The sequence below is a fragment of the Uloborus diversus genome, chromosome 9, assembly GCF_026930045.1.
Source record: "Uloborus diversus isolate 005 chromosome 9, Udiv.v.3.1, whole genome shotgun sequence".
In the NCBI taxonomy this organism is placed as follows: Eukaryota; Metazoa; Arthropoda; class Arachnida; order Araneae; family Uloboridae; genus Uloborus; species Uloborus diversus.
In genome coordinates, this window is record NC_072739.1 from 110,548,098 (window position 1) to 111,437,192 (window position 889,095).

The 889,095-nt window shown below is 32.6% G+C and overlaps 5 protein-coding genes across 6 annotated transcripts; 3 read left to right on the forward strand and 2 right to left on the reverse strand.

The window, feature by feature from the left end:
- The first annotated feature begins 13,282 nt into the window (after positions 1-13,282).
- LOC129230584 (solute carrier family 12 member 1-like) lies at positions 13,283-50,808 on the forward strand. The gene is made up of 9 exons (XM_054864989.1): positions 13,283-13,442; positions 25,730-25,903; positions 28,723-28,904; positions 31,272-31,349; positions 38,968-39,043; positions 45,175-45,270; positions 47,889-48,028; positions 49,520-49,640; positions 50,703-50,808. Exons 1-8 carry the CDS (start codon positions 13,421-13,423, stop codon positions 49,562-49,564), a joined length of 813 nt encoding a protein of 270 aa, XP_054720964.1. The 5' UTR covers positions 13,283-13,420; the 3' UTR covers positions 49,565-49,640; positions 50,703-50,808.
- Positions 50,809-72,884: 22,076 nt separating this feature from the next.
- Positions 72,885-102,828, forward strand: LOC129230583 (solute carrier family 12 member 3-like). Its single transcript, XM_054864988.1, has 7 exons — positions 72,885-72,994; positions 74,176-74,324; positions 76,863-77,126; positions 78,014-78,128; positions 83,626-83,712; positions 86,410-86,515; positions 102,693-102,828. Exons 1-7 carry the CDS (start codon positions 72,906-72,908, stop codon positions 102,708-102,710), a joined length of 828 nt encoding a protein of 275 aa, XP_054720963.1. The 5' UTR covers positions 72,885-72,905; the 3' UTR covers positions 102,711-102,828.
- Positions 102,829-106,338: 3,510 nt separating this feature from the next.
- Positions 106,339-121,714, forward strand: LOC129229995 (nucleoside diphosphate kinase homolog 5-like). Its single transcript, XM_054864379.1, has 2 exons — positions 106,339-106,396; positions 119,872-121,714. The coding sequence occupies exon 2, from the start codon at positions 119,939-119,941 to the stop codon at positions 120,689-120,691; it is 753 nt and encodes a 250-aa protein (XP_054720354.1). The 5' UTR covers positions 106,339-106,396; positions 119,872-119,938; the 3' UTR covers positions 120,692-121,714.
- Positions 121,715-133,593: 11,879 nt separating this feature from the next.
- Positions 133,594-154,246, reverse strand: LOC129229916 (protein salivary glands marred-like). Its single transcript, XM_054864296.1, has 4 exons — positions 154,146-154,246; positions 152,228-152,253; positions 140,202-140,401; positions 133,594-133,959 (listed from the first exon to the last, which is right to left on the reverse strand). Coding segments are annotated over exons 2-4 (567 nt in total). The 5' UTR covers positions 152,229-152,253; positions 154,146-154,246.
- Positions 154,247-223,689: 69,443 nt separating this feature from the next.
- On the reverse strand, positions 223,690-876,215 carry LOC129229540 (semaphorin-2A-like). 2 transcript variants are annotated; one of them, XM_054863862.1, is made up of 17 exons: positions 875,087-876,215; positions 485,022-485,109; positions 444,895-444,946; positions 323,396-323,458; positions 299,875-299,982; positions 290,969-291,074; positions 288,547-288,711; positions 280,494-280,615; positions 275,881-275,989; positions 263,389-263,449; positions 245,013-245,353; positions 240,198-240,322; positions 236,483-236,634; positions 236,345-236,391; positions 233,229-233,510; positions 231,531-231,640; positions 223,690-227,176 (listed from the first exon to the last, which is right to left on the reverse strand). In XM_054863862.1, exons 1-17 carry the CDS (start codon positions 875,214-875,216, stop codon positions 227,120-227,122), a joined length of 2,118 nt encoding a protein of 705 aa, XP_054719837.1. In that variant the 5' UTR covers positions 875,217-876,215; the 3' UTR covers positions 223,690-227,119. The 2 variants fall into 2 exon arrangements, with proteins under 2 accessions (XP_054719837.1, XP_054719838.1); XM_054863863.1 differs by lacking the exon at positions 875,087-876,215 and adding an exon at positions 623,338-623,578.
- Positions 876,216-889,095: the final 12,880 nt, after the last annotated feature.

Sequence of the window (889,095 nt, forward strand, 5' to 3'; positions counted from 1 at the left end):
TACAATTGGATAGTATGGATATGTGTTTATAAATAGATTAAAATATTTTTAGCCTTCTGTTAGAAAATATTTTCTTAAAACGTTTAAAAATTAAAATTTCGTTTCTTTCGCACAAACAAATTTAATTTTACTTATGATAAAACTGTACGAATACAATTAAAATGAATTCATCTTTTCAAATTATCAGTATTGATGAATCTGTTTGCATAATCTGCAGTAAGGCAGATGAGAAGCAAGTGTATGAAATAAAAAAAAAAGCAGCTTTAAACCGTTTGTCGGGGTCTCGCAAGAAAAGGGTCGACAATAAATACAAATAAAAAAAAATTGAAAATCAAACATCAGCTTTTATTTATCGAACTTTCCAAAGACAATATAATGATGAGACTGCTATAGCTATACATTTCGTACTTTAATACTGAGAGAATCAAAGGAAGGAAAAGAAATAAAGACGCTCTCACATTTAATTTCCAATATCATTGTGTGTTTGTTTTTTGGTAATATTTCAAAAGAAAAATACGATCGGTTAAAAATAACAATAGAAGAGATAATATAATATAGTATATTCAAAAACAAAACACACAGAACACATAATGATTTCGATAAAAACATTATAGCTCGTTTGAGATGTGCCTGATTTAGTTCCACTAGAAGCGCATTATCATACTGCTTGTATGCCGACTGTTTTCGCGTGTTTTTTGCAATCCCTATGTTTCATGAATTTTCAATTTTTTAATTTAAGAATTTAACATGGAAACTTACATTTTTTAAGCAATTAAATAGTAAATTTTAATAAATAGCTTAAAATGTTACTTAATAATGATTTTTTTTTTATAGATTCCAACTTTTTTTTCCCCCCATTTTCTGCGAAATTTTTCCATACTATTGTATATATTTTTTTGTACCATCAGAAAATAGAGATTCCAACATAAATCACATTTATTGTTTTTTTTTTTAAGTCAGATATTTTGACGTGAAATTTTTCCATTTGAAAATTAAAATGCTCTTTTAATATTAAATCAAAAAAGAACAGGAAATAAATATTATAAATTTTTAAAAATGCAGTGTATTTGAGGCATAAAAAGGTAACTTTTCTTCAAGTTTCTTGAAAAAAAATCTTTTTTTTTTTTTTGGTGGGAGATAAAAATAAAAAACAAAAAAGTCGGTTTTTTGAATTTTTCACGTAAATTTTGAGGTTATGTAAAAAAAAGTGCAAATACAAAAGTTGTAGATCTTTTAATTACCAACAACTTAGTTACTTACTTTTTTTCGATAGGACTCGTAATTTTTCCGGAAATCATGATAAACCATTTTCCCCCCTTAGCTCCCCCCCTACTCCCTACTTCCCGAACTCAGATCGCCCGTAAATTGTTTTTCCTATGAATTTTATTATATTTTCTTACTTTTCTACCTGGTTTCATACTGTTCTAATTTTTTAAAATTTTTTATCATTTTCAAAGGCACTGACCAAATGTAGGAAGGAAAAATAACGTAGTGCCAATGCGAATATATTTACACATAAAACTTAAATGGAAGAGCAATAAGATATCATTTTTTACTTTCTTCTATATCTAATACATAGAAGAAAGTATTGGATTCGTGCAAATTTTCGAATTTCGAATTTTGACGGATTCGAACGTTTTGAGGTGTGCTGAGTCCATTTCGACTATTTTTGGAAAATGTCTGTCTGTCTGTGTGTGTGTATGTATGTGTGTGTGTATGTATGTGTGTGTGTATGTGTGTGTGTGTGTCACGTCTGTGTGTGACCAGTTTTTTGTGGCCGCTCTACAGCAAAAACTACCGCATGAAATCGAACAAAATTTGGTACACATATGTGCCCCTATGTGAACTTGTGCCCATTGGTTTTTGGCGCGAATTCCTCCAAGGGGGGGGGGGGTGGAGCAATGGGACGTTTTTTGAGTTACGCGTGCTTACTATTCCTCAGGAAGTAACTGGCGGAATCAGACAAAATTTTGTCCATATGTTGCCATTAACAGGAACAGGTGCTGATTCAATTTTGGTGTCAATAACTCAAACGGGGGTTGAGCTATAGAACGTTTTTTGTCGTCAATTGTGACTGCTGTATCTCAAGAAATAATGAACAGAATGAAAGAAAAATTTATCGGCAAGTAGTCCTTAGTGGGTATAAGAGCTGATTTTATTTTGGTGTCAACAGTTAAAAAGGGGGTAGCGCAATCGCCCGTTCTTTTTTTCCATTGTGAGTGCCCTATCTCAAGAAGTAATGCTACGTTCTGGTTGAAATTTGGAATATATGTGAATCCATATGTAAACAGGCTTTGGTTCAATTTTGACGCCAATCGCTCCAAGAGGTGTTGATTTTTTTTTTTTTTTTGAATAAAAATAGCTTTATTAATGCAACAATAAGAAAGATAAATCGTAATAGATTGTCGTCTGCGTATTTCTCGTGATTTTAATTGAGTGGAAATGATCGGAAATATTATCTCAATGATTTAAAATTTTTAACTGTTCCCATCTTATGTTTGTTAACAAATAAAATATTTGTAATTAATTCAAGCAAGGCTTTTAAAATAACTTTCAATTTTCGCTCTTTGCTTTGCTTTTGCAATAATTCAGACATTGGGATGGTAGTCAAGTTTTTGCATGTGTAATTTTGTTTTTGTTGGGAATATTGCTTCCTCGTCAAGCATGGGGAGGGATCAGAAAAAAAGAAAAGAAAAATATAGAAGAAAGTTTCGTGATGGCCACAACATACTAGTTTTCTAATATTCACAGTTAAAGTACAGGTCTGTAACATAAAAGAAACATTATTTTAATTTAACTCCTTATGTTACATCTGATATCAAACTTATTTCTATACTTACGTAATTGTACTTTTTCAACAGCAAATTTGTTTTTATCTTCGTTGCCATGGTTGCAAAAAATGAAAAACATAATAATGTATTACATTACCCCGCTTAGAGGAAAATATAAATAGGGACCTAATGGCACGGGCGAAGTATATTATTACTTCAATTACCTATATTAGTATTGACATCACGTTCTTTCGCCATTTAATGACGGAGCGTATCTTAATTACATGACAAAATATGACCTTGTTCTTATTCTTAAGCTATCCTAAGAGCGCTAAAATTGACTAAGAATAGTTTAACAAAACATGTTTAGAGTGGATATAAGAACCACCTAACTCATAAAGGTAAAAATGAAGGATAATAAAGTAGATATAAATTAATAATGCTCAAATTTATCATGGATATGTAAATTTGCTTAAAGAAGTAATTGCAGTACGATAAAAAAAAGTGACTCTGATGCAGTAAGTTGTGTGAAAAAGTACTCACAGACAATAAATTTTTTAAAAAAATCATCAAGTACTGAAAGTTTATAGTTTTTTTTGGGAAATGATGAGTTTATTGTAGATTGTTTTAGCTAATCAAAATGTTACGAGTATGAAGCTTATTCAATTTTTGAATTTTATTATTTCTATTGAAAAAAATAATCCTTTTTGTTTTCGGTCCCGCTCTTGCAAGTTTTGATCTTGAGTTAATAACTAGCTACGTTTCCCGACGTTGCACGGTCTACCTCGAAAATAAAGGTTGTTTCAAGTGAGGTATGCTCAACAATGTAGCTTAAATAAGAGGAAAAAGATAGTGTAAACTTTCCTGTTAGCGCATCGTGTAGAAAAGAGCAATTTTATGACTCAAAATTTTTATTTAGATCTTTTTAGATTTTTTTTTATTTCTAAAAATTTAGTTATGTTATTTATTGGCGTAAACATTCCGTTTCACCGACTCCCTATAGAGGGGCGAAAAACACCTAGGTGAATTCTTGACCACCAAAAGACCCTGCGTCGAATTTGGCAAAGATCCGACACAAATTGTGGATTTGTTTTAGGAACATACACAAATAATAAACATCCACTTTTATAATATAGATTTTAATTTCCTTATTATTAATTTCCTTAAAATAAAAAGATTTTTTTTTTTGGATAAAAATTAAGCTGTGTTTTTTTGCAGTGCTTTAGCTCAATTCGAAATAAGTAAAAAAATACCTTGAATTGTTGAACAAATTGTAAAATTCATTTCAAGCAATAAAGCATACTCATTTGAAGGGGAAAAAAACTTGGTTTGCTATAGTAAGTTTTGAGGTTGCAATAACTTTGTTGGTGAGAACTCGCATTAAAACAAAGACAATTTTATACAGAGAAAGAAAGAGATTTATTTATAAACAACTTTCTATATTACCATCAGAAATGTTTAGTAACTGATTTTTTTAGATTTGACTGATTAAACTCATTTCTCTCAAGAATTTACCTTTTATAAGTAGTTTCCTTTTTATAAAATTCATTCGTGTAAAAACGTAACAGGAAAAAAAACTCATTTAATTCATAATAAATGCTTCAGGAAAGACATTAAGCTTTTTTTTTCTTTTAATGAACGATGTTTTTAATTTATTTCCGGTCAATATACTCAGGACTATTATTTTTTTTCTGTTTCTTTCATTTTTCAGTTTTTTTGCATCTTATTAAATGAGTTGAATACTTCTCTTACGCTTCGAAATAAAGGTAGACTGTAAGATTATTGTTTGTATGAATGAAAAAAAAAACTTTTCTCTGTGTCACGGAGCGAATTCTAATTTACGTAGCATTGCATAGCATTTTTTTTTTTTTTTTGGAAAAATCTATGATCTATAAGATTTTTGCTAAGTTCAGTAAAGTAGTACACAAAAGCAGGAAAAAACCATCCAAAACAAACACAGCCTTACTTCCTGTATCGAACAGCTTTTAGACATATTCATAAAATAACTCTATCCTTAAAAAAATCCCTTCTCTTTCTTTCACTCCCTGAATGCTATTTGCTTCCCTATTGTTCCTAATTTTACAACATTAACAATTATGGGGGAAAAAAGTAAGTACGTATTTTAATGTATTTTTCTTTTTGGGTTGCGTAAAATTTAATGGATATACGTACTCAGAAATAAATATTGTCTCAAAAGAAAAGAGAGGGGGAAGGAACATTTGACACACAAATGAATTATTAAAATAAAAGTTGTTAGTTACCAACCTTTGATTTAGGTAAAGGTAAAAAGTAATGTAATGAAATATAGGGCCTTATATGATAAAAAAGAAAAAAAGTTTTTCATAGGTTTTTCCCCCGAACAATAAAAGTAGAATATACTGAAAAAATTAAAAAAAAAATATATATATATATATATATATATTATATATATATATATATATATATATATATATATATATATATATATATATATATATATATAAGTCATCATGAGCAACAAAATCCTAATGAACACTAAGATAAACAAGGAATAAATAATTATTTTGCTTATATAAGGAATCTCCTCAAAAACCCAACCATGTTGTAAAAGTTTACCCGCCAAGAAAACCTTAAACTTTTATTCGCAAGAAACCCCTTCAGCCTAAACCCCAAAACCATCGGGCGTAAAAAGTTATCATATTTAGTTTGCCGGCCAAGTATCTTCTTCTCTTCCTCCGAGAAAAACTCTCCGGCCGCAAAGAGTATTGATACCTATTTGTCCTGTCAAACTAGTATCCTCCATGTTTTCTCCTTTCACAAAACATCCTTCCGGTATACCTCCCCCCTCCCCATTTCCAACTCCTTACCAGTTTGGATAGATCTTTTCATTGGTGTTTGGCGGGTAACTTTTCGCTCACCATGCAACCATCTCTCTTTGCAAAGCTTCTCGCCAAACAGCACTAAAAATTTTTTAAAGAATATATCCGAACTGGCAAGAAATTGGCGATGGTGGAGGTTCTAGCGGAAGTCAGTGGGGGGGGGGAAAGGGGAAACAGGGAGGGTGCTAGTTTGTCATGCCAAATAGGCATCAATACTACAGTAAGTTACCGCCCCTAAGCCTGGGGTAAGGCATGTGTACATGCAGTATACCAACAGCCCGGATACTGGATGGGATAACTGGGCTGTTGGAGTATTGCATGTAGTTCGGCCTTAGCCCTGGCTTAGGGACGATAACTTACTGCCTAATACCCAAGCTTTGCCTTCAGTTGACCAGCTGAACCACACCATATCTGCGGACTCACGCTGGTGTAATACACTCCCTTTATCTACCAGTTTCTTGGCACTCTCAGCTTCCTTCAGATGACATTCAGCTCAGTTATTCACTATTCCAGACTGATGAGTCCAAACAAGGACGAAACTGCAGTCTCTGGATAGGATAACTAGGCTGTCGGTAAATCGCAGGTGTCAATACTCTTTGCGGATGAGGGTTTTTTCGGACAGGGAGAGGAAGATACTTGGCGTGCAGGCTGTTTTACGGCCGAGGGTTTTGGAGTTTAGGATAAAGTGATTCTTTTTTGCGTGTAAGAGCTTGAGGTTTTCTTGGCGGTTGAATTTTCACAACATGATTGATTTTTGAGCAGGTATCATACCCTTTTGCATTGTTCCTATGTATTACTTTGGTTTTTTAACTTTTATAATATACGTTAAGTGTATGGCTAAAAAAAAGAAGTCTGAAATAGAAATAAATATTTTATAATTATATATGTCATTTTTTTACGCACAAAAGAACTTATATATGTGTGTCATTTATACAAATATAAAAATCAACGTCAGAGACCATTAATTAATTAAATAATAATTAATTAATTAAAAAATACTATGCTTTTTAAATAGATTAAAATGCATAGTATAATTTCTTTAAGTTTCAAGTGATTGTGAATTTTCATTAGCTATCAACATACTAGTTAGATTTAAAGTAAAACGTGGAGAGCACGGAACATATTGATATTATTTATAATTTAAATAACAGTTTCAGTGCATTCCAAATAATATGAACTGAAGAGTAAGTTTTCTCACTGATAACTATTCTTTACACTTATAGCTATGTAGTGCATCCGCCCTATATTTTTCCATTTAAATCTCTCAAGCATTTAGATAGCTATTAAAAATTTACAATCACATATTTCCCGGACAATCTGTGATGAATTATGAACCTGAAAGGATCTTTGAATTGACATGAAGCGCAGAGAAATTATTTCATACTTTTTAGTTCATGTACAACACATGGTACAACAAATATTTTAATTTACGCATGGTAAATTAAAATACTTTTGTTTGATTATTTTCTTCTTTTAAGAAATTGGGCGTCTGAAAAGTTTCAATGGATGTCTTCAAAATTACGTAATTATTTTAATTTCCTAATCTGTAAGGAAATTTAAATCTAACGATTAGCAAAAACCTAAGCAGTGTAGATCGATATCGTTTAATAAATAAAGTAACGAAGAATATGACATACCTTTTAGCTGCAGTTTTATGTACTGCGCAGAAGATCAAACACACTATCATGCACACATTAAATCCTCTCATCCTTACAAATAAATGCGTCACTTTCAAAATTCAGATACTTCGTCTAATAAATCATGTTGATTAATCTTCGCAATTAATTCAGTCTTATCCAATCAATCTGATCAGAATCGGGCCTTTAGTTTTAAAATCCAGTTGTATCGAAAGTTTAAAAGCCACACTTGGACTCAGGTTGAAGAATGATATCATAAAAATATCTAGTTGGTCAGAGTTCGAAAGTCATTTAAAGATAAGAACGACGGGGTCAGTATTTTGACATGTGTTGCCATCACATGAATATGATCGTGAGAAATCATGCTGTTACGAAACAGACGATCATTTTTGTAGTTGTTTCCATAAATAAATAGAATGAGCCAAAAATGAATTAATTTGTTTCCACTTTGTTTTATTTCATTATTGCATTTATTTGTTAACTCGAACTTCAATTTCAATGCATATACGGGAAAAAATGCGGGAGAAAAATCATATCAAGGTTAAAGTAGAACTATATTAGCAAGGATGTAGGTCAATGGTTATTTGGAGCTGCTATTATCACGAGAAGAATAAAATCCTTCAATGGCAACCTATTAAATCTCTCCAAATTTGACTCCATTATGTGTTCATGTAACACTTTTCTACTTAATTGTTGATTAATGCCTCACTGCCATTGATGTTTCTAAAACTTTCGTATTGCAAAACTTTCATTTCGAGAGAATTAAAAAACTAAGCACTTTAGAGAGTAAGCCTTAACATTAAAGATTTAATTTTTGCGAAGTTTAACTGAATTTTGTAGTATTTTTCACTATTTCAATAAAATTTATGTGTGTTTCAATAAAAATAATAATACGTGTTTTTAAATATTCAAATAAAAACAAAACAGATCGAGGATCAAATAATGCTATTTTTTGTGGCATTTAAAGGCACGAAATCAGCCAAGAAATCAAATAAATACAATTTTTTACATTGCGTATTTCCATTTTTCATAGTAGAATCGTTGTCTCATATATTTTGATGCTAGAATTCTCAATCACCGGTCCGCAAAAAATAAAAATAAAAAGGCAGAATAACAAACTTTCGGTAGAAAATGTTCTAAGTAGGTAATTTTTTCCGCTTTTCCAGTGAAACTAAAATCGAGACGATACGCAATTATTTCGAGAAGAAAGATCCCTTTTTGGGCCCTAAAATTAAATTTCGTGTAAAATAAGAACCATTCGTCAATTTTTTCGAAACGGTATATAAATCTTCCCAGCACAAACCAACACAAACTGAAAATTTCAACCAAATTGGTCCGGCGTTGTCCGATTTATTCCGGTCACACACATTTGGAGTTTGTATTTTATTTATATAAAGATTGTAATAAAAATGCTACGATTAACTTGCTTAACAGTTCTTTAACACCTAGTACAGTTTTTGTCACAAAAAAAAAAAAAAAAAAAAAAAAGAATCTCTAGTCCGCGAAATATTTACGCATTTAGAATTTTTCTCGGTCAGTAGGCCATAAAAGGTTGAGAGCGCTGGTCTACTGGTTATGATTCTTGATTTCATCCAGACGACTAGACGGCAGTGGTTAGATAAATGACAGTATCTACAGAAATGAGTTTTCAAGATGTTTGAAGAAACGCGTTTTGGATACTATGATAATGATAGGGAATGGGGTGGTTTCCTTCAGTCAAAAATACTACTCTTAGCCATTGAAATGGATAGAATGAGCAAAAAAAAAAAAAAAAAAAAAACATGGACCCAGAAAATACTTTTATTTTCCCAACAGTTTTTTTTAAAATTATTTCTTTTAAATGTCCGATTTTTCAAACAAGGCGTGGTCTTGATGATGTCACAAATGATGCACTTTGCCGCAACTTTCTACTACATTTCCTCGTTGTGATAATCAAGCAGCGAATTAAAATTGCGCTCTACGCTTGCCATCAACCATAACGTTGCCAATACACGTGAGTAAAGATGCGAATTAAATATTTTGCACTGTGAATGGCAACACTGAATGGCATTTCATCATTTGTGATGTCAACGGTAGAAGCCGTAAACAATAAAAGCGCTCTGATTTAAGTAATTTTTTTAAAATATTAAACGTAAACAAATTTATCAAAAAGTGGTAAGATCTTATGTTTTAAAGCATGCTCTTTCAGAAAAAAATACTTTTAAAATTTTTAAAACGACCCCATTGCAGAAATTGGACATTTTTCTCTCGCTTTTTTTTCTAGCGGAAACCAAGTCAGCAAGCCTGTACAATAAAGCTAACTTATAATAGATAACCGAAATACAAAAACATGAAATATGAAAAAAAAGTTCAGTTACTGCTCTTTACATGCCCACGGCAGTAGACTCCTAAGCTTGGAAAGTGCGTGAACATTACGCACTACAGACGCTATCGTTGTATATCCAAACGGAATTACAAAATCTGATGCGAAAGGGTTTCTATTGAACGAAATTAAGTTTCAAGTAATGCAATTCCTTAAAAAATTACGGTCCGTTGAATTTTTTATGCCTTAAACTTTGAAAATATGCCTTTAAATCAAGCACAGATAATGATAAACCCCTTGAAATATAAATTTAATCACAACGTAGCAAACATCTGATCGGCATCATAAATTTAAATATCTTGACCTTGGATGAAAGGTGTTGAATTCTACTTGAAACAAAGAATAGAAGAGGGCTAATAATATTGCTCAATCTTCGTAGCAACAAATGCTGTGAAGCATTAAAACATCTATCATACCATCGCATGTCACGCTATAAAGTAAATATTTGACAATGTTGTTCAAGGTTTTTCAACGTTTGATGGCTTTATGGCTACGCAGGTCGAGGTTTTAGGAGACTGGTGAACATTTCAAAGTTATTATGAGCTATTCAAATAATTCTGCATTGTAAAGAATCGAAATATTTTCTATGTCTTTAGGAAGGAAATTTTCACAAAGTTCGTTATAGAAAAGGGGGGGGGGGAGGCTAAGCAAATCATAAAAAAATTAAAAATTCTTAAGAATGGTGTTGCTTTATTTTTTTTACCCGAGGATTGCACCATATATTAAAGGGATTCTCGCGAATTTTAAAATATTTAACATTTTTTCAAAATAAAATGGGAAAATATAGAAAAGGAAAGAAAATTAAATAGCAACTATCGTTGTTATCATTACTTAATGCTTCGTTTATTATTTGTCTGGTTTTCAGAAACCCTGAATATTTGGCTCTACATTTGTAACATTGTCATTAATCGTGCTTTTTTATTTGTAACATTTAAACAAAACAATGGGCCGTACGGTTCAACTTCATTGGCTGGTCAAATCCGGCTCGTGGCAAACTGAAATAACTTTTAGTTTAATTTGATATTTTTCTTCTTTCTCATTTTAAAAGAAAACTAAGAAAAGAAAAAACTCAAAAACCACTACTAAGCATGACCGGCCTCTCCCAGGAGGAGAGTCTGAATTTTCACTTTCCTCCCCAAAGTCACCAAAGATAGTTTAAAATTGCATTTTTGAGACTTCAATTTCAAAAAATGTCTGGAGAATAGTAGGTTCCCAGTTCTTTTCCCCTATTTGGCCAAAAATATCCTAAAATGGCATTTTAGGGATTTTAATTTCAAATGATTTACGGGGAGAGATTCCGAGGGGTCCTTTCCAAACGTCTCAACATATGTAGCTTAAAATTGCGTTTTTGAAACTTCCTTAAAAAAAAAAACCTAGAACAGCTTCTAAATTCTGACCATTCTTTTACCACCAAAGATATCCTGAAGTTTGTTTCTTGGGCTTCCGAAAAGCTTTTGAAGACAGCATCTGAACCTTCCTCATTTCCTTAATATCACGAATCACCAAAGATAATCTAAAATAGCGTTTTAAAAATTAATTTGTAAGAAGGAAAAACATTTCACTTCTCTGAAGAAAAATTGACTTGATTTTTGAAAAATAACTTGGGGGAGAGAATTCCAACTTCTCTTTCCCTTAACTTTGCTGAAATTACTTGAAAATGCGAGTGTTGATGCGCATTTTTTAAATTTCTCCGTAAGCAAAGGCTGAAATTCCCTCCACCCTCCATCTCTAACGTCACTAAAAATTGATTAAAACTGCTTTTTTAAGACTTCAATTTGAAAATTTCCGGGGTTTATGTCTCGATCCCCTAACATCCCTCCCTCTGATTCAGAGACAGCAAAAAACATTTAGGGACATATCTTTTGATACCTATCTTTTCTTCAAAGCAATAAATAATTTGTCAGTGTTAAACTTAACTTACATTTTATAAATTAACTCATTTTATTTTCATAAGTTAAATTTTATCATAGGAAACTTTGCCTGACTTTGAAAAATCGAAGATATGGCACTGAGCAAAGGGACAGCTAAGAACCACTATCTTGCTATACCTTGGCTTGTCCCTCCCAAACGTGAATCCTGGCTACACTCGTGCTACTGAGCGAAAAAAAAACCTGAGTGTGGGGGGGGGGGGGCTTGCAGCAACAAAACCATCTGAACTGAAACCGGGAGAGGGGGATATTTTTTGCAATTTCTGATTTTCGTTACTATTAACTTTTTCGAACTTTATTTATGCAGGGTGTCCGAAAAGTCCTTGACACAGTTTAAAAATTCATAAGGAAGCAATAATTTGTATGAATATGTGGGTTGCATCATAGTTCTTCACAGGTTCAAGAATTTTTTATGACGTTGTAAAAAAATGAAAAAAGAAAAGGAAAAAAGAAAAAAGTATACAAATGGATAATCGCCGAATCGTCACAAGAAATACAAACCTTATTTGAGTTGTTGAATCATTTTTTTTAAATAGAAAGCAATGCTTTGCATTACCAGAGTTTAATGTGTGCACCGTATGCTGCTTGAACCACATCTAAACGGTAGACACATTGAACTCTGGTAATGAAAAGTATTACTTTCTGTTTAATAAAATGACTCTAAACACCTCACAAGTAGTTTTTTTTTCCCCATAATGTGACGATACAGCGATTACCTATGTGTACACTTTTTTCTTTTCTGTTTTTTCTATTTATTTTTTTCCTTTTTTTTTACAATGTCATTAAACATTCTTGAACATATGAAGTATTATGGCGCAAACAGCATATTCATACGACACTTTGTTGCTTTCCTATGAATTTTTAAAATGTCTCAAGGACTTTTCGGATACATTTACTAACCCGCTCACCTACAGTATATATTAAGAGCATTCCGTTGAACAGTTTTCTATTTATTAAAATATTTGCCCTTTGATTTAACTATTGCTCCGCACAGTAGCAAGCAATATAAAAAAAACTTGATTTTTTTTTTTAATTTCAATTCATTTCAGTTCTTTATATTACATAAATAAATTTAATTGTTGGTGTAAAATGTTTCTAACTTTGAACAATATGTATAATTTGCAAAAAAAAAAAAGACAGAATCTTAAATAAATGCTCTTTAATAAGCTCTAATTTTTATGGGGCAATATCTGACTTCTATCCCAATATACAAAAAGCTTGAAAAAAAATTGAATATTAAATTTATCCCTTTGCAATCAAAGTTTCCAGTTATTTGAAAATGTCCTCTTTGTATCTTGTGTTCAAACTCGAAAGTCGACATTAAAAAGAAATCACAAAAGATAAACATAAACGGAAATTTTATTGCTTTTTGCACATCATGGCTAGATCTTTTTCACATAAAAAAGTAATTATGTATGCTCAATGGACTGTCCCCTGCTTTGTGACGTCTACAAGTTACTTTGATTTCATTGGTTCATTGAAATAAATCTACCTGAAATTGATATGAAAAAGCAATAAATACGCCTAGTTCAACTCTTTTCTGTTTGTTCATATTAATGTTGGTATTAGACAAAAATTGTTTTACTTGGTGGTGCAAAAGTTTTCTAACTTTGGTCAATCTCGATGTATGATTTGCAAAAATTATACAAGATCTTACTTAGATGCTCTTTAATATGTGTCGATAGAAGCTCTAATTTTGCTGGGACAATATTTGGCTTTTATCCTTGTTATTTGAAAGTAATTTAGTTGCAGATGTTTTGTTTCCATTATGCGTTTTACTTAGTCTTGTGTTGTCATCAAATGGAAGTGTGAATGAGCAAAAAATTAGCATCAGTGTTTGGAATAAAATTACGCAGGTCAAGAAATGGAGGAAACGAAAAGTACAGGTGAGAAACCTAACATATTTCTTCTGATTTAAAAAAAAAAAAAAAACGCTTGATGATGGTTGAGATTATAGTACAGTGAAACCTGAGTAAGTTGATTACTTGCGGTGCACTACTTTAGTGGTCAACCTAAATAGGTGGTCAACTTACAAAGGTTGATTTTTATGATAATGGCTATTTCTGTGCCTGAAAATAGCGGTCAACTTAAACAGGTGGTCAACTTACAAGGGTGGTCAACTTCACAGGTTTTACTGTATTAAGCTAAAGGTGTTTTTCTCAAATATTTTCTTGCAAGCGAGAGAGTATGAGATTCAGAGCAGCAACAAAGAGAGGCACATTCAAAAACAAAATTGAAAAAAAGAAAAGGTATGAATTAGAGCCAGGCAATGTCGTTCTTTTTAATGATCCGTTCATCAAAGGATCGTTCATTATTTTAACCCGTTCATTAAACTCGTACATTTGAACAACTTCGGTTATTAAAAAAATATATAAGTAACCTTTTTACGAAAGTTACTCACGCACATTGAAAATGCTTCATTAGGTCTGTAATATTTTTTTTAATTAAAAGCAAATATAACTACCAAACATTTAGAAAATATGCGAATCAAAACTTAGTTTAAAAATGGTTGATACTAGTTAAGGTGCACAAAGTACTTAAAGTTCATCTTGTTAAAATATTTCCCGGTGACCGAGTGGCGGCTAGGTAAGACTTGGTACATGGTTTCCAATTCAAAGGTCATAGGTTTGGTTCCATTAATATACAAAATTGGATGATAAAATTTTATTTATTTAAGAATGATGATAAAGTTGAAGTAAAGTTAGAAAATTTCTTTAAAAAAAATCGCTCAATACCGTCCCATAAAACACCTTCAATGTTAAAGAAAAACAAAAATTGAAACTTACGTGAAATATAGTGTATTATTTCTAAATAGAAAGATCTTATCTCCAAGTATGTATCACAAAAGAAAACAAAACAAGAAATATTTGAAAAGTGCTTAAAATGAAAGTTATATCGAATGACATTTGAAAAAAAAATTAAAAATTTAAATAACTGAGAGAGAAATATAAAGTAAATATCACTATTCAAAAGAAAGACCGAACAGTTTTTAGGAGAACGAACTGTACCGTTCATTTTAAGGAGTCTATTTTTTGGGCTCTTTCAATGCATCGGCCAGGCCGATCCATCGGCCAAGTTTCGGATCGCAACCGAAATTTTCACCCCATGGCAGTCACTTATCAAATACTCACTTTGATGAGAGTTTTAAGAATTTTATGCTCTTCAATCAAAATATTTACAGCATGTTGGTCGTACAATTTAGTACAAAAAACGAGGCTCAAATTTAGGGGGCCAACATGGGGACCTGGTGGCCACCAATATCTCTGGATAAAAATTTTCAAAAATTTTTATTCCCGAACAAAAATTGAAAACCTCGATAATTTTCTGATTTTGGTTTACCTTTCTAACTGAACATTAAACAAATAGATACTCGCCTATTCTGATATATAATCTGGCCCTTAGATTACTTTAACTGCAGTAAAAGCTCAATCATAAGAATAGTGCTGGAAATGGTGAATTCAGGGTTTCTGTATTGATTAAAATGCACCAAAAGTCATGCTTTTTCTTTTTCACTTTTAAGCTCGATAAAAAAAGACTAGTTTTTTTCACTGCAATCATTATTTACAATTTTATTGTTCGATGCCTTAAAAAAAAAGTTGCCTGTTTAGTTTTACTTTCACGGTAGATTTATTTTTCTTTATTTATTTTTTAGGAATGAAAAAAAAGGATTATCTTGGATTCATTATTTTGAACCTGCTGTATATTTTTCCTTCAAAGTTACTGCTTTAAAGTATTATTTCTTGCAATCAGTAGGATATAAGTAGGATATATTAATCCATCAAGAAAGTGCAGCGTGTGTGTGTGTGTGTGTGAAGAAGCATTTTTAAAAAATACAATTTTTTTAGAGCGCATAAATAATAGATTTATTCTTCTTTTAACAAAGCAGATCGCAAAAGATCTTTTATCAAAACAAAGTGATTATTGATTTTGCACACACACATGTTTAAAAAGATCAGGGAAAAAAAGAAGCTTAAAGCTATTTTTATTTATTTATTAATTAATTTATTATTATTATTATTATTATTATTATTTTGAAGTAGCCAGTGTTATAAATAATTGAAAATTAATTATTGATGGCTGAACAAGTGTGCCTACACATCATACAAAGGTCTCTAAACATGATATATATTTTGCCTGATTTTAAAAACAAATCAATCTGAGGGTAATGCCGGCCGTTAAGCGCGAAAAATATTAAATTATATTGTCGAAGCATAAATTCACTCTTGCCATTTTGAAACATTCATTTTCTTTACTCATTTATTTATTTATTTTTTTGAAGTGGGAAATGTTCTGAATATTTGAAAATGAATTATTGATTGCTGAACAAGTGTGCCTACACATCATACAAAGGTCTCTAAACATTATATATATTTCGCCTGACTTTAAAAACAAATCGGTCTGAGGGTAATGCCGGCCGTTAAGCATGAAAAATATTAAATTGTATTGTTAAGCATCAAATTTACTCTTGCCATTTTGAAACATTCTTTTTTTATACTTATTTTATGCATTAATCTTGCTATATTTGCTTTTTGTGCCATTTCCAGTTTACTTTCTTGCAAAACTGAAAGAAAAAAAAACTAAAAGAATTAAAAATTGGGGAGTAAGATTTTGCGAAGGGGAAAGTGATACTGATATGGATTAGATTTCAATAAGAACTGGTTATGGCTAAATTTTGGCTCCTGTAAGAGAGTTTCACGTTTTTTAAATCCAGCGCAATTCGTACATTCAATATTGATAATAATAAAATTTCAGCAACGACGACGACTATAAAAATTATTTTGTTCATGATGATAATTATGATGATGATGCAACACTTGTGACATAACGGATTCCAGATAGAAACTGAAGCTTATATTGTTATCGTTCAAAGGGGATGAAGCCGTTCAAAATTTTTAAAACAAGCATTCGTATTGTTACAAATTCTGTAAATAGTAATTATTGTAGGAACGTAACCTGTAAATAGTTTCCCGTAATGAATATACAACCCCTTTTTCATATGGCTAAAGTATGCGACCCCTATTTCCTTTTTGTTTATTGATAAAATTTAATAACGGTCTACTACTTTACAGAAGCGTGTGGAATATTTGAGAAATTTCTTTTCGGTGTCTATATAAGCCGTTAGCGATGGATAAACAGGGAGTTTCGATGGATATTTCGAACTGAGAGCATTTTGCTCTGTTTATTGCGAGGCATTTCGCTGTGTTGTTTTCGTATTTGGAAGTAAATACGTGTGTAAACGTTGAGTTTACGGTGTTGTGTGATAATTGCTTAATTGCTGATGAATAATTTAGCAGTTGTTGAAGATCTTTCCTGTACATAGTGTAAATAAATTTCCTGTGTTTTTATCAAGAACTGTGTCTTCATTTCAAGAAAGTGGAAGTCGCACCGAATCCGTTACAATTTGGCGCCCAACATGGGGCTACTTCAGGACTTTCTTGCAGTAAGTGTGACTTTGGACATTTTTTCATAAAGACTTTTTAAATTTGGACTTTGTTTTTATGGTGATTACTCGCGCAATGGATGAACAATTAAAACAACTTCTGGAAGCAATTAATGCTGCGAAAAGTGACTTGGCTGCAAGTTTTACTGCAAATCAAGAACAATTAAAAAATGATATGGCGGCTAATCAAGAACAATTAAAAAGTGATTTGACTGCAAGTTTTACTGCAAATCAAGAACAATTAAAAAATGACATTGCGGCTAATCAAGAACAATTGAAAAGTGATTTAATGGTACTGAAAAATGATTTAGCTTCTAACCAAGAGGAAATTAAAAACGACCTTACTTCATTAAAGACTGTGATGGAAAACAAATTTAATGAGATAGAGCATCGAGTTGATGCTTTTGATGAAAAATTTGAAACAGTAGAAAACCGTATCGCAACAGTTGAAAATCATGTGGGTGAGAAAATTAAAAAGATGGAAAGGAGATTGGCGATCGCGGAAAGCAGCTCTGTACAGTTTGGCGCTCCCACATCGGTTGCTCGACCGTCCATTAAACTTGCCACATTTGATGGGAAAACTTCGTGGCAGGTTTACAAAACTCAATTCATGATAGTGGCGGAAGCGAACGGATGGGACTCTGCTACCAAGGCCTGCCATCTTGCAGCATCCCTGAGAGGTGACGCAGCGGACATTCTTCAGACCCTTCCGGACAGCCAGCGCCTGGATTTCGCCGCCCTCACATCTGCGTTGGAGCTTCGCTTCGGTGAGAAGTGCCAGAAAGACTTCAGCCGACTCCAGTTGAAGTCCCGTTTCCAGAAAACCGGGGAAACCCTGCAAGAGCTAGCGGCGGACGTCGAGAGACTGTCTCATCTTGCTTTTTGCGACTGTCCTGCGGATGTTCGAGACAACCTGGCACTCAACTACTACATCGACGGGGTTCGAGATCCGGAAATCCAGAAAGCTCTACGGATGGCGGATGTCAAAGACCTGAGTTCTGCTGTTGTGTATGCGATGAAGTTGGAGGCCGCCCAGCAAGCAACCCGCAAGGATCGCCATTCAATCCGCGGCGTGAAAACTGATGAGTCTGATTCCAGGTCGTCCCACCTCGCTGAACTTGAGAGACAACTCGGTGACTTGACAAGATATCTGAGCAGCATAACAGCCCAAAAGAAACAAGAGCAGAAGTGCTGGAAATGCGGTAGTGAAGGACACCTGCGAAGGAGTTGTCCGGCTCGCCAAGCTACGCGAGGGAAGGAAATCACCACCACTAGAGCTCTGCAGATTTCCTCTTCTTGTAGTGGCAGTGACGGACTTTTCATTTACGCACATCAAAATGGGAACCCCTGCAGACTGATTGTCGACACTGGAGCCAATGTGACAATCATTAGGACAGATGTGGCTCGTGAATTTGGATTGAAACTGCGGTGGACATCGCCACGCGTAAGTCTCCAGACTGTGACAGGTGACAAGATCGAGATTGACGGTAAAGTGGACTTGGAAATAGTGTTTGGGAATGCCACCTACCATCATACGGCATTCGTCGCTAATATCACGGACCCCTTCATTCTCGGATTGGACTTTTTGAAGAAATATGACTTCACTCTCGACTTCAAGACTAATGAGCTGCACTCGATGAGAGAAGACATAGCCGTTTTCCCTGCAGAAAGTGATGTAAAATCCGCTCATCAAATAATAGCCCAAACAGATTTATCGATTCCCTCAAGGTCAGAATCATTAATACCTGGCTCCCTTGAAGAAAGCAATAGTTTTCGATTTGGACTCATTGAATACCCTAACCTAAGCAATAGCCTAAAAGGAGTGCTGGTAGCATCTACGCTTGTGGACCTTTCTAAGGATGTAATTCCTGTGAGAGTCGCCAACGTGAGTGAAAGGCCAAGGAATATCCGAAAAGGTGAAGTTTTGGCAACTTGTACTCCAGTAAACTGCATCATTAGAAGAATCAATTCCCCCGAGACTGTGTCTTCCGAGTCCTTGACATCGAAGTTTATTGGGAGTGCGCCGTTATCGAAAGATCAAAGAACTGCTGCGGAACAATTGGTGGACGACTTCAAGCATCTGTTTTCATCTACATCGGAGGATGTGGGCCGGACGAATTTAACGCAGCATAGGATCTACACTGGAGAACACCCCCCTATTAACCAGCATCCAAGACGACTACCGTTCGCCAAGAAGGAAGAGGTTGAGACCCTCCTGAAAGAGATGAAGGAGAATGATGTAATCGAACCCTCATCCAGTCCTTGGGCCTCTCCCATCGTCTTGGTCCGAAAGAAAGATGGCTCCACCAGATTTTGTGTAGATTACCGACGGCTGAATGAAATCACCAAGAAAGACAGTTACCCTCTTCCACGGATAGACGACACCTTGGACACTCTTTCCGGACACAAGTGGTTTTCGACCCTGGACTTGAAGAGCGGCTATTGGCAGGTTGAGATACACCCTGATGACCGAGAAAAGACAGCGTTTACAACTGGACAAGGCTTGTGGCAGTTTAAAGTGATGCCCTTCGGCCTCTGCAATGCACCAGCTACGTTCGAGCGTCTTATGGAGACAGTGTTAAGAGGACTTTCCTACGAATCCTGTCTGGTCTATTTAGACGATATCATCATCGTGGGACGCAGTTTCGAAGAACATCTGGCAAATCTTAGGAAGGTGCTGCAAAAGCTTAAGGAAGCCAATCTGAAGTTAAGCCCGTCCAAATGTAATCTGTTCCGCCGAGAAGTGAACTACCTTGGTCACATCATCTCTTCTGAAGGTGTACAAACCGATCCAGAAAAGGTATCCGCGGTCAAGAGTTGGAGTCGTCCCGAAAACATCCATCAGCTGCGAAGTTTCCTGGGGCTCTGCACGTACTACAGGAAGTTTGTGAAGGGTTTTTCCAACATTGCACGACCTTTGCATAAGCTGACGGAGAGCAAGCAAAAGTTTGAATGGTCCAAAGAATGCGAAGATGCATTTCTACGACTGAAGGAGGCTTTAACATCGACACCTATCCTCGCCTATCCTCAGCCTGAAAAATCCTTCATCCTAGACACTGATGCGAGCCACGAGGGCATCGGAGCTGTTTTATCCCAAGATATTGACGGAAATGAGCATGTCATCGCTTACTGGAGCAAATGCTTATCAAAGTCGGAGCGAAATTACTGCGTCACCAGAAAGGAGTTACTGGCCATAGTGAAAGCTGTAGAACACTTCCATCATTACCTCTACGGCCGAAAATTTCTGCTTCGGACAGATCATGCCTCATTAACTTGGCTTTTGAACTTCAAAAATCCGGAAGGTCAGATAGCCAGATGGATACAGCGGCTCCAGGAATATGACATGGAGATCAAGCATCGAAAAGGGTTATCTCACGGTAATGCTGACGCTTTATCAAGGAGACCCTGTCCTGAGAACTGCCACTATTGTTCCCGAATCGAGAAACAGTATGGAACGACTAGCCCTACTGCCTATCAGGCGACAGTGACTTCAACATCATCAGAACCTGATCCATGGAGTGACGACTAAGTTCGAAAAGATCAACTTGAAGACCCCGACATAAAATCAATTTTGGAATTCATGGAAAGTGACAGTCGGCGACCTAGCTGGCAGGACGTTTCCATCTTCAGTCCTGCAACAAAAAGATACTGGGCTTTATGGAACTCGCTCCATTTACGGAACGGCGTGCTACACCGAAAATGGGAATCTGACGACGGCAAAACATCTAGGTGGCAGTTACTACTTCCCCGATCAAGGATTTCAGATGTTCTGAAAGAAATACATAGTAGTGCGACTGGAGGACATTTTGGTGTCTTGAAAACCCTCAATAAAGTTCGGGAGCGCTTCTTCTGGAGCAAGGCGAAGGATGACGTGGAGAAGTGGTGCCATTCTTGTGACGCCTGTGCTGCTCGTAAAGGACCGAAGAAGAGAAGCAGAGGGAAGCTACATCTGTACAACGTTGGAGCTCCTTTCGAACGAATTGGGATCGACATCCTGGGTCCTCTACCAAGAACTACTGATGGGAACAAATACATTCTTGTTTCCATGGACTACTTCACCAAATGGCCGGAAGCATATCCCATTCCAGATCAAGAGGCTACCACCGTAGCAGAGACTCTAGTCCAACATTGGATCTCGAGATACGGAACACCTTTGCAGATTCATTCCGATCAAAGGAGGAATTTCATCTCTGCTGTGTTTAAGGGCCTATGTCAAATTTTCGGAATTGAGAAAACTAGGACAACACCACTACACCCACAATCGGACGGCATGGTGGAGAGATTTAACCGCACAATCCTGAATAATCTCTCGCTTATGGTATCCAGAAATCAACAGGATTGGGACAAGAAGCTACCTTTGTTCCTGCTGGCCTACCGCAGTGCTGTCCACGAGACTACCGGATATGCCCCATCTCAGATGCTCTTCGGAAGAGAGCTTCGGCTACCTTGTGATCTCGTCTTCGGTCGTCCTCCGGATGCGCCTGCATCGCCTGAGGAGTACATCCAGGATCTCCAGGCCCGGTTGGAAGACGTTCATAACTTCGCACGAGAGCGAATCAACATCGCGGCGGAGAAGATGAAGACCCGATACGACACAAGGTCTACTGGACATGAATTCAACGAAGGCGACAAGGTTTGGTTATGGAATCCCATCCGACGGAAAGGTCTTTCACCCAAGTTGCAGTCGCATTGGGATGGACCCTACAAAGTCCTTAACCGACTGAATGACGTCGTAGTGAGGATCCAAAAATCACCTAATGCAAAACCTAGGGTTGTACATTATGATCGGTTAGCCCCATACTATGGCCATAGTTCATGAGTATTACGTAAACAACCATGGTTGATAACATAAAAGTTGTAGATAATTTTTGTTTTTGATGTTTAGTAATATTTCTTGTTATTATTTTGTTTTCTGTATCTGTTAGTTATTAATTAATGTGTATATTTGTAAACTTGTGATAGAAGTTTGGCACCCTTTCTGGGGATTGTACTGCCCGGGTCGTGCAGTCCTTAGGAAGGGGGCAATGTTACAAATTCTGTAAATAGTAATTATTGTAGGAACGTAACCTGTAAATAGTTTCCCGTAATGAATATACAACCCCTTTTTCATATGGCTAAAGTATGCGACCCCTATTTCCTTTTTGTTTATTGATAAAATTTAATAACGGTCTACTACTTTACAGAAGCGTGTGGAATATTTGAGAAATTTCTTTTCGGTGTCTATATAAGCCGTTAGCGATGGATAAACAGGGAGTTTCGATGGATATTTCGAACTGAGAGCATTTTGCTCTGTTTATTGCGAGGCATTTCGCTGTGTTGTTTTCGTATTTGGAAGTAAATACGTGTGTAAACGTTGAGTTTACGGTGTTGTGTAATAATTGCTTAGTTGCTGATGAATAATTTAGCAGTTGTTGAAGATCTTTCCTGTACATAGTGTAAATAAATTTCCTGTGTTTTTATCAAGAACTGTGTCTTCATTTCAAGAAAGTGGAAGTCGCACCGAATCCGTTACAGTATGAAATTTAGATGAAAGTTCTGTGTCGGTCAATACAACACAATTCATTTTCCACGGGTTTATTTTACGCGGATTTGATCATACACGGTTTAAGATTTGACTCCTTTGTTTAGTTTCACGCGGATGAGTAATGATTTTACGCGGAGGTAGCAATGCAAACAAAAAATTTTCCCCTCCTTCAAAATTCAAACCCCAGAAATTGTTGAGAACACTCTATGAATTTTAGTCAATCAGTATTTTTACATGCTTTTAAACAAGCTTGGGTCACTGAAAACATTCTTTTGTGATAACTTCTAAAAAGAAAAAGGTCTGGAGCTAAAGTTGTTAGACTCACACAAGTCGAAGCTTTTAGAGGAGACAAAGGAGAGCGAAACCATTGATTATACTGACATCGATGACGCAATCAGAACATTTCACATTGAAAGTTTTGAGGCTTTCCTTGACAACAGCAAATGATCTTTTCGATTTGTTTGGGAAAGAATGAATGGAAAGGAAGCGAGAGAAATCAAGAATGTGCGTTAATGCCCTGCCAAGAAAAGCAGCGTAAAATGATTAATAACCAGGGCCGTTACCAGACTTCTGTTTCGGGCAGGGTTTTTGCCAAGCACATTGCTCGTGAAATCTATATGATCAGTAACATTTAATTTCATTCGCACATCATATTAATTTTTGTTACATTGGGTTATTTAAAAGGAGGCGGGGGGGGGGAGATGTGCTGCTTTAAGGACGTGCAAATGTAAAAGATGACGCAACTATTAAATGAAGAAATCAAATCTGAGAGAAGCACTTGTAGGGTTTGGCACTTTCAAATTTAAAGAATTTTGATTTTATTAATTAGCACTAGCTATTCAAAATCTGAAAGAAAATTCTGTATTGTTTTGTTAGAAATGATGTTTGCAATAACTACAGTAAAAATAAATATTTCAGATAAAGCACTGAGTTTGTACAATTCTTCAATAATAATATAAGTTTAGAAATAGAATTGAAGAGTTTCAAAAAAGATATACAAAGAAATAAAAATTAAAACAGTAGTAATATTTTTTTTTTTTTTTTGCGAAAAAAATATTTTTTAAAAACATTTTTTTGGGATAGTATTGAAAAGTTTCGGAATGGGTTTGAACCCTAAAAACCGAAAAATGGCCCTGTTAATTACCGCCAACAGACTCATAAACCATTATTACTTTAAAAACGTTTATTCATGTTTTCTTTAAAACAAACCTGTTTCCCGCAGGGGCGGGTACAGTAATATCCTTCAGAGGGGGTTCGGAAATAGAATAGCGCATCCCCTATCCCCCTGAATACAATGTTTTAAACGAAAGTTTTCGTGATTTTATTTTTAAATATTTCTGTTTGGATTACTTAAGGTTTTTTTAATCTACTTTTAGGTTTAGGTACATAAATAGTGTGCACTAATATGCTTTGAACGTGAAAGTAAAATATCTTTAAAGTTTCAAGCGAATTAAATACTAAACCCAATATAATATTACCGAGATGCAATAAAATGAACGGTTTTAATTAAGAACATTGTCATAATGATTATAACACGAGAGCATGGTTATTAAATGAATTCATACCTCATTTGAGTTTCTATGAATTAATTAATATTTTAACTATAAAATGGTATGTAATTCAGAAAAAATCATAGCTTCATAATACATAAGTTTTCTTGAAGAATTCAGAAGTTCAGGTTCGGATCTTCATATACGTAGGCCCCACTGAGGGGCCCACGGCCCATGAAACAAGAAATTAATAAATAAATAAATCAAATAAAATAAATAAATAAATAAATAAAATAAAATGAACCTATACTCAAATTTTAAAAGTTTAAAATATTTTTTTAATATTTAGGCAAAAATTTGGGGAAAATTAGAAATCTAACTCATATTATGCATCAAGAACAACAGCGAATCTTAATTTATAGGAGCCGCCACTGAAATTACAAGATTTTTTGAATCTCGGGAGAGGGAAGCAATGTAAAAAGTTACGATATACTTATTTCCTTTCCTGACATAATTTATTAATAAAATAAGTTTTCAAAAATCAGGATTAAAAACCCTACATAACTATCTAGAAACGTTTAAACAGAGGCAAGTTAAAAACCTTAAAATAATAATGATAATTAATACATCAAGAGATAAAACAAATGAATTCAAAATACAGGAATAAAATAAACAATCACTCTTTTAAAAATTCATTATTGGGGGGGGGGGGGGGGGATTAGGGGCCCTGCTGAATTTTTGCAGGGGAGGGGGCAAAATGTATAGATCAGGGCCTGTAGAAATTATTTCTTTGCGAATTTCAAATCAGTTAGTGATTTGTTTTTAAAGTCATGATACAGTTGAGGTGACATTTTGATACTACTTGCTGTTTCAATTAAAATCATGGTTTTGCAAAGAAACTACCAGGTGATTTCTTTCATTTTGCATAAGCTTAAAAAGAAATCTATTATTTCGCAAATAGCTTCCTAGATCGAAATGACTTTTTTAAGCACTGCTACACATTTTTTTAAACTGTTAATTATTGATTTCATCAGAGAAGAATTAATGGACGAACCGCGGTATTACGTTCCCTTGAATTCGAAACCAATTGAATAAAAATGCTTTTTTTAATTCAAAATACACTGTGTGTGTTTTGTGTTCTCTTTTAATAAGTATAAAAACATATTTATGCTATAAAGAAGTCAATCAAAAATAATAAATAAAATAGTTCAATTAATTTATCCTTTGGGAGGGGCTGCCCCCCCCCCTGAAAAAAAATCTGCTACTGCACATCGGGCATATGTATTGAAATATAATTACACATTCTGTTTATTATATGTTCATCTACCACTAGAAGGAAGTAATTTTTTAATCTCTCGAACAAAACCCATATTTTAACACTAATATTAAATCCTAATTTAGGCGGAATTTTCGTGGAACGTTACCTAAGCGTAAAACGTGGATCTACTATAGTTTCGTTTTGTATTACATGCCGACTAAAATGATCTCAACTTTTTATTCACATTGAACTTTTATTTCCAAGGTTAAATTAAAATCATTTTGCGCTTCTTAAAATTTTAATCATTCCTGCTATCGCAAGTTACCATTTTTGGCGAAATTATTTTCTCTTGATTTCTACGGTTTATCACGCAATGTATTCATTTTTGTAAATTTATTAAATTAGTTAAATCATATTCATTAACTAACAATGTTAATTTAAGATTTTTTTCTATTTTACAGGAAATAGGTTTAAGGTCAGCGCTGTTGGCTACGAAAATACAGCGTTTGAGAACGGAGACGATGGCAATAATATTCTTGAGGTAAAACCAGCTCGTCGCTCGAGTAGTTTTTTAGGAGACTTCTTAATGGGGAGAAGGCGCTCTTCGACCATGTATGGTACTGATGCCCTGGACGGTACGAAATTAAGACTTGAATATTTTTTTCCTTTCCTTTCTCTTTTCTTTCTTTTTCTTTTTTGAGCAATCACGATTGCTTATTGTTCTCATTTGACAGTCCTTGACGTTGTGGTTCCTTTTTCAGCTTGGACCAGCAGCACCACCGCCCACCGGCGGCGGCACGGCTACTCTGGTCCTGAGCACTGTCCCTCGGAATCCACTTCTGCTGGGTGGTGGCGTCCATGTCCTACACATGCATGCTCATACACCCTCGCCTACACTCGCGCGCCTTTACACACATACACAGGCCTACGTGCACACACTTAAGCCTGCACACACACAACTATACACACATAACCACCCAGGAGGAGGGACATGCTTGGGGGGGGGGAGCTATTTCTAGAAACAATAACTCTAATGAGTAGGTTCTTGTCGCAACTCGTGATTGCGAAAAACATAATTTGAATTCAAAGTTTCTGAATTCAAATTAGAGTTGATTAAAGGAAGAGGGTCACAGGTTTTTTTTTTTTTTTTTTTGATATAAAATTTTTAAATCTTCCGTAATAGTATTTTTTTTATTCATTATTACTAAGTAGTGCAAATATTTCACAGCAGTAATTGCCTTCTTTGAGTTTGACTTTTGTACTTTTCGGCTTAGAGATCGGCCTCAGTCTGATTTAAATATCAATGGTCCTTTTTTGGCTTCATCTTATTACATTATGTTTTACAATATTTCCAATCACTGTCTGAAAAAATTAGGCTATGGTAACCTGATCATTAACTGGAGGATCCCGGGATCGAAGATAAGACCGGTTGAAGATTCTTCGTATTTGCTAATGGTGACTGAGGCATGTTCAATATACTCATGGTCACAAAGTGCGGCAAGTTCGTATTCTAAATCAATACCTCTGGGGGAGTTGGATCAGGAGTTGTTCGGTTCCCGGTCTGAATCGAAAAAACAGAATTCTCTTTAGGGCCCCATCCACATGTGTAGTGGGATCCTGGAGTTTAGTGTGGTGTTAGAAAAAGTTTAACTAGTCCATAAACTTTGGAAATAGACTTTGATCGTTGCTATTTTAAGATACTTGCATTAAGACGTTCAATAAATTGTTATTATAAACATGATTAAAGTTAATTTGTTGAAATCGCTCAAACCTATTCCTTCCTATCCATTAAAGTAGTTTCTTCTTTCTAACGCTATAGAGCGTCTTAATGTGGCAATTTTTTTAGTAGAATTAAAAACTTCTGTCAAATCACCACGTGTTATGAGTTTTTAAATGTATGTTAGTCGCTCTCAAAGTAAAGTTTTGAAATAAAGAGGAAGTTTTAGTTTACTGTTCAAAAATAACCTTTTGAGGAATAGTAACAACCCACATAAATCAATATCTACCGTGACTGCATAGCACTCGAATACATACTAGTAAAAAAGAGCAAAAAATGCTTCCAAAATAAGTTAAGTGAATTAAAATACCATATAGTACATTAAGCCTCAGAAATATTAGAAAATAACGTTTGAAAAAGACAAAAATAATTAGAGCTTTTATTTACTTGAAATATGCAAAATGATTTCATTTAAATTCATTCTAAACGGAACGAATACTGAGCAACTTAGTCCGATCTATGTGTGAATAATTACTGTACTAGACAGATAATTACCGTAAGTGGGGTAAGTTTGTAACTTATGGAGTGACATTGTGAGATGTGAATTTTTTGACCAGTTTGAATATCGCTCCACTTTTGTGCTGCTAGAGGTTTTAGGACAATCGTGTGGGGGTCAAATTCTTTAAGGGAGTTTCTAGAACTTCCACTTTGGGAAAAGCACAGAAAACAGTTTCCGAACTCTCTTTTTCTTAACATAATCGAAGATAGTTTAAAACTGCACTTCTGGAACCGTAGTTTCGAAAAATTAGCAGAGAAAAGTGCTTGAACCTCATTCCTTCATCTCACGTTGCCAAAGTTGTTTTAAAATAGCGTTTTTAAGACTTCAACTTAGAAAAATGTGCGACGGAAGACCCCCGAACCTCTACTCACCCTATCATCCCGAATGATAAAACTCCATTCTTAGAGCCCCAATTTCGAAATATTTCGGGTAGATAGTTGCGAACCTCATCCCTTCTCTTTATATAATCAAAGATGGCTCGCAATTGCATTTTTAGTACTTCAATTCCGAAGTATTTCCAGTTAAACTCAACGCTTTTTAGCATTGTTCCCTTAAATTTATCGAAGATTGTCTAAGAAACACTTTTGGAACACCAATGTAGAAAAATTGCCGGTAAAGTCTCTCAAGGGTGGAGCGATCGCGTCTCCAATGAATCTGGATATGTGTTGGTTACACAATTGTTCCTAGTGTCAAGCAAAAAATGAGCAAAATATTTAAAATACTAGTCAAAAAGTTTACACTTCACAATGTTACTCCGCTATTGTCTGTTTTTCATGAGAAGGCACTTCGCCACACCCCCTTGAGCGCAAAAATCCATTTTACGCGGGGGTGATCGGTACGCAATCCACGCGCTTCTAAAGGAGACAACCAGACAACCTTAACTTGGACGTGCATTTCGATGTGCAAAAAGTCTTAGTGTCCTTTACATCACTTGCTTCACTTTGTTTGTTGGCAGTTTAGATATTCTTACATTTTAAAAACTGCCGCTTTTTCAACAAAATGCTATGATCCGAGTATACCTTCTGCCAAAAACAGCGAAATAGAATCATCGGATACCAAGTGACGAGGGAGAAGTCAAGTGTCTTCTTGTGAAAAACGGACAATAATCAGTGTCTCTCCGCTTACGGTACTTAATTTCTACTTTCAAGCAGTTATAACATTTTGTTTCATTCGCTTAGGTAATCTTGGCAGAAAAAGTCGTAAGCATTCAATTTTTATAGACTTTTTCAAAGATCCCGCCAACAGCATTATGGATTATGGCCACGAAGCTGCTCCACGATTGGAAAGTTATAGGAATTCTCTCACAGTGAACCAGTATATGGTCAGGCCGACGCTTGATCAGCTTCACCAAGCACAGCAAGTAATGCACAAATAATATATATTAACGCTGTTTTTTATAAAAATATTTTTAATTAAAGAAGTTTAACTAGAAACCTTTTCCATCTCTATCGTGGATCGGAAATTAAGAAACGTAAGTACGGTCATCGCTTATAAACTCAAACCTGTTTTTGTGCGGTAGATAGGAACCGCATAAAAAAATCGTATAAAACAAGATTGTTCGAAACTTCAGGAGTAGCTTCAAAGAGTTGTTTTCGCAACACCAGTAAAAAAAATTTTTTTTAAGTGGTGGATAGAGGGACCGCATAAAAAAAGTTTCACATTGAAAATACCCCCCCCCCCCCCCAAAAAAAAAAAATTTAAAAATAATCTTTAAACGAAATCAAAACAAACCAAGTGATGCTAGTTTTTGCCGAGTAGTCGGACGAAAGTTCCTGAAAAAGGAAACTTTCGGGAGGTCACAGTAACTTCTCATTAGAACCCCTATAACTGGACCCCTTACTTTTCATCGGGGTGCCTATGCTGTCACTTGAAGATACTTCCTCGCACTCGTTTTAAAAATAATTTCGTCAATTGAATCCCAATCTGATTGAAATTTTAACTACACCGCACAAAAAAAAAAAGAAAAAAGAAAAAAAAAATCCGCACACAAAAAAAAAAAAAAAAAAAAAAAAAAAATCGCATAAGAAAAAAAAAAAAAAAAAAAAAGACCGCATAAAAACAGGTTTGGGTGTAATGTTTTTAGTTAATACTAACTTTCATTAACTAATTCTTTCTTTTTACTTACACTGAAAAAATTCTAGTAGAATTGGCAGTTTCAAATCGTTATTTGGGGTAATCACGCAAAATCATTGAAAATACATTAAACTGCTATAAAGGAAATTGTTTTTTAACAAAATCTACGCGTAATGGTTAAAACTTTCAGTTCCAGAATTTTACTGTATTTTCTGAGTGGTTGCACTGGCAAGTCATATAAAAATTTAAAAGTGCCCTGGACGGTGCTAGGTGATAACTTTTTAGGGAATTTTTTAATGTAAAGTTAAAGTACCTAGGGGCTATTGCTGAACTAAAGGCTGAAAACAATTTAATTAGTGAAAAACTAGGAAGTACTATATTTTAAATTTGATTATCCATTATCATTTAAGTGTTTACATCCTAGAGGATCCAAATCATAGTACTTTATTGCTTTTAATAAATTAAAAAACTGATATCAGCTTTAAGTTTTGCTACAGAGACATATACTTCTGCATTACATGAGTAATGCCGGCTATTCACGTTGAGAATTAAATTAATCTGTTAGCTGACTTTTATCCACGGCTCCGCTAGATTTGATGTAGATTTTGTTCATTAATTCAGGTAGTTGGCCATCAGATGCAGAACAGTTACAAAAGACGAAAAACTACAACATTTCAATTAGGATTGTGTTGGAATAGTAAAGAAGTTAGTTGGGGCAATGCTTAAAAATGCCCATTCGAATAACGTCAACATTTCGAATATAAAGTCTTTTCCTTCAAATCTCGATCCCCAACAGATTGAGTTTGGCGTTGTGAGCGGGCTTTCTCAATTGTTGTCTCAATAGTTCTCTGCCGAAGAAAGGAACGGAGATCCTACGAGGCATGTTCCTTTTGAATAAATTAGGAGGCATATAAGTGAAATACTAAAATTGATGTAAGACTAAAGGCAACAGTCCCAAAATAGCATCAGTAGTTGCCACGAATCCTAATTCGAATACAGTTTCTGAAAAGCCCCTTTAGAGTGAGAACATCAGGACTTTAAAGTCCCTTTATGTGGGAACACCAGTTCATAATGGCGTATTCGGTTCCATTAAAAATATTTGGAGTAAGTGTAAGCGTTTCTAAAAATTCTCATTTAAATGAGGACAATAGTAAAGGAAGCTTTACATAAGAGGAACAAAATCCCCATTAGAATAATGATATTAGTGTGTGAAAATCTCCAACACAATAAGAGTAAAAGTTTTCCAATATCGTCAACCACCCTCTGAAAATCTCCGTCTGGAATAGCTCTGAAAATCTTCATCAGAAAATGACACACAACATTTAAAAAAAAAGCACATTCAAAATAAAGACAATATTTCCCATTGTCGCACTTACCTAAGGACATAATAAGTTCCACAAACTCCTAACAAACATTATTAATCCTTAAAAACACAAAGAACATTAAACGTTTCATAAAAATTTATGCTTTTAGTGTTAACCGGCACGCCTTTTGATTACCAGCGTTCTTACTGCTTTTTTTATGCACATCTTTCTAAGCAAAGAAAGAGTTTTAGTTCGAGCTCGAGGCCAAGCTCAGTGCTAAAACATTCATGTATAGAAAAATGATACTTGACTGAATTGTAACATAGTAATAATAAATTTGTTTGTTTCAGGATAATAAACCAGCATTAACATCTGGAAAAGGGCAAAGCACTGGAGCCGTCAAATTTGGATGGGTCAAAGGCGTTTATGTAAGCAAAAGAAATTGATTTCACTTTCTATCGAAGCAGAACCAAACGTTTCACAGTCATTTGGAGAAACTTTTAACAATAAGATTCACTTTGAACAACTTCGTATTTTTTGATATGTTTGACTTAAAAAGGAGACTGTAAAAGGCTCAATGTTGCACTCTGCTGGCAAGGTTTTTGAATCAGTTTTCTGCTTTTCATTTTACAAAATAAGTTGGCAACACTTTTTTTTTTATTAAATACGTCATCCTTTTGTACACATTCAACAATGTTAAATTTCACAAATTATGGGATGACGTACGAGAAAATTTAACAATACTCCACACTGATAAACAATTTTGATATATACAGAAGAAAATAATTTTGTTCAATAAGAAAGAATATATATAAATATTTACATTAAGATAAATAAAAATAAATAAATAAATAAAAATAGATGAAAGCAAAAAAAAATAAATAAATAAAAAAAAATAAAATATTTAAAAAAAATAATTATATAAATAAATAAAAAAAATAAATAAAAATAAAAATAAAAAAAAATCAATAAATAAATAATAAAAATAATAATTTTAAAAAATTAATTAAAATGCTTAATGCCTATATATTAAAAAAAATAAAAAAAAATAAAAATAAAAAAAATAAAAAAAAAATAAAAAAAGTAAAAAAAAAAAAATTATCCAAAGAGAAAATGTTCGTGGTCAATTAGAAATGTAATAAGATCTGTAATTTTCTTTTTTGCTGCAGGAAACGAATAATAGTTTTTTAAGTCTTGAGTCCAATTGCCAGAAGAACGAAGATGGAATGAAGAAGTGTGAATGCAATGTTGTATGTAATGTTGAGGATTTCCAATTGATTTGCATCTGCAGAGGTCACTATTTCTAATATGGAATCTTTTTAAGTATGAAGGGAAAGGGCCATGGCCAGTAAAGAAAAAAATTTCATGTCTATTTAAATTCAAAGGAGTAAGTTTAACTTTCGGACGGATTTTGTAGATTAGTCTTCCTGTTATGTCTTGTTCCCATCGTTCTTGCCAATCATTCAGTAGATCTTGTAATAATTTATGCTTTGCAAAACTTCTTGGAAATGGCAAAGGATGCTGTTTTGTTGGTACTAAGAGTCCATTTGCTGTTTGGTTTGCGAGAAAATCGGCTCTATTGTTTCCAGTAGAGGTTGAATGACCTTTAATCCGAGAAATTTTGATATTATCATGATTTATTAGTTGTTGTTGGATTTCAGCTATTAAAGAGTTTGTTGGGTTTAGATTACCAATTGATTTAATGACTGATTGGCTGTCACTGTACATAATTGATGGTAAGTTATTGTGGGTTACAGCATGATCTATTGCTTCTTTTATTGCTAACGCTTCTGCTTGAAAAATAGAGTTGGAGACATTTAGAAGAAATGTGGTTTCGTCAGTTGGAGTTGTGTTATTTAAAATAAGGAAAGCTGCCGTTGTAGCTTGTTTTGTTTTCGAGCCATCTGTGAAGTAACGGAAGGAAGAAATATTAGTGCTTGAATTTTCCAAATTTGGTGAGTTTATTTGTAATGAAGATGTTAATGAAACACTGGGATGAAATAAAATTGTTTTGATTTTCTTTTCAAAGGAAGACGCTCGAAGAATTCCAAAACATGTGACAACGTCCTTATTAAGTCTGAGTAATGTTCCCATTTTTGCTTCGTAGGAAATTTGAATATCTAAAGGAGGTATACCGGTGATTATTTGTAAAGAACTATTTGCTGTTGTTGCATAAGCTCCTGTTAAATGTAATAACAAAGGACGTTGTAATTTCAAAAGATTTAAATTCAATCTTGTAGTTGGATTGCTTGCCCAAATTGGAGATGCATAAGCTATTATTCTGAGAAAAACAGAATCATATAAGCGAGCTCTGAAACGAATATTGTAGCCCCAATATTTTCCTGCCAGGCGTCTTAAATGTTGTAAATAATTGGTTGATTTGGTCTTTAGGTGTTGTATATGTGGTAAGAATGAAAGGTTTTCATCAAGAATGATTCCTAGATACTTTAAAGTCCTTACTCTTTTAATTTTTTCAGTCCCATATTTAATATTTTGATTCTTAGTTTTTCTTCTAAAAAGTAATAAACGATTTATCTGTTGAGACTTTCAAATTATAATAATCTGCCCATTTTTTGAATTGTATTAAAGCTGAGTTTGCTTCATCTCCCATGCTCTTTATTGTTTCTTTAACAACGCCAATCACAAAGTCATCTGCAAATGCTTGAATAAAAACTCCTCTTGGCATTGAAGTGTGTAGAATATCTTCTGCTATTAATGACCACAAAAACGGACCGCTGCAAGATCCTTGTGGGACGCCTATCATTTGATTATGAATTACAAATTCATTATTAGAATCCATTATTAATTTTCTGTTTTCAAGCAGACTGTGAAGGAATTTTTTCAAAATATTAGGACACTGTAATTGAGAAATTTTGTTATGGAGTTGTGGATGTGGAATGCTATCAAAAGCTCTTTGAATGTCTAAGGAAATTATTAATTTATGACCTGTTATATTATAATCAAGAAGATTTTCCCAAATATTTTGTAAAGCATCCTCTGTTGAATATCCTTTTTTGAAACCAAATTGATTTTTTGGAGAAAAATTTTGATAATAAAATTGAACTCTTTTAACAACTATTCTTTCTAAAAGTTTTCCTAATGTTGGTAAAAGTGTTATAGGACGATATGAAAAAACATCTTTAATATATTTACCTTGTTTGAGAAATAAAATCAATTTTCCAATTTTAAAAACATCTGGAAAATAAGAAAGCTTAAGGCATTTGTTATAAAAGCAATGTAGTAGTTGTGGTAGTTTTTCAAAGATTAGTTTAACTATTGCGTAATCTATTGAATCTAATCCGGGTGCTTTTTTACTATTACAAGAATTCAAAGAATTTTTAATTTCTTCAATTGAAATTTCTGGTTCAACATTTGAAAGATCATTGAAAGATGAATATGTAGTTGTTGAGATCTGGCAGTTAGATAACGGATTTCTTTGCGGTATTGGATAAAGTTCATTTAAAATGAATTCCAAATTTTCTTTTTGCGTAGCTCCGTCATTAAAAATTGGCAAAGTAGTTGGACGCTTAATTTTTTCAAAACAGGATTTATAAGCTTTACCAAATGGATCAGATGCTTGCTTGCAAAAATTGCGCCAACTTTCTGTCTTTTGTTTTTTGATGTTTCGGAAATATTGGGCTCTGGCTTTTTTGTATTCAATTTTGACTCTAACATTTTCTTCTGGTGTTGGCTGCTTCTTCAATTTTCTTTTTAATCTATTAAGATTTGTTTTTTCTTTTTGTAGATCATTATTCCACCATTTTACTTCAAATTTGTTTGAAATATCTTTAATTTTAAACGAATTGTTGCAACAATTCTGAATAGTAGTAATAAAATTATTTGAGAATTTATTAAGTTCAAATGGTGTTAAAATATTCTGGCAAGAATTAATGAATGGTGTTAATTTTCCTGAAATCTCTTTTTCAAAGTTTTTAATTCCTTTAGATGTGATTTTATAACGTTTAATTGCATAAGTCGAAAGCTCTTTTTGAAATTTAAGTGAAATAAATTTATGGTCACTTAGGGAATCTACATTATCTATAACATTCCACTGGTAATTATCATTTTGAATTAAATTTCCTTTAATAAATGTTAAATCAGGCCAGCCATTTCCATTTTCATGTTCAAAAGTTGGTGAGTCATATGAACTATTTATTAATTGCAAGTCATTTGCTTGGTAAAAATTTATTACTCTTCTTCCTCTTGGATCTTCACCAGCATATCCCCAAGATTTACTTCTACTATTGAAATCACCCATAATTATAATATTTTTATTTGAAATATTTCTCAAAAGACTTTCGAGATTACGTAGAGGGATTCTAACATCTTCTGTTGGTGTTATATAAACTGAAATAATAACAATTGAATCTTCCTTGAAATCAGCTGATATTGCTATATGGTTTTCTTTTTGGTCTATTTGAGAAACTATTATATTTGAGTCAGTACTTATAACAGCAGCTTTTTTACTTAAAAAATAAAAAAATTTCCAATTACTAGGTTGTTCTGGTATTTGATCGTTTTTTAAATATGGTTCTTGAATAAGGAAAAACTTCGGTAACATCTGAGTAGATAAAAGTTTTAAAGAACTAGTAGCGATGCTTCTTTTGCCTAAATTTATTTGAATACAATTCAAAGAGTTAAAAGAATACTTAGAGAACTGAATATTAGAAGAAGGAAAAATTGTAGATGAAGTAAACAAATTCGGATGAGACAAATGATGAAGAGAGGAAGGAAAGTTAATAGAAAACACAGTATTATTCGTCATAATTGATATTCGGTTTCAACTTTTGAAGAACAGAAAGATAATATGGACAAGATGAGTCAGAAGCAGGGTGATCAATCAAATATAAAGGAGAAGAGCTTGGAAGAGATTTAACGCAATTTGCGCATTTCGTGAAATTGCTTTTGCATTCATGTTGAGGGTGATTTCCAGAACAGAAAGTGCATTTTTGCAAATTACTTTGGCATTTGCTAGACAAGTGTCCAAATGCTTGGCAAAAATAACACCTTTTTACATTAATATATTCTCTCAATTTGTAAGATTCCCATTCATTTTGTAAAAATTTGCATTTCATGAGTATGTTAAATGTGAAAGGTTCGCACTCTATTACGAAATTCTGTCGACCGTTTCTTGTTTTGTAATTGAAATTAATTTTGAAGTTTAAATTTTTTCCTGTATTTTCAAAAATAATGTGGTTTATGTGTTCAGTTGTTGTTTCTTTAGGTAATCCTTGAATTAAAATCTTTGGGTTTATTGTAGTTGTAGTTTTAATTCTCGTATTAAGCTGTATGTTAGGTATTGTTAAGAGAGCTTTTTGTAGTTTTTCTTTGTCTATTTAATTGTAAAGATCTATAGCCAGACCTCCATTCCTAATAACACGTAACTTGTGAATACGTATGTTGTCGCTTGCTGGATTGTATTCTTTTTTCAAAAGTAATTTTAAATCGAAAGAAGAAGTATTTTCACGAAGAGGGTAGACTAAGACGGTATATAATTTTGGATTTTTCTTCATTATATCAGCATACGAATGTTTATATAAAGGAAAAGCCGTTTGATTATCGGTAGGTTTCAATTCTGTAAACGTTTTAGAAAAACTATTAAGTGAATGAACAGGAGAAAATTTAGTGTTGTCATTTTGAAGATGAGCTTTTAGAGGTGTATCAAGCTCACTCTGTGTTGGAGAAGTGTCGACTACTTCGTAAATTTCATTTTGAAAGTCTAATCCATCAGAGGAATGCGTAGGGAAAATAACATGATTAGTATTCTGAAGGTTGAAAATATTATCTTCTTCAATTCCTACCTGGTTTTCTGCATCTTTGTAAGTTGAGGTAGTTTTCATAGTAGTGTACAATAGGTTTGTGGTAGTTCGATCTTCTTGAGTTCCTACGTCTTTATACTGTTTTTTAATTTTTAAAGTGTCAAAGTCAGATATAGCAACTCCTTTCAAGGAAAAATCTTCATTTCCTGTCAGTTTAGTAATAAGTGAAGAAGGTGACAAATTATTATTTTGTGCTATAGATGAAATAAGATCTTGACAGGAAATATTATCCGAGTCAATAATTCTTGACTGCAGAATTGTTAATATATTTATAATAAAAGATCTGCATTCTTCCTTAAAGAAGTATCTCTTGTTTGCATTAGTTTTGGCATTAATAATATATTTAATGCAATCAATTAATTCATTAGAAGTGTGTTTAATAGTTGGTCTCAAAACTACTTTATCTGCTGGCTGAATGCCAAACAAATCTGCTATATTTCTTTGAGAAGATGTTTCATTCACATTATCACACGAGGAATTATTTTCTGAAGATGTTAAATCAATTGCATGAATTTTCGTCTCATTAACAGTAGGTACTAGTGCTGCAGTTGAAATTAATGGCGATTTCTGAAATTCAAAATCACTTTCCATTGTTGTACTTTAAATTTGTTTTCATTAAATACTGCAATTGCATAAGCTAAGGCAAAAGCAGAAATATCGCCAACAATGAAAAGAAAAATCCGCCAATCTTTGGAACGAAGTATTTCAATTTGAAATGTTCATACAGAAGTAAAAATATGAAAGTTCGTTATGTGAAAAAACAGTTAAGACACATTAAAGTTTCACAAAGTAAATTTGTGAGTCCAGAAGCTTAATGCAAAAGTCAATTTCAAATGATATAAGCACATTTGACATGAAGCTAAGTCATTGTAAGTTTAAATTTATCGAACCTATAATATCATACAAACTTCAATGTGTTTTTTCCAAAATTACGTACTTTCTTTAAAATTGAGCAAAATTCATAGAAAAAGATACCTGCATGTTCCTCATTGAAAGCTTCATCAGATTACATCAGAAAAAAATATAATTAACAAAAATTTACTGCTAATATCATTAAAAAACACGGAGCGTAAAATTAGCAAAACAACAAAGCTTAATTCACTGTTGCCACTCTCCAGTTGGCAACACTGCACAGCAGCTAGTTGTACAGAGTGGTCCTAAAGCGGGCGTAGCCCCCCCCCCCCCCCCGCTTTATTTTCAATATTATATTAGTTATGCCTCCTACACACGAAGCGATTAGTTGAATAAATTTCACGAAAAAAGTGGCCTGTCAACTAGTTGACTGGCGTGTTTCGTCGTGTTCACACGGAGACAACTTAGTTGAATCAACGTTTCTTCTAATAAGCTGAATTTATTAGAGCAGCTGCTTTAGCAACGGTGTTAAAACTAAACTAGTTTACTCGTGTGTAAAGCAAGCGTTTGGCAATGCCCCGATGAGTTGAATACACTAAAATGTTGTTTCAACTCATCGGCATAAGAATGATTGGAGCACATGTGCGTGGTGAGCTGACTGCCATGTGAAGGACGCTAGGCAATTCCTTCACTTTTTTACCAGGTTACACTTTCTGATAACTGACCGTTAAAAAATTGATTCAACTAAGTTGCTTCGAGTGCAAGAGGCCTAATGGTATACACAGTTACATTGAAGTCTTAAGGGTCGAAATCATCGATTGAACACCATCGTGTCGTAACACAGCTGAATTCTGCGTCATGTTCTCGCAGATGCTTTGCGGAGATTCGGGGATTCAGGGATGTTTTGCCGCAAAACATCTGCAAGGACAAGGTGAAAAACTCAGTTGTCTTACGACATGGATGGTGTTCTACCGATGCTTATAAATCTTAACAATTCAAGGCAACCGTATGTAACAAACATTCACCCATAAGTAACATACTGTTGAAAATAAAAGGAGAGTACGCTCACTTTTGACTACTCTGTACAATATAATAATTCTGATGCTACTCTTTGAAAGCTATTTTTGAATTTTGACTTGAGCTTGCTACAATCTCTCTTCCTGCATTCTAACTTATATGTAAAAAATGACAAAAAAAAGGAAATCTCGTGATGCTATGAAATAAAAATGAGGAGTTTTAAACATTTTGAGTAAATGACTAGTTATGGTTATGGTTAAGGACTTTTTTTATTTGGATTGTTGCTTAATTGTTATGTTTCAGAGAAATGAAAGGTAATTTCAAGAACTAAATACACTATTCTCTGCATGTTTTATAGATAAGATGCCTATTGAACATATGGGGAGTGATGCTCTTTCTGCGCATGGGCTGGATGACAGGACAGTGTGGCATCGGTAAGTAGAAACTGGTCGATTTTACTTTTTGAAACAGAGTTACAAATTTAGCAACGGATGTCCTTTTTTATGCGCGTAATTTGCTGTAATGTTTCAAAATTTGGCGTTCATTCCGCAAATTTTTGCTCAAAACTACCTTACTTTTTGAAGCTTTACTGTCAGGTTGTTTTCCATGCTTAGCCACCAGCTTCAACAAGTGCTCTATAGATTTTGTGAAAAGTTGGCGAAATATTGCTAAACGGGCACCATAGCGGGCATCTAATTTTTAGCTCCAATTGTCCAATTTTGGCGAGAAATCGCCAAACTTGTCATCTGAGGGCATTTCCAATGCTTTAAATACCTTGAGAATTTGCTGCAGCTTTGCAGCATTTTCTTTTTAGAGCATATATAGGAGTTGTTCCAATCGTTAAATTTAGTTTTCATTTATCTGTGCTCTGAGTGAATTAATAGCTGTGTTGCAAACCCGCTGCCTGAGTTGCGATTTGTCTCATTAGTGTTTTATCGTATTTGTAAGTAGTAAATGCGTATTTATCATCCGCGTGTTTTTTATCCAGCGGGCGCGTGTATGTGAGAGATACATTAAGAGGTAATTTTGTAATATTGCTTGACGTGATATAATCACTGAAATAAAAACTTCCTATAAAACAAAGAAAATCAAAAGTAAGAACTAACTTAAACAGTTGCTCGTATTTCTCTCACACTCTTTGCTTCTGTTCTAACACTAAACCCAACTAAACATAAATATTTAAAGTACCTCTAATCATAACTCGAAATCATAAACTACTAAACTGCATTCAAGAGAAAGATAGACTATATGTAAACAAAGAATTGCACCATTTGTTAACGTCAATCACGTGCTTGACTTGAACGAAAACAAATTGGTGTCAAGCAGACGGCGAATGCGAATCGTAATGGTTAACTCTGAGGTTCTCAAACTGGATGCCGTAAGAAAAGATAAGGGGTGCTATGAAGTGTCCGTGGTATCAATATAGGTAATGTAAGTGCACTAAATAATGCCCAGTTGACCAGTGCGGAAATCCTCTATTTTCGATACAGTGTAGCAAAAATTCACTAGATCCTCTTTATCGTTATCAGAAAGAATAACTGATGATAAAGCGTTATCAACAAGCCATTTTTTACTATCAGGCTAAAGTGAAACAGTGTAGTAAAAGTTGTTGCGGAAGAGTGATGTCAAAACCAACTGATCTTAATTTATGTTAAATTTTATTTCTAAGGTTCCCTGAAGTTTAATTAGAATAAAAAAAGTTGCATACTGTTCCTGAAACCTAAATTATGTAATGCACGAATTCAAAAAGAAAAATGTATTTGTGTGCCGTCGTTTTTCCCGTGATGTGGTTACCTAGAAAAGTAGATTGTAGTACGATACAACCACGACTCGCCTTATTAACAACTCTGGTCTGCTTATAATATAACACCCGAGTTTTTGGGAGGAGAGTATGATCCTGTGCTGCATATGCTGCACATATGTGCACGAACTGTGTGCAGGTGTGGGTATAAAACCCTAAAAATTACGACTTGTTAGTTGTTTACATAACACATATAGAGTGCTATGAGTGAATCCTAAATCTTCAAAGGGTGCCGCGAGTCGTAAAAGTTTGAGAACCGCTGGAACTTCTTTTTTTAATCAAGAGAAAATTCCCAAAAGTGGCATAGCGGCAAACCTTCTTGAAACCTTTTTGCTTACTTTTGGTCAAAAGTTGCGGTAAACCTAACCTGACAGCATTGTAAAGGTTACGCAGCTCCTAATCACAGCATTACAATGCTTCCAAGTTAGATTTTCCCCAACTATATTTATTCACTCTGAGATTTAGACCCACTAAACCAAAATATTCATAGGTCATGGAATACAGTGGTGGACAAAATTATAGACTCAATTTTTTTTTCTTTTGTTTCAATTACAACATGACTCAATTTAAATTATTTTCATTGAAGTAAAGATGAATAGTTGAAGAAATATTTCTAAAATTAGTACATCTTATCAATTAAATTAAAAAAATTCATAAAATTAGATTAATATTTTATCATTACGTGAAACCTGGACAAAAGTATAAACTCAGAGGTAAAAAATCCAGGATTACGAGAAAGTTTCGTTCCAAGATGTTAATTTAACGCCATAGAATGAATAAATGTTGCCATCAGTGATTGCTAAAAGTTTTGTTTTTGGAAATTATTGAGAAACATATAAATGCACCGCTGGACAAAATTATAAACTCTTTTTTTTTCAATCATAATTTAACTCAGTTAAAAAACTTTTAGTTCCAGTAAAGATAAATAACCTACTAAATAGGCCTAAATTCAGTTTAACTCACAAACTTTATAAAATAAATAATTTAATTAAAAAAATCTCAACTTTAATATCTTTATAATACATGAAGCCTGGACAAAAGTATCAACTCAAAAGTAAGAAACTCTGAAGTTTGGTAGAATTTTATTCAAATACGTAATCATTTAATAACCAAAAATTAACCAATGCTGAGTTACAAAATTACAATACTGCATAAACACAATTATAAGCTGACAAAATTTATTTATTTTTTTTGAGTTTATTTAAGTTACATTTGCAATTACTTCAGTAAAAAAAAAGCATAGATTTAGGAAAATGTAATTTTGCTATTTAACATGGATAAATTGAAAAAAAAAATCAATATTTGAAATGTTCTAAAAATTAACACTGCATTAAATATAGCCATTAATGTAAACTACAAACTTTTAAAAACGAGTTGGGCCCCCAGTTTTCTGAATTACCTCGAATATGCGGCTGGGCATGTAGATTTCACAAGAGTTTCCAACAGCTGCAGTGGCATATGGTTCCATGCTGAAAGTATTGCCCTTTTTAATTACTCTGTGGTTTGGTATAGGTGCCGATCATGATAAACTTTGCAACCGTGGTCCCCCAAAGATTTTCAATCGGATTAAGATCCGGACTACGAGCTGGCCATTTGATAACTTTGATACCCCAGCGCTTGACCCATTCTTTTGTACTTTTCGCTGTGTGTACACTCGCGTTATCTGGCTGAAATAACCAGTTTCCTCAGGAATAAGAAGAGCAAAAGGTAAGAGATGATCTTCCAGTATTAATTGGTAATCTTCAGCGTTCTATCTTCCATTAAGAAATGCCAATCCTGCTTTACTACGCTGAGAGAGCTATTTATCTTTACTGGAACAAAAAAAAAAAAATTAACTGAGTTAAATTATGATTGAAAAAAAAAGAAAAAAAAAATGAGTTTATAATTTTGTCCAGCGGTGCATTAATATGTTTCTCATAAATTTCCAAAAACAAAACTTTTAGCAATCACTGATGGCAACATTTATTCATTCTATGGCGTTAAAGTAACATTTTCGAATGAAACTTTCTCGTAATCCTGGATATTTTACCTTTGAGTTTATACTTTTGTCCAGGTTTCACGTAATGATAAAATATTATATTTGCAAATTTTCCAATTTTATGATTTTTTTTAACTTAACTGATAAGATATACTAATTTTAGAACTATTTCTTCAGCTATTCATCTCTACTTCAATGAAAATAATTTAAACTGAGTCATGTTGTAATTGAAACAAAATAAAAAAAAATTGAGTCTATAATTTTGTCCACCACTGTAGTGTATCTAACCAATACGCGGGAAATATTGGTACAGAGGCCGCACCCGATGGATTTTATCGCAATTACAAAGACATTCTTTGTTAATATTGTAAGTAAATATGCTGTGTTTCAATAAGAATTGAGTGATAAATTTTCAAGAAAACAAAAAGTTAGGGTGGACTCGTAACAAAATTACTTAAATAAAAAAAAACGTGTTTTTTTCCCGCTTTATGAGTTTGTAAAGAGCCAACTGATTTTTTAAATATTTTATTCAATTTAGCCAATATTGAAAATGGTTATTTTTTAGCAACTGAAGATTCGAGAAGATCAATATTATAATAACTTCAACATATGAACATTAAATTTAATTCAAAATTTTGCTTTTTTCACCACGTTGATTGATTTTAATCAAAAAACTTATTACAGCTGAAATTATCCTCATACGAAATGGGAAACTAATATAATTTTCTATATCACCATTAGCTTTTCATTTAGCATAGAATCCACAACAAAAACAAGAAAAAGAAAAAGGTTCTCCTTAGAAATGAATGAACTCAACCACTGAAAGAACTAAGGAGAGTCATAATATAAGTCTTACTAATGTAATCTAAAGAAAGATACACCGATCTGAGATTCAGTAATTATGGCGCATTCATCATATTATTTGCTTTTCTTTTGGCAAATATAAAAAGAGAGACAGTTTTATTACTACTAAAGGCTTTTCCTTTAAATAGTGAAATATGTACAAAAACACGTAATAACGATTGAGATGGAGATATCTATTCTGGTATGTACGATACTTAATGCAATTGGCTATTGGTCATAGGTGAAAATCGATTCTTACCTTGAATATATTTTAACTAAAACCCTTATTTTCATTTGATGTATGCTCAATTGAAATGTAATCTTACTAATATTATATATGCGAAAGTTTGTCTGTATGGATGTATGGATGTATGGATGGATGTTTGTTACTCTTTCACGCAAAAACTACTGAACGGATTTTGATGAAACTTTACAATAATATAGCTTATGCATCAGAATAACACATAGGGTAGTTTTCGTCCCGTTATGGGGGGCAAAACCCCCTTAGGGGGGCAATAAAACACAATTTTTGTATAAATTCTCTAATATTGGGATGAAAAAATACTTGCACATATTTACATTATATGTCCATCGAAAGCTCTGATTTTTCTGCTGAAGATGGCACCTGTTCGAAATTTCTAAGTAGAATAAAAAACGAGTTATGAGCTTTTTAGATCCATGTTCGAAGGCTTTCCTCAACTCAATACAGTATTTAGTATATCATCTCAACTCCCTGTCGATAGCGACAATTGTTGTATTGTTGACTTTCTTTGCTTTTCGTGATTGTTCAAGGCTTTTCTCAAGTCAAATCTTGAAGTAAGATTTTTGCACAAGATTGGCAAATAATACATGATTTGGCTGATGATTTTCCATTTAAACGGAACTTTAATGTAATTAATGGTTTTTATTATTATTTATGCTGATTGAACACTTACTCATCATCCAAACAACCAGCAGATCGCCAAAATTTTTGCAGAAAGATTTCCGTAGCTGATGCATTTGGCAGTTTTTTCAATGTTGCTGTTTTTGAAGCCGAAGACTACGTCATAATGTTTCTCAGCTTTCACCATGTAAACAAAATATCGCCAATCAAAGAATTTTCAAAAGACCTTTTTTACTGTGTTAAATAATCCAGCAACTAAATTAGGCAAATCCATAAACAGCACAAAAACTTCCATTAATTTTCCTTTTTGCACAATTTCAAACAATCACGAAATTGTATTACTTATTTTGGTAACATTTCGGATGAAACTGTTTAGCGCTATTTTATGGTGATCAAAAATATCTCAGCATCTAGCGACGATATCTCTGTAACGAAAATTAATATCATATCGTTTTACAAAGTAAGGAAAGAATGGGGGAGCATTATCGAAGGTACCTCGAAACGACTTTCGCAAATTCGGTAAAATCGCACCAAGAGCCACAATGATTGAAATTTCCCGAAATAACTAAAGCAAGTATAAGGGGATTACGAGCGCAGCTACTTTTTTTTAATCACTTCGTACTTCATTAGCCATACAGAGAAAGTTTTAGACTCCATGTTAAAAAAAAAGTATCAACAGATTAATCTTTTTAAATATGAGAAGATTAATTTTATGTTTTTAAAATTTGTATATGCTTAAATATAGTGCTTTCGTTTCTAAATCAATATTACTTTGTTCTTTATACTTATTGCTATTTTAGTTTTATGGGTAAGAAGAAACTCGATTTTTAATCACGTCAAAAAGATGTGTTTTAAATTCTTTCACTTAAAACAGAAAACAAAAGCAAGTAACGATTTTTTCTAATAATTATTACTGACCCAGGCAACGCCGGGTATTTTTGCTAGTAAAAACATAATATTTTGGTTATAACTTTGAAATTTTAAACTTTCCACAAGTGTGCAGTTTAACAATGCATTCAGAAATGCATCATAACTGATTTTTGCCTTCCTTCTTTTTTAGGTTTAGCAATAGTAATTGTCCTACTCTCCACTGTGGTCACGGTGATTACAACTTTGTCTATGTCTGCAATATGTACAAATGGTGACGTCAGAGGTGGTGAGTAGTTCTAGAGAATGTGTGTTACTTTAAATTGGTATGCAACTCTTCCTTTTATGGTATTAAATTCCAGCACCATATTCGCGATGGCCAGTAATGCAAGATGGCGGGAGAAACTTGATTAAATGTCAAACTCAAAAATGTTACTTAAAACTTAAGCCATCATTTTTATTATGAAAACTACAAATAGTTATTTAGCAAGGCCTCGTAGAATTTATATTCGTTTCAGATAGGTTATGTGTCGTTTATGAACGAACGAGCCCAAGTAAGTGACTCCTTAAAATGAATGGGGTGCATCATGTGGAAGTCCATGTAAATTAATCTGAAGTAATTCTTGTCTAACTCGTAGCTGTACTATTAATTAGATACACATCTAGGAACTGGTTTCATGGGCAACTGAGCCCTTCTAGTAGTCGGGCAAGCGTCCGAAAAGCGTATTGCGTGGTTGCGCATGCGTGCAAACAACATTGGCCGTTGCCTGGTAGGAGGCAAAAATCCTTGCACCCTCGAGGCTATTCTTTTCCCTTTTACTTCAAGTTTTGCACTTTCAATGCCGGCCAGTGACAGCTGCTACGGAGTTATGGATTTAGTTTTACTACATCTATGGTGACCTTATGAAGCGTTTTGTCTTCGATGCCAGTCGTCTAAGATCCTGCAGGTTTGTTAGTGGTGACTGGGGCACGTAAAATATCTCGTGGTTCCAAAATCCTCTAAGTAAATCAATATCACTGGGGGTGCTAGACCAAGAGTAGCTCGGCTTCCGTTCCAGATAAAAAAAAACAGAGCTGTCTTCAGGGCCCCATCCAACCGGTAAAACCACAAATAGTGGTAAGTAAGGGGAGCCCTGAAGTGCGATGATATGATATGCAACCATCAAACTTCACGCCCCCATAAGGGACGGAAATACACTGGCCTCAATAAGTTAAGGTACAACATGTTTTTCGAAGCTCACCATAAAAAAAATGGCATTTGCAATAAAAAGCATAGTTTGCATGAATGATAATAACGAACTTTAAAATCATTTATAAAAAAACGATAACTACCACTTTTATTTTATGGAAAAGAACATATCTTTACGAATGAGAAAGCAAATATCTAGCTTTCGTACTTTTGTGTGTGAGTTGTGTTGATTTTCAACTATTGTTGGCAGTTTCGGTGACAATAGTCAATGGAGTTTAGAAAATGTCTCAGAGGCGTCGTTTAACCGATTCGTAAGGTGTAGGCAGTTAGATGGATGTAAATGGGATTGTCGCAGGTTGGTGCTGCTAGACGTCTCAATGTGTCTCGTAGTGTTGTTCAGCGACCTTGGGATCGATACCAATCCGAAGATTCTGTGTTTAGCCCTGTCCAAAGACCTGTTGCAGACCGACCACAATCTACAACACCTGCAGAAGACCATTTTCTAGTTCTTTCGGCCGGAAGGAGAAGAACCACTACTGTGCCGCAGCTCGTTGCAGACCACTTTGTAGCATCAGGAAAAATAATCTCTGCTAACGGTGCGAAATCGTCTTCACAATGCAGGTCTCTAAGCAAGACGACCAGTTGTGTGTGCTCCCCTCAACGGACCACAGCGAAGGATCCGCTTATGCTGAGCAAAATAACGTGTTTCCTCGACCCGGCAGCAATGGGCTTCTGTGCCGTTCACAGACGAGTCCAGATTTACATTGGAGAGTGATTCAGGGCGTCTACTGATCTGGAGGGAACAGCGCACTAGATACCATCAATCCAACACTGTTGAAAGACCACAGTTATAGAGTTGTGGAATCATGGTTTGGGCAAGGATCTCGCTCGGTGGTCACACTGACCTGCATGTGTTCCATGGAGGAACTCTGACTGGTCTGATATATCGGGATGAGATCCTTGATTCATATGTCCGCCCATATGCTGGTGCTATTGCTAATGACTTCATTCTGATAGATTATAAGGCCCGACCTCACCGAGCTCGGAATGTTGCGGAGTATCTTGAGGAACACGGTTTGGAACGAATGGAATGGCCAGCTCGATCTCTAAGCCTGAATTCGATTGAAAATATTTGGGACTATCTTGGCAGACAGGTTGATTCTTTAAACCCTCCTCCGAAGTCATTACATGAGATAGAACAAGGCTTACTCTTTGTCTATCCTTCGCTTCCTATTCCGGTGTCCAACAACTTAATAAACAGTATGAAAAACCGATGCCGCCAATGAATTCAAGTTAGGGGGGACACATTCCTTATTAGAACCCATTTTTGCATTGTTTCTATGGCATTCTACTACATAACACTGTAATGTTTGTTTCTTCAAAAATGGACCCTTTTTTTATATAAATCGTTTTTGAAATATACTTCTACAAATTTCTATGACGCGTTCAATAAAAGAACATTTAATGCACATATCCTTCAAATTTTTTGTTTGTACATTCATTTATCTGCAAATTAGAAGCAAAAAACCGGTTGCACCTTCACTTTTTAAGGCCAGTGTATATGGTTACAGTAAATTTTCAACATGAGGCAAAAATGAAGATTTTAGTCAGTGCACCACCCCAATTCACGACACTATTTTGACCTACCACACAGCAGCTTATTTTTCATTTCCATCAATGATATAGGACATTTTAATTGATCATTCGTTCTTTTATAGGCGGAGCTTACTATTTGATCTCACGCAGCTTAGGTCCAGAATTCGGTGGTGTGGTTGGAATCCTTCTTTTCCTCGCAAATGCTGTTTCTGGAGCGATGTACATCATAGGGGCCGGAGAAGGAATCCAAGATATTTTAAAAGTTAGTATAGAAAGGGGTACAAAGGATTAATGCACTGAATCTCTAATTTAGCAATAGAGAAGCGTATTTTTTTCCTTTCAAAAAGTGTTGTTGTGACAAAACATTTGTGGAAATTTGTTTCATTTGTGCATATAGAATTTAAAAGTGGGTCGAGTACTATCCTCCTCTGGCAAGTTGAGCTTTGTGCATATAGAATTCAAAAGTGGGTCGAGTACTGTCCTCCTCTGGCAAGTTGAGCTCCGCTGCCCAACTGATTAAACGATTCCATTAGTTGGAATAGGGGTGAGGAAAAACGGCTAAAAAACTTGCGGATTTAGTTTGCAGTGTTATTGCCCAATCGGCGAACAATATTACTATTTAAGTAAGAAGTAGAATGCGGAACAGGATTTTCTCGCCAATAAAAGGGCTGCAATGGTAACCTAATTTTGCGCCAAACAATTCCTCTTCTTACTCATAGCTCCCCCTTGAAAGAAATAGACTTGCTCAACTTCTCAGAGGCGAACAGTAGGGTTCCCTGCCAATTGATATGTATTTGGAAATACATATACGAATAAAAATAAAAGTTTCTTTCTCAGGGGTCACCGAAGTGGGTGCCGTGGGGAGAAGCAAAGGGTCTCACGAAGGGCTTATTTTATTAATATGCACGTATAAAATAGAGATAGAGTAGGGTATCCTGAGAAAATTGTGATTCGTCAAAGGGTGTCGGGGATAGGAACAGTTTGGAAACCCTTGTCTAACTGATGAAGAGAACACTGTGCATACACTAAATTAAATCATACAGTTTTGTATGTTATCTTAAACGTTTTTCATGTTCATTTCAGTATTTGTATGACAAAATGTATCTTCACTTCATCAAACACTGAATTTTATTTTTTTGTAAATCATTCCTAAAAGTTATATTGTCAATATTGCTCCCTATACATGAAACCAGTTATCTCAACGATAAAATTTCCAAACTTTTAACATTTTTGGCCGATAGTGCAATAAAAAACAGTAATGTTTTTGCATCTCCTCGTTACACAGGGACTTCTATACTAAATGCCTAACTGATTCTTCAAGGGTCTTTTAAGCAACATATACAGACTTTCCCAAGGCCTGATTATCACATAAGTCAACTAGGCCTGGGCCTGAGGCCCTATCATCCTAAAGGGCCCCAAATTCTTCAAATACTTCTGCATAGCATTAAAAATTCAGAGGCCCTATTCAGAAAATATCGGTAGCTTTCCGTTTTGGAAAGACGTCTTAACACCTCTCCCAAAAAGGCCATCTTTTCCGAAACTTCTATGTGGAGACAATTTGAGGGAGGAGTTATGACGTCACACCGATAATACATGAGTCGGAATAAACCTCTAGTTCTATTCCACTCGTTACTTGTTATGCGTGTGTTGCAATGTATTTATAAAGTCTCATTTTAATCTGTTATTTGTTATTTCTAATACATTTTTAAACTGTATATTGAACTCGAAATATATGTATACATATTTTTTTTAGGAATTAGGAAAAGGGATCGTAGAGTTCCCCAGTGGAAAAAAATGACGTTCGTCTGACGAGTATTTTATGTTTGCTACTGACGATGTCCGTCACTAGCATAGGAATGGAATTTGAAAATAAAGTAAGTTAATGTAGAGTAAGTTATACGTAGAGAATAAATTAAGTTAATGTAATGTCATATTTGCAGGGGAACCTGGACTAAAATACCACATTATATTAGGTTTACTGAAACGATAGACCAAAAGTAAACAAATAGTTTCCAGAAGGTTTGCCACTTTGGTAAATTTTCGATAGGAATGAAAAAAAAAATAAAGCTAATAATTGTTTCCTGCTTTGCATCAGACTTTTTACTGTCCACGCCAAAGACGTGGTCTACACCGTCAAGAAGCGGATTTTTTTTTTCTTTTTTTCTTTTTTCGAACTTCTATAGTTGAAGCAAATTTAACCTGGCTCGGTCTTAATGTTCTGATTAGGATCTGCATAGGCTTCCTTATTCTACCAAGTTATGTTCGCCTCAATTATAGTCTGTCTTTTCTCTGGACTCAATGAAAGATAAAATCACATATTTCACATTTTTCGGTACTGCCGAAAGGGGCAGCACTTAACAGTATGGGATTAAGCTCTTGTGTTGGCAACTGTGGTAGACATTTAATAACGCAGTTTCCGTATTTCATATTATTGTGTTATGTGAAGAATCCATAAGCATCTTGGTACAGAAGTTTGCTACGGGTGTTCTTTTGTGGTGTTTCGTATATATTTGATTCGATTCAAAATATTTACTCAATAGTTTACATTACACAATGTCATTCCGATGCGAATTGTATTTCGAATTTAATTTAGCTAGGAGTGTTCCAGTCAAATAGATATTCAAAGGATCTGTAATATATCGTATAAATAGACGATAAGGAACCAGACAATTTTTTACACCTATGTAAAAATCCACTGATTTGGGCCGAATTTGAACTTTCAAACTTTGGCGTAAGATATTAAGGCTTTATTAGCACGTTATCCTGAAAGTAAGTCAATATGTTAAAAATGAGTTCTTCAGCAATTTAGCTAGCAACCATCTAAGTTGGTGCATTGCAGTGTTTTGCTAATCGTAGGTATCTAATTTGCAGCTTTGTGTCATAAAATGTATAGTATGAGACTGCTTTCTAAACGAAGATTTATTTTTATTTTTCAGACACAGGTCATACTTTTGATAGTTCTTCTGATTGCCATGATGGATTACTTCGTGGGAGCTTGCTTGCCCCCAACAGTGGCACAGTATGCAAAAGGTTTTGTGGGATGGAATAGTACGTTTATCTTCAATATTTGTCAATAATCTTTGATTTTTATTGCAATTGTGTGACAACCAGCAATAGATTTCTCCATGTTTGTAAGAAAATAAGATTATTTTATTATGCGAATGACTTCCCGTAATTCTACTAGTAGTTCATTTGTGATCTGAAAAAAAAACGAAAGGGATACATAAATACCTTTTCTTCCTTAGTGAAGTAGATAGTAGTTGACAAAACACTTGCCTGAGAAGCTGCTTCTACCATAAATGCATATTCGTTGACATTGTAAAGCATATCAGCAATTTTATTGAATACAGAGTGAATCTGAAAAAGTTTTCCAAATTTTAGGAGGTGAAACAATACTACAACCTAGACCAGTGTCTCTTAACCTTTTTGAGCCCATCGCTTTTTTAGAGGTTGACTGACATCCAAGTTGTTGGTACTAACGAACATCGATATTAATTACTAAATGAATGTCTATTATTAATTTGAAGTAAAATGTGTATTATTAAGCAGTTTTATACAATCACTCTTAAGCTAAAAAAAGTAATAAAAAAATAAGAGTACATTTTCTTTCTTTTACAAAACGAACTGATAGGCATTTAGAGAGAAATACTTAACTAACGTCATTGTCGTACTTTCCAAAAACAGAAGTACTTTTTTTATTGAAATTGTTCTATTTATTAAAATGAAATCTGGGAAAACTACATAAAACACTGACACTGAAATTTTAAAAAACATAAGAATTTGAAAGCTCATAAACTTGGCGATTAATAATGAAATGTGTACTTCCTTAAGCTTCAAACCGGGTGTGGGAAGAAGCTTCTGGACTTTTTAATCTCATTTAACTTTTGATTCCTTGTTTGAATTCTGATTTCGTTGCCAGTTCGAGTTACTAAGGTGTTATAGCCAAATCATTCTATTCATTTTTGGCTGATTTCACCATTCAAAATTTGCAAATTAATTATTTTTTGTTGTTGAATTTCTACTGGGAATTTTTAAAGCTGCTATCGTTATTCAAATTGCAGTATGGTAAATAAACAAAACTTTCTTGTCAAGATGCCTTATTTATGATAAAAATCTCTTTGTTTTCCATGATGTCAATTTTCCATTTCAGCAAAAGTAGCATACGATAATTTGGGACCTGATTTCAGAGGTGAATCCTTTTTCAGCGTGTTTGCGGTATTTTTCCCTTCTGTGACCGGGATTCTGGCTGGTGCCAACATTTCTGGAGATCTTAAAGTAATTCTATGTTACTAATTTTGCACAGTTCAATGTTTAAATTTTATAAAATTTTCTTGATGTTAGGGTAAATTTAAGGTTGCTAAGTTATGAGTGAATTGTACTGGGGGCTTACAAAATATTTCACTGATACAGAAAATCCATGTAAAGACAAATTACATAACTCTTTTTTTATTTTGATCCTTATCTCATTAAGATTTTTTACCGTTAATAAAGTATTAGCATGACACGAAACCGGTAACATCCAAAACCTTAATGTCGTGCATGAAAGAAAAAAATTCCCATAGGTGCTAAAGGGGGGTGGGGGGTTTGAGGGTCATCGACACGCATTTTTGTTTTATTTTAGCATATATTGCCAGTCTTGATATGACAAATATATTATTTAAAAAAATGAATTAATATTTTAAATTAATGTCTAATTGACAGCTAAACAGTACGTCGCATTATGCTAAATAAGACACTAAAGGAATTTTTAACTGAATTAAATTTTAAAGCGTGTTTTGTTGAAAAGATTGGGACGCGAAGTTGAAATTGAACTCAGTAATTCAATCTTGCAACACAGTTATTGGTAAAATTTCATATGGATCCAAACAACTATTGAAAGGAGGATATAAATCCAATGACTAATTTCACTGAAATTTTCAAGTGTTTGAACGGCTCATTGAACAGAATATAAAACCAGTGTCTACAGAAAGGATTCAATGCTTGAAAAAAAAACATACTGAGATGTAGAACAATAAAAGTACCACAAAGATGGGAAAATATCAATTATTGAAATATATTCATCATTTCTTCCTCTTTTTAACATTAAATTTAAAAGTATAAATTATTTCCCCGTTAACTAATTTGTTTTTTGACACTTATTCTTAGTTGACTTATTCTTAGTTATATAGTAAATTTTCTAGAGACTAATAATCTATTGACTAGTTTTCAGTACGGTTTTAGGAAAGGTAAATCTTGTGCAACTAATTTATTACATTTCTATGACAAAGTTACCATGGCTTTGGACAATAAGAAGCCTGTAGATGTTGTTTACATTGATTTTCAAAAAGCTTTCGATAAGGTACCGCATGTTGCTCTACTTAGCAAATTAGCTGATATAGGAATAGGAGGGAAAACTTTCATTTGGGTAAAAAATTGGCTGACCGGAAGGAAACAAAGAGTAGTTGTAAGGAGAAATTATTCTAATTGGAGTGAGGTCTTAAGCGGGGTTCCTCAAGGATCAGTGTTAGGGCCTGTTTTGTTCATTGTCTTTATGAACGATATTCACAAAAATATTTCTGGGAACATGAATTGTTTTGCTGATGATGTCAAAGTTATGGGGACTGTAGAAAATGAAGAACAAGCAAATCAGCTGCAAGAGGATCTAGATCATATTACGGAGTGGGCTGATAAATGGGGTATGGCTGTTAATGCTGGGAAATGTCAAGTGCTACATTTAGGGCATGGAAATAAGTGTACAAGTTATTATTTGCAAGGTTCAGTCATTAGTCAGGCAGACAAAGTTACTGATCTGGGGGTCCTAATAAGTCAGGATTATAGTTTAGCCAACAGTGCAGCATTGCTAGCAACAAAGCCAATAAGATGCTTGGGTTTATCAATAGATCTATTTCAAATAAATCTAAAGAAGTTCTTCTGCCCTTATATAGAAGTTTGGTAAGACCCCATTTGGAGTATGCTGTTCAGTTTTGGTCTCCTTATCTTAAGAAAGACATTAATGTATTGGAAAGGGTTCAAAGGCGGGCTACAAGGCTAATAAGTGGACTTTCCCACTTAGATTATGATTCCAGGCTTAGAAGGCTAAAAATGTAGTCTTGAGCAAAGAAGAGACCGAGGGGACATGATTCAGCTTTTTAAATTTATTAAAACGAAAGATGTTACGGGGCTAAAGTTTAGCACTGAAAACAGGACAAGGGGTCATTGTTTTAAGCTATTTAAATCTCAGGCTAACATGGATATTAGGAAAAATTATTATTTTAGCAGGGTAGTGGAACCTTGGAACAACTTACAGGGTTCATACACTTTTGGTTAAAAAAAGTTCCCTGACTTTTCCAGGTTTTCCAGGTTGTTTTTTAGAAAATTCCAGGTTACTCGCTTCATTAAAAATTTAAGTTTAAATAGTAATATTTTCAAAATAATTAAAATTGTTTAAAGTAGCAATGCAGAAGAACTGAAACTTCTCCCCTTAGATTTAAAAAAAAAAAAAAAAAAACTTGGATTTTTTTTTCCTTTCTTTTCTCTGTCAAAATTTTAAGTTTTTTTTAAACATTTTGTTCAAAATTGTTTTAATTTGTTTACTATTTGTTGAAAACAGAGTACTTTCAACTTATTTTAGCGTTTTTTTGATGTCACGCATAATATTATAGCGTTTTGCTGTAGTCCTGCAGCAACCTTTTAGCATCCACTTTTGGTTTACAATACTTTTTATTTTCTTATAAGTAGGTTACACAAAACATATTGAGCAAAATGCAAAGCTAAATTTTAGTATAAATATGGTTAACTTGTTGCATCAATTGGCATACCATGTAATGCATAGTAACAAAAATCAACATCCGCCGATCATAGGCCAATGCCAATAATCTTTTTTTTTTCACATATTAAAGGACGCTTACATTAAAATTTCAAATTTTCTTTTCCAGAAAGTATTAGTTAATTTTCAAAAATTCACAACTTTTTGCACATTTTAATGTTAGTTTCAATGTTACTCATTGATATAAACATCCAATTCTGTTTCTGGAAGTTTAAGTCTACTTCCATTGTGCAAACGATCAAATATGGCGACAAAGTGAAAAATTTAAAATAATAAGTAGATTTTTGGATTTGTAGTATAAAAGTAGTAATAAATAATTAATAATCCTTAAAAGGATACAATAAAAGCAAAATAGTCAGTATTTAGCACATAAGAGTCTAAATCAATTAAAACAAAAAAATGTTATGAAGATTAAATTTTGCATTTTTCCAGAAAATAATTACAAATTATCCGGAAAAAAAGGCACAATTTGTGTTGTTTTCAATAGTTTGCATTGCAATTAACATCCAATGCCGTTTTCGGGAACTTAGGCACTTAAAAAGTCTTGCGTACTTCCATCTTGGGAATGACCAAATATGGCGGCTATGCCCGAAAATAAGAAATAACTTTTTTAATTTGTCGCATGAAGACAATTAAAAAATAATTAATCTTCATGAAACTACAATTCATTGAAAAGTTTTTATCACATTTGCATCCGAGGCAATGAGGATAAGATTAAGTTTTAAGAACAATTTTTTTCATTTCTCAAAAAAATTATTTTAAATAACAATAGAAAAACAATTTGTAGACCATTTTTTGTTATTTTCATCAGTTTTCAATTAAAGAAAACATCCAATTCTGCTTTGTTTTTAGAAACTTAGGCATTTTAGGATCGTATCTACATCCATCTTGTGAATGACCAAAGATGGCGACTACGTTTCACACGTAGCTGAAATGATTTTCCGATCAAAAAAAAAAAAAAAAAAACTATTTTCCCCGATCGACCTTCCCATCTACAGGTTGTGCTTCCGAAGCAGTAAATTGTCTTCTCTCCTTTTGAGTTTGTGCATAATTGCTGTTCACCTGATTTTTTTTCCCTTGGGAACTACTGAGAGCCAAAAATGGCGGCTGCTGAAGATTTTTTGGGTCGCCACTTTTTTCATTGCTTTAAAATTGTTACAATTTTTTTTAAATACATCGATAAAAATGAAGATTAGATCTCATAAAACCAAATTCCCTGGGAAAAAATTGAAAAAAGAAAAATTTTGGGGACACATTTGGAAAATTCCCTGACATTTTTGACTATGTCATTTTCCATGATAATTCCAAGTTTTCCCGGAGCGTACGAACCCTGAACCGAATAGAATGTTGTGGCAACCCATCTAAAACTTTAGGCAGTAGAAAGAAATGCGTTCCCCTCACTGACTCCATGCAAGAAAATCTTCGCTCTTTTAACGCATTTTTCGTTGTGAAAAAAAAAAAACGTTCATTTCTCGATCGCAGTTTTTAAGTGCCAGCGTCGGTTTAGATAAAAATTTACAATTTTTTTCGTGAAATCACAATAAAAACGAAGACTAGATCTCATGGTACTTAATTCCTTGGGGAAAAAAATGGAAAAAAAAAATTTGGAGGACAAAATTTGAAAACTCCCTGACTTTTCCCTGACATTTTTGACAGTGTCATTTTCCCTGACAATTCCCGGTTTTCCCGGAATTCCCGGAGCGTACGAACCCTGAACTTACCAGAAGAGGTGTAATGAGCAAAGGAGTAAACAGTTTTAAGAGGGCCATTGATCTTCACTGGGGATTGTAAATTGACTAGGACCAGTCTAGCTGGGCCCAGAGCCTGTTGCTGGTCGTCACTTTTGTATTTGTATATTTAACGTATCTTTTGACAATGATTTTAAATTAAGGGACTCTTGTTTCATACTACGCATTATGACTATTTACCAAAAAGGCAATTAAATTTTATTTAAATGGAAATTAGATTTTAGAACAAAATTAAGTTCATGTTGTTATTCCTTTTTGGGTGAAGTACCAGCGGCACCCCCTTAAGAGTGCTATTTGGGTCCCTAAAGCACTCCAATAGCACTTTTAAAGGTGCCATTTGGTTCCGCATGGCACCCTATGGCACTTATAAGGGTACCATTTGGTTTCCTCTGGTACCCTTAAAGGTATCATAGGTGTAAAAATGGAACAAAACAGAACTATCTTGTTCACTTAAAACTAGAGGTCGCATATGGCATACTTTAGTATGAAACGCTGTAGCACCAGATGTATCCCGTTAAGAGTGCCATCTTACCACCTATAGCACCCTGAAGGAGATGCCTCTGGTGCTACACCGTTTCATCCAAAAAGGCGCCATATGCAACCTGTAGTTTTAAGAGTGGTTATGTAGCGATTGTTTTGATTATTCTTTCGCTAGGATCCTTGTATGGCTATACCAAAAGGAACTTTTCTTTCTATATTCACTACTTCTCTAAGTTATGCCCTGCTGGTCATATGGTTAGGATTTACCTTTGTACGTGATGCAACTGGAAGTCTTGAAGATGCTGTCAATGGCACTCTCCTATCTCTTCAAAACTGTTCCGAGTCTTCGTGTAAATTTGGGTTGCAAAATGACTATCAGGTAAATATTTTTTTCCCCTTCGTTTTCGTCATCGGATGTGTAATGTGATAGCATGTTCTGATAACGTGTTTGGGGAATTACTACATTTTGAATAACTGGAAAGTATTTATATATAAATTACTCAAAAAATTACACTGTGCTGCAAAGAAAACAAAACTTTTAGAATGCTCCTGACACCATTCTTGGTGATTCTTATGTAAAATGACCGCTGAATCCTAGTATAACCACTGTTTTCTACCATACTTAAACCTTTTTTGAAGATATCGCCTCCCAATTTTTTTCAGTTTTTAACGGTTTCATAGCCTTTATTTCTATAAGAAGGGAAAGGGAGACTTATATTAAACGTGTACCTTCTGAGGGGTTAGAGAAGTGAAATGCTCAAAAGTATGGACATTTGTAGCGAGGAAGGAGACTCGTGAGGTAATCCAAGCTAAAGTATTTTGAAAAATGTCAAAAAACAGTTTTTTTTTTTCAGTTTTTTTCACTTATTTTTCAATGTAAAACCAGAGTGTTGGTCTATGAGCCTCCATATAAGCCTATGAGCCCCATAGGAGCCTCCCTATGTCCGAAAAAGTTTTCACGTATAGCATTTTTCTTTCATTTGACTTTGGAAGCGTCGCATCTTAAATTCAAGTGGTATCGTGTGGATTTTCAGCATTTATTCAAGTCAAATTCCCAGACATAATTAAGATTAAAGAGGAAATTAAGTATGTGTATAGCATAGCATTAAGTATATTTATATTTCTACGGATGCACCGCTCCCGTTGGTTTTTTTTGGGGGAGGGGGGATTGAAAAGAGGAGGTTAGTAAGAAGTGTTTCACTTGCTTTAAATATCCACTCGCATTTCACTCTGCCCATGTAGCACATATAACGTTTAAACGTTTCATAAACGCTTTAAAATTGTTGTCGTAACGTTAACAACGATTTTAAAACATTTATGAAACTAAGTGGGCTACTTTAGAGTCGAAATACATAACGATTCAATAATAGTGCGTAATATGATGTGTTTTTGTGTTTTGGTAATTGGTTGCTCGAAATCATGCGTAATAAAAGTTATATTCTGTAGGTTATGAGATTATCATCTGGTTTTGGACCCTTGATTTACGCTGGAATTTTTGCAGCTACTTTATCCTCTGCTTTGGTATCAATTGTAAGCGCTCCCAGGATTTTACAGGTAACTTTTGCTAAAAATAATAAATTAACAAAAATGCTTCTAAAATTTAATGAACTTTGTTGAAAAAAAAAACTTTTACTAAACTGACATTTTAGCTAGTCAATGCCGCTTGAAGTCTTGCATAAATAATCTAGCTAGCAAAAACCAGTTTCTCTGTACGAAATTGTAGAATACTGTACCGTTTTATTCCAGCAAAAAAAAAATTGTTTTTCAGTTAAACTTCAAAATGCACTTATGAGGTATTAACTATAAAAAAGTTTCTACTGAATTTTCATTGTTTAAATTACTAGATTTTTTATTATTTGATTATCCCTCTTTTGAGCGTCTGTAGAATTTTGAGTTTTTGTTGCTTTCCATTTTGGCAGATTTTTGACTCTTAGTTCCAAAAACCATATATATTTTCATTTCTTTATTCCTTACTGCTTCCACAGCTTGTTTGACTCTACTTTCCCGAAAATTCCACACATTTTTGAACTTTTATTTCATAACGCTTCAACTGGTTTTATACTCTTCAATCTTGAAACTCTCACAAAATTTCAATTCGTATTTTTTCCGGTTTTTGTAGAATTTTGAAGCTTTGTCCTCAAAAGCTGAGTATTTTTAAATCTTGACTGCGTTAAGCTTCTATATTTATTATCTTTTTTTTTTTTAATGCTGCAGAAACACAAATATGTTTAAAGAGTTTTACAAAATTATTCTCATGCATATACTATGGATATATTTCAGGCTTTATGTGTGGATCAAATCATACCATGGTTGAATTGGTTCGGCAAGGGTTATGGCTCTGATAATGACCCCAGAAGGGCTCTGGCGCTAACGTTTATAATTGCTGTTGTTTTTACTTTGATTGGTAAGTTCTATGTTATGTAATAATTCATGAAAAATCCTGTTTTACGATTGTTAATATACCATTAAAATGGCACACGTGTAGTTATCAAAATTGTTACTGACCATTAATCTTACTTGACTGTCACCTGAAATAACCGTTTTTCTCCCACAAGTATGATAAAAATAATTTTTGCCTCATATTTGCAAGTCGTTTTAAATCGAATCCTCTGTAATGAGCACCATTATTTCGTACACAACGTTTTTTTTTAATTAATTTTTTTTAATGTTTCGGTGTTTTAAATAATATTCATTAAAATGTAGATTATATAAGATTTTCGGTAAAATTTACAAAATGTTTCCATTGGAATGAAAAAAAAACGAGGTGTAATCGAAATACGAAAATGTATTTAAAACGTCTTCTTTAAAAATAACTACTGAACAGTTTTTTACTATTATTATTATTATTATTAGGAGTAGGAAGCCAACAATAATAGGGAATTGATGCTTGAAAAATGCTATTACTTAGCTACGTTCCCGGTAGTTCTAGAGTAGAATTAAGATTTTTTTTTTACGTCGGTCTTACTAGGAAACCACACAAAAAGTGCAATAAGGAAAATAAATAAAGAAGTTGGTAGCAATCGAAAGAGCTTCTTGAAACATTTTTTGGACACATAAATTATTTGACATCGACCCCGTGTTATCAAGATATAAAGTCTTAAAGTCTGCCGAAATTTTAAGAAAAGCATCAAAGACTTGGCGAGAAATTGAAAATACCCAGTGATTTCGACATGTGAGTCTGCATGACGCAGACCGTTTTCTTTAAAGTGTGCGAAAGTTGTCTTCCCTTTCTCACCGAAACTCTTAAAATTTGGCGACTTCTCTTAAAATTTCGGCACTTCAAGATCTCATATATCTATTAACGGGGACACGAGAGCAATTAATTTATGCTTCCAAAGACATGTTTTACAATGCTTTTCCGATTTCGACTTATGTGGATCTGTCGTCCTTACACTTTTGCAGGGAAGTGTGCACTACATTGTTGTTTACTGCTAAGCATGGAACACACCCCTTGAGTTATTTCTTGCTCTGTATTGCTCTATTCCTTACGCGACGCAGGATTTCAAGTCAGATTCAAATAAACGTCTCTATTTAAAGCAAACCGACCTGTATGACTGCAAATTTGAAGGATTTTGTGGCTCGACAGATTTACAGTGCACCAGTTACCATTATCGCACACTGAGAGTTTTTTATCGATAGCATCAAACCCTCAACCTTTCTACCATCTTTACGTTGCCTAACATATTGGCTATCTCTACCCAGATTAACAAATTGCAAGTGTATTTTTAATAAAACAGCAGCCATTACTTTTTGAACATAATTTTGTGTAAAAAAAATAGCACATGGAAAAGGAATTTCAGGTTTTGTCAGAAATTTATTGCTATCATTGTCCTTCTGATTTATTAATTTCCTAAACTGTGACCTTTTTCAATTTTATGATTTTTGAAACAAATTTCTCTTTTAAGCGAATAAATAATACTTTCAGTATAAAACGGTTTTATTTTTAGGGGACTTGAATGCCGTAGCACCAATCATTTCAAATTTCTTCATGGCTGCTAATGGTCTGATTAATTTCTCGTGTTTTCACGCAAGCTATGTTAAAACTCCTGGTAACTAAGTACTAATCAATGTTTTTTTATTTCTTCTTGTTTCTAATTATTGTAAGTCGAAGTATTTCAACGTGATTTTCAGAACAATAGAATTGAATTTTGATGAGAAAAAAAGTTTTAGCGAGTGTTGTTGAACTTAATTAGGCTTTTAGATTTGATAATGAAGTTTAATATGAATTGTTGAGACATTTGACTGAGATGATTACGAAAGTAGTTTGAATAAAATGGAAATAAAAGAGAATCACATTTTGTACTCTAAAAGAGTTTCTAAATTTAGAGCATTAGGATATTTAATTAAAATGTATTTTAATTATAATTAGTAACGGAACTAAGGTTTCACTGCTGGCGGAAAGAGAAAAAAAATTTTCCGAACTTCCGAGAAGAAGCCTGATAAGTTTCAAAAGCTTTTAGAATTCAGAAGAGAGGTCACTTAATTTTGAATGAGAAATTTGGTATTAAAATTTTCTGTGCATTTTGCCTACCAATGAACTCAGAAAAATTACAACAATCAACACCTATGTGACAGAACACAAACGTGGTAGAAAACTTCTCAACTATATAGTGCGCGTTTCCTCTGCCTTTTGTACTCAATGTGATGAAAATTAAGATAAACGGTAGGCAAGCGCTGCTGCATGCCATTTTACGACTTGAATTATGAAAATTTTCAGGGCTCACGAGTTTTCATCACCCTTTTTGATGCTGAAGACAAAAGAAATGGGAAAGTGCATAAGTGCGGACATTACTTTAGTTCAGTGGTCACCAAACTTAAGAAGCCATTAAGCAATCTTGCCGTTGCAAAGCAATACGAAGAGCTACTCCCGCCTCAATAAAAATAAGCATTCCAAATCTCAATCATGTTTATTTGCCAAAAAACACGAGTAGGCAACTATATTAAGTTATCGTCTATTACATTATATCATTTATGCCAACAAAATCTTTCTTGAGGTTCTTTCTTGAGTCACTTGCTATTCAATGCAAATAGTTTTAGTATGTCAACTGTCAATCGATGCTGGTAAAGAAATTCGAATGTCATAAAAGTAGTGGTATTGTGTGATGTGTATGTTCCTTTAACTATCTGATCGAGGCTGCGAACTACCTAAATTTTCCCAGTTGGTTAGTAGTAAAGCTTGACCACGGAGAGATGGCGGATAAACTGGAAGCGGAATGGGACGACTTCATTTTGTTATAGATCGGATAGACGAGATCGCGCTAGCAGAGAACGTGCAAGAAGTAAAGGTTTTACTGTGCTATCCTGATCTCGCTGATTCTATGCATTACAAAATGAACGGTCCGTTTCCGCTCCCAGTTCATCTGCCATCTCTCCATGGTCGAGCTACGTATAGCTCGCGATCGACGGTTTGGCAACCTCTGTTTTAGTTAATGTACTTGCGGTTTTAGCATGCACTCTCTGACGAGTGCAGAACAAAACTACCGGAAAATTTCTTTACATTTCCAACAAATCCCAAAATAAGTCTGTGCAATATTTTTTTTTTCAAATTTGTGCTTTAATCACTATACTTTTATCATTTAAAGATACAAAATGTTTTACATGTTTTTTAAAAAGATTGTTGATTTCAGGATTTAGGCCAGCTTTTCGTTATTACAACTTGTGGCTGAGTCTTTTGGGAGCAGTGCTTTGTGCTGTTATTATGTTCGTAATGAACTGGATAACTGCTTTAGTTACTGATGTGATAGTTATAGCTATTTATGTTTACATATACAAGACAGGTCCAGGTGAGTATGTGCTTTCTTGGCTTAAAAGTGAAATTTCTTTGCAAAATTAAAGGAAGTTTTTTTTTTGTATATTTAACTTGTTTCATAATTTATTTTTATTTTATTCATTTATTTTTAATTTTTTTGACTGATAACTCGACTTGAAGAAAAATAATTATAGTTCAGGAATTTTTTAAAGAAATATTCTAAAAGAAATAATAAATCTGGGGTTACGTGAAACCAATTTTTCACAAATTCATGTGTCAAAATCTTTGTTTTATTATGAGAGAACGAAGTCACAAATGAAACTTTTTTTAAAAATATTATTATTACTATTGTTATTATTATTATTATTATTATTATTATTATTATCTATACTATTATCATTTATATCTTGTCAATTTTCGGTACATTCTTAAATTTTCCTGCAGTGAGAATTTTAATACTTTAGGTTATGTGAATTTCAGAACGAGTGAATATAAGTTATGAGGACTAGCACTACTTTTTGTTAAGTCAGGTTAAAGTTTAACAGGAATATTTTAGCTTATCAGCCAAAATATTAGTTTACCAATTAAAGGTTTTTGTTTCCGCTGAATTTTATTCTAAGATAAAAATTACATTTTCACCTCATTGTTGATTTTTTTTTCTTTTTTCTTTGTTTTTTTCTTTTTTGTATCAGCTTTGTTAGGCTGAAGATTTTTAAGTCTAATTTTATGTAATTCAAATAATAAAATTAGGGAGTTTTGAAGTATTAGACGAGAATTATTTTTTTTTTCTCATACTTTTGATCGCAATCTTTACATCCAATATTTCATAACAGATATCAACTGGGGATCATCGTTCCAAGGTTATGCTTATCGGAATGCTATCTACAATCTAAACAAATTATCCAAAGTTGAAGAACACGTAAAAAATTACAGGTAACTTGTTACTAAATTACCATTTTGTAACATTTTTTAAGGTAATTTAAATATTTATCTTATGACTCCAAATGTTAATTCTAAGCCTTTATTCACTAAATTCATTTTGATGGAAAATGGTTACCAAATGTTCATACGACTTCGCCAGCAAATGACTAATTTGAATTGAAATGATTACAGCCAAGCGTCCATACTTGAGACAATTTTGAAATTTTACCTTTTGTAGAATATTAATCATATGTTTTCCATTTGTACGAAGTGCTCTATTATAAGGAAGTGCCTTAGTGCTTTACCTGAGGACAAGGTATAGATGTGTAGATATGTACCTTTAAACTTAAAACAAAAAACTGTTCTTTGTACCAAGTTAGGGATCTTCCTCCCTAACTTGGGCCAGCGCATAGCGCCTAGACGCTCGGACGATTTTCATGAAATTTGGCACAAAAATTAGTTTGTAACATGGGGCTGTTCGCCTCGAAGCAATTTTTGGAAACTCAATTTTGTTCTATTTCTACGATTTTATTTTTCCCCCCCATCGGTGGATTTAATTCCTCTGCACCAAGCGAATTACCATAACATGGATGAGTAAATTACCAAAACATGGGTGAGCAAATTAACATAGAATATTGGTGAGAAATTCATGATCCGCTATTCGTAAATATACAGGCGAACCAAATGACCTTTTAATTTTCTACTACGGGAAAAACCGTGCGGGTACCGCTAGTATTGAATAAAATAGCTCCTTCGTAATTTAAAAGAAAGGAAGTAAAATATAACATGTACTACAGATTACTTCAACATTCTCTAAAATGTACTAAAACTGTGTAAGGAAACTTTAAAACCAGTTTTCTTCTTTTACTTCTGTAGCTCTTATACTTTCTATAAAGTACTGATCTGAGGATAATTTTTAAAACTTGATGCATCTATTTTTCAGTAACGTTTTTAGCAATCATATTTTCAATCGAGAACTCAACTGAGCAGAATTTTTAAATTTCATGTATTGATATTTTTAACCTTATATATGTTCATAATGATATCATTTCTAGGCCTGCAGTTCTACTGTTGTCTGGAAATGTTAGCAGCAGACCTCAGTTGGTTGATTTAGCTGGACATTTGACGAAAGATCATGGATTATTAATATGTGCTCATGTTTCAAAGGTGTGTAGCTTTGTTATTTTTTTAAATTCATTTTTTAGTCATTTGACGAAAAACAATTTTTTTTTTCAGGAGCAAGCAAGTTCTGAAACACGGCAGATTCTGACAGATGTAAACACCCAATGGCTGATAGAGAGAAAAGTAAAGGGCTTCTACAATTTTATAACAACGGATTCACTTGTTAATGGAGTGAACAACTTAATGCAAGTAAGATTTTTGTCTCGCTCTGAAATCTGTAGTATAAAATCTTTGACTAAAAGCAAGCCATTGGGTACGAACTGGTAATTTTTCATTGACTCATCAAACTTCTAAGATGATTATTAAATAAATTTGTATTGGATTGTCACTTCATGAAATTTCATACACATCATGGATATTAGCGCACAAAACTACGTAAGCACAATTTTAACCAGGGCTGTGGAGTCGGAGTCGGACTGATTTTGGGGTAGAGGAGTCGGAGTCGTTCGAAAACATGCCGACTCCGAATCCGACGCCAGGTTTTTTTATTTCTTTAATTTTCACTGACTCTCTTTGCATTTTTTGAAAAACAGACTACCTATTAATTTGATTACATGCTACTAATCAGAAAATGCTTGTTATTGTGGCAAGCAGCTGGCTTGATTGTTTATCGAGCTTTCTGTAACAGCTACCTACGCCGTATCCTAGTTTATTTTTTAACTTTATTTAAGTGGTAGCATTTGTCATCAAACAGTTTTGTTGTATGACATTTCCTAAGTAATCACTTTCAAATAAAAATAATAATATATTTTTTACCTCGACTCAGTTATAAAATAGTAAAATGAATGTATGAATCGCTTGAGCAAGTCGGGAAACTTCTGAGGGTGCTTGGTAAATTCAAATAAGTGTTGGCTTGGCCCGAAATGGGCGGGCCAATAAGGCTTGGCCCGAAAGCGCAAATCCAAAAGATCCGATTAAATATAAATGTTTTTTTTTTTTTTTTTTAATCTAAGGACTTTATTTAAGAAAGCTTTGTTATCACTAAAACGTTCAAAATAAAATCAGTACATGATTTCTTGGTTACAACACTCAATAACTGTAGTTAATCATAAAATCTTCTTAAGGTGAATTCTAAAGCTGTCAATAAAACTAAAATTAAAAATTGAGCCAAGAAATGTAGCTATAGTAAAAGCTATTCGTACAAAGCTGCATACCACCGCATTTTGGGTAAAATTTGTTCTCGCTACATACATGTACCTGACCTCTCTCCGCAATATAGTGCAATATTGTCGTTGAAATTTTTAAGATGAAATTTAAGATTTAGGGTGATATTATTGGGGAAATTTTTCAGAATTAAAGCATTTCAATTTTTATAAACTCTGAGATTAAGTTGAGGTGGTACCCACCAGATGAGTGTTGCCCCGGAGGGGGGAGGACCGCCCCCTGTCAAGAAAAGTTTTTTGACTAAGCCAAAAAAAAAAAAAATCCCTCAAGTTACAGCTTTCAAAAATTAAAAGCACAGGATTTGATCAACAAATGTTAGTTAAACATTAAAGGGGAACAAATTAATCCCATTCAATGTTTTTAAAAATGGGATTTTAAAGTTATCTCACTTTAGAAATCACAAGTATAGGATAATTTGATTTTCAAATTGAATTTCTAACGTTGTACACATCTTAGGTTTACAATAATATACAACGCGAAAATTTCATAAAAAGGAATTAATATTTCAATCTCTGTTTAGGGGTTTCCCTCCTTCCCATGTGGAAGGGGGATTTGAAAAAAAAATAAATAAATAATAAAAAAGCCGGAGTCGGACGTTTCAAAATCCAAGAGACGGAGTCGGCATTTTTTCTTCCGACTCCGCAGCCCTAATTTTAACTCTATTCTTAAACCTTGTCTCATGAAATACTTTTTGGCTATGAACGCTATTTATAAAAACTTTCACAAATCATTTTTATCAGAAGAACGTTTGACTCAAAAAATATGTTTGACTCATAAGCGTTTCCCAACCTGTTCAATGTTACGGAACATTTTTGATCATGAACTCGATTCTGCAACCTACACGAATCACTTTTATCGAAGGAATTCTTGACTCATAAGTATAAAATGGTATTTCCCAACTTTTAAAAATCTCATTAAAAATCTTTTGACAGTAAACTACGCCGAACCTACGAGATTCACTTTTGTCAAGAGAACTTTTGGCTCGTTATTATCGAGTAGAATGGTGTTTCTCAAACTTTTTATTCTCATAGATTCCTTTTGACAGTGAACTTTATTCTTGAACCTAATAGAATCAGTAGGGGAGACTGGGGATGCTTGATCCCTAGGGATACATGATCCCATAGCCAAAAATTTACCAAAATCGTTAAGTAGAGATTTGAAATATGACAATTATATTAAAGTTATACTTGTGCATAAAAACTGGCGACACATTGTTTTTTTTTTCATTTCTTTTTTTTTTTCAGCCATTTTGTTTTAGCTTAAGAAATGGTCGTCTGAATGTGTCAAGGAATACTTTTTTTTAGGAAAGCATTCCGAAGTTTACATTATCCGTTAAATACAACTTAAAAAAAATTCCGAAATGTAATGTTAAAGTATAGACAGCCTTTAATAATTCAGACATGTTTTTAGTAAATTGCCACCGATTGTTAATAATAGAACAAGTATGTTTGTAAATATCGCATATTAGGGATACTTGATCCCTTCGTTTAGAGGGATACATTATCCCAGGGACCAAGTATACATATGACAATATAAACACAATGAAAACAATATAAATGTGTTTACTTAGTTGACATTAACTTTAAACATTCAAAACCGTGTTAACATAATAAAATTTATCATAGTTTGAATGGTAGATTTAAACAATCACTGCAGTAAATATGCTAAACAATTGAAATTTCAGTTCGCACTTGTAACCCACATAGCACCTCAAACATCTAAACATAAACTAACTCTACTGATAAACTATGTTCTGATCAGCCAAATGATTTTGAGTAAGTTGAAATAGATGTCAAATATTTGTTTGGAAGAAAAAAATAAATGATTTTACTATACTTAGATTTACAACAAAAAAGTGAGTTGCCCATTATGTTGAGCCATTAGCGGATAGAATGCAAAGTTAGATTTCTAGAGTTTGAAATAAGTTTTCTGAAGCGAAAAGGTAATATGCTTCATCAATCTATTTTTCCTGAAAAACTGACAAAATGTGTTAAGCTGCACACATCCAGTTGGGTTGAGCAGAACTTTAAGAACTACAACAAACGAATTGTTTGAATTTGACTTTTCTGGTTTTGAAAACATATAAGCCAGGCTTTCTTTTTTATAAGTACACTGATGCCATTTATACATGATGTTACATTTTCTTCCCTCTTTTAAAAAATTAATGCAATTGATGAAACTCTTAATTTTATTATTGCAAGACAAGAAGCAAATAAGATAATTTTCGTGCTTGTCATCCTATTTTTTATTTGTTGTAATTTTAGCTTCATTACGCTACTTAAAAAAAAAGTTAGTTTTATTTATAACATATAGTCTTGTTCACAATTGTATTGGATAGTAAGTAACTGATCAAAAGCATCATAAGTTCGTGAAAGATGTGTACATTGTTTTTACAAATGTTTAGTGAAATTTGAAACTATGTTATTTTGAGTTCACATTATTTTAATCTAATAAAAAATTAGAAATGCTGTTAGTTTTTAGAAACATTGTGCATAACACTAAAATCCATAAATAAATTGCCGATCTAATGAAAAGTCGATGCATTTTCTCAGTGGGATCAAGTGTCCCCCATGAAGGGATCATGTATCCCTTGATGTGGGGATATATGATCCCTTTATTAAATTTTTGAAAAAAAAAATATTTTACCAAAACTGTTTAATTTCAACTAAAAAAAATACTGTCAGATAGAGAAAAAAATTACCTTTGTTCACGTACTTAAACAAATTGATAATTTGCAGCAGAGAAAAAAATTACCTTTGTTCACGTACTTAAACAAATTGATAATTTGCAGCAGAGAAAAAAATTCAAACTAAAGTGGGGATCAAGTATCCCCAGTCTCCCCTATTATCAAAAAAAAGAAGAAAAATTTACTCATTGGTATAGAGTACAGACGCTTTCCAACATTTTTAAGCGCATAGAACCTTAAAGTCAGGGTCCAAATTACATCTTTTTATCCTCAAAATATTCTTTGGAATCGATACTTACATTAAATCCCCCCCCCCCCTCCTCAAAAAAAGATCAATTTTTACGAAACAGTTTAAAGTTGGCTGTATGATGACTATCATATCGATTGCTTGTTTATAATCTTACTGCCGTGGGTAATTAAAAGGGGAGTAACTGTAAATTTTTCATTTGTATTTTTGTCATCCTTTGTACGTTAGCTTTATTGTACAAGTTTGCTTATTTGTTTTTCACTGAAAAAAGCGCGAGAAAAACGTATAATTTCAACATTTTTCTACTTTTAGTATTGAATCTAAAACGCGTTTCCTCAAATATCTCAAAAACTCATTTCTGCAGATACTGCAGTTTCCCTGCCCACGGCAATTTAAACCAGTCGACTCCATGATACGTTACTTTTCAGGAGGCAATAAAATTTGCTAGATTCATTCTGCTGTGGACAGGTAGGGTAGAAAAAGGAAATGCCGCCACCTTAAGGAGCTTCAATTTTTATCTCCATCAAAAATAGTATTTATTAGCTAGATCAATATTTTGGGTTATTGTATGCCATCTTAAGATTGTATACAAAATTTGTTATTAAGAAATCTATAAAAGAAATAGTCATAAAACATCAATTTGTCAAGCTCTGCAATGTGGCGGTATTACACAGGGAGCTGGGCCATATTAGCTACTTACTAGCCAATATGGCTAAAAGTCTAAGAAGGAAAATTTATTGAAAATCCTATGTGCAACTATAATTACAATATAGGAATTGAAAAGCAAAATAAATAACATTTTCAGTTTATAAGATTGAAAAAACAGTATTCTGAGTTCATCTGATTTTCTAAAAATTTACAAAAATCACTAATTTAGTTTACGCCTGTTTCAGCATCGCTAGACTCTGAATGCACACACTTGCCACAGCAAGTGCATCTGTATCAGAGTTCGTTCGTTCCATATTTATTTCATATAGCACAAAGTTGAACGTTTGAATCGTTTGGTTCGAAAAGATCATCATTTTCGTCATCGTCACCAAACTTTTTGACGTCGATGTCCTCCTCATTTGAAGAGTTTTCCACACTAAAAAGTCGCTTGCCCCTTTTCTTAACAAATTTATTTATTTTCTTTTGCCGTGTTGTCACTGCTTTCTCTTTCTTTTGCCGTGTTGTCACTGCTTTCTCTTTCTTTTGCCTTGGATTCAGTTTTGATATACATTCCCAAAACCTTTGCTGCAGATTTTCTTTCGACTTGTTTCTTTTTCAATGTCTTTTCCTTTCTTTTAGCTACTGTTTCTTCCAAATCTGCTTTCATGGGGGTTCCCGTTAGAATTGACGAGTGGCCTTTTCTTTTAGAACTTTCCTCTACCCTTTCTGCTGCCAATTTTGGAATTGGTAAAAACTTTTCTAGCGATTGAAGAAACGTTTTTTGAGGCACTTACTGAACGGTCTTTGTTGAGCAAGCTGCTACATTTAGTAACTCACCTACAGACGTATTGCTCACATTTACAATATTATTTTCTTCACCAGTTTCTTCTGTTAAGACTTACTTCTGTTAACTAACTCTTTTTATTAAGCAGAATTTACAAGAGCGCGTTTTCGTTCCTTTAAATAATTGCTTTTGACCTATACAGTAGAAACATGCTTCCGGGGGTAATGCCACCACTATGGAGGCATCACCCCCCGGAGAGGTGGCGTCATAACCCCGATCCGACAAGATGGAAGAAATGTAGATTCAAAGACATCAAAACAAACGGAAATGATAAATATCGTTGATTAAAATATAGGCTAAAATAGCTAGTTAAAGGTTGTTCATAGCAAATGCTGCCACTGTAGCATCTAAAGGTACATACCTCAGTTTATTCAACGTGGAAAAATAAGATTTAACTTCTTCAAAACAACGTTCGACACTACAAGAAAAAAAACAACACGCGAAATTGCTGCTATCGACTTGGGGCATTGGTTGTAGCATAGTTCACGGGTCAGGAGCTGTCAGGCCTGCTACCCGGTTTCCTTGACTCAGAAATCAGGGGTGGCGGTATTTTCCCAGGTGGCGGCAATTCCCTGGTCTACTCTAAACGACATTATCTGCAGAAATGAATTTTTGAGATATTTGAAGAAACGCGTTTCGGATTCAGTACTAACAGTGGGGAAATGTTGGAATCAGACGCTTTTTCGTGCTTTTTTTTCCATCGGAAACAAAATAAGCAAGATTGTATGATAAAGCTAACGTAGAATAGATTACAAAAATGCGAAAAAAAAAACATGAAAATCATGCCGTGTTGTTAGTGGGTTTTAATTCTACAAGTTTCTCTATTTGCATGGAATAGTTGGCATTACTCGTTTTTCTACTGATGCAGCTTGAAATAATGAGCAAGATAATAAAAAAAAAAACCTTACTTTGATTTACGATGTGCGAAGTGGAAATAAACTTGGCTCACATAATAGTACAACCATTTAATATACGACACAAAAGTACACAGCGTTATAATATCACATCTTCAGAACGTCGGCCTGAACATAGCAGCACAATATCACATCTTCAGAACGTCGGCCTGAACATGGCGGCACGTAAAGAAAACAAGACATCTAACGCGGCAGAGTTGAGTTGTATTATGGCACTGCTGGAAGGAAATAGAATTAACAGTAACACCTGTAGGAAAATCATGACAGATAATATGCTGATATAGCTGGTTCACAGTTTTAGCCATCGATACTGTAATACAAATAAGACAGCATGCCGCCACTTTCAGTTAAAGTTACCTACTTTTATTTCGTACTTAAGAGAAGACTAGTCCACTCAAGACTTTAATTTTTGAATCCTAGTCTGAAAATCTAGTTCTGTTTATTCAGAATATTTTTTAACGCATTCGTTAAAATTTTCCAAAAAAGAAGTTTCTGATTCGATAGACTGTACTACAATCCTGTCTCAAGTTCATACTTCCGTAAAAAGTGCTCTGGTTAGTTTCTTAAGTTACATTCATTTGAGATTTGAATACACTCAGTAATAAATACATCACTGAAAATCATCTAAGTAAATATTTTTCTAATCCTAAAATGAAAAATAGCAAAAAAAAAAAAAAAAAAAGAAAAGAAAAAAGTTTGAATTTTGAGATTTTGAATAAAAATTAATTTGCTTGCAATCACGAATTGCAATAGGATCCGACTCATCCTGTTTTTTTTTTTTTTTTTTTGCTACTAAGATCTTTTATTGGAACCATAATTTGAGTTCAAGACGTCAAAATTTAAATAAATGTCAGGGGATAGATGCTGGATGTTATGCGCTGGATGCTGGATGTTGTGTGTTGGATACTGTTTTCACGTAAAAAGGATTGTGTAAAGTCGAGAAAGTCATTTTAAATAATACTATTCCGAGGCACATGAACGCCTGTATTATAGACATAGAAATATAAAATCAATGGACGAAGGTCATTCAAAGGTCATGTGAAAACAATAAGCAGTTCGTGAATTGCTCAAAAAAGGAAAAAGGAATGATTATTTCTTACATATAAAAAAATGAAACAAGAAAATTACTAGTACAAAGTTCTATACTTTTTTCATACTTCATAAATTTATATCATAAGAAATAATTTAACCTCAACTATTAAATATTCTCATGAAATATATAAAAGCTATCTCTATTTTCATTAAAATTATGATGAACAAAAGTAATAGCTATAAATGAAAATGTAGTTCGTCTATCAAAGCACTCTTTGTTACGAGTTCGGTTTTTAATTATTCATTATTGATACTTGAATTAACTTGCATAATTTTGAATTTACTAAAAAATGATCATTGTGAAAAAATTCTACTTTATCTATTCTGTTCCTCAGACCCAAACTAATGTAATTCCAACAATGGCAATTTTCAGGTAATTACTGTTTTATATGCAGAATCTTATTCCGCATCGTGTCAGCACAACGCAATTCTATGTTTTTTTTTATTTTTTTTTTTAAAGAAAATTCTTTATAATCATTTACCAGCATAAAAGAGCGCCAACCCCATCCTTTGTAGGCACTAGACGAAAGTTTTTCGCTCTCCTACATTGTAGTAACAATGTGACTTACGTTAGTCTGGGTCTGAGGTACAATATGGTCTTCACTCAAATAACAGCATTCCTTCATTTTCCTTTAAAACAGATTTCTGGTATTGGAAAAATGAAACCAAATATACTGATGATGGGTTTCAAAGAGGATTGGCAAAGCTGTGATTCAAAAGATATGCTGGATTACTTTTATATTATCCAGTAAGATAAATTTTTCAACAATCAAATAAATGTTACATCAATTATTACGGTGCGTTATAAGTTTTCCAATGTTTCAGAAATGTGAATTTTCGAAACGTACTGTTTAGGTGTGCGCTTGTGCGAACTGCGGAAGATAGCCAATTTTAAAGTCGGTACCTAAGCTTGATTTTGCCATAGTGTCATTGAGCTCTGATCTGAGGTAATGTGAAGTGGATGCATTAAAAATTAACAGTCAATCTAAGATAATGACAGAACTTTTGCTTTTTGAGTTCGAGTGATGACATTGTACAGCCGAAGGCGGAACTAAAAAATCCGGCTTAATGAAAGAAAGAAGAGGAAAGCATTTGAAAAAGATGGTACAATAATGAAAATAGCTTCTTTTAAGGATAAAATATTTGATCCACTTATTTATCATCACTCCCCCCCCGTATGAAATATTAGAACTTAAATCCGTAAAAATAGATCAACAAAAAAAATTGCAAATAACTCAACTTGATATGGAGAGATATTTACAGGAAACTACGTAAAGGAACAGAAATATTGTAACAGTGGTTAACCCCCTCCCCCCCCCAAAAAAAACCCCTAAAGTTTGTGATGTGGTTCAAATACTCAAAATAGTTAAACGTTAAAAATTGCACATGATTTGAAATGGTTCCTTGCTTAGGAGTCAAAACCCAAACAGAACCCATGGTTTTCTGCCATGCTTTTATTCATAGCAAACCCCACCATTAGAAAATTCTAAGCTGGTAGGACCAACCCTCATTCTTCCTGGAGAAAATTCTAACTTTTTGGGACCAACGACCCTTCTGGAGAAAATTTTGTTTGTTATGATCACCTCCTCCTCTCATCCAGAATACAATCCTGATTTGTTAAATCTGGCTCTAACTTTTAAAATGAATTAATTTTTTCAGAAAGGGCATAAGTCCAACGGAAATCCATTGGACTTACGCCCTTTCTGAAATAATTGATTCAAATGTGACTTATGTCCTTTCTAAAATGAACAATTGAATTTTAAACCATCATTTCAATCCTCAGAAAGCAGTGAAAAGTAACTGTTGATTTTAAAGCAGTACTAAAACTGTAACAAATGTATTTTTGATCCGTATTGATTGTGCATTAGGATCTTTTCACTCTTTTGAATATGTAAATCTTATGTTTTTAACGAAAACGTTTACTTTTAGTGAGACACTCAACGCCCATTTATCGCTCTGCATATTGAGAATACCCGGCGGTACAAGTTTTGCAAAATATTTTGAGACTGAAGACGGTTTTCCGCTAGCTGCAGACCTGCAAAGAAAGCAGAAGCAGAAAAAAGTAGATCAATTCCAAGGTACGAAAATAATGAACTTTATCAATCCTTGTTTAACGGTACCGTAAAACCGTTACAAATGCGTAAAGTTTACTATTTGGAGGGTGAGTGTGATACAGTAGTTAATTGAAATTGTGAAGGGTGATTTTGGTTATCAGTGGAAAAAGTACCCAGGAAAAATCACGGGTGTAGATGAAAGTGAGTTTCAACAATGTTGAAGCGAGATAAGTTTTGGCAATGGCCTGAAAAAGATAAGATTTGGTATCCATCTTAAAAAATTATGAAGAAAATAAAGCCTTTGTTTTACCCTCGATTTTATGATGTACTTGATTCTCCAAAAGTTTAATTTTCAGCATAACTTACATCTACAACTCTCAACCGTACATCTCAACCGTTAAAACCTCCAAAACCTATATGAAAACGTTGAAACATGTGCTGTACTATTCTCACCCACAATGCAGGGTGGAAATCTGAGAATAGTACAAAGAAAAACTGCTCTGGAGTAGGTGTGGGTAAAGTTTCAAATTATTTCAGGGTCGGAATCGAAAGCCAATGTTCTAAACTATAATAATAACGCAACTTCATTTTTTTCGAATGAATGTTGAGTAATTACAGGCAGAAATGTACTAAAACTGTACCATAGTCACCCGCTTCTATGGTAGCAAAGTTTCATGGTTGCAATGGGTAGTTACTACATTAAATTATATTAGTTACCACATATCCTTTGACTATTGACGGAGTCATATTCAGAGTCCGACAAATCCCGGGTGACTTTAAAAAAAAAGAGGTGACTAGTTCTTTTAGAATAGGAATCTTTCAAAAGCCATATTATCCTGTAAACTCTAAGAAATAAATTGTCTGGATCCAAAAAAAAAAAAAAATCCTGGCTCCTAAAATTTTACAATACTTGTCAGTTAGACCATTAACTTCTCCCCAGCCATTAAACCAAACCATAATGGAGATTTAATATACAGTTTTCTAGAAAACCTTAAAGTCCTTTAGCTTTTAAGTTTTTCAAAAACTACTTAAAATGTAGGTCGATTATTTCGACTAAGATACACATATGTGTCTCAGTCTCCTGAAAGCTATTAAAAAAGAAAATTACAAGCACTAAACATATCTTATTTTTAAAAAATCATGTTCATCCGCATGGAAAATGGAGTCCAAAAACTCGTAGTCAAACAGTAGGTTCCAAAAAAAGACATTTTTACTGCACTTGTCTTTTTTTTTAAATCTAAAAATCGATTCCCTTAATCTAAACAATTTGGCTTCAAGGTATTGGTATACTGTCCGTCTAGTCATTATTGTACTTGAGAAAATAAAACTCGAGAAAACAACAACAGCCCACGTGGACCAAGGCCTACTGTACCTACTGGGCATACTGGACAAAAGCTTAGCATACGTGGCCTAGTTCTTTACCAAACACGTGATTGACGTTGCCGAATGGCGCACTCTGTGTTTCCATCATATTTCCCGTCAACGCAATATACAGGGTGTTCCGTTTTAACTTACAAAGACCTTTATTTTCGCAATCGTTAGTCCTAGATGTATATTTCCAATTGCAAAAATGGTTAAAATCAGATGCAGAGTTAAGATATTGAAAATTTGAAGCAAAAATAAAAATGAGTCAAAAAATACAGAATTTAATTTTTTATACGGCCCCGGGTAATAATCGCCATTGAAAACTAATTCCAACACAAAAAGTTTGAAATTATTACGACCAATATTCACCGAGATATGAAACGCAGCGTTTTGTGACTTACACCGCTTTTGTCTCGCCGTCAAAACAACATTACGGGAATACGATGAAAAATATAAATACCTTGTGTTTCTTACTTCGACAACCTGTCATTCTTCTGAAAGAGCGATAAGTTCCAATCTCATCTTCTGTATGGTCCCTTAAAACTTTGAACTAGAACATCTCCTTGAGTTTTGGTCGCACAAATGTAAAGTTTTTTGTGTCAGTAATGGTGTTCAATGGAGATTATTTCTTTAAATATTAGTTAGGGGGGCCTATGCCCGTATAAAAAGTTGAATTCTGTATTTTTTGACTCATTTTTATTTTTGCTTCAAACTTTCAATATCTTAACTCTGCATCTGAATTTGAACAATTTTGCGATTGGAAGTATATACATCTAGGACTAACGGTTGCGAAAATAAAGGTCTTGCAGGTTAAAACGAAACACCCTGTAATATGCTAACTGCTAGCTAAGAAAGGCAGCAACTTACAAGTAAAGCCTCATACAATGAGGTAATTTTGAAGGAAAATTCATGAAATAAATGCCAAATTTCACTAAATCTGAGCAGATTAAACATACGTGATGCACCGTTTATGCGTTTCTCTTTTGTACGTTTTTATCAATTGTACGTTTTTTAAAATTGTTCCCTGATGCAGAGTCTAATACACATTAACCTATACCTATTATACGTTTTTTCCTTTGTACGCTTTTTTCATACAGTCCCTTCAGAAACGTAGAAATAATGCTTCACTGTATTATATTTTAATAACTATTCAAACGACATTGATAGTTATTCTATTCATTATTCATTCCATTTTAGAGCTAAAAATTGTTTTGGAAACCGTGGAAGAAGAGGAATCCGTCATCGAATGCCATTCAACGCCCCCACCTTATGCTTCTATACCAAAAATCGACATAACTCGCTCGTCATCATTCGATGCCATTACGGTTTGTGAGGATACTGCAAATGACATCGAGAAAGACCTGGAATTTATGCCTCCAAACTTCAGCAAAGTAGCAAACATGTTCCACGTAAAACAACCTAAAGGTACCATTGACGTCTGGTGGTTGTACGATGATGGAGGTACGAAATAGACTTTAATACCAACGTTCCTAAAATAACGATTCATTTTCATGATCAGCATGTTTAATGAAAAAAGCGAATACATGCATAGAACAATCAGCGTAGGAATTAATTAAATCAATGAAATCACGTAGAAGTGGCGGGTTCCACTCGTTCATAATTGGAACATGGAAGAGTAGTGGGCTTTACCTTTGAGCTGGAAGAACCTCACAGACAACCTTTAGAGTTGCTAACGGACACACTAGGTACCTCACTTTTATTGAAGTCAGTAAGGTCGTTCCAGACTGGACAAGTATCTTTCACATCAGGCCTCTGCTGAGCACTTACTGGAATGTTTGGGCCCCCCTAGAGAGGACATTTACACCAATCCCATTCTCGTACTCGACATTCTACTTGGCAACGGATTAATGGATCGGAGAAAAGCAACAACAACATGAAGTTCAATATATCAACGCACAGCGACCTACGTTCCGCCATAGAACGGAGCACATCCTTCAGTTGATCAGCTATGATGCAGCTGACTGCTTCCACAAACCTTGCACTCAGCTGATGCAGACTTGTGACTGTAATCATGTACACAAGGGATTTAATGTAACATCAACCAAAAGAAGTCATGCGGCGTTAGATCAAATGATGGGTGGTTGCTTTCCGTACTTTCGGTACAGCTGATGCAACTCTTTAGTCTTCATACCTTTAACCACCATGTTTCTAGGATACGATGGCTATTTTTCATTCTAACGAGAGCAATTCTTCAAACAATTGTGGAAACAATCAATACATTAGTATTTTCACGGAAATGGATCGTTATTTTTGTTACATGCTGTAGATGTGGACTCCTAAATTTAAAATTTACTGAATGATTAATTTCATTTGATGTTGTATCGCAGGTCTCACTCTTCTTTTGCCCTATATCATGACTACAAGAAATCGATTTAGAGACAATAAGTTGAGAGTGTTTTCAGTGGCGCAAGACGATAATGTGATCAGTGAGGAACAAATCAAGTATGTAATCTCTTAATTTTAAGTTTGCATTTATAACATCATATTTACAACATCAATTACCATTTTGTTTTAGTAAAAATATCTTTAAAAGTTACGAAAAACCTTAAAAAGTTCAAATAAATTAAAGCGTTAATCAGGGCTGCTACTAGCCATTCGGTAAAGCAGTGTCGGACCTTCGATTTTTTTTCAGCTGGGGTGAATCTTAAAAAACTTCAGCCCTAACCCATCTTTATTTAAGTTTTTGTATCGAGTTTTAAAAAAACGAGCTGATGTGTGCATCACATGACTTCCTTTTACACCAATTTAATGTTATTTCCCCATTATTGCAATTTTAATGTGATTCAATATTTAACTCTCTAAATATCACCAACAATGGCCAAATTAAAAACAGATTTTTAAAATAATTGCAAAATTTGTCGGCAAGTTGGCGACAAAACTTGGCGACCAAAAGACTGGCGATATATCGCAGAGTGTCCGCCAGATTATAACACCACTTGAGTTTGCACCGCAATTAACAATGATTTCTCCCCAAAAAGGTTCAAAAGATCCCTTTAGAAACACCTGAATGCAAGCAAAAGAGGAGGTGCACAACTAGACCCCACTAGGAGTCTACGCAGTGGCGTAGCTAGGGAGGGGCGGAGGGGGCGGTCCGCCCCGGGCGGCAATTTTTTGGGGTTGCAATTTCACACATTTGATGCGAAAAATTCAACGTATTTTTCCAATAAGGAAATCACTTTTATCTATTACTGGTGGCAAAAAAAAAGGCTTTGAATTGTAAAGTTTTGGTACGACTATGATAGTGAAATTTCTCTCATACAAAACGTATGTTTTTCTTGTGGACATCTCAGGACGTTTCTTGTCCCCCCCCCCCCCCTTCGTCTTGATCTACAGACTGAGGGGAGCTGCAGTGTAAAATCAAGGGACGTAAGGTTTTTTCTTCACCGTAAAGGTTTACTATAGAAGAGGAAACAATAAATTTCATAACCTTTCGTTTTTGAGGAATCTACCATTTAATTTTAAGAAAGTTCCTTAGAAATTACCTTATTAAAAAACACTATTTTTTTAAAGGATAGTGACAACAAGAGTAAGAGAAGAAAATTCTCAAATGGAGGGCAATTTATTGCTCAACTTCGGGATAACATTATCTATTTCAACAATTACTTTCATAGGTCCTCGATTACAAAATTTTCATTAAGACAGAATGAATTTTATGTACACTTTATAAAAGCACTTATTCACAACGCAAATACCAATATTTGCTGTTAATATTTATTCCTTTAAACAATGAGTTTCACATTTAGTCATTCATTATAATGAAAAGTTTTTAATCAATAAAATGTCTAGGCAAAGCCTTTTACATTTAGATCAAATGTAATGAAAATGATTTTCGACGCACAACTTTTCCTTCTGATGAATCACAGTATGGTTAATCGAACGCAAAAGGCCTCTTTATCTTATCGTCCTCTATCAGTAATGAAGAGAATAATCCAAACTTGGTAAGCAGTACCGGACCTTAGTAAGTATTGCTCGTAAACTGGACGGCAACTTTTGAGTTTGTCAACATTAAGTGATTCGCTCAAGCATGAATTCAAAAGGAAGTCATAACTCCCTTTGAAAAATCAGACCCTAAAATCGTGTTTCTAAAGCTTCAAATTATTAAAATTTCCACGACCTTAATCTTCCTTCCAACTGTCACAAAGCTTCAAATGCATTTTCCAAGATTTCAATTTTGAAAATATCTGGAGGAGACCCACTTACTTGCCCTTTCTCTCTTAACTTGGCCAAACATAGCCTAAAACAGCATTTTTAGGGGCTCTATTTTCAACCCCTCCCACCCCCTTGTCCCAATCTAACGTTTCCAAAGATAGCTTTAAAATGTGCTTCCAGGCCGGCGAATACTAACCCCTTCCCATTAAAATTGCGTTGTTAATATATAACCTCAATAAATGTCACATTTCTCGGGAAGAGAGCAACCGAACTTTCCTATTTCTTAACGTTACCAAACAGCCTAAAAATGTAGTTTTAGGTCTTCAATCTCAAAACATTTCCGTTTAAAAACTTCAATATCAGCAAATTCCTCAAGGCAGTCGAATTCTGACCGGCCTGACCCTTCCTGTAACGTGATGAAAGGTAGTGAAAAATGTGTGTTTAGGACATAACCTTCAAACTTTAAAACACCTCTTTCCTTCAATGTCTTGAAAAATCGTATCAAAATGGGTTTTTGAAACTTCAACTTCAGAAAAATTCTAAGGAAGAGGCTCCAAATGTCCACGCAATCACTAACGTCACAAGCTGGCTCAAAATTTCGTTTTTAGAAACTTCTGAAGGAAGTAAGCGAAGCCTTTTTTTCCCTCCGTGATTAAAATGAACAATTTCCAGAACGATTTCGGGTGGGGAAACCCCCATCTGACCTCTCTCTCATAACGTTGTCTGTCAAACAACGGTTAAAATCGCGTTTTTAAGACGTCATTTTCAAAACGTTTACTGTGGAGACGGAAGAGCCATCTGATTTCCCAACATTTTTAGAAACATTCAGCCACTCCCTAACTCCCACCAAAAACAGCGTACGATTGCGTTTTTGAAACTTCGGCATCGAAAAATTTCCAGAGAGCTCTCTGAAAGTTCTCTACTCTCTTTAGCGTCATCAAAGATAGCAAAAAAAAAAAGATTTTAATATGGAAAATATTTCGGGGGAAAATCCAGTGGGAAACCCTTACACCACTAAATACAGCCAACGCATTTGTATTTTTCAGTCTAGTCAAAACACTTTCCGGGCAGCGCTCTCGAACCTTCCCCTTGCCTAATCTCTTCACGCATCCAAAGATATCCTAAATTACTTTTTTAACACTTCAACTTCCCCCCCCCCCGGAAACTTTCCTTGAAAAATCCCCCCTCCCTGCGTTACTAAAATTGCAAATTTTTACTTAACTTTTGGAAAGTTTTGGTGGGGCACTGGATTTTTTTTCTCCTGCAAAAAGCAAGTTCCCTTTCTTTTTTTAAATTAAGTTCTTATATTGTACTTAAAATATTTTTGACTATTTAATGTATTAGCTATTTCTCATCTAAATGGCGGCAAATTGAGGAACCGCTCAGGCGACCGAAAGTGTTGCTACGCCACTGAGTCTACGTACCAAATTTCAACTTTCTAGGACATACCGTTCTTAAGTTATGCGACATACATACGTACATACGCACGTACATACGTACATACAGACGTCACGAGAAAACACGTTGTAATTAAGTCGGGAAACGTCAAAATGGATATTTCGGGCGTCTATACATTCTTAGGTATATATGTACGTGTGGTAGGGTCGAAAAAAAACTGAACATTGATTTGGGGGTGAGCAAAATGGAAATTAAGGCCGATTTTTGAGTGAAGATTTTTTCGCAAATACAATACTTCCTTTTTTGTAAAAGGAAGTAAAAAGGGTGAATTTTCCGCCCTCAGAAGTTGCCGTCCGGGACAAGGGCCCTTGTTTGCTCCTCCTCCCCCCCCCCTCCCCCCCCCCCACTCAGATCCGGCTCTGAGTTACAAACTCGTAAGCTTCCCTAGTCACAAAAAAGAAAAAAGAAAAAAAAAACACCAGCTTCTTGACATAAACTAGCAAAAAACATAAAACCTTGGCAGTTATCTGATTAACAAGCAAATAACTTAAATTTACATACATGCCAGCACTACCAGATGAAAAAGTAAACTATAGGGTAAGGGGGTCATAACTCCCTATGAGGCTTAAAATTATATGTATGGACACTCGTGCAAGGGAATAAATCTGCGCTTTTCGACCTTTTTTTCGAAAAAATTCATATCCCCCCCCCCATGCATTTCTCACAAGAAGGAGTTTTCTTAAGACGAGAAATATGCCCTCCCAAAATCCCTCCATCTTTCTAAAACTTCTGGGCTATGTCCCCTTCTTTCGTGGGCACTACTGGTCAACCTAAACCACGTTTGAACAAGTTTAGTTTAAGCGCATTCATATTAATCCAGTTTCACTGTTCTGAAATTCCGAGGAAAGATCATTGTCCTCTGACCTTTTCGAATTTTGAAGGACTCATTTGTTTCGCAGTAGTTCTTGAAACATAACTCGGTGGCGTGATTAAATAAAATTAAGCACGAATGGAACACTAGACCACTTTAATTACTAAACAGGTCTTCGAATGCTAGGCACGCATTCGCGAAAACTTGTTCAGTGCATTTAATAGTGCAGAAACTCTCATTCAGTGTTGCAATAGCTGCGCCTCTTGTTCAACCATTTGATATGCAAACTGAATGCATAAGTTTTGGGTAAAACTAGATAGGTTTGGGGGAACGTTTCAAATATGTTTAATCTATTAACTAATGTCCAACATAGAGTTATTTTGGTTTTAAAGTAAAAAGTACAAGTTTAATTTCAGAAATCATAATTATTTCTTTTTCATTTACACATCATGGATTAACACAATGTTTCAGGTGGGTAAAAGATGCGATGCACGCAATGGTAAACATGACAAGTATGGGATTCAAAATCACAAAGTACCCCCAAAGGGTTGCAAAAAATGTGGAGGAAAATGCATTTTTATTTCACTCATCTAGTTGGAAATTTTTAATCAAAATTACAGCTAAAAAACGGGGAAGTTAAACAAAGCCCTATTAAAACGGGTTTAATGATCTCTTATTAAAGAAAAGCGTACTTCAATTTTTCTTCCGACATACAAGGGTCGCACCGTTTCTTCGTTAGAATCTGCAGTTTAAAAGTTTGCTTTCTTTTACATCATCTGCAATCTATGTCTAAAAAAACACTACAAGAATTTCTAACAATTATGAAATAAGTGTGAACCCCCTACCCCCTATAGAGACAAGTGCGGATGAATTTGAGGTACCTATTGCTTCTAGAACGGTGTCGCAGTGGAACTTTTTTCTCCCCCATAGCAAGGTGACCTCGCAGAACTGACTGCTATGCCAGGATTGTATCCAAAAATTGGTGTACCGGTGGGGCTAAATGGGAAGAGGTGCTGAATTTCTTTCAACGCAAATAGCTTAAAGGGCAGGGTGCAATTAAACATTTGTCTCTTTAAGCATGACTGTTTTTCATCTTCAAATGATTAAACAGCAATATTCCATCTCTAAAGTTACCAGAATATCTATATTTTGAAATACTTTACTAACTACAGGTACTTGTAATGATGCAAGTACTGAGCGTTTACTATATTAAATGCTTAGAAGTAAGTTTCGTAATGGACACAGCAAATTACAGTTGGGACAAACCTAAATTGACAGTGACGTAATTGGGTGGTTAGGATTAAGGCCCGGATCTGTCGGTCTGTGTAGCCTTCCTAACGTTCCCAAATGTCATGTGATATTAAAATGTCTTCTATAGTTAATACTTATAAAATGTGAGCCAAATCTTCACATACTATAAAATTACGAGATACTGTTTTACCATTTCTCAATTAAAGTTTAAATATTTATTCACACCATACTAATAAATTTAAATTTATTATTCTTATCTTTTTTTTTCAGTTTAGCTGCTCTGCTGAATAAGTTTCGCATTCCATTTTCAGACTTATCTGTACTTTCATCTGTTGGAGAGCCGCTGCACGAAGAGAGGTAATATTTAATTGATAAATTTTTGTTTTATGCTTTTTATCTTCCTTTTTCGCTACGAATGTAGACATTACAATCCTTTTATTTTATTGTATCTTTTTGAAACTAAAACACTTAAAATTTTCGTCTTTTTATTGATTAAATCTTAATTTTGAATTTACACACAAAGAGATAAAATTTTATGCATCACAATTTACGAATGGAAGTTATTCTTTTCTTTAAAAGCGTGCAAGAAATAAAACTTATTCCATTAAAAATTCGAATAAAAACCGTATAAGTAAATTAAGTACGCAGAAACAAAATGACGTTGGGAAATAATATAGATAGATTGTTAAAACTTATAAATGAATCAAACTCTATTTCTTCATTTGTATCCATTTTATTTAATTTCTCTCTTTTTTTTTCTTTCTTTTTTTTCAAATTGAATTGTTGTGAAGTAAGGATAACAAAATTAATGAATTTTCAGCTTTTTTCATAGTTAGTTATTGGAGGGATTTTGAGCGATAAATTGTTTCAATTAAAAAACTGAAAGTGCTTATATTTGTGCCTAATATCTCCACGTGATGTCGTATTTATTTGTTATCAAGAATATCTCAGTCTACCAAGATCTCGAAGTGTTCTGTTTCTTTAATTATTTCGAGAAGTTTCGTAAAAAACTCATATTTCTGCTGAATATTGCGATTTTTAGGGTTGATCTCAATATTAAACACCCAACGTTTCGCTGAAAATTAGCATTGTCAGTTCATATTTGTCAAATATTGATCATAAATTGGGGAAAATGGTCCCTAACTCATTAATGCTCAGAGATTACAATATTTTGCACAAATTCTGAAATAATAAACTATATAAAGTGTATTTTTGTACTCCGAGAGCAACGCCCTTCCACACTAACCTAACTATTAATAATCCTTTGTCTAAAAAGTGTCCGATTCGATGTCCTCTTAAACAGCTTTACATCATCTATCATCTAAAACTGCTTGAAAAACGTCAAACTCACGTCAGCTCACTATTTCGTTCGAATACTTTTACTATATTTTACAGCTCTCAGATTCTAAATTCCATGGTTTAGCCACCGGTGCAAATAAAAAGGGGTGGGGGAGGAGGGGTTATGAATTTGTCGTGTTTGCGTGTCCGTCCATGTACCTGTCTGTTACATAGTAGCTCCTGAAAGTTTGGGCCGATTTTGATAATTGCTTTTTTACTCGAAAGGTAACTGGAATTAGAATGTTCTTAGCTAGATATGTTATGTTTAGGGCATTAATTACAATAGATATTAACTAAAAACCAAGTTAGCATTCTTTTGAATTTTAGTAGGGGAAATTTACTCACACATTTAAATTATTTGTACCAATTGAAAATAGGTATTTTTCTGCGTTTGATGGAGTTTGGAACTTCCAAGTTACGTAGAATTGGGGTTATAACCTATTTTAGTAAATTTTAAATACGTTTAAGCCTTTCATGTGATTGGGAGTAGATTCATTGTTACAAATCGCGCTTCTTTTATAAGCAAAGCATGTCTTGATTCTGCATTTTGAGACTAGCAAAACTTTGTAGTTGTGATTATCTTTCCTTGTCCGTGTTTTCCTGTGTTATCTAAGAAAAAATAAAATATATTTCAATTATATATTATGTGTTGACCCTCGAGATTTACCTAAATCTAACAAATATGAGGTGCGCCCTCAAGGTCGGGTTTTTCTTTTTTTAGTTTTAAATTTTATATTAGTTATTTTTAGCCTCTTACGTAAAAGAGAAAGAGAATATTTCTTTACTCACAAGTTAACGTGTATGTAGCAACGCGGTTACTAAATGGTTGAACTGATTTTGATTAATTTTTATTGTTCGAAAGGAGACTTGATCGAAAGTATTCTTAGGTAGGTTGCTGAACTGATGGCCTGCGGGTCATATGAAGTCAATGAAATTAATCCATGAATCATGTTGTTATTGTTTGAAAGGGAATTTGATCGAGAGAGATCTTAACCTCTGGCGTCCAACTTACGACGCGTGGGTACCGATTGATTTTAAGATTTTTTAAGTTTTCCTTACGCATTATGTGTATATGTCAATCCCGAATAGCTGATAACTGAGCCTCCCCCCTCCCCCTTTAACCACCATCATTGTTTGTAACCCTGTAACACATTTATGTATTTCCGAAAAGTTGATATCGAATTCACTGCTTCATTAACATTGTTTTTACTTTTTATGCTTCATTGCGTGTAGTTAATTTCGGGCCCGTCCTATTGAGGGGGGGGGGTCGGGGGAGGAAATCATGACCGCCCCCACCCCTGACTTTGGAAAATTGATGTTTGTGCATATAAGTAGATATGATTTTTGAAGTTTTTTGGTAAAATTTACATTGATTATACACCTCCCCCCCCCCCCTCCTTTAAAATTCGAAATGCCATGCCTGGGGACATGGTTCCTCTTATTTCCATTTATTTTCGTTAGTTTATTGACCAACTGTACCTTCCATCGTGAAATAGCACCTTGACTTTGCGACCCTTAAGTTCAACTATAATTAATATTCTGCAACAAAAAGTGGCTTGTTTGTGAGTGTCTTTTAATCTACCTATGCATTTCTTCTGGAAAAAAAATCGAAATGTACTCAAAGAATAATTTTCCTTTTCTTTGCTGTAATGTCTGTCAACGTAACTGATTATTCTACTGTGCCTGGAAACAAGTTATTTTTGCTTTTACTTGCAGTTCTCAAAAATTTGAAACCATCATTTCAAAATGGCTAACCAAAGATGAAAGTAGAAAAGACAGTACAGCTATCACAAGAACAATTTTGAATAATCACAAGATGAAGGTAATTTTTTTTCCAAATTGGTTACATTTTAAAGTTAATGATTTTATACTGAGTAGAGAGCCTGCAAAACATTATGTTATATTCTATATATTTGTGTTTCTTGTTTCTTTTGCTGTTTAAAGTACGAGGGCAAATCAATAAGTCTTTGCGCCTATTTTTATTCGCCAAAAACAGGTACATACTGTCTGACCACGGATTAACTGGAAAGACAAACATCCGTTTTACAGCCGGAAATGGATGAATCTATTATTTTTTACCGATGTCAACTTTTGCAGAAGCAGAGTCTCATTCAAATGAGCGAAATACGAGTATCAAATTTTTACTTTTCCCCTTTATTTACATAGATTCGTCTTATCTGGACGTTTGAAAAGTCCATGCAATCCGTGGTTGGACAGTACATGTATTAACAAATATACGTAGTGTACTATGTCGCTTACATTACTTCATCACATAGTCACCACACCGTTTCCGACATTTGTGCAATACACCACTAAATTAGAGATCCCCCTGTGGTAAATTCTTCCGGCTGCCTGTGGAACCACCGTTGGACCGCGTTCTTGGCTTCTTCGTCACATGTGAATCTCTGTCCTGCAGAAACTTCTTCAGTGGAGCGAAAACATGAAAATCACTAGGGCAAGGTCTGTAGGTGCATTTCCCTGTGAATTTCTATGGGGTTTTGTCCCTTGCTCCTTACAAAACAAATAACATTCGCTGCTCATAAGCTATGGACGTCTGAAGAACAACCGTCATCTTAAATGACTGATAACAGCTCCGCTCTTCCGAGCAAAAATCAGATACGGCTGGTACGGTTCAAGGAACTATCACTGCTGGGAATGTATATGTTTGCTTTGTATTCACAGCCGCATTTTGGATAAAACAAATAGGTAAGAAGACTTTTTGATTTTCCCTCGTGTGTTCAAAATGAGTGGCTGTCCATGAATGATATCGCATTTTTCCATCATGTACCCTCCCCCTGTCGCAAAGTGTCACACTTCTCGTGATGTCACACTTATTGTTGCCCACCCCCTTCCTCAGAGCGTGACATCATTTGTGGACATCCCTTATGTGGAATGCTGGTGTTTCAGAGTTGTAAGGAATTTCTTTAGCAGTGCAAATTTTAATAAGATTAGGGATATAATTAATATGTTCACTGGGACTGATATCCAGAAGCTCACAACTTTTTGCATTAACAAAGCGGTTCCTTGAAACTCCGAAACAAGCGTATGCATTTTATTTAACTATTTTTGTAAGTTACAATATCTTTCCCTCCCATAAATTTCACTGAGAGTTTTTAATTAGAAAATTTAATAACCATAGGTTAGAACCTTGCAACTTTTAGTAAAGATTTAAAAAGCATTTTTCTACCATAATTAATGATAGTTGTGAAAAAAAAATCTACCTTTGTGCTGCGTAACATTTGTTTCAGAGCAGAAATGAGCGAAATAAGAAAAACCTGATTAGAGTAGTATTTCAAAAAAGCTTAGTTTGTGTAAGAGATTAATTACACTGATAATCAACAAATGTTTTGAATGGGAATTTAAGAAAAAAAATAATAAGCCCTACCTCTTGTCCGAATTTTGAAGATACTCATAAAAGGGGGACGTTGGTTCGCATTTCCGAGCTATCTTTGCTTAAACATATAAAAACGAGATGATGTGTGCATCGCAAGACTTCCTTCTACTCCAATTTAAGGTCATTTCCCCATTACTGGCAATTTTAATGTGATTCAATAGTTTACTTTCTAAATATCACCAACAGTGGCCAAATTAAAACAAATTAAAAGAAAAGGAAAACCGCCAAATTTGTTGCCATGTTGGAGACAAAACTTGGCGACCAAAAGACTGGCGATATATCGCCAAATTATAACACCACTTGAGTTTACATCGAAATTAACAATGATTTCCCCCCAAAAAGGGGCAAAAGACCCTTTTAGAAACACCCGATGCAACCAAAATGGGAGGTGCACAACTAGATCCCACTAGGAGTATACGTACCAAATTTGAACTTTTTAGGACTTACTGTTCTTGAGTTATGCGACATACATACATTGGCTCCCAAAAGTGTTCGTACACCTACGACTTTCAATGAAATAGGCCCTATGCATTGGTTAGAATTAATATTTCGGAATAGGTATTTAATTATAAGATCTATGATCTATTTAACAAAACTACTCAAAATTTTTTTATAAAACATTAAAACTTAATTTTTTAAAAATCAATAACCAAAAAGTGTCCAAAATTTTATCTCATAAAAGTCTTTGTACACTTTGAAAAAATGTCAAAAAACTAGTAAATAATCTAACTTTTTAAAAAATTATTATTTAGTAGAATATCATGCGGTATCAACAACAGCTTTTAAACGTCTGGGAATAGATTTCATTGTTTTTTCTTTCGTTTTTTATGCAATTTCTGAGTAAGTGTTCAGCCGCTCTTCGAGTCTTACTGTTTCTAGTTCGCTTTTCGTTTCAATGGTGTATTTTCGTAATTTAGCCACCAGATATCACCAAATATGTTCCATTAAGTTTAAATCTGGTGATTGAGGAGATATTTCTAAGTTTAAGGACAATTTTTGAGGCACCACACGCAAACGTGTGCTTCTTATCGTTATCTTCATAAAAAACAAAGTTGTTTCCGATCACCAAATTTTGGGTTAATAGTTTAAAACTGTTTTTTAAGATTTAATTAAGATTTAAATGAACAGCTTGATTCATTATTTCTTCTAAAAATTCTAAATTTCCAAGTCCTGATGCAGTTATGCACCCTCACACAAGAACACATTCACCGTCCTGATTAACTGATCCAACTAAGTTCTAAGATTAAATTCCTCATTTTTTCTTCTATTAACAAATATACAACAATTTAACCCAAAATATTGAATTTATTTTTATCTATAAGTAAGACGTTGTTCCAAAACGTTTTGAGCTTATTTATCATTGATTTTACGACGGAAAGCGTAAGCTTACTGTTTTTCGCACGGGCAAGAAAATTTCTGCGTGAAGAGGTCCCTTTCATCCAGCTAATCAGAGAACTTGGCGAACAATTTTAGGTGAAAATTAAACATAAAATGTTTCATTCAATTCTGCAGAAACTTTTTCAGCACTCAAATGTGTATTTTTCATAATTTTTTTAACTGTAAACATCCGATCATCCGTCTTTAAATCATTTTATCAAGCACTTCACTATAGAATGGTATAAATTAATTAATTTAGAGACATTTTAAACCAATTTATGTCTACTGTGAGGGAAAAAATCAAATTTCGAATCGGGTTTGTTGTTTTCTACGCATACCTGCCATTTTAAAATAATAAGGAGAATATTCTTTACTAATAATAAAGCAGTAAGTCTCTCTGTCCGGAGGATGTCTGTAGGATGTCTGTAGGATGTCCGTAGGATGTCCGTAGGATGTCTGTGACGCGCATAGCGCTTAAACCGTTCGGCCGATTTTCATGAAATTTGGCACAAAGTTAGTATGTAGCATGGGGGTATGCACCTCGAAGCGATTTTTCGAAAATTCGATGTGGTTCTTTTTTTATTCAAATTTTAAGAAAAAAAAACTATCATAAATTACGAAATTATCATAACGTGGAACCGTAACATGGGCACAAGCCAATTGGCGAGATACGAAATTATCATAACGTGTAACCGTAACAGGAGTACAAGCCAATTGACGAGAAAATTCACAATACATTATTTGTAAATACAGGCGAACCAAAAGACCTTTTAACTTTTCTATTACGGGCGAAGCCGTGCGGGTACCACTAGTAGGGAATAAATAAACAAAAAATTAAAGGCAAATGACTTTAGTTTCATTACAATGCAAAAATAATAAAAAAAAAAACCACTTAGGATAATTTTAATCATGAATTTATTCGAAAATATTTCAGTGTACGATGCTTTTTGTGGCGTATTTTTTCTCTGTCTCTTCGTTTTTTGACAGATTTCAAAAATAAAATCTGGCAATATTTTGAAAAAAACTACTGGGTTTTATTCAGAACGGCATAGGAATGGTGTGAAAAAAAAAATTGGACTTTATATTCGATTTCAGTTTTACGTTATTTTGGCTTTACTACAAAATTTCAAGGTGTACGAACACTTTTGGGAGCCACTGTACGTACATACAGACGTCACGAGAAAATTCGTTACAATTAACTCGGGAATCGTTATTATGGATATTTCGCGTGTCTATACGTTATTAGGCACTTATCCACGTGTGGTCGAGTCGAAAAAAAACCTCAATATTCATTCGGGGGTGAGTAAAATGGAAATTAATGTCGATTTTTGAGTTAAAATTTTTTCGCGAATACAATACTTCCTTTTTTGTAAAAGGAAGTAAAACCCAATTTTTGACTTTCAAAGTCCTTTGTTTCCGCAGAAAAATGATGTGGGATGTGATAGAGAAAGTATGAGGTCTTTAATCCGAATTGCCTCTAAACATTATTTTAGATGTTAAATTGATGAGCAAATGTCCGAAAATGCAACTGTAGGTAATATTTGATCGATTAAGTTAGGGGTCATGACACCCATGGCCCTTCTCTATGTTATGTCTGCGCTTGATGAAAATCAACATATATATTGAACTAACTATTACTTGTATTGAAGAATGTTGATTTCAATGGGGAAAACTTGTGCTGAAAAAAATAAAAAGTAATTTCTAAGTGCTATTAAGCACGAAACTGCAGTCCTCGGCTGGAAATGGCTGAACTGGCGGTGTATTTCAACTACTACTGAATTATATATATATATATATATATATATATATATATATATATATATATATATATATATATATATATATATATATATATATATATATATATATAAACATTAAAACATTTTTTTTAAAAACATTTTTACCGTTATTTTTATGTACCCATGAGTGTATCTAACCAAAATATTAGCTTTACAATTAAGAAAAAAATAAAAAGTCCAATTTTTTTTATAACAACTGAATTTCGTAATAGACTGTGAATTTATTTTTTCAACAAAAATGACTTTCTATGTACTGTACATACTTTAGACTGGTTTTAGCTGTTGGATTTATAAATAATTGAGGTACTGTCGACTCTGCTTAAACAAATACTGTTGGTTTCAAAAAATATTATTCGATTAAGCAGGGATTTGTAACATTGCATCTAAGGCATGGGAAATATTCGGTTCCGGGATATTTTATTTGTATAAGCGGGGTATTCGTTTATCCGTTACGCGATTAAGCGGGGCCGACAGTATTTGAGTTACTAAATTTGTAAAACAGAAATGAGACTTATCACGAATATTTATTTCAATGCTTGAGTTCCAAAGAAATAATTCATGTCTTTCCTTTTCATAGACTAATCAATTGTTAAGGGTTCGAGAGCTGTTGGAAAAGCATTCCAAGTCTTCAAATTTAATAGTGATGTAAGTCAAATTTTAACTCATAATAATCAGATAGTTTTTCAAAAACTACCGAAAAAAGCATCTTTCTAAATTTAATGAGTTTTTACACGTTTTGATACTAAAAAATATGCTTCAGGTCATTTTTTAGAAAATATTTATTTACTTCCCATTCGGAAGTAGTTTATCATTTAGGGGTTAGAATTCCTGCCTTTGTACTTGAAGAAGGGTTAATGGCACCAGTAACAGACAGTCGTAAGTTTGGATTTTGATAATAAGAATTTTAGGCGGGTAAAACTGATGTTGCTGCTGCCCATGAATACGGTGCAACCATCTAGTGTTATCAGAGTGAATTTGATGAGCCAGTTGGTATTTACAAGGCAGTGGTGGAAGGTTACGAACGGCTACCACGAGGTCAGCCGGTGTTTCATGTTCATTAGAATTTAAGAAGGTTTTAGATCTAAAAATCAATAACTTTTGCACATTTTGAAGATAAATGTAGAATTCTATCCATTACTCATCCTTTCTTCATCCTATCTGCTACTGGGTATCATCAGAATTGTCGGCGTCTGTTACTGGGGTCCGAACTTTTTTCGAAATTGAGCAAATAAAATAGAATTAACTAAATTAGAGGATCCAGAAGCAGCCAAGCATTAGAAGAGATGTAGTTTCATGAGAGAAAAATTGTTTTATAAGTCTAAATACGTTAAAAGGCTGAGAAAATTGAGTTAACCTGAGAACGATGCTTTACGCATGTCTGTTACAGGTGCTGTTACATTATGTTATAAATACCGGTAGGAAAGCAACAATAAAAGTGAAAGGTGTTTAGAAAAAGAACAAGGAGTATCATATTCGCCCTTTTATAAATTCTGCAGTAAATTTTAAGAGACATAAAAAAACGATCGAGTATGTGTAATATAGAGGTGGGCAATGTCGTTCTTTTCAGTGATCCGTTCATCAGCGGATCGTTGATTCATTTAATCCGTTCAATCAATTCATTCATTTGAACGACTTCGTTCATTTAAAAAAGTTGCAATCTCTGCAGTCACGTACATTCGAAATCTTTCATCAGCAGATTTTTTATTTGAAGGGAAAATAACTAAAATTACAGTAGACCCTCGTTTTACGCAGGTTTATTTTACGCGGTTTCAATTATACGCGGTTTAAGATTTGACACCTTTATTTTATTTTACGTGGATGAGTTTCGGTTTTATACAGATGCGGCAATGCAAACAGGTAACATTTTCCCCTCTTTCAAAATCCAAAAAAGATTTCAGATTACGCGTAATTAACTGCATTTTGGCGTGCTAATAATCGAGCTTCGGCCACTGGAGACATTTAACGCGATTGGTTCCAGAGCTCTTTCCACAAGTAAAGTTATTAAGAGCCATTATTTTGAAGTTCAGACAACGTGTGGCAGCGACCATTTTTGATTTTTCTAATTTTTTTATATGTCAAAGTAGGTCATGAGAAGTGAACATTCTGAAATTTTTAGCCTTCCAAAAAAATTTTTTCGTTCGTTAAAAATTCCCAAAGTTTGAGGTTTTGCAGCGCTTTTTTAGAAAAATTCTAAAAGTTGCATTTCAGTGCGCTTTAGCTCTTTACAGAAACACCACCTCACGATTATGGTTATATTTATTGGTTGTACTGTATCTAGTGATGATGACTTCATAGTTATTTTGGTTGGGGGGTTGTTGCTTTCTTCAGATAAGGGGTCGCAAAGTATGGATTTTATCCGTTTTCGCACAAGTTTAACCTGCGTTATTTCCCCCAAAAAGTCACCCCCCGAAAAAAAAGTAACATATACTGAAAATTTATACTATGAAGAGAGTAAATGGCACAAAATTTGTTTGAGGTTTAACTTCTTTTAGGAGAAAAATACCCTGATATTTTTCAAATTTTCAAAAATTGTGCTTTTTTGATCGCAATTAACTCAAAACAGCATCACTAGGAAAAAAAACCTTTTATATATTATGATACCTGGGTATGTGTAAAACATCATGAAAAAGAAAGCAGCATGGGATCTTTTCTTGTTTTCCAGAAAATAATTTTTTTGTAACTCATTTTATGCGTTTTCTTGAACATAAAACGTGTGTCCAGTATGCAGATTAAATCTGCTAAAACTTAAAGGATGTAGTAAGAATGTATATATGTGTGTATAGAGAAAGAGAAAAAGACTAGCAACACTTGATTTTTCTGATTTTTACAAATTGATGCTATTTTAATTGCAGGTAAATCAGAAAACGATAAATCGATATTATATATATATATCGCTTCTACGGTATAATTTTCTTTTAGCTATCCATACACAGTGTGGTTATATTTACGTAGAGTAAATGACGCAAAAACAATATGTAAATTTCAGAACATCTAATTAGTATAAATTTATATCATTTGGTGGAAATAAACAACTCGGGATTAGAAGTCTGGCAGTATTTCGACGTCGGTAAAGGAAAGGAAATTTCATTTACAGAAGATGCATTCTTTAAATCTGGTCACTCAGTTATTTCGGAATTCTCTTCTGCGGAATATCAACGTCCTCAAAGCATTGTCAAAGCACAGAAACGACGAATGTTGGACAGGGACTATGCTGCTTCCTATTTCTGCTCAGTACCAGATTGCATGAGCACATTTCTCAAAAAAGGTGACTACGAGCAGCACATTTACTCTGGAAAACACAGTTATGTAAAAGTAGCAACATCGTCTGATGGAGTAAAGAAAAACTGAGTCAAGATGCTGCAAGGACAGAAAAGTTCTGTTTCTTATGGTCTTGGTCAGGCATCCACCAATCAACAAAGAGAAAACAAAGAAGAAAATATTTTGAAAATCTCATGTGAGGGGTGGGCTCTCGCAACTTCTAAAAGTACACTATTTTCATTGAAACAAAAAGAGTTTCTTTATGAAAAGTTCCTTTATGGTGAGAAAACCGGGAGAAAACAGACGCCCGACCAAGTAGAACATGCAATGAGAACAGAGATGATTGAAGACATAAAAATATTCCAACCGAACAATATCTGACAAAAGGTCAAATTCAAGCTGCTTTTAGCCGGTATACAAAACAAATTAAAAAAAAAGCGAATAATACTGATTTATCAAGAACCGATAGACTTTTAGAGGTGTTTGAAGATGACATAGAAAATAGACATTTAGAGGAAAGTGAAGCAGATATTGTTCATGAAATTTCTTCCATTATATATTATATCTATGGACATAAATAAGAAGGAATCATTTTGGTATTGATACGATAAATCAATATATATATATATATATATATATATATGATATCGATTTATCGTATCGTTTTCTGATTTACATGCAATATGCAATTAAAATACCATCAACTTGTAAAAATCAGAAAAATAAAGTATTGCTAGTCTTTTTCTCCTTCTCTTATACACACATATATACATTCTTACTACATCCTTTAAGTTTTAGCAGATCTAATATGCATACTGGACACATGTTTTACGTACGAGAAAACGCGTAAAATGAGCTACAAAAAAATTATTTTTTGGAAAACAAGAAGAGATCCCATGCTGCTATCTATTTCATGATGTTTTATACATACGCAGGTACCATAATTTATAAAAGGTTTTTTTCCGTAGTGATGCTGTTTTGAGTTAATTGCGATCAAAAACGCACAATTTTTGAAAATTTGAAAAATATCAAGGTATTTTTTTCCTAAAAAAGATTAAACCTCAAACAAATTTTGTGCCATTTACTCTCTTCATAGTGTAAACTTTCAGTATATGTTACATTTTTTTTCGGGGGGTGGCTTTTTGGGGGAAATAACGCAGGTTAAACTTGCGCGAAAACGTATAAAATCCATACTTTGCGACCCCTAATCTGAAGAAAGCAACAACCCCCAACCAAAATAACTATGAAGTCATCATCACTAGATACAGTACAACCAATAAATATGACCATAACCGTGAGGTGGCGTTTCTGTAAAGAGCTAAAGCGCACTGAAATGCGACTTTTAGAATTCTTGTAAAAAAGCGCTGCAAAACCTAAAACTTTGGGAATTTTTAACGAACGGAAAAATTTTTTTGGAAGGATAAAAGTTTCAGAATGTTTACTTCTCATGGCCTACTTTGACATATAAAAAAGTTAGGAAAATCAAAAATGGTCACTGCCAAAATTTCCGTTTTTTGTCTGAATTTCAAAATAATGGCTCTTAAATCCGCACAGTTCTGAACTCACAGGAAGAAGAGCTTTTAGGAGTGACAAAGGAGGTGAAAACCAACGAGGATACCGACATCTTTGACACACAACCAAAAACACACATTGAAAATTTTGCGCCATTCCTAGACAATAGAAATGATCTTTCTGATTTGTTGGTGAAGGAAGATTTTGCAAGTGGTCATGGATGCGTTAAGAGCCATTATTTTGAAGTTCAGACAAGGTGTGGCAGTGACCATTTTTGATTTTTCTAATTTTTTTATATGTCAAAGTAGGTCATAAGAAGTGAACATTCTGAAATTTTTAGCCTCCCAAAAAATTTTTTTCGCTCGTTAAAAATTTCCAAAGTTTGAGGTTTTGCAGCGCTTTTTTAGAAAAATTCTAAAAGTCGCATTTGAGTGCGCTTTAGCTCTTTACAGAAACACCACCCCACGGTTATGTTTATATTTATTGGTTGTACTGTATCTAGTGATGATGTCTTCATAGTTATTTTGGTTGGGGGTTGTTGCTTTCTTCAGATTAGGGGTCGCAAAGTATGGATTTTATCCGTTTTCACGCAAGTTTAACCTGTTTTATTTCCCCCCAAAAAGCCACCCCCCCCCCCGAAAAAAATGTGACATATACTGAAAGTTTATACTATGAAGAGAGTAAATAGCACAAAATTTGTTTGAGGTTTAATTTTTTTAGGAGAAAAATGCCCTGATATTTTTTAAATTTTCAAAAATTGTGCTTTTTTGATCGCAGTTAACTCAAAACAGCATCACTAGGAAAAAAAACCATTTATACATTATGGTACCTAGCTATGTGTAAAACATCATGAAAAGAAAACAGCATGGGATCGCTTCTTGTTTTCTAGAAAATAATTTTTTTGTAGCTTATTTTATGCGTTTTCTCGTGCGTAAAACGTGTGTTCAGTATGCAGATTAGATCTGCTAAAACTTAAAGTATGTAGTAGGAATGTATATATGTGTGAATAGATAAAGAGAAAAAGACTAGCAATACTTTATTTTTCTGATTTTTACAAATTGATGGTATTTTAATTGCAGGTAAATCAGAAAACGATAAATCGATATCATATATATATATATACAGGGTGTCCCAAAAGGTCATTTACAAACTAAACATGCTGGTCTGTCATATCATGATGAACAAGATTTACGTAAGAACATGTGTTCGCAAACGCAATGCTGGCGCACTACATGCACACAAAGTCAGACACTAACGGATGCACAGTATGTCGCATACCTATTACACAAAGACGGTTTTACACAACATTTTATTTTTTAAGGAAAGCTTAAAGTAGTTGCTAAAATTTGTTTCCCGCCAGCTCTCATAATCATGTTGCAATGACATCGCAGTGTATGGTGAACTCTTGTCAGAAAGGATCGTTATTACGACGGTCGGTACTTTATCATTGCGACGCGTGTATGAAAGCTACAGGCAAACAATTTCAACAACAGTTATAAACCTTCCTTGAAAACTAAAATGTTGTGTAAAATCGTCTTTATGTAATAAATATGTGACATGTTGTGCATCCGTTAGCGTCGGCCTTTGTGTGCATGTACTGCGCCAGCATTGTGTTTGCGAACGTATGTTACTATGTAAATCTTGTTCATCATGATATGACAGACCAGCATGTTTAGTTTGTAAATGACCTTTTGGGACACCCTGTATATATATATATATGATATCGATTTATCGTTTTCTGATTTACCTGCAATTAAAATACCATCAATTTGTAAAAATCAGAAAAATAAAGTAGTGCTAGTCTTTTTCTCTTTCTTTATACATACATATATACTCTTACTACATCTTTAAGTTTTAGCAGATCTCATCTGCATACTGGACACACGTTTTACGCACGAGAAAACGCGCATAAAATGAGCTACAAAAAAAATTATTTTCTAAAAAACAAGAAGAGATCCCATGCTGTTTTCTTTTTCATGATGTTTTACACATAGCCAGGTACCATAATATATAAAAGGTTTTTTTTCCTAGTGATGCTGTTTTGAGTTAATTGCGATCAAAAAAGCAATTTTTGAAAATTTGAAAAATATCAGGGCATTTTTCTCCTAAAAAAATTAAACCTCAAACAAATTTTGTGCTATTTACTCTTTTCATAGTATAAACTTTCCGTATATGTCACATTTTTTTTCCGGAGGTGGCTTTTTGGGGGGAAATAACGCAGGTTAAACTTGAGCGAAAACGGATAAAATCCATACTTTGCGACCCCTTATCTGAAGAAAGCAACAACCCCCAACCAAAATAACTATGAAGTCATCATCACTAGATACAGTACAACCAATAAATATAAACATAACCGTGGGGTGGTGTTTCTGTAAAGAGCTAAAGCGCACTAAAATGCGACTTTTAGAATTTTTCTAAAAAAGCGCTGCAAAACCTCAAACTTTGGGAATTTTTAACGAGCGAAAGAAAATTTTTGGAAGGCTAAAAATTTCAGAATGTTCACTTCTTATGACCTACTTTGACATATAAAAAAATTAGGAAAATCAAAAATGGTCACTGCCAAAATTTCCGTTTTTTGTCTGAATTTCAAAATAATGGCTCTTAATGCTCCTGCCAAGAATTACAAAGAAAAATTCTTAATAACTGCCAAAAGACTATCACAGCTAGCTGGCCAGCTCCTCTTTATAAACAGAACACGAAATTAATTTGTTTTCTTTATACATGTTGTACATAAAAATCGATATAAGTACACATTAAATTTATTACACAAATAGTCATAACTAGAATGAAGTTTTTTTTATCTACTGAACCTAATTCCTAACGCTAGTATTAGGTCTCAATTTACGCGGCATTTCCATGGAACGTAACCCCCGCGTAAAACGAGGGTCTACTGCATCTAAATGTAAGAAAATATGCCTATGAAAAATATAAAGCAATTATAGTTCATTTTGTAACAAATTTCTCAGTTGCCGAATGGTAAGACATATGTTCCCATTCCAAAAATCGCAGGTTCTATTTTTTGCAAGTCATAAAAATAAGTTATTAAAAAAATGAACTGTTTGTAACGTCAGAAAGTTTGCATAATTAAATTTACGCGAAATTGGGCATTGATTCTAAATGGAAGTATCATATTTTCAAGTATAGTATGTTCCAGGTGAAAGTAAAACAAAAAATAATTTTGTATGTGTACTGTAGGTTACATTTTTTTTTAAAAAAATGTAAATCACGAAATAAAAGAGAAAACTACAAAATAATAAATAAATAAATGAAACAGGCTATAATACAAAACATGAAAATTAAGAAATGTTCATTAAAACTATGTACATTAAATAAACTTAACAAAAATATCATAATCATAAAACGCCTACTTTTTAAATAAAAACTGGCGTAAACTGTCGAAACCGATCTTTTTTGGCCCCAAAACAAACTTCTTTCAACCATGACATCTACCCGAAAGAAAGAGGCGCGCTCTATCAAATTTTTTTTTCCAGGCTACAGTACTGTATACATGCATAAAGTATTACCAATAGACCATGTGTACTGAAAACAGTTACAACAAATATATTGGTAGCTTAGCCGTAACCAATGGGGTTGTTTCCTTCAGTCAAAAATATTTGACTCTTAGTCACTGAAATTAATAAAATAAGCAAAAAAAAAAAAAAAAAAAAAGAAAAAACCATGGAACGAGAAAAAACTTTCATTTTCCCAAAGCTTAGTTTTTAATTTTTTTTTTTAATTGTCCGATTTTGAAAATAAGGATGGTCTTTATGACGTCACAAATGATGTGATTTGGCGCATCTGTCTATCGCGTTTCCACGTCGTAATAATTCAGAAGCGAATTAAATATTGCGCTGTACGCTTGCTATCAGCCATATCGTTGCCAATACATGTGAGGAAAGAAGCGAATTATATGTTGTGCTCTGTGAATGGCATCAGTGAATGACACTTCGTCATCGGCAAAAGCGTAAACAGTGAACGCGCACCGATTAAAGTAATTTTTAAAAAATATTAAACTTAGTCAAATTACTTAAAAATGGTCAGATCCTATTTTTTTAAGTATGCTCTTTCAGGAAAAAATACTTTAAAAATTTCGGGAACGACCCCATTTAAAATCCCAAAATAAAGAGTTGTAATGCACTCATCAAGCATAATGGTGAAACTTCATAAAATGCTATACTTTACTATATTATAAAAAAAAATGGTGATGGTGCCTCACAGCAGCCAATGGAATCGTTTCCAAAATTTTAAAATTGTTTTTTTTTTTTCTGAAAGAGCATGCTTAAAAACATAGGATCTGACCATTCATTAAATAATTTGTTTAAGTTTAATATTTTTAAAAAATTACTTAAATCGGTGCACTTTCATTGTTTTCACTTCTGTCGTACGACAACACAAATGATGAAATGCCATTCAGTGTTGCCATTCACAGCTCAAAATAACTCTGTCGCAAAAAAATATATGCACCTAGAAGATTTAGAGCCACAATCATGAAGCTCGGCACAAATGCAGTTTGGTAGCCGATATGCAAATGATTAAAATTTCAGCTCCAATGAAACTACTAGAACATCAGGCCTCTAAGACGTAACCGGCGGCAGCACGAACAGCTGACGGAGTTTGATAAGGGCCGTATAATAGACCTCAGAGAAGCAAGTTGGTCAAACAGGAGTATCGGCCGCCACCTCGGTCGGAGTGATATGGTAGTTGCTCGGTGTTGGCAACAGTGGATCAGCAGAGGCAACAGAGGGAGGCTATCGTCGCGGAGGGTCAGGGCGTCCCAGGAACACAAATGAACGCGAGGATCGCGCAATCAGAAGAGCGGCCACGTCGACAACGACAACGTCGCTAGCATCGATTCAACGCCACTTACCTCCTTCCAGGCATCTGGTGGTATCAAGGGAAACCATTAGGAGACGACTGGCCGAAGTTTGCTTAAGGAGCCGACGTCCATTAAGACGCTTGCCACTGACCCCACATCGTAGGCAGTGTCGAGTGGATTTTTGCCGACCTCGGGCAGCTTGGATTGTAACAGACTGGAGACATGTGATCTTCAGCGATGAATCGCGATTCAGTTTCAGTGCTGATGATCACCGTACACGTGTGTTGAGGCGCATCGACTAGCGCTCCGATCCGGCATTTGTTGTCGAGCGGCATAGAGCCATTTCATAAGGTGTGACAGTGTGGGGAGCAATTTCTTGGGACACACGATCACCTCTAGTTGTTCTCCAAGGCACTTTGACAGCTCGCAGATACATGGACAGCATTTTGACGCCGATTGTTTTGCCCATGCTATCAAGTCGCTCAGATGCCATTTATCAGCAGGACCATGCTCGTCCACATACTACGCGTCTCTCTTAACATTGTCTTCAGGGATATGACGTACTCCCATGGCCTGCCAGGTCACCAAACCTTTCGCCAATAGAGCATATCTGGACGTGCTGCGAAGGCAACTGCAGCCATCCCGGGATACAGGGGAATTAATGACGCAGTTGCAAAGATTATGGCATGATCTTCCGTAGGGGGTCTTAAGTGCCCTAATTGGTTCGATGCCACTTCGTGTTTCGGCTTGTATAGCTGCCAGAGGTGGCTTTACTATTTACTGATTTGTAACCTTTTGCATGCTGTAACTGCTTAATAAAATTATCTTTTATTCTGAATTTTTAATCATCTTATTATCTCCTTATACACTACATGCCTACCAGGTTTCGTGAGTGTAGCTCAATTTCTTCTGGGCGCATATATTTTTTTTTGCGACAGAGTGTATTTAATTCGCATCTTTATTCGCGAGTATTGGCAACGATATGGTTGATAGCAAGCGTAGAGCACAATTTTAATTCGGGGCCGTGGTAGCCTGATCGGTAAGGCATTGGACTCGGGGCCGGAGGGCCTCGGGTTCGATCCTTGCTGGTCGAAGACCCACCGTCGTCATTAAAGGGGACTGGGCGACGTTAAATATGCTCGTGGTCTCAATGTCCTCCAAGTGAAACGATACCTCTGGGGGTGCTAGTACCAGGTAGCTATTAGCTCTTGGACTAGTTCTAAATTCTCATTAACTGCTCGATCCGGTGATGGTGCTGCCATCTATCGGTATATAAAAATAATGGAGGCAAGGCACTTAGTATGCAGCCCTCGACATAAATGCAGTTGAAGTCAGTTGTGACTCTGAATCGAATCGAATTTTAATTCGCTTTTTGATTATCATAACGTGGAAACGCAGTGAAAAATGCGCCAAAGAGGACATTATTTGTGACGTCATAAAGACCACGCCTTGTTTTCAAAATCGGACATTCTAAAAAATTAACTAAAATATAACTGTTGGGAAAATAAAAGTATTTTCTGGGTCCATGTTATTTTTTTTTTCTTATTCTATCAACTTCAGTGACTAACAGTAGTACTTTTGACTGAAGGAAACAATCCCATTGAATCGATGAAACGTAATAACGTAGAATAAAGGTATTTTTTAACAATGACATCATTAAGCAGTGACAGCTATTCCTGATTGAAGGCTCATTAACATTGAAGCTTAACAGTATTTAAATACCATTATAATTCACTTTCTAATTATCTTGGGAAATTCAAGCAAATTTTATCTCATGCAGAAAAATCAAGTATTTTTATTGATCTTTAAAATATTTACAATATTTTTACTTACTTTTCTGTAGGACACTGCCATTGCCTAGAAAGGATACCTGTCCTGCTCCTCTGTACATGGCATGGCTCGAAATACTCACGCACGATCTTCCACCGTTCTTGTTAGTGAGAGGAAATCAGAACTCTGTCTTAACATTCTATTCTTAAGAAAAAAATTACTACATAAAATTGATGTCAAGTTACTACTTTTACATATCTGTACCTCAGAGTCAGAAGGACGTAAGTCACATTCTTACCCATGCAAAGGATGGAACGCGCGCTCTTTTAGCCCAGGTAAAAAACTAAAAAGGATTGTTTTTTAAGAATTACTTTCACATGCCTCGATGCGGAATAGGCTTCTACATACAATGCATTAATAAACAGAAAATCGCCATCTTTGGACTTAAGTCCCTCTGGCAATGAGGTACAGATATCCGTTTTAACCGGCAAAAGCCTCTATTTTCGCAACCGTTAGTCCTAGATGTAAACTCCCGATTGAAAAAATGTTCAAAATCAGATGCAGGGTTAAGATATTGAAAGTTTGAAGCAAAAATAAAAATGAGTCAAAAAATAAAAAATTTAACTTTTTATACGGGCCCCAGGTCCCCTAACTTATATTTAGAGAAATAATCTCCATTAAAAAAACTATTACCGATACAAAAAACTTGACATTTGTGCGACCAAAATTCAAGGAGATACTTCAGTTAAAAGTTTTAAGGGACCATACAGAAGATGAGATTGGAACTTACGCGCTTTCAGAAGAATAGCAGGTTGTCAAAGTAAAAAAACACAAAGTATTTATATTTTTCATTGCTCTTCAACAATAAACGAAAATGTTATGCCGTGGTACGCAAAAACACAATGAAAAATCTCGAACAATATGAAAAACCACACACTGTGCACAAATATAATTTTAAACACTTGTTAACTGCTATATTTTCCCCCAAAAGGTGTTATTGATGGCGAGTGAAAAGTGGTGTAAGTCACAAAACGCAGCGTTTCTATCTCGGTGAATATTGGTCGTACTAATTTCAAACTTTTTGAATTATTTTTTAATAGAGAATATTTCCCTAAATATGAGTTAAGAGACCTAGGGCCCATATAAAAAGATAATTTTCTTATTTTCTGACTCATTTTTATTTTTGCTTCAAAGTTTCAATGTGTGAACTCCGCATCTGATTTTGAACATTTTTGCAATTGGAAGTATGCATCTAGGACCAACGGTTGCGAAAATAAAGGCCTTGCAGATTAAAACGGAGCACCCTGTATATGTACATTTTTCTCAATAAAGTAAATATTAATGAAGCTTGAGCGCGGAAAGAAGTTCAAAATGGTTTCAGAAAATGCTTCTTACAGTTAGTATCATTATATTGAGAAAAATTCCATCCAAAGAACAAAGAAGATAAGCAATTATTTTTAGCTTATTTTTAACATTTTTTATTGATAATAATTTAGTTCTAGATTTTTTTTTTCTTTTCCAAACTATGCACAGTAATTAGAAATTCTTTGTATCTGATTGTGATAAAAATTAAGAATAAACGTATTGAAAAAGTAATAAGTGTTATTAAATGAACTTCATTGCACGCTAAAACTAAGATATTTCATTGTCATATTTGTATATGTTAAAGCAAATGTTGCTAAAAAACAATATATCTGTTGATATGGCACCTTTAAATGAAATTCTCGTACCAGAACTTTATTTTACCTAGAGTAATGAATTAGAAAACATGAATTTAAAATTCCAGTGTTTATCACTGTATTCATTGTTGCAGCAAAATATCTCACAAAAAACAATAAAAACAATGAACCAAATGTAATTTAAGGAAAACAAAGATTAACCCAAGGTATGAAATTATTAATTTTCAACAAAATGTATCCACATATACTATCGAAAAAGAAAAGTATATATATATATATACATATATTCTCATTTCACACATTTCGAAAGCTTAGTAAAAATTATTTCATGCAACATCATGGGCGTATCGAGGGGGGGGGGAGCAAAAGGAAAATATTTAAATAAAGCCAAAAAAAAACACAAGAAGTTCCAAAAATTAATTGACGGTTGCTTAAATTTCTAAACTTATCGACGAGCTCGGCTACTCGCTACTCCATTAACTTTCCACCTGCTTCTGAAAGTGTACATGTACATTGCTTCTTTGGGAAATGACTGAAAAGGGGTTTTAGTTGAGTTGTTGGTATTTAGTTTAGTTGCCGTCGCAGAACCGTTATAGAAGTAGCACAAGTAGTACAGCACCAAAAACACCTACATTTTACTCTCCCCAAAAAAACTGTTTTCTTTCGCAAAGTTGCGTTATTACACACAACCCTGACCATGAACAAAATTTTAAGTCTTTTTTTCCCTTAAGTTGAAGACCTCAACTATTACAAGTTCAATTTTTGCAAAAATTTCAGTATGTGTTTGCAGTACTATGATAAGAAAAAGTGCAATTTCTTTATTATTATTTTTTTTTTTTTTAATTTTTTTGTTTGTCTCTGAGTAGAGGTCAAAGTTTAAGATCGTGAACTTCTGGTGCTAAATATATGATCGTTTTCCTTCAAAATCAATGCGTGATCCGTGCCAATTTCTTAAAATGTGGATACGACTTGATATTAGGTACATGCTAGCATAAATAATTTGGTGGCTCACTCATGGCTTTGAAAGCAAAGGTCAATTGAAAATGCTATTTTCGTTACTTTTTCTGCCATATTTCTGTTCAGATATCTGCTAGCAAAACGATCATTTATGTGATCATTATGATCATCAGGGTATTTTATATGAAAAAACAATAAAATACACATACGAATACATAATTACACTGTTTCGGAAACCGGTGGGGGGGGGGGGGGAGAGTAAGGAAGTTGTAAGTTTTGAACTTTTCAGTAGTCAATTTGTCTGTGGTCCTTTCCAACTTAGTTTCTCCAACTTACGCAGCTTATATTTAATGACTGGCAGTAGCTTTAATTGAAGGACTAACAAGAAAAGAAACTTTGCCTCATAATTAACACAACACTTATTCGAAAGACTTGCAAAAAAAAAAGAAAGAAACATTATTCCTCATGACTAACAATACATTTTGAAAAAAAAAATATATCTTTCTGCTAAAGAGCATAAATAAAATAGCAATACAATTTCAAACACACACACAAATTTACAAATTTGCATAAAAATTGCGACGTGTTTTGGGGTTACAAACAGCCCGCCAAAACGTATCTGCATTTTCATTTTCATTTTTTTCCGAAGTGTCCTTTTTTAAACGTTGTGGATTACATTTGTAGTTGACGTTGTAACCAACGCTTTTTTTTTTTTAACTTGTACACTCCCCCCATTTTTAAAGTCATGGTCTTGTTGGAGCATAAATCAGAGGTCCTAACAAAGTTGTTATTCGAAAAATTTAAAAAATATTTTTTGATATATAACCAATGTATACTGCCAAACAATAAACCATTTTTGAAATCTGTGTCACTAGTTACTTCCTTACAGTTTAGGTGTTCTTTTATTTATGAATAATTCCAGCTTTGTATTGTTCTAAAGAACCTCGTGCGTGATTCACACACACGAGCTCAGCAGGTATCTACGGAAACCGAAAAATGTCTTCCCACCCTAACAGACGATCAATAAATGTTAGAAAGTGACCAACGGCCGGTCGCTGTTACTCAGTTTCATGTAGTTGACACTTCGAAGTGCGCATTGTTTTGGCGGAAATTTTGGGCTTCGTTCGGTTTATACTGAGAGGTAAGTTTTCTAAAATTTCATACTTTCGTAACTTTGTTCTTAATCCTAAAACGGGTTTAAAAAAAAGATTATCATGACTGGTATAATTAAAAACTGCACGAGTTTTATAGGTAATAAATATAGTGAATTTGCTTTTGAAAGTTAACGAATTGCATTTGACGGATCTGGTATGTAATACTCATCCTATTTTTACTTTGGAATTATAACTAACGCAACAGAGCGTTAAAGATGCAAGAGAACTTTTTATGTGTTTTAATATGTTTAACTGCTTTCGTAGCTCTCGGCTGAACTTCAGACAATTAAAAAACTGATTAACAGGCGTTTTTCTAAATTTTTTCATTTCTGTTAAACTAAAAACAAAAACAGGGTTGAATTTTTTTTTCCCCATGGAATACCAAAGAGATTCCACGATCATGAGTGAGACAGTTAACCTAAATTTTCACTAATATTTATGTGTATAAACAAATCACTTATGGCTAGATGTTGAAAATTTGATTTGTGACTGTGAAGCAAATTTATTTTTTCCTAATGTCTTTTTAATTGTTATTTTTCAATGAAGTATCACTGTCATGTGTAGGACACACTTCTGGACATCAAGTTTTCGACTTCTCAGTTCCACATTTCAAAGTCAATTTGCAAAATCCTTACACCCTTCGTTTTTTAGCTTTTTCGAACTCAAGATGTTGGATTCTTTTAATATTCACATTAAAAGTACCTCTACTAACTAAAAAAAAAATTGCACATAAAAACAGTACTATTACTCACGATTTTTTTTTTTCAATCAGAACTACTTTTGTTTGAAGTGTCCTGAAAATGGCGTCACGTGTGGGACAATTTTAATTACCTTATAATCAAGCCCGGGTCTGCGTACCTGCAGTGCGGGGGGGGGGCACGTCATAAAGGGGCCGAACAGCCCAAGAAATTGAAAAAACAGGCATCTTCTGACCAAAACTCGCTTTTGGAGCAATCTTGGGATAAGGAAAATGATGAGTTTGGAGCAGCTTGGAGCAGCAAAACTGAATTTGGAGCAGCCTGGAGCAGTAAGCTTGCAAATTTCGAGCAGCGCAGCAGCAAAAATTTACATTTTGCATCAATTTGGAGCAACTATGTATATTTCACACACATAAATATGTGCGACATGATAAAATAACAAAAAAAAAAGGAGTTTAAGGATGCACAAACACCATAACTCCACCTACTTATTGAAGCTCTCTTAATTACATTTATTATTATTCTTATTTTATTTCGATTTATTTTTATTTTTTTATTATTTATTTATTTATTAATTTTGTCTTATATTTTTAACAAAACACAAGTCTTGTCTTGCTCTACATTTTTCTTACACTTCTTCTGATTTAAATTTAGTGCAAACATTTGCTTTGCTTAATACATCACTGCTTCAGTGCACATTTAAGTTATAGTGCTTTGATACCTATTTTTAAAACTTGTTTGCTTTTATTTAGTTTATATATACATGTAAACGACGTAAGATATGTATACATAAAACTCAAAAACATATTCAAAAAGGCTGAAAAAGAGCAAAAAAAAATGGTTAAATTTGAAACTTTACCTCAACAAGTTACAAGTGAGCTTTAAAGAGCTATTAATTAAAAAAAATTTTCTTTCTTTCTTTTCTTTTTTTTTTTTTTTTTTTGGTAGTGTAAGTTATTTACTTATATTTGACCTTATAATATATAGGCTTTTATGCTATATGCTGAACTACTTGATTAACAAATCTGAAGATCAAGCAAAGGCAACATTAAAACCTTTAATTTTTAACTGTTTAATATTTAATGACAAAATGAATAATGAAATTACAATGAAAAAAAAAAGGTTTTGAGAAATAATTTCATAAGAAGAGGAATCAATACGTTGTGGCCATCTCGAAACTTTCTTCTATATCTTTCTTATAATTCTGATCCCTCCCCATGCTTGACGAAGAAGCAATACTCCCAACAAAAACAAAATTACACACGCCAAAACTTGACGACCATTCCAATTCCCGATTTATCTCAAAAGCAAAGCAAAGCAAAGAATAAAAATTGAAATTTTAAACACCTTGGTTAAAATAATTACAAACACTTATTTGTTAACAAACGCAAGATGACAACAGTTAAAAAGTTTAAATCATCGCGATTTTCTGGTCATTTTCCAACAATTAAAATCACGCGAAATACGCAGACGACAATCTATTACGATTTATCGTTCTTATTGTTGCAATTATAAAGCTATTTTTTTCACACAAAAAAAACAGTCCTCCATGGAGCGATTGACGCCAAAATTGAACCAACGTTGTTTACATATATGGATTCACATTTATTCCAAATTTCATCCAGAGCGTAACATTACTTCTTGAGATATGCACTCACAATGGAAAAAAAAGAACGTTCAATTGCGCCACCCCCTTTTCAGCTGTTGACGCCAAAATAGAATCAGCTCTTATATCCTCTAAGGGCTACTTGTATATAAATTTTTGTTTGATTCCGTTCATTATTTCTTAAGATACAGCAATCAAAATTGAAAACAAAAAACGTTCTGTAGCTCAACCCCCGTTTGAGCTATTGACACCAAAATTGAATCAGCACGTGTACCTGTTAGGGGCAATATATGGACCAAATATTGTTTAATTCCGCCAGTTACTTCTTGGGGAATAGCAGGCACGCATAACTCAAGAAACGTCCCATTGCTCCACCCCGTTGGAGGAATTCGTGGCAAAACCAATGAGCACAAGTTCAGATAGGGGCACATATGTGTACCAAATTTCGTTCGATTTCATGCGGTAGTTTTTGCTGTAGAGCAGCCACAAAAAACTGGTCACACACATACGTGACACACACACACACAGACATTTTCCAAAAATGGTCGAAATGGACTCAGCACACCTCAAAACGTTTAAATCCGTCAAAATTCGAAAATTTGCACGAATCCAATACTTTCTTCTATATATTAGACAGAGCTACCAACTGCTACGAAAAAATCGTACTTTATACGAACTACAGCCTTGAACTACGACGCTACGAAAACATGTCCAAAAAAACCCCGACGATTTTCATTTCTTTCTTTGTTTTTTAATCACAGGTAATTTTTCTGTCATTACAGATAATATAATATTTTAGATAATATTGCTTTTAAATGTATGTTTAAAAACATGCAAAATAATCTTACTATAGGGTCATTCCATACGAAATGAGCAAAATTCGCAAAAAAGTGGTGGCCGCATGGTAACAGATTTTTATGAAATTTGGTATACAGGTTCCTTTTATGCCTATATAAAAATATCTAAAATATTTTTGCTTAAAATTTTTTATTTTAATAGTTACATGCTATTGAAAATTGGTCAAATTGAACAGCATTCTCATAAATGCTAAATGTTGCACTTTTGAAGGCTTGTATCTTATTAACTATTTGATGAAAACACAAAAGTTATATGTTGTTGCAATCTATGGAGTAGGGTAATTAATCTGATATCAGTAAAATTTTCAAAGTTATTATAGTTAACTTTTAACCGAGTTTCAAAAATTGAAAATATTTCAATTTTCTCATAATTAAGCATTTTATTTTTTAATCTCAATCTTTAAGGAATGCATTAGCTTTGATGAAATTAATACCCAATAATGTGTTAAGTATCATAAAAGAAATACCTTACTTTTGAAGTTGTATTTTAACTCCTTTGTCTTCATAATCAGTTTTAAACTTGGTGACATTTTGTAAAATGATGATTTTCCCCTTCACATACACACAAAAATTCAAATGAGGAAAAATTCAGACAACTTTAAAATTTTACAAGAATATAGAGCTGTGTTTCTACTATTTGCTTGAAGAAACTCGAAATTGGTTTTCGATTTCCAAAACGTAAAATAAAATTGAGAAAAATAGCTTTTTTTTTTATTGGTCAATCCATACAGTCTCGACGGATGGGTGCGCTCGACCATTTTTAATTTTTTTTTTTTTTTTTTTTTGAAATTCATATTCCTAAAAGCTACATATGAAAGATGTTTAAAACCACTTTTATTTTTTCTCTCAACTGGACCTTTGATTTTTTAGAGGTCATCAAAAGTGATTTTCGTAGTCAAAAATGGGACCTTTGCATTTTGGCCGAAATCTATTTGAATTACATTTATGACAGTTAATTTAACACTTTGATGTTAAAGTGCATAAGTTGATAGTCTTATATGCTGAGTTACGTAGCTGTAAGTTAATAATTAAAATAATGGCAACAGGTTCAAGTTCAAGATCAAATGTAAAAATTTTACTCATTTCAAAGGGGGATAACTCACGTAGGGGACGGAAACACAAAATGAAATACAACAAAAACTAATCACTGGAACCATGCTAAAAAGAATATGTAACTGTTGCTCTGTGTGTTTGTACACCCTTTATAGATTACAGCCCCTCAAAAATCGGAAAAATGACGAAAATGACATTTTTAGATCCCTATAAACCAAAAGGAGATAGAATTAAAAATAAAATTTCCTGGCCAATTGATTATTCCGTTTAAGTACTATACATGTTATACATATTGTTTTTTATGTTGGGTTTGTAAAAAAAATACAGGTCTTTGAAATTAAGCAATTTTACTAGTCAATTCACACACTAAAACAGAAATAAAAAGTGTGAAAACGTCATGGCACCTTCTTAAATTACGTATATTGTGCCCTATGTAATACATTATACTGAAAAAACATGCTGTAATTTTCAAAATAATTATTTTAATTTGATAACTTAGAAATATTTGAACATGAAAGAGTAGTTTGTACTGTATGGAACCAGTATGGATTGACCCTTATGTGAAATTACGAGAATTCAAGGAATTAGATAGACGACTAAATGATGCAAAAGCAAGTAAAATTAACATTTATTTTAATTAAAAAAATGTACATTTCAGACTGTACTTCATAAACATGCTTTTGAGAAAATGAAACACGAAAGAAATTGTTAGTTTTGCTAAACTTACAAAATAAAATGAAGTAACTAATGAAATTTTAGCTTAGTTCAAGTTACTCTAGTAACAAAAATACGCTGAACCAATGATTAAAATTTAGTAGCATCTAAAAGACACTTCAATATGTTACGTAAAAAAAATTGAGTAAATTTAGAGCATCCCTCATCTTCAAAAAAACATCTAAAACAGAGGAAAAAATGAAATTTTTGGAAATTTTCGATTTTTTAAAGTACAATTTCGTCATCAAGAAATTAATAAACAGTTACTAAATTAGAGCAGATAGTTAGTTATAGATAGTTTTTCAATCTGAATTATTTTTACTGTTATTTTTTCATTAAAAGAGCTAGAAGAGTGATTTAAAATCTGAAGTAAATTGGCAAAATTTCAATCTTTGTTAATATCTCAGATTCAAAAAAAGATCCGAATAAATTTTACTTTGCTCTTTCTCAATATAAAATTGTTCATAGAATGCGGAAATATTTATTTTTTAAGTGTACGTTTATAACTTATGGAGTTATTGAGTCACAAACTGGTAGTGATGGACTCTGAAAATTTAGGCTTAGCGTAAACATCAACTTCTAATTTCAATAACAAAGCAACAAACAGTTTTAAAACTTCCATACTTTGCATTCCCTTATAGATATGTATGGTTTACCTAAATAAAAATTTTCATTGAAATCTGTGACATGTCAGCCACAGCTGATTTGCTCATTTCGCATGGAATGACCCTATAGTTAATGTTAAAGAAAAAGAAAATTTGACATCGATTGTTAGTATTTTTTTCAGAGTAAAGTGTTACTTGTCCAATTGTAAATTTTGTACCTCAGAGTCGGAAGTACGTATGTAACATTATGGTAATTTTACAGGAGAGAGGAAGAACTTTTCTGGAAAGCATGCAAAGGATGGGACGCGCGCTTTCTTAACCCTGGTAAAAAATTGGAAAGGATTTCTTTTTAACGAATTACGTTTACATGGCTTAATGCGGAATAGACTTCTAAATACAATGCACTAATAAACGGCAAATCGCCATTTTTGGACGTCAGTCTGGCTCTGGGGTACAGAATCTAAACGTAAATTATTCATTGCGTCTGTTGCATTCGTAAATAAATGTGCCGTTTTATCCCCCCCCCCCCAAAAAAAAAAAACTCTGCTACTAATTTAGTTTTTCAAAAGTTGGCAGCTTTGATATTAGATATTGAAGAAATTAAAATTTAGACAGGCTAAGAATATGGAAGAAATGCCTGAATCTGAGAAACTTGTAATGTCTGCATATTTAGTGCCAGAGCATTAGAATTTCCCGATTTTTGCTGTCTTAAGTGTCTCTAACCAAAATTAAAGATCAATTTTTTGTCCTAAAATCTTAAGAAACCCAAGATTAAGAACTGGTGGAAAATATTAATTTTTAGATGGCATTCGCTCAAATCAATTTGGATACAACTGGACTGAAATTTTCGAGTGGACGTGACAAAAAGACAAACTTACAAGTCTTCTTCTTCTGAAAACAAAAGATAAGAATGGCTGAAAATAATGGTCAATATAAAATTTTTCAAGTTAAAGGAGCAGAATCACATAATAAATTAAAACGATCGCGTTTTTCGAACTGGTCTGCAAACCTTCTCAGGACTTAAAGGAACAAACTTTGAAAATTTCAGCAAAATCGGCCCGGTGGTTCTCGAGTTTTGTGAGTTCAAACACACAGACGCTTTTTGGAGACTTCATTTTATACTATGTAGAGATTTATTTATTTATTTAAGTTGTGAATTGTCTTGTTTTCTTTAAATGTTGCAAGAAACAACTGGGGAAAACGAAGTACCAAGAGATACCCAAAAACACTTTACATTTGAAGTTGGGAAATCCTAAAAAATAAGTCATGCAGACTTCAATGTATTTTTCCCCAAGAATTTAACTTATAAACTTATTCCTTTTTTATTTTTTCTTCTCATAACAAAATATCGTCTGTGAACTTAGCCTAAAATTTTGTTATTTCTGGTTTTTTTTTTTTTTTTTTTTTTTTTTTTTTGGGAGGGGAGGAAGACTGCTTTTTCTTTTTTTTTTTTTCCAAAAACATATTTATAGGGTTAGTTGAAAAAATGGAAAAAGAATTTCAAAATTCAAACTTTAGATTTTAGCATTTCTTATGGATGAATTGAAACACAAAAAGCTGTGCATTGTGTCTAAGACCACTCTAAGAGTAATTGAATATGAAAAATATGACTTTGTGACTTTTTCAGCAAAAGAAATCGTGTTTCCTTTTACCCCAGCGTGTTTCTGTTTACCTCACAGACCAGGGAATAAATGTTACACCTCATTTATTGACTCCAGAAGATTGATGTCGGCAGATAAAACCGCACTACACAATTAATTTTGAAACTTAAGGATTTCTACACCAACATCACTCGAGCTATGTTCCATTGAAATACACTGCCAGCTCAGTCAATTCCAGCCGAGGATTGCAGTTTCGTGCTTATTAGCACTCATCAGCCCGGCATAGGAAGTGACTGAGCTGGAGGTGGAAAACCTCTTAAGGAAGCCAAGAGTGCCAAACAAACTGGTGGCTAATATAGAATTAGCACAGATCATACGAGTAACTGAAGCAATGGTTTCAATGGAAGCAAAACTTTTAAAACTTGTGGTCTTAAAAAAGCAATTTTAGACTATCTTTGCTGATAATGAGGCGGGGGGGGGGGAGGTACAGCGACCTCAGCGGAAATTTCTAGAGACTTAAAAACGCAGTATAGGTTGAATTTATTGACGTTAGGATAAGTGCTGGAACTTAGGGACTGTCCCGATCGATTTCTTTTTAATAGATCGACATCAACTCCTCCCCCTCCCCGGCAAGTTTTCGAAATTGACGTTTAAAAAAATTAATTGTAGAAAATCTTTGAAGATTTTACGGGAAAAAAGGTTCTGGTGCTCTGACCTGGAAAATATTTCAAAATTTTGGTCTTAAAAACTTAAGCAATGATTTATATTCAGGAGCTATTCCACTTCATGTTTTTGTACGTGTGGTTTAAAGAACCCAATTGTGCATGATTTTGTAATATTAGTATAGGGCCAGTAATTTCGAAGATTAAAGCTCCAAAAACGCAATTTTAAGCATTTTTCGATATCGCTAAATATTCGGGGGTTTCACCTGGAAATTTTGCGAAATTGAAGAGCTGGAAACGAAATTTCAGATGTTCCATTAGTGTCATGTTAGTGAGAAATTGATAACAAAATTGTCTGGAATGGTTTTGTTTCTTCTCTGTGCTATGTATGATTTTCGACATCCTATTAACTACTAACTACAAATATCTATACAACCCAATGGCAGGGGTCCGCCCTAAATATTGGTCTATGAAAGGGGTCCGCTGGCGTTTGGGAATAACGTTTGGGAAGCCCTGGTATAGAGCAAATAATGAAAAAAACTCCGTGTTCATAATTTTCATAGCGGTTTATTGCTATTTCAAAGTAAAAATATAATGAATAATAATACAGTAAAACGATCAGTGATAAATTCGTTCGTATAAAAAAAAGGTAAAAAGTATAGCTTAATTGAACAAGAAGTTCTGTCTAGAACTAGACGAGCCTACTTTCCCGTATACCCATACTACTTTCTAGTACCTGATCAATATTCTCAAAAGTAGCTAAAATCGCAAATTTTTTCAAACATATTTTTAAAATACTTTAAGCTGATTTCTAGGAATAAAATATTCCTCACTCATCAAAAAAAAAAAAAAAAAAAAAAAAAATAGATGCTTAAAAAAAAAAAAAAAAAAGCAGCAATTTTTAAACAAAGCAGCTAATACACTTCTTTCCATTAAAAAAAATCTTTAACAGCTTTCAAAACGAAAAAATAATAATTAAAATTCATAAGCTCATTTAAATGAATACATCATATCAAAAAAAAAATCGTTTCTTTTTCCCCTGTTGCCAAAAACATTTTTTTAAATGAATTAATGCACTTACCAAAATAAATAAAAACAATCAAGTGCCCCTAAATTCTCGGAGTCGAAGTCTGGAGTTTGGTGTCAAGAGCTATTTCCAGCAAAATTTGTTTGAAGTAAATCCGCCTTCAAGTACGGAATCTACATTGGCTTTCAGTTTCCCCGTAGGCGCTAATGTTAAGGGATTTGAACTGTTCAAAATTGAACAGAAAATTGTTCAAATTAAAAAGATATTTTATATACAAGTTTTTTATCAAACGCTTTTTCCTACAAAGTTTGTTTGAAGCAAATTCGCCTCACAGTTCGGAATTGCCTTGAATTTCCCCGTAGGCGATAATGTTAAGTTTTTTTGAATTGTTCAAAATGGAACAAAAAATAGTTCAAATCAAAAAGTGAATTATGGGAATGAGGTGTCCTCGCCGAGATCTTTCGAACAAAAAAAAGTTTGTTCGAATCGGACTATTCATTCAAAAGTTATTAGGGAAGGGGGACAGACAGACAGACCGACAGACATTTTCCCCATCTCAATACCCTACTTTCCAATTTTTAATTTTCAATATTTATTTAACTATTTTATTTGTTTTTGACTTTTTTTTTGTTTGTTTGTTTTTTGCGATATTTTTAAGATGCATTAAGCCTTCTTTCATGCTTTTTTTCTTCTTTTTCTGACTTTTACTGGGAAAGTAGGCTAAAAATGGCTACATTTACTTACAATAATAATGATTTTTAGAAAGTAAAGGGAGACAAAAGGGTTGGCACATTAAACAATAATTCAACAGTGTTTTTTCTTGCTAAGTTATTAAAAATTTCATCACAATTCAGGTTTTCCATCGAAATTCGTTTCCTCTAATTTTACCAAAGATCGCCTATAAAGCGGTTTTAAGACTACAAAATCAAAAAATTTCCCTAAATGGGCCACAAATTTCTCCTCCTCTATTATCAGCTAAGATCTTCTAAAGCTGCATTTTTAGAGCCATAATTTCAAACATTTGCGGAGAAGAGCCTCCAAACCCCCTCTCTCTAATATAATCAGACAACAATTGCTTTTGTAAAGTTTCAATTTTGAAAAATGAACGGGGGATAACATCCCAACTTTTTCTTCTCCTAACATTACCTCAGTTCGTCTAAAATGCATTTTTAAGGCTGCAAAAAGAAAATTTCCGGATTGAGAAACTCCGGATCTTCTTATTTCTGAGTAAATACTTAGATTTAGTAATTACTAATGACTCCCTCTTAAATCATAAGCTGAATCTTCCTCCTCTTCTCTCTTTCTATATATATTATATACACACATATATCTATATTTTACAAAACTGAGGGGCCGCCAATTTCATACACACTCTTTTTTTTTTCAGCAATCACGATTGCTTATTGTTCTCATTTGACCGTTTTTGAGGTCCGTGCCTTTTTCAGCTTGGACCAGAAGCCTTTGCAGCACCACCACCCACCGTCCTCTGCAGGCGGCGCAGCGCAGCTGCTCCGGTCCTGAGCTATCCGCTTCTCCTTGTCGGAAGCGTCCATGTCCTACACACACGCACACACACATGCCTACGTGCATACGCACAGGTCTACGCACACACACACACAACTATGCAAACGTAACCGCCCAGGAGGAGAGGCAGGCTTGGAGGGGGGGACAGGAGCTGTTTCTAGAAACAATAACTCCAATGGGTAGGGTCCTGTCTCAGTTCGTGATTGCGAAAAACATAATTTGAATTCAAAATTTCAGAATTCAAATTAATTTTCTTTTCTTGACTTTGCGACGGCTCCAGCTCCCTGCTTCTCAGTTCTCTACCTTTTAGGTTGAGTTACCGTGTAGCTTGTTGGAAAATATGGTCTAATTATTCCCATAATGGGAATCGAGCTCGATCCAATGGGACAACTACTTTAACACAAAACTTACTTTGCAGAATAACTCATAATTCAACTTTTTTTTCTCTCTCTCTATTTTAAAGTCTCCTCTCTCCCTGCACATAAACATTATTCAGCTCAAGAACGTTTTTAAAATTTTTCTTTTCTGTTCGCTAAACCATATTAAACAGTAAAAACTTCCAAAAAAAGATAGTATTAACTAGTTAGCATATTTTATTATTTAGTTTAATCAGAACACTCCTTATCTGATGCAGTTTTGCAGTTTCGCTACCTTTTTTTTTTTTACCTAGAGTTATGAAATGAGTAAAGAATGTTCTTATAATTTGGAGGCATCCAATATACCGTAACATTGGAAATTAATCCCAGCCAAAGAAAGGAAGTAAGTAAATAGCACGTTGAATGTTCCAGTGGCGTACCCAGAAATTAATTTATGGGCTACAGTTCTGACAATCCACCCCTGAGAGTACGCCACTACATCCTACTGTGCAATAATTAGAAACAGCAATAAATATTTTTTGCGAAGCATTAGTGAACAGACCGTTTTTACAACACCAACAAGAAAAATCGATCGCTAACAAATCTAAACATAGCACTCTGTTAACAAGAAAGTACAAAATAAATAATTATAATAAATAATTACAATAAATCAATTAATATATTTATATATATCATTCGTTTTATTTACTTTTTAAAGTACATCCAAGCAATTGTAGCAAAATAAATTTAAATACATTTCTTAAAAACACATGTGGGGAAAATTTTACGAAAGCAAATACACGCACATGGTCCTCGTCATTTGTGTCAGAGAGCTAAAGTGAATCATTATTTTGTGCGAACACTGGAAATCTCAAAACACGGCGTCTTGCGGAAAGGCCCTAAGCAATAGTTAAGGCCCCTATATATACGAGCCGACGCATCAGCTTAAGATTAGCCTTTTTGGATCGGAGAGCGTGTTTGAGTGGTTTTCTTTTCTGGCGAGTTATCGCGTTTGGTGATTATTCACTGTGAGCGGCACGTGAATTTTCGGCAAATTTGGCGAAATCCGAAACTTTGCTGTGGTAACCCTAGTAGTGCAACAATGAAAAATCCGATCCAAAATGGCTAAACTTAAGCTGATGCGTCGGCCTGTCTATATAGCGGCTCTAGCAATAGTTAGCTCAATATAACTCTCTTGGAGATCATTCGACATAGACAGGGTGGGGCCTTGAAGCTCTTTTAGAAACAAAAACGGTAATAAGATGTTCTATGTGTTTTGACAGTTGAGGACTGCACATTGATTCGACATCGTTATCAACAAAATCGGGGCAATTTTCAGTCCTGCTGGTAAATAAAAAAAAGATGTGGCTCATTTGCTAAGATCTACGTTGCAATGTGATTGGTGTGATGTAAAAGGAAGTGAGATCCTCAGCCCGAGGGCCATCTCTTTTCTCTCCGCCCCGTCTTTTCCTACAATGATCGTTAGGATAAGAAGGGATAACGATCCCCTATGGGGTGTTAAAAGGAAATGAATTGCAGGAAGTCTAAAAATAACTTATTATCCTTTACGATATTTTCTATTGCAAGCAAAAAAAATCCTTCCTTTCTCAAATGAAAAAAAAAAAAAAAAAATACAATAAAATTTTACATAAGAAAAAAGGCGACTGTCGATCGGCGCCTTTTGAAGCTGCGCACTGGGCATTTGCCCAAATGCCCGCATAGCCAGTTCAACCCTGACTGTTAGAAAAGTAGCCGATCTTGTTTTCTTGTGTAAAACATTGTTGGATTAAAAGAGGTACGCTTGCAAGAGTAATTTCAAGCCTTTGTGCGCACGTGTAAATTTTTTCCGTCTGTCCACTGCTGGCAAACACAGTTTGACAGGCGTGACATGTAATTCTGTCGAAATTTTAATTTCAAGGAAAATTACGGAACAACTGAAGCAGCACTATTGAACCAAATTTTACTAGAATAAAGGCGATAGCCATGTGGAAACCATTCAGAAGATGCATACGACTGTACTTTCGGTGACGATTTTACTGCACATTGCTTGCACGTGGTTTAGACGTTTTGGCGAAAAACTTTACTTCTGTGCTTCAACAAGCACAGGTTTTTTATTCTCCAGGTGTGATCCCCTGCGACTTCAGGATGTTCCCCAAACTCAAGAGGCGATTGAATGGTACGAAATTTCAGACAAGGGAGGGCATTACGACAGCCAAGCTAAACTTCTTTCTGAAACAAACCTTCGTAAACTGCTTCCAACAGTGATAGCACCGTTGGGAGAAGCGTGGGAGTCCCTAAGGGACTACTATGAGGGCTGAGGGGGATTAGTAGTGATCACAATACAAGATCAAAATGTAATATCGGTACTCCATTTTTTTTTTATGTGACAGCGAAATACTGGTATTAGAAATTTTTCTAAAAGAGATCTAAAACATACTTCTTTAGGGACAAATGAGGCACTGAGAAACAAAGGGATGTAAGTGCCAAAATTAAAAACTTGGAGATAACCATACAGAAACATCCTGGTTGGACTACGTTCTATTTTTCGAGAAAAAAAAATTCTTGTATTGACGTCAAACGTGAGTTTTAGTGCTTAAAATGTAAATATTACTTTTCAACCGCACATTTTGCTAATTAACCTTCTACACAAACTATTGCAACTATTTTCATCTTTAGATATATACTCTAATACAACTACCAACCTTACCGATTTAAATTGAGAGTTTAAAAGAACTAATTTCTTTTATTTGCGTTTTCAGGCTTTTTTTCACCAGGATTTGAAACAGAAACATTTACTCAACAGTGTTGATGACTCTATAATAAAATATGGAGACTAAACCAAAGGTGCTAAAAGAAAGTCCTACACCAAGTGTAGAAGAATTTGAAAGAACATTAGTTGTCGTGAAACCCGATGCGATCTCAAAAATTAGAGCTATTGAATACATGATTCGAAGTTCTGGATTGTTCACACTGCACAGAAGACGTATGTATCTCAAGCCTGAACAAGCACGAGATTTTTACATACGATCCGTTCAAGACGAAGAAGCCGCTAAGTATTTCAAGTTATACAAAGAGTTAATAGAAAGGGACAAAATACTGCATCCTAATCGAAAAAATGTGCCAGTCATCAACATCAGCGACTTTGAAGATGAAAGGAGCAGCACCAACATGGATGAATTCGTTGACTTCATGACGAGCGGTCCAATTGAAGTATTCGTCATCGCTGGAAGGGGTGCAGCGAACAAACTTATTCAACTGGTGGGCCCCGATGACCCAAAAGTTGCCAGAGAGACTAATCCGGACAGCATTAGAGCGAAGTTTGGTGGTGAAACGAATCTCAGAAATGCTGTCTACTGTAGCTCATCGCCCGCAAAAGCTGAGAAGGATATCAGGTTTTTCTTCCCGGATTCTAAATTTGATGCGGAATGCAAATTGGGGGTTTCAGGGGAGTATCTGTCGAAGGCTGTGAATCCAATATTACTGAAAGGCTTGATTCAGTTATGCAGGCAAAAACCAGATAACCCTTTAGTATGGTTAGCCGACTGGTTGTTGGCAAACAATCCAAATAGTAAGACGTAAAACATCTGACATCAGCTACATATCAGTAAAAAGTTAATTTTCCAAAAGTTCGCTCATAAAAATGTCTTTTAAGTAAAATTCAGATTGATAAGTGTTTTTGGAACACTTATAGTATTGTATTGATGAGAAATTGCCTTGAAATATCGATTTATTAGAGTATGCTGTTTAATATGGAATGCAAAGCTTTAAAAATACAGCGAATAATGGGATAATAATACTCGTCATTACGTTGAATTTGAAAGAGGAATGAGAGGGGTGCGAGCTCTCCGTGTAAAAGAAATACGGTGTTTTACGGGTTTTTTTAGATTGGAAATATAATTGTAATGATGTAGAAGTGTACGTGTGTCGTTGTCTACAAAATGTTTATAAATTAAGAACATATTCATTTATCTCGTCTGGATTAAGATATAACTGGATAAACAGTCCAGATAATACCAGTGTTTTTCAAGCCTATAAACAAATTGATTCTTTGTTATGAGTAAGTAAAAAAACTAATAATGATGCTATCGGGGTCGTTTCCAACAATAGGCAAGACTAGCCGGCTACCTAGGGCGACAAAAAGGCTAAGAAAGAAAGAGTTGAAAATCACTAAGCATAAAATTCAAGAGAAAGAAATTTAAATGTTAAATAACAGGTTGAAAGGTTTAAGGCACAGCAATTTTAATTTCTCAATAAATAAAATGTTTAAACAAAGAGTTAAACACTTTAAAAACACACTGCAAAATTGTAGTTAGAAGGGTTAGCTAAAAACAATAGTTGTACTCAAGCTAGGCTATAGTGCAATGGCAGATTTTCTACGGTCGGGACGCATAGGGCGGCAGAAAACCTTGAAACAACCCTAGATTCTACCAGTATCCTTGAAAAAAGTTCAGAAAAGAAATTGTAAATTTTTTTAATGAAACAATGGTGCATTTGAAGTAAAAAATAATTAATTTTCATTCGTCAATCTATTCAAAAATAAATGACACCTAATTATACGTAAAATAAAGTTCTGGGTGATAATCACGTTTATGTGTTTTTGTTATAAATTATTACATTAACATTTATTCGTTGTTGTAGGCGTTGATTCAACAGCATTAATTCTGATTCAATGCATTTTGTTTTCATGCATACACAAACAAAATAATAATAATAATAATAATTAATTCATAAATTTGTAATTAAAATACATCAAATTGGAAATTGTTTCAAAAATAATACCCAATTTTATTTCCAAAAAGGTTTTTTTCATTGTTTTAGTGAAATCAATAGAATATTTAAGGGCAGTTTTATCATTGTATACGGCTTCGTAAAATAAACTTTGAAAATATGCATTCTGTTAATTCCGTTGAAACAAATGTTACATTATAAGGCATTAGAAATTCACACAAATCCTGAGCTATTAAACTATTCTTTTTAAATTTTATACCGTACATAAAAACCAGGAATAACTTAGAAAATATAAATGAAGAAATGAAATTAGATTCTACACTACAGGAATTCTTTCACTGAGCAACAATTTTTACTGAGCATTTAATTTTTTAAGACACTTTTTCTTTCCAATGCAAAATGAGCATTTTTTATTAATTCAAAAATTTTACAGCCTGTTCTCTCCCCCTAAGCAGTGGCGTGCGCACGGGGTCACCATGGGTACCGAGGTACCCCCATTAGCTCTAAAAAAAGAAGAAAGAAGAAGGAAAAAAAAGAACCAACGAGTTCACAAGTCCAAAGCACCATACTGTTTTGCTGTAATGTGCAGGCGACTGAAATGAAATTGAGGTGTCTGTGGCTGACTGGCAAGGAAGTTTCTTCTAACCAGCTTCTACATCACACACCCAACTTTCATCATTTCTTCTTCCTGTACACGCATTTCATTTATGTTATGACATTATTAAAAAAATGTTTTAAAGAAACGGTGCTGCAGAGAGGAAAAACTTGTGGTTCGTGAAATCAAGTCATGTTCTAAATTTGAATGGGAACTCTTTTTGACACCCTTCAAATGGATTGTTACCCCCCTTTTTACACAAATGAAGTTCACAACATTTTAACACTTAATAAAAATATTCAGGACTATCATGCTTTTCACGAAAGAAAAATAAGGATGCTGGTGCGAAAATTTAAGGTGCTCAGTGGCGTACCTAGAGGGTCTAGCGTTCCTGATTAACTTTAAGGATAGCGCGCTCGCCCCATATACTGGTTCATAGAAATTAATTAATGGAAATAACATTAGCTATTCATTAGGAAATATTAGAATGTAATCGTAAGTAAAATATTCTCGCAGAAGTAGGAGGATAATGTTATCTCTCTCCTCGGAAAGTCTCGTAGTTGTAAAATCGCAGTTTTAAACTAATGTTAGGTCTTGGGGGGGAGAAGAGGTTTGGGTTTCCTTCCCGGCAAATTTTGCGATTGAATTCATAAAAACGCAATGGTAGATTACCTTCGACAATTTTGGAGAGAGGGGGCTACAAGGTGTTCTCCCCAGTAATTTTAGAAATTATAATTCTCAAAACGCAGTTTTAGACAATTCCATGTAATTATAGGGAGGAAAGATTCAAGGCCTCTCTGGAAACTTTTCGAAACTGAAGCTCTAAAAATGTTATTTTATCCCACCTTCGATAATGTTAGGGGAGGAGGTTTTGCGACTCTCACTCTGAACGTCTACGAAGTTGAAGCCAAAATTTAATACAATCTTGAATGTTTTCGGAAAAAACTGGGAGACCCCGGAAAATTTTTGAAGTTGCCGAAGTTTAAAATCCCAGGTTTAGTCGATATTTTTTATTATTTGTGGGAAGAGTTAGCTCCCTTTTTAAGTTGTAATATATTGTATCTTACTTGAATAAAATTTCAAAAGTTGAAATCTCACCCTATTTTGAAAAGGAGAGTTTATCCGAGGCGGAAAACCGTCCCTCACCCTTCCCAGATACGTCACTGCAGTGTAGAAGTATTAAGCAGAGCCAGGAAATGCGCCATGTATGCAAAGTTCTTTTTTGGGGAGGGGGGAGGCATTAGTGATTGTCCCTTTTTTCCTTCTAGCTCCATTGTAACTAATTTTCTTATAAAAAATTTAAGCTCATGACATTTTTTCGAAATAATCTTGGCAAATTACGGCCCCTCTTTCTGTTGCACCCTTCGTGAGAGCCACTCCTGTATCACTAAAACGTATATCATCTGTTTAAAATGTTAAAAGTATTTTTACTGTGACTGAGACCGCAAACGCTCGTACTTCAAACAAATAAAATTCAGGCTAGAAATTGAAAATTTCACTATTAAAAACTAAAACACTCAAATGGCTTTGGGAAAGAAGTTTCGGGAAGAGGTTTCCACAATATTTTTATCAATAATTAAAACAAAAAAAGAAGATAGGAACAAAGCAAAGAAAGGGAAGGGAGGGGAGGGGAGACCCCGAAACTTATCCCTTCCTTTTACGTTTACCAAAGGTAGCCATCACAGGAAGTGTTTTTGAAACTTTTATTTTCAAGGAATTTCGGGGGAGAGTACTCTTTTATTTGAATTTCTATTGGTATCAAATATTTCAATTATTATTTTTTTTAATATTAATTTAAAACTGGTAACATTTTATCATCAGTTCGTTGAATTTTTAAGAACTAGTAGTATCTTTAAAAATCAGGTTTAAATGAAAGGCATTTTTTAATGTAAAATCGTCATGAGAAACAAGAAAGTGTTGGTAAAAAAAAAGAAAGAAAGAAAACTACACATATTAGTAACATAAATGATACTGCTTTGCATGAATAAGTTCAAACTGTTGCCCACAAATAATTTATGACATAATTAATTTAGCTCACTACTGTTCTACTCAGTAGTGGATTTAAGGGAGGGAGAGGAGGCCCGTGCCCCCCCCCCCCCCAAAAGGATGAATATATTTAAATATTTTATTCAATTTTTTAATTGACTTCTCCATAGCGTTTTTTTATATAGTTAATTAAACAGAACACAAAACACACATAGAGCATATTTTGAATAATAGCATTTTTGTTTGCTAAAGAAGTCATACTGGAGTCCTAGAGTGGCAGAATACATTTATACATTTAACTCGCTGGTTTTGAATTCAAGGGAACGTAATATCGCGATTCGTCCATTAATTTTTATTTGATGGAATCAATAACTAACATTCTTCAAAAAATGTGCAGGCGAAGTAATAGCTTTTTCTTTTTCAGATTATAAAAAATGCAAAATGAAAGAAATCATATCGTAGTTTCTTGAGAAAACCATGATATTAATGGAGGCGATATGTAATACGAATATGTTATCTCAACTGTATCACGGCTTCAAGAACAATCAGCAACTGCTTCGAAATTCACACAGAAATTGTCCTGAATTTTTCAGTAAAACTTATATGTTTAATAGCTACGATTTTCTTAATTAAATAATATTTTATAGTTTAAATACTATAAAATATTAAAACCTCAAATGAGGTATGGATATATTTTTTTATTGAATAACTTTGCCCTCGTGTTATAATTATTACGACATTGTTCCTAAAATTAAATCCGCTAATTGTATAACATTTATGTAACATTATTATGGATTAGTATTTAATTGGCTTGAAACGTTAAAGATGTTTTACGTCCACATTCAAAGTATATTGGTACATAATATGTATGTTCTTAGGAGTGGATCATTAGCTTAAGCGATCCTAAAAAAATTTTAAAAAAGACATTTTAAAATAAAGTAATGAAAACTTTGTTATGAAACACCTTATGTGGTAGGGGGGAGGAGGAGGTGCTATTCAATTTCCCGGGTCCCCTCCGAGAGATTTTTCTGTATCCGCCCCTGGTTCTACTACACCAACTTTCTAATAATAAAACGTATATTTAAAATACTTCAAGTAATTTGTAACTCAGAAGGTCTATATGGGGGGGGGGGGAGAAATTACTCTTAAAAATAGTCGAAAATTTCTTCAAAACGCCTTTTTACTAATATTCGGTTTAATAATTAAAAAAATATTTTACTAAGGTAAAATTCAACATTTTTGTATGTATATTATCAGTTACATAAGTTACGATCAAAAATCTGCAAACATTCGTTGATAAAAAGATACTTTTCAATGAGCGAAACTCTGCATTTTTCTACTGTTGAGAATAGGGAGAAAGTTGTGGAACGACACAAAATGGCGGACGCTGGAACGTGCCGCCACTTAAGAGACGGATCGAGGGCTTTAGTCCCCACATCATCAAAAACTACACTGCTAGAGCTACAATTTTGAGCAATTTCTGGGGGAAGAGCTTCTTAACTCCCCACTCTCAATATAATTGGAGATATCAACCGCGTTTTTAAAAGTTTCAATTTCAAAAAATGAACGGGAGAAACGTTCCTGAACCTCCCCTCCCCCCAACTAGCATTACCAAAGATAGGCTGGAATGCATTTTTAAGACTACTATTTCGCAAAATTTTTGGGGGAGACCCCCCAGAATGAATATTATGCTTACAATTACATTCATATTATATCATCATACTCAGATCTAGTTTTGACTCCCTGACTTCATTTTAAACCAGAAGCTAAATCCTCTCTCAATATTTTTAAAAAAATCACACACTTAATTTTTTTTTTTTTTTTTTTTGATCTCGACACTTTTTTTTAAATTAAATGCGCCATATTCAACAATGATAAATTTCAAATTATGGGATGACGAATGTGAAAATTTACACCCCCCCCCCCCAAAAAAAAAAGTTTGCAAAGTTTAAAAATAGCAATTTTCATACAAAAACTGGTGGCTTAACAGACTACTTACTTTCAGGAGTTTCAAGTTTATACAGCAAAGCATAGTACAATGGATGACAAAATACAAAGAAACTGAAAATTTGCAGTTACTGAGCTTTACCTTTCCACGGTACTTGTGTGCATCCCACACTGAATTTTAGCACCTAACAAACATTCTACCAGTACAATATTTCTAAAATATTTTATTGCTCATTAAATTATGCATACAAACATATTTGAAATATCACGTACAAATAGAAGTGTAAAAATGCATTTTTATGTTAACATTACATCATAAGTATAAAAGTTTACAAAAAGAGTATAAAAGCCAAATAAAGACTTATCAAAATAGTTTGACATATTTTTGGCATTTATCTTTCTATAAGAGGAAGCAAAAGTCATTGCAAAAGACAAGTGCCCTTATAAAGTACCAAATATAATGCAGAGTATAAGTAGACTATATTTGTTTTGTGACAAAAAGAAGTGCAGCAGTGTAAAGTAACAGAAAAATTCTATATAAAATATATAGTTCTCAGAACTGTAGTTTGGCAAGATAAAAATGAACAATGTTGGCAAATAGTGCTAGACGTATACCTAATGAGTACAAATTTATTTTTAAAATGTTGAAGATATTGGAATACATTGTAAAAGTTATGGAACAAAGAAATGCTTTAATTTATCTAATAGTTTCACTCATTTATAACATTACATTTCGTATTTTATTAACAAAATTAATAACTAAAAAAAGTACTAGAATTTATTTAAAAATGTACAGTACTTAAAGGCTCCTTCATTGTGATTGGCCAGAAAACATTTCAACTTAAGTTGAAGAATTGAAATAAGCATTAATTTCTATTAGAATACTTCCATTTAAATTAAAAAATAAAATGGTTAAATTTCATTTTTAAGAAATACTAAAACTAAAGATAAGTTTTTATAAGGTTCCATTTCCTTTCAAATTGTACAAAAAAATTGAAAAATCAGTAACTATTAACACAACAGTTTCTGACAACATTTTAAAATTCCCTAGGGCTCAAGAATTTCCTAGTGTCACAAATTTCGATACATATTTGACAAAACAACTGAGCTATAATATGAACTAAATCTATTTATCTAAGATTAATTAAATGTCTGAAAAAATAAAAATGCAGAAACTTAATAAAGAATAAACTTTTAAAAATAACATGTATACAAATTCATTATTTAGGAACCAAAAAACATTTTAGAAAACCAGAGTAAGTTTGTTGTGGAACTTTTTTTTTTTTAATATCACTTCAAAAGTTTGAACAAAATTTATGATGATCTTGATTGGTTGTCAGTAACATACAGAAAAAAGAGGGGGGGGGGGTTCTATCCCTGGCCTCTATTTGACATATGCCTCAAAACACTTTTTTTTCTGTGTGTATCATGTCTTGGGTTTAATGAATATAGTTCTCTGTATGCATTAAAAAATTAACAATGAAATCAATAATTAACATTTTTCAGTAACTACATTCAGAAGTACTGCAGACAGGACTGGATTAAAGAATAAGCAATGTAAGTAGTTGTTATGGCCTCCATTCCAACGGGAGCCCAGGAAAAAATCACTTTTTTCAAAGAAAAGTTGTTGCAAAGATTATATAATACAGTCAATTCGCGACAACTTGAATCTAAAGGAACCTACGAAAAACTGACTTATAGGAAGTTTGATTTACCACTAGTTTTGGTTTGCGACATTTCAATATTGAAAACCCTTGAATATTTTAATTAATATGTACATAGACAAAATTACAGAACTGAAAAGTTTTTAAGCACAATATGCACAGTTTACTCAAAACTATTGAAAAAAAAAAATCGAAAGCATGGTTTTGATTTAGATACTGCTGGAACCACTTGAATAGAGCCGATACTACTTCAGGAAAGGTGCACATCTTCATTCGTTTCTAATTCGAATTCATGGATTCTACCGCTTTAGAAGTTTCTCTTTTTCTTTTAATATCATTGACAAGAGTGTATTTGCTTAGACATCTTTAATAGTGAAGAAAACTCACTCTGTCTCTCAGGAACTTACAGCAAAAAATCGAACTAAAGAATGCAGGGAAAAGCATCTTAACTTAGGTCAACCTTTTAATAATGGTACAATCAGTTGAATTGACAGCTTAAAAGCAAATTCGTAGTCCAGCAACATGACAAAGTATAAACAGTACAACCAAAGAAAACAAGCTAACTCATTTCAGCATGTGTAACTCCTTTGTCGCACATTGGCTCAACAGGTGCTCTTCTTGCTTTAGAAGTCTATTGTGCAGGAATTGCACAAGTGAAGGTGAATTAATTTTCTCTCTTATTCACTTGTTTCAGTCTTACTTTTTATTTTTTTTGTTCTTTCGAAATAAATCTCGAGTTATCTTTGGAAAAACTTCAAGTTGAAGGAAGTTAACTTCAAGATATTGTGAATAAATAGCATGGAATTAAAGCCAAAAGGGTCGGAACTTCTTTGAGTTATAGTAATATTCGAGTTATCGCGAATTGACTGCATATATTTTTAATTTTTCAAGTCATTACTGTTCTTATTTATTAAGCATATTTAGGTTCTGTTTTAACCTGCAAGATCTTTATTTTCACAACTGTTAGTCCTAGATGTATACTTTCAATTGCAAAAATGTTCAAAATCAGATGCTGAGTTAAGATATTGAAAGTTTAAAGTAAAAATAAAAAGAAGTCAAAAAATACAAAATTTAACTTTTTATGCGGGTCCCAGGTCCCCTAACTTACATTTATGGAAATAATCTCTATTAGAAAACAATTCCAACACAAAAAGTCTGAAATTTAGTACATGACACGCAGCATTTGTAACTTACACCACTTTTCAATTGCCGTCAATAACACCTTTATGCGGAAAATATAGCGGTTAACAAGTGTTTAAAATTATATTAGTGCAAAGGGTGGTTTTTCAAATTATTCATGGTTGTGTAGTGAGTTTTTGCATATCAAGGCATAACACTTGCATTTATTTCTGAATCGCAATGAAAAATATAAATACTTCGTTTTTCTTACAGAAGAATCCATTGAAAAATAATTCCAACACAAAAAGTTTAAAATTAGTACGACCAATATTCACTGAGATATGAAACGCAGCGTTTTGTGACTTACATCGCTTTTCTCTCGCCGTCAATAACACCTTTAGGAGGAAAATATAGCGGTTAATAAGTGTTTAAAATTATATGTGTGCATTGAGTGTAGTTCTTCAAATTGTTTGAGTTTTTGTAGTGTTTTTGCCTATCGCGGCATAACATTTGCATTTATTTTTGAATAGCAATGAAAAACATAAATACCTTCTTTTTTTTTTACTTTGACAACCTGTCATTTTTCTGAAAGGGGGATAAGTTCCAATCTCATCTTCTGTATAGTCCCTTAAAACTTTGAACTGAAATATCTCCTGCAGTTTTTTGGTCGCATAAATGTTAAGTTTTTTGTGTCAGTAATGGTTTTTTATAGAGCTTATTTCTTTAAATATTAGTTAGGGGACCTAAGGCCCGTACAAAAAGTTAAATTTTGTATATTTTGACTCATTTTAATTTTTGCTTTATACTTTCAATATTGTATAGTTCACCCTGTATAGTTGCTGGTGAAAGAAATTTATAGGGAGTCTTCGCAGCAACGCAATTCTTATTTGTTAAGTTCAAGTTTAGCTCTAATGTCAGTTAGCACTCCATTGTAAAATGAGAAAAGTTTGATGATGTGGTAAAACTTTTGCAGAGGCATAAGCTTGCAAGAAGTTACTTTAATTATTGTTCAAATATATGTCAACTATGAATGCAGTTTTATTAGACATAAATTAAATTAGCATAACTTATTATTCCATTTTTTTTTTCATGATTATAAAATAATGAAAAATTACGAGTACCTTTTCGAACTATCTTTTCAACACCGAAGAAAAAAATCGAAGCTAATAATAGCATGGATTTCCGGAGTGTTTCCGTGATCCAACTTATTTTACATGACAAAGAAGATAAAAAGTGATAGCAAAGCATGGATTTCCGGAGTGTTTCCGTGATCCAACTTATTTTACATGACAAAGAAGATAAAAAGTGATAGCAACACTTAATTAAATATCAAACATTTTTAGAAGTGAAAATTTCTTCACTTTCAAGTTGTAAAATCTTCACATAAACTTGGAATGATCTAAATACACATAATTTTTGAGACATGTTATACATGCAGAATGAAGTATGACACGAAGCAGTAAAACTGTCCCTATGAGTATTTTGTTATTAAAGTTGAATACAAAAAACGTAGAAACATGACTATCAAAAGTACACATATAAAAAAATAATGTTTTATCACAAGATTTATCTATTCAGAAAATTCAAAGTAAAATTCAGCATTTAACTTGAAATGCTAAATTAAATTTGTTCTAAAATGAAGTATCACAAACAATCCAATCAATATATTTACAATTTGTTCTAAGATTTTGTTGTAGTTTTAACTTGTGGTTGTAAAAAATAAATAAATAAATAAATCTACACTCAATAGAAAAGCTTAATATGCAGAGAATTCTTACTCTAGCACATTTTAATTACAATTCTAATGATAACAGTTTTCTTAAGTAAAAAACCAACATACTGTCCAACCACAGATTGTATGGAATTTTCAAACGTCCAAATAAGACTAATCTATTTGAATGAGGGGGAAAAGTAAAAATTTGATGCCAGTATTCCGCTCATTTGAATGAGACTCTGCTTCTGCAAAAGCTGGCATTGCTAAAAAATAATAGGTTCGTCCATTTCCAGTTGTAAAACGGATGTTTGTCTTTCCATACAATCCATGGTCAGACTGTATTAAGCAAAGTAAGGTTTAGTAAAATAATGAAGTATGTGCTAAAAATTATTATAAATACAGTATTATAAATTTAAAATCTATATTCAAAAGTCAATAGGGCAAGAAAGTTGAAATTTAATATGAAAAATTCCTTTTAGCTTAGGTCAAATAGCTTAACTTTTAGTGAGCAACAATATAAGTTTAAATTCATGATTAAAGATTTCATGGAGTATAAAAATTAAATAATCTTGAAAGAGTACAAGAAATGACTGTGAAGCTTATACAGAGATGTAAAAGACGTTTATGAAAGTTTTGGCACAAGAATGCATTAAAAAGTTTGGCAGTTTTAAAAGCTAAACTTTAAAAAAGGATTAATATACATTTTGACTTTTTTTACAAAGAAAATGAATATGAAAGCTTATTAAATAAAAAAAATAGGAGTAAGACAAATTAGTGAATATAAACTTAGGAATTTTTTTTTAAATTAACACTCATTCTTAAAAAAACTAACAACAAAATGTTTAAAATGATTAAAAGTTAGTTTTTTTACAACTTTTAGTACAAAGTGTTTATGGCACAATAAGTATTAATTTCTTACTTTTAAAATACAAACAGTACTTTAAAACATTTATGATAATCAAAATTATCAATTTTAATTTTGTACTGAAACACATCATACATTAAGCAGACAACATTATTAAGTTAAATATTTGGCAAGTTGAGCTTGAAATACTAGCTGAATCAACTAGCCATAAAATAATTGCACTTATTTCACTCTAAAATAATCATGATTCAGTACAGAGAGATGTTTGGCAATATTTAAAGCCAAGTTCAAGTTCAAGATTAAACTTGGCAATATTAAAGCCTTACTTTAATATTGCCAACCGTTTAAACTTTACAAACATTTTTTTAAACATTGCTAACCAGGCTTTTGGTGATGTATGTGCTTGCAGACTTACAGTCTACCAAAATACTGAAAAACATTTCACATTTTTACAGTAATTATAGAAACCTTTCATAAAAAAAGTATCTTTTGTTTTCACAATGGGAAATTAATCAAATATATTCTAATTCTATTATGTAAAGTATTTCACTCATTTTCAAAACTGTATACATACAACATAAAAAGTTTGCTCTAATGCCAAAAAGGATTTTGATTTTATATAGTTGTATAAGTGCACAAAAATTGGGATAAGCTATCGCTTGAAACACATAATCACTTTCACATTATAAAAGGTCTACTCGAAAGAAGCCTACTTTCTATAGAATCTTGACAGGAACTTACTATTGAAAAAAATAAAAAATATTAACCATAAATACACTATGGCTGACTACTTAAATGATGATATCTGAATAAGTGTAAAAGAAAACAAGAATTAATTTAAAAAATAAAATCCTAAATAAAATTATTTGAATGATGATCTGAATGATTTTTCATATTTTTATTAGAACTACAGATAAATACTATTAGAACTAGTAAACAAGAAAATTACTAAATAAAGTATAAATATTTAGTCTACTATGAATCAACCAGATGTAGCTTTTCATACATATAAAAAAGAAAAGTTTAAACAAATACAATAATTACTCCGAGAAAAAAATAAAAACTGTTCATCAGATATGCTTAAAAATTGTTTAAACACAAATTGACCTTATTACATTCTCAAGAAATAAATTCAGTTTGAAGAGTATAATTTATCTGAATTCTCTAAACATAGAGTTAATTTATCCAGCGATCTCATTGTCAGAACATTGATTGTACTGTTTAAGCCACATTTAGTGTTGTAATACCAACTTTAGTTTTGTAATTTATAATTTCTACATTTTAGTAAGATGTGCTCCTGAGCAATGATTTCACTTAACTTTTTCATACAATTATAATTTGATTAATCTTACATTTAAATATTAGTTTATGAAAAATCAACATAAATAATTTGAAAATATTTCTGCTATATTTTTGCATAACTGTTCTGCTACATTTGACCCCAATTTGTAAATACATTCACTGATATTAGTTTGATTGCGCTTCTATTTATCCTAACTTCATGATGTATTAGGTTTTTTTTTTTATTTTCATAATGTTAAATTTGGCAGCAAAACCCTTCAAAGCTCATTCCCAGCCGATTGGTTAAAAACAGTTAAACTGCAATTATCTAAACCATCGTTTAGAATTAAAAGGCATCAAATAATTCCAGTCACCGGCAAGTATTAGTTTTTAAACAATTAGCAGTGTAAAATGGCAATTATGAAAAATAAAAAATAGTTTCCAAAACTTGTGTATTTCATTATAGAAAATGAAATGCGCACCCTTTTAAATAAATAATTTGATCTTCAATGCTAACTCCATAGCACAACTTTACATACACCCATTACAGAAAAATCTATCACTATTTTAAAACTCTAAATATTATAAAGAGCCATCTTCCATTAATTTGTGCATGTCAGATATAATGCGCCCTAAAACTTCTTTATGGGGGCTATCACGACTGAACACATCATCCAAAAAACCTGGATTGGCAAAAAAATTAAATACATGCTCTATCCTGTTAATAGACTTCTCTGTCAAGTGCCTCACCACAAGGTTCTTAATCAAGGCTCGACATTCGTTCAGTGACTGTAAAAGAAAGTTCCTGTCATATGAAAATTCAACTTCAAAAAAGCTGATAATAGCCATGGCAGTGGAATGAAATTTTTGTTTGAATTTTTCAGCAGTCCATAGCTCATCTTGATTGAACTGATCATTTCTGTAGAGGATTCCTATTTTAATCACAATCTAAAAATCAAAAATAATCATAAGTTATACAATTATAGCCAAAAAAAGAAATTTTTATCATACATTTTAGTTTAACTCATCCATTTAGATGAAAAACACACATGCAACGCAAAACCATCAACTTACTTTATTTTTTTCATTAATACTGCAACTATTTTTTGAAAAGCACACTATTTGAATTTAATGCAAGCATAAAGCAATTTCAAGCTGCAGTTTTAAAGTCGGTATATCTTTTTTGTGTGAATGTATTTCAGAAATGTATGATGTTAACATCATGAAACTTCACCTCTTTTTTTTTTACAAATTCTCCACATTAAAAAAAAACAAGTAACTAAAATTTTAAAAAAAGGGCTGAGTCGCAAATGTAGAATTAAGAGGGAAAATTGAAAATCCTTTCAAAAGCCTTATGCTATTAAAAATCAATTTCAAGTATTTAATTTGCAAACAAACAGAAACTGGCAACAGATAAAAAGTTTAAATCATTGCATTTAATTTCCTCGTAAGCCAACAATGAATTTGGTTATCAATCGTTTGAATAAAGGCTTAGCTGTTACTAAAATCTGTTTTTAAAAAATGTTATAGTTGGAATTGTATATAACGTGGAAGTTGCAAGCATTTAATCAGAAGTGAAAAATTTTTTTTCTTTATTTTGGTAATAAATTTTCCAATATGTTTTCACTGCAAAAATCTCAAAAAACCTTTTAGAGGTTTTTAATTAATACCTTTGTTAATTAATGTCATCCAAAGACGCAACATAGCTAAGAACATTCTCGATCAACTCTCTTTTAGAACAAAAAAAAAGTTTTTCAACATTGGTTTAGGTGCTAGAGTGCCACAGACACGTCAACCTTATAACCCCCTTCCTTTGTCTGTCGGGGGTTAAAAATTGAATCAACAACAAATCTGCAGCTTGAAATTGCTCTAAAGAGTGAAAAATAATTTTATTTTTTCCCCACCATTGATATTACTTTAAAACCTATGGTTTGAAGTTGGTGCAAAAACAAAATTTAAATTATTTGAAACCAGACTTTGTTCCAATTTTTAAGAAAAACAACTGAGTCTGTTTACATATATATTTGTGAATGAGTTTTGGTTACGAATGATTTTATCTATTGTTTTTGCTCCAACTTCAAAAATTACATTTAAATGTATTATCGCTGGTGTAAAAAGAATTATTTTCCCCTTTTTAGAGCAATTTCAAGCTGCAGTTTTAAAGTCTGTATATCTTTTTTGTGTGAATGTATTTCAGAAATGTATGATGTTACCATCATGAAACTTCATCTTTTTTTTTTTTTTTTTCATAAATTCTCCATATTAAAAAAAAATCATCAACATGTCAAAAGTTTTAACATGTTGATTTTTAGTTTAGTGGGCCCTAAAAACTAATCCTTGTCCCTTTCTGGGATTTATTTGTCTGCTAATTTGATTAAACACATAAAAATATTAACGGTTTTCCACACTAATTTATGTTTCACAACACACAAGTTACACTGGTAATAAAAAAAAAACTTTTGGCAGATATCTTGGTATCCAACACTTGTTTTAAGATAATTGAGACTTGCTGATTAAAAATATGCTAACTGTTTGTCAGTATCACCCACCGTTTTTGAGATATCTGACATTAGCCATTTTGTAAACAACATTAACATTGTATTAAGGCAAACAACTCACAGACAAGTTACAGTAAAGCAAAAGTTGCTGAGTAGAGTACTAATTAACATAATTATATAGCATCATCTAGTTTAAGGCATAATACATCAATAAAATACATAGGTATAACATATAGTTCTTTAATTCAAAGTTAGTTTGGTTTGAATTTCTTGACTGTAGACTTGCGTTTGTGCTGAGTATTTGGCATGTTACGCTGAAGCACCAAGCAGTAGTCAGCCAGCATTGCTGCACCCCATCCACCTTGACAGAATGACTCCATCACCCAGATGTCCTGATGAAAACGTTCGCCATGTTCATCACTGACAGAACCTAAGTTCTCGGGAAAGAAGTCGAGATGTGAGTCGAGGAGATTAATCTTGAGGGATCCATCAACCCATCAAGCTGTACACACTAATGTACTTCTCCACAATATTTACATATTCAGGAGGTTTATTATTTGCAAGGAAATTGGCTACAAGAGACTTGAATGCCATCCATGCATCTTTTTCAGCACTGCTGAGTAAGTCTTCGAAGTGACTGTCTGCAATGATCTTCCTTATATCTGGACCTATGAACACATCTTCGTACAACTCAACTTTGGAAACTTGTTGGGATAGGTGCCGAAAATCATATGAGTTATCTAGTTCTCTCCTGATAGATATCCATGCTAGGAAGCAATGGAATGTGAAGGGGGATTAAACAGTTTTAAATAACATTGTAGCTTATATATTTTCCAGTAGCAGTGATCAGGGCTTATAAGAGGGGTAAGTGGGGGGGCAAAAAACAACTAACTAAAAGCCATGAAACTTTTAGCGCAGCAAAAATTGAAAAAAGAAAAAAAGTACAAAGTTTGTTACGGTGGGTTTTGAGATTATTGAAGCAGATAAGTATAAATTCATGCAAGTCTAACAACTTAACTCACATTTTTCTTAAGATTTTGATGAATTTTGTAAACAATAACTTTCTTTGAAGAAAAATTTCGACATGAATTAGACATTATTTACCATGAAGCATTTAAAGATGTTATAAATATAATGATTTTGAACAAGAATGGGCTGTTAAAGCAAAACAATTGATTTACTAATATCTAAACAATGAATACATAAACTTAAAAGTTATTGCTTGTGATAAATAATTTTTCGTAAACAGATATACTAAGTATTAAACAAATAACTATGTTCTGAAATTTGACATTTCTGTTTTTTTAAATAGTTTATAGCTTTGGTTTCTAAATTGGAAAATAAAATAAATAAATTAAACATAAAAAGTGTGGCCGCCACTGATATTTTCATTGGAGTGTTAAAATTTCGGGAGCCCTGAACTGTATTCACAAATAATGGGAAAATTCGGTATTGTATTAAGAAAAAAACAAATTGAAAAAGAATTCCACAGAATTAAAAAATATAGGTCTTTATTGATATCTAGAAAATCTGAGGCAATAGATCAAAATAGTTTTCAGATTTGTAATTAGCATGAAAAACTGCATTAGAATCAGTAAACATCATACTAGATATCTACAGCTTTTGGCTATCAATGTTACTCGTGATAAAAATTCTATGTCTCCAAACTTAGTCCCATTATGTATTATTCCTATTGAATGATTATAAAATCACTACTAGAGCAATGATAGTGAATAAATTTCATGCTTGCTTCAGAGAAGTTTTTATTCAAAATTCTCATTATGATTACTAATAATATTGCTGTTATTTGGCAATGCATTTCCACAACAATGGGTTTTACATTCAATCATTTAATAAAGTGACAATATAAAATTTATTGCATTTTACCAATTACTGTTTTCAAAAGAACAAATATGGTCAAAGAAAGGAAAGGGAGAACCTAAGTTAGACCATCTCATACCCTATCCATTAAAAAAGAATCATCAAAATTGGTTCACTAAGTGAGACGCTGTGAGTTAACAAACAAAATAAAAGCATACAAGGGTACGAACTGATAACTGCCTCCTTTTTGAAGTCAGTTAAAAATGAATTTTTTTAGTGACAATTACATGTTCAGTCTTGCTATGATTTTTAATAATGTTCAAATAGAAAAGGAACAAAAAAAGTTTAAAATATTACATACAGTAGATTCTTAATGATTCAAAACAGATTGGATATGGTAATTTTTGAATGTCAAAAGGACAAGTCAAACCATTGTCATTGTGTAATCAAAATTGAAAGTAGTTACAGTCTTTCAAAATATAGCACTTATTTACTGCATCTTCAGGAAGCAAACATTGCTGTCAAATAGTGCCTGGACCGGGCTTGATCCAGGATTTAGATTTAGAAAGGCCAAACCCAACAGTCATCTAAATCTGCAAGATTTAGATGACCTTCATTTGAAGAACTATGTAGTAAGTCAAGTAAAATTAAATCGATTGTCTGCCAATGACGAAACAGGATAAAACACTAAAACAGTTATCATTAATATTTTTTCAAATGTGTTTAGCCAAATTTGCTCATTAATTCTTCTCTAAAGTAGCAGTGGCTTTGTTCGGTATTAATGTACTTTTGAGACTTTTACTGCAGAGGAGATAATCTTATCCCTTGAATGGCATTGTAAGTGTGTGGTCTCTATTGTAGCGTGTGTAGATATGCACAAAAGCAAGCTATTCACCAAACTATACAGCTAAGATACTAATTTACTAATTGAAAAAGTGTGATGATAAGAATAAAACTATAGCTGAGGGGATAGGGTTGCCATTGTTCGAAGTTTCAACATTGAAACTTTGAATAGCGGCAACCATATGATTGAAGCACTTTTGCTTAGGCAACCCCACACCATCGGTTTTGTAATATTTTTACTTACATTTTTTGATATAAATTATGTGGAAACTCGATGAGGGTAAATTACTCATTTTTGGGCACCTTTAGCTCCCGGCAACCCTGATTAGTTCACCTGCAACAGGTAGGCAACCTTACTTTAACGTTTTCTTTACAGCTTTTACTCTTCATTTATGACAACAATTTTTGGAAACTTGATGAGGGTAAATTACTCTTTTTGGGCACTTTTTAGCCCCTGGCAACCCTGATTAGTTCACCTGCAACAGGTAGGCAACCTTACTTTAGCGTTTTATTTGCAGTTTTTACTCTACATTTATGACAACAATTTAAAGAAACACGATGAGGGGTAAATTATCTCCCTCATTGAAAACCTTTTATCCCCTGACAACCCTGATTAAGGACCCGAAAAAGGTTGGCAACCTTAGTTTATCGTTTTATTTCATTTATGATAACGATTTTCGGAAACTCGATGAGGTTAAATTACTCATTTTTAGGCACCTTTCAACCCCTGGCAACCCCTGATTAGGTCATGTGAAAGAGGTAGAAATTCTTACTTTCCCCTTTTATTTACAACATTTACTCTTCATCTATAGTAACAATTTTAGGAAACTCAATGAGGGTAGGTCAAGTTTAGTGGAATCTCTTACTTTCATACTTGAGCACGTACATTTGAAGAGATTGGGTGTAAGATTTTGGTTAATAAAAAAATTTTAGAATATAAAAAATAAAATAAAATAAAATAAAAGATTAGTTTCTTATGCAAAATATTTTTAAAAAATCCACGTGTCCCCTCTGTTTTAGTTAAAATTTTGTTCCGTAATTCAAGTCTCATAAAAATATGATGACAAAACAATTAGTCTCAGGATCTTTTTCCACAAGAGTTCTTTAATGTCTTCTTCCTTGTCTGTATTCCAAACTTTTCTCTAGTGTTTAAATTTCAGCTGCAATTTCTAAATTTTATACAACTTCCGATTCCAAAAAGTTATACTTTTTGTCAACAGAAAGAAAATTCAACAAAATTTTCCAGCAAATGAAAGTCACTTCAATCTTCATGAAGTCGAGGCCATTTCATTATAAGTTAATCTAATCTAACTCATCTTCTGATATTTCATCAACCTCTCTTTCAGTTAAAACAAAACATGCATGCTGAAATGAAGTTCAAATGGATTGCTTTTATGTTCCTCTATGCTTTACGCAGACAACACAATGTGTTTAAAACTAACGGTGAACATATTCAGATTATCTAAGCTTGAAAATATACATTAACATGAGTTGAATGTGAGTGCATTAAGATTTCTTAATGCTCCTTGGTTCATTGGCTGTAGGCTTGCTTGCACAGTTCTGTGCAAGAAACAGTAGCTTGATCCTTTTCAAATTTTGAACTTAAATATGAGCATGACAGCTAATTATTATAAAAAGATGTCTGGGTCTGTTGATCCAAAATACCAATATATTTCCAGTATTCCAGTATGACATTAATAGAAATTTTCAGCATCATAGCAGGAAAAAATCACTATCTCATGGTAAAATGAAAAAAAAAAAAAAAGTCATTTAATAGTGCAACTTATTAATAATTTTTTTAAAAAATATACCATGAGATCAACCAGTGCCATAGGCAAGGGGGGTCTCCCTTATTTTATTTATGTGTAAGTTTTTTTTGTTTTGTTTTTAGCAATATTTTAAAGATGCAAAAAAAAAACCCTTCTTTCATGCTTTTTTCTTTCCTTGACTTTTACAAGAAAGTAGGCTAAAAAAAATTGGGTAAAAAAATCATAAATTATGTGCATAGCAAAGATGAGAATTACATACTTTAATTATGTTCTTCACAACTTTTTCTGCTTCTTTCTTGTTTCCTGATTGCCCTCTTCCTAATCTATATAAGTTGTCCAGTAAATTTCCTGTAGTATCATCAATAAAAACTTTGGCAATACTCTTGTTGGCCATTCTACTCAACAACTTTTTCTGAGCACGAAAACCAATATCTTTCGCTCGAAAGTTTGAATCCCCCACTAAAATAAAAATTCACAAATGTAAAAAACCTCAAAATTTAAAAAATAGTTTTTTTCTTGAATAATAGTTTTTAAAAAAATACGTGACAAAAATAAAAATTGAAGTAAGAAATAGTGGCAAACAGTAACATATATAATTAAAACTACATAGGGGAGACCAAGGCTAGTTGGCACAATTTTCACTTTTTTATTTTTTTCTATCTTATTTATGGTAAAAGTGATTTATGCCTCTGATAGGATAAGATCTTGGCTACAAGAGAACACTGGGAGCATCATCTAAAATTCACTGGGAAACTCATGAAAAATATTTTCCGAAGACGCCTCAACAGTGCCAACTAACCCCTGAATGGGGTTAGTTGGCATAGGTAGTAGGGTAAGTTGGCATATGATGTGAGGCAAGCGTTTCTACGTCTTTATATAAGATGCAGGTAGAAATAATGTTTATGTGCTTAAAATTGAACATTGTATGTGTCAAAAAAAACTATTCTCACTCTCTACATATTTAACGTCTAAATCCTTCTCTTCATCAGTGGAGCTAAGTACACATTTCATTTTCTTTGCTTTTAAATGTTGGCATACCTTAACTTATCCTCTGTTGCGGGGTTAGTTCGCATTCCCAGTCGGTTTATGTCAACTAGCCCCCGAGTAGGTATGCCAACTAACCCCAACACAGCAAGTAAAATTAACATGGCAACCAGAACAAATGTTCATCAACTACAGTAGAAATAGACTTATAACCTCTTAGCTAAATGTCCAACAATACAAAAACTTGTGAATGTTACCTTTGTGTGAATACGCTAATACTGTACAAAACGACAAATACTGAATAACCAAAAATTTACTTACTGAAACGAAAATCACGTTTCCAATCCTTCCACTCAAAACATTGGCTGGATCCAGCTGATGTTCTCATGCAAGATAATCATATCCATGATGATCACCTTAAAGGCTCAGTGGGGCTCTGAATCAACCGTGATTTTTTTAAAAATCACAATGCCAACTAACCCCTTATGCCAACCAGGGCTGGATTTAGGGGAGGGCAGGCAGGGCTACTGCCCCAGGGCCTCCACAACAAAGCCCCCCCCCCCCTCAATAAATTTTTTTTAAATATCCTAACTTTCACGGGTCTAAAAATATTGGATATATACATATATATCAAAATATTCGGATATACATCAAAGTATCGGATATTTTCGAAAAAATGATCTTTTCGAACCCTGATTAGGAGCTTCCACTCCTTCGTTGCCCCGGGGCCTCCACACTTCCAAATCCGGCCCTGATGCCAACTAACCTTGGTCTCCCCTACATTCTAAAAATAAATAGCTTAATGATTTAATCATGATGAAAATCATTCAAACATAAGAGAACTTTTATGCGTATGTAAATTCATTTGTCATTATTTTTCTGTGGCAGCGCCCTCTAGACGGGTAAATTGTACACAGGTTCTGTGAAGCAGATATCAGTTTTCAATTACAAAACGATTTTTTTTTAATATTTCTAAACGTTTTAAGTACTCCATAAAATATTGGATAGTTTAAACATTCAAAGCACAAAAAAAAAAAAACTTTAATCGTGGATATGCAGGCTTTCTAAACACTTAACACTTAATTCTAGACCCAATATCAGGAAGCACAGGCTCAATTTTATAAAATTTGGAATGCTTGCTAAACATAGGTCTAGACCTACATCATTAAAAACTAACAAAAACTCGATCATAATACAGAATAAAATTTTCAGAGTATTTAAGTGTTTAAATTTGTGCTTGCAACAAATCAAACTTTTGTAGGATAAGAAAGGATTGTACAACCATTGTAAGATAAACAATTTAAAGCACATTTTTGATACTAACCACAATTCAGATTAATAATTAGAGACGTACCGAGTAGTACTTTGGCCGAGTAGCCGAGCACTCGGCCTTTCACTACTTGGCCGAGTTACCAAGTACCAAATATGGTTTAAGAAGAACCACCGACAAACATGTGATGCATTTTGAACTTATTAGAATAGATTTTAATATTTAATAATTAATAATTTTTAATATTTTGAACTTATTATTGACCTCCTTGTCCATATAATAGTTTTTAAAACTAAATTCCTGCTGAAATTTAATTACGCATTATTTAAAAAATTTTGTTTTATGTCAAAAATTTTACAAAAAAATTATTTTTAAAATTAAAAATAAATAAATAAAAGTTATGATTAATCAAGCTGGAATTAAAACAAATTGTACCAATCTTATTATAGTTCTAGTCTGCCAAACATAAATAATTTTTAAAAGCAAATAAAACAAATGTGCAGGAACACTGCAGACACCTGTATCTGCGTTACAAGGAACGTCTTTTTCAGTGCATAAAATGTGAGCTAAAGAATGTAAAGACAATGAACAAAAAAAATCAGATTTTGTTGGATGTCTTTAAACCCATGAGTTCACATTTTGTGCATTGAAAAAGGAATTTCTTGTAATGCCAAAACAAGTGTCTGCACTGTGCTTTTAACTTTTTTTTATTTCCTTTTATTTTTTAAGCAAAGGTATTAGAGACGTACCAAGTAGCACTTTGGCCGAGTAGCCGAGTACTCGGCCTTTCACTACTAGGCCGAGTTACCAAGTACCAATTATGTTTTAAGAAGAACTCCCGACACACATGTGATGAATTTTGAACTTATTGGAATAGTAGTATAGACCTCCTTGTCCATATAATAGTTTTTAAAACTAAATTCCTGCTAAAATTTAATTACGCATTATATAAACAATTTTGTTTGTGTCAAAAATTTTACAAAAAAATAATTTTTAAAATTAAAAATAAATAAATAAAAAGTATGATTAATCAAGTTGGAATTTAAAAAAATTACAGTAAAATCCCTCTAATGCGGACACTAACAGGACAAATTTTTTTTGTCTGCAATATAGAGGTGTCCGCAGGACAGGGGTTTAATAATGTTATTTGCATTGGAACTGGGGAATTGAAAATTGTCCGCCTTTGAGGGGTGTCCGTTAGGAGGGGTTTCACTGTATACCAATCAATTATAGTTCTAGTCCGCCAAACATAAATAATTTTTAAAGCAGATAAAACAAATGTGCAGGAACACTCCAGACATGTGTTTCTGCCCCCCCCCCCCCTGTTACAAGGAACGTCTTTTTCAGTGCATAACATGCGAGTTAAAGAATGTAAAGACATTCAACAAAAAAATTCGACTTTTGTCGGATGCCTTTAAATCTACGAGCCCCCATTTTGTGCATTGAAAAAGGAATTCCTTGAAATGCCAAAACACGTGTCTGCAGAGTTCCTGCACTGTGCTTTTAATGTTGTTTTATTTCCTTTTATTTTTTAAGCAAAGGTATTTTTACATTTTTATTACTAATTTTTGTTTGTAGCAAAAATCCATTTTTAATATAAAAATTCCATATTTTCTATACTTACCTTTTTTGCGTAATTTTTTAATAAATAAGTTTTATTAACTTTGGGGACATGAAAATAAAGATTTATTCCATTGAAGCATTACAAACTTCATTATTCTCAAAATTTAAATTTGACTTATAAATTTTAATTGTAAATGAGTGCAGAATATAATGCTTGCTCTTTTTTTTTTAAATAAATTTTAGTATCTCTTGGACAATATTCAATTTTTTGCAACTACTCGGTATTGGCCGAGTATCTGATCAGAATTTGGCCGAGTACCGAGTACTCGGCAAATTGGCCGAGTAGGCCGAGTACCGAGTAGTTACCGAGTACTCGGTATGTCTCTAAAAGGTATTTTTATATTTCTTATAACTAATTTTTGTTTGTAGCAAAAATCAATTTTTAATATAAAAACTGCATATTTTCTATACTTACCTTTTTTGCACAATTTTTAATAAATAAGTTTTATTAACTTTGGGGACATAAACTTCATCATTCTCAAAATTTAAATTTGACTTGTAAATGATTGCAGAATATTATATATGCTTGCACTTTTTTTTATAAATTTTAATATCTGTCTTGGACAATATTCTATTCTTTTTAACTACTCGGTATTGGCCGAGTATCTGACCAAAATTTCGCCGAGTACCGAGTACCAATTAGTTACCGAGTACTCGGTACGTCTCTACTTACCTTTTTTGCACAATCTTTAATAAATAAGTTTTATTAGCTTTGGGGACATAAACTTCATCATTCTCAAAATTTAAATTTGACTTGTAAATGATTGCAGAATATTATAAATGCTTGCACTTTTTTATAAATTTTAATATCTGTCTTGGACAATATTCTATTTTTTTTCAATTACTCGGTATTGGCCGAGTATCTGATCAAAATTTGGCTGAGTATCGAGTTCTCGGTAAATTGGCCGAGTACCAAGTAGTTACCGAGTACTCGGTACATCTCTATTAATAATTAATTATGTTTTATACATACATCATATATAGAAATGAAAAGTAGAAAACAAGTCAAAAAGAAACTTTGGAAAACAATTGCTTAAAGGTATGAGATGTAGCAATACTTATAAGCTTGGTGCAAAATAATAACTGCAAGACAATTTTAAAACTTCAATCAAAAAAGGTGATGAAATTGGTCCTCTTCACAGAAAGGAGATAATGAAAATAACAAAAATACAATAAAGAGAAAAATCAAGCAAAACAGAAAATTTAAAAAGTAAGTACAGTGAAATCTCGTTACAACGGACATAACTTTCGATCCCATTTTAAAACCCATTAAGAAAATGTATTAAAAAATCCAGTTTTAACAAAGCGTTTTTTCAAAAAAATTAGTTACACCAAAATTTTTTTTTTTTAACTTCAGTTTCAATATTTTACACATAATGTTGTTTTCAGAAACTAAAAAAGACTTTCACAAGTCTTAGCGTGAAAACTCTGTTTATACTTTAAAACAGAGCAATTCAAGGTGGAAATTTGCTCATGCTGAACTGTAAGTTGATGTGTGACAACAAAAGCCGGAGGTATCTAGACACAGGGCTCCCAACACATTTTAGCCATAGAAAAGGGTAAAAGATGACCATTTTCAATCAAAAAGGGGACTAAAGAGGACCAGTTAGGATCAAAAAGAGGACCTCGGGAGGACCACTCATAGTTAAACTCAGGGAAACACCAAAAGGCAAATTAGTTGTCAGCAGCTAAATTCATGAAGATAATTTGTTAATTAACTATAACAATAAGATACAATTATTTTATCACCTGCGAAACTGATCTTTTTATCCATTGAATAATTATTTACACAAATATTTGAATGGGGGGGGGGGGCACTTCAGCACTTAAGGCAGCCTTTTTAGAACTAAATAGGCATAATGATACATTTTGACTTGAACCAGGGATGCTGATAGTCTCGCTGACAGATAGATGAAGCTGCGCTTCATCTTTACTGCGCTTCATCTTTACTTAGTTTAAAATTATTTTTTATGCTTTTCTGTCTTTTAATGCTTCTTAATATAGCGTTATCATACAACAAACAAAAAAACGTTATTCTCTTGTTGTTTTCCCCAGTCTAATTTTGTTCCCATCTTCATCAGTTTCATTTAACTATTTGCTGAGAAATTTGCACTTCCTCATGACTCACACTGAAACCTAAAAAATATTGTTTTGATTTTACACAAAGCTACAACTGAATTTATAAAAAAATTATTTTATATTTGAATTTTAAATTTAATCTCTTATCACCGGGTTCATACCCTTTAGGTGAAAAAAAATTAAGCACTTTTCAAGAGTAAAAAAATAGTTTATTTCATTTAATGCTAACATATAAATAAAAGAAAGTAATTTAAAAAGTATAGAAAAACAAACTTTTTTTCCTACAAGAGACACTTTGATAAAAGATTTACTGTATTGAAAGTTTTCCTAAAAATGTCTGAAATGCTTAATCACAAAAAAAAAGCAGATCACATGAGGTTTGTTTTGCAACTTTCATATTCAAAGTATATTTTCAAGAATAATAAACCTTAGATTAAAAAAACCAAACAAACCTCCATGATTGCAAGGCCATGAGTGCATTGAACTTTTATGGGGGGGGGGGCTAATTCTCCTCTTTGGCAGGCATCATGACAATGAAATGATGTACATAAATTCAACTTCATAAAATTTTATAATTAAACTTTTTTGTAAATACAGGCACAAAATTAAAACGTTATGCACTCAATTGTTTACATTTAATATCCCCCCCCCCCTACAAAAAATATAAAAAAACAGTAATAACCGAAAATAAGCTAATGACAATTAAAACTGAGTTTGCAAAACTAGAAATTTGAATTTAAAAAAATATTAATTTTTTAGTTATTTGAATAAAAATTAAAACGAGTTAATCCAATGTAGCATGTCAAAACAACTTCAAATTTCCAAAAATATAAAAATATTTTTTAGATGCAAAACGTGAAAGCTCAGATAAGCAAATTTTCACGAACCAAATTCAATTTTGGCATATTTCCCATAAAATAAAATTATTTATTTTCTACAAAATTAAACATAAAACATGCTAATCTAAGGTAGCATTTAAGAAAATAACATTCGATTGGGCAAAATATTTTAATATTTTCATGATGTAAAAAGATTGAAATTTCAAACACTAAAACTCATTTTCCGCGAAGTCCGAGCACGTTAAATGTTGCCATGGTTTCCAAAATATTTACTTCGTTAACTATTGAAATTAAACGAAAAATAAGCTAATCTAAAGTAGAATATGTCAAAATAACTTCCTATTGTCATAAACATCAAAATATTTACAAGATGCAAAAGGATTGAAATTTCAAATGCGAGAAGCAGTTTTCCGCGAAGTCCGAGTAAGTTCAATGTTGGTTTCCAAACTAATTCCTTCGTTAATTGTTGAAATTAAACGAAAAATAAGCTAATCTAAAGTAGTATATGTCAAAATAACTTCCTGCTGTCAAAAACATCAAAATATTTACAAGAGGCAAAAGGATTGAAATTTCAAACGCGAGAAGCAGTTTTCCATGAAGTCCGAGTAAGTTCAATGTTGTCATGGTTTCCAAACTAATTCCTTCGTTAATTATTGAAATTAAACTAAAAATAAGCTAATCTAAAGTAGAAAATGTCAAAATAGATTCCGATCGTAAAAAACATCAAAATATTTACAAGATGCAAAAGGATTGAAACCTCAAACACGAAAGCAATTTTTCGCGATACTGCATATCGAACCTATGTTCAGAAAATTGCACTGATGAAATATTTTTAAAAGAATTACAAGCAATCTAAAGTATGCTTTAGATTGCTTGTAATGGTTTTTGAAGGAATTCAAGCAATAAAGAAACTTTTCATACTTTTTCAAGGCTTTCAAGTACTTGGAAAATAAACTTTTTTTTTCAGGAACTTTTCAAGGGCGTAAAATTTACGAACATATGCGCCTGTAAAAAAAATGGCGCATGCGCCACGAAATTACTTCCGAATTCATTTGCAAAAGGGGAGGTTCATAGCAGCGTTACTATTACAGTCAACGCGCGACAACTCTAAGTCCCAAGAGACCGGCTAAAACGTTCCGAGTTATGGGAAGTTTCCACAACAGTCTCAAGAGCTTGGGATTCAATGAAAACTTTGAGATAAAGGAATATTCGAGTTATCGAGATCTGAAAGTTCATTCGTCATTGCAAACGTAAGGCTGAAATTCCGAGAAATATCGGTAGCACCCTGCTCCTGCGATTGGACGTCATTACTCTTCCCCCAAACTTCTTCTTTATGGATTTCCATGCTGCAGCGGTTGAAGGAGTATAATGACGTTAATCTGAATTGAAATAATACGGGAATGTCAGGTTAAGGCGCCGCGGCCGCGTGTTTGGGTGTACAGAATCTTTTAACGTAATTGAAAACTTTTCAAATCTGATTTTTAAGTAAAAACAATATAAAAGCGGACTAATCGGACCAAAATGTTAAAAAGCGGTCTAAAGCGGACTTAACCCTAAAAAACGGACTTTGGCAGGAAAAGTGGACCATTTGGGAGCCCTGTAGACATGCACAGTCAATTTCTGAGCACCAAACGTAAGGCACCTTGCGAATTCGCAAGGGGATCAGCAAGTTTTCAACTTTTCTTGTGGCCAGCATAGTAAGATAAAAATAATTACAAATTTTGTAAGTAGTAATTATTTTTATGATTAATTTGTAGAGACGTACCAAGTAGCATTTTGGCCGAATACCAAGTCCCAATTTGGTTTTAAAAAGAACCACTGACACTAACGTTATGAATTTTGAACTCATTGGAATAGTAGTATAGACCCATATATCCAAACAATAGTTTTTAAAACAAAATTCCACTTCAAATTTAACTACGCATTATTTAAAAGATTTTGTGTGTGTCAATAATTTTTAAAAAAAGTTATTTTTAAAATTAAAAAAATAAATAAATAAAAGGTAGGATTATCAAGTTAGAATTAAAACAAATTATATCAACCTATACTTCTAATCCGCCAAATGCAAATAATTTTTAAGAGCAAATAAAACAACATTAAAAGCACAAATGTGCAGGAGCACTGTAGACACATATTTCCTGCATTACAAGGATTTTCAGTGCATAAAATGTGAGCTAATGAATGTAAAAAAATCCGACTTTTGTATGATGTCCTTAATTCCAAGGGCTCACATTTAGTGCAATGAAAAAAGCATCTGTTTATACTTTAAACCAGAGCAATTCAAGGTGCCAAAACACGTGTCTGCAGTGTTCTTGCACATTTGTGCTTTTAATGTTGTTTTATTTTTTAAGAAAAGGTATTTTTATATTTCTTATAAATAATTTTGTTTCTGACAAATATCCGTTTAATAATATAAAAGTTTCATATTTTCTGTACTTACCTTTTTTGCTCCATGTTTAATAAATAAGTTTCATTAACTTTCCTCCATTGAAGCATAACAAACTTTCTTATCCTCAAAACTTAAATTTGACTTCTACGTTTGAATTGTAAATTATTGCAGTATATTATATGCTTACACTTCTTTATTAATTGTAAAATCTGCCTTAAACAATATTCAATTTTTTACAACTACTCGGTATTGGCCGAGTAGCTGATCGAAATTTGGCCGAGTACCGAGTACTCGGTACGTTTCTATTAATTTGTTGTAATCTGGCTAAATTTGGCGTTTATGGTATTATCTTTCATCTAAAATTATCTTAGTAACATAACCAGTAAATAAATTCTTGCAATGTACATACAACCCCGTAACATTTGACTGAAGTATACAGTCCCACCCCCCCCCCCCTCCTTTCTAAACAATAAGATTTGTGAATGGAATAAAAAGAGGATATGAGAAATTGGTAGAATGTTGTATGATTTTCAGGATGTTTCTTCTCTGGGTATATAACGCCGGACATCTTGTGAATGGCAGAGTCAGTTAGTTTGCTTTCTAACTGTGGAGTCTCGTTTTCAGCGTTCCGCTGGAAGTGTGTATTAGCCTTTGCGCTGCGTTTTTGCATATTTTGATGTGGATGCGTGTGAGCACTGAGTTTATGGTGTTAATTGATATTTGCCTAATTGCTATGGTTAATTTAGCAGTTGTTAACGATATTCCTTATACATAGTTGTAAATATATCTCCTGTGCTCCTGTATTTTCTCAAGAACTGTATCGTCATTTAAAGAATATTTGAAGCTGCAACTGAACAATATAAAGTATCTGTGCACACAACTCAAAACTATTTGCAAGTATTTAAAACAATAAACAGTATGTAGGTAAAATTTTCAGTAATGTGCTTATTGTGCTTTCAATCATGTATCCATGAAGGCAAGAGATTAATTCAATTAATTTATCTACAGATTTTCAAGATAACCATTATTTAACATTGATATTCATTTAAAAATTTTGAGCGAAGTATATATTTGCAGCAAATGTATCCGCGTACGGCGTGTGCATGCACGTTATCTAGCTATGATGGCCAGTATAAGTGACTCTCATAAACTAGAATTTTTCATAATGTCCCCTTTGACCAAATGTCTTGTACAAAAGAAAATAAAAACCCTTTTTGTGATGACGACCAATGAATAAAAGTTCGGTGTTCAATATTTTTATCTTTGTTTTTTTAGAATAAAATGTGTTTAATTATATTTTAGATCGTTAGTAACGGTAACTGTTGCGGATTTAATTACATTTGAGAAATTAACACTTTTATAAAAATAAAGTAAGTCATAAGACAATTCCGTCACAACAAATATTCTGCTACAACAAAATAATTTATCGGCCCCTTGAAGTTCGTTGTAATGGGAATTCACTGCTCATGCAAAATGACTGAAGTCTCCGGTTTAAATCTAGGAAATAGGGAGAACCAATTCTCAATAGAGTTCCAACTGTTTTAGCATTAAGCTTGGTAATTTCTTTAGCTCGTGAAAATAAATAAGAAAAAATTTGTACTTATCTATTTTATCCCTAATTCTTCAAAAACAATTTACTGAATTTCATACAGGAGATTATAGCATGGAGAAATGTAGATGTTAAGGGAAAGAGTCAATTTCATTGCTGAAAATATCATTTTATTGGTGTAATTTGGTGGGAAAATAAGATTCCAGGATTTCAATTTGGCACATTGTGTCACCATTTTTCCACCTTTCAATAATTTTTTTAATCCACCAAAACTGTACAAATGCTCTAAATTTCAAATTTAAAAAATCAAAATCATAACGAGATCCAAATTTTTTAGTTGAAAGGTATAAAGTTATATTGGCTCCATTTCTATAAAGAACAACTCTTGTATTTTAGAAAAAAAAAAATTTTGTACTTAAAATTTTCAAATCCTACAAAGGATGAAAAAACACACTGAAGATAGAATAGCAAGAAAGAAAAGTTTAAAAGGCAAAATCTTAGGATCCAAAATAGCGGGAATAGATGAATTTCAATAATGGATACTACACAAGTAAAGTCTGAAAAAGAGGGAGGGGTGGTGGTGGACAAAAAGAGATTAATTTCGATAACATTACTATTCACTACACAATGAAAAAAAAGTAAGAAAGAAACTACACGTTTACAAGAAAATTTAGGAAACTGGGGTTCTAAACAGTTTTTTTTATAATGATACAACTTCTTCTTAAGCAACACTACTTAAGAAGGAGCTGTATCTAGAACTAGAACTCTGTTTGGAATCCTAATACTAGATGTTTTCTAGCAAAAAAGCAGTTTTGTTTTACAGTGCAAAACACGTCTTTTTTTTTCGCAATTTCAGTCCCTAATTTATATGTTTAAAAAACCCTCTCTTTCAAACATCAACCTCACAATGAGACAAAATTAACCATTTCACACACACTACCATAGAGAGGAAACCCATTACGTTAAAACATTAGATGTTAGAGAACTAGTTAAAATCAGGAGAAAAGAAATGTCAAAAAGCAGAAAATTGCGAATTCGAAGAAGAGTCTTATGCCAGTCTTCAACAGTGGAAAATTCATTCAATGGTGATGCACTAAAACTTTAATAGTTAAACCTACTTGGTATTGCTATGCTGCAAAATGTACTAAATGTGTTACCCGCAATTCATACGAGGGAGCAGAAAGTTTAAATACAAATTCTACACAAATTAAAACTGAAATTAAAGCAAAAATAGAATTAGAGTAATACTAAATTAAAGCAATTAATTTAAATGCATTAGTTTCAGTATTATGTTTGATTTAATTACATTGTGAATCATTTATATTAAGTGTGGACACATTTTGATACACTATAAGTAGCTTTGATTTAACGATACCAGTTTTAATGATACATTTCACTGGTGCGGATTTAAATGCATTGAACGTCTATGCTCCTCGATTTAACGATACTTTTCCCAGTCCCTTGACAATTGTTAAATCAGGATTATTCTATAATTTATTTCTTAGTTTGAATTACCATGCAGTGTAAAATCAGTCTGACTAATCAAACTTACTTGTAATCAATCTATCCAAAGTTTACCTGAAATAAAAAGTAAAGAATGAGTTGAAATCATCAAAAGTAAACTTCAAAATCTTAATTTTATTTTCTAAATTTAAAACTGAATGCAAATTTTTTATTTGTATATAATAATAGAGTTAATTCTAGGCCTGAAAAGGGCAGTACATCAACTCTCTCTTATTGAAAAAAAAAAGGCTATAAAATGATTTTCAAAAAGGATCCACTATTATAAAAATTGCATCCTGTTCTAAAGTTCTAACATATATTTACATATAGAGTGAAAAAATAAATTTATAAATGTGTATTACAGTGAAACCTCAGATAACCAAAGTGCTTTTGAAGTGAAGGTCCAAACTTAGATTTGAAAAAAGGAAACATCAATCATGAAGGACATAACTCGGCTGCTAATTGCTTAAAATTTTCTTGGGAAGTAGATCATTGAAGCATTTTTTTTTATATATATACATGAGCTGTCCAAATGTGCCTTCATCTCCTCTATTAGTTGAATGCTCAATATCAAAGTACTCAGCCAAACCGAATATTCATTCATAAGGTGCATGCTGTTCAGGTAGTAGAAACAAAGAGATGTCACGACGACTGTTGTAGATTCTTGAGAAACCCTGCAGACTATTTTTCTATTAGAAAATAAAATACTGAATAAAACCAAATCTGAAAAAAATTAATTTTAGTTCTGAATCGTTAAAAATAATAGCTTTTTAGCTGCAGCGCACGATTGAAAAAATCACGACACTTAACATAATGGCTTGTCTGAAATAAAACAAAAAAATGTGTAAATTTGAGAAAATATACTCAAAAATTAAAAATTGCTTTATTTTTAATGCCAAATACAGCTAACTGTATTTACCCTTCCCCCTAAAACAGGGGTTTTGCATACTGATTTGTGGGAAATCATGACTTTTAACATAAATGGCTTGTCCGAAAAGAAACAAAAAAATGGGTAAATTTAAGAAAGTATAGGTACTTAAAATTTAAAAATTGCTTTTTTTTAATGCCAAATACAGCTTACTGTATTTACCCTTCCTCCCTAAAACAGGGGTCTTGCCATACTGATTTGCAGGATCCACTGCTGCTTGGATCCATTCCAAGAACCCTTATAATACATTTATGAAACATAAAACTGAAATGGGCAGGGAACAGCAGACATATAGGAAGTGATCATTACTTTTGTTTTGGATTATATCTTTATATCCATTAAATAAACGTACGCTGAAACTAGATATCTTCACTTTTATTTCTGAAACAATAGGAAGATCGTTTATTTTTTATTAAATTGGGAGATCAAACATTTCTCCACATCAGAAAGCACGCATAACATAGCGCTGCAGACAGTATATAGAAAGCGATCGTTTCTTGCTTCATCAAATAAATAAAAATAATAAGAATTATATCAGAAATACAAATCAAATGAAAACCCGGAAGATTTCACTTCCTTTACTAAACTTCTCTGACCTTGCAGGAAGTTTACGATACGATCATATAGCAAACATTCAAAGTGGCAGAATTGGACCAAAGAGAAATTTCGTAATAACAATACTGAAAGTTCATGTTTCCAATGTAAAATAACTTTGAAATTTTTTAAGGAAAAGAATTACACACCGAAAAAGAATATAAACATAATCAACAGGCAAAATAATTCTTCAAAATTCTGCCGAACATACTTTTGGAGCTAAGGCATTTTTTTACAAAAGCAATTAGCGTTGAATTGGTGACAAACACCAAAAATTCCCCAGCATTTTAACAAGTAGATAAGTTTGTCAATTAATTCCAACTCTTTGCTGTTTCTGACAGAAAATGATACTGAACATAAAATTCGGAACTCCTGAGCAGAACCCGTGAAGAAAACGAACATACAGCCAACAAAAGTAGCAAAGTTGATTGATAGAAATACTTACAGGCTTACTAAAAGGGGCAAGAACTTTCCAATTATACTTTCATGTCTAAAATCATACCGCATAATGATTTCATTATGTTTCTCGAACCACTTGACATCCACTCTTGATTGCAGATCCAAACAACTGAAATTGCAAATTACAGTTAGACAACGGTTGAAGTTAAGGACTGTTCATTTTATTCCCCCCCCCCCCCGCCTCTCACTCTATGGTTGCGTTCGACGAACCTAACCGGTGAACCGGCCAATAAAACCGATATTAACCGCAGCGTTCTATCATCTACCGGTTACCACACCAGTTACTGTCTTAAGCTGTTGATTGGTTGATTGAAGCACGTAATCATTAGCTGTCAAGTGATCGGTTAACCGGTAGCTTTCGGTTGAGCTCGTCGAACGCAAACTATTAATTTTTTTAGAACAATTAAAGTCGAAATTCAATTTTTGAAAACTTCTGTCGATATAAATTATTTTAGAATTTCAGTGAGGGAGCATAGTCCAAAAGAGCAACTGTTAGTAAGTTTGAAGTTTTTCTCAAATGATGTATGATTCGGGCCCAGCCTCCAAATCCGATTCATGCCAATAATCCTATTCGCAACACCAATAAACTATAGAGGGCGCTGCAGCCACTGTCTAATGGCGGATGAAAAAGGTAAAATAAACAAATGCCGTAACTTATAACTTGCTTTGACGCTTAGTGAATGACAGTAGTTTTTCGCATCGTGTTTGTGGCAAGCTTTCTTTTCTATTCTTCTGAAATTACATTACATCATAAACTATGTCCGAAGCTTGTAATGTACTCAAAAGAAAACACGTCGAATGTTTTACCTTTTCTTTAGTATTATTAATCACCGTAAGGTAGCGTATTCAAGTTCTGGAGTTGCGAATTATTCTCACCATTCTGGTCAAAAGAATAAAGAACCACTAATTCTTTTATACTTAATTGGAAAACTGAGCCAGCACCCATATTACACTGAGCAATTTCAAAACAACGTTGAATAATATTGCGACTTCTTCCTGATAGTCTCTCGATGTCGTTACGATATGAAGTTCCCACTACCAGTGCAGCCAAAAGAGATGGATAGCTGGGAGAAAATTACTTTGACCCTTTACATTCCCTCTTCCAAAATAGTGTCCTCCTCTAGTAAGCTGATATGAGGTCCCTGTCTAGGAAGTCTTTTTTCTAACCCTTGACTCAGAAAGGGAGGGGGTATAAGGGGCTATTCATTAAATACGTAAGGGTGCCAAGAGGGAAGGGTGTTATAAAAATCTCTACATACCCTTACTTTGGGGGGGGGGGGGGGTCCAACCCGTTCTTACGTAATATTTTCCAAGTCGATATTTTACATTTGAAATCGCGCGATTGAGTGGTTTGATAGGGATTATATTTCATTGCGTCTGGAAGGTAACAAACGTATTAGGATGAGCTGTTTTTTATTTGATTTACAAAGAATTAATAGTGTACAATATTATATAAGGACACACTATGTATGGCATGTTTTATTTTTGATTAGTATGGCATCATATACAAAAAAAATGTCGAAAAAACATTCAGTCTAAATTCCAACTTTTTAGTAAATATTTTTTTAAACAAAAAGGTTTAATCTAAAAATTTCGGTTCCAGTGATTCGTTATTTTATTATTTTGAAAAAAGAAATGGAATCTTGCGTAAGAATAGGGGTAGGGGTGAAAAATCGTACGTATCCTTACATGGGGGGAGGGGGGTCAAATTTTGCCAAAATACTCCTTACGTAACTAATGAATAGCTCCTAAAAGTAGGTCTGTAATTTTGGGAGGTCAGGAGGTACAATTGAGTCCCTGACTTTGAAAAATAGATGTATTAAAATTTAAGTGGGCGTGGTTTTGGTTGTGTTTCGGTATAAATTTCGTTGAATATACACTTTTTGCCCCCCCCCCCCACCCTCCCCCGGAAGGAAAACGTTTTCATATAGGGACTCTATAAACAGTAGCGGGTTTTAAGGGAACACTGGGAGACACGCGATCTTTGCAAAGAAAGGTACCTCCAGCACAAAATTTGGGAGGAGCGTTTATTTTAAATTTCGATTTTTTTTTCCTTTGTAATCAACTTTTTAAGCTAAAATTTCACATAAATGGCCCAATAAAGAGGCGAAAGAATTCACACAACCCTTAACATTACATGTCATTTGAAATAATTTTCTTTTCTGCACAAGATGAGATGATACTTGTTCCAAATTCTTCAATTAGTTGTGTAGAACTAGAGATTATAATGGTTTCAAATCACAGTCTCAACTATATTTAAGCCCAGAGCTAAAGGGGAAAATGATACTAGAATTTGAAAACGACTTTTCAGAAGTACAAAGCGGTTGATTTGCTATGCTCTCGAGTCGTGGGCACAGCATAAAAACCGCTTTGTACTTTTGAAAACACGAGCCCCTTAGTACCTATACAGTAGACTCCCGATTATCCGCAAGCGGTTTATCCGCGGGGCGGATTATCCGCGAATCAATCAACAATCACGAACATGTATTTTCGCAGTAAAAAGCTATTACCAGTGGCTGGTTTTTTTTTTTTTTTTGAAAAATTGTAAATTTACACTCAGTTGTTTTTGCTTGATTGATTGATTTAATTTAATTTTATTATTATTATTTTTTTGCGTTCTTCATCGTACATACACTTGTTTGTTATTGATGTTAAGTTCGGTTGTGCAAAAATACAAAATATTTGTACTGTACTCTCTATATATATTTTCACTGTTTGCAGAAAGTGTTATGCATCAATACAGTTAAGAATTTGAGATAGAACAATTTTTACCTGATTTGTCCCCCATTTTAGTCTTTTTGTGGTTATCCGCGATTTTTATTATCCGCGGCACTTGTGCCACCTAATTCCGCGGATAATCGGGAGTTTACTGTAGTTCTGAAATTTGATGCAAGTTAGTTTGAACTAACCGTTATGGTAGTTCCAGACTAACCATTATAGTACTCCTGTTAGAGGAAGTCACATCTCTCGTACATCCACACAACCATCTTCTGCGTCAAAATAAAGCCATGTCCCCAACCGGGGAACTATCAACATAGCACACCAGAGGATAAGGGGCAGGACCTCAGGTGCCTCCAGCAACGAACTTATATTTCCGTGGTAGTTTGAACCCCAGTGAGGTGAACACTTCGTAACGTTTTCTTAAAATTAATTTGTTATCCCTAGCAATCAAATTCTTTTTTTTTTTCATCGGGTGGGAGCGAGACTTTTATATCGTCTCAATTATAAATGAGATCTTGAATTACATTCCATTTTTTATGGGAGGGGTGCGGGAATCTCATTTAGTTCAAATCGAAACGCGTATTGTAATATGATTCTTCCTAGCAGACAGCAGTACAACCTGTATAGGCTCTTGTGCGATTGAAACGAATACAACTCAGCAGGCAATTTAACAACCAAATGAGATTGTGAAACAATCTTCGGGAATTGACCTTTACCCCCTAAACACTTTTACTCTTTTGGTACTTTTTTCTACACCTTGACAACAATTTGGAACAGTTTAGCCTAGCAAGGCAATTGCACCAAAACCCCAATCGAACCAACCAATCGGGGGTTGGTGAAATTGAATGAGCATTGGGCGGAGCCCCTAGAATAGTTAATATTGAATAAAATTTTAGCTTTTCAAGCTATTGATAGCAATTTGATTGTTGTCACTTAATTGAAGAATGCCATCGACATGAAGTCGGTATGGAGCAAACCATGGAGCTATAATAAGCAACTACTTGCTCGCCCACCGGTCGAAATTCTACCATAATCAGTGTCGTACATAGTATGGGTTAAATTTGTAATGTTAATCTCCCCCCACACACAAATTTTCAAATTTGTAGTCTTAGAAATGATTTTATCTTCAAAAAAATATGAAGATAAAATCATTTTTAACCATTATTCAAAAACTTACGAATTCCACTTTGGGTGTGTGTCCCCCTCCCCCGAAGGGAGCAGGGCGGACCGCCCTCCCATAGCAATGCAACTTCACAGGGTACTTTTGCGACCCTAGAAGATATTGACAAGTGCCGCCCCCCTTCCATTGAAAAAATAATTACACATTAACTAGCTGTACCCAACGCGCGTTGCTACGTCAAAAAAAAAAAAAAAAAAAAAAAACATAATTATACTGATTATCATGACAATCGGTTGAACGGGGCAGAAGTTGCTACTCTGCAGGGCCACCTGGTGGCGAGTGGCTTCAATGAGCATATTATGCACCTTCTCCGCGGAAAAATACATATATATAGCAATTTTCATAATAATCGGTCCAGGTATCAAGTGAAGCCGTGACTATACTCAAATTTTGTACTCACGCAGTTTGCAAGATCAATCAATCGCTAAAAATATCAAATAGAAAAAGTTTTAAATCCCCCCGTTGCATGAAAAGACATAAAACAATAAAGAAAGAATTTATATGTTCAAACTCAAGAAAAATGGCAACAGCTAACTTCTTATCAATTCGCAACTCCAACGAACTATAGGGGCACTGCAGTCACTGTCTAATGGCCGACTTAAAAACTAAAACAAACGCATGTGGTAACGAAGAAAATGCTAAAAGTGTTGTGATTTTTGTTCGTATGTATGATATTTTTCGCTTTATTCTTTTTAAATTAATTTTCAAAGTCTTGTGGATATTCTGGCCCACGTAGGAAGAAATGAGAATTCAAGAAGCATTACTAAACGTCAAAGATTAATGCAAACCACGTAGTTCGTAGTTCTAAGCAGCTATTTCCACGATGTTGAATTCGATATTTATCAATTCTTGATAAAACTAAATAATAATTGTGGCCTGACAAGAACAACAATTAATGCTAGAAAATTCAATATGACATTACAAATTATTATCGAAAGAAGATGATACTTTTGTTTTGCATTTGTTGCTGAGTTATTTCTCTCGAATTCCCGAATCGGTTAATTTAAAATTTTTCTGTTTCGATTTTTCTAATTTCTGAGTTACGATTTAATTATGTCAAGTTATGCAAATCATCTACAGAATTCTTACGGATATATGGTGGTAGTTTTCTTTTCAGTTGATTGACCATTATTTCTTTTTACTTATCGAATTCTGTAATTTTACTACCATTTTATTCCACTCATGATAAAAATTAAAAATGGTTTAATTAAAAACGCGAAATATCGCCAAGGTTCGCACAATACTAAAACTATAACCCTAAACAAATTTGGCGAAACCTTTCAGCTGAGAATAAAATGAATAAAGTAAATTCTTCCTCGGTGAAACATTTTTCATTTTGTTCTACGATAATATATTCAAGAAAATATTTTGCATACCGTCCATTCCAACTAAATGCTGCTGTAAAAGATGGTTAGTTAAATTAATTTAAGATTTTTAAAAAATCATATTCTTACAAATTCACACAAAACAATAAAATTTTTTACCTTGTATAACGTTTTCCAAGTTTGTTAATCCAGTTTTCGCTTTCACCATTTTCAATCAACTCATATTTTAGAAGGAAATAAGGAAAACTAACATTATTTTGAGAAGCTCGAGAATACTACTAAGGGAAGAATTAATTTCTGTAGCTGAAAGCAAACTAAGACTCATCGATTGCGTTAATAAATACTCAGAACAAACTGCCTGTGTTTACGTCAACAGACACACGTGGAACGCAGCGTGGCAATGTTTTAGTTTCATCGGCAGTTTTGTAAATCACCGCAAGGTAGCGTATTCGAGCGCTGGAGTTCCGAATGAGATCTTTCACGCGAATTAATTTCTGCAGCCGATAATTTTACTCGTATTTATCCAATGGATTGTGACTTAAATTGGAATAAAAAAGGAACTATCGATCGGATTTTTTTCGAACTAGTCTATAAACATTCCCAGTACCAAAAATAACAAACGGTGAAAGTTTCAGCCAAATCGCCGAGTAGTTTTTGAGTTCATATACAGACAAACATTCATTTATATATACAGTGGCTCCCAAAAGTCTTCGTACACCTACGACTTTCAACGAAATAGGCCCCAATCATTGGTTAGAATTAATATTTCGGAATAGGTATTTAATTATAAGATCAATGATCAATTCTTAACAAAACTACATGAAAAGTTTTTAAAAAATATTAAAACTTATTTTTTTAAAAATCAAAAACCAAAAAGTGCCGAAAATTTTATCTCACAAAAGTCTTCGTACACTTTATAAAATGTCTATATATTATTGAATAATCTAACTTTTGATTAAGTTATTAATTAGTAGACTATCATACAGTATTCATAACACCTTTTAAACACCTAGGAATAGATTTCATTCTTTTTCTTCCTTTTTTTTGCGTAATTTCTGAGTAAGTGTTCAACTACACTTCGAGTCTTACTGTTTCTAACTCTGTTTTCGTTTTAAAGCCCAATTTTCGTAATCTAGCCTCCAGATATCTGTAAATACGTTACATGAAGTTAAAATCTGGAGATTGAGGGGGTATTTTCTAAACTTTAGGACAATTTTCGAGGCACTAGACGCAAACGTTGAAAACCGTGTGCTTCTTATCGTTGTCTTGATAAAAAACAAAGTTGTTTCCAATAACCAAATTTTTGGCTAAGAGTTCAAAATTGGTTTTTAAAATATTTAAAGGAACAGCATGATTCATTATTTCTTTAAAAAATTACAAACTGTCAAGTCCTGATGCTGATATGCACCCTCGCACTAGAACACCTCCACCATCTTGATTAACTGATCCAAATAAGTTCTTAAGATTAAGTTCGTAATTTTTTCTTCTACTTACAATTATACAACAATTTAACCAAAAATGTTGAATTAATTTTTATCTGTAAGTAAGACGTGATTCTGAAACGTTTTTAGCTTATTTATCATTGATTTTGCGACGAAATGCGTAAGCTTTCTGTTTTTCACACGACCAAGAAAATTTCTGCGGGAAGAGGTCCCATTTAATCCAGCTAATCAGAGAACTTGGCGAACAACTTTAGGTGAAAATTAAATGTAAAATGTTTCATTTTACTCTGCAGAAACTTTTACAGCACACAAATGTGTATTTTTCATAATGTTTTTAACTTTAAATCTCCGATCACGTTTTTTCAATTTTGCCGGTTGACCTTTTCTTACCTTGTTTTCGGTCCGATTCCTTTCTTTAAAGCATTTTATCAAGCACTTTACTATACAAACAAATAAATTAACTAATTTAGAGACATTTCAAACCAATTTACCACTACTGTGGGGAAAAAAATCAAATTTCGAATGGTGTTTTCGGTTTTTTACGAAGACCAGCCATTTTACAGTAATAAGCCCAATATTAAGGAATAAATAAACAAAAAATTGATGCCAAATGACTTATAATGGTCAACACAATGCAAAAACATTAATAAAACGGCATATGATAATTTTGATTATGAACTTATTCGAAATTATTTGAGTGTACGATGACTTTTGTGGCTTGTTATTTCTCTATCTCTTCGTTTTCTGACCCATTTCAAAAAGAAGATCCGTCAATATTTTGAAAAATACCAATGGATTGTATTTAGAATGACATAGGAATGATGTGAAAAAATATTGGACTTCATATTCGAATTCAGTTATTCGAGTTATTTTGGTTTTACTAAAAAATTTCAAAGTGTACGAACACTTTTGGGAGCCACTGTATATATAGAAGATAGATAGATAAAATTTAAACAATAGTGCTTAATATTAAAGTGAGTTCCATACTGGGTTTTACATATCCAAGCACTGGTATATGCTTTAAATTCTATTTATTTCCATTAAAGTAGTACTTTGAAATCACGCAATTTGCCGCCTTTAAAATTAAACTGAATTTCTTGTTAAATTTCCAACTATGTTTTGCATATCCAAGCTTTAATCTAAATTAATATTATTATTATTACTACTATTATTGTTTTTTTTTTTTTGCATTGAAACAATGGATCTTTTGGCACTGAAACAGATATTCATACTCAAAAAAAAAAAGTTTCAATTTTGAAATTTGCCACCCCTAAAATCTGCCGCCCTAGGCGGTCGCCTAGGTCGCCTATCCCAGGAGCAGGGCCTGCAACTGCATAATCATTACTAAAAATTTGAGGAAAACATATATGAACTTACGATACAAAACAGCAGGATTGAAAACACTTTAAAGGATCTATCCTCAACTGGTAAGCAGTTGGTGCTGTTGGCAGGTTCTAGCAAAAATAGTTGTGACGAAAGAGGAAAGCAGGGAATATGGTAGTTTGGCAGATACTTGGCGGGAAAACTAGATATCATAACTTTTTAAGGCTATGGGATTTAGGATGAAGGACTTTTTTTTTTTTTTTTTCAAGGGATGAGTTAAAGGTATTCTTGGCGGGGAAATTTTTACAACAGGGTTGTTTTTGATGATATTAACATTACTGCTGCAAGGCAACAAAATTTGTAACAATGGGTTTTATATTTAAACATTTAATGGGGAAATCACATGAAATTTGCTATTTTCCATCCTAACCGAAATAATAATTTTATTTCAGAATTTTAATTTTTCAGTGTTAAGTTGTACCTTAAGATTAATCAAATCATTTAGTGAAATTCAGAAGTCTCTAAGTGATCTAGTTGCTGAAATATAAGCAAATACAGGCTTTAGATTACTCCGTGACAATTAGGCCAAGTATAATAAAAGTGCTTGAAAAGAGTCATATTTGAAAAGTTTGAGTGTCCCTAACTAAAAAAAAAAATGCTTATAACTACATATCAATATATAAAAATTACACAACGATGGAGAAAATTAAAATTTAGTGGTGGTGATTATCTTTCAACCACCATTATTTCTAGAAAAAAATTTAAATTTTGTGTTTGTTCCATAGATTCATCTTAATAAAAGGTAATTCCCTAGGGATTTTTCTTTAAATTTTTTATTTAACATTAGTTTTTATTCCTACTAAACCCAGGTAGCAACCTTCGTTTCATATGAAAGTTTCAAAATGGTTATTAACGTTGTGACAACCAGTTTAAAACGTTTATAAACCTTTTAATGTTACATGTGGTACTTGGGAATCAGAGATGTAAAAAACCCTCAGTTTTGGAGCTACGAGAATAAACCCGGAACTTTGGGGAACACTGGGAATTTTGGAAGTAAACAAACTGTTTTTCCACGATGATTCTGGGTTTAATATGTAATTTTTCAGATGATATCATTGCCAAAAAATCTTTTATGTTCTCAGTATTAAATGTGCAATTTAAAATTCAAATCTAATAAAAACTAAAAATATGCTTCTTGAACTTTTCTTTTTTTTTTTGAAAGAAATTCAAATTGTTGGTTGATGTCCAAAAATAATTTCATAAGCAACCCTTGCTTACGTGGAATGATGTATGTCTTATCTCAGTGAAAATATTAGAGAGTGCTAATTATACAAATAAATCATGTTATGGTCAATTACAGATTGGTAGTGTTGAAAAAAATATTCAACATTCTATCGGTTAAATATTTATTTGCGAACCATTAAAAAAAAAGTCAGTTCAGGGTAGTTAAACAGTTTATTTGGTATAATTTTTCTAGAAAAAAATGTAATGTAACTTGCATTTACAACAGTAAAAAGCATTAAAACTTTCAAATCGTGCAGGAAATAAGTTAAAATCTAAACAAAGTTTTCTTTTATTTAAATTATTTTGAAATTCCTTGGAATTTTCAAAATTTCCTTCATTAAAAATCCCGCTTTATTCCCGGGAATAAATCCGTTTTTTTTCCTCTCCTTGCAACTCTTTTGGGAATAGATACGTGCTGCTCCACCGAAGGTCACACTCTCGCACTTCGAATTAAGGTAGCTCGCGCGGACCAGAGATGGGCCTTAACTAAAACTTGCTGTATTGATTAACTCAATATAAACATCGTTAATAGAAAAAAAAAACTTTTACTTCGACTAAGAAGATTCAATTTAAAGCTAAAAATGAATCTTAGACATTCCCTGTCAAACTGTATTTCGAGTCAACTAAACCATTAGCCAATATTTAGGGGTGTAAAACGTTAAGTGATTATTGCATTTATACATCTGATATATTTTTTAATCAGCATGATTTTTCCCCGTGATTTAAATTTTGGTCAAGCAAATCCTATTTATCAAACTTGTTATCGATACGAAAATCCTTTATTTAAAGACAAACGTACCGCATTTTTTGAAAATATGAAAGACAGAAAGGTAAGTATATTTCTTCATACTGAGTAAATAGGTGAATATTTCGGAAAGATTTTGATAATTGAGAATCTGGCGATCTTTCTTCATTGGCTTCGATATTTGGCTCCAGCGCCTGCGGCAAGAAGTATTCTTCTTTGCAAACCTAAACAAAGAGACCAGAAACATCTATTCACATAGAGTTACTATAAATCAGCAGGGTTACCAAAATAAAACTATTTACGCCGAAAAAGAGACCACTGCACCAGATTCCGAATTATCGAAATATCCCCAATATTTCATAGCAGAGTTTCTATAACATGGTCGTGGTGAGTTTTCAAAAATTTCGGAGCCACCGCTGTTCCAAATGAAAATTTCTGCCGAATAAATAAATGAAATCACACAAAAGTATTAAAAATTGTAATAAAACTAAAAATAACAATTGTAAATAAAAAATATATGGATTAAACATTGAGAAGGAATAGATGGAGAGAGTGCAACCCTACTATCCCGATATGGCAACAGTACCATGTGACCTGGGAAGCAATTTCGAGTTGACCGTAACCGCTGAAGAAGTTTTCATTAGCTGAAGCCATGCATGATAACAACCTTTAACTGTAGAAGGAAAAAATTAGATTTATAGTAATAGTGCAGTGTTCTAGCATTGTAAACTGTGAGAAAAAAGCCACACCAGAAAGTCCAGTAACTTTTCCCTAGCATGTACGAATGTTTTTTACTTCTAAATAAAGAAAAAATAACATTTATTTGCATTCAAAGAGTACATATTCCACAGTTGCCTATAATTTTTTTTAGTTTTTGTACTTATTTTACCTATAAAAGTTATAAAACATTGTATATCTTGAGTGAAAATAACATTTTAGTTCCATAAAAACACTTTTTACTTAACCAGTAATTATTTTAATGACTCTTAAGCATTTTGTGTACATTTGCATTGTATGCGAGTATATTCTCGCTAAGCTCCTGTGAACAGCAGATGCGCAAGAATAAAGATTTGCTATTTTTATGCTGCAATTTAAATACTAGTATGCCTGCGTATGAAATCATTTCAAAACATTAATTACAATACATATGAATCTATAAATTTTCAGTCAATAACAGAACACTTTAAACTATTTGTTCATTCCCGTCATTTTAGGGAATAAACATCAAAATACATGAAAAATGCAATTATATTATATTTTAAAATCCGGAAAGAAGTGGGGAGAGGGAGTTTGAATGTTAGGCCTGTATTTGTATCCGTTATTTATTTATTTATTTATTATTATGCGGTAAAGGAGTTGGGGGAGCCAGAGTTGCTCTGATTTGTAGCCCCGACTTCATAATAAGCGCCGTCGCGTCGTCTGAAAAATATTTAATGCCAAAAGAGCGATTTCGTGCCAAAACGCGACAACTTCCCAGCCAAACAAGTCACCTGACCTGGGAAACATAGGGTCCCAAGCTTATTTCACTGAGATATTTGCTATGGCTCCCTCCATTAGTATTCCTTCTCAATGAGATTAAATGGTCTTTGGAAAATATTTAGTGACCTCTGGACTATACCCAATAGCCTCTGGAATATATCCAATTTGAATTTTGACACCTTGAGTTCAAATTACAGTTTTCACAATCACGGATTGTGATTTGACGCGACTCGTTGGGTTTCTTGTCTCTACAAATGGCTCCGATTGCGAAAACCGTAATTTGAATTCAAGATGTCAACACTCAAATTGGATATATGAATGAAAGAGGCCTAGGTCGCAGGCGGCGATGGTTTTGCGTGAGGGGAATTCTGTATAACGGAATCCTTGCGCGCAGCCCACGCTGCAGCAGACGTCTTTGTAAGAAATTATGTGCTCCACGTGGTCACATTGCGTAAAACTTGACAGGGATCCCAAGATTAATAACTCGGGATCTCCATAATTGCGCAAATGGGCTTTACGCGATTGACTTCTGCGCAGATGCATGAGAGCGCCTGAGTTCATATGGCTATAGGCAGCTATGAAGGCATGACTGCCAAAAAAAATCTCCTGACCGAATAGCGGGATAAATTTATGGATATCTCTTGACCGCTATTCGGGATAAAGGGCAAATTGGCTGCCCATCATGTATACTGTTTCCGTATATAGAAAATAAATTAGTTTGTGTGTGTTGTGAATGAACGTGGTCTCTTCAGTTCTCTCCCTCTCCAAAGTTGATACATGGGAAATGTGACAAAGAAGAAGGGGCGAAAATCCTCTTCACAGTCTTCGAATTGATGAAGCACACAATGAAACACCTGTAGCTGTTGACCAAATGTGCTGCCAATGGTCTAAAAGAAGCTGTGCGGTCCGTCAGTGCCGATTCTTCCAGATAATAGGAACAGGAAACATGCCAAAAGAGTCGCCAAAACGAACTCGTCGCCGCATTTATGCCAACCTCTGGTAATCGTTATTTGGAGTACTGATCACGGATTTATTTACACCTGATTTGATTTACACGAGGCGTGGTGATTATGATCCGCAAAAATTGTTTATTTCTTGCATTTGTGTGTTTTGTATTTTACTTTTTTGTTTTAATTTATTCATTTTGATTTGTACTTTACATTCCTAACTGGTATGCGACTACTAATTATTGGTGATTCGATGATGAAATACGAATTTAAGAAGTTAATGTTCCCAGAAGAAATTTAAAATTGATGATATACCGGCGTGTTCTAAAAGTGAATGGAATAAAAATCTTGATATCCTAACTGCCTATAAAGTATTTTTAAAGTTAAAACGCATTAGATGACTTCCAAATCATATAACACAAAATTCCAAAATTCAGTAAGTAATAATTCACTTGCTGCAAAATCATATCATAGTCGGCTCTTAAATGAAGAATGTGTTGTGCCAGGGAAGAAATTTCTCGGTCAGATTATGTTTTTTCTACCAGCAAATATCAATTGTCATTGGTTCCTACTGTTATTTACAGTAAAAGATATAGAATGATCAACTTTTAGGATCTTAAAGGTTTGCAAAAATTTAGATGTTTATTCTGATTTTATAATGATATGGAGAAACTTCGTTTGTAAACTTTTAAATATCTTTGATAGTGATGTAAGTTATCCTCCTCATAACACTCACATTGATAACATGAATTGTAGGGTATGTGTTTGACTATTGAGAATTTTGCTCAACAAATTCTCAATAGTCAAAATTTTATGTCTTTATTTGATATACTTGCCAAGGTTTAAAATTAACAGTGGTCCACTAGTCCAGGACCAACCACAAAAGTATCTACTGGACCAGTGAAATACAAATTGTAGTGGTCCACTTGACCAGGGAAGTTTTATTTCTGCTTTCCTTTCAGAAATTGTAAGCATCACAATTTCGATACCATAAGAAAGTTTGCATCTTTATTTACAATGTTTAGATTTTTCAGTCTGCAAAAAAGACTATGTTAAAAGATTTCTATAGCATTATAACATAGTGATTTTACCTCTTGTGTCATGCCGATTAAAAATTGTAAATTGTCTCTATATTATCATGTTACTTTATTTTGTTTTTTTCCCTTTTTTCGTATTGTTTAAAATCAGGATGTATGATAATGGACCACTAAACGTGTGCTGGTCTGGGAAATTTAGATTTTACTAGTCCATTGGGCCAGTGACGTATTTTTCTAAATTTCAACCCCTGCTTGCTTCTAGGAAGCAAATTTATAACACTCTTGTGGGTTGCAAATAAATAATTACATGTGAAACTGATTTTTGAAAGGTAAGAGAAATAAGTTATTGCTCTACCTTTCTCTGCATATTTACCTCACAAAATACTTTTTTATGTTAATGTACTTTATTTTACAGCTGCTGTGCAGAACTGATGATGGCAGTTTTAAATTCCAATGCTTGAATTTTTGCAAGTCTCTTGGTGGCAATTTTTTTCATCAGAGACAGAAGACCCACAAAACTAAGGCTGATCCATACCTTATCCAAATGCGGAGTGGAAATTAATCCTAGTGTATGCTCATGCAGTAGTTCATTTCATGCTACAGTTTAAAATGCATTTTTTGTTCTTTCTTTTCTTTTCTTTTCTTTTTTTTTAAATCTTTTTAACACAATTTTTAAACATGCCAGCATTAACAGCTGCCAGTCCTAAGCCTGGATAAAGTGTGAAGGAAAATTGTACAACATTTTAATTAAATTTGTTTGTAGGTATATTATAGCAGGAAGAATTGGTTTTAATTAGTGCCAACCTTTCTGTTGATGCTTTTCAGTTTGCATTGGAAGAAATTGAATTTCAAGGAAATATACATAAATAGTTTTAATTTGCTGTCAAGTATTACTATGAAATTTGAAGAAATCCTAAGATTTAAATCTCATTTCCAAAGTGTCTTGTTTAATATTAAATCATTTCTTGCTTTTACAGCTATCCTACGACCTTTTGTTTTGAGCCCTAAGATCCAGAACTGGAACCAGGAGTTTCAATACAAGGATTGGTCCAATCTCACAATTTCCTTTTTAAGTAAATGTTTGTACTGAGTAGCATACAGCAGGAAGATTTGGTTTTAATTAATGCCATCCTTTCTGTTTGTGCTTTTCGGTTTGCATTATCTCTTCAAAGTTTCTTCAGAGAGCAGTGGATGAATTTTGCAGAAGCAGCTTTGAATCTACATTGAACCCTTTAAATTGCTATCAATAAATCACAAGTATAAAAAACTATATATATTTGATGCACTTCTATGATTGTAACATTTTTTGTGTATTCAATATTGTCAGTGGCGGCGCGAGAGCAAAAGTAGACGTCGGCGATGCAGTTTTGCGAGGCCCTTTTAATCTTTACTAATAATAAAGCAGTAAGTCTCTCTGTCCGGAGGATGTCTGTAGGATGTCTGTAGGATGTCCGTAGGATGTCTGTGACGCGCATAGCGCCTAAACCGTTCGGCCGATTTTCATGAAATTTGGCACAAAGTTAGTATGTAGCATGAGGGTGTGCACTAGGGTGGGCCGAAATAAGCCGAAAAATTTTTTTTTTCGAAATCAATTTTTGGATAGCGCGCAAAAGTTGCGTAGTGAGCTAGTTAGCACTCACAAAAAATTTCTTGGATATTAAAAAATATCTAGCCGGCGCTATTTGACACTAAAAAACCGAAAAAAAAGAGAAAAATGAATTTTTGTCGAAATTTTTTTTTAAAAATAAATTTCAAATATTTTGCTGGAATGCACCGAAAATGTTATATAATGAGCCAGTTCGAGCCCATAAAATGTTTCATTGATTTTAATGAGCATTTAACCGCTCCTTTCCCACATCAAAAATTGGAGAAAAATGAAAAAATATTGAATTTCTTTAAAAACCAATCATTTTTCAAAATTAAATCATAGACTAATTAATTAAATAGCGCCATTAATCATAGTAAATATTATCACGCAATAGTATCATACATTTTCGAGAACTACATATATAGATAATAAAATTTTAAAAAAGAAATCTTCAAATTTGATTTATAATACCTCATGCATAATGAATATTATTTTTTGGAATAATATTGTCCCTTGTCATCAAATGATGGAAGTTCTTTCCTAGCTTGAAGTTTAGCACGAATGTATCCATCTCATGCAGTTTCACCACGAACTTGTATTGCAGCTTCGGTTATTAGTTTCACACAACGTTTCACAGCTTGCGTGTGACAGGGAAATTTCTCGAAAGTAAACTCTGTAGAATGTTCTTTGCACATTTCTTTCCATTGTTGGTCTTTTAGATATATTGTAAGAGGTGGTTCTGTTACAACACAGTTTGCCCAATCAACTAAATCAGCATAATCAACGGCTTCAAAATTGAGTTTTGGACGCTCAAAAAATTGTACACCATCCGAGCTCTTCGTCTTCTTATTTCTGGAGTTCAGAATGCGCCTAACCGCTAATTATCGAATGTATTTTCTTGAGTCAAACAACATTGTCAACAGTAGCTGTTCAGGATGAGCGAAATATGCAGAACTTTAAAAATTATCTCCATAACGTTGTCTGGAAACTGCCTTGCAAGAGAAATCATTTTCCAAAAATGTTGGGCGCGGTACTGGCAGTTCGGTTTCATTTTTATTTCAAACCACATTGGAGCATGAACTAAAATTACATACTTTACAAGCATTGTAAAGTTTTCTGATGGAGTTGGAGTACATATATGCAAGCGTAACAAACGGTTTGTAGTTGTCAGTCATCGCGCATGACTGACTGAGTTTGCCTGGGCTACTGGCTTGAAGGACAACTACCATCTTTTACGGCAAGACAGATTCTATACAAATATTGTTGTTCAGTACTTAATTTTTTTATATTTTCCATGTCCAAAACCAGAAGATTGCAGTCAATTTTATCAAATTTGACCACCGGATTTTTTTTACAATCTCTAAGAAGTTGTTCGATAGCTCCAGAATATGAATGTGGCCACTTTGTGCAACCGTCCAATTCCAGTATAAGATGCCTCAGTGGCAACTCATTGGGGACATTGCACAAAAGAGAGGACCCCTTCAATTGCTTAAATCCCAGCTGTGGAGGTGTAGAATTACAGCATTTCTTGTCGGGGGGGGGGGGGTTTGTCTCTTAAGTGGGTTATAAAGTCGAGAGGAAGAAATGGCTTGAGAAAAAGAAGAATACTTGCGTTCAATTCATTAATCAGTTTAAAGGACTTCAGAGGATTCACATTTTTTTAATACTCAAGGGCTCTATTTGTCAAATATATATAAAATAGTTATAAAATAATCTTAGGAATAATAGAAGTAGTTGAGCTCCGTTTATTATCCAGGAGAAACAATTGGAACCGAAGATTAAAAAATTAGCATCTTATGTAACTATTTTTTATTTGAGTGTGTGCATTTTTTAAAATTGGCGTACAAATGTGGCATAAAATTGATTGAATTTTCACTGTTTTTTCTAAGTAACGTATTGCGTAACATTTCAGTACTTACTTATTTCGAAACTACTTTTAATTTTTTTTTTCATTTTTCCAATGTTTCAGTCTTAAAGGAGCGTAGCTAAATATTCTATGAAATGTATAAAAGTCTTTGAGGATTTCAACTAATTCACTGACAGATACTTCTAACGTTTGCTGAAACTAGCTTCAAACTTTTATTTTAGACCCCCACCTTTTTTTTTTTAAATAAGTGCATTTTTGCCCTTTTTTTCAGTTTTTCAAGGTCAAATAGCGCCGGCTAAATATTAAACAAATTTAGCGAAATTTTTTATGGGTAATAACGGGCCCATATAGCAACTTTTCCGCACTATCCAAAAACAGATTTCCAAAAAAAGTTTTTTCAGCCCACCCTAGTGTGCACCTCGAAGCGATTTTTCGAAAATTCGATGTGGTTCTTTTTTTATTCAAATTTTAAGAAAAAAACTATCATAAATTACGAAATTATCATAACGTGGAATCGTAACATGGGCACAAGCCAATTGGCGAGATACGAAATTATCATAACGTGGAACTGTAACGTCGGTACAAGCCAATCGGCGAGAAAATTCACCATACATTATTTGTAAATATACAAGCGAAACAAAAGACCTTTAATTTTTCTATTACGGGCGAAGCCGTGCGGGTGCCACTAGTCATAAAATATTTTCAGACAAATCATTGAATTCACAGAATTAATTTTTGTACTAACTATTGGCACTTATAGTTTCCAATTCACTTAATTGCTAGGACAAAAACGTTTCGTGACTAGTAGCGCAATCAAAAAGTTTTTTTTGGTGGTGGGGGGAGGGGGCGGCACATTGAAAGAGGAAAAATGACCTGATAGAAAGGTGGGTCCAGGGGGTCCTCCCCCGGAAAATTTTAAAAATTTTTAGTTTAAAAACGCCATTTTAGGCTCTCTTTGCTGATGTTAGGGGAAAAATTTACAGAGGTCTCGGTGGAAATTTCTAGAAATTGAAGCCTTAAAAACGCAATTATAGGCCATTTTTATTGACTTAAAGGGTCAGAGAGTGTCCCAGATCGATTCTTTTGTTTAAAAAAATAGGCCAAAATCAATCCCCTGCAAATTCTCGAAATCGAAGTTTCAAAAACAGAATTTCAGACAAACTTTGATGATTTTACGGAAAATGAGGGAGCTCTTCCCTCGAAAAATTTTGAAAATTATGCTTCTAAAAACTTTAGCAATATTTTACATTCAGGAGCCAGTCCACCTAAACTTTTTGTTGATGTAGTTTAAAAAACCTAATTGCTAATGATATAAAAGAAAGGCGGTATGGGGACCCTTGCCCGAATATTTTCTGATATTCAAGCCTTAAAAATGCGATTCTAAAGCCATATTTTGTAATATTAGGTTTGGTAATTTTTGAAATTCAAGCTACAAAAACACAATTTTAAGCGATTTTCGATGTTGTTTAGTATTTGGGGGCTTTAGCTTTAAGTTGGAAATATCGCGAAATTTAAGATCTCGAAACGAAATTTCAGATGCTCCATAATGCTATCGGTGCGCGCGTGTATGGAGGGGTGTGTGTTCGGAGGAGCAGCATTTTGAATATTTTCTAATTTTTCAACAAGAGAAAAAGAAAAGAAATAGTACGGGGTGGGGGGGGGGGAATAGAGTTAGCTGATCAATAAGCTGTAGCTAGTGAATATTTTAAATTCAGGTTCCTACAGAATTGGGCCCCGCATTTGCTAAAGCTGGCTCTGTGCAGTCTCCGCTGCACGCACTATTTTGATTACTTTTGTGTCTGTTGCATTTAATAAGAGCTTCAATTGAAAACATGGAAATTTCTTAAAACTTTTGAGAATTTACTTCTGAGAATTTTGCGAGGCCCTATCTGCGCGAGGCCGTCGGCAGTCGCCGACGCCTAGCGCCGCCACTGAATATTGTAATAAAGTATGATAACATTTAAAAACATGGACTCAATTTTGATGCAAAAATAAATTGAATGGAACTGTCATTTGTCATGTTTGAACTTTATGCATAACATTGAATTTATTTGTTCAATTATGTAATATGTGTGCAATAATGATGAATTCTTATAAGTTACAATTTAGTAAATTTGAAAAAGTAAATTTTATTTCAGATTGATTTGAATAATCATGAACAAGAGCAGGGATTGTTAATATTCATATTGTATTTAGTAACATTTAGTTAACAGTGACTAAAAAATATGTCTTTAATTTTAGCTAAGAGCAACATTTTTTTGTTAAACTAATTAAATGCGGTAGAAACTTGTTACACCTCAAGGTTTGAGGGATATATTTTGCACTTGCCTCATAACTTAACCATGGTATAACATTATTCATTATTGCCTTCCCATTGGGCAACAAATTATAAAAATTAAAATGAAGAAAATGTGCATTTAACTTGGGTGTTAATGTTTGACAGCTGTACTTTACATGTTATATTTTTTTCCCCGTTATAGAACTTGGGCAAGAGAGGAGAAGAATTATAGTTACATTACATGAAAATTCCAACTTTGTTTTGTACATGCATATTAAATGCTGTCATAATTTCTTTTGTTGGCTAAGGTTGCAGTGGGCTCAGGGCGATGAGACCCCTGGACCTGAAGAAAGGCACCCTTTTCAATCTTCAAAGTAATTGTGTGTTTAGTATTATAATTTGCATCTGCAATAGTTAATCAAGCATTCTTTCATAATTTAACACATATACATTACATGATATCAGGCCTGGCTCCTGGGGTAGGCAATCGCCTAGGGCAGCAGATTTTAGGGGTAGAAAATTTCAAAGTTGAAACATTTTTTTCTTTTAAATATGAATAACTGTTTCAGAATCATATATAAGATTCACTGCTTCAATGCAAATATATATATATATATATATATATATATATATATATATATATATATATATATATATATATATATATATATATATATATATATATATATATATATATATATATATATATATATATATATATATATATATATATATATATATATATATATATATATATATATATATATATATTTAAGACTGTGTACCAGTGCTTGAATATGCTAAACGCAGTTTGGAATAAAAAAAGAAACTCGCTTTAATTTTAGAGGTGGCAAATTGCATGATTTGAAAGTCTTTTGAAAATATTAATATCTGTTTCTATGGCATAAGATGCACTACTTTAATGTTAAAATTGAAGTGTGTACCAGTGCTTGGATATGCAAAAATCAGTTTGGAATAAAACTAGAAACTCGCTTTAATTTTAAGGACTTTACTATTATTTTTATTTCATTAATATATTATTATTTTTATTATTCAATGGGGGGGAGGGGGCACTTGTCAATATCGCCTAGGAATGCAGAACTACTAGAGCCGCGCTACATGATATAAAAATAGTTTTGCACAATTCTTTAATCTTTTTGCTATCTACATAAGATTTAATTCAAAGGAAGCTGTAAAATGAATGAACATTATGGGCAATAGCCAGAAAGTATAAAATTCCATGCTGAGAATGATAATATGACTAAAAGCCAAATGTTCTAGAAGAGAACTTTAATGCCCCCTAGTTGTAATCATTAAAAGTCCCTAATTTTTTTTTTTTTTGAGCAATCACGATTGTTTATTGTTCTCATTTGACCGTTTTTGGTGTCCGTGCCTTTTTCAACTTGGACCAGAAGCCTTTGCAGCACCACCGCCCACCGTCCTCTGCTGGCGGCGCGGCGCGGCTGCTCCGGTTTTGAGCTATCCGCTTCTCATGGTTGGAGGCGTCCATGTCCTACACACACGCACGTTCACACACACACACATACACGACTTCACACACACACATACACACACAAGACTTCACACATATACACTCACACATACCTACGTGCATACACACAGGTCTACGCACACACACAACTATGCACAAGTAACTGCCCAGGAGGAGAGGCAGACTTGGGGGGACAGGAGCCGTTTCTAGAAACAATAACTCCAATGAGTAGGGTCCTGTCTCAGTTCGTGATTGCGAAAAACATAATTTGAATTCAAAATTTCAGAATTCAAATTGATTTTTTTTTTTTTTTTTTTTGTGAACAATTTAAAAAAAAATTATTTTTTGTGTAGTCTTATAATTTTTTTTCTTGTCTATCCAATAAACAGACATGCTGCAAAATTTTGAAACTTGATAGTGAGCAGAGTTATTATAGGGGCTCATGTGAACAATTGAAGACTTTTTTTTTTAATATCATAAAGTAAAGAAACTTAAACAAAAAATCTCAAAAAATTCCATGACATAAAGAAAATATTTAATAGGGACGTTTATGGGGAAGTTCGTCATTAGTTCATAGACTAGTGTGCATCTAACCTTAGTAAATGGGATGATTTACGAAAATTCTTAATTCCAATTTCCATTATTTTGACCTAAATTACCCTTCATCTTCATTTCAAATTTTAGCGTTTACACACTTTTTTTTTTTTTAATTTTCTACAAACTACCTTCAGTTTCCACTAGTACAGCGCTGTACATATATAAACAAACCATGTCATGATTCACACCATGTGGTATAAAACCAATCTAATAAAATAATGTGGTGTATAAACCAAAATATAGTCCAAGTGGTGTATACCAGCTAAGAAAATGTATATCTGAAAAACATAGAGCAGATCAGATTCATCTAAAGTCAAACCCAGTGGCGAATTTACCATATGTCGCAACTGTAAAGGGGATCCGAATGACGCACAAAAGTGCACATGATAAGTGCACTATGTTTTACATAGTTTTGTTTTAGAGAGGGCCTCCAACTTTGTATTCTGACGGGCCCTAAATCTAAAACCGCAGCTGGTCAAACCATCTATTTTTTTCCCCAAAATTAGGGCCTGGTTAAGACATCAGGGAGCCGTGTGTAGTCATCTCTTACAATTTTAGCCATTGACGAAATCAGTTTGAAAAAAAAAAAAGCCGTTTGGGGCCACAGCCTAGTTGACCTATTCAGTAACCAGGCCCTGCCTGAAATTAAGTGAAAAATTAGATATACCAATAATTACCAAAAATCGCAATCATGAAATCGAAACCTTTTGAAAAACCGCGATCAAAAAAACGAAAGCTTTTCATACACGAGTATAAACTTAAAACATTTCAATTTTCTTCATTTTAGTCAATTTATTTCCCCAAAAATGCAATGAAGTTTTACTGATTTTCTTCAGACCATCTTACTGACCATATTCCTTGAATAGAGAGAGAAAAATTACCTTTTTTGCGACCTATATAAACGGAATTTTAAAAACTTTTATTTTTTAAATGTATTCATTTTCTGTTTTTATATTCAGTTTTGTTCTCAATTCCAGCGCACGGCAGTCCAGTTCCTGCACTTGTTTGCAATTTTTATTTATTATTATTATTTTTTTTTTTCAAAGATGTCCATTAAGAATGATGACGTACCCCTTCAGATGTTACAGAGCATCCACAAATTGTCCAAAACTTCTAAAAATCTCAATGGCGCAGTCTGCATCGTGTTTTTTCTCATTATCGACGGGATCCTGGCTATTTACGCATTAATACAATTTCTAAAGACTTAGTGCAATTTTTTCTAGCCAAGCACTATCTCTTATATCACTTTTTAAATTAGAATTGAGGCCTTACCCCGAACCTAGACTAGTATATTCCATATCACAGTAGAAAACAAAATAGCATAAAATGTATTTTTTGCATTCAGTTTTAGGAGCCCTGCGTTTTCAAAATATCCTGCTTCTTGTTTTTTAGAGACGGGACGTCAGTGTATATATGTGTGTGTGTGTTTGTGTGTGTTTTTTTTTGAGCAATTACGATGGCTTATTGTTCTCACTTGACTGTTTTTGACGTTCCTTTGATTTTTCCCACCACCACCCTCCGCACCATCACCGTCGACGGGCTCCTCACGATGCTGCACCTCCAGCGAAAGCCGTCTCCAGGTTGCATCCATGTCCTACACACACGCACATACATACACAACTACACACACACAAACACATACACCTACACACACGTACACAAACACATACACACACGCATACATACAGATACCCACACATACACACACAAAAACATCAACTACCCACACATTCATGCCTGCACACAGACACAAACACATATGCCTACACACACATACACCCCCCCCCCACAGACACAAACACACATGCCTACACACACATACACATAACCCGTACACACAAACACATACCCCTACACACAAACACACACGCCTACATACACACACTCGTGATTGCGAAAAACATAATTTGAATTCAAGATGTCAAAATTCAAATTAATTTTTCTTCTTTTTTTGGGGGGGGGGGAGCAATTAAAGGTATTTTTCAACACTCATTTGTGCGCAAGTGATTTTTTTTAAATAAAAATTTAAAATTAGGATAATTTTATATTCTCAAGTAGTTTAGATTATTCTGGAGGCCAAATAATTAAGCATTCAACCTTCATTTCTCGCGACATATCATCATCGTGAGCACATGAGCCCTAAAAATTGGGGGCACAGGGCCGCAGTCCCATCTATAGAGTCCCTATATGAAGTGAGTTTGGAGCATTCGATTCTCTCCCTACTCTTCTGACGATGCTCATGGAAGCATTAATTAAAATTTTACCAATTTTTCTCCGTTTCTTGTTCAATATTATTATTTTAATTGTCATTATCTGATTTTTAAGAAAAAAAGACTCTGGGAATGACCTGCTTGATCTGTACAATCAAATCACAGAAAACACCAAAAATAAATTGACATAAAACGTAAAAAAAAAATAATTTAATTAAATTATGCGATGTTTACTCTTGTTTACGATTTTTTCAGGACTTTTTTTACGTTTGTGAAAAATACTAATTTAAACAATATTATTAATGTGAAGAATTTCTACTTATACCATTTTTAACTGTGACCAAGTTAAGTGCTTGTTCTGTCTTTATCCACATCTTTGAAGTGAATAATTAGAATCTTTCAACTGAGCGATAAGTTGCCAAATATGGTAACCCTGCAGTGTTTCCAGTTCCTATTATTAGTCAGACTAGTCAGTGCCATACGCACCAGGTGTCTGTCATCGCGAGATGACGTCACATTTCGAGGTCCATTTCCGGATTTCCAAGGTGTCCGACCCTCGTCCGTCCACTGCTTCCAAACACGCATGATTGTGCTCCTGTTACGCTGCACACGAGCAGCTACTGCATGATAAGACAATCCAACTTCACGAAGGCTGATGATTCTGACCCGTTCAAGCTCTGAAATTTGCTCAAATTTCGCTTTCTTTCGTCGAAGAGGAATAGTAAAATTCAGTTAACGTTTACTCTAGCATATAACCACCAATAATCATACACTCCTCGCTACAGCCGTCAATTTATATTCGGTTCGATCCGCCGTTCAGAGCATACGCATGTGCTACCGGTCTGCAATTCTAATCATTTGCATATCATGCCCTACTTTACATTTCCTGCAATTTTCAGCTCACTCGCGTAAGTCCTTCGTGGTGTTGCAATTTTCACAAAAACAGGAGTGTATTTGTATGCGCCAAAATACAGCGATTAAATGTCAAATGAGGCAGTGAAAAGAAGAGGGATATAAGTGGCAAAAGGTGAACATCCTGTCTTGGGGCAAGAGATGGTACTTGTAGCCCTGGTACTGTCTGACGATGGATTGTATGGAAAGACAAACATTCGTTTTACAGCCGGAAATGGACAAATCTATTATTTTTAGCGATGTCAGCTTTTGTAGAAGCAGTCTCATTCAAATGAACTGAATACGCGCATCAAAATTTTACTTTTCCCCCCTCATTCAGATAGATTCGTCTCATCTAGATATTTGAAAATTCTATACAATCCTTGGTTTGACAGTAGTTGCTGCTATACAGCATGATTTAGAAAAAAATTTCAATGAAGGCCTACTTGGATGTTATCTTTAAACACGTTTTACACAAAACTTGAAAACGTCCGCTTACATGCCTTTGCTTCTCATTGCCTCGTGTAATCTGTGCTGAACGATGTCCTAAACATTTCTGTGTTGGAAAGAACTAAGTTGGTGTTACTATTGCATTGAATGAGAATGAGTGTAAGCTTACGTTCGACGAGCACGACTGGTAGCGACCGGTTGGTTAATCACGTGACAGCAATGACGTTAGCGGTTACTAACCGGTTGTTCATGAACAATGCTTCATCGAACGCTTTCGGTTGTTCACCGGTTACTTGCGCAGACATGGGCGCAGACGAAGAACACACAGGTGAAAATTACTTATAATTGGTCAAAAATTTCACGTGGTTCCCTCAACCAATCAACTAGCTTAAGTTGCGGTTGATCAACCGGTGAGGCTCGTAGAACGACGACGGAAGCAACCGGTTAACCGGTAGCTTTCAAGAACGCTGAGGTATAGTGCCTAGAAGGAGTGCCCCTTCTAGGCGCTATAGCTGCGGTTTACTCATCGGTCGACCAGTGAGGTTCGTCGAACACAAGCTAAGATTGTTCAATTGATTACTGTTTTTACAGAGCTGTGGTTGTTTAAGCATTTAATGCTTTTAAATGTTTTTAAAATGAGATTCGATTAAGTGTTCTGCAATTTTTGAGAGTGTCCATTGCAAACTAAATGCTCTGTATTTTCTATTGGCTAGTCAAGTAAGGCTAAAGGTAAGTTTATTTTCTCCAAGATAGTTGACTAACTGATAGGTACGTGTCTACTTTTGAAAAGAATCAATGTTTACACTATTACTTGTGTTTCAGAAAGATGAACAAGCTTTTATTCTGCAAGATCAGATAAAAAGGTAAGAATATTTAGTAAACATAACAGAAAAAACTTTTCATCTTTGTAATTTAATTATTATTTGAACTTAACGAAACGAAATTGTGAGTAATTATGATTGTTTTAAAAACCTTGATTGAACAACTCGGTTTTCAGCAGTGATAAGTTACTGCATGTTGATGGTTAAATTGTCACGTATTAAGTTTCACATTGTTCGGGTTTGATCGTGAACTTATTCAGAAAAAATTGTACAACATTTCAACTCAAAAAAAAACAAAAAAAAAAAAAAGAGAGCAGCAAATTCAGAATTAAATGAGTTTTTATTTAGACTCGTAAGAAAAAGTCAAAAAATTTGCGAAAATTCATAAATTACTCGTGATAATTCAAACAAGAGCTGGAATTGAATATTCTGATGGTTTTAAAATTATTGCAAAAAATTGTACACGTATTTAAGAACAATAATTTTCACATTGGATTGTAACAATCCTAAACGTTTTTTCGTTCATACAGTGGCTCCCAAAATTGTTCGTACACGTACGACTTTCAATGAAATAGACTCCTATCTATTAGTTAAAATAACTATTTCGGAATAGATATTTAATTGTAGGACCTGTGATCTATTTTGAACAAAACTACATGAAAAATATTAATAACATATTAAAATTTAATTTTTTAAAAATCAAAAACCAAAAAGTGCCGGAAATTTTATTTTACAAAAGTCTTCGTACACGAAGTTACGAAGTTCTATACGAAATATCTGCAAAGGGCTCGTCCACAAATGACGTCACGCTTTGAAGGGGGAGGAAGGGTTCATGAAATTGTACCAAGGGGGAGGGGAAATGAGAAGAGTGACATCATGCATTTGCTTATAACAATAAACTTATAAAAAACTGTTACAAGTGCAATAGAGGAGGGGGGTTAAGCACCAGCATACAGGGATAATGATATAAGGAAACCCTAAGACCAGTACTTTCGGGGGTCCCCTGTAGTCAAACCTTACAATTTTAGGCATTGGATTAAATATTATTTCCCATTTGAGGGCCCCCACAAAGCAGAGGACCTATAACGCGGCCTAGTTGGCCTATACAGTAATCAGGCCCTGCCAGGGCCCGAATGATTGCAAGATTTTCTCAGTTTGGTTTATCTATAATTAGAAGAGGGGGAAAGGCAAAGTGTGATGCTTAGTGACACCGTTGGAAGCTGGGGGTGGTGGTGGGGGGGATTAAGTTTGTTGAAAAAAAGTGCGATTTAATTATATATATATATGAACAGCACCAAAGCTCTATATTGTAGCCATTTATGTCAAAACATTTAAAGAAAATTTCAATGCCGCTTCATTCTACAACAGTCATGCTCAACCTTTTTTACCCGAGGGCCGCGCCCTCATTTTAAGATGAATCTCGCGGGCAAGAGTACATACAAAATTTAAATACATGTGAATATTTCTTAGATACCAAGGAAAAAACACGGGAAAGGAAGAAAAATTACAAACCAAGAGCTGTTTTTATCATTACTGTATCTTTACTAAAATATTGAAAATTTTCATCATGTTTTTCAATTCAATTCAATTCAATTCATTTTATTTCAATCAGAATATATATATATATATATATATATATATATATATATAATATATATATATATATATATATATATATATATATATATATATATATTACAAATATGCATTTCACATATAAAATAAAAAGAAATTACAAACAGAAATATATTTCTCTCTGTCGATTTGAGAATCCCTGATTGAGTAGATGGGAGTAAAGGCTATAAACCAATATCTGATTATTTGAGTCCAAGTCATTTTGAAAAATTCCAGAATGTAGTTTCCCCATTTGTAACACTGAACATAACAGACCACTTCGACTAGTTTCGTGAGCCGCAGGTTTCCCGTGGACGGTAGGTTGGGTACCTGTTCTGAAGAACAATCACTAGAAACCTATTCAACAGCCGTTTTTTACTTTCTTCTATATCTAATATATAGAAGAAAGTATTGGGATTCGAGCAAATTTTCGAATTTCGAATTTTGACGGATTCGTACGTTTTGAGGTGTGCTGAGTCCATTTCGACCATTTTTGGAAAATGTCTGTCTGTCTGTGTGTGTGTATGTGTGTATGTGTGTGTGTGTATGTGTGTCACGTCTGTGTGTGACCAGTTTTTTGTGGCCGCTCTACAACAAAAACTACCGCATGAAATCGAACGAAATTTTGTACACATATGTGCCCGTATGTGAACTTGTGCCCATTAGTTTTTGGCGCGAATTCCTCCAAGGGGGGTGGAGCAATGGGAGGTTTTTCGAGTTACGCGTGCTTGCTATTCCTCAGGAAGTAACTGGTGGAATCAAACAAAATTTGGTCCATATGTTGGTATTAACAGGAACAGGTGCTGATTCAATTTTGGTGTCAATAACTCAAACGGGGGGTTGAGCTATAGAACGTTTTTTGTCGTCAATTGTGACTGCTGTATCTCAAGAAATAATGAACGGAATGAAAGAAAACTTTATCGGCAAGTAGCCCTTAGTGGGTATAAGAACTGATTTTATTTTTGTGTCAGCAGCTAAAAAGGGGGGTAGCGCAATCACCCGTTCTTTTTTTCCATTTTGAGTGCCCTATCTCAAGAAGTAATGCTACGTTCTGGCTGAAATTTGGAATATATGTGAATCCATATGTAAACAGGCTCTGGTTCAATTTTGACGCCGATCGCTCCAAGAGGTGTTGATTTTTTTTTTTTTTTTTTTGCGAATAAAAATATTTTTATTAATGCAACAATAAGAAAGATAAATCGTAATAGATTGTCGTCTGCGTATTTCTCGTGATTTTAATTGTATGGAAATGATAGGAAATATTATCTCAATGATTTAAAATTTTTAACTGTTGCCATCTTATGTTTGTTAACAAATAAAATATTTGTAATTAATTCAAGCAAGGCTTTTAAAATAACTTTCAATTTTCGCTCTTTGCTTTGCTTTTGCAATAATTCAAACATTGGGATAGTCGTCAAGTTTTTGCATGTGTAATTTTGTTTTTTGTTGGGAATATTGCTTCCTCGTCAAGCATGGGGAGGGATCAGAAAAAAAAAAAGAAAAATATAGAAGAAAGTTTCGTGATGGCCACAACATACTAGTTATTAAATCTTTTCTTGTAGCATTCCTTTGAAACTTAATAGAACTACAAAAAATTCTATGAATTGTTTTCGCAAGGTTGGACAAACAAGATGCAGAAAACGTTCAATAAGTAAATAAACTGCAGAATAAAAATGTGCAAACCACTGAAATGATCATTGAATACAAATGGCTATGAGATCGATATTAATCTATTGTTCTCTGAAAAATGAAAAAAAATATTTGGTACTTGAATGTACAGGAAGGGTACTAAACTACATGTTTATTTTCCAATGAAAATAAACTGAAATTGCGATTAGTTTTACCCTACCGCAGATTTAGAACGGGGGGGGGGGGCGGTCATGGTTTCATAACCCCCTTTGTGGCAAAAGTCACTTAGTAGCTTGAAGCTGCACTTTAGGACTTCATTTCAAAACATTCGCTTCAAACCCTCTATTTGTGCTCAAATATTATTTTTTCCCTCCGCCTCCTTGATAATGGCTATCTTAAAGCCAGAAAATGTATCAGTCCTTGGTTTTACCTTATGTATTTATTTTGGTTTGGTACAAAATGTTTCAGAAATCGGTAACTGGTACATGTGTGTGGACACTTTAAATAAATACAAATAAAAATGTAGTTATTGACTTGACATACGAAAGTTATCAAGTAGATAATTTCATATTTATTTTTCAGCGGTGACGGAGATTGGGAACTTTATGGGTTGGGGGGGGGGGCAAAAAAAAAAGACAACTTTAAGCTTTTAAGCTGTGAGATTTTTAGCTGCATCAAAAAATAGGGGAAAAGAAAACCCCTAACATATTATTAGGGCTGGTTTTGATAATATTGAAGCCGATAAGTGGAAATTGACGTAAGTCTAACAACTTTTACTCGCGTTTTTCTTAAGATTTTGATGAATTTTGTACGCAATAACTTTCCCCCGAAGAAAAACTTAGACATGAATTTGATCTACATTATTTACCCTGACATGAAGTATTTTGAGGTGTCACCAACACTTCGTGATAATTTTATTAAACAAGTAGGGTTTGTTTGAGTAAAACAATTGATTTATCTCTACATAGTATAAAATGAAGTCCCCAAAAAGCGTCTGTGTGTTTGAACTCGCAAAACTCGAGAACTACCCGGCCGATTTCGATGAAACTTTCACAGTTTGTTCCTTTAAGTCCTGAAAAGGTTTGCAGACCAGTTCGAAAAAAAAATTTGATGAATCGTTCTTTTTTTATTCCAATTTAGGCAAAATTTTCACATAGATTCCTGAATATGGGAATGAAAAATTACTTGCATATATTAATATTATATATCGTTGGAAAGAGCAGAATTTTCCGCGTTCTACGCAATTTGTTTCAGTGATTTAACTTTACGGCGGGGGTTATTTACGTTTTTAGCTCGAATTTGTTTAGGCTTAGCTGAACTTTAAGTAGTACTTTCTTCATTAAATTAATCAATAAAAAGTGAAGGAATTGTCCCACAGTTTTCTTGTTGACACCATTGAAAAAAAGCGACATTTTTTACTCCAGATCTAACTCGACCTATGGTCGAAAGTTTAAACCCTTTATCTCTATTAGAAAAAAAAGTTACAAGCTAATTAAATGAAGTTCAAAAATCTGTTTTCTATTCAAGTTTTTAACCATTTTATTTTGTGTTTCCACGGTAACGCTTTTTGAATCCATTGTTTATATCCATCTTTCTCATTTTCAATTCTTAAACTTATTTTATTTTGTGTTTCTATGGTTACGATTTTTAAATCCATTTTTCTCATTTTATTTTTAATATCTTAAAAGTATTTTAATATCTCTCGTCATTGCTTGGAGGGGAAATTTTGCATGATGTTTTTTTTTCTTTTATTTATGCCTGAGTATTGAATATACGTCACTTGACACAATTTTTATTTTCAAAGTAGACCGGGCAAAGCCGAGCAACGTTGCTGGTTAACATCTAAACAATGAATACATACAGTAAAAGTTATTGCTTACGCTAAATAATTTTCATGAACAGATATACAAAATAAAACAAATAATTATTTTCTGAGAAGTTTGACATTTCTGCTTTTTTATAATTTCTAGTTTTGATTTCTTAATTCGAAAATAAAATGAAGAAACTTACCATAAAAAACGGGGGGGGGGGGGGAGATTTGCAGTTATGATGCGTAATAGTCGTTGCACACATAATAGTCGCGTGTGAGTTTTGAAGCAAAAATTTAAAAAAAAAAATGGAATTTTGACCTCTTGAATTCAAATTATGTTTTCCGCAATCACGAGTGTGTGTATGTGTGTGTGGGGGGGGGGGTGTTGCGTGTAGGGGGGTATGTGTATGTGTGTGGGCATGTGTGTTTGTGTCTGTGTGCAGGTATGAGTGTGTGGGTAGTTGTGTGTATGAGTGTTTGTGTGTGGGGGGGGGATGTGTATGTGTGTGTAGGCATATGTGTTTGTGTCTGTGTGCAGGCATGAGTGGTGTGTGTATGTGTTTGTCTGTGTATGTGTTTCTGTATGTGTGTAGGCGTATGAATGTGTGTGTGTACGTGTGTAAGTGTAGGATATTGACGCAACCTGGAGACGGTTTTCGCTATAGGAGCAGCATTGTGAGGCGGCCGGTCGACGGTGATGCTGCAGAGGGTGCTGGCGGGAAAATAAAATCATAGGACATCAAAACAGTCAAATGAAAGCAATAAGCAATTGTGATTGCTCAAAAAAACAATGTAACACAATAAATTTTTACAATATAAATGTTTGTTCTCTGCAGATTACAAAGACACATGAAATGAGTTCCCCTATAATCGAAGGATATTTTTGGCAACAGAACCTGCTTAAAGCACAGTCCTACAGGTTCCAGGACCTGAGCACCATAAATTTAGTTGCATAGTTGCATCGAAATAAAATGCGATTTTTCTCTTTCTTCTATCTTTTTTTTTTTAAATCATTGGGGGAGTGGGGGGGGGAGACTGCCATGTGTGCCAGAGATAGTGTATAGTGCACGGTTATGAATGGTTGATTGTTTTCTTTTTCGACACAATGACTTTTGAAAGTATATATACGGATTTCCTTGCAATGGGACATCAACTTTTACCAGGACTTGGGCAACCATTTCTGCTTGATCAGACCCTGATAGTGAATCCAATATGCTTCATTTGACAACGTAAAATACATCTGACGGTTAATGGAGAAAATACAGTCAAACTGATCTATTACGAGCGTGAAATGGCCGAGATATTTACGATATGTACAAGTACTCGTAAAAATACGGATTCGCGAAAAAATCATAAAAATTCAAGTATAGTTACTTTATTCAATTGTTTCGATTTTCGCTTAATTCAGCAGAAATTGGTTAATTTGTTTCCCTTTCTAGTGCTGTTGTTTTATGGTGATTATTTGTGCTTTAAAATCTATATGTCATTTGCATCTCTCTCTGGTCTGTCTTCGAAGTGTTTTTTTTTTTTTTCGTATTTAAAAGATATTGAATATACTTGAGGTGGTTCACAGAGGTGCAGAACTAGGGGGTAAAGATCATGTCGCAGACTGCGCCATTAAAATTTGTAGGAGGGGGAGTTGGGGACTTTGAGGGGTATTTCTCTCTCTTTTTTTAGTGGGGGAGGGTGCTCCAGCTCTTGGGAGAGAGGTGTCTTCGTGGTATTTTGGGGGTTTGCACCATTGCTTTTGAGCGGTCGGGGGGGGGGGGGGGGGAGATCACCCCTGTGGTTCAACTTAAAATTCTTCACATTCATCGTTAACTTCATCGCTTTCACTATTTCATCATCTGATTTTGCTTGAATTTTACATACAATATCCTCGGGAGTAGAGATACGAGTATAATATAGGAGGGAACCAAATCTGTACCTTAGGTTTAACATTACAGATTTTTTTTTTTTAAATACTAAGCACTTTTCATAATACACTCAAAGGAACAAAATAACTTTTCTGGATCAGATTGGACAATTTAAGTATTAACTTTAGTTTTCAATTATTCCAAGAAAATGACACCACGAACAAAGAAAAGTGTGGCTCAAGTCATTTCAAACCAAACTTTCCCAGAAAAAATATGCGTGTTTCAACACTCAAATTTATGATTGAAGATATATAATGATAAGAAGTTCTCTACCTGACTTGAGTCGCACTTTTCTTCGTTTGCAGTATTATTTTCTTGAAATAATTGAAAACTACAGGAATACGTAAAATGTCCATTCTTACCCAGAAAAGTTGTTTTGTCCTTTTGAGTGCATTATTAAAAGTGCTCAGTATTTTTTAAAAAAATTCTGTTATTTTCTTCTTTTTAGTTTAAATGTATTTCAGAAATAGTAATATGTTACTATCACGAAACTTTATCTTATTTTTTCATATAAATGTTCCATACTAAAAGAAAAGGGCGGGGGGGGGGGGGGGACCTATTGTACGTATCTAAAACTTAAGCAATTATCACTAAAAATATCTTTGTTCCTCTCTAGTATTTTATCTTTGTTCCTCTCTAGTATTTATTTGTGAGCTAGTTTAATTAAAGCCATTTAAATACTAACAGTTTTTCAGACTAATTTATGTTTCACCAACATAAAAGTTACTCGTGATAAAGATCCTGTGTTTCTTTACTTAGCCCAGTTATCGATTATTGGTATAGATGAGAGCATTTCATGCTTGTTCCAGAGAAGCCATCATTCAAATTTTTCATTATGACTACTATTGATATTACTGTCGTAAGGCGACAAATATTTGTAACAATGAGTCTTATATTTAATTATTTAATGGGGAAATTACATGAAATTTGCCGTTTTCCATCCTAATCGAAATAACAATTTTATTTTAGAATTTTAATTTTTCAGAGTTAAGTTGTAACTTAAGATTAAGTAAATCATTTAGTGAAATCCCAAAGTCTCTAAGTGGTCTAGATGCTGAGATATAAGCAGATGCAGGCCTCAGATTTTTCCGTGACAATCAGGTCAAGTATAATAAAAGTGCTTAAAATAAAATAATTTTATATTGCACTTTAGCAAGATGTAAATATTAAATAATAACAAAAAATAAAGAAACACCTCGTTCACAAATCCAAAATATTTTAATACTTCATTATATTGTCAAGCCGGGGAGAGAGGGGGGGGGGCACTAAATACCGTTCGCGCATAGGGCTTTCAAAAATCATAGTCGGACCCACACGTTGAGGCCAGGTTCTCGTTGAACCAGGGCTCGTTATAAGCAAAGTTGATTGTATTAATACTACAGTTAACTCTTATTTATTTAACAAACAAACGAACATATAATTAGAAGAGAAGATGAAACCCACACACACGCGCAATATCGTTCTTAGATATCAATCAACAAGGAATGTGAAAACATTGTAACCGCATCCGTAGAAAAAACACAATCTCCAGATCCAATTTCATAGAACGCAACAACTTCGTTTCATTCCTGTTAAAATGGCGTCCGAAAGCGATTATTTCTTGAATTGGTTCATTTACTACAACAGAAGTTCCCAACCGGTGGTTCGCGAACCCCCAGGGGTTCGCGAGGTGCAGGAAGGGGGTTCGCGAAAATTTCGGTGCAATGGCGGATTTTTCCTAGTTTGGTAAAAAATTATAAAATATTCAATTTGCACACATAGTTACTAAAATTTTTTTTAATTTGAAAACATGCCAGACTCTTTTATTAAGCTCAAAAAAAAAAAAAAAAAATCTTTCAGCGGTTTTATAATCTTGGTTAAAAAGAAATTTTCTCATTTTTTTTTTCGATAGACAACAAAAAGTGATATCCTTCCTTCTTTATTGTGAGGCGCCATGCAGAAACGTTGTATTAAGCTGTGGCGGGGATCACGATGACCTTAAAAAGGCGCCATCGCGTGGAGTCAATCAAACAATATACATAATATACATATGTCGAAAAAAATAAAGAATTCTCAAACAATGCATCATAGGGGTATTATTTCTAATCTGGTTGAAATATAACTCGGGAATTTCCGTCGAATTCAGTCATCGAATAGCAGACATGACAGCAAAAGGCTCCAAACTTAAAATTTATTACTGGATTTCACCCATCTGTTCGTTTTCAAAAATATATAACATCAGCATGCTCATAGTTCTGGGGAAATAGTTGTTAACAGACGTATTTAGAGATACTTTAGAGATGCTTGAAAACAAGTGATTTTGTTTGCAATTGGTTTTGCTACGTGAACTTGCTACTCTGTTTGTGAAGTTATAATCGTGTTGGTAATTTTTATGATTTAATAACTTTCTGCTGTTATGGATCGATGGTTGAAAACTGGTAGTTTGGTTGAGCGACAAATGGACAAGCAGTCAATCGATCAACCCTCAACACCAGCAGTAACTTTCGAATCAACACAGGATATTGAAATAGATAGCTGTAATGAACTGCCGCCTCCCCCGACTAAACAGAAAAGTGAACTAGGGAAGAAAAAAGGAAAAAAGCGAAAATATGACAGTGACTATTTACAAATGAGCTTTTATTTTACTGGAGAAGAGTCTGAACCTAGACCGCTTTGTCTTCTTTGCAACGAAGTTCTAGCGAACAGCAGTTTGAAACCGTCACTTCTGAGAAGACACCTCGAAACAAAGCATCCGACACACAAGGACAAACCTATCGAATATTTTAAAAGAAAATTGGAATATAATAAAAAGTGTAGCGTCTCTACGTTCCTGTTAGAATCCAACGAAGATAGTAAAATGGCCCATGAAAATTCATATCGAGTCAGTTATAGAATTGCAAGATCTGGACAGCCACATACAATTGCAGAAAATTTAATTGGACCGTGTGCTAAAGATATTGCTAAGTGTATGCTGGGAGAAAAGTCAGCAAAAAAAAATTGACCTGGTTCCGCTATCAAACAACACAGTATCACGCAGAATTACTGATTTGGCAAGTAATGTGGAGAAAGAACTTGTGAATAGAATAAAAGAGAATAATTTTTCGATCCAGCTTGAGGAGTCAACTGATGTAGCAAACGCTGCAATATTACTTGTCTATGTTAGGTATATTTTTAACGATACAATTAAAGAAGATGTACTATTTGCAAAACCTTTGAAAACCAACACAACTGGAGAAGCAATTTTCGAACTGGTCAACAGTTACTTTGTAGAAAATGGGATAGATTGGTCTTTGTGTGTGGGTGTGTGCACGGATGGTGCAAAATCAATGACAGGAAAATTTGTTGGCTTTGTGGTGCGAGTAAAGAAGATCAACGAGAAAATTGAATGGACTCATTGCTGCATTCATAGACAAGCATTAGCATGTTAAGCGTATTCCCGCAGAATTATCCGCTACTTTGAATGATGCGGTAAAAATTGTAAATTTCATAAAATCACGTGCCACAAACTGCCGTCTATTTCACGCGCTTTGTGAGGAATTGAGAAGCCTTCATGTTACTTTACTTCTTCACACAGAAGTTAGATGGCTTTCCCGTGGCAAAATTTTGACACGCTTATTTGAATTGAAGTCAGAAGTCCAAGCATTTTTTGTTGATCATCCATTTCACTTGTCCACTTGCATATTCGATCCTCTTTGGATGCAAAGGCTTGCATATTTAGCTGACATCTTTTCAAAATTAAATGAATTAAATCTAACCTTGCAAGGTGCAGTTGTTAATATTTTCGTTGTATATGATAAAATTGAAGCTATGGTAAAAAAATTGAATTTCTGGATCCAATGCCTGGAAATGGGTGAGTTTTCTTGTTTCACTTCTCTTAGTAGTTTTTTATCAGAAAACTCAATGAAACTTGATGAAAGCGTTAAAAGAAATGTATGTGAACATCTGCAACATCTCGAACTAACTTTTGACGAGTATTTTCCTAATAGGCGTAACGTACCTCTCTCAAACAACTGGATACGCAATCCTTTTGAAGGAAATCCATGCTTAGAGAACACCCTGACATTACCTGAAAAGGAAATGCTCATCGAGTTATCCTGTGATAATTCATTGAAAACTACCTTTAAAGAGCTCTCGTTAATTGACTTCTGGCTCCGTGTAAGAAATGACTATACTGTTTTGTCCAAAAAAGCAATTCGAATTTTATTACCATTTTGTAGGGTCACCCGGGGTAAAATGGGTATAAAAAACAGCATTTTTGATTTCAGTGACCCATAGCAGAAATATCATAAAATATAATTGTGTTTTTGTTCAATATTCTATACATTGTGTATCTTAGGTCTAATTTGGACATAGTTTGTGTTAACTTTTTACTTTAAATTTAGTGTAAAGGGGTATACCTATTTTACCCCTGTGTATACCCATTTTACCCCGTGCTTCGGGGTAAAATGGGTATATGCTGTTTTAAGTTGAACTACACTGTAACTAATGGCGAAATTTTTTTTAAATTGAGTATAATTGCATTGGAGGATAAAAACTTTAATCCAAAACAACCACAAAAAATGTTTACAGAACCAAATTTTTGGACAAAAGGCGCGTTGGCAAAGTCTTGCGGTTTGGCTGAGGTAGTATTTTTACAACTTTATGATTCCTGCACAACATCAACATGTCATCTTTCTTGGGGAGCACATAGGATAATTTGGCAGATGATTTTGTAGCAAACTTCTCAGTATATTCACCTTCAGCTGAGATTTCAGTGATTAAACCTATGAATTCCACAAATTTAACAACCGCCCTGTCACCAATTGCTGGGATGAACAATTAGGAGAACCACTAATTTTCACTCCTACTTCATTAGTTATTTTATCAATTATTGTTAATGTCTTTTTTTTTTAATTTCTTTAATTTATGTGTATTTATTTATTTTTTCTGCTTTTGTTTGCCTCTTGCCTGTTCGTGTACAATCTTGCAGCCACCTGCTCTGTAATTAAAACTTCTCCCACCTTTGTTTGAATTTTTTTTTCTTTGTAAGTTTTTCATTTCCTTACCAGTGCTAAAAAGTGGCTGTGAACCAAGAGGTATAGCAGGAGGATTTAGTTATTCAGTACAACTTTGCTATGAGACATAAGGATTCTGTTGTGATTGTGCGTGAGGTTGTACTTAGACTATGCTCTGAGCATGGAAGGTTGGTAGTTTTAAAAGGAAATTAAAAAGACAGCGTATTAGCAATCAATACTTACTATGTTTTCTAATATGTAGCAATGAACCATATACATGATAAACTTACAGTAAATCACTAACCTACAGTAATCATGAACTATATCAATAATAATCGAAAAATGTAATACCTTTAAGTACTAATTGGTGTAAGTTATAGTAATTAAAGTAAAACAAATAAATACAGAGTAATTATTTATAAAACTTTTTAAAAACATACTTTTAGTTTAAAAGATGAATAATATCGAACATTTGTCTTGCAAAGATAATTTAAGTTTTTTAATCTTCATGCATTCAATGTCTTTAACTCGAAAATGTTGGCTATACCCATTTTACCCCGTACAACTAAAAGTGCTATAAAATTTTTGTAAATATTAAAATTTACCTATTTTTTGAGTTTTTTGTTAGAAAAATTCTTTTTCTATCAAATCCAAATAAAAAACTTCCAAAAATCTTCCTGTAAATTTTTTTAGAAAGAAGTTTAACACTCACTATAAACGCATTGTTTTGTGTTCTGAAAATTAAAACTGTTGCTAAGCCTGGTAAATGAGTTGCTAGATTCTTTTTTCCTCAAGTAAAAATGTTGCCTGATATGTAAACATTTTCATCATATTTTTTTATTTTCAAAAAATGTTGTCCAGTAGAATAGAATAGAATCAAGAAAAATGCAACTATACCCATTTTACCCCGGCTACCCATTTTACCCCGGGTCCCCCTACAACATATCTGTGCGAGAAAGGATTTTCCTCCTATACTTATCTCAAAGATAAATACCAAAGCAGATTGAATGCAGAGCCTGATTTAAGACTCAAACTGTCAGACATTGAACCAAAGTTTCAGTTTCTTTGTTCCGTCAAACAGCCACAAATATCGCATTAAGGATTTTTTCCCCAATTTAAAGTATGCTTAAAAAAATAGTTGGTTTATAAAACTTCTTGTTTATAATTTTTCTTGTAGATGTAGTTTTAACTTTTTATTAATGTTTGCACTTAATGATATTTTACAATTATGTTTTTGTTTATTGCAATCAAATGCTGCAAAAAATGGAAAGCAAACATGCTGTTTTTTTATTGTTTCTTACATGTTACAAATTTCAACATCAGGGGGTTCGCGAACTTTTTTGCCTGTTCCAAGGGGTTCGCAAAGAGAAAAAGGTTGGGAACCGCTGTACTACAACAACGCAAAAGAAACGTTATCATTGAATTAATCTTTTTCAGAGGACTTAAGTGAGTCAGGGATGAATTTACGATACAGTTTTTTATCATAAGAACTATAAATATCAGTTTAAGTAAATACGTCTCTTTGTCGGATTGACCTTGTGCTAGAGTAGGATTTCTTTTTCTAAGTTACATGTGTTCATTTTATTCTACGTGTATTTCATTTTTCATAGCTTTTGATCAAGTTGCCTGTAAGGTGTTGCAAAAATTGTTTTGCCCTTGTAATCTTTCATTCATGCACTTTGCCCGGTGCTGCACGGTCTACATCAAATATTAAGAGTCATTTTTTTTAAAGCTGGACACTTTTGATAGTTGATGTCTTCAATTTTCGTAAAAATTTCAAGGTGTGTTAGTGGTACTATGATAAGAAAAAGTGAAGTTTCTTTTTAAAAAAAACCCCTGATTTGTTTGACCTTGAGTAGAAGTCAAAGTTTAGGGTCATGAGAAAAAAGAGCGAAATATATGATTTCTTTGCTTCAAAAGCAATGAATGAACCGAGCCAGTTCTTTGAAATAAGGATACTATTTGATACTCGGTACATTCTAGTATAAATATTTTGTTGACTCACTCATGACTTTGAGGGCAAAGGTCAATTGAATATGCAATTTTTAAAATTTTTTTTGCCTTGTTTGGGCCTGGATATCTGCTAAAGCCGTGAGTAACCCTCGGAAATAAGTATATGATTAACAAATCACCACAATATAATACTAAGAAAAATATAAAATAGTTTTCGTTTCTCTTGGCTTTAGTAGTTAAACGGTCTCAAATTCGATGATTTTTTTTAAAATGGCCAAGTTTAGAGGTCAATAACTTTGATCGCGACGGGTCAACAACTTTGGGACACAGCTGTAATATTCCGAGTGGTGCAGTTTAAGGTCCAGATTAGATACCCATGGCAACTAATAAACTTTTTTAATTACGCGGTCTCAAAGTTGCTAATTTGAAACAACAAGAATCAAAGTTTTAGGTCAAATTCTCTATAACGCCTGAGTCAATAACTTTGAGCAAGATCTGTAATTATGCTCTACGTGGTGTAGTTTTAGACTCATGTCAGAAAACCATGAGATCTAATCTTTTTACTTAATTAAATGGTCTCAAAAATGTTGACTTCTGTATAAAAGAGCGTTTTTTCACGAGTTTATATGCGTGCTACTCAAAATCTTATGAGCTCAAACTCACATCATTGTTAAAACGAATCAACAGACAGATGTACTTTAAGCTCCCAAAATTTCATGCCTCCAATGGAATAAAATTTTCTGTAGCCTTGGCTACAACATGGCAGTTATTTTCACAAAGCTGATCCGCCATTTTGGAGCACTATATTTTGGAGATCCTAGATCCTCAGAATTCGGAAGTTGAAAATTAGCATCAGGTTAGTTTCAAAAACATCTCTAAGCCTCTATAAAATTTCATCCCATTCGGGGGATGATCGAGCGGGGACAGTTTGAAAAATCAGGTCAGTTGACGTATATTTCACGTCTGTCACTCTGATATAAACATAATGCACATTTCATCCGCATCTTTTGTTATTGGCTAACAAAACTTTTTTTTTTTGCTTTGTAATCATGTTTTTATTTTTGAGCCAAATTTAATAAATTTGTTTATTTATGAAAGTTTATTACTAAGTAGCGTATATGCAAATTCTACTGTAATTATAAACTCAATCTCTTACCCAATTGCAATCCTCTTCCTAAAAAATAGCATTGGTTTATGATCATTATAAAGTCGAAAATAACCAAAGATGCTTGTGAATTGTCACAATGCTATATCAGAGTGATTCCAAGTCAACTGACCTAAATTTTTAAAACTGTCCGCGAATTATCGCGGAATCCCCGGCCCACACCTGAAGGCGCAGACATCGCCATGGAAATTTTAAGGGTGGGATGTGTGTGTGTGGGGGGGGGGGGGTGGAGTCTTCGTGATATTTATGGGGAGGGGGGTGCTCCCTTTTTCTCTAAGGAGCGGGCACTCCTGTAGCCTAAATGGAGATAAGTATCCACGTATTTACGCCAACGGAAATTGTTTTAAATAGAGAAAAAGTTGAAATGCAGTGGGAGAGTTTTAAAATATTGTAATTAGTATCGCACACAAGGGAGGAGTCCAGCGGGCCCGAACTCCCCCCGCAGGTCTTGCTTTTTTCCTGATTGATAACAATTTTATGTATTTTGTACGTAAAATAATTTCAAAGAAAGGTAACAATAACTTCAGTTCTTAATAAGTGAAAAAAAAAAAAAAAAAAAAAAACCCTCATGTTGAAAGATTTTTAAAAATATTGTGCACTTTTCCTACAACAAATTGCCTATAAGAAGCGTAATGGTGATTATAAATGAATGCACTGTAATAACCATGTTTTTAGTTTTGTAATTACAGAGTAAAATCAGATTCTATGAACTTGAATCCATTTTTTAATTATGAGAAAAGTAAAAGAGTAAATTATTTTGCTTTCTGGTTATCAGGCCCGGACTGGCTCCTTCTGGGGTGGTCGGCTAGGTACTGGAAAGGGGCCCCCCGGTATGTGGGTTCCGGGGGCCCTTTCCCGCGAAAATGTGAGAAAGTTATTGTTTCAAAAATTGCTTTTTCCTTTTGGACATGTTAAATAATAAAACTAAAGTTAAATTTATGTATAAAAAACATGTGTTTGAAGTTTTACTTGACTTACCCTTTAGCGAAACGAAATTTCATACCATTTTTACAAAATCTATTAAAGGTGCGTTATTTTATTTATCATTATTTCTGAATTGAACGTTTTTCTTTCTTTTTCCTTTATTTTATTTATTTATTTATTTTTTATTTTATTTACCTAGTAAGCGGAGACTGTGTGTAGAAGGATTGTGATGCAGGGCCAGGGTTGGAAAGGTTTTTCCCACCACCGGTATTTACCGTCCTGGGAAATACTGTGTTTTTCCCGCAAGGGAAAAACTAATTATAAAAAATATAAATTCAAAGCAATCTTTTAAAGTATCAAAACTGAGTTCTAAGTTAACAATGGCTTGAAAGACAATACACAAATTACAAATCATAATCGTGTTCATATTCTTCGTCTTCTACTTCCACATTGGATCTTAACATCATATAACAAAACACTAATTTAGAGACTTTTTGCAAATTTTATTTAAATTTAACACAAATTATTTTTTGCTGCTCTTGATAACCCTGATATTTTTAAGTTTAAAAATTTTATTTTATTGTGATCAAAATATATTTATTTAGGAAATTAATAATTGACAATATGTTATATGCAATAATTCTTATTTATTTATATTCCTTTCCAACAAAATAATTTAAAACTCAAGGGGAATTTGTAATAACTATTTATTTCTAACCTTCATTCTACACATCAGATTCAGATAGCCAAAATATTCCTTACATATTGTTATTTAGAAGTTTTCCCGGTATTTACCACTTCTTCCCAGTATTTCCCAGCGGGATGAAAAAAACAAGTTTTGGACGGGAAAAAGCCAACCCTCTGTGCAGGGCACTGGGCTCTATATAGCCCAATTCTAGTAAATAATATAGATAATATATAAATAATATATAAATAATAATTCTAGTAACTAATTCTAGTTCAGATCAGTGGTGCAGGGTCACCTCTTTCAGTGAAGTAGTGTAGACCGGGGCACGTTTACGCAGCGCCCTTTTTTCAAAACGAATTATAACTGGAGGGCCAACAGTCATAACAGATTGATGCTGCTCCCTAGCAAATATCCTCACAAGGTTTTGAGCATCAGTCGAGCTTCGGTTTCGGTCTAGCATGCAGAAAGAATTATCGCTTTTCTACCAAGTCGAGTAAATTTTGAGTTGAACGGTTTGAGGCTTATTGTGAATAAATAATACTTAGTTAAGAAAGAACAAATATATAAAAATTAGCAGAATTTTATCCTTTTTTGAGAATTGTATTTGTATGAACTGAAATGTTATTAACTTTTTTTGCACGTTAAAAATAAATCCAAGCTTGGCGATGGGGCAAGTTCACGCGTTGACGTCTGAGCACCTTTACGCACGTTCTTATACTGTGACTTACTTCTAAACGTGCCCTGACGCTTTTTTCGCTCCAAATTGTCTCAAAACTTTTTAGCATCATTAGGCTATTTAGTTTTGAAAATCACTGTTTTAATTTTTAATTGAGTTACAAATTCCTATCTTATAGCTTACAATCATGTAGTGCTATCTTCATGCCCGTTCAGTTTTTACTACTATATACAATATTCAGTCTGTAATAAATTTGCTTAATTTTAACGATGGTAAGACATTATGTTCAAAACACTCTTACAGAACCACGTTAGGTGTCAAAACATAGAATTTAGAAAATTCATTGAAAAAATTCTGCGTAAAAGCCTTCTGAAAGTGCCTATAAAATATCCCCAATTTTAGGGGTCCGGGGGCCTTTCCCGGGGAAATTTTTGAAAATCAGATATAAAGTTCTGCATTTTTAGGCCTAATGGGGAGGGGGGAGCTTAGTCTCTAAGAGGGAGACCCTTATCTCCGTGGGTGAGCCACTGTTGGAAGGGGCTGAGTTTCTCTTTATCACACGCTATTTTAAGCTTAAAACAATGCCTTAATAGTAGAAAAATTATCATACCTTTTTTACTTCATCTTGTCACTATTTTGTCCCAATGTATCTATCTTTTAATTTCCATAATAAAAATTATAGTTAGCTTGCACGCAAGTAAAATACAGAATGGCCAATATCCCGTCGGACCCTATCGGAAAGATTTCCATGTGCATTCAATTTTCCCATTTATTTACTGGTTTAAAAGCAAAAGGAGATGGTGCACTAAAGCAATCAACATGAACCCATTGAGTCTTGAACAAGTCATGAAGTTTTTATTGACTCCTATTTCTATTACATCTGCATTTCTCTTTTGTTCCGAGTTTTTTCACACGACCATCATCCATACCCAATATCCAGTTCTTGTCTTATCTCATCTTATTGATTCTACAAGAACTTGCAGAAACGTGTAGAACGCACTTTTAGCTGCCTGGATCACAAAGGCTGGCATCACTCTCCGAGGGGTCCTAATTTACTCCTGTCACCGGAGTAACTTAACAACATGCGTGGAACCCAATAGGGAAGTTGCAACCTATTAATCGTTCATATTTTGGCTATTGGATATTGTTAATTGACCCTCAAAAACTAAAAAAATCACCATCGCCGAATTTTAAAACACCGTGGTTGATTTTTAATGAATTTTTAAAAATCCACGCGCAAAAGTGCGCTCTTCTGAAACGTCACGAGCCTACGTCACAGGGCGCTAATGGGCAGCCTTCCGCCGAAGTCCCCTTGTTTTCGCTAGGGACATTTTGAGCGCGCTGATATTTTTATTTTTTAGAAATTCAATAATCCTTTTGAACACACTATGGAGACCGGATTCGTTAAAGCACAATCTAAACAATCTTCCTCATGTAAGATCAATGATGATATTCGAATATTTCCGAGAGGATGAGAGGTTTAATGTTCCAGAAACGCGAGGAGTTAAATGCGAGGAGATAAGCCTTTTACATTTCGTCTTCGAAGTCGAATGCGTGACCTTCGGTATACCTTCGGCTTCTCGCCTATCGGAAGAGCGCATGACGTCACTTCCTATGCCATTTGACGTCACAAGAGCTTGAACTTTAAAAATTAATTTAAAAAAAAAACTACTTATCGTATCGCTAAAATTTTTTCACCTATGATGTTCATACATGTTACTCTATCATATAAAAATAAAATTGAAAAATCGAAAACTTCCCTATTGACAAAGACAGACCTCCTGTGTAGTACCGCCGACAACCCCGGAGACGTCGGTAGTACACTTGGAGAAAGAGGGAAGGAAAGAAAATAAGTTCGTTAAAATTTTATTTGTTAGAATTTGTAAAAGATAACTTTTTTCAACTTTAGGATTACTCTGGAGATCTGCTGCGTACTCGCAGACTCCGCAATGCAAGGAGGGGGAGGGGGGGGAACCACTAAGATGCCCACGGCCCGAGAAACCAAAGAATCTTTTTAAAAATAAATCGAACAGCTAAACACCTGCAGGATCTGATTACTGAATAGGTCAACTAGGCCGTTGCCTAGGACCCCCGATATTTAGGGGCCCTCAAATGGCTTAAACTACTTTAGTTTGCGGCTAAAATTATTTTAGCCAATAGATAGAGTGTGACTACAGGGTCCCTCAAAATTTTTTTTGCCTACGACCCCTCGATATCTTAATCGGGCCCCTAATACCTTTGCTGAAATTTTAAAAGTTGAAAATATGTTTTAGCAAATCTTTGAAGGAAAAACGAAACTCAACGCATATTAACCCAGGAGCAGTTAAACTGTGCAACTGTGAAGTTTAAACACATTTTTAAGTAAACAAAAAATATATGTACGGAAAGCATGAAAAATCCACAAAGTTTTAAAATCTCTCTTCAGGGGTACCCAACTAGGGGGGTCAAGGCGCAGACTGCGCCATTGAAAGTTTTAGGGGGGTGGTTTTGAGGGGTATGTTTTACTTTTCTGTAGGGGCTTTTTCTTTGGGGGGGGGGCTTCGTGATATTTAGGGAGAAGCGCCCTTGCTCTTGGGGGGTTGGGCACCGCTTAATCTCTTAATGATAGTCTCATCAGTTCTAAAAGGATGAAAACAAAAATTTAACTTGATGAAAAAATTGATGTTAATGTTTTGTATATCTACTTATATAAAAGGCACACAACACCTCTAATCATCCCGGTTAATAAAGGAATAAAATGAAATTCAAAAAAAAAAAAAAAAAAAAAAAAAAGGTTTCAAAGCATTCAAAAATTAACTGAAAATGCCGTGAAAACTGGTCGAAGTATTTTCACGAAAAAAATGTTTTGACCAGTTCAGGTAAACAAAAATTCTGTGAATTTCGGTTCATCACAGACCAGAACCTTAAATGCCATCAACATCAACATAAATGAAATAAAATTAATTAATGAGACAAAAACGAATTCAAAGAAAATTTCTCAAGCAGACAACAGAAAATAAAATATTTGAAAGAAAACCCTCAAATCGAAAAACATGCCTCAAACTTATAAGAAATACAGAACGAAAGCTAAATCATTTACCAAATCAATATGAATTCCATACAATGTGAATACTTTTTTTTTCAAAACCAAGATTTACAGAGGAGAACAGTTATTATTAGAATACTGTTAAGTCCTGGGAAATTCTTGTTTATTTGCTTATATAACTTAAAATTGAAATGGACATCCAAAAAATCAGGATTTAAAGTCCCACATAACTGCTCAAAACTTTAAAATAATAATAAACTTGTAAAAATATTTAAACATATGAATTCAAAATGTAAGTAGAAATATTGAAGCATACAAAAACAAACAACCACTCTTTTAATTTCGTTTGAGCGGGGGAGGGGAGGGGGGGCAATTCAGTGGGCGGTTAGGGGCACAGAAGATTTTTAGCAGGGAGGCCGAACATTTTTGTTGGGGCCCGTAGACGATTCCTAAGTTGCCTATTTGGTAATCCAGCACTGTTTACGGGACAAATTCATAGAATTTAAAGCCCTAGGGGCCCCTAACCTAAAATTAATGTTTGCCCCGGGGCCCTACCTGGCTTTAATTAGGCCCAGTGTGCTATTTGTATAAAAATAGAAAGACTGATCAAAAGCATCCCGGACAGGGCCTGATTAAAGATATACGAAGGTTCTAAGCAAAGATTTTTTGAAGCCGCTATGCAGTCAAATCTTACTTTTAGTCATTCGCTAAAACAACTTTACCCATTGGGGGGCCCCTAAAAAGCAAGGGTCCTAGACAACAGTCTAGTTGGTCCATTCAGTAATCATGCCCTGATCCTGGCAAAACGTGTAAGGAAACAGATTGAAATAGTTACAAGGAAATCAAAGAATTGTAAAATCCTTTTTTGCTACATTTTTTTTTTTTTTGCTTCATTTGGGGGCCCTTTCTAGCTTGGGGGCCCTCGGCGATCGCCGACTAGCCGACCTGGCCAGTCCGGGCCTGCTGGTTATTTAAGTATATTTAATTGAATAATGCTAATTATTTATTAATTAGTTTATTTTTTACTGTTTTTCGTTCTCCTGAATCTATAAAATGAAGTCAATATGTTTGACGGCGTATTGGGTGTGATATAGCAATGTGATTTTCAACCTTGGACCCTCCCCTTGCAAAATTCCTGGGTGTGCCACTGATTGTAATGAATAGTCACACGAGTTGTTCTAAGTGTTCGAATGTAGAAAACGAAAGTACAGACAACGTTTATCAAGAGATTCAGGAGGTATTATGTTTAAAATAAAATAGAGTGGAAAAAAAATAAGGTTATAAGTCCAAAATGATTAAAAAAAAAAAAATACTGAGACCGCAGACGCTTTGTAAAAGCTGTGACAGTTAAATAACCGGATAGTGCATGCCCCAGTTGTTAGACTTGATGTGGAGGAGTGAAAGTGAGATGCAGTTGGTCTTTATACTACTCCACTTAATTTCTTACCCCTCCCCCCTTACGTTTTGACCGTGCATGGTCCTTCATTTTACTCCTCCTTTCTCCTTCCCTTAGGTAAAAAAAAACTTAAACAATGCACGGGTGGGGGGAGGGGGAACATTTACCCCTGAGCTAAAGGCCAGTTTCTGTATCAGCCGGGGTCGTTTTAACGTTCCAAGTGAACCAATTGCACTTTGTACCAATTGCATTCCTGTTCCTAAAATATTTTTTCATGTATCTCCTTGTGTTCCGTATTTGAATATGACAGTAAAACTACACCCCTTCTCACCGCACGCGTTTTCGACTAAGGTTTCCAATTCCGCGGAAATTCGGGACCAATCCCGCAGGATCCCAGATTTTATTTATGAGTTGTATCAGCAAGAAAAAAAAAAAGTCTCCCATAACTTTATATTGCTCCCCTCCAATTCACTTATGCACTATAGTAATATGTGTTGAATTAAAATTTTTCCTCACATTTTTACCAGAACGTTACAAATATATATTACCCTGTTAAAATTTAAATATAGTTTTTTTTAAATTCATTTCATTTTTATCTGAATGTGGGGCAAAGTAAAATGGTTAAGATGACTGAGTTTTTTCAAAATGAACAAATAGGAAATTTGTTTTGAAAATTACAGTACATTAAGCAAGAACACTGTATTTCATAATAAAGCTTGCATTGAACACTATTTTTAATTTTTGGCAGTAAATTTAAGTGAAAAAATAAAATAAAAAGTTTAAGTAGAAACTGAAAATTTTTCACATTTATTTCCATGGAGCAAAGTGAAAAATAACATTTTTTTCTCATGAAATATTTTTTGTTTCATTATAAAAGATATTTTTGATAAAAAACATCAGTAAATAAAAGGTTGAATGAATAAATGAAAAGGTAATGAAACAATAAACGAATAATTAAAGGAATAAATGAATTAATATACGAAGACAAATTAATGAGCGAGTAAAAGAATGAATGAATGAGAAAAAAAAGTGAATGAATGAATAAATAAGTGAATTAGTAAATGAAGGAATGTAAATATATTACTTAATAAATGAAAATATGTAATTTATACCAAATGATTGAGTAAGTAAACGAAACAAACTATTTTACTTTGCCCCATCCCATCCACTTTGCCCCTTATGTACTTAACTAATTGTACAATTTATTTAAAATACAAATAAGCTTAATATTAACTAAATTAATAATGCATTGAATATTAAGAGGTCTCAATTAATATTTAAAATGTTAATAACAAGAATTTTATCATTTTATAGTAACAAAAATAATTTTTGACTTACAACAAAATATTACAATATCAGTATCAATTTTTTAAAAATTGCCTGCATTACCAAATGTTTTAATCTTCGGCGGTATTTATTCCTGACTGGAATATACTACATATGGTACTATATAGTTAAAACAATACCAGATAGGTGGAGCTAAAAGCAGAGTAAATATTTCACCATTTCACTTTTGCCTCGCTATTTCACTTTGCCCCATGTTCCCCTACTTATTTTTTTGATTTTTTGGGCAGTGGGCCCTTTAGAGGCGCGGGCAGGTACGTAGATCCGGGTATGGAACGTCCCAGACGCTATGATATGAAAGGACGTCACAAACTAAGCTTTTGCTGCATTACAATTTATTTATTTATTTTTTAATAATATTTTTAAAATTAATTTTTAGAATTTTGATATAGTTCATAAAATTTAATTCCTGTCTTTTATGATACATACCCATAAATTTAGGATTTCATGTTCTGTTATGTAATTATTCATCCACTATGTGAAAGAATGTTCGGTGCTTTTCCATTATGTGCTCACCATCTTGTGCGTGTGTGTGGGGGGGGGGGGAGACAGATTCTCTCATTATTCTTATCTAATCTTGAGTATGTAAAAATATTTATAAATTGGGCTATTGGGCTTGTAAGGAGCTGAACAGCATATGTAATGCAAGCTCATGAAAAGAGCAAAATGCTTGAAAGCTTGTACTCGTTTGTTTTGATTAAGAGACAAGCATTGGCCTTTTTTTTTTTTTTTTTTTTGAGCAGTTGGGAGTGTTTCGAAACAAGAAGGTATGAGAGAGGAGAATCCTACACATGACCCATCAGACTTGACCAACCACTCTTCGTGGCGAAGGAGGTCATTCCTCTGTCACATAATGCCGCGGGGATGACTGACAATAGGTGGGACTATGGGGAAGACCCTTGCAGCATTCGAGACCTTTGAGGCTCTGATTGCACCATTTTGTCTCCGTTGGATTGGGAGACTGGTTTTAGGAGAAGAATGGAAGGCAGTACATGGTAGGTGTGCTCGCGGAGAACAGGGGTGGTCCTTGACCCAGACAACAGATTAATAGCGTGTTTTGTGAGGCAGCTGGGTTAGGGGCAAATTTTTGGTTGGTCTACCACCACTTATACGGGACTAATTAAAATGAATACATGTGATAATTTATTAATTAATAATTATTACTATATTTCTTTTCTCCAAGGTGTGAAATTACTCCAGAGGAGTTTCTTTTAGACGAGTGATACATACGAAAGCCGTGAAGCCTCTATTAGAGATCAGGGGCGGACTGGCCACGTGTGAGATGTGGAAAATTCCACATGGGCCGTCCTTAACTCGGGCCGTTTTCTGTGCATTCAATGTGTACGTGCCGTTTTTCTCAATTTTATTTTAAAAAAAAGTTTTCAGCTAGGCCGGCCGTTCTTGTATCGAGGGCTGCAGCCAGAACAGCTCTTTTTTGGGTGGGGGGGGGGGGCGGAGGGAGAGGAGAACGGCCGCTCCTTTTCCAACGGTCACTCTCAGGACGTTACTCTGTTCTTGCCTAACTATTACCGTATCTTGTTACGTAGGGGACAATGTCTTTGTTGGGTGGTCTTCGTCCGAAGCGAAGCCTTCAGGGTCCATGGGTGTCTCTCGTATCTGTTCGGGATTGATGTTTCCTGGAATTCTGGTAAGGAGTTTTATTGGGGGTGGGGATCTTTTTTTGTGGCCATCTGAGACGATCTGATCCGAGACTGTCTGGGAAAAGATTACATTGAACCTTTTTAAAATGAAATAAGAGAAAGGCGCCATCCTAAGAATAGAATGAATAGGAGCAAAACGTCTGCTAAAAAGCTTTTTTTTTTCCTTTTCATCCTTCGTTTTTTTTTCTTCTGTTTCCCAGCACTTTGCAATAGATAGATCCACGACTTTCTCAACCAATTAGATAATTTTGAGAACTCCACAATTTTGTCTCCGAGGGAAAAAAAGAGTCATTTGTTATACACCGTGTTGACTGCTCAATGGGATTGCATGTGTTTTAAATTCAAGGGTGACAAGAATTTTTTTTAGGTAAGTTTAATATTTTTAATCATCATGTGTTTTTTAATTTTTTTTTTTTTTGTCATCAGCACTTTAAATAATAAGAACTTGAACTGTCAGTTATAATTATAACAAATTGACGGTGTTACACAAAAATGGGTCAACCCACCAAGCAGTACTTTTGAGTAAATTGAGTTCTAAACTGATCTTCATAGGTGGCATATTAATAGAAATCGTCTTTGTATCCCGGTAGTGTATCAGTTTATCTGCCAAGCTATGTGAATAACTCATTTTTTTTGAAAATTTTTGTTGGATAACTCATTTTTGTATAACACCGTCCAATTCATCTATTTTCGTTTAGCAAAGATAAAATTTATAAAAGAACAAACAGTATAAATATTTAAAACAGTGATTTCCAACATTTTTTTATCCGTCGCCCCCTTACCTTTTTCCTTGAAAAAAGCAAATTTTAGAGGAACGTAAAATCGATATTAGGTATTTTTTGCATACAGTGAAACCTGTGTAAGTTGACCACTCGCGGTGCAGTACTTTGGTGGTCAACTTATAAAGGGCAGTAATGATTTTTTGAAATATTTTTTGTCATTTCTCGTACCGTGTATTCATTTTTCGAGGAATTCACCCTTATTGCTCTTTCTGTTCAACTAACTTTCATTGTTTAACATTATTGAAAGTAAAACCATAATTAAAAATACTATTCAAATAGTTTTATTATTTTTTCCTTGTTTTAAACTATATTAGACGCCGTAGTTTTAGAAATTCCATATGTGCCAGCTAATTTTCTCTGGCTTTCTCCTTTTTAAATTCATTTTAATATTTCATACTTCTTATTAATTTCAAATTCAAAACTTTCTTTTTGAAGCCTTTTTATGTAACACTTACAGCCCAAAGAGCAACAAGCTCGACTCTCTCAGTTCATAAAAGCAAAATTAAAATGTCCTATATCTTAATCCCTTACACTCGAAATAAGCCAGAAGGGCTCTTTAGCAAGCCCATATCTGAGTACCCGCAGTGAGGGGGGGGGGCTCACTTCCTCTAGGGGGCTGACGGCCCTAGAAATTGAAGGAAAAAAACTAGCATTGAGACTTATTAACTTTACAAATAGACACTGGGCCACTAGGGAGATGCCCTACCCATTTTGTTGCAGAGGGCCCAAAATGTACAGATCCGGGCCTTAGCGCAATTCCAGAATTGCCACAACCTATTGCAACTGAAAGAAAATACTTTGTACTTTTCTACTGACACCTATTTTTATTGAACAAAGTACAAAAAACTATCTCAAATAGAACAACAAATGAAAACAAGTTTGGAGAATAAAGAGCAGCATAAGCTTTATGCTGCTGTTTAGTTAGTAAATTGCTAGTCCGTCATCAAAGCATTAAAAACATTCTTAGAAAGCTATCAAGTAATTATACAATAATAATAAATTAATGAATAATAAAATAAAGTAATTTACTGAAGAAAGTAAAAAAAAAACCAAGTGATAAACTTACAAAGGTTTTTTTTACAATGCTCCAAACCAAATTTGGCGTACATTAGTAGTCAAGATAGACAGGTGGTCAAGTTACAGAAGTTTTCCTTCATTATATAAGATAGGACTAATTCCGTTCCTGACAAAAGAGGTCAACATAGACAAGTGGTCAACTTACAAGGGTGGTCAACTCTACAGGTTTTACTGTACTTAATTTTAATTTAAAGCCTAAATACTGTACCAATTTTATCCAATTATTGATACACACATTTTTTATGTCTTTTTTTCAAGAGTAAATAATTTTTGAAGGGAGATAATAAACTAAGATTATTAATATACTTCTCAAAGACAGCAAAACATTTTTCTCTCTCCCCCCCCCCCTTTTTTTGGTATGAAATTTAGGATTTGGAAGAATAATAAACTTGTGCAGTTTAAACTTGAAGAAAAAAAAAAGAGAGAGAGAGAAGGGTTTGTTCCGGTATCCAGAACCTGCCCTGAGTACAATTCGTTTGCTTGTCCAAGATATGAGGATGTGCAATGTGCATGGCCCTCCTGAACTTAATTCATTTCTTTTTTACACTCATGATTTTTTGTTTAACCCTTTCTCAAGAAAATTTAGAAGCTCTCATGTTGATGTCTTTAGAGAAGGACATTTTAAATCAAATAGATTCAGAGGATACCATTGATGCTGTTGCTCAACAAAGTAGACTTTTTTTGGTAAGAAAGATTAATGTTGTAGAAATGTGTTTTTTTCTCGCGATTTCTTTTATTTTTATCTTTAGTACCAAGTAGTCTTTAACGGATATTCATAATCTATTACTTTTAAGGAAAAAAATATAAGTTACATGCTTTGAAAGAATTTTTTTGATAAAATTAAAAAGGAATGTTGAAAAATTTAAGTAATTATTATGTCTTAAATACTGTAAAATTTTGTTTCCCTATCTTTTAAAGGGATACACTGAGTTATAGAAGAAAAAAAAAAAAAAATAGGTTCTTTAACCATATTTTAAGTATTTAATAATATTTCATCAAATAATCTTTATTTTTGAAGTTTTTTCCTGTTAACTGATTTGTAATGCTTGTTTATAGATTTTTCTTTCTTAGCTAGATTGATAAGTGTAATTGCTTTAAGTGTTTTTGCCCATTTTAATCATAAATAATGTATCTATTTTTACTTATATTTTTAATGTTACAATCTTAAAAGCAAATCTAAAATTTCCGAATCTAAAATGCAGTATTCCCAGAAACTATTAGTTTTTAATTTATTAGTAGCACTACCATATTGCAACTAGTACGAAAAGTACATTTTTAAAAATCTTATCATCATATACTTTTCAATTTTAATGTTATTATTCAGTGTCAAATTGATAAATGCAATGTTGAAATTCGTTAAATAGCATACTTTCAAATTTCGGATAAAATTTTTCCGGATAAAATGATAAGATTTAGCACTAATTTGAAATTTACAAAGTTATTATTAGATTTTTCAGTTTGACGAAATTAGGGCCTTGTATGAAAACATTTTCACGGATTCTTGAAGAGTAATATTAATTTTGTCATTTTTAGTTTATTACTCTTGAGTAACTTTTTTAAAATATTATTTCGTTTTCATTAATTTCGTTTAATTTATGTCATTTAAAAGGTTTAAGTCGGACCATTTCTGTGTTGTGCTTTCTTTTGTTACTCGATTATTATTTATTTTCAGCAAGCATGTAAACTCGTACAATAGAAGTATAAATTGTTATATTTTTGGTTTAAGCGGTTGAGTTTCACTTCGTTGAACATCTTCGTAGGTTAAACTCTAGTTGAACATATTTACTTACGAAAAAGAATACGCACATCTTATTGCTTTTCCCAATACATTTCTTCGTTTTCACTTTAAATCTTGGAAGCTGATAAATAAATTGTTCTTACTTGAAAACGTTGTGTCAGTGGAATATTATTATTAAAGGCAAGTTAATATGTAGCATAGGCCACACATATACCATAAAGCACAAGCACTGCCAGAACTTGCTTTCTGTGGAGAGGGGAGGGGAGTTTGGTCATAACCATCTTTACATGCATATAAACTACCGTATTAAAATTATTGGCAATATAAATCTACGTTAAAACCAAGGGCCTTGGGAGGACACCGCAATCCCCCCACCCCAAGTGTATATCCCATGATTTTCACTTTAGTTCTTAGAACCTGACAAATTTCACTCACTAGATAACATTTTGAGAGATACCTTTGAAAATCAGTTTTCTCACTGAGATAAATGGCGACTTTTTCGGACGAAATTCTTTTTTTTTTTTTTTTGTAGATTAATTCGGGCTTATCCGATATTTCCGATCAGTTCTCACTGTCTCATGATCTGTAATGTATTCATTCTGAACGGATATATTACGTTTGGTTTACATGAAAATTTTCATTAGTTTGAATACGTACAATACAATTTTAAGAAAAGACTTAAAAAAAAAGAATTTTTTTCTGAAGGGTAAATAGTACCGCTCATGGCCATATGAGGTAGTGAGAAGCAAGGGATGAGGGAGGAAAATTTGAAAATTTGGAGATAACCAGTACAAATGGTAGGTGGACCCCTCCTCTGTCTTGGGGCAAGAGATAGTACCAGCAGCCCTGGTAGGTGCGGCTCGCTGTACAGCATGATTTAGAAAAAAATTCAATGAAAGCCTACCTAGGATGTAATCTTTATACGAATTTTACTCAAAACTTGAAAATGTCTGCTTACACCCCTTTGCTTCTCACTGCCTCAAATGTATTACGTTTTGTTTTAAATAAGATTTTTATTCACTTTTACATAAACGAAATACTCTTAAATGCGGCTTTTCAAAGAAGCCACACAGTTTTCACAGTGGTATTTTTATTGCGTAGAGCAATTTAAGCTTGCAAATATTTTTGAGAAAGTTAGATCCTTGAAATATCATCTGTATATTACGGGCGTTTGCTGTATGCTTAGTTTAAATCAATCTGCCCACTAGTTTGCTTGAAATGAAAAGTTAAATAAGGATTTCTGAAAAAAAAAAAAAAAAAAAAAAAAAAAAAATCTAGGTATTTCAGCGGGGGGAGAGAGGTGAGGGCTGCTGGGGGGGGGGGGGGGGAGGAACCTTTTTTTTTTTTTTTAAACACACTAGAAACTTTTTAGGTTTGGAAAACTACAGCCAAACGTTTTTGGATGGGGCCGGCATGAATTTTTTTTTCCGCATTAAAAGTTTAGGGCCAGTCCGCCCCTGTTAGAGATTAAAAAAAAGGAACGTATCTTTCAAAGATCTAAAGGGGCCATGCATAGACCATAGACGGCTCGTACGGGGGGGAGGGGGGTAAGAGGGAAATTGTCCCGTTATTTTCAAAAGTAAAGGGGCTCTGTTTCAAACTTTTCTGAGTTCCAAACTAACGATCGATTGAAAAATGATATATGTTAATTGATAAATAATGATAAATTGATCGATTTAGGCGTTTAAAGAAAGAAGAATCGACTAAATAAGTGTGTGTTTTATTTTTTCTTTTGCTATTATTTCATGAAATTTTAGCTGAACCTTTTAACTGAAAGGAGGAAGTTGCCATTGTCACGATTTTTGAAGTAGTGTTCCGAATTTTTTCCGAAAGGGTCATTTAATCGACAATGACGTTAAATTTCAATCACCCATAAAAAAAATCAGCTTTCGTAGCCTTGCCGCCCACCTAACCTGCCCCCTCCCCCCACGCACCTCCTTTTGATTTTGATGCACTAGCCGCTTATGGGGTCAGGGTGCTATTAAGATATTATCCGTTTTTCACGATAAGGCACTTCTCCACGCCTCCTCGAGCGCAGAGTTCAATTTTACTCGGGGGTGATTGGTAAACATATCCACGCGCTTCTAAATGAGACAACCAGGCAGCCTTAACTTGGGCATGCATTTTAATGTGCAAAAAAAGTGTCCTTTACATCACTTGCTTCACTTGTCTGTTGTCAATTGAGTTATTCTTACATTTTAAAAACTGCTGCTTTAACAACAAAATGCTATGATCCGAATATACCTTCTGCCGAAAACAGCGAAATAGAATCATCGGATACCACGTGACGTACAGGGCCGTATCCAGAGGGGGGGGGGACCTGACGGCCCCCCCCCAAACCCGAAATGATTTGTACCGTAAAACAGAAAAAGTTTTTTTTTTTTTAATTTTTTTTTTAATTATTTTTTATTTTTATTTTTAATTCCTAATGTCAGAAAAGGAAAATGACAAAGTTTTTTTTTTATTCTTAATTTTGCTACTATTCAAAATTTATAATATTTTGAAGAAATACAGAAAAAGCAGTTCTAGTTCTCATTAGCTGCAAGGCACACTTGAAATTTAGACCTTTAATTAGGACTTCCTGCTCTCTTTCCTAATTCGATTCAGGGCAGTCCAGGGTTAAGGCAGGCCCTTTGTCAGTTCGGTAGACTTTTCAAGTCTACTAAACTGACTTCTGTGCACTTCCTCCTCCAGGGGCGTGTACAGAAATTTTTGGCTGTCACAAATGCTTTTTTTTGGGCCCTCCATATTGTTTACCCATATTTTCAACCCTAGGTTTAAAAATATTGGGCCCCATTTAAGCTCGGGCCCGGGCCAACAGGTGTCCCTTCTCCCCTCTGTGCACGACCCTGCCCTCCTCCCCCTAAAACTTACACTGTACTGATTTCGAACCGGGGACTCCCCAAAGGCTGGGCCCCCAGTTTCCGACTAGGCGAATATCTTGTTACCAAGATGTGCCAAATTCAGCTCCTTGATACATCCTGAGTAAAAAATGCAAAAATCACGATTCTCGCGTTTTTGTAGCATAATTTTTAAGATCATTTTTGTGACTGATATGTTTCTTGTCTTGCATTTATTTAATGCCGAATTCAGTATCATGGAAGTTCTTTTGTTATTGATTGTTTTTTTTCTTACTTCGACTTCATACTGTTAATACCTTTAGTATGAGGGAAAAAAATAACACTTACTCTACTCTCTTTCATTTTCTGCACTACCTGTGATTGAAAAAAAAAAAAGTTTGTTTCGAGAAATATTTCGTTGCATTTATTTTTAACTTAAAACGGGTGTGTCTTACAAAGTTATAATCATTTTGTAAGACTGTGCAATCAACTTCTGAAAAGTGTAAATAAAGAGCTTCAAATAATTTGAACTGTTCGAGAGTCTTTGAAAATTATTTGTTTTGAAATTCCTTGAAAAGTTCTTCAATTTTGTATCTTATCAAGAAAATAAAGTATGAATTGTCCAAATGGTCAGAATATTACTCTTCCATTCTTAATTTCTGAATGTCTGCACCATTTCTTTTAAACTATTTTGTACAATTTTCATACTGTAGGGCATTTAATGAAAAAAAAAAAAAAAAAAATGAGGGTAGGGGAGTGATCAAAAACAAACTTCACTAAAAGCCGATATGAGCAGATGACGAAAGGCTTCTCTTTTCTCCTCTCTCGTTTTTCCTCTCTGTCCATTAAGTTCCATGATTTGTCGAGCAAGCAATTTTTATTTTGTTTGATCTTGATTTGCCAAAGAATGTATAACTTTTAAAAGACTTTGTTTGCCTATTTTTTTTTTCATATTTTTGTAATCTCAATTACCTAATATAAGGCCTCAAAATAGATTTTTTTTTCGAAAATTTCTCGGGGGAAAAATCCCCGGACCAACTGAAATTATGGATCTTCTACATCCGACTTAAAGGAACACTCTCCTGTTATCCTTACCACTACAAGATGAATAAGAAAAATAATAAGAAATTAAAATAAGATCAGTCCAAACAGTGGAATCATTAAAAATAGAGACAAAAAGTCTTCTGTGTTAACATTTTTATGCGTTTGGTGTGTCTATATATACTATATATATATATATATGTGTGTGTGTGTGTGTGTGTGTGTGTGTGTGTGTGTGTGTGTGTGTGTTAGGGCAATGTGCTAATCCGGGCCCCTCCCGAAAAAAATTTCTGGATACGGCCTTGGTGACGTAGGAGGAGTCAAGTGCCTTCTTGGGGGAAAACGGACAATATATGGGAAGCGCTTTTCAGACAGATATGTGGTTTAGGTGCACGGAGCTCGGTGGCAAAACGGACAAAGGGTTCTCTTCGGCTCTCAGTGGCTCTGCTCATGGTTACAGATACAATTAGAGATCTGATCTGCCAAATTTTTAAATGAAAACACTTTTCCTTGCGCAAGTTGATCAGCTTATTCAAAAACCACAAATGGCGTTGACGATTCGCGTGTGACGAAAATTGTCGACCCGAAGCATTTGTGAAGAAGACCAGTATAAAAGAACTAATGATAACACTATAAAGTAGAGGCTTTGTTTAGCTTTGCATAATTCACAGGACAGAAGTAAGAAGCACTAATGCATTGCTTGAGGATAAACCTTTAATAAGCAGTGAGGAATAAGGTGGTTCGAAAAAGTCGATTTTTTTTTTTTAATTTCGAAATCGCGTTACCTCTCAAAAGTTGTAGTTTGGGATCTTCTCAATTGGGAAAAATTTCACAAAAATTCTAATTTGACATCTTCAGTTCGCGCATGAGGCTGAAAGTTTGAAAAAATATGTTACACAAATTGAAATTTTCAGAAAATAATAAAACTATTTTTTTTTTTTTTTTTCAAAACGCAACCGCCATAAATTATCAAGCGTAGTTTGAACCTAAAAAATATTTTGCAGCTTTTGCATAAGATCTTTAGTTCGTACATACGCCTTAAATTGGGCTTCTAATTTCAGGAGATTTTAGCCCAATTTAAGGCGTATGCGCAAACGAAAGATCTTATGAGGCAGTAAGAAGCAAAGGGATGTAATGGCAAAATTAAAAATTTGGAGATAACCAGTACAAATGGCAAGTTAACCTCTCCTCTGTCTTGGGGCAAGAGATAGTACTACTAGTTCGGTAAATTCTGACATCATGATTTAGAAAAAAATTTCAATGAAAGCCTACGTAAGACGTTATTTTTATACGCGTTTTAATCAAAACTTTAAAAAACCCAATTACATCCCTTTGCTTCCCACTGGCTCTTATGTAAAAGCTATAAAATATTTTTTTAGGTTCAAATTACGCTATATACAAACAATTTATGGCTGTTGACTTATAAAAATATAAAAAAACTAATTTTATTATTTTTTGAAAAATTCAATTTTTAGCATATTTTTCCAACGTCATTTTTGAAGTTTTTCAAGATGCTGTTCAGTTTGTCCATGGAAAAAGTGGATCTTGCCTTTCGAAAATTTTGAAATTATCTCTCTGAATTTTTGGTTCAATTGATTTTTGGATAGGCCGCTAGGGCTTCATTTACCTGGGACATTTCTTTTGGCCCACCCTGTATGTGAAATTGCATAGCTATAACAGTAATTCTGATATTCCATAGTACTACTAGTATAAACTAACGGAAAAAAATGTCACAACTAATAGTAAGCATTTGCATTAAAACAAATTTTATAATTTAGCGATAAATAATTCCCTTTGAATGGTTTTATGGAAATGTGATGGGCAGGCGTTATTTCTTCCTCGTTAAACATGCACAAAGATTTAACTTCGGGACATACTATTGTACAGTAATGCTTTCAATAACAAACTTTCCCTTTTAAACCACTGCTCAAAGCATTCGCCAAATAGTGTTGACATTATAGGATGCGACATTTACTTGGTAGCTTTTCAAATTTGATTTCGCTGTCAGAAAAAAAAAAAGCTCTCGTGTTTTTTTTTTTAATTTTTATTTTGCAACATAAAAATGTTGTTCCAGCCTACCATTTAATCGATGGCCAACGAATGGTCTGCCGGACCTCATATGAACAACCTTTACTTCTCTAGAGACCATGTAAAAATTTGAAGACTGTTGATTAGCAAACAAACATACAAACCGTCAGCCATCTCCGTTATAGCTTGTTTTGCGTGCTCTTTTATGTTTTATTTCGAAACGAGATTTCCTAGACATTATAGGGAGAGGACATTAAAAGCACTCTCTTTCAAACGTGAATTCAGAATTTCTGAACAACGAAATTCGTTCACATGAGTTGGATGAAGGAAAAAAAAAAAAAAAAAACATGGCCGATGCATTTGTGTCGGCTGACCAATCAGGAGTCTCAAACTATGACAAGGTCTGTAGCTGAGTAAAGATCGTATATATGCTGCCGGACCACAAAAATGTATGAGAGGAGCTTAGCAATGTAGCACTCAAGAAAGCAACCGCCTCACACCAACGGTATTGCTACCATTTCTCGATGGTATTTGCAATTAGATTAGGTTAAAATTAATGTTATCGCCGCAAACCATTCGTAAAACTTTCTCAGTCTGCGCCAAGTCTTGATTTCTAGCTATCTATGTGGATAGTGTTGTGTGGATTAGTATCACAGATTTCGGGAAAATTTTAGAGCATGAGATTGAGGCAATTTGAACTTCTGCTTTGAATTTCGTCTTATTCTTCCACATGCATATGTATCTTGATTTGATAATGCAATAGTTCAATGCTCAATGCCCCCATGTTCATGATATTGTTAACATTGAAAAATTTAAAGTAGATAAGTTTTTCTTCCAAAAAAAAAACATATTTAATAACATTGTAGTTGAATTTTTTAATGAATTCTTGAATGCTGCTTTATGCAAAATAAATGAAGATCTTTCGAAAGTTAATGTATTTTCTTTATTGACAATTAGGCTACACAAAAAAGCTGCAGCAACATATATAAATAAAATACATAAATACAATATTTTTTTTGTAAAAAATATTTAATTTAAAATGAGTTGCAGTAAACACACATATCTGCGTCATCAACTGTCAGGTATTGAGCTAGAATTTGAACTTTTTTGTCCCATAACTGTTCCATTAAGAGTTTTTTTGAAGACTTATGTAACTTACTGAGAGCCAGTTGGTTTGTTGAAATAATTTTACATATATTCATTTTTTATAGCTATCATTTTAGTGTGTATCATTGTCTGTACTTAAATATTTTGCAAACATGATTTAATTTTTTGTTACGTACTAATGTGCAACATTAAAAAAGAAAGGAGGTGATCATAAGTTTTGTTTCCTTACCTGAAACTTACTTTCGGAACACAACAGGGTTCGCCAAATTCTTTCGGATTTTCGAAAGGGTTAGCAAGTTAAAAAAAGATTGCAGGTTCGGAAATACTTTAGTCATGCGGTAGAGGAAGTTCTACGGGAGTTCAGAAAAACAAGCCTTCCTTGTAGATATTGAATGCATAAATTCAGCTTGTTTTAATACATTCAAGGTATTTCTGTTATAGACTGTAGCTTAACGTCTCAAGTTTAATTCTTGTTCTGCTTTAAAAAAAAAGGGGGGTTTCTTGCAACACCTAAACATGTGTATGCAACAAGTTTTCTTTTTTCCTTAAAAACGCTGATTCTATCACCTAAATGTAACTATTTTCTTGTTTTATAAGCATTGTCTTCACACAGCATCAATGATGAGATCAAAAGGAGTCACTGGGAGGAAGGAGGAACATGGCTCAAGAAATACAAGAACCGTTGTCTTAGGGAGAAGAAAGAACAGCAAATGCTCTTAGAGAGAGAGTGTTTGGAGGTATGAGACCATATTCTTTAAGTAGATTTAGTTTTAATACGATGTTATACGTTATCAAAGCGCGTCTTGGATAATAGTGTTCAAATGATCTTAGGACGATATAAGGACGAATTTTCAGTGAAAGTTTTACCAATATTGAAGGGAAAAAAAAAGGGGAAAAGTCTGCAAATCTGAAATACAAATTTTTAGTTGGTAAAATGATAAAAATAAATTAGATATAAAAAAAAAGTCGAAAATTTTTGTTAAATGGCCTTTTGTAGGAAATAACTTTTAATTTATTGTGAGAATAAAAAAAGCAAATTAATTAATGAAAAACTGTTGATTACCTTTCTCGAATTAACAATACTCGAATGAAATTTTTACTTTGTTATGTATTTTTGTTTAAAAGGAGAAAATAATTATTCATAATGATATAATGTGTTTTAACTTTTCTAAAAGCGATTTTTCCCATTAGGAAGCTAATCCTTCTCTTTCTTCTCTATAAATTTGCACATGCCGTTAAAAGCTATATATATATATATATATATATAAATTATCATTTTAAATTTCTTAAGGTTGAATGCAAAGTGCACCTTTTACTGGTATGCGGTGTAAGATGATACTCTAACTTTTTAAGGTTTAAAAAAAATATTGTTGTACATCAGATTTTTTTTCCCTAAGTATTTTCTAAAAAATATTCATTAGAAGGGAGAAAAAAGAAATATTTTAAAGAAAAATACTTTTCTCAATTTACAGCACAGACTTCTTATTTATTTTTCAAATGAGACAATAATATCTTAATGGGACATACCTGTGATTTTTTTAGGGGCAGTGTGGCAGTAGCGTAGCGCAGCAAGAACTACCTTCTGGTTAGGGTTTTAATCACAGCTGCCATTATTTTGGATTGGGAATATGTGCTAACATCGAAAATTGTAGGAGGGATTTTAACCCCCTAACATCCTCCTGGCAACGCCAACAGGGGGGGGGGGGGTGCTTTCGAGATATTAATTGTCCCTACTGCAACAACCAGAAGAGGGGGGAAGAGGCGCAGGCCCGTGGCCACCCGAAAATGTGGAGTTGAATGTTTTCAAAAATATTCTTTCTTGATGATGACAAGTGAAGGACACACCTTGCGAAAAAGAAGTTATTTTAACAAGAAAAACAAAATAATCTTGAGATAAATCAAGCATTCCTTTCCTTCACACTTTCACTTGTTTCCATGAAATCACGTCCAGTGTAGTAGCTTCACTGGTTAGGATACTCAGCGCCATCTAGCGCTTTAAACGATAAATAAAATGAAGTATTATATTCTGATTAAATCGTTAAATGATTTAATAAATGCAAAATTCGATAGGCAGGGAAAGTAAAAAAAAAAAAAAATGAAGGAAGAACTTTAACATTCTCAAAATAGTTTATATTTGGGAAAAAAGAAAAAAAAATCGTCATACCTAAACTTGATCAATACAGGACAGTTTGAACGTGCTCTTATGTGTTGTTCTTCACGGAGAGCGAATAAATTTATGCGTTTAAAAATACAAATTAGTTCGTATTCATTAGTTCCACTTTTCATTATTTTCGTTTCGAAAAGCGGTAAGACCCTTAAAAATTAGTAAAATAAATTTTTAAGCAAGGCATAGGAAAACTGAATGTTTTAAGTTCTAATTTTAGTTATTCGTGTAAAACTCATAAATTTTCTTTAAATCATCACAAGATTTATGATTATATCTTTAAAGACTATTTCTTATTTTACTTTCTTTGTCATAATGCCTGCCGATTACTTCCACTTTTAATTGTTGCCAAAATAAATGAAAAATAATAGAAATTACTAAGTTAGTTTTGCTAATAAATTTAACAAACAGATGTCAAAGCAAACAAAAATAGACTCACAGCATGCATATATTTGTTGATTTTAGGCGGTTTAAATGTTTTAAATAATGCAGATTTTCTAAACTTTCTTTGATTCAAGCCATTTTTTTTCTCTCAGAATCTTTTTTTTTCTCTCTATCTGTTACCTAGACTTTACTCACCAACAGTTTACTTCCAAAAATAACCACAAGTGTGGTAATAGAGCTTGTTTCAATTTACCCCCACTGATACTACTACGTTTCTACGACAGTTACGTTATGAGATGTAGAGGAATGTGGGGCAAAGTGAAATAGTTAAAATAACTTATCTTTTTTTAAAATGAACAAATTGATTATTGACAATTGAAAATTATAGTATATAAAGAAAGAATAATATATTTTATGTTAAAACATGGATGCATTGCAACATTATTTTGCATTTTTGGCAGTAAATTTATAACTTAAGTGGAAAATGTTCACTTTTTTTTTTCATGGGGCAAAGTGAAAAATAAAGTATTTTTCTTATAAAACATTTTACATTTGATTGTATAAAATATTTTTTAACAAATGAATGCGTAAATAAAAGAATAAATAAATAATTGAATACGTAATAAAACTTTAAACTGTAAAATCTTACTACTATTATATATGCGAAAGTTTGTCTGTATGGATGTATGGATGTTTGTTACTCTTTCACGCAAAAACTACTGAATGGATTTTGATGAAACTTCACAATACTATAGCTTATGCATCAGAATAACACATAGGGTAGTTTTCGTCCCCTTATGGGGGGCAAAACCCCCTTAGGGGGGCAATAAAACACAATTTTCGTATAAATTCTCTAATATGGGGATGAAAAAATACTTGCACATATTAACATTATATGTCCATTGAAAGCTCTGATTTTTCTGCTGAAGATGGCACCTGTTCGAAATTTCTAAGTAGAATAAAAAACGAGGTATGAGCTTTTTAGTTCCATGTTCGAAGGTTTTCCTTAACTCAATACAATATTTGGTGTATCATCTCAACTCCCTGTCGATAACGACTATTGTTGTATTGTTGACTATCTTTGCTTTTCGTGACTGTTCAAGGCTTTTCTCAAGTCAAATCTTGAAGTAAGATTTTTGCACAAGATCGGCAAATAATACATAGATTTGGCTGATTTTTTTTCCATTTTAATGCAATTTTGAGGCAATTAATGTTTTTTTTTATTTATTTGTATTGACTGGGTATTTGATTGATCAGCTGGAATCTAGCCAAACTTTTTTTTGTGGAATCATTTCAATAGCTAAGGCATTTGGCATTTTTTTCAACTGTCGCTGTTTTTGAAGCTAAACACTACGCAATACTGCTTCTCGGTTTTCACCATGTAACCAAATATCGCCATTTCCTTAATATTTCTTTCTTTAAATTTGTTAACACGTAAAATAATTCGCCAACTAATTCGCAAATTCATAAACAGCGCAAAAACTTCCATTACTTTGTCTTTGCACACAATTTCAAACAATTGCCAAATTTTTGCTGTTTATTAGAAACATTTCGGGTAGCATCATTGTTGACCCTATTTTGGGACGATTTCTACGGTAAGAAGTTACACATTATACAATAATTTAGATTGCCGGTGTAGCGCTGGATATTATCTATTTGATGGAGATCGGGATTATAAGGGAACTGTTTCACTTTATTTAAGAATAGTTGACCTCACTCGAATTGGATTTTTTGGGAATTACCCAAACTGACTTCTTTACAACTCCTGAACGTTTTCGTGATTTATTTTTTGTGATTTTTGGCTTTCTTCTCACTTTTGCCAACATTTCATTTATTCCCTTTACCCCTAATTTTCAGTTTCAATCATACCTTTTGATACATTTAAGGGGGCAGGCAATTTGAAATGTCTGCGAAACTAGAGACAAACAATGTTTTGGTAACTATTTGACCTCTGCCTGTAATGACCATTAGCTTGAATCAATTGAAAAAAAAACTACATCAACGTAAGCGAAGCCGCGGGCAAAAGCTAGTAAATAAATAAATTAGTGTCTGAGAAACAATAAGTAAATGATTAAAATAGTGAATGAATATGAAAATAAGTGAATGAATGAATAAATATATATCAGTGAGCTATCAAATGAAGGAATGTAAATGATTTAGTTAATAAGTGAATAAGTGATTTGATAAATGATTGAATAAGTAAACGAAATTCACTATTTCACTCTGCCCGCATGTACTTGACTAATTGGACAAAACATTAAAAGTAAAAATAAGCTTAAGGTTAAGTAAATAAACAAACACAGAACCGAATATTAGCAGGTCTCAGTAAATATTTGACTGTTTAACAAGAAAAACTTTATCTTTTCATAATAACAAAAATAATTTTTGAATAGCACTAAAATATTACAATTTAGGTACAGTAGAACCCCGATTATCTGAGCTAATTGGGACCGCTAGTGCCTCGGATGTTAGAAATCTCGGTTAATAGAAACTTTGCATAACACTAACCAGGATCGCAAATGTTTAAAATGAATCAACTAAAAATACAATAGAACTTTTTCAAAATATGAAAATGAACACAAAAATTTATGCTTTACAGTTAAAACACTAAAATAAGAAAATAACTTGTATTAAATTAAAAAAAATAATTGACATTTCTTACAATGCCAAGTTAAATATTGAAAGAGGCATTTAAAAAAACACAATTTCCCATAAAATATTTTTATTTTTAAATTCTAAATTACTAACGGCTCGGTTAACAGAAACCTCGGCTAATCGAAACTCGGTTAATCGAGCTTCTATTCTACTAATATTTGAAAATTGCTTTTATCATTATATGCTTTGATCTTCAGGTGTAAATTTTTCCTGTCTGGCGCAGTATACATGTGTTGCTAGATAGGTGAAATATTACCAGATAGGTGGCGCTAAAAACCGAGTAAATATTTCAATCTTTCACTTTGCCCCACATTCCCGTTTTTACTAATTTTCTTTCTTTGAGGTTCGGAGGGAGCTTCTGCGTGTGATGCTTTTAACAGAGGAGAGGTTGCATAGATCGGAGCTTTCAAGATTGGGATTATCACTTAGGAAATGATGTCAAACAGAAAATGATATTCTGGAAAATCAATGTTATTGAATGCGGAAAAAAGAACGATGTAATAATTTTCGCAGGAAATTTTTATTAAAATTGTTTAAGAAGAATTGTGTATACATTGAGCGTTATGCTTAAAAAACATTTTATCTACAATGTTGGGATAAATTATGCAATCAAAAACTTTTACTTTCGTTTAAATCGTATTTTTACTTTTGTTTAAATAGTACTAAACTACATTTAATTTTTATTACTTTGTTAAGATGAAAACCTATAATTGAAAAAAAAAAAAGAAAAAGAAAGAAAGAAAGAAAACCACGTAAGCTCTATTACACAAGCTTGCTTATTTGGTTTCCGCTGAACCCCCCCCCCCCCCAATCAAGTTCCAACATTTTTCTGTTGTTATTATTGAATCCAGAACGTATTTCTTCAAATATCTCGAAAACTCAATTCTGCAAATACTGCACTTTACCTGCACAAAGCAGTACTGTACGAGCAGGTTGTTTTCTCTGAAAAGACACTGCGCTTGCAGAGAAACAAGTTTTACAGAAATTACTTTCACAAAAATGAGATTCGTTATCCAAACGGGTGTATTGACGAATTTCGTCGTCTGCGACAAAATCTTGTTCTTTGGTATATAAGCGATTAGTGTATCAAAAAATGGGGGAGGGGGTTGGGGATTGGTGTTTCTTAGTTGACCTTTAAGGAAAGTTGGGCTATCTAACTGAATTTTAACATCATTGTTGATAAGAAAAATGTGGGCAGATCATCGATAACTGCTTTGTAGGCCAAAATAGACTCCCTTCCTCCAATTCTAAGCTCCATTATAATTTTCATCAGATAACATACGAGAAAAATTTAAAAACATACTTATTAAGTCAATTCTTTATTTAAATGCGTGAATCGATCAACACTATCATTTTTCGATCTATCGTTAATTTTGTGCTTAACGATAGATCGAAAACTATTTATCGTTAACTTTCTAAAAATTCTACGTATTGAAATATAATTCAGTTGTGCTACGAGTATTATTGCTAAAAGAGGATCGTAGGAATTCGGATAAAAGATTATCCCCCACCCCCCGTTTCCCGAAACATAGAAGTTTGGTACATTACACATGTTTGCACTGTAATTTTCAGCGAATAAGAGTGGTTAGTTAATGATTCAGATTTAATGCTTCACAAATATAATTGCTATAAAAATTGTAGTAACACACTTAGGCCATTTTTTTTGAGCAATTACGATTGCTTATTGTTTTCATTTGCCTGATTGGAATTCCTATCATTTTATTTCCCCACCAGCACCCTCTGCCAGCACCACCGTCGAGTCGACCGGCCTCACGATGCTGCTCCTCTTGCGAAAACCGTCTGCAGGTTGCGTCCATATCCTATACACACACGCATACACACACTCATGCCTGCGCACAGACTCAAACACACACTCTTACACACACACACACTCATGCCTGCACACAGACAAACACATATGCCTACATACACACACACGCCTACACACACACGCACACACAGCACTGCATGCACAACACGCACACACATGCATACACACACACACACACACATGCGCCTACACAAACACACGCGCATTCATACACACACACGCTCGTGATTGCGAAAACCATAATTGGAATTCAAGATGCCAAAAATTCAAATTAATATAATTTTTTTTTGAACCAGTTGTTTTGTTACCATTCTCTTTAAACTGCTCCTAAAAGCCAGAAACTTGAATTTTTAATCGCAGTCGTTTTTTAGCCCCTGAAAGCTCTGAGAAAAAGATCTAAGTTTTCCCGATTCTTTTAAGTAATCAGGCCCTGCATGCAATTATTGAAATACAGTAAGAACATTAAGACCGCACATTTCAAAGCTCTCTCAGCCAGATATCCGTGATTTTTAAAAAATGAGTTTAAACCAATTTTTAGTTTTACAAATTAATCTAAATTTCTTTATGTGAAGTCGGTGTATTTTTCAAAAGTTCATTACAGTACTGTAAATATTTTTCATTTTTCCTTCCTCAGTATAACTTTTTTTGTAGTCAATTTTTGCACTTCAAAGTTCGAAGCATTGGGGAAATTTTCGAAGGGGTTATTTTTTTACGGGCTTTCCAACGGTACGAAAAATCGAGAAGCTTGGACAATTCCTTGGAGTAGACATATTTCAGGTGGAAGTAAAAGTGAGATTTTAAGTAATATCGCGTTAATTAGCGTTTCACGTGGATAAGACTGATATTCGTGATCCTCGTAAAAATTTTCATTTTTTTGTTAAAAAATGAAGTTATACATTGTAGCGTTATGTTCATATGTTATGTCTTTCCAATTTATTTGATTAAGTGACATACTATGTTCCTAAGCAGTATTTTCTAGGTTAAATTCAAAAATCCGAACTATCTATGGTACCAATTAGTTCAGATTTTTGACGTTCTACCAGGGGCACACTGACCCGCAGGCCAATCGGGCCGATGCGCCCTCAAAAGTGAACACCTTTTTTTTACCAAAAATTAAAAAAAAAAAATATTTTATTATTATTGGTGCAACTTTTTTTTTTTTGCGCTATCAAACCTGTGCGATTTTACTTCTCTTTTTTTTTCTCTTATTTAAACCCATTGATCTGCGTAACTTTTTTTCATTCCTTCTTTTTTTTTCTTTTATTCATTATTATATCTTTCTTTCTTTATTTTTTGCACCTTTTTCTTCGCTCTCTTTGGACGCCAAGGTTGGCATTGCGGGACCCAGTCCGCCCCTGTGCTCTACTATATTCTGCACGTCCATAGTCATTTCTCCCAAAATAAATAGAGAAAATAAGACACAATGTATACAAAAAATGTTAAAATCTTTATTTTATCCATTAACAGCTTGAAATGAGCAAATCAAATTTTTTTTATAGTTTGACATATGTTTTGGATACTCATCGTAGGTCATTTTAAATGTTACATTTCTTTTCTTTCATAAAAAATGCAGAACATTTATTGCGCTTTCAATTGAGTAAATTGCAAAATAAATTAGAATCATGTATTGCATAGGATTTGATGATTACTCCAGCTCATTTGCAGAACTGATTTTTTAAAGTTTCGAAAAATAAGCACTTTAGACACGGAAATAGAAAGACACCGACGAAATGATATTTACACACATAAAACATAATTCCAACGTTCACATTGCAAGATATGCAACAATATCATGAAAGTTTGTATGAAAATTAATATCATGATCTCATGAACTAGATTTTTTTAAAAAGTAGATTATGTAACGTTTAGTGGAAAAAATGTCAAATAAAAGTTGTATTCTCTGACAGTAGCGCAGAAAATACAGCAAACATTTTTTAATTGTATTTACTGGCCTAATTCAGATGAAAAACATATTTTTATTCATACATGATAAAATACGTAAAATACTTGCATAGTGTGTTTGATAATGTTACTATAGTACACTTCGGATTATCGGTGGTCGGATTATTCGCGGGTCTTTTCACATTTTCGTATTTTATTTTTAAACATTTAATTTGTTATTGTTCGCTTTTAGATTTTATAAATATTTTTTATATTCAATGTTAGTAGATGCAATGTAGCAATGTTTTTAGTGTACATGAAAGTGTTATCAATACTTTTTTAGCTACTGTATACACTAAGTATGTTTTTTGCCAATTATTCGGATAATCCGCGGTTTTCCTTTATCGGCGGCTACCGTGTCACCCTAATCCGAGGATAATCGGGAGTTTACATTTTAGTTTAGATATTGCTAAAAACCAGTCTTATGGAGCATAAGAGAACCGAAAAGAAATGATTTTTATTTTTACTGAATTAAAAAATAAATACATGTCATAATAACCTTTATTAGAATTTTATGTTATCGAGCTTTTGGGACATTGGTAAAAGTGGTGGAAAATATTCCTTCAATGTTGGTTAAAGTGTACACTATGGTTTAAAACGGATACTATTAAGTTCTCAAAGATTTGATCAGCGTTATTTGTATGTGTTATTAACAGTTAATAGCAAATGAATTGCTATTAACTGTTGTATTATTAGGAAAAATGAAATGAAACTAATCGTACGAAAAGATTTATGTATGGATGTGTGTGTGTATTTGCAATGCAAGACCATTAACTTTGTTTCGTTTAAATTATAACGAGCAGCTTCCATCTTTTGAGTATCATCATTTTTAAAAATCTTCTTATTCATTTGCAATAACAAAAATATGTACTTGAAAGTTAAAGCCTTCCGTCGCTGTTTCCATATGAAACAAACACATGGGCAAGAAATGTTGAATGGTTGAACAAATTGAAATTTGATCTTCTGTATTAAGTGCGTTTTACTTCGAAATGTTTTACTTTGATGCAGAGTTTTTTAGTGATACCTGGTGTTTTTACTTCAAAGCTAAAACTATAGCGAGTAATTCATTTAATATTAAATGTGTTTAAGTTTAAACATTAGATAAAATTACTTACTTAACTAATAAAATTAATTACTTAATAACATTGGCGCCAATGGTACAAATCGAAAATGACTTCAGTTAAATATCAGAAAAAAATAGACTGCATAGTTTTCATATAAAACTTGCTTGTGTAACTACCACGCTTTAAAACAGTCAGCAAATTTAGTTCATGCAAAGAAAAATAATGAGTTTAAATCTTGTTTCAAGCAGCAGAAATAGTAATCTGAATACATGTCAAAATATTTTTTTCTTCATTAAATCTTATTCTAAAGTTTTTATCTGCCTCTAACATAAATTAGACCAAATATTAAGTGAGAAATATGGAAGAAATGTTAACAAAAGTAAAAGTACTCTTTCACATGTTAAACTTGAACATAAGGTTTTCATGTTTTGGGGATTTAGGTTTTGAACTCTAAATTTCAGAGAATTTTAAAGCAAAGATTTTGTGCATATACATATGATGCTTTTAAAGCAAATTTTTCTGTTTTCCAAAATTTAGTTAAATATGCTTATCGAACAATTACATGAACCACTATTACCATAGTACTTAATATGCTATATTGCTATACATCAGTAATTTTTTAAATATTTCAAATGAAAAAATAGGTTTTCTAAGTTGTGAATGTGATAAAGTTCAATTGAAATTGCGTTGGTAGCATTATTGCTGTTTTAAAGAATTTTGAATCATTTGTAATAAACGGTATGCATTTACTTTTTTACCACTAATGTAAACAAGGCATAAATTTGTGAAGAAATTATTAAGCACGTGGTTTGTACAAGAAAATGAGCTAAGCGAGAAAAATAAAAACCTTCTCGGATTGTTTTACTTTCTCGTACAAAAGCAACTCTTTGAAACTCGAAAACAAGTATGCAATATTCTGCAAATTTATGCCTTACTCATGTTGGATTTATTCAAGTGTAGATCATATTATTGTAATACAACAAACAAAAATAATATACAGTTTGGCAGACGAATTTTGGTGACTTAAAATGCGATGTTACAATGTCAATGAAGAGGAAAGAATATCTCATCTTGGGCATTCTTGCGTCGAATTCCGGAGCAAATACTTGCATAAGTCAGCATACTTATAGAAAGTTTTAAAAAATGTCTCAAATAAGAATATAGCATGGCTCAAACAAATTATCACAACATAGAAAATTCAGCATTTGCATGAGCTTGCTAGTTATCACTCATGGGTACAGGTTCACAGTTCTTGTCAAGATGTCGTCTTAAGTGTTCACTTCCTTTTTTGCATTCGAATTTACAATTGTTTACAACGAGTCCGTGACGCTCAGGAAAATAAAACGAAAATATATCCCAATCTCGGGATAGTCTCCCCAATCCACGCAAGTTCTCACTTTAATTATTCAAATGATTAAACTGGACACTTAGAAAAAATTTTATATTTATCGAAGGAACCAGTTTTTGTCATTGCAGTTTCATCCTGTTACCGCATAGCTAACACTATACACACACATACAGAAAAATCATACGCTGGATTTCTACAAACATGTTTTCACGTTGGGAGAACGGATTCTTCCCGTGTAATTGAGCATTTCCAGAACAATCTTCCGACCGGGAGGAACACCTAGGATAGTCTTTGGCATAGTTGCATTGTCCAACAACGAGGGGTCCGTGTTGTTGAAGTTTTTTTTTTACCATCACAGATGATCCGATGAACTGTGTTTGTTATTTACAGAAGTGAGCAGCTTCGTTCACTTTCTGGTTCTTAATGCAGGGCGGTCACGTTGAGCAGCAGAAAGAAGGATTCATTAAGTTTCTGTTATATATAATTCGGCGTCCTGTTTCTGTTCACTGTTACAGAGGTGGACTTCCCTGATATGTAACATCGTTCGGATGGCTGAGTTGGCATTTCTGAAAGACACAATAATGACAACAATTATTTTAATTTCAGGATTTTTACAAAGAAAATACTTCTTAAATGCATGACTTAAGACGCAACATTAACAACAATTATTACTTCCTTTTACAAAAAAGGAAGTATTGTATTCGCGAAAAACTTTTCACTCAAAAATCGGTCTTAATTTCCATTTTTCTCACCCCCGAATGAATGTTGAGTTTTTTTTCGACCCGAACACACGTGGATATATGCCTAGGAATGTACAAATACCCGAAATATCCACTTTGACGACCCACGAGTTAATTACAACGAATTTTCTTGTGACGTACGTATGTATGTGCGTAGGTGTGTATGTGTGTATGAATCTCGTATAACTCAAGAACGGTAGGTCCTAGAAAGTTGAAATTTGGGGTCTAGTTGTGCACCTTCAGTTTTGGTTGCATTCGGATGTTTCTAAGGGGGTATTTTGCCCCTTTTTGGGGGGAAATCATTGTTAATTTCGATGGTGTTATAATTTATCGGACACTTGGCGATATATCGCCAGTCTCTTGGTCGCCAAGCTTTGTTTCCAACTTGGCGAGAAATTTGGCGATTTTCTTTCTTTTTTTTTTAAAATTTGGTTTCAATTTGTCCACTGTTGGTAATATTTAGAGAGTAAACAATTGAATCACATTAAAATTGCCAATAATGGGGAAATGACATTAAATTGGAGTAAAAGGAAGTCATGTGATGCACACATCAGCTCGTTTTTATTGTAGGATTTTTATTAAGACAAATATTTAACTAAACCTCAGCACAGATGTTCAACCTTTATCCCAGAGGGTTCCTATTGAGGAGAGTTACTAATGTAATGGGCAGTTCCACAGTAACAGAATTTCACAAAACACTCTACAGAGATTTCTAACATGTTACATCCTTGGTTCATTGCATGAACATTATGAAGAACATGTGCTCTACTTCTGAGAAATGTAATTAAATTTTGACGATTCCTCGAAACGATATTTCGGTAATAAATTTTGCTCAGTAATGGGTGAATCTCACTAAATACGTCTGTTACTGTGAGTCAAAAAATATTAAACTATTATTTCTGGAAAACTTCATGATTTAATTGCATTACATATAAATGGAGTTCATGTTCTACATAAAATTCTTGCAATGAAGCAAGGATACTCAGGGACCTCGCAAGAGATTTCAAATTTTTAGCCAATAAATTAGTCAACGTTTGAAAGTATTAGCCGAATTTTAAAAGTCTTACCCAAAGATTAATTTAACAAATTTGAATCAACATTTTCTATAGAACTTCAAAGAGTAAAGTATAATTTTTAAAAATATAAAATGTAATCAATAACGTATTTTAAAGATGCAGCTTTCACTTATTTTACGTAAGACACTCTTTCACAAGAGTTTTTTTCCTATTGCAGGATTTTTAGACAGTTAAATTTTGCATATTTTTACATCGTTTTGAGGACTGTGGGAAGTATTTTTTTTCCTTCTGCAGAATTTCTTGTTCGCCAAATAAGAGTTTGTTTCGCCGAATTTACAATTTTGTTACATTTGGCTTGATGGCGAATGCTGAGCACGATCCCTGGATGATCTAACATATTCGAAGTCTTTCTGAAGTGCTTTGTGTGTAGCTATTAATAAGTCTATTTAATGAAACTTCCCAATAATATCAGTGTCTGAATCGCGGTTTCCAATAAAGGAATTTATTTATAAAGACTTATAAATAACAAAAAAGCTATCTTATAATGTGTGGATCATTAGTACACGTTATTTCAAGAATATTTCAAGCTTCAAATAGTTTTTTAGAGAACAAAATTGGGAGTGGAGAAGGGAGAAGTGTCACATATTAAAATAATATAAATGGTCACACATTAAAGGAATGCACAGGATCACATAATAAAGGAATGTAAATGTCATGTATGAAAGGAATGAAAATGGCCACGTATTAAGGGGGGAAGTAAAGCGCCACAAAAATCAGAACTCAAGTGTCCTCCCCCAAAGGGAAGCAAAAAGGTGCACTGACAGAAAAAAGAGCCAAGATTACACAAAAACCTCCTTTTTTTTCATAATAAAGCTTTTTTCCCGTTTGATCTCAAATGCTGTTACAATTTCAGAAAAATCTTCAAAATATGTATTTATAAAAATATTTTATAAAAATATAAAATCAAACTGGTTCTTATAGTATTAAGAAATAGAAAGTATGTTACATTATATTCAAATTACGTTATGTAATCTGCTTTCTTAAAATTGCTATGTTTAAAAAAAATATCTTCAAACTGAGACTTTATTGAAAGAAAATTTGATCCCTGCGCGGTAGTTTGTTTCTCTTTATGTAGTCATAGTTAAAAAATAAAAATATGAAGTTAAAACATATCTTAGTCAAGAAAAAAAAAAGAAAAAGAATGGTTTCATTTTTTTTTATTTCTTAAAATAAAATGCGTTTCTAATTGGGTAAGTTTAACAAAAAGAACTATTTGAAATGCTTTAACTATGAAAAAAAAATCGATTTCTCAATAATTAGGTATAGAAAAAGTTAAAAGTTTTACTAAAAAAAATTGCATCGAAGTAGAAGTTAAAACAGACAGAATTAGGATCATTAAATGCAAACATTATAGTTTTTTTTTCGCTTTTTATCTTAAAACAAAAAAAAAATATTTTTAATTTTTTAGCTTTAGTACAATTGTATATTCTTGCTAATTCTAATATTAAAATTATTTGACACTGAATTCACATGCATAAAAATCAGAACTTTTATTAGCTTGAATTACCTATATGTTTGAGTAAAATATTTCTTTCAAACTCACAGCCTATTTTGTTGGAAAATGCAATGAAAATTAAATTGTGTGATTTAAACTGGGAAAACTACAGTAGGTTAACGTTTCCCTTTTAAATATCATATTTCATTGTAAGTCAACAAACTGATATCAATGGAACGTTTCGCAGGAATAGTTAAAATTTCTAGTTCCATGCAGAGGAAAAAAAATATGTTAAATTTTCTATTTTAAGCAAAATGATTCAATAATAGAGTCAAGGGTCATAAAGAAATTCTTATTGCGCTTACAAGTATGGAAATTCAGTATTATAATTAATAAGAAGAACGTTTTCATATAGCTTAGAGTGTATAAATTTTCTTGAAATAACAGTTCAAACTTTTTTTGTCCGGTTAAAAGCCTTATTTATATTATTATGCATTTGCAATTGTGTAAAAACAGAATTTTTAAAATTCTTACTGAGATCTGAATAAATTTAGGGTATTTATGCCTGTGGTAACTGTAAGTGAACTTTTAAACTTAATACATAATGGAGTATATAATAATAATAAATAAAAGGTAAATAATAATAATTATGCCCAAAACAATACCAATAACCATTATTAGGTAACGAATATAGACGAGAGCCCTATACTCTGCTTTGAAACTAGAAAACTGAAGCTCATGCTAAGAGTTCTAAGAAACTATACCAATTCCATGAGGTAAAATAACTGGCTAATTGAAGTAAAACAGGAATAAAACGCTATGCTAATTATTTGAGGTGAATCGTACAGTTTTTAACTCTGCTGTTGCTTAAACAATTTGTTTAATTTTCTTTATTTACTTTACCTGAAAAGTCTTAAAATTTTATTTAGAACTTAGAATTAAATGCTGTGGGAAACAATAACTATTTTAAAACACATTTTTCTGATTAAAACTTGTCAGCAGTATTGAAAGAACTTTCTTAAGTTAAGCAACTGAATTTTTTTTTTAGTGTATTGATGCATAGTTATGATAACAAAATATGAATCAAACATATTCAAAGAGAAAAATAACAAATCCAAATTTCCATATCCATATGACAAATTTCTCTTTAAATATGTGCAAAAAATATGATGACATTTAATTTGGCCAATGGATTTCCAGAGAGTACCGTTTCATTAAAACTAATTACTAAAAAAATGAGCAACGACAGAACTAAAGGGCAAATTCAACTCTTAACAAAATTCGATCGAATTAAATACGATCTTTTGTATCTACTCAGGAATTTCCTTTGCTTCACCCAGAAGGAAATTTCTCGTTACGCTACTGCTAGATCGAATTCAATCGAATCGAACAAAATCGAGTTAAATGAGTGACCCTAAAGCAACATGACAAAAGCGAAAATGTGAAGTTAATGAACTAAATGTGTGTGTTCCTTACATGAAAACGACAGTGCTTATTTATATTCTTTAAGTACAATGCAATAGTTAAATAATATTGCTATCATAAGCGAATAGGTTCCTTTTCAGAAGAAAGAAAAGGTAAAGGAAAGTAAATTTTAGAAGTAAAAATTAAAATGTTTTGTTATTTTACCATGGTTACATGAACACTTCTGGGATATGATATAACTCACCTGTTGTTTATTTTGCCATGTCTTCATAGCCAATTTATACTTTTCAAATTCGTGACACCAATCGGAGTATACTTTCCTATATTCGACGTCAGTAGGCGCACTACAAGTTTCTGGAAGTAAAGAAAAAAAAATATGCATATAAAAATCTGTCAAATTAATTAAAAATAAAGAGGCAATGGTTTTATACATTTAGTGATAATGTAAACAGATTGACAAATGCAGCTCAATTTGACAAATTTTTGCAATGAAAAGTAGATATAAAATTCTGCATTTTGAGTCTTTTTTTGAGGCAGTGAGAAGCAAAGGGATGTAAGTGCCAAAACTAAAATTTTGAAGATAACCAGTACAAATGATAGGGGAATCTCTCCTCTGTTTTGCAGCAAAATATGGTACTAGTAGCTTTGTGGGTGCTGCTATACAGCATGATTTAGAAAAATAATTTAATGAAAGTCAACCTAGAATCTGAACCTTAAATGCGTTTTGTATGAAACTTTAAAAAGTCCACTCCACTTACACCCTTTTGCTTCTCACTGTCTCAACTCGAACAAGAGTTGAGACATCAGGAAAAAATATAGATAAACAAAAACTCTTTTAAAGTTATCCACTCTTTTGCAAATTAAGATAATATAAACTTAAAATTGCTTTTGATACGACAAAGCGTTGACATTATTCGACAGAGATTGAAGAAAAGATAACGCGTCGTCACTTGCTCACATCGGCTATTGGTATAGTTGATTTTTGATTATCCCGCCAGTCCAAGGACAAACACAACACTTAATAAAATGTAAAATGATCATTAATGAAAAATGAATACTTTTTTTTACAAAAAGAAATGGACCAAAGATTTAGAAAACAGGTAAAGAGAGAATAACATCCTGGCCATTTGAAGTTGATGGTTAAAATACTTGATAAGAAATAAAATTGAAGCACTTTTCAAGGAGTTTCAAAGACCTCCTCGGTTATTTTAAAGAATTCTATAACAATAAAAATAATTTAAAGCACTTAATTTTTACTTTCCCACTCTCTGATATTTTAATACTTTAATCGTTCTAACTTGGTACAAAACTTCTGTTTTAAGGGGGAGGGGGAGAACTAAAGATTTCTCATTATAACAGTTTTTTTCCATTACAAGTAGTGCAAGAAACGAAAAAGAATAGAGGTTGAGAGGGTTTACTATATTTTTTCTTGTACTAAAAGAATTAACAGTATGCAATAGAAGTAAGATAAAAGCAAGCATTAACAAAAGAATTTCTAAAATACTGAATTTGGGATTAAATAATTAGCAAGATATGAAACATGTGAGTCACAAAAATTTACCCCAAACAAATGTTTCGGAAACGTGAGAACTATGATTTTTACCTCCTTGATGCAAGATGTAGCATGAAGCTGAATTTGGTACATTTTTGACAATCCCTCCCTTCCCCTCACACTCATTAGAAATTTTAAAATTCAAGGTTTGTAACTAACTATAATTTTCTAAATTTTCAAGCGTTTGTAAATGAAATTTATACTTTCAAGTACTTTTCATTTCTTAGGGCCGAATCATGCATATGTTTGGTAGTTGGGGACATTCTACAAAACCGAGGGTCGTAAGCTATAGCTTGTTAATGTTTACCTTATAGGTAAATGCAGCTCTCTGTGTATAATATTTTTATTGAAATAAATAAAATTTCAAATGTTCATAGGAAAAAATCTTACTAGTGTCAACAGTGATATTGTAACTGCACAATGTATTCGGTCCCAGCTTGCAGTCATAACGTCCACTGTCCCTTTCTGTCACAGATAGAATGACAAGACCCTGGTCTTGCGTGTAGATGTACTTTTCCCGCCGCTGCTGCACTTCGTACTTCCCCTTCTCCCGAGTGTACCGGTACCATTTTGAAACTCCTGGTAACGCAGTCTCTGCTTGAGGCAAGTGGATGTTGCAGGCTAAGTGGACACTTTGGCCCCAATACACGTGAAGAGGTTTGTTTTTAACGCCTGAAAAAAGCAAAAGATGGTTAGAGTTTACATAAATGAAGTTTTTAAAATCGAAACAGTAGAGCTTAAATTATCCGAAACTCTTTTAACCGAAGTCGTTTTTTTTTAAATTTTATATATTTTACTTAGTAAATGTTTGGAACGCTAAAAACATTTAGTGTTTAAAATGCTATTAAATTCGAAGCAATTGTATCTAATTGTAGTCTTGAGCAAAGAAGAGACCGTTAATTTTAATAATTCAGTTGTTTAAATTTATTAAAATGAAAGATATTACGGGGCTAAAGTTTAGCACTGTAAACAGAACAAGGGGTCATTGTTTTAAGCTATTTAAATCTCAGGATAACATGGATATTAGGAAAAATTATTATTTTAGCAGGTTAGTGGAATCTTGGAACAGTTTACGGGAAGAGGTGGTAATGAGCAAGGGAGTAGATAGTTTTAAGAGGGTCATTGATCTTCAATGGGGATTGTAAATTGACTAGGACCAGCCTAGCTGTACCCAGAGCCTGTTGCTGGTCGTCACTTGTATTTGTATAAAAGTAATTGTTTTTTGCAACGTTTCTCTGCTTAGAGTTAAACAGCAAAACATAGTTAGCTGCATCATTAATGTCACAATACAGATTAAAGTTTACTATATTCTGTCTTATTAAATTTGCATTACATATTCGGACTTGTGTGATTCTTATTGAACAAATTTGTATACTCCTACCATAGATCCAGACCTACCAACTTTTCAACGAAAAAATCCAGATTTTTTGCTATCCTTTAAATAAAATCATATGGAAGTTCGTTACTTCATTTGCGCATAAAAATACTAATTGAAACATACATCGGAAGAATAATATTTAATACTTATTATAGTTAAAACTTAGTTTGGATCGAACTTAATAAGCATTTATAATGTTGCTACGTTGCTAAAGATCGATGCACTAAAGTTTCAACTTTAACAGGAAGCTTTCTAAGTATAGGTTACATACATCTAGACAAACAATCTTTACAAACACAATTTTGGAGTTTTTTTTTTTTTTTTTTACAGAATTTCTTAAATATAGGGATTTTTCCTAATATTTATAAAATTCAGGAAACTGCAGGAAAAACCAGTAGAGTTGCTAAGTATGGTTAAATCCATAAACAAACAGGTCCACTTTTGAAAACGGCACATGGTGGGCACGTGTTCATACATGCACTGACAATCGAAAAAAAAAAAAGAAAAGAAAACAAGCAAAATTACATTAAAGAAAGAAAAACTTCAGACCATTGTTTTAAACTAGCTGGACGTCTGAAGTGCAAATTGTACAAAAAAGTGAATACTATCCAACCACGGATTGCATGGAATTTTCAAACGTCCAGATTAGACTATGTGAATAAGGGGGAAAAGTAAAAATTTGATGCGCGTATTCCGCTCATTTGAATGAGACTCTGCTTCTGCAAAAGCCAACACCAGTAAAAAAATCATAGATTCGTCCATTTCCGGGTGTGAAACGGATGTTTGTCTTTCCATACAATCCGTGGTCAGACAGTACATATTATGAGATTCAAACATAACGATAGAGAGCAGCAATTAAGGGTTTGGGGATTCAGCATCCCCTTCAGAACCCATGGTTTTTAAGCTATTTTTAATCCTAGAATGGTAGTGAATAATATACACTTTTGGATTGTGTAACCAACCCCCATAATGACTGTGCTACTGGTTATAGACACTATGTTTGGCTCTAGCATAAGTTTTTGTTACGTGTGGTGTGTAATTTGGAAGCATCGTATCTAACTCACGAAATTTTATTTTTGATATAACTTACATTAAACATCATTGAATAAAAATTATATTTCAAAATGTTTCAAATTTTCTGCGAAGCTTTAAAGACAACTTTTACCCATTTCTTAACATTCTTTTCTACAACAAAACTGAGCTCATATTCTGAAAATAGCACAGTAAACTCCCGGTTATCCGCAGAATCGGGTGGTACTAGAACCCCTATAATTGTAGAGGCCGACGCATCCGCCATTTTGGAGCAAGCATATAACACGGAAAGCTACCTTTATTGACAATCATTCGCCAAACAGGGAACGAGAGAGTCGGAAAGCGAAGGTGAACATCGTCGAAATTTTGGAAACAGTTGGCGTCGTTTCCAGGCTGCCAGTCACTTCGCGGGCTATTATTTATCCGTTTCTTTTTTCTTTCTGCATCTGCTGGAAATATGAAGAGCTGAAATCCTTTTTTGGAGCTGTTTACACAATTAACAGCCGAACAACCACCCATTTGACTCAATTTAACACATGCTAAATAAATGTAAACATCCGCAGCAACGCTATCGCTACGAAGCACTGGATCAAGTTTGCTCCAAAATGGCAGAAGCGTCGGCTCCTCCATTATAGGAGGCTTAGGAGGTACGAGTGCCGCGGATGATAAAAATCGCGCATAAGCCGCAGACTGAAATGAGAAACTAATAGGATAAAAATTGACCTTCCTCAAAAACTTAGCTGTATTGATGCATAATACTTTCTTCAAACAGTGAAAATATATGCAGAAAAGTAAAAATTTTAGGTAATTTTGCACAACAGAACTTAAGATCAATATAGAACAAGTGTATGTACGATGAAAAAAGCACAAAAAATGAATAAATAAGTAAAACAAAAACAACCGAGTTTAAATTTGCAATTTTTCGGCCAAAAACAGCCATCGGTTTTTGCTTTTTGCTGCGAAAACACATGTAACGGATTGTTGATTGACTCATGGATAATCTACTCACGGATAATCCGCCCCGCGGATAATCCACTCGCGGATAATCGGGATTTTACTGTTTTTAAGAGAAAAAACGCAAATAACATTCACTTACTGCTATCACAAATCCCTGGAGTAGCATTGGTGACATCTTGCAAAAGCCTGTAAAAAATTGAGAAAGTGAGTTTTTGTATCACTCAAATAAAGGAAATTAAAAAAAAAAGAGTTATGGCAAGAATGAATCATCACTCACCCAGTTACATAAGGCTTGCATTCATTGTGATCTTTGTCCCACCCACAATAAGGATCTTGTATGCATCGCAAACAATTGTCGTACCTTCCCTTGCACATAATTACATCAAACTGACGGATGAAGGAGTCCGAAGAAATGTACAATGACTTGTGCTGAAAAGAAGTTAAAATAAATATTTTTATTCAAATGACACTTAAATGTAGTACTATATGGAAAAAAAAGAAAAAAAATAATAGGGAGTAATATTGCGCCACTCACAAGGAGGTAAAGCTTTTCAGCCATTCCATTAATAAATGAAAAAAAAAAAAAAAAAAAAAACCGAACGGCACGACGTTAAGCGTTACGGATCAGGACCAGGGCCGACGAAAGGCTATATCAGCCTAGGTGGAAACTAGGGAACCGACCCTTGGCAGGGCCCGAATTGGAATCGGTGCAGTTTAAGTTTTATCAGTTTTACGGAGGTAGAGGGGGGGGGGGGGTGACCAAACTGACCAGGAGGCCGCCACGGCTCTCAGCAGCCCTGATCTGGTAAAAATTCTGGGTTTAGGCCAATGTGTCCTAGAAATGTGCCTAGTTAAAGCCTTTAATAAAAAAATGTTTTTTCGTCTTTTTTGCTATTGCACTAGTACGCGAGAATTAAAAAGCATTGCCAATATGGCATAAGTTACACATCCCCTACGTTGTACTTATTCCAGGCATTCGTTTATTCTCTGTTGGCAATGAATAATTGTTCTACAACATTTCCCGAACGCTTTAATTTTCCATCCATAAATTACAATTAAAGTAAAATCATTATTTTGTCACTACTGAATCTTGTTTTTTTTTGAATAAAAGCTGATGATTTTCTGCTCATTCAAAACGAAACTAGTGATTCAAAACAAATAAAACAGACTGAAACTTTTCAGAGAAATAAATGAGAAAAGTTTTAATAAACTTTTATGAAATGATTAAAAAAAATAAACTCCTCTTATACCTTTAAGTTTTAGAGCTGCTTATTCAGAAAATAAAACGATTGCAACCACTAACTTTTACTATAATTTTAAAGAAAGTAATCGTAGCCAACATCGTGATGTGGTTTTAATATTTTACAAGCATTAGCTAAAAGACAATTTCCGATCTCAGCATAATATACAGCCGTGGGAAGGTAAGGTGCAGTATATGCAGAAATGAGTTTTTGAAATACTTGAAGAAACGTGTTTTGGATTCCATACCACACTAACAATAGTCAAATATGGGAATTTGACTTTTTTTTTCGTGCTTTATTATCAGCGGAAGCCAAAGAAGTTAGCTTGTGCAGCAGAGCTAAAGTGCAATAGATGACAAATATGCAATGAATAAATAAAGAAATCTAAAAAATGCAGATACTGCCCTTTATCTTCCCACGATAGTATACTACTAATTTCCCAAAATTCTAAAAAAAAAAAAAATCTAGATACATTATCCATAACCCCCTCCCCCCCCCCAAAAAAAACAAGCAGAATTTGGAAACTATTCTTCAGTTACCTTTCACTTTAAACTATCAAAACTATTAGTTTGATGCCGTACCACATATTTCAACATACCGTTACTTGAATAAATATTTCCATAAAAGCAGTTTATATACATTAAATTTTAACTACCGCCTAAAAATTTATATAATCAAGAGTACAATATCAGTATTACCGTACCATATTAGCTTTCACTCTCGATATGATATCGCAATAAATCATACAAGTGCTCATTTGCTTTGGATAATATTCCACTCATTATACCAAAGTAGACAACTGCAAAGAACAGAATCTAGGCAGTTGGTTAAGAATCATTCATTTGTATTCATGTTGGGTGAAATCGCTCTTCGTTCTGCACAAATCATTTCAGTATTTATTGCTTCTGATTTCGGTTAGTTTCTACGTAAATGCAAATATTTTAAGATTGATTTTGGAAGTGTTTTGATGCATATGGTTATGAATACATGCAGGTATTACTAGTGAGGTGGTCTAATAGTAAAGGTATGCCAAAACTGTTTTACATGCTGCTAAGTTAACTAAAGTAACAATTTGGGAAATTTAATAGCGAAGAAAATGTTTTGTGATTGCCGAGCTGTGCTTATTAAGAAAAAGAAGTTATCTTCGAAACTAACAGTGTTTATATACTAATTATAAAATCAAAAGTAAGTCCGTCTGTTTTTCACGAACGAACTGAGATTAAGCTAGGGTGTTTTCAAGGTGAGAAAATACTCCTAAAAAGGAGAGAAAATGAATATGAAGTGTAAAAGAGTGAATTGAACGAAAAAGAACAAAAACGAGAAGGAGAAATGAGAAAGAGAGAAAATTGAACTGAAAAGTGAAGTCAAAGTGATTTTGGAAGAGTTAAACTGAATAAGAAAACATAATAACTTACGCATTAGGGTTCAACTTCATAAAAAATTAACTGTGAAACGATGAAATAGAAGAAGGCAGGAAGGGATGACATAAGAACAATACAATTTTGTTTATGCAAGAGTGCAACTGAAATTATTTATATTCGTGTTATGATAGACTATTATATTATAAGTCTGCTTTCTTCTTAGTCTTGAGCTAATAAATGTTTCTAAAGTTTTGATAACAACTATTTCATGAAATAATAATAATAATAATAAAAATCTTGATTAGTTTTCAACAAAAACTTTCACAGCAATCTACTTCCAAAATACAAATAATTACTTCTTTGATTTAAAAAATTTAATTTGAATTTCTTTTGTTGAATGGGAGCACAAATCTTTTGTTTGTTCCATTGTAACTATGGCAACTCAACTAAGCAAAAATATATTCCTTTCCGTATAGAGAACATAATAACATGCAGCAATATAACACACTAGAAATTAATTTATTTATTATTCTTGTTGAGAGACTAAAGGTAATTATTTCTTAATAAATATTTATGCTTAGTCACCAATTAAAATAATTTTTGACAAACGTGAGCTTTTCATACGTTCCTGACATAAGGAAAGGAAACAAATGCGTATGAATAAAGAAGCTTTCTGAGATCTGAAACTATTAGTTTTTACATAAATCTAAGTTAGTTGATACAATTTGAGTCCTTTTTATAACATGAGCCTATTATATGCTGCCTTATGCAGCATAATGCAATTAATGTCCATTGAAATAGGGAAATGACACATTGAATAAAATATGACGTATTTCTTTAACCGTGAAGCATCGTTGTACAGAAATTCGATATATCGATGAAATAAAATAATATAAAAACTAGCATAACTAATCCACGGTTAAAATACTGGTTATGTAATTTTAACCGATTTTTATGGGAAAAAAAACAGCAGTAACTACTGTTTTACTTCATTAAATATTGTAGAGAGCACAACCATTTGCAGACCTAGTGCGAACCCCCGATTTAGCTATTCTTTCGCAGATGCTTTTACTACGAGAATTTCGAAGCCCAGTTTTTCCACGAGATGGAGACACTATGGCTCTCTTCAATGCAAAACTGCACTTTGAATTTAATTTTGCCAAGAGCACTCAAGTCAAACGAGTACTCGAAGGATTTTTTTATAAATCGCATAATCATACATGGACGTTGTTTATTTTCTGCATCTTGACTGGAGCCAGGTTTGAACCTATGGCATTGGGTATAGCGTCTAATCACTACACCACTCTGTCGGCATTTCATGAAATACGGAAATTTATACATATTTATTGCAAAAATTTAAAATATTTATTTTCAAGTAATAATGAAATACCTTGCTGGAAATTTCCATCGATCTTATAGGTTCTGGGGTTGTAGCTTCAAAGATGTCCACCAAATTGGAATGCTCTTCGCCATCTCTGTTATACCATTCGACAAGTTTATAAATTATGCCTTCATCTGTTGGAAAAAAAGACATTATTAACCAAAGCATCAATAGGACATACTTTTTGAATAGGAGAAAAAATGTCTGCAGGTAATGAAACACATGTCATGAAAAACATTTACTGATGCTTGAAGATAGAAATTTGTTGCATATCCTCCAGAGAGTAAAATAATTGAAAGAAATTTCGATTTACAGTGCTGTTCAATATTTAATCCGTCCTCCTCTAAAATGTTTTTTTTTTTTTATTACTTCTGCCCCTTTTACCGCCCTCAACAGAAATAGCCATAATACGAAATTATAAAAACACTATAAAATTACCCGTCAAGGCATGACGGGTGAAAATTGCTTCAACATCTGAACGAAGCAATTGTCTGTTTGGTAATATTTTTTATAGTTGAAATTTTAACCCTAACTCCAGTGAATTAACCCTAAACTCTAGTAGATAGAGTTTATTGTTGACCACTTCGTCGTCTCTTCATTCTCTTAAAATCAGCCTTACCAGCAATACAGTTAAGTTACTATATCCATTTCAAACTTGTCAAAATAAAGCATTTCCCTGCATGTCAAACATTGTCAGAAAATATTATCAAACTAGCAAAAATACCCGGCGTTGCCTGGGTCAGTAATAATTATGAGAAAAAATCGTTACTTGCTTTTGTTTTCTGTTTTAAGTGAAAGAATTTAAAACACATCTTTTTGACTTGATTAAAAATCGAGTTTCTTTCTTACCCATAAAACTAAAATAGCAATAAGTATAAAGAACAAAGTAGTATTGATTTAGAAACGAAAGCACTATATTTAAGCATATACAAATTTCCAAAACATGAAATTAATCTTCTCGTGTTTAAAAAGATTAATCTCTTGATACATTTTTTTTAACATGGAGTCTAAAACCTTCTCTGTATAGCTATCGAAGTACGAAGTTTAAAAAAAAATATAGCCGCGCTCGTAATCCCCTTGTACTTGCTTTAGTTATTTTGGGAAATTTCAAATCATTGTGGGCTCTTGGTGCGATTTTACCGAATTTGCTTGAATCGTTTTGGGATACCTTCGATGATGCTCCCCCCTTCTTTCCTTACTTTGTAAAACGATATGATATTAATTTTCGTTGAGATATTATTTCCAGGTGCTGAGATACATTTAGTCACCATAAAATGGCGCTAAAGAGTTTCATCCGAAATGTTTCCAAAATAAGTAGTAAAATTTGGCGATTGTTTGACGTTGTGCAAAAAGGAAAATTAATGGAAGTTTTTGTGCTGTTTATGGATTTGCCTAATTTAGTTGCTGAATCATTTAACACAGTAAAATTTTTTTTAAAGATTCTTTGATTGGCGATATTTTGTTTACATGGTGAAAGCTGAGAAACATTATGACGTAGTCTTCGGCTTCAAAAACAGCGACGTTGAAAAAAACTGCCAAATGCATCAGCTACGAAAATCTTTCTGCAAAAATTTTGGCAGTCTGCTGATTGATTAAATAATGAGTAAGTGTTCACTCAGCATAAATAATAATAAAAACCATTAATTACATTAAAGTTCCGTTCAAATGAAAAATGATCAGCCAAATCATGTATTATTTGCCAATCTTGTGCAAAAATCTTACTTCAAGATTTGACTCGAAAAAAGCCTTGAACAGTCACGAAAAGCAAAGATAGCCAACAATACAACAATTGCCGCTATCGACAGGGAGTTGAGATGATACACTAAATACTGTATTGAGTTGAGGAAAGCCTTCGAACATGGAACTAAAAAGCTCATAACTCGTTTTTTATTCTACTTAGAAATTTCGAATAGGTGCCATCTTCAGCAGAAAAATCAGAGCTTTCGATGGACATATAATGTAAATATGTGCAAGTATTTTTTCATCCCTATATTAGAGAATTTATACGAAAATTGTATTTTATTGTATTTTATAGTTTTTGCGTGAAAGAGTAACAAACATCCATACATCCATACAGACAAACTTTCGCATATCCTTATATATTATTTCTGTAGCCTGTTTTTGGTTTCCACGCCAGATTTTCCTCAATTCTTGATCGATTTCTTTGATTTACACTCTATTTTAAAGCTTATGGTGCTGGCTACTGACGAGAAATAGACCCACGGTCTAAAAATTGTTTTTTTCAGCCGAAAAACCTGTTTTAAAGAACCAGAATGAGGTTTTCGGTTAAACTTATAACTTTAATTTGCACTATGACCGACAGAGCTGAATAGCTTGATCGGCAGAGCGTTCTCCTCGTAAGCAGGAGAATGAGTGTTCGGGCCCACGTCCGGACAATCTGCATCAAAAAAATAGAGAAATATCGCGCATTACATGAACAATTAATTAAGTGAATAACAAATATGATGGAATAGAATAAATGAGAAGGAAACGCTCCTTGCTGCTATGAAAACTTGATGTGACTTTGTGCTAAATTACTTCTGAATTGTACGGTTTTTTTTTTTTTTTTAAAGCTTTGGCTCTGGTAAGAAAATTAAAGCATAATGTAAGCGAAAATATAAGTAACAAGTTTAAGATTTCAGACTTCAATCGAATTGTTTTTTGTTCAGAAAAAAATAATAAACCGTATATAGAAATATATATTCTTCTAATGAGTTTTTGACTCTTTGTACAAATAAAAAAATTACTTCCTCAGCTTGAAGGGTAAAATATATATTTTTCTTCTTTTTGCAAAAAAAAAAAAAAAAAATAGCTTATCACATTTTTACTACATTCGAAAAGCTACGCTTAAAAAAGAGCATAGTTAAATTTATTTTGTATTTTAACCGTGCTGTTAAATGATGAACACGTGCTACCATCTAAGTCATAACGGTTCAAGCAGCCTGCGGTAACAAATTGTAAAAATTTTCAAAAACAAAAACATTTTTCTTCAATATCTTATCTTATATATTATTCCCCTCTCATTTTAAAACTTATCAGGGTGGCTAATGACGAAAAATAGACTTACGGTCGAAAAATCAAGTTTTTGAAAACGCCCCTTGCTGTTTCAAAACCTTGATGCAGCCTGTAGTTCTTATGCATTTTTTTTTAAAGCCAAGTTCTAATGCAGTTTTCCAATTTTTTACGTCGCTTTCGGCCAAAAAAAAAAAAAAAAAAAAAAGCCTGTGTGTGCGTGTTCACATTTTAATAAAGCTTAAAAGCCCTAGACTTAGTTGTTCGGTTAAATTGATAAGTTTTTTCGGTAGAGCATTCGGCTATAAACTATCTGAACTTCGGGCAAGCTTGGGCTGTCCGACATAATATCAAATTTATATTAGTATTACGCATTACATGTACTCATAACATACACACGTGATAAAATAAATGCAGTGGGAATGCTACTTGGTGTTTCGACTCCTTTATACAGGCTACAGTTATCATTCGGATAAGTTGACTGTTAATCGAAGGGTGTTCTTCCTTTTTTTTAAGCTTTGACTACATCCAGACCACTCAGCATAATGTAAGCATAAAAAAGTATTAGATTTACCTAAAGGAAATCCTTTTTGTGCAGAAAAACATTTTCATTGTATGCTGAAATGTAGATATTTCTAATAGCAGTGTTCGACATTTTGTACAAATGAAAAAATACTACGCCAAATTAAAACTACGAGTTTCATCCAGTAAACCTTTAATTTTTTATTCGCGCGAATACGATATAAAGCATTAAAAGTATTATCAACTTCATTAGCAAGAAATCATTTTCTACTCCTCTGCTTTCTGCTGAAAAAAAAAATTCATTTTGTCTACGTTCGAAAAATTACACTTAAAAAACGGACTCAGTTCAACTGGTTTTGGTTTTGAATTTTAAGTGTTCGATTAAAAGAGAAACATGTGCGGGCATTTAAGCCGTAACGGTTAAAGCAACCTTCTACGTTAAATAGTTCAATATTCAAAGATAAAAACACTTATTTTCAATCTAATTTATTACTTCTCTAGAATGTTTGTTTCAATCGCTACGTGAGGTCTTCGTCATTCTTTAATCAAATTCCATGCTTTACGAATAATTTTAAATCGTATCATGCTGGTTAATGACAAAACATATAAGCATGATCTTATTATTATTATTATTATTTTTTGGCAAAAAGCTTTTTTGCTGTTTTTTACTACGCATTCCTTCAATGAATAGCTTTCGGAAAGAAAGGCGCAATTTCTAGGTTTGTTGGGGTGTCGGGTTGTTAATCAGAATGGCGCCAATTCGAATCCGTGCCAATAAATATCTCTTTAATGTTTCTTTTTTTCCCGTCAGATGCTCACATGGGCAGGACTGTATTTGCCACAACCTGTTTTTTCACATGCACAATTATTGCTTTTTCGCGAGTCACTACTCAGCCACATTTTTTATGATATTTATGTTTGCATTGAAAATATGTACGACCAAAAGGTGAGCGATGATCAAATTATCACAACGTTGTATTTAACGAGGTTTTGTTACTGATGTCTTTAAATTACATGCCTTTTCTTCTGCGCTAACTTTTTTTTCGGTTCTTCTTCATAATTTTCATCCTTTGAAATTTTTAAAGAGCGAAATGCCTTATGAAACGATTCGAAGCACAGTGCGGAGTTCCGCACGGGTCGACTAGTATAATAGTAGTAAGATTATCATGCTTTGGAGCGAGTTTCATGTTGGTGACGCCAGCGTTACTAGATCAATGAATTCGCTATCCTATATAGGAGGATTTGTCAGTTCTGGATTATAACAAGTAATACAAAATATCTTCGACTTACTAGTTGCTACATAGAAAACGGTGAAAGGCAAACCATCTACTTCCAGCTTGTCCACCACTAGTCTAGAGAGCTGGATATCCCTCTTGTAGAAGACAGGCTTTCCATTGTCGTGTGCTACCGCAGAATCCATGAGCGGATGACCTCTGATGAAGTTTAGCACAGAGTCTGGTAAGGTTTGGGTATCGTTGACGCAAAGACCAGGGCGTGGTTCGGGAACCTTACTGCTTAGGACGGGCAGCCAGGCTGAAGATGATGTGGCCTGTTCTTTGAATTTGCCGTTGAAGACCTCTTGTATTGATTCCAAACTGAAGGTGCAGACGGCAGAACCAGTTAATCCATTCCTAAAAGATAAAATTAGATATGAATATTTAAGTTCAAAGCAATAAGCAAAAGATTCAATACAAGCAATGAAACTCTGATTCTATGTACTATTGTATGTGTCTTTGAACTGGAATAACAATCGGGACTAACTCCTCGTTCTTAAAAAAAATGTTTCTTTTTGGGTCAGAGTGTGAACTTGACTCAAAATTTCCAAACAAGGAGTAAACTCCTTTTTACTGCAAGCCAGAGCCTGATTTTTCATTATGTTCAGGGTGCTCAGCTCCAGGGTTCTTTGGAAAATTACAGATCATTATATAGAACATTATACCAAAATATAGTTTTAATTTGTTTCTTATGACATTTGAATTCAAAAGCGATATAAAAAGTGTTAACCATGTTTTATCATCAAAACAGATATTTTTTGCTATCCAGTGTTTTGTTTAGGCAGTTTACATTCTTACAGAGGGCCCTACCGGAACAAAATCGAACATATATTTTTTTGGAAGAGAGAGAATTTAAAATTTACCGAATTAAACTTAAAATTTTGCCGAATTGAAAAAAATGCTGAAGCAATACATACGTAGCTACATCTAATAGAAGAGATATTAGGCATTATTTGAAAAAAAAAAAGATTAATTGAAATTTTGTGATATTGTCTAAAAAATTTCCGAATCGTATGTCATAACTTGACGAATAAGAAAATTTTTGAGAGGTCACAGTGACCTTCAATTAAAACGCGAATGCACTCTTAGTGAACCCAAGCCTGTGGCATATGCAATAATAAAAATTGTGCACGGTTGTATCTCCATAGCACTTTCTACAATTATATTCATTACTAATGGTACCTGCACGGCTTTGCCGGTAGTAGAAAATTAAAAGGTCATTTGTTTCGCCTGTATATTTACAAATAATGGATGATGAATTTCTCGCCAATTTGCTATATTCATTTGCTTGCCCATGTTACGGTTACACGTTATGACAATTTCGTAATTTATTTATCCACGTTGTAATAATTTGCTGGGTAAAATTTTCTTAAAATTGGAATATAAAAAGAAAAAAATCAAATTTTCAAAAAAATCGCTTCAAGGTGCACACCCCCATGCTACAAACAAATTTTGTACCAAATTTCATGAAAATTGGTCGAACGGTCTAGGCGCTATGAGCGTTACAGAGATTCACCCAGAGAGAGATTCAGACAGACAGACTTTCAGCTTTATCATTAGTAAAGATTCAGAGAGGACACGCCCTACACAAATGTGTCTGACCTACGGTTCCAGATTTTCCAACTCGGACTCTTTTTTTTTTTATTTTTAAATTGACTATAATGTGTACCAAAATTCATCAATTTAAAGCAACATTATACAAGCTCAGAAATTCAAACGCAATAGTAATCGGAGTACAAAAATAGTACGCGTGAAAAATCTAGAAAATTCATCTCATTTTATGCGTATTTTAATAAGCCGTTGTCCCCCAGAAGATACAGCTCAACTCCTCTCTTTCCCAACTTCAAAACTTATCGCTTTATTTCACAATATCGTTTTTATTTACGTGCGCCAGTTTTGAAATTTTTTCGCATTTGTTCCGAGTTGGGAGAACGTACTACATTAGAACGTCTCCCATTTAGCTAACCGTCAGTAATTAGCCGCCTCGTTTTAATTTAAGGTAATTTTTTATCTGCGCCACATATATTTATATCAGATACAATTAACCTCCGCTGTGTTAATTGCCGAACTTCATTTAGGGCTGCAAGGAGTGTGGTATTTGCTTTTAATCTTTTTAACTCTGGTTTTCTGTTGCCAAAAAAAAGTTCGGATTTTTTTTGTTGTGGCTTAATTATAGCTATTTTTTGCGCTTCTCCAGCAGTCCCGTAGATATTAAACGATCCGTCCTGCAGGGGATGAAGGTTTGCAAATTAGGAATGCCAACATGTGGTTGTGATGCATATTAAATGCCGTTGCATTAAATATAAATGAGCGTGTCCGTTTTTTCGCGTGTTATGCCTAAATTACGGTTGTGCAAGAAAAAAGCTTTCTGCTGTTTACTTTTAAGTTAATCATAAGATTTCCGCTTCAAATGTCTACTTTAATCCTTCTAGAATTTATTTAGAAAAGGTACTGTTTGAAATAAAAAGCATGCAATGCTTTTTTTAAAATTCCCAACACATGCTTTCTTAGTATAAAACAATATTTAAAGAAATCATATTGCTCAAACACATTCTATAGCATCACAGAAATTCAATTGTAGAAAAAGATATTCTTTTGGATTTGCAGAGTCGTCTTTCGGCTTTTATTCTTTGAAAACTATATCTTCTTTTAAAAGTCTTATTTCAGAAATTTTAAGCTTTAGAATATTTTCGCATGGTTTTTTAAATTTTAATTATGTTTATTGGTTAATTTTTTTTAAAGACAACTTCAAAGGCAGTCGGTGTGTATTTTTGCACAAGTCATCTTGAATTAATTACTTGTTTTTACTTGGCGTGAAATATTTCTAAAAAAAATAGTTAAGTGCTGTGTTCAGGGCTTAATTTGCATGAGAGCCCACGAGAGCTCAGCCCCTGTATTTCTTCCCAATTCCATGTAAGTTTTTATGTTTGAAACTAAGACGATAAATCTCTCGCTCCTTTTTGTTAGAAACTTTTGCCCTGGCGTTTGGACAGCTTTTACGCGTATTGGTTACATATATCTTAATGATTTTGTATTCGGTGAAGTGTTACTTATTGATTCTAAATACTTTTTCCTGCTGCAAAACTTTGAAAGTGTTGTACGAAGTCACTTCAAATTAGTAAAATTTAATGCTCATTTATGAAAGTTTGGAAACGTGTGGACATTGGGTCTTGTTTGTAATATTTTAAAACCTATCATCATATATTATGGTTGGACAAAACGGAAGAAATGGTATTTATTCCAAAAAAAAGTTAAAATGACTTCATAAAATTCAAACATTAGAATTTCAAAAACTTCTTATTTAATTTCTCAAAATCATAAAAAATAGAACTCTTTTTAGAGAACACCTTTCAACTGATTTTCGCAATGCGTGTATCAACATAAAGATGGGATGCTTTTCTAGTTTTTTAGAACAATTTAAATTTGGGTAAAATTACATGATGTTAACATTAATCGCGGTTAAGTCAAAACACAGACATTCCCCCTCTCAACAAAAGTCTTAACGTCTAAACAAAAACTCTTGGCTGTATCTTTCTAAGGTAAGCCGGATTGGCCCTGGAGCCAGGAATTGCGATTTCGGAATTTCAACTCCGAGAACTAACAGGGAGAGAGCGCCAGAACTCCTGTTTGAGGCCGAAAAACAAAAACAGAAACTTATTAAGCTTCTCTTTTTATTCGTGCGGTCATATTTTCACTATGCCCCCCCCCCCTCCTGGAAACTGCTTCGGGCCTGGTATCAAACGAATCCCTTATTTGTTTCCCTTTATTGAGGTCATTCCAATAAATCTAGTCGAAACAGTAAGAGAGTTTTTTTTTTTCAAACTAGGAAAAAAAAGCAACTAACAAAAACGGAAACTTTTTTGTAACTCATTTAACGAAAAAAATAAAACAATATCTAAACAAAAAGATTGGTTTATAGAGAGATCAATAGAAGAGAAATGAAAAATTTTGAAGAAAAAAGTACCGACAAATGAAAAGTGTAAATATAAAATGAAAGAACAAAACGTTATGACAAAATGAAATAATGAAAGAGAAGCAAAAAATTTTAAAAACCTGTTTCGACACTTGTTAAACTGTTTTTTAGAATATGTTAAATGAGGTAAAAAGAAACGAGAAAAAAAAATGAAATGCAAGGATGATAAATCAGGGAAAAGTTATGCAAAGTTCCTGGTAGAGGACGCCAAATTCGACGGACATACAATCAATATTCTTTTGCAGGAAATCGCCATTACTGGGAGAAACCGTGAACAAACAGCGTTAAGATTTTAAATTGCACTAAGAAAACTTTCAGAAACATGAAAATTATCATCAACAATAATATCTTTGAATGTTCATGAAAAAAATAGACGAAAATATCTAAAAACTTTATTAAAAAATATATATATCTTGTTAATTTACACATAGTTACCTACAAATCAAAAACAACGTTAAAAAAAATTATTTCTAGTTACACATAGAGACATTCGAAATTTATATACATTATCATCAACAATAATATCTTTGAATGTTCATGAAAAAAAAAAGACGAAAATAATGTAAAATTTTACTAAAAACTTTATATAAATCAAAAAGAGGTGTTAAAAAAATATTATACATATAGAGACATTCAAAATTTATTATACTTTAAAAGTTTTATGTGAAAAAAAGAAAAGTAATTACAACTATTAGTCAAATCTAAATAAAGGTAATAAATTCGTTCAAGAATCAAATACAAAGAAAAATCATGGTGGGTACTGCTTGAATAAAAATTTAAATAAAAAGGAGGCTGCTGTTTCAAAGCTTCGTTTTCCACCAATCTAAGGGCAATAGAACAAAAAGAGCTCTTTTAACACTATAACTATCAGTGACAACTTTTTTTTTGTCTTACAATGTGGCTGCGTAAGAGACTTTGTCCTTTTGCAGATTTATTGTAAACCCCTGATATAGCGTTCAGTTTCTCATGTGCCACCATAACGGCACAGTTCTCAAAGTCATAGATCATTTTGACCTTTAGTTTCCCACCAAATTCAGGCACCTACGTTCCCACTTTCACGATGTTAAATTGTACCAGGAATTTAATTTGGCCGATAGTGCCTGTGAGTCGAACAGGCATTCAAGACACCTTTAACATGCTGCATAATCATGCGACATGGGCTCTGATGATTTTCTGCATTTCAAAATCACCGACTAACCGCATGGACCGTGGTCCACGTGGTCAATCGCAGTACTGGTAACGGGTGCAAGGCCAACGCTTAACCACAATGCTACCCAGCTGACGTAAATGTTTTAATGCTTTATATAATGCTTTTATGCTGGTTATAGAGGATCTATCATGTGTTAATTGATATAAACTAATATCAATAAAATTAGCTAAGGTGATGAAATTTCTCCCCCGCGCCCCTAAAAGAACCTGTTGAAAAGCAGACGATTTTAAGAATCATTATTATTTTTTTCTTTGGATTTCATGTGTCGGTGCATGAAGTCAACCGTTAATATTAATAATAATAATAAAAATATCAAACGATTTGGATGCATATATATACAGCGTTGCCAACCTTGTAGAAACTATTTGAGGAGCATCTGTGATGATTTTGAGGAGCATTTTGAAATTTCGCAGAGCAACTCGGCATTATGTATAAAAATCAATTAAAAAAATTAAACCTCTTATCTAAAATTGTTTTTTAGCTTTGATAATCATTTTAACCACTGGCATAAAAATACTTATTTTAAAATTAATAAAAAAGTCCTAAACACTACGTCATACTTTGAGTATAAGCATCTTTAATTTCCCATATTACATGCCTGTCAAATAAACTAGCGACATATCAAAAAAAAAAAAAAAAAAAAAAACAACAACATTTTACTAAAAGCTTTGGTCAGAATTAAGACCAAACGGAAAATGCGGAGCAAAATAACTTCTTGCAGAGCTGCGGAGTTTCACGATTTTTGTTGAGCAGTTGGTAATCCTGTATTGTAGATATCCTTATGCAATTAAGTATCCCATCCAATTAACTACTCCTATGCTCTAAAGGATAAAAATGTGCACTGTATGCGATCAAACAAAACTGGTATGATAATATAGCAAATTATTCTAGCTAACGTTAGAGAAATTCAACTATTTAAATTTAGAAATAGTTTAAAGATGTCACACTCAATACTCTTAATATTTTAATGGATATTACACATTATGAACTAATTTCCAAAGAGAAAAATTTAACAAAAGCGATCTAATTACTTCCGGTTAAATTCCGTGCTTTTCATCATAGAAAAGTCTTAAAAACTAATATTTCAATTACGATACTGAAGAAATATTCTTCAAGTTACGTGTGAAAAAAAATCGTGTTTTATAAACTTGAATTCTTGAAGAGCAGCAGCTAATCAACACTCTTTTAAGTAAAAATTTAAAGGAGATAACTCTATAATTACCAACATAAATTCGGGCAATAACTCTTTAAGTGAAGTTTGATAGTTTTCGTTAGGAAATAAACTTAAATTAAAAAAGTTTTGTTCATTGATCCATTTAAATTTGATAAACGTAGAGTTAAAGAGCATTTCCTGAAATTTTAACTACGTTAAAAGGCAATTAAAGTTACAGTTATTATTTTTTATAATTAAGAAATAAAAACAAGAAAACAACCTTCAACTTCTAACTGACTTCAGTTCATTTCCTAACTAAATAATTTTAGGGTGGGAGTGATACTTAAACTCTCACTCATTTTTGGACAAAAAAAAAAAAAAAAAAAAAAAAAAAAAAAAAAAAAAAAAATATATATATATATATATATATATATATATATATATATATATATGTATGTATATAATAAATAAAAATAAATAAATAAATAAAATAAAAATCCTTTTAAATTTTCAAAAATGATTTGAATTCTGAAATTTTGAATTCAAATTATGTTTTCGCAATCAGGAGTTGCGACAGGACCCTACTCATTGGTTACTACCCCAATCGCTTGTTTCTAGAAACGGTTCCCGTCCCTCCTTTTGGGCGGTTACGTGTGTATAGTTGTGCATGTGTAGGCTTGTTTGTGTGCGTAGACCTGTGTGTATGTACGTTCGCGTGTGCGTATGTGTGTAAAGGCGCGTGTGTGGATGTGTGTTAGTGTTAATGAGCGTGAGTGTGTCTAGGAAATGGACGCCACCGACCAGGAGCAGCGGTTACCGGGACAGTGGGGTTGAAAAATGAACCAAACATCAAGGACGGTCAAATGAAAACAATTAGCAATCGTGATTGCTTTAAAAAAAAAAAAAAAAAAAAAAAAAAAAAAAAAAAAAAAAAAAAAAAACGTTAAATGCACTGCAAAAGCGTTGTTCAAAGGATTTAATAACTGGATTATCTTAGACCAGATTTATCGCTTAGAACTTCTGATAGAAACACATTCAAAACTTTGTATTTTGTGAAAAAAAACAAAAACTTTTAACATTATTGCCTATGGGAGAATGCAAACGTTTTATTAAGAAAAACCAACACAAAATAATACCATTCCACACCAAAAAAGTCCTGGAGACTCTAAATACATTTTGTTGTTTTTTTGCATGAAGAAATAGAAAAAAAGTTGCTAATGCAAATCGAAGTGCAAAATATTCGAAGACTTAACATTGACGAACGTTAGAGATTGGTTGAAGCAAAGTAAGGCGAACTCAAATCTTAATTGTTTTCTTTTCCCGTAATAGATAAATTCTTTTCAAAAAAAAAAAAAAAAAAAACTGCTCAAAACAATTTGCAGCCTTAGACAGCAGAAAGTTATGGCTATGTTAGAAATTTGATGACATACAGGAAAGTAGATTCGCTTAGTTTTGAACGAACTTCTAATTTCATTAATTTAATGTACCATTTTTATTTTATTTTTTTCCATAAAAATACTGATTTACTAAAGAAATCGTTCGAGTCTATAGATGGATAAAACACATTGACAAACTAGTAAAAAAAAAAAAAAAACTATCCCAACAGTCAGAATCACTTCTGTTGAGTAAGTTAACACTCGGTTTTTATACAACAATGCTCGCAATCAACAGGTTCCCTTTAGTTTACCGTGATTGAAATGGGGCACGTTCATAGATCAAACCTAGAATAAACCTCATGTTAAACGCGGTGCATTTTAGTTTATTATCTCTGAAATGGAGCACGTTCAAACATCAAAACTAGAATTAACCTATGTTAAACACGTTACCCTTTAGTTTATCATGCTTGAAATGTAGCACGTTCATAAATCAAAACTAGAATTTACCTCATGTTAAATGCGGTGCTTGTTTTCTATCAATATTGTGCTTTTAGGTGCAAAGGTTAAATAAACGATCAAAGAAAATTGAAGCATAAAATTTAAACGATGCAACAGAAATAACTTAAAACGGATCATCAATTAATGCAATTAACAAAATGTGATGACTCATCACCTTGAAAAGCCACGTCGACTTCAGCCACCGAATCAGCCATAATTAAAGAGCGTAATTTTAGTAAAAGTGCAGATAATATCACTAACTGAAAATAGCACTCCTGTTCAAGATATACTTAAACACCTCATGAGTAAAAAAGAGGCATTCAATTCATTTATGCTACTTATTTGTTTGATAATTAAACGGCGACATTTATTTGACTTGAAGACGAAAAATATTTGCTGTTTAATATTAAAATCCTCCAACTCTTTCTCCTAATTGAGTATTCAAAATTCAGGGGGTGCAAAGGCGCCAGCCTCTGAAGTTTATTAATTAGAGTTCGAATGCATGCTCGAATAACACAAGCCCCGACCGAGTAAGCAGCAATAAATTATTACTCTTTCTGAATTAGCAATCCATAATTTAAGAGGAGTGGAAGTTTTCACTTTTAATTAAAAATCTTAGTTTTGCCCGATACATGTATCGAGGATTCAGGCAGAGGGGGTATCTCCCCGCAAGCCTCTTTTCGTTGAAGTATCAACAAATTAATTGGGAACGTCTGCCATCATAGGGAGGTTCTTCATTCATTAGTGGAGACACTGCTTCGTTTTGGGTTCGTGTATGGTATTGATTGATTCGTGGTTCCACCGCCAGGGGACATGGGGCTGCTTCGTGCCACAAGACGTAATAGAAGGTGGTTACGTATCGTGGCAACAATCGAAGTTTTAGATTTTGTTAAAAGTGAGTCAGGATTTTCTGTACTTTACTAGTTGTTGTTGTCGTGTCCGTAACTGAGAAAAAATACGTAAAGATGGATGTCATTGCGTCGAGAGGATGGACTTCCTTATTTATTTAGAGATAAGACAACACAAGAATGGTTTACAGCACATAGAGAGAAAGTGCAACGGTGGGAATTAAAACCCACGACCTCCACGAGTCGAACTACGAAATATGAAACGAAGCTTCTACACCAGAGCCACGGAGGTCCCCTTTGTAACATTGCGTCAAGGATTTTTGTTTGCATATCAAGCAGTTGAAGACAGTTCTGGAGAAAGTCCAACGCTAACATTTAATATCTTCCTTTTTTAAGACCCCTCTTTCTTGATTTTCTATGATTTATGTACACTTTTGCTATCATTATCTTTTTTATTGATTTTTTGCCATCTATTCTTTGTTAAGTGCAAATTACTTTCACCATGTGAATTTAATTTCATCTATTAAGCTTAATACCGTCAAATAGTTCATGAGTTCACTATTACTGTTTGACCACGGATTGTATGTAATTTGGCAATCGGCCAAGTAAAGACTATTCCATCTGAATGAATCTGGCAGGGGAGAAATGAAAATAGCAATGGGATATTGACACACGCATTTTATAATGTCACTAGTGCCCTATTCACTTATTGCATTCTCTAAAATAAAATGAGGGGAAACAAAAATAGTTACTATGGAAACAACAAAAAGAGAATAAAATGTTTTCATTTCGTTCGGGAATGTAAGAGCAAAATGGTAAGCTCAAAACAATGCTGTGAATAAATAAATCAATTAAATTTTGCCTTAAGAATATAGGTCGAATATACTTTAGATTAAAAAAATGTTGCTAAGAGCAAATTTTCACTTTTACAAAACTGGGGTTAAATAATAGAGAGGCAAAAGTGCACATCTGTAACAAACCAACTAACACCCTTATAAACTAATAGATACGTCCATTTCCACCTATAAACCGGATTTCCATTTAATCGATGGTCAGACAGTAGGTCCGCGGTAGATGAATGTAAGTTCTTAAAACGAGAGTGATTCACTCGTCTATTTTTTCTCTGTAAGGGAGAAAATGCAAGAATGTTACAAGAGTTTAAAGAGCATAAAACTAAATGTTACTAATGCTCAATTTTTCATTTTCCAAAAGAATATCTTGATATTTACAGCTTTATGTTCGCATAAAACAAATGAATATTATTAAAAAGTGGTCATACTTCACTCGTACGATAGTTAAAAGGGACAGAACAATGTTAATTGGCTCAAATGAATTAATTAAAATTTTAAAACCCAGCAGACCGGTTTCAAGTGCAGTCATCTCCTTCTTCGGTGTCATTCTTCGCTCACCACTGACAAAGGGAGTGATTTCTCTTTAAATCGGTCTGCTGATTTTATTGTTTTTAATTATTTTATTTATGCCAATCGATGTTGTTCTGTCCATTTTAACTAACGAATTAATCTTGTCGTTGCAATGAAACACGAAAAAGGTATGCTCGTGGAAGTTTTAGCAAACGGTACGACTCTAGGTAATGATTGTTACATTAAAAAAAAAAAAACTTTTGTCAACTGTTGATTGCAACATTACCTTGCATGATCCGTAACCACATTAAGGGATTATGTTTAGCTTTAATGATACTTTATTGAACTCTTACATACTACTATTTATACGCACACATTCTAAAGGTTCACGAACCACTTGATTCAGAACTAAAATTACATTATTATAAATTTTGCCCAGTATTACTCTGATGCGAAAAGTTTGAAAGAATGGTTCACTAACTATTGATTAATGTGACAGCACTGATTTATTAAACTCCAATTATTCCTTTTACTAACTTTTCGAACATTTTTTTCTTTTCTGTTTGGAGGAAGACTCGCCTCTGAAACGGGTAACTTTTCTCTTTGCATTTTTTGCATACTGGTGCACTGATTTTTTTGACAGTTTTGTTTCGATTTATTTAAAACAAAGTAAATACATTACAGAAAATATTGTTATTTATATTTTGACGTTATGCTTGAAGTGTTCACGCCAAAACTGTCAAGCACAGCTCCAGCCATAACTATTACTCTAACGTTCCGTCGGAAGGGTTAATCCTTAAATAATAGTTAAACAACAATTGAACAACGCTCCAATTATGCACCAGAATAGCCTAAAGTCAAAAGAGAGTCCGATGTCATTAATTCTGCAGCATATGGATAAGCAATCGTCACAATGCTAATGAAGATACACTCGAGAATCTTTTTCGACCGTTTCAAGGGGACGAATGTTAAATACAGAGGTGCAGAAGAATCTTTCCGCACCCTTAGGCATGATGAGGATATCATATTTTTACTAGGTAGTTCAAATGCATTCTATTTGCATTTAAAGAGGTATCGTACGAGGAATGTCGAGAGAAGGAATTGTGAATAAGTGTCCTAACTGCTGCTCGTGACAGTTGTTCGGGAGTTCTTAAAAGTACGAAATTGTTTCTGCGAAAAGGCAAATGGAAGTTAACGGAATTGCAAGATTTAGGCAAATTTGTTATGAAACTACACAAGTACGGCACGGCCCGCCAACAATAGCAGTGGCACAGCGAAAGGGGGTAGGGGGGGTAGGAGTGAACCCCCCTAGAGTCATTGGTTTTAACATAAATGCAAATTCTAATACAAGTTTATGCATATGAAATGGCTGTTTTGATCAAACAACTCCTTTCAGAAGGTATTTTTGAACAAAAAACCCCTTTCAGCAGATATTTTGGATCAAAAAACCCTTCAGAACATATTTTGATCAAAACACCCCCCCCCCCCCTCTCAAGAAGGTGTTTTTGATGAAACCCCACCCAGAAGGTATTTTTGCTCAAAAAACCCCATCAAGAAGATATTTTGATCAAAACAAAACCCCCTAGAAGGTATTTTTGATCAAAAAATCCCCTCCAGAAGGTATTTTTGCTAACCCCCCCCCCCCCCCCCCCCTTCCAGAAGGTATTTCTGGCTGCGCTAGTGCACAATAGTGATGATATTTTTACTTAAATTAAAAAAAAATATTTACCCTGGAAAGCATAATAATTTTAACTTAAAAATTAAAAACGTTTTAAAAAATTTTCAAATCGAAACACCAAACTAGATGAAGGTCAAAACCGTTGCATGCATATAGCATTTGTTAATTTTTTATATTATTTACGCTGAAAAGTTAATTTAGTAATATTAGTTAAGGAAAATAAATGGCCCAGAAAATTGTCGAATGGGGTTGTTTCCATCAATCAGAAGTACTACTTTTATCACTAAAGTTGATAGAATGAGAGAAAAACAAAACACACACACGGAGGCCAAAAAAAAAAAAAACTTTTTTTTTTCAAAACGTTTAACTGTTAATTATTTTTAAAAATGTTTTTCTAATAAGGCGCGGTCTTAATGACGTCATAAGTGATAAACTTTGGCTCGCTACTCCACTAACGCATTGAATGCTTACTCTTGCTGTCTACCGTGTTTCCAAATTGTGATAATAAAGAAGCGAATTAAATATCGCGCTCTACGCTTGCTATTAACCATATCGTTGCCAGTTCATGTGAGTAAAGAAGCGAATTAAATATTGCGCTCGGCGCTAATTGCATTAGTGAATGAAATTTCATCACTTGTGATGTCATGTGTAGAAGCGTAGAAAATGAAATTGAATCTGCGCACTGATTAAAATAAGTGTCAAAAAGTATTAAATTTTGTCAAATTATGTTAAAAATGTTCAAATCCCAAGATTTAAAACATGCTCTTTCAGTTAAAAATACTTTTAAAATTTCGAAAACGACCCCACATTATGCTTATATAAGAAATGTTTAATATCGATTGAATTAAAGTCAGGAAAAAGTTCTGCTTCTGAAAACATATCCCTTAACCTAAAATAATTTGGAAAAAACTTACCATAACACTGTTATTAACTAGAATTCAATTTTGGTTCATACTTAACATTGTGTTATAAAAAAATGTTTTCATGTGAAAGTTTTCAAAAGATGCATCAGTGCGAAGTACACACACCATGATTTTAACATTAAGTTTGAAATTACTAACTCGTTTAGTTTTCTTTATTTACTAACTCGTAAAAAAACATTTACAATTGAGAAGGAATAAAAGGTGGAGAGAGTAAAGCCTTCAAATCTTGAAGCTCAGATCCCAAGTCACGTGATATATTTGAAAGTAAAGTATTGGAAGAAATCAGGTTTCCTCCACTCATTTCACGAAAACGTGTCTCCCATTCGTCGAAATTGAACCATGTGATCTGAGATCTTTGCCTCAGTATTTCATAAGTCAATGATTGGACTTGTTCCCTCCAGTTACTAATTCCTGCTCTAAGATATTTAAATAGCTTTGCTATAGTTTGCCGCAAATAAGTTGATTTCTGATGGCTGAAGCTTAAACTATTCCATTTGTTAAAATAGAGGGTGAGGAAAGCCAGTTTGCGTAGCCGATAACGATTATTGACATTGTGTCAATTAAGGAATTTCTCCCCTTTCCACCGAAACATAAAGAAGCTTGCCCAAGGATAAGCATCAAGTTACTAGAGCACCACTGCATCTATCCTTATTATTATTATAATTTTTTCAAAAATATAATATTTTTAGCTAATTGTTGAAGGTGCGGCGAACGGATTAAACGCGTAAATTTTTTATTGAAAAGAGCGAATAACATTGGTCCCCAGAAATACTCTGAATTACTTTGCTTCCTTAAAATAAATAACTGAGTGTCATTTGAGTGAGTGTTAAAGATTTATATGCTGTGGCGTATCTAGCATGGATAACACCTGGGGTGGATGTTTATTGTAACACTCCCCCCGGGAAAATTTTCAAATTTGTAGTCTTAAAAATGCATTTTAGCTTTATATTTTTCAAAAACTTGCAATTACCTTATGGGTGCCACCCCCCACAGACGGGTGACACAGGGGGGGGGGGAGTTATCCTACCCTCTCCCCCGTAGAGACGCTACAGTTTATATGAATTCATTTTCCTCACATTTTTCGTGAAATGATGGTTGAATCGTGTCATTTCTATTGATTATCTATTTTGACTTAAGAACAAAAATGTAATGTTCTAAGTTTTGAAGTGCACGAGCGCACAAAGAAACGATGAAAACATTTTCAAACCAATATATATTACATCAAAAATAAAAATTATATTGCACTTTGTATCCACTACGTACGTTTGTGAATCACGGTTTTAAGGAACAATGTGTTTTTCCAGTTTATTGCTTCGAACTCGCGGAACCGAGTTTTATAACCTTAAGAGAACGTGAGCAATATCAGAGTCTGACATGTAATTTTGAAGAAAATCAGTTTCGTACGTTCCAGAAAAGATTTTGTCTGAGAATTTTATGTATGGTTGACATAAATTTTGCACAAACAATTTTGACTCGAGATTCTTTTAGAAACTTGAACTATTTTTATGGAAAATTTAGAATATATACACACGAGAAAGGAAAAACAAAGTTCAATAAGCGAACTGACTTTTGTGTTTTTATAAATTTTGATTTTCCTTTTCACTTCAGACAATATGCATTTAGAAATTACACATTCACTTGAAAAAACATGAGAATTCAGTGAGACTTCATGGTGAAATTGTTTAGTTTTGAAATTTAAAACATAACTACTCACCTTATTCTTATTTAAAAAAAAAGGTATTGACTTTCATTTTATTGCGCATAAAGAGAGAATCGATTAATTTATCAGAATCTGCTCTAAATATTGCAAGTTTCTACGTTCGAATTTAATAACAATTTTAAACTAGTAAAATGAAAAAAAAAAGCGCCTTTGAAGACTTTTTCAACGGATGACTTGACTTGAATCAAAGCAAGCTCGAAAACCTGCATTATTTGAAAAATTTTAAGTGCCTAAAATTCAAATATATGATTTCTCTGATTCAGCCTTTATATTAATTTGTTAAATTTACTAAAAAAAACTAACTTTTACAATTAATTTTTATTGCTTTTGGCAACATTTAAAAAGTGGAAGTCAAACGCGGGCATTATGACAGAGGAAGTAAGCTAAGAAATAGTTTTTAAAAAATAATACAAGTTCAAACTCATAGAAGTCGCAAACACTTTTAATCTTGATTGTTTTTCAATTAAAACTTCACCAAACTGGATTCATGTATGCAAAGATTTATTAGTCCATTTTTATTCAAAAACACGTTTTGTGCATATCCAGCAAAATTTTGAATGTTTCAGCTGGTTGAAGACATGTGCATACAGGCTCAAATTTTACGAGAAGCTGTTTTATTAAATCAGCGCTCTAACTATATCTTTCGCTCGTCTGTATTAATTAACCTTTTGCATACACTATTTTAATGTTAAACAACTAATATAAATTCGAAACATGCTATTCTATTCACATATATTGGAGTGTTTTCGCACTTAAGATACAAATAAAGACTTTTCCGCATGAATTAACCATTTCATGCTCCAAGCAGACGATGGGTTAATTTACGTGGAATTCCTACAACGCAAAACGTAATCATACACTAAGAACAGCATTTGATTCTTAATTGGAACTCAGAAAAGAAATCTGGCAGTTATTTAAATCAATAAACATTGCAAACGCTTAAAATTGCAATTTTAATGCTAAATTATTTCCCGATTTTTATTGCCACTGGCAACCAAGTGTAAACCACTCATAAAATATGCAAAAGCTCTCTATTATGCTTCTAACAAATTGAACTGATTTCTACTGCACGCGAAGGATTTAATTAACATATAATTGCAGACGTCGGCGAGTATTGTTTATAATTATTGCACCAACTTCAACATAATTCGCCATGCATTTATGCCTCGAATTTATTCTTCATTTATTCGCACAGACTGCAGAATTTCAACTTGCTCAAGCATCAGGGCCACTCACTAATTCTCCATAAATTGATTTATCGGGGATGTCGTTTCCGAAGCTACAGATTAATTAAAGTTGAATTTATGATAAAGTTATTTAAATTAACGAACGTTGTTGAAGCATGATGGGATACGCCAAGCACTGTTTATTAATTTTCGAGTACGGTTGGTATTGACAAAAAAAAAAAAAAAAAAAAAAAAAAGCGGAAAAATTCCTCAAATTTAAGTGATCGATTGTGAGACACGAATAAATATTGCTTCATGGGGTAGTTAAATCCTTGTACAATATTAGAACATTTTCTAATGAGTGCTAAATAGAGACTAAAAAAATTTAAAGAAATACAAAATTTTTCCATCATGTTCAGTTGATAAATGTGGCATGATCACGACTTTTATCTAACACATGTGCTCTAATGTGCATGCATAACGGGGTCGTTTCCAAAATTTTAAAAGTATTTTTTTCTGAAAGAGCATGCTTAAAAACATAGGATCTGACCATTTTTTAAATAATTAATTTCGTTTAATATTTTTAAAAAATTACTTAAATTGGTGCGCTTTCATTGTTTACACTTCTGTCGCGTGACATCATAAATGATGAAATACCATTCAATGTTGCTATTCACAGAACAAAATATTTAATTCGCATCTTTACTCACGTGTATTGGCAACGATATGTTTGATAGCAAGCGTAGAGCGCAACTCGCAAGCATTACTCGCGTACATAAGTATACGGTAGAATTCATGTCAATTCAACAAGGGGCGTAACATGATGGTCTCGGATTTTTTTGAATTTAACATATGTTAAAATTCATAAAAAATTAAGAAATGAATTTTTTTTTTTGTTTTGCCCAAAAAAATTCCTGGGCCGAGATACAAGCCGCCAAAGATGGCGGTCCTGTCATCATTTCTCACTTGGGATTTTCGTCAAAGTTTTTAAAGTTCATTATCTCAGGAACGGTAGAACATATTTTGTTGCGGTTTGTTTTATTTAAAAGGGTATTTTTTCTTGTTTAAAAACACATGCAACATTTTGAAATACGTGCTTTAGGTTTTTTTACAGTCTTTTGAAAAAAAAAAAAGTTTAAAATAATTTTTTTGATTTTTCTCAACTATGTGAATTTTAAAATTTTTCATTTTTTTTTACAGTTTATTAGTACCACTAAGCACTACGTTCCCTGGAAAGGAGAGCTTCCACTTTTTCGTTTAACAGATTTTAGAGGCATTTGAAAAAAATGAGGGATTTTAAGGAGCTCTTTACGTAACGGCAGACCTGAAAATTCAAAAAAAAAAAAAAAAAAAAAAAAAAAAAAACCGCAACAAGTGGGCAGAGAATACTTTTTAATTAAGTTATATAGCGAAATTTTCATTTTGAGTCTCCACTTTATCCAGAAATTTGATTTTTTATGAAAACAAAAACGTGGCCTCCAGTCCATTCGCTGCATTTCCCCACGCAACCCTTCAGCAAAGCGCCGAAAGAATCGTTAAGCACAATGCCATCTTGTAAAAAAAAATTTGAATTTTCAAGTCTGCTTTTACGTAAAAGTTCATTAAAAACCCTCATTCTTTCAAATGCCTCTAAAATATGTTAAATTAAAAAGTGGAAGCTCTCCTTTTCAGGGAACGTAGTGCTCAGTGGTACTAATAAACTAAAAAAATGAAAACTTTTTAAAATTGATATATTTGAGAAAAATCAAAAAAATTATTTAAAACTTTTTTTTCAAAACATTGTGGAAAAAAAACTAAAGCTCATATTTCAAAAAGTTGCATATTTTTTAAACAAGAAAAAAATCCTTTTAAATAAAACAAATCGCAACGAAATATGTTCTACCGTTCCTGAGACTTTAAAAATTTTGACGAAAATCCCAAAAGAGAAATGATGACAGGACCGCCATCTTTGGCGGCCTGTATCTCCGTCCGGGAAATTTTTTTTTGGGGAAAAAAAGTATTTCATAATTTTTTTAATAATTTTAACATATGCTAAATTCAAAAAAAAAAAAAAAAATCGGAGACCATCATGTTACGCCCCTTGTTGAATTGACATGGATTCCACCATTTTTTTTTTGCTTCTATAAATACACATAGCTCTCTTAAACGGCCAGTATATTTACAAATAATGGATGATGAATTTCTAGACAATTTGCTATGTTAATCTGCTCGCTCACGTTATGGTAATTTACTCATCCATGTTATGATAATTTGCTCGGTAAAATGTTCTTTAATTTAGAGTACAAAAAGAACAAAATCGAATTTTCGAAAAATCGCTTCGAGGCGCTCACCTCTATGCTCAGAACTAATTTTGTATCAAATTTCATGAAAATTGGACGAACGGTCTAGACGCTATGCGCGTAACAGACATCCAGAGACACAGACATTCAGAGACACAGACTTTCAGCTTTATTATTAGTAAAGATCAAGATGTAATCATTACTCACATGGATGTTGTGAAGACAGCATAGAACTTTTGGTCATCTTCTGGATGTTTGTATATATCCTCTGTAAAAAAAAGGTTACAGTTATAATACACGTTTTTTTTATGCATATACCAGTACTTTCACTATACTATTACATTTCGTTTTGCATTGTACATTAAAATATGGTGCTATTTCAAAGCTTTTTGTTCATACAAAGACAATGAGTACTGTCTGACCATCGATTACATAGAAAGGCTAATATCCGGTTTATAGGCGGAAATGGACGTATCTATTAGTTTATAGGGATGTTAGTTGGTTTGTTGCAGATGATCACTTTTGCCTCTATTATTTAGCATTAGTTTTGTAAAAATGAAAATTTGCTCACAGCAGCATTTTTTAAATCTAAAGTATATTCGATTTATATTCTCACGGCAAAAATTAACTGATTTATTTATTCACAACAAAGTTTTGAGCTTACCATTTTGCTTTTACGTTCCTGAACGAAATGAAAATATTTTATTTTCTTTTTGTTGTTTCCATGGTAACTACTTTTGTTTCCCCTTATTTTACTTTTGAGAAAGCAATAAATTAATAAGGCACTAGTGTCATAATAAAACGCGTGCATAAAAATCCCATCGTTATTTTCCCTTCTCCCCTGCTAGATTCATTCAGATGGAATCGTCTTTACTTGGCACATTGCCGAATTACATACAATCCGTGGTCAAACAGTAGTTTTAGCGAACTTCAGGTATCCTTTCAGAGTTTCAGATACTCTTGCTGTCAGTCCCTTTGACTGGGCCGGTTTTCAAACCATACTGTATTAAAGTATCTATTCAGCTGTGTTTAAGATAATACAGGATGACTGTTGGTTGTTGAGCAGGAAGAAACACAGTACTTAAGACGGGATGACTGGTGGTGCCATCTCGGGATGGTTCAGCCAGTAATCAGGGTTTATTATGTCAGTGTATTGCATTAGAGGTTAAACCTCTTGAAGCACTACATTTTTCCATGGAAAGTGCTTTGCATGGACAATAGCTAAACAAACCTACAAGAATGTATTAGGATTTTGTAATTGTTTTATTTCCCTTTTTACTGAAGAATAAAATACTAATATCTAGTTTATATTAATTCCACGTTTGAAAATCTATTTCAAGATAATTAACAAGAAATATATTGTTGAAAAAAAATCCAATGACGCTCAACGTTGGATGTTGAGTTCTGGATTAAACCTCTACATTTAGCTAAATTATGATATAATGGTGCATAGATTATTTCTTACTGCCAAGCTTGCAAAATTGTCTGTTTAAAATATTTATTTCTCAGTTAAACTTTTATTCAAGAACGGTAATAAATGCATGACGTAAAAATATCGTTTCTCATTTTTCATCTAAAAAAACACACACTCATTCCATAAGTATAAAAAAGTCATTTTCGAAAAGGAGTCAGGGGAAAAAAACCCCTATGAGATTAGTTGTTAGAATGTATTAAACTTCACATACATTGTATTTTCACCCTTTAATTTTCTACAATATATTCACAATATATATTTTCAAAGTCTTCATCGAAAACTATTCTTTGTGCTCTCCTTCCCTTTTGTCTGTATGTTCAGTCATTAGGGTCGTATATTGTATCTGTACAGCGAAGAAAAGGATTCTTACGTCAGTAAGAAAAGAATTCATGACAAAGACTCTAAAATTTTCTTTTCTTTGTCTCTATAAATATGCATCATTAAACTCCGGGGACCGTTCGATGCGAAACCCTGATTTATTCCATTCTAGAAAAACTTATTCTTCTACTGAAAGTTTTTTTAATGTTTTATTTTATTTTATTTTATTGAGCTTCTTTGCTTAAACATTGCTTCTTGCAGTAGGAAAAATATAATTTGGAGAAAGCTTATTACCAGCAAGTCAACCGAAAACAAAACGGATTATAAAGAGTATTTGCATATAAAAAGTGGAACTAGGTATTTTTTTATGGACAAGTGACTCAAGTCGTCATATGTTTTTAACCGGATATCGATTTTCTTTAGCTTTAAACATTTTTGCATGAGTTTTCGAAGTGATTCAAAGAGAAGAAGGTATAAAACGTTGAAAACATTTTAAAAAGTTTTCTGAAGTAGATGTAAATCACAAATAAAATGAAACTAAAGAAAATATATCCAAGTAGATTTGAAACACGTGTACTTGAATGACTGCATAAACTGTGGCAAAATTATTTTTAACGCGTCTTTTCTTAGTGACAGGCTTGGAGTCAATTACGAGAAAATGTAATCGATTACGATTAGGATTACGAGCCTGGAAAATAGGAGATTACAATTATAATCCCCGGCCAAAACGTAATTACGATTACAGAGAAGATTAGATTATGTAAAAAATGTAATTGATTACAATTATGATATGCCGATTACGATTTTGATTACGATTACAGACTCGTGGGGAACAAATACATACACACACCACACACATGTATATTTTTTTTTTGGTGTATTATTCTCATTGTTCATTTGTAGTAACAACGTCATAGTTGAAAAATTATAATTTTTCATTTACAAATATTATAGAGATGACCATCCTAGCTCGTCAGCTTCCGAGATCAAGATTCTCGCTCAGTGATCGGTTGTGACGTAGAAATGTCGCAAAGTAGTATTCTAATCTACTCGAACCTAGCCGCAAGCTAAGTTCGAGTAGATTAAAATGCTACTTTGCGACATTTCTACGTCACAACCGATCACGTGAGCGAAAATCTCGATCTCGCAAGCTGACGAGCTTGGAATGACCGCCCTGGTTCTATTTATCGTACGGGAACCCGGGGCTCGTGCCCTGGGCAGGAAAAGGAATTTTTTGAGGAGCAGAATTTTTTTCCATAATACAGTGAAACCTCGACTTTACATTTTCTGCCGGACTAGTGATAAAAGACGTACCAGGCGGGAAAACGTAAAATCGAGGGCGGGGCTAAAACTCTGTGTGTATTGTTTAAATATTGATCCCTGAACTTGTAAAAGAAATCTGTAATCTTTTTTTTTAAATTTTTAGACTTAATTTCCTTAAAAGCACGTTCTAGGGGAAGGTTGCCGTCAATGAACCGGTTCCATGACTAGACCGCGAAGATATTTCTTGTACCAGAGTTTGTGCAGACGCGTCATCAGTTTTAGTACCTCTCTTTGTCTGAAAACAGTCTACTGCAGAGTCTTCAAGTAGCTAAAATTATTTAATCATATTATTAATCGATCAGAGAAGGTTTCTGCCATTGTCTTACTAATTATTGAGATCTTAATTTAGCTATAACATGCTTTAAATATCACTGATCATCTAAACGTGAACATTGACTTATAAGAGTGCCTTTTCAAGTACAATTCCCCATACTTCATTTTAGATCATGATCCGTCATAGCAGTAACACTTATAAGAATATTCAAAATGATGCTGTTGCTATCATTGGACCACTAGGTGTTTCCATGAGTAGACCACCTGACAAAGTGTTTCATTCATAAGAAATCTCAAATATTGCTGTAACTTCAGCTCAATTACCTTTGAAAATTGCTCAATTGTTTTAAAAATGACAATGAAAAAAATAATCTCCGTAATTCATGAAAACTCTTATACTTTATTATAATTTCAAGACTAAATTTTAAATTTTTAATCAATTTTTTATAAAATTGATAAAAAATTTAGAATATAATAATACAGTTTCAAATACTTTTGCTGTTCCAAAAAATGCAAAAATTAGTAAATGGCCAAGGGACCAGTGAGAGCATGTAACGTGCAACAGTAGCTTACAGAATTGGTGGTATGGACCTTAACGAAGTCTGCCGATTATTCAATATAGAGTCATGAAAGCAACTTTAAACAGTCGCATGGAAGACAAAAACCGGTTTGTTGTTACCTTATTAAAAATTTAAGAGATAAGTCCTCCGAAATAGGAATATGATTAGTGAATCATTTATTGAAACTAGAGAAGAAGTTTTTGAAATTATACTTCCATAAACTTGTGCGAATTGGCCTTTCAAAAGGCCGAGAAAAATAACATGTCCCACAGATTTAATTAAGACAAAAAGTCTGTTACTATAGTCTCTGGTAGTTTGAAACTTAAGCTTCTGGTTTCAGTAATAAAATGGTCAAAAATGTTCTCTGACATTTTAGAGAGCATGTACCATCCTGCGTCAAACGAAAGTTTTCAAAATCGATTAAAAAAAATTCTCAACACTTCAAAAAAGGTTGGAAAGATATTAGCTAAAAACAGTGTTGCAACAGTGTGACAACTAAAAATCGGGGTCCCACTGCATCATTTTATTTTATATCATACCCACATACATAACCCTTTTAGAAGAAGAAAAAAACTTACTTTTAGTTCTTGATTTCGTATGTCTCAAATTGACATTCTCCAAAAATGTCAAAAGAAAAAAAAAGTGAATACAATCAAATGCATAAGAGCACTAGCACGCTTTATAAGAGTCTTGTGACTCCTGACCCACCCCACCTCGATTCTAAAAATCTAAGTGCGGAAGAACCTGAAAACACATGTGTTTGTACTCTTTTGATGTTGTTGTTTCAGAGACGGCAGCTTCGCTTCAGGGCTTTGCTTGTTTGCCTGTCACTGACAGATGAAAAAGAAAATTGATGATCAATCCTAAAATTCGAGGAGACATTCCTGCCAAAGGCACCTATGGCGGGATTGCAACCAAATAAGCTCGCTTATGACCCTCGTTTACAAACAGCCCTTAACAACCACTTAGACACTGACTAAAAAGCTTCATCTCTTCCATTTGCAGAGTCGCAACTTAAAAGTTGTCACTTTCAACAAGTCAGGATTACATGATTACAAGGGGAAATTAAGATTACTTAAATTTCGATTACAATTACGATTATGCAAGAAATACTTGTTAAAATTACGATTACAAGATTACGAACATCCTATTTCCAGATTATGATTACACAAAAATGTAATCGATTACTTGGATTACGATTACGTAATCGACGATTACTCCAAGCCTGCTTAGTGATATTATTTCTTCCATATCAGAGGGAAAAAGAAGTTATTCAAATGTTCACAACCTTTAGTTTAACGCTAAATTTTGCTCATAAGTATTCTTGAAGAAAGAGATATAATGTAAATAGCATGATTCCAAACTATAATTCGAATTTTGTAGTAACCTTTTCCCTACCAGGAAAACTTATAAAGTTGTAATTACAGAAACGCATCAAACGAAATCACTTCGCACTTCTAATAAACAATAGGAGGTGCTGCAGTTTCTGGAACATGGCTGTTGAAAGAGGTAAAACAAAGCCCCTTACACCTATGCAATCAGACACCTGCTTTGCCCGCGACAAATTGCAATCTTTCATATCTTTGACTGCTTCTTTAAACCACTGCAAGATGGCGTATCGAAGCTCTAGAAATGCGAATGTGGATAATCTGTTATAATTAATTAAATATTTTTACAATCGTTTCATAGGATTACCGTAAATAATTCGCCGATCATGCAACCAATTCATTCGTGTTTTTAATGCATGTTATATTTCAAAGTTCTTACCGGTAGCATGCAAATGGATAGCATTTTCAAAAATTCTTTTGCTCGAAAGTTCAATATTTAATTAAAAGTTATTTTGATGCGGGGTACTAAGTTGTCAACAAAAAATATACACGTTAATAAATGTGATAAGAAATGGACTGGAATGGGCAATTTTAAAATGGGGTCGTTTTCGAAATTTTAAACGTATTGTTTTCTGAAAGAGCATGCTTAAAAAACATAGAATCTGACCATTTTTACAAAGTTTAATATTAAAAAAAATATTTTAATCGGTGCGCAGATTCAATTTAATTATCAACGCTTTTGCACATGACATCACAAATGAAGAAATGCCATTCACTGATTCCATTAGCGCAATATTTAATTCGCATCTTTACTTTCATGTACTGGCAATGATTCGGTTGGTAGCAAGCGTAGAGCGCAATATTTAATTCATTTCTGAATTATCATACGTGGAAACGCGATAGACAGGCAAGCGTAAGCATTCAGTGCGCCAGTGGAATACGCATTAAAGTTCATCATTTGTGACGTCATAAAGACCACACCTTGTTTGAAAAATCGGACATTTTAAAAAATTAGTTAAAAATTAAACGTTTTGAAAATAGAAGATTTTCTTCACTCCATGTTATTTTTTTTACTCATTCTATCAACTTTAGTGACTAAAAGTAGTATTTTTGAATGGTGGAAGCAACCTCATTACGTCGCAGAAGGCTTGTTTCCATGAAGGTATTAAGTAAACAAAATGGCAGCAAAAAGTACCGTTGTTTACAGAAATTCTAATAAAACAAAAGACATTGTTTAGTTAAAACTAACTGAAAGAATACCTATCGTCTGAAAAACGCAGATATTTGAGATTTGCTGTTTTTTAATTATAATTTAAAAAATTTCGATTTCTATTAGAGCAAAACTTTTTCATTTTAGCAGAAAATGAAATTTGAACACTAAAAGTTTAAATTATGAAACTAATTTTATTAAAAACTTTTCTTCCTTTTTAAGCAAAATGTTTCTTTATTTTCACTGTAACTTTGATGGCACTGCATAAAAACTTTTAAATTATTTTTTTACCTCCGAAAAAGGCGTAAGCGAGGAATACAAATTTACAGAAACAGAGAAACATCTTTTTTTAAAATGCAGAATAAAACAAAATTTTACTCCAACAAATGCACCGTTGCATTCAAAATGCAAAATTATTACGCTTCGAGTAATTACATTCTCAAGAAAATATGATCAGTTCTTAGAACAAATCGCATTATTTAAGGAAGTATCTTCCTTAGTGAAATAGAAATGATCAGCGCTCCTAATTAATAGGTACCGATATAACGAGTAATTCAATAAAATATTCTCCAGCGTGACCTTCCAATCTTTTCGCCATTTTCTTCTAGCTTGCACATGAAGCAGAGCAGCGCGCATAAAACTTAATGAGACCCAGCATTTACAAGCATGGAATGCATCTGCAGCCGTTGGGTAATATACCTGTAATTTAATGAATCCGTATTTATGAGAACTGAAAAAAAAAAAAAAAAAAAGACTTTCGTTTGGAATATTAAAAAAATAAAAAGGAGTAGCTTAGATTCGAATAAACCGTTTTAATGATATGAATAATGGATAAAGTTGTATGATATTCGGATAAAAGGTTTGGTAATGAATGGAGCAGCCAAATTCGAATGCTTATTTTTGTTCACTTGAATTTTTGTTTCATGAACACCGACAATCTATTGTGTTTTTTTTTCTTGAGGAAATACATCGAAAAAAATGTAAGCTTTTGAAATAATCGTTGAACGGTGTCTTTGTGATTTAAAACACAATTCAAATCCTCTTAATGATTTCACACCGGTTGAGCCTTTGAATAAACTAATCAAAGGTTTTTTGCAAGTGAATGTTACATTTAAAAGTAAAAAGGGATTATTATTCTTTCTTCAAAGTTTCAGCTATAATAAAGAGTTATTTTTGCATGCATAGTGCAATTTTAACTTTTAAAAACAGACAAACGGGCATTATTTACGCAGCTTAACGAGAAAATAATTCATTTTTTTTCGAACGTGAATGATGTTCAAAAGTTCCTTTTTTACATAACATTTAATTCATTTTCTCTTACATTTTAGATATTCAGAACTCCTTTTTTTATTTTCAGTTGTTTCATACTCTTCTTTTCATATTAATGTTTGAAAAATAAACTTTCCCTGTACAACTATAATTTATAAAATAATTTTTGCGGAACGAATGATATTTATAAGCATCCACGAAGAAATTAGATATGCTATTCTATCAGCGAAATTTCTTTCGAAAAACTGTGGTTGAAAAAGATTTTAACGGGATGAAAATTATGATTCTTTGAAAAATGTATTTGAATAAAAATGTCGAATATCACAGCAAGTAATAGAAGTTGGTTTAATTTTAAATCAAAGCTAATGATGTTTTGGGAGGGCCTTTTTCTTACACTCGACAATGTACTTCATCTTTAGATCTAGTATTTTATTATTTTGATAATTTGAAAATAAGTTTATGGTTCAAGTTGAAAAAAACGTCAAAATTGTTAACGTTATGTCGAAACTATCTCAATGTATACAATTTTCAGTGTCTAAATTACTTATCAAAAAATACATAAATAAATAAATAAAATAAAAACAAATAGATTTTGAAACTAAAAAAATTTAAAACTCTGTTCTCAGGTCTATTATTAAGCCTATGAGGCAGTGAGAAGCAAAACGATGTAAGTGGAAGTTTTCAAGTTTTGAGTAACATGTGTTTAAGTGTTTAAAGATCACGTCCTAGGTAAGGCATTCATTGAAAAGTTTTTCTAAATCCTGCTGTACAGCAGTACCTACCCAAACTACTAATACTATCTCTTGCCTCATAACATAGGGGAGGCTCACCTACCATTTATACTGGTCATCTCCAAATTTTTGATTTTGCCACTTACATCCCTTTGCTTCTCATTGCCTTATATGTAACACTGAATACAAGTCTCTTTTAAAGAATAGATACACATACTCAATGTCCGACCAATTTTGGGAGGCTAAAAAAAACTGATGCAAATGCTACTACGTTGCTGACAAATTTTTTCAGACCAAGAGATAAAATATATTACGAATTTGATCTTTAATATAGTAGTGCATTTTCGATTTTACTGTTGCTTTCAAAATTCTAAGTGAACTAATGTTTCACACTTATAAAAACTGAGATTTTTCAATTGTCAACACTTTCTAGTTTTCTCATATACGAAGTTTAAATAACATAAGCCTATGTTATTTAAATTAATATAATAATTGCCTACAATTTTTTCCTGGTGCCTAAGACTTTGCAATTTTTTTCAGACACTGCATTACAGTAAATTTGAAGATCTAACAGTTCACTGGTCAATGCTGTCGGTGAAAGGTAAAGAGCAGCATTTGCAGAAATGAATTTTTGAGATACTTAAAGCAATGCGTTTTGAATTTTAAACTAACAGCTGGGAAAGGTTGGGATTTGACGTTTTTTTAGTGCTTCTATCTTCAGCGGAAACCAAATAAGTAAGCTTGTACACAGTAAAGCTGAAGTACAATAGATGATTTAAAAAACAAGCTGATTTGTGTGCACCACATGACTTCCTTTTACGCCAATTTAATGATAATAGTGCCTTGGAGTAAGCACTTTAAATAAGAAACACTTAAAATGTTTTAAACTTATTTCAACTTTCTAGGACATACCGTTTTTGAGTTATGCGAGGTCTATACGCACATACACACATAGGAGAGACCGGGGCTAGTATGCGAAGGGGTAAGTGAGCGAATGTTATATAATTTTCTCGTTTTTGGTTTGACTGCTCTGAGTGAGGTGTCACGTAACCACGGAGATACCTTGCTACTGTCAGTGTATTTTCAGTAAAATCGGCCAAATCAAACGTGTTGCACGAGAGAAAGTTGTTTTTTTTTCAGTGTTAAGTAGTTTTTTTCATCCTTAATTATTTTCTTATAAAACAAGTAATAGTAGAGTAATTGACCAAAACTTAGTAATATTGAATAGCCCATGCTTCTACGCAACAAATGACGTTTTATTCGGATTATTTTATGAAACCAGTTTTAAACCAGTGTAACTTGATTTCAGAATGGCGAGTTGGGGCTAGTTGGAGAACTTTTTTCGGGTTAAGTGAGCGAATTCGTATATTTGCCCCAAGTTAAGTTTTTAGAGTCAAAACATTAAGCAATTAAAATTTAAATTCTATTACACTATTCTTGAGCTTATTATTTCTTATACACATACTTAAACGAATACCAACATGCGTGCTCTTCTTTCCGGAAATGAGAAAATACAAGAGAAAAAACAACAACGGGAAAACCGCAGCAGATGTAATGCTGCATTTATGGTGCATTCCCTAGTGGGTAGATGACAGTTGAAATGTTTCCAGATTTTTTAAAGGATTTTGCTAAAAACACTAGATGTTTAAAGAAAAACCTCTGATTCTTTTATTAGACATTTAAGACTCTCACGCCAATAGAACGGCTTGATTTTTGTAAGGAAACCACTACACACTACTAAAAATAATAGTAACACAATTCTCTTTCCCACCACATTGCAGTCATAAATTGCTGCCCTTTGATAAGAATTTACATGGCCCATTGAAAAATGTTAATTCCGCTTGTGATTCTTGAATGATGAGTAATCCAGGAAAGCCAATGACGATTTACGACGTACCAACGGTGGTAACAGTTGCTTTTCCACAAGAAGCAAGCCCCATAAATATTATGAATGGTTTCAAAAGAACTGGTGTGTTTCTCTGCAATTCAAATATTTTTCAGAACTGTGACTTCATGCCAAGTTATATCACTGATCGGCCAGGCTCCCAATCTCTTGGATCTATAAGTAAATCTGTTTGTCCCAGCAGCACCAATATTGGAAGGAAGTAATAAAACTGGATGCACCTGTCCTAGAGCAGATTCAGTTGCTACTTTATTACAAAATTCAGATTTAGAGTTTCTTGCGCTATGTCTCAGCTATACCCACCTGCGTCTCTGAGCAGTACTTCAGATCATGTACGACCTTATCCTAAAGCTTGAGAGAGTCAGATCAAACAGAGTGGAAACGAAACAGGTCTACAGCAATACTTTTTAATACTCCAGTCAAAAAGGCTCTTCAGGAAGAAAGAATCTTAGCAGAAAAACGCAAATCATCACAAAAAGTCCCCAAAACATACAAGAAATCTCTGAATCCAAGAAAAAAGCAATGTGACCCCAAAAGAAACATAAAAAAAGAAGAACGGAGGCAAATAAAATAGTTCATTTCAAATAATGTTTGCATTTTTCAGCATTTACTTTTAAAATCAGTTAAACCTTTTACTTCGAGTAACATACCTATTTTAAAGCAATGACAATACTAATTTCGCTATTTTTCGTTCATTGGTAAGTTTTATTTACTTATTTAAAGCATCATTGAGGCTTTATGTGAAATTTTCTGTGTCTATTATGAGTTTTTCTCAATTCGCTAACTTACCTCATACGACTCGCCAACTTACCCCGTGACGGGGCAGGTGTACGAACTCTGCGAAGGTTCACAAAAAATTATGTTAAAAATAGACAAAGCATAGTACTGCCAAAACTAAGAAAACACTTTATTGCTGATACCATACAGATTATCCAAGCAATAAATGAAAAATTTTCTACTTTATTTACAACCTTTAAAAAAATAAAGTTCAAAAAGTTCACCAACTATCCCCGGTTTCCGCTCATACGCACATACGGACGTCACGAGAAAACTCGTTGTAATTATTTCGGGGATCGTCAAAATGGATATTTCGGGCGTCTATACGTTCTTAGGCACATAACCACGTGTGGTCGGGTTGGAAAAAAAAATAATTTGGGGGCGAGCAAAATGGAAATTAAGGCCGATTTTTGGTTAAGATTTTTTAGCGAATACAATACTTCCTTCACTTCATAAAAGGAAATAAAAATTTGCAGATACTGCACTTTACCTTCCCACGGCATCGAAATTCATAAGACTTCAATAGCTTTTCTAAACATTAATTTATACTTCGTTTTCATTACTGTCCATAAACAGAAAATGCAAACCACACTCTCTGTCACAGGGAGAAATATTTCCTCTCTAAAATTCTGTCTTAAACCAATGAAATTGTAGTTGACTGTGCAATTCGATTTTTTATTCAGGGTGTGAAATATTATACATTAAAACTCCCTTTAGATGAAATAAAATACACTTATAAAGCAATAATATTATAAAAAGAAATAAATTTCTAAATATGAAAAACTAAATATGATATATTACACAGACTTTAAGTAAAATGGTGATGTTTCGTGCCTTAATAAACCTGACGATCTGAACTATAGTGGTTGGTAAACTGCGGAAATTTTAAAGCATGTTTAAACTAGAAATGTTTGATTAAACAAAAATCTTTTAGACGATTCTCATTAAATACGAAACTTTATTTGGATCCTTTCAAAAAATCTGGGTAAAATGTAAAAACCTCAAAAATTTCTTTGATATTCTTTTCAGTTCCTTATTCAGAAAAAATTAAATGTTTTTAATCCATCCATTTCTGTGCATTCATAAAACGTTGATTTATAAAATTATTTCAAGCTAAAACCTTTAGAAATCTGAATACACAAATTAATGTTTGAAAGTCCAAGATGAATTGAATTCAGAAACCATTAGGAAAAACAGCTGAACATTGAATCAAAAAAGCGGGTAGTTCTCATTTGAGCAATAAATAAAAAAGTTGAAATCTGAGCTAGCAATCCTTTTACGCAAAGGAAAACATAAACTCATAAGAAATAGAATTCTAAAGTTAATATCTTCGGCAGCGATGCAATTTCGCCATTTTCCCATCTCTTAATTACAACATGCCTTTTTTGGAGCAAAGCTGCGGCCTTTTCTTTATTAATTAAAAGAGGAAAATCCTATTAATTATAAGAAAACTGAAAGAAAATGCACAACTTCTTTCAAGAAAAAGAAGGTTTCACATGCAGTAGAAAGAGCAAAAAATTAAAAAATACTCACGAATTTCATTGAAATAGAATGGAAATTCCCCGGGTATTGAACAGTTGAGGCGAGCTTTGAGAAAAGATGCCCAGTTTTTGCTCAAGATGTTTTTTCCACCGGTGTCTTTCTATAAGGGATAGAAGTATTAAGCATTATGCATCAAATGTAAAGGACATATACAAAGAATTTTGCTTTCTTTTAAGGGTGAGATAAAATGAAAAAGTTTTCTTCTGGAGCTTGTTTGTTCATTGGAAAAATTACCATTTCACACAGCTTTATACATCACTCATTTGCTGAAATTATGTCAGAACTTAAAACTGCAAACAGCTTTAATGGGATATTCTAGTATAGAGGCTTGATTTTAAGGTAATTTTACGGGCACAATAAAAAACTGAAGCTATTTTTACTATCCATTTTTATCAGTTTTTGTATTGATATTTTAAAAGTATAAAAATGCATAATATATGAAAAAAAAAAAAAAATCAAAATCAAAATTGAAGTTTGTGGCGGGTGGCAATGTGGGAACTCTAAAAAAAGGGTTGACACAATTCCAGTCCTTCAGGTGATCTGAAGCATAAAGTTAAGATTAATTCTTATTAAACAAGGAAGTAGAATTGTTTAGACATAGCCAATTTAAAAAAAAAGTTAATTTTTTGGCTCTGTTTTTGAATTTTGGAATTTTTTTTAAATAAAAAAATTACAATAACCCCTACGTGGCGACAATTTGATAGTACTAAGAAGGTCTGTACCAAATTTCAAGTAAATTGGTGCATTAGAACTTAAGATCTCTTCAACCGTATGGAAAAAAAAAAGAAAGAAAGAAAAAAAACTAGTTTCTAGCAAAACGCGTTTAAACTTTGCAGTCTTATTTCAGCAAAAGAGTTTATGTTAACAAAATTAACTGCAACTCCAAAAATAATTTGAACTTTAATAAACATTCTTTTAAACTTATTTTTAAAGGTTTAAACTTTGAGAATATGAAGGGGATAAAATCGATTTTTTTGAATTTCTAGACTAGAAAACCCCCTTAATGCAATTGCCATTCCGAACAGTTTTATACATCGCTCATTTGCTAAAATAATGTCAGAATTTTAAAAACTTCAATTTTTTCAATGCAACTACTGTTCCATACAACTTTATACATCATTCATTTGCAGAAAAAATCTCAGAACTTAAAAACTTTAACAGCTTTAATGCAACTACCATTCCATGCAGCTTTATATCCCACTCAATTACTGAAATAGTATCAGAACTTAAAAACTTCGAATAGCTTTAGTGCAATTAACATTCGAACAGTTTTATACATCACTCATTTACTAAAATATTGATAGAACTTAAAATTTCAAAATCTTTAGGACGATTATTTAAAAATACCAACACTTTGTCCATCCATTTATACTTTCTTATACATCTAAAACGTACAGAATAAAAAATTGGATTCATTAAAAAAATTCGAATTTCGACGGATTTACGCGTTTTCTAAGGAGTGTTGAATCCATTTTAACCATTTTTGGCAACAGTGTCAGGATATGTATGCACAAATGTGAATAATTCTCATATGACTGCTCTATTTCAAAACACACTGAATAAATTGAAGTTGATTAGATTGAAGTTGATTTTACTCAAGGGGTATTTTTTAAGTCGCCTTAAAAAAAATAATAATAATAAAAAATCCAAATATGACTGCATTTTTGTCTCCAACCATTAACATTTCAGGTACGCAAAAGACTGACAGATAACTTTGAAACAAAAGCATTTTACGTAAATAACAAATTGATTAAAAATTCATGCCATCGACAACTAAAATGTTCTTAATATATATTTAAAGCAGAAAAAGCGTTCCTTTTTACTCGAAAAAACCCCCATAAAAAAACGAGGAGAAAGCCTTTAACTAATTTATAAAAGTCTTAACGTAGCGCAGTTGAAAATTAAATCATAAGCACATTAAAGGAAAAAACATTATCGAGCAGCTTTTTCTAAAAAGGAAAGCTTCTTTCTAAACCGTTTAAATTCTTTTACGCATCATATTAAGTATCTACTTTCAATGAAAAAAAAAAGTTTTATTAATGCAAACTTCTGAAAATAAAAGACGAGTTAAAAACTCTTGCAGTAAAAGGCAAGCGACCATATACGCGCATTACATCTATGATAGTTTTTAGAAGAATTACTTTCAAACTACATTATAGGTAAAAGGTATTTAATGAATCTTTTCCCTCGGCATCTTTTTTATATTTTAACAATTTTTTCTTCAATCTTATGTTGGATATAACGATTAATTATCTCCTAGGTTGTAGTATTTTTCCCCTATTATTTTAAACCTCACGGCAAAACGAATACATACATACACATACATTCATCTTAGTCGGTACTTTATAATAAGGGAGATGCGTAGTGGAATTAATAATTACCTCCAGGAAGTAACACAATTTCTGATATGCTCAAATTTTAAAAGGTTTTGCATTAAAAACTTTAAGCGCTGCTTAAACATAAGAGAACCTAGATTAAAATTGGAAATGATACCTTTGATCATTAATTATAGTAGTGAATTGTTATCAGAAAAGTAAACTCAATCATCCACACATTTTGCCTTTGAAAAAAAATGAAGACTAGATCTCTCCAGGTATAGTGAAGGAGTTAAAAAAATACAACCTTCTTTGTCATTAATTATGATGTGTACCCTTGATCATTAAGTTGCCAGGTATGCTGAAGGAGTGGAAAAATATATAGCCTCTTTGGTCATTAACTATGGTGGTGAACTGTTTTCAGAAAATTAAACTCAATTATCAACAGTCTTATGTATTACTTTTGAGGGGGAAAATGAAGCATGTAGCCAGGTATGTTGAAGGAATTAAAAAAATATAACATGTACTAATAAACATGTAAATGTAACATACTGATACAAAATGTAAATATAACATACTGATCAGTATTATCAGCATGAGGTGAACTTCGAGTTTATTTTTAATAACAATTTTCAATTCCAAAAAGGTGTTGGTTCTATGTGTCATGTGCACATGTACATTATTAACTACTAAGTAGTTATACGACTACTAAGTCGTAAGTCACCACCCTTTAGAATGGACTTAGGCAGAACTAGATGCAATATACCGACAGCCGGGTTATGACATCCAGAGACTGCAATTGTCGATATACATGGTGCGATCCAAAAGTAATGATCCTTCGCTTAAAAAGACAAGATTCATTGAGCTGATCAGTACAATTGCCTAATAGTCTTAAAAATAAGCACCTTCTGCAACACTGTACTTCTGTAGGTGGCATTGCCATGACTCAAAGGCATTCCTGAAGTCCTGTTTCGAGATATCTGCAAGGGCTGCCTTGACATGTGCTTGGATGTTCTCGATGGAGTCGAAACCTTTCCTTTTCAGCACTGATTTTAATAGTGGAAACAAGAAGAAGTCAGGAGGTCACAAGCTCGGACTGTAGGAAGGCTAGGGCAACACGGGAGCATTGACTCGGACCTTCTTCAGTCAGAACTTTCGGCACAAGTTTCGCGCAGACTTTCCGCATGTGCAACTTCTCCGTAACAATGAGTTGCACCGTTGTTTCCGATAAGTCCAGGGCTTTTACTACTTGGCAGAGACTCAAACACCAATCCGTGTCTAAAAATTGACACACTCGTTGTACATTTACGTCACTACGGGCAGAGGACGGACGTCCAGACTGGGGTTCGTTAGTCACCACTTCCCGGCCTTACGAAAGGCCTCGTGCGACTTTTCTACTAGCGAATAGGACAGACACTCAGTTCCACACGCCTGTTGAAGCATTGCGTACGTTTGAGAAGGAAATCGGAAGCAAAATATGATCTTTTTGTGTTGCTCTGACGAACTTTCGATATCGTCGTGTAACGCACCACCGTATAGGAGTTACTGTTAAAGATGATGGTACCGCTCCGAAATCTGGGAGGCAATCAACCTGCGTTGCGCTGTAAAGTCAACAAATCCCTCCACTATCGCTGTCAAGCGGAGCGAGCTGCAGGGTGTGCATGCGTCAGTATAACGTGAGGCTCATTGCTTTTGGATCATACCGTGTATTGCATGGTAGTTTGGCCTTCTTAGTCCTGGCATTAGGGTGGTAACTTACTGCTTTATCCCCAAGCTTTGCATTCAGTTGACCAGTTGAACAGCACCATTGCTGCAGACTTTAGAGCGGGAATTAGTAAATGGAGGAAGTAAGTCCAATCATTGGCTTAACAAAAGCTGCAACAAAGACCCCAAATCAAGCGAACCAACAACGGCGAATGGTTGACACGTTTTAAGTTAAACTAGCGAAAGAAACCTGATTTCTTCCAATGCTTTCCTTTAAATCTGTCACGTGACTCGAGTTCTTTGCTTCACGAATGAAAGTCTTCACTCCCTCCATTTTATCTCTTCTCAATGCTGCAGACTCTCGCTGGTGTGCTAAATTAGTTTTAGCTACCAGTTTGCTGGCCCTCTCAGCTTCAACGAGATGACATCTGCCTACAGCTCGATTATTGACTATTTCAGATCAATGAATTCATAACAAGGACGAAACTTGCAGTCTCTGTATGTTATAACCAAGCTATCGGTACGTTGCATGATTATTACTCTTAAAAATACTTCAACTGTCAGAAAAGTATGGATGAAACTTACTTTACACACTCGTGCAACTCGGGAATAGATGCTTTTTCCGCAGTTGATGTACTCAACTGCACTTTCTCGGAAGAAGAAATACACATGCTCGCCGATGTCATACGAACCGACAAAATTAGGCTCTGAAATAGAAAAAAATAAAGGTGTGTTAGAGGCAACTAGAAAGTTACTAAGCATTTTCAATGCAGATTAGAGATATCGTTGAGCACTGTTTTTTTTTTCTTTTAAATTTTAATCAACAACTATGCGGTAATGAAACTTGTTATTTTTAAATCAGCAACTATGCAGAAATGAAATTTGTTATTTTTAAATCAACAACTATGCAACAATGAAACTATCTACTTCAAAATATTTTTTTTTTCATTTATGTTTGATAATGATACTGCACTGGGAAAATAAACGGCAGAATCTGCAAATTTTTCGTTTATTCATTTATTTTCTGCATTTTTGTCATCTACATTACTTTAGCTTTATTGTGCTATCTTGCTTGTTTGGTTCCGTTGAAACTAAGCATGAAAAGAACATCCAATCTCAGCATTTTACTAGTGTTTGTACGGAATCAAAAATGCGTTTCTTCAAGTATCTCAAAAATTCATTTTTGAAGATACTATGCTTGCCCACGGCAGGATAGCGATTGGTGAGGGTGTTCTGTAGTAGATGTGTACGAATGTTGTACTATCTGCTGTGAGCCTTCTAGAAGGCTAGAAGAATGGTGTTTAGTTACAGATATAAATATTAGAATGAAGGTGTACTTCGGGGGACAAACAAATTAAGGAGTCGACATCGAAATAGAATAAGGTGACAAATGCAATTTTTTATTGCAGAAGGGAAAAAAAATGATTAGAAACCAATAAAGTAACTGCTAAAACAATAATAATAAATCGTCTGTGACCTGTGTACTACAGTGGAACCGCAGAATTCTGAACTATTTTGGCGCAGCTCAGTTCAGAATTCAGAAAGTTCGGATTTACCGGCTGGCTTATTGAAACTTATGTTTTTAGCTCAACAGTGATCCAAAGGTATTAGCTTCAGTTAATAATAAGGCAATTTTACCTTTGATAAAGCATGAGTGCTTACTACGTCATCTACGCTCAGTCGGATAAGGTTCGTTACTTTAATGAAAGATTATCGAATTCAGTTTTACATAATAAGGTACGGAGCTGTATTATGTATTAATAATACATAATACATATTATTAATACATAATACAGCTCCAGTACAGTATATTTATGTCCAAGCCTTTGTTAAAAGCAGATGTCTGTAAAAGAAACTGACTTAGCTTTTCAATCGTAATAATTGATTTTTTTTTAAATCTAATTTTATTGCCGTCACTTCACTAGGTATTCGGATGTACTGGGTGGCTTATTTAAACTTATGTTTTTAACTCAACAGTGATCTGAAGGTCTTTTATTTTAAGTTAATAAGCAGTTTTACCTTCGATAAAGATTGATTTTACATTTTAGTCCTTAATACGTCATCTACGTTCAGTTCGGATTAAGTTCATTACTATAACGAAAGATTACCGAATTCAGTTCTACCTAATAAGGTCCAGAGCTAGATTATGCATTGCATCCAAGCGTTTGCTAAACTTAGCAGTCATTAAAAAAAACTTACTTAGCTTTTCAAACGTAGTTATTGATTTTTTTTAAAATCTAATTTTAGGCCCTCACTTCACAAGGTATTTGGATTTTCCGAAATTTCGAATCTCCAGTGTTCGGATCTCTGATGTTCCACTGCAGTTTGTTTTGAAGATTGAAAGGTTCATTAACACGGTTTTAGGAGTTATTTTAATGACGTCTAATAGTTTTTTCCTTTCCCTGTAAAATTCTGTTTTTCTCACTTAACTATTTCTCAGTGTCAACTCCTCAAAACTATTCAAAATTTTTCGTCAGCACTTAATTTCTAACGAAAGAAGTGCAGGAGCTCCGCAGTCTTCAGATTTAATTTTGATACGTAACAAGTCAGAATGGGGTCGATTCCTAAATTTTGAAAGTATTTTTTTCTGAAAGAGCATGCTTAAAAACATAGGATCTGACCCCTTTTTTAAAAATAGTTTGACTAAGTTTAATATTTTTAAAAATTATTTAAATCGGTGCACTTTCATTGTTTTCGCTTCTGCCGATGACATCAAATGATGAAATGCCATTCACTGATGCCATTCACGGAGCATAATATTTAATTCGCTTCTTTACTCATATGTGTTGGCAACTGTATGGTTGATAGCAAGCGTAGAGCGCAATATTTAATTCGCTTCTTGATTATCATAACACGGAAACGCGGTAGATGCGCCGAAGCACATCATTTGTGACGTCATAAAAACCACGCCTTGTTTTCAAAATCGGACCTTTTAAAAAAATTTTCTCGCACCATATTATTATTATTACTTTTTTTTGCTTATTCTATCACTTTCAGTGATTAAAAGTAGTACTTTTCACTAAAGGAAACAACCCGATTGCGTTTAGTGTGAAAAAAATCAAACAAAATGGAAAAGAAGAACAGGAACTGAGCTCCCGTGAATTCCTATGCAGTTTAAGCAGTCTTGAACATGCTATAACATATAGTTAAAAATCGTAGGTGGTTAACCTTTCTTGAAATATTTTATTAATGAGGGAAAATATTTGTTCTTGCTAAGATTTCATTCTCTAAAAGTTCAAATCTTTTAAATATAATTTATAAATATAAAACTTTTAAAAGCATTTAAATAAACTGCATGACATAAATATTTGAAAATAAATGAATAATGTAAGAATAAAGGAATACATTTCCAGTCGGCAAGAAATGCAAAGCGTAACCAAGCGACATAATAAATTTAAATGTGAAAATGCGAAGAATGATTCTCTTCTTTTTATTCATTTTTTTGTCTCAACCAATAAGATAGAATGCTCTTAGTGACGTCCTATTCCTGGGTGATGTAAGTAATGACGTCTGAAATAGCTCAAATATAGGATAGGTCTAACTTTGAACAGCACAACCAAATTTTATGTTGAAGAATTTTAGGAACATAATAAATCAAAGCATTTTATCTAAAGGTATTTGCCTTTCTATAAAATGTTTGAACATTTTATAATCTTTTTTACACCAAATAAAACCAAATCAAAAAACAGTTTCGACTATAAATGAGACAGTGATAACCAAAGGAATGTAAGTAGCAAAATTAAAAATTTGGAGATAACTAGTACAAATGGTAAGTGAACCTATCCGCTCTTACACCAAGATATAATACTAGCCATAGACTAATAATAAGAGTAGACTGAGCTTTCCCAGACTTACTGATGAAAAAATTGGTTCATGGATACATCATGTGACTGATGGGAGGCTTGGCGGAAACTTTGATAGCATGGTTGCTAGATGGCAACATTATCTTTAGTTTGGCAGTCGACATGTATTTTCTGACGCAATGTATTTTCATTATAATTTTTTTTTCCAGGTACATAGATTGAACTGTTTTTCTTTTAGTTGTGCATTATTTTGACATTAGTAATTAGTTTTTGATCACAGTTTTCAGTAACTTTTATTTCATTTGGAACTGCTACGTCAGCGTGGCGTAAACGTAATGGCGTAAACGTTTTGCGTTAACGCAAAAACGTATTAATCGGTATCTTAAATTGAAATTGTAGGTAAAAATCTTACCGTTTGCCGATTCTAGAAAATGTACAATACTGTCTAAATGGAACACTCACTATATTAACAAAATATTTACAACTTAGAATAACAAATTTACAAATCGGACTCCATAAAAGATCATTCTTCCGTGTTCCATCAATTCTATTTATTTTATTTCTCGCGGGCGTTGATCGTAGCAGAAGATCCGCTGTTGCTAGGATATCCAAAAGTCACATGGTTTGTTTATGAGCAGCAAAAGGGTTGCCATAGCTCGGTCTATTCTTATTATTAGTCTATGATACTAGCCTTATTAGGTTCTGTTCTACAGCAGGATTTAGAAAAACTTTTGAATTTCTTTTTCGCGCTTTTTTTCCAGAGGAAACCAAACAAGCAAGCTTGTACAATATGGCTAACATACAATAAATTACAAAAATGAAAAAAAAAAAAAAAAAAAAATGCAGTTCTTGCCCTTTACCTGCTGCCCACGGCAGTACGACGCACAGTGGTTCAAGGACGGAAAAAATAGCCATTTTTAAGTTTTAAGATAAAAAATATTTCATGCCGTAATTACTTAGCCCTTGAGTTGTAGTAACTTACTCCATAAGAGTTTTTTGAAAAAAAAATTCGTTTTTACAAAAATAAGCCGATATTGTTGAACAAATATGTTTTTACTTTTTTCGGACGTACGACTAATACTTCAGTTTTAATTCATTCGTTCAATAAGGAGGCCTAAAATTTAATAAAAATCATTTCTGATTGGTTTTTCACACTTATAGGATGCATATTACATTGTAGTTAAAAATTAAAAAATCATTAAAATTGAAAACTACCTGAAATAAAAAGACATTATTTTCTTAAAAATATAATGAAAAGTATTGTGGGATATACTTTTATCGACGGCTTCCGGTGAGCTAAAATTTACATATATCAGTAGTTTAATCCTTCCTGTAAATAAACAACAACATTTTAGCTGCGACCACCTGCGACTACAGTCGTGGCAGATATTTTTGTTTGATCTTCGCTATTTACGTATACCAATATTGTAAGTTAGAAAATAACTCGTAACGGTATAACGGGGGTAAATTGCTTTTTTATCAAAGAAATTGGTCATGAAATTTGACATGCTCCAGACTAACGTATATCACAGTTTCACTACTTTGCAGGAGAGCCTAAAAACGTTTGTTTACTGTTTCCGAAAGTTCAGGCTTTTGAAACATTCATCAATAAATATAGAGGATTTTTTTAAACAGATTTACGTTGTTATGGCTTAATGCGGAGCATTACTCTACATGCAATGCAGTAGTTACCTGAAAGTAACAATTTTTGGACCCGTTTGGCTTTAAAAAAGATACATATGAGAAAAAAAAATTTAAAACTCATACTTAATTATATATAAAAATTTAAATAACTATTCTGTTCAAAAACAATGATATTAGAAAATCATTAAACGTTTGAAATTTCTGATTTCCTTTTCGAAATCATTCTAGTATAAAGCTGTTCTCAATTTGTCAACATTGCCAGAAAATATTGTTCGAGGTTATCAATTGCAATAAATAAACCTTGCGTGTGGCATACGACTGATTTAATTTATATTTTTCACTAAAAACAGAAATGAATTTGAATACAGAGAAACCCCTATTTCACGTTTCTCAGAGGCCTGAATCAAACATAAAATACATTAACTAAGGGAAAACGGCAATTCAAATTCAAAAACATAAAATATGCGAAAACGTAAAATACGGGAAATGTATAAAAAGCAAAAATCAGATAAGGAAACAAAAATAGTAATAAAGGTTGCTGCGATGACGCTTATAAAATGTAAAAATGCGATATTTTACGAAAAGAACATTATTGTACACACCAGTTTAGATCATTCTAACACATTAAGTAACGAATTCGGGCGTTTAGGTTGAAAATAGTCAGTAATAATGAGTCATTGAATCCAAAGTAAATACAGCATCTTCCAGGATTGGAACACTTTGCAAAGTTTTTTCCTGGTCTTTATGATAAAGAAAATGGTTTTTCACTATTATTAAGCTCTTAAATGCAGTATTGAAAGAAGAGACGAGTTGTGTTTCCTCTTCTTGTTCACCTTCATTGGCGGCCGAAAAGTCCATAAGGTCAGCTACGAATGGAGCAGAAGCGTTTTTGTTTTCATGGATTAACTTTCAACAGAGTCGATTATGTTTAAAAATGCACAGAGGAAAACACTTTTCTTAATTTTAAAACATTTTTTTCTCTTTTTTTTAACTCCCAAGGAAAAACGTAAAATACGAGAAATTCATAAATAACAAACTTTCCATCCGGGTAAAATTAATATTATTAGTGTACGGAAAAACTGGGACCTGATGATAAAAGCGTAAAATGTGGGGAAAACGTAGATTCGAGGGACGTAAAATCGGGGTTTCGCAATGAATACGATCAGCAAGCATGAAGATAAATATTACCATGCAACAATTTTAACAATTTTCCAAAGCATTTTTTGAGAATATTCAAAGTTATTGAATTTTTTTCCGCTTTTATGTCGTTTTGAACCACTGTGCGACGCGTTGACATAACTGATACTTTGCTTTTTGTGTTGCTAAATTCATAATTTAGCCATTCGTCACACTCTAAAGTTTTCTTTAAATACTGGCAAACACTGAAATGTAATTTTTTAAAATACATTTTTTCTGTTACTTATGCAGTTATTAGAACCACATACATTTTCTTATGAGAAATTAAAAATTCATGCATTGTAGGGTTGAGAATACTTATATTTACATTTAAACTGCATATTGCAGTACACTTTTTATATTTAAGTACATTTCTTAGAATTGCAATTAAGTTTTAAGCTCAAATGCTCTTTATACAACATGACCCCCCCCCCCATCAATTAAATAATACAATATTTAATCAACCCGATAACTAAGCTAATGTATATGAAATACACCGCCAACTCAGTCAATTCCAGGCAAGGACTGCAGTTTCGTGCTTATTAGCACGCATCAGCCCGGCATAGGAGTGACTGAGCTGGAGGTGGAAAACCTCTTAAGGAAGCCAAGAGTGCCAAACAAACTGGTAGCTAACATAGAATTAGCACTGACCAGACGAGTGACCGAAACAATGGTTCGGTTAAACTCGAATATCGAAAAGCAACAGTTCCTAAAGTTGACATCTTTAAATGAAACAGATATTTAAAGTGTTTTATCGACTTACACAGTAATTACACATAACTCAAATGATTCTTAGTGGACAGTTTAAAAATTTTAAGAAAACTTTTTTTTCACTTTAGAGATCGAACATCTCTCGCTGACTCCCACACACTAATACTGCACAACGAGCCCCCCCCCCCCCCACGCGTTTTATTAACGTGTGCAGCGCTTCTTAAACTATGTTCCGTGGAACTAAATCGCTCCATCGAGATCAATCAAGGTTTTCCCGAAACTGACATTATTCAATTTCCTTTCTTTTTAGAAAATTTAAAAACTCTAAGAAAATAATGAATTTTCAAAACTTAAGCTTAAATTTTAAACTTTAAAATTTTGCTTTTAAAGTTGATTTCAAATTAAAAAAAAACTTTTGAAATTACGCTTCAAACTATATAACTTATATTTTCAGTAAGTTCGCCCTATAGCCAGGTCTAAGGCAGAAAAACATGAAATACACCGCTAGCTCAGTCATTCCATTCGAGGACTGCAGTTTCGTGCTTATTAGCACTCACCAGCCCGGCATAGGAAGTGTCTGAGCTGGAGGTGGAAAATCACCTCCAGTTCAGTCGCTCCCGATGCCGGGCTGTTGAGTGCTAATAAGCACGAAACTGCAGTCCTCGGCTGAAATGACTGAGCTGGCGGTGTATTTCATACATAACTTATATATATATATATATAAACAGGGGTTCCACTCATTAAAAAACTAAGAGACGCAGTATTAACGCATAAACACTTCCCTTTATGATTCACATTTGGTTATGCTTTAGACCTTAACGTAAAGCATTACCAATTTTAAATAATTTAGAATGAGTTTTCTTTCTTCTGCATAAAAACTCATTCTAAGTTGTTTTAGAAAATTGTCAATAATATTTGTTTTATTACAAGATTTCAGCTATAAGAACCGTTTTTCAGTTGTCAACTTTAGGCTTTTTTTAAAACCTTAGTTATACTAATTAGGCAAGAGCCAAATTCATAAAAGCGTTTAAGAAAGTGAATTTATTAAACACGTAGTTTATAAAATATACCTTGAAAAATTCCGACTTCATCCCGAAAAAGAGTGACGGATTATTTAAAAAATCTGCCGCGAAAAATGGCCGAGGTTTGACAAAGTATCAGAGAAAGACAGCACGGGTTTTATGCAGCAATTCTAATAAAAACATCAATCTAACTCAGGACCAGAAAGACCACCGTTCATGTGTGGCAAAATTGACAACAGACAAATGACACAACGTGACAATAGCGTAACTTATGGTACTTACTGTCAAGCCATTTGGAATCGTATTTAATGGTCCGCTTAAATGGGTGGAGTTCATATCCCGTGGTAAGGTTGTAAAGGTTGGTCCGAAAGATCACCGTGTCGGCTTTTGTGAATTCGGCCACGGTGCCGCTGTAAAGTCCAGGAAGGCCGGATGGATTGCCATGTTCTGTGTCAAAAAAAAAAAAAAAAAAAAAAAAAAAAAAAAAAAATCAGAATAATCATGAATAGAGAAAATACTAGAAATGCTAGAATAAAAAATAATAATCCAAGTTCGTTTCTGAAAAATTGAAAGATTTCGCAGTCAAAGATTGAGCTGGATTAGTCGTCGCTAAAAGTTATAATTTCGCATAAACTTCAGTCCATTTTTTAAATGATACAAAACGAAAAAATCAAAGATATTTTTTAAAAAAAATTGAAATATTAAATAACGTAAAAAACCTATCAATTTAAAGGGGGAAAAACTAAAAGGATAAACATATTCTACATCAATTCATTTATCTTCAGTTTAAGAAGTTCAAAATTCTAATAGTAATCATGCGTAATAACCGAATCTAAGCGCTCAAGTTAAATAATAAAATTTTAACTTATAAGTGTAAAACCCGAATGAAATTGCCAAAAAAGAAAAAAAAATAACAAATAAAAAAAGGATCAATAAGATGAGATTTATGGTCTGCAAAATAAAATAAAAAATAAGTAAAAATCCGTTATATTTATTAATCTGTAATTATTACTGCGGCGTATAATTAAAATACACTCTGTAGTTAAAATGGGAGATGGATAATTTTCTAATGTTTTGATGGCAATACCTTCTCTTAAAGATAGATTTTGGAAGAAGTTCAAAGAAAACTTGATTATTTTAAAAAAAAAAAATGAGAAAACTTAAAAATAGAGATTTTATCTCCAAAACGAGGAGATATACTTTTAAAGGGACTTACACAAAGGACGATGCCCCATAAACTCTAATTTACGCAACAGGCGGCCTTACTTAACTCTAATTATTAATAAATGCAAAATACTTAACAGCAATAATTTTTTTCTAATATAACTTAAAAAACTAGAAAACAACAGTATAAGGACAAAATAGGAGACAACAGAGGTTATTAAAATATAACAACATAAAACATCGCGGTAAAAATACAAAATATTTTCTGAACTTCATATGACTTTCTAAAATTAATGATTTTTCAAAGTTTTTTTTTTTTCAAGTTTAATAACGTAAGATTTTGTCTACAACTATCCGAAATGATATTATGATGTAGAGATATGTTCTTTCAAATTACTTTCAAAATTATTTAAAAAAAAAAAAAAAAAAAAAAAAAAAAAAAAAACTATTTGCGACACAGAAGGGTGTTTGCAAAACAATGAAATCAAAACTCTAATGATCCAAATCGGTTCTGCATTTATTTTGTTTTTCAGTTTGTGCATTGCTCTAAGACAAAATGCTACAAACTTTATCCCCAATTAATCCAACAATTCATTCATAAATACATTATTTATTTCAAGTATGGCAAACAATCAAACTTTTCTATGTCATGATTTTTGATTGAGGGATTTCAATGTCATTATTTTTCTATTTAACACCTAAATGAATAAATTAACAAAAAAAAAATATCAGCAACCCAATTGGAATAAAAATTCTTGCCATGCCGTTAAGAAAAAAAAAACTTTCAAGAAAAAACAAAATCTTCCTGGTTAATTGGAGCTCTCAGTCTCTGTTTAAGTATGTTCAATTAGGTTAAGTTTTACACCACCAAATGGTGATGTCTGTATCTGTACCTTGGAGTTTGGGTATTCTAATGTGTAGGTCGAATGTCTAATTTGCTGTAATCCCCGTGTTAAACACAAACGGAACTCAGTTCGTCGACCCCTGAGGGATGGCATGTTGAGCCGACAATTACCAAGTATCCAAGATCGAATATGGGTCCAGTTCAGGTTCTATTCTGAATGCATCCCTGTGGACACCTCCTAAGTAAACTTTGCATATCGCTTTGCATAGGAACCGTCACGTGGGGGAAAATGGTTGACTTTTTCATGGAATGGCTCTTACATAAGTTTATTATTATTTAAAAAAAACTGAAGGGTCTGAATCCACTAAACAAAAACGAATAATCTCAAAGACGTCACGCTGATGCAGCGCGAAGAGGAGGGATAAACTGTGTAACAAGTAATTTTCAAACAACATTTAAATAAAATAAATAAATAAACCAATAAGAAGCAAAGAAAGTTGTTTGGCCTGCAAATGTGTGTAATTGGTGGGAAGTTTGCTATTTAAGAAAAAAATAATTCAATAGTAGTTTGTGTAGTAAACATCTACATAGTTTCAAATGTATACACAGTATTTCAAAGCAAACAAATCACAAACTTGAAAACAAAAATATAATCAATAGCCATTCAAAAAAAATTAAAATTGGTCTGATACGTACCTACCCACACAGCAGTGGCGTTGTCTTCTGGATCAAAAGGACACTTAGCAATTCCGTCTCCTACGACAGGGAAATATTCATGGCTACCCAATCGACTCAGATTCGCCTATTTATAATGAAAGAAAAATAGTAGATGAAGATAACATTTACCACCATTAAAAACATTATTGAAAAGATTATTAACTAAAATTAAAAAGAAGGTACTCTTTTTTGGCAACACTGTAATACATTTCTGGTGCCATGTGATACATTTTGGCTATTTCATTAACCATGTATTCAGCATTTCGTTCAACTTAATATTAAACTCCTTCCGAGTTAAAAATTTTTATATCATAGAACAGTTACATGAGCCATGTTTATGCAGAAAAAGCATTGCAGAGGAAAGAAACCAAAACAAAATTTGAAGCGACTGACGGCGAGCAATAATACAATAGTAAGAAATATAATACCAACAGCGTCAGACGGTTATGTAAAACTGATTTAAAACACAGCAGAAAATCTTCATCAATTAAAATAAAATTTCTGAAAGCATCCTCAATTGTTCCCTCCCCATCAGAAAAAAAAAATGTTGATATCTTGAATTCAAATTATGTTTTTCGCAATCACGTGTGCGTGTGTATGTAGGCGTGTGTGTGTAGGTGTTCATGTATGTGTGCGCGTGTGTGTAGGATATGGACGCAACCTGGAGACGGTTTTTGCTAGTGGAGCAGCATCGTGAGGCCGGTCGACGGTGTTGCTGCAAAGAGAGCTGGGGGGGGGGGGATGAAATCAAAGGACGCCAAAACAGTCAAATGAGAATAATAAGCAGTGTGATTGCTCAAAAAAAAAAAAGCTAGGAGAACAACGTTAGGCTAAAATATAAGCATGACATAAAAATCGATAGGTATTCAATGAATAAAGATTTCGGAAAGAGATAATTTACAAACAAAGGGCAGACTAATTAATTAAAATAGAGTCAATTAAAACAGAAGAGCGCCTTAATGCAATTGGCCAATAGAGGGCGCTTGATATCTAGTACTGCAGGCTACAATTCTTCATGTTATTCTAAACTTATGTTGTGTGTCTACTTTTCGTTTTACTCTTTCTTAATTTTTGTAATGTTCTTGAAGTTCATGTCTTGAAAGTCATCAAACTTTTTATCAAGTTGAAACTTCATATTATAGTTGATACTGCATATTATGATACATAATGATTCCTTTTATTCGAATACAGAATAGTCTTTGTGATGCATTTGCAATAAATCTTCACAGTGAAAATCCCACCGTATCTATGTATGTACGATAACGGTCGCCTATGACTGGCTTTTGGGTATCACGTGACCTTGATGATGGCCACGTGACAGTCACGGTATACTGAATTTCTCATCAAATTTGGAACCAAAAAGACGCAAATTTGGCTATATATTTTTTATTTTCTCGCTAAGTTCTTAGACTTCATAAAAATATGATATCAACACTATGCAATGCGTCGCAGGTTACTATAATAGTTCTTCCAAGATGAATCTTGATTTTTGTAAAGAAACTTATACCAACTACGTTTTAAGATTATTTTTATTATTATTCTTTTCTCCTTTTTTTTAAAGCGGTTATCGGGTGGCAATAGACAGAGTACTTTTTCACTGTCAACTTCTTTCTTCGTTTAGTCTCCCCGTGGCCCGTCGCAACCTCTTATTTTACCCTTTACGTTAACATGTGTTTTTACCCCCTACATTGTTCCTCCCTTTAAACCTATCGCTTAGCAAACATAATTAAGTGTAACAAGGTGAAAACTCGATTTCTAGATCGATTCAACAAGACACGATACACGCAAAAACATTTTTCCTTTTAAAACAAACGAAACTAAAACACTCACATAAGAATATCCGGTTGAGAAGTATGTTTGCATTCCTTAAAAAGACAACTGAAATTGAAAAAAAAGAAAAGAAAAGAAAAAGAAAAGGTAGTAGAAGACATAAAGAAAACCTTGAATCGGGAAGTTCTGTTTTCTCAAAAACACTTTCAAGAAGTCCACATAAGGTTTTTTTAAAAAGACTTTGAATGAGCGGATCTTTTTGTATTCCTCTTGAAAAAGCGGAACTATTGCATAAGCAAGTTCTTCCTCGAAGAAGCGGATGTTATCAGCAAGGAAGCATCTCCTTAAGTCGGAAGTCGATGCTTCAGTTTCTTTAACTCGCTTTTAAAATGTAGTAGAAACAAGTTTTCAGCCAATGCTTCTAGAAGTTATATATATATATTTAAAAAAAAAAAAAAAAAAAAGCTCGAGCGAAGAGATCGCGAAAAGAAAGTAAGCAGCGAGAGAAGGTAAAATGTTGTGCTTACCGTTATTGAATTTAACAGTGGTTGACTGAAAATTTATGAGGTTGGCTTTCAGAGAGTAGAAGCGAGAGTGCATCGGGATTTTTAATGGGCGGTCTTAATGTTTCAAGAGTTTAAATTGAGATAGGGTTCGTAATAATTCATTCGGGATGAAAATTAATTTATCTGGTGAGCTCTTTGTAGAGCTTTAGGAAAACTTTTATTTATTTTTTACCAGAAGTAGTTTAGAAGTCGCTGTGCAGATTAAATGTTAGAACGTACAACGTGGTTTATACTTCTTGACAGACTTTTAAAAAAAAATAAGTACTTTTGGAATGGAGAATATTTAAGATTAATTCAACTTAGTCATAAATAATTAGAAACTAATTACAAAAATGTGATATCAATTTTCTGTTTTATGTTTTTATCGAATACAAATTGGTAAAAATAAAGCCATTTTTAGAAGAAAATAGATTAAATATTGTTGATGTAGTTTGCGCATAACAAACGATAAGAAGTTTACTTTTAAAATTAAAGCAAATGTTGACAGAAAAATCAGCATCTCTTGAATCCACAAACACAAAACAGATGTTTTTTTGTTAAATGGCCAGTGATCAATAAATATTTTTCATGCACTTTTTCTTTCCTTAAAAAAAGGATAATATTTCACCGTTAATTTTTGTTTTTTAAGTCTAGTCAATAATAGTTAAAATTCATGCGTAAAACAGTAAGTGAATTTGTAGTAAGTGGTAGACAAGTACTACTTCTGAATGAAAGACACACACATTAAACCATACTTTTTTTTAAACTACCTTTTCGGGATTAAGAGTTGAGGTTTCACTTTTAAAGAATAATAAAAATTTTAACACATAGAAAAATTCTTTAATATCTCGTAGACGAATTTACCCTTTACAATCGAGGGAAAAATATATTTTGCAAGAGAAGAAATGCTGGATAACATCGTCAAACATAATAAGTGTCTAAAATGCAAAATAATAAGTTTTCTTTAGTGTCAAAAAATCATTTAACCTCTTAGACAGCACTCCAAGAGAAAATCTCATTTATGGATACGGAGGGGAGGGGGCAGTGAGTAGTATTTCAAAGAACTAGTCGCAACGGAGATATATAATGAAAACTTACAGCATTCAAATTTGGTGTACTTATAAATGTTTTAAATCTCACAGTCCTAATTACAATAAAAGGATCACATCTAAAAATTCAGCACTACGGAATAAATTAATCTCAGATTCATTTGAAATATGGTATTAACAAGAGAGAAAGTTTTATTTTGATTCTGCATTCATCGTTAATCTCTGACAAAAATTATTTTAAAACGTAAATATTAAAAAAGTATTAGATATAATTTTTTTGCAGTACTTTTTTTTCCCTCATCTGATAGAACGGTTGCAACACTCACAATTTATCGGTGTTCGATTTGTGCTATTAAAAACGATGGAAACTTTCTCCACCCTAAAGCAGACGAAAAAAAAAAGTATTGGAATTCGGTGGGAAGGGAAAGGTACACTTTAATATTAATGATGGTTCTTTTTTTTTTTAATATTTACGGAAGCATTTTTATGATTGCTGGAGGTATTTTTCCATCCGAGCTTGCAAGTTAATTAGGATGGATAAATGTGTGAGAGAATATTGCTTTGAAAATCGCTAAGTCATTTTTTCTAGATTTTTTTTTCAAGCGTAAAACAAAATATGACTTTTTTTTCGTAATTTAAATTAGAGATTAATGTTTTATTTGCTATCAAGAAAAGGAAAACAATTCAGTAATAAGAAATTATACGAAGACAAATTACATTTTTTTGGAATAAATTTTTCGATTTCCGAGATAGCAGAATATAATATATTTCAATATTATCTTTTATATAAACAAATTTTTGAATTATACGATATAATATATTATAATATAAAAATTGCACAATAATATAAAGTAATAAAATGTTTGAAAAAAGTTTATTTTTTGCGTATTTAAAAAAACACACACACACCTATATGTGTGTGACACAGAAAGAAAGAAAAATGAAACGGTTTTTAGAAAATGCTTCCCTTATGTTTCTAAATTAATTTCCCTTTTTTCATCCCATGTTTTTCTCTTTCTTTTAATTATTTCTCCCAATCATTGAGTGATATGGAAGATCTACTTTTAAAGGTAAATTCGTTACAGGAAATATCTGGAAAAAAAAAAGAAATTTTCTCCAAATTTCGAGGAGAAAATATTTTTTATTGCTTCATATAGCTTTCCATTCCTAGCTTTTTAAAATTCCCTTCATCTTAGAACAAAAATTTAATGTTTTCTTGAAAAAGAAAAAATCAAAATGGCATATGTAACGGGTACGAAAATATTAGTTTGGTGTAAGGATATGGGATTTGGTGACAACTGAACGATTTTCAGCAAAAATGTGGTAGCTCAAAACTTTAATTTTCAAAAGGTCCGCATTAAAGCTAAATGCCAAAACACAATTTTTTTCAAACTTTCATGACTTCTACTGCATAACTGTATTCTGGAACATACACAGGGATTTATTAAAATATAATAAATAAAAAAGAGGAATTGCTGTCTCCAGCTCTAATGTAGACCTTTCGAAAACTTTGAAATTGAAGTTACCCCTTTTCTGCAGTAAACCCTTCAATTTGGTTAGATCTTCCTTAAGTTCATATGTATTCGTCAGCGGAAGCACACACAACTTTGATTCAACTAATCCTGTATACACGTAGACGTGTTCAACGAAACATTGCACTGAAACATTCTCATAGCCATTTCACAGTCACCGTACGGGATACTCAGACGCTATAATTTCACCAACGTTTTGTTACAGATCTTAATATTTTAATTCAACAAGAGCAAGCATATTTTTTAATCTTTACATTCGATACAGAGATACTACTGATGCAGTATTTTTTTATCATATTATTTTGTAATTTAGAATTTAGTTTATTCGCATGCGTCACGGGCCATCAAAAGTCAGCCTCTTGTAGCTTGCTGTATGAATTATTTAACATTTTTGCTCTATTAATGTAGCAATGACGAAACAAATTTTAGGCTTTCAATTCTAAGTTTTCAATGTAAGGGAAACATATCTCGTTTTATGAGAAATAATACTTTATACCGTTGAAAAAAAATATATATAAGGCATTCCACCGAAAAAGTTACCATTTTGTCCTGCACGTGACAGTTCATATATTTCATTAAAAATAATTAATTTTAAAAGGTAGTGACAAACCTTTTCGCTTAAGAAATCCCACATACGTTTGCAATTTCTTAAGAAAAACAAAGTTTTGTTCATTAATCTTCTAAATTACTATTTTTGATCAAATATATGAGGCGTCACGTGCGGGACAAAATGACCGTTTTTCATGGAAAGGCTCTTCAACGACCCGAGCTATTTTACTTAGAACGAAGAAAGTCACGGTAAAAATTACAGCTCAGTTTCCACCATCAATATCAGTATTAAAAGAGTCATGGAATGAAAAAGTCATAAAATGAAAAGGATTGTGTGATGGATATTGCTCAAAATGGCCAACGCAATTTGCGCCCGCACTACAGGAGTGCAACCAATAGTTTTGGAGGAAAAAAAAGCTACAGGGGGAAGAGGGCAACGGAACTATGAAATATTTGTCGCGGGGACACTTTTCCCGATTTGTCACCCCTTTCCCTAAACCGAAAATCCGGTGATGAACGATGCGACCGGAATCGTTTGTCATCCAGTTCCCTAGTTACCAGCTTCTGCCGATTGATATTAATAGCCAGACTAGGCCAGTCGTTCGCAGTTTTCTTCTTCTGGGATGATTTTTTTGTCCGATTTTCCCAACGAAAATGTAGAGTTACACAGAGAAAACTTTTACTTATATAGATTGATGGACACATTCGCTTTTGGACATTTTTGTAAAAGGTATCCATTAGAATGTACCTGCGGTTAAATTGACAAGAAAACACATTTCGGTTGTTAAAGGTTTTTTCCAGTTGAGCAATTTTGATTCTTTACAAAATGTCTTTTGCAATCACCTTCTGATACTAAACGTTCCAAATAAATTATTCTTAATGAATTCAAGCGGAATTGGCTAAAGCTTGAATTAATTATGTATCTGGAAGCAAAAGCTCTGGATTAGTGGTCACCAGTCGCCAGAGGGCGACCATTTCATTGAAAATATCTACCAAGAAATGAAATCTTAGTCGCCAAAAGTAGCAACTTTGTGTTTCTTTATTTGTGAAAACTTATATCGCATATCCTGCTACGATAATACGCTTCCCATCATGAGGCGTTCAGCTCATAAGTCGACTCCTTCCTGGCAACGTAATTCGGAGTAAACTCCCTTAAGATTACTTATTTTTTTCGTTGAATATGTATAAAAAAAATGGTTACCAAAAATCAAAAGTGGCTACCATTTTTTGTGATTCTGTTAGCCAGTGGCTACTAATCAAAATTCCTAGTCTAGATCTTTGTGTAAGATGCTTTGTAGACCGGGAATGCTTTATTGAAATGATCAATGGTTGACAATCAATCGTGTACTTTTCCTACATTACGCAATACCTGTTACTAAATGAATGACAATTCGAAGTGTAAGTACATAGTAGTCGTAGCACGCATCGACCTGCGTTGCTAAATTAAGAGCTTGAAAAGGGGGAGGGGGGATAGAAAAAAGAATAAAAGATGGTAAATTGAAAGTGTACACTTGAAATCAATTCATTTCTTTGTTCCTTAGCAGTGATAACTTATCAAACTCAGATCTTAACAAAAATATAAAAAAAAACAAAAAATGGGTTTCTTTTCCCAAATTGACTGCATTTTCTTTAGGATTCGATTAGGACATTCAATTAAATTAGTACACCGTGAATCAAATGAATTTTTTTGTATTAAAATTTTTTAAATAATTTACTCAATACACATACGTAACTTAACCAAATCCGACACCGCAGAACAATCTGTCTGAGTTAAATATATTACCAAATTTAAAACTATGTCTAAGAAAATTTCATGCGCCATCAGTCTATTTATGCTTTTACACAGTTCTAAATAAGGAAGTTACTTATCGCTAAGGGAATTACGAGTAATTTTGCACTATTGTTGTATGAATACTAAAAAGAAAGTAGTAAAAATTCCAAAAGTATAAATCTAAAAATGAATAAAATTTTTTCGTTTCATTATAATTTTTTCATACCTTGTCCTAACATTTTCCTTTCGAAGTAGAAGACTAATTTAAAACTTTTGAATTATTTTCAGAGCTTTGAACTGGTCTTGATTAGTTTTTAATGACTACGAGCTCTTTAAAAAATGATGAAATGAATGATAATCATCAGCTCGATCAATGATTACGTGTAGAGTTTCCAGCAAATTGCAGACGATAATTGGCACAGCTTTATTAACTTTCACATTTTCTGCTCGAAAACAACAAGAAAAAAAGAATAACAGTGTCATTTTTGCAAACTTACTTTTTATTTATTTTTCGCCTCAAAAATTCTTGCTTTAATTACTGCTTCTTTAAATTAAAATGTAACTTTCACGAAGGCCTCTATATGCATCTTAATAACTCATTAAAATATAAACTAAGTTGCTTGAATGTTTTTCACAACAATAAACCTTTCTTTTTTTTTAAATTCAAAGAATGAAATTAGAAGCGTCATTTTTTTCCATGTTAGGTAGAATTTTTAAAAGCACCTTCACTTTTTTTGACATTATTATAACAATTTTTAGAGTCGGCTAAATGTTTTCTTTAATTAAGAGTTGCTGTTTCTGCTGGCATGTCAAAGGTAGTTTTTAATGCTTGAAAAGTGTTTTTTATGTTGTTGTTGTTGTTGTTGCGACTAGTTTTATGCAAATCATAAAAGATGTATGTTGTTTTGTTAAGCTCTTACTCCTTCTACAAACAGTTTACGAACGGTATTGGGTCTACGCAACAAATGAACGTTTCGCGCATGGTATTATTTCTTGTTTTCATTAAAAGTAGATCAGTTGTACAATTTGAATGTCAACGGCTGTTGCCCAACGATTCAAATGCAGGGTACAGGAGATCCACCTACTTTTACAAAAAGGTGCAGTTTGTTACTTTTAATTTTCAACTGATTCCAGTGAAATCATTTCATCTGCCAGACTTAAATGTCAATGTATTTTAAAGCGCTCAATTTCCATCGCTGAATTAATGTTGAAGATTTTTCTCACATATATTTAAATATCACACTATTTGAATACGCCAAACTTTACGGGAAACCTTTCAAATAAAGAAGAAATTTTCACCAGTCATATTATGATTTTCAAGTTATTACGATTATTAGACATGAAGAGAGAAACTTATTAATAAGGGATACTGGTCATCAATTTTTAATCGTATAACATGAAGATAAACTTATAGATATCAAATTAAGCGTTTATATAATTCTGACAAAAATTCAAAAAATATAATGTGATTTTTATTTTAGATGAAGGGAAAAATGAATAAAATAAATTACGTTATAGTGTAAATAAAAAAAATAAATTGACAAAACTTAACAGAAGTGTAAAAAGCAATTCTTTCAACAATAAAAGTTCTGTAAGGATCTAGAGCAACAAGTGGTTCAATTATAGTAGGCCGTCAACCATTCTGTTGAATTAATTAAAAACATCGCACCCCAATGACGTAATCTAGAGGATTGTGGGCATTCGTTCCGCAGATGTAGAGACGACTTCCATCTCCTATTGGCTGGATGACTCTAATGTGATTCCTGCAGTCATAGTGCTGAAAAAGATGGATACAATTTTAGGAACTAATGCATTACTATTAAATAGATTTCTACACACATAATACAGTGCTCAAAAATTATTTCCAATAATGAATTTAATGACTATACGTTAAAAAAATTTCCACCAGTTTTTATATTTGATAAAATATAACAAGCTAATAATTATAAAGATACAGAAATAGATCTTGTAACAGTGGTTACTTTTTAACTGTACAAATTTGAGGAATTATCATGGTTTAGTGAAATTTTTTATTTAATTTTACGTAAACTTTTATTAAAAGTTATAATTATCAGTAGATATTACCACCTTTTGTAATGATGATTCCGATAACAATCTTAATTTGACGCATGATTCAAATACGTTAAGCTGCATTCAGCGCCTTATAACTTTGCTTATTCAGATGCCATCTTGAATTTTTCAAATATGTCTCAATTGGCTATGCATTGGAACCTCGCAAATACGATCGAATCAAAACCGGTGTCATCCCGGATTACAGTAAAACCTGTAAAGTTGACCACCCTAGTAAGTTGACCACCTCTCTAAGTTGACCGCTATTTTTAGGCACAGAATTAGTTCTATATCATATATTTCAACCTCTATAAATTGACCACCTGTTTAAGTTGACCACTAAAGTAGGGCACTGCAAGTGGTCAACTTACACAGGTTTCACTATACCAGGAATTCGAATACTTTAATGCACATACATCCACTGTCTAAACATTTACCCGAAGAGAAACAAACTGTTTGATAAGGATAATGAATTACACTATTCTCGTAGAATTTAAAATCGCTCCTTTTCTTGTTCTTTGAACTGTTCGAAGAATCCTCAGTTCAAATCGAATTATTTTATTTGAAATTCTTCAGGAAGAAAATCCCAGTTATCCATATAAACAGCACATATTTCATTTCTACTAAAGAATGGACACATACATGGAGGTGTCATCCTTGAATGGTACACCTCCTCACATGCTACTTTGCATCCGCCCTGCTTTCCACAAGCAGAAAATTCTGGCCCAATGAGCGGCATGGAAACTGACTTATGCCACTGTCATTCTCACGTGAACAACAATTTCGGTTAATGGACAATTTTCTTATGCCCTTATTCGGCAATATATTTTAGTACTTTTTTGCACAATTGATGGACTTAATAGAGGGACTAAAGAGGATCCCACTTCCACGAATAACTCAATTTTTAAACTTTTTTACTCAAGCCAATGTCATTCTCACCTAAACAACAATTTCGGCAAATGGACAATTTCGGTGGGCCCTTAATTAGCAATATATTCTAGCACTTTTTTGCACTATTGGTACACTTAATAAAGGAACTAAAGAGGAACCTAAATCCCCGCTTAACTCAATTTGTAAAATTTTTGACTCATGCCAGTATCATTGTCACTTAAAAAATAGATTCCGTAAAGAGGCAATTTTGTTGTGCCCTTAATTGGCAATATATTTTAGTACTTTTTTTTGCACAATTGGTACACAGATAGATTAAAGAAGAACCCAAATCCACGCTTAACACAATTTGCAAAATTTTTGTCTTATGCCACTGTCATTCTGACTTGAACAACAGTTTCGGTTAATGGACATTTTTCGTGTACCCTTAATTGGCAATACGGTTTGGCACTTTTTTCCACAATTATTACACTTAATAGAGTAACTAAAGAGAACCAATATCCACGCTTAACTCAACTTGTAAAATTTCTTACTTATGCCACTGTCATTCTCACTTGAACAACCGTTTCGGTAAATGGAAAATTTTGTTGTGCTTTAATTGGCAATATATTTTAGTACTTTTTTGCACAATTGGTACACAGATAGACTAAAGAAGAACCCAAATCCACGCTTAACACAATTTGCAAAATTTTTGTCTTATGCCACTGTCATTCTCACTTGAACAGCAGTTTCGGTTAATGGACATTTTTCGTGTGCCCTTAATTGGCAATACAGTTTGGTACTTTTTTGCACAGTTATTACACTTAATAGAGTAACTAAAGAGAAACCCAAATCCACGCTTAACTCAACTTGTAAAATTTCTTACTTACGCCACTGTCATTCTCACTTGAACAACCGTTTCGGTAAATGGACAATTTTGTTGTGCTTTAATTGGCAATATATTTCAGTACTTTTTTGCACGGTACAGTTAATAGAGGGACAAAAGAAGAACCTAAATCCACCCCTAACTCAATTTATAAAAATTTTTACTTATGCCACTATCATTCTAACCCGTCCATATAAAGATAGCAAACATATCACTAAAGGAATTGAATCCATGCATGCATTTTAACGTTCCTTATTTTTGTCAACGCATATCGTTAATTAAAGGTTCAAGTTAGTCGTCGTTCTTATAATTAAAAAAATCTAATTAAAACTACTTAGTTAAAAAGTATTATTAAAAAATGTACTTAGTGTATGTGTGATGTATGATCGTTAGACTCGGAAACATTTAATTAAATGCAAATGAATATTCCAACTCTTGTAATTTGATATGGAAAAGAATACATTCATTACGTAGGGAAATTAATTGAAATTGGCTTTTAGTTTAACAAAAAAAAAAAAAAAAAAAACGTTTACTTTCTAAATTAGTAACATATTTCTCCAATGTTAAATTACAGAAGTATTTAATGTAGTAAGTAGGCTTTCAAAAAGGCGACGCATGTGAAACGTCGGTAAAAATGCAGTTTGGTTTAGTTTTTAGTGATGAACTGTTGTTACTCCACTGAAGTTGGCTGATTTGTCATCAGGTATCTTCTCATTTTACAGCATTTTTAATCATTTTAGATATTTTCCACATTCACCAGTATCTTTATACAAAAAGAAGTAAGAGTTTTGTGAATTAATTTTTCAATGTCGATAGATGAAATTTTATTTCTAATTTATTACAAAAGTAATGAGTCATAAAGAAACAACAATACAACTTAAATAATGATTTCGTTTACTTCAAACAAAATTTTTAATACTTTCCAGATAGAGAAATCAAATCTGTTTGAGCTTAATGAATGTTAATAAACACTCTTGTGCCATTTAGAGATTAAAGAAGAAAAGTTTAAATATGAAATTGTGATTCCTGTTAGGGATGAAAAAATATTGTACATTGCACAACATAGATGCACGAAACGAACTGTGAACGAAAGTAAAGAAAAGTTGAGGGTAAAAAAAATCGGGTTACGAAACTTTTATTTTAGAGACAGCTACGGAAAATTATCCATCAGAAACAACGTATGTACGCATCCCTTCCAACCATTTTTTCTTAGTAACATCTATAAGCATACACACAAATTGGAAAAAAAAGGCAAAAAAAACCCCTTTTTTAAAAAAGAAAAATCTGAGTGATTTTGGTAGACATTTTACCCTCGTACCTAAAATTTCAGCCCCTATTTATGTATATATATAAAAAAGGAACCACAAAAACTATAACATGTAAATACAAATGTGATAAAAAATTATCCGAATTCATAACTTTTACTTAATAGAATTTACATAATAGAACGTTACGTTTTATAAAAATATAAGATGATTTAAATATAAATGAACTAGCAATATCAAGTCAAAAATAAATAAATAAAGAGAGAAATAGATTAATTAAAAAAAAGTTAACACATCAAAACTTTAATGGTACTACATGCAATGCAACGTGTTTGCAATTGACAATATTTTAGGCACAACTCGACTCCAGCGCAAAAAGTTTGACTAAAAAAATCAGAAAGGTTCTGGGTTTTAATTTCAGCATTGAAGTCGCTGATTTGAGGTTCTTTCTAGGACCGAACCACGTGTTTAAAGTTCTCTGAAAATTAATGCAAATCAGTGATTTTCTTTTACTAATAGTGTTCTTTGATCGCATTCCACTTTTCCTTCGATCCTTTACAAGTGGTGCGAACTGGGGGGGGGGGGGATGGTGGTGAGCACTACCTAGGAAGTCTTCCAAGAAGGCAGCTTCCCTTCAGTAATTCTGTACCTAGAGGTGCAGAACCTCTAGCGCAATATGACACAATAAGGTTCTAAAGTATTATTAAACAAAGGGATTTTTAAATTCCAATGAAAATTTAACATTGATAGGCAAATGAAAGAAAATAAGTGAAACAAGATATTCGAGTCTTGAAATAGTTATACGGTTAAAAATATTCTCTCAGCTAGCAATAGTAAAAAATTTTGAATTAAGTAGACCAAAATTAATTATGCGTAAGAGTAGAAACTTTATAAAAATGTAATGTTTAGTAAGAAACGAAGTCAACTATAACCTTTACGCAAAAAAATTTTACAAATCAAAGAAACACTAACGTATGAAAATATTATTTTAAAACATCCTAGTAGTTAAGATGCAGAAGAATGTGAATTATTATGAATAATATACGAAAATGTATTTCTTTCAAAAAAGAGACTTTTAAATTCTCTTGAGTATCTGGAAAAAGTGCATTAAAATGATAAAAGATAAAATGTACTGGTAAAATGAAATTTAGGAGCTTTAAAGCACCATACGGCATAAAATAATTCTTTGATTAGGAACTATGAAAATTCCACATTTTATACAATTAAATATATGAAAAAAAATATTTAATTTAGCGAACAATCAAAGCGACTTGATTATGCACATAATGAAGTTTGTTAATGTTGTGGAAAAATAAAAAGTAATAAATTAGTCAATAAAAATCTATACACGTTGTAGCAGCAACATTGCCACACAATATCTTGGTGATTAGAAAGAATGAAAATCATCCGTTAAAAGTATAAAAGGTATAAATAATGCAGTACTGAAGAAAAAAATGAAAGCGACTTTGCATGAAATGTTTATATAAATGTACAAAGTGCAGGAAAAAAAACAAAAAACTAAAAGAGGATCTTCTAATAGCACGACAGAAAGGAAAAGCTTATGGGATAATGTGATATGAAATATTTTTACATATTATTTTATTTATTATTAATGTTATTAAGAAAACACTATCTGAACTATCCAATAAAGTTAATTTTCTTTCCAACATATTATTGAGTAGTAAAATCAGTGAAAAAAGTATATTTATTGCACTCGCATATTACTTCTCTTACAAAGCACTTGCCTGTCTTATGTGACGTATGATTCACTAGTATCTAAATATAGCTATTAGTAGCATAAAAATAGCCTATTTTTATAAAACATCACAAGAAACTTTAAAATACGCATGGGAATCAGGCAAACTTGAGAGAACTGAAAGAAAAGTAGAATAAAAAGTATAATGAAAGGAAATATATATATATATATATATATATATATATATATATATTATATATATATATATATATATATATATATATATATATATATATATATATATATATATATACGTTTGTAAAATGTAGTACATGGGTTTGGAAATATATAAATTTTTCTACAAAATATCCTCTGATTCATTGCTCGAATAATTTGGGAAATCATCTAAATAAATTTCAAAACATGTACCTACGGATACATTACAAACATATAGTATGAAAAAATTTTCTTTGGAAATGAACAAAACTGTTACATTAACTCTAATTACCTATTTTTTAAGTTCATTTCCATTCAATGCAAATATATTTCCATCTGCATAATGACCGAAATATATTCTGAAAGATTTATTTTAACTAATTATTTTCAGCTATATTCAGATACTAGTAGGTCATGCGTCATATAAGACAGGCAAGTGCTTTATAAAAGAAGTAATATAGGAGTACAATAAATATACTTTTTTCACTGATTTTACTACTCAATAATATGTTGGAAAGAAAATTAAATTTATTGGATAGTTCAGGTAATGTTTTCTTAATAACATTACTAATAAATAAAAGCACATATTTTGAGTTATCTTTAGACACTAAAAGATCATACGCCACATAAGACAATCAAATGCTTTGTAAGAGAAGTAATACACAATAAAAGGTACTTTTTTCACTGATTTAACTACTCAACAGTAGCAGAAGATTTATTGGATAGTTTTGTTATGTTTTCTTAATAGCATTAATAATTAATAAGACCCAGTTCAGAAAATTACTTTTTCGATATTAATAGCGTACTTATTTATTCTTCTTTTTAAAAGTAAGAAATTTCTTCTTATTGTAATTAAGACATTCGGGAAACTAAGTCAGCAATGGATTCAAAAGCAAAATGTTGCAATTAAAGCAGCCAAACAAAGTTGCTTTTCTTTTTTACCCCTTCGAAATCGAGTTTTCTTGGTGCTAACTAGAAATTAGATTAATTAAAAGCACAGAGGAACAAGAACCCATCCACTTAATTAATAAGAAAATCTAATAACTGTTAAGATCCGAAAACGGCCCTGCCAGAAACTTGGGATATATTTCCAAGTTTGTGTTGGATGTTGTCGAAGCAAAAATTTGATCAAAACAAATAGATGGCCATTTAAGATCTAGTAACGAATCCCAAGTGTTCGAAATATTTCAGGACGGATAAAACTGATTATTAACGTAACAAATGGCAGGTTCTAATGTTTTTATTCGGTTAATTTCTTCTTTGTCGAATTGATGCAATTACTTTTTTGCGTTTTGTTGAAGCCTTCAAATGAGAAACACAAATAATTACATAAAACTCTGATATACGATCCCAAGTGGAAGAAATTTTTACAACAGTTAATCTTGATTCGAATATTAAGACCAAAAGGAACATTTAGAACTCGGGAAATGGAGCGTTTCGAAGATTCGATAGTGTTTGCACACGCTACATCGCTAACGAGATTCATTAAGAAAAGTTTTTAGATTTAAAAATGTTTCATTTTTGAAAATTTTTCTGTCGTTGGGAATTTAAGAACATCATTAGGAATACCTGGTGCGAGAAATTGCGTTTTTACTCTTCATTAAATATTGTTTGCATTATGAAGAATTTTAGCCAGACATTTTATTCTTTCGCTTGAATTATTGATGAAGCTCTACATATTTTAAATCAGACAAGGACGTTAAAAATAACTGACTTTCATAGTGCCCGTGGGTTTAATCGCAGCAATGAACTGAATTTCAAAGAAAATGAGTATATATTTATGTAGTTACTCCTTTCATGAATGTTTCATGCTTTGGAAGCACCTTTTGTTGTTTAGTATTGAAGCCTTGAAGCCTAATTCCGTCATTAAAAAAAAAAAAAAAGAGTTTGGGGTTTTTTTTTTGCTGAAAAATTTATGGGAGCATTCACATTTAATATTTCCTTTATGAAATTAAATATTTAAATATTAGAAACAACTATCATTGCATCTTCTACCGTGGGAAAGTAAACGGCAGTCGCTGCAGAAATGAATATTCGAGACATTTGAATAAACGAGTTTTGGATTCAATACTAATAATACTGAACTATAGGATGACAAAAACGCAAAAAAATGAATGATGAAAAGTTTAGTTACAGCCCTTTACCTGCCCAAGGTAGAATACGTCGAGTGTTGGATCTGTAAAGTGTAGTATTAAAGGGAGTAATGTAATGAGATTTTCCCTTTATATATAGACACATTATACATCTGGAGAGAATTTTTAATAAATCAACATCGTATATGCAGGGTAAAATAAGGTATAACAACATTTAATTGTGCAAAGTTGCAGATTACTGCAGACACGTGGTTTGTCGTTACAAGGAACGCCTTTTTAAATGCAAAAGAAGTGAGCTTATGGATGAAACGATATCCAACAAAAGCCAATACACTACATAAATATACAGGGCCCGACCAATCCGGGATAGCTAAAAAATACCGTGGAGGTTGTCAACAAATGATGTCATGCTTTGAAGGAGAAGGGGGATCCTGAAATTCCGACATTTTGTGACAAGGAGGATAGAGGGGGAAACAAGAAGTGTGACGTCACACCTTTTTTTCGTAACAATATGCTTATGAAAAGCAGCGTCAACATGCGACAACGGGAGAGGGTAAAATGAAGCGTGACGAAAGGAGGATGGGGGGGGGGGAGGGTAAAATTTGTGGAACAAAGTGTGACAACATACAGGTAGTTATCAAAATAATGGAAACACTCTGTGACAAGTGTTGGGAATCGCTACTCTGCCAAAAATGTTCTGTTGATAAAGGTGCCTTCTGACTCCAATCACTCACACTGGTGAATCCAGATGGTGATTGAGTTCTCTGGTCATTTTTGCTGATATTGTTCGCTTTTTATGCATTACAATCCTCTTCAATACCGTCGGTTTCTTTCACTAAGCTTCTCTTTCCGTCCACTATTTTGCTTTGCCGAGCTTGTCTTACCGCGCTGCATGTATTAGATACTTTAGATACTGTACCTCTAGAAACACCAAAAAATGAGATGTTTCAGTTACACTTGCTTCAGCTAGACGCGCTCTAACAATTTGGCCTCTTTTAAAATTTTAGAGGTCCGATATTTTACGCACTTGAAAAAAATCCAAGACGCCCAGAACTTCGGTTAATCCACCATATACTACCAGAATGTGTCCATTGCTATTTATGAAAACAAAAACAGATATCTAGTTTTATTCTTTATTACGTGCGAAGCACATTCAAATATGTCACTTTTATTCACAGGTGTTTCCATTATTTTGATAATTACCTGTACATGGATAACTACTTGGCGACAAGAATAGTTTACATGCTATGTTACACTAAATTTTAACCATTAACTCTAAGAAATAAAATTAATCTGGCGCCTAAAGCTTTATCCTGGTTCCTAACCATTTGTGTTGGTCTCTCTCTATATATATTTATATCCGTTTTCCGAACATAGATTACGATTTGAACAATATTACCAACAATATCCTCAATTCAATTACGAGGAATCTATCTAAAAATAAAAATCGGGCTTTCCATGTTCTTGTTAAGGTGCCGGCCGTGAAAAATCGACGAAAAACATGAGCGACGAGAAATATCACTTTTGATACAAAATCCATTACAGAAAGGAGCATGTTCTTCCCAAACGCAACTTATAATAAATCCCAACGGCAATTTATTAACAACATATTTCAGAGCGAAATCAGGCCATGTTGCTTAATCTGTTCGAGAGAAAACATTTTTGATTTAAGTGTAACATAACCACAAACAGCAGAGCGTAAAAAATACCATACAAGGAATCAGAGCCGCAATTTTTCATTTTACCTAAAGCGGCAAAATGCGGAGGAGAAACCTAATAACATCGCCATAGTTTCTGGTGCGGAAAACAAGGAAAGAAAACTACAAAAACAAATCCTTCCCAGGCGAGCTCTCCACTATCACTCTAAATCAGTTTAACTGTGGTGAGTGGGTGATATGTGGTCTCCCACAACGATGACAAATCACGGGCTTGATACGGACTTGGGCGAAGGTATTTTCAGTCCTCAATGCATACAGGAGGGTTTTGGATTATATTTTCCCGGGACACTTCGTTGAAAGGAATTTTATGATTGGACAGTTTGAGACCTGGAAAATATCCGTCTTTATTACGGGGAAGAAAAGTTTCCGAGGTGCTACGAATTCTTATTCTATATATCTGTTGTTAGCTCCTTGAAAATGCGTTATGTAGTTTATTTGCACTATTCATAAATATATTTATACTAGTCGCATCGGTTTAACACAGAAAAGCCATAAATTGTCTAGGCCCGTAAAGCGTAAGCGAATCAAGTGCGGCCATGATCAAACGTTAACAAAAAAAAATTATCAAATTATCATGCCATGGCGTAAGTTTCATTGTTGGTGACGTCAGGAGCGTTACTCGATCATTGAATTCGCTATTATATATATATATATATATATATATATATATATGAGGATGGTTGGTTTCAATTATGACCCTGTGATATTTAATAGGTGTAATGGAGAAAAAGTTATCTTTCGAAGAAAAAATTAAACAAAAAAAAAAAAAAAAAAAAAAATACAAAAGCAATTTTATATCTAAATTATGAGACAGACGTTAATACATTTAATTTTTGAACTCATTTATTATTGCGAAAATGGTCACTGTTAATACATAATTAAATAATGCCTAAGTCTTAATACTGATCGCATGTTCATTGTTCATGCATGGACTGTTATAATTCATTATTATTTTTTCAATTTCCAATGGCAGTATGGACTGTAATCATTCCATCCTGAAAAATCACAGTTCATATATTCGATTGAAGAGGCATATGTGTCCTATACTTGGCGCTATAGCGCTCCTCATTAAATTATCGCTTCAAAGTAATTCCTCTCTGCTCCTATAGTTTGTTTAGATTATTTACAAAGGTAGAAATATAGCTTGATTTTCCCCACATAGCTATTATTTCTCTTACATTTTTTATATTTGGCTACTTCCGTATCACGGACACATTTTTAAGCCCATCAGAAGAAGAGTTTCTCACTAACTTCGATACACCTAGAAGAAATTTTCATTGCAAATTAATGCTTTAAAGCGTAAGACTTTTACATCTGGATGTCGACAAAAGGGTTATTATTTAAAAAAATGAAGACAAATTTGATGAAATTAAAGTCAACAATAGGTTTAATGAAAAACTCCTGCTAATTACCTTTACAATGAAAAAATAATAGAATTTCATAAAGCAATCTTCGTTTCCTGCGAAATACATCAGTCTTTCTTTTTCAACATTATACTTCAAATCTTTCTTTGAAATTCGAGTTTTTCTATCTTGCCTCGCACTGACTGATGGTGAGTACAGAAAAAAGAATCGCCGGAGTGTTATCTTCAAGTTTCGATAATTCTTTCTTTGGAGTACCATTCTCTTTCTCTCACTAATCGATATGAAGCCGAAAGAAAATGATATGATAGTTCTGATCAAGTTTAGTTACGATTTTTTTTTAAGGCAAAAGGAAAAATACTTTTTCGTATCTTTAATCGATAGAAGGATGATTTTTCTTAATTTAGATGGTCAGTTGATATCGCTTTCAGTTTTTCTTGTCATGGCGTCTATAATCAACAATGGCATCGATTCCAAGCTAACGCCAGCTGTGTGAGGATATTTGAACTATTGACAGCGCTTGTGCTTTCCAGTCCAGCTGAGAATTAATAGCACTAATAAGAAAGACCATTAAATGATTTGTTTTGAAAAGATACAATAAGGATAAGAATAGATGGCTACTGTTTTATTTTGTAACATTTAGTATTGAATCTCTGATTTTCTTTCTCTCTGAATCTAAAGGGCAAACAAGAGGTAACTCATTAAATCACTAAACTTGCTAATTCATTAGTTAAACTAACCTTTATTGTTCACATATGGTAGGTATTTTTAATAGAAAAAGTATACTATAAAATACGTATCAGAAATTGTAGCAGAAGAACATGGCATTGAAAAAAATATTCCAATTTTAATGTGAAATATTTTGTAGCACATATTTATTTTTTTAGTCTTGGATGTAATACAAGTTTGGATATCGCTAATATAAAAACAAATTGCTCAGATCAGGTTAAGGTAATTTAAAGCACACACCGTCATCTATCCAAAAAGGAAATTTACTTCTAACTTGATACAATAAGGATAAATATAGATGGTCACTGTTTCATTTTTGTAACATTCAATAATGAACCTCTTTGAGTAAAAAAGGCTAACATGATTAATCATTAAAACATTAAACTAGCTCATTCACCATCAAACTGACAAACCATTAATTAAAGTAAACTTAACGATCTTAAGATATTGTAAACATGTCTCATAGAAAACATAAAGAAAGATCAGGATTAATGCAGGAAGAAACAGCATTGAAAAAAATGAGGCCTTATTTTTTAATGTGAAATATGCTGCAAATACTTTGTTTTTCAGTCGGGTATGTAAGACAAGCCATTGGTAGATATCGCTAATGTAAAAGAAATTGTTCAGGTCATGTGTTGATATAATTTAAAAGCATACATCGTCATCTATCCTAAGAGCAAATTTATTTCTAATTCAATACTTTTTGCACAAAACCGCTAAAGCGACTAATTATCATAGTTAAATCTTGTGAATTAATCGCTTTTTCTCATGCTCTTTAAATTTTTCAATACTACTGTAAATAATTTTACATTAGCATACGTTTCGAACGTTATTCGTATGTCACGATAAACATAACTCAATAATAAATCAGTGCTTAGTTTTAAATACCCACTTTCAAGCGCAATTTCGAGAATATTACGTAAAAGATGAACATAACTATTTCTAATTAAAATGTCATTACGAAAAATTTCCCGAATCACTAATCAATATTCATTTCCTGTCCCATTAGGAATTTACAAATGGCAAAATATTAATTTCACTCTCAATCGATAATGCAAATAGCAATCAAACATATCGTCCTAATGCTCAGAGCAGTTATGTGAAACGGTAACATGACTATCAACGAGCACTGACAAACACATTACTGAGTAACTTAGAATGCGAATTTTGGTGTACTTTGCGTTATGATTGCATTTTACATGCGGCTTATCGTTAGTAAGAGCATTTTAATTTTATTTTTCTAGTAAATTAATGATTTTTGAGAAAATTTATTTGCATCATAATGAGAGAGTGAGATAGACGAAAAGACGAAATGCGGAAATAGATATGAATTTATTCTGTTTACCGATTTTGAATCATAGTTAGAAGTATTACCCAGAGTATCTTTATTTGTTGTTACTTGACAAACACTCTTCTACATTAATGTGGTACTAAATGCAAATTTATCTTTCTGTACTAACTGATTCAGAATTTTAGTTTAACGTATTACCTAGTGTACCTAATGTTTTTTTTTAACATGACAAACACTATTCTGTACTAATACGGCAGTGTATGCAAAATCATATCATTGTGTCTGTTGATTCTGGAAATGAGTTAGAAGTATAAAAAGATTTTTTTTTTCTGACACGTCAAACGCTTTTCTGCAATTAATTCTGCAGCACATAAAAATCATACTATTGCATCTATTGATTCTGGTTCAGCGTTTGAAGTGTAACTCAATGGTTTTTTCCAACATGACAAACTCTTTTCTACACTTAACACATCAGTAAGTGCAATATCGTACCATTGTATCTATTGATTCTGATCCACAGTTTGAAGTGTGACCCAATGTTATTTTTTAATCGTTACAAACACTTTTTTCTACAATTTAAACGGCAGTAGATGCAAAACTATAGCATTGTATTTTATAAACTAGTACACACTTTGAAGTATAACCTATCGTGTTTTTTTTTCTAACGTGACCATTATCTACAAAATGTGGCAATAGAAGCAAAAATATATGGTTGTATTTATCATTAGCTCCGGCAGAATTTACTTTCATGGGTGGTCAAAACAATTCTTGCATTTTTTTCTTCTAACATGACAAACACTTTTCCTAACTATTGCGTCCGGTGACGCAAATTTATACAATTGTGTTTACCGATGCTGACCAGTCAGAAAAAGATTTTCGCACGCGATTACTAGTCAGAAAGATTTATTAGGGCAAACTGAAACGATAAAAAATTTTCAGAAACTTAGCGATCAGGAACAAAATACGGACAAAATACGGAATTTATGAAACAAAATACGGACAGAAAGAACCATTTTTTTTCTAGACACCCAACGGTAAACCAAATTTTTTGGACGAAAACTGATAAGAAAGGTGTTTCAGCAAAATGATGATCAGAAGAATTGTTCGGGCAAGCTGCGATTTTTTTTTTTGAAACTCAATCAAAAAGCATAGTTTGATTACCGATCAAAAAAATTTCACTTTAATACCGATCAGAATTAAAAAAACGTTAGCCAGAAATCAGTTAAGTGGTGGTTATAAAGATTTTTATAAGTACTTTTTTCTTTCAGACAAACATCAATAAGAAAGATCTTTCAGACAAATTATGGTCAGAGGAGCTGATTCAGACAAGCTGTGATCCCAACAATTATTTTGAAAAACAGAAGCTAGAACCATAACTTGATTACGGATCAGAAACTTATGAAAAACGTTGGAGTCAAAATGATTTCTTCACAATTGTTTGTCAGAAATCAAACAAGTGGCTGTCACAAAGGTTTTTACATGAATGAAGATGATGAAATTTTTCATACAAATGATTGTCCAAAATACTTTTTTGTAATTGATTTTTCATAATATCTACCATTTTCCCCAGTCTAAAATGACGATAAAAGAAACTAACACATTTTACACAATTCACATTTTTTTCTGTTTTCTAACTTTTCTACAATGCTTTCCTTTCCTCTTGATCAATATCAATTTCTCCTCCAACTTTTATGATACTGCTCAAAAGTTATGTATGTGACCTACGTTTCCTCCTGAGTTCCGGTGATGACTTTCACCTTGAGTCCCCTTTGGAAACAAACTTTTGAAAACTTGGATTCTATATGGCTGAAGGCAGTACTAAAAACCGTTATATACGACCAGTTGTCCATCTCAAAAAATGTTGTTAAGAACCAATGTATTAACGACTCATAAGAAAAAAATAGCTATCCCGGAAAAAGTTTTCACACCCTCCTGACTTGCGTTTCTTTTAACATAATAGTGCTCTTACTCTGGTCTTTAGATGTTCTTTTTTTCGAACTATCTCCATTCCTTATAAGTGAAAAAATACCCCATTCGGTTCTTCCTTTGAAGCGTGGCCGCTGTAAGGACCGAGATAAGAAAATGGATTTTTTAAAAAGTTTTTTTTAACTGAAATCTTTTATAAAGAAGGAATCGTGAAGGAGCATAAGATAAAAAAAAAAAAAATAACCAAGAATGAAGAAAAACTTTTTGAGAAACTAGTAATTTATTTTTGATCTCTGCGCTGACTAATGCCGCGGAAAAAGATGGCTGGCCTTCTGCGCATGCGTCGATGCTTACCGTCGAGAAAATGTTTTAAGCTTGATTAAAGATTTTTTTCTCTCTTTTAACAAAACCTTGGTTAAAAAAAATATCCCGGATTTCCGTATCCACGTTCGTGCGATTTATTGACTCGAGGGGAAATTAATAGCAGTTATTGAAAGAACTATTTTCTGTAACTAGGGGATATTCTTAATTAAGCTCTTGAATAAATCTTCCACCATCTTTTTTTTTTTTTCATCTTCAAAACTTACAGAATACGCAGAAATATCATGAGGTGAGTACTACACCTAGGCAACTGAATATTTGGCAATTTCGACTTTTCACTTCTGCTGACACTATTTTTTCGAAAGAGGACATACAAGCTCCTTATTGAATATTATTTATTTGGGAGCGTAGGTACTACCTTAATATGGATGTATTCGTTATACAGTCTCATCTGGAAATATAAGAGTTTTATACGGGGATAAGTAAGTTGACACACTATTCTGCCGTGTGCAGGTAAACGGCAGTATCTGCAAAAATGAGTTTTTGAGATATTTGCAGAAATGTGTGGTGGATTCAATACTAACAATAGGGAAATGTTGGAATTAGACATGTTTTATGCGCCTTTTTTTCAACGGAAACCGAATTCGCGAGCTTGTACAATAAAAATAACGTTCACGACAAAAGTGTTCTTCAAAATGCTGTAATTTTATTTTGGCAGATAACTTCGAAATACAGCATTAATAACTATGTTTCATTACATTTTCTTTTCAAACTATATCCACAGAGAAGTTTAATTAACTTAATTAATTGATGTTTTGAAACCCAACGCAGCTTAAACTTCCGGCCGTTACATTTCTGAAAAATTGCGTCATCTGTCTTTGCACGCTCGATTGATACCACTGCTGGATTGCGCAGTGAAGAGTGGACAAGACAGTATCAATCCTGCTGGCGCCTTTACTGCTTTGGCGTCTGCGCAACATTCATCTAGAACTGTACAATTAGTAATGAACCATAGTAAATTTGTGAGTTATTTACAGAAGGGTTTTGGCATTAATTTCAAATGTATTTGTTCCTGTAGGAAGCAACGTAAAGACCAACCCTAGTTTTTATCGTGTGATTGAAGTAGAAGTTTTTGTAACGAATTATTGTTTTATAGTACAGCTTTTATAAAGGGGGAATATGTCGGGTCGCTATACAAAGCAAGGAAAAAGAGTGCAGTTTTCCAAGTGATAAACCGCCCGTGCAATGTATTGAAAATCATGCAGACGTTACACTTATGATGAGCTTTGAAGCTACGTTACTTATAATTCAAAGCTATTGTTATGCCAGTAATAAATTTACAGTAGAGATAGAGTTTTCTTATCTTCGTCTCTAAAAGTTGTTTCAAACATAAATTTTCACCCTATGATTGAAGTAGAAGTTTTTGTTACTAAGTGCTGTTTTGTAATATAACTTTTAAAACCAGTAAAGGAATATGGGGCAAGGTGAAATAGCGGGGCAAAGTGCAATGTTCAAATATTTACTCTGCTTTTAGCTCCACTTGCCTAATAATATTAAAATTACGTAGTAACACATGTAGTCTATTCCAGTCAGGAAAAAATTACCTCTAAAAATCAAAGAATACGATAATCAAAGCAATTTTCAAAAATTGATACTCATATTGTAATATTATGTTGAAAGTCCAAAATTATTTTTGTTATTATTTAATGATAAAGTTAATGTTATTAATATTTTAAATATTAATTGAGACCTACTAATATACGCTGCAGTACTTATTTGCTTAATATTATAAGCTTATTTGTATTTCAAAGGCTTTGTACTGTTAGTCAAGTGCATGCGGGGCAAAGTGAAATGTAGTCCATTTCATTTACTTATTTAATATTTTTAAAAATCATTTACTTATTAGTTAATTAGCTGTTCCGTACACATTCTTTCATTTTAAAATTCCTTTATTTCTTCATTTATTCACTTACTGTCGTCTTCATTCGCTATTTTATTCACTCGTTTATTTTTTCTCATGTATTAACTTATTCATGTATTTATTTATTCGTTTATTGTTTAATTTATTTTAGTTTCTTCATTTATTCTTTTATTTACTCCTTTATTTAGTCAAAATATCTTTAACAATCGAATAAAAATATTTCATTAGAAAAATATTTTATTTTTCAATTTGCCCCACGAAAATAAGGAGTGAAAAATTTCCGCAATTTTTTTAAGGTACAAATTGATTATAAAAAAAAAAAAAAAAAAAAAAAAAAAAACTGTTTAAGTGTAAGTATTATTATAAAATATAGTATTCTTTCTTTATGTGCCGCAATTTTTAAAACAAATTTCCAATTTGTTACTTGAAAAAAGTAAGTAATCTTAACCATTTCACTTTGCCCCACATTCCCCTACTATGATTTGAAAATTATGTGAACATAAAACTTGCGTAAAGTTTAAGTTCAATGGAAGAAACATAATTTATAATTTATGTTTCTAAAAATGCTAGTTTTAAATTTGCAGAGGCCTATAGAGAAGATAAAGCTTTCTTATCGTCGTCTTTCTAAGTAATTCTAAGCTTCATTTCTGCGAAATTTGATCTGTTCTTTTTTATTGTAATGTGTAGTGAAAGTTTCACATAAATTTGCAATTTTTTTGCTGTTTTATTTTGTACAGGGGGGGGGGGGGGATTCGCCAGAAATTTCTAAATCAACTAGAACAGGTTTGTCTAAACACTTGCTAAAGGTAGTTCTCACCAAAAAGCAAACTTAGCTTTTGAATCGTAATTATTGATTTTTTTACAATTTAAAAATTTAATTATAGGAATTCAGTTAACACGCTGTTCGGAGTTTCGGCATTTTGGATCTCCGGGGCTCGGATTTCCAAGGTTCCACTGCATGTGCATATGCAAAGTTCATTTTTTCATTACTAAACGCTTGCTATGAAATATTCATACTTTTCATTTACATATACAATGCATACTGCATGCTTAAAACCGATGAAAAAAAAAAAAACTTTTTTCCCCATTATTCTGAAATTCCCATTACGGCGCATCGCAGCTAAGCATTCTTACTTATCTTGAATACATAGTGTGCTTCATTAAAAATGGGCTTGGTTTTTGAGATTAGTCTGAAAAAAATGGCGATTCCAATGTTCTTACAATATTTAATTAAAGCTGTCAGTCAAAATAATTAAGTTTCAATGTAAGATAAGATATTGTTTCGGAAGAAATAAATCCACATTCTCCGAAATAAATTGAAAACTCTTTACAAATCATTGCTTTAAAAGTTAATCCCTTTTAAATACAATTTAGAAAGTGGTGTTAATTAGATTTTTGGAAATAAGCAAATCCTTCACATAAGTTAAGGTGCGATACTTAAAATAGTTTTTCTGAAGGGAATATTTGAATATGATGGGGAATTTCATTCATTATGACATTTATCAAAGCACTTTCATTTAGCTTCAATCTATTTTTAAAGCAATCTTCATCGTTCACAATTGCACTGCTACATTTCGTAGACAAGAAACTTTACTTTTTGTAATCATTTTTCAAATTGTTTTAAAAATTGCTTCAAATAATATTTATTCACTATTTTTGTAACGTTTTTTCAACAATCACGAATTGCTTAGTATGCTCACTTGACCAAAGTTGATGTTGCTCTAATTTTCCAGATTTCCGTGACGACGATTTTTTAAAAATGTTTATCTAGGGAGCGAAATTTTCGTCGTCATAGTTATAAATCGTCTGCGGTTTGATTTTATTCATATTTTTTCTAGGGAATAACTCAAGCAGGCACTACATTAAAAAAAGTTTTTTTTTGTGTAAAATTACGTTTGTTTTCAGAAAAAACCGCACTTATATAGATAAACTTAGGCAGCAGAATTTCATCTGAATACAAAATTTCGGATTAACTTATACATATAATTTTGAGACAATACAAGACGATAATGTTATAAATTCATTCTTAAACAATGCCTGTTTAAAAGTGGTTATTCCAACATACTTGAAGAAATATAAGAACTAAAATAATACAGGTTATTTAGTTTCGGTTTTATTATACAGCTTACGTATTTTCACCTATTTATAACGCAAATTGAGTTTTTATGCGCATAAGATGAAACTGATATTTCTGTCTTTAATGTTATATTTTTCTTGAAGATACTTTGGCGTTAAATTTTGCATTGTTTTCATTGTTTCACTAGACAAGCCGACACTGTCTTTTTATTCAATAGACAGAAAAAAAAAACGAAAATGACATTTTTTTCCCATACAATTATACCTTCCTAAAATAAGTTTTTGGTAAAAAAAAAAAAAAAAAAAAAAACATATTTTGTTCCAAGCATAGCTTTTGGATAAAAACTATTTTGCAACATTGGGCTTTTGAGGGAAAAAATATAAAACTCTTCAATCAGATAACATTGATGAATATTGTAAAACTTACACTGAGCATGAAACAAAGCATGAAATTTGTCATTTATCGTATTTTAGAAGGCTACGTTGCTAAATGGAAATACTATTAGGGGGCGTTTAACCCCTCCAGGCCTGGAGTTCAATATACTGAACATAAACTTCGAACAGCTGCTAATCATTTATTAATGGTGTTAAAATACTTGATTTTCTGAGGTTCATTCGTTGTTTAGATTCTGCTTATTTATTATCTATGAAAGAATTCCTCGTTTTGGATGGGAAACACTCTCAAATAGGGATTGGAAGATTAGGACTGGCAAATTTGGATTTTTGTCGCATATTCGAGTTTTTGTGTGATTTTGTTAAAAAAAAAAATATTTTTTTTATTATCATTTGAAATGCTTATATTATGTTTTATTGCTGTTTAGAGAACATTTTTATGAATGTATTTTTATGAAATTTGTATGATGTTTTATGGTTTTTATCTGGATTATTTATTTCAAAAATATATGTCCGGTATATTGCACAGATCACAACTCTTTTAATTTTTCATCTACAAACTTGAAACTTTGTCAATAAAATATTCCTTGCCATAGAACTACCGGGGCAGGTAAAGGGCAGTAACTGCAAATTTTTCGTTTTTTTTTTTCCATTTTTGTCATCTATTGTACAAGCTTGCTTATTTAGTTTCCGCTGAAAAAAGGCGGGAAAAAACGTCCAATTCCAACTTTTACCCATCGTTATGGAATCCAACACACATTTCTTCAAATAAGTCGAAAACGCATTTCTGAAAATATTTCCGTTTACCTGCCCACGGCAGAGTACTCTGTCTACCAAATGAAAAAAAAAAAAAAAACTCAACTATTTTATTACTCCGACTGAAGGGGTTAAGGGTAAATTTACATTTAAAATTGTTTCAAGAAATATTGCAACATTTCAAGAGATTCAGTTTAAATAACAAGAGAAAATCAAGTCAAAATCTGCAAAAAAGTGCAGCCTAGATTGGAAACTCGACGACAGCCATTTCATCAAACGTCGTTTGTTATTTTCGTTGCCAAGCGGAAGAATAAAAATGTATACAAAAACCTCAATCAAATTAACAGCCACCCGCTGCGATAATGTATGTTAATTATATGGGGATCGATGCTCATTTCACTTAAGTGTTTTTTAAAAGATTTTTTCAACTCAAGTACAGGTGGCTGGGCCATTTGATCGTGCTTTTCCAATCCATCTTGTTAGTCTGAATTTATTTAATAATGTTTTTATGTTAAAGAAAACTAACTAGATTTAGCTCTTGACGCAGATGTTGCCAACTAAGTTTTAGCCATCCGAAGATTTTTTTTTTAAAAAAATGTTATTTGAAGCTTGAAGGAAGAAAATAATTAATTTAAACTCTCGCGTGCTTGACTTTTTAGGTAGCTTCAAAAACTGTAAATGTATAAGAAAATGAATCTATTAATAATTTTGTTAAGCCGAACATGGTATATGGAAAGAGTGCTGATTTAATGAAATAAACTTTACTTAAAAGCGTAGCTTATTGGGACGAAATAAAAAAGATTGGCACAGAAAAAACAAAGACAATGTAATGCATAAAAAGTAATTTTGAATTTTCTTTTTTGGTCGAGTCAATTTTATCACATTGTCTGACAAAGGTAACTGTATTGATTTTTAATGCAGAAAGAAAACATAATTAGCTCTTTTTAAATTAAATAGTGTGCCATCACTAGGCACAGCTATGCATTAGAGATTACATTTCCTATCACTAAAAATTAATTCATCTTTAATAAGCTGAAGTGGCGTACATAAGCCTGATTTAGCGTAGTAAATCATTTGTATATCTCCCCAATGTTTTTGACTGCATCCTTTGACCAAATGACTCAATACCTCTTTTCTAAAACCTACAAACCGGCTGCAACGCTATAACCACATGCTTTCTACTGCAGGGTCATATTTCTTTCCAGAACGCCATGGAAACAAAGCCAAGAAGAAAAGTGGCATACTGACAAATTTTCAGTAAAAAAGCAAAAGTCAAATATAATCTTGATAATTCACATTTTCTTTATCTAGAATTTCGGAAAATCCGTAATAAAAGAGTGAAAATATAAAACTGTATAACATCAAAGCAATTCTCTTTCGAATGTAAACAATAAATTTCGTGCCGTATAGACAGCTGTATATCGGTTTTCATAGCAAAAAGAGCACTATTGTGCAGTAGCTTCTTTCCAGTAAAACCAAAAGTGTGGTATCCAAAATTCAAATATTCCTGCCTCAACTTACTGGGTAATTTTCAGTGAAAAATTAAGTCAAATAGAATCTTGATAATCCACAATTCACTTACTTGGAATTTCAAAAAATGTGTTTTAAAAGAGTAAAAATAAATAAATAAATATCAAACAACAGCGAGGTAATTTCTTTCCAATTTTCACACTGAATTTCACTGTATTTTAAATAACTGTAAATAGGTTTTCATAGCAGAAAGAATACTATTGCAGAGAAGCTTAGCAGGGGTAGAAGTGACCGACTTGTCACATATAGGACATTTTCCACAAAAAATATAGGACAAATATAGGACACATTATATGAATATTTTTGCTATGAAAAAAGGAATAATACTTATCATATATTATTCAGTTATTCTTATCAATGATTTTGTTTAAAAAAAACCTCAACAAAATACCTTACATCTATAATGACTTTCCTGTAGTTGAAAGAATAATTTTTGAAAAGGTGTACTTTATAGACTAAATAACTAAACAAAATTTGAACAAAGATAATTTTTATTTTTTCTTCCTTACTCATGACCCACGTACTAATTCCACTGCTCTTAGATTTTATATCTAAACTGAACCCTTTACCACTTGTATTAAGAACAAACAGAGCTTGAGAAGGATCCTTCTGACGTTTTTCAGAGTTTTCTTTATGCTTGAATGTTTTAGCATGCTGCCTCAATTGCGAAAATCCACTATTGCTTATGGGCACTGAACAGTTGCAAAAACGGCAAAAAGCGGTAAAATCATCTTTTCCTTTAGTGCACCATGCACCAAAATTTGTAGAATTAATGTCCTCCTGGTTCAACAGCTCCACACGAAATGTTGTTAAGCGATGTGATTTTGCCATTATAATTCTACTTATTACAACAAACTACGTTTTAACATCATAAGGAACTAACCATTCCACGATCCCAAAATTCCACAAAAAGAAAAGATTGCAAAAAGAAAATTAGAACATTCCGATCAGAAAATGCACTGAACGCAAAATTATACCAACGGAAACGAAAACCATGATGGAAAACAAAACAAACGGCGGTTGCCCCCCCCCCCCCAAATGCAAAATTCTAAAACCAACTTCAGCATTAGTTCTCGAAACTCCACCCACTATAGAGTGACGTCACATTGCTGTAGCCAATGAGAGATGATGCCTGTAGCAGAATTTATTCAGTTGATTTCTTTAATTTGAAATTCGTTTGGGCACGTACTTTCAGCGAAAAATCCGATGTCAGAAAGTTTATTTACCGTTCTTTTTAAAAGATATATTTGGTATAAAACGGGAACATAGGAAATATAGGACATTTTTGAAAAATATAGGAAATATAGGACGATTTTGATGCTTTTTTTGAAAAATATAGGAAATATAGGATATATAGGACTACTTCGACCCCTGGCTTAGTTTAAGTAAAACCTGAAGTCTGCTACCGATTTAAATTCAAATACTCCTGATTCAACTTACTGGCTAATTTTTAGTGAAAAAAAAAGTCAAATAGTATCTTGATAGTCCACAATTTAATAACCTGATATTTAAAAAAAATGTGTTTTAAAAGGGTAAAAAAAAAAGTTAAACAAGAGCAAAGTAATTTTTTTCGAATTTTCACACTGAATTGACCTGCCATTTAAATAACTGTAGATCGGTTTTCAGAGCAGAAAGAACACTATTGCAAAGAAGCTTAGTTTCAGTGAGAGAAAAAGATCACAATCGCTTCAAATTCAAATATCGTCCAGACGATGAAAACGCCTAAGTGAACACACACATTCATACGTTTAGTACTGTTATTTAGATATTGCTAACAAAAAAAAAATGTAAATAGTTTCCGCACCTTTACAGCAATATTCTCCTGTTCTTATTCAATGAACATGGAGTTACGAATTATTATTTATTTTGCTTATTTCACTGTATTTTAATCTGCGTTCGATGGTGGGTTTACCCTTCCCATGTTTTCTTTAGGTGTTTTTGAATAATACCTGAATCTGAAAATATTCAGTTCATTCAGTTTTCGAAAGCAAGAGGTAAATAAATAATTGGAAAAACGAAAAGGAAAACCAGAACAAAGAGTAGTAAATAATTTTATAACATTTTTATATACTTACTTCAGATTTTCCTTTCGAAACACAATTGGGCACATTGGAAGGTTCTATCGTAATTGCATCACCCTAGAAGACAAATAAGAAAATGCTATCAGACGATTACATGCTAAATATGGCATAAACGTATTGTAATGCTTGATTATATATGACTGTTAAAATGAAATTGCAAAATATAGTATAACCAGTAACATAAAAAATATATAATTGTACAATTCAAAGAATTTAAAATACAGAAAGAAAATATGAACTACACATGTACTACAAAGTAAACTATTTTTTATGTGTAAATTTCATTTTTTTTATTGTCAATTGCACGAAAGAAAAAGAGAGAGGGGAAAGACGCTTTTGGGAGTGAAACCAATAAGATCACGCTTGCAATAGTTGTACTAATATTCATCAATGCTCAAAAGAGTAGGAACGTTTTTGATAGTTATTTTGTATGAGATAAAGATATTGAAATTCAAAGTTTGTAGGACCAATGCAAAAAAATAAAGTGATAAATTTCATTCCTTAGAACATGAGAAATTATCTTTAATACATTTAAAATTCAGCACTTTAGCATTTTATTTTATTTAACCTTTTCTGCACCTTCAATAGTTCAATATAAACTAGCTACTGTCTGACCTCGAAAGCCGCGACTAGCACTGTTGAACGGTTCTATTTTAAAAAGGAGTGAGAGCTTGATTAAGAAAACCCACCGCGGCAGCATTTCTGCTTTACTGATGAGGAAGGGGAATAACTAAACAAAACAAAACAAAAAATAAATAAATAAATAAATCCCTTCACATTCGTTATCTCTCTTATCAATATCTCCCCTATTTTGATAAAATCGGAAGCGACCTGACGCATGCGCAAATTCGAGGAAGGTAGCGGTTTCAAATATCACACAGTAGATAGAGAAGTAAATGAACAGCTAAACATTAATTTCACTTTCAAAAAACATCACAACATCGTTCAAAACGGTAACAGCTGATGTATGACAATAAAAAAGTTTTCATTGATACATGTAATTATTATTTTTTAAAATAAAAGGAGTATTTTCGTGGTTATGCGATAGGTTTTTTAGTGGGGGGGGGGGGGTAGCACACCATTAAATAAACACGGGTAGGGAACGGATAAAGCACAGATTTTGCTAATCGTTTACTTTTTGGAATTATGGCGAAAGAAAGTTACTGCAGCCAATTCACAAAATAAAAACTTTTGAAGCCTTATTTCAAAAAGTAAACTATAAGTTGTTCATTGCACTGTCATTTGTTCATCCAGACATCAGTCTATTTTCTCAATATAATCAATTAAACAAGCCGCAAACACAAGGTCTTACAGAGTATGATAACACTAACAAAAAATTAGAAAATGATACTATTAAATACTAGAAAATGATGCATCTAAAAATAAAAGACGATAAATTACACAGAATTAAATGAAAATATTAAAATGCCGCACACAAAGACTGTAAAAAACAGTCAAACCACACCATTTTTAAAACCTTTTTTAGGTGATAAGCCGACAAAATAAGGTGACATCATTCTTCGTGCAAAGCATTCCATTTCAACCAAGTTATCATGAATATTTAACATCTCATTTCTCGCCTTGTCCATTTGAAATGACTCGAGCTGTTGGGATTTCTCTCTGGCAAAGAATAAAAAAGTAACAAGCAAAGTTTTCTATTTTCATCTTCTTTCCACATTTAAAATCTGAACTCTTAATCTTCTCTTAATACAGTTTTGCCGAGGATTCTTTTTATGTCTGTCTTCTCTAACAATAGTTTAATTATTGCTGTGTAGTGAAATTACGTTGTAATAAATAGCTAAATAAACTATATGTTTTATATTGAAGAAACAAGTAGTTTTATTTTCTTTCTTTTTCCCCTGTACTGTAGAATCTTGCTTATATGAAACGCTTTTACCAGGAATCTCATTGAACTGATGTCGGCTTTGTTGAATTTAATTTTATGTTTGGTTAGAAAACAATTCTAGTTTTTAAAATACCGTTGAATTCAAAAGCGATAGAAAATGAAAACATAGAATTGTTTCATTTAGTAATTATTTTCAACTACTTGTTCATTTTGTATGTCTAACAGAAAAAAACATAAATTCACTCAAAGAAAAAAAAAATACTGCATTAGTAATAATACACTAAAGATTAATGTTTACTAAATTATGTCGTATTAAATCTATCTCAGAGCCAGACTAACTTAAATGCAAAAATAACGATTTTTAAATTATTACTGCATTGTGTGTAGAATCCTAGTCGCAACAACGTATTTCTATATAAAAATAATTCATTCATATTTTTTTACCAGTTTTATAAGAACACAAGTCCTAACTTTTGCATGCACTGGACAAACGTCTTTAAGCTCTCCTAAAAAATGACAGTGTGGCTTACATTAGTCTGGCTTTGACGTACAGAAATTAACATTGCATTTTCCAATTTGTGTGCTATTTATTGAACTTATTTATAACTTATAATAATAGGAATATAATTAAAAATATCATTTATGGTACATGAAATACAGCGCCAGCTCAGTCAATTCCATCCGAGGACTGCAGTTTCGTGCTTATTAGCACTCATCAGCCCGGCATAGGAGTGATTGAGCTGGAGGCGGAAAACCTCTTAAGGAAGCCTAGAGTGCCAAACAAGCACGAAACTGCAGTCCTCGGCTGGAATTGACTCAGCTGGCAGTGTATTTCATGTATTTCTGCCTTAGCCCTGGCTATAGGGGGGTAACTTACTGAATATATCTGGCTTGCCTTCAATATCCAAGTTGAACCGAACCATTGTTTCGGTCACTCGTCTGGCCAGTGCTAATTCTGTATTAGCTACCAGTTTTATTTAGCACTCTAGGCTTTCCGCCTCCAGCTCAGTCACTCTTATGCCGGGCTTATGAGCGCTAATAAGCACGAAACTGCAGTCCTCAGCTGGAATTGACTGAGCTGGCGGTGTATTTAATTCATTTTTCCTGGCTATAGGGCTTTAGCTTACTGAAAATATCATATATAGCCCTCTTGCGGTTGGCCAGTCCCAGAATTACATGTTAAATGGACGAGATATCTCGTCATTAACTGCAAGGTGGATAGTAGTTATTTTCTTTCTTTATTCCTTTTACATTCAGTAGTCATATTTAATTGTATTGTTACTGCTTCCTGCTTTTTAGTAGCAGGTTTTCTTTTTTCAAATTTTTCTTTTAACTGGAATTTTTGATTTATTGAAGGTGATCAGGTAGGTTTACAAGTAATCTAATTTGGACCTTCAAATGAAATTAACTCATATATCAACTAAGCTAGCTAATCGTTGTATTATAATCCTATTACTAATATAAGCTGGTTTTGTTTTTTCAACGATTATGAAGCCATGTCCGTGAAAGCAGGAAATTTTTCCAGGGAAAGAGTCAATAAAGGTTCACGCATAAGATCTAATTTTATTTAAGAGAAACGGAAAACATTTGATAAAGTTAAAAGAAAAAAAATAGTTTTCCCGACATAAGTTCATTCAAGCATGAAAGAATTATACGTATATTTGGCAAAGGTCTGCATACAATTTCCAAATTTTTGCAAAGCAGCCCGGGATACTATAAAACAAAGACACCAGAATATTTTACTTATTGCACATGTTTAGTTTTATAAAGTTTTTGATGCACTTAATGATCAAAAAATAAATTAAGTACCATGAATCTCTTGTCTCTCAAGATTTATTGATTTCATATTACTCAGGAACATTAATTTAGCGAACACCATCCATTTTGATTTTTTAAATAGAAGTATAAGTTATTTCAACACTAACTCATCCATCCATCTAATAATACGCATTTTGTTTAACAGAACACACAAAAAATTCCAAAAATGTATGCATTATTCATCAGAAGCTGTAAGTGAGAGTTCTGATGTGATTTCGGCGGCGGTTGCACATTAATCTTAGAGAATCCTCAATGACAGAAGCACACGAATTCTCGACTTTAAAATACCTCAGCTATGATCAAGGACATGAATAATTTCCCTCTTTGTTTCCAAGAACTTCAAAGTATCACATTTTTTTTTCACGGGACGCAAATAACAGAGCAAAGAATGGCAACTGAAACCGACACCGGGTCCTTGAACAATACCCTACTGTAATTCTCTGACTTAGACGGATCTGTTAATCGAAATCTCAGTAATTAAAAATTTCCGCACGCCGTTTTGTGACGGGAGAGACAATGCCACCTAAAAGACAATCGTTGAACGATGACATCGTCAGATAGAAATGACTGTCCCTCTCCTCAACCCCCCATTAATCGACTGGAAGCTTCGATTAGTAGTCTGCATTGTTACGTTCCTCTACAGGGCATTTAATCTCGCATAATGGGAGCGGAGTCTGCGCAGAATGGAACCAAGCTGTTTAATTTGGGGGATTTGCCTGGATGTGCTTTTGTGAAAGATAAGGACTCCATTTTATAAAATTGATTAAAGCAAAAGCGATTTTCTTTAAAATGTTAGCTAGTTCTGGAAGTAAAGGATTTTAACGTAGGCGAATGAAAGGTGGTGGAACTTACAACATGCAGGGGATTTTAGAACGACATACGTAACAGACCCGTGAGTGAAATTCATAAACGTTCTACTTAGGAATGCTTGTATCGAATACAGAACAATTATAAATGTGGTATGAGTTGGATTTTTTAAAAATCAAACTTACTGAAATTAATTTAGGAACATTTAAGGAATTAGAAACAAGAAGGGAATAAAATATATGAACTAAAAGTAAAATTTCTACTGATATAGCTTGAATACGGAACGATAGCGGATGAACTGGAAGCGAAAACAGACGACTTTATTTCGCAGTAGCTAGGATCAGCGAGAACGCTCGAACAGCGAGAACTTTTCAGTTTGCGCTTTCTCACTGATTCCACCAAGTACAAAATGAAGTATTCTGCTTCCGCTTCCAGTTCATCCCATCATCTCTACGTAGTCGAGCAACAGTCTATGTATCAGCCATGATTTGTTTTAGAGTTTACCCACATAGAGACATTGTTCATTGAATACGTTTTTTTCCTGGTTAGTTTTTTTCTTTTAAAATAAATCTTTGCATCAGTAAAAAATGGTTCTTGAGAGCAATGAAAAGAGTGCAATAACAACAATTTAAAGCACATTAGAATTACACAGTAAATACCCGACACGTGGAGTAATAGTTACTTATTTTGTGCATTTCTCTAATTACTCGTAATGAGTTCTCTTGCGAAATATAATGAACGTTTGTAATTTGGCATTTACTCTATTTCAGTTCAGATCAAATCTTCTTAAATGCCTGTTTGATTTTCATCAACCGCCAGTATTCCCATGTGCTAACTCCTACGCACCCTGTATCTGCTCGATGGTTTGCTTCAAAACAAGCACCTATTATAAAACGTAGTTAACGTCACATGTCATGCCCCTATTCATCGAGTAACGTTGAGTTGACCGGCTGAGAGCGATAAATCATCCCCAAGTCTCTCCTTTTACATAAAATATAAGGTTTTGGTTTTACTACAATAAAGACATAAGGAAACATTTTATACTTAAAAAAAGAACTGCACTTCCAAAGAAGATTAGATCTAAAAGGGGGGAATAATCTGGTAAGTATAATTTGGATTATGCCTGTATTTTGGTACATTTCTTTAGAGAGTGTACGATCTAGCACAGTGGCATACATAGCAACCCAAGGGGGGGAGGAGGGCCTAAGAGTTATGAGGGCTCTCGCTCAGAAAAAATAACACTATATTAAAATAAAAAAAATCTAATGGGGCGCACTTATTAATCTTGCAGGGGGGTCTTCTTGCACCGAAGTCTACGCACGCTACAGACCTAACATGATTTTTTTTTTGAAGAAGATATAACAAGATTTTTGAAGATGATAATCTTGATTCAACTACCATAAATTGGCATCAAAACAAGTTTTAGCGTCAAAAGACTACGAAGAAATTTAGTTGTAAGGTGTATTTTTTCGTTAAGATGATGATACTTGCATTTCGGCATTAGCCTTTTGTCATTGCTACGGTACAGATGGCTATTAGGTCGGGGACACCTTTACAAAGCGACAATAACTGGATAACCCATTAAAAGATGGCGCAACCGGTTTTCTCCCCTTCCACAATTTAGGCATGAGGCTGAAGGGGAGAGAAAATTTTGTCAGTCTAGGGTACCACAGTTACTGGTCATGGACAATTCACAGGAACTTCGGACCCACAGGTTTAGCGAGTCCTTACTGTGCATGTACTCGCTGAGGTTTTACGACTTCGAGCCTACAATCTTCCCATTCCAAATCTGATGTCTTCATCACTATGTTCCCTACAGTTTCTAGTTTAAAGTTAAAAGACCAGTTGAAGCAGTGAAAAGCAAAGGGATGTAAGTGTCAAAATTAAAAAAAATTGGAGACAATCGGCCCTGGTAGGCAGAGATGTTCCCATAGGGTATACTTCATACAGGGGCTGCAAATAGGGAGAGCGAGAGGGGGCGGTTGCACCCCCAAATTTTTTGCACAGACTGATAAGAAATGGGCAAATTCAATTTACGTAAATTGCAAACCAGCGACTATATGCAAAAGGTACTTTTTTTTTAAACACGCCCACTGATTCCCGATAATAGTCAATGAATTTTGAGACATTTCTGTACACAAGCGGATTTTGCTATTTGGATGTAACTTAGAAAATTGTGAATCATTTGCAGCCCTTTTCAGAACAGAACAAAGTTATGGAGAATCACAGTTTGTTTCAACTAAGGAAGCAATCTCCTCGTGTGGACTAAATATTTCACACTTGTGAGCTCAGTGTTATGAGAGGATCCTGTAGTGGTGTGGTTGCACGATTTTACAAAAAATTCCGTGATATTTTGCGCACGTTGTTAGGCTCACATTTTAAATCTATATTTAGTTAGTGAGAGAACACCGATTCATTTTGGTAGAAAGGCATTTCAGCAACCCAAAACTTTATATACATTCATAGAAATTTTTCACAAAAGACACTCTATTTTTGAAAAAAGTCAAATATTAACAAAAGGCCTTTTCTGGTTGCTCTTTAACTTTGTAATTTCTGAGTGACACAAGATATTCTTCAAGAGTTAAACTTATAAAAGTCCTCCTTGTTCATTTTGGACAGTTTGAAAGCGACTTAAAGCTTTTCTTTCAATGGCGGAAAAGCCGACACCCTTTTACATGTATGACTTCGTGTAAATGTTTCTTCGCTTTGTTTGTATTGTGGAGAGTTTTTGAAAAATTATCAAAACATCTTCAGTCCGCTCACTTTAATTTTCGGACTGTCCTACAGTCAAAACAGTTTATAAATTTTGCTTGGATGTATATTTTAACCAAGAGCGAAACTTAAAATGAAATCTTAATTTGCGCCAATTTTAATAAGGCGGAAAAAAAAAATCCAAATGAATTTAGAAGGTGACAAAAATCAACATGATGATATAAAGTCATAAAATTGAATTAATATTTTGTATAAGATAATATATTCAAAATTCTAATGAAACTAAAAGAAGATTTGATGACAAAGATTTATCTGTATTGTTGGCCTTAAGCTCAATGTAATATTGATAGGTGTTTGAAAAGGAGAAATATTATGTTTCAATTATATATTTAAACTCTTTTAATAGCATCATTTGTAATAAATATTTAATCCGTTTTATGATCTCATCCTGTTAACCAATATGTATTTTAATCTAAACTGAGGTAATTCATATTTAAAAAACTCGACCCCAAAAATGAAATGTTGAAATGCTGCCCGTGACTCCATATACGCTGTATACTCTCAAACATTTTTAGACACATAGCATATATCCTCAAGCGTAGTGGAATATGGGGGTATAAGAGAAAATTGATGGGAACATTACTGCTGGTAGGTGCTGTTATACAGTATGATTTTGAAAAAAAATCAATAAAAGCCTACCAAGGACCTTATCCTAAAACGCGATTTACTCAAAACTTGTAAATGTCTACTTACATCTCTTTGCTTCTCACTGCCTCAATTTTGTTTTTAAGATTCGGTGAATTATAAGTTTTGTTCCTAAAAGCAGGCAATGTTTCGCTCGTTTGGAAGAAGAGTGTCACAATACGAAATTATTATTATTTTTTTTTTTTTGCTTGAAGACATTCAAATGACGTTATCTTCTTTGGAAAGTAATAACAGATTTTTTGGTCTAATATTAACCACTGGAGATCCAAGCAAACTTACTTTTCTTAATGCAAATTGCTGGAAGAGTTCAACTTCAAACGCTTCTCCTGTAAAATTTCACTTCTTCGTTTTGTGGCACTCTTCTTCCGAATGAGCGATTTATTTCTCTGAAGAGGTCGGGGAAAAGTTAAAATTTTCAGTTGAATACAAATGACGAGTGATTGAGATTTCTTTGGGAAAAAGAAAAATTTACAAAATTTAACTCGTTTACTAAATAAGTATGAAAATTTAAAAAACAAAAAGATAAAATACGACGACGAACGAGTTAATGAAGTTTAAAACACAAACTATTATAAATGTTTGCATCTCAAATAATTTCAAATTAAGATTAAAAATTCTTTAATAGAACAAATGTAACAAGTAGCCTTTTTTTAATGAAAGGGGCAGAATTAGACATGCCAAAAACAAACGTAATTGCAATTGTATAATTAACAAAAATGCAGAAAAAGATGTAACTGTAACTATATTTCCCTGTAACGAAAAATATTTATTCGACGAATCAAAATTTCATTTCATTACTCCAGAGATGAATGCATCCGGCAAATGAAAATCCAAGATGTCATATTATGCAAAACTCTTCTTCGGACGAATATTTTTCCTAATTAAAAGTCCTCATCAGAAGAAAAATGAGATTTGGAAGGTCTCGACAGAGGCTGCCATCATTAAAAACCAATTTTCGCACATGAATAATTCCTCGAGTTCTGAAAGTCATCAGAGAAACGTAACAAATTATTATTCCAATAGATATATTTATCTCACTCGTTAATTGTTCCGCCATTTGCAAAAATGACGATCGGCCTCAATCGATGACGTCATTTTCCCGCAGATAATTGAGCGAGAAGTGTGTATTGATGTCACTTTATGGGGTTTATTTATGCAATTTTTTACTTATTGTGATTTTCAATAGGGTTATTTGTCGCTACTCAGGAGTAGAATTAATAAATAATAAATTAGTTGTGAAAAGAACATTAGCATCAGTTTCAGACGTGCAATATTAGCAACTGAAAAGCTATAAGCATAATTATATTTTCCTTTCCCTTAAATCTTAAATAATGATAATATTTTAATTGACAACGGTTTGCTCAAATAAACACATAAATAAATATAAAGTTTGAGATAGATAGATAGACACAGAGAGAGGTTTCACGGGTACAGTATTTAAACACAAAACTAACATATAAGCGTGATGACTCAAAGTATTTATGCGTAAAATTATGAAAGCAAAATGACGTAAAGGGACATTTAATATAAAAATAAACTAATGCTACATGCAGGGTCAGCTACATCATAGAAACTTCCTTATAATAGAAATTCTTGTGTTGTCACTTATATTATTATAAACAATTTCACTCACAAGAATTTGATTTGAGACATAATTGCTCATTCAGAAAGACCAAAAATCAAACATTTAACCATTTTTATTTTTACTCAGATTTCTGCTTTTAAGCCATATTGTTGACTGCTATTTGATAAATGTTTCTCTAATACGAATCTATTGCTTTCCGCTTTCATTTTTTTTTTTTTTGTATCACAAAATGCACTTTAAAATTGATCCATTACTTTAAGTTCCTCGCGCACTTGACAGATTCACTTATCTTTCTTGGATATGAAAAATATTCAATAACGCAACATATACAATTTTATATCCCTGAGTTATAGTCTGTCTTTTAGCTCTTAAAACTTCAATTAAAAGATCTACATGTAATCAAACTATATTGTTATAGAACAAACAATCAAGTTCTCAAAACTTTATATTCAATAGGATTTAACAAAATTTTTGTAAAGGACCATTCCACAGAAAAGCCGCCATTTTGTTCCGCATGTAACAGTTAATATATTCCATTAAAAATAATAGTTTTAAAATGTAATGAACAGAAGTTTTGCTTAAGAAATCACGCATACATTTGTGACTTTTTAAGCAACAAATTTCGTTCCTTAGCTTTTTGAATTATTATTTTTAATGAACTATATTCGCTGTAACGAGCGGTAGAAGATGTCCCTGTTTCCGTGGAATTTCCCTAAAAATTAAGACATTAGACGAGCACTAAAGTTGAGAAGAAGGCGGAAATGAATCTGTCATCCTGGTGCTACAAAGCGTTTAAATCTCTCATTGATGCGGAATTTTTGGAAAGTTTTAGCTAAATATTAAATATGAAATTAAAAAAAAAAGTGTCGTAGAACTTAATTTAAAATATAAATAATCGATATCCTTTGTGTAAAATTGCCTAAGAAAATTAGCCTTATATGTACCGAGGCTAAAATTCAAAAGTACGGGTAAAGGGATCAATCACAACCATTCAAAGAAATTCAAAATTCGGCACAGAAAAAAGAAAATAATGCAAATACTATGATATTTAGTTGCCGATGAGGGGACAATTGCCAAGTCTGCAATATTGGAAAATTAGCTGAATGATACGAAGATATGCACTAACTAATCAACAATAAGATCATAGTTAGCAAATTATTTTCAAGAGTAATTTTAGAACGAATAGTGTTACAATTAAAATAAGAATTATACTGGTATTAACGTAAGATTAGTTCGTTGAGTCGAAAAAAAATTGGTTAGCAGTCTAGGGTCATTTTAAAATTACAACGTGTGAGCTGACTAAATACAGTTCAAGAACTCACTTTCAAATTTACCGTTCCACACAATAAGACGAAAATCGAAAATTTCAATTCAATGAAAAAATTAGGAAAGCATGATATTGACAAAAAAATAATAAAAAATGTATAAATAAATATATAAAAATAAAATAAATAAAAATAAAAATTAATTTGAATTTTGACACCTGGAATTCAAATTATTTTTTTCGCAATCACGAGTGTGTTTGTGTGCAGGCGTGTGTGTTTGCGTCTGGGTGCAGGCATGAGTGTGTGGGTATGCGTGTGTATTTGTGTGTGGGTAGGTATGAATGTGTGTAGGTGTGTGTGTTTGTGTAGGTGTGTATGTATCTGTGTGTGGGGAGGTAGATGTGTATGTATGTGTGTATGTGTAGGTGTGTGTGTATGTTCAGTTGTGTGTATATGTGTGTTTGTGTATCTGTGTGTGTATGTATGTGTGCAGGTGTGTGTGTATGTATGCGTGTGTGTAGGATATGGACGCAACCTGGAGAGGGGTTTCGTTAGAGAAGAGCAGCATCGGGAGGGGTTGGTCGACAGTGGTGCTGCAGAGGGAGGCGGGGGAAAATAAAATTATAGGAACATCAAAACAGTCAAATGAGAACAATAAGCAATGTGATTGCTCAAAAAACATACTAATCTCGCAAATAGACTCTATGGCATATAAAATGAATAATTATTATAAGAAATGTAAGAAACTTAAAAAATAAAAATAAATAAAAGCATCTTAGGTATTTTCTCCATAAATGTATAAACCAGAATCTTCCAGATTAGAATGACTTAAAAGAAAAATCGAAACTTCGTAAAGAGACAAAAACATATTCGACACACATTTGGATTGGAGGAGAAAAAAACAAAAACATATTTGACACACATTTAGATTAAAAAAAAAAAATGCTCGCCCCCTTTGTGGAAGAATCCTATAAATACCTAAAACACAGTCTTTACAGTGTTTTTTTAAAGATTGACTAGAAAAATTTTTTTCAAGGAGAAAAACAAACTGTTATCAACGGAAAACTTTAAACTTTTAAAAAGCCAAAGAGTTCTCAAAGAATGGTGAAAAAATTAACAAAAGCGTGTTATACGAGGAAGCAAAGTAGTAATGTTTAGGAAAAGGAAGCTGAATCACGAAATTGCGAACGATGTAAAGTATATCAAAACTATCTTTTTTGTTCATTTTACGGAGAAGAAAGACAGAAAGAAAAAAGACCTGTAAGCTTCTTAAAGGAAAGACATGTTTATATTTCTCAAAAGAACATGGCAAACCTTTTTGCACTATACAAAAAGTAAGTGCACTTCCGGTAACTTTAAAGCCAACATTGGTGTTCTCCAACAAGCTCCGAAAAATACCGAAGCTAGGCGAAACTTACCGACTTCTTCCGATCAATACCGGTGACAAGTTCTTAATTTGCATGCAGGGAATTTCAACACACGTCAGCTCCCCTTCGCATAATTTTTTTTTTATTCCCTCTCATCATCCTCGTCGTTCATAATTTACCTTTTCTGAAGTTAACAGGGATAACATTTTAATTAAAAATGAGATCACAGTCTAATTAAAATGTCACTAGTTTTCCTTTCTTTTAGCTCCTTTCTGAGATTTTCTGTTTAGGGAAAATTGAGGACTTTGTGATGCCAACACTTAAATGCTAAATTGAGTTTGAAAGGAAAATAAAACAGAAGAATAAATTATTGCTTTTGGAAATAGTTCTTCATTTGTTATACAATTAAATTCTTACGGATGATTAAACTGGAGATAAAAGTGAGAAAGAAAGGATAAAAATGAAGATATTTTTTTTAAATTCGATATGAAAAATTAGATATTCAGTTCGTTGAATTTCATATGCAACACTTTTTTCACATTTTAAATTTCATAGTTTTTTACGGTGATAATGTAAGCAATACACCGTATTGCTTACATTATCACCGTACAATGCTTAGACATTTAAAATACAATGCTTAGACATTTAATATTTTGTACGAAAACACAAAGATTATAATACATTTAGAGAAAAAATGACATTCCAATTTCCCATTATGAATATGCTTTCACATTTATAAGAGATAAAAAAAGTCATCTCAATTTAAATTCCATGATTGCAAATGTTGCTGCTTTTTATAATAACTATTGAAAATAGAACGAACTATTATGGACATTTCGAAAATGGAATGAAATATAATTTACTCAAGAAGTTTTAAATTCATCGAAGCAAAGTGTTAGAGATAGTTGAAGTTAGATTCCTCAAAAAATGGTAAAATTTTATTTGAAGCATCATTTTCAAATCTTGTGTCAGAAATACGGCCAAGAAATAGTTACAAAGCGTTCGTAAGCATAAAAACAATGAATAGCTGAGTGCACTAAAGAATGATTCATTAAGGTGCATTCCAGGAAAAAGGGGACATGACACTTGAATTTAAAAAACTAACATTATGTCATTTGCCATAAACCATTTTCTTCAGAAATAAATGAATTTCTTGAATTTTAACCTGTTTTTTCCCAATAGTTTGATGACTTTAAAAAATCAAGTGCAAAATCAAGTTCTCTTTGTATTTTTACAGAGCAAAAAACTCTTTTGTTACATACTGTAATTTCAATATACTTGTTATCAGCATCTAATATTTATATTAACTTTTATCTTTTGAATGTCTAGTTAAACGTTTCGATAAGTAATTCAAAAGTTTTTTTTTTTTTTTAAACCATGAAATAGGTCTATTACTAAGGTGACAGTTTGATGTCCTTCCGTTACCAAAATATTACATCTCACTTAGTTCACCAAGAACCTATTGGGTATAGAAACTCATGTTTTTTTTATGCAAAGCAGAATTATGTTCCTTGTCAAGGAGGCTCAGTTAGAATTTTAATATAGTTTTAATTTACATGGTTTTTAATGGTAACGGAAGGACAAAAAAAAAAAAAAAAAAAAAAAAAAAAAAAAAAAAAACGGTAACGGAAGGACATTTATCTATAAGCTGATCCAGAGTAAAATTTTAGAATTCTAAAGGAAAACAAACTATTGTTTAAAGTTAGTAGTCCCATTTAAAACATATATAAGTAATATTTGTACAAAAATATGTGTGCTTTCATTTAAAAAATAAACTTTTTTTTAAAAATAATTTGTAATTTTATTTATTCTATTGAATGTGATAAAAGTCATGGAAACTACACTTAAAAGTTCTTTAGCATGTGAAAATCATTTTGGTATGACATGTTTGTAATATGACAAGCCAATTTAAGCAGAACCAATTGCTTAAAAACTTGATATTTACATTGGAACTATACAATATTGAAACTGCTTTCAGATTTGTTAACTCAAGTCACAGGAAAGGACTGTTGAGAGCATTAGTTCAACCGTTAAACATACTGCGAAGAGATCAGTGAATTCAAAGATCAGTTTCCAAAAAGATATAGTAATATCCATTCTCATCCTGACACACAAAATATGCACTATTTGAACCTTATAACAAGTTATGTTATTGAATAAAGTCAGTATTTTAACAAATCGAAGAAGATTTCACTTCAGACTGACAGTCAACAGACTGACAGTTATAAATAATATTATCAAGAAGATACAACTGAATCAAAAGCACCAAATAATGAGAATATGTGAAAGGATTCATAACATTTGGACGGTGAAAATAAATGAACAAAATTAAAAAACAAATAATGAAAAAAGAGGGTGGAAAACTCAGATTAAGTGAAGTGGTTGTGAATGTTCTCTTGAAACAATCCTTTTACGAAGGAAGCATAAGTTTGACAACATCATTATACCAGATAAAACTGATAAAATAACAATTTACTTTATTAAGTCTTAAAAAAAGAGCACGAAAATTATGGAAGTAAAAAACAAGTACGAAAAAGAAAAAAAAAAGATAACATTTAAACGAAATTACTGCTATTTAATGAAGTGGCCATGGATTTTTCTCCAGAAAAAGTTTTTTTTACGATGAAAGTAGAAGTTAAATATCTAAGAGAGCATGGAGGATCCGAAATCTATAACAAGCACAAAAAACGGGAAAAGAAAAAAGGCAGGGGGAAAAGGAGAGTAACTCTGTTTTCTTAGGAAGCAAAACCCGGAAAATCAAGATACGCAGTGAAGAAGGGTCCTCTTTTTTCTCGCACAAAAGCAAACAACGAAAACTAAAACGAAGAGCCCTAGAAGAAATAATAATCCTAAAGTTATCGCACAGAGTTCCGCCAGTCTTCGGGGAACTCAGATCTGAATGCAAGTCGAGAAAAATTTCCTTTTCTGAGGAGGTCGGATTAGTTTAGAGCAAGAATCGAGTTTATTTAAGATATTTCTTTTATGTGTTTTTTCCCCCTTCTCCGATCTCTTCATTCTTCTGTTGAGGACGCGATACCCTTCGCTCGTTAACGAGTGTTGAAGTATGGGAGGATTGCTGTTGCGTTGACGAGGGTTACTGATTGTTCCCAATAGGCGAAATTTGTGCAATGTTTGACTTGGAAATTTCGATATTGTACTATGCAGTTGCTGAACATACGACATGTTTAAGTTGGAAATTCCGATATTGAGTTAAATCTTGCGTAAGTAGGTAGTAAATAAGAACCAGCTACAGGGATTTGTCATTTTTATATTTATATAAGTACAATGTAGAAATCCTTATGAAATTAATTTCAACCGCTTTTATTATAGTACTAGTGGTACCCGTACGGCTTTGCCCGTAATAGAAAAATTAAAAAGGTCTTTTGGTTCGCCTGTATATTTACAAATAATGTATGGTGAATTTTCTCGCCAATAGGCTTGTACCCATCTTACGGTTCCACGTTATGATAATTTCGTATCTCGCCAATTGGCTTGTGCCCATGTTACGGTTCCACGTTATGATAATTTCGTAATTTACTCGTCGATCTTATGGTATTTTTGTTCTTAAAATTGGAATAGAAAAAGAACCTCATCGAATTTTCGAAAAATCACTTCGAGGTGCACACCTCCATGCTACAAGCTAATTTTGTGCCAAATTTCATGAAAATCGGCCAAACGGTCTAGGCGCTATGCGCGTCATAGACATCCAGACATCCTTTGGACAGACTTTCAGTTTTATTAAGATAACTAGCCGTCTGCGGCGACCAGCTGGTTCGCCTTCTTACGCCATTCGCCTTTCTGTGCAAGCAGCCACCTACGGCGGATGTTTGGCTAACTTGTCATTTACCTTTTTACTTCAAGTTTGCCTTCTTCGGCGTCTGTTTAAATAAAATCGGTAGCAGTATTAATCAATCCATCTCTATCTATTTTTTTTTTTTTTTTTTTGTGCCATTCACATTTTTATGCCAAGATTGCCGCCTTCGGCGGCTATCTACCTTTACGATCCATCTCTATTTATTTTAACCTCCCCCCAGCTCCTAATAAAAACAAAGATCACTCAAAAAACCGCTTTTTTTTCCTAAGTAAAGCAAAAAAAAAAAAAAGCTCAAATTTCCCGTAGTGTGCAAAAAGTAGCATTTGACAAAGATAAAAAAATTTCGCTGATTTTATTGAATTAAATGCGCACAACTATGAAATGTAACGTACTACAGAAACAGCAAAAGATCCAGCTGGGGGGGGGGTGGAAAAAGAAATTAATGCAATCCCAAAATAAAACAAAAAAAAAAGGGGAAAGAAAAAAAGCAAGCGCTGCCGGGAAAAAAAAGGTCATCACGTCATAAAATGTAGAAGTAAGCTTAATAGTAAAAAAAAAAAAAAAGATTAACATTGCTTGCGATTAAGATTCCATCGTAAATATCGAATCGAAATCCAAGTAGTGACGTCACAAGCATAAAAGATTGAAGAACGCTTTTTTCGACCGATGCGTGTAAAGACATGATGTGTTCATCATTAAAAAAATTGTAAAAAAAAAAAACCTATTGCGTATTTTTAAGAAATTTTTTTTCTGAAGAGGGCGAAATGTTTTTACTATTACCAACGTAAATTTCAGAAATGAGGCTTTGATTCTTCTCGCAGGATGATATTAGAAAAAAATAAAACCCAGAAAAAAATGCAAATTAAAAGTTTTTTCAAAAATTCATAAAAAATACAAAAATTGCTAAATCTTCAAAATTTTTGCATTTATCATATTTAAAACTAAATTTTCTACACTATAGTACAAAAAATATTTGTGTGTTGCGATTGGTTCGGGGTCTATGAGGTAAAAAGTACTAAAAAGTGCAAAAATACACATAAAACATTAAATAACTTTTTTTCTAATTAAAATATCAAAAATCGAAGCCCGAGGTGCACATCTTCGGCCAAAACTGTACCTGTATACCAAATTTCATCTTTCTAGGCCTTACCGTTTTCCCGGGAAGCGCGCCACACACACACACACAAACATCTTATTTTATTATATGTATAGAAGATAGACACCATGTTGACTGAATGAGCCATTTTGATTCTCCCAAAAGATAAACACATTGCAACAAAGTACTATGATTTTAAGTTTCACATCTTAAGATCCTATTACACCGTAGAAGTTTATATTAAACCTCTACTGTCTAAACTATTATTTTCAGAAGAAAAATATTTATATGCACATAATTTTAAAGAATAATGTGTTCAATACTTTTAAAGTTGACTTTTGTTTTTAATTTTATTTAAATATTTTGAAACTAAATTTGTGACTCTGCGGCTGAAATATTAACCTGGGTAGGAACCAGCAAGCTAAATACAAAACAGCCATATTGCACTACTCAAGTCACAAAGCAATGTCAATTTTACCCGCCTCAAAGGCTTATTATTTAAATCCAAACTTATGACTGTCCGTTACTGGACCCTTGTCTGTTACTGGTGACCTTACCCTACTCTTTTATTATTATGCTCGTGTTTCGAAATCTTCTGTCTCCGAAAATAATTCCATTCAAACTTGCAAACACATCTAAATGGTTCATAACTTAGGGCAGGGTGGCCCAAAGCGGGTAGGCTTTCGAAGAACACTCGAAAATTGCAGTTTTTGGATTTTTATCGCAACAATTTCGGGTTTATTTCCTTGCAGGGTTCTTGAACTTCAAATTAAAAAGTGATTTCTGCATTATTTCAAACCCAATATTTATTTATTATCAAACATTACTAACACTTGATAAACCTGCTTTTCCATACCAGGGGATCCAAAGCGGGTTAGCTTAACCTACTGTGATTTGGTACAGTTTCCAATCAGATATGAACTTATAAATGATTAAAATAATTGACTAGCTACCTGCTATTATTAAAAAAAATATGTAAAAAAGTTGTACTTATCCAATTTAAGTCAGCATATTTGTTTATAAAACATTAAAAAAAAAACTGCTTAAATTACTAGACTAATTAATTGTCATATTAAAGAATAACTTTTTTGAGTTATAATTATCCTATTGAAATCGAAAAATCTAAGTCAGTATCAAGAAATTATAAATAAATATATGGTTGAATCTTACACCCGCTTTGCCCGACCCGCTTTGCCGAAAAGCACGTTTTTTATTTCAATAATAATAACCTTAAATTTAAACGAGCTGGTGTATGCATCACATGACTTCCTTTTACTCCAATTTAATACCATTTTCTCATTATTGGCAGTTTTAATGTGATTCAATATTTTACTCTCTAAATATCACCAACAATGGCCAAATTAAAACCAGATTTTTAAAAAAAATCGCCAAATTTGTCGCTAAGTTGACGACAAAACGACGATCAAAAGACTGGCGATATATCGCCAAGTGTCCGCCAAATAGTAGCACCACTTGAGTTTACATCGAAATTAACAATGATTTCCCCCCAAAAAGGGGCAAAAGGGGCCTTTGGAGCATCCGAATGCAACCAAAAAGAGAGGTGCACAACTAGATCCCACTGGGAGTCTAAGTACCGAATTTCAACTTTCTAGGACATTCCGTTCTTGAGTTATGCGACATACATACGCACATACATACGTATATACAGACGTCAAGAGAAAACTCGTTGTAATTAACTCGGGGATCGTCAAAATGGATATTTCGGGTGTCTGTACGGTTCTAGACATATATCCACGTGTGGTCGGGTTGAAAAATAAACTCAACATTCATTCGGGGGTGAGCAAAATGGAAATTATGGCCGATTTTTGAGTGAAATTTTTTCCGCGAATACAATACTTCCTTTTTTGTAAAAGAAAGTAAAAAGAAACAAAAGAAATGACTATTGTAGTTTGTAGGTGTATGGTGTCAGAATAACGTAATGTTATTGAGAATCAAAAAAATAAGCTGGTCTTCGACTAATCATAAGTTCCGAAACTTAATTTTTTAAAATAGAAATGTGTCATTTTTTAACTTTGAAGCCTGGTTGCGTCATGCCGCTTCAATGCTGCACCACTGGAGCTGATTAAAACTTGGGGGTGTTCGGTTAAACACCACACATACGTATGCATCTTCGCTTACATTACATGGAGGGGGGGGGGGTACTTAAGAAGGTCTAACCGATTTGGGCATCCTACCTGCTTTGGGCCACCCTCCCCAAAGTTAACTATTGGGTTGTTCGGAAAGTCATTTCGTTTTTTTTGGGAAACATGAAAGACAGTTTTCGTATAATGAATAAATATTTTAGTAAATTATATATTGGCCATTCTGGTCCAACACCTTTTGCCATCTTTCTGGCAGTAACATAATTCCCCTCTGATAAAAGTTTTGGTCCTTGCTGGCAAAAAACTGGTTCAGGTGGTTTTTGACATCTTCATTTGAGGTAAAGGTTTTGCCATCCAAAAAATTTTGCAGGGACCGGAACAAATAGTAGTCGGAAAGCGCCAGATCTGGAGAATACGGTGGATGTTGCAGTACGTCCCATTCAAGCTGTAAAAGTTTTTGGCGAGTGACCAAACTTGTGTGAGGCTCCGTAAGGACATGGGGCACCCACACATCGAGCTTCGAGGTTAAGCCCATGCCTTTCAAATGGCCATAAACAGTCGAATTCGACAAATTTAATCTCTCACCGATCTCTCGTGTGGTTATTCGCCAATTTGCATCAACTAATGCCTTTATCGCATCTTTGTCAGCTTCGACCGGCCTTCCAGACCGTGGTGCATCTTCGACATCAAAATTGCCGGATCGAAATTTTGCAAACCAGTTCTGGCACTGGCGTACTGTTAACACGCCTTCTCCATACACATCCGTCAATTTTTTTCTCGCTTGGACAGCATTTTTACCTTTTCTGAAGTAAAAAAGTAAAATATGACGAAAATGCTGCTTATTGCTCTCCATATTTAAAAGGGCACCAACCAAAAACTACTGCGTAGAATTAATAGAACTTTTTCACACACAAGCCTTGCAATATCAGCTCTCAAGACATATAATGGTTATGCGGCATAAGTGTGAAGTTGGTTTCGAAATAACGTAATTAAGTCCTCTGACGGGAAAAAACGAAATTACTTTCCGAACAACCCAATATGTTTTGTAAAACATTTCTTCAACTAATTTCATTGAATGATTGGATCAAGTCATTTTCTTAAATATTGTAAGCATTATATTCTACCAGCATCTCTTTTGGTAAAGCGCTTCCTTTTCAGCTTATTTTAAGAAAATGTAAGTCGATAACAAAAGGCTAGAATTGAAATAAGAAGTCCGAAATTAGTTTGGTATCGATAATTGTTACAATTATTCATGCCTTAGTAACAATTACTTTGCAGTTTTGTGAAACCTAATAAAAAGGCCAAGCTAATTTTTTTTTGTTCTAACGATACTGTTTTTTACTAATATTGTCATAATAAAGCAAAATATGCTCTGGTAATAATCATTTAAGTTTTTAATTTCCTAAGTTTTAATTATAAGATCAGCCATAATCCTTTAAACAATTTTGAACACAAAAAACACACAATTTTTTCTTTAGCGTTATTTACATGTTTTACAATTTCTTAAGATATTTTCAAAGATATTTTTTTCTGCTTCCTGAAGCTAAAAAAAAATCTCGCGATTAATTTTTTGAGAATTTAAATCATTTTTCTCTAAAATTTCTCTTTCTTTCCACACAAGAAAACGTTTTCTGCATCATAAAAGAACGAAATATTTAAATTATGAAGATTTCTTTTAAATGCACAAAATATTTTTTTTTTATCAAAATAATGATTCTTTTAGCTATTTTGACAGCAACTTTTGCTTTCAGCAGAAAGCTAAAAACTATACATTGTAAGTAACATGTAAAAAAAAAGTAATCAATACAAAAAGAAGTGTGAATATAAAAAACTTAGAAAAAAATCTTTCACTAACAGGGAATTTGTCTACGATAGGGCAATTAAAAAAATAATGTCATTGAATAAGCGATCGAAACGAAACAAAAAAGAATTCACTTGACTTTAAAAAACAAAATGTTTTCTTCTTTTAAATTGCTTTATTTAAGCAGCATAATTTTGAGCAGTCTCTAAATTTAAGTTACATTTTTGTTGTATTTAAATCATATCCCATGAAAGCGTCTAAAACAATTTTGCATAAATAGGAAAAATAGTTTTGTCTTTCGAAAATAGGTCGAAAAAAAATTATTTTCTTTGAAAAAAGCAGCTTCTTTGAGAGAGAGGATTTTCATTATTTGATAAATTTGAAAAACTGAAACTGAACACACAGATGATATAGCTAAGTAATGTGGTTTCCTGAAAAAAAAAAAAAAACCTGTCTAGGAATAGCTTGTCCTGAAGAGATGTACAATCATGCAGTATTGAAGAATGACGCTGTAAATGCCGTTTCCGTTCGAGCACGAGATCCTTTTTCTTGTTTAAATGTGTGTTGACAAGCCACATTCCAGACACGCTAGAAAACGTAAAACAAGAGATAGTGCCAAATCCATTATATAGCTGGCACAGTAGGCAGAAATTTCAATATTTTGAAATCTATCAAAAATTAGTGTCCGAATTTTTGTGACGAATTTAAAATGGACTCATGGCTTATTTCTGTGCTTACGGTGAAAACAAGAAAAGCTCTCCGTAAATACAATGATTGCTCAAATTAGATTATAGTTGAGAGTATGTTAAATAACCAAAAATGAGAGCTACATTTAGTAATGAAGAAACGAGATTTATGTTGTTGATTGTCCTTCATATTTGATATTCTACTTACTTCCAGTCTTACTATGGATTGGATTCTTCAGTACAAATAGGAGTGATTGTCCGCCAGTCGAATAAACTTGAAACGTTTGGACGAACTAATAAATTAGAGAAAAGTATCTAAGATCAAATCTCTTTTTGAATTTGTTTTCGGGTGTGTTTCACAGTTACGTAAGGCTTCCAGTTACGATTTTTCTAAACGAATCTTATGAATCTATGAAAAATATTCAGTCATTGGAAAATCTTTTTGTGTTTTAGAGAATATTTCCGGACATCGGAAAATAATTTAGAATTTCATAAAATGCTTCCGGGTGTTGGAAGACAATTTTCTCAAATTAAATTCTCAGACGTCGAAAAATGATTTTCAATATCACAGAATATTTTAAGATAGTACCAAAATCAATTTCAAGGATGTAGCTCAAATTTAAAGATACATTGCGGAAAATATTTTATGTTTTGAAATTGTTTTTATTTCACGTGGTTGAAGGTATGTTTTGAGCCCCGAAAAATATTTTGAAGCATTGAAAAATGATTCTGAATTTCATAGAACTTTTTCTGACATTTGAAGATGTTTTTGAGGCTCAGATTATAATACCAGTCTTAGAAAATGCTTTACAAATTCCAAATCATATTCCAAATTATATTCCAAAACATATTATCAGAAGTCTAAAATTGGTTTTAGATTTTCGAATCATTTTCAGACATTAGAAAACGTAATGAATTTCAGATCATTTGTTTATATCGCCGTTATTTTTTAATCGGAATAGAAAAAATTTAGACGAAAAATAATAAAAATTATTGTTTTAAACTTTAAAAGCGATGTATCTTTTAAATGTTATTTTTTGTTAAAATAAAAGAGCCATATCTCAAAAAATAGCTCCTGTATCAAAACTAATGTTACCAAAACAAAGAAGCAGGCTTCCAAAAAAAAAAAAAAAAAAAAAGGAAGATAACGAAGACCATTGTTACGCAAATGATGGGTAATGTAATTGGGAAATGGGTTTGGAAGTATTCTTAAATCTGAAGTGTTCACATTTCCCCTAACATTAAGCCCTGCAGGCAGAAACATGTCAAGGAATGGATGAGAAGTCATGAGGAGTCACTGTTGACTTCCCAAAAATTTCCTTTACGGTAAATCTGGTTAGGCGATTCGACAGATTTGGATACAGTATTGCAGTTGTTCCCTTACATTATGTTGATAATCCGTTCCTCTCGTTTTCTAACAATTTATGTTCAGTGTGTCCCTACTTACAAGTTACTTAATTTTGAAGTTCTGCGTTTTTTTTTTTTTAAATTTTAAGTCGGAGAAAAATTTGTTTGAGTAAATTTACGAACATAATTGGTTAAAAAACGTTTTGCAGATAGATCAAGAGACAGAAATTTGTTTGACTGTGACACAAAAGAGCAGGTAGCAGTTTAAAAAAATATAATTATTTATTTTCACAAACAGAAGTAGAGGAAAAGGCAATGAGACGAGAAAAGGAAAACAGATTATGCTTTAAAAACCAATAGTTGAGTTTCTTATTTCAAGAGTAAAGTGCATTTTTATACGTTGAGGACTTTCTGTTAATGTATTTTAAAATTTTACTTTTGTTGTTTTGTGCTTTTGAAAATATATTCTCAAAACTTCCAGAGGAGGGTAAAACTTGCAAAAGCTGAGCCCTAAAAACATAAAATTTCATTAATGGCTGCAATCATAAATACGACCAATAAAGCTTGCCTTATCTGAACATAAATTGATGTCTTCAATCGCTGTCAAACACCGTCTGACCCTGGGGTCAGAGAAAATTAACTTCCACTATAAATCCCTTTCTCGTCGATCGAGCCAATGGTGAATAATTCGCTCTAACCCTCATAAAGATGTCGCTGGGTTGGCATGTATTGAATTACGGATGGTGGCAACGATTATGCGCTTTCCTAGGGAATTCCGCGACGGATTGTTCATTATAGCTGATACGGTCGCTCTGTTGTGCGACAGAGGGCGCTGTGGATCGTAATGACTCACGGTTCCGGGGCTTTAATGGCTAAATATGTAAATTTTATGGTTAATAATTGCTGCGAATTATTCAGCTGCTTCGTTTCGCGGCTTCGAACAATTGTAGTCGGTTGCTCAATTGCTAGGAAAGTGTCATTTTAAGATGATTTTAGTTATTTGTCTTTATTGTTCGGTTGTTTAAATTTAAGTCTGAGTAATTATGTCTGCTAATCTGGTACAATTAGCTTAAGTCATTTTGCGGTACGAGATTTATTTCAGCAATCATTTACACTAGCATTTACATCGAAAAATATCGACTTGTTACGGAACTTGCATGTTTGAATAAAATAAGTTATTCAGGTTTGCGATTGGACTTTTTTTTGTTTTTTATGATTTGTTTCATTTATAGTTGATTCCAGCGAAATTTCATACTGGCTGCGAACACTTTCTGGGGCATTTTATTAATGTAGAATTGTTACTTCTAGAACGCAAAGGCCAATTGTTTGTTTTATCTTTTGTTCACTAATATGTTTGTTTCATGCCATTTCAATCATTTAACTCATCTCTGCATAAATTACAGGTCAGAAGGAGAAGAATCTTTTTACGCTTAAGGACCATAAAATACAGCATTTGAAGAAAAGCCGCGAATGAAGAATGACCAGGATTATTTTTCTGTATTATGTGTACTATTTTTTAAAAATATATACTAAAAAACTGCAGTGAACATCACTTCAAAACAAACAAATCAAGTACAACTCTAATGTGCCAAAACTATTCTGTGCTACTTGATTTTGATGTTGTTTTGAGAGAGATTTGTTAAGTGAAAATTATAAATGAAAAATAAGGTCGCTTAAAAATACGCTTCATGCGGCCTTAGGCTTCCCTTTCCTGTCATACATAAATTGATTTCATTGCCATAATAGTGTCTTCATGGGAAAGCAGATCTGAACCGATTTGTGCCTATATGCATGCTGAGATTTTGCAAAAGTAGAAAAATCTCTCTTTTGTGCGAGCATAAAAACCATCTGATGTCACAAACATTTAGCATGATAATTATAGTTTATTTTGATAAAGTAACGAGCTGGCTTTGGAGCTTAGAAGTGTATCGTTGCGATGCATTTTTTTTAACCATTCAAGACCCACAAACATGATTTTTTTAGAAAAATGAATACTTTTTCTGTTAGTAAAAGAAAGAAGTTATTCTTTCAATCTTTAAAAGTAATTTGTACGCTTGATTGCAGATATTCCTTAGGTGTTCAATGTATTTAAATACTTAAACGAGCTGATGTGTGCATCACATGACTTTCTTTTACGTCAACTCAATGATAATAGTGCCTTGGAGTTAGCAAAGAAACACTTTAAGTATTTTTACTCCAAGTTTGTTGCGAACTGAAAAAAAAAAAAAACTTTTTATACAGATTAATTTTTCCAATGTTGGACATTTTAATTTGATTCAATGGTTAATTCTCGCCAATATTGGCCAAAAAAAAAAAAAAAAAAAAAAAACAGATTTATATAAAAAAAAAACCGCCAAATTTGTCACCAAGTTGGCGAAAAAACTTAGCGATCAAAAATTTGGCGATATATCGCTAAGTGTAATAACAAATTACAACATCACTTGAGTTTGCATTGAAATTAACAATGAATTCCCCACAAAAAGGTGTAAAAGACCCTCTTTGGAACATCCGAATGCAACCAAAAATGGAGGTGTCCAACTAGACCCCACTAGGAGTCTACGTATCGAATTTCAACTTTCTAGGACATACCATTTTTGAGTCATGCGAGATGCATGCGCACATACATTCATATACACATACGCACATAAATACGTGCTTACGGACGTCACGAGAAAACTCGTTGTAATTAAATTGGGGATCGTCAAAATGGATATTTCGGGTGTCTATACGTTCTTAGGCATATATTCACATGTGGTAGGGTTGAAAAAAAACTCAATATTCATTCGGGGCGGAGCATAATAGAAATTAAGGCCGATATTTGGGTGAACATTTTTTCGCGAATACAATACTTCTTTTACTTCGTAAAAGGAAGTAAAAACGGCACAATCAGAGTTTGGATTTGGTGTAAAATTCCCAGAAGATATAGCTTGAGCCGTACTAAGCAATTTTTATTCGTGTACGTATATGAACCATTGCGAAAAAAAGTGGTGTATAAGGCAATAAGATTTTTTTAAAAAACTATTATTTAGTAGGCACTTTTGCATAGAGCAAGTTCGGTTTTACAATAAATGTTTATTGGAAAGTCGTTAAACTTGAATCACGTGAGAGAGAATGACGTTAAAACTAATTTCTGATAATGTGAATACAAATTATGAAAAAACTGACCTACACCATTTTTAATCCCAACGGTTCATAAAAGAATTAAGTCTGAAAAGTTCATATATGGAGATTAATCTGACAAAAAAAGTTTCATTAAATTGTTATAGATTAAACTCAATCAAGTAGAGAAAAAACAGTTGTACTTCTGCCAGGAACGAACATGTTTTGCCTTCCTTCAAACAAATTTGCTGTCAGATCGTTTTTATTTGTTAAAAGATTATCTTCGATAAACTAGATTGCAAAATTCAATCAGGACTACTACTCATCTTAAGCTGAGTATTTCATAATGGTCAACTTACGGTTTGTGCGTAACTTTAGATCATCGTTGAAGGAACAATTGAACTTATATGAATACAGAAATTGATGCAGAGCTGTAGAATTATGACTACATCATATTTCAATGATATTAAAACTGAATCATATCTCAGTTTCTCAGAATGCTTTGGATTATAGGAATATGAAAGCCTCCTATTTTACTGTTCCAGTTACTCCTATTAACAATCAACCTGCTATTCAAAAGAGCTTCAAAATCTAAGCTGAGTTTACTCAACAGTTACAGAAACAGTTACAATAGTTCTGATAAATACACGATCTTTCAGCATGATCACTAAACGGCATGTACTCTTTGTCCTCCAGGGCAAAACGATGATGCCATGATGATATCGCGTTCCAAATGCCGGTTCGATCAGTGATTTCTATTTCGACGGCACACGCTGTAGAATGAAATATGTACAATAGATTCCCCAAGCTCTGAAAATTCGTATGTATTGTTTGACCACCTCTATTGTGCAATTCATTTGTGAATAATTCTAGCTCCTATGTGCTATTCGATCCCAGTTTCACATATTACCCCACTACAAGTGGATGGCTCACAACAGGCAGTTGTTGGCTGATATCCGATCAAGCAGAATGTTATCCGGGATAGCAGCATTGTTATTAACAGCACAGTGAACTATTACAGGTCGGCGACTGGATATGGAACTGTTTAATATTTCCTCAAAGCCACTTCAGCTATCGTTCTGTATTTCACCATCCACTGCACATAGAGTTTATTACTGCTTCACTACTTCAGAAGTAATTTAACATTTTCAGCACTCGAATAAGCAATAAAAGTAAAGACTAGGAATTTAGAATAGTAGCCACTGGCTACCGGAGTCACAAAAATGATAGTCATTTTTGACTTTTGGTAGCTATTTTATTAAAAAATATATATTCAGTGCAAAAAATAAATAACCTTAAAGGAATTTACTCAGAATTATGTTGCTAAGGTGGAGTCGACTGATGTGCTGAGCGTCTCAGGATTAGAAGCATGTTGTCGTAGTACGCTATACGATATGAGTTTTACAAATTAAGAAAAATATGGTCGCCACTTTAAGTGACTAAGGTTTTTTGGTGGCCATTTTCAGTGAAATGGTCACCCGTTGGCAACTGATGAGAATATTACAAGAGGTAGAGTGAAAACCAATGAGAGAGATATAAGTATTTTTAACAGCTATGGTGAAACTATCAATGTCATGTTAAATGTGACTAAAAGAAAGTTTTCAAACATTTAGAAACTTATATAGATATTTGAAAAGGGACATTAAGAGTACTGCAGACCACTCTGAGCTAAATTAAAAAAATGACAAGAGATAAAATTTCTTTGTAGGTTTTTTAAGTATTCATAACCACATGCAATATACCGCCAGCCCGGTTATCCCACCCAGAGACAGCAGTTTCGTCCTTGTTATGGACTCATCAGTCTGGAGTAGTGAATAACCGAGCTGGAGACAGATGTCATCTATTGAAGCTGAGAGAACCAACAAACTGGTTAATAAAGTACATGTATCTCACCAGCAAGAGTTCTCAGTCATAGTGGGGTTAGACTCGTAAAGGCAAAGCTTCGATAAAGCAGTGTGTTACCTCTCTAAGCCAGGGCTAAGGCAGAACAATATGCAATGTACCAACAGTTCTGCCTCTAGCTCGTTTATTCACTGTTCCTGATTGATGAGTCCATAACAAGGACTAAAATGTAGTCTCTGGATATGATAACTAGGCTGTCGGCATATTGCACGTAATTCTGCCTTAGTCCTGGCTTAGGGCGGCAACTTTCTGATTAATACAACTAAAATGACAAATCATCTCAGAAAGATAAACACGACCAGCTGGAGGTTAATTATACTTAAAAAACGTCATATCAAGCTCCTAAAATAATTTCTTGAAACATCCAGAGCAAATTTATTGGAAACTTACTCGCTCAAAAGGAATATATCTATTTCATTTTTCTTCTATACAACAGAAAGTGCTGAGGAAATAACGGAATTCCGTTTTCTTTTAAAATAGTGAACAAAGTATATCCAATTTGTTTCATTCTTTGCTAAGATTTTTTTAATAAAAATGTCAGCTAAATCATGCATACCATCTTGCAGGATTACGAAGGAAAAAGTTTTTAATCTTTTAATGCGAAATCCATAAATCTACTACTTTCCTTTTTCTGTCCTGTTCTAAGATTACTTCTGGGAAAGCTGCATAACATCTTGCATTCCATCACTATTCTTCTCCAGAAAATCAATTTAAGGAAACTCTGAAATTCAAACCAGATCGTCATTTTCTGTATCTTTCTGACATTTGTTTTGATTCTCAATGCTATTTTTCCAGAATGCGAACGTAATGTATTTTCCACAACTTACGTTAACAAGAGCTGTTAACGTAAACATACTAAACTACCAAATCGTTGCTTTTTTGATTGTTTTTCATGAATGTTAACTGAACTATTCTTTGAAAAAAGTTTATTATTGGAAATATTTATGAAATAAAATATACACTTAAATTGAATGTTTCTTTTCTGGCGATTTTGCAGTTATTGTTTTCAAAATTAATAGTACAAATTATTAAAGAGATACGGGGAAAAACTATAGAAGTCCATAGCACGAAATTTATCAGTATTACGTTTCTTTGCTTTCTTACCCGTGAGCTTAAATCTTTTCCCTATTGAAAAACTCACACACACACACACACACAGTATCTATGATCTTTCTCACCAGAATTATGTTACACTTAAGCGCTGTCTGTAATAATCTACCAGTTCTCATGATAACCTGAGTTTTGCAGAAAAGTGTATTCCCAGTGACCTTTTAGTTTCTTAAGCGTTTTCTCATTACAAAACTTATTTTTTAATGCAAAACAGGCTATTTAAACTTTATTGCAATCTAGTCGGCAAAGATGCATCAATTTTTCTTCCAGTTTCAGCATTTCAAAATAAATCTACGTAAAATTGCTAAAACGCAATCATGCACATCATAGAAATGTTTTTATAGAAATATAATCTATACGTTTTATCATAGTAAAATTTGCTGCTATGTTTTTATTGAAATGCTAGCCGACGGTCTAGCTCGAAAATAAAAAATGTGCCAAGTGACGCACATTTAACTTTTAGGCTTAAATAAATGAAAAAAAAAAAAAAAACCCCACTCAAACCTGTTTTTGTGCGGTAGATAGAGATCGCATAAAAATTCGCATAGAAAAATTGTTCGTTTTAAACATAACTTCGTCCGTTCTATAAATTATTTCGTCAATTGAGTCCCCATATTTGATTGAAATTTTAATATACCGCATAAAAAAAGGTTCGCACTAAAAAAGAAAAAAAAATCTTAGTGTAAACAAGACCAAATTTCCTAATAGGCAGAGTAGGCATTTGAATAGGATGGAAAACTTTCCGGGGCTGCAAATTTTGCTTTAACCATACATTTTTTTAAATCATTATTCTTGAAAGTGAAATATTAGTATTTCATTTTCCTCAAATTCGTTGTAATTTTATCTCCAAATTTGCCGAATCGTCAGCGAAATTTACCGAAAGAGAAACTTTTTGGGCGGTCACAGTGAGCACACATTGGGGCGCCCCTTAATATAAAACCTCATCAGTAGCTTGACGATTTAAATTTTGGAGACACTATTTTTTGCGTCAAGGAAGTTTTTGCTTCTTTTAGGGGAGGGGGCAACAGACGTGAAAAGAGCAATTTTATAATTTAAAATTTTAAAAGATCTCTTTGGCAAAAGGTTCGACGTAAACTGTGGATTTCTATAAAGAATATCCCCGTGCCCGCATGCAGTCATATATATATATATATATATATATATATATAAATATGTACACATAAATCTTAGACAATCAGCACAGCAGTCTTATGAAACTTGCACTTGTTCATGAATTTTTCGAATGCAGCTATTTAAAGTGGATGAATGCGAAGCCTTGCTTGTTTAAAGATAAATATTTTGCATAGTAAAAAATATGTTTCAATGAATTTGCAAAAAGAAAACCGATACGCACTTCTATTGGCTCTCGATAAGTGCATCCTCGGGGCAACAACATGAAAAAAAATCCATTTTCTTTGTGGTGTCAATTTAATCGTATTTCGCGTTTCAGGGCTGTATTTAAAAATTCACCGGAGATAGCATCGATTTTGAGATACTCTGCCGTAAGTAATGCATGCCTGACGTAAAATAAAAACCAGAACTCAGCATCGCTGGATGAAAGAAGTCTTTTATGATATTCTTTATCTTCTAAGAGTCGATATTTCTTATCCTCGAGATTATTGCCGAATCACCGAAAAGTCTCGCGCAGACAAACTAGAGAGGCGTGTCACATATTCGATAAAGTGAGGCATGGGAAAAGATTTTTTTATAAAATTGAAAGAAAATCCGATTTTACAAGACCTCCGGGCACTTGACAGAGTTGTCAGAACATGGTAAATTCTTTGCTGTGCATTTATTGACGTCGTCATTCAAGCTCTTGTTTGCGAAATGGGAAATTGTTCGGAAATATTGAGGCAGTCTCGTGCCAAATATATCCAAGCATGAAATTGTTTCATAAATATGCAAACTGCTTCGTTTATTTTGTGTATTTAAATGTTAGTTTTGATTTACGCTATTTGGAGTAGTAATATTTTACATTTCGTGCATACTTTTTTTAACTGTTAGTTTTACTTCCGCAAATACATGTTTAAGAAATTATTTGAAACATTAAATAACTTTTTACCTAACTTAAATATAAAAAATACAGCTTCGAAGTGCACACCATCGGCAAAAATTTTACCTGTATACAAAATTTCATCTGTCTAGGCCTTACAGTTTTTCCGGGAAGCGCGCCACAAATACACAGACACACACGCAAACATCTTATTTCATTATATGTGTATATAGACTAAACTGGTAAAAAGGACGAACTGAAGTAATTTTGAATGTTTTATGTAAAGGTGTTGTTAAACAATATCATCATCATTACGGATTAGGCTAAAAATCTGTTCTCGCTTTTTGGTTCAACCCCCATTTTCTACGTTTGCCACGGTTTCGTTTGCCATTTGGCCTGTAATAGGAACCTGATTTGGGAAGCCTCACTTGTTTCGCTGGTTGAGCGTGGTCTTCCCAACCCAATGCGATATTCCTTATGTATTTCGCTAGGCTAAAAACTTTTAATTATTTTCTTATGTCTCCATTTCTTATTAGTCCAAACTGTGCATCTTTATCGTTCAGCTCAGCCTGCACCTCAGAGCCCTTAATCCATGAGGTTGATATAGGTAGACAATCACACAATAATACACTGGTGTGTGTGCAGAACTTAAGCAACAAGTGCGTTTTTTGTCATAACTCTACAAAAAATCATCCGATTGACATGAAATTTGAATATGACGTACATTATTTTGTACTTAAACGATGGTGAAAGAATAATGGCGCAGAAATGAATATAAAGCTTAAAGTAGGGTTTGGAACAAAAAAGGCTTTATTTGGCATATAGTGGCGTAACACATGATTGCCCGAAGAAGCGTAAGTACAACTGTTAGATGTTCCCTAGTATGGGATTTGCCCTCCCCTTGCTGCAATTGTTGCTTGGCATCGTCTCTCCATGCTAAGCACCAGATTATCTAGGAGTTCTTGGGGTAAACGTCTCCATTCCTCCTTTAACGCATCTTTCATCTGATGGGTGTTACCAGGAGGATACTGTTGTGTCGCAAGACGTCTCCCTAATGCAGCCCACATATGCTCTATGGGATTTAGGTCTGGAGAGAAAGCTGGTCAATCCATTCGTCTGATATCTTCACTTTCCAGTAGCTCTTGAACATTAGCAGTACGATGTGGCCAGGCATTGTCATCCATAAAAATGAAGTCTGGTCCAATGGCCCCCCGGAACAGACGCGCATGGGGTAGGATTACCTCATTGCAGTAGCGATCTCCAGTCTCGATTACAGAACCTCGGTCGAAGATCTGAAGCTCAGTCCGGCCGTTCAACATATGCCAGCCCAGACGAGAACTCCAGGACCGCCGTAACGATCTCTTTCCGCGATGTTATTGGGATGAAATCGAGCTCCAACCTCTCTCCAGATCAACTGACGTTGAGAGTAGCTTGTAGCACTAAAACGACTCTCATCTGTGAAAAGGACATGACTCCATTGATGAGGTGTCCAGGTTTCGTGTTCTCTGCACAACTCTAAACGGTGTCGCCGATAGCTAACTTTTAAATGTATGCAGCGTTCAGTACGTCTAGCAAATAAGCCACCTATGTGGAGGCGCCTGGCCACTGTAAATCTTGATACTTGCCGTCCTGTGGCTGTGCACAGTTACTGAGATATGGCGCTCGCTGACTGAAAACGGTTTATTTTCGCCTGTACGATAATGTAACGGCCATCTCTTGGTGTTGTTTTCCTAGGACGGCCACCACCAATCTTCCGAACAGCTGTACCAGTAGTTTTAAAGACATTCCAAGCACGAGAAACAACACTTTTGTTGATCCCGAACTCTTCGGCGACACTGGTCACACTACGCCCCTCCTCAAGCTTCCCAATCATTCTTCCTCGAGTAAAGTCGTCTAAATGATTTCTTGAAGACATGTTTCACAAAACAAATCACTTGCATTTGCAGCGAATGTCTTTAACTACGGTGCTCTTCATCCTTTTATCACAGCTTTGACCTGCGCGCGCCGACCCGCAAGGTTTACGTACACTTACATCACCTACGACGTTTTATTTCTAAAATTTGCATACAAATAGTCTTTCTACTGAATTACGTGCAAATTATACTGCAATTTCATGACTATCTTATACTTTGTTGGGGCGCTGTGGCCGAAAAACCACTTGTTGCTTAAGTTTTGCACGCCAGTGTATAATCAGTTTAGAAGCTTAAGAAGTTTTACACCAACACTTTTCAATCTATGGCCCGTTTGACGCATGCAACCTGCTCCGAACGTAATCTAAAACATTGAAAAAGAAACATCCTACGAAAAATTAATTTATGCGGTGAATTTCTGCAAAATACACATAAAAGTGTTTTTTACGGCTAAACCTACCTTCCAGGAAAATAGGAAGAATGAACATAAGTTAAGTAAAACCCGATCCGAATTGAGGCATCTAGATGCATTGCATAAGCTGGCTGACATCGTAAAAATATTGTTATCTTTCTTAAATATGAAAACTCAAAGGAAAATTAGATTTCAATCCATAACCTGTTTTACATACTAAAATATCTGCTGACATCTTCGATAATATGTGTCGTATTTTGCCAACCTGGGTTTGATTTACTGCATCAGGATGTATTAAATTAGCTGACATTTCTATTAACATATTGTTATGTTGCATAAATAGACATTTAAAAATGGTGATGAGATTTCAATCTATCCTCTCTTTTACATACCAAAACACTCGCTAACACCATATGTATGTGTCACAAAAAAATATTTTACCAATATGGATTTGAATTAATGCAGCCGGATGTATTGAATTAGCTAACGCTTCTGTTAACATTTTGTTATGTTGCATAAATAGACATTTAAAAATGATGATGAGATTTCAATCTATGCCCTGCTTTACATACCAAAACATACGATGACACCATATTTATGTGTTGCAAAAAATATTACGTCGGACCATAGGCGAATTAAAGCAGCCAAATGCATTGAGTTAGCTGATATTGGAAAAAAAAATGTTGTATTCGATAGATATGAAAAAAAAAAAGATAAGATTTCAATCTATCCTCTGCTTTACATACCAAAAAACCCGCTGACACCTTCGATAAGCTCTCTCTCGTTTTGAACCTTCTGACGTTCCCAAATAACTGAACACCTCCGGAGCAGCGAAACTAAATAGATATCCGAATCGATGATTTTTGCAGCAGATCTAGTCTCACATAAGATGTGCTCGCTAATGCAAAACTTCTGTCCGACATGTTTGGGGAGGGTCTTTTATTATTTGCCCGTTTTTTCCGTCGTCTGGAGGGGGCGGTGATTATTCACTCTTTTCTGATGTACAAAATTGGATTTGTTTGGTAGATTGAGTTCGCAAGGGGCATGTTTAACAGGTTTTTCAATATCACAAATACATCGAGCTGGCGTTTGACAAATGAAACTAGTATGAAGTTTTAGTAATTTATTGAAAACTTTCAGTATGTTTGTATAATAATGGATTAGAACTACATGGTTATAGAGATCTATTTATATTTTTTCTTTAAAAAAAATAATTTTTAATTACTTGTTTATTATTAAAAAAATTATAATATTACAGCTTTTCTATATTTTCTTCTTTACAATTCTTTTGACGAATTAGACAAGAAAATAACAACTTTTGCGATAACGTATGGTTTTTTATTAAGCCCAAGACATCATTCCTGTGATTTTTCATGTATATATGTATTAAATGTGCATCAAAAAATTGATGCATTATACCGGGAATTTCAGTATTTTGCCCAAAATATTTTGAACTACAAGTTTTAACAAGTAAGAGAAAACAAAAACATCATGAAAGTAAAAATTTGACTGATGTATAACTAAGACTTGTCTCTGAAAGTGATGCAGAAATGAAAACTGAACAATTTAAATTTTCATACTTTTGGTCGGAAGTTTTTAAAATCAGCGTCCAACTGAGAGATACGCGAAAATAGATGAATTATAAATGAGAAACAGATTGCTCCATTCAAAAAAAAAAAAAAAAAGAAAAACATCGAACTAATTTTCCTGTATCTACTTAAGTTTAGTTCAAGATGTACGTTGACTAGCTCCTACAAAAGCTAAATTCAATTTATAACTGCCCGAAGTATGCAAAATTATAATTTCCTTCCACAAAACATTTGCATTGTTTACATACATTGCTTTCCCCAATAAGATTTAGTACTTGGAATACCTTAAAAACAAGTACTATTAAATATTTATTTGATTGATAATTCTCAAAACGAATCTTAGAATGTCCATTTTATATGCCGTTTCTTTTATTCCTTTCGTTTGCTGCTCTTTGACAAAGAGTATTTATGAAAATCTTGCCTCTTTACAAAAATAATAAAATGCATACTAGGTTACAGAAAATACCGCTTTTAGTTAGAAAGCCTTTTAATCATTGAGAACAGAAGGTCTGAAACCTTTATTGTATCATTATGTTAAGTATCATCAAAACGTTGAATAAATGCAAAAGTTGAATATAACATAACAAAAATATGAATTATGGAGGCACTCATCAGTGGGAAAACGGTTTTGTGCAGAAAGTTAGTTGCACCTGCAGCTCAAAACATGCATGCTTTAAAGGCATATATGTTGAAATATAATGCCGTAAATTGTCAAAATTTCTAAAGGATTTCGTCCACACTATATATATATATATATATATATATATATAAAACAACGTCAAAGAAATTGTGAAAGAAAGTCTGTGGCGGACCTGCGCCTAGTTCACCCTATAGTAGCTACAGTCTTGAAATTTTGTACAAAATTACTTCCAGCCCCAGGAGTTTTCAACTGGAGTTTTATGTTTTAAAATTCGAATTTGTTTTTTTGTTATTAATTTTTAAGCTAAAATATCACGTAATTACGAATAAAAGGGATGCAATATTTCCCGCAGCACTTAACATTCCACGTTGTTCGGAAGAGACTTTTTGTCCCCATCAAATAAAGCTAATTCCTTTTTCAATTAATTAGAACAACGGATATAAGGGTGTCTTCTTTAGCGCTAAAACCTAGGCTCAACTCAATTCAAACGAAGAGCTAAAGAGCAAAATATATTGCTGGAGATCATGAATTTGAAAGCCACTTTTCAAACGTAGAAAATTGCCAATGCCTCTTAGCACCTTTAACTGTGCAAGTTGGTAAAAGTTAGTTTATAACCTGGGAAACGGATGCTCTTCAAAGCTGTTTTTTTTTTTTTTTTTTTTTAATATCTCAGTTATGCATATTTCTAACAAGTTCTTTCTGTCTTCGTCTGGAAGTGGGATGGGATTTTGTTCTAATTACGAACTCTTTACTTAAATTCTATTTTCTCCTGAAGAGAGAGGGGGATTTTCATTTTGTTCGAAACAGAACTCGTAACCCGTTTTCTTCTTCCCGTCTCGTAACTCGTGAACCGTTAATCTGATTCTTTATAAAAGACGACTTGAGCAATGCATGTCAAGGAAAATATGAGGTGGTCTAAAGTTGTCACCACTATGTGCAAACTTTATACCACTATACAAAAAATTCCCCCTCCCTTTGGGTGTAATTTAGATTTTTTTTCGAAGCGTCACTCTCTACAGCTGAGATGTATGGTAGTGTATAGTTAAATTCTCAACCTTTTTTGGCAAAAAATAAAGAAAATATGAAAACACACACACACACATAGAGTGGTCTAAAGTTGTACAGTTTTACGGTAAGTATTTGAATAAACAAAATAAAAGAAGCAGCTTTATAAATGGAGTAGTTAATTTAAGCAGCTTGTTCCACCTCGAGACAAATACAGTTCTGAAAGTATAAAATATATTTTATAAAAAAAATCTACTTCTTAAAATAAATTCTGCTCCTTAACATATTTTGCGTCTTTTAAGATGTTAAAAAGTAATTAACGATACTTTAAGAACAAAATATAGTAACATTCTCACTATATTGCATGCATTAGAGTAATATATATATATCCTACTTAGAAACAGAAAAAAAAAAAAGTTTCGCAGCACAAAACATTGTACTACATAAGAAACATTATGTTCGTGATACAAACAATCATATATAAAGAAAATTACTTTTACATACCACAGTATAGATATTTGAAACTATTTATCACAAGTAAAGTAGTATCAAACGCACGTCACCGTAAGGCGAAATAAATGTATTAAATGGTAAAATATTCACAACGACCCACAACGTAATGAAGACAGTGAGATATGAGTCCGATGTCTTACATCTAATCCTGTAATGTAAAAACCATAAATCTAATAGAGGTTAGATTCTTTTAGGTTACTTTTTGTCCGTCATCCGTTTCTCTTTTTATAACTTTTCTCCGCCATATACAGATTAAGAGACTCATTTATCTAATGCTTAGGTAGGTGAAAAATCTCTTTCGGAGAAAAATGATACAAAGTTTCTTTTTTTGAAGTTCTTACTGATTATTGAACAATGAATATTAACCAGTAGAATGCGTAGAAATTTTTAGCTGTCAAGTAATGCATTTCCAATTTTTTTTGAAGTATTGTGTAATTCAATAATTACAAGTTTTGAGGGAAATAAGGTATGCATAAATAAGCAAACAGCAGGAATTAGAGACCCTCAAATTGGATTAAAAACTTATTTTGGTACTTAATTTTTTTTCTGTAAAAGCAGAACAGCATGGGTAATTTCTAAAGCAACTTTAATCGTTTGAGGCACGTAACATAAAAATGCCTTTTTTTTCTTTCTTTTTCTTTTTTTTTTTTTGAACAGAGAGCAGATAAATATGGCTGTTGTCACCGTTTTAGTTGGTTGAAAGTAAAAAAAATAAATAAAAGTCTAGGTAGGCTCAAATGAAACCACTATGCCAAAGAGTTGAAAGCTACGATTTGTCTATGAATTCAGGATGCACAGAATACACCCAAAACTAGTTAATTTACATCAAAAGTGAATCTAAAGAACATTTTAATGAGTTTTCAGTCTAAATGAAAAATGAAATCAGGGGGTGCCTCGATGGCAGGTCATGGGAGGTCACCGTTATCTCCCCAAAATTTTCTTATTCGGCAAATTTTGTCCAACGTTTCGGCAAAATTATTATTATTCGGAAAGACTTAGAATTATATTCGGCAAAATTTGGAGTTTTATTCGTCAAATTGAGACTTGCCACTATCCAAAAAATTTGAGTTTGGGGTGCTCCTGAATGGAATGCAAATTGTCAGAACAGTTGTCTTCACACACACACACACACACACAATGAAAAAAAAATTAAAGAAAACCGCCATTGAACACGATAAAAACGCCAAACTCGCAACTATGCTTTGACGTTCTGGAATGGTACTTTCGATCAGAAACAAGATGGAAGTTTTGTTGAGCTTGGAATTTATTAGAGGGAAATACACCACTTTTCAACTCAAATGGACCTACATCATCAGGAGAGTCTGAAACAAAGGGATTCTATCAAAGATTGTATGGATCTGATTACTCATAATATATTTTCGCGCCTTCTTTCCTTCTTGCTAAAGGAACTGAAGTTAGTTTCCCATTATAAATGGATGAGGTTCACTATTTATTCTGCAAGAAGCAGATTCTATTAAAAGATATTTGTAATACCGTAAATTCAATGTAAGCTTGCGTGCAATCATGGAAAAAGTATCACATCATGTAAGGGAAGAGTAGAAAACTTTTATTCTCATAGGAAATTATATAAATTCGAGAGAACCATTAATCAACTTCTGTGTTCTTGATTTTGTATTGAGATACACACGTTGCATCTTGTTAATGTTTGTTCTAGGTAACAATTGAAAAAGAAAAGTTTTATTGTATGCTTCTGGTCTGTCTAACCATAATTGGATGTTTGCTATACAATGTTGAATTTTTGTGGTGTGACTGATTACTATCAACAACCTACAATTTCAAAGAATTCTATTTATTATTATATTTTTATTGTTGATTTCAATTTCCGAGCTAAACTCAAAATCGTAAGGATGGAAGATTCAAAAAAAAAAAAAAAAAAGAAAGAACTCATTAAGTTTAGTTACTAATATTAGTTAGACCAAATTTCTAAAGAAAAAATGTTTCATTTTGTTTTTGGAAAAAGAATGTTAACTCAGTTCAGTTCCTAAAAAAGAGTGATAGTTATCTTTAGTATCGAGAGAAGATAAATATAAAGGTTTAGCTCACAATGAAAGATAATAGTTTTAGTTTTTTGAAAGAAATAAAAATGCTGTTTATTTTCCAAAAATACATCACAACACTCTTCAGTTCTAAAAAAGACATAATACAACGAAGTTAAGATTATAAATAAGATTGTTGTATTTTGGCTTACAATTGTTGACGCAAGGAAAACAATAAAAATCCATTATTTTTATAAACACAACGCTTGCAAAATAGTAAATAAATAATGATGCATCGCTTAGAAAATTAATTTCAACACTGGATTGGTTTCAGCAACCCTAAATTACTCTAGTTTTTAATCCATATTTAAGTAGATTCGCCTGAAGACGAATGCCAACAAACGTGAGATGGGCTAGATCAGAAGTTACCTCTCAAAGAATGGCATAATGTGTTTACCTTAAGAAAATGATATTTAGTTTTTATAAGTTTCCCCGATTAAAAAAAAAAAAAAAACCCTCAAGTAAAAAAAAAATGATGTAAACATTTCCATGAAAAGATATTTACTGTATTCTATCTGAACCAAATCGAATTCAGGTTTTTGCTTGATTTTTTCGACTGTAAACGCATTAAATTCACGGGATACTTTTCATAAATCGTTAAAAAAGACGAAGTATAGAAAAGTCAAAAACTTTAAAAAAGTGAAACGATTCAGCTGCATGTTACTTTTCAAGAAGTTAGCCGAAATTTTCTTTCAAAATCCAAGTTTTCTGAAAACACGTGATCGAAGAAGTCTCCATTTATATATTTGTGGAATCCTTCCTTCTCTGCAGAAGTAGATTACTACACGGACGCCATTTTTTTTCTTCTTCCAGTCTAACTCATACCCTTTAGAGATTTATTTATTTAGTTAGTTTTATAGATATCCACTTCTAAAGCAAACGGAATTGCTTTTCAAACCAGGAAAAACCATCTTTCGATTTTCCTCCCCTCTTTCCCACTTTAAAATCGAAATTTTGCTTGTTTATTTATTTATTTTTCATCTACCCACCGGGTTTAAGGAAGACGAGAAGAACCCTACACGAGAGGTGGTTTCGGGGTGTAGGAAAGGGTTCTCTATCTGACCTGTCTATCAGAGCGACACTGACGAGGGAATGACACTTTTTCGAATTCTTCCCGAATATCATCTGTCAACCTCAAGTGATTCCAACTCCGATGCTGGTTTCGAATGCCGCCAGCAAAAATATTCCCAATCTATTCAGAATAAAGATTTAGTGCATTTCCCACCAAACAGGTCACATTTAATGTCAAACTGAAATCGAAATTTTCATTTTTTTTATAATTAATACAAAGATATTAAGTTTATTCTCAGCATTTATCTAACAGGTCATTTTTATATTATGGCTTGTCTTTTATTTAAATAATTATTGTCTCATTCATAATAAGATCCTTTATTTCGACAGACTTATATTTAAACTAATGTACAGTCCTTATAACGAACCCCAATTTAACGAGAGTCCGAATTTTGCGAGGAAATCAGAAATATTTGGATGGTACAATGTTTAGTATATGAGAGCATAACTCAGCATATACTTTCTTGGAAAAGACTATTTGTTGGAGTGCTGAGCTACCCACACGTTCACTGGGCAGAAGGAAAAGGGAAAAAAATAAAGAAAATATTTAAACTTACAGCTACTTTGTGTTTTTTTTTTCGAAAATAATATCATATTAAAGTTTAAAATATTTTGGTCGTTTAAAGCTCCATAAATAACAGGGTCTTAGATGATTGCCAAGTAGGCTTATCTGGTAATCAGGCGCTGGCTGTATGGTACGGTATGGAAATTTCGACGTATATATTCCAACGTCCAAAATGTTCATCCGAAAAATATTTTTTTTCCTCGTATCCCAGCAAATATGTGTTGTTTAAAAATAAACTCACATTTACGACCGAGTTCAGGTCTTATGAATTGATATTAACAAAAGAAATTTCGCCCTCCTTAAACGGAGTTTTATATTAAAAGTTATAAAATTTATAGCAGGATATTAAATAAAGTAATGTCAATTGTTTACAATAAACATTCTAAAAGACATTAAAACCATTCGTTCTAGCACATGAAATATCCTCTATTTTACCTAATATCATCATGCCCTTCCCTTTCTAACCATGAGTTATATTCCATAATAAATATTTAGAAACAGTTCGCCAAAAGCCTAGTGTTTATGGATTCAAACGTTTTTATTGCACATTGGGATTAATACGGGTCTTTTCCACAGCTAAAGGCGGAATTCTTACATAAAAATCAGTTTAAACTCTTATACCAGTGAATTAAAATAGTGAGCGGGAACATTATCAGACAGATGGGTCGGGCCTTTTTTTTTTCTTTAATAGGAAGAACTTACAAATAAAGTACAGATTTATCGGCCAATTTGTACCAATAAAGTCCGCGACACTTTAAATTTTTACTATCAGGGGTCGTAAAACAAGCGAGTGTTGCCAAAACTGAGTGAGCAATATATTTTACGATCTCGAGGATATTTATTGGAAAAAAGGTGGAGGAAAAGGGTGACTGCGTAAAGCAGTGCTCTCCTTAACACTTCCCGTATCGGTGTACGACGTGAGCTTATCGAGTGTTGATTTTTTTATAGTCCCACCGAAATGAAAAAAGGGAAGAGAAAAATAAAAGGAAAATACAACAACCTTCCTCGAGTGACAGTTTGACCCCCATAAAGTTTTCCTGTTCGCTACAAGTTGGAAGGGTTATCGTAAAATTTGGGAGAAAATTTTCTTTATAATCGATTTTGGAGCTGATACGTTTGTGTGAAAACGTATGCATGCTTTTGTATGTAGCAGTATAGGTAGGGTAGTAAAGAATTGTAATCTTTCTCCGACAAGATCCACCAGTCATACTTTTCCTCCCATAAAAATAGAGAAGACTTGCACACACACATATAATTTTTTATATCTTGAATGCTCTGCTCTTTCGTAAAATTTGTCTCAAAGTTTTAAAAATCTTAAAGTATTTAAACAACTCCTGCTCGTAGAAGATCAAGACCTTAAAAGAATGAAAGGACTATCTTGATGAGGATTTTTACAAAATATTATTAGAAGTTAGTCACGGGAGGTCAATTTTTGAAAGGAGGGTGGAAAGGGAGTGGCTTCTGAAGAAATTCAGGGCCCACAAAGAAGTGTTGTGTCCATGTTGATGATGATTGATATGTCAACCAAACATTTAGTGGCTTTTATCAAACTCCAAAGGCAGCTTATAGTTGATAAAACTAGTATTAATAAAGCATAGATTTGAAAAATATTAAGTATAAGTGTTTCAATGTCAAAATAAACCAATTTTCAATGCAGCAAAAGTTTTGAGCTACCGCATCTCAGGTGCCTGGATTCTGCTTATATCTGTGACACGCAGACTCTCGTAAAGATGTTTAGTTATTAAACGGTCATGAAAATACGATAATAAACCAAAGATACCTTTTGTACTAATATACAAGGTCATTTAATTAATCAGTTTATACCATTGCGAAGTAAAACTTTATGCTCTCGTGAATGTAAACGAACGTACAGTTTGTACACCAACATGCAATTAATCAATGACTGTCACTCTGAAACAGCAAACACATCTAATTCTGTGCACCTTGATTTTGAGGTGATAAACCATTTCAACAAGCCATTGCGTCGCGAAGTCTAAATCTATTTTAAACCTTCCGTCTTTCCCCTGCATTGCACTTTGATTGGATTAAAGACCCTTCCAAACGAGAAGGGAGGGGGAGGTTTCAGGCGTTAAAATCGTTCGAAGGAGCCGCACATCGCTGGAATGATATATTAATTTAAGTTCGGCGCCAGCCCACGGTAACCCATCTGGCGCGGCTTTGCTTTGAAGTGATTGGCCAATAGTGTTGATCGGAAGACATGTGTGTCCCCCAATTCTTTCCCCGTCTAGGGAATGGGATAAAAATAACAATGGTGATGCCAGCAGTTGGAGTCTAATCTGACAGAATAGTGACAAGTCCTACTTTAATATCTCTCTTTTTTTTAATTTTTTAAAGACTGAATAGAAAAATTATTAATCAACTTAATGCATGGGGCTAAAAAAATTGAAAAATCGGGTATTTCATTCAGGTAATTGAAGCTCTTACTAGTTCGCAGCATTTTTCTAATTAATAAAACCCGAATTTTGAAGACTTTTTTTTTATTTGCATTTTTAGCAAGTCATTTTTTTGATATTCTGAAGAAAAGAAGTGCAAGTGCGCGAATAAAAATTTGGAGATAACTGTATAAATTGTAGAAGAAACTCTTATCTGCTTTTGTGAAAGTTTTGGTACTAATTACCCTGGTATCCAACTGGCTGCTATCCAACATGATGGAGAATAACTTTTCAATGAAAGCCAACCTATGGTTTGAACTTCGTGTTTTTTTTTTTTTTTTTTTTTTTTTTTTTTTTAACCATGGCTGCGGAGTCGGAGGAGAAATGACAGATTCCGACATTGAGAATTTCAGAACCTCCGACTCTGACTATTTTACCCCAAAATTAATCCGACTCTGACTCCACAAGCACTGAAAGAGTTCGAGCTTATAGGAAAAATGATCGACACCGACTCTTGAAATTTCAAACCTTCGACTCCAGACTCAAGACTTCTTTACCCCAAAATCAGTCCGACTCCGACTCTTTGACTCTGACGCCGACTCCGCAGCCCTGTTTTTACACAAAGCTATAAAAATACTTATACCCCTTTTCATTTCATTTTCTCACATGATTTCCATTCACTCGATTAAAATAAAATAATAAGATTCTTTTAAATTAAGGACATTACATTAACCCCTTCTAGTGATGTAAAATACCCGGGTATTTATTTTCAGGGGTAAATACCCAGGGTATACACCCAGGTAAATACCCAAATTGGATATTTAGCCGAGTATTTATTTTAAAAAGTTTTATGTATATAACCAACCATATACAAAACAATAAATTTTTGCCCAAAAATTGTATTTTGATCACATGTTTAAAGAATTAGTGTGTGAAACAACTTAGTAATCTAGTATGATATTCACATTAAATGTGTTAGATATGCCTAATCAATGCTGATAACTAAATTTCAGATATAAAAAGCAGTCTACAAATAGTAAAAAGCTTAACTGGTTACAAAAAAAGCAAACATCAATTTCTTAAGGTTCTATTTTTTTTTATCTCTGTATGACATCAAAATGTAACGAAATGTCGTTCAATTTATTATTACTATTTATTTATCTATATCTTTTGCAGAAATTTCCTCCTAACATTAGTTCAAGTGTTTAGTCGTATTCTGCATCTTATTTTTTCACTAAGCCTTAGATTTCATTAAGCCTTTAATTAAAAAAAATATGATACATAAATTTTTATATTTTTAATCTTTCATTTTACGGTTTATGTTTTAAAAAGAAAATCATCACCTTTTGATACCATCTAAATTTTTTTTGTAAAATGCACAATTACAAAGGAAGGCAGGGTAGGGGACCCTGCCTTCCGATAAATACCGAGAAAAACATTTACTTTCGCACCCTACATCACTGACTGCGTGTATTAAAAATAGTTTGAATAAATTTTCATCATGAAGTACCGGGGAGCAAATGAAATGAACAAGACAACAGAAAACAATATTTTGATTTTTTTTTTTTTTTTGCTTATTAATGTGAAAACTGTTTCTATATTTGCCACGTTATCACTAAAACAGCAATAAAATAAATAAATAACATCATAGTCTTAATAACTTCTCAGCTTATTCTTCCAAACATCCCTCATGCTTCCTTTTTTTCCCATTTTGGATATGACTAAACTAGATTGATTTTGAAATCCTGAAGTTCATCATTGAATTGCTTATACTTCTCCAATTATGACATTGAAAAGGAAGATTCTTTGGTTCAAGATATGTTTCTTTCATAATTTCATCAAGTCTTTCAATAAAAAAAGATTATAAACTGTATAATACATACTGTTTGTTATTTTAAACCGCGACCTTCCTCGAATTTGAGCATGCTTCAGGTCGCTTCCGATTTTATCAAAATAGGGGAGATATTAATAAGAGAGATAACGAATGTGAAGGGATTTTATTGTTTTGTTTTGTTTTCTGTTCAATTCGTTTATTAGAGGTAATGGTTTGAGTTGAGAATTTTTTTTTTTTTAAAGTTATTCCCCTTCCTTATCAGTAAAGCAGAAATGCTGCCACGGTGGGTTTTCTTAATCAAGTTCTCACCCCTTTTTAAAATAGAACCGTTCAACGGTGGTAGTCGCGACTTTCGAGGTCAGACAGTATGTATGTATCAGTTTTACCAATTATTTCATATTTAGATTTAAAAAATTCACTTTTAACATCTTTTTGTAAAATGCCCAGTTTTTGGGTATTTACCCAGCCTTGGGTAAATACCCAAAAAATATTTACCTACCCGCTGGGTATTTACCCGATCCACATCACTAACCCCTTCAGATATTGGTAAAACTTTTATGCGACCATTTATAGAAAGAAACCGATACAATACCCTAAACAATTCCACATATCGTAATAACGGATGGCACCTGCAAGGATGCAATCGCAAGATATGTTTCTTTCATAATTTCATCAAGTCTTTCAATAAAAAAAGATTATAAACTGTATAATACATACTGTTTGTTATTTTAAACCGCGACCTTCCTCGAATTTGAGCATGCTTCAGGTCGCTTCCGATTTTATCAAAATAGGGGAGATATTAATGCGATTGCCACACAATCTAGTGACGCCTTTAACTATATTTATAAGCATTTCAATAACATAAATTACTAGTTATAATATATTCCAGGTATCAAATTCTATCAGACTACGTGACGCAAAAGCCCACCACAATTTTGGGTACTACACTATTTGATTGCAATATGCATGAGTACAATTCCTCTGGAGAGCTTACGCACAGAAGCATATAACGTGGTGTATATAACTCGAATACACGTAAAATAGCACCTGAGCAAAGATAGCCTAAAGCATGTAGCCAATCGATTGTCAATACAAGGTTTCATGTCCATTAAGCAGCAGCGTTCCATAATGTCTCATTGCATAGTACTTGCGTGTAGAATGTGTGCACTGAATCCCTTATGCGTCCCGACTTTGCTGTATAATTTATCAGCGAATTAGTAAATTCTAATGATGTATGATGCATAATGCATTCGAGTTCTGCTAGCTTGTAGCGTTCTAGCAGGAAGCTTTTTTCATGAAATTAAGAAATACCGACGTTTTGATTAAAAAGATTAGTTTTGAATGTTTTATGTAAATGGAGGCCTACAATTAGGTCTTCAGGCTATAAAACCTGCAATTAGAGTGTATGTTACTGGTGAAAATTAAGTTTGCTGTTAAGTTCTTTTTAAACCGTAGTACTAAAACAATTTGTGGATTTTTTCCCCGAATTTGTGAACGTCCATTTGGCGTAATTATATGGCGAGCGTTCATTGGCGTAATATTAATACTTTTTAATGCTACATTTGCAAAATTATAAAGTAGTGACATTATTCGTTTTTTTTTAAATCAGTAACACGTAATTAATATAAAATGCGTTTCTGGATTATTTTCTGGTTTACAAACTATCCACTCGACGTGGATGGATAGTTTGTAAACTCACGCTATATATATATATATATATATATATATATATATATATATATATATATAGATATATATATATAGATATAGATATAGATATATATATAGTGTATGATGGCTAAAAACCACGACGAGGAAAAGTCAAAGAAAAACTTTCAGCAAACATTATTTTTTGCCAAATAGACCGATGCAAAAATGGCTCAATGTTTTTAAGGCAAAGAATTTTTTTACTTTGAAAAGATTTAAACACGAATATTTTGTTAAAAGTTGGAATGTAAATGTATGTACCAGCAATTCTTCAAGGAATTTCATGGAAAAATGAAAAAGAAAAAACTTCTCAATGTTTGAATTATCGCAGAACTATGTATTCTGCTTGTGCATTTAGAATAAAATATATTTTTTACTAATCCAAATTCAAAACTTCATACACTAACAAACACAACATACTGTTTTATGTTACTTAGAAAAGCTGTTTTATCCAAAAAAATATCATACATCAATAGGCAGTAACGCTAGCGTGGAGCGAAATCTTCAAAACAGCTTTAAGCGCACCATTTTCTTTAATGGCAATAGCGCGCAAGCTTACATCTTACTGTTACTCCGCAACATTACCCCCAATGGCCATTACTTCGAATTTTTATTCAAAATTGTTTTACGGGGTGACTTTGCCATGCATGTTAAAACCTGAACTTTATCGCTTGACGAACATCTATTTGGCAAAGGTCTGCCTAAAGGGTTGGGGTTTATAATTTATGTAATGACCTCCTAGATACCAAATACACATTCAAGTCAGGAGTGATGGACGGGAAATGCATTTTCGGCACAGATTTTTCGGGTATAATAAAACTGTTAAAGTTTGGAGTATGGATTCTAAGATGTTTTTCTGGATTTTGAGACAGAATTTTCTCCATTTTTACCATATCAGAAAGAGAAAACTTCAAAACTAGCAAAAATATTCTCCGAAAAACCATAAAATGGGTAGCATTAAAACTTTTCATAAAATCGGGTTGAGTTTCAGAAATAAGATTTTTTGTTTTTGAAATGAATTTTTCTAAACAACTTACCTAAAAAATTTCACTCTTTTGGTTTCAAATTCTATTAAAGTACTTTAATTTCTTAAACTACAAGATTTTTAAAATTGTAAATTGCGCAAAAGTGTAACACCCTTGTTTTTTTCTCAATTAACACAAATTGACTAAAAAGTTTAGTTTACAAGCATTTTTTAGATACCATTTTGTTAAAAATGATACTCTTATAAGATTCGCTAGAGTTCAATTTGAAAGTATTAAACTTATGTTCCGTTTCGTGAGAATTAATTTTAATAAGCTTTTCTAATCTAAAGATTCTTCAAAAATAATAAAGAGGGAAAATTCCTTTTATTTATAGTTCATCACTATTCTTTTATTTTGTAGTGAGTTTTAGTTTTCCTGCTTGTACTTTGATTCAGCATATTCCATGCCCTTTAAAACATTTTTTCGCATTTATTAACGGCCACCAGGTGCTACATTTTAGAAATAACGTTTAATGATTCATGTCATCAAATAGACTGTTTTGTGACAGCATTCACCGTGGGAATTGCCTAACATTCAATCTTACATTAGAATATATTGAGATTGCATTTTTCTGGATTTAGAAAAAAGTATTTATTTATACCTAATAAAAAAAATGCTAAGAAGTCCGTCAGAGCTAAAAGATGTGAGTATTATTATTATTGTAGTTAGTATAACAACAAAACAATGGGGTGGTTTCCTTCAGGCAAAAGTACTACTTTTAGTCACTGAAATGGATAGAATGAGCAAAAAAAAAAATAATACATGGACCCAGAAAATACTTTCACTTTCCCAACAGTTTTTTTTAATTAATTTGTTTTAAATGTCTAATTTTTCAAACAAGGCGTGGTCTTTATGACATCACAAATGATGCATTTTGGCGCATCTTTCTACTACGTTTCCACGTTATGATAATCAAGTAGCGAATAAAAATTGCGCTCTACGCTTGCTATCAACCATATCGTTGCAAATACACGTGAGTAAAGATGCGGATTAAATATTTTGTTCTGTGAATGGCAACATTGAATGGCATTTCATCATTTGTGATGTCACACGACAGAAGTGTAAACAATGAAAATGCACTGATTTAAGTATTTTTTTAAAAATATTAAACTTAAATAAATTATTTAAAAAATGGTCAGATCCTATGTTTTTAAGCATGCCCTTTTATAAAAAAATACTTTTAGAATTTTGTAAACGACCTCATTGCTTAAATAAAAGTGTAAGTGTATGTGGCTCATATAAATGAAAACTTTTAAATGAATTCTTTCTCGTCCTTTTTGTAGTATTTTAGGATTTAAAACAAATACCTTTCTTTAAAGTGGAATTCTTCAGTTCAGTACAAGTCCTGTAAATGATTCAGTGTCATTAAAGACATCATTACTGTTGCATTGGTATAGCACTTACATTGATAATCACCTCATTGCTTAAATAAAAGTGTAAGTGTATGTGGCTCATATAAATGAAAACTTTTAAATGAATTCTTTCTCGTCCTTTTTGTAGTATTTTAGGATTTAAAACAAATACCTTTCTTTAAAGTGGAATTCTTCAGTTCAGTACAAGTCCTGTAAATGATTCAGTGTCATTAAAGACATCATTACTGTTGCATTGGTATAGCACTTACATTGATAATCACTTATCGTGCAAAGGGATGTGAGATAATGTTTTGAGTGAAACGAAAACAAAGTTTCTAAATTATGCTGTACAGCAGCATCAGTGCTACTTGTACCATCTCTTGCTCCAAAGCAGATGAGAGTTTCACCTACGATTTGAACTAGTTATCTCCAAATTTCTAAATTTTCATACTTACACCCTTTTCTTCTATGTGCTTCAAATAATGCGTGTTTTTAGATAAATGTATAGAATTATTAAACATAAAAACGCTCTAAAGCGATTGGTAATGGTACATTTGAATAAAATGCATCAGTTCTCGTATTTACTTTATTTCATAATTGCCTGTCCGGTGATATACGAAAACACAAAGTATTTCAAAGAGAAATCAATGTTGTATTTAAAAGCTCACCACTTCGTAGATAAAATGTAGACAGATGATGCAAAATAAGAACTTACCTAAAAGAAAAGAAAACATTTATGAGATAAAATATCGTTTATATATGACTATTTAAAAATTTTAAAACAAATATTTAAATTACATTGCAGCTTAAAAAAATGCAGGCTCTTTTTTTACAGAATACAAATTTAGAGAAGAACGAGTAATTGTTTAGCAAAGTTTCAACAAAATCTCTAGACAAGTATTTTAAGGTCATGAAAAACCTACCTTGAAAAAATTAATAACGATGTAAAAAATGACAATATTTTAGAATTAGAAAAACATTAGCCTTCATTGCAATAAAGTTTTGTTAAAGTAATTGTACTTCCATCAAATATTAATATTTTATGAAATGATATCAGAACGTTTATCGTTTTTTTTTTTGAAAAGAGTAGACAACTTTTAAGCTACTTTTATCAACGTTTTTACTTTTACCCAACGTTTCCCATAAACGTATATTTTGTAAATTTGAGAAAACTGCTTTCTCACACACTTGACTCATTTACTGGTCTTCCTTATATTGACTTCCTTACTATGTTTTTCTTTTTTTTATATGAGTGATATATTACTTTTAAAAGAAAAGATTTATTTAAAATATTATTAGAAGAAAACTCGAGAAGAATTATGAAATACAGAAACAACATAGATCATACTAATGGGGGACAGCAGAGCTCCAATTATCTCAACAAAAGATAAAAATGTAACCTACAAGTTATAATTTTGAAAGTAGCAATACCACATCTATAAAAGAAAAACAATCAATTTCTATTATGTAATTAAAAGTTGGAAGTTTTTTTTTTTTTCAAGCAGATACAACCTTTTTTTTTTGATAAATAAACAAAAGATTGAAAAAGCAAGCCTATTTTCTCAGAGATGCATCAAATCCAACTTCAACTGAAAGAAAAACTAGCACTAAAACAATTTTAATTTTTACCGAAATGTTTTGGTTTGCTCATTTTAACTCATATTGAGGGTAAGGTTTTTTCTTCTTTGGCCGAAGCAAAGGATATAAGTACAAGAAAACCCATTCATTTAAAAATGTCTTCAACAAAATGGCTAAAATAAAATCAATAATTCTTTCACAGAAGTAATATTTATTTCTAAAAACATGACTTCGTTTGAACTCTTACGATGAGTAAGATATTTTTGGTGGAAGCATAAGAAATCCGAGCCCATTCATACCCATGAACAGAATTGAATCGCTTCAGCGAAAGCTTTGAAAGTCTTTTCCCCTGTATTGCAGAACGAAGAGACGATTTTACAATGCTGTTTCTTCCAGGACGAAAAGATCAACAATCACCATATTTCAACATCCTTTAAATCTATGAAAAGCACATTAGGGAACATAAAAATACAATTTAATGTTCAGAAATAGAATTTCACGGAGGTTTTCGCTTGAAAAGACTCGGCAGATCGTTCGGATTTACGAAGCACTTCAATAAATCAGTTCAAACTATTCTCCAAATCCATCCAACTCTGCGCAATCCCTGGCGATCTCATCATTCGGTCTTCTCTGAATGAGCAAGGGAAGGATGGAAGCTTTGCATCCAACACTTCCCATCCCTCTCTCCACGTCCTCTACACTCCAGAAAATAATCTACTTTTCACCCGACGTCCAAAAATCCTGACAATCCCTAGCGTACCCCCCCTCTCCCGTTTTCCTGTATATGAGAGGATTAAGAGCTCCGGCTTTCGGATTTGTAACGTTGTCGTTTACTCCCCGTGGGCTGCAGTTTGCAAAAGAATTAGTTTCGAATTAGACATCACCGCTTTCGGGGGCAAAGGGTTCGTGCTCGTTGAGTCTTTCTTCTATTATTCCGTGGCAACTGATTAAAAATATTCTATTTAACCCCCACGATGAAGCGTGAAATATATCCCAAGGAAGAAAAAAAAGGTTTCCGGTAGGTGTTTTTATGAGATTAGGTCTCGCTCATTTAAGGTATGCAGACAGTGTCTTTTGTTCAGAGAGAGTGAGGCAGCTTCGTTTCATATTAGTTCTGCATATATTATTCCGTAAGTTGTTTAATATTTTAATTAAAAGTCTCATTTTTTTCTTTTGTTGTACCAAGTAGCAAGTCATACGTAAGTTGCAACGTAATTCTCGAATTTCTCTATTGTTTCTTTTCTTTCTTTCTTTTCCTTTTTTTTTTTTACCGTATTGAAGATTATATTTTTAAAATAACACAGAAAATATCTTTTTTGTGGCAATCTATTTATTAACATACCGTTCTGTTTAAGTTATTATCAAAAGAAAGTTTTCCAAGGACATCTTTTAATAAATCCTATTTGAAAGTTCTTAAAAAAAAATCCTCTAGAACGTTAGCAAAAAAGAAGAAATGCTGAAACTAACACAAATGTGGTAAATTAAGAGAAATAAATTAACAAACGAGATTATGCTAAATAAAAGAAGAAATATTTTATTGCTAAATAATTTGGTATGAATCGGTACTAGGATGAAATATTACGTAATAGCAAACGATACAAGAAAGATTTGAGTGGTTTGAATGTACATAATACGTATGTTACGGTTTAAGTAATACATGCGGTTATTATTAATAGTTTTGTCCATTATCACTAACACAATACTCATATCTATCCATCTATAGAAATGCGCATTATATTGAACTATGCACTACGGTAGGTTTGGCAAATGAATTCAAAACATTTACGTGTTTTTCCTACCGATTTTTGATATAATTATGCGTTTAGGCATAAGACTTTAATGGGGGGGGGGGTCAACTTAGATGGGTCAAAAAATCCATCTTTTTTATGTCATAAAATGTTAGTAAAACTATTCAAGAATATGTTGCCACAATTTCAAAAGAAAATTCCGATTAGTTTCGATGCTCGTTTTCGCCACTTTTTTTTAAACGCGTTTTTCTCGAAGCGACTTTTTTTTCAACTGGTGGGTATTCTAGCTCAAGAAGCTATTGATCAATCGTTCTAAAAATTTCAGTGCATATTTTTTATTCAATTAAAATCTATATGAACCTATTTCTGAGATGACATTATTATTAAAAACATTTTTTTATGCAAAAAAGGTGAAAGTAAATGGTAGAAAAACATGACACTGTAATCAAACGCCTCAAAAGCATGCAGTTTTCAACTTCTTAGATCACAATTCAGTTTATATTCTTAGGAAATATGCTGATAACAAAAAAAAAAAAAAATGTAATGATTAGAGATAAAACTGTGACTTCGGTAAGGTCCACCAGCTACAAGCTCTGATGGCGACAGTCCATGGACAGCAACTTCTAACTCCGATATTTCTGGCGGAAATGTCTTGCAAAATCACAAAGTGTACTTCAAAACATGAATGAAATACCTTCAAGTTTGAACAAATTCTGATTATTCCTTATCTGTTAAAAAAAAGAAAAATACGAAAAACACGAAAATTTTGGCTTCCTAAACTGGTATTCCACTTTAAACCGGTACAAACTTCAAAACTTTTTACGCAGGTTCTTTGCCTTGGAGCTTTTCTTGCAAAACATAACCGATGTCTTAATATGAAAGTAGATTGCTGACTAACATCTGCTTTGCCGTAGTTAGCTCCATCTTTAATTAGTAGCTGCTTACAAATTCTCTGTTTGAGAATTTAAGGAGACATGAAGTCTAGACACAACGCTCACGCTTCTCAACAGAAGCATTAGAAAGTATGAGTTGGTATTCTCCAACTCAAAGATCAAACTACACCAAAGAATTGAATTAAATAATTTACTTCTTCGAAAGAAGAAATACGTTGTACATATATCTTCAAAAATCAATAGTGCGGTTTCGAAAAGAATATATTTTCTTTTTGTAATACTTTTTACAAAAGTAGCAAAGCTTCTAATATTTTTGTTAGAGAAAAACAAATGCGCTAAAGTTTTTAAAGATGATACAAAATATTCTTCTTCCTTTCATCGAATAATTAAAAAGATGTATAAAGCGAAAGTAAACAAAACAAAATCTTTCTTTAGCATAACAACCGACACAAACTTAGTTTTATCTTTCATCCAATTCTTTTGGGAAAACCTCTCAACTGTCCATTTTGATACCAGAGGGCGCGTAACCTCTTTTCACAGTTCATTCTCATTGTACCAGCTCATTCAGAAACCTCAAGGGACGAGGACTGTGCTCAGAGTTATTTTCTTTTCACTTTTTTTTTCTAATTAAGATAGTTAGGAAATGTCTTGGACTTTTGTCTGCTTTCTCTTAGCTTAAACGAAGCATTATGAGAGATGGCTTTTGGTATTTCTGAGTAAAATTTTTTTGTTCTGTAAAACTGGCGCTCCTTTTGAAGCGTAAAAAATCTGGAATCTTGGTAAATTAATTATTAGTAATATTATTACGAAACCTTTGTAACTTTCTTGATTTTTATTACATTCGTTATTTAATTAGTATTGGGGAAAAAGGATAGCGAATGCGCAACAAATAGGAATGCATTTATTGTTATTAGTAATTACTTTAACTAGTTTTTATCTTTCACTTGCTTCCTCAAATATATATACAGTGAAGCACCGTTTATACGTTTCTCTTTTATGGGTTTTTATCAGTTGTAGGTTTTTTTTAAATAGCTCCCTGCAGAATTCAATACATATTTACGTGTACCTACCATACTTTTTTTTTCTTTATACGCTTTTTTCATACAGTTTCTTAAAAAATGTATAAACGCTGCATAACTGTATATATATATCGCTATATTTTAGTTTGCTATTTTGTATGTTTTGCATATGAAAGAAGTAACCGGTTAAAACATCAGGGAGAAAAAAAAAAGAGAAAAAACAATGAACTTAACGTTCTGAGAAGAATAACAATTTAAGTATAAGGTTGGGGATGAATGACCAATACGATAAATATATAAATGAATAAATAAATAAACAAATAAATAAAAATAATTAAAAACCCCACACAATTTTACATTTTGTAAAGAGTAACTCATTAAATAGATATAGAAAAATTAGAAAAAAAAAAAAAATAAGGGAGTGATAACAGCAGGGTTCAGCGATATATATCACGATGCATATCCGATATTTATTCTGAAAATGTCATGATATTTTGAAAATTTTGATCTTTATTTTTTGAACTACAATATTTTCAGTATAAAAAGTTATATTTATTAATTATCTTAATATTATTAATTATTTTATTAAAATCATCAAATGTAATATACTATATATGTATCTGATATATGTATATAATTAACATAATGCAATAACATAATATTCTTTTTTTATTTTATAATTACAAAAGTATTAGCAATGTGGCAACTTTAATATAGGTTTAAAATGCCTACATGAAAATTTATAGTTGGTTAGAAGAAAGGAAAATGTCTTGTGGCGGTACGCTGACAAATGCATATTTTTTAATTCCTGAATTGTATAATTTTGTACAAATAGCTAACAAAAGAACAATGAGTAAATCAGCTAATTTTTTCGTCAGTAACTCAATAAGTACGGTTTTAAGTACGTAAATAGTTACATAAATTTTATATTTTCATATAATGAAAGAAACATTTTTAAGAATATATATATATATATATATATATATATATATATATATAAGAAAATGACCACAACAGTGATTTGAGGATGCAGTTACTATTATTTAAAGAGATTTTAAATTTCGGATATATATATATCAAAATATCCGATATATATCTAAATACAGTGAAACCTGTGTAAATTGACTACTTGCGGTGCACATTTTAGTGCCCAATTTAAACAGGTGGTCAACTTATAGAGGTTTAATTATATGATATAGATCTAATTCTGTGCCTGAAAATAGAGGTCACCTTACAAAGGTGGTCAACTTTACAGGTTTTACTGTATCGGATATTTTTGATGTTTTCGAAAATATCATGATATTTTCGAACCCTGAATAACAGCAATTAGTAACTATTTCTTTTATATAATTTTTCCGAAGCAAAATTAACGAAACCATGTAATAAAACACACTAAAAATATTTTCCGAACATATACAACCATCTTTTTCCCCATTTGCCATATATATTTTAGCTTTCATTGGAACTGGTAAGAAATGCTGCAACTCAGAATCTGTCCGTCCAAACATCATGAATTAACGAGATTGGTAATCTAAGAAAGAATCACTCGCTACTCGGCTGATCATACTTCCGGCCAAGGAAACAAAGATCTTTCCAAAGCTTCAGCGATATTTGATCTCCGAGTATCCTAAGGCAGCCAATCAAGGGAGAGAGAACTTTCCTTCGCTTCTTTTAACACCTCGCTTCCTTGATTCAATTAGCTAACCTTGGAAGGATAAAGTTGCCCGCAAAGATAATTATTCGCCCCATCATGCTGTGTGTGTGCGAGTCGAAACAAACAATGCCATTGCAGTAGGTATCTGTTTAATATCGATGTATGGATCCTTTGGCAATTTCTTTCGATAACATATATTGATTTATAGATTATCTGTATCAACCTTTAACAATTCAAACATGAAAGAATGTATACTTTTTGCTTTATTTTCTACTTTCGAACATTAATATAAGCTCCAATCATCTTCAACAAAACTTTATACATTGCTTACGGTTGACGAGCGCGACCGGTAGCGCCCGGTTGGTTAATCACGTAACAGCAATGACGTCAGCGGTTACTAACCGGTTTTTCACGAACCAATATTTCTTCGAACGCTTTCGGTTGATCACCGGTTACTTGCGCAGACATGGCGCAGACAAATGATACGCAGGTGAAAAATACATATAATTGGTCAAAAATGTCACGTGGTTCCATCTAACAATCAACCAGCTAGAGTTGCGGTCGACCGGTAGATCAACCGGTGAGGCTCATAAAACGACATCGGTAGCAACCAGTTAACCGGTAGTTCTCAAGAACGCTGCGGTTAGCAACCGGTTACTCACCGGTCGACCGGTGAGGTTCGTCGAACGCAAGCATTGTTACGGCACCTTGACTTCAATCCTTTTTCAAAATGTTCGATGTCTTATTAAAATTAAGTTCACATAAGATTAAGTTTTTTTTGAAACATTTGATGCATTTCCACTTACTTATTCAGGATCTTTTGACTTCTTCTCTTTTTTCTAATATCTCTCCCAATGTGCTGGATGAGTCCTAAAGTGTTGGCCTTTGCGCCTATGTTAGCGGGCTCAAACCCGACCTCAGTAGTTGAGTTTTTGATCGCTGGCTATCGGCAACTGGTTAAACCTAGACTTACACCACTTTTTCATGAAATAGGGAATGAGGTTGAAATTCAGTAAGTAGATTGTTCGATTGCTGGCTATCGGCAACTGGTTGAACCTATACTTCTCCCACGTTCGCATGAAGTAAAACGAGGTTAAAACTCAGCAGATGGATTGTTCCATTGCTGACTATCGGCAACTGATTGAATCTAGAGTGGCATCACTTTCGCATGAAGTAGAATGATGTTAAAACTCAGTAGGTGGATTGTTCGATTGCTGGCTATCGGCAATTGATTGAGCATTGAGTTACACCACGTTCGCATGAAATAGAATGAGGTTAAAACTCAGCAGATGGATTGTTCCATTGCTGACTATCGGCAACTGGTTGAATCTAGAGTGGCATCACTTTCGCATGAAGTAGAATGCTGTTAAAACTCAGTAGGTGGATTGTTCGATTGCTGGCTATCGGCAATTGATTGAGCATAGAGTTACACCACGTTCGCATGAAATAGAATGAGGTTAAAACTCAACAGATGGATTGTTCCATTGCTGACTATCGGCAACTGGTTGAATCTAGAGTGGCATCACTTTCGCATGAAGTAGAATGATGTTAAAACTCAGTAGGTGGATTGTTCGATTGCTGGCTATCGGCAACTGGTTTAATCTAGACTTACACCGACTTACATCATTTTTGCTCTCAATGGCCCATTTAACCAAATAAATAGCTTTTAAACAGAAAATAGAAGTATCCTGCATTATCCATTAAAATTATTTTTATACTTCTACTCGGTTAATGTGAAACCTTTTACCTCTCTCATTACGTAATTCCAAAAATCTATAAAATAACAGAGCCATTACGCAAAAAGGTAACAAATTTATATCGAAAAAACTAAAAAGCAAAAGTAAAGATAAACAGAGAACAAAACAAATAAAAACACCATAACTTAGACATTAAAAGCATCTTTAGAATCGTTTCTGGTTTATCGCAGAGTTAACGGCAAGTATCATCACCGATTTCCCCAGTTTTTGCGGAAGTGAAGTGAAATCAAATACCGGATCGGACGATGCCATCTTTCCCATTTAATGCGAAAGTAAATGTACTGAAGAAGGTATAAATAAATAGTTTTTCTCCTCGTAACTGAATGAAAAACCAAACTTGGTTAAAATAAATAGAGTTATATTTTTTTCCTCGATAATTGTTATTGCAGTTGGCGATAAGACGTACTCTCGGCAATATAAATATCGGAACGGAATAATTGTTAAGAAGAAAGAGAACTTTAGTTTTTGTCATTACGGGGTAGATTAATGATAGGAAAGCGGTTACATCGTGGGAAGTATTTTTTTAAAAACTAATCGGTGGTTTTGGCACGGAACACAGTTGAAAATTTATTATGGTGGTAGATTTCGTGTGGAATTTGCTGAGATAGACCAAAACATAAATCATACAATGTTTTAGTGCATTTCAAACAAGATTTTAATTTGTTTTTATACTTTAAATTATTAAAACCGGCAACGTTTAAGGTAAGCTTGAAAGAAAATAAAGTTCGCTTTACATTTACTATTATGTAGGACTTAAGAAGATTAAAATAGATAACTAGTGCTCCAAGAGGAAAAAAAAAATCTGAAATATCCCACAGCCAAAGTTCTCTTTAAGGCAGTAATCTAAGTACCAAAAAAAAAGAAAAAAGCTACGAATGTTTATTTGTATTTATTTAAAGGAAAAATTTTAAACGGATGTTGGAAATACGAACGTTTACCTTAAAAGTAAATAACTAAATGAATTAATTAATAACCTAATAAAAATATATAAAATCGACACGCCAAGATTTCGTGTGTATGAATAAATCAACATGTGTTTAGTGTGCAGGGATCACACAAAATTCATCGGAGTGGTTGAAAAAAATACTAGAACACAAACTTTACAAAATTCAACACCTAATCATGAATTAACTTCAGCTACAATATCTTAAAACACTTTAACAATTTTAATCTTAACGAATAACATTTTTTCCGAGAAATTAGAATATTTAAAAGAAACGAATATATAACCCCAATCATGGTAAGCAAATTGAATTAAATTGGTAAAACTTAGGCAAGTTTTATGGAAAAGTTTTTTTTTTGGATTAAAATATGCGGCAAAATAATTTACGTCAGTCATGCTTTTTATATTAGATAAATAAATCAAAATGATCTTTTAATTAAATTGAATGCAATATAAATTAAGTAAAACATTTTCTTCTTTCCTGTAATACATCAAGTCAAAGCAAAAACTGGGGAAAATACATTAAAATATTCCATCTTTTGATGTTTAGCTCAACACGTCTCACCCACTTAATTAATAGAATTTTTAAGCAGGAATTAATAAAAATAATTGGATAATTTAAAAACTGTGATTTTTACATAATTTGTCAATATTAATTTATCTTTATTAAAAATGTTAAAAGGGAAATAATCTTAACACAGAGTTAAAGACATGCATATTTTTTGTAAAGTTTAATGCATAATTTTATTCACCAGTTTCCATTAAAAGTCATTAAAAGCCTTTACACATTGCCAAAATAACGTTAGACGCTAATGGAACTAAGAGAATTGACTCACTTTTTAAACAACCACACTTACCTCAAAGGATTTCCGCTTTATTTGGTAATTGCAAACAACTGAAATTTTGTAAGCTCGTAAGCTTATTTAAATGTAAAATTTTTCATTTCTCAAAGGACAGCTTTGAAAAGCCCAACAAACCAAAATATTTTAAAAAACAAAACATGCTTGGAAATATAATTTTACTTAAGGTAGTACAAAATCGGTGGAAAATAGTTTCAGTCTTTTGAAAAATGTACAAACGTAGCTTTTATAATAGGTTTGAAACTGTTTAGTGATAATATGTTTTAGGGCTTTTTATATTTAAAATATCACACATCATGGGCTGTCCTTAGTAATGAACGGTTCTTAATCATATGTTATTTGGTTGTTGAAAAAATATTATTATTGAAATGATACTGCTTTTGGCACAAGCGCGGTGACAGATTACTTTTAACATGCAAAGAAAGTAACCCGTGTGATGTAAGATCACCATGAACCGGGCGTGAGCTTATTTACAAAGAAATCCCGATTTTACATTTTTCAAGAGACTGGGTTAAAAAACGTAAAATACGGGAAATACATAGGAAGAAAAATCTATTAGAAAAAAAATCTTAAATTATTAAAGATGACTTTTTCAAAAGGTACATTGTGTATATTTTACGAGAAGAATATAATTATACATACCATTTTAGATCATTTTAACACATTTAGTAGCGAATTCGGATGTTTAGATTGAAAATAGTCCGTAATAGTAGATTATTTTTAGTCGTCGAGTTCAAAATAAATGCAGTATCTTCCAGGATTGAAATACTTTGCAAGTTTTTTTCCTGGTCTTTAAGAGAAAGAAAAATCTGTCACTATTTGCAAACTGTTAAATGCAATATTGAAAGAAGAGCCGCAATGTGCTTCCAGTTCTTCTTGTTCGTCTTTATTGGTGAACGATAAGTCTACGAGGAGAGCTATGGAGGGAGCAATAGCATTTCTATTTAGGTTAAATTTCAACGACGTGGGTTATTATTAAGGTAAAAGTAAATCAACAACGTTTTATCGCACAAAATTAGCAGATTACCGTAGATACGTTACAAGGAACCCCTTTTTCAATCTTGGTTGAAATATTGATATCAAAATTTAGGTCCGGTATATGGAACTTATCATAGCTCTTTTAATTTTTTCTCCAACAATCTAGGAATTTTGTTGATAAAACACACTTTTCCATAGTACTTTGTCAACCAAAAAAAAAAAAAAAAGTTTAACTGTTTCATAATATCGAGCGAAAGGGTTAAGCATATAATTGTTAATTGAGAGGACAAAAAACTTCATGCGTCGGACACGTTTGCACTATTTTCGTGAGAATGACCAACATATGTTACTTTTCATGAGACAGCAGTAGGATGATAATATATGGTAGAAGTTGCTGTTTGACTACATAAGAACATAACAGTACAGACAACCCATTTGATCGGCACATTCTTTTTCTCTCACTCGCCATTCGCTGTCCCTCCATTTAATGAAAACATTCCGATCAAAAACGTGCATAGCGTGATAATTGCATTCCATCCTTCGAAAAAATCCCAACGGGACCAGCAAAACCAATTGCAAAAAAGGAAGACAGAACTTCCTTAATACATATATATTTTTTTATTCTTTCTGAGATCCCTCCTTGCTGTTCTTTATTTATCGTCCCCCTTCTTTCGAAAATCCAATAAAGGAATTTATTCTAATGCTAGTTTGCGATCGAATCCTAACGTGTCCCAACATGAACTGTAGTCCCAGGGGACCTAATAAACAAATACTCAGAACGCGTAGGTCTGGAGGAAAGAAAAATATTGCAGAGCCTATTCCTCTGCTATTCAAAATGTCCGGAAATAAATATGTACACAAAGATTTTTTTTTCTTCTTGCGACGATGAAGAATTTTCTACTGGATTAAATAGGTTTGTATAAGGACATTCCTCGGGGGTTAACATTTTTTTTTCTTTTCGTAATCAAGTGTGAATTGTTCAGTAGCAACAAATGAAATTTCAATACAATTATCAATTCACAAGATTTATTGCAAGTGATATTGTGTAGTAAATGTCCCAGGATAGCTTTGATAATTGCGTTTAAAATCTCGTAAAATATATATCGAATATAGCAGTCATTATTTTGAAACATTCCTTATTTATTTGCATTCTTAATGAAATGAACGTGAATGTTTTTAATTTTCTGTTTAATAGAGCGTAATATAATTGCAATAGTCAATTTACTCGACCTATCGTATGGTTTACTTTAGTAAGAAATAGTCATTGAAATTAGAGGTAATTACATTTAAAATTACCAAATACTAATCCAATAGAAATATTTCTCAACCCGAACACTATCGACTATAAAAAGTCAAGTTTTAAGGATTTCATTTTAAAATTACATTTATACTGAGCTGCATCAGTTGAAATTTTAACATAAAAATTAGTTTACAAATATAATTAATAAAGCATTTAGATTTTTTCTGACACTGAAAAGATATAGTCTTTGAAGTGAATTAAAAATCACCACAGAGTTTCTTGTGAATGTTCCATCTTCCAGGTCATCCGCCATTTCTCCGCGGCACATTTATATATAGTCGCAAAGAACACGTAAAAATAAATGAAACTGTAATAAAATACAATAAAAAGAAGACCAAATAGGCAAAACAAAATTGTCGATCGAAAATAAAATGAGTTTAAATAAATCAGTTTATCATTATAATCATCATCAATAATGTTTTTTTCTCCTTTAGCAAATTATCAAATAAATGTTTAAAAAAAAAAAAAAACTGACTCAATAGCTGTTATCATAGATTAAAATAATATTTTATCAAATTTGAAGTACTTATCAACAGGGAGAACAGGTACAGATTAGTTAAGAAACTGACGAACTAAACGAAACTGTTAGATAAGACAATAAAAAAAAAGACCAAATAGGCGAAGCAAAATCGTCAACTGAAAATGAAATGAGCTTAAACTAATCACTATCTTCATCATTAATAATGTTCATCTCCTTTTTCAAAGCATCAAATAAATGCTTTTAGAAAAAATAAAAACAGACTCAATAGCTGTTATCATAGATTAAAGTAATATTTTATCAAATTTGAAGTACTTATCAATAGGGAGAACAGGTACAGAGTAGCTAAGAAACTGACGAACGAAACGAAACTGTTATACAAGACAATAAAAAGATGACCACATAGGCAAAACAAAATTGTCAACCGAAAATGAAATGAGCTTAAACTAATCAGTTATCAGTTCATCACTATCTTCAACATTAATGAGGTTCATCTCCTTTTTCGAAGTATCAAATAAATGCTTTTAGAAAAAATAAAAACGGACTCAATAGCTGTTATCATAGATTAAAGTAATATTTTATCAAATTTGAAGTAATTATCAACAGGGAGAACAGGTACAGAGTAGTTAAGAAACTGACGAACTAAACGAAACTGTAATAGAAGACAATAAAGAGATGGCTGAGAAAGCAAAACAAAATTGTCGTCCTTATTTTTTCATACAGAAAAATGATAAGAAGTAAAAAAAGGCAAAGAAAGATGAGAAATAGTTTTTCCTGAGACTTGAGATAGATGGAATGTTAGAAATATAAATGATCGAATTCTAAAAATGATGGTTTTTTTCGGCAGTTATTTTTTCCCTTTAAAATACGAAAACCCGTCCGTTCCAATTTCTCGAACGAGCGAGTAGGAAAATTAGAGAAAACTGAATCAATCTTTCGCACAAGAATGGAGTACATACTTAGAAGTTGTTGTCTAAATTCCGTCATACTTCTTTTACAAATGATCAAAATATTCAACTACGATATCTGGTACGTTTCTTTAAAAATATGGTTGTAGAAATAAATGTTTTGATCCTTTGTATAATTTTATGAATTACTTGGTAATAATTAACGGATGAAATGCCTTTCGGTAAGGTACAAAATTTGAGTGAAATCAGACACATTCGAATCTAATTATAAAGTGGGTTCAACGGAGACACTTCATAGCTAAGAATTGAACTAAAAAAAAAAAAAAAAATCAAACCATTAACCAAAATGAAAAAGTAGTTTTTTTATAAACTTGATGCATGTACTTGCCTATTAATGTAAGCTGACAAAGAGGTAACTTGCAATTTATAAGAAATAAGTAGAAAAAAAAAAAGGTGTGTAACAACCAGGTTGGGCGAGAGACCATGTCAGCCTAGTCAGAGGCTAGGAGCCTGGCCATTGGCCCCTAGCCTCTGGGTCCGGTACGGAATAAGTCGTACAAGTTTTATGAGAGGGGGGGGGGGGGTTCAAAGACTAAACTAACACCTTGGCCCTCGGCATCCCTGCTAACAACAATTAAAGAAGCATTCCTGTAATTATGTACATCAAATGCAACTTGGTATTGAATCTGATATACTAAAGAACGGTCACCATTTTATCATGTGTTTTCCACTTTATTACTTTCGTTTTACGTCGAAACACTCTACACTATACTTCAGGCCCCCCCCCCCCCCCTACTTATCACTGCACGTGGTTCAGCCGGTTGGATAAAATCCTGATGAGAGCTCTGTTTCTTCAGTCAGACCAAAAACAGCCTTAGACTCATGAACTCCACAAGTATTTTTAGAAATAGAAATTTCATCTTCTTCACGTCAGAAGTACAATTTCAAAGAAAAAAGTCCAAGCATAAGTCTCAAAATTCAAACAATTTTTCCTTTTACAGTTTTTACAGTTACACTTTTTTCTTTGCATAGTTTTTCACAATTGGCACATTTATAAAACTTTACGCGCCAAAATCGTGATGAATGGCGTCGAAGTTTCACATCCAACATTTCCTTGGATGATTTCGAAAGAACGTTATTATTTTTTTACAGGTCAAATTGCCTGAACTGATTGATCTGACGTTTTGATGCCTACTTCTTAATAATTATGCTGCTCAACGTTTCTCGTTACGATTCCAATGAAATACTCGTCAATGATGAGAAATTATAACTTAAAAAAATCAACGTTATTAAACTCGTATCTCAAACTCATCATGCAAAACACGCAAAACTCGATCTTTGGTGATTCCAGATTATAAATATTGCACTTAAACTTGGTTGTTTCTATGTTTTGTTAAAAAAAATATTTTGAAAAAGAAAAAAAAAGCCATTACTCGGTATAATAATGCCAAAGTAGAAACCCTGATGTGACGTTGCGGTGAAGTAAAAAAAAGTATACTACCCAGGTTTTTAAAGAATTTAGATTATTTTAAAGCTAGACGTTAAAATTAAACACGTAATAAACATTCAAGTAGAAGTAACTATTTTATCGGTTTGAACACCTGCCATAAACAGCAAGGTTGCAAAAAATTCCTGATGAGTAGAATGGGGGGTTATAGAGAAAAAACATACATCAACTTAATACTTCGAAATTTTTGAGAAAAAAGTTCTTGCTAATTTTAATACAGGCTGCACTGGTTTTACAAGACATTGTGTAAAAAAATTGCCTTCAACCATGCCATTCATTTTGAACATATTTCGAAATTTAAAAGAGAAATAGCCCTTGAACTATTTTTTCAAATTTAATATTCTGACAAAAACTACACGAATTTCATTCTATATAAGAAGCAAAAAGGAGCAAAGAACAACTTGTATTTTATACGCGACACTTGTGTTGATTAAATTTCATAAGTTCCGATACTAGGTTAGTATAAATTCATCTAGAAAACGTTACGTTAAAAAACGCAAAAAAGACGTAATACTCCCCCCCCTCCTCCACCCCACCATCTGCTCAGACTTCCAACATTACCTGAGGCTCATAGATACTGATTTAGTTCGCAGTTCTCCTTTTTTATGCCCTTTTCTAAGAAAGCATTTTCTTTTTCATTTCCTTTTAAGGCCTACGTGAATTCCGTTCCCTTACGAAGTCAGTCAGCAAGTTTTGCTTATTCCCTCTTTTTCGCACTCCCTTTTTATTCTTTTTGTAAGCTTAAATTTTCTCGAAGAATTCCATGGTGTGTCTATGAATTCAGTGTATGATATATTAAATACATAGGTAAAAACAGAAAACTTTAACAGTTGTTTACGTATCATTTACGGGGCTTTTTATAAAACGATTTAATTCTTCTAAAGATATTCTTTTAAGAATCTAAAAACATGTTCTAACTTATAACTTTCTATCACTTTTGATATTCTCTGTTTTTTCTATTTTTTTTCTTAATTTTATAATTCTTCATTTTTTATTGCATGTGTACATAAGGAGATTATTTTATTAAGCGATATAATTTTGTTCTACAAATAGTCTTCCAAGAATCTAAAGAAATATTCGAATTTATAACTTTCTACCACTCTTAACATTATTAGTTCTGTAGTTCTACTTTTTTCATCATTCCATTAATCTAGATTTTTTAAATTCTATATATGCAGGACGTTTACTGTCTTATTATTTCGAAACACTTAAACCTGTTCTGCTAGAACGCGTTAAAAAAGGAACCTCTTTTTTTTTCTCTAAAATTTCAAATTCATCGTTTAGAATCAGCGCGCGCATCAAAAAATTTTGTTGTGAATGCCGGCCTCAAATCCACAAATTATACCCTTTTTACCAAACACGGTAGTATTCTCATCTTTATAATAAGTCTTTAAGACTCTAAAGTTATGCAACGAATTTGTTATTTAACTCATTTTGATTTCATCAATGCATTTTACAAGCATAATCAATATTTGTAGTTTAAATATAACAATAAATTATTTTTTTTATAATACGTAAAAAGCATTTTTTAAAACCCTTAGTTGAAATATTAAAAAGTAAAATTAACTAACGTAATCTTTTAATAAGTTAACGTTTTCATAGAAATTACTTATAACATTAATATAATTATAATTAATCAAAGAATAAAGATTTTCCTGAATATAGGTGACATTTTTTAAAGATACAGCTAAATAAATTGCTTGTAATTAAATAAGCCCTTTTATGAAAATTACATACTAACATTTTAACTTAAAAATACTATAACACAAAAGTATATCATTATTATTATTTTTAGTAACCTAAAAAAAATACTTTTAGTCTAACTATCCTGGTTTAAGGATAGTTGTAGTAAACAGGGATGAAATCAATTAATTCAGCAAACGTTACCATTATGCATACAGTTGGGAACTCATTTGTACACCACCGAAATATCGCCAAAAGTTGATACGATGTATTCAATTCCTTACCCGTCTTCTGCTTCATTAGACTTCCGTTTTATGCAGAAATTTTGTCTCGCAAAACGAAGTCATAACAAAAAAGTCATAACCACACTGATACAAAAACAAAGAGAAACGAGCTAATATGTGCATCCCATCACTTCCTTTTACTCCAATTTTAATGTGCCATTTTCCCATTATTGGCAATTTCAATGTGGTTCAACAGTTTACTCTCTAAATATCACTACCAGTGGTCAAATTGAAACCAGATTTAAAAAAAAAAAATCCGCCAAATTTGTCGCCAAGTTGGCGACCAAAAGACTGGCGATATATCGCCAGGTGTCCGCCAAATTATAAGACCACTTGAGTATACATCGAAATTAACAATGATTTCCCCTCAAAAAGGGGCAAAAGAACCCTTTAGAAACATCGGAATGCAACCAAAAGGGAAGGTGCACAACTAGACTCCACTAGGAGTCTACGTACCAAATTTCAACTTTCTAGAACATACCGTTCTTGAGTTATGCGATTTCCTTTCGCACCTACGCACACACGCACCTACGCACACACGCACATACATACATACGGACGTCACGAGAAAAGTCGTTGTAATTAACTCGGGGAATGTCAAAATGGATACTTCAGGTTTTTATACGTTCTTAGGCACTTATAAGCGTGTGGTCGGGTTGAAAAAAAAAAAAAAAAAAAAAACTCAACATCAATTCTGGGGTGAGCAAAATGGAAATTAATGCCGAATTTTAAGTGAAATTTTTTTCGCGAATACAATACTTCCTAAAAGGAAGTAAAAAACAGTTTAATTTAAAATTTATTGCACTGTTTATGGAAAACATTGTTTCTGAAACACAAATGAACGGAGCATTTTCAGAGCATCCGTAGAATATAATAGCTTTAAAACCCGTTCAAACCGCCTTCATTTGATTCTGTAATGGTAAGCTTAGGTGGGTATTTCTTCTTTACCTTCGATAAAAAAAAAAAAATAATAGTCTTCAGTAACATATTTGTTGAGAAAAATAGGATAGTATCAATTTCCAAAGAAAGTGAAGTATCCTTTCAAATCACGACAAACAAACAGCTCTAAAGTCTTTCACACAGATTGCTGAAGCAAACAATTCTTTTTTACATTATTCCAGATATTGCATTTTAGTTGGCATTGTTGCTATATCTTATCTTTTCAACGGAAGCTTTTCACTAGAGAAAATGAAAGACTTGTATTATATTAAGAAAAATACTGAATCATATAAAGATATACATATAAAAGGAAAGGAAAACTTTTGAAAATGAAAACACTTTCACGGTAAGGTTATAAAAGGAAAAGGACTAAAAATATTTTTCATTATGTAATAGCTCTCTTTTCTTTATTGGTTATTTTAAGATAAAAATCTTTGGCAACACTTGGTTTGCCATAGTTTATGCACTGGAAGATAAAACGAAATCCAGGGTAGAACTTTACTCTATAAGATAGAAGTTATTTGTATGATTTATTATTTAGCGTTAGAGCGAGATACAAGACAAAGTTTATTTATAGGTGCCATCGAAAAGAAATTGGCTTTGTGCACAAGATCTGTTTAAAAGAACGTATGTTCTTGTTTCATTTTGATGAGAGGTTTACTCTGTTTTATTATTCTCCAGCATCTGTCTTCGCTTTCACCGTTTTATTATCTATGAATAGTTTCTGCTCTCTTATTACGGAACGGGCGAAAATAGTACACTAAATAAAGATTAAAAAAGACGAGTATTTTGCGCCTGAGAGTTTTGTTTCACGCAATTCAAATAAGGGGTTTAATTAAGAAGAATGCTAAAATATTTTTATTTTTAAGTATATTTCCTGGTATTAAAGAATATTTTACGCTGTGTAACATGTTATTTACTTTGTTGTTTCACTTTATTTACTTTTAAAGAAGAGTTCAACTATTTTTTTCCATCTTTTAAAGATATATTTGTTTCTGCCTGAAAGCAGTGGTTCTCAACCTTTTCACTACTTAAAACCAGTAGGTACCCTTCGAAACCCCAAGCTGGCTACATACGATAGAAATATTATATTCACAATTGTTACATCAGGTGAAATGAGATGAATCCAAACGTTTTGTTTAATAAATTGAATGACATAATCCTTATATATATATATATATATATATATATATATATATATATATATATATATATATATATATATATATATATATATATATATATATATATATATATATATATATATAATAGCGAATTCACTGATCGAGTAACGCTCTGACATCGTCATCAACAATGAAACTCGCGACATAGCATGACAATTTGCTAATATGATTTGATAATTTAATATTTGATGTAACAGAGGAAACTGTTTCAACCAATTGTGAGATATTGACGCAATACTGAATCATATAAATACACAACCTGCTATGTGACTGTGGAAGACCAAAACCTGGTAAATGTCAACACTCACGCAGCAATAACATCGGCTTAAGACCGAATATTTACGGCAAATAACCGGTGAATATGTTGATATTTTCAAATCTTAATTTATTACAGAAACATAGATTTATATTTAAAAAAATCTTTCTCAATAAGACTGGAGACAAATCCAAAGAACTATTACGCTACTTTTCCAAAAAAAAAAAAAAAAAGACCGTTAAAAGACTAAGAATACAGTGAAAAATAGAGAACGAAATCAAGAGCATTAAATAACAATTTATAGAGTATAAAAGGACGACGATAACGGGAAAAGGATCAAACAAGGGAAGAAAAATCAAAGGCATTAACTGTTACTTTGAAGACAGTGAAGGACGAACTTTTACAAAGAAAGAATCTACTGAATAGGAAAATAAAATAGGGATCTAAATTATAATTTGAAAACTGTGATTAGAAATTTTTGAAAAAAGTCAACAGCGCGGGAAATAGGAAATAAATAATGTAAAATATTTAGGTAACAATACTTTTTCAAAACAATAGAGAACATCATAAGATAGTGATTTAAAAATCCTCAACAATTACCAACTTAAGTAACGAATATTAAACATTACTTTAGAGGTAAAGGTGGAAAGATTGTTAAAAGATATTTACCAAAGAAGCAAGTAATAAAAGTCAAAAATATTTAATATTATTATCTTCGACTGTATAAATTATATAATATTGTTAGGAGATATTTTTTTTTAACGAGAAAGGGAATAAAAAATATTACTTGAAAGCTGCAATTTGAAGGATTGTTACAATGTTCACTAAAGGGTAGATAAATTTTAAATTCGTTTCGGTACGCTACTAATAAATAAATAATCTGCAATACAGAGAGGTAATAAAAATGTAGTTCACTAAATAATACAAGTTTAGAAAGGTTGTGAGAGTATAGCAAAGAAACTAGACAAAAATTAAGGGAGTGAAATATCACTTCCAAAACAGCGACTCAAGAAGTTACTAACGAAAGGGGAAATAAAAATCGTTAAGATTAAATATTACATAGAAAACGGTGATTGGAAGACTGTTACAAGGAGAAAATTTACTAGAGAGAAGAAAAAAAAAACCTTCTCTCATGGGATTTCTCTTTCTGCAATTAAATAGAGAGCAGTTCGTCTTGAAAAGGCGGCTCGTTAGCAAGGAGAATGTCCCAGAATTGGCACTCCTCCCCCGCTCTTGACCGAAGTGGACTCTTGAAAGATGAGAAGTTGACAAAGCTGAGGGTCATCTGACGACCCCCGAGGGATGCCCCTCCCCATCTTTGAGGCGCCCCCCAGAATAATGAGAACGTCTAGAGTTGATGGAGGGGAATGAGAAAAAGAAAACTAGGTAGGTTTAGGGATGGAATTGCCGCCGTAATGACAATAGTTCAGAGATTTTCTTCCTTGTTGCATTTTATCATTTCGATGAGAGTTGATTTTGGGCATATCTTTAATTAAAATTTGCAGAAATAGGTAATGTCTTAAAATATTTTTTTGGAATTAAAACTATATTTCTAATTGTTTCTATATATGTCTCCTTTTTCTAGGAGATCGCAGTGATTTCCTTTACTAATAATAAAATCTCTGGATGTCTGCCCACATTATGGCGCGCTATGCTCTGTTACACGCATAGCGCGTAGACCGTTTGGCCGATTTTCATGAAATTTAGCACAGAATTCGTTTGTAGCATAGGGGTGAGCACTTAGAAGCGATTTTTCAAAAATTCGATTTTATTCTTTTTCTATTCCAATTTTAAGCCCATCTTACCGAGCGAATTACCATAACATAAACGAATAAATTACCGTAAAATGGTCCAACTATGGGCCACTTTTCGATGTTTTCAATAAAAATTCCGTGTAAATCCTTGATTTAGAAATTTGAGAACTTTAGCAATGGTAGCTGTACATCTTGTCTTTCGAATGAAATGCTTAAAAAAAATCTAAGTTGGAAAGAAGAGGAAAGGAAAAATTTCCCCCGTGGCTCATAGTTGTACCCCTTAGGGGTGCTACTATGGGCCACTTATTTTAACCTAGAAAACATATTGAAAACTTGATCAAGCGTATTTTTGTCTGAGACTACACGTTGTCCTCTGCTGGAAACTGTATAAATATTTATTTTAGTCCATCATTTACCCATTTTTTTTTTTCAATTTTTTAAGACTTGTCTCAAGTGATTGATAAAGTTCAACATGGTAAACGTAGGTAACGTTCTTTATTATCTGCCTAGGTTTTGACATAGAAACATTTGAAAACTAGAAAAGTCTCCCCAACTAAAGGCTAGGTACCTATATTTACTTAGGGCTTAGAAAATATTTAAGTCTGACAAATTTTAAAGGAGATCAAAAACAATTTTTTTTTTTGAAAACTGAAATACCACATCACATTTCTTATTCCAAATCTCATCAAAATAAATAATTTTTAAAAATTATCTCAGTTTGTATTTGGTCCGGATTTTAGTCAGCACCTTCTTAAAAAACTCCTATGAGTACGGGCGATAGGACGATCCCCAAGCTTTCTTCTGTCTTTCTTACCATTATTTACAATGAATAACACAAAATATGACGAAAGCGTCCCTACAGAGAATAAAATGAAGCTCCAAGCCAATAAAAACCGTGAAAAATAGGTGGCCCATTGTTGTACCCCAACACTCCCATTTTCGATAAATGTTGAGAGCTTATGAAAACTATGAAACATTTTAAGTCAACGAGAGGCATAATTCATAAATGACAAATTAGTAAAGTGAAGGTGAACTTAAAAACATATCTTGGAAAACAGTGCAGCTGGTCTGCCCAAAGGAGACTTTGGCTCTTCCACGAGTGAGTCGAATCACGCACTAAGGAGGACTAATTTATCTAATTTATACAAAAACAATGGCCATCTCTGATAAAGCGGCTTTAACTACCTAAATGATTACACTACCTGATGATTTTTTTTTTGGAGCTCGTAAATTCGAAAAAGAGGCCACTAGAGAGCAAAATCAGCGCCATGGCAAGAGTGGCCCATTGTTGCCCCCTTGGCACAAAGTTGAACCGTTTTACGGTACCAGAACATGGACAAATAAATTACCATAACATAGACGAGCAAATTACCATAACATGAACGGGAAAATTAACATAGCACATTGGCGAGGAATTTTTCATCCATTACTTGTAAATGTACCGGCGAACCAAATGCTTTATTAATTTTCTATTACGGGTAAAGGCGTGCGGGTACCACTAGTAGACAATAATTGGGATTTTTTTAAAAATGCCGATTAACCTTTTACTGAAGTAAATACGTTCTATACACATGCGAATTTTTTACAAATTTGCAAGTACTCGTTGTACATTTAGGAAAGATTTTTGCTTTAAAAATATATGCATAAAGAAAAGATTTAAAACGAGAGAGTTGCAAAAATTTTCGCTAAAAGTATCTTTTGCAGATTCCAGAACAATGAAAACTTGGCTTTGGTCTAGGATCTTGGAAACATGTTCATTTTTTATTTTATTTATTTATTTATTTTTTTTTGCAATAACTGCTTCAATAAGTAAACAGGCATCCCGATTTTTGTGAAATCACACATGTTTTTTTCAATATAAATGTTTCTCTTGACTGCCGAACGCTCAAAATAGTTGCGTATAAAACCTAGAATAATTGCGGATATTAAGTATTTCATGTTGAAAAAAAGTTCTATACTTTTTGTTAATAATTTTCGAAGTTAGTCGAACCATAATGAATTTAAATGTTGGAAAACTTTAAAAATGTCTTACATTTTTTAAACGTAATCATTCCTTTGCTTTATATTTTCATATGAGTAAAGCTTAAAGCAAGGTAAAGTATTACCTTAAGTAAGGTAACCTAGGAAAAATTATTTTTTCGCTCTTTCAAAATTTCTTGAGTAAAATGTGATCACTGAAACTTATGTGTTTATAATTTCAAAAAGTAAAAAGGAAAAAAAAATGGAGCCCTTTCATGCAAAATTGCAAAGAATGAGAAAACTTGATAAGTGTATGAAATGCCTGAGTAATTCCATTATAAAAGAATTCTAAATAAAATGGAACTGCCAAAAGGATAATCGCATTAATCAAATGCAGTGATAAAAATTATACTAATGCGTTCTGATTTTAAGAGAATGAGGAAAACAGTTGAAGAAATACAAAGAAAAAAGAACGAAATCTGCAAAAGCTTTTAAAAATATTTTTTCGCCTTTCAGCTTTAACGGTAACATAATTGAATAAATAAATTTAAGACATTTAGATAGAGGCAAAAAACCCTGCAAAAAATCAAGCTTTTCGTTTAGAGATCAAGCTTTATATATACGAGTACCTTAAGCTCTATCGTATACATTTAACTTGTTTTTACGGCCCTCTTGAGACAGCTCGAAGACTCAAGGATTCAATCAATACCTTTATTGGAAAAAAATATTCAGGACAATTTTCTCCGTCCCCAATTATACAAGAAGTTTCGTTTCTTGATTTGAAAGAATTAGTCTTACCTGAATTTAAATTTCTTTTTCGCTCATTAAGTTTAACTTCGCTTGACGCAAATAGAGCACAGGCTATAAAAAGGCTTATTCTTTCCTAAAGGTACATTTTTTCCCCTCAGTTTCAACAAATTTTATCGATTCTTTCTTCCATTGTTAAAATATTTGCCTTCAATTAGAAGAAATTGAGGATAGGGTTCACTTTTCGATGAGATCGATTTTGATTCTATTTCTTCCGCAACAACAGATCACCTCATTAATGCGATTTCACTCATTTTTATTGGATTGAGTTTGAAACTTATTTTTTTTTCTGTTTTAATTAAAATGATACTTAAACTTTTTTGTTTTGTTTTCATATTAGAAGAGGGAAAAGGAATGAGTAGTACCTCGCGCGCGGCTAAATAACTGTTCATTAAAATAGATGGAGTACGCAAGTAAATAACTATTTTTCTAAGAAAATAAGGATAATTCTTGTGCAGAAATTGAATAAAGGAAAATATTATTTCATTGCACAAACTTGCAAACTTAAGCTCCATTTAAAAAAATCAAATTTTAAAATAAAGGGCGTTTTTATTAGAGGTAGACAACTTTAGGTTCAAACAAAACACAGTTAAATGTTGTTAATTGCCATGAATGTTTCTTTATTCGAAAGATGATTCTTTGCCATTTTTATTTAAATACGATTTCTGCCATATCACCACCTCGGCTGGTTCGGGGAAAGTCCAATTGGAAAGCCCAATTTTCTCACTTTTTGCAGCAATAGAGGCCGTATGTCAGTAATAAGGTGGCGACTGTTCTCTTCCAAGGCGTCAATCGTCTATTGCTTATCGGTATAGACCAGAGACTCCACATAGCCCCACAAAAAAGTAGTCCAGCGGTTTGAAATCGCATGATCTTGTAGGCCAATTCACGGGTCCATTACGCGAAATTATTCGTTCACCGAACGTTTCTTTCAATAAATCAATTGTGACGCGCGCTGTGTGGCATGTTGCACCGCCTTGTTGTCTATCCATGATGAAATGGCAAATCGAACTGAACACAAAACAAGTGACAGCTATCAAAATAGCCCACATATCAAACAGTGTTGCCAACTTAAAGTTCTATACCTCTAAAAAAAAAACACCCTTTATATTCAATATTTACAATCGTATAGCTGATTCTTCATTAAACCTGGAAACAAACTATTGCCACTCGCCCCTTGATAATCAAACTACTCTTTGGGGGCTAAATGAATCTCTAACCGGTTACTTTTAAAATGCCCCATGAAAGGCCACAGAAGAATGTTAAAGAATGTTAGAAAATAGAACATAGGCTGTTAAAGGCTTATTATTTATTAAAAGTAAATTTTTCCCTCAGTTTCAGCACATCAACTTGATTTTTCATTGTTAAAATATTCGACTTCAATTAGAAAATATTGAGGATAAGGTTCACTTTTCGATGAGATCGACATTAATTCTGTTTCTTCCACAACAACAGATCATCTCATTAATGCGATTTCACTCATTTTTATTGGACTGAGTTTGAAACTTATTTTTTGTTTCAATTAAAATGATACTGAAAACTTTTTTTTGTTTTGTTTTAATATTAAAAGAGGGAAAAGGCATGAGCACTACTCGGCTAAGTAACTGTATGGACTACGAAAGTAAATAACTATTTTTCTAAGAAAATAATGATAATTCTTGTGCAGAAATTGAAAAGGGAAAATATCATTTCATTGCTCGAACTTGCAAACTAAGTTCCACTTAAATAAAATCAAATTGTAAAATATTTCAAGTTATAACTATAGAAAATACGAAATAGGCTATAAAAGGCTTAGGTTTTATTAAAAGTATATTTCTGTGGTTCTTTGCCAAAGTTGATACGTCAAATTTTATATGGCAAAACATATGTAGAGTTATGAACTTTTGTTGAAGAATTGTATGAAGGCTTTTATTATATCATGTTTGGTACTTCATACGTTTTCCGCTTAACTTCATCTTTAGGTATATCTGACTCTGGCATAGAAATATACCACTCTAAACTCATATCATTATTGGTAAAGTAGAAAATGGTCAAATTTAACATATCAACTTCTGGCAAATAACCACAGATTTTTTCTCTCAGTTTCCGCAAATCAATTTGTTTTTTCATAGTTAAAATATTTGACTTCAATTAGAAGGCATTGAAGATAGAGTTCACTTTTCGATGAGATAGATTTTAAATCTGTTCTTTCCACAACAACAAATCAACTAAAGTGATTTCCCCCATTTTTATTGAATTAATATTTTGAACCATTCTTTTTTTTTCCCAATTAAAATGATACTTAAACTTTCCTTGTTTTGTTATTATTAGAAGGAGGGAAAATCATGAGCAGCACAACTGCAAAGTAACTGCTCGTCAAAATGGATCGACTACTTTGTTAAGAAAATAATGTGAACTCTTGTAAATAATGTGAACCCCTTCGAAATTAAATAAGGGAAAATAATTGTAGTTCTGATCCATGAATTGTTTTTGCTAGACGTTAGATTTCTTACCGTACTTCATTAATTTATTTTACATTAACCAAATATCCTTTATAGATTCTTCTTCCAATATTTACTTTTTAAGTATTAAATTCATTTGCTTTCGCAGAACACTAAGAGAATAGCGGAATTACTTTATCATTACACATTATTACCTGCTACCTATTGACGCAATATTTTCTTCTGAAATCTTTATTTTATTTAGGAACACAAACAATCTCTTTTTTCATTTTTCAAAATGTAAATTGTATTTGAATTTTTTGAGTTAAATTTCTTAGTAATTTTATCCATCATAATCGAAACGCTTTATTGAAATTCCCGACAATGCATCATTTCTTTCATCATCAGATTACCTTTGCGACATTGTAATTTCCTTTATATGGCCATTAATGCCTAACGTAGTAAAGAATTCGTTGCATTTTCGCAATTGTTCTATGATAAACTTAATACGCAATCGTCAGCCCTCTTTTCTCCCGCCCCTAATCTTTTCTGACCAGGCTTTGTACTAGTCAGACCTTCGACAGCGGTCCATTCTTTTCCATCGATAGACAGAGTGCGCCATAATAATCGTAATCGCTCGGGAAGAATCTTTAGCAGATAAAACGTCCCGACAAAGCTCGTCCTGTAATGAGTTTTCCGATGGCAGGCTGTAATCGCAGTTTTAGTAACTGACTCGTTCAATTTCCTTGGAAAAAGGCATTAACCGTCGCGCTGGGACATTATTCGGTATGATTGTGATTGAAGTCTTTAAAGCGGAGAAATTGAATTCCTTCTTACGTATTTAGAAAAGGAATTCGAATTCTCGAAAGAAAGAAGCTGCAGACGATGTTTCGTTTAATGAATTTCGACTTTTGAATGGCGAGTTTCGTACATATTTAATTAGAATGGCTAAGAAACTTAAAATGTTTGATACCTCTGTTTGTTTGATTTCTTCATTTTCTAACAAATTAAACTTCTGGAAAAAGAGTTTTTCTTTATAGGATTACCGGTGGATGATTGTAAATACACGGACGCGATGAAATAAAATGTTTTTGTATCATTTCTGTAGTTGGTAATCTTTCGATTAAAAGGTAAATTTATGATTTAAATTCTACAAGTATTCATTGTTCTTGCTTTCAAATCAAATGAAATTAGAGTGTTAAATAAGTATCTGTTGACGTTATGTTTAACTGGAGAGGAGGTTTTAAGGTCCTAAAACTTTTTTTAGAGCGTGTTAAAAAGAATACTGCCCTAGGAACATACATAAACAGCAGTTTCTGCAAAATTTTCGTTTTTCATTTTTTTTCCATCTGTTTTACTTTAGCTTTATTGCACAAACTTGCTTAGTTGGATTCCGCTGAAAATAAAGCCCAAAAAGAGTGTCAAATGTCAATATTTTACATGTGTTTGTGAGGAATCCAAATCAAGTTTCTTCAAATCTCTCAAAAACTTCTTTATGTGCGGTTTACCTGCACATGGCAATCAAAACTAAACTCCTATCGTATTCAGTGAAAATGTAACAATAACCAGTTTTCTTTGGGTTACATCACTTGTCTTAGAAATATTATTAATAATTTACTGATGATTTAGAATTACTAAACAACTGGCTTGCATTCTCATTCACAATGTCTAAACGATCGGTGATGAGCGTCTCAGTTCAATCAAAGAGCAAGAATTTTCTAAGTGTGTTAGTTCATGAAGAAGTACGCGAAATGGTAATAAAAACGAATGCAGGAATCTTACGCAGAATAAAAAAACTCTAAAAATTGTTATTAGAATTTAAAAGAAAATTTTTTAACCAAACAGTTTTAAACTGACCAATGGAAATTTGTCAAAGTCCAGAGAGAGATTTTTCACTTATCGTTTGACAGCAGAGTTTGGAAATGCTTGGAAATTATTTTTGGCTCTAGTTTTGCACTGTTAAGATAATTCAGATAGAGAAACGCTTTTAATTTCTTTTATCAGAGTTGCGCCAGAAGAAAACCTCAAAATACATATAATGTTTAAAATCAGTATTAAAAATGATTCAAAGAATTGAGCAATTCAAATTCGAAAATTATTTTAATTATATGCGTTCCCAACGTAAAATCCAGGAAAAATACGTTTTAAACCGGTTTTAGTGAAACACGCGAATGCTTAGGTAACAAGTATCGCATTTGAATTGGTAAAAGAAATAAAATCAAACGAATGAAATAAATCAATCCAGTGTTAAGGTAATTACTCCCGAGGCAATTACAAAAACAATTGCCTTCCGCAATAAAAAAGCGGGTGTTAGATACGAGAGAAAGCGATTGCATTCATTTTTATAAAACTCAATCTGTCGCCATTTTAGACTCCATTTACAAAAAGTAATAGACTTTGTAATAAGTTGAATAAATACCTTTGAGCGTAACAAGAAAAACAAGAAATAACAACGTGAAAAAATACAAACTGCAGATTACTACAGACACGTGTTTTGGCGTTACAAGAAACGCCTTTATCAACGCAAAAGTGAGCTTATGAATGAAAAGACATCCTAATTACGCTTTGTAATGTTTAGCGAAAATGGTATTACTTCCATCTAGAGGGAAAGACAATGAGGAGATAATGCAGGGGTTATTTTCGCTGGTGTTCAAGTTTAACTTTATGAATCATCTAAAACAGAGTTGTCCAACCTACGGCCACATCAGGAAAGCGAATCTGATTTATGCAGCCCGTTGTTTCGTTCATTGTTATAAAACGAAAAGCACGATCAGTGATAATGTCACAAATTTGGAGCCAAGTTTTTAGAAATTGGTTTCTGAAAAGCATGCATTCAACAAGATAAGCATCAAGTAATGATAACAACAGTTATTGGTTTGTAATTTTCTTTCTTTATCCGTGTTTTCTCATGTTATTTAGAAAATTATGAAATATTTTGAAATTTTATAATATGTGTTCCGGACCGCAAAAATGGTTTTAATACGAGGTTCAGCAACCGGGCAGAAAAAGGTTGGGCAATACTGATATAAAACAATACATCTATAATTAATGCTTTAAGCTACCGTAAAATGCATAACTGTAAAATTCTTTTAAAAAACGCCATCTGGTGCCAAAATTTTGAACTATGTTTTTGCTTACTGAAACAAATACCTTTCCCTTTAGATGTTCTAAACACATTTCTTAAATTTTTAAACAATAGTTTCGTCTGTAGATACTTTAAGAACTTTTAAGTAGGATCCTTTAATAACAGTTATCCTGTATCTGGGCTTACTTCTTATGAAAGAAGTGGGGCAGCCCTATTGTCTTTGATAAACGTTTTTGCACGTAAATAGCCTGAATTTCGTTGAAAAAGAAAAAAAATATAGCATAAAATAAAAAGATGCGCAAATGTTGAATTTCCATAAGGTTCCATGCAGATTAAGCTTTGTCCACTATGTATATATTAAGGAAAATTTGGGTTCCCATGTCACTCCAGAATAAGATCGTTGGACTGGATTTGACTCCCATCCAGATCCCCATACCTTTAGTTATGCATCCTAAAGTAGTGCATCATATTTAAGTGATCAGTAGTTTTGCAACATAACGTCAAACTGTTCATTAAAAATTAAAATACGAGTATGACCATCTGTTTTGAAAAGATAGCTGAACTGTTAATAATAATACACTAAAGCACTGTAGTCTTCATGTGTTTTTTATTTTCACATCTTTTTCGGTGGTTTTAAATGGCTGATAAAGCAGCCCGGTAAAATGCCTCCATTTAAGAAGATCTGGTGAAAATTGATGGTCACAGATTTTACTCCTAAGACGGATATATGGACAATTAGGAAAAATAGCTTCCAGTGAATCTCTTTTTACGTTTTCCAATGAACTAGCTATAATTTAGATTTTGTGGAGTAGAATTTCCCCAAGCTGATGGAGGTACTGTTGGAGTAATTTAGAAACATCTTATCTTTCAAGACTTTAATTTTTTGAAAAGAATTATACATTCTTGAACTCATTAAAAAATGCTAACTTTGAAAAGGCCTTTTTTTTTCATTCCATTAATAAAAATGATAAAATTTGGTGCTATTTAGTTAAACAAAATTCATACAACAAAAATTAATACTGCACTGTAAAACATAATTCAAAGTACTAGTACAAATTTAAAATGCCAAAACAAATAAGTATTTTTCATTCTTTTATTCACTTCAACAACTTACAATTTTTCCATTACTATTATCGAAAGATAGCTTTGTTTGTAAACGCCTCAAGTTATGTGTGTTTATCGACAGATTTAAAACGACGACATTTTAGAAAAGAGCTTTTCATTATGACTCCATGTAAACTGAACATATTTGTTTTGCTTTTCAAGAAGGCAATTCTAATTATATTTTATTTTCAGCTTCTTAACCTTAACCAAAACTCGGTGAAATGATTCTATTGCTAATAAATCCATGATTACACATGCAACATTACTTTTTAGCAAGAGGCTCTATTTATATTTACATATCGAAGATTGACAAATGTTCCAAAAAGCGATTATGAGTAGCTGTATTTCGTGATTAGCTGATTGTTTATCAAGAGATTCAAGCAGTTGGTGTATCTTACTAGTTAAGTTTTCTTTTTTAGCAAGCCCACCGTGTTTCATCAAGAGCTTTTAATTAAGTATTCTTTTCTGCTTGTTATTTTTAGCCAACTTTTAAAAAATGTATTTGCAGTTGGTTTAATTTTTAACAAAAGTTTTTGATTGAATGAATTGCATTCGTACCATTACTTGCTTACTTTCAAGAAAAAAAAAAAAACTTCTGTTTTAGTTTTTAAAGACACTTTTATTATCTTAGTCATCCTGATCTCTAGTTTCAAACACATTTTACGAAGAACTTTAAATCAAGTATATATATATATATCCCTGCTCGTAAATTTTACCAATTCATCATAAAGCTTCTTACTTTTAACTCCATGCTCACTGATTTTTTCATTAATTTTATTATTGCCGTTAAAAATTATTCATTACTAATTTTCTTATTATCAAGTATATATCCCTGCTCGGAAATTTTACCAATTCATCATAAAGCTTCTTACTTTTAACTCCATGCTCACTGATTTCTTCATTAATTTTATTATTGCCGTTAAAAATTATTCATTACTAATTTTCTTATTATCAAGTATATATCCCTGCTCGGAAATTTTAACAAGTTGTCATGAAACTTATTGCTATAAACTCCACGCTCACTGATTTCTTTACTAATTTTATTATTATCATTTAAAATTATTCATCAGTAATTTTATTATTATCAAGTATGTATCTCTGCTTGTAAATTTTACCAATTAGCCATGAAGTTTATGACTTTGAACTAAATGCTCACTGATTTATTTACTAATTTCATTAGTATCATTTTTTGCTACCCTGCGATTTTTGTGATTACTAGTGTCAAATACATAATACCGAGAGCTTTTATTCAAGTTGTAAGATCTTTTGCTTATTAATGTTTAATGTTTTTAAAAATTACGTTAATTATAATTTTACGCTTATCAGTCTTAATTTACTTTAGGTGAAGACTTTGATTGTGCTTTAATTTCTTTTCTTGACTCGGTAAAGGTAAAATTTCTACATAATAAGGAAGCAATTAATCGGAAGTGACGTCATAAGTTACCGACCATTTGGTGACAGCGTGCAAATACCTCACTAAATTTGGAACCAAAAATGAAATGTCTAATTCAGTGTCAGCTTGGCGATATCATTAGTATTTCGAGTTGTTTCCCCTTATCCTTATTTAAATCGATTGGTGAGAGTATTATCGTCAATTTCCTGTACAGCATTTTTTTTCTGCATTAGATTGAAACAGACTAGAAAGTTTAGAAACTTAAACAGCTTTCTTCAATTTTGCTCTTTTTATATTGCACCAATTTAATGTCATTGCAATTTCAGATTTCGGATGTTAACAAAAGCATTAAATTTCAGAAAATTTCAAAAATTTTCTATAGCCATTATGTTTTACAGTTAAATATAAAGAACTTACAATCTTACTCTCATCAATAAATTACTTTTATATTTTTGACTAAGCGGAGTCTATGTTTTACGGAATTAACTGTAAAATAAAATTCTGAAGCGTAGTCTTACCGCTTAAAGAAAAGTCATCAGTCAAACGATGAAAAAATCAGAACTTACCTGAAAAGGAAAGTCCATATGAGAATTACATTTTAAAAACAAAAACAATTAAATGATATATTAGAAATAACAAACAACATAACAATCCACAAAGCATCTTAATCCAATACAAAATAGATTTTTATTTAATATGTTTTAAGTTCTTGTTTCATATTATGATTACGAATAAATTTCAATATTAAAACTTAATTTTCTGCATCACATTCAACAAAATTATGTATAAAAAATATATGAAAGTGCTGCTCTAGGAGATACAGCCTATTTCTATGAAAAAATAAATGGTCATGTCTCGCATATGATCTATTTATACAAAGACAGGACGTAAAGGATTTTCCGTGTAACTATTAGTATATTAGCAGTAATCCGCACAGCCCAAACATGCATAATCAATACTTCCCTAATCCTAGCAAATGCAATGTCGTCGTAGTAGAGTATGGGAATATATTTCGGCAATGAGATTCATTGCGTTTTTGGTTATACATTTTCTGCATATAGTTGGAAAGGAATATTGCATTATCATTTCGGATTAAAAAATATTATGCCTAGAATTACTAATGATATTCACAAATGAAAATGTATTTCATGGCTTAATATTTTGAAGGAACCGCTTTCCAGCTTTCCATTGTTTTTCATGTTGAGTTTTTTTGAATTCTTTTGTGTTAAACTTTAGCTATCCCTATTGTAATAAGCAAGTAGTTGGTAATAATAGCAGATATCCATCTATCTATGTACTTGTTAATTCGAACACGCTTAAAACGAATAACTACTAAGAAAAACTAGTTAAAACGGATCTATTTTTCTATCTATAAAGGGATCTATACTTCTAAGTCCCTTTCAGTTCGTTTTAACGATATATATATATATATATATATATATATATATATATATATATGGGCCTTTCTCCAGAAAACGTAACTTTTGAACGCAGACATTTTTCAATTTCGAAAACTTTTGTTTTCTTTTTTTTCATTCTTACATGAAAGTGTTACCCACTAGAAGTAACCATAAAAAATGGTCCAGCTAAGTTCCAATTATTTCACTTATAAATAAAAAAATGCCTTGTTCGCAGAAATAAAAAAAAAAAAAGAAAAAACTTTTAATATTTAAAAATCGAGACCAATTTAATATCAAAGTAGATATTTTGTTAATTTTGCAAAGAATCAGCTATTTAATGATTAGTGGGATCATAATATTAAGCTCGCTTAATTAAAGTACGGCTTAATTAGTAGTTTCAAATGTATGTTAAAAATTGTATTTAGTAAACTTGAGGATATACTGGCAATTTATAAATTTGGTAGAATGCATATTAATCATGTATTTCCCCTCCATCATTTATTTTCAACTCAGAAATAATGACATTGATAAGGTCTGTCCTGAAGGTGAGATTAACGGAGGTGAGGAATTTTCCATTAATATAAGCCTAATAGATACATTTTTCAGGAGAATTTTTTTTTCTCCGTTGCTACAATCTGCACATGTTAAGCATATGAAAACATGTTCACTTCTTTTTTAAATTAGTTTAAATCCCTGAAGTTCAAGTTCATGGAGGTGAGAAGTCAGAATAACCACACAAAGTTTTTAAAGCAAAATCTATCTTCTTGGTTTTCGACAAAAATCTCACAACTTTAACAATGGTTGAAAATAAATAGGGGGACTCCCTTTTATCATGGAAAATAAAACTTGATGTCATTATTGCCACGTGTTAATGAGGAATAGCATTTTGTGTTTAGGTAATGGAGGTGAGAATTCATTATGTGACTGACTCCTTGTCCTACTAAAACGAATTAAAACACAATATTTAGCATTTTGTGTTTAGGTAATGCAGGTGAGAATTCATTGTGTGACTGACTCCTTGTCCTACTAAAACGAACTAAAACACAATATTTAGCATTTTGTGTTTAGGTAATGCAGGTGAGAATTCATTATGTGACTGACTCCTTGTCCTACTAAAACGAACTAAAACACAATATTTAGCATTTTGTGCTTAGGTAATGGAGGTGAGAATTCATTGTGTGACTGACTCCTTGTCCTACTAAAACGAACTAAAACACAATATTTGGCATTTTGTGTTTAGGTAATGGAGGTGAGAATTCATTGTGTGACTGACTCCTTGTCCTACTAAAACGAACTAAAACACAATATTTAGCATTTTGTGTTTAGGTAATGGAGGTGAGAATTCATTGTGTGACTGGCTCCTTGTCCTACTAAAACGAACTAAAACACAATATTTAGCATTTTGTGTTTAGGTATTGTAGGTGAGATTTCATTGTGTGACTGACTCCTTGTCCTACTAAAACGAACTAAAACACAATTAAAAAATTAAATATACTTAAACAATTACTATTTGAGACACTTGTGAAAGGAATAACTTTATTGCGTTTCATTCTAACTATGAATTATTCGGATTGTTTCAAGCTACACAGAAAATTAACTGCAATGGCAGCCGAAGTAGAAATAAAAATAAACGTCTGAAAATATACTAAAAACAAAGCAGCGTAATGACTAAAGTGGTCCAAAACAGAAATGCCTTCATATTTCAAGTTCATTAAGCAATATGGGACTTAATGTAACATCTGCAACATTTTTCAAACAGATTAATAATCTTAGATATTTAAGTGACCACGAAAAAGTTCCCTATGGTTCATTTCATCTCGAACTCTTGGTTTACTGATTAATCAGTTCCGGAATTCAGACACGCAAGTGAAAACATGGCGGCAATTACTTAAAGAGAACCAGCGGCATTTTAAGTATGTATCACAGCAAAATACTCAGATGAAATACCTTCCCCAGCCTCTCATGAAATTCATTTTCGTCCACATCACTTGCACAAGATTAATTCGCATGGTAATGACGCGTGAGAAACAACACACGGTCTTTCCAAGAATGAAGACAATGTGGGTGCGACGGATTGTGAAAAGGTTCATTGAGAAAAATCTATATTTGGCAAAGCAGCGCACATGGAGAAAATCTCTCGGATCTTTACGTTCAAACGGATTCATTAGAACAAGTTCGCTATCACAGATTCATTAATGTCGGAAGATTGTGATTTAGCTTTTGTGTATAGCGGGATTGGGCAACATTTCTTTGTGCATGAATGGTGTAATGAGATTTCGATATCTGATTTGAAAGAAAGCTGCACAAAGGGTCTATTGTAGGTGTAATAATACAATATAGGTGTGCATAAAGTGAATGTGCAATAGAGCAGATATTTGAGTGGTATTTCGAAAATTTATGCTTAAGATATTTGAATAATGAGTTTTCAATCAAAATTTTAACCCATCGAGACAGCCAGGTATTAGGAAAACATCTCGCTTTTTTTCTGTAATTATTTAAAGATTTTGAACATTTGGGAAAGGGTCTGTTATAAGTGTAATAATACAATATAGGGAAGTGAATGTACGATAGAGCAGATATTTGCGTGGTATTTCCAAAAATCCTGCTAAAGATATTTGAAAGATGAGTTTTCAATTAACATTTTGACCTATCATATTTGATTTTTGATTCTTTTTGTTCTGTTTTTGTACTTGTTATTTTTTTAAAAAAATTTTTGTGTATATGTGCTGCTATGAAAGACCGAAATTAGTGAATTGCAATCTTCGCTGGTTAATGTGTAAAAATATAACCAAATATTCGGTCTTCCGCAGATACATTTCCTCTAATATTCAGATATACATTCACCGCATGCATACATTCAATGGAAGAATGTCAACATTAGCCAGATTTTGGTCTTCATAGCCCATTACAGCGATACGTAATAAGCTATTACAAAATAATTTCATTCTAAGCAGACAAAAGAACAAGTATAGCAGCGACAATGCAGTTTTAAGGGGAGGTCAAGGGGAATTTGTTACTCCTGTACTTATTTGCTTGTGTCTGACTGCAATCAAATAATTTGATTGCAGTCAGTGCAGCATTGTCAGTGATTGCAAGCACTGACAATTTAAAGAGTCTAAAGACGTATTTTTTAATTTTAAGTTATAAATTTCAACAATAGAATGTTTTGAAAAATCTTTATCTTTTGCAATCTACTTTTTTTCCTCGCTAAAATTTTTCTATAAAAACATTTAAATAGCATAAAAATCAGCCATTACTTTAGTTAAAAAATGTTTTCTAAATAAATACAATTACAAGAGTAGTAAATATGCACAACTACACACTTTACGGCATCCATTACAGATAAGCAAAGTTCAATTTTTAGCTTTAACAGTTACAAACAACAATATTCAAAGTTCGAAAGCGGAAAAAATCTTTAAAAACAATCTTTATCTTTTTTAAATCTAGTCTTCATTTTTTTCCGCTAAAAAGCCCAAATCATTAAAATAGTGTAAAAACAAACCTTTAAAAAAGATTTCGAAATAAATTCAATTCCAAATATGAGCATACACCCCTTTTAATGTTATGTCTTTTAAATAAACATCGTACATACAGCTTCAACGGCTCCAAGCAACAAAACTCAAAGTTCGGAAGCGTAAAGCATCTCAAAAAACAATCCTTATCTTTTTCAATACACTCTTTACTTCTTTTTCAAAAAAAAAAAAAAAACAATAAAATCAATTAAATGCTATGAAAATTTCATTTAAAAAAGCATGTTGTTAAACAATTCATATTTCAAGATAAATAAAAATGAATAACTACAAGCATTAGTAGGATTATTAGTATCCTTCAAGCAAATTGAGTTAAAATTTCAGCTACAAAAGTTTCAAACAACAATCTTTGAAATTTGACTGCGGAAAGAATCTTATAAAACATGTTTTCTCCCTTTCAATCAACTCCTTATTCTTTTCTCGCTAAAACCCAGCGAGCAAAAATTAAATAATACAAAAATCATCCATTATTTTATTTAAAAAATGTTTTCTACTTAATTCAATTCCAAGAGTAATAAAAATGAACAACTCCACACTTTAGTGGCAACCTTGTCAAATAAGCTAAGTCCGAATTTTGGTTTAGAAAGATTGAAACAACAATATTCGAACATTAAAGCAGAAAATCTTTAAGACAACGTAATTGAATCTTTTTTTCCTTTCGGTAGAAACTGTGAAAAAAATCAATAAATAGCCTGAAATAAACCTTTTAAAAATATTTCTAAATAAATATAATTCCAAATATGAGCAACTACACATTTTAATGGTATGTCTTTCGAATAAACATTGTAGAAATTTCAGTTTCAACAGTTCCAAACAACAATATTCAAATTTCGAAAGCGCAAAAAATGCTCAAAAGCAATCTTTACCTTTTTCAATACACTCTTTACTTTTTCAAAAACAACTTCGAAAAATCAATTAAATGCCATAAAAAACTAAAGTATTTAATTGAAAAAAACCTTGTTTCGAAATAATTCCAATTTCAAAACCAGAACATATGAATAACTACACGCATTAGTGGGATGTCTTTCGAACAAACAAAGTTAAAATTTCAGCTTGAAAAGTTCCAAACAACAATCTTCGAAGTTCGACAGCGGAAAGAATCTTTAAAAACAATATAGTTGGCTGGGAATTCCAGAATAATAATGACAAGAAACGAGCGAAAGAAGTAAAAATCGAATGCGACAAATTGGTAGCAAGATCCTCAATCGATCATGCTGCGGACAAGCTGTTACGCAACATCCCACATTTTACTACATATTAAAACTCGGCGGATTTTTCTGGAGAAAACTGGCTTCGAAAACGGAGGAACGGGAAAATTGAGGCTTGGAAGAGGAAAAAAAACCGGGTTCGAAATAAATAACCCGCTTAATAACTTCTCAGAAAAGTAATTGAGCAGTGCCACGCTTAAAAGATCCAAAGAGATCTTTATGTGAGGCTATAGTTTCCCACCGACCGAACTAAATGCTGAAAAATCAGATGGATTTCTGAAATGCTTGGCACAGCAGAAATTGCTGCAGAAGAATGTACTTTATAATTTGGTTAGTGGTAAACTATGTTTACATGAGACAAGTATTTTTCATTTCAAGGGTTTTGATTACGATTGGAATTTAATATATTTCTTATCTCTTTTAACTATTTGAGATCTTTTTAATACTAGGAAATCAGGGAAAGACCTGGGTGTGTTTCACTAGATCGAAGTTCCTTATTCGTGATTTTTCTTGCACTTTTACTGTGGCGATTTTACATCTTATGACTGGGCAAGATAGTTTGAATGTTCATCTTTTTAAGATTGGTCTTAACCCCTTAGCCCCCGAGATTGTTTCGGAAAAATTGGCAAAAAATGATTTATTTTTTGACATAAAATAGAGAGTTATAATGTAAGTTATTTTTTAAAATTTCAACTGCAAAGAGTGAATGACTTCGGAGTGGGGGGAGAAGGTCAAAGTCATAAACGAAATATTATACAAACAAAGTGCAAACGGTTTCTTTGCATGTTTATTTTGAATTTAAATATTTTAAAGCAATTGGACGTGCTTACAAGCATAAGAGTTGCTAAACATAAAGTTTGTACAAAAAACAAAATTTTAGAAATAAGTACAAATAATAGTAGGGACTCTCATTTGTTTTGAAGCAGGAGATATCACTAGTTGCCCAGGTAGATGCTGCTATACAACCTGATTTAGATACGCTACCAATGCTTACAGCCTACCAATAGTCTGAACTTGACACAAATTTTACTCAAAACTCAAAACCCCCTTACACCCCTTCCCTTCTCTCGCTCTCATATATTCAGTGATGCAGTTGGTTCCTCATTTGATAAACATTACACTTTGGTCCGTTTATTGTAGATCAGTCACCAAGAAATGAGTAGAGTAATAAAACATTTACATCCAGGAAAGAAAAATTCTTTTTCCGCTGACTGACGGGAAACTAGGCTTTTAGATCAAGTCCCGAATATATGCCGCATAATGAAAATCAATGACTAAGCCAAGGCTGTTCCAACGTGACAACATGGCGATGATGGATGTAAGTGCAGAAGGCAATGGTCCCAACTTTGACAGATGTCCAAACATGTCATTTGCCTCTTGGGGAAATGGGAATCGATTCAAGAACATAACTGAAATTGCATTTCCACAAACTTTTACACTAAACTTGTAATTGTGTTTCCAAACTTTCTTGGAGGATGAATAGCCATTTGTTTGCCTATGCTTTAAGAATTATTTGAAGCCTAGTTTGGGGAATCCATGCTATAAAAATGCATATAAATGGATCGCAGTCAAACTGCAGGTAAACTATCGCCTAGCATTTTGTATTTTTGTAAATACAAATGTGGCATAGTAATACGATGATATACATTGTGTGTATGGCGATCCAAGTTAAAAATGTTCTCCCCTTAGCAATAGATTTTACTGATTGGAAATTTTGAAATTCCTCCCCTTATAAGAAGTTGCAATAAAGAAGATTAAAGTTACAACTAAAGTTAAATCTGTGCAACAAACGGCTTCACGATCACGATTAATAGACACAAAAACTAAACTACTACGATTATTTAAATTTAAATTCAATAGAGCCAGCGGTTATCATTATTTTGAGTTTCACAAACTCCCTTCGAAATTAACAGTTAAACATTACCACATGTATACTCCACAATTCCATCAAAAACAATCATCGCTACCGCATTTCTCAATTACCAAAGTCCGTGTTGAGAATGAATAAATATTCCCCCACTTTTAGAGAGTTAACGTATTCTAGATGTATATCTCTACCTGGTTTTCATTATGCGCTCATTTTGCGAAAAACGTTCACTTTCTCCAATAATGGAGACTACTCTAGGGCAATTTGTATTTCTGAACTTTTTTTTCTGCTTCGTCGTGCTCGTATGCTCTTAGACGGAACCGTACTCCATAATTTTCAAGCAATGGCAGAGCGAGTTAGCTGGAAAAGGAGAGGTGTGTCCGAAGAGGTATATTTAACATGACACACCCTAGGAAACTGACCACGTAAATAGGTTAAATATGAGTCGCTACTGGGGATTGTAATGGCTTAGTGGCTTTTAATACACAAACTGAATGACAAAATTCTCAATTGGTAGGTTTCGAACCAATACATCATTTCGTTTCAACTCTTCAATAGCTGTAACTTGGTAATGAAGTCTGCTATTTCGAATATGACTATATTATAATGTTAGCAATTTATTTTGAAGTAATGTTTAAGAGCTATACGTACACGATACAGGGCGTGGATAGGTAAAAAAAAAAGAAAAAAAAAGGAAAGGAAAGAATTTTCAAAATAAATTCGACGAAGTAATAAATAATAATGAATTGCACAAGCTATTTTTTATTTCATTGTTTTTAGTTATCTGGCGCAGATTTCTGTATTTTCTCCTCTTTTTAGAAACAGAAGAAGAATGTTAGCAGTATTGTCGCTTCAATATTCTCCTGTGGGTTCTTATACGTAACTTTTCCTTATAATGTCATTCCAGCATTAATAGTACGAATTTTCACTGTATATATTGTAAATAGCACTTATTTATTCGCTCATATTTATCCTTCGTTTTCATACTCGTCTAATTACTTCACATGTGCTTGTAAATATTGTATATATTCAAGTGGCCCTGAAAAGATTCCCTTTTTTTATATACTATCCTCCTCCTCCCCTCATACCAACAATGATCTGTTCCATTAATGACCCTATACCCTCACACCCGGCAAAAGAGCTCCCGCTCTCCACCGAAGTTAAATCATGATCCGTATCCGTAATTGTACGATACTTTACAATAATAACAATTTTCGTATTCTTAAAAAATATTAACAAAAGATTTTCAGTAAACAAATAAATAAGCAACTTAACTCCAGCACAAAAAAAAAGCATAAATGTTTAAAAAAGATATTCATAGGACTACCAAAAAAAAAAAAAACTAATAAAGGTTATATCAGTACAAATTTTAAGGGAAAGAACTGACCAATGAACTGACCAATGAATGCTCAGTGCTCTGATGTTTGGAACTGTCGATGTCTGGGGTATGAGACTTTTAATGTGCACACATTTATCAAATGCGCTCTTTTAACTCTAGAAATTTATAGCACATTTTTTGCGATACGAAAGCTTACCAGTGGCTGTTATATATAAAACGGTAAATGGGGAAAATCCGGTGATTTTGCTTAATATCCTATAATCACCACTAAAACTGGTAAATTTGATAATTTATTGAATATTTATCAAACTTACCGGTTTATTTATATAATTTTTAATCAACGAGGAAAGTAATAAAAATCCACCATTTTCTCAGAAATTAGTTCTTAATTTGAGACGAAAAATTTATTTTTCTTGACGATGTTCCAGATCAAGCAATATAATATCACTTCAAGAATTCAGAAAATCATCTCTTTCTGGAGGTAAGAATTATTAACAATGTATTTGCTTAGGAGAGATGCAGAACTGTAAAAATTATCAAATAAATTTTGGAATTTTTAATGCCACAACAGAATGAGTCTAAATAAGTCAATTTAGTAGTAAATGTAAATAAATGCTTTTAACTGTAGAAGGATGTCTTTAGATTGGTTTTGATGTGGAACTATTCTAATGATATTTTTTTTCCAGGTCTTAGATTTGACTGTAGTAGAGGCAAACCTAACCTGGAGGAAGCGTCGTAATGCAGTGATTAGGATCAGCGCAATCTTGATAATCAACGAGGTGAGGTTTGCCCAACTGACCAGAAAAATAGCTGGAAATACCAATTCTATTTAACTTAAATCTGTTTTGCTTAGATAAGTGAAGATTTTGCAATGCATTTGACAACATATGGTACATTATGTAGGATATCGTCTCCTCAAAGCAACAGTAGGGTACCTAACTGTTATTCTCTAGGGATTAGATGACTTTCTGTTGCTCTGAGGTGACGATATAATCTAATTTATTTGTTCTGAGTTACCCAGTGAAAGTAGTGTAAAGAAACGCCACTTTAATTACATACTTAAAAAAATTAATCTTTTCCTAAGTTCAATAACTAGCATGAGGTTCTTTTAACGGTCTACAAATATTTTAGGATTGAAAATATTCATTTTTAGGAATGAAGCCCTAGTTACTCCACAGAATAACTCGAATTTATTGCATTACACATCACGAATCGGGGGGTTGCAAAAATAAACCATTATACTTGATAAATATTGAATAAATTATCTCCTTTGCGAAGTCTTTTGATCATTACGAATTATCACCGGTAATTATATTCAATCACCAGTTTTTCCCCTTTACCGTAACATATGCATCAATATTTGAATATTCATATTCGCCACAATATTATGTCACTATTTTTTTTATTAACTGGTTCTAAGGTATATTCAGTGTAATATAAATAACGTAGCTTGAGTTTAAAGCACAGCTGATTTTCGGAAACAACGGGGGTGTAAAGATTAACGCTGGTATTTTTCATGTCATAGGCGTTTAGGTAAAGATCGAAAACTTCAGTTTTCAGACATTGGGTCAACTTGAACTTTCAAATCGCTATGCAAAATCAAATAAAAAAAATCATTTTGCAGAGGTGTAACTCTTACAGTAAGTTTATTCATGTAACTTTTCAATTGCTGGTATTTTTAAATTGGTTCATACCATGAAATAACTATCCATAAAGTCTAATTCACTGTAGTTATTTATCAAATCTTTTCAGTGGACTGAATTTTGACAGAAGATCAACTATATTATGTATTTTTTTATTTTATTTTACGAATAGCTAGTTGTACTAAATTGCATACTGTCTGTTAGTAGTAAGTAGGCAACAATGTATGTACTAAATCACACGGTTCTGAACTTTTTGTACGATAGAAAAATCAGTACAATCGTTAGTGAAGCCACTTCTGAGACGCATATCTAATAAAATGGCTACCGGTAGACCACAATTCGAAAGAATTCCAGAAATATTTCAAAGCATTTTTTTCCTACGAAATAGGCGATCGAATTTTTTCAGGAATCTAAATTCTTATACATTCCATCCCTTCCCAGGAAACTTGAATAATTTAGTCATATTCTCTTCAGCGGAAGGTTCTCTGTTGACGGAACTCCTACTACTTCCGGTACATATTCGACAAGATGCCACTTACCGGCTGAAGAGAAAGATATAGAAACAAATAAAACTTCTTGTTATTAAAAAGGAAACTATGCAAGAGAAATTTTCCCCGTCTTCAGAAAAAAAGTACGAGGAAGGAATAAGAAAAACCTAAATCTCTCGTTGAAATACACTAGAAAAGAGTTCCCGGTGTTTGTGGATGCACTTCTAAAAATGGCAGAAAAGGAATAGGAAAAAAATTGGAAGAGAAAAAAAAATGTCCAAACAAAGAATGAAAAAGAGAAGCGTAGGGTCGTTTGAAATGCTTTTCTTCCGTAGGGTTTTCCTTTGAGCTCAAGACACAGATGTTGACAAACAAAACAAGGGGTCTACAGGAGCGGCTTTCATGTTTTCCGACCCTCACCTCCCCTCTTCCTACCTGCAGGAACTTTTTGGAATGAAAAGTAGGGATAACAAAGGGGTGAAGTACAAATATATTTCCTTAGCAGTAAGTGTTATCTGGTTAACATGAAGGGGAAAATTGTCATTCGCCACCGGTCACTGGGCGACTAAAAAAAAACACATATGACAGTTAAAAAATCACCAGTCAGTAGCCAAATCAAAAATTTAATTAATGAACTTAAAGTGTACAAAACGGGCTAAGAAATTCGTAACATTTTTTTCCACAGCTTTTATGAAGTAATTTATTCAAAATACGTTACTTACTTTATTCAATACTAGTGGTACCCGCACGCCTTTGCCCGTAGTTGAAAATTAAAAGGTCATTCGGTTCGCCTGTATATTTACAAATGATGGATGACGAATTTCTCGCCAATTGGCTATGTTCATTCGCTCTCCCATTCCACGTCATGATAATTTCGGAATTCACTCGTCCATCTTAAGATAATTTTAACCCTGAAAATGTTCTTAAAAATGAAATAGAAAAAGAATAAAATCGAATTTTTGAAAAATCGCTTCGAGGTTTACACCCCATCTACAAACTAACTTTGTGCCAAATTTCATGAAAATCGACCGAACGGTCTAGGTGCTATGCGTGTCGCAGACATCCTACAGACATACAGACATCCAGACAGAGAGACTTTCCGCTTTATTATTAGTAAAGATGTTTAGAATTATTAACTTCAATAAACTAAACAAAAATATATCGTTTAGCACTGAGTAAAAATGGTGACTACTTCAAAAAAGTGGCTTCTAATGCAATTTTACTACCGCCAACTGGCGACTAAAGGATGTCTCTTGCTTAGTCCTGTCGATTAACTCGATTACGTTGCAATTAAAATCTAGGGAGGGATTTCTAACAAAAGAACTGGAGCCTGGTAGGCTTTAAAACTAATACTTATACTTAAATTACTTGAACTCCTCCAAAAACGCCAAATTTCAAACGAAGTACAAAAGCTGAACTCCCGTAAGTTCCTATGCAAATTAAGATTTGCCGAAATATCTAGCGCAAGCGTAAATATATTTTTCTTTTGGGGGAAGGGACATCATAACAATACTTTGTGATGGTCAATTTGTACTTTACTACTTTTGAATTTAAATACTACTCTAATTATAAATACTTAAATGGAAAACTATTTTTTTCAGAAAGAAAAGGGAACACAGAAAAAGTGTACAAACAAAACTAAATTATTGATTAATATGGAAAAACTAAATCAACGTAATACTAAGCGCAAAATGTAGAATTAAAGCTATTTGTAAAAGATCATACTAAATTGCTTTACATTCTGGAGGTAATTAGTAATAAAAATACTTAATTTGAGAAACTTCTTTTTTATAAAGAGGAAACAAAGGAAATGTTTACAAACAAATCGATACGCAATAACCAAAACAGCATAATATTTAGCGTCAATTGCAAAAACAAAGCTACTTAAGTTTAGCCAACCGTTATAAACATTTATGATGCCCTTATAGTTCCCAGATTTATCATCATTTTCAAAAGCTTTCGTTTTAAAACAAAACTTTAAATCCATTTCTTAAAGGTAAGAGATGAAAAATAAGAAGTTACAAATATCACACGAAGAAATAAAATAGGGACGATCTTTTAAACACAACACCAAATCAAGATACTATTTTTTTAAAATCTTGATTCAGTCGTTGAGATTCCTCTCACAAATGTCGTCATTATCTTATCTTTTGAGAGAGAACCGCAGAGTGGTTGGGCTAGGATATCTTTTTGAAATAAAATCATATGCAGAATAGCTCCAGGACAATTTCTTCAGTTTTTCTTAAACGCAATTACAGGGACACAGGGGATCGAATCTCCCGACAACGGCTGGAGGGAGCAATAAAGTGGAACAAAATGAGCAAATTAGATATTCAGGTGATATAAACGCTTGAATAAATAAGTTACCGTTTTCAACAAATTTTAAAGTTAAAGAAGATGAAATTTTAAAAAATACAGAAAAGTTGTAATTCTCGGTTGAGGATGACGGTGGGTTTTATTGAACTAAAAATACCATTAATCTACAAAGGAAAAAAATAGCGGGGAGAAATTACAAAGTTAAAGAAACAAAATTAAAAAACAAAAACTTTTTATGAAGAACAATATGACGATAATTTTGTTTAAAAAGAAAGGAATGAAAATTCTGACTTTGAAAACAAGTAAAATTTCGGTAGAGAAAAGGAAATTGGCAAGTCGTTTAATGATATCGCCGCAAATATGAGAACATATAGATTTTTATTTTCTAAACTTATAAGAAAATACGAAATAAATAACTAAACAAACATGCACTTTTTGTATTTTCATCTGAAGCTAAACCAATAAACGGAAAGAGTATTATGCTATTTGGTTTAATAGAGTCAAGCCATAGAAGTTGAGAGGAAAAGAGGGAAAAAAAATCTATTTTTTAAAATTTTATTTTATCATTATTTTAAAGTTATTTTATTGTTTATCATCATCATCATTATAATTGTTATCGTTGTTATTATTATTAATGTTATTCTTTATAGTATTATTATTATTTGCATTTTATTAAGAACAATAATTGATATATTTTAAATGCAAATTTCAATACTGAAAAATTCTCCCATTATTCATTTTTATACTTTACACTAAGTTTTCCGTAAGAAAAAGTTCATAACTTGATTGAGAGTACAAGATTTTTAAGACAACAAGGATGTGAAATAATTATTGTGAATTATTGTGCCCCTGATCAAGCTTTAGTATTAAAAATAACTTCAAATGAATTCTTCAAAAGATCAATAAAGTAATAATATATATTAATTCAAATTATTCCACTAAAAATATTAACAATGACTGCATCGATGCAATTTTTCAGTGGGTAATGTAGTCTTACAAGTAAATAAACACCTAAGCAAAATTCTATTTTCTAAAATTCATATTATTTAGAACAATAGAATTCGGTACATTATTTAAAATAAGAAAACTTTTCCATGTGCGCAATTATTGAAAAATAAGAGAATTTTCACAAGTCTGCTTACTGATTTCAATAAAAAGTTGCGTTGTAATCCAGTAAATGAATATGTCTTACCAGTGGACACACAAAAATTTTTTCTAGTCCTTCAACTTTTGGAATTTTATAAATAAAAGTTACTGTTGCCAATTCATATAAGAAAAATTTGAAACCATATTTTTTAAAGAACATTACGAAAGGTATATTCACTACTCGGACTATCCTTATTCCGCCATGATAATTATTTTTTTCTCTCTGGATGCTAAAGAGTTCTTTTTTTTTCCCGGTCACATTGTTTTTTTTTCTTGTGATTAAATATTTGTATGAACATTATAACCAGCTTATTTTTGTTTTTATTTGTCTGATTTTAGCACTACAAGATGGCACGCGAATTTTTGGCACAGATGCCTGACATAAAACTATTGTTTATGTTTTTTGCTGTATGTAGTTGTATGTTTTTTTCCTCCATCTATTTTTTTTTTTTGGTACTTAAATACTCGTAAAACATTAAATAAACATTACAACCAGCTTATTTTGAAATTATCAAAGCGCAGCACTAAAGACAGGGTACACGAAGTGTTGGTATAGATGCCAGACTTGAAGCCATTGTTTATGTTTTTTGCTCTATGTTACTTGAATGTTTTTTTTCCTTTGCGTATTCTTTTCAGTACTAAAATATTCGTATACTCACTACAGTCAGCTTATTTTGATATTCAATTATCTGAGCTTAGCACTAAAGAATGGGGACAAAAATTTTGGTTTAGGTGCCTGACTTGAAGCCATTGTTTATGTTTTTTGTTGTTTATAGTTGTATGTTTTTTCCCTCCGCATATGTTTTCTCTTTTGATACTTAAATATTCAAATACACATTACAATCAGCTTACTTTAATTTTCAGCTATCTGTGAAAAGCACCAAAGAAAGAGCACACGAAGTTTTGGAACAGATGCCTGACTTGAAGCAATTGTTAATGTTTTTTTGTTGCATGTAATTTGTATCTTTTTTTCCTCCATAGATCTTTTCTTTTTTCGTACTTAAATATTCGTATAACACATTACAATCAGCTTATTTTGATTTTCAACTACCTGAGCGTAGCACTAAGAAAGGGCACACGAAGTTTTGGAACAGGTGCCTGACTTGAATCCGTTTTGTATTTGTACGCATTCGTGTTGGCTCTGTTTTGTATTTAGTTCCTTACATGATAACACAATATGCTGGGTGAGATAAAAAACACAAAAACTATTCTCACCAGAACTTCATAGATGACAGAAAAAGAAAAAACATTTGACCGAACGAGCTCCATAACAGATATATTTCGGACATTTTTTTCTATTGCAGTGCATAAAAGTGATTGCATCATTCCGTCACATGTGACGATACTCAATGACAATACATCTTCCGATCCAAGCAACAATAAGTGAAGGGAAAAGTGGGTCCAGAGACCATTACCCCTCCAAAAACTGAGATATATAAAGTCTCAGTAGATAAGGAAAAAGCAATTCACATCGGGACGCCAACTGCCAACGCAGCGAAACACAGTTATCGAAAACGAGAAAATTTACAACAAGGCCTTCCGCAATCTGGCTACAGCATTCCGTCTTTCCCGCTATCGAGAATCGGGCCCAGAAAAGAAGACATCATGCGTTGTATCGATATAAAAACGGAAACAACGGAAACGGAATAATATATAAATAACCCTGGATGACTGCGCGGATACAAACAATAAGCAAACAGCCAAAAAGAAAAAAGCCATAAAAGAGAAAATTTATCCGCTTTTTGGTTCTCTGCTTTATTTTTTACTTTTTTTTTTATGAGTAAGACTTTATTTAGGTTAACTTATTTACTTCGTTGCAGATGGCCGTCTTATTGCTCTACGTTAAATACGAGAATAAAGTCTCCGGAAAACGAAGTGCATTTATGTAGGCAGTAAACAAACAAACTAGTTCGGATGGAACATTGGATATTTTTTCCTTCAGAGAAGACGCTTTATTGGAATTTTTATTTAAGCCTTTAATTTAAAGTAGTAGACCCTGACACATTTATGTTACGGCAATGTGAGTAGTTAATATATAAAGTTGGATAAATATTTCATACGGGAGTGCTTGATGTGGGATTTAGAAATAAATTATGTTTCGATATCTTTTGAGTAGAATATGTAACGTAAGAACTTTTTTTTGCTTGTTTATTTATTTTTATGAGCCATTTTTTCAATCATGAATACAAAAAAAAAAAAAAAAAAAAGCCTCTTCAAAAGCGAATGAATTTAGTGATTTAAAAGTTTAAGTCAAACTATAGCTGGACAAAAAAAAAAAAAAAAATACATCCCAAATTCAGAAAGTGTTTACTTTTTGAACATTTAATGAAATTTTCAATACAATATCCTCAACTGGAATGCTTTTGCTTGGTTCTGGATACAATTTTATTAATAGAATTTAAACCCCAGAGTTTCAATAATTTATGCAGTTATGCACTCTTATCGTGGTATTTTCACCAATAAATTGGTCAAAATTTGAATTAAAAAATTAGGAAAATTGGATTTCAAATAAATTTGGAAAATAAATTTCTCCAATAAATCTAGTAATTAATCAAGAAAAATAAGTACAAATGCAGACATTTTTGCATGCCAAACTAGGGCATCACAACCTGGTCTGACCACACACTTTAAAACAAATTCGGTTGCAAAAAATCTCTAGGAAACTGGGCTTAACACAGCATATGCATTTAGTTATAAAATACTTTTTGCGCTTTAATGTTAAACTTTTTGCATTTATGGCAAAACGTCGATTATTTTCTATTCTGATTTGTGATTAGATGCTTAAACAAATTAAGTAAATAAACTAAAATATTTAACAAGCATGCATTTAGCGTTATTTTACAGGTTTTCCCCAAGTCATTGTTTTTTTTAAGGTATCGAAAAAACTGAGAACTAAATAAATTGTTCAAAAAAAAAAAAAAAAAAAACAATGCATTGCCACTGATATAAGCATATAATTATTTATTATCTTATTTATTTTTATAACTATATTTTGTATTGAGTTTAACAGAAACTAATAGCACAATGTGTTTAACAATTTATGTACCATAACAAAATACAACCCTTAACAAACAAGTTATCTTCTACTTGCAAGGTATTTCTCGACAGTGCAAAAATAAATCGTTTATTAATTTACATTTAAATATAAAACTCGTTAAAGTTATGGAACATTTAAAGAAATCATTTACTTGTTACAAATGTGACTTGGTGTGTGTGTAACAACACTTCACTTGTAGCGAAACTGTATACTGTAATAATGTTCCAAATGCACATTTATACCGTATGTAAACATTCGAATATTTACATTAAAATGGAAGTATGATACACAGATAATTGGATCTCTTCAGTTAATAATTGAATAAATTTAAAAATTAGATTAAAATTTCATCTTTTGGCTTCATCCAATATACTTTCCAAAACAATCACTCACAATATGCTATATTAATAAAGTAAATTTCAAAGTGAAATTGAACAGAAGGGATTTAAATGCGAATAAAACGGAAATTTATACTTCGGATGAAATATGCCGATTTAAAAAAAAAAAGTTTCTTTTTTCCGGCAAAAAGAATTATAAAAATTCTTTACAAAATGAAATGTATATCCAGACCTCAGGGATATGGAAAAATCTTATTTAAAAAATCGAATTTCCATTTCTTTGTAAGATAAATATTTCCTTTCTTAAAAAGAATAATATTAGTGTACTAAAATGTATAAAACGAAAAAAAAAAGTTCATGGCATAAATTTTAGGGGTTGTTTTCTTAATTTAGTTCATTGCATTAATTAGATTAATATAAAGTAAATCACAGTTATTTCACAAAGTTTTAGCACGTGTATTCAAAGTGTTTTTTCAAAGCAGAAATTATGTTTTTACACAACTTTAAATAATAAAAATTTATGGAATAGCAGATACATGTTCGTATTCATGATATTTCAAAGAGTTTTGGAATTGAACTTAAACATTATAAATAAATTAGATAAACTAAGTAAAAACGAATTCTTGTGATTATTGGCCGTGACAATCGCTGAAACTCATGGTAACAAAGAGGGTGTTACAGGGAACTCCCTCTTCATTACGTTGCCATTGATTGGTGGATGCAAGGGTTCCTTTCAGCGCCTCTTGCGGTCAAAATGGGTGACGTCCAATCAAAAATAAACAAACTTTGAAACTTGTCATTGATTAGTGGATGCACAGAGCAGATCTTAGCTGCATCGGATTAACACGGAAATGTCATAAATTGTGAAGGCCAGAAAGCGTCAGCGCCATCTACTACGGCCATGTTTGAACATAAAGGAGGAAAAAGGAAGAACGAAAAAAAAAAAGAAAACAAAATCAAACTGAATAAATTTAACGCATTTTTTTTATATCATTTAGACTTCGGAAACAAATATTAGCTAACGTTAGTGTAAAGAATAAATTTACAAAACTAAACGTGATAGAACATACATTTTGTTATAAAACCGTATCTCGGAAAAAAAAATAACTTAAGCGCAAGGAAAAAATTATTCAAACTAAATAATTTAGAACACACGTTATTTATGCTTGAAAAATAGCAACGATGGTAATAAAATAGATTAAAGCTGATTTTAAAAACTCCGCCAAGCAAAACAAATCACAAGATTTATTTTCAAAACACTAGGAGCATATCATACGAGAAATTCCTAACAAAGGCGATCATAATAAACAAATAAAAGAACAAGAAAACTTGGAAAATCCGGGCATAATTTCGAATTACGGATGCAAATTGGAAAGAAAGAATATCTCTGGCATTTTAAAAAGACGCGGCACTTACAGTTACTTTTAAAAGACCACGGCTATACTCCCCCCTATGTTTTTGTCCCGTTCTACTCTTCACCGGCATGCATTAGAGCAGCAGGACTGGGAAGCTAATTTAAGTCTCTTTCTGCGGGGGTGGGGCGAAACAGAATTCTGCTTTGTAGAAAAGAACCGGAAGAAGTTTTTCTTCCATTATCTTTCCGGTAAATTGAAAAACTCGTGCAAGCATGGAATAATTTTTTTTAATCGCACTTTTAAAATTTATTTTAAAAAATATTGTGTAGTATTATTAAATTCAATTGTGTCATAACAAATTCTTTTCATTAGATACACCTTTTCAGCTAAAGAGATGTATTAAATTTAAGCAACCTAATATACTCTTCGCATACATAACAAAACGAATTTCAGAGTTCGAGAGGACCAGTTTCAAATGAACTTATTTTCTATAAATACACTTGTATTTTCTGCTGAATCACAATGTAAAATCTACATTATTGATTGATCCAATGAAAAATTGATAATGAATCAAGTAATTCAAACTCGTTTTTATTAACTTATTTTTCAAGACTATTTTTTTTTTTTTTTGGAGCAATCACGATTGCTTATTGTTCTCACTTGACTGTCCTTGATGTTGTGGTTCCTTTTTAAGCCTGGCCCAGGGGCCTCTGCAGCACCACTGCCCACCAGCGTCCGGTCCTGAGCACTGTCCCCCGGTAGCCGCTTTTCCTGGTCGGTAGCATCCATGTCCTACACACACGCACACACACACACACACATCGTTACGCACATGCATTCCCACACACAAGCCGTTACACACATACACACAAGCCTAAGTGAATACACACAGGTCTACGCACATACACAAGCCTACACTTGCACGCATCTGCGCCTGCACACACATACCCAACTATGCAGAAGTAACCACCAGGAGGAAGGGCAGGCTTGGGGGGACAGGAGTCGTTTCTAGAAACAATAAGTCCAATGAGTAGGGTCCTGTCGTGGTTGCGAGAAACATAATTTGAGTTCTAAATTTCAGAATTCAAATTAATTTCATTCTTTTCTTTATTATTATTATTATTATTTTTTTTTTTTTTGCTTCATTTTTTGAAACTCTATAAAACACACTGCATCTGCTTTACAAATTATCATAACATAAATAATGTCATCGTAATTATGTGCTGAAAGAGCGGAAGTGATTAAAAAACTTCAAAAGTGACAAAACACTGTTGCGTCTGCACTTAAAAGAGCGCACAGCCAAAAGTGAGAGCAGAACCTTTCATGCATTCATTCTTAAGGACTCACTCTTATAGCAAACGAAATTTCTGTGTGAGTAATTTGAATTCTGTATTTCTTTGGGGGAAGAAATTTTTATTTTATTTTAATTGTAATTTATCTGTTTAAAAAATGTTATTCTAATTTCAGTATTTATTTTATATGTGTATATTGCCTGAAATTCGCTTTTCATTTCAGGGGAGCAGGATTTATATTTTGTTTTATGTGCAATGCGTATTTAAATAATTATTTTTTCATCGAGAGGGGGACAATCTGCTTTGGTTTTTTAGGAATATTTCAACTATATCCCCCTTTCGGGGGGGGGGGGGGAACGCCGGGCGGGGGACTTTGTTGGTTTTTCTTTTGTTGTTTGTAAAGCACATTTTTGTTAAACTATTAATTATTTTGGGGGAAAGGAATTTTTAATTTATTTCACATTGTTTGCGTCTTATATATTCGCAGGTAACGTTTTTTAAACTCTTAGCTTGATCATTACCGTGCGGGTTGTACTGGTAGAAAATAAGCCATGTCGCAAAATTTGGAATGAAGATTTCATTTTCTGAAAATTTTGTTTTGGATTGATAAAAACAATGAATTAAATCCTTTGAAATGGCTTTTGGTTGCGTATTATTTTCGTGCAATTTTATATTGTATTTTATGTATGAATTGATTTCAGTACATTTTTCACAATAAATAAAATATATATATAAATCTAAATTCCCCTCTTCCAGTTCAAATTTCAATATTTGCAACCGGAACGTAGTATTCACTTGTTTTATTAACTAGTAAAGTTATAATGGATATTAAGTGATCAAATCATTCTTTAAATAAACGAAAAGATTATGCAATAATTGCGTAAGACCAGACGATTTTTTCTTTTTTTTTTACAGTGAATTCATTATTTCCCATTTATCGTAAGAAACATCCATTAACAATACAAAAGATGATACTTTGATACTTTAAATCCTCTTATGTTATATCACTGCTTATTTCCTTAAAAGAAACGAAATATTTCCTTTTCATTGAACTATGGTAATTTTAATGCTAAAGTATTTCAAATCCTTAATTTTATTGTCCTTGTGCGGAGCATTAAATGCCCCCGTGGCTAACAACAATAAATGACGAGAGCAATATGCCAATTTCAATTCCGAACGAGCGTCGACATGGTACCTTTCACCATGTCCATCGAACAATTGGAAACTGCAAAATACCACGTGGAAGATTGTTGCCCGGAGCTTCTATTCCCGGAATTCAGAAGCAAAGGGGGGGGGGGGGGGAATAAGCAGGGTGGGGTGTGAGAGAAAGAGAGAGATAGAAGTTGAAGTAAGTGTAGCTAAGCCCGTTTTCAAAGGTGTTTGGGAAAAGTTTTCCGAAAGTGGCCCAGCGATGTCTCTTTCACCTTGTGGTCCAGGAATCTTTCCCTTTCACACAGCGAGGCGAGATAACTGGTTGAGAAAGATTTGAGTGGAAATGTTTTAATTAAATGTTACTTCTCCTGATCAGTTTGGGAAAAGGAAGGATTCGAACGGGCAGCTTTAACATTGCCGTCTTTCCATTTTAATTAGTTCCGAAAAGGAAGGCACAGGGCAAAACGTTGCGATAAATAGCGAAAAGGTGGTCTTTGATTGGTTGGAAAATGTAGACAAAAAGAAGGATTAGTTTTGAATCTAATGGGATTACGTCTTATACAAGCAGTAGGATTAATTAAGAGTAAATTAATTATACTCTTAAATTAGATTCAAATGATTTATTTAACTTCCATAGCAATTAATCAGAGAAAGCTCAATTTGCTGCTGATTGGATTAGTTATTTTTGTGAATTTGTGTTAAGTCATTATCAATGGCGAAAATTTTAATTTGAAATTGTTTCATTGGATAAGCAAATGAATGTTCAATGGAAAAAAAACCGCTTGCAATGTGACGTAAACCTCAATTATGATAATTTTTATTTATTGAAAGTCCTTCTTTGGATATGCAAATGAAAAATCAAAGGAAAAAAAAAAGTTTGCAATATGACGCAAACCTCAATTATAATAATTTTCATTTATTGATTTATTTTATTATTCTAATGATCTAAGCATGAGAAGTAATGCAATTATAAAGCCTTTAAATAATTTCGAACAGTTTGCTTTAGGAATTACCAAAAGCTATAACATAGAAAATAAAAAATAAATAAATAAATAAAATCTATGCATATCTGTAGTTTATCGCTCATCCGTATTTTAATTTTTTTTCTGTAGGAAATTTTCCGTTTTATTATCCTTCATTTTGAATATAATTTCCGAATTTGACTCACAAATTGAAAAATAGCTTGACAAGAGAAACAGGTAAGTACAAATGCAAAATTCCAAGAGAAATATTTAAATTGAATTAAATATTTTCAAGCATGAGTGACTAAAAGAAAGCAAAAGACACTCAAAGAATTGGGTTTTAACACTGTAGACGAAATTTTAATTAGAAAAGAGTTGGTTCGTGCTTTGAAAACATTTAGCTGGATACAGAAATGAAGATCTTGCGTGAAATGCAGCGATAAAGAGCGGAAACGTCTTCCTCCATTGATTGAAATGAGAGTGTAAGTGTAGGCTGGATTTGGAAAGAGTAAAGTTGAGTTGTTCATTTTACAGATAAATGACGATAACATTTTGTCCTGGATATCTCTTGATTACTACTAAGCGTTACGGAATTTCACAATTTTGGCTACTAAAGAAATTAGAACGGAAAAATTACAGTCAGAATGGTTTAAGCGATTTAGAGTAGTTAGCAAGCTAGAAATTAAATTGAATCATTTTTAATTAGCTGTGTAAAATTGTGGTTAATTTTGCTTTAATCAGAATTTTAAAAACATTTATGTTGGTCACAAATGAAAGTACTACTGCAAACCGTCCAGCTAATGTTTTTTACTAGCATGGCTTCATTTACAAAAAGAGACAACACATACACACCCAAATCATTCAAAACAATTAAAAAGAAAAATATTTAATAAATTACATATTTTTTAACTTTATCCCTAACAAAGCATGTTTTCGTCTTCGCTTCTTAAAATCAGTGATCATAAGACATTTTTAACGTTTTTTCCCATTCCAGTTTTGAATTTCAAGTTTTCTTGTGTAAACTTGGGTTAATCCACTTTATTATGTCAAGGCCTTTTTGTTTTTTGCATTAATTCAAATCTTCCTTTTTTTTCTTCTTACGATATTATCCGTTTTTTAATTTCAGCTTTTCTGGAAAAAGTATGATATTATACTTTTATTTTACTCATTTTGTTATAAATGATTGTGCTGAATAGTTTTTTTTTCAACTTGAGCACCAGGATTTATTTCTCCCCCCCCCCCTTTTTTTGAATTTTAGTAGGGCTGCTTTTTATCAATTGGCTACAGCTTGTTTACTTCTTACATAGAATTCAATATTCGACTTAAGGAATCATTATACTTAAGGAATGAATGTAAAGCATTTTCGAACTAAAATTTTTATTAAAAAATGGGGTCGTTTCCAAAATTTTAAAAGTATTTTTTTCTAAAAGAGCATATTTAAAAACATAGGCTCTGACGATTTTTTGATAAATTTGTTTACGTTTAATATTTTTAAAAAATTACTTAAATCGGAGCGCCTTCATTGATTACCGCTTCTGCCAATGAAATCACAAATGATTAAATGCCATTCAGTGTTGCCATTCACAGTGCAAAATATTTAATTCGCATTTTTACTCACGTATATTGGCAACGATATGGTTGATAGCAAGCGTAGAGCGCAATATTTAATTCTCTGCTTGATTATCATAACGTGGAAACGTTGCAGAAAGATGCGGCAAAGTGCATCATTTGTGACGTCATCAAGACCACGCCCTGTTTAAAAAATCGCACATTAAAAAAAAAAATTTGGGGGAAAATGAAAGTATTTTCTGGATTCATGTTTTTTTTTTTTTTTTTTGCTCATTTTATCCATTTCAATGACTATAAGAAGTACTTTTGACTGAAAGAAACCACCTTGTTATATATTTCATTCAGAGTTATTTCAATATTATATCATTCAACAATAAACGGCAATATTAGAACAATAAAATAGCAATAAAATTTGCTCACTCAAACTCTGGGGCTACAATTAACCTGCTTCAATGCAAAAACTTTTGCAGGTAAGCTTTTTATTTCTTATAGTCATTGTATTTTTGGAGGTTTTTCAGATGTTTTTAGAAACAAACCTCTTTTTACTCCTTAGCCTTCGTTCATTTATTTTTTGGAGATACAGTTAAAGAATTATTAAAAAATACCTCATAGATTTCAACAAAAATCAAACCCTGACAGATTTTCAGCAATGACTACACCATCGAAATAAAGACCATGCCATAACTTATATAGTAGCTTAAGACAGAATTGACAAAAAATCCTTGCGCATTGAAGTTCTTTCAAACTCTAATCGTTTCTAATTTCTCGGAAAAAATCAATAGCATTCAAGAATAAATTAAAGCCATCTTTCAACTGAGAAAATATAAATTATTGGTTCAGGTTTAAAATGTCCCATCAATGTGTTTTGTAGCCAAACACACGCACAATATATAAATGTTCCGCTAGTTTTGCGGTTTTATGCTTTATTTAACGCTTTGAACATTATGCAAAGACACGCGCTAAATCTCATTCTTTTAACTTACTCTAACGACGTCATTGGAATTCTAATGCCGTGATTTCATGGTTAAGAAAGGGATCATTATGTTAGACATAAGTTGAGGTGTAGCATTAAATGACACAATTAAAAGTGAAAAGGGAGAAAGAGTGGCAACAGTGAGGAGAATGAAGAAAATCGAAATTGGGGAATAACAATGGACGTAATGGGGTATTAGAGGTGTTTTGGAAGAAATGAAAATTAATTTCACTTAGCAGCATTTATTATTTTTAGAACTTTCTGTATGAAATGTTCATCTGAGCTAACATTTTATCCTTTTTTTCTGTGAATTAAAAATAAATATTCTGAGAGTTTAGAAAGTATTTTCTTAATACTATGAAACTCAGTCCATCTTTCTTATAAAGTGCAAATATTAGATTGTGGGAAGAGTTTTAGTGGAAAAAAATAAGCATAAATTATGATTAGCTGTTAAAGAAGTTTATGTAATGCTGGAAATATCATACCCAAAATATTGTTTTTTACTAATATGTAACAGTTAGATATTTACTCATTGTTTCTATATTTTAAAATAAAATGCCAGATTGATTACGATTTAATTGTTTTAAAATAAGTTCGCAATTAAAAATTTTCAATGCTTTTTTTTTTCTCTTCTGATGTATTTTGCAAGGTATTTTTTATGGTAATGTTGAACTTCACATGCAAACATTGAGTAAGGAGCAAACAATTGAATCCGTTACAAATTGGAATGAAGCTGTAAAATGAAAAATTATGCAAACAAATATGTAGGATACATTTAATGTCCAGTAAAGTTGTTTTGCAAAGGAGATGTGTTTGGAATTGTAAAAACCTATGTTAATGTTCAAATAATTTTTTTCCCTTGTTTGATAAAAGATTAACTGTCTTAAGAACAAAAAAGATAATTAAATTAACTCTTGTCTAACATGAAATATGTGAAATTTCAACCACATGTTTTATCGTTTCAGTTTCATTGCGAAACATAAATGAAATTTTCAGAAAATAATTTAAAAAAAATTGTAATAACTGATCACTTTTCACGCAATGTATAATTAAGAAAAGCGATGTAATATGATGCAATGTTTCTTCTAATGACTGCCCTGCTTAAATTATATGCATACATATGCTATTATCATTATTCATTATTAATCACAGAATGCGTCTATTATCAAGCGTTTCCAGTGAGAGTTCGTCAAAAAAATTCAGCATTTTTCAATGTAACTAAAAAAAAATAAAAAAATAATGATAGTTAGAAAGTGAATATCTGCTGAAAAATAACATTTAACTAACTTTTAAAACTAAATAGCTTATTGTGGTTATATGCAAGACGAAAAAATACTATATATTTTAATACGTAAATGATTCTAGTTTGATGTATTTAAATTTATTAATATTTTGTTTCGTTACTATTTTTATGTAGTTCTAAAATAAACTTATTTTTTTTTCGTACGAAAGAAAACAAGAGAAATGGGAATTTGATCCTACGTGCTGAAACTTTTTCAGAAAAATTTATTTTTACAAAACAGGAACAAAACGAAATTACGAGACACAATCATCACGAGGAAAAAGAATTGAAGAAATCTCAGCCAGTAACAAAACTTTTACAACCCAATGCACTAATTACAACTTCATTTTCTCTGGCGTCTTACCTTTTCTTTAATTTAGTCCATCTGAAATCATCACCATTAAAACTCTTCCTTTCAGAAATTGGAAAAGAAAATGCCCGAGATTCCCTCCGTTTACAGTTGCTATGGAAACGCTAAGAATCCGACGGGGGTGGGCGAACCTTCGCTCACACAACTGCGTCAAAGCCGTTCCGAGGGACAAGAGCGGGTTATTTTGCCAAGAATGGGAAAGAGAGGGGTCCTCTGCCAAAAGTTTATATTAGAAGGATCGCTAATGGGACGAGCTGAAAAGATTGGAGAGAAAGGTTGGGGATATTGTCGAGAAGAACGAACTATTTGTAACTAATCCTTTTGATGTCTTTTCCAAAATTGCGGAGTGAAAGTGGAGTTTTTCGGGGCTGTAAATTAAAGAACTTAGCAGGGATCACAAGGTGGTTGTTCTAAGTGGTACTAACAAGATTTTAAGAGAACAAAAAACGTCTTTCAATTAGAATGTAACAAATCCACGGCGACACTCTTTTATGTGGTACTTCATCTTGCATTAAGATCAAATTTGTTAACAGATATCTTCTGTTAAACTTAATGGAAAGGGGTACTAGACTGAATAACAAGATTAAAACTCAGCAAAAGGCAACATTGTTCAAGAGGCTTTGTGTAACGTTAGGAGCAATATATTTAATGTAAAATGAAGTTGGATCAAAGCAAATAACTTCTATTTTATTTAAGGTATGTACAATAATAAGATTTTGCGTATTAATTCTAAAAAAGACAATTCTAAAAGCTGAACCTGTCGGCCATGTAGTATTTGGTTAAGCATAAGAAATAGTACCAATAAAGCATCAACTGACGCATCTAGCTTCTAACCTCGATCACTTATCTAACGATTTACCTTACTAAATATGAAAAAAAAGGAAGGGGGGGGGGGGGTAAAACTAAACGTTGGTTAAAAGGAACTTTCAAACCTCCCTTTTTCATTAGAAATAGAAATCAACAAAGCATCAGATGTAGAATCTATTTTACTTCACCTAGTGTAAGGATCCACTTTACTAAAGATGAAAAATTAAGCGGTCATCAAGATTAACCCTTCAACCTTCCACCTTCATTAATTCCTCAAAAGTGAGAATTTGTGACTATTTTTCATAACATATTGCATACGATTTTACAATTAAAAGGAAGAAAATGCTCATTAAGCTTAATAACAAGATGATTAAAAAATTAAAATGTAGTTCATTTTCTTAAAAAAAAAAAAAAAAAAAAATGCGGCAGCTTTTTGGTAATAGTAGTATGGTTATGTAAGAGTGAACCCGGCTTCTGGTTTTGGAAGAAGTTATGGTCGAAAGGGGATCAAAGTGCAATTTTTGGGCTTTAATGGAGCTGTAGGGTTTTTTTTTTTTTTGAAATATTTGTTCTCAAGATGCAGTTTCAGTTATATTTAGTCTTAAGGGGGGTCATGCCCCCATTAGTTCTCTTGTCCTGGAAACACGCCTGGCTGGGGTTAATGTAATTTAGGAAACTTAAATAGCTGTAATTAGTAAAGCATACAGAATTATGTACCCATTTCCAAATAGCAATAATCAGAATATGATGAACACTTTATTTCACCACCTTGCAGAACTATCTTTGCCATTCATACTAACACAAGTACCTGCAAGCAGCCAGCCTTTTGTTCTTTGATTTGATAGATAACCGTTATTTTGTATGAGTAGAATTTTTGATACACGGTTAAAATTCCTCGAACACTAAGGTCAAATAACCTCAAGGTGAATGTATGTTTAACTGCTGCACGGTTCTGTAATGCAGTAATATAATGTTTCATTGTAGAACAATGCTGACAGTCTTGTCAAGTAGTCAAAAAAGTCTGACTGCAGATGGGGATTCTTTGGGTTCGAATCCCAGCTCGGGCACGGAGGTACTTTTTTTCTCCTGTCAGTGTTCTTTCCTTGTGTGAATGTTTTGCTATGATGTTAATGGTTGCCTAAAACGGGTCCTTATGGCATGTTTATATTGTGAAAGTCAGACTTCACACCAAATTGCAGTACAGTTGGAAAAGTGAAGCAGCCCACCTCAAATTGTCAGCCTAGCTGTACCAAGGCAACAACATTGAAGAAAAATACAAAATAGCAACAACATGAAATGAAAATATTAGAGTCACTATTCCGCCAGCACTGCTTACCAATTACTCCTGTAAAAGTGCATCGTATATTGTTATGGATATGTAAGTAATGCACAAACGGCTTTGAACCTTTCAAGCAATAAAGAAAGAACCCAAGAAGAAAACATCAATAACCTTAAAGACCCACTAAACAAAAAGGAAATAACATAAAAATAGAACACGTAGATCTCTGAAAAAAGGTTTTAGCATGTCCTTTAAAAACAGAGCCCCAAACAAAGTAGAAAAGGTATAAAAAGGAATATATGACCCCTAAACTACGTGCGAAAGAAGTGCAGCATGCTGGAATAAAAAGAAGTACGCAAGAGTATCGTGCACACCTAGGAGGGAGTGAGAGTGTACAGTTTAGCATGTCGAGTGCCATTTGTCTTTTTGGAAAAGATATCAGGAAAGCGGGAAAGCTTCTGACGTTCACGATCCATCATTGCGTTAATGTCATTTTTTTAGACGGCCGAGTTTTTTTCTGCTTTACCTTTTGAGTCCTCAGGCTCAGAAGATACTTCAAAGACGTGAAAAAAGTTTCGGATAAAAATAACCTAGCGAAGACGATGTAAAGCCATCGCTGGAGGCTATAGAGTAGAAAATTGCCAATAGAATGGCGTAGGGGAAAAAAACGGTGAAATGTATAGTTTGAAGGTGGTTAGGAAAACGATAAATCATAATTGTTAGTAGTGTGAAACTGCAAGTAATACATTATTGAGAAAAGTTTACGAAAATTCGTTTCGCGAAAAATGTTACTAGGTATCTTGGTACTAAAATGTTCTAAAAGAAATATTGTGTAAGAAAATATTCATGGACCAAAGAGCAAACTTTCAGACATGAATATTTCATAAAATGAAATGAAAAATTAATGGAAGTACACAAGACACGCTGGAAGTAGGGATCTCCAATAACACCTGCTTACGTATCAATCTGCAGTTCACAAGTACTACTTTTAACAACCATTTCGTTTTCCTCCGGTTCTAAGAAATTTCCTTACTGCGGTTTGAGAGAATCTCCAATGGCGTTTTAGTCACCTTCACAGACGATTTACAAAAATCATTAAGTGGATGGATAGTTTACAGCTGCTAACATTCGAAACGAAATGGGAAAATATTACTATAAAATGTGATCTTTCAGATAGGAGAGACTTTGCAAGGAAGCTTGAAGTTCTAATCTTAAGAGTAAGGTCTCCTTCACACGAGGCAACTTTGTTGAATCACCGTTCGAACTGGCGGTTTTCAGGATGTGTAACCAGGTAGAAAAAGTGAAGGAATCACCCGACATCATTCATACGACTGTGCACTCATCAGGCACACAAGGCCAGTGCGCAGCTACCACTCTCATCCAGATGAGCTGCATCAACTTTTTAGTTGACTCAACTCATCGGGCCATTGCCACGCGTTCGCTCCACACATGAGTAAACTAGTTGAGTTACTTCGATTAAGTTTTAACAGCATTGTGGAGCAGCTGCTCGAATAAATTCAGCTTATTAGAAGAAAAGTTGACTCAACTAAGTTACCTCGTGTGAACACGCCAGTCAACTAGTTGCTTAGCAACTTTTTGATTAACGAAAAGTCGATTTAACTAACAGCCATGTGTGTCCTAAGAAGGAAAGTGTGGGTATTTATACGAGTTTTATACATATTGAATTTGGAAATTCACCATTTCTGCCAAGTTCGTCCTAAAATTCAGCTAATTGCAAGTGTCTAATCTGTGAACAATTATAAAAAATCGTTTGGTTTGCGTAGAAAAGAACTAAGCTCAAAAACCATATTTATTCTGAAGAGGCTAAATTTATCAGAAATCAAATTTATTCTGCTTCATGAAAGACTAATATGAAGTATTTGATAGCATCAGAACAAGAGCTATCCAACGGCGAAATCTTTTGGGCGTGTTTAATAGAGTCTTTTGTACTTTTATTCTGAAATGAACAAAACAATTCGTTGGACACAATCTGAGTCGCAGTCTCAATGTCATAATGTAATTGTTTTCGTGTTGCCAAAATAAAGTTTCAAATGCCTCCTTAAAAGTCCCAAAACACAACAAAACAGTAAGAAATAAGAAATAAATACAAATACAAAACATTTATATAAAAAAATGCCATATTTATCTTTTGAAACATTTGAGCGCCTATTAACAGCGGTTAATATCCAATTAGTTATTTTCCCCTTTGCAATTAAGCGAACTTTCCTGCTATATCTTTCATACTTATAAGCGTAAGAGATAGATAAAATATAGTCTTGCTGTGGTAATTGTTTGAATTTTTCGTAGAATTTCCTTTAATTTTGAAAGTTAGAAAAGTTATATTTTGAGAAATTATGACATTTGGAACATGGTTACTCTGATTTTTTTTCATCTTTGTTAAGTGAGTTATGATATCTTGTTAGAGGAATATTTAGAGACAAAGGAATTTTCAAGTGCTTCATATGCCGATTAAAATATTAGCAACAGTTATAATATTTTTTTTGAAAAAGTCAATGGGGAAAACTCAAACAAAATAGCAAAGATAAACAAAAACCGTTAACTAAATAATGATTAGTTATGAAATTTACTCGAAACGGCTTTGAGCATAATTTTTGACGCAAAATTTAAAGAAAAGGTATTTTGGAACAAAATTGAATTCGAAACGAATAAAGTATTGCTTTATATTCAATAGACAATTTATAGCATAAAAAATACAACGTCCATTCTAAAAAGTAAAGGACATTTTGTTCCGCAAGTGACAGTTCACATATTTTACGAACAATAATAATTTTAAAAAGTAATGAACACAACTTGTTGCTATGAAATCACAAACATATTGATGGTGAGATTTCTGAAGGAAAAAAATATGCTTAAAATTATCAATTACTTTAAAATTTACTCTTTAATGATATATATAAGCTTTCATGTGCTGGAAAAAATGGCGACTTTTTCATGAAATGATCCAAAAAATTTTATTTTAAAGATAGGGGAAAAGGGCTACAGAAATTTTTTTGAACTTAAACAAGTTCATGTTCATTACTAAGATTAAACTGAAGAACAAATTATCTCATACACGGCTCAGAGTGAAAAATTACAAATGGAATGTAAAATTTAACTATTTCCTAAAACACCCTTTGAATTTATTATCATATAATGTGAGAAAGTGAAAGCCAAATGTGTCATAATTAATCATCCAAGAAATGTTAAAACTTGTGATAATTATTCATCGTTGCCATAGTTAAAATTTCAAGATGGCATCTAAATCATGCCTGTCTCTAAACATGAAGTTTATTATTTACAGTGAGGTATTAATTATTTTAGCAGAAAGCAATCAACATAACTCGTTTCGTAAAATTATAAAAACCAGAATTACACCTTTTCAAATTTAATGTAAATTGGGAATAATCTAGAGGGCTGACAGAAATTTTAAAAAAATCCTTTAAAAACAACACACTATATTTCTTTTAAATTTAATGCATTGATCACTTTTCAAATCTTAAGAAAATGAGAGAATTTTCTCAGTTGCTCTATTCATTGCACGGGTAACATTCGGATCGGAAACTTTGGGTGAAAAGATTTCTCCGAAAGGATATATTTCCACTTGGGAAATATTGGAAATTTTCAAATTTCTAGCACACAATTTTGTATTGAAAAAGGTATAATACTAATATTATAATGATTTTTTTGTTTAAATATTTTTTTATATTCAGTATCCCACATGAAAATACTAATTGTGATAATGCAAACTGCAAGATAGTTTGAATTCTACTCGAGAATTATTTGATATTTTTCTTATTAACACTGTAAATATGATTACAAAACTGAATAAGTAATGTATCAATAATATTTAAGTATTGATGTGTCTAGAGATGGAAATAGCCAGAAAAAAAGAGAAAAAGAGATTTTTTTTGGGGAGGAAACTACTTTTTCACCTGGAAAATTTGAAAAATTTTGACATTTTTGCATAAAATAATGTATTCAGAAATTCGTAATATTTACATTCTGATGTTGCGTTGTAATATTTTTTATTTTCAGTATCCCACATGAGAACACTAACTTTGATAATGGAAGCTGTAAAATTACTTAAATTAATTGAGCACCATAATATTTCATGCTACTTTTCTCACACAAAACTAAAAATTGAAATATATATTTAGTACATGAAATACACTGTTCGTGAAATCTCTTGGCTTCCTTAAGAGGTTTCCCACTTCCAGCTCAGTCACTCCTATGTCGGGTTGATGAGTGCTAATAAGCACGAAACTGCAGTCCTCGGCTGGAATTGACTGAGCTGGCGATGTATTTCATGTATTTCTGCCTTAGCGCTGGCTATAGGGCGGCAACGTACTGAACATATATTTAGTATTTCCAGTAGTGAAATAATTTAACAAAGCAACCCTTTTTATACTGCATTCTTAAAAAATATAAATTACGAGAACATATATTCAAGCAAAACGAACCGAAATATCTGTATGATAGAAAATAAAATCGCAAAGATGAATTCTCAGTCTGAGAAAATACCTCACGTGAAGTATAAAACAATGTTTTATAGGAAACAAAAGTTATATGCGTAGGGATTTTTCCACATTTTATTTAAAACAGACCTCTGTTTCTTATGCTTGAATTTACAGATAGTTCGAAAACAGCTATGCGCTTTTTGCAAAAAAATGAGTTACATTTTCGAAGAAAAATATATTCTTGAAAATACACATTTATTGTTTATATAGGATTGTACGTTTTCTGTTTGGTTTTTCTGTTGAGAAATTCCAATAAATATCGATAAAGATTTGCAAAAATTTTTGAAATCGTGATAATTTCTTGCTTTAAAATTACATTAAAGTTTAAAAAAAGTCTTTTGTTTTAGGCTTTGGTTTTAATATGAAAGTCTATATAAGTGTTATATAGTTTTGAACATTATTTGAGGTTTTTGAGGTCTGAGCAGTGGCGTAGTTGAGGTGGAACGCGGGAGAGTGCCGTCCCCCGAAATATTTGGATTATTGTAGTAAAATGAATATAAATGTAATGTAAATTGGGTTCAAATCTCCTTTTTTTTAAAAAAATAAGAGTACTTATTAAATAATTGGCATAAGTAATCTAAACTAACTTTCTTGTCTAACGAAAATTTGTCAACCATGACATCTACCCCCCCCCAAAAAAAAAAGAAGTTCATGCAAACATTTCCCCCTCTTACTACAGCACTATAGTAAGTACCGAATAAATTGCAAAAAAATATATATATATATATTAGTTCCTATTTTGAAGCTTCAATGGGAGAGTAAAATTTGAATATGTAAATTAATGAGTAAAGATTTAAGGATATAATTTCAGTTTCTGTTTTTTAAGCTTCAATGGAACGCACATTTTGGAAGTATATGAATGAGTAAAGTTATTAAAGATATAATTTTATAGATTATGACTTTAGCTTTATAGGAGCACACATTTCGGGATAAAATGAATGAGTACATTTATAGGCTCCCATTTTTCAGCTTCAACGAGCGAGTAAATGAATGAGTGAAATTATTAGCGATGAAGATATACTATTTCTCGTTTCAAAGCTACTTTAGAGTAAATTTTGAAGGAATGAGTGACGTTATTAACAATACAGATTTATAGGTTTATTATTTTAAATATTTATTTGGGGAATTCATTTTGGAAGTAAATGAATAGGAAACACAATAAAAATGGAAATTTTTAAGCTATGTTAGAGGGATAATGTCGTGACAGTAAATAGGTGTCAAAATTAAAGAATTGTAATTTTCAAGTTAAATTAACAGATAAACAAGACTGGATAGCTAAGTTTACTTAAAACATTCGTTACATATCTTTTTTTAAGCTTACGCCCTAGCGGCGGATTTCATGAAGGAGATAAAAATATTGAGGGAAAAACCTGGAACTGTAGGATGAGTAATATTGACTAGACTTGGAGCATTTACTCTGTCATAATTTGACTCATTTCATAAAATCATTTAAATTTCGCATTTTTTATAATGCTACCCGCAATAAACATTTACAAAATTGTGATTTTATGATATCAATTTTATCTTGAATGATAAACATCAAATCTTATCAAGTTTCACGTAAAGAAATAAGGAATAAAAATATTTTTTAAAACTCCAGCTCTTTCAACACACAAAAGCTTTCACGGTATCAATTTTAATATGAATCGTTCCATAAAAATTCCTAAAGATATTTTTTACAAAAGGTTGCACAAATTATCCGTTTTAAAATTGCAACTTTATTTTTCAGATCCATTTGCCTCCCAAGATGAAAAAAGAAAAACGGCCTAGGGTACATGCAGATAATCATCAAAGTTTTTTCTCTTCCACTGCTATGGCCGTTTCATTTTTTTAAGCTTCCGCCCTAACGGCGGCTTTCATGAAGGAGATAAAAATGCTGAGGGAAAAAAAAACTGGAACTATACGATGAGTAATGTTGGCATAGACTCGGAGCGTTTTTGGATGATAAAAGTGACCTTCTGTTGGTTTTCACTGTGCGACGTTGCGATACCAAACTGCAAGACAGCAGCAGAGGAGAATGATGAATGGTTGGAGGCAACAAAGAGATGGGAGAAAATGATTGGTTGATAGCTCCAGAAGTTTAATCTATGAAATTCTGAAATCATCTTTAGAGATACCACACAAGTTGGAGAAACATTTAAAGGGGAAAGTATTTTTTGAAAAAGGTATCAGAAAAGAGGAAAAGAGTTTGAATGACTGCATGCGGCGCAAATAAGAAAAACAATTGGTTGGTAATGTCACATGACAAATGTTGCTTTCGATAAAAATGCGGGACCAATATTCGACATGAAAATGTTGCTAAATTATGCAGAACTAGAAACGCGTTTGTAATATTTTAAGACAGCTTTGAAGTTCTGTAATTCTTCTGAACTATAACTGAAGTTGAAGAGTTATTTAAAGCAGACAGTTATTTTGAAAAATGTAACCAAAAGTGGAAAAGGGTTTAAATACGTTAAAAGTTAAAAAATAAAAAAATGAGAAATATGCATAATATCATGTGATTTCTTAATGCATTGAACTGAGTCTTGCATTCCATGATATTGATTTTTCTCAGTAATTCGATTAAGTTACCTATTTTCGGCTACAACTTCAAAAAGTTTATGCTATTAAAACGTACCTGGAATTCATCCTAAAGACATAGCACAATTGGAGAAATTCTTAATAGGGAAGTAGTTTTTAAATAACGTCACACAAAAGCGATTGAATAATGTATAAAAAGTAAATAAAAAGTAATAAAATTAGCAATTTCAGAGCGATTGATCATTACTGATTAGATTAGTTAAGTTCCTCTACGAAAGACTAAATCACACAAAACACTGCGATATACGTTTAGTAAAGTTATCAATAGTATTGAATGAACCATTATTTTCTTATAATCCAACATAGTATTAGCTTTATTTAAATTAATCTCATAATGCAGTTCAATTAAGATATTAAAAAGTTTGGCAACTATATTTGGAGTCGTAGAAATTCAGGGATAATAACAGATTTTTTAGTTGGTCGCTGGATAAAAGGGTATTTAAATTCTAAAAAAAAAGGGGGGTGTCTCAATCTTAAGGTTTCGACAAAGGAGTTGAGTTCTGATGAATCGGCAGTATTATGCCACTTTGTTGATTATCTCTAAATGGCCAATTAAGACCAATTATTTTAACAAAAAAAATTTTTTTAAATTAAATTAGCTCAGAACGAGTATCCCTGACAAATGAATTTTAACCGAATTTGTTAGTTAGAAAATTTTAGTGTTTTTGTTAAAATTACTTTTTCTTACGGCAAGAAACTATGCTCGATGAATTTCTTACAATTAACCATTAGTTTCGAACTCTAGTGGTCGTTCCTTCATTTGATTTAATATTTATAAATTATTATGGTAGGAGTGGAAACAACACATTCATATCGTTTTTTAAGAAAAAATGCAAACTGATGAAAGATTACAAGGAAATTTTAAAATGAATATAAAATTTAAAGCGAAAAGGGAAAAGTTTCTTAAACGAACTTTTCGTGACTTAAAACTACGAGTAAAAATGGGATTCTTAGGGAGAAAAAAGGACCAGTTAGGATCCCTCAAATTGGAAAATGAATTTTAAAGTTTAGGCTTTACTAAGAATTGGAGAATAAACCAAGCGTACGAAAAATTGTATTGATTATGAATTAATAATTACCAATTTGCTTGTTCTTTTTGTGCAGAAAACAATCAGCATAGGCTTAGTTTATATATATTTTGTAACTATGAATCAGAATAGGTTTGACTACAAATGAAACTGACTTGTTAAAATTTCTTGTTTGGAAATAAATTAAGCTATTTTCAGACGTAAGGAAAAAAGACGAAAAGCTTCTATTTTTATTGGGTTTTCCCCACAAAGGGTAAAAATCCTTTCAGTTTCTAGTTCATCCAGTGCAAGTAATTCCCACGAAGATAAAAAATCTCGGCACTTTTTTTTTAAAGCAGAAATAACAAATAAATTCATTTCTCTTTTACTTCAAAGAAGGAAAAAAAAATCTAGTTTAAAAAAAAATGGGAATTTTTTTTGGAGCCCTTTGTAAGTGTGCTCGGCGAAGCTCGTGGATCTTCACGGTTTCTTCTTATCCATCCCACTGTTAGGTATATGCGTATCGCATCTCGATAAATCGATACATCGGAAACAAATAGTCATCTTTCATCGTCATCGTATCGGGTTCTTCGATCTTTTGCTACGAAGGGGGGGCGGGCTTTTTGGAGGGAGAGGAAAGGGTTTCGAAAACGAAATGAAATAAGGGACAAATTAGATTTTACTCAAGTTTGCAAAAAAAAAAAATAAATAAATAATAATAATAATAACTTTTCGTCTAATTTTTGTGGCCTACTATTTAAAGATAAAACAACAAATTGCCTTTTTTGTTGGTATACAACGGGCATAATATATAGTTTTTATTTAAGCAAATTAAATCATTAATAATGTTTAGAGAAAGAAGAAAAAAAAGGTTGTAAGGTAAAACTAAGTTAAAGATTTTTTCCTCTTAAAATCTACAACTTTCCTGTATAATTTAAAAAAATTCTTATTTCTTATTTGAAAAAAAATAAATTTTTGGATGAAGATCCTTTGCAGAGATGAACAATATGTTTTTATTTACCTGTACGCTTTTAATTACCAGTCAATATTTCATATCATGAAGTAGTTGGTATAATTAATAACCACTACCAACTGTTACCAAACCATAAACTCCGAAAATTTCGTTACAGTCGAGTCCCGACTTACGCGAGGGATGCGTTCCAAGACTCCTCGCGTAAGTCGAAATTTTGTCTTGTGGAAAAATGTATGCATAAACATTTTTTATAAGCATACGAAATTTTTTAGACATTTGTAAGCACCCCTCAAACTGCTTTAAAGCATTCCTCAACTATACATTACAGTTTCTTACATAAAAAACTCAACTTTTACTGCATTTAAAAAAGATGTTTTATTCAACATAAAATAGCTAAAATGCACAAAAAGAATGATTGATAAAATAAAAAAACACAGTACGTACAGTATGTAGTAATAATAAAATGCTGCACTATAATACTACTATACAGTAGATACAGTAATAATATTTATGCGTTAAAAAATGAAGATGATGAAGGTTTATGCTGCATAATCAGATTGTAATTTTTTATTAAATACATTTTAAAATACGATTGCTTCACCTTTTCTTTTATAACGTTTCCATTTATGGCAACAAGCTCCTCTTCCCAATCTCTTTAATCCACAATGCAAGAGCAGCTTCCATTTTCATATACTTTACTCAGACTCTGCAAGCTTTAACATGGAAACTAAGTTCTGAACTTATACGGATACATTTTGTTTTGACTTTTAACCAGACGTATGGAAGATTTACTCATACTTATTGCGTTGCTACCGTCAACGTTTGGTAGTTGTCCAAGCATATCGAGAATCTTAATCTTCTTTTTATTGTCAGAAACTTTATTCCCCCCCCCCCCCCCCCCATCTTCATAAACTTTAGATGAAACAGCTCACTAAGGTGCCATTATATTTCATCAACTTCAAAGTTTAGAATGTAAAAAAAGAAAGCTGCTGAGCGGTTTTTTTATGCACTAACAAAGTGATGCCTAGACTAGTTTGATGTAGGAACTTTCGACGGTCAGTGTGATGCTAATGGACTGTAATAACGTTCACAAAATATATATTTAGTTGCCAATAACAAAGCCGCTACTTCTTTCTAAAGAAATCCATGTTGTGGACGAGGAATTCGCTCGCGTCAGCTTTAAAATTCGTTACTCGTGGAAAATTCGTGTTATAGCTATTTCGCGTACGTTGAATCGCGTTGTAGCGGGATTTTACTGTATTTTGAAAAATGGGGTAAAAATAGTAAAAAACCGAAAAATTTAAAATCGAAATTTTTTTGTCCCTTCGAATTCCAGAAAAATATTGTATACAACAATACAGTTTTTATTAGATAGCGTACAATCATAATAAATTTCAAAAACAACACAATAAATATAAAAACATAAGGTAGAAGAACTTCTTACCTCGCATCTTGTTCTGTTAATGTTGGCTAAATTTATTCGAAATACTTTATCCCTACAAAAGAAAAAACAAACTTATTTTAATACTCTCTTTTAAGGGACAGTTTCATAAAAACACACATTTTTAGTAACCTTTCTTCCTCGATAGAGGCAGGGAGAAGCAAAGGGATGTAAGTGGCAAAATTAAAAATTTGGAGATAACCAGTACACATGGTAGGTGAACATCTCCTCTGTCTTAGGGCAAGAGATGGCTCTAGTAGCCCTAGTAGTTGTTGCTATACAGCATGATTTAGAAAAAAAATCAATGAAAGTCTACGTAGGATGTTATCTTTAAACGCGTTTTACTCAAAACTTGAAAATGTTCACTTACATCCCTTTGCTTCTTACTGCCTCTATTGATTTTTTTAGCTTCGAGATTAAAATATTAACTGTTTGCTAGTCATTTCAGTTTTACAACAAATATTAAGAGTTGTAACTTTTAACATTGTTTCATGAGTATAAAGATCTAATCTACAAGTAATTTAAAAGAGACGTTACCTCGAAAATATTTACGATCAGTTACAACCAAACAATGTATTATATACAATGCTTTAAAAAAATAGAAATATGTAAAAAAATGGACAGAAATAGTAAATTTAAAGGTAGTTTCCATAACTATTAAAGATAGGAGAATAAATACGAGAGACATTCTGGAAATTTTTATGTTTCAATTTCTCTTAAGCAGAAGAAAAATTAATTACAGGAGGTAAGTATTATCATTCTCTTTTTTCAAAAAAAAAAAAAAAAAATGCTTACATACATGTTAAAATGTTGAGAGTATGGTTTTATACATTATTTTGTGATTTTTTTGAGTACTTTATAAATTTTTTCTCCAAAATTATTTTTCTACGATCTTCTTTCTATACAGGGTGTTTCTAAACTCTTGGGCCAAAGTTAAGGGCTTATAGAGAAGGCAATAAAAAGCAAAAACGGAATCATATTTGAACTTTGGTTGTTTTTGGTTGCAATGCTGACGTACTATATGAACACAAAGCCAGAAGTTAATGGATGCAACACAGGTAAAAAATTTGTTTTACAAAGATGATTTCATATAACATTTTAGTTTTTTAAAAAAGGTTTAAAGCGGTTGTTGAGTTTTGAGGTATGCATCTGTAATGCTGTAATACTTGCGCTGCAATGAGAAAAAAAAACCCTCACTGTCGCAATAAGGAGCCATTTTGAAAAACTTTCATCGATCGTTGCGCCTTTGTTGCGACGCATACAGTGTTGCCAGATTGGGGGGAAATTTCCCCATTTTGGGGAGATCTGGTGCTCTCTGGGGAAATTTTGGGGAAATGGATTTTGAGGGGAATTCTTTGGGAAAAAATTTTTTTTTGGAGAAAACCTGGGGAGAAAAGAAAAAAAAAAAACCTCTGGAAAAAAATAATTTTTTTCTCATTTTAATTCGCGTCTTGACATCTGGTAGACATTATTTGTATCAAACAGCGTTGGTTTAGCTTGCGGAATCTTAAGCTACGGAATTCGCATTAATGTTCTGCGTGAGTAACTAATTGATACGTGAAACAGGTAAAAATAAGTGTGAAGAAGAATGTTCTTGGATAAATCCTGTTCTTGGATAAAGTGGGAATGTTCTTGGATAAAGTGTGAAGAAGAATGTTCTTGGACAAAAATCATAGTTTAAATGTACATACAGAAGCAGAGTAGTAAATGCGAGTAGAAAAAAAATATTTGGCTATTTCTTATCTCTCGGTCAGGCACTTGTGTTTATGATTAGTGACACCCGCACGGCTTTGCTCGTAGTAGCAAATTAAAAGGTCTTTTCGTTCCCCTGTATATTTACAAATAATGCATGATGAATTTCTCGCCAATTGGCTTGCCCACGTTACGGTTCCACGTTATGATAACTTGGTAATTTAGTCGTCCATCTTATGATAATTTTGCTCAGGAAAATGTTCTTAAAATTGGAATAGAACAAGAACAAAACCGAATCTTCGAAAAACCGCCCAAAGGTGCACACCTCCTTGCTACAAACTAATTCTTTGCCAAATTTCATGAAAATCGGCCTAACGGTCTAGGCGCTATGCCTGTCACAGAGACCCTGACAGACAGAGAGATCCGCACAGAGAGATATCCAGACAGAGACTTTCAGCTTTATTATTACTAAAGATAAAGACAGATAAAGATAAAGACAAAAAAAAAAGGCAAAAATGGGAAGAAAAATTAAAGTTGGGGAATTTTATAAGAAAATTTGGCTATTTGGGGGAAAAAAAATTTCAAGAGACAAAAATATCAGAGGAAGTCGATTCATTTTATGAAAATATTAGTGGAAAAATAATTTTTGAATTTGGGGAATTTTGGTAGAAAACAACGCTTTTTGGGGAAAAGTTGCAAGGGAATTAGGGAAATCTGGATTTGACCATCTGGCAACACTGCGCATGTATTACAGCTGCAGAACGCAAAATTTAACAATCATTTTAAACCTTTCTTAAAAAATAAAATGTTGTATGAAATCGTCTTTGTGAAATAAATTTTTCATTTGCTTTGTATCTCTTAACTTCTGGCTTTGTGTGCATGTAGTACGTCAATATTGCGTTTGCGACCAATATTCCTGTGCGATTTTTGCTTCTTATTGTCCCGTCTGTCACTCCTTAAAGTTTTTTTTAACCAAGAGTTAAGAAACACAATCTTGTAAAACCTGTAATATCTGGAAACTGAGACTTAAAATGGAAATCAATGCGTAATAATGAAACGTACTTCAAACACCAAATGAATAACAGTAACACTGATATTTTCACAATAAATACGACAGAATTAAGTTTTCAGAGTAGAAGTAACAAAATCAACATAAACATTAAATCGAGACATCAAGATCCAATAAACGTTTTGGAGGTAAATTACTCAATTCAATGAGAAAAACCAAACTAACATAATTTTCTCGAAACGAGTTTATTTTTCATGCATAATTTTTAATACCACAGAGCTCAGACAAATACATACGATTAAACATTTTTTTGAAAATGTTTCTCAACCGACAAAATTCTCTATCTATAGTGTAATTTAAAATTCGTTTTAATCACCGTATTTGCTTTCTTAAACTTTTTTTTTCTTCTCTATTTGAGTGAACAAACAGTTTCGCTAGAATCTCCGTTATTTGCATTAACTCGCGAAGGACTCGGAACAAACAAACCATAAGTGCTTTCAGCAAAGCGTAATTATTCTGAGCTTGGTACAATGACGCACAGTTAATATGCCTATTTTAAGCATTAAAACATTCCCCAATAGAAATTGTGTTTGATATTCTCATTTGGGGAAACGTCCTTGCATTTTAATGCAAAAAGGGTAAAAGCAATTGCGTGCTTTAATTTTGTCTTCCGCAAATATGTGAAATGAAACGAAATAACTAATGCAAAATAAAAGCATATTTTGTTTGTCTTATTAAAAGTTAATCATGTATCTAAAGTACACAAAACCTCTATGTTTAATCACTGAAAGTGACTTGATGTTTGTTTGCCAACAAGTAAATACAATTAATTCGAAAATCGAAATTTAAATCAGAAATCAAAGCCAAACACGAAATGAATAGATTGCATAAGAATAAAGTTATTAGCTTACCCCTGCGGAAAATTCACTTCTACTATTAAAAAACCTTTTCTGATTACGTGAAAGGGCTTTGCAAACGATAGTATTTGTAAACTAAGATATTATTCCTTTTTGTTTAAAATTCTACAATAATGATGTACATAAAGTTATATAAACACCTTTGTGCTTAAAAATTTAAAAGAAATAACGTTGAATTGCACAAATTGATAACTGCAGGCACGTGTTTCGGGGTCAAAAGGAACCTCCTTTTAAATGTAAAATAAGTGAGCTTATGGATGAAAACACATCCGACAAAAGCTTGAAAAATAAGTGAGCTTATGGGTGAAAGTGGCGGAGTAGTGACGTATGAATAGGCATTCCATGACGAAACATATGTGAAAATGTAGGGGAGAGTCGGGAGAAATGGGGCAAAGAGGCATTTATGCCGAAATCAAATGTAAAAAAATTATTTATAGCTTATCCAGTAGATGTAGCAGCATTAGACTCCTACTGCTACATCTACTGGACAACTAGAAATAATTATGCACATTTGATTTCGGCATACAGGGTGAATCTGAAAAGGTAGGCAAAACGTGAAAAGATGGCAAATTACATCTAGACGATTTGGAGTCACATGGCATGGTAAGGTCTGAAATGCTTTCATTCATGTGGTAGAAAGCGTTCTACGGGAGTTCGAAAGAACTAAAGCTATGAACTGAAGTTAGTCTTGAAAATTATTGCTCTAAAATTTCTTCTGTAATAATTTAAATGTAACCATAAAATATTATTACTGTTATTTTTATATATGTTTATCTATATCAATAATTATAAATAATTAAGGTTCTAAGAAATAAATACTTTAAAACAATGCTAGAAAACTTTTTGCCAATAATAATTATCAATAGTAATTTGGTACAAACGTTAAGAAACATTACAAGCAAATATTAATGGGCAAAATCCTAATAGTGTCTTCTGAAATTTTTCGTTACGTTTCCAACGTGAAGAAAGTATAAATATTTTGAAGGACCCGAATGTAAAATACACAAATTTTTGATTTTTAAATCAATAATTTGGTCGGTTAAAAAAAAAATTTAAAAAATAATCGGTTAGTAAAAAACAAACAAAACATGAAGTGGGTAAAAATGTTTCTGTTGATCCACATCTGGTTAAGATTTTTAACTCGTAAAAAAATGTTACGAATGTTAGTTTCAGGAAAAGTAATTCGATAAAAGCCCAAATGTAAAAAACACATTTTTTTTTTGCCTTTTCAATCATCAATTTGGTCGGTGAATTAAAAAAAAAAAAAAAAACTAATCGTAGAATAAAAAACAAATAAAGCATGAACTTGGTAAAAAATGCAACAATGTTATGAGTGCTTGATTTTGGAAAAGAAACTCGGTTAAAACCCCAATGTAACATACACAAATTTTTGCTTTTTCAATCTTCAATTTGGTCGGTTAATAAAAAATAAATAAAAAAACTAAACGGTGAATTAAAAAAACAAAGCATGAACTGGGTAAAAATGCTTTTGTTAATCCATATCTGGTTAAGATTTTTAATTCGTCAAACAATGTTATAAGTGTTAGGTACTGGAAAAGCAACTCGGTTAAAACTCGCAACGAAGTTGAAAAATTGCCCCGACAAATGCTGCAAGTAATTAAAACAAAGCTCCGATTTTTTGAGAGATGCGGTTTTTAATTTACTTTCTTCCCAACTATCAACTCTGTTATTTAATTCTAACTGAACGCAATTTTTCAGGCGCAGAAGTAACAAAAGCAAAACGGAAGTATGAGGTTAATTAATTTTCGCCGTCCTTTTCATTTTCTCGGTAGTTAAATTAAATGTAGCTTGCTGTTGCTTTTGCGGAACGTTTACTAACAAAATATTTGAACCACAGGGAAAACAGCTGAACGATCATTCAAATGAAAGAAAAATTTAATAATTTAAAAACAAGTCGAAGTTTTTTCAGTGACAAACCTTTTTAATTTTTGAAATATTCAAGTGATTACATTACGAGTAATTCGAATGATAAGCTATTTATTTAGGTCAATATGCACATTCATTTAGTCCTTTGAAGTCATATATACATACACATATGGGCCGTTCTTTAGTATTTAATTCTGAAATAATCCATAAGTAACGCTGAATCTTGAAATATCTATTTTTTTCACTGTAAAGATAGATAAGACGTTGTACATTGAAGATGTCACTTTTTTCATTATATTTGACCCCGCCCCCTATTGTCCCAAACTGCCACATTCCAACTCACCCTTTACTTCCCTTTGTTGAATGTCACGTTATATTAGATGAAAACAGTATTTTAAGAAAGATTCATGGTGTCCCGCTTCTTTTTACCCCCTCCCTCCCCCCGTTACAAACAGTCATAATTTCACTAATCCCCCTTAAAGCTTGACGTCATTTGTGAACCACCCCTAACGAAGTCCTCCAATATATTTTACTTTCATTTATGTTTTTACAATAAAGAGAACATAAATGTTTCAAGATTTAGCGTTACGTACTGGTTATTTTATAGCCAAATAATGCGCAATGACTTACGCATAAACAATAGAAGAAAAATAATTATTATTTACAAACGAACAGAAAGGAGAGAAACTCATAAGTTGTTATTACTATTTTTCTTCTAAAGCTTGATCAAAATTTCAAATATTTGCTTGCGTTGTGCCGAATTTTCAACCCTCAAAAGAATAAGTATAATAAATGTTACGGCTGAACAAATTGAAAACGTTACGGAATTCTAAAATCATTCACTCTTTCATCTTTACTAATAATAAAGTTGAAAGTCTGGATGCCTGTGACGTGCATATAGTACCTAGAGCGTTCGACCGATTTTCATGAAATTTGGCACAAAATTAGTTTGTAACTTACGAGTGTGAGCTTGAAGTGATTTTTCGAGAATTGCGATTTTTTTTTTAAATTCCAATTTGAAGAATAATTTACCGAGCAAATGAGCATAACATGGACGAGCAAATTACGATAACGTGGACGAGAAAATTGTCATAACATGGGCGAGCAAATAAACATAGCACATTGGCGAGAAATTCATTATCCAGTATTTGTAAATATGCAGGCCAACCAAATAACCTTTTAATTTTCTACTACGGGCAAAGCCGTGCGGGCACCACCAGTAAAAATTAAAAGAGTAAAAAGGATTTTTAGGTAATGAACACGTAATTGAAGATAAGTTGTGTAAAACTTTTGCAATGCCTATCATGAAATTGTGTCTTATAGTTTGCTTTCACTTTCTCCGTTTTATCTCCAACTGTTTTACATTGTAAGAAAATAGAGTTCAAAGATTTCTTCCGAAAATATTTAACTCTATTCTTATGTACCTTCACTTGATTCTTTAGAGCTTAAGTAAGTCCAGAAAACTATCGAAGCTTTTTCTATTTTTTGTTGAGTATTTTTATTATTAGAACTTCCATTCTGAAAGTTTTGTCTCGAAACAAGGCACTGCATGAAAGTAATTTTACACTAGGATGACTCTCGTCTTGAACTTGTTGCTCGGGGAGAAGATCTATGCGCGAAAGTGCATAATGCCTTCCTGGAAGGCAAGAGTTGGGTTGAGTTGAGGAGTTTGGCAAACGGAGAAAGTCAGAGGTTTTAAGAGCTCTGACCGTGCAAACAGGAGCTTCTTCGAGCGAGAAAAATCGTTACAGTCAAGCCACAAAAGCAGTCGTGGGTCTTTACTTTACAATGAACGCGCATGCGTGTCAGTCGAAAAGTTTAGATGTATTTCGCTTTTTAAAGGTAAAACTTAAGTGCTTTTTATCTGGGAACAGAAGAATTTGAAATTGGGAGCTTTAAAGAGAAGATTTTAAACAGGAATGCTGCCAATACGTTTTGGATATTACTGGTATGCTTTTTATTACCGTTTTTTGTTTGACATCACCTTTTCCTATCATTTGATTTTTTCTTATTTCATTAATATCTTCCCTATTCATTAACGTAATTTATTTTATTTTACTTTATTGATATTATAATTTTTTTATTGCATTTGTTTTTCAAAGCAGGAAAATTTACTTAACTACATTCCCAGCACATATTTTTTTTTCAAGATGCACGAGAATTGCAAACCGTTGTAACTAAATAACATTATTCGCATTTTAAAAATTTCCTTTGAATATAAGTAACAGCAAGATTTTAGCATAAATAAACGAGAAAAAAACTTCAGTCAGCTGTTCCCACAGCATCATTGGATAAACTATTAACTTTCACATCACACTTTATTAAACAGCGTCACCCCTTTTCAACGAAGATAACCTTTCTAAATCTCCCTTATTAGAAATAAATCATTTAGTTCTAATTAAGGAACTTGGACATCATTGATTGAGGAATATATTTTATCATACGAAATAAATTAGTGCATTTCGTCTACAAAGTAATAGTAAGAAAAGCATCGTTCAATGCACAAGTCTTTAAAAAAACACAGACACTTTAATTTTGGACATCTGTGGGAATTACATTCGCAAGCTCACATCTTTCAGCATTAAAAGAAAAGATCATTGAAAAACCGAAACATGTGTCTTAAATTTTTACAAATTTGTACTTTGAACGTTGTTTTTTTATTACTGCTAGCTGTTTTTCTTTCTAATCAATCTCGTTATCTCTACTTTTTTTTCTTCAAATGTCTGCACTAATTACTTGTAGGTATTAAAAACTATGCAAGTAGGTCCTCAGTTACTTGATGTTTTGTACCCTTTTCATTTTTTAGTTTAAAAAGTCTACTAAAAGTGGAAACACATATTCCTACACAACTGATAATTAAACAACGAATAAAATGCACAAATTTGAAAAATCCAAACTGCAGACACGAGTTTCCAGGTGAGAAGAACCTCATTTTTCAATAAATACGTGTCTGTTTTTTTTTCTTTGCAATCTTATGCATTAAATATGAGGCAGTGAGAAGCAAAAGGATGTAAGAGGCAAAATTAAAAATTTGGAGATAACCAATACACATGGTAGGTGAACCTCTCCTCCGTCTTGGGGTAAGAGATTGTACTAGTAGTTCCTGGTAGTTGCTGCTATACAGCATGATTTAGAAAAAAAAATCAATGAAAGTCTACCTAAGATGTTATCTTTCAACGCGTTTTACTCAAAACTTGAAAATGTCCACTTACATTCCTTTTGCTTCTCCCTGCCTCATATCAAGTCGAGAGAAGCAAAGGGATGCAACAGTCGAAATAAGAAATTTGGAGATAAATATTTCATCTCTCAAACTGTAAATCTCTTCTCTGTCCTGGGGCAAGAGATAGTACTAGTAACCCTGGTAGGTGCTACTATACAGCATGATTTAGAAAAACTTTTCAAAGAAAATCTACCTAAGATAGCAACCTTATTGCATTTTATTCAAAACTTTAAAATTTCTACTTACATCCCTTTACTTCTCAGAGCCTCTTATGTTGTTTAATTATCGTTTGTATTTCAACACAAAGGTATTAAAGTCCTCACATATTCCCATAAAAAAATCACACTGTCTGTGTCAACGTAACCATTAAGCATTGCAGTTTTTGATTTTTTTTTCAATAATTCTTTCATCACCTTTCTTTTTTGTATGTACCAATTCACTTATTACAGATATTTTTTTAAACAGACCCAAACCCACAAACATACGTACACACCATCACAAAAAAGAATCGATATCAAAGTGTTATTTCTCTGAAACATACATTTCCTCGCCTTCCTTTTGCAAATTAAATAAATAAATAAATAAAAAGAAATTGAAACATTATCGAGCATATCCTCTCATTCTCGCTAACCTTCCATAATACCTTATTAATAAAAAAAATATGTAAAAACAGGATGCGGCTTAAAAATTATGTACTTCCAGTGTTACTGCTTCAAAGCATTTAATCTGCAGGCTATGTTTAATCTAGAAACGAAAACAACTTTATGTTCTTTCGATCAAAAATTGCAGTAAAAGAAAGAAAAAAGAATCGACTTACAAAGAAAATCCGTTATAATCTTATGCATATAATCATGATCGGCATGTTGACTTTTTTCATTTTCCATATTTTTTTCTTACATGTTTTTCATAAGGATTTTCACTTAATATTCTTGATGAATTATTCAAAAGTTTTTTTCCCTTTAAAAAGAATATTCTCTTTGCAATGCATAACTTTAAAAGTAATGCTAGGGATACTGGCATATATTTAAATTCCTTTGTCGGGGAAAAAATATTTCCCGAAAATGAGGGTAAAAAACTGGAGAGGGATTAAAAAAATGCCTTTGTTTTCCTCTTTTGAACACCATATTTCATTTTTTTAAACTATAAATCACAAGGTGCAAAAATAATATTCGTTTTTTTAATATTTTTTTTTATTTGGCGAATCGGATTAAGTATTGAGCAAAATGGAAATAATTTACTTCCATTTCTTCTCTTACTAAATTAGAAGTATATTTGCTAAAGCATTCAAGTACAAAAAAAAAAAAAAAGAAAGAAAAAAAAACTTAGGGAAAAAGCCATTGGTTCAGCTAAATGAACACAAGATTATGAGTTTGAAATTTAATTTAAATGTGGAAAAGGGAATTTACTTTAGAAATTCATCAAGAAAATTTTTCTTCAATTTTCCTTGATGTTTTCTTATTTTTTGAGGGGGGGGGGTGGACTTCAGTGGAAGTAGCATCCTGCGGTTTACTATCCCCCTTCTTCTGAAACTAATTTAGGACAAAAATATGCGGAATACAGGGAAGCACACGAAAACAGAGAGAAAATTTATGAACATAGTTTATTTAATATGGTAATTAAAAATAAAAAGTCTTGAAAAATTCTTCATAGATGCCAGTACCAGTCCTACTCCTTCGCTAAATTTTAAAAGCAATGATACATTTTATTGTCCTGCAGTCCCATTTTTTTCGTAGGTATGTGTTGCGTATACTTTTATGACAATCTTCCTAAAGTGAAATTATAGGCAAAATTAACTAATAAGCGAAAACTAATTTATGTAGAACATTATATAAACACTCAGGTACGTTCCTGAAAATTTCTGTTTTTTACTCAATTAGAAGTTGTTTTTAAACAAAAGGATAATGATAAAATGACGGGACATTTGTGAACAAAAGACCTAGGGCTGATGTGAACAGTCCACATGCGCTCACAGTCTATGTCAAAAATAATAATCAGCTAATAGATCTAATGGTGTTGTTTCCTTCAGTTAAAAGTACTACTTTTAGTCACTGAAATTGATAGAATAAGCAAAAAAAAAAATAACCTGGACTCAGAAAATACTTTCAATTTCACAACAGTTATTTTTTAATTAATTTTTTAAAATGTCCGATTTTTCAAACAAAGCGTGGTCTTGATGACGTCACGAATGATGCATTTAGCGCATTTTTCTACCGTGTTTCCACGTTATGATAATCACGAAGCGAATTAAATAATTGCGCTCTACGCTTGCTCATACTGTTGCCAATACACGTGAGTAAAGATGTGAATTCAATATTTTGCTCTGTGAATGGCAACACTGAATGGCATTTCATAATTTGTGTCGTCATCGGCGGAAGCGTAAAGAATGAAAAAGCACCGATTTAAGTTTTTTTTTTCAATATTAAACTTCAAGAGCTTGTCGAAAACTTTATAGTATGTGCAAAACTTTTAAACTCTTATTTTAAACTTACAATTAAAAGAAGCAAACGAGAAAATTTGAAGTCAATGAGAAAGAGACAAAATTAAATTGCGTAGTGTCAGCATACAATGTTAAACTACGAACTAACAAAAGATAAAGTCAAATATTGAATGTTTTTCAAAAATATTTTTTTCAGAAAGAGCGAGGTCAAAAACATGGGGGTGAGTTGCATTTTTTTTTTCATAATTTTTACTTATTTTCTCTCTTAAAAAAATAATCTTAAAAGACGTTCAGTCAGTCGCTCTTTTCATTTTCGCTGCTGACGTCACAAGTGAACTAATCACTAGGATTACCACGAAAAATGTTTCAGGACACTTCGCCAAATGAATATTTTATTTAACTAACAATTTTCTTTCTGCTAATAATTGATCGAACTGAAAAATTACTAAAAGGCGATCTCTTGTAAAAAGGACAACCAAGCGTTCTGATTCTAGATGGCTTTCTTCACTTTTGACGTCACACGATGAAACATTTTGTTTTAAAAATCTGACATTTAAAACAAAGCTATAATTTAAATGTTGGGAAAATAAAATTATTTTCTAGCTTCATGTTATTTTTATTTTGCTTATTCTATCAGTTTCAGTGACTAAAAGTAGTACGTTTGACTGAAGGAAACTCCCCTATTGTGCTCAAGTTCAGATTTTTATCATTAAAAGTCTTACATTGCAGGACAAAGATTAATGTATGGCATTCTTTTCTTGAAATATTGCTTCGACTGCAACTCTAAACATTTCCGAGAGCTAATGACCATTGAACAAATACACGATGCGAATGACATCTGTTATCAGTAACTTGAGAGTACGACACTAAGATTTATTCTGGAGAGATGGCCAACTAAGGTTTTTTGTTGAAAAAGCACTAATTCAAGAGGCGATCCAGGAAGTCTTTTTTTGACGGCAACAAATTAAAGTTTGTAATTTTTCTAGATATAATAGTTGTCTAAAAAACATAGCTTGTGAATTGCAGATATATGAGTAATTCTTCAGCACAAAGGTTTAGGAAAATCTGAATTATAAAAATTCTCATTTTATGTTGTTATTTAAAAATCTATTTCATGTAATTTTTCTAAGGAAACTAAGTTAGAAAATTAATTTAAATCGATTGAAGTGGAAGTTTCTTCGATAAATCCTTTTTAATTGACCCCATCCAAAAGCTTATATTAATTTTTGTGTTAAATAAGAGTTCATTGTATGCTCAAAACACGCGTTTGCAATTCTTATTACTACTTGCGCAGGGTTAACACTGTTGACGCCAAAATTGTCTCCCAGTCATACAGCTAAAACATTTCATATTTCTCTGGGGAAAAGAGCGTTGGCACGTATGCATTATCTGTCGATCATTTTTCGTCTAAACAAAAACTTCGACTAACGTGCTAAAGACTTACAGTTGTAGAGTCGGTAAACTTGCTCTACTCATTTTAGAAAACTTTATGATGAAGATTTTTGGCTGGGTTTTATGCTCTTAATTATCATTTGGCGACAAGTTTGGTTTTGAAGAAAATATTCGACTGCATAATCCTGAAGTACTGAAAAATTGATGATGACGATGTTCATTTTGATAGAACAGAACATATTATCAACACTATCACCACTAATTCAATTGAAATGAGCAGGATTGGTGGTAAGGACCCTATAAATACGAGCCGACGCATCAGCTTAAGATCAGCCATTTTGGATCGGAGCAAGTTATCGCGTTTGGTGGTTTCTCACTGCGAGCAAGTATTAGCGGCACGTGAATTGTTTACTAAATAAATTATTATTTTTGGCTAATTTGGCAAAACCCGAAACTTTGCTCTGGTAACCCTAGCTCCGCAACGATGAAAAATCCGGTCCAAAATGGCGAAACTTAAGCTGATGCGTCGGCCCGGCTCTGGGTGGTAGTATTGTTGATATCATGTTCTGTGCTTTCAAAATCAACCACGTCATCAAGTTTTTTTTTTTTTGGCACTTTAGGATTATTTCGTTGAATATTTTCTTCAAAACACTCTTGTTGCCAAAGAAGAATTCAATTTATATGAGTTGGATTGATGTTCTGAAACTAAGCGCAGTATCTAGTACAAGACTGAAAAAATGTCATTTTTCTGGAGAATTTTTTTTTTTTTTTTTTGATAAATAAGTTAAAAAAAAAAAGAAAGAAAGAAAAATCTTTGTACCATCTCCATCGAAACCACAAAATCTCCCCCTCTCCGAATCCCATTTGCTTAAGGCCCACGAGGGGCTCGTCTTCTACCCATTCCATCGAAAACAGATCCATATAACAGACGTAAATGCATCAATGTATCACTCTTCATTTTTGAGGGAGTATCATCCGCACTTGTGCGCCTGAATTACAGCTCAAAATTCACGTGTTACGCACTTTTCCCCTTTCGGATTGAAGTGAAAAATTGGATTTTTCTTCATTTGGGTATTACGTGGGCTCTATGTCTTACAGGCGCCGTTGAAAGGGCAGGTTTCTTTTATGGTTTTAGAGATGTTTTACCTGCATATAAATGGGAATATTACATCGAATGGGGGCTTTCTTTTTCACCTAATGTGTTGCTTAAATAATAAAAGAAGAATACAAAAATTCAGCGTTTTTCTCAGAAGTTGGTTTGCTAAAAGTGTTATTATAACATCAAAATAAATAATTAAAATAGGGTTTTCCAAATTTTTTTTAAACTAATGGTGGATGTTTATTAAACCGATTTCTTTCCCGATTTTAACTTCCTGGTTTCGTTAAAAAAAAAAAAAAAAAAAAAAAAAAAAAAAAAAAAAAAATGAATTTTGACATTTTGAATTCCAATTATGTTTTTCGCAATCGCGAGTGTGTGTGTTCTGTGTGTGTTTGTGTCTGTGTGCAGACATGAGTGTGTGTATGTCTTCGTGTGTGTGCGTAGGTGTGTGTATGTGTGATGGTGTGTTTATGCATTCGTGTGACTGTGTAGGTGTGTGTATGCGTGTGTGTGAAGGATATCGACGCAACCTGGAGTCTTAGTTCGCTATAAGAGCAGCATCGGGAGGGGCCGGTCGAGGGTGGTGTTGCAGAGGGAGGCGGGGGGGGGAATAAAATCAAAGGAACGCCATTCAAAGGCCAAATGAAAACAATAAGCAATGTGATTGCTCAAAAAAAAAAAAAAACTATTACATATGCATGCAGCCTATGTATTAGTTTTTTTCCTGTAATAATTGGAACTAAAACAGTTATAAATAAGTATTAAAATCACAAAAAGTGGTTGGTTAATTTTTGATGATCTATACTATACTAGCTATCATAAAAATAGATTGAAAACCGTTTTTTTCCCGATTATCACTATTATTAGCATGACATTGTTATTTTTTTATAGTACAGTATAAAAAATAATGAGACCATAGGCATAAGGTTTTTTTAACGGTCGCAATGTAGTTCTTAAGATGACAAATTCAACGATGGTTAAACTACAGAGGAAAAAAAATTATAAAGTCTACTCTAGATACATTATTTTCTACAACAAATGCATAACGCGTCTTATTATTTATTGCCAATGAGACTAAAATCAAGCGAAAATAGTTAGTATGAAGCTTTCTTGTTTGAAGTAGTCAATCAATTAACATTTCTTTTATTCAAACTGTCTAAAACATAACTATGCAATTTTCAAATTTCAAAAATTAAGAGACTCTAACCCAATTAAGTAGAACATTTTTACTAACACCCATATGGACTTCGTAAAATGAAAAATATGACGATCTTAATATTGGTCGCGGGAAAATCCATAAATAAATAAAAATAATCGCGAAAGCTTTGAGATTATGAGTAAGTACAAAAAATCGAAACAGCAATTTTATTTAGCGTATTCTTATTTATTTGGGTAAATTTTGAATACAATAATGAAAAAGTAATAATAACATATAACATATATGGTCTCCATGAAAAAGACCGGAGAAAATTTAGATTTATATTAAATCTTTTGTTAACATTTATTATAAATCTATATATGTACGAACGAATACTATCCAAACATTATGCTGTAAACTAACTTGAAGAAAAAACATTTCAAAATACCAAAGCGATGAATGCTCATAGCAACAATAATTTCTCAAAAGTGTTGAACAAAAAATCTATCTTGACTTTAAGCTGACATTTTCGAGGGTAAAAATGCAATTACCAATTTTATTTATTGTTATTTTTCACATTTTTCAGTTGCAATAACTAATATAAATTGTAAACAGTAATCAGAATTAAAAACATTTTCATTAATTCAACAGCTTACTTCAAGCTGCGCTCACATTTGCTTCACTACATGCTCTATGTTAAAAAGGAGAAAACTCATTTACAGCGCATTCTAACGTTTTCGCTTCCACGTTACAGAAAGAAAAGGAAAAAGCTTAAACTTTGGCTAGCTACCAAAAACAAGTTTCCGCCAAAATTTCCAAGTTTAGTGCCAATCACTCTGGACGTCCGTTATCAATCTTATAGAGCTTTGTTGAGAGCGTAGCCTATTTTTAAAGAAACAAAATTGAATGTGATTTATCTTAGGAAAAAGAATTTCAGGTGATCAGGCATTTTGTAATATTTTAAAGTGATTTCAACGCTGGCAGTTATTGATTTTGGGAAAGCTTTAAAGCTGTCGGATATTTTGTTATGCAATTACTGCGGCTGGGAACATTTTAATTAATTAGAAGTAAGGATTCATTATGGTTTAGAAGGCAATTTTGAAGTAGTCGCAGAAAGAAAATGTTAAAATAATTTTCATACAGACTAAAGTTACTGACGTTTAGACGAAAATATTTCATTTTACTTTAGTAGAAATACTGTCCACAGATAGCTTATTGCTGTATATTAACGTTTCTTTCAGTATAGATTTTACATAAATTGTGATATAATAATTACATTTTTGCAAAAACTCCTGTTTCTGTAACAGGTAAGTTTGACTTAACAGAAAATATTGGAAACGTTACATTGTTACATATAAACCAATGAAATAATCAAAAATATTTATGCACTGGTCAAGGAAAATGAAACTCGAAATACTAATTATTTACTCGTATAGAACAAAAAATAAGAATAAATCCCGAGTCGTACTATCGCACCTATGGTATATTTTACGAATAAAATAATGACTCTGGAGTATCAACATCATGTACTCTGTCGAGCAAAAGTAAAAGGAAGTATTTTCAAATTTTTCATTTTATTCTGCCTTACCATCCCATGCAGTATTAATCAAGTACAGTCGAACTCGCTTATAAAGAGCGCAAAGGGACCACGATGTTAGCTCATTATAACCGAATACTAGTTAAAAAAAAGTAAAAAAAAAAAATCATAAAAATTCATTATAGTTGCTTTTCTTCTTTTTAATTTCTATGCAGTTCCAAATAAGTTGATTAATTTGCTTTGAACTGTCTGAATGTCTGTTTCTTGTGTCATTGTTTTTGAAGAATACACAAACACACACATATATAATTTCTAATGCTTCTTTACTCCACAGATTAAAGAAAAGTTCTATCATCGCTTGTTCACGGGATTTATCATCTATTTCAGTTGACTTCGAAATGTTAAAAAAAAAAGTTCCTAAAAAGGATAAACTTAGCTGGACAACAGAATTTTTATGAATCACAGAAAAATTGCTCGCTTTAAACGGGGTTTGCTCGTTAAAAGTGGGTTATGCACCCATAGATTTAACATTTTACCAACGAAGTATTTCAGATTTCCTCGCTAAATCTGGGTTATCGTTAAATCAGAGCTCGTTGTAATAGAGTTCGACTGTAAATTTGAGTTTAAAGCAGTATCTGGAGATGGTATGATTATGCGACGCAAAACACAAACGTTTGGTAAGGGCGCTTGAAAATCTCAAGTAGATCACAGGTTAACCATTTCTGGTATAGGTTACGAAATAAATTTGGTTTAAAAAATCATCTATTTCTCTGGAACTTATCTTTCATAAAGTGCTATGGATTCCATTACAAGTTCCAATCAAAGTAAGTTCATTTCTTCAAACAGTTACCACTATTTTTAGGTCCCTGTCAACGTCATCCAACCATATTTTCCTTGAGTTATCTCGTTTTTGTTGATTTTGACATTGACCGCCATAAATGAGTTTTGCACATCAGTTGTCGTCCATTCTCTTCACAAGTACTAACCATTGGATTCTTTTTACATCGTTTAGTGTATCCTTATACAATTTGTGAACTTCCTGGTTGTACTGTTTTCTAGGGCTCAACCGATGGCATAACTCCCTTTACTTTGTATTAAAAAGTGAACCAGCAAAGGCTTTTTACTTCCTTTTATAAAAAAGGAAGTATTGTTTTCGGGAAAAAAATTTCACTCAAAAATCGGCCTTACTTTCCATTTTACTCACCCCCGAATGAATGTAAAATATATTTTTCAACCTTACCACACGTGGATATATGCCTAGGAACGTACAGACACCCGAAATATCCATTTTGATGACCCCCGAGTTAATTACGACGAGTTTCCTCGTGACGTCTGTATGTACGTGCGTATGGGCGTATGTGTGTATGTATGTCGCATAACTCAAGAATGGAATGTCCTAGAAAGTTGAAATTTGGTACTTCGACTCCAAGTAGGGTCTAGTTGTGCACCTCTCGCTTTGGTTGCATCTGGATGCTCCAAAAGGGTCTTTTGCCCCTTTTTGCGGGGAAATCATAGTTAATTTCGATGTAAACTCAAGAGGTGTTATAATTTGGCGCACACTTGGCGATATATCGCCAGTATTTTGGTCGCCATGTTTTGTCGCCAATTTTTATTTTTTTTAGTCTGGTTTTAATTTGGTCACTGTTGGTGATATTTAGAGAGTAAACTATTGAATCACATTAAAACTGCCAATAATGAGAAAATGACATTAAATTGGAGTAAAAGGAAGTCATGTGATGTCACTTTAGCTTGGTTTTTTTTTTTCGAAAACATCGGCCAATTCCATCGGCTTTTCGATGTTTTTTAAGCCGATGGGCTGATGTTTCCTGCAAGTTAGCATCGACCGCCGATGCCGATGGTTAAATTCTTGAACCATCGGCGCCAATGCATCGGTCAAGTCCTACTGTTTTCTCGGAGGAAAAATGAGGACTTAGCGGGAAAATGACCGACTCCGACTCGTAGAACTTTAAACATCCAACTTCTTTACTCCAAAATCAGTTCGACTCCGACTCTGCAGCCCTAGTTTTTTTTTCCAAACGTTACACTTCTGATTGGTTCGAAAATGCTTCTAAATTGGCTTAACCGTGTTAGAAATTAAAGTATTATGAAATTGGACAAAAATTAGAAGAATTGAAAACAAAATGTGTTTGACGAAGTTACAAAAAACTTATTTTTTATCATATCCTTTGACGCTTGAGTTTATTTTTTTCACCATCAAAAAGATTAAACTGAAAACAAAATTTAAAATAAAAAAATCTAACCAATAATGCGTGAGCCTTGGAGTGACAAAAAGTAATCACTGCTCGGTTACGAAACTATAGAAATGGAAAAGGCAGTAAAGATTTTCTACGCAGTGGAAGGGAGAATTCCATTAAAATGGGACTTTCTCTCGTCAGTTACAATCACAGGGAGTACCGTGATGAACTAAACCCAAGATTTGGCAGCTCATTCTTCTTTAAATGTATGGGAGCACGTCTCCGAAAGATGCAATTTTAGACACAGAATTCCCGACATCTCATATTTATGACAAGCAAAGAAATTTTAGCCATAAAACCGAGGACACAAAAGAATGCAGAGTGTGTATAAATAAATGCATATACCTTCCAGGCTTGGCTCTCGCACTGAGGCTCGATACAATTTCTTCTAGCAAAAAGCTACATATTTTAAAAGCTTCCACTTTAAAAATAAAATCGAAGAACGTAAAAAATTGCAGATATATCTCCGACGGTTTTATTTTTCTACACAAATATTTCTTCGTGAGAGCAAAATTTGCGTTGCTTTTTAAAGAAAATGCTTCTCTTAATTGCTCGAAGAGCAAATAGGAAAGCAAAATATATTTTAAAGCCCATTACATGTTAGAGTTTTGTTCAAGAAATACAAATTAAGAGCTTTCGTAAGTTAAAAACGTAAAGAAAAACACATAAATTTGTTTTAAGTAATGTCCCAAAATCGACAAAAAGGCGAAAAGTGAAATAAAAGAAGAAAGAATTGTATCCTTAATGTTATAGATGTAAATAAAGGCTCCATCTACGAAACAAAATCGTTTCCTAACCCGTTTGTTTTAGGATTGATTCTTTACTAAGCATAACAATAAAAAGAGTTTATTTAAATTCATGATAGATTTAATTATCTAAAAGTAGTCATTTTAAAATCCTGCACTGTGAATAACTCACTAATACTAGAGACATTTGATATCCAAATCGTTAAGCACTTTTTGATATTTATATAAAACTTATTTGACTTTGTATAACTCAATGTTTCATTAAACATTTGGGGTAAGTATATAAATGTTATCCTTAAAAAGAAAACAAAAATTTAACAATTTACCAAAAAAAAAAGTATTTTTTTACATTAAAGGAGTTTTAAACAGCTAGGAGAATACTTCCCCCTCCTCTCAATTTTTTTTTTTTTTAAGTATGCTCCTTTTAACTATTGTATATCAAATCATCAGTAAATTTCTTTCAGTGAAAAGAATTTTTAATACTAAAATAAATAACTACCAATGAGTAAGAGACTGTCAAAAAAAAAAAAAAAAGGCGTGGTCATTAGTTTACGCAAAACCAATGATTTGAGGCGAATATTTCAATCTCTTGTCAGATTCAGTGTGAAATTAGCACTCGTGTCCAGATCACATAAGTCAACTATTTTTTTTTATTCATCACAGAAGTATTTTACAACAAAAATCATTTATGTTAAGAAATGTTCCTAATCAATATCGAGAGAAAATTAAAGAAGAGGAAAGTAATGATTATTACAAAAAATATTAGGCATTTGGTTAAATTTACAGCATTATTGCTGACGTAACAAACACTAATAAGATTTGAACATTTTCTTATCAAGTTACCAAATTCTAAATGTGAAGCAAAACAAACCATCAAAAAATCGCATCTAAAATATAATCAAGGTTTATTTTAAGTGCGAACGTTATCCACGGTAATACTGAAGAGAAGATAATATGCTTAAGAGAACTGGAGAAACGCACCATAAATTTCAATGTTTTTGCCTTAACGAGGGCAAAAAAACTCGTAATTGCGCTATTCATTAGCATAAATTACGAATGCTTCAGCAGTTGCTATCAAACGTTCTTTTTCGTTATCTTTACTGCGAACACGTTTATAGGGCGTGTATTGTTGTAAAATATTGAAGGTACTTGGATGCGGCGAAATGCTTTTTAAATGAAATTTATGTCCAAAGTAGACATTTTAAAATTACCGTAATGGAGTTCCAAAAAACTAATTACTTAACTGAAACATATAATTAAAAATTATCGGAAATGCAGGTTCGATTTTAAGAAATAACCTGCAAACATTAATGAATTGTACTTTTAATATAGGTATATTAAATTAATTTTGCTTTCAATTTATCTTGATTATTTCTATTGAATCACTACTTGTTATGTAACTAAAAGTTATACAATCTAATGAATTAAAATCACTGAATTTGTTAAAAATTAATGAAATTTTAACTTTGCTATAAACAATTTGTTTAGCTATATTAGGAGACTAAAAGAATTAAATAATAAGCTATAAATTACCTACTTTCAGCTATGCAATGGTATCTAAACTGTCAGTTTACGAAGGAAGTAAGAATTTTTAAACTACTATGCATAATACTACCGTGGGAAGGTAAAGCGCAGTTTTCTACAAATTGTTCATTATGTTTTCATTTTTTGTCATATATTGCACATAAGCTTTATTGCACTAACTTGTATGTTTGTTTTCCTCTGAAAATAAATTACGAAAAATAAATTCTAACATTTATTCATATGGAATCCAAAGCGCGTTTCATCGAATATCACAAAAAAAATCACTTCTGCAGATACTACGCTTTACTTTCCCTTCCAAAAAAAAAGGTCAATGGGTCAATCCCATTGCTGAATGAATGACCGTTTTTAAACATTTAAATAAAAAACGAAAATAAAAAAAAAAGAAGAAAGTGAGACAGAACAGTTGCTGGGCAATGTGAAAAAGTTAAATAATTTAGGAAACACAATAATATAATCAGAATAGATTTATGACAGAATATTTCCAGAGTAGAAAATCGCCCGTCCAGGTATGACGGGTGAAAATTTCTTCTACATTTGAACGAAGCAATTGCCTGTTTCGTGATATTTTGATAGTTGAAATTTTAACCCTTACTCCAGTGGATTAACCCTAAGTTCCAGTAGATAGCGTTCATTGTTGACCATTTTTTCGCTTCTTCATTCCTCTGAAATGGCACAGCCTTACCAGTAAAATAGTTAAGTTACCGGATCCAGTTCAGTCTTGTCAAAATAAAGCATTTCCCTGCATGTCAAACATTACGAAAAATATTACCTAATTATCATGACGTGACGAGAGTTTAATTGTTGATGACATCAGAGTGTTACTCGATCAGTGAAGTCGTTATTATGTATATGAGGATAACAAGAAAATTTGTACCTCGATATTTGTTTGGTAAAAATGTAGACAAATTCTTACAAATTTTTCAAGGAAAAAAATCCCGGTTTCATTTTTATGCATGTAAAAGGGAGATTTAGGAAATATATTTTGGAAAAAGTAAATGATTACAAATTTTAATGAAAAGAAAATGCAAATAATGCAGCTTATACTGCTAGGTTTTCGAAAGACAAAAATTAAACTGTCCTTAAAAACCAAAGAATGATTTTATAGATTTAGTTTCGATAGAGTTAAAGCTAAATAAAATTAATAGATTATTAGATAGTTGAATGGCTTGCCTTTCTTATTTAATTTTTTAACATGATCATGTTTCTAAATATTTTCTCAACACTCCTTATTTTTTTTTCATTTTTTAATATTAAGAACTGAAATATATATATATATATATATATATATATATATATATATATATATATATATATATATATATATATATATATATATATATATATATATATATATATATATGTGTTTTAACTAATTAAAAAAAACGATCATCATGGTATCTCAAATCAAATAAATGATTTATTATACGCTATTTATTGATTAGAATTATTTCAAAAAAAAAAAAAAATCTTCTTACATGTGCTGTATGCTTGGATTACCACGTGTTTTTATTTTTCTTACAAAAAAGGAAATTCTAACCAGCCTCTAAAAATGTTTCTGAAGTAGTTAACATTATTTGATATTATAGTAAAAAGAACAAATATATAGTTAACATTAATGGTACTTTATTTGTAAGATAAACTAGCAGTTGAAGCATCCTTTCCATGCATAATACACATCATATGAGATTATAGTTTATAAAAAACTTATTTTCCACTATATAACCCCGTTACTTTAAACATACTTTATGCATCATAAAAAAGTTTTTTCTCGCATCATAAAGCTGGTCACTTCGAAATATTTAACGCTAATAACAATCTACAACAACTATTAAGGCATCTGTTATTTACAATCAAGCATACAACAATTACGACCGTTCTCTAAAACATTAAAATTTATGAGAGGCTATCTCTGTTAACTTTATTTTTTTCATCCTTGAGGTTCGGGGAAGTATTAGGGGAGTGAAATTTATTCGTGTTTTTTTTAAAACTGCTAAGAAAGGCAAAGAGAGATTTAATTTCTATTTCATGGGCTTGGTTTCGAGCATTATGAGCTTTAAAATAAATTTTTACCTTCTCCGTTTACTTTTCAGCAATTAATAGAGATTTTGCAAGTTTTTACGGCACTCTATATTTGAGCTGAGATATTTGTTTTGTTGTAAAAATATTTGGTTAAAAAATAATGGCTAAGAAATGCAAGGCTTTATTACGGTCTCTTAAAACATCGAGAATGCAAATTTTGACTTTTAAATAAAGCCCTTGTGCAATCATGTCGAGTGCACTCATTTTGTTGCGGATAATATACTTACTTTTTGTTTCTTTTTGAGAAAAATGCTCGATTTATTATATTTTTTTTCATTTGCAGCAAGTTTTCGAAAATTAAAAACGAAACTTGCGATTTATCCATATGCGAGTCAATCGGTTTGTAAATTACTTGCGCAGATTAAAAATCACTTGATTATTCAGTTTTGTCAATAATCCGTGTATCTTAACTTATAAAAGGTAAAATGAAGTATTTGCCTTTATTGCCTCGCATTGTTAAGTCAGAAATGTGAAAATTTTACTTCTTCTCAAAGCTAACTCAGTAAACACGTGAATTTAGTAAAACGACTTAGTAAAAACCGCATTGTTTAAAATCAAGCATTTTGTACTATTTTAATTTTTTTTAAATAAAATTTATTTATTACAAACAAAATACTTTTTATGCTTTATGAAGAACAGGAACTTTTGGAATAATTTTTCTGTCAAAAGAGTTAGAGAAACGCAGAAAAGTTGAGCCAAGTTACTAGTTTAAAATCCATCGCTAACTTAAGCTCAATCTTTAAAAATCGACGTCGCTTTATCTTGTCCTCAATATATATTTTTTTCTGTGCTTTTTGTGCGTGTCGGCAGAAAAAATCGCATCAAAACTGCATGAAAAATGCATTAACAAACAGGAAGAGGCTTCGACATTACAGAATATTTTCATCCAAAGAAAACTTTTTCAGCCATTTTATTTATTTTATGGTGGCTGGTAGTGGAAAAAACGAAAATGTCTCCTCAACTGCTTTAGAAGAGAATATATAGATTAGCCGAACCAGACGTGTTCGGTGGGAAATATATCTATAAATATAAATAATATGCATTGCGAGAGAAAGTTTGAAATTTAAATGAAGCATCGAAAAATATTCATTGCAAATTTGGAATAATTTTTTGAGAAATTTCTTATACATAACATGTGTGGTTAGGTTTGAAGAAAAGTTTTCGTATTTTTCCCATAGTTTCATAAATGTGTATCCACGAACGCAAAAACAAAATCTAATCTTTTCCATTTCGTTAAAAAAAATGAATTTCTTACTTTTCTTTCTTTGGAGCGTAAACACATTTGGAAGTTTTAAAATGGAGATTTTATACATGAATAAATAGCATTACCTGGTTTGTAAAAATGAATCATAATTAAATACGCACATATTAAAATATGTCTTTTCAAACATTCAGAATTTATTTATTTTTAAAGAAAAACTGATATGGAATGTTAAGTTTAGATGTTTGATCATATATTTATCAAATGACGGTTTAGTAAAAAAAAAAAGATAAGTGTTCGAAATAAAAGATAATGGGTTTTTGGGCCAGAGTTTAAAACTAATGAAACCTAATGAAATCTTTTTCTTGGAATTGAGAGTACTAAAGAAAAAAAAATCTACATCCTATTTTCTCGGTAAAAAAAGGGGGATACAAAAGCTCTTTTAAAATCTTACTTTTAAGGAAAAAGATTTTACCACTGAATATTTCTAAAGAATAACGTGAAATTACATCAATATATGCTAAATTAAAGAAAAGAAAAGTCAGACGAAGATATAAGAATTTAACACAAAATCAAAAATTTGCTCAAGCAAACTTAAACTAAATGTAACTGTTAAAAGGCGCTCCGTCTTAAAAGGTATGCCATAGAAGTATCTAAAATGCTTTGCTTTGGTGAAAACTGCAAAAACTTGGCGACATTAACTTGAGAATTCATTACTTGATTTAGTGTATATCGTTGATAACAGGTATGATATTTAAAACTTTTTTAGAGGCTACACGCATAGCAGTATTTCGTTAAAAAATTGTTTCTTGGCCGTGGCAATCAGTTTATTAGTTATTTTGTATAATAAGTCAATGTTTTATATCAGCACAAATAAAAGCATTAAAAAGGGATGACAAAGACTCAGCAAACATAATTTGATCGTCTAGTTCGGATTTCGCGAACCATATTTTCTTTTTATGTACTGATGAAGAGGCTCATTTTTAGTAGTCACAAAACAGGTTTTTTCTGAGTTTAAAATTCCTTTCAATACTTTTATTTGTTTCGTTATGCACGTTGATTTCTTTCATTCATTTCTTAAAAATTTTTCGACTGCTTTTTTTTTACATATGAGATATTTATTTCATCATAAAAATTCATACAAAAGGAATGAAGACTTCTTTTTATTCTTTTAAACTTTCTCAAAATATTTTAAAAAAAAAAGAGAAGAAGTTTGCAAAACGCCGTACACAAGGAAAAGAATTAATAAATATTCTGGTATAAAGCGTAGAGCCATCCAACAGTTCTAACCATTTTATGAACATGTCTCTCAAACAATATAGGTGTTCTTTGGGATAGAAACTAATTTTATCCCCCTACATCTTCTCAGGGTAATTTCGACCTGCGTGTCACTCAATATTGGGCAATATACTATCCTCCCCTCCTACTAAGCCCCTTACCTTTCCCCGTATCAGCCAATGGAAAATCCGCTTACCAACTTACTAGGCTGGATCACAGGGCTCCGGACCCTCGTTCTGTGCGAGTGTCTGTTTGTGCAATTCCCCTATTTTTTTTCCATTTCGGTCGACTTAAGGCTATTTATTTCCGCTGCTTTTCGATGCCGTGTAGCGGAAATTACGTCTGTGCGCGGAGGGGAGTTCCCGCTCTTGGGCTGCATTTAAACTTTCGACAGGTTTTCGTGTTAGGAAAGGAATGGAAATGCATGAAAATAGAAGCCTAGAGGCCCCCCCCCTCTTATTAAAATGTTTAAAAAAGATTGTGTGAGAGGATTGTAGTTTATGTTTCTTAAAAGACACGGGAAGACTATTTGATGTTTAAACAAAAGATCCTATAACTTAGAGTTTTAGTGCATCAATTTTTCTAAAGCTATTACCAGTCTTTTATTGAAGTGGACATTTATCATTATGTTCTTTTAGATTTAAGTTTCGTACCGCTACTCCAGAATTATTATATTTGCTTATAATTCTATCAAAATCTCAGATTTGCCATTGAATACCTTTGTGGAGTGAAGTTTATTTACTGTTCCTTTAAATGTTTCAAGCTTCTTATCGCTCTTTTTTCTTTAAAAGACCTCAATTTTGTGTCATCAATCACTGAGGATGTTGCAAGGGCGGATCTGGAAAATGTTCAAGGAGGGGCGATTGATTTTTTTTACGTATCTGATTCGCATATGCTTGGGAGAGGGGTGGCTGCCCCTACTATTTTAGTACAGAACAACTAAAATATAGAGATTTTACCTAGAAGGGGGCGGCAGTAGACCCACCAACGTACTTTTCCGTTTTCGTTACCATAGGTATTTTAAAATTTAAAACTTCAACTTCGTAACAATTCCGAGGGAACGTGTCGAATATCCCCAAGCATCATCGAAGGTTGTCAAAAATTTCATTGCTTGGAACATCTGTTTCGAAAAATTACCGAAGGGGGAAGAAACCCATTCCTTCTCCTAACGTCATCAAAGATGGTTTACCCTTGCGTTTTTTAGGACTTCCAATTGCGAAACATTGCCGCTGCGAGGTCCCTTAAATGAGGGACAATGCCATTCCCCTGTACCCGTCCTTGGGATGTTGTATCGTGACATCGTACCTTTTGCAAAGTTCAGTCAATTTTATTATCCCATTAAGAATTAAAGATAGAGGCATGTGAAAATTAAATATTATTTTAAATCCGCACTTTAAAGTTTTTTTTTTCCTTCATAACTCCGTCTGATAATTTACTTTCATCTGTGTTCAGCTTTTAAAGTTAAAGGCATTTTCAACAATCCATCAAAATAACAACCAGACTGTTACAAAAACTAAACTTTACCGTCATCTCTATTGTTTTCCCTTGGCCCCAATTAGGTTACGTTATTATTTAAGGCTACATTAACATTTTCTTGTTTCATATAGGAGAAAATTTTTCAAAATGTTCATTGTCCGATCAGCTCTCACAGCGCTTTCTTCATCTCTATGAACCATCAAGCATTCAACACAAACACCAGTGTTCATCATGACCATTTACATACGGTAGGAACAACGAAATCTACGCTCGCGCCGATCGGTACGCCACCTGCCACTGACGCCTACATATTGCCGAGTCAGATTACACTGGTGCATGACCCGATCAGGTTGGAATGGTGCCGACTGGGGAAGTATATATAGTCTTTAGCGACAAATTCTGCTTTCAACTCTGTCATGACGATCATTGAAGACGTGTTTTCAGACACCTAGGGCAGAGGGGGGATACTAGTTTCACTTTTGCATGCCACACTGGCTCCATTTCCTTTGATAACTGGACTCCTTTGGTCGTAATTAGAGGTACACTTACTGCACAGTGGTACGTCGACGACATCCTAAGACCTGTTTTGCTGCCATTCCTTTTGCAGTACCCTTGGCTGGTTTTCAGCAGGACAATGCCAGATAACATACGGCACGCGTTGCTACGAACTGTCTGCAAGCTTGTCAAACTCTTCCGTAGCCTGCCAGATCGCCAGATTTCTCTCCCATTGAGCATGTCTGGGATATGATGGGATGGCGATTGCACCTGGCAAGGAATGTTGATAACCTCATCCGACAAGTAGAGCGCATTTGTCCGAAAATACCGCAGGACACCCTCTGGGAGCTTTATCGGGGTTTGCCACGCTGTGTTTCAGCTTGTTTCCAGGCTAGAGGCAGGTCAATACCTTCATGAACTTGTTACTGTAACTCTGTCATATATTATTCAATTGTTCTGAGAAAAATTAATCATTTACTATTCCGTGCATTGTCTTCGTATCCACCAATTTTCTTTTCAATCGGATCACTCCTTCTTGGAGCGTCAATTATTTTGTTATAGAGTGTACCTGAATTGTAGAAAAAAATCGAAGGTTGATTTTGTGATTTGAAATCAATTCATAAGTTAACGAGAACTGGATATTAAAGGTGAATAAGAGATTACGAACATAACTTTTAAGCAAGGCATTGTCTTTCATTATGTTCAACGGCTAAATGCAATGAAGATATTGAAAATCAAGGAACATATTTCTTTAGAGGTGTGGTACACATATGGAGACATATAGAGAGATATAGAGAGAGCGTAAATATATAAGCATGAGACTCATCTATATAATAATAATTAGTTTTAGGTAGACAAAGAACGTAATTTTCGGTAAAAATGTAACATCAGATATTTAATCATCATACACAGTTTTAGTATATGTCTTATCACGTCTTAAAATACAATGTTGAATAATATCAACATCATTACGGATTCCATGACGTAACCGTTTAGAGATAAAATGGAGGTAGTGAAGGACAGACCACAAGTCACGCGATAGATTTTAAGGGATAGGCATTGGAAGAAATCAGGTTTCATTCGCAAAACGCGTCAACCATTCGTCGTTGTTGAGTAAAATGACTTGAGCTCTTTGCCCAAGCTTTTGCTTAGCCAATGACTAGACTTGCTCTTTCCATTTTAAATACTGCTGCAAGGAAATAACCTATTTTCAAAATATCTTTCATTAAGATCTACTTTTACAATGCAGGTTGCCGTTCATCACTTTCCATTCTCAAAACAAATCATTCAATCTTTCTTATCCTAGACACATAATTTTTCTCCTCAAAAAAGTAAACCTCAAATTGGTAATTTTTCCTCAGTCGCTAGTTCAAACACGGATTTATAGGAAAAAGGCGCAAATTCATTCTCCTCAACACAAAAATCTTTACTATGCTGTCTACGATTTTAAGTATCATTAGTAAGTGAAAAGTGTGACAACTGAATCTAATAAATAAATAAATAAATACCTTTGTGCTGAGGAATAATAGGAAATATCCAACGTTTTTTAGCTGATTGCTCGTGCTGATGCTCGTGTTTCAAGTTTTCCAGGAACCTCTTTTTCAATTAAAATTTGTTAGCTTTTGGATGTAAAGACATCCGGTAAAGTAGCAAGTTTATGTAATAAACTAAATCTAACTTAAAAATATAAAAGTACAGAAACAAAATTATATATATTTTATTGTTAAAGTTTAAACGTTTAAAAAAAATAATTTTTTTACAGATAAACAAAGCAATATTATAGATATTCATTGCTTCTAAATATATTAAAGCTCCGTTAAGCTTAGAAACATGAGCAAAATCCCTCGCAAAAAAATAAAATTTGTTACACCATTTCCTCCTGCTTCATTTTAGAAGGTAATGCATTTCTGTATAACATGGATAAACGAACATAATAGAACAGCGAGAAATTTTCAACATTTTAAAATTAAATGCACTTAGAATAACGTAAAAGCTCTTAAACGAACGATTCAGCGCCATTTTCTAAAATTTCTGACCAATCTGAATAATTAATTTTACGTCCGCCTAGAATGAAATTCTCTGCAAGCAAATAAATAATTCCCAGTCTAACTACAGTTAGCGGAATATTCATGTAGATGGCAGAGTATTATGAATAAGATACTAAGTTAATGTAACAATTTTCTTAAGTGCAATCAGATAAATGAAATATTAGCTTGTAATGAATTCAATTTATCCCTAAATGCATATTATTGCGTTCAATAACAGAAATTATATTAATGTTCTCTGTTCCAGTTGATATAAAAGCAAAAAACGATATTTTTAGAGAGGAATGCAAATAATTTTGTTTTTTGCGTATTTTCCGGATCTGCTCAACAGTGAAAATCTCAGGAACTAAAATATGATAATATCGATTTAAAAGAAAAAAATTATTATTATTTATAGCAGTGAAAGAAAACTAAATTATGTCTATTAGCTAGTTTTACGGTAAAAATTCAGTGATAATTGTAAAAAGGATAGCTATTCTAAATTCGTCACCGTCAGTTGGTCCTATTAATACAAGATACAGTCAAGAACAGGGTTTCCCAAATTGGTCGGTAGAGACTTTCGGGGGGTCAGTGAAGTTTTGAAAGAAGTCGAAGTTCGAGGGGTTAATGAAGGTGTAACAGTCAAAACTCTACAAACTAAAAGCTACTGAAAGTGTCAGTGTGAATGGAAAATAAAAATAAAAAATGAGTATTGTTCAGAAAAATTTAGCGCTGACTACTATTTGATATAACACGTGACTTTTGAATCCCTCTGTATTATGAATTTTTCCTCTGATGTCGATGAAGTTTAAGGAGTTAATGAGGGTGTTACAGTCAAAAAACACTACAAACTAACCACAATACAAACTAAAAGCTCCTGAAAACTTCAGTGGGCATGGAAAATAAAAATAAAAATTGTGTATTATTTAGAAAAATGTCCTTTTAACAACTAGCCAAAATAATTGCATTTAAAATTAATAGTACTTAAACAATAAAATATGTTTTTGATAAGTAGATTGACTTTTGAACAACCCCGTATTATGAAAGTTTCTTCCTCTTTTTTGAAAGTTTCTTATTTTGATGCACTTTTTCCTGTTTATACACTACAATTTGAAGGGGGACTCTTAAAGTGTCTCTAATTCGAAATCGCATATGATTTAAATATTTTTACTTCCTTTTCACAAAAAAGGAAGTATTGTATTCGTGAAAATTCACTAAAAAATCTACCGTAATTTTCATTTTGCTCATTCCCGAATGAATGTTGAGTTCTTTTTTCGACTCGACCACACGTGGATATGTACCTAAGAACGTATAGACGAGCGAAATATCCATTTTGACGATTCCCGAGTTAGTTACAACGAGTTTTCTCGTGACGTCTGTATGTACGTATGTATGTCGCATAACTCAAGAACGCTATGTCCTAAAAAGTTGAAATTTGGTACGTATACTCCTAGTGGGGTCTAGTTGTACACCTCCCTTTTTGGTTGCATTCGGGTGTTTCCAAGGGGGTCTTTTGCCCCTTTTTTTGGGGGAAATCATTGTTAATTTCGATGTAACTCACGTGGTATTACAATTTGGCGGACACTTGGCGATAGATCGCCAGTCTTTTGGTCGCCAAGTTTTGTCACCAACTTGGCCGTCAAATTTGGCGATTTTTTTTTAAAAAAATCTGGTTTCAATTTACCAACTTTAAAATTACCAACAATGGGAAAATGACATTAAATTGGAGTAAAAAGAAGTCATGTGAGGCTTACATCAGCTCGTTCTATTTCGTTTAAACTTCCTATGAAATTAATCTCACTTTTCCAAACAGAGTAAAAATTTGCGGTAAAATTCTAATCAACTCTCAATTGAGAGAGAGAGAGAGAGAGAGAGGAAAAAAAACTTTCTGACGAATTAATTATGAAAACTTGATAGGAAGTTGATTGCGGAGGTAAAATTTTCTCGGGGAGTTGAGTCTGAAAAATTTAGGGAATCTTAGTCAAGAGAATGAGATGTGCTGAATACAAAGTATGCTTCCTTTATCATTAGTTAATTAAAAAGTACAATTTAATCACTTATACATTCCGATTTCTAGAGATTTCTTTATGGTTATTCATTAAGTCGATGAATATTAAGTCATATTTACCGCTAATTAGATTTAGACCAACCAACACTTAATTCCATTTCTGCTGCACATCTAAGACTTTTTCGTTAAAATTCAGATTAACGCGTCGTTTTTGAAGACATTTTCAGTCATTAATTTATGTTTTCATTTCTATAAAAAAAGCAACTCACAAAATGATCACCGATTTAAACAAGATCTGATGATATACAAAGCGTAACATGTCTTGTTTAATTAAAAGCAAATGCTTTTTTTTTGTTTCAAATATAGAAACAGAAAGAATGTTTTTTTTTTTTTTTTTAATGATGTTTCGGAAGAACAAAACCATTTTCAACTAAATACGGGACAATGTTAAACATAAAGTAATTACTGAACGTTTTAATATAAATTGTTATCAGCCATTTTTCCTAAAATGCGAAGAGGGAAAGAAATGAAAAACTAATCTGTTTAACTACTCAGAATTAAACCCTGGAACTGTTTAAGTAAGTCAGAAATTTAATCAAGTCTTACATAAAACAAAATAAAGGTTTGAATATTTTATTACTTTTTCTCTTCTCTTTTTTAAAAACTGACAAGATGAAAAATAAAGTAATTTATTACTGTTTGGATGGCCGTAGCTTAAATTACATGTTAAGCAGCAAGCAGCACCGGAAGTTAAGAATTTCAGTAAATAAAAATCCTTTAAACAATTTAATTGCATTGCGCGTTACAAATTCCTTTAACTGATATAACTGCTTTATTTAACTTTTCCCCCCTGAGGTATATTGTACATGACACAAATGTTATGTTTTTATTAACTTCTGCATAATACAACCTCAAATGTATAATAGTAACGATCTGACGTCATCAACAATGGTTATAAATGATTAGCGTGAGTTCATCATCTCATTGATGAGCCCTCAAAATTTGGTACTTTTATTTTAAAAAGGCAGTATCCCTGAAAACTAATAGATGCTTCCATTTCCGCTTGTAAACCAGATGTTAGAATTTCCACCACATCGGTGGTCAGACTCTATGCATAGATTCCTATTCCGCATTAAAGAATAACAACGAAATTTCTTTATATTAAAAAAAAGTAAGGTCAAGAAATTTTAAAAGGAAGTCTGTGGCGGGAGTGCGTCCAAAAGAGCACTTACAGTCCCCATAGCACTTACAGCCTTGAAATTTTGTACGAAATTACTTCGAACCCCGGGGTTTGCACCTGGGGTTTTGTTTTTCTTAAATTTTGAATTAGTTTTTTCTGTAAAGCTCAAATTTGGCTCAAATTTCGCGTAAATTGCCCATTAAAGAGGAGAAAATTATTTGCACATATTAATATTATGTATCGTTGGAAAGGGTGGAATTTTTCACGTTTTACGAAATTTGTTTTAATGCTCTAACTTAATTACGGCGGGAGTTATTTGCGTTTTTAGCTCGAGTTTTTTTAAGATTAGCAGAAATTTAGGAAGTATTTTCTTCATTAAATATATCAACAAAAAGTGAAGGAATAGTCCCACAGTTTCCTTTTTGACATCACTGGAAAGAGCGGCTTGTTTTACTCCAGATCTAACTCGACCTATGGTTGAAAAACTAAGCTTCACTACCAAAGGAAAAAAAAAGTTACCAGCTATTTTAATCAAGTTCGAAAAATCTCATCTCCATTCAAATTATTGATGTCTTATTTGGCGTTGCCATAGCTACTAGATTTGTATGTTTCTTCTTTCTTATTCACAAAATTTAAGGGTTTCGATTTTAACGGAAAATCTTAGGCTCAACTCAATTCAAGCCCCAAGTTGAAGAGCAAAATATATTACTAGAGACCCCGAATATGAAAGCGACTTTTCAAACTTACAAAAATCTTAGACCTTACGGCTCTGCAAGTTCGTACAAGTTATTTTGAAACACGGGGAAGGGGTGCTTTTTGTTTCAAAGGTATATCATAACGCGTTTTTAATGTGTTTTCTTTGTAATTGACGATTTAAATCTTTGCGAATCAAATTAGATTGCGAAGCAACCTTCGGTGGTTGGTGAGCGTGAACGAGCAGGGGGCGGAGCCCCCTAATTTTGCGAAAAAAAGAATCTTAACCAGTTTTATAAGAGTGCGAGTCTCAACCTTCGTATGCAGTAAACAAACGTTTTTACGTCTGCTTGAAAAGCAGTGAAAATGTGACTTACGTTAGTCAGGCTTTGAGGTACAGATATTCATTGGAACACGCCAAATTTGAAGGCCGATCTCTCTGATAAAAAGGCAATTTGCTCCAGTCATGCCATGACGGGCGATTTTCTAGTTTAAAACATAACAATAAAAATATTTCAATGTAAAAATTTGGAATTCTTTAGTCGCTTAGTGGCCGATAGTGACTATTTCATCTGTAGCCGTTTTTTTTTTTTTTTTTTTAAATTAGTGTCCACTTTTTTCTTATCTCATAAAGTTTTTTTTTTTTTTTTAATTACTTTGTTGACGTTATTATTGCTTAATACACTTATACATGTAAAAAAGATAGTTTCAATAAATTATTTCACAAAGGCTGCATTTTGGTTTAGGTGAAAAATGTTTAAAAGATACTTAACCTTTTGCGCACATACAGCTCACTAACTTAATTTTTGAAATGGCGATTGACAAATATTTTCAATCATTTTTTTTTCTTATTTAGCCGGCCAGTGGCCGTTGGCGACAGCTAATTTTGGATTTTACTCACCCAGCAAATGAACCTAACCAGCTAACAAATGCAGCGTTTTGAAGGTGGTTCCGTTTTTGAAAGGTATTGAAGAACATTGCTTCTGTCAATTCATCTAAGAAACCTGTTTTGAGCAATCATAAATTAATTGCTTCCCTTACTGACTTGACCAAAGTTGATGTTGTACTGATTTTTCATTACCATTTCCGACAGCAGAATAAGACTAGCTAATTGTCTTAATCTTCATATATATAATAACCAATGATCGAGTAATGCTCTTGATGTCATCAACAATGAAACTCGAACCACGCCATGATCATTTGATATTATGTTTTCGTAACATGCAGGGAAAGGCTTTATTTTGACAAGGCTGAACTGGCTCCGAAACTTAACTGTTTTACGGGTAAAACTGTCATTTCAAGGGAATAAAGAAACGAAAAAGTGATCAACAATAAACGCTATCTACTGGAGTTTAGGGTAAATCCACTGAAGTTAAGGTTAAAATTTCAACTATTAAAATATCAACAAACAGGCAATTGTTTCGTTCAAACGTAGAAGTAATTTTCACCCATCATATCTTGATGGGCGATTTTCTATCTTACTAAACACAAATTTGGGTTCATTCAAGACTTAACACAAGCAGATTCACTTTTAAAAAGAGACTTGTAAAATTGCCGTTTTCTCAGGAAAAACAACAACATAAATGAAGGTAAAAAAAGCAACACTTCATCTAAATACAAATTTCCAGATTACTAATTCACCATAATTTATGATTGAAAAAAATAAATAAATAAATAAAAATACCATAAAGGTTTACACTGTAAATAATTTCTTTATGATGAGTATACGGGTGAAAGTTTGCCATAATAACTAGATCTTCATTACCGCATCCTGATGACCATTTCTTTTTTTATGGATATACCTCGTATTACCTAATTAAGAAAATCACCAGTCATAATATGACGGGTGCAAATCGCTACTCCATTTTCATTCCCGTCCACTTATAGACACAAAAAAAAAAAAAAATCAACGGGTAGGGTCCTTCCGCAATCTATGATTGCAGAAATCAAAATTTGAATTCAAGACGCCAAAATTCAAATTATTCTTTTTTTCTTTTTTAAATACGAGCTGTTTACTCACTGGACTGTGTTTATTAACTGGTGACTTTACCCTATCGAAATGTTTTTTTAAATAAGAGAAAGTCACACAAAACAGCGAATGCAATTTGAAACTTCAAGGAACTTTTCAGAGACATTAATAAATAATGTCGGGAGCAAATGTGTATTTCTATTTAAACTAATCATCTCCCAGCATAAGTTCAAAACTGCAAAATTCAAGCTGATATATACTTCCATTTGAACAAGTTATTGCTCCTAAAAAGCTGCATTCGATTCCAAGAAAAATAACTAAAACACATACGTAGAATTGATTTGAGCATAAAACTACTAGAAAATCAAGAGAGCATTCTAAACAATGGCTGGAAATATGTTCATTATTTGAGCAATACTAAGAAAGCAATGTTCTGAATGTTCTTTATTCAATGCTTTCAGAAAAACATATCCGCATCGGCAGCAAAAATAGAGCGGGAAATAATCCGTGAAAGAAAAATAATCAAAGAAATTTCAACGAAGAATATTTTCAAAAAGCCTAAACTTATTTACTCTGAGAAAAAGGCTTTTGTCGTTCCAAAAAATGAGATGATATGAAGCAGATGACGAGTTGAGATGTGTTGCTGCTGAAACAATTTTCTAGTTTTCTATTCGTTTTAAATCTTTCTGATTGATCAGAGTTCGAAAATAAACCAATAAAATGCAAATAAATAATGTTCGTTCGGCTGTAAATTTGAGATGGCAATTCGATGGACATTATCTGCTGACGTTGTTAGAGTGGCGGGAAAGAAAAGTCTGAGAATATTGGAGAATATTGCATCAGAAGTTAAGTCAGCTGAGATTTTTTGATTCCAAAATATTTCAATAATGTGCAAAATAATGCAGATATAAACTTCTATTTCAGTTTAAAGAATTTTCATTTCAAGAGTTCAGTTTGACGGGGCAAGAACAAAAGGTTTTTGTTTATTCTTATGAAACGTTAGACATTTACTATACATTTTCGAGTAAAAGTCAAGGGTTTTCAGCCTTTTATAAAAGCAAGTAATGAAAGTGATTTATTCTAAAAATATTAGAGAGAATTTTATAAAGGTCAGATCATATTTAAATCGAAGAAAAAAAATCATAAATCAAAAAAATATAGATAACGAGCTGATGCGTGCATCACATTGCTTCCTTTTACGCCAATTCAATGATAATAGCGCTTTGTAGTAAGCAAGGAAACACTAAATATTTTCACCCCTAGTTTCGTGCAAAGCGAAGTATAAAAAAAATTTTACACAGATTTATTTTTCGATTATTCGCAATTTTAATATGATTCACAGGTTAACTCTTTAAATATCACCAACACTGGAAGAATTAAAACCAGACTAAAAAATTAAAAAAAAAATATCGTCAATTTTTCACCAAGTTAGCGATAAAACTTGACGGCCAAAAGCTTGGTGATAAATCGCCAAGTGTTTGACAAATTATAACACCACTTGAGTAGCATTGAAATTAACAATGATTCCCCCCCTCCCAAAAAAGGGTGTAAAAGACACATTTAAGAACATCCAAATGCAACCAAAAGGGAAGGTGCACAACTAGACCCCAATAGGAGTTTACGTACCAAATTTCATCTTTCTAGGACATACCGTTTTTGAGTTATGCGAGATACATACGTACATACACACATACGGGAAGGAAAAGAGGAAAAGGTGGCAGAATTTCAAAATAATCTTTTTCTCACAATTTTGGTATCAATGGAAAGGTAATTATCTGAAGTGCATGGAAATAACAAAAAATATGCAACAGAAGCAAAATTAATTAGAGTTCTGAGGTTTCAAATCAGGTTGTTATGATCATGTTCTTACAAGTAACTTTTTTTATACGACTTAAGAATGGCTGTTTGATACTTGCATTGTCGCATTTTTCAAATATTCTCTCTAAAATATGCTTCTCAGAACTCTCTAGAAGAGTTATATACAAAAAATTGCAGTTTAACTGCAAAACTTAATTTTTAGGGATTTTTTCATATAAGGCATTTTTGTAATTCTACGTCCGACACCAAATTGGCTGAAAGTTTATATTATGTAAAACTGAGTGGAGATTTTTACAAAATATTTTGTCTGCAAATAAAGATTTTATATGCAATTAAAAATAATCATTTAAATTAAATTTCAAAAAACTAGTTATTCTTAAATAAATGGTCAGAAAAATTTCTACGTCCGACACCAATATTTTCCTAACTGAAACTAAGTTTATAAGTATACGAAAATTCCTGGTTAAATTAAATAATTCACACATGCTACTCATGCCTAATTATGTATTTATATTTATATTTTACATAACATAAATTTAAAGAACATATACATAATATTTTGACTGGGGAAAATATCTGAAGATAAGAAATGAGTCTCATATGTTTATCAATAGCAATTAAAGTAGTTATATATAAAATTATGAATATTTAAGAAGCATTGGGGTTCTCAGTTCAAAAATAACACTCTTCCCTTCCCCAGTTTTCACTTTAAAACTCTCAGGTATTTTTGGTGAACTCACAACAACCCCTGTTTGTGCCTAGAAATGCTCAGTTTTGTTTTCAACAATTTGTAACCAACATCTAAATTTCTTATTATTTGTTAATAAGTTAGATTTTTCTTCATTAAAATTCTACAAATCAATCATCATTTCTCTTCACCCTAGAGATTGAGTTTTTTGTTGTTCACATAGAGATTGTAAAAATAAAAAAAAAAAAAACTTGACAAAATGTGTCTAATCTCTCTTGTTCTCGTTATAGTATTTTCCTTATTTTATGAGTGAAGACTTAAAATACAAATTTCCTGGAATGGTATACAGATATTGATACATTAGGGGGTGTCTATCTCCCCAAAAGCAATGAGATCCCCCTGCCCCCCCCCCCCCAAATCCCTCAAGAACACCCAGAAGAATAATATTTTGTCAGAAAAACAAAGAAATGTCTTGAAAAACATTCCTTGTAAACAAGTTCTATGACATAACTTGGGCCATGACCCCCCGACCTCCTTACATTCTTTTTGCATAAAATTTTTAGTTTCAAATTATTTCAATTTTCACAAAATTATTTGATTTTTCACAAAAAATGGAGCAATGGGAAAAATTCTGCACAGACTCCTGTTATGCATATTTTCACCTTTTTTATGCTTTAAAATACCATAATATATAATTCCATAAAAAAATTAAGAGTTAAACAGCTTTTTAAGATGTTTATTTCATGTCGGATGTTGTCTGCTTTGCACATTCTACGTCCGACACCAACTATTCTACGTCCGACACCAAGGGAGAAAAATTTTTGTACTATTTATCCGTGAATTAATTTTGTGAAAAAGGAAAAATTAGTCACATTTCAGCTTTACTTTTCAACATTCAAGTAGTCCAAAAATCTGAAAACAGTTCATTGAGCTGAAACTTGGGTTTTTTCAACGTACGTCAATTGTCAGTTCCCCTTTCATCTACGTCCGACACCATGAGGTTTTTTATTTTTAATATTTATAGTTTGAATTTTTTTTCAGAAATTCTATAAGTTTTTATATTGTTCCTACATACATAAGTATTGATAAAAAAAATTACTCAGTTCATCCGTTTTAACTCTGAAAAATATGAACCTTTATTGGTAAATTTCGTACAAATTCTACGTCCGACACCGTGTAATTGCCCATACGCACATACATACGTATATACGGACGTCACGAAAAAACTCGTTGTAATTAACTCGTGGATCGTCAAAATGGATATTTCGGCTGTCTGTGCGTTCCTAGGCATATATCTACGCGTAGTCGGGTCGAAAAAAAATCTCAACATTCATTCGGGGGTGAGCAAAATGGAAATTAAGGCCGATTTTTGAGTGAAATTTTTTTCGCGAATACAATACTTCCTTTTTGTAAAAGGAAATAAAAGAAAAATTTTGTACTGAGTATAATTTTTGCAACAGAAATAATGAAAGAAAGTCTTGTCGCTGCTGAAAATAGGTAACAGCAACAACTTGTGATGTCTCAATACAGCTCTTAATTGTAGAAGTTTTGAACCGAGGGAAAAAACTTCGCTCGTTGGTTTAGATTATAATTCGACGCAGGGGCGTGCACATAATTTTCGGACCCGTCACAAATTACTTTTACAGCCCTCCCTCCATATTGTTTACTCCTATATTTCACCACTCATTTTTAAAATGTTGCGCCCCCTGCAAGCTCTTACCCGGGCCAACAGGTGTCCCTTCTCCTCCCCCCTTTTGCACGCCTCTGATTCGAAGAAAGAAAAGGATTGCTCGATTGAAAAAAAATATGGTGTTTATTCGATGTCTGTATTGGTTTGGTTTTTGAAAAGTTACTTATCAAATAGTCAGTTATCTACACTAAATATTAAGAGAAAGATAAAGTTGACGGTAGGACTGAAATAATTAAAAAAGTTAGCAATTTGAAAATGCAGAAAAGCATTGAACTTCTAAGTCAATGCAACATTTTTAAAAAAGTTCTTTGTTTAAGAATTTAAATTTTATACACCTAGTATCCATTTCACGTAAAAAATCAAATTGTAAAAATGTGGCGAAACATTTTATTTTTTATATTCTCGCTTAAATGACATTACATTTAACAGCGGTACAAATATCAAAAGTTCCAACTCTCTTCTTGTGTACGTATATCAATATTTCTCAGCACATTCATACTACATTCAAATTATTTTCAGATTATTTCAACAATATTTGCTAGACGAAATTGGATGTTTGAAATACAATTCTAATGCTCAGTTACTTAACCATACATGTGTTATTTTCCGGTAAGAATGCGAACGAATATCCAAATTAACAACGAAATAACTACTTACATAGCTCCAACGTAAAGTACATCTTTCCGAATGTCAAGAAAGAATGTTCTGTAGAAAAGCCGCCCGCAGTTAAACTCCCGGACATGTTCTAAAAAGGAATGAGAACACAGTTACACATTGGTTTACATAACAGTTACAAAACTGAAGTATGACACGAACTGAATAATTTTTTCATTGACTAGCCTGCATAAATAGTACAAAAATTCACACAATTCATGAGGCAGAGATAAAAAACTTTTTTTTTTTTTTCTGAAAGGGAAACTGATGTATTTATGTTTGCTAAATATAAAAAATGCTTAGGAAGAAATAAGTTATTTAATTACTTAAAAATTAAACGAATAAATAAAAAACATATAATAAACTGGACAATATAAATTCCACTCAATAAAATGAAAGCCTCAGAAAAATCCTTTTAAAGACAATATATTTAAATATTAAGCATGCAAATCAATATTATTTACATTGCTTCTATTTTTCTATCTCTCATACATTAAATATAATTCAAAAACCAAATCAATATAATTTACATTGCTTCCATTTTTCCATCTCTTATACATTAAATACAATTTAAAAACCAATATTAAAAAAGCCTATATAATTAACTCTAATTAAATTTTAATAAATAATTTGAAATCAAATGACATGAAGTTACTGCTTCTTCGATCTATAGATATGTTTTTTTCAGATTTTATATTCCTCATGCATAGATATTATCCTACAAATTTCATTTATGTAGAATTCATGCACTTTAATCAAAAGGAGGTTTTTTATGCATAATATTTTTGAAAAATAATGCATCGAGAGTTATTTTTTTACTTTTATTTTTCAATAATATTCTTAGCTTCATGTACAATGAAAACCCTAACATTTGCTCCTTAAAAAATGTGTATCAGAAATTCATTTCTTAAAATAAAGAAAACCCAAAAGGTTCATCTAATTGGAATAATTTTTTAAAAATACAATTTTTAACCGCACAGGAAAACATCATTGTTCGTGAATCCCACCATATGCCAAAAAATTACAATCCTCCTGCACGAAATTGATCCCACAGCTCAAAGGGAAACCATTTAATTTCCTACAATACCTTCATCAAAACTCCACAGCAGAATTATTTTTCCCACATTATTTCTCCCTTTAAAAATGAATTCTATTTTAAGTAATAAAAGCATTTTAACCGTGCCTCACTTTTGAGAAAAAAATCAGAAGGAAAAACTGGAAAAAATAATATTTTTTTTTAGTTCTTTATTTGAAAGTTCTTTTCAATCATTGCTCCAGTATTTTCCTTAGGGGAAGCGATAGCATTATCTAATTTTATTATTTTTTGTATATAGTGCTAGCAGTAGATATAGTATTTTCTTCGGGACATAAAAAGGCAGATAATGCCCGCAGAATTTTTTTTTTTTTATTCAAAGGCTTCGTTGAGATTTTTTTTCATCATTGTTACGCGTTTTCGTTTTTTTTTTTTTTTTTTTAATTTTTTTTCGTCTGCATTGCTATATTAAAACGTCACATGCAATTACAATCGGCTCGTTTTTCATTTGAAGCGCTTGTTTTTCTTCCTTTCTTTTCCCAGTGATTGCCCCATTTCCATCTTTATAATGAAATTTGAAGTGCCGATTATTTTTCGATGCTTTATTTCCATCCTTGAAGAAAGAGTCATGTCGAAATTGAATTTAAAATGAGTTTCCTCGGAGATCATTGGTAAATTCGGTGGGGTAACGGGAAGATTGGATAATGCGCATTTAAGTACAAAATTTGGAATTTGTTTCTCAAGAATAAAAATAATATTATTAACTTAAATGCACAAGTATTATTAGAAATCGGAAGCAATTTCTGAGAGAAAATATCGTGACACATCCAAGCTAAATATTTTATTAAGTACTCATTAGAATAAAATTTAAATTCTGTTTTTTTTTGCAAAGTAATTCATTGCTGTTATATATATATATATATATATATATATATATATATATATATATATATATATATATATATATATATATATATATATATATATATATATATATATATAACAGCGAATTCACTGATCTAGTAAAGATCCTGACGTCACCAACAATGAAATTAGCTTTATAGCATGAGTGACGGCATTATTTCGTTGTTGAAGCACCAAAAGATCAGTAAGTTATTTATAATTTGATAATATTTTTGGCAATGTTTGACATGCGGAGAAATGCTTTATTTTGACACAAGGCTGAACTGGATCCGGTAACTTAACTGTTTTACTGGTAAGACTTATTTTAAGAGAATGAAGAAACGAAAAAGTGGTTAACAATGAACGCTATATACTGGAGTTTAGGGTTGATCCACCGGATTTAGGGTTAAAATTTCCATCATCAAAACATCACCAAACAGGCAATTGCTTCGTTCAAATGTAGAAGCAATTTTACCCGTCAAATCTCGATGCGAGATTTTCTAGTTATTATATATTCCTCTACACTAGAGGTTCAAGAAAGCAGGTTGACCGAATCTGCCATTTTGTTTTTCGCTAAAGCTAATGTTCGAAAACGTTTTAATATCTCGTAAATCACAACAGCATATTTCAAAACAGTTTTTACAAATGTGTTCACCATTTTTAAGGAACCATTATGTCTGCAAATTATGCTTGTTGTTTACTTGCATAATTTAACCTCAAATGTTTGCTAACAGCATGTCAAAATATTCTATTCTTGTGGTTCCACAGAAGTTTTGTCGGTAAACTCAGAATGTCGGTTCCAATTAGAGCACATATACGTCTCCAGAAAGGAAAAAATAAATAAATACGTCAGAAGTGGTGACCTGTGCTTACTAGGCGTGTGTTGAGATTTCGTATTCCAGACATTTAGGATGTTAAGTAAATTAAATTCATTTGTAAATAGTTTTCGCTTTAGTGGACAGGATCACTCATCTAATTAGACCAAAATTAACAAAACATTTTTTGTAATGTTTATTTTACACACTCCAGTTCATTTATATACATGTTTATTAATTTTTTCAGATACCAAAAAAAGCATAATCGAACTTTAGGACTATCTCATGGTCAGGGGTGTGCCCTTCACAAATGACTTTTCCGACCCCCCCCCCCTCCTCCATATTGTTTACTCCTTTATTTCACGCCTATTTTTTTAAGTATTGGGCTTACTTCAGGCTCGGGCCAACAGGTGTCTCTTCTCCCCCCCCCGCCGCGTACGCCCCTGCTCGTGGTAAGGTTATGTATACCCTTTTTTATCCATCTTTTATTTCTATATTTTATGAATGCAACAATAAACTTACCTATGACAATATAATATTTTTTATATTTACACGAATGTATTTTTTAAGAGCGTATTCAAAGCAACTTATAGTATGTTTACTTAATAAAATTATCCCATTTATTTCACCTACCATGTTACCTTTTTCTTCACAATCGTACAATAACAAAGACATTTTACTAAGCATAAAGTCTTCTAGACACCCAAATAAACATTTGTCAATTTAATGTAATAAAAGTACATATATCACTGTGATAAAAGTAAAAAACCAACGCAAATAAAGCACGAAAAATTGAAGAGAGACTTGAGAATTTGTTCTTTATTTGCATTAGTATTCCACTTTAATCACGTTGTGCCACAAAATTTATTTGATTTCATTTTACAAAGATCACGTTGAAAAAAGAAATAAGCTACTTGAAAATCAATTCAACAGTTCAAAAACATTAAGTCACTTTCCTACATTTGTGTAAAGTAAATGAACTACATAACAACACAAAATCAAATTCAGCTAAAGTATAAAAAAAAATAAAATAAATCTTTATTTTTGATAATTTTAGTTTGATATTTTTCCGTCTTCTTCGTAATTTATCGAACACAACTATAACGTTTGACAGAACAGAATTTTGTTCAAATAGTTTTTAAAAAATCCTGACTGTATTTTACACATTGATTACTTTATACTTCATATTGCCTTTTACATCATTTATCTCAAACGGAAGAGAGAATTTAGCTGAAATTAAAATAATAACCTCAACTGGTCGTTTCATAACACCTTTCTTCTTTTACATAATTTGTGCAACAAAATATCTCATACCCAATTGAAGAAACAGGATTTAACTCAATTCAAAGTAAATTACTACACGGTTTTAAAATTTCAGCACCATAATCACAAATTCTAAGGAATAGTTTCCCTTAATGGCACCTCATCATTGAAAGCAAATTGAAGTCGAGTTAGCAATTTGAACGCTTATTCGTCAAGCGAAATTACAGCACTGAACGAGTAACAAGTTATACCTTGTCGACAATATTTAAAAGCAATACTTTTAGCCATGGCCGAAAGTGCATCTAGTTTTAACTGAAGCGAATTCAATAAACAGCGTCCTCGGAAAACCTAGTGGAGTTATGGTATCTGTTCCGTCAATTTTAATGTATGGAGATAGCGAAAGACGGAGCTTTGGCCATATGCATATTTATCAACGTGCGTCACTCAAAGTAAGGTACGATATCATCGATGCACCGAAGGCATTTGTGCACTCAAAGAATTAGCGATGCAGTGTTTCGAATTATCGATTCCTCAGATTCGCATATTATATGCGAGTATAGAGTATTATACATGCGGAAATGGAAATTTCGAACCGGATCTGCGGGCAAGTTGAGAAGCTCAGTTCCTGGGATTCTCGGAGGAATAGTGGGCCTTCCGTTCACGAGAAATTATCCATAGAATAAATAGTTTCCTAGAAACCCTGATTTCAAGATATTTTCATTTTTCAACTAATATGATGGCCGATAAAAGGTGAAAGAAAAGAAAAGTTATGCATACCGAAGTGTAGCAACAAATTGCACACAGTAACGTAAAGAAGATTATCCTACAGAGAACAACATTAAGTGAAATTGTTTTCACAAAGCAATGTTTATAATACTTACCGTTATGAATCAAAATCTGCTCTAACATAAACATAATATTTCCATGGTTCTAATAAATAGTTTAGCATTGTTTGAAACGTAATATTTCTGTTAATCTTACGTAAAAAAGTTCTAAAAGCTTTAAACGGAGAATATTTCATAATTCTACACCATATCAACTTACGAGATGGCATCAGCAATCTTGTGTTAGTCAAATCACTGTCTTGCGTTACACAAACCACCAGTTTGCGTGATAAAAATCACCATCTTGCATCGTGAAAATCAACATCTTGCGTTACATAAATAAGCCATATTGCGTTATAAAAGCCTTCATCTTGCGTTACGAAAATCACCATTTTGCGTTATAAAAATTACCATTTTGTGTTGCCGAATTCACCATCTGGCGCTATCAAATCACCATTTTGCATTATCCAAATCACCATCTTAGATTTCTCGAAGCTCCATATTGTAATTATGTTATTGTTTCACGAACTGATTTCTTCGAGCAAAATATTGTAATGCATTTACTTTTATAGCCAGTATAAATTGTGTTAATGGACGAGTTGTTCAAAGGCTATGTCAATGTGAGTTGGTTGTTGAGTAAATATATAGCAATTATGCTGCTGATATTCTAGATTGTTCAGCTGCAGTTGTTCATCTGTACTTGTATATTGTTTATCTTTACGTTATCAATTACGTTATATTGTTCATCTGTTTGTACATAAAGTTAAATGGTGGATCTGACCCCAGGTCACATTAAACTGGGAAAACATTAAACGGTAAGTACATAGGACCTTGGGGTAGCATTTCATTTCATTCAAAAGGAGATTAACTACAGCTTTTTCATTACTCAGAGCAAAAAAAGAAAAAGAAACACTAGTAATATATTTCGCACTAGATAAACTAATACATATTGGTTAAAATAAACAAAACTCGCTGCCTCTGGAAATTTAGTTTGTAACAAAACACAACTAGCAACAACTTATTACAACAGTTCGATTAAAGAAGGGAAAAAAATCCCCTGAAAACTTGCTGAGATCTTCAAAGACGAAGAATCAGTTACAGGAAACGGTATGAAAAGAGATTTGTAAAAGCTTAGAGGAATTTAAATGAGTCCCAAACGTCTCGCTGCCAAAGGGGAGACCCTATTGAAAAGCTTCCATTCACAATAATTTCAGCTCCCAAAAACCTCTTTCATTTCAAAGAAACTTCCCGCTCCAAAATGCCGTCAGCCCAAGCCTAAAAATCCGATTTGTATGATTACGACCTTATGATATTCAGACAACTTTAAAGCGAAAAGGAGGGAGGGTTTTCGATACAGGACCTCATTCAGAGCAATTTATAATCGTAGAGGAACAGTGGAATTGCGGAAATGTTTTAAGAAGTCGCCTGGTAAGTGGTTCGCTGTTTTAAAAGCATAGAAAATACAAGCGGACTCCATGTTAAACAGATTTAATACTTGTTCCGGAAAAGGCGGACATGCATGGTTGCGCTCCACAATTCCAACCCAACAGAGAAAGGGAAGAAAATAATCAAGTGTGCTTTAACGTTATTTATCAACGTAATTCTCGTAGATCTATAAAACTTTTCTAATTAATTCACTGCAATTTGTTAGGATTAATAGCGATCCGCCGTTATTTTGGTTAAAGGCTTTTATCTCCCGGCAAGCGAAGCCCCCAAGAATCATTTACGATGCTAAGATCCTATTCAGGATTGAAATATGAGAAAATATTTTAGTTTTTATCTTGAGGCATTGATCAAATCTTAATGATATCCTGCAACACTGCTTTATGTAAGAAATGAGTTATTACGTAGAATGCTTTTAATGGCCGGCTTTGAAGTGCCTCTCTCTAAATTTTAAGGTTTCTGGATTAATTTTTTAACTATCCAGTACTGCAGAAAACAGCATAAGGAAGAAAAAGTGATTTTACCAATATTTCATTCTACAAGAAAAAATAATGGTCAAAAGCCATTCGTGTTTTGAGAGACCTCTTGAATTTCTTACTTCTTTTAGCAAGATTTCCTACAGAATCATTAAAAAAGCACTGCTCTAATGACGACAATTTGATTAAATATTCGGTTTTTCATAACATTTATGAATTTCTTATCAGAGTTATTCATCATCTGCGTATTGAACAGGAGGAAACATGGAATATCATATCTGGATTAATACTAGAAAAAGGCATACAGCAAACATTTCACAACATAATTTTTCAAAACAATTACTGTATTCAAACCTCGAAACTTCTACTTGCTCCTGAGTTTAATAAGTTACCGTATGACCACAAGTTACATATTTCCGTACATACAGGGTGATTAAACAATAAAAAACGTGGACAAAATGACATGGTGGGTCAGTCATACCACAAAAGTAAAAAATCGCATAAGGACAGAGGGTCGCAAATGCAATGTTGCCGCGCCACATGCACACAAAGCCAGACACCGATGAATACACAACAAATCACATACTTATTACACAAAGACGATTTTACACAGCACTTTAGTTTTTAAGAAAGACTCATTGAGGTTGCTGAAATTTGCGGCTTGTAGCAATTATACACGCGTTGCAACAAAAACGCCGCTAAGATATCTTGGCAGAACGGACGGTGCGTTGCCGCTGCGACGCGTGTATGATTGCTACAGGCCGCAAATTTCAACAACTGCTTTACTCCGTTCTTGAAAATTAAAATTTTGCGTAAAATTGTCTTTGTGTAATAAGTATGTGATATGTTGTGAATCCGCCAGTGTTTGGCTTTGTGTGCATATAGTACGGCAGTATTGCGTTTGCGACCCTCTGCTCCTGTGCGATTGTTGATCCTTGTTATATGACTGATCTGCCATGTCATTTTGTTGACGGTTTCTTTTCTTTTTTTTTAATCATCCTGTATAAATTCTGAGCATTCATTATAAAATTAAAACTAAAAATTAAACAATTAAGCAAGCATTTTGACATGAGGCTGATAAATATTGCTTATGAAGTTTTATGTTCAGCTAAAAAAAAAAATCACCTCATTTCAGCTTCTTAAATTGATAAATTAAGCCAATCCAAACCAAAATTAAGACCCATTGTTAATTTTTCAAAAAAGAAAAATAAAAAAACATTACATGAAGAAAAAATGATTTCCCATAAACCAACAGTTCTTTTTTAAAAACGCTAAAAATCATAAAAAATAGTAAAAACAGCATTCGAACAAATCTTTACATATATCTCCAAATTTATCTCCCAATGATATCATTCGTATGTGTATACTGCCCTCATACATATTCATCGATACCTATGCTTTCTAAAACGTACAAGAAATCATTTTACTATCGATTTAACGAGAACGATATTTGCATATTTTTCGCAAAAAAATGCATTTTTCGTTCTTTAACGGTTTTTTCTGAATTCTACTTCCCCTAATCACATGTATGGAAGAGCAAGAAAGAATGCCGTACATTTCATTCTAACATACTCAGCACTGTGAGTTTAGCTCGTTTTCCAATCAAAGCGAAAGTATTGCTTGTGAAAGGAAGAAGGGAAATGTATACATTTTTCACTAAACATGCATGTGTACACCACTTTCATTCATTAAATTTTGGATATGAAAATGCAGGCCGCTTCAATAACAACTGCTTGAGAAGTTCCTTTTTCTCCAGAAATGAACGGAGTGGGGATTTAAAGCACAAGTATCCGCCATTTTTTCCCACAAGAGGTTTTGAAAAATAGTCTAATTTAACTTTTTTTTTTTTTTTTTTCTGAATGTGAACTGGCAACGTGAAAATATGCAGAAAAGGCCACTACGTAAAGTGGTGATTTAGCAAGTGAGCGTATTAAAAATAAATGCTTTCAAAAATTTCGCTTTTATATGGCTAAAAGCTTTTTGACATTTTTATACATTTGTTGTGAAATACTTGCCACCTGAAGACACTAGATTCACCGATTACAGAAATTCTGGCACATCTACCACGATTTCACGTCAGCGGTGTCTCATATAGTGATGATGTCATATCTTTATAGAATCTATGAACTTGGCGAGAAATTTAAGAGATATCACCAAGTCAGCAACTTTTTTGGAGCTAAATTAGAAGATAATTACTTTTCGCCGCCGGCACGTGACCATTATCCAGGACACGTCGCGTGACGATTATCTAGATCACGTGACACCGAAAAGACAATGAAAATCATCCTTTAGCCCGGCATAGATATACGGCCTGACTTCAATGTGGTAGACATTCACTAACATATCTAAAAATTGGAAATTATTTTCTTTTTTTAGCATGAAAAGCATTTTGTAAATTGAGGCAGTGAGAAACAAGGATATAAAAATGCACCGTTCAAAGTTTTGCGCATAACATGTGGAATGTTCATACCAGAGGTAGGCTTCCATTGAAAAGTTCTTTTAAATCAAGCTTTATAGTAGCGTTAACCAAGGTTATTATTGCAATCTCTCGCCTCAAAAGAGATAAAAAAAAAAATCTCACCTATAGGTCAGAATAATTTATCTCCAAAATTTAAATTTTGGTATTTACATTCCTTTGCTTCTAGTTCCTTCAACTACTCTGCCTACTCTGAATTTTAATGTTTATTTCAAAATTCGGCAAATTAATTCAAATTACGGTTCGTTTTTGTTTAAATTACAAAATAAAAAAATGATGCAAAGAAACTTTCAAATTTTCAATAATGTTCTGATTATAATGAGATTTAATAATACAAATTGCTTAGCTTTCACTATTTAATTAAATGTTAGCTACTTTTAAACTTTGAGGATTAAAGTATAACTTTAAACATAGTTCTTTGAACGTTGAATAACGATGCAAGTAAAATAGCAAGTAACTAAAATAAAAACTCCAGAAGAAACATTTAGAAGCACTTTTCAAAAAAATACTGACTAAACCAGATACGGAAACGTTGATTAAGCATGATAGATCAAGCTAATAAAATTACACTATTTCAAAAAAAATAAATAAATAAATAAATAAATAAAATAAAATAAATAAATAAATAAATAAAAAGATCGTTCACGCTTCTGTTAAAAAACAAAATTATTTCATTTCTATTTATTCATTTGTCTCTCTACAAAACTCAAACCATTGCATAGTATTACAATACATTCCAAAACTTAACACCTAAAAATTCCAAGATACTGAGAAAAGCATAAGCTATGACAGGTCTGCTTTTAATATACACAGCATTTTTTTTTAATTAAAAATATTTTTTTTTTTTTTTGCTATCTTTCTGGTGTTCAAAAATACTTGTTTAATAAAACCTATTTAATAAAACAGTACACTAAGTACATTTCTTTTTTAAGTAGTACCCACCTGAAGAAACCATAGAAGGTATTTTGAAAAGGAAAATGACTATTACTTCAGAGGGACAGAACATTTAAAAGGCTTTTTCAAACGATAAAAAATATACACTGCAAAAAAAATTTGCAATTTCTAAACATATATGAGGTTGTGAAAAGCAAAGAGATATAAGTGGCAAGTATTCGTAAACGGTAGACAAAAGGAAAAACGATAATGTCGGAACGTGAAAATGGGTTACTAATGTATGGATTTAATCTAATTAATCTGAGGAGAATCGTAATAGTGTCTGTAGATGTAAATATGAACAGATTAATCTACATTTTAATGTATTCGACCAAAAAAAAACATAAAGAGCATATCTGAGTTATTATTATGAAAGTCAATTAACTATTAATAGAGACGTATAAAGGGAGGGGCGATGGTGGCGATCGCCCTTCCCTTAAGAGAGCATGCCCCAGCAATTTTTACAAATTGAAGCTCTAAAACGCAAGCGTAGATCGTCTTTGACGGCGTTAAAGAAATATAGGGGGTTCGTGAATCTCCTTCCCGAAAACTTTTCGAAATTGAAGTTCCAAAAAGGAATTTTTAGACGATCTTTGGTGATGTTAAACGAAGGAGTTTGGAAGTGTGTGCCCCTGCGTATTTTGCAAAATTTAAGTCTTAAAGACGCGGTTGTAAACATGTCAGGCAACGTTAAGAGAAAGAATGAGTTCAGTGACTTTCCTCCGGTAGTTTTTAGAACTGAAATACAAAAAAAAAAAAAAAAAAAGTCCAATTTTAGACGACTTTCGATCATGTAGGTGGGAGAGTCGAAATATTCTCCTGGAATTAATGTGAAATTGAAGCTTGAAATTGTCAAAAATGATATATCTTTCAACATTTAATGACAGAAATAGGTTCGGGGACCTACTTGTGCGTAAATCGTTTTGTTTTAGTTGTGTTAGGTAAAAATTATGCTCCCCCTCCCCACACATGCGTAAGTCAGATACGTAGAGAGAGAGAGAGAGAGACAGACAGAGACAGAGAAACGTTAAAAAAGCAACCACCCCATCAATTTTTGGATCTTCCCTTGACTATTATTTACTTTTAAAGAAAGTTTCTCATTAACTTTTGTAAGATTTAAAAACCATTTTTTAAATGAATGAAAAAGTTTTATGGAACGCAATTCTTTAAACCAGATAGAATGATCTTCAATCTATGAAAACTAAACCAAAAATGGCAACGGATGTTCGCAAAAGCTACCAAAGAGCAAGACAGCATACCTTCATTAAATATGCCAAAGGAGTTCCCGTTCGACAATCTGGGCATTTTTTCGTTCGTATGTTTTTCTCTATTATTATCTTATTTTTACCCCACCCGCGAAGACACATGTTCATATTTAAAGAAGAAAAAAATCCCGTCGATTATGTAATACCCCTTCTGGAAAATCTTGGACTGGCGGTCGCAGTTCCTTCTGAGTTTCATTTTTATTCATTTTAACTCACGGTGTCATAACGGCAGGCGACAAGACTCATTCTTTTTTTGGTTTTGCACGGTTCATTTCATATTCATTTATTTTATCCAGTCGCGAATATAAGACATGTCGGGCCTTATAAAGCAACTGGTATATTTCCCAGCGAAAAATTTCCATATTTAATATATTTTCATTATTATTATTTTCTACCCACGCTTTTTATGTTTACAGTGTACCGGAATATGTCGTTCCAATGGATTAGGTTGCGGTTATAATTTATTTATGAATTTTTTTCTCGGTGAAGTTTCTTTTTCAAGGTACCCCATTCTTGCGAATCCACTTTAGCTTCGGAATGTCCATTACATGCCTTGAACACATTTATCAAAACGACGCTCTGTTATCTTAAGATCTGCTGCTTGGATAAATAGTGTTAAGAGAGTTATTTAATAAAGGGCAGTAGGGATACTAAGTTAAGAAAAATGCACATTTTTCACGTCTAAGAATTTACTTTCTGTTATTTTCATGATTTTTTTTGCTACAGAAATTTATTTTGTAATACTTCTAGTAGGTGTCCATGCAATAAAATTTTAAAATAGCATATAATTTATATTGAATGAAATTGAAAAGTTAACACGGAGAAGATATGTTTTGTTTTTCTTTTAACAAATTACACCCTAACTACAAAAGTTACAAAAAAAAAAAAATCAAGGTTTTATACAATACTATTTTTATATAATTTCTTCTTAAATACCTAAATATGTGCAAAACATTGAAGATGTTTTGCGAATTTTAAAAATATTAGTGCACATTTAACGTTTGAGTTTTCTCCTAAATCAAGAAATTTTAATGATGTGTTAATTAATTAGGTTGTTTTTACGCGATCACACACTAATAATGTAAGATAACTTGGTGCGAGATTTAGGGCAAGAAAGAAAACTAAATTTAGAAATCAGTAATTAGTATGCTTTTTAGTACTTTTTTTTCTTCCTCCAACGACCATAGGGTTATTACTTAAAATACACCGCCAGATCAGTTATTCCACCTGAGGACTGCAGTTTCGTGCTTTTTAGCACTCATCAGCCCGGAATGGGAATCACATCTTAAATCTTAAGAGATTTTTCTTAAGAGATTTTTCGCCTCCAGCTCATTGATTCCTATTCCGGGCTGATGAGTTCTAAAAAGCACGAAAATGCAGTCCTCGGATGGAATAACTGAGCTGGCGGTGTATTTTAAGTATTTCTGCCTTAGTCCTGGCTTTAGGGCGGTAACTTACTACAAAAGACTATAGGGTTTGTCACTTCTGTCACTGCTGTATTGTTACAATGTCTCATAGGGTGTGATTAATACTCAAGATAGTCAAGTCGTCTGTATAGCCACAAAATAAATATGCCGACATTTTTTAAAAATTAATAAAATAAAAAATGTTTATCAAGAAACCACGTAATTCAAATTAATTACAATGCTTAAACTAAACGGATAGCGTGAAATACACCGCCAGCTCAGTCATTTCCAGCCGAGGACTGCAGTTTCGTGCTTATTAGCACTCATCAGCCCGGCATAGGAAAGTGACTGAGCTGGAGATGGAAAACCTCTTAATGAAGCCAAGAGTGCCAAACAAACTGGTAGCTAATATAGAATTAGCGCAAACCAGACGAGAGACCGAAACAATGGTTCGGTTCAACTCGAATTTTGAAGGCAAGGCAGGTATATTCACAGTAAGTTACCGCCCTATATTGATGGTGCTAATAAGCACGAAACTGCAGTCCTCGGCTGGAAATGACTGAGCTGGCGGTGTATTTCACCTATTTCTGCCTTAGCCCTGGCTATAGGGCGGTAACTTACTGTGAATAAACGGATAGCGATAGAAAGATTTCAAACCTTCGGTTAAAACTCTTCAAGTCCATATCTCTTCATTTTAGTTCCACATAATATTTAATTTTAACGAATTAAACCTTTTGAGATATTTTAAAGGAGAAGAATCTTTTCCAAATTTAACACCAACCCCTGACATCAGGTTGGAAAATAAGATTAGTGCAAGAGACAGGTCGCCAAAATGTCATAATATATTAGCCTAGCTCATAGCCAAATATGCCAAAGGCAGATTTCAAGAGTGAATATATAATAATTGTGTATTTAATGTTAATTTGAGATGAAGTCCGCTACACTGAAAAAATTGAAATTTTCAAAAATGAGTACATTCGTCCTTTCAAATTTCCTTTTGTTTCAAATATGAGTACGCATGTTTTCAAATAGTGTGCTGAATTATTTGCACATATTGTTTCATATCCTTAGTAAGTGCAAGTTTTCAATAATGAGTATTTGATTGCCTCTAATTTGAAAATCACATCGTTGGAGCCATATCGACTCGGCAATATGCTCAAATTTGAGTACTTTTTCGTTGTTTTTGAAATTTTTGTTTTTAGAGTATCTTTCACCTACATCAAGTACCAATAAATAGGTTTTTTAAAATTTTAATTAGAGTATGTGTTATTTTTAGACCAATGAATGAAAGTTGCTTCGATACCTTATTTTTTCAATGGAAAAAAATGCGTCAGCTATTATTTAACTGCAATGAAATGATGGATTAAGAAATCAGCTTCGTTCAGCAACGGTTTTTTTTCTTCTATCATCAACAACCATCAATAACAGAATTTTTCCTTACGCTGATCACACTGCTTAGAAGAGCTCACACCGACTACATTTGCTGCAATACGGAGTAAAGAACACAAACGCTTCTTTATGAAAAACGAAAAAAAAAAGTTGAAATAAAAGAAATACTGATGACGGTGAATGGCGAAAATATTCGCCTAATGACGATATTTTCGTCGATTCGCCCTTATTTTATTTTTCTTTCAAAGCACAGCATCAGATTAATAGTTTTTTCACAAGAAGGAAAAGAATTTAACGCTTTTTTTTAAACAGATAAACGATTCGTTTTAGAGATAATTTAAGTAACGCTCTATTTTTTTTTATCTGAGGGAGATATATAAACTAAATCGACAAATCAGGAGCTCTTCCGAGCTTTGTCGGCTTAAAAATATTTTAAAGATAAATAAAGGGAGATAAAGTTTTTAAAAAATGGTGGATAAAGAAACATATTTGTTTAGCTAAGCGTTTAATGCTGAAGAATGTGAAAGAAAAAACATGGTATCCTAATAGATAAAGTAGAGAACAACAATTTTCTCTTAAAATGTTCTTAAAAATTGAGAGCATTTTTTTTTCTCTCCTAGAAATAATAAAATTGCATTCTTTGAGAATGCAGCAAAGATAAAAATGGCACTGACGACTCAACTAAAAATCTTCTAGAGAAAGAGACTAAAGAAAATATTATTAAAAAGTCATAAATAAAATTGGTAAAAAATAATTAGTTAAAAACGACCTTATGCATAAATTTAATGTGAAAATTGTTTTTGAAGCGTAACGTCAAGGGGGTTGTTTCCTTCAGTCAAAAGTACTACTTTTAGTTACTGAAATTGATTGACTAAGAAAAGAAAAATAACACAGAGCTAGAAAAAACTTTTATTATCCCAACAGTTATTTTTTGTTTAATTTTTTTTAATGTCCGATTTCGGAAAGAAGGCGTGGTCTTTATGAAGTCACAAGTCATGTACTTTGGCGCGATTCTCCATTTGCGCGCTAACAGTTTACGCTTTGCTGTCAACCGCGTTGTCAGGACATGATAATTTGAGCTGTGTCCTAATGGCATCAGTGTGAATGGCATTTCATCACTTCTTATGTCATGTGCAGAAGCGTAAAAACTAAATTTCAATCTGCGCACTTATTAAAAAATTTTTTAAAAATAAAAAACTTTGTCAAATTGTTTAAAAAATGTTTAAATTCTATGTTGTTTTTAAGCATGCTCTTTCCCCCTCCAAAAAAAAAAAAAAAAAGCCTTTTGAAATTTCAGAAACAACTCAATTGCTTGATTTTAATCCAGAAGATATATAATTTAAAATGACAAGGCATTTAAATGTCAGTTTTTACGAAAGACGGAGCAATAAAAGATGTTATTTTACAGCAAACTAAGCACAAGCAATCAAATGATCGCAACTAGATGCAAACTAGATGAAAGAACTCCTTTTAAAAGCCGAATCTTTTCATCAAAGTCAATAACACGTTCCTCCCGATAAAGCTGCCTCAATCAAATAGCAACTTCAGAGACTTAATTCTACCATCAAAACATCTTTCTGAGCAAAAAGCAAATTTTCCAACGCAAGAACTTCTGCCAATCTGTAAAATGACATTTCAGGCATTAAACAACTTCTGATTCCCCTTCCTCTTCGCAATTTACCAGCAAGTTCCAGAGCGAAAATTCCCCCCAAAGTCACGCAACTTTTGAGAGGGGGGAGAACGTCTCCATTAATCCTAGAGACTCGTCCTCAGAGACAAACAGACGAACTGAAGGAACACTTGAAGATTACATCTTAGAAAGAAAATGGCGTAAGTTCTCTTTTCCAGATACTACTGGGAAATGAATAAGATGACTACACAGAAGAAGCAAACATCAAAAATATTATATTTCATTCTAAAGCCTTATAAATGCTGCGTGTTCTCCCCCAAAACATTAAAAAAAAAAAAAAAAAAAACCTCTGCGAAGCTGCTGTAGTAGTATATTTTCATTCAAATATCAAGCAACTTAATTTGAACGAGTTAATTTTGAAGTGCATTGCAATATTATATTAGACCTTTACATACGAGGTGTATGTAATTACGTATACATTTTCCGTATCAAATGGAGTTGCTCAAAATTCCAATATGGTGGTTTCCTTCAGTCAAAAGAACTGCTTTCAGTCATTGAAATGGATAGAATGAGCAAAAAAAAAAAAAAATAATAATAATAATAACATGGACCCAGAAAATACTTTCATTTTCCCAACAGTTTTTTTTAAATTAATTTTTTAAATGTCCGATTTCGAAAACAAGGCGTGGTCTTTATGACGTCACAAATGATGCACTTTGCCGCATCTTTCTATTACGTTTTCACGTTATGATAGTCAAGCAGCGAATATAAATAATATGGTTGGTAGCAAGCGTAGAGCTTGCTACCAACCATATCGTCGCCAATACGCGTGAGTAAAGATGCGAATTTAATATTTTGGACCGTGAATGGCAGCAATGAATGGCATTTCATCATTTGTGATGTCATCGGTAGAAACGTTAAACGATAAAAGAGCACCGATTTAAGTAATTTTTAAAAAGTATTAAACTTAAAGAAATTCTTTAAAAAATGGTCAGATTCTATGTTTTTAAGCATGCTCTTTCCGGAAAAAATACTTTTAAAATTTTGGAAACGACCCCATTGGCACAAACTTGAGTTGCACTTTTACTATTGCTTTCTTTCTTTCTTTTCTTTTTTTTTCAAATATTCACGGAGAAAAAAAATAGACTCAATGGTTTAAAAAAAAACCATGTGATTGTTTGGGCATGTTTGTGTGTAGCAAAGGATGCGTAGAGATAAAATTAGTGAGTGAGTAATAAAATAATTAATCAACAGTTAATGGACTTAAGTTCATGATGAGGATCATCTTTCAATAAGATAAATAAAGTGAAACAAAAAAATACTTTAAACACTATATGGAGCCAATGCTAAAACTCATTTAATAAGCCTAGTAAATTTTGTATTTAAATATTTAAGAAAAACAAAAGCAAAGGGATAGACTGATTAAAACTGCATAAGCCCTTTAAAAGAGCAAACATTGAATCGGATATAATTTGAATGGCAACAATAATTCTGGCAAAAACAAAACTGCAAAAAATATTCTACAGAATACATTTTTTTTTTTAAATGTAAAACAATTGAAAAAAAAAATACGTGTAATAAAGTAAAGATAATAAAAAAATAGCAAACTTGCGATATGGCTTCAGTTACAGTTAATGCAGAACGAGTAAAGAAGACAAGAGGCTACCGCAACATTTTTTCTTATACAAATTCTGTAGAGTGCATTCTCGGGTCAACATGTCGTTATAAGATGGCTCCCATGACTGTCAACTTGACGTTAAGTAATAATTGTGACAAACTAGTGTTTTCTCAAGAAACATTTAAAAAAAAGTAAGCTGCTTAATAACAATGTTTATACAGCCTACATTAAATATTTTCATACAGCTCTTGTGAATTTTCATTAAAAAACAATAAGTAATACGCTAAAACAATACAGCTCACTTGAAACACGTTGTGATCGTAAGGTCTTGTTGCTGTAAAAAGTAAATTAATAGTTTTAGAACATAGCGTAGTGTATTCTTATTATAGATAACAGATTTTGGATAAAAGCGATTTTTTTAGTTCGAAATAGTTAAAAATGATAGCTCTTGCTTGTCGTTGACAACCAAAACCGTGAAACAAAAACTAGAATGGTAAATTACAATAAAAAAGAGATGGTAAATTAGTATTGAAATGATGAAAAATATAGTGAGTGGGTTCTGAATGAAAAGTTATGAAGCGACAAAAAATATAAACACTTCAAATTTTTATGAAATATAATTTAAACTAAGGGTTGCCTAGCATGTTTTGCAAAAGAAAAGCTGTAGGTGGAGTAAAATTTCGGTTCGAAAATAACTTTTATCAATTGTCTTTTCGTGTACTCATTATAGATTTTATCCTGTTTGCAGACAATACCTCTTTAAAGCAACTGTTCCTGATGCAGTTTGCTAACAGCAAAATCTTACAGACTTAATCCACTTTGACAATCTCGTTTCTCGATACGAAGCAACACACCAAATGAATCTGCTTTTAAATTTGCAGCAGGGTGGAGAGGGAACAAGAAAAGGGAATAATGCTGTTAGTTCCAGAATTTCCGTGAGTACCAACCATTAGAAAACTCCCCCTACAGAATGCTACTTCTGGGGCCTTTTCACTGTTTTGTTGCTCAAGGATGACAATGATTCACTTGGACTTGAAGTTTTAGACACCGTGAAGTACATTTGTATGCTTATTAGGGATGTAAATGTGACATGGATGAGCACTAGAAAAATATTGCATTTTTATTGGTTTAGGAAAGTAATACTCAAGTAGTCACAATCCAACATTAAAATTTTGCTGGTTACTTTTTTGTATGAATTACCATATTTCCTCTGTCTTGAACGTAGTGTCAAGCTTTACTGAATATAATACAAATGATTAGTATCAGTAAAATCCCGTTCAAACCAACTACAACCAACAGCAACTTTTGTTCGTTGTAATGGGAATTTCGTTATTATGGAACTCAAGCAATGTAATGACAATTGAAATGAGACTAGAATTGAAAGGATATATCGTTGAATCGAAAAAACCGTTCAAAATTTAGTAGTATTGGTATGTCGTTGTAATGACAGTTTACTGTTTCTTACGTTTGGAACACTAGTCAGCATCGCCACTTTAAAAATACTATTCAATCAGTTATATAATGTTTGAAGGTATAAGAAAATAAAAATCCTGAATACAGATTTTTTTCAAGTAAACGACGCAATGCGGTATTGAAACGCAGTGATTTATCGAAAAAATATTTAATAGTAGCACTAAAAACAACAAATTCAAAGTAGAGAAAAAAGCAGGACACTGTATACAATACAAAAAAGAGATTTCAAAATTTTCAATGGAAGAAATTATCAATACCAAACGAAGTTCAGACTGACAAAATTCCCAAAAATATAAAGGCAATTAATAATGTATAAGTCTCATATATACAAGTAACAGCAGTAAAAAAAAAAAAAAAAAAAAAAAAAAAAAAAAAAAAAAAAAAAAAAAAAAACCGTTTTAAATAATTTGCAATAACTAATGACTATAACCAAAAACTTATACTTACAGATGATAATTGACAAAAAAAATCTCTCGATTAAAGCATGCTTTTATAAATTGAATTTTTAAAAATCAGGACAAGTTATTTCAACTTTTTAATACCATGCAAAGACTTTTTCTTTTTAAATTTTCAAAATGAGTTGATTTTGTCATCAACAGTCATGCATTTCGAGACTTATTTATTTCACAAACTATACGAAAAGTTTTTAAAAAAAATTAAATATACACAAATAATTAATCATAGCCTTTCGTCTAAAACTCAGCCTGAAACCAACTAATTCCGAATTTACATCACGTAAAGTTCCATACGCTCTAATTTAATGAAACTAAATTAAAAGAAGAACGCAAAGCATAGGAAAGCCGGATCTCAACCAAAAAAGAAAAAGACAAATCTCAGGACTTCATCAAAGTAAAAAAAGAAACTATACACCCGGATTTTTTGCTTTCATTCATAAAAAATTCCACAGAAATGTCCGCATACACCTTTCCCCACTGAAGCTGAACTAAAAAGTACTTCCCAAAAAAGGAACAACTCCATACGTTTTCCTGAAGCTCAACTTTTTCGGCGTTTTAAGAAGTCATGTAGGGAAAGTTGCATTTTTTTTTTCGAAGTTGGGGGGAAGAGTTTATCGTGTCCAAACGTGCCTTGAAAGAGAAGCAAGTAGAACAAAAATTGGATACTATGACCGGATTCCTAGAATATTTGTTTCTTATTTTCTTTTTCTTTTCTATTTTTACTTGTTTGTTTCAGACAGAAAAGAAAGTAGACCAGGGTATCGGAATAGCTTATTTCATCATCTAAGGTAGGTTAGTTTATGGGCTCAGTATTACCACTGCCGCAATTGACTTCGCTATAAGTTTATTTGAATGGAAACAAAACCCAACTACAGTTTTACGAGAACTAAGACATATTTTTTTTTTCTTTTGTTTTGTTTGGATTTTGTTACATTTTGCTTCGGCTGGAAAAGAAGCCAAATCAATACATCCTAATAGCTTGTTTTATAAAATATGCTGTTTGGTTTAAAGCAATGTATTATTTGTGCTGCTAGTGCGGAAAAACGTTCCTATGTAAATTCTAAGATTTTATTGTTCCGTTTTCCATATAAAAACATCCCCTTCAATGAACAAAAGATAATGATGGCTAATGTACTTTTACAATTCTTTTACTATTTAAATTATTTTCTGGAAAAAAATTAAGAGTTTTGACATTTAAGTTAAGTAATTGCCTTAGTTAATAAATTTAAAATTATCGCAGCTAATGATGAATAATACATTCTGTAAATATAATTTCTTAATTAAGAAAAATATACTTTGATGAACGTGAACGGTTTGTGAAAGTGTCTATATGAAACTTAATTACTTCATCACAGGTTCTATACAAACTTTACTTTTCCTACCAGCAAAATAATTTACAGATTTAATAACATAAATATTAAAATGCCATGTTATTAATCAATGAAATAGTCGGTTTTGGTTTGTCAGATCTGTAACATTATTTTTAGTTTACTACAAAAGTTTTTCCAGGACGTAAAAACTGATTGCTGAATTGAAACTATATAGCTTTTAATAATATGACTTTTTTTTTTTTTTTTTTTTTGCTTTTAGAATCTGCTATGAGTGCGAAATTTAACTATTTCTGATTTAGTACAAAATATTTAAAGAGTATAACCCACAAATATTGCAGATTAATAAATACTGAACCCATTTTTGTAGCACTGACTACGCTTGAAAGATTCAGTAGTTGAAAGTGCTCACGTTGTTTGACAAATTTGAAGTTTGCTATGAATATTGAAAATGTTAAACAAATCCAAAGGCGGTTATAATATTGTGTTTGCTAATAATTCCATCAAAAATGTAGCAAATAAAAACGATATGAAACGATAGTACTGCCGTGGGCAATTAAACGGCAGTACCTGCAAAAATGGGCTTTCAAGATATTTGAAGAAAGGCGTTTTGGATTCAATACTAACAATTGGAGAAAAAGAGGATTTTGACGTTGTTTTCGCTTTCTTTTCAAATGAAAACCAAATAAGCAAGTTTACAAAATAAAGCTATCTTACAATAGATGAAAAAATGCAAAAATAAAATAAAATGTGTAGTTATTTTCCTGTAACTGCCCGCGGCAGAATTAAATACACAACCTTAAAATGATTGCATGCACGTTTTTTGATTTTCCCGAATTTCCTTTAATACATAACCTTACTTCGTTTTTTGCATTAAAAATTCGTTCCTTGTAGCGCCGAAAAACGCATAACAATTATTCAGAAATTTAGAGCTTTATAAACGTTCTATTTATTATACTGATCTTAAATGCAAAATAATTGCTTTATCTCTTAAAATAAGGTAGGTGATGAAATATTGCACTGCGTTAATGCAAAACTAAATAGGAATATATTTTCATTTTTATAAATGATCCGATTTGACTATTAGAAATACGAAATTTAAAATGTTTGGGTGACACAAAGAGTTTAGTTCATCGTGATGAGCATTAAAAGAAATTGCTTTAATAAATCAAATTTAAAAATATACATTTCACAGCCTTAATATTATTTTCAAATTCTAATATAACGAAGTTAAGAATGCAATATTGACATTTTAATGCGATACATAAACACCAACAAGAACGCATAAATTGATTTATTAACCAATACGACCAATGCGAATACATCGGCATTAATGAGTTAATTATGAGATTAATTTTGATCATGAAATATTAGTAAATGAAATATAAGTCAATTTTAGTAAAAACTAAATTAAATCACTCTTTTTTATTGACGATTTGAACACGAAATCTTGAAGTAGGTGGAATACATCATAATGCTAAAAATAAGAATAAACCAAACTGATTTTCCAAGATACCTTCAGAGACCTTCAACAAATTTACTATCTGGAAGCAATGGAAAAAAGGCATATCATGACAGCGACTACCCTGTAAATGTTTCTTTTCCGTGTAAGTAGTATTACTGAGGTAAAGAGAAGTTTAATTCCCAGGCAGCTCCGTGTCCTTCAAAACGGACCAGATTCGAATGAGAAAGAAGGAATGAGTTGTATAGTGGGGAGAACGAATTATATCAGGTCTCGAACGAATCCTATAGTGGGGAGAATAAATTATGTCAGCACTCTTCAAATGCTATTAATTTTGTAAAGTACAATAAACTGCCGATTATGAGCAGAATTGGGTAGAAGTGCCGCTTATAATAAAAATAGCGGATAAACCGCTTAAAGGCTAAAATGAGGCACAGATAAGGTAAAAATTATCCTTCCTCAGAAATATAGCTGTATTGATGCATATTACTTTCTTCAAACGGTGACAATATATAGAGTACAGTAAAAATGTTTTATATTTTTGCATAATAGACCTTAACATCAAGTGAAAATAACATCGAGATAATTACTGATTCAAATGCTCTCAATGAAAACCCCTGCAGTTGAGGAAAGTAAAAATCATTAAAAAAAAAAAAAAAAAAAACCAAGTGATTTTTAAACAAACCCACTCGTACAAAATGAATTGCTTTACTAGGAGATCAGTGAGAATATACTTTAAAATAGCTTGCCGTAAACAAAAGATTACTCGAAAAGCGCAAAATTTGATTAAAAAGAGCATACCGCGAAAACTTTAACTCACTCAAAATTAAACTTTTACCGTGTTTTATATCAATCGTTATGAATCATGAAAATACCATTGCGAATGCATCGATTAATAGAATCGTTAGCACTAGTTTTCTCAATCGTTGTATATCAACATTGTTAATCGATATAACTAAGCGATATATTGCCTTCTTTATGAGAATTAAAACGCTCTCACTCTAATTGAAACTTCAATGCGGACGTAACAGTAATTGCATCGACCGATTTTGCGGTAAAAGTTTTGCAAGAAATAAAAAGGTGCACCGAGGCTGATTATCGTCAAATTTTATGAGTCAATCTAATGGGATTAGATGAAAATACAAAGACTTATTGAGTCATTTTGTTTTCACGAAAGTGGGCACTGAACTACAATTTTTTTGAACAGACAATTGAAAGTACAGACAATTTGTACGATACTAGGTAATTACTCTGAGGAAAAAGTAATCAAATCAAATCAACATCTAACTATGTTCATGCTGAGCTTTGTTTTAAGATGCAATCACGTTTTTCAGTTACCGTAACTCTGAAATGATAATAAATGTACTAGTAAAAACTTTTTCAACTAGGCAATGCAAACGTATTCGTATTTCTCCGATATTCCAATGCCAAAGTTTAATTTTCATAAATGGATTTAATGCCCATAAAGAATTCAAAGGATATATAAAACGTTGAATCAGCGAGCAAAAGATACTCAGCTATATTACTGGCAAAATCAGAGCAGCGACTATCGAGAACATTTAAAAGTGAATTAGCTGAAGCACAAGAAACTATCAATGCATAATTTCTCCGGTTAAAACGAAGAAAGATTTTTTGTCTCTTATGATATTTATTCCCTCGTTATTTTTGTTTTTGTTATCTCTTTGGCAATTTGTGCTCAGAAAACAAGATTAATAATAGAATAACGATATAGGGATAAAAACAACCGTGCTCACATCCCCACAAATTAAATTTAAATTTTTCGCTAAAAAGACAGGCCATCAATTAAGCTAGTTTCTTATGCCAAACAGTAAAAGCAGCTACATAACAAGTTGCTTAGCTTTTATGATTATAGATTAGTTGGAAACATCGTCTTGCGCAAAATGTTTTTTAATGCTAACAGTAGAAGTAGAAAAAAAAAATGAGCAACAACAAACAAACTAACAATCAATACTTTTTCCTCCACTGGAATCATTTTAAGCTGAAACCGGGAATTTTTAGCTTCCATTCTAGCAGTAGAAATAAAAGACTCGGATTATTACTAATGACTTTTGGACGCCAAGCGGAGAAACAAATATGCAGTGGAATCAGTTCTTTTTTCCACATTTATTAGATTGTTATCTGTAACTGTAAGTGCAACTAAGTTGATATTTATTTTCCTTAGATTCTATGACCTAGATTTTTAGACCTTTAGAGCTCTAACAATAGCAAGATATGTTTATTTAAAGATTAAAAGAGAAACAAGTCTATTTTCAGACACTTAAAAAAACCCTCTAATTTTAGATAAGATTTGTTATTGTTGTTTATTAAGTTTTTTTTCCCTCAGAGAAAATAATTATTTTCTTATTAAATGTTATGTACATGAAATGCCACGTAGTTTTAAAATTCAGAAAAAAATTATAAAGGTACTGGAGGTTTTTTTTTTTTTAAATATTACAATTTAAAAGGTGCAATCTGACAAGTATTCGGATCAACCAATGAAAAGATCAAACAATTTTTGACTTTTTTTTCAGAATGCAATTGCAAAAAGTATATTTTGAGTTATTTTTGATTGCAATTTTTGAGAACTATGCATTATTTTAGTAAAAACGATATTTCTTTTCTTTTTTTCTTGACAATTGAGTTCGTTTTTATAGGAACTTCGCGTTTTGCCCAATAGCACATTTTTGTAAACAATAATAAACAACATACGTTAAAAAATATGTTTAGGATTTCAGTCGCAAATAATCAATACTTCAAAGCTTTATTTGATAACTGCTAGAAGTATGTTTCGGAAAACAATTACTGATCAATATTGAATCCAATGCTAAAATATTATCTTATTACTGACTTAACGCGCAAAAATACTTTTCAGTAGTATGCAAAATTATTCAGGGAGCAATTTTACCAAATTTGTATCAAACATTTATTTTTTTTCAGAAGCAGCTTGTTGTGTTTAAAGTAAGGTAAAGTAATTTTAAAGGTGTATCTCGTATTAATACATTTTAAAGTGCTGATAATTGTAAGGTGAAAAAAACTCTTTAACAGTTTGTAAAATGCTTTAGTCATCAAATTAGTTGTGTCTAAACGCGGCCGCACTTGATTCGCTTACGCTTATAGGCCATGACAATGATTGAAATTCATGGCAACAAAGAGGAAATCCCTGTTTTCCATAAAATGAGCGACATGCCATTAATTGGTGAATACACAGGATTGAGTTCAGCTCCTCGTGCGGTCAAAATGGGAGATAGATGAAGTTTCGTATTTTTCGAAAATTTCAAGAGCAGATCATTTTAGGTTGCATCGGTTTAGCACAGAAAAGTCTCAAATTGTCTAGGCTCGTAAAGCATAAGCGAATCAAGTAGTCTAAACTTTAAATAATGTTCCGCACGGCAGTTAAATGAAAACAAAGTTATAAAAAATATAATTACGTTTTCATATCAACTTAATGATTTTCATTTATCTTATATGGGCATTCTATGAATTTCATGTTAATGAAATAGTATTAAATTAATTTTTTGTCTAGTAAAAAGTGCTTTCAGTATTCCTGTTCATTTTTTAAAATTGCATTAGGGCAAGAGCTCACTACCTAGCCTACGTTTGTGTTAAGAGATAAATATAATAATAGATTGAAATCCTTAAATACGAGATAACACAAAAACAAATTAGATTATCATAGTAACAAATGCAAACAGTTTTATACAAAATAGTTCACAAATACTTCTTAATGACTGTATTTTCTCATTGAAACCCGTATTTTCTCAAGAAAAGTTACAGACAATATCATACGTTTGCAAAAGTCAGTTTTAAAATTAAAATTAATTAAAAAATATATAAATGAAGTGATTATTCAGATATTTTTTCACTACATGCTTTTTTACATAAAACATTTACTTTAAAGAGCTTTAACTTCCTCCACATAGTGGATAATTGTTGTTGAGGAAAAGAATTGCGTTTTGCACTTTTTTGTTATTTTGAATTTTTATTTTTCAAAGTCAGCAAATAATGAATTTAAAAACCATATTTTTTTAAATAAGCCTTTCTTTTAATCCAAAATAAGATTTTAAATGAATTAAATACAGATATGAAATATTTAACCAATACTGCTATAGTTGAATGAAACCGAAATAATAGGATACATGAAAATCGTAGCTAATGTATTTTAATTTTAATGTAAAAACAATGCCACAAAAACGTATTTTTAATGTATCCGTACTAAAAAAAAGTGTAAAAATAAGCTGAAGTTTAAGTGAAACACAATTTTAAAACAATTATGGAATGAAAAAAAAAAAAGAATCTGCTAAGTGCAACGAAACACCAACGAAAATCAATAGAAACACAACTCGTAGCGAAAAAATGATAATATTTGGAACAGACGCCAACAAGCTGCTTCTTTTAAACTTTTTCTCTTTATTAGTTCTTTGCCAATTCTTCTTTTTTTGCTGAATAAAAGCTTTTTTCCCCTTGTTTGTTGATTGAATAATGACATGGAGAAAGAAAAAGAAAAAAAAAAAAAAAAACAGGAACCTAAAAAATTGACAAATGGGGATATTATAGCATGACAGATAATCCGTTGAAAACGCAGAAACTTAATGCAGGAAAAATTATTTCTGCTATGTTTCAGAAAAGACAAAATGCAAACTATCGAAAGATCTTTATGCTTCAGCTAACGTATTTTGTTTTCGTTGGAGACGCAGAAATTGCTTGTTGCAAACCACCAGTTTGATTGGAAATATATCAATCAAGGGCTGAAACAACTTCACGTTTGCATTCGAGCAATGGTAATTAATCTCCTACTGATGGCATTTCTGCGTCTTTGAGCAATCATTAACGCTGAAAACGAACGAAACAATTATTTTCAAATTACGAGATGGTATGTATGCTTTTCTTGTGTTATATATAATGCAGTTTAAATTAAAGAGCTGTTTAGTTTCTTTTAAAAAGGCTGTGTGTTCTGATTTCTAAACCATCAATCACACACTTTTTTTTTTGGACACAGAGACAGTTTTTGGAAATCATGTAGTGTATCTAATGCAAAAATATTCCGTCCTATTTACATTAAAAGAAGTGCTCTAAAAACAAGGGTTACGGAATCGAAGGGCCGGACTGATTTTGGAGCAAAGAAGTCGGCGTCGGAAGTAAGAGTAGTAGGTTTAAAATTTGAAGAGTCGGAGTCGAAGTTGGACTGATTTTGGGGAAAAGAGTCGGAGTCGAAGTTGGACTGATTTTGCGGAAAAGAGTCGGAGTAGATAATTTTTCTCTGACTCCACAAACCTGCTTGAAACTTGTTTGATGCAATTTTATCGTTAAAATTTTCCTGCTGCATTAGTTCAAGATTAATTAAAAGTATAGATAAATTCGTATAAGAAAAGTAATTAGTACTCTAGTAGAAAGAAATCCCTTTTTTTAAGCATACAGAAATATAGTAAAAACCATTCAGACAGGTAAAGGGCTGGAAGTTTCTTATTTAGTTTGGAAAGATCTGGGAGCCACAGAAAAGCAGAAGAAAAATGCCACTCAAGATTGAAGTTCGTTTAATCTTTTCAACAATTTACAGTAACCATTGGAGACATGTTTTTAACAGAACAAAACTGCATATTAATTAATAATATTTGGTTATAGAAGTCAGTATAAACTTAGTTTATACTGACTATACTTATACTTATGTTGACGTCACTTAAATTAACTCAACCTAAGCATTTCAAACGTTTTTAGGAGCCTTTCCACGAATTTACAATTTGAATAAATATGCTTAATTACAGGATTATGTAATTGAATGTATACCTAGAGTAGCATAATCAAAATCAGTTACAATTCGAATTATAGTATTTTATGTAAAAAAAATATAAAAGAATATTTATGGAAGTTTAAGTTTCTAAGAAGGCTTTTTTAAAGAACAGCCCAATGAATACGTAACAACAATCCATAAGATTATTATTGGGCTTAGTTAACTTTAATGAGGCGTTTAGGACAAAAAAGGCACTCTCATAATAGATCCAACTATTATTTTAACTCCTACTATTATTTTTTACTAAAAATGTCTTATTTTTAGATTTCTAATCGAGAAAAATTTATTGTATCATTTTATTGAAACGAAAACTATTTTTTCGTGAAATATTTCAAAATAAATCGCAACGTCTTTAAATAAGATCCTCCAATCAAGAAAATATGCTTTTCAATCCATCAGAGAGGATTATAATGGTATCTTCTCTAATGCTCTGACCTAAAACATACTGAAGTTTTGTTGTCAGTGACAATTCTATCGCCAAGTGGACATGAATCGTTCGATATCAGTCTCTCAACCCCCCCCCCTCCACCCACGCTTTCTTTTGTCTTTCAGTTCTCCCAGCGGGAAACGGACAGCCTTTTGAAATCGGGTAACCGGGTTTCGCTTTGTCGATTACCCTTGGGATGCCTACGTCTTCCTTCTGAGCCAATGTTTCTATCAGACTGAACAAAAAAGAACAGTTCGGTAAGAAGTTACCCATTATTTTGACTGACAATTAGTATTCCCTGAAATATTTATATTGAGAATGAAAATTAACATACAAAGTAGCAAAAGACTAAAACTAGTGTCATGTAATTTCAATTTTTCTTTCTTTTATCAAAACTAGAATTATTTCCCTTCCTTCTATATCCAAATGATACAGAAGAAAGAATAGAATTTTCTTGTTTTGGTGGATTTAGCGTTTTAAAGGGTGCTGAACACTTTTTCCCCATTTTTGGAGCAAACAGTCTTTTGAAGTCAGGTAATCGGATTTCGCTATGTCAATTATCCTTGGGATGCTTACGTCTTCGTTCTGTTCCAATGTTTATCCAACTGAACAAAAAAAAAGAACATTTCAGTAAGAAATTGTTGCATTATTTTGACTGACAGTTAGTATTCCCAGACAAATTACCTAGCTGAAAATTTTGTGTAGAATATGAAAATGGAATTTTATGTATAGTAGTACTGATTCTAAAATAGTCTTATGTAGCTTCTTTGTTTGTTTTTTAAAGTTTTTTCTTTGTTTTATTAAGGCCTTCTTCAAACGAGGCAACTTAGTTGAATCAACTTTCGAACGGGCTGTTATTAGTAAGGGCAAACAAGTAGAAAAGTGAAGGAATCGCCTGTCATCCTTCACACGACAGTCAACTATGCCTGATGTGTCCGGCACACCAGGCACTTCTGCCATTACCATTCTCATCCCGATGAGTGTGATCAGCTTTTTAGTTGATTACCCTCGTCAGGACATTGCCAAACGTTTGCTCTACACGCGAGTCAACTAGTTGAGAATCAACCCCGTTCAGTTCCAACAGCCTTGTGGAGCAACTGCTCGAAAAAATTCGGCTTAAAGAAAGAAAAGGGGGATTCATTTAAGTTGCCTTGACTGACTTAAGAGACTGAATAACGCAAGTCAACTAGTTGACAGGCGTTAACCAACTTTTCGGAAACGTTACCAGTCAACTAGTTGACAGGTAATGTTCTCGATATGTTGACTGTCTAACCGTTTCATGTGTATTAGGCTTAAAACTGGAATTATTTTACTTCCTTTTATTTTCAAGTCTCACAGAAGAAAGTACTGGTGAAAAGATTCATAAAAAGATTCTATTTTCGAGTCTTGATGGACTCGACGTTTTAAAAAGCTTTAAACACATTTTTGCCCATTCGGGAATGGACACACTCTTGAAATCGGGTATTCGGGTTTTGCTTTCTCGATTACCCACGGGGTGCTTACGGCTTTATTCTAGTTCGATGATTCAATCCATCTGAATTCAAAAAAAAAATACATTTCAGTAAGGAGTTCCTGTATTATTTTGACTGACGATTAGTATTTTCAGATAAAATATCTAGTTGAAAATTTTGGGTGAAGGATAAAAATGGACTTGTATACATATTGGCACTGACTTAAAATAATCTTATGTCATTAACGATTTTCTTTGAATTGAAACTAGAATTATTATACTTCCTTTTTTATCCGAATCATATACACAACAATATGGGATTCGTTAAAATTTTTGGTTTTCATGGCTTTAACGTTTTAAAGGATGCTAAATACCTTTCCCCTTTTTTTGGAACGGACAGTCTTTTGAAATTGGGTAATCGGGTTTCGTTTTACCGATTACCCTTGGAATCTTTACGTCTTCCTTCTGTTTCAATGTTTCTACCCAATTGAACAAAAAATGTTAAAAAAGCAGTTTCATAAAAGTTTACTACATTATTTTGATTGGAAATTATTAAAATTATCAAGCTAAAAATTTTGTGCGGAAGATAAAAAAAGGAATTGAATATATTATGGTATTGACTCCAAAATAATTTAATGTAACTTCAATTCCGTTTTTTTTCTTTTTTTTTTTTTTTTTTTTTTGTAAACGTGGAATTATTTTACTTTCTTTAATATCTAAAGCACATAGAAAAAAGTACTGGATCCACGAATATTTTTCTTTTTTCGATTTTCAAATTTTGATAAACTTAACGTTTTAAAGGACGCTGAGCACATTTTCCCCACATTTGGAAGAAACAGCCCTTCGAAATCGGGTAATCGGGTTTCGCTTTGTCGATTACCCTTGGGATGTTTACGCCTTGTTTCTGGGTCCGATGTTTCTATCCAACTGAAGAAAAAAAGAACACTTTAGTAAGAAATGCTTACTGTATTTTCGATAACAATTCGTATTCCTAGCGGAATTCAATAGTTGCAAATTTTGTGTGCAAAATAAAAATGCGGAGAATATAATCTGTCAATAAGATTATTATTATTATTATTATTATTTTATTTATTTTTTAATGGAAAATTGAGGTATTTTAATGTTTTATTTTTGTTTAACTCTCTCTATAACACAGCCTATTCTGGATTCTTCGCACATAATTTGCGTTGTTACATTTTTAAATTTTATTTGCGAACACCGAGTGTTATTTTTAAAAAAAAGTTACTTTGTTTATCTCGTTCTTGGTTTGAATGATCTTTTATCTATATCCAGGGACAAACGAAATCTTAGACGCCAGAAAAACATTTTAGGCTACAGACAGAAATTTTTTCAGACTCTGTGTAACATGGCATCTTGAAGATTTTTGTACTAACGGAACTAGTCCACAAAATCCGTTTTTTAGTCACTAACCTGGATTCCGTGATTTGTCGCATCTTGTCCATATCCAATCAGTAAATTAGTAATCTTATTTTATTAACCGTTGAGTTATAAATAAAAGCTCTTATGTAATCGTACATGCTATCTGCATCTGTAAGGTTAGAAGTTTGTTTTTATTTCATATTAGTTGCTGCTGGTACTTTTAAAAGGTATTTAAATTTAGGTAAGTATTTTCGTACTATTAATTATTGTTTTATTTAAAGAGCTAGAGATTAAAAAAAAAGTTTTAAGAAATCGTAATACATCCAAAGTAAAGTGAAAAGGAAATATCTATTTACTTGAAGCTCGCTTGAAATGTTCTTCATTAAGGTAGTTATTTAATGAATCTTAAAAGAACGACGAAAAAGAAATAACACCGCATTTGCAATAAATGGATTAAATTTATTTGTAACTTGGAAAAACTATCTTGATTTGGATATCAAAACTGTTTCATACAAGGAATAGAATAATTAAGCTTTTTTTGATACGCATACTAAAACACAGGATTCAAATATACAATTTAAAACAATTTTTAATTTGAACACCTAAAATTACTAGAGTGTTCCTGCTTTTGATCAAATATTAATTTTCAGAATTTTAGACTTATGATTTCCATTCTTACCATAAGTTAAATACTATTTTGTTACGTTTTTATTATTTTTTTTCAAGAAGAAACATTCAAAATTCATTTAATAAATGTACTAATACCATTCCCATCAATTAACATGCATCTGATATGTAATGATGTAGGAGACAGCCTTTGTGCGAACTATTATCTCAAAAGCTTTTAGATGAAATCAAATGAAATTTCCTCAAAGGAGCTGATTATACCTGAAAATGTTTTCTTCCTCGAGACCGAAAGTTCCGGGGAAAAAATTACATTACAAGAGCTGATGCGGCAAATAGCAAGGCAGACACATTTTAGGCAAATAATTTAAAAGGAAAAGTGACAAAATGGCGACAATATATTCCACAAAGTACGCTCTTGGGGGATATTTACGAAGAGTTTTTCCAGGAAAAAAGTACTTTCGTTCCTGAAATTTGGGCAGTAATAGTCGACATTCTTTTAGACTTTTTGGCGTAAAGAGAATTAAAATTTTGTAACAAGATTTTTCTAAACTGCAGACGATATACAGTGCTGGTTTGGAAAAGTCCGATGAAACGGTGGCAATATTCTTTATAAATATTTCAATACGGTAGCTGATCAAATGCGCCGAAAAATCAAAAGCAAAAATCTTGAAGGCGTTAAAAATAAAATAAGGAATTTTTCTTAGACGATTATTTTCAGTGGCATCACTGGTTCACAGTGTGCCAAACCCGGTAGCAGAAACACTGTGACACCGCATCGTGAGTGGCAAATTCTTGAGAAAGTCTGCTGACGATTTCTTACCTGATATTTTTTAAGACAAAATAATCTTACATTGCAACTAGGGAAGATTTGTACGTACTTCCTGGGATATAATTCCCTGGTAGTATGATCTTTTAGTTTTTAACTTTAGTTTCTTATCTTTACGCATTTATCTGTGTTGACTTAGGTTTTACGATTAATCTAATGCAAATTCATCTTTCAGACTATGGATTTTTTTAATCTTAGATTTTACGAATAATCTAATGCAAATTTATCTTGCAGACTAGTTTCAGGTATTTTTTGTCTGCATTGCAGATTGCAGAAAGAAATTCGGTTGCCGTGCCAATCAAAGTCACAGCAGTGATTCTTTAATGAAAGGAAAGAAGCACGTCTTATGAAGCATAAATATTCCCATGAAAGTTACAGCAGAAAATTAACACAACATTTTGAATTGTCTTTGCTACTTTTGTACTTCAAGGTTTCTTTTTTGGTTTGAAATATTGTGAATTTTTAAGGGTTAGTAATTACTAAAATGAAAAGAGGTTTATTTTAAAAATTAAGTACAATTGAGGCAGTGAGAAGCAAAGGGATGTAAGTGGCAAAATTAAAAATTTGGAGATAAGCAGTACACGTGATAAGTGAACCTCTCCTCTGTCTAAAAGCAAGAGATAGTACTGGTACTAGTAGCCCTAGTAGGTTCTGTTATGCGTATGATTTTAAAAAAACTTTTCAATGAAAGCCTACGTAGGACTTTATCTTTAAATGCGTTTTACTCAAAACTTGAAAATATCCACTTAGATCACTTTAAGTCCCACTGCTTCAATTGATACTATCTTCAATGCGCATAATGTATATATTTTACATTTAGAAAATGTAATCAATATAAACTTACACATTCTTTGATGTATATGGAAATACACCAAGGAAATTTTAACTGAAACAATATAAAACAAAAATGGAATTCTTTTACTATTTATATTTTCTTAGTATTATTTGCTGTTATTATTATTATTGTAAGCATATTATACCTATCTATCTGTATCTAGGTTGCAGGAAAGAGCGTTACCTCCCCCCCCTTTTTTTTTTTGGTTAGTGAAATTTCGCTACTTTAAACTATTTTTTTCAGAATGACTTTTTAAAGTTTTACGTAAATGTTCAATGAAAATTTCAGACTTAAAAGGGAGAATAAAAACATGAGAAGTATAACTATATAGCTTCGTATCGGAACCATAAAAAAAACCTCCAGGGACTTTTGTCAAAGGTACTCGCATAAAAAGGAGTGTTCTACGCGGTCTTTTCAATCTTGGTACTACAACGATTTCTTACCGAGTCACAATAGCATACAACTAAGTTTTAAGTTTTTAAAAAGCTTTTTTTAGATTGTTAGTTTTTCAAGATTTTTGCTTGATATATTAGCTGAAATTTTGGAATTTAAGATGAAAATAAAAAAAGACAAGGTTCAAGCGTGGAAAATAATCACTTATGAAATTTAGCGGAACATATCAAAGAAGACATCGATTCAGTATAACAAGCGATTAAACAGTAAAAATCTGTTCGTGCAACGTAAACCTTTGGAGATTTTGAGATGGCATCCATTTTTACGAATTAGAATGGGATTATTGATTTCACTTTAAGAATTAAGCATTTTTCTATCTTTAACTCAATAACTAAATATTGCTAAATTTTTATGAGGGGAGAACAATAACGTATGTGCTTTCAAAAGGTAAAGAATTCTTCTTGTCACATTATTAGTATTTGAGAAGTTTTGTGATTTTTTAAAAATGCATCCATTATTTGCAAACATAGTCTGAGATATTAAATGAGATTAAATTTCGATCAACTAAAAAAAAAATCTTAATATTTCAAACAGATCCTTTTTTTCCGGTCACATTCTCTTTAAAGAATCGTTTAATGCATTAAAATCATCTTAAGTGGTCAAATTATGTCGCTGAAATATATTTACTTTCAGGATCAAATACAATATTTAGTTTCACATCGTTTCAAGCATTTAATTTTTCTAGTATTTTTCCAGTTTCGTAACATATCGAGTTTTTCCATAACTACCTTTTTTTCTTCTTTAATTCAAGGAAGTGCGAAATTACATCGGAAACCAAAAATAAACTGGATTAAACGGTACTACTTTATGCGTGTCGTTTTAAATTTAAATGCTCCAATAGTACTTAGATATCTCTCTTATTTCAATACGTATAATTCTATTAAGACACTCATTTACAAGACCTTCTCCCAGCGAATAATTTAATAATCACGATAATAAGCTGAAAAGGTAATTCATTTCAATGTCAACGCCGATAAAAAAAAAAATTCTCATTGCATAAAGAACAGACCATCGAGTTCAATACGGAAAGAAAAATTCAAGCCGAATCTCGAAATTAGATTATCGGAACTGGGAAATATTTCTCTCACTTCTACTTCTACGCTCGATTCTTGGTTTAAGTTTCGACATTCTCCTGACATTATTTTTCCTCTGGCCTTTAGAAAAAGTAATTCCCACCGTCCCTTGATGCAGTCTTGCTTCGAATTTGATACGTAAGTGACGAAAGAAACGTTTCAGATAAAACTACCTCGGCGAAGAAGAGACGCAAAAAGTCTTTTCCCTCAGAGCGAAACGGGATTGCCATAGAAGGGAAAGAAAGGGGAATACAAACAATTTCCATAAACAGGCCTTCTGAATTCAGCCCGCGTATAGGGCAGAAATACAATAAATTTTTCATCTTCCCCCTACTCAAAGCTTCAACTTGGCGCCTAAACGATGGACCCCCGAAAAAAATATCTGCATCTTGTTTGCACTTGATTCCTTCCGATTGTAACCGGAGAGGGGGTGAAATTTAAAATCCTTTTTTTTTATATTCGGAAGAAGGGAATGCTCTTTCTTTCTTTTCCGGAAGAAGAGATGAGTCAGAAATGCTTTAGCACTTCACGCTGGAAATATATATATAATCCTTGTGTCTGCTTCCGGTTTAATCATGAAAACATATTTTTGCTCCTGGATGATGACATCAATTACTCTTCTTTTTTTTTTCTTTTACAAAATGAAATTTGTTTTTGTTTCCTTCATCAAACTTCATCTACATTTTTTTAGTTCTGCTGTTTTAAGCTCAAGGCTCTATAAATAAAAAGACTATAATAAAAAAAGAAGAAATATATATATTTTTCATTTATAGAGTTATAATACTTAACGGCAATGAACCAAAACTAATGTGACAGAAAATATCAAAGTATTGACTAAACATAAAAAATAGTAAAACCTTATGAATTAAAATGGCAGTGGGTACAAGATAAAACAACCGTTGCGAAGAAAAAAAATGCATTTGTACGGGGGAAAAAACAATCCTTGCAAAGAAAAAAATGCAATTGCGCAACTGAAGGAAAATAATGTTTTTACAAATTTCTTTATATCTCTGACTGGGCAAATGTGACCATCTACAACAAAAGCAAATATTCTTAGCAGGAGTTTTTCTGAAAAGAAAAAAGACTTTTCATGCGAAGTTGGTGATAATAACCTTGAAGTCTCGAGTGCATTAAATTTTAGCATTTCAAAAAGCCAACACAAATATTCCTTTCTTTACTGAAAGCACTATTATAAAATTATTCATGTAAAGAAATTAAAAACATTTCACTTATTTTCCGCCAAATAAGAGAATAGCAAATAAAAAAGATATTGCTTTTGCACGTGTTAAATATAAACCAGGCGTAAATCCAATGTCGAAAAATTTTACGGAAAAGGCTTCCCATCATCGAAGTTCGAAATGTTTCCCAAAAGGGAGGTTATGACGTCATATTTGTTTATTTTCGACTTCTTTGGAGAAGAGAAATCTCATTTTAACCATTATTCCTCTCATTCTTTTGTTTATCATTTAGAATTTGGATACTTATTTATGAGAAATAGTAAGAGCGTGGACAAAGAAATGCGTTTCTTGACAATCCTTGTCTGGAGTGATCCCTCCAGGGCATTGGAGCTCGTATTTTCATGCAGTTAGTTATTGCTTTTTTTGAATGGCAACGTTGAGATGGTTTTTCTCAAACGATCAACCCGCCTGCCAAAAGTTACTTTTTTTCTCGGCACGTATTTCGCTAGTTGTCAATACTGCTTTCAACTTAATTTTCTGTTTGATTTAAAGCAAGAGTACTTAGTACGGCAAAAAAAAAAAATGTATCTTAGGATATTTCTTTTAAACTTTTATGGCTTTGTACTCAAGAGGTGCTTAAACAAAAAAGAAAAGGAGGGGAGCATTATATTAACGAATTAAATTATTAAGCTTTTCCTTCTCGGTTAAATTATGCAAACCATGTATTTCAGGGCAGATATTTTCACGAATAAAAAATGATAAATACCCTTATGTATTGCTAATTTGTGTCATGAAAGTAAACTATTTAAATTAGCCTTTGTAACTTTGATGTCATTCGTAAATTTTAAACCTTAAAGAACAAGTGCTTAATGAAAACAAATGAATATGACACTGCACTAAAGTGTAACTGACACTAAAATGCACTCCATTTTTCAACTACAAGTTTCCAGCTGAAGTTAAAGATACAAGCAAAGATAAGGTAGATATTTGGCTCGAGAATGTTGAAAAATAATGCATGCTTCGCCTACTATCCGACAAAAATATTTCTTGATGAAAAGTTTCGTAGCATAGCCAAAAAACTCGATGAAATAAAAAAAAAAATAAAAAATGCTAAATCATATTATAACGAGAACAAACTACAGCTTATATCCGAAATGAAAATATCAACGTGTATCCAAAAAAAACTGATAATGCAAATAATAAGAAGTTGTAGATAATTAAAATGGAAAAAGACCATCAGTGCTGTACTAGTTTTATTCAAAATGCCATTTCAACATATATTTAAGCTTTCGCATAAATATCTGCAATTACAGTTAGAGATTTTCTAGCTTTGAAAGATAAGCAATCTTTTCCAATTAATTAAAATTACATTTCCATTTTCTGCAACCATTCATTGGATAAAATTGACAGCGTTTATGCCGTGTGATTATGCATGCATGAGATTCCTCAAGTACTTGTTTGGCTTGGAGTGCTCTTAGAAAAATTGAATTTCTAGTGCAGTTTTGCATCGAAGAGAGCCCAGGTGTCTCCATCTAGTGGAAAACATAAGCGTTTAAGTCCTCGTGGTAAAAGCTTTTGTCGATAGTGGTGCCACGTGAAAGAATGTATGCTATATCGGGAAACCGCACAATGTCTGCACATGGTTTTGCCTCTAAGAAAGAAGGACAGACCATTTCCATTTTTTTAAAAAGGTAAAAAAAAACTTAATAAATAAAGTTAAGCTAAAATATCCCTCAAAATGAAAACGCAGAAATGATGCAAAAGTGCAGTTGGTGTTGTCTTCGAGGTTCTGCGAAGTTTTCCACGCATAATGCAAATACCCACGCAAGCATATTTGTGAAATTTCAGTAATGGTATTAAACCACTACAGTGTTCTGCCCCGGAATAGTTGAACTAACATTCTAAAGCTCCCCTCTTTGAAGAAAATTTTCAAGAAATATTCTAAGAAGGTGAAGAGGGACTCAAAAATTGCATACGAATAAGGGAATAGAACTCTCGAATCATACCCATAAGGTTCGTAAAACGAAAAAGGAAGCAAAATTGCGGAAAAATCTTTCCATACGTTTAGAGAGAGAGAGAGTCTCGCCACTGCACAAAGAATTGCATTTTTGTTTCGCGGGTAAAATGTTCTCTTTCAAATGGCGAAGACAAATGAAGAATATGCGTCAAGGGTGGAACGCCCCTTACCACCATATACTGAAGAAAACGGAATATTTGACGCTGAAAAATTGTTCATTGTTGCTTATCTTTCTCCATTCCCTTTTGTCTTTCGAATCGCTATTCCCCAGTCTTCTGGGTTCTGCATTTCGCAACGAAATATAAATCAATACCAAAAGTAAAATATGGCTTGATATTGTAGGAGAAAGTTCATATTTTCTGGAAAGATAACGCTAAGAGTGAGATAAAATTTATCTTGTCAAGCACTTCAATACGTATATTGCTTTAAAGTTCCATTCTTCTGATAGATTTGGTCTAAACCAATGTTTCATTCCATATCTTAGGTAATGAAATTTCGGTAAAGCATTCTTGTGCAATATAAACAAGTCAAAATATGAAGGCAGTATGTGTAATACTGTCTGAGAAAATTATTAATATATTATGTACAGCAAAATTAATGCAGAGAAAACATGCTGTTTAAAGATGGTATTATTACTCAAGGTAAAAATATTTATCCGATATCTCATGTACTCAACTCAGTCTCGCCTTTTCAACTTTACATGGAATGGCAGAATTCTTAGTTCATCAAGTATCACGTTATAAATTAAAGGCAACAATAAAAACTGGTTAAAATCGATAGCAAATATACTAATGCAAATCCTGAAAATATGCCTAAAACATTGGAAAACAAAGTACTTTTTTCACTATAACCACACATCCTACCCCGAAAAGAAAAGGAACACAACTAAAAAATAATTAAAAAAAAAAACAGCTTTAGAGGAAATTAAGGTTTTACGCAATCGTAATTTTAGGCGATTTAGGTTCAAATATTACAATACGCACGCAAAATAAATAAATAAATAAATAAAATAATAATACTTTAAAAAAAAAATGCGATGCTTGCTGGTTTGTTTTTGCTATCTAAACTAATAACGTACCCTTAAAAGTTCGAAAAATTTCCTTCTAAATAATGAACGTTTAAGGGAGTGTCTCTATTGATTATATCATTTTAGCACCACCACGCACCAGTTGTGTAATATAACTTTGTGAGAGTTCTGTGGTAAGAAAGAGCATTAAATTTGCACACTAAATCAATAGCTAGTAACTTTCCAAAGTTTCTAGCTAATGTTCTAGCTTAAGCTTAGTAAGTAAGTAGTAACTTTACAAAGTTACTTCTTAAGTTTAGTATAGTTCCCAAATTTTGAGTTGAGATACTTTCTTAACCGGGTTCGATATAGATAATATAATTGTTGTCCCAGTATAAATAACACCCAATATAACTGAACTTTCTAAAATATTAGTCGCTAAACATTTAGCTTTAATTTAACTTTTAACTTTTTTTTTACTTTTAAATTTATTTATTTGTATGCACGTCTGTTCCTTTTTTATATGCTAAACCAAATGACGCTTGTCTTGTTTATGTCTTTAAAAATGATTTCTCACTTCAAGTGTGAGCCAGCATACAGTGTATCGCAAATATTTCTTCCAATTCAAAGGCACTAACACCCAATAATTTCTCTAATTGTCCATATCAAGGAAGTATATTCAATCCATTCGTTCAACCTATCCGACCCTATCTCTCAATAGGTGATTTTTCTGTCGGCGAAAATAATAACCATCCATCTTCATCTTGATTGCTCGGAGAGGAGAATAATAAGAAGTCCCGAAATCGGCACCGAAGGAGCGAAAGTAAAGCAAAAAGGGATTTTTATAAATCAGTGATGATCTCAATAATCCCTGAGAAAAAGATGGATAGCGATTTTCTTTCTCTTCAACTACTTACACAGTCCGAGCGGAAAAGAACTTGATCGCTATCGTACGTTAAAGGGATAATAAAGTACCTGGAACTTTCATAATGTATGGAGAGAATTAATGATTAAACTTCTCTTCGTGATTTTGATTGCAGCATTTTTATTTCATTAATATAATTCATTTATTATAAATTTTGTCATTACAATAAAAATGCGAAATGGTGAATCTTAAATTAGAATATTAATTTTAAATTAAGCAGGTAAAAGTGGCAGCTAAAAGTAAAGCACTCAATAATCTAAGAATGTACATATTTTATCGAGTTAAGTTAAAATGTTTCGAGTATTTACGCGCATTCATAAAACTAAAACTTGAAATGAATCTAATCCTAATGGTTAGAGCCTATGATAGCAAATAACTTGTGCATTTAGATTCCGAGGTATGCTACCCAGGGCTTGATCACCGCACAGACCAACTAAGCCTGGGGCTTGGGCCCTATCACCCTAAGGGGCCCCGAATTACTTTGAGAAATATGTACAACTATGAAAAATACATATATTTTTTAAATAATTAAAACATAATGACTTGTTAATTAAAAAAATGCCTTAAAGAAATATTTTTTAAATTCTTTTAGCAGCAAATTTACCATGTTACAATCATGGGGGGCCCGGAGGGGATTCAAAAATACACATGCTAAATTATTTTCACAGAATGATAACAAAGATACCCTAAAAATGCATTTAGACCGCCTTCAAACCTGTAAATCGACCACTGCTTTCCGTTATAGAGTTTTGGGCCGCTTCCATATTATTGAAGGCCTAGGGCCCAGTTAGTCGGGCACTGATGCTGCCGTGGGCAGGTAAAGCGCAGAAAACATCAAATTTTGCATGTTTCGCTTTTTTTGCATTTTGTCGTCTATTTTACATAAGCTGTATTGTACAAGCTTGCTTACTTGGTTTTCGCAGAAAAAAAGCGCGTAAAAATGTCTAACTCTAACATTTCCCTGTTGTAAGTATTTAATCCGAAACGCATTTCTTCAAATATCTCGAAAACTTCTATCTGCAGATACTGCCGTTTACCTGCTCACGGCAGTTAACATATGCGGCATGGCATGTTATTTAGAAGTCAGTTGCATATAACATTTAACGAATAAAATAATTATGTTCAGTCTGCTTTCCACTGGTTTCGAAAAATTTCGCTAACAACTTACAACTTTCGCTTACAACAATCGAAGTATTAATGCAAAGCATTAATACTTCGATTTTTTTTCGCAAACACTTGAAAATTAATTATTTAGTTAGCAGTTTTGTCTCCATTTCTTTTACCAAATCAAATAAAGCTTCGTGTGTATTCTGGAATAGCAAACGAAATGTTTTTAAAATGTTAAGGTATTTGAAAAAAAAAAGGTTAAGTTTAGTAAAATTATTAGATAGAAAGTGAAAAAAATTTTTTATTTCTCTAACTGGGAACTAACTATCTAAAATTATTAGCATTTCCGTTAGCATAATTCGGTTGAATGATTTGAATGCATTGCAAAAACCTTATTCCCCTCTCTCTTTTTTGAAGTGCTGTTTTCAGCTTTTCCCGCTAAAGAAAACAAAATCATTCCCGCTTAAATGCAGCTATATCCAGTATTGAGCATATGTTTTTTGCTTTTTGATAAAAGCACGATTGCATAAAATTAACCTCACAAGCATTAAACAAAATGAAACTGTGAATGCATGAATCACGCTCAAAACTACCTGTCCGTACATAACCTCAAATTTATACATAAATTTATGCATAATCTCAAACCCGATTTCTTCTCTTTACGAGCGTCAGGCGATACCAGAAATTTCTACCCCATAATGATATAACTCCGAGATATTTCCAAACGGAATCTTCAGGAGAAATTATAACAATTTCATAGAATTTTTGTAAAGGTAATTAAGTTTTATGGGTCGCATGTATTGCAAATATTTTACTAGTTAAATTTTTGCAGTGCTATTAAAGAAAACAAAAGCCTTCTGCCTTCAAATGCATATCACTTTTCCCGATTTAAAGTCAACTATATCTATCATTAAGCATCTTCAACTCTATTTCTTTTGCCTTTTATTAAAGAACAATTACATAAAATTAAACTAACAAGCAATAAACAAAATAAAGCTACGGATAAATCCTGCAGTTTTGAATTACGCTCAAAACTCCCCAACCGCTTCATACCTAACCTCAAATCCGAGTTCTTTCCATTAAAAGCGTCAGGCGATACCAGAAATTTCGATCCCGGAATAATGGGGCATCATTTTGACTATACGGGTTTTAGAAAACGGACATGGTTTAACAAATTAACTCTCCTGGGCAAAATATGGTAGAGGTACTTCACACCCCATAACCTCAAATCTGAGTTCTTTCCTTTCCAAAGCGTCAAGCTATAACAAAAATTTCGAATATGGAATAATAGAATTCCGGGATAATTCCAACTGACGCTCCAAGAGAAAATATAGAAAATAGTAACTTTTTTGAGACAACTAGTGCAGTCTTATGTATTGTAAATATTGTACTAGTTAAACTGTTGCAGTGCTATTTGCTGCTTTTCCAGTTTATGAAAAGAAGGCATTATTCTTTTGCATTTAAAGGCATTCTGCCTTTAAATGCAAAAAAAAAAAAGAAGAAAAAAAAATCCATGATTTAAAGTCAACTATATCTATGATTAAGCATTTTCGAATCTCTTTCCTTTGCTCTATGTGAAAGCACGAATGCATAAAATAAACTAACAAACAATAAACAAAATACAGCTGCGGATAAATCCTGCAATTTTGAATCACGCTCAAAACTCCCCAACCGCTTCATACCTAACCTCAAATCCGAGTTCTTTCCATTAAAAGCGTCAGGCGATACCAGAAATTTCGACCCCGGAATGATGGGGCATCATTTTGACAACCGGGGTTTTAGAAAACGGAAATGTTTTAACAAATTGACTCTCCTGGGCAAAATATAGAAGGGGTATTAGCAAGCGAGATGGGAGGGGATGGCTCGAAATTTATCACGAAGGGGTGCACGCGTGTGAAGTGAGATAAAACGACCTTTTGTTCCACCGTCGTATCTCTTGCATTCATTAAAAGGAAACGTGTTGAAAAGGGCCGGAGCAATGAATGGAATAGAGTAACACTGCACCAAGACGATATACTTAAGGCTGTAAGTTAATTCCTTTGATATTTATTATTCATCAATTATTCAAGTCATTACTTTGAAGAATTAAGGAACAATTAAAATCAGCTTTAGCTATGTATGGAAATGTATTTGAAAGGAAACATTTTGAAGCGTTGAAGCTGTCCATAACCATGTTAAAAGAAGGAAGGTGTACGTGTGAAGTTCTTTTGTTGTTAAAATTCTTTTGTTGCAAATTTCATTTAAGCTTCTTATTCCCAAACTTTTGAAAGTTATTAATGTACTTTTACAAAGGAGAGTTTGAAGGAATGCAAAGCGAGAATGAAATAAAATTTGGGAAGATAACACTTTGAAAGTGATATTTTAACAGCAGCTTTCAGTCGTATACTAAATAAGTAAGAAAGGAACTTTAAAATCACTCACAATTATGTACACTTGTATTCCATTCGCTGTTTTAGTTTTTGATTTTTTTTTCAAGCAATGCATAAAAACGTATTAAGTGAAATCATAACAAATTTTAGGTTTTTGTATTTTTAAAAGGTAACCTATGGAGTGCAGATATGTCTTATGAATGCACACCAAATTGTCGTGATGAGAAGAAAATTAACGTTGACATATTTTATTATGAATTGGATAAAAATGATCATTGATTGTCCGCGCGCGCGCGTTTCAAAAAATTTAGGTTGATATTATTTAGCGCCTATGTAGTTGATTATTTAGCTGATTTTATGTAGCGTGTTTTCTACGATTTATTTTGCATGTTTACGCGTCATAATGCTAATTGCATTAAAGATTTCACAGGAGTAAAATTATAAATTTTTGTTTAGATTTTTTCTTTTTTTTAGTGGAATGAAATTAAGTTTTTGACTTGTTTAAGAGAAGTGAAATTAAAATTTTACATTTAGATTTTTTTTACTGTTTTTTTTTTCTTTTTCTTTGGGAAGAGTGACATTTTTACTGTTGACTTTTTTTTAGAGGAGTGAAGTAAGAATTTTACAGCTAAAATTTTTGGCATTTTGTGTTTAAAAAATAACAATATATTGAAATGAGTAAATTGACAACAACGTGAATAAAGTACAAATAAAATAATAAAATAGAGTTAAAAACTCAGCAAACAGTTGTTTCGGGGATGTCAAATGCAAGCGCTTTTATCAGTGCATAAAAGAAGAACGAAAAGTTCACACAATGTAGACCAAACGACAAAAAAAAAGTTTGAATAAATCCATTTTGTTTTCACTGTCAAAGATTTTAAACTTGCATTTAGAGTAAAAAGTGTAAAAATATTCTAAACTAAAGTTTTGAGGCACATTTCCGATTTTCAATGCGTTAAATACGCTTGCACAGGCGATAAAAATCTCTAGATGAAATCATTTGTAACTTTAGGGCTATTATAAGCATACGCCAACAGAATGCAAAAATACATAATATTCGGGTAAAAAATCAAATTCTTTAAAACATAAAATAATGTTTAAAAAAATAATGTTCAATAACGACTTTTTAGAAATAATTTTAACCAATCAAACTGTAGGAGATTTTGCATTAATGATGAATTTTATATCTGAGAGACATATTGTTTTAAAATCTATCAGGATTCCGATTTCAGCTAATTATATTACTTAATGCTTTATCACGATTTTCAAAAGAGGTAAACCGAAGAAAAAAAATATGAAGAATTAACCATCATATTTGCCCATTAAATCGTAAATATCTCTATCACTTTTGATAAAATGGCAATAAAAATAGATAATATAAAACTTAAGATTAATAATGTATTTATCATTGAATTACAGCAATTATGACGCATTCATAATCGAATCTCAATAAAAATTTTCATTTACCAACTGTGCATTTAGATAATAAATGGAAAATAAACGTGCTAATGCTATACCGGAATTCATCAATGAATATTAAATTTGCAAAGCAAATAAAAAAGGTAACAAACACGATTGGAGATTATGTTACGCCTCAATGAGCTATAAAAGTATGGCTAATGAAATTATAATTAGCTGGCAAAATGCATTACATAGATGCATTACGATTGTAATTGATAAAAGATTAATCGATAAGCACGAGGCAACATTACCATTAGAGGAGCAGACGCTTGAAATGGGTTTGATATTACAGAGAACGATCACAAGTGTTCAAAAAGATGTTTCCTCAAAAGGTGAAAAAGAAGAGAAATCGTTTTTTTTTCTTTTTGGGAAGACTTTTTCTACCAGGAATTTTTTTTGTAGTTTTCATTTTTAGTTAGAGATTATAGGGTATTTTTCTTTTGAACAAAAACGGTAGAGAGCATAGAAGGCTCATAGGGGGAGCGGGGGGCAAGGAGGGCAACTGACCCCTCATTCCCAAAAGTTGTCCCCTCATTTTTAAGAATTAAAGAAATAATAATCGATTGAGAAAAGATTTTTTTTACAGGGTTTATGCACGAAAATAAAAACTAAAATTCCAAATAAATAGACTTTTCTCCAGCTAATTCATCAGAATAGAACTTTGAATTGGAAGGAGAAAGTATACGGTGGCTATCCGTATCCATTTTTGAGGCCATATTCCACATTTTTCGGAAATCATTTAATCAGAAGTGTTAAAATTCAATAAAAAGAAGATCAGCTTCAAGGTCTCCATTCCCTAACCTCAACACTTCTCTCCCCCCCCCTTTTATGCACCAGCAGCATATGGCAGAGAGTAATTTAAAGATATGATATCTCAAAACCTGCTAATGTTAAGAATAGGTACATTCGTTGGTCGTAAGATAAAAGTAAAAATTGATCTCAGAGTACAAAAGCATTGAAGTGAAAATTCATTTCTGCAGACTACCTGTCCACGGAAATATCATATAAGTATTGCTTTAGGCCAAGGGTTTAAGAGAGGGATAAATTTCCTCACCCCTCTCCTGAACCCACATTATGGTGTTCGATTTCATAACAGGGGAAATAAAATATAGATTAAATAAAAACGCTATGAAAACGCTAAGAGAAACAGAATGCAATTCAATAAAACAGCTGGTCTTAAAGCATAATCAAAGTGCATCCAGTTGCCATTTATGAGTTAGCTGACACAGATAGCCTAAATTCAAATATGTCATCATCATTACTAATGAAAATAAAATCATTTGCATCTCAAAGGCACTTAAAGACTCGAGTACCAAAACGACCACACGCAATTAAAAAGAGTGCACGTGTAAAAGCTGCAAAGTTCTCGATTCGTGCGCCCAGCACATAGCTGCTGTTAAACGAGCCATAATATCTCTAAATAGAGAGTAGGTGTGACGACGGAAAGTTCTATATGTGATCGTCTGGGTACAAAGCTAGGAGATTCCAACTGACCATTCGCAACCCCTCACTGCTTACGACATGGAGGGTGGAGGGGTATCTCGCGTTCCTCGCGCCCCCAAAGTTTCTAAACCACCACGGCACGATTTCTTCATTAGCGTCCATTATTAATTACCTTCGCGATGTGCCGTGAGGCATGAGGGAGGGAATGTAGAGCTCGGAGGGCTCTCCAGGTAAATAAGGGCATGAGCAAATATTGCACAAAGAACAGTTTTAACCCCAACGGTGCTCAATACAAATACATTCATATTATTAATGGTACTGCAGAAAGTTATGTGAAAGTAGTTCTGTCTTCAAGGAATTATGCACCAAAGTATGCAAAAAATTTATTTTACACAAATTTGTCCTTATCCTTAACTTTTCTTACTATTATATTCTTTCTTTGTTTATTAATTTTATTTATTGTAATAAAGGGGAGTTATTTCTGATGTTTTTACAGTATTTTATCTAAATTTGAACAATTAAAAGCTACAAAAATTGCGCTAAATACAAATGGGAGCAATCTAACCGATTTATTCAAAATCTTACTTCATCTATTATTTCTGTGAAAACAGTTCCAATAGCAATACTACTTTCGTACTTGTTTTATTATTTTATTTTTTAACTTTTAAAGGTACATTTATTTCGGAGTAATGAGAGTGGAGTGGAAAAAAGTTTTGGAGAGGGTCAGAAACTATTAATCGCACCAGTAAGTTTATTTTCTTTAAGTTTTAATGTGCCATTCTATTTTAACTCTTACTTCCATCCATACTCAAATTTTCTCTGAGATAAAAATCTGGACACAAGCTAACTTCATAGCAATAAACATTGCGCATCCAATTCTTTTTTCATGGGGTATTACGTCTTCATCATATCTAAAAATTGCTAAAAATTTAACATTCATTAAAAGAAAAGTGTTAAGGAACTAGAGCTCTAGTTAGCACGTATACAGTTCCATTAAAAAAGCAAAATTTCCGAAGACGCTTATTATGTTTTTGAAATGCCACTAAACAATAATTTCGTTCGCATTGCCTAAAAAAAAAAATCTATATTTTTCAGGAATTAATGTGCCCTATACATTTTTGAAGAACTGATGTGTTTTGTACCTTTTTTCCACGTCTTTAGCGCTAGTTATTCTAATTTTACTTCTGTTTAAAAACATTTTAAAACAATATCCCATAAAAATGTATTCGGTTTTTACTACCGTATTTATTACGTTACTGTGATTTTCAGGACTTTTCTCAACCTGGCGCAAAACTAAAAATTATCCATAGAATACGAGTCAAATAAATAAGCATTCTCAGTTAATTATTACATGGCGGTTACTTTTAGAAGTCTTCTCAACCTGATACAAAAACTAAAAATTATCCATAGTATACGGATCAAATAAATAAGCATTCTAACCGAATTCGCTATGTCATCTCGTATGCGGCCCCTTGACCGAAAGACGAGAGTTAATAGCGCATGGTTACCAAGGCGATCGGGCGCCAGAACCCGAACGCAAACTGCATGCCTCAGTCGCCAATCGGAATGGTAAATGACCGCTGGACTTGGAGTGGGAATGTTTAGGCAAGCGTTGCTTCAAGAGCAGAAATGCCTGATGATGGGCGGATATAATTCACATTTAAATGGTACATTGCATGCACAATGGAGCTTTTCACATTTCTGGCATGATACTTTTGCTAGCAATAATAAACTGTTCAAAACATTAAAAAGGTAGTATGTATAATTAAAAATATATTATGACTACCAGTAGACCCTGCAACTGGAAGTTGACATTGCGCTAGTAGTTGACGAGCTGAAAAGTGTTAAAAATTTAAACAACATTTTGCAATTTTAATTAAAAAGGAAATTTTTCAATTTACATTTTTTCTTTCTTTTTTTTCTTTTCTTTTTGAGCAATCACGATGGCTCATTGTTCTCACTTGACCGTTCTTGACGTTGTGGTTCCTTTTTCAGCTTGGATCAGCGGCTCTGCAGCACCACCGCCCACCGGCCTCTGCAGGCGGCGCGGCGGCTGTCCCCCGGTCGTGAGCTATCCGCTTTTCCTGGTCGGAGGCGTCCATGTCCGGTACACACACGCCTACGTGCATACACACAGGTCTATGCACACACACAAGCCTACACATGCATGCACGCGTGGCTACGCACACACAACTATACACACGTAACCACCCAGGAGGAGGGGCAAGCTTGGGGGACAGGAGCCGTTTCTAGAAACAATAACTCCGATGAATAGGGTCCTGTCGCAACTCGTGATTGCGAAATACATAATTTAAATTCAAAATGTCAGAATTCAAATTAATTTAATTTTTTTTCTTTTTTTTGTCATTTGTTGTACGATAGCTTTATTATACAAGCTTGCTTATTTGGTTTCTGCTGAAAAATAGGCGCGCAAAGAAAAAAAAAAAGAACGTCTTATTCCAACATTTCTCTATTATTGTTATATTATTATTGTTCCTATATTGTTAGTATTGAATCCAACACACATTTCTTCACGCATCTCGAAAACTCATTTCTGAAGATACAGCCGTTTACCTGCCCACGGCAGATTATTTCTCGGTTTTATGCCATTTTAATCAAAAGCAATAATTACCTTTCATCATATTCGTTTTACGTTAGTACCCCTAAGAACTCCCTTAGGGGTGGTATGGCGGTAGCTCTCTGCTTAGTACTCAAGTTGTGCATTTAATTTACGAGTTGAACGGCACCGTGGCTGTGGATTTTCGCCGGTGAGATAAATTTACTTCATCTACCAGTTTGTTGTCCAGTTTCAATGAGATGACACCTGACTCCAGCAGTTTTTCGCTATTTCAGGATGATGAGTCCATAACAAGAACGAAACTGCAGTCTCTGGATGTGATAACCGGGTTGTCGGTACGTATTTGTATGTGTTCAACTCCTTTTCACTGTAGGAAATAAGTATACGTACTGTCAGCGCTTTATGCTTACTCACATGGGAAGATCCTAACAAATATTCATAAAGTAAGAACGTTGTAACTGTTTTGAAATTCAAAAATATCAGTCGCTCAAGCCCACTAAAAATATATCCAAGAGAAATATATTGGAGGGAAGTCCTCCGACTCAACAAATCCTTTTCCTTTTCTTACTGGTTACCAGAAAAGGCAATACGTATTTCCACAAAATGGCTCGCTCTGTGGCTCGCCCAATATTGGCTTCTATGTGAAGAACAAAATACTTGTTTTTTAATCTTCCTTTAAAGCTTAAAAAAAGAAGTGAAAAAATCGGCAATATGCATTTGTTTGAAAGAAATTTCTGCTTTTACGCATTTATATGTACCAATGTCAAAAGAAGCAAACATTTGCAGTTGCATACGCACATAATGTATGAGTCAATACTATACTGCCATGGGCAGGTAAACGGCAGTATCTGCAGAAAAGAGTTTTCGAGACATTTGAAGAAACGCGGTTTGGATTCAACACTAACACTGAAGAAATGTTTGAGACGTTTTTACCACGCCTTTCTTTCAGCGGAATCCAAGTAAGCAAACTTGTACAATATGTACAATAAAGCTAGCTTACAATGGATAACAAAAAAAAAAGAAAAATTTGCTGTTACTGCCTTTTAACTGCCCAAGGCAGTATAAAAGAAAAGGGCTTTTTCTAACGTATGACGATGGCACAACCACCTAAAATGATTCAGATCACACCATTGAACGAGAGCCTTCCAAAATAAGACCAAAAGCCATCTTAAATTAAGCTCCCTTTAAAAAAACATTCCTGAGTTTTTTTTCAGTACCTTGACATTGCGGTCCCAGCCTATGTTTTAGATGACAAGTGTTAGAGCTATAATATGTATATTTGTAATGAAATTCTAATGTGGCGTGTTTTGAGACATTCAAGGTCAAAATTCACGGTGAATTGAACCATGGTGAACACTTGAAACCGTTCACACCGTTAACGGACGATGAACCTTGAAGCCTGAACCTGTCATGAGAAAGCCATGTTTTATACCAATAGAAAGCTCTATTCTTTAACTTTACAATGATTTTTAAATTTTTATTCTATTGTAGTTAGGATAGAAGTTACAGTCATTTGCATGTCACAACTTTCCGTTTATTTTGCACTTTTAAAGTTTTTAACAGCCCTGTACTTCGTAAAACTTTTGCAGTAGAATTCTGAAAATTGGCAGGATCACTTATCTTGTTATATGTGTCCTTCACACGAACTGAAATAGGGAATTCCACAATGTAAAACATATGAACATTCCTGATTTTTTTTCAGTACCTTGCCATAGCGATCAAAGTCTAAGTTTTGGTGTAGTGGAAGAATAGTGTTAGAGCTATAAAATATATTTTTTGAAGAAATTTTAATGGCATGTTTTGAGTTATTCAAGGTCAAAACCCACGGTGAATGATCTTGAAACTGAAAAGTGTCGTAAGAAAGTCATGTTTTAAAATAATAAAAAGCTCTATTCTTTAGCTTTACAATGGTTTTTAAATTTTTATTCTTCTATAACTAAGAGTGATGTTAGTCATTTGAATAACACAACTTTTCGGTGGGTATTTTTCGTATTTTTCAGTTTTTTAATAGCCCTGTATTTCATAATTTTTTAAAATAGAATTCTAAAAATTGGCAGGATTACTTATCTTGTCATATGTGTCCCTCACACCAATTGTCGTTAAAATTGGAAATGGTGAAATCAAAAACCTATATTTTTTGATTGATTTGACGTGGAATTACCCGTATGGTTATAGAAGTTCATAGACTCTCATTTTAATCTGTTCATCAACAAAACTAAAAACATGGTTATTACAGTGAATTCATTAAAACTCAACCTTCTACTTCTTATAGGCAATTCGATATGGAAACGTGCACAATATTTTTGAAACTTTTTTAACATGAGAATTTTAGTTTCACTTGTTAGAATTGAAATTATTGTTGCCGTTGTTTGAAATTATTTTACGTAAAAAATACTTAGAATCTTAATCAATTGGGGGAAAATTAATGCAAGAACTATAGAAGGGATTCGGACCCCCTGGGCCCCTCCCTTGTGCGCCACTGAATGGGAGTCCTCATTAGAGGACGAAGTACAATAGAGGTTAAAAATGCATAGAAGATGAAAAATAAAAAAATACATATTTTGCTCTTTACCTTCCCACGGCAGTATAATCGAATGAACGGTTCAGTTCCGACGTTCAAATGGACGTCAAAATAAATAGGTATATTTAGAACACCAAAAGGGGAGTTTTTTCTTGTTAAAATATACTCAAAAAATACAAACACCTTAATAGAGAAACATCATCATTAAATTTTCAACTAATTAAAGTAATTAAGAAGAAAAAGGAATGATTGTGCGAAAACCATAAAAGGCACATTACTTTTATTGATTTTCACTAACATCGCATTTAATGAAATAAATATGAACAAAATGCATTCCATTTCTTCAATTAGTTAATGCTTTTACATATGAACATTGCATCATCAGACTTTTTCATTTTATTTATTTATATATTTTTTTCAAAACTAAAAAAAACTAAGTTCCGATAACGATGTATTACTAACAAATAGTTTGAGGACGAACATTATTGCTGGCACAAAATAAAAACGAGATTAGAGAGTAACTGAGATTTAAGCGCATCACATTTCAAGTGCTTTGTTTTTAACAAGCAAGCAAGAAAAAAAAACACTAAAGCCTAGAGAATAAAAAATGTTGTTTTTCATTTAAAAATAGACCGCTATTTTGGGGCAACGGATTCTTCAGAAAACTCATTAAAAGGTAATAAAGAATGAACTTCCTTTCTTACAATTGTATTCATGTGAAAAAGTAGTTCAACTACAAAAACATGGGAAAAACTTTTTTTCGTGTTGTTATTTTGCAAATATCACAGGAGGTTCTTGTTCTGCTGAGAGCCTTTGAAATTTCAATGAATTGAAACTTTAAACGAAGAGAAAGTAATTTTGCCTCGGAATAGTTACAAAATAGCCCCTTTAAAATAAAATAGAATATTAGAAATCTTTTACATCGTAAAGATATATTATCAATTGAAGCTTTATATATGAAAAAACTACAGACAAGTCTAAGGGTTCAAATATATTTTTTAAAAAAAACCGCACATTTTGTATGTACACAAGAATAAATTAATGGCATTTATGTCATTCATTTATAGCTCAGAGCTTAAAAAAGTAAATTTAAAAGCTAACTCCAATTAATATGATTAAAGTGAAAACTCTACATAAATAAAGCACACATTCACAAGAAAATACAGTATATAGCTTTCCAGGCTATAATGGAGTTTCTCTCTCTCTTTACCAGTGCAAAAAAAAAAAAAAAAAAACCTCACCACCTAACCATAAAGTTGCGAGAGAAATAAGGGTCTACCACGTGGTGACCGTATTTATACCAAATTGGTCAACCAAAAATAATTCATGACGAAGAGGTGAAAACCCAAATTATACATTGTATTATTTTCCAATTACTTAAAATTTTTTCGCAGATTCGAAAATTTTGTTCCGACACTGTGTGGAGTATATTCACTATATTCAGTAAATTACCGCCCATTAGCCAGGGCTAAAGCAGAAATACGTGAAATACACCGCCAGCTCAGTCATTTCCAGCCGAGGACTGCAGTTTCGTGTCACTTTCCTATGCCGGGCTGATGAGTGCTAATAAGCACGAAACTGCAGTCCTTGGCTGGAAATGACTGAGCTGGCGGTGTATTTCACGTATATTCACTATGTTATGCATTTTCGTTAGGTATACTTAGCATTAAAAAATTCATATTCATTTTATTAAAGGTTTTTGAATCGTAACAAAATATTTACGTGCAAGAAAACGATGTATTTTTTTTTTCTGGTTCCTTATTTGATGTACTGACTTTGAAGATGAATTTTACTTCTTGAAGTAGGAGTTTTGAAGATTTTGAGTTCTATGAAGGATTTGTTTTGATAATTTCGAATTCTGTGAAGACTTCGATTTATAAATATGAAATTATATGAAGCACATGTTTTTATGAATCTTAACTTCTCAATATCCGTGCGGACGATTTTGAGCAGAGTGAAGGTTTCGTTTTTACGATTATGAATTCGGTGAAGCGTCCTTTTTAGGTAGTTTTAAGTTTTGCCAAGAGCCTTCCAGTCATGCTAAAGTTATGTGGACTGACGTTTCCCTAAATAATTCGTTATTGTAATTTTGAACTAAGTGGGAAGGGTCGTTTTTATCATTCTGATATTAAAGAAAGCGTTGTTTTGAAGTGTTTACATCGGAATACGGTTTGTTTTGATGATTTTGTTACGTGATGGACTATTTCACAGATTACGATTGAACAACGAATCGATTTTGGTGAACCTAAGTATAAAGGAGATTCAAGTTTTCCCGGAAGGGAGTTAGACATGTAATTTTTTTAAAAGTACTCAAATGTAAGTTAAGAGAGAGACTATTCTTTCTTTACAATTGTGTCAATGTTTGAATTAGGTTTTAAAAGCATGTAACTACATGACTGATGTAATCGTTGACTTTTATAACTCCACTATTTTATAAAAATTGTATAATTTGCGCCGCTATCGTTCATGTTCTTTGAAAATTATTCTGTTTTTTTTAACAAATTTAAAAAAAAATAGCACGTTACGCAAAATTTTACGCTTGAGAGAGCGAGCGAGTTTGAAATAGTATTTCCAAACACATCTATATGAAGAAATAATATTGTTTTATTAACTTTAAACAGTTTCCAAATCTAATTACATGTTTAATTGATAAGTAACAACTTCGAGAATAATATCAAAAGCTAGCGGCAGCAATGATATGACACACTCTAAAATCCAGCATATTAATTCCAAATATCCGTAAAATATAAATACGCAGTACTTCAAATAAAAAAATTATATAATATATATATTTTAAATAAAAATTACTGCCCTATTTAATTTGCCGGATAAATTTAAAATGGTGGAAGCGCGAATTTATTTCCCAAATGCATTTTATAGTTTCGACCTACCACTTTCAGCTGTGTAGCAAAAATCGATATCGGCTTCTGAATCGATATACGAATAGCGACCCATTAAACAGCTTTTCACATCAGTACGATACTTCCACTCATAGGGCCCCTCTCTAAAATGCTATTTCCAAGTTATTAATTGGTGGTTAATGTTGCAAGTCCTAAGACCGAACATTCAAAAGAGAAAGTGCTTGAAATTGGATAGATGTATTGACAAACGAAATATAATCATGAATCATCTCTAAATTTATGAAGATAAAGAAATGGTTGCCATTAATTATATTCGTTAATTTTACAGTAAAACTATTTTACACTTCACTTTGAATTTACTGCGGTATTAAGAGGTAGATATATTTAGGACATATACGTACCTTTTGTAAAAAAAATTTAAAAACAGTTTAAACATATGTTCTAAAATGCAGGCTGATCTAAAAAATGAGGGTTGCAGATTCGGGCAGATTTGGGGCTAAAGGAGTCGGAGTCGGAAGAGGGCATTGTATCGCAACTCTGCCGAGTAAGAGTCAGTTAGGGTCGGAGGGGGGGGGGGGCGTAAAGAAGTCGGATTCGGTCATTTTATCTCCAACTCCTCAGCTCTGGTTAAAAGTACCAAAAAAAAAAAAAAAAAAAAGGTAAACAGAGAGTTGTAGTTAAAAACTACTGTTTCGATATTAGTAAAACGAGTCGCTTTTTCGAGTTGAAATAATGAAAATAATCAACACAATTTCGCTAAAATTTATAAGGAAAGATATAAGAAAATATGACTACAAAACAACAGAAGTTAATGTCTTCTATGAATTCTGAGAGTAAAATTAAGTCGAACAATCATATTTTTGATGTTTAGAAAAGGGTACTTTCAAGTAGAAAAATAAATGGCGAAAATATTTTATTTTCTTATGAACATATGAAACAACCACTCTTTTTTTATGCAGAGCACAAAAATCATGCTTTGGCCATGTAGTCGCAAAAAAAAAAAAAAAATCAAGTCTAACATTTTAAAGAAATCAACTAAAAGAAAAGAGAAAAAAAATCACAATTCTTGAACTCCGAAAGTATTCCGACAAAAATGAAAACAATTTATAGTTTCTGAAGTTTTCCTGCCTGTTTTTCCAACTCTTGCTACAACTTACAGCACTCAAGCTGTGAATAAACACACATCATCTGTAGAACCCCTAGCCACTTAAGTAACTGTCAGAACAAATGCAACTTACAGCATGCATACAAATGAAAAAAACATGGCAGAAACGCATAGAAAAAAAAAACGTGATAAAATAGATGTCGTCTGCAGGATTAACCCTTGAGAGCGGCACCCCAGCTCTAAATAGGTGGAATAAGTTGACAATGACAAAGCGACGACATAAAAGATGACATTTTTTGCTTCAGTAAGTTTAGTCTACACCACGGCGTCCGCTCCCCGTGGTTTGCACGTCGGGGAAAATTTAGGGTTAAAGCTTACAAATAAATCAAAAAAAGAAGGAGCTTTTTTTAAGTAAGAAATATCGACTTCTTTTTGTCTTTAACAAACGCATGTGTGCAAGATCTATTAAAAAAAAACCATTCGGTTTCTGAATTGCACATCTTAAATCTCTTAACATATATTTCAGCATTGGCTAAATATATAAAAATGTAAGCAATCCCATTTGTGCTATAAAGAACATGTAACGACATACTTGTAAGAATGCCAAAATTTTTTTTAGGTTCACTTTACTATTTATTGCTAGAACGTCAAAAGTTATTAATTGATTGAAAATTTCTGCAAAGTTTAGAGGCTCATTTAATTACTTAAAAATACATAGTTAACATTCTTAATTTTTGTGGCGTTAGTGAGCAGGAAAGCGATTATTTTTCATATTTTTTGGCCTTATGAACACACTATACTTTTTAATGATATAATGAAAAAATGTATAAATCATAGTTATATTAAATCAACAACAAAGCGTTTTTGTTTAGCAAAAACAACTCTCTTTATAATTATGTTTATGTATCCATACGTTTTCACAGAAATTTTTAAAAAGCTAATCATACAACACGTCAGTACAAAGAAATTCTTTGCACGTTATTTTTGATTTTCAACACACATGGATTGAACCATTTTTAGTAAGGAAAAAAGCTCTTTCTACTCATAGTACGATATATCGTTGGCTGAGTACTACAACTAGGTTACTAAATTTTGAAAAAATTGAATGTTTCAATTTCGTCAAAGATCTTTGCTCAACAAAAGGAATAAATACTTCTGATTAAATAAAATTCAGAAACGGAAATTCAACAACATTTGAATCAAGTCTTCAAAATCCCCTAAAGGTGTGAAAATTGATTAGATTGTTGATTTTACCTTGAAGCAGTAGGAAAAGGTATTTTAAGCCATTCACCCCGTGATATAATGCCACTTATATATTACTATAGTTTTCAAAAAAATCTTTTTTTCTATCAAAAGGAGAAAAGTTTATACGATGGTTGAAGAAATATCTAATAATCTAACACAGCGGTTCCCAACCTCTTTGATTGTGCGGCCTACCAGTTTTGTAGAAAACACAATTGAGGCCCACCAACTACTATACATTACTTGCACAGCCGAAATTTAATTTCTGGGGGGGGGGCAACTGTTCATAACTGTCCTTAAGTGTAAGTAATATACCGTATTAGAACTGAAAGTGCTTTAAAAACAAGAGTTCTGAAGATGTTAATCTCCTTGTCCCCTTATGTTGCACCACAGATATAAATATACTGTACAATAACAATTTTCAAAATAATATTTAAGGAAGAAAACTACTTTAGCGCCTTCACTTGGCTGGCGTAGCTGTAAGGAAACTCGGAAACAAATCGTCAAAGCTAAATCTCCATGGGATTTTTGGCGCTGTTTTTCCTCTACGGGAGAGTTGATATCTGGATTGAAACTGCATAGTTTAGGTCACAAATAATTCGCAACATTCAATACATTTCTATATTATAGTAAAATCCCTCTAATGCGGACACTAACGGGACAAATTTTTTTGTCCGCAAAAGAGGGGTGCCCGCAGGACAGGGGTTAAATAATATTATTTGATTTGGAATAGGCGAATTAAAAATTGTCCGCATAAGAGGGGTGTCCGTTAGGAGGGGTTTTACTGTATTTCTTTTAAAACTGGAATGAAAAGTTTTTAAACTGGAATGAAAGAAGTTTCTGATTTATTAGATTTCATCTTCAATTTTAGGGTCAAGTTCCTAAGAAATATCTTAGTCCTAAAGTTCTTTATTGACGATAAGTCAGGAAGAGTTCATCGGTAACGGTATACCTAATAAGTGAATTTTCGCGAAAAACATAAACTAATACCCCAAGATTTATCTTGGTTCAGATTTTTGACCAGTGTCCACGGCCCATTAAAACGCTGTTCACGGCCCACTTGTGGGTCGAGGAACCGCTGATTTAACATCATTGTAAAATAGTTTATTGAGACAATTTGTTTCTAGAGAAACAAAAATTAAAGTTTCATTCTGGATTTTATTGCCAACAATAATAGGTTTGCATAAAATTAATTATTTTACTAGGAACAATAAGGTAGCCCGAAACGTTTAATCTCAGAAAACATTACAAGATACAACTACTAACTACTAATGTCCGGTAAAAACTAAATCAGTATATTAGTGTCCGGTGAAAACAAATAACTTCAGTGTAACTTTAAAATACATTTAACAGATAAGGACAATGTTCAAAAGAAGAAATTTTGTGAAGTTTTAAAGGCAAAATTCTGAAGAAGTATATCTTTTCCAAGTTATTATATCTGCTCAAAGATTTATTACAAGTTATTAACGTTGACATAACCTTAGTAATTACAAGAAATATAAACTTGAACTGAATTTAAAAACACTATTATTACAATGCTATTTATTACTATACCAGTTTCTTTATAATCGAAAATATATTATTGAAATGTATACAAAAGATATTTTAACACTTTTGGAACTGAAGAAAGCATATGAAACTGAAAAGTATATTGAGCGCATTAGATCGTAGTTGCTTGTTATAGAATGCTTCGTTTTTGCTAGACAAAAGTCCAGCTAACACAATTAAGTGACAATTATTAAAGTTGGGTGAAGGTCGTAAGAAAGGGCAAACTTTAGAAAATGGAGGCGCTAATTGTTAACAAAGTAGACTAAACTTGGCCGATCAACTCTTAAATTGGATTACGATTCCAAATCAAAAACGCTACTCTTTATCTGTCGTGGCAAGGGAAGATAAATTGTTTACAAATAGCTTAATTTCAAAGTAATTTCGATAATTCTGCCATTTTTTTATTTATTTCTAGATATCTTCGTATCTAAGTTGTGTACTTATTGCCATTAAATATCTGTGGAAACAAAATTGCACAAAGTAAGTAAAATCAAATAAGACTAATAAGTTTTCCATATTAATACTTAAGTACATGCAAAAACATTTTGACTGCAGAAACTTAATTTAAATTAGTTTCTGCAACAAACAAAAGCGGTTACAATTCGAATTTTTTAAAATTATTTATAATAAAACTGTTTTTGACGTTTCTAACATAAGAAGAAATTATAAGAGAAGTAATTTTGGTTTTAATACGAATAGTTTTAGTACAAAAAATACAAAATTATACACCCAATTTGTGAAAAAAATATATCAGATTATCTTAAAGCTAAAACGAGTTAAGGACGGACTTAAACAAAAGGGCTACTGAAAAAATTGTTGTATCATTAACTGTTTTATTAATCGATAATTTTCTAAAACAATCATTTTTACTGAAGAAGAAAGTTTATATTATTACACATTGAAGCTGTCTATTATTGTCTTAGAAGAATATTGATGAAGTCTTACAAGAGAATATTTAACTCTGCGTGCAATGTCAAAACGTAATTTAAACTTAAATAACATCCAGATACAGCACAAGATAGGTACTACCTTAAAAATGGACAAGTTTAAACGTTAAATGATTTCAACACTAGACCATTTCTCTATTAACTATGTATTCTGTGGGTTTTTTTAAAATTTGTAATCATTTTTACCTAACAATAATAAAATAGTTAACTACAAACATTTTCTAAATATTTCGTTATACCACATGTACAGAATGGAACACTTGAATTTCCCGTTTCAACGCAAATTAGAACGCATAGACATTTTAGAAGAGAATTCCTGTAGAATTTAATGAAATAAACTAGAAAACATATTGTATTACCATGAAGCTGCGAGGGAAGACAAAAGGACCAAAACTCGGCCAAAATCATTGCATACGATTCTTTCAAAGATTGGAACTATTCTTTTCAACACAACCCATCCCTCGCAAACCAAGTTCCAATTTAACTACGCTATCAATCCGGTATTATTGTTTTATTCTCGGCTGCATTTCCATAGGCACGATGTTTATTTTTCGTTCCAGAATCGTATCGCGTATCGATATCGCACTTTCCAGTCGTTAATTTAAAAGGAATAACGAGGAGGGTGCGTGGAGCCTTTTATCGTTCCAGAAAAGAATGAAGATCCTCATTTCGTTGTTTGTTATGATTTTCCATCGCTTCCATATAAATGAAGAATGAATGGGATGGCGAATGAAAAGTTGGTCTTTTGTGATGCCACCGCTTGGTAATAAAGATGGGAGTGTGAAGGGAATTCGACGACGTCTTTCTTTGTTCCTCCTTTGATTGCTATCTGTAGGCAGAGTATTCAATTTTGGGGATTCGCGAGCTTTGTTGCTTTGATTAGAGAGAATTTGGGAAAATAAGTCTGAAACTCTGGTGTTACCTTCAATGGAAGGTCTAACAGAAATGTTCATTATTCAATGAGAAAGAACTTTAAATTCAGGATTATTCACATTATTCATTCAAAGAAAAAAGTGGACTAAGTTGGTTTCGAGTAATGATTTCGCCATAATTAGAATTTTAATGAAGAAAGCAGGACTAAATATTATCCGAATCAAAGAATTTTTCCTTTTTTTGAATATTTTTGTTAAAACACTTATCAGTTTGAGATGCTATTTTTAAATTTATAATTCAATTTCGTTATATAACTAGAAGTATATACGAATCCCCAAAACTTCGAAAATAAGCAATAACTGAAAATCTCAGCATTCTAATTAGGTTATTGTTGTTGTCCTGTGCCAGCTAGGCTGGTAATTTGGGGTGCGCTGCTTCACATTTCCAACTGTACCGTAATTTGGTGTGAAGTCCGACTTCCACTGTACACACATGCCATAAGGACCCGTTTATAGGAAAGGTAACCATTCACAGCATATCAACACATTCACACAAAGGAAGGACAAGTACATGAGAGAGAAAATACGTCCATGCCAGAGCCAGAATTCGAACCCGGACCGTCTGTTGCAGTCAGACTCCTCCGACCACTAAACAGTGCGAGCGGCATTCAAATTAGGTTAAAAGACATTAAATAATCTACATTTGAAAGTTCTCTAGTATGAAAGCTTTCAAAACTATATAGGTACTTCCAAATGTATCGGCGAATACTGAAGAAAGAAAGGTCGAATAGACAAAAATAGACAAAATTTCTTCTATAAATTTTTATTTGAAAACTGTTCTACTAAAAATATACAAATAACTACTTATACGAGCAATACGGACCCTCACATTTCACGAGAACACACGAAAACGATATAATTGCGCAATATCTTATTACATTGTTGAGCTATTTCAGTTTAAAAACCTATGTAATTTTGATCTTTTTTATATATATAAATAGAGCGTATTATTTTAATAAGAGTTTTGGCTGGTGCATCGCATTTAATGGCTTACTTTTCAGTACGGACACTGCTTATGACATTTCAAAGATTTTCAAAGTAAATATGTTTGTGATTTTTTGTACTTTGCTATTAAAAGGAAGACTGCACGAAATAGCAATATAATTATTCGATTCCTGTTTGACAGCACAAAAAAAAAAAAAAAAAATCATAACAATAAAGCATTTGATAAAAAATTTTATGTGTGCATTCTCTTTCAGAAGAAGTTGTCTGTACATTTTTTTAAAACAACTACCTTAACTATACGTGTAATTAACTCATTAACTTATATATATATATATATATATATATATATATATATATATATATATATATATATATATATATATATATATATATAGACAGACAAATAAATAGATGGGTATAGAGATATATAGATAGGTAGCTAGGTACAAGAAAAAAAAAGAGATCTACAAACCTCAAGTCGAAATTTCACAGACCCTGCTTTTCTTTTTTAGAGTATTTTCCCTCTAAATTTCTCCACACAAATGCTCTTGATATTCAAATCCCACTTACGCCAAATCGAAACCATCTTGTCGCTCAGAAAATAGTTAATATGCTAAATATTACACGTGTTTATGTGCTTAAATTTGCGGCAAGGGCTCTGCATGCAATATGTATGAGTTTTAGAGCCCGTATTCGCATGCCGTTTTCCCCGTATTCGCATGCCGGGGAATTCTAGATTCACACAGGAAATGATTTTTGGGGAAACATTTACATTCGAAGAGCATACGGCATATTATGTTTCGTCGAGATAACGTTATTCTTATTCTTTTGCTGCAGATTTCGAATTGAAACACGCAATGTAATTTTTCTTCTTCCTTTATATAAAGGATGTTTTCCCTGGGATTGCCTAGCACACAAATGTTTATGAGCAAAGTCGGAACCTTTCGGAAGACGGACAGAGGATGGTTAATTACACAACGTAAAGAATTTTCAAAAAAGTTCTGCTTCTGGTTAGGGGCTGTCAATATATATAGCTGAAGTGACTTTTTTTTCAACAAATTTGACCCACATTCTCTTTTTGTCACAAAGGTTCACACTTCACCTTACCCCTTCCTCCCATTGCCACATTTCACGCTGCTTTTCATACGCATATTATTGCATAATAAATGTTATGTCGTACTTTTTGCTAACCCCCCACCCCCCTCGTCTTCTTTACAATGGGACTGCGATAGAGGCACAACCTTTTGCAGTCCTAGTGCGACCCGCCGATATAGTATCCATTCTTTCAAGTGGCACCACTATCGGAGGATGCTTTTACCACGACAATTTTGACGCCCAGTAGACGGCGCCAGACGTCCCACTAGATGCGGACACCTGGGTTCTGCGAAACTGCATTATTAACGGAATTTAGTTTTGCCAAGAACACGCCAGGCCAAACGATTAATTGAGGGTTATTAAACATGCTTCATAATCATACGACATGGATGCTGTCGATTTTCTGCATCTCGAAAATCCAACGACTGAAGCCAGGTTCGAAACCGCGCCTTTGCGCGGAAGAGAGCAGTGTCTCACCACTACACAACTCAGTCAGCCGTCTTAGTGAAGTCACAAACTCACAACTTCATAAATTCACCTCCCCCTAAAAGCATGACATCATTTGTGGATGACCCCTTGGAAAATATTGTTTTTAGTTTTTCTGAGCAGTAATTATGAAAAAAATGAATAATTTTACCACCGAAATTTCGCTTTTGCGGCTGTCATTGTTATTAACATGGTTGTCAGATCTTACGTTTTTTCATTCTTTTGCTACTTCTTTTCTTCATAAAAATTCTGATTCCTTGTAATGAACTTCTGGAATTGTAGTTGAAACATACAATCAATTTGAAACATAATATGTTCTTTCTACAAGTAACAACTATAATTATTTTAAAATAATGTAACTTAAACAAGCTGTTGCGATTTAAAGTCAGTTTTAACGACTTCGTTTTTTTCTGGGATACTGATATTTTTCTATACTTGTAACTAAAAATGAGACATTATTTTTGAAAAATTCTTAAACAAATTAGTATGTTTCACTAAAATGCAGGAAAAATACACATGCAACTTTAAATTATCTCTCTTTTATTTTCATAAGCTTAGTTTTCTTTCAAGAGTGTTCAACATTAATTTCAACACAAAACGTACAAAAATTATTCGAGTACATGCTTTTTCCAAAGGGCTTGTTACAGTAAAGCGTTCATGCCATAAACTTGTTTTGATACATAACAACAAACAACTACTACTCTATACTAATGATCCATGAACAAACTTCTTCTTTCGGAATCTTATCGCCATAAATAATCCTAATAATACCGGTAGCTTCAAATTTATAAAACACTCAGGAAACAAAATCCCACGCTATTAGGAGATATTCAAGTCACTGGAGGGCAAAATAAATGCTTACACTACTCCTCTGTCCAAGGATGCGCAAGAGCAAAAAAATCAGGACTTTCTTTTATCTGCTTTAACTCACCTAAACTGTGGTTCGCGTGTGTACTAGTGATATCCCAACAGTTATAAAGAGGGATTCAGATAAGAGACAAATGATGCTCGGATGATATTCCCGCCCAACTTACCCTACACCTGCATAGGTCCACCCCTTTAGCTCCCGCCCTTTGATTAAGTAACCCCAGGCACGAAGAGGGGTGCATACATTAAAATCGGTGGGGCAAAGGAAATATGTAAAGGGTTGATGCACCCTAGATAGAGCTGGAAAATATCATTTATAATGATTGCTCATTTCGGAGATTGAGGTTAGTTTTCGTGGTGAAATCTTTTGTTTATTAATGAATTGGTAAGAAAGGAGAGTTATTACTGAGAATTTATTCGGAAGAAAACAAACATTATGAATGCAGAAAGATGCAGTAGTCTAAATCATGGATGCTGCGCTCTAGGTAGAATAAGAATGATGGTAAACACGTAAATTTCGAACTATGCAATGTTCTGATTTACATGAAAAATGAAATAGGTTGTTTTTGATTGATTTAGGGTACTTTTTTGAATTACCGCAGTGTGTATCAAGACAAGCAAACTATGATCAAAATCAAAGGTAAATATTCATACTAGTAAAAAGTAAATACTAACAAACCGAGCTGACCAATGAGAAGCCATCTCAAGGCATATTACAAGAAATACCGTGCTTAACTATTCACAAACTAATTAGAAAATTGCCTGAAAAAGGCAGAATCTTTTGTATAAATGTGTGCTTAATATGCGTACGAAGTTTCATTAAAGTTATCTGCAATCTTAAAAAGTTGGTATATGTCTTATTTTCGTTAGTCAACTGGAAGGGAAAAAAGCTTACTGCAAAAGGTGGGAAAAAAGCTTACCGCAAAACTTATTAAAACGATTAAAAATTAGTCATTTAAGATAGAAAAGCGAAAATTATACGTAACTTTGACACTGTTCATAATAAAAGGTTCAAGCAAAATATATTTTTAGAAAACGGATATTTTTTTAAAAGAATTTATTGCCCTTCCGCAAAGAAATTACTTTTACCGTTACTGCCTAGATGGCAGGACAAGTATATATTTCAACAACGCAAGCGGAAATTCGCAATTTTACAGAATAGTTAAATAGCCAACTTCGGCATGCAATTCCACCGTTACTCTTGCAATTTAATCGCAAAAAATAAAAATAAAATGAAATAAAATAAAATAAAATAAAATAAATAAATAAATAAAAACAAAAATTATCAGCGGAACATTCTAGAAGCTCTACTCTAAAAAGGACTTCAGTTGTTTCACCATGCATATAAGTTTATTGCTTTTATTTTTCTCGTTTTATGATTAAAATCAGGTAAAATCACCAGTAGTTGATACTTATAAAGAAAAAGGAGTTAATGGGAGAAACTATTATAACATTATAAAAAGGTGTTTAAATTTTCAATGCTTACCTTTCAGCTTCTTCTTAGTCGATTTTTTTTTTCACGCGTGTTTCTCTCGTTAGATTATTTTTTTATCCGGTGGGTTTACCTTATTTATTACTTAGAGAAAGAAAAAAACAATTTTCAAAAAGGTATTTTTTTCCCTTTTAACTCATATCGAGCATCCTAATAATTCTTATTTTTCTACTTAATGCTAAATATTTAAGTTATAAATTTAAAAAACTGCCAGCTTACTTTTTAAAAGTTTACACTGCATTTTTGGTACCAAAAAAACTCCTAAAAAAATCAATATATTTCAATAAAATTCCATTAAGAGCTCCGCGACATCAGATCAACGGGGAAAAAAACAAGCATTCTTAAAACACGAAAAATATTTATCTCAATTTTTATCAGCCTGTATACACAGCGGAAAAGCAAACATCGAACATAATGAAAGGATCCAGATTGCATTACGCGGGATTGAAGATAATATATGCAAGTAGATGTTGCACATTCTTCGGAAGCATAGACTTATGTGGGAAATTTATACAGCTTTTCAGAACAGTTTGTTTGTGCCGTGCTCTATTCTTCGACACAAAGCCAAGAAAATGAATATACCGTGCTCTGAAAAATATTGATCTTAATAAGATATAAAAGCAGCGCCATCGCGTAAGCAAACGGGACATCCGTGGAGGAATTTGGAAAGATATATTAAAATTTGAAGTACAAGAATAGAGTCATGAAAGGATGGTGTTATAACCGAAGGAATTTATCGTTGCTCTTTTTTTATTAGCTTAGCTTTTTTTTAGTCGTCTTCAGATCTCGTCTGAAACTCTCGTCTGAAACTTATCAGTTTTTTTTTTTTTTTTCAGTTTTCAAATTGATTTTTAAATTATATTTTAAATTGCTCTGTGGTAATCCTTAGGTCTCGATTGAAATTTCTCAGTCGTTCTCTAAATAGTTTAATTTAATCTTTGACTATCCTTCTAAACTCTGATATAGTAATTTCTAGGTTTCGAGTGAAACTTTTTTGTTTTTTGCTCTCAATAGTTAAACTTGCTCTTTAATTCTTCTTTCAGAAGTTGCTATAGTAATCCTTAGATATCGAGTGACACTTCGTAGGTTTTTTACTATTTTTTTATAATATTTAAATTTACTTTAATTCGTCTAAAATCTTTTATAATAATACCTGGATCAAGAGTAAAACTTCTTAGTTTTTTTTCTCTTATCAGTTAAAGTAATTCTATTTCTTCTTTCAAACTCGGACGTATTTCCCAGATCTGGACTGAAACTTCATTTTTGTTTCTTAATAGTTAAATTTACTATTTAATTCCTCTTCTAAACTCTGCTATATTAGAGCCTAAGTTTAGAGTTAAGCACCTTAGTTTTTCCCAATAGTAAAATTTACTTTAACTTTTTTACTAAACTCTGATGTAGCGATCCCAATGTCTCAACCGAAAGTTCTCAGTTTTTTTCCCTCAATAGATAAGTTCACAATTTAGTTCTTCTAAACCGTGCTCTAGTGCTCCCTAAGCCTCGACTGAAACTCTTATCGTGACTACTACTAATAACAAAATAATTAGACGCATAGCACCTAACCCCCCGTTTAAATCATTTAAGAAGTAATTTCTATGCAAACGGAAATTACAGTCATTTTTTGCGGATGTTCCAGCCTTGTAATATAATTCCCGAGGCTTGAGACAGTAAATATCTTATGAACTGAAATAGTTTAGCGCAGTGCTAGTAAAGCCGAAATTAACATAACCTCAATTACCGATTTCTGACTTTACAAACACCCCTAAGTCAAATGTCATCTCAAAGTTTATGTAAATTTCAAACCCTGATGTTATTACGGACTATTTCTCGGAATGACGCAGCTTAAATATCTACAGCACCTTAGGCGTATTTTGAGCTTCTAAGAGTCCCGGCTTTTACAGCAAATAATTTTGAGTGTTTGCATAACACGGAGAGAGAAATATCGGAGAGAACTGTTTTGAAGCAACGAGTAATGTGAAGTGTTAGACACAAGGGAAGAGTTTTGGTGGCTTTTTAATTCGTTTAAACTATTAATAAGTCATTTACTATGAAAACAGGCGTTAACTATATAATTAAGGACCTTACTATTTAAAATTACATGTATTTAAAGGGTTCCACGTTTTGTTAACACAAAATAATGATAATGATAAATCAAACCATATGTACTTTAATCAAAGCATAATTTGGAAATCTAGACCTGAAATGTATCTGTCTTTGAAAATAAATCTCGAAATTGTGCAAAAACATAATGCAAACTCAAAAAATAAATGTCTTCTTTATAAAACATAAATATAGTAGAAATCAAATGAGCAAATTTTAAATTTGCACATAATGAGAAAAACATTCTTGAATTACAAAAGTATGTACGTACAGTTTTTACTACAAATTTCAACGTAATTATTAAATTTTTTTCCATCTTTTTTTTATTTCATTCTTTCTTTTTCATTCTTTTTTTTTTTTTGAAGAAGAAGAAGGTAAAGAAAGTAGTTAATGTTGCTCTTTGTTTTGCTTTTAAATTCGTTCTTTTAAAAATATAAATAGAAAAATGAACTTATGTCTATAAATAAATAAAAAAATATGCAAAAAAAAAGTTTATATATATATATATATATATATATATATATATATATATATATATATATATATATATAAACACGTAGAGATTTTTTTTTTGCGCGAAAAAGTACTCGTACGTGAGCGTTTTGAGGTTTCCGAAATTTAATTCTTTAAGGTAATGTACGTGAGAATACTGAGTAATAGTTACATTAATTACGTAATTATTACTCTGCAATTAAGTTTCCACGGAAACAGCAAAAGGCGTTCTAAGCTTTGCTTGACGCTTTTTTTTCCTTTGAAAAATGCATGAATATTTTTGCTATAAGGATAAACTAACATGAAGTGATTAGTTTTTACTTAGATGTGTTTTTATTTCAAAGCAACGTAAGAGATTTTTAACGTACATTAATGTTTTTTACATGGAAAAATGCTAAATTATTTTAGTTTTGCTCAACAAATGTATTCAAGCAGAAAATCAGAGATACGTTTAAACATGATGTTTTTGCGTGGAATGTGCAATAAAGCTTGAGTTTTTAAAGAAGTTTTTAATAAAAATAAATAAATACATAGACAAATAATAAAAGGATTACCTTTTTTGCATGGGTGATATGCGAAAGTTGTTAAACTGAACGATAAAAGTAATCAGACATTGACAATGAATTATATGATATTTAATATGAAATACTACAGTTGATTCTAAGTAATAATTCCAGGATTCCCAACAAATTTTTAGCTTAATACTAGGGCGAAAAGGGATCTGAATTCTAAAAAAATGAGGAATCGAAAAGGAACTTCACCTTCACTTTTTAAAGCTGAAAATAGGGATTCACTGTTTCATATTCGGAAATAATTAGTAATCAGTAATTTTAGTTATTAATCGGCTGATTTTTTTTATTTATTTTTTTTTTTTTGCTGTAAATATGATTGTTGCCTGCAAGGAAATATGTTAAATGAATTTATTGCCCCTACCAATGGTTTTAACTTTAGCTGTTCATTCAGAATAATATGCAAATGGATAAAAGAGATTACTAAGAAAGTTAAAAATGAAAGTGATATTTTGCAGGAAAAAGGAAAAAAAATATTTATTATAAAAAATATTTGCAGAATTTTTCAAAGGTATTATACGTTCTGTACTTTGCAATACTAAAACCAGATAAGTTTTCCCCAAATGGCTTAAACCATTGTCACGTTTATTTCAGTTTTAGCTATGAGAAACAAAAATTCCGATCGAAAAGTCATTAATTGTGGCTTGTCACATTTCTACCTCAAGTCCTTCAATAGTACTTTTAGGGACTTGAAATTAGAAAAAGAAACATTTAACGGGAAAAAGAACCAATCATGAGTTCTAAAATTCATATATTGCATCTTTGGGATGCAATGAAATTTTCATTTTCATTAAGGCATTCTAAAGAAATATTTTATTCACTCTCCTAAAAAATCTGCCATCTTCCGGAAATAAGTAGCCAAACTGGGCAAGATAGTATGCAGGCGGCGCAATGTATACCCTGACTGCTGTTCATACTAACATGCATATGAACTTGAGAAATCGACAATGCTTTAAGGATTTTACAGAGCACCAGTCCTACAACAGATAATCCGACGCATATACCATAAACGGTGTAGCGTGAAAAGTGAAACAACTCGACGAACCAGTTGGTCGGAATCAAGCAACGATCCTTGAAATTGCAGGGACAGAAAATGTCGGAAAGGGTGGGGGAGTCGTTTGGGGGAGTGGTCATCAAGGCTAACGATCCCGAGCGGTGACCAAACGACCACTTTGCACTCGAGACTTGAAAAGAAACTACAAGCCCACTTGCTCGAGTTTCTATATCGGTCGTCATGGGGTTGCTACAGATATCGTTGATTTGGCACGGAATTTGGCGACTTTTTTTTCTTTTCCTTTAGACAAGAATTCATTTTTGGCAAATGTTCAAATGTCCGGAGAATGTTTACGAAATCGATAATAAAATAATTTTGTTTGTTTAGCGATATAGTTAGATAAATCGCTGATTCAATTAACATCGATTTCTGCAGAGTAAAATTTTCAGCTGTGTAAAATTTGTACAGTGGCGGATTTACAGGTTTGGGGGCTCATGTCAATACATTTTTGGGGCCACCTTAGAGATGAACAGATACATAACATATGCTTCATGGGCCTTTTTGGATTCCCTTCAAGGCCCCTACGTCAAAGTAGCCCCTCGTAATTACAATCATTTGCGACAAGGTATATCTGCCACTGTGAAAGTGTAATAATATACAGAGGAGTTCAGAAGTTTTCTAAATAAAAACAATTTTATTTTGACTTAAAATAAAATGGCAAATAGGCAACATCTCAAATATTTAACATAGAAACAACACAGCAAATACTGTTTTAAAAATAAACTGCAACAGACATCAATTAAGTATTAGAAATACTTAAATAGGATTAAGTAGCAATAGATTAAGTAGTTAGAAATATGAGATACTGAGTTGCTTCGGTTCACGATTGAGTCAGTTACATGATTTTCGCTATCAAAAGTAAAATCAAATGAATGATTTGAAGCGTCTTTTTTTTTTTCGAAAACGTTTTTAACTTTGTTCATACCGGGAACATCCGACATTTATTTTGTGAATCTCACTCATGCGATGCAATATGGGCTTCGGTCTACATCACGGCTCGTTGGTTGATAATATTTTGGACATATTTTTTCAAGAAATTTAATTATTCCTTTAGTGTTTATAAGGGCTGTCTGGATGGCGTATTGACTGGACGCTGGCCTCGTACGCCTTTAGTCACGAGTTCTGAACCCATGGTTCAAGTGTTCGGTCGAAGGATTTTCGAGATGCAGTAATCATCATCGCCAATGTCGTATGACAATGCGCCTTGTTAAAGATTACTTAAATGATTATTTGGCTCAGGCAATCTCGGCCAAATTAAACTCCTTGCGCAACTTCGCAACGCAAGATCCCAGATGTTCGCCACCTAGTGGGAAACTGACGTCAAAACTCTCTGTGCCATTGACATCAGCGTCTTTATGGTGGCGCATGAAAAACTGAATGCCATTTCGGACGATCGCACTAGTTATACAAAAGGCTAAAACCTCTTACACAGCCCCATTGAAAAAAACCCCAAAAAACAAAGCGTTTAAAAAGCAGGAAAAAAAAACTTACTGATACTTTTTAACCATATTAAACTTTTCTGTTGGGGAGAGCGAAAGGAAACTTAAGACAAAATTATAATAATAATAGTAATATTTTAGATAGCTGAAAGTTTTTTACAAAGTCAACAATTTGCATAAACATAAAGTTTCAATTTCAGAATTCAAATTTCTTACTTAAATGCTTACTATTTTTAAATCAAACTTGAAAGGGCGATGACACATATAAAAATATAAGGCGAACAATTTCCTTTCCTGTTACACAAAAAGAATCAAAGTAATAACTTCACTGTCACCACTAACATAAAATTCCTCCAAGAAAGCAAGTATGGAATACCAAATCACAAAGTAAAGTATAATGCAGTTAGTACATCGAGTTACGAAAATGAGCAAAATTGCATAAACTTCCGACATTTCCCCCTTTTTTCAGCAAGAAAATGGAGAGTACAGAATCCACGATTTTTCATTCTTTTATTCCAGCAAATTTCCCCGTTTCTTATATCGAATTATACATATTTCCTCCGAACGCTGAAAGCGTCTAAACTAGATTTGACGCAATGTTAATCCGCTTTCTATTGGAAATTACTCACTAAATGGAAATGGAAAAGTTTTCCCGAGCCTTCCGTAGTCTGGTGGTCTCCAGCTTTGTTCAAATTTGATTTTGTAGCAACAACGTTCGCCGTTGGGATAAGTTGCATTTTGATCAAAACAATTCTCGCGTTCATTTATTCTTTCATATGCCGGAAATTTCTGGAAATTATTCACAGGTTTATAAGCACTATATAACTTTTCCCCCTCTTGTGTTGGTAAGTTTTTGGCGATTTTTAAACCAATGCTTGCGATTCCTCGATAGATATTTCATAAAACTACTTGATAAATATAGCGAGGGTACTACACACAGTAAAACAAAGAAAAACTATTATAGTCTGGCACTGATAAAAATGGTTTCTTCATGGGGTTTAACATATTTTAATATGCCAAAGAATTGTTGAACGTACATGTGACATCGATTGTATCAGAAAAACATAAGAACTCTAAGCCATACAGTTTTCTATCCCGCTACCACATCATCTTCCACTAATGGATCCATTCAGTTTTCTATCCTGCTACCACATCATCCTCCTCTATTAATAAATTTGAAAAAAAAAAATTGAATTTTGACCTCTTGAATGCAAATTATGTTTTTCGCAATCACGAGTGTGTGTGTATGTAGGAGTGTGTGTTTATGTGTGTGTGGGTGGTATGTGTGTTTGTGTGTAGGGGGTATGTGTGTGTAGGCATATGTGTTTGTGTCTGTTTGCAGGCATGAGTGTGTGGGTAGTTGTGTGTAGGTGTCTGTATGTATGCGCGTGTGTATGTGTTTGTGTACGTGGTGTAGGTGTATGTATGTGTATGTGTTTGCGTGTGTTTGTAGGTGGCGTGTATGTAAGCGTATAAGTGTAGGATATTGACGCAACCTGGAGACGGTTTTCGCTAGAGGAGCAGCATCGTGAGGAGCCGGTCGACGGTGATGCTGCAGAGGGTGCTGGCGAGAAAATAAAATGATAGCACACCAAAACAGTAAAATAAAAGCAATAAGCAATCGTGTTTGCTCAAAAAAAAAAAAAAAGACTGACTATTCTTTCAGCTGTTATCATGTCATCAGCTTAACAATACTCTTTAAACTTGCTTATTCTAACACTTAGAAAGCAAAGTTGAGCTAAAAACTGATTAAAATCAAAAATTTTAATTTTGTTTAATGTTACTGAAATTGAAACTTTAAAGGTCAAACATTAAAATTTACTTTAAATACAAATATGCACATACCAGATCCTTTGTTTTCAAAAGAAAGTATCAGTTTCTTACCTGTAAAAAAAAGAATATTTTTAATACAGAACAGTATTATTTACAATCGCGTAACATTAAAATAAAAAAAAGAGATTAGTTGAGAAAGATATTTACAGATTTTAACTTTTTTAAATAAGAATAATTGCTCTCGCAGCTTTTCATAACTTAAGCTAAAATTATACATAGAAACTACACAGGCATCATTAGTTGAAATTTATGCAAGTGTTACGATTACATTTTTGAACAGTAAAGCTTGAAAGTCAGAAAGTTAGTGTATAAACTTAATGAAAGGGTATAAAACTTGATCATATAAAATAGGGATTAATTTAAAACTTAAAAATTGTTTATTAAAAACGTCAGAATAACAAAGAAAAAGGATTTTTTTTTTCTTTTTCAACATCACCACTGAAAACAAAGTTCAACACATTTCTCATCTCCCAGCTAAACTCATTTGTATTACAAATAAGAATAAACATTCACTCTCACACCATTATTTTATTACCTTTTGTGATAAAATAATTATTTTAAAAACAGTGAGTGAAGAAACTATTAAACTAAAGACGAAACTTTTTTGTTCCAAATGACAAAAAGTACAAAAAACTCCTATTCAATCTAAACCGCGGACAAAGCAAAATTGAAGTAGGAGTTATAATAAGAACCATCTTTAAGAACCAAAGGAAAGAATAACAATGCATTAAAAACTTTACTTTAATAAGTATTTCAGCAAAGAACTCAGAAAAATCTTAAACAAAGAATAACACACATTCCCAAAAAAGAATATAATAAGAGGATAAAGAAAAAAATGTACATCTGGCAACACAAACGTAAATGAAATCTTTCAGTTTTCGGTTTTGGCATCATTCCAACACGCTTTCCCGTTTAATGTTCCACATGCATTAACATCAAAAGAGCCAGGAAAAATTTTTGTCTTGCTTATTAAAGATGAAATTTATATTTCTAACAAGTTGGTGGGCTATCCAAAGCTCACTGACAAGAAAGAAAAAAATTTGATTAGACAGAGACATTTTTCTTTCCTTTTTCAATTTATTATAACTACAGTAAAAAAGTACAATAGCTTTTTCTCTTGAGCTAATCTCCTTTTAGAAAGTTTTTTCTCAACATAAATGCAAGAAAAAAGAAAGATATAAATAATCTCTGTCTAAAGGAGTTTTTGCTTGTTATGTTAAAGTCCTTTTTTATCTCATTTTTTAAATGTAAAAGCATTTTTTGTGTGCTGAAACAAAGAAAAAAAAGAGTGAGGATGTGGAAGTCTTAGTTATTCTAAGGTAATTTTTTTCTGTAACTATGCGTGCAAGCACTGTCAACTAATAGATTAAATTTCAAAGCAAAAATCAGGCTAATCTTTTCTTTACATTTTCATTACAACGAGATTTGCGTCAATATTTTTGGATCGCAAGTTTAAATGCACTAAATATTGCTGGAAGTAGTCGAAGATAATGATTAATAATAAAACTAAATTATTATATTACACGTTCTCAAAAACTTGATTAGATTTCTATAAGCATAGTTTTTCTTATTTAATGTTATCTTTTACGAAAATTATGGTTAAAATTATATATTCAAGGAAAAAAAAGTGTCATAAATCTATTATTGTTAACATTAAACATTACGCGGGAAAAACAAATTCTTAAGGAAAGCACCTTTAGGCATCTTTCAAATAATGCAGAATAATTAGAATAGTGGGAAGCACATTTAGGCATCGTTCAAATTATGCAGAATAATTAGAATAGTGGGAAGCACATTTAGGCATCGTTCAAATAATGCAGAATAATTAGAACAGTGCAGAACACCTTTTGGCACCTTGTAAATAATGCAGAATAATTCGAACAGTGGAAAGCAAATTTAGGCATCTTTCAAATAATGCAGAATGATAAAAATAGTGGAAAGCACTTTTAGACATCTTTCAAATAATGCAGAATAATTAGAATAGTGTAAAGCACTTAGGCATCTTTCAAACAATGTAGAATGATAAGAATAATGGAAAGCACCTTTAGGCATCTTTCAAATAATGCAGAATAAATAGAATAGTTGAATATTTTTTTAAAACGTTCACTTTGCTTGGTTCATATAATGTCGTTTACAGTGTCCTAGATATGAGAATGTTTTCACATTTGAATAGTTATTAGTTTAACCCTTCAATTTGGAATTTTCAATGACCATTTGTTTTAGTCATTGATACCTCATTATTTTATTTCAGAAAAGCTACAACCTTGTATTGAAACACAGGGTGTTTGCAAAAGAATTTTTTTTTTGCTAAAAGAAAAGAAAAAGCTACGATTTACATAGAATTATTTGTCTCTTTTGATCCTTACTTCACCAAGTTTTTTTTACCGGTAAATAATATATTAGCTAAAGGCAGGTAGGTGTCGCTAACATCGAAAACTGAAAATAGCGTCCGTGAAAGAAAAAAGCTCCCACGCACACCACGAGAGGATTTTGAGAATCAACCCCACAGAATCTTTGAATTTATTACATATTGTTAATCCTAATAAGACAGTTTATACCCATATGTAGAATTATTACCAAATCTGCATCCCTGAAGAAAAATTCTAGCTGTGCTAGTCTTGCCTCGAAGTTTAAAATCGTCGAAATCTTCTCAGAACAACAAAAGGAGCACAAGTAAAAATGCAAAAACGTTGTGAAAACCATTTTGAGGGATCAAAATATATAAAAAAAGAATTAGATTTAAATCTGAAGTAATTCCTTTTTAATGAAATTTTTTGTCAATGTAAGATTTTATGTGCACCCAGCATAAAATTTTATAGAAACTGATGATGACGACAGTTGCCCAAAGACCAATTTAAGGCAGAAAATAGAGGTATCAGTTTAAACCCAAACACCACGAAGTTAAAAATCCGCCTTAGCTCAGACAGTATTCGATAGGAGAAGCATCATGTATTAATATTTCCTTTTTTTAATTTCAGATCAGAAGTCGAACAACCCCTGATACAGTATGCTAACGGTGTTGATTTGTAATATAAACTTGGAGAACTTTGTGACCGCGACAGATTCAACGTGCTATTTATCGGAATCAGTAGCGATCCTGGTGTCTTAGCTATAAAAGCAATAAAAATGGTAATAATCCTTATTTATGTAACGGCCAATTCACTGTTCGAGTAACGCTCTGAAGTCACCAACAACTAGCGCCATAGCATGCGTGACGGCATTATCTCATTGATGAAGACCAAAAATTCAGTAAGATATTTATAATTTGATAATATTTTTTGGCAATGTTTGACATGCAGGGAAATACTTTTTTTTTCACAAAGGTGAACTGGATCCGGTAACTGTTTTACTGGTAAAACTGCAATTTTAGGAGAATGACGAAAAAGTGGCGAAAAAGGGGTCAACAATTAGAGCTATCTACTGGAGTTTAGGATTAATCCACGGGAGTTAGGTTTCAAATTTCAACCATCACAGTATCAGCAAGCAGGCAATCGCTTCGTTCAAATGTAGAAGTAATTTTCATCTGTTATACCTTGACGGGCGATATTTAGTAATATTAAGAATATGCAGAGAAAATGGTTAAATAATACTTCAAAAGGATTTAAGATTATTTTCTGTGTCAGTAGTTTTCGTTTGTTTTATCGTACAACTATCTCTGTTGGGTATCAAAGAACAACTGCGTGTTCCGCAATTCTTAATGAAGATATTCGTTCGAGAAGTTGAAGATGAAACAATCGTTTTTCCGGCACTGATATTTTAAAAATAACATTGCGGAAAGTATCCTTATCTTTTCGCATAAGGGATCGGGAGTAATGTACATTGTTATGAAAAAGATGTTTAATTCTTTATAAGGAAAAAAAATGTTCGGGACCTTAAGACAACTTCTTCATTCCAATTTCGTTTCGAAAGCAACCCGACCTCAGCCAATCTAAACTAAGTTCTCAGTCTCACACCTTTTTTTTTTTTTTTTTTTGATAAAAAACGCGGGAACCTAAAAAGAGAGGGGGAAAAAAGATAATTCTGTTTCAAATAAACGTTACAGTAGAGAGACAAAGAAAAAAAAAAAAAGGCCAAAAATGACAACGAAAATGTCGAGGAAAACACGCAAGATGTGACAAAATTAATGAACACACTCGTCTGCAATCTTCATTATTTCTCCACCTCTTAGTAAAATTCATCCGCGAATGAAAAGCACCGTGTAACAGGGAGTGCTGACAACTCAACTTGCACCCCTCCCTTGAGCAACAGATACCTTAGTTTCCGCTAGGGGGAGCTTTTTGTAGTTCTTTGATGAAGATTCCTGGTTGTTCTTTGGGTGTAGGAAAACTTCAGAAAAGAAGGCTGTCTTTTCATTAGTTGTCTTTCTTATTCTTCCAGCTGTTACGCAATTTTTCAGAAGATATTATTGTGTAGCTTCTTTTTTCAGAACATTCTCTCTTTTCTGTGTTTTTTGCGTGGTGTCGTACACTTTCCAGAGGTGCAATTACACAAAAAAAAACTCTGACTTAGATAATATAAAACGATACAGTACTTTTTGGAAAAAAATTGAAATCACAAAGTCTGTTTAGAATGCTAATGTCAACACTTTAATGAATGCAATAAAGACTTCTTGAATAAATCAATGGTTTTTTCCCCCCCGCAAAGTGCGGGAACTTTTTTTCATACATTTAAAGGGAATCGGAACTAAAGAATTCACTTAATTACATGCAACTTTTTACTGAAAACAATTTATACAGCAGTTTTTGCACTCGAAAGCAAGACAGATTCTTAATTTTTTATTTATCTTTTGGTTTTAAGTACAAGACCAAAGTTCACTTGCTTCAGAACTGTAAAAATTACGAATGTGACAGAACAAAAAATTCTACATATACTCGAGGGTTAAATACTATATCTATCTATTTTTCAGAACAAAAATTTATTGGTTTCTTTTATATCGATAAATATCTTTCCTAAATTAATTGAAATCAATCGCTTAAATTGGTTAAATGCTTTAAACAGTATTATAACAATAATAATTTTAAAAAGTAAAATGATAATTATAAAATAAGTGATAATAAAAAAAATCTAATAAAAATAATAACAATAATAAAAATAAAATTATTTAAAAAATGTGAAACAAAAATATAAATGTAATTATAAAATAATAATAATGACAATAATAAAATTATAATAAAATAATAATAAATTTTGAAATTTAAACAATACTAATAACAATAAAATAGTAAAAAAGTAATAAAAAAAACAAGAACAACAACACCAATAACAATCATAATAAAACAATATGTTTTAATTAAAATAATAATAATAACAATAAAATAATAATAATAATAATAATAAACTAACAACAATGAGAGCAACAACACTAATAATAATAATAATAATAATAACAACAACAAGCTAACTACTATTACTTGGAAAATGGCAAAAATTCAGGGAAAAAAATATAGCTGAAACATTTGAAAATCTCCCGTCAAACGTCAAATGTTTTCATTTACTGAGAAAATAAGGCAGAAGCAATACTAAAAAGCTAAAATATTATTTTAGAAAATCAACGTCTACAGCACTTGAAGGAAACGCAATGATTTCAAAAAATTAGTTATTCAAATACATCGAAATTAAGTTAAAAAGCTGAGAAAGAGCATTCAGAGAGTTGTAAACGAAACTCTTTCTTAAGAGGCCTCTTTAAAAATCAATTAGATATTTTTGCAAAGAAGAACATCAAAAAGAGGATAAAACTTACCAAACAAAAAGCATAGACTCATTACCGCGGCAATTAGCTGCAGAAAACACTTTATTAACTCGTCTGCTGTTGGAGCGAATTGAAGCAAAAATGAATCAATAATGACAAAGAAGTTTTTTAAGCCAAGTTCTGAAAACTAATTTATACAAACAACTAACTCCTCAGAGATTTTGATTTTTACTGTTTGACAAATATCTCACACTCAATTTTGCACCACGACGAAGTTAATTTTTTAAAGCAAATACGAGTTAGTTTAAATTAGTTCCCTAAATTATGTCACGTGTTTAATACATTTAAAGTGAAACATGAACTTATTAAATGTCATGTAGTTTCTTTTATGCATGCACATATGACGAAGGTGTACAATTTTTATTTTCATAAGTGACGCATGTACGTGTTTAGTCTAATTTTTTGCAAAAATGTATTTATTTATTCAAGACAAAACTTTCCAAATATTTATTTTAAATGCCTGAAAGCGTACTAAAATAAGTATTTATTTGATTCGCAGAATTATATCGAACGTAAACCAACAGCAATTTTAATTGTTTCATAATTAAAATTTGAAGTACATCTTTAGAGTGTCGTAAATATTTTTTTTTACACTCTACGCAAAGCATCCCAAAATTTAACTGTTCTCTCGACTTCAATATATATTTTAAAAGTTGCACAAGAAGTTTTGACCATTGATATTTATATTTTAAAAACTAATCATTGACATTTCTAATTCTTCTGGAATAGTGTAAGTCAAATATTTATAAGATTTTTTAAGTTTTGAACAACTATAAGAAAAATTAAATTTCAATCACCTTCTGTCTAGAGATATCAGTCAAAATGAAAACTTAAAACACTTTTGACTTTATTTAGAGAATATTTAAAATTCCATACGAAAAGAGTTTGATGACTTAGTAGTTGACAGCCTTAAAATATATTTTATATTCAATTACTCTATTATTTTGCACTTATACTTAATTTTATAACAACTTGAATAGCATAAAATGATCAAAAAATTAAAACTAAAAAAGTTTTTTTATTAGGTTTGGAAAATATCTGAAATTTCAAGTGAACAGCTTTTGATTAAAATCACTTATGAATAAGGAGTTGACAGTCTAAAAAGACATTAAAAATTCTGTACTTCTCTCTTTTTTTTTTTTTGGCATCTCTACTTAACTTTAAAGCAATTTGAATTCCATGATATTTCCGAAAATTGAAAACTAAAAAGCTTTTTAACTTGGTTTGAGGGATATCTAAAGTTTCAAATGAACAGCTTTTGATTAAATCACTTCTACAGTTATGGGTCAGTATTTGCCACTCTCAAAACAACATGTTTCATTTCCTTCCATTTTCTAAGTACACACATGCCAAATCGTCTGTCTTTCTGAGTTCCACAAACATGTTTACATGACAGAAGAACGGACGTCACCATTCTCAATCCAATCCCGAAACAGTCGTTGGACAGCGAGTCTATCAAATGCATTTCCGCTTTCGTAGCTTCTGCAAAGCCGGCTTTTGGGACCTAAGCACACAGCACAATTAATTATCCAAAATGAACTTTGCAACAATGGCGCCCACATGTAATAATGCGCACCTGCCATTAGGGCTTCCCGAGTCGCTAAAACGTATACAAATGTCACAGCACAAATGAACATGAAGTTAGAATTGTCCTTGGACATTTGTAAAGCTAACGGCAGTTTTGATCTCAGGCAATAATCCCGCGTCAAATGTCACGGGCTGTTCGAAAGCTGTTCAATGGTTGGTACAATATATGTCGTATAGTCATACGAGACTTGGTCAGATATTCCATTGTCGTGGTTTCTCGTCTCAATTAATTCAATCAAAACAAATAATCATAATAAGAACTTGGATAGTCATAACTCATATTTCTAACTTCATGAAATAAAATGTAAAATAAAAAGAAATGGAGTCTTTATCATCAAAACTTTGCTCAATCAACTCGTTAACACTTTAATGCATCTAGTTGTCATTTGGCAACATAACCAATTTAGTCTTCTAAAATGCTACGAGTATGGAAACTCCGTGTAGTATGAAAAGAAATGGAAACTCTGTTGTAGACAATAACCAACAAAATACTCACTGAAGGTGCTCTCAAATCAATTTTAAAGTTATAAATGCACCAATCTGATAGAAAACAAAAGCAGATTTTTTTTTTAGTGCGTTTGAAAGTGGCTACAGTTATAAGACGAATAAGGTTTTGCTACTACTTGAAATAGTAAGGCACTTTTACATTTGTTATCAATGTTTTCGAACATTTCGTGGTAAACTATTTGTTGTTTTTCCAATTAAAGCCCAATGTTGCAAAGTGGTTGTTTAATCATAAACCATACCTAAATTAAACTATGATTTTTTAAAGTATTTTTCTCATGATTTTAACAAAAGTTTGAAGTTATGAAACATATATTGAAGTATTTTTAGAAAATCATGCATTCAAAAGTTAAAATCTTACAGGAGGCAAGAAAAAAAAAAACAAGCTGCTTTTTATAGAAACCCTTTTTCAATAGCAATTTTCGATCAATTTTTGAGCTAGATGTACGCAAAATTGCTTTTTTTCCTATAGTACCCACCAAGAAGTATCAAATAACGTTTTTTAAAAAAATCAAAAATGCAGTTGTAGATCTGTTTTTGGTACTAAACGCCTGAAATAATATCTCTGTTTTCAATCTTTTATACGCGCTTCGATAAGTGCAAACTTTTTAATTAATTTTAATTCTAAATTTCATGGATACGTTTTGTCTTTAAAAGGAAACGAAACTTTTTTTTTCTTTATAATTAATTTGTATTCTGCCGTTGTGCATTGTTGCTTTTAAACACATCAAAGGTCAGAAGTTAGTAGACTTTTTGACGACTCAATTTCAATTACAAAATGCCTTAAATATAGTCTAAATTTAATTTTGCGTACATCAAGTGTTATGAAGGATGCATGCCCTCAGACGATAAAATCATCTATTTTTGTAGGGGAACCTGTATCTGGAGGAAATATATAAAAACCTAAAGTAGTTTCCCACAAATTTGAACTTGCCATTTGGCCAAACAAACTATTTGTGAACATTAGATAAAACTTTTATCAGGTTTTATTTGCCACCATTTCTTTCTCTTTCGACGAAGTAATTACGGTAATGAATGTTACCAAGTAGTTAATTCCAGTGTCGTTAAGAAACATCTAGGGATTAAATGCATGGTCACTTATAAGATTATCTTAGAGAGAAAAGAGATACAATGTTTCTTTCATTCTCTATAGATTTTTACGAATTGAAGTGTGTTTTAAATGTTTCCAAGTTCGCAATCAATGACAGGTATTTAACCTTTACTAAATATTTATTTTATTGAACAGTAGATATGGTGCACCTACTTATTTTATTATAATATCGTTTACAACAGTAATTGACCCTGGAGTATTCAATGCATATTTTGGTTTACAAGTAAGTATTCTCCAGTACCTAAATCAGGGTTGGAGTTTCGGCATCATTAACTGATTTCAGACATAACACTTGAATTCAGACATAACACTTACCTAATAAAAGTGTCAAAATGTTTCAAATAGAGGCTAAAAGTTCTAATATCTACAGATTAAGAAAATTTATACTGCCTTGGTAAGGCAAAAGGCAGCATTTTCACTTTTTTTTTTTTTTTTTTTTGAATTTTTGCCATTGATTGTTCTTTAGCTTTATTGTTCAAGACTGCCATTTCGGTTTTCGCGTTAAAAAAAAAAAAAAAAAAAAAAAAAAAAAAAAAAAAAAAAAAACGTTTAACTCCTTTATAATTCGAAACGCCATATTTTCAAATATCTCAAAAACTCATTTCTGCAGATACTGTTCTTTAACTTCTCACTGCAGTTCTCTATTCTATTTTTAATCACAGCAATGTTAGCGAGAAATAATAATAAGTATCACCTACTTAAAATTAATCAATAATTTAACACTATTTTCCCGAGAATTTGAATTTTTTAAAAATATTTTTTCGAGGAAAAGGCAAGTAAAATATTTTTAAACAATGTTACGGTAGACCGGGCACGTTTACACATGGGGCAAGTTTCCGCAGTGCCCTTTTTTCAAAACGAATTATAACTGGAGAGCCAACAGTCATAGCATATTGATGCTGCTCCTTAGTAAATATCCTCACAAGCTTTTGAGCATCAGTTAAGCTTCGGTCTAACATGCAGAAAGAGTAATCTGTTTTCTCCCAAGTCAAGTAAATTATGAGTAGAACGTGTTGAAACTTATTGTGAATAAGTACTACTTAGTAAAAAAAGAACAAATTTATAAAAATTAGCAGAATTTTCACCTTTTTTGAGAGTTGTATTTGTATGAACTCAAATGTTTCTTTTCCACGTTAAAAATAAATCCAAACTTATCGACGGGGCAGGTTTACGCGTTGATGTCGGAGTACCTTTACGCAAGTTCTTATTGTGTCTTGCTTCTAAACGTACCCTGACACTTTTTTTCTCCTCGAACTGTCTAAAAATTTTTAGTATTTTCAGGCTATTTAGTTTTGAAAATCACTATTTAATTTTTAATTGAAGTACAAACTCGTTCCTTACAATCATGTAGTGCTGTCTTCATGCCCCTTCAGCTTTTACTTTATACACTATTCACTCTGCAATAAATTTGCTTTATTTAAGCGATGGTAAAACATTATGTTCAAAATACTAACAGAACCACATTAGGTGTCAAAATAAATATGCATAAACGTGCCCCGTGTCCGGGGCAAGTTTACGCAACCGACTTGGACTCAAAAACAATTTTTTCAACGATTAAAAACACAAACTGAGAAACAACTGAATGTACCAATTTCAACTCCATTAAATGCAAAAACCGCATTGTCTGAAATTTCCTAAGTTTAAACATAAAATTTAGAACATTCATTGAAAAAAATCCGCGTAAACGTGCCCCAGTTTATCCTATCACCCAAGTAATTTTATTTCGTTCGCGGTTTATTATGTAAAGAATTTCGTTAATACTAAAACAGGCAGTAATTTCATTTCCATTGATTTAAATACTGGTGCCATTTCCAGTTGATGTGCCGTTCACTCACAATTGTTCTGCTGTATGTTGAGCGCTCTTGCAAAATCAAAAGGGTTCCACTTCTGATTTTAAATGGTTGTTTGGAGTATTTTCTACTCAGTGCGTGCTATATTACCTTGATTATTGGTTTTATTTATAGCTCATAATTTTCACGCATCCAATTTCTTTTCTCAAATGACCAAACTCGTTTCCTGTGCGAAACGTCAGATACACACAGCAATGCTAACTTCTAATACGCAACTAGTAAATTTTTGTTCAGGATGTGCATTTTCCTTAGATATTTTCCATAAACAAATAGCAGTTTCTTCACTAATTCTTCCCATTCACCATTTAATTTTGATTTACCATGCTCATTATAATAGGGCCACAATCATTAAAATCACTCTTAAATTTCCTTCCATTATTCATCAAATTTCATTTTAGTGCTTAGGCGAAGTGTCAAGTTTGTATATGATGCTTTCAAGTTATATCTCTAGTACATGCTTCCACGAGAACTTATTCATTGTACTTATTTATAAGTTACTTATGGAACGCACCTTGTATTACGGACTTCATTGCAGCTCAAAATTGGCCACCGTATTACCGCGATTTAAACCCGTTGGATTATTCTGTTAGGTTCATCTTGAAGACAAGACTGTATACTAAACCTCACAATACTTTGGAATCCCTACAGAAATCCGTGTGCAAGGACTGAGATAAAATATCAGTAAGTGAGTTGCGGACCATAGCCGAAATTTTTGTGACACGTTTAACGCTTTGTATTAAGGCTAAAGCTCGCCACTTTGAAAATTAGTAAATATATTAGAAGAAATAATGTACTCGTAATATTTTCATTAGCATTTAAATTATCATGTATCATGTGTGTCTAAGTTATTTTTTGTCACCATGTACGCACTTTTTAATTAAAAACTTAAAAGCACGGAAATTTATTCGAAAATAAAAGATTATTTTATCTGATTTTGTTATATCTTTGCGTGAAGTTTATAGTCTCATAATATTCTTATCGAAAAATGCCTATTTGGAAAAAAAACATGAACCGCATTTTTAATGACTACAAGCTTTGTTTAATAACTAGCTAACAATGATACGACGAAAAAGATGATAATATTGCGATCCAAAAAGAAAAGATAATGATAAAACGCATCATTTACTAAAAGAAGTTTTAGATGTACAAAATACGCTATTGATCTTTCACTGCTAGCAAATAATTAAGGAATTATTCTACAAGCTCATTTAGATTTAATGGAGCTCACAAACCCTAATTCTTCTGCATAAATTAGAAAGATTCTTCATTACCAAGGAAGTACCAAAACAAAAGGATTACATTAGGAAGAAAATGGTATTTTGCACTGCAGCGGAAATAAAAGATGAACAAGAACATTCTTTTTTTTTTTTTTTGTTCGTGCATTTACCGAAGGTTAAAGCGAAATTGGGTGAAGAAAAGCTCGTTAGAACAGAAAAGAAGAACAGTTCTTGGCCAGTCCAGTAACCACACATTCTTGTTTTTTTCTTCGCCGAGGCTGTTGTTTTTGCTGTCTACCTTTTTGGCTTTTATCCTGTGTTTTTTCGTTCTTCCTTCGAGATAATTACTCTAATGAATGACTCGGGAAAGTTTACTGGAGTATTGTTACGATGCATCGCAGAATAGGTAACTGTAGATCAGATTAAGAATACGAAGACGCAATGGTTGGGTCCTGTATCAATTAAGAGGTAGAATGCATTAAAAAAAGCACGCTAAGGACTTTATGCTCTTAGAAGAACAACGTTTTTTAACAACTCACGTTATATACTTACTCACGGAAAAAATAAAATGCATATTTAAGAATATTCGGTTCTATATTTTAAGGGACAAGCCTAAACAAAAAGTTTGCTTTTAAATAGAAGCATGGAACATTTTAACGACGCAACATGAGAATAGATTGATAAGCAGATCTAATAAATTCAGTACATTAACCACTTGCTATATCGCGCTTGTCGGGAAACAACAGAGCGGCGCGATATAACCGAAAACACGATGTAACCGATGACGTAAAAAGTAACAATTCCATTGACAAAAATTTTATGACATGTGCATCTACAAAATATTAGGTTATCATATCAGGATGATTTTCTTAACCAAAAAAAAAAAAACGTTTCTACAAACTTTTTTCTTAAGCTGGGAAAACATAATTTAACATATTTTATTGTTTTATTGGAGAATACGAGTCGAAAGTTGCAATTTAAACTGCAACTAAATAAATCAATAAAAAATATGCCATTTTTGTTCATTGATTAAAAAAATAAAATAGATTTTCTGAAAAATATAACTTTTATTTTTTGATCTGCTTTGTCAAATGTAAAGCAACATTCAAAATAATAACAATACAATACTTCGGGAGACAAAGGAAAAGCGCGATATATCTGAATGAGCGATATAACGAGGTGAGATGTAACGACGAGTTACTATAAATACTTAACACGTAAGATACACTGCGATATAAAGAGTATACACATATCTATATACAAAATGATTAAGTTGCCTAGTGACATAAGCAATAGAACACAGAACTCCCGAGCCATTGGTGCAGGCTCGTACTCCAGTAAGGGCAAGGATGTTATCAATCAGCACTTCTTCCGATCATGTCCAAGAGGTTAGAATCGACTGTACTCCTATTTACGCTCTAAGTATTAGAGGCTTCTCGTGCTCATGAGCAGATGAAGATGAGTGCACAGCATGGTCGGTTGTTGTGTTTTAAACAAAAAAAAAAAAAAAAAAAAACTACTTGGCAGTGACATGATTTATGAAAACGAATAATGAAACAAACTAACATTACAGATGAAAGGCATTAATTGAATGAATTGTTGCCAAGAATCAGTAAGATTTTTTGCACAAGACGCAAATGATAGCTTGCAATAAATCAAAATGGAGTTTGATCCGGTCTTGATTAAAAAGCTACTTGCTTCACATACTTTTGCCACAAAAACAGTTCACGAAGCACTTTAAACCAAGACGCAACAGTAAATACCTCCTTCTAAATTAAAATTAATATGTTTCATAAAATGAATTAAAACAAAAAAATAAATAGTGAATCACAGTACTTGTAATTGCGGTTCGACTTGATTTATTCAAACGCGAATCTATCGCTAACTATATCGATTAGAAGTAAGCAATGTCTTTCCACCAACTTGAGATGCGTTGCTATAACCTGCAATATTTTCTATCATCAAGCGTTATCTTTTGTGCCTTAATAAAGGCGGGAAAATAATTACTAAGCACTTTCTGAACAACTCAGTTTAAACGAACTAATCCATTTAATTTTCATTGTGACCTAAACTAAGTGAATAGACAGTAAGATCTTTTGACTTTTAATCAAAGCGCTCATAGACAAAGCATGTGATTTTCTTTAATTTTCTCACTGCTGTGCTCCATCACTTAACAAAAAATATTCGTTAATTTGCATGATTTTCTCTAATTGATAATCTAGACAATCTCCTTGTCTTTTCATTTTCTACGCTGTCTCGGGAAGCTAGACATTGTCCATTGATTATTATGCTCTACTGAGAAACAAACCGTTAGCTCTAAATCAAATATTAAAATTAAAGAATTGTTTTAATATTGTGCTAGAGTTCACACGGAGAAGGAAATAATTTAACATTTATTTTTCGTAAAAGTTTGCCAAATGTTACTACGTTTTCATAAACTTAAAAATAAGTTTATATTTTACTCTGCTTACTTAAGATGTATGGAAATTATATCAAAAGCAAAATCATTTAATTTAATTTTCCTAAACAATAAATTATCACATCAGGCAGTTTCTGTGAAAACTAAAACAGCTTTTCTCATTTACGGAGTTCAGTCGCAGTTAATTCATCATTTCAAATATGAATGAAAAACAGCAAGGACGCGAGAATTTTTAATCAACTTCTGAAAGTTTAAAATTCATTAGCCTTATAGAAGAACAAAATAATTCAAATTTATGATGCGAGCACTCCACTATGACACACTATTTCCCCATGGCATTTACTTCTACTTTGCGAAAAATGAGAAATTGCCAACCTTGCTAAAATTCAAATGGCTAACCGCGTCAGATGCCCAGATAGCAGTCAATTTACGGCTCAGCACTGCACAGTATACGTAAGGGATGAGTAATTGCTCATTTACACCTAACTCTTCATAAGTACACTTTGCTGTTTGAGTTCTCCAGGGTGTCATTAGATTCTGTAAGCTCAACTAAAGGGCGAAGCCATGACAGTAGAAGAGATGGCCCACAGACAAGTGGAGGAAAATATATCCGCCATATTTCATCGGAAATCAACACCGATATCTGCAGGAAGGAATTAGATTAATGGCTTTAATTATGAAAGATGGTTAAGTAATGAACCTTTTTTAGTACAGAACTTTTCAACTCAAACACAAAAATGCATGCCCAACTGCAGTTTCATGGTTTTTTGATTATTTATGGTTGCTCATTTTCGAAAGAAAACTGGAAGCACGAGAAAAATAAATCACTTTTAGAAAAATGCGGAAATACCAAACTTTACTGAGGGAAGTAAAATAGTTTTGGAAAAGGATAAGAGCTTTTTTTACGGAACAAAATACGAGAAATATGTTTTTCAGGAAAAGTAAAATTTCATCAAATAACATTACTTAAAAGTTTTGTAGCCAAACCTTTCGCAAATTTTTACATGGTTGCAAAGAGTAGTCAAAACTCTTGCAAAACAAACTCTCGTAATTATATAGACTTAGGCAAACTGTATTTTACAAAATCAATGTCTAATACGTATTAAAGGTAAACGGTTGGTAAAAAATTTTAAAAAGCTAAGAAATGACAAAGAGGAAAAAACTTCTAAAAGCTTCTGCTCATCAACATTTATAACTAGCAGATGGTTTTCAATATCATGTTCTTTCCATTATACAATAATTTCAATCTAAGCACGATTTTATAAACTTTCTGCATATAATGTCTGGCTTATACTACCTTAAATTGTCTTAACTTATAGCTTTCTTTTAGCTATTTAACTTTTTTATTAGTTATTTATTTATTTATTAATTTAACTATGTTTTTTGACTTTCAATATAGAGATTACAGTGCTATTAATTAAACCTAACTGTTAGGCTCTAAAATATTATTGAATAAACAGTCAAAGAAAAACGTATATGCTTCTCGGCGATGAAGTCATACAAATTCTAGAATTTAATGATCACTTCTCTGTTAAGCTTCGTACAGAAGGATTGATGACTCCTGCTTCAAGTTACACTTGATGAATTGTGTTTACGTATCGAGATCTGCTATCTAATTATAAGGATAGAATAGTCATTCTTTATTTATTGCGGATAATACATTTCAAAGGATTTAGTCGTTCATGGGCTAGTTGTTATAAACAAATGAAGGAAAACAAAATAAAAATATATGGACCAAGTTAATACTGGACTGATGTATTTATAGCGTCAACGTCCTGAACAGCTTCATCAAACACAAACGGTTGCAACAACAAAATGTTAAAAACTACTTTCATTCTGAAGCAAATAAATAATAGAAGACATAAGGCAGCGCTTACTTTTTTCCAAAGGAAGTGCAGGAGCTCAAAAGTCCCTGCAACTAATTTTTGCTCATATATAGCCCGAATTTCACCTGAAATATTTGAATTTTCATGAAATCAAAAAGAAAGTGCAGGAGTTCAGTTCCTGCGAGATCCTATGTAAATATGTTTCACGATTCAGGGGAAGAGTCAATATCTGAAGCAGTCATAGAGAGTAAAGAGAAAATTACGAAAATGTTTTAAAATTTATATCGCACAGCAAATCAACTCTTAATAGCACACGAAATGTAGAAAAATTTTCTGTACGTACTATGATAGTTTAGCACTGGACATAGGGGACAATCACGCTGATGGTGATCATGATATCTACATGCCTTACGATCTCAATGGAATAACCAATGTCAGGAACATACATAAAGAATTAAAAGGAAGTTGCAAAATCGCTTTAAAACTTATATTGCGGCAGCTAAACTTTTATTAGCATGTGAAATGTACGAATATTTTAATTTTTTTTCCTTTCTTTTCTCTTTTCATAAATTGTGTTCATAAGAAATACGTTCTTGATAGCAAAAACATCCCAAACTTGCAATAGAACTACAGGGATATAATAAATTATGATAAAATTAAGGTTTCGATAAAGAGAAGGTATAGCAAATAATTTTCACTAATATTAACCTCCTACAGTTAGACCTCCAAGTTGAGATGTAAAACTTGAGATTATATATCAATTGGCAAAAAAAAAAGTCATTCTTTTTCAAAGCAAGAAATATCTTCTATAACCTAGAACAGATTAAAAACTGAGTACTCATTATACCTGGAATCATTACACTTCAGCAAACCCCGGTGCCTGGTTAGCACCCCCTCCCCCCATCCCCGTAATCGATAATGGGGGGAACTTTCTATTGCGCGAATCCTAATAACGTCATTACAAGGTCGAATTGAAGGCTTGGGGGAAGAAGGAAAAGAAGAGATGAAACTGCATAGGGGTGGGTGGAACAGCAATGGAATGGTAAATCGATGTTAAATTGCGGACATCGACGATGGTCACACCCCGGCGTGCCGGTTCTTTTTGCTAATTCTTCTTTCTTCGTGGTCTGTAATTCCGTAATTTTCCAGCGCCTTTGGATCTCGGCTTGGCCCCTCCCAGGGATGTAGTTTCCACGGGGTAATAATCACGCCCAAGGGGGCTGAGGAATAGGAGCTCAAGTACTGCGAAAGAGAGTGAGTGATTATTCGGCCAGTACCCGAATCTTCGTTCAATGACTTACTTTGCACTGCTTGTATTGGTTAGGAGAATTCAACATTACGAAACTATATCTTGATTACTTTCCGCTTTTAAAATAGAAAATGAGATAAAGCGAAGACGCGTAAATGTCAGAAAAAAAGGGTAACTAGTAAATACGGTAGGAGAAACTATCTTCTGTTTTAAAGCAAGAGATGGAAAGGGTTAATGCTAATTTCTAGTTGGTAATGGTTAGGCTGTTTAGGGTAAGAGAGGTATTGTAAATAGGAGTGAGTGATTATTTGGTCAGTAACTTACCAAGTACTGCCTTTATTACACTGTAAAAACGATTCAGAAACGTTCCTGGAAAATAATAGGCAGCTGATGTGCCCAATTTCAGTCAGTAACATATCTTACAAAAACCAAGAACGTTTTCTGATAAAAGTCAGTAACCTTTCTGAAATATTAAGAAATCTCCCCTATTAAAGTCAGTCATGAACTATCAAGAAAAATAAAATAGGTTTAATTTATTTGATTAGAACCTTCCTGATTTACCAAGAAGGCTCCAGAAATATTAGAGCAACCACGGCCACTCTACAATTGCAAGCAAGAACCAAGCATATTTCTTGCCTGCAATTCCTGCCTCGCAAAGCTATCCAGTGACTTATTTGCTCCCATTGGAAGCTTAGTCAATCTGGACGGGCCATAAACAATCTAAAGCCGATACACTTAATAAACACGCTCCGTCAATATTTAAACTGGTAGCAAAAAATATTTTTCACACCAGAGCAAGATCTGCATTCGTGCATCTTTTAGGAATTCAGGAAACTTTTTTGCGAAGATACTTGATTTTTTGGGGAAATAGGTTAAAACCTCTGAAATCACGAAACGTTCCACGGAAATAACCAGTAACGTTTCGGAATTTTTTTACAGTGTAGTTCGGAAATTAGTTAGAACTAAACTATGTGGATAACTTAATACTTATAAAATACGAATATGAGGTAAGCAAAGAAGAATGAGCGTCTAATTGAAAGCATTTAGGATAATCAGAAACATGGTAGGATGAATTATCAACCTGTTTTGGGGCAAGGAATAGTAATGGTTTTTGTTAATGGCTAGATGGCTTAATGACTAAATGGTAATGTTTGGGCTGTTTCGGGGCAAGAGAGGTATTGCGAAGGGGAATTAGTAATTATTTGGCTTCAATAACTTACTTAGTACTGCTTGTATTAGTTAGGAAAATTAGACATTGCTCAACTATGTCTTGATTACTTTAAGCTTACAAAATAGATAATGCGGCAGAGAGAAGCAAAGAAGCGTAAGTGCTAAAAAATTTTAAAAATTACGATAACTAGTACAAATGGTTGAAGAAACTATCTCCTGTTTTGGGGCAAGAGATAGTAATGGTTAATACTGCTCTACAGTATCATTAAAAAAAAATCAACAAAAGTTTGCCTTCACACGCGTTTAACTTAAAACCTCAAAAATCATACACCATAAAACGTTAATTTTCCCGCTTGAAAGTGCAAAATTCCAGTCCTTCTTCATTGTTAGGTAAACTTGTGAGTGATTTTTCATCTTAATCCTTCTTAACATACTACAGCAAATTCTACGCTCTCATTATTGCCATATTGAACTCAACTCGGATGGAAAAAAGGGCATTTCGCCTTTAGTCCGTTTACTCTTCAATGGTACGGTTATATTAAAACAATGCCATACTATATTACCCAAACAAAGCCACTAATTATGAAAATATTAAACTGCTTCTAAAAAACGTATTTACAGTTCTTTGAGGAAACTTCATACTCGCACAGCCCTAAAACGGGGGAAATGAAGAAGGGGGGTAAATCTTCTCTAATACCTGTTAAACCAAGAAGACGATGTAGTTGTGGTTTTACACTTATATAGAGTTAGGATTGTCTCGCCTTACATCTCAACTGCAGAAGCACTTAACCTTGTCTATGTGTCTACTAAGTGATTCTGGGGAAGTGATTGAAAGAGACCATCTGTTCCGAGATATGGGACCCTTCGTGGATGTACAGGAATGTCGTGGCATTGAAAAGCAAAAAGCAAGTTCTAGAGCAATGAGTCTTGTCTTCTCTTTGTTGTGTGGCTGGCTCTACGTAACCGTTTTACTTTGCCATTGGAAATTTTTAAAAAAGTTAAAACAATGAGGGTCAAAAGACTATGTAAAGTTTCAGTTTACCATGAAAGAAATAAAAAAAAGTGAACAAAAAGGATTAAGAAAGAACTGGATTGATGATCGAGGTCTACTGGGCAATAGGATGAAAGAACTGAAATTGACTTGAAAATTCGTTGGGAAGCGACGCTTGACGAAAAGAACAGAGATCATGGGTGTCAGTCTTTATCAATCCACTGCAAGAAGAAGCCTTCTCTAGTAATGACATTTTCTAGGAAACAGAGAAACTACCAAGAGAACTTCGGGCTTTTTTGAGAGGAGGAGGATTCGTTTTTGGTGTTGTTTATCTGTAGAAAAATTGATCAATAAAATCCTAAAAACAGCTTTTAGGTTGAATTACTGTTTTTAGGATTTTAGTGAACACTTAATAGGTCTTACATAGTCTAAAAGTACCATTAAGAGACACTAAATTCATTAGTAAAAAATACTTAGAAGAAAAAACAAATGTATATCTCCGTCAAACAACTAAAACTTTTTGAATTCTTGTAACGTATTGTGAAAAATTCAGCATTAGATATAACGAAAAGAAGATAAGAAATCTGAAAAGTAATATCAAACCTTGCTTAAACAACAATTTCAAAAAACTAGAAAATTTCAAATCTACAAAAAACTTTTTGATTATTTAAATCGACGAATCAAAATTTTTAATAATGAGTTAAATAAAGCAGAAATTTATAGCAAAATAACTTGGTGCTGAGAAGAAAAAAATACGAAAATAGAAAAAGAACTTAAGTATAAGTAAGGTCATACGGATAGATCTGATTTCCAGACTTTAAGAAATAAAGTCGCTAGACTAGTCAGTCAAACAAAGTTTTACCAAACCTTATATCTCCGCTTAGCAGCAGGAATAATCACTTAGCTACTTTATTTAAGATCTATTCAATAAGTGAATTGTTTAGAACTAGTAATTTTCACTTAGTACGTTCGAACATTGTTCGATCGGGCAGCAGCTTTCTCTGCCGACATAGGGTCCCGTTTCTCAAATACCCTTTGGCTGATCGACTAAATCGATTACTAATAAAAGACCGCATCCATTCAGACTGGTGACAGTGGGATTATTAGAATAGTAAATATCCCTAAAGCAATAGGTTTACTGTAAACTTGTAATGAAATTATATTCCTTATGTCCCTAAGTTACGTTTGTTGATGTCATATTTGCACAAGAGTGCTCTTTTGGTTTTAACGGTTAAGCATATTTACTGAGGAAATGAAACGGAACTAAGTTTTTAAGATTTGTGTTCTAGCTGTTTATCAAAGATATTTGACGTGGTTAAAAAGAAAGTGGCATAAGTCATCTTAATATAACTTCGACACAATGAAGGTTTTGAAAAAATATCTGCAAAGAGATCAGGACTGTATAAATTTTAACTGCAAAAAAATATTTCTATTTAAACGTAAGTAATTTTTTTATGGATTAACTTTTATGACAAACTACTTTAAAGTAAAGTTATATGACTTATAACACTGTTATTTTACATTTATCATGAATTTACTGAAAGAAAGTTAAATAATACATGCAATGACTGACCTCGTGACAAAAAATTCTTGCTGTTGGTCCAATCAGTGAAGAGTAAACTGACTAACACCACTGTCATTTTAACCTGAACAGCAGTGTCGGTTAATGGACAATTTTTGTGCGCTTCTAGAGGGCACTATATTTTAGCATTTTTGGCACAATTGGTACTAATAGAAAAACTAAACAGAAACCTGTAAGTCCGTGCTTAACTTACTTAAACATTTTTGACTTGTAATTCTTCATTCTGAAAGTCCATCTATGGTCCCACGCGATGCATTTCAACTTCCCAGAAAATGTCATATTTTGGAAAAGATATCTGAGTTTAGTATTTTTCTTACTTTCTCCATGAGACTTAGCATAAAGGACACATAATTTAGGATGCAAAGTAATATCACTTTACAGTAGGTAAAAAAAGTTAATTTTGTTGCAATGCATATTGCATTTAAAAAGTTTCATTGAATTAAAATAATTACATTTTTGAATTTCTTTGGGCACATCCTTTGAAATAATCGCACTTAATCTTGCTGGATTCAAAAGAAACATTTCTCTCAATATAATGTAAAAACTCCTCTGGTATATCCAGAGTAGCCTTTGAAATAAGTTGAAATTTAAAAAATACACTATCTCAATACATAACTAAAGATAGTTTAATAGGCATTATTTACACAAGCTTTCAAAATACAAAGTTTTAAATATTTTTGAGGAAACCTCCTCTTATATAATATCAGTCACACTTTAAAAATAACGCCATTTTAAAGGACAAAAAAATAAAATACTTCAACTTTCTTTTAAAAAAAAGTTTATTCCACAAATTTACTACAACATTGAAAGTATAATTTATCTCAGGTTTGTACGGACACAACTCTTAATCTTCTTCAATAAACTTCTGCACGCTCTCTACAAAATAACATGGATACACTTTCATAATTTGAAAAAAAAATCCTAGTATCAGTGTATTGTAAAAAAATAAATAAACAAAATAAATAGTTTTTGTACTGACTATTGAATAGATATCAAAAAAGTTTAGTATTAATACATAGTAACACAAAGACCCATTTTTTGAACTTGTGATTGTTCGAATCATATACCCTATACTTACCATTTGGAAATAAAAAACCCCATGTCAACAAGAACTCATCGAAATTGATTAAAAAAGAAATACAATTTAACTGCGTTTCAAGATACACGAAATTTCTTCTGCGCTTATTAGCTTTATTTATCACACATTTATACTACATAGCACTCAAACTAAATATCTTAAAATTACAAAATTCACAGCAAAATCTTTTTCAGACAATAAAAAGCTCTCCTCTGGTACAAATGCAAGGGTTCTATCCGTTCTACATACTACCAATTTTCGAAAATACATCAGTAACCCGCATAGTCCTGCAGACATTTTATTTCTCGCTATTAGAGATTGATAAGAATAATACAATTTGATTACTTTCAGATACACATTCCTACTTTTGCTCGTGTATTTTTCATTTCATACAAGAAGTACTGAATAGTATTTCCTAGCGTTTTAAATAAGAAAAAGTTAAATAGCTCCAGCGACAAGAATACAGTTTGAAAGCTTATAAGTCCCTCTTTTCAGCTAAGAATTGGAAAAATATACAAGTAAAAAGAAACTCCGATTTATATATTTAACATCGCAAGGAGGATGGGTATGCTGGTATGAAAAAGTAGGCTCTATCAAGGATAGGGAAAAAATGTGTACATAAAAAAAAGACACAACTTAATAGAAGCTGCTGTCACTCCAAAGAATTCTAAGTCCAATATATCGACTTGGGATCGGTGCAGCACTGTTTGCTTTTGCAGCGAAATCAATTTTCAGGGCTTAATCCTCCAACTTCTCCTTTGCCATTTTTTCCTTATTATTCCTAGTGTCCTCACTGGGGGCGCTGCAGTTGTTTTTCCGATGCTTATACAGCGTCCTCTATCGTGAAGAGGGGAAACACTTGCGTGTATGAAAGAGAACTCACATCTCGAAAACGTAGTAATTAGGAATTCACCACTTTTTTCCATAGAACTTCTGGCCTTTTTTTCTTCCTCTTTCATGTGAACGGCTCGTAATGAAAGAACTTTTGAGAACTGTGCACTTTTATTTTTTCAATATCTACACCTGACTAGAAATTATTGCATAAGCAATATCTTTGTTGAAAGCTCCAATGACAAAGACTTTGTTTTTAATAAAAAACGCGAAATATTTTTTTTTTCATTTATTTGTAATCGAAAACTAAGAAATTCAGTAACAAGGAACTTCAAGGGATTGCAATTTTTTTATAGCGGAAATTTCGTTTTATTGGTATTCGTAGTAACGAACTTTCACTGTATTAATCAAAGCAATAATGGAAAACATTAACAGACAAAAAGTTCTACAAAGCGATTTTTAAAAATTTGGGCACATTCTTCGAGCATTATCAAGCACACCAAATATCTAGCGCATTATTATTTTTTTTTTTTTAAGCCACGGCAAAAGTAAGTACAAAACAGGTCAAACAAGATGTTAGCAGTAAACTGAACATGTTTACTTTCGTGTATAATAACATTGAGATTTTTATAGCAGTTATCGTAAGACTTTAGCGTCATATTACTCTACAGCCGACTCCCGCTACAACGCCATTCGACTTACGTGAAATGGCTACAACGCGAATTTTTTCTGAGTAACGAATTTTAGAGCTAACGCGAAATTTTCGTCCACAACACAAAATTTTTTTGGAAGGAAGTATCTGCTTCGTTATTGGCTACAAAATATTTATTTCGTAAATGCTATTACTTCCCTTTAAGCATCACTGACAGCGAAAGTTCTCACACCAAACTAATCTACGCATCACGTTGTTAGTGCATCAAAAAACCACTCAGCATCTTTCATTTATTCATTTTTTCATTCTAAATAGTAAAGTGTATGAAATTTCTGGCACCTCAGTGGCACCTTTATCTAAAGTTTGTAAAGACGGGAAGAAAAAGAAAGTTTCTGATTAAAAAAAAAAGCCTTAGATTCTCAATATGCTTGAACAACTACAAAACGTCGACGGTAGCACGACATTAATATGAGTGAATCTTCCATACGTACAATTAAAAGTCAAAACAAAAAGACATCCGTAAAAGCTCAGAACTTAGTTTCAATATTGAAGCTTGCAGAGCAGTCTAGCAAAGTAAATATTATTAAAATATAAGCTGCTCTTGTATTGTGGATTAAATAGATAAGAAAGAGGGGCTGTTGCCCCAAATTGAAACGTTATAAAAGAAAAGGCGAAGCAACCGTATTTAAAATGCATTAGATGAGAATAACGATCTAATCATGGAGCATAAATCATCATTATCTTCATTTTTTTAACTCATAAATATTATTAATGTATCTACTGTACAGTACTGTTATAGTTCAGCATTTTATTATTAATACATACCGTGTTGTTTTATTTTACAACTATATCTCCCATTCATTTTGAGCATTTAAAATATTTTATGTTGAATAAAAGTTTTTTTTTATTTTAAATACGGTAAAAGTTCAGTTCTTTATTTCGAGGAGTCTTGGAACGCATCCTTTGCGTGAGTCGGGACTCGACTGTATCTGTTTCATTAGGTTGCTTTAAACAACTCTTCGAAAACAAAACTTCATTACGCGATAAGAAAACTATTAGCTTCTGTTAAAGCGATATCATGTTTGAAATGACAAAAAGAACAAATACCTTTGCGAAACAAAGTAAAAGTAGTAAACAACAGCATACATAAGCTATATGTTTGTTGTTTATTACTTTTACTTCGTAGCACAAAAATTTAAAGTAGCAAACAACATACATAAATTTAACAAACTACATAAGCTTTATGTATGTTGTTTACTACTTTAACTTCGTTGCATAAAAAATTCAAGAAGTAAACAAAATACATAAAGCACAAACTAGCAATTTATTGCAGACAAATGTGTCGAGGTTCTAGGGAACCCTTTTTTCAATGCAAAGTTGTGTGAGCTTTTGGTCATCCGGGAACAGATGCCTTTGTCGAATGATTTTGCATCGAAAAGCTCACACTTTTTTGCTTGGAGTTCCTTTAAACCCCAAAACATGTGCCTAATGATTTAAACTTTATCTATGATCTTTACTACTGTTACACTATACTGTTTTTTCAGTTTAGTTTTTTAGACGTTTAGCAACGTTAATTTCAACTATCACGAACTATAATTGTCATTGAAAAAAATCTTTTGAGGGAAATTCTGGGCAACAATACTGATTTTTTCTCAATAAAAAATTAATATTAAATAGTGTTAGCTTATTTCATTCAAAAGAAAAATATATAGTTTATAATTCATTTTTTGTACAAAAAAACGATTAAGATTAAGAATACATTACAAATTATGCAACTAAATTACTCCTTTGTAAAACAAACTCGTACGGGACCCTATAAATAGGGAACGAACAAATTAAAAACATCATAAAAAGAAATAAAATCTTACTTTAAAATGTTAAACATTCATGTTCCATTACAGAAACATCATGCTATTGACCGTAGAGAAAAGAAAAACAAAATTTTATAATTAGTTTCAATGCAAGTTTAAATTTATTTTAAAAAATGCTTCAAAATTCGAATTAAAAAAAGTCTAATGAAGAGTTGTGCAATCATGTAATACTATTAATTTACTTTATCAAAGGCAAAGATCAAAAATATTGACACACCTTAAACTAACTAAAAACGTACAATTAAGCTATTTATTGCGTGTAAAGAAATTTCTGAAGCTAATAAAAATATCTCAAAGTGTTGCAATAAATTATTCAAAATCTATAAATATATAAAACACTCGAACCAAAGTTAAAAATCCTCGATGAAAAAAAATGGTTTAGGGGGAAAAAGTGAAATTTAATTTTCATAATGCATTTAGACATCAAATGCGTCTAATATTTCATCTGTAGCTGAAAAACAACATGCATTAGTAGCACCATTTATTTATCTGTTAAAATCTTTTTCCGGCAATCACTTTTAGATGACTCAATTTTCTTCAAGTACTCAAAGAATTTAAAATATGGATGCAAAACATATATTTTTTTCCTTTAACAAAACTTACAACAGGATATTTGTTGATAATTAGCGATAAATAAATTTATGAGCGGTTTTAAGCGAACGTAGAAATTTGTTCTCTGCGTGTTTTCTTTTAATTAATTTCTACCAATTCGTGTACTCTGTTCATGTAAAGCGGCTGTATTCAAGTTTCAACTTTCATGGTATCATCATTGTCGCTGTATTATTGAACAACATCTATATTTGTGGTTTTTGTAAACAACAAGAAAATGTTCAGTTTTTACTACATTTATTAAGATGCATGTGACCATCATTACTCTAAAAACTCAAGTTTGATTTTTAGAAAAAAGCAAAAACACAGAACAATTCACAGAATAAATCTCACAGACAAGATATTATTTTCGCAAACCATTTCAATTTCTTCCGCAATCCAAAACAATCTTTTTTTAAACGATAAATTGAATTTCATTTGTTCAAATACCAATTTTTCCTTATCTAAACGACTTTTAGAAATTGCTTTAAAATATCATTAGTTTATTCTTGCAACTAATAAGTAAAAATAAATATTCTATTATGTTTTATTATCCGCCAAAAAACAGATGATAAAAGTGGGGAGAAAAAAGTCGTCAGTGATTATCAGATGAAAAACAAAAGACCGCCATTTAATATCTCGATGTGTCTGGAAACTTGTCTTCAACCGAACAATTTCAGACATATGTCGCTAAATGTTATTATTTTTTATTGCGTCTAGGTTCAGCTGAGCATGTAATATATATTTTGCCCAGAGCGTTTCCTGAATGGAAATTAAAGACGTTAAAAAGTTGGTTCTTCTTAAATGCAGTGTAGTTGGAAAGCAATAATTTCTTAAATGGCTTTTGAGAAACGCAATTAAGGCAGATGTTTTTCTTCAAATTTTATTTAAGACGCTTTAAAAAATATAGCTCATATAAGGCGCATTTTCTTATTTTTTTTCCTTCTGTATTTATTCATGTATTTATTTTTTGTGAACCCAGAAAGATGAACGAAAAATTAGACAACACCGTTTCTTAAGAAATGTCGCGATAAAATAGATCGGTATAAACAAGAAGATCTCTCTATTAAAAAGGGACAGCAAAAATGACGGCATTGACACGTACATGACGTAAAATGAGGCTACTTTACTATATAAGGTAGTTCTGTCGCTTTTGTTATTTTATTTATTAATGATTGAAAATGTTGCTCTTATTTACTGTACATACAAGAAGTTATAGAAGGAAAAAGGGAGGGCATAATAACGGTATATAATATTAACGGTAAATTGTATAATTGAAATCTTAATTAAAGTTGCATTTATCTGTCTAATTTTATTAGTTGTTAAATTTCGGTCAAATGTTATTCGGTTCCCTAAATTATAATGTCATAATTTTATCACTTCCTTAAACTCAAGTGAAACTTGAAATAACTCATTTTATACACTTTTGATGAAATATTTTGCGGAAGTAGCAAAATGACTTTACAAGTAATTTAGACACTTTAATTTTGAAACTCAGTTTGGATAAAGATTTAGTTCACAATTTTTATTATCAACAGAAGCTTCCGTTTTACACTAAATATTTTATTGACTATTTTAAACAAACTTAAATATGTACTTACTGATTTTTTTTTTCAAACATTAAATGTGTCTTTTATTAAATTTATTTATCAACGTAGAAAATGCTAAATTTTAATCTCACCCATAATACAGCAGGAACATTTTTGTAAAAAATAAATGGACCAATAAATACATAAAAGAGAATACCAAAAGCATTTTCGAGGCAAAAATCGTACAATAAAGCCGCTGATTAATAACTTTAATGAAAAAGTCATGTAAAGCCAACGATAGGGTTTATAAATCTTATAACAATTTGTATTATACTAAGCAAGGCAGAAAAAAAACTGCTGAAGTTGTAGATCACTTATTTTATATTAAAAACATATAGAATAAATTATTATATGAACCAACACTGTAGTTAAGTAAAAAGGACAGCTGCGTATCAAACAATATACAAAGTATAATATATAATGTATGAAGTTATTCAAATTAAAATATATTTAAAATTAGCGAAGTATAAGGAAGGATTAATAGATCCCCTGAAAATATGATTATGAAAGCCTTAAGCAAAGAATTTTTAACTAAGAATTAATGACACTAATCCGTGTACAAAAGGGCGAAAGCAGCTTTCTCTGCATTCTCTTGTTGCTATGCCAACACTATAATTTATTGTAGAAATACTATGAGTGTCAACATCACGGTCATAAATAACTAAGACGGCGCACTTCCTGATGCTGATGGCTCCCTCTTCAATGGGAATAATTCTACGATTATATATTAGTTTAAACTTTGTGGCAGTACAAAACCCATTTAGGGCTTTCATTTATGATGTCATCTTTATGTATTCAGACAAATGTCATCTTCTAGCAACAGAACGATTACATAAGGGTTTTTTTTTTTTTTTTTTTTTTTTTTTTTTTGACTTGATGCAGTCAATGCTACTAGTTGACGGGAAAAAAAAGGATTTCGACTTGTATTAAATTTGTGATTAAAAAAAAACATTAAAAAAACCCACACACACACACATATATGGTTTATTTAACCTATAAAGAAGTATGTGCAGAGACTTCGTAGACATTTTTCGATACCAGCAAATGTTGGATACAGTCATTTACAGTAAGAAAAAAAAAATAAAGACAGGACAACAAGAAGAATATAAAAAGGGGGGAAAAGTGTCTATACTCTTTGAAAAATTCAGACATATTGTTTTAAGTTGTACGGCTTCTTTACAACTCAACTTGTCTTTTCTTTTCTAGATCGAATTTGGTTAATAAAATTAACATTTTAGTTTTTAAGAAATATTTTAAAGCAATTGATGAAATTTGTGACCTGCAGCTGTAATACTTGCGTCGCAATGAGAAAGCACTTACTGTCGCGATAGCTAGCCTTTTTGACAAAAAGAGCTACTGCAGGGCGTAACTTTAACCAACTGCTCTAAACATTTCGTAATAACCAAAATGTTTTGCAAAATAGTTTGTGTAATATACTTGTCACCTGTTTCGCATCCATCAGTTTTTGGCGTTGTGTGCATGTAACGCGTTAGTATTACGTTTGCGACTATATTTTCCTTGTGATTCATGCTTCTTTTTCTCCCCTCTAACACCCCTTAAATTGTTGTCCAAGAGTTTAGACCCACCTTGTATATGTCCATGCAACAGCAATCTTAATACAAATCCACTTTCTGCTCTCGCGTGTGTGTGTGTATGTGTGCATGTTATACTCAACTTGAATGTTGTTGGCAATGGAAGCAATAATAATCATGGTTTAATTGTTATAATGTTCGTTAAATAACTTACTATATGCACAAATCTCGAAGAGATCAACTAGCAAAAATTTTCAGAAACATGACCCACTATTGCTCGGAGAAGTTGAAATATACTGTAAGCCGGTATCAAAAAAATAAATCAATAAATATAATAAATAAAAAATCTTTAGGATCAGTCAATAGGTAAATTTTAACTTAAGAGGCAAGCAAATGACAGGGAGCAATATCTGTCATTCTGTTGTCGGATACTTTGCTATGTGCAACATAATTTTCGGCTCTTCTGCTCTTTTCCTTCTAATTCATTGGAATTATTTCATTATCTCGAAAAGATCAACTAGTGAAATTGTCAAAAACGTGACTCACTAGTGCTTGGAGAAGTTTAAAGGTACTGTAAGCTATTACCTAAAAAATTAAGAAATAAATAAAATACAGGCTCAGTAAATTTGTATATTTTACCTAAAGAAGCAAGAAAACGGCAGGAACAACATATATCATTTTGTAGTCGAATACTTTGCTATGTGTAACATAATTTTCGCGCTCTTCTGTTCTTTTCCTTCTTATTCATTGGAAGTGTTTCAACATATCAAAAAGATCAACTAGCGAAATTTTCAAAAACATGGCCCACTATTGCACGGAGAAGTTTAAATGTCTTGTAAGCCATTATATAAAAAAATAAATAAATAAAATACAGGCGCAGTCAATTGGTAAATTTTAACTTAAGAGGGAAGCAAACGGCAGGGAGCAATATCTGTCATTTTGTTGTCGAATACTTTGCTATGTGTAACATAATTTTCGGCTCTTCTGCTCTTTCCCTTCTTATTCATTGGCTTCTTTTTTCTCCCCTGGTCTCTCCGTACCCCAGTTGGCGTGGTAGCCATTTCCATTTTGTTCGAACTTGGAGGCAAAATTTTTATTTTTTATTTCTTGATTATTTTTGCCAAGTAACATTTCGCAAGGCTGTGAAATTGAAAATTTTGCCTTTAAAAGAGCAAAAGAGAGGATGCTAGAAGGAAGAGGGGGAGAAGAGAAAAAAAATCGTTCGACAGTGATGTTCTCCGATTTGTTCGCAATCAGATTCGTGGAAATGCGGGGGAAATTTCTCAAAAAGAAAGGGGATGTATACATATTGAATTTTAAATCCTGAAATGCATCGCTACTATATTAAGATATTACATAAATTATCTGACGTATCTTGAGCAGACAATTGTACACATTAAAATAAAGTAACACGCGGGACGTGTTTTTTTAAAATTATTAATAAAATTTTAAACTAATATTAAAAAACACAGCTGAATTACTGTTTTATTATTATTAATACAATGTTAAAATCACTATTAAATGCAACATTTAAATTCCAAATAAGACACCAGGAATTTTACCCAACTGCGTGAAATACAAATATTTTAGCGCCAGAATTACTGACATACATAGTAGTTGAATTCCTTTTCAATGAATTTAATAATTGTTGGATCTATAAAACTCAATTAGAAGTGCATATATTATTTACGGGAAATAAATTGATCACTTAAGTAAAAAAAAAAAATAATTTGAATTTTTGGCATCTTGAATTCAAATTATGTTTTTCGCAATCACGAGCGTGTGTGTTTGTGTAGGCGCATGTGTGTGGGTGCGTGGGTGCGTAAGTGTATGTATGCATGTGTGTGAGTGAGTGTTGTGTACGTGCGTGTGCGTGTAGGTGTTCGTGTGTGTGTGTGTAAACGTTCGTGTGTGTGTGTAGGCGTTCGTGTGTGTGTAGGCGTTCGTGTGTGTGTGTAGGCGTTCGTGTGTGTGTGTGTAGGCGTTCGTGTGTGTGTGTGTGTGTGTGTAGGCGTTCGTGTGTGTGTGTGTAGGCGTTCGTGTGTGTGTGTGTGTGTGTAGGCGTTCGTGTGTGTGTGTGTAGGCGTTCGTGTGTGTGTGTGTGTAGGTGTTCGTGTGTGTGGGACATGGACGCCACCGCCCAGCAAAAGTGGATTTCGGGGGACAGTGCTCAGGACCAGCCGCGCCGCCGCCGGTGGACGGTGGTGCTGCATGCCTGGTCCAAGCTGAAAAAGGCACGGACGCCAAAAACGGTCAAGTGGGAACAACAAGCAATCGTGATTGCTCAAAAAAATGCTTAAATTATCGTTAGGTATTTTTTTTTAAGGATAAAATCATGGACTAACTGTTACATTGTTGGGATTGTAAAAGGATAAAAAAAACGCGTAGATTAGATTAAATTCATATTGGAATATAAATTAAGATGTTCACGGTGAATTTAGCTCTGTACACGGTTAAATAAAATAGCATCACAAAACAATTGAGTAAAATAAGATTAAGAAAGAAATCCTGTGAAAAGTGAGTAACTGTTTCGACAAAGCAGTACTATCAGTTAACACAAAAAAATATTTTTCCAAGATTTTCGTTAAAATTAAGGTAAAATAGAATAAAAAAATAAACGAAACATAAATCTCTTGCATATTATTTATTCATTTACATTTATTTAAAAAAATTTTAGAAATAAATTCAGTTAAATAAATGGAAAATCATACCTTCAAGCACCGGAATAGATTCATATGATTGTTTTAACTTTGAAAAACGAATCATAAGACAAAAAAAAAAAAAAAAAATTCATGCCAAGCTTATTTGAAATATAACTTGCATTCAAAACGAATTAACATCACAAATATAACTAAAGAAACAAGAAATCAATGCAAAATTGAAATGAAAACTTCACTGATTAACTACCATTCGCTGAATATGCACTTTTAAATCTTTAATTAAAGCCACTATTAACGCAAAGTTTCAAATTATGCAGTGCCGAACGATTTTTCTAAAGAACTCTAATCTCGTATCAGCAAACTAATCTCTCGCCCAAAACAAATTCTCGTTAAAATGTTTATATTCTTCAAGCTTAAGGTTTCACCAAAGAGTAACTTACACGGCAATTATTCTTTCTCGTGTTATATCTACGGCAGCCGATTGTTAAGCGCAGAGGAGGAAGTGGCTACCTCGTTTAATAGATGAATGTTTCCTTTAAATCGATTGACTGAATAAATTGCGAAAAATAAATTTTTACTGAACATTAAGTCAACTTAAATAAATGTAATTAAATAAATGCCATATTTAAGAAATGATTTATGAGTTAAGTTAAAAACCACATCTTTGCTTCTTGGGCATGAATTTAAATATTACGGCGGGATTCATAAATTTTGCAATGATTGACGTGTGTGAAGAGTTTCGCAAAGAATTGTTAGCGTGTGGGCATGTGTATGAATTGCAAAAGACAACTAATAAACTAGTGTATCGTGCCAACACAAAACTTTTTTCTGTATAGTGTATCTTATGAATTCTTTAATGTAACGTATAATGCTCATGTAATTGCAACTACAAAATTATGATATTCGCAAAAGCTGGAAGATTTTGGTAAATCGGAAATTGACGGTCTTAACTCCTTGGCGTTAAATTTTTGGCACCAATGCCTGAGCAAGGAACTTTTTCCTTTGCATGCGTAAACAATGAGTAGGGAAATATTTATTTGCATAGGGTTTTTATAAACAACAGGGTTACCAAAATAAAATTACGCACGCAAAAATTTAGCCACCGCGCCATTTCTCAAAAATCAAAATAATGATCCCCGCAAAAGAAAAATTAATGATCGGATATTTAAAATCATTTAAAAAGCCTTCCTAATTTTACATACAAACGTTTTATTTGTTAACAAATAGAAGATGGAAACAGATAAAAAATTTAAATCATTGAGATTTTTCTGATAATTTGACAGCAACTATATTGAATGACAACCGGTAGACGAATTTTAATGTGATTTATCTTTCACTTTTTTGCATGAATTAGCCTATTATTAAGTATGAACTGCTGATGATAATTAATAAAAGTTGGTGTTTAGTTTTGCTTAACACACAACAACATTAAGTTCTGATAGTAGGTCTGTGAATTCTCATTCGTACCAAAACAAACTATCATTAAAATGTTTGTATTTTTCAAGCTTAAGGTTTCACCAAAGAGTAACTTACACGGCAATTCTGCCGTGGGCAAGTAAACGGCAGTATCTGCAGAAATAAGTTTTCGAGCATTTAAAGAAACGTGTTTTGGATTCAATTTCAACAATATGGAAATGTTGGAATCCGATGTATTGTTTGTGCTTTTCTTTTTCAGCGGAAACAAAATAAGCAATCTTGTACAATAAATCTAACGTACACTAGATGTCAAATATAAAAATTAAAAATTAAAAAAAAAAAAATGATATTTTTCTTTATTAATTTTTAACATAAGAATTTACTTAATACTTTTGTTAAGGTCTTGCGTACTGTATGAATTAAACAATTGTTATCGAGTAACATGTTCACTTACTTGTTCAAACATCAAGTAAACGATAGGATTCTATTTTATGTATTTATCTCAAATTGCATTACGTAAATATTCAACTTTACAGAATAAACGTTATCTCCAATGGAAAATATAATTTGGAAACAAAATGTGCGTAACAGAAGTTAATAAAAAAATAACTTCTGTTACGCAGTATAAATCTTATTTTAATGCTTAAAATCTGTGATCAAGGCAAAGCACGACAGTGGATTTATTTCAGTATTCATTGCGAAAAAAAATATTTATTCGATATAAATATTATCAAATAGGATAACGTTTATCTTTAATACCCAAGCGCAATATTAACTTTTCAGAAAATATCACAAATAAACTAAAGAAAAGTACTCGAACAAATTATTCAACACCTCTTCTCCATGACCGTAAATCCGATTTCACAGCGAATGCACCATCCTTGAGGCAAAAACAACACACAGGTTTGCTCGTATTTCATCGGGTGAACAAATTCTTAATAAATGATAAAAATTGAAATTGTTTACATCGTCAAGAAGGAAGAAAAATATTTTTAATGAACACTTCTATACTTGAGATAAACATTTCGTTAAAAATTCAGGCAGAATATTCAGTGTTTTAAACAAATAACAGCAACGTAAAATATACAATTTTTTTTATGAATTATCTTCCTTTTCACATTATTTCTGTCGTAAATTTAAATTTCGTCTTCGAAAGTATTGCTCAATTCTATAAGAATAACGTAGGCGCAGGTTTACTTAAGTCTTATTTTTGTTACGCAAATCAAACATCGAAACACAATTCATTTATAAGGATACAAGAATGGATGTAAAGACATTAACTTAATACATGAAATACACCGCCAGCTCAGTCATTTCCAGCCAAGGACTGCAGTTTCGTGCTTATTAGCACTCATCAGCCCGGCATAGGAAAGTGACTGAGCTGGAGATGGAAAACCTCTTAAGGAAGCCAAGAGTGCCAAACAAACTGGTATCTAATATGGAATTAGCTCAGATCAGACGGGTGACCGAAACAATGGTTCGGTTCGACTCGAACATCGAAGGCAAAAAATGGTATATTCAGTAAGTTGCCGCCCATTAGCCAGAGCTAAGGCAGAAATACATGAAATACACCGCCAACTCAGTCATTTCCAGCCGAGGACTGCAGTTTTGTGCTTATTAGCACTCATCAGCCCGACATAGGAAAGTGACTGAGCTGGAGATGGGAAAAACTCTTAAGGAAGCCAAGAGTGCCAAACTGACTGAGCTGGTTGTGTATTTCATGTATTTCTGCCTTAGCCCTGGCTAATGGGCCGGCAACTTACTGAATATACCATGCCTTGCCTTCAATATCCGAGTCAAACCGAACCATTGTTTCGGTCACTCGTCTGGTCTAAACTAATTCTATATTAGCTACCAGTTTCTTTCGCACTCTTGGCTTCCTTAAGAGGTTTTTCCATCTCCAGCTCAGTCACTTTCCTATGTCGGATGAGTGCTAATGAGCACGAAACTGCAGTCTTCGGCTGGAAATGACTGAGCTGGCGGTGTATTTCATGTACTTCCGCCTTAGCCCTGGCTAATGGGCGGCAACTTACTGAACATACATTAACTTAATGTCTGAAAAATATCACGACCAACAGCAAAAATATTTGGTCTTATCTTTATGTATCACCAATATAGTATGAACGACAACAAGCGATAGAGATATTTGGATTCCTGAAGATAAAAAAGGTTTGTCATTCTATGCTACAATTTCTGTCTATCTTTTTAAATACATATTAATGTGTACATTTTTCATTCCTTAATTTTTCTTTGCACTACGACTTTGCAGTAATTGTCTTTCTATAACATTTCATATCCATATATATTTAAAATACTGCATATATATACACCAATAAACATTTACCATGATTTTTCTCTAATGTTTCTGTAAACAGGCATCTTCATTCACCTTTTTACGCCAAAAAATTTTACATTTCTTCAACAGTCAGAAGAATTGTAGCACTTAAACCAGTGGCTCCCAACCTTTTTGAGTCCATTGGCTACCTAAATAGGATGGCTGACACCTATCGCCCTCTTTCCCCTATTTCCTTGAAAACACCATAAATTGGCGCTAGTGAGCACCGATATTACTGAAAATACAAAACTCTAGTGCTTATTTGAAAAAAGAAAATAATAAAAAAGTCTTAAACTATAACAATAATAACGATAATAATAATAAATAAATAAATAAATAAAAGTATGTACTTTTTTTACAAAACGAATTGATAGCTATTTGAAAGGAAATACTTAACTAAGATCATTGACGCACTTTAAAAAAACAGAAATGATGTTTTTGAGCAATCACATTGCTTATTGTTCTCATTTGACTGTCCTTGACGTTACGCTGATTTTATTTTCCCCCCGCCTCCCTCTGCAGCACCACCGTCGACCAGCCCTCACCATGCTGCTCCTGTAGCCAAAACCGTCTCCAGGTTGCGTCCATATCCTACACACGCACGCATACATACACAACACCTACACATACACATACATACACACACCTACACGCACGCACACATACAAACACATACACTCATGCATGCACACAGACGCAAACACACACACATACAAACTTACTCATGCCTGCACACACCTACACAGACGCACACATACACTCATGCATGCACACAGACGCAAACACACACACATACAAACTTACTCATGCCTGCACACACCTACACAGACGCACACATACACACACACATACACTCATGCATGCACACAGACGCAAACACACACACACACACACACACACACACACACACGTTCATGCATGCACACAGACGCAAACACACACACACACACACTTACAAGTACCTGAACACAGACACCAACACACACACACACACACTCGTGATTGCGAAAAACATAATTTGAATTCAAGATGTAAAAATTCAAATTAATTGTTTATTTTTATGAAATTATTTTCATTTTTAAATTGGAATCCGGGGGAAATTATAAACGCTGACATGCTAAAACAAAAAATAAATGAATAAAAAAACAAATAAAATTTAAAAATTCATGAACTTTTTTTTTTGGCGATAAAAGATCAGTTACTTCCTAATCAGTTATATATATGAATTTTCAATTTTGACATTCGCAGTTTTTTTTTTTTTAAATAATTATTCTATATTTTAAATACTCATCTCCTCCCTACTGGCCCTCAAGAATTTATGGTCCCTTAAGGAGCCAAGTCAACTCTTCGGGGATGATAGCCCTTAGGTTGGAAACCACTGTCCTGAATGGATGAATCGCTTGTTTAAAATAAATAAATAAAGAAATAAATAAAATGTTGAAAGAGAATTTGAACGAGACTGTTGTTAATTATTAATGACTTGAGTCGTGTCTTTTCTAATTGATTTTAGTTCACGTTTCCATTCAAAGATTTGAGCACATATAATAGTCCAACATCACTAATCCCAACAGAAAAAACACTACGAAGTAACATCATAGTATTCTTTAACAGAATGGAAAAGTCAATTAGCTACCAGAAGAAATCTTTAAACTCACCACCACTCAAAACCAAATCAACAAAACGGCAGCGGAAATCGTCTGAAGTATAAACACAAGGGAAAAAACTGCGGGAACAAAGGAAATCCGTCAAAGCATGCGGGGAGGGGAGCGATCTCGCGTGCTGTACGTCACCACACGACACACTTCCATCAATCTGATTGGCTAGAGACGGCACGTTCTTCATCATCCATCCCACTAGACCTGTAGTCGCTAAGGGAAAGCTCTGACATCGATTCTTTCAGAAACCTGCTCGCGTTTAGGGAGATAATTGCTGGCGAGCCGGGGCACATGGGGATGCTATAAAGCCCCAAATGCGTCTGGGACAGGATAACTGGACGCAAATGGCATTATTCCAGTAAACAGGTTCCTTTTTTGGACTATAATAGTTTAGACATTTGGATTGGCTTTTCAGAAAAAGAAGAAACATTTATTCTAAAGAATATTCGAACACGTTTTCCTAAAGATCATGTGAACTTTTACCTCAGCAGAGAATAGAAAAATGTATATATGTACTAGTGTATGTCAAATATCAAGTATGCTTTATTTTCAAAAATCAGCATTGAACCACTAGTTCAAATCTTGCATAAGATACGAGAGGAATGAGTGAAAAACAAGTTACACTTCATGTTGAATTGGAAATTTTTATCTTCTATTTTCTTACTTATCAGTATTACCAAATATAATAAAATAAATATATGTGGGTTTGGTGTGTGTGAGGGTGTCGAAAAGGAAACTATGAAACTGAAGTCAAATAATCTTCATAAATAAATAGCATATAATACTATAGGGAAAACGACTAGTTCAGTCAAAGATAAGAAATATTTTCAACTCTCTTAAATGTTTGTTAGTATTTGTAATATTGGATACATATAATTTTGACGCCTTAGTAATTAATTAATAAATGAAGATTTTCACTTCAGCTTAGGAGGAAAATATTACAAGGATTTAGAAGAAGAAAAACTCATGAGAAGAATATAGAATTCTCTGATAAAGAAAACTCATTTCAGTTGGTAAAAACGATGATCATTTTCATTAAATTATGCAAATATAAAAGACAAATTATTTTCGCAAACTAATTCTTTTAAATTATATTTTGAAAACGATTCAAAAACTGAACTATGAAAGAGCTTGATACCATCGGCTCTGTACCAACAATTGCGATTTTCCGTTTATTATTGCATTGTATGTAGAAGCTTATTCTGCCACAAGTCATGAGATCGGTAATTGTTAAAAAGAAAATTCCTTTTCAATTTTTTACCAGGGTTTAAAAGAGTGAGCCCGTCCCATCCTTTGCATGAGCCAGAAAAAAGTTTTTCCTCTCTCCTGTAAAATTAATATAATGCGACTTACTTCCTTCTGACTCTGAGGTGCAGATTTTACTTCCATTCTTTGATGCAAGAAGTAAAGTCCTTAATCAGTGCATGAAAACTAACATTTAAAAAATATCATTTTAAATATATTTTTTATTTTTTAGACCATAGTAAGTTAAAATACATATATATTTCGATTTCTTGGATTAAAAGTACATTTGCATCAAGACATATTTCATTTGTTTGACAATCGACAAATACTTTGAAGTGTCACAGCGATGCCTGTGGCACTTCAAACTCGCTGTCTTGCAGAATATATCACAATGCATAAATCAACCCACATCAATTCCATGATGCTTACATTGAGTCCGCGTCCTTGCATCTCAAGTTGCAGTAAATCGTTTGCATAAATCAAGTTTGTCCAATTAAATCAATGGAGAATGATTAGTGGGGCAAACCCTCATCATAAATCCAAGGGGATTACACAAGGCAAGTGCTGATTCAACCAATTTGATGCTGAAACAGGAGCATAAACAGTAGTTTTATGCATAAATAGCACAAAACATCAGAGAGACTACAATGCACGAACTATTTTAAGTAGATAGTCATGTTTTATGCACAAAAGGGTTTAAGTCTTCACTCGAAAAGAGGGTAAAAATAAGAAATTTACTATACGAAAGAAATGTGTAATGTTACTGTTTTGGTTCTCAATAACGTAAGAAAAAAATGATGCACAAGCAATTTAAAGAACGATTTAAAGAAAGCCACGAACCTACGCAATTGGTTATTGAACTATTACTACAAGCTTGTAATATATTTTACAAAAAAAAAACATATCTCGCCAGTAGCAAAAGTAACACGGCCTTTTTTTTTTTTTGTCAAAATATAATCTATTTTTTCCAAGGTACTGGCGTGGAATAACTAATGTTCTGGAAGCTACGTACCAACATTATGTATAACATGATGAGAACTTGTTACCATGATAAGTTTGGAAGCATTGCCTTCCTGGTGGTCTTATATACGCAGCAGTCCCCCTTTTGCTTTTTGTGTACAACAAAACTAAAGAAATATTTTAGTTGACACCTCAATGAAAGTCAAACAATGTGTGACAGCAACTTTACTGATCAACTTCCAGTGTTTTAAAGATTTTACTTTATACAACGAGTACGACACCCGAATTCTAACTTGAGCGCACCAGTTAAGAATTCAGGTCTGAATGATTCAGAGCCAAGTAGGAGTCGTCCCCGCCTAAAGTTTTCATAATTAAAACTTTTTAATGAGAAATCTAAATTAAATACATTGTGTAGTTTTCACCCACCCACAAAAATATACCACTTAAAAACTTCAAGTAAATGATCCGTACATAAAGACTGTAGATTCATATGTTCTTGGTCAAAGAATACGGGAAGAATGTCCTCCTTTGTTACATAAAAACTAACAAAAAATAAAACCAAAAAACAGCCACGTTATTCGACCTAGTCCAAGAAAGTTATCATTAACTTCGAACTGCCCCAAAACTACTTCCAAATGTATGGATAAGCAATAAACTTTTCAATATCAAACACATCACCTACTCTAATTCAATGCTTCTCCAACATACACTCGACCTCACTCGCTGTTTGAAATGGACGTCCACGTGTTTGCACACGGCGCCGAAATTTCTGCACGGAGATTTTGGGAAAGCCGCTTCAATCGTCGCGGCAGTGTTTGACTTTCGTGCACCCCACGTTGCTAAGAGAGTAGACAAATAAGCTGGCGCCAAGGACTACCATACTAAATGGGCCGAAGCCGGGAACTAGAGTACTCGATTGAAAGTAGAAATATAATAATTTTTCAAGAAGCTATAAAGAGGTTAATATAAAAGTAATTTGTATAAAATCGTATAAGTCAAAGTGCAAACGTGTTTCAAAGTGCAATGGAGTCCCATTTATCCGACCCCCGTTTATGCGGATCTCCAGCTTATCTAGACCAAATTTGGAGCGTTTAAAATATGTTAAATGTTAACAAAAATAATAATAACAATAATAATAATAATAAATTATGATAGTGAACTGTAAGTCCAGAAAAAGCTTTTTTTCCCTTTGATAAAATGTACAACTTCTGAATTGATCGCTTATAGCGTCTGCACACTACTGCAGCTGAACAATACATGGTAAAGTGTTTGTGCGAAAAATTCCTATATAATTTGGTTACAAAACATTTTTTTTTCCATAATCAGAGGAATGTCTGATTATTAAAGCATGTTCTGCTTATTACCCCTATTATCCAGATTATTCGGATTTGTGTTTGTCCGGATATCCTTTGGTGCCATCTGATTCGGATAAGCGAGTTTGTTCTGTAAGATTTAATAAATTCCTTTTTTAGTTTAATATTGAGATTAAATAAAGATATTTAAGTTGATAATTTTATACTTTTCATGCATTTTAAGTATTCTAAACTACCCTTGGCGCTACTTAGCGATAACTGAACATTAATATTTGCGTTTATAATGTTTAAAAAACTACTTAAAATGATTTACATATTCATAATTTAACAATTGTCGTCCAACATAATCTTGACAGCAACCACAATACGTTTCAAAAATTAATTTAAATAACAAAACTTATTTGAAGCTTTAGAGTGATTTTTTTTCCAACAGTGTGATGCATGTAATGTGCTTGAATTCGGTTTTAAGTACGTATCCTCATGTTAGGAAGAACATTTCAGCTGTACAAAACTTCTCTCAATATATGTGTTCAAATGAAACAACTCAACTGGAAAAAGAAAAACATGAAACCTTTAATGGAAAAACCTTCTTAAAAATCGTTAAACCATAAGCCGAAATTTCATAATGGAAAACAATTTTTTAATGACATGATTTTTAATTAGCTCTTCAAAATGAAGAGGATTGCACATTAAAAATGAAATAAAATAACTCTTTTAAGCAATAAGTACGGGGTAAAAAAATACTTGATAATGTTGAGGCATAATTAACATTCTATTTCTAAAACGCAATCAATTCACTACAGCAGATCATTATAAAAATACCGTATTCAAGCTATACCCATGAGGCTAAAAGGTGGAGAAAAAAAAGTATTTTTTTCTAGTATATGCTTAGATTTCACTCAGCGTTGTTAATGAGATTTCTTTGCGTCAATTTAAAGAAAACACTCCCCTCAGAGATCGAATAAAAATATCGTAATTGAAAGGAAGATGCCAAAAAAAAAAAAAAAAAATAGAATTACTAATTGCCGAAAATAGAAATTCGGTAACAAATGAAAGTGCGAAGCAATAACTCCATCAAAAGCTTTCTTTTGAATTTGATTTTTTATCAGAAGAGGTAAAAAAAACAGTTATGCAAATTTCGGTGGCAACGGAGGAGAAGAGAGTAATTGAATTTAGCAAATTTTGTTCGCTTATATCTATGCTAACGTAATATATTCAGAGCGAATGGCATTCGATGGCAATTGTTATTAAAATGTATTGATCGATCCAACTGAAGGATTTACCAAATGAAGTAATAACTAAACAGTGGAGGAGTGAATTTCAATTTCCGTTTTGTCGCTCAGAAATTCTGCCATTATTAAGACTTAAGTGCTAGGTAACGTTGTTGGAAATTTGTGGTATTCTGCACTAATTACATAACTTAATCGACTGCATTGCATTAAATGCAACGCATTATAAAACGACCCGTATTGTGCATTTTATTCGCTAAAATATGTATTTTAAAGACCCAGACATGAATACAAATTTGTAAAAGCATTTATTGATATATTAGTGCCATTTTATATTCTCAACTTGGAAGAAATATTCACACACAGATTTATTTTTTGTTATAATTAGCCACATTGTTTCTGGTTACCTATTAGTAACACATTAACTATCATATAGTTTTTTAAATCCTTGAACAAAAAATACAACTTTTGTTATTTTTATGACACAAACATTAATAAAGCAAACATAAAATTAAGCATTGAAAATAATTCAAACAAAAATTATTATGCACGACAAACAAAAATAATTAAACTGTACAACAGTGCCGTAATTTTTAAAAAAAAATGCTTTTTTTTTTGTGACTCAATGTACATTAATTTTACGCAAAATCTGAAATTTGGCGAGTTTTTTGAATGTCGCCAAAAGCAGTCATAACCGAGAGCCAACAAGGAATAAGCGAGACATCAATAATGAACAATCGACGTTGACAGAACCCCATTTCCCTTGTTAAAAAATTTAAAATGACATGCACTGTTTTTTAATTTTGTAAAAAATTCTCATAGACAAATTTTTTTAGCAAAACTTGATGCAATCTTTTTTTTTTTTTTTTTCAATTTAGAATTTTATGGCTAAATTCAAAGTCAGTGAAAATAAGAAAGATCTTATTGTGTACACTAAGACTCTCCTTTTCGGTTATTAAACAATGTTAAGTTGCGATTTTAGCACCAAAAACCTAACCGATAAAGATACAATAAAATATTAGCAGAATATTAAAAAGAAAGAAAATCATTTCAAAAGGAATAAAGTAGAAGAAATATCAATATATATTGCGGCACAATGTAAAATTACGATTTACAATATATATGCAATTAAGTATTGATTTTTCCTAAAGAAAGCATGTAAGATTAACACTCACAACTTTTAAAAATGTATTATCGAAGCGTAAAAATGTAACTTTAAACTATGCCAGACATGTAAGAATTTAATAATTCTCCATCTTACAAACAGCGTTAAATTTAAAAGAAAAATTACTAAATCACGTGAAAGAGGGAGAAAGCCCCTTAATACCGTCGGAAATCCCAACAAGTCAGAAATAACGAATTGTCTTCTACCATCTCCCTACTTCCCTCTATTATAGCGATAAAATTAAAGCGTTCACTTCAGTCTTAATTCTCTGCACTTCCCATAAACCTCTCTCTAAGCGCGGCTTCGTTTTGTACCGTTGCCATTCTCGCGAATGTAAAAAAGTCTAAAATTTTCTACGTGACGCCATTAGAGAGACGAAAAATCGACTTGGTTTTCGAGTTGAGTTGAGTTGCGTGAGAAAGTTCTCATCTGCATGCAGCTAAGCTTGTAAAACCCTTAGAAATTGGGGTCCACATAGCTTAATTATCATAATCACGCTTCTATTCAGCAGGTCGCCGTCATTTTCGTTTTAGTTTTCTCTTCCTTTCATTTCATTTGCTATTCTTTCTCTCTGAAGTACGAGTGGAGATATTACATAAAGTACTGTGGCAACAATTTTCTTAACAAATGTAGTTATTTAGCGGACTTGGAAAGTTTCATAACATACCTAATAGTTTTTGCAGTAAAAATGAGTTTATATGTGCAATATTTCATAACACCAACTTTTGTAGACACAGAGAGCTCATTAATAATAATTTGGTCCTTTAAGATACGAAGGACAAGAAAAATCGTTAAAACAAATTTATTTTTACAACAAACGTTGCGTTTTGAAATTTAAGCAATTAATCACATTACTAGAATAAAACTGAACTTACAAAACTGCAGCAGTTATTGATGTGGATTCAGTATTACTGCTTTAACAGCATATGCTAACATTGAGCATGCTAGTATAAATTATTTAAAGTTATTGTCTTAACAAATGCAACCCTACGATAATTTTAAATATTGCAATATATTGAATGAGAGCGATTAAATATTCCAACGTTTATGCACAAACACTGATTGCTTCACATTCAGAATTTTATAGAATTATTTAATGTTATAGAAAAACTAACACTAACATGAAAATTAAGTAACAATGCATAAAATAATCCTACTACATGTGATTATAATTCTCTTTTTCAATTCAAAAGATGCGTGTTTTTGGATCGCCCAAAGAAAAGTTAACCAACTATTACCATAGATTAAGTTTTGTTTCAAAATCTCACATGTTTTTTTCTTTTAGTAACGTTATATTTCATTCTAAAAACAAAATTATTTATTTTCTAACTAAACACATGTGATGCATGCTAGATTTATTTTACAATCGTTTGAAATCATGTGATCTTTTTGAATATCTTCTTAAAATTTGGACTTTTTTTTTTTAACTAAAGATTTTATTTTGCGAAAACTGTCTTACCTACGCCATAATTTTGTACTTAAAATAATTCTGAATACAACAACTAAAAATTTTAGGGTCAAAAAATAAGTAAAACATTTAACAAAAATTTAACAGTAAATTGCGCAATTCAGCTCCTTCTACTTACTAAAGATTTTCTGATAAATAACTGTTTAAGCACACATCACAAAACATTTTTTAAATCAATGCCATTAATTTTAAAAAAAAGCATAAATATCGCAGAACGATATTTTTTGACTCATACTGTGGGGAAAAAAAAAAAAAAAAAAAAAAAAAAAAAAAAAAAAAAAAACATAAAACAAAAACAAATACATAAAAATTTCAAATTTCCTTGGAAAATCTTACTTTAAAGCGAGTATCAATGCTACGACGAAAACTATCTTATTCTAACTTTTAAGAGCCTTTTATGCCAGGATGCTTGAATAATAAAATGAAAAAAAGAAACTTTTTTCATCTGGAGAGGTCATTAGAGAGTAAGACTTGCGCCTAAGTGCCCACAGACAAAATGAGTCTACGTGGGAATGTGACAGCCCAGAAGTTATTCAAGCAGCAAAGCAACGCCTAGATCAGACGGGTGCACTGAGAATCTGCTAATTGGCTTCGTTCGGACAGAATAGAACTTCAGAAGTGGAGGAGGGGACGATAATCGTGCATATTAAAACATTGGGAAAAGGGGAAATGACACGTATATGTGTGTGCTAGAATTTTGAAAAAAATGTATCACTTTCAGTTTAAAAATTAGACAGATTAATGTAATAAATATTATAAAAAGTTAGTAAAATTTCTAACACTAATGTTAGCATTTCGTTTTTAAATTTTCAGGGGGAGCTGGGGATAAACTCAGAAATAACTCCGTTTTAAGTTTTAAGCCTTACGAACGTCTCATTTCAGCTGTTCTTTCCCCTTCTCTAGACCTACTTTTAATCGAAATTGGAATTTCTTTTATCGTCAGTGGCATCTCTGCTGTTTGTATATGAGAGATACGCACCAATATTTAAAATTTTTTTGCTGCATTAGATTTTCTATTAAAAAAAATATTTTAAGGTTTAAATAGAGCATGATTTTTAGGAATGGCCGTTAGAAATACATCTAAACAATACTCCAGTGTAGAAAAACTACCCACAGAAACAGAGAAAATCGAACGTAACAAGAATTCATCTGAACAGTCGCGCATATTTCTCAGATACACAGGGACGGATATAGAGTACCATTGGCAAGTGGAGAGGGGGGGGGGGGTATCATGCAAAAGAATGACTTTAACCACCATGAACAAAGATATGGTTTCGGGTACAAAAAAAAAAAAAAAAAAATCTGAAATTTTATGTCAAAAAAAAAAAAAAAATCGGACATCAATAATGCACCTAATAGGGCATAAACGTTACAAATTAATTTAATAAGCAAACAAGACGCATTCAAAATATTTACTTTCGAAAATAATTAATAAATTGAAAATACTACTGAAATCATTTAAATTTCATTCAAAGTGTTTGAAAACAATGTGAACGAATACTATTGTCGACGGCTTCGGCAGATTTATGCCCCCACGACCCTGTCTTTGTATCGGTCCCTGCATATACACAGCTTCTATTTTAGCACTAAAAACAACGAAACAGAAAAATGTCCTCAAATCTTAATCCAAAATGGAGTAGTGTATCTAAGAAATATGCGCGACCCTTCATTTTGAAATAAAGGTCGCTGAAAGGATAATTTAATAATACTGATATATAGTACAATTTTATTACATCAAAAAATGAGGAAGTAATAATTGTGCATAAGATTGTAAATATAGTGATAATAGTACAACGTTTATAATCGCTAAAAAAAGGTTAAAATAGGTAGACCGGTTTCAAAGTCAATCGTTCCCTTCGTTAGTGCCAGGGAAAGAAACATTACCCCTTTCAATTAGGTTGTTTCCAAAATTTTAAAAGCTTACTTTATTCTAAAAGAGCATGCTTAAAAACATAAGATTTTACCATTATTTAAATAACTTGACAAAGTTTAATATTATTAACTATTATTTTGATTGGTGCGCAGATTGAAATTCATTTTCTACTCTTCTGCACATGACATTCCAAGTGATGAAATGCCATTCACTGATGCCATTAGCGCAGAGCGCAATATTTAATTCGCTTCTTTACTCATATGTACTGGCAACGATTTGGTTGATAGCAAGCGCAGAGGCCAATATTCAATTCGCTTCTTAACTATCATAATCTAGAAACGCGGTAGACAGCAAGCGTAAGCATTCAGTTCGCTAGTAAAAAAACGAGCCAAAGTTCAGCACTTGTGATGTCATAAAGACCACGCTTTATTTCCAAAATCGGACACTTAAAAAAATCAATTCAAAATTAACCTTTGGGAAAATAAAAAATTTTCCTCGCTCCGTGTTATTATTTATTTATTTATTTTTTTCTTTTTGCTTATTCTATCAATTTCAGTGGATAAAAGTAGTATGTTTGACTGAAGGAAACAACCTCATTCCTGATGCATCAGGAAGGGTCATGCAAACTTGAATCACACGGACGTCACAAAATTCGGCTCAACAGACGATTTCTTAACATCTTCTTAAATAGTCAATGCAAACTTAACGTTCAACTAATGCAAATAATAAAGAAACAACAATAATATAAAGAGATTTCCTAAAACAAATAAATGTGCGGGCTTCCCCCCCCCCCCAAAAAAGCCAAATAAATAAATAAATAAACAAGGCATTAAAAACAAAATCATAGAGGAAACATCGAATTTCTCCAAGAATTGGGATTTTCTTGACACAAATAACCAATTATTCGAAATATTATAGTCGAGATTTAAGCAAAGAACGTTATTATATTATTCCATTTGGGAATTTGGATTCAATTTCACTACATTGTAGAATTTTAAATAAATAAATAAGATAAGCATGTAAGCTCGAGTTATACCAATGTTACAATCTTCCTTAAATAGGTATAAAGCCAGGAAAAAACGGACAAATTGTTCTTTTATTTTCTTACCAAGAAAAACATTTTCTGCATGTTTATTAGAAAACAAAAATGGTTCCTTAAATAACGAGAAGGTCGAATTCCCTCAACTCCATCTCTTTTAGTTTCACCAGTACTTACAGTGTCGCCAATTGAAAAGACAGCGTTCCGAAGCCATTGTTAAAACGGAATTCTTACATACTTGAAGACCTATTTTGGTTAAAGAGACCCGAAAAAGAAAAAAAAAAAAAAGAGGGAGGGTCTTTTCCAGCCGCCGCATCATTAGAGACTTTCTCTTGAGGTTGAAGGAGAGAGTAGAAGAATTGGAATGTAGAAATATGGCAGGAAAGAAATTGCTTAGGGAAAGAAATGTCATATCTGGCTGTCATCTTCGGTCGCGTTATTTCAGCAACGCTAATTGGGGATCCTTTGGGCAGACAGAACTAAGGAGGCCTATGCCTGAATACGGATGAAAAGAAGGCTTAAGACGGTGGTATGTCAGCAAGTTGAGAAACGGTGATCAAATTAATCGCGCAGAAAGCATTTCTAGAATCCCAAGCAAGACAATGTATTCTTTTAGTATTTGTCTCTAAATGGATCGATTTTCAATATGAAATAAGCAGAAGCTTTTCCCGTTCATTCCACAAAAGTAAGATTTCAAATCGTAGAGTTCGTTTAATTAGTTGATGATGAATCACAGAATTGTGTTAAGCGATGAGTGTGTTTCATCCATTGATACAGTGCTGGTCAAATTATTAGACTAAAAAGTTTTTTTTTTGTTTTTTTGTACACTATTTGTATTAAAATACTATTTATTTTACTGTTAAAATACAGTACATACTGTACACTGATTATTACGTTATTTTAGCATAATTTAATGTTTGAAGGTGGCAGCACTGTCTGCTTTGTTTATCTACCTACCAGGATCATAACCTCAATCAGCTTAAACAGTTCACTAGTTCTTTCTATTAGTGTGTTCTGTTATATTTAAAGTTAGTTTTAGGTAATTAGTCAGTATGCGTATGTGAGTATATATAATAGTGAGTATAAACAATTTTTTACCTCCTTTTTAAAAAAGTTAAGACATGGTGTTAACCTTGTGAACAGTACGCCAAAAAGACTTAAAATGTTCATAAAGAACAAGGGAATGCATGCTAAATATTAGATAATTATTTCACTGTTCGTTAATGTGTCTATAGTTATGTAATCAATAAAGAACTTGCTTTTAAAACAGTCTTAGTCTAATAATTTGGCCAGCACTGTAATATTCCTACAGTCATATTACAGGCAGTGCTGCAGTTTGATTCTCATTTTAATTTGATTCACAGTAGTAAGAATACGTATAGCAATCCGGGCTCTTGAAAACAAATTAGAAGAAAGAAATAAAAATTTTGAAGAAAGAAAGATTCCCTCTCTTTTAGACAGGTAGTATGGATGCAAATGATTTTTTTTTAAATTTATTTATTTTATTCAATAGCATAATGATAAAATAAACATAAAGTGATAAATTTCGAACTTGTTGTGAAGCGTCAAAGAAAGCCTAAATGAAAAAATATGTACATTTAAAAAATTTCCTTCATAAAAAGAGGTACTTTCTGGCAACTTCACCAAGTGAATGAAACAAATATTTGGTGATAGAAATCGTATTATTTAGCAGCAAAATATAATAAAAATTAAATCCACATACTTGATTTGATATTTAGATGTGCTTAACTTTTTTTTCTTTTATGCCAATAATTTACTTCGAGAGCAACACAGCAGAAGTTCATCAAAACATTTGAGCTCAGAGAAAACCTCGACTTCTGGGAATAAGTCTTTTTTTTTCCACAAAAAACCGCCACAACGTTTTTTACAAGAGAAAAAAATCTGAACAAAGCATGAGGGAAAAAGCAGAGGAATAAAACTGGAATGACGCCGGTAATAATTACCGAACTGTGTCTTTAAAAAGAGAGCTAACTCCCAAGAGGAAATGAAGAAAGTATTTGTTACCTAGCTTTTTTTTTTTTTTTTTTTGCATATTAAGATATATAGAGGAGATTTAGTTCACGGAATTACTGGAAAGATTTTTTTAAGGGATATTTTTTTAGAAGATTTGTTATAGTGATTTTTTAGAAGTGCACAAAAGAAATTAGAAGTTTTTAGAAAGAAAGGTTTTTGAGCAGAAGCTTAACGAAGTAAATCATATTTTGTTCTGATTCTATAAAGCTTGGGATGAGACTTTTTTTTTGAGCAATCACGATTGCTTATTGTTCTCATTTGACTGTTTTTGATGTTAGCTGATTTTATTTTCCCACCGCCACCCTCCGCACCATCACCGTCGATGGGCTCCTCACGATGCTGCACCTATAGCGAAAGCCGTCTCCAGGTTGCGTCCATGTCCTACACACACGAGCATACATACACGCACACACACACATACACACAAACACATATGCCTACACACATACACATACCCCCCCACACACACATTCATACACACAACTACCCACACACTTATGCCAGCACACAGACACAAACACATGCCTACACACATACCCCCTACACATAAACACACATACCCCCCCCCCCACACAAACACACACGCCTACATACACACACTCGTGATTGCGAAAAACATAATTTGAATTCAAGATGTCAAAATTCAAATTAATTTTGTTTTTTTTTTACAATCTTTCTTTATTTCCAATTGCAATTTACACACGGACTAAGTAAGAAGATAACGTATTTTGTTATTTGTAGCACGAGCAAAAATTTTCAAAAATACAGCAAATCTATATAAATAAATGAAAAGCTAGAACTTGTTTTCCAAACAAAATATTGTTCAAATTTAGCTGCTTAACCACCTTTCCAAGGTACAGCAAACCACCTTGCGGTTATGTGTCGTGACGAGAATGAGACAGGGGTTAGTCATTCTTACTTACTTTTAAGTAAATGCAAGTTTTATTAAAATTATCTGCCAAATAAATTCAAGATTGGGCAAATTTTAATGTTAAGAGCATGATTCGTATTAGATACTTCTACAAAATTATATGAAAATCCAGTACTTGATTTCCAAATTAAATATTGATGATAATTAGCTGCTTAATCACCTTTTCAAAGTACAGCCATCCAACTTGCCGTTATGTATCGAGTTTAGAATGAGGCAGGAGGTAGTCATTTTTACTTACTTTTGAGTAAATGAAGATTTTGTAAAAACATAGGCCAACAAAATCACGATTGCGTGAATTTTAATTCAACGAGAATTATTTGTATTAAACATAGAAGCTTTTTTTTTAAAATTAGGCATCAACTATTATAAAAAGTTAAATGTAGTTTGTTTAAAAGTTACGTTGTGTGTATGTGAGTGAATTGTAAATAATTAACCTTCTCATAAAGCCCTTAGTAAATTTTAGTTTAATCAAACAGAATTATCGCACAATTCCGCTCCTAAAAAGCACGATTATGAGGTGTTCTCTTTATTCCCTTTTTCTTTCTTTCTGGTTGCTTGAATAATAAAGAGTTGAGATCCTCTCATAAAGGTGATTATATACTTACTAATTTATAATTAAAGAAAATTACTGAATTGTTATGTTCCCTCAACATGACAATTGAGGCATTGAGAAGCAAAAAGATGTAAGTGGACATTTCCAATTTTCGAGTAAAACTCGTTTAAAGATAACATCCTAGGTAGACTAGAGATGAAAAGTTTTATCTCCAAATTTCTAATTTCTTCTGTTGCATCCCTTTGCTTCTCTCGATCTCATATGAGGCAGTGAGAAGCAAAGGGATGTAAGTGGACATTTTCAAGTTTTGAGTAAAACGCGTTTAAAAATAACATTTTAAATAGACTTTCACTGATTTTTTTTCTAAATCATGCTGTATAGCAGCAACTACCAGGGCTACTAGTACCATCTCTTGCTCCAAGACAGAGGAGAGGTTCACCTACCATTTGTACTGGTTTTCTCCAAATTTTTAATTTTTGCCATTTACATCCCTTTGCTTCTCACTGCCTCAACGGGGTCGTTTCCAAAATTTTAGAAGTATTTTTTTCTGAAAGAACATGCTTAAAAACATAGAATTTGACCATTTTTTAATTAATTTCTTTAAGTTTAATATTAAAAAAAAATACTTAAATCGGTGCTCTTTCATCGTTTAACGCTTCTGCCGATGACATCACAAATGATGAAATGCCATTCAATGTTGCTATTCACGGTCCAAAATATTTAATTCGCATCTTTACTGACTTGTATTGGCAACTATATGGTTGATAGCAAGCGTAGATTGCAAATGTAATTTTTCTTCTTGATTATATATCATAACGTGGAAATGCGGTAGAAAGATGCGCCATAGTGCATCATTTGTGACGTCATAAAGACCACGCCTTGTTTGTGAAGAATTGAACATTTAAAAAAAATAATTTAAAAATAACTGTTGGGAAAATAAACGTATTTTCTGAGTCTATGTTATTTATTTATTTATTTAATTTTTTTTTGCTCATTCTATCATTTTCAGAAACAAAAAGTACTACTTTTGACTGAAAGAAACAATCCAATTATAAATACTAGTTCTCATGTCGTTGAATATTAAAGAGTTCAGCTCCTTTAAAAAGAAGTTATAAATATTAATTTGTCAGTGAATATATTAAGCACGTAGGTCAATGAAAAGATTATTATAAATATCAGCTTATGATCAAAACATAATAGTAATTATAACTACAAAGCCAATCTTTCAAAGCTTTTTAAAATGTCTATGAGAAACATAATAATAATAATTATTATTATTAAGAAATCACACAGTTCCGTTTTCTACAAGTTACAGCCAAAAAAATTATCAAAATATTGACGCAAGCAAACAATTATTTTTTAAACTTTATGGCATTATACACATAAAAGTTGAATTAGCTACGCAATGTTAACAATAGTGAAGCAAAATCTTTTACCTTTAGAAGAAAAGTTTTCATAACAAGTTCTCTAAACACATCACTGACATTTTAGTTCTCTACCATGAACTTAACGCGCGAATAAATATGAAAATTACATCTTTTTGCATTTACTCGGGCATTTCCATGTTGTGATCCTCATATTCTTAATTCATTTCATTGCTATGAGACTATCTTTTATACTCTCCAAAACAGAAACTTCTGTGATGAAAATATTTAAATTATTAAAGAAGCATTTGAAAGGGAAAGCCTACCAGAAAATTAGAAAACGTAAATATCATTGCAAAACCGAGTACATGCTTATGGTAAAGACACTAATGGTATCTTGGTTGAAAATATGAATAATTAATGTTGGGTCGTGAATGAAATTACTTCGCATTAAGTTTTACTAATAAATAATGCATATGAAAGTAACATAATTATCATTTTACATTATCGTTTTGTTATTAGAATTAAAATACGTTTTTGAATTAAATGAACTTGATATATATATATATATATATATATATATATATATATATATATATATATATATATATATATATATATATATATATATATATATATATATATATATATATATATATATATATATATATATATATATATATATATATATATATATGAGAAAGCTCTTTGAAACAAGATGCAGTCGAAATTTCTGACAACGACTTTCAGTAAAATTTCAATCACGAATTTCTATGCTATGATGAGGTAGAAATTTTCCATTAGCTAACTTATTAGTTATCAACTTATCAACATGCTCGTAAATATTATAATTTGATTTCTGTGATAGGCCGCTTCTTTGGACACAAAGCCATTGGCTGAGTGCTTAGATAAATATATTTTAAGGATTAAAAATACAGTTGATCTCTCCTAATAAGATCACGTTTAATACGAAACCACTGTTAAAACGAACATTTTGTTCGTTATGTTTGGTTTGCTATGTAATTACATTAAATGAAACATATGTTGTAATAAAAAACCTGAAATCCTAATAGACGAACTAAAAATATTTTAGCTATTGCAAAAAGGTGTTAGTCAAGAAAAATAATTGACAAATATTTCAATACAGCAAAACCCTAGACATCTTTGCAACTGCATTAATATTAACCACGTTTAATGACACTGGTTGCAGATGAACATTTTTGTTTTTCGTTATTCATAAACTCTTGCAATGTACTATTCAAAATTGTATTTTAATTCAGTATCACAGCAAATTTGTAAAAAAAATCATGAATGCAATTGAATTAATGTCAAAGAATAATTAGTTTCAAAACGTTTAGCTAATTATAGGTTTTCTTTACTCATCCATAAAATTATATATATATAATTAGCACCGTATAATTTTCATATAATATTTAAATTTCAATTGTCAAGAACATAGAAATGGCTTTTAAATTAATGCATGTAATTTTTAAACCGAGCCAAATATAATTGTATCTTTCTTTCAAAACATACTGCAGTTAAATAGAAACATCATTACATTAGTTTAAATAGGAAAATATTTTAAAAAATAGCTAAAACTTTAGAATGGTCTTTTATATAATGGTTGTGTTTAAGCTTCTTAAGACCTACTATCTGCAAGCTAATTAAATTTCCGCGCAGAAGATTTTTCCTTCGTTTTGAACAAACATTCTACAACAAATGAAAATGATTTCACTAACTATTAGGTTGGTATTAATAGTTTCTGTTAAAATATTTTAAATATATATTCTAGAGTTTTGAAATGATAATAGAGCCATAATCATGAATGATCTTATACTTTTTTAAAAGGTGATGTCTTATACTTTATTTGTTTGTAAAAAATAACAAAAAACAAGATCGCTTAGTTGAAAAAATGAAAGAACTTACACATTTATTTTAAAACATATACCTGCACTATTTTTTTTTTAATGGAAAGAACTTGTTAGATAATTTTTACGTGCAAAGAAAATTGGAAAACATCTTAGTACACTTGACTGAAATCTTGCACTCTAATACCTCTAATGCAACACGCAGGGTGTTTTCATTTAAACAAAAAAACATTTTTCTTTAAATAATTAAACTTCTTTCGTAATATTTGCTATTACTTTGACTGTCGGTTTTATTGATATATATTTATAGGAACAAAAAGCGACAAAAGCAGACACAGGTAAATGTTTTAAATAAAAAACACACAGAAAAAACCCAGCAAATGTTTTGCCTTAAAGACATTGCAAAAGGCAAATATGAGATTAAAAGCGCAAGACATGATCGATTAAAAGATTAAAAAATAGAAAAATAGAGGTTAAGCTGAACACATAGTTAAAATCAGAACTGAGGAGTCAGATGGAAAATGACCCTATTCCGACTCCGAGATATTTAAAGCCATTGATTCCGAGTCTTTTACCCCAAAAAAGTAGGACTCCGACGTTGCTGGCTTCAAGGGAGAACGACGGACTCCGACTCTAGCAATTTTTAACCTTTGACTCTTGACTCTGACTCATTTTACCTAAAATCATGCCGACTCCATAGCACTGGTTAAAATTGGATCAATGTTACGTTTCTGCGTCCCATGGAAAAACTTTCCCACTAAATTTATATCCGGAATTTATGTGACACGTAGTCTTTTGAAACTTATAATTATCCAGCAACAGTTTTTCTCCCTATCAGCGTTATCTTGATGATGCTTCCCACATTCCCTCCGAAACCGAAACAAAAGATAATACATTTCAAGAGCAGTATCTACGGGAAAAGAAAAACGAGAGTAGCAGAGTCCCCCCTGCTTACAATAATAGAAGATGAGTCAGTTTGACTTAGCAACAAAAGCTCGCTACCCGGCGTGCTTCCTGTAATAGGAAGTGTAGAGGGGACACTGCGGGAAGTGTCATTGTCACTTTCACACTTCAGTCGGGAGGGGGCGCTACTGTCTCTGCTTCCACTCAGCAGAGGCAACATGCGGGGAGGTGTTTTATCAATTAACAGGGAAGAAAAGTTATGTTGGGAATGGACAGCAACGGAACTATCAAGAGAGCAAAAAAAAGAAAAAAAAAACGTGGGACGAAGAACTTTTACGGTGCATTCAATGTTCTCAATGCAATGAGTCAGGACATATCTTTTCTGTTCTCTCTCTCTCACTTTCTTTCTTTTTTATTGTCATACTTCTTTCCTATACTGCGCTGCGAGCATAAGAACACTAGTAAATTTTACATTTAAACGAATTCATGACTGAACAGCGAAATAATTACTTTTCTTAATGAATATGATTAAATGTAAGCAAAAATTAGCAATTTTATTCTCTAATGCTTCCAAATGGGTATTTTCAAATAGAGCACCCGGATAACCCGGTTCGTTGATTTGATGACGTTCAATGACGTCAGTGTTTAGTGCGGCAAGTGTTCATATAGTGTGATATGTGTGATATATAGTGTAATGTCAAATACGATTGACTATCCGGTTAACTCTATTAAAATGCACCTAGTTAGTATCCAGTTTAAGCGGATGCTGTATTTGAACACACCCATTGTAAACAATGCACCAATTATTACTATTTACTCTTCACATGGAACCAAGAATTATCAAGAATTATTAGAAATCAAGAATTATCGAATAGACATTGCAACGCACAAGAGCACAGCGATAGCTCGCAAAAAACAAATATTGAAAACTTTTAAAGTCAGACACAAAAATTAAGAAATATTTAGCGTATCTAAAACTTTTTCAAAACACCTTTTTAAAAGAAATGCATACTTTTTCATAAATTGATGATGCGAAATCAACTACATTGCATTTATTTAACACGAATATACAAGCTCCTCAACTCCCGTCCTTCTCTCAAAAATGACTTACTACAGACTACTTGCAGCAGATTCTTACGCCAGTAAAAAAAATACTCCAAGAAGAACAAATTTGCAAACAACCGAAGTGAATGGCAACAGCTTAGCAGAAACATTACACTACGAATTTTGTACAATTTCCTTTTTTTTTTTTTTTAAGTCGTAAGCTGCATGCAAAATTTAAATACGCCACTGTAAATGCTGAACATTTATGTTTTACATTAGGCTAGAAAATCGCCCGTCATGGTATGAAGGGGTGAAAACTGTTTCTACATTTGAGCGAAGAAATTGCCTGTTTGTAGATAGTGTGACAGTTGAAATTTTAACTTTAACTCCAGTGGATTAACCCTAAACCTAGAGTAGATAGCGTTCATTGATCACTTTTCGTTTTTTCATTGTCCTAATATGACAGTACTACCAGTAAAAGAGTTAAGTAGCAGGATCTAGTCCAGCCTTGTCAAAATAAAGCGTTTCACTGCATGTCAAACATTATCAAAACATATTATCAAATAATCATGTCGTTGCGCTTGTTTCATTGTTGGTGACGTCAGCGTTAATCGATTGGTGAACTCGCTATTATATATATGAAGATACCTACTTTTAAATGAATAAGTCCCAATATATTGATTCTTGTATTTCATTTTGCTTCAAGATAAGACACACTTAACAGTTTCTACGAATTAACAAAATAAATAAATCAAAACAAAAAAGAGCCTTTTCAACAACCGCTGCCAGTTCTTTTTAATTAAAAAAAAAGGGTCTGAACAGTAAACGTGCTCAATTATCCATAGTATCTCTTCGAATGGTTTCTGCATCAGTTATCTACCAGCGCTGGTTTGATCCGGAACTATACATCTAGGTGTCAAATGGTTCTTCCGGGAAATCTTCCTTCTTCCAAAGTCTGACAGGTCACTCGAATATGCAAATTTCTTTTTCCCTTAGGATTGAATAACACGGATGGTTCCGACATTTTTCGAAATCGATGGTATTCTTTCAAAGATATCTGTCGAAGATCTCGACATTGACTGAAATATTCTTTTAAATCAAAATACTTTTACGTGAAGCGTTTCGCGTGTCTTTCAGGTAGTTGTGAGTGAAATTATTTTACACAAAATCACATTGAAGCACATTTTTTGTCTTAATGTTCGTAACATTTCATTTAATAAAAAGGCAATTCTATTTGTGAAGGAATAATATTTTTTGTCAAAAGTCATAACTCTTGTGGTGAAACGTGAAGCATAAAAACGTGCATTGTTTATTTTATTAACTTTTTATTTTAATTCATATATAAATATGATATTTTTTCTATTTGTTTTCGTAATTTCATCTCATCAAGTCAAAGCTAAATAAACATTATTTTTGTTATTTTTAGTTTTAGATTTGTGAAGGAATGAAGAATCGATATAATATCGTTACTACATAAATCGAAAACATTTTACATATCCTCATATATATAACAGCCAGTGATCGAATAACGCTCCTGACGTCATTAACAATGAAACTCGTTCCACTTCATGATAATTTGATAATATGTTTTTAGTAATGCTTGACATGGGCAGGGAAATGCTTTCTGTGACAAGGTTGAACTGTATCCGGTAGCTTAACTGTTTTACTGGTAACACTGTCAATTTAGGAGAATAAAGAAACTTAAATGCAGTCAACAATGAATGCTATCTACTGGAGTTTAAGGTTAATCCACTGGAGTTAGGGGTAAAATTTCAACTATCAAAATATTATCTAACAGAAACAGACAATTGCTTCGTTCAAATGTAGAAACAATTTTTCACCCGTCATACCTTGACGAGCGTTTCATAGTTTATACATAACTATGAGAATTCATCTCTTTGTTTTTGCTATTTCATCTCACTATTAACAAGTCAAAATTTAAGATACATATATTTTTGTTTATTTTTATAATTTTAGATTTGTGCATTAATGATCAATCGGTATAATAATGTTCCGTCATAAAACAAAAACATTTTGCATTCTTTGATTAAAAAATAAATATTAAAAAATCGTTTTCTCAGCTGTTAGTCATCATTGACTTGTTCAGAATGCGATGAAAAGAAAAAAAAAATACTTTAATGCGTAGTTTCACTGTATTGACTTGAATTTTGGTTTTTAATAAAAAAACAAAAACAAATTTCATTCCATCAACTACAAAACTCATTAATTAAAAGTTGCATTTATAATAAACAGTTATTATCTACGTTCAGTACGTTGCTAGTTTCAATTAATAAACATCTCACACATTCGATGAATGGAAACTTATGAAATACATTATTACAGTGTGAAACAAAAACAAAAGCAAACTATATATATATATATATATATATATATATATATATATATATATATATATGTATATATTCTCTGATTCTGATACATAAAGATTACCTGGGCATGCAACATTTAATGTTAACACAGGAGTTTCTTGAAGTCTGTCATGAAAATGATATTTCAAAAAGCTTTCGCATTATTTCTGCATTTAATTTGTGGAAAAGGTATGGGTAAGCAAATGTGACAGTAAAGGTGAGCCACTTGTCGGTAAATATACGCTAGACTTTTGACTTTAAACAATCACGCACTTTTCTCTCCCCCCCCCCCCTGGGCATTAGGCTTCGAGATTTTCATAATATCTTGTATGTAGTAGTCAACGGTAGTGCACATCTGGAGTGCAGCACGTGGGTTCTTATTGGACGCTATGACAAGTATTCTCACTTTAGTTAATGAGTTTGTCCTGTCTTGAGTGATGAACATTTTTTAAAGTATAGAAAGGTGATCCTTACCGCCGAAATTGAGCATCAGAAAACCTTTTTTTTCTTTTCTTCGCAATTTTTTTTAATCCTGTACGATAATAGTGAAATTTTTACGCCTATTGTCGTACAATCATTGGCTATGCGAAATGTTAAATACTTTTTGGAAATATACAGCTTTACAAACATGTAAAAACTTCCTGAACCCGTGTTTGTACTACTCCCCAAGATGCAATTCTTCTTCTTAAAAGATGCCATCTTCAACAAACAATTTTGATATATGCCGCAAATAAGTTCCACCATAAATCCGAAATCCACATCGACAACACAGGTAGACATTGACACATAATATTTACCCATACTTTCACTCAAGCGATAAAACCCTCGAAAAGACAAAATAAAATAACAAAATTCTTATCGCTTGAAATATAAAACCCACTCCATGGCATATCCATCATATGTCCACAAAAATAGAGTGATGGGCAAACAGCAAAAAAATATTTATATAGAGGTCCATAAAAAAGAAGCGCTTGAAACTAAAAACAACTTTTAAAGGAATCTTATACCTCTCGCAAACTGTTTCTTATACTGGACAGTTGGGACTTATCTGTAAGATTGAGTGAAATGTCGATAAATCTGTTACTAAGCACATAGAAGGGGTATCTCCAGAACGAAAAAAAATAAACTTCTTTTAGTTTATACTTATTTTCGCGATAGAAGAGAGGAGGAGGTTTAATGGGGTATGGTTGCAATTGACAGGGCGAGAAGAGTACCTTCGAGAACAAAGCTCCTTTTAAACGATCTCTTGGCGCACATTATTTTACCAAATGGCATCATAAAAATATTCTTATATCTCAAACATTTATATTAAAGAAATAAAAGTTGGATGTTTTCTCCAACAATAGAACCGAATTTGAAAATAATTTTATGGTTCATAGAATCACGGTTTTATGAACCGCTGCCTCATACAAAAAAAGAAAAAAAGAAGAATTGAGCAAAAGAATACCTTCTAAAATAGATCAACGAATCCTTTTAAAAGTCATGCGTAACTGTCACTTTTCTTAGTCTGTTTTAAATTTGTCAAGCAATTTTCTCAGCACCATTGAAGATAGACACTTTTCACAAAATTAGGTTCATAGAATCACGATTTCATGAACTGCTGCTTCATACAAAATAAGAATAATTGAGCAAAACAATATATTCTAAAATACCTCAACATCTTCTTAAAAGTCATGCACAGCTAGTTTTTACTGAACTGGCTTGAATCTATCAAGCAATTTGCGCAGAATCATTGAAGACGGACACTTTCCACAAATGAACGAGTAAAAGAGAATCCATAATGCTCTGAAATATGCTACACAAATTTGTACAAAGATAGTTGAAGTCTGATCTATTTGTACTGGTATGCTCTAGTCCGTTGTTAGAAGAACATAGCAATCCATCTAAATATACTACTTGATCATAAACTTCGGTACTGAATTCATTATAAACTAAATATATTATCTTTAGAATGCATATTGTTTGTAACGAGCTTAACCCCCCCCTCCCCCCCCCCCCCTCCCAATGTATAATGCATTGAATTTAGAATGCATTCTCTTTGTAACAAGCTCAACCTATGTCGTTCTCTTTTGAATACCTATCGTTTGCAACAAGCTCAACCTATGTCGAATACATTCTCTTTAGAATGCCTTTCGTTTGCAACAAGCTCAACCTATGTCGAATACATTCTCTTTTGAATACCTTTCGTTTGCAACAAGCTCAACCTATGTCGAATACATTCTCTTCAGACTGCCTTTCATTTGCAACAAGCTCAACCTATGTCGAATACATTCTCTTTTGAATGCCTTTCGTTTGCAACAAGCTCAACCTATGTCGAATACATTCTCTTTTGAATGCCTTTCGTTTGCAACAAGCTCAACCTATGTCGAATACATTCTCTTTTGAATGCCTTTCGTTTGCAACAAGCTCAACCTATGTCGAATACACTCTTTATAATGCATTCCGTTTGCAACAAGTTCATCATAAATTAATACATTTTACATTTTCAGTTCATTACAAATTGAGTACCTATTGTTTAACAAGTATTCAGTTTGTAACGAACTCAAGGTGTTTGAAGATATTTGTTTTTAAATTTGGACAACTTTTATCTTTTTAAAAGCATAACTTAAAGGCAGCTTCCATCTGAAATTAGCTAACTTTCGACTTATTTAACAAGTTGAAATTGTTCTGAAACTATAGCAGTAAGACAGAAAGTAATGGAGATACTCCATTGGTTCAACATGCAGTATATTTGCAAAATATCTTTATAAAAGTTGTTGTAACTTGAATGTATTATTATATTTCCTGCAAGTGAAAAAAAAAGTAAACAAACAATGTTATAAACATTGTAAAGTTCCTTGAAAGAAATAAACTCGATAAAAAATGATCAACAAAACATCCAAAAAGAGTATGCAGTCAAAGACAATTAGTCTAAATTTTAATAAATTATTTAATTCCGGAAAACTTTGAAGCCCTATCCTTTCGTTGATGCCTACATTTTACACATACATATATGAGAAAAACCTTCAGCTGCAAAGAATGATGAGAAAAAAAAAAGAAAGAAGAATTTTAAACTGATTTTAAAATCCTCCGCATCAAAACTTGGTCAGGCCTGACTTTTCACTAGCAGAAACTTACACACCAACAAAAATTCTGACGTTTTAGATCTTGATCACAAATTATAAATTATGTTCTTCGCCATCACAAATTGCGATATGACCCTACTAGGACGAGGACTGCGATAGCACCCTCATTATACTAATGGCTTTTATCGCAAACCATAATTTGAATTCAAGATGTCAAAATTCAAATGAATGAAAAGGGTTGGATGCTGGATGTTATGTGCTGGATATGGCTTTCGTGTAAAAATGATTGTGTCAAGTTGAGAAGATAATTTATAAATAATTCGCGTCCGAGGCACATGGTTGCCTGCATTATAAGCACAGAAAAATGAAATCAAAGGATGGACGTCATTCAACGGTCAAGTGAAAACAATCAGCAGTTATGATTTATCCACCGCCACCCTGCAGATTTTTGGATACTAGTCAAACAGATTTCCAAAAATATTTTTTCAAAAAAGATCGAGAAAATAATGAAGAGAAACTAAAAAGCAATTTTTGTGAAGTAAAAATAGAGCTACTTTCACTGTAAATAGCAAAGAAAACATTGAATAATGCAAAAATAAGTTCAACTATCGTCATTGCGTATTTAAATGTGCCGCACTCATCTAACTAATAAAGAATTGTTTTTAATATACAAGGCCCGGACGACGAAAAATTCAAAGCATCTTTTTTAAATATTTAAGTATAAAAAAAAAGTTTTTTCATTTATTTCTCGGGGGAAAAAATTAAAAGATTGTAGTTAAGTAACAGGTAACAAAGAAGGTGATTTTTTTAAAAGATAAACAATCATGCATATTTTTTATTAATAAATATATGGTTGTCACAATTTCATTTTTTTTAATTATAACTTTTAAAAAAATTCTTTTATTTTTATATTTATGAACCTAGACCAAAGAGAAACTGATTTACTAAAAATAGATACATTTTTTAGGCAATAAATAACTATGCAAATAATACTTGCCTATCAAACATCAACTCGAAATCAAAATATAAAAAAAGAGGCAAAGACGGAAAATAAAAGCAATTAAAAAAGCTGCAATAAAAAGTTATTAATAGTTTAAAATAAAAATCACACTATGAGCTTGAGTAAAAAAATAGTTTTATCTCATTCAAATACTCATTAATAATAAAGAAACTCAATGCCTAAGAAATGTCATTGAGGATGACAGAAATTAATACATTTCTCCAATCATTAATCTATCGTCCATTAGTCTTCTAGAAGCTTGTTTGATCTCTTTTATGTAGAATGTACTAAGTGTAATAATTTCGTAAAAATCGAATTTTTATTCGACAAAAATGGTTTTTAACAGAATAATGGTGTGCTTTATACTCTTCCGTCTGTAGATTCTACAAGATATAATGAATAGAAAATGAATTGGAAAACCGATGTCAACTTAAAATATAAATTAAGTAAGAGTTTCGCAGTAAAGTAATGTCAAAATAATTGATGATTCGTCCCTTTTCCTGAATGGAAAAAGATTCGTTCAATAAAAATAGTTAGTAGACTATAAAATAAAAATGTTTCGTATGGGAAAAAAAAAAAAACTAAGCAAAATAAAAATATAACTTTACATTTTCAAATACTAAGTAAAATGTGTATTTGCTTTTTTGTCCTTTTTTTTGGGGGGGGGGGGGGTCAGAAAGATTTACGAGGTTTTGGGGCTGACACCTCCCCCGCAGCTATTTTTTGTTTTAAAGCCTCACTGCAAATCTTCGTACGGTAATAAATACATTAAAAAATTGTTGTGACCAACTTCAAGAGATAATTACACTTTATTATGACCTCTCCCCTAGCCCTACTCCGCCCATAAAAGAGAACTTTTGTTTTTACTACACTGTAGCTGTCGAGTACACTCCAGTACCAACGAATTTCAACGAAGATATAACAAAGAACTAAAAATTGCGTCAAAAATTGCTGAGAACCAAATTAAATGTTAGTTAAAACTCAGAGTCGGGAGTACAAGTCAAACACGTGTGTTAAAAAAAGTAAGTCATTGATATATAAGGATAAAATATCAATTAAACTCAACGTAAAATTTGTTTATTTGCATTAACACATTCCTCGCAAATAAGTCACGTTAGTCATAGTTATATTTCTTGAGAAGTAAGTAAGGGAATAATATATGTAGGGAAAGTCGGGATAAACGTGACAGCTGCAGTGCCAGTGTGAACAATTATTTAAACCTGTACAGTAGATGTAGCAGAATAGAATCAAGCAAGAGTAATAAAGCTGCTGTATCAACTGACCAAGTTATTATGTCTTTTTTTTTTACATTTTATTTTGGCATAAATGCAGCTGCCCCATTTCTCCCAACTCTCCCCTATAGTTAAAAAAAGATAATGGTATTCCTTTGATTCCACACGTGTGCAGAATATTCTGTTTTGGAATAATTTTTTTATCTGACAGGAAATTTAAAGTTCCAAAGTCGTCATTTACGTCTACAAAAATCAAATGATTCTCCCCCCCCCCCCCAAACAGGTCTTTTACTTGCATTCCGTTTACAGGGCTTTTCTTAGATTTTCCATGTTTACTGATTTTTTTGTTTTAACAGAACATTAGCATATTCTATATTCCCGAGATAGTAATAATAAAAGTATGAAACCAAGTTATCATCTAGATATTCTTATTACTGAATCAAATATTAATCATATATTACTGAAATCATAGGAATATAATAATCCATTAAAGTACCAGCATCAACGTAAAACTAACAATAAATTTCACTAAATTATCCTCTTTATTTATTTGTATTTATTAGATTTTAGCAAAGACCTTTTGCAATGCTTTTTTATTTGCTTTTTTTAACAGTTTTTCACAAAACTCTCTCCCTTATTCAAAATCAGATGCTTTTTTTTCAGCTAATTCAATATGAGAGGCAGTAAAAGGAAGTAAATAGACTTTTTGAGCTATGAGTTAAATGCGTGCAAGTTTAATCCCTAGGTAGGTTGTTATAGAATTTAAAAAAAAATCGTGCTGTATAGCACGATCTTCCGGGGTTACTATTATCATATCTTGCTTAAAAACAGATTAAACTCCTACATTTTGTACCAGGTATCTGAAAATATTTTGATCTTCTCATTTACACCTCTTAGTTTCTAAATGCTTCACTTGTAAATTGTGTTTTGCACGGCCAAAAGATAAATTTGACTGAAGACCCCCCTCCCCCCCCATTTGAATTTCCAAAACACACCAACAAATGATTCATGTATGCATAAGGTGACAAAGTTATCAGTAGTAAACGTTTTTCTGTTCGAGAATTTTTTTTTGTCACCAAGAAAGCCGGAGAATTCTTCGAATCTATCATGTTTTATTGCGAGTCTGATATATCCCTATTTCGCCGACGCTTAAAATTTCCACCCCCTCTGACTATCTCAAAAGGTAAGATTAAAAAGGAAAAACAGGGGAGAGGGGAATTTTGTTTTGGTGGAGTGGCGGGGACACCAGTAGTCCAGATAACAATGGAAAGTAGTTAATTTGGGCAATATAATTAACTGGAGGCAAAGTTAGATTTCTGAGAATGCGGATTATGTTTGCTAACTATATTAACGATTATTTAATAATAGAGAGGCATTTCTTTACATGGAAAAACATCAAGAAAATCACATGTCTTCAAAATTTGTGTTATTACATGAAAAGCTAACAGAAAGTTAACGAATTTAAAGCCAAAAACGCTTTGAATTCATATTATTTTAGACTTTATACAAAAAAGGTAAGCATAGCTCGAAACTGCACATTACCTCTATGGTGCCGGATCCGGGTTTCCCCTGGTGCCCAAGGGTACCGCGGATGGTGCCGGTACCCAGCTGCCAGTCCAATGCAGCAGCACCATGCCAGCATGACGGTAAGCATGCTTTTTCCGAAAGCACTATATCCGCGCAGCTATCCGCGGAGCAGGCGGCTATCCGCGGCCGATAGCTCCATCACCACTAGCTTTAGCTCTGCGAGTGTTCAGCTGCTGACTGATCGCCGCCCGCCAACTGCCCAACGTTATGTACTACCCGGGGCTACAAAGTTGCCGATTGGCGAGGAGGATGGGGAGGAGAATGACGGGGTGGATGTTGACATCGCGCGGAGGAGGATGCGTCAGCGCCATCTTTTGTCGGCGAGTGAAGACTTTCTCTGAATTGTTCAATCTGATATTGAATGCAGACATGTGCGGAGCTTTGAAATGTCTGGCACGACCGCGTTAATTATTGTCTATTGACTACAAAATTGAATTTCGTATTTATTTCAATCATAATGGAAAATACCCATTTTTATTAACTGGTTGATAATATTTGAAAAATAAAACTAGTATAAATACAAAGTAAGGGAGGGGGAATGTGAATTGCGAATGAATTTTTATCACGAGGAATGCTAATTTTCTTTCAATTACACTCCTATAAAAATCTCTTGTTCAGTGGAATAAAGTTGGCTTCTGGGTATCAAATTAAAAGAAAAATTCAAAACAGGGTTCAACTTTTTCCTAGGTATTTCTGCACTAAAATTTTCTGCATAATCTTTTACTTTTTGGCTGTCACTTTTTTTTATTAAACTTTTCTTATCAGAAGCTATTTGAGCAAATTAAATTACGTCTTGATTGTTTTTATATTTGAAACCTGCCCTATATGCATAAAACGTACTTAATCGAATAGTAAAGAGAGAAAAAAAAATGATAGTGAATTTTATTAACTGTTTTGATTTACTCGTTATCAATTTAAATGCTTCTTGCATTCACTTCAAACATATTTTCAATAATAGGTCATTAGTTTGTACAATGGACTAAAACATTAAAAATTTAAAAAAATAAGAAAATGAGAGAAAATGTTGATGAATATTCTTACAGACCGCAGCAGATCTGAGTTTGAATATTTTCAACTTCAAGCCATACCTTTAATGAAGAGATAATAACATATGAGTTGGTGCGCTGGAATATTTTTTAGTTTTTATGGCAATTAAGGTCAAATGTTTGAAAAGAGATTAACACTTTAACATAAGGTGACTATACGACCGGAATTACCCGAATACCCGGAACAGCGCTAAATTTTCAGCCCCTGTCCCGACTTTTTACAAATCATTATCTGGTGCCGAATAGCATTTGTCCTAAAATCTCGTGGAAAACAGTAATGCTACTGACTAGTAATAATAAAATGCATTATGAATGGACATTTCAAAAAATATGTTAATAACCAAAAAATAAATAAATAAATAAATAAAATAAAAAAATCTGAATTTTGACGTCTTGAATTCAAATGATGTTTTTCGCAATCACGAGTGTGTGTGTGTATGTAGGCGTTTGTCATTGTATTCAGGCAGTGATGTGTGTTTATGTTTGTATGTGTATGTGTGTGTATGTATGCGTGTGTGTTTGTGTGTGTCTGCAGGCATGAGTGTGTGGGCATGTGTGTGTGTGTAGGTGTGTGTATGTATGCGTGTGTTTGTGTCTGTGCATGCATGCGTGTGTGTGTGTCTATGCGTGTGTGTTTGTGTCTGTGTGCAGGCATGAATGTGTGGGTAGTTGTGTATGTGTTTGTGTTTGTGTGTGTGTAATTGTGTATGTATGCGCGTGTGTGTGTAGGATATTGACGCAACCTGGAAACGGTTTTCGCTGTAGGAACATCATCGTGAGGATCCGGTCGACGGTGGTGTTGCAGAGGGGGGGGGGGGGGGCGGGAAGGAATAAAATCATAGGACATCAAAAAAGCCAAATGAGAACAATAAGCAATGTGATTGCTCAAAAAATATCCGCGAAATTTTGAAAATTTGTGCTGACTTTTATGTGACAAAAAAATAGGCTCTAAAAATATTAATGTTTTAGAAAAATAGAAGGCTACTTTATAAAAGAAATTTACAAGGATTACATCAGTTATTGTGTTTTTGGATGAATAATTCGTTTTTATAAATACTGCCTCTATCTTATTAACATTTATAAGAAAATAATTTAATCATTATATAGCTTTCGCACTTGAAAATCTGACCACATCTTTTAACACCAGTTTTTAATGTTGACAAAGAAAATTTGAAACATCTTTTATATTTTCCTGCCTAAATATACCGTTTTAAATATGGAAAAGACGAATTTTTTAGTTCACGAATTCATTTCTGTTTTTACCCTGGAAATACAGGCTACGTTAATTCCACTAAATATGTTATTTAGACATTAAATTGACTATTCATCTGTACCTTACACTTCGCCAGAATCTGAATTCAGCAAAATATAACACACTATTCAACAACATTCAGTAAAGAGGAAAGATGGAGATTATCTGAAAACTACAGGTCCAATACCATCATTAAAACTGATTAAAGGCTATATTGCATTAAAAACTTCGATTAAGTTCCAGTTAACAGATATCCATTTAATCATTAATTACCCGTCTGAGCTTTACATAATCCGCTTCTAAAACGTTAGAAGGACTGCCCACGATGAAATTTACGTTATTTCTCTAATAGCATTTCCAAAACTTTAGTAGGATTCTAATTTAGAACTATAAATCCCGCATCATAAATTCCTAATTACGTCAACTTCATTTCAAATTGTTAAACCAATAGAAGTCAGATCTTTCAAACTATTTATAATTTAAGTATTTAGTAGATTTATGTTCAAATGAGATTTCGATACTAGATATCAGGGTATCTATACACTTTTGAAATTATGTGTGTTGCATTTAATGTGTGTAATGTACTTCGTAAGCTAATGAATCTTAACTTATCAGAAATAATGCGGTTGAATTAGCATTCAAATAAGTATTTGGCTAGCATTCGTAATTGCACTTATATCTAAACGATAAATTAGAAGATAAACGAAAAATTGCGAAAGTAAGAAATTACTTCATACTCAATCTAAAGCGTATGCTATCAAAAAAAAAAAAAAAAAGAAAGAAAGAAAGAAAAAAAAACGTAGTATCTAATTATAGATGGGCATAATCAAGATCTCATATTCGAATCACTCGATTAATGCAAAATCATTCGAGAAATCGATCATCACAAGTTCCCGTTTATAAAATCTCGAGTTCTCGATAATCACATTTCGAGTTCTCGAATATCACAGCTCGAAATTTCGATTAACACATCCCGAGATCTCGGTTCAATATGTTCGAGAATTCAATCGCTCGAGATCTCGATTCTAAAGATCTCGATAATCAATCGCTCGAGTTATCGATTTCGAAAGATCTCGATTGCAATCGCTCGAGTTATCGATTTCAAAAGATCTCGGTTAAACTCGCTCGAGTTCTCGATTTCAAAAGATCTAGAACATTAATCACTCGAGTTCTCAGCTTTGAAAAAACTCGATTGTCAATCACTCGATTATGAGAAGTACTCGATTCTCGAAATTTCGTTATCAAAAGTTCTCAAATATGCCTACCACTATATCTTACCCTTACATTTAACTCTACCCATTTTAGATAAAGAAAAATGAACAATTCCTAAGTAAAACACTATTTTAAACACACCATTGAGTTTTTCTTATTTGTTTATACTGTTGATATTCCACTTTATTTATTTATTTACACTCATTGCAAATGTAAATCGTATTGTCTTTGTGAAGATCACGGTCCCAGTTGGACTTCAGAATTCTTTTGAAGATAAGATTTTTTTTTCTTTTTAAAGATGAAAAATAATTCTTAAAACGTATTTAAATTCTAAATCATTAAGAAAAAATTGAACTCTGACACAACAATTTACAATTCAGTTATAAATCATTAGATTCCAACTTCAATCATAAGTAACGTAAAAGTCGTTTCACGGCATTAGTACACAATTGGCAAAGAAGCGAACATTACGTTCATGTGAAGGTTGCGCAAGTATGGGAGAAAACTGCGAAAAATCTAACTCCAAAAACTTTAGTTTTAGGTCCAATTTCAGAATCCACTTAAATGAGGTTTTAATCTGCAGGTGTGATCACGCCGGCAAAAAGTAAAATTTGTTGATTTTTAACTATAAGAAAAAGTTTTAGAAAATTGATGCTTTATACAAGGTCCGGTTATTAATTTTCAGGACTGAAGTAACTGTAAGAGAACGAAAAGCCGGAAGATGGTTGTTACTGATTGCATATTGAAGAATGTTTTCTTGCGCATGTGCAGTGCAATCGGCGCCATTCTAAAGTTAGTGGTTCTCGTGAAAAGGCGCATTAAAAAGTAGCTCTTCAAATCCTGTTGTCACCATAATGCTAACTTTTTCAACTGCTTCCAACGTGCGAACGACCTGGGTGTGGATCATCATCGACGCTTTCGCGTCCATTCCGAAAGTGTTTAAACCATTTCAAGTGAACTTGTTTCAACATTTCGTATGTTTCTGCAGCTATTTTGCTCAATTTGAAGCAAAATTTAATGCTGATTCTTTGCTCTATTTTCACTTTGACGACAGGAATTTGAGAGCTACGTTTTAATGCTCCTTTCCACGAGAACCACTTACTCTAGAAGGGCGCCGATTGCACTGCACATGCGCAAGAAAACGCTCTTAAATATGCAATCATTAGCGCCATCTTCCGGGTTTTCGTTCTCCTACAGTTACGTCAGTCATGGAAATTAATAGCCCGACCATGTGTTATGCTACAAAAAAGTTCCTTTTATTCGAATAGATCACAATTATAAACCAAAGTTTTAAATTCCGACAATAAAGTGCAAATATGTGCGTAAAAATATCACATTCATGCAAATGGATTAAATAGTTAAATATTCTGATACAAAAATAATGAGCTAAAATAATGGTACTTGAATAATTATTTAATTATATTTTATTTAACAAAAACCGGTGGCATGGTCTAAAAAGGGTAACCACATCTTTCTATAATAAGAGAACCATTTTTAAGTAATAATAATAGCAATAATCATTGTGTTTTAACGAATGCAATTGCTGTTAATCTTAATAATCTCTCCGAAATCATAACCCTCACGGTTCTAACAGTTTTGTAATGGCCTAAAAATGAAACATCTCTATGAAAAGCAAAATAATTGGTAAAAAAATTTAGATATTAGCTTAATTTGCCGATTCATTTTTTAAAACCTAAGTCTCTCTCGTTATATGTTTCAAAAAATCATTAAGTTGATATAATGATCTTGCTTGGTTCAACGAAAAAAATATCTGTCTGAAATAAAAAAAATTAGATTTTACCTAATTTGCTTGTAGTAAGAGCTTAAGCAGTTACTTATTTATTGAATTTTACTTTAACTGTACTCAAAATTTAGAAAAAAAAAAATTTTTTAGAGAATTTTAGCTCATTAAAGGAACTTAAACGAATCCGAGTATTTAGAAGTGTAAACACGAATCAATCATAAATTTCAGCGGTACATAACAAAACTAGATCAGAATATCAAAGATTTCTTTTACATTATTTTTTAAATGTTTAGTAGATTACATAATGCCCAAGTATATATTTTGAATTTAACACACGGGTAAAAAATAATTAAATGAACGAAATAAAATAAAATACATAAAAATTAAAGTAATAATGGAAAACATCCTACCTTTCTTTATTATGAAAACGAAGAATATTCAAAAATAGGATTTTCTTACCTGAAAAAACGAATATGGTTAATAATAATGAATTATTTATTACAAACACTGAAATAACTTTTATACAAAAAAAAGAAAAAAAAGAAAGAAAGAAAAGAAAAAAACATTAACAGTTATATTTCAAGTAAGTAATTTTAAGTAATTAACAGAAACACTTCCTTATGATTAAACTGCGTTTTAAAAAATAATACATGAAGAACATATTGTTAAATAATTTTTAAAATACCGCTTTGTTTCAACAAATTAATAGAAAAGCTTTCTTGTGATGCTATTATTTTTTTTTTTTTAAATCATTTAGTTCCATTTTTAAAGCATTAGTTCACCTGCAACTTGAGTAAGGTAATCAATATATTTTCTGAATGAACGTTCATTTTTAAATCCAGTACACATTTATTATGGACAAACAATTGTTTATTTGAAACTGTTCAGTTACTAAACAATATGAGTGAATTTCCTCAGCATGTAAACATCAGATCAGTATGTTTAATATGCAAAACGTTACAAAATAATTGATGCATTTTCTTTGAACATCAATCCATTTCACACAAGAAAACGAAGCAACTTGGAGAAGTAAATAGCAATTTTTATTAAAAAGTTATATTTTAAAATAAAAAAACAGACTATTGATTTATAAACATATATAATATTCAAAATGAAATGATTTATTGTAAAAAAAAGTGTCTTGAGTATGTTGTAACGATCACCACTATTTTCTTTTTTTCTTTTTGTAAATAAACAATTGAAAATTTGTAAAATATTTGATTTAAAATATATTACTATTTTATTAAAATATATAACAAATAAACTTATTTTTATCACTGAATTTTTAGTAACTAAACAATTGAAAATATGTTAAATGTTAGATTCAAAGATATTACTATTTAACCAGAGTATATAACAAATTATTTCGTGGACTGCTAATTAAGAAGTTTCAAAAACGTTTATTGCATACTTATTTTTTTCTTTTTCTTTTTTTTTCATTTTTAATAACAGATTTCTTTTTCTTCTTTTTTGTCGTATTTTCTATTTTACAATTATTATTAACACAAGCACGAATGCATATAAAACAATAAGAATTTTAAAAAAGGAACTGTTAAAAAACGTAGCAATACCGAAAATATTGCAAACTTCCCAACTTTTGAGTTTGTAGTTAACAATTCAATAAATTTCCACTGAATATTTCTTTTAACCACAAATATGTCTTCATGCTATCTATAAAAACATTTTACTGTAAAATAACGCTTGTCGGTTCAAATTTTATTTTTCGTTTTTTCATAACTTCCTCTTTTAAATCCTCTAACTTAGTTTTACCCCGACGAAAATTTTGAATCACCAATTCAAATTTCTTTTCTTGAAATGAATTTTTCATGTATGCACTGTATTCTATTTAATATACGAATGCAATTCGAAGGAATAAGCATGTCCTCTAACCCAAAAATTTAAATTCTCCAAACAAGTTTATACTTTCTTTTTCGAAACGTGAAAATGTGTGTTTCACTTTTCTTCGCGCTTTCTAATTCAACAAAGCAAAATGATTCATTGAAAAGAAAAAGGAAAAAAATACCATTCGTGAAAATATGCTGATGTTTTGAGTTTAAGGAAAAGTAAAATAAGTTTTTTTTTACTGGAAATATTTCAGTTTTAGTAAGAAAATAAATCAAAACTAAGGTGAATGTGTAATTTAATTTCGAAAATCGAAAGAAAAATTACATTACACTTTTTAAAGTTTACAAAATGTGCGGTAAGAAATCAAATTCAATTCATATTTTTTAAAAGTTTCCAAATGTTTGCTAAATGCATTGATTTACACACACACACACACACACACACACACACACACACACACACACACACACACACACACACACACACACACACACACACACACACACATATATATATATATTATTTTTCGCAGAAATGTATTTTTATTTTTGTTAACTTTGACAAACATTTAACATTTTGCGTAGTTAACTTTATACAGTTAGTAAAACTATAGCAATCACTAAATAAATACATATAAAATAAAATAAAGGAAACACAGGATACATTTATAATTATTTTTTTGCAGAAATGCCTTTTTATGTTTGGTTTCGATAGTATTTATCATAATTCCTTCTGATTTAACAAGAATGGTTTTGTTCTTTATAATACCAAGATAATTTTATTTTTATGAAGATAATTTTATTTTTTCATGCTAATATTTTGCTAGCAATGACAATATTTTTCATTACATTTTTTTTTCTTTTTTTGGTTAATACTAAAATTTTAATTTGGTTACGATATGCGCTGAAAAGAGTTTTAAAAGCCTTGGTACCAAAAAGATTTCTTATGCATTAATATCCCAATTTCATACATCAAATATGAAAAAAAAACTAATTAAAACTAAGCATTAGGTTTATTTTCTTCTAGCCACAGAAATCATTTTACGTGCAATTTATGCATTTACATTTTCCCGAATTAAAATTTATTTTAAACTGTAAAAGGAAAAACGAGCAATATTTCAAGTATACAACTTTAATAACTCAAACTGTTCTCAATTTCATTTTCATATGAATTGAAACTGATTAATAACTGTGCAGAAAATTTCAAATTATCTTCATGAAATATATTTAATGAATTGAGATTTAATACAGCAAGAAAAAAAATTCAAAACTTATCCTGAAACATTAAAATTGTTTTTTATTCCTTACTTTCAGTCCTACTTCACATTAAAGCAACATATTAATGTTTTATTAGATGAAATAAGTAAAATTACTTTACTAAAAAAATTAGATTATATGAACAGCAACTCCAGTTTACGAATTCAAAAATGCATGGGGTACTTTTTCTCATAAATTTAAAAATTCATTATTTTGATTTATAACGATATGCCACGATAAAAATTTAATTCTTAACATTATATAATCTGTTTCAGTTTAGAGCTCATTTAGCTAGGATTTTTATAGCATCATATACGCAAAAGTATATAATATTTTGATTTAAGCACGTACTTTAGAGAGTGCAATCTCACATAACGATTTTTTATACAATAAAATTATTGTTCAGAATTTGAAAATATCAGTGCTACACGACTGGGAATGAAGTAATAACGTAATTATGCAAATTTTATTCGGAACAACTTTTAGGGTAATAACAGTTACACATTGCTGTGACTTTTTATTTAATGTTTTAAATCATTTACAAAAATATATTCTGGAGAAAGGTTTACTTAATTGCTTGATATTACTACGTTATATTTTAAACGAAGAAATGAAATCCACTTTGCACAAAGAAATGTTTCTCAATTAGATGTTTTAAAATAAAACTTCTTAATAAAATGTTTACTGAAATAAATTTAAATTACTGCTTGAATTTTTTTTAAATTTAAGTTGAAAAGAAATGCAATCGTTTCATATTTAGTTGAAAGTTCAGTTCTATACTTAATTTATAAAACGTCTTATTCATTACACACACACATATATATATATATATATATATATATATATATATATATATATATATATATATATATATATATATATATATATATATATATATATATATATATATATATATATATATATATATATATATATACGCGAGGCACATTTTGAAACGAAAACATGTATTCATAAATCTTTATTACAAAACATATAAGATTGATGTTACGAAATTTAAATTTCAAATATAGAAAGTATGCTTCATTTTCAGAAATTAGTTTGAGTTTTAAAAACATCTGCAAGCCGGGAAAAATTACGTTCATAGTGGATGCGTAACATTATATTAACGGTGAAACTAAAACAAAAAGTGCAATATATCTCATAGACAGCTGGCTTTTTAACCACACATACGTTTGTTATTTCTAAAGCAACAAAGGTATGCTCATTACCCTTTTAAATATTGATTTTTAGTAAAATGATTTTTGGCGAGTCCGGCACGCTGTAACATATGGGACTAAATGTCTTTTTTCCGCTGAATTGTTCTTTATTATTGTGAAAATAATGCAAATATGATGTTAATTGGCTTCGAACTATATTTTTTGAAAAAAATAATATTTGCTCTTTTTGATATAAGGTGGCATTAATAAATCAAGCTGATTTCTTTTGGCTTAACAAAAATTCGACACCCGTGACATCGGTGGAAGATTTACCTCGTCGCAACTGTTTCAATTGCGAGCGCCCCCCCCCCCCTCTCCGACATAAGGAAACCGAAAAAAGAAACAAAATGGCATATAAAAATATTTTTCGTAGTACTGTTCAGTCTAAGGGACTCCAAACCTGTAAATCCGCTACTCCATGACATCACTAATATAAGGTGCGCTCCGACAAATATTGTTTTTCCCAACTACATCACTTCCTAAAGTGAACTTTTTGCAGATTAAACTCAACCATCCAATGTTTTCAGATTAGGAAAAAATGCAAAGAAAGTCCAAGCGAGAATCTGCGTTAGTTTAAAAGCAGGGTTGGCAAGGTTTTGGACACTACGGTAAAAACCACGGTAAAACCCCTGGTTTTTACCGTCTTGTCCAAAACCCTTGTGTCCAAAACTGTCTGAAAGTGTCCATAACTATATTTTTAGAAAAATTGCATTCTGTGAGAAAACATGAAACAGAATAAAATGTATCAAAGAAATGTTTTACATTGAACATTTGTTCAACATTCAGCTTATTTATGCAGCTGATTTTAATCCAGTACTATATGTCCACGTTATAATTGTTGTATCCAGTTACATTGAATTCTTGATTAAAATTTCAATTTGTATGCATGAGATAATTTAGTTTTTTTTGACATTAGTAACCAAATTTCCTTATCTTTATGCATGTGTGTAAATGAGAGCAGGGTTAACAAGATTTTTACCATCCTGTTCAAAACCCTAGCGTTCAAAACTACTTTTTGAGAAACTATATTTTGTGAGAAAATATCAAAAACAGAGCAAAATGTGTCAAAATTATTTTTTTGACTATTTAATATAGTTATACAATGTGAACATTCAAGTATAAATATATATGTAACTTATTTATGCAGCTGATTTTAATCTAGTTATGTAGAAATTAAATTCTTCATTAAATATTTCAATTTGTATGCAGAGGTTATTTTTCTCTTCCATCAACCAAATTTTTCGACATTCATGCATGTGTGCAAAAGAAAGTGTTCAAAACATAGTGTAATAATTGACTTAAATGCAAAAAATTACAATTTTTTATAGTTACAGAATGTACTGTATTAAAAATATGATTGAAAAAAAGAATATCACAAGTTTTATATCATTAGTGTTTAATTATCAATTTCTCCTTCTTTAATCTATGATTCAAAAAATAGTTTTTATTAAAACATCATGTAAAACTTATTTGCAAAAACCATTAAATTTTTTTTTTTGCACCTAAATATTGCATGTGTAATAACATTCCTTTGAGTTATAAATGGAACTGAAATTAGTTGTCTTGGTAGTGTTGTGAATTTCCTTTCATAACTCTACCAACTGCTACATAAGGAAGTTTTTATGTAATAGTTATTGGCAACTTTTTTAAGTAAAATATTTTTTAAATGAATATTTTGGAGAAAAATATTATCAAATACTCATTATATAATTAAACCTCATTAATATCTATATTTATGCATTACGAATACTGCAGTGAATAAGAATTGATTAGATTACACTGGCTTTAGCTTTAGCATAGTTTTGGACAGTTTAAGACAGTTTCGGACAGTTTTAGACAGTTTTGGACGGTAAAAACCACCTGTCCTGTCCTAAACCAGTTTTGGACAGTCCAAAACCCAACCCTGTTTAAAAGGGTTGCTTTTCTTTTTAATGAGCAGAAAGCAAAAGCTGCTGCGATGGCGTCAAAGCGTCAAAATCAGAATTTAAGCATGATTGAGAAATCGTCTAATTAAGAAACGGTATTGGAGGCTTAAAAATAGCAGAGGGCAGAGCATTTGGGACAATGAAAATCAAATAACTCTATACAATCTTTAAAGAAGCACATTAAATGCATGCGTACATGAAGTAGGCGAAAATAATGGGAACCAATAAAATGATAAAATTTTTGGATCAACTACTAAACTAGTCACTACTTGGACACTTTGAGTTTTATAAATTTCTTTTCCTGCTTTTTAAAGATCTTAAACTTTTAAATACTGTACAAGATTAAAAATCAGGACAATAGTACGATTATTACGACAAAAATGAGAAATAAAAAGCGTAATAAAATTTGAAATAATAGAAAATGACTTTTGAAAATACTTTTTTTTTTGGCAACTAATTTCAAACTTATAAATGGTGTTAGCAAAAAGGATATTATGACTTATAGAAGCACTACATATTGAGAGAGAAAAAACTACAGCAGAGGAAAAAAATATTAATTACAATCTCAAGTGAAGAAACGTCAAGCAGATTGTCTTAATACGAAATAACAAAGCCAGATGCAACAAAATTTATGACATTTTTTTTCTGTTTCAGAAAAAACAACCATATTTTTTCGAAAACTTCGGATGAGAAATATTTTTTGAACTTTAAAATCAATTTCACTACCTAAAAAACAGAATTTACATTTTTTCAAAATATTTAATTAGATATACTTCATACTAACAATATATCTTCCATTAAATTTTAGATGATAGCATGATAAATAAATATTAATGAATTTTTTCCAGAAAATTTTTACTCACCTTCTTCTAAACAACAAGTTCATTAGTCGTGAAAAAAATATTAAAATTAAAGGAAATTATCTGCATACATAATAAGTTAATATATTTTTTCGAAGCAAAAAACGGAAGTTTTATCTTAAAATTAAATTATATTTCGTAATCTTATTATTAACAAAGCAGTTTCTTGCAGGAAGTGAAAGTATGTTTTCGTGTTCGTTTTTCACTGTCAAATTACATTGATATATCGAGACAAAAGGTTTTCCTTTGATGCAGAAAACTTCTGAAATTGAAAAGCATAACCCATAATTGCTTTACGTGGAGGAAGAATTTATGAGTATACATTAGCATTTCAACTACAATGAAAATAATTGGTACCCACTTTTTCAACAGAAGTTGAAACATCTTATGTTGCAAGAGTAAAATAATACCAATCATAGGATCAATAATTGAAACACGAGGGTAGTATTTGCTATTTTGCACTTAAAAAAATAGTTATGTATGCATTTGGATTTAATTCTCTCAATAAATGTCTGAAATTATATTTAAAATATTTACATTAACCTTATTAAAGATAGTTGCATTTATTTTAATAAATTGTTGTATTTTAGCCTTACTGAATATTTAATTCAACGAGTTTGACTGAATTCGTGCCGGCTTTACAGTAAATGTGTAACGAGATAACTTAGGACATCGCATGATAATTTTAAGCCTCAATCCTTGGCCGTATCGTTTAATGCATTTATGCTAGAGGTGACACAGAAGAGTACAGTATAGAATGCCAAATTACAAAACTTAAGAACAAAATGAAATACGTGAATAAGGGACCGATACGTCCCGAAATTGGGAAGACCAGCCCCTTAATTCACAAGGCCCTTTCTATTTAGCATTTTGGAAGGTTTCAAAAACATGCTCTCTAATTTGGCATTCTTTATTTCTTGCTTTTTCTTTAGTATTATAGATACACACACACACACACACACACACACACATATATATATATATATATATATATATATATATATATATATATATATAAAGAAAAAGAAGATTAAAATTTTCCATTTTAATTCCTTTATATAATTTTCGACTCGTCTAATGCATCTGACAAACGTTAATAGCCTTCATAATGCCCTAGCATCGTGCTAAAAACTATTAAGAATGCAGGTGTAATTCCACACTAGTGTTTTTTCTTTTCATATCTGGAGGATATTTTTGCCCTCAAAGTTAATTGCCAAAGTGTTTGTGATAGTTATTCAAATTAGTTTTTCAAATCCGATTAATGACTTTTTCTAATCTCATTTCTTCGTCTGGATAGTTTATGATGAGAGCAACTCAATAAGTAAATTGGAGAACGACATTTTTTTAAGAAAAAATTTAAAACACATTTTAATTGGTTTCAATTTTTTTTACTTTTGAAAGTGATTTATGCTCTCAAATTAATTGATTCCATAATAAAATAAACTAAGCTAAGCTTGTCGTAATATTTTTAATGGTATTTTTTTTTTCAACTAGACTCATTTGTGACAGCCAAGGGTCTGTGCGATTATATATTTTTATGTGCTTAAACTTTAAATTTTAAAATTGTTAAGACTAATTTATTGTTGGAATGACTTAGGTTAATATTGATTGCCTTTATCAGAGTATTATTTTTTTGATGCAGAAAGTCTTTCCATCTATACTATTCGGTCTAATCTATAGTACAAAGTCATTTAAAGAAAAGGTACATTTTTTAATTTAAGCTTAACAAAGGAAAAACAGTTAAAAACTTAAGAAACGTAGTGTATTATGGAACGAAACTAAAAATTTACAAAAAATCGAAGAACATCAAAATAATAAATCACAGATTTTTAATAGCTCGACCGCAATGGGTGTTTTTTTTTTTTTTTTTTTTTATACAGTAAAAATTGGAGAGCTGTTTTCATAGCGAGTTTGTCAGAAAGATAGTTATAATCTACAAAAATAGTAAAAAACATACTAAACTAATTCGTTGAATTGGACTCCTTCAGAGTAAAAGATAAATAAAGTTGCAATGAAAATAATAGGAAAATTTCTGAGAGTGCTGGCGTTCGTTAAAGACAATGTTTTATTTATTCATTTGTTTATTTTTTAATCAAGCGAGGTTATCAAAAAATTTCTTTTTGTCTTGAATTATTGATATAACATCAAAGAGATAAAGCATAAAATTTTTAAAAAAAAATATTAGCTATTTTTTTTAAAAAATCTAGCGAATTATAATTCTATCTAGCGTGCATAATTTATTGTATCAATTTTCTTTTTGCTTTATCAATTATCTTACGATACACTCTTTCTCTCCGCAAACATTTCTGAACTTTGTTGTTAATTATAAAGTGATAATTTAACCTTTAGGGCTATAGGAGCAGCGCCAGCTCCTTTCAATAAGCCTTCATATTCCTAAACCAACATTCTTGATTCTTTGGGCAAAGCTTAGAACAACTTCCAATAACCTAACAACTGTATACACCTTGCTTCATCGAAGATTGCATAGAAGCCTCAGAATCGCTTTTGTGGACTAAGTAGCAGATACTTGAGTTGAAGGATACACCGATACGTGTAGCGTGGAGGCCAAATGATCCGGATCACGCATTGCGTGAGATCGAGTCACGCAGATTTGGAAGGCCTGCATTGAAAGGATCTTTTGCTATCTGATATTTTAGTGCTACTTCCTACACGTGGTAAATTTATTATTCTATGTCAGGTAGTATTAATTTGTTTTAGACACCATGCGTTATTTTTTCCTTTTTTTTCAATTAGTGGTTATGTTTACTTCAATATCACACAATGCCTTTCATTTTATGTGATTTGCTAATTTTACTACAAAGGTTTAATGCGTGATCCAGTGCATTAAAATACAAGTAATATTTTGTTTAGGGCATTATTTATTACTCCAATGTTGAACTAAGAAGATTTTCTAAAAGGGTGCTTTAATAGTAACGACGAAACCTCATTTAGAGAATGTTCTTTTTCGATAAGGTGTTTTGGAAGAATGTTTAACTATTATTAAGGGGGATTATAAATTCACTCGATAGGTAATGTAATCAAATAGCTAAAAGATTACGAAACGAAGAATTAAAAACAACGAACAAAAAATACTTTTGGCTTTTAATACATATCAACTCATTATTTATCCAAAACTATATGTTTCACTTAATAGTTTATTTAAAAGTGAATTTTAAATTACGATTTATTTTTCTTTTTTCCAAAGAATTTTATTCAATATTTACCATAAACGGTCAACAGTTACACTTAATTTTCTTTTTCTTTTTTTTAATATGCTATTAATAATTTCTCAAAAATGTAAATATCTAGGTACGAGAATACCGTATTTCTTACTAACTTTAAACATGTTAATTCTTCCTTTCACTCTAGTAAAATATCTGTTACCTTTTTTTAAACAAATATTTTATAAATTTAAAATTGTGCTTTTATACTGTGAGAAGATTACTTAATGTAATGAAATTGACAAATGCATTAATTCCCAACAGCATGATTGAAAAAGTAAATAATGTTACTATCATAGCAATTCTGGCTCATTTTAAAATAACATTTGTCGTATCATTAAGCTTTTAAATCAATTTAACTACTTGTATTTTCAATAATCAACTTCAGGTTCCCACATGTTAACCTCAAATTGCCAGCACCTAGAAACAAAAATTCTATGAAAAAGTTTAATTTGTGATCTATGGGAGTCACTACGAGTGTGTAAAAGTGTGTATGAGCTTAATATGATAAAAATATGTGTTGCGGCAATAACTATAAATGGGCTGTAATTCAGAGCCAAAAATGATGACGAATCTTAAACTTGTATATAACCTAGAGACGCACAGAATAGTCGTTTGGTATTCGGAACACTGCATATCTTGCAGACAAACTGAGCATTTGGGTCGGCTGAATACTTTAATTCGGCAATCAAATAGTAAACAAATTTAGATACAAGTAATTATCAGTCATATGTATAATAAGAAAGAAAGTAAGTATCAATTTATGTAGAATCTCAGATACACATAAGCCAAAATTGGTCATTCGCTATATCAATTCGCTTTTGGAAGACTTTTCTTATTTTTTTATTTATTTTAAATTAATAATTGTTCTTTTAATGTAAATAAATTTAGGATTTTAAAGGGAAATGCATTTACATTTCACAAAACACACAAAATAGATAAGCTATTTTAAATTGGAACAAAATAAAAATATAAATATTCGGGTAAAAAATTGTATCTATATATTCAATTAGAATGTTAACCGAATATTCAGTTTTCGGCAAGATATGGTATTCGATGCATTCCTAATATAAACTTTTATAAGATTTATTCAGAAAGATTATGCACAGTAGATATACTAAAATGGAAATCAATACACTGTACTAAAGCTAATACAATAACTGTCGTTTTCAACATAACATGACACCAAAACATATCATCCATCAGAAAGATATTCGCAACTCCAATAAACTATAGGGGGCGCTGAAGCCTCTGTCTAATTGCGAATGAAAAAGATGAAACAAAAAAAATGCCGTAACTTATAACTTGCTTTGATGTTTTGTGAATGACAGTAATTTTTCATCGTGTTTGTGGGAAGCTTTCTCTTCTATTCTTCTAAAACTACATTACACCACAAACTATCTGAAGCCTGTAATTAACCCCAAAGAAAACACGTGGAATGGAATGTTTTACCTTTTTCGGAAGTATTGTTAATCACCGCAAGGTATCGTATTAGAGCTCTGGCGTTGCGAATTGCTGGAAATAGTCATGCCTTTGATTTAGTCTGATATGATCAACCTTGAACATGTAACTCAAGGAGCCATAAAAATATGGTTAATAAAAGATTTTTAAAAAAGCAATGCAGTACATGACGAACAATTTTCAAATTTACGAAATATTGCATGTAACGCACAGAATGAACAATTTTTCCAGGTTACCCAACCTACACAAGCAAGCGTTTTCTAATTCATTAGTGGACATGAAATATGCATTACAACCCGCACTTCCACCAATAGGAAAGACTACCAGATGTTATTCCTTCCGAAGCTGAATTCAATGGCACGTATCGACGGTCGTATTAGCCGAAAACTTACCAATATTTAATTTTCGAGAACCTCTCGCCGGGCTTATAACTGCAACCGTGCCAGTGTGATGGATGATTTAACGCGGAATTGAAATGGATGAAAATGGAATTGCGCAGACAGAAGATGGATTAATGGGCGAGAGGGGGGATGATTAGTGTTATCTGAAGCTTTACATCGTTAGAGAATTTTTGTAAAAAAAAATGATGCATGAATGCTTAAATTAAGTCTAAGTAAGCCTTAGAATTTTATAGAACGTTCCCGTGCAATTTTTTATGGGAGTACAGGAAAATTTACCCTTATAGATTTTCCGCGTTGATGATTTTAACAGCTGAAAGTAAAATTTACTATGAGTTTGGAATATTTTATTTTAAGTTTTACAATTTTTTGGGAGTAAAAAATTTCACATTCAAAAATTTTTAGATACTATATGTATCGATGAATGTCATTTGCATATTGATAATTAACTGCAGAGCAGAATCTTGGTGAATAACTGAAATATCAAACTAGATGTTTTAACTTATTGCCCGCTACTAGTTGAAACTAAACAAAATTATAGATTTTTCCGATAAATTAGTCAAAGTATTTCTTAAACTTTAACTTACACGTTAAAACAGAGCGACTGCTCTTACATCTGATTACGGTTAACAATCACAATGTTGAGTAGCTTGTTGCATTTGCAAGATACAGTTATTATCCTATGCATAGATAATCTATTGAACATATTAGTAAAACTTAGTGTTTCTTTTTAAACCATGCCCGTTGTCATCAGACTTTGCACAACTAAAGAATCGTAAGTCATTTTCAAAGTTTCTAATAGTTGAAATGAGATCAGATACCTTCACCCAATTGAAATGCCTAATGATTAATGTCATTATAAGACATTCACGAAGTGTTCTCATTTTAGAGTTAAGGATTTTTAAAAATTTATATAAGTAAGCAGTCAAACAATTGACCAAAATTTGGCATAACAATCAGAATGTCAGGCACAAATAGCTGATAAATTAGCAAACTACAAATACCAATCCAGGCATTGAAAATCTATTGTACTTAAGTCTTTAATTTGGTGTTGATCTTTAAACCATGCCTGTCAACAACAAACTTTGCACAAATAAGGAATTAAAAGTAAGATATCTTAAAATGTGTGGGCTTTGAATTATAATACAAGAAGTTTATCAGGATTGATATCAGAGAACAATTAAACAATCAATCAAAATTTGGCATAGCAATCAGAATGTCAAGCCCCAAATAGCAAATTACTATATTTGTAACTTACTCATACCAGCCTATGCATGGATAATCATATAAATGTCAAGTCAAGCATAGTAAATAACTTGAGTGTTGTATTTGGTGTTGAGTTTTAAACAATGCCCGTCGACATCAAACTTTGCACAAATAAAGAATCAAGAGGTAAGTTATTTTACCTTCTGGGTTGTTGATTATCTTTCAAGAAGCTTGTCAGGTTTGTTATCAATGAACAATCAAAACATCAACCAATTTTTTTCGAACTAAATTCGCAAGTACTATTTTAAAACTTGGAAAAAAACATAAATCCCACGAAGTATAAGTCCCTAACTACTCGTAGTTTCCTTTCGCAATATGTAAAAACCCGAATACAGAAAATAAGAATACTTAAGTTACATTTGATATACAAGTGTTTCAGAAAAGAATTTGGAATTAAAATCTTGCTCATTCTATAAAATTCGCTCAATGCAAAAACATACAAAAACAATTTAGTGGTGACTTGGAAAAGAACTTAAGTTTTCAAAACCTAGATCAAAACATTTTGAAAATTCCAATATTTTCGCACGTAATGTAATATTGGAAACGCATAATAAAAATATCTTTCTTATTACATTTTTAAATTATTAGCATTTTAGGGACCTAAAATGAAACTACATATTTCTCCAATCAGTTTCTTTTAGCAGTACAACTAAATTTTCAAAATGCAATATTGTCTGCATCGCTTTTGATAAATTAAATTTTCTTCAAGAGGATTTATAAATCGTACGGCTGATGATGATATGAAAATAAACAACAGAGAACTTTAAAAATAGAATTGATTTTTCTTTGAACAATCTGTAAATCAATTCTGCAGTTCTTTGTAGCTCAAGACGTTATTGATTTGTGTGGTATTTTCTTATAAAAATTCAATAATGTAACGAAAAATGGATTAATTTTGAAACGGAATTGAACAATTATATTGCTTGAATGAAAAAGAATATTTTCAATATCCAGTATTTTCAATTCTTAAAATCATATTTTTCAAAGTACAAATGCAATTTGTACTGTTTTATTGTTCGATGACAGTGGAAGAAATTACTCTTAAAAATAATGTTCTTTAAAAATTTCGTACCGGCTTTGATTTTATGCCATTATAATAATGAACAGTCGTAAAACTAAATATTTTTTAATCTTTTTATTTACGAAATTAACGTTTAAAAATGAGATGTTTAGTTAGTATTTGAACTGGAAGTTTATTTATTTATTTATTTATTTATTTTTTAGCCAAAGCATTTTTAATCAGCCAATTCTGTTAATATGTCACAGCCAGAAGAGCCCTCGAACAAATTTTCGAACGGGGGGAAATACTCAATCTGCCGGATGATAAAATACGGGTATGCACACACAAATACATCTAATGAAAAAGCACATTCGCGCATTAAAACATTGCAAATATGTCTCCAAATTTGCTCAATCGTTACACAAATGGATCTAAAATAATAGAATGTATGAGAGTTGTTTTTAAAGTAAGAACCGTATTGAAATATATAAAAAAAAGAACAAGTCAGACAGAGCAAAGAAATTTATTGCACAAAAATCTACCTTACGCAAATTTTCGACATTGCTCCGGTGATTTTTCCAAGCTTTTCCCATAGCGTGGCTCTGGTTTATGTATACCTATTCGTGGAAAGTTGCCGCCTGTGCAGTCAACCATGGAGTAACATGTTCTCTGGGATCATCGTTTATGTATCGATCGCCAAGGAAAGACCAATGGCAAAACAAATGAAAGTTGCTGTGAGCGAGGTCGGGGCAGACCGGAGAATGTTCAAAAACGTCCCAGCCAAAGCCCTGTGAGTGCAATAAATGTCTTTGTACTTGCTCTTTTCTTATTTCAAAACGGTACTTACTTTAAAAGCAGCCCTTGCAATTTTCAGTCAATATATATGTCCTTAATTTTACACTAGAAATCCTTGTTAGTTTTTGCTTTTCGGCCCAGCCAAAGCCCTGTGTGTGCAATAAATGTATTTGTACTTGTTCTTTTCTTATTTCAAAACGGTACTTACTTTAAAAGCAGCCCTTGCAATTTTCAGTCAATATATGTGTCCTTAATTTTACAAAAGAAATACTTGTTAGTTTTTGCTTTTCGGAAAGTGTTATGTTGTTCTTCTCGTGTCCAATGGACAACACTTTCTAAGGAAAAAAGAATGCCATTCCCGAAACTTCGAACTTTTAACAGGACGGCAATAACTGTCTTAACCATTCAAAGATGGCGCGGTCTATCACCTTCACTTCCAGAATTTAGACATAAGACTGAAAAGAAAGGAAATTTTCTGAAGTTTCCAGTGTCCATAATAACTGCTCAGCGACCGACGGAGGGGGTTTGGGATTCACAGACGACACGAGTGCTTACGCCGCAAGTATGCGATGCAAGCTAGCCATTTCAAACTTTTCAAAGAGTGAGGAGCAAAATCAACATCATGCCAATTATTTTTAGAATCAACAAGATACACGTCCGCTTATATGCAGATACATTGATTTTGTCAAGCAAGGGGGAAATTTTTCCCTCTATTTCCGTGCGCTTGTTTGAAAGATTTATAAACCAGGCTCAGTTCTCCAAGGAAAAGTATTCTGGTTACAGTAGGATACAATCATCTACTCAATTTAAAAACTTTTTTTTTTAACTATCAGTAAAAATCTTAAGTTTAAATTCCAAAACAAAAACTGAATTTCTAACAAACTACAACCAAGCTGCTTTAAAAACAATTTAGTGGGTCTGAATCATGAATGGAAACTACTTTTTCTGATTTTAATGACAAACTACTAGTATTCGTTCAACATGCATTCATACACATCCGGTTTTGACAAACTATGTGCAATTTATTTCTCTCTGAAGAACTTGGTTCAAAGATGCAAGAACTTCTTAAAAATGCCAGAATGTTAATTTTTAAGTTCAAAGAATGCAATCAAAAGCGACATTTTTTTTTTTTACAGTACAACACACAGCTTCAGTTTTTATAATTTCACAAAAAAAAAAAAAAAAAAAAAAAAAGATGAAAAGAAAAGAAAATACAAAGAAGGCTTTTTTTTGACTAACTGCCGAAAGGAATATTCCGCAGTAGAAAAAAAAGCGCAATTTTCTGCCATTTATTTAAAGCCATTTAAAATGCGGAATTCCTTTTGCAGTTTCTTCCAAATCATTAAAGAAAATTCGAATCAAAAAGAATTTATACACATTCTAAAAAAGATTTTTTTCCCAACGGTTCACGTTGAAAACGTAACAATAAAGAGGAATAATTTGTGGGTGAATAAAAAGAATTTCTTTCTAATTTGATAATAAAAAATAAGACAAAAATACTCAGAAGGAGAAAAATCGTTGAAAAAAAGAGTTGAGTTCTTGCCCTAATTTGATATTTTAGCAGAAGATTCTTTTTTTTTTAAACTGCATTATTTACCTCTGCCATTCAACAAGCTTCAGGATAAGTTCAAGTGATTACAACACAGGCATTTGTAACTAAAATGAGCCAAGAACTTTTCAACCAAGTTATTACTTCAACAGCTGTTCTATGCTTCTGAAAAATTTATTATTTTAAAAAATTCATTTGAAGCCATAAAAAATATGTATAGTAGTGTGTCTACATGAAGATACACAATATATTTTTAAACAGCATTGAAGAATTTCATTAACTTTCGAAGTAATAATACTTTACTATTAAAAAATGCAACCGCAGCACAAAAAAGGAGCAAATTCAAATGAAAACGATAACGTTATAACGAACATTTGAATTTGATTAACAAAAGCATGAGTTGGATTTATTTCTCCAAAAATAAAATAAATACTATTTCATTTACCGCTTTAAATTTTTCAATCAAACATTTTGTTTACTCCTCTCCATCTTCTATATTTTGATATGATTTATAATCTCTATGAAAGTTTTACAATAAAAATTTTCAGCAAAAGTAGGAGTAAAAATAGTTATTTCATTAACTCACAGCTTTGCTTATAAAGTGGAACACCAATTATCCGAACTCTTACTATCCGAGTCGCTGAATATCAGAATTGCGTTCAAAATTTCGGGAAAAAAAGATGGAAACGTCCTACGTTTCGCAAAATAATGATTATGTCAGCGTGATCCGAGATATTCATTAAGCAATGACTTTCATTTAAAGAGTTCATTACATACCTTTTTTATGAAAAAAAATCCGATTATCCCAATTTTAGATTATTCGAAGGGGTTTAGTCCCAATTGATCGGGATAGTTTGAGTTCTAGTGGATGTATTTTTCCATTCTTATTGTTTGCTTGGTATTATTAATTAATTTTACATTCAATTAGAGTTTTATTTTGCAGTAAGCAATTTACTTCGTCTAAGTGTGTATTGAAATAATACATTATCAGAGTAACTTTCATAAGAAGTAATCATGTTGGTTATGTGGAACTTCTTGGCTGAATACGGTGTAGCTAAATCTTTAAGAGCATACATACGTTGCTTGATACATATACTTTTCAATGCGTATTCTCTACAAAGTATTTTATACGTTATCATTTACTTATAACAAAAATGTAAGGATTTTCATTCTTTTAATTCCTTGAATGCATAGTAAGAAAGTGTCTTAGTAAAACACAGATAACTTGTCTTTAAAAGAAAAAAAACATATTTCATTCTTCAATAAGAACTTCACGTAGACAAAGCATATGAAAAGGATGATAACCGAACTGATTAAGATCAAGTTTTATCTGCACTTTAATCAGTTTTATGGGGGGGTTTTTTCATTAAAGTAAAAGGTACAAGTTGAGACAAAAGCTTTGAGATAAAGATAAAACTGAATTTCAAATGCAATTCAATTAATAGAAAACGCGCGTTAGGGAAATGTATTATTCAAACTACAATTTCAATTAATCTTATGCCAAAGCATCCATGGCTACTTAAATATGTATCAAAAGATTTAATCGGGTTTTGAGAAAGACTTGCAATACTGAAACATTGAAACATTCAGTATTTAAAATCACGAATCTTTAAACTAAAAAATAACAGCATTTTATTGCACAGAACTTGAAGATTACTGCATACACGAGTTTGGGCGTTACAATTAACGCCCTACAAGAAATACTTGTATGGTCCCAACTTGTATGGTTAACAATGACTTAATAATTTATCAGATAACACGAAATCTATTTAACATGAAATAATTATCACAGTCCCGTTTATATCACGTTAACGCGGTTCGACTGCATTCTTAAATTATAATAGCACAACCCCCTGATATCTCTAAATCTTTTTAAGAAAAATGATAAAAACATCCTTATTAAAAATCAGTAACAAATTATTTAAATTTAGCAACTAATTTTGGACGGAGGGAGTAATATATAGTATATAATATACACAAATTAATTTCAGGTATACTACAATGAGTTTTATACGTTATTGTATAAAACGTTTTTCAAAGCAGGAGATAATTTAATATTCAATGCAATTTTTCCATAGGAGATGAAATTTCAGCGCTTCAAAAGGAAAGAAATGTCAGCAGCGATGCTGATGCAGCCCTTATTTAATGTGTAGGCAATGTCACTTGATGGCCCCACGTGCTTTGAATTTATCAATTTATTCGCTACGCAGCCAGTTTAAGATTTAACATGACACTGGGTTTATTCCAGTCACATCGAAAATCGAATGACATATTCCAGCACCTTTAGAGAGTGTGGACAAAAGAAAAATTTAAATGTTACAAAATTAACGAATTAACTTATTATAATGGTGTGTACATTTTTGTCTAAGGTTTTAACGATGAGTGAAAAATATAACGTTACACTAAGAGCACTACCCAAAACTGAGTTTAAAAAATGAAATAACATTGACTGAACATGGTGATACAGAAAAAAATATGTTGTTAAAAATTACAGCAAAATACAGTGACCTCATTAGTGGTCAACTTATAGAGGTTGAATTATATGATAAGATCTAATTCTGTGCCTGAAAATGGCGGTCAACTTAGACAGGTGGTCCAATTATAAGGGTGGTCAATTTTACAGGTTTTACTGTACCTTCTACTATATTAATATAAGTTTATCATGTAAGAAAACTGCTAAAACATAATGCTGCAAAACCTGTAAACAGGATTAAGAAACATGATTTATAACTTGGTGATAGTGTTGGCAAGAAATGCTACAATGCATGAAAATCTTTTAAAGCCAGTTAGTTTCTCGTCCAGAAAATAATAATATATAAACTCATACATCATTAAATCTAAAATCATAAATAAAAATGAAAATTTTAATTCAAAATGTTATTAGTAACATTAGCCAGAACATGCTAAAACTTTCAGAATAGACAAGAATGCATAAGGTTTCTAACATGGGACCGTCTATTGTCAAACAATCAAGCGTTTGAAATCTTTACTGGGAAGGGGGAGTCAAATGAAGGAGAGTACAATAGGTGAGGTCACTAAATTCTTAAACTAGTCTACGATGGCAAGAGCAAAACCTCCATGCCAATTTTAAAGCCTAAGGATAAAAGAACGAGATTCATACATGGTATTTGAGTTCTAAAAAAACCGCAAGTTTATGGATCCAACTGATTGCATCATTTGATATTAATAAGAACAATTTTCATAAAGAACTAAATGAACAATAACATTTTGTAATGAAAACATGTGTGCATATATGAGGCAGTGAGAAGCAAAGAGATGTGAGAGGCAAAATTAAAAATTTGGAGATAATCAGTGCAAATGATAGAAGAGCCTCTCCTCTGGTTTTATTAAAGAAATGGTACTAGCAGCTCTGGTGGTGCTGCTATACAGTATGACTTTTTAAAAAAATCAAAGAAGGCAAACTAGAATGTGAACTCTATGCGCGTTTCACATCCCGTTTTTCTCACTCCCTCATAAATACTTGCATAAATATCAGTGAAACCAAGTCTTATTGCACACAGGGATGCTCCAATACTGGACCGTCTTCAATTATGGGTCAAATACGAATTCATGATATTTTTTGCAGAATCTGAAAAAACTAATTTTTCATTCCCCAGGAAAAAATTTGATACGTCAGAAAACATATTTCTCACAAATCATAAAGATTTTTTTTGGAGTCTTCTTGAAACGACTAGTCATGAGGGCATTGTGATTATTTGTATATGTGAAAAATAAAAGTTTAAAAAAGAACAAGGAACCTCAAACAAACCTAGTAGTTTAAATGAATGATGCATACACAAATCAAATATAGGAAAAACGAAAGCATTATTGTTTAAACAAACTCAATAAAGCTTCTCAGCCACTTATTCTCCCATAATCTCTCACGCCCATTATAACACCAGGTCATAAACTGGCTCTTACGAGATCCCCTCTCCTTCAGAATGACCATCAACGCCCCTAACAGCAGGACGTGTGAGCGACTTGAAATCCTGAACTTATCCGATCGGCTAAGCGCTAATAGTTTTGTTCGTTGCTTCTATCTTAACATGTTTATTGCATGTGCCATTTTTTTCCCGCAGAACACCAGAAAAGTCGTAAACACTTTGTATGGGCCCCACGAGAAGCAATTACAGCACTATGGTGGAAACTTACTTGGTTCGAAAGCGTGATGATTCGAAAATAATTTTTGTTCTTTTATCTTCGATTGCTTCCATTTTCATTGCTCTAGAAATGAAAGTTCTGTCGTCCAAATCCCTAGAATGTCACAACTAAATTTTACAGACAAACAAAATACCAAAAGAGGGTCAAAACATGATTAGAAAAGTCTGGGCCCTGTGTGTGGATCCTTTGTGCGGTAAAATCCAAGGCGAGGTTAAGAGGTGGGGTAAGGTGGAGAAAATATTAGGAAAGTCTTAAAACTTAAATATATCTGCCAGCAATTCGAAAGCTAACAGGCTGAAAACAATTGGCAAATTTTGTGTGATTTCCATAAATGATCTTTAAAAAAGCATTGAACTGCCAGAAATGTCATATATTGATTCGGTTAGGAGACCGAATTTCTTTGCAGTAAAGATGATCTTACGAAATAATTAATTTTTCAACAGTTTAGCAAGAATCAAATATAGCATATGGGTAGAGTATGCAAACGTTAAGGGCATTTATTTGACGTAATACTTGCACTTGTTGACTTTTATGTAAATACATACACACACACATGTGCATTCTATAGCTTAAAAAGAGCTTCTCAGAGAATTTCATTGATAAGTATGAATCTCAGTTTATAGCGACATGTAAATAATTTATGTTTCAGAACAAATCTTTTATGAAGATTGATTTCAATGGCATCTTACAGACGTCAATGCAGCATTTTAAAGAAAAATAATTACGCTCTAATTTACAGAAAAGTGTAACTAAACTAGCATCTCTGGAATGAAGTTTTAAGGAAATACTATTTAGGACGTACAGCCGCTCTACTAAGATTTATTAACTTCAGAAGAATTTGCTCAGCAAGCATCACATCAGAGACAAATTAAACACATGTATTAGTAGTGAAGTGATATAATTACTTCACAATTTTGGAAAAAGGTGAAGATAAATTTCAGCCAACTGATTCTCCTCTTTAGTTCTTTACAAGGTGATATTTCATCTCTCTACACAGCCGAAGAAATGCTGCAACATGGGACTTAAAGCCCGAAGAACAAACTTTTCGTATCACCCGTTTACTTGCCAATCGGCAGTTGGACAATAACACCTCAAAACTATCTCACACCTTTTAGGTCAAAATTTTGACCAGTAATGATCCAATTTTGCCACCTCTGACAGGGAGATTTTCTTACCTCGGCTTTCACATGGCTACCATGAGCTAGTTTTTTGGTCAATTTAAAAGGACTCAAAAAATAATTAATCAGTTAAAGCTAGCATTGATCTCTAAATGTTGTCTCAACTTGTTCCCCATGGATAGTATTTTAGAATTTCTGCCGGATTTTGATATTGAACGTAGCATTAACTTGGACTTCAATTATCTTAACTTTGATATACCTAGAAAATTTGCACCATATACTGATTCAGAGGTTTGTCAAATATTTTATACTACACCACTTTTAATAATCCAAGTACGAATTTATCAGCAACACAATGGTGAAATAAAACACTGCACAGATCATGAATGAAAACCAGAAGTTAAATCTGGAAACAAGATAAACTATATACAAAAGCAATAGTTGTAGTTTGTTATTTTTTGACGAAACATTTTTCAATTTTATTTATTTATTTATTTATTTTTTCAATTTATAGAAATAATATTAATCAGTGAGATAGGAGCTCGTTCTAAAGATTTACTCTTTTTCAATTTGGTGTCATAGAATTTTTTTACGGTCAAACTAGTTCCTTGTAGAGCCCCGAGCATCATGATGATGTAAGAAATTACACAGAACTCTTATTAACAGGTAATAACTAATAATTATAAGCAGTTAATAAGAGATCAACTATTGAAACAGCAGTCACTATTTTATGGCTGATGACTCCATATTATATTAAGAAGTACATTACAAAGTATAGGCAAACTAATAGTGCAATATGGTTCTATATTTATAGCTTTTACCGGATTTACCAGCGTTGCTTGGTAAAATAAATAAAATTGCTAGAAAAAATGCAATCTGCACAAATATACTTAAAAGAGCAAATTTTAAGAGCAGAAACAGTCAGCTCGCCTTTACTCGAAGCCTTTTAACTCTAATATTCTTTGAACTAGTAGTTTTTATTAAGTCCCAACCCTTGAGAAGTCTGCGTGGACCTTCTATTATTAGAACTATCAACAACTCGAAGGTGCACTACCAACAACTCGAAGCCAGTAACGGACGTCCATGGGACTTTGAGTTATCGAGTTGGCTGTAGGTATTTATGTTTTGAAAAAGTACAATTACCACCACTTAGATGTCATTAAAAGATGAAGTTTAAAACTCTGGGAATATATATATATATATATATATATATATATATATATATATATATATATATATATATATATATATATATATATATATATATATATATATATATATATATATATATACATATATATATATATATATATATATATAAGGTTGCGTCGATAAAGGAAAAAAGATTAGGAACTAAGCAATGGTTCGTACCCACTTATATTCACATAATCCCCACAGCTACGCCCTTGAGCATAGTAGGGTCATAAAACCACACACTTACTACGCCCACTCTTTTTTGTGACCTGCCATCAACGTCCCAAAATGGCCGGATGCCGGACTGCCATAATGTCTGGAACTTATCCGGCCGGCTAGGCGCTAATAGTTTTGTTCGTTATTTCTACGAAAGCGTGTTTATTGCCATCTTCTATTCTTCTGCTCCTGGGTAGTCATGATTCGTAAACACTTTCTATGACTCCCATGGGGGGTAATTACAGTGGATCACAAGAAAGCTCTGTAGGCTTGCGAATGCCATGATTAAGAAAGTAATTTTCTTACTTTTTTATTCTATTTACTTACTTTTTTTTCCCCTCTTTGTTGGTAGATCTCTTTTGTGAAGTCGAATTGTCTTACGACTACGGAGAAAAATATAAATCTTTCGGCATATCCCGCTGGGAAAATTATAAAAGATTAACGCTTCTTACTTCAATGAGTTGCTACAAATTGATCAATTTTCTCAAGACACATCAAGAAATAGTAATGTAAAAAGTTTTGAAAAAAAAAAAAAAAAAAACAGATCTTGTTACGCATCATCTGCAGAGAACATTAGAACAACATTTTAATTCATAGTCCATTTGAGCTTTCTAAAATAGATCAAAATGTTTGAGCAGCAGAAAATCTTCTATCCTGTTGAGTAGGTTATTATAAGATTTCTTGAGCTTTAGTTTTGAACAAGAACATTTCAGTTGAATTTGTTTTCAATGAAATTGTTTCGAAATTACATTTGTTTGCATGGATACATATTTTTGTGGTCATCATATCCAATAAACGCGTAGGCTAGGACAATTTTTAAAACAATTTAGCAATAAAAATATTGCTAGTAAACCCTAGCTGCGGCATCAGTAAAAAAAATTTTTTGGGACTGCAATATTTAGCTCATTTGCGTTCAGATTATCATTCGTAGTAAAAGAGCAAAAAATAAATCTAATTGATAGCATAAGTACGTACATATGAAACGTTCAATAAACTGAAGGGTACACGAGTAAAAGCAGGTCCACTGTTTTCCATATGTCGAAGAAAATTATTTCGTTGCTTATTTGATTAAATATAAGAGCCACTTTGATTCAGGTTAATTATATTGCTTTCAGTAAATTAAAATTCCATTAGAAAAAAAAAGTCCACTGTTTAGATTCGATAATCCTTTTTTTATGCAATAAGTTTTCAATTGGACGGTTTATTGTAATGTTTAAGTTGATTTTTTACAAGAAAAACAAGTCCTTAGCCAAAAAGACATTCTTAAAAAAAAAAGTCGGTTTGAAAAGTAATCCCCAATTGTTCAGTAATCAGAATTCGGTTAAGTTGATGTGCTGCTGACTATCTTTAACAAAGAAAAAACAAATATCGCATGAATGAGCTCTGTTACAATCGACTATAAGCTTGTCACAAACATGAACATCAACATAATAAAAAAAAAAGAAGAAAATAACAGATATTCCGCCATTTGTCTTGTTGAGTTAATCTCCCGCCAAATGCAATTATCAGCCAGTTATATCCCCACATCCCCCTTCTGCAGTCGCTATTTCCTCCAATCAGCAGACGTATTAACCCCGGGAGTAACAGCAAGGAAGATAATAGCGTATCAATACGTTGTCCGAATCCATCGAAGCGTAAGAGGAGGAGGAAAAATTTGGAACAAAAACAAGAAAATGCGGAACAAAAACACATGACTCTTTTTAAGCGTGCAGGTGAAGAGGGCGCCAAGCGCAGTAATTACGAGATCAGAGGCGCCGATAGCGCATGGCGGGAGCCATGAAATATTGTAAGATCCGCCATTTTGGATCCATTAGGCTTAACCGATAAACGCTGAGAGTAATGGCATTATTGACAGGCCAACCCACTAATTGGTGGAACTGTTACAGAAAAAGGTCCCAATCAATTTCAGGGACTTCTCTACAATAAGGCAGTAATTTACACTTGAGGACAAAACCACAATAGATGGTATGGAGTTGAAATAATGGTGATGAGGACAACGCGTAAACATATAATTAGCCCAGTTAAACTAATTACTGCAGCCGATGGAATATATAGAGTTGGCAATTACTTTTCCGCTACTGGAATTTTGGTTCAAGAACACAGCGTGTATCATTTTATATTTAGTTCCTGCTAGAGATACACAATTTGTATTTCACACCTGGAAAAAACGGTAACTACGCAAATTGTCAATGTATATCACTGAAAAATTCGTCAAAAGTAAAACTCCACAGGTTACCTTACATTTAAAAAAAAGAAGAGTCGATGGCGGATAAAGTGCAAATAATAAGTAAATATTTCAAAACTTCCGAACAAATTGCTTTAATGCATTGGGTAATTATTTTTTTAAATCAAAGAAATAATAACAAGACTGCACAGTGAAATTTGTTAGAAATGAAATCGGAAACCATAGTTTAGCATGTTTAGAACAAGAACAAGAAAAGAGAATTTATTTCTTTGTGTATTTGGAAAAAGGTAAATACGGACAAGTAAATCTATAGCTTGGGACAACAACATACAAAGTCAGATTTTGACCAAACATTAATTTATGATAGAAATCTGTTCATGAAGTAGTAAATCTTTCGGTGGAACAACAACCAATGATAAGCAGCAACCTAGTATTGAGTTATAGTATTCACAATTTCTAATGCCTAAAGATTTCTAAAGATGTCCTTAAATATTTAATTTTGGGCTAAACAACCAATGCCACTTATAATTCTGGTACAATTACAACTTATTTAAAATTATAACTACTTTTCCAATGTAGCATAAGATAACAATCTCGAGAAGTGTTCAAAATTTCTCTGAGCCCGAGGGCAGACTTGGTCAAAAATTAGGGGCCCGGAATTGGAGTAGTATAAGTTTTGGAGGGGGTGACTAAACTGACAAGGAGCCCGCATTGCCTCTAGCCGACCCGGTGGCGTAAAAAATGGAGCTAGAAAATAAATTAAAAACTCCCCGACCACTTTTCGTAGAACCGATATTTTTGGCGTTCGATGTTTTTGTGCCAAAGTAAGAATATATTAATGGCAAGTTCTGTACCTCTAAGTCAGACTGACGTAAGTCACATTACCCCAACTTTGCAGGGTATAGTTAAAACATTTGTCTGGTGCATAGAAAGGTTGGGACTATCGCTCTAATAACACTGGTATCTAATGATAAAAGATTTTTTCTTTTAAGTATAGAATTACGTTTTATGAGCCCCGATGGGAGGTCACGCATGGTCACTGTGACCTTCCAAAAATTTCCATATTCGGTACATTTTGTTTGACGAGTCGGTAAAATTATTATAGTTCGGCAAAATTATCATCTTTCGGCGAAATTCGGAGTTCCATTCGGCAAGTTGGAGAATTTCCGCACTCTCAAAAACATAAGTTAGGGCGCTCTTGGTAAAAACATAAGTTAGGGCGCTCTTGGTAACAACATGAAAACCGCCATTTTTGAACTTACGTCAGTGTGACCCTGAGGTTTATAGTTGATGAGTATTAGTATTTTTTATATTTTAATGATAAGGGAGAGTTTTTTTTTAAAGACATGTAATTAAAAGAAAGTTTTGGAGCTCAAATGCGCTCAAACTATGACATTTTCAGGCTAACTCTAAAGACCGAGCCCACACCACTCTCGAATAGACTCGGCCATGATAACCAGCACAAATCATTTCAAAATCGGCGAAAAATATTTCATTCAGGAAAAAAGAAAAAATCACTTCACTGCCAATAAGATAAAATTGAATTGCTATAAGGCACAAAACTTGCACTCGAATAAGCACAGCGAATCTGAAGCAACAGATCAGAATTCGCAAAATCTAGATTTATTTCCAAAATGCCAGCAGATCGTTTTCAAACATTCTTCATTTTTTCTCCACATTGGCATGGTCGAAACAGGTCATAGCTCCTAAAGAATAGATTTAACCATGCACTGTAAGAAAAATCTCCGCTAGAAATTGGGTTCCTTTCCGCTTGACTAATACCTTGACACCTGAAACTGAAAGATGGAAAAGAAAAATATCTTTTCAATTGGACGCTTTTTTCTCAGTTGTTCTATTTTTTTACTTCGCATTATTCTCCGTTTTGGATTGCGAAGTGCTTTTCTTCCCGTAGCAGTTGCTACGTATATGAAATGTAATAGATGGGCATTTCAAAAGTAAGTCGCATTCGCTTGGCAGTGAGAAATAGTTTCGCGAAACGTAAAATATTTTGGGACATATCGTTTAAAGGAGAAAGTTGTATGAAACTATTTTTATAAATATTTTAGAACTATCATAAAATATAGTAAAAACCAAACTTAAACCTTTTAAGGATCATGCTGTTTGAAATAGATAATGTACGTTTTTTTTATAAATCTATGCTATTAAAACCCGATTGTAATTTTTTATCTACTTCCGCTATTCGGATTGACTGTAGGGTGGATGCTCCAGGTGTCACGTGATCTTGATGATAGTCACGTGGCAATGATGACCTTATAAGGTTCAAAAAATTACTAAATATCACCAAACTTAGCAAAATGATACTTTTTTTGTAAAACTATTAAATGGTGACATAGGTAACATGCATATCAAGTTTTGGGAAAAATAGTTCAGTTGATTATGCAAATAGTGATGGGACATATTTATCGATATGGTTAATTAAAGCTGCAAAGCTACTTGACTAGTTCAACTGAGAAATATATGGATAATTAATAACAATGCTAACATTTAATCTTAAAAAAAGAAGTATTTTATTGAACTGTGGAAATCACGTCTTCTTTTGAGGTACATCTTCAACAAATTTATCACTACTTCTACTTTCAAAACATTTCATTATTCAAGAGATGGAAAAATATCAACATTTTTTTTAATTTGAAGAAAAATACCCCCGTCGTAACAAAAAAGAAATACTAATTCACATTTTCAGTTCAATAACAGTTTTAAAAAATGAATACAAAGTAAAGTTTGCCTCCCTGAGTATCTGTCTACTCTGCCTTTTTGAAAACTTGGTGCTCACGCATTAAACTTAAAACATATTCTACGGATGCGTAACAAATCAAGCGGAATATCATGCGAACTATATTCTTTCAAGTACAATACTCTAAAATAATGCGCAGTATAACTGTCATTTTGAATTATCAAAATTTTGAATTTCGTAACTGTAACCACTTCAGAATTTTAACTCGAAAATTAACAATAATAAAGAATATATTACCACTTATTTATTTAGTTTTATAATTAGTATATTCCCTACTTAACAGTTTATCTTATTATCTTGTTTTCCTCACAATTTTTCAAAGATATTTAGTATTATTATTATCTTATCTTCTTACTAGTTTTTTGGTTTTCGTTTTGCATAGCTTCGCTAAATAAATACCAAATAAACAATCATTATATTTAAAGAAGAAGAGTAAGTAAAATTTCAGTAAAATGAAAGAAATTTGTTTATTCTATAAACTCTCTTGTATCTATTTTAAATGGCAATTTAATGAGAATTCTTTTTTTTTTTTTTTCCAGTTGTACCGAGCTTTTAAAGAAAATTTAGTGAATTCAGAATCTAAAAATGAATAAAAGTCATTCCTAGCAAAGCATAAAGTAGTATTAAACAATCAAAGGACCTAAGATTGAAAAAAAAAGCAACATAAATACAATGTTCTTGAGATGAAATCAAAGAAGATGCATAAAAAAAAATGAAGCAGCGATGCAAGAGAACAATCGAAGAACTTTTTTTAATTAAAATTAAATATTTCTCAGAGTAAGCCTTGAAAAAGACAAAAACTATTAAGGTAAAAATTTAAAGTATTATCTAGCTTAGATGAGAATATTAAGAACTAAACAATAGTCCCTTTTTTTCGACATTTCTGCTGTTCATTTGGCACTTTCATTTTCAGTGGAGAAAAATTCTTACTTCAAGCTTAACAATAGAAAAACAATCATTTAGAAAGTACAATCTAAAAGAGTAATTGAAGCAAAAATTTTTATTTCAAAAATTTTACATAATTAATCAAAACTATCGTTTCAAACGTGAAACAATCTTCAAATTAAAGCACTTCATTCAAAACCTTTCTTCGTAGTTCATCATTAATTTAAAAAGAGGCAAAGTGTGTGTCAAAAAAAAAAAAAAAAACCTTTAGAGTTGATATGCGTAACAATTATTTCTTTCGTTGTAATTACTTACATTTTTCTTTGAGAGGAGTAAGAAAAAGATATATATATATATATATATATATATATATATATATATATATATATATATATATATATATATATATATATGCATGTGTGTGTAAGAATTAATAGCACATCAGTTAATTACACAATTCAACGCATATATATATATATATATATATATATATATATATATATATATATATATATATATATATATATATATATATATATATATACATATAATATATATATATATATATATATATATATATAAGGGAGAGTGGCCCGAAGCGGGTAGGTTTGAACGCTCGAAAATTGTAGTTTTTGGATTTTAATTGCAACAATTTCGGTTTTAATTCTTAGCAGGGTTCCTGAACTTCAAAATAAAAAGTCATTTTCGTATTACTTCAAACCCAATATTTATTTATTATCAAACTTAACAAACATGTGAAAAATTAATTTTTCCCTATCATTGAGCCCAAAGCGGGTGAGCTTAACTAATTGTGGCTTGGTACATTTGCCAATCAAATATGAAGTTATAAATGATTAAAATAGTTAATTTGATACATTTGCCAATCAAATATGAAGTTATAAATGATTAATATAGTTGATTTGCTACCTGTCATTATATGAAAAAATATAAAACAGTTGTAGTTATCCAATTTAAAGTCAGCACATTTGTTTATAAAACATTAAGATATAACTGAGTTAATTAATAGAATAATTAATTGCCATCCTAAAAAATAAGTTTTTAAAGTTATACTTATCCTATTGAAAGAGAAAATCTAAGTCAGCACACGAGTCAAGAAATTTTAAATAAATATATGATTAAATTCTGTACCCGCTTGGCCCAAAAGTACGTTTTTTATTTCAATAATTATAACTTTAAATGAATAAAAAAAAAAAAACTTAATGACCATCGTAGTTTATAGGTGGATAGTGTCAGAATAAGTTAATATTATTGACAATAAAAAGTATAAGCTGGTCTTCAACTAATCACAAGTTACAAAATATTATTATTTTTTTTCTTGAACCTGGTTGCGCCATGCCGCTTCACTGCTGCTTCGCTGGGAATGATATTAACTCGGGGGTGTTCGGGTAAACACGACACATGTATTCATCGCCGCTAACACACGATGGGGGGGGGGGGGCATACGAAGGCCTACCCGCTTTGGGAGACAGACAGACATATAAACATATATATATAGAGAGAGAGAGAGCAAAACAATTCAGTCTAAATTTTCAAACTCTCCAACAAACACAGGATTGTTGACTCTTTTGTAAAATTAAAAATTTTTAAGCTGAACCAACTGAAAGTTTTTCTCAAAACAGAACTTCTTTTGTAGTGTTTTTTGTGTAACCATTTATAAAGCTGTTTTGTTTAAGCTCATTGCATTTGCTTGTTTTCATTTCAAGAGTTTTTCGAGTTTTGTTTTTTCTTGAAGCAAAACTCGAAAATTTATGTACTTTCAATAAAACAACAGTTTGCTTTGTTTTGGAGTAAACAATGCGTAAATTTAAACTTTTGAAGATTATTCATCTGTTTATTATTTCGCTATACATTCGGCTAAAAAAGCTTTCTGTTTAACTAACTGGAACAAGTTCAATAGAAGAAAGAATTCAGGTTTCATAAACTACCAGGATTTTCAAAAATAAAAGTTGTTAAAACAATTGCACAAATGCGCCTTATACACATTTATTCTACTATTTACCTTATGTTTTGTAACAGACTTCCAGATAGCAATAAAAGTGGAAATGTATTTTTGAATTTCAGTGTGTAAACATATCTTTAAATTATCATTTAATCTGACGCTAAATTAAAATACACTCATAAGAAATTTGAAAGCATTACGGAAGTTAAAAATTCCACTTTGAAGATAAATAAATGCTGTTATGTGTAAACAGTTCCTTTAGGAAAAAATAACGACAAAATTAAAAATATAAATATGATGTAGGTACACAAAATAAGAACTTTTTGGGCAAATAAGTACAAAAGAATAACAAGAAAAAAAATGCATCAAAGGATCTTAAATATTTAAGAAAGTAATTCTCAATATAAATTTTTCATAATGAAAGAAGAAAATTAATTTAAAATTTCTCAAATAATTGTCTTTTTTCCTATGTGAAGATTCGAGTTATTTGTTGCTGCGTAATTAAACATACCAGTACATTGAATACAAAGGCCAAAAAAAAAAAAAAAGAAAAAGGAAAAAGATGAGGAGAGGGAGAATGAAAGGAAGAAAGAGACTACTGTGACGTGACTACTGTTTACAAACTAAGATGTCTCAAAAAATAAATTAACAAATAAATAAATAAATAACTTTTAAAACTAATTGAGTGGATGTCGATGCTAAATGAGTTTTATTTTGTTCTGTGGGTGATCTTTTATTTTTTAGATACGAAAAATAAACTTTATTACAGTGAAATCCCGTTATAATTACTAATACTACGAAATATCCATTTCAGCGAAAGAAATTTTCAGACTCGATTTGAATTCCATTACCTGGCTTGAATTCCAGTAGAGCGACATTTCCGTTACAAGGAACAAAATTTGAGATCCTTTGAAGTTCGTTGTAACAGGATTTCACTGTATTAGTATTTTTTTCTTCATGACTATTGTATTTTTCGGAAAAAAATTAATTTGTGTCTATGCGTTTCCGACTGTTGCACACACAGAAATAACATTTCTTCCAGAAGAAACCCTAGATCAGTTCACGCGTTGGTTTTAAGCAGAAAACATGATTCAGAGCATATTTTCCCTATCACAAGGCAACACACAAAACTTGATGTACGTCATTAAGAGCAAAGAGTCACCCCCCTGCGTAGATTATTGACCGTAAAGAAGCGTGAACAGAATGTTAACAAAGACCCCTAACTACCCATTTTCCCCGGGAACTCGTCTGTTATAAAAACCTTAAGGGGTGCACTAGAGGATGTGGCAAGATCCTCCTCTTCTTTTCCGGAACAGATCTAATGGAGTAGAAAAAAATCTTCCCCATCTTGTTCGATATTGGGGAAAAAAATGTATCCACGTCACGCCCCCTAACGATGCTTCCGGGAGTTGCCTCCACCGGAAGATGCGTCTGTTTCCTAGAATTTTAAGTTGGGGGTGGAGAAAGATGACAGAAACATGCAAACGACTGAAAAGTAGTGCTTTCCCCCCTTTTTTTCGTGTAACATGAGAGAGTAGGATAGCTTTGTGATACCTTTTGTAAAAAAAAATATAGATTTTTTTCTAGTGGAGTTTTAAAGTTTAGTAATTATCTTTTAGGACTGTTTGACTTTAGAAATGTATTTTAGGATTGGATTTTGGGCAGCACTGTGAGGTTTGTCAAGTCAAATTTTTCTAAGAGAAGGGGGGGGGGGCAAAGAAGATACTTCAATATAAATTATACCAAAAAAAACTAACTCCATACCAACAAACAGCAAAAATCACGCCCACTGACATGTAAATAAATTGTCCCAAATGCCAGAAGGGCAAATGACTGCCGCCCCCCCCCCCTGATTTCTCTAATTTAGTCCTGGGCAGCATAGTTACTTTTTAAAGATAGATAAGCATGAGACACAATTTATTGCAAAAGGTACAGAAATCAAACTGAATTTTATGTTAGTTCTAGCAATAGTTTCTTTGAATCATATGACCTAAATTTAATGCTTTTGTTATTGAACAGCTTCATTTTTGTACATCTTGGAACGAAATTTTTAAACATCCCTACATTTCCTTGAGGCAGCAAGTAGTAATTTTTCCTTCAAACCGCACAAAAGTTGTTGTTGTTTATGTTGGAATATTATTTACAGTTAGTTCTTTTTATAATAAATGATCTGTTGATTTTCTTCGGAAGATACAAATTTTGCGAATTGACATTACTAACTTCTATTCTTTACAATCACTTTTTATTAACTTGCGCTTCAAAGTCCAGAACTCTTTAATTTTTTTTTATTTTTTTTTTTTTTAACGTCTGAAAAACCCAATTATAAAAAATGTTTCGATTTGCTCGAATTAAATTTACCGAAATCTGACTCATAATTTCTTCAAACTAGATGCTTGGTCATGATTCAAATTTTTCGTTCTTTCCAGGTCTGCGGAACCGGAAGGAAAATTACCGTCTCTGACTCGAAATTTTAGAGCCTCTGACTCCAAGTCCGACTTCAAAGTCATGGCAGATTGAGGACTCTGAGGGAAAATGATCGACTCCGACTCCGACTCTTTTACCCTGAAATCAGTTAAAACTCCGACTCCGATACCACAGTTATGATTTTTTCTATATTTTCAAAAGAGTTTACCCACTAAAATGCTCAACTTGAATGTTCAAAAGCAAAAACCATGGCGTTAGTTCTCTCTCTCTCTCACACTGTTCTTCAAAATTCACCAGTTCTCTTTGGATTCAATCTGTTCGAATACCTTTTACATTGAAATGCTTTAAATTCATTCCATCAGTAACTTTGTGCAAAATATTTCATAACAGCTCGAAAGAAGATTTAGAACTTCTTCGGATAAGCATCTGAAAAGGAACCGATTTTCCTAAATAGAAGAAAGCCATCTGAAAAAAGAACCACCACACCTTGCGTTTTAGTGTTGAGAACATCAACTTGATCCATCTCAATTTTCAATCCAGCCTTCATTCTTGATCCCTCATAGAAGTGATTCTTTGTGTGTGTGTGTGTTTTTATTTATTTATTTATTTATTTATTTTTTATTTTTTTATAGAAAAAGAAGCTATGGACCGTGAAAGATGAAAGCACGACAGAAAAACAGGAATTTATAAAGAAAAAATATAAAATATTTTACTGGCAGTGCACGATAAAGTTTGCAGCTCCTCCACTAGTCAGATACTACTTAAATCAGAATACAGTGCTAAAACTGTGAACAATTCTTTCATTATACAAGAAATAAATAAAATAATTCAGCAAAGATACAGCGTAATTTTGGTAACTCGATGCTTGACCTTGGACAAGAAATGTTATTTTTCACTTAGAATGGAAGTTTAGAAAAAAAGCTTCTTTAAAATATCATTGTTAAAAAAAAAAGCATCTAGAGCGGTGGATCCAGGAGTGATAAGTAAAATTTTTGGAAGTCCCCCCCCCCCACTATAAAAACTCTTCAAATATGCATACAAAAATCATTGAAAATAAAAAAACAATTTAAAAGGGCTTTTTTTTTTATTTTCAGTAGAGTGTTGTCAGAGTCCAAAATTTTTGGAAACGACCACCCAAAATTTTCGGATCACAAACACTCCTGGGTGAAGCACCAGAACAAAATGTCAGAGCTCGAACAGTTGTATATACCAGTGGCGGCGATTCAGGGGGGGGGCAAGGGAGCCCCCCTCCCCCCACACACTTTTAATGGTTTATTAAATTATTTTAATTCTTTAATTTAGGAACCAAAATCAGAAATTATATTTAAGAAAAACAAAAACAGAAACGTCAACATTTTCAGAACATAATTATTGTTTTTACTTTGCATATCTGTTTACGAAACATCATTTAGTACAAGCAGTAATTACTTCCTTTCATAAAAAAGGAAGTATTGTATTCGCAAAAAAAATTTCGCTCAAAAATCGACCTTAATTTCCATTTTACTTACCCCCGAAGGAATATTGAGTTTTTTTTACCACTCGACCACACGTGGATAAGCGCTTAAGAACCTATAGACACGCGAAAGATCCATAATGACGATTCCCGAGTTAGTTACAACGAATTTTCTCGTGACGTCTGTATGTACGTATATATGTATGTATGTGCGGATATGCGGATGTGCGTATGTATGTCGCATAACTCAAGAACGGAATGTCCTAGAAAGTTGAAATTTGGTACGTAGACTCCTAGTGGGATCTAGTTGTGCACCTCCCTTTTTGGTTGCATTCGGATGCTCAAAAGAGTGGTTTTTTGAGGGGGGGAATCATTGTTCATTTCGATGTAAACTCAAGTGGTGTTATAATTTGGCAAACACTTAGCGATCTATCACCAGTTTTTTGGTCGCCAAATTTTGTCGCCAACTTGGTGACAAATTTGGCGATTTTTTTTTTAAATCTGTTTCAATTCGACCACTGTTGGTGATATTTAGAGAGAAGACTATTGAATCACATTAAAATTGCCGGTAATGAGGAAATGATAATAAATTGGAGTAAAAGGAAGTCATGTGATGCACACAACAGCTCGTTAATTTATGTATTCATTGTTTAGATATTAGTAAATCAATTGTTTTACTTAAAAACAAGCCATATCTGTTCAATGAAATTATTCCAAGTGTTTGTGACATCTCAAAATACTTCGGAGTAAATAATGTAAGTTTAGTGCATGTCTAAGTGTTTCTTCGGGGAAATTTATTGGGTACAAACTTCATTAAAATCTTAATAAAAACGTGAGTTATAAATTGCTAGGTAAACAACATATTTAAAATATAAAAAAAATCAATAGAATATATTTTTTAAGCAATTGGATGCAAGAATTTTAATTTCATTTTTTAAGTCAATCCAGGAAAGACTTTTTTGATGAAATCGATTTAAAAACAATATATTTTTTTAACATATAAAGTAAGAAATATTTAAAAGAACAGCTCATAGAAGATAGGGAGCAGTTTTAAAGTAATGAAATCACTTTGTTCAGTCAAATGAAACTTACTCACAAACTAAATTAAATCACTTTGTTCAATCAAATCAAACTCACTCAGAAACGAAATTAAATCACTTTGTTCAATCAAATCAAACTCACTCACAAAACGAAATTAAAAATCAGTAAATCTTCGGCAATACTGTTATATACTACAAGTTTAAATTTTCTAGATTTTGAAAGAAAACATTGATATTCCTACAGGTAAAAGCTATCAAGCAAAACCAATCGAACTTAAACTTAGATAGATAAATGGAATGGATACGCCATATCTTGCATCCTATTTTTATGAGCATCGCCCTGATCCTACTTAACTCTCCATCCCAGCCTCTGCCCGTGATCCTTTGAAGAATTTCTTCTTTGTATGCTTTTCGAAGAGTGATATGGGCGGCTAAATCTGAAAGTAATACACAAAAGAAGAGGAGAGAAGTGGATAGAAAAAAGCGTGTCTTTCTTTTGGAGTGCAATATCGGGAGGAGTGGTGTTTCAAGTTAGGATTTTTTTTTCTGTATATAGTACTGTATGCAGATTACTTTGGAGAAAGTTTTTTTTTAGCGTTCTTACGTGAGGAAGAAGATTTTGACGATTGAGGGAAAGGAAAAGTTTTCTGGACTTTCAGATAGTTGACTTTTGTTTATTCTAAAAATATACTTAATTTACTGGAAAAGATTTGGCTGACTAAGGCCCAGGAATGAATAATAGTTTGAAAGTCCTATAAGTAGCCACATTTATCCAGCGAAAATAAAGCTACCCGAAACAACAAAATGCGTTTGACTTTCATTGATTTTATTTTTCTTTACGTTGTTCTTCTACAAAACAAAAAACACATGGCACAAAATAATAATAATAATAATAATAATAATAACAATAATATTTCTCTCATCACTTATAAAAATCTGGTTATCAACACTTTTATACATACAAAGCAATTGAACGATTGCAGGCGGGTGTTGTAAATTTGCGAACGATCCCTTACGATTCGTCGCTTATCCCAGAAAGATTGAAAATCGGCTCATTTTTTTTAGCTATTATGATATTCCTCTTCGAATTTTTTATAAGTTGCCAAATATACTTGACTATGAAACTTCGGTAGCTATAAAATGATATTTTTTGCGCGTGCGCAGTGAAAAATTAATTGTGTCAAACATACATATTTTATCAAATTTTCAAAAATTTTAGTTCAAATTTCCGTATAATCCTCCCCTTGTGTTCTGTCAAGTTTTCTAAAAGTTTGGTAAGGTTTGACAGAAAACTCTGCGTGTTATGAGCCAAAAACCTGCGAATGAAATTGGGATTTTTCAAAGAAATGCTTATATCTTAGTGAATATAAGCGATATTTTTACAAAAATTCATCGATTAATTGTGTATAGTAAGTCAACTTATTTCTGAAATTTGCAGCCTATTCTCATAATTTACGACAGAGGGCATATTTTTTTTTTTTTTTTTACTCTTGAATTTATTGTTGGTCCCCTAAACACTAAAATGATTTAATTTTTAATGGAATGTGTCAATTGAAACCCAATCTTTATACGACAAAAGTTGTATAAAAATGAGTCTCTTATTTATCGAGAAATTCATAAAAATGTGAATTTTTGAAAGTACTGTTAACATTTTTGATTATATAGTGTATGTTCTTGAGCATTAATACGGTATGCATTAGAAAGACAAACAGTTATAATGTTAGCAAAACCAGCAATTTTTTCTTTGTTATGGGAACAAAATTAAACATTTTGCAATGTTTAATTTAGAGTTCATATTGGTACTTCAGACCCCACCCGGAGGCAGATGACCATCTTTGTCCACCAAGAATCCATAGAGCTGACCCCGCCTATAACACACTTAAGTGAAATGCGAACCGCTTTAATGGCGAACTAATTGAATTCTCCTTTAACAAACCCATCTCCCTTTCGGCGAATCCATAATCATGCCAAGTTGTCTGTGGTAAATTTAATGGGGGTGGTGGGCATTGTTGCATCATTTTCGTGATTATAAGTGAAGCAGCAGCCAAAGAGACGGGAAGCTGATACAAAAGCATGTTTGTGGATGTCCTATTAGTAGTAACAAACGAATTAGCGAGGCCCTGCTGGAAAATTTAATCCGATTTGGAGGCAAACATGCCAGCGCTTGGTGCAAGTCACAGATGCCATGTGGATTGCAGAGAAGAACAGACCAAATATGCGTCCATTGTGCCAACGAAAGTAACAAGCTTGGATTAGAGTTAAATGTTATCCCATTAGAGTTTATTTAATAGTTTTAAATCTATTTAACAATTGAATAATAACTGGAATACATGGTAAAAACTTGAACAGGAGTTATAAAATTTTCAGCTTTTCAAAACTTCAAACACACGAAACAGTAGAAAGATTTCTCGAAGTTAAAGAATAATTAAAACTTCAGTTAGAAAAAATTAGGTCTCTCTTGCTGTGAATAGCACATTAAACGCCAATATACATTAAGACTTGAAAATGAGATCTTTTAAATGGCAGGCGCTGGAATTGAAACCAAGCCATAGTTCTTTCAAAAATGGTCTCTAGTATCATGTAGATTGCGTCGTTTCTGCATTTACATACTCTAAAATGGTTTTATCTTTGAAAAACGTTTAAATAACATTGACATTTTATGTACAGGTTATACAGCTTCATTATCGACAACAATTTGTTTTTTTTTTTTTTTTTTTTTTTTTTTTTTTTTTTTTTGTCGTGTCCATGGACAATTAAATGGCTCCGTGTGTCTTCAAGACCGCGCCCGCTAGCTGCAACGCATCTGTGCTGTAGAGGACCTCTCGAAGTTCTGAAGCCAGTGGCACCATACCCAGCTGCAGAACATGTGGGATAAGGGCCGGGCACTCAAGAATGTGATCCGGAGTCAGTTGGGCATCGGTGCAGTTCTTGCAGGGGATATAAGTTCTCGTTTTGTCGGGAAGAATTTTCATCCCTTTATAGTGGTTTGTTCTTAATCTTGCAATTGTAGATGTTAGGATTCTGGGGCAATCAAAGTCGGTGATGAGGGGCTTCTTAAAGTTATGTGGCAGAAGTCTATGTTTTGCGACAGCATTTGAGTCTGCTAGCGTGATGGTGGTGCAAGGTTTGCCAATGTTTCTGCCTTCTTTTGCTAGGGAATCCGCACACTCATTCCCTTCAATATTCACGTGTGCCGGTATCCATTGCAGCATGCAGGATTTTCCATTGCCGTGCAAGTCTTCGAGTAGGGCATTTATGGCAGAGGTGATGTTCGTTGCTCCGTTTTTGATTGCTTCTAAGGCCGCTTTTGAGTCAGAGAAGATTGCCAATCCATCAGTTGGGACTGAGATCTCTTGATTGGTCATGTAAAAGGTGAGTGCCTCCTTAATCGCAAGAAGTTCGCTGGTGAAGTTAGAAGCAATTATGCCTGTGTTGATTTTATGTGTATATTTATCTCCATTTGGAAGGAGGAAGAGAATGCCAGCACCTCCTTTGTTGAGGGATGTGTCAGATGAGCCGTCCGTATAGACAGTCACAAAGTTACCCTGGGAGAACTTTTCAATCGTCTCAAGGCCTTTTTGTCTGAGTGTTTGTGGGTCTTCTTTTTTCGAGCATGGCTGTAGGAGGTTCAAATTAATCTTTGTTTCCTTTGGTGGCTTTCTGGGAAATAGAGGCTCTTGCAAAAAGTTCAAGGTGGAATGCTCTAACTTTATTTGGCTCCTGATGTCTCCATCAAGTTGGAGCGTTGATGATCTTTTAAGCCTTTTCCTGTCTTTCCATTCGTTGAACACTCTGGTGGAGCCTCTCGGGGGAGCCTGTAACCCCTAGAGAGCGCGTCCCCGGGTGGCGGATAGGGGAATGCCTTCAGTGGTCTCCACTGGTGGTAGAAGGGAAATAAAATACCTTCCGCGGACCAACAGGTAGAAGTCCAACCTTTCGAGGCTCTGGCAACCCTCCTTTCCATGGATAGTGCAATTTTGAACAATTTGGTAAACTACATATTTGTGTTGAATTAAGAGCTTGACTCGTTGGTAGATATTAACCCAATTAAAAATGTTGATACCGCATACGCAATTAAGTTGCTCGAAGCGACACAAGCCATTAAATTATAAACCTCATTTTATACAATTAAATAGGCGTTAGATTTTCTAGCTAAATTCTTGGTACAACTTTTGCATAAAAATGTGCTTCGAATGTCAGAATTGTATTAGATAAACTAAAATCACATCGAGAAAATGAAGAAAAAAAGATGCTAAAAGGAATTTTTTTTGATAATTTCTCATATTTTGACATACATAGCACGTCTTTCAAAGATGCATGCATGGACGCAGCTATACAATAAATCTTTTGCTTCTTTTTTAATTACTTAAAATAGATTGTTTATTTGTTTAGGTTTCTATTAAAAAGAAAAAGGAAGATCTAATTCCATAGTAAGTGAAAGTGGATTATTCTTTAGCCAGCTAACAACCACAGAAAAAAAATGCCATTTGTACAAACATTTTTCACTTGAAGCGCGATAGAGAAGATAATTTATATATATATATATATATATATATATATATATATATATATATATATATATATATATATATATATATATATATATATATATATATATATATATATATATATATAGAGAGAGAGAGAGAGAGAGAGAGAGAGAGGTCAAACAAAGAGGATATTTTCCAAGCCATGGGTAATTCAATAGCTGCTTTCAGTCGCCAGTGATCCTTTGCCACAGGCCATGCCAGTAGTCATTTGTTGCACTTTTGAGTTTAGAGTTGTGCCAAAAGCTGCAAAGAAGAGTTTTTTGTTTTCCATTTTAGTTCACTATAGTAGCAATTAGTTCATAATAGTAGTAGTTTTATCGCACAAAGAAAAATGTTCAATCCATTGAGCACCTAAACGAATACATTTTAACCTAACTAGAGTCAAGCTAAAGCAAATTAAACCAAAGTTTCAAGTCAAACAACTAAACTAATGAAAACATTTTAGCAGGAATTTTGGAAAAATCTTATGATTTTAACTAACATGAGTAAGAAAAACATTCATTTGCTGCTTATTCGTTTTGCATGTTGGAGAAATAGTTTTTGGCAATACTGAAAATTGTTAGGCCTGTGATTCAACTCTTTGAAAGTTACTTCCTCAAATATCAAGCACATAGACAGAAGTAAGCAAATTGATAAGTATATCTATAAAAAAATAGTTTAAAGCGAAATTCGAATTTATATAACATTATTTAATGATTACAATTCCTAATAGGTTAATTAAATCCCGATATAACAGTGTAGTCCATCAACTCCACTACTTTTTAAGACTTAAAACTTCCCGTTGGAGACGCCGCAAGTTTATAAATGATTTGATAGATTCACATAGATTATACATGCAGACCGGGCTTAATTTGAATGGAAGCTTAGTTCCTGCTATTCATTTCAGATTTAAGCAATTTTTTTTTTCATATTAGACGAATTTGGGTTAATTTTGAAAAATAGCTTCTGAAGACCACAGGGTTCCTGCACTTCTTTTGTTAGAAATTAATCCGTGATACAGACACACAGGTAAATGTTTGTGCAAAAAAATGAGCAGATGAACAGATTCAAACAAATTTATAAGAAGATCTTTAAAAAGAGTTTTAATCGAAATTCGAATTTATGTAACTCAATTTGGTGATTACAGCTGAAAATAGCTTAATTAACTCACTATATAACGGTGTACTCCATCAACACCACTACTTTTAGAAACTCGAAACTCTCCTCTTGGAGACACTCTAAACTTGGAAGGCCTGATCTGGAGAACACCTCCAGCACATCCTAATTAAACGCGAATCGCTTTAATGGCGCTCTAATTGAGTACACTCGGCAACACCCCCCTCATTCGGCGTGTCCATAATCACGCCAAGAGAGTGGTGGCAAATGTGATAGGGGAGTGTTCCCTCGTCTGGCGTGATTATAATTGGGACAGCACCCGGCGAAAAGTGTTTGTGGATCTTCACTTTGGGGCAACACACGAATTAGGGCACAGTTCGCCGCTGAATTTTAATCCAATTTTAAAGCCAGGAGCTTGGATCCCAGGCTAGTTTGCTATTCATTTTAAGATAATGAAATGACTATGAATTGGTAAGCCTCTGGTAAGGAACAAAAAGGAAATTAGAAAATAATTTTCAATTATTCCTCCGCGGGAGTTTGCGCCCATGCCAGCATTATTAATCATCGTCAGAGATGAATTCGTAATTAAGAAAGGAAGTAAAACACGAAAGATAAATAAGAGTGGATTCATTAGGGAAATCCGATTTGAATTAAATGGACGTGAAAATTAATGATTTATTTTCAAAAATCGATTTTAACTTTGAAATGCACGGAGTTATTAGTTCGTAACTTAGATATCTTCTTTAAGTACGATATTCGAATTTTTCGAATCGTTTTACTTGCAGAGACATGGAATTTAATCTAAAGTTGTAAAATATTCATATTGAATATTTGATTAATGTTGGATAAAATATAGTTTTTAAAACAGTTAATTAACTTTATTACGAAATTTCATATTCTGGTCATATGTGTATCATAAATTTGAGGAAATTATTGAATGATACTTTGCGCAGAGTCATCAACCATATGCTTGTTAATTTTCCTGTTGAACATAAATTATCTAATGTTATGATGCAATGACCTCTTTTAAGGAAAGGCATAAACTTTTAAATGATGGAACTACGCACGAAGACTTTTTTGCTAGTTTTCTTGTATGCATTTTCATGCATTAATACAGTTGGGGCTAATCTAACCTATCAACATTGCAAGGCTACTCAAGGTAGGTTTGCATACCATTGACAAATGTTTTTCAGTCATTTATTTTTTATTCATCTCTTAATCTTATTTCTCCCGAAAGATCAAACGAAAATTTTTGAAGTTTTACCCATTAATGTAGTATAAACTAGATGCACAAAGAGAAACTAGTCTCTTTGGCAACTGAATAGACGGGCAAGCATTTGAAAAGCTCATGCACGCGTACAACTTTTGTCAAGGATACAATCAGCGTTGCATTCACTGGAGATCAGTGAGTGGTTGCAGTTGCATCTACTAGACTACGCTTTTGCCCGTCTAATTCAAAATTCACTCGCCCAACGGCGGGCAGTGGCTGCTGCTACGGAGTTGTGTATCTAGTTACACTAGATCAATGGTTTAATTGCTACGTATTGTTAACATATGAAGTTGATCCTTACGAAAGACTTGTAGAGCAGTTCTGGTTATTAGAGCTATTACCTTCGCAATTAACCCGGGAGAACTCGCGGTACTTTTCGTCACACGAACGTTCGCGGCGGGCTCCGTAGGCCCGGAGTGGATATTTTAGTAAATTAAGTTTGCAAAATAGAAAAAAAAATGTGTTTTCAACACTGAATTATAAATTGATAAACAGTCTCTATAATATGTTTTAAAAAGTAAGGTTTAAGAAAGTTTTATGATACATAAATCTAAATCTTCTGCTGAGCATTACTGATGATCGCTTTACTGTTCTGTGTCAACTTCTTCTTCATAATCTTCATTAAGGGAGTTCTCATCAGTTGAAACCTCAACCAACAAGGTCCGCAACCTCTTCATTTCATCTTTGTAGCTAAAATAGCGGTGCATTTCACAACCTCTTCCTTTACATTCACAATCTGAAATGAAAAGCGTGAGCGCTCGCTCCGGGCCTCTGAGGCCCGAACCGGAATTTTCTGGGGAAAAGTGGGAATGTACATTCCTGAAAAGCATGTGGTCAGTATGTAGGTCACCTCGAACGCAGCTACTGTAAACCTCATTCATTTCCGTTGAAGGGGTGATTTTTGGCAGCGTAGTTTTGTAATGATAGGGCCTGAGAGGCCCGATGCGAGTTCTCTCGGGTTAACGGAAAAGCTATTACCTGATGTTGAAGAGCTCAGAAAAAACGAAACTTGTAATTGACTCGGATTTCAGATGGAATGTTTTTGCAAAACTAATAAGAAAGTAATTCAGCGCCAATTACCATTCCCTATTACAGTAAAACCTGTAGAGTTGACCAACCTTGACCACCTGCCTCTGTTGACCGCTCTTGTCAGGTATGAAAAAATACCTATAACATTTATATCAACCTCAATAAGATGACTCCTTGTCTAAGTTGATCAATAAAATACTGCACAGCAAGTGGTCATCTTACACAGGTTTAACTGTACCAAAAATATAACTAGACATTGTCAAAGCCGTAGCTCAACTAATGACAGTCGACCTTATAACTGTAAAACCTGTAAAGTTGACAACCCTTGTAAGTTGACCACTTGTCTCAGTTGACGCTCTTGTCAGGTACAGACACATATTTATAACATGTATATATATCAACCTCAATGAGTTGACCACTAAAATGCTGCACAGCAAGTAGACAGCTCACACAGCTTTAAACTGTACCAGTAACAGAGGTCAAAGTCGTAGCTCAACTTTTCAGAGTCACACTATAATTGGCGACTTACACGTTTTGTTTGCTCCAAACCATAGACAAAAAACGCTACATGACAGGATTTAAAATTAGTCGATCCTTGCCCATTAAAAATTTAAGACGGGAAGTATGCAAGCATTTTTTAGAGTTTTTTTAAATATCTTCTAAATGGATTGAATAAAGATGTGCCGTCTTCCACCTACTAAATGTTTATGTGCAAGCAATTAAATTGATAAAAAGTGCTCAGACATACAAATCGCACTGAAGTATATTTTCAAGGCCTAAAACGTGACTAAGGCCAAATTCGAATTCAGGAACAACTCAGCACTGGGTCTTTTCTCCATGACGGCATTCAATTATAAACCCATTAGCGACTCTTCTTCGATTTTAAAAGGCAGTGGGGGAAGAGAGAGAGACGGCGAATAGGCGGGCCGTCTCAAGGGACAAAGCTGGACGCAGAACTGCGAAAGTCACTTTCCGTGTTCCAAAAGGAGGGGCCCCTCCTCCCCTTCTTGATCTGCTAAGAGGCTAAATCCTTGTAAACGACACTCAAACAGTAGGGGTTGGTACGACAGCCGGAAAGTGCAACTTGTCAGGGTGGCAGCCGTGCTTGTAAAAGCCGTATCGCTTCAGAATGTGAAAAGATGGATTTTTTGTTCTCTCCCTTCACGAAAAATGCTTGTAATTATGAGAATGGTATATAGACGGGGTTGAGTTGTTGTGGTTTGAATGAGAAGCCAATGTATCGGTTTCCCTTTTCCCTCTCCCCTCATCTTGGTGGAGAAAATGTTCATTAATTATTGAGTGATACCAAAATGGATACCACTAAAATTTATGAATCTAGGCTTTCCATAAAAAATGACGCACTAGAAGCAACGGATTTACAAGTATGGGGCCAATCGAGATGTATTTACAGTGGTCCCTTTTTATATAATCAGAAAATTTTTAAATGAATTTTAAGTGCCTTTTTGGATTTTTTTTCGGGACCCGTATGTCATGGGCAGGACCTAATTACTTACTAGGCCAACTAGGCAGTGACCTAGCGCCCGCGCTTTTTTGGAGCCCCCAAATGCGTAAAATTGTAAAGTTAGACAACAGATAGATTAGCGGTCGCTAGTCGCCTAAAAGCTACCATTTCATTGAAAATGGCTACCAAAAAATGAAGTCTTAGTCGTCAAAAGTGAAGACCATGCGTTTCTTTATTTGTAAAAATTCATATACACGCTTCCAATTCTGCGACGTTAAGCTTATAGTTGACTCTACCTTGTAGGGGCGTGCATAGGGGGGGGGGAGAAAGGACACCTGTTGATTTTTAAAATGAGAGGAGAAATATCTGTAGGGATGTGGGGTAAACAATATGGAGAGGGCCCGTAAAAGTAATTTGTGACGGGTCACAGAATTTCTGTTCACGTCCCTGCTACCTTGGCCTTGGAGCAAGCTCCCTTAAGGTTATTTATTTTTTGTGTTAAATATATATTTTTAAAATAATGCCTACCAAAAGTCAAAAGTGGCTTCTATTTTTTGTGATTCTGGTAGCCAGTGGCGACTATCAGAATTCCTAGTCTAGAGCTTAACCTCCAATCCCCAAAAATAGAGAAAAGATTCTTCAAGGTAAAGAGTCATGATTAATGATATAAAATATCCTAAATTACGTTATTATTCCTGTTTAACATTTTATTTATTCATTTATTCAAAAGTTACGCTTGTGTCATTGTTTTTGAGCACCAAATAGAGCAGTTGCAAACCGCTGCCTCGATATGAAGAATTGTTTCTGAGAAATAAATCATGGAAATATTCAATTTAACATGATAGAAGCACAAAATTACGAAACTGGCTAGACGCACAGTAGAGTTGACATATGAATTAAAATTAAAATTTATTTGCAATAAAGTTTAAAAGGAGAGAATTTTCAAAGCAGGTAACTCTTACCACAACAAACACAAGACAAACTCAGCATCATTTGATTCCTTACCTGAAAAAAAAAAATAAAAACAATCAATATTTCATCATCGTACGGCATTTTCCAAATGAAAAATAAACGATTTCGTAAAAGTAAAGTAAATTTTATTAAAAATAAATGTATGCGTTAAAGTTATTACGTATGCTAAGTATTTAAAAAGACAAACTGTTTGATTCAGAGAAAATATATGAATAATGTACATCTTAACATGCAATAGAAATGTATATTTATTTTAACTACTATATCGCTTGAACTACAAATGCGAAAACTTTTGAAATTCGATAAAATATGAGAAAAGTTAAAAACTAGATGGCTTGTAACATTTTACTTATTCAATTTAATAATTAAAAAATGATGAGTTTGATATGTCTATTTACATACACTACATCAGCTATAAATGTACTTCAGAGTAAAAACTTTCTGAGATGAGCGTTTAAAAAAAGAATTATGTGTGAAAGTTAGAGATGAAAACAATCGGAAAAAAACCGGAAAATTTCCGAAAAAAAACGTTTTTTTCCGAAGGAATAAATTTTTACTTCGGAAAAATTGAAAAACAAAAAAAAAAGAAACTTTTCAGGGTTTTAATTGAAATTTTCAGCAAAAAGTGACTAGAAATTTCTTACGCTTAAATTCTAATGTAAATTCCTTCCACCTCCCGTTTTACGTTAAAATACTGTGTAACGTTAATGCAAGTTGTTGTGTGACAATATAATTTGCATATAGATCAAAAAATGTTTAATAATACTTTTTACAAAAAAGCTGAAACCAATAACCTCAGTGAAGAATTTATTTTCCTTCTTCATAAAACAAACAAGCATAACTTTAATCACAAAACTATGTTTCTGCTGACTGCGAACCAAATGTACAGGGTGCGACAAAAAAAACCCGGGCAAGCAATTTCCCAAGAAACTTTATTAAAAATAAATAAACTAACAGAACAAAAAAAATAATAATATGAGAAGACCTTTAGCAATCATTAAATTTAATTGGTTTCAAACTAGCAGCCTTTTGCAGTAATACAGAGATGCAACTGCTTATTGAAATTTTCATTCAAGGGCAGCAAGTCCTTTTATCAATACTATTCCTTATAAAGCAATTGGTTTAGAGAGTTCAATTTTATGCGTAGTTTAGGGTAGACCTTTAACTAAAATAGGCCACACAGTGTAATAAATGGGATTGAGGTCGAGCGAATAGAGCGTCCACTCAAAAGATGATATGTTGTCAAAAACAATGCGCTTTGCACCACTCTTGTCTTTTTGGCCATATGAATTGGTTTGGAGTTAAAGGAAAATGTCCAGTCTACAATGCTAAAGTGCTCTTAGGCCCACAGAAATACAATAACTTCTAAAATGTCCTTCTGGTTCACTTTTTGATTTATTTTACGACCCTCATCCACAAAAACTAGAGATTTTTTGTCGCTTGTCCTGATTCCATCTCAGACCTAGTCGGACTTCGGATTTCGGCGATATCTAACTCTTTCTAAGGTGCTTGGAGTGTCTACCAAAAGCGCCCATATGCAAAATTTTAAGGGGGGGGGCTCTGATATTTTCCCCATGGTTTAACAGGATATTTTCCCCCATGGAAACCGACTTTAGTACAGATTAGAGCTAATAAAATTTAACATTTTTGATAACTAATTCATTAATGGCTGGAGAAAAAATGTTTTTACATTTTTACAAAGAAAAAAGCATTAAAAGGAAGAGGAAATTCTCATTTCCAAAGGGGGGCAGGGCTGGAGCCCCCACTTTCTCCCCTATATGGGAGCCTATGCTGTCTACAGACCAAATCCTACGGTTCTGGGGGATATGAACCGGTTAGAACGGTAAATTAGTGAAAGGTATCTCTTCCAGCATGGACTTGCGGGTCCGTCTCAACAGTTTCTGGTATCTTTAGAGTCATACGAATGCCTAAATTTTTGGAACTTGCAAAACTTGAGCTGTTTTTCCCCTAAGTCGCACTTATCGGTCACAAATTCCCACAAACGACTGCTCTCGCGCAAACTCGAGGGACCTTTTGGATGACCTGACGATTAACTCAAATGGTCACAGTTCGTTTTTGTACACTTTCCGGGCATCGACTATCATTTCCAAGCCACTTGAAACGGCATGCCGTTTCAAATACTGTTTGTCAAGGCACAACAAGCAAACGAACTGTCGTTCTACTTGGTTAAACAACTTAAAATAGCAGGTATTTCGCTTGTAAGAAAACCGAGAAACAATACATAAACTAGGTAATATATTGTAAATTATTTTCTAATAAAGTGAGAAACAAAAATAAATTAGGTACTCAATAAAATTAAATTACCTTTCTTCCATTCGATGATACAATTTTTGTCCGATATTTTTTTTTTACCGCACCCTGTATACTGCCGTGCTAAGCAAAAAAGGGGACTCAATATATTTTTTTAATGCTTAACCCCTCATATTTTGCAAGAAACACAGAGCTATTAAGAAACCCAAATTTTATTTAAAAAGAAATCGAAATTTCCATTTTTCCAATTTTTCCCGAAAAAAAAACGGTTTTTTTCCACCACTTCAAAATTTCCGGAAATTTTACATCTCTAGTGAAAGTGCAACTAATGTATTCAAATAAATTATCTCTGTCAGCGCAAGACTATGTTAAGCACCCTGCATATTAAAACACTATAATTGGCACCATGACCTAAATAAAATTTTCTGTCCATCTGAGATTTTTGCCCAACCCCTGTTGTTGTTGTTGTAGAGTATCTTCACCGTCTGACGGAGACATTGAGGATGTCAGACAAGATCCATGATCCCGTTGACTGTAAGGAATGCCCACCCCCTTCCTCCGGGGAGTCTTTTGCACTGATGAAGAGACTATATAGTAGCTTTCTAATAGCTATCTGCTATATTTTCTTGTAATTTTGTGCATTATTTACGTTGGTTTTTTACTTTAATTATATTATATCACAAAGCTCATTTGAGGCAATGACAATCAAAGAGATGTATGTGGCAAAACTAAAAATTTGGGGATAAACAGTACAAATGGTAGGTGAACCACTCCTCTGTCTTGGCGCAAGAGATAGTGCTAGTAAACCCGGTAAAAGCTGTTGTACAGCATGATTTGGAAAAACTTTTCAATAAAAATCAACTAAGACCTTATCTTCAATAGCATTTTACTCAAAACTTGAAACTGTCCATTTACGTTCCTTTGCTTCTCACTGCCTCATTTTACCATTTCTGACTTAATTTCTTATATTGGTATTGACACCGCATTAAGTTTGAAAAAATAGAAGTACCGGAATTAAAGTTTCTGTCCGGTATCGCAATCACTAAACAGAAGTACAATTTAGAAACCCAACCACATTATTTTAAACAACAGACAACATTCCCTACCACCGGAAAATTTCTGCACGCTCTCTCCATTATGGCCGGAAAAGACATTAGAGTCATCCTTTCCAACAAACTTCTGGAGTAGTAATTCGGTACAAACAACCCGCTGATTCAGCAGCACCTCTCCCGTTGATTCTTGGGGCGTGCCAGTCCCCCTCCCACCCACACTTCACGCCACTGGAACACCCACTGAGTCAGCACCTCTGCTACAGTGGTGTCTATTCGACTCTCTGTGTTCAATGAGTAATGTAAACTCATCGGGGGTCCACACGCCTCTTCGGGAGCAACTTGGAAATTAGGAGAAGGGTTTTCCTTCAGATAAATGGTGAACCACGGTCGTTCATCTTCTTCGTTTTTAGTGCATTTACGTTCCAGGGACTGATAACGGTGTTAAGGGAACTGTGCTTCCACCCCTTCACGTGAAGTTGCGGTTGACAACTGACGTTCATTCAATCGGAAAACTCTTAAAGGAAGGTCAAAGTTGGAAAACTAAATTTGGAAGATCTGTAACTATTCATTAAGTTTTTTTTTCTTTTTTTCCTGAGTATTCGATAATGTAGGATTTTTGAAACTTTTATATTTTTTCTAATCGTTTTTCATTGATCGACAATTGACTTTTTGAAACGATCTGTGCTTCAATCCCTTCAGGTGAAGTTGCAGTTGACAACTGCTGTAGTTTCAATCATTCAACAGGAATACTCTTGAGAAAGGTCAAAGTTGGAAAACTAAATTTAGAAGTTTTGTTACTATTTAATTAGTTTTCTTTCTTTTTTTTTTTTTTTTTTTTGAATATTTGACATCGTAGGATTTGACCTATATTTTTCTTAACATTTTTCGATTCTTCAATTGGTTTTGCTAGTGTATGTTAAAGGATTTGGGTTTCCATCCCTTCACGTGAAGTTGGGGTTAGTAACTGAAGTAGACTCAATCATTTAATCAGAAAGCTCTTGAGAAAGGTCTAAGTTGGAAAATCAAATTTGAATTTTTGTAACTAGAAAGCAAATTTGAACTTATGTAACTATTCAATTAGTATTTTTTGAGTATTCGACATCTTTGGGGTCTTGATTTTTATCTTTTTGTTTTATCATTTGGTGTTATCCTACAATTGGTTTAGCGTGCGAGTGAAAATATGATAAATTTCTGAAGTTTTATGTTTTTTTGAGATTTGCTTATTGTTGAATTTCAACCAAATCAATAATTTGGCAAAATTTTGACGTAGATTCCTAAGTCAACTTCATGATTCTTATTTCTTTTAAATTTTACTAATTCATTGCGTCATAATCATTTCTAAAATGCATTAATTTAAGATACAAATTTCAGATTTTCTTCAGTTATCGTCTTTTTGTGCGTTGGCTGAAATAGAAGTTTTATTTATGTTAGAATCAGAAAAATATTCTCTTATTTTTAAGTAAACATCAAAATATGAAAGAGATTAAAATTTAAAAACCACCGACAAAAGCACAAATTAAGTTTGTTGTAACATACAACTTTAAATAAATTAGGATATAAAAAAAATTAAATAATTGCTTTTTAGAGATTCTAAACAGGTTTAAAGGTTAGTTACAGCGCAATACGAACCCTTTTTAATTTTTTTCATCATCAATTTTTAATCATCACAAATAAGAAAACTGCGAACAGCACGTTAGTTCCAGTTTTTTAAAACGGAATAAATTGCAGGCGAACCAAGAATAAAACTCCAAAATCAGGTGCACTTCGAGTTTCGATTTTTAATGTACTGGTGATAAAGTACAACATTTCAAGCCTAAATAAATCTCAGAGTAAATCTTTTTAAAACATCCCAAGTCCAAAAGCAACAAAATAAATACTTCGATCAACTTTTTTTCTTTTTTTCAGCGCGAGTCATTACACCAAGGCGAACAAGCGTGAAAACACCCATTTTAAACAACAAAACCTTTGAGCGTCAAACTTCGATATTTTTTTCCCATCGGGCACTCAGTTTTAAAACAAAAAGTAATTTGCATAAAACGTGATCATCGTTTTTAACACAGCTTGGAAAAAAACTTGCTCTAAAAGACAAGCATATGACTAAAGTACGTGATGCATTTCTTTGACTTTTTAACTGGCAGTTTATCCGCCAATTAACTTTCCGTATCTTGTGTTAAAACTTAAGGGTCTCTTTGGAATAGTTTCGCTCAAAAAATCCCCAAAAGAACAAGGAAATTTCCATCGCTCTTAAAAGCTTCTTTAACTAGAAAGCTGTGCTAATAAATCAAAGATCGAGTTCTGTTATGCAGAAAGGCCTCTGGTGTATTAGATTTTTTTTACAAAACAAATCCTTTGTGATGGATGAAATATAAGACGATGACAGCAAAAGTTTTCGTAATTTAATCACAAACATGCATGAAGGGAAAAACATGCATTATGCCAGTATTGTGATGAAGAAACTATAATGGGAAAAATGTGTGGATTTTGTGTAAAATTATGGAAGATACTCAATAAAAGCATTAGTGATTACTTTCAAAAGTAAAAAATTACTTACAAACTATCACAAAATTGAATTTGAATCTAAAAATGCTATAAACTTCCCAATATAAATACCTCTGCGCTACAAAGTAAACATAAAAAACATCGTAATATATGCAGAAATATTGCAAGTTGCAGACACTTAACATCCAAAAGCTCAGAATTTTCTGCATTGAAAATGGGGTTTCTTGAAGCCAGGGCTACGGAGTCGGAGCAAAAATGACCAACTGCGGTTCCGGAAGGTTCACAGTCTTCGACCCCGACTCTGTTACCTCAAAATCAGTCAAACTCCGACTCAGAAAGCAGTGACTGACTTTGTTGGAAAGTGACCGAATCCGACTCCTGGAAATTTTAACCTTCAACTCCCGACTCCTACTCCTTTACTCTAAAATCAGTCCGACGCCGACTCCATAAGCAGTGGCAGACTTTGTGGGAGAATGACTGACTCCGACTCCTGGAATCTTCAACCTTCAACTCTTGACTCCGACTCCTTTTCTCTAAAATCTGTCCGACTCTGACTCCACAGCCCTGCTCGAAACCCCAAAAACGAGTGTCTCCAACTTCTTGCAATATTTGTGTATTGATTATGGTGTGTCTTATGGTTACATTGACAGCAAATTGTATGTTCAATAGTAACAACTGGGAATTGAGAAGTGCACTGTAAAAAAATTCTAAAATGTGACTGAGTATTTTCGTGTAACGTTACGGGATTTCAATGGTTTTTATCCACATCCTGGAAAGATCAAGCATCATGGTCAAAAAGTTTCCTGACTTGCTACAAATTGCCCGAATGCAGACTTCTCACGGTTGTGAAAAATATTTTTAGCTCCCAGTTTAAAGATTAATTGAGCGCATTTATAAAGTATATCGGCTTCAGTTCGTTAACGGCCCGTCCAGACTGATTAAGCTCTCCAAAGAAGCGATCAAGTCCACGGACTACGTAGCTTTGCAAGATATTGCAAGTGAGTAAAATTTTCGATACCTCCTTACAATTCTGTCTTAGCTTTGGCCATGTTTAAAATACTGCTATTGGAACTTCCTTGATACGCCAGGATGGTGTCAGGCTATTATATTACACCTACCTAATAGTCTGTAATGACCCAGAGACACGACTGGTTGTAATCGGGAAGATTTCTGAATATTTCAGGGGGCTTCCAGTATAATTTCAGGAAGTTTACTGAATTTTAGGGGAAAACGTTCCTGGTTTTTGCAAGATATGTTACTGGCAGAAATTGGGCACGTCAGCTGCCCATTATTTCTAGGAACGCTTCTGAATCGTTTTTACAGTGTGCTTGCTTTGGGAAAGTAGTTGACATGTGTAATAACTTAGACAGGATGTAGTGACCGTGCCTTTTGAACCAAAAAAAAAAAGTTCATTCCAGTTGGAGTATTTCCTTAAATGTTATTAGGGACAGTTAAAGTTATTATTCAGACAGCTTGCCTGACCGACACACTATCCCCATCTCAGAATTGTACTCTCAATGTTCTTATTTTTCAATATTAACTGAATTACGAAACCACTTTGTGACTCTTTTACCGACATTTTTTACGATACACTAAATTTCTTTTTCTTTGTTTCTTTAATGCTCCATTTTTAGAAGAATATAGGCTAAAAAACCCAATTAAAGAAATTGTCTGCTAATAAATTCTAAAACGTCTGATCAAAAATGGATGCAAAAATATGTTTTATGAAAAATGAGTGAAACAAATAAAGTATACACAGAGATGTAGATAAAAGCATTATTTTAAAAACTCTCAATTTATTTTGCTCCATACTCGGAAATACGTATGCAATGTTTCATTCTTTAGCAAAAAAATTCTGTTAACTCACAATTTTATATCAAATAATAAGCTTGTTACAAAGAACATAGGTTTTGGCAGAAAATAACATTTTCCGAAACATAAACGTATGATTTCTTTTAAAAAAATTTAAAAAAAAAAGCAAACTCGTACACAGCAAGAAATGAAGGCAGAAAAAATATCGTTGTGCCAATGTTTTATAATCGGACAGTTTACTGAAATTGTCAAAATGTAAAGGATTAACTGTCAGAAAATTCTCTGCATACAAAAGAGAATAATTTATTTTTCTTTTCAATTTGACCCTTTGTAAAGTTTTAACTCCTGAATATGTTCCGAATATCCTCCTCAATGAAATAAATGTCTAAATGTCAAAAGTTGTGCTTCAAACATAAAAATACTTTGGGGAAAAAAGAAATATTTTATCAAAACAGAACATGAATTGAAAAAAAAAATAAGCGAATAAGACGATAAAGTAAGAGAAAGGGGGTTAGGGGGATCTGCAATTACTGAACAAGTTTGTTCGTTACAAAATCAAGTGAAATCGCTGTGCTCCTTCAGCAAAGGATAAACAAACTAAAAAAATAAATAAACATATGGTACATTTAGCAGGTAGTTAATGAACTCGCTAAATAAATGTATTAAGTATGTATTTAAGTATCTAAGTTAGTAATTCTTGTTGGTAAGAACAAGAATTACTATTGTTTAGACCTTCGTTTTATTTCTAATTAGTGGTTATAAAATTTTACATAGTGTGTGTGTATATTTTAGAACAATTAAAAACCGATAAATACGCTTTTTTTTTTTTTTTCCCGGTATAATGGGCCCGCGCTACAATTCCATTTGACTTTCACGAAATGGATATAACGCGAGTTTTTTTACGAGTAACGTATCTTAAAGCTAATGCGAAGTCCACGACCGCAACACGAGATTTTTCAAAAACGAAGCGTGAAATGACGGCTTCTTTACAGGCTGTAAAATCTTAATAATCACTTCATGAATGGACGTTCATCCCTTTAGCATCACTGAAGGCAGAAGCTTTCACACCATACCATAGACTGTTTGTTATACCTGCTTCGTTCGTTCATACTTTTCATTCCAAATAAGAAAGTTAATTAAACACAATGGCTCGTAAGCGCGTTACTTCATCTGGAATAGTAAAAATAGAAAGAGAAGGAGCTTTTTGTGCTGTCTTTTTTTTTTTCTTTGTTGAGGAATTTTGTGTGTGTGTGTGTGTGTGTGCGCGCGATTTTTTTTGTGCGATTTTTTTTTTGTGCGGTTTATGAAAATTATTATAAAACGAGCGGAAACTTTTGATTTCGTTTAAACATAACATTTTGAGTTATTTTCTACGTGAGACTTTTTCTATGCGGTCCCTATCCACCGTATAAAAAAAAAGAAAAAATAACTGTGTTGCGAAAACAACTTTTTAAAGCTACTGGCAAAGTTTCGGACATTTTTTTAATGGGATTTTTTATGCAGTCTCTATACACCGCATAAAAAGAGGTTTGTGTGTACTTAGGAAACGGTAATCTATAGGTATGGAATGGTTAAAGATAGTCTGAGGGGGATTACAAGGGTCTAAAACAACAGTGTAATTTATCTAAAATTCATACACATGCCCTTTTTCACGTCGCGAAGTTTTAACTTAAGTAGTGGTGTTGGAACGCATCCCTCGCTCAAGTCAAGACTCCAATGTGTATATTATTTAGGGAGTAAGAAAGCTTTTGACGATATTTGTGTCAAAGATGTTAGCAGGGAAAATTACTTCAGCTTTTTAATAAAAAGAAATTGAATTTCACGCATTTATTTTAGACGGAATTGACACTTCTTTCTCTCTCTCTCTCTCTCTCTCTCTCTCTCTCTTTTGTTTTTAAATTTTCTTGTGATATTCTAATGACACATACGAACTCTTTTGTTTCATGGTCCATTGCTTTTTCTTTGCTAAATATCTCATCAAAGCTTGAGCAAGAGCATGTATATTTTTTCAAAATACTGTGTAGTAATTTGTTCCAGATAGCTTAACTTGTGTGATAAATATATAAAAAAAGTTCTAACCAGGTTTTGCTAAGTAAGCAATATTTTCATCACATATTTTCAAGCGCCTTAACTTAATAATAACTGAATTGTCATAAAAGACATTTTAAACAAAAAGTTTTTACTTTACTTAAAAACTAATAAAACAAAGTATACAAAATGCACTAACAGCAAATACTTTAATTCAAAAAAATTCTTCAATAATAACTAACATACAATATCCCCCCCCCCCCCCAAGTCTGGACCTCTTCCCAGATAATGCGTCTATGTCAGCAAAAAATATAAATTCATTACTTCTTTGCCAAAGATAATACTCTTTTAATAGTATCTGCGTTTAAAAGCAACCCAAACGTTTTGGCTCTTTCTTGCAGACTATGCTTGTCAGCAATTTGCGAAGACCCCACAAAGTTGGGCCCGTTTCAGATAACAGAGAAGTCGCATAATTAAATTTGGAAACGAGTTCCTCTTTTCTTCCATTTCCAGCTCTTCCTCTTCTTTGCCGGGAGGAGTGACAAGAGCAGGGATTAAGTTCCTTGGAAGAGAAAAGATCGGAAGAAGGCTTAAGTTTCAATTTCGGGGGCAGAAACGATTTTCTTCCGTGATTAGGAAAACTTTCAAGTCGTGGAGCGCGCCGAATTTGGAATTGATATGAAATTCATAACACTTGAGCTGTGAATGGGCAATCATTCGAAAAAAAAAAGGACAGTGACGCAAACTTAGCTTTGTTACTCACAAACTTTGGGCAATTGCTGTGAAATTCACAACAGATAGCTAAGCTACTGAATGATCAGTCATTCGAGGAAAAACAAATGCAATAAAGTTAGCTTAATTACTTGCCAATTTAGATTAAATGTTACGAAGTTTATTACACATGAGCTGTGAATGGGCAGTCATTCGAAGAAAAAAAAAAGACAGTGAAGCACACTTAGCTTTGTTACTCACAAACTTTGGTCAGTTGTTGTTAAATTCAAAACAGCTAAGCTTAGCTGGGAATGACCACTCATTCGAGAAAAACCCAATGAAACTAATTTAGCTTTATTACTTACAAACTTAGCTTCATTCTTATGACGTTTATAACACTTGAGCTGTGAACGACATTCATTTGGGAAAAAGCCCCATAGAAAAAAATTAGTTTTAATATTAACGAATTGAAGTCAAATGTTATGAAATTGAAAATAATTTTCAGAACAATGACCTGTGATTAAAGAATATTTTCATCCAACTAGAATTAGCTTTATTACTTAACAAACTTATATTAAATGTTTTGAAGTTTATAGCACTTGAGCTGAGAATGGCCAATAAAAACATTTAACAGTATCGAATTTAGCCCAAATAGTATGAAATTGAAAACAGTTGAGTTGAAAACAATGACCAGTTTTTTAGAAAATATACATGCAACTAACTTAACCTTATTACTTAAAAACTTGGCTCAAGTATTCAAAATACTTGGGCGGAGAATGGCTAGTCATTCGAGGAATGAAAAGGTCAGGGAACAAACTTATTCACGAATTTAGGTCAATTTCTATGTGATTCGAAACAAATAAGCGGTGAATGTCCAGTCATGCCACGAAACATCATTGGAAGAAATTTAGTTTTATTACTAAATGAATTCATCTCACTCATATCAGAATGCATGAAACTATCACTAAAAGAGATTTAATTGAGATTAAAGTTTGTTTTCAGCACATATAATAGGCAGAGTAGCAAGTAATTTACAATTAGTTCCGAAGTAGAAATTTATTTATTCGAGATAGCTCCTACAAGGATAGCTCCTACCTGGTGTAATAAAATATATTCAAATATGCACAGTATATACATATAAAAGTTCGATTCAAACCTAGTTAAAATATTAATTTCAGAAACATTTCTCCGAGGTTTGTTCACGTTTCATCATTTTTGAAATTTAATAAGGTTTTCAACTTATTTTAACCCACATACTGATAAAAATGTGAAAATTTTCACTGAGCGGGGAGGGATTTTTTATTTTTCCGAAACATAAAACCTTTAAAGAACTGCTACATGAGTTTACAGTAAGACTTTCATTGTGATTTTTTACAATGATATTCAAATAAAAAGATAAGTAATTATTTTAACTGTTATCCACAGATAAATAAAACTTTTAGAAAAAATATGGAAAATAACCAAAAGTAATTCGGACAGGCACAAATCTCCTAGCACCCGTCAATATTGCCGGTTCATTTGGGCAGCATTAGACAATCTCAGTCAATGAAGTTTAATAGTTTAAAAAAATCTATAAGATAAATTTTATTCGGACAGCTTTCAATAATTATTACCGTGCAATATTCATTTCTAAATTTCACTGAAGGCAAGATCTATTAAATTGTTGGACTGTTTCGTTTCCACGATTTTAAATTGCATAAAAAATTCAAATTGTTCAAAAATACATTTAAAACGAAAGAACCGTGAATTATTTACCATAATTACTATACAAAATCATTGAAAATTTTATTCTAAAAACAAAATACTACACACTAACATTGATTTTCCAATTTAAATATTTTAAGGTGTATAAAATAGTATGTTAGTGATTCACAGCAAAATAAAAATTCGAATACAAAAAGTATTCACCAAGGTGCATCACCCCTCCCCCCCAAAAGAACCCCCCTGTTTGGCAAACTAAAATGTTATTACCTATAATTCAAATTATTATTTCAATATATTCCGAGCTGCATCAGGGAAAAGCAAATGTAAAATTACGTAAGAAAAAATACTTTTAAAAAATTGTAGCAATAATTTAATACACATAATTTAATAAAAATCTTAACTGTTCGTTTCCTTCCTTTTTTATTAATACTCAATGTTGCGTTCATTATTTTCCTTATTTTACCTTAAATCTTCAAAAACGATAACTAATTATAGAAAATTTAAATTTAACAACATAATAGATACACATTCATTTTTTAAAATTTTGCACTGAAATTTAAGAGCCTGATATTTTTAGAGAATACATTGATAAAAGTGTAGCAATTGAAAAAAAAAAAAAAAAACTTACTATGAATACAAACCTTAGAACTTTCTGACAAATTTTATACATTTTCAATTTTAAATTCAAGTAAAAGTTACTATTGTATTTTAATGACTGTTTGCGGGAAATATTTAATATTTGTTAGGAGAACGAACTGGAACATTTAAAAAAAAAAAAATTATGCTCAATATTCTTCTGATTCTTTGCGAGCCCTGACTTTTCTTTGATAATTAAGGAATGGTAATAACATTCTACGGAACAGCAGCGAAAACACCTTGTATTCCAGCCTTAACTCTTGCATTTCAAGGTTATGACTTTTTATTTAATTTAAAGTATTCATTTAATAAATACTAATTTCATTGCATTTATATATTCGATTAATACAGAAGTTGTTCAAAGCTATGAGAATAATTGAATAAATTAAAGCCCATACGAACTGGCAACTAAAGCCAAACACTCAAATGATAAAAATAACGAAACTTGACACCCTGCGCATTTTTCATTTTTAAACTACAAAACCTAAATAATCCCACAGTTTGAAAAATGTTTCGTACATTCTTCGGTAAAGTAGAAACTTTCCGAAGAAGTATAAAATTTACCAAAACGAACGCATTAAGTCACTTTGAGTGAATTAACATAAGCATTCCCGCATCTAGATTTACCCCCTATAATTCTCCGCGATATTCCACACAGCATTCTTTTCTTGACATAATGATGTTTGGCTCGGCAAACATTTTTACAATGAGAAAAATCCAAAACCCTTGCTTCCTATCCTATATTTATCCGAGCCTCAAAAGTTTAAGATTAATAGTCAAAAGTAAGACTTCTGATATCATGCTATGTATGCAAGCACTTCTTGGAAAAACTTCAAAATACCAAAGTTTTACATCACGCTTTTTTGGTTCCTGTATAAATGCACCGCAAGCACTTTAATATGATGCATAACTTGATTTGGAGGATGCACCAGGCGGAGAAGGAACACAAAAACATAAAATACTTCTTAAGCTTTCATATCACGAACAAGCTGATGCAGTTAACCTCAAAAGAATCGGCAATGTTTCTTTTATTGTGCCGCCAGGGGGTGCTTCTAAACGTAAGGTTTGGTTCAATCTGTCAGGGAACAAGCACTTCAAAGGGGTAATTAGTTGAATTTATGCTTTCCGGGAAGCATGTAGAACTAAAAGTAAGTTCTTCGTCAAACTGAGTGATAATGAGAATTAAGAAATGCTAAGTCTTTGTTAGATATATTCAAAGTTGAGAAAGTTAGAGTAGCGTTTTCCAAGTTTTTTTTGGAGCCATGTCCCACGTAAGCTTTAAATTTCTTATAACCCTTACATAAAATTACGTAAATTGTACGAGAGAAAAACTTTTGAATGATAGGTTACGACTACTTAGAAAGAAGTCAGTAGGGAATTTCAAAGGAAACGCAAAAAACAAATTTTCAAAACATAATGCAGAATTACATTTTAAATACGAAACTTTTCTTGATAAAGTTTTTCAAATTATATTTTAATTGGTAGTAATTATTTGTTATTGTACAAGCACGTGTAACAAAAAGAATTTTAAATATTAAGCTATATGAAAAAGCCTTGACGACTTTTGAAATTTAAGCGAATGAAATTAAAACTTTTCGATTAAATTAAGAACAGGTTGGGATTTTTTTTTCTCTTTTGAGCATGCGCAGTACTGCTGCATATTTTCCGGTGCAAATGTCGAAATGTAGCGTTTCTGTTTACAGTATAATGGTTCTGATCGTATAGTTTTTAAAGTAAATAATTAAAAAATGCATATCTTTAGATTTTTATTTGAAGTTTTTCATCATGCCCGCTGTAAATCTTAGATAATGGTTTAAAATTCTGCATACCAACGTTATATTTACCTTAAAAACTTCTCAAAAAATCTATTTACGCAAGTCAAAGACTGTCGATATTTGTAAAACAATACACTATAAACCCAACAAAATGCGAGAGCATACACATCGCTCATTTGGAAGAAAAGTGCCACAATACGAAGAAAAGAAATTTTACAGGAGAAGCGTTTGAAGTTGAACTCTTCAGGCAATTCACTGTAAGAAAAGTAAATTTGCTATGCTCTCCAGTGGTCAATATTAAAACAAATATCTCTCATGTTTTTTCAAAGAAGATAACGTCATTTAAAGCCCTTTCAGCGAAAAAAGCCCAAAATTAAAAATTTCGTATTGTGGCACTCTTTTTCCAAACGAGCGACATAACTAAAAATACACATACGACATCCTTTAAACATCTGTTTTTATTAAATATAAGCTTAAAAAGGCAGCAAATGTCCCCTGAAAAATCGCTTGGTTCTTTTCCGGAAGTGCAGCTAAAAGCTCTCACTGGCGTTAAGCCTGGCAGATATTGTAAATCATATTTGACGTTTAAATTCCCAGGCTGCATCGCAATGTGCCACGGCGTCAGATATATAGATATCTAAACAGATATTTATATGTTTGTTTATTTTCTTATTTATTATCCATTTATTATACGAGCCAAAAACTTTTAGGAGGAGTCATAATTTTCACGAGCAGCAGACATTTACGTGCCTCGTCCATCAGTCATGGTCTGACGCCATCCAGACATTTTATTTTTCTCACCCGCTACTGAATGCCTTGCATAATAGACAGAAAATATGAAAACAAAATTCGCTTTTTTTAGGTCAATACAGCATGAGTTTCTTAAAAATTAAAAGCAATTTCCAAATTCAGTTTTTAAATTAAAAAAGCCAGTTATTCTTCGAAAAGTACGTTTCTCTCCAATTTTTTAATTTTTTTAAGATTTAGTACTTTTAATGCACTTAATTTGAAAAAAAAAATGCAAGAAAATATACCCTAAATTTTTCCCAGATTTTTTTTAAAGTTAATTAAGCGTAGTTCCTCAATGTTTTCTTTTTTCTTCCTTAATTTTGTAGGTTATTGTTTTCTATTCATTTTGTATTCTTCAGTAAGTATGAATAAAATACTCGGGGACGGCCTGATGGATGGTCACGGGACGTCAATGTGGCCTCCTAAAAGATTCCTCATTCGGCAAATTTTGTAGATTGATTCGGCAAATTTGGTGACAGCATTGCAACGTTTCAATTGTACTAAAAAAAATTATTTTGGTGCTTCCCTTATATTTTATCATTCGGCAAAATTCGAAGTTTCATTCGGCAAATTGAAAATCCCGCCAACCCCTACTCAAAAAATTTCAGTTTGGAATGCCCCTGAAAGTATCTGAAAAGATAAACTGAAATTTACGAAAATCATGACTTTCAGAAACATGGAAAAATCAACTATGCAGTATAGAAGTTCGAAAAGCTTTTTAAAGAAAACAAAAACGTGAGTTTTTACAAATAATGTTTCAGAACTTTAGTATGGCAAAAAAAAAGAAATTAGCAATAATCGGGAGAATAGAGTAATTGATTGATCGATCATCGATTGATTCTGACAATCGAATGATCGGCAATCGAGAGAATCTCTCGAGTGAATAATCGAAGAAACATCCATTTACTTCAAAACCGAATGACCATCGCAAAATATTTTTAACCGAATGAATTTCTTCAGTGCTTTCATACAAATACCTCAATTATGCTCATGTCTACTTTCATGTCAGTTCCTAGAAAGAAGTTATGTGTGCTTAAAACACTGAAAAATATACTGTGCAGCCAAATATGAATTATAAAATTCCAAACTGGAGCACTTACTAAAGAAAATGCATTGTTGAAACGAAAACAAACGCAAGATATATTACACGTCTGTAATGCTAGTGTAAATTATGTGTTCTTAAATCGTCGAACTGCTTAAACCTATTAGCTTTTCTCACCTTAAAGGCATGTTAACAAACAAAAATATGTGCTTTGAAACTTTTTTTTTTTTTTGCAGTTCGATTGAAGTTATTTGTCAAAAAAAAAAATTAATAACTATAAAATCGCTCGTCAAGTTATGACGGGTGAAAACTGTTTCTACATTTGAACGAAGCCATTGCCTGTTTCGTGATATTTGGTAGTTGAACTTTTAACCTTATCCCCAGTAGATAGCGTTCATTGTGGACCACTTTTTTGCTTCTTCGTTCCCCTGAAATGAGTCCTACCAGTAAAACAGAAAAGTTACCGGATCCAGTTCAGCCTTGTCATAATAAAGCCTTTCCCTGAATTTTAAACATTACCAAAGCATTTCAAATTATCATGCCGTGGAACGAGTTTCATTGTTGATAACGTTGGGAGAGTTACTCGATCGTTGACTATTTTATATATGAGGATATAAAATTTCAACCATAAAACCAACTCTATCTCAAAATATGGCGGGAATGTTATAACGTGGAACACTTGGCACGTGTTCAAAATTTTTTGAACGACTACTCAAAGCAAAGCCCTTGTCTGTTTCAAAAAGTTGCCAAAATCACTATCGCTTACATTTAAAAGAAAATGTTTTATTTAAAAACAAAAAACGACGTTAAACAAAGCTTCAAGTAGCATTAAAGGGCAAAAATATTCATGAAATAATAATATTATAAGCCATTATAAAGAAAAACACAATCCCACATTTAAAATATTTAAAAAAGGCCAAGTCTTTTAATAATATGAAAAGTTCCATTAAAATGCAAAATTTACGTATGAAGAGCAAAAATGGCAACAACTATTCCAGCAATGAGAATTTGTTTCGCCAATTTGGCTTGTTCCGTGTTAATAAACAATAAACTAAAATCAGCATAACTGAAGAACAATGGTTACAGCAACAAAATTCGCCTTTGTATTAAACTTAACCTCTTATATGAAAAATAATTGTTGGTTACTACAGTTATTTTACGTTGCATAGCCTTTGTTTCTGTTCAGCAACCAAATGTCACTGCGTTTTAGCAAATGGTTTTCATTCTATTGCTATTTTTCTGTTTATTGCTTACATCTTAGGATAGAGAGTGTAGAATTACAGTTTAGTAAAATTTCTACTTTATCATTCAAATGATCTGGCTTGTAAGCACGCAAACAAACCATTTGTCACTATTTCGCTGTCCAATCATAACTTAGCAACAACTCAATTCATTTCTCCAAAAATTCCAATTCCATAAGGCAAAGCTAATTCGTCTTCTAAAGTTGTCTCTAGCAGTAACACAATGGTTTTTACACCGCAAGGACCGCTCATTGCTGATGAATTTGTCCTTTCGGCGATTTTTCACTGTCTCGAATTTCGCAAATTGAGTTGCGTTGCAGGCTATTTATTTGTATAAACCACAGTAAAACGAAGAAGAAAAAAAAACAAATCTAATTTCCTAAAAGTGATGTGCTTTCCAAGAAACGAAATTTTGCATCTCAAACTCAGAAAATTTAATTAGTACGCTGCTTTTTTTTTTTAATTTGCTTCTTGTTTTGCTATTGTGTTTGTTAAGATTCCTCCCCTATAACGAAATGCATGAACTGTATAATTGCCAATTGGGTAACTTGAGCGAAATTTAATCAGCTCGACAGCGAAAAATAAAAATATGGTTAGACCATTACTTCCACGATACTTTCCCTTTGGATCTTGTTTTCTCGAGTGATATTAATTGCAAAAGAAAACATTTGTGGGCAGAAAGAAAAATGGATCTATCAAACATGATATTTGCGCCACTTAAGTTTGCACTTAACAAAATCGATGGTTCTACGCCTTTTAAGCAACCAATATTACAGCATGCATAGATTTTAATGTCACAATCAGTTTTCTCATCATTAATAGGGATTAAATATTAAAAAAAAGAGAACTACCGTCAATGAAATTCAGCAGCCACACGTTCAGATGCAGATAAGAATATAATTAAATATTAAACTTGCAAAATTTTACACTAAATTACATTTAAAAAATATTAGATCTGTGACAGTGAAAAATTAATGTGTTCAAATAAAACGCCTAGAAATCTCCGATTCAGAACTTCTCTAAAAAGTTTAAAATTTGAGAAACCATTACACAAAAAATTGTAATTTGTATAGAGTTACCTTAACTTCGAAAAAGTGAGATTTTAATTTCTACAAAATAATACAATTGAAAATGGCATCAGTTTAGTGTCAGCGGTGTCTTACTGCGTCAACTTAAATAGACCAAAAACATTTTATGCAAAAATAACGTATATTTTATGCCAAAAAAACATAACTAGAAATTTAAAGCATAATGTCGTTACTATTTTTTTTAAAATAAGTTCAAACGTTCTAAGGAAAAAAATAAACCTTTGGAAACTAAGCATAGTGAGAAAATTAAACCAAGCATGTGTGAATATATTTTAATTTCTTCAGAACAAACTTTTAAGCAAGTTACATGGGAGCTCTTCTATATTTTATAAAGTAAAAATGATCAACTTATCCTCAAAAATCAACACTTTTTCAATATCTGCACCATATAGAGGTTTGACTTTCGTTTGAAACTTTCACAATGAAAAAAATCTTGTCTCTTCGTTGGGGTTTTCAGCATTGTCATCTTCTACGGAGCTATCACTATTTTCACCTTCTTCTGAGCTTTCAGCACTTTCATATTCCGCGGAACTTTCCTCGTTTTCATCTTCGACGTTTTCAGTATTATCATCTCCGCCGAAATTTTTAGAATTTTTATCACCTTCGAAGCTTTCGGTGTTTTCATCTTCTTCGAGGTTTTCGGCATTTTCATTTTCTTCAAAGCTTTCAGCATTTTTATCTTTTTCGAAATTTTCAACATTTTCTATTTCTTCGAGGTTTTCAGTACTGTCATCGCTTTGCCGAGATCGATGAATAGCATAAGGCACTTGAGGAAGGGCATCTTGATTATATACGCCTTGAAATGCTTCCACCACTAGTTACAAAAGAAAACCGTTTTAAAAAACATAGTACAGTAAAATCTCTCCAAACGGACTTCCCTCCTAATATTTAACTCCCCGATTCTGGAGCAAAAAAAAAAAAATAAGAAATCCCTGTCTTGCGGACACCCCTTTATTGCGTACAAAAAAAATTTGTCCTGTTAGTGTCCGCACTAGAGGGGTTTTACTGCACATTATTCAATGCTATACCGTTATTTAAGAATTTAATCTTAGTCGAATGTTTTGTATATAACTGTAAAGGTAATGAAATTGATCAGCTGTTAGAGAATATATGTTTGGGACAGCCGTTACAGGTAATGGTAGCTTAAAAGTAGTTTTACTACAATAAAAATTGAGAACGCTTCATATATATTACACTAGTATCAATTTATTTTAAAAATCAAAGAGAGCAAAGACAGTAGAACTACACCTCCCATTAAATCAGGGAGGTTCTCAAAAGAGATTTCATTGTTATTGAATTAAGAAATAGTTTAAATGATTTTTTATGTTAGACGAAAAAGAATATGGCATTCCTGTGCTCTCTTATCGGAAGTTACTCTGCGGTAGGTTCTTTACTGAAACGTGCAAATAATCTGGACCCTCTTAAAAGCAAGAAAAGTTTATTCAATGATCAACTGTTTTTGCCATCTGAAGATATCTGGGCTTGCTGAAATGGCAGTAGAAAACTTAAAAAATGCTTTTTCTGAAACATATTTATAAAAACAACATACATTTGAGATTGAACGTATTAAAATTTACAATCATGCAAAAAACTTGGTTTCTAAGAGAAAACAAATCATTTAATGTTGCCGTATCAAATGTTCATGATGTGAGATAGTTGGGGATGTTTACATAGAGAGGAGATTTGCAGAATATATTTAAACAGATCAGTGGCGCAGGAAGTCACGGTCAACTCCCAAAGTCCTACTTCTTAACACGTACAGTCAATCGTAATACAGTAGTTTGTGTACATGTAAGGGCTATTGTGCCCCTTCCCAAGGAACAGACAGGCACAACCTACGGCCCGCGGACCAAATACGACCAGCGAAGATGATCCGCGTGGGCCGTTGATTTGTTCAATGTATGAAATCGAAAAGCAATGGCACAAATTCGAAGCCAAATATTCAGAAATAGGTTTCTAAAAAACATGTATAACAAAAGAAGCATCAAGTATTTGATAACAACAATTATTGGTTTGTAATTTTCTTTCAGTTTCCATACTTTTCCACGTTATTTAGAAAAAAAAAATGAACTACGTACTTGTAAATTTTATGTGTGTTCTGGCCGCGAGAGTGATTCTAATATAAGGTGCAGTTGAGCATCACTGATGTTGATCAATTCAAAAGGAATGCGCATATTTTGGAAAATCCAATTGCATTCAAAAGCGAAAACTACCTTGAATTGTTTAATGCACTATGAGTGTCTTATAAACTTCGGGGTGTGAAAAAATAAAGTATTTGTATAAACTTCTTGTATCCTTTCAGTTTAAGGATTCATTGATAACTTATGGATTATAGAAATATCTCATACCAATAAAAACTTACGTAACAATTTTCTCCAACATATATCTCTTACAATCTGAGTTCGTTATTTACTTAGAAAATTCAACTTGCTGCCCATAAAATAGTATGTTTTGGTAAAAGTAAATGAGCATAATGATAATAAGTAAAGGCAACAGTTTGAGCAGAAGAATATTATTGTTAATGACAAAAAATCCAAATAAGTGAAGAAGGGGAAAATTCTGTCATGTGCGATTCTTTCAAAATATGATCAAATGCTATTGTGAAGTCCCTTTCAGAATTATTTCGTAGATCGTGTAAGAATTTTCTTCTGATATATGAGCCTCGCATCTCACGTAAGCGAACTCATGCAAGGATTTGTAGAGTAATGAGGCATGTCCTGCCTCTTAATCTTTAAGAAAAGGAATATATCTCTGTTCTATAAAAGAATACAAGCCAGGAAGAAACAGTAGCAAGTGTGTATAAATCTCAGCAGAAGTTCTTAATCTAGAGTAGATGTACGCAGAAGAATTTTAATATTTCTAAGTGTTTTCTTCATTTTTTACTCGGAGACTAAAAAATGGCTCTGTTCTTAAGTGAAAAACAAAATTATATTCCTTCACATGAGCGTTCTATATTAATGATATAACCATTTTGGCTAATTTCAAACCATATAGGTTGACTTTGCAAAGCTTCATCTTTTTTATAGTATTCAAGCTTTAAAAAAAAAAAAAAAAAAACAGATGGGACAATGCTGCACTCTTCCACTAAGGTTATAAGGTTATTATTCTTTCTTTTAATTTATAAAATAAGTTGGTAACACTATACGTAAAACTAATTGAATAAGCTAGTTATTCTGAAATTATGGTTTGTAAGCTACACTTGAATGTTGATTTGAAGTTGCTAAAATATCTCGTCCTACAATGTCAAACCAGATGCAATGTAATAAATTACAAAAATCTTGTAATGCTACGAAATCATTCCACAGTTACGAGCGGGAAAATCAGACGCTATAATTTCATCAAAATTTTGTAATAGGTCTGAGTATTTTACTTAAACATGACTAAGCAGGTTTTTTAGTTTTTACATTTGATACAAATATACTCTTAACACAGTTATATTTTTGTTAAATAATTTTGCTATTTAAAAATTAATTTATTTGCATGCGTCACTTGCAGGACATCTAAAATCGACCTCTTGTAATTTGATGTAAGATCTAGCCAATATTTTTGTTTTATTATTATAGCAATAACGAAATAAAATAGGTTTTGAAAATTAAAGTTCAAATGTAAAGGAAACACATTTCAATTATTGAGAAATAGTAATTTAAAACAGACAAAAAATTATGTACAGGGTCATTCCACGAAAAAGTCACCAATTTGTACCATACATAAAAGCTAATACATTTCATTAAAAAGTAATAATTTTAAAAGGCAATGGAAAAAAAAATTCTTAAAAAAAATCAGACATACGTTTGTGATCTCTTAAGGAACAAAGTTCTATTAATAAACTTTTTAACTTATTATTTTTAATGAAATGTAATTTTCGCTTAATTTATGTTGATAATTTCTGTGTGTTTAAATTTTACGAACTTTTAAACAAATAATGTCTCCCTTTAGAAATTTTCAATATGACTATGTACGAGTTGTTTGTACCAGTTGCAACTGTTTTAACTTTTTAAAAGTATAATTTGTTTTAATTGCTCCAATTATATTTAAATTTTCATTTTTTATTTGTGACGGTAATTAGATTTTTTTCTGTAGTGCGCAATATTTTTAAATAAACAAATAAATAAAATTTACGCCTATTGCCGACAGCAACAAAATACGTTTGTCGTAATAGACGTTCTTAAACCACACGCAAGTATTCTCCTGCTCTGAGTGACGTCATAGTTCAATATAGAAATCACGGTCCTTTTGGCTAGAATATTTTTCAATAGTGAAGTAACAAATGCCTATGCGTAAACGATTGCTAATAGGAAGGCGCGTTTCTTACGCAATATGGAACCAATAACGTTCGCAGAAAGTGTACGACTAATTTTTCGTCGCTGTCGCGGTTGACGAGATTCAAGTTAATTAGTAGCAAGCACACAAGCACTTACAACGTTGAATAACTGATATCATAACTTCAGCTACTTTCTCCAACAAAGCAAGAATTTGATCTAAAAGAACCATATTTTTAAGTAAATTGTCTTGAATTTTTTTAATATTTCAACTGCTGGAAAGATTTTTGTAATAAGAATGATTTGTAAAAAAAGGAAAACGTCCAAAAAGATCTGTAATTTAACTTCTAATGTTACCAAAATTTCAGCTAAACAATAAACTCTTCTGATAAAAGTTAGTGATATTGTAACAATGGAAAATTTCTGCATTCATTGTTGCTCATGTGTGTTATAATTGGGAGCTTAGACAATGTATATCTAATATTTTCTATTTGTGTTTATGGGTAAGAATGCAAAATAGATGCACAATGTCCATTTTTAGCCTACTTTCCCAGTAAAAGTCAGAGAAAGAAGAAAAAAGCATGAAAGAAGGCTTAATGCATCTTAAAAATATCCCGAAAAGCAAAAAAAAAGTCAAAAATAAATAAAATAATTAGATAAATATTGAAAAATTATTAGCCTACTTTCCCAGTAAAAGTCAGAGAAAGAAGAAAAAAGCATGAAAGAAGGCTTAATGCATCTTAAAAATATCCCGAAAAACAAAAAAAAGTCAAAAATAAATAAAATAATTAGATAAATATTGAAAAATTAAAAATTGGAAAGTAGGGTATTGAGATGGAGAAAAAAATGTCTGTCGGTCTGTCTGTCTGTCTGTCTGTCTGTCTGTCTGTCTGTCTGTCGGTCTGTCTGTCTGTCCCCCCACCAGCCTTATAACTTTTGAATGAATAGTCCGATTCGAAAAAACTTTTTTTGTTCGAAAGATCTCGGCAAGGACACCTCATTCTCATATTTCACTTTTTGATTTGAACTATTTTTTGTTCAATTTTGAACAGTTCAAAAAAACTTAACATTAGCGCCTACGGGGAAATTCAAGGCAATTCCGAACTGTGAGGCGAATTTGCTTCAAACAAGCTTTGTAGCAAAAAGATTTTGATGAAAAACTTGTATATAAAATATTTTTTTGATTTGAAAAATTTTCCGTTCAATTTTGAACAGTTCAAATCCCTTAACAATAGCGCCTCGGGGAAACTGAAAGTCAATGTAGATTCCGCACTTGAAGGCGGATTTACTTCTAACAAATTTTGTTCTAAATAACTCTTGACGCCGAACTCCAGACTTCGACTCCGAGAATTTAGGGGCACTTGACTCCGACTCCGACTCCTGTGCCGGACAATTAATCGGACTCCGACTCCCCGACTTCGACTCTGACTTCGTAGTTTTGGCAAAAATTTATACACGGAGGACAAATGACTGACTCCGATTCTTAAATATTCGACTCCGACTCCTTTATCTCAAAATGAGATTGACTCCGACTCCGAAGCTATGGTTTTAACTGAAATAATTATTGTTGATATGACTTGTTTTTATTTTTACGCTAAAGTTACATTTTATTGTTTTTTTTTTGTTCTGTTTTTTTTTTTTTTTTTTTTGTTTTTGTTTTTGTTTTGGTAAGTGTATTAATGCATTTAAAATAATGTTTTTGGCAACAGGGGAAAAATAAACGATTTTTTTTTTTTAATATCATGTATTCATTTTAATGAGCTTATTAATTTTAATTATTATTTTTTCGTTTTGAAAGCTGTTAAAGATTTTTTTAATGGAAAAATGTGTATTAGCTGCTTTGTTTAAAAGTTGCTGCAATTTTATTTGTTCTTTTTTTTTTTTTTTTTTTTTTTTTTTTTTTTTTACGCATCTAATTTTTTTAGATGAGTGAGGAATATTAGTGAGGAATATTTTATTCCTATAAATCAGCTTAAAGTATTTTAAAAATATGTTTGAAAAACTTTAAGATTTTAGCTATTTTTGAGATTATTGATCAGGTACTAGAAAGTAGTATGGGTATACGGGAAAGTAGGCTCGTATAGTTCTAGGCAGAACTTCTTGTTTACTTCCATTTACAAAAAAGGAAGTATGTATTCGCGAAAAAAATTTCACTCAAAAATTGGCCTCAATTTCCATTTTGCTCACCCCCGAATGAATGTTGAGATATTTTTTCGACCCGACCACACGTGAATACATGCCTAGGAACGTACAGACACCCGAAATATCCATTTCGACGATCCCCGAGTTAATTACAACGAGTTTTCTCGTTACGTCCGTATGTACGTATGTATGTAGGTATGTGTGTATGTATCTCGCATAACTCAAAAACGGTATGCCCTAGAAATTTGAAATTTGGTAAGTAGACTCCTAGTGGGGTCTAGTTGTGTACCTTCCCTTTTGGTTGCATTCGGATGTTCCAAAAAGCTACTTTTACACCTTTTTTGGGGGGAAATAATCGTTAATTTCAATGCTAACTCAAGTGCTGTTATAATTTGTCAAGCACTTGGCGATATATCGCCAAGCTTTTGGCCGCCAAGTTTTGTCACCTACTTGGTGAAAAATTTGACTTTTTTTTAAGTCTGGTTTTAATTCGGTCAATGTTGGTGATATTTAAAGAGTTAACCACTGAATCACATTAAAATTGCCAATAATGGGAAAATAAATCTGTGTAAAACGTTTTTTGCTTCGGTTCGCAAGAAACTAGAGATGAAATTATTTAGTGTTTCCTTGCTTACTCCAAGCCGCTATTATCAATAAATTGGAGTAAAAGGAAGTCATGTGATGCACACATCAGTTCCTGCCTTCACGAAAATAGCAAAAAAAAAATACCAGCAAAAGTTAACTTTGCCATATATAGTTGTTGGATGCTACCAATAATACAACTGCTAACTTGAATTGAATTGAATAAAAGTTGAATGTATGCGTTTGTGCTTGAAAAATAAAATAAGATATAATATTTTATTATATAAAATTTGCAGATTATTACAGTCACTTGTTTTGGGGTTTCAATGAACCCCTTTTTCAATGCAATGAAGTGTAAGCATTGGGTTGAAAAGCTTTTCTTGCAAATGGATTACGCACACTCTACTATTGTTAGAGTTATTTCATTATTTACTAGCAGAAGAATAAAAAATAGGTGATAGACAACTTTTATAATTATTCATAAATACTTTAAAAACTTCATACTCGACGTTTTCTTTTATAAAATTCTAATGAATTTTGTAAAAATTATTGAGTAAAAATTTCTTTATTCATTCATGTTCTCTATACATTTCAAAACAATTTATCAAATTCTCCTACTCCTTTTCCTCCAGAACTAATTCATGAATCATCCTCGCCTTCCATTTTTTTTCCCATTTCCGAAATATGTTTTTTTCTTTCTCAATAGGGGAGTTTTACAGCCATTTACAAAACACTAATGTCTTCCAGGGAGTACGGGGTGTCCAAAAGGCTGGAACACCTCATGCGAATTATATATCGCGCAATTAATTTCTATTTTAAGCCATTAACCGGTTCCTAGCATCTAAAATTGATGATAATGCTTCGCATATTCTATTTTAGAACAATCTTAAATCAAAGTTTTCCCTGCATTAAAAAAGGACAGACACTTCGTAATGGAAAAAAATTCAGCAGGGCTATTAGTAATTCAAAATATGATATGCAGTCGCGCGTGTGTGTGTGTATATATATATATATATATATATATATATATATATATATATATATATATATATATATATATATATATATATATATATATATATATATATATATATATATACTTATTTATAAATATATTACATAATTTACTGCATAAAATTCTTGATAAATTATGAACATAAATTATGATCAGTATCTGAGTCATTGCAGCTCAAATCTTTAAAATAAAAAAAATAAAAAATATTACTAGAGAGAGACGAAAAGCAGTCATGGATTGAGCTGTTTGAAAGAGAACAGCATTTTGACTGCAATTTTCGATTTGATTGAACTGGATGCTCAAATTGCTTTATACCGTGATAGTATCCAGCAAAAAGAATCACATTATGTTAAAAAATAACTTCTGAAAATTAATGGAGTGAGCTGGTATTGATACTAAAACCCTGATTTTGGAAGAACATCTTTTGTGCTTAACCTGTTTCCCTTGAAGAATTATAATTTCTGTGACAAACAATATTTGTTTTTAACAATCTTAAACTAATCAATCAAAAAAATTTCAACAATACATACCTTACTGAATAAAATTCTGGTGTATTAGTATTTGAGGCGATTAGTATCAAAATCAGCTCAATCCTTCACAATATATATATATATATATATATATATATATATATATATATATATATATATATATATATATATATATATATATATATATATATATATATAATGAAAAGATGAAAAAAATCACAAATTTAGCATTTTTTTTCAAAGAAAACCAGATTTTGACCTTATTTTTTGACCTGAATGAGCGGAATGCGTACCGAGTCGCTCTGTGGCATGATAGTATCCACCAAAAAGTATAACACTATGTCAAAAAAACAACTTTTGAAAACTAATGAATTGAGCTGGATTTGATAATAAACGCCTTATTTCTAAAAAACATCGAATATCCCTTTTATTGGTATTTCAATTAAAGAGCTATGGTTTCTGGGAAAGACAATATTTGTTCTTAGCAATCTTTAGCTAGTTTATTAAACAGAAATAATTTCCCCATTATATATCTTACTGAATAAAATTCTGATATATTTTGTATATCTGTTTCTGTTATGATGAGTATTTGAAGCGTTTTGTATCAAAACCTGCTTAAATCTTTAAAAAAATAAATAAATGAATAAAAACCGAATAGACGAAAAACAGTTACGGATTGAAATGTTGGTCAAAGAAAACTGGACTTTAACTGCAATTTTCGATCTGGTTGAAAATTTATGGATTGACATGGTTTTGATACTAAGCGCTTGATTTCTAAAGAACACAGAAAAATGAACTTCAATCTGTGTTTCACTTAAAGAACTATGGTTTCTGAGAAAGTCTATATTTGTTCCTCGCAATCTTACACTACGCATCAATATCTCAAACCCAAAAATTCCACCCCAATTTCATAATGACAGCAAAACAAACAAGCACGTAGTACAATTTCATAGACAGCAATCAAAAAGTCTTGAAGAACCACCCCTCCCTCCTCCTCCACAAGCAATCCCGTGCAGATTCCTTCCCCAAAATGTCTCACCGTCCCATTCTTCAGATGAGGTCGGTATCTTGTTTGATCTCCCAGAAAAAGAAATCGCTAAACCCGGTGGGATTTGGATCTCTTATCTCATTAGACGGTTAGAGAAGGGATTGGACCACCAGGGATCTAGCGTACCAGTCCTCATTGATTTTATAGAGGGACGTGACCGTCTGAGGGCGATTGAAGGGAGAAGGAAGATGATATATCATCGTTTCGTCATTGATTTTTGGTGAACAAGAGATTAGATCTGTTCTTTTAAAATCCTTGCTAAATGATCAAGATTTTTTCCCTCCAAGAAATACATTGGAATAAAAAGAAAGTAGAGGCAAATACCTAAAGATTTTTACGTTTTAGGAAAAGCTTATGGGGAAAACTTTGATTGCAAAGAACTGATTTTGTAAAAATGGAATTTCATGCGTTACGCTTGTAAAAAGAGAGAGAATAAGTGATGTGCAACACATAAAATTCACGAACTTGTGAACCATCATATGTAAAGTTATAAAATAGGTAAAATTAGTGCGTTTTTCCTACTGATGTCTTTTATTCCTACAAAGCTGATTTCGTGTCAAGAACTGGCAATGTAATATAAAAACTGTCATTAGCACGTTTCATGTCAGGTTTCGTGAGTTTTTAAAATTACATTGACACTGCGTAAAATTGAATTTGATTGTGCCCTATGAACAACTGAAAAATAGTTTTGCATTTTTCAATTAGGGGCACTAATTGAAAAATACTAATGTGAAATCTAAATCAGTAGTGCAAACTGGTATTTGCTGCTTTTAGAGCTTTAGAGCTCTGGCTATATACATTTATGGAAATTTCTGGGAAGCCGTTCCATCTTACTTACGTAAACCAAGGTTCTTTAAAAGTTTAGACAGTTTTAAAATTAAAGAACACCGTACGAAAAAACTCAAAAATAGATAAACTAATTTCATTTTTGCCATCTGTATTTTTCTTAAGTTCATTTCAAACAATTTCTTTCTCAAGGAGTAATGAAAATATAATGAACTTTAACCATAATAATAAATGAAAATACAAAAGCATTGAAAAATTTAAAAGTATTCAGCAAAATGTTATTTTTATTATCAATTTTTAAAAAATGAAATTTTCCCAGAGTTTCAAATTGCGTATTTCTTGTCGCATTGATTTTTGTCATCTATAAAATGAATTTTGTTTTTAGTAATTCAATGCTTCCCCAATCCGCTTTCAAGGTAATTGAATTTTACCATTCAGGGAAAATTTACATTCAATATGGTTTTCCCTTATTATGTCAAGAATTCATTTCACATCACTCTTTTTTCATTAAATGAATAAAATAAAAAGAAATCGACAGAAAAAAAATCTTGATCCGATGAAAAAATTTCTTTATGGAAATAAAATTACAAATTTCTTACAATGTTTTTTTTTCTCGCTTGTGGCAGTAATATCATCACACTTAAACTTAGTTCATAATTTCATGACTCCTAAAAGATTTTAAATTCTGTTCAACTAGATGGAAACATATTCAGTTTTCGTCAGGGAAGTAGCCTTGAAACAACTGTTTGTGGATTAAAAAGTCTCTGTTTATCATTTTATTTGTTGGTTTAACTACGTTATGTCACGTTTCATATCATGGTAAATATGTTGTTCTCAATCATAATACAGTGAAGTTTTAAGAATTCGACAAAAAATAACCCGACCGGCAAGAAAACTCGGCAACATTCGGGTAGGGCCAAAAAAATCCCGCGCAGATGTACGATATCCGGCATTTTCGCACAAGGGAGCCTCTAACTTAAATTTTTGGGAAAGCAGAAATTCTCAGTTTTCCGAATTTAACTCTAAATTTTGCCCAATGAAACCCTAAATTTCGCCGAATGATGACAATTTTCTGAATGGAACTCCAAATTTTGCCAAAATATGATAATTTTTCCGAATCGTCAAACAAAATTTGTCCAATAAGGACACTTTTGGACGGTAACAGTGACCTCCCGTGACCTCCTATCGGAGCGCCACCTGCAAACCACGAATTCTACATTTCAGATTGAATAAACAAACACTCATTCATTCATCGCTTGTTCAATATGCATCAAATCAGACTTGATTCCAACCTAGAACAGATTTCATAAATAAAAATTACAGAAACTTTAAAAAGAAATCTCAGGGTAAAATATATGGAAACTTAGTGCATCAAGATACATTTCATACTCGTTCATTTGCAACTAGTGTGCCAAAAAACTTTACCAGCAGGTAGCATTGGATAATTTTAACTGTTCCATGTTTCAGAGCGGGTCATAAATGAGATGTACTAAAGGGTGTTTTTTTTTAGAGGTAGAGAACTTTTGGTTCAAATAAAACACAGTTAAATGTTGTTAATTGCCATGAATGTTGCTGTATTCGAAAGATGATTTTTTGCCATTTTTATTTAAATATGATTTTTGGAATATGGCCACCTCGGCTGACTCGGAGAAAGTCTAATCGGAAAGTTCAATTTTCTCACTTTTTGCAGTAATAGAGGCCGTACGTCAGTAATAAGGTGGCGAATGTTCTCTTCCAAGGCGTCAATCATCTGTGGTTTATCGCTGCAGACCAGAGACTCTACATAGTCCCACAAAAAGTAGTCCAGCGGTGTTAAATCGCATGATCTTGCAGGCCAATGCACGGGTCCATTACGCGAAATTATTCGTTCACCGAACGTTTCTTTCAATAAATCAATTGTGACGCGTGCTGTGTGGCATGTTGCACCCATGGGCGCTCATTTGCAAAATTGTAAGGGGGACTCAGATATTTTAACCATGGTTTAGCAAGATATTTTCCCCTGCCCATATAGGGGGGCAAGGGGGGCTCGAGCCCCCCCCCCCCCCCCTTGCCCCCCTATATGGGCGCTTTTGGTTGCACCGCCTTATTGTCTATTCATGATGAAATGACAAACCGAACTGAACACAAAACAAGTGACAGCTATCAAAATGGCACACATATCAAACAGTGTTGCCAACTTAAAGTTCCATAACTCTAAGAAAAACATTCTTTACATACTGAAGCAATATTTTGATATCGCCTTTCCAACAAGCAAGCGTGTCTTCAACAATGGCGTATTTACATCAGATGCGGATGTATCTGGGAACACAACTCCATCCAAAACAGCTTCTTATAATAGGATATTAACCTTGATACGGAAAAGGAAGGAAAACTCCCCCTCAGCGATACTTACGCACAAATGCCTTTCTGGAAAATGGTCCCAATGCCTTATCGAAGCAGAATCCTTCCTGATGCCGCATTAGCAACAGTTAGGGAAGATTGTTGTTGTGGGGAACTGTAGTTGAGGAGAAGGGAATTCTGAAGATACGGATTGCATTTGGAATCTTGCAATCCATTTTCTCAATGAGGAGATAAAGCAGTGGAAGGAATTGTAGATACAAATAAAATAAAGAAAAATTTCGTTGCATATATGAAGAACCACAACTGCTGTGGTTTAATGAAATGGCCAAACATCAGCATAACGTTATCAGTATTTTATTCTAACGTTTATTTCATGGGGCACACTTTCTTTAACATCATCAGTACTGGGCAACATAAATACAAGAACCAACTTGTGTTTAGTCCACAATAATCGTTTCGCATATGTTGAGATAAATCCCACATATCCTGATAATGTAGTTTATGATCAATCTGTGGCGCAATCAGAAAATCATTCTGAGAAGCGGGAGGACGGGTCGTTCATTCAAATTTTTACTTATATATATATATATATATATATAACAAGGATGTGGATGTAAAATTCAACAATTGACAATATTGCTCGTGGCTAGAAGGGTTTGGTGACCATTACAATAGCTTAGAATTTTTTATATAGTTTGGAAAAATGAAGCCGATCTATGCAGCTATTACTTAATCCAACAAAGGTGTTTAAGCAAGCTAAATTATTAACGCATTAAATATTTTTCTCTCTTTTTTTAATTTACACTTAAGTTAAATTAAGCGCTAAAAACCTAATCAAACTGTACTCTAGCATTTTAGTAATCAAAAGAAAAATTGCAAATCAGTGATAAAAATTACTCAGCAAAAATATAAACCAAATTAATTAATTTAAAAAAATTGTCGGTATTACAGCCTAGTCAGTTTAGACCGTGACTCCCCTGTTTTACTAGTACGCCATGCTGATAATACGGCAATACTCTTCCTATTTTTATGTCAACCTAATCGTGTAAAATATGTGTCTAATAAGAAGTTAGCAATTGCATAGCAGTTTCAGCGTCAATATTCATGTGTTGTGAATTTCAGAGAGAAATTTCATATGCTGAGCTGACTTATACTTTTAAATTTCAAACAATCCGAGAAATTGATGTTGGATTTCAGACCATCAGGTTATGTTTTCGGTATGTTGAAAATAAAAAGTAGTTTTGAGTTTTACACAGTATTTCAGATCTAAAATGTTGTTGTAAAACGTTAAATCACGCCTTTAGGAGTCGGAGAGGAATTTGAATTACAGTTAAAGTTTTCTGGTGTTAGGCAACATGTTGCTAAAGCATATAATTGGTTAGAAAAGGGGACATAGGAAATTTTGATCAAAAACCAGGACAGTATTTGAAGTACTAAAAAGCTTACGTTCACTACTCCAACTCACCTACATAACATCGTTCAATTCATATGTATTGCACTGTATAAGGTGGTATCTTTTTTAACAATTTTCCGTTACCTAAAATCTGTTAATACATTTTGTCACTATTTAATTTGACAATTTAAACTTCCAATCCATTTCGAACAATCTATTTTATACAGTATCAACTTACTGAAACGAACAAAATCAGTAAATTGAGGTTTTTAATGAGAAATTAATAAAATGTTTCATCACTTAAATGAAAAATATAGTTCATTTAACATGATATAATGTAAGTATTAATATTTTACATAATATTTTACAAAAACTCATGACAAATCAGGAAGATCTCGAACTTCAAGACAAAATAAGGACACGCTTCCAAAAATCAGGACAATCCAGATAAAACCAGGATATCTACCACCCTAGTTACATCATAGTTAAAAGTAAATAATCGTTTGTGAAAAGCAATTCGCGTATCCACGCCATATACTGAAACAAATAAGTCCAATAAACAGTCCTTGAATGCCAAAAAAAAGAGGACATATTCGGATTTCAGCATTCGTACAGCGACAAAATAACTTCCCCTGGGGTTCTGATTTCTTAGAGTCCACCATCGCCAAGAGAAATCCGCTCTCTCCTACCTTGCCATTCCATTTATATTTCAAAGCGAAGAACACTTCTGCTTCGTCAGCCCAACAGAAAAAGAAGAACCGTTTCTGGCCAGAGCTTCCAGAACTGTCCATTTACTTCTTTGACAAATGAATTACCTTTCTGGGAAGAAAGAAAGGTGTTGTCCGCAGGGGAGGTAATAATCGATTTAGATCTTTGATCTGAGATTGTATTTTCTTTTGTTATTTATTTTTTTATCGCTTTCGATGTGATTTTTTTTATAGACATTAGCCTTTTGAGATCCACAAGCTTTGTGGTAGAGCAGCGTTTCTTAATTTTTTAGATAAGTGGAACGCTTTTTAACGTCCAGAGTTTTCACAGAACTTCTAGTTTATCTTTCACAGTATAGTGTGAATGAAACATTCAAAAACTGCTTACTTGCAATGAGAACGAAAATCACACACACACAAACACAATATTGTCATCGAAAAGTAACAAATTAAAAAAAAATAATAATAATTCATTGTGGTTTCAATACTAAAGAGAGTTTTTTTTTTTTTTTTAGAGGTATAGGACTTTAAGTCGGGAACACTGATCTGTGGGCCATTTTGATAGTAGCACTTGTTTTGTGTTAGTTTGGTTTGCCATTTCATCATGAATAGACTAAAGCCCTCGAACGGAGAAGAAGTAGCGACATCGTTTTCCCCTATTGTCTGGTGCCGCTTCCGATTCTTATTGGATGTGACCGATCACGTGGGCAATCGTTTGACATCTTGGGGCCAAAATCTGAGTGCTTACCGGTCTTTTAACATTGCGTTCTCGCTATTCTTGCTCATATTTATTTATCGGTATGTTTATTTCTTCGTTCATTTTAGCATCTACTTACTGTGCCGTTAAGTGAGTGAATAGGGCAGAATCGGGCACCAAATTATATCCTTTACCTAGAGGGAAACGAAATAAAGAAAAACGTAAAATCTGGGTGCATTGAATCGGCAGAGATGACTTCACTTCTTTTACCCCCCCCCCCCCCCCAGTGTGCATCTCTGTATAACTCAATGTTTTTTTGTATATATTTTTAATATTTGTTTGTATTCAAACTCTTGTTTTCTTTTTTTTTTCCAACGCATCGTAGTTAAAAATATTGCATTACTTGAGTTTTTACTTTTTTACAGTGAGTTCTTGTTTATTTCTTCTTCTAGGATTATTTTCACAGGATATTTTTTTGCCATTTTTGGTGTTTCATAAAGTATTTATTGTAACTCTTCCGTGTAAACACGTATTTATTAAATGGCCAGTTCATTATTTATTTATTTGCTTTTCTTCAACAATATCGATTTATTTGGCCAAAATTTAAAGTTCAAATTATTTCAGCGCTGTTAATATTTAAAACTTTATCGTCAATGCTTCTATTTATCTCAGATCTGTAATCTGAATACTTGTTTAGTGAATTCAGGAAAAATGCCAGTGAAACGAAAGCAACATTTTGAAACAAGCAACTATTACTTTTATGTTTAACAGAATTGTAAGCATGCATTAATGTGCAATACAAAATGAATAACACGAGTAATTGATTCATCTCTTTATATGTATTTTAAAACTTTTGTTTAAAATCTTAAGCTAATTTATTACTTTTATTCTATGTTTCTGTGAGTTAATATGACAAATGTCTCCCTTTATTCATTGACATTTAAAAAAGAAAACAATCAATTATTCACGGACATTATATTGTTGAGAGAGTTGATGTTGTATAAAAATATTTATACTAATCCAATATCTTATATTTTAACAATTTTGCAATATAAAACTTGAAACACTCACCGTATTTTGCTGTGTTATTTTTAATGAACATGCTACTTTGACAACACTTATTTTATTTTATTAAAAGGCAGACTTTGCATTTCATTGCGTTACTCATTCAAAATTTTATTTAAATCCACTTTGTGTAGTGAAACGTTAATGCTGAAAACGATAGTTTATATTTTAAGTAAATGATTAAATATAATTATAAGTTTTCAAAGAAGAATTCAATCCTTGAAATAAATAGCGAAAGTTTGTTTTAATCCATGAGTTTTATGGATGAAAAGAAAGCCGCTTTATTTTTAAATACTACATTGTTTTCGATTCGAAATTTCATTTCAGTTTAATAATAAAAACTTATATTCTATACAAACTGGAACTGCAAGTATCATATTTATACATTGGTTATGTTACTTTAAAATTCAAAGAACCAGTAGTTTAAACCCTTGTAACATACAGCTTAATTTTGTGTCCGTACGATAAAAAAAAAATCTACTTTTTGGTTAATAAAGTATATCTGTTGCGATTAATCAATGAATCATTAATTATTTATGCTATTCTGATAATCAATACAATCATAATATCCATTCTTTTAACATAAATATCCTACTTCCATGCTTTCGGGGAAGAGAGTAGAAAAATATTTCGCAAAAAGGTCGAGAATTATTGTAAAACATTAAGCATCAACATCTTTGCACATTAAAATGCCTTAATATCAAAATTAGTTTCCTTACCAAGTAAAAATTTAAAAAAAGTTAATATACATTCAAATTTTTGTTATCTCGAAGAATCTAGGAATATTTATTAACAAGGAGTTACTAAGAAACCACTATTTCATCATAGCAGACAAGGAAGACAGCCGATGCTTGGCCCCAACATGGCCGACAACTCCCCGTGTCGCTACTTAGGAGAAGGATCCAGGGCTTTAGAATAGACAACAGGACGCTGCAACATGCCACAGAGCGCGTGTCACAATTGATTTATTGAAAGAAACGTTCGGTGAACGAATAATTTCGCGTAATAGACCCGTGAATTGGCCTGCAAGATCATGCGACTTAACTACGCTGGACTATTTTTTTGTGGGGCTGTGTGAAGTCTCAGGTCTACACCGGTAAGCCACAGGCGATTGACGACTTGGATGAGAACATTCGCCACATATCACTCACATACGGCCCCCATTGCTGCAAAAAGTGACAGAAAATTGGACTTCTCGGTTAGACTTTCTCCAAGCGGGCCGAAGTGGCCATATACCAGAAATCACATTTAAATAAAAATAGCAAAGAATCATCTTTCGAATTAAGCCAAATTCATGGCAATTTACATTATTTAACGGTGTTTTATTTGAACCTCAAGTTCTATGTCTCTAAAAAAAAAAAAAAAAAAAAAAACACCCTTTAGAAGTCTACTCCGCTTCGAGCCATGTTAGCGATATTCTTTTTGAAAAATCTTTTTTCATTTTTTTTACCAGGGTTATAAGAACACGCGTCCCATTCTTTGCATGCGTGGGAAAACAGTTTTTCCCTCTCTCCTGTAAAATTACCATAATGTGACTTAAGCCCTTCTGGCTTTGAGGTACAGATACATGCGCCATGCTTTATTTACGTTAACTATTCATTTTCTCCAAAATGACTCCTGCTTCAAAACATAAATGCACAAGTGATGTATGAATCATACATGATACATCAACATTAAAAAAAAATACTTTGACAAAACTCACATTATTTCGTTTCTCTTTAAAACTATAACATATCTTAAGGCAAAATCCCGGTGTCCCGGCCGGATTACTTTTGGTCCCGGAAAAAGATAAATTTGATTAGATGATCAAAAAAAGTTTTAAAATAATTAACTGTGAAGGATTATTTTGGATAATTCTACTTTGTCATTTGAAACATAAACTTGTAAAATTAATATCGAATCAGCTTGTGAGGATTTGTACAACAACATTAAAACCAAAAAAGAGTTTCTAAAAGAAAGTCCTAGTGAATGAAAAATACATGTAAATATTATTCAAGTTTTTATTCCTCATTCAAAGTATTTCTTATTACTGAAGTAACTAACAAATATTATCATGTAAGAAATTAAGATGTTTAAATTTATCTGCTTGTGCCATTCATTATTACCCCTGGTTTAGGCTTAAAATGAGTACTTATTCTAAGCATTGAGAATGATCTACCCTCTAAAACACGTCCAAAATCAGCCAGGGGTGTGCTTCCTTCACGGGTGTTTCTAATCCGAAGTTTCCAAAAATTTTTAGCTGACAACATATTCTAAAGCCGTAAAATTATTAAATAAAAAAAAAATTTTTAAATGTTTATTTTCAATAGTTTTTACTAGTATATTTCAAAAGTTTTTACGGGGGAGGGTAGTCCCAGTTGAATATTTCAGAAATCTGGCAAGCCTACATATAATAACAAACGAAGAAAACAAAATACCACCAAGCAATCTTTAAATATTATTCACTACGCTAAATAAACACAAGCGTCGCCCCAATCCAGGTTACATAAACAACGCTATTTCATTTTGGACATGAGATAAATTAAAGCGTCATGTAGCTGCGCTCAGGAGCTGTTAAGGCACCAAATGCTGCGAATCAATTCCCTTGACTGTCAACACTCTTGCTATAAAATTAATCCTTCTTCGTTGAAATTTAGAGACAGTTTTCCGCATTTCAATTCAACAACTAGGAGACGTTCAAGCGGCCAATCCGAAAGCACTTTTCGCAGTGAATAAATGGACATTGAGTATTTTAAGTAAGAATGCTTTGCCACATCAATTAAATAGACCATTTGAGTTTTCAAAATATTCCGCCTTCCGATTGGAAGGAATAAAGTATGAAATTAATTTTGCGGAGCACATAAGCTGAGATTTTGTCCAATTCAAGTGATTTTCAATTCACACGTGTAGCTTTTATGTGTGATCGTATAAGTCTTTTGTTTGCCATACATTTGTCACGCTTTTGATCTTGAATATTTTGTTAATTTGGTAGAGATGTCAAAATATTAGTAGTTTTCTTAACTTTCTTAGGTTTTCTGTGATGGCAATTTCCCAAGTCCCGCTTATTAGGACAGTTTGTATCCCAGAAATAGCGAGGATCTTGAGTAAGTAATATTTTCCGTTTAAATCACTAACCCAAGTAACGCACTTAGTTTTATAAACGTTGTAATATGGTTGTTGACGTTGCTACAACCATTTTAAAGCGTTGTAAAATGGTTGTTGACGTTGCTACAACCGTTTTAAAACGTTGTAAAATGATTGTTGACGTTGCTACAACCATTTTAAAGCGTTGTAAAATGATTTTTGGCATTGCTACAACCATTTTAAAACGTTTATGAAACGTTTAAACGTTGCGTGTGCAACCTGGGTAAGATTATTTCATTATTTACTAAATATGGCATTTATTGTTCGTTTTATTTTTCTTTTAAATATAGTCATTAATATTCGCTTTTTATTTATATTACATTATTTTTTAGAATCTTCATTTAGTTTCCAAGAAATATCACTTAAGTTTTGAAAATGTTTCTGTTATCCACTGCCACTGGTAATTTTCACTACGGCATAATGACTTTTCTCTTATACCCATGACTTAATTTCCCACGAAAGAAGTTCGAGAGCCCCGTGGTCTTCAAAAATTATTTCATTTGTAAATAACTTAATTAACGTATATTATGCACAATAATTCCCATTAAATTCTCTTTCTTTCAAGTATTTGTATGATCATGAAACTTTTCGGTTTTTAGGTCTCATTTGAAATGGCTTTTAATCATTAAAAACATGCATCGCACCATCAATCACCAAAACTATTTTGTCATCAAAAACATATACTACGACAAAAAAAAAACAGCATTTGGTGAAAATAAAGATTTTGTGTAATGCTATTTTTAACCGATTTATTTTAAAATGCTACAATTCTAGTAAAACATTTATGACGTTATGTTTCTGGTTTGTTTTTGTAGCCTAAATTAATAGTACATACTTCAAATTCAAAAGGTTTTCTTCTAAGAAATCTTAGAAGGAGGAACAAGGAGTGTGACATCATGTATTTTGATTGAAATAAAAACAATTTTTATAACAATTTGGTTCAGTCATATAGCTTAACATAGGACAGGAGTAGGTTAAGGTGAAGTGTAACAAATGGGGGAGGGTTCAAATAAATTGAAAAAAAAAAAAAAGTGTAGCAACATTTATATGGACAGCCCCAAAGTTCAAATATTATTAAGTAATATTTTTCTATAGAGAGGTTTATATCTTCACCAACGTAACATAGAATCAACATTTTCTCTCGTCAAAAATGAATGCATCAGAAAATCCACTTCGATCCTTTCAAAAATAAGATTTCTCCTCATTAGACTTGATTCAAACGCATGAACGCATCACAAACAAATTAAAAGCCATCTCCTTTTCATGTGCGGATCACGATGCTCATATAAGACTTAGATCAAGTCCAAGTTGCTCAAGGTCTCAGATAGAAATTCAAATTGAGTAATTACGTAATTATACTTTCAAATCATCGTTTAAGATGCGAATTCCCTTGGCAGCGAACAGTTATTTCCATCTCAAAATTAATCCTTTCTTTAACGTCTCCGACTAAAATTTTCCACGTCTTTAAACAGGACAAAGTGCAGTGACGTGAACATGACAACTTTCTTGGAGAACACTGAAACCGGTAAATGGAGATATCGCGTATCTTAAATAATGAAAATGGCCCGCGATATCAATTAGACGCTTTCAGATTTTCTTCTCTCCTGGGAAATAAATAAGACGTTAAATGCACTTTAACGAGGGCACGATGCTGTCTATTATTTTCTACGACGAAGGAATATTTTGTTATTTTTCAACCTTTTGTCCAAGAAGGGTGGTTGAGAATAAAATTCGAATTCTAGATATTAATGCAGTTTTCAGAGATAAAGCAACTCCTTTAGCACTTTAAGGACCGTACGCTTAGCGGAAGATTCAGGGCTGCGGAGTCGGAAGCAAAATAAAAGGCTCCGACTCCGACTTTGGAAATTTTCAAACCTTCAACTCCGACTTTTTAACCCCAAAAAACCGTCTCTAAATCCGTAAGTTCTGTCTGACAGAGTTGCGAACTTGGAGAAAACTGAGCGACTCCGACTCCGACCTTGGAGCTTCAATACCTTCGACTACCGACTCCTCTACCTCAAAATTAGTCCGACTCTTGCCTCCTTAACCCTGGCAGAGCATCGAAATTTTTCATTAATAAAACTATTAAATGGCGACGTAAAATAACCCGTCTGTCAAGTTTTATGAAAATGGATTCAGTAGATTTTGTGTAAATGGACGTGACATGGTCCATAAGAGAGGAAAAACTGAAATTATTTTGCAAAATTTGGTTAATTTATTATTCAACTCAATTATATCGATAATTAATGATGTTACCTGGAGAGGTTTAACTACCATTTGTACTGGTTATGTCCAAAATTTTAATTTTGCCAATCACATCCCTTTGCTTCTCATTGCCTCATATAATCTTTAATCAAAAGGTAATCTTGATCAAAAGTAGAGGCATGCCAGAATAAATGCAGATTCATAATCATCTTGTATTTCATTGGCTAGGTTTTCACAATAAAAGAGTTTTTTTTTTTCTGCCAATATTATTCAATAGCATGGAAAAAATACAATTTATTTATATATATAAATTATTTAATTATTTATACGAGATAATTTTAAAACACATTCTCAGCTAAGAAACATATATAATGACTCGTGAACTTTACAAGATTATGAAGATTTGATTTTTGATTTTTTCTGTCTCATTTTAAACGATAGTTTGTATTCAAGTTTTTGAATTTTTAAAAAAAAATATTTCCAAATGAATGAAAGTGGTTTCAATTTTAGGTACATTTTTCGTCATATGAAGAAGCTGTTTTGTACTGTCCAGTAAAAGAAAAAAAAATACACAACCCAGCAAGCAAATAATAAAACATTCTGAAACTTTCTGTTACACACATATACAATCCCTTGCAGCATAGCCACCTGCTCAAGTTCACATGCACTCATGTTAACTGTGGACGTCTGAAAATTCGGTAGCAGATAGGACAACGGAAGAAAAAATAACTTGGCTGATAAATAAATCTACGACTAAGAAAATACGCTGTCATTTTCCAGTTGGATTAATGATCTCGCAAGAAGCAAAGATTACGGCTCCACCAAATGGGATTTCTCTTTTAATCCACAAAATAAATAACAGACCACCAGAGCTTTTGTGAAAAGACATACATAAAAATATCATTAAACTTCTATTTGTTTTGTTTCGAGTTTGCTTTTAAAAGTTTCTTTAAAAACAGAAAGGTTTTGATGAGTTACTTTTTTGTATCTTTCAACGTTAAATGTTCTATACAACGCCATGTTAAAAATAAGTAAATATAATAAAAGAGAAATTGTTCTTTAGAATTAATTTATCACAAAAATAAATTAAAAATGTGACATAAAAGGAAAAAAAGAACGGAATAAAAAAAGAGAAATACTTCTTTTGTACATTACATTGTAACTTAATGCAATTGACTAGTTTAGAACTCCGTAGAGGTTAAAAACAGTGCAATACAAATTGAGGCAGTGAAAAGCAAAGGGATGCAAGTGGCAAAATTAAAAAATTTGGAGATAACCAATACAAATGGTAAGTGAACCTCTCCTCTGTCTTGGGGCAAGACTTGTAGCCCTGGTAGTTGCTGTTATACTGCATGATTTAGAAAAAAAAAATTCCATGCAAGCATACCTAGGATCTTTAAACGCTTTTTACTCAAAACTTAAATGTCCACTTGCATCCTTTTTCTTCTCACTGCCTCAATTTTGAACCCAAGATTCAAAATATAATTATCATCTTAGCATCCTCTTAAGGTAAAACAAGCATAATATATTGAAAGAAATAACGAACTCTTTGTAGCACAAAAAAAAAAAAAAAAAAAAAAAAAAAAAAAAACAGAACTACCGAACGTTGCTTATTTCCTTTTACTTATACGCACAAAGAGGTATTTATTTATTCATTTACCAGTGGTACCCGCATGGCTTTGCCCGTAATGGAAAAATTAAAATGCCTTTTGGTTCGCCTGTATATTTACAAATAATGTATGGTGAATTTTCTCGCCAATTGGCTAGTACCCATGTTACAGTTATACGTTATGATAATTTCGTATCTCGCCAATTGACTTGTGCCCATGTTACGGTTCCACGTTATGATAATTTCGTAATTTACTCGTCCATCTTATGATATTTTTGTTCTTAAAATTGGAATAGAAAAAGAACCACACCGAATTTTTGAAAATTCGCTTTGAGGTGCACACCCCCATGCTACAAACTAACTTTGTGCCAAATTTCATGAAAATTGGCCGAACGGTCGAGGCGCTATGCGCGTCACAGAGATCCAGACATCCTACAGACATCCAGACATCCTCCGGACATCCAGAGAGACTTTCAGCTTTATTATTAGTAAAGATTTACATTATTTTAATGACATATTAATTTAAAAAATCTGTTATTTTTCAGTTCGCATTAATTCTAGCAACTTTAAAATCGAGCATTTAAAAGAAATTGAAACACTGTAACCACAAACAGTATAAAATTAAAATTTATTGGAACAAAAAGTCCATATTTCAAAAAATAGTTTTCCTATAAAATTTACAGCATCAAACATTTTTACTCTACAAAAAAAAAGGGGAAAGGAAATAAAATTTTATTCGATACACATAGATACTTTTTCTAAATCCAGCAGCCAATCGTTAGATTTTCTTAGATTAAGAAGCTAAAAAAAGTTTTCAAACAATGTGGAAAAACGACTTTAAAGTTATCTATCTCACTACAGATTTTTCAGAGAATTAGCTAATGTTCTTCTATTACTACCTTCTTTTTACGTCGTGAATCCTAGCAGAAAGTGGCAATACCTTAAACTTTTTTCAGTTGTTTCATTTATACGGAAACACTTTATCCTTTATTTTGATGGACATTTTCTTTTTTAGTTCCAAATAGCAGGATTAAGAAGGCAAAAGTTTAATTGTGGCAATCAGTGATTTTTTAAACAAGACTTTTTGCAATTTATTTTTCGGCCATAGTGCTTTAACGCTTGGATTACCAATTTTAAAAGAAACCAATTCAAGCTTTATACAGTAATTAGTGTATTTTGATTTACTAATAAGGCTTTCTTATGGGGAGAAATTCAACACATGAGGTAAGAAGCATCATTACTGAGTGAATGTTAAAAAGGGCACATTCTCTGAAAGTAAGTTAATGGGTTTTTTTTAAATTGGAGTAGCTTATGATAAGAAAATTGAGCACCACACATTATTAGAAAATAAACGTAGTTTTAATCCCCTCCGCAAAAGAAGAGAAATTTGAAACATTACAACAAATTATAAAATTGACAAAAAAAAGATATTGTTTGTTAATTATGTATTTTTAAAGTTATAAATATTAAATTTACACCTTATTACAGATTTTTTTCACCCAAGCATCATTTTTATCAAGTAAGATTTTCATACAACATTGGTGGATAAATTGTGCAACAAATGAGCAATAGGTCAATTCCATACGAATAAATGGAGGCAAGTCGAAGGAGGTGTATTTTTTAACAACATAAAGCACGTCAAGAAATGTGCATGCCTGAATTGTGTGTGTGTAAAAATCAAAGTTACCGAGAAAATTATAAATTTGTGGAATCATGGTTTAAAAAATCGTTACTTCCAGATCAAGTCTTTTCAGTAAAATGTGCGAAATTTAATTGCTCTAAAATTATTGTATCTGGCTAAAGGTAGATCTCATTCCGAAGATCTGTAACAAAAAAGATTACTTTTTTTGATAAAATTGTGTTCAAATTACAACATTCTTGCCAAAAAATGTACCATTGAAGACTGAAGTTCAATTTTGGTAGTCGTCGCCTAATTAAGTTACGTTTAGAACTTCTAAGACTAGAATTTTCTGGAAAACACGTCATATAAAGACACGATCTTTAAACCGTTATTTATTGATAACACTATAAAAAGACAAAATGTACTGCTAAATAATATCTACTAACTAATTTGTTCGGTAGTTGCGGAAATGAGCTATATTTATTCGCAACGTGTTGATTCATCTGCAGATGTCCGATCCAATTCGAAGCAACAAATTATTGAATAAGACAACTTTCCACACATCGTCTTTGTTCCACCGTTGATTTGCCGTCCTAGAGCTCGAATACGCCACCTTGCGGTAATTTAAGAAAGTAGCCAAGGAGGTAAAACACTTCAATTTGGCGCGGACAATTCCGATGTCTTTTGTTGGACAGATGTAAGTGGTGGATTCTTGGTTTTACCTCTTTTAACAATCATTGATCAGCAACTGTAGCGCCTCCTATAGTTATTTTGAATTGCGTTTGTGTTCTTAATAACGGTCAAAAATCGTTTGCGTGGTGATTATTTTTTTCAACACCAGGCTAAACTCAAGCAACGGAACTTCAATCCTCGCTGAATACTCAACATAACTCAAATATGTATTAAGATGCTTTATAAACTCAAGTAAACTAACCGACGATGTTATTTATTATTTCATGTACAACAAAAGTAAATTAACAACAAAAGAACTTTGTAAAAATTCCAATAATGAGAAAATATCCTTTCAAAGCGGTTTTTCCCATCAGCTTACGGTTAGAAATGATGAATCTTTTTCCACATAATGGTTCTTAGATGGATGAAGGTGTTGCCATGAAATGCATTTTTCTTAAAAGAGTTCTTTATTTTTTTGCGAGATGAAGGAATCATTATGAAAAGGGCGATGTGGTGTGAGAGCAATTTTAATGATCTTACTACCGAAAGAATGCAGTGTAAACAGAAAATTTTGCTTCCCTTAACGTTATTATAAAAGGTTTATTGTTCAGAATATGATCGATTCTTTTCATTGAGAAATGTTGCAAAAATCTTTAAATCTATTCAGAGAAGTTCAAATTTTTGTTTTCGCAGTAAAAGTATTATGTTCCTTGGAAAGGATGTATCAATATAAGAACGCAAATCATCAGAAAAATTGTTCATTGGAACGAATTTAATGTAAAGGACAAAACTGGGTAAAAGCTTTAGTCGGCAGTAACATATAGTAACAATTTCATTTGCAGCCACTGTTTTGAAAGCCTTTTGAATTTGGTGGAAAAGATTTTACTAGAAGTAACCCGGGGTATTTCTTGCTCAAAAAATGCAGGCATCCATTTTGTGAAAAATCTGTCTAAGACAGAATTTAAATTTTTGATGTCGCTTGCATTTAGTGGAAAAGAATTTACTAGAGTGACTTGGAGTAAATTCTTGAGCCAAAATGCAAACATCAATTTTGTAAAAAAACTTAAAAAACAGAATTTAAATTTTTGTTGAAAGTCTCATCACTTATGACGTAGGCTTGCCAGACGTCCCGGTTTGACCGGGACAGTCCCGGTTTTCAGACAAAATCCCAGTGTCCCGGCCGGTTTACTTCATGTCTCGGAAAAAGATAAAATTTGATTGCAAATGACCAAAAAGGTCTGAAAGAAATTTCTGTGAAGGGTTATTTAGAATAATTACTTTATCATTTGTAACATGCACTAGTAAAATTAATACCTCATTAGTTAATGAGGATATTTACAAGATTATAACCCAAAAAGACTGTCTGAAGAAGTCTTATATAATAAAAAATAAAGCTATATTATTGTTCAATTTCTATGAATATTCAATTTAATAAATCAAATATTTACACCTGAGAAGTGAAATGTTCAAATTTTATCTGCTTACGTCATTTTTTATTACTGCTGTTTTAGGTTCATAATTAGTAACCATTTATTCATAGCATTAAGAATAAACTGCCCTCTATAAACCACTCAAAAAATCATCCACAGGTGTAATACTACTTTGAATACTAGCGACGCGGGGGGGGGGGGCGTTCTGGTGTACCGGTTGAACATTTCAGAAAGCTGGCAAGCCTACTTATGAGGCAAGTCTTATGCAATCTTCCTTTCTGAGGATATTAAAATATAATTTAAAATATTTCAAAATTTCAGTAATCAGGAATTACCCCTGTTTCGAGGCATTACTTTATAACGTCTGGGTAAATTAATGATCATTAATTTTTTCAGATAATATGCATTTTTAAATGGTTAAAGAGCAGTAATTTATAAATAATGCATTAAAATATTACATTAGATCACCAACTTTTCATTTTTAGTTAATGCTCCATTGGGGAAAAAAGGTGCATTCTAAAATTTAGAAGCAATGAGGAATAGATTGCTATTTAATTTGAAAAGTATAATGTGATATTATTAACATTGAACTGTGAGAAAAGGACTTTTTTCACAGCATTTATGTATCTGTTTGAACTTTATTGATAATTTTCATTAAAAAAAAAAATCCAAAACAATTATAAATTTTATGTTCAAAATTATCTAACATTAAAAAATGTCTTAGGAAATGTAATGTAATTATTTGCTGGGGGTTGTTAATTGAAGAAAAATTATTCTAAAGGATTGACATAAAAGTCAAATAACTAAACAAAAACTACTAAAAGGCAAAAGTGAGAAATTTTGATTTTTTAAAGGTGATATCAGATGGTGTTCGTTTTAAACAAAGAAATTGAAAACGGTTAACTTTTCAAATTTTGGATTCATTTCTAAACGAATGGAATTCCGAAAACGAATCCTATATCACACCTATTTAAAAAAAAAGCAAAGGCACCCCCCCCCCCCTCTTTAAAATATGATAACATTTAAATTTATTGAGTAAGAGGCACCGAAAATTGAAATAGAGCTCAAAAACTGAATTTTTCTCAAGAGCATCCAATGAGAATAAAACTCTTTTTGGATTACAAGTTTTTTAATTAAAAAAACGTTTCCATTATAACCTCAATCTAATATTCAACCCTTTTCAAGAAATACACAAGTGATCATCAGTTATGAACTGTTTAGCTCCAACAAATGCTTACATCCGCTAGCCAATGTGACATTTAAAAGACATAAATCTTAAAACTTGATGAAGTTATCTCTAAACAATTCTTGTAGGAAGCAAATTCATTTTCTCCACTGCCATGAATACATCTTCGTTGCGGCACGTTTTCATTATGATCGCCAAACGCCACGTTAAAGAACATTACGCTTTACACCACGATCCTAACGAGGTATTTTGCATTTATAATCCCTCACCATCCTCTTACCACTAATTAGTGATCATTAAATTCCAAAAGTTCGGGAGAGATTGAAGAAAAAACAAGCCAAGCATACACTACTAGTGTTAGAAAACAGGGGTGTAAGGAAGGGAAGCTAATTGGAAGTTCCAACCCTTTCGAACGTCTACGTAATCTTCTCGGGCCAATGGATTTCGAGCCCTCGGCAATGAGTAGCGGTCCGTGAAATGAAGACGAGTAGGAGCCACGCGTGTCCTGAAATATTAAATTTCATTAAAGTCGGGAAAACTGCCCCATCTCTCTACTATAACCTCAAGAGAAAGCTGATTCATCCTCAGTTTAACTTTTTAAAACCGAATGGATTCTGTGCAAGAAGAACTGTACAGTGAGTTCGTTTATTTTAAGATTTGGCACAAGTCAGAGACAATTATGATTCAAATATATGAGTGTATATCAAGTTCGTTAATTTTCAGATTTTGTTCAAAGCAGAAACAATTCTGAAACATTATTATATGAGTTTAGTTCGTTTGCTTTCAGATTTGAAATAAGTTAGAAAAGTTTCTAAAACATCTATTTTAGTGCAAGTTCGTTTACTTTCAGATTTGCTATAAGGTAAATACTTTTCTGAAATATCTACGTGAGTGTACAGCAAGTTTGTTTACTTTTTGATTCGGTATAAAGCGGAAATAATTCTGAAATATACTATATGAGTGTTTGTCAGTTTGTTTATTGTCAGATTCGGTTAATGTGGAAACTTTTCTGAAGCAATAATAAGAATGTACAGCAAGTTAGTTTATTTCAGGATTTGGCACAAGGTAGAGACAATTCTGAAACAAATATGTGAGTGTATAGCAAGTTCGTTTATTTCAAGGATGGATACAAGGTAGGGGCGATCGCTCCTCCCTTGAGGGACCTTGCATTGGCAATTTTTCCGAATTGAAGTCCTAAAACGCAAGTGAAGCTCCTTTTTAGTGACGGTCGGGAAAGAAATGGGGTTCGAATCTCATTATAAACATCTCAGGTAGTGTTGAGGACAGAATTTCGTCTAGTAATCTTTTGGAACTGAAGTTCCAAAATGAGCAATTTTAGACTACCTTCGATGATAATGTTAGGAGGAGAAGTTTTCGAAGCAATCCAAAGGAATTATTACGAAATTAAAGTTTTAAAAATATCAAACCGGGTAAGAATATTAGAACACTCTTTCAACGGAAAGGGAAAGAAATAGATTTAGAGACCTACCTCTCTAGCTAAATCTCTATAGTTCAGTTGCTTCAGATAAAAATGCTATGGCAACCTCTCCATTCTCTCAAGCACGTATAAATTAAATACGTAGTAAGAGATACGTTAAAAAATCAACCGCTCCATCCTTGAAACTTTTCTGGATCCGCCCTTGGTTTATTTTCAGATTTGGGTCTAAGTAGAAACACTTCAGATGTAAAATTATTTGAGTGTATAGCAAGTTCGTTTACTTTCAGATTAGATGCAAGGTAGAAACAATTCTAAAATAGATTATATGAGAGTGTTTGCCCGTTTGTTTATTTTCCGGTTCAGTTTAAGGTGGAAATGTTTCTGAAACAATTATATGAGTGTAGAGCAAATTTCATTTATTTCCAGATTTGGCACAAGGTATGAACAATGCTAAAACATTGCATAAGTGTATAGCCAGTTTGTTTACCTTTGAATTAGAAGGTATATTATACCATTCAAATTGTATAGGATGTAGAACTGATCCAATGGCTTTCTAAAACAGTACGACCTCCTTCACACGACGCAACTTTGTTGAACCAAGTTTCGAACGGACGGTTTTCAGGAAGTGTAGCGAGGACAAAAAGTGAAGGAATTGCCTGGCATATATCTCACGATAGTCAATTCATCAGACACGTCAAGCACATGTGTCACCGCCATTTTCATCCCGATGAGCTGAATTTCCTTTTGAGTTGATTCAACTCATCAGGACATGGACAAATGATTGCTCTACACACGAGTAAACTAGTTAAATATACTCCGTTCAGTTTTAACGGTGTTGTGGAGTAACTGCTCGAACAAATTCGACTCCATGGAAGTAAAGTTGATTAAACTAAGTTGCCCCGTGTGAACACAACGAAAAACGCTAGTCAAATAGCTGACAGGCAACGCCTTCAAAATGTTGATTCAACTAAGCGCTTCGTGTGTAGGCGGCTTAAAGCCTTAAACTGAGTAGTACAGTACACGTTTCAATGCAAGTAAAATGCGAGGAGAATATAGGGGTATAACAGTAAGGAAAAAAGTGTAAAAAAATGTATCAAATAAATTAAATTCAATGTTTGCTCGAAAGGAATTTCGAAATTGTCAGTTCAACAGTCAATCATTCAGTTATTAAATAAACGTATTACATGCCCACTGACAATTGAACTTGATTATCGACCAAAACAGTACATTACTTTCACTGATGTACAGACTGAATAGTTAAAGAAGGTAGTTTCCACACATCCCACACATGTTCGATTGGTGACAGGTCAGAAGAGAACGGTGGCCAGGGAAGCATCTGTGTGCCTTGGAGAGCATGTTGGCAGATACAAGCACTGTGCGGTCGGGCGTTATCCTGCTGAAAAATTGCATTAGGTAGTCCTTGAAGGTAAGGGATTGCCACCGGCCGCAGCACATTATCCAAGTATCGTTGGGCCGTCATAGTGCCCTGAATACGAAATAGAGGTGATATGAAATTGTACGCAACTGCGCCCCAAACCATTATGCCACGTTGTCGTACGGTGGGACGTTCCACAGTTACTGCCGGATTAGATCTGTTTTCACGTCGACGCCACTCACGTATGCGGCGACTATCACTGGAAAAACAGATGCGGGATTCATCTGAGAACATGACATTTCGCCATTCTGTCATCCACGTCGCTGTAGTCCGGCACCATACTAAACGTTGCTGTCTATGTTGTGGAGTCAATGGCAGTCTTCTTAGCGGACACCGTGATTGCAGACCACGTGCAACCAAACGACGGGAAATGGTTCTGATTGACACGGGATCATTCATTGTATCTTGAATTTGCTGCAGAATTGAGGAACAAGTGACTTGTGGGTCTGCTACAGCTTGTTGGTGGATGCGTCGATCCACGCGTTCTGACGTCACTCTGGCTGCCCCTGCATCCCTCAATCTTGCCACATTTCGTTGTTCCAACCATCTTCGGCACAGCCGATGCACCGTGCTCGCATCCATGTGGGTATCCGCTGCAATTTGACGTACGGACCAACCTCCCCTTTCTCAGTCCGATCACCATACCCCTCGTAAAATCGTCTGTCTGCTGGAAGTGCCTTCGTTGACGTCGGCCTGGCATTCATTCTCTCGTGTTACACGTATCCTCCAAGACAAAAACAAAATTTCTTCGATAATTCTCCAGTCAGAAATAACGACACGAATATTGCCCATTCTGCAAGTTCCTTCCCTTATATCTTTCTTCACGTGCGTCGGAGAGCTGCGCATTTTACATCATTTACATAACTCAATGATGAACGTCTACTCTAAAATTTGCATAAATTTCTGACCACTCCTTCTTGATGTTGCATTTTCAATGTCGAGCAGTATATATTCGCGAAATTTTTCAGAATTAAAATATTTATATTTTTTATAAACTCTGAAATTAACTTTGGGTGTCATCTACCAGATAGGTGTCACCCGGGGCAAAAAAAATCGGAGTCGGAGTCGGGCGCTTCAAAATCCAGGAGTCGGAGTCGGCCACTTTCCTTCCGACTCCGCAGCCCTGTCCAAAACATAGTTCGACCAGTTACTTTAACCCGAACAGCCATCAATTCTAATTTACGAAACAACCAACAGATGGCAGCAGCACAGTAAAAGCGAGGAAATTCATGATTTCGCGGAAGGGTCCAGTTGGGCATTTTTAACGTTAAATATTGCTTTACTTTTAAAATACCACACACAAAAAGTTACTGATATAAAGCCTAGTTGGTACAATAAAAAGAGCTTTAGATTGAATATTAAGGCAGATTTCGTATTTGGAATCAGTCAGTTTCGGAAATTTCACAACGTGTCAATTCGTGAAATAATTGCGTTGAAATCATATTAGAAAGCAATACACTTCCAGTTGGCAGATAATTGGTAAAATTCACTAAAAAAATAATGATAATCAACACATGAGATGATTAAACCATTATGAATATCATTTGTTCAATAGAACGAACAAGTATTTGCTCTTTCCTCTTTCAGTACTCAATCTACATAAAATCTGGTATCACTTTAATTAAACTTGTACTGCGCTTACTTTTTTTAATACTTCTTAATAATATATTATTTTAAAGACATACCACACCAGTAAGTGTTATCTGAATGAGAGTGTTTTTTCCTTTTTGCATAGTAGAGTGACAAAATAAATTAATAAATAAAATAATATAAAACTGGCAAAAGCTTCAAGTTAACAAAAAACTTGCAAATATCAACCGAAAGCATGATTTCAAAGAAGAAAAAGTGTTTTGTGAAAATAATGAAACTTAATTCTTTGATTTACCTCATAAACAAGAAGTTCCGTCCCGATTCCAGAACTAAACGAGACTACTTTTCCGCATACCAATATCGACTTTGATAAATAGTCTCAAAGTCGCAAATTATTTTAAATGTAACTTTTTAATAGTTGAACCTTATTTCTAGGAAAAAAATATGCCCCTCTCATCTGAGGAAATAGTGAAAAATGAATAAACGAACAAATAAAGTAGTAGCACATTTAAACAAAGCAGCTAATATATTTTTTTCCCAATAAAAGACATCTTATTCGCTTTCAAAAAAGAAAAAAAAATTAAAAATAATAAACTTATTAAAATAAATACATTAAAGAAAAAATCGTTTGTTTTTCCTCTGTTGCCAAAAAATAGTTTAAAAAAGAATGAATGTGTACTTTCAAATTAAATTAAAAACAGCAAAATGTCAACTTAAGAAAAAATTTTCATCATCCAAAAAAAAAAAAAAAGTCTGAGCATATTTTCATGTAGAAACATAAAGGACTCCGAATTTCTCCGCCTAACACTGAATACACAAAATTAAAACGTAGCGTGAAAATATAAACAAATCATATCAACAATAATAATTTCAAAGTAAAAACCATGGCTGTGGAGTCGGAGTCAATCTCATTTTGGGGTAAAAGAATCGGGAGTCGAAAGTTTTTAATTCAGACTCGGAGCCGGAATCGGTAATTTTTCTTTAAAATCCGCAACTCTGCCAATGTTTGCGGAGTCGGACTTATTTTGGGATGTAGAAGTCGGAGTCAGTCCTCCCCCCCCCTTATCTAAATTCTTGAGAAAGCTACGGAGTCTGAGTCGGATTCATGGAGTTGGAGTCTGACTAATTTTTGGGTACAGGAGTCGGATTCGGAGTCGACAGTCCTAAAATTCTAGGAGTCGGAATTGGAAGTTGGTCATTAAGGACTATTTTTAACGAAATACTGAACTTACATTACGCACTAATAATAAAATCAAAATTATGAAAAATTATGTCGAAGTCGAGGTTGCCATTTGAACTGCTACTATATTCTAATGTCAAATTGGTTTAACTTAATTTTCAAATATAGGGTAGAGAGATTTATGGATATTATAATCGATGTGACTTAATATTATTATTGATGCTACACAAAGTTCATAGAATTTTACTTTAGAAACGAGAAAATCAAAAATTAAATCAAGAGAAAAGTTTTACCAAAACCGATCTCATGAGAACCCGAACTTACTATATGTAAACTTTAACAACAGAGCTATAAAATTAAAACCGGGTGATTTAATTTAATTTTCTAACAGAGTTCAATTGGGTCTGCGAATAATACAAACGCGTTGTTGTTGAAAGAGATGTCGTTCTAAACAACTTCTACTGCAGGAGTGCCCACAAGGGGGGATTATGGCGCAAGTTCAGCCACAATTTTTTTTTTTTTTTTTTTTTTTGAAGGGGGGTGGGGTTAAATTTTTAAATTGATTTATTTTTCATTTAAATTATCAATTTTATTTTATTGTATTCTGTTTAAACTTCATTTCATTTATTTATTTAGTTTGTGTGTGTGTCTCTCATTGGCGTAGCACTGAACTTTTCTAATAAAATAATATTAACAATAGTAGTAGTAATAATAATAATAATAACAATAATAAATATAAAAAACATTTTTAAAAGTAAATTAAATAAAAAAGAGAACTAAAAAATGAAAAATAAATAATTAATATTCAATAAAAGTAAATAAAATAAAGAGCTAAAAATAAAAAAAGGGAAAGAGTTTTTTTTTTGGGGGGGGATGGGTACCCCTGTTCTACTGTACTTGTTGTGGTGAGGAACTGCAAGTGCATATGATATTACTTATCGTTTTTCTTAAGTAACATCAAAAATATTAATAATAACATGTAATAATCATACAATAAGTAATGCGTTATACAATGCTTGCATAACATTATGTGCATATGGAAAAATAAACTGTCACACAAAACAACTAACAGAAATATTGAGAAAATTCATCTTACGTAACTAAAATACGGTTTACGGTCGTTAAAATTAAAACGTAAAGGAAAAATGAAACACAGATGAACTCGGCATATTAATATGCTGGCCAAAAATAAAAAGAAACACAATTTCTCCGTCATTAACTTTCCACATCAAACTTTCCGGTATGTATTTAATTTTAAGTGAATGGTTAATTAAGCTCATTGCCGGCAGAGGGCACGCATTTTGTTTAAGATGTGAATTCGTATTAATTGCTGCCCCAGGCTAGTTAAGATCGTTCATGGCGAAATCAGTAGCGGAGTTCTTTTTTTTATTCTTTTTCTTAAACTCTTGAGAAAAGAAAATGCATTGAAAATTTTGATTAAAAACTATTTTGTCAAGAATTATTTTTTTAAAACGTAAAAGAAAAAACAATTCTTGTGTTTAAAGGCATCTATTTTTCGTTTTGTTTCTTTTTTTAAATAAGATTCAATTTCTAAACCTGTATTTTTGCAATGTACGAGCATTTTCAGTTCAAGTATTTTTTATTAATTAGTAATTGGTACGCAGTCAGAAGTTTTTGTTATTTTTTTTTCAGTACGTTTATTAATTTTGTGAAAATTACACAGATGCGTTTTGCAAAACGATAATTTTACTACTGAAATTATTTTTATTTCAATATTTAAAAGGAGAGAGAGAGACTCCTTCACTGCATTCTTAAAATGAAATTTTTAGGGGGAGGGTGATTTACGTTTTTCTTTCTTGGAAGGCACTTGTTCATGGGGGGCTTCGTGGTATTTGAGGGTGCGCCATTACTGTTGGGAGAATAGGAACCGCGTTATTGGTGGACGCTTTAGGTACTTAAACACATTTCGCGCATGAGTAACTCATAACTGTTCAGCAGAAACCTCGATGGTTTTTTTTTTTTTTTTACAGACATTTTTTAAAATTAAATACATTTTTTTAAATTAAATCTTCGGCTGTATTCTTATTTTAAAATAAGTATATGAAAGGTGTAGCAGAGTGTCTGAGCAATGTAGAATTAAAATATGATTACCCTAAGGATAAAATTTAAGCCATTGAAGAATAAACTCATCACACGTTGATAAACTCATTGCATGAAAAAGCACTGATAATAATATCAGTTTGCACTGTCTTAGCTTTGCTTTTATTATTTATTTGTTCCGTACAAACGAATGTTAAACGTTTTTTCTGCTTTTACAAACGATAGTCAACAGACCTAGAATTTTAATCTTCTGACATGGGCGGATCTAGTTTTTGGTTTTGGAGGTAGACATTATTGAAAATGCGCACAAAAAAGGAATAATTGGGCCCATGTAAGTGATATGGGGCTCTTTAGTGGCGCAGCAAAAGGGGGGGGGGTGGCAGAGGCATTGGTTTTAACATTACTGCAAATTATAATACAGATGTTTATGCATAATTAAAAGGGATGTTATGATCAAAAAACCCCTTCAGAAGGTTTTTAGATCAAAAAATCTCTTTTAGAAGGTATTTTTAATTTAAAAAACCGTCCAGAAGGCATTTTTGATTTAAAAAAACCCTTCAGAAGGCATTTTTGATCAAAGAAACCGGCATTTCTGGTCAAGTGACAACAGTCAAGTTAAAACAATAAGAAATTCGTGATTGCTCAGAAAAAGAATAGATAAATAAATTAGAAACTAGCTTATTCAGTTACGAACTGAGATCTTAACAATTAAAAAATATTTACAATTATTTCTCATTTTAATGACAACGAGAATTTTGCAATCGAATGACAAAATGAGATTGTGTGATAAAACGCAACAAAGTGTTAGAAAAACTCTCAATTCATTGAAAGATATTAAATAATACTTCTGCAATCGCACTGATATTAAGTGGATTCACTGATAAAAAAGAAAAACCCTTAGAATCCCTGAATGCCTATTCATTAACGCCCTACCAGAACCTATCATTCGACAATAATTAAAAAGATTCCAATTCGATTTCTTCGGTTCTTTTTTTCTGTTCTTTTATATTTGCTGGGGACATTTCTTTTCCTGTCACCCATAATCCTTAGCAAGAAAGACCGCTATACATGCAATGTTTTTTTCTTCTTTTTTTCCCCGTTCATTCCGAACAAGAAACGTCACGTGTAATTTACGCGCTAATCAATTGCCACTAAGAACCTTGTCAACGAATAAAGCCAGACTGGGCTTTGAATAAATAAACGGCTTGACACGCGGATAGCGCCATAAGAACTAGAACTTTTCATTTTGTTTTTATGTTGAGCCTGCGCTTCGCATTGAACAACGTGTCACTTTGTTTAAGAACCATGGGTTTGTCAGGTATACTAATAGATTTTTTTTTTTTACTCTTGTTGTCATTAACACGTTATCGACCGCCGAAGGATTGAAATTGCCATTCGGTGTTGCCTAATAAACTGCTTCAATCTTTGAAATAATAAATAACTTAAATATAGACAGAGTTTTTTTTTACGATTTATAATATATTTTTTTTAACGATGCAATCAAATTTGATAAATTCAAACGTTGATTTTTAATTTTTCCTAATTTTGTTTAATTTATTGAGGAATCTAAAATTAAGTGGTGTTTTTTTTTTTTCCTTTTTCCAAATTTGAAAAAAGATAATGCTAATAGTTTCTCAATTTCAGATCCAACTTGTGTATTATGAACTTGGGGTATAGAACGAAAGAAAGAACAAAAAAAGTAGAATAAAAAAAATTAAAGAAGGAACGTTTGCTGTTAGATTTCTCAGTAATTGAAATGTAAAATTCGAATGATACATGCTCAAATTACAGGAGCTGGTGGTATATTTTTATTTCATTACTGTTTCGATTTCAAACAAGACAAGCATCAATTATTCAATTTTTCCTAATTTTGTTTGACTCACTAGGTAATTTTGCTGCGAAAATTGAATGCTTGTTTTGTTCCAATTAAAATTATTATTATTACTATTATTATTAACAAGAACAATAATAATAATAATAATAATAATAATAATAGTGTAATTTTAACGAGGATCATTAGAATTGTTCTTATCATCGCAAAATTTCTTATTTCATTCATTGATCATTCTAACAGAAAATTTTCAACTTTCAAAAAAGCCACTGCAACGGTGCCATAACCATGAAAAACCCAATTGAACACATAATAAAAGGTAAACATGTTTTGGGAATTGTCAAGGAAACGCAAAGCTGCTTAAAAAGCTCATTAATGCCGCAGTCTAGATAATTTTGCATAAAAAGGAAAGAAAGTGAAAGGAATGCAAACAGCAAGCTTCTCAAAATAAATTAGTCAGCTGAATATATTTTTAACATTAATTGTTTGTACATTAAACATTTAGCGAAAACGAAAGCAAGAAGCACATATCATACATGGGAGGGTGGCCCAAAGCGGGTAGGTCGCAAAACCCGGCAGGTAGGCCTTCGTGTGCCCCGCATATTGTGTCAGCGGCGAGGCAGACGTATGTCGTGTTTAACCGAACACCTCCGAGTTTCAATCAGTCACAGCGAAGCAGCGGTGAAGAGGCTTAAAATAAAAACATGATGCATTTCTAAAAATGAAGTTTTGTACCTTGTGATTAGTCGAAGACCAGATTTTTTTTTTTTTTTTTACTGTTAATAATATTACGTTATTGTGACATCATCCACCTACAAATCACGACGGTCATTCCGTTTTTATAATTATTAATTTAAGGCTATAATTATTGAAATAAAAAGCGTGCTTTTGGGCAAAGCGGGTATAGTATTTAATCATATATTTATTTATAATTTCGTGACACGTGCTAATTTAGATTTTCTATTTCCATAGTATAACTTTAAAAAGTTATTTCTTATGATGGCAATTAATTAGCCTATTAATTTAATCAGATATTTCTGTATGTTTTATAAACAAATGTACTGACATTAAATCGGATAAGTATAACTTTTTTGTATATATTTTTTATAATGGCAGGTAGCTAGTCAACTAATTGAATCATTTATAACCTCATATTTGATTGGCAAATGTACCAAATCACAATTAGTTAAGCTTACCCGCTTTGGGCCCCCTTGTAGGGCATAGTGGGTTTTTCAAGTGCTTGTAAATTTCGCTAATAAATAAATATTGAGTTTGAAATAATACAAAAATGACTTTTTATTTTGAAGTTCAAGAACCCTGCTGGGAAATAAAACCGAAATTGTTGCGATAAAAATCCCAAAACTACAATTTTCGAGCGTTCTTCGAATACCAACCCGCTTTGGGCCCCCCTCTCCAAAGTTCACGAGATAATGTTTTAGCAAATTCAGTAAAACTACAGTCAAGACTCAAAATTTTCATGTTAATACCGAACAATGAAATGACTAATTGAGCAACGTTACTCCTAAGAAATATTCCTTGTTGTCGCACATTACCCAAAAAATGCGCGTTTTCATACGATAAAACCGTTTTTCCGGTAGCAGAAAAAGCGTGATGTGGTGATCGGCGACGTATGTAGCAGATTCGTAAGAAAGTCTGCTGAGTATTTCTTCGTTGAGGAAAAAAAAAATAAATTAAATTCTTTTAAGAAAAATAATCTTACATTTTCAGCAAGCAGAGATTTGTATGTATTTTCTGGGATATAATCTACTGGTAGTATCACGCCAGATGAGAGGCCAAGTCAGCCTAGACGGAAACTAGGTTCTTGGGTCTTGGGGGGGGGGGGTGACACTCTGGCGCAAAAAAAAAAAAAAGAAAAGAAAGAAAGGATGAAAGAAAAAGAGGAGAAAAAACTCCGATTAAGAGAAAACGTAAAGATTAAGTAAAATTTACTCTTTTGATATTTTATGCTGCGGCACTTCAAAGAAAGTTAATTGTTTTCTAGTGAGCAGTTTTGATTTTCTTTCTCTTTTCTTCCCCCCCCCCTTTTCTTTTCCCCCTTTTTCCATTTTTTCTTCTTCCCCCCTTTCCTTTTCTTTTTTTCTTCTTTTTTTGAGGGGGGGGACGAGAGGGGCCCGGCAACATAGCTGACTAGGGGCCCGCCTTGGTTATCTGCGGCCCTGGGTGGTATGTTCCTGTAGTTTTTAACTTAAGTTTCTTATTTTAAAGCATTTCTCGGTGTTAAATTAGGTTTAGTGTCTGTTCATTTTTTAGACTATTTGTTGAATGAAATTCTGCTGCGGGGTTAGAACTGAGGATATTTATTTCAGAATGCAAAGAAAAAAAATTAAAAAAGGAATAAATTTAGGGCTGTGGAGTCAAAGGGAAAATGCCCGACTCCGGGATTTTTAGAGCCTCTAACTCCGACTCTTTTTTCTCAAAATCTATCCGACTCCGAATACTTTTTTCGAAGTTAGTCTTGGGAGATACTAAGAAAATTCGAAGCAAATTAACCACCTTCTTTGGTATTCTACAGAAGTAATAATAATAATAAAAAAAAATAATAAGGAAGAATATATGATTTTTTACCCAAACTCTTTTTTGCGAGCATCCGGTTATAACGAGCAAATATTACGGCCCCGTCGCATTCGTTATGCGCGAGTTCGATTGTATAGTTTAACTTATTTACGTGATAAAAATGCACTCACAATAAACCAGCTATTTCTTTTTCGTTTTTAAAAAGTAGTTAAATTTAAAAAGCACTTGAATTTAAAAAGAAAAGAAAAAACTGTTTCCGCAAAACAAGTAAAATTCCTTACACTAATTATCTTATAACAAACTACAAAGACCACAGATGATAAACTGTGCAAAAAGGTAAATATGAGGGGGAGGCATAGCCTCAGAAAAGTGCATATTGCATTTATATAATGCTAATTTCTCAAGAATAAAACTATCATGAAAACAAAAATATCAAAACTGAAGTTGTTTTGCAACAAAATTTCCTGAAATTGTTTTAGATAGGTAATCTGAAAAATTTAGTTTAAAAATTGCTGTACGAATTCTTACTGACAGTTCAAAGAAAAAAAAGGAAAAAATAAACAAGGTTTATTCAGAATAAAACATGTTAAAATTAAGAATCGCACTGTGAATGAGTTCACAGCTGAACTTAAAAAGAGAAAACTAACTGCTACTGCCATCTAGTTTCGACTGAGAAAACTAAACATGCGACAGGGATAACTTAGAAATTTCACCCTAAAAAGATTTGAGGAGAAGTCTGATGTTTTGACTATTGATGAAAGCGTTCGAGCAATTAGAAAATTTGCACAACATGAATTAGAGCCATCAGAAAGTCTTTCTTTTTTTCAAAGGAGCGAAAAAGGAAACAAAGATTCAACTATCACCTTGTATTTTTAAGTGGTGTCAAACATAAATTATTGAGAGGGGGGAATTTTTAATTCTCCGAATGGAACTACAAATTTCACCGAATAATAAAACAGGGGCATTGACTCATATCTACATCCAATAGGAGACATTAGGAATTATAATTAAAATCATTAAAGACAAAAAAAATTGCAATCATCTCCGAGTTTGTCGAGCTGTCGAACAAAATTCGCCGGATAAGGAAAACTTTTGGGAGATCAAAGTTAACTCCCGCGATCTCCTATTCATGAGCCCCCCCTCTATATTTTATTAAAAAAAAAACCTCAGTATTTTTTCTCCTCGACATTCGAAACAATTTCCTCCGGTATTCCTTCTAAAAAATGCTTTGTTTCTCAGCTTAATTCTTCGATTAATTTATTGAATTTGAAGTAGAAAAAACACAGGAATCACTTTTAAAACTAGATTTAAAAAATAAATAAATAATAGTAATAATAATACATATAAAAAAGCTCCGTTTAACAAACCTATTAGTTCTGTTTTATCCACTTACTGTTTTCAATAATAAAAACAGGCATCCTCAAAAACATAAGTCTAAAGCTCTCGTTACCCAGATATAAACTAAATTATTAACTTATGGAAACAAAAATACAGAGAGTCCGGAAAACAATGTTTTTTTCAAAGAAAAAAACTAAATAATGATGCTTAAAAAAGACATCTGCTCATAAAATACGCATCCGCAACACAAAACGTATTAAAAATTTGTAACATAACACGAACTGAACTATACAACATATAAAAAGTATGATTAAAAATATTGCAGTTTTAAATGTGTGGATCTTCATACGATACTTTGATTTTGATCTTCAGAAGACACATTGCCAATTGTTCGGCTTGCTGATTTTCCTTCTAGTTTAAGCTGACTGCTGCATATTTTAGTGATTTCCTGTAAGACTGGACACAAGCGATATTTGACGATTATTTTCCGTTTACACGCACAGCCTAAATTATACATTTTATCTAATACTCATTTGTTGGTAATTTTAAAACTCATTTATCATTACTTATTGAACAAAAGTGATACTCGATAGTTATTTTCCGTTCGCACGCATAGTTTTAATTGCACTACGTGTTATGCCTTTCTAATTTAGCTTTCAGTATTTATTACATTGATACACGGCGAGTATTTTTCGTTCACACGCACAACTTTAATTGTTCCGTGTACCTGTAACACATTTGTTTGCAACTTTAAGATTCATTTTTATTTTATATTTATTTTACTGTATGAGTATTACGACAGACGGATGACCATAAGGCCATTATAATTAAGGATTCATAATCATTGCTACAGTCATTAGATCTATGTATCAGACTTATACATATCTCATCAGATTCATCTGCAGTGAGTCCGTTCCCACGCAGGCGCGCAGTTGCCTGCCAAACCATTGGCCTGTGGGCTGATGCGCCCTGTGTGCACCTTCGTGTTTTTTTTTTTTTTCGCTCTCTCAAACATGTGCGAATTCGTTTTTTTTTTTTCTTTCTTTCTTTCTTTTTGCGCTTGCAAACTTGTGCACCTTCGTTTTATATATTTTTCTTTTGCGCCCTCAAACCTTTACGACTTTTTTTTTTTTTCGCTCTGAAACCTGTGCATCTTTAGGGTTTCCTTCTTTTTTTTATGCGTCTCTGAACCGGTGCGTTTTTTTTCTCTTTTGCGCCCTTTAACCAGAGCACTTTTTTTTATATAGTCAAGTTTCACGCGCTCTTGTAGGACCAAGTCCGCTCCTGTTCTCACGTCGACTGGAACGAAATGAGATAGCGGCCACTTTGGTCTAGGCTGGTACTAATGAGCCCCCCCCCCCCCTGTCGTTAGACGACCATTCACCTTTTTGGAGATTTTCTCAAAAATTAAGCACAAGAATAAGACCACTTGGATTGTCTCCCCAGAGCACCATTGGTATCAATGTTCTCGTCCTGGAGGATCCCTGGCTCTGGGTTTCAATAGACAGGACCAAACTATTCTTGCCCGCCTTCGAAAAAGGTCACCTTAAATCAATGAGAGATCCAAGAACTTTGAAATTTGTTCCAACTTTTCTTCTGAGAAGGCTTCACCAGAACACATTCCCGCCTGCTTGGAGCTTTCGAAACAAGATTTAACTGACGACCCTTTAACGGTGTTGGATTTTTTGAGAGTGTACAATATCGTAGACCTGGTCTAGCACTACTGGCCAACGAGGGCGTGCAACAACAACAACACATATAAGACATAAATTAACATACCCTTGCTTTGCCAATCGGTTGTTCCTTAATCCATCATAAAAAGTTTTTTTTTACACCCATGACTATGATTTGAAGGTCTCACTCTGACATAATATATTTAAAAAATAATCCTTTTTATTGATGTTATTTCCAGAGTTGCCAATGCAACAAATAATGTTTTTTCCACCCACAATTGGTGTGAAATTAATATAATGTTAAGATAACTCTGTAAGTTTGTCTACCTTGCAATATCCGTTAAAAGGTAATTACTGTTCTAATATAAGGTGACAGTAAATTTTGTTATGCCAAGCTGACATATCTGTATCTGGGCGATAAAGGGTGACACAAAAGGAAGGGTAAAAGGAGGTAAATGTCACAAAAAAATATCCAGAAAAATGTGTGTTCTTAATTTTTCGTGATTACAGACTAAACTTTATTGATCTATCGACATTTTCAACACCGTAACTAAATGGAATCCATTTCACCATTCTGATAAAATCCAGCTCTCTTTTTAATGAAAATAAAGTAAAATACGAAGTCACAAAATTAATTTTATAAAATAACCACTCTCAGTATACTTTACAAGTTATGAAAAATGGGCAAACATTCCCATTTATGTTATGAGTGAAATAAAACTAATTTAGCAAGCCCTTTGTTCTTCATTTCCGCATCAAAGCATTAATTACAACGAAATAGAACATTAACCTTTTAGTATCAAACTTCACTTTACAATTACATAATTTGAAAAATGTACCGCAAGTAATTGAATTCCAGTTTCCTCAAATGCTAATACAACGGCTGTCTGACAAATGCAAATTAACAAGTTATCAAAAGCTCCACAACTATAATAAATAATTTCGTAACAAATTATGAAACAGATAATACGAAGAGAGGATACTATTTCACTTCCACACCTTGCACGTATTTCCAAATTTCAAATTAACCACAGAACTCGGAGTTGATTATTGATATAATAAACAAAGGCTGCCTAGTGAAGCATTGATTTCTGTATTTTTACTTTCTCCCAGCATTTAGTATTCCATTTGATTGTCAAGGAGGAATACAAAATGAGAAATTTATAATTAAAACAGGAATTCCTGGGAATTCAATTCTATTAAATATGCTAGACTAAGGGAGAACAAATAGCCTTGTATTGATAATTTAATGTTATCTGGACAGATAAAATTCGCAGCATTCGTGCCTTTCAATGTAGCAGACGATTTCAGGCAAATGTTTGACATTGCCATCTTTCAAAATGAAATTCAATGCAGCAGACGATTTGGAATAAAATGTTTAAAATTTGGCATTGCGAAATACGTACTTATTTCCGAGGGAGATTTATTAACAAAATGTTCCAAATAACCGCGACGAGAATGACAAAATTATGAAAACATGGACCAAGCTATTTCTAATTTATGAAGCACTAATGGGCGAGCCTAACTAGCGGCAGATGTAATCTCGAACCCAAATCGGCGCTGTAATTTTGGAGACCAAAATTATCAGAACAGCAAACACGCATTCCACAATCATTAGTCAAAAACTTAATAAACGCTAACATAGGGCCCGTTCAAATTAAAGTCCATTTTTCACACTAAACGAAGAAGAAAAATTAACAAAGCGAAGATTAAAACTGAACTGTTAAAAAAGAAAAAGAAAAAAACACCGATACTGAATATACACACACAAACCAGATAAGGGCTCCGTATTTATAACTCGGCTATATCACAGCTTTGAATCAACCTATAGCAATTAGCCAAATGCATTTCCATAGCTACGGTCACAGTTAATCTCCAGCTAATGATGACTGGCGTAATGGAAAATGCACAAACAAACAATTGCGTGGGCTCGTTAATTCTGCGCTCGCATCAAAGAGGGAGATCTTTTTAAATTGCCGCTTTTTCCAGGCGGATAAAACTTCAGAAAGGATTGATACCAACGGTGACTCGGAGAGTCACAAGGCACTTATTTTTCCGGAAAAGGTTTAATCATTAATTTTCTGTGACGTATTGTGTTTTTTCCTGCGTAATTTGCCACTTTTATCAGCGTGAATGCATATTAGGACAATAATTAAATTATAAAAGTTGCTCGCAAAAAAATAAAGGGTGTGTTCTACATAAAGAATCATTTGTTTTGTCAACCTACAATTTTCTTTTCCCTTTCGATAGCTTCCTTTAGTTTGTAAAATAACGTTGTTTTCGATCATTTTGCACTCTGTCTTTTTCAAAATGACACAAGTATACCTCCTCTTGAGAAATCAAGTTCTTCATAGTTAAAATCTTCAATTAAGCCATCAACTAGAGGAGTGTTTTTCGCATTATGTTTCGGAAGATTTTACATAATTTCGTCATTTTAATGCCAAACAGGCAATGTCAAACAACTGCTTTAGCTAATGTACAAGGTTCAAGCAACGTAACATTAAGCCACGTATACATCAATTCAGTGATTTTATAAAATATCACAAACTGAGTCAATCAAAAGCAGTTTTGTCAATTAATAAACTAAGTCAATCAAAAATATCTAGTTTGTTAAGTAACAAAATAAATCAATCAACAGTAGCTTTGTCAGCCAACAAAATATGTCAAAAGTTTTTTTTTCCCCCAATGAACAAAATAATTGAATTAAAAGTAACTTTGTCATTCAAAAATAAATAAATAAATAAATACATAAATTTAAAAAGTATATATATGGCCATCAAAAATAGTAGTCTTCTGATTTTTAGTGAATGTTAGTTGATATTAAAACGGCGGTACATTTTTCAAACATAACAAAAACCCGGTTCGCATTTATTCAATTAAGTCACTAATTTAAGTGACATTTTGCTACTTATTCATAATAATAAACGCGTCAATCACCTTAACATTAAATGAATAATGTCTTGGAAATGGTTTCTTAGATTCAATAACAGTGCCCAATTGTCACGAATAATTTTAAGGGATATCTTGTTAAACACAGATAATATGTATTCATTAAAAATAATGACATATAACGGATATGGTGTTGATTTATACGAAAATAAAGGTAAACAGTGTTAACATTAAAGAAATAGTATTTTGGATAGTTCCTCTAAAGTTATACTATGAGCGCCAATGCGTCAATTATACACTACAGACTACATTATGAAAGCATTAAGTAATGTGGGAGTTAATTTAATTCGCGGTTGCAATGTCCTTAATGCACGCGTGCCTCCTAAAGGGTGTCAAATGAATAACAGTATTAGTTTCGGGCTCCATTTTCGATACATATTAGTAAATGCCGGGTTAGCAAAAAAAAAAATAAATAAATAAATAAAATAAATAAATAAAAATAAAGCAGCATTTGTACTTTTATATCCAGAACTATAAAATTTTCAATAAAGCAGTGACTTTTTCAAACATACTAGCAGATCCGTGCGATAAATTGTCGCTCGACAGAAGAAATTTAAAAAAAAAAAAAAAGTAAAAGTTTTTTGAGACTGTTTTTCAATAACAGCAAAATAGCAACTTCGTTTATTTTTCACTGATAGCGGTTAAAACATCTTTACAAGGATATCTTACTTTTGAAATTTGATGAATTATTAAGGTAGTTATGGAGTACCCAGAAAAACAATTTTGAGAAATAAGATGCTATTGCGATTTGCCATGTCAAAACACAGGGGGTTTTCTTCCCGATTTCAATGCAACAACACAACTGTGGTTTGGAAATGCGTAATAAAGCAGCAAAATAAATTTTACCTATAACTTTATTTTTCAAAAAAATTTAAAAGAATTTATACCCTGTGTTCTACCATGTTAAAATTGATGCCTTGTTTCCAGATTTTAGTTACAACAGAATTGAAGCTCAGAATCCTGCAATTAGTTTAGATTACATCTTTATTGAATTTAGATCAGAATTCTGTTGGAAAAAATAAGTCATTAAAACGACATTTATCGGTCCAGGGTTCGAACTCTCGACCTTCGCATTATTAGCACGTCGCTCTAACCAACTAAAGCAGTGGGTCTCCACTTCGAGAAGCTATGCATTAAAGCAATGCGTAATAAGAAACAGAATAAATCGGCTTTTTCGACAAACCAATCATAATGTGAACTGCCTCTTCATTTTTCGCTGATAGCGGTGAAACCAATCTTTAAAATGATGCCTTACTTATGAAGTTTGATAAAACATTAAGAGAACAAGGACGGATACAAGGGAGGGGCGATGGGGGCGATCGCCCCCTCCTTGAACCGAGAGACAGGAACTTTCTTCGTGTATATTTTGAACATTAAAGTTTAAAAACCGCAATTTTACAAATTATTCGATGATGTTAGAAGAAAGGGAGCTCATTCCCGGAATTCTACCGGAATTGAAGTATTTAAAACGCAATCTATTACTCTGGGGATAGGGCCGGAACTTTCAACAGGGATTTTTTCGAAATTGAAATTCCAAAATCTCAATTTAGGACGATTTTAGATGACATTCGGGATAGTTTCAAGGATATGTTTTGATGGATTTTTTTTAAAGGAAACAACTATAGGACACCTTTGATTACATAAGGGTAAGTGAGGAATTCAGTACACTCCTTTGAAAGTTTTTAGAAATTGAAGTTCTAAGGAGTAAAGAGTAAAAAACAACCGCCCCCTCCTTGAACATTTTCTGGATCCGCCTTTGTAAGAGAATAATGGCGTTGTCAGAAAAAAAAAAAAAAGAAAAAAAAAGAAAACGTGAGAAATAGCACACATGATTGGGAGGCCAGAAAAATGATTTCTCGCCTTGAACTTTTGTTCCTCTAATTTATGTCCAACTTTACTCAAAGTCGAACATTGTGCGGTTGAGGCAGTGAGAAGCAAGAGGGATGTGTAAGTGGATATTTTCAAGTTTTGAGTAAAACGAGTTTGAGGTTGCGGTCCTAGGTAGGTTTTTATTAAAGTTTTTTTTTCTAAATCATGCTGTATAGCAGCATTTACCAGGCCTACTGGTACTATTTCTTACCCCAAAACAGAGGAGAGGTTCTCTGATCATTTTTGCTGATTATCCCAAATTTTAAAATTTTGGCACTTATATCCCTTTGCTTTTCACTGCCTAAATTGTTCCTTATTTTTTTCTTTGTTTGCTACTGTATGTGTTGCCTGCCTATACAGATAAATTTTGCATATAAAGCCACAAAAAATAAACAAAAAAAGCCCAGCAATATATTTTTGGAATGCGTTTAACAACACATTCATGTAGATCATACGTATTCAATTAAAGCACAGAGTTATGGCGGATTTGTTATTTATTCATACCAACACATACGACTACAACCTTAAAACTTGAGAAATCGTGTCTCAAATATTGTAGAGTTACTCGAGGCTGCATTCCAAAACACATTGTGTAATGCTTTTGCATTATTCAATTCAGAAGAAACCCGAAAAAAAGAAGGCTTCCTCTCCGAGTTGTCTTGAAAGCACAAACAGAAAATCTTTTTTTCCCTCTTCCTCTTCAAGAGAAGGATTTCAGCCTACGAATATTTTTGCTTTCGAGCCTTTGGTTCTCTACGGCCTACTGTTTGGACATGGTGTTGAAGCACTGCAGTCGGTTGGATCTACAAAAAAATCAAACATTCGAAGGCGAGCTGCATCTGTGCTAAGGTTTTTGGAACCAAAGACATTCAAAAAAGTGACAAGAGTTTTTAGGGATGATTGAAAGTATCGTATTTAAAAAAGGAAACGTAAAAATTATATTTCAACTTGGCTTTGAACGGATTGAGCTTTGAACGGATATTTTGAAAATGTTTGAAGATAGCTGATTACTTTTAAATAAATGACTTTAGCGAGGATCAATTAATAATCTGCCGAAATACTGACCAGCCCCAAACAAAGTTGGAAACGCGGTGTGTATGTTTAGCATTTTTCGTTAATAAAAATTTAAAGTTCAGAAATCTTTGATAAACTTGGACAAGGAGTTCTAGTTTTATTTTTTCAACAAAAAATAAAAAACCGAAAAAAGGCCAAATGAGGCATTGAGTAGCAAAGGGATGTTTGTGCCACAAAAGAAATTTTGAAGTAAACCGGTAAAAATGGTAGGTGAACCTCTCCTCTGTCTTGGGGCAAGAGATAGTACTAGTAGCCCTGGCAGGTGCTGTTATACGGCATGATTTGGAAAACCGTTTCAATGAAGGCCATGGCTCTATGGTAGAAGCTTCGCTTCATATGCCGGAGGTTGCGGGTTCGATTCCCACCGGTGTCCTGGGTGTTGTTTCCACTCTATGTGCTATAAATCTTTCTTGTGTTGCCTTACCTGTTAATAAAGAAGTCCAACCTTTAGAGGCAACGGCACCAATCTTTCTGTAGTAGTTTATTACGGACACGTCAACAACAACAATGAAAGCCTACCTAGGACCGCAACTTTAAACGCGTTTTACTTAAAACTTGAAAATGTCCACTGACATCCCTTTGCTTCTAACTGCCTAAATGTTGTTCAGGTATAGGTCAAGTCAGGTAATATGGAAGTACAACTGTAACATATTTTAAGGATGTCTTTTGTATTATTCTATATTTTCGACAATGTTAGTTACACAGGATTTAAGGGAATACAAATTGCTTACTAAAGACTAATCAATATCTAATTAGTAGAATTGTTCTCTGGATTACTGGGACACTGGTATGTTAATTTATTTACATTGACGGTCCCCCTTTTTTTTGGTTTGTGTATCCTACAAGCGACGCGACGCCACACAGTGGGGCGAAAACGCCAAAAAGCGCTTATAAATGGGTTTTTTCCCTATATTAAACCAATTGAGGATTAATAAATTTGCACAGGCCTACCTCTTAGGCAATCAGAACTGGAATTTTAGCGCCCTTCGTCCACTACAAAGCTGAAGGGAGCCTTTAGAAAATTGAAGAACCATGAGTGCGGGAATTTACAAAAATTGCTTTTAAGAAGTCTGTAATTTTTTTTCCTCTTAAAGGCGGGTATATTTAAGTAATCTCCTGTCCAACGATAGTAATAGGATGAAAAAAAAAATGAGTAATCGAATTCTCAAACAAAAAATCGGTTTTGATCAGCACCAAAAACTTCGCAATTCAAAGTTATTGTTTTCAAAACACTCTACAAAAAATGTCCTCTTATGTCCTCTTAGAAATTAATATTAATTTGTTATAAATGGTCGGTAGAAAGACCCTGAAAAAGAATTAGCTGCGTAAACCTGCAAACTTCGGATCCTGAGCCCAAGCAAATCGAGAAAAATCCATTATAAAATGCCTGTGTAAACAAACAAGTGAGAGAGGTTTAAAAACACTTTTAAGCGCTTTTTGACGTTTTCGCCCACTGTGCGACGCAAAGCTTTAAAGAATTACGTGAAAAAGTTGCAATGATACTTTATTATTTCAGTATATTTATTTTCAGTAAAATTGCACATGTATTATAGGTAATTTTAACGTTTAATTATATGGTTTTTAACGTCAGAAAACAGTTTTGAATTTCAGGTTACATTTCGATAGTCCCCATTGAACGCATCGTAATGGTTGATGCGTCCGTTCGCACAATTAGACGGTCACAAACATTAGACATTCCAATAAAATTTTCACAACTGAACAAGTCTTTTATTTTAAATATGTGTGAGCATATATTTTCCTACAATTAAATATATATTTTGATGCAATTTTTGTTCAATACGCAATTTCTTGCTTTTTGCAGCTACCATAATTTCGAAATTCTCAAAATGTGAAGTCTTTTCGCTTCAATGTATCAATTCCTTTTCACAGTAGCTAAACTAGTTTTCACAATAATTAAAAATATTCACAACATCAAATACTCTATATCACTCACTTTAACGTAACATATATTTCAAGGAAAAAAAAGAAAGAAAACGAAATTGAGCACTCACATTGTAATCAACAAAAAAGCAAAAGCATTGGGACATTTTTTTAAGCATATTCACATTTTTCGTGCTTTTAAGAGAACTTAGAAACGATTAAACTCATGTCAAAAAATATTTCAATAAATTAAATGTGAATATAGGTTTTATGAATTCAAAATGAAAACTTGTAACAACGAAAATTTCCCTTTTTTTGAACGAAAAGTGAAGTTCCATTTGCAGCACACTTTTTACGATAGATATTTTTAAGAAAAAGTTTTAATAAATTTGAGAGGACGTTCTCTTTAGAAAATAATGATTTTGGAAGCATAACGGACTGCGGAGTAATATCCTACTCCCGAGAAAAGAACAAAATTGAAATAAAAAGCAATTTTTGGCATTTCTCGTTTTCATTTTTTAAAATACCCCTCCCTCTTTTTCATTCAGCATTTTCGTAGAACTTTGGCGCGAAAGGGAAAACAAAAACAAGGAAATAAATAATAAAAAAGAAATGCTTAATCCACCTCCGATTGGAAGATATTGATCACGTGACGCTTCGCTTCGTCGACTGCCGAAATGAAGATCGATGATTGGTTCTTTGCGAAAGGGGGGGGGGATAAAGAGAGAGAAAGAGAGAACTCAGTCAGTTGAAGGTGGATGAAAATAAAAGAAAAGGGCAGGAAATAATTATCGACAAAAAGATGGGTTTTGTCTGGCATCCGTATAAGGAAAGACGAAAACGATGATGAAGCTTTAAAATAAAACAGGTAAAAATAAAAACGCAGAAATTGATAAAAATAGTTTTTGTCGTAAAATTTTTCGATGAACTCTAAAAATGTGAAACGAATGGGTGATTTTTTTTTTTTTTTTTTGCTACTTTTCGAACCATAACTTTTTGATCGATTTCTTCTGTCTCTCAAGAAATATTTAAGGACGTATATTATCCCGGAAAGTGACGTTCGAAAATCATGAATTCTGACGGTTCCATTTGATGCATCGTCTTCGGTTGCTAAGGAGGGAAAATCGTTTTTATCATTTGGAAACTTGCGTTGAATATATAAGAAAAATAGGGTTTGTAACAACTGACAGCTCCCCAACCATTAGAGAAAATTAGTAAGGAAAAGAAATGAATTCGTTTCTAAAAAAAATTAAAATTTTTGCAATCAAGGATTGCCGTCAGTTTTTGAAATATTCTTTTTTTTTTTTTTTTTACTTTTATAAAAAAAATTCTTAACAAATTTCTATGCATTATAGTTCATCACCCAGTGTTTCTAAAAGTTATAATTAGCATAAATATCCGTCTTTCTTTCCAGAGTTTTTTTCATACTAAGCGTCATACAAAAAGAACACCAAAAAGGCGTCATATTTTTAAAGTTGTGCCACAACATACGAAGCAAAATAAGCTGTCTATGCATTGAAAAAATGTGCAAAATTATAATATTGAAAAAACACACTGTTAAAAAAAGTTATAACATTTCAACAAAAAATAATAATAATTTTAAATAAAACGAAATGAAAAGTTTATCTAAATGACTTCTCTCAAATATATTTAGCAAAGGAATCTCATAAATTAAACCTGGTTTGCAGAATAATCATTCATATGCAACGTATTTAAGCGTTTAAAGTTAAAATATTAACCATAAATATATGGAAATAAAATCCCAAGTACTGAAAAAATTGAATCTGAAAAAAATTTCCAAAAAAAGAAAAATACTACGCATTTTTGTCGTGGAAATGGCTGATGAGAAGAAATTTTACCAGAGACGAACCTTCAGATAAAACTCCTCAAGCAATGACAGTGAACGAAGTGACTCGCTATCTACCATTCACAAAGTGAATAAAATGTCACGGCGAGTTGAAATCAATCACCAATCTTTATTGCTAGCTTTTTAAGAAGCTAAATGACTGCTAACAATATTTTTTTTCTTCAAATTTATATGAATAAAAAGAAACATCCAGTTTTTTCCCCCAAGTTATATTGTTAAATTTATTTTTATGTATAAGATATAAAGAACTATATTTGACATTATTGTCGCAATTCAGCACAATCTTAAATCACATTTTCACTACTAACGATTTGAAGCTGCAACACGTTATGTTTACATTCATATTCCAAAACAATACCAATGTTTCAACCATTGATACATAATTACGGTCACAGTTAAATGGAGAAGCAACAACAAAAAATACATATATAACTAGCAGGTAATTATTAAACCTGATAAAAGAAAATTCATAAGTGCCAGATATGATCTCTACTCAGGGCCAGATTAACTTAAGTCGAAAAATGGCGTTTTTTAGGTTATTACTGCATTGCATGTATTTTTTTCCCTTCATTGAGCCATAACAGCGTAATTAAAGTAAAAAAAATCTTTTCAAATTATTCACTAGTGTTATAAGAGTGCAAGTCCCGACCTTTGCATGCACCAGGCAAACGTTTTTATGATCTCCTGCAAATTAGTGATAATTGACTTACGTTAATCTGGCTTTGAGGTACAGATTTATGGATTACTTTTTAAAGTTTCGACACTTACCATTGGTAGCAAGCAAATAAATTTCAAATGTCTTACCTAGAAGAAAATAGAAAGATATTATATACTATTTACAGTTTGAAAAAATGTAAATTTTTACTGAACACTATTTTTCAAGTACCTGCCAAAGCGTAATACTTTTCATGCTGACAGTTAAAAATCTTATATTTAAAAAAAATGTTCTCAAAAATATTCGGACCAAAAATGATGCCGAAAGTTTACCAGCAAATGACTGTAAACAAATTAATAATTGTTACGTAACTGCATTTACAGATCAAAAGAGCCCTCTAAAACCAAAGGCGGAGTATAGCCCTCAAGGGCTCTTGCGCCATTAAAATTTATTCAACCAACCAACCAACCAAAAGAAATAAACGACAGTAAGAAATTCCTACAAAATAAAAAGCAAAATTTAAAAAAATAAAAGAATAAAAATTAAGGAAAGAAAGAGAGTAAAGAAATGCAGTGGATTTTGTAAAACATTAACAGTGCAGCAAAAATACAAAAGTTTTCAAAAGAAAAAAAAATCCGGAATCCGTCAATTTTCCTCGTTTTCTTACAAATCCTGTCAAGCAAAAAAATAATCCACACAAATCAGAACCCAAACAACTGTTGAATGACATACTTTAGCTAAAGCAGGCAACAATAACTGTCCGAAAAAGACAAATGAAGCAACATTTTCAAAAGCTACTTTTTTTTTCTCTCCAGCTTTTGCTTACGCAGTCAAAACCGATTTTCCTGGCGCAAGTGCCAATTTAGTTTCTCAAGGAACGAGTACATAAATCCAAATAAATCCCGAAGCCGAGGAATTTGGTTTTGTCAAAGGGAATTTGTTTTCGACACATTTTGTCATACATTAAGCGTTCGGGCTGCCAGTATACGCATAATGATTTGAATATATGAGGGCTAAAAGATACGCGAAGGTCCCATATGAAACTGTCTTTCGTTAGTCAATCAAAAGTGTATCCGAATTTTTTTTAGCAGGGGATGCCTAGTCAGACTTCACGCCAATGGGCCTTTTATTCCCGGAAAAGCTGACAATTTGTCAGTCACGTGATTGCTCTGTATTTAATTTCAAAAAGAGTAACTAACAATTTTTTGAAGTGAAACTTTTTTTATGCGAGGGATTTGAAATTCTGATTCTCAAGCTTTTTGGGTGACGGAAGTGACGTCGTTGCTTTTTAACAGTTGCCAAAAACAGTGAGAAGTAATAGTAACCAAAAAGTTAAACTACTTCTGCTTTTTAAATGTAGCCAAAAACAATGAAAATTTCTCGCAATTATGAGGTAAGTTTTGCCAATAAATTTAACACATTAATTTCAAGACAGAACCTAAGCAAGCATACATTTGAGGCAGTGAGAAGCAAAGGGATGTAAGTGGCAAAATTAAAAATTTGGAGGTAACCAGTACACATGGTAGGTGAACCTCTCCTCTGTCTTGAGGCAAGAGATGGTGCTAGTAGCCCTGGTAGTTGCTGCTATACAGCATGATTTATAAAAATTTTCAATGGAAGCCCACCTAGGATCTAATCTTTAAACGCGTTTTACTCAAAACTTGAAAATGTCTACATGCATCCCTTTGCTTCCCCACTGTCTCTTTAGTGCATTTTGGGTATAACCTTTTAAACAATGCAGTTTTTCGAAGATTAATTTGGTTTAAGTCAAATGATCAGTTTCAAAGCGTAGGCCACATTTCTTAAGTTTAGCCTTGATATTAGTTTGTGACCTTCAAATAACAAAAACTTTTTAATTACTATAATTTTTCTTTGCTTTTTGGCAATAATTAAATGGCGGATTTCGAGTATTGTTTAGTTTTCTCGCTGTTTATAATCTACTTTCTTCATTAAAATGTACAATTTTATTGTAAATATGCCTAACTTAAGAGCAGGAAGAACAGGAGCGTAGCGTGCGATAAAACGTGCGTGTGAAGCGACAGTTCAGAATGTAAAGAAAAGAGAACATAAAAGTTTCACTTCTATCGTGTTTCTTTACGACACATATTTTTATTTCTTTTTTTTGCCTAAAAAATCCCACATGTATGAGGCAAAAAAATCTTTCTTTATTACAATTTTTAAATGTTACTTTTGAAATGAAACATATATCTGTCGCGTGTGGAACAAAACGCCTAATCTATGTACAGTAAAACCTGTAAAGTTGACCACCCTTGTAAGTTGACCACCTGCCTATGTTGACCGCTTTTGACAGGAACGGAATTAGTCCTATCCCATATAATGAAGGAAAACCTCTGTAACTTGACCACCACTCTATCTTGATCACCTGTCTATCTTGACCACTAATATTCGCCAAATTTGGTTTGGAGTATTGTAAAAAACCCTTTGTAAGTTGACCACTTGGTTTATTTTTTAAACTTTCTTCAGCAAATTATTTTATTTTATTATTTATTTATTTATTATTATTTTTTTCATAGCTTTCCAAGAAGGCTTTTAATGCTTTGATGACAGAAAAGCATTTTACTAACTAAACAGCAGCATAAAGCTTAATGCTGCTCTTTAGTCTCCAAACTTGTTTTTCATTTGTTGTTCTATTTGAGATAGCTTTTTGTGCTCTGTTCAATGAAAATAGGTGTCAGTAGAAAAGTTCTAAGTCTTTCCTTTCAGTTGCAATATGTTGTGACAACACAGGAATTGTGCTAAAAAGAGCAGGCCCGGATCTATACATTTTGATTCCCCTGCAACAAAATATGTAGGGCCCCTTCCTAGTGGCCAGCAGTGTCTGTTAGTAAAGTGAATAAGTCTTAGTGCTCGTTTTTTCTATTTTTTCTTCAATTTCTAGGGCCGTAAACCCCTTTCAAAACATGGGCCTCTCGCACTGCGGGTACGCAGATCTGGGCTTGCTAATGAGTTAAGTTACATGTTTCTGGTGCAAAGGATTAAGAGATAGGACATTTTGATTTTGCCTTCATGAACTGGGAGAGTCGAGCTTGTTGCTCTTTGTGCTATAAGTTTTACATAAAAAGGCTTCAAAAAGAAAGTTAGCTGAACTTGAAATTAATAAAAAGTATGAAATATTAAAATTAACTGAAAATGGAAAAAACCAGAGAATATTAGCTGGCATAAATGGAATTTCTAAAAGTAAAGTATCTAATATAATTAAAAACAAGGAAAAACTAACAAAATTATTTGAATAGTATTTTTAATTATTGTTTCACTTTCAATAATGTTAAACAAGGAAAGTGAGTTGAACAGAAAGAGTAAGGGTGAATTCCTCAAAAAATGAATACATGGTGCAAGAAATAACAAAAACTAAAAAAAATTATTACCGCCCTTTATAAGTTGACCGCCAAAGTACTGCAGCGCGAGTGGTCAACTTACACAGGTTTCACTGTATGACACACTACTTGTATCTTTTTGAAACTAACACTGACAAATAGTTTTGAAAAGCAACGTAAATCATAAAGTTGCAAATGTTTTTGAAAAGCAACGTATACCATAAAAAGGTTGCAACAACAGGTTCGAAGGATATTTTGTTACAATTGATCAACAAGTCTATAACTGATGTTTATTTTTTTTCGGGGCATGAAGTAAACCGGCACGGACACCATTTTTTTTTTTTTTTAAACTGGGACTGCCGGTCAAACCTGAACGTCTGGAAAGACTATCTATAGGGCGTAGTCTTCCGTTCGAGGTACATTTTGGAAGCAACTCAGATGAATAGCAACTTAGTAGCAACTCATCAAAGACCATGAAACGCATGCGCAGTTGTTTTCTTCATTTCAAGGCATTCCATAATTTATCTTATTCTTCTTCTCTACAGTTGTTGAAATTTGCAGAACAACACTCGCCTGATTTATGGTTAGGGGGAAACGGAATAACAAATGTTATTTGAATAACGATGCTAAAACTAGCAAAGATGGCGTTTCGTAAATTATCATTTTTTGACCTCGTTTTTATTCCAAGATCTATGCGTTTACAAATAGAGTGAAGGAAACTGTCCATTGTTAAGACTTACAGGGGTTTATGCCTGTAAGCGATGACAGTAATAAAACGCAATCGTAAATAAAAAACATTTATGTTCTTTCCGCTTTTCTTTTTTGTTACTTTGTCATTTTTATTATTATTCTTTTTATGCATGCAAGATGCAATGGCCCGAAGCAATTCTTTTTGTTCACACCAGATGGCAGCATGCACTGCCCTTTTTTTTCGATTTATTTTTGCGGCTGAGAAGGATTATGAACTGCTTCATTTTAGAAGGGTTAGGAAACGTTAAAGGTTATATTAACATTTCAAAAAAGAGCTCACAGATGTTGCAGTTCGTCACGCGAAAGATTTTTTGTTACTCCTCTCTTCACTTCATACTAACTTTTTACAAGAATTCCCTCCTAATTATTTTTCTCTCCGTCATTCTCAGCCTATAGAATTGGAGAAAAAATTATTGCCCTGCTCATTTGTTCTAATTTAAACAAAATTTCTATTCAAGCTTTGTTCAAAATATTTTTCATTGAAGTTTAATCTCCTGCAAGTTTTTTTTTTTTTTTTTTTTTTTTTTTTTTTTTTTTTTTTTAAAAGCATCGGTTAACTTTTTTCTTACTCTGCGCCACAGCTAATTAAGAAGATTTTTTTTTTTTGCAAAAAAAAAAAAAAAAAAATTAGGTTTCTGCGAAATCTTTGTCTTTTGTAAATTTTGATATTTCATGCGTTTTAACGACAGTTTTTTTCTCTCTAAGTTTTTAGTTTTGTCGGATTTTGATATTTTTCTTTTGTGTGCATGTGAGAAAAGGAGTTTCGAATAAATCAATGAAAATTTTTAATGTGAGTGTTTTGTTGTGATTGTTGAAGAAAACACAGGTTCATTATGTCTCACTATTATCTATTGTCATTATGCCTTATAGTGTGCACTATAGTGCTTGATGTGCGTTTAGTAAAAAATGTGGGTTCTAATAAGAAATGCTCTGATAAAAATGCAGTATGTAAATAAGTGTGTTTTAATCATAAATTAGCCTTTTAACCAATCTGTCTGAAAATTAAAATTATTTCTTGCACCAAAGTAATACATTTCATAAAAATAATGTTTTTAATGAAATATCTCTGCACTTCAGAGCCAGAAGGAGGTAAGTCATGTTATGATAATTTTACAAAAGAGAGGAAAATCTTTTTTCTGGCGCATGCAAATGATGGGACGGGCGATCTTTTAACCCTGATAAATAATTACAAAGGATTTTTTTTTTTTTTAAAGAATTACGTTAACATGGCTCAATGCGGAATAGGCTTCTACATACAATGCACTAATAAACAAAAAAAATCGCCAATTTTAGCGTCAGTCTGGCTCTGAGGTACAGATTTGTCACAAAACGATTTCTTTTGACCAAAGATATTTTAAACGTCCCACAAACATTGAAAATCGAAAATAAGCCTTCAAATAGTAGTCAAACGTATTTTCAAGCTTATTTTCTTAGAAAGTAACAAGAAAATCGCCCTTCAAGGAATGACGAGTGAAAATTGAGTTTACATTTGAACGAAGCAATTGCCTGTTTGGTGATATTCTGATAGAAGAAATTGTAACCCTAACTTCAGTGGATTAACCCTAAACTCCAATAGATAGCGTTCATTGTTGACCCCTTTTTGGTTTCTTCATTCTCCTAAAATGACAATCTTCCCAATAAAACAGTTAAGATACCGGATCCAGTTCAGCCTCCTCAAAATAAAGCCTTTCCCTGCATGTCAAACATTAACAAAATATATTATCAAATTATCATGCTATGGCGCGAGTTCCATTGTTGGTGAGGTCAGAAGCTTTACTTGATCATTCGCTATTATATTTATGAGGATACGTATATAGCATCGTGAAAAATAGGCGGGGGGCGCAAATGAATTTTTTTGATTAATTTCATTTGATTATTTTATTTAGTTCAAGATTCTAAATGCCAAATATATCAAACATTGCAACTGCCAAAAATTTTATTTTTTACAGAAATCTTCGTTTTCTGCCATCTTTCATGTCATCCTTAGAAATTTGGGGTTTTCTGTTATGTAACTGATTATTATTAATAGACTTATGATCTTTACTTCTTCACTCCTCCACACTTTCTTTAATTACTTCAAAATTAATTTCACTCCTCGAAAAATATCAAGGAGTATTTTCACGTCATTGAAAAAAAAAAAAGCACCACATAAATATCTGTTCTTATAACAATTCCAATGAGAGACAGCTCAAAGAACTAAAGTGCCTAATACATGCTGTTTCGACAAGACATTTTGTTTTTGCTATGTAACATCAAAAGAAAACAAACAATTTTTATAAAACAAGCTATTTAAGTATCCATCGCGCGGTTCATTTTTTTTCTGAAGCATTTCCTACCGTAAATAGAAGGGCCTTTAATTAAATATAATTTGAACATCGCATATATAGAATTTTAGCAATAAAATATGCCCCTCCCTCCTTCTCTTTTTGCAATTAACGTCTAATATGTAATTTACATTTCCTAAAATTTTATACAAATAGGTAAGACGCATTCGTCACATTGGGTAAACAAATATTTTTTAAAATCATTACGCACTATTTTCAAGAGGCAATACGGGTGCCAAAATATTAATTCACCGGATATTTCGAACACAAATTCGACAGAGGTGGAACTGAACCGTTTAAAAGCCAAACCGGTTTAATCCACCAAAATAAAAAAACATAAAAAAATAAATAAATAAAAATCTTACTCAAATTTCACAAAATGTGCTCCAGTTAAATGCTTAAACAGATTTAAATAAAAACTACTTAAACATTATTTGTTGTACAAAGTTTATAAAATGGAGTTAAAGGAAAACTGTCTTTTACAGCTGAAATTAGTTTAAATTGAGTTTATCTATATAACATCAAGATTAAAACTTTTTAGCAGAAGCGATAACATAAACTACCCTAAAGGGTAACACCAGTGCTAAAAACACCATTTTTCTTTCATTAGAAAAACAGGTGAGTGCACAGGGGTTTCTGCCTGCTCAAAACATTAAGAAAATGCGGGGAAAAATTTGAGGGCAGAAATAAAGGTCTAAAATATTAAAACACATTTTTTCAAAAAACAAAAATATAAACAAATAAATAAAAATAAGAATACTCTTACTATAAGAGCACATTAAAATTATTTTTTTTTACAGATTTCGGAAATATTTAGAATAATTTCCCAATCATACGATTATATATATATATATATATATATATATATATATATATATATATATCCAGTAAAAAGTTAAAGCAACTTCTATACTTCTCTATGATAAAAAAAGTCAGTAACGGAGAGGTAAAAAGTATTAGTTTTGCAATTAAAAGCCGAATAATTTGAAAAATGCTAAGCATTTTTAAATGCCTCAAGTTTCTAGAGACATGTTTTTTTATATTTTTTTTAAATAAGTGTAAGAGAACTCAAAAGATACAAAGCAAAAACAAAAAACGAAAAGACTAAAGTACATTTAGTGTGCTTTTTTCCCTCTTTCTTTTCAAAACAATTTATCCTACTTATAAAACAGAAAAGAGATGAATATAAAAGCAAGTTAAAATACGTGGGAAGTTTTTATCCCAACCTTAGCTAAAAGTTTTTTCGGCAAACCCTGTAAGAACCGAATTAAAATAAAAAGTCACCCACATACATCCAAAACAAGGGTCGAAAAAAAAGTACAGAAACAAGAAAATAATGTGAGCTACTAAAGTCTTCAAGACCCAAAAGAAACGTTTTCCTCCGGCACTGTGAAGCCATTTGGGATCAAGATCGCAAAGTTTTAATTTTTTTTCCTTGATGCCACTCAAGTCTTTTAAAAGTAAAAGGGCACTAAAGAAGTAAATTACTGAAAGGTATCATGAAAATATCAGAATAAAAATGTTAGCTGGGTTTTTAACTTTCAAGCGTTTCTTTACATCATTGATAAGGATTTGTACATATATATCAAGAAAGCATTTAAGCGGAATAAATAAATTGAGGTTTCTATTTATATTTTTTATTTGTAACTCTGAAGCTCGAAATTTTATGAATCGCAAAAGGGGCTCCATGTAAAACCGGAAGACATATCTACAAAATCTTTAAATTACCTCATAAATTCGTTGATTTTACAATTTTATTAAGAGCCCTAAGCTTCATAATTGTTTAGCAATTTTAAAAATAATTTCAATGAATTTTATAGAAATTGCAGTTATTTATATAATTTGAATGGAAATTTTAAAAAACCGTAAAACTGCTGTAAAATAATTTCTTTTAACAAAAGGAATGAAGTACCATCAAGATAACTTATCCACTGCAGCGCAACAAAACATTATGACATTATTGTTTGAGTTGAAATTAAAAAAAAAAAAAAAAGCATTTCGAATTATACTTTTTGAAGTGAATAAATTTGACATAAAAACGTATTTCAAAAAAATGCATTCATTAACTTTCAGATTTTTTCTACACATGACGCACATACAAAAAATCAAGCCAATATCTGCTTCTAATGAACGTAAAGTCGATAAATTGTTCGGTAAATCTAAGAAAGTGATTAGTCCAAATAATTCATAAACAACTTTGAAATTTGTCGAAAATTGGCATATAAATGTGCTTAGATGCGTAAAGTCCCATTAAGTCTTATGTAAAATTTATTATTAATGCAGTAACTATGATATGATCTCTCTAAAAGTAGGCCTACTGCAAACGAGGCAAATTAGTTGGACCAACTTTCGAAAACGTTGCATGTCAACTAGTTGACTGGCGTTTTTAGTTATCTTCACACGAGACAACTTAGTTGAATGAATTTTTCTTCTCATAAGCCGAATTTATCCGAGCAACTGCATCACAACGCTGTTCAAACTGAACCGAGTTGACTCAGCTAGTTTGCTCGTGTGTAGAGCGAAGGCTTAACAATGTTCCGAAGAGTTGAATGAACTAAAAAGTTGATTCAACTCATCTGAATGAGAATGGTAGCGGCGCATGAGCCTGATGAATTGACTGTCGTGTGAAGGATGCCGAGCGAGTCCTACACTTCAAGCATGACCCCACTAGATGGCGCTGACGCTTTATGACTTTTCTGTGTTAAACCGATGCAACTATGATCTGAAAGAGGCGCTGGACGGATTCCTGTGCATCAACCAATCAATGTCAACGTTTCAAAGTTAGTTAATTTTGATTGGACGTCGCCCATTTTAACGGGCAAGAGGCGCTGAACGGAACTCTTTTCATTCACCAATTAATGACAACATATTGGAAAACCGGGATTCCCTGTAGCGCCCGCCCTCTTTGTTGCCATGAGTTTCAGCGATTGTCACGGATTATAAGCGTAAGCGAAATTTAGTGGGTAAATGCTCCAAGATACACTACCTAATAACTGCCCGTTCGAGAGTTGATTCAACTAAATAGCCTCGTTTGTAGGCGGCCGTATTTTCTCGATACATTTCATTTACTTCAATCGTTCTAGGGCACTATGTCAAACAACATTTACTTGAAGAGAAGAAAATCGTAGATGAAATTACCGATAAAACTGATAGTGGAAACGTTAACATTTGCTAACATAAAAACGAATTCTTTATTTTACAAACACAAATTTTTCCAAAACTTTTAAAATATTTGATATACATTTCAGAATCATACAATATCATTATCCAAGAAAGGAAATGGACATTTCGGAAGGTGCGAAGAATATGTAAATAAGAATTTTATAAGCATAACTAATGGTCATATTTTTAACGAAATCCTTGAGGAACCATTCTTCAACTCAGTATCTAGAATTATACAGGAATTCCGCAACCCTAGTCTTCGTTGACAACAGCGAAGAATAATAACTGCAAAGCAATCGGTTCGTTCTATCTAAATTAAACCCAGCACGATAGTGGAACCACACTTGAGCACAGCAGTTCCAACGCAAATTCAGATCCATTACCGAAATTTCAGCGTAACAACAAGAAGTTTTCCCCAATTTCGAACACGTCAGGAAAACGAACACGCAAAGCATAATCAAGACATGGGTCGTACCAAATGGTCGCGCAGGATAATTGCAGCAACAGAACCCTACATTAGAAGGGACAACAGTAGCTGGAAATGTGTTTGAAAAAACTTGTACCTTGGGACTGACAGACATCGTTTGCTTGTTGTGTTTTATATGCGTAATGACCTTCTTTTTTTCCTTTTGTAACTTTTTTTTGTAGGAAGTTCTAATATAAAGGAGTATGGGTGAAATATAACGCGGTAACTTAGAACTAAGCTGACGAAATTGCATTCGGCACGAAATGGTTTTCTCTATTGTAAGTAGCCAAATAAAATATTAAAACTACAATGCTAACCCATAATTTGAAACTAAGAAGTCAATTTTATTCTTAAACTAAATCATTTTTCTGATTGAAACGTAACAAAATAGTAAACATGACAGTAAACGGCCAACTGTTCATAATGAGGGGACGGTATGAATTTATTTTTCTGGAAAAAAATTGAGAATAGTTCTTATACGTGTCGAGGGCGCTGAATCCGAGAGTGGGGGTCTAATTTTTTGCTACTTTCCTGTTTTACAGCTATACGCGATTGAAATATAGCTTTCAATGATGTATTTCAACGGCACAAATTTTGGTAGTTAGCTATGCGACGCCTGTAAGACTTTCCAGTAGTCATTTTTCATTAACTTAATTAGCATACAGTAAAACCCGTAAAGTTGACCACCTGTTTAAGTTGACCACTAAAGTAGTGCACCAGGTTTTAATTGCTGTATTTAATTCGGTGTCATATGTCTATGTTCTAATATTTTAAATTTACTTTAAAAAAACGAAATGCTGCAACAATCCCCCCCCCCCCCTTTTTCCTCAAATGAGAATCTCTCACACCCAATCATAGAAGAAGGCACAAAAAATTCTTTAAAATGCAATATATCGTCAACTCAGAGCAACAGTAAGGTACCTAAATGTTATTTCTGGGATTAGATATCTTACGGTTACTCTGAGGCCACGATATGTGAAATTTATAACTATTGAAAACTTTTTAATTGAAATAGAATTCCTTTACCAGTATCTGATAATCCTTCAGAAGACCAGGGGTTCCTGAAGTGGGTGCCACAAGCGGCGAGGAGTGCTGCAAAGTGTCTATGGTTTCAACGTGTATATATAAAAGAGGTAGACAAGGGTGCCGTGCAAAAATAATAATTCTTTAAAGGGTGCCGTGAATCGGTAAAGTTTGGGAACCCCTGCTTTAGATCCTTAATTATCATCTTTAACTGTAACACTACTTTTTAAAATTCTTGTTGATTCTTAAGAAATCTCAAGTTTAAAAGGGTAGTTTTTAATTTTAATGTAAATGTCTAGCTTTATAAGCTAACAAATAATCAACTCGGAAATTTTATTGCTGATTTTGTAAACTTTTTTGGGGAAAATCTTTCTTCTTCAGGTATATTTCCTCACAGGAAAATATGCTTTTTAGAAGTAAAAATTTTCAAAAAAAAAAAAAAGGTTTAAATTATAAATTTAAAAGAGGTGTCCATTTGTGTTAAAGTACGCTTTTTACAATTCTTATTCTAAAAACTGTGTAAGTTTGTTTCATAATCGATATTGGGTGGAGTGATCATGATCATACATTGATAACTAAAATCTTCGGCCAGAAAGAGTCAACGGGGCAGTCTCTCCTGCTCAAGATCATATTTTATAAAACAGATTCCTGGAACTATATCTCACATACATATTAAACTGGTGTATCACAAAAGATTAATCAATAATGTATCGAACCCAGTCATCACAAAATCGCCTTTCCATAAATAACGCAACTTAATCGTCTATTCTAATGTTTAGAACGTTGCTATCGCTCCAAACAACTCAGGCAAACAAGGGGGGAATTTCAAATGGCAACAATTTAATATGGCGTTGCCACCACAACGAACATCAAAATATCCGTTACCAGACCCATTAGGAAGAAATGGGCGTGGTTTGGTTCCAACGATGGAGAACATAAATAATAACAAAAAAGATTGGCCAAAATTCCGGGTTGTCATTAATATGATGGCTAATATTCCGGCGACGTCAGTTTTTCGCGTAGGCTCAGAAAATTTTCGCGTGAAATGAAGAAAAAAAATTGAAGACCGATCTAATTACGGCTGTGTGTCGTAGACGTCAAGTTACAGCTCTATTAGTGGAGCTGCCATAATTTGTCGTCTATGCACGTTTCTGCAGGTCAGCAGCACGCGATTCGTTCGTTATTAAAGGAGTGTTAGGGGGATGGAATAGAACATCACCTGCTGAAGAATATTTGCTTTAATTTAAATACAAATTTATTAATGCATTCGTAGGATTCGAATAATGAAACTTTGTTACGCATTCGAAGTTTCTGGAAACTATGTGATAGGTCAGGAATTATTGCGCTACCTAATGACTACTCTGACTAAAGCATTAAACATTTATGAAATCCATTTTAGTAATTCAATTCGCATTAATAAGATACCTGATGTCGACAAATTTTGCAAACATGAAATACTCGAAAAGTTCCAGAGACACACAACAACAGGAGATTTGGATGATGATTCAACATTGCAACTGGGTAAAAATTTAAAGCGGTAAAACACAAAAATGAAGAAACTGACTAATTTAGAAATGATAATTTTGTCTTCCATTTATTTGTTGCACACACACATTTTGCTTTTTATGTCACAAAATATTTTATATGTCATTTCTTCTTTTAAGTATGTTTGAGCAAGCATTAGTTTATCAAATAATTAGGGAGGGGGATGGGGGAAGACTAGAAAATAAAAGCGAAAATTTAATATACAGAACGATTCAAATGAATTAAAAAATCGGTCGGTTTTATTGTATTTATCGATTAGAATAATCATATTTATGGAAATAAATATTCGTAAATAATTCAGCAAATAATCTGTAGAATATGAATTATGAAAAGAACATCCCCCCCCCCCCGAAAAAGTGTTTGGTTGAAGGATATACATAGTGCATGCCGTCAACTAGTTTGACTGCTTTGAAAAATTTCACAGATGAAAATAGTTTAAAAAATTTAACTCATTAACTAATCAAAAATTTTATCTAGAAGCAAATTTTTGAGACTTATTTTAATATTTTTTAATGACGATGAAATAAGAGATAAAATGAGTTTATTTCTCGAACGTTAAATAGCTGCTGCAAATAATTTAGCTTAATAATTGCTCCAGCAAGTTAAGGAATAAATATAATTTGTCTTAAAAACTCAATAAAGAAGAAAAAGAAGCTTTATTAAGACAAATCAGCCATCAATTATACGTGAGGTCATTGCCTAAAGATCCTGGATTAACGTAGCGAGATTTAACAGACGTATAAAGGGTCCACACTCTGCAATGATTATCATTCTGACAGCCATGAACAGTCATTTGCACTAAAAGTACATTAGCCCAGCTTTTCTAAAAATAAAACAAAGAAAATATCGGCGAAAAATAAAAAGAGCCATCGCTACTGTCTACAACTTCAACCTCAAAACATCAACTCATAAAATTCTAACATTTGCCAGAACATCAAAACGTCAATCACTTCCTCTGTCACTCCTTACAGACCTCCAACTGAACTCAACAAACCTGTTAGCTCAGAGTGACTGACGAATCCATAACTAAAATAAAAACTCACCACAAGCATCGAATATTATCGACGCAGTGATTACATGTCGCCAGACTTGACAGAAACTAAGTACATGGCTCAGCTAAATGCGTATCATTTTCAAACGTCGAGACAACTGCTCCACGTGGAGCGTAAATGCTGGTGACAACGAGCTATTAGCAGGAAAGTGGACTATTAGGGACATGTGTAATGTAAATAGCTTTCTTATGCGTTACATAGTAGTGGGCATAAAAAGTTGTCGCGTTACACTGATGTATAATTTCGTCGATTCATCTCAAGAAGGAAGGTGTGTTGGATGTGTTTTTATAAACGTGTAATTTCGGATTCAAAGGGAAATGATAATGACGAACACGGAACACTCGTTTTCCGAATTTATGAGAAAGATACATTATTGAACGTTACAACGTGTTAGTTTACAAATTAACAGTATTAGGGTTGTGCAGCAAGAATTTTGTTCATTTTTATAGGTTGTGTAAAAAACATTCCTCCAACAAATAAAAAAAGGCTTTTTTTTTTCTTGTTATGTGCATGTTCATTCATATGTACAGGGCGTGCGAAAAGCCGAAAAGTCCTTGACACATTTTAAAAAATTTATAGCAAAGCAAGAAATAGTTGTATGAATGCATATGCGGTTCGCGCCAAAATACTTCACAGGTTCAAGAATTTTTTTATGACACCGTGAAAAAGAGAAAAGGAAAAAAAAATACATACAAGTAATATCTCTATTGTCACAGTAAGAAACAAAACAAACGTAGTGTGAAGTTTTTCAGCCTTTTATTGCACCGTTTGTAGACGAACGTGAGTACCGTTTGGATGTACTTCGAGCAACATTTCGGTCTACACATTGAACTCTGGTAATGAAAGATATTGCCTTCTGTTTGATTAGCCACCTCACATGACGTTTGTTTTTCTTACTGTGAGGATACAACACAATTACTTATAGTTACACTCCTTTCTTTTTTCCTTTTTTTACGATGTTATAAAAATTCTTGAACCTGTGAAGTATTTTTGCGCAAACCGCATATTCGTACGACAATTTGTTGCACTTCTATGAACCTTAAAAATTCTTTCTCAAGGACTTTTCGGCCATCCACGGTATATCTTTTTTTCCAAAATACAATTTTCACTCCTGGGCGGTCATTCCAAGCGCTTCAGCTTGTGAGATCGAGATTTTCGCTCACGTGATCCGTTGTGATGTAGAAATGTTGCAAAGTAGAATTCTAATCTACTCGAACTGAGCTTGCGGCTAGGTTCGAGTAGATTAGAATACTACTTTGCAACATTTCTACGTCACAACCGATCACGTGAGCGAAAATCTCGATCTCGAAAGCTGACAAGGTTGGAATGACCGCCCTGATCAATTGAAAGATAAATGACATTGATGAATGTTTCGCACTCAAAACCTTTTTCCACCCTCGCGATTAATTTTGAAATACATCCCTAACAGTCATACTATCAATTCTCCCAAATCATTCCAGGAACAAAGGCTGCTTTCATCCAGTATTCGCTCGCCCTCGCTCACACTAATTTAGAGACACTTAACTGACAAAGAAAACATCCTTCCTGCATCCCATACTACATATTTCACTACATTCTCTATTTTCCAACATAACATGAATGCTTTATGATTTAGTTTCAGCAATTTTTGATTTAACCACGGTAATAAAATTCTTGTACACGTTTCGATTCTTCTCTCTTTATATGCAACATATTCTCCAAAATATCAGAACTACGCATCAGTGAAGTTCGAAAAAAAAAAAAGAGTTAAAAAAATTAAAAAGAAAATAGCGAATGCCATGTGATCAGAGCACGCGTTTTCTGGCCCTACGTCACACAAACTTGTAAATTTGAATCCACTTTCGTACAGGTAAGCCAGGGATACTCACGAAGGGTGGAGAAACAAGACGCACCTCTGAAGTTTTAGGGGTGTTGTTTTATGTCGACTTTGTTTCTGTTTAAGAAGGGGGAGGGGGTTCTTGGGGGGTGCTACGAAGCATTTGACGGGGTGAGCCATCATTCTTGGGGTAATGGACACCTCAGAGAAGACTAGTTGGATTTATTCAGTTTAACTGCAGAAATTTCAAAAATTGAAATGCATGTTTGTCTTGAGTTAAATTAAAAAACTTTAACCAACAAATTTTACCAAGTAGTTTGGTTCTAGAAATATACTTTCAAGAGTGCAAAACATTTTCTCAAAAATTGAAAAGAACGGCATAAGACAAAACGAAACATTTCGTACGATCCTCCTATCATACAGATAATTCCTTTTCAACTGAAAATGAGACAGTATGTAAAGGTTAAAATTACATATTCCTTAAAACTCATTCCAAAATTTATATTTCTGTCTAAAAGCAAAAAGCTTTTAAGAGAGGGAATTTGATTCTCAAGAGCTTAGCAGACTTTAAAAACGTACAGCAAAATACCATGAAGAGGGGCGAAACCTCGAACAAAAGATAATGAAATTCCACTCCATAATGCACAATGATGGTTCCGTCTACATCACCACTCGTATCATTAATTACATCGCATGACATTATCGTCATCCTAATAGTTCAAACATTGGCATATAAAAGTGGTTAAAATCTGATTCGTAGAAAGCTTTTCGCAAACAACTCATTAACATTTCATTAATGTAGCACTAATGTTTCTCGTTTCAAGCTAACAATCTTTTAGGCAAAAGCAATTAAACGAGCTGGAGATGAGGAATTTTGAAAAGAGGCATCAGCACATTGTTGATGCTTTATGTATGAGACATTTCATTCCATCGGTTTCTGGAACAATGGCGTTGATTACTTCATGGTGGAAGAGAAATGACCGCACATTTTTGGGCATGTACATGCGAATATTATGGTATACATTGGTAAGTTTATGCCCCCCCCCCTCTCTCTCTTTCTCATACTAAAATACTGGTAATTACAGTAAAATCTATCAATATTGGACACTTTAGCAACTAGACAGTTTGTCCCTTTTTCGCAGAAATTTGAATTCATGCATGAAGTGTATTAACTAGGGATGTGCCTATTAATCGGTCAAAATTGGTCACTTTGCCGATTATTTAAAGTCGGTCATAATTTGCCGATTAGTTGACGAAAAAAAAAATCCATAGATTTTTTTTTTTGGGGGGGGGGGTATATATGAGGCAGTGAGAAGCAAAAGGATGTAAGTGGACATTTTCAAGTTTTGAGTAAAACGCGTTTAAAGATAACGTCCTAGGTAGGCTTCCATTGATTTTTTACTTTCTTTTTGCAAAAAAGGAAGTAATGTATTCGTGAAAAAATTTTCAGTCAAAAATCGGCCTAAATTTCCATTTTTCTCAACCCCGAATTAATGTTGAGGTTTTTTTTTTTCGACCCGACCACACATGGATATATGCTAAGGAACCTACAGACACCCGAAATATCCATTTTGACGACCCCTGAGTTAATTACAACGAATTTTCTCGTGACGTCCGTATGTATGTGTCTCGCATAACTCAAAAACGGTATGTCCTAGAAAGTTGAAATTTGGGGTACGTAGACTCCTAGTGGCGCCTAGTTGTGCTCCTTGCCTTTTGTCTGCATTCGGTAATTCCTAAGGGGGTCTTTTGCCCCTTTTTGGGGGGAAATCATTGTTAATTTCAATGTAAACTCAAGTGGTGTTATAATTTGTCGGACACTTGGTGATACATCGCCAGTCTTTTGGTCGCCAAGTTTTGTCGCGACGAATTTGGCGATGTTTTTAATTTTTAATTTTTTTAAATTTTAAATTTGGTTTCAATTTTGCCAGTGTTGGTGATATTTAGAGAGTAAACAATTGAATCACATTAAAATTGCCAATAATGGGGGAAATGACATTAAATTGGAATAAAAGGAAGTCATTTGATGCACACATCAGCTTGTTTTTTTCTAAATCATGCTGTACAGCAGCACCTACCAGGGCTACTAGTACTAGCTCTTGCCCCAAGACAGAGGAGAGGTTCCCCTATTATTTCTACTGATTATCTCCAAATTTTTAATTTCGCCACTTACATCTCTTTGCTTCTCACTGCCTCAAATTTGGATGTAAGCTCCCTAATATTAATAGTAACTAACCGCTAAACCGCGGCGAGCGGAGTGCATTGAAAACAAGACAAGAACGAAGTGGACGTGAATGGAAGATGATTGTTGTGTTAAGAACGAAGGCCCTAGACACCGAAGCTTGACGTTTGTTTTTTGTGTTTGTGATGTATTTATGTTCATTTACGTACTGTTTGTTCTCATTAAATTTGTTTCGTCTACTATTCGTTTTAATTGGGATAAATTCCCACATATACTATGACGTGTGGTATGACTGCAGCATTATTTGTGTGTTGATACCTTTTTTCTTAAGCACAGTGCTTTTAGATAACCTTAAATATTTTTTATAAGGGACAAAAGTCTTGAATGTAGTAAATGGCTACTAATAATTACAAAAATTAATTTGAACTAAAAGTGCTCCTAAATTAGCCTGTTGACCACAGGCTTAACTCTAATAGTTTTAATTTTTCATCTCTAGTTCACATAAAGTAATTTTATTATTAATAATATAAAAGTTGGCTCAAAGTAATTGGAAGAATTTTTGAAATTGTTTTGGAAAAATTAGGAAAGTGGAGAAAAACAAATCGTCTCTCAGAAATAAACTATTAGTTATTTTTGAAGTCAAAATTATAAAAGAAAAAAGAATATGGAGAAATTGGTAGTATTAAAAATAAACATTTTGATTGGCCGATTATCAACAGCCGATTAATCGGTAATCGGCCAATTTGCTTATCAGTTCATCCCTAGTTTTCACTAAGTATCATTTCATGATAAAAGACACCTTTTTCGATTTAAGATTAGATACCGAAATTGTTTTATACATACAGTGAAATTAGTATACCATTTACTTGAAATTGATAACTCTTTGTACTGGTATTCATTGTAACGGGACTTCACTGCATTGAATAAAATTCAGAGTTGTTTAAATTTAAATATGTCTTTTAAAAATTCAATTTTAGTCAAAAATTTGGTAATGGCAAAGTTTTGCAACTTACAGAAATTATTTTGAAGTAATTCGTAACATGGATTTGTTTGACGTCATGTAATTTACAGCACAATACAATGTTATTACAACTAGTTCCCTTTTCAAAATTCATGCACAAAGCTTGCCATGGGTCGCGCACTATCCGTCGCCACCGAGTAAATATGAAGAAATAACACTGAGCGAAAATCATAAACTTAAATTTGAGCAGGAATTTGAGAATACACGCTCGATTCTCTTGGACATATTAATGACAACATTTTACCAGTTAATTTTCAGACAAAAGGTAAACCTTGAGTTGCAGTTGTACCATTATTTGGAAATTTTTTCTCTCTGCTTCTTTTCGTCCCTTAAACCGAGTGTCCTTTTTTCAGAGGAAAATATGTGGAGGTTCTTATTCAAACAAGCTGAGACAAAAAAAAAAAAAAAAAAAAAAAATGAACTTTGACATCTTGAATTCAAATTATGTTTTTTGCAATCACGAGTGTGTGTGTATGTAGGTGTGTGTGGGGGGGGGAGGGGTATGTTTGTTTGTGTGTGGGGGGGCAGCTGCGTGTATGTGTGGGTAGTTGTGTTTATGTGTAAGTGTGTGTGTGTGTATGTGTAGGTGCCTGTATGTGTAGGTGTCTGTATGTATGCGTGTGTGTATGTGTAGGTGTCTGTATGTATGCGTGTGTGTATGTGTAGGTGTCTGTATGTATGCGTGTGTGTATGTGTAGGTGTCTGTATGTATGCGTGTGTGTATGTGTAGGTGTCTGTATGTATGCGTGTGTGTATGTGTAGGTGCCTGTATGGTGTAGGTGTCTGTATGTATGCGTGTGTGTATGTGTAGGTGTCTGTATGTATGCGTGTGTGTATGTGTAGGTGTCTGTATGTATGCGTGTGTGTATGTGTAAGTGTAGGCAAGTAAGTGACACAACCTGGAGACGGTTTTCGCAAGAGGAGCAGCATCGTGAGGCGGTCAGCCGACGGTGGTGCTGCAGAGGGAGGCGGCGGGAAAATAAAATCATAGGACTTAAAAACTGTCAAATGAGAACAATAAGCAATCGTGATTGCTCAAAAAAAGTCCCTTAAATAGAAACGTTCCTGACCCTAGGCAGTTCTGTATAAGAATTTCCTGTTCTTAAATAAAAGTTTAATTCTTCACCATGAAAAATAAAACTAATAATACACATTAATCAAAATATTTTGTTGACAAATGTAAACAAGTCAGAGATAACGCAAAATACCATTAATTAAAAATGACTGCTGGTAAGAAGGATGAATAATTACACCGCAAAACACAAAGACTACCAAGCAAAATGTTCAACAATGCTCTGAAAAACGACATCTAGAATCTCTAAGGTATAAACTATTTTGAACAGCTTCAAACGTGCGTCTGCCATTATTTTTCACTTTCAGTCCCCATAGTTGATGGCCTCAATGACTGTTTTTTAAGAATAAGATTTCTTTGATTATAAAAATAAAATTTAGTGTACGATATTTTAAAATATTCATAAAAGCACGAAATCAGTTTTGCCTATATTCAAGGATACTTTTCTTTCAAAATTATGGAATTCATTTAATCATGGAGCTCAATAAGGATTGCAAGCGGAAAAAAATTCTGTCGGATAATATGCTCTTGAAAAAACTTATTGATATCTTTACACGAACTTCAAAGAAAGCATGAAGCGTGGAATTCGCTCAAAAACGATTCTGTAACTTTCTAACAAAATTTAATCGATCAAAACAAAAAGCAAAGGAAAAAAAAACGTTTGATGCTTTTCTTATTCTTAATAACAAAACATAATAAACGATTCTAAAATCTTTTACGTCAGTAAGATGATAAATCAACTTTAGAAACATGACGTTTTTATCAATACTTCAATGTGATGACAAAAATTAAACTGGCTCTCATATAAAGATATTAAAAGAAAAAGAGCCAACATGAGAGCGTGACTGCGATTGCAGCACGCACAAACCTGGCGGCAGATTTCGTAATCAGTCATCATTCAAAGGAAATATCCGTAGGGAATGAATAAAAATACTTGCATTCGTTTATTAACTGCGACCGGAGAAGGCGGATTAAAAGCGTAATGCCAGGCTCTTAAAGTTGCCGACAAGAGAGCTGACAAACGACTACGCGCGGTCAATAAATTGAATGAAATAATATTACGGGTAAAAACATAAAAATCAGTCGATTTTGTTCCATTATTTCAATTTAATACATGCTCCAATTCCAATCATCTGTTCATTAGTGGTAATAAATGCTCAATTTGTTTTTTTCCGGAAAGCTTATACAATGAAATTGACGTAAATTAGACAGGGTAGGAGCATACCAAGTTGATTAATCAAATTGTACATAAATCAATAAGGTTTTGCAGAGCAAAATCATCCTTCAATGTTCTTTGCAAGCTAGACCATAAACAAAGGAGCCCAAATTCATTACGATAGTTTCTAAAAATAAGGGGGGGGGGGGAGAGAAGTCTACAGTGCAATATTAATAGCTTAGTGCATAGAATCTAGAGTTTAGAAAAAAAATCATGAAGTCTGGAAAAGCCATTCCTGTTTCGCAATTTTCTAAACTTGTTTCATGGATGTTCAAAGATGAAAAATTAAAAATTGTCCAAAGCTAACAAACTGGAATTTAAAAAATAAAATATGAAAAAATTGATCTGAGCGAATGGTTCAGGTACTACATTTTCTAAAAGGGATCAATTTCTATATTGGCTAAAATGATAGTAAAAGTTCTGGATCGAGTACAAGGAATGTTCTTCGTTAAATGAATTATAAATTGTAAAAACTAAATAAAATAACAACAATAATACTATATTGGAAATAAATATAATATTTATGAAGTAAATATTTGTGGCAAACGAAAGGCAGTGTTTAACTTTCATCAAAATTTGTCTGAATCGAAACACAAGAAAAAAAAAACTGCTAACATTATTTTGCAATTACAAAAAGCCGAAATCGAAGCAAAGAACGGATAAGATTATTAACTGTGCAAAAGAAATTTAGATACATTAAACGACCCTACTTTCCCGTAAACCAACACCAAATTTATAAAAAATTTCATTTCTTTATGGAGGATGTGTCTACCTCATTTTATAATGCAATAATAGATTTCCTCTTTATTTCACCTTTTGAAACTGAAATAAAGTATGTATATTTGAAAAAACAGCTCAAAAAACACATTTCGATATTTAAAAAAAAATCGGTTCATTTTAGGTCTTCTGGGATTTGCAATGTGCTGATCTTTGTTATTCTAAAAAAGTAATAAAGTAATCACAATAACATTACCTCCCCCCCCCCCCCCCCCCCCAACCAAATCATGAACCCAAAACCAAAGATTCTGGGCAGACCCTGATTTATAAATTTTGGGCCATGCTGCAACAAAATGTGTAGGGCCCCTCCCCAGAGGCTAGCAGTGTATATTTGCAACGTTAATGGATCTTAGCGCAGGTTTTTGCCAATTTCTCGGGCCGTTGGGCCCCTTAAGGACGTGCTTCCCCCCCCCTCCCCCACACTGCGGGGTCTGTGGGTACGCAGATCCGGGCCTCGTTCTGGGGCCTCAAAGTCTTTGACTCCAGGCTAAGTTTTAAAAATATTTCAAGGAAAAACTGTCCACATCACTGTGTATCAAAAAGCTGGGACATTTTTAACCCCGCCAAACCTTAAAAACATTCTTAAATGCATGCAACAAAAATGTCTAAAATTCCCAAATACTCATTAGTTCTTCAGCAGATATACATTCATAGTGTCAAAATGTAAAGATTCTTGAACTCAAGGCGCGTACGTAGATCCACAAACGGGTAATCCCAAGCACGATTATTTTCTTCAACAGGCCACCCACTGCGTCTTGGCGGATGTGACGGCACACTCCTATTAAGAGAGTGCGAAGTTCCTTTTAAAAGGAGAGAGCCCTCTAATATTCTCAATTTTCAGCCCTAATGAAAATCAACCCCGAAGATCCTCATGCTTTCCTGTCTGTCATCGAGAGCACTTTAGGAGCACCCGACAATGGTGCACACGTGCTCTTGATTAACACAGAGCGACCTCTTTATGTTGGCAAGGGTCAGGCCAACGTTGGAAGACAGCACCCTGGAATACAAAGCGTAGGCGTTATATTTATGACGCCTTGCATTCAGTGAAGTATGGTACAGCAGGATATGATAAATTTTAGCGTCTCCAAAAGTGTAAAGCGTGTTGTTGTGTGTGAACAGAAGCAGGAAAAGGTTACATTCATATACATTTGAGAAAGAATTATTACAATCATTTTAGTTAAGAAATCGGTTGTGAGTACAATACCCAAAATCGAGGTTACAAGAAAATAATTTATATTACGCTGACCAGGAAAACACATGATAGTGTAAAAAGGGAAAAAACCTCTAAATAAATATCATTTGAAAGATAATAAACCGTGTTTTTCGAGGCATGGAATTACCTGCCCTCGTGTCCCTGTTATGGAAATATAAGGTCCAAAAGTCAGCCAAAATTTCAAGAAAAGTTGCCAAATTTAGCGAGTTTCAATGAGTAATGAAAGACATATTGAAAGACAAAGTAAAATGATGCATATGTTGAAATGGCGAGGTCAATTTCTCGCCAAGTCTTTAAATTAGGTGCTTACTGGGCTGCTAATTATTATTGCGCCACAAATATGGCTCAAGGTTCTCTTTCAGCTGCTACTTATTTGAATATTTTTCATTATTACACTATTTGTGTAGTTTTCAAATGAGCAATAACTTAAGACTTCAAAGAAAAAAACACCATTTACTGCATCTTCAATCAAAATGCAGTTGGCTCTCTGTTAACGACTAAAACTTAACTAATTAGTCGTCATTTAAGTTAATTTAACGACACTCTCTATTTAACGACGGCTTTTCAAGGTTTCAGATGGTGCACTATAGTGTTAAAAGCATTTTATTTAAGGACGCTTTCTACTTAAGGTCGTTTTTTGTGGTCCCTTGAAAGTCGTTAAACAGAGAGCCAACTATGTTTTTTTAAATTATAACTTCGATTTTTTTTAAAGTCTGATGCACATTTGTTCTATTTTTCAGCGCCCTATTTATATTTTAACTATATTACAGTGTCTAATGGAGTAAAAGTGACGAAAAGCTCCTACAGTAAAAAATAGTAATTAAAAAATCAAGGAAATCTACTTATAATAACTGTTTAAAATGAATTATTAATCTGGTTGAAAGTTTTTCTGCCACATAGAGAAACTTTGAACCGTGTAAAAAATATGATGTAAAGCAAATTATTTAATGAAATTATGTAACTTTGTACCTAAAATAAAATTTCTAAATGTTTAAAAATCCTCCAATTCAATTTCACACCGTCTCAAGATTTCTATAATGTATTATTTTGCACGGAATATTGCAACGTAGGGGAAGAGAGGTTTCAACAATTCGCAACTGCAGAGCTCAAATATGCTACCTTGCGGTGATTAACAATTCTACCGAAAAAGGTAGAGCATTCCATTCCACTTGTTTTAATTGGAGTAAATTACAGACTTCAAACAGTTTGTGGTGTAATTTCAGAGGAATAGAAAAGAAAGCTTCTCACAAACATGATAAAAAATTACTGTAATTCACTAAGCTTCAAAGCAAGTTATAAGTTACGGCATTTTTTCTTTTACCTTTTTCATCCGCCATAAGACAGTGGCTGCAGCGCCCCTATAGTTTGTTGGAGTTGCGAATTTGAAACTTCCCAGACTGTGACTTCAGAATTATTGAATTATACAATTAGAGGTAACAGAGTTGCACCGTCGTTTTATACAAAATGAAAAACTAAAACATTACATTATAACTTTATCAACAAAGGAAATTAATTTGACTTTTTTAAAAGAAGAATATACTGAAACAATTGAAGTTTTAATTAGAGTGTTAGAAAAACATTTTTTTTTTGTAGCGAGTTACAACTTCAACTATTTTGTCACGTAGTTAGCTACAACTTTTGTTTTTAAATGTAACGACTACAAAATACTTTTGAGATAAACTACTTCACTGCATTAGCAAAACCTTTTATTAAGAACTGACTATTGAGAAAGCGTGACCATTGAATTTATAGGAATCTAAAACGTTTTAGTTCAAGTATATGCTACAATTTCTTAACGATTCTGATTTTTAAAAAGATAATACGTAATACCGATCTAGAAAATAGTTGAAAGCGATTTTAAAAAAATCTTTTCTTTTTCTGTTTGAACCTCTTAACAGTTTTTTCCTCATATTATAACCAAAAACGAGATTTTTTTTTAAAAAATAATCAATGTGGTGTTTTTTGCGACCATATGAATTCAAATCAACAGTCAAAACTGCTTATGGAAACTTCAGTTATTAATTTATGAAAAATTTTAATTGCAGCGAAAATAAGTCATTTTTACTTAAAGTTGGCTTTCTTCTGAAGAAGTATCTCATCTGAAAAGAAGGTTTTACAGGCGAGTAGTGTTAGAAAGGAGCGGAAATTTGTTATCTTTTTTCATTTCGTCATCACTGGAGAATCAGTAACTGATCTTTCACAACTTTTTGAATAATGCAGAGAAATTTTATTTTCATCATTTGATCCGATATTAGAATTATATTTCTAGAGTCACTCACTGTCACTGGCTCTTCTTTTATTTTAATGCAAAATTATATTAGAAAAAAAAAACATTAACAGCGCCATAACACTAAAAGCAAACAATTGTATCTCGCCTAATTTCCATCCTTTAAACAATCAATAAAATCCTTTCTTGAAACTGATCCTATTTCTTCCTGATTGGTAGAGGAATCTCTTAGAAATAATAAAAAGTAAAAGCTATGAAATCTGGACAAATTAGTGGGGAGGTTTAGACAAATACATAGCCCGAGCGGTGTGTTTGGGTAAATCAGGGAAGTCCAATCTCGCATACCCGGTCGGACAGTGGTTGCAGTCTAATATAATTTTTCTTAAAGTCACCTTTGTTATCTGCGAAATACAACCAGTATACTTTCTTGGATAAAATAATCGGTCTCTTAATCATATAACATTTAAAATAAATATATTTACACAACCCCATTAGCATTTATTTTTAACTTTGAAAAGATCCAGGCAGGTTTCTCCGACATTTAAACAAAAATTATAACTTAACAAAATAGTTCATAATTTTAAAATGCTATTTGAATAAGAGTATATATTATAATTGCAACCTTACACTAACGATTACGCACCAATAATCACGCAGAAAAAAAGAAGATCTTACATTTATATTAACTTAAATGATCGCATAGAAAGAAAAGAAAAGTGAGTGATAAAATAAAATAATATTTACAACATACCCCCCCCCCCTTCCAACATATTATTCGAAATCACACTTTTAGACAATTCGTAGCAGCCATTTATTTAAATGTCTCAATAAAACAAATGTATTATGCATTTTACGAGCAGAGACGTTTTAAGAGGTTGTGTGTGTGGGTGAGTCATGTTTTCCCAGTTAATTCTTCAGAAACATAAAATAAAATGATAAACATCATCATGCTGCACTCTATCCTATTGGAATAGATTTTCCCTACTCGACAAAAAGCAAGTTTTTCCCATTACATAAGAAAGCCTATCAACATCATCTAGTGAATCAACCTTATGTGCTGACAGTGCCAAGTAATTAATGGTGCAACTTCAGAATGCTCTCTCTTATCAACTAATAGACTCTCGTTCGCAGAGCACATTTATTCCTCGCGATGCAATATGGCTGGAAGCTAGAGTACAGAACGGGTAAAAAATCCGAGGAAAAAACGAAAAGTAAATAAATAAACAGAATCCACCATCATTACGTTTAGGAGCTCATTCCGGAAGTCTTCCTTCCTTTCTGTCGTATTATCCCCACTCGTAACTTCCGGTAGTGACAGATAAAACGGACCCGGATGTGAATACTTTTTTATTATTCCTTTTTTCTCTACTTTCGCCTTCGCGATTAGTTGTTGGCGTTTGGCAACGAAAGTTATTTTTCCTTATTTCTCTTTAAGTTTCATATTCAGAGTAACATGCAAAGTTTTTCTCCGATAAGAGTTTCTAACTAAGCTTTTATTGATATTCTATTTATTGGTACAAAGCTCAAAAATACTTGTTCTTGAAAAAACAGCTTTATTGCAAAGTTTTTCAATAAAGCTGTAACAGTAAAAAATAAAATGTAAAACGAGGGTGGTTTTTAGAGTAAATTAGAAATCTAAAAATAGCTCTATAACAGTAATAAATAAAACGTAAAAATGTAGTTATTTTTAGAAAACTTTAAATGCACGTTTAGTTTGTGGAAAAAATTGGTAATCCTTAAATATTTGAAAACATAAGGTTTAAACTTAAAACAGGGGGGCCGCTTTACCAGAAGTTCAAGAAATCCCTAAAGCAAATATGAAAACGAAACTGTTTTATGTTTTCTGGGGAAATGTTTACATGAAAATACAAACAAATTAAAACACATTACTTACAAAATAATCCTTCTTTACACGTTATGAAAATATTAAAGTAACCAACATTTCTTCTTGTGAGTTTCCAAATTCAAAGAGGTACATCCATAAGTTTAAACATTCAGTTGAGCTATCACCTGTCATAATCCAAGCTCGTATTTATATTAAGTTCATTATCTTTGCAATACTCCATTCCCGTTTCTTCAGAAAGAAGCGAATTCAACAATTCAAATCGTCTGTTCGGGTTTTAAGTATATAAACCATCCTTACATTGTTAATTTAAAAAAACAAAAATTCAAAACCTGAAATTTTGCACCATTTTATTTACTTTGGAAAACAACCAGAACCCAAAACTTTTTTTTTTAACTGTCCAAATAAAAAAGCAGGGTTGTGAAGACGGAGTCGAAGAGTCGGAATCGACATATTTTGGTGTAAAGGAGTCGGAGTCGGGAGTCGAAGGCAAGGCTTGAAATTTCATGGGTTGGACACGAAATTGGTCATTTTCAAAGTCCGCAACTCTGCCAGTACTTGCGGGGTCGGAGTCCGACTGATTTTGGGATAAAAGAATCGGAATCAAAGGCTCTAAAATTCTCAGAGTTGTTCAATTTTCCTTCGACTCCGCTTCTTTGAAGAAAAGTATACATTAACCCTTTTCGTCGACTATCTATATTCGCAAATAGAATTTCTTAACGACCTTTTCCGTTTAAGCAGAGCCCCAAAGGATTTTTTATCAATGAAACTTTTACCTAACTTTCTTACTTTCACAGCAGTTAGAGCTAAATTAAATATCAAATTTTTAAAAAGAGACAAAAATGGAAAAAATAAAGATGATTGAATTGCAATACAGGGTTGATGCATACTATATATTTTTTTTACAATTTTATTCATCAAAATACTGTAGCTGACTTATATAAATTAGTTCGTAATTCTAGAAACTAAATACATCCTTTATTGACATTACTTGAATCGTAAATCTGTTTAATATCTACATCAAAATTTTATCATGAAAGTAAATTTCTAGCTCCGACGTTATTTTCGACTGCGTTTTAGTTTGACAGCAAAAACAAAACTATAATTTTATTTATCAAAATACTATTGCTGGTTTATATAAATCAGCTCGTACAATCTAGAAACAAATACACCTTCTACTGACATTACTTGACACTCTGCACTTAATTTTTTAATAATGAATTTCTAGTTCCAACGTTCTGCGAAACCCAAGTTTATTCGTTATCCTTTCAAATCTCCACAAATGAAGACATCAACCAAAGAACGAACATTAAGGATAAACCATAGTTAGAGTAAGCGTGAAGAGAAAAAGCTTTTTAAAAAAAAGCTTTAGGGCTCAAAAAAGATCTCTTAATCGAAATCTTGTTCTGGTCTGGTGCTTGCCAACCCCCTTCCGAAATGTCCCGCTCATTTGTCAAACTGCACCAAGCATTTTGTTTAGCGGCGCAGAAAATCAGCTTCCTTTTGACAGCGACAGGTTCCTGACCAGCGTTACGTAAACTACTTTCGTTTTTCTGTTTTTGGTGAATTTTTGGGACCATGTTGTAACAAGAACTCGAATCCTCCTTCAAAGTATGGAATTTCTTTAGAATGAAATTAAAATTATTCCAGATGCGTTAATTTGACATATAACATATCTGTTTGGCTAAATAATAATTTCAAGCAAAAAATAAAAATGAATGACAAACTTCTTCTAAATTAAGACAATTTAGTATCGGCGACATTTAAATAAAATTAATATTTGCATAAATCAGAGACATTGTGTTTATATTTTCTAGAAAAATTTTCAATTTATCAGCGAAAATCCTTTATGAAAACAGTAAAAAAAAAAAACGGATGAGTTAATTTAAGATGGACAACATTATTAATTTTTTATACTAATGTTAGAATGACATTGCTCCCGAATAAATATAATTCAATGTGGTGTAAATTTAAATAAATATTTATCAAAAAATCAGGCAGTGATTAGAAATAGCGCACTACAAGTAGCGACGCTACTGCAGTAGCTACAATTTTAGTAGTGTGTAGTGCAGCGCACTACATTAAAAATAAAATAATAATTTTAAAAACTCAAAAACACGCTTTAGTAGCAAAATGAACTAAAAGGTTAAAAACAATCTTAGGATGAAAAGTATATAAAGTAATTGACCAAACAATTAATTTTATTGTAATAAAAAAAAGCGTTGGGGGGGGGGGGGCTGCCTATATACATTTTAGCATGGATAACAAGTGGAAGAAATTTTAAGACAACTGATAAGAAACCCCCCACGCTTTTTTTCTATTACAGTAAAATTAAGTGTTTGGTCAATTACTTTACATACTTGTCATCCAAAGATTATTTTTAACTTTTTAGCTCATTTTGCTACTAAAGCGTGTTTTTTTTTAGTTTTTCAAACTATTATTTTATTATTTACTTTTTAGTTCATTTTGCTACTAAAGCGGGTTTTTTTTAGTTTTTCAAACTATTATTTTATTATTTACTTTTTAGTTCATTTTGCTACTAAAGGCGGGTTTTTTTTAGGTTTTTAAACTATTATTTTATTTTCAAAAGAGATTTAGATACTAAATATTGCTAACACTTGCAACTCTTAAATGAAATCTTTGTGCGTGTGTTCGATTTTTATAATGGAAATAGCTGTTACCCGACGCGCGTTGCTACGCCAACAAAAAAATACATCATTATACTGATTTTCATGACAATCAGTTGAACGGGGCAGAAGTTGCTACTCTGCAGTGCCACCTGGTGGCGAGTGGCTTCAATGAGCATATTATGCACCTTCTCCGTGGAAAAATACATATATATAGCAATTTTCATAATAATCGGTCGAGGTATCATGTGAAGCCGTGACTATACTCAAATTTTGTACTCACGCAGTTTGCAAGATCAATCAATCGCTAAAAATATCAAATAGAAAAAGTTTTAAATCCCCCCCCCCCCGGTTGCATGAAAAGTCATAAAAACAATAAAGAAAGAATTTATTTGTTCAAACTCAAGAAAAAATGGCGACAGCTAACTTCTTATCAATGAGATCTTTCACGCGAATTAATTTCTGCAGCCGATAAATTTTATTCGTATTTATCCAATGGATTGTGACTTAAATTGGAATAAAAAAGGAACTATCGATCGGATTTTTTTTCGAACTGGTCTATAAACATTCCCAGTACCAAAAATAACAAACGGTGAAAGTTTCAGCCAAATCTGCCGGGTAGTTTTTGAGTTCATGGATGACATACAGACAAACATTCATTTATATATATATATAGATGTATCTTAGTATTGTACTGCATTACTTGCATCAGACACTTTTAATGCTTTCTGGTAAATTCATGTGCAAACATTGTTACACTCCGCAGCTCTGATTTGCACGTTGTAAGTAATTCTAATAAGCCACTGGCTATTTGTCCAAAGGAAAGTTGGAAACACAATCATACAAGTTAAGATACTTATCGACTTACGTTTTTCACGTATTTAATAATTTGAATTAAATATTTATGAAAATAAGGGTTATCTTTTCTATATTTCCAAGGTACCTTTTATAGTGTTTCTATAGCGAGAAACAGACAATTTATCAGCAAAAAGCAGTGATAAAAACAATAAATTTTTTCCGGATGTATCAATTTAAACCTGGCAACTAAACTCGACTTAAGTTAACTAATAATTTCCCGTCATTAATATTTTGAATGACAAAGTGCTCTTGAATAAAGACAATTTATCGTCATGTAAATTTCTATGTAATTAATATTAATTTGTCAATTAGTTTAACTGTTTTTGCTTCTTTTCTTTGTCTTTCCTTTTTATTAATAGCTTCCTATTTAAGTAAGTTTCACTCAGTTTAGAGTTATCTAAAGCGGAAGTGGCAATTACAGGAATGGCTGGCACGCACGAAAAAATATTCCTAACGTACCAAATTTGGCACGTTAGACATTTTTCCCAGTTCGGAGAGGGGAGAGGGAGATAAAAGTAGAAATTCTGAAGAAAACCAATTTTTGTATGAATGCAATATTTATTTTGCCTGGAATACAGTAAAATCAAAATATGAGAAAAATGAAATTGTTTTTTTAAAACCTTTTTTTTTTAAACAATAAGTAATACTTCTCGTTCTGTGTCGGGTATGTTCAGATCGACTTCTTAGATTGATATTGAATAACATTCTAGTAACATGGAAGGAAAAAATAACAAACCATAAGAATATCTTCGTAATTGCTGTTGATGCATCCCAATTTCTTAAGACTATAATTTGAATTGTTCAAATAAGGCACACTGCTTCATTGGTTCTCAACGTATCTGGAATGTACCCTCAATAAAATTATCTTAATCTCATTAAAATGTGTTTTATTACTCAAAGTGTACCTGCACACAGGTAACTTAAATTTAAAAATTCATTTTAATTTTTATTTCACAATGTTTTTTTTAAAAATCACAAAATTAAAAAATATATGAGGAAATAATCGGTGGGAACGCACTGTTTTTTTTCCCTACATAAAGTTCATCAATGGTTGGTAAAATGCATCAGTAAATCATCCTCAACGTATATTTATTTCCATACAGTAGAACCTCGTTTATTCGGCCCCCGTTTATCCAGGTCTTTGGATAATCCGGATAGAATTTGAAGAGTTATTATTACTTTAATTTTAATGTTTACATGGATAATACTTTTAAATTATCATACCCAGAACTTTATCACAAAAATAACAAACATTCGCTCTTTTTGTTATCTTTTGGTGATGAAGTATTTCAGTGCCCGCGCTCTAATCAAACGCCACTCACTTTTGAAACGAAAAACATTGAACCGATTCTTTTCCGACAAATGATGTGAAAATTATAAATAGATTTTTTCATATTAAATCTTGGAAAAAAAGGCTGTTTGCTTTGTAAATGATTCTATGTAATTAATTACAAAACATGGTTGCCTATTGTAATGAACCGTTAGTCTGTTTATTTAAGAATTAGTTTTTCTTAATACCCGAATCAGCCGGATTTTGATTATCCGGAAATTATTTAATCCCAGTTAGTTCTACCGTACTTGCAATTCAGTTACAGTCTACTCGAAATCATTTTTTAGTGGAAGAAAATTGTCGTTAGCACCGTATTGTTTTTCGGAGATATGTCTGCTAATTCTTAGTGTTTTTTCACAATACCAGTCCTCAAATTAATTAACCAAGTGTTCGGTTTTAATGCAAGATACAGCTCTAACTTTAAGCTCCAGCATTTTCTCAAAATGTTGTACTTTTTTATAGTTAAAAGCACATTCTTTATACATTTTAGCGCCGTAGCGGTGCAGTATCAACAGTTGAGATGTACAATTGTTACAAGTTTTCTTGTTACTTGTTTTTATCCATAAAAATTTAAGATACTGGCAATCGAAGCGAATACATTTCAAACTATTTAAAGTTTGTCATAACGATAAATTCTTCAAGCCATCTTTGCATTTTATATCATGAGATAACATGTGACTATAATTCTCATTAATTAAAATTTTTAGTCCACAGCTCGTGCTTCTCACTATACAAGAGAGGGTATCAAGCATTCCATATCTGCTTTAATATGCATATATCCATTCCCCCAGAAATCAACTCGCAAAATAACCGTCAGAGTCAGAAACCCGACTTCCGCAGACAAGATAAGCAATGAGTTCATTTTCCAAGACAAAGCACCTGTTTCACCAACGCGTCGAGGCTCTGGGATAAAAGAAATAAAACCAGTTTCGAATTTCACCGAAACGTTAGAAGGGGTAAGTAAAAAAAGGAAAGGAGAAAAATCTAAATAACGATCGACGTTACCACCGAAATATTACCATCGGATCTAAATCACGAGCTTAACTGTAACTGTTCCTCTACAGTTGTGCAGGCCAGATTACGTACGTTGTAGGTCGTAAGTTTCCGCCTTTTCCGAGTGGGATAGAATTTCTTTGAGTAATTTTGAGTTTATTTCCGCCGTAAATTCGGATTTGTAACTATTTATTTCATTGCTACCGGAGTCATAAAGAACGGAAATAAGCAAACTAGATTCCTGGGCCGAGTTTAGTTAAGCTTCCAGCTTCAAGGATTTACGACACGTGAAATTTAACTTTTGTAAAAATACATAAATCTTACGGAGACAAGCGTATGACTAAGCTCGGATGTGCAGAGGGAAGTTTGGGATGAGATTTGAGCTTAATTTAAGTTTTATGGTTGGATTTTCAATAATGTGAAATTTGAATATAGGTAGTCTGCATACTTACGTGATAGAAAATAAATTGCAGAGTGTGAATAGGGATTACTTTTTGGATTACTTTCCTTAGGATTACGTTTTGTTTATTTACGAAGAAAGTACTAAAACATAAAAGGACCATTCTACGGTAAAAAGGAACTTTTGTCCCGCACGTGACCGCTCATATATTTCATTAAAAATAAAAATTTAAACAATAAACAAAATTTTGATGCTTAGAAATTACAAGCGTATGTGGATTTTTTAAAGAAAAAAAACTTTGTCTCATTACCTTTTAAAATTATTACTTTTCAATGAAATACATGAACCGTTAAGAACAGGACAACATGGCCACTTATTCCTGGTAATTCCCAAAAAAGGTCATATAATTTTAATGTTTCGTGTTTTGTTCTCTTAACCTTAAAGCAAGGCAAACATGACGCATGACCTTTTACATGACGTATAATCATACGACATGGACGAGGATCATTTTCTTAAAAATTACACGATTGGAACCGGATCTGACCCCGCGCCTTTGGCTCTAAATGGCTAACACCTAGCCGCTACGACACGCTGTTGCCTTCCGTAATTTCAAAAAAGCGATTTTAAAGTTAATTAAGATTAAAGTGTCAGGCCTAACTATATCTTTTCGTTCTTCTTTATTACTCTGATAACACTAGATGGTTGCTCCGTATTCATGGGTCACAGCAACATCAGTTTTACCCGCCTATTCTTATTATTTAAATCCAAACTTACGACTTTCTGTTACTGGGCCCTTGCCTGTTACTGGTGCCGTTACCCTAATTATGCAAAATGTTATTTCAGAAAACGAGTATTGTTTCAAGGTTTTTTTTTTTTTTTTGAGCAATTACGATTGCTTATTGTTCTCATTTGACTGTTTTGATGTGCTATCATTTTATTTCCCCGCCAGCACCCTCTGCAGCATCACCGTCGACCGGCTCCTCACGATGCTGCTCCTCTAGCGAAAACCGTCTCCAGGTTGCGTCCATATCCTACACACACACGCATACATACACTACTACACACACACATGCGCACACACAAATACACCTACACACAAACACATAAACAAACTCAAACACATACACACACTCAAACACATACATACACACGCACACCATACATACAGACACCTACACATACACACACACACCTACACACAACTACTCAAACACTCATACCTGCACACAGACACAAACACACATGCCTACACACACATACACATACCCCCTACACACACATACACATACCCCCTACACACAAACACACATACCCCCCACACACACACATAAACACACATGCCTACATACACACACACTCGTGATTGCGAAAAACAATTTGAATTCAAGAGGTCAAAATTCAAATTAATTTTTTTTTTTTCTGTCATGATATAGTTTAATTTATTTATTTATTTATTTTAAATTTTAAAGGCACTTTTTACTGATTTTCGAAATTTTTCTTCTTTTTTTTATAGCATTACTTTGCTGTTTCTTTAGACACTTTTTAAAAGTCCTTTGTAGGTACATTTTAAGTTATCAAAATTTGAGTTCCAATCATTACGACATTCCCGCTAGTTTTCTCTTTATTCACAAAAAGTTTTCACTTTCACACTCCCTTTATCATTGAGAATTTCTTCTCGACCAATAGAACGCAGTCAGCAGGATTTTTACTTTACTTAGCCGCATAAGGATAAGTTGTAAATCTTAAAGGGAAACTTAATTTTAAAAAGTGATGAAAGTATTATTTCAGATATTACTTCATAACAAAGTAATACACATTTTAAGAAAAACTTTTTGAAATTCTTCGTAACATTGCAATATGAAATATGAGTAAAGCGTCTTCTCTTATTCCTTAACATTTTTTCATGATAAAAACAAAAGATTATTTTTATCACGATATTTTCGTACAAATGAAACAAGAGGGGAAAAAAATAAATAAATGTATTTAAGATAGTAGTTCTGAAAGTTTCTTTGGAATCTTCGCAAAATTCTACGCACATACGCGAAGGGAACATCGAATGCTCTCAGATGGAATCAAATTTTTATTTCCGTTCTGTCCACACAAAATACATCGAGAGAGGATTATTTTATTACGCAAGCCGTCGCATTCGCGCGCTTTTGCTTTACGGCACGATAAATTTCGCCATTTTTTGTTCTTTCTGAATATTCTGCGTCTTCTTCGTACCACGCGGTGACAATCCAAGAGCAGAACAAAAGAAAAAAGGAAAAGTTGCAGACATTTCTACGAAACAAAGAAACGCAAAACAAAATCGATTCCACAAAGCTTTTTTTTTCCCCCCGTTACGTATTTTTCTTTTCTTTTGCTAGGTTTTAACGGATACTTATAGGGAAAAAGGTGTTTGCCCGCATTTCAGCTTTTATGAATGTCGTATATTATTCCATCTACAACTGTGACAACAGGAATTTGACCCTTTTTTCTTTTTTGGCTCTCAGAACTATTCTGTTTATTTTGTTTTCGTTTTTAATCTGTTGCGAAAACGACTTTTCGATAAATCGCAAAAAGTTACACGTTTCGAGAAAGTATTGGTTAAGTAATCATGCATTAATAATGCTTTGAATTGTTTTGTATCTTAACAGTATTTCATTTTTAACTTGATTCAATAAAAAAAAAAAGTAACACCATGGGATTAAAAAAGAGCTGCTTGAGTTTTGTAAATGCTTCGAATAAAGTGTAAGGAAGCAGTGACATACAATTATTAAAAACAAATCGTCAGAAGGGATAAAAACATTATACCGTTGCCTCAGAATAACAGAATAATATCAAAGTGCTATTTCTGGCTTAGATATTTTATTGTTGCTCTAAACGTACCTTAAGAAAAAATTTGTAACACAGGGGAATAAAACCCTACCATTGAAACTGAAAAACAGGCGGGAAGGAAATTTCGTGTCGGCGAAACTGTGGCACACCATAAATACAGTCAGATCCCGACTTACGCGAGGGATGCGTTCCAAGACTCCTCGCGTAAGTCGAAATTTCGCGTTGTGGAAAAATTTTGTGAAAAATGACTTTTTTTTATTAACATACCCAATTATTTTAGACATTTTCAAACACCCTTTAAACTGTTATAGACCATTTTTAATTATATATTACCGTTTCTTTAATAAAGAGCTGAAATTTACCGTATTTTTGAAAAAAAATGCATTATTCAATCGCTGCACTGTAAGAGTATTATACAGTAGATAACACTGCACTGCACTGTAAAAGTATTATACAGTAGATATAAGTTACATTTATAATTTAAAATTTGAAGATGATTTATGCTGCGCAATATATGAGATTGTCATTCTAATATATATTTTACAAGAGCAGATTTCAATTTCATATTGTTTGCATTTTGCAACAATATTTCTGCGAGCTTCATATTTAAACTAAAGTCTGGACTTACGGATTGCTTTCTCTTGACTTTCAATTATACGTATGGAAGATTCACTCATATCTAATTGTCGTACTACCTTCGACCCACTTTCTAATTGTTCAAGCGTATCAAGAATCTTTAACTTTCCTTTAATTGTCGCTAACTTTCGCTTTTTGTTTCCATTTTCAAACTTTAGATGAAACAGCGTTCCTAGGTGCTACAATATTTCATCACCTTTCATATTTAGAATAAATAAATGAAAAATGAGGAGAGTTGATTATATACACTAATAAAGCTATGTTTATAGTGCGCTGTGTAGGAACTTGCGCAGTCAGTGATGCTGAAAGGATGAAAGCACATTCACGAAGTCAATAATGACAAAGCCGAAAATTAGCATCATGATTCCTTTCCAAATATTTTCGTGTGGAGAGCGAGAAATTCGCTTTAGCTCTAAAATTCGTTGCTCCTAAAAAACTCGCGTTATAGCCATTTCGCGTAAGTCGGATCGCATTGTAGCGGGAGTCGACTGTAGTAGTAGCAAAATTCCACCTCAATCGTTTAATCAGCTTATTTATCTACTGGTCCTTTACCTGCTCTAAAAAATAGTACTTTTTTATGAAAGAAGATATATTACAACAATTAAATCATTAAAAAAAAAAGTACTAGTCACATTTACCGCAAAAATTAGATGTTTTCATTTTAATATATTCCATCGAGTTATCTACGTAATGTTTTGAAAGGGCACATTTATATTTCATTATTATTCACTGAAATGGACTTGAGAATATCTAGCTCATTTGAGTTTCGATTTTGAAAAATGTGATTTATGTCCTTTTTACGATAAACTATTAAAAATTTCATAGGTCAAACATCAAACTACCAATTTCCTCATTAAAGTAAAAATTGTACAATTACAAATCCTTCGTTGTTTGGCAAAAATGACCATTAAGCTATAACGCATGCTTTTCGCAGTTACAAGGTCATTTTCAGCGCAGGAAAATAGAACGGGAAAAAAAAGTTGAAAAATGGGCTTAATGATAATTATTTCCTGTTCTGACTAATATGACTTTTCATTCTTTACTTACACTCTGAAGACTTGAAACTTTACCACCCACCTAATACCACATTGGTCCACTTTAATGCGCAGAATGAAACTAGAGTAAAAGTGGCCGGAGAAGTTTGCATCAGGTTATAATAAAGCAGTCAAGATCGCAAAAATGGAAGACATAATCAAAGCAAAGCAGGAGGGTAAAAGTATCATGCAAAAAGCTCAGAGATGTCGGAATATCCATTGCTAATGACAATACTGTTATGTTTTTTAAGCATTTACTTGCTTATTTTGATGATGCCAGCGTTTTCTTTTGATTATTTTTTTAAAACTATTTTCCAAGGCAAGTTAAGCACTAAAATAAAAAGACGACAAATGAGAATTTCTATCAAAGGAAAAATATTTACCATGAACCTAAAACCACTTAACATTTGCAAAAATGTGGTAATTTCTGCCAGACGTCTGAATATACGAAATTCATCATTGAAAAATGTGTATTTAAAATATCATCCTCCAAACCTATTTTGAGTTTATTTTCACATTTTATGCTTTTAGGGCCACAAATATGTGAAAATGATGGGTACAAGCTTAAAACATTAAGCTCAAAGAAGCAGAATTTCAGAAATTAATATTTGCAATGAATTAAAAAGAAAGAAGGAGTACTAAAGTAACGATAAAAGAAAATAGAAAAAACTCCCCATCGTTGAAAGTAAAACCCATTTATTCAAATGTATGCCAAGTTAAATGATGAAAATTTCAAGTCAGAATATACAAAAGCAATTCCAACACGAAATTTTCTGATACAAGAATATACAGCTATTCGTGAAAGATAAACTGCGGCTGAAAATCACACTTTAATACCACTAAACACTCAAGAATATCTGTCATACATCCACCTGGAACCGCTTGTCCTAACCATTATTTCAATTTATATTTATGACAGTACAACCAAAATAACGCTTTCCATATCTTCTCCCCCTCATGTCATTTCCTAAAAAGTTCTAGACGGTATTTTCGCGCGTCATTACAACAACCATTCTTTTTAAAGCACACGCAATAAAGCAGAGTCATCTGCATAACTGCTGGAGCTGAGTTGTGTTGTATACAGTCTGGGGAATACCTTTTTTTTTTCTTGGTTGCTGCTTCTTCACTTTCATAAGGATTGAATACATTATAGCCGCTGCTATACATATTGCTTCTCATTACTAAATATCCACAGTACACATTATCTGTATTTATGTATGGCAATGCCAGAATAGTTCCAGAGGAAAAATGGCACAATGCCAGATTCTTATCATTATAACTGCATTGCTTTTGGAACTAAAAAAAGTTCTTTTTTTCTTCACTAATTGCGCGTAAGTACGCGTTTTTCGTCGCTGAAAGATTGTCATACTATCAGATAAGACAGCCAATTGATTCTAATTCTGTTTTTATTTAAATGAAGAAACATTTTAATGTCAATGAATCGACTTTTCTGCGTATTTTATGCTTCTTTGACACAGGTCAAAAACGAACAATGTTAGGTAGGAGATGATAAGTTCTGATTAAATGGTGTTATTTATGGAGCTATTACATCTCTACGGTTTTACGCATAGCAACATGCAGAACAAAATGCTGCACATGCAACAAAATGATTGAGAGGCTCAGAAATTATAATGACGCTTGTCAGGTGAATGAAAAAGGAAAGTAAATTTTAAACGCTGAAGAACAAAACTCTTTGGATGCTTTATGTTTTTATTCAACATAAATAAATAAAGGACAATTTAAACATTTTGTTTTAAAACTTTTCGTTTAAACATTTTAAGTCGCTTCAGGGTCCCGCGCGAAATGGCCGCCGCTTGCATGAATCACATTTGTTCTAAACAGTTTTGATTCCATAAAGCGGCTGATTCAATAAAGCGGCTAATTCAATAAAGCTGGATTTTATTTATGTTTTTGACAATTTGATTCATTAAAGCGGACGATTCAATAAACCATTGATTCAATTACCGGCGTAAACTGTAATAGAAAAAATTGTGCAATGCAGGAAAAGCGAATCTGGAAAGTTTTTGAAACTATACTTTTGCTATTATTCAAATGGATGCTGACAATTTGGAAAACAAATTATTTGTTGAAAGGCTTTCACGTTCAAAAATATTAGCAAATAAATAAAATAAAACATATGTGTGCCAGCAGAATTTTTCCTTTGCGGGTGGAAAAGTCAAGGTCTTTGACTCAGCTATTTAAACTCATGTACGAGAACATAAATAAATGAATAAGCTACAAAACAATGAATATTAATTGATTTAAAATAATTCAAAATTTATTTAATTTAAATATTTTGCCTTAGCTTATGACAATTTCTGATTAGAAAAGGTAAAATTTGAAGAAAATGAGGGCTTCTCCTTTCTACGTCAGCTGGTCATTTTCCGATTGCATCATGAGTCATAATTTTTCTCTTCTGGACGCAAGAGCATGATGAGCAATGCCAGTATAGTAAATAGGAACTTTATCAAAAGTAACTGGCTAACTTTGATATTGACAGTGCAATATTAGAAGAGGGACAGACATCAAGCAACTTTTAGTTATATCGTCCACAATACGAACGTTGGAACTTGTCTACGACCGAAGTAACTAAAAAACCGATCGTAAACTTTGAATTGAACCAGAGTTGCTAAAATCAAGCATTGGAGAAACAATATCAGTATGTTACCGTTCTATAACCGGGGCTGAGGCAGAAATACGTGAAATACACCGCCAGCTCAGTCTATTCCAGCCGAGGAGTGCAGCTTCGTGCTTATTAGCACTCAAGGTTTCCACTTCCAGCTTAGTCGCTTCCGCTAGCCGGGCTGATGAGTGCTAATAAGCACGAAACTGCAGTCCTCGGCTGGAATAGACTGAGCTGGCGGTGTATTTCACGTATTGGAGAAACAAGTTTGCTTCCTGAAGCATTGTTGTTCATTTACATCTTTGCAAAACGGCAATAATGCTGCTGACAATATAGTATGATCCTGGTAAATTGAGCTATGACCTTGACAAATGTCTACTTTTTTAGATAGAGTTCAGAAAAAAAGGGACGGATTATTGGCGCGTATGTGAGTTGGAATACCTTTGCAAAACCTCTATGAAAATAACCAATTCAACTTGGTACAAATTACCTTTCCGTACTTTGAGGGCAGTAGTGGGAATAAAAATGCTGAAAGGAACTCACCTTGGAGTTTGTGGTTTGTGCGAACTCACAAAAATAAAAGGTGGTTTATAACCAAAATACATTACATTTGCATTAGGGCCATTTAACAGTATTTTGGACAAATGTCGAGTCCGTTATATGACACTTTTTTGCCATAACTATTTAATTTACACTTTGATTAGCACATTATTTAAATTTGAGTTTGTGTGTGTGTAAGAAACACTCAAAATAAAATAATATGCTAATCAAACAGTAAGTTAAATAACTATGGCAAAAAAAGAGTCATATTTTATACATCATTATACAAAATACTGTGAAATGACCCAATATTTTACAGTAAAAAATCAAATATTTGCGGGTGGTGATGATTCTTTGATTCAGCATTAGATTCCAGGAAGTACATGTACATATCTAGTTTTTCTTTTTCTTTATTCTTTTTACCACATCTACAATTAAAACTTAGCACATACTATTAAAAACACGTTAAAGAAATAAAACATATTTTTAAGTCTAATATGTTTTCATAACACGCAAAAATAATTTGTAAGTATTAAATATTCATATTATTTTCTCATTTATAAAACTTCGCAACACTGACAGACACAATAATTATCAACTTCCTGACAAAACTCTTCATGATAACGCATTTTGCCTTCAAAAAATCTTTCCCTTAATTAATCTGATCGAGGTTTTGACATTAAAAGCGAATAAAAGAGAATGAATTTTGAGATTAATTAATATCGATGAAAGCATTTAACTCATAAAGTGACACATTAAAAATCTGCAACAGTTTGTAATCAGTATTCATCAAACACCAGCTGCGAAAAATGACAAAGTCTTTTTTTCACCAAACATTTATTAAATTTGATGTCTATTAACTATTATCACATATTAGCTTTAGGCCGATGTAAGATATTCTGTCAAAAATAATATTAATTATTTTTGTGCACTAAAATAATGAGCTGGTGGTATTTTTATACGAAAGCTCTAATTAAAGAATAAAATCCCCAGAGCTGTAGCCAGGGATACCCATACACCCACTAGAGCGACGGCACCCCTCAGTATACCCCCTCCCGCAGAATGATATTCACCTAAAATAGAAAAAAAAAGACACCTTAAAAATCCCAAGGGCTCAACATGTGCTAGGGACCAGTCTTCCCCTCGTGGAACCCCTGTTGTGTGTTAAATGAAAAATTGAATAAATAAGCCAGAGTAATACCAATTCATTTAGCTTTTTCTTGATAAATTTTGAGTAATTTTGCATTATTAAATGTACAATTTTTAACGCGAACCTAAAACAAAATTTCTCTTAACATCCTCCTGTTCCCCTCGGCTTAGAGAGTGGGGGTTAGATCTCAATCCACAAACTGATTGCTATATTGATTTTCTATGTGCTTTATTTTCAGATAGAAAATCGGAAAATAACGATTGGATGAAATTTACAAAGTACAAATTGTGTGTATTTCATGGATTAGGGAATTGAATGTATATTATGGATTTCATCTTGAGCAAGTTCAATTATCTTAAAATAGTATACGGCGCATTTTCGTTAAACAGTGTAGTATTGAATATGTACATGCTCAACACACAACAAAAAGCACTACTGCACTAATAAAAAGATTCTAGTGCAACCTTAAAATAGCTATATGGTGGGTTTTCTAGACAAACTGTGCTTAATTTAGCGGCTTTTTTTTTTTTTTTTTTTTTTGCTTTTTTAGCAAAAAGTATAATTGACCATTTCTCATTTATTTTTGCATAGTCATTTTTAAGTGCAGTAAACTCTCGATTATCGGCGGATCTATTCATTTTTTTTAAAACTGTCTTTAAATGTTTTTACACTTATGATTGTGTTATTGTTCGTTCTCACCTTTTACATATGTTTTTTACATCATTTTTTAGATGCAATGTAGCAATATTTTTAGCTATAATTTAAATGTATGAGTGAGGGTCATTCATATTTTTAGCTCTTGTATACAGTAGTATCGTTTTTTATAAATTATTCTGATCATCCGGGGTTTTCGCTTATCCGCGGTTAACGTGCCACCCTATTCCACGGGTAACCGCAAGTTTACTGTATAATATGTATTTTTTTTAATTGTCTGACAAAAATAGGTGAACAATTTATTGATTTGAAATACCTTTAAACGATTACCAGGATAAATGATAGATAGTTTATCTACACACATCGTCTAGCGATGTTCCTCACTACTACCAAAAGATTACACAAATCTGTTTTGTTCAACTCCTTTTTTTTTTCGCTAAACAGACAAGTCACATGCATCGTTATGTCTGCAAAAACGCTTTAGGGAGAGACAAATCCTTTCCCCAGACTTGAGCCATTACATCCGAAATCCACATCAACCGCGAACTGTCACCATCATTATTTTTTATGGATGGCACATTATCCCCTTCTCCCTCCAGTAACGCTTCCAGCCGTACTTCCACCTTTATCTGTAGCACATGTTTCATGAGTTTTATACACGCAATTAAAGAAACACTATTTATGTAATAAAATCTTTTTATAGGAGCCCAAAGAGAACATCAAAGACTACGACCTACGAGGTTTGCTCCTCTTTGAATTCGTCTATATATGTGATTTTTAGAAAACTTTTTTGCAAGTTATAGGGAGGAGGGAGAGTGACATTTCAATGATTTCCCCAAAACTGCTTAAAATATGTTTTAGATTTTTTTTAAACAAATCAACGAAATGTAATTATATTCAGACACTTTAAGGCAAGTCATTAATAAAAATCAACTCCTTGTCCCGCTCGTGACGGATTATATATTTTATTAAAAAGTAATAATCTTAAAGGGTAATGACGAAACTTTTTGCTTAACCCGCGAGGGACGCGCAAGGGAGGCGTTTGACACTCCACAGAACTTTATTATTCGAACTTTTTAAGTTCCCTTATTTGAAATTGGATCAAACTCGGTGTAGCTGGTTTGAAGGTCGCTTGCTAATGGGGGGTATGTTTGCTGTGTGCACTCCTGCAGCGATTCCCTGGAATTACTTATATAGGGTGCAAAACACCCCTTGCTCGTCCTTGTGATTCTCTGATTTTCGCCAAAAATGTCGCGCTACATGACGTATGATGAGGTTATGAGACATTTGCAAAAGCTGTCGGATGAAGTTTCCACTGATGATCAATAGATAAATGAATCTGATGAGGAGCTTGATAATAGTGTTAAATTATAGTCCCCATAATCCTGACAGTGAAACTGAGGATTTATCTGAAGATGACGAAATAATTGGTCGTCAAAATGAAACTTTCCATTGGAAAAGATGGTGAAACAAAAGGAATGAAAGAAAAATATCGTTCCAACGTAAGAACACCAGAAAAGAACATTATTTGAAAACTTCAGGGAAATACGAAACATGCAAGTAATCTTTCAACACCTTCAGAATTTGAGAAGTAATTTTTAAACGGAGCCAACTCCAAAAACAAAAAAGGTGTCATGCAAGTGCTGTGATCTCTGTAGTAGAAAGAACGACCAACAAAATCTTGTTGTTTAAAATGCTTAAAAATGTTTTGCAAAAAAACATTCTAACGCCTTGTGTACCGAATGCATCAACTAATGTAAGTGCATATTTATATGAAATAAATTTCAAATTTCGGTCTTAATTTGGCGAAAATCACTCATTAAATAGGTTGCTTTACAAAGTTTAGAGTAATAGTTTTGTTTGACATAAGAAAGTTTAAAAAAAAATCTGTTTAGTAAATTATGGAAATTCTCCACTGCGGTGCAGGACACCCCTTGCGCATTCTCACGGGTTAAGATATCGCACATAACTATGTTATTTGTTAAGCAGAAAAAATGTGTTCATTAATATTCTAAAATGTTATTTTTAATGACATATATGAGGCTTCACGTGCGGGACAAAGTGACCGTTTTCCGTGGAATGGCCCTATATAGACTTAATGCTTTATAGCGGGGGTTCCCAAAGTGGGTGCGCGGAACCCTCGGATACCGTAGGGAAAGACGAAGGGTGTCGCGATGGGTGTGCATGGTATCAATCTATTTTTACATGCAAGAAAATCCTGTTACAACGAACTTCAAGGTTGTGTTCATTATAACGATATTTTCTTTGTAATGGAATTCAAGCAATGTAATGGAAACTATAATAAAACGCGATTGAGTACGTATTTCGTACTCAACTTTCTACTCTTCTACATATCCTTACTTGGGGGGGGGGGAGTCAAACCTATTCTTACGTAATATTTTCCAAGTCGATATTTTATATTAGAAATCGTGCGGTCAAGTGGTTTGGCATGGATCATATTTCATTTGCGTCTGAGGTAAAAAGTGCATTAGGATGAACTGTATTTTATTTGTTTTAAAAAGAATGAATACTGTAAATTATAATAAAAGAATCGCACTATGTATGGCATGGTTTATTTTTAATTATTATCGCATCATATACAAAAACAATGTCAAAAAAACATTCCGTCAAAATTTTAACTTTTTAGTAAATATTTCTTTACACAAAAAGATTTAATTTATAATACTGAATTTAATAACGATTCCAGTGATATGATTTCATTGTTCTGAAAAAATGAAATCTTACGTAAGAATAGAGGAGAGGGGTTTGAAAAATCTTACGTACCCTTTCATGGGGGGAGGGGTGTCAAAACTTGCCAAAATCATCCTTAAGTGATTAATGAACGACCCCCTAAGGACAATTTAAAGACTAAATTTCACTTTTTATGGTACAGGTCGAGATTACTGATAAATAATTGCGCCTCAAAAACAGCTAAGAAAATTTGCATTCTAGGGACAAATTGTATTTTCAAGCCTTTTAATTTTGTTGATTACATATATTTATTTTGCACTGAAGTCTATGTATCAAGATACTCCGACTCATAAACGATTTTGTATATCTTTCAACAACAGAATGGAGCGTATTTTTAGTACGTGATATGAACGTACGCATTTTTTCCGGCCAAAAAGAAAAAAAAAAAAAACTAGAAAAAAAGTACTTAAAAATAAAATTTCACTCTTTATGGTACGGATACTAAAAAATAACTTCACCTGATGCCACTGCGAAGAAAAACTTGCATCTATGGACAAAGTGTACTTTCCATCTTTTTTACTTTATCGAATACATATTTAATCTACGCTACATCACACTCTCGCTCTCTTAAGCACATAGGGCTCGTAATTCGACGTCAGATTCTACGGTATTGTTATTGATTCACATAAAAACTCTAATTGCTATTTAGGCAACTAGAAGCCTTTCCTAATGGATGTTTAAGTACATAATTCGTTTAAGCTAGCACAGATGCGCATGGACTAATGTGTGCATTAGTTTCATTTTCTTGCATTCTACTGGTGGACTTTTAATTGAAGAGACGGAGGTATGTATACGTTTTCAAGATTATTGCGAACGCTGGATATTTATGCGATTTTTTGGGCTTCGTTTTCTTATGTGCCTTTCGTTTTCTCATCTATGTGCCTATCTCGTTAGAAGAGGATAGTTAGTAAGGTGGAAGAGGTCCTGGGTTAATGGTCTTTGATGGTGATGACTTATCCAGCGTTTGAACTTAAACGCGACGGCAAATAGGAACTCCGAATTTTTTAGATAGGTAAATTACATTTTCGTAATGCTTTAAAAGATGTTAAGTACGGGAGATAAAGATCTAAATCAAAGAGATTGGTTTTTCTTTTCCAAGGAAATTTGCGAGTTAGGATGTGTAGTAGACGTGTAAAAGTTGACGTTTAGATTAAAAAATTATTGATTTCAATTTAATTTTCCAGCCTTAAACTCCATCATCCGTTTTATCATATTGTTTCGATTAAGTTAATCACTATAATATGATGGTTTTGTTTTAACGTATAAACTGACGTACAAAACACATACGGGTCATTCGATACAGATTCAACGGATGAGTTCGCTCGACCATTTTTAATTTTTTTGAAACTCATATCCCAAAATGATGCATATGAATGATGTTTAAAACCACTTTTATTTTTTCTCTAACCTTAACCCTTGATTTTTTAGGGGTCATCAAAAGTGATTTTTGCAGTCAAAAATGGGACTTTTAGACCTTTTCATTTCGGCCAAAATCTATTTGAATTACTTTTATGGCAGTTAATTTTACGCTTTGATGTTAAAGTGCATAAGAGGATAGTCTCGCATGCTGAGTTACGTGGGTGTAACTTAATAATTAAAATAATGGCAACACAATTACAGCTATACTTTCTCATTAGTGTGACTCCAGTGATTAGTTTTTTGCCATATTTCATTTTGCGTTTCCGTCCCCTAAGCGAGTTATAACCCTTTGAAATGAGCAAAAATTTTAAATTTGACCTTGAACTTTAACCTGTTGCCATTATTTTAATTATTAAGTTACAGCCACGTAACTCAGCATGTGAGACTATCATCTTATGCACTTTAACATCAAATCGTAAAATTAACTGCCATAAATGTAATTCAAATAGATTTTTGTCAAAATGCAAAGGTCTAAAAGTCCCATTTTTGACTGCAAAAATCACTTTTGATGACCCCTAAAAATCAAGGGTTAAGGTTAGAGAAAAAATAAAAGTCGTTTTAAACATCATTCATATGCATCTTTTTGGGATATGAGTTTCAAAAAAATTAAAAATGGTCGAGCGAACTCATCCGTTGAATCTGTATGGAATGACCCATACTCAAAGATGAATGAACGTACGTTTTGAAGATCACTGGATATTTATGCGATTTTTCGGGTTCCGTTTTATTATGTGCCTATCTCGTTACAGGAGGAGAGTTAGTAAAGTAGAAGAGTTCATGGGTTAATGGTTGTGATGCTGATGACTTAGCCAGCGTTTGAGCTAAAATGCTACGGAAAATAGAAAATCTAACTTTTTTAGGTAGACAAATAACATTTTCATTGAAAAGATGCAAGTGTGGCAGATCAGGAACTAAATTAAATGGATTGGTTTTTCTTGTCCAAGGAAATTTGCGAATTTAGAATGTGCAGTGTATAGAAATGGACGTTTAGATTAAATAATTACTGGTGTCAATTTAATTTTCCAGCCTTGCACTTCATCATCCGTTTTATCAGTTTTTGATTCAATTAATAACAATGATATGGCAGTTTTGAACTAACGTACAAACTGACGTACAAAACAGATACAAAATGATGATAAACGTACGTTTTTAAGACTATTGGGACGCTGGACATTTATGCGATTTTTTTTAGGTTTCGTTTTCTCATCTGCCTAACTCGTTAGAGGAGGATAGTTAGTAAGGTGGAAAAGTTCATAGGTCTTTGATGTTGATGACTTATCCAGCGTTTGAACTTAAAACGCGACGGAAAATAGAAGCTCGGAAATTTTCAGATAGGAAAATCACGTTTTCGTAATTTTGAAAAGGTGTTAATTGTGGGAGATTAAGAACTAAATAAAACAAATTGGTTTTGTTTTCCAAGGAAATGAACCAAAGTTTCATAGTGGATGTTTAGATCAAATAATTGATAATTTCAAACTAATTTTTCAGTATTGAACACCATCATCTGTTTTTTCAGTTCGTATTGATTAAATTAATCAAAATAATATGATGATTTTGAAAAAATGTACAAACTGAGGTACAAAATGATGAACAAACGTACGTTTTCAAGTATATTGAGAAAAGCTGGATTAATGATGCGCTAGAGAAGGATAGTAAATTAGCGTTTTTAAGTGACGTTTAGCATACAAAATTAAAGACTTACAATAAATTTCAATTTAATTTACCAGCCTCGAACTACATCATCAGTTTTATCTGGTCGTGTTGATTAAATTACCTTTTTAAATATTCAATAGTATTCGATTGTTTCAATGTTTCTTTCCGTTATTCATTTATTGTTCGTAGAAAAAGACTTTTCTTAAAATTGTAAATATATCAAAGCATATTTCAATTATAAATGTATTAAAAATTGCTTTTGATTCAACTAAGAATATTTTATCAAACCTTTGCACTCTACTGTACAATACCGTTTAACGAAACGTTATGGGTTTTTTCGACACGAATTGAGTAAAATGATTTTTGTTTTGTTCTGTTTTTTATAAACGGTAATTAAGATAATTCCTTGAGGAAGATTGCCAAATTTTTAACATCCACCCACACAGGGGCGTGCACGGGGGGGGGGGGAGGGAGGCGGAACACCTGTTAGCTGGGGCACGAGACTGAAGAGGGCCAGAGAGTTTTAAAATAAGAGGGGACATAGGGTTAAACAATATAGAGGGGGCTTGTAAATATCATTTGCAACGGATCCCAACATTTCTGTGCACGCCCTTGCACCCACACACACACACAAAAAAAGAAAAAAAAACCTTTTTTTTTTCTTTTTCTTTTTTAGGTTTAGAATTTTCTGTCACGTTGAAACTTCAAGTACAATTCATAACCCTGTTTATTTCCGTTTTTTAGACTCATTTAAAGCTGTGAGAAAGGTGAAGTAAAAATAGCCGAGTGAAGTAAAATTTAAACTTGAGAATCGAATTCTCGAAGAAATAATAAATAAAAAATAATAAAATAAAAAAATATGGCTCAAAAAGAAAAGGCAGCACATTGCAGTTTAATCTCCAGAAGAAAATAGTAACTTAGTAATGTTAAAAAAAAATAAATAAATAAATACAATTCAAGGCGAACAATGCTTCATGATTCAATAAAACAAGTAAAATTAAAAAAAAAGTAAGAAAATAAAAGCATGAATAAAAAAAACTGAACCAAAAATTTAATGCAGATGGTAATAAGGTAAACAGCGGAAGATTTTGATTTCCTTAGGCGTTTAGAACGAAGATCAGATACGGACGATATTTTTTAACAAGTTATGCATCTTACATTCATAATTATTAAAAAAGTGCAGTTATTAACATTCAATCCAAGCTCTTAATACATATCCTTTAATAAAAAATAAAGAATTTCTTTAGTATTCTAAGTTGATAGTGCAGACAAATTTGATAAAATTTCTTTTCTCAATATTGAAAAATCTTTTAAAATAAATAAAATAAAAACTCATAAAATGCCTATGTTTCATTCAAAAAAAAGTTGGTTATTTAACTAAGAACAGACTTTATGAACTACTAAAACCCATGCTTTTCTAAAGAACACACTTTATCTTTCTGGATAAACGTCATTAGAAATACTTAGAAAAAAAAAACTCTTTTAAAACAAACGCTTGTGAAAGTACATTAATTATTTAAAGCGATATGCAAGAAGTTAAAAAAAAAATCGTGAAAAAATTGAAATAAAAAGCAAAAAAGGACATCATCGTATGAAAGTTCTATCTCTTTCTATTGCTCCCAAAGTTGTAGTTCCGACTTTCGACCACGTATGGTTTTGCCATATCCTGACTTTTTCCTCTGATGCGAAAGAAGCTTAATTTAAAAATAAGTCCCCCTTGGTGAATACGTTTAAGTATGTGAGTTGCGTTAAGCAATTTGAGAGTTCTTTTTATATTTGAAGAACCCGTGAAGAAAGTATTTTGAAAAAAGTCTCGCAGTGTAGGTTTCTATTATCACATTGCTTATCGTACTGTCAACCGTTAATTTATTTGTGTACTAATACATGGAAATTTTGATCGGGGTAGTTATTAAAATCAATATATGAAGAAAAACAATAAACACTTTCAATCATAAATATTATTAAATGATTTTTTTTCATGGTGCTCTTATGAAAGTAAAAGACTGCAACAGAAACAATGTATTCTATTGTAGAGAAATTACTTTGAGAAAATTATTTTTATAATAAGTACTAAATTTACAACGTACAGATAAAACATTAGTTGCACTGTTACGAAAATGACTCATAGCAAAACGGCGCGAATAGAAATATTAAGAAAATATTGGGACTAAAATTTTAGCTGTATATACATTAAAAACTAGATGATTTTCCTAAAGAACTGCATGTGATAAGCAAACACTTCATTTTAAAAGTAACAAAAAATATATTTAAAAAAAAAACTTTTGATTTACAAATCACGCAAGAACTAGGTTAGCAAGACTTTTTTAATGTTAGCCCTACATGATTTGTAGACACATATAAGTATAAAGAAAAAGTTCGATTTGTCCCACATGATGCGTCGGAATCGCCTTAAAATGATTTCAAGTAACGAACAAACAATGCATCGCGGTATTCAAACACTATAGAAAGCAAATATTTCAATTACTACATTAATTAATTGATATGTACTTTCGTGTAAAAGAATATTAAGGGTTTCTGCTGCAGCCTGCACCGTTTCAGTAGCGACGTTTTAGGATATTTTACAGGTTTTTAATTAGGTCTACTTACGTAACGTCCCATTAAGCATTTAAGGACCAATATAGGACACATATGTTCCCTATGTTGAAGGTTATTTTATAAATTTTCAATACAAACACTTTACGAATTCCTTTTTCCCCTGTTATTGAGACATTAGAATCTTAATATTATCAAATAAAAAAAATAATATATTTATTTATTTATTTATTTATTTATTTTTGAAACGCAGCCAGTTTTAATGTCCTGTTTCTGAGCTAATGGTTCATTAAAAGAAAAACAAATACAAGGATTTTTTTTCTAAAAAGGAAATTTATGAGTATGCAAGGTATTACACAATATGCAAAGTAAACATACAAAAAATTGTGTAAACTGAAGATATGAAAATCTATGCTTTACACAAACTAAAGGAAATAACTATTTAGTATTTAATATTAAAACTAATTCTACACCGTTACAATCAGTAAATATCAAGAGGAAACTTCGAATTAAAGCATAGTGTTTACCAATAAAGTTTTCATCCCATCAGAAGTTAATTGAAGTGTCGCTTCGTTCTGAGTATCAACACCTGCAGGGTCTTGTTCTTAATTAGAACAGATGTCAACTTTCTCGGAACGAAAACTAGACCCCGTTTTTCAGAAAACATTTCATTTTCATCTTAAAGTTATTCTTTTCAAATTTTGCCGCAAGATTGTCAAACAATCTGGAAGCAGTTCCAACAGAAATTGTATTTACTTTTGCGTTATAAGTCTACAACACGTCATCAATTTTAATTTTTACATGCTTGTCGACGCAGAACCGAAAAATTGCAGCGGCATTTTTCTAGCCAAAATGGCAACTCTGCTTGAAGGGAATATGCATTCCGCCCCTCTCCTTTCTGCGTTCTAAAATCACCTTTCCCTCGAAAAGAGAAAACTCATTAGATTGCCTTAAAGAGTTCTCATTTTTCAAGACAGCTCAGGACAAAATGGATTAAATATTCAAAACGAGGAAAGGGGGACCAGAAGAAAACTTTTCGTTTGGAAAAATTAAAATGTAATCAAAAAAAGAACATCACTCTCAAAATTACGGTTTCTGCCCCCTTTGGGGTTTTATTCCTCCCTCATCTGAAATTCTGCCAGAGCTTAATTGAAAAATAAATCCCTCTTCATATATGTATGTGTTTCTGCGCATTTGTGGCGGTTTTTTAAAAGTTCCTTCTCAGTGACGGAATTTCGATCCGAGAGTTAAAATATGTGTGGCTGCGTAATCTGATATTAAGAGGAAAGCATTATTATTAATTTGATCAATGGGATTTTCATTGATTTAATTGGAATGGGGTTGTTTGCTTCAGTCAAAAGTACTACTTTTAGTCACAAGCTGATAGAATGTGCCAAAATATAACATGGACTCAGAAAATACTTTCATTTTTCCAACAGCCCTATTTTTGTATATGTCAGATTTTTCAAACAAGACGTGATCTTTATGACGTCACAAATGATGAACTTAGACGCGAATTCCATTGGCGCGCTGAATGCTTTCGCTTCCTGTCTACCACGTTTCCAGGTTATAATAATTTTGAAGCGAATTAAACATTGTGCTCTACGCTTACTATCAACGGTATAGTTGCCAATACACTAAAATAAAGAAGTGAATTAAAAATTGCGCTCTGCGTTAATGGCAAGAGTGAATGGCAGTTCATCATTTGTGATGTCATGCACAGATGCGTAAAAAATAAAGTTGAATCTGCGCACCAATTTAAAGAATTTTTTTTTATAGTAAACCTTGTCAAATTATTTAAAAACTGGTCAAATCCTATGTTTTTAAGCATGCTCTACCAGAAAAAAATACTTTTAAATAAGACATGAACCACAAAATCTAAGTACTACTGAAAGATAAAAGAAAATATAGTAAAGTTAAATAGCACAAAACTTGCAGATTACTGCATACACGTGTTTCGGGGTTTCACAGGACTCCTTTATCAATGGAAGGAGTGATCTTTTGGATGTCAATTTAGCGTTGTGATATGATCTTTTGCCTTTCGCAAAGGCATTTACTTATTTCTTACTACCGAATGGATTAAAAATATTTTAGATATTTTTAATTTAACCCTTTAAATCCTAAATTTTGAATTAGAAGAAACGGATGGCGGTTAAAATTAACATTGGCGACCAATCATTTTCAGTTTCGCAGAGCTAGTACTATTGTTTATTGGTGACAAAGAGAAGCATTCAGCATTGACCCCGGATATACCGTTGGTATTCGGATGAATTAAATACTTTAAGTTTCAATTTCATTCTAGTGGTAATTTTAAGAATCATCGGATCATAAGCGATCTTACAACGTCTAAAGAACGGTAAAAAGAACATGTCTGACAAATTTGTTATTTTACCAGATTGCGATACAGATGTCAAAATAAAGGTAAAAGACACATTTACATACTGCCAATTAAATTAAAATACTAAATACCTGCTCTGCGATGTGGATTCAAGTACTGAAACATCCTTTATAAGTTATTAAATTTGTTGCATAGTTGTTCGGCAATTTTACTGTATGTTTAAAAACGGTATAAGATATTTATAACGATAGCAAATTGAATCTTACGGCGTTTTTTTTTTTAAGTAGATATTTTAAAATAAAAACTGAGTATGGGCCTTGAAAGTGTTTTGTATTCATTATATGGTTTTCAAAAAAATTATTTTTTTCCCTTATCTTTTTCATGATTAGGTCAAGAGAGAGGATTAAGTAAGGCGTTCGGCACCTGCTTCGGGTGTAATTACTTTGATTAGTTTGTTTTATTTACTTTGAGAGTTTACTGCAGTAATAGATTTTAAACATCAAAACAATATAACAATGCATGCAGTGAGCAAAATTATCTACAAGTAAAATTTGCAATTACTTGTTGTTTTACGAGATAAAAGCCAAAAAAAAAATTCAAATGAGGTTTTATTACTAATGATATTTTATGCTAATAAATACCATACGTTAAAAAGGTTAACTAAAGGAAATAACTATTTAGTATTTAATATTAAAGCTAATTCTACACCGTTACAACCAGAAAATATCAAGAGGAGACTTCGAATTAAAGCATGGTGTTTACCAATAAAGTTTTCATCCCATCAGAAGTTAATTGAAGTGAGTGTCGTTTCGTTCTGAGTATCAACACCTGCAGGGTCTTGTTTTTAATTAGAACAACCCTGCACGATGATTTTTGAGATTTTTACGTATTATTTCAAACCCAATGGGGTTTGAAATAATACGTAAAAATCTCAAAAAATATAACAGCTAACATTTTATAAAAGTGTATAGAAAAAATGAAATTAACATCAACTCTTTAACTCTGACGTTTTTTGTTTTTTTTTTTAATTTATTTTTTTTTTAATTTTTTATTTTGAGGTACATGCAAATGATGGTTTCTTTCCAGAAAAACAATATTTTAGTATAATAGTAGGAGTTAATTACTTAGTTTTGCTACTTTAGTTGGATAGCAACTAACAACTATACATTAATGAAAAGCAGAGCATAATTTCATAATTTGCAAGGGAGCTCGAGAGAACTCAGCTCCGGTATTGCGGTACTTCTTTTTTCCTTTTATGTTAATTTGCTCATATTAGATGAAGTCAGACGATTTAGGTTCGGAAATATAATTTCTATAGAAAAATAAATTGTGAAGACTGCAAGGCTTCCGCATTTAATGCTAGAATCTAAGCTGTGGTAAAAAGTGTCAATTCTGTTACAAGGCGTAGTTATTCAGTAGTATTTTTTACGTCTCATATCATCAGTAAGCGATTTTATTTTGAAGTATTGTTACAATATTTTAAAGTTTCGACTTTAAACAGTGTTGCGATGTTGAGCATGGCACTCTGAAATTAGCTTTTGCAGTTAGCAGTTGCATAATGATAAGTGACAAAAAATGTATATTAAATATTTAAAATGCTCAAACCAAATGAGCGTTTAATTTCTATACAATTTTATTACTTTTCTTTTCATCTTTAATCGATTACATATAACTTCAGTTAATGAAAAATATGAACACTAAAATTTTATAAATACCCCATGTAAAAAGTGACTTCCTTCAAAATTTGGGAAACATCGTCAAAAACTTACCTAAAAGAAAATAAATAACATAATGTTAATGAACAAATTATGACAAAAACAAAATTACGTAAACATATAACAGGGTGGCGACAGGAACTGTGAAAAAAAGTTCCCTGACTTTTCCATGATTTCCCTGATTAAGTTCACCAAATTTCCCTGATTTACGTTACCAATGATAATGGTTTTCTTTCTTTGCTTTACTTGAAATCCATTGTATGTTTGTATAAAATGCAGTATTTTAAACGTTCTAAGTTATGTAAAGTTGTTGAATTAAAGATATGTTTTAAAAAGATGCTACTTTTTTTAATAAAATGGTTAAAAAAAACAAGACTATTTTTTTGGGGGGGGGGGGGATAACCTACAAAACAGTATATTAAATTTTTATACAATGGAAAGATTATAGAAAATTAAAAAAAAAAAACTTCACATCCAGAAACCACTTAGCATAAGAATTTTAAGAAACTATTAAAATTACTTTTAAAAACATATGTATTTATGATAGAACTAAAAAGTAATTGAAATTATTTTGACCTAAGTTTTCAAACAGTATAGTAATTGTTGCAAGAATAACAAGTAATAGTGAAAGAATAGAAGTAATGCAGTTATTCTTATATAACTAATTGACATATTTATGCAAAACAGATGAAACCATTTGGCAAACATTTATAGGGAGCTTTTCTCTAATCAAGAACATAGGTTTTTAAAGAATGAATACAGCATTTTAACAATAAAAAAAAATAAATATATTTACTTAAGTACACAAGTTAACTCTATTTCAAATGATTTCAGTATGTAACGAGAAAAAATCTTCGATTGCTTTTGTAACAAACAACTTTGAAATGCAAGGGGGAAAAATGAAAAAAAAAAGCAATTAGTTAATTTCAAAATATGTAAAAGAAGAATACAACTTGGTTATAAAGTTAAAGAATCACTAAAGTCTGAAGAAAAGAAAACCTTTATAATCTGCGGTGACAACAAATAGTATAACGGCAAAAACAAAGGTTTTTTAATTGAAAGTTCAATTTTAGCAATTAAATTAAAAACGCGAAGAAGTAATAACTTTCAAGCGTTTATCAGTATTAATTCAAAAACCAAAGATTCCTTTTTGAAATCGTGATTACAGTAAACTAATTACTTCGAGACAATGGAATAAAGGCAAACGAGCTAAGGCATAATTGAAGGCTTCCTCTTTGCCTGTATGGTTGTTTATTTTACGTAGCATTGAAAGCGTAAAAGGAAATTTCAAGCTATGTAAAATAAACAACCTAACAGACACAAAAGCAATCTTAGGAAGTTCATCCTTTGGTTAATAAGTAAGATTCAATACTTTGACGTTGAGGAAAAAAGATGCCCAAATATACGGCAGTATAATCGCACCTCATTAATTTTACTTTTTTTTTTGAACAGATAATTGGCGGAAAATGCGTAGGGAATTAAGAGTACTTAACTTTGTAAAGCAAAAAAAAAAATTTTTTTCTTCAAAAAATCAATTTTCCCTGATTTTTTGTTATTTTTTCGAAATTCCCTGATATTTCCCTGACTTTTCCCGGATTAATAAAGTTCCCTGACTTTTCCCTGATCTCCCTGATTTCCCTGATCTGTCGCCACCCTGTATAACTGATAAACTCATTGGAAACATTATTTTGTACAATTAATGATCAGTTTAACCTAAAGTGGTTAAAAACATATATCTCTGGAAAATTTATTTAACTCTAGATAATTGGATTATAAACGTTCGTTGGTAGGAAAAGTACAAATTTCTTATCCACGGATGTAATCAATGATGTTCTTATCTTTTCATAAATAGTACTGACTCCGTCCCAATCCCAAATTAGTTGCTATCCCAGTAGTAAAAACAAGGCGATGCTGCGACACTCGTCGCAGCGTTCTCTGCTTTCCTGATATTTTTTTTCTTTTCAGGTATGTTATTGGCAGAAATTAGGCATATTTGGTGTCCATTATTTTCCAGGAACTTTTCTAAAAAAAATTTCACAGTGTAGGTATTGTAAAATTCTGGCTGAAATTTACATGAAAGCATTTCCTTCTCAGCAATTTATTCAAGTACGGTCATAACAGACTCTTTTCCTTAAAAAAGTTTTAAAAAACGTATTCTGATTTATATTGTATTGCATTGTAAATTGCATACATCAAATTAATCCATGAAACAAATTGCTTCAAAATAACTTCTATGTGTTATAAAAATTTGCCCTTACCAAATTGTTGATTAAATTTCATTTTTTAAACTAATTTTGAAGTTTGAATAATTCTGAATATTATTTAGTTCATATATATAACGGCAAAACTTTTCAGTATTTTATCTTAAGTGTTAATACTTTACGTTTCATATAAAGCTACAGAGAATTAATACACTGCATGAATCAACTCAAACACTTCCGAAGAGGTGACGAGGATACACGAAGTTTAAAGGACAAAACGTCCAGTCTTCTTAGTATCCCTTAGTGAGAGCTTCCACTGTATCATGAATCTTTAGAAACGCAGTTAGTTTACTAAGTAATCTTTAATTAGTAACTAAAAATTGTATAATGCGTGCAGTACGCAAACTCTTACTTCTAACGCTACTAGAGTAATGTAACTTTAGATTATTGAAGACTGCGGATTAATAATGCATGCAAGAAAATGGATTGGAAACTTTTAAGTATAATTAAACAGATGCTGTATATCTTCACTTAAGTTTTCCCAAAAGAGAAGGCTGTAAATATATTTAAATATTCAAATTCTACACTTTTTATGCCAAAAGTTAATCTGAAAGCTGAGAAATAATTTATAAATTTTGCCAAGGTATTTAGCAAGCTTGCCTAAGCGTCCATTAAGTTAAACTGATTTGCATTTCAACATGCAATGCTCGCATTAAATTCGTATCGATTTCAAGTTCTGGATTACGATAAATGTTTTAAAGGCAAATGTACTTTAAAATCTCGTTCTAGAAATAGATTTTAAATTCCAGCGTGTTTAATTAATGTTAATGTTTGGCTCTTATAATCAACAAATATCGTGTAAGAGCGTTAGCCCAAGTCTTTTTCGAAAAATATTCAAGCTAGACAAATATTAGCATTTTTATGACATCCAAATCAGTAAATTAAGCCAGCATTTTCTACACTGTTAAAAAATAAAGTTCAATGTTTCACCAAGAAATTTGTTGAATCTACCAAAGTTCAGCTGGATCTACCTGTTTGGTGATTTGTTTCACCAATATGCTTTTTCAAACTGATGACCACCAAAAGCACCATTACATTGGTGAAATTTATCCTCGATAAGATGGTTGCAGCAAAGTAAACCAATTTATTGGTAAAACATTCAATATTTCACCAAGAAATAGGTTAAATCTAGCAAAATTTAGCTGCAATCATCTTTTTGATTATAAGTTTCACCAATATGCCTTACAAATAGGTTACCACCGATAGCACCATTATATTGGTGAAACTTACCGCCAATAATTTTATCGCACCAAAGTTTTGCTAGATTTTTATCCAATTTCTTGGTGATACATTGAGCAATATTTTTAACAATGAAGTTTCATTTTAGTTTTCCGATACTAAAATCATATATTCTGATGTGGTGCATTTTGGGAATCATCAAACCAATCGTAAGTGTCACTGTTTTAATTTCGCAGATACGATTCGAGGTCACTTAGTTAAGAAACTTTAAATTTTTCGTATCTAACACTGAAGCAAAATAAAGATGAAAATTATGAAAGGATGTCATGTATTAGATTCTTGTTGAATTACACTAAGAACAATAAAGAGAAAAGCATAAAATTAAAACAAAAAAAATTAACTTTGTACTACCATTTATCTAACTGTTTTTTTTTCTCTTCCTTCCTCTCATTAACTTTTTTGTAAAACATTATGAAATATGAATTTAGCGATATGAGTTTGACTATTAAATATTAAAAACATATTTGTACATTTAAAGAATAGCTAGTTGTTTAGTGAAAAATTTTAAACACATCTTAAAAACTTACCTAAGAATTTACGATTGGTGTAGCCACCAAATGCCTAACAGTTCACCACTTTCACGAAATAAAGCTTTTCTAATAGCATAAGTGGGGTACCTACGCTCTGTAGGCCAAATGCGGCCCGCAAAGCTGACCCGTTGTTTGAATCAATGTTACAAATTAAAAACCCTGATTCGACATAATTTCCGAAATTTGGAGGCAAATATTCAGAAATAGGTTTCTGGAAAACAGATGCAAACTTCACGTTAGTATAATAAGCAGATAGTAATGATAATCGTAATTCTTGGTTTATATTACTTTTCAATGCTATTTAGAAAATTTTCAAATATTAAAAAAAGTTATATCTGTTCTGGCTGCCCGCGAGAATCATTTTTGTTTGGAATGCTGCCTTCTGGTAAAAAAAAGGGTTGGGAACAATTAGTATTAGTACCCAAATAACGATCCCATTGGTATTCAGAGTTATGTATAAAACAAACGTAAACATCCTATCCATTTACTAAGATAAATAATGAGACGTTTCAGGCGTGACCTTATCCAAAAGTTAATCATTAAATAAACTAACTCGAGTTGTTTCTGATTTTTAAGGAATGTATTGTTAGTATATAGCGAAGTGGCCCCGTGGTACTAGAAGAGTTGAGTTAATTAAAAGTAATTGATTCCTTTTCATTATCTAAATCAAAATCCTTTGTTTTTACAAGCCATAAAGGGTCGTAAATACTCGAGCCCATTGTAATAGACTAAGATTTAGATAATATCTATTCCTGCGCTTATTACAGTGTAAAGAACGCCTTCTTTAGATCATCTTAATGAGACGAGCTTCGTAATTTTCTACATTGTATTCTATGGTACGTCTCACTACACAACGTTTCCGTTCAACAATTCATTTGGATTTTCTTTGCATTCTAAGAACAAATTCCAGCACAAAGGGTCAAATGATAATTTTCCATTAACCCTTTACCTCGAACGGGAAGAACTGGAGAGGGGAAAAAATGGCTAACAGAACAATGAATCAACACGCACTGATAGTGATATTAGGAGATGAAGTTTTTTCTTTTTCTTTTCACCAAACAAACGACATTAATAGCTATTGATCCATCTTAAGATGGACATAGATGCAATAAAAGAAAATGAGAAAAAAAATGAGAGGAAATAGAAAGGGATGGAGAGAATTAATGGGCGTGTTGACAAGCCAATGATAATTGGAATAGAATAGAACGGCAGGTGCAAAGCGCGAGCGCAAAAAAAATTCCACAGATCTGTAATTGGTTCTTGGTTTGATACCCTTTTTACTAAGAGTTTGAAAGCAATAGGAATTTTAGTAGCAAGAACGCTGGAAACTTGCATCCTCCAAGAAAACTGATTGGGAAAACTGCAAGCAAATTTTGTTATTTATGTGCGATAACATACTGTGCGTAATTCTTTTTGCTTGTATGCTTTTAATTGGAGGCACAAAATGCTTCTTTTTAAGTCTTTTATGCTTCCCCTCTCCTTGAAAGTACAACTCATATATAAAAAAGAAAAAAAATTTTATTTTATAGTCGGAAATTTGCATTGTTTTGATAATTAAAAAAATAATCCTGAAACATATCCATATCAAGTACAAGTCTAAAATACAGCGGATTTATTAGTTCGTTACGTTTACAGACCAAGTAACGAATTCAAATAATAATAATAATATCTTGGGGGGGGGGGGAGAGACATCGGTAAGAATCCATCAAAACACCGCATTGCTGTTAAACTTATTTTCTTTTTTACGCATTTTTCAGTTTAACCAATACGGATAACCAAATCCTGTCATCTTTTTAAATTTTACAAAATTTTAAAGCTGCAGAAAAATTTCGCAAGGGGAAATTTTATCGATATATTCTTATCAATAGAACATGACGAATTGTTAATATTTATTAAAAACGGAAAGCTTGACTTTATCTCTAGTGTTCCTTCTTGTAGAAAATTCATTAATATAAAGGTAAGATTTTAGAAAAGAAACTTATTAATAAGCTAAAACAGTAAACGACAAGCAAGCGAGACTTCTGTTTTTAAGTTCTTTTGCCGATTAAGTATAAAACCGTTAAGCCTAAATGTTTCAATTAGGTACTTATGTTTACTGAGCTGCGTATTAACACAGTATTCAAAACTATCTTTTTCATGGTATACCTCATTAAAAATTTTAATGTGTTTTGTTTTAACTGTAGACTAAAATTAAATGCCTTTACACTAGAGAAGTTAAAACTTTGACGATATTTTAATTAAAATAAAATAAAAGGCACATTTTGTAAAACAACAAAAATATAAAGGTAGCTATAAGAATGGAATAAATGCCTTTGTGCGTGAAAAGTAAAAATATAAAACATAAAAAGGCACAAATTTGTAATAAAACAGCATACACACGTTTCGGAGTAGCAAGCAACCCCTTTTTCGTTGTAAAAAAAGTGAGCAGCTTTTGTTGGATGTTTTTCCATCCATTTGCTCAGTCCTTTTGCATTGAAAAAGGAGTTTCTTGCTACCCCGAAACGTGTGTATGCTGTTTTACTGAAAATTGGTGCTCTTTTATGTTGTTTTTATTCTTTTACTTTTATACACAGGCTTCGGGTAACAAGATACCCTTTTTTCAATGCAAAAGAAGTAAAAGTATGGATGAAAAGACAGCCAGCAAAAGCTGTTCAATCCTTTTGCATTGAAAAAGTGATGTCTTGTACCCCGAAACACGTATATGCGGTTTTACTGCAAATTTATGCGTTTTAAGTTGTTTTATGTTCTTTTACATGTAGTTTATTTTTCATAATCAGTGAAATTTAAGGTAAAATTTAGGCACTTAGAAGTAAAGGAGAACGGTGGATAAATGCCATAAATAAAAATTTTGGAGATAACTAGTACAATGGCAAGGAGAAATACTCATTTGTTTTATGGCAAATAATGGCAACATTACCCCTATTCTATTAGTTGCTGTTTAACAGCATGATTCAGAACATCTTTACAATGAAAGGCTGCCTACAGTTTGAACATACCACGGGTTGTACTCGAAATTGTAAATGATCACTTACATCCCTTTGATTCTCACGTCCATAATTGAGGCAGTGAGAAGCAACGGGATGTAAGTGGCAAAATTAAAAAAATTGGAAATAACCAGTCCGTATGGTAGGTGAACCTCTCCTCTGTCTTGGGGCAAGAGATGGTACTAGTAGCCCTGGTAGTTGCTGCTATACAGCATGATTTAGAAAAAAAAAATCAATGAAAACCTACCAAGGATGTTACCTTTAAACGCTGTTTTACTCAAAACTTGAAAATGTCCACTCACATCCCTTTGCTTCTCACTGCCTCAATTAATGTTCGATAACAAGTTTTTAAAAAGATTCTTCTCAAACTTTTCATGTACTAACATTATCGGTGAACACCAAAGAGAAAGAAAGAACATTAATAAGAATTTGAAGAATAAAAAGAAGAACTAATGAATTTTTTAATCTCCGATTGACCGCTATTACGGAACCTTAACTAGAGGCCTACAAGTTCAAAGACATTTTTCTTCATTCCAATCTCAGTTTCTCATCTTTCGAGGGGCCATTATTCCGGCAGATTCTACGCGCAGATGTCAGATACCTAGAAAATGCTAGGAAACAGCTGGTAGATCATCAACCCTTTCGCTAAGCTTGCTTCTTCGCCTCTAGCGCTTCGCTCTTTTTTCTCTTCTTATGCGCTTCGCTTTTAAAAAGAAGAAAAAGATTGGGAATAAAAATAACAGAAAAAAAAAGATGGCAACATTGTTTTTTTTTTTTTTTAAATTTTTTTTTTACTGTTATTTTCGTAGCACTGGACGAAATGCTAAGGCGAAAACTCCCAACCTATTGTTGGTTTAATGAAAGGTTATCATTTGATAATTCTGTACATTTTTTAAAAGTTGAATCGGAGAAAGAGATTTTCTCCCGTTTATACCTAGACTGCGGAGTCAGAATTGGGGATTTTGGGGTAAAGGAGACAGAATCGGGAGTCGAAGGTTTAGAATTTCAAAAGTCGGAGTCTGTCATTTTCCCTCTAAGTCCACTACTAACTATGCCAGATCTGATGGAGTCGGACTCCGACTGATTTTGGGATACAGGGGTCGGAGTTGGAGTCGAAGACTCAAAAATTCCTGGAGTCGGAGTCTGTTACGGAGTCCGCTGCTCTGGTTTATACATAAAGAATGTGCATGTCCATCAAATAAATTAAATGACACTACATTCATTATCTTGTTGTGCATGTACAAGGATCTTATGTGTAAAATCTAGCAAAAATTTATTGAGTTACTAGAGTTGGAGCGAAATCATTCGTTACTGAATCCTACTGAGAAAAGTAAACTTAAAAATTCCCTGTCTAGCAATTGTTTGACTCTTTTTTTTCTTGCTAGACTTCAAACAGTCACAGAAATTGTACAGAATTGCAGGTAAAGGCTGAAAATGTGTAGTAAATCAAAATGCGACCATATTAATTATGTAAAGTATATTCCCGATTATCAGTGCTCGGATTATTCAGGAGATCTTTTGGTTTGTGTAAAAAAAGGTTTTAAAAAATGAGTCATGAAAAAAAAAATAGTTTGAAGTACAAATACATAGACATTTTTGTTAAATATGAGAAATAAAAATAGAAGGAACAGAAATAAATAGCACGCAGAACAGAGCAAACATGATTGAAAAAGGGGGAGAAATCAGACGATTATTTTCACCAAAGGCATAGTTAAGAGTGACAGACCGAAAGATGGACTAATCGCAAACATTTAGTTGAAATTTATCTCATATGATCACACAAAAATAATTTAAACCATATGCAGCTTATTCAATTATAAAATTAACGGTGTCGGAGCATCTGTGTATCCTAGTTTTCCAAGTCAACCTTCCTCGTGATTAGCCTGTATAACTGCAAATATACTAAATTTAATGCATACATATGAAATATCTGTTCTGAAGACTCTGCTGCTGTGCGCAGGTAAGCAGCAGTATCTGCAAAAATGAGTTTTCGAGATACTTGAAGAAACGCGTTTTGATTTCAATAATAACAAAAGAGAAATGTCGGAATTAGAGGGTTTTTTTTTTTTTTTTTTTCGAAAACAAACTAAGCAAGCTTGTTGAATAAAGCAGCCGCTCAAAAGAAAATAAATTTTCTTAAAAAATGAAAATTTGCAGTTACTGCCTTTTACCTGCCCACGGCAGAACAAGACCTTTGTATTTCTGTTGGTCGAAAGTAAATTCTGACAGTATTGCATCAATTTCAATGGTTGGAAAAACGGACACAACTTTTATGCATAACTTGCAATAGCAACTAAAAGGTTGGAACCAAAAAATATGTTTTCACATTGTAATACTTTTTATATCAATTTCCCTTTTTAGAAAGGCAACCCATGAGTCCCCTAAGCGCACTTTATCTTAAAAGGAAACCTTCTTGCATAAGTAGCGCGATAGACAAAACAGTAGCTAAGTGAACACCAAAGTAGGGAACTTTTAAAGGGATGTAATAACAGGATCCCCAAGGAGCCTCAGAGGTCTGGAAGAGACAAGGATGTATTTCAGGTGAGGTTGAAATAGAGATGTTATGTTGTTAAAAATGGAATTTCGGAGAGTGTTTTATTTGATGCTGGTAGAAATAGAATGGGAGTTCGTGTGGATCATCTAGGGACGCCAGACTTGGAAATATTTGCAAATGAGGCAGTGAGAAGCAAAGTGATGTAAGTGGCAAAATCAAAAATTCGGAGATAACCAGTACAAATGGTGGGTGAACCTCTCTTCTGTCTTGAGGCAAGAGATGGTACTAGTAGCCCTGGTAGTTGCTGCTATACAGCATGATTTAGAAAAAAACATAAATGGAAGCCTACCTATAGGAAGTTAGATTTATACGCATTTTACTCAAAACTTGAAAATGTCCGCTTACATTCCTTTGCTTCTCACTGCCTCAAATGTCTTTTAAAAGAGTTGTATGTGAATACATTTAACACAGATTTCGGAATTTGATCCGCTAATGAGTGAGGTATTTGGGGTTTTTACACTAACTTGGTATTCAGCTAACTGTATAATTTGCATATTGTACTTGAAGTTATTGTACAGACTTGTCAAACAAAAAAGAGTATGTTTTTAATTTATAAGGCATAAGGTTTAGTTCCAAAATAAAATAAATAATATAAAATCAGCTCAGTGCATGGTTGAATTTGGTATTTCATATCAATAGCAAAACATGTCAAGTTCATAGTTAAAGCAAAAAATAAGTTAGCTGTTTCTGTCATGTTTGGATGGATTAGTTATCTCTGTTTAGCTTTTTTTATGATTAGTTGAGAGATCACATTGTAGTCATGGCTAGCGAATGTGATAACAAATGAATGAATTAATTAATTAAAATAAAAGCAAGTTACTTACAAAACTTTTAATTTCTAGGTATAATTTTGAATAAAGTTGTGATGAATAAAAATTTAGAAGTTTGTTTTCTTTTTAACTCTTCTAAAAAACGAGTTATGGTTATAACGTTCCAAAAAAAAAAAAAAAGACGCTGGCATTAAGGACATATCGGTGTTGTAAGTGGATCAGACATTTTTCACGTATTTAATCATACTGTTTCAATCTTAGGCCTTTTGTAATATTCAGTATTGTACAACAATTGTTTATGTGCAACATTCAGAACTAACTGTTCAGCATTCTTTTTTTTTTTTTTTTCAGAATTCTTCATTTTATACTTTAAAAATAAAAATATAGAGGATCTAAAACGAAATTAAGAAAGAACAAAATAGAAAACTGTAACTTTAATTAAAAATGATTTTCAATTTTTTCAACTCAAACAATATTTTTTTTTAATATCGATAAAATCGACAGCACTTACAAAGTTTGAGGACCCACTACGACTGCGGAGTCGGGAGTCAAAGGTTTAAAATTTCAAGAGTCGGAGTGGGTCATTTTCCCTCAACGTTCCCAACTCTGCCAGTGTTTGCGGAGTCGGAGTCTGACTGGTTTTGGGGTAAAGGAGTCGGAGTCGAAGTTAAAAACTCTACAACTCCCGGAGTGGAGGTCATTTCTCCTCCGAATCCGAAGCCTTGATCAGCACTGTTCAGAAAGCTTATAATATTGATACGTAATATTACGTACGTAACATTTGATAATTATGAAAATTCGTTTTTTTTAATGGTTTAAAAAATGTTTCGTTTACATTGATCAAAATTTCATTGTTAATTTAAATTTGAAGAAAACAAGTTCTAAAATAAAAAAATAACTTGTAAGAGTTCAGAGGTTTAGAATTTATTTCTATCGCAGTACAGTTGATAAAGAAAATTTTTTTAAAGGAAAAAAGAAAAAAAAACCTATGTTTTTTAAGCCGTTTGAAAAAAAAAGATTTTTTGATTATTTTTTTTTCTTTTTCGTATGATCTTACCCCAAAAAAAAATCGAGTCGCGCCATTCGAATTTCGGATGAACAGAAGTATAATTTTTTGTTGGATCGCCAGCAGAAAAGGAAAAACCGCACGATTACATTTTCTAACGCATGAAGAACGGGATTTTTACTTCTGGTTGAAAATAAAGACACCGCGATTATAAATTTTAAAACGAAACATTTTACTTTTCCGATTTAAAGGATGGAAAGATCGCTTAGTTGTAATTTTAAAAGCGGAAGATTTTTGCTCTCTTCATTTAAGGTTTAAAAACTACTTAGAACCACAGATATAAACTTTTTTTCACCTCAAAAAAAGGAAAAACTAAGGGATTTCTCTAAGTAAGAAAATTGTAAGACCTACCTTATTTATTAATGCTACACACTGTACACAAAGTATACGAATGTAGTACATAAACTATTCGTAGTTCAAATAAATTATATAGAAGGCGTTGTAGTCTTTGACAAATGGCGAAGAGGTAAAATCAAGACTCGTGTAGAATATGTGTTCAGTGAGGAATGTGTAAACTTGCCAGACGTGCCGGTTTGACCGGGACAGTCCCGGTTTTCAGACAAAATTCCGGTGTCCCGGCCTGTTTACTTCATGTCCCGGAAAAAGATAATTTTAATTACAAATGACCAAAAAAGTAAAAAAAAAAAAAATCAACTATGAAGGATTATTCTTTATTATTTGTAACATTTACTTGGTCACTTGATATCACTTTGGTTATAAAAATAATACTGGATTAGCTTGTGATTATTTTTGCAACAAGATTAAAACTAAAAAAGACTGTTTAAAAAAGCCCTATAAAATGAAAAGTATATCTAAATATTGTACAATGTTTTATTCCCCATTCAAAGTGTTTTTTCTAAGTAAAATAAATTGTAAATGCTTAAATCTAAGAAGTGAAATGTTCAAATTTTATCTGCTTATGTTATTTTTTATAATCCATATTTTAGGTTCATGACTAATAACCACTTATTCCTAGAATTGAGAATAAACTGCCCGATAAAATATTCCAAAAGTCAGCCACCGGTGTGCACCCTTTTGAATATTAGCGTCGCTTTTGCATTCCGGTGTCCCGGTTGAACATTTCAGAAATCTGGCAAGCCTAGGCATGTGCCTTGTCGGCGTAAAATTGAAATGTTTTACCTCTTTGACTAATTCTTTAAACAATCTCAAGGTGGCGTATATTAAAGTTCTAAAACTACGAATAAGTAGGATATAAACGCAGTTCAGACTAATTTTATTCCTTAAAGGTTATTTAATAATGAAATCGAGCGAAGTCACTTTTGACACAAAATTGTAAGTTAAAACTCTCCTCTGCATACAAACGATACAAAGAGTGATGTTACTAAAAAGCAGGACGGATACTAGGAAGGGGCGGTGGGTTCGATCGCCCCTCCCTTGAAGACCCTGCACCGGTAATTTTTCCGAATTGAAGTCCTGGAATGCAAGTATAGGTCCTTTCTGATGATGTTGTTAAGAAAAGGAATAGGGTTTAAATCTCTCCACCAGAAATTTTTCTGAATTGAGGATTCGAAAAGGCAAGGTCATTGGCGATGTTAGGCGAAGAAGTTTGGATGCCTTCCTCTGACTATTTTGTGAGAAGTAAGTAATAACGACGCGATTATAGACATCTCGTATAATGTTAGTGGAACGAAAGGGTTCACTGACTATACTCTGGTAATTTTTCGGAACCGGAATTTGGAAAAGCGCAATTTTTGACACCTTTCGGTAATGTCAGGTAAGAGGGGGGGGGAAGGCTGAAACATTTCCCGGAAATTATTGTGAAATTGTGCAATTGTGTTTTAAAGTGCAATTTTTAAACGCCTCTTTCAACAAAAAAGGAATGGAATACTTTCGTGATATCCTTAGCTAAATCTCAATGTTTTAGTTGTTTTAGAGGAAAATTTTGTGCCTAACTTCCCCCTCCCCTTGCAAGCATGTATAAGCCAGATACGCAGTAAGAGATCAATTAAAAAATCAACTGCCCCGTCCTTAAAAACTTTTTGGATCCGTCCTTGCTAAAGAGATAACGCTCAAAAGATCAAATAAAACAAAACTTCTCCCACGATTTCTTATGTGTATAAAAAAAAAGATTGTGTATAAAAATAAATGTGTTCTGGCCCGCGAGATTCATCTTGGTATCAGGTGCGGCCCTGGGGGTAAAAAAAGTTGGGCAACATTGTACTTGATCAACCGCGTAAACGCCCCAACACAGATACAAAGATAAAATTTCCTATTCCAGCTACACACCGACTAATAGCATATTGGAGTTTAACACGTTGGTAAAGCAATCTCAGAAACAAATTTAAAATTCGACAATTCCTACAGCAAACCACTAAATTCCTATCCCCTCTCAGACTGAAGCCAAGCTCGTGCCGAAATTAATGGCAATAGTTGCTGGAAATAAACTTTTATCGCATTGGCAAAACAATCCCGGGACATGAAATTACCTCCAGATCTACAGCGAGAGAAATGGCGTTGTTCGACCAGCGGGCCGTTCCAAACACATCACCCCTTCCTCGCGAAGGCAATCCGTTCTAAAATGGGGGGATGGCAACAAACTCAATTATACATTTGCTCGGAATTAAATTGGAATTCGGGGGAAAACGGCCAGCGCGTTTATTAGACATGGGGCGATGATGATGATGTCCTTCTGTATGGCGAAGAGTTCGTAGCCTTTTCAATCTGTTTCAACTACGGCCATAATGGAAGCTAGACTAATATGGATGCACGAGAGGTGCCGAGTTTACACGAAGTTTGTCGATCCTTTCCGAGTGCTGCTGATGACAGTGAATTGGAAACTAAAGACCGATAAATGTCGGTTTATTTGGGTGTTGGCGAGTAGTTTGGAGCTGTCAAAAGACAATAAGTGAATTTCCACTATGAGTTTAATTCTGGATTCTGGATGCCAAAGCATATTGTCGCTTAATAAATATGAATGGATGAGAGGGATGTGGTAGAATGGAGCGCTTTAAAGAGTTAATCTTTTGCATGTATTGAAACATGAGTCAATATCACGATAAATTGACGAATTTATTTCATTTTACCTAATTACAATCCCATTATAATTTTTCATGGGCCTCATTTACAATCAAATAGGAAAGTTACTATGCCTAATATTCTTTAACAGGACGACATCTAACTTTTTTTTTTTTTTTTGGTCATGAAAATGGTCTTTTTAAGTCTTAAGAAAAAAAAAAGTCTGATGCCTTTAACTATTTCAAATAAATATCAGTAAGATACATTGTCGACAAAACAATCATTTGCAAAGACTCATTTGCGACAAAAGAAGATTGTTTCCAAACTAGGAACCATATTCTTGGAGAAAGTGTTATCTAATTCTTAATTTGAAATAAAATGTTAATCTTTATTACTGCTTTTTCATTCTTTTAATGTAAAGTTGCATTATGTTTGTAATAACTGATAAAATTTACAATAATTAATTTTTTATTTATCTTTTTTCTTACATGCATTTAATGCCAAAACAATGAAAGTATTTTAATGAAACATAATCTGTATACTACAGTAAAAAGGAATTAATATTAAAACAGTGAACATTTCATTGATTTCATATGGATCAAATAAATTGAGATTGAAAATCCTTCTGAAATCAGTTTTTCATTTTCCTTGTTCTTGAAGACTCAAGCATCCAAAGAAAAAACCCCTGAGACATAATATCCGAAATGGATGTTCTTACTGAACATAATACATTTTCACCAAAAATAGAATTCCGCGACAACTATCACCACGCGTATTTGTCATTTCACTCCAACACAGACGCAAAACGAAATACGACCTCAAAATTCTTACGTTCCTGCTACTGGTAATTTCATGACAACTCCACGTGTTAAGCGACTTGAGGCACTATGTGGGTTGAAAAGTCGATTATGTTAGGCTATTTGAGAAGAAGATGTTAGCCGTAGTGTAAACCCAAAAATAAAAGTGAAAACTAGTAGCATGCGTTCCTGTGTTTTTGGGAGGCATTATCTGTGTCTTTCGATTTAATACGCCTTATTTCAACGTTTGTGCTTCAAAGTTTAATAATTCAATTTTGCAAACGGAAGAAAACGTAATAGATATTTCGCATTTGAAGGGATATTGCCTTTTTTTCAATTAAAAATTACCATGAGTAATAGAACTCAAATATGTGAGGACTAATTTATCAAAAGGGAACATATTCATTTTCTAAAAATGTTCAGTAGGTGAGAAAAACGAATTAAGGTAAGAGGAAAATAGTTTTATCAACTTCTCTGGGTACAGAACTAAGCACAGAAAAAAAAAAAAAAAAAAACAAGGAGATATCGGCATTTTAATTTTGGATATGTGCCCTTTTGAACAAAAACCTGAACTTTGAGAATTCCAATTTCACCAAACCCTAATATTTCACTTCTCATATTCTCTAATCGAAGTAGATGAACCTAAAAGTAGTGGATTAAAATTTGAGGATTTTGGATATGTGTTCCTTTGGATCTAAAAGTCTTCGTACTACAGATTCTTTTAGGATCTGTCCCCTTTTGCTTAAAATAAAACGTGAAGAGAACGGAATTGTTACCTTTTGATCACAAAGCTTTACCCTAAAATAAAATAGGTTTTTCCACGTTTGGATTTCTTTAGAGTAAGTGATTTGATAAATGTCATCTGAAAGATTTAGAGAATGTCATAAATTCATTTTTTTCTAAAAAATGGATATGTTCCCTTTTGATAAATTACTCCTCATACGTGCTATCTTAAATTCCTGTTTTATTCCACACATGTAGAGTATGTGAGTTTCTAAATAGAAATCATATCTTTACTAATAATAAAGCTGAAAGTCTCTCTGTCCGGATCTCTGTGACGCGCATAGCGCCTAGACCGTTTGGCCGATTTTCATGAAATTTGGCACAAAGTTAGTTTGTAGCATGGGGGTGTGCACTTCTCCAATTTTAATAACAAAACTATCATAAGACGGATGAGTAAATTACAAAATTATCATAACGTGGAGCCGTACCATGGGCACAAGCCAATTGACGAGATACGAAGTTATCATAACGTGGAACCGTAACATGGGTACAAGCCAATAGGCGAGAAAATTCACCCTACATTATTTGTAAATATACAGGCGAACCAAAATACCTTTTTATTTTTCTATTACGGGCAAAGTCGTGCGGGTACCACTAGTTAAAAATAATTGCGTTAAACAATATTATCTACAAATCTAGTGTGTTTGTTTCTCATACACAAGAGATAAATTTGGTTTATATATAATAGATAACATGCAAATAATGATCAGCGAAATAAATTCCTTTTTGAGAGAAAGCTAGAAATCTTTTCTTAGTTGAAAGTGCATAACTTATTTATTACTTGAACTGAAAGTTAATGTAACACATTAAGTAATCGATCGTTTATGAGCTATGACAAGAAGCACATTTCAAGCTACATTACAATTAATGTACCGAACTTGATAAGCATTCGGAAAAAAAAAATGGAAAAATACCATTGTACAGGAACAGTTCGTATTATAGTCGTATTTAAAGAAATTCTTTCGAATCCGTAATGGCCAGAATTGCATCAATTTTAACGAAGAAAATCTATTCCTGCTATTCGGATCATTTTTGTTTCGGTACAGGTTGATAGGTTATACAGCTTAACATTTTCTTTTTTCGTCTTTGCTTTCTTGTGATTTAGTTATTCGTATTTACCTGATTTTAGCAAATAATTCATAAAAATAATACACCGTATAAAGTACGCAGTAAAAATCACTCCTTTTTTTTTCAAGAAAGTTAATTAAAAACAAAGTTTTAAATACTATTTCGATAATTCAAAGTATGAATGGTAACAAACGGATAAATAATGATCTGTTTCAGAAGTTCAAAACGAATGTAAAGTCAACTTTTTAATAAGTGATATTATTAATGACAGAAATGTATATTTTACTTTTTGTTTGGGAAGAGCTATTTATTGTTCTTGACAAATTTACAAAATGTCTTATTGAACAACAATAATTTAATATTAATTACAAGCAGGAATAAAACTCACTTAGTAAAGTTTATCGTCCGCCAAACTATGTAATAAATAACAGAAGATCATTGATTACATACTTCTAAAATTTTCAGTCATGGTAGCCATTTCAAAAGCAGCGATTTTTTACCTTTAATATCTCAATAGTAGAAACGAAATTCTTTTAAATTTTATCTTATTCTAAATGGTTTTAACTTATTCCTTCTGCATGATTACTGTTATTTAATGACATAAGAAACAAATCTTTTATGAAGAACCATCTTACACGCAAGAAATCAATGCAGAACTTTTCAAAAGTAGAGCAGTTCATAAGCCGAGCTTTTCAGGGACAAACTTTTCTCTAAACGGAGCACTTATACCCGACGACAAGGAAATTATTTTTCTGGAACAAATACTTCAACTTCTCAACAGTGATCCTGCAGACAAAAATGTGGGAGAAAATCATTTAACTTGTTCTCTTCGCAGTGCTTAAACGACGACATTTTGTTAATGAGAAATCTCCAAGAGAAGGGGTTTTGAAGCACGATCACTGCTCGAAGAACATCCGCTTCCAGAGCAAAGATTCATTTGATTACAGATATCGAATGGATTTTGTTCCTTCTTCCTTGTACTCGTGGCATAATTACACAGTGCCTACTCGCAAATAGTCATTTGCAGCCATGTTAATCTGCATCTTTGTTCTTCAGCAAGTTAATTATACAATGCACTGGAAATTTGGCTCGAAGAGAAGAAATTTAAAATTAAAGAATTGGAAAATTCCGTGATTGCTTCGCTTCAGAATGGCAGCTTATACAGCATGTTTGTTCTGCTCTTGAGAAGCAGTTGGGTTTTAAAGAATCGTAGATTCAAACAACGCTTTCAAAAATGCGAATTCTGTGTCTAACTATTTAGCTGTTGGAGACCAGGATAAATACTTTCTGACTGATATTTTATATCGGCCTCTTTTATTTCAATTCTTACGAATTTTAAAATGAATAACTTACATTCCTTCAAAAAATAAATAAAATTCTTTAATTAAAAAAAAAGGTTTACATAATTACTAGAGACGTACCGAGTACTCGGTACTCGGCCAAATTTTGATCAGATACTCGGCCAATGCCGAGTAGTTGCAAAAAATTGAATATTGTCCAAGACAGAGATTAAAATTTATAAAAAAGCGCAAGCATACAGTGGCTCCCATAAGTGTTCGTACACCTACGACTTTCAATGAAATAGGCCATTATCCATTGGTTAGAATTAATATTTCGGAATAGGTATTTTATTATAAGATCTATGATCTATTCTTAACAAAACTACATGAAAATTTTTAATAAAACATTAAAACATAATTTTTAAAAAATTAAAAACCAAAAATTGGCGGAAATTTTATCTCACAAAAGTCTTCGTACACTTTGAAAAAATGTCAAACAATTAGTAATTAATCTAACTTTTTACAAAGTTACTATTTAGTAGAATATCATGCAGTATCAACAACAGCTTTTAAACGTATGGGAATAGATTTCATTGTTTTTTTCTTTCTTTTTTTTGTGTAATTTCTGAGTAAGTGTTCAGACGCACTTCGAGTCTTACTGTTTCTAGTTCGCTTTTCGTTTCAATGGTGTATTTTCGTAATCCAGCTACCAGATATCTCCAAATATGTTCCATTAAGTTCAAATCTGGCGATTGAGGAGATATTTCTAAGCTTAAGGACAATTTTTGAGGCACCAAACGCAAACGCGTGCTTCTTGTCGTTATCTTGATAAAAAACAAAGTTGTTTCCGATTACCAAATTTGGGGCTAATAGTTTAAAATTGTTTTTAAAAATATTTAAATAAACAGAATGATTCATTATTTCATCAAAAAATTCCAAATCTCCAAGTCCGGATGCTGTAATGCACCCTTACACTAGAACACCTTCACCGTCCTGATTAACTGATCCAGCTAAGTTCCTAAGATTAAATTCCTCATTTTTTCTTCTATTTAGAATTATACAACAATTTAACCCAAAGTGTTAAATTTATTTTTATCTATAAGTAAGACGTTGTTCCAAAACGTTTTGAGCTTATTTATCATTGATATTACGACGGAAAGCATGAGCTTACTGTTTTTCGCACGAACAAGAAAATTTCTGCGGGATGAGGTCAAATTTAATCCAGCTAATCAGAGAACTTGGCGAACAACTTCAGGTGAAAATTAAGCGTAAAATGTTTCATTCAATTCTGCAGAAACTTTTTCAGCATTCAAATGTGTATTTTTCATAATTTTTTTAACTGTAAACCTCCGATCGCGCATTGTTAACTTTGCCAGTTAACCTTTTCTTACCTTGTTTTCGATCCAATTCCTTTCTTTAAAGCATTTTGTCAAGCACTTTACTATAGAATGGAATAAGTTAACTAATTTAGAGACATTTCAAACCAATTTACCGCTACTGTGGGGACAAAATTCAACTTTCGAATAGTGTTTGTGGTTCTTTTCGAATACCAGCCATTTTAAGGTAATAAGCAAAATAATAAGGAATAAATACACAAAAAATTAAAGCCAAATGACCTTTAAGAGTCAACACAATGCAAAAATAATAAAAAAACGACGTGATAACTTTAATCATGAATTTATTCGAAAATATTTCAGTGTACGATGATTTTTGTTGCGTATCTTTTCTCTTTCTCTTCGTTTTTTGACAAATTTCAAAAATAAAATCTGGCAATATTCTGAAAAAAACTACTAGGTTTTATTCAGAATGGCATAAGAATGGTGTGAAAAAAAATTGGACTTCATATTCGAATTCAGTTTTGCGTTATTTTGGTTTTACTACAAAATTTCAAGGCGTACGAACACTTTTGGGAGCCACTGTATATAATTTTCTGCAATTATTTACAAGTCAAATTTAAATTTTGAGAATAATGAAGTTTGTAATGCTTCAATGGAATTAGTCTTTATTTTAATGTCCCCAAAGTTAATAAAACTTTTTTTTTAAATTGTGCAAAAAAAGTAAGTGTAGAAAATATGGAAATTTATATTAAAAATGGATTTTTGCTACAAACAAAAATTAGTTATAAGAAATATAAAAATACCTTTGCTTAAAAAATAGATGGAAACAAAACAATGTTAAAAGCACAGTGCAGACACGTGTTTTGGCATTACAAGGAATTCCTTTTTCAATGCACAAAATGTGAGCTCGTGGATTTAAAGGCATCCGCCAAAAGTCGGATTCTTCTGTCGAATGTCTTTACATTCTTTAGCTCACATTTTATGAGCTGAAAAAGACGTTCCTTGTAACGCAGAAACACGTGTCTGCAGTGTTCCTGCACATTTGTTTTATTTGCTTTTAAAAATTATTTATGTTTGGCGGACTAGAACTATAATAGATTGGTATAATTAGTTTTAATTCCAATTTGATTAATCATACCTTTTATTTATTTATTTTTAATTTTAAAAATAATTTTTTTGTAAAATTTTTGACGTAAACAAAATTTTTTTAAAAATGCGTAGTTAAATTTCAGCAGGAATTTTGATTTAAAAACTGTCATATGGACAAGGAGGTCTATACAACTATTCCAATAAGTTCAAAATTCATCACATGTGTGTCGGTGGTTCTTCTTGAAACATAATTGATACTTGGTAACTCGGCCGAGTAGTGAAAGACTGATTACTCGGTTACTCGGCTACTCGGCCAAAGTGCTACTCGGTACGTCTCTAATAATTACTTATTCACATACAATATAAATAATATTATCCTCCAACAACGAACAAGAAAAATAAAGCATTCAAATTTCTGAAAAACATTCCAATAAGTCTACCCAAAAGCGTTGCTATTCCAAAAAATAAACAAATAACTAAATAGCGCAGACGATAATTAAATTAAATAATTCAAAGAAATATGAAACACTGCAGGCGACAATAGATTGATAGAAAGAAAAAGCAATTTAACAGAGCTGGTGATTAATTCATAGATAGTAGTAACAATATGGATAAATGAGTTAAAACTGTTTACCTCTTTAATAAAAAGTTTTCTAGCTTCCTTGCTTTGGAGGAAACAACGAAGTATAGCGTAAGGTATCTATTTATGAATACGAAATTAATGATAATAAAATACCAAAAAAGATTTGAAACAACTTCTGCTTCAGATCGCAAGCAAAATGATTCTCTAAATTCATAAGCAGACATTTATATAATTTTTGATAAAAGACGATTTCCAATATCGCAATTTTTAAAAAAATGAAACAGCCAACATTTAGTCCAATATCATCAACAAACTTAAATAAAGTTTGAACCTTTAGTTCCATAACTCTGTAATAGCCAGTCTAACGAAAGTCACGTAATCGCTACTTCATAGGAGAGCGGGAAAACGGTCGCTTGGTGCACACAAAAAAACTCGCGCTATTTAAACATTGGTAAATTATTACAAAGGAATTTTTTTGGGAATACGTTTATATGGCTGTATGCGGAGCAGGATTCCACATACAATGCACTAATAAACGAAAAATCGCAATTTTTGGACTTGCGTCAGTCTGGCTTTGACGTACAGAAATGCAAGTTAGGAAATTGTTGATGCTAATAAAAAAGGAAAACTCACAATAGGAAAATTTTGATTCAACAAATGAAATGTATGCTGCAATTTTGGAAGATGCTTCTTTATAAGAAATCCAGTAGAGTTCACTAATTAAAGTTAAATGTTTGCTAATCTTCGTAATACATTTAGAACTTTTGGTTTTTTAGTTAAAATTAATAGTTATAGTTAACGAAAATTTCCAAGAAGAGCTGATTAAACATAATTTTGTAACAATTTACCATTGAGTTATTTTAACGGCTAAATAAATGAGAGTCGTTTTACCATAGCTATACCGTAAGCATTCGCCAATTTACAATTTTCGCAATTACAGCATCACTTGATGCATGAGAAATAGTTAAAGTAGAAGATTTAAGCTGTTTATTTGAAACAATTTAAGTAATTCTGAGCTGAGTTTCTTTCAATGGACATCAGAACGTGCTAATCTTACATTTCTCAAAGTTCTTTATTCCCGCATTAATATGATGGGTGGTATTTAGAAGTAAACATTTACGGTTAGAGAAGCTGATAAGATATTTTAAGTCACGCTAGACGAGAGTGTAAAAAGCTTTTTCTCCCCTTCTTGATTTTACATTTTGTATAACTTTATTTCACAAATAAATTGTTATATCGCTTTAATACTAAAACCCAGAAATTTTGCTACAAATATTTTCGCTACTAGAGAAGGGCGGAACACATTTGCCATAAGGGAAGTTTTTGCAACTAGCGATATTTTTAAACTGAGATTCTAAATGACACTGAAGGATGATTTGGCAAAACTCCACACACCATATATGAATTAATTATTGAGAAATGATTGTTGTTTTGTTAAGAGAGCTGTTTTCTTATTTTTTTTTTTACAATCTTGAGCAAAACTTCAGGTCTTTCTTGAAACTTGAATCGCAAGACTAAAGTTAAATTTACCGTTTTTACTCAGAATGCCTTGAAAAGAAATGTTTTTTCACGAAACTACGCTTTGTTTTGCCTATGAGCAATCGTAAGTTTTCTACATAGGGGAAAATTTCCCATGTAGCGACGGCGCAGGCATTCCAACTGCATAAGAGGTAAGTATTCCAACAAGTGGCTCGTTGAAAAATGCACAGAATATTTTGATATCATTTTGCTTAAACCAGGACTGCGGAGTCAGAATCGGACTGACTTTGGGATAAAGGGGTGGAAGTCGGAAGCATTACAATTTTAAGGATTCGGGATTGATCCTTTTCCCTCCAAGTCGGCAGCTGTACAAGAGCTACGATGTCGGAGTCGTGGATTCGGAGTTGAACCGTTTTTTGGGTACAGAAGTAGGAGTCTGGTTTTAAAATTCCGGAAGTTGGAGTCAGAGTCTTTTTTTTTTCGTACGACTCCACCGCCCTGGGGTTTAACGCTGTATGATTGAAGAAGATGGTTATTCCAGTTCCAATCAAACGTTTCCTATTTACTCGTCAAGAAGTCGCTGATAAGCAATATGTACTATGTCTGTCCAATTATTTCCTTTATTACTTTCTTTATTACTCTATCATTCACCTACTATTGTTATACATTTTTAATTTAGAATAATATTTTAGCTGGGATGATTTATTACCTGTGTTTTAGCTTTTATAATTGAAAATTTGTCCCTGTACATTTTGAGTCGATAAGAAATCAAAACCCCTTCATACAAGACATTTTTTAACTTGACATGATCAGACTTCCCCATTTGCTATCAAAAATAGTTTTGTGAAAAATACTTACGGTAATTTGCAGCTAGAGACCTAGGAAATACAACTGTATGAAGCTGAAAATACCTCGTATCATCGCATCACGTAAAATTAGGTTAAACTCGATCTTTTTCAAACTGTTTTATGCAATGTTCAGCTTAGCAGACCTCTAAACTAGAAATTTAATGTATAAGGATTGTTTCCCCTCAAATTTTTGGAAACAATGATGCGACATCTATGTTAATGTTGCCGCATCAAGTGAAGTGTTCCAAGTGAAACGTCGATGTTTCTCGTATAGATTTATCGGGAGTAGATGTTTTTAAGAATCAATGCTATGCGCTCGATGTTTTTAATTTGCTATTTCTTTTCGGGGCATAAGCGTTCTAAATCATACAATTTCCTAATTCATCAGCAATAAATACAAAGTCATGTCCTGCTTTTTATTGCATAACATGTCGCTACATAAAAAAAGAAATTTTAATGTGAATAAGTTTAGTCATTCAAAGGAAGTTTAAATAAATCAAGAAAAAATCGATCCTACTTTTTTGAAAACATTTGTTTCTTAACATACAACATTTTAATCTATTCATAGATTAAATTGAATCAAAAATAATACTTTACAGAATAATAATAAACACAAGCAATAAATTATTCATTTAAACCATCAGCAAAAAAGTATAAATTACGGAACATAAAACGTTACCAGTAATATTTTCAGATGATAAACAAAACCTTATCTAAGATTCTGAAGCTGTTTCTTACTTATACAAGTTTTAATTATTGAATATCCTAAACATGAGCAAAAAAATAAAGTTTTTTCTGATAAGAGAATTAATACCAGAAATCTGCTTTTTCACATTACAGCGAAAATCAGTAAATTTTGAGATTGTAAGCAGGTCCCCACGCAGCAATGTCTTTGTTCCTCGACAACTTTAATTACAATAATGAGAACAATAGCCTTTGCACGTGCGTACATGAAAACGGCAAAGGATCAACGGCTTAATCCGATGATTGTTCAAATAAAATAGAATATTGACAAAGAACAGCAATTCTTTTTAAGGGATTTCTGATTAAGAGACACTTTTCTGACGCAGTGAACTGCGCTAAAGCTGTTTCAGCAGTTGTTACTTGTATGTGAGTGTGTGATCGAATCAGCGAAAGAAATCTTATTCCTCTCTCTGCAAGTGGAGAGTACTCCTGTCGATAAATAATAGGCTAAGGCTAACTCTCACTACAGGAGCCTTTGTTAGCAAAAACGAATCTTGATAAAACTGTGTATTATTATTATTAAACATTATAAATGATCAATGTCTTCATTAAATTATTTTTAATTGAAACCACACATTACATAACACTTAAGTGAATGCGACCTATTGTTGACACTGCACTAGTAATTGACACTTTAAAAATATATATAAAGATTACCACGAGAAGCACATGTGCCAAAGATAACCTAAAAATCTGCGCAATAATAATCATTGCAAAATTTTAAACGCCATTTTACAGTTTTGTAATTTTTGTACAATTTTATAATTTATCCTGTTAATTCATTTTTCTTTATAAGTGCCGTCAACTACTGGCGGTTTTACCCCAGCTGTGGTTTTTTTTTTTTTTTAAACAAGTAATTTTCTGAAACGGGTGATTTATGCTTGAGGCCTAAAAGCTAAAAATTTCCACTTTCATTCAAAAAAGTTCCTTGTATTCACAAAACACGTAAACGCAATAGTTTAACGCTAAACTATTCCGTTAATTTAACATTAAAATGCAAATGTGCTCAAATTTGTGTATTAATGACGTTGATTCTGCATTACAATTGTTACTTTTGATGAGCTGACTTGGGGGAGGGAGTGAGTCTTAAATAGACGAAATACTGCTCAAGGTCATTTTTTCTTTCAAACTATTGTTTATACGTTTTGTAAAAAAGGTTGAACTCAGTCACCAAAGAACATTCACACACACATTTGACGTTTTGTACTTGGAAGTTACAATTAAACACGCTAAACAATTTCATTTTTTGCCGTTTACTCCTATGTCCCACCCAGGTCAATGCCTCATTTTAAAAAAATGCAAGAATTTTCATCGCGAAAATTAATAATAGCTGCGATAAGAAGTATTTTGTGAAAAACAATTTATTTTACTAATAAACTCCTACGAAAATAATTTAATTTGACATTGATAAAATTGGTTGTACGTTTATTCATACTATTAATATAAGTGAATTATTCACAGTTACTATTATTTGAAAAAAAATTCATGCTGCTAATAGATTCATTAAAGCTACATTTTCTCTCACAATACTAGTCCAACCGGTGTATAGTAATTTCAGCTATTCCACGCCGATTCAAAGCTAATGACCGACAACTGAACCAAACTTTGCTTTAAAATATTAAAAAAAAAAAAAAAGACATTTCCGTTAATTATAGATGGAAGCGGAAAAAAATATGAACTGTGTTTTGTTTCTCAAAGCGTTTTACTTTATGAAATTTTTTATTTAACCTTCTTCATTATTTTTAAACTTCACTTCGTTTCTGTTGCATAAGCCAGCTGAGAACTGGCACAGACCATTACAATGTATTACAATTTTACATTACTACAACAATTAAAAACATCAGTGCACGGATGAGACAGCTCAACATTTTAAAAACTTTTAGGGTTTAAAAAAAATGAAAAGGATTAAATTTTTTAAATCATTTTAATATTTAATATTCTGTTAAATGAATTTACCTCTAACAACAAAATTTCAATGACGTTTTAGTAAGATATGTTAGCTATGTGCCAGTAGCAGAATAGGTTTTAGAAGTCTGTAACGCAGGTTAATAACAACAAAAGAGTCTGCAAGGTCATCAACGAGAGATTCATAGCGAAACCTAAATTATCCCCAAAACTTTAAAACTGGGTATACGTATTGATTATATCTGAAAAATTATGGTACTAACCTCCGTTCACTTTAACTTATATTTTAACTGTCCAGAAGTGTATCTCAATGTTTGTCATTTATTTTGAAAAATAAAACCTCGTAAAAATAACTAATGGTGACATTTATTTTATTCATGCTATATGTTTACATTAACTTATTCGAACAAAACTTTATCGTACTATCGGATTTTTTTTACCTTTGAGTTTATTCTGTCATCCCGGTTTTACGTAATGATAAAATATTGAAATGGCATATTTTTAATCACGTCACTTGTTTAATTTAATTGAGGCAGTGAGAAGCAAAGGGATGCAAGTGGCAAAATTAAAAAGTTGGAGATAACCAGTACACATGGTAGGTGAACCTCTCCTCTGTCTTGAGGCAAGATATGGTACTAGCAGCCCTGGTAGTTGCTGCTATACAGCATGATATAGAAAAAAAAATCAATGAAAGCCTACCTAGGAGCTAATCTTTAAACGCGTTTTCCTCAAAATTTGAAAATGTTCATTGCTTCTCTCTGCCTGAATTTCAAATTATTTTCTCATTGATTCAGCTTGATTTTGATGAAAAAAGCTAAACCGAGTTAAGACATGATTAAAACAAAACGAAAAAAAAATATAATTTTGTCCATCGGTGAAATTATTTAATACTTATTGGAAACTCTTTACAGAGGCACATTCAAATTGTGCTTCCAGTGTAGATCGCACAATAACATGTCGATCGTTCTAAATCGTAATATTCTTTATTAAACTGTTGCCATTCACAAAAACACAACCATTTTTTCGTATGTTTGGCTGTCTTGAAGTATTTTCTAACTGGAGTGAGCATAATTCGACTCGTCTACCAGAAGGATAAAATATAAAATCAGAAGATAAGAAAACGTACAACCAGTTGCTTTATCTTTCAGGAATAAATTTTAAAACAAATATTAAAAGTCTTATGTTACGCTTCATTTCAAAACACTGCCACACTCGCATAAAAAGTGTGTGACTAATATTTCTTCTCTTTCCGCTTTGTTACATCAGAAGTGCGACCCATAGACTCTCGCCACCCCCTTGTCAGAAAGAACTATGCAAGGAATGCCGGCAGACGATAAATTATCCCGGGTTGACCGGAAAAAGGTCCGGCAAAATGCGATTATTATGACTCGGTAGGTTGTAATTTCCATCAGTCATAAATTTTTGCCCTATTGTATACACGTCTAAGGGTTTCACAGGACAGAAAATGCCCTTTTAAAAGAGATTCGCCAGAGGGTAGGATATGATATAATGGAGATATTTATTCGAAAACAAATTACTCGAGGGCTGGTTCATCAAGGGTGCTGATAGGGAATGCTGGACAGGCCTTTTACTTTACGTTTAGAAAAGATATTGAAATTCAGAACTTTTTTTTTTTCACTGGATATTGGAGTGTGAATTCAGCAGCCAAATGCATACACGTTAAGATATCCGGCTGTGTTCGAAGGCATTTGCTTTGAATAAAATAACTTGGACATCTTTAAAATGGTATTTTTCAGCTGTATGCGTTTCAAAACTATGGAAAAATTGTAAAAACAAGCTTTCAAAATATTTTTTTTTTTTTTTTGAAAAATTGGACAAATTTAAAGAAAAAAATTGCGTTTTTACGTGTCTTGCGCTAACAGCTATTGACTAAATTAGGTTATAATAACACATAAATCCTTGTAAGAATACATTTTCATGAAACTTATACGTGTTTGCTCTAAAAGATTTCATGTTTTTCGAAACTGTTTTGAAATATAGCTAAACAAAGTTCCTATAATGAGATTTAAAAAAACTGCTTTGTTTAAACTTCTGCGCACAAAAATACTACTTAATTCTAAAATCTAGCTTGGCTTTTAGAGGAAAGTAGCAAGCATATTACAAACAACTATCTCAGAAAATTTTGCACCAATACCTGATTAACTTTTTGAGATATTATTGTTACAGTAAACAGCTTTCTTTGAAAAATCATTCTTCAGAAAACCCAATTAAATTCAACTTCCGGTCTTGTGTACGACTCTGTAATAATACTACAGCTGACTCCAGTTGTAATTCACGTAAAGTAAAAAGTAAAACTTCCGGTCTGGTGTACGACTCTAATAACACTACAGCTATAACTCCAGTTGCAATTCACGTAAAGTAAAAAGTAAAACAGTTTTAGAAAGCCAATGAATAAGACTACAAAATGGAAACAAAAAATTGTTTCCGAAAGTTTCATCGAAAATGCCGATTTTAACGCAGTCGGATACCTTAAAAAATCAATTTATTCTTTTAAGAAATAAAATAGGGTACAGTACTTGGAAATTCTACCATGTTTTGCAAATTAATACGTTAAAAAATCAGACATGTAGTTGAGACTCTTGATATTTTCCACTTTTAACTATTTCAAAAGATTATTAACTTCTTAGCTACTTTTACCATAGTATAGCATTGCAGTTTAGCTTAAATAATTTTAATGAAGAATTTCAAAGAAATTAACGCATTGTCAGGTCAATGCAGTTTATAGTGTTCTATTTAGTTCCATGAATTAATTTGATCTAACTGTTATGCAAAACTTTTCAAGAAACCTCAATACAGTCGAGTCCCGACTTAAGCGAAGGATGCGTTCCAAGACTCATCGCGTAAGTCGAAATTTCGCGCGTTGTGGAAAAATATATGTATACAATTTTTTTAAGCATACCAAACTCTTTCTAGATTTTATAAACACCTCTAAATATTCTTTAAAGCATTCCTCAAGTATATACTACAGTCTTTTACATAAATAACTAAACTTTTACTGAATTTAAAAAAATAAAAATCTGTTTTATTCAACATGGAATACCTTAAGATGCACAAAATGAATGATCAACAAGAGAGAATGACATAAAATAAAACAACATGGTTCGCACAGTATGTATAATAATAGTAAAATGCTGCACTATTCTAGTATTGTACAGTAGATGCAGTAACATATTTATGAGTTAAAAAATGAAGATAATTGTGATTTATGCTCTATGATCAGATCGTTATTCTTATGTTATACATTTTTATATACGGTTGTTTCGCCTTTTCTTTTATAACTTTTCAATTTGTGACAACAGATTCTCTTTCTGATCTCTTAAATCGATAATACAAGAGCAGCTTCCATTTTCATAATATATACTTTGCTAGACTGCTCTGCAAGCTTAAATATTGAAAATAAGTTCTGAACCTTTACGAATATCTTTTTGTTTTTACTTTTAATTGTATGCATGGAAGATTCAATCATATTTATTGTCGCACTACCGTCGGCGTTTTGTAGTTAAAGCATTTCGAGAATTTCAGCTTTTTTTTTAATCAGAAACTTTCATTTTCTTCCTATCTTCATAAAGTTTAAATGAAGATACCACCAAGATACCAATATATTGCCATCAGTTTTAATATTTAGAATGAAAAAGATAAATAAATTAAGGATGCTGAAGGGTTATTTGGTGCACTAACAACTCGATGCGTCGATTAGTTTGATGTGGGAATTTTCGCTCTCTGTGATGCTTAGAGGGATGTAATAACATTCACGAAATCAATATTTAGTAGCCAATAACGAAGCCGATACTTCTTTCTAAAAAAAATCGTGCTGTGAACAAAAAATTCGCGTTAGTTCTAAAATTCGTAACTCGAGAAAAATTCGCGTTATAGCCATTTCGCGTAAGTCGAATCGCGTTGTAGAGGGAGTCGACTGTAACACTTTTAATAGTATTTTCATTTTCCATTCTACGTTTTTAATTAAAATTTCGTAGTAAAAATGTGAGAAGTTCAGCATTTTATCAAAAAATTAATAGCGAATTTGTTTGCTCGGTTATCTTCACACGTTTCTTAAATTTCAACATTAAGTTGAATTACATAAAGGTAACCAAACACACTTTGATCACGAAAATGTCACAAAATTATTTAACCTCAAAAAATTGCACAGATAAAAATTTAATTTAGTTACTTAAAATATTTTTAAAGCATTCTTTTCAATTATTAATCAATTTGCTTGATTTGAATCCTATCTAAACTAGCTAATTTGTTTTTCGTTTTCGTCGTTACTTATCGACTAAATTTTGTATCTGATTTATCTTTAAAATTTCAAAAGTTTCCCTTGACGAAAACGTTCAAAAATAACTTTCATGAGCATATTGTAACAATTACAGTCATGATTTTTTGTTGAATCTTGCAATTATTTCCTTTTTTTAAAACTCAAACAAATAATGTACATCAATACTTGGTTTTCCAGAAATCTGGAAAAATATGTGCATTGGATTAAATCCTTGAAAAGTTCGTACGTCAAAAAACAAACTAACAACTGACGAATTAGAATTACGTCAGAGAAGTATTCACATCAAAAACGTTTTAACTAGAAATAATAAATTAAATACCAAAGCATTAAAAAAAAACTGCTATAAACTGAAGACATTAAAAAATTCGCAGAACCAATAAATGCAAATGAATGAATCCAACCTCTATAAAATGAAAATTAATGCAAAAAAAGTCACTAAAATGAATGCAGAATTGACACTAAAAGAAAGATTTACAAAACGAAAAGAAATGAAAAAGCTCTGCTTTCAACTGAATTTAAAGTAAACAACGATTGCCAACGATGACGAGATAAAAATAATTCCCCATTAAAATTCGTGCCTTAAAACCAGATTTACGAGAGTTGAGTTGTTTATGTTTGTTTATTCCTTGCACGATTTTATGGCACGTCGTTAATTAGGTACTGTCTCTAAAGGGGCTTTTTTTAATAATCGCAATTACGCCATATCTGTATTTAAATGAACAAATTTTCAGAGATTAAAAATGTTTTTGTTACTGGTTTAGAGACAACTGTTCAGATTTCTCTTGTCGCATGAATTAGTATCTAAAAAGGGAAAAAGGTATCAGGTAAAAAGGTAAGTTTTTCTGGAGTTGAATTTAAAAACTTTTTTTAATGAGTTCTGAGGATTAAGATTAATAAAAATACACAACAGTTTCCAAAAATGGTATCAACATGCAAAAGTTTCACTTTTTCTCATTACCTAATCCTTTCTTAATTGCCAGCCAATTAATTAATGTGAAGCACAATTCCTGTTTTGAATAATATATTTAAAGAATAAAGCACAATTTTCAATGACTTGATTCGATTCCCCGAAAAGTCATTTTTTGGAGGGCAGCAGTGTAGAATTACGGTTTTTTTTTTTTTTTTTTTAATATGAATTAATCTAGTAATTCCTGCTAACGTCTCGCTGAGTCTATTAGTTATCAATAGACTGCTAGGTGTTAATAGACTCAGTCTTAGTAAAATCATTAGTTTTATAGCAGCTACGAATTTGGAAAGAAATTCCATTCATTCGATTTTATTTAAATTATTTCGCTAAGCTAGGCTTGGTTTTTAAAGACACTTTTTCCCGTGAAAACTTCAATTTAAAAACTGATTGATGACAAATGCAGACTACTAAAAATAAATTCTAATCTATTTCGCATCCCCGGCAAATTTAAAATTAGACATTGCCTCATATATAGCGAGTTTCAGTAAGAACCGGTTTTAATCAAAAGTTTATAAGAGGAAACAATAGCCATTATCAAAAGAAAAATAAATAAATAAATAATGAATTGCTATAAATCTCCACATTTTCCAAAAAGTGCCGAAAAATACATTTTTTATGAGGTCAATGAACTTTCATCGGGTTGTCACCACCGACCCCACCCTTTGACGATCGTCTCCATACAGAATAAAACATGGCACGCTTTAAAGAAATCTCTCTAGATTTTCAAACTAAAAATTAAAAAAAAAAAGTATGCAGCTGCTTTGATTATGCATAGCGAGTAACCCTATAATAAAGCTTACTTAGCGAGTAACACCAGAAAACTCGTTATTAAAATGCCATTTCTTTAAATATTTCGTCTTCAGCTGCTCGCTCAAGACTAAAATCTAAATATCCAGTACATTTGTTTTCTTTTGCCCCATTCATTCTGACTGACAGACGGGGAGGGAAAAACTTTCCCTATCATTTTCTATATCTAGATATAAAGAGAAAAAAACGTTCTGAAGTTTTAGAGTATTATTATCAGCTAACATTTCAATGTCATTATGCAAATGCATGCAAATCTTGATGGGTATATTTGGTTATTTATTTACCAGAGATGTTATTCTATCATCGAAAGCTGCGACAAAAACATTTGGTTGCGCACCTTGACCTAGCAGATGAATATTTCAAAAAAGGGGATTTCTCCCCCTATCCTACGGTCCTACGATTTGAATTTCTTTTCTTTCTTTCTTTTTTTCTGATTCTTTTAAGAGAAAATATTTTTATGCCTTGCAAAAATACGAGATATTTTTGCACACTTGACAATTCAAATATTTATACAAAATAAAAACATGAGAGCTGTATGTATATATTTACTCAATTTTAACATCAAATGTTTTCATATGGATGTATCTCAATAGATAAACCTTTTTCTTTGCTTACTAGAAATGTTCAATAATTGATTTTTTTTTCTATAACACATTTTTTTTTTATTTTATGAAAAAGAATGAAATTTCAAAGAAAAATGGAATTTGACGAAAACTTTGTCTAAAAATTTTAAACAATTAAACAAGGCAAAAGAATTGGAACAAAGCAGAAAAGAATAAGCAAGAGCAAATCAGAAGGAAGTGTGAGAAAAAAGTATGAACTAAAGAAAAACATAGTGGTAAAGTTTTTGGCAAAAATAACTTAGCGACACAAAAGAAGTTGAATTAAACAAAAATTTTATGGCAATCAAAAATATGTTGCAGACCAAAAGCAGTTGAAGGAGAAACAAGACTAAAAAACTAAGAGAAAGTTAGAAATGCATCATGCGACAGAGAAACTGAATCAAAATATTTTTCAAAGTAAAACAAAATTTATTTTGACAAAATGACATACTTTCGAGCAAGTCAAAATTACTCTTGGAAATAAAGGCATTTTGAAACGATAAAACAACCTAAGAAATACACTAAATCAGGCGTCATTTAATTTTTCCAAAAGTTTATTTATTTATTTATTTATTTATTTTTTTTTTTTTTTGTCTGAAAAACGTTCAGTATACCACCTCATTTTAGCTGTATTTTCCAATTAGCAACCGTCTCATTATTTACAAATAACATATTTGTGTGTACCAGTGTAACATACTTAAAACTGTTTTAAAAAATTACAATTTTCTTTTAAACCTGCAAATTAGTAACTGGAGAGAAACAGCGTAATTATAGCACAAATGTCTTTCCATTCAAAAGTTTACAACTTTTACATTGAAAAATTGGTTCCCTGAATCCCCGAAACATATGAAAGCAGTAATCTGTATACTTGCACTATAATTACATTGTTTCTCTCTAGTTACTTCTCAGCACAAATGTTTGTATTTATTTCTGCAAATTAGTGTTAAAAAAGATTCAACAATCTATAAAAATCGTATCCGAAATTAATGTCTGCGTTGAATGAAAAAAGTCAGAAGCACTTATAAAACAGAGCAGGTGATGCTTTTTGTACATTCGAACTCGCATATAAAGAGTCCTGATTTCACGAGAACCTGGATTTAATGAAAAAATTAGAAATATTTGTTTGGTACAATGTTGAACCAATAAGATCACAGCTCGTTTTTAACAAGCAAACTCCGCTTAAAGCGAATAAGATTACTGTAATTCAACAATGGGATCGTTTCCAAAATTTTTAAAGTATTTTTTTTTTTTTTTTGAAAGAGCATGCTTAAAAACATAGAATCTGACCATTTTTTAAATATTTTCTTTAAGTTTAATATTTTTAAAAAATTACTTAAATCGGTGCTCTTTCATCGTTTAACGCATCTGCCACTGACATCACAAATGATGAAATGCCATTCACGGTCCAAAATATTTAATTCGCATCTTTACTCACGTGTATTGGCAACGATATGGTTGATGGCATGCATAGAGCGCAATTTTAATTCGCTTCTTGATTATCATAACAAGGAAATGCGGTAGAAAGATGCGCCATAGTGCATAATTTGTGACATCATAAAGACCACGCCTTGATTGAAGAATCGGACATTTAAAAAAAATAATTAAAAAATAACTGTTGGGAAAATAAAAGTATTTTCTGAGCCCATGTTTTTTTTTTTTTTTTTTTTTTTTTTTGAGCAATCACGATTGCTTATTGCTTTCATTTGACTGTTTTTGGCGCGCTATCATTTTATTTTCCCACCGCTACCCTCCGCACCATCACCGTCGACCGGCTCCTCACGATGCTGCTCCTATCGCGAAAGCCGTCTCTCCAGGTTGCATCCATGTCCTACACAAAAGCGCATACATACACAACTACACGCACACGCATACACACACACACAAACACATACACACACATACACCTACACACACATACACATACAATCACATACACACACAAACACATACATACACGCATACATACAGACACCTACACATACACACACGCATACATACAGACACCTACACATACACACACACACACAAAAACATACACACACGTACACAGAACTACCCACACATTCATACCTGCACACAGATACAAACACAGCCTACACACACATACACATACCCCGCCCCCACGCACACACATTCATACACACAACTACCCACACACTTATGCCAGCACACAGACACACATGCCCTACACACACATACCCCCACACACAAACACACACGCCTACATACACACACTCGTGATTGCGAAAAACAGAGTTTGAATTCAAGATGTCAAAATTCAAATTATTTTTATTTATTTATTTATTTATTTTTTTACTTATTCTATCAATTTCAGTGACTAAAAGTTCTACTTTTGACTGAAGGAAACAACCCCATTTCCATCAACTTCTAGCTTAACTTATCCTTTCTTGAAAAAAAAAAAAAAAAAAACTTTACCTATTCCATTCCAAAGTCAACACTACGACAGTTAGTGATGAGTCATAAGTCCTGTTAACAAATAATGACGGCAATCTCTCATTTTTTTTTTTTTTTTTTTTGAGTAGAGAAGCATTTGGAAACTACCGTAGAGAAATGAAATAAAAAAGCAATTAGGAATGAATTTTATTATTTTTCGTGAGCTCATTTGTCACGAGAACTCGGTTATAACGATCAAATATGGCGGTCCCTTCGTGTTCGTTATAATAAGCGATTTTAACTGTATATATCTTTGTGGAAAAAAAGCAAAAATATGGACTGTATAAATTTTTAAATATTTTACACTTTTACGTTAAGAATACTGATGCGTGTAAATTGAAGTAATTAACTCAGAAAATAGTTTCTACGAAAACAAATTTAAAAACAAGAAGCTGTATGAAAATAGCATTTAAACTTAGTTTACAGTACTCTTATGTATAATGATCTTAAAAGCTCAAGACACTAAAAACAAGATAAAACGAGAAAGCAGTTCAATTTCCGACTCTGAATGAGGAAGCGAAAAAAAAAAAAAAAAAGAAACTCCTACACAAACAATGCATTCTACTACGAAAATTGGTCATTCACTGCAGGGAGAAAAAACAAAATAGAAGAAAATCTAAAGCTTAAAAATCAAGTAAACAAAAATCCCATCATGCAGAACGATGAAGCGAAAACCATCCAACAAGAAAAAAGCAATAGTCAATTGCAACAAAAAACAAAAGAAAGAATTGGAACAATAGATATTCCAGGGAAATTAGCCTCGAGGGGCATGGTCTTATGGAAAGCCCCCAAAAATGGCGTCTTCCCCATTAGGGTAAAATGCTGAGGCCAGAATTCTTCGGTTCTTATAAAAGAGCTAGAAGCATAGAAGCACGTTCCGATTTCATGGGATACGATAAAGTGCCGGGTATTTCGATGGTTGGGGCCATCATCATCATGCAAGATTCAAAGGGCGAAGAGCGCCATCTGTTTGTGATTTCAAGAAGTCGGTAGTCCCAAGGGCTGGGTGCTATTATGGCCATTTGTTTTATTTTACGAAGGAATGAGTTCAATAGCGTTTACGAGAATGTGTGAGAAAAAAGCAAGCTGTCAAAATTTTCGACAGACTTTATTCAAATGATGAGGAAGAGCAACAAATATAGAGAGAATTTTCAAGTTGCAGTTTCTAACGCATGAATTATTATTGCAATAACAGCGAATATTTAAAAACAAAAATGTCATTTGGGGAGTTCAGACTGAAAACGTATTCGATATTATTATTATTATTATTATTATTATTTTGCAATATCATTTGTATTTTACTCTGCGTATGCAAATTTATGTATTTATACTTTTCCTGTGGCAACGCCTCTGGGATCGCAGTTTTATACTGCGGTCTCTGGGACGAGCGGAAGTAACTCTAAGACTGCGGCGGCATGATGTATACAATATAATTGTTCTTCAATAAACCAAGCAAAACTAAAAGTGTGTCAGCCTCAGCTATTTCTCAAAATACGTTATACAGTGCACTATCCAGCGATCAACATCATTAATTTGCAACCCTTTTTTCATTAAAAAGTCTGTTTTTACTTATACTTGAGTATAAGGATTCTTTGGATTACCTACTACAAAAATATTACACGGTTTTAATTTAAAATTATTAATTTGTTATTTTATCGTAACTATTAAACTTTACTTTATTGCTAGTTTTAAACTAATTGAGTAGTGACCCTTAAGGATACTGAAGTAAATGATACTGCAAACTGCAAGCAATTGTCTTTAAAAAAAGTACGCCCCGATTGCCCTTATTTTACTCAAAACGCTTCAACTTTTTTTTGTTCCTTAACACCTCTTTTGCTTCTGGAATTGTACTTTTTTCCTTTTCCTCTCTTTACTTTTTTATTTTTAATTTGTTTATGTTTATAAAGATGTTTAATTGTTTCACGCATTAATGTTGCTTAAACGCAGACAATGATGAACTGCGTATTAAAATATTAAGGGAATAAAAGCTTCAATATATATAATGTTTTATTTATTTAACTAATTTAACATTCTCAAGGAAACTTAATTCGTGAGAATTAACTTTAAAAATTCACGCATTCACATGTAGAAAATTTTGGGAGTTTTAGTCGATGTAATGTAAACCTAAGAGAACAGTTGTAGAATAATCTCTTTCTCTTTATGGTAAATAAAAATAAGGGTTCAAAGAAATTCCGGGAGGAAGTCTGTGGCGGGCCTGCGTCCAGGACACCCCATAGAACCTGCCGCCTTGAAATTTTGTACAAAATTACTTAGAGCCCCGGTGGTTTGCACTTGGAGTTTTAATTTTAAAATTCGAATTAGTTTTTTTGAAATTTATTTTTTAAACTCAAATTTCGCCTAAATTGCCTATTATTGGGGTGAAAAATTACTTGCACAAATTAATATTAACTATCGTTGGAAAGGATAGAATTTTCCGCGTTCTACGAAATTTGTTTCAATACTCTAACTTAAAATACGGCGGGAGTTATTTGCTAGTTTTTAGCTAGAACTCTTTTAAGCTTAGCTAAAATTTAAGCATTACTTACTTCATTAAATTTATCACTAAAAAGCGAAGGAATTGTCCCACAGTTTTCTTTTTGAAACCAATGGAAAGAGCGGCTTTTTTCTCCAGATCTAACTCGACCTATGATTGAAAATCTAAACTTCTATCTCTAAAGGAAAAAAAGTTACAAGCCGTTAATAATCAAGTTCGAATAATCTCATCCCCATTAAATTACTGATGTTTTATTTGATGTTGCCATAGTTACGTCTTTTTGATTCGCATGTTTCTTCTTGCTTATTCACAAACTTTAAGGGTTTCAATTTTAACGGAAAATCTTAGGCTCAACTCAATTGAAGCCCCGAGCTAAAGAGCAAAATATATTACTAGAGACCACGAATATGAAAGCGACTTTTCAAACGTACAACACTGCAGTTTTGCAGTGCTCGGGAGTCCCTTAGCCCTTATGGCTCTGCTCTAAGTTGATACAACTTATTTTGAAACCCGGGGAAGGGGAGCTTTTTGATCCAAAGGGCGTATAATATGATTCTCTCTAATTGATGATTTAAATTTTTGCGAATCAAATAAGATTGCGAAGCAATCTTTGGGGTTGGTGAGCGCTAACGAGCAGGGGGCGGAGCCCCTCGTACAAACAAAAAGAAAAAGAAGAGAAAGAAAAGAAAGATGAAGTGCACGAGTATTTATAATTCTCAGAAGATTGTTCATTCTCATACATATATAACAAGTGGCGCCAGCACGGTTTTGCCCGTAGTAGAAAATTAAAAGGTCATTTGATTCGCCCGTATATTAACAAACAATGGATGATGAATTTCTCACCAATTTACTATATTCATGTGCTTACCAATGTTACGGTTCCACGTTATGATAATTCAGTAATTTATTCGTCCAAGTTATGATAATTTGCTCGGGAAAATATTCTTAAAATTGGAATATGAAAAGAACAAAATCGAATTTTCGAAAAATCGCTTAGAGGTGCACACCCCCATGCTACAAACTAATTTTGTACCAAATTTCATGAAAATTGGCCAAACGGTCCAGGCGCTGTGCGCGTCACAGAGATCCTGACAGACAGAGAGAGATCCGGACACAGATATCCAGACATCAAGACTTTCAGCTTTATTATTAGTAAAGATAAAGAATTCACTAATTACGCTCCTGACGTCATCAAGAATGAAAGTCGTGCCACGGCATGATAACTTGATAACATTTTTTGGTACTGTTTGGCCCCATGCAGGGAAAGGCTTTATTTTGACAAGGCTGAACTGGATCCAGAAACTTAACTGTTTTATTGGTAAGACTAGTTTTAGGAGAATGAAGAAACGAAAAAGCGGTCAACGATTAACGCTTTCTATGGAGTTCATGGTTAGCCCACTGGAATTGGGGTTAAAATTTCTACTATCAAAATATCACTAAACAGGCAATTGCTTCGTTCAAATGAAGAATTAATTATCACCCATCATACCTTGACGGGCGATATTCTAATTTTAAAATAATAACCTGTGCCGCACGTAATTTAAAACTTCTTCCTCCAGTCACTGTGAAATCACCCAATGCACTGCGTCAGTTAAATAAATTGGTAAATCATGAAAAAAAAAACAGCTACAAAGCTTTTTTTTTTTTGGTAATTATAGCACAAAAAGTAAAATTATACTCAGTAACAAATACAAAATCATCTACGTTTGCAGTGTAATGTAAAAGGTTCAAGCTTTCCCTTCATTTTCAAAAAATATCATCCTTCTCCAAAATAAGCTCTACATGTTCTTTCTGGCAGCAGAAAATTCTCGTTTAAGAACAGAATATTAATTAGAACGACACGCCGCTCTAGATCGTCACGCTTTTTTACAGGCAGATAAATATATCGTTGTAACGCAACGGTTGAACATCTCCCTTCGAGTTGTCTGCAATCCATTAAACTTAAGTAATTACTTAAATCCGGCGAAAAGCCAAAGGATTTCCAATTAGACCAGCCAAGAATCATCCTGGGAATGATGGGATTGCATCATCTTTTAACCTAAACAAGACTCCTTCCGTTTACTGCCGACTTCTCTCTTGAGAAGGCAAATTCCTCCGAGTCTCAATCAGGTGAAACAGAGAGAAAAAAGAATTGCACAGCTTCAGTTTTCAGATGGGGCGAAAGAGGCGTTAATTAAAAGAGTTGAGGGCAAAGAAGTAAAGAGCTGCAATCTGAGGATCAACAAAGATACTTCAGAAAATACGAGAAAAAGTGAGAAAGTTCATCAGAACTACCAAACGTGTCCCACAGGTAAGGAAATCAAGGTTATTCGAACAGAGCGGTTTTTTGTCGGCAGCTTAATTTAGGCCATGGCCCTGAGTGGAAAATCTACTAACGCGGCAGTGGTTGAATGTAATCGAAAGCGAAAGTGAGTTAATTATGATTTCTCGATTTGTTTATGTAGTGCTTGGAATGACAAGTACTTTTGTGTTACTGGTGGAAGAAGTGACCGAAACAGAAAGTATTTTTTCGACTGATTTGTTAGATAATTTTGATTTTTCGATTTGTTTATTTAGTGCTTGGAATGAAAAGTGTACTTTTGGTCATTGGTAGGAGAAGTAACTGAAACAGAAAGTATAATTTACACTGATTAGTTAGATAATTATGATTTCTCGATTTGTTTATTTAGTGATTGGAATGAAGAGTGTACTTTTGGTCACTGGTGGAAGAAGTGACCGAAACAGAGAGTATAATTTAGGATAATTTTGATTTTTCGATTTGTTTATTTAGTGCTTGGAATGAAAAGTGTACTTTTGGTCATTGGTAGGAGAAGTGACTGAAACAGAAAGTATAATTTACACTGATTAAATAATTATGATTTCTCGATTTGTTTATTTAGTGATTGGAATGAAGAGTACTTTTGGTCACAGGTGGAAGAAGTGACCGAAACAGACAGTATAATTTAGATTGATGTGTTAGATTATTATGATTTTTTGATTTGTTGATTTAGTGCTTGGAATGACAAGTACTTTTGGTCACTGGTGAAGGAAGTGATCGAAACAGAAAGTAAAATTTAGACTGATTTGTTAGATAATCATGATTTCTCGATTTGTTTATTTAGTGTTTGAAGTAAAAAGTGTACTTTTGGTCACTGAAGAAGGCAGTAAGCGAAACAGAGAGTACAGATTAGATTGATTTGTTTAGCTCGATATAGTTCTTGAGTTCAATAAAAAGTTAAGTTTTGGAAAAATTTGGCCCTGAGTGAAAAATCTACTAAAGCGAAACGGGTTGAATACAATCGAAAGCGAGATAATTATGATTTCTCGAGTTGTTCATTTATTGCTTGGAATGACAAGCACTTTTGATCACTGGTAAAGGAAGGAACCGAAAGAGAAAGTATAATTTGGACTGATTTGTTTAGTTCGATTCAGTTCTTGAGTTCAGTGAAAAGTTTAGTTTGGGAAAATTTGGCCACTAGCAAATTGTACAATGCTTTGTTTATTGGTTCAGCGAAATGCAAAAGCAAGAAAAGTGAGATAGTTTTGATTTCACAATTTGTTTATTTTGTGCTTGGAATGACAAGTACTTTTGGTCACTGGTGAAGGAAGTAACCAAAACAAAGCATAAATTGGACTGAGTTGTTTAGCTCGATTTAATTCTTGAGCTCAATGAAAAGTTTAGTTTTGGGAAAATTTTAAAACTGGCAAATTTTTCAATGCTTTGTTTGTCGGTTCAGTGAAAGGTGTACTTTCGGAGAATGGTGGTGAAAAAAATTGAGGAAAGATTACTATAGTCTACAATGATTAAACATTTTATATGTCTTGAAATTTTTAGTAGCTGAATTTAGTTTATGGCCTGCGTGGGGGAAAATCTACTAAGGGGCTGTCCAGAAATGATTTGAAGGGGGACAGAGGTACAAAACATTGTGACAGTTTGTGACAAGAGGAAGGGAGGGGGTAACAAGAAGTGTGACATCACGCATTTTTATATGAATGTGTATACAAAAAATAGCATGCTATGTGACAAGACGAGAGGGGGTAAAGTGAAATGTGACACTTGGTGATAAAGAGTGGTAGGGGAGGTTAAAATGTTGAAAAAATGTGTGACAGCCTTTACGGACAACCCCTAATGCGAACGTAGTCGAAAGCGAAAGTGGGTAAATTATGATTCTCGATTTTCTTTTTATGTAGTGCTTGGGATAAAAATTATACTTTTGGTCAGTGATGAAGGAAATGACCAAAACAGAAAGCATAAGTCTGTGATGCGTTTATTTCGATCTACTTCATGAGTTTAGCAAAAAGATTGGTTTTGAATTTTGGTCGCGAAAAAATTATATACGGTTTAGTCTGTGGTTTTAAAGAAATGTGTACTTTCGGTGAATGGGAAAAGAAAAAAAAATGAGAAGGTTTACTACGGTCACCGGTTATTTAACATTTTGTTTCGAAATTGTTAACAGTTTAGTTTAAGCCATGACTTGAATGAAAAATCTACTAATGTAATAGTAGTTGCATAGAAACAAAAGCGAGAGTGAGTTAATTTTTATTTCTCAATTTGTTTCAAGCAGTGCTTTAAAATGAAGGACTGTAATTTGTTCATAGAAGTGATCGAAACTATTACGCATTTCGTCTCAGTGATTTGTTTGCCTCGATTCGGTTCATCAGTCGAATAAAATTTCAGTTTTGGTTACACAAGACGGAAAAAAATCCAAATGAGAGATAAAATTCAGTCACCAGCAAAATTGTTTAATGTTTAGCTCGTGGGTTTACTGAAATGTATGCCATCAAAATAGTTAGAGCAAGTAAAAAGCTTAAAATACGTTTTTTATATGCTTTTAAAACATCATGTATGTTTATTCATGCAAAGAAATTAATGTCTAAAATCCTTGAAGCCTGTCCAAAAAAGTTCGATCTATATCAAAAAAATTCGATTTAAATTTTAAAAGACTGATTTTGCTTCATGTTTATTAAAAAAATAAATTAATAAAATCAAGAACCCTGACAAGTAGGTAGGCATGTGACTTAAAGTCATTTCCGACTCCATACATGTCGACTGAATTCAGAAACACTTAGATATTTAATTTTATTAACTTCAACTTCATTTACATGATAGATATCAATTAGTTTCTTTAAACATTTGAAAACATACGTTGCAATTATGATTCCATTGATGGCATACTAGCGAGGTTTTAAATAAGAACATAATTGCTCTTCTTACATTGAAATATGACGAGTTTAAAGATCTTAAATAATTAGTATAACATTAGTCCCGTGTTGTACAATGCAGCAGTGTTTATCGCTTTCTGACAAATTAATGTCAAGAATACTTCCACCACGCAAACCTAATTTCAGGAGGATTTATAAAAGCATATCATAAAAGATTAATTGCTTCCGCCTTGGCTTCTGTCAGGCAATATCCCGTTGCATCCAGTAGATTATTATCATTATCAGCTAGCAAAATATTTAGATCAGTTTTAGTAATTAGGTTTCTTAAAACTGACGTCCTCATTTTGTTTATATGCAGAAGATTTGCTTTCGAGATGCGATTAATTAATTGACGAAGAAATAAAACTATTTAATTAGGTCTAACAGACTAGTTGAGGCATAATGAATAAGTATGGTCCGTGGCAATTTTGTAGCTATAAAACCTTAAAATTTCTCACATGAGGTACTGAGATGCAAAGGGGTGTTTTAAGTGCCAAAAATAATATTTTGGAGATTACCAGTACAAATAATAGGGGAACTTCTCTGTTTTGGGTTAAGAGATAGTACTAGTAGCTCTGGTAGGTACTGCTATATAGCATGATTTAAAAAGCCCACCTATTATCTGAACTTCAAACGCGTTTTATAAGGAAATTTTGAAAGTCCAATTTACATCTCTGCTTCACACTACCTCACATGTCGTCGCTAAAATAATGATAGTTTAGGGAAATTATACTATAAAAGCTGCATATTGGAAAGCATCAGGAGGTTTTACTTTTATTTTTAAGATTTTTTTTTTTTTTTTATTTTAGCGTGTTATTGCCAAAAACATGACCACCTTTAGAAAAGAAGAGATAAGAATTAAAAGCAGCTACAAGAACAAACACGTTACATGTAAACATTTTCATGCGAATCAAAATTCAGTTTGCATCAACTACAAAACTGCTGGAAGCTTAAAAAATAATAATGTAACGAAATTAAATTAAGGAAAATGATGTGAAAAAACTACAAACATTTTATCGATGAACACTTTTTGAAATAAACGAATACGCTGCCACAAGAAAAGAGGGGGAAAAAGAAAAACATTTTTTTTCTAGTATCGCGAACAGGACTATCAAACATTAATTAAAAACGGATCAAAGCCCTTTTCGTTATCTCTTTATTATTGTAGTTCGTGATTAAATTTTGTGTGGGGTAAGTGTAAAGAAATAACTCTTTGAAATAAATTGAAAAAAAAAACTAAAAATAAATAATTAAATAAAAATTTTAGCATCTACGAAAAGGGGGAAAACTCCCTCTCGCCAAAAAGAGGTTGCAGTTACAGCATATTGACTCGTCTGATGAAAAACGGTGGGCACAAAGATATGATTTTTTCCCCGTTTTCTACGTCGTTTCAAAAAGAATTCGCACAATAACTTCCAATTGTTGATACACTTTAAAATTAAAAAATTGTGTGAGGGTGCGTCTTTTTTTCTCTCTCTCCTGATTATTGAAGTTTTTTTCTTTTTTCATTTATTATTTTTTAGTTCGAAGTGCTATGTAGCAAAGAAAAAATGACGAAGGGATAGATTTATTTTTAGAATTTATATCGAAATCACTTGAAAATAGCAATTGCTTCTGTTTAGTGCACAGTGCAATTCGTTTTCTGCGATTCAGTATTATATAAAATTATCGGTTATAATTCGGTTAGTTTGAAAACACACTATACGGCAAAACATGATTCAGAACTAAAGAACTGAAAATGATAACGTTACTTCGTTCGCTTTAAACGAAACACTTTTTTTACAAGAAAATAACTGTACATTTTTCTTAGTTGCTTTTGATAGCTTTCAAACAAATATATCACATTTAACGTATTAAATTATCGTTAGTATAAAAAGGATTTTTTTTTTTTTTACTGTGAATTTACCAGAACATAAACATTTATGGTTCATGTGAAGAGAAAAACGAAATGCCAATTCTTTTAAAAACGAAATGTCAATTCTTAAATGACAGTTTATATCCAGATAAGGACTGTTATCACCAAACCTTCACCCCAGAAGGGATACTGGCTGAGCTAGTTCTCGGCGTGAAGTTGAAAACAGCCTAAATCTTCGCAGAATTACGAGAGGTCCACACGTAGAAGAATATTTAGGTTGTGAAACTTTTTGAATTAAAGTTCAAACTAAAAAAAAAGGAATCATATTTAAACCAGAAGTAGATTTTTTAAAATGGATGTTCTTGAATAGCACAAGACGTAGAAACACCCTGAATTTTTATGATTTATGGTGTCTTTAGGCAAATCAAATTTTCACAATGAAATATTAATGTACGAATAAATAATTTCTGGTAAAATTAATGATTAACTCTTCGAACACTAACTAGTTATTCATCATTCTCCCATAAAGCGTCACGGTGTCTAAAACGACCGAAATTTATTTTTATGTATTCTTGTACAAAATTTTACTGAAAAACCGTATACGTAGACTTAATGAATGAAATAACGTTATCTTTCAATTAACCCTCACTTTCAACTCAACATTAAGTTCAAAAGCGAAAGTGCGAAATTAAAAAGCAAAACAAATTTTAAAAACATCGCATTAATTATCAGAAAGGAACTTTATTGGCAAATCAAGCACGATTACAAATGAAGTCTTTTTAAAACACACACACAGACACGCAAAATAAACTTCTAATTGCAAAAATTGATCTCCCGCCTTCACAAACTGATTCTGCATCGCGTGCTCCGAGTAAATGAACCATACAGGTTGCGGAAAATTATACAAAATTTATTTCCAACCTTTCTATCCAACGGAAGACTGGGCAGAAAAATGCTTCATTAACAAAAATGCTCGCATTAAAAGGCAGCAACCAACCGGGGCTGCAAAAATGTTCGAAGAGTAATAACTGCTTCATTTTTAGAACGATATAACACACCTGTTGTGTTCGATTTTCTTTCCGCCTAGCAAATTATATTTTCGAACAGATCGGCCTCATTCTACCGTTTTGCAATGAAAGCTAAAATCAAAGTTATAGCCCGTAAAATTAATTTAGGGTACCTACTCTGCGCAGAAATGTAACAAATTCGAATTTGTTGCACTCTGGGGGTCTGTCTCGGCCATTATTTAGAAGTGCTTTTATGCTTTTACATAACTTATTTAATAAGTCGGGATAAAAGAATATTTGCGCCGGTATGCTAAAGGAAAGAAAAGAGGCCATTTAAGGAAATTTTTAGTTGAAACTTTTATTATATTTTTTGCTTTCAATTGCAGAAAAAGAAGCATTACGATAAGGTAAAATGTCAGGGGTTTCTATTTTTTTTTCATTGCAAATAACGAAAAAAAGAAAGTAAAAATACACTAAGCAAGTTGGAGGTGCTACTTCAACATCAATATTTTCAAGGCATCGATATATTTGCCATCGAAGTATTAAAAAGTGTATTAAACAATGTAATATTTCATAAATGTGTATTATTTTAATGTAATTTTTATAACTCAAAAAAAGGTAAGGTTGTCTCAAATTCGATTGAAAATCACATCAGACTTGACAAATAGCCATAAAGTAAACACCGGCAAAACTGAGTCTTGCAACATTTACCCAGAAACTAATTTCACTTTAGCAAAGTAAAAAACATTCCCTAATTTACTGATGTTTAGAATCCTTGAAAAAGCTTAATTGTATACCACATTAAACATAGCATTACAACATGAATACTCAAAACAATTCTAACGATATAAGTGCAACAAAAAAACAGGAAAATAACATATCAGATACCAAACTCAAAAGGATTTAACAAGAGCAATCATAACAAACAGAGAAAACATTAGAGCAAAAACAATGCCAGAAAGAACTGAATAAAAAGTAACTTGTAATTCACAATCGAAAAAAAAATGAAACATAAAATTTTTCATCACAAACTATACATTTCATCATTTTAACCTATCATTATTCTGATTTCACTATTGTTATCAGCTGCATGGAACTTCGAATATGGTGCAAACAAATTTCGCTGACTTCTGCATCACCCCCCGAAACTCTACCTAATGGGCGTTAAAGGACTTTCGTTACATTCTTCGAACTTCAATTTTCCGCTACAAAAAGAACAAGATGCATTTAGCTTCCAGCGCAATTAGATCAGGGCGAAAAAATTTATACTTTTATAACACGCAGACGATTTTAGTATCGGTATTAAAATAGAAGGGAAATAACCCTTTAAAATGCTTCTGCCAGATAAGCTTTTTTTTCAAAGAAAAAAAAAATGAAAAAGAAGATTGGATCTATAAAATTAATGACGCGAGTTTATTATCGATTCCGATTCCGATAATCGAATCTGTTGCGTAATTGACGTTCAGGGGAAAAATACCTTTTTTAAAAAATTTGTTTCCTTTTTAATTCAGCTTTTTTATAATTTTTTCCCTAACTTTATTGCCTTTTTGTTCTATATGAAGAACTGTATGCGCTGTTAATAGCAGGAAAGGTAAGTATATTATCCGCAGAAATGTCGATATAATGTATCGATTTAGAATTTTCTCTCCTCTTCCACTTTTTCTCTCCGACCAGCAATTTTCTAGTACTGTCACCTTTTAAATGAATAACGAAAAGAAACAAATGGATCTAGGATTTTTTCTTCGCTTAGGAAAAGATGCATTAGAAGAAAAAAAGAAATGAGCATTTGAAATTTCATACAGAGAAACAGTTTTCAAATTCCTTCGATTTGCATCCCACATTCTAATATTCAGATGGAATAGAATATTATAATGCACCTTGTTTATTCGGATAAAGTATCTGCTCTAGTGGAGATAAAGTAGCTGGAAATGAACATACGATTTCAAATTGTTGAATGTCAAATTAGTTTATCGTGTTCTGTTTTGTTTTATGCTTATCTATAAAAATGGTGTTTATTCCTACACTTAAAAAAATAAAAGAGTTACATTGAAACATAAAAAGAAATATATTTCGATAAAACGTGACCATTATAGGAAAATCTATCGCAGAAATGCTACTCTTAATACCGTACCAGTTCAAAAAAAACAACAAAATTTACACCAGGGCTGCAGATACGGAGTCAAAGAGCCGAAGTCCGCAACTCTGCCTGTGCTTCCAGAGTCGGAGTCGGGGATTTGAGACAACGGAGTCGGAGGCTCGAGAATTCCCGTAGTCGGAGTCGGTCATTTTCCTCTGACTCCGCGGCCCTGGTTTACGGTTCTGCAACTGAGAAGCGTTTTTTCAATGTGCATTTTTGAACACAAAATTATGATTCCAAAATGATATACAATATTAAACACAAAATTTGTTTTATATATTAGAGTTTTTAATCTCTATTTTTTAGTTCATTTACTCGTAGTATAGCGAAAAATAAAGATCTAAAGCGTGGTTCAATTGAACTACTACAATTGAACATGAGTTAACCCAACTATCTTTTGTAAAAAGTAGTCTTGCTCAATTTTACGTGAATTTAACAACTCGGTAGAAACCAATAGGGTTCAACTTGGATTGATAAAAGAACATATTCTGATGTAAATTAACGGAACTAGGCTAAACATTAGATCCTCATACTCGTTAAATGCAACAACGCATCCAAGCAGGGCACGCGCGTAGTGGGTATTTAAATATAACTGTTTTTCTCGTTCAAAAATCAACAGAATCCATTAAAGTTTTCTGATAGATAATATTTCAGTAGATTATTGATACGGTACTAAATTACTAAAATGTAAATGTTTGGTGTCATATCAAATTTTATACTAATTTTAGGCCTCCTACACACGAGGCGGTTAGTTGAATCAACTTTTCGAAAACGCTGCTTGTCAACTAACTGACTGGCATTTTTCGTTGTCTTAGCACTTTTGTTAAATCAAGTTAGTAATTTTGTTAAATCAACTTTTCTTCTTTTAAGTTGAATTTTTTCAAGCAGCTCCTCCACCAACGCGGTTAAATGTGAACCGAGTTGATTCAACTTGTTTACTCGCGTGTAGAGCGAACAATTTACAATGTCTCGATGAGTTGAATCAACTAAAAAGTTGATGCAACTCATCGGGATGAGAATGGCGGCGACACATGGGCTTCACGTGCCTTATGAGTCGACTGGTGTGTGAAAGATGCCGGGCAATTCCTTCACTTTTTTTTCACCAGATTACATTTCCTGAAAACCGCCCGTTGGAAATATGATTCAACTAAGTTGCAACGTGTGAAGGAGGTCTCAGTCCCTGATAAAACCCACCGCTTCAGCAGAAGGTTCATTAAAAGTAGACTCGGCCAGAACAAAAAGCTCTGTGTCACTCACCAGGGACTGACGTAGCACTCGAGCTTAAAATAAGAAAAAAAAATAATAATAATTTGAATTCTGAAATATTGAATTCAAATTTGTGTTTCGCAATCACGAACTGCGACAAGACCCTACTCATTGGAGTTATTGCTTCTAGAAATGGCTCCTGTCCCCCCAAGCCTGCCCTTCCTCTTGGTGTGTGTTTGTAGGCTTGTGTGTGTGCGTAGACCTGTGTGTATGCACGTAGGCGAGTGTGAGTGTATGTGTGTGAAGACGTGTGTTTGTATGAGTGTGAGCGTGCGTGTGTGTAGTACATGGACGCCTCCGACCAGGAGGAGCGGATAGCTCAGGACCGGGGGACAACCGCGCCTACAGAGGACGGCGAGCGGTGGTGCTGGTGTCCCTGGTCAAGCTGAAAAAGGAACCATAACATCAAATGAAAGCAATAAGAAATCGTGATTGCTCAAAAAAGATTTAATTTAAGGTCAAAAAACTTGTTCAGAATAAAATTATAAAAAAAAAATAAAAAGCTAATATCCAAAGAAAATGGTAATGATTTAGTTTCATATCTAGTTTTATACTCTCAGTACCTGATTTAACCCGCGGTTTCAACAGAAAGTTCATTATAAGTTCACTCGGCCTGAACAAAAAGCTCTATATATGACACACCGGTGACTGACGTAGCACTCGTGCTTTAAAAAAAACTCAAAATAATTGTCCGGAATAAAATTACAAGGAAAAAAAAAGAAAGAAGTTAATATTCAAAGAAAATTGCAATGATTTAGTTTCATGTCTAATTTTTACAATCTCATTCCTCGATGAAACCCGCGGTTTCAACAGAGAGTATATTGAAAGTTGAGTTGTCCCGAAGAAGAAGCTCAGTGTCAATCACCGCTGACTAACTACTCGTGCTTTAAAAAATGAAAGGAAAAGAAAAAGGTTTAGCTGGAATTTAAAAGATGTAAAAATTAAAACTATAATTAAAAAAATTAAAGAAAATTATTATATCCAAAGAAACTTTTAACAATTTAATTTAAAGCATTATTAAACTATTATTTTAAACAATTTATTAAAACTAATTATTTTAAAACTATTCTCAACATTTTGTGAAATATAAGTTCTAAAATTAAACATTCAATCAGTTTCAAAACTTTAGCTGTAGAGGAGTTAATTAAACTCAACTAGCAACAGCGCACGATGACCTGAAAATGCACTCTCAGGACACTGAGTGTTACCGTCTCTCTGTTAAAAAGAAAGAAAAAAGCCTCTAAGTGTATGTATCTCAAAAAGGGTTTAGGTAGCATTGTTTCCTTTTAGTCGAGGTCTGAAAAACTACGGAAATTTGTAACAAGATCCGATTAAATTATTTCGCGTTAATGAATTCGCAAGTTTTTCGTTCCTATGGCTTCCAACGGGAAAGATTAAAGCTTGTTTATCGTAAGGTTTCTTCAAAAGATTTGTTTAGTTACTACTTTGTTTTAATCATGTGTATTCATGCACTCCTCAATACTCCTACTCTTTTCAAAATGCACACAAACACACATTACACACATATATAATGTCAAAAATTTATAAAAATTGTGTTATTTAAATCGATTACGCGTTTGAAGACCATAAGCTCAGAAGTGTAATGTTGAGGTATGTGGGTTTTACAAAAAAATAAATAAATAAATAAAATATATATGTATTTTAAACAACAGCGTTTTAATATTCACAAGTCTCTAAAACATTAAAAAGTTTAACTTATAAATTATTTGAATTAGATAACATAAAAAATAAATTTGATGGTCCTTTTAATGTTAACAAGTACCAGGTACGGATATAGTAAAAAATATTTATGTAATATTTTGGAGCAAGCACTTCTGCACCTGCCTATAAACGATGAATTGAATTTTGAGAAAAATCAAAATTTAAAATGATATCTCATGATATCACAAAACTTGGAAAGATCGCCAAAAGTTATAAATGGTTTCTTTTCCGTCTTTTTTTTTTTTTTTTTTTTTTGAACCGTTTAGCCTGCTTGACTGCAGTAGAAAATCATTTACAGTCAACGAAGCTGAAAATATTTTTTATAAAAATATCAGAGTTTGTAATAAAACTATTTCTTATCCAAATAAAATAAGCTTAACACATTTTTAACTTAACACATTTAACACACTTAAACACATTTTTTTCTCGAACATGGATATTTCATCCATGAGAAATATTTATCGGAAATAATACGAAACCCAACATTTTTTTTTTTGAATCACTCTGCATATGTTTTGCTTCTGTTAAATATAACGAACTCTTTTTTTTTTTAAGCATAAAACTAATAAGCAAGCCACTTCAGCAAGGAAACTGACATCCTAAAAACGTGAGAAAATGTTACTTCAAAACCATTTTTGTATGAGCTGCATGAATGTTAATTCAGCATAAACAATTTTTTTCTTTCGTATTTGTTAATCGTTGATTCGATTTAACAACTCAACCTGATAATTTTAACTAGTATTTGCTACCAAACCTATTACTTCTTGAGTTGCTCGAGGAAGATAATGAACGGAGGAATGAATTAAAAATATCCTGAAAATAAAATAGAAAACACATTCACCCATTGTCTAAGAAAAGCACTCGCAAAAGAATGAAGAAATCAACTGTTTGTTAACATATTACACTCTTGTTTGCATTGTCGCGAAAATAAACACAAAATTGATTGCTATAAATACATCCGCTTATAAATTACAGAACACGAGTTTTTATTTAAAGTTTATTTGAAAAGATTAATTAGGTTTAAATAAAAGAGAATTTGCCTAGAATAACATCGTTTTCGACATCTGAGTTTTAATTAAATGGCAAAGCAGGTGAAACAAAATGAAAACTCCGCAAAGCGGATTCTTGTAAAATTAAATTTTTCCAATGAATAAATTTATATGAAAACAAGATAAAAGGTATTTTAATGTGATATTTGATAGTTACATTAAGTATTGCCAAAATAAATTTGGTAATTTTGTCGTCTATCGAGCGAGTTGTTAGGCACATATATTTATATATAATTAAAATTCACCGATTCATATTTTTTAAAAAACAATATTAGCAGTATATGAATAATCATTGGCACCTGTTTTTAACGGGAAAATTCGAAATTTGGGATTGGGATTAAGCAAAGATAACATAATTCTTGGCATATTTCTAGAATATTGTTAGCTAATGCTGACATATTCAGATATTCGAAGAACCGAATTCACATTTAATTTCAAAGATTTTATTATAGATCTCAGTTGATTTTTTTCTTACACTGAATCGATACACTGTTGTTGTTTTTTACTTGTATCAACTAAATCAAAACAATATTTTGTAAAATTCTTGACTTAAAATTTAAAAAAAAATTATATTCTTTAACTGGAACATATTAATGACCAGAACTTTTATTTACTTTTTTTTTAAATAATTATTTTTCATTTTATATTGAGTTTTTATAAAGCAACTAAGACTTGTAAACCATTTAAATTACCATAAAAATGTTTCAAAATTATTAATAAGTACTTGAAACAACGTAAATATGGTGTGGCTCTTAATAAAACATGAAAAACTACAATATCGCATCCTGATCTCATGAACACTTAACAAATAGACTAAAAATCAAATTCTGCTTCCTCTGAAACCGCCCATTTAGTTAAAAATTGCACTACAGTGGTGTTAGAAAGGTTTTCAATTAACTGAAAGATCAAGCATTAGCATCTGAAGTAGGGAACGATAGCTCAAAGGGAAAATTGAAGCAGTATATTTTATGTGAAAAAAAGTGTTTAGAAAACTATATGCTTACTACGAACGCAGTAAACCACTTTTTTTATGAGAGTAACCACACCACTAGTTTCAAGCAAAAGGTTTCAAGGACAAGGGTCACGCCAAAGGAAGAGGTTATCCATAAAGGGGGTCTAAAGACATTCCAAAAGCTCGTGGGGAGAACAAGAAAGAAAAAGAGAGGGGAGAGAGTTTCGGGGTCGGAATGGGACAAGCAGGTAAAGGCGGGAAATTGTATGAAAAAGAAGCATAAGATACTTTTCCAGAATGGAGGGACGCCAGTAGCGGCGGCTGTTGTGGTTTGTAAAATAAAAAGAACTGCAACTGTCACCCTTAGTAGAACGTGTCTCAGATACTTCTACTTAGCGTTTTAGGGATTTCAATGAAACTTCATTTTCGAGTATTTTCAATTTGTGTATATGTTACCGTTAAAGTATATAATGCAGTTATTTTATAGAATACCTAGTTATTCCATGAAATAACTGATCGTATCCGTTAAAGTGTGTAACATGTTATTAATTTCTCTTAACTAGTTATTCTATGAAATAACTAGGTATTCTATAAATAAACTAATCATAGACAATTAAAATTAAAAAGAAGCAATTTATCTAATTTATGCAGCGTATAAATGGTATTTATGGAAACGTACCATAAAATCATTTTTTGCAACAAGGATTACTAAAATGACACTTGGAATTACAAAGAACATTATTTCTAAAACAAAAACATTTTTTGTTGACACACTGGGTTTTACGCGGACTTTTTAAAATCTCTGACCAGTACCTAAACTTTCAGCTGTAGCAACCGACCGGATATAGATTATTTTACACTTTAACGGGCTGCAGATCGTTATTATATGAGATAACTAGTTAAACCATGAAATACAAGAGAGTTTTGCACTTTAACGGACACGATCAGTTATTCCATGAAATAACTAGGTATTCTATAAAATAACAAATTTCATACTTGAACGGTAACATATATATTAATAGTAGTTTTCTAATAAACGCGATATGTAGCGTTTGTACTGCATTTATTTTTTGGTAACAAAAGAGTAAAATTTACTATTATTATTAGTACGGGAATCAGTATGAAAAATGATGTAAAGCAAAATGATGTCATGAAAATTAATAAGAATGATGATAGTGGGCACTTTGGCGGAGAAAGCCACAGAAATGTTGAAGTACGTGTTAAAGACTTGTTTACAGGTAGAGATGCATGACTTTCCAAAAAACTTTGTTATAATTTAAAATGCTTTCATTTGCGTTAGAAACTAAGAAAGCTCGGACAAGTTTTTTTTTCTCAGTCTTCTTTTATTTTATTAGATAGTTTAAAAATTTAACAAAATACATCAGTCCATCTATATCATTGGTCATCAACCGGCGGAAATAGTTTAAACCAGGGCTGCTGAGTTGAAGTTGTGGAGAGTTGAACTGTTTTGGCGGAAAAGAAGCTGAATGCTCAAAATTCAAAGTGCCGGAGTCATGAATTCAGAGTTGGGTTAGTTTTGGGGTAAAGGATTTAGAATCCAAGACTATAAAATGTGAGAATTCATACTTAAAGCCAATCGTTCTGTTTCCGAAACCTCAGCAATAGTTTAAAACGACGACAAAACATTGCATGTTAACTGTTTGAAAAAAATCTCAAATAATTCTGTGTAACATCTCATACCAACATGTACTTGAATAAAAAAATGTTTTTTGTTTCTGCGAATCAACACAATTCATGAGACTGCACACGCGAAGTTAATCACAAATTGTAATGCATCGCCCAAGAAATGAAAGTTTTTGGAGCAGAGCCGAACAACATAACACTACGTCATCATAAATAAAAAAATGTATGTACCGCAGACATACTATGTCGTATTACTCATTTTATCTGCTGAGTTCGCGAGCAAATCTCACAGATCGGCATTGAAGTTACAGCTTGAAGAGCCAGTTGCGCAGTTCGTACTTGAATAAATTGTTTAAAAAAAATTCTCAAATAGCTGGGTAATATTGCAGACCAACATACACATAAATTGTTTTTAGTTTCTTCGAATCAACACCATCTTTGAGACCGCACACGAAGAAACCACAAAATGTATGTCCAAGAAATGAAGAATTTGGGGCAAAGCCGAACAACATACACTATGTCGCCGAAAAAAAAAAACACGGCTCATAAATCTACGAGGCAGCGCAGAAGGACATCGTTTCATTAACGCGCAAATGAGTCTTAATGCGCGCCGACGACCGGCTTTAATCGCGTAATCAACGACTGCTCCGCTTAGAAAAATAGTTCCCTTGTTCGAGATACCAAAGTATAACCACAGAGCGAAAAGTTCAAAGAAATGCAGCGGAATTTACGGATGAGCCTCAGTCGCTGTTCTGTGGGATAATTAGAAGAACGCATAATTTTTGAACGGAATACTTTCACTTAGTATGGGACTTTAATGATGGTTTTAAAAAATACCGAAGAAATATATTAAGGATATATTTCTGAAAATGGGCAAAGCGGTTGCATATAATGAGGATAATGAGAAGACTTCTTCGCTGCGGTGGAGAAAATTTATATATTATAATCATTTTTTATGATAATAAAAGCAGAAAAAATCGAATAAAATTTATAAAAGGAAAGGGGCCATTCATCAATTACGCAAGAGTCCCAAGGGGAGGTGGGTCGGAAAAATCACTACACACACTTACTTGGGACTTAGGGGGGGGGGGGAGAGAGTCAAACCCATTTTAAAATCGCGCGGTCAAGTTGTTAGGCAGTGATCATATTTCATTTGCATCTGGAAGGTAACAAGAAGTTCCATCTAGAACTAAACGAGTCTACTTTCCCGTATACCCTATTTACTTTCTAGTTTATGATCTAGTATATGATCAATATTCTCAAAAATAGCTGAAATCACAATTCAAACATATTGTTTTAATATTTTAAGCTGATATCATTTAAGCTGGAATAAAATATACCTCACTTATCTAAAAAAAAAATAGATGCGTAAAAAAATAAAATAAAATAAAAAATATTTAAAAAAAAATAAACGAACAACATATTAAACAAAACAGCTAATACACTTTTTTCCATTAAAAAAATCTTTAACCGCATTCAAAAAGAAAAAAAAATAATTAAAATTTATAAGCTTATGAAATACATCATACATCACATCAAAACAAAACAAAAATCGTTTGTTTTTCCCCTGTTGCCAAAAAATATTTTTGAAAATGAATTAATGTACTTTCCAAAATAAATAAAAACAATAAAATGTCAACTCAAAGAAATAATTTTCATTGTCAAAAAAAAAAAAAATGTCGGCGCATATTTTTATGTAGAAACATAAAGGACTTCGAGTTTATCCGCCGAAATCTGAATACATAAATTAAAACTTTAGAGTGAAAAAAAAATCATATTATTAACAATTATTTCATAGTTAAAGTTAAAACCATGGCTGCGGAGTCGGAGTCACAGTCAAATCTCATTTTGGGATAAAAGCGTCAGATTCGGGAGTCGAAGGTATTTAATTCAAAAACTCGGAGTTGAAATCGGTTATTTCCCTTAGAGTCCGCAACTCTGCCAATGTTTGCGGAATCGGAGCCAGACTTATTTTGAGATAAAGGAGTCGGAGTCGGAAGACTCCGACTCCAAGAATCGGGGGAGTCAGTTCTATCCAAGAATCGGGGTCAGTCATTTTTCCTCTGTGTATAAATTTTTTCCAAAGTTACGAAGTCAGAATCGAAGTCGGGGAGTCGGAGCTCGACTAATTGTCGGGCACAAGAGTCGGAGTCAGGTGCCCCAAAATTCTCGAAGTCAGAGTCGGGATATATTGTCAAGAGCTATTTCCAACAAAATTTGTTTGAAGTAAATCCGCCTTCAAGTGCAAAATCTACATTGACTTTCAGTTTCCCTGTAGGCGCTAATATTAAAGGATTTGAACTGTTCAAAATTGAACGGAAAATTATTCAAATCAAAAAGTGAAATATAAAAATGAAGTGCCCTCGCCGAGATTTTTCGAACAAAAAAAAATGTGTTCGAATCGGACTATTTACTACAAATTTATTAGGGGGGGGGGGGCAGAAAGACATTTTCCCCCATCTCAATGCCCTACTTTCCAATTTTTAATTTTTCGATATTTAATTAATTTTTTTATTTTGAGTCTTTTTGTTTTTTGTGATATTTTCAAGATGCATTAAATCAAGATGCCTTCTTTCATGCATTTCTCTTCTTTCTCTGACTTTTACTGGGAAAGTAGGCTAAAAATCGTATTAGGATGAGTTTTTCTTTATTTGTTTTACAAAGAATGAATAGTGTAAAATATAATAAAAGACTCGCACTATCTATGGCATGTTTTATTTTTAATTAGCATCACATCATGCACAAAAAAATTTCAAAAAAACATTGAGTCTAGATTCCAACTTTTTAGTAAATATTTCCTTACCTAAAAAGGTTTGATTAAATAATAGTGCATTTAATAACGACTCCAGTGGCTTAAGATTCGTTATTTTATTATTTTGAGAAACGAAATGGAACCTTAAGTAAGAACATTTGGGAGGGGGGTTGAAAAATCTTACGTACTCCTACATGGACGGGAGGGAGAAGTCAAATGTTGTCAACATCACCCTTACGTAATTAATGAATGGCCCCAAAGCATCGTATGTATTATTTCTCAAGGGTATCTTTTTATAGTTCACCATAACTTTCTTAATACTTCATCAAACTTCAGAAGTTAGCCATCATTAAAAATATATATATCGATAAAAAATAAAACCATTCACATTTTGCTGATTTTTGAAAACTACTCTTAAAAATCGGATTTTTGGATAATGTATTGAGTTGGATTGCGAATTCAAGCGCGAACGCTTCACACGAACCAGCTGGCTTCTTACAGTCAAAATGATAAAAATTGGTTTAACTCCATCTAATAAATGATGGGGTTGTAACCCTTCAGTCAAACGTACCACTTTTAGTCACTTGAAATTGAGAGCATAAGCAAAAGAAATAACAATAGTAATAATAATAATAATAATAACATGGACCAAGAAAATACTTGAATTTTCCCAACTGTTTTTTTTTTGATTACTTTTTTAAAATGTCCGATTTTTCAAACAAGTCGTGGTCTTTATGACGTCACAAATGATGTACTTTTGGCGCATCTGTGTGCCGCGATTCCACGTTATGATAGTCAAGAAGCGCATTAAATATTTGCGTTCTACGCTTGCTATCAATCATATCGTTGCCAGTACACGTGAGTAAAGAAGCAAATTAAATATTACGCTCTGCGAATGGCAACAGTGAATGGCATTTCATCATTTGTGATGTCATCGGCAGAAGTGTAAACAATGAAACGCACCAATTAAAGTTTTTTTTTTAAACATTAAACTTAGTCAAATAATTTTTAAAATGGTCAGATACTATGTTTTTAAGCATGTTCTTTCAGAAAAAATTACTTTTAAAATTTTGGAAACGACCCCATTCAAACGATTTTTTTTAAATAAAAAATCAAAATTTTTTTTTCTTTCTGGTAAAATGTACGTTATATTTGTTCAATTAGACTATATTTGTTCGATTAAGGGAGAGGGGATCATGACACCCATCTGCATTCGCAGATAGAGAAAATAAACTTATGATACCTTGAAGAATGTTGATTTCAAATGAGAAAACTTGTGCAGACGAAAATAAAAAGTAATTTCTATCCTTCTGGGGACGCGTTAATTAAGTACTATTAAAAGTTTATCAAGAGAGAACTTTCTGAACGAAAATGTAAATCAAAAAGGCATTATTGTACTTGATTTAATACACTTCAGGTGTGTTTAGCTGTGAAAAATGTATATCAATACCCTGCAGGTTTAATCAAAAATTTTAGTAAATTATCTCTAGAACTTACAATGAAATAATTCATAAATACACATTCTACATTCGAAAACAAACAAGAACAATTTGCGTGTAAAACTGCATTTGCATGTTGAAATTTTACTCTCAGACAAAGTAAAATTCAAAAATAAATTTTAAAAGCAAAGCATGTGACTATAAGTATAAGCGCCATTTTCTTTGCAATTGAATAAAAATACATAATTTACGAGTACATTTTTGAAAAAAAAAAATACGCATCATACTTGTCAAGAAATTTAATCTGCCTGTAGAAATTAAACTGCCAACGTTTTATATTTCAAGTGATATTTCCATGCCATAAAATATCAGAAGTTAGAGCATTTATACAATTCAATTATTTTCCCTAGGTCAATAGCACAAAAAACTTTAAAATATAATTCAATGCGAAAAATAGGATAACTTAAATGCTGCAATTATGCAAATTACGCACAATTTTACTGAATTATTTTGATTTAATCATTTAATATTTCAAGACGTTCTTTTTAGTTATTTGATCAGGCTCCTTTGATAAATTTCACATTCAATTGCCAGTAAGAATTTGATTCTAAAAATTGCTTCTCAACCAACTATGAAAATAAATATTTTATCATCAAATATCTTTTTAAAGACGACTGACGTAAAAAATAAACTAGTTTTCCTAACTAATACACTTTTTAACTAGTCTCTATTGTGATCACAGAAATCCAGCAATTGAATTTTAACTAAAAAAAAGATCTCTCCCATATAATTTCTTCCACTCAAAGCTACCAATTTACCTCCAGAAAATAAACAGAACTTTGTTGGCTTTTGAATGTCTAAAATGAAATCTGGAGGCGAAGTTATTTTTCAACGTTTTTCTTCCGCAAAATGTATTTTTTCGAAAAGCGTCTAGCCAAAGGATAATTCAAAACCTTATTTTTCCATCATTTTCAAAGGAGGAATTGCAATTCTGATGATGGTCAGTGTGATAAACGATGTGCTTGCTTTCAATATCTTTTCGAAAAGGGTATATTCCAGGCAGGTAAGTGGTTTTTCTCTAAGATATTGAAAAGTCTTTTCAAGTTCAACGACACAAGCAAAAATCGAAACAGATACGTGAAAAGACGTTTTCAATATACGAGATTTTTTTATTTTTATATCGCGAAAGAAATAGATTTCAGTAGATAAATAGTCTAGTTTTAGGAGATATGAAAGGCCTATACATTTTTATGGGTTCTTAACCTCTTTACTGGAATCAAATAGGCGAATACTTCTGAAAATTAACTTTTTGTAGTTAACTTTTTATGCAAGAGCTTTGAAATTCCGTTCGGCAAAACTTTTGTGTGACGGGTAGTTGTTTTTTAACTGTTGCCACAAGCAATGAAAAATATTCTTAAAAGTTAGTTTTGTTAATAAACCTAACAAATTAATAAAAAGGCTGAACTGAAGCAAGCATATATTTGCGGATTTAAACTTTTCAAATATTGCACAATTCTTTGTTTTAAGTCAAGTTATATTAGTTTGAAAGCGTAATACACATTGCTTAAGTTCAGTTTTGAAATCAATTTAACTTTCGTTAAAAAATATTTGCTTCATAAATCCTACAATTTTCCATCGTTTTTGAGAACAATTAAAAAACGGATTTCGAGCATTGTTTAGCTTTCTCGTTGTATAAAATCTATTTTCTTCATTAAAATATTCAATTTTGTTGTGAATATACTTAAGTCAGGCGCAGAAAGAACAAATGCGTCACGTGAGAGAAAGCGAGCGGGTGAAGAAACAGTTTAGAATGTAAAAAAAAGGTTAAATTTTCACTTACATCGTGTGTCTTTACAACACACGATTCCTGTTTCTTATTTTCTTAAATCGTCTATTTCAAGAAAAAAACGATTAAAAACATTTTTTTCCTTTCCTTATGGGTCTACGTTAGAGAAGTTGATTTTGGCGCTACGCTTCCCATCAGACGGAAGTGCCTGGGTTGTCTTCGATGCGAAACTGCACTGGGAATTTAATTTTGCCAAGAGACCTCAAAACCAAACGAATACTCCAGGATCTTTTACGTGTCGCAAAATCATACGCCATAGGCACTGACAAATTCCTGCAACTCTAAAATCAAACCGACTGGTCTTTTGGACCGAGAGTTAGAACCTGTGTCCAAAGACGCATGAGGTAAGCGTAAATATTATACTAAGAACATTAAGATTGGTTAAATATATACTTAAAGTTCAGCAATATTTGTTTTGATTTTTTATTTAAAAAAATGTGTTCATTTTTTTTAGTCTTAATTTATCGTACGTTTATTATGAGATTTCCTTGACCAACCATTGGGAGCAGTATATATAAAGAATGGAATTAACATAAATTATTTTAAGCAAATTTGGACTTATCTTAAACGACATTGTTTTTGTTTTTTTCCCCTTTTCGAAAACTTTAGACCTCGTCAAATAGTAATATCTGTTTCTGAGCTAAAAATAAACAAACGATCACTCCTTAGATCTTGGCATGAAAGATAAACATAACCCTGACCGTAGCTGACAACGCTGACAAATTGATTAATGAAGCGGCAATTTGAAAGATAAAACTATTTAATCTGCCAGTGTCAACACTGGTTCGTCACAAAGTTGTTCAACGCAAGTAATTTTCTGCAGGAAACAGAAAATATTTATGCTGCACACAGGATACATATACCTATCACATAATAAATTAATAAGTTTATGACTTTGTTAGCCAATTTTGTCGCTAACAAGGGGATTTTCTGAAAATCTATTACGGAGATGGGGGCTAAATACGCAAGGAATGTGAGAAAGCGAGGGTGGGTTTTGTTCCCAAAACCTAAACCTCATCCATTTTGCAGTGGATTTATTTTGTTCAACGTCATTTGTTTTGCAAGTTCAGCGTTTTTAATCCGCTGCTAATCTTATCATTGTCATTTGCACAATTTTTTTAAAAATTAAATTTTTAGACTCAAAACAAAATCTTTTAATAAGTTTGCTGAAGAAATAAGAAAACAAGGACAAACTATTAGCATTTGGTTTTCCTTTTAAAATAATGAAAGTTGTTACTAAATTTCAAAATGAAGTTTTAAATTTGACTCTAACACTCTAGGGGGCTTTATGAAGGTAAAACTCAGTCCAGAATCCTTAGCTGGAAGCAGGCCCGTCACTTCAATTTTTTTCGGGGAGGGGGAGGGCACGGGTATATACCCAATTTTCCCCTCCCCTCCACCCTCTTATGAACTCCAATGCTTCTTGAAGGACAATGCACTGATTAGAGTGCAGAAACCCTTTGTGACATGGTTTCGTCAAGTCCATAGCTAAATACCTACCAACCTCCGAAGCAACTGCCCAGTTGGCACAGTCTGTTTGGTGAGCGAAGCGAGCCGGAATCTTAGACTCCGAGTGCAATATGATTCATTGATAAATTATTAAAGTAATTATTCTATTATTTAGATAGTGACAGTCTGATTAATTAGTCTGTCCGAAATACAATTTTTACTGTGTACAGTAGTTTCTTTATGTACCTGAGCAAATTTTATTGTTTTTTTTTGTTTAATCCGTACTTCCCATAATTCAGACATCCTGGATCCCCATTAGTCCGGGTAAATGAGTTTCTACTATACTTTAGAGATTATATTTAATGTGCGTTTATATGTTTACTTTTATGCTAAACGGTTAGCAAGTTCCATAGCAGTTCCATATAGATGTTGGATTTTCCCATGTTCTTCAATTCATTTAGAAAACAATTTTTTACTTCCTTTGATAATGGATTTTAAACCTGCGGCAAGTTTTAGTCATCGCTTTTTTTTTTTTTTTTCAAACTTGCCAAGCTTTAAATCCATTATCAAAGAAAGTAAAAAAAAAAATGTTTTCTAAATGAATTGAAGAACATGGGGAAAATCTAACATCTACGTGGAACTGCTATGGAACTTGGTAACCGTTCAGATCTGATTTTTTTTTTTTTTTTTTTTTTTTTTTTTGTCGGCGACACCGTCTACCCCGAATCTCATTTCGACCGAACTTGGCTTCTTTTTCACATTTATGTTTTTTTGGGGTATCATTACTTTTCGAAAAGCTAAATCGAAGATTACGTTCTAATTCAGACAATTATAAATGCAAATGCGTACACAAATATATGATTTCCTCTTTTTTTTTCCTGCTTTCACCATGCACTGATTTGCGGTTTCTCTTTTAGAAGTTTTGAAGATATTTTGATGACTGGGGTCTTGGCGCGATCGCCAATTTTGGGCAATAATCGTCTGCTTTTCTCATTTATCAGTAAGGCCAATGTACATTAGCGCTTGGTCTTTGGCTTCTTTTGAGATCTTTGGCGTTCTCAAATTTGTCGAAAATTAGGAAAACTGCTGACTCATCTCAAAATCTGCCTGGAATTTTAAAATTGTTCGGGGGGGGGGGGGATTATTATAATATAGACCGTAAAATATGCAGAATTGGCGAAAGTATTTCTCAATTGTTGAAATTATTGCTGCCATTTTTGCTCCTCCTGAAAAATTTTGCAATAAATTGAGTTCTAAAGTTTTTATAAATTTTAAAGCTGGTTATTTTTGATTTTGAATGCTTAGCTCTAGATTTGTAATTTTAATTATTTGATGGAACATTTTTCATTTTAACGGAACTTAAAGTATCGTTTAAAGCCCCATTTTGGTTAAAAATTGTTAATTTAAAACTTCATCAACCTTGTTTTGGCAACGTTTGACGAGCCCATTTGTTTTGATTTATTTGGCGAAATATTTTGCAATCGCGTGGTAAAGTGATGCTCATAAAAAATAGCGTAGTTTTTTGTTATTTTAATGAAGTTTTTTGACTTTCTAAACTTTTCCCTATACACGTGAATGAAAATCTACCTTTATGCCAAATTTAAAGTATGAGAGACGCTTGGAAGTTCGTAAACATTTTGATGAGTGAGTGAGTCAGTGTAAAAAAATGACTTTTCAGATCTTAATAATTCCATAACTATAAGAAGTACATTCATGAAATTTAGGATCACAGGTCTGCTACGCAGCTCTATTAGACATACAAAATTTCAAGCACGTAGATTTAATAGTTTTTTAGAAATGAGGGGGCCAAAAGTAACTTGAAATGGTTCGTGTAAAATACACACTGGTAGATGTGTCGCCTGATTTCTGAACTTGGCTGACACACTGGCGTGTGTCTAAATATGCAGTTTGTAGTCACTTCGGTGTGTTTGCTTCTTAATTGAAAGTGTAACAAAAGTTTCTGAACTAACAATTCAAACACTGACCTCGCACGATGCCTAATAGTTTTAAATTCTATACTTTAGCACATATAAATCAAAATTAAAAACTTAGAATAAGCATATATCTATTTGAATGACTTAAAGACCTGTCATGCTATCTCATACATTAAGTACCTGTTACTCCTTTGCAAGCATCATGTGGCAAAATACCCAATTAAGTCTTATAAAATACTATAGGAACTAATTGAAGCTCTGTAGTTGCCTATAACCAAGAAAGTACTCACTCAAGATGTTATTAAATCAGTTTTAAACTTGTAAATGCAGCAATCCGATGGAAAACAAAAATAGGTTTATTTTTTCGGTATTCGCAAATGTGGGACTTTTTTTTCTCTTTTTGGAGCAATCACTAGTTCTTATTGTTCTCATTTGACCGTCTTTGATGTCCGTGCCTTTTTCAACCCCCACCGTCTCCTGCAGGTGCGACTCCGTCCCCCGGTAGCCGCTCCTAGTCGGTGGCGTCCATATCCTACACACATACACGCTCATACGCATACGAACTCACACACATACACACGCCAACGTGCATACACACAGGTCTACGCACACACAAAAGCCTACACATACCCAACTGTACACACGTAACCGATCAAGAAAAGGGACAGGAGCCGTTTCTAGAAACAAGTGAATAGGGTAGTAACCAATAAGTAGGGTTCTGTCGCAACTCGTGATTGCGAAAAATATAATTTGAATTCAAAATTTCAGAATTCAAATTAATTATAAACTTAAAGTTTTTTTTAAAGTTTAGTTCGCTTGAAAGTACTCATTTCTTTTAATTCAATGACATATCAAGTTTTACTACTACTTAAATAACAGTGAGGCATTTTCTTTTTTTGTTTAGTTTGCTTGAAAAGAAGAACTTCTTTTAATTCTGTAACGTATCAGGTTTTACTACTACTTAAATAATATTTTTAATACTAAATATATACTACTAAATAATACTACTACTAAAATAATATTTTTACAATATATTTATCATTGTTTTGGGACATACGTGTATGACAATTTAACTCTCAATTATCAAAAAAAAAAGATGAAATAATCAATATCAAAACTGTCCCCATGCACAAAACAAAGACTCCTTTTTGTTGAAAAAAAGCCCCTAAGTTCCTGGTTGTTAAATATTCATCAAAGCTACTACAACTTACATCATTTACCGATTCCGAAATCAAATAAGCAGCCTAATAGCTTGCAGCACCTATAATACAAAAACCATATTATGCTGCATATCCGTTACCATAAGCATTAATATTTTATGTACTTGCTCAGAATAATCATATTCAGTATTTTTAGTGTCATTACTAATTCCACATTACCACACCAAAAAAATCTAAGCGGGAAAAAAAGAAAATCCCGGCTCCCTGAATACGGCCTCAACATTATCTGGTTCAGCATGAAAACTTATACGTAATAGATCACTTATCTCGCCCCTCGATACCTAAAACTAGGCCCCTGAAGATATCGCTTGTAGCTTCGCTTAATTGTGTTTGTATTATCTCGAAGATTTTCCGAGAAATCATTTGTTTTCGCCACACGCATTAACACTCTTTAAAGCAAAGTTTGCACGAGAACGTCGTTCGAAGTATTGTGGTGAAACGTGATAAATTAAGGCAATCGACTGGGAAGTATTTTTAGAGTTATCTTTAATACGGAAAAATTCTGCTTTGGCTTTTAAAAAAATTTTATTTGAAAGAAAACTATATCCGAACTTTAGTGTTGTGTAATTTTTGCTTGAAGACAGCGCACTAATCAAAATAAAATATTTTTAATTCTCTTTAATAACATTTTGTAGGAAACGGTTTGATACGATCAAACTTCAGGGACGACGAGAGGCCATGTCAGCCTATTTGGAAACTAGGGGCCCGTCCCATGAACGAACCCGGCTTGGAATCGGAGTGGTGCAAATTTGGCAAATTTTAGGGGTGGAGGGGTGCCCGGCGATCAAACTGGCAAGCAGATCACTTTGGCTCTCGGTGGCACTATCAAGCTTTAAGAATATTTTCACCAGTTTCTTCAATTTCAACAAGGTAATCTCCTTAATATTTTTTTACAACTGTTCTATATGCGAAAACTATATACGAACTTCACCATTTTTATATATTACTGCTTGAAAAAAGAATTACGATAAATATTTGCCGGGCTAAAATTAAAGAAGTTGGTAAAAAAGTTTTCTCAAAGCTTAAAGTTCACATTTAGTTTATTTCACAAATTGAACAATTTTAGTAAAATATTCGAAAAATTATTTCACAAAACTATGAAGATAAAAGTGTGATACGATCAAGCTTTAAGAAAACTTTTAAGCATCAGCTTTTCAAGTTTTGACACAGCAATTACATAACGCAGATGCTTCAAATTTAAATAGTACTCGTATTACTCTCTCTTACTATCAATTTTAATCTATGCTCCAGTAATCCTTAATTGAATGACTACTGTATCGAGCGTCTACTGCTCTAAAGTTAAAAAATAAGTGCATCACGATGTAACATATTCTATAATTCTACACCGTAGGGTAGACCAACCAGTGAGTGCATGAACGCTTGAGCGAGATTTTAGTTTCAATAAGATATAGAATTTTTAAAAACTGTAGCATTTTTGGCAGATAATAGTAAACTTTTTTTGATAGATATAACTGCTTTTTAAAATAAGTTAACATTCAATTTTCGTTACGTCAACCCGATTTACTTAAGTAAAAAAGTAATTATTATTTGTAAATTAAATAGAAACATAAATTGCTCGTTAAAAGCTTTGATGACGCCAAACACGTTGGAGAAAATATTACAGTTGACCAGTAGTTCATGTTTAAAAAAAAACTAACAATTTAAGTTTTAATTAGAAATACCAACTTGCAAATACATTTGAATTCGCCGTTCTTTACAACCGTGAATATTTTGCCAACGCAACTAGAAATATTTTTGCCTTCCTAAGATTTAAAAAAAAAAGTGTTTTGAAAAAGAAAATAAGCGAATAAATGAACAAATTCTACAAATGGAGTGCAATAAGCAGAAGTCTGACCAAATGTAATTGCTGGTTAAGTATAAAAAATAGAGACTTTGAAACATAAAAGTAAAAAAAAAAAAAAAATTATTGTGCATTGCACGACAAAAAAAAAAAAAAAAAATCATTTAACATCATAGTCGAAAATATTTTTAATGCTTCTTCAATGATTTTTCACGCATTAAAAATCGGAAATATGTCCTAAAAATTTAGTAAAGAAAATTTTCAAGCTTTACATAAAAAATATAAAAAAATGCATTGCGAAAAATGGAAAAAAAAAATCAGCAATAGGAATTTTTAAAATACTAAATTTGAATATTTTTCAACTTCTTATAAACTAAAAACTATCAAACATTCTAAAAGTTCAAAAATTAAAATAGTACGCATCCCTTCTTTCACTGCCATGTAACATTTCATCCTTAGAAAGATAGTATTTCATAAAATTGATAACTAGCTGTTTTCGTATATGTCACTGCCCCAATATTAATGTCCCTCCTCTAAACAATATCAAGGCGTATTTTCCCGCCTTTAAAAATATCCCAGCAATATCTCATTAATTCGAATGTTACGCGTAAAAGTAATAAACATTTTCATAGAAAATCAATGCTTGTTTGAAATAATTATTTATTGCATAATTATTAACTTAGTTCGACTACTGTGTTAGATTTGTTTAATCCTATGCACATTTCACAAATAATAATAAAACCCGTTAATTTTGCATAAACTAATGGATTTTCACAAATGTAAAGGTACGAGAACTGTACATTAAATAAAAATGTCACTCTCCAAAAAAAAAAAAAAAAAAGAACAGGGAACCTATATACTTCAGAGCCCATTAACTATGCGCAAATAGTAAAATTCCGTCAAAACAATCAAAAATTCCCAAGTTAAAGAGAGAAGTACGATTACTGAGTTCCCTAAAGTTCCCATGCAAATTAAGTCCTGATTATCTCTCAAGTTTTGTTTGCCTAATAGCATCGCTATTATAATACATATAACAGATGAAATTGGGCGTGTTGTAACAGATTGAATTCATCGCTTATATAATCAAAATTTCAATGGTAAATTTAATATTATTGATATTAAAACATAAATGATTTTAGCGTTGACGAAGTTCAGTGCGCAAAAGCATTAATTTAGGCTACATTCGGAAACAGGCATCGGTCGCACCGATGCCACCGCAAGCAGTCGAAACATTTGATTCCGAATACAAAACGTATTGGTACTCGATCGTTTCTGAACGCCGGTGCGACTTCCGAATGCAGCCTTAGAATGCATTAATAAAATGATATTGATAATGTGAGGATCGTGTCCAGTGGCGGCGCGTGGAAGGGGCCAAAGTGGGCCCGGGCCCCTTCACTTTTTTCGGACAATAGTTTATAACTCTTTATTTATTTTCCTTTTTTTTACTAAAATCTTTTCTTTTCGTGCGTACGTGTTTGAAATTTAAAAAAAAAAAAGGATTGTACCGTATTTTCCTGCGTATAATCCGCGGATTATCTTTTTTAAGTGTTAAAAAAGTAACCTGTATTTTTTCCTTCAACACCAACGCATTGAACCTCAATATTTACAGCAGGATTCGCTGAGACCGTTACCTTGCCTTTCTGTTGTTTATTTTACACAGCTTCAATATTCTTCTTACGCGATTCAGCCTGTGTAAAATAAACAACATGCCGTAAAAGAAGCCTTCCTTTGCACAAGATTAGCTGGTTTGCTCCTTTCTTGACTTAGTCTTCAAGTAATTAGCGTACTATAACGACAATTTAGAGAAGAAATCATTATTTTTTATATTATTTTTCGGAAAAAACCTCAAAAGGTATTGTTTCATGTTTTTAATTTAGTTACTAAAATTTTGTTAATTCAGAACTTCATTTTTCTGCATTGTATTGTCCGCGGATTATACGAAGATTTTATTTTTTTCTTCAGTCCGATTTTAGGAACCCCTTCCCGCAAAAATCTTTAAAGTTTGTCTACAATTGTGTTTCCGAAAATTTGAAGGGGGAGGAGAGGAATTGATTTCTATTTATTTTTCAAAAAAAGAAAAAAAAAACGATCAGGGAGAGTCCCGAAGCTCCATCCCATATGGCCTATAACCGCGTTTTAAAGCTTCAATTTCTACAAATTTCCGCGGAGTCTCCTGTACCGTTCTTTCCCCTATCATCACCAAAGACCGTCTAAAATTGCGTTTTTAAAACTACAAGTTTCAAAATTGAAAGATTTGATGAGCAAATCAAATTGATGGGATTTGATTCCCTAATGTGCTCCACTACTCCCCCCCCCCCCAAAAAAAAATCTAGTTGTGCTACTGTGTGTGTTGTGTTGTATGTATGTGTGTGCATACACGTATCGTTACAATATTATTTTTTTAATTAAAAAAATGTCTTCCCATTGTTTAACAGAAATTATTAATTGTTTTAAATTACTGCTCACATGTAGTGTTAAAGAAAATACGACAAGTTATCAATAATTTGAAAAAAAAAAAAATTCTCTGTGTCTGATAAAAATTCGAATATGTCCCATGGGCGTCTGCAGATTCATATGCAGAAGGGTACACCCACATATAAAACGCTAAAATTATTTTTTACTAGTCTTTTAAGTAATTTATTTTTAGTTTTAAAAATTTAGTTTATCAATTTTTATTTTATTTATTTTAAAGCGAATACTGAGATGTATTTTCATCTTTGTTAAAATTAGTAAATTTATAATTTTTTCATATTTCTCTGATCACAATATTTTTGCACTTTTGCAATTCGGCCTTGCTTAAAATAAAATTAATTTTACTCATTCAAAATAATTAGTTATTAAAAGATTAAAAATAATATTTTTATTAAATATATTAGATTAATATTTCTTTTAAAAGTATATTTATTTATTTGGAACAGAAAGGAGGTGAAAGGGATCCCCCTCCCCTCCTCCTCCGAAGTCCTTCCTTGCAGCCCCTACCGGTGCTGCAAGGGAGGCGTACGGCAGCGCCGGAAAGCGTACTGGACATAAATAATTTTCGTGATGTAATTGTAACTTTTCCCTATCTGCTTATAGTTAGTTGAATTTTATTTTTGAAAGTCAGAGGGGAGAGTGCACCACCGTACCGGTAATCATGGACATAAACATGATAGTTAATATCGTTCGTGATTTACTTTGTAATTTAAGTATTTCGTAGCTTATCCTGCGTTTAAATGAATTTAATTTATTTATTTAACGCAATTATTTTAAGAAAGAATAATTTTTTTAAGAAAGTTTATATTAAAAAAATACTTTTAAAAGAGGGGTAGGCGAGTGCACCCATGATCCGGCCCCCTCACTTTTTCAAAGCACGAATCGCCACTGATTGTGTCCAAGACTAGGATTGTCGTTAAAAACTAAAAGTGCATCAATGAAATGTATTGAAAGGTTTGTCTCGCAGAAAGTATCTCCATTATCAAAAAATAAGGATGCATCTATATTTCGAATCAAACAAATTTGATGTTATGCATTATATTTAAAAAATGAAACTAACTATACTAGAGGTATCCAGAGTGGATGCCGCAGGGAGTGGAGAAGAATGCCGTGAAATGTCAGCGGTATCAATGTTTATAATCCTGGTAGCTCGAATTAATGGAAGTACGAATTAAATGAAATTATAACCTATAAATTGAGACCAATGAACACTGCTGGGGACAGGTAAGCAGCAGCATCTGCAGAAATGAGTTTTCGAGATATTTCAAGAAACACGTTTTGGATTCACTACTAACAATAGGAAAGTTTTGAAATTAGACTTTTTTTCGGAAACTAAATAAGCAAGCTTGTACAATAAAGCTAACGTACAATAGAAGAGAAAAAAAGCAAAAAATGAAAAAACTGCAGCTGCTCACTCCCTTTTACCTACCCACGGCTGTACACGGATTGTACACAGGGCAGTAATGATAGTATTTTGATTTCAAGAAAATCAAATGTAAAAAACTCATAAGAGAAAATTACGAAAACGGCTTACAAAAATATATGATTGCACTAACTTGCCTTTTACTTACGCAGTATGCACATTTAAATAGCTGCTCAGATTAAGCGAAGTCAGGTTTAATAGGCTCTGGATTAATGAAGGTTGACAGTGATACGCTACAAAGTGGTTAAAAAGATTTTTAAAAATAAGTTTTTACAAAAGAACATCTAATGCGACGCTAATAAAATAAGACATGAGGGAGAGGACGCTGCTACGCAAGTCATAAGTTGAGTCACACCCATTATCCTTGGCAAAAACATTCAATATTAGTGGCTGCTTTACACAAAAACTGGTCGATGACTAATTTAGAGCAGGAGCATATAATTGGAATTTATTTCGGGTGGAACCGAAGCCAAATATTACGAGAACATTCGAAATTTAAGTTTGAAAATATAAAATTCTTTATTGACGCATGGAAGTTTTAAATTTATTCCTGAGGGACCGGTACGCCCTTGATTAAGTAAATCGGAAAAATAAGTAAAAATGAAGGTAAAATTCTAATTTATTGTACGATCATCAATGTTTTACATTTTTAGAAAATCGCCTGCTTGCTGATTATGCTTGCTGCTTCAGAAATCGGCTTTAAAAAAATTAACCGTGTGAATACAAAATGCAAAGTAGTTTCTTAAATGTAATCCTTCTTTTAATCAAGTATTTTGATTTAAAGTATGAATAAGTGAAACAAGACCAAAATAACAAAGGAATCGTTGTGTAAACATTTGTTTTTATTTTGTTAAAACCGCGGCAAATTTATTTAAAATGCAACGTAATAACAATGAATAAATTATGAAGTATCTACAATCGGACTGTGTCATTTATAAGCTTTAAATCTTTAAGTAATCGAAATGATTGTTGGAGGGATAATCTTTGCTAAGGAGCATCCACATTCACATAGGAAAAGAAGACTTGTAAAAACGCCCCCCTCTAAAAATTTCAATAATAATCTGCGCTTCATCCTACTCTCGTAGGCACCCAACGCCCCCTTATGATTGCAAACCTAACTCCGGAATTTCAATTATTGCAAGTAGATCTAGCAAGAAATCTTAGTAAACCAGATAAGAGTGAAAATGAAATTCATTATATTTCTGAGACTTCGTCAGCACTATCCAAAAGATCAAATACTAGCATAAAATACAAAAAGCAGGAAACGTCTCAAAAAGAAAGAACATAACTGGCAATAAAAATGATTGTGTCCTACCTTTTTCAATGACCCTGTTGTGATGCGGGTTGACAGCATGGGCAACTATAAAAACTGCCGACATTAAGTAGATGATGATCATCATTCGACGAGTCCTTTTCTCGCCCTTTATGATGTTCCTGGTCGTCATGATGAGCAACAAAATCCAGAGAATTGATATCGGTGATTATCGATGATAAGAGCTTGTACGGAAGATCAAACAAACACTAAATACACGTTGTAACTATACAATACTGAGCAATTTCAGGTGATTTTAACGGTCGTTAAGTACCATTAACGATTATTTTTGTCTTCTACTTTTGTGGTAGCTACTATTACTTCCTACGGATAAAAGAAATTATGTGGTTTTGATTTGGTAACACGCTATTACATTCAGAAAAAGGCAGAGGATTATTTTTTCGTGAAGAAACTATTGCAGGTGTCATCGGATGCACGGCAGAAACCGAACACCAAGTTGGGCATTTGCTTCCATAATTGACAAACATTCAGAATAACTTTCAAAGGTTAAGAATCGCAAATCAGGATAATTGCACACAAAAATTCGGTTCAATGCACAGTGACAAAAGAATCTGACGCACACTACATTTCTTGGAACGATTAGGAACTTCAACAACTCTCATTAACGCTGTCTTGTGGACGAACAGTAAACACACAGTATTTTCTTCCAAAGAAATAACGCGCACTTTTAAATAAACTGGAGATCAATATTTAACTCAGACCTTCCACAACTAGAAGCAAAGAAAACAGATCAAGCTTTCTGCATCGGAACAAGTATTCGGACATGCCAAACTTTACACACGCCGTCACGACATCTTCAGAACACGATCGTCTGTCATCCCCGCTCTAATCCTTTCCCTGGAATGAGAAGCCAAAGCTCTTGTTCTGCTTTTTAAACAGGACGCCGTAGATTGCGCAGTGCACTTGCGCACGGGTGGTTCCTGCTCAATCTCAAAGTCCAGTTGCTCTCTCTCCCTCTCTCCTCTCTCTCTCTCCCGCTTTCTAGTTTTTCTTTCTTTATTTTTTTCCTTCTCGTCTGCTTTCCCCTATCTCACTCTCCCCGATGTACGAAGTTGATAGAGGCCGACGGAATGTTTACGACAGACGAAAAAGGCGTGTTGATCCTCGCACACTAGCCGCTTGCAACCTTGTTATCTGACGTACACTGTCTGAAAAAAATAAAACACAAATGTAAGGTCATCTGCATGTTTGATTCAAAAGAGAGAGAGAAAAAAGCGATGAATGAATGGATTTTTTTTTCTATTTTTACTATAGATTATTAAGTTCTATTTTAGGTGTATTGGTCCTGGGCTAATAATGGGAAAGGAACATATTTATTTCAAGCAGGGGCGTCCTGAACTTAATTTTTTTGGCGAGAGGAAAGTCTCAATTTGCCGAAGGAAATTACGCCGAATGACGATAATTTTGCCGAATGATACTCTAAATTGCGCCAAATGGAACTCCAAATTGCGCCGAATGATGGTAATTTTGCCGAATAAAACTCCAAGTTGCGCCGAATGATGGTAATTTTGCTCGATGGAACTCCAAAACTCGCCGACTGATGATAATTTTGCCGAATCGTCAGACACAAATCGCCGAATAAGGAAATTTTTGGGAAGTCACACTGACCTCCCATCGGGGGCACCCCTGATAATAAGCAGCGCAACTGCAATGGCTGCGTTAGGTTGTTTGATGAAAAAAATAGAAACAGGAAAATGCATTTGCAATAATGTGATTTTCATTTGCAGTAATGTGATTTTTTTAAAGCTAAGTTTTATTTTTCTTTAAAAATATCAACTACCCCATTCGCTTAAAATTAGATATTCTTTTAGGTAAATTATGCAGATTTTTATGAAAAATGAGAAATGCATTGGATCAACAGTTGAGTAAAATTTCTGTGTAGCATTTGAGTGGTAACAGTGTGCGTCAGTTTTTTGAATAGTCGGTTTTATGACCCAGAGATAATTTGAGTCAAAAAAAAAATATATATATATATTTGGAGTTCAAATTCCAGATAACTTCATTTTGTTTTCATGTTTCAACGTTTTTTCTTTGTTAGAAACTCGTATAAATTTATCAATCTCGAATTTAGAATGTAGTTTATTTGTGCAATTGAGCAAGAAATTTCGTATATCAATACGAGTATAGTCGCAGTTTGAATGAACTTTTATTAAATAGGAATTACAAAATGAAAATATGTTAGACGATGTCCATGACCTTTTTGTAAGAGCATGTTAATGAAAGATGTCTCAACTAGGGGGGGGGGGGGAGGTGATGTGTGACTTTCATTTGGAGAAACTTAAGTCTCCATAAAAAAGAAAGGTATATTCTTTATACTCACAAACATAACCTAAATTCTATCATCCTAAGCTAAATTAAAAATTTAGAGTAGCCATCTAAGATATTTACTGCAATTTTAATTTAAACAAATTCCAAAGTAACAAAATTTCTGTTGCAGACGCCACATCAGTTGGTTTGCAAACTGTGAAATATAAAGACAAATTTCGAATGCCCAACAGTTAGGAAATCCTTTTTCGAAAATTGAATAAAGTTTCAATTTTATCGTGAAATTCATGTAATAACTCTGCTTTTTAAGAAGATTTATATTAAAAAAAAAAAAAAACATTTCTATAGATCCAAGCATTCTAGAGTTTAAAAACTCATTAATGTTTGATTGCGTCTACTTTACTACCGATCTGTGTCGTTTTTGGACTCGCTCAAAACATTTTAGCAAGTAAAAATCCTATCCTTTAAACTCAGGATATGGAGCGGGACGACCTTGTATCTGCGTAGCCAGTGGGGTTAAGGAGATTGCTCGACCCCTGTTGGCAGATGACTATGCGACTATGCTTTAGGATGCGAATAGGTGATACATTATCCCTTACCCCTTCAAAAGGCTCAGTGAAAAAAAAGAAACCAAAGCCTATTGTCAATTGTGATTTGCAAAACTTTCGCTTCTTTCTCCCTGAACAGGAGAAAAATTCATAAAACCGAAATCAAAACTACCTTTATGCTTATCCTCTAAAAGGCGATATTCGATTTATTTTATTTAATAACACAAGTAACTGAATCTTATATCGGTTTCAAAATTAATATGACAGAACACAACCAATATCGCGAAGCTGTAATGAATGGTCAATAATGGCTTTACCATTGACCAAAAAAATTTTGCCAATATTTAAAGACATTTTCAATTTTTCAAGAATATAATTTTTCGAAATAACTTGCTATAAAATTTTCAATGTGTTTGGTCGTTTTCAAGTTTATTTTGTAAACATATTATGCTAAATGTACAATCACGCACAAATACTTTCTAAACGCAACAGTTGAGCATTACAACTATTTACATGTATTCCACTAACTGGGAATTTATAAGATCTATATTCGATTTCCTATCGAGTATTGTATATGGCTATTCAAGATCAAAAGTGTTTCAAACATATCCAGTTTTTACTTTTGTATTGTAGATGTTTAGTTGGGCAGTAGCAATATATAAAATCAACAGTTGGGTATTATGCTATAGTTAACATGCATGTTTCTAAATGATAATTTATCTGAGGCCCATTCTCCTTATCAACGAGCTTTTTAACTGGCTATTCCAGATTATAAGCTTTAATAATTATTTCAAATACAACCAGTTTTTTGTTACTTTTGTATTGTAGGTGTACAGTTGGGCATCAAAAATATGTAAGCTTAACGAGTGAGCATTATAACAGTCAACATATGCTTATTCTATTTACTATCTAGTTTTTTAATTTGCTAATATGGATTATAAGCTTTAATAATTATTTCAAGCACAACTGGTTTCGTGTTACTTTCGTATAGTAGGTGTACAAATGAGCATCAACAATATGTATAATACTCAACAAGTGAGTATTATAACAGTTAACATGCTCTCTACTAAGCTGTAATTTATTAGATGTATATTCCATTTACTATGGAGTTTTTTGCTTAGCTAAACTAGATTATAAGTTTTGATAATTATTTGAAATACAGCCCGTCTCTTTTTTATTCGTATTGTAGATGTACAAATTGAGCATCAACAATATGTATACTCAACAAGCGAGCATTATAACAGTTAACATGCTCTCTACGAAATGGTTAATTATTTGAATTAATTCCATTTGCTATGGAGTTTTTTACTTAGCTAATCTAGATTATAAGTTTTAATAACTTCAAACACAGCCAGTTTCTTGTTACTTTTGTACTATAGATATACAATTGAGCATCAACAATATGTAAGCTCGAATGAGCAGTATAACAATTAACATGCACTCTACTAAATAATACTTTTTTCAATGTACCTTCCTATTGTAGATGTACATTTAAGCATCAACCAAAAATATGTAAACTCAACTGCTCACAACAGTTAACATACAAACTTCTAAATCGGAATTTATTAGATGTTTAGGTATCGTAGGTACGTTGTACAATCGAGTTTTTTAATTGGCTGTTTGGTATTACGTGTTTAAGTAGTCATTTTAAACAACCAGTTTCTTGTTACTTTTGTACTGTATATGTTCTCATAAGAATCAACGATGGTGAGCATTATCACACATCCTACTGAATGGTAATTTATTAGATGCATATTCTATCTACTATCGAGTTTTTAATTGGCTATTCTCAGAGTTATAAATTTTATTAGTTAGGTCAAATGCAACCAGTTTCTTGTTACTTTTGTATAATGAGTGTATAAAAATTTTTAAAACCGCTTCATCTCCAAAAGCGAATGGTAGTAAAACCTTTACTGCCCTTTTTCATTTCCAGATTCCAATTAAAATTTCGATTCAAATTAAGAAAAAAAGTCCCATAAAAATCTCACATTTTCTTAGAAATCGAAGCTGGTGACGACGAGAAAAGTTCCCATCTTGATTCCTTCCAAAATATTCTAATTTTCGAGTATCGAGAATTTCAGGAAAAAAAGTGAAAGAAATGTCTGCTTAATCTGAGACTGCTTTAAGGAACTATTTAATTGTCCGCATAGTTTCGCTCATTAAAAAATGTAAATGAGATTTTGCGAAAAATTTTCCGCACATTAAATTTTACTCCCTTCAAACCACCCTTTAATTGCATTACTATAATTTAATAAGATTATATCCGAATAAGCACGCGTTAAAAAAGAGTGTAGTACTGAAAAAAAAACATTTTAATGCTCATTAATATTTGTTAATTGCTTAAATCCCCGCTTTTAATTCATTGATGAGAATAACGATTACAGGAAAAAATGAATCGATTAATCACATCAACAACCATTTTCACGCTTCGGGTGTAGATTTTATTTACGAGAGATTTTAGGTTGATATAATCTGCGGCTAAGAAGCTTATAAAAGGAAATAGTAGTTGATTTGGTTTTTCTAGTTTTGAAAAACTGGAAATTTCTCAAAATATTCAACTGATTTAAATAAGCACATCTCTCATAAGCTCTTGTTGATTATTTTAGTTCGAAGCACAGAAGCATATATAACCAAGCATGAAAAATTAATTTGATAATTTTTTTTTTTTTTTTTGTAAACAAGTGAATAGAAGTTGTTTGTGTTTAAAAATATTTAATTTTTTTTTCCTTCTCAATCCAGTTAATACTTTTGCGTAAAGAGCAAACTTTAAAGGTTATAAATCCTATGAATATATAATTATCAGCAATAAGAACATTAAAAGGGGAAAAAAGGAAGAAACAAAAGAAAAAAGAAAATTTGAAAGGAAAATAAGAATATATTTTTTCCTTAATTTGACATCTAACTGCAAGTATTTAATTAAAAGCACACTCTATTGTTAAAGTAAGAAGTTTTCTTAAAAATTTCTCAAATTTCTTGTTATAAAAACATGTTAATTTTCATTTTATTTACGCTCGTATGACAAAATGCAAAATAATAATACAATAATACTAAAGGCTGAAATAATTTTAAAGAAATTAACAATCAAACTCCATTTAATATAACGTACAGTTAGAGAGAAATGTTGATTGTTTTCCTTCTGTTTTCAATATTTAAATACGCAAAACTATTTGTATTAAATTCGTCTGAATTGCATTAAAAATGTCTGTTTTTTAATCGTTAATTTGTTATTTACAATTTTATTACTTAAAACTAATCTAAATAATTCAACCAGAGGAATTTTAATCCAAGTCATTGCTATAAATTCCAAGTTCAAAACGAAATTGCATTTATTTTTTTAATTATTGAATACTGGGCTGTAACCAGAATTTTGTTTTGATGGGGGTTTTATCAAAGGCATTTCTCGTGTAGTCAAAATAATCAGTAAAATTTTTATTTCATTTGTACGCTTTATATTGTAAGGATTTTCGTTTCAATGGGTCATTTAAATGAGGGGGTGATGCTTTAAGGATATTAAAACGAACAAATGTATAAAATGACTCATCTATTAAATGAAGTTGAGAAATCTGCTGGGCCATTCCACGAAAAACGGTCTTTTAGTCCCGCACGTGACGTCGCATGTATTTCATAAAAAATATTTTAAAGGGGTAAAGAAATTTTTTTTTTTTTTTTTTTGCTGAACAAATAACAAACGTATATGTGACTTCTTAAGCAAAAGTGTTCATCATTATCTTTTAAAATTAATTATTTTTAATGAAATACATGGAATGGACCAATAAATAACTTTTTCAACGATTGAAATTATTTTTTCTGGACACATGAGATGTGTTCTCTTTACCTTGGAACCTTTGCTTTCAAAATATAAAACTTAATTTGTCATGTTTAAATTAATAGAGCAAAAATATTAACTCATTCATGCAGCGAGTTACAAGAGGTTAACTTTGTATGCCCCCGCACGTATTGCATGCAAATAAATTTAATTTTTAAAAACAAAATTATTTTTGAAAATATATAACTGTGTCAGGAGTATCTTTGTATCAAATGTAAAGATTGAAAAATTTGCTTTTCCCTGGTTGATTAAAATATTAAGAGATGTGACAAAACGTTGGTGAAATATAAGCGTCTGATTGTACCGCACGTGAGGGTGGAATGGCCCTGCTGTGTACAACACTACATAATTTCACCCCTGTTAAATATTCTATGGTTTTTTTAAACAAATCAAAAGAAAAAAAAAGTGCAGTTCAAACCGACAAAATTATCATTTGGAGAAATTTGGAGCTACATTTGGCAAAATTTTGGGTTAAGAATTTCTACCCTTCCAGAAATTTAAATTCGGGGAGTCACTAGAAATTCGTTATTCACTCTTTCTCTAGTTAATTTGTCCAGTATAACTTTGCCACTGCAAGTTTCAGATGAAGAACGCAAGAACACAAGTAAAAATAAAAAAAATAATGCTTACTTAACTCTTGTGCTTAACGCTAAAACTAAATAACGGCCTTGGAAAGAGTCGGTGATATTTAGTGCCTGTTTATGTCAGCGCAAAAACAAACATTTTCTGAAAAGTAGCGTCATAAATTACACAGCCTTGCTGCCTCTGAACTGCTGGAAAAAGTCCCTTCATCTTGCAAATATCATGCATGAAAAACGCAAAACAGCGAAACATTTGGTTGTCAATGGCTCAGAAAAAAAGTCGAAATGCAAATCCATTATCGCAATTCACGTCTTTTTATGACAGGACTAAAAATAAAAAGATGTTAGAGAATATTTTTTTTAACCAGAAACTTGCCGGTGAGTAGTAAGAGAAAAATTCAAATATATGAAGTATTATAAACAGAAAATGTGTTGGGAATGTCGCACAGTTTTTTTTTTTTAATTTTGAATATTAAACAGACTGCTTCGCAATACAGTACAGGAATGTGAATAAGTTACTATGTAAAACAAATAATACAAAAAAAAAAAAAAAAATGAAAACGAATCCTACTTAATTCAATGAAGAAAAAAATTATTTTAGTAACTTTTTATTAAATAATTTCAGTTGATTAAAACATGTGTATACACATGACAAAATCACAATATTAAGTGGAAAAATTGCAAGCAAATTATCTTGAGCCTTTAATAAGCTTTAATTTTACGTGTGTTTCGCATATAAAACAAAAATTAATTAATTAAGTTTAATTTGAACTTTGAATGGATGAATACATATTATTTGTTAATGATTGAAAATTTGAACAAGATATAGAAATATACAGGAGAGCGTGAACTAATAGTAGGAATTGAAAAAAAAGTACATAAATCAGCCTCATTATTGCAATACACACGCTCAGTATGATAAGGGAATAATGGTATACAATTTTACTTTCATTTCATCTTATTAAACGAAAATAATGGACTTTGAGAATGATCCGTTGGCTCCTGAATACGCATTATTCTTCGTATATATTTTCAGAATTTTTTCATGCTTTCTTTTATTTATAGTAACGTCAAATTGTTTTTCATAGAGGTAATATTTTTAGCAGTTTTTGAAACGAGTTGTTATAATAAATTTTATTTTTAGAACATATTTATCAAAACGCTAGAAAATCGCCCGTCAAAGTATAACTGGTGAAAATTGCTTTTGCATTTGAACGAAGCAGTTGTCTGTTAGGGGATATTTTGATAGTTGAAATATTAACGCTAACTCCAGTGGATTAACTTTTAACTCCAGTAGATAGCGTTCATTGTTGACCACTTTTTTGTTTCTTCATTCACCTACAATGACAGCTTTACCAGTAAAACAGTCAAGTTACCGGATCTAGTTCAGCCTTGTCAAAATAAAGCATTTCCCTACATGTCAAACATTACAAAAAATATTATCAAATTATTATGCTATGGCGAAACTTTCATTGTTGATGACGTCAGAGTGTTCCTTGATTAGTGAATTCGATATTACATATATGAAGATGTTTTAAAAGAATACATTACTGAGAATCGTTATTATTGGACAAAAAATGACACCCTTAATTAATGCTTGCTTTGTCAATATTTAGTTACTTTCATCCGAAATTTGTCATACTGTACGGATTTTTAATAGTTGTAATAATTTTTGCATCAATAAACTACATTATAATGTATCGATTTATGGAACAAAATTTAATATATATATTTCGTAAATCCGTGCTTGATTTTCTATTGATTTTTTGTTGGAAAATTATTTTTCAATGTTTGATAGATTTTAATATGTGTTTTAAGTAATTCTTTCTTACTTTACTGATTTGTGTAAGCTTTTGTTTGGTATGTCTCACACTTTACACAAAACTATCAGTACCTTAAAAAATTATTTTGAAAATTTCTGTTGTGATTTTTTTTCCTTCTAAATTTTGTTCTTTTTTAAATTATGGTTTATAGATATTACTATACACTTTATTCTTTTTTCTTTTCTTTTTTTCCTTGAAATTTATTGATTTTTACATTACTGTTTTCAAGATTCGCTTGAGGATCTATTGATTTTCATGTTATTTCATTACTAAAAGCTGTAGCTCTTCACGAAAATACTCATTATTCAGATACGTTTTCTTGACTTATTTTAGAAATGCAAATCAGAGCTTAACTACTAACAGAAAAAGGGCAGGAGCGTTACAATCTCAAGAAATTATTTTAACAGCCTAATGTTTAAAAATTTACGTAAAATCCTCACATGTATAATAGCCAATTCACTGATCGAGTAATGCTTCTGGCGTCACCAACAATGAAACTTGCGTCATAGCATGCGTGATGGCAGTATTTCATTGTTGAAGCACCAAAAATCCAGTATTTGATAATACTTTTTGGCAACGTTTGACCTGCAGGGAAGGGCTTTATTTTGACAAGGCTTAGCTGGATTTGGTAACTTAGCTGTTTTCCCGGTAACCCTGTAATTTAAAGAGAATAAAGATACGAAAAAGTAGCCAACAAAGACCGCTATCTACTGGAGTTTAGGGTTCATCCACTGAAGTTACGGGTTAAAATTTTAACCTTCGAAATATCACCAAACAGGCAATTGCTTCGTTCGAAAGTAGAAGCAATTTTCACCTGTCATACCTTGACGGGCAATTTTCTAGCTTTAAAGAAAAACAGAAACTCCCTTGAACTGCAGCGCAAATTAAGTCATGATGAAAATTAAACTGCACACATTCCACCGAAAAACTGCTTCGTCAAAAAACACTTTAACTACTACTTTCAGAAAATAATTACTTATCAATTAAATTCTAAACTTAGTTCCTTTTAGTTCAAAATTACTTTAAACTTCTTCAAAAACGTTTCCACGAAACGAATTGTTTCTTCAAAATCACCTCGCTGCAATGACCAACGAGATCGTGCAGGACCCTTCACTTCAACTTACCGAGAAACAAGCGAGCGCAAGCGATTTTTAAGAAAAAGCTGCTAGATGTTGTTTTTCGGAACAGCTGTCCATGCGGAGAGACAGGATCAAAACCCACTGCAACTCGCGCTGTTCTCTCGGTGATGGATGAAGATAAATGGTCGAGTCAAAAAAGGAGTTTGAGTGATGTTGATTCGAACGCTTCTGAAGAGCGCCTTCGAACAAAAAATGTTTGCATAAAAATTACAGCCAACAAACCAGACGAAAGGTGTTCAAGAAGCTATCGCTTCTGAGTTATTTGATTTTGGGGATGGACTTACGAACTTCGATACAGAGCCATTCCATTTGACAGAACGAGACATTTTAAGTAGTTTTCTTATTACATTTCGCTTTATAAATATAAATAAACCAAGCTAAAAATTTTATTTTTTGTAGCAACAGTGAGAAATTGTCATAAAGATTACGTAAAGCATTAAAACTTATCATTTTGAAGTAAAGTTATAGAAGAATATGCAATAAAATGCCCGTCACGGAACGGGCCTGTTATGTATTTCGTTCCGTCACAGTAATTTTTTATTGCATGTCGTTCAATTATTTTCTTCAAACTGATCAACTTTTGATGTTCTACATAATTCTTATGTCAAATCCTTACTGTTGCTATTCAAAATAAGATTTCTAGCTTGTATTACAGGGGTGCCCACCAAGGGAAGAGGGGGTGTGGGAGTCATGGCGTAGACTGCGCCATTGAAAATTTTAGGGGAGGTTACTTTAAAGGGGTGTTTTTCCCGATTTGAGGGCGCTCCTGCTTTTTGGAGGTCTTTGCGTAATTTAGGGGGATGCGCTCTTGAAATTGGGAAAAGGGCACCTCAGTGTATTATTTGCATTTATGAAAAAAAATCTAGAGATAAAACAACTTCAGGGTCCCGTTCCGTCACATGAAATGGCCCAACATTTTATTTAAGTACCTTTTTAAAAATATGAGAAAAACGTCGCATGACGAATGGTGCGTTACAATGTTGCCTCTTTTATGTTTTCGTGGAAATATTTCTTTTTTCATAATATCGCAAAAATGTTGCTAAACTCGTAGATTTGGCCCGCGTCCTTTCTTCTTTCTCGATCTATTTTAAGGAATGGATTAATTTAAACAAATGATTGACGGGTGCCATTTGTTTGCGGTCGTACTATATTAGCTTGGCACCTTCCTGATTTACCAGGAACTCCTCTATAACAAATACGGGCGAAGCTAAAGAGCATAAGCAAGCAAATACCTACCTAATATAAGAAATATCTAGCAGAAATATTTGTCTACAATTCTTGAAAAGTCGCGACTGTATTTTTCCCTTGTTTAGCGTTCAGTCAAACTGGAAGGGCCGTAATTAACTTGACGATGAAACGCCAAATAAAGTAGGTCAATATATATTAGCATACTGGTAGTTAAAAACGTTTTTACAACGCTTTTCTACCACAGACTAACGTTCACCAGTTGACCGTTAAAAATACATCATAGCTCAAAAAATTTGTAAAACTTTGATCTATCCAATTCAAATTTGAAGAAAAATCTCTGTTTGCCTTACAGTTGTTTAAAAAGTTGGATTTTTCATCATGTAGATTCAGTTGAAGCCAGTTTCAATTGGCTGAAAAGAAATAAAGGTTTTCCGGACTCAAACAAAGCCACAGGGGTGCCCCGAACTTCAATTTTCGGGAGAGAGCAAAATCTTCATGAAAACATACAATGAGCTTCGAATTTTACCGAAAGACGGAATATGAGCCTTTACACAAAAGCATGAAGAAAAAAATGCAATTTTTTTATTGCTGAGACAAAATTTAGCAAATTGTCGGACAAAATTTGCAGAATAGCAAATTTTCTGCAAGGTCACAGTGACCTCCCGTAACCTCCCATCGGGGTACTACTGCGAACACACTATGCCTCAAAGGGTTAAATAAAATTAAAAAAAATCGCATTATTCAACGCAGCAGTATCATTTACCAACAAGGAGATAATAAGAAACTTTCAGAATAGCTGCATTTTCCAAAATATCTCAATTTCACATTATCTCTTAAAAAAAGATACTATTCATTAGTTAAATCACACTTAACATTCATCTTACACACAACTATTTAAAAAACTACTTAGCGTTATATTTCTCTACAAATTTTCGTACAGAAAAGTCGAAAATGGCTTCTACTTTCCCAGTATGCGGAAGAAACCAAGGAAACTTTGGACGTGGTTCGATATTTCTCATTTCTTCGCCCACCAGTGATATTTGTGCGGAAATTGCTCGCACAGCGTCCTTGGATCAAATTGGACTTTTCAATTCAAGGCTGGCTTAGAATTACTTTTTTACAGCGAAAACTTCTAATGAACTTTGGGGACTTTCGTCGGGGATAAATTGTTAGCAGCTATAACTTTTCCTTTCGGATGACATTTTGAAAAATAAATAAATTTTGTTTTCGTATAAACCGATCTTTTTTTTTTTCCTTCTAAGTAATGTAATGTTGCTATGCGACGGGAAGCTCAATAAAATAAAGAGAGTTAAAAATGGTCAAAGGACATAAAAAGTCTTGGAATTACACAAAATTTATTGGTATTTAGTTTATTCATTTCAAATGGAAACTATTTCGGACAAAAAACAATGCTCCATTATGATTGCGTATATAATATGGTTCGAGGCATATGTAAAATGCTTAATACATAGAAATGGAGTAGTGTGAAAAAAAGAAATCACTAAAAAAAAACAATATACCCTAAGAAATGAAGCTTGAACTAAGAAATAAAGAAATACATTTGTATGGGAAAGTAAAATGAAATATTACAACGTCTATTCGCCCAAAACTACTAAGAACTGTGTACACGTATTTCGGCTTGACAAGAAACTCCTTTTTCAATGCAAACGAAGGAAGCTTATAGATAAAAGACATCCTATTATCTGCAACTTTGTGCGAATTAGCGTTGCAATATTTCCTTTTACAAAAACTTTAAATTCTTAACACTGCTTATTATTGTTATCGCTCAAACCACTTGTTTTAACTCACTAGTCAGACAAAATTACGCAACAAAAAATAGTTCCTCTGAAAGCCCTTGCATTTGAAAAATTACTAATTCTGTAATTGATTCAGTTTTAGGCGTGTGGTGTATGAGTTACGTGTAGGTTTTTAAGCTCTTTTTTTATTTTTATAAATTTTGTTTGATAAAATTTGGGGCAATCTTTTATTGTCATTTCATTTCTACTATTCTAAAGTACATCAGTTTGCTTCCATTTTTTTTCAAACATTTCTTCCAAAAGCCGCATTTGGTTAGTGTAAACAAAGTTTTATTTAAATATCTACCGTTTCTTAAACTTGTTTAAGGATTGAAGCGTGTTGCGTTTGCAAAAAAGCCTCAAGAATGATAAATTAAGCAAATAGTACTTTTCCTGTTTTCCCAAAAGATGAAAAAGTTTTAAATATGAGAAAAATATTACAAACTGCCGGTGGTAAAATAATTATATAGGTGGGGTTTTCCTAGTTTTTTGTTTAATAAAAATTCTCAAGAAACGACAATAACGTACGATAGAACTAGCAAATAATCGAACTTTACCTTTCACTATACTTGACCAATGAAACGAGAATAATGATATTTTTAAACAAAAATTAAAAAAAAAAGAAAAAAAGAAAGAAAGAAAATAAGTCAGAAATTTGTTCCACACCACAGAGTCAATTTACAATTCTGCGTTTTTGTTTCACTAAAAAAAAATTAAAATACCTATGTAGAAATCATAATAACTCGAAAGATTAAACTGATGAAGATGCCATTGAATGACAAATTATTTTTACCCCACAAAAACGAAACAAAATTTCTCACGCAG

Coding starts and splice junctions, on each gene's coding strand:
- LOC129230584 (XM_054864989.1), top strand. CDS start 13,421: ATGGAGGAAACGAAAAGTACAG. Junction 31,350..38,967: donor GATGGGTCAAAGGCGTTTAT/GTAAGCAAAAGA, acceptor CATGTTTTATAG/ATAAGATGCCTATTGAACAT. Junction 45,271..47,888: donor AAATGGTGACGTCAGAGGTG/GTGAGTAGTTCT, acceptor GTTCTTTTATAG/GCGGAGCTTACTATTTGATC.
- LOC129230583 (XM_054864988.1), top strand. CDS start 72,906: ATGAAACCAAATATACTGATGATGGGTTTCAAAGAGGATTGGCAAAGC. Junction 74,325..76,862: donor AAAAGTAGATCAATTCCAAG/GTACGAAAATAA, acceptor ATTCCATTTTAG/AGCTAAAAATTGTTTTGGAA. Junction 77,127..78,013: donor GTGGTTGTACGATGATGGAG/GTACGAAATAGA, acceptor GTTGTATCGCAG/GTCTCACTCTTCTTTTGCCC.
- LOC129229995 (XM_054864379.1), top strand. CDS start 119,939: ATGGAGACTAAACCAAAGGTGCTAAAAGAAAGTCCTACACCAAGTGTA.
- LOC129229916 (XM_054864296.1), bottom strand. Junction 133,960..140,201: donor TTGTGAAGAACATAATTAAA/GTATGTAATTCT, acceptor TTTGATTTTTAG/ATTGTGATTAAAATAGGAAT.
- LOC129229540 (XM_054863862.1), bottom strand. CDS start 875,216: ATGACGACCAGGAACATCATAAAGGGCGAGAAAAGGACTCGTCGAATG. Junction 323,459..444,894: donor TTAACAGAACAAGATGCGAG/GTAAGAAGTTCT, acceptor TTTGTCTTCTAG/GGTGATGCAATTACGATAGA. Junction 245,354..263,388: donor GCTGTCTTCACAACATCCAT/GTGAGTAATGAT, acceptor TTTATCTTTTAG/GAATGGATTAACTGGTTCTG.